Raw genomic sequence first — 954,161 nt, forward strand, 5'->3', positions numbered from 1 at the left:
CTTTGATGAGCGAGTTATCTGCAAACAACAAACCCGATGTGGTCATTTTGCACCTAGGGGAAAACGATTTGGTACAGTTGTCAGGTTTGGGACTTTTAATTGAAATGAAAACTGACTTGGAAATCTTTTTGAACACCTGGCCTAATGCACAGTTGGTGTTAACTGCCTTAATGCCTCGCAGAATATGGAGAGGGGCGGACAGATTTACTGCCATGGAACCAGCAAGGAAGAAAGTCAACCGCGACATGCAGCGTTTCTGTACCCTTAATAGTATACATTGGCTTGTACATAATGAAATAACCAAAGATGACTATCAATTTTTCAGGCATGATGGTGAACATCTATCTTTTATCGGCAATGAGTTTATATTTTAAATATACGAGAAATGATTTTGAAGATTTTGAATATACAAACATGGTGTTGATTTATGCTGTTGAAGCGACAGCGTCTGTTTTCAGTTTATGCAATACATAACTGGTTCAATTTTCTGGTTCCAATATAGTCGCTTATCGTTCCCCCCCTTTTTTCTTCTCTCCCCTACCCCCCTCTTTCCCCTCCCATTCCCATTTTGTTTCACGAATTTTCGTAATTATTGCATGTTTTCTTTGCATTTACGCTGCCCGGCTTTAGTGGACGGTGGTAGTTTTTCTTGTTAGGTAATGTTACTATTGTTATTCACTGTTTGGCGACAGTATACTTTTCTGTGTTCTCAGGTACTGCTGGTTTTTTATATTTTTCTCGTAATAAATATTTTCCCAGCTACAGCGGCTGTAGTGCTCAGGAATCCTTTGGACGGTTTTTAAATCCGGTTGCCAATTCAAATTACGTCAAAGTGGAAAAGTTTTGGGGGGGACAGGAAAAACGCCTGAGTAAGGGTTTTTCCTGGTGGCAGAGTTGGAGGAGATCAAGACAGGCAGGAAAGTTTGGGGGCATTAGGAATAGCTTCAGACAGAGGAAAGCAAGGGAGAGAAATTGGAGGCAAGAGTTAGGCAGGAGATGGAGTTAGGGGTTTGGGGAGGAGGATTAGGCCGAACAAGGTGGGGTGGTAGTTGTACGGGGATATTGCTTAGGGGCGGGGGATTTTATTTTTCGCAGAATACACTAAATGAGGGCACCTAGCGTGGATCCGTTTCAAGGCATCACAAGGGAGCAAAGAGCAGATCAGCGACCGAGGAGCATGCGCAAATTCAATCAGGTGAGGTGCATGCGCTTTTAGCTATAAAGCGTATACGGGTCGATAAGGGAGTGGGTACTGATATTGAGCACAATAATTTGATCAATGTAGACAAAAATATACAAGTCTGCGGCGAGGCGCATTCTTCGATTAACAACCCCAAAGGTATAGTGAGTTCGGATGATAAGCAAAAAACAGAGTCAGAAGACAAAGCTGCCTCAAAGTTTAGACGTCTACCGTATATGGGTTTTTCTATACCACTGGGCGCACATTTGAATAAGTCTACTAAGGATAAGATCTGGAGGGGGGATTTTGTTGACGTTTTTAAACTTCTTCACAGGAAAATTCAAGCGAAGGAGGGTTCAAAAGAAGAAGCATGGAAATTATCAAGAAGGCCCAGGGTACCCACGAACATAGATACATGGACTTCCGCCTTTCTTATTTTCGCCAGTGTATACTGCGAAAAATTCCCTGATAGATCGGTGTCCCTGTTTAAATACTTGGATACAATTCGGAAGGCAGCTTCAGAATTCGGGGGATATTCGTGGTTACACTACGATGAAGAATTTAGGGTTAGATTAGTTTTGATGCTGGAAAAACCATGGGGGGAAGTTGATAATGAGCTTTGGGTACAATGAATGTATCCCCAGCGGCCCCCTCCGTCCATGCACACTGCTAGCGGTTTAGCGGTTACTTATCGGCCCTTTCAGAATAGACCCACCCTGGGGGGGGGTGGGTAATTGGAACAAACAGCAGTCAGCCATATCCGGGGCATGCTGGAATTTTAACAAAGGGTACTGTGCAAAGAAGCCCTGCAAGTATAAGCACGAGTGCTCAAAGTGCGGAGGTAGGCATGCAGTCTTGCAGTGTTTTGGAGAACTCGCAAATTGGGGAAACAGTTTTCAAAACAGGGGCAGAGGCTTCGCGTTTCAGTCTGGAAACAAGGGCTTCTACGCCAATCAAAGTGGACATCCTATGTAAATGGTTACGTTTTTACCCCAATTCTCAAGAGGCAGCTCTGTTAGCATGGGGCTTTAAGGAGGGCTTCAAATTAGGTTATCAGGGCCCACGCTGTCGCCGATTTGCTCTGAATTTAAAATCTGCCAATGCTTTCCCACAGGTAGTAAGGGAGAAACTGATGATTGAAGTCCGGGAGGGAAGGATGGCAGGGCCTTTCGACTCATGGCCCTTGGATAATCTCATTGTGTTACCTCTGGGCGTGGTTCCAAAAAAGGCCGCTGGAGAGTTCAGAATGATTCAGCATCTTTCGTGGCCTTTAGGTGGCTCCAATAATGATTTTATATCCGGGGATGATGCTATGGTGCAATTTTCAACAATAGATTCAGCTTTCAGGATGATCAGGAAGTCAGGGGAGTATTCTGAGTTAGCAAAATGCGACATCAAATCGGCTTTTAGACTACTGCCAGTACATCCCTCTGATTTTTCCTTGCTGGGAATATTTTTTGAAGGAAGGTTCTTGGTTGATAAATCCCTTCCTATGGGTTGCGCCATATCATGCAGATTATTTGAAGCTTTTAGCTCCTTTCTTCAGTGGTGTTTTTCATTTACCACAGGACATACCGGGGTAACACATTACCTAGACGATTTTTTGTTCATAGGCACAGCCAATTCTCAGCAATTCAAAAAAGCTATACAGGATTTTGAAGGGCTGGCTCAAGATTTGGGGGTACCCCTAGCGGAGGAAGACAGAAGGTCCCGCTTGTTGCCTTATGTACTTAGGCATTGAAATTGATACTTCTAAAATGCAGGCCAGATTACCTCAGAAACAGATTGATGAAATAACTAAACTTTTGGAGCACGCTCGCTCGCTCGGCAGTGAAGCTAACATTGTTGGAAGCCCAATGCTTATTAGGCCATCTAAATTTTGCATGCAAGGTCATTCGTGCAGGCAGATCTTTTTGCAGGCGTTTGGGTTTCTCCATGTCAGGTCTAAAGCTTCCTCACCACAGAGTTAGAATAACGGCTCAGATGCGAGCAGATTTTGAGGTTTGGTCGACTTTCTTGTCAGAATTCAATGGCATAACACTCTGGTCTCTAGATGAAGATTTTACCTAGGAAATGCAACTCTTTTCCGATGCTTCTGGAGCCAATGGTTTTGGCCTTTTCTGGGAAGGGAAGTGGTGTGCGGAACAATGGCCGGCCAGTTGGGCCGCAGAAAAGAAAAGCATAGCTTTCCTGGAATTCTTTCCTTTAATAGTGGCTCTAGCTGTTTGGGGAACGAAGTTGGCCAACAGGACAGTCTTATTTAACGTAGACAACAAAACAGTGGTCGATTTGATCAATGGTCAAAAACCTAAAGATAAGCAGTTGTTGAAATTGTTACAGATTTTCATGTTAGGCTGTCTTAAACGTAACATTATTTTCAAGGTAAGGCACATTTCTGGTATTTCAAATAACATCGCAGATGCCCTATCTCGATTTCAGTGGGAGAGATTCCGTGGCTTGGCGCCAGGAGCAGACATGCGGAAGACTCCGATACCCGACGAGATATGGAATCTGGTGATGTGAATATGTATCATCTCATCGAGCTCTCTTTAGCAAAGAGTACAAAGCTGGCTTACAGAAGAGCTTGGCTGGAGTTTCTAGACTCAGGTGCTGCATTTAGAAGTTTCAATGGGGTGGGTTTAGAACAACGACGAAGGGATGTGGCGCAGTTCATTATGCTTAACATCAATAAAGGCATTTCTTCCACCACTATAGCCGGTAAGTTAGCCGGTATATCATTTTATGGAAAAATGTTCTGGGGCTACGAACCGTCCGCAGGCGAGATGGGAAGAAGAATTCTTCAGGGATGGGCTAAGACAAAAAAGAGAGGTTCATACAAGAGAGATCCGATATCCCTACAATTGTTACATAGAATAGTCACCGTACTGCAGGAAGTTTGTTTTTCTGTTTTTGAATTTCGTTTATTTAAATTGTGCATGGTTTGGCTCTTTTTCGGGGCTTTTAGAGTCTCTGAGTTGTTGGGAAATGTAGCGAACAGCGACATACCAAAAGAAAACATATCCTTGATACATTCTAGCATAGAGATTTTTCTTCAGCACTCCAAAACAGATCAAATAGGTAAAGGTGCTAAAATAATATTACAGGCTGTTGGTGGCTTATTATGCCCCGTACAAGCATGGCTAGAATTTTTGTCAGTCGGTGGGGCAATTTCAAATTTTATTTTAAGACATCAGAATGGGTCACAGCTAACTGCCTTTCAGTTGTTGTCTGTTTTGCGAAAGGCCTTATTGAGATTGGGTAAGGATCCAACTAGGTTTGGTACCCATTCCTTTCGTATTGGGGCAGCATCGGAAGCAGTTCGATGGGGATTTGCTATTAATGATGTCAAAAAATTGGGACGTTGGTCATCTGATTGTTGCCTTCCCTATATTAGACAGTTGGATCAGGACAGTTAATGTCGCGGAATATTAATTGTCTTTTCTATTAGGTTGGGCAACAAACTCGGAAAAACGTCAGCAAAGAGTCTGGATGGTCGGTCATTCGTTCATCAAATGGGCAGCTAAACAAGCAGAAAAACTGCATTTTGGGAAGAATTTGGGTTTTTCTTCCACAGAAGTGCTTTTGTCCTGGTGGGGAAAAAGTGGCATGAGATGGGGGCAGTTTTTACCTTTGATGAGCGAGTTATCTGCAAACAACAAACCCGATGTGGTCATTTTGCACCTAGGGGAAAACGATTTGGTACAGTTGTCAGGTTTGGGACTTTTAATTGAAATGAAAACTGACTTGGAAATCTTTTTGAACACCTGGCCTAATGCACAGTTGGTGTTAACTGCCTTAATGCCTCGCAGAATATGGAGAGGGGCGGACAGATTTACTGCCATGGAACCAGCAAGGAAGAAAGTCAACCGCGACATGCAGCGTTTCTGTACCCTTAATAGTATACATTGGCTTGTACATAATGAAATAACCAAAGATGACTATCAATTTTTCAGGCATGATGGTGAACATCTATCTTTTATCGGCAATGAGATTTATATTTTAAATATACGAGAAATGATTTTGAAGATTTTGAATATACAAACATGGTGTTGATTTATGCTGTTGAAGCGACAGCGTCTGTTTTCAGTTTATGCAATACATAACTGGTTCAATTTTCTGGTTCCAATATAGTCGCTTATCGTTCCCCCCCTTTTTTCTTCTCTCCCCTACCCCCCTCTTTCCCCTCCCATTCCCATTTTGTTTCACGAATTTTCGTAATTATTGCATGTTTTCTTTGCATTTACGCTGCCCGGCTTTAGTGGACGGTGGTAGTTTTTCTTGTTAGGTAATGTTACTATTGTTATTCACTGTTTGGCGACAGTATACTTTTCTGTGTTCTCAGGTACTGCTGGTTTTTTATATTTTTCTCGTAATAAATATTTTCCCAGCTACAGCGGCTGTAGTGCTCAGGAATCCTTTGGACGGTTTTTAAATCCGGTTGCCAATTCAAATTACGTCAAAGTGGAAAAGTTTTGGGGGGGACAGGAAAAACGCCTGAGTAAGGGTTTTTCCTGGTGGCAGAGTTGGAGGAGATCAAGACAGGCAGGAAAGTTTGGGGGCATTAGGAATAGCTTCAGACAGAGGAAAGCAAGGGAGAGAAATTGGAGGCAAGAGTTAGGCAGGAGATGGAGTTAGGGGTTTGGGGAGGAGGATTAGGCCGAACAAGGTGGGGTGGTAGTTGTACGGGGATATTGCTTAGGGGCGGGGGATTTTATTTTTCGCAGAATACACTAAATGAGGGCACCTAGCGTGGATCCGTTTCAAGGCATCACAAGGGAGCAAAGAGCAGATCAGCGACCGAGGAGCATGCGCAAATTCAATCAGGTGAGGTGCATGCGCTTTTAGCTATAAAGCGTATACGGGTCGATAAGGGAGTGGGTACTGATATTGAGCACAATAATTTGATCAATGTAGACAAAAATATACAAGTCTGCGGCGAGGCGCATTCTTCGATTAACAACCCCAAAGGTATAGTGAGTTCGGATGATAAGCAAAAAACAGAGTCAGAAGACAAAGCTGCCTCAAAGTTTAGACGTCTACCGTATATGGGTTTTTCTATACCACTGGGCGCACATTTGAATAAGTCTACTAAGGATAAGATCTGGAGGGGGGATTTTGTTGACGTTTTTAAACTTCTTCACAGGAAAATTCAAGCGAAGGAGGGTTCAAAAGAAGAAGCATGGAAATTATCAAGAAGGCCCAGGGTACCCACGAACATAGATACATGGACTTCCGCCTTTCTTATTTTCGCCAGTGTATACTGCGAAAAATTCCCTGATAGATCGGTGTCCCTGTTTAAATACTTGGATACAATTCGGAAGGCAGCTTCAGAATTCGGGGGATATTCGTGGTTACACTACGATGAAGAATTTAGGGTTAGATTAGTTTTGATGCTGGAAAAACCATGGGGGGAAGTTGATAATGAGCTTTGGGTACAATGAATGTATCCCCAGCGGCCCCCTCCGTCCATGCACACTGCTAGCGGTTTAGCGGTTACTTATCGGCCCTTTCAGAATAGACCCACCCTGGGGGGGGGGTGGGTAATTGGAACAAACAGCAGTCAGCCATATCCGGGGCATGCTGGAATTTTAACAAAGGGTACTGTGCAAAGAAGCCCTGCAAGTATAAGCACGAGTGCTCAAAGTGCGGAGGTAGGCATGCAGTCTTGCAGTGTTTTGGAGAACTCGCAAATTGGGGAAACAGTTTTCAAAACAGGGGCAGAGGCTTCGCGTTTCAGTCTGGAAACAAGGGCTTCTACGCCAATCAAAGTGGACATCCTATGTAAATGGTTACGTTTTTACCCCAATTCTCAAGAGGCAGCTCTGTTAGCATGGGGCTTTAAGGAGGGCTTCAAATTAGGTTATCAGGGCCCACGCTGTCGCCGATTTGCTCTGAATTTAAAATCTGCCAATGCTTTCCCACAGGTAGTAAGGGAGAAACTGATGATTGAAGTCCGGGAGGGAAGGATGGCAGGGCCTTTCGACTCATGGCCCTTGGATAATCTCATTGTGTTACCTCTGGGCGTGGTTCCAAAAAAGGCCGCTGGAGAGTTCAGAATGATTCAGCATCTTTCGTGGCCTTTAGGTGGCTCCAATAATGATTTTATATCCGGGGATGATGCTATGGTGCAATTTTCAACAATAGATTCAGCTTTCAGGATGATCAGGAAGTCAGGGGAGTATTCTGAGTTAGCAAAATGCGACATCAAATCGGCTTTTAGACTACTGCCAGTACATCCCTCTGATTTTTCCTTGCTGGGAATATTTTTTGAAGGAAGGTTCTTGGTTGATAAATCCCTTCCTATGGGTTGCGCCATATCATGCAGATTATTTGAAGCTTTTAGCTCCTTTCTTCAGTGGTGTTTTTCATTTACCACAGGACATACCGGGGTAACACATTACCTAGACGATTTTTTGTTCATAGGCACAGCCAATTCTCAGCAATTCAAAAAAGCTATACAGGATTTTGAAGGGCTGGCTCAAGATTTGGGGGTACCCCTAGCGGAGGAAGACAGAAGGTCCCGCTTGTTGCCTTATGTACTTAGGCATTGAAATTGATACTTCTAAAATGCAGGCCAGATTACCTCAGAAACAGATTGATGAAATAACTAAACTTTTGGAGCACGCTCGCTCGCTCGGCAGTGAAGCTAACATTGTTGGAAGCCCAATGCTTATTAGGCCATCTAAATTTTGCATGCAAGGTCATTCGTGCAGGCAGATCTTTTTGCAGGCGTTTGGGTTTCTCCATGTCAGGTCTAAAGCTTCCTCACCACAGAGTTAGAATAACGGCTCAGATGCGAGCAGATTTTGAGGTTTGGTCGACTTTCTTGTCAGAATTCAATGGCATAACACTCTGGTCTCTAGATGAAGATTTTACCTAGGAAATGCAACTCTTTTCCGATGCTTCTGGAGCCAATGGTTTTGGCCTTTTCTGGGAAGGGAAGTGGTGTGCGGAACAATGGCCGGCCAGTTGGGCCGCAGAAAAGAAAAGCATAGCTTTCCTGGAATTCTTTCCTTTAATAGTGGCTCTAGCTGTTTGGGGAACGAAGTTGGCCAACAGGACAGTCTTATTTAACGTAGACAACAAAACAGTGGTCGATTTGATCAATGGTCAAAAACCTAAAGATAAGCAGTTGTTGAAATTGTTACAGATTTTCATGTTAGGCTGTCTTAAACGTAACATTATTTTCAAGGTAAGGCACATTTCTGGTATTTCAAATAACATCGCAGATGCCCTATCTCGATTTCAGTGGGAGAGATTCCGTGGCTTGGCGCCAGGAGCAGACATGCGGAAGACTCCGATACCCGACGAGATATGGAATCTGGTGATGTGAATATGTATCATCTCATCGAGCTCTCTTTAGCAAAGAGTACAAAGCTGGCTTACAGAAGAGCTTGGCTGGAGTTTCTAGACTCAGGTGCTGCATTTAGAAGTTTCAATGGGGTGGGTTTAGAACAACGACGAAGGGATGTGGCGCAGTTCATTATGCTTAACATCAATAAAGGCATTTCTTCCACCACTATAGCCGGTAAGTTAGCCGGTATATCATTTTATGGAAAAATGTTCTGGGGCTACGAACCGTCCGCAGGCGAGATGGGAAGAAGAATTCTTCAGGGATGGGCTAAGACAAAAAAGAGAGGTTCATACAAGAGAGATCCGATATCCCTACAATTGTTACATAGAATAGTCACCGTACTGCAGGAAGTTTGTTTTTCTGTTTTTGAATTTCGTTTATTTAAATTGTGCATGGTTTGGCTCTTTTTCGGGGCTTTTAGAGTCTCTGAGTTGTTGGGAAATGTAGCGAACAGCGACATACCAAAAGAAAACATATCCTTGATACATTCTAGCATAGAGATTTTTCTTCAGCACTCCAAAACAGATCAAATAGGTAAAGGTGCTAAAATAATATTACAGGCTGTTGGTGGCTTATTATGCCCCGTACAAGCATGGCTAGAATTTTTGTCAGTCGGTGGGGCAATTTCAAATTTTATTTTAAGACATCAGAATGGGTCACAGCTAACTGCCTTTCAGTTGTTGTCTGTTTTGCGAAAGGCCTTATTGAGATTGGGTAAGGATCCAACTAGGTTTGGTACCCATTCCTTTCGTATTGGGGCAGCATCGGAAGCAGTTCGATGGGGATTTGCTATTAATGATGTCAAAAAATTGGGACGTTGGTCATCTGATTGTTGCCTTCCCTATATTAGACAGTTGGATCAGGACAGTTAATGTCGCGGAATATTAATTGTCTTTTCTATTAGGTTGGGCAACAAACTCGGAAAAACGTCAGCAAAGAGTCTGGATGGTCGGTCATTCGTTCATCAAATGGGCAGCTAAACAAGCAGAAAAACTGCATTTTGGGAAGAATTTGGGTTTTTCTTCCACAGAAGTGCTTTTGTCCTGGTGGGGAAAAAGTGGCATGAGATGGGGGCAGTTTTTACCTTTGATGAGCGAGTTATCTGCAAACAACAAACCCGATGTGGTCATTTTGCACCTAGGGGAAAACGATTTGGTACAGTTGTCAGGTTTGGGACTTTTAATTGAAATGAAAACTGACTTGGAAATCTTTTTGAACACCTGGCCTAATGCACAGTTGGTGTTAACTGCCTTAATGCCTCGCAGAATATGGACAGGGGCGGACAGATTTACTGCCATGGAACCAGCAAGGAAGAAAGTCAACCGCGACATGCAGCGTTTCTGTACCCTTAATAGTATACATTGGCTTGTACATAATGAAATAACCAAAGATGACTATCAATTTTTCAGGCATGATGGTGAACATCTATCTTTTATCGGCAATGAGATTTATATTTTAAATATACGAGAAATGATTTTGAAGATTTTGAATATACAAACATGGTGTTGATTTATGCTGTTGAAGCGACAGCGTCTGTTTTCAGTTTATGCAATACATAACTGGTTCAATTTTCTGGTTCCAATATAGTCGCTTATCGTTCCCCCCCTTTTTTCTTCTCTCCCCTACCCCCCTCTTTCCCCTCCCATTACCATTTTGTTTCACGAATTTTCGTAATTATTGCATGTTTTCTTTGCATTTACGCTGCCCGGCTTTAGTGGACGGTGGTAGTTTTTCTTGTTAGGTAATGTTACTATTGTTATTCACTGTTTGGCGACAGTATACTTTTCTGTGTTCTCAGGTACTGCTGGTTTTTTATATTTTTCTCGTAATAAATATTTTCCCAGCTACAGCGGCTGTAGTGCTCAGGAATCCTTTGGACGGTTTTTAAATCCGGTTGCCAATTCAAATTACGTCAAAGTGGAAAAGTTTTGGGGGGGACAGGAAAAACGCCTGAGTAAGGGTTTTTCCTGGTGGCAGAGTTGGAGGAGATCAAGACAGGCAGGAAAGTTTGGGGGCATTAGGAATAGCTTCAGACAGAGGAAAGCAAGGGAGAGAAATTGGAGGCAAGAGTTAGGCAGGAGATGGAGTTAGGGGTTTGGGGAGGAGGATTAGGCCGAACAAGGTGGGGTGGTAGTTGTACGGGGATATTGCTTAGGGGCGGGGGATTTTATTTTTCGCAGAATACACTAAATGAGGGCACCTAGCGTGGATCCGTTTCAAGGCATCACAAGGGAGCAAAGAGCAGATCAGCGACCGAGGAGCATGCGCAAATTCAAGCAGGTGAGGTGCATGCGCTTTTAGCTATAAAGCGTATACGGGTCGATAAGGGAGTGGGTACTGATATTGAGCACAATAATTTGATCAATGTAGACAAAAATATACAAGTCTGCGGCGAGGCGCATTCTTCGATTAACAACCCCAAAGGTATAGTGAGTTCGGATGATAAGCAAAAAACAGAGTCAGAAGACAAAGCTGCCTCAAAGTTTAGACGTCTACCGTATATGGGTTTTTCTATACCACTGGGCGCACATTTGAATAAGTCTACTAAGGATAAGATCTGGAGGGGGGATTTTGTTGACGTTTTTAAACTTCTTCACAGGAAAATTCAAGCGAAGGAGGGTTCAAAAGAAGAAGCATGGAAATTATCAAGAAGGCCCAGGGTACCCACGAACATAGATACATGGACTTCCGCCTTTCTTATTTTCGCCAGTGTATACTGCGAAAAATTCCCTGATAGATCGGTGTCCCTGTTTAAATACTTGGATACAATTCGGAAGGCAGCTTCAGAATTCGGGGGATATTCGTGGTTACACTACGATGAAGAATTTAGGGTTAGATTAGTTTTGATGCTGGAAAAACCATGGGGGGAAGTTGATAATGAGCTTTGGGTACAATGGATGTATCCCCAGCGGCCCCCTCCGTCCATGCACACTGCTAGCGGTTTAGCGGTTACTTATCGGCCCTTTCAGAATAGACCCACCCTGGGGGGGGGGGTGGGTAATTGGAACAAACAGCAGTCAGCCATATCCGGGGCATGCTGGAATTTTAACAAAGGGTACTGTGCAAAGAAGCCCTGCAAGTATAAGCACGAGTGCTCAAAGTGCGGAGGTAGGCATGCAGTCTTGCAGTGTTTTGGAGAACTCGCAAATTGGGGAAACAGTTTTCAAAACAGGGGCAGAGGCTTCGCGTTTCAGTCTGGAAACAAGGGCTTCTACGCCAATCAAAGTGGACATCCTATGTAAATGGTTACGTTTTTACCCCAATTCTCAAGAGGCAGCTCTGTTAGCATGGGGCTTTAAGGAGGGCTTCAAATTAGGTTATCAGGGCCCACGCTGTCGCCGATTTGCTCTGAATTTAAAATCTGCCAATGCTTTCCCAGAGGTAGTAAGGGAGAAACTGATGATTGAAGTCTGGGAGGGAAGGATGGCAGGGCCTTTCGACTCATGGCCCTTGGATAATCTCATTGTGTCACCTCTGGGCGTGGTTCCAAAAAAGGCCGCTGCAGAGTTCAGAATGATTCAGCATCTTTCGTGGCCTTTAGGTGGCTCCATTAATGATTTTATATCCAGGGATGATGCTATGGTGCAATTTTCAACAATAGATTCAGCTTTCAGGATGATCAGGAAGTCAGGGGAGTATTCTGAGTTAGCAAAATGCGACATCAAATCGGCTTTTAGACTACTGCCAGTACATCCCTCTGATTTTTCCTTGCTGGGAATCTTTTTTGAAGGAAGGTTCTTTGTTGATAAATCCCTTCCTATGGGTTGCGCCATAATATGCAGATTATTTGAAGCTTTTAACTCCTTTCTTCAGTGGTGTTTTTCATTTACCACAGGACATACCAGGGTAACACATTACCTAGACGATTTTTTGTTCATAGGCACAGCCAATTCTCAGCAATGCAAAAAAGCTATACAGGATTTTGAAGGGCTGGCTCAAGATTTGGGGGTACCCCTAGCGGAGGATAAGACAGAAGGTCCCGCTTGTTGCCTTACGTACTTAGGCATTGAAATTGATACTTCTAAAATGCAGGCCAGATTACCTCAGAAAAAGATTGATGAAATAACTAAACTTTTGGAGCACGCTCGCTCGGCAGTGAAGCTAACATTGTTGGAAGCCCAATGCTTACTAGGCCATCTAAATTTTGCATGCAAGGTCATTCGTGCAGGCAGATCTTATTGCAGGCGTTTGGGTTTCTCCATGTCAGGTCTAAAGCTTCCTCACCTCAGAGTTAGAATAACGGCTCAGATGCGAGCAGATTTTGAGTTTTGGTCGACTTTCTTGTCAGAATTCAATGGCATAACACTCTGGTCTCTAGATGAAGATTTTACCTGGGAAATGCAACTCTTTTCCGATGCTTCTGGAGCCAATGGTTTTGGCCTTTTCTGTGAAGGGAAGTGGTGTGCGGAACGATGGCCGGCCAGTTAGGCCGCAGAAAAGAAAAGCATAGCTGTCCTGGAATTCTTTCCTTTAATAGTGGCTCTAGCCGTTTGGGGAACGAAGTTGGCCAACAGGACAGTCTTATTCAACGTAGACAACAAAACAGTGGTCGATTTGATCAACGGTCAAAAACCTAAAGATAAGCAGTTGTTGAAATTGTTACAGATTTTCAAGTTAGGCTGTCTTAAACGTAACATTATTTTCAAGGTAAAGCACATTTCTGGTATTTCAAATAACATCCCGGATGCCCTATCTCGATTTCAGTGGGAGAGATTCCGTGGCTTGGCGCCAGGAGCAGACATGCGGAAGACTCCGATACCCGACGAGATATGGAATCTGGTGATGTGAATATGTATCATCTCATCGAGCTCTCTTTAGCAAAGAGTACAAAGCTGGCTTACAGAAGAGCTTGGCTGGAGTTTCTAGACTCAGGTGCTGCATTTAGAAGTTTCAATGGGGTGGGTTTAGAACAACGACGAAGGGATGTGGCGCAGTTCATTATGCTTAACATCAATAAAGGCATTTCTTCCACCACTATAGCCGGTAAGTTAGCCGGTATATCATTTTATGGAAAAATGTTCTGGGGCTACGAACCGTCCGCAGGCGAGATGGGAAGAAGAATTCTTCAGGGATGGGCTAAGACAAAAAAGAGAGGTTCATACAAGAGAGATCCGATATCCCTACAATTGTTACATAGAATAGTCACCGTACTGCAGGAAGTTTGTTTTTCTGTTTTTGAATTTCGTTTATTTAAATTGTGCATGGTTTGGCTCTTGTTCGGGGCTTTTAGAGTCTCTGAGTTGTTGGGAAATGTAGCGAACAGCGACATACCAAAAGAAAACATATCCTTGATACATTCTAGCATAGAGATTTTTCTTCAGCACTCCAAAACAGATCAAATAGGTAAAGGTGCTAAAATATTATTACAGGCTGTTGGTGGCTTATTATGCCCCGTGCAAGCATGGCTAGAACTTTTGTCAGTCGGTGGGGCAATTTCAAATTTTATTTTTAGACATCAGAATGGGTCACAGCTAACTGCCTTTCAGTTGTTGTCTGTTTTGCGAAAGGCCTTATTGAGATTGGGTAAGGATCCAACTAGGTTTGGTACCCATTCCTTTCGTATTAGGGCAGCAACGGAAGCAGTTCGATGGGGATTTGCTATTAATTATGTCAAAAAATTGGGACGTTGGTCATCTGATTCTTGCCTTCTCTATATTAGACAGTTGGATCAGGACAGTTAATGTCGCGGAATATTAATTGTCTTTTCTTTTAGGTTGGGCAACAAACTCGGAAAAACGTCAGCAAAGAGTCTGGATGGTCGGTCATTCGTTCATCAAATGGGCAGCTAAACAAGCAGAAAAACTGCATTTTGGGAAGAATTTGGGTTTTTCTTCCGAGGAAGTGCTTTTGTCCTGGTGGGGAAAAAGTGGCATGAGATGGGGGCAGTTTTTACCTTTGATGAGCGAGTTATCTGCAAACAACAAACCCGATGTGGTCATTTTGCACCTAGGGGAAAACGATTTGGTACAGTTGTCAGGTTTGGGACTTTTAATTGAAATGAAAACTGACTTGGAACTCTTTTTGAACACCTGGCCTAATGCACAGTTGGTGTTAACTGCCTTAATGCTTCGCAGAATATGGAGAGGGGCAGACAGATTTACTGCCATGGAACGAGCAAGGACGAAAGTCAACCGCGACATGCAGCGTTTCTGTATCCTTAATAGTATACATTGGCTTGTACATAATGAAATAACCAAAGATGACTATCAATTTTTCAGGCATGATGGTGTACATCTATCTTTTATCGGCAATGAGATTTATATTTTAAATATACGAGAAATGATTTTGAAGATTTTGAATATACAAACATGGTGTTGATTTATGCTGTTGAAGCGACAGCGTCTGTTTTCAGTTTATGCAATACATAACTGGTTCAATTTTCTGGTTCCAATATAGTCGCTTATCGTTCCCCCCCCTTTTTTTTCTTCTTTCCCCTACCCCCCTCTTTCTCCTCCCATTCCCATTTTGTTTCACGAATTTTCGTAATTATTGCATGTTTTCTTTGCATTTACGCTGCCCGGCTTTAGTGGACGGTGGTAGTTTTTCTTGTTAGGTAATGTTACTATTGTTATTCACTGTTTGGCGACAGTATACTTTTCTGTGTTCTCAGGTACTGCTGGTTTTTTATATTTTTCTCGTAATAAATATTTTCCCAGCTACAGCGGCTGTAGTGCTCAGGAATCCTTTGGACTGTTTTTAAATCCGGTTGCTAATTCAAATTACGTCAAAGTGGAAAAGTTTTGGGGGGACAGGAAAAACGCCTGAGTAAGGGTTTTTCCTGGTGGCAGAGTTGGAGGAGATCAAGACAGGCAGGAAAGTTTGGGGGGCATTAGGAATAGTTTCGGACAGAGGAAAGCAAGGGAGAGAAATTGGAGGCAAGAGTTAGGCAGGAGATGGAGTTAGGGGTTTGGGGAGGAGGATTAGGCCGAACAAGGTGGGGTGGTAGTTGTACGGGGATATTGCTTAGGGGCGGGGGATTTTATTTTTCGCAGAATACACTAAATGAGGGCACCTAGCGTGGATCCGTTTCAAGGCATCACAAGGGAGCAAAGAGCAGATCAGCGACCGAGGAGCATGCGCAAATTCAATCAGGTGAGGTGCATGCGCTTTTACCTACAAAGCGTATACGGGTCGATAAGGGAGTGGGTACTGAGATTGAGCACAATAATTTGATCAATGTAGACAAAAATATACAAGTCTGCGGCGAGGCGCATTCTTCGATTAACAACCCCAAAGGTATAGTGAGTTCGGATGATAAGCAAAAAACAGAGTCAGAAGACAAAGCTGCCTCAAAGTTTAGACGTCTACCGTATATGGGTTTTTCTATGCCCCTGGGCGCACATTTGAATAAGTCTACTAAGGATAAGATATGGAGGGGGGATTTTGTTGACGTTTTTAAACTTCTTCACAGGGAAATTCAAGCGAAGGAGGGTTCAAAAGAAGAAGCATGGGAATTATCAAGAAGGCCCAGGGTACCCACGAACATAGATACATGGACTTACGCCTTTCTTATTTTCGCCAGTGTATACTGCGAAAAATTCCCTGATAGATCGGTGTCCCTGTTTAAATACTTGGATACAATTCGGAAGGCAGCTTCAGAATTCGGGGGATATTCGTGGTTACACTACGATGAAGAATTTAGGGCTAGATTAGTTTTGATGCCGGAAAAACCATGGGGGGAAGTTGATAATGAGCTTTGGGTACAATGGATGTATCCCCAGCGGCCCCCTCTGTCCATGCACACTGCTAGCGGCTTAGCGGTTACTTATCGGCCCTTCCAGAATAGACCCACCCTGGGGGGGGGGGGGTAATTGGAACAAACAGCAGTCAGCCATATCCGGGGCATGCTGGAATTTTAACAAAGGGTACTGTGCAAAGAAGCCCTGCAAGTATAAGCACGAGTGCTCAAAGTGCGGAGGTAGGCATGCAGTCTTGCAGTGTTTTGGAGAACTCGCAAATTGGGGAAACAGTTTTCAAAACAGGGGCAGAGGCTTCGCGTTTCAGTCTGGAAACAAGGGCTTCTACGCCAATCAAAGTGGACATCCTATGTAAATGGTTACGTTTTTACCCCAATTCTCAAGAGGCAGCTCTGTTAGCATGGGGCTTTAAGGAGGGCTTCAAATTAGGTTATCAGGGCCCACGCTGTCGCCGATTTGCTCTGAATTTAAAATCTGCCAATGCTTTCCCACAGGTAGTAAGGGAGAAACTGATGATTGAAGTCTGGGAGGGAAGGATGGCAGGGCCTTTCGACTCATGGCCCTTGGATAATCTCATTGTGTCACCTCTGGGCGTGGTTCCAAAAAAGGCCGCTGGAGAGTTCAGAATGATTCAGCATCTTTCGTGGCCTTTAGGTGGCTCCATTAATGATTTTATATCCAGGGATAATGCTATGGTGCAATTTTCAACAATAGATTCAGCTTTCAGGATGATCAGGAAGTCAGGGGAGTATTCTGAGTTAGCAAAATGCGACATCAAATCGGCTTTTAGACTACTGCCAGTACATCCCTCTGATTTTTCCTTGCTGGGAATATTTTTTGAAGGAAGGTTCTTTGTTGATAAATCCCTTCCTATGGGTTGCGCCATATCATGCAGATTATTTGAACCTTTTAGCTCCTTTCTTCAGTGGTGTTTTTCATTTACCACAGGACATACGGGGTAACACATTACCTAGACGATTTTTTGTTCATAGGCACAGCCAATTCTCAGCAATTCAAAAAAGCTATACAGGATTTTGAAGGGCTGGCTCAAGATTTGGGGGTACCCCTATCGGAGGATAAGACAGAAGGTCCCGCTTGTTGCCTTACGTACTTAGGCATTGAAATTGATACTTCTAAAATGCAGGCCAGATTACCTCAGAAAAAGATTGATGAAATAACTAAACTTTTGGAGCACGCTCGCTCGGCAGTGAAGCTAACATTGTTGGAAGCCCAATGCTTATTAGGCCATCTAAATTTTGCATGCAAGGTCATTCGTGCAGGCAGATCTTTTTGCAGGCGTTTGGGTTTCTCCATGTCAGGTCTAAAGCTTCCTCACCACAGAGTTAGAATAACGGCTCAGATGCGAGCAGATTTTGAGGTTTGGTCGACTTTCATGCCAGAATTCAATGGCATAACACTCTGGTCTCTAGATGAAGATTTTACCTGGGAAATGCAACTCTTTTCCGATGCTTCTGGAGCCAATGGTTTTGGCCTTTTCTGGGAAGGGAAGTGGTGTGCGGAACGATGGCCGGCCAGTTGGGCCGCACAAAAGAAAAGCATATCTTTCCTGGAATTCTTTCCTTTAATAGTGGCTCTAGCTGTTTGGGGAACGAAGTTGGCCAACAGGACAGTCTTATTCAACGTAGACAACAAAACTGTGGTCCATTTGATCAACGGTCAAAAACCTAAAGATAAGCAGTTATTGAAATTGTTACAGATTTTCATGTTAGGCTGTCTTAAACGTAACATTATTTTCAAGGTAAGGCACATTTCTGGTATTTCAAATAACATTGCGGATGCCCTATCTCGATTTCAGAGGGAGAGATTCCGTGGCTTGGCGCCAGGAGCAGACATGCGGAAGACTCCGATACCCGACGAGATATGGAATCTGGTTATGTGAATATGTATCATCTCATCGAGCTCTCTTTAGCAAAGAGTACAAAGCTGGCTTACAGAAGAGCTTGGCTGGAGTTTCTAGACTCAGGTGCTGCATTTAGAAGTTTCAATGGGGTGGGTTTAGAACAACGACGAAGGGATGTGGCGCAGTTCATTATGCTTAACATCAATAAAGGCATTTCTTCCACCACTATAGCCGGTAAGTTAGCCGGTATACCATGTTACGGAAAAAATTTCTGGGGCTACGAACCGTCCGCAGGCGAGATGGGAAGAAGAATTCTTCAGGGATGGGCTAAGACAAAAAAGAGAGGTTCATACAAGAAAGATCCCATATCCCTACAATTGTTACATAGAATAGTCACCGTACTGCAGGAAGTTTGTTTTTCTGTTTTTGAATTTCGTTTATTTAAATTGTGCATGGTTTGGCTCTTTTTCGGGGCTTTTAGAGTCTCTGAGTTGTTGGGAAATGTAGCGAACAGCGACATAGCAAAAGAAAACATATCCTTGATACATTCTAGCATAGAGATTTTTCTTCAGCACTCCAAAACAGATCAAATAGGTAAAGGTGCTAAAATAATATTACAGGCTGTTGGTGGCTTATTATGCCCCGTACAAGCATGGCTAGAATTTTTGTTAGTCGGTGGGGCAATTTCAAATTTTATTTTTAGACATCAGAATGGGTCACAGCTAACTGCCTTTCAGTTGTTGTCTGTTTTGCGAAAGGCCTTATTGAGATTGGGTAAGGATCCAACTAGGTTTGGTACCCATTCCTTTCGTATTGGGGCAGCATCGGAAGCAGTTCGATGGGGATTTGCTATTAATGATGTCAAAGAATTGGGACGTTGGTCATCTGATTGTTGCCTTCCCTATATTAGACAGCTGGATCAGGACAGTTAATGTCGCGGAATATTAATTGTCTTTTCTTTTAGGTTGGGCAACAAACTCGGAAAAACGTCAGCAAAGAGTCTGGATGGTCGGTCATTCGTTCATCAAATGGGCAGCTAAACAAGGAGAAAAACTGCATTTTGGGAAGAATTTGGGTTTTTCTTCCGAGGAAGTGCTTTTGTCCTGGTGGGGAAAAAGTGGCATGAGATGGGGGCAGTTTTTACCTTTGATAAGCGAGTTATCTGCAAACAACAAACCCGATGTGGTCATTTTGCACCTAGGGGAAAACGATTTGGTACAGTTGTCAGGTTTGGGACTTTTAATTGAAATGAAAACTGACTTCGAACTCTTTTTGAACACCTGGCCTAATGCACAGTTGGTGTTAACTGCCTTAATGCCTCGCAGAATATGGAGAGGGGCGGACAGATTTACTGCCATGGAACGAGCAAGGAAGAAAGTCAACCGCGACATGCAGCGTTTCTGTATCCTTAATAGTATACATTGGCTTGTACATAATGAAATAACCAAAGATGACTTTCAATTTTTCAGGCATGATGGTGTACATCTATCTTTTATCGGCAATGAGATTTATATTTTAAATATACGAGAAATGATTTTGAAGATTTTGAATATACAAACATGGTGTTGATTTATGCTGTTGAAGCGACAGCGTCTGTTTTCAGTTTATGCAATACATAACTGGTTCAATTTTCTAGTTCCAATATAGTCGCTTATCGTTCCCCCCCCTTTTTTTTCTTCTTTCCCCTACCCCCCTCTTTCTCCTCCCATTCCCATTTTGTTTCACGAATTTTCGTAATTATTGCATGTTTTCTTTGCATTTACGCTGCCCGGCTTTAGTGGACGGTGGTAGTTTTTCTTGTTAGGTAATGTTACTATTGTTATTCACTGTTTGGCGACAGTATACTTTTCTGTGTTCTCAGGTACTGCTGGTTTTTTATATTTTTCTCGTAATAAATATTTTCCCAGCTACAGCGGCTGTAGTGCTCAGGAATCCTTTGGACTGTTTTTAAATCCGGTTGCTAATTCAAATTACGTCAAAGTGGAAAAGTTTTGGGGGGACAGGAAAAACGCCTGAGTAAGGGTTTTTCCTGGTGGCAGAGTTGGAGGAGATCAAGACAGGCAGGAAAGTTTGGGGGCATTAGGAATAGCTTCGGACAGAGGAAAGCAAGGGAGAGAAATTGGAGGCAAGAGTTAGGCAGGAGATGGAGTTAGGGGTTTGGGGAGGAGGATTAGGCCGAACAAGGTGGGGTGGTAGTTGTACGGGGATATTGCTTAGGGGCGGGGGATTTTATTTTTCGCAGAATACACTAAATGAGGGCACCTAGCGTGGATCCGTTTCAAGGCATCACAAGGGAGCAAAGAGCAGATCAGCGACCGAGGAGCATGCGCAAATTCAATCAGGTGAGGTGCATGCGCTTTTACCTACAAAGCGTATACGGGTCGATAAGGGAGTGGGTACTGAGATTGAGCACAATAATTTGATCAATGTAGACAAAAATATACAAGTCTGCGGCGAGGCGCATTCTTCGATTAACAACCCCAAAGGTATAGTGAGTTCGGATGATAAGCAAAAAACAGAGTCAGAAGACAAAGCTGCCTCAAAGTTTAGACGTCTACCGTATATGGGTTTTTCTATGCCCCTGGGCGCACATTTGAATAAGTCTCCTAAGGATAAGATATGGAGGGGGGATTTTGTTGACGTTTTTAAACTTCTTCACAGGGAAATTCAAGAGAAGGAGGGTTCAAAAGAAGAAGCATGGGAATTATCAAGAAGGCCCAGGGTACCCACGAACATAGATACATGGACTTACGCCTTTCTTATTTTCGCCAGTGTATACTGCGAAAAATAACCTGATAGATCGGTGTCCCTGTTTAAATACTTGGATACAATTCGGAAGGCAGCTTCAGAATTCGGGGGATATTCGTGGTTACACTACGATGAAGAATTTAGGGCTAGATTAGTTTTGATGCCGGAAAAACCATGGGGGGAAGTTGATAATGAGCTTTGGGTACAATGGATGTATCCCCAGCGGCCCCCTCTGTCCATGCACACTGCTAGCGGCTTAGCGGTTACTTATCGGCCCTTCCAGAATAGACCCACCCTGGGGGGGGGGGTAATTGGAACAAACAGCAGTCAGCCATATCCGGGGCATGCTGGAATTTTAACAAAGGGTACTGTGCAAAGAAGCCCTGCAAGTATAAGCACGAGTGCTCAAAGTGCGGAGGTAGGCATGCAGTCTTGCAGTGTTTTGGAGAACTCGCAAATTGGGGAAACAGTTTTCAAAACAGGGGCAGAGGCTTCGCGTTTCAGTCTGGAAACAAGGGCTTCTACGCCAATCAAAGTGGACATCCTATGTAAATGGTTACGTTTTTACCCCAATTCTCAAGAGGCAGCTCTGTTAGCATGGGGCTTTAAGGAGGGCTTCAAATTAGGTATCAGGGCCCACGCTGTCGCCGATTTGCTCTGAATTTAAAATCTGCCAATGCTTTCCCACAGGTAGTAAGGGAGAAACTGATGATTGAAGTCCGGGAGGGAAGGATGGCAGGGCCTTTCGACTCATGGCCCTTGGATAATCTCATTGTGTCACCTCTGGGCGTGGTTCCAAAAAAGGCCGCTGGAGAGTTCAGAATGATTCAGCATCTTTCGTGGCCTTTAGGTGGCTCCATTAATGATTTTATATCCAGGGATGATGCTATGGTGCAATTTTCAACAATAGATTCAGCTTTCAGGATGATCAGGAAGTCAGGGGAGTATTCTGAGTTAGCAAAATGCGACATCAAATCGGCTTTTAGACTACTGCCAGTACATCCCTCTGATTTTTCCTTGCTGGGAATATTTTTTGAAGGAAGGTTCTTTGTTGATAAATCCCTTCCTATGGGTTGCGCCATATCATGCAGATTATTTGAACCTTTTAGCTCCTTTCTTCAGTGGTGTTTTTCATTTACCACAGGACATACGGGGTAACACATTACCTAGACGATTTTTTGTTCATAGGCACAGCCAATTCTCAGCAATTCAAAAAAGCTATACAGGATTTTGAAGGGCTGGCTCAAGATTTGGGGGTACCCCTAGCGGAGGATAAGACAGAAGGTCCCGCTTGTTGCCTTACGTACTTAGGCATTGAAATTGATACTTCTAAAATGCAGGCCAGATTACCTCAGAAAAAGATTGATGAAATAACTAAACTTTTGGAGCACGCTCGCTCGGCAGTGAAGCTAACATTGTTGGAAGCCCAATGCTTATTAGGCCATCTAAATTTTGCATGCAAGGTCATTCGTGCAGGCAGATCTTTTTGCAGGCGTTTGGGTTTCTCCATGTCAGGTCTAAAGCTTCCTCACCACAGAGTTAGAATAACGGCTCAGATGCGAGCAGATTTTGAGGTTTGGTCGACTTTCTTGCCAGAATTCAATGGCATAACACTCTGGTCTCTAGATGAAGATTTTACCTGTGAAATGCAACTCTTTTCCGATGCTTCTGGAGCCAATGGTTTTGGCCTTTTCTGGGAAGGGAAGTGGTGTGCGGAACGATGGCCGGCCAGTTGGGCCGCACAAAAGAAAAGCATATCTTTCCTGGAATTCTTTCCTTTAATAGTGGCTCTAGCTGTTTGGGGAACGAAGTTGGCCAACAGGACAGTCTTATTCAACGTAGTCAACAAAACAGTGGTCGATTTGATCAACGGTCAAAAACCTAAAGAAAAGCAGTTGTTGAAATTGTTACAGATTTTCATGTTAGGCTGTCTTAAACGTAACATTATTTTCAAGGTAAGGCACATTTCTGGTATTTGAAATAACATCGCGGATGCCCTATCTCGATTTCAGTGGGAGAGATTCCGTGGCTTGGCGCCAGGAGCAGACATGCAGAAGACTCCGATACCCGACGAGATATGGAATCTGGTGATGTGAATATGTATCATCTCATCAAGCTCTCTTTAGCAAAGAGTACAAAGCTGGCTTACAGAAGAGCTTGGCAGGAGTTTCTAGACTCAGGTGCTGCATTTAGAAGTTTCAATGGGGTGGGTTTAGAACAACGACGAAGGGATGTGGCGCAGTTCATTATGCTTAACATCAATAAAGGCATTTCTTCCACCACTATAGCCGGTAAGTTAGCCGGTATATCATTTTATGGAAATAATTTCTGGGGCTACGAACCGTCCGCAGGCGAGATGGGAAGAAGAATTCTTCAGGGATGGGCTAAGACAAAAAAGAGAGGATCATACAAGAGAGATCCGATATCCCTACAATTGTTACATAGAATAGTCACCGTACTGCAGGAAGTTTGTTTTTCTGTTTTTGAATTTCGTTTATTTAAATTGTGCATGGTTTGGCTCTTTTTCGGGGCTTTTAGAGTCTCTGAGTTGTTGGGAAATGTAGCGAACAGCGACATACCAAAAGAAAACATATCCTTAATACATTCTAGCATAGAGATTTTTCTTCAGCACTCCAAAACAGATCAAATAGGTAAAGGTGCTAAAATAATATTACAGGCTGTTGGTGGCTTATTATGCCCCTTACAAGCATGGCTAGAATTTTTGTCAGTCGGTGGGGCAATTTCAAATTTTATTTTTAGACATTAGAATGGGTCACAGCTAACTGCCTTTCAGTTGTTGTCTGCTTTCCGAAAGGCCTTATTGAGATTGGGTAAGGATCCAACTAGGTTTGGTACCCATTCCTTTCGTATTGGGGCAGCATCGGAAGCAGTTCGATGGGGATTTGCTATTAATGATGTCAAAAAATTGGGACGTTGGTCATCTGATTGTTGCCTTCCCTATATTAGACAGTTGGATCAGGACAGTTAATGTCGCGGAATATTAATTGTCTTTTCTTTTAGGTTGGGCAACAAACTCGGAAAAACGTCAGCAAAGAGTCTGGATGGTCGGTCATTCGTTCATCAAATGGGCAGCTAAACAAGCAGAAAAACTGCATTTTGGGAAGAATTCGGGTTTTTCTTCCGAGGAAGTGCTTTTGTCCTGGTGGGGAAAAAGTGGCATGAGATGGGGGCAGTTTTTACCTTTGATGAGCGAGTTATCTGCAAACAACAAACCTGATGTGGTCATTTTGCACCTAGGGGAAAACGATTTGGTACAGTTGTCAGGTTTGGGACTTTTAATTGAAATGAAAACTGACTTGGAACTCTTTTTGAACACCTGGCGTAATGCACAGTTGGTGTTAACTGCCTTAATGCCTCGCAGAATATGGAGAGGGGTGGACAGATTTACTGCCATGGAACGAGCAAGGAAGAAAGTCAACCGCGACATGCAGCGTTTCTGTATCCTTAAAAGTATACATTGGCTTGTACATAATGAAATAACCAAAGATGACTATCAATTTTTCAGGCATGATGGTGTACATCTATCTTTTATCGGCAATGAGATTTATATTTTAAATATACGAGAAATGATTTTGAAGATTTTGAATATACAAACATGGTGTTGATTTATGCTGTTGAAGCGACAGCGTCTGTTTTCAGTTTATGCAATACATAACTGGTTCAATTTTCTGGTTCCAATATAGTCGCTTATCGTCCCCCCCCCTTTTTTCTTCTCTCCCCTACCCCCCTCTTTCCCCTCCCATTCCCATTTTGTTTCACGAATTTTCGTAATTATTGCATGTTTGCATTTACGCTGCCCTGCTTTAGTGGACGGTGGAAGTTTTTCTTATTAGGTAATGTTACTATTGTTATTCACTGTTTGGCGACAGTATACCTTTCTGTGTTCTCAGGTACTGCTGGTTTTTTATATTTTTCTCGTAATAAATATTTTCCCAGCTACAGCGGCTGTAGTGCTCAGGAATCCTTTGGACTGGTTTTAAATCCGGTTGCCAATTCAAATTACGTCAAAGTGGAAAAGTTTTGGGGGGGACAGGAAAAACGCCTGAGTAAGGGTTTTTCCTGGTGGCAGAGTTGGAGGAGATCAAGACAGGCAGGAAAGTTTGGGGGCATTAGGAATAGCTTCGGACAGAGGAAAGCAAGGGAGAGAAATTGGAGGCAAGAGTTAGGCAGGAGATGGAGTTAGGGGTTTGGGGAGGAGGATTAGGCCGAACAAGGTGGGGTGGTAGTTGTACGGGGATATTGCTTAGGGGCGGGGATTTTATTTTTCGCAGAATACACTAAATGAGGGCACCCAGCGTGGATCCGTTTCAAGGCATCACAAGGGAGCAAAGAGCAGATCAGCGACCGAGGAGCATGCGCAAATTCAATCAGGTGAGGTGCATGCGCTTTTACCTACAAAGCGTATACGGGTCAATAAGGGAGTGGGTACTGATATTGAGCACAATAATTTGATCAATGTAGACAAAAATATACAAGTCTGCGGCGAGGCGCGTTCTTCGATTAACAACCCCAAAGGTATAGTGAGTTCGGATGATAAGCAAAAAACAGAGTCAGAAGACAAAGCTGCCTCAAAGTTTAGACGTCTACCGTATATGGGTTTTTCTATGCCCCTGGGCGCACATTTGAATAAGTCTACTAAGGATAAGATATGGAGGGGGGATTTTGTTGACGTTTTTAAACTTCTTCACAGGGAAATTCAAGCGAAGGAGGGTTCAAATGAAGAAGCATGGGAATTATCAAGAAGGCCCAGGGTACCCACGAACACAGATACATGGACTTCCGCCTTTCTTATTTTCGCCAGTGTATACTGCGAAAAATTCCCTGATAGATCGGTGTCCCTGTTTAAATACTTGGATACAATTCGGAAGGCAGCTTCAGAATTCGGGGGATATTCGTGGTTACACTACGATGAAGAATTTAGGGCTAGATTAGTTTTGATGCCGGAAAAACCATGGGGGGAAGTTGATAATGAGCTTTGGGTACAATGGATGTATCCCCAGCGGCCCCCTCTGTCCATGCACACTGCTAGCGGCTTAGCGGTTACTTATCGGCCCTTCCAGAATAGACCCACCCTGGGGGGGGGGGGGCTAATTGGAACAAACAGCAGTCAGCCATATCCGGGGCATGCTGGAATTTTAACAAAGGGTACTGTGCAAAGAAGCCCTGCAAGTATAAGCACGAGTGCTCAAAGTGCGGAGGTAGGCATGCAGTCTTGCAGTGTTTTGGAGAACTCGCAAATTGGGGAAACAGTTTTCAAAACAGGGGCAGAGGCTTCGCGTTTCAGTCTGGAAACAAGGGCTTCTACGCCAATCAAAGTGGACATCCTATGTAAATGGTTACGTTTTTACCCCAATTCTCAAGAGGCAGCTCTGTTAGCATGGGGCTTTAAGGAGGGCTTCAAATTAGGTTATCAGGGCCCACGCTGTCGCCGATTTGCTCTGAATTTAAAATCTGCCAATGCTTTCCCACAGGTAGTAAGGGAGAAACTGATGATTGAAGTCCGGGAGGGAAGGATGGCAGGGCCTTTCGACTCATGGCCCTTGGATAATCTCATTGTGTCACCTCTGGGCGTGGTTCCAAAAAAGGCCGCTGGAGAGTTCAGGATGATTCAGCATCTTTTGTGGCCTTTAGGTGGCTCCATTAATGATTTTATATCCAGGGATGATGCTATGGTGCATTTTTCAACAATAGATTCAGCTTTCAGGATGATCAGGAAGTCAGGGGAGTATTCTGAGTTAGCAAAATGCGACATCAAATCGGCTTTTAGACTACTGCCAGTACATCCCTCTGATTTTTCCTTGCTGGGAATATTTTTTGAAGGAAGGTTCTTTGTTGATAAATCCCTTCCTATGGGTTGCGCCATATCATGCAGATTATTTGAAGCTTTTAGCTCCTTTCTTCAGTGGTGTTTTTCATTTACCACAGGACATACGGGGTAACACATTACCTAGACGATTTTTTGTTCATAGGCACAGCCAATTCTCAGCAATTCAAAAAAGCTATACAGGATTTTGAAGGGCTGGCTCAAGATTTGGGGGTACCCCTAGCGGAGGATAAGACAGAAGGTCCCGCTTGTTGCCTTACGTACTTAGGCATTGAAATTGATACTTCTAAAATGCAGGCCAGATTACCTCAGAAAAAGATTGATGAAATAACTAAACTTTTGGAGCACGCTCGCTCGGCAGTGAAGCTAACATTGTTGGAAGCCCAATGCTTATTAGGCCATCTAAATTTTGCATGCAAGGTCATTCGTGCAGGCAGATCTTTTTGCAGGCGTTTGGGTTTCTCCATGTCAGGTCTAAAGCTTCCTCACCACAGAGTTAGAATAACGGCTCAGATGCGAGCAGATTTTGAGGTTTGGTCGACTTTCTTGCCAGAATTCAATGGCATAACACTCTGGTCTCTAGATGAAGATTTTACCTGGGAAATGCAACTCTTTTCCGATGCTTCTGGAGCCAATGGTTTTGGCCTTTTCTGGGAAGGGAAGTGGTGTGCGGAACGATGGCCGGCCAGTTGGGCCGCACAAAAGAAAAGCATATCTTTCCTGGAATTCTTTCCTTTAATAGTGGCTCTAGCTGTTTGGGGAACGAAGTTGGCCAACAGGACAGTCTTATTCAACGTAGACAACAAAACAGTGGTCCATTTGATCAACGGTCAAAAACCTAAAGATAAGCAGTTATTGAAATTGTTACAGATTTTCATGTTAGGCTGTCTTAAACGTAACATTATTTTCAAGGTAAGGCACATTTCTGGTATTTCAAATAACATTGCGGATGCCCTATCTCGATTTCAGAGGGAGAGATTCCGTGGCTTGGCGCCAGGAGCAGACATGCGGAAGACTCCGATACCCGACGAGATATGGAATCTGGTTATGTGAATATGTATCATCTCATCGAGCTCTCTTTAGCAAAGAGTACAAAGCTGGCTTACAGAAGAGCTTGGCTGGAGTTTCTAGACTCAGGTGCTGCATTTAGAAGTTTCAATGGGGTGGGTTTAGAACAACGACGAAGGGATGTGGCGCAGTTCATTATGCTTAACATCAATAAAGGCATTTCTTCCACCACTATAGCCGGTAAGTTAGCCGGTATATTATGTTATGGAAAAAATGTCTGGGGCTACGAACCGTCCGCAGGCGAGATGGGAAGAAGAATTCTTCAGGGATGGGCTAAGACAAAAAAGAGAGGTTCATACAAGAGAGATCCGATATCCCTACAATTGTTACATAGAATAGTCACCGTACTGCAGGAAGTTTGTTTTTCTGTTTTTGAATTTCGTTTATTTAAATTGTGCATGGTTTGGCTCTTTTTCGGGGCTTTTAGAGTCTCTTAGTTGTTGGGAAATGTAGCGAACAGAGACATACCAAAAGAAAACATATCCTTGATACATTCTAGCATAGAGATTTTTCTTCAGCACTCCAAAACAGATCAAATAGGTAAAGGTGCTAAAATAATATAACAGGCTGTTGGTGGCTTATTATGCCCCGTACAAGCATGGCTAGAATTTTTGTCAGTCGGTGGGGCAATTTCAAATTTTATTTTAAGACATCAGAATGGGTCACAGCTAACTGCCTTTCAGTTGTTGTCTGTTTTGCGAAAGGCCTTATTGAGATTGGGTAAGGATCCAACTAGGTTTGGTACCCATTCCTTTCGTATTGGGGCAGCATCGGAAGCAGTTCGATGGGGATTTGCTATTAATGATGTCAAAAAATTGGGACGTTGGTCATCTGATTGTTGCCTTCCCTATATTAGACAGTTGGATCAGGACAGTTAATGTCGCGGAATATTAATTGTCTTTTCTTTTAGGTTGGGCAACAAACTCGGAAAAACGTCAGCAAAGAGTCTGGATGGTCGGTCATTCGTTCATCAAATGGGCAGCTAAACAAGCAGAAAAACTGCATTTTGGGAAGAATTTGGGTTTTTCTTCCGAGGAAGTGTTTTTGTCCTGGTGGGGAAAAAGTGGCATGAGATGGGGGCAGTTTTTACCTTTGATGAGCGAGTTATCTGCAAACAACAAACCCGATGTGGTCATTTTGCACCTAGGGGAAAACGATTTGGTACAGTTGTCAGGTTTTTTTTTTTTTTTTTTTTTTTAAAGTTTTTATTGAAATTAGACAAATCAAATAATACAGATTTTGCGGCTGTGCGATACACAAATAACCAATCAGTAGCAGCGTTGTGACATTTCCGGTCCTGAGATAAACAATACCACATCATGAATGCAACCGACAACAAGACCCCATCTACCAATCCATCATCAACACTTGCCCGAACCTGAACCAAGGGGGTCCCTGACCCGTGGGCTGATTCCAGGGTACTAAAGACGTCCCCCTCCCCTGCCCTCATTTCTAACATGGGAAAACGCCACGCGGTGTACAGTACCTGACCCCAGGAGCTTAATATCCCCGCGTCGACACCCCAGCAGGACCCCTACATCTTCGTAATAGTGGGTTGGTACGACCTACCCCACTCCAGTGGGAGCTATTCCGGGATTCGGGGATGGCGGGGTCGAGCCAGGCAAGCCTGCAATGTATGTTTTATAAGGGCCCCAGATGTCCCTAGGACGCGCTATCGTTGGGAGGAGACTAGAGTAGATCTCGCTATTCGTGCTGCAGAAAGCCATGGCTGTAAGCCATGTCTTGGACGTGGGAGCTGTCTTCCTCCCCCAGTGCTTTGCTATCTCCCGCTTGGCCAGAAGAAGCCCTAGAGAGGCCAGTTTACGGACATTCTTTGGGAAATTGACCGTATAACCCAACAGTGCGACCTCCGGAGTGGGAATGAGTGTAAGCCCTAGCATCTCTTCTAGTATCTTGTGAACCTGAGCCCAGAATGTCTGCAGTCTCGGACACGTCCAGGCCATGTGTGCAAAATCGGCATGTGGTGCAGCGCATTTCCAGCAGGCGTGCGGCCGCGCGGGATCAATGGCGTGGAGTCTAACCGGGGTCATATACCAACGGCGTAGGAATTTATAATGTAGGAGTTTGTGGCGGCTATTCAATGACACTGTGTCGGTGACCTTGCAACATGCCGTCCATTGTTCGTCCGTGATAGGCCTACCAAGGTCTGTCCCCCACTCCTCCCGCGCACGATCATCCGCACAGGGGACCCGCGCCGCGCACGCCCTGTACAGTCTGGAAACAATATGTGCCCCCGTATCGGCGTCAATCAGGATGGTGAGAGGTTCAAGGGAGGCCGGCTCGAGGGGGAATCCCTGAATCTCCGCCCGGGCGGCGCAATAGAGCCGGCGAAGAACGAACCGGTCCATGAATGTGGCGTCACTTAATCGCGTGTCCTCTGACGCCGAGAAAATGTGCCCACCCGGGTACAAGTCCCCGATCCTGGTGAGGTCAAATTTCGTCAACGTTCGTCGCACTAGTGCTTCATCCGTGCCAGGTAACAGCCCAGGGTTGGGTATCGGGAGGGAAGACGAATACAGCAGAGGCTGAGCCAAATAGCGCGAGAGCCTGTTCCATGCCCAGCTGGTGGTAGACACAGTTTGAATGTCCTTTGGGCAACACCGTCGACAGGCGACCCGGGAGGACAAAGTCCGCCTCTGGGCGAAGGAATGGGATCCGAGCATCAGGGTGATACCAGGCATAGGCATGTGCACACTGAGCGACTAGATAGTATAAATATAAATCCGGCACTCCAAGGCCGCCACGCCCTTGTGGGAGTGTGAGGGTCGCCCAGCGGATCCGGGGGTGTTTCCCGCCCCAGACCAGCCTAATCAGGAGGGACCGCAGTGTGGAGAAGAAGGCCCGGGACAGAGGGATAGGGATGTTATTGAAAAGATACAAGAATTTGGGGAGCACTATCATTTTAAGAATAGCTATCCTGGCGGACATAGAGAGCGGGAGCCGCAACCAGCCATCCACCTGAGTCTCCAGCCGCGCAATCGCGCGGCCATAGTTGAGGCGGATGATCTCGTCCGTGTTCAAATGTATTTGTATGCCCAAGTATCGCACCGAGTCTGAGCACCACTCAAGAGGGAACTCACATTGCCATGGGGAGGTGCCGATAGTCAGTGGGAAGATGATGGACTTATGCCAGTTTATGCCCAGGCCCGAATGGCTACCGAAACGAAGGATCTCATGTATCAAGGGGGCCAGGTTGGCCTGCGGCTCCCTGACATACAGGATTGTGTCATCGGCATAAAGAGAGGCCAGCAATGGGCCCGTCCGAAACTGGAGACCCCTGTGGAGGTGCCGCTCTTGGAAATGCCGAATCAGGGGGTCCATAGCCAAAATGAACAAGAGCGGTGAAAGCGGGCAACCCTGCCGCGTACCGCTCGTGAGCGAGAATGGGCGAGAGAGCGTGCCGTTGAGACGCAAACGGGCCGTAGGGCGACTATAAAGGAGTCTGACGGTCGCCAAGAAGTTCGTGGGCATGCCCATGCGCTCCATGACGGAAAGAAAGAAAGGCCACTCCAAAGAATCGAACGCTTTTTCGGTGTCGTGGAGGATCGCTGCAGCCGGAGTGGTCGGGTTAATTCTGTGCAGAACCGTGAAGAGCGTACGCAAATTAAGCGACGTCGAGCGGCGGGGGACAAAGCCGGACTGTGCGGGCGATATAATGCATTCCATCAGCTGGGAAAGCCTGTTGGCCACTATTTTGGCCAAGATCTTATAGTCAGTGTTTAAGAGGGAGAGGGGCCTGTACGACCCACACAAGGTAGGGTCCTTATTCGGCTTCGGGAGCAGCACAATGACCGCCTCACTAAGAGTTGACTGGAGGGAGCCACGTTCCAAGGCCTCCGCATACACCTCTATTAGCTTGGGCGCCAGCAGATCCGAAAAGGCCTTGTAGAAGTCAGCGGAGAAGCCATCAAGGCCCGGGGCAGAAGAGCCCCGGAGCACTTTGATCGCCCCCCGCACCTCCGCCACAGTTATAGGTTCCGCCATGAACTCCTGCATGCCCCTATCCAGGAACACAAGGGCGATTTCCGATAAGTAGGCAGCACGCGCGGCCGCGGAGTCACCCAACTTGGTGGTGTATAGATCTGTGTAGTAGGCCAGGAACTCGTCCCGGATCTCAGCGGGCGTTGTGCGGAGCTCCCCGTCCGTGCCCCGCACCTCGGCGATCAGGGACTTGCTGTATGGTGGTCGCAAGGCCTGCGCTAGCGTGCGCCCTGGTCTGTCCCCCTCTCCATACCTACGCGCAACCTGGTATTTCCCCAGATACAGAATCTCCCTGTCCGCGGCCTCCCGGAAGTCAGATAACAGTCTTAAGCGCCTGGTGAATACCTCGTCCGCGGGTGCCTGCTGCGCCTCAGTGTCTAGCGCGTCTAGCTGTGTCTCCAGTTGTGTTATCGTGGCGCGCAATACTTTCAGGACCCCCGCGTGCTTAGCAATGCAGACCCTTCTGATGTATGCCTTGAACCCATCCCAGAGCACTGCCCACGAGTCCACCGTCGACGGCAAAGGTCCTGGAATGCGCGCCTTGCCCTAGGCTTAGAGTCTGTGGCCCCAGAGGTGCTATCCAGTCTCACATCCAGCAACATGTTTAGGTCGCCGCCCAGCAAAACGCCAGCCGGCGCTAGGGTTACCAGTTGGGCCGCAAGCACATTGAAAAATTCCGGGGAATCAGTGTTGGGGGCATACACACAGACAAGAGTAACAACATGGCCCATCAAGACCCCCTGTACAATACAGTAGCGCCCCTCCCTGTCCCCCAGAAACGTCTGGCACTGAAACGGGACTCTCTTATGGATCAGCACCGCAGTGCCTCTGGCGTAATTACTGTAATTAGCGAAGTATCGGTGAGCGCCCCAGGAAGCCGCAAAGCGGGAGGGCATGGGGCCATGCAGATGAGTCTCTTGGAGAAAAGCAATGTCCACCTGATGCCGATTTAAGTAATGCAGTACTTGTTTGCATTTACTCCGGTTGTTCAGGCCCCGGATATTCCAAGTCATTAACGATAGATTGAGAGGAGCTTCATTCAAACCTATGTGGGCCATTGATGCCAGTCAGCAAGTGATGGGAGCAGCAAAATCTGAATGTCACTGTGTATCAATAAAGTTCGTTCACACATAGCCGTAGTAATAGAATCAAAATTGCTCACCCCAACCCCCCTCCCCCCGCCCAGCCAAACCATGCAAACGTGAGGCAATCCCAATTCTGGAAAAAAAGAAGAACATAGCTCTAGGCAGGAATACCCAGTGTAACCAAACAACAAAAAATAGAGCATCGTAACAGAAAACGATCCCAACGGTTTCAACCAAAGGGGGGTGACAACGATCCGCAATCAACCCAGCGCAGCAGCACCAATATACTCCAAATGTTAATACGTCCTCAAATAACCAAAGTCAAAGCAGTGCAATGTTCAGTAACGGGCGCAGTCTCAGCCGACACCGGAGGATAAGAACAGGTCCTGGCTGCCCGCAGACCCACTACCAGGGGGAGACCGTCCACCCTCATCTCCCCTCGGCGGGCCCCTGCGCGGCTTGTAGGTATGGCAAAACTCCTGCACCGCAGTGGGATTGCCAAATAGCCGAGCCCGGCCATCAACCTCGACCCGGAGCCGGGCCGGATAGAGCATGCCATATTTAAGGCCCAGGTTCCGGAGCGCCGCCTTCACCCCCGCATACTTACGCCTGGCCTCCTGGACCATGGCGGTGAAGTCTGGGTAGAATGAGAGTTTCGCACCTTGCCAAGTAATCTCGCCCTTCTCTCTGGCAAGCCGCAAGGCCGTGTCACGGTCCCGGAAGTTCATAATGCGGGCAATCAGGGGGTGAGGCGGGAGCCCCGGGTTAGGCCTCGGCCCCAGGGAACGGTGGGCACGCTCCACCACAAAGCCAGGAGTGAAGGAGTCTCTCCCAAAGATATCAGCCAACAGTTGTTCCACAAAAACATCCAGCCTGCCCGTGGCCGTGGACTCCGGAACCCCAATAATCCGTACATTGTTGCGCCGACTGCGCGATTCCAAATCTTCATTTTTGCTGGCCACTTCCTTCAGTATGCGCTCCAATCTGTCCACCCTTTTGGTCTCCTGTACCGATTTATCCTCCATTGCCGAGATCCGGGCCTCAGCTTCTCCCAAACGCTTGTCATGGGCCTGGATTTTGGCCCCCATAGTTTCCAGCGTCTTATTCAGGGCGTCAAAGCGACCATCCAGGGCCCTGAAGCCGGCACGCATCTCCTGTAGCCAGTCCGGGGCCGGAGCCTGGGTCGTCGAGCCGCCGGTCGCCCCACCAGCCGGGTCCGGCATGTCAGGGGGGTTATCCGTGGGCTGCTCAGACAGTTTCTCGAACTGCAGCGTTTTCTGTTTGGGGTCCTTGCGACCCATTCTCACAACCGCCAAACGTGTGGAGAGCAAGGGAGGCGATGGTGCGATGGAGCGTCCGACCAATCCTTAGCCAATCTGGTCTGGAGCACTGATGATGGTGGGCCCACCGGGCACCGGACAGATCACGTCCTCACTGCGCAGCAGGCAAGAGCCACGACTCCGTGTAGCCAGCAGGGCCCCAATGGAACATCAAGTGCGCCATCGCGATGTGTTCAGCAGCCACGACTCGGCGCCGCCGGGTGGGGCAAGGGAGGAGCGCAACAACCAGCCGCGGAGCACATGGCAAAACCCGAGAGGGCCCAAGTGACGAGGCAGAGACAACCTGGGCGCCGGGCCCAGCGCAGGGCCCCAACCGCCCCCCCCCCACCGCCAGCAGGCCGTCCCGCCACCCCTCCCAGGCTCCCCGGCCGGATTAGTCCGGGGCCCCAGGGAGGAGATAACGAGCGAGGCCGCGGCCGGAGCGCAGGGCCAGAGCCCCGCGCCCGGTCGTCCTCCGGTCCGCAACGGCGTAGGGAGAAAGAAGCGGGCCCCCGCCAGCCAGCACCCCGGTGCTCAATGCCCCCCCCTCCGAGCCCCCCGGGTACCTGTCTCTCGGCCGGCCGCCCTCCCTGCACTCGAGTCCCCCGCTCCCGGATCAGCCCGCCATCTTGGGCCTCAGGATGGTGTGCTCATCACCAGGCGCCCCCGTGGCCCGGGAGGTCCGCTCTGCATCCCAGCGCACTCCGGGGTCTTAGTAGGGTCAGCGGCAGCGTCTGGCGTCCCGCGCCCGCATCAGGAGGGCGAGGAAAGCAGGGTTTGCGCCGGGTCGATGGCGGAGCTTCAACGCCGTGCGGCCATCTTAGCCCGCGGCTTGGCCACGCCCCCCAGTTGTCAGGTTTGGGACTTTTAATTGAAATGAAAACTGACTTGGAACTCTTTTTGAACACCTGGCGTAATGCACAGTTGGTGTTAACTGCCTTAATACCTCGCAGAATATGGAGAGGGGCGGACAGATTTACTGCCATGGAACGAGCAAGGAAGAAAGTCAACCGCGACATGCAGCGTTTCTGTACCCTTAATAGTATACATTGGCTTGTACATAATGAAATAACCAAAGATGACTATCAATTTTTCAGGCATGATGGTGTACATCTATCTTTTATCGGCAATGAGATTTATATTTTAAATATACGAGAAATGATTTTGAAGATTTTGAATATACAAACATGGTGTTGATTTATGCTGTTGAAGCGACAGCGTCTGTTTTCAGTTTATGCAATACATAACTGGTTCAATTTTCTGGTTCCAACATAGTCGCTTATCGTTCCCCTCCCTTTTTTCTTCTCTCCCCTACCCCCCTCTTTCCCCTCCCATTCCCATTTTGTTTCACGAATTTTCGTAATTATTGCATGTTTTCTTTGCATTTACGCTGCCCGGCTTTAGCGGACGGTGGTAGTTTTTCTTGTTAGGTAATGTTACTATTGTTATTCACTGTTTGGCGACAGTATACTTTTCTGTGTTCTCAGGTACTGCTGGTTTTTTATATTTTTCTCGTAATAAATATTTTCCCAGCTACAGCGGCTGTAGTGCTCAGGAATCCTTTGGACTGTTTTTAAATCAGGTTGCCAATTCAAATTACGTCAAAGTGGAAAAGTTTTGGGGGGACAGGAAAAACGCCTGAGTAAGAGTTTTTCCTGGTGGCAGAGTTGGAGGAGATCAAGACAGGCAGGAAAGTTTGGGGGCATTAGGAATAGCTTCGGACAGAGGAAAGCAAGGGAGAGAAATTGGAGGCAAGAGTTAGGCAGGAGATGGAGTTAGGGGTTTGGGGAGGAGGATTAGGCCGAATAAGGTGGGGTGGTAGTTGTACGGGGATATTGCTTAGGGGCAGGGGATTTTATTTCTCGCAGAATACACTAAATGAGGGCACCTAGCGTGGATCCGTTTCAAGGCATCACAAGGGAGCAAAGAGCAGATCAGCGACCGAGGAGCATGCGCAAATTCAATCAGGTGAGGTGCATGCGCTTTTACCTACAAAGCGTCTACGGGTCGATAAGGGAGTGGGTACTGATATTGAGCACAATAATTTGATCAATGTAGACAAAAATATACAAGTCTGCGGCGAGGCGCATTCTTCGATTAACAACCCCAAAGGTATAGTGAGTTCGGATGATAAGCAAAAAACAGAGTCAGAAGACAAAGCTGCCTCAAAGTTTAGACGTCTACCGTATATGGGTTTTTCTATGCCCCTGGGCGCACATTTGAATAAGTCTACTAAGGATAAGATATGGAGGGGGGATTTTGTTGACGTTTTTAAACTTCTTCACAGGGAAATTCAAGCGAAGGAGGGTTCAAAAGAAGAAGCATGGGAATTATCAAGAAGGCCCAGGGTACCCACGAACACAGATACATGGACTTCCGCCTTTCTTATTTTCGCCAGTGTATACTGCGAAAAATTCCCTGATAGATCGGTGTCCCTGTTTAAATACTTGGATACAATTCGGAAGGCAGCTTCAGAATTCGGGGGATATTCGTGGTTACACTACGATGAAGAATTTAGGGCTAGATTAGTTTTGATGCCGGAAAAACCATGGGGGGAAGTTGATAATGAGCTTTGGGTACAATGGATGTATCCCCAGCGGCCCCCTCTGTCCATGCACACTGCTAGCGGCTTAGCGGTTACTTATTGGCCCTTCCAGAATAGACACACCCTGGGGGGGGGGGGGGTAATTGGAACAAACAGCAGTCAGCCATATCCGGGGCATGCTGGAATTTTAACAAAGGGTACTGTGCAAAGAAGCCCTGCAAGTATAAGCACGAGTGCTCAAAGTGCGGAGGTAGGCATGCAGTCTTGCAGTGTTTTGGAGAACTCGCAAATTGGGGAAACAGTTTTCAAAACAGGGGCAGAGGCTTCGCGTTTCAGTCTGGAAACAAGGGCTTCTACGCCAATCAAAGTGGACATCCTATGTAAATGGTTACGTTTTTACCCCAATTCTCAAGAGGCAGCTCTGTTAGCATGGGGCTTTAAGGAGGGCTTCAAATTAGGTTATCAGGGCCCACGCTGTCGCCGATTTGCTCTGAATTTAAAATCTGCCAATGCTTTCCCACAGGTAGTAAGGGAGAAACTGATGATTGAAGTCCGGGAGGGAAGGATGGCAGGGCCTTTCGACTCATGGCCCTTGGATAATCTCATTGTGTCACCTCTGGGCGTGGTTCCAAAAAAGGCCGCTGGAGAGTTCAGGATGATTCAGCATCTTTCGTGGCCTTTAGGTGGCTCCATTAATGATTTTATATCCTGGGATGATGCTATGGTGCATTTTTCAACAATAGATTCAGCTTTCAGGATGATCAGGAAGTCAGGGGAGTATTCTGAGTTAGCAAAATGCGACATCAAATCGGCTTTTAGACTACTGCCAGTACATCCCTCTGATTTTTCCTTGCTGGGAATATTTTTTGAAGGAAGGTTCTTTGTTGATAAATCCCTTCCTATGGGTTGCGCCATATCATGCAGATTATTTGAAGCTTTTAGCTCCTTTCTTCAGTGGTGTTTTTCATTTAGCACAGGACATACGGGGTAACACATTACCTAGACGATTTTTTGTTCATAGGCATAGCCAATTCTCAGCAATTCAAAAAAGCTATACAGGATTTTGAAGGGCTGGCTCAAGATTTGGGGGTACCCCTAGCGGAGGATAAGACAGAAGGTCCCGCTTGTTGCCTTACGTACTTAGGCATTGAAATTGATACTTCTAAAATGCAGGCCAGATTACCTCAGAAAAAGATTGATGAAATAACTAAACTTTTGGAGCACGCTCGCTCGGCAGTGAAGCTAACATTGTTGGAAGCCCAATGCTTATTAGGCCATCTAAATTTTGCATGCAAGGTCATTCGTGCAGGCAGATCTTTTTGCAGGCGTTTGGGTTTCTCCATGTCAGGTCTAAAGCTTCCTCACCACAGAGTTAGAATAACGGCTCAGATGCGAGCAGATTTTGAGGTTTGGTCGACTTTCTTGCCAGAATTCGATGGCATAACACTCTGGTCTCTAGATGAAGATTTTACCTGGGAAATGCAACTCTTTTCCGATGCTTCTGGAGCCAATGGTTTTGGCCTTTTCTGGGAAGGGAAGTGGTGTGCGGAACGATGGCCGGCCAGTTGGGCCGCACAAAAGAAAAGCATATCTTTCCTGGAATTCTTTCCTTTAATAGTGGCTCTAGCTGTTTGGGGAACGAAGTTGGCCAACAGGACAGTCTTATTCAACGTAGACAACAAAACAGTGGTCCATTTGATCAACGGTCAAAAACCTAAAGATAAGCAGTTATTGAAATTGTTACAGATTTTCATGTTAGGCTGTCTTAAACGTAACATTATTTTCAAGGTAAGGCACATTTCTGGTATTTCAAATAACATTGCGGATGCCCTATCTCGATTTCAGAGGGAGAGATTCCGTGGCTTGGCGCCAGGAGCAGACATGCGGAAGACTCCGATACCCGACGAGATATGGAATCTGGTTATGTGAATATGTATCATCTCATCGAGCTCTCTTTAGCAAAGAGTACAAAGCTGGCTTACAGAAGAGCTTGGCTGGAGTTTCTAGACTCAGGTGCTGCATTTAGAAGTTTCAATGGGGTGGGTTTAGAACAACGACGAAGGGATGTGGCGCAGTTCATTATGCTTAACATCAATAAAGGCATTTCTTCCACCACTATAGCCGGTAAGTTAGCCGGTATATTATGTTATGGAAAAAATTTCTGGGGCTACGAACCGTCCGCAGGCGAGATGGGAAGAAGAATTCTTCAGGGATGGGCTAAGACAAAAAAGAGAGGTTCATACAAGAGAGATCCGATATCCCTACAATTGTTACATAGAATAGTCACCGTACTGCAGGAAGTTTGTTTTTCTGTTTTTGAATTTCGTTTATTTAAATTGTGCATGGTTTGGCTCTTTTTCGGGGCTTTTAGAGTCTCTGAGTTGTTGGGAAATGTAGCGAACAGCGACATACCAAAAGAAAACATATCCTTGATACATTCTAGCATAGAGATTTTTCTTCAGCACTCCAAAACAGATCAAATAGGTAAAGGTGCTAAAATAATATTACAGGCTGTTGGTGGCTTATTATGCCCCGTACAAGCATGGCTAGAATTTTTGTCAGTCGGTGGGGCAATTTCACATTTTATTTTTAGACATCAGAATGGGTCACAGCTAACTGCCTTTCAGTTGTCTGTTTTGCGAAAGGCCTTATTGGGATTGGGTAAGGATCCAACTAGGTTTGGTACCCATTCCTTTCGTATTAGGTCAGCATCGGAAGCAGGTCGATGGGGATTTGCTATTAATGATGTCAAAAAATTGGGACGTTGGTCATCTGATTGTTGCCTTCCCTATATTAGACAGTTGGATCAGGACAGTTAATGTCGCGGAATATTAATTGTCTTTTCTTTTAGGTTGGGCAACAAACTCGGAAAAACGTCAGCAAAGAGTCTGGATGGTTGGTCATTCGTTCATCAAATGGGCAGCTAAACAAGCAGAAAAACTGCATTTTGGGAAGAATTTGGGTTTTTCTTCCGAGGAAGTGCTTTTGTCCTGGTGGGGAAAAAGTGCCATGAGATGGGGGCAGTTTTTACCTTTGATGAGCGAATTATCTGCAAACAACAAACCCGATGTGGTCATTTTGCACCTAGGGGAAAACGATTTGGTACAGTTGTCAGGTTTGGGACTTTTAATTGAAATGAAAACTGACTTGGAACTCTTTTTGAACACCTGGCGTAATGCACAGTTGGTGTTAACTGCCTTAATGCCTCGCAGAATATGGAGAGGGGCGGACAGATTTACTGCCATGGAACGAGCAAGGAAGAAAGTCAACCGCGACATGCAGCGTTTCTCTATCCTTAATAGTATACATTGGCTTGTACATAATGAAATAACCAAAGATGACTATCTATTTTTCAGGCATGATGGTGTACATCTATCTTTTATCGGCAATGAGATTTATATTTTAAATATACGAGAAATGATTTTGAAGATTTTGAATATACAAACATGGTGTTGATTTATGCTGTTGAAGCGACAGCGTCTGTTTTCAGTTTATGCAATACATAACTGGTTCAATTTTCTGGTTCCAATATAGTCGCTTATCGTTCCCCTCCCTTTTTTCTTCTCTCCCCTACCCCCCTCTTTCCCCTCCCATTCCCATTTTGTTTCACGAATTTTCGTAATTATTGCATGTTTTCTTTGCATTTACGCTGCCCGGCTTTAGCGGACGGTGGTAGTTTTTCTTGTTAGGTAATGTTACTATTGTTATTCACTGTTTGGCGACAGTATACTTTTCTGTGTTCTCAGGTACTGCTGGTTTTTTATATTTTTCTCGTAATAAATATTTTCCCAGCTACAGCGGCTGTAGTGCTCAGGAATCCTTTGGACTGTTTTTAAATCCGGTTGCTAATTCAAATTACGTCAAAGTGGAAAAGTTTTGGGGGGACAGGAAAAACGCCTGAGTAAGGGTTTTTCCTGGTGGCAGAGTTGGAGGAGATCAAGACAGGCAGGAAAGTTTGGGGGCATTAGGAATAGCGTCGGACAGAGGAAAGCAAGGGAGAGAAATTGGAGGCAAGAGTTAGGCAGGAGATGGAGTTTGGGGTTTGGGGAGGAGGATTAGGCCGAACAAGGTGGGGTGGTAGTTGTACGGGGATATTGCTTAGGGGCGGGGGATTTTATTTTTCGCAGAATACACTAAATGAGGGCACCTAGCGTGGATCCGTTTCAAGGCATCACAAGGGAGCAAAGAGCAGATCAGCGACCGAGGAGCATGCGCAAATTCAATCAGGTGAGGTGCATGCGCTTTTACCTACAAAGCGTCTACGGGTCGATAAGGGAGTGGGTACTGATATTGAGCACAATAATTTGATCAATGTAGACAAAAATATACAAGTCTGCGGCGAGGCGCATTCTTCGATTAACAACCCCAAAGGTATAGTGAGTTCGGATGATAAGCAAAAAACAGAGTCAGAAGACAAAGCTGCCTCAAAGTTTAGACGTCTACCGTATATGGGTTTTTCTATGCCCCTGGGCGCACATTTGAATAAGTCTACTAAGGATAAGATATGGAGGGGGGATTTTGTTGACGTTTTTAAACTTCTTCACAGGGAAATTCAAGCGAAGGAGGGTTCAAAAGAAGAAGCATGGGAATTATCAAGAAGGCCCAGGGTACCCACGAACACAGATACATGGACTTCCGCCTTTCTTATTTTCGCCAGTGTATACTGCGAAAAATTCCCTGATAGATCGGTGTCCCTGTTTAAATACTTGGATACAATTCGGAAGGCAGCTTCAGAATTCGGGGGATATTCGTGGTTACACTACGATGAAGAATTTAGGGCTAGATTAGTTTTGATGCCGGAAAAACCATGGGGGGAAGTTGATAATGAGCTTTGGGTACAATGGATGTATCCCCAGCGGCCCCCTCTGTCCATGCACACTGCTAGCGGCTTAGCGGTTACTTATCGGCCCTTCCAGAATAGACCCACCCTGGGGGGGGGGGGGGTAATTGGAACAAACAGCAGTCAGCCATATCCGGGGCATGCTGGAATTTTAACAAAGGGTACTGTGCAAAGAAGCCCTGCAAGTATAAGCACGAGTGCTCAAAGTGCGGAGGTAGGCATGCAGTCTTGCAGTGTTTTGGAGAACTCGCAAATTGGGGAAACAGTTTTCAAAACAGGGGCAGAGGCTTCGCGTTTCAGTCTGGAAACAAAGGCTTCTACGCCAATCAAAGTGGACATCCTATGTAAATGGTTACGTTTTTACCCCAATTCTCAAGAGGCAGCTCTGTTAGCATGGGGCTTTAAGGAGGGCTTCAAATTAGGTTATCAGGGCCCACGCTGTCGCCGATTTGCTCTGAATTTAAAATCTGCCAATGCTTTCCCACAGGTAGTAAGGGAGAAACTGATGATTGAAGTCCGGGAGGGAAGGATGGCAGGGCCTTTCGACTCATGGCCCTTGGATAATCTCATTGTGTCACCTCTGGGCGTGGTTCCAAAAAAGGCCGCTGGAGAGTTCAGGATGATTCAGCATCTTTCGTGGCCTTTAGGTGGCTCCATTAATGATTTTATATCCAGGGATGATGCTATGGTGCAATTTTCAACAATAGATTCAGCTTTCAGGATGATCAGGAAGTCAGGGGAGTATTCTGAGTTAGCAAAATGCGACATCAAATCGGCTTTTAGACTACTGCCAGTACATCCCTCTGATTTTTCCTTGCTGGGAATATTTTTTGAAGGAAGGTTCTTTGTTGATAAATCCCTTCCTATGGGTTGCGCCATATCATGCAGATTATTTGAAGCTTTTAGCTCCTTTCTTCAGTGGTGTTTTTCATTTACCACAGGACATACGGGGTAACACATTACCTAGACGATTTTTTGTTCATAGGCACAGCCAATTCTCAGCAATGCAAAAAAGCTATACAGGATTTTCAAGGGCTGGCTCAAGATTTGGGGGTACCCCTAGCGGAGGAGAAGACAGAAGGTCCCGCTTGTTGCCTTACGTACTAAGGCATTGAAATTGATACTTCTAAAATGCAGGCCAGATTACCTCAGAAAAAGATTGATGAAATAACTAAACTTTTGGAGCACGCTCGCTCGGCAGTGAAGCTAACATTGTTGGAAGCCCAATGCTTATTAGGCCATCTAAATTTTGCATGCAAGGTCATTCGTGCAGGCAGATCTTTTTGCAGGCGTTTGGGTTTCTCCATGTCAGGTCTAAAGCTTCCTCACCACAGAGTTAGAATAACGGCTCAGATGCGAGCAGATTTTGAGGTTTGGTCGACTTTCTTGCCAGAATTCAATGGCATAACACTCTGGTCTCTAGATGAAGATGTTACCTGGGAAATGCAACTCTTTTCCGATGCTTCTGGAGCCAATGGTTTTGGCCTTTTCTGGGAAGGGAAGTGGTGTGCGGAACGATGGCCGGCCAGTTGGGCCGCACAAAAGAAAAGCATATCTTTCCTGGAATTCTTTCCTTTAATAGTGGCTCTAGCTGTTTGGGGAACGAAGTTGGCCAACAGGACAGTCTTATTCAACGTAGACAACAAAACAGTGGTCCATTTGATCAACGGTCAAAAACCTAAAGATAAGCAGTTATTGAAATTGTTACAGATTTTCATGTTAGGCTGTCTTAAACGTAACATTATTTTCAAGGTAAGGCACATTTCTGGTATTTCAAATAACATTGCGGATGCCCTATCTCGATTTCAGAGGGAGAGATTCCGTGGCTTGGCGCCAGGAGCAGACATGCGGAAGACTCCGATACCCGACGAGATATGGAATCTGGTTATGTGAATATGTATCATCTCATCGAGCTCTCTTTAGCAAAGAGTACAAAGCTGGCTTACAGAAGAGCTTGGCTGGAGTTTCTAGACTCAGGTGCTGCATTTAGAAGTTTCAATGGGGTGGGTTTAGAACAACGACGAAGGGATGTGGCGCAGTTCATTATGCTTAACATCAATAAAGGCATTTCTTCCACCACTATAGCCGGTAAGTTAGCCGGTATATTATGTTATGGAAAAAATTTCTGGGGCTACGAACCGTCCGCAGGCGAGATGGGAAGAAGAATTCTTCAGGGATGGGCTAAGACAAAAAAGAGAGGTTCATACAAGAGAGATCCGATATCCCTACAATTGTTACATAGAATAGTCACCGTACTGCAGGAAGTTTGTTTTTCTGTTTTTGAATTTCGTTTATTTAAATTGTGCATGGTTTGGCTCTTTTTCGGGGCTTTTAGAGTCTCTGAGTTGTTGGGAAATGTAGCGAACAGCGACATACCAAAAGAAAACATATCCTTGATACATTCTAGCATAGAGATTTTTCTTCAGCACTCCAAAACAGATCAAATAGGTAAAGGTGCTAAAATAATATTACAGGCTGTTGGTGGCTTATTATGCCCCGTACAAGCATGGCTAGAATTTTTGTCAGTCGGTGGGGCAATTTCACATTTTATTTTTAGACATCAGAATGGGTCACAGCTAACTGCCTTTCAGTTGTTGTCTGTTTTGCGAAAGGCCTTATTGAGATTGGGTAAGGATCCAACTAGGTTTGGTACCCATTCCTTTCGTATTAGATCAGCATCGGAAGCAGGTCGATGGGGATTTGCTATTAATGATGTCAAAAAATTGGGACGTTGGTCATCTGATTGTTGCCTTCCCTATATTAGACAGTTGGATCAGGACAGTTAATGTCGCGGAATATTAATTGTCTTTTCTTTTAGGTTGGGCAACAAACTCGGAAAAACGTCAGCAAAGAGTCTGGATGGTCGGTCATTCGTTCATCAAATGGGCAGCTAAACAAGCAGAAAAACTGCATTTTGGGAAGAATTGGGGTTTTTCTTCCGAGGAAGTGCTTTTGTCCTGGTGGGGAAAAAGTGGCATGAGATGGGGGCAGTTTTTACCTTTGATGAGCGAATTATCTGCAAACAACAAACCCGATGTGGTCATTTTGCACCTAGGGGAAAACGATTTGGTACAGTTGTCAGGTTTGGGACTTTTAATTGAAATGAAAACTGACTTGGAACTCTTTTTGAACACCTGGCGTAATGCACAGTTGGTGTTAACTGCCTTAATGCCTCGCAGAATATGGAGAGAGGCGGACAGATTTACTGCCATGGAACGAGCAAGGAAGAAAGTCAACCGCGACATGCAGCGTTTCTCTATCCTTACTAGTATACATTGGCTTGTACATAATGAAATAACCAAAGATGACTATCTATTTTTCAGGCATGATGGTGTACATCTATCTTTTATCGGCAATGAGATTTATATTTTAAATATACGAGAAATGATTTTGAAGATTTTGAATATACAAACATGGTGTTGATTTATGCTGTTGAAGCGACAGCGTCTGTTTTCAGTTTATGCAATACATAACTGGTTCAATTTTCTGGTTCCAATATAGTCGCTTATCGTTCCCCTCCCTTTTTTCTTCTCTCCCCTACCCCCCTCTTTCCCCTCCCATTCCCATTTTGTTTCACGAATTTTCGTAATTATTGCATGTTTTCTTTGCATTTACGCTGCCCGGCTTTAGCGGACGGTGGTAGTTTTTCTTGTTAGGTAATGTTACTATTGTTATTCACTGTTTGGCGACAGTATACTTTTCTGTGTTCTCAGGTACTGCTGGTTTTTTATATTTTTCTCGTAATAAATATTTTCCCAGCTACAGCGGCTGTAGTGCTCAGGAATCCTTTGGACTGTTTTTAAATCCGGTTGCTAATTCAAATTACGTCAAAGTGGAAAAGTTTTGGGGGGACAGGAAAAACGCCTGAGTAAGGGTTTTTCCTGGTGGCAGAGTTGGAGGAGATCAAGACAGGCAGGAAAGTTTGGGGGCATTAGGAATAGCGTCGGACAGAGGAAAGCAAGGGAGAGAAATTGGAGGCAAGAGTTAGGCAGGAGATGGAGTTTGGGGTTTGGGGAGGAGGATTAGGCCGAACAAGGTGGGGTGGTAGTTGTACGGGGATATTGCTTAGGGGCGGGGGATTTTATTTTTCGCAGAATACACTAAATGAGGGCACCTAGCGTGGATCCGTTTCAAGGCATCACAAGGGAGCAAAGAGCAGATCAGCGACCGAGGAGCATGCGCAAATTCAATCAGGTGAGGTGCATGCGCTTTTACCTACAAAGCGTCTACGGGTCGATAAGGGAGTGGGTACTGATATTGAGCACAATAATTTGATCAATGTAGACAAAAATATACAAGTCTGCGGCGAGGCGCATTCTTCGATTAACAACCCCAAAGGTATAGTGAGTTCGGATGATAAGCAAAAAACAGAGTCAGAAGACAAAGCTGCCTCAAAGTTTAGACGTCTACCGTATATGGGTTTTTCTATGCCCCTGGGCGCACATTTGAATAAGTCTACTAAGGATAAGATATGGAGGGGGGATTTTATTGACGTTTTTAAACTTCTTCACAGGGAAATTCAAGCGAAGGAGGGTTCAAAAGAAGAAGCATGGGAATTATCAAGAAGGCCCAGGGTACCCACGAACACAGATACATGGACTTCCGCCTTTCTTATTTTCGCCAGTGTATACTGCGAAAAATTCCCTGATAGATCGGTGTCCCTGTTTAAATACTTGGATACAATTCGGAAGGCAGCTTCAGAATTCGGGGGATATTCGTGGTTACACTACGATGAAGAATTTAGGGCTAGATTAGTTTTGATGCCGGAAAAACCATGGGGGGAAGTTGATAATGAGCTTTGGGTACAATGGATGTATCCCCAGCGGCCCCCTCTGTCCATGCACACTGCTAGCGGCTTAGCGGTTACTTATCGGCCCTTCCAGAATAGACCCACCCTGGGGGGGGGGGGGGGGGGGGTAATTGGAACAAACAGCAGTCAGCCATATCCGGGGCATGCTGGAATTTTAACAAAGGGTACTGTGCAAAGAAGCCCTGCAAGTATAAGCACGAGTGCTCAAAGTGCGGAGGTAGGCATGCAGTCTTGCAGTGTTTTGGAGAACTCGCAAATTGGGGAAACAGTTTTCAAAACAGGGGCAGAGGCTTCGCGTTTCAGTCTGGAAACAAAGGCTTCTACGCCAATCAAAGTGGACATCCTATGTAAATGGTTACGTTTTTACCCCAATTCTCAAGAGGCAGCTCTGTTAGCATGGGGCTTTAAGGAGGGCTTCAAATTAGGTTATCAGGGCCCACGCTGTCGCCGATTTGCTCTGAATTTAAAATCTGCCAATGCTTTCCCACAGGTAGTAAGGGAGAAACTGATGATTGAAGTCCGGGAGGGAAGGATGGCAGGGCCTTTCGACTCATGGCCCTTGGATAATCTCATTGTGTCACCTCTGGGCGTGGTTCCAAAAAAGGCCGCTGGAGAGTTCAGGATGATTCAGCATCTTTCGTGGCCTTTAGGTGGCTCCATTAATGATTTTATATCCAGGGATGATGCTATGGTGCATTTTTCAACAATAGATTCAGCTTTCAGGATGATCAGGAAGTCAGGGGAGTATTCTGAGTTAGCAAAATGCGACATCAAATCGGCTTTTAGACTACTGCCAGTACATCCCTCTGATTTTTCCTTGCTGGGAATATTTTTTGAAGGAAGGTTCTTTGTTGATAAATCCCTTCCTATGGGTTGCGCCATATCATGCAGATTATTTGAAGCTTTTAGCTCCTTTCTTCAGTGGTGTTTTTCATTTACCACAGGACATACGGGGTAACACATTACCTAGACGATTTTTTGTTCATAGGCACAGCCAATTCTCAGCAATGCAAAAAAGCTATACAGGATTTTCAAGGGCTGGCTCAAGATTTGGGGGTACCCCTAGCGGAGGAGAAGACAGAAGGTCCCGCTTGTTGCCTTACGTACTAAGGCATTGAAATTGATACTTCTAAAATGCAGGCCAGATTACCTCAGAAAAAGATTGATGAAATAACTAAACTTTTGGAGCACGCTCGCTCGGCAGTGAAGCTAACATTGTTGGAAGCCCAATGCTTATTAGGCCATCTAAATTTTGCATGCAAGGTCATTCGTGCAGGCAGATCTTTTTGCAGGCGTTTGGGTTTCTCCATGTCAGGTCTAAAGCTTCCTCACCACAGAGTTAGAATAACGGCTCAGATGCGAGCAGATTTTGAGGTTTGGTCGACTTTCTTGTCAGAATTCAATGGCATAACACTCTGGTCTCTAGATGAAGATTTTACCTGGGAAATGCAACTCTTTTCCGATGCTTCTGGAGCCAATGGTTTTGGCCTTTTCTGGGAAGGGAAGTGGTGTGCGGAACGATAGCCGGCCAGTTGGGCCGCACAAAAGAAAAGCATATCTTTCCTGGAATTCTTTCCTTTAATAGTGGCTCTAGCTGTTTGGGGAACGAAGTTGGCCAACAGGACAGTCTTATTCAACGTAGACAACAAAACAGTGGTCCATTTGATCAACGGTCAAAAACCTAAAGATAAGCAGTTATTGAAATTGTTACAGATTTTCATGTTAGGCTGTCTTAAACGTAACATTATTTTCAAGGTAAGGCACATTTCTGGTATTTCAAATAACATTGCGGATGCCCTATCTCGATTTCAGAGGGAGAGATTCCGTGGCTTGGCGCCAGGAGCAGACATGCGGAAGACTCCGATACCCGACGAGATATGGAATCTGGTTATGTGAATATGTATCATCTCATCGAGCTCTCTTTAGCAAAGAGTACAAAGCTGGCTTACAGAAGAGCTTGGCTGGAGTTTCTAGACTCAGGTGCTGCATTTAGAAGTTTCAATGGGGTGGGTTTAGAACAACGACGAAGGGATGTGGCGCAGTTCATTATGCTTAACATCAATAAAGGCATTTCTTCCACCACTATAGCCGGTAAGTTAGCCGGTATATTATGATATGGAAAAAATTTCTGGGGCTACGAACCGTCCGCAGGCGAGATGGGAAGAAGAATTCTTCAGGGATGGGCTAAGACAAAAAAGAGAGGTTCATACAAGAGAGATCCGATATCCCTACAATTGTTACATAGAATAGTCACCGTACTGCAGGAAGTTTGTTTTTCTGTTTTTGAATTTCGTTTATTTAAATTGTGCATGGTTTGGCTCTTTTTCGGGGCTTTTAGAGTCTCTGAGTTGTTGGGAAATGTAGCGAACAGCGACATACCAAAAGAAAACATATCCTTGATACATTCTAGCATAGAGATTTTTCTTCAGCACTCCAAAACAGATCAAATAGGTAAAGGTGCTAAAATAATATTACAGGCTGTTGGTGGCTTATTATGCCCCGTACAAGCATGGCTAGAATTTTTGTCAGTCGGTGGGGCAATTTCACATTTTATTTTTAGACATCAGAATGGGTCACAGCTAACTGCCTTTCAGTTGTTGTCTGTTTTGCGAAAGGCCTTATTGAGATTGGGTAAGGATCCAACTAGGTTTGGTACCCATTCCTTTCGTATTAGATCAGCATCGGAAGCAGGTCGATGGGGATTTGCTATTAATGATGTCAAAAAATTGGGACGTTGGTCATCTGATTGTTGCCTTCCCTATATTAGACAGTTGGATCAGGACAGTTAATGTCGCGGAATATTAATTGTCTTTTCTTTTAGGTTGGGCAACAAACTCGGAAAAACGTCAGCAAAGAGTCTGGATGGTCGGTCATTCGTTCATCAAATGGGCAGCTAAACAAGCAGAAAAACTGCATTTTGGGAAGAATTGGGGTTTTTCTTCCGAGGAAGTGCTTTTGTCCTGGTGGGGAAAAAGTGGCATGAGATGGGGGCAGTTTTTACCTTTGATGAGCGAATTATCTGCAAACAACAAACCCGATGTGGTCATTTTGCACCTAGGGGAAAACGATTTGGTACAGTTGTCAGGTTTGGGACTTTTAATTGAAATGAAAACTGACTTGGAACTCTTTTTGAACACCTGGCGTAATGCACAGTTGGTGTTAACTGCCTTAATGCCTCGCAGAATATGGAGAGAGGCGGACAGATTTACTGCCATGGAACGAGCAAGGAAGAAAGTCAACCGCGACATGCAGCGTTTCTCTATCCTTACTAGTATACATTGGCTTGTACATAATGAAATAACCAAAGATGACTATCTATTTTTCAGGCATGATGGTGTACATCTATCTTTTATCGGCAATGAGATTTATATTTTAAATATACGAGAAATGATTTTGAAGATTTTGAATATACAAACATGGTGTTGATTTATGCTGTTGAAGCGACAGCGTCTGTTTTCAGTTTATGCAATACATAACTGGTTCAATTTTCTGGTTCCAATATAGTCGCTTATCGTTCCCCTCCCTTTTTTCTTCTCTCCCCTACCCCCCTCTTTCCCCTCCCATTCCCATTTTGTTTCACGAATTTTCGTAATTATTGCATGTTTTCTTTGCATTTACGCTGCCCGGCTTTAGCGGACGGTGGTAGTTTTTCTTGTTAGGTAATGTTACTATTGTTATTCACTGTTTGGCGACAGTATACTTTTCTGTGTTCTCAGGTACTGCTGGTTTTTTATATTTTTCTCGTAATAAATATTTTCCCAGCTACAGCGGCTGTAGTGCTCAGGAATCCTTTGGACTGTTTTTAAATCCGGTTGCTAATTCAAATTACGTCAAAGTGGAAAAGTTTTGGGGGGACAGGAAAAACGCCTGAGTAAGGGTTTTTCCTGGTGGCAGAGTTGGAGGAGATCAAGACAGGCAGGAAAGTTTGGGGGCATTAGGAATAGCTTCGGACAGAGGAAAGCAAGGGAGAGAAATTGGAGGCAAGAGTTAGGCAGGAGATGGAGTTTGGGGTTTGGGGAGGAGGATTAGGCCGAACAAGGTGGGGTGGTAGTTGTACGGGGATATTGCTTAGGGGCGGGGGATTTTATTTTTCGCAGAATACACTAAATGAGGGCACCTAGCGTGGATCCGTTTCAAGGCATCACAAGGGAGCAAAGAGCAGATCAGCGACCGAGGAGCATGCGCAAATTCAATCAGGTGAGGTGCATGCGCTTTTACCTACAAAGCGTCTACGGGTCGATAAGGGAGTGGGTACTGATATTGAGCACAATAATTTGATCAATGTAGACAAAAATATACAAGTCTGCGGCGAGGCGCATTCTTCGATTAACAACCCCAAAGGTATAGTGAGTTCGGATGATAAGCAAAAAACAGAGTCAGAAGACAAAGCTGCCTCAAAGTTTAGACGTCTACCGTATATGGGTTTTTCTATGCCCCTGGGCGCACATTTGAATAAGTCTACTAAGGATAAGATATGGAGGGGGGATTTTGTTGACGTTTTTAAACTTCTTCACAGGGAAATTCTAGCGAAGGAGGGTTCAAAAGAAGAAGCATGGGAATTATCAAGAAGGCCCAGGGTACCCACGAACACAGATACATGGACTTCCGCCTTTCTTATTTTCGCCAGTGTATACTGCGAAAAATTCCCTGATAGATCGGTGTCCCTGTTTAAATACTTGGATACAATTCGGAAGGCAGCTTCAGAATTCGGGGGATATTCGTGGTTACACTACGATGAAGAATTTAGGGCTAGATTAGTTTTGATGCCGGAAAAACCATGGGGGGAAGTTGATAATGAGCTTTGGGTACAATGGATGTATCCCCAGCGGCCCCCTCTGTCCATGCACACTGCTAGCGGCTTAGCGGTTACTTATCGGCCCTTCCAGAATAGACCCACCCTGGGGGGGGGGGGTAATTGGAACAAACAGCAGTCAGCCATATCCGGGGCATGCTGGAATTTTAACAAAGGGTACTGTGCAAAGAAGCCCTGCAAGTATAAGCACGAGTGCTCAAAGTGCGGAGGTAGGCATGCAGTCTTGCAGTGTTTTGGAGAACTCGCAAATTGGGGAAACAGTTTTCAAAACAGGGGCAGAGGCTTCGCGTTTCAGTCTGGAAACAAGGGCTTCTACGCCAATCAAAGTGGACATCCTATGTAAATGGTTACGTTTTTACCCCAATTCTCAAGAGGCAGCTCTGTTAGCATGGGGCTTTAAGGAGGGCTTCAAATTAGGTTATCAGGGCCCACGCTGTCGCCGATTTGCTCTGAATTTAAAATCTGCCAATGCTTTCCCACAGGTAGTAAGGGAGAAACTGATGATTGAAGTCCGGGAGGGAAGGATGGCAGGGCCTTTCGACTCATGGCCCTTGGATAATCTCATTGTGTCACCTCTGGGCGTGGTTCCAAAAAAGGCCGCTGGAGAGTTCAGGATGATTCAGCATCTTTCGTGGCCTTTAGGTGGCTCCATTAATGATTTTATATCCAGGGATGATGCTATGGTGCATTTTTCAACAATAGATTCAGCTTTCAGGATGATCAGGAAGTCAGGGGAGTATTCTGAGTTAGCAAAATGCGACATCAAATCGGCTTTTAGACTACTGCCAGTACATCCCTCTGATTTTTCCTTGCTGGGAATATTTTTTGAAGGAAGGTTCTTTGTTGATAAATCCCTTCCTATGGGTTGCGCCATATCATGCAGATTATTTGAAGCTTTTAGCTCCTTTCTTCAGTGGTGTTTTTCATTTACCACAGGACATACGGGGTAACACATTACCTAGACGATTTTTTGTTCATAGGCACAGCCAATTCTCAGCAATGCAAAAAAGCTATACAGGATTTTCAAGGGCTGGCTCAAGATTTGGGGGTACCCCTAGCGGAGGAGAAGACAGAAGGTCCCGCTTGTTGCCTTACGTACTAAGGCATTGAAATTGATACTTCTAAAATGCAGGCCAGATTACCTCAGAAAAAGATTGATGAAATAACTAAACTTTTGGAGCACGCTCGCTCGGCAGTGAAGCTAACATTGTTGGAAGCCCAATGCTTATTAGGCCATCTAAATTTTGCATGCAAGGTCATTCGTGCAGGCAGATCTTTTTGCAGGCGTTTGGGTTTCTCCATGTCAGGTCTAAAGCTTCCTCACCACAGAGTTAGAATAACGGCTCAGATGCGAGCAGATTTTGAGGTTTGGTCGACTTTCTTGTCAGAATTCAATGGCATAACACTCTGGTCTCTAGATGAAGATTTTACCTGGGAAATGCAACTCTTTTCCGATGCTTCTGGAGCCAATGGTTTTGGCCTTTTCTGGGAAGGGAAGTGGTGTGCGGAACGATGGCCGGCCAGTTGGGCCGCACAAAAGAAAAGCATATCTTTCCTGGAATTCTTTCCTTTAATAGTGGCTCTAGCTGTTTGGGGAACGAAGTTGGCCAACAGGACAGTCTTATTCAACGTAGACAACAAAACAGTGGTCCATTTGATCAACGGTCAAAAACCTAAAGATAAGCAGTTATTGAAATTGTTACAGATTTTCATGTTAGGCTGTCTTAAACGTAACATTATTTTCAAGGTAAGGCACATTTCTGGTATTTCAAATAACATTGCGGATGCCCTATCTCGATTTCAGAGGGAGAGATTCCGTGGCTTGGCGCCAGGAGCAGACATGCGGAAGACTCCGATACCCGACGAGATATGGAATCTGGTTATGTGAATATGTATCATCTCATCGAGCTCTCTTTAGCAAAGAGTACAAAGCTGGCTTACAGAAGAGCTTGGCTGGAGTTTCTAGACTCAGGTGCTGCATTTAGAAGTTTCAATGGGGTGGGTTTAGAACAACGACGAAGGGATGTGGCGCAGTTCATTATGCTTAACATCAATAAAGGCATTTCTTCCACCACTATAGCCGGTAAGTTAGCCGGTATATTATGTTATGGAAAAAATTTCTGGGGCTACGAACCGTCCGCAGGCGAGATGGGAAGAAGAATTCTTCAGGGATGGGCTAAGACAAAAAAGAGAGGTTCATACAAGAGAGATCCGATATCCCTACAATTGTTACATAGAATAGTCACCGTACTGTGCATGGTTTGGCTCTTTTTCGGGGCTTTTAGAGTCTCTGAGTTGTTGGGAAATGTAGCAAACAGCGACATACCAAAAGAAAACATATCCTTGATACATTCTAGCACAGAGATTTTTCTTCAGCACTCCAAAACAGATCAAATAGGTAAAGGTGCTAAAATAATATTACAGGCTGTTGGTGGCTTATTATGCCCCGTACAAGCATGGCTAGAATTTTTGTCAGTCGGTGGGGCAATTTCACATTTTATTTTTAGACATCAGAATGGGTCACAGCTAACTGCCTTTCAGTTGTTGTCTGTTTTGCGAAAGGCCTTATTGAGATTGGGTAAGGATCCAACTAGGTTTGGTACCCATTCCTTTCGTATTAGGTCAGCATCGGAAGCAGGTCGATGGGGATTTGCTATTAATGATGTCAAAAAATTGGGACGTGGGTCATCTGATTGTTGCCTTCCCTATATTAGACAGTTGGATCAGGACAGTTAATGTCGCGGAATATTAATTGTCTTTTCTTTTAGGTTGGGCAACAAACTCGGAAAAACGTCAGCAAAGAGTCTGGATGGTCGGTCATTCGTTCATCAAATGGGCAGCTAAACAAGCAGAAAAACTGCATTTTGGGAAGAATTTGGGTTTTTCTTCCGAGGAAGTGCTTTTGTCCTGGTGGGGAAAAAGTGGCATGAGATGGGGGCAGTTTTTACCTTTGATGAGCGAATTATCTGCAAACAACAAACCCGATGTGGTCATTTTGCACCTAGGGGAAAACGATTTGGTACAGTTGTCAGGTTTGGGACTTTTAATTGAAATGAAAACTGACTTGGAACTCTTTTTGAACACCTGGCGTAATGCACAGTTGGTGTTAACTGCCTTAATGCCTCGCAGAATATGGAGAGGGGCGGACAGATTTACTGCCATGGAACGAGCAAGGAAGAAAGTCAACCGCGACATGCAGCGTTTCTCTATCCTTAATAGTATACATTGGCTTGTACATAATGAAATAACCAAAGATGACTATCTATTTTTCAGGCATGATGGTGTACATCTATCTTTTATCGGCAATGAGATTTATATTTTAAATATACGAGAAATGATTTTGAAGATTTTGAATATACAAACATGGTGTTGATTTATGCTGTTGAAGCGACAGCGTCTGTTTTCAGTTTATGCAATACATAACTGGTTCAATTTTCTGGTTCCAATATAGTCGCTTATCGTTCCCCTCCCTTTTTTCTTCTCTCCCCTACCCCCCTCTTTCCCCTCCCATTCCCATTTTGTTTCACGAATTTTCGTAATTATTGCATGTTTTCTTTGCATTTACGCTGCCCGGCTTTAGCGGACGGTGGTAGTTTTTCTTGTTAGGTAATGTTACTATTGTTATTCACTGTTTGGCGACAGTATACTTTTCTGTGTTCTCAGGTACTGCTGGTTTTTTATATTTTTCTCGTAATAAATATTTTCCCAGCTACAGCGGCTGTAGTGCTCAGGAATCCTTTGGACTGTTTTTAAATCCGGTTGCTAATTCAAATTACGTCAAAGTGGAAAAGTTTTGGGGGGACAGGAAAAACGCCTGAGTAAGGGTTTTTCCTGGTGGCAGAGTTGGAGGAGATCAAGACAGGCAGGAAAGTTTGGGGGCATTAGGAATAGCTTCGGACAGAGGAAAGCAAGGGAGAGAAATTGGAGGCAAGAGTTAGGCAGGAGATGGAGTTTGGGGTTTGGGGAGGAGGATTAGGCCGAACAAGGTGGGGTGGTAGTTGTACGGGGATATTGCTTAGGGGCGGGGGATTTTATTTTTCGCAGAATACACTAAATGAGGGCACCTAGCGTGGATCCGTTTCAAGGCATCACAAGGGAGCAAAGAGCAGATCAGCGACCGAGGAGCATGCGCAAATTCAATCAGGTGAGGTGCATGCGCTTTTACCTACAAAGCGTCTACGGGTCGATAAGGGAGTGGGTACTGATATTGAGCACAATAATTTGATCAATGTAGACAAAAATATACAAGTCTGCGGCGAGGCGCATTCTTCGATTAACAACCCCAAAGGTATAGTGAGTTCGGATGATAAGCAAAAAACAGAGTCAGAAGACAAAGCTGCCTCAAAGTTTAGACGTCTATCGTATATGGGTTTTTCTATGCCCCTGGGCGCACATTTGAATAAGTCTACTAAGGATAAGATATGGAGGGGGGATTTTGTTGACGTTTTTAAACTTCTTCACAGGGAAATTCAAGCGAAGGAGGGTTCAAAAGAAGAAGCATGGGAATTATCAAGAAGGCCCAGGGTACCCACGAACACAGATACATGGACTTCCGCCTTTCTTATTTTCGCCAGTGTATACTGCGAAAAATTCCCTGATAGATCGGTGTCCCTGTTTAAATACTTGGATACAATTCGGAAGGCAGCTTCAGAATTCGGGGGATATTCGTGGTTACACTACGATGAAGAATTTAGGGCTAGATTAGTTTTGATGCCGGAAAAACCATGGGGGGAAGTTGATAATGAGCTTTGGGTACAATGGATGTATCCCCAGCGGCCCCCTCTGTCCATGCACACTGCTAGCGGCTTAGCGGTTACTTATCGGCCCTTCCAGAATAGACCCACCCTGGGGGGGGGGGGGTAATTGGAACAAACAGCAGTCAGCCATATCCGGGGCATGCTGGAATTTTAACAAAGGGTACTGTGCAAAGAAGCCCTGCAAGTATAAGCACGAGTGCTCAAAGTGCGGAGGTAGGCATGCAGTCTTGCAGTGTTTTGGAGAACTCGCAAATTGGGGAAACAGTTTTCAAAACAGGGGCAGAGGCTTCGCGTTTCAGTCTGGAAACAAGGGCTTCTACGCCAATCAAAGTGGACATCCTATGTAAATGGTTACGTTTTTACCCCAATTCTCAAGAGGCAGCTCTGTTAGCATGGGGCTTTAAGGAGGGCTTCAAATTAGGTTATCAGGGCCCACGCTGTCGCCGATTTGCTCTGAATTTAAAATCTGCCAATGCTTTCCCACAGGTAGTAAGGGAGAAACTGATGATTGAAGTCCGGGAGGGAAGGATGGCAGGGCCTTTCGACTCATGGCCCTTGGATAATCTCATTGTGTCACCTCTGGGCGTGGTTCCAAAAAAGGCCGCTGGAGAGTTCAGGATGATTCAGCATCTTTCGTGGCCTTTAGGTGGCTCCATTAATGATTTTATATCCAGGGATGATGCTATGGTGCAATTTTCAACAATAGATTCAGCTTTCAGGATGATCAGGAAGTCAGGGGAGTATTCTGAGTTAGCAAAATGCGACATCAAATCGGCTTTTAGACTACTGCCAGTACATCCCTCTGATTTTTCCTTGCTGGGAATATTTTTTGAAGGAAGGTTCTTTGTTGATAAATCCCTTCCTATGGGTTGCGCCATATCATGCAGATTATTTGAAGCTTTTAGCTCCTTTCTTCAGTGGTGTTTTTCATTTACCACAGGACATACGGGGTAACACATTACCTAGACGATTTTTTGTTCATAGGCACAGCCAATTCTCAGCAATGCAAAAAAGCTATACAGGATTTTCAAGGGCTGGCTCAAGATTTGGGGGTACCCCTAGCGGAGGAGAAGACAGAAGGTCCCGCTTGTTGCCTTACGTACTAAGGCATTGAAATTGATACTTCTAAAATGCAGGCCAGATTACCTCAGAAAAAGATTGATGAAATAACTAAACTTTTGGAGCACGCTCGCTCGGCAGTGAAGCTAACATTGTTGGAAGCCCAATGCTTATTAGGCCATCTAAATTTTGCATGCAAGGTCATTCGTGCAGGCAGATCTTTTTGCAGGCGTTTGGGTTTCTCCATGTCAGGTCTAAAGCTTCCTCACCACAGAGTTAGAATAACGGCTCAGATGCGAGCAGATTTTGAGGTTTGGTCGACTTTCTTGTCAGAATTCAATGGCATAAGACTCTGGTCTCTAGATGAAGATTTTACCTGGGAAATGCAACTCTTTTCCGATGCTTCTGGAGCCAATGGTTTTGGCCTTTTCTGGGAAGGGAAGTGGTGTGCGGAACAATGGCCGGCCAGTTGGGCCGCACAAAAGAAAAGCATATCTTTCCTGGAATTCTTTCCTTTAATAGTGGCTCTAGCTGTTTGGGGAACGAAGTTGGCCAACAGGACAGTCTTATTCAACGTAGACAACAAAACAGTGGTCCATTTGATCAACGGTCAAAAACCTAAAGATAAGCAGTTATTGAAATTGTTACAGATTTTCATGTTAGGCTGTCTTAAACGTAACATTATTTTCAAGGTAAGGCACATTTCTGGTATTTCAAATAACATTGCGGATGCCCTATCTCGATTTCAGAGGGAGAGATTCCGTGGCTTGGCGCCAGGAGCAGACATGCGGAAGACTCCGATACCCGACGAGATATGGAATCTGGTTATGTGAATATGTATCATCTCATCGAGCTCTCTTTAGCAAAGAGTACAAAGCTGGCTTACAGAAGAGCTTGGCTGGAGTTTCTAGACTCAGGTGCTGCATTTAGAAGTTTCAATGGGGTGGGTTTAGAACAACGACGAAGGGATGTGGCGCAGTTCATTATGCTTAACATCAATAAAGGCATTTCTTCCACCACTATAGCCGGTAAGTTAGCCGGTATATTATGTTATGGAAAAAATTTCTGGGGCTACGAACCGTCCGCAGGCGAGATGGGAAGAAGAATTCTTCAGGGATGGGCTAAGACAAAAAAGAGAGGTTCATACAAGAGAGATCCGATATCCCTACAATTGTTACATAGAATAGTCACCGTACTGCAGGAAGTTTGTTTTTCTGTTTTTGAATTTCGTTTATTTAAATTGTGCATGGTTTGGCTCTTTTTCGGGGCTTTTAGAGTCTCTGAGTTGTTGGGAAATGTAGCGAACAGCGACATACCAAAAGAAAACATATCCTTGATACATTCTAGCATAGAGATTTTTCTTCAGCACTCCAAAACAGATCAAATAGGTAAAGGTGCTAAAATAATATTACAGGCTGTTGGTGGCTTATTATGCCCCGTACAAGCATGGCTAGAATTTTTGTCAGTCGGTGGGGCAATTTCACATTTTATTTTTAGACATCAGAATGGGTCACAGCTAACTGCCTTTCAGTTGTTGTCTGTTTTGCGAAAGGCCTTATTGAGATTGGGTAAGGATCCAACTAGGTTTGGTACCCATTCCTTTCGTATTAGGTCAGCATCGGAAGCAGGTCGATGGGGATTTGCTATTAATGATGTCAAAAAATTGGGACGTTGGTCATCTGATTGTTGCCTTCCCTATATTAGACAGTTGGATCAGGACAGTTAATGTCGCGGAATATTAATTGTCTTTTCTTTTAGGTTGGGCAACAAACTCGGAAAAACGTCAGCAAAGAGTCTGGATGGTCGGTCATTCGTTCATCAAATGGGCAGCTAAACAAGCAGAAAAACTGCATTTTGGGAAGAATTTGGGTTTTTCTTCCGAGGAAGTGCTTTTGTCCTGGTGGGGAAAAAGTGGCATGAGATGGGGGCAGTTTTTACCTTTGATGAGCGAATTATCTGCAAACAACAAACCCGATGTGGTCATTTTGCACCTAGGGGAAAACGATTTGGTACAGTTGTCAGGTTTGGGACTTTTAATTGAAATGAAAACTGACTTGGAACTCTTTTTGAACACCTGGCGTAATGCACAGTTGGTGTTAACTGCCTTAATGCCTCGCAGAATATGGAGAGGGGCGGACAGATTTACTGCCATGGAACGAGCAAGGAAGAAAGTCAACCGCGACATGCAGCGTTTCTCTATCCTTAATAGTATACATTGGCTTGTACATAATGAAATAACCAAAGATGACTATCTATTTTTCAGGCATGATGGTGTACATCTATCTTTTATCGGCAATGAGATTTATATTTTAAATATACGAGAAATGATTTTGAAGATTTTGAATATACAAACATGGTGTTGATTTATGCTGTTGAAGCGACAGCGTCTGTTTTCAGTTTATGCAATACATAACTGGTTCAATTTTCTGGTTCCAATATAGTCGCTTATCGTTCCCCTCCCTTTTTTCTTCTCTCCCCTACCCCCCTCTTTCCCCTCCCATTCCCATTTTGTTTCACGAATTTTCGTAATTATTGCATGTTTTCTTTGCATTTACGCTGCCCGGCTTTAGCGGACGGTGGTAGTTTTTCTTGTTAGGTAATGTTACTATTGTTATTCACTGTTTGGCGACAGTATACTTTTCTGTGTTCTCAGGTACTGCTGGTTTTTTATATTTTTCTCGTAATAAATATTTTCCCAGCTACAGCGGCTGTAGTGCTCAGGAATCCTTTGGACTGTTTTTAAATCCGGTTGCTAATTCAAATTACGTCAAAGTGGAAAAGTTTTGGGGGGACAGGAAAAACGCCTGAGTAAGGGTTTTTCCTGGTGGCAGAGTTGGAGGAGATCAAGACAGGCAGGAAAGTTTGGGGACATTAGGAATAGCTTCGGACAGAGGAAAGCAAGGGAGAGAAATTGGAGGCAAGAGTTAGGCAGGAGATGGAGTTTGGGGTTTGGGGAGGAGGATTAGGCCGAACAAGGTGGGGTGGTAGTTGTACGGGGATATTGCTTAGGGGCGGGGGATTTTATTTTTCGCAGAATACACTAAATGAGGGCACCTAGCGTGGATCCGTTTCAAGGCATCACAAGGGAGCAAAGAGCAGATCAGCGACCGAGGAGCATACGCAAATTCAATCAGGTGAGGTGCATGCGCTTTTACCTACAAAGCGTCTACGGGTCGATAAGGGAGTGGGTACTGATATTGAGCACAATAATTTGATCAATGTAGACAAAAATATACAAGTCTGCGGCGAGGCGCATTCTTCGATTAACAACCCCAAAGGTATAGTGAGTTCGGATGATAAGCAAAAAACAGAGTCAGAAGACAAAGCTGCCTCAAAGTTTAGACGTCTACCGTATATGGGTTTTTCTATGCCCCTGGGCGCACATTTGAATAAGTCTACTAAGGATAAGATATGGAGGGGGGATTTTGTTGACGTTTTTAAACTTCTTCACAGGGAAATTCAAGCGAAGGAGGGTTCAAAAGAAGAAGCATGGGAATTATCAAGAAGGCCCAGGGTACCCACGAACACAGATACATGGACTTCCGCCTTTCTTATTTTCGCCAGTGTATACTGCGAAAAATTCCCTGATAGATCGGTGTCCCTGTTTAAATACTTGGATACAATTCGGAAGGCAGCTTCAGAATTCGGGGGATATTCGTGGTTACACTACGATGAAGAATTTAGGGCTAGATTAGTTTTGATGCCGGAAAAACCATGGGGGGAAGTTGATAATGAGCTTTGGGTACAATGGATGTATCCCCAGCGGCCCCCTCTGTCCATGCACACTGCTAGCGGCTTAGCGGTTACTTATCGGCCCTTCCAGAATAGACCCACCCTGGGGGGGGGGGGGGGGGGGGGGGGTAATTGGAACAAACAGCAGTCAGCCATATCCGGGGCATGCTGGAATTTTAACAAAGGGTACTGTGCAAAGAAGCCCTGCAAGTATAAGCACGAGTGCTCAAAGTGCGGAGGTAGGCATGCAGTCTTGCAGTGTTTTGGAGAACTCGCAAATTGGGGAAACAGTTTTCAAAACAGGGGCAGAGGCTTCGCGTTTCAGTCTGGAAACAAGGGCTTCTACGCCAATCAAAGTGGACATCCTATGTAAATGGTTACGTTTTTACCCCAATTCTCAAGAGGCAGCTCTGTTAGCATGGGGCTTTAAGGAGGGCTTCAAATTAGGTTATCAGGGCCCACGCTGTCGCCGATTTGCTCTGAATTTAAAATCTGCCAATGCTTTCCCACAGGTAGTAAGGGAGAAACTGATGATTGAAGTCCGGGAGGGAAGGATGGCAGGGCCTTTCGACTCATGGCCCTTGGATAATCTCATTGTGTCACCTCTGGGCGTGGTTCCAAAAAAGGCCGCTGGAGAGTTCAGGATGATTCAGCATCTTTCGTGGCCTTTAGGTGGCTCCATTAATGATTTTATATCCAGGGATGATGCTATGGTGCATTTTTCAACAATAGATTCAGCTTTCAGGATGATCAGGAAGTCAGGGGAGTATTCTGAGTTAGCAAAATGCGACATCAAATCGGCTTTTAGACTACTGCCAGTACATCCCTCTGATTTTTCCTTGCTGGGAATATTTTTTGAAGGAAGGTTCTTTGTTGATAAATCCCTTCCTATGGGTTGCGCCATATCATGCAGATTATTTGAAGCTTTTGGCTCCTTTCTTCAGTGGTGTTTTTCATTTACCACAGGACATACGGGGTAACACATTACCTAGACGATTTTTTGTTCATAGGCACAGCCAATTCTCAGCAATGCAAAAAAGCTATACAGGATTTTCAAGGGCTGGCTCAAGATTTGGGGGTACCCCTAGCGGAGGAGAAGACAGAAGGTCCCGCTTGTTGCCTTACGTACTAAGGCATTGAAATTGATACTTCTAAAATGCAGGCCAGATTACCTCAGAAAAAGATTGATGAAATAACTAAACTTTTGGAGCACGCTCGCTCGGCAGTGAAGCTAACATTGTTGGAAGCCCAATGCTTATTAGGCCATCTAAATTTTGCATGCAAGGTCATTCGTGCAGGCAGATCTTTTTGCAGGCGTTTGGGTTTCTCCATGTCAGGTCTAAAGCTTCCTCACCACAGAGTTAGAATAACGGCTCAGATGCGAGCAGATTTTGAGGTTTGGTCGACTTTCTTGCCAGAATTCAATGGCATAACACTCTGGTCTCTAGATGAAGATTTTACCTGGGAAATGCAACTCTTTTCCGATGCTTCTGGAGCCAATGGTTTTGGCCTTTTCTGGGAAGGGAAGTGGTGTGCGGAACGATGGCCGGCCAGTTGGGCCGCACAAAAGAAAAGCATATCTTTCCTGGAATTCTTTCCTTTAATAGTGGCTCTAGCTGTTTGGGGAACGAAGTTGGCCAACAGGACAGTCTTATTCAACGTAGACAACAAAACAGTGGTCCATTTGATCAACGGTCAAAAACCTAAAGATAAGCAGTTATTGAAATTGTTACAGATTTTCATGTTAGGCTGTCTTAAACGTAACATTATTTTCAAGGTAAGGCACATTTCTGGTATTTCAAATAACATTGCGGATGCCCTATCTCGATTTCAGAGGGAGAGATTCCGTGGCTTGGCGCCAGGAGCAGACATGCGGAAGACTCCGATACCCGACGAGATATGGAATCTGGTTATGTGAATATGTATCATCTCATCGAGCTCTCTTTAGCAAAGAGTACAAAGCTGGCTTACAGAAGAGCTTGGCTGGAGTTTCTAGACTCAGGTGCTGCATTTAGAAGTTTCAATGGGGTGGGTTTAGAACAACGACGAAGGGATGTGGCGCAGTTCATTATGCTTAACATCAATAAAGGCATTTCTTCCACCACTATAGCCGGTAAGTTAGCCGGTATATTATGTTATGGAAAAAATTTCTGGGGCTACGAACCGTCCGCAGGCGAGATGGGAAGAAGAATTCTTCAGGGATGGGCTAAGACAAAAAAGAGAGGTTCATACAAGAGAGATCCGATATCCCTACAATTGTTACATAGAATAGTCACCGTACTGCAGGAAGTTTGTTTTTCTGTTTTTGAATTTCGTTTATTTAAATTGTGCATGGTTTGGCTCTTTTTCGGGGCTTTTAGAGTCTCTGAGTTGTTGGGAAATGTAGCGAACAGCGACATACCAAAAGAAAACATATCCTTGATACATTCTAGCATAGAGATTTTTCTTCAGCACTCCAAAACAGATCAAATAGGTAAAGGTGCTAAAATAATATTACAGGCTGTTGGTGGCTTATTATGCCCCGTACAAGCATGGCTAGAATTTTTGTCAGTCGGTGGGGCAATTTCACATTTTATTTTTAGACATCAGAATGGGTCACAGCTAACTGCCTTTCAGTTGTTGTCTGTTTTGCGAAAGGCCTTATTGAGATTGGGTAAGGATCCAACTAGGTTTGGTACCCATTCCTTTCGTATTAGGTCAGCATCGGAAGCAGGTCGATGGGGATTTGCTATTAATGATGTCAAAAAATTGGGACGTTGGTCATCTGATTGTTGCCTTCCCTATATTAGACAGTTGGATCAGGACAGTTAATGTCGCGGAATATTAATTGTCTTTTCTTTTAGGTTGGGCAACAAACTCGGAAAAACGTCAGCAAAGAGTCTGGATGGTCGGTCATTCGTTCATCAAATGGGCAGCTAAACAAGCAGAAAAACTGCATTTTGGGAAGAATTTGGGTTTTTCTTCCGAGGAAGTGCTTTTGTCCTGGTGGGGAAAAAGTGGCATGAGATGGGGGCAGTTTTTACCTTTGATGAGCGAATTATCTGCAAACAACAAACCCGATGTGGTCATTTTGCACCTAGGGGAAAACGATTTGGTACAGTTGTCAGGTTTGGGACTTTTAATTGAAATGAAAACTGACTTGGAACTCTTTTTGAACACCTGGCGTAATGCACAGTTGGTGTTAACTGCCTTAATGCCTCGCAGAATATGGAGAGGGGCGGACAGATTTACTGCCATGGAACGAGCAAGGAAGAAAGTCAACCGCGACATGCAGCGTTTCTCTATCCTTAATAGTATACATTGGCTTGTACATAATGAAATAACCAAAGATGACTATCTATTTTTCAGGCATGATGGTGTACATCTATCTTTTATCGGCAATGAGATTTATATTTTAAATATACGAGAAATGATTTTGAAGATTTTGAATATACAAACATGGTGTTGATTTATGCTGTTGAAGCGACAGCGTCTGTTTTCAGTTTATGCAATACATAACTGGTTCAATTTTCTGGTTCCAATATAGTCGCTTATCGTTCCCCTCCCTTTTTTCTTCTCTCCCCTACCCCCCTCTTTCCCCTCCCATTCCCATTTTGTTTCACGAATTTTCGTAATTATTGCATGTTTTCTTTGCATTTACGCTGCCCGGCTTTAGCGGACGGTGGTAGTTTTTCTTGTTAGGTAATGTTACTATTGTTATTCACTGTTTGGCGACAGTATACTTTTCTGTGTTCTCAGGTACTGCTGGTTTTTTATATTTTTCTCGTAATAAATATTTTCCCAGCTACAGCGGCTGTAGTGCTCAGGAATCCTTTGGACTGTTTTTAAATCCGGTTGCTAATTCAAATTACGTCAAAGTGGAAAAGTTTTGGGGGGACAGGAAAAACGCCTGAGTAAGGGTTTTTCCTGGTGGCAGAGTTGGAGGAGATCAAGACAGGCAGGAAAGTTTGGGGGCATTAGGAATAGCTTCGGACAGAGGAAAGCAAGGGAGAGAAATTGGAGGCAAGAGTTAGGCAGGAGATGGAGTTTGGGGTTTGGGGAGGAGGATTAGGCCGAACAAGGTGGGGTGGTAGTTGTACGGGGATATTGCTTAGGGGCGGGGGATTTTATTTTTCGCAGAATACACTAAATGAGGGCACCTAGCGTGGATCCGTTTCAAGGCATCAGAAGGGAGCAAAGAGCAGATCAGCGACCGAGGAGCATGCGCAAATTCAATCAGGTGAGGTGCATGCGCTTTTACCTAGAAAGCGTCTACGGGTCGATAAGGGAGTGGGTACTGATATTGAGCACAATAATTTGATCAATGTAGACAAAAATATACAAGTCTGCGGCGAGGCGCATTCTTCGATTAACAACCCCAAAGGTATAGTGAGTTCGGATGATAAGCAAAAAACAGAGTCAGAAGACAAAGCTGCCTCAAAGTTTAGACGTCTACCGTATATGGGTTTTTCTATGCCCCTGGGCGCACATTTGAATAAGTCTACTAAGGATAAGATATGGAGGGGGGATTTTGTTGACGTTTTTAAACTTCTTCACAGGGAAATTCAAGCGAAGGAGGGTTCAAAAGAAGAAGCATGGGAATTATCAAGAAGGCCCAGGGTACCCACGAACACAGATACATGGACTTCCGCCTTTCTTATTTTCGCCAGTGTATACTGCGAAAAATTCCCTGATAGATCGGTGTCCCTGTTTAAATACTTGGATACAATTCGGAAGGCAGCTTCAGAATTCGGGGGATATTCGTGGTTACACTACGATGAAGAATTTAGGGCTAGATTAGTTTTGATGCCGGAAAAACCATGGGGGAAGTTGATAATGAGCTTTGGGTACAATGGATGTATCCCCAGCGGCCCCCTCTGTCCATGCACACTGCTAGCGGCTTAGCGGTTACTTATCGGCCCTTCCAGAATAGACCCACCCTGGGGGGGGGGGGGTAATTGGAACAAACAGCAGTCAGCCATATCCGGGGCATGCTGGAATTTTAACAAAGGGTACTGTGCAAAGAAGCCCTGCAAGTATAAGCACGAGTGCTCAAAGTGCGGAGGTAGGCATGCAGTCTTGCAGTGTTTTGGAGAACTCGCAAATTGGGGAAACAGTTTTCAAAACAGGGGCAGAGGCTTCGCGTTTCAGTCTGGAAACAAGGGCTTCTACGCCAATCAAAGTGGACATCCTATGTAAATGGTTACGTTTTTACCCCAATTCTCAAGAGGCAGCTCTGTTAGCATGGGGCTTTAAGGAGGGCTTCAAATTAGGTTATCAGGGCCCACGCTGTCGCCGATTTGCTCTGAATTTAAAATCTGCCAATGCTTTCCCACAGGTAGTAAGGGAGAAACTGATGATTGAAGTCCGGGAGGGAAGGATGGCAGGGCCTTTCGACTCATGGCCCTTGGATAATCTCATTGTGTCACCTCTGGGCGTGGTTCCAAAAAAGGCTGCTGGAGAGTTCAGGATGATTCAGCATCTTTCGTGGCCTTTAGGTGGCTCCAATAATGATTTTATATCCAGGGATGATGCTATGGTGCAATTTTCAACAATAGATTCAGCTTTCAGGATGATCAGGAAGTCAGGGGAGTATTCTGAGTTAGCAAAATGCGACATCAAATCGGCTTTTAGACTACTGCCAGTACATCCCTCTGATTTTTCCTTGCTGGGAATATTTTTTGAAGGAAGGTTCTTTGTTGATAAATCCCTTCCTATGGGTTGCGCCATATCATGCAGATTATTTGAAGCTTTTAGCTCCTTTCTTCAGTGGTGTTTTTCATTTACCACAGGACATACGGGGTAACACATTACCTAGACGATTTTTTGTTCATAGGCACAGACAATTCTCAGCAATGCAAAAAAGCTATACAGGATTTTCAAGGGCTGGCTCAAGATTTGGGGGTACCCCTAGCGGAGGAGAAGACAGAAGGTCCCGCTTGTTGCCTTACGTACTAAGGCATTGAAATTGATACTTCTAAAATGCAGGCCAGATTACCTCAGAAAAAGATTGATGAAATAACTAAACTTTTGGAGCACGCTCGCTCGGCAGTGAAGCTAACATTGTTGGAAGCCCAATGCTTATTAGGCCATCTAAATTTTGCATGCAAGGTCATTCGTGCAGGCAGATCTTTTTGCAGGCGTTTGGGTTTCTCCATGTCAGGTCTAAAGCTTCCTCACCACAGAGTTAGAATAACGGCTCAGATGCGAGCAGATTTTGAGGTTTGGTCGACTTTCTTGCCAGAATTCAATGGCATAACACTCTGGTCTCTAGATGAAGATTTTACCTGGGAAATGCAACTCTTTTCTGATGCTTCTGGAGCCAATGGTTTGGCCTTTTCTGGGAAGGGAAGTGGTGTGCGGAACGATGGCCGGCCAGTTGGGCCGCAGAAAAGAAAAGCATAGCTTTCCTGGAATTCTTTCCTTTAATAGTGGCTCTAGCCGTTTGGGGAACAAAGTTGGCCAACAGGACAGTCTTATTCAACGTAGGCAACAAAACAGTGGTCGATTTGATCAACGGTCAAAAACCTAAAGATAAGCAGTTGTTGAAATTGTTACAGATTTTCATGTTAGGCTGTCTTAAACGTAACATTATTTTGCAGGTAAGGCACATTTCTGGTATTTCAAATAACATCGCGGATGCCCTATCTCGATTTCAGTGGGAGAGATTCCGTGGCTTGGCGCCAGGAGCAGACATGCGGAAGACTCCGATACCCGACGAGATATGGAATCTGGTGATGTGAATATGTATCATCTCATCGAGCTCTCTTTAGCAAAGAGTACAAAGCTGGCTTACAGAAGAGCTTGGCTGGAGTTTCTAGACTCAGGTGCTGCATTTAGAAGTTTCAATGGGGTGGGTTTAGAACAACGACGAAGGGATGTGGCGCAGTTCATTATGCTTAACATCAATAAAGGCATTTCTTCCACCACTATAGCCGGTAAGTTAGCCGGTATATCATTTTATGGAAAAATGTTCTGGGGCTACGAACCGTCCGCAGGCGAGATGGGAAGAAGAATTCTTCAGGGATGGGCTAAGACAAAAAAGAGAGGTTCATACAAGAGAGATCCGATATCCCTACAATTGTTACATAGAATAGTCACCGTACTGCAGGAAGTTTGTTTTTCTGTTTTTGAATTTCGTTTATTTAAATTGTGCATGGTTTGGCTCTTTTTCGGGGCTTTTAGAGTCTCTGAGTTGTTGGGAAATGTAGCGAACAGCGACATACCAAAAGAAAACATATACTTGATACATTCTAGCATAGAGATTTTTCTTCAGCACTCCAAAACAGATCAAATAGGTAAAGGTGCTAAAATAATATTACAGGCTGTTGGTGGCTTATTATGCCCCGTACAAGCATGGCTAGAATTTTTGTCAGTCGGTGGGGCAATTTCACATTTTATTTTTAGACATCAGAATGGGTCACAGCTAACTGCCTTTCAGTTGTTGTCTGTTTTGCGAAAGGCCTTATTGAGATTGCGTAAGGATCCAACTAGGTTTGGTACCCATTCCTTTCGTATTGGGGCAGCATCGGAAGCAGTTCGATGGGGATTTGCTATTAATTATGTCAAAGAATTGGGACGTTGGTCATCTGATTGTTGCCTTCCCTATATTAGACAGTTGGATCAGGACAGTTAATGTCGCGGAATATTAATTGTCTTTTCTTTTAGGTTGGGCAACAAACTCGGAAAAACGTCAGCAAAGAGTCTGGATGGTCGGTCATTCGTTCATCAAATGGGCAGCTAAACAAGCAGAAAAACTGCATTTTGGGAAGAATTTGGGTTTTTCTTCCGAGGAAGTGCTTTTGTCCTGGTGGGGAAAAAGTGGCATGAGATGGGGGCAGTTTTTACCTTTGATGAGCGAGTTATCTGCAAACAACAAACCCGATGTGGTCATTTTGCACCTAGGGGAAAACGATTTGGTACAGTTGTCAGGTTTGGGACTTTTAATTGAAATGAAAACTGACTTGGAACTCTTTTTGAACACCTGGCCTAATGCACAGTTGGTGTTAACTGCCTTAATGCCTCGCAGAATATGGAGAGGGGCGGACAGATTTACTGCCATGGAACGAGCAAGGAAGAAAGTCAACCGCGACATGCAGCGTTTCTGTATCCTTAATAGTATACATTGGCTTGTACATAATGAAATAACCAAAGATGACTTTCAATTTTTCAGGCATGATGGTGTACATCTATCTTTTATCGGCAATGAGATTTATATTTTAAATATACGAGAAATGATTTTGAAGATTTTGAATATACAAACATGGTGTTGATTTATGCTGTTGAAGCGACAGCGTCTGTTTTCAGTTTATGCAATACATAACTGGTTCAATTTTCTGGTTCCAATATAGTCGCTTATCGTTCCCCCCCCTTTTTTCTTCTCTCCCCTACCCCCCTCTTTCCCCTCCCATTCCCATTTTGTTTCACAAATTTTCGTAATTATTGCATGTTTTCTTTGCATTTACGCTACCCGGCTTTAGTGGACGGTGGTAGTTTTTCTTGTTAGGTAATGTTACTATTGTTATTCACTGTTTGGCGACAGTATACTTTTCTGTGTTCTCAGGTACTGCTGGTTTTTTATATTTTTCTCGTAATAAATATTTTCCCAGCTACAGCGGCTGTAGTGCTCAGGAATCCTTTGGACTGTTTTTAAATCCGGTTGCCAATTCAAATTACGTCAAAGTGGAAAAGTTTTGGGGAGGGACAGGAAAAACGCCTGAGTAAGGGTTTTTCCTGGTGGCAGAGTTGGAGGAGATCAAGACAGGCAGGAAAGTTTGGGGGCATTAGGAATAGCTTCGGACAGAGGAAAGCAAGGGAGAGAAATTGGAGGCAAGAGTTAGGCAGGAGATGGAGTTAGGGGTTTAGGGAGGAGGATTAGGCCGAACAAGGTGGGGTGGTAGTTGTACGGGGATATTGCTTAGGGGCGGGGGATTTTATTTTTCGCAGAATACACTAAATGAGGGCACCTAGCGTGGATCCGTTTCAAGGCATCACAAGGGAGCAAAGAGCAGATCAGCGACCGAGGAGCATGCGCAAATTCAATCAGGTGAGGTGCATGCGCTTTTACCTAGAAAGCGTATACGGGTCGATAAGGGAGTGGGTACTGATATTGAGCACAATAATTTGATCAATGTAGACAAAAATATACAAGTCTGCGGCGAGGTGCATTCTTCGATTAACAACCCCAAAGGTATAGTGAGTTCGGATGATAAGCAAAAAACAGAGTCAGAAGACAAAGCTGCCTCAAAGTTTAGACGTCTACCGTATATGGGTTTTTCTATGCCCCTGGGCGCACATTTGAATACGTCTACTAAGGATAAGATATGGAGGGGGGATTTTGTTGACGTTTTTAAACTTCTTCACAGGGAAATTAAAGCGAAGGAGGGTTCAAAAGAAGAAGCATGGGAATTATCAAGAAGGCCCAGGGTACCCACGAACATAGATACATGGACTTCCGCCTTTCTTATTTTCGCCAGTGTATACTGCGAAAAATTCCCTGATAGATCGGTGTCCCTGTTTAAATACTTGGATACAATTCGGAAAGGCAGCTTCAGAATTCGGGGGATATTCGTGGTTACACTACGATGAAGAATTTAGGGCTAGATTAGTTTTGATGCCGGAAAAACCATGGGGGGAAGTTGATAATGAGCTTTGGGTACAATGGATGTATCCCCAGCGGCCCCCTCCGTCCATGCACACTGCTAGCGGTTTAGCGGTTATTTACCGGCCCTTTCAGAATAGACCCACCCTGGGGGGGGTGGGTAATTGGAACAAAAAGCAGTCAGCCATATCCGGGGCATGCTGGAATTTTAACAAAGGGTACTGTGCAAAGAAGCCCTGCAAGTATAAGCACGAGTGCTCAAAGTGCGGAGGTAGGCATGCAGTCTTGCAGTGTTTTGGAGAACTCGCAAATTGGGGAAACAGTTTTCAAAACAGGGGCAGAGGCTTCGCGTTTCAGTCTGGAAACAAGGGCTTCTACGCCAATCAAAGTGGACATCCTATGTAAATGGTTACGTTTTTACCCCAATTCTCAAGAGGCAGCTCTGTTAGCATGGGGCTTTAAGGAGGGCTTCAAATTAGGTATCAGGGCCCACGCTGTCGCCGATTTGCTCTGAATTTAAAATCTGCCAATGCTTTCCCACAGGTAGTAAGGGAGAAACTGATGATTGAAGTCCGGGAGGGAAGGATGGCAGGGCCTTTCGACTCATGGCCCTTGGATAATCTCATTGTGTCACCTCTGGGCGTGGTTCCAAAAAAGGCCGCTGGAGAGTTCAGGATGATTCAGCATCTTTCGTGGCCTTTAGGTGGCTCCATTAATGATTTTATATCCAGGGATGATGCTATGGTGCATTTTTCAACAATAGATTCAGCTTTCAGGATGATCAGGAAGTCAGGGGAGTATTCTGAGTTAGCAAAATGCGACATCAAATCGGCTTTTAGACTACTGCCAGTACATCCCTCTGATTTTTCCTTGCTGGGAATCTTTTTTGAAGGAAGGTTCTTTGTTGATAAATCCCTTCCTATGGGTTGCGCCATATCATGCAGATTATTTGAAGCTTTTAGCTCCGTTCTTCAGTTGTGTTTTTCATTTACCACAGGACATACCGGGGTAACACATTACCTAGACGATTTTTTGTTCATAGGCACAGCCAATTCTCAGCAATGCAAAAAAGCTATACAGGATTTTGAAGGGCTGGCTCAAGATTTGGGGGTACCCCTAGCGGAGGATAAGACAGAAGGTCCCGCTTGTTGCCTTACGTACTAAGGCATTGAAATTGATACTTCTAAAATGCAGGCCAGATTACCTCAGAAAAAGATTGATGAAATAACTAAACTTTTGGAGCACGCTCGCTCGGCAGTGAAGCTAACATTGTTGGAAGCCCAATGCTTACTAGGCCATCTAAATTTTGCATGCAAGGTCATTCGTGCAGGCAGATCTTTTTGCAGGCGTTTGGGTTTCTCCATGTCAGGTCTAAAGCTTCCTCACCTCAGAGTTAGAATAACGGCTCAGATGCGAGCAGATTTTGAGGTTTGGTCGACTTTCTTGCCAGAATTCAATGGCATAACACTCTGGTCTCTAGATGAAGATTTTACCTGGGAAATGCAACTCTTTTCCGATGCTTCTGGAGCCAATGGTTTTGGCCTTTTCTGGGAAGGGAAGTGGTGTGCGGAACGATGGCCGGCCAGTTGGGCCGCAGAAAAGAAAAGCATAGCTTTCCTGGAATTTTTTCCTTTAATAGTGGCTCTAGCTGTTTGGGGAACGAAGTTGGCCAACAGGACAGTCTTATTCAACGTAGACAACAAAACAGTGGTCGATTTGATCAACGGTCAAAAACCTAAAGATAAGCAGTTGTTGAAATTGTTACAGATTTTCATGTTAGGCTGTCTTAAACGTAATATTATTTTCAAGGTAAGGCACATTTCTGGTATTTCAAATAACATTGCGGATGCCCTATCTCGATTTCAGAGGGAGAGATTCCGTGGCTTGGCGCCAGGAGCAGACATGCGCAAGACTCCGATACCCGACGAGATATGGAATCTGGTTATGTGAATATGTATCATCTCATCGAGCTCTCTTTAGCAAAGAGTACAAAGCTGGCTTACAGAAGAGCTTGGCTGGAGTTTCTAGACTCAGGTGCTGCATTTAGAAGTTTCAATGGGGTGGGTTTAGAACAACGACGAAGGGATGTGGCGCAGTTCATTATGCTTAACATCAATAAAGGCATTTCTTCCACCACTATAGCCGGTAAGTTAGCCGGTATATCATTTTATGGAAAAAATTTCTGGGGCTACGAAATGTCCGCAGGCGAGATGGGAAGAAGAATTCTTCAGGGATGGGCTAAGACAAAAAAGAGAGGTTCATACAAGAGAGATCCGATATCCCTACAATTGTTACATAGAATAGTCACCGTACTGCAGGAAGTTTGTTTTTCTGTTTTTGAATTTTGTTTATTTAAATTGTGCATGGTTTGGCTCTTTTTCGGGGCTTTTAGAGTCTCTGAGTTGTTGGGAAATGTAGCGAACAGCGACATACCAAAAGAAAACATATCCTTGATACATTCTAGCATAGAGATTTTTCTTTAGCACTCCAAAACAGATCAAATAGGTAAAGGTGCTAAAATAATATTACAGGCTGTTGGTGGCTTATTATGCCCCGTACAAGCATGGCTAGAATTTTTGTCAGTCGGTGGGGCAATTTCAAATTTTATTTTTAGACATCAGAATGGGTCACAGCTAACTGCCTTTCAGTTGTTGTCTGTTTTGCGAAAGGCCTTATTGAGATTGGGTAAGGATCCAACTAGGTTTGGTACCCATTCCTTTCGTATTGGGGCAGCATCGGAAGCAGTTCGATGGGGATTTGCTATTAATTATGTCAAAAAATTGGGACGTTGGTCATCTGATTGTTGCCTTCCCTATATTAGACAGTTGGATCAGGACAGTTAATGTCGCGGAATATTAATTATCTTTTCTTTTAGGTTGGGCAACAAACTCGGAAAAACGTCAGCAAAGAGTCTGGATGGTCGGTCATTCGTTCATCAAATGGGCAGCTAAACAAGCAGAAAAACTGCATTTTGGGAAGAATTTGGGTTTTTCTTCAGAGGAAGTGCTTTTGTCCTGGTGGGGAAAAAGTGGCATGAAATGGGGGCAGTTTTTACCTTTGATGAGCGAGTTATCTGCAAACAACAAACCCGATGTGGTCATTTTGCACCTAGGGGAAACGATTTGGTACAGTTGTCAGGTTTGGGACTTTTAATTGAAATGAAAACTGACTTGGAACTCTTTTTGAACACCTGGCCTAATGCACAGTTGGTGTTAACTGCCTTAATGCCTCGCAGAATATGGAGAGGGGCGGACAGATTTACTGCCATGGAACGAGCAAGGAAGAAAGTCAACCGCGACATGCAGCGTTTCTGTATCCTTAATAGTATACATTGGCTTGTACATAATGAAATAACCAAAGATGACTATCAATTTTTCAGGCATGATGGTGTACATCTATCTTTTATCGGCAATGAGATTTATATTTTAAATATACGAGAAATGATTTTGAAGATTTTGAATATACAAACATGGTGTTGATTTATGCTGTTGAAGCGACAGCGTCTGTTTTCAGTTTATGCAATACATAACTGGTTCAATTTTCTGGTTCCAATATAGTCGCTTATCGTTCCCCCCCCTTTTTTCTTCTCTCCCCTACCCCCCTCTTTCCCCTCCCATTCCCATTTTGTTTCACGAATTTTCGTAATTATTGCATGTTTTCTTTGCATTTACGCTGCCCGGCTTTAGTGGACGGTGGTAGTTTTTCTTGTTAGATAATGTTACTATTGTTATTCACTGTTTGGCGACAGTATACTTTTCTGTGTTCTCAGGTACTGCTGGTTTTTTATATTTTTCTCGTAATAAATATTTTACCAGCTACAGCGGCTGTAGTGCTCAGGAATCCTTTGGACTGTTTTTAAATCCGGTTGCCAATTCAAATTACGTCAAAGTGGAAAAGTTTTGGGGGGACAGGAAAAACGCCTGAGTAAGGGTTTTTCCTGGTGGCAGAGTTGGAGGAGATCAAGACAGGCAGGAAAGTTTGGGGGGCATTAGGAATAGCTTCGGACAGAGGAAAGCAAGGGAGAGAAATTGGAGGCAAGAGTTAGGCAGGAGATGGAGTTAGGGGTTTGGGGAGGAGGATTAGGCCGAACAAGGTGGGGTGGTAGTTGTACGGGGATATTGCTTAGGGGCGGGGGGTGTTAGTTCGGAATATGTTTGATTATGAGCTGATGTAATTGGATATCATTTTTGCCTACCTGTCCAATAAAGCGGCCTTTTACCCCAATTTTGAGTCTTGGACATGATTATTGCCCGATAGGCTAATAGTTGCAACCCGCACAAATCAATATTTTCTTGCCAAACTGAGAACAGTTTAGCCCAACTGTGCGAGATCTAAACCAATTGGGGGAGAGGATGTGGTCTCAAGGCTAGACTGCCGACTTTGGAGCTGGGAAACCAAGGTTCGAGCGTCAGGGTCGATTCCACATCCTGCGATTCTGGGCAAATCACGTACTCTCCGGTGCCTACCAAGAAAATGAATGATTGTGTCCTTGTGTAACGTAACTGGTGCTCATGTAAAGCGCTCCAATACCTTCGGGTCTAGTTCGCGCTATATAAATCTGCAAAATAAAAAAATTGGGCAACACTGCATACGTGTAAGACCCACAAACACCTTCAGGGAACAGTGGAATAGAAGGCATGTACCGTTTTGAGCTAACTTGTGTCCTTGAGTGATGTAACTGGTGTTCGTGTAAAGCCTTCAATACCTTCGGGTCGAGTTCGCACAATATAAAAAATAAAATCTGCAACAACAAAAAACTACATTAACCGCCACCATTCCCTTAGAAAAGAGAAGCACTGTGATTTTGCCTGGCTCTTGATATTGTGCGAGGTGCGCGACGGAGATTAAAAGAGCACGAGAACACAAAAACACGACTTTGATACCCCAGTGTACTTTACAGACAACACTTAAGTTATCTGCAAAGAGAAACATGATTTCTCTGTGCGGTGGTGGATAAGGATTGAAGCAGCGCGTCCATTCTTTCAAACACGCCGTCGCCAAAATGCCTACGCTCCTCCCATTTCGGGAATTTCGAGTTTGCTATTCTAACCACAATGTCCTTTCAGTGCTGCCGTAGCTGCGGCGTCGGTTGCTAGAGTAACGGAAGTAGGCTTTGGTAGGCCCGAGTCTTAGCTATCCGCTGTGTTCCCAGTGGCTGGGCTCATCACAGTACCGGACTCTTGCTGTCTCCATTGCCGATCCTGTAGCACAATGTCATTTCGAGATCTTCGAAGTAAGCAAGGCGTGTCCTCGTTCGCTTGTAATGTTTTAGTTTGGCCGCTGGGTTTCGTGTCAGGGATGTAGGTAGCAGCGGGTGCCGCTGTCATGGGTACGAAGGGTGTTCTCTGCCAGCTGCGTGTGATGGGTGGTGTACTGCACTGTACTCAGAGTGGTGATGTCTTACACCTCAGGATCCTTGTGTTATCTTGGCAGCTCTTGATCCAGGGGGAAATTTGCCCTACGTCGACCATTTCATTCCATAACAATGTGGGGATGTGCTTTTTTTCTGTGAAGCTTGTTACCAACAGCAAACAAAAGCATTAAATGCAAGCAATTAACCACCTTTACTTATGCATCGAAGACTGTAGATTTTAACTCTAACACGTCCCAGTGCTTGGTTAAGAAATGTTCTCTGTTTTTCGGAAGCAACAGATGGGTTGGGTCCTGCTGGTGTCGGACCAGGCAGATTACTAAACCACCGACTTTGATACTGTGCTCCCTGTCAGTTTCTATAGTTATGTCTTTAACTTGATTGGAAAATACACTGATCGGTTTCACAAGTATGGCTGTACAAATCTTAAAGGCACGCAGGCAATCCGTGCTTACATGCCACATGTTTTACTTCATATTGCATTCCCTAAGAGTATGTTTTGCTCCATGCAACATATGACTTGTGGCTTTGAAGTGAGCTGCGTCCAACTGTCCAAGTTCAGGTGGGTGTTTATGATGGCTCACATTTGAGAGCTCTAAACTTGAGGCTGAAGGCAGCATGAGTTTCTCGCAGTGCATGCCATAAAGGCATGTAGTCTACATGCACATCTGGCCCTTGGCTGCTCTGTAGACCGATAGTCGCATTTGTGGCAGTTGCAATTGTGGGAAAGTGCGGTGTGCAAATGGAGATTTCAGAATGACGAGGAGAGAAAAATGGCCCAAGTGTCTAACAGATTCAGTGATTAGTAGAAGAACGTGGTGTGAAGTGGAGAACAGGAGTGTGTGAGACACTGAAGTATCCTACAATTTCCACAGACCGTAGTAAAGTTTCTGATTCAACTAACAAGTATTGGCAAAGCCAAAAGGTCTGGCTTATCTCAGATTTATGTTTTGGTGAAACACAGGATTTAGTACAAATGTTTTAAGCCACATCTTTATTTATATAGGCCATGCCTCTTGGACAGGATTTCTACTTATGCGTCATTGGCCTCGCCACTCTTGGAAAGCCCCCCTACCTTTTTGTCCAACTTAAAGGAATGAGTCACAGAGCAGGGAGAACAGTTCAGTGCACCAGTAAAACATAACCTGATCACAAACCTTATTTCACAGTGTCACATTATTTAAAATATATGGAAAAACGTGTTTGACTTCATATGCCAACCCTGATATGAACTTGATATTTTCAGAATATAAGTGATGGCTTTAAGAACGCTCTGCCTCTTCTGTGATCTCTGCATTCTTTGCGTTGTGTTTTATTGCAAGGCAGGATTATACCTTTGTTAGTTATTTCACGATGTGCAAATGATTAACTGTGTGTAAAGGCATACATTGATGTGTTCATGCAGGTTTGCAAAGACCCAAATACGTTTCATGGATCACCATCTGGTTAGTCTCATTAGACTACTTTTCTTGAGAAATGTTTACTAAATTACAAATTTTAAATCTTCTAGAGGCACACTGGTTCAGGACCCCCTTTCTATGGCTGCATAACATCTTTCTTGTCTGACAGCATAGGAGCCTCTGATCATTAGATCTATGAAACTTGTCTTTTTGCTCACGGTTTACAGGTGATGTTCAGTTCATGATATAATACTCTACTTAATTCAGCTTTACTCAGTTACCCCCAATCAGGGGCCCATCTGGTTTTGACGCATGATAACCCTTTAGGCCTCACTGACATCTTCATGTACTGTACTGTTCATTTATTTTAAGTCTTGTAAATGTTCGTTTCAGCACTGACATTGTTCCACTCAGTGCTTTCTGTATTTTTGTAGGCACACGTTTTTTGCAACGCTTCAGTCCTGACCTTAATGCCATATCCAATTATTTAAGCCCAGCACTCCCAACAAGGCCAGAAGACACTGGGGCTGTGGTGACAACACCTGGTCACTTCTCTTACCCCCCTCTCCCAGCCCACTATAGCCTGATGTAGGAATGGCACAAGGGCCACAAAATCACCCCTTCCCTTGGCCCCCCATGGAGGCACCTGCATATTCACACCCTCCCCATAACCTGAAGCCCATGGCCCGGCAGGGGATGTCACTGCTTCTGGCCAGGCAGGCCCCATGAGGCAGGGGGCCAAGGCGAGAATGCCCTTAAGGCCAGAGCAAGACCAGACCCCCAGTCTCAAATTACAGTAGGGCAGACGAGAGCCCTTGATGCTGACGCCGAATGTATGACGATACTTAGCATTCCATTACTACGCATGCATTTAGTGCGATTTTTTTTTTTTACATTGCAAAACGGCATTACTACGCATTATATTACTACGCTTACCTTAACTACGTAAAAGCATGAATATTACTTCGCATTCCACCACTATGTGTTCTTGCCCCTACACTACACATACATGACGACACTACACAGAAGCCTTTAACACTACACACTACTACTCTTCCCTAAACCCTAGATCACTACCCCCTGCACAACTTCCTACACCTCAAAAACACACCACTACCCTGAACCCTAATACGCCACTCCCAGCACGACCCCCTACACTACATATACACCAAAACACTACCCTAAACCATACCATACGACCCACCTACACTACCCTTAACCCTAAAACACTAACCTAAACTACACATACACCACAACACTACCCTAAACCCTAAAAAACTACCCCAGCACGACCCCCTACTCTACACATACACCACAACACTACCCTAAACCCTACACTCAAACCGTAAACACTACATATACCCCTTAACACTACCCTCAACCCTTAAACTGTACCCCCAGCACGACCCCCTACTCTACAAATACACACTACATCCCCCTTACCTCACTCCTCGTGGTTCCTCTCTCCTCCTGGGACCTTCCTCACGTCGTCTCCGTGGGGCGGTGCACCTCGTTGTGAGGAAACAGCCTCAGTTTCCTTACAACGACTTGGTTCGATTTCTTTTCAAGCTTACCATTACAAAAATGCGTAGTAACAACGCTGGCGATGTAACAACTTGCGTACTAATGGTACGCGTTGTAACATCGCAAACGTAGTAACGCTTGCGAAGTAATGGTATGCGCAGTAGCAGCCGCGCACTAAAGGCTGTTTACCGCTGACGCCGCATTACAGAAGCCTCGGCGGTGACTGGGGAAGAAAATAAGTCTCTCGGGCCGCTTTACAGAGGTCCAAAAAAAACGGCCCACAGGTGCCCCTAAAGCATCGGCCCATCGGCCAATGCCCGACTGCCCGCCTTCCCAATCCGACCTTGAACATTAGACTTCATATCATTGCATATACTAGCTAGTCCCTCCAACATTTCTTTTCTAGAACTTGGGTTCTCATTGTTATTAACTACACTAGTACAACTGGTGTAATTCAAGCGAATGAGGAACGCAGCTCCCAGAATGAACTCATTTGTTAAATGAAAGCCCACAGTCAGAAAATGCTTTGTCAACAAGGTGCAATCTGGAAATCCTTCCGCTTATGTGTTTCCAAATGTCTGTGAGAGTAGTGCACTAGGTCGGAGGTAAGTCTTTCACAATAAATACCTGGTGTAGTGTCTGTTGCACACTGCACGTTACCCCAGAATGAATATTGCTCAGTTACATGCTTCAAGTGTTAGTCATTCACTGCACCCAAGGTACTAGTGCCGAGGATCCCTGTTGTTAGTGTTTGTATTGCACAAGGAGGTCAAAGTTTATTGGTGCATGTGGCCACACGTGTTAGTCTCATTGGTGATTCGAGGCCTTGATGTTAAAAACGCAGAAGGCCTGGGTCTTTTCGTCATATCTGCAAGATTTACCATCAATTTTCAAAGACATTGGAAAATTTCCCTCAAATTGGGTTCTTATTTTACAAATACATTCATGTATGAAGCTATTATCTTTAATTTTCTCCCCAATAGATTTACAATGCGGTCTTGACGCACTATCATTATATTAATTACATTTAAAAAAAAATCCATAAAAACTAAAATTTCAATTCTGAGAAAGGGCGGAAAGAAGTTGTAATTAAATGGAACTAGGGATGGAAGAACTAGAAAAGGTTCTAATCTATGGTAGGTTTCCCTCAATCGTGAAGGCAGTGGAACAAGGAGAGGGTTACAATTATTAATCACTGGGTAAGAGTGACTTTCTACAGTTACTACATGTATGTAATGCACTTAGACCCAAATGCTATTCCCCTGACAGGTATGTGTAATTTGAATCAATCTACTCCAGAAGAAGCACTTTACCTGGAATTTGGATTAAACAGTACAGCTCAGCATGCACAATAATTTGCTGAGGATAGTGGATAACTCTTTGCGAGGTTTGCTTATAAATTAATGACAGTTCATTCACTCTATGGGCTGGAAATGTATAACTAATTTATCTTTAGTATGTAACATGGAATGAAATCCTAACTTGGGGATCTATTTTGGACATAAAGTATGATTTGAAATTTAGGATTGCAGAAGCCAGTTTTGAAGTATTGAGTGTGTATTGTACGAACTCACATTATATAAGATTGTAGCAGAAACAGCAATAAAATATGATGTGGAGATTTGTATTCCTTATAAGACCATGGACGAGGGTTGGGCATCCTTGAAAATTACTACTTGGAGATGGCCAAGAAGAATGCCTATGTCTTTTATGTAAAGGAGGGGTTCCTGATTTTTACCCCATTTTTATTTTTAATAAAGGTACTAATGCTAAACAACGCTATGATATATCAATGCCACCAAACTGAGGGGGGCTGCTACTGTCTTTTTAACTTTTTCAAGGTGATTTCAAGTTTGTACTAAATTGTTTCGCAGCACTATATCAATATTGTGTAATTTTATGTGCTATTATTTTATAAATTGTTATTTTATATTTAATGTTGACCTGTTGAAAACTGAACTGGAACTAGTAATATTAGTAGACACAATCCTATGTGATGGTGTAAGTAATACGCAAGGTCCCAGGTTTTGTGACAATACTGCTTGTGACGCTAAGTGAGATTAAAAAAAATTTTTTTTTTACTTTCAAAATTAAATAGAGTATCTGACTCTAGGGTAACATGCTCCTGAAGATTAGGGTTCTTGTTCTTTAGTCTTAGATATGTGTGCCCCTGTCAAGCAGTGTTTCAGATTTATTGACTCACAAGCTGGTTCACCTCTGTGTTCTACTGAGGAATGAAGTGTCTCGGATAAAAATAAATCCCTATGTGTACTGTATGTTAAATGTTAAGAGAAATAGGATGTGTAGTGCTTCATCTCTGTTGAGCAGAGGACTCGTTGTGCTCAGTTACTGATGTATTGGGCACCAGCCTTGCATGTGCCTAGGGATTCTTGAAACCACAGTTCACCAATGTCTGTGATGTTACGGGTCGTAATGGGCTATTATCCCTTTACTGCTAGTCTGTACAGGTTGTTCTCCTGGATCTGCAGGCCACTTTATTGGCGGTGGTGTGTTTTTTGCTGTCCCCTGCTAACATTGGCATAACCAACTGAGTGCTGTTCCTATCATCTCCAGACTACATTAGCACCCTGCTAACAAGTTTGTTCATTTACCATAACAGCACAAACATTGACATAAAATCCTTCATAATAACTATTGGCTAGCCCACAGACGCCCTCACAAATTACATTCACTTGTTGATAACCAGATTGCTTCCCGCTGGGTGCTAGGATATTTTTATAGTTTTTCTATGTTATGTTTAAACCCCTATAATAAGGACAAAAAAGGCCATTCAACCTGCCAATAGTCTGCCACTCGCCTTTTATTTCGTTTTCTTTGATTTGCCAGTAGTCTCCGTTCTCAAGGAAGCCTGAGTTCAGAGTCTGTTGTTGCATGACCACAGTTTTGCACCAGTTTTAGTTGTGGGCTTGCCACGATATGGCGCGAGCAAGCCACACCCTTGGCCACGCTCGTCACTGATAGTGGCCTTTTTCAGCACACATTTGTCTCGTCCGCGCAGCTGATTGCTGCTAAGGACTCTCTCCAACTTATCAGGTTATTTTAATTGTAGGCGACTTACTGCCAGGTGCCTGGCTCCCGCTTGTTGGACGACATCTTGGAAGGGGTTTACTTCCTTTCTTTTTAATGATTTTATGTGCCAGTGGCAACGCCGTCTGCGCCCGTACGGCTCTCAGCCAGCACCAGCCTCCCTGCACGTTTTATTCAAGAAAGCCGCTCTAAAATTTCTTATTCACTGGATGAACTACTTTCTGGTAAGCCTCTGCACCGCTGTAAATTTGACCTGGGTGTTTTTTGCTACCAATTGCCCACTCATTTCTTGGGCCTCCGCAATACATGTCGACTCGTTGGCTTCCAACCATCTACCAGCCCCTACTAGTTCAATCACCCACATGCTGCCTCCATCTACTCCTTCTGCCAAAGACCACAGTACCCTACCCTGTGTACATGTCAGATCCACTTCAAACATTGTGCTGACTTCAACTTATCCTTAGACTCACATAACCTGTCACTTGTATTCGTCACTGAAACCTGGGCAGATTGTTCCTCTAGTCCAGATATCTTCTCGGCTCTGCCAGATTGGCTATACTGTCATCAGACATGACCGCACTGGAAAAAGAGAAGGCGGATTAGCATTTGAAGGTCTGTGCTTATCCTGTACTTTAACCCCCTATGTGAAGCCGTCTCCTTCTGTGCGGAACTGTCCTACAATCAGATCTTTAAAGGCCTTCTAGTTTACCGCCCACCTGGCCCTCGTTAAATATATGCTTAGGGTATCAGCAACTTGCTTGAAGCTAATATTCTCTCTAGCGAGTTCACTATTCTTGGAGACTTCAATTTCCATCTGGAGGTAGCCACTGACAGCGATACCTCTGCTTTGCTCCACACCATGACAGCGTTAGGCTTGTCCCTGCTGGTGACAGTGGTCACACACTAATATGGTCACACTCTTGAAAGGATTTTTTCTAATAATTCCTCCATATCGAAGGTGCGGACCCTTACACTACCTTGGTCTGACCATAAGGCAGTTTTTTTGATGGTCTTGACAGCTACATTTCCCTCAGCCCCACTGTTTCTGCTTCTTGGGCATCATCTCTAGCCTGGCATAATCTGCAGGCAGATAAGTTCTTGCAGACCCTTATTAAATCTTCTCCTGCTTTCTTGGCTGATCCAGAGTCTGTAGTCAAGCATTACTCTTCCTGGCTTGATTTGGCGGCTCATTCTTTAGTACTTTTGAAACAAGTTAGAACTAGAGGATAGAATCCTTCTGCCCCTTGGTTCTCCTTCGTGCTTAGAGCCCAAAAACAACACTGCCAGAGAGAAGAACACAAATGGGATTCCGGCTACTCTGAAGCCGAAGTTGCTGCTTACAAAAAAGGTATAGCGGAATATAAAGCCTTGATTTTCACACAGAAATCGGCTTATTTTACTACCAAAATTGAAGCAGAAAAATCATCTAAAGAACTCTTTTCACTGTCAAAAAGCTTACTACTCTTCCAACCCCGTCCTCTAACAATTTCAGTCTGTCCTTCTGCAATTTGGTGGCTGACACTTTCCGGTGGAAAGTAGAATATCTTTTTCTTAATTTCTCTGGTAAATTGCCTGTCTCTCTTGGGCATCCTGGATGCTTGTCCATCTGTTTCTCTATCATGCTCTCTTGATAATTTACTTCACCTTCCTCTGACAAGATTATCACTAATCAAAAATTCTAAACCAGGATCCCCCACTGATCCCTGTCCCCTAGGTTTCTTTCTATGGTAACTGAGACCATCGCCCCTATGCTGGCGCATTTCTTTCATCTCATGTGCTGTTCTGACTCTTTTCCATTAGTTTGAAAAAAAGCTTCATTGGATCCTGCAGATCCTAATAATTATCGACCGATTTCCTGTCTGCCTCTGCCCGCCAACCTGATTGAGAAAGTCCTTAATAAACACTCATGAATTACGTGAAGGCTAACAACCTTCTCGATTACACTTTATTTAGCTTTCGGGTGGATCATAGCAAAGAGACCACGCTCATTAAAGCAACAGAAGAAATCCGACTCTCACTAGATCAGGGCAGCAGAGCTGCCTCATTCTGCTTGACTTCTCAGCAGCCTTCAGTACGGTCGACCATGGGCTGCTGATGCATCAAGTGAGCAGGTTGGGAGTGACAGGGCGCCTGAGTGCTTCTTCATTCCTTTCTCAGTGGACGGAACAATCTGTTAGTTTAGGCGATTTTATCCATGAAACCTATTCCTTACCGTGCGGGGTCCCTCAGGGGTCTGCGCTCAGTCCTACATTGTTTAATATTTACGTCACTCCTTTGGCATTACTTATAAAATATTTTGGCTTCTCGCTGACTTTATATGCGTATGACACTCAAATCATTTTCGCATTAGGACCGTATGCAGGCTGCCACTTCCTGGATGTCCTCTAACTGTTCGAAACTGAACTCAAGCTAGACAGAGGTCTTGACTTTTGGTTCTTCGCCTTCTTTCTGGTTCCCCGCCTACGTACCACCCTTCCCCTGTGAGGACAGCCAGAAACCTTGTTGTCACTATCAATGACAAACTATCTTATCATGACCAGGCCAACTCGGTCACATCTTCTGCCTTTTACACACTCCTGCTTGTGAAAAAAATTCTACATTTCATTCCAGTCACTTTACAAAATCTTTAGTTACATCACTTATTTTTTCTAAGATTGACTATTGTGTTGGTCTTTATCTTAACGCCCATCAACATGTTCTAAATAAACTTCAAACTCTGCAGAATGCAACTGCACGACTGCTTCTTAATATTCCCAAATATCAATCGGTCTCCACATTTTTAGGGAAGCCCCACTGCTACCCATTAGGCTCAGTTTACTTTCAAAGGTACTTTGTATAGTCTTAAAGCACTGCATAATCAGGGCCCCATTTAACTTCAAAACAGCTTCACCTGGTACACGCCTGCCAGAGTTCTCCGCTGCTTGTGGTTGTTCCCAGCTTCAGGCATGCCACCATGGGTGGCAAAGGTTTTGCTCTTAATGCAGCTAAACTTTGGAACGACCCCCCTCTTGCCACCAAGGCCCGGCCAAACCTATTGGCCCTTAGGAAATCTCTGAAAGCCTGTCTGTTTTCCACTATTTATTCCTCCGTCTGACTATCCTCTCTGTTCTTCCCTTTCAGCTCCGCTAGCACCAAGACATCTCCGGGTATTCGACCGCTACACAAAACTTTCTAACATAACTCACAAAAAACTAATGTGGAACACCAGGTGGCACAACGCGGTTTACACCCTTTCATCGTAGATTACGCTCACCATTTATTCTACGCTACTCCTGTGGAAAAAAACATAAGCCAATAATCCCTGTGAGTGGTCACTTCTCTACTCTAAATGAAAGCTTTTTGTTCAGAATTTCAAGCAAAGTCAAAAGTTTGACTAGTAGCTAAAGTGTTCAACACTGTGCTTTATTCTCCCTAATCTATGGTTCTCCTTTGATTTTAGACAACGACTCAGTTGTAATGGCCCAATTTAATTGACTCGGTGGCTGTCATTAATCTTTTACATATACTGTACAGTAAAAACTTTTTCTATCAATTGTATACAGTTTGTTCGCTTCCGTTCATGTTATCAACAATGAAATATTAATTTGGAACCACTTGCTTATTTGTCTCAACTAGAATATATGTTGAATCCTGCAATGATCCCACAGTGCCAAGCGCACTTAATTAAGTGTCCCTACAATTCAACAGTATATTATTAGACAGTACAGAGCTGCCTGTGACAATCATTCCATGAAATACAAAGGCTACAAACAAAACCTTTATGAAGCATCCTACACCCTTCTTTAACCAATCCACAGCAATCTCTCTATGCATTATACTCTTTCGAGTTTAGCCCCTTGTATTGATGTTTGTTTAAATTACAATGTTTTGTTAACTGAAAGCGAGTAACAAAAGAGTTCATCTCTGTGTTCATCGCTGCAGGCTGACTGAAATCGATTTTTCTCTTATGGTTCATTATTTATCGGCCTCTTAGACAAAGGCAAATATCTTACATTGACCTTACCCCCTGTGCTCAGTGTGTGTGAAGCGATGTTGTAGACCTGGACCAAACGCCTTTCTTTTTTTTTTTTATATCTTTATTCAGATTTTTTTTCAACAATTATCACCCCGCCCCCCACCCTCCGGAGTCAGACAGATATACAAACAAATTTCTTATACTTCTTAGAATAAGCAAAATAAATAATCGGCAAAAGCATTCTTGTTTATCATACATTTAGTTAATTTGAAAGAAAAAATAAACTGATTTTTTAGCGGTTAGTCTTGAGCTAGGCTCCATTGCAAAAGAGGAGTCCAAATGCTCAAGCCCCTCTTGCGCCGTAACTTGCCCTTCCGCTTATAGATGGCAACCTCCAAATTAGACACAGCTAATAGCCTGGCTAACCACTGTTGGAAAGATGGTGCTATAGGATCCAGCCATGCAGAGGCTATACACAATCTTAAAACCGCCATTGCGATAAAGATAAACTCATTGCCGAACCCAAGGCTATCAGGGTCATCGACCCCTAATAGAATTATTCCACTAGTTAACGTTATCTCTCTATGCAATATAATAGTCAAGAATTTCTCTATGTCTTGTTTTAATATTGTTAATCCAATGCAAGTAGCGAAAATATGAATAGAATCAGCATTAGACATCATACATCTGGGGCAGCAGGTTCCCTTGCCACTCCCCCATTTAGCTATTTTATCTGGGGTATAGTATAAAAAAAAGCAGGTTTTGTAAAAACTGTGCCTGAAGTTTGGTAGAAATGAGTATAGTTTGAGAAAGAAGAAAGGCATAGTTAAATCCATCAGCAGATATTTCTAGCTTACTCTGCCACTTCTGTGAAATTTTCTCAAAATCATCCGAAAACATAGTAATAAGAGAAGAGTAGACTTCTCCTATAGTGTGATTCCTAGTATGTATGACTGTTTCCACTATGGATATTTTTTCACCCAATGGCCTCCCCCCTAGTTTATGTGTAAGAAAATCCCTGATTTGTAGAAATTTTTAAAAATCGCGCCAATCCAAATGATATTTGTTCTTCAGAGTTTCAAAAGATTTGATCCCGGATGGGAAGAAGAGGCATCCTAACTGTACTATTCCTGCTTTATTCCATCTATTTATGCAATTATCTCTAAAAATAGCGCCCGGAAGAGTTGGATTATCCATTAGGGGGGTATAATGTGACACTTGCCCTAAGCCTAACATTTTCCTCACCGCCTTCCAAACCTTAAACCCACTGTAGAGGGTTTTAAATTTTACCTTTTTGCGATAGCTATCATGTAGGTGTCTCCATAAATACCCTCTGCTTTTGCTACCAAGAATTAATTGGAAAATAGACGGTGTATTATCTTCACACATTGCTTCAACCCCCGTATTTTGTAATAACTCACTACTATAGAGTAGTACTGATGCCCAATAATAAGCTTTTAAATTAGGGAGAGCTAGGCCTCCTCTGTCTTTAGGGAGAGTGAGAAAGCTGTAAGCACGCCGAGGTTGAGAATATGCCCAGATAAAACTAGAGAACATGCGTTCTATAGACTTAAACCAGTGACTGTTACATTCAAGGCAGATTGATCTGAACAAACACAACATTTTCGGGAAATACACCATCTTCACTGCATTCACTCTTCCAATTATAGACAGATGAAGATTGTCTAATCGGTGTAGATCTTTTTGCATTGAGCCCATAATCGGTTTTAAGTTTATGTCGACCATATTATCAAGATTAGAGCAGATGACGATTCCCAGGTATGTAGCTTTTTCCACCACCCGAGGATCATCCATTCTGCTTTTTTTTATTTAAAACAATCTGTGTCTTCCCACTGTTGAGCGCATAACCAGAAACTAGACCAAATTTACTAGCTTCGCTCTCAATAACAGACATTGCTATAATAGGGTCGGCAGTAACAATAGCTATATCATCGGCATATGCCAATGTTTTGGTTGGATATAATTGTAATACAATAGGTATTATTTCCCTATTCCTTTCCAGTCTTCGGATGAAGGGATCTATGTAAATTGCAAAAAGCAATGGTTAGCATGGACAGCCCTGGCGTGTTCCTCGGGAGATTGTTAATTCTTTAGTTAAGGTTCCATTCACCAATACCACAGCTCTGGGATTAATATATAGTTTTTGTACTGCCTGTATAAAGCCTTCCTTGATCCCAACCTTAGACATAGATCTCCACAGAAATTGCCAGGAGACCCTATCGAACGCCTTCTCGGCATCGAGGAGGATCAGTGCCATAGGGTCTCCCGCAACCTCCATATCATCAAATAGGGTAATCACTCTCTGAATGTGATTAATGGTTGACCGCCCCGCAATAAAACCGTGTTGGCACTTAGCAACCACTTTGTAAATAATGGGGGCTACCCTATTAGCTAGAATTTTTAAATATATTTTTGAGTCTGCATTGATAAGGGTGATAGGGCGGTATGAGCCTAGCTGTTCTGGAGGTTTATTCTTTTTAGGGAAGATAACTATTTTTGCCCTAGACCAAGAGTTTGGGGGTTGGCCACCTTTAAAAATATGTATGAATAATTCTAATAAAAGATTTTTAATTTGCTCTAGAAACGTTACATAAAATTCGGAGGGGATATCATCCAATCCGGTAGCTTTCCCCTTCGGGAGATTTTTAGTAGTGATTAAGATTTCATCTAGATTAAGTGTTTCCTCCAGCATACTCTGATCTTCCTCAGCAAACTTATCATAATTGCCGCAGTCTAGGTATCTATCAACCTCGGATAAACCCCCCCTACCTTCTTCAGTGTACAGGTCTTGGTAAAATCGCCAAAAAGCTTCTCTAAAAAGTTCTGAATCGGAAATATTGCCCTCAACGGAATCATGTATTTCACGTATCAGATTAGAAGTAGTTTGTTGTCGCATTCGTGCGGTTAGCTGATGACCCACTTGTTCATTAACTTCATACACCATTTCTTTTCGCGCAATTGCTTTCCTGACAGCTTTGTCAGTAAAGATATTGGTGATTGCCGCTTTAGCGATTGCAACCTGACTTTGGGTTTTAGTGATTTTTCCTTCCGCTTTAATCCCATTTGTTGCTTTTATCAGCTCTTCTTCGGCCAACCTAAGATTTTTCTGTAAACCCCGCATACTTTCCCTCTCTAATTTATTAGCCCTCAACGAATATTGCAGTGTCTCTCCCCGAATCCCTGCCTTCAAGGTGTCCCATACTATTTCAATTGAGGCACTGCCAATATTATCAGCTAGGAAGTTGGGAATCCATCTTCTGATATGGGAACAATAATTAAGATCCAACAGCAGGGATCGTTCAAAAGTCCAAGGTGTTGGTTCTGCGTTTACAGGTGCTATTTCCAGGGTGCAAACTAAAGGGTTGTGGTCTGATAATATTCGAGGCAACTTCTCTATTTGACACTTGGATTTGAGTGAGTTTGACGTTAATACATAATCTATTCTAACATGTATAGAGTGTGGATTAGAAAAAAACGTATACCCTGGGTCGCTAGGATTGGATCTTTGCCAGCCATCCACTAATCCATGTACATCACACATATTCTTCAAAGACTTAAATACTTTAGGTTTGCGGCCTTTATAAATCCAGTCATTTTTCAGGGACCAATCAGATGGGACATTAATATTAAAGTCCCCACAGACTATTACGGGTAGAGGCCAATGTGCAAGCTCATTAGAGATTTCGTCAAATACAACAGAGTCATCGCTATTACTCCCATATAGGGCACACAGTGTTAATTTCTGTCCTTTTCCATATTGGCATTCCGTAATAGCCCATCGGCCAAATTTATCCGTTTTGGAGTGATTAAAGACATACCCACTGCCCTTGACTAAAATTGCAACCCCCCGAACCCGTGCCCCCTGTGATGTTGCACACACCAACCTATACCCTAGTGTATTTAAAATATGGCTCTGAGATCCCTCTATGTGAGTTTCTTGGAGGCACACAATATTTGCCCCCCAGGTTCGTAATCCTATTGCAACTGTCTGTCTTTTTTTAATGTCATTTAATCCACAGATATTTAGGGATAATATTTTTAACACCCCAATAGTTTTAGGCTAAGTGGACTATATATTACACCTAGTTTGCCAAAAACCTGCTTATTGTTTTGCCTTTGCCTTTTAGTGTTGCCTAATGTACCTTCTCTCGATAGTTTTGACAACCTGTCTGCCCCAGCCACTCCCCACCACCCTCCCCTGGTCCCCTCCCCCACCCTCCACCATTCATGGAAGTTACCTGCCCGCCACAGGGCCAGGAGTTTGACATCCGTCATTCGATCCCCCATGAACCCGCTGAGCGCTCACCCCTCAGTAATAGAAGAGTGTTAGACCTGTCAGCCCTTTGGGTGGTCCCTCCTCATCATTATTTATTTTGTCCCACTTTTGCCTCAAACCCTGTTTGAATTTTTCCTTTTTGGGAACCACCAGATTTTTTAGTGTTGCTGCAGATTCAGGGAGCCATTTTATCTACCCCTGGAACTTCTGTCTGAGGGCCTGGAGCACAAAATGGTGGCCACCTGTGACATCACCAGCACCCACTGGAACCTACTAGCACCTTCCAGAACATTCCAGAACCCTGTGACAGTTGGAGGCGGTTTAGAATGTTGGGAAGCTAAGACAGAGAGTTGGCAGTTGGAGCTGGCAGTTGGCACCTGACTGGTGAAGAGTGAGGAGCAGAAAACCTGAAGGAGGAAGGAGTGAGGCAGCAGGGGTGGAAACTTGTGCCTGGAGTGGGGTCCATAAACCCACCCTTGATACTAGTCCCTACTGACTGAGCCCAGCCTGGAGCCCTGTGTGGGAAGAAGCAAGAAAAACCATCTTAAGGACCTGGACAGCAGGAACAGGCCTTAGAATCCAAGAACAGCAAGATCCTGACCTGGATACTGGTTTCCCTGGAGTCCGACGTCGAGTAGTCTGGAAACCTGGAGCCCGAGGTGGAGAAGCGGCGCTGACTGGAAAAGCAGACGTCGTACCCGGAGCCGCCAGAGGTCGAGAGAGGGCGCCGACGGAGGTCGTAGAGAGTACCAGAGGTCGAGGAGGAAGTCACCCGAGGTCGAGTGAGCGGCGTCGACGGGGGAGTGAAGTCCGCCCTCCGGAGTCGCCGGAGACCGAGGTGAAGCGTGCCGGAGGTCGGGAGTGGAGATCGCACTCCGGAGTCGCCGGAACCTGAGGAGAGGAGCATCGGAGGTCGGGAGTGGGGATCGCACTCCGGAGCCGCCGGAAGTCGACATCGAGCCAAGGCCGGCCGACGTCATCGAACCAGAGGTCGCCATCGGACCGGAGCCGCCCGAAGTCGACATCGAGCCAAGACTGCCCGACGCCATCGAATCGGAGGTCGAGATCGAGCCGAGGCCGCCGACATCGAACCGGAACCGCCTACCGGCGTCGTCAAGAACTGACATTGTGCCGAGGCCGCCGACATCGAACCGGAACCGCCTCACGGCGTCGACACGACTCCAGCGGCGTCGGAGCTTCAGAAAAAGGGCAGTAAGTGTAATAGAGGGCGCCAAAGGCCCTGTGGAATCCTAAGAGACTACTCTAGGGGTTAGAGAGGTGCTGGAACCAGCTGGACTGTACCAGGGGTGAGCTGAGACTAATCCAGAGGGGTTGTGTAGAGTGAAAGAGCCAGGTCTCTAGTATTTCCCCCTTGATCTACCTCAGTTTAGGCCTCAGCCTTGTCCAAGCCAGGGAGTAGACACCCTCAAGCCTTCCACATCACCACAAGCTGTGCCTGGGCCAAATCAGCCCATAGTAATCTCAAATGTGATCTGATTATATGAGTGTCACTGTCAGCTTTTAATTATTTATTGAGGGCACTGTATTTATTGTATTTAACCTATTTATTGCTTCACTGTATTTATTGTTCCACAGTATTTATTGTTGCACAATATTTATTGGTTTGCAGTATTTATTGCCTCAGAATATTTAATGGCCTGTATGTATTGCACTTATATTTATGCCTTCCTTATTTATGATCACCCCTATTTATTGAATCATTAAGACAGTATTTATTTGACCTGCACTATTTAAAAAGCCTTGTATATTGTGATGGTGTTATTATTTATCTAATCAGCAACTAAGAGAAAAAGAAGATAAAGAAAGATATTTTCATAATTTTTACGGTGTAGAGTCGTTTTTGGAACGGATGCACGCATGGTTATTGTATGGGTATGACGTATGCTTAGCACGGTGCCTGATTCCTGACCACTCGAGCCAAGCTACCACTGTATGTCCTGGAAAGACCCCGTTACCACCAACCCTTTCCGGTGTGGAAGTGGAGTATTTCCAACATTAATTGGTGTTCAGCGGTGGGATAGAGCTGTGCCTACGTATACTCAACAATAACTGTGGGTAGTCCATAGGCCTACACCGGGAGTTTTCTCAAAGCGGCCTTCCTAATTGTGGGTTTTTGTTTTTTCCAAATTTACTCTGGTGGTGGGAGGAGGTATTATATAAGGTACCCCCCTGCATAGTTACTGCAAATAACTGTCCTCTGACCTGAGTGGGCAAGATGGAGTTTGTACTAGAGAATTTAGAAACGTACACTGTGGCCCAACTCAGGGAGTTTTGTCAGCGGGAGGGGGTGTATTGTCCCCCAGGAGCCAAGAAGGGTGCACTCCAAACCAGCTTAAGGGCTTGGGGGGAGGCACGCCGAGAAAGCAAGGCTGAGGAGGAGGACAGGGATAGAGAGCCCGACAGTGAGGGAGCTGGTTTGTACCAACCTGAGGTGGGGAACCTGTCAGCGGGGCCCAGGACACTTTCCAGGAAGGGCAGCAGTGCCTCTAGCGGTGGCTTGTCTGAAGTGGAGTTAACAGACCGGAGGGAGAAAAGACAGCTCACATGGGACTTGGCAAGGCTGGAGAAGGAGAAGGAGGAACAGAGGATGGCTCATGAGATAAGGCTGAAAGAGATAGATCTTCAGATCCTGAGAATCGGGGCACACCCTGTACCTAACGGTGGCAGCGAAGAACGAGAGTACACCAGGGAACCCAAACCCTACCTGCCAAAGGACATAGTAGCTAGCTATGGAGTGGGCGACGATATTGCCAAGTGGCTAGCGGCCTATGAGGTCTCGTTAAGGGCCCATGGGGTTCCAGAGAAGTACTGGGGAGGGGGATTGTACAAGTACATGCCTCCAGCTGGTAGGGATGCATTATTGGCCCTCGAGGAGGATGAGCAGACCCACTACCCCACCATGAAACTGGCGCTCATAAGAAAGTTTGGACTAACACCCGAAAAGTACAGACAGAAGTTCAGGGGTAGTCACAAACTGGGCACACAGAATTGGGTGGACTTCCTGGACTATGCAAAGAAGGCACTAGAGGGTTGGATTCAGGGCAGTGAAGTGAGGGACTACGAGGGGTTGTTTGATCTAGTACTGAAGGAACACCTGCTCGAGAAATGTTTCCCTGAACTGCGTCAACACCTGGTGGATAGCAAGCTGACCAGTCCCCGGGAGCTTGCTGAGGAGGCGGACATTTGGGCTAGTACCCGGGTGTCCACAAGGGGGACTGGAGGGGATACTCAAAAGGCCGGACAGGGCGCCCCTTAGAAGAAAGAGGGAGGGGAAAAGACAAAGGAGTTCTCCAAAGGCCCCCAAAATAACTTCCAAGGGAATGGAACAGGATTCACCCCTAGGGCTACCCCACCCAGAAACCCTAATCCTGGCCAGAGTCAGCAGCCAAGGGTTGTCCATTGCTACGAGTGCGGTGGCGTTGGACACTATAAGGGAGATGCGAAGTGTCCGAAACGACCACCCCCTCCCATTGAAGGAAAGACCCCCGGAGTAGCTAGTGCAGTGCTCGGGGAGGAGATGCCCTTAACTAAGGGAAGGGAGTGGGCGGGTGTCACTTTAGTGTCCCTGGGAGAACGGGAGATGGTTCCTAAGATCCAGGTGCCCGCAAATACCGTAAAGTATGGGCAGTGGGTCACCATCAACGGCCAAAGAGGGGAGGCTCTGAGAGACACAGGAGCCAGTATGACTATGGTACGTAGTCAACTGGTGTCTCCAGAACAGGTAATTCCCGATGTACTCCACCCAGCCGCGATGGCTGACGGCAGAACAGGCCACTATCCAGTGGCCGAGGTTCCCCTTGAATGGGGGGGGGTTGCAGGTTCACTTCGAGTTGCTGTAAGCCCTGCCGTGCCAGTCGATTGTCTACTGGGGAATGACATGGAGCACAACGCTTGGAAGGAGGTGGAATACCGGACTCATACTGAGATGCTGGGTACACCTGACTGGGCCTGTGTGAGCACAGGGTCCGCGACTACCCGGAGAGGGAGTTCGTTTCGGCTGGAGCCTGGAACAACGGCCCAGCCAGCTGCCAGTCAAGGGAAGAACCGAGGACAGGAGGAGCCTGCCTCGGCGTCCGCACCCCGTAGGACGGATAGGCCACCGGAGGTGGTGGACCAGGAGTCTGCGGTGGGGGACGTTACCAAACTGGAGGACCTACCCATCCCGGCCGAGTGGCACGTGGAGGGAGGCCCGTCCAGGGAGGAATTCTGCCAGGGCCAGAGGGAGTGCCCTACCCTTGAGGGGCTGAGGCGACAGGCCCAAGCCCAGGCAGCAGGGAACGTTGAAGGGAACTACAGTGTTTACTGGGAGGATGGCCTCCTCTACAGTGAACCCAAGGCACCCCTACACGGATCGTCACGAGCCTTGGTAGTCCCTCAACGTTATCGAGCCTTCCTTCTGGAGTTGGCTCACGAGATCCCATTGGCAGGACACCTGGGGCAAGACAAGACCTTCGCCCGTCTTGTCCCACACTTTTATTGGCCTCAAATGAAAGTGTCGTCCGATACCTACTGCCGGACATGTGTGTCTTGCCAAGCCAGTGGGAAAACAGGGGTGAAGCTGAAAGCTCCCCTGGAACCACTTCCTGTCGTTAGCACCCCCTTTGAAAGGGTGGGCATCGACATTGTGGGTCCGTTAGATCCGCCAACGACAGCTGGTCACAGGTTTATCCTGGTTCTGGTGGATCATGCCACACGGTACCCAGAGGCAATACCTCTGAGGACCATAACAGCACCTGTTGTGGCTAGGGCCCTGATGGGAATCTTTACCCGAGTGGGTTTTCCCAAGGAAGTTGTGTCCGACAGGGGGACCAACTTCATGTCAGCGTACATGCGGGCGATGTGGAAGGAGTGTGGAGTGACCTACCGGTTCACAACTCCTTACCACCCCCAGACCAATGGTCTGGTGGAGAGGTTTAACAAAACCTTGAAAGGCATGATCAGAAGTCTGCCTGAAAGCCTGCGGAGGAAATGGGACGTCCTCCTACCCTGTTTATTGTTTTCGTACAGGGAAGTGCCACAGAAGGGAGTGGGCTTCAGCCCCTTCGAGCTTTTGTATGGGCACCCTGTACGTGGACCTCTCAACCTGGTGAGAGACGGATGGGAAAGAACTCCCAGAAAGCTTCCCCAGGATGTGGTGAGCTACATGCTGGCCTTCCGGAGCCAAATGGCTAAGTTGTGGAAGCAAGCTTCTGACAACTTGGAAGCCAGCCAAGCAGTGATGAAGGCGTGGTATGACCACAATGCTCACCCGGTGGAGTTGGAGCCTGGCCAGAAGTTGTGGGTGATCGAACCAGGAGAGCTTAGCGCCCTCCAGGATCGCTGGTCAGGACCCTTTGAGGTGTTGGAGAAGAAGGGTAAGGCTACTTACTTGGTGGATCTTAAAACCCCTCGTCAGCCCCTACGGGTGCTGCACGCCAACCGCCTCAAACCCCACCATGAGAGGCCCGAAGTCATCTTGATGATGGTGACTGACGGAGCAGAGGACGCGGAAAGCGAGCCTCTCCCAGATTTGTTTGCGTCTCAAGAGAAGGATGGGTCGGTGGAGGGAGTGATTCTCTCCCCATCTCTAACTCCTGAACAGCAGGAGGACTGCCGCCAGGTCCTGGGGCAGTACTCTTCGTTGTTCTCCCTTGTCCCGGGTAGGACTCACCTGTGCGTCCATGACGTGAACACAGGAGACAGCCCACCTGTGAAGTCCAAGATCTACCGGATGTCAGACAAGGTGAAGGCCAGCATTAACAGTGAAGTCACTAAGATGCTGGAGCTAGGAGTGATCGAACCTTCTAGCAGCCCCTGGTCCAGTCCGGTGGTGTTAGTACCAAAAGCTGCACCACCGGGTGCCCAACCGGAACTGAGGTTCTGTGTGGACTACCGGGGACTGAATTCAGTAACCAAAACTGATGCTCATCCGATCCCTAGGGCGGATGAATTGATTGACCGGCTGGGAGCTGCCCAATATCTAAGTACCTTTGACCTTACTTCTGGGTACTGGCAGATCTCTTTGACTGATGGAGCAAGGGAAAGGTCAGCCTTCTCCACGCCCAATGGCCACTACCAGTTCTGTGTGATGCCCTTTGGGCTCAAGAACGCACCTGCCACGTTTCAGCGCCTGGTAAACCAGATCCTCACCGGAATGGAGAGTTTCTCTGCTGCTTATCTGGATGACATAGCCGTCTTCAGTAACAGCTGTGAGGATCACTTGCGTCACCTGCAAGCTGTTCTCCAGGCCCTGAGACAAGCTGGATTGACGATCAAGGCCAGCAAGTGCCAGATGGGGCAGGGGTCGGTAGTGTACCTTGGACACTTGGTGGGTAGGGGAGCGGTGCAACCCCTCCAGGCGAAGATCGAGGCCATCATGGCCTGGGAACCCCCCAAGACACAGACTGAGGTCCGAGCTTTTCTGGGCCTCACGGGATACTACCGCCGCTTCGTGAAGGGGTACGGTACCATCGTAGCCCCCCTCACGGAGCTTACGTCCAAGAAACAACCTCGACGGGTAGTCTGGACGGAGGCTTGTCAGCAGGCCTTTGTGGGATTGAAGAAAGCCATGTGCGAGGCCCCGGTCTTAAGGGCCCCAGACTTTTCCAAGGAGTTCATTGTCCAGACAGATGCATCAGAACATGGCATTGGGGCAGTGTTATCGCAACTCAATGAAGAGGGTCTGGATCAACCCGTGGTCTTCCTATCCCGGAGACTACTTCCCAGGTAACAGAAGTGGAGTGCAATAGAGCGTGAAGCCTTTGCAGTGGTATGGGCTCTGAAGAAGTTGCGGCCATACCTGTTTGGCTCGCACTTCCTGGTTCAGACCGACCACAGACCCCTTCGTTGGCTGATGCAGATGAAGGGGGAGAATCCCAAGTTGTTGAGGTGGTCTATTTCCCTACAGGGAATGGACTTCCAGGTGGAACATCGGCCTGGAGTGGACCACGCCAATGCGGACGGTCTCTCAAGGTATTTCCGCCTTAGTGATGAGAACTCCCAAGGGGTTGGGTAGCTCTCCCCACTTTCAGCTGGGGGGGACGCGTGTTAGACCTGTCAGCCCTTTGGGTGGTCCCTCCTCATCATTATTTATTTTGTCCCACTTTTGCCTCAAACCCTGTTTGAATTTTTCCTTTTTGGGAACCACCAGATTTTTTAGTGTTGCTGCAGATTCAGGGAGCCATTTTATCTACCCCTGGAACTTCTGTCTGAGGGCCTGGAGCACAAAATGGTGGCCACCTGTGACATCACCAGCACCCACTGGAACCTACTAGCACCTTCCAGAACATTCCAGAACCCTGTGACAGTTGGAGGCGGTTTAGAATGTTGGGAAGCTAAGACAGAGAGTTGGCAGTTGGAGCTGGCAGTTGGCACCTGACTGGTGAAGAGTGAGGAGCAGAAAACCTGAAGGAGGAAGGAGTGAGGCAGCAGGGGTGGAAACTTGTGCCTGGAGTGGGGTCCATAAACCCACCCTTGATACTAGTCCCTACTGACTGAGCCCAGCCTGGAGCCCTGTGTGGGAAGAAGCAAGAAAAACCATCTTAAGGACCTGGACAGCAGGAACAGGCCTTAGAATCCAAGAACAGCAAGATCCTGACCTGGATACTGGTTTCCCTGGAGTCCGACGTCGAGTAGTCTGGAAACCTGGAGCCCGAGGTGGAGAAGCGGCGCTGACTGGAAAAGCAGACGTCGTACCCGGAGCCGCCAGAGGTCGAGAGAGGGCGCCGACGGAGGTCGTAGAGAGTACCAGAGGTCGAGGAGGAAGTCACCCGAGGTCGAGTGAGCGGCGTCGACGGGGGAGTGAAGTCCGCCCTCCGGAGTCGCCGGAGACCGAGGTGAAGCGTGCCGGAGGTCGGGAGTGGAGATCGCACTCCGGAGTCGCCGGAACCTGAGGAGAGGAGCACCGGAGGTCGGGAGTGAGGTCGCACTCCGGAGTCGCCGGAACCTGAGGAGAGGAGCATCGGAGGTCGGGAGTGGGGATCGCACTCCGGAGCCGCCGGAAGTCGACATCGAGCCAAGGCCGGCCGACGTCATCGAACCAGAGGTCGCCATCGGACCGGAGCCGCCCGAAGTCGACATCGAGCCAAGACTGCCCGACGCCATCGAATCGGAGGTCGAGATCGAGCCGAGGCCGCCAACATCGAACCGGAACCGCCTACCGGCGTCGTCAAGAACTGACATTGTGCCGAGGCCGCCGTCATCGAACCGGAACCGCCTCACGGCGTTGACACGACTCCAGCGGCGTCGGAGCTTCAGAAAAAGGGCAGTAAGTGGAATAGAGGGCGCCAAAGGCCCTGTGGAATCCTAAGAGACTACTCTAGGGGTTAGAGAGGTGCTGGAACCAGCTGGACTGTACCAGGGGTGAGCTGAGACTAATCCAGAGGGGTTGTGTAGAGTGAGAGAGCCAGGTCTCTAGTATTTCCCCCTTGATCTACCTCAGTGTAGGCCTCAGCCTTGTCCAAGCCAGGGAGTAGACACCCTCAAGCCTTCCACATCACCACAAGCTGTGCCTGGGCCAAATCAGCCCATAGTAATCTCAAATGTGATCTGATTATATGAGTGTCACTGTCAGCTTTTAATTATTTATTGAGGGCACTGTATTTATTGTATTTAACCTATTTATTGCTTCACTGTATTTATTGTTCCACAGTATTTATTGTTGCACAATATTTATTGGTTTGCAGTATTTATTGCCTCAGAATATTTAATGGCCTGTATGTATTGCACTTATATTTATGCCTTCCTTATTTATGATCACCCCTATTTATTGAATCATTAAGACAGTATTTATTTGACCTGCACTATTTAAAAAGCCTTGTATATTGTGATGGTGTTATTATTTATCTAATCAGCAACTAAGAGAAAAAGAAGATAAAGAAAGATATTTTCATAATTTTTACGGTGTAGAGTCGTTTTTGGAACGGATGCACGCATGGTTATTGTATGGGTATGACGTATGCTTAGCACGGTGCCTGATTCCTGACCACTCGAGCCAAGCTACCACTGTATGTCCTGGAAAGACCCCGTTACCACCAACCCTTTCCGGTGTGGGAGTGGAGTATTTCCAACAAAGAGCTATGGTGATTAGAAGACTAAATACCCCCTCACAGCAATACTAATCAAAATACCAACATCCATGCATCCCTTAGCAGAACTAACACAGTTACAATTAAGTTCATTGTTTGTGCCCTGCAATATCCTCTAGATAGTTTTTAGCCTGTATCTCTGAAATGAAGCTTCGAGTAGTCCCTTGATAAACAATTTTAAGTCTGGCCGGGTTCTGCAAGTATACCGTTGCCCCCAGCTTCTGAAAAGGGTCAAAGAGCTGTCGAAGTCTCCACCTGCACTCCACCGTGGCATGCGCAAAGTCGGGACGGGTGAAAAAAGCTATTCCTTCAAATGAGCGCTTGTTGGTGGGTCTGGCCAAATCATAGAGAGCATGTCGAAGCAAAAAGTTGCCAAAGAATAGCAGCATGGCCCTTGGATGTTGCTGAGTTGTCGGGCGCGTTTGCTAGGGAATAAAGGAAACCTATGAGCTCTCTGGACTTCTTTGTCCCAATCCCAATCTTGTAATTCTGGAAATGCCCCTTTAAGGAATGTTATCATAAATCTCCTTGAATCATCCTTTTCAGTACCTTCTGGAATCCCCAGAAAGCGAAGATTATTGCGCCTCTGCCGGTTTTCCTGCTCCTCGGCCTTCCACATCAAGTCTTTGACAATTCCATCATGTTTGTCGCTCTGTATTTTTAACGTGGTAAAATCCTTTTCCAATTGTTCGGTTCTTATTTCAACTGAAGCCATGCGGTCAACAATTTCGGCACATGTCTTTCCTACTTTCCGGACAGCTCCGTGTAATTTTTTTGCAGCCAGACGAGATCTGCGACTGTCACTTTTAGCTTCTGCTTGGAAGCTCTTGATGGATTGCAGTTAATGCTAACTCTTTATTCTGTTCACAGTGCTCGGCCACCTTGGTGTTCTCCATAATCGTTTGGTTGCCGGAGGTTGAAGCAGGTTTGGAAAATATGGTAAGAGGGGTATCTTCATAGTCCCAGTTCAAGTCTGTTTCATCTTCTTTATCAGTAGAGTCACAGTTTCCTTTAAGTTGGACTCGATTTTTTTTCCTTTTGTATTTTTTTGAGAGATGTTTATGCCTTAGAGAGTCAGTAATTGAGCTGCTGTACCCCTTAGCTCCCTCCTCTCCACTTGACACCGAGATGCTTATATCAGATAATTCAGATTCCTCAGTAAGGGAGAAGAATTTATCCTGGTTGTCCGGTGTTTTCAGGATGTATTCTTGTCGGCCATAGTTACTTGTTTGCCCCGAAATAGATGTATTCAGGGGATCTACTAGGGGGTTTGTGCTGCGGTTTACCTTGCTGCTGTCACTGCGGGGAGAACCATTGTGTTGCGTCAAGCTCCCTTCTATCTGTAGTAATGGAGCTGTGACTGCGGTGGGTGCTACGCAATCTAGAGATTGAAGTTCATTTGGAGCTTTTGATAAGGCAGACTGTTGATTTTCTCTTTGCCCATTTTCGCTTAGCCCCTGTACTGCCTCAATCCCTCCCGGGCATTTTGCAGTAAGATTCTCTGCCCTTGTTGCAATACCAAAACTTGTAGTGATTAAGGGTTGCAGATTGCCATCATCTTTAATTAGACGTGAGGGGATCCTTTTGATGGTCACTGTTTTAATAAATTCACTTTCGTTGGTTTTCCTTACAAAACCATCCATCCTCTCCCCTTTCTCCCCCCCACCTTTAGTTTTGCCTCTCAGGGTATCCTCTTTTTTCTGCCGGGTTGCGGCTAACCCAGTGCTCACCTGTGAAGTGGAGTTCCTCGCTTTGCCTCCTCGCGCCCCCTTCCCTGTCATGCTCGCTTGTATGTCGCAAGCGCTGAGGAAAAGCTGCACTACAACAATACCGATCCGCCCAGGATCTCTATTGCAGTCATCAAGGGCAAGAGTCCTTCGGCCCCCAGTGAGTAAACAAAACGTGTAGCTGCCTCCAAGAACGCCTCTGTGGCTCCGCTTGCTCGGAGAGACTGCCGGAGCCGAACGGGACGCACACAGGCCAGCGCGAATCCGGGATGCCGGAGCAGCACGAACGTCCTCACGGCGGAAAAGATGCTGAAGCTCCGATCTCGGACCGCCGGCAAAACTGAAGCCACACGGATGCCTGGAGGCTTTCCCACGAAGCATTCCCAGCAATCTCGTTCCGTCGGGGGTAAGCTCTATCTCGTACTTTACACCATACTCTTTATTTCTCGAGCCATTTCTCGAGCCATGAATGAATTAGATTGCGGGGTAGCGCTCAGCGAGCGTCACAGTGGTGCTGTCAGTCGGTCGCCATCTTCCTTCCTCCAATCTCTTCCTTCCTCCCAAAGAGAGGTTTCACCAAAGAATGGACTGCACCTGCTGAACTCGAGGGACCTGCAAAGAGGATTGTGCTTGCTGTGTCCACTCGTGGAAAAGAGCCCCACTTATGCGGGAACATAAGAAGTGACTGCAAGGGCTAGGTGGCTAGTTTCCTGTTAACCATCAGAACAAAAAAAGCTAAACAAGCCTGCACTCTTAAGAGCCTAGCTGGCCAGTAACACCTGCATGCCGCTGGATGCCAAAGTGCATCCTGGAAGACCTAGTCTTGACCTGCATGAGGTGCCCCCAAAGTCTCGGGACCTGTGGCTATCGTCAAAGTGGACCCTCATCCACCTACAAGAAGGATTTATTTACCTGCAAGTAACTGTTGTGTATGCTGGTTGAGGAGACCAGCTGACCATTGGCGACTGATCTTTAATGAACTCTTCAGGTACATCATAGGAGATCGAGTCCTGACGCTGGTGACAACCCAGAAGTTCATGGACCCAAGGAGGGCCCCGGGAAGACTCACCATATTTCTTCAGTATCCTCAGCATCATGACCACTTCTTTGCTGGATAACTGTAAAAGTTAAAAATACAGAAGGAACCCTGGAACTTCTGGACCTGACAGGTAACTGTCTTCCTGGACTGGATGGTCCCTGTGACTTGCCACTTGCAATGATGTAATGTAATTTACAGATTGAATTTAAGTGATTTTACTTTCCTTTGAAAAAATCATATTTCCGGTTTCCATCAATAGATTTTTGTTGTTTTAGGGTCTATTAAAAAATAAAAATATAACCAGCTTTTTAAAATTGGTGATGGATTTTTATTGAGCTGCGTTTCTTATGTATTTTCTGCATTGATAGTCCTACATGCTTTACACTTACTCTTTTGATTAAGCCTGAATGTTCTGTACCACAGTTGCCCAGGACTGAGCAAAGTGTTTTATTAAAGAACCTAACTGTAGTAGAAAGGCGTTTGTAAAGATGAAGAAGCGTGTGTAGCGTGTTTGAATTGCTCAAACTTTGTTTATTTATATGATTTTGGACACTGTGTGGCTTTTATTTTATCAGTACGGTGTCTGCTTCATGGACACCACACTTTTTAGGTCGCCATCCGCTGTCCTCACAGGCGCTGGGGGGGGGGGGGGGGGGGCGGCGGGCATGGCTGCTTAGTTTACATTCCTCCTTGCCACTGCGAGGAGCAGCCTCAAGAAACACTACCGCTCTGCCTTTTGTAGAGGAGTGAGGCCTCACACCAGATAACTGCAGAGAAGGCTCAAACCAGGCGGCACAGGGAAAGCAATGACAAGTAGGGTTGTCCCTTGGGGTTTGACCCTCTTTGTTTCACTGGGCCTCAGTTTGTTCTCCGTTACTGCACCGGCTCCGTTTGTTACAATGCGGCGCCAACTTTAGGCCACAGGCCTTTCTTTTATCAGCACGGTGCCTGCTTCATGGCCCCGTGCTTCATGTTTCATGAAGTGTTGATAATAGAAAGGCGCACAACGCTGCAATTCTTCTTTCATGGCCACCGTGTTGATAATAAAAAAGGCGCATGGCCGCGACATTTCTTCTTTCAGCATGGCTGCTGTACACCTTTTTTTTATCATCACGGCGCTCTTCTGCAGCCTTCCTCACCAGGATTGAAAGCTATTCACTTCCCATCACTCTTTACAAAGTCTCCAATGCAATGTCTCATACAGCGTGTGCACTGTATGCAGCACACACAACCCGAGCTCTGCCCGTGATGCACGCCAGCGGAGCCCAAGGCGGGGCAATCCTTGACACTGGCCACGGACCCTTTTCATCCCAGATGAGTGCCTGGAAACTGCCAATGTGTAGTAATTGCTTTTTTAAATAGAAAAAAATCCCATAAGCTCAAGATGCTCTGTTTCTACCCCGCGGGTAGTCTGTCTCTTCAAGGAGCAACCTCCCTCTACAGATCAATAACCTCTATTGAAGCAGGCGCAATGCTGTTGTTTGGAAGAGCAAACGTAGTCCAAATTTTGACACTTGCCTAGTTGATACTTTTTGATAAACTTTTAATTAGTTAGAAGCAGATGGATTAGTGATGCTAACATACATATTGAAGCCCTGAAGAAGTCCTTGTCCGACAAAACGCGTTGGCTACTGTTCGCTAATGTGGTTTTTAGAAGAGAATAAAGATTAATAAAGATTTATTGAAAGAAGAAACTCTCTTCATATGCATTTGTTGTGACTCAGTGTCAGTTGTCATGAAAATTGTTGTCTTGTCTTTCATAGAAATGTATGCATGAACTAGTTGCATTTCAACACATGTTGCCACTATTTGTTGGGTGCTGAACCACCTCTGTTAGTTTGTTTTGGAATGTTCTTTCCATTTAGGAGTATAGAAGAGTTGTACTCCAGGTTAGTTGCACCACCAAGAATAATTGTATTTCTTCTTTTTTCAACACTTTGTTGGCTAGTTCCTTGACCCTTCTTTCTCTCTTATGTCGATCAATAACCAAGCTTGCATTCCTGCCTGGCTGAGTGCTCTCTGTGGAATTTTCATGTTTCTGCTATTTGAGCTGCAGCACTCCGTTGTTCCCTTAGTTTCTCTAAACGTGTTTATACAGATACCTACAGTGAGGCTTCCGGAGTGAGCAACCTGAACAAGATCACACTTGCTACCAAGCAACTGCTTACAAATGCCACTATACGGTCCAGGGAGAAAGCAGACCACGTAAAAAGCTCCTCCATATGCAAGTCCCTATTCCAGATGGGAGTGAATGCATCCTATATAACTCAAAATATATAACAATTAAAACCCGTCTATTAGAATTTGCACAACAAATACAGGAAATAAAGACTGCAGAATGCATTAACACATCATAAATTAAACCTTATACATGACTAAATCACTAGCACTGGGCTTCCACAGTGTGGCTGCCGCCTCTCCCATAGTCTGGGCCCGGTTGGCACAGCTCGCTCTCCTCCCCTTTAATCTTATCTCGTAACATTTGCAGTTCATTCAAAGACCAAGAACAAATGTCAGACACTGTTTCCCCGAGGGCACCTGTTGCCTTTTCTTCTTTCTCTGACTTCAGAATGAGAAACCCAACCCCCTCCCCACCTCTATTAGGGAGGTGAATAATGAATTATTAAGACAGGGATGCCCTTTCTCTCTCCTCTTGTTTACACTGTATCTACAACCGCTGTCCAAAGAACAGGAGACAATAAAGCTATAAGAGGAGTTAATAAGAGACAGAAGTCTTAAACAAACTAATTGCAGATGATACCAATGTTTCCCTGTTTGACCGGATCTCTGAGCTTCCTGCACTGCTCTAGGAGCCAGAGTTCAATCATGTATTGGGTTACAAAATCCCCCCCCCCCCTTCTCAGCCAGTGGGTCCCTCAAGGCTGTCCCTGAGAGCTGAGGTCTCAAACACAATGCTTTTAGATATCTGTAGGTAAATCATCAACATTCCCAGTACTTCTTTAGCTACCTTCAAGGATTTAACTGATATTTATGATTCTAACACTCAAAGATGATCCTAAATGGGTGACCCCACTGGTAGATTGAGCTGCGGAACATCAAAAAGTTAGTAACCTTTTGGTACAACCTGCATTTCTTGAGAGTTGGAGCAGATATATTTTAATAGTGGGCTGACCATATGGCTGATTACTGGCTGCTTCCATGATCCTTTTTTAAAAGTTGAAAACAGGACTCTGTGTTCTTGATATCTGATGCTTGATTTCCTATTGGTCTGGTTCAGTCTAGCTCATTCAGCTCTGAATCGTTTAACTCCAGTGTTCTTCGGAACAGGACTTAAAATTAAGATTCGGACTCCACTGCTCCTTTGGGGATCATTCGACTATAAACATTGTTGCGTTGTGAGGTGTTCTCCAATTCCTCAAATATACCCTTGTATGATTTTGTTCTTGTAGATTGTTATTCATGTCTTAATAACTGCGGTTCTGTTGAACTAGTTTGGTTGAAACTTTGAGACTGGATATAATTTCCCTTAAATCATGGACGTCCTTCATCGCCTCTTTAAAGTCTTTACTCAGTTCAGCCCATAAGGAGGCAAAATCTCAATGTGGCTATGCTCTGATCCTCACTGGCAAGTGGACTTTCTTCCAGGAAGGTGCAGTAGAGTATCTTAACCTCAGTTAGCAGTCTGTCCTTGCAAAGGTTAATCACAGTAGCAATTGTTCTTGAATCTTGGGTGCAAGCTTATCCTAATCTTGAAAGGAACGTAATTCCTAGCAGAAAGCTGCTCCTGTAATTTGCTCCTCACAGCTACACTTTTGTGGCACTCTATGTTGGATGTTAATTACATCCTGAAACAATATTCTTATAATGGGATCCACTAGTTATGGTGATAGCTGACTTCTGCAACCTTTGAATTCTGGGGTGCTCCTCAGATCTCACAGGGACAAGGACACTGCATGATCAGCGGTCATGAACAACTGTAGCTTCCCCTGGGATGGTTTAAGCTAATTCAGGTAGAATGTGCATCCATCCCAGACAAAAAGCCAGATCCCTCGGGTATGTAGATCGAAGTGGAAGCATCAGGAAGATCTCCAGGAGAGGCACTGCAATTACTCAAAAAAACTGATGGCCTAACACCCTGCCCATAAGAATTACTGGTAGGGGTTAGCGGAGTCCATAATGTCAATGTGTCAGGTCTGAAAAGTCAGTCACTATTTTAAAACAACAACTCTCTCTCTTTCTCACACCGGGTCTGATGCACACACAGGCCTCACTCTATCATTCACAGGCATGTACAAGTTCTGCATAATGTGGATTTAAAGGACTTACTTTAAGGAGACTGAGTTGACATTTTACCTGGGACAGGCCAGTAGGGATTTCTCCAGAAGAGCAAAAGTAAGAAGACCTGTATTATGACTATCTTACTCTGACACTACCTCCAGTTTTCCAGAACCTTGACAGAGTGGGTGGTAGTCACTTTCTGAAGGACGTGTGCACTTCAGTTGACCTCTCAACTTTAGAACACAGTTGTGGGGGACTCACGTCAGTTAACTGACCTGAGTCACCACAGCTGTGGGGTCTAGCATGAAGAGCTCACTGAAGGCGAAAAAATGACAGAAATCAGAGGGAAAAGATACATAGTAGCACTGCTCTTCAGAGCAATTCAGAGGGCTTTCTTACCCAGGATAAGCTTGTCTGTTCACCTTCATTGCCCTTACCCCTGAAAGTAAAGGCCTAAAATTACATGAATCCTGCCCTATCTGGCATGGATAAAAATGCTTTCTGCTTGCAGCTTGTTATAGTGCATTGTTCATGTTCATCTATCCCTCTGCCTACCGCTGCATCCCACTTTCTTAGTGCTGTATCTGTCCTTAACTTATATGGTCGGATCAGTTAGTCATATTTTACTGGGGTAACCCTAAAGTCATCCTCAGTCTCAAGGGCATCTTTTCTAGAGTCTGGTCCTGTTTCAACCGCAGTATCTTCCAATTCAGATATTTTGTGTAGGCCGTTTCGCTGTAAGTCCCTCCATTGTATTAGTTCCATTACTGTCTTTATTTGTTCAACTTTGGACTTGCTTTGTGTCAGTTTGTAGTTGCCTTATTTCTTTTTTTTCTTTGCTTACCCTTGTCAGAATTCCAGAGTCACATTTTACTCTGCAGCTTTTTCTCAATTTATGTGATAGGTTCATCTGGGTGGGAAAAAAAATGCATGGTGCCATTATCTATTATTCGGAGTTTTGCAGCAAAGAGCGACACATATTTAAGTCTTTACTTCTGAGTTTAATCTGAGCAATTTAAAATGCATTTCTTTGCTATTGTACCATTAATTTAGACTCGGTAAAAAGGTGAACCCTGCTGTCCCCCACTAAGAATTGGCAATTTTGTCTTTCCCCAAGTATATTTTCCTAGTCTCTATAATTTAATAGGCGTGCCACTACCAGTCTGGGTGATGCCAATGGGTTTGAGATCAGGGGAGGGGATGCTGGGGCGACAAAGGGGCTGCCGGTACTCTGTGCACCTGCACTATTGAAACAACTTTGAAAAACTTTGCAAACCACACCTCCAAATATAGTGCCAAGCTTTGCCTTTCAGTTTGTTCAGGTATACCAACAATCCAAATGTTATTCCTCCTGTAGCGGCCTGAGTCTTCCATTCGGTTTTCCAATACCCCCATCTTGGTGTGCAGGTCATTGTTTTTGCTTTTGTAGTTCTTGAAACATTAGGTATGTCCCAACTATGCTGACTCCACTTTGTTCGCTGATGAACTCAAAGTAGACTTAGATCTTTTGCTATTTATTACATTTTACTTTCCAGAGCTTCATATGTTGCTGCAATTGCTCCAATATAGCATCAAATGTATTTGCCGCTCTTTGTTCTTTGGCAGTATTTCCGTTCAGCCCTTTTTCGTTGTGTACTTCTGTAGGTTTTAGTGAAATCAACCCTCCTGAGTGTCTAAGATTTTTGGCTAATTCCTCTGCTCCTACTCAGTGACACCAGCATCGTGGGCGCTAGATAAATTCAATGTCTGCACTAATTTATGGTCTTGTATCTCGGTCTGTCGCAGCTTCCATGTATCATAAAATTGTTATGGGGCCTATATTTAACTCCCCAGCATTGGTAGTCATTCGCTATACTTCACGTTATGGGGGCTGGAGGGCCAAATTGCTCTTTTCAATACCTCTTAGATGTTGAGGGGGTGGGGAATAAATGGCTGCATCTGGCTTTAGTTAAAATATCAGTTTTTCCACACTCACCATTGCAATTTTAACGGAGTTAGCTTCTCCTTTCATTCCCTGTTTCAAAAAGACGAGGGTGGAAATCACTGATTATTCTCTGGAATTTTGGTGCCTCTTTCAGTGCTATCACACTAATTAAGGTGCCATTCACAATCTATTCTGCATCGGGTGGCAACAAGTCCTGACTTTTTATGCAGCGACCTCCCCCAGGCTGCTTTCAGCCCATCACAAATTTGTTGGTCGCTCCACCTGCTGGTAGGGAGTTCCATGCATTCAGTACTAGTTGTTCACCTTGCTACTCCCAGTCACAAGCTTTATCAATGCAGAGACATGAACCAGCGATCACTCTTATGAAACGTGCCTTCATGGCCTGTTCTGCGGTTCTCTTTTTCTCTTTGATGGCAGTCCTGTTTCCTGCGTGACTGGTCTTAAGTGTGTCCACCCCGCACATGTATGCTACCCTCTCTCCATGGGGTGGGGTTTCTTTGACCGGGCTTTTCGCAGTGGCTTCTTTTGGCTCTTATGTCCAGAAACGTTATTCCCATACATTTGAGTTTTGCACACAAAAAAATCCGAATTTGTATATGCAGAGTTGTCAGTTACTACAATGGAACTTCTTCCAGGTGTGCTAAAATTCCACAGTTGCAAATAAAACCCAGTCGATGTTCATAGGAGAGTAACTGGAATGGTCCATGCAAATGCTTGAACACCCACGGAGGTCTAAGTTTGGCCTCCTCATATATTTTGTTATGCTTTACTCAAACTTCCCTGCATATCTAACCCTATGTGTGTGTTACCTAGCTGTAAATGTGACAAAAGGCACCAGTCTTGCAAATGTTCATATGAAGTGTTGAGGAAGGAAAGTCTTTTTTTGTTTAAAATCACATTCCAAGAAAAGAGAAAAACAAAATGTGTTTTATATTTCTCTCATTTCCCACTCGTACTCATAGAGTGAGATATTGGAGAAATTCATGTAGTACAGCAGAGATATCTCTGAGGTAACATGTTCCCTTGAGTTACTTTAGGCAACAGAGATATCTCACAATTTATACAGGTCTAAACGTGTACTGTAAATGTGGCCATCCAGTTAAAATATGGAAACTAGCGTCCTTACTCAATATTCATGATCAGCAATCACCAACAAATAAGCGTTCTGGAATGTCACTTTGTTTGATGACGTCTGGTTGGGTTGTAAAACCAATTGTGATATCTTTTGCTCATCTCTCAGACTGCACACTTCTTACCAACGCCTTAGACAGCAGGTTTCAGGGCTGCATAAATGACTAAAATCTTTACCTTAGTCCACTCAATTTACAATAGTGTCTGAGAAAGATAAGAGTGATCTCTCTTGGCACATGGTTCTCATTAAAAGCCTTGTAAACCAGGACTGTCTTTTAGATTACTGTTAAATCTGCATGCAGAAGTTCTGAAATATAAAATCAGACTTCTCAATTAATGCTGTTCATATGCTTATCCTTAGTAGAAGCATCCATCAACTTTAATTTTTAATTTCCCCTTTCTGTCTTCCAGACTTTACTGAGATGATGAGAGCGCTGGGATACCCCCGCCTCATCTCCATGGAGAATTTCCGTACTCCTAACTTCCCGCTGGTTTCTGAAGTACTTGTGTGGCTAGTAAAAAGGTGAGTGGTTTCCATATTCAAGAGAAGACTGTCTGCCAGATACACCAGATGTCTGCCAATATGTTGTTGAAGTCTTTATTCAAACATTTTGTAATGATTTTATTTGGCCATCACTTATATTGCACTGGGACCCTATTAAATACTTGTTTATGAGCCCAGAGGGCTCACAGTAGCATCCAGAAAATATTAGATGTTTCACCCCTGATCTCCGTGGACGCATTTTCACTTGCTACACATTTTACAGTATCTGCCCCTTAGTACAAAAGATTAATCTATGGATTTTTAACATAACAGAGCATCCAGTCCTTGTATTTGTAATTTACAAAAATAGTTATTTCTGCATATTCTACAGGCCTCCCGTCTGTAGCCTGTAAATTTCCCATGAGGTCCCAGTTTCTATTATAGCCCCAATTTTAACACTGTGCGTTGGGTCGCATATGTGCACAATGAAACACTGAAGTAACTGCCCAAGAACCCGGAGGTTTCATTTATTTACCAAAATAATAGAAAAACTGTCCTTATCTTATATTTGCAACCTGAAGATGATACAGCTTTGGCCCAAGCTTCCGGTCTTCTTATAATACAAAATAAATTTAGTAAGCTTTTTATTCGAGTTTGGTATTCCTTCTTTTTTATGGACAGGATCAGGTTAGTGTTTTCCACATGGGGTAAACTTGTATCTTTTTGTTGCCACTACAGAGACCTGTATTATATGACCAGTTGACCTGCCTCTTGTTTTAGTGGATTCATATGGCTGAGAAGTACAGTATCCTGTGATTCTCTAGTATGCAATGAAAATAAACAGTTAATATAAAATGCAGGGTCCTGGATTATGAATTTTGCCAATTTACTTGATTAGAGGTTTGTTAGCAATTGTTGAGATATCCAGTATTGTAGGGAGACAAATGTTTGTACTTTGTCGGCAGATGGAGTCCAGCCAGTCCAGTGGTTTATAGCACTCTCATGTTTTACTGTATCACTCTCTCTATAGATTCTAGTTCAGAGTTAAAGACTTATTTAAATTGTAATTTTTTAAAGCTTGAAAAAATTAGCAAGTTTAACAATGCTTTTATAATTGATTTAATTCTGGTTTTTAGGATGTTCGAGAATAGTTTTTATGAAAAGGAGGGCCATTTTCCTCAAACAATTTCTTCTTTTAATTGGACTTAAAATTATTATAAAGGTACTAGACAATGAACGAGTTTACTGCACTAGAGGCTGTTAATTTACTCCCCACTCTTTAGCTGTTATACCTTCAATATCCCTATTTTATGGTTGGGAATTAACTTAAAAGTTAATAAAAAAAATAGCACAAGTTGACAGCTCAACTTTTTTGTAGGTTAAGGCTCGTTATGGTTACTTCTGCAAAGGTTTTTACAGGTGTCTTTTTATACAGATTGGAGGACTGGGTTGAAGACTGTTCCTTAATCGCAAGTGAACAGGATGGGTTTTGTGGTGCTTTGAATAAGATCCACTCGAGAACTTCCTGTTGGTGTCTGCTGTAGAGTTTGATAGTCACAGACAGTGCACAGCTTTTCCCCTTCTTTGGTGATCTCTGTGCTGCATTTTACACTGTACACCGCAAGACACATGAGAGAAACCTCACCCGTTTGGTCTACAAATTTTTCGTAGAAGCTCTTTCTTGGTTATGGCATTGCTGAGTATTTGTGGAGCAGTGTCGAGGAAGGTCTGAATGTAAACATGCTCTCAATCAGAACTGCGTTCTAGCCCGTTATATTAATTGCACTGCACCTGTGGTTGAGCGAGGATGCCCCCCCCCCCCCCCCCCCAATTAAAATATGCCCTGTTAAAAAATTTCCATATTCGGATAAGCTGGTCATTTTAGGTCAAACGCCTTTTGGGCTACTGCAGCAATTCAATGTATTAGTAGTTTATTGCAAAGAAAACAAGCTGTTCATAAATAAGATAAGGGCAAAAGTACTAGCATTTGGATAGAAGCTCTTACAGACCAATAGGAAGCTATGGAATGCCTGTCTATAAGAAGTAGATAGCTATAAATGTTTGGAGATCTTCTTTATCTATACATGTACTTGGGAGGATTGTTAAGCAGTTTATAGGAAAGTGCCCCTTTTTGCATGGTTGCCCCCTAACGTTTTGCCAGATACCTGATGCCAACTTGATTGAGTGTGCCCTGGGTCCCTGCCAATAAGGCCCCCAGAGACTGTGTTCTTTCCCAAAACGGTACCTTGGTTCCCACAATTGGCACACCTCTGTGCCACATGTAAGTCCTTTGTAAAAGGTACCCCTGGTGCCAAGGGCCTTGTGACCAGAGAGGGCCTCTAAGGGCTACAGCATGTATTATGCCACCCCCAGAGACCCCTCACCTTAACACCCACACACTGCCATTGCAGACTGCATATTTTGGTGCAGACTAAACTGAAGAGTCGACATGGCTCTCATCCCTGAGTGCCATGCCCACCAATACTGCCTGTGGCATGGGTAAGTCACTCCTCTTGCAGGCCTTACAGCCCTAGAGGCAGGGTGCCCCACACCACCTGTGAGGGCATTGCTGCATGGGCATTATGCCCCTTACTGTGCCATTCACAGGCATTTTAAGTGCATTGAAGCCATTTTGAGTATAGGAGCTGGGTGTTTGTCATTAAGAACTCCACAGCTCCATGATGGCTCCACTGAAAACTGGGAAGTTTGGTACCAAACTTCTCAGCACATTTAACCCACACTGATGCCAGTGTGGGATTTAATGTAAAATGCACTCAGAGGGCATCTTAGAGATGCCCCCTGAAAAACGACGAGCCTTGGTGTGGTGCCTGACTGGCTCCCAACCATCTACCACCACCAGATATGTTTCTGGACCCCTGGGTAGAAAGCCCCGCTCTCTGGGTCCTAAAATAAAGCACATACTGGGCAGAGGTGTCATGCCTCCTCCCCCCAGGATGGGCAGAGTCCATGAAGGGGAAGCTTATTAGCTGCCCCCAGCCTCTGCTCCCATCAGCCGCTGGCTCCCACCGGTTCAGACCCCCACTTTGGGCGCGAGAATGGGCTGGAAAACCTAGACCGAAAGGGAGCTGTGCCCACCTTTGCCAACCCCACCCCTCAGGTGCAGGAGGCGATATGAAGCACACATCTTAGTCCCCTCCACTTTGAAGATGAATGGAATCCCCCAATCAGGACGAGGCATATGACCCCCTCTCACTGGAGGGTGGCATAAGAGGGGGTGTAGACACCCCAGGGAAGGGACCCATCGGTCCTGACCTGCACACCCCTAAAACACCCCTATTTAGGGGCACCCCTGAACTTTGCTTCTTAGATTGGACAAGGCAAGAAGAAGGACCGAAGAGCTGTGCTGCAGAGAAGAGGACCACAACAACTACTTTGACCGAGCCCTACCAGCCTGTCTCCTGTTTCAGAACCCCTGCAAACTGAAACCAATGTGTCCTGCAGCCAGCAGCCTCCAAGAACCCCAGGTACCTTCACTGCCTTCAAGGAAAGACTCTGATCTCCTGTGGACACAGGAATTGTCCATCAACCAACTCCAGCTCAGACCTTGCATCCTGACTGACCTCCGTGTCTGCACCACTCTGCACCTGACTCCCATGGCCCGAGCCCAAGTGGCACAACACCACGACGAGGTCCCCCCAGCAATCCTGACCTGGGATCCAACGTTGGACGACTTCCTCCGAACTTCACTGCAACACCTGCAGCCTCATCTTGATGGGTCCCTTGGACCGCAACAGGACCTGAAGAGAAAACCCAACACAGTAGGACATCCCTGCACCTGCAGCGCTCTGGCCTTCGAGTGCCCAGCCAACAGTGTCCCCGCACCCAACAACACTCCAACTTTGCCTTCCAGTCACTGGATCCCTTCTCCAAGCCTCCTGTGCCAAACCTGCAGCATTTCTTCACGACGGATATCCCCCATTGGTTTGCATTGGGAGCCCGATTCCTACTTTGCACTCCGCACCCTACCACTTTTGGTGCCGCCTTGTGGCCCCCTTTGTGCCTACCGTTTGATCCCTGGGCCCTGACCCAGAACCAGCAGGTACCTGTGACCGGTGCTCTTCAGAGTGCCCTCTGTCTCCACAGCACTACATTGGGTACCGACCTCTACTTTGACCTCTCCACCTGGCCGCCCCAGTGCCGTTGAAGGGTGCACTCTCTTTACCTATCTGACCCCTGCCCTGTGTAAGTGCTACCACCTCGAGACAGAACTTCCAAACCTAGTACTTACCTGTAAGTCACTAACCTTGTTTTCCTCCATAGGAATACATTGAACTGTATCATTACATTGCATTGCAAATCTTTAAGATTGCAAAGTCCAAAACTATGTTTGATTGACATGTATAGAAAAGTTTTCTTAAAACTGTAAAGAATGTATTGAATTGACAAAATCATACTGCATTCTTGAAAAGTATTACCAGGTGTACAAACTGTATAACTTACCTGCACTAAGTGATTCTTGGTTCTAGTAATAAAATAGCAAAGTAACAACTTATTATACAAACAATTGGTCTGGATTCAGTCATTGAGTGTGTGACATCATTTCTTGCCTGAATGTGTACAAAAAATACCCCCTGATAAGCCTGAATGCTCAGCCAAGCTACCACTAACTTGAGAGTAAGGTATTGTCTATTTTAACCTCTGCCATACCTTTGGGGACACACTGGACTCTGTGCACACTATATATCTTTTTGGTGTAGTATATAGAGAGCCAGAATCCCACACAATTACTATGCAACTTTCCAGCCTTGATGAAGCATGCCTTTTGATGCTCTTTTCACCCTTTTTCAGTCTCCGCAGGGCTTATTCGCATGTGTTCAGTGGCAGTCTATATTGGTATGAGGTTAGACGTACAGGCTTCTCTCTAACTTTAAATGCTCCCATGTAAATGAGATGAACAGGGCTGGCAAAGAGGAGCGCTTTCTTTTTCCATGGATGCATTTTTTTTTTACAAGCTCATGAGCTCACTGCATTAATTGACACCTTTTATTTACCAAATTGAGTTAAAAGTCCCATGTCATGCACTGAAAACAAATGAACGAGGTTGAACCTCCAGGTGGGAGCAATTTTCTTTTCTCAGAAGGGCAGGTTAGAAAGTAGAGTGTCGGAAGGCGCTGCCAGTTCCAGGTGGGTGCTTGACTCACTTCTCTTGCGTACCAGATAATGGCCCAAGACTTGATTTAGTCAGTAGATGCGCGCCTCAGTGGCTGGGTCTGCACCTCTGTAATGTTGAAGTGCTCCACCCCATCTGCTGCTTCCCGCTATCAGCAAGCGATTATCAGGCAAACAAGCAGTTTAAAGTCACACTTCCTAAGAAAAGCGTCTAAGTAGGTATTTTGTGCTTTGCTTAATTTGTAAAAGAGTAAGTGCAGGGTGCAGTTTGTTCTGTGAAGCCCCTCACGGGGCTTCTGAGTGTCGGGGTTGCCTAATACTGAGGCTGTCTAGTCTTAATTCCCCCCCATGCCTCTCTTATTCACAAACGTACACTCCCCGCACCTTTGCTTCATCCCTTTGTGATTGATTTCACCTTCCTCCTTCTTTTCCCTTTTTCTACCGTTCTTGCACTTGTTCTGGATCAAAGTCTGATGATGGAACAATAAGACCTGGTCCCGTAAAATAAGTGCAGTGGGCCTCAACCGTAAACCACCGGCTCACATTAAGCACTTTTTGTCCCATTGAATAATGTGCATTTCGCTCTGGGTGTTCCCTTTATTCCATGCCCCCCCCCCCTTTTGAATTCGGCATTCAGAGCTGGTTAGAACTAGAACATGTACATAGAACATAGGAATCCACGGCACTGCCTTAAACTGGCTTACAGACTTTCTTAAGGACAGGACTCAAAGAATAACACTTGGTCCTCTTCAATCTAAGACTCTGTCCCTGGGCTATGGGAGTTCCTCAAGGCTCACCTCTGAGCCCTACACTTTTTAACATTTATATCTCTCCCTTTGCTCAGCTAGTCAAGAAATGTGACTTTGAAATACTCTCTTGTGCCGACGATACCCAATTGGTATCTCTTATGGGCAAAGTACGGAGAATGTTAAACTTCGCTTTATCACCTGCATGAGAAAAATTGCTACGTGGATGTCCCTGAATTGTCTTTAGTTACATGGGGACAAAACAGAGATTGTGCTGTTTGGCAAAGCGCAGCTCCACTGGACAGCATATTTGTGGCCCGTCGAACTTGTTCCAGCTTCCTCTCCCAGAAGCACAGTGAGAAACTTGGATATTCTACTGGATAACAAGTCAGGTATGAAAGGCCAAGTGACTTCAACCTGTGGCATGTGCTTCGGGGACAATATGCCTCCTTAGGAAGATCTTCCAGTAGCTTCTGCTGGCCTCTCGGAAGACACTCATCCAGGCCCTGATAATCAGTCCCCTGGACTATTGAAATGCTCTTGTTGCAGCATCAAATGAATCCCTTCACTCTAAAATGCAAGTGGTACAAAATACTGCCTTCCAACTGGTTAACAAACTGCCACCGTGCACATCTTCAGCCTCTCTGCTCAAAGCCCTTCACTGGCTCACCATAAAGAAAAGAGCAATTTTTAAACTCCTCTTCCTGACGTATATATCCCTTTCAGGCAAAGGACTCAAATATTTACAGGACAAACTGGTTCCCTATCTTCCCGAGAGAAACCTCAGATCAAGGAGTCTACTCCTTCTTTGTTCCCGACGTATACGAACAACTAAGTATGGTGGATGAGCCTTCTCGTATCTTGCTCCTTACCACTGGAATAAACTCCACCTCTTTATTAGGGCATGCGCCTATTTCTCAGATTTAAAAAACAAAATCCTAAAACCTTGCTGTTCTAATGGCTACTTCTTGACCTATCGCCTCAGCACCGAGATGCCCTTCCAGGGGCGAGTCGTTGCACTATATCAAGTATCCATTAACATAACATAACATGACATGTACTTTACCCTGAGATGTGTGTGTGTAATGCATGCACTATTGAGTTCTGCACTACAAGAATTACTTTCAAGACAGATAGAGGCGAGGTAAATAAAGACAGATTCTATCACTCAGAAGTGGGAAAGGATATGTTCATATACACATCAAAGCTGGCTATACTTTTTAGTACTAAAAATAATTATGTAGCAACAACCTGTAATAAAATAATTCATCGAAGCATATATTTTGTAAAGATCGTACAGGCCCTAAACAGATGGGCAAATGTTTGACGCTATGTATATAGTTTATGCTATGGATTTGTAAAGCATGCAAATGCCCGAAGGTGTACTAGTATTAGGATATTTCAGCAAGAAACATTCAGTTGTAACAGTTAATATCCAGGCATGGGTGTTTTCCTAAACTTCAGGTAGTATGTCAATTTCTGAAGAGAAGAGTTCCTGAGCAAAGCCACCTTAAAGATGTCGTAGTTTTTTTTATGTGCATTTTGTGCCCCAAATCATTTTGAATCTTAGCCGTAACTGATGAATGAAGAATATTGCACTTGAAACTATTTTTTTTAAATCCTGTAGAAGTGTGTTTAATAATGTGTTTTAGTTGTGCCACGTTTTTCTATTTGGGCATCATTTTAGTTAAATAGATGAAATTTCTGAGGAACTGTTCATGCCCATTCACCCTCCCAGTCATGTCCCCTGAATGCCTCCTTTCCTCATGGTTTCTGCAGACTCTGTAGAGCGCAGAACACTGTGACCTAACCAGGGACATCTTAAGGACTCTGGGGGCCCTGGGCCAAACATATTTTGGGGGCCCCTGTTCAGAACAGCTTTGAATTTATGATCTAATTTGAGCCCCTGTTTCCCACGCAGTTTCCGCTTCCTCAGCTGCGTTAGCGATCCAGTTTGCATCATAGGCATTAACCTATATATTCCCGATGTAAACGGACGCGTCACCTAACACGTTAGTTTCCTAGAGCTGATGTGCTGTGAATGAAAGGTCGATCTCCAGGCTGTAACTTCCTGTCGCTTTCAAGTTGAGAACCTTAGTGTTTAGTAAAAGGAACATAATGTGTAGTGCATTTCTGGACAGCAAAAGGAGCTGAATGGGTCATAACATGTAGCGAGGGGATGAGAGGCGGTGCATTCAGATTTTTGACGTTTTAATTTGTAATTGGTTAATTTTGAGGGATCTGTGATCATGTCATGATCAATGCGCAGTTTGCCCTCATTATTTATGTGAAAATCTGTATAGAAAACCCCTGGTTTTAGGGGTAACTCTTGAGACTTTACCTTGCTACCAGAGATGCTGTCGGTTTCCTTTGTGATACGGACTACTGTATTTTAAGAGAGAATTTCTGATTTCCTCCTGAGTCTCTGTCCATTTGTTTGGAGACTTTCTGTGCTCCTCCAGGGACTAGGACCTTCCCTTTTCCTCCAGCGATGCTGTTAGTCTTCCTTGTGATCCTGCCTGGGATTGTTCTTAGCCTTTCAGCACTTTGACTGATTAATATGTGTCCATTTTTTAATGATTTTGCTATTTTGATGGGACTTGGAATTATTCTGTTTTCTGACTTTGTACTCTGTGTTTATGTGTTTATGGCACTTTAGCCATATCCTGTACCACTTGATTAATGACCTTTTGTAATGAAATCTTTTAACTTTCTCTTTGATCTGGAACTCGGTTATTGAGTGGTCCAGGAACTATTTATTTTGTGAATGTCATTCTGTTGAGCCAGGTGATAAGAAAGGTGGTGTCTCCTATGGTTAGATCAAGTGTGCTGGAGCAGAACTCCTGAGGTAAAATGTGGGTGTTTCAAAGTTTTGGAGGCAACAGAATATTGGGGTTCTGTTCCCACATAGGGAAAGGCGCACCCGCCTTGCTGAGACTTTTAATCCTTGGAATTTAAACAGGACAGATTGACCAGAACGTACAGTCCGACTAACGACCTGGCCGGTGAGCATTTGTTGCAAAAATATTGTTATAACACTTTGTCTTACAACATAGACAGAGACTCTTGAATATAGAACGCTTGTAGACAGGCAGCAAATGGAGCTGCTTTAAATTCGAAGACCTTATAGTGAAATAGGTACTTTTGTGAAGCAGTTTTGCTGCCACAGTCTGATCCAGTTGTAGAAGATGGATGGTAGCTGAGGGTATCCTGAGGTAATGGCAATAGCTAATCAAGTGTAGGCTATCCAGCTTCTTTTTTGCCTGATCATCCAGTGACCTTTTGATGGGCCCTCTAGTTTTACTGGTTTTAGAACTCTGTGCACTCTAACCCTGCTAACCTGTTGTAAACTGTGCAACCCCTTTAAACATGGTCCAATTGTCCTAGTCGTAATTGGTATGTTTAGCTTACCTATAAGTCAATAGTTTATGGTAGAAGACGTACCAACGGCCTGGAATGTCAATGCCACTACTGGAATGCAGCACCTACTGTGCCATCCAGTATAGTGTCAGTGCAAACATGGCTTCAGTTTTACCTGTGTAGTCTGGCTGTAGCAGTCTAAAAACTGCAATTCAATTTGTCAAAATAAACCCTTTTAAAAGGTAAAAATCTCCCTTTTAAATATTTATGTCACCTCTATGCAGGCCTTGTCGCCCACGAGGAAGAGCACACGGTATTTAATAGAAGGACATGTAACAACTAATGCTAACATGTCATTTCAGCGACAAACACCTAAAAGTTATTTTACATTATAGCAGGCCTAGCAGTCCTATGTGAAAACCAGAGTAAAGATTAAAAATCCTAATATTGTATCTCAGGAATGGGACAAGCGAGTAAAAAATAAATTAACAACTATTTGTAATAGTTATTAAAATTGGGACATCGCACTACCCTACAAACTTACCTGTTTGCCGTTGCTGGTGCCGCCACCGCCATGAGAGTCATCACAGCCATTTCGGAGTTTGGAGGACTACAGGGGACCATTGAACTACCCCTCCCAGCAGTCCCTGCGGCGCACACGCCGCCAACGCTGATACAGAGCGCCAGGAGGCGTTCAAAAGGCCTGCAGGGCTCCCGCAGCGCGGGACGCGCGTGGGCGGGCCCGTCTGCGCCCGTCAAAGAGTGGAGGAGACTAGGCTGGGCCCCCCCCTGAGATCTGCATCAAAAGAAGGTACTGTGGACGGCCCCTTTTATCTATATTTTATCTAGGAAACTACTGAGTCAACGGCCGAGAGCCCTTGTTTAATATATACCTGTCATAGCGATACAATATCAAGATGAACAAATGAGAGGGGAAGGGGAAAGGTGTACAGCCAGGTGGCAGTATCGCGGGACACTTGATACATTCCTGATTAGAGCTACCTCTGTACTTGAACATGAGATAGTGAGGGCGGAACGGCGTCTATCCCTGGAACCTCTTTGTAAGAATGAGGGTTACTCCGAGTTCATAGTAAAAGTAGGTTTATTCCAAGAAAGGATCCCATCCACGGACAGCAAGCACAACAGCTGCTTCAGGTTACAGTCCTCAGCTATCAATGAACAGTCCCTGCTATTTACATCATAACATTCTAAAGTCCATAGCAACAGACTTAGAACTCCAGGATGCCACACATCTCCCTTCCTAATAAATAACAAAACAAATGTACATTTCCAAAAGAACAAAGTAAATTACAAAGTGTAAATGCCTACTTACAGCAAAAACCAGGAAACAGTCTGGTATAACTTATTTGACAAAATCACTTAAATACTTTGGAGAATGAGATACCCTGGAAGACTTCCGGAAACCATTGGGTGCATTCTGGGTTGAAGCTGACAGACCAGGTGAATGGTTAGACTTAGCAGCAGCAAATTCTTTTCTAACCACCACCACCCTGTTCAAATTCCAAATGCGGTGATCAGCAGTCTTAACAGCATTGTTGAAAATCTTAATGACCTGAATTGGCTTCAAAAATGCTGTAGAAGACTTTTTATTTGAAGGATTTTTTATTAAAATCCAATCTCCAACCTTGACCACTGTTTCCTTCACATTTTTCCTTAAATCATGAATTACCTTTCTATTCTCAATTTTCTTTGACTCTGCTAGCTGCCAATCACTTTTCTCATTTTCACTAAATCTGTCCGGTTGCATGTCATTAACCCATGGGGGAGTAACAATAGTATTGGCACACCTACCTCTAAAGAGCTCAAAAGGCGTTCTTTTGGTGACAGCATGTGGTGACAATCTATAGACTTCCACTTTCTTCCAAACTTCAGGGCGCCAGTCTAAATTAGACGACTTAGCCATCTCAATGGTTTCCTTGAGTACACGATTAAACCTCTCAACCATCCCATTTGTCTCTGGGTGATACAGTGAGGATTTTTTATGTCTAATGCCATGTTTAGACAAGAACACCTCCATTTCCCTAGAAACTAATTGGACACCATTGTCCGTAAGAATGCTGCCAGGTATACCTTCCCTAGCAATGAGCTTTTCGAGGAACGATATGACATGCTTCGTCTCAATTCCACGAGTGATAGCTATTTCTGGCCACCTGGAATAAAAATCAATAAGAACCAGTATATACCATTCTGTACTAGCATGACAAATGGGACCAACAATGTCTAATCCTACTTCTTTCCATGGTCCATCAGGACGATCTCTTATGACCATGGGCTGTACTTTAGGTTTGGCTACTCTCTCACTTAACGCACAATCAATACAGTCCCTAATTTTCCTTTCAATCTGTAAATCCATTCCGGGCCACCAATAGGCTAATCTCAGTCTTTCTTTTGTCTTAGAAATTCCTAAATGTCCTATGTGAGCCAGTGAAATAAGCTCTTCCCTAATGGAACTTGGAGGGACAAGTCTCATGCCTCTAACAAGAAGACCATTCTGTTCAGACAGTTGATCCTTGACATGCCAAAACTTCTCTAAGATTTCGTTACCTTTGGGTTTAACTCTCCAGCCTACATTAATACACTCCAGTACCTTCTTTAGATCAACGTCAGCCTGAAGAGCTTCCTCCCATCTCACTTTGTCAATGATGTTTTCTTCAATAACACACACTAATTCCTCATCTTGCTCATGCTCATCTCCATCTCCCATATCATCTTCGAGAACAAGGCGAGAAAGTGCATCAGCCACTTTGTTCTCTACCCCAGGAAGATACTTGATGTCAAAATTATAATCTTGTAGGCCCACAACCCATTTAGTGATTCTACTAGAGACAGCATCAATGCCCTTTTTCTTGAAAATTTCGCACAACGGCTTGTGATCAGTCCTGACCTCAAACACACTACCCCACAGTAAATTTTTAAGTTTCTTCACAGACCAGTAAATAGCCAGAGCTTCTCTTTCCACTACTGAGTATCTCTGTTCTGCTCCCCTTAAACTCCTTGACAAAAATAAGATAACGTCATCCTTGCCATCTACTCTTTGAAGAAGAACTGCTCCCAGGCCTTTCAGACTGGCATCAGTTATTAGAATCGATTTTTTGTCAGGGTCAAAGCTGCTTAACTTGGGGGCTGAGTTTAACTTCTGTTTAAGAAAACAGAACTCCTTTTCACATGCGTCATTCCAAACAAATTCACAACCCTTGCGCAATAAAGCTCTCATATTAACACACAACGAGGCAAAATCCTGAACAAATTTACTATAATATTCTGCCATTCCTAAAAAACTCATTAATTCCTCCTTATTAGTTGGAGAGGCCATTCTTTGTATCGAGGTGATCAAACCCTCTTTCGGCAATACGCCACCTTCTGAGATAGTATGGCCAAGATAATCAATGGAACTTCTCCTAAATTTACATTTGTCAATCTTAACAGTCAAACTAAAATCATCAAGTCTGCTCAACACCTCTAAGAGTCTAGCATCATGCTCCTTATTGTCCACTCCAAAGATCAATATGTCATCCTGATAAATTCTGACACCACTTAGGCCTTCCAACACATTCTCCAAAGCCCTCTGAAACACCGACGCAGCTGATACCAAACCAAACGGAAGCCTAAGAAACCTGTATGTTCCATAAGGAGTAACAAAAGCAGTCAAATCTTTTGAATCCTCATCCAATCTAATCTGATGATATGCCGATCTCAGATCTAGTGTGCTAAACACTTTTGCCCCTTTTAACAACATTAGCATGTCAGCTATTTTTGGTAAGGGAAACCGATCAACAATTACATTCTTATTCAATTCTCTGAGGTCCACACACAAACGGAGAGAGCCATCAGATTTTTGTGCAGCCACAACCGGAGCAATCCATTGCGTTGCCTCAACTTCCTCAATAACTCCTTCTGCTTTAAGTCTCACCAGTTCAGCTTTAACCTTTTCTCTAACGGCAACTGGGACATTGCGTACTTTACAACAAACAGGTTTCGCATCCTTGACTAAGCGAATGTGATGAATGTAGCCCCTAAGACAACCTAGATTAGCACAAAAAACCTTAGGGAATTTCTCCCTCAACATGCGTGAGAATTCATTGTCAGAAATTTGATGGATGCTTGAGATTGATTTAGATTGGAAATTCTCTTTTAGAATGATAGATGGTGAGGAATTAGGATCTAAGATCACCCCCAGATCTTTTTGGTGAAACCAGCTTAGTATGCTATCACCCTTTTGCGAAATATACACTTTTGCGTTAGTTAACCTGTTCTTATAATCTATTAGGCCCCAGAAATAGCCAAATAAGTGTATTGGTTCACCACCATAGGCATACGGTCTAATGTCTGGATGAAAAATTTTAGTTTTATGTTTCATTTCCTTGAGAAAAAATGCCTTTGATATTATGGTGATCTTGGCCCCAGAATCGAAAAGGACTTTAGTTGGTTTCCCTTCAACAAGAATCTCATCCGTCGGACAATTTTTACTTTCCCCATTTTGTATGACTTGAACCTGAATTTGGCCACAGTCTACATCTTCAAAAGTTACAAAATCATCATCAAAATCATAATCAACTTCATTGATCTTGCCTTTGTAACTTTTTGCTTTACATGCTATGGATAAATGTCCCTTCCTCTTACATTTGCTGCAGGTGGCTTTCCAGCCGGGACAATGTCTATCATTAGCGAAGTGACCCATTTTCCCACAGCGAAAACATTTGACTAGAGACAAATTGAATTTACCCTGTGACTCATTAGATACTCCACTCTTCTTGACCTCTTTGTGTTCTACCACTTCTTTCATGTTACCTTTAACTGCTTGAACCGAGCTTTTCCCTTTAACATCACCATTTTTCTTAATAACATCTACACATTTTATTGAGTGCTCAATCCTTTTGGCGATGACTATCACATCATCTAGTGTCGGTTCATCTTTCTGCCACAACTCTTCTCTAACACGCTCAATGTTGCAGCCTAACATAAATTGGTCCCGTATCCGCTCATCCAGAGTGGCAGCAAATTTACAGGAAGAGGCCAGCTTCCTAAGAGAAGTTATGTAATTCTCGATGCTTTCATCATCTAATTGCGATCTGCGACCAAAATGGTACCTCTCAAGTATTGTGCTGACTTTAGGCAAGTAGTGTTTGTCCAATTTTGCTAAGCATATTTCATATTCATTGAGAGTGCGATCCTCAAGCTCAGGAAGGTGATCAAATACGTCCTGACCTTCCGAGCCTAAGCAATGAAGAAGTAACGCTGTTTTCCTTTCCGCACCTAACGAAGCCCCACATACCCTAGCATATCGCTCAAAGACCTTGCGCCATTTTTGCCATCTAATGGGTGGATCACCAGGAGATGACAAGAAGAACGGAGGTGCAGTAACATTCTGCATATTGTATAACAAAAGTAGACTAAATGAACATTAAAGAAAATTATCGTGACTCTCAGACTGCTTAATTAAGCATTACTCCTAGAGCATTCAACAAAACATAGGAAAGAAATAGCACACTGTGTAATAATAAAATTTCACAATATTTCTTGTTCCTTCACTGGCTTGACATGCTTAAGTGAGCATGTCACTGTTGAAAAGAGTAACGTAGTGTCAAATACAAGTGTGTGTATCACTGGTGTGACACACAAGGAAATACCTGTGATGTTGAACAGAGAAAATGAAGTTTGACACCTTCGTCCGTTTCGTTGTATCTCTGAGCAGGTATTAAATACTGCACACAGTTTGACACCTTCGTCCGTTTCGTTGTATCTCTGAGCAGGTATTAATTACTGTACACGTTTCATCACTTTGCATCAAGAACGAGAAATTCACCGCGTTGTCTTGGAGTTTTCCAAGATGGCCGTCACGTCGACGTGTTAAGCGTGAAGGTTGCGGTGGCAACGGGACGCTTAGTGACGGAACGACGTGATCAGCGCACAGTTCAGACGCCAGCAACAATGGAGGCAGAGACGCCGAGGAGACGCCGCTCGAACTCAGTGATGAGTAGAATGAAGCCAAGTAGAGAACATCAGTCGAACTCAGCAACGCCGCTCGAGAGCCATGTATTGAAGTTCCAAGGTAGGATTCAATGATAAACAATTCCGTTTCGCCCCTGCTTTCTCCAACCGCCAATTAATGCCGTATTAACACCAACGAAAAATTGCACATGCAAATGGCCAGAAACGATTAGTATCGGTGTAAACAACACAACGGTTACCAAAGCTGTGTTAACCAGGAGTGCAAGTCACTAGATAGCGTAACTTTAAAAGCGCACCAGGAGCGTAACTTTAAAAGCGCATCAGGAGCGTTGCTTTGCTTGAGAGTGCAGCTTCTCATTCAATGAGCTGAGAAGCAAGTCAAACAGCCAGAAATCAAGAGGAAGGATGATTTCCCTGCCTTCTTTTTTTTAACAATTTTAAAAACAGTACCTTTGAAACGTAGAAGAACGAATCTTTGATTCTTGAACTTGAGAACGTCCTTCTTGCGTTAGTGTTGAGATCCTTCCGTAGCCATCCTCTGTCGCCAAGTGTAAGAATGAGGGTTACTCCGAGTTCATAGTAAAAGTAGGTTTATTCCAAGAAAGATCCCATCCACGGACAGCAAGCACAACAGCTGCTTCAGGTTACAGTCCTCAGCTATCAATGAACAGTCCCTGCTATTTACATCATAACATTCTAAAGTCCATAGCAACAGGCTTAGAACTCCAGGATGCCACACTCTTGCTAATAAAAGCTCCTCATTAGGGAGTATGGCTGCCATAACTATTCAGGATTGTGGACCTAGCATTGACTTAGTGAGCGAAATAGCCCCCAATGCAGTTGCTGAAATAGTCCCCAAAACAGCCACTGGCTCGATACCCTGTGAACTTGCACCAGAGTTAGAGTCAATCTGTACCATCCAAAGATCAACAACCAGGGCATCAAGACTGACTAAAACTACGAGCCTGGGAACAATTCCAGACCCCGTCGTGAAGAGGAAGAGGGGGGAGGGCCCACAGAGACCTAAACCTGCAAAACTCGCTAAGCAGTCTAAAAGAGGGGGAGATGTTACAACTAAGAGACCCCTAAGTCCTGCGGATATACCAGATATCGATACCCCTCAAGCAGCTTGCCTACCCCAAGATGAAGCCTCATGGCAGAACCTGGAAACTCTGATGTTTACTATGTTAAACCCAATTATCTTGAGATTGGCCCACATTGAAGATAAGATAAATGGTCTTGAATCACAAAGTAAATCAAACTTTCGTATTACAGAGGCATTATTAATTAAAAACAGGTCTTTACCTCTGTCAAATGAAAATGCCCAGATCCCCGAAGGCATTAACCAAGAAACGAGTAAACGGAAGTTCATTGCAAATCCAACTATGCTTACAAGGAAGAAGCCTGTACCCCAAAGCTCAGCACCTCCCCCCCCCCCTTGATACCAACCTAGCCAAGACCATGGACGAATCCAACATTTCAGCCGATTCATCCGGCGAATTTGACCAAATCATTACGAGCCCAATTGGTGCAGATAAACTAAATAAAATGGCTGACGCAAATAATCCATCAATGACTAACATTGTCAATGCACCCATTGGGCAGGGTACAATACCGCTGAGACAAGGAAGTACAGGAGTTAACAAGAGGTTTGAAAGATCTGAGCGAGGCTTACTAAAGACTGGCACCCAGACCCTGACTCTGCATCTTCCACCGCCGCCCCCTTGGTGGTGGTATTGGGAAACGTGCCATTACTGAGGGAGGGCCAGGCAGAATCTACAGTCCAATTAATGACCAAAGCTATGCATTGGGTGGATCAAAAGCTGAGGGGGGCGGGAATTTGGGACAGGGCTATACAAAGCCAATTGATTATGGCCAGGAGAGTTACCTGGATAGGGCCTACAAGGAAGGAAAAGGGGGGAGATGGTTTTATTGTAAAAAATTTAATGGATATCCTGGGTACTGACTTTGATAGAAATCTCAATAACATCATAGCGCTACCATTGGGCTTTTTCTACAGGCCATCCCCTCTAAAATTATCAGGGACTATTCAACCACGTTTGATGCCGGGGAGACAGACCTGGGTGGTCCCAAGAGCTTCACCCATGGTTTATAATCTAAGCTGTGAAAATAGATTTGCCCCTCTTTCTGATTTAGAAGCATGCGACTGACTACAGCCAGTACAACTGCATTACATTGATAAGAGCGTGAGCCAACCCCCAATAGTTTTTCCCACTGGGGACAGTGTACATGTAGTACCATTAAACCCACTAGAGAGCAGAGGGACTCAATCTCTTTCGGCTTTTACTGCAGGTGATAGTTTACAGTCACCTAATGGTTTACAGGGGTCTCAAAATGTGGAATCTAAAGTAGACCTTAGGAACACATTGGGAAATGACCCAAAACAGTGTGATAAATATCAGTCAAACACACAGCAAAATCAGGATTGTCGAACTCCTTTTTCCCCTCAGTTATCACATGGGGAGGTCGAAGTGACGGGGATGAATTTGTGTAACCCCCCAATTGACCTTCATTGTACTTTAAGTATTAATATGAGAAATGGTAATCTTAAAACAAATGTAAAAAAGGTTATTTTAACAGAAATTTGTGATATAGAGATAGAGGACGCACTTGAGCATGATTATAGTAACAACCTTGATAACCTGCTGATAGCTGATTCTGGAACATCATTGAGCAATACTCTAAAAATTATGACAAGGAATATAGCCAGTATCAAAAATAAGATCAATGATGCCAACTGGCAAAAAATATTGTAGGGTTTTGGGGTCGTACTATTGCAACAAACTTGGTGCCCTGAATCTTTCTGTGTAATCTGCTTCATACAACAATCAATTAGAAAAAGAAAAGACTACGCCCTTTTGGGCGCTCTGCTGTATGATACTGAAGATGATTAACATCCTTTTTTAATCATATTTTCATGCACTGTTCGCACTTGCACTTTATTGCATGAATATGTGGTAGATTGTATTTTATAAAACTTTGGGAAATGGATTTACTATTTTATTGTGCTATTCTCCACATGAAGTCCAAATTTGTAAATATTTTATTAGAATTAATCATTGCTTATGAAAAATCGTAAGAATGTATTTTTTAGATATATGTGTATTAGAATGCTTTTATGGTGTCTGCCTTGTTGTCACCGGATAATGTCGTTTTGATTTGATTTAAAATCCAATTCAATGGTGAAGTTGGATTTTTAATCAATATTGAAGAAAATAAACTTTTAGAAAGTAACCTTTTCCCTGCTTGAAGTTCCTGAAGGCTAATTTGCATTTGTTCTCAAACGTCTCAGAGTCAGGGATTTTCATTTGAAGGAGTGTGAAATGCTTACCAGGAGCAAACAACCCTGAATGAGAACAGATGTCTCCTCTGAACTTCATCGAATTTGTAGGGTGGGAGGTTGTAAACTTCCTTTTTGATATTACATAATCAAATCCTACTTAAGCGTCAGAGCCTGCTTGACAGGTCTGCTGGGTTTTTATATAACACTTTGGGGTGCACTTGAAATGCAGGCTAATACAGACAATAGGATAGTGTGACAATTCTTGTCTGTCCACTGTCTGGTTGCTGATGAACCCCGCTTTGTCCTACCAGCCTCTGGCTGGGTTTTAAGATCTAACAGTGAGGGCACACTAATAAAGGAAGGGAAACAGGATGCCAATACAATTCTTGTGTATCCAGTGTCTGGTTGCTGGGAAACCCTATGTTTGTTTGCCAGACTTCTGTCTCTAAGTTTATTGTGGGTAGGTGACTGCTACAAACCGGATTTTAGTGTAAGATGTGGAAGGACCCTATGATTACCATAGTACACTCCCCACACAAACTCCCAGCCCTCAGATCCCAAGGTGTGTGTGGTTGAAGACATTTGCCATCTTGAAAATGGGAATGGTTGGCCCCAGTAACTTTTACCCTTTTGTTAGAGTGTACCTAGGAGTCCATTATACCAATTAGCCTGTGCCAGGTGTAAATGTGGCATCTCCAGGCACCCACTTCAGAACAATTTCTGGACCTAGGAACAACAGAAGAGGACTGTAACTGCTGTCTATGACTTGTGAGGAACACCAAAAGACTGGACGTGCTCCCCCTGTATCCAGGACAAAGAAGAGAACTCCAAGGGCTCTATAGCTGATCTCCTGTTCAAGTTATAGGGACACTATAATTTAAAAGAGGCCTTTTCTGCAAACTAACCAGTAGCAAGGCTATCTGGACTGGACCCTGTTGTTGACCTCTGCCTGACATCTTGTGAGCCTCTTAGTGCCTTCACTGAAGTCCTTGGGGCTTTAGAAGTGTACTTCTGTGGTGGATTGGGGCCCACAGGACTAAGTCAGACTGAGGGATCTTTGACAAGGACGAACCTGTTATTGTCCAACCTATGTGCCATTGCATTAAGTGTCAAATTGCACCTGAATGAACAAAGACTGAATGAACAAAGATTTATAAAGCACAACAGCTGCTCTAAAGAGTATCCCGGTGCTTAAAACTGAGAAGGAGGAGGGATTATGCCTGAACAAAGAGCAAGGTCTTAAGCGTTTTCTTAAATAGAGATTCTGGAGCTTCCAAACAAAGCTCAAGAGTGAGTCTGTTCCGGGCTACAGCCACCAAAAAAGGGAAAAGAGAGGCCGTCACTTCTATTAAGCTTTATCCTTGGAACCTCTGCCAAGTCCATCTGAGAAGAGATTAGCTCCCTACGGAGAGAGTAGAAATGAATTCTGGCTTCCAGATATTGAGGTCCTATATTATAGAAAGCTCTGTTGAATTATAGAAACCTCTGAGTAAAGACCAGTGCTTTATAAAGACTCTGCATCTTAACTGGGAGCCAGTGAAAACAGTTGAAATAGGGGGCAACAGAAGTTCCAACTGGAATTTTGACAATGAGCCGTGCTTCCGCATTCTGTTCTACCTGAGGTCTTTTAATTAGGTAGCACGGAAGGCCCAGATAGAGAAATTGGCGTAGTCCAAACTGTTAGTAATTAAGGCCTGGAAAGAGGTTTCCTAACAGGTAAAGGAAGGATATGCAAAAAAACTTTTAGTGTTCAAAGTAGCCCAAAACAGATTCCTACCACAGCCGAGACCTGTGGCTGAAAAGAAGCTGGTTAACAAACTTAACACTCAGATTTTTAACTACTTTTGACTGAGAGGTAGGAGGGAGGGTCGCACTTGGGCCAATCAAGTGGAGGAAACCGCTGGAAAAGAAGAACCTCAGTCTTGTTCGTGTTACACATAAGCTGATTACGATGCATCCATTCGTAAACGGCCACCAGGCAAGTTTGATAAGACCCGTATGGATATCTTCTACCTTAATAAAGGAGAATAGCAGCTGCATATCATCCGACAAAGGGGCCAGATAGACATTGAAAAGCTTGGGGCTCAAGGTCGCTCCATGCGTCACGCCAACTGACTGAGACTTAGAGCCTGAAGAAAAAGGGAGCCTCCAGACCTCTTGACCTAGGTCCCGGTATACTGCAACCATTGGCAATTATTGGCACTTTGTGCTTCTTGGAGCTTTTTAGTGTCATTTTGATTATTAAATGTTACTCTTTTTTTCTAATTCAGTTTATTGTTTTGGATTTTGACTTTATTGATGTTTTGGTACTTCAGAAATACTTTGCCCTAAGTTAAGCTTCTTTACTCTGTGCCATAGCTACCAGGATGTTAAACTCGGGATGATTTAGTGACTTTAAGAGTTCACTCTGCCAAGGAATGTAATTATTCCTTGAGCAGGGTAGTCATCCACCCTAAAAAGCAATCCAATTTCTTGCATGAAGCAAGAGCCACAGTTGCTTAATTGATGTTAATATGGTATCACTCGGGAACATACTGGAGCAACTACCAAACAGTCTGTCTGTATATATGTCTGCTGGCCGGCCTTTTTGTTTGTCAACCTATTGATCTATGTATTTTTATGTACCTGAGTGCGTACATGCAAACTACATATATAATACACAAGTACCCATGTAACACACATGTAAAATTATTGCTATTTTTTTCTGGTGTTTTCCTGGCTGCAAATGAAGGAGCATGCCGTGGATACATTCCGAATTTGTAGTCCTACTTGGGTCATTTCTAATAAATTTTATTGACCAATTCTGTTTATTAAATTGTTGGAATCTCCACACTGCCTACCTTACACCGCTGCGCCTCTGCCACGCAGGGCTCAGGTCCGACGCGTCATGTCCCCGTTGTAGTGAACCTCAAGCTGATTTTTACCACATGGTATGGCTTTGCTCAGTAGTCACACGCTTTTGGGTATCAGTGGTCGGAGAACTCACCGAGGTCCTGGGCTGGGAGGTTCCTCTTAACCCATTGAATGTACTCTTGGGGGTCACTGAGGGGTTGGATGGATCTTGGACTGACAAACTCTTCCTAAACACAGCCATGATGGTAGCCAAAAGAGACATTGCGGCGAGCTGGCTGAGCCAGACTGCGCCTACCTTGGCACGATGGCGCAGGGGGGTGGACTGGTGTGCGGCGCAGGAAAAGCCCTTGTACGAAGTCAGGTGATGCCCAAAGAAATACTGCCGCTTCTATTTGCTGCTGGTATTCCATATCTGTTTTTGTTTTTCCTTGTGTTTGCTTTTTCACTAAAATCAATAAAATTGGTTTATCAAAAAGAAAGTTGTTGGAAAAAGAAAGAAAACCACTGCCTACAACCCGAATGCTGAATTGATGTAAAAGAGTATTAAGGTGAGAAAGAATCAAACCAAAATATAAGCAATAACACCCCACCTCCCTCCCATTGCCCTCTGCCTTCACACAGTAATTCTTGCATAATGAAATTTCTCACTGCCGGCAGTCCCAACAAGCTTTGGCATAGCCAATAGGTCTCGCTTTTGGGATCTTATAAGTGTTTAGCCATGCAACACTTGATGTTGTTTAATTAAGGATATTGTGCTGGATAACTAAAGACTTACAATGTCCCAAAGGCGAGACCTATTGGCTATGCATTGGGGCGCCTTATAAGTGTTTAGGTAGAGCTATTGACTTTTCTTATGTTTCTAAGCTGTGCTGTAGAGAAGTGTGGCTGCTGTGCAGCATGCTGAGAAGTTGTAATTAAAAAGTGTAAGAAGCACTGAGGGATGCTGTGGTGTCATTGAGTGATGCTGTCATGGCCCTGAGTTATGCTGTGGTGGCGTTGAGTGATGCTGTGCTGGCCCTGTGTGATGCTGTGCTGGCCCTGTGTGATGCTGTGCTGGCCCTGTGTGATGCTGTGCTGGCCCTGAGTGATGCTGTGCTGGCCGTTAGTGATGCTGTGGTGGTGCTGACTGATGCTGTGGTAGTGCTGACTGATGCTGTGGTCATGCTGATTGATGCTGTGGTCATGCTGATTGATGCTGTGGTCATGCTGATTGATGCTGTGGCGCTGCAGATTGATGCTGTGGTAGCGTATAGTGATGCTGTGGTGGTACTGAGTGATGCTGTGGCGCTGCAGAGTGATGCTTTGGTGGTACTGAGTGATGCTGTGGTGGTATGGAGTGATGCTGTGATGGTACTGAGTGATGCTGTGGTGTTCCTGAGTGATGATGTGGTGGTGCTGAGTGATGATGTGGTGGTGCTGAGTGATGATGTGGTGGTGCTGAGTGATGTTGCGGTGGTGCTGACTGATGCTGTGGTGGTGCTGAGCGATGCTGTGCTGGCCCTGAGAGATGCTGTGGTGGTACTGAGTGATGCTGTGGTGTTCCTGAGTGATGATGTGGTGGTGCTGAGTGATGTTGTGGTGAAGGTGGGTGATGCTGTGGTGGCCCTGAGTGATGCTGTGGTGGTGCTGAGTGATGCTGTGGTGGTGTTGAGTGGTGCTGTGGTGGTGCTGAGTGATGATGTGGTGGTGCTGAGTGATGATGCGGTGGTGCTGACTGATGCTGTGGTGGTGCTGAGCGATGCTGTGCTGGCCCTGAGTGATGCTGTGATAGTGCTGAGTGACGCTGTGGTTGTGCTGACTGATGCTGTGGTGGCGCTGAGTGATATTGTTGTGTCCCTGAGTGATGCTGTGGTGCTGCTGAGTGTTGCTGTGGTGCAAACACGAGTCCTTGCAATTTTAGCAACTTTTGATCAGTTTGAGCTAGAAACATTTTTGGGGTAAATTCTGAACATTATGAAGAAAATAATGGATTATGTGGCATATGTGCCAAGCCCACAATTACTCGGTGCAGACTTATTATTAACAGTTGTTATTTTCACTTGTCTGTGGAACGCACTTTATCGACCTCTAAAGGATGAATGGCTAAGTCGGCCATGCCAGGTTTGAATGTGAATATTATGGTGCTTAAGCCGGGCACTCGCCCACCAAATGTTTTTGTTAGCATATGACGTATAGATCGGTGCCTTCAAAAAAGGCTTTTTGCAGAGAGCAAAGCAGAATAAAAGTGCTTGAGGAGAGAGAACTTGGAGCTAAGTCGCATCTATTGTACCATCTATAGCAGCACAGTTGTCGACGATGGCTTGTTGGTCTGTCTGCAGCAAGAGGAAGAATCTGTTCTAGCAATCCCAAGGGCATCCTATTATTCACCAAATTTGAGCTTAAGATAGGTCATGCTCCCGGGAGGAGCCTAGCGCGCAACCAAGATGGCCGCGTAGGTGCGAGGCTCCCGAGGACCTCCGCAACCTCCTACATTTATCCTGTATTCATCCTGCCTCGGTTGAGGGGACTGTGTTGGTGAGCCTGAGCTGAGGTGGTACCCGTTTCCCGTTCTCAAATCGGACCTCGGGTGCCGGAGTGAGCACCGATTGAAGTTTGCGGCCTTCTCCTCGCCGGACCCCGGATTTGCGCTGGGGGGTGACCTGGTGGCAAAGTGAACAACAACTGCGGGCTGGGCCTGGCGAGTCGCGTACCCCGCACTTTCGCTTTCACTTTCGCACCCCCTCGCCTTCTCTGCGAGTGAGATCGCGGAGCTCTTTGTGTTGGTGTGGCCTCGCTGGGGGACCCTGCCTGCCTGCCGGCTGTGACCCACCCCGCCGATCTGGGGTGGCCCCCCCCGGAGCTCGTGGCCCCGATTGCCTGCCCTCTACGGCGTCGCTGGTGCGAGTGTGAGAACTGTGGCGATGGCCACGAAACAAGATGGAGATCGATCAAAGACCAAGTCGACCCGGCGTGGCGCCGTACATCAGGCCAACATCATGGACCGCTATACCCTCCAGAAGGGATCTTCTGGCGGACCACACAAGTCCTCTGAGGGCCCTTCTGATGCCCCGGACTTGCCCACGGATCTGACTCTGCAAGACGTCATGGGCTCCATTGCCGAGATGAAGGCCTCGGTGGGCCAGCGGTTCGATACCCTGGCACATAAGATCGACGCGGTCCTCGTGGATGTTGGCCTGGTGAGGGCTGATCTCTCCAAGACCAACGACCGGGTTGATTCTTTGGCCCAAACCGCGTCGGGCCTCACGACTGAGGTGGCGGCCCTACAAACGGAGGTGCGCCGACTTCGTCAGGCGAGTGCACTTATGGATCGGCGCCTTGAGGATTCCGAGAGTCGGGCCCGGAGGAACAACATCCGCATCATCGGGGTACCCGAGGGACGGGAGGAAGCGGCGGCGGATCTATTTGTGGAAGACCTGATCGCTACCCATCTCCAGCCTCGGGGACTGAGTAACTTTTTTGCCGTGGAGAGGGCCCACAGGGTTCCCGGGGGAAGGCCGAAGGTCGGAGCCCCTCCGCGACCTCTCATTGCCCGGATTTTTAACTTTCGGGACAGGGACGCGATCTTGCAAGCCTCCAGACTGCAAGGGCCGATTAAGCTGGAAATATGGAGGTGAACTTTTACCCTGATTTTACCCAAGCGGTCCAAAAGCAGAGACTGAGCTTCCTGGGCGTCAAGCGCCGACTTCGGGACATGAACCTAAAATATGCCATGCTCTTCCCGGCCAAGCTGCGAGTGGAGGTGGATGGTCGCACGCACTTTTTTGATCGTCCCGAAGCGGCCGGGGACTGGCTGGACACTCTGTCTGGGGATCGTGATCGAGATGGCGGGGGGGGCGGCGGGAGGAGACGGCCCACTGGATCGGGACTGAGGGGTTGATATTGGTCCTCACTCTGGACGACTATGATGCCACTTTCGACCAAGCTTCTGTCTTTGTTCTTTCCTCTCCCATGGAGGTTGTGTGGGGTCTGGAAGGGGTACTCTTTCCTCTTCTAGGGGGTCTAGCTAGTTTCATTATATAGGGGCGACAGGCACACTGCAAGTTGGGGGGGCTGTCCGGGCTCATGCAGGGGTGCAGGGAGGGGGGAGTTTTGTTGGGGCGGGTGGGTTGGGGTGGGGTGTTGTCCGTTTACACCACAAGGCAAATGTATCATTGTGTTATCTCTAAAGTGCTCCCTGGGGGACGAGTGATGGCTTCTGTTTATGATGGGGGGTAGGGGACTGAGTTTGTTGTCCTGGAATGTTAATGGACTGGGGGACAGGATAAAACGAGGTGTGGTCCTGCAGTTCTTGAAGCGAATTTCGCCCGATATAGTTTTTCTGCAGGAGACACACCTCATTGGCAACTCCTTTCGTGCTATGAATCGACGGGGCTACCGCCTTGTGGCCCATTCGGGCTTCACGTCTGGTTCAAGGGGTGTGGGCATTATGGTTAAGAACTCGCTCCCGTTGGAGATTGATGAGGTGCTCCATGACGACAGGGGACGTTACACGGTTTTGGTGGGCAGAATGGAGGGCAGAGTGGTCGTTTTTGTGTCAGTATATGTCCCGCCGGGGCTGCAGACGACCACCTTTGCGGACCTGGGGCGTCTCCTCCTTGGCCTTCCGGAGGGGATTCTAATGGTGGGGGGGATTTTAATGCTGTGGTTTCCGGAACTGTGGACCGTCACCCCCCTAGGGATCTCCCCCGGGCCCAGGCGTGGTTGCCTGGCCTCTTGGATACCTTGGGGCTGGTGGATTGTTGGCGTTTGAAACATCCCACGCAGCTACAGTACACCTTCCATTCCGGGGCTCATGGTAGTCTCTCACGGCTAGATTATGTCCTGGTTCCGGCGGCTCATGTGGGGAGGGTGGGAGAGGTGAGCCATTTGGCACGGGGTATCTCGGACCACTCCCCGCTCTTGTTGCGCTTTGATATTCTTCCGAGGGGAGAGGGCAGGGTGGTCCCGATTAATCCCTGGTACCTGCGTGACCCCACCATTCGCGCGGAGCTGGTTAAATCCCTTAAGCGCTACTTTGACGAGAATGTGGGATCTGTGTCATCGGCGGTCTCACTGTGGGAGGCGTTCAAGACGGTACTCCGGGGAGAGGCCCTGTCCCTTATTTCCCACTCCCGGAGGCGCGAGCAGGAGGAGGTGACCCGTGTTGAAGCTGAGATAACCGAGCTGGAGGGTGATCTAGAATGTGGGGTGACGGATGATAAATTACATGTTCTCCGACTCAAGCAAGCGGCCTATAAGGCCCTCGTCACGGAGGCGGCCAGGGGCCTCAGTAGAGAGCAACAGGGGAGACTGTATGATGTGGGTGATAAGGCTGGTAAATTGATTGCGTGGCTGGACAAAAAGGAGAGAGCGAGTCGAGTTGTCCCTTTGATTGAGAAACAGAATGGTGTGTGTGTCACTGAACCGGAAGAAATTGTTTCTTGCTTTGCAGACTATTTCCGTGGGGTGTATTCCCCGGTGTCCTCCCGCTCTGAAGAGGATTCCCATGCCCTGCTCAGAGATATCGCGCTGCCTTCCCTTTCGGAGGAGGACAGAGTGTCGTTGGACGCCGCTCCAACTTCTGAAGAAATTGCCCTCGCCATACGCTCGGTCGCTTCCGGCAAGGCCATGGGTCCTAATGGTCTTCCCATCGAGTTGTATAAACTGCGACCGGATACGCTGGCACCACATCTCCGTGCTATGTTCCTTGCGGCCCACTCGACGGGTTCCCTCCCGCTAGACCAGCGTCTGGCTACAATTGTGGTTATCCACAAGGAGGGGAGACCGCGGGACCGAGTCACATCCTATCGGCCCATTTCGCTATTGAATGCGGAGCCCAAAATTCTTGCCAAAGTGTTGGCCAATCGGCTGGTCGGCGTAGTGTGTGACTTGATTCACCAGGATCAGTCCGGCTTCATCCCCCATCGCAACACAGCGCTTAACCTGCGGCGTTTGCATGGGGTGCTCGCACGTGTCCCGTACATACGGGAGCCGGCCATCTTGGCGTCCTTGGACGCCACTATGGCGTTTGACACACTGGAATGGCCATATATTTGGGCGACGCTCGCGAAATTTGGGTTTGGCCCTGGGTTTATCAGTTGGGTTAAATTGTTGTACTCTGGCCCGCTGGCACAGGTGGTTGTGAACGGTAGAGTATCGGCTCCGTTCGAGCTGGGCAGAGGCACGCGGCAGGGCTGCCCGTTATCGACGCTCCTTTTCGCGCTCGCCTTGGAGCCCCTGGCGGAGTGGCTGCGGTGGCATCCTTCTATCCGTGGTCTCCGCTGGACCCCCGAGTATGAGGACCGCGTATCCCTATACGCTGATGACATTCTCCTGTACCTGGCTTCCCCACGTAAATCACTGATAGTGCTGGTTGATGTACTGCATTCATTTGGCCATAACTCCGGCCTTGTCATCAACTGGGCTAAATCGTGCGTGTATGTTCTCTCCGGGGAGGCTCCTATCCTTCCGCGGGGCTGTCCTATCCAGATCGCCCCGCGGGGATTTAGGTACCTGGGTGTCTTCATTACCCTGGACGCGGAGGCCAGATATAGTCAGAACTTGCTTCCCCCCCTCCAGCGCCTGAAGGAGGATGTCGCACGTTGGAGGCGCTTGCCGCTCTCGCCGCTCGGCCGGGCGGCATTGTTTAAGATGATGTCGCTGCCGCGTTTCCTGTACGCTCTGCAGAACACAATGGACGTCGTCCCGGCGCGCTACTTTCGTGAAGTGGAGAGTTTGCAACGCCGCCTGTTCTGGGAAGGGAGACCGCGTATCGCCCTGGCAAAGCTGACGCTCCCGTGGTATGACGGGGGGATTGCCCTCCCGGATATCAAACGGTATTATTGGGCCTCCCAGCTGGCCGCGATTAATCACGGCCTGTACGGGCCCGCTCTAAACCCGGCCTTTGAAATGGATAAGATGTTACTGCCGGGTGGTGATTATAACCGAGCGCTTTACTCCAGCTCGCTCGACGCACGTCTGACGGGCCCCACGCGTGTCATGGTACGAGTGTGGCACGCGGCTAATGTAGCGATGGGGTGGAAAGATCGTTTGACCCGGGCATCGCCACTATACGCATCTGAGCAGTTGGGCACCCTGTGGACTTCGAAGGGCTTCGAGAGGTGGGACATGATAGGCATCAGCAGGGTGGGTGATCTCTGGACTAGGGGGGGATTTAAAACGTTCGAGATGCTACAGACGGAATTCCAGTTGCAGGACAGGGAGTACTTTCGGTATATGCAGATCCGTCATGCGCTATGCTCCGTCTTCCCGGATGTTGCCTCCATCCCGGAGTATTCCCCTCTGGAGGACAGAGTGCTAGATGGACATGTACCGGAAAGCACGATTTCACTAATCTATAAAAAACTTATTAATGACCGCGCGGGATTGCTAACTAGCCTTCGTGAGGCATGGGTTGCCGATGGATTGGAGCTGGACGACGAGGACTGGGTCTCTGCGGTGGCCTCCCCGAAAGAGGTGGCCATACCGGCCCGCCTTCGCTTCGTCCAGCTCAAGATACTCCATAGGGTCTACGTCACGGGGCCAAGGCTATTGCGTATGGGCTATGCTGTGGACGGGCTGTGTAAGCGTGGGTGTGGTTCTTTGGGGACCTTTCTTCATATTTTGTGGGAATGCCCGGAGGTGGAGCGATTCTGGCGTGGTGTGCATGAGGTCCTGCGGGTGGTTACGCGTGTGTCGCTGCTGCCTGAAGCGAGGAGATGCCTTCTGAATGTGTGGGAACCACCCGACTACTCGGCGCCACAGACGTGGTGGGTGACTCTGGGATATATGGTGGCCAAACGCGACATTGCCCAACTGTGGGGTTCCCAGAGGTCGCCGACTGTCTCGGCCTGGAAGGACAACATGGACTGGTGCATGTTTCGGGAAAAGGTGGTGTATGTTGCGAGAGGTAAGCCTGGGACATGGGTGAAAGTATGGGGCCCCTGGAACGCCTACCGCGGGGGAATCTGTACCCCGCCGTTATTGCCCGATCCGTCTCCGGCCCCGTCCCCTTAGCCGGTTTATCGCCCCGGTACCGGGCACTGAGTCCACCTAGTCCCTGTCCTGACCTTTTCCCCCCCTTGATACTCCTATGGATTGGTAGGGTCCCCCTTCTAGGGGAGCACATGCTGCTGTTTCCGATTGTGGGTTGCCTTGTGGATTTGTTTCCTGTTGTTATTTATATCAAAAAGAAACCGTTATATGGGGTCCGGATGGTGTGGCTATCAACGCTGCTAACTCCTGTGCATTTCCCTTTGCCGCAGCATGCGCGCTATTGTTTGTACCATATGCTCCTTCTGTTTGCTAGCGGCCGGCCTGAAGGTTGTAGGCCCATCTTTGTATATTGTTTGAATTTTGTAATAAACGGTTTCAAAAACAAAAAAAAAAAAAACAAAAAAAAAAAGATAGGTCATGCTGCCAAATGCCAGTCAGGGGTGCAAAATGACAAAGTACCCACTTAAAAAGAAGAGTGCACTCCCAAAACAGTGTCTCCACATACGTGTAGACTTAAAGCATGCACATGTCTAAGTATGAGCAAGTGTAAATGTAAGACATTTCTGTATCTAAGCCTGACAGCAAAGTACAGCAAGTCCAGAACCTTTTGTAAAGAACCATTTCCCAGAGATGCAGAACCAAAGATTCATTGAATAAAAATCCTCCTTCGGATGGGGCTCTCAGAGCTACACACTGAAATCCCAAAGCAAGGCTTTCTGAAAGCACTAGAGTAAACTTACTCCTGAGTGCTTAGAAATGGGCTTCAGTGGAATAAGCGTTAACCAAACAATGGGACTTCTTCAGCAAGATTACTTCCGAAGCAAATTAGTCATGCCAGATTCTCACCAAATGCTTTGGGCGGTATTAAGAAAGATTCCTTGTGGAAAGGTGCAGTCACACGGGCCATCTTTAATATCCATTTAGCAAAGCATAAACTCTGTTTGTTCAAACGCACCTTAAATATTATCTGAGCACCTTCAGGCTTGCTCCAGTGCCACACTTTGCAAAGTTAGTGTAAAACAGTTGGTGTAAATCTGCAATGTTTCCAGCAGCTCCTTATTAGCTCTATGGCAAATCTCGGCGAATTGGTTACACATATACCTCTGCATTTTCACTGGGGCGTTAGTCAACAAGGCTTTCACACGGACAAAAAACAACCACATCACATGTACAAGGCACACCCCAGAGCCAGTGCGCTACATGCAAAAGAAATTCCGAGTGGGGGAGGGCTCTTAATGCTAAGGGGACGGTGGGAAGTAAAACAGCTTGAAGGAGCATGCCGCAGCGTGCAAAACAAAAGAAAGACTGAAGGAAATACCAAGTGGGCAGGAGGGCTCTTAATGCGTAGAGTGAAGGGGGAAGAAAAAAGGCCAGATTTGCCGACTTTGGATCTGGGCAACCACATTCTAGTCTCGGCGTTGGCTCAACATCCTGTGAATTTGTGCAAATAAAATTAATCTTCCTGTGTCTACAAAAACAAAATTAATGTGTCCTTGAGTAATACAACTGGTGCTCCTGTAAAGCGCTCAAATACCTTCCTGTCGAAATCCTGCAAAAAAACAAAAACTGATCACATTGTGAAACAAAAATTGGCGATGATGGCTAAGGCCAGCCCGCGCAGCTATTGTCAAGGGATGTTACATTAACCAGTCCCCCGCACATGGCACACACGAGGTGCGTGCAAAGAATGGGCCAGAGGTATGCAAACGGAAAATGGCGCCCTAACAACTCCAAAGAACAAGGTGGCAGAGTAGGGAGTGAAGCATAAGGCGCCAAAAGCGTGCAAAGTTTGAAGAAACCACGTGAAAAGGTCTAGCCAATGGGGGCAGAGGACAGCAATTGAATAGGACACAATTGGAGGGAAGGGGGCTGGGGGATTTAAGTCCAGGAGCACCTCGAACGGTATCCGTACTAGTCAGCGTTTAAATAAAATTATTTAAAAAGATGTGGTTGTGTCTTGATTGGAGCCAAAGGCGAGAGACCATGAATCTGAATTTTGTCAGGCCTGGGCGGCTTATCATCCAAAAAGTACCAAACTGTTACACTGAAGACGAAGTGCATCTATCTGAAGAAGTAACAAATTAATTCTTGAGAAACATGATGCCAGCCTTAGAAGTGATAAGCCATGCGTGCAACAAAAAACAAGCCTCCCACATTAGGATCAAGTCCCCTGCGGCACCTCTGCTGCACAGAAGCTATCTGGTCCTCTGGCATAGACGATGCACTGGCCCATGGTAATAGCAGGCTTCTACGCCCCTGGCCATCAACGTGACTGCTCGCAGCTGCTGGTTTCCACAGAGATGCCTGCTTGCAGGTCTGACGGCATTGTACGGATAAGGAGGGGTTGTTGTTGAAAAAAAGGCGTGCGGCCAACATTAGCTGCTTTTCCGAGGAGGGGAAAAAAAGTGCGTGGCTGCTATAGTAAAAGCATGCCGAGCTTGCAAAGAGCTTGTGAGAGGGGGAGCTGGAGGTGAGCCCGCGAGTGGTGCACGCTCTGACGAGAGAGGAAAGCCAGATGGCACCTCTGCTCGTAAGCGCGCGCGTGCCTGCGCATGTAACCGCAAGCTCTAGGCCACAAGCAAAAAGCGTATGGTAGCATTTTCTGAGGCCCACTTACTAAAAGTCTCGCAAGAGCAGTGCGTACACTGGCTCGGGCGAGACCTAAAAAGGGTGAATTCAGTTATGCCTCATATGTCTACCTGAATCTCCAGCATCTCCTATTGGAGGTGGGGCACAATACGCAGTAATTTAAAGCATTTCTGACTTGTCAGCTTGTTGAATTCAGTCGAGAAGAGACTGATATATGGAACCCATCTCTCTTGGAAAGTGCCCACTTTATGCTCCGTGGCTAATGTAAATTCTTTGATACCTAGCATGTGCCACAGGCTATGAAGCCAATTCATGTGGTTTGTGACGCAATCTGCTGCCAGAGGGAGAGGATTACCTGATGGCCCGCCCCAAGCACAAGAGCCATTTGTCTGTCTTTCATAGAGTTCAATGGGAATGTCAAACAGGTGGGTAAATTCAAGATGACATAAGCCGGGAATCTTGGGATTTATACATCAAATATCTTGTCTATATGATCTAGTACTCCTCTGCCAGTATGGAGTCAATATTTGGTAATGCCACAATAGGTAATGCAGGCTACCGGTATCCACACAGATGCACCAGCATGCTTTGAGCCATTCGGGGCTCCCTCTGTCCAAGCTGAAGTTAAGTACCAGTATTGTACTGTCTTGGTAGCAGTTTCCTTGCTAGCAACATTGTGGGCTGTGTGTTGGGCATAATATTAAATATTTTCCCATTCTTTGTGAGTATTCGCTGTATCTCAGTTTCCCAGCTCTTCTGACCTACTGCCCTCTCCTGTGGAGAGAGGTTGTGCTAGTAAGAAATATAATTTGGTGATTAAACATTTATCTGTATCGTTTGAGAAAATACATTTTTCAGAGGCTGTCTGTGGTCTGTGTATGTGTTTTTAATGGAGGATGTGTAACCCATTGACGGATTTGGAGATGTTCCATACAGTCCACCTCTAACAGCCCGTAGTTTTGTTTTCATCATATCAAAAGGGATAATCCCCTCCGCATCAAATAAGCTGCCAGCTGTTTTGCAACCAGAGCATTTCCACTTAGAGAAACCATCTTTTTTAAAAGCATGGAGTGAAATCTTGGTTATAAACGATTGGTGTCATTGGTGAGGAAAACAAAGGCAGACCTCTTTTCTCTGCTATTCTGTCCCAGGCTGTCAATACAGTCTTAGTTAAGGAGGACAAGTAGAGACCCCAAGCCCTGTGCTTCCGAGGCAACCAGGAGACTATCCAAAAAGGAATGCCCGCCGTTGCTTGGTCCATGTAACACTAATGTTTTTCAGACTCCTCCCGGCTCCATTCTACAATATAACGCATCCAAGTATTGGATAAAATTTGGGCCCCCTAGGCCTCCCTCTGTCGTAGGTCTGCAAATCAGTTCATGATGCATGCATGTTTTTTACACTCCCACACAAATGTAGTAATCTCTGTTTGTAGCGCCTTGAATGTACCTCAAGGTGGCTGTAAAGGAAGAGACTGAAATGAGAACAATATCTGGGTTATAATATTCATCTTTAAGGCAGCAATTCTGCTGAGCCACAATAGTTTATAGTGCTGCCAATGGGACAAATTTATCTTCACCTGTCGAGAGACTAGGCGGTAATTAATAGCCACCGTATTAGCAGTTTGTTGACCCATGTAAGAGAACAAGGTCTCTGCCTGGGTCATTGGGAATTTATGGTTGTGTTTGTTGATTGCTGAGGAGACAGTGAGGTTGAGGATGTAAGATTTCTGTAGGCTAAATCATGAGACATCACCAAATCGTCGGAGTATCAGAACGGGTAGGCAGTTCAGGAGGTTTGAAAGGGCCATCAGGACATAATCAGTGTATAGGCAGATGGTGTGAGATTCTCCCTCCCCCCCCCAAACGGCACCCCTAACATTTTGGGTTAATTGCTTCATGTAGAGAGTGAAAAAGGAGCGTTGACAATGGGCAGCCTTGTTGGGTTCCCATCTGTATGGGAAACTCTTTTAAGGATGTGCCCTTTACCTGCACAGACACTCTTGGGGAAGTGTGTCCACCTGCTGTACTTGTCGCCAGAAAACAAAATGCTTCAGATCGCGGATGAGGTATGGCCAGTGAACTCTACTCGGCATCGATTGGAAAGAACAAGGCTTCATTTTGTGATCTATTCACCCTGTCTTTAACGCTTACTATTGTACCCACAGTTTCTGCTCAGAATAAAATCAGCTTGATCTGACTTCACCAGGTTGATTATGTATGGGTTCAACAAAGCTGATGATATGCTAGTAAAGAGTTTGGCATCGATATTGCTTAGTGATATAGGCCTGTGGGAGCTACAGAGCTGTTTGTTTTACGTAGGTTTAGGGATGACTGTTATGGAGGCCTTCAACATGGTTTGAGTTAGTGTGTCGCTGTTGACAAAATAGTTAAAGAGCTTTGGGAGTATTGGAGCTAATATCTGGCAAAAGGTTCTATATAAGAATGGTGTAAGATCATCCAGGCCCAGTGATTTTAAGGGCTTCAGTCAGGTGATAGCAGATATTACTTCTTCTGTTAGAATGGGTTTCTCAATAACCTCTGCTTGTCCCGGGGTTGATCTACTCACTTGGGCTTCCTCTAAGTACAGGTCTTTTTGCTACATTGTTATGTGTTTGTGCTAAGTATAGGGTTGGGTAAAAATTGGCAAAAGTTCCAGCGATCTGATCATCCCCTATGACCTCCTTACCTGTTGAATTTTTAATATAGAGTGAACTCTATCTTTAATCATCTTGACACATGGTCTGTGTGCTAGCATCATCTTGCATTTATTGCCCCCATATGACATTTATGTTGCAGTCAAAGTAAAGCATAATCAGACCTATCCATGTCTAAAAGTACTTGAGTTGTATTCATTCAGTGTCTAGTTGTCGACAAACTCTTGGGCCCCCCCATTGGCTTTTGAATGGCAACCAGCTCCTTCATGTCCTTTCCTGATTCCTCTCTTTTCTCCCTCCTAGTCCTAATTTCCTTGGTTGAGATAGCTATCAACTCCCCTCTAAACTCTACTTTCAGTATCTCCCAGAGTGTGCTTGTATTCACTATCCCTGTATCATTGTATTTGCAATGTCATTGGTTGTGTTAATAGTGGTACATTAGCCGCCTATTGAATGAGACAGTCCAGTAAGGTCCATAGCCCAGGTCCTCTCCCACTGCAGACAGCGGACAATGGAGCATGTTCAGACAAGGACATAGGTTCTTTGTCTGCTCTATGAACGTGTGCGTGCAATGATGGTGTGCCAAGGAAATAGTACAGGCATAAGTTTCATGAGTTGCTGTAAACAAATGTATAATCTCTGTGAGTGGGGTCAGCGTGTCGACAGAAATCTGCCAGTCCCTTCTCTCAACCTGGCTAACCCTTTCTTGGTGAAGGCCCCGGACTAGTTGAAGCTTTGACATGACCTCTCCACGTCCTTGTTCGTGACCAAATTTAGATCTTCCTCCTCAAAGATAGCTGCGGCTGAAGTGTGTGTGATGTCTGTAATCGTCCGTTGTATGAACAATTCTTGATTCTTGTTGGAAGTGTAAACTGTTGGGATGGTGAAACATTTCTTCCCAATCTTTATATGGTTGGCCAGCATTCTGCCCCTAATTTCACATATTTTGTCCATCACCTAGCTTTGAAATTTGTGTGAGAGAAGGATAGAGATCCCTCCCTTTTCCCTGGGCCAGAGAAACCATTTACATTTCAATCCATGCCAATCTCGGGAGAGGAAGCATGTCTTTTGAAGCAAGCAAATGTCCCTCCTACTATTTTCCAACAGAGATAGGATTGCTATTCGTGTTGCTGTGTTTTTAGGCCTCAAATGTTGAGGCTGATTCATTTGACATCAAAATTACCAATGTGGTATTAACTGCAGTAGCAGCAAGTGCCACAAGAAGGGTGTCAAGAAGGGGTATTGAAGCATTCAAAATGGAACGATGTGCTAAGATCTATTTGGGTGCCTTTTGGTGAGAGAGCAAAGCAAGGCATAATGAACTTCCATGAGTGAATAGCCCCAGTAACCCCCATAACTAAACAAAAAGAGAGACACTGACAAGTCCATCTATAATGAGTACAATGTGTACATACACTTTAAGGCTAGTGGCCTAACCGCTTCAGGATTTAGCAATTCGGTAACTGGTGAATGTTTAACCCATCTGTCCCACCAAGTCAGGGTAGCGGGCCAAGGGCCGCACGGGGGTCATTGTGTTTATAGTGTCTCTATTATTAACACTATCATCCTGGAGGCCAGCTTCTCCCAACAAGTGGTCCACTATTGCCTGTCACACCTGGGCAATCGTTCTGGGATCTGTATGCATCCCTCTCAGGAATTTGGGTACTCACTGCCAGGCATATGTGCATTGTGACAAAGCTTGTTCTGGATGCCCAGCTGAGATTCTTGTCTCCTCCTCAGGGAGATCCAGAAGGCGCCTGGTCTCTGAGTTTGACTGGATCTGATGCAGCTTGCCATCCCAGTGAAAGATGAGGCGCAGAGGATGGCCCCATCTGTAAGTGATGCTCCTCAAATGATCTCTGAGTGGCTTTTTTTTTTTTAATAGAGTTTTATATAGCGCGAACTTGACCCGAATCGGGTATCGGAGCGCTTTACATATCACCAGCTGCGTTACATTAGGACACATTCATTTTTGTTAGGCACGGGGAGATTAAGTGATTTGCCCAGAATCACAGGATGTTCAGCATCATTGCCGAGACTCGAACCCAGTTCCCCAGATTCGAGGTCGACCGCCCTAGCCGTTAGGCCAACTCCTCTCCCCTTAAGGCTGCGGCTTTGGAGGGTAATCACAGAGAGGTCTTGAAACAAACTTAGTTTATGTCCTTGAAATATCAGATTTGTAAATCTTTGGTCTTTCAACGTATTTCCTTATTAAGCTGTAAGTCATGGATACAGGTCAGAATGCCAGGAAGGCTCACATTGTTTCGTCTAGGGCGGCCCACTCTGTGAACCCTGTCCATTTTGATAGTCTCCCTATCCTCTTTGGCATGTATCTGTTGGAGTAGAGCCCTTGCAAACCCTTGCAAACCCTTCAACATCACCTTCCGCATTAGATGGTGCGCCCCCTGATTCGAATATTATTTGTACGGGGGCGATTTTCCAGATCTTCAATGTGTGCCTGGGGGTCTAGTTATTGTTCTTGTAAACGCAGCACCTCCTGCTGCAGCATTTTGAGTTCTATGTTGCAGGTCATCTCCCCATCCTCCAGAGCAGACACTCTGTCTCCCAGAGTATCAAGGTCTTGTTTCACTGTTCACTTTTGAGATCTCGAAGTAAACTAAAGACGTATTCCATAACTTCTCTAGTCAGAGGTGCAAATGAATCTATATTATCGCCTGAGGGTGGGCTTTTTTGTGAGCAGGCACCCTCTTTCAAGGAGTCATTGATGGACGTTGTAAGCATATATCTCATGTTGTCATCCTGTTCACCTTTATTCACAGCGATGGTACTTGTTGCAATAGGTGGGGGAAATCCGAGAGTTATCTCTTACAGGGTCATTCCATCTCACAGAACTGGGCAAATGTATGCCAAACTGGGGCTGTGGGACAGTTTTATCAGGCACTCGACTTCACCTAGGTAGAATGAGCTTCGGCAGTTAGGACCTCCACCAGATATGTGTTTCCCAAATTAGGGACAAGTCACTTCTGTTCTCTAGTTCTGAGAATAGTCCAGACCTGTAGGATCGGAATTAGTTTTACAAGTCCGGACCTCCGCACTCGCAGTTGCGGCCCCTTCAGGTGCTTTCTGGGCCGCAGGCTATGCGCCTCAGGCCTCAACAACTTGTAGAGAAAACACCAACCTGGAGTCTCTTGATGCAACCCCCGGTCTTAAATGGGGGAAAAAACTACTCTGGGGCCAGGCGATTTTTCCAGCCGTACGCTTTCCTGTGAGCGCCCCTTCAGCGGCAGTTGGTTCCCCGCTCATGCCGCTTACTGCTTATGGATGCGTGCTGCTTGCTTTCTCCACAGCCACGGCCACAATTTAGTACAGCACAGCCCGGGAGCGAGACGCAAACTTGATCCCAGCAACATTCGGGCCGTCACCAGACCCGGAGCCAGTCACCAGATTCTCTCAGGAGATAATTTTGGTGCCCTCCATTGGTCCCCTGCCCGACTTATCCCAGCTTATTTGATATTTTCTGAACCAGGCAAGCCATGGAGTGAGAAGCATGTCCTATGTGGACGCCTTCTTGGACATACCCCTTTCCAATCAATTTTTAAATGTATGACAACAAATTGTCCCATTAGGTTAGATTATTTGTTATGAAGTGCAAAATGTTCTCCTGAAGGGATAGCTGGGCTTAAAAATCAGAAGCTTAGACTACCATTAACTTGCCCACTGTGAAAGGAAGAGAGAACCCCTTAAAGGAACTGAGAAAACAGCCAAGTGTTCATGGCTCTATAAACTTCTGCAGATTCTGCTCTTGGCACAAGGCAACAGGCACAGAATTCCATTTCTCCGCAGCTGCCACCAAGAAACTATGGCCTCCTAAATATTTCTGCTTAAACTTCAGACCCACCAGAAAAATTGATCTGAAGATCTTAAACGACGACCTGGCCTATACAGCTGAAAACATTGTCAAAGAAAGGAAGGTCTAGCATCCTAAATGGCTTTATGGACTAGGCATATCAATTTAACCACCATACATTCTCCAACTGACAACCAATGCAAAGTACCCAGAGCAGGAGAGACATGGTCTCTTAGTTTAAACTCCATGGCTAATCTAGCAGCGACATTTTGAACCAGCCGATGCTTACGAGTCAAACACAAGGGAATGTATAGATACACAGAGTTATAATAGAATTAGAAATTTGCACTTTGCGAAGGAAGGAGAACAAATGCAATATATGTTTTAATGTATGAAGCTGGAAAAAACAGGAATTAACCACCATGTCGATTTGGTCTGTCATAAACAATGATAAGTCCATTTTTTACACCTACTTTTTTTTACATTGCTAACATGATAAAGCTTAGGGTCCCAAGGACCACCAAACAGGTAGATCCCAGAAATGGTTCTTCAACCTAAGATAATCTTTGAGAAACGTATGTTCCAACTTGGGGAGCATATGAGTGACTGCTCCCTTTTTTTGCTGAGCACCTTTTCATCCACACACTCTTTTGCATTTTTTTCCATTTGGAAAGTATTGCGCTCAAATTACTCTTGTCATGTAATTGTTTATTAATGATTCATTAGATGTACAGTGGAGACGAGGAACTGTAACTGTTGGGAGAGAAATTTCTCCTGCTTGGTATACAGACGTTTTTTAGAGTGCCCAACTACATGTAAACCTGGCATCCCGACCTTTTATTTTTGGCTCTGCCATCAGGTTAGGCATGTGAGCAGAGCCCTAGACCTGTCCCTGAATGCGAGAGGTCCTGGACCTGCCTGCCACCTTGAGGGGCTAAGTACCCTGTGAACTGATGGTGGACTATTGTTTCTGTCATAAGTATAGCATAGAGACCGGTGGTGTCAGCATACCGTGGTTAAGAGAAATAATAGTGTGACCACCTTCGTATCTTGGTCACTCGGGCTGAGGCCTACTTGTCAACCTAAGTTTCACTTCTGTGTGCATGCCCAGACCTCTAGGCTGGTATCCAAAGTGAATGTTAAGCATGTTTGTGTATTTGGCCAGTGTAGCACATGCATGCTATGATTGAGTCACAATAATGGAGGATGATGGGACCCATTTTGGACACCTGTTGGGTTTGGAAATGTTTGTTTCATAAAAGTAATAGAGAAGGGACACAAAGTTACAAGAACTCTTTTATATGAAATACTTGCACATCTAGCAATCATATTTTTCCTTTCAGATAAATATACTTGTGTATAATTTCTCTTGCTTCAGATGTGTTCTTGCCCTCTCTGGCTGTTCGGACAGACAGTGATAGAGATGGGAATGGAACGTGAGCTGTAAAAATTGCAATTGCATTCATATAGCGCTTACTACCCCTGAGACTACTCTGGAACCCAAAAAGGATTAGTAGTGAATTAGTATAGGGAAATATGACATTTATTTGAGCGGGGACCTGTGAATCTGTTAGTTGGATTGAAAAGGATACTGGAGGGATAGAAGAGGGACAGGTCAAGAAAGTGTTTATTTGGAGATCATAGCAGTAGAGGAGGTTTGTGGTGAATAAAGGTGGGGTTATAGTCTCTAGAACTGGATTAGGGAGAGAGATGAGGTATCGGATAAGTCTAGGAGGGGTTTAGATTGGCTTGTTTGGGAGCTCTGAATAGTAAAAAGAGATATGCGGTAATACAAGGAGGGGTAGAGGAGGAAAGAGTCTAGAAAGGCTTATTTTGGGGATCATACTAGTAGAGTTGGGTTTGGTATGAGTCAGAGAGTGGAGGTATAGGCTATATTGAGAGAGTTATGGGGTGTGATATAGGGTAGTGCGTTGGAATTGCTGAATTAGGAGTAGAGTAATGAATATAAAGATACATAAGTACATGGAAGGTGTATATGTATAATGAAGGGATTATAACTATATTTAAGCTATATGAGTTTGGGGAAGGGCACAGGCTGGAAGAACAGGGGAGAGGTTTATGGAAAAAAGAGAAAACACCGGGCACAGTGTGTATAACCAGTAGATTACCTGTCAACTCCAAATTCATCAAGAATACGAATAGCTATACATAGCGAATACATACATTTGTAAAAGAGAAGAAAAAATTAGAAAAAACTAATAGAACAAATTCTTTTGTATATTTTTGTGCTTTTTTATTTTAATATAAAAATATTTTTGTTGTGTTTTCTTATTTTTAAATAAATTAATCTAGCTGTGAACATATTCAATTGTGATAATCAATAAGCAATCATAATATCAGTATACATACAGATTATATTCCCAATAAGTCTTGATATATCTTGATATAGATAATCCACTTATATAGCTCCTATTTTTTCATTCTCTAAATTTGATCATAATAATGAATACTGAGCATATCAAAAGAACAATTGAGCATTTCAAAAGAACAATTCATACATATCAAAACATGATTATTTCTCAACAGGCGATTGATAGGCACTGAACATTTCAAAAGAACAATGTATACATATCACAACATGATTATTTCTTTACAGGCGGTTGGTAGACACTGGGTATCAATGCAAAAAGGTGTATTCTCTAATAAATTGATGATATGTCGGGTGTCCTGTACAAAGGCAGGAGTTTTTGAAATGTGTTTACATAATAGCGCATCTACATATTTTGCCAATGGTTCCGTCGCTGATCCAATAGTAGTCACTATTGGTCTCAACGATGGGTCCATAGCATTTTTATGTTCTTTTGGTATCCCGTAGATGCTCGCCATTCTTGGTTTCTCTAAATTAAGGAAAGTCCATTCCTTATTACAGATATCTCCATCTTTCAATGCTTTGTTGGAAATTCTGCGTATTTTAGTTGTAATTTGCGACGTAGGATCTTTAGTAATGGGACAATAGTATCGTGTATCTCCCAGCATTTCATTCATTTTTAAGATGTACGTAGATGTATCGTAAACAACAATGCCTCCTCCTTTATCGCACGCCTTGACCGTTGTGTTAGATGTCTGTTTTAGGGTTTGCATCGCCATATGTTCTTCCTTATTCAGGTTGAAAGGAGTTTTAGGTACGTGTTTGGTAATGTTCATGATTTTATTGTAGACTACTTTCTCAAACACTGCCACTTCAGGTGGAAGTTGGTCTACTGTGGGGGTGAATATTGATTGCGGGGCAAGACCAGATAAATTAACAATACTCTGTTGTTGATCTTTACCAGCAAAAAATATCCTCAATCTAATCTTCCTAAAAAAAGCTATTAGATCCCTGAATAGCTCAAATTTATTAAAGCCTGAATGTGGTGCAAAGGTCAGCCCCTTGGATAATAATGAGATGGTAGAATCAGTTAAAGGGGTACCGCTGAGATTAAAAACAGGCAAAGTTTCTACTCCCTCCAATATTGTGCATTCCGGGTAACTAGATATTGGTTGTAATCCAGCACTGGATTGCCCTGGAAGCGAGGTTGAAATTGAGGATTTGATGAGAAGCGCGGTTGATATTGGGGTCTCCAATTGTTGCGCCTGGTGAAACGCCTCCCTAAAAAAGAAGACTGTCTGCCTCGTGGTCTACCAGAATTATATCCATTACCTCTGAACTCTTGATTACCTGATTGTTCTTCTATATCAGAGTCTGAGGTATCAGAAAATGTGGTAACTTTCCTACCTGTATATGATGATCTATTCATGATTGGTTCATATTGCATACCCTCGGCTTGATTATAGAATTGTTCCGCTAGGTATGGATAAGTGCCTTCTTTACTAAAGAATCTCACATCTTTTCTTAGTTTCTCTACTTTACGTTTAGTGAGATACTCTGTGTAAGAATGAAGATCTTTTTCAATTTCTTCCAGTTTCTTTTTTGCTATTTCTACTATACAGGAGGCTTTGATCTTACTTTCCAAGTCTAGAATCTCAGCGGCTAACTGCTCTATAACTTCTTTTGCAGTTTCCACAATTAACATCATGTAATCGCGGGAACAGCGATTTGAGATCATTGCCCAACGTTCAAGAAATTGTTTGACTTGTACAAACAGTCCTGGTATGTTTCTGACTCGTAGACCTTGAGGGATAACTCCTGCCTTTAAATACTCTTACATGTATTGGCCATGTAGCTCAATACGTTTGATCTTTTTTCTAAGAACTAGGAGTGATATAGCATCATCATTTTTATCTGAGACTTGGGATACTTGATGTCCAAAATTCGTTGAGCTACCAACCATGTTGGCGAACTGCTCATCCATAAATCCAAAGGTTTGAAGGTTGGCCATACTCTGGATGGACGTATAATGTGTAAGGTTCTTGCGAATTTCAATAGTGGGTTTCCCAATCCTAGTTTTGAAACCATCAAACTTAAATCTTAAGTGAATCAATACAATCATATATAATGCACCAAATAAAAAACAATGTGACAATTGATAATACTGAAAAAAACCCTCACAGTCAGACTGCTGTGGAAATTTAGTTTGCAATTGAACATTATCTGCGCCATCTTGCCTCTCCCCAGCGCCACGCACCGAAAACGCACGGCAGCCATTTTAGGCACCCCACTCTCTCTCCCCGTTCATCGCCGATCACCAGCGCGCCCGTCAGGCGCTGCGAACATCCCCCGCGCGCTGGCCACCCCCGCTCTCTCGTACATGGGCTGTAAAACCTCTCCTTCTGCGCGACCCTGCCATGGAATCGCACCCCGTGCCTGACCAACACCTCCTTTTCATCCCATACATGGTCATACATCCTTTCTGATAACCCCCTTCCTCCGCGCCCGATTGTCCGAACCGATCCCAGGCCATCACCTAGCCCTGCGGATGCAGTTTATTGCCCCTATTGTAAAGGAAACACCCCACATCAAAGGGATTACAGCAGATCAAGGCCCCCACCCCCTGGGACCCGACCGGTTGCACACACCCCCGGGAACTGGCGGAATGTCCAGCTGTGTGATAGCCATCTCCCACTGTGGGTGGGGTGGGGACTTCCACTGTAGATATGTGTGGGAACGAGCTTGAAGTGGGGATTCTGAGGATGTTCTTTCATGTATCAAAGCGATCTCAAGAATGTGCCATGTATGATAAACCTGCAATAAAGTCATAAACCTGTGTATAAGAGGCCAGGCCTCAGAGATGTGGTTAGAGCACCTCATGACGATACCTTGCTGTCTGACCTGACGTGTTCTCCTCCGGAGAGAATAAAACTTTGTTTCCTGCCTTCCAGTCTCCGGTGCCTGCCTCTTTGTTGGTTTAGCATCGAATGGTATAAGAGGCGATTACCGCCGGGCAATACTTGAAAGGTTATCGACTACGACTGCCGCTACCATTTAACAATTGGTGTCCCAAGCGTGGGGCCCATCAGCGACACGTGGATCCAGTGGGAGAGGTCCCGACGACAGAGTGAACGACTGCAACGATCGGGAGAGCTCCTGCCCGATAGACCCTCGTCTGGCAGCCGATCATCCGAACTTCACTGGTTCCGAGCAGACCTCTCTCGAGTGATCTACGGTCCTGACTGGGAACCATCAGGAGTGCCGCGGCAATAACGGAGAGTAGAAGACGATCGGGCGCTGGAGGCGGAAGACGAGAAACTGTCCACGCGGTCCGGGTAAGGTCGTGAAACACGACAAATTGCGAAACGATTGATTGATTGATTGAAATACTAGTGTTTGCTTATTGATTGTTCTCTTTTGAGATATTCGCTGTCTACAAACGGGGAGGAGTAGAAATACTCTCTCTTCTTTTGCAGATAGTGAAGGGTAGGTAACGCAGACTTTTGTCCCCATTGTAACCCGTCGTGCCTATTTTTATCTCCCCACTGATTGATTGTCCGAATATTGATTGTTTTGAAGGATAGTGCTCTTTGAGATATTCTCTGTTTGCAAATAACGTAGAATAGAAATATTCTGTCTAGTCTTTGCAAATAGTGAAGGGTAGGTAACGCAGACTTTTGTCCCCATTGTAACCCGTCGTGCCTATCTCTTTCTCACCATTGATTGATTGATTGTCCGAACACTAGTTGTTCGATATTGGTTCTTTGGAGGTATTCTCTGCTTACAAATAACGAGGAATAGAGATATTCTATCTAGTCTTTGCAAGCAGTGAAAAGATAGGTAGTGCTGACTTTTGTCCCCGTTGTAACCCGTCATGCCTATCTTCTCCCCACTGATTGGTAGTTGGTTCTGCCCGGACCGCTTATTAGAGGCGAACCATCCAGCTCCACTGGAAGACACCCCTAATAAGGACATATTTACTAAATATGGATTAGTCGCTGTAGCTTACAGCAAGCTAGGGCATAAAAATCGCTATAAAGAAACAAAAATAATCTAGTGAGACCAGTAGACCGCTGATGGGACCCTTTTTGACCCTACAAACACAAGAAACGCTAGGAAATAGCCCTTTACGAGGAATATGAAACTAGGAGGAGGAGCCAAGCCCACGGTCGAGGTAGCCACGAGGTAGCTCGGCTCCGCCGCTCTCATTGCCTAAAACATGTCTGCCTTACTGCCCACCCCGCCTAGTAAACGCGACAAAATCCTGCACCAACGGAAGCCTGTTGGTACCCACTATCGACGTCACCGAACTGGGCTAGATCGCGCACAATTGGGCTATGTTATTTTCCGGTTGCACAGTAACATCCTCGTGCTCGTTGCCAGATTGCAAATATATGCAACACTCCAACAAAGTAGTACAATTATAACATTTTAATAACTTATAGGTATAACAACACGCCAACAGGGTAAACACATTAAAACATGTTTTTAAACAACTATTTACATGACAGTCCTCGCCCCTCCTTCTTCGAAAATGCAACATTGGCCTGTTTTGGGCGGTCCTTTTAGTTGGCTTTGGGCTATAAAAGACCTGCAAAATCCATCGGCCTGTGAGGCGGCATCAGTGGCGGACGATTGTGCGAACAGGCTGGAGGCTACACGCAGCGCCGAGGCCCTGGCAGCGCCAAGTGGAGTCCACCACGTTGTACTGGTCTTCCCATTCTCTGCTTCGACCGGCAGCGAAGGGTGCCCTGGCAGGGGGGAAGCGACGCGGACGGGCCTCCCCCGCCTCCCCAGGTGGAGGCTCGCCAGCAGAAAAGGCACCCCTGCCGTTTCATTCGCCGGCCAGCTGAGTTGCACCCTGCCAATTCATTCGCCGGCCAGCTGAGTTGCACCCAGCCGTTTCACTCGCCGTCCAGATGAGTAGGCGCCCCTGCACTCACCGGCCAGCTGCAGCAGGACAGCCATTCACGTCTCGCCTGCCGGGCAACCACTCAGGCGCGGGTCCACTAAGATTGCCATTAGCGTTTGACTCGAGAGGTGGGTCCCCGCAGCCGAGTGATCGGGGGACCCACCCCGGTGGCTGTAACGAAGAGCTGCTGCTGCTGCTGCCTCTGGACTCTGGCGGTCGGTTCTTCAGATCCAGGCCTGGCCCACCGAAAGACAGCCCTGGACTCGGAAGCTTGTCTGCTCGGGCGTGGGCCTCACCCTTGAAAAAACACCCTCTCAACTTTGCAGATTCTGCGGGAGTCATTGACATTCGACTCGCGTGGACTTCCGGTGGGGGCAACCGCCGCTATTTGCTTGCTTATTCCACATTAACTTGTCTTTGCCCCGGGCGGCAGCCATCTTGCCTCCGTTTGGTGCCGTAAAAGAAAGACTGATTCAAGGCGTCGGCGGAAGAACCCGCCTGCTGTCCCGCCCCAAGAACGGACCACGGCATTGCTACAAGACCGCGGTGACGCCATGCTGACGCAAGCTGACGCTAACTAAAGTTCTCGAACTACCGAAAGGGATTCTGGTCCGGCAGCTAGTTAGTGGGAAGACTTAGACTGTGCACTGGACCCACCCGACCTCGCCCCAAAATAGCGCCAATGTAGGAGGGGCCTGCAACTCCTTATGGCGTCCCGGTTACTTGACATTTATGTATGCAATGTTTCCACACATGATGGTCGGAGGGACGGGGAGGGTACTGAATTTATGCTAAAGTAGTGTTGCTCATGATACTCGACGCCTTTCACACCGTGGCCGGCCTGTAGCGGTTGTAGGCCCTTATTTGTATACTGACATTGTTTTAAATAAAGGGCTTCTTAAAGGAATTACGGAATCAGCGTCATGACAAATCATCTAGGTTGGTAAAGGTTTTTGAATAAATGATTGTTACTCCCAAGCAATAGAAAGCAGATAATGCAGACCCTATTTGCCTGAATTTTTTTTTGATTAACGGAATTTGTACCCGTCACACCTGTCTTTTTCCAAGAGTTGTCAGAAAATGGTCGACTATAGCTTAAGGTATATGCCGAATGCAAGGTACGGTATCTTGCACCATAATATACGACCGATTGAGAAATAAATGTACGACCAGGGAACCCGAATTTAGGAGATGAATGAAATAGAGCATCTTTGTATAATCGAAAGAAAAGAATAATAGGTCTGTGGTATTACCCACTCCTGCGGCTAGCCTGGTACGTGGTAAGTAGAACTTTTTTCGTGTCTACGCGCGCTAATGTACTTTGAATGCTGCGAACCCCCCCCCCCCCCCCCCCCCCTTCTTCTCTTCTCTATAGGCCACATCGGAATGGAATTCCGACTGGAGAATGGAGTGAACATGGACCGCACCGTGCTCAAATGTAGGGAAAAACATAGACAAACGTTGTGGGATGGTGCGTGAAGCACAGACTACCCCTGGGAACGTGAAAAACTGTATGGTATAACTGTGCGTATGTGCCCTGATTGTACGGTATGAATGTGTACGTATTGTATATGCCTGGGTCGCTGGAGAGAACGTCGTTGTATGGACTGAGACGCTTGTCTATCGACCAAAGGGAGGGGAGTAAAAAGTCCGACACCCCCCCCAAAATGAATTACGGAAAATACTGAAAAATACACAGCACGCGTAGAAAAGGGGACAGGAAAAGAAAGGCCCCTTTTCCCTAGTTAGCTCTGTGTCTTCGTCTTCAGTTTCTGCGCTTGGTGTATGTACTGTCATGTCCTATCTGGTATTTGTGTGTACGTGAACGATGAATTTATGTTTTTCCAGCCTATGTTTCTTTACGTAAAACTGACCCGTGCTGCTCTGCGTTGTGTGCACACCAAGTAGCCTATAATCATACACATTTATCGCTCTCTCTCTCTCTCTCTTTATGTCGCACGTTTATCAAATAGCCTACTTGATGCGCACGTACTCTCTCTCTCTCTCTCTCTCTCTCTCTCTCTCTCTCGCTCAATAAATGATGTACTCTCTCCCTCTCTCTCTCTCTCTCTCTCTCTCTCAATAAACGATGTACTCTCTCTCTCTCTCTCTCACTCTCACTCTCTCTCTCTCTCTCTCTCTCTCTCTCTCTCCCTCTCCCTCGCCGAAGGCCCCCTTGCCCTCTTTTTAAATAAATGACAACACTGTACCACCCCAGTAGATATATAATTGGCCTAAAACACGGCGGTGTTCGAACAAATTGACAGAAACAAAAACGACCGTACTTTACCACGTTACTACCTCTCCTTTCTGCAAATGTTGAACTTAATTGGCTGAGAAAGAAAGGACAGGTAAGACGACTGATGTCTCCCAATCTGGCCCTCATCACGGGGACTATTTGTCAGTGGTTTTCGTTTTTAGAGCTCTAACGACACCATCTCCACCGCCCAGAATTGCCCCCGCCCAATTGTTCCGAACTAGAATGTCTAAGCACCCCGTCCTCCCAGAATCACCCCAGCTCTGTAATAGCCGTCCCAGAGTATTACGAACAAAACAGCTGATTACTTTATTTTCTAAAGGTACATCGCCTAAGCTGATGAGGGTTACCTATTGTCTCCAGCAAGAAAAATGTTTAGCTTGTGTCCCTCCCCGAAATAGATATCTGTGAATCCATGACAGTAGCACCTCGCACTTTTTCATAAACTTAGCAGTCCTCGGAGGAAAATGTGTATTAACAGAACTTGTGTTAAGAAGAACGAGTCTCTACCGGAGAAGCCAGTTCGAATTTTTGATAGACCAGAAAGTTGACAGATGTCAGGCTTCCTGCCACGATTATAGGGCACAGGAATCGACACCTAGCAGGCCAGACGATGGACAGGAACACCCACAGAAACCTGCACCACAGCAATGATTAATAAATTAGTAACACGCACCGACATAAGAGTTAATAGACATCAATCATACAGCGACCGATAAAAGCATTTCCCCAACTACTCGGTGGTTGAGAGAGAGGATGAAGTGTGTAAATGTCTTCCCTGCCAACTCTCTAAGATTTTGTTTCTTGTACCCATTCAAAGATAACCTGCGGCCATCGGAAGAGAGGGGTCGGACGTGACGCACAGCCTGGCTACGGGCCATGGAACATCTATGGCATCGACCAAGGGGGAGCCACGAAGCAAAGGGATGCGGGACGAGGCACCATTCACAGCATGGAAAGCAATAGAACGAAAGGCTATCCCGAAGCCCCCTGCTCGCTGATCAGCTCGTGCCTGGAGTCCCAACCCATCGGGCCCGATTGATGGGCCCAATGCTGAAAGATTCTGCTCTCCTTGGTCCGCCCTTTGATCCGATCCCACTCCACCCCCTCTTCCCTCGGCCTCCCAAAAGCACCCCTATTTTTCGACATTGACCTTACAAAAGAAAAATGAGAAGCGGGTACCCAGTCTCAAGGTACCTACGATAAGAACAGTCAAGGGAAAGGACAGAACAGGACTGTGATCCAAGAGCAAAGGATGATCACACCCTGAAACGCTGGATTTGAGCTGGACCTTAGCTCCACCGCCGGTGCTCAACAGTGCCAACGAAAGAAGAAGAGAGAGCTTACCAGTGATGGCTCACTGCAATAAGACACTGGAAAGCAGAAACACCCCCTGACTGAAACCCATGTTGAGTTGTATTCCTCTCCCAACCACTTTTTGATTTGACTACCTCCCAACCAAGTTTCCAAGATCTTTTTTCGGTCGCTTCCAGCTACACACTAAATAGATGAGGAAACATTAGCTTATTATAAATGACAATTGTATAGCATCAACCGTACACATGACTATGCTGTTTAGCTTGATCCACGCGAAGTCTAGGCCTTAAGTAAATGAGCGTAATTATCCCTTGTTTTACCGAACCTTTTTCAAGTATCGAGTTTGTGTTCAAGCAAGTTTCCCTCCACCTATCTCCGTGTCTGATATCTGATGCAGCTAATGAAATTCTGTATACGCTACGTCATCAACTGTCACGTCAACCACATGTAACTATGTACAATTGTGTCAGATTGCTCCCGCCTGTCCTAAGACTCTGTACTTTTAAGGAACGCATGAAAACATTTACGATATTATGGCTAAAAGGTTAACAAAGGTGAATGTCGGCCAGACAAGCTGGCGAGATATGTTAAAAGGGAGGACTGTGGAAATTTAGTTTGCAATTGAACATTATCTGCGCCATCTTGCCTCTCCCCAGCGCCACGCACCGAAAACGCACGGCAGCCATTTTAGGCACCCCACTCTCTCTCTCCGCTCATCGCCGATCACCAGCGCGACCCTCAGGCGCTGCGAACATCCCCCGCGCGCTGGCCACCCCCGCTCTCTCGTACATCGGCTGTAAAACCTCTCCTTCTGCGCGACCCTGCCATGGAATCGCACCCCGTGCCTGACCAACACCTCCTTTTCATCCCATACATGGTCATACATCCTTTCTGATAACCCCCTTCCTCCGCGCCCGATTGTCCGAACCGATCCCAGGCCATCACCTAGCCCTGCGGATGCAGTTTATTGCCCCTACTGTAAAGGAAACACCCCACATCAAAGGGATTACAGCAGATCAAGGCCCCCACCCCCTGGGACCCGACCGGTTGCACACACCCCCGGGAACTGGCGGAATGTCCAGCTGTGTGATAGCCATCTCCCACTGTGGGTGGGGTGGGGACTTCCACTGTAGATATGTGTGGGAACGAGCTTGAAGTGGGGATTCTGAGGATGTTCTTTCATGTATCAAAGCGATCTCAAGAATGTGCCATGTATGATAAACCTGCAATAAAGTCATAAACCTGTGTATAAGAGGCCAGGACTCAGAGATGTGGTTAGAGCACCTCATGACGATACCTTGCTGTCTGACCTGACGTGTTCTCCTCGGGAGAGAATAAAACTTTGTTTCCTGCCTTCCAGTCTCCGGCGCCTGCCTCTTTGTTGGTTTAGCATCGAATGGTATAAGAGGCGATTACCGCCGGGCAATACTTGAAAGGTTATCGACTACGACTGCCGCTACCATTTAACACTGCGAGATAATGTATTTCAACAGGGGAGAGGTCCAGGCACCTTTTGGGCTAGAGCTACAACTTCACTTTATTACAGTGCTACTGCCTGTCACTGCAGACTGCATGTCATATTCTGTAATGTTCCATGTGAACACAACTGCGCTCCAGTTTCCTGAAATATTCTTCTAGTAGAAGCAGTTTACTAACGAGGAAGTCTCCCACCTCCATGCACGTCACTTGTAACAGATCAGAGCTCCTCTTCATTGTCGCATCAAAGGGCATTGCTAGAACAACATCTGTGCAGCTGGTAAGGGGATTTACAACAAAAGTAATCTCAAGTCAGAAGATAAGCAAGGAAGAGGGATTTTTATCACCTGAGACACGTCGATTTCCCTTGAGGGCAATACGTTTTCATATCTGTTTTGTCCAGCAGACAATTCGATATTAATTTAGTTAGCCTGTACTTTTCCCCAGAGCCTGACACTCACTCGGCCCTAGAGCACTAGGAAAGTTGCACACGAAGGAGCAGGAAAATGTAGATCCCTGCAACACGTTCTCCTCCTTCCTTCGAGAGAGGTTGTGGGGTAGGAAGAGGAGTCTCTTCATGGCAGTCTAGCTCTCTGCTGTCATCCGTCAGCTCTTTCTTTTATCAGCCGTTATCTCCCATTCTTTACTCCAGCATGGGCAATGTTAGGGGCTATTTTTTGCAGGGTCGGCAATGACCCCTGTCACCCCAGGTCCGGCGGCCCCTAGAGAATACACTAGTCTTTCTGCATACTATATGGTTCTGCACTTCTCCCAGACTCTAACACACCAGTGGCTCGAGCACGGGGTAGTATGTAGAATAGCAGTGGCGCACAGCACAACTTTTATTTATTAGCGCTGCACCCCGGGCAATCGTCCTTGTGCCCATCCATTTAAAACAAGCTTTGGCATAGCCAATAGGTCTCGCCTTTGGGACCTTATAAAGTGTTTAGCCATGCAACAGTTGATGTTGTTGCACCAAGGATATTGTGGTGCATAACTAAGGTCCCAAGAGCGAGACCTATTGGCTATGCCAATGCGTGGTGGGCACACGTAGAAGGCTGACTTGTTCTTCAACAACCCAGGCATTCGCCAGCCCCGAGCGCCTAAAAATAATCTTTAGCCCCGTCACACTTCCCCCTACTCCCCTCCCTCCCCCCACAAATTATTCACTGATACTACTTCAAAATCAACTGAGTAGCCACTGTTCCAACTCGAAGTTGCACTTTTTTTTTTATAAAGGGACGGCACTTTGTAAAATTACTAAAGTGACGATTCCACTGTAGTAAACCTTTCTTGCACGACCCCCTAAAAACAAGTCCAGCTGCAACAGGAGTGTGCAAATCCACCACAGAAATACTAATGGTGCACATTCAGCTATGGTAGTCCGGAGAGACCGTTCATCATGACAATTCTGCCCCTCGGGTCAACACTGCACCGATCTGAAGTTAGCGCTCGGCCTGTTTTGTGAGGTGGCACAACCTACAACAAAGCAATCAAAGAACCAGAACAAAAACTGAAACAGATCCACAATAGAACCGGAGCAGGACAGAACAGGTGCAGGAATAGGATCCAAGCAGGCAAGAATTGAGCCAGGGCAGGAAGAGAATCGAGGCAGAAACTGAAGGAGCTAGAACAACAACCTGACCTTTGCAGAAGGGGCCCTGGAGGAGTGGGTGTGCGTTTGTCTCTGTCTAGCTGCAGTTTCCCATCTCGCCACGTGCACTGGGACGACGGATATCTGAGAAGGACAAAGAGACCCAGGCGGGCAACTAGAGCCAAATTTCGGGGGGGGTGGGGCTGAAAAAGATTTCGTGTGGGGGGGGGGGGGCATGTCTTCCAACCATAGGCAGAGTGGCTGTAAGAAGAGGTGAAAACACAACAAAAGCCTTATTAACGAGTAAATGGTATTTTAAAGACCTGTGAAGTACTCGGGTCCGGCTGCAATTAGACGGACGCCAGCCCGCGAGACTGTCTCAGCCGGGCTGACACCCATGAGGGGGGAGGGGGGGGCTGAAGCCCGGTGAGCCCAATGGGTGTTGCGCGCCTGAAGAGACCTGCATGCCTTTTGCTATTTTTAGTTTCCAACGGAGTGTCTGTCCTTATGAAAAGACAACTGGAAATGAATCACAAACCAAAGGCTACTCTCGCCTGTCCTTCGAATTCCATGATTAATACAATTCATATCAGCGGGGTGCCTGTAGTTTGAAGGTTGGAATTCGGGCATGACGCAGCCCTTCATCCTTCCGAGATCGACTGAGTTGCACTAAATTAGGCAACGTCGCCTCGTCTGTTTTAAGCGCAAATAAACCATTGTGTTCTTCCTTATTTAGTAGGGCATGGTGCTCGTTATATCATTTGGCATCATCATGTTTGCGTTATTAGTTACATTTGAAGAAATACATAATGCTTCCCGAAACCTTTGAAACTAGAAGCTTCACATTCATGGGACTGACACAAATAAATTCTAAGTCTGGTGAATTATGAATACAGCAAAAAAAGAATCACGTGACCTTCACCCCCTCTCATGCGACGCTTCCAAAGGTTAATCCCTGCGGAGTTTCGGATCCGAAAGCTTCAGCAGTACATATTCCTTCCTGCCACATTGTCACCCTTTGTTCGCAAATTCCATTTATCCCCCACTCTTACTGTGCAGACCTGACACTTGCTGTTTGATGTAGCTGCAGTTACTGCAATGGACTCACGAGCGATTGTGGAATGAATGAGTGTTCCTTTATAAATCTGATTACAAGGTCAAAAGTTTCCATTTTTGACAGGTTTAGCCTCTGATCACAGAGAGGCAAAGTTAATTGCCCAAGATCACACCAGTTTGGTGAGTAGGCCAGCTAGGATTGAAACCCAGCTCCCTTAGATTGAAGTCTGTAACCCTACCACGTCACTAAACAACTCCCCTTTCTATTTTTCTGAGGACTAGTGTCCTAATGTGAGTATGAAGTAGGCACGGGCATGGGCGTCCGCAGAAATTTTTCCAGGGGGGGGGGGGCGAACCTGGCAAATGAAGGGGCGTGGCTAATGTTAATCAATAGGGGCGGGGCTAAAATGGCAGACAATCAGGATCGGGTAATGTTCAGGCCAACCTGAGAAAAAAAAGCATTGGCATAGCCAATAGGTCTCGCCTTTGGGACCTTATGACTGACTCACTGACTGAAGAACTTATATAGCGCACTTTTGCCAAGGCGTCTTGGCGCTGGGTAAGTATGATGCCGGCAGTATAAGTATTTAGTTCTGCAGCAGGTCCCAAAGGCGAGACCAATTGGCTATGCCAAAGCTTGTTGTTATATCTGGGCATGTTGAGAGGCTAGGGGACTGGGTCTCGATGTCGGGTTGGGAGCACAGCAAGGACCCACTCAATTTGAATGCGTAGGTAATACAACCGGAGGGGTGAAATGAAAGGTTCACTACCAGGAATAACAGGAAGGTAGAAAGTTAGGCTGGTTAGAAAGGTAAGGTGGGGTAGAGGCAGGCATAGTGGTGAGGGGAGAAACAGATGCATGCTAGGAGAGCGCTGTGAGGGAGTGAGGCGAAATGGGAAGAGGCACTGAAGGTGGGTCGGGTAAAGACCGTAGTGAGGCAAACAGAAGGGTAGCGAGGGGTGAAGGGTAGACAAAGAAGTGAGGTGTAGAAGAAAAAGATTCAGGAGCAGAGACAGGTAAATCAAAAATGGAGAGGGCACAATAACGCAGCCGTAGAACGTGAGAGGGCCAGATAGAGAGAGGGAGAGGTGTGTCAGAGACCGGTAGAGACAGCTGAGGAAGAGGGAATAATAAAGACTGAGGTAGACAGGTGAGGTAGAGGGGTGCGTTGATATAAAGGAAGTGCAGAGATGTGTCACAGATGTTACTGAAGAGGAAAAGAAGTAGAGATATTGAGAAAGAAGTAAGGTACAAAAAGAAGTAAAGGGGTGAACAGAGGTAGAAAGAGTGGAAGGGGAGAGAACACGTAGAAGATGAATGGCAGGGTAAAATGAACGATCCGGCAGTGAGTGTGAGGAGTGGGATACAGAGGCATATGTGGCAGTGAGTGCGAAGTGCGGGGTACAGAGGGATATGTTGTGGCAGTGAGCACAAGGTGCGGGGTACAGAGGGATATGTCGTGGCAGTTAGCGCGAGGTGTGGGGTACAGAGGGATATAAGGCAGTGAGCGTGGGCAGGGCCGACTTTAGCGCTCGTGGGGCCCAGTGCGACAATGCTTTTTGGCACCCCCCAATGACCACCTCCACTACAGGTTCTTCATAACCATCCTTTGACAGCGCCCCTCAAGCCTCCGTAACCATTCAGTCTCAGGTGCATTTAATTCATTTTATAGCGCCGCTCCTATCAGTGTAAGGTGTCAGAACACTTTACATCACACAGATTACATAGAGACAATAAATCATAAGTGTGTAAATCAGTGCATAGGAAATGTTACATAAGAGAGAGGACAAGAAGGTGTAGGAGTCACATGTCATCCATACAGGTAGGCAGGATAGTTTAAGAGTGCTTGGTCAGGAGAATCAGAAACCTAGAATTTAAAATCTAGCACCATGGATGGGGGGTTCTCTTTATTAATAAGAATTGATTTCTACCCAAATTAACCCATTTTGCCACATTAGGATAATGAAAAACTGGGGGGAAATCCTAACGCCCTAGCCCAGTTTGCATGCATCTTTGATAACAGTTTTTTGCTCACTGTTCCACATTAGGATTTTAACTGATAAAGAGTTATCAACAATATGGTCTCTCTGACAAAAGTGTGACCCACTGACCTATTTACATTACATTATACGCACTTTGTGAGCTGCACGTTCTTTGCAGCAAGCATAGTAACCCTCTGCGCTACCTTAGGATGAGTAGAAACTTCCATTACACAAAACTTTGATCTCTCCCTCCCTCTCTCTCTCTAAGGAAGTGCATTAATCACTGCAGTCATTTAGACATTTTTATTGGTGGCTGAAAATTTCTAGGAGTCCAGGAAAGAAGCAGGTGCTTTTAAAATCATCATATTAGGGCCCCCTACACGAAGTCAGCAGCCGGTGCGGTGGCACCGGTCGCACCGCCCTCCAGCCGGCCCTGAGCACGAGGGGTGGGGTACAGGGGGATATGAGGCAGTGAGCGTGGGGAGTGGGGTGCAGAGGGATATGAGGTAGTGAAACACAGGGTCGGGACGTCCTGCCAGACATGATAGGGTGCATACTGGCAGATAGATATGTTATTGACACGAGTCTGTGTACGTTTTAGTGGGATCTGAAATCCGGGCTATGCTGCAACCTCAATTTTAGACTTGGGACAATAATGCATCGACTCCCCCTAGACCTTCATTCAGAAGACCCCTTGCTCTCAAGCTACAGAGTGTTAAAATGAGGTCTTTGTGTCCAGACCTAACCACTCGTGCTTGTGGCGCGCAGCTCAAACTGGCCATTGTCATTCTGTTTGTGATAATCAGCCACAGACAGAATGACAATGGGCGGGAGGGGCTGCGAGGAGGAGTGCGAGGCGCCCCATCAGGGACTTGGGGCCTCTGGCAGGGAACAGCTCTGCTCCCTGCAGGGCCCGTAATTACTGACAAAAGGCGTCCGTAAAAGCATGGGTGGCCCCAGGGGGGGCAAGGAGGAGCCCTCCAGGGGGGGGGGGGGGCAAGCGCCCCTCCTTGCCCCCCCCCCCCCTCCCTGCGGACGCCCATGGGCACGGGTGTGCACTTCTGCACGGCCCACGTGACTGCGGATGCAACAGTCTTTGTGCTCATAGAGGGGCATGCCGGGACTTGTCCTGGATGGGGATGGCCCATCTGATGCCATAGTTTCTTTTTTCTATCTTTTACTGTTGGCTGAACTGGGAATTCGATGTTTCAGAGAAGCTTCCTGGCTGTATGCAGTGAGTAAGCTGCCAAGCAATGAACGTGCTGTCTTAGAAGAAGCACTGTCTAGACATGTAAGGTTACCGCAGAAAGGGCGCCTGGAGAGGTGCACAGTAAAGGACACTGGTGACTCAGGTATGGCGGACACCTGCGGCCAAGGTGATGGGAAAGCAGGTTGGTGTTAAAACACCTTTTCACAATAAGGCTCTTTCTTTCCTCGTCGGGGATTTTGGAATTGCAATATGAAGGCAGAAATCGCTCCGAGGCCATGCAGCTCAACATGCACTTGTACCTGCATGAAAAACAGGGTTTCCAGTGTTCAGGAAGGCGCGTTATGGAAAGTGAGTTTGCTCTGTTGAGAACCATGGTGCATGTCGCAAAGTGGTGAAATGGCAGTGGAGAAAGTTGGCCGTGGTGCCAAAAATGCTTTGGATTACATAGCTTCACTCCCCGTGCTGGTACAACAAGCGCGGCCGTGCTAATTTGAAACAGATGGCCCATGCGCGCCCAAGAAGCCACAAAGAAAATGATTGTCGGCAGCACACAGCCGGCACGAGGGGTCATTGTGACAAGCCGTCCTGGAAAACAAGCGCGCTGGAAAAAAAGCGCTGCAGTGCTAATTTGAAACAGATGGCCCAGGCGCGCCGCTGCTCGCTCCCGCAAGGTGGATTCCAGCCACACGCACAAGTCTCAGAAAGTGCAGACCGATTCCAAGAGGTCATCTCCTACAGCAACACATGCGCGCTGCGCTAGACTCGACCTAAAAAGAAAAATGTTGGTTCTTTTGGTGTGGTGGCCTGCATTCACAAGGACCGGCCTGAATGGCTTGTAGCACACTTTTCTTTTCTTTCCACCAATAGAAGCAAGCAGAAGTTAGCGACAGGTGGTGCTCGGGTGATGAGAGCCTGGTACCAAAGTCAAATGACTGCTACTCATTGTGGGACGGGCAAGCAAGCATGTGAACAACCTACACTATATAGTAAACTGCAAAAGGAAATAAACCTGATTGGCAGGTTGCACATAAATCACAGAACGAGGCATACAAACCACTGAGCTGTTGTTCCAAAGCTTTACTTGAATCAGTGAATATTGTTGGAGTTATGTTTTTTAAGGGGTGCAAGTTTAGAAAGTATAACTTATCGATTCAATCTTTTTACCGATTTAAAAAAAAATCTTTTAAGGACACAATAGTCCATTTAAACTTATTTTAACTCCCATCTATAGAGAGTCTGCTGACATTAAACTGAAATGTGTGTTTGTGTGTGGGCTATCTTTAGATCATTTATTCTAGCTGTGTGGACTGCAGCACACACTGCAGGGCATTAGGTCTGTAATCTGCTGCAAGAGGCCATAACTGATCGAATAATCTTCTAGGTTTACTTGGTGGGATAATGCACCTGGTGCAGATGTCTGGGGTGGCTATACTCTGTAGCGCATAGCTATCAGACCCTTCTGTTAGAGGCACTGAGAGGTGATTCTGCCATCTTGTTCTGCTACTGCCTGTGCTGTACTTGTTGCTTGTATGAGAGGAGCATGCACCGATAACTGTCTACACCATAAGAACTCCCTCTCACCTGCCAGGAACGTAAAAGGAGATAACATTAAAAATATTAGTAACAGTTATGACTTAGCAACTAACTCCAAACCTTCTCTCCTTACAATTATAGCAGCCATGCTCAGTGGTTCAGAAACTGTACGATTTCAATATGATCTGCTGCTCGGAATGATGCAACTGTCCTTTTCCTTTTAAAGGTTTAGCAATACTGATAAGAAGTAGGGATATTTTCCCCATTAAAATACATCAAATCTGCTAAATGCTCATGCTGTTACAAATTCACAAGCCACCCCATGAAATGCAGGTATCGTTGCCCATGGACATAAGAGTTAGTGCCACAGGACCAATACAAACCATCAGAAATGTATTATACTGAGTATAGAGTTGGTTTGCCCGTGGCCCCCCCCTCCCTCTCAGACCCCCCTTTTTATCGACCACCCTAGGGTGGTCCTGTGTGGAGTTCCTCCGCTGTGGTTAGACGCCCTTTCAATGTTTCTCGCCTTGCTTTTTGTTTTTCTTTACTTTTGTTGATATTTATGTAAAAAGGGTGTATCCTGACTTTCCTTATGTGCAGCCTGATATCCTGTTATTTAGCGGAGCCCCCGCGGGCCAGTCATTGTTTTTGAACTGCTTGATCATTTTTGCATACTAGCGGCCGGCCCAGGTGGTTGTAGGCCCGTGCTTGTACCCCTTTTTATCTGCACAATAAAAAATATTTTAAAAAAATATATATAAAAAAAAAAAGAAATGTATTATACCCTTGCACCAGTCTGTCGAAACATTTAAAGGCAACCACTGCGTATTACGACAAAAATTAAATTCCCGATCAATACTGTGCCTCAAGACGCTATTTCTCTACATTAGAACATTTGTCATAAGTAAACTGGCTGACAAGTGTGCTCAGTGCACAGTCAACTTTTGCCCCCCTGCAGTACAACTAATAAGTACGACAAATCTGATTAGAATTGTTACATCAACATGCACTGCACATTGAGACTTGCACGTGAAGTATGGTGCATTAATCGCAATACAGGCAAACTCTGGGCCAGTCAGTCTAACTGATTTCGGAAGTAGGTGGGGCAAGTGCATATTTTTATTGGATAGGTGGTTTTTAGTAACATTTTGTCCCTAGGACAAGTAGAATTTTTAAACAATTCCACACCCCTGATAAGGACTGTCTAATGTTCTAACAGCGGCCGTGGTTTAAGTATTTGGGTCTAGGATCTACCACTCGTGTCCCAACTATCACTGGGATCGACAGCAATGATGTTGTATTGTCCCAGTAAATTAGCTGCAGAGTTTAACATTCATCACAGATGTTACATCATGGCTTCCATAACGGTTGTACCTCTGAACAGACTGTTAGAGTCTCAAAACATGCAGTTTAAGGCACAAACAATCATGCACCAAGAATTCTGGAACTATGGTCCCCCTTTTACAATAGAAAACCTTTGACACTTTGTGTCACAGTGCACTCCAAGATCCGCGTCAACACTTCAGCTAAGCACCCTGGAACAACAAAGAAGAAAGGGTGGGAACAAACATCAGTGCTCTCTACTGCTCTGGACATCACTGCCTAAAGGCCACACCATCATCGATAACCTGCAAACCCGACTGTTTGCGCAATAGGTGCAGGTCACAAACCATACACTTGCAATGGTGACCCTCTCAACGATGATGTAGGTGCCAACAGATATTACTATAATAATGAATACTCCGGTTCATGAAAGTATCCTCTCACTGACAAACAGAAAGCAATGTTTTTGAGCACAACTCTCCCTGTTTAACAATCATAAGAATGGAGAAGCAGTGACAACGTTCATTATAGCGTTCATGTTACAGGAGATCCACTGAAGAACACGCCTTGAAGAATGCCAAGACTCTTATTTTTAATGGGAGAAACATGTCAACAACACTCTGTGCAAAGGTTAGGTTGAGTTTGTTTGGGAGAACAAAAAAAGATTGACCGGGTTGTTTAAATTAGGTCTATATTGACCTCATCAAGACACAGCATAGTCAGGGTTGGTTTTATACGTGTTTCTAATTAATATATGACATTACAATGCATGCAATTACAACGCATGATTTTACAATGCAGTAATTTAATCGCAACTGTCATTATATTGCATGATTTTACAACGCATTCCATTACAACGCATACCCTTACAACGTATAATACTTTTAGGGCAACAGTAGGGTAAGTGTTGGATAGTGTAGGGGTACAAATTACTATTCCCACTCTAGTGAGTGCAACAGTAGGGTAAGTGTTGGATAGAGTAGGGGTAAAAATTACTAAGTGTTGGATAGTGTAGGGGTAAAATTACTTTTCCAGCTCCAGTGAGTACAACAGTAGGGAAAGTGTTGGATAGTGTAGGGGTACAAATTACTATTCTCATGTACCCCAAAACCCATACCCACCCTAATACTAAAAAAATCTTCATTACTTACCTTATAATGCATTGTAATGGCGTGCGTTGTAATGACATGCATTGTAATGCCATGCAATGTAAAGGCAGTTGCATTGTAACAGTTGTGTTGTAAAGGTGGGGCATCGTAATGGATGTTTCCCGTTTCTAATAGAAATGTGCATCACCAGACCCTGTAGGGACAAATACGGAATGGAATAAGAGGGATCCTCCTTTCCTTCCGCTTGGAATCCCACACAGCCATACAGAAATGGATAAACTCCTTGGCACGCTTATAAAGAGCCAAGATATTGCATAAAACGTGCCAACGGAAGATCTGCATGCCTGACACATCCTCCCAGAGGTGTCAGCTACCACGAACAGCTGTGGATCACCTTCCTGGCCTGGGGAGGGTGACAATGAGGACACCCTGGCCTGCCTGGGAAAAGATCCTTCACAGGCAGTCAGAAGCAGAAAGTGTGAACTGTCAGCTAACCTACACATCACATGCAGGTCATGCAGGATTATATTGGTTAATTTAGACCTGAAGTGAACAGATCATTGAAATATCTTTAGCGGCGGCCCCTTGGAAGCATCGAACTCATTACTTCAAAGAAGGCTAGCTCGTCCCTCTTCAGACTCTCCCACTGCACCATCCTTTCCTCTGCTGCTGTTCTTCTGGCTGCTTTTCACAGTTTTGGGGGACTTCTTGTTCTTCTTGGAAGTAGGAACAAAAGCCACTAAAGTGTAATTTTGTTGTTTCCAGGGGAATTTAGCATACAAATGGACGTTAGCAACCTGCCAGTAAAAAACTATTTAGCAAAACCAGTGTGCACCGCAGAACCTAATATTGTCTATTCCAATTCACACGACCTTTTGACAACAGTGTGTAATGAACTAGAAATGTTTGTGATTCATAGAGTGACGTTTGAATACTAAAACCACTTCCATTTTCAAGCCATCTGAGACAATTCTATGGTAGTATTCAACTAACTAGCATTAAGGAGTACTACCCTTTTATTTGTTTAAAAATAGAAAAATTGTCAGTTGATGAGGTGACCATCAAACTAGAGCTATGATGAAGATTGTCGGTAACATTCTGTGTTCTGTATATTATAACAAATGTAAACCTTCATAAATCATCAAGAATTTTACCCCAGTTTAAAAAAAAAAAATTCAATGATTGAAGACAGAACTTTTAACTGCCAAATGGATGGAGATTGTGGCACATGCCCTGATGCTATTGTTATTAAATTAGTCAAGAAAAAAAGGGCAGGTTTAATAAATCGATCTTGAAGTGCCCGAGTTTCCCGCTTTACAGACCATTTACTGTGGCCTTCCCTTGGGCAATGCAGCAAACCTGTCACTACATGGATCGGACTAGTTCAACCTTCCATTGCCCCAGGGCCACCCAGGAACTGGCACCAATTCACCTGAGTCATCTACCTCTTGAGGAGAGATCAGCTTGAACTGATGGTTACATCTCCCCCACAGTTACTCACCTTATGCATATCCTTCTCAACTGGTCTGGAGACCTTTAACCCAGCAATAGCTCTCCAGCTCTGCATATGGCGCTGTGGGTGCCAGACATGACGACATCGAAGTCATTATGGCGCTAATTTGTGCACTAGTGGCACTTCCCATTTTTCCACGCCTTATCAATACAAGTCCGAAGCTCTTTCCACGTATCACTGGCAAAATTCCTGAATATTCTGACAGAGTAGGTGAAATGTCTCCTCCAAAAAAAACAGGGTTTAAACTTCATTGCAGATGCTGTAAGAGGCCTTTGTAAGACCCACATGACATCTGCATATGGTGCTTAGGCTAGGAACACAGTGCTGCTGCTGCCTAGAAATCCTGTCCTTCGGTGCAGCAAAAGATTGAGGCCATGATATTTTTGGATAAAGCCTGTAGGGATACACCAAACACTAATCTTCAGTTAAGACCCTTGACGGGGAACGATATCTCAAAATCTTTCCAAAAAAACACAATGAAAGCTAAAGTAAGGAGAAGTCCACTTTTTCCTCAAGAAAACGGTTACACTCCCAAAGACATTTCCCTTTGCCAGAGCCCTTCTGCAGCAAATAAGATCCTAATGCTGAAAACTGTGAGCCCGGACTTCGCTGCTCCATCGGCTGCCCCTCCACATGTCGACATCTTGCTGCTGTCAATGCTAGACTTGGTCAAACTCCTGTACCCTATGAGCCACCCCCAATGGTGAGAACAATCCTGTGAGCTTGGCAACTCTGGCTCTGTCCTGGTTGCCTCCCTACCTGTGCCTTCATATGCTTCTGCATTGTCCCTACAAAGAAATTGTAGACTGCCAAGGTGTTGTTCCCTGTTCACTTGGCAACCCCTTCGGAGCTAACACAAACACCGTCTTCTGAGCAGAGGCTGCCTTCCGAGATTATCTGTGTGGTGCAAGAGAAAGTAAAGGCGTGCTTCAGTGACGAACCCTTGGTGGAAGAGTTGTTTGACTCTGACTTTGATCCCCTACCATTGACTGATCAAGGTTATGGTGGCACAGAAGATGATGATTTTGATACTCATCATAACCTCCTTCCCCACTAATATACTGATGGCGAGTTGTATCTGGATGTAAAAAATAAGATAGGCCTTTACATTCACCAGAAGTGCACATTCCTTATCTCATTGTCCCCCTTCAGATGTAGTTTTTCTTTTCAACAGTGTAGCAAGAGACTCAGATGAAGCCTTGAAATTGACCTTTCCCAATATGGAGGCAGAGGCTAACATTTTCACAGAGACCTTGCAGCACCCTTCCTCAGTAGCGGAGCCCTTTCTTCCATTTTATTAATCTTTTTTAACCCGTCATGGCTGCATGGCAAAATCATTTTTTGGTCCCAGTGCTTCACACACAAATAGCCAGCCGCCATTGGCGTACCCCCTGGATACCCAGACTTTGTCCTCTCCTCTTCGCCAAAAAGCCTGGTAATTCAAACTCCTTCCTTGAAGCTAAACCCAAATATATTCCCCATAGCAACTCACAATATAGAATTGGCAAAATTGTACTCGGCGGGCTGTAAAGTCTTTGCTTCTTCCTGCCGTGTTTTCCATGAAGCAAACAGACGCGTGTCTCTTCGAGGTCGATATGCCACACCTTTTTAGAAACTGACAAAACTCCGTGATCTACCTACAAATCACTTGAAATAGCCATTTGGTCAACCACGATTTGAATGCCTCCAAAAGATCTTGTAATTTGGTCTGGACTCTGCTGCATTGCGGCTTAATCCATGAGCACATCTGTCACACTATACCACCACACTCGGATGAGTTCTACAGACTTTACTGAAGATAGTCCGGAAACCCTTATGGACATGCCTTTTGATGGTGAGTGGCTATGTGGAGCAAATCTGACTTCTTCCTGGAGCGTTTCAAACGCAGTAGAGCTATGGCTCTCTCTCTGGGCATAGCCTCCCCAGCGAAGCAGTCGCACCAACTGTACAGAACATTTGGAGTCTATTCAAGGACAATGCAGTCCCAGCAAAGACAGCTTTCTTAGCCGATCCAGACACTCCAACAAATGTAATCCCGCTCCTTTCGGGCAAGTTTGGGCCTAATGTGTGCTATCACCAACAGTAGCAGATCGATTCTCCACTATCTTCGGTGGTTGTGCTGCATCAAAACCTTGGTCTACTCCTTAAAACATCATCTTCAGTAGAAGGGCTCCCACTTTTCCTTCAATTGAGAGATGATCGTGACATTTTTGGGTGTTTCACCATACCACAAGGGCCATGCCTTGCCCTTACTATCACCCCGGACTGCTTTTCTTCCATCAAGATGTGCTCCTTGCACACGCCTTAATTTATTGAGGTTGAAGTCATTGCCCTGCTGAGCAAAGGGATCATAGAGGTGGTGGCGCTGGAAGAAAGGGACATAGGATTCAATTTGGGTTACTTTTTGGTCTCCGTGGAGGTCTGAGACCCATCCTGTATCTCTTCCTTCTGAAATTGTTCATTCAGAAAGGCAAGTTTTGGATGTCTCCCCTGAATGAAATGTTGCTGAGCCTCATGGACATTTTGATGGCACCGCACAAATCAGATGGTGGATAAGAGCCTTCTAAAGAGGACTGCAATGGTAGTGGCTGCAGCATCAAGGGTGCCTTTTAGATTAAGTGCATATTATAAATCAGTTAGTCCGGATCTGTTCCAGACCTTGTGATGGGTCAGTCCTTGACCTTGTAATGGGTCAGCCCTGAAGCGGTCTACAGATGCAGGCTTCAATAGTTTTAGATGCCTCCTCTCTGGGCTGGGGTGCCCTGCAGACAATGAGCCTTGCCAAGACAGCATTTCACCATTCAACCCAGGGAATGCCATTTAGATTCTGTCATACAATATCAACACTATCCATTATATGCCAGAGTGGGACCATGGGCCCTGTGTTGGGAAGCGTTTTGCCTGTGGTAGAGCTTGCATCGACAGGGACATTTTCTAGTAGTCACTCATCTTATAGGTTCCCTCAACATTAGAGCACATGCTCTCAGGCTGCTCTCTATGGAGGGCAGTAAGAGGAAACTACGCCCAGAACCATAAGACTTCTCTGTTTTGTTCATACTCTTCCCTCTGAATATTTCCCTGGGAGATGCTGATGGTTCAGATGGTCTTCGGACCTGTGGTATGTGTTTCTTCCAATTCCACTTCTGTCAAACGTTTCGCAGAAGATGCTGCATTGTGTGGCCCATCTGATCACACCAGATTGGGCTAAAACAATATGGTACCTCGACCTGTTGTCATTCAACATTCTGCCACCTCTTCGCCTGCACAGTGGGGAACTGTTCTCGAAGCTTGATGGTCAGATCTTCCTCATTAATCCACAAATGCTGATGCTTGCAGAGAAATGGTATGTTACCAGCTAGAGAACTCCTTTTGCCTTCTTGAAGAAGTTGTGGATGTTGTCCTGGTGGATAAGAAACCTGCTCCAAAATCGATCTGTATGGATTGCCAGAACACATTTTCAGTGGTACGGGTAAGAAAGTCTAGATCCTTCTAAATCCCGCCTTTCCAGTGTCCTTTGATTACACCTCTTGCTCAGCCGGTTATGTCAGTGGCTAGAGTTAGGGCTATTCTCTGCCCTTTCTGCTTTCATTTGTCTTCCTGTCCTGCCATACCTATTTAGATCTCCTTAGTGGTGGTATGTCTGAAAAGTTTACTTGTTTCCTGTCACTCCATTCACTATTTTTCAGTTGGATTTTAGTCTTGTGTTCACTTAATTATTGGCATCTCCAATCAAGTCAATGACAGTACAAGTCGTTGCTCTGAAGATAGTCTTATTGGTACTAATAACTTCAGCCCTTTGGGTCCGAGAGCTTCATGCCCCTCTCAGGTTGCTACCATTAGCATTTTTCCACCCGGATAAGTTGGCTATTTGTAATTGCCCATCCTTCCTAGCTGAAATAACATTTGCCTTTTACACGGGCCTGTGAAGTTACCTTTATGTTCTTCTTCCCTCCTCTTCATCCCACCCAAAGACGAGAAGCATCTACATAGACTGGATCCCAAACATGCTGTGTTCTGGTACATTGATCACACTGAACAGGACAGAGTAGATGATTATGTCTTTGTGGGATTTTCTGTAGCTAAGGCTGGGTCCAAACTCACCATTCTTCATTGCTTCATCCTCTCATCCTCTATATCTGCTATACCTTGGCCAAGAAAACCCTCTGGGGGCATTTGTGCCAACTCCACTAGGGTCATGGCTGCTTCCATGGCACTTTTCAGCAACACTGTAGATGGCTGACTGACATCTGCTGGGCAGCTTCATGGACATCCCTTCATATTTTCGCTAAACATTATTGCTTCACAGTTCGGGTACGTAGTGAAGTGTACTTTGCCAGGGCTTTGTTGCATAGCTTCCTTCGTCAATCAGCTCTACTCAGTCCCACCTTCCAGAGCGGTATTGCCTTGTGACCCAGCCATAAGGCGTGGAATCTGTGGGAGGAAGTGCCCATCAGAAAAAAAAGTTATGTACCTACAGGAACAATATTTATCATGGATACATATTCTTCCTGAAGATTCCTCAGTGCCCTCCCTTCCTTCTGCTAATGAGTTTGTGTTGTGCATATTAAGATTCCCAGATACACAGACATGTTACATGTGGTAATTGTCACTGTTGTAGGTGTTTTCTTGGTTCTTCTGCGCTCACCTCGATTGAAAGTAGGAGAAGTACCAGGAACTGAGACCAGCGCACTGGTTGGCACCATACGTATTCCCACGTTGTCGTGTTGGTGTATGAAGTCTTGGCAGAAGCTATGTAGCGCCACCTAGCAGCGCTGGAGCGCTGTTGCTCTATTGCTGGGAACATTTTTCCAGACTAGTCTAATACCTGGAAGGATAACCATAATGTGAGGAATCGACAATAATATTTTGTGTTCACCAGAAATATTGTTAGTGTCAGCAGTTCTTTCATTTAGAACAGTGTAAGCTGAACTGCATCAGGATCATCTTATTCCAGGCATTCCACTGCCAGTCATGATCTTTTTAGGGTCCAATCACCCAACCTGCAGTGATGAGATTAGAATGCACCCGCAACACGACAGCATTGAAGAAATGTGAATGCTGTCTGTGCATTTGTGAGTGCATGTCTCTGTACGTCTGAGTGTGTTTCTTATTTTGTGAAACCGAGACTAATAGCTGGCACCCTTTTGTCCCTAGTGCAATTGTGGTAATTGTTGATTACATGAGGGCATCTGTTGCATGATACCTAGACTTGTTTAAGTGATGGACTTGGCATAGTGGTGGAAATGTTTGGCAAATTCTAGGCTTCCATGGCATGATGCCCACTCCTAGGAAATGCTGGCCTTGCTGTTTTAGCAGTAATTTGTGACAAATTGTGCCCCTGGTAAAATCATGGTGTGGGAATAATGGTGGTAGTGTTTCCCAAACTGTGGGAATCCATGGCATGATGCCTACCCTAGTAAGATGCTGTATTATATACAGTGCCCATCCCTGGTTTAATGCCACCCCAGAAAATGGATTATTCATAACAATCTATTTTCCTCACAAATAGTAGGGTCTGCTTTTTCTTTCACTTTATTTGCCCAGATTACAAGTAATGTACTATTTCCAGCCTAAGAGAATACACGTACACAGGTTTGGCTGTTTCACTCTAATCCCCACAGAATGGGGTTCTAACTGCATGTACCTGTTTCCCCCTATTCTGTGACTGATTAACTCTGACAACGTCACTTTTCTTTCACCAGCCCTTCCACGTGTGTTTCCAGTCTTAGTGACTGCTTTATACAGTCTTTGGCTTGGATTTGTTCTCGTTTCTAAGGCATTTTCCCCAATCACCCCAAGCACTCACAGGCACTTGGTCCTTAGATTGCCTTCTGCCTTCAGTCGATGCTCGGTGTTTCTCCGGTAATGTGCTTCACATGCCCAACTTTTTTAGGGCCAAAGGATCTGGGCATATATCAACCTGTCAGAGGACACCTGAGCTGATGGGTTGTTGAAACAGAGAGTCCCGTGCTCTGTGATCTCACAGAGCCTGCTCTCACTAGCTCACTATTGTTTCGACGCTTCATCAAGTCAAGTTTGGGTTCAAGCTGTGCTTTTCTTCCTCACCACCTGTGTTTCCATCCCTTCCTAACTGAACATGCATGCCGTTCAGGTCCTCTGTTGTTTTCACTTACTGTTTCTCTTGGCTCTTTTGGTGATCACACTTTTGACAACACTGTCAGTAATCCTGGCCTGGCCGCAGTTCTATTACTCCTGGTGGCCTTTTCCGTCCTGGGACGGGAGCAGTGCTGTGCTGCTCTTCAGTTCGATATAATGGCACCCGCTCCCCCCTTTTTAGTTCAAGCCTGAGCCAGTGCGCATGCGCTGCTCTGCGAGGCTTCTTGTAAGCACTCTAAACTACTCCGTGTGGATCTGACTCCTCCCACACATAGTATTGTCTTTTGCGTTTATCTTTCAGCAATGAAATCACGCAAATGGCTAAAGGTGGGTGCATGTCTCACCTTCTTTTTTAATTTTCACTCCCACGGCGTTTTGCTCTCGGGAGCGAGCAGCGGCGTGCAGGGTGGCAGCTGCATTCCTCGTGGATCAGATTACACACATTTCGCCGTGCTTTCGCTTTTGCATGTTTTCCAGCAACAACGGAAGCTTGACTGCATCCCCTATTTTCTTAAGATGCAATCAATTTAAGGAGCAAATAAAGGAAATGCCGTAGATAGTAAAACAAGTTTCTCGGTCGGGAACTTATCTCATGTGACAAACTAGGCATAACGCCGATTCCAAACAGTAACCCTTTTCCCGTATATCTTGATTCTTGAGTTAGGCATGTGATGATTATGGCCATCAGCTAAGGTTTTAATTGCACAAGTTAGATACAAGTCAGATTTGAAATAACCCTGTTGAGATTTCATTTCCCAGATTTACTTTATAATTGGTTTATATCGAAACGCAGCCACTCGTTTCTATTAACAAAGATTTTGAATATGCCAAGCGGCATTGTTAAAATCCATAAATAATGCAAAGCTGCAGGGCGTATCTTTGCTTTAAAAAGTGGCACCACTTGTGTACCAATTCATCGTCTGTATTACTCAGCTTACGATGATCACATCCTTCTGGTGTAAACAAATACAGCTGTCTGCTGCTACTCTGGCTGTATTTCTTTGACAGACCCCTTCCTTGATGGACTGGAACCTGCGAAACCCCCCTCCCCCTGCGCCTTGAGACCCTCACGGGTGAGTCGTCACGCTTAACAAAGACCTTATTTATTTGTTATGTGTGGATGTTGATAAGCGAACGAGAACCTCAAACGTCAGTCACGAAACAGCAATGTGTGCTACCGCATAGGTGGCAATAAACGCAAATTTCCAAAAGAAAACATTTGACAGAACACATTGTAACCATCCAACACTGCATAGATGCGTCGTATAAACTGGACTATAGCTGGGTCATTTAACTGAGCTATGTGCGGTAACTTCAGTCAACCCCATAACTCAAGAATAGAACATAACCAAAACCACGACTAGAACACAATACCATAGCACAGCTTAAGCTGAATTATACCTCTGCCAGAGCGAGACGGTAACCCAAGAACCAGGTGGAAAGTCAGTTGACTGCAGGAAGCACTACGAGGGCAGACTATGCATTATTCAAACGTTGCTACCATAACAATGTAATAATGGTGTTAAAAAGGACTTTTCCTGGCTTTTGAAGAATCAAAATATATATACATAATACAAAGAAACCATGAAACACATTTATTATATACTACTAGAGTTAAGAGAAACTATAACTTAATCGTGTTTTTTTTAAATCATGCTACTTATGACATGTAATTAACAAATCGTGCCAGCGTAAATCTATTACAGCGTCTACGTTATTTACATTTTGAAATTACATTATTTAAAAGCAACTGTGCCTCGTAATTCTGCTCTGCTTTTCTTTACTCTTTCTTGTCTTTCCCTTCCCTTTAAAATTTGAAAAGTTGACTCCACTGCTCCCTGCCGCCCACTGGTTGTAGGTGGGTGTAATGTTATTGCTTGCAACAAATTCAATAAAAACGATTTAAATCATAAAAGCAAAGGGGAATGTTAGAGATGACAATAACTTAACAGCCAGCTACAAGTGACAATTCTGTCAGGTCAGATTGTAACGGATAATGACTCATTGCGATTTTAAAGTCCATTTTAGAAACTGGGGGCGTTTGGAAACAGAGACCATCTTTGTCCTTAAAAAGTAGGTTTGGCGCAAGAAAAAGGGTAATATAGCTATGCATAAATAACAGGTACATTCAAATCAAATTTATTAATACAATAAGAACGGTTATCTATTGCAAACCCTTTCATATTTATATGAGTCGAAACAGTACCTCATGACACTATATATGTATAATCTTTGTTTTAAGTACTTGCCTCTTTAGCACACAATGCTAAACAAATAAAAAATGAAATACAGTCACCCAACTAAGCGACCACAGAACAATTTTTCCGGGGCACCGCATTTACAAACACAAGCTTTACTGGATTAGGGTGGAGCTGAAAGAACGGAGAGCAAACATCTGGGTCGTGGGGTGAAGGTAAGTAGTATTGGAAGAAAGGGGCTCATTACAATGGGGGAACGATCGCCACCGGCGGTGGCAGAACGAGAATTACCCACCGCCATATTAGGATGGCATTGGGTATTGCTGCGGACGCAAAGTCCGTCCGCCGCTTTTGCGCTAGTGGCAATCGTTGCCGGGTGGAGCTGGGCCACTAGTATGGTAGCGGTGCCTAGCAGGCACCATCCGCCATATTAGGATGTGGGTGTTGTGGAGGCCTTTTCATGGCGGCGATGCTGCCATGGAACGACTGGCGGGGATTGGCTTTGGAGGCCCGCTGTGGGCCCCCTCTGTGGGAGGGATGGGGGTTGCACTGGGGTGGTCCCATGGGGTACCTATGGTACCCCCCTGCAGTTCTCTGCACCAAGGTGCAGGCACCGCGTGGTGCCAGCCACGTGGTGCAGGGAAATGCTGTGCATGCTCTTTTACCATTGCGGACGGTGCTGCAGCCAGCAGCACTGTCCGCAATGGTAAAAGGCCAGGATATGCCCGCCATCGTGATTGCACTGGTGGGACCACCACACGTCTGGCGGGCAGTCCCATCACCGTTATGATGGCGTGCGGACTGATGTCCACCCGCCTTCACAATGATCCCCAAAATCACTGGAAAGAACCAGGCTGCAGACAAATTGGAAAAATAGCCCACTTGAGGTAAGGAGAATACATTGAGATTAGGACAGCAAAGACTGCCTTGAAGGGGCTTCAGTCAGAAGTCACCAAGTCATGCAATACATAAAAAGTAGAGCAGGCCCCGCTTCCAGCGCCTCACCTTGTTCATCAATGCCTTGGGTGCACACATGCCAACAAAGATGTCCTCAGGGCACTTGATCCATTTGCAGTTTTATATTGCTCTTATTTATTGTGAACTCCACGAAAAGATGTACACGAGCACCAGTTAGTATTATCTTCACTCTTTCCTTCCTTCTACCTAGGCTTCCCAAGAAGTGCCAGACCTCATGGAGATAAATTGCCTTAGAACAGGCTGAATATGTTATAATTAAAATTTAAATCAATTTATAAGCGCAAAGCTTCAAGCACATGTGGTTAAAAAAAATTGTCCATCGCAACTACCACTGTTAAACGAAATGTGACTGGTTGCTCTGTCTTCATACTGATGTTTGTAAACTAGCAGCTTGTGTGCTGCATGGCTAACCACTTATATGGTCCCAAAGGCGAAACCTATTGGCTATGCCAATGCTTGGTTTTTTGTACAGTTTTATATAGCGCAAACTCGACCCCAAGGTATCAGAAGACCAGTTGCATTACAGACGGACACATTCACTTTCGGGGAGATTAAGTGATTTGCCCAGAATCGCAAGACGCTTGAGCCTCCCGCCAGACTAGAACCTGGTTCCCCCAGCTTCAAAATCGTCCGCTCTGGCCGTTGTAACATCTCCCCCCTTTTCCAGTAGGCCGAAAATTTTGGTTCCGATTTTCAGTGTGACTGTTCATGGATTCAAAGTTGTGACATCTAGGATGGCTCCCCCACACTCGCTGATGCTTCCATCTCTAAGTGGTGGGGTTTAAGATTACTCGGGGCTGCTAGCAAAAGCTACGAGTGCCACGAAGGAGCAGAGCGCTGCAGCCACACATCTCATTTCATCCCTGGCTAGGGTACGCCTCCTACATGCAGTTCCTTTTTAAGCCAACTGGCAACCACAGGTATTTCTTTCGGCGACTTTGAAGAACATTGGGACAAGTAAATGTAAAGCAAATGTTCAAAACATAGCATTATTGATGGTGTGTACTAATGCAACCCTAGACAGGCACTCTTATGCTGACAAACGGAAACTCCCTAAAGCCGCCCCAACCCCACATAAAGTGGTTAAGCCACTTGGTGAGTTGAGGGTCTGGCGAGAATAGGCTTGGGGGAGTGAGCAATCATCTGATGGTCTCCCACGCTAATATTTAACTGTCCCTGACATCAGATAGGGCACAGCTTTCCATGGATGTAGTCATTCAAGCTTAAAGGAGCCCATTTTGAGCAGTTACTTAAACAGCAAGATTCTCCTTTATGGACACGAGACAGTTAAAAAATATATATACATAACATTAAGGACACAAGTAGATCAGGTGAGTTGAGGGGACTGTCTTTTGACCTTTGGAGTTCCTCCTAAATATAGATAAAACCCAGCTATCTCTTTTTTTTTTACTACTTTAAAAGTTTTGACTTGAATACCTCATTGCTTGGCGCTGCGCTCCATGCCGACATAGGTGCATCTCTCTAGTCGCTTACACACACACTTCAGAACGCCTCCCATATAGGGTTACAACAAATACAACACTCTGCCTAACCCACACTGACCCACAATGTAGTGCACTACCTATCCGGTATTTATTTCCAGATACCCACAATGGCATCCGAAGCACTTTATAAATGATATAAAACAATCGCAAGAAAGGCTCGGCCTAAACACAACAAACAATCTAGCCTTGCAACGGAAAATCTATTCCCGTTATTTACAGTAAAATCATCCAGGGAAAAGAAAAAAGACTTTCTCCCCGCTCCGGGCGGTTTGCCCCATAAGTGACCAATCTCAAGACTACCAGCTGTTCAATCAAAAGCAATAGGGCTCTAGTCACTCTTTCTCACCCCAAACCTCTCCTCATATTACACTAGGGGCTGGGAACCCCCACCCTAAGGACAAAAGAGCTCAAAAAGACACCTCGATAGCCCAAGGCCTAGGAGGAAAATAGGAGGTAATAAAGGAGTAGGTCAAGAAAAGTTCTCCTATTCTTCGGGAAGTAATATCCCGGGGAGAGGCAAAGGTTGGAGCATTCAACAAGGCTATTTACAACAAGACGAAAGAAATAAAGAGTTAGTACCGGAAAATCATAACCTTCTACCGACGAAGATGTTGGATCAGCCAACACCGCACAAGCCCGAAAACGAGTCAAAACCAATCGCTGTAACGATAAGGGGAAAGTCTCGCTTATGCAAATTTCTCAACCAGGATCAAAGAGAGTCGCAAAAAAGGAAAACATTTCACAAAAGCCCCGGAACATCGAAACTGAGTACAAAGGCAACATCTTCGGATCCCTCCGTGCGTGTCTCACAACACGAAAAAAAACACCTCATTTACCCTAACAACGGAAGGCAGAAAAAAGGAAATCCCCTCTCGCATACTGAGAACTTTCAACCGGACGAGTTTGAACTGAAACTATCGTTCATACCAGAATATTCATCAAAGGGAACACAAGATATGCTAAACAGAGGAAATCTCCTGAGGCTGTTTAACGAAATCCCAGAATTGAAAGGTACCCGCTCCAGCGACCTAACCTTGGTTGAATTCATAAAAACAACTGGGTCGGGAATAGAAGAGACTCTGACAACCTGGACCTCAAAGGACCTGGTGAAAAAAATCATATCAACGAGCGGAAGGTTTGGAGCATGGGAAATCACGTTAAAGGCTTACGAACGCCCAAGGTACCCGCACCCTCTTCTTAAAAACCCAAATGAAGTAAATAGATCAGGGAAAAGCCATCTAACATGTGTACGTGGAGCACGTGCCAACTCCCCAACGGCTCCCTCCAGAAACAACAGAAATGATACAAGAGAAAGCCCCGACATTACCGAGGACAGCTCACAGGAATCTAGGGACTGGTCCTGGGTGCCCAGAATACTAAACAATAAGCATCCCTAATCAAGCAAAGTTAAGCAATAAATCAGAGAGGAGGACGGCCAATAAAGCGGAAGTCGCGTGTAAAGTCAACATCTGGCTCTGTTCGTGGAATATCCACGGATTTAACAATACGGGGCAAGACCAAGAAACAAAATCATTTTTGATTCAACACGATATTATCCTGCTCCAGGAAACCTGGAATTTGGTTGCAAGTCCAATTGCAGGATTCATAGATCATCACTGTATGGCACAAAGATACTCACGTTTTGGACATGCGAGAGGGGGCCTATCAACGTCTATTTCACATAAACTGAACTGGGTAACGGAAATATTAGATTCTGGGGTCAACTGGATCCAAATGACCAAACTAAGTAATAATCAGACACCTAATGAAACAAACTGGTAACTTCTACTAATCAATGTTTATATCCACCCAGAAAGAAAAGAGCAGAAGGGAAAATACACAACCCTAACTAAATTAATAACATCAACGCAGAGAAGCCATGAGAACTGTCAATTATTGATCTCAGGAGACTTTAACAGCAACCTTTTAGCTAAACAGTGGGGAAGTAAAAGAAAAGCCACCCAGGGAACATTTGTGAATAACCTAGACACACTTGACTTGACAATTTTGAACGGAAAAGTCACGGGGGACGACCCAGCAGCCGCAACATACTTAAGTGGAAAAACTTCCTCAACGATAGACTTTATAATCACTAGTAATAACCTGCTCCCACAAATTAATCAACTCAGTATTATTCCAAGGGCCGAAAGCGACCATTTGCCTCTCGTTCTAAACATGACCAAAAAAGTCAATTTTGCACAAAAAATTAAATCAATCTTGCAACTGCCAGAAAAATTTAATCTCCGAAAGCTAAAATGGCGGGAAGTGGTACCCCAAGCCATACAAGAGACAGTTAAGGTTTTCGTGGCTAAACAGGGCCGTAAAGAAGAAAAGGATTGTGTTAAATCTTGGGAGCAATTGGCTCATCTCCTAGTTAATAAATTCCTGGCTTCCCTGGGACGTACCCCAAGAACGGTGACCAGAAAAGATCCCTGGTTCAATCAAGCCCTCAGAAAACAAAAAAGAGCAATTGCAAGAGAAGTCCAACTGCTATTACAAGCAGGAAAAATGGGATTTAAAATAGAAAAAACGAAGCTGCATGCATTGAGGTGCACCTACAGGAGGAACCTGTGGAAGGCAAAAATAGCGCATAGAGGATCCATTTGACTGAAATTATTATCCGCTAGTAAAAAGCCCAACAGCAGCGAGTTTTGGGGCATAATCAACATGTTGTCAACTGGCCCAAAACTGCTGCAAGAAGCAGGAATTGGACCAGACATCTGGACCAAACATGTGCAATCATTGTACAATAAGGCAGGGACGGGACCTGTCGGAGGGTCCCTTGGGGAAGACCAAGTTCAAAAAGTAACAAAAGACTCTATCATCCCAGTACACGTGGAAGATAGCTCATTAGAAACAGCGCCAACCATTTGCGGGATAAACACCTTGACAAATGGGAACGAGCTAAGAGTGCTTATACGGAAACTCAAACCCGAGGGAGCGGCTGCCCCAATGGGATCCCTAACGCCTTCTTTAAGAATGACCCAGAGCTTTGGTCCTCATACCTTACTCCACTTTTCAATGGGATTTATAACCAATCTAATATCCCGGCTTCTTGGAGGGGGAGCATCATCCACCCCATATTCAAAAAGGGAGACCACTGTAAGCCTGGGAATTATAGACTAATTTCACTGATCGACGTGGAAGCAAAATTGTATGCCTCGTGCCTGTTAGAAATGTTGGATGGAGGAAAAAAACATAATCCCCAAGTTTCAGACAGGTTTCAGGCAAGGTATGGGTACTATAACTAATCTTGTAACCCTTGCTCTTTTAACAGAAAAAGCCCAAAAAAGGGATCTCCGGCTGTTCACCTGCTTTATTGACATCAAATCTGCATTCGACAGAGTGAGCAGGAGCCAGCTGTGGAAATATGGATTTTTCTGGTCAGTTATGTCCCCTATCTTGGACCCCAACGGTTCTATTTGCATGTTACAAGTACATGTATGTTCCCTCCAGTTCCAGTTATGAAGACGCAAATACATGTGCGTCCACCGTTAACATGTCCTCTTTCAGACCTGCCATGAATGGGCCGGATATTCCATTCCTAAGTACGAAAGGCCACCGCCTTTATATGGTTCACTTATGCCATTTTACAGTCCAGGCAAGTAGGCCCTGATTCTGTCATCAAGCTTTTCCGCTTTCTGCCTCTGAAAGCTCCAGTCTGAGCCTGCATCTGTGACCATGAACTTTGTCTCATCCTCTGCGCGGCTCACAGTGCCTGACATCAGCTTGCTGCCTGCCAAGAACTGTATTTCACCTTCGAAATTATCTGCTCCGTTCCCTGCCCAATGCATTCCTGTCTAGTAGTTTAAGTAAACATTCTGCCAGCTACAGAGCAGAGGCCCGGCTTCTCTGTCTTTATACAAGTAATTCATAGCCCTATTACCATGGAAGACTTCTGCCCTCGCATCTAGTGTAGACACTTAGACGCTTGTACACGCACTAACAGTCAGTATAGTCAGTATAGAATAAGATTCTACTCTAAAAGACCTCTCTTTTGGATAACATAGTTCTTTAAACATAGGATGTTAGATATGATTTGGGATTAGGTTGACTTGACCCTCCAGACATCTGTCGCCACATGTAGAGCTAAATGTCAAGTCCCCTTCACCCCCTAGTCGCACGTCAATCACACGTCATGCTGCTGTGCGCGCATTTCTGCCAAGTATTTCTGCTGACATTGCGAAATTCTTTCATGGGACCACCCTATTATGACATCACATCTGATGACGTACTTTAGCCACACCCAGTTACACCTACTTTTGCTACGTATGTATGTTTTATCTTCCTTATCAATTGTTACGCCTCTCGCATTTGCTTCACTGTAATGCCTATTGTATAAAAGTGATTAATTATCAATAATGTATGTACTTCACTTCCTGAGCCTCCGTGGTGATGGAACCTGGAGTCCACGATTTCGAAATCGTCCATTGGAATAAAGCCCGTTCCTAACCTCTAATACCACGGATTCTGCCTCTTATTTATTGAGCTATTTTTATTATGTTCTGTATCAAATTAAGTCCCGGTAATTAAATTATTTACCACATGAATGGCGCCCGAATAGGGACACTTTCTCATCTCACGTGCCGGCGGTGCGTTGCAGGCCCGGTCTCCTGCCACAGCTGGACGGACAACAACGCGTACCAGCAGGATTTCCTGTATCTCCCTCCGGTCAAGCGGGGGCGACTGAGGCTGCGATCAACACCCAGACGAGGCGGTGAGAAGTGCGAAGTATCCCGACCAGAGCCTAGCTGAGAGAGCAAGATCCGAGGTATACAGAGGCCCACCAGGTTTCCGATGTCCCGACGTGTCCGAAGTTTTCGAGTCGAGTCCAGTCCGGTCCAGTTCAGTTCAGTTCCGTTCCGAGGCCTTCCGTTCCGAGCTACCCGGTGAGTACCATTACTGGGGAGGCGTTCTGGCGTGCACATAAGTTGTGCCGATCCAGACGGGTTTGGGTACACAAATCCGGTCTGCACTGTTTTAGCAGTGTATCTGTACTGTTTAGCAGTATATCTAGTATATCAAGTATATAAATTCAGAAAATTCCGTTAATGTCGAGAATTATGTTTTGTGATTAAGTTTTCTTAGATCATCATCTTCATTGATGCCCATTTAAAAATGTTAAATGTTAAATGTATTAATACGTCCTGCCTATTGTGGTGTGAATGACTGTTCATTATCGTGGTTTATTGTATTAAGTTTGTTCAAGACCAAGTATCAGACCAGTTCTCAATATGCCGCTCTTTTCGAAACTAAGACAGATCACAACTAGAAAAGGGGTACTCGAAGAAGCTGTTCCCATCCCTCCTAGGGACACTCCAGGGTATTTCATGTATCATAAACACGGCTTAGACGCTATATTATTTCTTGACCTATGGGTAGACTACACTAAGGAATTACCAGAAAGTCAGAGGTGGCCCGCAGCTGGGACCTGGGATGCAGATTGCATCGTTAAAATAGAGGAAGAATTATGGAAAAGGAAAGCCAGACAGTCACAGAAAGACGCCATTGAATTATGGCGTAAAGAATCGTATAGACGCACAGAAAAAGCACGTAGACAGGAAGAGAAGAGTAAAGAGAATTCAAATAAAGTTCGAGAAAATCTATTAATTGAAGAAGGTACACGAGTAAAATCAGAACAAGTAGACAGACAAAGAAATGCCCTTATGAAGGGTATGTATCCCCTTCTGGCCGAGGGATTACCTAAGGCTACTCCGGGGATACCAAAAGACTTGCCACCCCCATTATTTCCAATAAAAGTACATCCTAAGGGGCATCCTAGAACCGCAGAAGATGTTTTTCTTTCCTCATATTTAGATGACGCAGCTCCCGAGTATGCTAACCCCGCCCCACATAGACCGTCGGCCGGGGAGGTTCAACGCCAAGATCCTGTATCTGTATCTCTACAACAACAAAACCTGACACAAAATCCGGCAAGCACGTCCGTCTCCACATCTGTTCCTACAGCTACTTCTATAGCTGTGTCCACACCTATAGTTGCTGTATCGCGTTCTACGAATCCTTTCACGCCCGATACTCCAGACGGGGCTACTGGAGGTGCTACCAACATTTTTTCTACGCCACCCAGAGTAAATAAACTTACTTTTCAAGAGTCAGCACATCCACGTACCCCCAAACTCATAAATGCCCGCACGCTTAAGGAACTTCTAGTAGATTGTAGATATGACCCTGTGCCCGGCAAAGAGGACGAAATGATCATGGCATCATTACGTATCAGACGAGCCGCGGTGTATTTAGGGAAGTTACCAGGAATGACTGTGCATCTAGATAATATATATCATTATGTCCAAACAGGGCGAGATTCTGAAAGTATTAACAGAGCTATGGAATACCAGAAAGTGGAGATACAGGGGGAACTGTTACGTTTCCTCATAAATTGCGTGATCAGAAATCAAGACCGACCGGGGGTAGATCCGGAAATAATGCAAACTCTTACCAGATGGAGCCAGAATATATCAGAAGGGAGACATGATAGGCAAAAATGTATAATAGCCATGTGCAGAAAGATCCGAAAAGAAATAGAACGCCTACACGAAGAAAGATTAGCGGTAGACCAGTTTGAACAAAATGAGGAGGAGGAAGGATCAGGACCGTCCACAGGACAGTCAGAAACCATAGCCTATGTAAGTAGAGGAAGATCTTGTAATAGTACTAGATGTTTTACTGACCCGATACGTCCGATATGTCCAGATAATAACAAGAATTTCCAAACACCTATAATAAATATGAGGTCCCCCGAGCATTCGTTCCAAGCCGCTGACAAATTACTGCGAGAACGAAGGGGTTATCATTTACTCGATTCTATGGATGAACAAGAATTAGCCAGGTCAGCCGTTCATTGGGTTGACAGTCCCGGAAAATATGGTGATGATACAGTAGCACACACATTTTTGAACCTTACCCCAGATGAACAGCGTTTAGCTGGGATTTATATGATTCAACAACTTCTTATACTATATAAAAGCCAACATTCAGATCCTGGTCCTTTACCTGATATATTGACTGAATTACTCACGAATAGATGGAGAGGTTCAGGTACTAAGTTAATTAAGGAAATACTAGAATCCAGAAAGCAGTACATTCTTTTTGTATGTCCAGAACATGTTTCACTGCCCATCAAGGAAAGACCGATGTATTACATGGACAGACAGAATCCCTTACGAGAAGTGCACCCAATAAAGGGCGAGGACAATCAGTTTAAACGTGTATATGTATATACGCCCATATCGAAAATAGAATTGTTAGAAATGAAGAAAGTGGTACCCAGTCATGACAAAGACCCAGCGGGTTTCCACCGAGAAATTAAAGACATGTTACTCATGGGAGAGTATACCTATCCCGACATTATGACAATATTAAAGGTATTAATGCCTGCTGGCATTTATGAAAAACTCAAGGAAAAAGAGTGGGAGGTAGGAGACCAAAAGATAGATTGGACAGCATTAGAAAATGAAGAAAAGGCCCGAGGTCCAGGTTCGGGGCTTGGGGACAAAACTAAAGCACTACCAGGTTTACTAGTACAGGTACTGCCACGTTTATTAACTACGAAAAAGGAAGACTGGGGTGCAATCTCAGCCTGTAAACAAAAGCAAGATGAAGACACTAGTGATTTCTATGCCCGATTCGAAAAATGTTTTGGTATAAATAGTGGTATAAAAGCAAGTAGCGAGTCATACCCACATCTGTTTGTGACAAAATTAGTTGAAAATTCCTTGCCCCAAGTGAAGAATAGAGTATTAAAATTCGAGAGTACCTGGCAAGGGAATACCCCATCACAAATGTTACAAATGTTACAGTATCATTACAATAGAATTAGAGAAGAACAAGAACATGAACAAAGACGCATGAAAGACACAAAAATGAAAATGCTAGTCTCCCAGACAGTTCCAGCTGAAGGTCATAAAAAGGGTACGACACAGTCCGGTGATTCAGCAGGACCTGTAAAAGGGACATGCAACTATTGTAAACAACCAGCTCATTACATACACGACTGCCCAGTCCTGAAGCGTAATATCGCCACAGGTATTACAAAAGAAAGACCACGGCCACCTAGACAGGATCAGAATGAACAAGGAGCACCGCAGCATGCACAGGCCATGCCAGCTCCACAACAGTCTATACAGTTTGTGCCAGCCGCACCAGCGCTGCCGGCTGCTGCCACACAAACCACGACACGACAGCTGTACCAGACCGCACAGTATGACTATCCTGATTATCAACGATACGCATGAACCAGCCTAGAGAGGGAAGTTGACTTACCCCTTATCGAGGTCCCTGTAGACCAAGAAGGACCTTATGTACATAGTGAATTATTAGGCCAAGATAGAAAATTTTTACTTGATACAGGGGCAAGTCGAACAACTATAAAACGTAGTGAAGTTCCAGGGGCACCCCTCTCAGGCTCACAGAATATTTCCCTTGGTTTTTCAGGAAAACCTATTGTTAATGAAGTATCACAGCCCCTTCCACTTACGATAGGACCCTTGACCAGAACTACAGATTTATTGCTTACTAAATCATGTCCAGAAAACTTGTTAGGTATAAAAACACTGAAAGCTCTAGGAGCTATAATATGTTGTTCTCCGGAAGGAGTAAGATTGTTTTTACGTGATTTCAAAGGTCACTATGTGTCTCGAGATATGGATTCCCGACTGCAGACTTTACCCACACATTTATGGGCACAAGGCCCTACAGATGTTGGTTGCATGAACATTACACCATATCGAGTCACACTAAAGGCAGGAGTGGTACTACCACGAATGCGACAATATAAGTTACCCCCAGATGCTGTAATGGCTTTACTGCAAATCATTGACGAGCTTATTGGCCAAGGAGTGGTTGTGGAGACCGACTCCAATGTATGTAATTCACCGATAATTCCGATTCTTAAACGAACTGATCCAAAGGCTCCCCCAGTATATCGATTGGTTATTGATCTGCGCGAATTAAATAAATGTATTGTACCACAATACCCCGTAGTTCCAGACATCTCTTCATTACTGACAGCTATTGATTCCGAAGCAACATTCTTTACTGTAATTGATCTCAAGAATGCCTTTTTCAGCGTCCCAATAGATCCAGAAAGTCAATACTTGTTCGGATTCAGTTTAAATGGACGTAGCTTTAAATTCACACGCGCACCTCAAGGATTTACAGAAAGCCCCAGCATCTATAGCCAAGCACTGAAACGAGAGCTTGACAGTATACACATGCCAGTCAACACTGCTCTGCTTCAATATGTCGATGATCTGCTGATCACCGCCCGAAGCGAACCTGAATGTGAAAAAGCATCACTGACGGTTTTACAATTTCTAGCCAAAAAGGGGCACAAGGTGTCCCCTTCTAAGCTGCAATTCTGTGTCCAGCGAGTTATTTACCTTGGTCACTCGCTGTCCAAGGAGGGAAGGCAGCTTACACCAGATCGCATCCAGCTAATTGCAAATATGCCAATACCCAAGACACAAAAGGAGGTGCGGGCTTTCATAGGCCTCACTTCATATTGTAGGCAGTGGATCCCTCAGTATGCATTTCTAGCAAAACCACTCATTAAATTAACAACACAGGAGGCGGCCACATCGACTGTCCTCCCTTGGACTCAGGAACATACACTAGCTTTTGAAAGCTTAAAGAAAGCTCTATGCCAAGCACCTGTTTTAGCAACACCATGTTACAGAAAACATTTTACACTCTTTGTTACAGAACGAGAAGGTACTGCCTTGTCAGTACTCACACAGGAACAAGCAGGATCACACAAACCGTGTGCTTATTTTTCTAGTACATTAGATCCCGTAGCTCAGGCTCTGCCTGCGTGCCTGAAATCAGTGGCAGCGACAGCTTTAGCAATCAGACAAAGCGATGCCATAGTGTTAGGACATCTATTGACAGTACAAGTACCACATGCAGTAGAGGTTCTTGTGAATCGAACGCAAACACAACACTTGACTATAGCGCGACTTACAGGTTACGAATTAACATTGTTTCAGCCACATATAGAAATCAGACGTTGTAACACATTGAATCCTGCCACACTTTTACCTGTAAACGGAACAGACCCATTAGCTCATGACTGTATTGAAGTTATTACAATAACGACGAAACCCAGACAAGACTTGACAGATGTCCCATTGTCAGATCCAGACCTGACGTTGTATGTAGATGGTTCATGTATGAGAACAGGTACAGGAGAGTTAGTGGCCGCTTATGCAGTCACAACAGACACTGAAATTATTGAAACAAAGTGTATAAATACCTTGTCCGCTCAAGCAGCAGAGCTCATCGCTCTTACACAAGCCTGTATTCAAGCCACAAATAAAAGAGTCAACATATACACTGATTCACGTTATGCATTCGGAGTTGTACATGACTTCGGCGTGCTGTGGCGAGAGAGAGGTTATTTAACTTCTCACGGTGCCCACATTCAGCACGGACCCCTTATTCATGCCTTATTAGATGCAATACATTTACCCACTGCAATATCGATTATGAAATGCAAAGCTCATACGAAAGTTACTGATATCATTTCTCAAGGCAATGATCTAGCTGACAGAACAGCTAAACAGACTGCTCAAACTCAAACATCCGACATGACAAAGACAATAGTCCAGACACCAACACATTGCATGATGGTTAAGGATCCCGCTCTTGATTTAATTGACATACAGACACATGCTACTCCAGACGAAATAAGGAAATGGACTGAATTAGGAGGGATCCAAACGGATCAAGGATGGATGACGAAGGAAAAATCTGTGTGGTTCCTTCCTGATTCAATGGTCCAAGTCATTATTAACACTATCCATAGTCCAGCACATCTAGGAGAAAAAGCTATGCTAGACAGCATTCAACACATTTGGTTCAACAAACATTTACGAGCAGCAGCCAAACAAAAAGTTCGTACCTGTATGATCTGTTGTCAGTTCAACCTAGGAAAAAGCATTCCCGTAGAGCAGGGTGGATTTCAGCCTCCTGATCACCCTTTTGAAATTCTCCAGATGGATTATATCCAGATGGAACGATGTCGAGGATTCAAATATGTTCTCGTAGTTGTCTGTGCTCTTTCCCGTTGGACAGAGGCATACCCGGTTTCAGATTACACTGCCCCGACTACTGCCAAACAGTTAGTTCGAGAATTCTTCCCACGATACGGTTTACCACGTGCTGTCTACTCAGATAACGGCCAGCCGTTCTCATCCGAACTAATGAAACACGTTTCACTTTTGTTAGGTTATCAGTGGAAATTCCACTGTGTCCGACACCCCGAGGCAGCAGGTCTCGTGGAAAGACATAATCAGACCCTGAAAATTAGATTGTCCAAAATATGCAGGGAGAAAGGTGTCGACTGGGTAGTAGCATTACCAGTTGCACTCTTTTACATGAGAATGGTAGCACACTCTCGAACAGGGCTATCCCCGTATGAGGTGATCTTTGGCAGACCACCAAATATGTGGGGGACGCCTATACCACGTAAAATAACTGATATTGACTGTAATATGCTGACAGATTATTTGGCTTCCTTGATGTCTGCACTACAATCTTGTCGTTCACAGGTAGCTGCAGCTTTTCCTGACAACACTGAGGTGAAACCCCACGACGTAATTCCGGGGGATCTCGTTTTAGTGAGGAACTTTGATCGAAAGACTCAGCTGGATCCTAGGTGGAGGTCGCCGCAATTGGTCTTGCTCACCACAAGGACAGCCGTGAAGATCGAAGGCAGAAAAGGCTGGGTACATTCAAGTCATATCAAGAAATTTTATGGACTACCATCGGATGTGAAAACCACACCTTGCGTGTCTTCACCCATTGACTCAAAACTTCCTTTGGTTGACTCAAGCAGTCACGAACAATATAAACTAAAACTTAGATCTAACCAGTCGGGCAATTTGATTGTTTAAGTCCTCTCCAAGGTGAAGCGGTTGAATTTGTCTCTGACATGTATCCCTTAGATCTGAATAGAGAAAGAACCCGAAAAATGTTGAAACGACATGCATACTGTAAATCACTGCGTAGTCATTGCACAGTGACGTTATTGATTTTGTTTTTCTTAAGTCTTTTAATAATTATTGCAAGTATATTGTTGCACATATATTATCCTATTTTTAGACATGTTTATAATGTTACTGCTGAACATTCTTTCAGTGAATTACCTCCACATGAATTGTCATACAGATTTGCGCTGCGCAATAACACTTTTATTAGTATGTTACATCATTCCCATCAGGTTAGCAATGCTACAAATTGTTGGATATGTGGCCGACTCCCTCCCTTTCAGAACTATAAAGGAATTCTACCTCTTTTTCCATACCCGTTCACACACAACGGCTCCTGTGGAGCATGGTTTAGTTTACTTAATTCCCAAGATTCGAACTCCGCAGTTTATCAAGACAACGGGGTATGGGGAAATCTGAACTTAGTTTTACTTAAAGTCTGCCACCCCAACAAGGAGGGACTTCCCAAAAGAACAGGAACTGATCTAGAAAATGAAGTATATGGATTAGGTAATTTTACGCTTAATCTCCTGATCTTGAATGTCGAATCCGAAGCTAATCCAAGTTTGCCCGCCATGTCAGTATTTCCAGTAAAAGGTGAATTATGTGTGAGAAAGAATGGTTCCATACATATGGGCCATAGTAGATGCACCATTGTAATAGAATTCAGTGATCAAGGCAAGTCGACATTTAGAGCTTCCCGCCATTCCTATTTTATATGTGGTCAGACGGCATATGTACGTTTGCCTCTAGACTGGGATGGTACCTGTTACATTGGATTCCTTTTGCCACCTGTTTTTCTAGCTCCTCCTGATTATCACAGAAATACTCATTTAGTACACAATAGAGAAAGGAGAGATCTCCCAATAGTCGATTACACTGAAACAGCATGGGAAAAATACACAGATTTCAATAAAGGTCTCTTTCCCTATATAGGTACCGTTACTAATAGTAAGCTGATACGTAGATTAACTAGAACCCTTGAAGCAGTAGTGAACGAAACTATTTCCGCCTTAGGCAATTTAACAGAAGAGCAGTCTGCTATGCGGATTGTTGTACTTCAAAATCGTCTTGTCCTTGACGTCATCCTGGCCGATAGGGGCGGAGCTTGTAGGGTCATCGGATCAAGTTGTTGCGTATTCATACCAGAAAATTCGCCATCTGTATATAAAGCTATAACGCGCCTTCATAAGATTGTGAGCCAGATACACCAGAATCCAGGCACTTGGACTTGGTCCGGGTGGTTTTGGAGCGTGTTATCAGCCTGGGGATGGAGAGTTCTATCCTTCCTAGGTATTGGCCTTCTCATACTATTCAGTTGCTGCTTATGCCTACAATGTGGACCAGCGATTTGTGGTCTGTGTGCCACATCGTGTATTCCACATCAAGATTTTCGTTCAAGATCCCGGAAGAAGAAAGAAGAACAAATGATGCTATATGAACAGATCAATGGATTGATGAAGATTGATATCTCTTGACGGGCAAGTAGGGAACAAGGAGGGAATGTGGAAATATGGATTTTTCTGGTCAGTTATGTCCCCTATCTTGGACCCCAACGGTTCTATTCGCATGTTACAAGTACATGTATGTTCCCTCCAGTTCCAGTTATGAAGACGCAAATACATGTGCGTCCACCGTTAACATGTCCTCTTTCAGACCTGCCATGAATGGGCCGGATATTCCATTCCTAAGTACGAAAGGCCACCGCCTTTATATGGTTCACTTATGCCATTTTACAGTCCAGGCAAGTAGGCCCTGATTCTGTCATCAAGCTTTTCCGCTTTCTGCCTCTGAAAGCTCCAGTCTGAGCCTGCATCTGTGACCATGAACTTTGTCTCATCCTCTGCGCGGCTCACAGTGCCTGACATCAGCTTGCTGCCTGCCAAGAACTGTATTTCACCTTCGAAATTATCTGCTCCGTTCCCTGCCCAATGCATTCCTGTCTAGTAGTTTAAGTAAACATTCTGCCAGCTACAGAGCAGAGGCCCGGCTTCTCTGTCTTTATACAAGTAATTCATAGCCCTATTACCATGGAAGACTTCTGCCCTCGCATCTAGTGTAGACACTTAGACGCTTGTACACGCACTAACAGTCAGTATAGTCAGTATAGAATAAGATTCTACTCTAAAAGACCTCTCTTTTGGATAACATAGTTCTTTAAACATAGGATGTTAGATATGATTTGGGATTAGGTTGACTTGACCCTCCAGACATCTGTCGCCACATGTAGAGCTAAATGTCAAGTCCCCTTCACCCCCTAGTCGCACGTCAATCACACGTCATGCTGCTGTGCGCGCATTTCTGCCAAGTATTTCTGCTGACATTGCGAAATTCTTTCATGGGACCACCCTATTATGACATCACATCTGATGACGTACTTTAGCCACACCCAGTTACACCTACTTTTGCTACGTATGTATGTTTTATCTTCCTTATCAATTGTTACGCCTCTCGCATTTGCTTCACTGTAATGCCTATTGTATAAAAGTGATTAATTATCAATAATGTATGTACTTCACTTCCTGAGCCTCCGTGGTGATGGAACCTGGAGTCCACGATTTCGAAATCGTCCATTGGAATAAAGCCCGTTCCTAACCTCTAATACCACGGATTCTGCCTCTTATTTATTGAGCTATTTTTATTATGTTCTGTATCAAATTAAGTCCCGGTAATTAAATTATTTACCACACAGCTATGGAAGAAACTTAAAGAATGGGGCCTGCCAACCACAATGCTCACCGCCATAATTGCCTTGCATACGGATACCTGGGCAAGAGTTACGTTGGGCGACGGGTTGAGTACAACTGCAAGTATTCAGACGCAAAGCGGTTTAAAACAAGGTTGTGTTTTAGCCCCCAGCCTATTCAATCTGTTTTTATCCAACATCGCACCTTACATTGAAAAACCAGAGTCACACCCCCCGAAAATGGTCAACGAGCCAATTGCCATATTACAATATGCGGATGATATAGTTCTGTTGAGCCAAACTCCCATCGGCCTACAGAGATCAATAAACAATCTTGTAGCCTACTTGGACAAGGAAAAATTGGAGCTAAATAAAGAGAAAACAAAATAGTGCGCCTAGTGGATCGCAAGAAACTTAAGTTCAAATGGACGGCTAAGGGGGCAACTGTTGAGGAAGTTAGCTCATACAAATATCTGGGCGTAACGATTGGGCAGGGTGCAACCCATAAAGAACATAAACTGGTACTAAAAGCAAAGGCACAGTCATTAATTTATGCATATAGATTACTACGCAAAAAGATGGACTGCCCAAACTTCTCTCATCTGCTTAAAGTAATGGCCGCCCAAATACAACCTTGTTTGTCCTACGGCCTGGCTCCTTGGTGCGGCAAAGAAGCGCTTTTACTGAATATACTGCAGACAAAGATCTATAAAGCAGTTTTCGATTTGCCTAAATCTGCCTCGCCCTCCCAGGTCAGACTGGAATTCGGCCTCCAGCACCAGAAATTCCGAGGAATGAGCTGCTTTATTAAACTTTGCCATACGCTCCGCTCTTCTGACCCGGATACCTTGAATAGCCTATGCTGGGAAGAAATTAAGCTCCAGGGGGATTTATTAACACCGAACTCCTGGGGAAGCTTTCTGAGAGAGTCCTTGGCCGAGATGGACTTACAAGCAGCATGGGCCAACGGGTTGGACAGAGGAAGCTTTGGCAAAATAGTAAATAGCGCAGCTAAAAAGAAATCCTTGTGTGCTGACAAACAAGCGCTCTCCAAGCGGCGGCACGGGTGGACAGTTATAAACTCCTACAGACTTTTGAGGCCACAACCATATTTATCCACCCATTTTAACTCGCAGTTAAAAATAAGCTTTTTAAAGTATCGAATGGGTGTGCATGAGGCTAAGGATTTATACCCACAATGGAAAACGCCATTTAAAACAGAGTCTTGCAGACTATGTGGTTATAAAAAGGAAACTTTAATCCACCTAATATGTGCCTGTACCACCGTTTTAGACCAAAGGAGACTACACTTGAAATCTATTTTCAATGAGCTTAACATTCGCTCCAGTAGGCAAGCGGTCGGAGGGTCCCTTGGGGAAGACCAAGTTCAAAAAGTAACAAAAGACTCTATCATCCCAGTACACGTGGAAGATAGCTCATTAGAAACAGCGCCAACCATTTGCGGGATAAACACCTTGACAAATGGGAACGAGCTAAGAGTGCTTATACGGAAACTCAAACCCGAGGGAGCGGCTGGCCCCAATGGGATCCCTAACGCCTTCTTTAAGAATGACCCAGAGTTTTGGTCCTCATACCTTACTCCACTTTTCAATGGGATTTATAACCAATCTAATATCCCGGCTTCTTGGAGGGGGAGCATCATCCACCCCATATTCAAAAAGGGAGACCACTGTAAGCCTGGGAATTATAGACTAATTTCACTGATCGACGTGGAAGCAAAATTGTATGCCTCGTGCCTGTTAGAAATGTTGGATGGAGGAAAAAAACATAATCCCCAAGTTTCAGACAGGTTTCAGGCAAGGTATGGGTACTATAACTAATCTTGTAACCCTTGCTCTTTTAACAGAAAAAGCCCAAAAAAGGGATCTCCGGCTGTTCACCTGCTTTATTGACATCAAATCTGCATTCGACAGAGTGAGCAGGAGCCAGCTATGGAAGAAACTTAAAGAATGGGGCCTGCCAACCACAATGCTCACCGCCATAATTGCCTTGCATACGGATACCTGGGCAAGAGTTACGTTGGGCGACGGGTTGAGTACAACTGCAAGTATTCAGACGCAAAGCGGTTTAAAACAAGGTTGTGTTTTAGCCCCCAGTCTATTCAATCTGTTTTTATCCAACATCGCACCTTACATTGAAAAACCAGAGTCACACCCCCCGAAAATGGTCAACGAGCCAATTGCCATATTACAATATGCGGATGATATAGTTCTGTTGAGCCAAACTCCCATCGGCCTACAGAGATCAATAAACAATCTTGTAGCCTACTTGGACAAGGAAAAATTGGAGCTAAATAAAGAGAAAACAAAATAGTGCGCCTAGTGGATCGCAAGAAACTTAAGTTCAAATGGACGGCTAAGGGGGCAACTGTTGAGGAAGTTAGCTCATACAAATATCTGGGCGTAACGATTGGGCAGGGTGCAACCCATAAAGAACATAAACTGGTACTAAAAGCAAAGGCACAGTCATTAATTTATGCATATAGATTACTACGCAAAAAGATGGACTGCCCAAACTTCTCTCATCTGCTTAAAGTAATGGCCGCCCAAATACAACCTTGTTTGTCCTACGGCCTGGCTCCTTGGTGCGGCAAAGAAGCGCTTTTACTGAATATACTGCAGACAAAGATCTATAAAGCAGTTTTCGATTTGCCTAAATCTGCCTCGCCCTCCCAGGTCAGACTGGAATTCGGCCTCCAGCACCAGAAATTCCGAGGAATGAGCTGCTTTATTAAACTTTGCCATACGCTCCGCTCTTCTGACCCGGATACCTTGAATAGCCTATGCTGGGAAGAAATTAAGCTCCAGGGGGATTTATTAACACCGAACTCCTGGGGAAGCTTTCTGAGAGAGTCCTTGGCCGAGATGGACTTACAAGCAGCATGGGCCAACGGGTTGGACAGAGGAAGCTTTGGCAAAATAGTAAATAGCGCAGCTAAAAAGAAATCCTTGTGTGCTGACAAACAAGCGCTCTCCAAGCGGCGGCACGGGTGGACAGTTATAAACTCCTACAGACTTTTGAGGCCACAACCATATTTATCCACCCATTTTAACTCGCAGTTAAAAATAAGCTTTTTAAAGTATCGAATGGGTGTGCATGAGGCTAAGGATTTATACCCACAATGGAAAACGCCATTTAAAACAGAGTCTTGCAGACTATGTGGTTATAAAAAGGAAACTTTAATCCACCTAATATGTGCCTGTACCACCGTTTTAGACCAAAGGAGACTACACTTGAAATCTATTTTCAATGAGCTGAACATTCGCTCCAGTAGGCAAGCGGTGATTTGCTGGCTAGAGGGTACATCGACTATACTGACATGCCGTGGAATTAAACACATGAATCTAGTCAACAGACTTTTACGGCAAGCTGATGGAGATCCAAAACAATAGCAGTTTAACGAGATCACCAGCATCCCCAACGGTTTTTTCATTCTTCTGTCGTTTTAAGTTACAGTTGCTAATGTAAGCGTTTTTAAACTTAAATCTTGCTGATAAGTGATGTGGATTTTACTCAGAACATTACGGTTTTAGTTCATCGTAATATTTTATCTGTTCCGGGGTGGGGGGGGGGGGGGGGAGGTTTGTAATGATTTTAAGTAATCAACAATTAAAAATGATGATGATGATGATGATTTGAAACAATCAAATCCGATATGCGCATGGGCTAATCTGTCCACTGCTTTTTTTTACTGCTTTTTACTGTCACAGTCGTTGCTGCACTTTTTTAGGTCTCACCTACCACAGCCATCTTTTAGCCATTGACTTTGACAGTGCTTGTTTTATTAAAATTTTTTTTTTGTTTTAATAGTACCTCATAAAAATAGAAAAGCAAATGCCTCACGATCTTTTCTCTTAAAATTGAGCACCAACATCCATGTTGGAAGGGCTCAGCTTCAATCATTAATTCTCCTGATTTAGTAACTCTTTGTGTAGTGTGTTCACCGTCCTTTGATTCTCTTGGCTTTCCAAAGACCATGAGATACACGTCCCCTGCAAACAGGCTTCCTGGTGTAGACCTATTCCTTGATCTCGCTATCGTTCTTTACCTTGGATTGGAGGAGTCTTTCCTCACGTATAAGCTAAGTATCCTCTTTTTAAAAAAATCTTTGGGGAATAGGTACCTCTAGTCCTTCTGAGTGGCACCTCTTGGCCAAGTCCCCCCCCCCCCCCCCCCCCCCCCCCCCGTGCTGATGCTACTTGGCCTAGATGCGTGAAGTCAGCCGATCCATGTTCTTTGATGACTCTTTCACAAATGCCTTTGGACATGAGGGTTAGATGAAGAAGCCTCAGTATCAAAAGTTCAGTAGAACGTGTTGCCATGGCTACTATTTGAGTTTCCATCATAGCTAATAGGCATTATTAAAGGAAGGATGAACAAATCATCAAAGCCTCAGAGAATCATTATCAGATGTCACTGTTGGCGACACGCTTGTCAAAGAGGTCAGGGAAGCATTTTGTCATCGCCCACCTACCATGGTTTTATAGCATTTGCACTAAAGGCGTTTTTTTAAAGTGGTTTTCTGAAAGGGTAAGAATGTGTTTGAAGAGAATGGTGCATTTACAGACAAACGTGTTGGTGACAGGCGGGAAAAGCAGCCAGTTATCAAAAGCAAATACCAAGTTTCAAGCCGAATTAGCTTTTTCATCAGTATGAAGGGTACAAAATGACGCAAACAATATTTTTGGCAAAGAGGAGAGAATAATTGTTTGTGGTAAAGCCAGTTTTTGTTCTTGGTTTGGTCTAAAGTGGGATTACATTGTGTAGCCCTACCTTACCTGTCAATTTCTCCACGCCTTCAGGTACGAGCCACAGACCGACATCCCAACGGACGTGGATATGGAGCAAGATCGAGTTTTCTTCATTAAGGCTGTGGCACAGTTTATGGTGAGTCGTGTGGATTTTATTTACTCAAGATGCTTGGTGTGCAGTGACCTTGCCTTTGACCTCTTGTACGTGCAGGTTCCCTCTGCAGATGCACCAGGTTCTTGTATCCCCATTGATCCCTGTGTTTGTAATCTCTTGCCAAATTCCACACTGTTGTTATTGAACAGGGGAAGAGTTATGTCATGGGCCTAGTTCATGTAGGTGCCTTCTGGTGGCAAGTCTCATTTTTGGCATGTTAATGTTGAAATCGGTTAATCACTGATTGGATACTGCATATATGCACCCTTTATCTCTTGTTTTAAAACGAAAGGCCCTTTGGACACCTGTTGTAGGAAGTTAGGATGCTTCTGCATGGTTACCCCTATTTATTGCCTGGTGCTAAGCTGTATTTTGATTAGTCTGACTGGAATCCTGCTAATCAGGACCCCAGTCTATCTGCTTTCTCCCTAAACTGTTGTGTTATGTACTTAGGTACACTCCAGATTGGATACTGTGGTACCCTTGTCAGTTCCTAGTATATGGTACACATGTACCCAGGGCATAGGTACCCCAGAGGCCTCCCATGGGCTGAAGCATGTATTATGCCGCCCATGAGAGGCCATGCAAAATGGAACTACATGCCTGCCATTGCAACCTGTGTAGGTTGGTGCATGCACCACTTACTTAAGATATAGCGTTACTATATATAAGGGTCACTGCATTTAAAACCAATAAGTCACCCCTCTAGCAGGCCTTTACAATCCTGAGGGCAGGGGTACTTGGTTCTAAGTGAGAGGGTGCCCCTTGATTACTCCGCTATCACAACTTTTGCCCCCCACCCACCTTATCTCCAGGAAGTTCTGCAACCACCCTGACTTCCCTTTCAAGATTTTAAGATTCGTTTATATCAAATATCCCCTTATATTCCCTCTAATATTTTTCAGTTGCTAAATAATCAGACTGTAATTTTTAGTTTTCATGCATTGTATACCCCTTTTTTTTCTACATTTTCTTTTTCATTTTCTGTACCTCTTGATTAATTGCTTTGTATTATTCCACTGTATGTTATCTTAAGCTGAATACATTTTTTTAAACTTAATGTTGAAATTGTTGACATTCTAGTCTCTTTCAACTTGTCTGGGGCGGTGATTACTCTCCTGAGGGTCTAGGCTGTACCCCAAATTGCCATGAAGTCTTAAGCGGTTGTGATCTCCTTGATGAGGCAGATACTTCAAGCTTCTCAGCGCTAGCTCACCCACTCCAGGGTTTTGCATTTGGGGAATTGTGGCCAGGTTTATCTCATTAAAAAGCCAGGAGTATGAACGTACACGAACTACAGGCTATAAGTGCATTGGCCGCAAAAGGTCTTTATTGCGAGAATGAAATTAATGAGATTAAGGAATTAAACCAATTAAAGACTTAATTTTTGAGGTTAGCCTTTCGAATCTTATCAACAAGACCAAATGATTTAAGATCCGCCAGGACACTCTTGTACAAGTTATTTGAGGAATGAATTAAATATTATGGCAGTATGGAAACTCAAGATTGGTAACAATGATACATTCAGGAGGAGCCTACAAGCTCTATTTCTGGTACCAGTACCTAATGGTTATCCTCTGTGAGTACTGTATGTACTTAGGGGGCAGTAATTGACCTGCGCAGAGACAGATACAAGTGCTCAACTGTGTACCTGTACAAAATTGATGCTTCCAGCATGCGCATAGTCTGAGAGGACCCTTGAATGTCGGGAACCAGGTTGGGCGTGGTAGCTGTGAAGTGGGAATTATCGATAGGGAATAATATAGACAATGTAGCAATACATTTTAATTGACTCATTTGAATTGTTTTTCTTAAAATAGCTAAAATTGTTCCTTTGTATATTACATCTTCAAAAGCGTTAATTCTGTATTTAATTAACTTAAAAAAATAAGACTTTATGGAATAATTTCAGCTGTAACATCAAAGAAACAATAAGATACAATGTGGATACGCAGTAGGTTGTGGGATCCGCCATACTGAATAGTTATGTACTAAATTGTAAATATATTTAATGAGTCAATGTACAAATGTTTAACTTGCAGTAAACCCCATAGATGTTGTAATATGTCATGTTAGCAGTAAACTCAGGAAATACAATAGCATACTATACAATGAAAGCTAACTTGTTGTTTTCAACAGTTAGAAGCTTTTTTTATATTTCAAGTAGCAAAGCCATAGTTGGGTTAAAGAATCAAGAGTATCTGTACTGTCATGTATATGAGTCTCGAGGGATTTGCATTTCCAGTTGTATGTATATTGTCACTTTGTTTTACAATTGTTCTTGGTTGAAATTAAAGTCGCCACACAATGGCAACACTTTTCTGTAAATGTATCACCAGTGTCGCATGACGTGCTTAACCCAATCTTATTTAGCAGAATTGTCTTCTGAATCCAAACTGACATCTCTTGAATCACTAAAAAGATTTAGTACCCGAGCAGGGTCAATTCAGGCTTTCATCCTTCCGAGGTAGACAACTTGTGTACCATTAAAATTGGTTAATGGTAATACATGTTCTGATGGGTACTTATATCCGCAGATTCCTCACCTTTCAAAACTCATCAAGCGTCAGACTGGATGCGAAAAACTTTTCCATAGCAGTGCTCCTGCACACTGACAGGTGGCGTCGTGCAGTCCCGCTTCGACTTCACACAGCCCCAGAAGTGATTGAGCGGTGCCGCATATAAATGTCACCGCTGAGTTTTAACATCAGTTCCTTCCTACTGCGCCTTACAACACTGGCCCAGAGCTCTGCATCGAGCTTTGCTGGTTTTCTAAAGACTTCTACAACGATTTCTCCAGTGTGCTTGGGAACGATGTCCCCACATCAAGTTTCAAGCTATTTGCGACTGGAGGAAGCAAATGTTGGTCATGGTCTCACACAAGGTGTGTCTTTAGTGTCTGGGCTCAGGACAGGACTCTTAAGTGATGCGATAAGTCCACCATCATGTATCCGAAGGTGAAATGAGACCAGCAGTCAAAGCTGTATGTTGCCGTACACAAGAAGAAGTAACAACTATCACATAATTCCTGCACATAGGCGCATACTCGATCCTTGGTCTTAAACTGTTCCAGCGACCACTCAACTTTGTGCTTTGAGTCCTCCAGTAAGACCAAATACAAGTATAAGTAAGCAAAGCGTAACTCAACTCCATCCCACCACTGTGACTCCAAACAGAAGGCGCAAGGGCTTCACAATGTCAGTCTCACACTTTCAAGGTCTCCGGCAGCAGAACCGATTCCTCAGCTGGTCCAGACGTGCCCTGAATTTCCTAGGCCATGGTTGGCTCTGCTGAAGATCAGGGTTTTAAAAGAAGCCAAGACTGAAATTTTCAGTGTGCTTTCGACTCTCTCTGGTGTACCTTCGGGTCCCATTGAACCATCTGAACCTCCAGTCAGGTTAACAATGGTGGGTCCATCCCAGGTCCTATTTGCTCCCTTGCCCTGCTTCCTTTTAACAATGTTCTAACTGATAATTGTCGACCACTTGGTCGAAGCCTTGTTCTTGCCCAGCTGTGAATAAGCAGGTGGCCAGATTGGCAACTGGAGACCCAAATTGTCTGACCAAGAACCCCACTCCTGAGAGTCCTACTGTACAGGCCTTGACCAATAAGATAAACCCGTACTGGTGCATTTGGCAAGTGTGTGATTGCTTATCCAGTTTAGCAAAATGCTCTGTAAATGCTATTGGTTTGCTGGGCCCCCTATACACATAACCTTTGGGACATATCCAGCGAGTTCTTGCCAGCATGTCTTGAAGACCTTAGTGCCTCTTTTTCCCGACGATCATTGATGAACAAAACATGACTAAGTATGCTATTGCCACAGGTCTGAATGTTGCGAATTCTCTGGGTAATGCAGTAGGTGTTAATGTTGTTTTTCATTGCCACGTATGGAGAAGTTCCATAAGATTTTTCATTGATATCCAGGCCTCCCCCACATATATGCCTTTTGATAGTTTCCGCCTTTATGGGGAGTAGGCAGAATCTGTGTTGAAGGGTTTTAAGGGCAGCAGAGCTACTGCATAATTCTTGGGGCTGTTGACCCCTACCAAACAGTTCCAGCATCAAGTCAGAAAATTTAGATGCTATCCTTGCGGGCTGGCGCAAAGACAGAGACAGTTTTCTCAACCAGTGATGCAGCATACACCCTAGTCCTTTAGAAGATGTGGATATAAGTATGGCAGGCAACGTTCAAGCCAGTAGGAGTACCAGATCTCCAGTTCCTCTTCTCCTGTTGCAACAGCCACTAAGCCTCTTTGGTTTGACCTTAGTGGTGCATGCTCAACCGATAGGAAGCAGTATTCAACAATTCCTCCCAGGTTGGCGATCATGTCCTACAGATTCAAAATAGCTATGCCCTGCCTTTTCTTTCTGCACCATTCTCTATGCCTCCCACACCAGAGAAAATATCAGACGAACACCCCTCCATTCTGTTACGGGACAAGTGGTTCTTCCACTCCAAGGGTGCTATTGAAAAGGATCTGAACTCAGAAAGCGAAGGGAGGTGTTACTCATTATTTCCCTATCCTGAAGAAGGACACGTCCTCAGTCCGGATCTGGACCATCGGCCTCTAAATGCCTTCCTGCGAAATGACAAATTCAGATTGCTCACGCTGGCCCAGATCCTGTCTGCTCTGTATCTGGGTGATTGGCTAGTATTCTGGGACCTGCAGGATTGGTACCTCCTAGTGCCCCTCCTGTAGGCCCACAAACATTTTATTGGGTTCAGAGTGGAACAGGAGCATTTTTAGTTTGCTCTGCTCCCCTTTGCCCTCACCAGTGGTCCACTGGTGTACACAAACGTGATGGCAGTAGTCTCTATCCATCTTCGGAGGTCAGGGTCACCAGTATTCCCATACCTTGATGACTGGCTGTTAATGGGGGGTATGCCACTTCAATTGTAGGCCACCTCCGGACAATGTCAAGCATCTTCACATTGTTGTGGTTCACCATCAATGAGCCGAAGTCCCACTTGACTCCTTTACAAAGCTTTCCATTCATGGGGGCAATCCTGTATACAGTGAAGTTCAGGACTTTCCCTCGGCCGCTATGAGTCCAAAACATCCGTGCTATGATTCCAGTGTTTTTGGCTCAGTCCTTGGTCACAGTAGCAGCAGTGCTGAGGCTTCTTGGCCTCTTAGTCTCCTGTATCCTCCTACTCCGCTGTGCCAGGTGGTAGATGTGCACTCTGCAATGGAATTTGAAGTTCCAATGTGCTCAGCATCAAGGTAATCTGGCCGTTGCCATCCACATCTTTGAGGAGACAGCTCAAGATTTGCAGTGATGGGTGCTGGAACGCAGTTGGTCTGATGGCAGGCCCTTCTCCCTTTCCCACCTAGAGCTGACAGCGGTGCCTGGATGCGTCCCTGCTGGGGTGGGGAGGTTATATCTGGAGGTGGAGATCAGGGGACTCAGGTCACCTGATGAATGGTCAGCTCCATATAAATTGCCTGTACCGCTGGACCAGTGCCATGTGATCAGGGCACAAGTCGGGGGTACACGTGGTGGACGGCGTCCACCCTCTATTTTCACAGGGTGAACGCCGTCCATCCTGCCAAATGTTAAATGTTAAATGTTGTATACTTGTAAAGCGCACAGCTGCCCCAGCAAAGGGGCGTCCCGGCGCTGTATACCGCTGGGGAACCCATCCTGGCTTTCCCTGTGAGATGGTCCCTACTGGGCATCTCCAAGGTGAAGACAAGCATCCCCGGCGCTGATGGGGCCGTAAGTGGAGATTAAGCAAGCTATTGCCCAGAGTTGCTGAGTGAGATCCATGGCTAGAGTAGGCACCGAAGCGAGAATTATCGAGTCCGCTGACCTTGGCCCAAGACCCTGCCGCGTCGGGAATCGAACCCTGGTCCCGGACCGACCTCTGCTTCCGGGTCTGCCGCCTCTAACCAGTGAGCCACACCACTCCACAGAATTTGGGCCCCACTGAATAATGTGCTGAACTCATCCTGGTGTAATTTCCAAACACCGGGACACTTCCAGCAGTGCCTGCACATTGTCTGCTTTCCATCTGCAATAAGCAACAACGTGCCCATAACAAAGGCTGAATTTCTGGGTTCATCAGGCCTCCTTTTGTGAGTCTCTTGGCTGGGAGCAGTCGGAGCCTCACAACTAGATGCAAATGAAGTGGAGAAGAAACAAAGGTTAGCACTTCACACATACTTAAGAAAGGCAGCTCTTCACTTTGTTTTCACTTTGTTCAGCCACTGTTTAGGAGATATGCATGCACTGTAAGAATGTCAGATGTATTGGTCTTTCCAGTATTTACACACAGTAAATTGCATTTATATAGAGCTTACTACACCTGAGGAGGCGTTGACATAATTTAAGTACCACTATTTTTTCTTGTATAGCCCTACTCATCCCAATGCAGGGTGTCAGAGTGCTTTACATCAACACACGCATATTACATGTACAATACATTATATAAGTTTGTAAATGAATGTACAGGATGTGTTACATAAAACTGGGGATTGCAAGATGTAGAAGTCTCATATCATCTTCCATAGCTCACTGTGCTATTATCCAATGCGCTCAAACGTACACATGATAGACCTGCTAAACATATATGTGAGGGCTTTAGATCTGATGTTACTTCTTGTGATGCCACTTCATGTAAAGTCGTGGCTTGTGATGCCACTTTCTATGATGCCAATTCCTGTGATGCCGTGTGTGATGTCGCACGCTGTAATGTTGCGCTCCGTGATGTCGTGCGCCGTGATATTGCACGCTGTGATGTCACTTGCATACTGCCTAACTAGCTTAGTCCCCCCACTTCTTTTTTAGTACTTGTGCCCTGCATGTGATACTGAATCAATACGGGTATAGTGGGGTCCTGTGTCAGGAGACTCTGCAACTCTGGTGGTGGTTGGAGCACCAGGGCACTTTCCTGATCGCTAATCACCCATCAAGGTTCCTGAATGTAAGGGTGGATGAACTGAGCAGGCAGTGTCTAGTCAATCACAAGTGGTGTTTACATGCTGAGGTGGCACAGGGCATCTTTCACCAGTAAAGAGAACCCTGGATAGATTTTTACCCCCACAATGTTCAAAAATTCAATGCGTTAAACGTTTTGTGCATTGAAGTTTATGCAAGAATAATTGTTAGGATATACATTCAGCTGGAATGGAACATGGTACTCCTGTTCACCTTTTCATCCCTGCCGCTTCTGCCCAGCATGAGAGTAAGGTACCTGTATTTTATGGGCATCAGCCTCTGTTTTTATCAGGTTGTCTTTATGTGAAGAGCTCCTGTCTCAGCAACAGGGCACGGTCCTCCACTCGAATGCAATCTACACCTACGCGTGTTGAGATTGAGCAGCAGCAAATGACTGCATATTGCATGACACCTGAGGTGGTGGGTTTCATCCTTACTGCCAGGTGCCCTTCCTTAAATTCGATTTATGCCGGGCGCTGGGACAAATTAGTGTCATGTCTGGTGTTAGCAAGACTGGCACCTTACAAGCACAGCTGTCAGACATCTTTATGTTTGTTTTATCTTTGGCGCAGCATAACTTTACAGTGGGCACTGTTTAAGATTATTTGTTGGCCCTTTTAGCCTTTCTACATTTCCTGGCCCAACCATCCTTGTTCAAATCACCATTTGTGGTTAGATTTATTGAAGGTTTGGCACACATGTTCCTTCCCAAGCCTTTTGTAAAGCCACAGTGGGATCATAGCTTGGTTTTGGCGGTTCTTACGCATACGCCCTTTGAGCCAATGTAGAACTGCTCTCTGCGTCTCCTGACCTTAAAGACACTCATCCACATAGTGATTGCTTCATCTCATCATGTGAGTGAATTTAAGGGACTTTCAGTGCACCCATCCTATACCATCTTATTCCTGCACAAGTTGGTTGCTAAGAACTTCCTGCTGAAAGTTGTCACTTCCTTCCACCTTGGGCAATCCGTCATTTTACCAGCGGTCTTTAATGCACCTCACCCTTCGAATGAAGAGTAGAAGTTCTATCGTCTGGACCCCAAAATGGCTTTAAGGTTTTACATTGATTATACCAAGGACCATCGAGTGGATGATCAGGTTTTGTAGGGTTCTCTGCAGCAAAGCAAGGTATGGCTGTAGGACCTTGTCTATGTGTATAATCCTCTGCAGGAAGATTTGTTAGGAACTGGCCAAGAAATAGTTTCTGGGAGATTTGAGAGCCCATTCCACCAAGGGTAAGCTTGCTACTACTGCATTGGTACGCTGAGTGTCTGTCCTCATCATTTGTCAGGCCACAATATTGGTGTCAATGCATACTTTCACAGAGTGCTACTTTCTTGACAACCGAGTCCGGTGAAAAGGTAATTTAGCTTGCTTGGTCTTGTAAGACATGTTTTTGTCGGACCCCCTTTCCTCAGACACTCTGCTGGTGGAGGTACTGCTTTGGTATCTATTTTAAGGTGAAGACTCTCCGGTTAGATGTATGTAGAAGAGCAAGTGATATTTCTTTGGTAATTCTGTTTCTGGTAAATAACTTTGGCTAAACGCAGATTCCTCATTGTCCCCGCCTTCCACGTTCTGTGAAGTGACCACTTATTAACATCTAAAAATGTCCCAAGTTAGTACTCTGCACACTGCACACCTGTGCTTAATTTGAACCTGTGGTTTCTGGTGCTCGACACCAGCACTTATTTGTCACAACCAGCGCTTGTGACAGTCTGCCACAAGGTGGCACTGTCAAGCTAATTTAGAGATTACCATAACAACAGGTAATTATTAATTCAATATACATTAATAATGACTATTACCTGCCGCCCAAGCCAATTCTTATATCCAAATTGGTACACTTGTAGGAGTGTGATGGTTAGTAGTTGTGTTACTATAATTGGCAGCACGGCAGGGGCAATGTGTGGTGCAAGGTGCAGTGGCCTCCTGAAAAGAGCTGTGGCACTTACTTTTTTGTACAAATTAAGCACTGCTGCAAACTGTTGCCAATAATTGTCATGCTCCGCATCTGAGGGTACGGAAAGTAAAATACAAGAATTTGACATGAGCATATAGGGGAACTCTTATATGTGGCTGTGCACCATCTCCCCCACGGCTTTGTGAAGTAAGAGCTAAGCCACACAACTCCACCTGTAGCATATAGGAACACTTCGATCGATGGAAAAGTTTTCCCAATCCAGTCTAGTGACTGTGAAGTATTCTTAGGTGAAGAATCTGCGTTTAGATATATTACCCACCAGAAAAAGCGTTACTGAAGGTAAATTAGAACATTGGAATGTGGAGCACTCCATTGTAGACAATGGAGTGCTCCGTGCTTCTACGGGCCGGTAAAGGCCCGCAGAGCAACATTCCAATGTTTTACAAAAGCCTCTCGAAGCTCGAGGGGATTTAAATCTCCTCGAGCTTCGAGAAGCCTTTGTTTAAATTGTTAGAACATTCTGCCCTCTAGTGGCAGAATGTTCTAATAGCCTTATAGCCCTTCGTAGCAGGGCTATACCGCTATTAAAGTCCCGCTGCTTTTGTTAAAGTCCCTCGCCTTCGGCTCGGGCCTTTAACGCTGCAGCGGGCCTTTAATAGCCGGTATAGCCCACTACGGCGGGCTATAAGGCTATAGTAATTTGTCTTTATTTACAGAGTTTAGAAATGGTGACATAGTTTTTTTGTTGTATAAAATGACAAGTATTATTCTTTTGTCACAGGGCTTGCACTATTTATTTGCTGAGGCAGTAAACTGATTATTTGACAAGAATTCATGAGTTTATTGGAAAGGTGCTGATGTTGTGTGGCAGATTGTATAAATTGCCACTTTATTGCCTTTCAGAATATTACTGTTTGTGTGGGTAAAATGCACCTTTTATACCTGCATTTATGAAGATTTATGGCATATACGGAAAGAAATGAATTGGGTTTTTTGGGGGTGCAAAATCACTATAAATGTAATGGTCTTGTTAGTAACAGACATGAACCTTTTGCCACAGTAAACAATAAAATACCAAGTGTTGCAAATTCCGGGTTAGATATGTTATCCCACTATCTCTTAATAATACCTTTTTCATAATATGGTAAAGATATTTTTTCCACACTTTTGACATCTATTCGAGCCGCCTGATGTTGGGTGCAATGTTTTGTTGTACATAATTAATAATGATACCTGGTAGTTGGTAATTTATTGGGGTCGATAAATAGCACCTCTTGTAAACCTTTTCCCATAACAGAGGGCATAACATGTAGATTTTGGTGGTTAAAGCACCAAAATCTGCATGTCCTGTTATTTACCGGACATTTTTCCCCAAATTAAATATTTGAAGATTTGACCTGTCCGATTTATCAGAGGAAGGAGTTTTTATTGCACCCAATATTAACCAGGTGTGATTAAATTTGCAAAATCAAAAATCCAATATGTGTGGTTATGGGCTTTACTGTTTTTTGTTTGTTTTTGTTTGTCGAAAAAGAATTGCAAGAGTGCAAAAGTATCAAGCATTGGCAAAGCAATAGGTCTTGCCTTTTGGACCTATTAGATTTGTCACTGCAGTTTGCCAATACTAAGCAGCATCGACTAAAAATGTTTTTTTCTGTTGTTATGCTGCATTTGCCAAAATAAAAAGAAGGCATGATAACGGGGGTCTTATTGCAGGATGAGTACTCCTGCGTGACTATGTTTGTTCATATGCGTCACTATCCATGCATGCACCTACGAAATGATGCAGGCGCCATTATTTTTTTTAAAGATCCAAGATGGATTGTTAAATAAAAAAGAAAATTAGATTTCACTAGCGCAGAAGTGCTTTTTGTAAGGTGAAAATTCAAGCAGCCATTTACTGCCTGGCCCTCCTAAACATTTACAATTGAAAAAAAATAACAGAAGAGCAGTAGGGGGAAGCAACAGGGAGAGGATGGGTGGATGAAGGGAAAAGCAGCACATAAGGCAGAGAGCAACACTTATGTGGGTGGAGAAGCACACAAAGGAGAGTGAGCCCAGGGCGGCGTGGGAGTTTAGTGGGGCGAGAAGTAGATGAGGGTGTGAATAACACGGGATGGGAACGGGGCCAGGTATGTGGGGGGAGAAGTACATGAGGGAGAAAGCTGGAAAACACATGCTCATGGAATGCTTACCAAAAAAGAAAAAACGTATTTATCTAAAACTGGCAGCCAATCAGAAGGATGGTAAAGAGGCTATGCTTCAAAGGAGAGGCAAACGCAAGATGAGGAAAGCAATCTCTCTAGTGAGAAGCAGACAAATGTGATTGACAACAAAGCCAACCAGCGGTAAGCAATGTGTATTAACTCATAGTAAGTTTTTGGTTACCCCACTAAAGCTTGCACTGTTTATTTGACGAGACCCAAAACTCTATTGCACTCTCTATAGAGGAGGCTGGACAGTTTAAAAAACATTGATTAACCAATATCACACATAAGCTTTACATCTCCTATGGTTATACTAGGCACCCTGGAGAGAAAGCTTGTTTATTCTTCAGCTGTCTGTCCTCCCACTTCACAGTACTGAAGACTCCGCTTATTCCCTTTCAGCTTGAGGCAACTCAAAGTAGACATTAACGCTTCATGAATTGTCGTTTTTAACAAAGCTTGTAGGAGCTGGTTTGGTAAAATGAAAAAAGCTTTGGAACCTCCTTCCCAGTCAATCCCTCCTTTTTTGATCTCTGCTTTTAAAATTCTAAGAATTCTGTAAAATAAAAGAACTTTGTGGAAATGCCATATTTCTTTTTATTCCTCCGAGAAATACAAGGCGGCCTACTTCAACTTACAACATGGTGAGTTGCACGTCAACATGGTGAGTTAATAAACTTTTCCCATGAGACTAGTAAATGCGGTGTAGGAGTAAAACATACTATTGAACATGTTTATCTGGGCGCTTTACTTTAATAATGTCTAGGCCAGCTCTTTCTCCCTCTACCTCTGGGTGAGAAGCACCCCGGAGCCACCTCGAGGAGCTATCTTCTTATGAATGGAGATTGGCAAGATTCAGGCTTTCCTAATTTTTAAACTGCCAACAGAAAAAGGAAAAAAAAAAACCTTGAGAGCACTTGACAGGCAGAGCCTAAACACAGAAAGGCTGGGCCTCCAGTGGAATCCAGTGGAGAGCTTTCTGCACTGGTTTCAAGTTGTAACATTTTCACGGTGTTCGTTACATTCTGTCAGCCTGATTCTCTATTGTCTGCAGTCAGTCTGGGAGTCAGTCTAGGGTAGATAACATTGCACTTGTCAATCTTTTGGATAACGAGAGCTCTTGCCAGCTCCACCGATGGTAAAGTAGAAGGATTTTCTAGATCATGGACAATTATAAGTTGATGCCCCTTACTACTAAATTGTAAATAGGAGAACAAATCCGCCAATAATATAATTTGTGGTACATTGATCTTTGTGGTATAGAAGAAAGTGAACCCAGACAGGTTTAAGAACTGGAATTTAAATCAATCGCACTTCGGACACTAGTAAACACCTGTGTGTTTGATTTAGATTCAACAAGCAAATGGGCTGTGTAAAGAATTTACAGTGTCAAGTAACAGCAGGGCATCATTATTTGCGCATTTTATTTCCAAGTCGTTTTCTCCATTTTTCTGTTAACATATATTCTTTTTTAGGTCTCGCCTACGCAGCGTGCATGCGCTGCATAGGTGACCTTTAGCCATCCTTCAGCTCTTTTTCGAAGCACATACTGGTGCTTGTGGCGGCATACAACTTGTGGGAGCGCACAGGGGCGCGCCACAAGCACCACTATGTGCTTCGAAAAAGAGCAGACTGCGCGCGCAGGCATACATGCACGCACCACTCCTGGGCCAGCAAACACATGGATGCTGCAGCTGACGCTGCAGCTGCTTTCACTTTTGCCAACACTTGGCCGTGCGCGCACCACTCGCGGGGCGCTGCAGCTGCTTCCACTTTTTTTAATGACATGTACACCTTCTGCTCGTACTCGTTTGAACACCTCGAGCCCCAGCTGTGTTTTGCTGCTTCTACAGCTCGAAGTCTATTTTAGAAATGCCATCAGATACGATGTCAAACGTGTGCTTTTTATCCCACGATTAACTGAACAAATCGAAGACTTGATCTGCAAAATATCAAGTACTGTCAATTTGTCTTTCACTTTAATCTGCATTTTTCATGCAGACTCTTGGGGACCAAACTCTCAAATGTAGCTCTCAAAACAAAACTGATAGAAACAAGGAGTCTTCCATCCCGTTCGGCCAGTACCACCTGCTGCACTGAAATCAGTTCTATTACCTTCTAAAAGTTAGTGCATGCCAGAAACATTGCGGAAGTGGTGGCTTTGGGATTTGTTTTGGGCTGCACTGCTTTGAATGTTTTCTTTTCCAAATTACACCTTTTTGCCACACCACGGGTCATATTTTGATACATTCAGACTTTCCGTCTCTGCCTTCATAGTCAAATTAAAAGGGAGCTTGCTGCTGGCTCCAGCTAGCAGCATTCAGTGAAAAATATACAGTTTTGTCAACTCGAGTCCTGAAAACATTAGCATATAGAAATGACACCTCTCTGCTTTGGGGGGTTGGTAAAGTCCTACACGCAGCTATCACCGCATACCATGCTCGATTTGCACAGGCCTGTTCAGCCTCCTAGTCGTCTTTTCCGGTAGTGACGCAGTGCCAGCGCGCTTTCCGGTCCACAGTGCACCAATGCAATGCTCACCTCGCGCCCCAGTGCTCAATCGAAGCCCAATCACTCCTATAGCCAAGCTGCATCAAACTACGGTCTCCTCACTGCTGAGCTATTTTCCCTGACTAAGCCCCCACATCAGCTGCTGTGTGGAGAAATTAGAAAGGCATTGAAGCTATGTGCGTGGAAATAAATACGGCTCTCTCACATACCGCCCTCCCAGCACTGCACGCTGCCTCCTTTCGCTGCGTGCTGTAAAATAGCATTTGATCCTAGATACAAGTCTTTTCTTTAGCAGCATCAACCATTTACTGCTGCACCCAATGCCAAAGAGAGAAGGAACACACGCTTTACTGTGGGAGCCGCAAACCCCTGTTCTTCCCAACCAATGGAATGCTAAATTGGTAAAAGAGGGCAACCTCACCTCTAACTTACAGATGGCCTTCCGCAGTGGACCAAAGATCAGAGAAACAGAAGATCTGATGGCAGATGATGAAGAGCGCTTAGCCCATCCACAGCCTGTGCCAAATTTCTTTTGTGTGTTTGGGGGAGGGAATGCAAGTACAACAGACTGAGGGGCAGAAGTCTTTCTCCTCCATCATCTTCGAGGGGGACAGTAGACTTTGTTTTGCAGGCAAAATAATCTAGACATGGATTTTCAGTTTCTTCTAAAAGTGGAGGAGGGATGGAATTGCCAGTTCTGTGTGCCAAGCAGAAGGCTTTTCATAATTAGTGAAGTTGCCTCCTGGAGGGTACTTTTCATGTGTGTCACCTTGTTGTCTAGGAGCGGGCCAGCTGGATTTTGCTCTGTCCAGAAGACGAAAGCCTGGTGCTTGACTGCCAATTCTAAAGCTGAGTTGTCCGAAGCTGCTCGAGTCTTCATTGTTGAGGGACTTTGCACAATCTGACACTTGTGGGGTGACTCATTCAGGAATCACTGTCGACAGCTAATAGTAATCTGGTGCTCGTCTACTGCCATTGTTGATCACTACAGACTCTATTGGCAGCGTGTTTACCTTGATGCAAGCCTTGAACAACCATTCCTAATCAGTATAGTCTTACTATTTATTGTATTGTTTTACTGAATCACACATTTTTACTCACTACTTTAATAGGAAAACCTCACTCAGGCTATCTGTATAGCAATCCCTACTTCTGCATCCAATCTGAGCATTTCCAGGGTAGTAGAAAAGTTACAGGGATATCACCAGCCTCTTTAGCTGGTGCCCAGACACTGATTATTACCAAATTTCTGGATTGCAACTGCCACATATAGGGAAATTGAAGAGCAGAGGTGGTTCTTTCGCTATGGCAGAGGATTATCGCCCCCCCCAAAAACGGCAGGAAAGAAAAAAATAAAACACTTGTTTTGTTTCTCCTTTTCTGTCGTATTGAGGGTGAGGCCTGGGGGCGTGGGGGGTGGCAACACTTAGGGGAGTGGTATGTGCACTCCCTTCACTGCACATGGCGGTTTGGACGGCTGTCCCAACCACTCTACCCAGGACTAAGACCTATCCTGAAATTCAGCCAGAGGATTTGCTGTTGTCCGCTCTTACCTTGCAGTTGATATTTAGATGGTGCAGCAGGTGTAGTGACACTGGGGCCCAAAGCTCTAGGAGCCCCTCTAACCACCAACTATTGCAATATTTTACTACTAAACAGTCAGTCACAAGTGCTCTACAACATAGCATAAACACATTAAGAAAGCCAATAGCTCTGGCTAAACACTTATAAGTTCCCAAAGGTGAGACCTATTGGCTATGCCAATGCGTGTATTCTATGGGGACAATTGATTACGGTTTTGGCGGTGCTGCACTGGCTCTCCGCCGACACAGCACTGCCAAAGCAGTGCAAGGACCGCCAGCCTTATTACGAGTTGAACTCATGTAAGGCAGACGGTCCATTGCCTTTCCAGTGGCAGTGCCTGGAAAACAGGCACCGTAATGGGAACTGCCAAAAAAGTTTTAGCACGGCATGGACGGTGACGTCCATGCCATGCTAGAACTTTGGGGAATACAGACAGGGGAGCACATGCTGTGCCCTACTGAATCTGTCTTCATGGCGGGGGGTCATGGGGGCTCGGTAGGGCCCCCTTAGTTCCTGCACCTGTAGCCTTTTCATGGCGGGAAATGGCTGGGCTGGCGGTGCAGGAACTCGTATAATGCTCAGCTGGACTGCCCCAGTTCCCCTGAGCATGTTACATTGTGGTGCAGCTCTGCCACCACCTGGGGCAGCCAGTGGTCCACCGCCGCAACGACTTTCAGAGTAGTATTGCAGCGGATGGACCACCGCCAGCACGAGTGCAGCAGTCCTACGACCGCCACATTCGTAATCAGGCCCTAAGTCCCTGAGCCTGACATTGGGAGACTTACTGTTTACCATGTATGCAGTATTTGTATTGTACACATCTACTTGAAAGGTAGCACAGCACTGTACAGGGTCAGTGGCAAAGATACAGTTAACAAGTGATTAAAGGAATATCTTGCTTCTAGGAGTGGATTATAACTTTGTTGGGCCCCCTGAATGTATCTTCATTGCGGGGTGGGCATGGAGGCTCTGTAGGCCCCCCTTTGTTTCTGCATCCTACTTCGTTGAGATGTACTTTTCTCTGAATAGATGTGTCTTCAACTATTTCCTAAAATACTGCACTGTAGTGTGGCGGTCTATTGATACATGGGCTGCACTTCAGATCCTAGATGTGTAAAGGGAGGAAGCCCATTTCATTGTTTTAAAAAACAAAATGTTGGTCTTCTTTATCTCCAGTCTGATGGTCCTTGCTACGGCTTTGCCAAGAGCCACCAGAGATGGTGAGTTTAGGGAGGCCGGATGCTGTGTAGGTTGAGCCTAGTGCAGCGCGCATGCTCTGCTCTAGGAGAGGGCCTCTTGGAATCGGTCTGCACTTTTGTGAAACTCGTGCGTGTGGTGGCCTCCAGCTTGTGGGAGCGAGCAGGGGTGCGCAGGTTGCCATCTGTTCTTTAGAGTCGCTTTTACTTTCGCGGCCACGCTTGTTGCATTTTCAGACACGCTCTCACACTATTAATCTGTTCGTAATGTTTCGCCCGCGCTCTCCCCTTTACATACTTCAGATACCCAAAAGCAAATTATTATGCTGCTTAAGGGGCCTATTTTCTCTGCACGTTGATGCGGCCATATTCCTAGGCAGGGATTTATTTTTGCAGTTAGTCACCTTTGCAAGGATTGAAAACTTGTGACTTGCAAGTCACGCAGATCTCTGCAATGAGAACTTAACCCACTGAGATAATTTACCGACTTAAAGGCTTATCGCGCACACTGTTATTTCAGCCTTCAACGTGTATACTACACGCACATGTCAGCTGCCGATACTAATACAATCGTTAGTTGCAAATACTAATGCATTTGATAGACGGATGTAGTAAAGATGTTTACGCTGAATTGTTTAGCAGTAATGCGGTGGAGCGAAGGAAAGGATTCTGGGTGAGCAGCTTTGCCTGGAAACATTACTCCTCTTTGAGAAGCGGGTGGCCGTGCCCTTCTTTCCCTGCGCCCCATCGTGGGTATCTGAGCCTACGGCAGCCCGTCCTTGTGGTCCAGGGTACCAGCCGCAGCTCAGGTGCGCGCTCCTCTCTCCTCTCTCCGCCAGCTGCTGCTGCAGCCCAGCCCCCATCTTTTCCTCTGCCTCTTCTGCCTGCTGAGGAAACACATGGCTTCCACATGGGGACAAACCCAGCGCATCCTATTGGTCCTGTAAACCGTAACACCTCCACACTTTTGGCCTATCAGAAGCTGCACTCTGTACTGATGTCAGCCGTTGCTGAGCCTGGTGGCGCAGGGAGTTCATGGCCTACTGGGAGTTGTAGTCAGAAGATGTCATCGCTTTGTTCTTAAAGCTGCAGGGTGCATACGAAGAATAACATACTGTCTGTCTCTTTGGATTCTTACACCCACATCGCTATTATGCAGTTTTATGCAAAGTGACCTACTGGACCGCTTTACATGAGCTACAAATTACATTAGCCAAGGTCATTTTTTTTAACGTACGGGGAGATTACGTGATTTTGGCTAGAATCACAGGATGATGAGCAGACGTCGGGACTCCTGTCTGGTTCTTTAGGTGCGACTCTCTTCCCCAACACCGTTTTGCCTGCAATATGAATGGCTGCGAAGTTTAATTATACGCTTAATTTTTTAAGCCTCTTTATGGTGTGTAAATTGAATTGCGCAGGTAAAGAATATTCAAAATGCAAGCAAGCCATTTATCAATCTGCATTTGTCATTACACAATGCATGATAGTGTATTTTTGGACAAGGAGAGGGGAAAAGCCTAAGGTTTGGACCAAAAATGAGATGGGCCTGAACTGAAATCACACATTACTTAATGCAGCACGCCTTTCAACAAAAATGGAAAAAAACAAGATAATGGTAACAAAGCAAGCCAAAAGGCTGTCACGGATCAAAATAAGTGATAGTTTCAAATCAACAACAGTAAGCTGCTTTTTATTTCAATACATATCCATATTTACGGTTTCCTGTAATGGTTCGTATGTGTTTTGCTGCCCTCTTTTCCACTAGCACTCATGGATTCAAAATCCACCTGCCCTCTAACAGTTTCCTGTATGCATTTCTACGAATATACCAAACTGCGCGTTTTTTTCACTTCTCTTGTTCACATTTGGTCATTATTTTTCTTGCGTTTGTCTTGCTTTGTAGCAGGCCTCCTATATGCTTTAAATGCATGCGAAATCTTTATGAATCTCCCCCGGAAAATCCCCACAGCGGGACATATTATTTCTTCAGCTATTGTGGATTTGGATTATGCTCTGCCCAAACGCCAAAGTTGTTGTACATAGGCCAACACTCACAATCCTGGGGAACAGCCAATCCTTGCATTCACTTGTTTTTCTGATTTCTCAAAAAATGAACTGGAAAACAGTCTAACCAACCGCAGTACTGCAAGTACATGCTTCCTTGATATTTAAAAGACAAGGTATTTAGAGAGTTCTTCTCATGTGGTAACATTCAATCTATTTATCTAGCAAATCAAATCACGGTTTTACTTATGTTGTTATCTGGAGAGTGGGATGAAACACTCCTTAGTGTGTGAAGCCCCTTCTAATCCTTTAAATCAGTAGTCTGCCTCAGTTGTGTTTGCAGCACAGTAATGCAGTATGATAGCCCTCGTCCACCCCTAGACCTAAAACACGTAGTGAGTGGCCTGTTTCGCAAAGAGTAATGTCCATGCAGTGCTCCGAGGCCTGATTAAAGTGATGCATGCTTGATGCTGTTCTAGGAGAGGACCTCTTGGAATCGGTCAGCACTTTTGTGAAACTCGTGCGTGTGGCGGCCTCCAGCTTGCGGGAGCACGCAGGGTGCCATCTGTTCTGTAGGGTCGCTTTCATTTTCGCGGCCGCGCTTGTTGCATTTCCAGACACGCTGTCACACTATTAATCCGTTTGTAATGTTTTGCACGCGCTCCCCCCTTCATGCTGCTGCAACTGACTGAAGGTTGAAGTCTCGCACCACTCCCTTAGATGCCTTGCCGGCTCGGGAACATGCCTTTGTCAGATCATGTGTAGGGTCGCTTCCACATTCGCGGACGCGTGCCCGCGCTTGTTGCATTTCCAGACACGCTCTCACACTATTAATCTGTTCGTAATGCTTTGCACGCGCTCTCCCTTTCATGCTACTGCAACTGACTGAAGGTTGGAGTCTCGCGCCACTCCCGTAGACGTCTTGCCGGCACGGGAACGTGCCTTTGTCAGACCGTGTTAGGAAGCGCGCGCGAGTCAGTTGTAAAAAGAGCTCGGCGAAAAAGAACGCGCATGCACCAGATATGTCCTGAGCGGAGGTCCTTTTGGAGTCAGGATAATGTAGGCATTACAGCGTAAAAGGGAATGGCTTTTGCCTGTCTCGAAGATGGTTCTCGCCCCCCTAGGCGGTTTCGATCCTCGCCAAAAGTGTGGCTTCTGTCAATACTCAAGTGACAAATAGGAGAGGAAGGGGGCGCGCCGATGTTATATTTTCCAGTATGACATAAGATGGACACGTTATCCTTCCTTTACTGTTCCTCCCCAGTCACGCTGCTATTTACATGAGGTACGCAAGTAGCCAGTGAGGGTCTTGAGCGAGAAACACACCACCAAAGCCGAGCCTCCAGCTCCAGATTGCATCTTAAGGGATTGATGCACTTGCTGTAGAGAATCTTGTTGTTTCGGGTAAGTCTCGGAGTGCAATACAGGTACAAAAGGTTTAGCCGGTTAATATGTTAGCTAGAGAGCATTCTATAGAAATTGTAAGTCAAAGATACAAATTCTATGTAAGATACCTTGGGGGTTCATACTTTGTTGCAGAGATCTTTGTGTAACCTGCAGGTTGCAAGTTAATCATCGTTAAATAGGTTAATGATCTATATTGGGGTAATTCACCCAGACCTACTTGGCAGTCCTACAAAACACAGATAAACCAGCATATCCTTTGCAGATAAAGAGCTAGAGAAGATCAAAACTATTGTCAGGGCCCTGTTTATCTTTATGCAGCCTGTAAAGTAATAGCCAAGCATATTTTTGTCTTATCTAATATCTTTTGTCCCCAGATGAACTGTTGACTGCGGTTCAAGGTGTGATTCAAGGTCGGCCTGGCCTACTGAACAATCAGCCAGTGTCCAAAAGGCTGGCCATTGAAAATGACAATGCCTTTTCTTTATATTTTAAAAACCATAACATAAATAAAAGGCATTGTCATTTACCATACCAATCTAGTGGCACAGCACCCAGGATAATGTGCTGCATGGCTAAACACTTATAAGGTCCCAAAGGCGAGACTTTTTGGCTATGCCAATGCTTGTTTTTTTATGGAACGACTGAGAAGATGAACCTCCTTACTTAAAGCAGATGAATGGCGTCTGGGGTCCAAAGCATTTTCCTGCACAGATTTTATGTTCCCATTCTGATAAAAAAAAAAGGGACTTGTGGGTATTTTCATTAATAAGAGAATACGTTCATGTCATTACATCACTACCTTCTTATTCTTCCCATCTGCTGTGTTCCAAACAGTAGAGGTTTTGCAAATTAATACATCCTACTAGGAGCGAATCTAAATTCAGTAAGCCTCTCTGTGGACAGATCTAATTCCTTCATTACATGGCTCATAAAGAAAGCTTAATCTCTCTTGTGGGAGATGAAAGACATACCCTTAATTGTTTACTTGCTCTGTTTGCATACAGGAGTGTGTAATTATACTGTTCCACAGTGACTGCAAACCTTTTCTAGCATTATTTGAGAGCAGCATGAATTGAGGTGGTCGCCCTCCCTGTATGACCAATTTCTGGGGATTGTCCTTGGTACTGAACCATTCCCTGCACATCATATTTCCTCCTTGGAGAATAAATGATTCTTCAGCAACTTAGTACAACTAGGGGTGAACTGAGGGCACTCCTTTCAGAACATACTGAAGTAGTGTGATGTTCGCTATCACACAGTTGTGATGTGATCATGAAATGAAATAAAAAATGAAATCCAGTATTTGTAAAGCGCAAACAATTACCCGAGGGTGTCAAGGCGCTGGGGGTCGTCGGGAAGATTAAGCGAGCTATTGCCCAGAGGCACATGGTGCTGGGCTAACCTGCCATCGGCACCGGGAATCGAACCGTGATCCCCTGTGTTCCGGAGTCAAGCTGCACCATACCTTTTCCACTGAAATCTGAAACTACTGAAATCTGAAACTAAAAGATACGTTTTTTACACTCTCAAACTGAAATAACTCATGAATTAAGTCAACTCGTAAAAAGACCAAAGTGGATGCTTTAGGTGAAAGGCACTACTGAATTATATGTGAACCTGTTTGTAGAATGCCTTTAATTAATTGCATGAAGTAAATGTTCTTTTTGAATTTGGTTATCTTTCATGCCATTACTAGCAAAACACCCCAGGGTTCAACTTCACCTTGTTTCTGAATTTGTCCAAGTGACTACTAGATTGTTTGTACAAGTCAGTGTTGGCCTGGAGCTCAGCTCTGTGCACAGTTATGCGTTCTATCTTCCTTAATCTTAAACGCAAATGTTAAATCAAAAATATTTTTAATGGATTTGGTATGTTTTCATCATTTAAATTTATTTGGATATTTGAAATGCAAATTAAACCACAAATGCACCCCTCTGCGTTTCCAGGTGAACCCTTCATCAGGTGGGTGTTTTGTGTTACTGGGTTTCTGTGGGTCGGGAGTCATAGTTGCTACTTTATTTTCATTTCAACTATCCAAATAAATGGAATGATGAACTATGAAATGGATTCAAAATAATGTTGATTTAATTTTTGAGATTCAGGTTGAGGACAGAAAGGAACACCATGTGATTGTGCACACACTGTGCTAAAGGAGACACAGGTCATCGCTGACTTGTGCTTATAAAAACGCTTCTAGTGATTTCAGGCTGGATAATCGCATTCTGATTCCATGCACAGCTTGAATAAAAACTCATCCCACAGAATAATTTAGCAAGAGTCTGCAAGCACAGAGGACTCATTCAAATAAACGTTGCAATTGATTACTATAACAATCATTACACAAGACTGTTTCTAACTTCCCAAGTCTGGCAAAGAAATGGATAGAAATACTCTGCAGACCACCAAATCAGCCTCCCACTGGATATCTAATCAAACCATAGACTCCTCATTTTGGAACAATCTGCCAGCTGGGCAGATCTAAGGCCCCATCCCAAGCTAGTAGCTTGCGCTTAACCAAACAAAATCTTCAGTTAATTTGGTACTCACCCATCACTAGTTGGCCCACATTTATGGAGTATTACCCACAAGCGAAGACTAAATGTACCAGGCAGCCCACAGTTAGGGACTGTCTCTGCCGAGCAGACACTTCTGTTATTAACAAGCTAATTCTTATCTTGAAAATTGGAGATTTTATTTTGCCACACACACACTTGAAAAATCTGGTGCAGACAGTTTACTTGAGAACTCGCTTGGGTCACGCTATGGCTATGTTGACATAAAGCAGCTTTATGGTATACTGGACACGTGTATGGCACACATGCCACTAGTTCTCCAGGAGGCAAAGAATAACCATTTCTATGAAAATGTTGTCAAATTGTCATTGACTAGGGTAGACCGTTGATCCATCAGATGCCTTTGATATACCTTACTGAGCATTCCTCCCTTTAGGTCATAGTTTAAGATTTCAGTGTTGATCAAATGCTATTCAACCAGTTCTAAGGATGGCCTTGTGTGTTTCGGATAGCCTTTCTTCCTCTGTTTCTTTAGCAGGGATCCCAGGGGAATCATAAACTGATCCATCAGGTGATCATCAGCCTCTCAATCCCCCCGATCACACAACCCCTGTTGGGGGTCATGTACAAGGGTTTTTTCCTGACTGGCGGAACATCACCTCAGACTAATGGGTGTTGGATATTATCCAGCATGGTTATTGTTTGGAGCTCACTTCCAATCCTCCCAGTGTTCCACCTCGCAAACATAGACTTTCTCCACAACATCAAAAGTTGCCCAGGGAAGAAGTACAAGCACTCCTCAAAAAAGGGTCTAGAGAACCCGTACCACTCCACCAGCAGTGCACAGATGTATAGTCACTATACTTCCTTATTACCAAAAGGACGGGTCACTGAGACCAGTATTGGATCGCAGACCCCTAAACGAGTAAATTCTCTCAGAGCACTTTCAAATGGTTACTCTTAAAGATGTCATCCCATTATTATAACAAGGCGACTCCATGGCCGCACTTGACCTCAAGGACACCTGCTTTTATATTCCTGCTCACCCGGCACATCACCGGTATCTGAAGTTTGTAATGAATTGTCAGCATTACCAGTTCAAAGTGCTCCCCTTCAGGGTCACTACCACTACCACATTTTCTTCAATTTCGTCCTGCAAAACTTAGAAAATTCAGGTTTTTCCCACACACAATTCATCAGTTTTCTATCTGGAAAAATGTGTTCAGTGAGAACCATCAGGTCATTGTAGTAGTTTAACACACATTGCAGTCCTGTTAGGGAACAAGCACCCGTGGGACCCGAAATAGGAGTACATGGCCAATTAGAATGAGGGCCTTTATGTCAGCTGCATGAGTTTAACTAACCAAATTATCTTACAGAAGGTGAGGTAGCCAAATGCTCTGTGATGGTAAAAAGGCAATGCCAGTTACCCAAAGTCTAATACATTGTAGTAGCATACACCATGGTGGCATTTATCTCCATTCTGTAAAATTGAAAAGTGAACGTAAGGCAGTATAGAATTCTGACAACTGATAAAGACAATCACCAGTATAGCAAGCTAAGGACAGCAATACACACTGCATCTATTATCCACCACCTTCAATCACAAACCTAACGGCCCACAGACACTCCAGATTGCTCCAAACAACCTTTCCTTGTGCCCCCCCCATCCCCCCTGGGATTTACCTCCACTCTGCCCATCCCACGGTGGCAGAAATCACCTAGGCACCAGGGAATACTTCCCTTTTTAAAATAAAAGGGGTGTGCAGACCTAGCCCATTCTGCCATCGAGTATCTCCCTCCCCTCTTGCTCTAGACCAGTGATACTCAAAGTACGGCCCAGGGGCCGCATGCGAGACTCCTGACTTTTAGATGCGGCCCCCTGGTCAACAGCAGCACTGGACTGATGTTCACTCGAGTCAGCCCTAACTTTACAAAAGATGTTAAATAAACGGGTAAGCATTTATTTACAGCTTAAATGAAGTAAAATAAGGAAGCAACAAAGGTGTCCTACACCACTTAACTTAACGAACACCTTTGTTTTTAAAGACCTTTTGCAATAAGCATGTAAAAATATGATAACGTCTCTACAAAATTCAAAAAGTGTATATCATTAATATGCAGAAGCCTTTTACCTCATACACGAGATTATACCAGTGCATTGAGAAGTATTTGTGTTTTAAACTGATAGTCTGCAAAAATGAATTTTGAAACATTTAAGCTTCCCTGGCAACAAAGCACATAGTGAACGGAGAGGCAAAACAGTTGGTATGTTCACTCTCTGAGTGACCTGGGTTGCTGTTATACATGGACAATATTATAGTTTATTAAATTAAACACAAGAGAAGGTTGTGTACAGCACACATCCGGAAGTCACGTAATTTGAGGTCCTCGTATATGTGATAATGAAGGAAAAGGAGGCAAAGTGAAATAAAACAACTGCCTAGGATCACACGTTTTGGTCAAGTGGGAAAGCCACAATTAATCCCAGGTTTTCTGTTTTCACAATGTACAATTCATCCTTCATATGCACTTGATTCGCTTCCCCTATGCTCACCTTACATTACCACTCCCACCTGCCACCCTGCTGGCATCAATGTGGCCCTCAGTCACACAACAGGCCAAACTTTTTGTCCCCCTGAAAAATGTTTGCGAGAACCCATGCTCTAGACAGTCTTTCTAACCCAAATATGCCCATCCAAGGAGGACTAAAAGCAAACTTTTTTTTAAGAATTGGTGGTGGGATGGTGTGTCCGTTTATTTGGTCCATGCTGCTAACCCCTGGCTCCAGACAGTCTGGTGCCTTAGAGTGAGGCTTGATGCCATGACTGGCCAGTCCATCCCATTGCTTTTTTGGACATCAATCCCTGCTGTCTATTGGGCTTCCAAACCCCACTCTACCTCTTCCAGGGGGCCAGAACGTGGACTGTATACCATGGATTGCTTTAGGTTTTCATTTACCAATTTAAGATTGTGGACGCCATTTGGACTAATAAATTAAAATAATTAAGATTTTTTTAGTGTGAAAACACCATTTTTTAATTTATTTTTTAAAGGATTGCAAGTGTTGGGGGAGGGGGTAACAGAGGAGCCAGTGTGGGAAGCTGAAAAGCAGCACACATGTGGTGGGAGGAAGAACCACAAGAGAGAGAGAGAGGTCATTTTTTTTTATTTTTTTTTTTAGATTGTGTAGTGCAGGCTTTGCGACTTCAACAGTTCTTAAGACTTTGTGCATGAATTGCTTTCCCTGTGACCCTGTTTAACAGACAATCACCTGGAGCATTTACATCGCAAATCAGCACTCCCAACATAACTTGTATCCCTCACTGTGACCCCCTTTTAACAGACAATCACCTGGAGCAGTTAAATCGCAAATCAGCACTCCCAACATAACTTGTACCCCTCCCTGTGACCCCTTTTAACAGACAATCACCTGGAGCATTTACATCGCAAATCAGCACTCCCAACATAACTTGTATCCCTCACTGTGACCCCCTTTTAACAGACAATCACCTGGAGCAGTTAAATCGCAAATCAGCACTCCCAACATAACTTGTATCCCTCCCTGTGACCCCTTTTAACAGACAATCACCTGGAGCAGTTACATCGCAAATCAACACTCCCAACATAACTTGTATCCCTCCCTGTGACCCCTTTTTACAGACAATCACCTGGAGCAGTTACATCGCAAATCAGCACTCCCAACATAACTTGTATCCCTCCCTGTGACCCCTTTTAACAGACAATCACCTGGAGCAGTTAAATCGCAAATCAGCACTCCCAACATAACTTGTATCCCTCCCTGTGACCCCTTTTAACAGACAATCACCTGGAGCAGTTACATCGCAAATCAACACTCCCAACATAACTTGTATCCCTCCCTGTGACCCCTTTTTACAGACAATCACCTGGAGCAGTTACATCGCAAAGAAGCACTCCCAACATAACTTGTATCCCTCCCTGTGACCCCTTTTAACAGACAATCACCTGGAGCAGTTAAATCGCAAATCAGCACTCCCAACATAACTTGTATCCCTCCCTGTGACCCCTTTTAAAAGACAATCACCTGGAGCAGTTACATCGCAAATCAACACTCCCAACATAACTTGTATCCCTCCCTGTGACCCCTTTTTACAGACAATCACCTGGAGCAGTTACATCGCAGATCAGCACTCCCAACATAACTTGTACCCCTCCCTGTGACCCCTTTTAACAGACAATCACCTGGAGCAGTTACATCGCAAATCAGCACTCCCAACATAACTTGTATCCCTCCCTGTGACCCCTTTTAACAGACAATCCACCTGGCACAGTTAAATCGCAAATCAGCACTCCCAACATAACTTGTATCCCTCCCTGTGACCCCTTTTAACAGACAATCACCTGGAGCAGTTACATCGCAAATCAACACTCCCAACATAACTTGTATGCCTCCCTGTGACCCCTTTTTACAGACAATCACCTGGAGCAGTTACATCGCAAATCAGCACTCCCAACATAACTTGTATCCCTCCCTGTGACCCCTTTTAACAGACAATCACCTGGAGCAGTTACATCGCAAATCAGCACTCCCAACATAACTTGTATCCCTCCCTGTGACCCCTTTTAACAGACAATCACCTGGAGCAGTTAAATCGCAAATCAGCACTCCCAACATAACTTGTATCCCTCCCTGTGACCCCTTTTAACAGACAATCACCTGGAACAGTTACATTGCAAATCAACACTCCCGACATAACTTGTATCCCTCCCTGTGACCCCTTTTAACAGACAATCACCTGGAACAGTTACATCGCAAATCAACACTCCCGACATAACTTGTATCCCTCCCTGTGACCCCTTTTAACAGACAAGCCACCTGGCACAGTTAAATCGCAAATCAGCACTCCCAACATAACTTGTATCCCTCCCTGTGACCCCTTTTAACAGACAATCACCTGGAGCAGTTACATCGCAAATCAGCACTCCCAACATAACTTGTATCCCTCCCTGTGACCCCTTTTAACAGACAATCACCTGGAGCAGTTACATCGCAAATCAACACTCCCAACATAACTTGTATCCCTCCCTGTGACCCCTTTTAACAGACAATCCACCTGGCACAGTTACATCGCAAATCAGCACTCCCAACAAAACTTGTATCCCTCCCTGTGACCCCTTTTAACAAAAATCCACCTGGCACAGTTAAATCGCAAATCAGCACTCCCAACATAACTTGTATCCCTCCCTGTGACCCCTTTTAACAGACAATCCAATTGGAACAGTTACATCGCAAATCAACACTCCCGACATAACTTGTATCCCTCCCTGTGACCCCTTTTAACAAAAATCCACCTGGCACAGTTAAATCGCAAATCAGCACTCCCAACATAACTTGTATCCCTCCCTGTGACCCCTTTTAACAGACAATCACCTGGAGCAGTTACATCGCAAATCAGCACTCCCAACATAACTTGTATCCCTCCCTGTGACCCCTTTTAACAGACAATCACCTGGAGCAGTTACATCGCAAATCAGCACTCCCAACATAACTCGTACCCCTCCCTGTGACCCCTTTTAACAGACAAGCCACCTGGCACAGTTAAATCGCAAATCAGCACTCCCGACATAACTTGTATCCCTCCCTGTGACCCCTTTTAACAGACAATCACCTGGAGCAGTTAAATCGCAAATCAGCACTCCCAACATAACTTGTATCCCTCCCTGTGACCCCTTTTAACAGACAATCACCTGGAACAGTTACATCGCAAATCAACACTCCCGACATAACCTGTATGCCAAGAGGGATCGTGTGATCAGGATACGTGTATGTGTTCTTAACTCCTGCACATCACCAGAGGGGAAGGCAATCACAGATAAAACAGGAACAGGCACGGGCAAGAAGTGCTCCAAAATTGGTAGCAATCAGAAACGGCCCCAGCTATCAGGCCGTCACGCTGAGACCGAGGCTGTCAATTTAACATACACGCGGTAATCAGTCATTTCAATGCATTGGGCTGGAAATGCCTGTCCCCTATCTGTTGGTGTCGAAGACAGCCCACGCTAGCAGCCGATTTCCATTTTTAGCGGTGGGCGAGCGTGAGAAAGTGTTGTTTAATGCCTCCAGTCATTCTAGTAACTGCCACAAGTAGGAGAAGCAGCTCTGGCAGAAGCACGCACGAGAAAAAATCAGAATGACGCGTGGGTGATGTATTATCAGGCGAAAACACATTTTACATTTGAAGTAAAAAAAATAACATCTCAGCACCACTTGTCAAAGTTAGCGACAACAGCTCTCCCGGCTGTCTTATAATTAAAGCTCCCCGTTTCCCCTTTTTTACAGATGTTTAATCACAAGTCAAGTGCAGACAGAAAAGAATCTTTTTTTCTGCTTGTATTTATTTTTGAAAACGGAAAAACACAAATTAGATGTTCTTTCTGTGTTGTCAATCTTTTTTTTTTTTTTAAGTTTCAAAAAGTTCATTAAAGAGTGTTGCAACAAGTATTACATAGTTCCATTAAAAGATGTGTGTATAATAACAACAGTAGATCATAAATAAATATCACCGCTTATTGTGTTATGTGCCCGGGTTAGGTCCATGTAGCAGCGCTGCACATTTTCTCACATTATCCTCTTTCTGCACAATAACATTCTACTTTGACCTTTTGCACATAAATGCGTGCGTGACAATGTTGGATTAGTTTCTCTGAAACTGCTATGCTTACACATCTGGCTTCGCGCAACCTTGTCATGATGCCTCGAATGCTGAGTACAAGGCCTTTGCGCACTTTATGCAAATGTCATTCTTTCGTCATCCAAGGGGTGATCCACAAACCCATAAGAACACTAATCAGCAATATATCGCAAGGATGATTTTATTATTATCAATGAAAAGAATTTCCTGGGGCTAGCAGAGGAGACACTTCAGCTGATGTTGAGGGGTCCCTGCATGCTAAGGCTTTGCCAAGCAGCTACCTAACATCTCCTTGAGGGGTGGCCAGTTCGTGACCAAAACGGGGTCCTACATTCTAGCCAGCCAGGTAATCGGTTGGATCACCCGAGGGGGGATTTTTGGCTCTAGATACACACGCCTACACCTGCACTATACACACATAGAGTAGGAATTACATAGTAGGAGTACGCCTGATTACTAGCTTTGTTTCATATGCCTGCATATATGCACTGCTTCAGCACCTTGGTGGAACTAAACCTGCTATTTACTATTTTGGTGCTTGTAATCACTTTCATATGCTTCTGTTTACTGATTGTCGCAGCACATGTCTTCTATACGAGAATAACGTTGGTTCAATAAATATATTGCAAACGTCACAGTGTGTATTTACAACGAAAGTCCTGTGCACTCGTTAAGGTAGGTACATATAAATGTCTGACATCAAAAGCGAAAAGGAATTCGTAGCGAATAAGACAAGGTAGACACAATTGAGTGGTTTCTTTCAAAACAAAATGTATTGGACCTTCCTTTCAGGAAGGATGACATCAAAGAAACAACCAGCCGACACGTGCTTCGTCAAGCGGGCAGTGAACCCGTTACTCTTCAGGGAGTCATGATTGTTCTCCAATAAAGATTTAGGGAAAAGGTTCCCACAAGAGATTTCAGTTTTTTGGTATAGATGTCATGGAGGTGAGCATAAGAGGAGGCAACCGGGAACTCAGGCTCAGACACCAAGAAGCTAGCTGGATTATGCGTCTTCAATCAGTCCAACATGGCCAAAATTCTGATCATGAGTTACAGTACTTTTTGGGTACCTGATCGATGACGTACCATCCTCTATTCTGCACTAATGATTCAACGTGGCTAGCGATGGAAAGCTAGCATCTCCACTTTCAGAGCTCTCCTTTTCCCTCAATCATTATTGGAGAACAATCCTGACTCCCTGAAGAGTCACGGGTTCACTGCCCGCTTGACGAAACACGTGTCAGCTGGTTGTTTCTTTGATGTCATCCTTCCCGAAAGGAAGGTCCAATACATTTTGTTTTGAAAGAAACCACTCAATTGAATCTACCTTGTCTCATTCGCTACGAATTCCTTTTAGCTTTTGATGTCAGACATTTATATGTACCTACCTTAACGAGTGCACAGGACTTTTGTTGTATTTACTGAGTGGGCCCTTGCCACTTCCTTCAGAGGTTATTGGGGTCTCCTCTGACCTTGTAGCACCGTATCATTGTTGTTGCTTATTACTAGAACCAACCGCTACCAGGCTAGGTGCCATTCTTCCTGTATACGTGAAAACCCTACACAGAACCCTCAGTCACAGTGTGTATTCTCTGTATACTTTTCTGAGAACAAGAGTGCATAAGTGACTGAGCGAAAGGGGTTCTCGATCTGTCACCATGATCCCTGAGGGGCCAGGGTTGTCATGTTCAGTATTTGCCGGGAGCCATTCACTTCCTGTTTGGGTTGGTGTGGTGGGGAGGGGGTTTATGGTGGCACTGTGAGCTAGCTGGTCTCTAGTCTAACATATATACTACAGGGGTGCATGGAATCAATCTAGGCACCTCACCCAAAGTCTATGATGTCCACAAATGCACAGATCCTATGGACTAGTGGAAACTACACAGCAACTGGGACTAAATAATGTTGCATATGAAGACAATATGACATATTAAAAGGAGGAGAGAGAGGGAGGGAAGAAAGAAAGGAGAAAAATGAGGACTGCCAACAATAACAGCTATAATGGTAAAAGAGGAGAGTAATAAAAAAACAAGTGTGTAAGCATAAGACATTAGTAACATATCATCAATCAAAATTTATAAGGGTGAGATACAGAAAAGGTATAAAAATACATTTCATGGAGGTTTGGGAATCTCTTCTTAGGGGTCGATTACTACGTCATTCTGAAAGGCTCCGAATCGGATTTGGGTCTGCTGAATCCGATTAAGAACTCATCTTTCCTACTTATTCATAAAGCTTTCCGAATGACCGATTACAATGTTCAGAAAGCGTTTGGACCGGCCAAGTCTGTTCCGGATGGCATTCGTAGAAACGAAGTCGTTCAGAGCCGACTAGTACAGGTCTACGGACCGCGTTTAAGACCGAGCGATTACGATGTCGGATTCGGACAGCCTTTCTAAATCGGTTGTTCTGACATGGATCCGCTGTTGGAATCTGACTTTGGGGGCCCGTAGCACGCCCCCCTTCACCCCGAGCCTTCCAAGTGGGGCCTGTGGGGGTACCCAAGGGATCCCCATTTCAGACCATGCACATTGTGGCAGGCACCAAGGGGTGCCTGCCACAGGGTGTACGATTTTCCCCAGCCACCCCTTTCTTCAATGGGAGCCTGTGTATGCGGTCGGAACACAGGCTCCAATTGAAGTCAATGAGAGCCTGACCGAATGGTATCTGGAACCATCGTAATCGGTCGGTTGGACTCCCCGTATCCGATTCGGCCGGAAACCATTCCGAGACTGATTCAGTCGGAATGCTTTGCGACAGACATCGTAATCGAGCCCTATGAGAGGTTGGTGACAAGCAAATTTTTGAGCGCGAGTGTCCAAAAAGACAGTAACAGGTGAACAAATAATATCTCTCTTACTAATGAGTGAAACTGGGTTAACATATCTAATTGGTGATTATAATATACACTCTACCACCAGGATTGAAAAGAAATTTGAGATGATTGTTTCCAGTTTTTAGTAATTTGCTGAAAGGCGATTGCAATTAACAAATCTAGTATAACAGTTTTAAGAAGCATTGGTTTGCCAAACATCGAAAAGAAGACTTCCAAGAAAAATGTTTGAGGATGAAATGGAATGTTTGTATGAAAAATGGTGTTGATTTGCGACCATACTTTCAACCAAGATTGATGATTATTCTGGCATGAAAAAAGTAAATAATATAAATCTGCACTGTGGCTGAGGTGGTGATGCACTGTGGCTGAGGTGGTGCTGCGCTGGGGCTGAGTGATGCTGAAGTCGTGCTTGGTGGGTGCTGTGCTGGTGCTTAGGTGCTGCTGAGTGATGCTCAGGTGGTGTTGCGGTGGTGCTGCTGAAGTGGTGCTGAGTGACGCTGATTGGTGCTGAAGTGGTGCTACGCTGATGCTGAGGTGGTGCTGCTTTGGTGCTGATGTGGTGTTGTTTTGTCTTCTTGCAGGATATATTGTTAAGTAATCTCACATTCCTTGATATTGGTTTCATTTCACCAGTGATTGAAATCTAAAAGAAGGCATCAAAAGTTGAAAGCACGCACCTGAAAGCTGCTTTCATTTTCATAAAGCTGAGCATTAACAGCATGTTTACTTCCTTAATCGTATCCAAATAACCACGCTGGCAAAAAAACAATGTAAAGAGGTTGATTCTACTGTCAGCCGTCTTCTTAAACTATACTTCCATTAAGTAAGTATACTATTTAAGGTTTGGATATTTGAGCGAATGAAACCATAAATGTTATAGGATGACAAACAACATAGCCCCCGGTTGAAAACGCGCTTGTGAAACCAAAGACAGTGGAAAACAAGATAAAGGTATGATTTGCAGCCCTCTGCTAAGTGCAATTGGGAAGAAAAACAAGCCCAGGCAAAAGAAAAAGTGGTGTGCCGAAACTCGCATAAGGCCGATAGCGAAGTGAGCCATTTAACAGGGCCAGTCTCCAGGGCGTGACCAAAACCGCAAAGGGAGAGACAAATGTAAACTATTCACCAATGAAAATAAAGGAATTTCGAAAGCCAAGTGAAGGAACAAATATACACAGATGGGCGTGCTGAAAGCCCATACAGTAGATATAGCATTTCTTGAGAGACAGCTGGTGCGCTTCCTAGGCTAGACCTAAAAAGAGGATGGACGAACACTTTTCCTTATGTTACAGAAATGTTTTATTGTATATGGCAAGTAACTGCTCTAATTACCAATAGACAATTAAGTCTACATTTATTAGCTTAATGAACGTGGATGAATACTAGTTGCAATTTTATTTTTTCTCCCAATAAATAATTAATATAGGCAAATACCACTAAGAAAAATAAATATGGATAAATAGGGATGAAAATGCTCAAAAATAAATATCATAAAACAGGAAGCGCTACTCATCGTACAGACCAGTCGCTAAACTTCCAGCAACTTGTTTCCAGTGATTCAGCTTCCTGGAGGATTAACATAATGAACAAACTTCTGTGTCCATCTAGAGAGAGCAGTGGTAGTGCCACTTTACTATCTCTGAGAGAGAGAACTGAAATGAGATTAATGGTCAAATCATTTAGCCTGCTACATAAACTATTAAGAATTTTCTTTAAAAAAAAGAAAAAGTAGCAAGCAATGAGATTTGTACCCTCCTTAAGTCATTAAGCCAATTACACAGTAAAGGCTGTGTTAGCTTTGCCCCTTTCCTTAGAAAAAGGCTCATATTCTGGTATATCCTTCTGACCATATCCACATCATGACTTGTTCCCATGTTCGAGCGCATTAACCCAGGCAGTATCAGCATCATGTAACACCCTTGCGTTTGCTCACCTGCCCTCCAAACAGTGTTAGCAAAGTGAAATAGCCCTGAACTTACCTCAGCTATTCTCCAGGTAGTACACATGAGCCAGCCGCGGTCTGTGCAGGTAACAGCAGTGGGGCTGGGTAAGGGGGGATTTCAAGGGATGATGCGGAGGGGAAATAAAATAAATAATTTTCCCTCGGCATCTTCCCTAAAAAAAAACCTTACACGGCCCCACCGCCTCACCACTGTTACCTGCACGGACCGCGGCTGACATGAGCTCTGGGTGCCATCTCATTCGTCCCACAGGGACTGGCAGCATCATGACCTCTCCCTGCACCTACCTTCATGGTGGATTTCCTCTTGCTTTGTGTTGTATTGCATTGCAATATTTATATAGCGCTTTCTACCCCTGCGGGAGGCACTAAAGCTTTTACCTTCATGAGCAGCATGGCACACTGTGTAGGGTGTGTGGTTGGAACTGTTAGCTTTTTTTGATCCAATGTGCTAAATATTTCCATACTGTATGTGTACAAATGTTTAGAACTTGAATGTTTAGATCTTATTAGATGTTTAGATCTAGAATGTTTAATTCCAATATGAGGGATTGAAAAGGCCATGGATGATAGGTAGAGAAAGCATTTTCCTTCCCTGTCTTGTAGTTCTGATGATTGAGTCCTCCAACATTGACCCTCCAAAAACAAGTCCACATTATACAAATATCTATACCCGCATATAAAATCACTAATCGGCTATCCTAGCTTTGTCTCCGTTTCTTTCCAGAGATTGTTTCTTTGCTCATCAATAAAGTGATTAATTGTGCATTCAGACAGGCGTGAGGCTACATTGTGCGCTCAGTTTCAGACCCATCCGTGTGGCTAGTGACTCAAGAGCTGAATAGAAAGATAACCTCAATGTATTATACTGCTTTCACATGCTCATCTATAATGGATTCCTTCTGCCGCCCGCACCTCATTACCGGATACTTAACTTCATGCATTAAGCTCCATTATTAGCCCTGTATGAACTATAATAATCTCATTGTCTATAGAGGATTGCCCTAAATCCACACATATGGAGGACGCCTGCATTCAGATCACTGTATATCTATACGTATAGAGGATCGCTGCATTTACTCAGTTACCCTAGATCTACATATATAATGGATTGTTGCATTCAGTAACCGTATCATAGATGTACAAATATAGGGGATCACTGCATTCAGATCACCCTAGATCTATAAATCTTCCACCCCATCAGTATGTTACTCGTTGTATCGTAATTTGCATATGTTTTCATAGGGGAAAAGTAAACAACCATTGGTGACAGAGCGGTGGGGCCGGGTGGCAGGGGATTTCGACAGACAACGCTGGAAAATTAATTATTTATTTAATTTTCCCTCTTCATTGTACGTCAAAATCCCACTACTCTTACCTGCCAACTGGTAACACTCCCTTTGTTCTTCATTAAAATTATTCGACCTTGCCAGATCCTCCTCGCCTCACTATTTCTGAAATACAGTGTGCTTTTCACTAAGTGATGAATGCCTTTGGTCTGCACCTGCAGAGGAGAAACATGTAGAAAAACAACTTTAATGTTAGTATTAACTGTCTCAACTGTAAGCTTAAGGCCCACAATCATGCTAACTTAACATTTCTCTCTAAAACATATTGGTTCTACAGCCTACATATAATCTAATAAATGAATTCTTTAATAATGGAATCAACTATTTTATACTGTACTCCTATATGTGGCACAAAAACGAATGCATGTAATTTTAAGCAAAAACTACAACTGGTCAAAGTTTATATATAAGAATTAAACACACATATAAATCATTCTCACTACTCCCTGGTGAATGCACTGCATTAAATGCATTTTAGTGCTCCACTTTCCAATCTAAACCTATAAAGGATTAATATCAGTAATCCAGATGTTTCTGAAAGGACAAAGAACTTTAATATGCACACACATATATGTCAAAACTAAAAATAGATGCACTTTCCATACCTTTGCTGCACCTTATCTCATTAATATTATTGCGTCACCGAGGACATAATGTCAAGTGTAAATAGACATATGGCCTATAAAAATGTAAAAGGATGGAGACAAAATTATGCTACTCCAGTGGCATCCCTACTCTTCTGTCCTGTTTTTCCTTGCATTCATGTTGTTCTTTCTACCCTTTCCTTGATGCCACTCTACTACTTTCGTGGGGGAGCAGCGCGAATTTGCCAGAGCTCCGCTGAGGCATAGGAGCACATCCATTTCACGCTCCAGTGCCGGCCGGGCTTAGCACCTTCCCTCACCAGGACCACAACTACCAGCAGCCCCGCAGCCCTCACCCAGGCGGCACAGCTGACAGCAATCTCGAAGCGCGCCAGGAGGCGCTACAAAGGCGTGACTGGTCCCTCCTCCCACGAGGAAGCGCGCGGGACGCGCCGGGAGAAGCCCGAGACAAGGGCGGGACTGTCTGAGGCCGCCGTAGGCCGACGGAGGCTGGGCTTGGCCAGGTCCCTGTCAACCGCTATTCCTGCTTTTCCCTCACGTGCTGTTTTCGTGAATACGGGCCATTTGCCTATATTGCATTGATGGCTCAACCTCTGTGAGTACTGTTTGGTGTAAACCTTGCCTGTTTTAATTGGCTTTGCTTATATTCTTGACATTCTTGATATTTTGTTGTAATACTACCTGTGTTAAAAATATGGAGACACGTAATAGCTCTGTGGGGACATTGGATGCTTATCTTCTCCGGGCCGATTCCATGTTAAGTAAAGAAATAAACTCTATAGAGCGTAGACTCTCGATCGACCCTTCCCAACAGTCCCCGCTCAGACTTTTAACCTCACAGCACCCTTCCCCTCCCTTCCACCTCGCCTTTTCCCAGTTCGACTCCCATTTCCACAATTCCCATCACACAAATCCATTCTGCAACTAGCGACATCAACCCTTCCCCTGCTACACCATCTACGAAGGGACCACAAACCCGAGGGAAAGTGAAACATCCACAAGTTACGGCCTTGGGGTTAACTGAGAAAAAGTGTAGAGTAACAAAACAACGCAAAAACCCTTCCAAACCGAAAATGCAATCTTTGGGCACACAAACTGACCAAGGTCCACCTCTCCCTGTGGCCCACTCTACTCTCAATCTAACTTTACCTGATAATGTTTCTCAACAAAACTTCAAATATCTTACAGAAGCAATAAAGATCACTCTAGACCGTAACCTTGAGTCTATGGCTCACAGCCTTTTTTCTAAGCTAAATGATACACTCAAGTCCTTCGAGTTAAAACTAAAGCATATTCTAGAAAACAAAGATTTACCCAGACTCAAAGTATCGGGATCCGATGGTTCACTAAAACCTTTTACTCACCCTGTTCCTCAGACTAATCTCTCTGGCCATCCTGAGGACCATACTCGTTCTTTGCCTACTGGAACTTCACAACACCCCACTTACCCCCCACTTGATAGGAGTACGACAGTTAAGAATTTACCCACGATTCATCCTCAATCAAAGAAAACTTATCCAGCTAGTGCTTGTAAAATTTCCAACTCAAGTCTACAGTCAAACCCAGATCGCCCAAATTTGCCGCCTGCTACGTGCCCATACATCGTTGTTTTAACAGGTGTTCCCCCTCTAGTCCAAGGAGTGACAGAATCTTGGGCCTCTCTGCGAAACAAAGCACTAGACTGGCTAATCAAACATAAACACTTTAACTTGCTAAATTCCAACCAAATAATCATGGTGCGGAGAGTCGCCTGGATTGGCCCTTCACCAAAAACCATCCAGGGCGACTGTATCATCGTTAACTTTAGTACCCCTAGAGCTGCCCGTTCTATTTTAGCACAAAAGGAAGATCTTCGGCTATTCCAACCGCCATTCTTTCTGTACCACTTGGTTTCTTCTACCGGCCACTCTCTGATTTAGCAAAAACTTTAAATGGCTCCATTATCACGCAAAACAGATTCGACTCATTGTCATTAATCGAAGAGGTAGATTGACTAGCCACGACCACCAAGTTTGTTAAAATTCCAAATTCTGTGCAAATAAGCACTAAAAATTCACGTCTCCCAACCCTGATCCCAGAACTAGAGCCTCCCCCATCGAGTAACGCCCTATCTTCATTTGCTTCTCAACTATGTTTTCCTAATAAATCTCCACAAGCATTTTCATTACTTCTATCCAACCGTGTAGACACTCAAACTATTCCTTCAACTATAACTCACTGTGATCCCAAACCGATTTCCATGCCTGAGGATCTCTCTTTTGTCAAAAAAACTTATAATCTACCTTCATCAAATAGCCCAGAAAAACTTCCTCCTTCCTATCCAGCTAGTGTAATGTATTGGAACATTGCAGGTCTTCACTCAAAAATTCATCATCAGGGCTGGTTAGCATTTGTTGGGCAGTATGATATCCTCTGCCTGCAGGAAACGTGGGCACTTTTTCCCACTCATCTTAATGGCTACAAGACCTTTTTTTCCCCAGCGCTTCCCTCTCCCTCAGGACGGGCCAAGGGAGGTCTAGTAACCTATATTTCTAACCTTATTCCTGCCCAATCTACCAGCGTTCTAAAAACTGACCAAAATTACCAGATAATATCTCTACCACTAAATAAACTCACCAATGTGCTCATTGTCAATTTTTATAACAATTTGCAAGATTCTCACCTGATAGGTCTGTTGAACGAAATTCGCTGTTTCCTTATAGAGTATCACAACCAGCCTCTAGTCAAAAACCCCATCTTAATCTGGGGAGGAGACTTTAACTTACCACTTTGTGAAAAAAACAACATCACTTGTGGCTCTACGGAACACAACGAATCTTCGTTCACTCATTTTTCTCACTCTCCCAAAGGTCTGTTGATGAATGAAACCATGTCTCTCCTACAAATAACTTTTTCAAACGAACTAATAATCCCAAATGTTAAGAGAAGTCCCACATATCACGGTAGAGGTGCTTTGACTTGTATTGATTTTATTTTAATGTCTCACAGTGCAGTCAATTTAATTACCAACTTTACCACTCACGACTGCGCATACAGCGACCACTTTCCGATTTCCATTACAGTGGAATTAGCTGGTTGCACTACTCACCCCCAAACAAAAAAATTTATCGCAAGAAAAACTGTCAATTAATCGGCCAAACGGTTATGCTTTAAAATGGTCCAGTATTGACCCAGAAAAAACTCTGAAAGAGATAATTGAAGGGAACAGAGCTGCTTTTACAATTTGTTTGGCAGAGTCCTCTACATCGCATGAGGTTGTAGCAAATTTTAAAACCATCACGACAGAGATATATAAGGCTCTTACTACTTTTCCAAAACCCAAAAAGAAATCGGTAGTAAGTTGGTTTAATTCAACCTGCTCCAAGGCACATAAAGCACTTAAAATGGCCCTAAAGAGAGTCCCGAGAGACAAAGCAGAGGTTTCCCAACGGAGAAAAACATATAATGAGTCTCTTAAGAACCGAAAAAAAGAACTAAAGGAAGAACTTTGGCTTGCTCTTCAAACCAGCTCTAAATTAAAGGACTCCTCAGCTTTCTGGGAGGTCATAAACTCCTCATTTCATTCTGGCCCAAAAGAACGTGGGACATTAGAGGTCACCATAACAGAGCCCGATTGGATTAATAATTTTTCGCATATGTTTAGTTTTACAGATCCTCTCTCCTCATCCTCATGCCCCCTCGCTCAGACACTGCCAACCCCTTCCTATGCCTCTAAAGTTCTCCCTATAGAGTTCGACTTGTCCGACACTATCTTAGCACTCAAAGCTAGCCGGGGCGGGAAGGCCCCAGGCCCAGATGGGGTTCCCGTGGACTTATATAAATGCAACATTGATCTATGGGCCCCCCTCCTTCTTCGAGTGCTGAAAGCCACTAGCGAAACCAGACCATTGAACTCTTGGTCGGAGTCAATTTTGGTTCCTATCTTTAAAAAGGGGGATCGAAACAGTCCCTCGTGTTATCGACCCATCTCGTTACTTGATTCCCTAGGAAAGGTGGTGGCCCGCATTTTACTCGACCGGCTGCAATGTTGGACGGAGAATAACAACATCATCTCCGACCTTCAATATGGTTTTAGGGTGGGCCTGAGTACCATCGACCAGGTCTTAAACCTGGTCCTACTAAGAGGGAAATACGTTAACGCAAAGGGAGGGAACTTTTACATGGCTTATGTTGACCGCTAGCTGTGTGGTTATTCGTAAGTGTTTATGTAATGTTATGTAAATATTTGAAATGCATCTTTGTGTTTGTCCCTTTTTGATTATGAATATTTTTGTATATATGGTTGAATCATTCTAAATATAACCGTGCAAAATAATAAGAAAAATTGCATAAAAATATCTTTGATTAAAATCAACCAAAAAAATGGATAAAATGGATTTGTTTTAATCAGTTCATTTGTTAAAATTTCTTTGAAAGTTCAGTGCAGCACCGGCATCCTCTTTTGTTCTATTTGATTATTTTGACTTGGCCCTGCTGCCTACGAGTCAAAACCCAAGCGTGTCTTGCTAGTTGTCTGGCGGGTGCACACCCGCGAGGTTTTTTTGACACTAATTGAGTCTCACTAGTTGTGAAGGTGTTTCACATATAATTAGTAGCAATTGACTGCAGTCTTTTACGTTTCACGGTGTGTCTCGGTTGAGACGTTCTTAATAGGTGTTCTTCAGTCTTATCATAACTATTTTGACTTGGTCCTGTCACTTTGTCTTTACACATCTCTGTTTTCACTTTATCATGTCCGCTAGTGACACATTTGCATATAGTGAGGAACACATACAGAAGTTGATCAATGACCCCCCATCATTCTCTTCTGCCGCATTGAGCACAACAGCTAAAATCAACAACGAATCTGACAAACTTATCAGATTAAAGAAAAAACAAATTAGGACAGACCTACATGGGCATTTTCTAATTGAACACCTGCGGGCTGGAACTATCCCAGGTGGCCTTCAAATACGGAACGTCCCAGTAATTTTCACAGAGGACCCTATTTATAAAAAAGGCTACAGGCAGATCGAAACAAAGTGTAGCAGAGATCTTATGGTTCTAACTGTGGAAACAGCACAAAGACTCTCAAAACAGCAGTTGGAAGAAATTGCTATCCTTGAGAACGAAATAAAATCCAACCAACTAATTACGGACGCTAAGGCACTGCTTGAAAAGGTTGATAAGGACATTTTAGAGTTTAAGGATTTTACAATCAACCAAAAGAGCACCCAGTTTGAGAAAGATAGTAAGTCCTTCTCATTGGAAAAAGTCTATCCATATCTCCAATTGGATTTCTACACTAGACCAGAATCACGTAGATTCTTATCGGATTATCAAGGGAGATCGAGGCAAAAGTTCATCACCTTTTCTGACACCACGTCATCATCAAGCGGGAGTGATACGGACAATACCAACATAAGAGGCGAACCTAATAGGTGCGGCAATTTCCAACAGAATTACCAACCAAATTTTCAACAACCGTCTTTTTTAGGACGGGGCCGACAGAAACAACGAGGCAGAGCAAGATTCACCAATCAGCCATGGGAAATGTCCACGAGACGCCAGAATTACAAGAATTAAACACACAAATGGCCTTGCCCCTGCGGGAACCTCAGATACAGAACAGTTCACCGATTTTCAATCTTTCAGACAAAATGCTGACACAGGATGAACTGGGAGTATTGGAAAAAGGTTTATCATTCGTGCCGTCCAAACCAACAAATTTTGTTTTACTTAAGACGGAATTCATTGAATTCTGCCGCAAGATACGTCTAATCACGTTCTTTTCGGATAGCCCTGCCGAACAGAGCAGTGAAACAACGGGCCTGAAGAAAAAATCTACTTTCTGCCCCCCATCGGCAAAAACACCTAAGGAAGTGATACTTTTTGAGAAAGTTGTGCTATCAGCTATCACCGAAGCAGAACACAAAAGGAAGAGATTCGTTAAATCTAACATAACGAAAGCCCAAAAAGAAGCGCTGGTCTCGCTTAAGAATGATCCGTCTATAGTAATTAAACAGGCCGATAAAGGCGGTTCAATTGTCATATGGGCCACCGAACGGTATACAACGGAAGTAATGAGACAACTCTCCAATGTGCACTGCTATCGGAAACTGACTAAAGATCCCACTGCTGAACTGCAAGGAAAACTCTTTAACATTCTACAAAAGGGTTTTGACCAAGGTTTCCTTGGTAAAAAGGAGTACGATTTTCTAAGGAATAAGAATCCTCGGATACCAATCTTTTATGTCCTCCCAAAAGTTCATAAAGATCAAAGGAGCCCCCCAGGACGCCCGATAGTCTCGGGCTGTGAGTCACTGAATGAGTCAATATCCAAATTTGTTGACTTCTTTCTCAAACCTTTTATGAAGGACGTAAAATCGTACATACAAGATACCACAGATTTTTTGGCCAAACTGAATGCAATGGTATTCGAAGAAAATGTCCACTTCCTTGCTACTTTGGATGTCACTTCACTCTATACGGAGATCCCACAAGATGAGGGTTTGGCAGTCTTGGAGTCATTCCTGAATAGTAGACCTAAACCTGAAAAGGTCCCGACGAATTTCATTATGGAACTAGCCACATTTGCCCTTAAGAACAATTACTTTTGTTTTAAGGATGATTTTTTTCTGCAAACTAAAGGTGTTGCGATGGGGTGTCCTTTTGCCCCAGAGCTGGCAGTCCTGTTCATGTCTAAATATGAGGATCAATTCGTCTATAACAACAACCCTTTCACAATCTACATCACGAATTGGGTCCGATACATCGATGATGTCTTTTTAACGTGGACTGGGGATGAAAGCCAACTTCAAGAGTTTGTCAACTGGTTAAATAATAGAACACCAGATATACAATTCAGTCTGAACTTTTCCAAATGCAAGATCCCTTTTCTAGACGTGGAGATCTACCCCAGCAATGGTAGTCTAGTCACTACACTTTATAAGAAAAAAACGGACAGGAATAAAGCATTACACTATTCAAGTAATCATCCACGCAGCCTAAGAGATAACCTGCCGTACGGCCAATTTTTGCGAATCCGCCGAAATTGTACATTCAAAGATGAATACCTACATCATGCCGACAATTTGAAAAACAACTTACTCTCCAGAGGTTACCCTAAAAAACTACTAAAGAAAGCCATCAAACGAGCGTGGTGGACCCCACGAGATGTACTGCTGGAAAGAAAGGACAAATCTAAAACCAACAGGATTGTGTGTGTATCGACCTATAGCCCCACGTCAAATTGGCTCAAGAAGACCATATCTCAAAGTTGGCATCTGATTAAAAATCTTGATGTTTCACTCAAAGAGACTCCGCTATTTGCTTTTAAAAAAGAAAAGAGCATTGCCAACCAGCTAGTCCGAGCTGCACTACCAAAAACCAAAAGTCCGGACATAAGAAGTCTCCTGAATTTACCTCCAATACAAGGACATCACAAATGTGGGACATGTGTTTGTTGCGACTCCACAATCGAAGGGAACCATTTCACCCATAAGGGTGTGCATTGGAAACATGATTCTTTCTCAAACTGTAAAACGAAGTTTGTAGTTTACGGGATACTTTGTCCTTGCGACAAACTGTACATTGGGAAAACAAATCAGGAAGTAAGGACAAGAATACAACAACACAAATCGAGGATACGTAAGAACGTGCCTAATGCTCCACTGGTTAACCATTGGCATCTCAATAACCATACAGAAAGAGATGTGAGATGGACTGTGATCTCAAAAGTCACACAGGATGACCGAGGTGGTGATCTTGACGCCAAATTGGTGAAGAGAGAGGCGATGCTTATCATCAAGTTTAACACATCAGTGGTTGGACTAAACGAGCTATCCGAGATTTTTAACCTGTAAAAATACCTTTAGTCCTGTAGACATCCAAATTGTTGCTGTCTTAAACATACCATGATACATATGGGGTCCAGTGTTGATGAACACATCCTTGCCCGTCTTTGGAAAACGGGCCCCCTTGCAAGCCGAGTAAGGCTCACCTCTGGCTCGGTTCTATGGACCACTACAAATATATCAAGAGCCCATTTAAAGAATAATTTCAACATACGGTTTGAATAAGTAATTGATGAACTAACCTTTTTTGGCTGGTTCACACCAAGTTTGTAGCATCGCAAAGCTGTACGGACCGTCCATCAATGGCGCTCAATCAAGCATTTTTTTCGTCAAAGAAAACTAAATGCTACTTGAAAACAAAAAAATGGAGCTCCTAATTGCCTGTATCAGGTTTAAAAGACTGTTACAATTCTCCAAATTATTTCTGGAATGGTGTTTCCCACCGCCACAACGACAAAAAACGTGGCCAAACTACATGTCCCAGAAATCCCTCGAGAACCGCCCTGCAATTGGTTGCTATGATACGACTACAAAATGGCCACCACCGTCGTACACAAGCACCCGTCATTGTGCACGGTTCACGTCGGCTCCAAGGGCGCTCGCCTAATGAGATTTATCAGGTAATCTTGCTTTAGAGACTGTGCAGGTGATTGCGAGTGCGCGTGTGATAATAATATCAAACGATACGGACAACCATGGTCTAATGTCTATGTTTCCAATTGGTGTGCAGATTTCGGCTGGTGAATTATTTTGACTCGCTGCTCCTGACTAGAGCTTTCCGACACCGCCCAGGAAAAATAAGGGGCCACAGACGTTTACATAAGACACCACATACACCTGCCAGTAAGTTTATTTGACTCTTCAGCCACTAGACACCAGGGTAGACGCAGGATTCCTGTCTCTAATCTCTGTTCTAAAAAACTGTTTTTTCTACTCTGCTGTTCACAGATCCTTTTATTGGACGTTCTCCTACCATCCAATTAGAGCTTTGGGTGTGTCACTTCAAATTCTAGGTAAGGCTCTTAATTGGAGTATAGCGGCCTCTAAAACTTTGTTGGAGGGGTTAAATGGTCCAACTCAGCGCTGTTTGTTTCTTTGTTTCCCAGAGAGTTTTGGTCCTGATGAGAATCCCCGGTGAAGGGATTCGAAACGCGTTGACCTACCTTGACCTGTCTTCGCCTTCAGCCAAATAACTGCCAAACAAATCTAAAAAATAGACGTTTTTGAAATAGTGCAAGTGTTATTCACTTATGGTCTGTTTTTTGTACATATAAGTGTAAATTGATAATTAATTGTTGTCCATTGTCTGAATGTCTGAGGTACGCTAGCTGTGTGGTTATTCGTAAGTGTTTATGTAATGTTATGTAAATATTTGAAATGCATCTTTGTGTTTGTCCCTTTTTGATTATGAATATTTTTGTATATATGGTTGAATCATTCTAAATATAACCGTGCAAAATAATAAGAAAAATTGCATAAAAATATCTTTGATTAAAATCAACCAAAAAAATGGATAAAATGGATTTGTTTTAATCAGTTCATTTGTTAAAATTTCTTTGAAAGTTCAGTGCAGCACCGGCATCCTCTTTTGTTCTATTTGATTATTTTGACTTGGCCCTGCTGCCTACGAGTCAAAACCCAAGCGTGTCTTGCTATATTGCATTGATGGCTCAACCTCTGTGAGTACTGTTTGGTGTAAACCTTGCCTGTTTTAATTGGCTTTGCTTATATTCTTGACATTCTTGATATTTTGTTGTAATACTACCTGTGTTAAAAATATGGAGACACGTAATAGCTCTGTGGGGACATTGGATGCTTATCTTCTCCGGGCCGATTCCATATTAAGTAAAGAAATAAACTCTATAGAGCGTAGACTCTCGATCGACCCTTCCCAACAGTCCCCGCTCAGACTTTTAACCTCACAGCACCCTTCCCCTCCCTTCCACCTCGCCTTTTCCCAGTTCGACTCCCATTTCCACAATTCCCATCACACGAATCCATTCTGCAACTAGCGACATCAACCCTTCCCCTGCTACACCATCTACGAAGGGACCACAAACCCGAGGGAAAGTGAAACATCCACAAGTTACGGCCTTGGGGTTAACTGAGAAAAAGTGTAGAGTAACAAAACAACGCAAAAACCCTTCCAAACCGAAAATGCAATCTTTGGGCACACAAACTGACCAAGGTCCACCTCTCCCTGTGGCCCACTCTACTCTCAATCTAACTTTACCTGATAATGTTTCTCAACAAAACTTCAAATATCTTACAGAAGCAATAAAGATCACTCTAGACCGTAACCTTGAGTCTATGGCTCACAGCCTTTTTTCTAAGCTAAATGATACACTCAAGTCCTTCGAGTTAAAACTAAAGCATATTCTAGAAAACAAAGATTTACCCAGACTCAAAGTATCGGGATCCGATGGTTCACTAAAACCTTTTACTCACCCTGTTCCTCAGACTAATCTCTCTGGCCATCCTGAGGACCATACTCGTTCTTTGCCTACTGGAACTTCACAACACCCCACTTACCCCCCACTTGATAGGAGTACGACAGTTAAGAATTTACCCACGATTCATCCTCAATCAAAGAAAACTTATCCAGCTAGTGCTTGTAAAATTTCCAACTCAAGTCTACAGTCAAACCCAGATCGCCCAAATTTGCCGCCTGCTACGTGCCCATACATCGTAGTTTTAACAGGTGTTCCCCCTCTAGTCCAAGGAGTGACAGAATCTTGGGCCTCTCTGCGAAACAAAGCACTAGACTGGCTAATCAAACATAAACACTTTAACTTGCTAAATTCCAACCAAATAATCATGGTGCGGAGAGTCGCCTGGATTGGCCCTTCACCAAAAACCATCCAGGGCGACTGTATCATCGTTAACTTTAGTACCCCTAGAGCTGCCCGTTCTATTTTAGCACAAAAGGAAGATCTTCGGCTATTCCAACCGCCATTCTTTCTGTACCACTTGGTTTCTTCTACCGGCTACTCTCTGATTTAGCAAAAACTTTAAATGGCTCCATTATCACGCAAAACAGATTTGACTCATTGTCATTAATCGAAGAGGTAGATTGACTAGCCACGACCACCAAGTTTGTTAAAATTCCAAATTCTGTGCAAATAAGCACTAAAAATTCACGTCTCCCAACCCTGATCCCAGAACTAGAGCCTCCCCCATCGAGTAACGCCCTATCTTCATTTGCTTCTCAACTATGTTTTCCTAATAAATCTCCACAAGCATTTTCATTACTTCTATCCAACCGTGTAGACACTCAAACTATTCCTTCAACTATAACTCACTGTGATCCCAAACCGATTTCCATGCCTGAGGATCTCTCTTTTGTCAAAAAAACTTATAATCTACCTTCATCAAATAGCCCAGAAAAACTTCCTCCTTCCTATCCAGCTAGTGTAATGTATTGGAACATTGCAGGTCTTCACTCAAAAATTCATCATCAGGGCTGGTTAGCATTTGTTGGGCAGTATGATATCCTCTGCCTGCAGGAAACGTGGGCACTTTTTCCCACTCATCTTAATGGCTACAAGACCTTTTTTTCCCCAGCGCTTCCCTCTCCCTCAGGACGGGCCAAGGGAGGTCTAGTAACCTATATTTCTAACCTTATTCCTGCCCAATCTACCAGCGTTCTAAAAACTGACCAAAATTACCAGATAATATCTCTACCACTAAATAAACTCACCAATGTGCTCATTGTCAATTTTTATAACAATTTGCAAGATTCTCACCTGATAGGTCTGTTGAACGAAATTCGCTGTTTCCTTATAGAGTATCACAACCAGCCTCTAGTCAAAAACCCCATCTTAATCTGGGGAGGAGACTTTAACTTACCACTTTGTGAAAAAAACAACATCACTTGTGGCTCTACGGAACACAACGAATCTTCGTTCACTCATTTTTCTCACTCTCCCAAAGGTCTGTTGATGAATGAAACCATGTCTCTCCTACAAATAACTTTTTCAAACGAACTAATAATCCCAAATGTTAAGAGAAGTCCCACATATCACGGTAGAGGTGCTTTGACTTGTATTGATTTTATTTTAATGTCTCACAGTGCAGTCAATTTAATTACCAACTTTACCACTCACGACTGCGCATACAGCGACCACTTTCCGATTTCCATTACAGTGGAATTAGCTGGTTGCACTACTCACCCCCAAAACAAAAAAATTTATCGCAAGAAAAACTGTCAATTAATCGGCCAAACGGTTATGCTTTAAAATGGTCCAGTATTGACCCAGAAAAAACTCTGAAAGAGATAATTGAAGGGAACAGAGCTGCTTTTACAATTTGTTTGGCAGAGTCCTCTACATCGCATGAGGTTGTAGCAAATTTTAAAACCATCACGACAGAGATATATAAGGCTCTTACTACTTTTCCAAAACCCAAAAAGAAATCGGTAGTAAGTTGGTTTAATTCAACCTGCTCCAAGGCACATAAAGCACTTAAAATGGCCCTAAAGAGAGTCCCGAGAGACAAAGCAGAGGTTTCCCAACGGAGAAAAACATATAATGAGTCTCTTAAGAACCGAAAAAAAGAACTAAAGGAAGAACTTTGGCTTGCTCTTCAAACCAGCTCTAAATTAAAGGACTCCTCAGCTTTCTGGGAGGTCATAAACTCCTCATTTCATTCTGGCCCAAAAGAACGTGGGACATTAGAGGTCACCATAACAGAGCCCGATTGGATTAATAATTTTTCGCATATGTTTAGTTTTACAGATCCTCTCTCCTCATCCTCATGCCCCCTCGCTCAGACACTGCCAACCCCTTCCTATGCCTCTAAAGTTCTCCCTATAGAGTTCGACTTGTCCGACACTATCTTAGCACTCAAAGCTAGCCGGGGCGGGAAGGCCCCAGGCCCAGATGGGGTTCCCGTGGACTTATATAAATGCAACATTGATCTATGGGCCCCCCTCCTTCTTCGAGTGCTGAAAGCCACTAGCGAAACCAGACCATTGAACTCTTGGTCGGAGTCAATTTTGGTTCCTATCTTTAAAAAGGGGGATCGAAACAGTCCCTCGTGTTATCGACCCATCTCGTTACTTGATTCCCTAGGAAAGGTGGTGGGCCGCATTTTACTCGACCGGCTGCAATGTTGGACGGAGAATAACAACATCATCTCCGACCTTCAATATGGTTTTAGGGTGGGCCTGAGTACCATCGACCAGGTCTTAAACCTGGTCCTACTAAGAGGGAAATACGTTAACGCAAAGGGAGGGAACTTTTACATGGCTTATGTTGACCTCTCTGCAGCGTTTGACTGCGTTTCACACACTAAATTATGGTCTATCATGGTGGATATGGGGGTGGACTTAACAATAGTTAATTACTTCAGAGATCTCTACTCTGGCGCCACCGCCAGAGTGAGGTTCGGCACTGGGGGCCAGTTATCATCATCATTCAGGGTCGAGCGGGGAGTGAGGCAGGGCTGTGTCCTGGCTCCCTTTCTTTTTACCATCTATACCAACGGCCTGGAGGCAGCCATGTTGGAGGGAAGCCAGGACCTGCCCCAGATTAATAACCGTCAAATTCCTGCATTACTTTACGCAGATGATGCGGTAATACTCGCTCGTACCCCATTAGAACTACAACGCTCCCTGAATCGATATTATAACTTTATGTCCAACCTAAATCTAAAAGTAAACCCCACCAAAACATTCACAATGACCTCCGGCAAAAAATCACCAAAGGGACTAGGCATTTACATCAATGACACAAAGATCGATCACACAACAACATATCCCTATCTAGGAGTGGTGATTGACGAAAGGGGGTCCTGGAAGAGGGCAATCGAGGCAAGAAATCTCCAGTTCTTGAAGTCCACCATGGCCCTAGTCTCCTTCACTTAGAGACTTGGAAAGAGACCCCCGAAAGAAATTCTGGAAATTTATCGCCCAAAATGTATCACCACAGCTACTTATGGAGCAGGTCTATGGGGATACGCCGAAGTAGATTCCATTCAAAAAAACGAAAACAGCTTCTTGAGACATTTACTGTCAGTTCCCAAATCTTCACCAACTTTTTCCTGCCACCAAGAACTTGGTTTGCCCTATATCACTGATACCATCCGATTGCAACCAATCTTGTTGTGGCATCGTATTTGGTCCTCAGATAAATTGCTTTTAACCCAAGCAATCATTAGGGACTGTCAAAAACTGGAACATTTCATAAAAATTCCTTGGCTGCATTATGTTTACAAATTCTGTAATGATTTGGGACATCCCAACTTCTACACTACTCCCCAAGACATGTCAAAGATCCCGAGAAAACTATTCAAGGTGGAGTGTCTAAAACATCTCGATGATCTCCGTTTGGCAGTCGAAGCCAGCAAACCCTCTGTACAGCATTCTTTATTAATCCAAACCTCCTACAGTATAGAGCCCTACCTTATCTTAAACCTCCCAACTTATGATGTATTTTTACTAACGAGATTTAGATTTAACAAATTTCACCGACGTATCACCTTTCCCAATACAAACGACTGGTCAAGGGAACTTCCCACCTGTCCCTGCGATGATATTTCTTTACAGTCCCTTCTACACGTTACTTTTTTCTGCAAATTTTTTTATGAACCTAGAATACGCTGGCTGAAACCGCTTTTGCTACAAATGTCTCTACGCGAATGCCGTCCTGCCTTGCTGGCTTTACAAATGTTGGACTCTCCTGCAATATGTTTTAATATCGCAAAGTTTTTAAAATTTTGTATAAGGCACCGAACTAATCTTCAATTGTAATACCTCATTTGTTAATTATGCTGTATTTTGTACTTTGCTTTTATGGATGTGCTCTGCTTTCCGAATAAAGCTTTTATTGAATTGAATTGAATTGAATACTACTTTCTTTTCCTGTCATCCCTTTCAGTTCTCCCTTTCTGGCTTTTCTTCCTCTTGTTTCTACTTTAGTCCAGTTTCTCCCTTGTTTCTTCATTCATCGGGTTTACCTTTTCCTCTCTTTTCCTACTACCTCAGCTCCATTTATACCACTCGTTCCCACTTCCATTTCCTTCATTGTCACCTTCCTTTCCTTCATGCTCCATGTCTTTACTCTCCTCCTCTCACCCAGACATTCCCACCTCACCCACATGCCTTTTCCTCCCTTGTCTCGCTAGTTTTGCAGACTGATCACATGCAGCTACTGCAAATATTTGCATGCAATCAAAGCATCTCATGGGCAGGAATGATGATGTGGCCAATTCACTTTTCGTCTGTCTGAAGTCGCTAACATGTCCATGATTTGCTTGGCTTGTTAGTCAAATTTATCACGATCATCTTACATACACAAAGGTCTCTACGTCTTGAACCAGTCCAAAGCATGTGTTCTCAAATGATCTCTTTGATGTGTCTTTTTGAGCGCTTTCGGGATAAACACTGGTGTGTTGAGACACAAAGGGCCTGGTTGGAAGAGGAGGAGGCACCTTCAGGGCTGCATGCTGAATCTATTGCACCGGTGAGAATATGCAGTAAGGAAACATAGTGGGGGGAAAAGTAAGGAACCACTGATATTTACGGGGCATCTAACATATCTTTGTTTTTCTCCAAAACAGACCAAGCATGAACATGTATGAGTCTCTTATTTGCTTTCTAGTGCTGCTTTTTAGTTTGCACCCATGAGGTTTGATGTCAGTGGACAAACCTCATGGGTGCTGAACCTATCTTTCACCCTTCTCCAGGCGAGGGTAGTTTGGAGTCAATATAACTCTCTTCTCTTAATTTATGTCTTTGAGGGCCTCCTTGACATGGCCACATCATTCCTTCATGACATTTTAGTAGAAAAATCTACAAATTTATAGAAATTGGGCACTCAGTCAATACAGTGGGCAAGATATACTATGCATTTTAACAGTCACTACCAGGTGCAGCCGGCACAGGTAAGAGAGGTACAGGGAAAATAAAATTAAAAAATAAACAAAATCACTTACCTTGCGCTCGCCGCATAGTCGATGCGGCGAGCGCACGGTAAATGGTTTTATTTCTTTTTTTATTTTATTTTCCCTATCCCGTCATCTGGCAACTTCCCTCCTCCCCACCCCACCCCTCTTACCTGTGCCGGCCAGGCATGATCACTAATGCTCCAATTTGACTTTTGCAACTGTTAAAATGCTATTTTTATATGTACTAATACCATTTTGGGAGTTAGAAAAGAGACTCCTGAAATGGGATTTCAAATGAATACCGATTCGGTATCTGGAAGGGGCGTTTTATAGGCATTCCTCCCACATACTGAATCAGTGTCATATGTATCAATGCTTTGCAACTGGATTCTGGCTGCGAAACATTGACATTTTGCCAGCATCTCAAGTGAATTGGTAATGCATTTGCAAAAGAGAAGTGATCTACTTGTGACACCTTCTCCATTTGTGACTGTAAAAAAAAATATTGAAAAGTACACACTGGTCAAATGTACAGCTTCCAATTCTCAAACAAAAAACTTTATAAACTCAGTCAATTTCTTATATGAAAAGTGAGCGGCATTAAAAAGTGCTGTATTGAAAGGCAGTCACAGACATGATCTGTTGATGCCAGCAAATGGTAGATTGCGACACACTCCGATTCTTTAATTTTCCGACGGGTCCTATTTGAACACCGGTCAGTTCGGAAAATTATTTAATGGTCGTAAATTAAGACCAATATTTTGTGACTAGTAAATAGTACATCTGGACCAATGTCACCTCTCTGTAAAACTTAAGTTGGCCTGTTTTCATAGTTTTCTAGGAAAATGTCTTAATTGTTCTTTTAGACTTTGGTGCAGAAAAATAGACTATGCTGTTTTGAATTTACTTCTTCAAAGTCGCTACAAGGAAAATGTTTTGGTTTTCGACTTTTTAACCCCTTGAGTGCCCATGACGAGATGGTCTCGTCATGGGCCGCGGTTGCGCTGTGCCCATGACGATACTATCTCGTCATGAGCCCCGCCCGCTAATGAAACGCCCGGCACAGGGCGTGGAAAGGGCGGGGCACTCAAGGGGTTAAAATGCTACATATTTATTTCTAGCTGATACAAATTAGTCAATGAAAGTAGTATTTCCTCAGTGTTTTCTAAAGATGCTATGTACAGCGGCCAGTCACAGCCTTGAAGATCTCTTTCCATTACGGGTACTCTTTGGATTCAATCTTTCAGACTGCTAAATTGGTGTAGATGATACACCTGCTTAGAGGCTAATTCTGTGGTTCTTATTGTACTCATTTTAGTCACAGGTTTGTGTTCTGGTTAGTCTCATTTGTAGTGCTTTCTCATGATTTGTGTTCTTATTGGTTTTTCACAGCTAAGGTCTGCAAATTTCTCCCAGCAAGAATCTGTACCATTGTTTCTTTGGGAGGAGCATCTTTTGATGGCATACTGTAGAGTGTAAATCTGCATTTTTTTCTATTACTGCATTTGGAATCCTGAGAAGGTGTAGTGTCTTCTACCAGAAACTGAATTTCAATGGATAGTTCCAATAGCAGATTCCTCACCTTTTCAATGTTGTGAGGCACTAGACTGGAGATGAAATTCTTTAAAGCAATTTTTCCTGTGCGTTGTTAGGTGTTGCGATTGGACTCTGCGGTGACTTAATACTGCCCTGGAAGTGACAGAGCAGAGCCGCATCTGGTGCCAGCCTTGCAGGCTGCCATCAGTTCCTTCTTTTTCTTTCATACGACACGGAACCAGAGCTCCACTCCCAACTTGTCAGTCTTTAAATGGTGTCAAATTTCTGACAATATGCCCAGGAAGATGTAGATCTCCGTCTGAAATAACATGATTCAAGTAATGCTACGACTGCAGGAAGCAGATGTCATTCACAAACCTAACAACATCATGGACACACAATCCTGACACTATCCATATCTCGAAAGATACGGTATGGGATGCAAGTCTGATTTGCGGCAGGCAGTTCTCCTTATCCCACGAGAGCTCAAAGTAGTGATGGATGCATCGTCTCTGGGTTGGGTGGGTCACCTAAGCGGTAAAAATCTGCGTTCTGTGGTCTCCAGCTGAGTACCATCGCATTATCAACCTGTTGGGGCTTTGAGCTATCCAGCTGACAGTCTTCCTGCTAACCAGTGCAGACTCTTATGGATAACATAACCATTATATTGTACAGCAATAAACAGGGCGGGGTGGGGTGGGGTCTTTGATCCTGTGCCATGAGACCCTGCACCTTTGGAGGTGTCAGGATCAGCAGGGAATTTTTCTGATGACCAGCCACCTGATGGGGTCTCTGATGCCACATCTTTATCTCGGGGAGGCACAGAACATCTTCAAACAGGTGTGGCGTGCACTGGCTGGATCATGTCTCCTTTGCCAAGAGCATGCAGTGTCAAGACTACTACGGTTCAGAGTTTTCACCAAGAAAGTCATTAGTAGATGCCTTCCACCTTCAATGGACAACAGGTCTCCTGTATGCATCCTCACCATTACCTCTCCTGATTCGATTTTTTAAGAATGTCAGAATAGACCAGACACAAATTATCCTGAGAGCGCTGTATGGGGGCAGAAGAGTGTGGCACCCGGTAGTCTTGAGCCTTAGCAACTGTCCTCCTTATCCAGCTACCCCTGCAGGAGGACCTCCTGTCTCAGCATCAGGGTAGGGTTCTGCACCCAAATCTCCACATTTTACATGCATGGAGATTGAACAGTGGCAGCTGAGCAGTTTTGATTGCCGTCTGAAGTGGTGGATATGATATTCGCAGCCAGACGCTCCTCAACCAAATCCATTTATCCAGGCACTTGGAGAAGTTTGTGTCCTGGTGTAGAAATCATCAACTTGATCCGTATCAGGCCACGTTATCAAATGTGTGATTGTTTGTTTTGTTGTTAGTCCAGCAAGACTTTCCAGTGGCACAGTTAAAGGTTACATGTCCGCCCTTGTGGCCTTTTGCCAGATCACCTTTCCCTCTTCAAAACACCAGTGATGTGTTTTCTAAAACGCTTGATGCATGTTTCTCCCAGAACCCTTCATTATGCCTTAATGGGACCTTAGTTTGGTTCTAACGTTTCTCATATACACGCCTTTCGAGCCCATGCAAAACTGTTCTAATCATCAAGATGGTTTTTCTTATTGCTATAACTTCTGAACATGTCAGTTAACTGCTAGCATTGTCTGTGCAGCCTTGCTACACCACTTGCTTTTCTGAGACATTGTTGCTGAGGACCCAGACACTTTTCTGCCTTAAGTGGTTATCTTGCTTTCATATTGTTCAATCCATCACCTTACCACCATTGCTCTCTCTACCACAGCTCTTCAAAAAAAGGGAGGTTAAACTCCCTGGGCTACCTCTGAAGACAGCATTAAGCCTCTACATACAATGCACAAAGGAGTATTGTGTTGATCAGCTCTTAGTGAGGTTTGCCTGTGCCAAAAAAGGAAAGGCGGTACAGAATAGGACGCTGTAGAAATGGCTCATCCATGCATACAAATGTGCTAAAATCTGGCCAGGAATGAGCCTCCCAAGGGCCTGCAGGCCCATTCCACAACAGTTAAGGTTGCTATGTTGACATTAGCGAGGAGAGTTCCCATTTTGGACATCTGTCAAACTGACCAGGTCTGCAGAAACTGTCATTTTGCACACTCGATCCTGCTTTTTGGTTTGTGTCCATTCGTCAGACTGTTAGCATTTGGAAGTTATTGCTTGGGTGTCTATTCTAAAGGTGAGGAATCTGCTGTTAGAAGTATCCATAAGAAGAAAAAGTTACTTACCTTTGTTAACACTCTTTCTGGGGGACACTCTATCGAACTACAGATTCCTCACCTTCCTTCCACTTCCCTGCTCATTCCATAAAGCTCCCAAATTAGCTTTTCTGCACCCTGTCATCTTCATTTTGTCATAGTTGACTGGCATCTGAGGTAATGTAAGAGAGCATGATGTAAACTGTGGCTCGGATCAAACACTTCCGGGACAGTGCGATGGTGTCGCAGTCCGATGGCATCACCTGGCAGTTATAGGAGCAATTACTTTCAACAATTCCATATACAGACTGACACCCGGAAATATTCTAAAAGTGAGGAATCTGCAGTTAGATAGAATAGCCACCAGAAATGCTGAATGCTTCATGATGTTGGTTGTGGCTGGAAATTTCCACCTCATACGTTACGGGTTACACATGCGACTGTCCTGCTGTACTGTTAGTTCTTGAAATATATTTAATAATACTAATGAATCTAAGTTTCACTGGTCTTTTTGTCCTAAATATTTCTTCGTAATCCCGGTGTTCCATGCATCACCATCCACCAGAACTTTGAGGGCTCTTTGTCTTCTGCTGTATGCAAATATTCCTCTTCCTGTGTTTAGAAATTGTATGCCTGACAAAGGACTTTTTTGAATATCCTGAACAGATGTGTACTCTTTTTGTGCTTGCAACACTTTCTTTGTGGGAAATCATGATCAAGCCATGTTTCAGACACCTCCTCCTTGACTTTTTTATGCCAGTTTTAGGGAAATGTATTTCCAGTACTATTGGCTAAATAGTTCTTCGACGTTTTTGAACAACGGACATTCTGTTACTTGTGTCTTGTTTACCTTGAGTTTCTCTCTACCCAAGCATTATTCTTTCATTTGAGAATTGTTTTTGGAGGGCAGAAACTTCGTCACAGGTTGTCTATATTCTCACGTCTTCATCTTATTCTTATTTCTGTTGACAATTCTGTCTTCCTTTATATACTCTTTGACATTTTCTATGGTAGCTTTCCCTTCAAACATGACTTGGGAGTGGCTGTATCTACACCTAGGTGGAACCCCTTGCTCTCCCATCTAGCTTCTGCTCAGGTTTCTTGTTGCAGGATTGCTTTCTTTTTTTCTGGGGAACTTCTGAGGTCACAGCAGTACATTTTAGTGCTCATTCTGCCACATTTCACAATATTTTAACTGATTTCTTGAACTCATATGTGATTAGTAGTCATGCTTGATCTTGATATGACTACTCAGATTCATTCTGAATAAATTGCAAGATGCAGCGTTGGCCTTGCTCTGATAGAAGCAAAGAGTTATCTACTAATTTTCTCTCTATCCTGATTAGTTACATGTTGGCTAGGGGCTGAAGTCGAGGTCCACAAGAGAATTGATTGTTTGCACTGAGTTTTACTTGAGGTTGGCAATCATTCATCTTATCATATCACTGGGCTCAGTTCCATTATGCTCTCTTGACTGGTCTTTGGTAGCAATGTTAATTCAACACTCACGAGGAAGCTTTTATTCATGTATATATTTCCCAACAGCATCTCCAGTAATACAACCTAAAATTGTGACCCACTTATGCAATTTCAATGGAAGTTAGAAGTATAATGTAAAGGCTTCGGATAGTCGAACCACAGAGTGAGCTATGTATGTTTAATTAACATTTACAGAGCTTTCTCTTTCCAGGGTTATCTAAACCTCTCAACATTTCACCAAAATCTTTTCGGACATTTCCTCATTCTGCGTCTCAAGGCTAAGGTAGATGTTGAATAATTTCTTGGATCAGGTCAGATCTTTATTTTAAAAATACCTTGGAAAGTGTGAGCAGAATTCTGCTGATGCTTAGATTGTGTTTTCATTTTGCTATCTCACAAAATATCCCCAAGGATGCGGATGTTCAACATTTTTCCCCCGCAACCCTGGAGTGGTTCCCTAGATAGCCTGGACAGGCTGCAATGCCAAGATGTGCGGAGTCGGAAGGTGACACTGCAACACAAGATGGAGGTTACCAGTGGCAGATGTTTGTGAGAGGGGGTGCTACGAGGAAAAGAAGCCAAGTAGAATTAGAATTGCCTGGTGCAGCAGACAATTGTTAAAGCTTGTACGATTTGGCGAATGTGCTGGGCTCCCGTGTCCTTGAGATCCTGTGGACCAACAGAAACTGTGAGAGTGGAATGGTCGCCATGGGAGTGGATATGGCCTGCCTTGAGCCATGGAGCCTGGAGGCAGACTGAGTGCACTGGCGTGGCTTCTGGAGGTGTACAGCCCGGACACGTAGTAGAGAAATTTGGATCCAACTGTGAGACAGAGTGCGGGGTCAAGGTGGGAACCTGGTGCCCCCTAGCCTTGAAAAGCAGAGAGGAAGACATTAGGGGGTACACTGTGGGGATGGGAAAGGGGTTGGTAACCGACCCCAGTACTAGGTGTAAGAGTGGCAACCTTCACCGATGCTGCAGAGGAGCAAACCGAAAGGGTCATGCTTCCATGGCAGCTTGGACTTGCATAATGCAAGGTGAGAAAAGCAGGAACTCTCATACATAACACAGAATGAGGGGCGCTGAGTCTGCTCCCAGTGTCGTCTGGCAGTTGATCACTGCCTATTTTGCTCCATACAGGCTTTGTTACTGAGGCTTGACCAAAGAGCATGTTCGTGTGGTGAAACCACTTCTGTGACTTGGAGTGCCAGATCTTTGCAGGAAAGTCTATATGCCTATCTGAGCTGTGTCTCCTGTCTAAGTATATCTGGGGCGATTGAAGGACTGTAACCACTTACCCCTGACCCCCACCAGGGTTAGAGACTGGAACGATTACACCATTAATGATTTTTCCAGACGGCACAATGAAGAACACAGCAAATGGAGCAAACTCACAACACCAGTGTGATGCAGATTAGGCATCCCGGGACCAATGGAGCTTCACTATGAGACGGAAGAATGTGATCACAAATGGCTTCTTCCTGCTTCAGAACTTAGGGAGCTGAAAGGATGAAGTCATCTCAGTTCAGACTGATGTGAAACTAGACCTGAGGCACATCCAGAAAGGTTAATCCAGTCTTGCTAATAGGGTGTCTAATTCAGAGGGGAACATAAATGAACAAATCGAAGACTGCAAGCAGTCTTAGTCACATTTGTTGCATCATGGAAACAGAATATAATCCTACAAAGGAAAACTGAAGACATTGAAAATAGATTGAAGAGATTCATGGAGTGGCCAGTGGTGTAAAAGAGATAACATGGATCAGTGTATGCTTGTACTAGCTGATTCAATACTGGAAAGATTAGAGGAAGACACGATCAGGTTACATAGGGTTGCACCCATGACTCCCAAAAGGGAATTCTCCCAGATATTCTAGTTAGTCCATTCTTTGACAAGGCGAACATTGAATAAGCATGGGGGTTGGGAGGAATACTCTTTAGTGGATCGCAGCTCAAAATCTTCCAAAAAGACTCGTCAGCAGTTACTTTGGCAAAGGTCCTTTCGTCTCATCTTATGTTGGGAAGGGAAATGATGTACTTTTCAGTCATTGGAGACACCGTGAATGTGGAAATGGAATAGGAGTCTAAAATTCTCAGAAGTGTTTGATCGGGCTGGATTGACTTACAACAGCACTGGCAGTGTGTCACATGGAGCAGAAGCATGAATTTTCCAGATTTGGCAGAGATAATTATGAGCAAAATGGAATCTTCATAAAGTAAGGGGTAACAGCAGGAATGACTGCAGCTTCAACACACACTTCATGGTTCTATATGTGAGGGTAGTTTAGGTTGTTTAAGCTCTAAAAGAGGAATGACTGTGGACTCACAGATATGGGGCCTTATGTTCTGAGTGGCTGGGCGGGTCGCTAGGAATACCAACAGATGGTTGTTGGCTCGCTTTCCCAATTGTTTTATACACTTTGGAGGATGTTTCCCTACAGGAGTGTGCATTTTGAGAGTGGTATACAGGGCGGACGAGGACTTCATGAGTTTTCCATGTTGTTTCGTAGTGGAAGAGGATTGCGATGGGGAGGAGTATTGGGGAACAGGCATGGAGGTTATACTGCGGGGTTCTAGTTACATTTCTGCATTGATCTATGCAGCAAGATGTAGGTCGGGGGATGGGTCATCCTGACTGGACTAAATGTATTATGTTAGCTATTGCAAATAATGTGCCCATTCAAAGTCACTACTATATTCGGAGCCTTAATAACCTGCCAAAATGTGTCTGTGTCTTGAAGGATGTTACTGCTCTGAAGGCAGATATTTTCCTCCAAGAGAAGCATTTGTTAAGTGCTGACCAGAGGAAACTCCAGTCTTGGTTGTTCCCTAAACAATATTTATCTTCTGCACAGAAGAGGGAGTGCGAAATCTTATGAATCCTGGTTTCAGATTAGTGATTTGTGGGGCCGTAAATATAAAGCAAGACACTGAGTGGCGGTTAATGGCTCTTTGGGATTGAATGATCTATATAGACTGCTTTCCCTTCTAAATTTAGAGGTTAAGGTTTTTCTTAAAGTATTGGCCAATAGATTGGATGGGGCGATGCCTTTCCTAATCCATGCAAATCCATATCAAGTTGGCTGTAAATTGGCAGTATCAAAGAATTAACTGCAGGAGATCATACTAAAACAAGCATTACACCTGACGTAGTAAAGAGTACAGGCGGCAAAGCAGTGCTGGGAATGAATGCATGGCTGTCTGTTGGAGTAAACCTACAGAGAAGCACCTAGCTGGGTTACCTACTCTCACCTCCACTTGTTGCTCTCAACCCTCCTTCAGCCCCTACTCAAAAGATTAAAAAATGTCTTTCATTATGGGGGATTACGTTTGGGCACAATGTTTTTAAGCTCACGTTACTTATTCAGTGGACGACAGCATGGGTTATTTGAAGATATAGCTGACCCCAAATTTAACGCTTTGTGTGGCTAAGAACTTGCACGCCCTGTCAAGAATGGTCAAAGGCGGGCTGTTTAAGGGGTGAAATCATATGCTGTGATGGGCGGGGCCCACAGCAGCTCTGAGAATTGTACTACTACTGAAAATCTCACCTGTTCCGGACACCAGCTACCACTCCTGCGAGGGACCAAGAGCATTAAGTTCTCTGTAACTCTTTTATATGGGAAGGTAAGAATGAGGCTGAGCCGGAGGCAATGTACTCATAGCCTGAGGCAGGGGGTTTGGGAGCTCATGAAAAAGGGGTCGTGGGCGGAGATGTATTTATTTATATTTTTATGTAGCGCTTCTGCAACAAACATATTAGAGCACTTTACATAGAATTCATGAGGACATAGCCTAAGATATGAGTATAGCAGGGAAACTGGAGGGTTAGAAAATCATGAATAGATGGAAAAGACTATCTAGACTAGAAAACCGTGGGTGGGAGAAGTAGGGAAGGGTGTTCTGCTATGATGATCTTAAAAAGAAAATGCAGATATTCTGAGGTAGGGAGGAACAAAATCGGCCCCTAGTTAGAAAAGCTGCTTAACAAACCCGCCCCCCAGCACTGCTGCTTTTGTTACCGGGGGCCGATATTGCAACATCGCTGCAAAACCGGCTCCCAGTAACAATCACCCCCCCCCCCCCCCCCCGCAAAAGGAAACGGCCCCCACCGCTCCAGGACCAGCACCGAGCCCCCAGGGCAAACGCCTGATGCCCACTATGGCCAGTCCGGCCGTGGGAATGAGACGCATGTTGCAATCCGAATGTGTAGATAGCTAAGTGTGAGTGCGAAGGAATTTTAAAGCTTGTCTATATGATATGCCTCCAATAGTCTCTTAATTTATAAGCAAGTTTCTCGCTTAAATATAATTGAAACTAGGCAGTATGGTGTGGTTTTTTTTACAGTCTAATTATATGAGCCTGCTATGGACTCTTTCCGTCTCTTGCCATTAGGGTAAGATTCCAGTCGGGTTAGGATCAAGAGAATCCATTCAATTAGTGCGACGTTCATAAGCTTTGGTTATATTTTATGCTGTCATACCTGGTCCTCAAGAGCTTTTACATTTGCGGTGAACGTTGCCATATATTTAATCGTCTGCACATTTAATTGAGTATGTCCGAGTTAAGTGCTTTCATTTTTTTAAATGTATTTATTTTTTAGTTTTATATAGCGCGAACTAGACCCGAAGGTATCAGAGGCTTTACATGAGCACCAGTTGCCTTACAGACGGATACGTTCTTTTTTTTGTTAGGCATGGGAAGAGATTTGCCCAAAATCACAGGATGTTGAGAGTCCCTGCCGAGACTCGAACCTGGTTCCTCAGTTTCAAGGTCAAGCCTTTAGGCCACATCCTTGTCTACTGTTTGTATGTTGAGGTGGTTAAATATGCCTCGTAGTGTCTCTCTTCGTTCTCGCAGCATTGCAGGGAAAATACAGAAAATATGAATGATAGACTCTTTTAACAGAGTCACACAGCCTGCAGGATGCCATATCTGCCATTTTATTAACTAGAGTGGCATCCTATCCAGGGTCGGGTGGATGTCTAGTCGGTGTTGTATAAACCGTAGTTTGTATGGTGCTCACACCCCTGTTCAAAGTAAGGCTGGGGCTGAAGAGTCCTGTAAAGTGTTAATGACCTTCCACGCATGGCGCCCTGGTTGCCAATGTGGCTTTGTCCTCTTAGTCATGTTATTGAGGTGTTTTTTCGAATAGGATGATTGATGCCCCAGCCTCTCATAGGTTAGATGCTTGTACTGATTGTAAAGCTTTGTGGAGTAACCGGCTGAATGTTAATTTCAAGCCTTGATTATTTATTTCCTGCAAAACTCCTGATGCTAGCGATGTTTCGTCGGCCATCTTAAATTTATAGCACATCTTGAGGAAGGACCATTTTATCACTCAGGATTGCCTTATCAGTCCGCACTCCAGTCATACCTGGGCAGTGAGGTGTGATTTGGAAGCCGGTACACTATCTTGTACATTTTGGCTAGTGATTATCTAACTGCCTTGCAGCCTTGCCTAGTTTAATTTCACAACCGAATGAAATGCTCAGAATGAATTTAGCTGGCATATCCTCCTGCAGTGGACCCACTATCGGACTTTGCAGGGATATTGAAAGGGACGTAAAGCCGGCAGTCAGGGAAGCAGCTTTGTATTACATTGATTCTAAGTATGTCACGGGCACCTCGATGGTCTCTCAGGATCGGTTCATTGCTCAGATTGGTCCACCTATTGACACCCTCAATTCCGACTTGCTATTATAGCACATTAGGTTAAGGTGGTCAATCGGGGAAAGGAAAGGAGGGGAACAGCGGGGAAGGAGACCTGTGAAGAGAAGGATTTGTTTAGATATTTAACTAAGCAATAATCTAAGCATCTGTACAATGCATTCATATATTTCATTCCTCCCACTACCTGTAAAGAAAGATAACAAGGATCCTGCAGTAGTATTAAGAAGGACGATTGGCATTCATCGATATCATCTTAATGGCTAAAGCATCTCCAGGAGAATATATATATATATATATATATTCACTTAAAAAATCATGGGTTTCAGGCACGTTATAGTTAGGAATTTGCTTTTAAAAAACCTTAGAAATTCACAGAAAAAACCATAGGTTTTAGGGGTGTTATAGTTAGCTGGACATTTCACTCGTACAAAACCATAGAAATTCCCCCGTTATAGTTAGTTCAGCTAACTATAACTCGCGCCCCCGCAATGCACTGCTGATGACGTCACATATTACATCACTCATGACATGGTCAGTTACATCACTGATGACATCTCAAATGACATCACTGATGCAGAGTGCTGAAACGAGGGGGCGTGGCCTCCGGCGCGATGCCGGTATTTCTTTCTTATTTTTTGGCCCTGGGGACCTCATCCCCCAGGGCCTGCCCCCTAATTTTTTGAAAATAAAATTAAATTTGGGAAGGGGGCCACATGGCCTTTCTAATTTTTTTTGTACAATTTTTTTTTTGGAGGGGGGCTGCGTTGCCCCCCTCCTCTGGCCACCAGGGCCTGCCTTTCTAATTTTTTTTGTTTAATTTTTTTTTGGGGGGGGGGGGAGGTGGTGCGTGTCCCACCTCCCGGGCCACTAATAACCCCGGGGACCCCATCCCCCGGGGCTTGCCCTCTCCGTTGGGGTCCCCAAGCCCCCCACAGTCCCACCGGCTCCCCGCCTCCTGCGGGAACTGGCATTGCTTTTCCACATGAGGAGCTGCTAACATGCAGCTCCCCGTGTGGAAATGCAATTTGGTTTGAATTTTGAAAGAAAGAGCAGGTTTTCCTGCTCTCTCTTTCAAAATTCAAACCAAGTTTGCTATGGCAGGGCGTGAGCCACGAGGCTCCCGCCCTGCCATAGCAAACAGCAGTGTCCCGGGGGTGGGCACCCCGGGACACTGCAGGAGCCAGCCCTGGGGGGTGGCGGTCCCCAGGGCCATCATTGGCTCCAGGGGGGGGGGCGCGCAGCCACCCTCACACCAATGTAGAAAGCCCCCGGGGCTGCGGGGGGGCCATGAGCTCCCCCGCAAATATTGTCACAATGCCCCGGGGGGTGGCCGTCCCCGGGGCTTGGGGGGCCTTTGAGCCCCCCCACCCATTCATTTTTTAAGCCCCGGGGGTTGGCGGTCCCCGGGGCTGGGGGGGCTGTGAGCCCCCCACATATTTGCATGAAGCCCCAGGGGGTGGCGGTCCCCGGGGCTGGGGGCCCCTTTGGGCCCCCCAACCCAATGGTACCATAGCCCCCGGGATTTGGCCCCCCCTGGGGGCAAATTAGCAACGAAGCGCCGGAGCCTGCGCTTCGTTTTTTTTTTTTTATCCGCAGGATCCGCGCACCCAGCGCGGATTTGGACGATTTTTTTAAAAAAACAAATAATTTTTTTGGGCCCTGGGGGTCCTTCTGGAACCCCCTAAGCAGGCCTAGGGGGTCAGGGTGTTTCTACCCTGCCCCCTTTTTGCGTTCAGCGCGTTTTTTCTTCTCTTTTCTTGTGCCTTGGTTCTACCGAGGCACAAGATGGCTGCCAACACTTCCTGGTTTGGAGTGTTGACAGCCAATTAGCATGCAGCTCGTGCTCGGCAGGGTGCGCGGATCCACCGCGTCCATATATATATCCATGATTTTACTTTTGATTTTCTCAGGAACTACTGAACGGATTTACACCATTTAAGCAAAAGGCACGAGTGTGAACCAAGGGCTACTTTTTTGCCAATTTGGTGTAATTCCGTTCAGCAGTTCAGGCTGTAGCTGCGACTAACGGTCCCTATGGGGAAAACACGTTTTGGGACCCCCGTTTTTTCTCGGCCCCCGCTTGAAGAATCACCCCGAGACTTTCAGGATAGGATCGGGCCACGAGTTTTGAAAATTTCACGAAGATTCGTCAACTGGCGCCAAAGTTATTCCAAATAGAATGTTGCGGATTTCCTATGTTTCAGGGGTGTTATAGTTAGATGGACATTTCACTCGTACAAAACCATAGAAATTCCCCCGTCATAGTTAGTTCAGCTAACTATAACTCACGCCCCCGCAATGAACTGCTGATGACGTCACATATTATATCACTCATGACATGGTCAGTGACATCACTGATGACATCACTGATGACATCTCAAATGACATCACTGATGATATCATCCATGTGATAATTTGATGCATCTTCTCACACCCTAATGTAACCTTTGATACACCCACTCTAAATTACAGACTGCCATTCTCAAAACTATAGACACTCCAACACCAATAACTACATACCCACTTACAGATTCTTAGGTCTACACACCCATCCACTCACCCACCCGTACAGTCACTCATACTTATGGTCACTCAGTACAGGACTATCATATGCACTCATACACCTATATAGACACTCACACACCGCCACTCATCCACAGAGGTACTCACACACCTACTCAGTCATGCAAATAATTAATCACACTGCCATTTACTCACCTATACAGTTATAAACACACCAGCTCAATTACTCATACAAATACTAGCACATTCTTATGCTCTTATACAATCAATGATACAAGCACACACTCATCCATACAGCCACTCTCACAATCACACACTCTCACTTATAGCCATTTATGTACTCCAACACACATATATACTGCCTTTTACATATGTAGCTACTCACACATGTACCACTGAAATATACATTCACTCACTAACACAACCATACACACACTCACCCACCCATACAGTCCATCACAGATGCACTCTTGAAACCATGCACCCAGTGAATCACCCAGTCACACATTTATGCACAGAGTCACACACCCCACCCTCACAAACACTCAGGCACCCATACAGATACTCAGACAACCAATCTATAACCCATATGACACTCATGTAGCTATTTGCAAACCCATGCAGCCGCTTACACACCAACAGACAGACGGATACAGACATTCACACAGTTAAGTCACTAACCCATGCATTCAGTAAGATACGTTTAATCACTCACTTATAGAGTCAGTCACGCACCAACAAAATCATCCATTCACACACTTGTACACCCACTCATTCTTCAAGATGCCTTTCCCTATATATAATAAACATATTTAAACTTTACAGAAACACACTGACACTGGTTGATGTCATCAGTGATGTCATCAGTGATGTCATTTGAGATGTCATCAGTGATGTCATCAGTGATGTCACTGACCGTGTCATGAGTGATGCAATATATGACGTCATCAGCAGTGCATTGCGGGCGCGCGAGTTATAGTTAGCTGAACTAACTATAACGGGAGAATTTCTATGATTTTGTACAAGTGAAATGTCCAGCTAACTACAACACCTCTGAAACCTATGGTTTTTTTCTGTGAATTTCTAAGGTTTTTTAAATGCTAATTCCTAACTATAACGTGCCTGAAACCTACGTTTTTTTAAGTGAATATATATATATATATATACACCTAGATTCCATTCAAAAAGGTGCTGTGAATAAAAACAAGAGGATTACCACTAGGTCTATCTTGAATGATCATGAACTATATATAGTTACTATTAGGCTGATGTGTACCCACCTATGTTGGTAAGAAGTCTAACTTCACAGGTGGAGGAAGGATATGGCTTAGCTTCAACCTCTCCCTGTCCCACTGTTAGGAACATGAGCAAGAAATATAAACCATATCAGAAGCACTCTTTGTTGGTAAATGGTATATCATTCTGGGTAACATTCCTTGAGGTATATACAATATCAATCATACATAACCCATCAAGTAAAGTCGTTTGAAAACTGTTTGTAGTAAATTAAATAGTATAGCCTTGTAATTTGCAGGTTTCTATACCACCTGGTATTTTTTTTGTAGATATAGCTTTTATCTGGCAGACATGAAGTTCGTAGTATTATTCCAGAGATTCAAGTTACACAAAAGCCCCTTGGTTCCGGGTCATACCTCCTTCGTGAAGTTTCCCAAAACAAATGGCGTGCAAAACCCCCATACAGAATAAGACACAGTTGTAACCAATTGAAAAGAGACCTAGTAGGTGGTGTCAGAGACATCCTTACCGCACCACTCCCACCAGAACACCAACTTTATCCTCCTGGGAGCACAACAAACGCTTGGAATAATCTGCGGTGTTTCCTCTGGCTTCCTCTGCTTTCATAACCCTCCAGGGTCTCAAAACACGTCATTTCCTGACGCACGAATGTCACGCTGCACGGGCGTCTGGGAAATGTAGTTTTCCTTCCCTACAGCCGCGTCACAGTCGTCGCCATAGTTTCTTCTGGCTACTTAGATTGCAGCGCCTGATAGACCGCTGCGTTCTTCCTCCAGCTCGTTTCTCGGCGCTGTCTGTAAGCATGACAGCGTTTATCTGGGTGAGTACCTTAACAAAGTCAACAGTACCCTTGATCAGCAACGCCAGTGCTCACCGCGGGAACAGGACTCCAACCCCCAGTCTGCCACACGGCGCACGCCGCCGACGCTGTTTTTGCAAGCCAGGAGGCGCATAAACTCTGCCCAGGGCTCCCGCAGCGCGGGAGCTCGTATCTTTTGCCAGCAGTACCCTTGGCCAGCAATGCCAGTACTCACGGGGGGAACAAAACTCCAACCCCCAGGCTGCCATGCGGCGCGCTCACCACCAACGCTGTTTTCACGCGCCAACAAGCGCATAAACTTTGCCCAGGGCTCCTGCAGCGCGGGACGCTTGCAGGCGTGCCCGGGACGTGCGCGGGCGAAGCCCGGGCCAAGGGCAGGCCCGTCTGCGCCCGTCAGAGCCCGGACAAGGCTGGGCTGTGCCTAAACTCAGAAATCTGGACTGAGGGTCTGAGAATCCTCCACTCAAGGTACTGGCTTTGTATTCCTGTTACAATTTGAGACACCCAAGGGCTCTACTGGAAAATATGGGCAAGAGTAAAGATACCTGCGCACATTCGGGATGCGGAATAGCGGGGACATTAGATGCTTTTTTAACTAGGGCTGAGTCGGTTCTGACTCTTCAAATAGAGCTGACTGAGAGGCGACTCTCCCTGGACACCCTTGCTATCCAGAAGCGTTCCTCGATAGAATGCATAAGTACGGTTAAACCCCCGTGTCCTCTTTATCCATTTCTGAGCACTTGCATGTCGTACCCACAGGATTGAACAGGACTGGGGCCTTTGTAGATCCAGCATCAGCGCTAGCAGCGTTCAATTCTGTTATCACTGAAGAACCCATTGAAGAACCTACTGGATCTTATTCCGCCCCTAAGGGACGTAATATAACGTCAATGTCAGAAATGCCCTTTCACTCATGGCTATGTACATAGAGTCCCTTGAAACTTCTGCTCCCCTCATGACACCAGCAGCACATAATCCTGGCACTAGTGAGGTCTCTACCAGGTCCAAAACAACATTGAGGGGTAGTCTTCAAAGCCACCAACAGTCAATAATAACGAAGCCCCGCCAAACGGAGAAGGGGAGGTACCCTTCAAAAGCAAAAGCCTAAATCCAAGCACCAAACCGCCAAGCAAAAAATTCTGAAGTTATGGTTCCAGATATTGGACAAGGGCCAACTCCGCAACCTATGGCTAACAGCAGCACTCACACCTCAGTTGACCTGGGTAGCAACGCCGACCAGTGGAAAAGACTTGAGACATTGGTTACTGTTCTCCTGAATCCCCTACTTAGCAAACTATCGCTTATTGAGGAGAAACTGTTGTATATTGAAGGGTTAAGTAGATCACCACCCAACTCGGGGTTATGCTCTTGTAAACGCCTAGATTCTGAGGTAGTTGCAGCCTACCGGGCCCCTAGAACACCAGCAGTGAGAGGGCCTCTGCCCAGGATCCACACCAAAGAGGGTTATAATGCACGTGCAGAGAACTCTGCTGTAACGACAAATAACGGATATATGGTTGGAAATGTAAATCCAAACCCTCTGTCATGCTCCTCCATCATCGCAACAGGGCAGGCCGCTAATGTAGATTTGCCACTACAGTGGGCTATTGAGAGGGAGTCTGGTGCTATGCAGTGTGGTGTAGACCCACGGCGACCACATATCGTATGCCAGTCTCTACACCTCCCTAAGGCCTCATCCCCACTTGTACTGATCCTAGGAAACATCCCACCCTTGAGGGAGGATCAGTCTGTCCAACTCCTGAACAAATCCCAGCATTGGTTGACTCACCAAATACCCAAAAGGGGGATCAGGGGGGTTTCACTGGCAAACCAAGTTATAATGGCCAGAAGAGTAGAGTGGGTAGGACCGGCCCAAAAATCACTGGATGGCGATTGCGTGGTTTTAAACTTTAACAACTGTTATACGCCAAGATTTCTCGTAGACCACCCATGTTGGAATTCATGTAATGACACTCAAATTAGAGCACTACCTTATGCGTTTTTTTACAGGTCACATCACACAATGGGTAGTGGAACTAGTGCTTTAACGGAGGAGGGATCCCCAAAGTACGGTGCACATTGCAACGTAGGTAATAGGAGAAGTGTGGCTCAATGGTTAGAGCGGCAGACCCTGATGCAGAGGTCTGGCCCGGGACCAGGGTTCAATTCCCGCCTTGGCGGCTCTTGGATTCAATTTCCCCGGACCTGATAATTCTCGCCTCGGTGCCTATTCTAATCATGGGTCCCACTGTGCAACTCTGGGCAATAGCTTGCTTAATCTTTACAACGGCCCCCACAGCGCTAGGATGCCTGGCTTCACCTTGGGGCGTGCCCAGGAGTGGACATCTCACAGGAAAACCAGGAAGGGTTCCATAGCGGTATAAATACAGCGCTACAAGACCTCTGGGTAGAAGTGCGCTATATTTAAGTACAAATACATACATACATAATATGGGAGTAACTGTAGAGACTAGAATTGCCCCCCTTAACAGATTAGATCAATGTGATTGACTAAGGCCCAGTGATCAGCAAACCTTGCCAAGTAATAATGGGTCAATCGTGCATCAAATCCCATACCTGGGTAAGGAAAGAAAGAACGATATACCATGTGACCAAATAGGTGGTCCATATCTGTTAAAACCATCCAAACCTGCACTGATATCTTATATTTCCTGGAATATCGCAGGGCTACAGTCTAAACTAGAGTCCCAGGATTGGTTAGAATTAATAGAGCGCCATGATATTTGTGTATTTCAGGAGACATGGTCTATCAATCCAGTACATCAACTAGGGTATCTAAATTTTTATAAACCGGCAATTCAAGGGCAGAGGGGCAGACCATCAGGGGGGCTAGTGATCCGTGTTAAGCAGAACGTAAGTTTTAGCACGTGTGTATTTCCAATTGACAGCCCAGATATTATGGCTACCTGTCTACAGGTTAACCCTAACACCTCGATAATAGTCGTTAATGTTTACGCTAGGGGTCTTACAGGTGGAAGACAGTCTAGTACAGTCGACATCCTGTAGGACTTCTTGGGAAGAATGACTGGTGTCTCCTACTTAGTAATTGCAGGGGATTTCAATGCTACCTTTGAGCCCCTTGACAATGAAGACTTTAAATCTAGAGCTGTCCCCCATTAAGCAATGGTCCGAGGCAGCATTACAACTTAAGGCACTGTGTATGGAGAGGGAGCTCAGGGCAGTTAATGGTTGTTCGCTTTCTGATTAGCAGGGTGCCAATACTTACAACAATGGTGTGAGCTCAAGTCGAATAGACTATATACTCATTAACTTGGAACATTGGTCCTTATTTAGTGACATGGAGGTTTTGAATAGAGTTGAAAGTGATCACAATCCCCTCCTACTAAAGATGAAAACCATGGGCCCAACCCAGCTACCAACTCCGTCCCTGTTATGTTCTACTAGTGAGGTCCAGCTCTGCAACAGCATGAGGAAGGTAAAATGGAATAAGATAGTGAATAGTGAACAAACACTTATAGGAATAAGGGCTGCTGTCTCCAATACTATGGGAGAGTTACGAGTTATTACAACGCAGTCCGAGCTAAATAAAAGAATCATGAAGTCACATGAGGACCTGTTTTGTAAAATTAGAACCTTCTTCCTAAAACCAGTCAGCAGCTCGAGTAAGCAGAAGGGTAAAGATGCCAAATGTTATAATAAGGATTGTAGGGCAGCCTATAAATCATTTGTGGCTGCCATAAAACAGAACGATTGCGCTTCTGTAAAGCTTGCCCGTCAGAAATACAAATCTGTATTACATAAAGCTAAAAAGGATTGGGATGAACGGAGATGGTTAGACCTTTACTAGGGCAGCCAAGGAAGGAACTTACAGCACTTTTGGCAGCAGGTAAAATGGGGGAGAGGGGGGCAAGCTCCAGCGCCCCACAATCATGTAGCTCCGGAGATGTGGGTTACCCATTTTGTAAAACAATTTGCTTTGGAGGTAGAGGGCGAAAATGAGGAACCCTATCTAATCCCGCCTTGCGATACCATATTGAGCTTTGATATAGGGGAAGTTGAAATAGCACTGGGTTCAGTTACTAGTGGAAGAGCCCCTGGCCCGGATGGCATTTTGGCTGATTTGTTCCAAAATGATAGGGCTATTTGGCAAGAGTATATACTCATGCTAGCGAATGCAATAGCTAGTGGAGCGCCCATCCCCGACACTTGGAAGGGTGCTGAGATTTTACCTATTTATACAAAAAGGTGATCGTTCGTGCCCAGATAATTACAGACCAATCAATCTTATAGATGCCATGCAAAAAATAATAGCTAGAATGGTACTAAACAGAATACAGGACTGGATTGTTGATAAGGACATACTGACCCCATTTCAGGCAGGATTCTGCACTAATGTGAGCACGATAGACCAGGTCTTTCGGTTTGTCTTAATTTACTGGCGTGTTGTGCTAGCGGGAGGCACCATCTACGCCGTCTTTGTGGATTTAAAATTCGCCTTTGACCTGGTGTCCCATAACAAACTCTGGAGGGTTCTCAAGGATTTGGGTATGCCTGCAGAATTATTATGTGTTGTGGATCTCCAGCATGCAGGGAATTATGCCCAAGTTCATTGGAGTACTCAGGGTAACATTACCAACTAATTCCCAGTATCTAAAGTGGTCCGCCAAGGGTGTGTCTTGGCACCGACACTATTCTCACTGTTTATTAATGGGTTTATTGACTATTTTTCTACATTCATGACAGATGCACCATCCCTTGCAGGCGTATAAACACCCATACTTATGTTTGCAGATGATAGTCTTATCTAAAAAACGCAGAGTGGTTTGCAGAGGGCTATAACGAGGTTTTAAGGTTTTTGCAAAAATCACGGTTTGGTGATAAACGCAGATAAAACTACGTTTATGGTTCTCCCTAAACATCGGGCCATTAAGGGAATGGTGTCTCTTATTGATAAACTCCTGGACCAAACAGATGTTTTTAACTATCTGGGAATTACACTTGGGAATAAACTCAATTGGAAATCCCAGATAGAAACTATGGCCCTAAAACATCACCACCTAGCCGGTGCTTTGTTGAAAGAATACAAATCTTCACTTACCCAGCCTATGCATCCATTACTTAAGATCTACAATACCAAAGTTATTGCCTCTGTAACTTACTGTGCTGAACTCTGGGGTTTCGATAACCTAACGCCACTTGTTCTAGCCCAAAACAAATTTGTGAGAAACGTTATTGGCCTACCACAGAGCACTCCACTGAAGCTGGTTTTCTATGACTTAGGTTGTAGTAGACTGGATGAGGTCGCTAAGTTTCGCCCAATAGCCTATTGGCGTAGATTATGGACCACCTCCCAGTTACTGCACTATGCCACTGCCCTAAAAGGCATATGGGAATCCGACACCTCATGTAAAATTAAGTGGGTACAAAACATCAAAAAAAACACTGGTTAGTATGGGAGTGCGACATTTATGGGACGACCCAGAGGGCCAACAATTTCCTTCAAAAAAAGATATGAAAGGGCTTTAGGTCAATGGTGGTGAAGAATAGTATACTAACCTCAGAGTCTACATCATTGACGGGTAAATATTTGGAGTTTAAGCCCTGTCCTCAATACGAGCATTTTTGGGATATCATTACCAAACCAAGGGACAGACGTCTATACTATCAATTCCGGGTGGGTTTGCTTCCTGTAAACTCATTTACATGCAAATGGCACAATCTAAATGATAGCAAGTGCAAGTTGTGTATGGAGTATGAGGATACCTACTCGCATATTTTATTTGTCTGCTCGGCCTATCAGGCACCGCAGGAGAAAATGGTTGAAACCACTGTGTTGAAACATGGGCGTTAGGAGTAGTGCCACCGCAAGGAGAATATTGCTGACCAACACAAATGCACCATGTGTAATAGCTGTTTAAGTTGGATGCGGCTAATTCGCGAAAAAATGACCAAGATTGCCAAGCCCATCCAATTTAATGATCTGTAAATAAAGTAAAAAGACGGGTAGGCCAGTATTATGCCGGGTGCCCAATGTTTTAATTCTCGTTTGGTATTACCCCAACTATAGGTGGAGCTTCCATTAATTCTATATATATATATATATATATATATAGATATATATATATATATATATATATATATATATTATTACCTACTGGCGGTCGCCAGTAGGTAGTTATAGTTAGGACCACGTTTCCATAGGAAAACCTCAACATTCTATTTTGAATAACTTTGGCGCCGGTCGACGAATCCTCGCAAATTTCTCAAAATAGGTGGGGCGCTACGCTCCGCTCCTACCCTGAAAGTCTCGGGGGGATTCGTCAAGCGGGGGCTGAGATAAAAGGGGGGTCCCAAAACGCGTTTTTCCCATGCATTTTTCCATAGGACCTTTAGAACGAGCTACAGCCCGAACGGCTGAACAGAATTACTAGAAATTTGGCAGAGAGGTAGTCCCTAGGTCAAGGAAGTGCCTTTTGTAGGTTTGGTGTAAATCTGTTCAGTAGATTCTGAGAAAATAGCCTTTAAATCAATATATATATCTGAGCCCGCTTACGGTACGCTTACCGTACGCTTACCGTACGCTTACCGTAAGCTTACGGTGGCGTGCGCGAGCGCGATTCTGATTGGCTCTTAGATCTTAGTAAACATTCGAATCGGCCGAAACCAGGAAGCGGCGTCCGCCATTTTGTCTCTCGCACTGAGTGTTGTTTATCAAACATGATGGCCAAAAACATGTTACGGGGCTGTTTTGACAACTCCCTCCCACATAGTCATGTTGAGGGAGTCCCCAAACATCCCCCAAGAGCAAAAACGGTTTTATTTTTTTTTCGGCAATTTCGCGGGGTACGCTTACCGTACGCTTACCGTACGCTTACCGTAAGCTTACCGTACGCTTACGGTAAAAAAATAAAAATAAAAAAAACACTATCCACACTTACCCCACCCCCTGTGCTTTTGGTGGCCGCAGGCCACCAAATGTGCAGGGCTTATTAATAGAGAAAAAAAACGTAATTTTGGCAACATGAAATTATAAAATCGAAATAAAAAAAACACTATCCACATTGACCTCACCCCCTGTGCTTTTGGTGGCCGAAGGCCACCAAATGTACAGGGCTTATTAAAGTTGATAAAAACCGTGCACGGAACGAACTGCGTTAAGTGGGCGCGCACGCCACAAATGGCGTAAAGTAACTTAGCATTTAAAAAACCGTACAAATTCACTGAAAAAACCATAGGTTTCACACACGTTATAGTTAGGAAATAGCATTTAAAAAACCTTGCTAATTCACTGAAAAAACCATAGGTTTCACACATGTTATAGTTAGCTGGACATTTTACTGATAAAAAACCAATGAAATTCCCCCGTTATAGTTACTGTAGGCAACTATAACTCACGCGACCGTAATCCTCTGCTGATGACATATGTGTCTTTATGAAAAAAAAATATTTGTAATATATGTATAGCTAAAATTTAATGGAAGAAGATATGGGCAAATAAGTGTCTAAATACAGTATTAGCATCAGCAGAGGATTGCGGTCGCGTGAGTTATAGTTGCCTACAGTAACTATAACGGGGGAATTTCATTGGTTTTTTATCAGTAAAATGTCCAGCTAACTATAACATGTGTGAAACCTATGGTTTTTTCAGTGAATATATATATATATATATTATCTACTGGCGGTCGCCAGTAGATAGTTATAGTTAGGACCGTGTTTCCATAGGAAATCAGCAACATTCTATTTGGAATAACTTTGGCGCCGGTCGACGAATCCTCGCGAAATTTTCAAAACTAATGGGGCGCTACGCTCCGCTCCTACCCTGAAAGTCTCGGGGGGATTCGTCAAGCGGGGGCTGAGAAAAAAGGGGGGTCCCAAAACGCGTTTTCCCCATGCATTTTTCCATAGGACCTTTAGACACAGCTACAGCCCGAACGGCTGAACAGAATTACTTGAAATTTGGCAGAGAGGTAGTCCTCAGGTCAAGGATGTGCCTTTTGTAGGTCAGGTGTAAATCTGTTCAGTAGGTCCTGAGAAAATAGCATTTAAATCAATATATATATCTGTAAGCGCGCTCCGTGCGCTTACCGTAAGCTTACCGTACGCGTACGGTGCCGTGCGCGAGCTCAATTCTGATTGGTGGTTACATGACTGTAAACATTCGAATCGGTCGAAATCAGGAAGTGTCGGCCGCCATTTTCTGTCTCTCGCACTGAGAAACAAAGGTGGGGAACGTGAAACGGGGGCAACGAAGAGAGTTGCAGACCCCCTAGTTTTGTCAGGGGGTCCAAGAAGGACCCAAAAGTACGAAAAATAAATTTAATAATTTAAAACAAAAATCGCGGGGTACGCGTACGGTAAGCTTACCGTACGCGCACGGCAAAAAAAATTAAAAAAAAAAAAAAAGAAGTAACAATCACATTTATTAAATAAATTAAAGGACCCACAAGGGAGAAAAAAACAAATGTTACTGCGTAAAAAAATGCGAGGAGCGCACCGTGCGCGCAGGGTGTGCGCATAGTGAAAAACCAGAAAAAAAATAAAAAATAAATACATAACTTAGCATTTAAAAAACCGTACAAATTCACTGAAAAAACCATAGGTTTCACACACGTTATAGTTAGGAATTATCATTTACAAAACCTTGCAAATTCACTTAAAAAACCATAGGTTTCACACATGTTATAGTTAGCTGTACATTTCACTCGTAAAAAACCAATGAAATTCCACGTTATAGTTAGATCAGGTAACTATAACTTGCGCGACCGCAATCCACAATGTGTAATTTCAGATGTCATCATTGATGTCATGAGTGATGTCACTGACCATGTCATGAGTGATGTACTATGTGACGTCATCAGCAGTTTATTGTGGGCGCGCAAGTTATAGTTACCTGATCTAACTATAACGTGGAATTTCATTGGTTTTTTACGAGTGAAATGTACAGCTAACTATAACATGTGTGAAACCTATGGTTTTTTAAGTGTATATATATATATATTCACTGAAAAAACCATAGGTTTCACACATGTTATAGTTAGCGGAAATTTTACTGATAAAAAACCAATGAAATTCCCCCGTTATAGTTAGTGCAGGAAACTATAACTCACGCGACCGCAATCCTCTGCTGATGCTAATACTGTATTTAGACACTTATTTGCCCATGTCTTCTTCCACAAATTTTTAGCTATACATATATTACAAATATTTTTTTTTCATAAAGACACATATGTCATCAGCAGAAGATTGCGGTCGCGTGAGTTATAGTTTCCTGCACTAACTATAACGGGGGAATTTCATTGGTTTTTTATCAGTAAAATTTCCGCTAACTATAACATGTGTGAAACCTATGGTTTTTTCAGTGAATTTGCAAGGTTTTTTAAATGCTAATTCCTAACTATAACGTGTGTGAAACCTATGGTTTTTTCAGTGAATTTGTACAGTTTTTTAAATGCTAAGTTACTTTACGCCATTCGTGCGCGCCCACTTAACGCAGTTCGTTCGGTGCGCGCACAGTGAGCGCGCGCCCACTTTACGCAGTTAGTGCCGTGCACGCACGGTGGGCCCACGTTACGCTAGATGGGCCATGTACGCACGATGCGCTTCGCGCACCGTGCGCACATGGAGGACATATTATGCGCTTCCTTGTGATAGGTAATCTGTTGAAATTTTTTGGGGAAATGCTGTACTCTTATATGCCATGCACAAATGGTGGCCTTCGGCCACCATTTGCACACGGGGTGGAGAGAGTGGGTTTTGTTTTTTTTAATAATTTTTTACCGTACGTGTACGGTAAGCGTACGGTAAGCGTAATCGGCGAAATTTTCGAAAAATAAAAAATTACCGTTTTTTGCCTTGGGGGATCTTTGAAGACTCAACTAACATGGTTATGTGCATGGGCGCTGTCTAAACAGCCCCTTTATATGTTTTTGGCATTTGTTTATCAGCTCCCCCCTCAGAGTGCGAGAGAGAAAATGGAGGCCGCCGCTTCCTGGTTTCGACCGATTCGAATGTTTACTAAGATCTAAGGGCCAATCAGAATCGCGCACGCCACCGTACGCGTACGGTAAGCGCACCGTAAGCGCACCGTAAGCTGGCTCAGATATATATATTGATTTAAAGGCTATTTTCTCAGAATCTACTGAACAGATTTACACCAAACCTACAAAAGGCACTTCCTTGACCTGAGGACTACCTCTCTGCCAAATTTCAAGTAATTCTGTTCAGCCGTTCGGGCTGTAGCTGTGTCTAAAGGTCCTATGGAAAAATGCATGGGAAAAACGCGTTTTGGGACCCCCCTTTTATCTCAGCCCCCGCTTAACGAATCCCCCCGAGACTTTCAGGGTAGGAGCGGAGCGTAGCGCCCCACCTATTTTGAAAAATTCGCAAGGATTCGTCGACCGGCGCAAAAGTTATTCAAAATAGAATGTTGCGGATTTCCTATGGAAACGTGGTCCTAACTATAACTACCTACTGGCGACCGCCAGTAGGATATATATATATATATATTTTCACAGTCCTGTTCTGCCCCGGATCCCCCAAGAAACAGGTACGGACCACAGCGTGTTTTAAAAATCCTTAAGTGCGATTTATTGCGTCCAGTTCGGCAGCATTATCCTGCATTCCAGCTTATATATATACTGTTTAGTATAAACTGGCGTACATTTGTCAAATCCCATTCTTGATTAACTATACTTAATTGCGTTCACATACTTTTAAGGGCTTCCAATTGTTTAGTTCCATGAAATGAACAGTAGATTCGTGCCATGTTTTTATGAATTTTTAGATTACTTTGTGTGGTTTTAACAACATGAATTTTAATGTTTTTAGTAAATTTCCTGGAATTTATGTGATATCAAACTTTTGATCAGTAATCACTTTAAAAAAAGTTTACATTTTATTATGAACATTGTCTATCTTGTCCTCTTTTAATGGTGGGGTCGTGCGTTTTATTGTAAATTGTCTTTTGTGGTCTTAAGTGATCGAAATAAAGATATTGATTGATTGATTGAAAATGAACCTCTATCATCAAATAATACTCCAAGATATTTATACTGTCTGGCACAGGTAACCCACATGCCCTTAATATACCACAAGTCTTGTTATCTTTTTTTGTACTTATCTTCCTAATTTTGGTTTTCATGAAATTATTTCCAGACTAGTCTGTATTGTGAAGGCATAAAGTGCACCCTGAAGACGTTGGATCCCCACAGATTAAAGCAGATCATCGGCATATGAAATGTGTGAGAGTCCGGCCCCTGAGTTTCAGTACATGGGAGTTGATTTTATCAAGACTTCAAGACAGGCTTGAAGCATGGATGTTAGAAAGCGTGGGCACCAAGACGCACCCCTTCTTCAATTTGATCTTTGTGTAAATCTTTTGGGAGAGCTTTGTGTTGTGTCCAATTTTCATGCTTTACCAACTTGTGGAGTACATAAGTTGTATGGTCTTTAGTAGTGTTATTGGAATCCCAGCTGTTTCTGTCAGAGGAGGTCACGGAAGACTCTATCAAATGCCTCCTTATAATAGATGGAACAAATGTATAACGTGGTTTTGGTATAGAGTGCTTTTTCATACAGACCGCAAGGGCAGCTAAGTTGGATAGCATTCCCTGCCCTGCGCAAAATCCTGTTGAATTCCAGGGAATGAGCTCCTGGCTATCTGCCCATGCTATTAGATCTTGTTATGCCAGGATGGCACAGTACTTTGATTCTATGTGAAATCAACTGATAGTTGGAGGGGTTGCTCGTATTTCCTCCCTTAAATATCGGATGGAGTATAGCGCCACACCAGGAATCTGGAATTGTCTGTTGGAAACTTGCCACACTATATATGATTGCGAGATTTCTGCCCCGAAATTCGATATTAGACCTAAACAAAGAGCTGATGGTAGGCCATTTGGGCCTGGTGCGCCATCTCCTCTGCTTTATGCTGATTTCTATAGGGCATGTGTGGTGCTCCCGGCTACTGCCTTCTTCCACCTGTACTATGGGATTTAGTGAATCCAGCACCTGTTTTTTCCCTTCATCGACCACTTGAACGTTATTTTCTTCATTTATGTGAGGGTCAAGTATGGATGTAATATTATAGTGGTTCCTCAGATGCTGGACCCACTCTTCCTCTTTAGGCACCACCCACCTGTTTAGGCTTTCTTCTTGAGCATGTTCCCATTCTTCCAATGTGTAAATATATGGGGGTTTTCGTGAGAGATGGCTACAATTGTCCTAGAGTCAACATGGCATGATTTCACAGGGTGCTAAGTTATTTCTGCATAAATGGGTTTGGTCTTTGGGTGAGGTTTTGTTTCTGCAGCAGTAGTCTCTGTTGTTTTGTTGAAAATCTGTGTCAGACTGGGTTCTAATACCCCCCTTGCAAAATGTGGTGCTCTCGATGTCAGCACTGTTGACTTGCTGCCTCTTTTCCTCATCTCCATCACCAGATTACTCAAGAAGTGAAGTAGTGTATTTAGCTTTTCTAGGATTTGCATGCAGTGACGTGGTGAAACCTGCATCAGGATCTCTCTGTACCATAGATATAGAACTGTTCAAGGCTTCCAACTCGCCATCAATTTCTGTGATAAATATTGCTATGCTGTTTACAAGCTCGACCTGAATGTCTAATTTAGATGAGTGTAAATTCATTACGTTAGCAGTAGGCTGGATGGTATACAGGAGGGTTGCCTAAAACACTGTGTGATTTATTTTTATGTTTGCATTATTTGGCCGGTGCGCACCTGCTGTTGACTGTAGGTTCAGGCTGGAGATCAACCCAGGACCAAAATCTACCCTATCCGTTGCTTTTGTGGTGTTAAGCATAGCATTAGTAATATTTATAGATTTCTTCGTGCTTGCTGAAGGCCCCTTTGGGCCATTGAGGGTCATCTACTCTTGCAAATCAATATCTTGCAGAAGTTGTGCGTGTGAAGGCAGATGCTTATGGCTGGCTAGATCGCTAGTCAAGCAGCGTGAGTAAAAATGAGTGCAATCCTTTGCTGATCGAACTACAGGAATGTCTTCTTGGGCTTGGAGGGCTCTTATGGTCAGATAGACAGATCGTGCTCTTGAGGCGGAAGCCGAGAGCGTTTTTTTTTTTTTTTTTTTTTTTTTTTTTGAAACCGTTTATTGCAATCTCAAATATATACAAGTATGGGCCTACAACCTTCCGGCCGGCCGCTAAAGTGACAAAAGCACATGACATACATACGATAAGGCACTTGGCTTTGCATAGACGATAAAGGAGGAGGTATCAACAACGTGGGCCACATAACTCTGAACCCACAATACGGTTTCGTTTTCTACAACACAACAACATAAAACCACACCCGCAAGGCAACCCACGATCAAAAATGACGACATGTGCCCCTCAAGTGGGGAACCCCAACCATCTAAAGAAATCCAGAGGGGGGGAGGGAAACTGATCCAGGACTGGGAGAACAATGTGCCCAGGGCTGAGGGAGGGGGTCAACTATGGGGATGGAGCTGGTGAAGCGGGAGGCAACAACGGCGGCTCGCAAATACCCCCGCGGTAAGCGTTCCAGGGGCCCCATATCTTCACCCATGCCCCAGGCTTACCCCGCGCCACGTATACCACCTTTTCTCGGAACATGCACCAATCCATATGTTCTTTCCAAGCCGACACCGCCGGGGGTCTCTGAGATCCCCACAGCTGAGCAATGTCACGTTTAGCTATCATATATCCCAGAGTCACCCATCGCGTCTGCGGAACCGAGTAATCAGTCGGTTCCCACACATTCAGCAGGCATCTCCTCGCTTCAGGCAACAGCGCGACATGTGTAACCGCTCGCAGGACCTCATGCACACCACGCCAGAATCGCTCCACCCTCGGACATTCCCACAGAATGTGTAAAAAAGTCGCCAAAGCACCACACCCACGCTTACACAATCCATCCTCAGCATAGCCCATACGTTGAAGCCTTGGCCCCGTCATATACACCCGGTGGAGTATCTTAAGCTAGACGAAGCGAAGGCGAGCCGGGATGGCCACCTCCTTCGGAGAGGCCACCGCGGAAATCCAGTCCTCGTCGTCCAACTCCAGCCCATCGGCAACCCAAGCCTCGCGGAGGCCAGTCAGTAAGCCCGAGCGGTCATTTATCAATTTCTTATAAATGAGGGAGATCGTGCTGTCCGGAACGTGACCATCTAGCACTCTATCCTCCAGGGGGGAGGACTCCGGGATGGAGGCCACGTCTGGGAAGACGGAACCCAGTGCGTGACGGACCTGCAGGTAGCGAAAGTATTCACTGCCCTGCAGCTGAAACTCCGCCTGCAGCGTCTCGAATGTCTTGAATCCTCCCCTCGTCCAGAGATCTCCCACTGTACTGATGCCTATCATGTCCCACCTCTCGAAGCCCTTCGAGGTCCACAAAGAGCCAAGCCTCTCCGACGCATACAACGGTGACGCCCGGGTCAAACGGTCCTTCCATCCCATAGCTGCATTAGCCGCGTGCCATACTCGCACCATGACACGCGTGGGTCCCGTCAAGCGGGAATCGGGCACGCTAGTGTAGAGCGCTCGATTGTAGTCGCCACCGGGCAGGAGCATTTTGTCCATTTCAAATGCCGGGTTTAGGGCGGGCCCATAGAGGCCGTGATTAATTGCAGCTAACTGGGAGGCCCAGTAATACCGCTTAATATCCGGGAGGGCAATCCCTCCGTCATACCACGGAAGCGTCAATTTTGCCAGGGCTATACGCGGCCTCCCGTCCCAAAACAGACGGCGCTGTAAGCTTTCCACCTCACGGAAGTAGCGCGCCGGGACCAAGTCCATAGTGTTCTGGAGAGCGTACAAAAAGCGCGGCAATGACATCATCTTGAACAATGCCGCCCGGCCGAGCGGCGAAAGCGGCAAGCGCCGCCAGCGCGCGACGTCCTCCTTCAAGCGCTGGAGGGGGGGAAGCAAGTTTCGCTCGTAGCGGGCCACCGGGTCCAGCGTGATATAGACCCCCAGGTATCGAAATCCCTGCGAGGCAATCTGGATCGGACAGCCCCGAGGGAGGACAGGAGCCTCCCCGGAAAGCACATAGACACAGGATTTAGCCCAGTTGATGACAAGGCCAGAATTACGGCCAAAGGAGCGCAGAACATCGACCAGGACAATCAGTGATTTGCGCGGGGAGGCTAGGTACAAAAGGATATCGTCAGCGTAGAGGGACACGCGGTCCTCATACTCGGGGGTCCAACGGAGACCTCGGATAGAAGGGTGCCACCGCAGCCACTCCGCCAGGGGTTCCAGGGCCAATGCAAAAAGGAGCGGCGACAGGGGACAACCCTGTCGCGTGCCCCGTCCCAGCACGAATGGGGCCGAGACTCGACCATTCACCACCACCTGTGCCAATGGGTCCGAGTACAACAATTTGACCCAACTGATGAATCCCGGGCCAAATCCGAATTCCGCCAACATCGCCCAGATGTAGGGCCACTCGAGCGTGTCGAACGCCATGGTGGCGTCCAGGGACGCCAAGATGGCCGGCTCCCGCACGAACGGAACACGCGCGAGCACCCCGTGCAAGCGCCGCAGATTAAGGGCCGTATTGCGATGGGGAATGAAGCCGGACTGGTCTTGGTGGACCAAGTCGCCCACCACGCCGACCAGCCGGTTAGCGAGCACCTTGGCGAGGATTTTAGGCTCCGCGTTTAAGAGCGAGATAGGCCGGTAGGATGTAACCCGGTCCTGCGGTCTGCCCTCCTTGTGGATAACCACAATGGTAGCCAGACGCTGGTCCGGCGGGAGGGAGCCCCGCGAGTGAGCCGCAAGGAACATAGCGCGGAGGTGGGGTGCCAGTACGTCCGGTCGCAATTTATACAGCTCGATAGGAATGCCGTTCGGGCCCATGGCCTTGCCAGAAGCGACCGAGCGGATGGCAAGGGCAATTTCGTCCGAGGTGGGGGCGGCATCCATCAATTCCCTGTCCTCCATTGAGAGGGAGGGCAGCGCGATGTCACGCAGCAGGGCATGGGAGTCCTCCTCCGGGCAGGGAGAAACCGGGGAATATACCTCGCGGAAATAATCCGCGAAGCAGGAGACAATGCCTTCCGGCTCAGTGACACGTACACCATCCATTCTTTCAATCAGCGGGACCACACGACTAGCTCTCTCCTTCTTATCCAACCACGCAATCAACTTACCAGCCTTATCACCCACATCATACAATCGCCCCTGTTGCTCTCTGCTGAGGCCCCTGGCCGCCTCTGTGACGAGGGACCTATAGGCCGCCTGCTTAAGGTGTAGAACGTGCAGCGCAGCGTCAGTCACCCCACTCCCCAGACCACCCTCCAGTTCAGTGATTTCGGCCTCCACTCGGGTCACCTCCTCCTGTGCGCGCCTCCGGGCATGGGAAATAAGGGAGAGGGCCTCCCCTCTAAGCACGGTCTTGAAAGCCTCCCACAGGGAAATGGCAGACGGGACAGACCCCACATTCTCCTCAAAGTACCGTTGCAAGGATTTAATCAAGTCAGCACGAATAGTGGGGTCGCGCAGATACCAGGCATTGATTGGAGCTACCCTGCCCTCCCCCCTCGGGAAGACATCAAAGTGCAACAGGAGTGGGGAATGATCTGAAATACCCCGCGCCAGGTGGCGCACCTCCCCCACTCTCCCGGCATAGGCCGCTGGGACAAGGACATAATCAAGCCGCGAAAGGCTACCATGGGCCCCCGAATGGAAGGTGTACTGCAGCTGAGTGGGATGCTTTAGACGCCAGCAGTCCACCAATCCCAGCGTGTCCAAAAGGCCCGACAGCCACGCTTGTGCCCGGGGGAGGTCCCTAGGGGGATAGCGATCCAGAGTCCCTGAAGCCACCGCGTTGAAGTCCCCCCCAACCACCAGAAGCCCCCCCGGAAGGTCAAGCAGGAGGCGTCCCAGGTCCGCAAAGGTGGTGGACTGTAACCCCGGTGGGACGTACACTGAGACAAAGACGACTACCTTGCCCTCCATTCTCCCCACCAAGACAGTGTAGCGTCCCCTCTCATCATGGCGCACGTCGTCTATTTCTAGCGGGAGCGAGGTCTTGACCATAATGCCCACCCCTCGCGAGCCCGATGTGAAGCCCGAGTGGGCCACCAAACGATAACCACGTCTATTCATGGCACAATAGGAGTTACCAATGAGGTGTGTCTCCTGCAAAAAGACCACATCAGGCGAAATCCGTTTCAGATATTGCAGGACCACACCCCGCTTAATCCTATCACCCAGTCCGTTAACATTCCAGGACAACAAAGTCAGGTCCCTACCCCCCATCACATACAGAAGCCATCATTTGTCCCCCCGAGAGCATCTCAAAAAATCCAATACAATAAAGGGTTTGCCTTGCGGTAGAAACGAACCACACCCCACCCCAACCCACCCATCCCAACAGAACTCCCCCCACCCTGCACCCCTGCATGAGCCCAAATAGCCCCCCCAAAGTGCAGTGTGCCTGTCGCCCCATGGAGAAAAAAAAAAAAACTAACTAGTCCCCCAGAGGAGGAGGGAGATCCCCCAAGAGACCCCACACGACCTCCGCAGGAGGGGAACTTACCCTAACAGTCAATGGTGACAATAACACAGTCCAGAGCAAGGCCTACCATTAGTCCCTCAGTCCTGATCCGGCGGGCCCTCCCCACCAACCGCTCCCCCCCCACCTCCCCGGCCCCGATCTCCGGGCAGAGTGTCCAGCCAGTCCCCGGCCGCCTCGTCACGATCAAAAAAGTGCGTGCGGCCATCCACCTCCACCCTCAGCTTAGCCGGAAAAAGCATCGCATATTTGATATTCAGGTCCCGTAGGCGACGTTTGACACCGAGAAAACTCAGGCGCTGCTTTTGGACCGCCGGAGTAAAGTCAGGATAGAAATTGATATCCATATTGTCAAGTCTGACCGGCCCTTGTAGCCTGGAGGTCTGCAGGATAGCGTCCCTGTCCCGAAAATTGAAAATCCGGGCGATGAGAGGCCTCGGAGGGGCTCCGACCTTAGGCCTACCCCCGGGGACCCTGTGGGCACGTTCCACTGCAAAAAATTTACTCAGCCCCCGAGGCTGGAGATGGGTGAGGACCAATTCCTCCACGAACAGATCCGCTGCCTCTGCCTCGCGTCCCTCCGGCACCCCGATAATGCGGAGATTATTCCTCCGGGCCCGACCCTCGGAATCCTCCAGTCGACGATGCATCAGGGCGCTCGCCTGGCCAAGCCTGCGCACCTCCTGTTGGAGGGCCGCCACGTCGGATGTGAGGCCCGAAGTAGAGTGGGCCAAAGAATCGACCCGGTCATTTGTTTTTGAGAGATCGGCTCTCACGAGGCCCACGTCCACGAGGAGCGAGTCGATCTTCTGCGCCAGAGTGTCAAAGCGCTGGTCCACCGAGGCCTTCATCTCGGCGATGGCGCCCATGACATCTCGGAGGGTCAGGTCCGTGGGCAGAGCAGGAGCGTCAGTCGGGCCCGTAGGGGATCTACGCAGCACCTCTGGAGATCCCTTCTGGAGGGTGTAGCGGTCCATATTGTTGGATTGATGGGCCGCGCCACGACGGGTCGACTTCACCTTAGCCAGTTCGCCATCTTGTTTTGTGGCCATGGTCGCGGTCCCAAATCGAGCCAATCTCCTCAAAAAGGGGGTAGACAATCCCGTTCAAGGGCTCCGGGGGGGGGGCGACAACCGCTCCGCAGGACGGACCGCAGCCGGCGGGCCGGCAGGGCACCCCAACGAGGCCACACCACCGCACACCGCTTCGCAACCCTACCTCGCCTGGCAGCAAGGAGGGCGCAAAAGCGAAAGTGAAAGTGCGGGGTGCGCGAGTCGCCCAGCCTTGCCCGCCGCTGTTATTCACTTTGTCGCCGGATCGCCCCACAACTCCAGTACGGGGGGCCGGCGTGGAGAAGGCCGCAAACCTTAATCGGTGCTCCCGCCGGTGTCCGAGGTCCGAATTGAAAACGGAAAACGGGCGTCACCTCAGCTCGGGTTCAGAAACACAGTCCCCTCATCTAGGACAGGATTCGGTCAGGATTTATGCAGGAGGTCGCGGAGGTCCTCGGGAGCCTCGCACCTACGCGGCCATCTTGGGTGCGCGCTAGGCTCCTCCTCCGCCGAGAGCGTTTTTAATGTGTTTTCAGATACTTGCTTTTAAATATATTGCATCATTGTTCTGTGTGTACTCACTTCTCTGGTACCTCGCTGTTCCTGTGCAGATGTGTTAGCGCTGCCACAGCCCTCCTCAGCCTTAAACTTTTCCCGCCGCCATCTCGGCGAGGACGGAGGCCACGCCCCCTTTGTGAGGCCACGCCCCCCGACGTCACCTTTAAAGCGCGGATTTTCAGCCCCACCAGCCTTAGACAGATCGTGCTCTTGAGGCGGAAGCCGAGAGCGTTTTTAATGTGTTTTCAGATACTTGCTTTTAAATATATTGTATCATTGTTCTGTGTGTACTCACTTCTCTGGTACCTCGCTGTTCCTGTGCAGATGTGTTAGCGCTGCCGCAGCCCTCCTCAGCCTTAAACTTTTCCCGCCGCCATCTCGGCAAGGACGGAGGCCACGCCCCCTTTGTGAGGCCACGCCCCCCAACGTCACTCTCCTACGCTCTATAAATAATGTGCACATCTCGGCCGCGCAGCGGACGAGCGCAGCGGGTGCGCCGCCAGCGCGCCGAAGGCGTCCGCGCCAGATCGGGCCAAGGGGCACATCACGCTGACCATCACCTCTCGTACTCCTCTCAATCTCTTAAAGACCTGCAACATCTTGCGTACTCTCCATCCCCAACGGCTATTCGCCGTATATGCACTGCTGGCCTCTTGCACCTCGAGCAATACCACCTAAGAGGTAACACACCATCAGCTACGCCGACCAGGAATGTCACGACCATCAGGGTGTTATATTTAAACACTCGCTCCTTGGTTAAGCACTCTGTGGATATCTTTATCTTGTTAACTAACACCAATCCAGACATGCTCCTGCTCACGGAAACCTGGCTAACATCTGAGTCCCTCCCAGATATCTTGGCTGCCCTCCCCCCCGATTATTACATCCTTCATGCCGACCGCCATGGTGATCGGCCCGGGGGTGGGGTGGCAGCCATCATATCCAAGCGCCTTAACTCCGTTTCTTCTTATTCCCTCCCTCTCCCTAAGGTGGACAACCTACTTATCAGTGTGCAGACTGATACCGGCACTTTCACCCTTCTGCTTCTATACCGGCCTCCCCATCCCATGCCATCTTTTCCCACCATCCTGGGTGAACAGTTGTCTAACCTTCTAACGCTGCACTCTAGTTTCGCCCTTCTTGGCGATTTAAACTACTGGTTTAACGACACCAACGCTGGTCCCCATGCCACTGAGCTTTTCGAGACTCTTAATAGTCTGAACCTCACGCAACAGATCACTTATCCTACCCATAACAAGGGTCATATTTTGGACCAGATTTGGACTTGTAACCTGGTATCATCTCCACCTGACGTCTCCCCCTGTGTTTGGTCTGATCACTATCTAGTCGACACTACCATTACTATCACTGGTCAGATTCCTCCTCCTCTGATGGCTGGCGGTTTCTCACGGAAATGGAGCACTTATGACTCTCAGGGCTTCCTTACGGCCCTTGCCGATACCCGTCCAGCCTTCCTCCCCTCAAATGACATAGACAGCATCGAACATGATCTTGGCTCTTGGCTAGAATCGGCCAGCAACCTCTTCGCTCCCCTGGTCAAATTTCCTAGCACTAGGCACCGCAGCTCCCATCGATGGTTCTCTGGTGATCTCAAGCTCCTGAAATTAAAAACACGTCAATCAGAACGCACCTGGAGACGCGACTATTCCGACCCAGCTCGACAGTCCTATCTAGCTGCGCGTAAAGAATACAAAACCGCCATCAGCCTAGCCAAAATGGAACACTTTTCCCACAGGATCTCGTCGGCAGCTGATAAATCTAAGGAGGTGTTCAGAGTTATGGATGAACTCACCACCGATGACAGAACCCTCCCAGCCCAGACCCCTACTCAAGAGGCCTGTGACACCCTCAATTCTTTTTTTCTAGATAAAATCTCGAAAATCAAAAAATCTATCCCTTCTTCTCCCCAGTCCCCTCCACTGGTTCCCTGCACTAACTATTCCTCGACTTTCTCTTTCTTCCCAGCCCTAGATTCCACCTCATTAGCGGAACTGGCAATTCGGGTAAAATCTGGTTCCCCGAATGATTGCTGCCCGCCATCTGTCCTACGTAGCATATGTCTGAACCTGCCTGACTGCATCCTACCTTTAATCAACGGGGCACTTAACAGCGGCATCGTTCCGACCTCTTTCAAGGAGGCCATTCTAGTGCCTCTTCTTAAAAAACCCGCCGCCGATCCCACGGAGCCCTCGAATTACCGCCCCATCTCCCTCCTTCCGTACCTCTCAAAATTGATGGAGGCCCATGTCACCCGGTGTTTATCAAACTTTATTGAATCATCCAACTGCCTCGAGCCCAACCAAGCCGGCTTCAGACCTGCCCATTCTACTGAGCATGTCATCCTGGCAGTCCTGGACACGCTCAGGAACAACGCGGATGCCGGGCTCCCCCAAGCCCTTGTCCTCCTGGATCTATCAGCCGCGTTCGACACGGTGGACCATAACATCCTTCTCCACCGCGTCGGGCAGGCAGGCATCCAGGGGACCGCTCTCAGTTGGGTTAAGTCCTTCCTGACTGGAAGAACACAGGCGGTCCGCTTGGGGCCCTTTACTGCTACCAAAACCCCCACGTCCTGTGGAGTCCCTCAGGGCTCCTCTTTATCGCCGCTATTATTTAACCTATACCTCCGGCCCCTGATTCAATCTCTTCAAAAATGGGACATCGCCGTTTATAACTATGCTGACTACTTACAGATCATTCTTCCGCTTAATTCACCTCATGCCATCAAAACCTTTCATGCAGTCATGATTCACATTCAAGGCTGGATGAACCAGAATCAATTGAAACTTAACCCCGGGAAAACTGAGCTCCTCCTCCCGGGACTCAGCCACGCTCACTGGGGCCCGCAGTTTTGGCCTCCGGAGCTAGGCTCCCCCCCAATCCCGGTGAAAGCTGTAAAGAGTCTGGGAGTGATTATTGACTCTGAACTTTCACTCAGAGCACAGGTGGGCTCGGTAATATCCTCCTGCATGTACCAACTGCGGAAGATCCGTAAAGTCCGCCACCTTCTTCCCTCTCTTGCACTCACCCAAGTTGTCATCTCACTTGTGCTCTCCCGTTTGGACTTCTCTAACTCCATCTATCATGGCCTTCCTTCATCTCTGACACATCGTCTCCAAGTTGTCCAGAACCAAGCGGCCCGTTTAATTTCTAACACCCCTAGATGGCAGTCAGCCAAACCTCTACTCCATAGTCTTCACTGGCTCCCGTTCGACCAAAGGGCAGCTTTCAAGGTGGCTTGCCTCACATTCAAAACCCTTCATTGCCCTGGTCCCGCGTTTGTAAAATCTCTTATTTGTCCCTACCATCCTCAGCGTGATCTCCGTTCTGCCCACAGCCATCTGCTAGCCACCCCCAAAATCAGAACCAAGAAATTCGGTGGTCGCCGGTTCTCCCATCTTGCCCCTTGACTTTGGAATCCCCTCCCACTCCCCATTAAATCCTCCTCTTCTCTTATGAACTTCAGGAAACTTCTTAAGACTCATCTTTTCCCTCTTCTCAGTTAGAATCCCGTTTTTTCTTGTCTCCCCCTCATTCACTCTGTCTGTCAGCGCCAGGAAGCCTCGGCGATAGTGCGCTTTACAAATCTCACCTAAGATAAGAAGATAAGATAAGATATGGTCATGTGCTTGACTAAGACTGTTGCTGTTCCAGGCTCAGTCTGGCTGTGAATGTACCTGTACCAGACAGGTTACAATACGTACAGCACCTTCTGCCATATGTCTCTCCTTTCTTACAATATGTGGTGAGGTGAGACTGTCCAAATTTCCTATTTCCGACTCTCACATTCAGTCTGCTACGTCACCCATTCTGCATGGATTATTAATATTAAAGAAGTTGAGCATCGTAGGTGGAGGTGTGCTACTCGATTGTCTTAGAATTGCATTTGTGTAACCTGAATTGCAGCAGATTCAGACTTGGAGTTTGCTCTGACTGGGTGTCTTTTGCTTTCTTAAGGAGGCCATAGTGGAAGCTGATCTTAATCTTCCTGATCTCATGGTGCGTCTCCTTGTCCTCTTGACGCCCGCACCTCAAGGCTAGCTTTTTGGGATTGCACTGATTAGTGTTGATTAGCGCTGAGTGAGTGTTGAATAGCTGAGATGGGCAAGGATGAGGTGGGCTCCTTTTTCCAGGCAAAAAGTGAGTTCAACGTCCCCCACTTTGCAACCCCTTACTTGTGGATAGAGCAAAGACCACAAAGACTAATAGTCCAAACACTCAGCTTAACCAAACTTGCTCCAACTGTTTGAGAGCGTGTACATGCTGAGCACTTATGCCGGTTGGAGGAGGCAGAGGCCTGGACCTGAGCCGCGTCAGGGAATTTGACTTGACCTGAGCTGCGTCAGGATAGATGGCTGACTACTGGGCAGCTGAGCGACTAGACGGCTGAGCGGCCAGGAAGAGGATTGAGCGAGGGTGGTAAGGTCAAGGTGGGGGAGCACAGCTGGCGAAAGTCGCACCTGTGACTACGCCGGCCACTTCCACAGTCCTAGAGTGCTTGCCCCATTCACTCTGGTGTCTAGTGCACTGAGCCCACCTCTTTGCCTCCTACCTCCTGCGTCTAGTGCCGAATACCACTTCTGTCTCCAGCCTCGGGTCCTCGCTCCAGCTCTCTGCTGCCTATGCCCGGTGGCTGGCATCTGGTCACTCCCCAACACAGTCACAGTAGCCTCAACAGGGCCTCCTCAGGAAGCATAATGCCAATTGCCAACCTGAAGCGACCACTACTGAAACAAAATCAAAATCTGCACACTATAAAGGCCGAGTAGGGACAGATTAGAGTGCATGCTGCTGTGTTCTGATGCTCTTTGCATTGTAGATACTTTATTTGTTTTGAAAGGAAGATGGAAATTAGGACATTGTACCAGTGTTGTTATGCGGTACCAATGAAAGTGACATATCGATCAGGAAACCAAGCGATTTCAGTCACTGAGAGTGGCAGTGAGAAACCATATGCTTTGAGTTCTGCGAATAGTTTTTTTTTGCTAGATTTGTGCCAGAGCTATGAAGGAATTCATTTTTTTGAGGATTTAATTTCAAACTGTTTACTGTCAGCCGGTTCTGTAAATTCTCCAAGCCCCTTTGAAGAATAAAGATGTCTTTTATCAATGAGATCTTTAAATAGAGGTGCATGTCATCCATGTATTGGAGAGGTTTAATGTCCTAGTTTTCAAGTAGCAGACCAAGAGGTCCTAAGTACAGTTTGAAAAGCATTGTGGATAAAGCTGAGCCTTTCAGGATACCGCTTGATACCTCTTCTTCCTGAGAAGTATGGTTCCCTGATTTAACTGATTGAGGGCAGTCTGTAGGACTCTGAATCAATTCAGTACTGTGTTCTTTAAGCCCTTTCTGCATTCTAGCTTTTTCAGACGTTTGTCATGGCCAACTGTTTTGAATGCCGTTAATAAATTTAATAGAATCAGAAGGCATATCTCTCATTCATTTGGACTGCGATGAATGTCACCCAGGATATGTATAGTCGCCATTTCAGAGCTACGGTCTGCTTTAAATTCTGATTGGGGTGGTGAATTAATGTGGCTCCCACATGGCCCAATTACACCCCCAACAATTGTGGGGATGAATGCTACCACCATATTCTTCATGTGTCGGAAGGCCTAGTCCTTTACCTAGAGTTAGCTTGTGGTTGGCTTTATGCTGCTCAGTTCTTATAGATGGATTTTATTGGGGGCATATTTCCCTTACATCACTTTTGATTTGGTGAAAACGATGGAGTCACTATGGACACTATTAGTCCTCATAAATTGAGAGTCATGTTACAGGGCTATGGATGAGAAAAAAATGTCTTGACACTTCCAGTCCATAATTTTGTTGTTTTTTAAACTAGTTTATTCTATTGCAAAGGTTTTAAATGCCCATCGTCTGGGTCCCTTTCTAATTAAAAGGAAATCAAGTGGCGCCTTAATCAGGAATCATTTGAAGTATAATGTAATTTTTTCAATGCAGCTCACACCAATCTTAGTTCGTTGTTGGAGCTGGCATTGCAAGTTTTCCAGAGGCTTCAGTGGTGTTGATGGGGATATAAGGGTTGGTGGGGGTATCTCTAGATTTCCTGACGGAACGCTCCAGAAGAAGCCTTGCATTGAATCCATTTGACGCAGAACACTGCAGCTCGTCTGCTGAGAATTTAAGAAGTGAGCCATGTTTCACTTTACAGTGGTTTCTTTGGTTGCCTCTTCGAAAAGTCTGTTAAAATGCAAGATTCTAAAGATTATACATAAAACTTTGTATCCGCAGATGTCAGCCCTCTTTTTGAAGTAAAGTTCAGCAGGCATTCCCTTAATCGAGCTCCCTCTGAGATCTGTCAATACAGCACTAGTCTGGATTCTGGCTACTACATTTCTACGAATGGGCGACGAGCATTCTGTCTCGCCAAAAACTAGGCCTCATCTCCTCACTGCCCTCATTTATGCTTCAGCAACCCTTGCTATTCCCTTAGTGGCAATATGTTGTTGTGCTGTGTTCTGTCATCTACTGTGACACCTTATGACTTGCCCATAGCTTAATATCTTTTTTACCCCAAAATGCAAACATTTTCTGTGTCATGCGAATAATGTATGCTCTGTAACTCCACTTCGCTTCATTCGTTTAAAATTGACTTTCGGTCGCTGTGCATAAGCTACCCTTATTTCAAGTGTCATCATTAATATAGGTAGCTATAGTTGGTGGGAAGATTGCCGCCAGAGCTTTGGCATTGAATACGGTTTCTTTTGACAGTGCACTTCTCTGCCTTTTTACAGCCTGTATATTAATCCTTTTTGTCCGGGCGACTACTAACCCGGGGATTAAGCAACAAACAAATTTGTTCCATTCGTGGTTGCGCAGGTGAATGCATCTAATAATACTTGCTGTAGTTGGCGGCGTAGCAGTTAAGCACTTTACGTTATTGGGGGTGATTGGGAGAGATTATAAGCTTGTGTAAAGCTATTGGGGGGTTTGCATATTTGAACCGCAAAATGACATTACATTTAACATATAACCCAGTGCTTTACATTTCACACACATTTACAATTTTGTGCGCTGAAAAATTAATGGAGTAATTTAGACTTTGGAGTTCGGTCCGACAGCCTGGTGGGTGGTTGTAAGATTTTACCTCTGTTGCCCGCTTGAAATACTCTGAGCAGAGGATCATCCACTCTATGGACAGATCCTCACTGCCTAGCAGAAATTTCTTTGTTTAAAGTGTGCGGGATGCTATGTGTGGATTGCATGCTCGCCACTTTTTAGGTCTCGCCTTGGTAGTGCTTGTGCTGTTTCTTTGAGACATGCTGTATCTAGGATATGGGCTTGAAAGCACACCCATCTTTTTCATTGGTTCCTCTTGCTGTCCTTAAGAAAGGCTGGCTTTTCATTGGTGAATACACTTAGTAGTCCCTCCTTTTGGAATTTTGTTTCCTCTGATGTCGACTAGCCCTATTACATGTGCTGTTATTTACCATACCTTGTGGGCACTCTTATTTTTGTTGACTTTCCCTTTTTGATCTAACACACAGCATTTGCATTTCTTTGTTTCCTGACAATCAGGCGTGGTCCCAGGGTGCTGCTAATCAAACGCAGTCCCAGGGCGCCGTTTCCGTGCATGTCCCCCATCTGCTTTGGTTTTCAAGCGGCATTTGCGTTTCTTTGTTTTCTTTCATCAGAGTTGTCTGAAGACACCTATTCCGTGCACTTCCCCCTGCCCCTTGTTTTCTTTTGCTCCAAAACGTTTTTTCCACCTGATCCTGTATAATTATATTTGTCATGCATTTAAATTTAATTGTCACCATCTGCATTTTTTTATAGAGCCAGCGCCGAGACTCGTACACGGTTCCCCAGGCCCCAAGTCAGCCGCTCTGTTTGTTACACCACATCACTATATGGGTGTACATCCAGCCAATTACAAGCTGCCCTACAAGCTTTATTCTTCTGTAGCCAATCTGTTGACCGCATAAGTCCTAGGCACATCATTTCACTACTGCACCGGAATCCCGTTAGTAACTTTATGTAAGTGGTGAGATGCTGTCACAGTATTTGGAGATGGCCTCGAACTATCCAATTACATCGGTCGGTGCTTGAGCTCGTCATCTTCTGGAAACCAAACTCCATCCCGTCGCTGTGTACACCTCAGCTTTATGCCCTGGTCTAGGCCCCACACTTGGCTGCTACTGATATCCTCTCCCCTTATGTGTGTTGTGTTTAGTATGACCTCTGTGGCTCCAGTCTCCATCAGCCTCTCTCCTCCTGCTACAACCCAGCCATTTCCGCCTCTGTTGCTGCTTGTTTGGAATTTCCGCCTGCATATAGCCTGCTGCTAGGATGGTAATTACCTGCACCATTAATACGTTGGTGTAGAAAACAAAGAGCACATTTTATTTTACTATTTTGAGATTTAGTCTCTATTATTTTGCACTACTGCCTACATAATGTAGCACTTCTTTGAATTTGAGCGACAAATTGATGATTTGCAGGAATCTGCTGACTGCCTTACTGTGCAAATTTGTATTTTTAAACACTTTTCGTGAGCTTATATATTTTACAAACATGGCGCCATTGACAGCCGATCCTGACAGGACTTTCAACTTCAAGTCCTCTTTCCATGTCAATCATTTTGGTATTACATGACATCAAGCTTTCTCGGCCTTCCCTGCATCATGGGTGTGTCCCGTGCAATCAGACTACCAGGCTGATTATTACTTCTTTTTTTTTAAATTATATTTTAATTGGAACTATACTTGAGGAAACACAATTAAAACGTGGTGTGGTCTGGACTGCAGCAGTGTTTGTAATAATGTTGGCTGGAAATTAGTGGGGGTAAAACAGAGGTCTTCAATCTGTGGGGCGCGACCCCCATTGGAGTCCAGGGAAGGGGTAGCGCATTTTCAGGCCTCACTTCTGCCTGGAATACAAAACGTGCTCTTTCTTTTGGCAAAGTCAACCGCAATTGTTAAAATGCTTCAGCTGAAGTTAATTGCGTGTCATGAGCTGTAAAACCAAGAGGCCCAGCAGACAGGTAAAACAATCCTTCATAAAAGCCTTCATGCCAGGGTGCCTGCTTGCCTGAATGAAATGCAAATGTACACTAGGAGTTAATCTGCAAATGTAAAGGATGCTTGGGAGTGGTTCTGGGTTTAATTGCTCGAATCATTTCAAGTATTGTGATGGCAAAGATGTGGGGTTTTTTGTGCGTGGTTAGCAACTGGGTTGTGAAGTGTGTGCTTTTAATGATAACTGTATTTACACAGCCCTTAGTACCCCTGAGGAGGTGTTGAAGGGACAGTTCTGCAAAAATAAAAATGCATTAATTGGGGTCTGATATTAAACAAATCCATTTTGGAAGCTTCTTTTGTTTTATCCTAAAACTGTTTGTACATTTTGTAGCAGTCTATCTTATAATGTGTGTAATGCAAGTATAAAATAATGGCTTACTCATTCACAGTGCTTTCTGTCACAGTCTGTGACCTCAGAGCACTAAAAATACACAAGTCACTATTTTCCACTGCACCCAAAAAATGTAATTCTGTGGCTTTCTGGTTACACACAGACCTATGCAGTGCATTAAATAATAGAGGTTTTCTAATGTACTATATAATGCATTTCCCACTGAGTAACAATTTTTTCAATTTATTTTTCATTTAAGCTACCCATTATTTCATATATAGCTACCTGATGGTGAAAAACCTAAAACACGAACTAAATATTTTGGAGCTGATTTATGAGAGGCTTGCGCCGCTGGAGCATCAGTTTTTAAGCTCCGGCAGCACAGCGTCTCAATCATATCTATGAGGCGATGCAAAGCCACCCTGCATGGCTTTGCATGGCCATAAAAGATATGGAGTAAGACTAAACAGCGCAAGTCACTGCATTGCCTTACTCTGTCAAGTTGGCGTTCCATAGGTGTTGCGGTGGGTGTTCCCACACAACGCCCATGGATTTTGACGCTGCCCCAGATTTACAAAACCATGTAAACCTGGGGCAGTGTCAAAACCTTACGCCTCCCCACAGCAGGCGGAACGAGGAGAAATGTTTTCATTTCTCCTTGTTTTTTCCTCTTTCCATGCATGCTGCATTCTCTTTCAGTATTGTTTTTGCGCAGGAAGGTGCCCCTTCCTGCACAAAAACGATCCTGCCTATGTTGGCGCTAGGCAGCAATTTGTGTGCCAACATAAGGGGAAAAGGACAAGAATGCACCATATTTCATAAATAAGGTGCATTCATGCCCTTTCACATTGGCGTAGGGCAGCGCAGCAAGACTTGTGGCGCTGCCAAACGCCAATGCCTCGTAAATAAGGCCCTTTGTTTTTAGCCCTACCTTTGGCCATGCCCCCAACCACTGACCTTTGGTTTGCTAAACACTGTTTAATGTATTTGCCCAGTGTATAAATGATTTGCTGTGGGAATTGGGGGCGTTTATGGTTGTCGATAGTTTGCTATGATGAGGAGGCCCAAGTTCTAGAGATGTTTGTCAGGAGGGGATCCTTACGCTTAAACGTTTTTGACAGGGGGGTCTCGGCATCAAAAGTTTGAAGACCTCTGTGGTAAAAGCTTTGGAACTTTGCGGTCGGTAACCCGTGTACTAAATAAATAATATGATTGCTCTAGGTGGCGAGAGTCTAAAATATCCTCTATGGCTAAATTATTAGTGTATTTATACTAGGACCCGGGAGATTTAGGGCACACTGTAGCTTGTCTATAAGGATGGCTGTCTATGCTTAGTCATGACATGCTATCACCCGTTACTTATCGTATGCATAGATACGTATGCATAGATACTGACAGGGCCTCAAGGGAAGTGTATTGGCCTTATCTTTGTTATTGAAGTTGGTACACAATCTTTACCACATAATGCTCTTTATTTCGGGTGTTAGACATTTGGCCTCAGTTTCTAAAAGGCACGCTGAAAGGCATACTAAGATCCGGTTTGACTGTGGATGACATGTTCAAAATAGATGCAATTTGCAACCCATAGCTTGAAAAGTAAAAACAAGCGTCCATTGGCAATTATTTATGCTTAGACTGTCTATCTATCAAAAAACACTATGGGGCATACCCAAATGACCCTCCCATACCTGGGTAAAGACACATGTAATATATAGCAAAAAGGAGGGGTGGGGGGCTAGGGGGGATTAATCTCTTATTAAATTATACACAAGAAACAATAAATTATCTTGGTACAAATATTTACTTATATCACCAATTTTTGGATAATTTTTCAGAAGCGAATCTCTCAATAGACATCCATGAAAAGTACACAAAATATATACAGATTATTATACATTTGGACATACAAAAACAAAAATTCTCCAAACACCTCTATATACAACTTCATCAAACATATAACACATTTTATATACACAACATATACATTCCCCTAATTCTTGCTCAAAACGATGTATACTACTTTTTGCAGTAATACATTCAGAGGTCGTCCTCTTGGCGTCAGAGGTTCTACTCCTCTCTAAAGCTTTTATGTAAGCGCCAGAACCATTAATTTCTAAATCTGTGGACTCCTCATGAATAAATGGGTCGACGCGTTCGCGTTTCAGCCTTCTATTATTTGGCTTCCTCAGGACGGGGGTTGCAAACTGTCTACAAAAAAAAAAAAAAAAAAAAAAAAAATCACTATCACACCCATTCAATACAACTGTCCCCAATTTGCCCATGCAGTGCTCGGAAGGACTCAAGACTAGAACAATGTGAGACACCAAACACCGCACATAATCCAACACATAACTGGTGTTACGACAGGGGGTACGTGGTTCGATACAGTCCCCACCTGGAGGTACCTGTGAAGACATGCCGGACAAGGATCTGGAATGGACCCACTCGCCCCTAGCAAAAATGCCAGCCCTGTACCTGCTTTTAATTATTTCGTTGTATATGGAACTCCAGGCCAGCTATTCGATTCAGCGCCTGTAATATTGCATATGCGTCAGTAAATAAACGGCGAGTGACCGGTATGCACAGTAAATTACACATCTGTCTCGCTCAGAAAGAATCATATAAATGTGATGCTCTTCTATTACCTCCGCGCGTATGAGACGCTGCTCGCCGTATTTTGAATGTCCGTGGACTTTTGTTATTTCTCGTCCAGTAAGTTCCGTCAGTTTCATCCACTATAAAACAAACAAGATTCTCCGTGAGGAGGATAATCTTCCCAACTACATGAGCTCACAACCGCTGTGCTGACCTTACTCTAGGCTGAACCCTAATAACCCACTCTTGCCTTCCAAACTGCCACTTAATGCAAAAACGCCTGCTTTCATGGTCTTATTAGCGTGCCAGATTCCAAACGGCAACATCTTTTAGCCATGTTCGCTCTACACTTACATGATTTCTTTCGTAGTTTACCCGGCTATAATCCGCTTCAAGCTTCGGTGCTGATGCTTCGCATCGGAAGACCGCAAGATTGGTCAAATCTACTTCCGCCATATATGTGTTTGTGTGCGTCGTAACGTGGTTGCAGAACGTGAAATGGGCCGACACAGAAAGCGGACTAATTTCTGTATCTACTTCCGCCGTATCTGAGTTTGTGTGCGTCGTAACGTGGTAAAAGGACGTAAAATAGACCGACACAGAAGGCGGACTATTTTATGTATCGTATAAGCGTCCTCGGAAATTTCCAAACCAATTCTAAATACGAAGCCAACCCTTCCAGCATGTCAGTAATGGAAAAATTTAAAATAAAGGATTAAAAAGTACAAAGAGGGGTATCGGCTCAGGATCTAAATGTATGATCACCAGCACCAAAAAGTTTACATATCTCTTATGTCCAATGCTAAGGAACATCTTGACTACAGAGAAGGGGGTACGAATTCTAAACCCGGGAGGCATGTGCCTAATATCCCAGAAGCAAAGTGGACTGGAAAGCATCAATCGAGAAAGGGGGTACGAATTGTATTACCATGGACTCCACAGCCGTACATGACCCCTCAAATAATTCCAAAGCACTGCATGTTCAAAAACATCGGGCGTACATTCTAGTTTGGTGAGATAGAAATAATCACCAGATTTCATGTCTGCACTAATTAATGCCCGAAATTATTTCATGCCACCTAACTCTCTTAACCGTGTATAAATCATCATCAATATTGTCTCAATGTACAATTTATCTAATCAGTGCCCATAGTTCATCCCTCTCGTTTAGGCCTTCACTCGCAGTATGGTACCTTTCAATGAGACGGGCTTCTGTGCGGTTAAGTTTCATTTCTACTTCGCTCTTACTGTTTGCCTTAATCACAGCTAGAACTGTCCACTCTATGTCGTTTTCATTATGGCCTGCTTCTACATAATGCTGCACCAGGGGAGCTCCCTGTGTTCTACATTTAATGCGTGATTTATGTTGTAGAATTCGCAGTTTTACCATCTGGGTAGTTTGCCCAATATACATTTTTCCACATGGGCAGGTCACAGCATATATGACATTTTTTGTGTTGCAGTTTGAGAAGGCTTGCATCACATGTTCCTTATTGTTGATCAACACTACTTTGGCATCACTTGTGCCTGCACATGCCACACAATTATTACACCGAAAGTGCCCTATGACAGGGGGCAGGCCAAGTAGCGATCTTGTATCTTTTTTCTGTATAGGCTCCCGCATTGCTCTCACCAAATGCTGCCGAAGGTTTTTACCTTTCTTAAAGGAAAACAAGGGTTTGGGTATGTTGAACTGTTCAATAAGTCTCCAATTTCTCAAGATTATCTTTTTAACTTTGTTGGCTTTGGGATTAAAAGTTAAAACACATGTCATCCTTTCAGTTTTTTCATGTCTTTTAGGGGTCAATAGATTTTCCCTAGGTGTAAACCAGGCTCTTTTTAAAGCAGCTCGCACTAGCTTTTTTGGATATCCTCGCGCACATAATTTTTCTTGTAGTATGTTGGCATTCTCAAAATAGTCATCTTTGCGAGAGCAATTGCGTCTTATTCTTAGAAACTGCCCATAAGGCAGGTTTTCTTTCAGACTTCTTGGATGCCCTGATGTAAATTCTAACAAAGTATTTCTGTCCGTTGGCTTAGTATATAGACTCACTTCCAAAACCCCCTCTTTGTCCAAAATCCATACATCCAAAAAACTAATTTGTTTGTTGCTAACACTTTTAGTAAAATTTAAATCTGGTGTACGGTCATTGAGCCAGTCATGAAAGCTGGCTAATTCCTCCGTATCTCCACTCCAAATAAGAAAGATGTCATCAATGAAACGAACCCACTTATTGATCTTGTTAAAAAATGGTGTTGTCTCATTGAAGACATATAATTTCTCAAACTGATCCATCACTAGGTTCGCTATTTCAGGCGCGAAACAGCAACCCATAGCCACGCCCTTTATTTGCAGAAACAGCTCATTCTTAAATGTGAAGAAATTATTTTTCAGGCAGATTTTCGCTAACTCCAACAGGAATTCAGTAGGAACCTGATGAGGCCTCATTCTCTGATTTAATGTTAGTTCCATTACCACGATGGCCTCATCTTGTGGTATGTTGGTATATAGGCTTTCGATGTCAAATGAGACCAATAGCTGTTGGTCTCCATTGAAAGCACAATGTTCTATTTTGGCGATGAGGTCCATCGTGTCTCTGACGTACGCTCTAGTCGTACTGACAAAAGGTTTTAGGAAAGTATCTATATATTTCGCCAATGGCTCGAGGATCGATCCACAGGATGAAATAATAGGCCTACCTGGAGGGTTCATGGTGTTTTTGTGTACTTTAGGAAGTACATAAATCAATGGTACTTTTTGTTTCGTAACATTAAGAAATTCATACTCTTTTTTACTTAAATATCCACTTTCCAGTGCTTTAGTTGTTAAATGCAGAATCTTAGCTTTCAATGCACCTGTGGGATTGTCAAGCATTTTACGGTAGTGTGTGATGTTATTCAACTGTCTATATACTTCTCTGTCATAATCTTCTATGTCCCATACCACAATTCCTCCTCCCTTGTCAGCTGGTTTTATAATTGTCAGGGGATTATTCGTAAGATTTTTTAAGGCTATCTGTTCAAATTTAGAGAAATTGGGTTTAAATGTCAAACGCTTACTGTTGAGGTAGTCAATTTCCTTTAGTATCTGATTTTCAAAAAACAGGATCTCATCGCGGATCATCTCGCTTTCAGGACAAAAGGAGGATTTGTTTTTTAATCCACTCACACTGATTTCCTGTGCTTCGTTTTGTTGAGCAAAGAATACTTTTAGTCTGATTTTACGTAAAAATTGTAGTATTTCAGTCTTTGTGTCTACTGGATTTTGTAGTACTATTGGAACAAATGATAGTCCTTTTTCTAAGACTCTCATTTCCCAAGGTGTTAAAATATGTTTGGATAAGTTATAGATAGGTATCATCAAGTTATTTGGATCATTAACCTGGTCCCTATTCTTTCTTTCGGTAGGGTCTACCTTCTGTACACTCGTTGGCGTGTTCGAAAAAAGTTTTGTTCTGTTGCTGGTTGGTGCATTGGAGTCCTCCATCCCCCTCGGAAACCTCTCCCCCTGCGTGCGCCTCTGTCTAAAAAAGGTTGAGGGGTATTTGGGTATTGATAAAAGGGCTGGTATGGTTGGTAGTATGCTCCTGTTCCTTGGTCTGAGTCAGAGGATGAATCCGAGAAGGTCACAAACCTAGTGTGTGACCTTCCTTTATAGGGTAAATTTAATGTACTAGGATTATTAGTTTTGAAGAAGTCCTCTTTTAAGTATGGGTATACCAGTTCGTGTTTATAGTTTTTTATATCTTTGCTCAGTTTCGATGTTTTGAAGTTAACAGTGTGTGTTTTAAACTCAACCAACGTTTTGTTAATACTTTCCAGAAGCGCCTTAGCATCTGTGATGGTTAAATCACTAGAGATTTCTTCTTCCAGTCTTTTTATTTCCTTTAACTCTTCTTCGCTAATACGCAGTGCAGTGTTAATTGATAAAACAATCCAATCACGTGAACACTTGGTACCTATACCACTGAAATCTACTAGATAAGGTTTGTCATTTATAAAAATCACTGGGACGTTTTTCACTTGCAAACCCACAGGGATCGTGTTGGTTTTTAAATATTCAAGTAATACCTGTGCATGTAACTGCGTCCTAGTATTTTTCTTTTTCAATTGGATCAGTCTTTCTCCTTTGTCTGAATTTACACTCCTATCACCTATAGCCTCACCCCCTAGCAGGGAAGGAATTTGTTTTAATCTGTTGATTTCTTCTTCAGAATAACTGACCATATGTGGTTCCATAATCCACTGTGTCTCACAGTCCTTCCGCTACACTGAACGATACAAATTCCAAACAGTATTAGATAAATCATAAATTTCAAACCAAAATAAGTTTCTTTCCATGAACGTGCTATAGAGCGTATTCAACTTCTTATTTAGTAAGTCTACTAACTCTGGAGCAACAAAAGATTCAAACTTTTCAAGAACCCTCGCACTTAACAAAGTGCAACGAAGTATCAAAAAACACTATGGGGCATACCCAAATGACCCTCCCATACCTGGGTAAAGACACATGTAATATATAGCAAAAAGGAGGGGTCTATCTAAGCGTTTTCGTTATCTTTGTACCTTCATGTGATAAGTCTAATCGATGTCCTTTCTTTTTCCCTTCTTTTCTTCATTCCTTCCCCTCTCCTTTCCTTTCTAGATTCCACCCTTCGTTTCTTCTAGTCTTTTTTTCTCCCCACTCTTTTCTTTCCTTATTTCTTAATTTTTTTCTTTCCTCATACATTGCCAGGCTTTTTTCCTAGTTATTTTTCCTTTCTATATTCCTCCCACAGTTTTTTTAGTCCTTTTTCCTTACATTCCTTCCTTTATTCCACTCGTCCTCTTTTTCTATGCTTCCTTCCTTCACTGCTCATCTGCCTCCTTCACTGCTTCTTCCTTTCTTCATGTCTTCCTTCACTGCATCAATCCTTTCCTCATTCCTTTCCTCTTCCCTCCTCTCACACTCCTTCCACTTGTTCTCGAATTCCTTCTTTCGCTCTCGTCCTTCCTTTCTTCCTTTTTGTCTTCCGTCCCTCATGCCTTCCTTCGGTCATTCCTTAGTTCTTTACATCTTCCTTCCCCCCTCCCTCTTTTCAGAGTGCTCTAAAAATAAAATGTTCATGACGTGATGCTGTACTTTACCATGCTTTTGTGAGCTCCTATTAACATTGGACAAGCTGGTTTCAATTTGCTTGGTAACTCATTGTACCCTCTCTGATTTCCACAAGCCAGGCAGGCTCCAAACGTCCATGGCTGAAAATATTTCTACATTTCTGTACTGATGCATCATATTCACGATTGGGGTTTACAAACAAGTTACACATTGCTAAAAAGGGAATTTCACACTAACCCAGTACCACCAGCCCTAAGATGTAGTGCTATGGGGTGGCTGTGACATGTTTTAAAGGGTTATTTAAAGGTGTAGAGACCTGGCAGCTCAAAATTAAATGTTTACCTAGCAACATAGTTTACAACACAGTGTTAAACACCAAGTTATTTACTATTTTTGAAAAAATACAAACAGCATTCCAAGCTTACAAATTACCCTGCTGTGGCACAAATTACCCTGCTGTGGCACAAGCTGGGACCTTCCAGGCTCTCATTGCTATTCTGCTTTGCACGCCACACACTGGGTAACAGTGAACTTTGATGCAGTGTTAGCTGCACAACACCATCTGCATCTCTCCCTGCAGCCTGCATATTCAGACAGCCTGTGACCACCCACCACCGTAATTTACTTTTATGCCCCCCTATTATTTATTAAATCCTAATAGTTTTGTGTTTTTCCCCCATTACAGCAAATTATGGTAAACATCTGCTAATCAGCGGCAGTCCGTGCAGGTAAGCACGGTGGGGTGGGGCAGGAGGGAGGGAAGTCGACAGACAACGGAATAGGGAAAATTAAATAAATAAATGATTCCTATTCCGTCGTCTGCTGACCTCCCCCCATGCCCTGCCCTACCGCGCTTACCTGCATGGACCGCTGCTGCTGCTAACTCTCTCTCTGTCCCCCCCACCTCCCTCTCTGCCCCTTTTGTCATTATCACATCCCTTCAACTCTGCTCTTAGCGCCTACACATTCCAAAAGCACGATGTGGCACTTACATAAACATAAAAAGCATATAATATTTAGAGTTTAATATCTACAAAGTTGCTAACAATACAGCATGCATACAATATTCAAGTAAGTGCTCGCCCATATGGGCTCTTCCTATTGTCTTATGTAGTGGTGTAATTGCACTTATAGGTCAAATTATCACTCCACTGCAAACAAATAAAATAGTTAGCAAGCATTGGTAGAAGCATTAGGTTTCCCCAATGTGATTTGTTGTTGTAGCTTGCTGAGTAGTTGTACAATATACGTTAGAGAAAGTCTGTTAGAGTGTTATTACTTGTTTATGTACAAAAAGGCATTAATATTGTGCTGTTACTAGTGGTATTATAAAGTGGGGAGATTAGATTAATGATGGAGGACAAAGATAAAAAAGGCTTGAAAGTGATGCAGTTATGGGCAGTGTAGGTAAAGGGTGGATGAAAAACCATACAAGTACTGGTTTTGCAAATCCAAAAACACAAGATTACAAAAAATAGAGGAAAAGGTGTTGTTTGGGTATTGTCCATTGTTAAGTATACAAATGAAAATTTACTTTTTTAATGCACATTCGAGCAGTCGTGCAATATAAGTGAAAGAAACATATTAAAAGTGAGATTGTTTTATTGAGGTGGGTAAGTTTTTTTTATTACAGATTTCTCTTACACAGTTTTTTTTATTTTTGCACTATACATTTTTTTATTAATGCGAAAAAACTTAAACATGAACATAAACTCTGAAAAAATAATGCGCAAATACTAAATATTTGCACATGCATTGTCATTGGCATTGTGTTACTTATGGTTTACAATTTTTCTTAAAACTGTACTCCGTGACATTTCTGAGTTATTGTGCTATATACTTTGAAGTATGTATGTTGTAACAAATACTGTATTTTATTTAAAGGTATTTGGTATAATGCGTCCCAGTTCCATTGCACCAACGGCAGCCTTGAAATTATGACCCTGGTGCCTGCTAGATAACTGCACTTTGCCTGTTTTAAGAATGTGCAGTTGGTGTTCTTTATATTATATAACAATAAAAATACAGGATACTGTATAAATTTCTTCAGACAACTCAAATACCTTTTAGCAATTATTAAGCTAAAATACCAGGGATAAAGTGAGCTGAATTAGACAAAGCGTTTACCTGATTAAGAATGCGCAGTTGATGTTATTTATATTACAGAAGCCTGTTAAAATTACTTTGGACAACTCAAACCCTTTTATAAATGATTACGCTAAAATACCATGTTTTAAAAGTATGCAAATAAATATGAATGCATTTTACCGCCACAGAAAGATGAACAGCAAAATTCTCACTATTTGGAAATAGCTCCTGCTTCAGTTTACAGAGTATCGCTCAATCGCCACGTTGCTTAGTCCTATGGCCAACAGAAAATACAGCAAACAATATAACATGTTTTCGGTGCAATAGAATCTGCACAGTAAAGGGCAGTCTGAAAAAAAACAGCCTTACCACCTGCCTGTGCTTATTAAGCTAAACGATTGGTGTTAAAAAAGTGGAGAACTCACACCAAAGAACAAAAAAAACTTTTTTTTATTTAAAAGTTTTCCAAAATAATAGATATCTTATAAAAAAGAACAGCAGCACAAATCCCATTCAGTCACCAAACACGCTTGCTCACAAAGACAAGCTTTGATGCACTTTAACAACAATACAGCTTGTCAAAAGTCATATGACATCACTTCCTGTGATGTCATTGGGGTCAAAACATGTGATGTCACTTCCGCAATCCCAGGCATTTTAGGGAATCGAAGCCCATGTTAGAGGCCACTTTCTGGTGGGATATCCCACAAGGTTGATACTGTTATACTGTATAGAAACAAGTTTCGATTGTTTTACCAGATTTTGGAAACAATTACTTCTGAAAAGAAGTAATATTGTGAGAATGCAAATGAGACTCACATCTTGCAAACTTTTACATTTTAACAACCAAAACAATCGACAACAGAGAATCAGGAAACGTTAGGATATGCAAATCAATATTTGTCGAAATACCTCTGAAACCACTTTGAAGCTACTAAACGAAGACAACTTCCATGCAAATGGGTGTGACCCAGTCTGCGTGGCCCAAGAGGCGGCCGCTCCAAACTGCGCTGGTGAAGTTTACGAGGTGTAAAATATGAAAGCTTGACTCACTCAATTTGCTCATTTCTCGGTGGCAAATATAGAAAAATAAATTTGGATTTGTGTGCACAACATAGGTGCCATACTGCATGCAGTGTGTGCCCTCTTGCTTGGTGGCAGTTAGGCACACTAGACAATCGCCTGGGTTTGCCTTGCTATGCAGCATGCTCCGAAAATTAAAGCTGACTACAATACAACTACTAGAAGCCCCTAGTACATGGTACAAAGATTACCCAGGGCATTAAAGTTAAGTGCCACTAGTGGGCTGTAGCATCTATTGTGCCATCCACTACACTGGCAGTGAAAACATGGCTTGTAATCTAACGGTAACAGAGTAAAAACTGCAATTCGACATGCCAAAATAAACCCTTTGGACAGGTCAAAACCTCCCTTTTGTATATTGATAAATAACACCTATGTAGAAATATAGTCCACAGGGCAGGGTGCATGGTATTTAAAAGTAAGGCATATAAAACTATATAGTCCACTTGGCAGGGTGCATGTTATTCAAAAGTAGGGCATGTAGAAATGTAATGTTAAAATTTCCTTACAGTGACTAGCACCCAAAAGATATTTCACTGTGGTAAGCCTAGCTGTTTTATGTAGAAAAAACAGAATACCGATTAAAATCCTAATACTGTATCTTGAGAGTGGGAGCAGCTAGAAAAATATTGAAACAACTATTTTGAATAGTTATTAAAAATCCAATTTATTGATTGAATAGGATTTTTAATAAATAGTAAAGAAATTGAACTTTTGGAATTTACAACTGGCTTTCCAGCTTTGCCGAACCTGTAATTAACCTTGGATAGGTGTGAATAGGTTTGAAATCCACAGAATATGCCGGGTATGGGATGTGGACATCCTCTTTGACACTACAGTTTAAAATTCTGCTTTACATGGGTTTACATACAACACTTGGGGCATACATGAAACAGTAAAGAACAGGATTCCAAAACAATTCTTGTGGCTCTCCTGTCTGGTTGCTGAAGAACTCTGCTTTTGTCCTACCTGACTTCTATCTCTGGATTTATTGTGGGTGCAGTGGCACTCTCAAACTGGATTTTAGTGTTAGATGAGGGAAGACACTACGATTACCATAGTACATTCCCCCACACATTCCTATCTCTTAGAGCCCAATTTCATTGAGACTGAAGATTTTTGCCCTCTTGAAAATTCCCAAAGTGGGTAGTACTGGCCCCGAGAATGTTTACTTCATTGGTTAGGGAGTGCCCAGAAGTCAATCTCATCCACTAACTTGTGTCAGGCATACATGTTGCTCCTCCAGGCACCCAAATTCAGAGTACTGGCTGGACCTGTGAAAGATCAGAAGTGGACTGACCTTGCTGTCTGTGACTTGAGAAGAGGTCTGAAGGACTGGACCTGCTCCCTGTGGTACCCAAGACAAAGAAGTGGATACCAAGGGTCAGTTGGCTGATCTGTTGTGTGACTACAGGAAGACAAGAAGCTGTAAGAGGCATTTAATAGAAGTACCCAGCGACCATTGGCAACTGGACCGGGACTGGACCGTGTTGCTGGCCTCTGCCTGGCACCTCTTTAGTTTCCAAGTGCCTCCCCTGAAGTCCTAGGGTGTTTTAGGATCGTAATTCTGTGGGGGCTTAGGACTTAAAGGACCAAGTCAGAAGCTAAAACTATTCACCAGGACCAACCAGGTTAGTGTATCCAACCCACACTCCATCACGGTGAGCATCTAATGACGCTCAGGTTCCGATCTACTGCCACCATTGGCGCTTTGTGCTTTTTGGTGCTATTTCTACTTAAAACTTTAAAAATGAATGTATTTGGTTTCCCACATTGGATTTTTGCCATTTTGGTGTCCTTTTGTTCATAACATCTTCCTCTATTTTCTAATTTGGTTTTGAATTTTTTTTTATCTGCATTTTGACTTTACTACTGTTATGTTTCTGCATAAATACTTTAAACATTGCCCTAAGTTAAGCCATCTGCTCTATGCCTTATCTACGAGGGAGTTGAGCTCAGGTTAATTTAGTGACTTTGGGGGTTAACCCTGACAAGGGCTTTGACGATTCATTGAGGTGGGCAGTCACCAAACCCAATAATAATCCAGTTTCTTACACTTAATGTGGGACCGAAGGAGAGGAAAAAATGAGAGCAAGAGGACAGAGCTATGGAAAAGAAAGGTGGAGTTAAGTGGGTCTAAGTGGAAGCAAGATGGAAATAAAAACCCACATCGCTGCAGGGGCCAGGGGGACTACACATCCCACAATTCCACGCTCTCCCAGCCGGGAGGAGCCACGCTACTGGTCGGCACTCAAAAGCACTCGTGACACCCGCTGCGCGGGACTCCTCATCGCTGCAGGGGCCAGGGGACCTCACATCCCACAATTCCGCACTCTCCCAGGAGGGAGGAGCTACGCTGCTGATCCGCGCTCAAAAGCGCTTGTGACACCCGCTGCGCGGGACGACTCTTCGCTGCAGGGGCCAGGGGACCTCACATCCCACAATTCCGCGCTCTCCCAGGGGGAAGAAGCCACGTTGCTGGTCCCCGCTCAAAAGCACTCGAGACCCCCCGCTGCGCAGGACGCGTGCGGGCTGTGCCTGGGCGAAGCACGGGCCAAAGGCGGGCCCATCCTTGCCCGTCATCGGCAGGAAGAGGCAGGGCCATCCCCCTTTCATTTGACTCTTGGATCGAGCTCCTGTATGTTGCTGCCTTATAACTAGACAAGGTACTGTGTTGATTTTCTCTTTGCCCGTGTAGACTGCTGCATAACGTGAAACGCTCTTTAAGTACTAACTCTCTTGAACTTTGCTCCCTGGACCTGTATCTTCCTAGCTCATGAGGATAGCTAGCAACGGTGACTCGTAGAAACAACTGGTGCCGGGCTACTATCTGTGAACTGCTTAATCGATCTTATATTTGTTAAACTATGGGCAAACCGAAAACTATGGAGGGCATAGTGGCGGGAAGTAGCAACAACGGTGTGGCGGGCAAGGGGAAAAGGGCAAGGAAAGCCCAGAAGCACGCAGCTAGCAACTGTGTCCTTGACAGAATTGATACCCTCATTAGTGAGTGTGAAGATATACATACCAGCCCTCCACGCTCACCAATCATCCCTACAATGTTCCAAAAGCACCCTAGAAAGGGAACTCTCGACCATAGCATTACCACACTAGTGGCTCACGCAAAAGGACAGGTAGAGGATACTAATCCCATGATTCCCCGAACAGTGTTGACGAGTGTGTACCTCACTCCACCTTCCCCTGCTCAAATAGGTTTGCTCCACTGTCCACGCAAGACACTGTCATAGATGAAGCACCCCAACAGCTAAGCTCATCACAAATACAAGGCAATGGAGAACAAACCTCTGCACCACATGACACCGCTCTGCTTATTAACTCCCTTTGGTCTGAGATAAAGACCATGAGACACATGATTGAAGATCTCACCACACTGGTTAAAACCCTACTACCAACGGTCCCACCTCGCCATCAGCATGTAAATCATTTACAGCACCACGACCAATAAATGCATTTGGCAACTAAGATGTTTATGGCTAACATTCCTATGCTCGGCCCAAAGAACGCCCGCAAAAGTGATGACTCTTTAACAAATAAAGTCATACATTGGATTCATCACATCAGGGGTTGTCGCTCATTGATATGCGAGGACATTGTTAGGGCCCGCAGATGCTCGCCCCCTGCGCAATCATATGATTACATCGAACTCACACTCTCTACCACTGATTTGGCTGAGAATCTTCTTGCATTAGAATACCTTACCTACCCCCTCCCACTTCGTCCATACAGTTCAGACGCATGCAAACAATCACAGGGAGAGGGACAACTGACTCCGTAGAGCGAGGGACATCCCTAGAAGCAGTCGATTGACTCAGATAGTTCCCCATTCACACATGGACCTTAGTATTACTACCTTAAGCACTATGAGTAACCCTCATAACCCCTTATCCCACCCAGACGTACATGAAATAGCAACGATTAGCCTGGTGAAGAAAGGCCCAGGTTACCACCCTAAAACATCACATAGGACCCAGGAGACAGGATCATGTACATCGCTAGATCACACTGAGATGCCCGATCCCCGAATGCTGTCAAGCCAGAACCCACCGAACAACAACGCTAACTTTGCCATGATCCCAAACGTTAAAAAGTTAAAGATCATTTCATGGAAAGTAGCAGGTTTAAATAACAAACTCCTACTCCCCCGCTGGAATGAACTGATAAAGGGATTTGACATCTGTATCTTTCAGGAGACTTGGAGCTTGGTTCCATTATACAAGACAGGCTATGCTTGCTTCTGCATTCCAGCTACCACTGTGGGGAGAGGGCGTCCCTCAGGGGGATTGATAGTTTGGGTGACTATTGCTCTAGGTTGCCGAATCGACACACACCCAATCTTAAGCCATGACATTCTGAGACTTACCATCAAGGGCCCTAGGGTTGGGTACATCTTAGACCTGTTCAATGTCTATATTAAAGGAACTAAGGGGGCAACCCATTGCCTACTGTCACGCTCCTAGAACAAGCCATATCCAGCTGCTCGTCTGCGCAAGAATTTTGGTCACAGGCGATTTCAATTGTATCTTTGAACCATCGAGCTCAGAGGACATGCTGGCGCATGATGAGAGTTGATAGTAAATGGGCTGTCCCTCCACTTAATATACCCCCCATCAAAAGATGGACCAGCTTAGCTATCCAACTTAATGCGCTCACAACAGAGTTCGGTCTCAGGGCAGCTAATGGTAGAACTCCTTCGGACATTCACCGGGCTATCACCTTTAATAGAATCAGTTGTCCCTCATGCATCGACTACATTTTATTCGATGTAAAATTGTGGGACAACACGACTGACATGTTTGTGGGCACAACGACTGACAGTGATCACAACCCCCTATGCATGACTATGAAGAACCCCTGGGTTTCACCATTCCATCCTCAGATTAGTCGGGCCTCAAACTCTATTACTGATATTGTCCCCTCCAACTGTAAAAGGCACCTAAAGTGGCACAAGGTCTGATTGCAAGATTCAACTTAGTGGGCATCCGGGAGGTCTTGTCCATGAACACAATCGAGCTCCAGGCCGCACTCGCAGATACAGGCGAGTGGGCAGCAGTCCCGATCATCCATTCTCACACAATAGAACAATTGAGCTCTTATTTTCAAGCACCTAGCAGGCATAGCAAACCGAGTGTTCCCCCAAAAACCCATGGTATATTAAGAGCTGCTGGCTCAAGAGACAGGCCATATCCTTAGCAATTAGAACTAAAAATTGCCCCCTGGTTAAAACGGCAAGGAAGGAATAAAGGGCTGCCCTGAGCAAAGCAAAGATCGAGTAGTATGAACTACACTGGCAGGAATTGAAGAATGCAAGTCTCGGAAAAAACACAAACCGGTTTTGGTCATTAGTGAGCCGGGGCAACAGCAAGGCACTCTGCCCAACCATTTCACAAGCCAAGACTGGTATAAACATTTCAGGAAACTGTATTCCACTTCAGAGGACGGATGTCTGGAGGAGCCATGCAGCCCCATAGACGTCTCTCCAGTAGGGAGTGCCAGCGATCCCTTCTCACTGGTCGAAATAGAGGCAGCAATTAAGAAGTTAGTCCCTGCCAAAGCTCCTGGATTAGACGGCCTTCCAGTAGACCTATTCCTCGCTGACCATGGAGGTTGGTCTTGTTACTTCCAGCTACTGTCGAATGCTGTAGCCGCAGGTTGCCCAGTCCCAGAATCCTGGAAAGGCAGAGAGGTGATCCCGATTTACAGAAAGGGTGACAGGGAGGATCCCTCAAACTACAGGCCCATAAATCTGATTGATGTAATGCAAAAGGTGTTAGGCAGGGTCCTCTTATAGAGAATCCAAATGTGGTCCAAAGAGGAGGATGTCTTTCCCAATACCAGGCTGGCTTTAGGGCCTGTACCGGGATGATCGACCAAGTATTTAGGCTAGTGCTTATATACTGGAAAGTCGTTTTAATTGGAAAAGGCAGCCTTTACCTTGCATTTATTGACTTAAAGACCTCCTTTGATCTGGTACCTAGGACCAGGTTGTGGCAGATCTTCGAAGATATGGGCATTATACCATTAATTCTTAACCTACTGATTCACCTCCATGAGGGAAATTATGCCCAGGTGAGATGGGGGGCCCAAGGTCAGCTGACCGAGCAGATCCCTGTTGGCAATGGAGTCTGCCAGGGTTGCGTCATGGCCCCCACCCTTTTCTCTTTATATGTGAATGGGGTGGTGAGGTTCCTTCAAGAAGATCCAGCCGATGCCCCAATCCTGGTGGGCGACAAAGTGCCTACGCTTCTATTCGCTGACGATACTTTGTTGGTGTCGAAGACCCCAGTTGGGCTACAAAAACTTATGAATAGATATCAATCTTTCTGTGACTCCCGGGGCTTAGTCATCAACACCTCTAAGACCAAGCCTATGGCTTTTAACCCCCACAAATCTTTTAGGAACAGCCTCACCTTTGAATATCTTGGCATTCGACTCTTAGACAAAATGCTTTGGAGGCCCCATTTAGCCAAAATGCTTATGAATCATAAATGCGTGGCAGTGGCACTAACCAAAGAACATCGCTCCTCGGATAGCAGGCCAGTTGCCCCGGCCCTCGTAGTTTATGACGCCAAGGCAGTTAGCTCAGCTCTTTATGGAGCTGAGCTATGGGGGTTTGAGAATGTAGATGAGATCAGTAGATCTGGTGATGCTCCCACGTAACACCCCATTAACACCCCTAATGTACGATATGGGTAGGCGGCCGTTCAGAGACATTGCAAATCTCCGCCCATTGCTCTTTTGGGCTTGCCTAAGATGTACCGTATAACTAACCAAATGCGCCACAGCTCTAATGGAGGTGACAAACCTAGACGTGGACCATAGGGTCAATTGGATATCAAATGTCAGGAAAACAATGAAACTACTTGGACTTAAAGAATCAGGTCTAGTCCTTTCCTCTCAAGCAGCAGGTAGCAGAGCAGCACAGTAGTAGTCCTTCCTGGAGCAGAGCAGCACAGCAGTCTTTCTGAGTCTTCCACAAGTTCAGAGGTATACTGAAGAGTTGTGTCTGAGGATTTAATATTTATATTTGGTGCCAGCTTTGAAGCAGGAGAAGGTTCTGGGGGTTTCCACCCATAGAGGTGTTTGGCATTTCCTGCCTCCTTGCTCTGCCCACAGCCTGTGTCTGGGGGCACAACAGTCTCCCTGCCCTGCTCCCAACCTGCCTAGGGGCACAAAAGACTAGTGTCAAACCCTTTGTGAGTGTGCAGGGCATGGTCTTTGTGGTGTGCATGCGTGGTAGGTTGCAGCTCCTCCCCATTTTTAAGTCAGAGATGGCCCATCCTGCCAACTCCTTGTGCCCCTTTGTCTCACTTTATGGAAGCAATACACAAAGACCTACTGCCAGCTACACCTAGCCATGCGACCCAGGATACAGGCTTCAGAAACCAAATAGTTAGGATTAGAAAATGCCAATTTTAAAATGTGGTTCAGAATTGTGTTTAAAACACCCAGCTTTACCATTAAAGAGACACCAAACTCTACCTTCCTAGCTGCTACTAATTGAAAGTTACCACTTAATAAATGTAATAGGGAAACACAATGCTATCCTATGGGAGAGGTAGGCCTTGCAGTAGTGAAAAATAATTTTAGGGGATTTTCACTACCAGGACATGTAACAGATACAAGTACATGTCCAACATTTTAAAAACACTGCACCCTACCCTATGGGCTGTTTAGGACCTAGCCTGGGGATGACTTATGCATAAAAAAAGAGAAGTTAGGCCTGGCAAAAGATGTATTTTGCCAGGGCGAAATGCAGTTTAAAGCTGCACTTGCATGCTGCACTGGTAGGTGTGTGATATGTTTGAAATGGCCACTTGAGTGGGTGAGACAATAAGTGATGCAGGCTTATTAGTAGCATTTAATTTACAGGCAGTGGGTGCATGCAGTACTACTTTATTAGGGACTTAGAAATAAAGTAAACGTGCCAATTGGGTGTAAGCCAATGTTACCATGTATGCACTTAAGCATTGGTCAGCAGTGGTAAAGTGCACAGTGTCCTAAGCCCAATAAGAACGAGATCAGCAAAAAAATGGAGGAGTAAGGCAAAACGTCTGGGGGAAGACCACCCTAAGACTGACAGGTCTAACAACCTCTGACTCTTCACTCCATATGAGAGTCTAAGTTCTAAAACTCAAGTATTTTAGAAATGAGCATATCAACATACGTCTTGGTTGGCATCATTCGTCTGGCCTTCCCTACAGCACATGATTTAACTGACTTGCCAATCTCAGTTGGTTCTAAGGGCAATTCCCAAACAACTTTGAGTTTGCAGCTAATCTGAGAAAGTTTTCACTTCAGATAGTAAGTCATTCTCCCAATATTATGTTGTTAGTGGAAGAAAGAAAACTGAGAACATAATTTCATAAACTTTTGTTCTTTGAATGAATAACATGCCTCATAAATAGTTTGATGTGGTTTATTTTCTTTTTGAATTTTCTGCCCAGTTCTAAACCTTCCCAGAGCCATTTGCCATCTCTATTTTTAAACATTATTACAGCTGCCTTTCTGTTCAGAACATAATTAACACTTGTTAAAAGACTATTAAAGGACAAAAAAACATGCGTCTCAGAAGTTGGTCACAGTGAAAAGCAGTCCTAAAAGCCTCTTGAATACTTGAATTTCATATGTTTGGAAAATCTGGTACATCATCCATGCAGAGTATGGAGAATAAGCTGTGACCTATTAGGCTAAGATGAAAAGGATTTTAATGGAGCACATTAATTGGCACTGTGAGCTGAGCAGGTGTAAAAAACAAAAAACGGCCTGTCTAATTAAGCTCATGTTAGAAAACAAGTGGGATAAACACACAGTGGCTGCTCCTCTGCTAAGGCGGAGGAGCGACGCCCCACTCCTCTCAGAGCAGGAAAAAATAATAATAAAATTATAACTTTGCTATTATAATTTTCTTTTTCTTCGCTTCGGAGCTGGGTTAGGGCTGGGCGGGGCTGGTGTCAGAGACTGAGAGGAGTGGTTATGCACACTCTTAAGTGGGAATGGTGGTTTGGCCGGCCGGAGTCTTGACCCGACCAAACAGCCATGCACACTTTGCATGTTCCCCACCAGGCGTTAATACACAGCCCGGTGTGGAACATGCACAAGCTCCCTGTCTGAGCGCCGACCCATGGCTTAGTGTAGCCTGTGTGCTTCCAGGACTAGTCAGGATGCAACAATGGAGGCGGTCGTGAGGGGGTAATTGTTTTTTTCCGTGTTTTGTTCCGCACCTCCGCCACCCCTGTTCCCTGCTAGCCACCACTGTAAAGTTCAGTCTATTTTCTGGGATATTTGTCTGTTAGCCCACTCATTCTTTCCTTTTTTCAACGGGGTCATGAGACATATATGAAAAATCAAGATGAGCGAGTCACAAAAGGCTTGAGCCAGGCTACAGTCAGATGCCTGGTTCCAGCTCGAAGTCCCCTTGGCCTACAAGCCTAAAATGAGCTGAGCATTTAGGTGGCTTCTTCCTGCTGCCCATGCTGTTGCAGCATGATCCCAGACCCTCCTTCTCTACATAGCTGCAGCAGCAGTTGTGCTGCCCAGCGCCGGGCCTTTGCAGTGGGCTGATTCCGAACACTTGTCCAAAGTACCCTGAAAGTGCTTGGGGAGGGACGTTAGGCTAATGATTTTTTTCAAACATTTCCTCTATGACCAACTTCACTTGACTTAACAGGGTCATGCCGATTAGTAATCTCTACTACTGCCCCCACTCCAGCCACACCAGTGTGATGTTCTTCCTTTAACTCAGTAGGATCGCCCAGACCATTCAGTTTGCTAATAGGTGTAATTGCCTTCACTGTGGTACTGAGCATCTCCTAAAATTGGTCTGTTTGATAAGTCAAGGGACAGGCAACGGGATTTATATTTCGGCGGACGGGATATCCGGCACCGTTGTGACGGTGTCACCTGTCTGCCCAGATCTAAGTCGGGCCCTTAGTAACTTTGTATTTTGTTTCGGAAAGGCTTCTTGGGTCAATTTAATATATATAACATACACGTAATACCTGTATTTATTTAATGCAGTGCATTGATTTAGCTCCCTAAGAATCAAACACAAAACATTAAAGTTTGCTGTAAAATGTGTTATGGAGAGTGAGAGATAACTACTTAGTGGCTGAATCGCACATTGAAAAACTGGGAACCATGGTACCTAGTTGTCGAAATGCACAGTGTGAAACCAGAAACAATGGGATCAATGCGTCCTCCTCCACTTGATTAAGTTGTGTGATCTTTGCCAGTAACTTTATTTCACTGCGCCTCTTTATCCTTTATAATCACATTTATATACATCAGAACAGGATATGCGCTGAATATTCCAATGCAGAGGTCTTCAGACTGTTAGGCATGCTCCAATGGGGTCCATGGCTGTTTACCTAGATAACAAGCGTTAAAAATGCAATAGGTCTCGCCTTTCATTAAGCTAAAGCCATTTGTTTTGCTATACAATACCATTAGCAAAGCACATGGCTTTAACTTAATCAATGACGAGACCTATTGCATTTTCAATGCCATAGGTCTCGCATTTGGGAAAGTTGGAGCCATTAGTGTTGTAAATTACAATGTCTTTTATCCATGTCTTTTGGAGTGGATGCATGGTGTGTGGAGTGGAATTTTGTGGTTTGGATTGAAATTATTAGTTGTGTAATTGTGTGTGGTGTAATTGTGTGGTGTGACATGGATTTGTGTAGTGGAATTATGTGGCATGGTGTGCAGTGTAATAATGTGGATAGTATGGGGTATTAAGTGTACTGGAATTATGTGGAGTGGGATTGTGTGTTATGGAGTGTAATTATGTGGCATGATATTTTGTGTTGTGAAGTGGTATGTAATAGAGTTTAGGTGGTGTGCTATCTAATTTTATGGCATGATGTGAACATTTGTGGTGTGGATTGGATATGTGTGGTGTCTTGTGTAATTGTGTTGAATTGAATTATGTGGTTTGCTGTCAAATTATGTGGTGTGGAATGGGAATGTGTAGGTTGAATTGTGTAGCGTGTAAGTACCTGCACGCAGACCAGATATGAACAAAAATGCACTCCTCTGCCAGGACACTTTCTACGATGTGGGAATGCAATAACAAGCTTGTCCTGAGTTAGCGACAACAGGCAGAAGCAATAGAACCTCGAACAGAGGAGGACATCGAGAGGCCAAAGCAATTGACCACCTATGTGGCGATGTAGGTGAACACTAAACGGAGATTAGGAGAAAGAGGACCCAGGACGGGCATGAATAGTATGATGTTTGCCTGATGTTAAAATGTCCCACATCTTGCGGATGCACAGAGCAAGATGTGCATGTGTTTTTGTCTGCTGTTAAGGGGGCAGCTGACTGCACATGTGGTTAATATGGGGAAGGTGGGACAGCACGAGGCCCGTGTGGTGAGCAAACAGGAGCCAAATAAGACTGTGAAAGTTGCCACCGCCGTGCTCAAGGGTCTGAGAGAGCACAGCAGAACCAGCACTAAATTCGTAGGGCTGAAGACCTCTTCTGCAAGTATAATTATCTGTAACTGAATGGAAATTAAATAGTCCCTGCAGTATGTCATCGATTATTGAGAAATCTCATCAGCCAGATTGTACAGCGAAGACAAAGGGGAGGCCACATGATCCAGAAAATACACAGGAGAGACTCTTCGCAGTGGACATCAGACAGTACAAAGAACTGAGTGAATATACATGCGGCACACTAATGGTGCAAACACCGGAAAATAAATAGCTACAGTACATTAAAATTACGCATTCACAAAGGAATAATACAATAAAAGCATATGATAAATTAAGAAATAGCAGAGGCCTAACATGATGGTGATACAATTAACCAAGCCAGGCCTATTGGCTTTGTCCATGGTTGTAAGTTGCCTAAGATAAATAAGCAACAACTATGACTGCATTGAATATAACACTGAAAATGCTCAGTTCTTTTGGCCGATGTTGTGGCTAAGGGTAGAGCTGCTGACTTTCAAACTGATCAAGCAGGTTTGAGCCTGGCGTTGGCTCAATTTTCTGTGATGCAAAAAATTAATATGACCTGGTGCTCATGTACATCACTCCAAGTTTGTGCTACATAAAACTGAAAAACAAGTCTATTTGAAGTTACAATAAAAGCAGTGATGGGTTTTACAACTGTAGAGTCAAGTTGTTTTTTTTCACCCCGAGGGTAAAAGTAGCGAGCCCGATAGTGACCAGTTTTGGCACCTGTTTTAAAGAACTCCCAGTGCTGGGACCCGGACCACTTAAAGCCCTGAAGATAAGCGTTAGGAAGAACTGTGTGACCCTTAATGTTACAAGGCCACATAGAAGTGGCGAGTTGCATAGAAGGCAGATTTAAAAAAACATTATTTAGCCAATAAATCGATTAATGCCCACAGCCAGCAGCACACCTCCGACGGCCGTTATTGCTGAAGCATGTGCTGTGCTGCTTTAAAAAAAAAATAGACGCACAATGCCAGCCCAAAAAAAATAAAAAACACAAGCAGAAACAAGCAGCGCATTTAAACAAAGAGTTCTCCCAATCAAGCCGTCATTGTTGAAGCGCGTGCTGTGCTACTTTACAAAAAATGGGCGCACAATGCCAGCCTGTTGTACTTGGTCAGGTTCGCACACAAGCAGTGTGGGTCGTAACCCAGCTTTTCAGGTTTCTAGCAGCAAAAACCAACAGTAAAACAGTAAAAGAGGTGAGGAAGGGACGGCTCTTTTATAAACGGCGAAATACTGGTGCTAATCCCCTTCACTTTTGCATAATCAGTGCTTGCCTACATCTACACCACAACCGCAGTGCACACAGACGCACAATGCATCCATGTATTAAAGTTGCTGCACGTTGTGGCTCCTGCTGCTTACCTCACCCAGATATAAGACACTCACCGCCTTTTAGTTGTTGCAGGATCTCCACTAAAAACAGCACGCTGCAACCACACTGGGGGTTAATCCCGACAGCCAGCAGCGCGTCTCCGTCGGCCGTCATTGCTGAAGCGCGTGCCGTGCTGCTTTTAAAAATAATGGACTCACAATGCCAGCAAAAAAAAAAAAAACAACAAGCAGTGCATTTAAACAAAGAGTTCTCCCAATCAGGCAGTCATTGCTGAAGTGTGTGCCGTACTGCTTTAAAAAATGGACGCACAATGCAAGCAAAAAAACAAGCCGCGCCAGAGAAATGAAAGGCGCGTCAGCCATTGTTAAAGGCAAATGCGGTAATACGAAAAAAAAGTGCTTAACGGCTAATTAAGAGACACTGTCTCCCGCCACAAGTAAATAATCGAATCCCGGTGGGCGGAGCCAAATGCAGACAGGGTGGCAACCAGGAGGGATTAAAATGCCTCCAGTGTAATCATCATACTGTGTTTTGCATAATTTGTGATGGTAAATGACGCGCACGAATGACAATTGCAAGCGGAGCAGAGACACGACTTCTGGAATCGCATTGTTTCCAAGAAGCCCTTCGAGAGCAACGTATGCGTGCTGCTTATGCCAGGCAAGACCTAAAAAGGTATGGGAACTATAAACTTGAGTGCTGTGGTGGGGTCAAAGACGTAGCTAAAAAAGAGAACAAAATATTCTGTAAGTGTCTTGTTTTTTCACCTTATGGTAACTGGATATAAAAGAAACACACAAACCTTAAATGAAAAACAAATACAAATTTAATTGGTGAAAAATGCACTATTTTTTAGAGAATTTAATCAAGATGTGCGCAGTGGGAAACAAACTGTACCCATTGCAAACATTTGTTACGTGTCCATTAAAATATGCTTTCCAGAACTCCGTTGATAACACCCTTACATTACCTTTCAAAAATGTCAAATAGTTGGCACCATAGATCTTCAAGTGATCCCCATCCATTGAGGCCTGTACTGGCTCCAAAGCAGACTTAGCATTTGGTGATGAACACATTTACATTTCTTTCAGGTAGCAGGCACCCTAGTGAGAAGGTCTGCTTGTTCTTTAGCTCTCACAGCAGCCCCCCCCCCCACTTCCCATCTCCCTTTTTCCCCACCGTCCCCTCACCTTTGCTCAGAGGCACCCCACGGTTCTCATTAACCATTCAGGGATGGTTGTTTTTTAACGAAAGAATTGGAACTGTTCGTATTGGAACTGTTCTTGTAACATTAAAATAGCATGGGCATTTCGGTCCCCGGAGATCCTGCCCACTTCGATCTCTGTTCAGATATATTTTCAAGTGAGTGGAGTGGGTGGCAAGGAGGAGTCCAGAAACGTAACAGTCAGATGCAGAGAACTGAAATGTCCGGACCACAGGTCCCATTTTCCTTTCTTTCTTTAGTGTCCAGGCCACCCTTGCTGCACAGAGAACAGGGCCCAAGCTACAGGGGCCGAGATGTGGTGCTTTACCCCCTTTTTGTTGACACAAAGAGGCAGACAGTCTGCTTTGGGCCTCATGCCTAGGAGTGATGGCCTAGTGGAGTGGGCAGAGGAGACAGCCTGCTTCGCGGGGCTATAGATATCAATGGTGCTGCAGGTGCCGTGGCACCCGGAGCTCGGGTGATTGACTGGCCCAGTTATGACTGTTTCAAAAGACTTCATTGTATGCATTAGGGCCCAGTATACCCTTGTTGTTTTAGTGTTGCTTTTTGCTTCATATCAGTGGCTCAAGGGAAGGGAAAATTGAAGCAGAGGAGACACCTTAGCTGGGCTCAGGGAGATGGCAGAGACTGTGATGAGGCAAGACGCGGAACCATGTTTTACCAAAGGTGCAGGGGAAACTACCCGCTTCACAAGGCAGTAGCTACCATTAGTGAAGCGGGTGCATTGTCTCCTGGGACCACAGGGGTGAGAGGGCCACTGCATCACAATTATGACCGCCTTACTTTACAAAAGGGACACAGGGCTAATTTTCCATGCTAGTGTTAGGGCTGAGGGCACCCTTGTTGCAAAGGGGTAACACAAGGGAGCTCATTTGTTTCTGCAAGTGACAGAGTCGCTTACATGATTGTTGAGATAGTCCATCATGGTGGGGAGTGGTGATGAGGGCAGAGGAGACAGCCTGCTTCTCAGAGCCAAAGCTATCATTAGTGCAGCAGGTGCTGTTTCCTTGGGGCCAGGAGTGTGACACCCCACTTATGGGGAGTAGTGTTTTTTGGTATGTTTGTGTTTTTGTTTATAGTGCCAATATCGGCAACACAACTCAGTTCACATACAGCAACATACATAAATAAACCACAAGACACCTTTTTAAGTGGAGAAAATTCTTGCAGGTTTATTTGCATAACAAATATGCCAACATGGTAGGTTATCTTACGGGCGATCCAAGGGCAGGCTAGCCCCTATGCTGCCTGCCCGCCTGATGAGCCAAATTACACCGAGGCCGTCTGCAATCGGTGGTTACCAATTTTGGGAGGGGCCACCCCTCCCATCAGTGGACCGCCAGTCCACGCCCTTACTCATGCCCCCCAACAGGTGGGCGGAGCGTTCCAGCCAGCCCCCGGTTGCTCAGACCCACAACCGCCCGTAGGACTAACGGGGCGCCGTCGTTCTTCCAGGGGACAACGCTAAGGCATCCCTGGGTATCCTTGGCTTAGCACCTTTGTTGTGCTGCTGCATGTAGTACCCTTCTGTACCTTGCAGACTCTGGATGGCCCTGTAACTCCTCCACTGCTCTGGGGGTGGCCACCGCCACAACCAGGGCCCCCCACCAAGGTAGGCATCTTTACCTACATCCTGCGGATTACCGGGCCTCTCCCCGGTCCAGTCAAAACAAGTCCAAGCCCATACAGGACCAGAGGCCAGCATGCCCCTTCTGGACAGGTGCCCCCATCCTTTCTAAACTCCCTGTGGACTTAAGACTGATAAAACCCAAAACCCCTATGTTCAGTGATGGATGCTTAACTTAATTCAATTCTGGCAGCAGGACCCTCCTACCCTGGAAAGTCAAATCATTGCCTCCCAGCTGTCGGACCCCAATGGTGAGAGGGGAGACACCCCCCCCCCTGCCCGTTCTGCTGCTTCTACAGCAGCTGTTCCAGTGCCTGCACAATTACACCACCCTTTTCAGGGTGGCTTACGGCCGGCTGTCCACCTTTTAGCCTGTCCTGCTGAGTCTGCAACTCGGAGGGGGACCCAGTATCCGTGATACCTGCCTCGCCCAGCCCTTCATGTATATGCGCCCAGGATGACCTACAACAATTAGTTTGGTGTTGGTTCAGTGTTAACGTCGCCTGGCTGAAGAGCAATACCATTGACAAGCCACTCCTGACAAGAAGTGCCAATGCGGGTGGAAGTAAGAGTTATCAAGCCCGCCTTAATTCCTCTCACCCAGTTATCTGTGTATAGCATTTGTTGGATTATCTCCATCGTATTCAGCCAATCACCACCCTAGGTGATGCCTTGCCCTCCCAAACTTCTGCTAGTATACCAGGGAGCAGACAGGACAGTGTGAACCACAGGAACCATATGTCTATATACCTGCGCTTTTTTTAATGCTGGGAATGCAAGTGTTCTTTAATACTTTGTAGCCCATTTGTGCTTAACCCAGGGGTTTCCCCAATCTATGGCCCATAGCACACTCGTTGGATGACAACTTCCACAACCTGCATGGCTGCCAACCAAGGCTATAGGGTGGGAAAATTGGCACATGTTATTGTTACTCAACTCAATGGTACTTGTTTCATTGACCTCAGAAGGATGAAACCGCTAAGTGGACCTCCCCGGATCTGAACCTGTGACCAGCGGTTGAACCAAAGCCCCTTTCAGTTCTGCCGCTCCACCTGCCTGTGACCTTGTATCCCAGGGCAGACTTTAGGCGCCTTAACCCTTACTTTGGACATGCCTGAGCTAAAAAAATACATCTAAAAGGCCTGACTACCGGCTAACCACCAACATTGCAGTCTGAATGTTCGCTGACATCTCCCAAGAAAATTTCGCTTAACTGAAGCAACTAGTAACATGCCATCAATTAATCAATGTAACCTTAACTATGACTGCAAAATGTGCTCTTGTGGTTGTCCGTATTAGTGCTCCCTCCCATCCATATGAGTCCTAACCAGGCAACCCGCACTCTCCTGGGACTGGCACACTCACGCCCCAGCTGGCAGGAAGTGCCTATTCGTGTGTCGCCCATAACCTTACGTTTATCACTGACGGTATACCAGGGTATGTTGAAACTCAGCTTGCTCTACTGCTGATTGCGCGTTGCACCATCACAGGTATGTCTTTGCCTATTCCGTTTCTGGTTTTGATGACATTGCCAGCCCCAATCCTGGGCAAAATAGAAGGAAGCTTTACTGCTACCCCTGTGAGCCGCTGCTAATGATGGTACAAAGAGCCTGTTGAAATTAAATGTAATTCCCTTACTACTGTTGTGCAAGAACCCACAACCATTGGCTCTCCATGGTTCAATACCTTCCTGCTAATAATGGCTTCCTTGAAGAATGTTGACCATTATTTATGTTCTGCAATGAAGGCACTGCAGGATCTAATGAATTTCTTGTAAGGTACAGCCTAGTTCAACACCCACAAAATTAAAACTTTATCACTGTGTTGCATGAGTAAGGGCAACCTGTCAAAGTATCCAAACGCAACCAAGAATTCGAACCTTACCCTGAACCGAAACCATAACCGACCCTGAAGCGAGGCCAACAATGCTAGCTCAGCAGCCTCCCTTCAACTTTCATGCTGGTTATATGCGCAAAAGACTGGCCGCTAATAGCTCGGTCCCACGTGTGACCCCTGCTTGCCATACTTTCAAGGGGGGTGGGCCTTAAGGAAAACCCTGGTGAACACCTTAATGGTGTCAAATCTGGTTTGAAACAATATTAACCTTGTGCCCGTTATTGGATACAACTCACCCTTTCGTGGAGGACAACTACACAGGTGCCTACACAAGTTACCCAACATACGCGTTGGCCTTGGCTGCCATGTGTTCTGGTGCCAGATTTTGAAAGAGCCTTGCCTTCCCTTGCTGCCCCCTGGGATTTAGTCATTCATGGCACTGCCCCACAAGGGCCTCATCCTGGGCAGTGTAAGTGTGGCCCAGGATGACCTTAAACAATCAGCTTGGTGTGGATGGGTGCTAACATTACCTGGCTGAAGTGCAATCCTTTTGACCTTCACTCCTGTGAGGATGTGCCAATGCAGGTAGAAGAAAGTTATCCAGCCCGCCTTACTTCCTGTCCCAGTTATCTGAAGTGTCATGGTCCCCGATCCCCAGTTCACTGTTTCGCTGCAGTACACCTTCAGTGGTTCCGCTAGGAGATACCACAAACCGCATTGGTCATGAGAACCTAAAGAAGTACCCCCTTTCCACCTGGGCGTACCTCTAAATGAGCCTGGCTCCACTCAGCTGTAAGGCCCAATGCCCGTCCACTCTTGGCGACCTCCCGCCATGGAATATGTGACATTAAGCACAGGAGCCCTCGTGTACTTGCCAATTATCCCTCCTTTCTTACAGGAATTTTTATTTTCTCGTTTAATCTGAGGTGTTCACCCCCAGACATCCCAGGCTGCGTCTTGCTTGCTATGTGTGCAGCTGCCGACGATCAAGAGGGAGTATCCCAGTTGCATCTTGCAATAAACACCTCCCGCCATGGACATATCTCTAAAGGGAATGGCCCTCCACAGCCCTAAGACCAGGGATAGACATTCGTTTAACCACTGTCGTGCACCCTGAAGGGAATGCCAGATGTACTTATAATTGTCCCCAATGCTTTGCCCCAACAACTTTTGACACAATGTGCAAGTAGAAGACAAGGGATGTCCGACCTACTTTACTATCAGTCTTACGTTTCGGTGTGTATAGTGCTTTTTGGGCAATAACCTAATTGTGTCTTTTTGAACATCCGGTATATGTTACCCACACTCTGCTAACTGCCCTTACTTCGATTGAGGGAATGCTTAAAGCTTCCTGAGGAATTTAGATTTACTGCCCCCAACTTTTGGACAACCTCAGTAGTAACCATGCCCTTCATGTTAACTCTACCCCAGCGTTGACTATCAACCTATTCGGGACACAGGTCAAAAAGATGTGCCCTTCCGATCTCTTGTTCTATCCCTAGCAGGATAACCCAGGGGCCAGTCCAGTCCGCAGGAACCATGAGGAACAGGGGGCACATGTGCAAACACCTGCCCTTTCTTGAATATTGGGGATGCCGAAAGGTCTGTAATACCTTGTCACCATTTGTACACTAAAGCAGAATTCACCAAACTTCTTGCACCCCAGCACCCTAGTTCGGTGACACTTGCCGCAACCCGCCTGCTGCCCTGGCTAGGGAACGTGTGAATATGGCTTAACTGAAACGACCTGTAAGTTGCCCTTTGTTTACAGGGGGCACATGTGCAAACACCTGCCCCTTCTTGAATACTGGGGATGCCAAATGGTCTGTAAGACATGGAATTACTGCAGAATTTTCGCAGGGAACCGAACAGCTACACAGATGTTTAACCTGTAAGGTGCACCAAGTGGTAATTGCCTTGCCCGAACAGATATCTGTTACCAGCATCCGTCCTCCCCATTTACCACACCCCCCCAAATATAGCCTAGTGAAGTACATAGCAGCTAACAAATGCACAGTGATAAAGTTCTTGCCTCAAAACATGGGCCGCTGAGACATGACGTCTCCTTCAGAGAAGAATGCAGTAGTATCCACAGTAGCGTGCGATAGACCTCACCCGCCTAACAACGCAACGATGTGCCCCCCTTAAACAATCTGCCGGAGGCACATGCCACCAGCAGCGCCACCCCCGGTGCCAGACAGGTCAGGCCGAGGAACGAACCAGGCATCCAGACTCTAAACGACAGTACTACCAACAACCGCATGGTCACTCACACAGGTCCCAACGCAATGACCCAACCTTGATCACCCTGCCACCTCTATGAAACTTGAGTGCACCCTATAAAACGTAGGCTGTGGTTTGCCCGAAACCCAGCTCGCTTTCAGTCTGGAAGAGGAATCAACCAAATTAAAGCCACTGTAGGCGTTGGAACCTGGTAAACACTGGACCCCTTCTTTTAACCTTTTGCTCCTACCACCCTGCAGCCTGATTCCCTCTCTTCCAATGGTCCTATAAATCCTTGCGGGATATCTTCGAACCATCACACGGCGGGCTGAATGCAACCCTCTGCATTACCCACTGTGGAAAAGAAACCACGCGCTATGGTACCTAAAGATTGTTTTCCTATTCAATTTCCTACAGTGCAAACCCCACCCGGAGGTAACAGAGCGCTTTACCGATAGTCAGTTGCCTTACCGACAAAACATTCCTTCAAGTACATAGAATTAAATCACGTGATGGTCGAGCCTCCCGCCATCTTCAAACTTGGTTTCTCGCAGGCTGAGATAAATGACTGCAAGAATGCGACATCGTTCATGGTCCCCAACCTTCAAGCAACTTCCAAACTTCCTTATTTAAAATTGGTGGATATGCGAAAACCGTGTACTCGTGATTCCCCGTTGGCCCGGGTCACCTCGAACCAAATGCCTGACAAACTGGTACCTTCCAGTTCCTCGCAACACTGGGGGCCAAGACATGCGACCGGCTTGCCCGGAAGGCAACCTGCCGCATTCCGCACACCAGACCCGGTACCACAAACTGTGCGAGCGTGCAACATGTATAATAACGTTTGTTGTATGCATCAGCAAATTGGCCCGGCAGTCACCAAGACAGGCTGTCTCTTGCACTGGTAATGGCAATTAAGTACCCATGCTAGGGCTGTTGGGCGGCATGTTTGTCACCAGTTATAGAAGTCCCTCCTTGCACCCGGCTGAGACCCCCCCAAGCAGCCACTGTTTGCAGCCAATCCCCGAGCTTAAATGCTACCCCAATTGTGCAACAGAATACTAACCGAACGAGTCCGGAGGCTAAGCAAAATTGTGCCTTGGAGGGGGGAGCTGCGGAGGGATGGCACCGGGGGAGTCCCCTGCCACGCATTCCGCAACCACTGCGCCAAGAGGCCTCCTCAATTGAACGGCCGTACAGTGCCGAGCCATGCAACTGAAAGAAATGCCCCACAACAAGAGGGTGTCACGGCGCTGAGGAGATCGGGCACCCGGCAGGGAAGCCCTCACTCTTGGTCTCTCCTGCCCAGGGCTTCCTGTGCCCGGGACCAAAGAGAACCCTTTCCATTCATGATCGCAACCTTGGCGAGATGGCCGCACCCTCCTGCTGTCCCCTGAGGCATCTCACGGCCCCTGCGCTGACCGCATCCCTCCGCCCATGCCGTCGTTCGACCTGCGCCCCTGTCTAATCACAGCCAGTCACTGGGAGACCGGCTCTGCCCATGCTTATGGTATAGGGCTGTTGGCTTGGTCAATGGTTGCATAAGATAATCAAGTCGCAACTATGGCTTGTCCAAGATGTAGAAAAGCATTTACTTACACATTTATTGAACCAGCGCGCAGCTGATGACAGGAGTTAAACTAAGTGCCTAGCAGAGAAGGGTTCCATACACACTCCTGCAAAATTACTTTATACCGTTTATTTAGCACCGGCCTTCGATGAGGCCGGAAGCGAGCCTGCGCGCCTGGGGGTAAGAGACGTGAAACGTAGTGCTCCTCACAACCGCACACACTCCGTGGAGTTACTGCTTCCGGCCAGGAACGAACCTGTGTGCCTGGAAGTGAAGGGATCATGACGAGCGCTCCTCTGATTGAGCTCTGCAGCCCTGGAGCTGCGGCAAGTCCTGTCAGACTTAGTTGGACCCCCCACAGTCAGAGTGCCCGGGGGACGCAGCGCCGGCGGCGACCTGGGCATCCGACACCAGCCGCGCTCATCGCCCCCCAGAGAGGAGGCGGGAAACTCGGATACCGCAGGGCCATCTGGATCAGAGCCGGGGATGGGAACTCAAACCATGCCCTACCCTACCTTCGCGTAGCATGGAAGAGTCTGGAAGAAGCTCCGGTGCGGGACCCGCAGGTCCCAGCTGTTCCCATAGCCGAGCCCCCCCCTCCCCCACCCGGTTCCCGCAGGCCGGAACCGAGCACCCGGCATCCTCGCTGTCCAATGATCACTGACAGTACTTATTCCCTATGTGAAATTAGGGCAGTTATTAAAACATTTAGTTCCGCGCCTGTGGCAGGGACCAGGCAAGCATGCCAGGTTGGCCGCATAGCGAAAATGTTGGCGTAACAGCCAAAATTCCATGAGTCTCGCCCATGGTGCATGCTTTCTAAGGGTAACTGCGTACAGTAAGAACATAAGTGCGAATCCGCTGCAGCAAATTGCCCTCAGTCGAGCAATTAAGGACTACCCTTCACTCCTGAATTATTCACACTGTTAACTAACACCCCCGCAAATCTGCTAGGTGGAAGAGGGGAGGAACCTGCCCACCTGTATATCTGATAATTACAGGCCATTATTAGAGAAAAGCGCGCGCCATGGTGGAGACCCGAATCACGATGGCGGCTCCCACCGCCGGTTCCGGACTCTGGCTCGTGAGAGCCTGTGCCACTGGAGTCAAACGACATAACCTCTCCACTATTGCTCCTCAGCCAACATTTAAAATAAATATGACAGAAAGTCGAACTAACTTCCCGCTCCCCATGCGTCCCAGGGTCCTGCCACTGAATCCGGCGAAGGTAGCAGGAAGCCGCCAAGCACAGCGGGACGGCCATCGGAGCGCACGATCCGTTTGTACCGGGGGTGGGGGGGGACATGCGCAGCTAAATTGGAAGCCCCCTTGGCTTTATTTGAATGGCTGCCAATTAAAGCGAGAGCACGATCCACCCAAGATTAGACGGCGTGTCATCTCTAAAGTGGAGCTCTGTGAGGATCAGGGCGCCTCGCAGCCTAGCTGCCACCCCACACTGTCTTCCTCCGCCCCAACCGGGACCAACACCGCCAGAGTGTAGATTGCGGTGGCACCGTGGGCTTCCCGGCACCCGTGCCCACGCAATGTAGCGCCACCGTAGGCAAGCCGGGACCAATGCCGTCGCTTTGAAAGGCTAGTGGAGACCCGGCGGGCTCACCACACTTCGCCCTACATGGCCTCTCCCCTGTTTCAGGGCTTGCCCCGACTGGAGGAGAGGTGCCGCTGCCTGGTGCCCCCTTGGAGCAGTCCTCCCCCCCCCCTCCCATGGCGGCCGCTGCCCCGGCGATGGCCGGGCATTGCTGCTGGGTCTATGGGAGAGGGGGGGAGATGATCGCACTCTCCGGAGAACTGCACCAGAGGAGACCAGGGGGCACGACCCAAACAACGAGATGGGCAGCGGTCAAGAGGCTGCACAGTGGGCAGGGGAAGGTATTTGTACCCTTGTGCCCCCCCCCCACGGCCGGAAGTGACGCTGCCAGCTGACCCCCTGGAGCCTAGTCTGCTGACTCCTTTGCCTTCCTGTGGCACTAAGATGGCCGCCCTGTTGGAGGGTCCCCTACGTGGCCCCCCGGGCAGCCTGGCAATATATTTGCTCTTTGAGAAGTCTCACATTTAATGTGGATTATGAGTTATAAAGAATGTACCACTGAAATGATCACATAAGCCACCCACAACACAGCCCTGCCTCTCCCACTCCCTCAATTCTTGTGATAAAGTTAAGGGGGTGGGCCTGACTTCAAAACATTTTGTTTAGGCGGCTTGGAAGAACAATTCAAAACCTCTCATCTAATGTACAAAGCTTCCACATGTTAAAGAATGACACTGTTTAAAATGTTGAAGAGTCATTATCCTATTTTCTACATGACGTTCGCTGCACGTCCTGTGAATATTTGGGTGTCTCCTGTCTTGCTTGGGCTCCTAGATGCAAAGCCAGACCCTTTCTCGACTTATATGTGAATATTGGGGTGTCTCCCATATTGCTTGGGCTCTTCGAACAAAGCCATGCCCTTGGCGTGGCTCTCTGTGTTAATTTGCTGATTTGCTGCCTTGCCCCCCTCTAATGAGAAACCGTGGCCTTATGAAAGTGTGAAGTGTAACATATCTACAGACGATATATAATGCACTTTTCTCCTAATTATAGAGGTATGTGCATTTTTAACGGATTCTCCTAGGGAAACAATGCGTCATTGAAGTGCTCATCTGTGTGTCCCTGGAACTGTAAAAATATTGTCACCCAAGTACAAGTGCCAAGGATTTTCATTAGATGATCTTTTCAGCTGAGCGGGGCCAAGTTGGCGGAAAATATATGTGAAGTCATGCAGAGCCCAAGCGTGACAGTCTCTGTCCCCCTCAAGAGCAGGAAAATACACGTATCTTCAAAACTGGAGGATAGTATTGAAGCATAAATCTAATGGCGTTCCATAGCAGCAGTACTTCAAAGTAGACCATAGAGAAACAAGCATTGGCAAAGTCAATAGGTCTACCCTGTAATTTGTGTTATAAACCAGACCAGTTGTATTTGCCAATGATTGTTAAAATAAGAAAAGGTACATGTGCAGTAATGGTTCTTTGGGACGATTGTTTATTTTGCTTCTTAAAAATTGGCAATTACTTTGCCACTAGTATGTCTAAACAGACGGGTGTTACTGCACGCCACATGCTCTAACGTATTACAATGCATTCTTACACACACTTTCTCACCATATTTCTCCCCACAGCTCAGATAAGGCCCTCACTCACAGCAGTGCACCGATGTACTCATTCATTGTCTCACCAAGCACCCTGTCTCAGCAGTTCAGACGAGGTCCTGTTGCATGCACTCACTTTTAATTCTACACCCACCCACCACATCAGGGCCGGCATTAGGACAGTGCGACCGGTGCGGCAGCACTGACATGTGAAGGAGACGCTGACCTCAGGGGGCAGGGCACTGTTTTTAGCAATAATTTATGATTGGAAAAAAAAATGGAAACGTTTGCCTGGTGCTAGTGAGATTATCCGAGGAGGCAGTCATGGGGTGTGGGGGCGCCAAAAATAATTGTTGCACCGGGCGCCACCAGCACTAAAGCCAGCCCTGAACTGACCACAGCTCGCATATGACCCTCACTCATGAACTAACATCATCACACTCATGTATTAACGTACTGTAGCCAAAGCTAGTAGGTGTGGCTTTATTTTATTTTTAAGTGACAATGCCTACTCAGTGGCTGGAAAGTTTGAGAGTGTGGTCAATTCAATGGGCGATTGGGTGAATGCGAGAATGAATCAACAGCCGGCTATGTGCATGGATGGATAGTTGAGTTTATTTATGAATGGGTGATCCATGGATGGTTGGATAAAAAGGTGAGTGAATGCATGGATGAAGAGCGCGTGGCAGTGCGCTGGTGCGATGTCAGTGTGCGTTGGTGCAGTAAGAAGTCTGTGGTGAGGGAAGGGCAGTTGCTGTGGGCAGTAGTTAGGTGGAGGGGCAGTATGATATGGGGGAGGCACTGTGCATGGTAAGCTGCATTGTGGGTAAACACAGCCGTGTAAATAAATAGAGGCACCCCTTGCAATTATATTATGTAGAGTTTTGCAGCGTAAGTCTCCAAGAGCCAAGCCCATATCACATTTCAGGATAATTACTCAGTAAAGCATGTCTACTTACATCTGTTGTCTCCAGCTGGTCGATCTAGAGCTACCAGTACCTCACAGTGGCGGCCAGCGGCAAACGAAACAGGTGAGGCGACGGGCGAATATGTAACCCACTGACATGCACTAATAACAAGCAGTGAAAATGCAATAGGTTTCGCCTTTAATTAAGTTAAAGCCATTTGCTTTGCTAATGGTATTGTATAGCAAAGCAAATGGCTTTAACTTTAAAGGCGAGACCTATTGCATTTTTAATGCTTGTTTAAACTGGTTTTCTCTCGTCTCTTTATCATCTTTTCTTTTTTGTACTGTTGTTTCCTCATCTTGTTTTCCTTCTCTCTCTGTTTAATACCGCTCACTCCCCATCTGTCCATTTCCTCCCTTTCTTTTGTTCTGTTTGCGCCATTTTTATTTCTTTGTGTCTTTTTTACTGTTCTCTCCCCATCTTTTTTGCTCTGCTCTTCTCGCTTGCTACGCTCTCAATTACTTTTCTACCTTCTCTCTTTTGGAGCTATTATTTCATGCTCTGTATGTTTAATGCGTTAAATGGAAATATACAAGGGGTGGTAACTGGGAGCCCTAATCATGATGCACATGTGCATAAAGACACAGCTATGCTGTTTAGCATGGGCAATTTTTATTTTGTATTTATCTGGTTTGAAAGAGCATTGGCAAAACACATTTGTAAAGCCAATAAGTCTGCATTAGCAAAGCCAAGAGGGAAGCCCTAACAATTGGCTTTGCTAATTCTTGTTCTGCTGGTGACTCCCTCTCTTCCCGTCTCCCACACATCTCTCCATCTCCTTTCCCTAGTCATGCCTTCATTTCTCATGCTGTTCCTATTTCTTGGTGTCTCTTTTTCAGCCTTTCTTTCTTAACCCGTCTCCAACTCTTTCTTTCCAGACGAATCTCAGCCTTTTCCTATCTCACTTTTCCTATCTCTTGCGACTTGGCCTAGCTCCTCTTCTCCCTATACCTGCGGATTTCTCTGATCTATTTTATTGTCATTATTTTGTCTCCCTCCCTTCCTTCATCGCTGCCTCTTTCACTTTTCCTGCCTTGCTTATGTCTCTAGGAATCTCACTTCTTGTCTCCCTCGCTTCTCGGGTCTCTCTTCCTGCCCCACCCTTCTCTCACATTAGGGTTTTTTTCTTGAAGTCCTTTTCCATCCTTTGCTTCAGTTCTGTCTCTTCATGTCAGCTTTTCTAGTTTTACTCATATTTCTTTCTCACGTCTTCCTTTTTTTCACCTTTCTTGTCTCTCTCCCTGGTTTTACCTCCCTCTCTTCATGTCTCCTTCACCTGTGTCTCTCATTATGTACCCTCCCCTCTCTTATCCTGTCTCTTTTCCTCCTCATGCTCCCTGTCTCCTTGCCTTCATTTCCTCTCCTCGGGTCCCATCCCTGCCCCCTCTTACTCTACTCCCCTCTCTCCAGGTGTCCATCTCTCGCTTTACCTCCAGCTCTGTATCTGAGCGCTCCTCTATATTAATATATATTCCTTACACTGCTAACACCTCGCCTGCGGCTAGCTCATCACGCACAGACCGAGGAACTCGAGGGGGAGGGGGACGACACAAAACATAGTATCCCATCTCACGCTCAGCCAAAGCGGAAGTCAGGCAATAACGGGCCAAAAAGCAGGTGGCCAATGGGACTCCCCCATTTAGGAAGGAACGATCCTGACAAACGCATGGCTTCAGGATGTAGATATGAATTATAGTTTGTAAACTATGGAATTCAATGAAAGCCATGCAAATTGTGGCGATTTACGCTCATTTAGAAAAGGCCAGCAGGTGTAGTGGCACCAGGGCACCACAGCTACAGCAGTCTTTGCACAAAAGACACAGGAAGGAAGCATTTCCTCCTGGTTCCACTTATTTGCACCCTTGCTAATCTGAGCGGGCATTTGGCCAACCCGAAGAAATTAATTTTCTTACTATGCCCGAGTCCACGTTAAGATGGATTTCCTTTTGGGTGGGAAGCAGCCTGGCTCCTGCAACTGCCACTCTCCCACTATGTGAATGAAGCAAGAAGTCTCACAGCGTGTGCGCTCACACTTTGAGTGCCAGGGGTTCTCTCACACTCAAGAGTATCAAGGAGTTATCTCACACTGCGAGAGTCAGGGGCTCCCTCACACTCAGAGTATAGGGAGTTCTCTCACACTGTGAGAGTGAGGGTCCCCCTTTCACTGTTAGTGTCAGGTCAGCGTGGGAGGTTTGTATCAGGCTCTTCTCTCGATCAAAGTGCGTCTGGGGGGTCCTGCCCACAGCCTCCTATGGCTATCTCTTTGGATGCAGCGGGTGTCTCTTTTAAATCGTGAAAGTAATTGCTTGGTGAAGTTAGGCAGCCACGGTGAGCTGACGTCTCTCTAGGCTCTCTCTGACGGTGGATGTCTCCTTCAAGCTGTAGGTAGCTAGTCACCGGGTGTCTCCGTCCAGTTGTAGGTTGTCCGTCTCTCGCAGTGGGCGTCTAGTCTCGGTATAGCTGTGAGTGGCGCGTCTCTGGCTGAGAGTGTCTCTGTACAGCTGCAAGTTGCCCGTCTCTAGCAGTGCGTGTCTCCGTACAGCTGTCGGTCTCCTTTCCCTGGTGATCAGTCTATAGCGCGCTAAGAGTCTCGCCGTAGCTGCATGTTTATTCTTCAGTGGAGTTGTGCTGTCTCTGCCAGTCTGCTCTCTCCGTACATGCCTGCGGTCTCGGCTGGCAGTCCATGCGCCTCTCTTCATTACCTACCGCCCCTCCCCCAGGCCCCTGCGGGCTGTAACCTAACCCCTGGGAGGCGCTGAGCAACATTTTGGTGGCCACCCCGAGCCTTGTATCAGATCCCAGCTTGTTTCTAGTAGTGAAACCGAGTGAAATGCAATCTCCAGAGAATGTGCAAGAAGAGGCTGGCGCAGAAACTTGGCTGGAATCTCGGCGTCGGCTAAGCATCGTGTGATTCTGGGCAAGTCACTTAATCTCCCCGTGCCTAAAACCTGTTTAATGTATCTGGTGCTCACGCTCCAATACCTCCGGGACCATTTTGCTCTAAATAAAACAAACTAAGGGGCATATTATTAAGACAGGCGATAAAATTATTGCCGCTTTAGCGGCAGAAAACTGCCGCTAAAACGGCGATAATGGGCTTGATAATATGCTCTATGGCATTCCAATTGAAGCCCATGTTAGATGTCCTTCACATCTAACATGGGCTTCAAATGGAATTCCATAGAGCATATTATCAAGCCCATTATCGCCGTTTTAGCGGCAGTTTTCTGCCGCTAAAGCGGCAATAATTTTATCGCCTGTCTTGATAATATGCCTCTAAAAACGGGAGCAATTCATTCGTGCTGCCTATGTTTTAGCGCTCGCCAGTGAAACCGAGTGAAATGTAATCTCCAGAGAATGTGCAATAAGAGGCTAGCGCAGAAACTTGGCTGGAGTCTCGGCGTCGGCTAAGCATCGTGTGATTCTGGGCAAATCACTTAATCTCCCTGTGCCTAAAACCCCTGTTTAATGTATCTGGTGCTCACGCTCCAATACCTCCGGGACCGTTTTGCTCTAAATAAAACTACAAAACAAACTAAGAACGGGAGCAATACATTCGTGCTGCCCATGTTTTAGCGCTCGCCAGGCAGCTGATGTAGACTTTTCTGTTTCTGCCGTCCCACTTGGACGGCCTGCTTTCCTTCTGAAGTAAAAGGTTTATTATCTTTATGGGGCCATGTGTTGCTCATAAAGATAAGAAACCTTTTACTTCAGAAGGAAAGCAGGCGAGCCAGTCCAAGTGGGACGGCTCAAAAAGAGAAAAGTGTACGTCATGAAGAGCTCTTTCCCAATGGCTGGCCACCATTTACCATAAACGGTGACGCCGGCCAATGGGAAAGAGGGGCGGGGCTTAAAGCCCGACAGTCAAAGCCCCTTAAAATCATAAGATCTCGCCAGCGAGACTGCGCATGCGCAGCCTACACAGGCGAAACCTAAAAAACAGCAGTGCCCTTAGACTCAAAGCCAAAGCTCTCGATCGTGGTCCGTTTTAAACAGTGTTTATTACGGACCATGATTTGAGAGCTCTGGAGTTGAGCCGGAAGGCACTGCGAGTTTCTCAGAGTGCCTGTCAGTGAGTTAAACCAACTTTAAAGAAATAAAAAGATTTACTTACCTAGTGCTTAATGATCAGTGCTCCTCTTCATCTTGGCAACCCAGACTCCCAGGGCTACAGACAGCAGCTACCCCCTACCAGTCCAGGCGCCTCTCTCATGCTGCGCAGGCATTATCAGAGAAGCACCAGGATTGGCTGGAGCGCGCTGGTGCAGCGCTCCTTAAAGCACTGGGGCCTGTACTTGCTCTCCACCCAGCTGTCTAAGACAGCTTGGGTTGGAGTGTGCATGTCAGGCTGGCTATCGCAAGACAGCCGGCCAAAGAGACATGCACTTTAAACTGAAGTGCACACTATTTTTCCCTGCTGCTGCCCCGTCCTCAGACTTGGCTCCTGTCAGCACGAAAAGTAGAATGGTAATAAGTATATTTAATTACTATTTTATTTTTCATGTTTCCAGCTATCCAGCGGAGGGGCGATGCTCCTCCGCCCTCATGGAAGCACCGCTACTGGTAGCTCATCGACACCCCAGACCATCTTGTGGCCTTGAATTAATTTCTAAGTCAGCATTGCAACATTAATGTTTATTTTCTAATTAGCGTCTCGTTTTCATTTTAAAGTTAATTAAGCCTACGTGAAATGATCCATAGGGCTTACTGCAAAACAAAATACACTATTTTATTTTGAAATCATTACTTCAGCCGGGTGCTTTCCGGACCCTGACTCGTCTAAATCTCGTCATGACGAGGTGCTGTGCCACCTATCTTACCCTGCATGGAAGCACTAGGGAACTCTGTGGAGCTGCAGCAATTTAACGCTCCAGGCTCCAACTTACCGCTGCAGTGGCAGTAAGTAGCTGCAGCCCAGCACTGGAGTCTTGTGATGCCCGGGGCTGTGGCTTCAGGCGGTGCCTGACACAGAGTTTTGCCATTGGGCTGCAGATAGCAGGGACTAAGCAAGAGCGATGCCTGACCCACATTCACTTCTTCACTTTCACTCTGAGGTATCATTAAATTCGTGGTTAATTCAATTTTGGGAGCTTTAGAACAAGATGCTGTTTGTTTATACTTTTAAATGGAACACAATTAAAATGAAGATTTAAGTGAATCATTAAGTTAAATCTTCATTTTAATTTTCTCCCATTTAGAAGTGTCGCCTTTACAAACTGGAAGCATGTTGCACCCAGTGGAGTAGAAATGATTCCCTATTTATATCAGAAAAATACAGCTATTTTTTAAATGGGAGAAATGTAAAGTGAAAGAAAATGTTTCATCATCGTTAACAGTATTTTTAAGGACACAAAGCGCATCAACGACACCTGCAGAGAATACCCTGCCTTTGCCAAAAGAACCGTCTACGATTTCACCATCAATGAGACCCTTACTACCAGCGGAAGAGGTTTCCAGCAGATAACATACTTCCTTGAGTCAGGGATACCATTGAATAATTCTCCTTTTGGAATACTCAAGGCCTTTAGACGCAGAAGGATCTGATGAAGATGACGGTCCATTTGGACCTGAAATTAATCCCAGACAGTTAATGGTCAAATGTCAGGATTATGCTGATGATCAAGAATACCCTATTACAACACCTTAGGTTGAAATACATCATCAGATGTACTTATGAGCCTTTGAGTAAGAACAAGCACACACAGCATGTTGGTGGCATCAGCAAGACTATGACCCGTATTACGATTACCGATAATGTCATCATCCATGCATTATGCAAATTCCACCAGCTTTGGTAAGAGACCTCAGGTTAACGATGTCTAACTACTACAGGTATTTTCCAGAGAAAGCACAAATCGCAGGGTGCATCACATCATAAGCCTCATCAGACCCCTCGAAGAATACCACCAGTAACACCCCAAGGACCACAACATTTGGAACCACCTGATCAGGTTTCATCTCCAGCACATCTACAGCAAGCAGTCAGTGTGCCCTTTTCACCGGTGCATACAGTCTGGCCAACAGATGATGATCAAGACGGTGGACATTTATCTCTCAGAACCCCCGAATGGGTTGACGATGTAGCCCCATCTCTGGAATCTCTGCTGCCACCACCTATAAACTGTTCACCAGATAATAAAGCAACTTTTCATGCGATAATTGAAAAAGACTCAAAGCATTTTGACCTGCCTTTGCCAACTAAAAATGTTGACTGTTTCCTATATGATTTCAAGGAGTCATGAAAGAAATCAGTGAGAGTCCTTGTGATAATCGATCATAAATGGAATCCAGCAGCTGTCACAGCAGTGATTCCTCGTCAACAAAAAAAGATCAAAAGCCAGGGACTACTCCAGCGTGCCGGATTGGACACCCGAAAGGAGACTCTGTGGATATGCAAGCTGCACCGAGAAAATCAAGAAATCCTTGACTCTCTATACAGTGCCTTCAGGCAAGGAAAGTAGGTGATTGGATAATATTGGCAAAAGGGTTTTATTGATGCCAGCTGCTTCTGTTAGAGCTGCTATTCTAGGACGTTTTGACAGACAAATGTGGTCTGACCTAGCTCCACTATTAAATTATCTGTCCAAGGACAAGAAGTTTGAAGCATTGGCCATCCTTGAAGAAGGAGAACGAACATCAGCAGCAATTAGTGAAGGCTCTATGGATGTAGCCACTTTCCAAAGCGACGGAGATGGTTATGCTGTATGTCTTTTAGACCAGAGGCCCAATGTAAAATACTGGATATGCCATTTGACATGAATGTTTGTTTGGGAAACATGTCCACAGCGTACTGCAAATTATAAAAACTGATTATGGAGCAGAAAGGTTGCTGTGAGTCAGGCCTCACCCCTTTCGTCTTTATTGAGGGAGAAGACAACCTGCCTGCCAAGTCTGGTATCAAAAATACAGATACCAGCCGTATCATGTTCAGAACAAACAATATCAACCGTAATATTAATGTCAATACAGGCAATCAGCGATGGCTTACTCCAGAACCGCTCCAAGGAGGGAAAGTGCCATCCAATCTAAAACTCAGGGCTCTTGAAGAAGACAATGATGAGATCCAGGCATCGGTCATTCCACTGCCCAAAGTAAACTTTTTAAGTCAAGTAAGCAGGAACATCTCCTCTTAGATGAGATGTTTGGAAAGTATTACAACAGACATGTGTGTTCTCAATCTTGTAAAGAATGGTCATGTGCATCATTTTGTTGAAACCCCTCAGAGAATGCCGAAAACAGAAATGTAACATCAACATCTTCACAATTTGCTATAGAGATTGTTCCCAAATCGCAGCAAAATTTAGGGCAACATTCAGCTTTTTGTTCTTGTTTCTTTTTAATCAAGAAGAAGTCAGGAGAGTGGGGACCAATATTAGATTTGAGATAACTCAATTTGTTTCTCAAGAAACAGATATACAGTATGTTCTCTTTACAAGATATCTTCCATCTGCTCAGAGAATCAGAATTTATGGCTAGCCTAGATTTACAAGATGCAGAATGTTTCATCACTATTCAGCCCAAAGTTCAAAAATATCTTTGATTTCAAGTGGTCATATTTCTATTATTAATTCAGGGTGCTATCTTCGGCTTGCAATTAGCCCTCTGCATATTTACAATGTGCATGGCCCCGGTAGCAGCACGCTTATCGATAACAAAGGCATCGATTGACTAGCTCATGAAAGGCCCAGCATGCAATTCAGACATGTGCTACGCATGAGTATTCCTTGATCTATTTTACAGTCAAGGCCTGACAGGCAATATGCAAAAATCTTTGATAACTTCAAAACTAAAATCCAGCTTGTAGGAGCAATATTAGACACAAGGAGAGGAAATGTGTTTCCTTCCAAGAACAATCTACACAAATTGCACGATTTAGCAATTCGGATTCAGGCCAAAACATGGGTCACAGTGCGTCAATCCAAGCGCCTCCTGGGGATGATCTCTTCCTATATCCCTCTAATTCCCCTCTGTTGGTTACAGATTGAGGCCTTTTCAAGAAGGCCTAGACTGCCAAGGGGCCCAAATACAGGGATCCTTCAAAGACAAGACTAAAATAACATCAAAAATGAAGGCCGCTTTACTGTGGTGGACAAAGAGGATCAACACAGCAAAGGGCCTCCGTTTTTTATTGCATCTCGCAAACTTCATAATATCCAGAGATGCATCCATGTAAGGGTTGGATGCTCATCTGCAGGACCTCGCTATCAATGGCAAATGTAATCGGGAATTAAAAACTAGAGCTTTATGCAGTTCGTTTAGATCTCCAATCATTCCTCCTAAGGGTGAGAGCTTTCTCAGTGTTAATATGGATAGACAATACTACCACAATGTTTTACATAAACAGAGGTACACAATCAGAAAATCTGACAGAAAAAGCTCAAATTGTCTGGAAATGGGCAATTCAACACAAAATATCAATATCAGCAGACCATTTACCTGGTGAAAACAATCACTGCGTGGAAATTGCAGAAATTACTGTTAGCATAAGCTGAAGCCATTTTGTTTGTGGCATCCATTTTAGTTAGCCATGTGCTAGCCATGTGCTTCTTCCGTCTTCACTGTTGCCTGCTTTTCTATTCTGCTTGAGTAATAAACTATGGTTAACTCCTTCAGTACTAAGCCAGAGCACTGGGCATGCTCAGAAAGGCCTGTAGCTGCTAGAATGCACCTGTCTTAGACTGTAACTGTCCGGCTATTCCAACTGAAGTAAGCAGTACTTCTCCCCTCCCACTTTGTTGACCAAGCAATTTCTGTATGCCCATGTTAGTCAATAACTATTCCTGTATATGCCTATACCTCGCATTTGAGTCTCAATGCTTAATGTGAACAGAGTATATAACACCCTTGGTTTCTGTATTCTATGGACTACCTCATACAGTGCCCGAGAGTGTTGTATAGATGTAGTCCCACTCATAAGAGGTTAATAAACGTATTTCTTTGACAGCTTCCGTACCAATCTCTTCTTTGTTGGTTTAAGAACCAGTGAACAGATAAGGGTGAACCCTTGCACCGGTGGGCCTCTAAAAAGGCTAATTTCCACAACTGGGCTGATGTTCTAAGTCTAAGTGTTCAGGGGTATCACAATTTGGGTTTTCATTAGTCTCAGGTAGACAAAAGTCTTCAGAATCTGGGGCAGGTCAAACATTGATTTATTTACAACACACATACATTGCAAATGCAATTACTATGAAATCAGCAGGTGTCACCGGGTTCGTAAGGCAAAGATCAGTCAATAGCATAGTCAGGGACATTTGCTTATGCATTTCTGCTTCTTCCACAGATATTACCAGTGTTGAGAAAGATAGGAAAGGAACCTTGTTGAATTATCTTAATAGCAACAGGCTGACCAAGACAGTTTTGTTTCACAGAGCTGCTACTGCTTTTGAAAGCCCTGCAGATTCTGGTGTTATCATGGCAGGATCTTCTAACCAGAGCTGCCGGTCAAATCAAATACCAAGACTCAGCATCTCTGAAGGTACACGCTTGACTCCTGAATACTATGAGTTCTCCATGTTAAACATATCAGAATATTGTAGGGAGCTATTAGCACAAGTCAGATCTCTTTAAAATCCAAGACTTGAAGTACTAAATGGAAGAAATTCTGTTTTTGTGGTATGTTCAAAGAATTACATTTCATAGCGGTAATGCCAAATAAAATTCTTCCTTACCTGTTCAGCCTTGCTCAATCTGGACTGGGTCATGCTTCAATTAAAGTTCATACAGCAGCTAGTGGCTGAGTTAAAAAATAACTTTATAAGCCATTGCTATGTACCATTAGACTGATGGAAGAGTTCATGACAGGACTTTTCTGGGTTTTTCTTCCTGTTAAAAAAACCTATACCTTGGCAGTTCAATACAGTTCTGTAGCAACTTATGCTGCCACCATTCGAACCTATCCACACAGCTGAACTCAAATTCCTCTTATGGAAAGTGGCTGTACTTCTGGCACTGACTTCAACATGGATGGTCAGTGAGATGCAAGATAAAAAAAATAAGAACCCTACCTTCAATTTATAGGGTGACAGGGTAACATTGAGACCTAACCCAACGTTTATACTGAAGGTCCCATCTGACTTCATTTGGATGAGCCAGTTATGCTAAAGACATTTGTAACAATTCCCAACACTGTACCAAAAAAAGACTTGGACTCTCTGGATGTCAAAAGGTGTTTGAAGACCTACTTAGAAAAGACCAACATTTCAATAAATCAGATCAATTCCTAATAGTCTATGGAAATTCACATAAGGGAGATGCTGTCTCGAAACAAACTATTGCCAGATGGGTTGCCTCTGCTATTTCTTTCTGCCACGCAGAAGCAGGTAGACTGCTGCTTAGTAACGTTAAAGCACACTCTACCTGGAGTGTTGCAGCTTCTACCTCCATCCATAGTATTCCTTTATGTTGTAGACATTAATTACTGCTTGTTTTTCTGATTCAAGCATTTGAATCTATGAAAGGTTCAGTACTGGAGAAGAAAATGGTACTTATTTATAAGGGCAGTTCTCCATTGTGGACATCTTTTATAAATTCACATGTGAACTCACCCTCCTCCACAGAAAGGCTCCTCTAGTAATATTAGCCCTTCACATGAGTGCTTTGAAATCTGAAGGATGGTGACCTCTCAGAATGTGGTCTTTAGGCTGTCTATGATTGGCCGGCGTTTGGTTCTTTTTAAAATAATGTAACTAGGTTATGAATTATCAATACTTATAGCCATTGGCCTATGTTTAGCATAGGACTGCTATTATGATGATACTGAGAGACTCTCGGTCCAACAACGAGAATGATTCCAGCATCGAACCTATGAAAGATGTCTGTGCTGTAGAACTGCCATTACAGGTAAGTAACATTTTCTTTCTGTGACAGTTGTTAATTGAAAGGTCTTGAAACGCTGTAACAACCGAAATCCAGTGTCATTCTTATAGTTGTTTCTAGGTAGGAAACTCTATGCATTTTGTTCAAACCCTAGTATCTGACTCCATGGAAATTAAGCTTAAAGATAATCAATCTGGGCATTGGGGTCTCTGAGAACAGTGCACAAGTTGCTTAGCCTTTAGAAGCTCTCATTTATTTTCACTGATCAGAAGTACCTCTCACTACAGAATAGGTTGGAGACCTCCTGATTTGCATTCGCCCTGTCTTATTGTATCTTAAATGGAAAGCCTGAAAATCTGAGAGGTATCCTGCCCTCTTCGACCTATGCTGGACACACTATCATATAAAGGTATGAATACTTATGCAGGACAACATCTGTTTCAAATGAGATTACAACATGCTTTGAATTACAGTAGAATGTCCACGTGTGTTCATTCATCAACAAATTGGAATTGAACAACACGAAAAGATACTAATACAGGTGCATGGAAATGCCACAGAACAGTGGTACACAGGAGATATAAGTGCACAGTCATGACCCATCATAAGGACACGGAGGTAGAAGCAAGAATGATACATTTTTGACACAGCAACCCAACCCACGGAATCCAAGACTTCAACCTATGCCTCTGCCCATATCAGCGTACGCTGTCCTTGAAGATGAACCCTCCATTCTTACTGCATGCCCTAATAATCTGCACTGAACCCTCACAGGACTAGAGAATATTAACCAAAGATGTGGGAGATTGATCGATAATACATCTATAGAACGTGCTTTACAACAAAGACAACTTCAACTAAGTGCAACCATTCAGTCCAACTGTTCCAGGTACATCAAAGCACTCTAACGCAAATCTAACCTGTCATGAGCACAGGGAACATATGACTATTTCAAATACGTTATCAAACTGTTATATAAAACTGCTGTTCAGAGCTAAATCTGTGTAGTTAGTGAATTAAACGAAAGAATATAGAGTGTACTGTTCCTGGGTGGGAGGCTAGGTTTGGCAGAGGGGAGGAAGTGCTCCTTTTAGGAGCAAGGGCCCTCACACACCAATAGGGGTGTCATGCTTCTTCACCGGGCAGCTCCTCTTTGGACCGGCACTGCAATGCCCAACGGGCCCCTCGAGGGGTCTCTACTGGTGGTCTTTTCTTTTTTGTTGGTGTATGTTGGCATGGACGAGTGGTGAAAAGTGAGTGGAATGGGTGAATGAAATGTGTGTTAAAATTGTCTAAAGGGATCCAGACAGGAAATGAAATTTTTATACCCTGGTCCCTTTGTCAAGGTTAAAAGCGTAATGTGAACATAAAATAGATTTAATGATCTACTTAGCTACCAAAGTAGTGCATAGCAAGGTCAACATGTTTCATGCCTGTTACAGTCAATAATCGATCATGGCAGTTCATCAGGACCAGGAAGACCTAATTCTACTCTTCACAGGGATGGGGAGGGATGAAAAATGTGTGAACCATGCCCTGTGAATAATATGTAGAAGAAGAAGCATTAACAATATATCCTGTATACTTTACATAGACACAGGGAACGTCTCTTTTGTGGTAGACCCGTGTCTGTAGTCTGTGGCGGCCCCAATCGGACCGGACAGAGGGTGCACTGCGTGGCGTGTTGTCGCTGCTTGCAGTCTTCTGGAACCAGCAGGAAGTGTTTTGGTTAATGAATTTAACTTCTTAAAAAACTCTCACTTTACAGTCAACAGTGGTATATGTGCTGGTAAACTGGCAATGTGTTCCTTGTGGGGTGTGGGATCATCTCAGTGAAGAGGAGAGACAGAGTGAGGGCTGGAGAGGGCACATGCTCTAGAAATCCTGTTAGTGATGTGCAAAGCCAACAGGTATGTCTGACCACTGAAAATGCAAGCCAGGTCTATTGGGCTCAAATTTCCGCATGCATGACCTTTCTGTGTTTGTATGTGACAGTATGTGACAGTATCAGGCCACGTGTATGACGCACGTAATGATGCTTTATGCCATCATTCGTCACAGCAAGCAGAGACATTTCATCCCCCGGTAGCAGGAATGTCCCTCAGAGGCATAATCAGTGACTCTGCGCAGAGGGCTCGCATTAGTGTATGAGTAACCTTCCCCAGCAGCACAAGATGACTAGGTAGTGGTATTTCACTATATTAAGAGTCCTCTGGCACCAATAATTCCCTGAATGACGTTGTATACCATTACAGGCCCAGTAAAGCGTCCAGTATCCGTGCCCACAGGCCTTAGACATGGCATCATTTTGATGTCGCTGATGCCCTTGTAAGTACATGGGGGAATGTGGGTAGGGGAGGGGGGATATTTTGGAAACCTAAAAAAGGTAAGGTGCTCAATATTGTTTTATTTGTGATTTGTGGCTACCAATATTGAAAGGTAAAACCATACCCCACGCACACAGACTTCTTTACACACAGGGCCAGATCTACGACCTGCCAAATAGCAACTTGCAAATTGCATCGCTTTTGCGATTCGCAATTAGCGACTCTCTATTTGGCATGTACAACAGTGTCTTGGACACTGTTTGCGATTCCCAATAGGGTCGCAAAATGCGAGGCTCATGAATATTTATGAGCCACTCGCATTTTGGGACCCCATTTAGAATGGCTGGCCCTCTCAGGGATGGTGACCTGCTGGGCTCAGCAGACCCAAATGTCTGGGACTGCTTTTAATTAAAGCATCATTTTTTTTTTAAATGCAGCCCGTTTTCCTTAAAGGAAAACAGGATGCATTTGTTTTTTTTAAAAATGAAACATTTTCGTTTCACTTTTTTAAGGGCAGGCACTGCCTGCCCATAAAAAATACTTTTTCATGCATTTGCAATGGGGTCCCCTGGGGCCTCCTTCCCATTTGTGAATGCATTACCTCCTCCTTGAAGTAGGTGGTAATTTGCGAGTGTTTTGCAGTCGCAAAACATTCATACATGGCTATGGAGTCGCTATTTGGAAGGGAACGCCCCTTCCAAACCGAGTCGCAAAACAGTATTTATTACACCTCAACCCTTTTCCCACCTCCCTCCCCCCATAACAAAAGAACAGTAAGAGGGGAGAACAATGCATAATGCAAGTACTGGTCTCTAGGTCTAATACACGATGTCTATCATTGGCCTGTACACTACCGCTGATTAGTTGACCCTGCCGGGTGTTCCCACGTCCCTCGCCTAAAACTGAAATAGGTGCATGTCACGTAGCGAAGGTGGGCAAACCGCCAGAGGGAGGCCACTTGTCAGACAGGCGACGAGCGCCCTTTATATTAGAAAATTAGAAATTTTTATAATCATCTCTAAAGACATCAGCCATCCTCTCCGTGGTCAAAATCTTCCAGAGATGTGAATGCCATTGTGAAAGCTCTGGTGCTGCCTTTTCCAGGCCACTGCAATCGCTATCTTGGCTGCCCCTAAACATGCCCCCTTAATGGCCCTGTTTGCTTTGGTTTGGTATTCTAGCGCTGGGCCTCTCAATCCCAACAGGGCACCCTCCTTGGTTGTTGGAATAGGGTATCTAAGTATGTCCTTCATGTGCAATAGAATATCCTCCCAAAATGGTCGTATCATAGGACAGCCCCACCAAATATGACAGAAGTCCTCTAAGAGACTGCACCCCCTCCAACACATATCTGATGTCTCTGGGAAAATCTTTTTGAGTTTAAGTAGGATATAGGTACCAATCAAAGAGAATGGTATAGTGTACTTCCCTCAGATCTAGTGAGTGGTTATCTTTAGCTATATCTCTCCACAAATGCTTCCACTCTACCTCTGAGATCTCTCTCCCTAACTAATGATCCCAAGTGTTTATGTATCGGGGTCTCAGTGCATATGTAGTGGAGAGAAGAAGGCTTTATATAAAGGAGATCACTCCCCTCCTTGATCCCACCCTCTGTACGAATTTTTCTATTGCCGTCTTTTCTCGTGTTGCTGCCGCTTGGACCTGTCGTTGTAGGGCCCAATGTTTAAGTTGAAGGTAGTGAAAGTGTTCACTCGGCGGGACGTTAAAATCCCAGCTGTCAAACGTGAGAATGTCGTAATTATGAAATAAGTCGGAGAGCATCAGACACCCTCCCTACCTCCAGACATCGAATGGCCCCTCATGCAACGCCGGAGGCAATTCTGGATTAAAGTGGATCAGGGTGTAAGGCGAAGAAAATGAGGACCATTCCTGCCCTCTGGATACCTCATCCCATACTTTGAGCGTGGTTCGCGTGGGGGTGCTAATGTAAGTGCTTGGTGGTCTATCTTTCTTAGTTTTCCATATCACATCCCAGATTGTTCTTCCCACTATCGCCCTGTCCATGTGTAACCAATGCTTTTCGGATTCTTTTTTGGACCACTCTGTCAGGATTCTTAGCTGAGCAGCTTTAAAATATAGCTTGAAGTCCAGTAACGCAACCCCTCCCTCACCCCTTGCACGTCAGAAAGTGTGGAAGGGAAGCTGCGCTCTGCTGTTTTGCCATATGTAATGTATAATGAGGGAACGCAGTCTGGTCACGAAACCCCTCTCCAGATCTATTGGCAGGGCCTGGAATAGGTATTAAAATTTGGGTAGGACAGTTATTTTTTTTTATGGCGTGGATGCGGCCCAACCATGATATAAAGAGGTCTTGCTGAATTAGATGCAAAAGTAGAGGATAGTTAGCTTTAAACAAGCCCTCCAATCTGGGGGTTAGATGAACACCCAGATAATTTAGTGTGTGCTAGGCCCATTGGAGTGAGGTGTGCTCCGTCAGCCTAATGGTTTCTTCCTCTGGGTGTGAGATTCAAGATGAATGATTTCGTCAAATTTACTTTCAAGCCCGACACCTCTTCAAAGTCCAGCAGTTCACCCTGTAGCGCTTGTAGGGATTGGTCAGGGGAAGTAAGTGATAACAACACATCGTCGGCGAAGAGCGATATTTTATGTTCCTCCCCCCGAAGGGAATGCCCCGAATTTCTGCCGCTGCCCGAACTCAGAATGCCAGGGGCTCTATACTTAGGGCGAAAAGTAGCGGCTAGAGCGGGCAGCCATGCCTCGTCCCCCTCGTTCCTGACCTCGGCAGATTTTTGCGCGCTTGAATGATAATCAGAAATAACACAGCTCTTGAAAAAAGAACGAGTAAGGACTTCTTCCGTTTAATCTCCTGTCATGAGAACGTTCGTAAATTGATAGGCTATAATATCAACCAGAACGCCCTGACAACAATAAAACAAACAAAAACCAAGTTACGTGGGATTCCTTGAACTCACGAAGGGTCTAATTATGCAATAATTAACTGTCCTGAAGATGGTCTAACGGACTTCTGCCACCCAAGACCGAAACGTCGACTCCATCATCTAATTCCACAACATTAGATAAATGCAGTTGATTTTTTCTCATCAAGAGATTAGTCTCTGTTAAAACTATATGGAAATAGATGTCGTTTGATGAAATGTGGATCTGATTTAACCCGCCTTTCATGATCTATTGCTTGAAACCAATGGTTCTTTTGTACTCCTTTTTTACTCTGATTTATATATAAAAAGATTTGTGTTTCATTCACAAAAAAAGAATTCCCGTGTGTGTACTTTTTATCTAAAAATTGTTTTTGTTGATAACATTTATTGTTGGTGTATAATTTGTTTAAAATACACCCCCGAAATGAATCACTAAGAAATAGAACTAAGTTATCACAAACAAAATCCCTTGTCGGCAACCTTACTGTATCAATTTATCCGCCTAAGCCCTCAAGGGTATATTGGGCTTACCCTTCATCTGGTACCATGAAAGTAAGAACACCCAGAACGTAGAGAGGTAGCCTCTCACTATTAAGGGCCTCCGTCCCTGGGCTGCCGTATTATTAGTAGTAATACTGCACCGGTAAATTTTGATACCGCAGGGTGTTCTGGGTATCGGGGGCGGTGTTACCGGACTGTTGCAAGTTGTGTACCTTTCAATGGGGGTACAGAGATGTCTTTTTCCCTTACCGCTGTAAATAACGGAATATTAACGTTTTCCTCCCTAAAATACTGGTAAATTTTCCATGGCCATAAGCACAGTGGCGGGGGAGGGGGGTCAGCGGGGAGGGGAGCTTGCAGGGTGCTGTAATTTCACAGAACTAATTCAATCAAAAGTCCCTTGTACTCACGAATGAGAAGTACTTCAACCTGGATAATGACAGCCTGTGGTTCTGGCGTTATGGCCAACAGAGCTACCTACTTAAGAACTGAGGAACCAGGTTCACATCCCTGCGACAGCTCAACATCCTGTGATTGTGCGCAGCGCAACAAATCTCCCTCTGCCTACAGTAGGGTACCAAGGGGAAGCGGGGGGGGTGGTCTGCCCCCGGCGGCACGAGTTTTGGGGACGGCGGCGTCTTCCCGCACCTACTTGCCGTCTCTGGGTGGCAGTCCCCTCCCCCTCTCCACAAGGAGGCCGTCGTCGGCTGAATCTCACTGTGATGGCCTTGAGGCCGGTTGCGCGCATACTACTCGCGCTGATATGGCACAGAACAGACACGGACACTCGTGTTAGTTCCAGCGTGGTCCCGACTGCCGTTCGCGGGCCACGCCCCTTTATGTATCCCCCAGCGCCTGACGTCACGCGTCAGCGCTAGGGCAACACCTCCGACGCGGGTAGACTGCACCGCTACCCCGCGTCGGAGGACACTACATTCCTTCTAACCTTTATTAAACAACAAACAAACATTGATCTTGGAGATCTGTTACCAGTCACTAGAATTCCAGTCCCAGGTCTGTCACACCAAGAAATCAACAAGCTGGGAGGATGGTGCCGGATTTATTCTCAGGCCGTATCCGGAGCTCTGTCCCCGCAATGATAGCACTGTTGGGGTCATTCCTTGCGAGGCTTCGCTCCCAGGGGATCTCACCGGAGAGTTTGGCAGACCTCCGCCTGGTGTCCCTGGCACAGAAGGTGCACGCTGGTCGGATCGATCATCATCTTCGGTGGGGGTCGTCCCTTGATCACCTTCTGGGCCTCCCTCCACTGGCGGATGACTTGGCCTGGCGCCCAGGTGTTCGGACAATTGCAGGTCTGGAGTCCCGGCGTGCACCTTTTTGAAGAAGGAGATGTTCCGTGTGACCTTCTCGGTTCCTCTTCTTGCGGTTATCATGGTGCCGGTTCGGCGGACAACTGTCCAGGGTCTATGTTCGAAGGGGAGCCGGAATTTGCTCCCGAGTTACCTGTCCTTGATATAGACTTTGTCTCTCACTTGAATGGCTGACATGCGGGCTCGTCGGTCGGCACTGGCCTGGTCATTGGAGTTGGTCCTGTCGGCTAGGACCTTTCCGGCGTCAATCTGAGACGGGACCGAGCTTGGGTGATGCGGGATGGTGTCTCGCACTACCCGGCCCATGCTTGCCGGTCCTGGAGCTGCTTCTGTCGTAAGATGAGGCGTCAGACGATATTCTCTCAGGAAGCTGTAGATGGCTTTCTCGAGTGGCGATCAATCGGCATGCGCGATGCGTATTACTTTGTTGAGAGTCCGCATGAACCTCTCCACTTCCCCATTTGCCTGAGGCCAGCGTGGGGTCACTTTCCGGTGTTGAATCCCCCAAGCCTTGAGATAGTCAGCAAACTCTTGCCCTTGGAAGGGTGGGCCGTTGTCTGTCTTCACCACTTCGAATATTCCATGGGCGGCTATGGTCTTTTCGAATTTTGTGATGACCTCTTCGGCTGTCTGACTTCCCACCACCTCGACCTCTGGGTACTTCGTATAGTCGTCAACGATCACAAGGGAATAGCGTCCATCAGGGAGGTGCCCAAAGTCAATCAATCAATCAATCACGACATTTGTATAGCGCGCTACTCACCCGGAAGGGTCCCAAGGCGCTGGGGGGGAGGGGTACGTTACTGCTCGAACAGCCAGGTCTTGAGCTGCTTCCTGAAGGAGAGATGGTCTTGGGTTAGCCGAAGGTGGATGGGGAGGGAGTTCCAAGTCTTGGCTGCCAGGTAGGAGAAGGATCTTCCTCCGGCAAAGGCTCTGCGGATGCGTGGTACGGTGGCGAGGGTGTGGCTGGTCGATCGTAGCTGGCAGATGGGCGTGTAGAAGGTCATGCGGTCGTTGAGGTACTTGGGGCCCAGGTCGTGGAGAGCCTTGTGTGCGTGGGTGAGGAGTCTGAACGTGATTCTCTTGTTGACGGGGCGCCAGTGCAGGTCTCTCAGGTGTCCGGTGATGTGGCGTTGTCGGGGGATGTCCAGGATGAGTCGTGCGGAGGCGTTCTGGATGCGTTGGAGTCTTTTTTGAAGTTTGGCTGTGGTTCCGGCGTAGAGGGTGTTCCCGTAGTCCAGTCGGCTGGTGATGAGTGCCTGGGTAACGGTCTTCCTGGTTTCTGTGGGGATCCATCTGAAGATCTTGCGGAGCATGCGCAGGGTGTTGAAGCATGATGAGGAGACAGCGTTGACTTGTCTGGTCATCGAGAGGGAGGAGTCCAGGATGAAGCCCAGGTTGCGCGCGTGGTCCGTTGGTTTGGGAGTGGTGCCCAGGGCAGGGGGCCACCAGGAGTCGTCCCAGGCGGAGGGGGATGATCCCAGGATGAGGACTTCTGTCTGTCTGAGTTCAGTTTCAGGCGGCTGTTCTTCATCCACTCGGCGACGTCTTTCATCCCTTCGTGTAGGCTGGCTCTGGTGGTGGCGGGGTCGTTGGTGAGGGAGAGGATCAGTTGGGTGTCGTCGGCGTAAGAGATGATGTTGAGGTTGTGTTGGCGTGCGATGGCTGCGAGGGGGCTCATGTAGACGTTGAAGAGGGTTGGGCTGAGTGATGATCCTTGTGGTACGCCGCAGATGACTTCGGTGGCCTCGGATCTGAACGGGGGGAGGCGGACTCTCTGGGTTCTTCCGGCGAGGAATGAGATGATCCACTCCAGTGCCTTCTCTTGGATTCCGATGTTGCTGAGGCGCTGCACTAGGGTGCGGTGGCAGACAGTGTCGAACGCAGCAGAGAGGTCCAGGAGGATGAGGGCCGCTGTTTCCCCGTTGTCGATCAGGGATCTGATGTCGTCAGTGGCTGCGATCAGGGCGGTCTCGGTGCTGTGGTTGGCCCGAAACCCGGACTGCGAGGGGTTGAGGGATCCGTTCGTCTCGAGGAAGGCGGCGAGCTGTCTGTTGACGGTCTTCTCGATGACTTTGGCAGGAAAAGGAAGGAGCGAGATGGGACGGTAGTTCTTGAGGCCGGTGGGGTCTGCCGTTGGTTTTTTCAGGAGGGCGCTAAGCTCGGCGTGCTTCCAGCTCTCCGGGAAGGTGGCGGTGTGGAAGGAGGTGTTGATGATGTCCCGGAGATGGGGTGCGATGATGGCGTCGGCCTTGTTGAAGACGTGGTGGGGGCAGGGGTCGGTGGGGGATCCGGAGTGGATGGTGTTCATCGTGCGGGTGGTGTCTTCTGTGCTGATCGGGGTCCAGTTGCAAAGGGTGGTGGTGGCGGGCGTTGGTTCGGTGGTAGGGTGCGTGGTCTGTGCGTCGAAGCTGTTGTGTATGTCGGCGATCTTGCGGTGGAAGAACGAGGCGAGTTAGTTGCAGAGGTCTTGCGAGGGAGTGATGTTGTTGTTTCCGGCACTGGGGTTGGAGAACTCTTTGACGATGCTGAAGAGTTCCTTGCTGTCGTGGGCTTTGTTGTCCAGTCTTCCTTTGAGTGCTGTCTTCTTGGTGGCGCGGATCAGCTGATGGTGTTTGCGGGTGGCGTGCTTGAGGGCGGTCCTGTTGTCTGTGGTCTGGTCGAGCCGCCAGGCTTTCTCGAGGGTGCGGCAGTTCTTCTTGGAGTCCTTGAGTTTGTCGGTGAACCAGGGGGTTTTCTTGCTGCCGGGTCTGTTGGGAGGGTTCTTTAGTGGTGCGAGGTCATCGGCGCAGGCGGTCAGCCACTTGGTGAGGTTGCTGGCTGCTTCGTTGGGGTCCGTTGTGCTGGTGGGAGGGTTCTGGCTGAGGGAGGCGGTGAGCTGCTCGGCGGTGATCTTGCTCCAGCGAGGAACCTGTTGCGGGTGGTGGTGGGTCGTGGTTCTTCTGAAGCTGAAGTGGATGCAGCTGTGGTCGGTCCAGTGGAGTCCGGTGGAGTGGCTGAAGGAGATGTGCTTGCTGGATGAGAAGACGGGGTCAAGTGTGTGGCCGGCGTAGTGGGTGGGGGTGTTCACCAGTTGCTTGAGTCCGAGGTTGGCGAGGTTGTCCAGCAGGGTGGTGGTGTTTCTGTCATTGTTGTTCTCCAGGTGGAAGTTGAGGTCCCCTAGGAGGATGTAGTCAACGGAGGGAAGGGCGTGCGGGCTGATGAAGTCTGCGATGTCTTCGCTGAATTGTGTGCGTGGTCCCGGGGGTCTGTAGATGAGGGTGCCTCTGAGGGTGGTCTTGGGGTCGGTGTGCATCTGGAAGTGGAGGTGTTCGGCGGCGGTGAAGGTTTCGTCGGAGTTGGTCGAGATGCGGATGGTGTTCTTGTGTATGATGGCGATGCCTCCTCCCGTCTGGTTGACGCGATCCCTCCGGGTGATCTTGTATCCGTCTGGGATGGCTATGGCGATGTCGGGCGCTGAGGAGGCGTTCATCCAGGTTTCAGTGAGGAAGGCGACGTCTGGTGCTGTTGCGTCAAGCAGGTTCCAGAGTTCGACGGCGTGCCTGTGGACGGAGCGGGTGTTGAGCAGGATGCACTTGAGGTGGGTGTTGCTGGTGTCTGGCTTGGCGGGAGCGGTGCAGGTCCGGAGGCAGGTGAATTTGCAGTCTTGGCAGGTGAAGGGTCCGTGGGTTCGTCTCGGGGTGGCATGGTAGCAGGCGGGGTTCCGGCCGGCGTTGAGTGCGTTGAGGGTGGTGGGGTCGTAAGTCCGTCGTGTTGGCTGGCGTTCACGGGGGCCAGGGGTCCTGGCGCTGGGCGTGGTCCAGGCGCGGACGGGCACAGACGTGCTTGCCTTTGGCGCGCCCTCGGCGCACCATCGGCGCTCCCGCTGTGCGCGGTCGCTCTGGGGGCTTCATAAGTAAGGAGCCGGGAGGGAGGAGCAGCTGGGTGGCGGGAGCGGGGCGGCGAATGGAATCACAGGAGGGCGGGGATGCAGGGAGGCAGCGGCGGGAAACTGGAAGAAGCAGCGGGCGGCGAGCGAAGGACGGGGCAATCTGCAGGCAGGAGGCGGCAAAAGGCAAGGCAGGAGCGGCAGCAGTGAGTGGGGCGACCAAGCCCTGTGGAAGGCTGAGCGGTCACACTCTGTGGTCCCCTACGGTCCCCTTAAGTAAGGAGCCGGGAGGGAGGAGCAGCTGGGTGGCGGGAGCGGGGCGGTGAATGGAATCACAGGGGGGCGGGCCGCAGGGAGGCAGCGGCGGGAAACTGGAAGAAGCAGCGGGCAGCGAGCGAAGGACGGGGGAATCTGCAGGCAGGAGGCGGCAAAAGGCAAGGCAGGAGCGGCAGCAGTGAGTTGGGCAACCAAGCCCTGTGGAAGGCTGAGCGGTCACACTCACCCGCTCCCATGGTCGTTGGGGGTTTTCTTCGGTGATTACGGGGTGGGGGTGATCCGGCTGACCCGACTCCTGGCACCACGAGCATGTTCTGACTGTTTGCTCCACCATTGGATCCATCCCTGGGAACCATACCTTGGCCCTCAGCCGACTCTTCGTCTTCACTATGCCTTGATGGCCCCGGTGTGGAAGGTCCACCGCTTGTTGAGCCACCAGTCACGGGCCTCGGAGCAGACATCCGCTGTTGTCAACTGAGAGTTCATCCTTGACCCGCACAATTGACTCCAGGACGGCCTTTGCATGCGGCGTTCGTCTGGCCAAGGAGGACTGAATGGGGCACCAGTCATTCGACTGGACCGCCGTCAGGGCAAGTTGCAGGCATTCGTCCCTCCGGGTGGCTTCTACGATCGTCTCAAGGCTCATGGGAAGTGGCCGGGATCTTTCCAATACAAGCCGGACATATTCCTCCGTGTCTTCGGCGTCCTCTTCTTCCACTTTGGTGGCCACCCTGGGATGCCTCGAAAGATAGTCTGCGGGATTGGATGAGCCGGGTTTGTATTCCACTCGGTAGTCATATTCTTGTAGTTGAAGGATCCATTTCTCAATCCTCGGCGGAGGCTTCGACGCTGACCCTTGAAACAGGGGAATGAGGGGTTTGTGGTCTGTGGACACAGTGAACGGATGGCCGTACACGTAGACGTGGAAATGTCGACAGAGCGAGAAGCAATCGCCATCCACTGGGCCTATCTGCGAGTATCTCTGCTCTGTGTCCGTCAGGGAGCGGCTCGCATAGGCTATCGGGGACCACTCTCCATTTCCTTGCAACTGTGTGAGCACTGCTCCTAGCCCATATGGGCTGGCGTCCACAGCAACATTGGTGGATTGGGACGGGTCGAAGTATGAGAGGGTTGTGTCTGCCGACAAGGCTGCCTTGGTATCTTTAAAGGCTTGTTCCTGTTCAGGGCCCCATTGCCATGGGGTGGTGGATTTTGTCAGTTCCCTGAGGGGCTTTGTGAGGTTCGACAAGTCCGGGACAAATCGCCCACAGAAGTTCACCATCCCAAGGAAGCTCCTTATTTCCGAAATGTTGGAGGGTGCCGGGGCTTCCTGTAATTCTTTCACCTTGTCAGGGTCCGGGGCGACTCCTTGGTCGGAGAATGTGTAGCCAAAGAAACTGATCTTTCTCTTTAGAAATTGGCACTTCTCCCTGTGTAGGGTCAGTCCGGATTCTTTGATCCTCTGGCGGACCCCGCGAAGTCTTCGGTGGTGATCTTCTATCGACGAGGCGTATACAAGGAGATCGTCGCTTACGTTCAAGACCCCTGGTAGCCCGCTAAGGACTTCCCGGATGGTGTTTTGGAACACCTCTGCGGCACTTGAGATTCCGAAATTGAGGCGTCGATAGCGCCTGAGGCCGACGTGCGTGGAGAATGTGGTGCTATAGCGAGAGTCCGGGTGTAGCGGCAGTTGGTGATATCCGGACCGGAGATCCATCTTTGAGAACCATCTTGCGCCGTTCAGTTCTCCCAGGATGTCGTCAATGGGTGGGGGTTAGGTGACATTCCCTTTTCACCGCGGCATTTGGGAGTCGCATGTCAACGCAGATGCGGACCTGCCCCGGCTGTTTTGGTTTCCGTGCCACTACGATCGGGGACACCCAAGGGGTGGGTCCACTGACCTTTTCTATAATCCCTTGCTTCTCCAGTGTCTCCAGCTCTTCTTCGACCTTCTTGCGCAAGTGGAAAGCAATGTGCCTGTGCCTCAACGCCACTGGCTGAACGGACTGGTCGATGTGGAGAGAAACTTCTTTCCCTTTCAGGCATCCGATGCCCTTGAAAACGTCTTCGAACTCCTCCATGATGGCCTCTAATTCTTCCTCTTGCACCGCCAGGGCGAATGATATCAACCTCAGCTCTTCTGCTGACTGTCCGCTCATCAGCATACCGCTTCCTTCTGGAGTCACGTACACTGTGGTGGGTATCTTGAGGTCTTTGTCCCTCATCTCCGTCTTGAAACACCCTAAGAGCGGGATTGGTGTCTTCTGTCCATATGCGAATACTCTGATCCTTGCTTCGCTTAACGGGGGGCACGGACTTAGTTGATTATACACATTGGCCGTGATTAGCTCGATCGAGGCCCCAGTGTCTATGGTGGCTCTCACATCCTGGTTGTGGATCTTGACTTTGCACCTTGGAAGTCGTCGTCTTTTCCGTCGTGGCTGATCTACTGCGAACACGTAGTGGACCGGGTATTCTCCCGCGTCATCATCCATGTCCTCCCCGTCCCGCTCTTCAGCCACGGTCTGAGCTGCCTCCTTCCGTGATTTCGTAGACCGGCATACTGCCGCAAAGTGGTTCATCCACCCGCATGCACTGCATCTTTTCCCTTCCGCCGGACAGTCTTGCATGCGATGGGGTGTGCCTCCGCAGTAGCCGCATCCCTTTTTCCTGTCTTGCTCTTTTCTCCCTGTGTTTTGGCGCGTTTTGGGCCTCACCACGTTTGTCGTGTCCACCGCGTTGACCTGCTCCGTCTTGACAGGGCGGTGGAGAGCCGCCTCCATGTGAGATGCTCTGGCTTGCGACAATTCTTTTGACCGGCCCAGGGTGAGGATGTCCGCTAGAGATTTGCCATCCTCCTCAAGAATGTTTACTCGGAGTTTGGACGAGTAGCAGCCTTGTATTATCTGACCTCGGATTTCTTCCTGTTCGTCCCTAAATCCGCACGTGCTGGCCAGTTCTTTCAGGCGCCCATGGAACGCGTCTAGCGGTTCCTCTGCTTCTTGCTTGGCCTGGCGAAAGATGAATCGTTCATAGTCCCTATTCGCCATCGGCTCGAAGTACGCATTTAGGGCGTTGAGAAGCGTGACGTAGGTTTTAGGTGTGGCCTCCACCAGGGTCTTGTAAATGCGATGGATGTCTTTGCCTCCCAGGTGGAGGAGTAGGGCTCTGCGCCTGTCCCGGGCTATGCCCGCCCCTTCATAGTAGATCTGGAGGCGATCAGTCCAGTCTCTCCATCGCGGGCAAGGGACGAGGAGGCTCCGTCCACCACAAAGGGCTCGATGGCGGGGATTGACGCCATCTTGGCGCAGCCGCAAACACACCTCGCAGCATGTGCGCTGCTTACCTCCTGGGCGCAGTGGCAGCCGCCCGGCCGAGGCCTCTCCTGTGGCTTGTCTGTGGTAGGCCTCACCGCAGGTGCCTACTCCTTCCAGGATGCTGGGCATACTCCTTCGTGAGCTCCACCGGGCGTGTGTGTGGACAAACCCCCTTTTCCAGGCCCTCTCCGGGGTCGCAAGGCTGCTCAGGGATGCAGTCGACTCACATGGGACACACAGCAGGTCAAACCCAGGCCAGGCCGGGCTTCGTGATGGCCTTGAGGCCGGTTGCGCGCATACTACTCGCGCTGATATGGTACAGAACAGACACGGACACTCGTGTTAGTTCCAGCGTGGTCCCGACTGCCGTTCGTGGGCCACGCCCCTTTATTTATACCCCAGCGCCTGACATCACGCGTCAGCGCTAGCGCAACACCTCCGACGCGAGTAGACTGCACCGCTACCCCGCGTCGGAGGACACTACACTCACCAGCACCGATCCCCGCCCCCCCTTCGCTCAATGCTGCTTGTGGCAAACACAGGGACCGCCACAGGCACCCAAAGGGCTAGCTACGCCACTGTCTGTCTAAAAAACTTAATGTGACCTTGTGTAATGTAACTGGTGCTCAAGTAAAGAGCTCTATATCCTGAGTTGTTTGCCATTGTTCCTTACCTATTCGATGCCCATGTCCCTCGTTTTTTTGTCAATTTACTTATTTCTCTTGAAGATAAATTCGTCACAGACTCAACATTGTGCTAGAATTCTTTCTTTCCCAGGAGACACTAGATTTCTCCTCTTTCCCGTCTGTGGGTCTGTTTCGCATTGGCCTGTTTCCAGTGTAGAGCCTTTCACTTCTTAAGTTTATTGATCAATTGATTCTGACATTTTGGGGTTGATTAATTAGAGCTCAGAGTAGTGAGTGACCCATTTAGAGAACATTACATTGTTTATAATTATCTGTGTTCTTTACGAGCATCTTTTGCAGTCGACTTTATGAAGTGGCACAAAATTGCTGATTTAAAAAAATATATATATGCAGACCCGTTCTTTTTGCTGGAAGGACCAACTGCTGTGTGCTGCAGCTTGTAAGGAAAACGAATCACATCACTGCCATTGTGCATGTTAATTAAAATTATATTGCTTTTTACAGGATTTTCTTATTTGAATAAAGTTTGTGTAGTAGAATCGTTTTTGAAGATTTCTAACGTCTCTCAAAACATATAGGGGCACATGCATCAACCATTTTTGCGAGCGCAAACGTTGCGATTCGCAAAAATCGGCCGTTTGCGCCCGCAAAAAGGGCATTTGCGATGCATGAAGGGTCACGGCACTCGCAATTTGAGAATTCACAATTAATTGCGAGTTCTCAAATTGCGATTGCATTTAAGGATTCGCAAACTAATATTCCTTAAATGCAATGCATATTAAAGTAAAATAATTAGCGATTTCGCTGATAGGGGGCGCAAATTACCATGAAGTTGAACTTCATGGTAATTTGCAAAAACGTTGAAAAATGCACGAAAGTGCATTTTTCAAAGTGGTAGGTTACACACACACATGTCCTTTGGACATGTGTGTGCGCGACATTTGTACACAGATCGATTTCAGGGGTGCAACAGGGTGTCGTTTTGACACCCTTGCAGCCTTGAAATTGTATTCTCAATTTGCGATTCTCTGATTGAGAATCGCAAATTGAGAACGTCCTCCCATTCATTCCTATGGGCCTCTAGGCCCGTAGGAATGAAATGGGAGGTATTCCTTAATTGCGACTCACAATTTGCGACTCGCAATTAAGAAATATTTAGAAATCGCTATTTTGTAAGCGATTTCTACATGCATAGGCTTTTGCGATTCCTTATTTGCGAATCCTTATTTTTCGCTAATAAGGAATCGCAAATGGCATTGTTGATGCATGTGCCAGATAGAGTGTCTACTGACTCCTAGACAGGCAAACAAAGTGACGCCTGCCGAGTTTATCCTTGACTGCGCACACATAGTTCTTACTTTGAATGTTTTTTTAATATGAAAGGGAGTTCTTCTTACAAACGCATGGAACTTCCATGGGGAGCCCCTGTGCACCCAGTTGGGCAAGGTTTAGAAGTACACAACTTCGAAACCAAGTATACCTACTGTGATGAGAACCCATACTTGAGGCAAATAAGGTTGTGGAAAAGATACATCGAAGATATCCTGGTGATCTGGAGAGGCACCAGAGAGGAAGCAATCGAGTTTACTGAATGGGTCAACAGTTTGGACCCGTTTTTGAGATTCACAGTGAGCATGAGCGATGTGGAAATACCATTCTTGGACTTACGGCTATACCATGATAAGGGGATCCTGAAGACTGAGGTTTATTTTAAACCTACAGACAAAAACAGCCTTTCACGCTTTAAGAGCTTCCACCCGAGCACTGAGAGAAAGCTTACCAATAGGTAAATTCTTGAGGCTCACCGATAGATAAATTATTATCGCTCAGATGTTAATTGTACAGAGATTGGGAAGTACAGAGAACACGTGGAAATACTTAGCGAAACACTGAGAGAAAAAAAACTACCCAGAGAGAAATATCGAGGGCAAAGAAAAGAGCCATGAATAACAACAGGGATGCCCTGTTGAGCACCTACAAACAAACCATGGGAATCAAGACCCATATGTATAGCAACATTTTCTCCCATCTCAAATTCAGTCACAAAACTGGTTAAGAGACATTAGGGCATCCTAAATTCTGGGAATTTGAAAATTGAACAAACTATGCTCTCCTTAAAAAGGAGCCAGAATTTACGTGCTGCATTGGTACACACAAACCCCAAAAAAGAGCAGCGGAGACCCAAATGAGACTATGGAACACTCACATCCCTACAGGTTATCACCAAACTAAACCACATTCACTGGATGATGTCATCAGTTATGTCATCAGTGATGTCATTTGAGATGTCATCAGTGATGTCATCAGTGATGTCACTGACCATGTCATGAATGATGTAATATATGACATCATCAGCAGTGCATTGCGGGCGCGCGAGTTATAGTTAGCAGAACTAACTATAATGGAGGAATTTCTATGGTTTTGTACGAGTGAAATGTCCAACTAACTATAACACCCCTGAAACCTATGTTTTTTTCTGTGAATTTCTAAGGTTTTTTAAATGCTAATTTCTAACTATAACGTCTCTGAAACCTATGGTTTTTTCAGTGAATTTCAAAGGTTTTTTAAATGCTAATTTTTTTTTTTGATAAACAATTTTTTATTGGAGATTTTGAAAAACACTGTATTAAAACCTTGCGCCTGACAACCACCACTGTACATTCACACAGGTTGAAAGCATGCCCCCCCTCGTCCCCACCCGAGCCCTGCCCCCCACCCCTACCCCCAAAGCGCCCAATCACAGTATATTGCCCAACCACTTCCCCCATACCCTACGGTATTTCTTAGGACAGCCCCTCGCCTGATAGAGAGTACGTTCCTGGGCCGCGCACCAGTCCACACCAGCACTCCATTTAGCCAAAGTAGGCGGCCGTGGGTGTTTCCATGCCGCTGCAATGTCTCTCTTTGCCACCATGAAGGCCGTCATAAGGAACAGTTTCTCTGCACGAGTGCCTTGTAGACCGTCCGTGATGCCCAGCAGGGTGTGCCTAGGGTTATGTGGTACCTCCCAACCCAACACCTCCGTGAGGTCGGCCTCTATGCCCCTCCAGTAATCTCTTAGGTCCGGACAGGACCACACCATATGGAGAAAGTCGGCCGGGTCAAAGCCACAGCGGGGGCAAGATGCGGTGACAGAGAGGCCCGCTCGGTGTAGACGTGCCGGTGTGAGATATGCAGTATGGAGGTAGTATATCTGAATCAGCCGCAACTTGGCAGAGGCCGTCACCAGCCGGGGGGCCATAAGGGTGTCCCTCCAGTCCACCTCGTCCAAGGGTCCCACCCAACCCTCCCATCTCTCTCTCAAGCCATCCTGAACCGCGGGGGTGTTGTTAATAAGTGAGCGGTGTATACGGGAGATACCCCCCCTCCCCAGGTTACCCAGCAAGACCTGAGCTTCAGGGGGACTGTGGTCTGGCAGTCGAACATCTAAAGGAGTATAAGTGCGTATGGCATGGCGCAGCTGGAGGTACCTATAAAAGTGTGACGAGTGAAGGGAGAAGCGTTCCTGTAGCTCTGCGTATGAGCACATGCGCCCCCCCCGCCAGACGTCCCCCAACTGGGAGATGCCGAGCAGGTCCCATGACCTAAAGCCCTCCAGGGCAGTAACGTCCCGCAACAGCACCCCGTGCCAAAGGGGAGTGGCGCGAGTCAGCCGCCCAGTCCACCGGGTATGGCGAAGCGCCGCTCGCCAGGCCAGGAAAACCGCCCTAGTGATTCCGGGGCAAGAAGAGGGGATGGGAGCTCCGTACAGGCGATCTAAAATGCAGGGAAAACCCAAATCGGCTAGTTCCAACCTATAGGCCGGATCGGACCATCCCCCTCCGAACCAATCGTGAATGACGAGAAGGCGAGTGGCCAAATAGTAGAGGTATAGATTGGTCATACCCAACCCTCCATCAAAGGTGGGTAGACGACACGTCGACAAGGCCAGCCGCGGCCGTCCACCGCCCCAGAGGAATCGAGTCGCCAGCCCGTCCAGCTCGCGGAACCAAGGCCGCGGAAAGGACACGGGGGTGTTTTGTAAGATGTACAGGAACCGGGGAAGGATCATCATTTTGTAGAGTGCCACCCTCCCCAGCGGATTGAGCGGGAGCGGTTGCCAGCGCGTCAGGTCAGCCTTGGCCTTTTTGACCAGGGGAGCCACATTGAGGGCCCAGCTCAGTTCCGGGAGCAGAGAGACCCAAATGCCCAGGTATTTAAAGGACAGCCGGCGAAGGGGAATCCTGTCCTGCCAGTCAAAGCATTCCCGAGAGGGGTGCAGAGGCACAAGGACCGATTTGTGCGAGTTTAAGAAGAGGCCAGACACGCGGCCAAAAAGGCCCAAGAGATGGAGGGCACGGGGACCAGATCGCGCCGGGTCGCTGAGATACAATAACACGTCGTCCGCATAAAGGGCTATTCTGTCGGGCGCAAGACCCGGCCACTCCCAGCCCCGAAGAACAGGGTCTGTGCGGACCAGGGCAGCAAGGGGTTCCATAGCGAGGGCAAAGAGGAGAGGCGACAGTGGGCATCCCTGCCGCGTCCCCCGACCGATCCGAAACGGCGTCGACAACGCCCCGTTAACTAGCACTCGAGCACGAGGGCGCGCGTAGAGGACCCGCACCATTCCGACAAATTTGGGGCCGAAACCCATATGAGTCAGGACCTCAAATAGGTAGGACCACCCAACCGAATCAAACGCCTTCTCAAAGTCGGCAAGTAGGAGGGTGAGATATGGGGATATGCGGTGGCGATGAGCCAGGGCCACGTGAAGTCGACGGAGGCAATGGCGAGTACCGCGGTCCGGCATGAAGCCACATTGGTCCGGGTGCACCAGGTGGGGCAGAAAGGGCCGAAGCCTCTGTGCCAGGACCGCCGCGTAGAGTTTGATGTCCGTGTTGATGAGAGAGATCGGTCGGTACGCTGACCTGTCGCAGGAGGGCGGCGCGGACTTGGGCAGGACCACAATCGTGGCCATATCGGCCTCTGGGCGGAAGGAACCGCGTTCAATCGCGTCAGCATAAAGGGCGCTCAACCGAGGGATCAGGAGGTCCTTGTAGGCGGCGTAAAGTTCTTGCGGGAATCCGTCCGGTCCCGGGGTCTTCCCCGCCGACGTGCTCCCAATTGCCTCCCCAATCTCCTCCAGAGAGATGGGCACCTCCAGACTCTCCCAGTCACTGGACCGAAGACAAGGCAGTTTGAAATTGTGAGTTGCCAGCAGCGAAGCTAGAGACAAATCCGACGCCCGGGCCCGGTATAGCTGAGCATAGTATTGAGCGAAGGCGTTGGCCATGGCCACGGAGGTGGACTGAAGCTGGCCTTCTGAATCAGTGACCGCCGGTATGATGCGCGACGCCCCGGGGTAGGTAACCAGCCGGTGCAGCAGAGCCCCATTCTTGTCCCCCCACCCGTAGACCCTCGCCACCGAGGACCGCCAGAGAAGCTTGGCCGCATCCATTGACCGTTGGTGAATCTCGTCCCGCAGAAGCCGCAGTTGACGATCTACGGTCGGATCCCCATCCGCGGACAGAGATTGTTCCAAACGTAACGCCCGGGCCTCGCAAGCAGTAAGTTGCTGAAGCTGCGTCTGGCGGTGCCGCACCACCAACGCCTTGGCGGCCCCCCTGATGGTGGCTTTACCCGCCTCCCAGAGGGTGCCCGCCGAGGAGACAGACCCGTCGTTGTCATTAAAGTACTGCGCCAGCGCGGACCCTACCTCCTTGCAGAGTCTCTTATCTCGGAGAAACCAGGCGTTGAAGCGCCACATTTGACGGGCCCCGTGGGGCGGGGGCCCCAGACCCAGGAGGACAGGGGAATGATCAGATATCCCTCTAGGAAGAATGCGGACATCTTGGATGCCCGCACACTCGGTGGACGGGACAAAGATTGCGTCAATCCGCGCATGAGTGTGGTGGGCGGCCGAGGTGTGGGTGTATTGCCGCGCGCGCGGATGCCAGATACGCCAGGCGTCGCACAAGCCCTGAGCCTCCGCCCACCCCACCAGCTGTTTAGCCCGCGCGGCGCGGGGCGTCGAGACCGGTCCAGAAGAGTCAAGCAATGGGGCAGAGACAGCGTTGAAGTCCCCACCCAGAACCACAGCACCCGGCGGTAGAGCGGCCAGCAGGGACGCGGCATGAGATAATGCTTGGGCCAACCCGGTGGGTGGCGCGTAGAGCGAAAGAAAAGTAAGCGGCCGACCTTCCAGTGTGCCACAGACTGCGATCCCCATCCCCTGGGGGTCACGGGCCACCCGGGTAAAGACAAAGGGAACAGAACGGCGCAGCAGGACGGCGACCCCCCGAGACCCGCGGGAGAACCCAGAGTGCCACACCCGATCGTACCCGTATCTGGCCAAGAAGGGACACCTCTCGCCTAGCAAATGGGTCTCCTGAAGAAGGAGCACGTCGATCTCATTACGGTGAGCATATTTAAGGACTGCAGTGCGTTTGAGTCTGTCTAATAGGCCATTCACGTTCCATGACAGGATGCGCATAAGCGCTTTGGAGGGGAGGTCATCCATGGGAGCGAGGGGAACAGAGCATGCCAGAAAGGAAGCGGCCAGAAGAAGCCAGGACCACGGGTCCTCCACCAGGGAGGGGCAACGGACCACGCGTGAAGGCAAGCGGCAGCAAGGCGCGCATGAATGAATGCAAGGTGAGGCGCAGCAGTGTGTCGAGTGTGGTGTAGTAACAGACGCCCAAAGAAAACCAAAGCCAAAACCAACCCAAACAAAACAGTCCCTTAAGAAGAAACAGCCAACAAACCCCCAACCCCAGACCCCCACCCCCCACCCTACACTTCAAAAACGGAAGCATCTGTCGCCCGAACAACCCAACAGGTACGAGACCCCAAGCCTAGATGCTCGGGTGTGGAGAACGTAGTGGACCCCTCCAGAAGAACGGATTTCAATGATACGTCCCAGGTAGTTGTAAGAAAGCGTAGGAGTGGAAACCCCCTCCACCCCTCCATCAAATAAGGCAATCACCCCTCCCCGTAGAGATTTGGCTCAGTCAGCAAGTTACATGGCGGGACTACGGGAGAGGTCAGACAAGTCAGACTGTATGGTGAGGGGGGCGGGAGATCCCCCCGGTCCGGGCGACAGGCGGCGCCGGGGACCCCCAGCCACGGGAGATGATGCGCCAGAGGAGGCCGAAGAGTCCCTCACACGCCTCTCAGAAGCATTGGCAGACCTGGTTCGGGCCACCGCCCCTCCGCGGCGCAGCCGGGACTGCGTGCGTTTCCTGCGCCGAGGTCGTCGGGTTCCAAGCACCTCTTTGCCCCGGGCCCCCGTAGCGGGCGACATCGCCGCGGCATGGCGCAGAGGCTTCTCCTCCGTGAGCCAGGTCCAGGCTGCCCGAGGGGTATCAAAGAAGAGAGTCTTGTCCTGGAAAACAACACAGAGGCGGGCCGGGAATTGGAGCTGGTACTGAAGACCCAGGGAGCGCAGCTTTTGCTTCACCTCTGTGTAGGAGCGGCGCTGCTCCTGGACCTCCCGGGTGTAGTCCGGAAAAATCATGATGGTGTGATTGTCAAAGGTCAAGGGGCCACGCACTCGCGCCTCCCGCAAGATAGCGTCTCTGTCTCTGAAATTGAGGATTCGGAGGATAAACGGGCGCGGGGGAGCCCCCACAGGAGGTTTGGCCGCCAGAGACCGGTGCGCCCTCTCCACCACAAACCAGGTCGACAGCCCGGTCTCCGGCATCCAGGACTTGAACCATTGCTCGAGGAAATCGTCGGCGCGGCCAGATTCCACTCCTTCCGGAAAGCCCACCAGGCGAAGGTTGTTACGACGGGCACGATTTTCGGCGTCCTCTGCCCGCCGGTGTAGTTCTTTAGAGTGGGTGGTGAGTTCTCTGACCTGGTCTTGCAGCAGGTGAATGTCGTCTTCCGCTGTGGAAATCCGGGATTCTGCCTCCGTAATGCGGGCCGTGGCGTTGCGGAGGTCCTGCCGTAGGAGCGCAACGTCGACCTTCACCTCGCCAACCATCCCCTCCAGGGAGGTGCGGGAGGCGTCGATGGCCTGAAGGATGACGGCCAAGTCTTTATTCGGGGCCGAAGCCGCCCCCCCACCCGGAGGGTCCGAGCTGGCAAACTGGTCGATCCTCGTCTGGTGGGACGTACCCGGCAACTTGGAACCCCTCTCCTTGCCCATGGCGGACCGAAGAAGTAGGGGCCCGATCCGTGAGGAGGCCCGGAGGACAGCAGGCGACTCCTGCTCCACAAACGCGGCACCGCTCCACACAGGCCAGCGAGGGAGGAGGTCGGGGGCAAGGAGGAAGGGCACGGGCACCCCCCAACCGCTTCGTCAGGGTCCGACCAGGCCGCCGTCACCGCGGCGCGCGCCACGAGCCAAAGCGGTCACCCGCTATCCAACGGTGGGTTGCTGGGGGCCACCGAGGCGTCGTCCGGTCAGGGCAACAGGAGACTCCAGGGCCGAGAGCCCAGCCCCCCCTAAATCCTGGGGCAGGAGGGGGCTCGAAGGGGGGGGGCCCCCCCCGCCAGCAGTGGTCCCGGGGCAGCGATTCGGGGGCGCAGGGGGTCACCACCCCATCCAGCACAGGTTGGCGCCAACAAGAAACGATTAGTCCAAGTGCTGCACCCCACCGGGAGTCCGCCAGGGGAAAGCAGCAGGAAGGGGCCCCCTCAAGCCGCCACAACGCGACAGTTCCGATCCCCCCAACCTGGGTCTCTCTCTCTGCGCGGGCCGACCTGCCCGCCGATGAGGGCTACGCCACCCCCAAGAAGCGCCCCTCCAGCTTCTCCCGTCCCGGCTCACCTCAAAGTCACCGCCAACCGGGGCCCAGATCACAGCTCCTCCGGGCGTGAGGCTGCCAACAACGAGTCTGCGCTCCTGTAGGGCTCTCCCGGATTCCAGCAGCCAGGGACCCACCAGGGGGGGCACAGCGGGGCGGCCAAGGAGATCCACCTCCCAAGAGGCATCAGCGGCAGTCCAGACCTCCAGGCGGCCCAGCGCCGCCAAGGCGAATGCGGGTCGATCTCCCCGCCGACTAGGGCCCCTTTTCCGCCAGGCGAGCGCCGGTGATCATCGGCAGGGGCAGGTCAGCCAGTGGCAAGCGTGGGGCCTGTGCCCCTCGTGGCGCGCCGGGGCCTCGCGTAGCGGGCAGCGCCGCACACAGAACCAGAAGGACGCAGCCAGGTGCCGGCGCGGCTCGCGGGCCGTCCAGCTCCACCGCGGGGGTGTCGGATGTCTCGAAACTCGGGCCGTGGGTAGTGCGTCAGTTCCTCCACCCGCGCCGGTCTGCAGCCAGGACCTGGGACGGCATCAGTGGAGGAGGATCGGCGCTGAGGGGTCCGGCAGCCGGGAGCCTCACTCCGTTGCGGCCATCTTGGCCAGCGCCGGAACCGGAACTCTTAAATGCTAATTTTTAAGTGTAATAGTAGTTATACCTATTTTTTTGTACTGATTTTCTACAGTTTTTTAGCTGTTTATTTATAAATATTTTATTCATTAAATAAAATTATATATTTTTCTGAAAATTGCACAAAAAAACCAACAAAAAAAACTGAAATATTGTTTAATTTTTTTGTTTTATTTTTTTATTTTATCATATGTATATTATTTTCTTTTTTAATTTATTTGTTTAAAAAAAAAATTCGGAGTCGCGCACCCAAAGTGTACACATCACATGAATATGTTGCAACTCTGTGCTTCCCTCTGCACTGCTGCACAAACTGCAGACATGCGGTGACACAGGCACCCTTGCACCATGGTGCAAGGATGTCTGTGTCGTGTGGAGATTGTTTTTGTGCAGGAAGGGACACCTTCCTGCACAAAAACAATCAGTAAAGGCATTTTCCTCTTTCAATGTATGCTGTGGAATGCAGCATGCATTGAAAGAGGAAAAAGTGAGGAGAAATGAAAACAATTCTCCTTGTTGCGCCTTGCTACACCAAGTCTAGGATGGCGCAGCATTCACACACATGTCCAGATTTACGATTTCGCATAAATCTGGAGATGTGTCTTGTTCTATGGGTGTTGCGTGGGAACACCCACAGCAACACCTATGGTACGCCCCTTCAACGCAAAGTTCTGTGTATGAAGGGGTCGTATTTACAAGGAGAGGAAAAACCACGCAGGGTGGCTTTTCCTCTCCTTGTAAATATGAAGGAGTGCCTGGCGCCATCACTACGTTACAAAAAGTGCCGTACTGGTGGCGCAGGGTGCTTGTAAATCTGCCCCATAAGTGCTTAGGTATTGGCAGACTGATACAATAAGAACATAGTGCTGGATGGGCGACTGAAGAATTGCTTGAGACTGACAGGAGGTATCCTACGCTGCATGGGCACTACTTCAGTATTTAATGGAGTGGACCAATAGTATGTATCTGCTTAGAGATTTGTAGGGATTATGCACAGAATATTTTATGTGTACTTGTGTTGGTGCCTAGGTCATTTTATAAGAATACCATTAGTAACTGGATGATGACAGTGCTGCAAACAGAGTGAACACTTAATTTATAAGTGCTTACGTATTGGTGGAGAGATAGGATAAGTAGATAGTGATAGATAAGTGATTAAAGAAGTGCATGGGACAGACTGGACGATTCCTACACTGCATGAGTAATAACTGGGTATTTAGAAGAGTGTATCAATAGTATGAAGCTAGTTAGAGGTCTGCTTGGATAGTGCACAAAATATTATAGATGCACTTGTGTTAGTAGCTAGGCCTTTCCATAAGTTCATGACTAGTAACTAGAATAATTACAGTATTACAAGCAGAGTGTATAGTGAATTTATAAGTGCTTACGTATTGGTGAAATAATAGGATAAGTAGATAGTGCTGGATGGGTGATTGGAGAAATGAATGGGACAGACAGGAGGATTCCTACACTACATAGGTACTAACTGGGTATTTAGAAGAGCGTATCAATAGTTTGTAGATGGTTAGAGGTGTGCATGCATAGTGTAAAAAATATTGTACCTGCACTTGTGTTAGTGGCTAGGCCATTCCTTAGGTATATGTCTAATAACTGGAGTAATTTCAGTGCTGCAAAGAGAGTGCATGCTAAATTTATTTGTGCTTAGGTATTGGTGGAGTGATAGGATACGTAGATAGTGCTGGATGGGTGAATGGAGAAGTGCATGGGACAGACAGATGGATTCCTAGACTGCATAGGTACTAACTGGGTATTTAGAAGAGCGTATCAATAGTATATAGCTGGTTAGAGGTCTGAATGCATAGTGTACAATATATTGTACCTGCACTTGTGTTAGTGGCTAGGCCATTTCTTAAGTATATGACTAATAACTGGAGTAATTTCAGTGCTGCAAAGAGAGTGCATGCTAAATTTATTAGTGCTTAGGTATTGGCAGAGTGATAGGATACGTAGATAGTGCCGGATGGTTGAATGGAGAAGTGCATGGGACAGACAGTAGGATTCCTAGACTGCATAAGTACTAACTGAGTATTTAAAAGACTGTATCAAAGCTATGTAGCTGATTAGAGGTCTGCATGCATAGTGCACAGAATATTGTATCTGTACTAGTATTGGTGTGTCTATGGTTTCAAGAATGGTAGTCTGTATTTTATGGTGTGAGGAGGTGCATCAGATGATCATGCAGATGATGTCATCAGTGATGTCACTGACCATGTCATGAGTGATGTAATATGTGGCGTCATCAGCAGTGCATTACTTTAATCCAAAAAGCTGGCGGCCATATTGGCTTGGTCACGATGTGAAAATTCAGGAATTGATACAATAAAGAAAAGAAAACAAGTGTTAATATGCACACAATGTCATTTCAGCATATCTTGCCCCATGGCTGCCATACCTGTATATTTGTCAACGTGATTTATTCATAATAAACATACTTAGAATTGCAAACGTCAACATAAACAATGGACTACACATTACTTTAAAGTGAAAGGCTATCGGCCATATTAATCTGGGCACGTTGCGTATTATAATGGTTCTTACACGAAAGAAAAGGAAAACAAGGGGTGTTAATATACACACACTATCCCTAAATAAAGTTCTCGTGATTATAGTTCTATTCCATTCACAGCTCATTTGAGATGTCATGAGTGATATTATGAGTGATGTAACTGACCATGTCATGAATGATGTAATGTCTGAGGTCATTAGCAGTACATTGCGAGGGCGTAAAGTTATAGTTAGCTGAGGTAACTATAACTGCTGAATTTCACTGGTTGTGTATGAGTGAAATCTGAGTAACTATACCGTCCCTGTAATCTTTGTTTTTTTCAGCAAATTTCTAGTTTTTTTTAACGTTAAGTATGATGCATATCACAATGGATGGTGGAGGGTTGGAAGCAGGGCCTGACATTGTGCTGCCCCCACCCAAGCTTGCTGCTCCTGCCTTCCCTCATCCTAGCCATCCATTGTCCAAGTCGATGTCCCTGCTCCCTTATTACAGCCCTGTGTGGCCGTTGTTCTGCCACTGGCCTTCCCGCCTTCCCTGAACAGTTAGCTTGCTGCCCCATCCACCTCCTCCCTATCCTCTGTTGTCTGAATTCATGGACTAGCCTCCTCCCTCCTGCCATGCATGGTCTGATGTGCTGCCACTGCCCTCCATTTAGCATGATGTACCAGTCTACTCCTCCTGTCCTCCATTGCCCAATTCTAGGCCCCATCATTGACCTCCTGCTTAGCCTCTGTGCTTAGCTTGCTGCCCCTATTCTCCATCCCCCTGCCCTCCGATGTCTTTGTGCATGCCCCTGCTCCATCATTTTTTCCCGCCATGGTCCATGGACCTGCCACTCCTATCTACTCTGAGTGTTCTGTTGAGCTGCCACTCCCCTCCCACCTGCCTAGCATTGTCAGATGACTGTAACCTGTCCCTGCCACCTCCACCCTGACTGTACACATTCCATGCCCCTATCCCCTTCCTCCTGTCCTCCATGGTCCATTTTACTGCCACACCCTTCTGCCCTCCCTGGTCTGTTGTGCTGCAACTGCTCCTCCTGCCTGCCCGCGTGGTCTGTTGTGAGGCCCCTTCCCCTGAACTCTCTTGTCTGTGCCCAGGTCCTGACCCTCCCTTCTATCCTCCATGGTCCTTTGTGCATGCCCCTGCACCCTCCTTCTTGCCCATCATAGCCATTGTGCTGCCACTAACCCTCCCGCTTGCCATGCATGGTCTTCTGTGCTGCCATTGCCCCTCCCACCTTCCCTGTGTGGTCAGCTAGCTGCCCCTGACCCCCTCCCTCCCACCTTCCCTCCATGGTCTGTGTGTATAACATCATAGTCTCACTGTTGCTCTCCATTGTGTGTCTTGCTTCTAGTGTCCATCCTGCCTGACCTCCATGGTCATCTTGCTGCTCCTGCCCTGCCCCCTTGCCCCCAGCCCTCTGTTTCCATGTGCAGACCCCTATTCCTTCCCTCCTGGCTTGTCTGTTCCATTGTAATGCCCCTGATCCGTCCCTCCTGACCTTTATGGTCTGTTATGCTGCAATTTTCTCTCCTGTCCAGTGGCATAGCTGGGGGGGCCGGTGGGGACGGTCCGCCCCAGGCGGCACTATCTTGGGGCGGACAAAGGCATTCAGATAAAGCTTGGCTTGCTTTCTGGGACGGGCAGAGAAGGAATAGGACTCGGGCAATGTCCTCTTCTTTTTTGTGCTGGCAGCCGTCCCCCCTCTCTTCCTATTATTCCCTCTCTTTCTGTCTTTCTCCTCACTTACTGAAAACCGTGACTTGAAGAAATGGTTCACAACCTCTCTTTCCTTCTTTCATTTAGTTGCTTCCCTGTGAAATGGATCCAAAAAAGAAAAACATTCTTGTGGGAAATGCCCTTTTTCTGACATTTTTCTATTCCAAAGTGCAGCGTGATGGAGAGAAATAGAAGATTTTAAATATTAAAAATAAATACATACCTAAATAAAGCAAGACAGTTGCAAAGTGGCCAGATTGGTTTTATTCACATCCAAATACATCAGCCTCACTTTACAGAATTTGCCAGTGAAGCGGTACTTTTGTTTTCTAGTCTTTCTTTGAACAGCATTGTTGTTCCCAGGTGGGAAAGTGTACCATTCCTGGAGGTACTGCAATACCTGGTTGATGGGTGGATTGGAAAACAAAATGTGTACCATGGCTCTGTGTTTATGAATGTGGTCTTTTTAAACCATACTGCTTACGTTTTGTAAGGATATAAGCAATGGACATTGAAACGGTTCCCTTCAAGGCCCTGTAGTCATGTCCTTAACTTTTCAGGTAAAACCACTCGCTGATTTCTGAATAGTGAGTGAGAGATCGTTAAGGTAACCATGTTGTTTCTGCTTACATTTCACATGCTTTACTTAGTCTTGCATTCCCTAGGAGGGTTTGCGTTTACTTTTTTTTATAGGCAGCATATTACTCTTATCATGTGCATAATTTGAATTGAGCCACTTCCAAGTGTTTATAACGGGCACAATTAGGTTGTAGCTGAAGGCAGTGTGAGTTTCTCTCAGTGGGGCAGTATGGTGTTCAGTGGGGGAGAGGATGTGGCACTATGGCCAGAGCTGTCCAATTTGGAACTGGGGAACTGGGTTCAGCCTTCATGACCAGTCCACCAGACCACTCTACTGAGGGAGCATATTCCCATGCTAGACCTTAGAAGGCCCCACTAGACCTTAGAAGGCTTGATGTCTTAGCACAAGCAGGTGTAGCCTAGTGGTGGCAATTGTGAGTTAACCTTGAAGATCTGTCCACCACAATCGATACTGAAGTTCATCTCCAGTCTTGCGGGCAGGCCTACGAAGCAGCCTCCCTAGAGCAACAGTGATCCAGTAACTGTGACTATCACTGAGGTCACATGAACCTTGAGCAGGTTAGGGCGGTGCGAACGGTGTGACCGCACTGGGTACCTATTTCGGGTGGGTGCGTAGTGTTTGCAAGTATATTATGGTTTAAAAAAAACTTGCTGCCTCCTTCCTGTCCTCCAGCAATTTTCAGAAACAATAAAACTGTCATGATAACTTCGGTGATTAAGGTTCTTCCTAGTGAGAGATCCCAGTTTTGTCTAGTGGAAGGGTTGACTCCTGGAAAGGTAACACAGAGGGTTAATGTGCCTGCTGCAAAGAACATGTACCATGCAGATCACAAAGTGCACTGCTTTAATGGGTGGACCATGATGAATGGTCATTTAATGTCAGCTGTAGATGATGGATCCCTGAACAGTGTCATGTATGTGCATGTTTGCATTGTGCTGAGGGGATTACCAGGTAATTGTTCACGCAGCTCTCTGATGGATGTCACATACGTTTTTTCTGAGTCCCCAGATAGATCATGCAGTCTGTGTGTGACCACTGCGCCCTCGGCCTGGTCGCCCCCACACCTCCCGCCTGCTCCTTACTGCTGAGCCTCCTGCTGCCACCTGCTGCCTGAGCCACCACAGGGCCGCCGAGCGCCGCCCCAGCCGCCACAGGGCCGCCGAGCGCCGCCCCAGCCTCCACAGGGCCGCCGAGCGGCGCCCCAGCCACCTCAGAGCCGCCGCCGAGCCCCCAGGTTTCCCGCCGCTACCAACGAGACCCCGCCCCCCCGCCCGCCGATTGGGTCCCGCGCTCCCCGCCTCCCCGCAGACCCTCCCTCCCGGCTCCCCTCTTATGACGCCCCCAGAGCGACCGCGCAGCGGACGCGCGCAGCGGGAGCACCGATTGAGCGCCAAAGGTAAGCCCGTCTGCGCCCGTCCGCCCCTGGACCGCGCCCAGCGCCAGAACCCCTGGCCCCCGCAGAGGCCACCCCACCCGCCGGACTTACGATGCCGCCACCCTCAACGCACTCAACACCGGCCGAACCCCCGGGTGCTACCGAGCCACTCCGAGACGCACCCACGGACCCTTCACCTGCCAGTCCTGCAAGTTCTCCTGCATCCGGACCTGCACTGCTTCAGCACCCACCAAACGGAACACCAGCAGCAACCACCTCAAGTGCATCCTGCTCAACACCCGCTCCGTCCACAGACACGCCGTTCAACTCTGGAACCTCCTCGACACCACAGCTCCTGACGTTGCCTTCCTCACGGAAACCTGGATGAACAACTCCTCAGCGCCCGACATCGCCATCGCCATCCCAGAGGGCTACAAGATCATCCGGAGAGACCGCGACAACCAGACTGGAGGAGGCATCGCCATCATCCACAGGGACACCATCCGTATCTCGACCAACGCCGACGACACCCTGACAACCGCCGAACACCTGCACTTCCAGATCCACACCGACCCCAAGACCACCCTCAGAGGCACCCTGATCTACCGACCCCCGGGACCACGCACTCAATTCAGCGAAGACATCGCCGACTTCATCAGCCCGCACGCCCTCCCCTCCGCTGACTACATCCTCCTCGGGGACATCAACTTCCACCTGGAGAACAACAACGACCGCAACACCACCACCCTGCTTGACAACCTCGCCACCCTCGGACTCAAGCAGCTGGTGACCACCCCCACCCACCTCGCCGGACACACACTCGACGCCGTCTTCTCGTCCAGCAAAGGCATCTCCTTCAGCCACGCCACTGGACTCCACTGGACGGACCACAGCTGCATCCACTTCACCTTCAAAAGAACCACGGTCCACCACCACCAGCAACAGGCTGCACGAAGAAGCTGGAACAAGATCACAGCCGAACAACTCGCCGCATCCCTGAGCCAGCACCCTCCCGCCAGCTCACTGAACCCCAGCCAAGCCGCCGACAACCTCACGAAATGGATCTCCACCTGCGCGGACGAGCTCGCCCCTCTGAGGACCCCGCCCAGCAGACCCGGAAGCAAGAAGGCCCCGTGGTTCACCGACGAACTCAAGAGCTCCAAGAAGAACTGCCGTGCCCTCGAGAAAGCCTGGAGAAGAGACCCAACGCCGGACAACATGACTACCCTCAAGCTCGCCACCCGAATGCACCATCAACTGATCCACGCCACCAAGAAAACAGCATTCAAGGACCGGCTGGACAACAACGCACACAACAGCAAGGAACTCTTCAACATCGTCAGAGAGCTCTCCAACCCCAACGCCGGAACCAACGACATCACCCCATCGCAAGACCTCTGCAACTCCCTCGCCTCCTACTTCCACAACAAGATCGCTGACATACACAACAGCTTCAGAACACAACCAACGCTCCCCACGACCAAACCAACGCCCCCCACCACCACCCTCAACGCCTGGACACCGATCAACCTCAAAGACACCATCAGCACGATGAACTCCATCCACTCCGGATCCCCAACCGATCCCTGCCCTCACCACATCTTCAACAAGGCCGACGCTGTCATCGCACCCCACCTGCGGGACATCATCAACACCTCCCTCGACACCGCCACCTTCCCTGAGAGCTGGAAGCACGCCGAACTCAGCGCTCTACTAAAGAAACCAACGGCGGACCCCACCGAACTCAAGAACTACCGCCCCATCTCGCTCCTCCCGTTTCCAGCCAAAGTCATCGAGAAGACTGTCAACAAGCAACTGGCAGCCTTCCTCGAGACGACTGGTTCCCTCGACCCATCCCAGTCAGGCTTCCGGGCCAACCACAGCACCGAGACCGCCCTCATCGCTGCCACCGACGACATCCGAACCCTGCTGGACAACGGAGAAACAGCGGCCCTCATCCTCCTGGACCTCTCCGCGGCATTCGACACTGTCTGCCACCGCACCCTAGTGCAGCGCCTCAGCAACGTCGGGATCGAGGAGAAGGCACTGGAATGGATCATCTCCTTCCTCACCGGAAGGACACAGAGAGTCCGCCTGCCCCCGTTCAGATCAGGAGCCACGGAAGTCATCTGCGGCGTCCCTCAGGGCTCCTCGCTCAGCCCCACCCTCTTCAATGTCTACATGAGCCCCCTTGCGGCCATCGCACGCCAACACAACCTGAACATCATCTCCTACGCCGATGACACCCAGCTGATCCTCTCCCTGACCAACGACCCCGCCACCGCCAGAGCCAACCTACACGAAGGGATGAAAAACGTGGCCGAGTGAATGACGACCAGCCGCCTGAAACTGAACACAGACAAGACGGAAGTCCTCATCCTGGGCTCCTCACCCTCCGCCTGGGACGACTCCTGGTGGCCCCCCGCCCTGGGCAACGCACCCAAACCGACAGACCACGCACGCAACCTGGGCTTCATCCTGGACTCCTCCCTCTCCATGACCAGACAAGTCAACGCCGTCTCCTCGTCCTGTTTCAACATCCTGCGCATGCTACGTAAGATCTTCCGGTGGATCCCCACCGAGACCAGGAAGACGGTCACCCAGGCCCTCGTCACCAGACGACTGGACTACGGCAACGCCCTCTACGCCGGTACCACCGCCAAGCTCCAGAAGAGACTCCAGCGGATCCAGAACGCCTCGGCGAGACTCATCCTCGACGTCCCCAGACGAAGTCACATCTCCAGACACCTGAGAGACCTGCACTGGCTCTCGATCAACAAAAGAATCACCTTCCGGCTCCTCACCTACGCGCACAAAGCCCTACACAACCAAGGCCCGACCTACCTCAACAGCCGCCTCAACTTCTACGCTCCCAAACGCCACCTCCGCTCGACCAGTCACGCCCTCGCCGCCGTCCCCCGCATCCACAGAGCAACAACAGGAGGAAGATCCTTCTCCGACCTGGCCGCCAAGACTTGGAACGCCCTCCCGACCGACCTACGCCTGACCCAAGACCACCTCTCCTTCAGGAAGAAGCTCAAGACCTGGTTGTTCGAGCAGTAGCGGACCCCCCCCCCCCCCCCCCCAAGCGCCTTGAGACCCTCCGGGTGAGTAGTGCGCGTTATAAATGCCTATGATTGATTGATTGTGTTCTCTTTTGTACTGCCAGTCACCGGTGTATTCAACTGTGTAGCCTTGGACCGTGTCATGTATGTGCATGTAACTTGCATGATCGAGGTAACTATTAGCGGCGATACTACGTGTCTCTCGGTCCTCTTTCAAGTGCTTGCCGTCCTTTTTCCCCAGAAACCCCCCCTCCCAGGGGCGGCAATCTGAGGGATAGCCCCAGGCACCACAAGCTCTAGCTACGCCTCTGCTCCTGTCTGTCCATTATGGTCAGCTAGCTACCATTGCCTCTTTCCCCTCTGTTCTCTGTTGTCCATGTGCATGGTCCTGTCCCCTCCCTATTGCTTTCTATGGATTGTTGTGCTGCACTCCCGTCCAGCATGCCCTGTGTGGTGTATTGTGCTGCTGCAAACCCTGATGTCTGCCCTGTAGGGTCAGTTTGGTGCACCTCTCCATGTCCCTCCTGTCCTCTGTTATCCAAGTCCATGTCCCTACCCCAATTCCTCCTGCCTTCCATGATCCAATGTACCATACTTGCGAACATTTTGAACTTGGTAAGAGGGAGATTTTGAAAAAAAACTGGGGTATTGATTTTCCCCTTTGAGTTACATTGAAAAAGAGGAAATTGTAGACAGGAGACAGATCAAATAAAGCCCATTTGAGCTTAAAAATATTGGACGTTTCCTGGCTGAATTGGGTCTGTTGGCATGTATGGTTGTACTACCACTGCCTCTTCCTTCTGCCCACAATGGTCTATTATATTACCACAGCCTCTCTTGCCAGTCCTGTATTGTTGGTTTGTTGCCCCTGCCCCCCTTTCCATTGCCCTCCATAGTCTGTTGTGCTTCCACTGCCCTTCCTGCCTGCCCAGTGTGGTCAAATTGTTACCTCTGCACCCTCCTACCTGCCTTCAATTTTCAGAGTCCGTGTCCCTGGCCTCTGCCTCTCAACAGTATCCTAATGAACAACTAGATTGCTAACATTCTATATTTATTACAAAAGTGTGGAACGCCTGACGTCATCTTGATGTAATCAAAACTGTAATACCTAGAGTATTTCCTTTAGAAATTACATATATGAGAGGGTCTTATTTGCATCAAAATTATAGTTAGTGCTCTAAAAAACTAAAATGAGGACATATTTTCTGAGTTTTCAAATAGCGATAAAGCACTTTTAAATTATTTGTTATCTTTATGTTTTTTTATCCAGTTGACCACTTGATTAAATGTTGCACTTAGGGGAGAGGATGTGGTGTTACTTCCAGAGCTGCAGACTTTGCAACTGGGGAACCAGGTTGGAGTTTCTGCTTCAGCTCAACATTCTGTGATTCTGGTCAAATCACTTAATCTCCCCATGTCTACAACCAAAATGAATTTGTTCTTGTGTGATGTAACCGATGCTCAGGTAAAGCACCTGACAAGTCTGCACTATATAAAACTGCAAAAACACAAAAAATAAAGTGTTTTGCACACTTCTGTCATTGGGCTACATGTGGGCTACATCTGGGTGATATTTGTGCTGCATTGGGGTTCTTTTGTCTCTGGTGGCCATTTTGGGAGACTTACTTGTTATGAAGTTTCCTAATTTCCTCATTTACTACAGTCTCCTCAGTAGGAAATACTTTCAGTTTTTTACTTTGATTCCATCAAGAAGGCATTCAGATGTGTCACACATTTGCCATAAATTCAGAATGTTAGCACTCTAGTTGCTCATTAGATCACTGTAGTAAAGCTACTGCTCACCAGGGAAGTCTGCTGCTGGTATTGAAAGTGCATGTTTCAGTCTGCATGTCAGAATTTTTTAATGAAATAGAAGAGGATTTGAGAAGTAAAAATGTGCCCTAATTTTTCTTTCTGCAGCACTAATCATACTTTCTATGGCAAAATGAACCCCCTCATTTTGTTCCTTTTTAAATTAAATGTTTTAAGAGTTACCACTTTATTCCAATCAAGATGGCTTCAGATGTGCCATACTTTTGTCGTAAGTAAGACTGTTAGCGTTCTAGTTGTTCTTTAGAATACTCTGGGACATTCTGTCATTGGGCTATAATTGGGCTACATCTGGGTGATATTTGTGCTACATGTGGATTCTTTTGTCTCTGGTGGCCATCTTGGGAGACTTATTTGCTATGAAGTTTCCTAATTTCCTCATTTACTACAGTCTCCTCAGTAGGAAATACTTTCAGTTTTTTACTTTGATTCCATCAAGAAGGCATTCAGATGTGTCACACAGTTGCCATAAATTCAGAATGTTAGCACTCTAGTTTCTCATTAGATCACTGTAGTAAAGCTACTGCTCACCAGGGAAGTCTGGTGCTGGTATTAAAAGTGCATGTTTCAGTCTGCATGTCAGAATTTTTTAATGAAATAGGAGAGGATTTGAGAAATCAAAATGTGCCCTAATTTTTCTTTCTGCAGCACTAATCATAATTTCTATGGCAAAATGACCCCCCTCATTTTGTTCCTTTTTAAATTAAATGTTTTAAGAGTTACCACTTTATTCCAATCAAGATGGCTTCAGGTGTGCAATACGTTTGTCATAAGTAGGACTGTTAGCGCTCTAGTTGCAGTAGAACACAAAGGAGTCAACTGACAGCAGTGTTGCCAGATTGGGCTATTTCCCACACCAATGGACGACATTTTTCCCATTTGTGCGGGAAAAACCCATACATCTGTACAATGATTTACACACTTGCATGATTTTTTTCAAGGTGTATGGTATGTAAAGCACTCTGACACCCCGCATTACGTTGAGTAGCGCTATAGAAGAAATAAAATTGAGTTATTTAAATTCTGTGTAAATATTATATTTGAATTTTGTGTAAATACTTGGACAGACCAACACATCTGATATTCTTACATTTCTCCCACCATCTGTATATTGAATAGAATGTATATTTGTCCTTAAAATTGTTTCTGATGACTATTTCTGCATAAGGTGAGACTTGCTACTTTGGGCTGGTTTTTGGGCTGAAACTGGTTGCGTTGGGCTTAATTTGGGCTTATTCTTGAGCGGCTTTGGGCTTGGGATGGGTCTCAAAATCTGGCAACACTGACTGACAGTCTCTGCCCTCATTGGATGTACATGTTTTACTGAGAATGTCGGACTTCATTCTCACATGACTGAGAAAGATAATGTGAATTTACAGAAAATATGTTCTCAGTTTAGCTTATAGATCACCTTCCAAACCTCTGTAGGAAGAGCATGAGAAAATAGTTTTCTCTCAAACATGATTCATGATATCCCAGCAGAAGGCCTTTTCACATGGTAAAATCACCTTAGAACACACCACAGTTCCTAAAATGAGTATGGTACCATCAACAAATGATTTATAATGTAACTAAAGTCTTAAAACCTTCTATTAACTGCAATGCTTTTTAATAAGGTGCTATCATGTATATTTGTCCCAAGATGGCTGCCAACACTTCTTGGATGAAGTGCTGACAGCCAATCAGATCTCACGCTGAGATGGGTGGTTAGGCTCCGCCCAGATATATATGTGATTTTACTTTTGATTTTCTCAGAAACTACTGAACAGATTTACACCATTTAACCAAAGGCACGACTCTGAACCAAGGTCTACCTTTCTGCCAAATTTGGTGTAATTCCTTTCAGCAGTTTGGGCTGTAGCTGCGATTAAAGGTCCCTATGGAAAATTGCATGGGGAAAACACGTTTTGGGACCCCCCTTTTTTCTCGGCCCCCGCTTGGCGAATCACCCCGAGACTTTCAGGAAAGGAGCGGACCAGAGCACCCCACCAGTTTTGAAAATTTCTCGAACATTCGTCAACCGGCGCCAAAGTTATTCCAAATAGAATGTTGCGGATTTCCTATGTATAATAGGTCCTAACTATAACTACCTACTGGCGACCGCCAGTAGGATATATATATATAGTTCTTTACAGTGGGCGGTGTTGCACTTCACCTTGTCCCTCACCCCGCCGCTCTGCTTCCTGGCTGGAGATAGATATATAGATATAGATATAGATATATAGATATATATATATCTATATCTATATCTATATATCTTATCTCCAGCCAGGAAGCAGAGCGGCGGGGTGAGGGACAAGGTGAAGTGCAACACCGCCCACTGTAAAGAACTCGGTGTGCATTGGGGTGAAGGGAGCAGACACCGCCCACTGGGGCTAGTACTGACGCATGGTGTCTGCTCCGCGCTAATCCAGATTCCTGGGTTTACGCCTTTCCTAGTGCCTGTAACACCAGAGAAGCCTGTCCAATCGGAGCAAGGCATCTTGTTTAAAGAGAGGGTGGGAGAAGCACTTGCTATATCCTTGGCGGCATCTGAAGAAGTTTGATTTAAAACGAAACACGAAATGCATACGCAACAGTAAAGAAGGATTTGTGCATTTCCCCTGGAGTCCCGCGTGTGCTCATTTCCTCTACGAGTTGGGGGAGAGTGGAGTCTATGTTTTGTGATGCGGCCACGAACGTCCCTGGAGCACCCACCCCTTCAGTGTCCGGTGAACTTGGTGGCAACTTTTGGACACACTACAGGCTCTGTGGTAACGCCTGGACACGCCGCTCACCTGTAATCAGCTCGGCCACTACCAGTGGACTACGACTTCGTGAAGGACGCTGTTGCCTACTTAGGCGATGTGCACGAGCTCCAGCCAGGAAGCAGAGCGGCGGGGTGAGGGGCAAGGTGAAGTGCAACACCGCCCACTGTAAAGAACTCGGTGTGCATTGGGGTGAAGGGAGCAGACACCGCCCACTGGGGCTAGTACTGACGCATGGTGTCTGCTCCGCGCCAATCCAGATTCCTGGGTTTACGCCTTTCCCAGTGCCTGAAACACCAGTGAAGTCTGTCCAATCGGAGCGAGGCATCTTGTTTAAAGAGAGGGCAGGAGAAGCACTTGCTATATCTTTGGCGGCATCTGAAGAAGTTTGATTTAAAACGAAAATACGCCACAATAAAGACGGATTTGTGCATTTCCCCTGGAGTCCTGCATGTGCTCATTTCCTCTACGAGTTGGGGGAGAGTGGAGTCTATATATATATATATATATATATATATATATATATTACCTACTGGCGGTCGCCAGTAGGTAGTTATAGTTAGGACCACGTTTCCATAGGAAATCCGCAACATTCTATTTTGAATAACTTTGGCGCCGGTTGACGAATCCTCGCGAATTTTTCAAAATAGGTGGGGCGCTACGCTCCGCTCCTACCCTGAAAGTCTCGGGGGGATTCGTCAAGCGGGGGCTGAGATAAAAGGGGGGTCCCAAAACGCGTTTTTCCCATGCATTTTTCCATAGGACCTTTAGACACAGCTACAGCCCGAACGGCTGAACAGAATTACTTGAAATTTGGCAGAGAGGTAGTCCTCAAGTCAAGGAAGTGCCTTTTGTAGGTTTGGTGTAAATCTGTTCAGTAGATTCTGAGAAAATAGCCTTTAAATCAATATATATATCTGAGCCAGCTTACGGTGCGCTTACGGTGCGCTTACCGTACGCGTACGGTGACGTGCGCGAGCGCGATTCTGATTGGCCCTTAGATCTTAGTAAACATTCGAATCGGTCGAAACCAGGAAGCGGCGGCCGCCATTTTCTCTCTCGCACTCTGACAGGGGGTGGAAAAACAAAGCCCCAAAACATGTAAAGGGGCTGTTTAGACAGCTCCCAAGCATCTAGCCATGTCCATGGAGTCCCCAACGACCCCCCAAGGGAAAAAAGGCAATTTTAATTTTTTCGAAAATTTCGCCGATTACGCTTACCGTACGCGTACGGTAAAAAATGTAAAAAAAAAAAAAAAAAAATATCCACACTCTCCCCACCCCGTGTGCAAAAGGTGCCCGAAGGGCACCTTTTGTGCAAGGCTTATTAGACATAAAAATAACACATATTTTAAATATCACAGCGATGCTCATTATATTTCCACCATGTGCGCACGGTGCGCGAAGCGCATCGTGCGTTCATGGCCCATGTAGCGTAACGTGGGCACGCGGTGCGCGAAGCGCACCGCGTGCTCACTGTGCGCGCACGGTGCGCGCACGGAACGAACTGCGTGAAGTGGGCGCGCACGCCACAAATGGCGTAAAGTAACTTAGCATTTAAAAAAACGTACAAATTCACTGAAAAAACCATAGGTTTCACACACGTTATAGTTAGGAATTAGCATTTAAAAAACCTTGCAAATTCACTGAAAAAACCATAGGTTTCACACATGTTATAGTTAGCTGGACATTTTACTGATAAAAAACCAATGAAATTCCCCCGTTATAGTTACTGTAGGCAACTATAACTCACGCGACCGTAATCCTCTGCTGATGACATATGTGTCTTTATGAAAAAAAAATATTTGTAATATATGTATAGCTAAAATTTAATGGAAGAAGACATGGGCAAATAAGTGTCTAAATACAGTATTAGCATCAGCAGAGGATTGCGGTCGCGTGAGTTATAGTTGCCTACAGTAACTATAACGGGGGAATTTCATTGGTTTTTTATCAGTAAAATGTCCAGCTAACTATAACATGTGTGAAACCTATGGTTTTTTCAGTGAATATATATATATATATATATATATATATATATATATATATATATATATATATATATATATATATAATATGAACTCCAAGAAAAATGGAATGTCGACGCCGTGTCGTTTGGAAAATAATTTTATGTCAGTTGAAAAGAGTCAGACGCTTTTCGCCTGCACAGCAGGCTTGCTCACCAACAACTCCAATAAAGTTTTTTCCCACCATATACACTCGTGAATCAGTTCCGTGTCACATGATAAACTACTACTATAGACAGTGAAGACATACTCGTAGTTTTAGAATATCGCGTAAATTAAACTTGTTAACGTTTTTTCTCAATATGTAGGAAATTCAGTTATGTGGCTTATACACATCGTAATAACATAAACCGTAATCATTTCAATGCTCAATTGATGCTGAAATACATTTCTTTGGTGAGATTGATTATTGGCGTATATGTTTAGAATGACATCTTCAAACATCTACAATAACACGATGTTGAATTGACCAGCGTCACCATAAACTTTCAAATGCTGTTTTAAGTGGCTCATATTATGACCAGACCGATAATTATTATTGACATTTAATATCTCAGGTGAGACTAATCATTAGGCTAGTGCCGCAAAATAAACATTTTTGGTCCTTCTACATTAGTTGGTGCGTCACAAATATTCAACATTTATTACATATGATACTACCCCAGTGGGTTATCATACTATTGCTCTGAAATATATTAACGCGCCCGTGCGCAAAAGGGTCTGTCAACATCCTAGCAGTTCCTGAGTGTGTGCCACAATATATGTATTGCCTCATATTGACATATCTTCACATTATTTCATATTTGTGAAAAGTGAAAACCTAAACCAATTAAAACCTTTTGCAGATCTAAAAAAGAGAATGTAGGATCGTGAAGAGTGTTCATAAGTACGTGTGTAGATCTTCTTCCACGTTTAACCCCATAGGAGTTTTTGTATTAAGCTTAATAATATAACTAGATTCTAGTCTTCGAAGGGTTTTCTGCCGATCACCCCCTCTAATATTGATTGGTACAGCATCTATGACAAAATATGTCAGACCACTCACATCTTTATTGTGCACTTGACTGAAGTGACGGGCAACCGAATAAGATTGGTCCGCATTCTTTATAGCCCGCAGGTGTTGTAACACCCGCTTATGCACCTGCAAAATAGTGCTGCCTACGTACCTCAAGCCACACGGGCATTGAAGCACGTAGACAGCAAACTCTGTCTTACAAGAGAACTGTCCCTTGATTTTCTGCTCCCTCTTCGTAACGCCGGAAACATAACTGGTGGTATTCTTCCCAAAAGTGCAGGCCTTACACTTCGTGCACTTAATGAATCCATTTTTTCTGGTCAACCATGTGCCTTTGGTCTTAGACTGTGTAGCAGAAGGTAACATATTGCTGACTAATGCTTGTCTTAATGAACGAGCCCTTCTAAAGGTGATGAGGGGTTTTCTCTGAACACATTTTTTTAAAACTGGATCATTCCAAATAATATGCCAATGTTTTTGTAAAATGTGGCGTAACTCCTTGTGCTGGTTGTTGAATGTGGTTATCATCCTACAAAGGGAATGTCCTGTCTCCCTGCTCTCTTTCTTGCTGGGTTTAAAGAGTAGCTCTTCCCTTGATTGCTTTGTGGCTCTATATACAGATGAGGCAATGCATTCCTCTGAGTATCCTCTAGCAGAAAATCTGTGTTTAAGACATTCAATTTCCGCCTCCAGATCATCTTTAATGCTGCAGTTCCTCATGGCTCGAAGACATTCACCATAGGGAATGCTACTTACCAAATTAACTGGGTGAAAGCTTGTGGCGTGTAGTAACGTGTTGCCATCAGTGGGTTTGCGAAATAATTTTGTGTGCAATTTGCCTTTGTGTATATACACAGTCAAATCTAAGAAATTTACCTCTACACTACTGATAACACTGGTAAATTTTAAGTTCAATTGATTCGATTGTAAACTCCTCACAAAATTTTCTGCACTGGTGATATCCCCCTTCCATATGACGAAGAGGTCGTCGATGAACCGACTCCACTGAATGACATTGTTCTGCCATTCTTGGGCAAACTGCGATTGGATCACCTGCTCCTCCCACCAGCCCATATGCAAATTAGCATAGCTGGGGGCGAAGCAGGTGCCCATCGCTGTACCGCATTTTTGGTGATACAGATCTTCACCAAAAAGAAAGAAATTGTTCTGCAAGCATGTGGTAGTCATGGAAACTAGCATTTCTGTATGGTGCCAAAATTTAGCAGATCTTTCCCCTAGGAAGTATCTAACTGCATTCAACCCATCTTTGTGACGTATGCTTGTGTATAAAGTCGTCACATCTATTGTCATTAACAGGAGATCTGGTTCCCATGGTACATCATATATTTTACGCAGAAAATCTCCTGTGTCTTGGATGTATGAAGGGAGCTTAGTGACTAATGGATTTAGAAAAGAGTCAACAAATTTGGACGTGTGTTCAAAAGCACTGTTTATGGCTGATATAATAGGGCGACCAGGGGGGTTTTCTAGATCTTTGTGTACCTTAGGTATTAAATAAAATACCGGTGTGGTAGGGTTGGATATTTTTAGGTAAGCGTATTCCTCCTTACTGATCAAGCCTTGTCTATGCCATCCAAGTAACTGGGTATTATAAGTATCAAAACTGTCCTGCATTAAAGCATTCTGAGTTTTAACATAGTTACTTTTGTTGCTTAATTGTTTATTTGCCTCCATCAGATATTTTTCTTTTCCCCATAGCACCACATTCCCTCCTTTGTCCGCATTGCGAACAATACATTCTTTGTCATTAGCGAGTTTTGCGACTAATGCATGATAGTCTCTCATTTGTTTGGTGGAAGGTTGTCTCTTAGAGTTGACCCGAGTATACAGTTCTTTCACTTCATTCACCACTAATTCATTGAAAATATCTACAGAGTCCCTTGCTGTAATAGGCATAAATTTCGAAGGTAGTTTGAAATCAGTTTTTTCACTCTGTCCTATATCCAGTTGTTCTTCTTGGGCCAGCTCCGTAGCTTTGTTCGACGTATTTGGTTGGTCATTCAAGTTCGTTTCATTGTTCAATGCAACATTCTCAGTTTGTAGTTCACGTATTTCAACCATCAGGTTGATGTCGCTTACTGCCAAACCCCCTTCACTACCGGGATCCTGTATGTCGGCTGGTTTAGTTGCTTTGATAGGGGCCGACGCAAAGAATTTTTTCAATTTTAAAGATCTGGCAAACTTGAATAGATCCACTCTAGTGGCTGTAAAATCCATATTCATTTGTGGACAAAATGAGAGACCCAACCTCAAAATTCTACCTTCATCCTCTGTTAGTGTGATAGAAGAAAGATTGATTATTGTTGTATTACTCTCATCACTCATTTGTTGTTGGTTACCCTTGATTTCTCGCTTCTTGGCGCATAGTTTTGCGCCTTTGCGCCTCTTCCTCCTCTGCCTCTTCCTCTTGCTGGTTTGAGGTCTGTTTGGGGTCTTGGTCTTAAGTTGAAGCGTCTCTCCTCCCTTAAAAAATCAAACTCGTCAATCACTGAAGGAACTGATGTTGTTCTATCCATGGGTGTTCCCTCTTCCAGGTCTGTATCCAGCTCTGAGCTCGGTATACTGCTCACATCTGATTGTTGCAACGGCTGCCGCAGGCCACTTGCATTCATTCTTTGCCGTCTCATGTTGTCGAATTTCTTGGCAAAAGTATAGATTTGGCCTCTGTCATAATCGATTTTATCTCGGAGGAACTTCTGAGCTTTCCTTTCTTTGATGGTTACCTCCAACTTGTTCAAACGCTCCTTCATTTCTTTCATGAATTGCACAATTGGTCCTTGGTCAGCCTCTTTGCTGAGCATATCCATAATTTGTTCTATCTCTTCCATGATTTTTGTCCTGTCTATTTCTGCGTATTTAATCAGGATTGCTAACATACGACTCGATGATTCCTGATTATTGTCCGCCCATTCCCTAAGCATGTTGGGATTAGGATCCTCATATGTGGGGGCAACTAATATTCTGAGACCACGTGGGATTCTTTTGACCTCCAAGTATCTGTTCAGTGATTTTGCCTCCCACCATTTAGAGAGTTCTGTTTGTTTTAATTTCTCAAGTCGTTTCAGACGGGCCTGCACATAGGTAGTTTTGGTGCATGGATTCTCTGTCATAGTTCTCTTGCTGCCACTCTCAACATTGTCATTGAACACAGCTAATGCTGCCTCCTCCCGATCCTTCAATTCAGCAGCTGACATATTAGCATACAATCCTGATGCTATAAAGTTTTTCGCACTTCAAACGAACCGCCAGTTGTCGGACCTTTGTAATAGTGACCAGACTTAGCAGTAACACTGGCTTTCCTTGCTCCCCAGCACCGTATTTAATAAGCGCTTACCTTCGTCCCATGCGTTGCTTCTTCGAGTCCTCCGACTCGCCGACGCACACACTCCGAGATTCCAGCAGCTTCCTTATTAACAATCCCAGGTTGCGGACACCGCTTTCCTGTATCCGCGGTGAGGGGGGGGCGGTGGTATCCAAATTCGGTTCAAACTTGCTTCTGCAACCCACCACCTCCTAAACGCAAGGCGCGTCGACGTTAATGGACCTCCGAAGCCCGGTCCAGTAATGTAATATGAACTCCAAGAAAAATAGAATGTCGAAGCCGTGTCGTTTGGAAAATAATTTTATGTCAGTTGAAAAGAGTCAGACGCGTTTCGCCTGCACAGCAGGCTTGCTCACCAACAACTCCAATAAAGTTTAATTTACGCGATATTCTAAAACTACGAGTATGTCTTCACTGTCTATAGTAGTAGTTTATCATGTGACACGGAACTGATTCACGAGTGTATATGGTGGGAAAAAACTTTATTGGAGTTGTTGGTGAGCAAGCCTGCTGTGCAGGCGAAATGCGTCTGACTCTTTTCAACTGACATAAAATTATTTTCCAAACGACACGGCGTCGACATTCCATTTTTCTTGGAGTTCATATTACATTACTGGACCGGGCTTCGGAGGTCCATTAACGTCGACGCGCCTTGCGTTTAGGAGGTGGTGGGTTGCAGAAGCAAGTTTGAACCGAATATATATATATATATATACACAAACACCAGGCGCATTCTCCCACTTCCAGGCAGGCGAAGAAGAAAGCACACGGACACCAATCGTGCTTCGGGAGAATTTAATCCGAAACAGCACCCACACAGCACGTCATTACGCGTTTCGGCCACAAAGTGGTCACAATATATATATGGTTATGCCAAAAAGAAAGGCTGCCCAAACTAAGGGCTACTACATCCCCCACAATTCTTTGCAATGTCACAGGAGGTCTTCGTTTCGCTGCCTCGCTGCTTCCAGCCAAAATCCTGGGAAATAGACTACAATTCCCAGGACTCCTGACATTGCGGGATGCCGGCATTAAGCCGATTGGCCACTTTCAGCAAGCCCGTTTGCCTTTAATTACGAATAAGCATTGTTACCGCCCCGATGTTAACAGACGGCTCTTCCTTTGGGCACGGTAGGATTGATGAGGGCGCTCTACCTTGACAAAGTAAGTTGCATAAAGTTGATGCAGTTTAATGAGGATGCAGTACCTACAACGGGCATACGGCACTGCGACTACCTGGGAGAATTTGACAAGGTCCTGTAAGTGCATTTAGCATTTACTTTGGGACATCCGATATACTTACTTATTGTCTCCTATAATTTTTCTCCCCCTCCTTCCCGTGTTGAAATTGACGTAACACACCTATCAGAGTGTGACTATAGGAGGCGTCCACCGAGAACAGACCAGGAGGCAAATGGCAACCCGGCACTAGGTAAACAAGAAGATAACGATTTTCACTGGGTTTACGTATGGCACTCCCTCCCCCCATGAGTGTTTTCATCACCTGTGCATGTGTGCAGTAAGTGAGTGTATTTAATGTCACATGTGCCACGTTTGTTGTTGTTTTTAATGTTATTTTAATGTGCAGAAAAATGTCAATGTGCATTTTACAGTATTGGACTGCAATGGAAATTGATACTGTTGTGTGTACCAATACTTGGTTTTCCTGTTATCCCTCCTACTACTGCTATGTGTTTGTATTTCTTCCCTTGACTAGTGTTAGAACTGGGGGTCTCTAGTTGGCACAGGTAGGTACCTTTGACCAAATAGGGACCCTTGCTTCTAGTCAGGGTAAGGGGGTACACCCCTAAAATAACCCCTGCTCACCCCCTTGGTAGCTTGGCACGAGCAGACAGGCTTATCTCAGAGGCAGTGTGTAAAGCATTTGTGAACACATACAGTAATACAGTGAAAACCCTACAAATGGACACCACATCAGTTTAGAAAAATAAGTAATATTTACTAGACATGACACAAGACCAAACAACAAAAATCCACAATACTGTAATCAAAAATAGTCTCTAAAATGGTAGAAAATAGCTTAGTTCAATGTAGATGGTAAATGCGACACTTTACTCTCAAAGTACCTTGGATGCGTCACACAATACAAACAAAAGGGTCACAGGGAAGGTGCTGCGTCGGTTCCTTGATTCGAGGGAGGTGATGCGTCAGTTCCTTACTGCAGCGCAGGGGAGGTGATGCGTCGGTTCCTTACCGGAGAGGAGGTGATGCATCGGTTTCTTACTGTGATCTGGTGCGATGTGACAAGTTAGCGCCTCGATGCGATGCGACGATCCTGTGCGATGCGAGAAAATGGCGTCGCGATGCGACAACGTTAGATGTGATGTGTGCACACCCGACGACCGTGCGGCGAACTTGGTAACTTCTGAGCCGCCACAGGCCCTGCGACATGCTTCTCCGGTGATTCGACGGCGACCTCTGCGGCGGCGACGTGATGCGACGTGCTTCATCAATGATACGACGGCAAACAGCTGCAGCGGGGACACGCTTCTTCGGCGATGCGATGGCAACTGCTACGGCGGCGAAACACTTCTCCTCATTGCGTCGCACTTCCAGCTCCCAGCGACTCGCAGTCTTCTCAGAGGGCCCAAATAACAGTAGCCACCTTTCTGCAGGCAGAATTCCACAGCAAGGGAATTCAGGGGAGCTGGTGTGAAGTCTTGTATCCCTGAGACTTCAGGCAGGAGGCAAGCTCAGTTCAAGCCCTTGGAGATTCTTTTTCAAGATTGCAAAAGTACACACAAAGTTCATTTTCTCCCTTCCTTGGCACTAAAGTAACCACTGCAGGCCAACCCCACCAGCACAGCACAGGGGCAGTCTCCTCCTTCAGCTTCCTTGGTTCTTCTCCTTGGCAAAGGGTCGTCTTGATTCCTAGAAGTGATCTAAAGTTCTGGGGTCTGGGTCCCCCTTTTTATACACCAAAATCCTTTGTCTCCGAAGGCAGAGAGTGTCTGTACGTAGTCCAAACCAGTTCTGTGCGGTCCTGGAGCACTTTGTTTACAGGACTCCTTCTTTCCTTTGACAGTGTGGGCCAGGGTCATCAGACGCACCACAGGAGGTGGAGCCAGCATTGTGGAAGACAGGCACAGCCCTATTCAGGCCCAGGTGCTACTCCTCCCACCACTCCTCATGCAGATAGGTCTATTCAGCCTTGTGCTGACTCACCCTGTCTCCTGGAGCCACCCCAACCCCTTGTCACTCACAAACCAGACATGGAATACACAACCTAGCAGAGGCAGGCTTGGATGGTTAGGCAAGAAAATACCTAATTTCTAAAAGTGGTATTTTCAAACACAGAATGTTAAAACCAACTTGACTAAAAGATGTATTTTATCATTCTGAGTTCAGGCATATTAAACTCGAATTTCTACCTAGTTCCCTGAGTCAGTTAGGATTATAAGATGTTATAATCAAACGGCCCATTCTGGCCTATGGGAAGCGGTAGCCTTGCAATAGTGAAAAACGAAATTGGCTGTAATTCACTATCAGGACATGTCACACACATCAGGGCATGTCCTACCTTCTACATACAATGCACCCTGCCCTTGGGCCTACCTTAGGGGTGACTAATATGTAGAAAAGGGAAGGTTTAGGGACTGGCAAGTGGGTGCACTTGCCAAGTCGACATGGCAGTCACAGACTGCATACAGGCTCTGCAATGGCAGGCCTGAGACACACTTTACAAGCTGCTTCTGTGGGTGGCACAACCAGTGCTGCAATCCCACCAGCAGCATTTGATTCACATGCCCTTGGCACACATGGTGCACTGTACTAGGGTCTGACAAGTAAATCAAATAAACCAATCATGGAGTCACTAATCCAATACAACACTTTACAATAGGGAGCACTTGCACTGTGGCACTGAATAGCAGTGGCACAGTGCCCAAAGTATCTAAACCAGCAAAACGTGTAGCAAAAATACAGGAGGCAACAGCAAAAAATGGAAGGGAGACCCACGCCAATGGTGCCAGGTCTAACAACTAGGTATTAATACCTGGTGATTGACTGAAGAGAGGTAGGTCACCTCAATGTATACCATTGTACCTTTCAATATAATTAATAAAGTCTAGGGACACATACCTTATTCCTGATGGATGCCCTAGACCTCTTTTAGGCTCTATTGGAAGGGTAGAAACATGTTGACATAACAACTCAGTGGTATGTAAGGGTCATTGCAACCAGGTACATCCTCTGAGACTATCCTATGGTATTTTTATTTAAGCGTAGGGTACCACCCGAATAAAGGATACTTTGTTGTATACCCTTAGGTTTTTTTAGACATATAACAGGATCCAAGTATTTTATCCAGAGAAAAAATGTAATTTCTAAGAACTCCTTCAGCTTAGCCTCCCCCTGCGGTTGACTCCGCCCTGGTAGTATCATCTCACAAGGGTGGGATGAGGTGGCAAATGATGAAGCATGTCACAGTACGTGAGTGAACCCGCCTCGTCCAATTCTTGGAATTGCCTGGAGAAATACTAGCAGTGGGTAGGTATGAAAACACAACTAGTGCTCAGGAGATAATTCCCTATTCACGGCAAGAGGGCATCACTCCATTTCTGTGTTTTGAATGTTTACCAAGAGGCATGCGTGGGCCCGTTGCATTGCCTCTTCTTCTTTCTTTTGTGTTTATAATAGTTGCAATGTGCACCATTGGTGTCCAGTTGGGTCGAGGGGGCTATCACACACTACATTTGGGCCCTAATATGGATTCCCAAGCACCCCATGTAGCACCAGAGACTCATAGTAGTGAGGCTGAGCAGTTCAGAGTTTACTCCAAGAGATGCTGTAAGTTTAGACATTCTGAATAAACTATGGCACTTTAATATTACTTAATAACTGATTGCCCATTCAATGCTTTTCTTCAGGAGAAAAAAAGACCTGAAAATACACATAAATTATACATAAATCCATGATCTGCATAGAAAGCCAGAAATCTCTTGCAATTTCTGCTCCTAGGTACAACCTCAACCAGTATTATAGCGTCCATGTGCTAATCTCCTCTTCTTATGGACACTGTTGTTCAATGAAGGGTGTACGCAAAGTCTGAGCCAGCGATTTAGAAAACTCAGGGAAATTATCTTTACGGTACAATCAAAGACAAAGTAGAAGTGAATCATTGTCTATCATTGCAACATTTCAGAACACAATGGTTTGCCATATTACACTTTAAAGATAAATATATCACTTTTCTGGCACTGTTGCTGTTTCAGATGGTTTATGCTTCAGTTACTAATTCTGCAATAATAATAATAGGTTTTGAAGCAAGTGCGATAAAAACCTCTGGACCTTCCAAACTGCCTGCAGATATCCAAAAAAAGGTCCAGCCAAGCCTAACAAACAGTGTATTTTAGGCGTAATGGGACAGCATCTGGTGTCTGTTGTATGGGCACAGTCTACTGGAGTCCAAGTAGCCACTGGCTAATCCATTGGGTTAAGATCTAGTTCCAGTGGCGCTACACTGGAATAACCACTTTGTTCCCATAACATGGTTCCAGGGCCGATATATATTGAGAATCACTAATTGCGGTGATTACATTCCACCGATGGGGGCTACATGCAGGCGTTAGGGTTCCGCAACTGGCAAATGGAACAGCAAGTTCAAAGCTGAAATTAGGGTACATGGTTCAAGTATCTCCTGACCTGCTTATCATAGAGAAATGTGATTAACTGTTCTAGAATCAAAATAATGTTATCTAGCCGCCTCTAAGGCCTCAGGCCAAGGGGGTCAAATCGAAGTACTCTTCTGGGTCTCTGAAGGCTTCTGGAGTGCACACACAGGCTTCCCACTGCACGCCCCATCAGGACTGAAACAGGATAACCCTCATAGCTGCAACAGGTGGCTACTCTTTCCTTGTGCACAATGTGAAGCTGCAGATGATGATGACCCCTCAGCAGCTGTTTGAGGGCGGACTTGTATCCATCAACTTGTTTAGTCTAGCAATGGCTTCCACAGTCTGTCTGGTTTGCTGTGCTATTGTGCTTCTCTGCAGATGGTCTGTCCTTGTGAAAGATGCAGTTCAATGTGTTCTCCTAAGGCTGGCAGGTTATATAGAGATCGGTTACAGTAGTCACATCAGGATCTAGGCCTAGGCTTTATGGTGGCCTGGTACGGGAGACTGCTACCAGCTGATGTTGCACCCAAGAATTGCATTTATTCTCAGTTACACTTGTGTACATCTCCTCCTTGGCTGATGAGAAACCATAAAACACTGTACTGGTCACAGAGGGTATAGCATTCCAGACTAGATTGACCTTTTATAACCATTAAGTCTTTGAGTCCTCTAATCCAACATGGGCATGGCCACTGTTTGATCAGGCCATGTTGGGGTGTTGGAAAATTATAGCTTCTCCTGGGCAGGTCCATGTAGAATGTCTATCCGATCCAGGCACCAGTTCCTCAGAGATGCAGGTCCCAGCAGGATGAGTGGGTTAGGCTCGTAACCTGTGGCGGCTTGCCGGGAGTGTGCTGCGGGGCGGGGGAGGGGCAGGTTGTGGGGTAGTAAACTCCGGCATACGGTCGAAGGGAGTTAAGTAAATAAATAAAACAATTTACATGGCTCGCACTGCATCGCCGAGTTGTAAATTGTTTTATTTATTTACTTATTTACTTAACTCCCTTCAGCCGTATGCCAAAGTTTACTGCCCCCCCCACATCCTCCCCCCCCCCAGCCTCCCCCCCCAGCCTCACCACCCCTCAGCACACCCTCGGCGAGCCGCCACTGCTCGTAACCCTCTCAAAAAGGCACTGGAGCACCTTGAAAGACTGCAAGGATCGCCTCCCCTAACACCAGGGACAGGTGTCTTGGAGTAGGCGGGAAAGGTAAGTGAGTGTGCAGGCTCCCTAGATCTAAATGTGCCCTGGGCTGCCAGCCTTCATACAAACCTCATAATCATCCACATGCATTCCTAGATGTGTTCTTACACCCTCTATAAATGTCCTAGACAAAATATAGGTAAATGATATTTATTGAGGGCTCTTCCCTGATATTTAGTAACAATGTCCAGAAGCCTGGAATCTGACTGGAAGTCTCCCATGAAGCCATTTGATGAGTAGAGGATAGATCACTGTCTCAAGTGTTTTTGAAGCACAAATATAGTTTGCCGAAATGGTGACTCAATGAGATATGCCCTAGCCACTAACATTTCCTTTGATCATCAGATCCTGTCAAGGTGAACTTAGCCACTGGAATTATTATACATCCAAGGATCAAATGATGTGGTCTAATTCTGTATTTTGAGTTGTTAAGAGTCCTTTAATTTACTTTTGAAGGCTGAAAAGCAAATCTAGATGATTTCACTGTTGTTAGTCTGTGCTGTTGGTGATGGCCCGCTGTCTGTGGAAAATGTGCTGCTAGAATCCCTTGTATGAGTCTTTGTCTTTTAGTGTTTTGTTTCTGTGTCTTCTTTTCTGTGTAGCTTTGGTGAGAACTGTTATAAATTATTTCTTTAGACAATTCAGGACATCATATTCAATGTGATCGTTACCAATGCTGCCACCTTTTTTGTCGGTAATCCAGCTGCCAATGGCAAGTGCAGTTTAAACTACTTGCTCCGGGCCTGCCATCTATCTATTTTGATTGCTTATTTGACCTACTCAGCAAGTGACAAGTGTAGTAGCACTGTCTGCAACAAGTAATCGGCTGTCAGACATCGAAGAAGAACCAAGATCGCAGTAGCGTATAATACAGAAGATTTGACACCTCCCTGAAGAGGGGACAGTAAGAAATTCTGCTCACTCACTGGCTATCTGCGGCATACAATATGGGTAATCATAAAATTCCACTGGTGTGCCTGGAAAAAGTTCTGCGATCACTCGCTCAGCCTTTTGGTGGCTAGAATTATTGCCACACAGAAACCATCATATTAGAGTTGGTTAATCTTTTTCATCAGTTATCAGTTAACAGATCTGGTGCATCGATCCATAGGTATCTCTATTTTACCTTCACTTTTTAATATTTTCATGAAACATCTAGCCCAGATGTTATCATAACACAGCCTCCAGTTCCAAATGTATGCAGACAACATCCAACTACATGTCTGATTGGGTATTTGTGAAGATAACAGCAAAATACCACTATCTGCCTAACAGATACAAACTACTGGGTGAAGGAGTACACATGTGCCTAAGTGGCTCCAAGACTGATATTCCTGAGAATGAGTCCCATCAGATAACAGCCTTCTTTTGATTCTTCTACTTCTCTCAAATGTCCCATGTCGTCTTCCAGTGTTATAGGAAGTCTGAAAGTATGGGCTGTATTTGACTGTTAAACCATGGAGTGGGTAACTGCACAAGATGTAGGGTTCCTCGCATGGAGGCACAACATGCCTGCATGGAATAGCAACCTTCCAAATGTTAAGATCATTTGTTAGTGTCAGTCAGTCAATTATCTTTATTCGATTATTAAAAATCATAAAAGAACGAGCAAAAATACATGTCACCATTTCGTCAGATCACAAAATTTTACAAACAATCATTATAGAAGACACTAAAATTTTACTGTGAAACATACATAAATATTTAAAAAAGATAAAAAGAAGGGTTTATTAAAACACAACTCATTCAAATAAATGAGAAAAGAGGAAATTCATTTTTCAGAGATAAAGTGCCTGTACCTTGTGCGATGCTTATTTAAGCGTGCTCCTGCGACTAGGAAACTAGCGACAGAAAAAGCTACTTTCATATTAGGAAGAAGTCGCAAAAACAACAGGGCTGGTTTTACCTGAATAAAGCCCTGATTACATAAAATAGGGAACAAATATCTTTTTCTGATCTCAATATAATGACCGCAAAACATAATAAAATGCATCGTGTCCTGTGTTGAAAAATGATCACAGTCACATGGTTCAGCATCATCAGGTCTAGTCCAGGTTCTAAAATTGCCCAGTATAAAATGAATTAAATCAAAGCGAAATCTCGTTAAGAGAAAGCGATGGTAAGAATTTGTTACCAAAAGGAGGTATGATTCCATTCCTGGAACAGAGGAAAGCATACAGTGTTTCCTTACCATGTTTTTTTTTAGCTCTATTACTTCCCTCTCCAGGGCATATAAATTTTTCAGAATATTTTTGACTGATTTTAGATCTTCATGAGTTATTCCATCTGGAGATGAAAAGAGCTCCGGGCGGCCTGCTAAAATAAGCTGAGTTTTCACATATCTTACCCATGGGATGTTAAGAGCTCTGTCCAGGGCTAAACAATCTTTTAAGATAATATGATTTAGAGTAAGCTCCTGGTTAAGCCAGGTTTTTATCCAACCAATCACTGGGGCTAGTTTTAAAGTGTCAGATATATAGCCCAAGCCTAACTCTGTATGCAATGCAAAGGTCGGGGTTGATTGGGGAACAGAAAGCAGAGATCTCAAAAATTTGTTTTCTACATTCTGTATTTTGGCAGAGCTAGTATATCCCCAGATAACAGAGCCATACTGGGCGACTGACAAACATTTTGCTTTATAAACTTTGATGATGCTTCCCATGGGGCGGGCGCCCAGTTTTTTAGCAAAACCAAGCAGCCCTGCGGCCGCTCTAGCAACAGCGCTGCTTTTAACCAAAAGCTGGGGGCCCCAAGTGCCCTTTTCATCAAAAGTCACACCTAGGTATGGAAAAGAAGGGACTCTCTTAACCTCCTTCCCCGCACAGTAAAATGTTAGCGACTTTCTTTTCCTGCCTGCGGGTCCAGCAATCATTACATGTGATTTTTCTGTATTAATTTTCATGTCTAGTGATGACATAAAAACTCCAAAAGATAAAAGAAGTTTGTTCAACGCAACTCCAGAGCGTGCTAAAAGAACGGCATCATCCGCGTACAGGAGGACAGGTATCTTTGTCTCACCTGCACGCGGGATGTCACTATGGGATGTTGACATTACTGCCTCAAGGTCATTAATGTATGGGGTGAAGAGGAGGGGGGCAAGTATACACACTTGCCTAACCCCCCTCTCTGACCTAAAATGACAAGTACATCTTCCTTCCCTAGTGACTCTAACTGAAGTCATAAGATCCTTATGTAGTTCAGCTAAGTATTCAACCAAAGGGGGGTCAAGGCCCATGGCCAAAAGGATCCCCCACAGCCTTGACCTGTTGACCAGGTCAAAAGCTGAGGAGAGGTCCATAAAGGCCATGTACAATGAACCCCCCTTGGCGATTACATATTTATTTAAAATTAATTCTAGGTTTAGGCACTGATCTAAGGTTCCTCTATTGGCTCTAAAGCCATATTGTGCATTAGATAAAATACCCTTGCTTTCTAAAATCAGGGTCAATCTACCTAAGAGGACTCTCCCCAAAATTTTAACACTCGAGTCAATAAGAGAGATTGGCCTATAACAGGCCGGGTCTGTCCTCTGTCCTTTCTTGAAGATTGGCACAATGGTCGAATTTGCCCAGCTAGGAGGGAAAATAAATTCCCTTGTGGCATTAAAAATATTAGTTAAAATTTTTGAGCTAAGTTCAGGAGCGCTCTTAAAAAAGTCTGCAGGGACCCCATCTGGCCCCGGTGCCTTTTTACAGAGTGTGTCTTTAATTGCTTGTTTCACCTCTTCCTGAGTAAAGGGAGAGATGTGAGTTAACGGTTTTAGAAGAGGTGTTTCGCATTCTGTAGTGGTATAAGTATGACTATAGATATTGCTGAAATGTGTCACCCACTGTTCATCTGGGATAATGCAGTCAGCTCTCTGATTATCTAATCCCACAAAATATGGGTGATTTATAACTGCCCAAAATTTAACACTATCTTTCTGTATCTCGGGCAGTAGCAAATCATTCCAGGCCTCGTCTTTTATTTCAGATTTCCTCTTCCTGATAGCTAGGTTATATTGTTTCCTCAATAACGCTATCAGCGCTCTGTCTCTAGGTTTAAACTTTAGAGCCTTAAGAAGAGTTGAATGGGCCTTATAACAGTTTGTATCAAACCATTTGGGGCCCTTTGGTTTATTAAACTTTGCCTTTACAGTCAAATCTAAGTTGACTTGATGGCAAATAACACTAAAGGCCTCGACCATAGTGACACTAGGGTTTTTATTGTCTAAACAGATAGCAATTTCGCCAGCGACTTTGGCCATAGTTTCCTGTAAAAAGGTTATTGGAATAACTTGATCCCATTTGAGCCTCCGGTTTTGATCTCTTAGCACAAGGTCTGTCGCACACAGTGTGTCCATCTAACAGGGTTGTGATCACTAAAAATAGAAGTTTCTACCTTATAAGCGAGTATTTCAGGTAGAACTCTTAAAGATACAAAAATATAATCAATAATTGTGCCGGAATCATTACCCACGTATGTCGGTAACCTCGGATCATTTGAGCAGGTACATGATTCATGAAGGTTGAGGGTAGCCAAGAGCAATTCCAAAACCTCTCCGCTTGGTGTGTGTTCAAAATGCGGCGAGGAGGAATAAGAAAAAAAATTCTCAGCTTCCCTTTGACAACCCGCCTGGCAAGGATGAATGTTAAAATCTCCCATAAGGATCACCTCATACCCATAGGAACTGTTCTCAATGTGAGTGGATAAGAGATCCTCTAGGGATAGCAAATGCTCGTTAGGAAATTGACTGGCCGGGGAATTATAAAAATTAACTAGTAAAATAGAATTACAATTTGGTGAAGTCAGTTCAACCACTAAGCAATTTTTAGATTTAGACTTAATATGTCTAGGTTTACCTTTGACGTCAAGTGAAATATATACAGCCAACCCGCCCCTTGCTCTTCCTGCTTTGCTGGGGTCTGCAGGTACAAAAAAAAGAGAATAGCCGTCTAAGGCCAAGCAATCTAACGTTTCCCAAGTTTCCTGAAAAGCAAGAATGTCATAATTCCTGCTTTTGTCTAACCAGTTCTTATCTTTAAATTTGATTCTAAGCCCAGCAATGTTCCAGCTCATAATTCTGCAGACCCTGGCGCCTGCAGAGGACTGAGCTGACAAACCAAGAGCAGGGTGTGGTCCCTCCACATCATTGTCTTGACTTGGCAAAAGTCAGTCATTTTGGTCCATAAAAGATAGTGGCGCAAAGCGGTTAAACAGTTCTAAGGGCTGTGTAACAGGGTTAAGCATAAAAGGTTGATGACGATGAACTGGTGCGTTGTTCCTTAAGTCTTGTCCCCATCTGAAGTGAGAATCCCAGTTGGTATTCCACCCTGGGGCAGGAGTCCTTGGGATGGATACATTCTGCTGTTCCCCATATAAGAATTTCAAAGTGAGGGGGACCACGGTGCCTTGTCTTCGTTGGGGAGGAAAGATGTTTGCAAGAATATTGGGAAGAACGTGTTGATTTAAAAAGCTCACAGCCACACAGTCACCTTTAAATTTTTTTGGCCGATTTCCCAGCCAGGGAACCCTAGTTGCTGATTTAATTACACTTACTAGGTGATGCTGTCCCCCTGGAGCTAGCCGCATATTACTAGTTAGCCAATGTAGGGCTTTGCTACACAGTGAATTAGAACTTTCCGCTATGCCTCTTTCCAGCGGAGGGACATTTGCGAGGACTAAGACCATAGGTGTGGCTTCAACAATAAATTGCAGACGATCCGTAGTAAAAGTTTGGGCTTGTACTTGTGTTTGCACTGGGGGAATATTAGCCGAAGGGGTTGGGTTTGTTGGAGAACATGGTAGCGTAGAGCCCTCAATAATAGCAGTCAAAGTTGATGGCGATGGATTCTCCCCAAGCAGTTCTATTCCTTCTCCAACACCCATATCGCTTCCGGCGACAACTCCCCTAGAATTATTGCCCAAATGAGTAACTAACGTAGTTATATTTTCAATGCCACTTGCAACTGTATTTTGGAGACCACCCAGCTTCTTAACCTCTGCTTGCAGTTTATCAATCTTGGATATGAGAGGTTTAACAATAATGTTGATTTTAATCTCAATGAGATCTGCAATTTTATCAAGAAGGACTTCTTCAGTAGGACAGATAGGATGATCCTCAACGTGAGTCACTTGTTTGCATTTTGGGGTAGTAGCCCTCTTCCGTTTTGTCCCTGAGCGTAACCCACCCCGCTTTAGAGGAATCTTTGTACATTGTCGTTTAGGTCTGGCTGCGTGACCCATAGAAGATTGGTCGAGAACAGAGACCTGAGACTGTGTATCTTGGTCATAATCATTATCATTGTAGTTATCTGCATTGCCCTCAACGGGCAAGCCCTCAGAAGCCGGGGTTGCATTATCCGGAGTGCCAGGTATGACAAAGCAAATCAGGAGATTGGCTCAGCCCCAATAACTCCCTCCTTTGCATATTAATCTTCTGTACGGTCTGAACAAGGTAATTGTTAATCTTGTTTTGTTGAGCTCCAACAAGTTTTTTAGGCATAGCTTATAATATAACAAATGTTAAAGAAGAACGCAAGTACAACTGTAAGTAAGATCTTATATAGGCTAGGCTTACTTAAGAAATGATAACAGAAATGAATCCTGTGGCATTTCTGGCCCTGCCCCTGCCTCCTCCTGCCGATGAGGGCCGTAGAGGGCCCGCCCTTTGCCCGGGCTTCGCCCCGGGCGTCCCGCTCTCGTCCCGCGACGCGGGGCTCCTTCTCCCTTTATGCTGCCTGGAAGCGCTCGCTGGCGCGTGTTGCGTCACCTCCACGTGCCGCCGCGAGGCCTGCCGGGAGTTATAGTCCCCCGGAGCGGTGGCGCGGTTTCCAATGCCCAGGATTGACTCTCGACGGTGGCGGCCAAAACGTCAGGACAGTTGAGCAATATGTGCCCAGGATTGACTCTCGGGGATGGCGGCTGGAATTCTGCCCAGTTAGGTTCAGGTAAGTACTAGCAAATGGCTCTCGGCGGTGGTGGCAGGTTCGTAAGTCTCATTTGTTAGTGAAATAGAGGGCATATAATAATGAAAAACGTTTAAAGAGTTACAAATTATGTGTGAATACCTATAATGCAGTAGCTATGACAATAGATTTGATGATTCTGACGGTAGGCAGTAAATAACTAACAATAATGACATAAAAAATATTATACTTACGCCAGACTTCGATGAAGGGGCTTTCCAGTAACAAAGCAGTAATTTGTTTCCAGCATATTGATAACTTTTTTCATGTTTGTTATCCTCATTGAATATAACCTTGAGATTTGCATAATAGTGTATCCTTCCCTACTCAAGATGGGCAATTATAGCTACTCTAGCTTCCTTCAGTATTGCTCCAATCGTACCAGGGGTGCTTCCTTCATGCAGACCCTGGCCAAGTGAACTTACAACTGCCCACAGTTTTTAAAACATTTTGTGCAAACCAGAGGGATGTAATTAGCTTTGCTAGAAAGTAAATAAGAAAGACACACAATTAGAGTAACACATTTTAACAGAAAATGTCATTCATTATAATATTGCTATCAAAAGACACTCAAATAAAAATAATAGAAAGTATTAAACCACATAGCTTTGAACGCTACAAAAGTCAGGTAAAACAACTGATGAAGAATACAGCTATATATGACATTAAATGTTGTACACAAATGGAAAAAAAACAATTAAAAAACGAACTATGCAGCACATTCCCCATATTAGAGGCTAAATATTGGAGGAAAGGCCAGGAATGGGAAAGAGAATGCCAAATTCCAGGAGTACATTCTAGATTGAGCATTGTTTATTGGAGAAATTAAAACTAAGTTATAAATAACCATGCTAAAAGCAAAGTTGTTCTGCAATTTATATTAAATCTCAATCTTTTATAGTTCATGAAATATGAAGCAAATTATAATGTATTCTTTGCTAGCCTTTCAGCGAAAAGTGAAAACTATCTTGGAGTAAATCCCAATCAAAATCTTCCCTTTATGCAACAGTTAGGGAGAATGGCTACAAATGTAAAATGTACTATTTGGCTACTGATATAAAAATAACCAAAAAGGAAACACTGATTGAAAAGATTAAAATATATAAAATTGCAAGGACAACACAAATTTATTGACTCACCGCACAGATAAATCAATTTTAAAGGAAGCAGGGAAGCACTCAACAGTTCTGAACTCCTGTATAGATATGTACTTAGCAGAGAAGTTCAAGTACTGGTTTCTATTGGGAATTAGGCCTGCTATTTGTACAGACATGCTGGTGGGAGGAACATTCCTTGGACAGATTTCATTGGCGAACCCTCACTGATGATGCAAAGTTGAGCTACCCCTCCCTAATGTGAATTCCGCCCAAGCATCAAGTCTGACCTTTTCCTAATTCTTCAGCTCAGGATTCTCAGGACCTGAAATGGAGGACAGCTGTGACCTGCAAACACACACCTCAAAGTTTTAAAACAATAATGTATTAAAAAAGCAAAAAGTTGTATCAAGTCCGGAAAATATGCAGAGGCATTGAAATTAGCACAGTAGGGTAGACGGATCGTGCCAATATTATGCACTTTAAATTATGTCTCTATCTTTCTCTGTTCCTGAATTATGACTTCAAAGTTCTTGCTGCTAAAAAGTAATATTAACTATAAATTCAAGAATTAATTCGAGGTGCTTTGAAATGAGCCAGGGGCATGACAATTGGCACACTGGGGCACACTGAACCTACCAATATTATGCACTTTAAATTATGTCTCTTTCTATTACTGTACCTGACTCACAATGTAAAAGGTAAGCTGTACTTTGATTTCCTCGCTGCTGAAAAGCAAAAGGAACTATAATTTAAATAGTCAATTAAAGCCACTTAGCAGTAAGACAGAGGCATGAAAATTGGCACCTGGGGGCGCACTGATCTAACCAATATTATACATTTTAAATTATGTCTCTACTACGCTTCCTGACTTGATGTAAAAGGTACTCTGTAGTTTGAGTTTCTCACTCCTAAAAGCAAAATAAACTATAAATTCAAAACTTATTTTGAGCCATTTAACAATAAGACAGAAGCAGGAAAATTGGCATACTGTGGTGGTCTAATTTCACCAATAGTATACACTTAAAATGATGTCCCTACTACTGCACCTTAAAGTCTCTAACTACTACGGTTATTGACTTATGAAAAAAAGGTACGCTGTACTTTGATTTCCCGCTGCTTAAAGCAAAATAAACTATACATCAAAAAATTAACTCAAACCACTTAGCAATGAGCCAGAGGTATGAAAATTGGCAAACTAGGGTGGACTAATCTCACTAATGATATGTACTTTAAATTCTGTCTCTATTATGGTCCCTGACTTATGACGTAAAAGGTGCCGTGTTCTTTGAAGACTTTGCAGTGAAACATGCTTGAAACTATCCTAATATGGTTAAGAAATTAAAATATTAAATATCTTACCCAGTCCCAGGCCTCTTCACCATCTTGATTGCTGAAATGGAGTTCAACATCAGACTCCTCTAGTAGGGATCAATAAGAAAGATAATTAAAAAGTATTGTAAGAGACCAGAGCCACGACCACTGCATTTATTAGCAGTAGCTCACAGCTTTGCTAACATAGAAAGTCAAACTCTACAGCCTCAAGTTTCCCAAATCCGTGTGCGAGTAATGACTTCAGTATCAGCTTTTTCATTGCATCGTGGAATTTTAGTACTGGTTCTATAATAGCAATACCAGACTATAAATCCAGAATGGAAATCAAAAATTTAGATTGAAGCCCTACCAGCAGAGTAGCCAGAAAAAGTAAATACCCCCACTTGGACCTACATCTGGAAAGGCTTTGAACGAGCAAGTCCATTTTCCTATAGAAGGGCGATCTTTTCATCCCGCCTCTAACCTTCCTCTATTTATTTCCGTCTTGCACCGCTTTGTTGTTCTAATCCGACCCTTTTTTCTCTCATTTCCTTTTTCCTGTGTGTTGCTTTTCCTTTTGTCTCTGTTTCCTTCCATTGCCATCCTCTTCCTCTTGTTTAGGTCTCGCCTACGCAGCACGCATGCGTTGCATAGGAGGGGACCTTTTGGAATCGATCAGCATTTTGGCCAAAAACGTGCACGTTTTGCATTGCTTTCTATTGCAACGCGTGCACGTTTGGCATTTCCCTTGCGGGAGCGAGCTTTGGCGCCATCTGTTTGTAATTATGTTGAAAACAGATGGTGCCCCTGCTCGCTCCCGCAAGGGAAACGCTGTGTGTGTCTGAGATGCAGGCCGTGTCAGTTGCCTTTCAATCCGATGGCACGCCGCATGCCACACCTCTACCCCCTTCTGCCGTTTTGGTCTTTGCCCCTCCCGTGCTGCGATTGGCTTTGTATATTTTTAATGTTTTATTTTGTTTTGTGCTCTTCCACACTATATTAACTTATATTTTCAGCTGGCTAAAAGAGATATCGCTAAATGGCAGAGGTTACCCTTTCCTCCTCTGATAGCGTCTTGGAAGCAGTAATACAATACAAAATTCAAATCATTATATTTTATAGTGCACGGACATGCTTGACTAGGACAAATGAGTATATGAGCCTGCAAACAGAAATTAATTTCAGTGTTTGAAGGGCCGATTAAGTTTCTTTTCTCAGCAAGAATCAAATGCCTCTAGAAACCAATACTTTGAATAAATATGTTAGAACCGAGAACCCGGATAATATTCGGCCTCTTTCTGCTCTCCCATGTGCCCCCTTCGAGATCTTCCCCTCCTTACGCATTCTGCCTGCACCCTACTACCCAATAGTTGTCCACCACCACATCCACCAACACCACCACCACCCCACCACCTCCACCACGTCCACCCCCACCACCATGTCCACCCATCCACCACCACCACCATGTCCACCACCACGTCCACCACCACGTCCTCCACCACGTCCACCACCACCACCACCACGTTCACCACCACCATGTCCACCACCACCACGTTCACCACCACCACGTTCACCACCACCACATCCACCACCACATCCACCACCACCTCGTCCACCGCCAACACCACCACATCCACCACCACCACGTCTACCACGTCCACCACCATGTCCTCCACCACCACCACGCCCACCACCACCATGTCCACCACCACCATGTCCACCACCACCACGTTCACCACCACCACATCCACCAACACCACATCCACCACCACCATGTCCACCACCACCACGTTCACCACTACCACCACGTTCACCACTACCACCTCCACGTCCACCGCCTACACCACCACCTCCACCACCACCACGTCCAACACCACCACCACCACATCCACCACCACCACGTCCACCACCAGGTCCACCACCACCACGTCCACCACCACATCCACCACCACCACCTTCACCACCACCACATCCACCACCACCACGTCCACCACCACCATGTCCACCACCACCACGTCCAACACCACCACCACATAAACCACATCCACCACGTCCACCACCACCACCACGTCCATCACCACCACGTCCATCACCACCAAGTCCACCACCACCATGTCCACCACCATGTCCACCACCAGCACCACCACCACATCCACCACGTCCACCACCATGTCCACTACCACATCCACTACCACATCCACCACCACGTCCACCACCACATCCACCACCACGTCCACCACCATGTCCACCACCACCACGTCCACCACCACATCCACCACCACCACGTCCACCCCCCACGTCCAACACCATGTCCACCCCTCCACGTCCACCACCACCACGTCCACCACCACCACGTCCACCACCACCACGTCCACCACCACCACGTCCACCACCACCATGTCCACCACCACCACATCCACCACCACCACGTCCACCACCACCACGTCCACCACATCCACCTCCACCATGTCTACCACCACATCCACCGCCACCACCACGTCCACCACGTCCACCACCACCACCACCACATACACCACGTCCACCACCACATCCATCACCACCACCACCACCACCCCTGACAGGTAAAGTGTCACTGGACGGCAGGGGTAATAGGAGTGGCAACCCCGGTTGTACATGGGACATTTAAGGATGCATTGGGTGCGAGGAGACGGGAATAGGGGCTAGAAGTATTACACCAGATCCAAGATACATTTTGAAGAGGCGCAGTGTCACAGGGGCTCCTGTAAAAGCACTCACAGCATCTCTACCTCACAGTGGCATACCTGCACGAGCCACTCACTCAAAGCAAGCATTGGCATAGCCAATAGGTCTCGTCTTTGGGACCCTATAAGTGTTTAGCCATGCAACACTTAATGTTGTTGCACCAAGGATATTGTGCTGGATAACTAAACACTTATAAAGTCCCAAAGGCGAGACATATTGGCTATGCCAATGCTTGTTTTGCTTTTCTCATCTTCTGTCCTCACCTCGCTCGTCTCCTTCCTTTTTCTATGTTCCTACTCCCCCTTCCTCTTCTCTTGTCTCCCCTGATCCTTGTCTTTTCCTTCTCCTCCAATTACACAATGATCTTCATTTCTATCACTGCTTCGCATTCCTCTCGCTATTCCATTGATCTCTCCTTCGCTTTAGCCCTTCTAACTCTCCTGTCCATTAGCCCTTTACCTCCCTTTCACCTCCCCTACGGTCCCTGTCCTTCCCTCTCACTCCTTTCCTTCTTTCCTTTTTTTCCTCTCTCTCTCTTTCCCCACTGTTGCTTCTTTTCTCGCTGCTGGACAGTTGTTACAACAAGAATAAACTGGTTTTAGATAACATTAGTTTGGACAAAGAAAATCAATAGGTTGGGGCAACATTACCCAGATGAGTGCCAATAACACTACAAAAATTAAACAAAAATTAAAACATTTGACAAAATACAACTATCAGTCAAAAATGCCATGTTTGGTGTTTTTCATTCATAAATGGCAAGTTTAATATAAAGTGATGAATTAATTTTTACAATTAAAAATGGTATTCCAACTCTTTCTGCTCTCAGCAAAATACATTCTATTTTTTTTTTAAACAATTGATTTGGTTCCTGCAGTCTTCAAAGTCTGTTATGGAAAATAATTTTCGGTTCTTATTGTCAGTTTTTATTTATGAATAACGGCAAGGAACATTTTATTTACAATAGAGATGTGACCTGACAGGAAACCCAGACGAAACACTTCAGCGGAAACATCTCCTTGGATGGCACGGAGAGAGCGACAGCTGTAGGCTTGCTCTCCTGTTAGACTCTGCTTCTGTTCAAAGAGAATGAAGGCTTCGCACCAGTGAAGGATGCTGGGAATGGGTCTGATTGGAACTCGAACTCCATGTCACTTTATCTCTCAGGAGATTAAGCGGCCTTCCTGATGGATACATCTGCCTGTTGATTCCTCACCTTTTGAATCTACCCCAGCGCCAACATTCCACGGAAACCTTTTCTTAGCTCTCCCAAGTCGACGAGGATGGCAACAATAGCACGGCTCCACTTGCGCCTCCATATGGCGTCACCAAAAGCCATAAGAAGACCTTGTTCGAGTGCTGACATCAGTTCCCTTTTTTCCGCGCCGTCGACGCGTAACGGTTTTCTGGACTCTCCTTTTCATGAAGGTTTTTACATTGTTACAGGTTTGATCTGTGGTTGTAGCAGTGTCATGGCTACACAATAGAAGTCAGGGTTCAAACCTTGTAGGGAATGTGGAGGTCATATGTCCATCACGGACCCTCACGAAGATTGACTGTGGTGCCTCTCGTCGGATCACGACGTCGAAGGATGTTTGAATTGTTGAAGGATGAATCCGAAGGCGCTTAAGGAAAATGAGGCAAGGTGGTGTATGGCCGGGCGAGAAAGGAGAAGAGAGGCCGCAAGAGATCCAAGTCGAAGTCAACGACCCCGCACACCTCGAGGCCATCGACAAAGCATAAGAAGATGCAAGGTCATGTGTCCTGGCTTCGTTCTTCGAAAGGCAAGTCTTCGAGGTCGGCTTCTCCGGTCCACCGTTGTCATGGGAAAGATGATATCTCGCCTTCTCCGCAGGCGACTCCGGCCCATTCTCCAATGCCAAGAGATTTGCCGGTGCCCAGGGAGGCGTCTCCTGCTTCTCCGGCTTCACCTGCTCCAGTGTCCCCGATGCCGATGCCAAAGCTCGCCCCATGGCCTCAGTCAGATCTAGACCAGGCGGCTCCGGATCCATACTCCCCTTTTCTGGGTCCAGGTGCGGATCCGTCACATTTTCTTAATGCGATGTTTGGCATGTTTGCCAAAGCGGCTAACCCATCAGGCATGCCGGCTTGCCCCTGGGTCCGCTTTCTTATAATTTGAGCATCCCCCAACATTATGCCCAGGCACCATTCTTGTCCTTCATACTGATGACTCCATCATGGCATCTCCCGGGCCGAGATTCTCGACGCCAATCCTGCAAGTTTCTCCCGCACCTTCTGGGTTTGGGCCGATGCCATTCCGGCTTCGTGCAGCACCGCTAGCTTCTAATGAGGGGCCTCCTTCGAAGCTAGCACTGATGTTACCGGCACCACGCACAGCACTGCCGATGCCGATTCCAAAGATGCGATCCAGGAGAGAGGCTCAGAGGCTGCTGGAAGAAGAGGAGTTCCAGGAGCAAGCTGAGGAGGGGCAAATCATTGACTCTGTATATGACTTCGAGGGTCTTCAGGAAGCTAGTGGTTTGGACACTTCCCCAGAGTGAGAGTTTTCTTCCCCTAAGACGAAGCCTTCTCAGGACGTAATTTCATATCACACTGTTATAAGGAAAGATGCTGACCTTTTAGATCTCCAATTACCTACGGCAGAGGTCAGGTCTAACATTCTGACTAAGGTTTTGCACTCTCCTTCTTCAGTGGTAGAACCTTTACTCTGATTCAATGAGGCTCTGACGGACCAGATTTTGGAAGTGTGGCAGAAGCCTATGTCTGCCCTGGCAGTATCCAGAACTGTGGCAAGACGCTATATGGCTGCTCCTGGGGATCCGGCCTTTTTAACTTCTCACCCTTACCCAGGAAAGCTTGGTGGTTCAGGCTTCATGTTGGTCCAAACAGTCAGCAGGATCCTTTCCCTCCACCCCGGGAATAAGGATTCCAAAAAGCTGGAGCAGTCGGCAAAAACGCATGGCTTTAAAATCTTCAAACGCCACATGCTTGCTAGGAAGATATATCCATGCTTACATGGGCACAGCCAAAGAGGTGGCTCCTAAGCTGCTGGACGATGTTCGAGGACACTTTCTGCAGGTGTTGTCTGATACACAGGCTGCAGCTCGTTAGGCAATCCAGTCGGGTCTGGATTCAGCGGACTCAGTCACTAGGGTGATGGTCTCTTCGGTGTCTACCAGGAGGCATGCCTGGTTAAGACGTTTAGGTTTTTCTCCAGATGTGCAAGCCACTCTGCTTGATCTTCATTCGGTGGTTCCAGGCTCTTTGGAACAAAAGCGGATTCTGCTCTGCAATGTTTCAAGGATAGCAGGACTACTGCAAGATCCTTAGGCCTGCAGTCCTAGCCTAGGGGTTATAGTTACAGGAGATTCCGTAGGTTTGGGAAAGTGGCTTCTTTTCGAGGCCATCAGCAGCAGCAGCAGAACCCTCTGTACAAGTCGTACAGAGGGAAGGCAAGAGACTGTCTGCGAGGGGCCTCCCAACAGCAGTCTTCCTCCTCCTCCTCCTCTCCTGTTCCCCCCACTAGTTCAGCAATGAAGCAGCTCTATACCCCTCATCTTGGAGCATGTGGGTCCTGTAGGAGGCCGGGTGTCCCAGTTTCTACAAAATCAGAAATCTGTTACATCAGATCTTTTGCTTTTGAATCTTGTGGAAGATGGGTATGCACTTCCTTTCCAGGAGTTTTCCCCATCCTTACCCACCTCGCCAGGGCTGGTGTAAAGAAGGACCATCTTTTGCTTCTGCAGCAAGAGGTCCTGTCCTTGTTACACAAAGGTGCAATAGAGGTTTTTCTGGAGCATGAAAGGGGTCAGGGTTGTTACTCCCGATATTTCCTTATCCCCAAGAAGGTCGGGCGATTGAGACCGATCCTGGACCTCAGGGTCTTGAACTTTTTTGGAGAAGTTCAAGATGCTGACCATAGTTTATGTTGTTCTGGCACTGCAGCAGGAAGACTGGATGGTGTTGATCGATTTACAAGATGTGTATTTTCACATTCCCATCCTGAAGTCGCATCGGAACGATCTCCATTTTACGGTGAGATCTCCACATTACCAGTTTGGGGTCCTTCCGTTTGGCCTCGGGTCTTCACAAAGGTGATGGCGGTGGTTGCAGCTCATCTCAGAAGGTTGGGGATTCCGGTATTCCGCTATCTGTACGACTGGCTGCTCAAAGCGAATTTGCCGGAGTTGGTGCTGCATCATCTGCAAATAACAGCTCGGCTGTTGTTCGACTTGGGTTTTTCGATAACTGTTCCCTAATCTCACCTGATGCCCTCTCAGTGCAACCTGTTTATAGGGGCAGTGCTGGACACTACTGTGAATCGTGCCTTCCTGCCTCCTAAGAGGATTCTAGACATTCAGGCAATGATTCCACATTTTCAGAATGGATCGGTTGTTCCAGTCCTGAAGGTCTTGTGCCTGCTCGGTCTGTTCGCTTCCTGCATACTGTTGGTCAACCATGCACTCTGGCATATGAGAGCACTCCAGTGGTGTCTCCGCAGGCAGTGGTTTCAACACAACAGAGATCCCAGGGAGGTGGTCAGAATCTCCAAAGACAGTACGGCGGATATGTTATGGTGGAGTGTTTCAGGCAACCTGTCTCAAGGTAAGCCGTTTCAACCTCCTTCTCTGGTGGCCACAGTGATAACAGATACCTCCACTCTGCTGTGGGGAGCTCATTTGGGGGATATGGAGATCAACGGCCTTTGTTCTCCAGAGGAAAGATTGCTTCACATCAATCTTCTAGAATTGCAGGCGATATGTTTGGCTCTCAAGGCCTTTCTTCCCTCCCTTTGCTGTCAGTCGGTTCAGGTCCTGGCGGACAACACTACCGCGATGTGGTGTATCAGCAAATAGGAAGGTGTAGGGTTGCATCATCACTGCGGAGAGGCTCTGCGGCTCTGGTCCTGGGCTCAGGACCATCAGATTTGTGTGATTGATAATCATCTGGCTGGAGTGCTGAATGTTCCTGTGGACAGTCACAGTCTGCACTACTCAGCCGATCACGAGTGGCGTCTCCATCCAGAGGTGGTCCGCTACATTTTCAGAATGTCGGGGTTTCCTCGGTTGGACCTGTTTGCCAGTCATGAGAACGCGCATTGCCCGTCGTTCTGCTATCTCCAGTATCCATTGCAGGGAGCGCTGGGGGCGTGTTTCAGTTGGATTTGGGCTCATTGCTTCTTTACGCATTCCCTCCCATACGCCAAGACAGGGCCCAAGTCATATTGATCGCTCCAGATTGGCAAGAAGGGTGTGGTTCACAGACCGTCTTACCCTCTCATTGCACCCTCCGCTCCGTCTCCCTCTCAGGGCAGACCTCCTCTCGCAGTCGCAGGGGAAGGTTCTACACCCCCACCTCCAGAGCCTGCACCTTTATGCCTGGAGATTGAACGGGGCAACCTGAGTTATTTCTCTCTCCCACCGGATGTGGAGGATGTTATTTTATCGGCCAGGAACACTCCCCCATCTGTTTATTCCTGTAGATGGGCCAGAGTTGTTAAGTGGTGTGAAGAGAGTTCAATTGATCCCTTGAAGGCCTATTTGTCTGATGTCCTTAGTTTTTCACTTTCCTTGGCCCAGCAAGGTTGGGCTGTGGCAATTGTTAAGGGTTACTTGTCGGCTTTATCAGCCTTCCTTTGTTTGCCAGACCATCCATCGTTGTTTAAGTCTCCGATAGTTATGAGGTTCATTAAAGACCTGACTAATAGGTTTCCTCCCACTTTCCTTATTATGTCTCAGTGGGACTTCAATCTGTTTCTCACTTTCCTGATGAGTTCTCCTTTCGAGCCTCTTCATAGTTGTCCGTTGAAGCTTCTTACATTCAAAACTGTATTTCTAATTGCTAATACCATGGCCAGAAGGGTAAGTGAACTTCAGACTCTTAGTTCTAAGCCTCCTTTTACCACCATCTATGCAGACAAGATGCTTCTTAGGAACAGAGCTGCTTTCCTGGCTAAGGTGGTTACACCTTTTCATCTGGGGCAGTCTATCACTTTACCTACTTTCTATCCTCCCCTCCACCCTTCCAAGGAGCAGGAGAGACGTCACCCTCTGGACCCAAGAAGGGCGGTCAGGTTCTACCTGGACAGAACCAAGGACATAAGGCTGGGCGATCAGCTCTTCGTTGGTTACGTGGGAAGAATGAAGGGCAAAGCTGTTCAGAAGAGAACGCTTTCCAGGTGGATCATTTTTTGCATCAAGATTTAATACGCCTTGGCCAAGAAAGAGCCACCTGAAGGTATTAGAGCTCATTCAATTAAAGCTAAGTCTTCATCTTCAGCTTTAGCTAGAGGTGTTCCTGTGGTTAACATCAGTAAGGCTGCAACTTAAGCCTCCCTCCACACTTTTGCGAAGCATTATTGCTTGGATTCAGAGGTGAGAGGGGACGGTCATTTTTGTGCGTTCTGTGCCGCAGGATTTTTTGGTATAAGTAGGTGAGCACCCTCCTCCGGGAGAGGGACTGCTTGGGGATTCAATTCAAAAGGTGAGGAATCCACAGGCAGATGTATCCATCAGAAGAACAAGTTACTTAACTTTGGCAACGCTTTTTCTGGTGGATACAGTATCTGCCTGTGGATTCCTCACAGACCCACCCTCCTCCCCATTGTCTACCTACATAAACCAAAAAGATTTTTGGGCATGGCATTCTTGTATCTCATTGTCATTTGCATTGTTATGCGGCTTATGCTGTGAATACTTGTGTATATATTGTATACTGTGTATACTTGCGTTATGTTGTTGGTTCACCCATTCGCCTCGAGGGGCCGGAACAAATGGTTGGAACTAACGTCAGCACACCGACGAGGTCTTCTTAATGCTTCGGTAACGTCATATGGAGTCACGAGCAGAGCCCTGCTATTGTGACATCCTCGTCGTCGTGGGAAAGCTAAGAAAAGGTTTCCGTTGAATGCTGGTGCAGGGGTAGTTTCAAAAGGTGAGGAATCCACAGGCTGGTACTGTATCACCTGAAAAAGCATTACCAAAGGTAAGTAACTTGTTCCTTAGGGCCCAATGGGGTGCTGTAGTTCTAACAAGGCAGGCCGCTTGTAAGCGGTTAAAGTACTACAAACCCCATAAAGAGTTGTCAGCGCGGGATCTAAAGATAGATATTTGGAGGGTTAAGGGGATACGACGTCTAGGGGATATCTATAGGGCAGGGATAATTGTTTCTTCCTCAGATTTGGCCGAACAATATAAGTTACCTAAGAATGATTTTTTCAAATTTTTGCAAATTCGTGATTTTCTTCTTTTTTTTTTTTTTTTTTTTTTTGAAAAACCTTTATTCTTGAAAACATGGACACAGCTATTTAGCCGACATCCCGGAGGTTCGGCAGCTTTGAGAAAGCAAACAAGGAAACGTCCACAGTGCATAGAGGAGAAGCAAAAAAGGTTCTATTTTAAATAAACACAAACTCACACAAAACCCCAGCAAGGCGAATGACACTGAATACCACTGGTGATTGCCCCTCAGGGGAGAGCAGACCCCCGTCGTCTAACAGTCACAACTCTGTGTTAAGAGGAAAAAGGGGGGAAAAGCAGAGGCCCAAAAAGTCAATTATCAATCAGATACATATACAAATGCTGGAAAGAATGTTAAGGAGAGAGCTGTTCATCGGGGGGATCCAAATCAGGGGCAAGACATATGCCACCCCTATACTGGTTCCACCTCCCCCAAATGGCATGCCACTTCCGGGGGCGCCCTCTAGCACAATATACTGTCTTTTCCCTCAGCATACTCCAGTCCATGTTTTCTTTCCACGCAGTCAATGTGGGGGGACCCGCTGAGCCCCACAGGCGCGCGATGTCTCGCTTAGCCACCATATTACCCAGGGTCACCCACTGGGTCTGTCCCACATCGTGATCGGTAGGCCCCCAAACATTCAGGAGACAGCACCGTGCCTCCGGCTGCATAACAATGCCCGTCACCTCCCCCATCACCGTATGGACTCTCCTCCAGAATTCCCTGATAACGCCACATTCCCAAATGATATGCATAAAGGTACCCACCATACCGCATCCCCTCCTACATAAACCCTCCTCCGAGAATCCCATACGAACCAGTCTAGGCCCCGTGACATAGGTTCTGTGGAGTATTTTAAGCTGCACCAGCCTCAGTCGTGATGGGATCGCGACCTCCTTAGGAGAGGAGACCGCAGACTGCCAATCCTCATCATCCAGTTCGAGCCCGTCCCTAGTCCACTGGTCCCTCAGCCCCAACAGCAGGTCCGCCCGAACGTTTATCAATTTCTTATATATGAGAGAAATCGTACTCTCCGGCATATGGCCGTCGAGGATCCGATCCTCCAATGGAGAGGACTCAGGCACCTTCTCTCCGTCTACGAGAACTGATCGCAGGGCATGACGCACTTGAACATAGCGGAAGAACTCGGATTTCCCCAACTCATACTCCTGCTGCAGCTCTTCAAAGGACTTCACCCTCCCCTTCATCAGCAAATCTCCAACCCTGGAGACTCCAATCAAGTCCCATTTATCAAAACCTTTCGTATGCCAGAGCCTCCCCAATTTGTCAGATTCAAACAACGGGGTAGCTAGGGTGAGCCTATCCTTCCAGCCCAACGAGTCAGTCGCCAACCTCCACACACGCACCGCCACCCCCGTAGGCCCCGTGAGGGACGAGTCCAGTGCCCGAGAGTACAGAGCTCTATGATAATTACCGCCGCGCAGCAACCGTCGGTCCATGGCATAACCGGGGCTTAGAGCCGGACCATAGAAACCATGATTAATCGCGCTCAACTGGGTGGCCCAATAATAGCGTCGAATGTCCGAAAGCGCAATACCCCCGTCGTACCACGGAAGCGTCAACTTAGCAATCGCTATGCGCGGCCTACCATCCCACAACAATGATCGTTGGAGGCTTTCAACCTCCCAAAAGTAACTGGCCGGTACCCAATCAAGGGTATTCTGCAAAGCATAGAGGAACCGGGGGAGAGACATCATTTTAAACAAAGCGGCACGCCCAACGAGGGAGAGCGGCAGCTTCCGCCAGCCCACAACATCCCGCCGCAAGCGCGCCAGTGGGGGGAGCAGGTTTCTCTCATACCGCAGAGTGGAGTCAGTGGAGATAAAGATCCCCAGGTACACAAAGCCCTGCTGGGCAATCTGGATCGAACACGTTCGCGGGACAGGCGGAACCTCGCCGCTCAGAGCATACAAATACGATTTACTCCAATTGATGACGAGACCCAAGTTCCTGCCAAAGGACGTCAGAACGTCACAAACCACTATAAGCGAGTTCTTGGGCGAGGCGAGATATAACAGGATGTCATCGGCATAGAGCGATATACGGTCCTCGTGCTCGGGCGACCACCTAAGTCCACGTATATCCGGATGCCAGCGTATCCACGCCGCCAGCGGCTCGAGGGCAAGGGCGAACAACAAAGGCGACAAGGGGCATCCCTGCCGAGTTCCCCTCCCAAGCTGGAACGGAGTCGACGCCCGCCCGTTTACCACAACACTCGCAAGGGGACCCTCATACAGCAACCTCACCCAGCTCAAAAAACCCGGGCCAAAACCAAACTTGGCAAGCACTGCCCACAGATATGCCCATTCCACCGTATCAAAAGCCATCGTGGCATCGAGGGATGCCACAATAGCTGGTTCTCGAATCGTGCCCGCCCTGGCAATCACTCCATGGAGGCGCCGAAGGTTCAACGCAGTGTTACGGTGCGGGATAAAGCCGGATTGATCCGGATGGATCAAGTCTCCGAGCACCCTGACCAAGCGGCCTGCCAGAATTTTAGCCAGAATTTTCGGCTCAGCATTAAGGAGTGATATTGGCCGATAGGAGGAACACTTATCTCGGGGTTTACCCTCCTTGTGTATCACAACAATCGTCGCCAGTCTCTGGTCCAACGGAAGGGACCCTCCCCCCCGCGCCTCCACAAACATGTCGCGCAGATGAGGGGCAACCCTATCCGGGAACAGCTTATACAAGTCAATCGGCAAACCATTAGGGCCTGAGGCCTTACCCGAGTTCAGCGCACGGATGGCACCCGCCACCTCATCGACCGTTATGTCTCCATCGAGGTCGTCCCTATCTACGTCAGACAGGCAGGGCAGAGCAATGTCCCGCAGGAGGTCAATCGAGTCCTCGGTCGGCCTATCCGAAACTGAGGCATAAACCATACTGAAATAATCCGAAAAACACTGTACTATCCCCTCAGGGTCAACAACTACCTCTCCCCCCTCTCTCGTCAGTTCCGGCACTACTCTATTAACCTGTTCTTTTTTATCCAGCCAAGCTAGGAGCTTCCCGGCCTTATCCCCAACATCATACAAGCGGCCCTGCTGTTCCCTACTGAGGGTCTTGGCGGCATTAGTCACCAGGTCCTTATATTCGGCTTGCTTCAGGCTCAGCTCATGCAGGGAGGCCTCTGTAACCCCCTCCTCCAGGGCCACCTCTAAAGCCGCGATCTCCTCCTCAACCTGCATAACCTCGCCATCTCTCCGCCGCTTGGCCGCCACTACCAGGGAGAGGGCCTCTCCCCTCAGCACAGTCTTAAATGCTTCCCACAACGACACGGCCGAGTCAACAGACCCCTGGTTGTCCTTAAAAAAGTGATCAACTGTCTTTAACAGCGCACTGCGCATCTTGGGGTCCCGAAAGTACCAGGGGTTAATAGGAGCAACCCTGCCCCCTCCCTCGCGCCCGACATCCAGCCGGACCCACACTGGCGAATGATCCGATATGCCCCGCGCCATATGCCTGGCCTCAGATACCAATGAGGCATGCGCAGCCAGGGTCAGCAGGTAATCTATCCTAGAGAGGCTACCATGCGCCCCGGAGTGGAAGGTGTATTGGCTCTGTGTGGGGTGCCGGAGCCTCCAGCAATCTACCAGGCCGAGCGTGTCTAGGAAGTCTGGAAGCCACTTCTGAGCCCCCCCGGTATCCCTGGGCGGGTACCTATCCAGCAGCCCGGAGCCGACAGCATTGAAATCGCCCCCCACCACTAACATACCCTCCGGGAGGTCCAACAAGGCCCTACCCAGATCTGTGAACGTGGAGGCCTGCAGGGCAGGAGGGACATAGACCGAAACCAAAACCAAAGTTCTTCCTTCCCACCTCCCCGCCACCGCCACAAACCTCCCCCTATCATCAACAATGGTGGAGTTCACCTCAAACGGTAGTGAAGCTCTAACTAGGATACCCACACCCCTGGATCCAGAGGAGAATCCTGAGTGAGCTATGAATTTGTAACCTTTCCTATTAAGAGCATGGCAAGTATTACCTATAAGGTGTGTCTCCTGCAGTAGGACGACATCCGGCAAAGACCGTTTCAAGAACTGCAGGACTATCCCCCGCTTAATGCGATCCCCCAAACCATTAACATTCCAGCTAAGAACGTTTAAACCCCTACCCCCCATCCCCACACCACAAGAGACCCACCCCCCACCCGAAGAGCCACCATGGAAAAATCCTGACAATGAGTACTGCGCCTTGCAAAAACAAACCCCCCAACAACAAACCCAAAATCCCAACTATCCCCCCCACCCTGCACCCCTGCTGCAGCTTACAAAGCCCCCCCCCAACTTGCAGTGTGCCTGTCGCCCTACCAATACCCAAATCTACAAAAAGTACCCTGAGGGAGGAAAGAGCTCCCATCGTCCTCCCGCAACCCTCCGTATTGTACTGCAATCAGTTCAAGTCATCATCCGGAACCAAATCAAGTCAGTCCGGCTCCAAAGGCATCAACCCTGCCCATCCCGGCCACTGTCCCCGTCTGTGGCGGCATCTTCACCAGTCCGTCGTCGGGGCAAAGCGTCCAGCCATTCACCGGCCATTGCAGGCGATTCAAAGAAGAAAGTTCGGTCTTCATACACCACCCGTAATCTGGCAGGGAAAAGCATGGCATACTTCAGGTCCCTCTCCCGAAGCCGTCTCTTCACCCCCAGGAAGCTCAGCCTTTGCTTTTGCACCAGCTGGGTGAAGTCAGGATAGAAACTCACCGACGCGTTCTGAAAAGGGACCGGGCCCGTCACCCGAGATGCTTGCAGGATAGCGTCCCGATCTCGGAAGTGAAAGAGCCTGGCGACAATCGGTCTCGGTGGCGCTCCCACCCTGGGCCTCCCGCCTGGCACTCTGTGGGCTCGCTCAACTGCGAAGAACTTCCCAAGGCCCTTAGGCTTCAGATGATTAAGCACCAAGTCCTCCACGAGAAGGTCCACAGAAACCTCGTCCGAGGACTCCGGGACCCCGATAATGCGCACGTTGTTGCGCCTGGCCCGGCTCTCGAAGTCCTCGAGCCGACGGGCGGTGAGGTCACTCTCGGCCCGCAGCTTACGAACCTCAGTCTGAAGTTCCGAGACATCGTCAGCGAGGCCCGTGGTCTTAAGATCAAGGGTTTTTACCCGTTCATTAGTTTTGCCCAAGTCAGCGCGGATCAGGTTAACGTCCACCAAGATGGTATCCACTTTATGCGCCAGGGCATCAAACTGTCTCCCAATCGAGGCCTGCATCCCTTTGAGCGCGCCCATGACGTCCTGCAACGAGAGCTCCGATGCCGGGGGTGAGGCAGTCTTCTGTCCATCCAGCGACTGGCTCGATCCACCGGGCGACCCCTTCTGCTGGGCATACCGGTCCATGTTATTAGCTTGAGTATAAGCTCCCCGCCTGGTAGCCTTGGGTTTCAGACGATCCACCTCTGCTTTACCCGACATGTCTGGCTCCAAGCAGTCCGGTGCCAAAAGACGGCCCTCTCTCAGGTAGAGGGAGCAGGAGAGGTCGGATCTGCAATAGCCCGCCTGGGTAGGGCGCAGAGCGTCCAGAGGATAATAAAGCAGCCGAAAGCACTCCCAGGCCAAGGCAGACAAAGGGCGAGAAAGTGAAAGTGAAAGGACGGGATCTTCCGTCCGACAGTTCACACCTCGCCTGGCCGCTGTTGTTCAATTAGAGGTCGGGCATCCTGCCAACGCCAGCCCCTGGCATCCCTCGGAGACAGGCCTCAATCTTCCGCCGTGCACAACTCCGGTTCCCGGTGGGCGATCCGAACTCGGGCGACATCAATCGCCTCCAGAACGAGTCATCTGCAAGATGCCGTGCATATAATACAGGATTGAAGACAGGATAGTCGACGGAGGGCGCGTGGGTCTCGGGAGCTCAAAGCTCACGCGGCCATCTTGGTCCGGCGCTAGGCTCCTCCCCGCGATTTTATTCTTAAACATTGTAGATACACACCTATGACACCCAACGATTTAATAGAGGCCCTGATTAAACGAGCTAAGATCGGGGTACTGTATGACATATTGTTGGAGTCTCAACGGGATGATATTGAGATACATGAGGCAAAGTGGCGGGAGCGATTTGGGAACACTGGTTCCTATGTGCAACAATCAATAGATATGGCTACCAAAGTCATGTTGACTGCAAATTTACGTACTCAACATGTTAAAACTTTGTTTAATTTATATCATACCCCTGTGAAAATGATGAAGTGGGGTGGGCTCCACGATGGGAAATGTTTTAGGTGTTCGGCGGAGAATGCCGATATTGTACATATTTTTTTCGATTGTTTAGTCTTAAAACAGCTCATAAGGAGCATTTCGGAATTCTTATCACAAATTACAGGGGTTAATGTGTCTATATCTAGAGAGATAATGTTAGTAGGTGTGGGTGAGGGTTCTGAACCCACTCAGACTTGTTATCCTTTTCGTTATCTTTTATTTATGGCTTCCACTGTTGCCCCGATTATGTGTCGCTTCTATGTGGCTCCAATCAGAGGCGCCATCATATGAAATGTGGCGTGCAAAGTTTTACAATATATTTAATTTGGAATTCAGTTTGTATCGTATAAAATCGATGAGAAAGAAACAATTAGGGATCCAAATTTGGCAGCCTATGCTTCAACATATGGAGGTGTCGATCTGAAATTTATTGGTTTATTTATTATTATTTTTTTCGTTTATTTGTGTTGCCCTTTTCTTTTCCTATATTATTAATTAATGTAGATAGATGTATAAATCCTACATGCTATGTACTGAACAATAAAGATTATAAAAAATTTTTAAAAAAAGAGTTGTCAGCGCAACAAGCGTACCTTGCTGGGGTTATCTGTCACACCGACAAGCTCCATCTGGTTGCTTTTCTCTATGTCTTTTCTGATGTTTTGGGGGCCTCGTAGCAGACTGCATCCTTGCTCAAGCTGGTGGAGCGGGGGAGAGGGGGGGTCATGGTGCCACTGAGCCCTACTTACTCATGGATTTGGGAAAGTTCGAAGCTATAAATCTGTCTCTGTACATACAAGTCTGCTTATGTAATTTTGTATTTAGTTTCGAAAAAGGTTTGGATGTGAAATTGCGAATGTATAACGTTTATAGTTCTCAGAATAAGTTAACTGGGCCACGAATAACACTATTAATTTGAGAACAACTCAACTTAATAAGGACTTGGGAAAGAAGGCTCATTTCTGTCACAAGAAGGGACCTTTTTGCCTTTCAGTGCTTTGATGTGAGCTTAGGGATAAACTAGAAAGAGCACATGAAGTACCTTATTCTGAAAGATATTCATTATTAAAGTCTCATACTTTGTAATTGTTGAACATGCCAACTTCTGATTTTTGTTTTCTTTTTGTAAATATTGAGATTGAAGATGGGGTAAGAGTGCTGAAAGAAGGAGAGTGCAGAGCTTGTGGGAGTAGTTGTGGGAAGACAGTAGTGATGGGGTGTGAGAGAGTGGTGGAATAGGCTAAAGCAGACATGGGCATGATTGGATAGGTGTGTGAGAAAGAATACGATTAATTAGTACATTCTGATGAAAGAGTGGTGGGGGGGTGTATGAAAGCTGTTAGTTCATTACCAAACCTCATTTCTGTCCATGTAATGTAAAGGTATTTTTATAGCACAAACCTATGAGCACTTTATATTAACTGGGTTTTGCACATTTGTAATTGAACAGTCACAATATGTATATTTACAAATGCATCGTGTTTGACATGTGTACAGTTTTAGGCGGAGTGTATTAAGTGATATGCTCATAATCACACGATTTTCAATCAGGCGCGACAGACGGTAGTAGACCCCAGGTTACAAGAAAGTACCTTACCCACGAGACTTCCTGTGACTGATAGTGATTGTTATTCTGCTGCTTATCTTCCATCTCCTAATTCGTACAATCGCATCTATCTCAAAAGATTCTTCAGTTATTTTCTTCTTTTTAGTATAAGTGTGGCCTTCTCTGCCCTCCCTTCTCCCTTAGTTCAGACTATGGTAATGTGCATTATTTTGAAAAACTTAACAGGGTTACTTAGCTGCTGCCTTCTTGTTGATGCTTTCCGAAACACCAGTCTCCTTCTTCCCTCTACATCTACTCTGCACCATGTACGTATTACGTTTAAGACAAAAACACCATGGACTTGAACCAAAGGCGTATGAGTTCATTTGTAATTGGTAGCCTATTATTTACAGACTCTTCTCGGCTGTTAAAGCTTTTTCTGGCTGGCCCAAGGTGGAATTGTGCATTTTCCTCACTGACGTCAATAATCATCCTATTGTAAGTTGTGTAGGACGCTAAAGTCTTGGCTGCCACCTATCTTACAGTCAGTAGGCGTCTACCTCTTTTAGTTCTATCATCCTCTCTAAACTGCTGTCACACGTCTGCATTGATGGCACAGCACCCTTTGCAATGTGTAACTAGGCAGGTCGTTTTTTAAATATTTTGTACCTGCACTTTCATTAAAGACAAAGGAAGAGCACTAGCAATCCTCAGCAATGATCCAAGACTTTCAGTGGGAGAGTACCACCACTTCTCAGTTGCAAACAGGTGATATTGAGGGCCTGCACTGCGAAAAGTGAGTACGTGCACTTCTCTATTTCCCTTGCAAGTATTGCGTTTAACGTTAAAGAACAAATCCCACTGTTTTTTAATCGACTTGGTCGTCACTAGCTACTTTTGAAACCTCTTCAGGGCTGTGCTGCACAGTTATCTCCAAACGGATACCCAAACACAGGCTGGCAGAGTGTACCTATGGTGTGCACATTATCGCGAGAATATTCTGAGAATCCTACTACAGCATGGCTGCTCGCTGGTTTCAACCTTATAGTCATTTCACCACTTTCATGTAAGAAGACACAGAAGAGTACTATTCCTTTGACATGGAGGTAAATTGCTTCTCTTTAGAATGGAGATCACACCACGGCTCAGCGTTGACCATTTCTTCTATTTAGAGTTGTTGGATGTATCCGCTGAGGATCATTGTACCATTTGGAAAAAAAATCCATCTGCAATCGAGTGTCTTGAGTTGTGGAGGAAGCACCAACACTTTAGTATCAGGCGGGCATCTTGATTTCTGCAGTGCACCACACCTCAAAATAACTGTTTGCCACAGCAGAGCTGTATAAATGGGCCGAGGGTGATGGCATTCCATAGATTACCCGGTACCACGAAAGAGCCAAATTGTGTTGAAATGGACCTCTAAAGTTTGCCAGATGGCTTTGTTTATTTCTTTCTCGCACACACATGATCAGACACTGGCTTGTCTGTCTTTTAAGGAAGTGTGATTGCATGTTTGTGATTGAATCTCTTTTACCTCTTTAGCCTGATACCAATAGGCTCTGCTTGGTTTGCCGCCATTGCCACTGTTGCAACGCCAGAGGCACGTACCGGAGACAACTTCTAATTTTGTTCTTTCAATGAAACGTTTCTCTGGCAGGTGAGCCTCCTTCAGTTTGGTTATTAAATTTGTTTATGTCATTGTTACAAGTCCATTTTCTAAAGCTGCTAGGTAGGTCGGACCAAAATTTACAAAACTCTGGCCGAAAATCACACATTTTCTACTATTGTGGCATGAGAGTTCACGTCATTCTTCCTGAACCTCTTCCTTTCCGGGTCACTGTTCGAGCAGAATTTTTCATGTAGGATCAGTAAAATTGACACCAAAAGAGATTATCTCCTCTAACCAATTGCCTGCCGGTACCTTTAATGACGTTTGAGTGCGAGGCATATCCTCAATTTCAATTTTTATGTGAGATACCTGCAAAGGACATGTCAGGAAATATGGGTAATTTCGCTTAATATTTGTAAAAATGTTGCCTATTTTTTCTTTTAAAAAGTGTGGTTTGTCTCACTCCCACACTTTAGCAAAATGTTTCAAAGGCTCATTTCTGCGCCTGCTCTCTGTGAAGCAGACGGTATTGTAGGATACATAAAGGGATCTTTATCTGGTACTTGCAGTGTGGACCCCTCCATTTAATAGAAACCCGATCATACAATTTAATACTGGATTTAAATTGCATACTTTTTATTTCATGCTTGCATATAGCTTGAAACACTAAGGTTGTTTTAAAATAGGATAGCAATAACCAATAAATATTAATCTTTTTCTATTTCCGTTTTCAGTTAATTGGGTAAACTATATATGTATCAATGTATTAATTACATCTTAAAAAAAGAATGTTTTTAAGATCTTTTGGGATTTTATTGGGGCACCCTGTGTTTCCATTTGCTGTAAACCCCAATTGCAGAGAGGTCAAATTAAAGTGGTAATATGAAAGAACAGAGCACTCAATATGTTGTAACCTGTACTGGAGAATGTGGGAGGCGACACAATGGCGTTGTAACCTTATTTGATGCTAATGGTAAGTGAGGAAAACCAAAGACAGGAAAGCGTTACAACTCTTCTCGCCTATATCATATGCAGTACCGAGAGGAGAGGAAAAGTGTAGCAGATGTAATGCAACTTCCGTCTCATGGTTCGCTGAACATGTAGACATCAATCATTAAGAACGGCCATGAGCTCAACTCAGTTACCTGTCCTAATGCGACAAAGAAGGCCTAGAGAAAGTAGTACCATGCCATTGTCAAGCTAAGGTCTTATAACCAACTTAAGTGAACCTTTCTCTGAAATACTCCCAGAGCTTGATCTCCTCTAAACTAAATCGGAGCTCTTAAGCAGAACAAAATAAAGGAGTAATAGAGTGCCATCTACATTTTTCATTAGAAGAGTAAGAGGATGTATTGAGTTGTAATTGTATTTATATAGATCTTACTACCCCTGACGAGGCGTCGAAGTGCTTTTTCGGCGAGTAGCACAGTACTCCGTTAGCCAGAATGGATTAGTGGTAAATTAGTATAGTGAAAAATATGAAAGTAATTTGAGTCGTGTATATGTTAGTCAGTTATTTGAATTGAGCAGGATAGTGGAGGTATGGAAGAGGGAAAAAGGTTTGCCTTTATATAGCGCTTGCTACCCTTGTTGGGGTGTTGAAGCGCTTTTTTGGCGAGTAGCACGCTACTTCAGAACCCAGAAAGGATTAGTGGTGAATTAGTATAGTGAAAATATGAAAGTAATTTGAGTGGTGGATATGTTAGTCAGATTATTTGGATTGAGAAGGATAGTGGAGGGATAGAGAAGGGAAAAAAGGGTTGCATTTATATAGCTCTTGCTACCCCTGATGGGGGGGTTTACGAGTTTTTTCGGGAAGTAGCACGCTACTCTGGAATTGGAGAGATTCACGAACATGGGAAGGAAAAGGCAAGTCTCTATGGAAATGCATTCATTTGGGCACAAAGTACGAAAAAAAGTAAAGCAATTGAAGCGCTGGATCTCTGGTATCCAAATCAGTTTGTGGTGTGGAGAATGAAGGAAGTAGGAGTAGAGACTGATCTTGTTTAATACCCCTCTAGGGAAGTACAAGGTGGAAAATTCAGTTGTACAGTCGTCTTTTGATATGCAGTAGTATGTGAAAGTGCAGAAAGAAATTAATGAATGTTAGAAAGATATCTCAGGTAGAGTATTTGAGTCACTCACAGGTTTGAGCATTGTTAAAGAGAGAAGTACTCTTCCTGCACGTTCTCTCTGGAATCAAAAGTAAATTGCGCAAGATGTAACTGAATGTGTCCTTTTGGTAAGTGGAGAAGGAGTGGGCCATCTTGAGAAAATGTTTTCTGCTCTGTGAGTTTCATAGGCTGGTTGTACCTGGGCAGAGTTAGCAAATACCATGGTCTTTGCTCTTTTGCATTATGATGGTCACATACAATTGTTATTGCTTTTATCTTCATCCACACAGGCCACAAAGGCTCACATCAAGCTGAATACTAAGAAGCTATACCAGGCAGATGGCTATGCTGTCAAGGAGTTGCTGAAGATCACATCTGTTTTGTACAGTGCCATGAGGACAAAAGGCATGGAGAGCTCAGAGACGGGAGACGAAGACAGCAGCAAATTCAAGTTTGATCTTGGCTCAAAGGTAAGCACAATAGCTAAGTGTCATATGTGTGGAATGCATAACAGATGCCATTCAGTTTTTCCCTCCACATTGTTCCACATACTCTTATTTGAAAGACTAGTTGGTTGTATTTCACAGAACTTAGCATCACCTGTTGTGATTATCCATGGACTCAGGGGCAGTTCTTTGGGATGCACAGTCATTGAATGAACGACACTGACACCTTCCTGGCTTTGTGTGCATTCTCAGCATCTTATTAAAGTGTAGGCCCACCAAATGAGAAGTTCAATAGAAAAACAGCCTTCAACAGAGCTTATAAGTTTGTTAATGTCCTGGGGTTGTCATTTAGCTGTGGCCTTCCTTATCCCTCTTCCCAGTGTTCACCATTTTCTGAATATCTGAAAACAATTATAAAAGTGCAAGTGCTTTGATTAGAAACTTAAAAGTGAAATAGATTTTATAGTATTGGCAAAAACTTTAAGACTGTGGTACAGATAAATACCACAACACACTTTTGAGAAAACCCCAAACTCATACCTTGGTGCGACGCATTATGTGAATGGTGCTATCTACATGTAAATGATGAGCAGCATTCTTTATGATAACAAAGAATATCAATAACTCCTCAAATCTGAATGGGACAAGGAAATATGCAACTCTCAAATCTGGCAGAGAAGAGTGCCAAACTTAAAATAATTGCTTGCACATCGATGTTTGCATACTACCCGTATTGCCCCTGCAACACTGGTTGGAATGGGCAGCAACACCACGAGGCGCATATCAATCATGGCTCCTTCACATCACTTTTTCACATGCAGAATGTTCAGTTTTAGAAGCTAAGTTCATACATGCTGCTGACTATCCTTCTTTCATTCCAGATCACGGAGTTGAAGGCTGCCCGACAACTCGCTTCTGAGATTACCTCCAAAGGTGCTTCCCTTTACGATCTGCTTGGAAAAGAAGTCGACCTTAGGGTAAGTCCCTTCATTGGCTTGCTGTAGAGACGCTGATTGAGTTTAAGGCATTATGTTACTGCTATAAAGACATAAATGTTGGAAAAAATTACCTTTTTCAAAGGCCTTTTCTGAAGAGGTCATGTACTAGATCACTCAAATCGAAAAAGTTACTGCTTTCAGATTTCCCCGATATGAGAAGATCTAGATCAGGTGGTAGATCCTTTCCCATCTTTGGCTCCAAGCTATGGAACACTTTACCTATTGACCTTCAGTAAAAGAGCAGCCTTATTTCCTTTAGGAAAGAGCTGAAAAACGTTTCTGTTTTTTTTATAGTTCGGCGATTTGTGGGCTGAGGGTGTCATGCTGCCATATTTTATTGCCAAGAAGCCTCAGGGTGTAGGTTTAGTGCTTTATAAATACTATACTCACTCAGTACTCAAGGCAATGTATTCTGCAGTTGCTTTACTTAATGGAGTAGTTCTGATGACAAAATAATCCCTTTTGTTAGTTACTTTGCAGCCATGCCCACTCTGGTCAGGTGACTTCTTAGATCCACTGTGTTTGGCCTGGTGACTTTGATCTTCAACTTCATTAGGTCAGTTGACACCATAACCCCATTAGGATGGCTTAGAGGATTGTGTTGATCCATTTGTTTAAGTTTGGTGATTCAGTACATCTTGTCTGGTTGAGGTAGGTAACTCCATAACCTGCTTGCTTATGTTGGCTAGCAATTTCTAATAATCGGGCCAATTAATATTGCAGCCCTTCTCTTCAGACTTGCGGTCAGGGGACTTCTTAACTTGGTAAGATTTATTTGTTCGTAGTTGTAATTATTTCGGTGCACATAGACAGCGATATATTGTTCTATTACAGACACCCCTGATGAAGGGTCACATGACCCGGAATGCATTGGGTATTATAAGTCAACACCTGATAAAGAAAATGTGATTTTATGGATATGATGCCAAGATATGTGAATTGTTGGATAGAATATGAGTGAAACAAATTCATATATTGAAGAACTCTAGAAAAAATGAATCAAAAGAAACTTAATCGACTACTTTGAATGATGATTATTGTTTGAACCCAGCGAATATTGTGTGAAGAACCTGCAGGTTGCAGTAAAATGCGTCCGGGAGCTGGCAAGTGGAATCACTACCAGCATGTATGCAAAATTTTACACAGTGGTGCAGTACGAGACATTGCACATACGTAGACAGCGCGTGATGATAAAACATTAGGATTCACACGGATTGAACACTGAGGAACAAGGAATGCGCACACCTAACACTGTGAATCAAAACAAGCATGTTACCATTAATTACAATATATAATGCTGACTGTTTAGCGTGTCATGTGCGCTATACGATCTCCTGTCTCAAATACATTAAGATAACTGCTGAAGCTCTTGGTAGACCTGAGTGGTTGATATAATTGTCTCCTGATTACCAGGGGGGACACTGAAAGGGTAAAAAAAGATACATATGTTTTTTACCAACCCGACCAGAAAGGGGAAAAAAATTGAAAAACTAATTTACATGATTACACTATTATACAAACAATAATTGAATAGGAGCCTTACCTGACTCTAGTCATCAACCCATGGGAAATTCCGCTTCGGACTTGATTTCACTTGGGCTCTATAAGAATCCACCTCTGTTTTCCCTTGGGCCTTTATGGCACCTCAGCAATATTGGTCTTCCCCTGTGGCAAAACATCTGTCCAGACACTTGTGCACTTAGTTTCCTTTTGTACATTTTATAAACATTTTATACTGCAATATTTATGAGTTGTTTTTGAAGTCATACGGAATTAATAAGTGTAAACTAGCATTGTGTTTTTTTACGGATGTTTTCTAATCCAGTTGTCCATTATTCTGTGGGGTGCTTTTTAAAGTCTATGATACGCCATCATTAATCAATAAACTTTTCAACTTTATCCAATGTAAATAATTATGGAAGAGGTTTGTAAACCGTTTTTTAATTTTGTATCTATTTTGTTATGTTTGCTTTTATAAAAAATTGATAGCTAAAAAAAACAGATTAATTAAATTGTCAAAGGTTTTCAAAAGCATTATATGACATACACTAACTAGTTGAATGTTGTTTTTGTTGTCTCAATCTTACATATGTGGTGATATTTATAATTGTTTAGAAATTGCGCCTATGCACCCAAACTTCACAGGGTATTTACACTGTTCTTCCTGATTGGATCCCGGATATGTGGATCCTCCCAAACTGGCATTAGTCTAAAGGGATTATAATTGCCTCTATTCTGCTGATTATACTATATGTTTTTTAAATGAAGCCAATTTTCAAGCTATATGTTTTTTTACATTTTCGTTTCATTTATCTTTGTATGGCGACTCCCATTCTGGCTTTGATATGCCGGACAGACATTTTTACAATTCTTCTAAGCAAACGTATACATACCCCCTTACAAATGGTTGGGTTTGCAGTAATACTAAGACTTGGTGGCAAGCCTGCTTCATTAAAAATCAACTTTAAATACTAAAAACACACACAAAAAACGTGCACACGAAATTTAATATTGTTTTTATGAAATCACAGCTGAATAAATAATTGCTTTCTTTGGGTTAGACTAATTGGTGTCGGTATTGTGCTGTACCCCACAGCAGATATCGGACTAAAGAGGGAATCGATCACTCTCGCCTTCTTCCTTTTGTTCTTTGCTCAGCTGTCAAAGTAAGCTATTATACAAGATACCAATCCTGTATTCAGCATCTCCACACAACTTTCATACTCTCCTTACTCCCAATATCTGGTCCATGTCACACTTTTCAGTCTCTCCCTTAGTTGTATGGCTTTCAGCCAGACCTTTTCATCCATTGCTCTGTTGTGGTGCATTTACATTTTTCTTCCACCCACTGCAGAATAAAGCATGGGGAAATGGATCAGTCCAGTCTAACCATTCGCCGTGAATGACCGTATTCTGCTCTTCAACAAAGAACACATTCACGCAAATTACTGCCCTACTGTTCCAGGGACGGCCGTGGCAAAACATGCTTTTTGAGGCCAAAAATATTTTCGGTTTTAACCAATATTTGTACTTTTTATTGGCACGAGCCAGGCAGTGCCTCAAAAATAAAGTTTACCAAACTAACTAAATAAAAGACAATTGGTAAAAGCCAAAAGACTGGCAGTCAACGTCAGACCTGTTGATTTTCCCAATGCTTCAATTAGTTTGAAAGCAAAAGCCAGCGTAGGTCGTAAAAATATAAAGCAACAGCATCCACAAGGCCTAAGCAATGGAATGAAATATGAATTGGTAAGATTCGCTCACCAGTTTCAGGGGTCCCCAACCTTTTGTTCAGTAAAAATCATCCTGAACTACTAATAGTAGTGATGTAATGATGGCCACCCCTTTTCAGATTGTCAGCAGTGATAACATCAGTGCATTTTGCAGGGTTGCCAGCAGTAAAGTAAAAAAACATTATTAATTTGGAATACCTCTATATGGATAATGCATAAAAGTCATAGCAGCAATCCCACTGGCACTTGAGTAATATGAGTAATACATCTCATCCAAATCAGTAATACATCTCTCCAAATCATGTAACCTCTTTAAATACATCTTGAAAATTTAGCCATTTTCCTCTAAACATCAGCTTCTGAGTTATGAAAACACAGATATTTCGTCTCAAATCGATGCTTTGTACCTTTGGTATACATGTAATAATTCAGCCAAACAAAAGCATCTATAATAATAGGGTGGGATGCACCCAGGAGACATACTTGCAGGTACCTGGAGAGCTACTAATAGCTCACGATCTATATTATCTTGGAAACGGCCACTACAACGCGGCCGTTTCCACACATAACCTTAACCACGCATGCATTACAACGTATGCGTGGTTAACACGAATAGCCTTTACCACACATACCTTTACTACGAGATACATAGTAAAGGCATGTGTGGTAAAGGTTAAAATTAAAAAAGGGGGCTTAGGGGTCTCCCCCCCCCCCAAAAAAATGGGTGTGAAAAGAAAAGGGAGCTTGGGGGGGGTCCCCCCCCAAAAAATGCACCTGATAAAGTAGCGATGAGGAGGCAATCGGGAGGCATTCAGCGTCGTTAGAGGAAACGGCACTTCCGTTTCCTCTTTACGACGTGCACCGTGAACTCGGGAGATCATAGAGAAGAGACGACAAACGAGACGACGTGAAGAGGTAAGGGGAATTTAAGAATTAAAAAAAACGCAGGGGTGCGATTTTAGGGTTAAGGGCAGGGGAGGGGTATTTGTAAGAAGGGTTTAGGGGTGGGGGAATAACCTTTACTAAGAGTATGCCCTTACCATGCGTGAATTTACAACGAAAATCGTTGTACAAGTATGCGTGGTAAAGGAATATTCGTGGTAAAGGTTATGCGTGGGAATGGCATTCGCGTTGTAACCATATTATCTTTTTTTTTTTATTTATAATGTGTCCCTCATTATATCAATGGTTGGTTGTTAGTATGAATGGCTTGGTAGAGTATGAATGTTGATATGATAGGTTAGTATGATTGTGTGGTGAATCATTAGGGGTCCTATGAAGAGAATTATATCTCATGTATAAATAGGTACAGGATTGCTTTGTCTATTTATGAAATGTACAAAAAGGAAAAATATGGGTAAAAATGCAACAATATGTGTGTCTTTTTAAAACATTTTTTGCAGGGGGCACTCGGCAGTTCCTAGTTATTGTATGGTTATACCTGTGCACTGATATTGTTGCTATGAAAATCAATAAAAATGATTTCTCTAAAACCTTTTTTGATACTACAAATGAAAATAACAATACATTTCAAAAAATTAATAAAAATGTTTTTGATCAAATGATGATGTTGTATATATCATGTTTCAGAGTATAAATTGATAGCCCATTGGAGCAGATTTAGCCCAAAAAGTCGAAGAAAGAGAGGTCAAGTGGGAGGCTTTTTTGATATAATGTTTGGTGTGTTTGTCCCCCTTTTCTCCCAGACCGAATTGAACTATTAGAGGGGGCTCCTTTTTCTAGGAATGTGTCCCTCATGCCAGTGTGAGACTTCTTTAAGGCACAGAAGAAAGGCCAATGTTACAATATCCTTTAATCTAAAACACCAGTCTAAATTACAGGAAAGAGGGTGTAGAAACATGAGAGTGAGAGGTTGGGGGCAAAGAGTTGTATGTACATAAAATGGCAAGAATGGGTTGGTAAGCAGCTGATGGAAGCTCATTGTTGGAATATGACAGGCTTGTTGGGGAAGGTGAGTGATAATGAATGACAAATTTTGGGAGCCCCGAGAAATCTTTATCGGCGAATTATCACGCATGTAATTCATGAATCCAGAAACTGTCCTTGAGTATAAGAAGTGAACCATTTTCAAGGTGTTCCTGTTCCATTGCGAAGACAAACTGTGGCAGCGCCCTTAACCATCTAATGAATCCTGTGACAGCTTTTGTAAAATAGAGGCAGCTAAATGCACTTTCTGCAATGAAACCTAAATAATTATTCATAGTAAATGGGACAAGAATCTGCTTAACATTCACAAACCATCCAACAGTACAAAAAGGTTAGCTCTAACCTGCCCATTTAATATTTTGAGAACTTGATTATCAGATAAAGAGGCATATGGCGCATTTCCTATGGAGCAACAAGGGCGTTTTTTTATCTAGTAGTTAATGGAAAAGAGTACTAAATAGGCTTTGTACCCATCTATTTCATCAACTTAAAAACTTCTAGAGTGCTTCTAACCTTATTTTGGGACTACCCCCTATAAGTAGTCATATTAAAACTCTCCACTGACTGCCAGTTGCTTAACTATCTATCTTTAAAACTCTCTTTGTCAGTGCCATCAGGCTTTCATTCTGCTGGCAACATACATCTGAGAAAAAGGCTTCAACTCTACATTCCTAGCCAGACTTTGTGCTCCTCTGTAGCTAATATTCCTATTCTCCTCGCCACAAGAAAGCACATCTCTATCACTGTTCGTTTTTTAGTTTGAAGCCTGTTGCTAACGGCATCTTGGGGGCATTCGGAACGCTTCCCTGGGAATGCATTATGCCCGTTGCTTACCATTGGATTTTTCTTGTTTGTAACTCACATTTTTTTGCATTCTATTTGCTGGCTCTATTTGTTTTACGCTGTCCAGCTTGAGTTTGTTCCTTGTGTTATCCAAACTCTATTTACTGTATTCTTCCACCAGTGTTCGATTTCTGTAAACAGACCTTTAAATCTTGTTCTTATCTTATCACATGTGCTGTGCATTCAAAGACATTGGTCAAATGCCAGGCGCTGTCTTTCAGAGAACATGGTGTTTACTTTTCTTTCTCTGACTTAAAAGTGAGAGGGTTTATGTGACAATCATGCTGGCTATTGGGATGTGCTGGTAATAGAGCACATTTTTGGGGTAATTCTGAACTGTGGTGGAAACATATATTTGAATCCAATCAAAACAATCAGTACCTAGGTGAAGACATTTCCACACATTATCGTTTGTGCACTGTATACTTTTATCAGTAAAACTGTTATGTCTGTGCAAATGCAATGGTCATTTCATTTGAAGATGTGCTGTCTGTAATATCAGTGCACTACCACACCATTCATACTCCACTTTATCCCACTCTACTCTAGTCTGCACCACTCCACACCACGCCACTCTACTCTTCACTACTCCACACTGCACCACTCCACACTGTGTCAATACATTTTACTCTGCACCACTCCAGTCTAAGCTTCTCTACTCTACTCTGCATCACTTTACTCTATACCAATGCACTCTACCCCACTCTACTCTACTTTACTATGCACCACTGCACTCTTTGTCACTGCATTCTACACCACTCCAGTCTACTCTGCATCACTCCACTCTACGTCACTCCACCCAACATTGCACTCTATGCCAACACATTCTACACCAATGCACTCTACTCCGTACCACTCCACTCTATGCCAGTGCACTCTGTGCCAATCCACTCTACACCACTATAATCTTCTCTGCACCTTTGCAATCTTCTCTGCACCTCTGCAATCTATGCCACTGCACTCTACTCTGCACTACTCCACTCTACCATGCAGCACTCCACTCTATGCCATTTCACTCTACTCTGAAACAATCTACCCCAGGCCGCTGCACTCTGTGCTGCACCACTCCACGCCACTCTACGGTACTCTGTGCCACTCGACTCAATGCCACTGCACTCTACTCCAACCATTGCACTCTGCGTCAGTGTACTCTATACCCCTTTGCTCAAAACCAATATACTCTACACCACTGCATTCTATGCCAATCCACTCTGCACCACTGTACTCTATGCCACTATACTCTACTCTGAAATACTCTACACCACTGCACTCAACACCATTGTAATCTACATTACCGCACTCTACGCAACTCTGTTCTACTACTCTCTGTGCCACTCTACTCTACGTCAGTGCACTCTATGTCACTCAACTATACACACCTGCACTCTATGACACTCTACTCTGCAACACGGCACTCTCTGCTACTGAATTAAATGCCACTCTTACATATGCTTCTGCACTCTAATTGGCACCACTCTACGCCAGTGCCCTTTACGCCTCTCTACTTTGCACCACTCCACTCCACCCCACTAAACGTTACACCACTCTACTCTGCACCACTGTGTTCTATGCCACTGCATTCTTCTCTACGTCACTGTACTGCACATTACGCCACTACACTTCATGCCACTCTACTCTGTATCACTCCACTCTATGCCAATCCACTCTAATCTGCGCTACACCTCTGAACTCTACAACACTCCACTCTGTGCCACTTCACTCCTATCTGAAATAAGCTACTCCACGAAAAGATGTTGTGTAACAGCCAGCGCTCTCGACTATGGAGCTGGGGATCCAGGTTTGGGTCTCTGCATCAGCTCAACATCCTGTGATTCTGGGCAAATCACTTAATCCTTAATCTCCCCATGCCTTTCGACGGCGCTTGTATACCCTCTTGGGGGATTAGCCTCGCTCTACAAATCCAAGTATTTATTTATTTATGCCACTGCACTTTATGCCTCTCTATTCCACTCTATGCCATTCCACTCTACGTCACTCCACTCTACACCACTGCAATCTACCCTGCGCCACTCCACTGTACCACAATCGATACCACTGCACTCTAAGCCAATGCACTCTACACCACTTTACTCAAAACCAACAAACTCTGTGCCCCTGCACGGTATGCCGCTATACTCTACAACACTATAAGCTACTGCATTCTACGCCATTGCACTCTACATCACTGAACTCTACACCACTCTATTTTACCCTGCACCACTGTACTCTACACCATTGCTCTCTTTGCCTCTTTACCATGCACCACTTTACTCTATTCTACTGCACTCTACACCAGTGCACTGTCTGACACTCTACTTTGCAACACTGTACTCTCCAATAGTGAACTATGCACTGCTCTAATCTGCACCACTCTAATCTACTCTGCACCACTGCACTCTACTCCACTGTACTCTATGCCACTTTACTCTATACATTTGCACTCTATCCTGCACCTCTACACTCTACCCTGCACCACTTCACTCTACTCTGAAACAAACTACTCTATGCCACTCTGCTCCACTACACTCACTCCCACTCCACTCTATGCCATTTCACTGTATGCCACTGCAATCTGCGCTGCACCACTCTACTCCAATCTGCACCACTTTACTCTGCACCACTCTACTCTATGCCACTGTACGCCACTCTGTGTAACTGCATTCTATGCCAATACACTCTACATCACTTTACCCTGCACCACTGTACTTTACACGACTTAACTCTAGGCCACTCTACAACACTCCACAACACTCCACTCTGACACTCTACTCCATTAAACTCTACTCTACTCTGTGACACTCTACTCCACTCCACAACACTCTGCTTCACTCTGTGCCTTTCTATGACACTAGTCCACTCTATGACGTTCTTCGTGACTCCCTCTACGCCACTCCATGCCACTTTACTCCACTCTATTCTATGACACATTACTCCACTCCACTAATATCACCCTACGCCACTGCTATGCCACTCCATTCTCTGACACTCAATGGCTCTCCACTCCACTCTGTCGTTTCACTCAACTAAACTACTTCAGTCTATGCCACTCCACTCTGCGACACTCTACTCCACTCTACAGGAATCCACTCAACACCCTCTACGCTACTCCGTTCTGCTCCACACCATTTTATGCCACTTAACTTTACGACTGTCTACTCCACTCTGACACTCTACTCCACTCCTCTCTACACACTCTGCTTCCTCCACAACACTCTACGCCCCTCCATGGCACTCTGCTTCACTCCACTCGATGCTACTTCACTCCATGCAACTCAGCTCAACTCCACAACTCTCTACGCTGCTCCAGAACACTCTACGCTGCTCCATAACATTGCCTCTACTCCATGACACTCTACTATACGACACTCAGCTCCTCTACCCTTTGAGCCCCTAACTTTTAGCCATGCTGAACAGCAGCCCCGCTAGTGTACAAACTGACTAAAACATATTGGCAAATCCAAAAGCTCTTGCATAGGCAAGACCTGTTGACTTTGCCAATGCTTATTTTCCTTACTGTCAAGTACTAGAACTCCGAGTTTATTCCCTGCATATCCTTCTGTCCTTTCATATAAACCGTAAGAACTGTCGCTTTCAGCTTCCCTAACTCGGCAAAAATAGCTTTCTATCCTTCCAGTGCCAGGACTCTTGTTGGAGATGGCAACTCGCTCTTTAAAATACTTTTTTATTCATTTATTCATCAATCTTTATTTAAAATGCTTGTACCTCCCAAAGCTCATTGAGAATGAACAAAAGGTTTAACAGCATTTCTTATGTTTTGTTCTTACTAATCCGTGTTTGCCCTTTTGAATGTTTGAGATGTGAACTGCAGGGATGACTGTTCAGACCAATGGCATCAAAACGGTGAGTTCTGTCTTTCCTCCTGAAAGAACAGGGTAGGTGGAACCCACAATGGCTCCCAGTGGTAGGGCCACTTTACCGGCAAGAGCTGTAAGCTTGAGCTGTTGGTCGATACAGGGATTTCTTTCCTCTCACCCATCAGTGCACTCACATAAAGCACCCACTTCTGTCTCCGAGTAGCTACAATAATGAGACTTAAGGTGAGCAAGACTTATTTATAGGAGCAGACCTGCCAGCTTTCACGGACCACTACCCTGAGTCACAGGATATAAGGCGCCTTAACAGCAGCGGTGTAGTGAACCCCCCACTTGAGCAGATTATGCGGGGACTGCCACTGGGAGGGGTGGGGTTGGGAACTGGGTTACAATAAAGCTTTAGTTAGTCTTGTGTGGGCCTCTTCTGTCTGCAGACAAAATGCTAATTGTTATTGTTATTGTTATATTGGATTTATATCGCGCCCAATCACCTGCAGGTCTCTAGGCGCTCGGAAATCGATGGTAACAACAATAAATGTTATGGAATGCCATGGGAGTGGGGTGTGGGTTTCAGAGCAAAGCATATATACAAAGAGATGCGTTGGATTGATTAAAATGTGAGACAACCCAAAGAGAGGGTTAAATAGAACAAGCACTGACATAGCCAATAGGTCTCGCTTTGGGGCGTTATAATTGTTTTGACAGACCTATTGGCTTTGTTAACGTTTTTAATATGTGTTGTAGAGCATTGTGAATGTTGTGCAGCAATTTATAAGTTATAATAAACAAAGTGTTATAACTATTTCTGTCACCTTATATCTAACCGAAAAAACATTATATACAACTGAAGTATTGTACTAAAAACCAAAATTAATACAAACAATGTGTTCTAGTTTAGTCCGAAAAGCAATGTGGGGAAAGGAAGCACGCACCACAGCTGTGCACTGTGCAGAGATATCAAAGGTAGCACACACCACAGCTGCGCAGAAGTGTAAAAGGAAGCGCGCACCAAGGTGCTGAAAAAAAGCGAATGTTAAAAAGTGTGGTCAATTTTGAAGCTGTGTACTGTGCAATGGAGGGAAAGGAAGCACGCACCACAGCTGTGCACTGTAGAGAGATGTCAAAGGTAGCACGCACCACAGCTGTGCAGAGGCATTATTTAGCAACCGGTGGCAGCAAGCATGCACAAAAAGCAATTGCTAATAATTAAGTGCCCATGTGCGCACCGCAGACACCGGCTCAAATTAAGCCGCCAGCAGGGGCCTGCGTTACGCCCTTGGATTGAGCTAGCACCAAGAGCCTGGACTACTACACACACAAACACACTCAAAGGAACGGTAATACAAGGGACGCCTGGTACGCAGCGGCTGATATGTAGGCCTCCTCTAGAGTGAAATGTGCTGGCTTTCTGAACTGTCCCCTTGTGCAGGCCTCCCATGGAAATCTCTTTATTTAACAATATTCCCACATCTTTTAATGCTCCGTGTCCTTTATTTTATATAGTAGACACCTTGTAGGATGTTTGGATGGTTTTGGCATATCAATATAATCAGTGTAGCTGAAAAATAAAATAACGGTGGCAGCTTGGGCCTATTAAGGGTATCGACGTTCCTGCAGATTAACAGAGCCTAAACACTTACGTCTGTTGCATCAATCTCGGAGAGGGGTAGAGTGAAGGGGGCGGGTGAGGAGCCAGTGAAGGGAGATAAATTGCAGCGATAAGAAGCAATACACAGACTGTTTACTGTAGAGCTGTCTGTTGGAAGTGTGGGATGGGTGGTGGGTCTGCCTCCTGTTACAGTGGCGGTACTGGTGTGCTTCCTATCTGAGCAGCACAGGGGCACAAATGTTGCTGCTGATGATTTAAAAACTAACAAATAGTGTTGTAAAGGGCAATAATGTCAATGCCAAAGATGCAAGGAATAATAAAAATTGATAATATTATCATACTATCACAGCAGCTTGTGGCGGAGGAGTTTGTCTCTCGGCCGGGGTGGAGAGGACGAGCCTTGTAAGGAAAGCTGCAAGGTCCAGCGCCTTGGTGATTCTGTCAGGGCGCTTTATAATCCAGCTTATGGCCATGGGGTCTGTCCCTCGGCCGGGGTGAAGGGGACGAGCCTTGTAAGAAAAGCTGCGAGGTCCAGTGAGTTCACAAGTGCTAACATCAGAAACCTGGGCATCTGTGTGTGAAATTTGTTTATTAAACAGAAAACGAGAGAACCACGTGGGTGTGATGGAGGGGCACATGCAGTGGGGTGAAGGAAATACGCACTACAGCTGTGCACTGTGCAGTGGGGTGAAAGGAAGCATGCACCACAGCTGTGCAATGTGCAATAAGGTGAAAGGAAGCACGCACCACAGCTGTGCACTGGGGTGAAAGGAGGCACACACCACATATCTGCACTGTGCAGCGATGTCAAAGGTAGCACAGACCACAGCTGCGCAGAGATGTGAAAGGAAGCACGCATCACAGTGATGAGAAAATGCGAGTGTTAAAAGGTGCAGTCCCTTTTGAAGCTGTGTACTGTGCAATGGGGGAAAAGGAAGCACACACCACAGCTGTGTACTGTGCAGAGATGTCAAAGGTGGCACGCACCACAGCTGCGCAGAGGTGTGAAAGTAAGAGCACACCATGGCGCTGAAAAAACGCGAATGTTAAAAGGTGCAGTCAATTTTTAAGATGTGCACTGTGCAGAGATGTGAAAGGTAGCACGCACCACAGCTGCGCAGAGGCATTATTTAGCAGCTGGTGCCAGCAAGCACGCACAAAAAGCAAGTGCTCATAATTAAGTGCCCATATGCGCACGGGCAGACATCGGCTCAAATTAACCCACAGCAAGGGCCTGTGCTACGCTCCTGGATCAAGAGAGCACCAAAAGCAATGTGGGGAAAGGAAACACGCACCACAGCTGTGCACTATGCAGAGATGTCAAAGGTAGCACGCACCACAGCTGCGCAGAGGTGTAAAAGGAAGCACGCACCACGTTGATGAAAAAACGCTAATGTTAAATGGTGGCGTCAATTTTTAAGATGGTACCGAAAAAGAGGCGACTATAGAGGTCAACTACAGAGTACAGCAAATGTCTTGACAGTAGCATACTAATACAAAGATAACGGTGCAGGAAGAGAGTGCTGACATAGATGAAATGTGAGTGCTGGAAAAAGAAGCACGCATTCTTGTGGCGGTGGGGTCTGTCCCTTGGCCGGGGTGGAGGGGATGCGCCTTGTAAGGAAAGCTACAAAGTCTTGAAATGAAACATGATCCACAACAGATGGCACACTGCGCACCGCTGCTCGCTCCCGACAGCTAAACACTGTGGGAGAAAACATTTTCAGAAAAGGTGGGACATGCACCCGCCTTTGGCCAATTGCGTGCTTTCTTGTTTGAAAGCCACACGCAAAGGCCAATAGCATGTGTGGAAAATCTAACACCACACGCACAAGTTTGCAGAAAGTCTGAAGTGATTTCAAGAGGCCTTCTCCTAGACCTGAAAACGAGAGAAATGTAAAAAAAAAGCACAAAAGAAATACGCGAAAGGATGAGAGACAAAGGATGGGTTGAAAAAGTAAAGAAGGAACAGGAGGAAAAATGAAGGGTGAAAGGAAGAACAGTGAAGTAAATGAGAAAGAAAAGGTGAAACGTACGGTTAAGTGTGGCAGTATGAATGGATGGAAGCATGAAAGAATGGAGTGTAAGGGTGCATGGGTGGAGTAAAAAGATGAAAGAATACATTGATGGAAGGGCAAACAGATGATTAAAGAGTGATTGGATGAAAGTATGCAGATTGGACAGGTGGGTAAATATGAAAGAATATATGAGAGAGTGAATGGATGCATGATTGGATGGATGGAAAGGCGAAGGATAGATTGACAGAACAGAAGGGTGAAAGGATTAATGGATACCTAGAAGGAGTTTAATTGGTACAGGGAACCCTCCTTGCTGGCTTTTTGCATACTCTGTATAAAAGCATGGTTCAGGTGGGGGTAGTATTCATTTTTTGGCTACTCCCTTGCTTTACAGGGTCATCTGGTGAAGAGCTGATAATACAGTGTGGCAAGGAAGGTGAGCTGGAAACCCATTCACAGAGGGGCTTTCCAGCTCCTCTTTGGAGGCTCCGAACAGCTGCTCTCCGGGTTTCAAAATCATCCAAGTTCACAACCGGCAGCCCTGGCAAACTTTTGTTTCTTCTGGGGTAGGGCGAAGGTATTGGGAGAGAGCAGAAATTAAATGCAGTACTCTGCACAAAAATTCGCCCACCTTCAAGGTCCCGTCCACCCTGTCACAAAGAGACATCATTTTTTTAATTGACCATCCTGCACTTTAGTGAGGAGTGGAGCACCATTGGTTTGAAATCTGGCTGCGGAAAATCTTGTTATGTTGCTCAAACTCATACCGGGAATGTTCATTTTAGTGCAAGAACAGGGCGGCCCTCTATTCCTTACGGAACATGTTATACACTACGAGGGAGAATTTTCCATATTAACTTATTTGTTATAGCTTTTTTTTTTTTAAACCTTTTACTGGTATTAGATTTGAACAAACATAAAACAACAAGTCACTAGGCACAGTTCCATGATACTCATAGAATAAAAATATCGCAATTTGCAATTAAGGAATATGTTGGAATCGCTAAAGATTTTGCGAAACATACATGGATTGGCAATTGCGATTCCATAATTACGATTCCTTAATAATTGCAATTATGGAATCGCAATTGCACACAATGATGCATGTGCCCCTATCCCTTTTATTTATGTGTTAATTATCAAAACATATGGCATTGTCATTTACAATGCCAACAGCTTAAACTCTCGTAAATGCAAGACCTATTGCATTGCAAATGCTTGTGGTTAGCTTTAGTAAGTGGTTTTAGCATTACTAGTTGGTTTTTGTAGACAATAAGACTGAATTGGTACAAAGCGATAGAAATTTAAAACAATTTATAGTTCAGTCCTATATTTCACATGCATGTACAGGTAAGGGGAGAATAAAGGAGAAAGGGGACTGGTGTAGAAAGTGAAGGTAAGCAAGGGAAATGCTATGTGGTGACAGAAATGGAAGCAGTTGCTGTAAGTCTGAAAGTTAAACCAGCATTGCCAATGCCAGTCAGTCTCACTTTGCCACTGCATGTTGGAGGCCACTGTTGACTTTGCTCATTCTTGTAAAATTACAGCTACAATTGGAAAGCCAGTAATGGTGACTGGCATCTTGCAGTCTTATTTTCTATACTACCAAGATGGCTACCCCAGTGTGTGGTGATACAATGTGATGGCCTTCTTGGAAGTATAGCAAATAATGATCTGTAATCTTACAATGCTACTTTTTATAGATCCATAATGTTTGCCATGTAATGCCTAGACGCGTCATAGTGTCTATTGTTGAAGTATAGAAAATACAGTTCCAAAATGGCTGTCATGCTGTGTCTAGACACAACATGACAACCATGTTGAAAGTATACAAAGATTATATTCTGAGTTTGCTGAATGGTTTTCTATGCATCCAGGATGTCCACACGTTGTGTCTTAAGCCTCTTGACGCCCACCTTAACAGCATAGAAAATGCCATTGCAATATGGCTAGCCACCCATCTTACCAAAGGCATTAGTGGAGAGTGGCAGGAGAGTAGAAAGAGAGAGAGGCCGAGCACAGCAGTCCTCGTTGTCAAAAGAATGAAGAGCTAGCAATACAGATGAAGAGAAGTGAGTGTAGGAGAAACAGAGAATTTACTTAGGGTGTATTGTGAGGGACTGGGTGGAGCGAAGGAGAGAGTAGGGAGCATGAGAGAAGAGAGAAAGAGAGGAAAAAGAGGGGGGCATTCGCTTCCATTTTGTGTTAAATAATACATGGTATAAAAAGTACAACTCATCTAATCAAAACTAGGGAAAAACAGAAATATTCTAAGGCCGAAGCAAACACAAGAAAAGGGGGGGAAAACTATGAGGAGCAAAGATTTGGAATGCCATCCAAATAAGAGAAAACGGCTGACCCAGAGCACAATTTATGTAGAATTGTATACAGTGCTGTCTAACGAGACTGCAAAGAGAGGCTGACAGCAGACAGAATTGACCAAGTAGACTTTGTCTGCTCAACCAATCATTAATTATACCACCAGCTAAATATGCTAAGGGGGATGGTGGTACAGAGAAAGAAGAGTTAAGTAGGAGAATAGTTCTACAGTACAATAATCCACAGGCACATCTAGAGATAATGTGGAAGTGTGTCTTTTAGCAGACACACTGGTGTAGGGTCACCCTTGGTCCACGGGTTCAAACAAGTAAGGAGAATCGACACTGGAGTGAAGTAAAAATCAGATAATTTATCATCACTTATGAGCGGGGGCCTCGTCCAACAAGCACCAAGAGATACTCAAGGAGGAAGCACACCGAGCAATGATTACATGGGCTTTTATAGAAAAGGATCACAAACAGGGGACGCCCCATGGTAAATAGGGCTTTGAGAAAAACACACAAATGAGGTAATGGTGAGAATCGACAGCCTTGATGTTTTGAGCAATCATCACGTCTTGAGGCTACACAACAAGATATGTTATCTGTGTAAACTTTATTCAGGACTTAACAATTGTCTGGAAACTCCGAGCAGACGCCAGCTGTTCTTTTGCGCTGACACTGCATGTATACACAGCCTGCAATACCCCAATTTAGATTCTTTACAAATGTTTGTGCAGGTGAGGTGTCAAGGACTGAGCCGGGGCTAGAAAGGAGGGCAGAGGTAAAATGGATGACGCATAGCTCAACTCAAAAACAAGATTAATCGGATTTTTATATTTCAACAATAACCACCATCAAATTTTGGATTAAAAGGTTTGTCCAGTATAATTCGATCACATACATTTTTATTTTTTATTTTTAAATCTCTTTATTGGTTTTAACAACACCAGGTGGAAAGTGGCCCTCGTTCGCGTACAGATTAAACTTGCGGACTTTCAAACAAGTATATCGGAATCCTCTGGCCGACACACCGCCTTGTGCCCTGCTGGGCTAAGATACATGACTGAAAAAGACTCAAAACCACCCATCAGCATATACCATTGCATTTAGTCTCCTCTGTTGACCACAGACATTCTTCCTAAAAAACACAATCAATAAATCGGTACTGCTAACCACTCAGGTGTTGCTTGTCCTATTAAGACGAAATGGTAACACAAAATAGACACATTAATTCTAATTATGCCAAATTCTAAAACTCAATACGAAATTACAATAGATACTAAAATAATATTAATTCTAAATTGCAAATTATATTGCTACTTAGATTTTCCTGTGCATCAACGAGAGCCTATTGTGAGGAGACCAGCAGCAGATCCGCGTCCAGTGTTCTGTATTGCTCCCAGCAGGTGAACTATTCACCATTGCAAAATTCTTTTTATGTGCTTCACTTGTCCTTTCTTTGGTGGTGTCATGAGAAAAGTGTAATTGTATTCGAAGGCCTGTCAGATTTTCCCAGAAGCAGTCGGACACTTTCATCTGCCTGCCATGTACACCCAAGGTGAGAATGCATCTGCCAAGTGTGTTCCCTGCATTCTGCACAGTATTTGCAGAACATTTTATTAGACACACATAGACACTATAATGGGGGAAATAACGATATAATGCATAACCTTTGTAGAGTCAAGGTATAAATATTTGTGAGGAACAGGCTTGGCTTGCATAGGAAGTCGCTAGCATGAATAACCAATTCGAAATCTGTTATTTGATCAATGTAGCACCACTGCTGTGAAAAACAGAACTCCTTTTCCTCTGTAATGATATTGCTCAAGGAAGCGGCTGCTTCTCTGTTCTTCGCCACCTCGCGTAGGTCTCCTAAGTCCCACAAGAAGCGGTAGAAAGACGGTTGCTAATGTGCTGCCTCCCACTGTCTCCTGCGACTTGAAGTAGATGGTGGAATGGTGAATGGCGACCACCGTCTATCCACCTCTTCGCAGATGCGAATGGAAGTTAACCATGTGCTTTCAGAGCCCACTCACTCTTCTGTCGTCTAAGGCTGTTCGGACTCACAAAATACAACATAGCTCTCCAGTGCTTGCTGCCCAGTGTACCAGAGCTCCGGCCGCAACATCATTTTCTCTGCCTTCTCCTAAAGAGTGGAGAGGACAGTTTGGGTGAATATAGGATGTTGGATATTAAAAAGGTAAAAATCATGGCGAAACGAAGAAGTTCCTAAAAGAGGTTGCTGAATGTGACCGGATGCCAGTTTTTTTCTAAATATATGGAGAGTCATGGGGAAGGTAAGAGAGATTAGAGGAAAGTGTCAAGACATTCAGTAATTTTGTCATATTGGGCAATGTGGGCATCTAGGACTAGCTGGTAGGACTAGGACATATTAGCCGTGGCTCCCCTTTACCACCTCTCAACCTGCAGCTGATATGTGCAGTCCACTTACAGAACTGGAACGGGAAGAACACGCAACATAAAACAGAAGCAGCTATCTAGGGCAGCTTGAGGCGAACAATGTCTGTTCTCTGCAGAATGCTAATGTTTAATTCACAATGTATCCGATTAGAGTGCTTGTGAACAAAAAGGCGTAGCAAACTGTGCCTTTCAAGCCGGATACAGACTGAAATCCATCTATCGTCTGGCGTTCTCCTCTAAATTCGGATTGTTTTGAAAGCAGCACTAAATATTTGGGGTAGATTTCAATAAAGGGTTGTCTTCCACTTCTGGTTCCTGTAGCTGCTTAGAAGTGTGTAGACCATTAGGTTCTGAAGCCCTCCAAATCCTGTGGAAGTCCCCAAAGTCCTACTGGAGTCTAATTTTGGTTTGGCATGAAGACCTTTCGATCAAGTTGAGGGGGGTTCATTTAGAACCTGTGATAGTCTTTTAGGTCTTGCAAGAGAAGTGGAGTATTCCTACAGTTAATGTAGAAGGGCTCATTTAGGTCTTGCAAATTCGTTATTTAGGCCCTGCAAATGGAAATCCTTCAATTGTTATAGCGAGGGTCTTTTAGGTCGTATGTGGGTGAAGTCCTTTAGGCCTTTTAGAAGACTCCTTTATGTCTTCTAAAGTGATGTCTTTTCAGCTCTTTGATAAGTATATTTAAGGTCCAGTGTGAAAGACATTTTAGATATACTAATAAAGAAAGGAGCGGATTTATATTGCATAATATAAACAAATAAATGCTGTAATCCAAAAGATATGGTCCACAGAATATTGTCTCTTTCAAAATAAATTTTTCTTTTTTATATTTCTTATATGATTCTTCCCTACTTATTTCTCAATTTCTATCTTATTAATCAATAGTAGTATTCCAACAAGCTAATACATAGGTTTGTATCTAAACCCTCTCCTACAGTTATTACATAGAATCACATGTGAAAAAAGTTACATAAATTCAAATGTAGTGTTCAGTCACTTTTCATAAATTCAAACACAAAACAAGAAAAGAACAAATTGTTATTCAAGACAATATTCTGTGGACCATATCTTTTGGATTACAGCATTTATTTGTTTATATTATGCAATATTACTCCGCTCCTTTCTTTATTAGTATATCTCAAATGATGTATATTTAAGTGGCTTTTAACGGTGGGCCACTGGAAGTGAGCAGGAGACTATTAATTATGTATATGGTATAAATGCACGAGATATTACTTTCTGGTGCACACAGAGTTGTAGCCCTCATCGTTGTACTAATTGAAGTGAAAGACATTTTAGTCTTGTTGGAGCATTTCTCCATTAGGTCTTTTGAGGAGAGATGGAGAGTCCTCCCAGAGAGATTGTCCTTTAGGCAGACACAGTAGCAGCTGCTACTGAACAGGGGGAGAGGGGGGGAATACATTTTTTTTATAAAATGACTTAACTGGGTGCCACCTCCTCTCCTCCGTCATCTTTTCCATGCCTCAGCAGAAAGCACACAGCCTCCCAGAATCCTTTGGCAAATCACAACGCTGGATGTCAGTGTTATGATTGGTCTGAGTACCGTAGTTCGGCGGTCAGATGGGGACAGGGAGGCTGTGCATGCTCCCCACCAGGCTATTTAAGGCAGCCTGGTGGGGAGCATGCAAAGTGTGCAGGACTGTTTGGCCGCCAAACCGTCCTGCACACTTTAGAGTGTGCTTACCACTCCTCCCCCTGCTCTGGCCAGCCCAGCCCCACCCACCCCCCGCCCGCCCGCCCGCACCTAAGCAGGAAGAAAAACTAAAATGATAATAACATTAGGTATTATCATTTTAGTTTTCCTTTTTAAACTGCTCTCAGAGCAGTGGGGTATCGCTCCCCCGAGCCGCCCGCTGGGCAGACATCTTGGGTTATGAAGAAAGGTGGTTCTTCGGTTCGTATGTGTAGAATTCTTCATGTCCTATTTGGAAACCACTTGTCCTCTTGCCAGAAGTACTTCGTTTGAATGCCTTTAGAACGTTTATGCGGAGCACTTCCATTTTCAGATGTAAATTATCAGTTCCTCCACACAGAGCTCTTTGGGTTCCATCAGGGAAGCTCTGTATCACTGAGTTCGGACTCTACATGAGGAAGTTTTTTCTGACCTGTATTAAGGGATTCTTTACGTCCTACAAGTGTAGGATGGGGGCTGAAAGTACCAGGTCTTGGGGCTCTTCAGTGTCTTTTGGGTGGATCACCTTGTCCTGCAATAATTTGTACGGTGCATCGAGGTCTGGAAAAAAAAACGACAGTCAGTACACAGAAGGGCGTCAGTAAAAAATCTTGCATTTAAGGTGTAAACAAATATCCTTTTTCAGGCAAAGAATAAAATAACGCAGGCGTCGGATGGTGGCAGCTAGTGCCCCATGGAATTGTATGATGTACCGAAACAACTGTGGGATCTCCCACAGAGACCCCATCATAGAAAATTAACGTTTTGAAAACTAAATGCCAAGCTATGCCATGCTCTCAGGGGTCACTCTATGAAAGGGTGACGAAAGATCCGGTCCCTCGTAGAGCGAATGCGGCATCTCTTTTCAACAGAAGCAGCTATCTAGGGCAGCTTGAGGCGAACAATGTCTATTCTCTGCAGAATGCTAATGTTTAATTCACAATGTATCCGATTAGAGTGCTTGTGAACAAAGAGGCGAAGCAAACTGTGCCTTTCAAGCCGGATACAGACTGAAATCCATTCTATCTTCTGGCGGTCGCCTCTAAATTCGGAATGTTTTGAAAGCAGCACTAAATATTTCAGAAATATGACAATGTATGGGTAATCTGTATATCCAGCCTCATGCCTCCCATCGCCATTTCTATGTGAGTCACTTTAATGGTGTGATGGGCAAGTCAAGCAGCTTAATTGTCCTGTGTTATGTAGGATTTGTAAAACACCAGCTTGGAACAGAAGTACATTTAGGATGCACCAGCTGAAAATGAATTCAATCTAAACAAAGGCATGCTTTTTTTTTGTCTGGCCTAGAGACACCATTAGTTGTTGAATAAGCCTCATATTAAAAAAAACGAATACAAAAATACACACTTTAATTCATATGTTGAGGATGGTATCATTCACATTTTGCTCCCTCCCACCACAGCATACAGCATGGGGCAGTGAGTCAGCCCCCTTCAGCTACTGAGTCTCTTGTACTATGAGTGACATTTTACCTGATCACATGCGCACATCCGACTTAAAAAAGTACACTTCAGCGCCTGAGCGTTTATTTGACCCATTTATTTTTCTTTCCATCCTTTATCCTTCTTTATTTTTTATTCTTTTTTGTGTACTTAAACAAGGTTACATACATTTTGGCATGGTCAGCAAAAAAGCGATGGATTTAGGCCCAGATCTCTGTACTGGGGTGAATGTATGACATTGTTCTGCATTCTGCCCATCAATTGTTCTTTTTGCATTTGTCACCCCGAGTGGGATGGGTATGCCCAGATGTGGGTCCCGTGTTCTTCATGCCACTGGAGTCAAGCTATCCTGGCTGATGAGGGCTGAAAGCCTGAAACCGGTCCTAGGATGCTTGTTTCCAGTCCAGGAAGGAGCTGGCCTGACAGTTCAGGCTGGACTGTTCCCATTGGGTGTAGGGTCAAGACCGATTTGCATATGGCTGGGTTCAAACTGGAATGGCATGGTGAGCAAAAAAACGATGGATTTAGGCCCAGATCTCTGTACTGGGGTGAATGTATGACATTGTTCTGCATTCTGTCCATCAGTTGTTCTTATTTCATTTTCAAAGCTATCATGACCAGCATCACTGCTTATCTTACAGGAAAGCTCACCATTTATTGGCTCTCGGCACACCTGCTACCAAGCCACCATCAGATAGGAGACTTAATAATGTTAAAAACAAAAAACAAGGTATTTGGAGCGCTTTACATAAGCTCCTGTTACATTACACATGGTCACATTCATTTAGTAGGCATGATTTGCACAGAATCACAGGATAAGGAGCTGACGCCGAGGTTCGAACCTAGTTTCCCAATTCCAAAGTCGGTAGCCCTGGCCATATCACCGCATCCTATCCCCAAGGCTTATAAAGGAGCCATTATTCAAAGGGGGAAGGTATCAAAATAAACTAAGTCTTATATTACGTTTATTTCACCTAACTTGTGACTGTGTTTGCTCTGAATAAACTAAAAACGGTGTGGAAAATAGTACATATTCTAATGGACTGTTCGCCCATGATCTCGCGCATACAAAAGCAGGGAGGGACAAAATCAAGACTGTTTATGAGACTTTGTTGAGCAATCTGAAATAAGACTGAGCCAAAAGTAAAGTTTCCACCAGGGATGCAGGCCTTCTCATCCAGCTTTACAGGAATCAAGTAGGGAGCTGTATCACTCGACGGTGCATGTTTTCTTTTGTTTAATTTATTCTGGTTTCAGGAAATTAGGCGGACACAGTGTTGATTTTCCGAACTATTGTGAAAGTAAATTGTGATTGTGAGGGCCAGAGGCCTGGATTAGGCTCAACATTCTTTGCTTTATTATCTCAGCGTCTAGTATAACCATGCTACTGAAAAACTACATTCCCCATCTATGACAAAGTTATAAACAAACAACATGGGACCATATTAATCAATCACAGTCCAAAGACCCGTGCAAAGCCCAGAATATTTGCTGCTCAGGAGCTGGGTTAAGTTCCATTCTTTATTCCACTGTACTTAATAGGACCCGTACCCGCACCAAATCACTTACCCGGACTCAGTCTCGATCTCAGGGACGCTACTGTATTTGGTCCACTTTCCGCTCAACCTCTTCATGTAAGTCCAAGTTCTGCATCATAGCATCTTCATTGTTAGTCATAAATTCTTCAATAATTCCCCACCGCCTGCTTGGACCCCGGGATACCTTTCTGCACAGCCAATTTCCATGGTCTTTTACATTGTAGAATGTCTTTATCCATGGGGTCATGCACCGCCTCCTTGTCCTGAAAGTAGTGGACCTTGGTGAGAATGTCTGGGGGTGCCTGCGGGTGCCCTGCAGTGGCACCAACTCTGTGTGCCCTGTCCAAGATCGGGGGTACTCCGCCGAGCCCCCGTGGATGGCCGTCAAGAGGTCCCTGGTAAAGGACATGATATCTTCGCCCTCTGCCCCACAAAGGATGCCCTTGATGCGGAGGTTCTTGAGCCGTCCCCAATTCTCCAAGTCTTCCTGCTTGGCCTGGAGCTCTATATGTTGCTGCTCCAGAGCATTCACTCTGCACCATAGGGCCTCCTGAGCCTCTGCTTGGGAATCAACAGTGCGCTTGAGGTCATCCACTGTGTCCTCCACAACTGTGATGTCCCTGTGCAGCTCAGCAAGGCCGCACCTGACATCCGTCTTCAAAGAGCCAATTTCTTGGTGTACGTCTGCAAGGAATTTCTCCATGTAGTCCTATGTTATGGAGAGGGTAGTAGACGTCTCAGGGGGCCGCGGGGAGGGGTCCGCCTTGGTGCGCATGTTAGTTGTGGTCGCTTTATCCCAAAGGGTGGTTACTGAGCTGTTCTGGGCGGCCTTGCTCCTGGGCATGGCAGGTGAGTCAGCTGCTCAGGAGTCTGCCACTGGGCACAGGAGGCCGGGCCACTGCTGAACACGCTGCCAGAACCGTAGTGAAGCTTGAGGGCTGGGCACCGGGCTGGGAAGGTTCCAGAGATGAGAGAGTTGCAGACTCCCAAGGGCAGTGGTAGGTGGCAGTCTGGATCGTGGAAGCCTGAAGCTGGAGGGCAGCTGATGTGTGACGCGGTGCGGGGGGCACCCCTGTCCAGGAGGCCCCTCGGAGCTAACCATAGGAGGGAAGCGGCAGCCCCGCCGACAGGAGCCCCAAGAACAGAGTCTCAAGGCCCAGGATGGGGTGGCGACAGGAGAGGCCCTGGCGAGAGCACTGTTCCGGCCAGCCACGCAACATGCACCCCAAGCCCACCAGGGCGGAGGGCCAGCAAGGCACTGCAAGGCCCAGGCAGCTGACCCAGGGCCGGGTGGGGCACAAAGGAGGCCGCCGGCCCAGCATCCCCAAAATGGAGGGAGAGCAGCCCAGCAAGATGGCGGATGCGCCCTGTCAGTGCTCCTGCCAGAACAAGCCTGAAGGGTGGGGGCTCTGGTATCGCTGTGAAGGAGCCAAGTAGCGGGACGGCCCAGTGTCTGAGGGGCCGGTACAATGCCGGGTACCGCAGATCACGGCCTCCAGTGCCGGGCGTCCCAAGGCCGGCCAGGAGGAGGTGCAGCAGGCCGGGGCCTGGAGGCAGAAGGGCAGAGTCCTGGTGCCAAGGAAGCAGCAGGAATACCCCCGGGGAGTAACCGTTGATGCAGCAGGACCCCCAGCGCACCCACGACCCAGGCCAAACACTCACCGGGTCAGGGAGGGCTCATGGGGAGGTCGGAACATCCTCAATGGCGCAGCTCCGGAGGGGGCCCCCTCGCCAGGGGTCCAGATGTCAAGGGAGCCGCGGCGATCCCTCCAGTGGCCTCCTGCAGTGTCCGAGAGTCTGACTGGTGCCGTGTGGTGTGCCCCGGCAGAGGCGCAATCCAGGGCCTTCTCAAGGAAGATGGCACAAAGGAGTCCACTGCGGCGAAGAGCGTGACAGAGCAGAAGGTCCAGGAGAGGAAGGAAACTCGGCAGCTCGCCCGCCGGATCCACCCAGAAAAGTAGGGACTCCAGCACCGCCTCGGGCCAGAGTGGAGCGAGAATTCGACTTATGGAGGCTTTTGGGGCTCAGTAGCGGCAGGAGCTCCGAGATTATGTGTCTGCTGCCATGTTAGGTTAGGACATGCCCCTGTGATGGCCTTTTTAATGATGAATCCCCCCTTCTTTTTTAAACCTTCCAGAAAGTCTTCAACTACTGGAACTTAAAAATAAGGTAATTGCTGTGGAGATTTTCTATAAGCAGTTATAGCCACTAGTTGAAACCTTACAGATGAAATTTGTTAGTTTGATTTTGCAAGCTAAACTAAAAATGGAAGTATCACATTCTTCTTACCAGCAATGGGCTTGTGACCATTGCTTTAGCACCAGATGCAGAATATTTTCCAATTGATCACATAAAAGAACTTTGTGTAAGGATGTTTGACTCTTTCAGCATATCCATACAGTCAGGAGGTAGATTTAAATGTCCATATTTTCCGCTCTCAGGAGCCAAGTTACCAAATTCAGTGATTGGAGACTTGGGTGTTGGATGTGGCCCTGATGTCTAGTCAGAAGATACGGTCTGCATGGTAGTTGTTTGTGGTGCAACTGAGACAGGTGAAGGAGGGCTGAGTACCACCACTGTTCTTGCCAATCTGGCACTATTCGAATTATATTTGCTTTACAATCACTGTTGGCATAAGTGGAATCAGCGGAAAGGCATAGACAAATGGAGTTGACCAGTTGTTCAAAAAGATGCTGCCCACTGGTTTCAGTTCAGGTGCCCTGGCTGCAAAGTTTTGGCATTTTTTGTTTTGAGCTGTGGCTAATATAATGATGGAGTGCTCCATTCTGTGAAAATGTTCTCTACAACTTTGTCATTTAGCACCTATTCTGGATTTTCCTCCTAATACCGACAAGAGTAGCTGCCTCTTGATTCTGTATCTCTGGAATAGAATTGCTGTTAGTGAAAGACCCCTGGGCCCAATACGACATGGTATGAGCCTTAAAGGAGAACTGACTTGACCTTGTTAGTCCCTGTTTGTTGAAATACTGCATGGTGTTTTCCTTTTGGATCATTGTCTTTTGATTAAAGAAATGGGAGTTAAGCTTGGAGAGGTAAATGTACTGCCTTCAGTTCCAGAAGAGTGATGTGAAATGTCTTCTTTCTGTCTCACCACAGACCTTACATTGTCAGGAGATCCGACTGTATTCCCTTTCCCGAGAGAGGGATCCGCGACTATGGTCCGGGTTGGGTGTTTCTTTTGAAAATAAAAGTTCTGAGTTTTTCACCACTGTGTTAGGAAATTCTGTGCCAACATTGTTAGGTGTATGTAACCTTCCCAATTGCCTTTTTTCTGAGACCTATCTTCAAGGCATTGTTGAAGTGGTCTCGCAAACTGTTTGAACTATGAATATTGAAGATGCCATGGAACTCAGGGGTGATGTAACTTGTCGAGCTGTAAGATTGCTGGTAAGATTGCTGGTGGGCCTCACATGTCTTTTGAATAGAGAATACTGTTTCCTCTGAAAGAGAAACATTTTCTTTTTGAATATCTGTTTTTGTTCCTAACACATCAGACACTGTACTGGCTTCATTGTTGATTTGCCCAAGTAGATCAGCAGTCCTAGTTTGGCTATTAACCAGCTGGCTTCCTGGAATCCTGTGCTGCTTTTGATATAGGGTCTGCTTTTATCAGCCAGTAGGGATAAGCAAAAATATTTTTCCTCGTTAGATAAGCTGCGACTACTGCCAGCCATTTTGAGAAAGTTTGTGGTGATGATTTTAGCCAGAACTGCAGCACTGTGTACTGACAATGATTGTTTCTTATTACAAATCTCAGCTACTTCCTGTGTGCATGTGAAAATAAGCACCTTTCAGATCTATTGCACTAAGCCCATTGACCCTTTTTATGTGCAAGAAGATTTAGTGAAAAGCCAGCATTTTGAATTGTTCCCTGGTGATGAACTTGTTCACAATCTGTAGATCTAAAATCAGCTAATGTTAATTCATTTAGCTTTTCTTTAGTATCAGGAAATATCTGGGGTAAACTAATGTGTTTTTTTTGTTTGATAGTACTTCTATTGCCTGCTTTTTAAAAAAAAGACGTGTTTCATCTTCTAATAAGGATAGATGATGTTTTGATGAGGATTTTGGTGGAAGACAGCAAAATAGCCCTGAACTATTTTGAGTGACCCAGTTGAATAATGTTTGGAACCAACTTGTCCTTAGTTTCGCATATCCACTATTCCAATAATGATGTCCATACTTCTCATACAGGAGTGGGTAACTATAGAGGGGTGTTGGGCCATCATTGTCTGTTTCCTGAACAATTTCTACCTCTTGAATGACATATTTTAGAGGGTGTGGTATTTTCTTTTGGTACTTTTTTTTATTTTGCGGTTGCGGCTGCCTCTGAATGTTGCTAAGGCTTGTATGGCTAGCTCAGGATTACACCCTGTCATAGTTATACCACCTGTCTTTTGATCTGTATTGTTTGAAGTTTTTTTCTGTTCTTCCATACTCACCACCTTTAAGGTCTCTGCTTCTTTTTCATTCTGAAGATCTCTTCCTCCAGGTGCTGTGCGAAGAGTGCGGTCATGAATATGGTAAATTAGCAATTATGACAGAAAGCAATTGCCAAAAGCTCAGCTGAATCTACAGCTGCACTAATCAGCAACTTGTAGATACCAGGGATCCCCCTGTAGCATTTTCTTAAAGTCCAGTTATCTGTGTGTGATAAATGTGAGACAAAAGATTTCATGTCGTCCCAAATCTCTCTGTTGTACTTGCCTACAAGGGCTGCGGCACTTCTATTATAAATTTGCCGAATCCTCTGGATCTCTGGAGAAAGATCTAAAGGGTCTAGAAGCGTTTCAACTAGATTCACAAATTGAATTATTGGTTTTATGAGACGTTATGGACACGGGACCAGGTCTGGATCCTCTGCCATTCTTAGGCGCTGCTTTTGAGAAACAGTGATTTCTTCTTGTACAGGAGAAATGAATTCATATTGAATTGAAGGAAATCGAGACCAACTTGAAGATAATGTAATTTGAATTTTTTTTCAACATTGATATGAAACGTGCTGACATCATTGTAGGCCTCTTCAACATCGATAGAAACTGTGCTGCTGGCAATCCGGGTCTCTTCAACTTTGAGGTTAGTTGTGTCGACATTGATCTTGAGTATTTTGGTGGTGCTGGCAGTGCCAAATGATGACTCTGTGCTGATGACTGTGTCAGATCCTGAAGCAACATTGGCACAAGCTCAATCAATGCCACCCCAAGGAAATTACTGAAGCACAACTGTTCATCATTCAGCTTGACTGCATTCCTGTTCTTGCCTTTTTGTGAACACACAGGTGGGTATACATTCTAGAATGGTCCCTGGTGACCCAAAGGTTCTCACTAAGCCTCCCACTCCAGAGAGTCTTATTGTGTAGGCATCAACAAGTACATTGGATCCGAATTTATTCTCCTCTACTACTCCGAATGGGAAATCTAAGAGGATTGATGACTTTGACAAATGCATGTTTTCTTCCACCAGTTTGGCATTGCAGTCTGTAAATGCAGTTCTGATGGATACATCTGCCTGTGGATTCCTCGCCTTTTGAATATTCCCTGCGCCAGCATTCCGCAGAAACTTTTTTCCTAGCTCCCCACGCCAACGAGGTCGTCACAATGCCACTGCTCCGCTTGCGACTCCACATGACGTCACCGGAGCCATAAGAGAGCATCGTCGGCGTGTTGACGTCAGTTCCCTTCTTTCCGCGCCGTCGATGCGTAACGGTTTTCTGGGGCTCTCCATACTGTTTTCGAGTTACTTTGTAACTTCTCCAAGTTATAACTGTAGCTTCACGATGGCAACTTCAAGAAAGTCGGGATTCAAGCCCTGTAGAGAGTGTGGGGGTCATATGTCCATAACTGACCCCCGTGAGGACTGTTTGTGGTGTTTGTCATTGGACCACGACGTGGAGGGCTGTTCATGCTGTCGCAAGATGAACCCGAAGGCCTTGAAAGAGCGCGAGGACAAGCTTTTCATGGCAAAAGCAAGAAAGGAGAAGAGGGGTCGGAAAAGGTCCAAATCGAAGTCGAAGTCATCGACCTCGCATACTTCGAAGTCGAGGAAGCACAAAAAGAAGAGGAGGCATGGCTCTCGGCGTCGTTCGTCGAAGGGAAAGGCTTCAAGGTCACCTTCACCGGTGCCTCTACGTCGACAAAAGGACTTTGTGTCTCCATCGCCTTCGCCATCTCCTCAGGTGACTCTCGATCATTCTCCTTCACCAAAAGGTACCCCGGCCAGTCGCTGACGCTGAGGGGCTCTCTGGCTTCGGAGGGCTTACCGGCTAAGGAGGAACCTCCTCATGTGCATGAGACTGTGCCTGTGGCTCCGCCTGTGGATCCGGCTGTTTCGGCGCCGGATGTTCCTCATGTGGATTCTGAATCGGCTCCGTATCCTCCATTTCATGGACGGGGTTCAGATCCCACGCATTTTTTAAATGCTATGTATGGTGTGTTTGCCAAGGCAACCTTCCCCTCCTTAGCACCTTCGGGTCCCGTGGGTCTGCTTGCCTTTAATTTGGGCGTGCCTCAACAATATGCCCAGGCACCCTTCGTGCCTTTTATGCCGACGGTGCCATCGTGGCAGTTTCCGGCACCGAGATTTTCGACGCCATATACACGGTCCCCGGCGCCATCTGGTGGCCCTTCCTCTCGACTTCGTATGGCGCCGATTCCTGCATCGGACCCTCCATCGACGCCGGTTCCGGAGTTATCTGTGCCGCGTGTGGCGCCGCCGACGCCGCAACCAAAGTTGCGTTTGAGGAGAGAGGCACAGAGACTGTTGGAGTAAGAACAGTTTCAAAGAGAAGAGGTTGAAGAAGGCGAAATTGAGGAGCCTGTCGACAATTTCGAGGGGCTTCAGGAGGCTAGTGGCCTGGTCACCTCCCCAGAGTGGGAGCTTTCTTCTTTAAGAGCCTCACCATCTTAAGAGGTGGCTCCTTATCTAATGCAATACCAAGGTGGCCAACACCCAGCGGAGCAAAGTATGACACAGTGTATCCCAGTTCTACCTCCCCCGTTCATTCCAGTTTCTGTCATTACTGGCGCATAACAGCCCCTAACACATAGGGCTAATAATGAGAGTGCACATCACATCTCAGTATTAAACACAGACTACCTTGCATGAATGCTGATATCGCCTCACCACTCGTCCCACAGCAACATCACCAACTGTTGGGACTGTGCAGGGGGCCATACTCCAATTTCATGGTCAGGTGTAAAATGAATGTAATACATCTTTTTTGTATTAATGTCACCAATACTGATGTGATGTACTTAATCAAAGAAAATGCCAATAAAAATGATTTTGTAAAAAAAACAAAAAGGTGGCTCCTTATCATACAGTCATTAGAAAGGCTGCAGAGCTTTTAGACTTGCAATTGCCTACAGCAGAGTATAAACCAGATTTGCTCACGGAGGTTTTATTTACATTCTCTATCTTCTATAATTGAGCCACTGTTGCTGTTTAATGAGGCTTTAACTGAACCTATTCTTGAAGTGTGGCGTAAACCTCTTTCTGCTCCTGCTGTTTCAAAATCAGTGGCAAGGAGATACAGGTCTGCTCCAGGGGACCCTGCCTTTCTTTCATCTCATCTGTCCCCTGAAAGTTTAGTGGTACAGGTGTCCTGTTCTAAATAGTCTACAGTCGCATTTCCTCAAGCTCCTGCCGACAGGGTCTCTAAAAAATTGGAGCAATCGGTCAAGAAAGTCTTTTCTTCTTCTAGCATGGCGTTAAAGTCAACCAATGCTATCTGTTTGCTGGGAAGATACACACACACCCTGATGGATTCTGCTAAACAATTAGCACCCAAGCTGCATGACGAGGAACGTGGTCATTTCATGGAGGTTTTGACGGATGCACAGGCTGCAGCTCGTCAGGTTATACAGTCTGGTCTTAACACAGCTGATTTGGTGGCCAGGGTTATGAGGCTTGGCTCAGATCCTCTGGGTTTTCTCCAGAGGTGCAGGCTACCCTCCTTGACCTTCCGTTTGATCAAAACTGTTCGGGGAGAAGGCTGATTCTGTGCTTCAGAGGTTCAAGGACAGCAAGGCCACGACAAAGTCCTTAGGCTTACAAACTCAATCGAGAGGGTTTGGTTATAGGAAGTATCGGGGATTTGGAAGGTCTTCCTTTCATAGTCTGCGACAGCTTCAGCAACAACAGCAACAGAACCCTCTTTACAAATCTTACAGAGGGAAAAACAGTGTTCGCCCACGTAGGTCAACCCGTCAATTCTCCTTCTCTTCCTCTTCCTCTACCTCCCCTACTCCTCCTGGTAACGCAGGAAAGCAGCCCTAGATCCCCCATCCTGGAACAGGTCGGTCCTGTGGGGGGGTCGGCTGTCCCACTTTCTACAGGATTGGAAATCGGTCACTTTGGACCTTTGGGTTTTAAATCTTGTGGAGAATGGGTACGCCCTTCCCTTTCGGGAATCCACTCCTCCTTACCCTCCTTGAACTTCTTCTGCAGAAGGAGGTTCTTGCCTTATTGCAAAAAAGTGCGATAGAGGTAGTCCCGAAGCAGGAAAGGGGTCAGGGATGCTACTCCCGGTATTTCCTGATTTCCAAAAAGGATGGCAGGTTATGTCTGATCCTGGACCTCAGGGTCTTGAATTTTTACCTCAAACTGGAGAAATTCAAGATGCTGACCCTTGCTCAGTTTCTTCTGGCGCTGCAACAAGAGGACTGGATGGTGTTGATCGATTTGCAGGATGCGTATTTTCACATTCCCATCCTGAAGTGGCACAGGAAGTATCTCCATTTGACGGTAGGGTCGCAGCACCAGTTTGCGGTCCTCCCTTTTGGTCTTACTACTGCACCTCGAGTCTTCACAAAGGTGATGGTAGTGATGAGAGCTCATCTTCCAGTTTTCCCTTATCTTGACGACTGGCTGCTCAAAGTGGAGTCGCCGGAGATGGTGCTTCATTATCTGCGGGTAACAGCTCAGCTGTGGTTCAACTTGGGTTTTTCAACAAATTTGCCCAAATCTCAACTGGTGCCCTCTCAGCGCAACCTGTTCATAGGAGCAGTACTGGATACTACTGTATGTCGAGATTTTCCACCTCCTCAAAGAGTTCTCGACATTCAGGAAATGATCTCTTTGTTTCACAATGGAGCGGTTGTTCCAGTCTTGAAGGTCCTTCGCCTGCTCGGTCTGTTCGCCTCCTGTATTCTGTTGGTCAACCATGCACACTGGCACATGAGGGCGCTCCAGTGGTGCATCCGCAGGCAGTGCTTGCAACACAACGAGGATCTTAGGGAGATGGTCAGGATCTCCAAAGACACTGCAGCGGGTCTGGCTTGGTGGACTGTGGAAGGCAACTTGTCTCAAGGAAAGCCTTTTCAGCTTGCTCCGCCATTGGCCACAGTGATCACGGATGCCTCTACTCTAGAGTGGGGTGCTCATCTGGGGGATCTGGAGGTCAAAGGTCTTTGGTCTCCAGAGGAAAGGTTGCTTCACATCAACCTTCTGGAATTGCGGGCGATACGTTTGGCACTAAAAGCTTTCTTTCCTTCCCTTCGCGGTCAGTCGGTTCAGGTCCTGATGGATAACACTACCGCGATGTGGTACATCAACGAGCAGGGAGGTGTAGGGTCATATGGTCTCTGTCACGAGGCTCTGCGACTCTGGTCCTGGGCTCAGGGCCATCAGATTTGTGTGTTTGCAAATCATCTAGCCAGTGTGCTGAATGTTCGTGCGGACAGTCTCAGTCGGCATTACTCGGCCGATCACGAGTGGTGGCTTCATTCGGAGGTGGTCCATTACATCTTCAAGATGTGGGGGTCTCTTCGGTTGGACCTGTTTGCCACTCACGAGAACGCACACTGCCCTTTGTTCTGCAGTCTCCAGTATCCGATGAAGGGGGCTCTGGGGAACGCTTTTCAGTTAGATTGGAGTTCACAGCTCATTTACGCGTTTCCTCCCATACCTTTGATTCCTTGGGTTCTGAGGAAAATTCGCCAAGACCGGGCCCAAGTTATATTGATTACTCCGGATTGGCCAAGAAAGGTCTGGTACACAGATCTTCTTCACCTCTCATCGCACCCTCCGCTCTGTCTCCCTCTCAGGGAAGACCTCCTCTCACAGTCTCAGGGGCAGGTTCTACACCCCCACCTCCAGAGCCTGCACCTTCATGCCTGGAGATTGAACGGGGCAACCTGAGTTCCTTCTCTCTCCCGTCGGATGTGGTGGATGTTATTTTATCGTCCAGGCAACACCTCACTAAGTCTATTTACTCCTTCAGATGGTCTAGATTTGTCAAATGGTGTGAAGAGAGGTCCATTGATCCTTTAAAGGCCCACTTGTCAGATATTCTGCAGTTTTTGCTGTTCTTGGCCCAGCAGGGTTGTGCTGTGGCCACTGTTAAGGGCTATTTGTCTGCTTTATCGGTGTTTCTTTGTTTGTCAGATCAGCCGTCTTTGTTTAAATTTCCCATAGTTTTGAGTTTTGAGATTTATTAAGGGCCTTCCCCCTTTATTATGCCTCAAAGGGATTTAAATCTTCTTTTGACTTTCTTGATGGGTTCCCCATTTGAACCCTTACAAATTTGTCCTTTGAGACTTCTGTCTTTTAAAACGGTCTTTCTTGTGGCTATTCCCTCAGCCAGGAGGGTAAGTGAGCTTCAGGCTCTTGACCATTCATGCTGAAAGGATGGTCCTCAGGACCAGGGCTGCTTTTCTGCCTAAGGTGGTTACTGCCTTCCATCTAGGGCAGTCCATTACTCTTCCTGTGTTCTATCCTCCCCCTCACCCTTCTAAGTAGGAGGAGAGACTTCATCCCATGGACCCTAAAAGAGCGGTTAGCTTTTATTTGAATAGGACTAAAGACTTGCGATTGGACGATCAGCTCTTTGTGGGCTACGTTGGATTCATGAAGGGCAAGGCTGTGCACAAGCGCACACTTTCCAAATGGATCATCTTGTGCTTCAAGATCTGCAACGCCTGGTAAGGAACCGCCTGAAGGTATTCGAGTTCATTCCACCAGAGCCAAGTCATCCACTTTGGCCAGAGGAGTTCCTCTAGTGGACATTTGTAAGGCTGCAACTTGGGCCTCCCTTCACACTTTCGCCAAGCATTATTGCTTGGATTCCGAAATGAGGAGGGAGGGCCACTTTGCGCGCTCTGTCCTGTAGGACTTTTTGGTATAGAAGGTTGGACACCCTCCTCCGGGAGTGAGACTGCTGTGGGATTCTATTCAAAAGGTGAGGAATCCACAGGCAGATGTATATCAGAAGAACAAGTTACTTACCTTCGGTAATGCTTTTTCTGGTGGATACAATATCTGCCTGTGGATTCCTCACTGACCTACGATCCTCCCCGATGTCCACCCTTGTATACCTTAAGAGTGGCTTTGTTTAACATGTTTGTTTTGCATTGTCTCTTCTATCTGCCTTTGTGTGGTTTATAGGAAATGCTTTTATTCTTTGGCTTTCCTTTTTAATTTTACACTGTGTGTATTTGTATGAATATTGTGTACAGTGTATACTTTGAATCTGTTGTCGGTCCACCGATTCGCCTCGGAGGCACGGAAAAAATGGGTGGAACTGACGTCATCACGCCAATGAGGCTCTCTTATGGCTCCGGTGACGTCATGCGGAGTCGCGAGCGGAGCCGTGGCATTGTGACGACCTCGTAGGCGTGGAGAGCTAGGAAAAAAGTTTCCGCAGAATGCTGGCGCAGGGGATATTCCAAAGTTGAGGAATCCACAGGCAGATACTGTATCCACCAAAAAAAGCGTTACCGAAGGTAAGTAACTTTTTCTTTTCTTTGTTGGGTCAGTATACCCATGCACTTTGGGACATAGGCAGCGAGATCTTGCCCACAATCTCGGAAGATCTGAGGACCTCTTTGACTTAGGTAATGCATGATGGATGAAACAAAACCAAATATGTTATGCAATCAGGTTTGGATACAGTGGATTGCTTTCGCAGAGCGGTTGGTTCTAGTGTGGTCCTTCGTTGCATGCCTAGATGAGGTCCACTGGGTCCTCTGGTGATATGGAATCTTCACAGAAGGACAAGTAATTTGAAGGGACTGACTTCTTCGTGGAGAATCTTATTCTATTTTTATATTTATTAAATTTAAATGCCAGCTAATCATATAGTTTACATTTTGGGTTCACAGTTAGGCTGTGATTTATTTGTTGTCTCTGTTGTTTTAAAGTTGTTGCAACACAAAAAGATGATGGACAGAATGTTGAGCATTGTCTAACATTCACACCCAGTCACAGATCTGGGTTTAATCCGTCGTTATCTTGCTCATCACGCTATTCCAGTTTGGACCCAGCCAAATGCAAATCAGCCTTGACCCTGATCCCCATGGAAACCGTTCACCCCGAATTACCAAGACAGGTCCGCTCTGCAATGGTAAACAAGCATCTTGGAATCAGTTTCAGGGCATCACCCCTCATTAGCCATGCTAGCTTGAAACTGATGGTGTAGCGAGCACGGGACCCACTTCTGGGCATACCTTTCCTACTTAAGGTGAAAATGCAACACAAAATGATGATGGACGGAATGTTAAACATTGTCAACCATGCACCCCAGTCACAAATCATGGGTTTAATCCATTGTTATTTTGCTTGCCACGTCATTCCAGTTTGTACCTAGCCATATGCAAATCAGCCCTGACCATGTTCCCGAACTGGACCGGAAAACAAGCATCCTGGGACTGGTTTCAAAGTTGTTGACCGGTGACAGTGGAGCAGTATAGTTGCCTGAGATTTGAATCATTGGTAAGAAGGTGAATTATTCTGATCTCAATTTTTTTAATTACATTTTTTTATTAAAATCATATGGTTACTACACTTAGGGGGTGGCATGTTTCCTTTCTTGTTTTTTTATGTGGCACATGCTAACAATAAAATAAATAAACCTTTGCACCATCTTACCGAGGACAGACCAATTGGCTTTGCCAGTGCTTGTTTTTCTTGTTATTTTGCCAGAAACTTACTGACAGTCATTAGACTGCACCTAAATACTCCCATCCTTTGGCAAAAAAATGGAAGCAGAGTAATGCATTTTTACTTTGCTTCCAGGAGCACAAACTTTGTCCAGTTTGGGAGGCCAGGATTTATAACCGTGTCTCCTGGTTCCCCAGTTTGTAACTAGCCCATTAAAAGACATCTGAGGAGGCAGTGATTATGATGGAAAGGACAAGGAACTACCCTCTTCCTAGGGATATGTCACTGTATTTTAGCCTGTCTAGATTATGATTCAGTGTTTATTTCCATCATATTTTGGTAAAGTGGTAAAGCTACTGATCCAGCCTGAACCCAATAATTTAATCAGGGATAAATATTCAATAAATCATATACATTGTCCCATACACATTCACCCAGATCCCTGATGCGCTGGAGTCGAGTTTGTTAACTTGTCTAAAATTTTACTCTCGCTATTCAGGTTTAAACCTTAATCATTTGTATATTTGCGTAATCTGGAATATTTCTAATCGACTTTTCATCTACCTGGTCGATGGACCAACTAGTTGAAGAGTTGATGGCAATGGAAATTCTAAAGAAAACATTTATTCAATAAAAATGACTAAAATAATCACAGACTCTCGGTGGGATTTAATAATTTTATCTAGTAATAATAAATGCTCATATTGGTTATTTCATAAATTCAAATACTGGAAACCTCGTGAGAGAGAGCAAAACTTAAACATTACAATAACGGAACAATTATTTCAACTATACATTGCAAAAGAGTGGACAGATGAAGAGACATCAGATGCAAGTAAAATATATCGATTTAAAACTGTCAATTAGGAGACATAGATGAAGATACAGAAGGCCCAGAGACAAGAAATATGAGTGCAAAATTATTCTGCAATGCTAGATTAGATCAAATACAAACCCTAGGGATATGTAAGGGAAAACCACCACCCAGGCCTAGGTAGCAATGGGGACCCCTTGACCAAGAGTCAGAGATCAAAGACTCAGGAATCAGGACAGAGACAGAACAGGAACAGCTAGGCCTCTCTGCAACCCGACGATCAGCGGCGCACCCCACACTCGGACACCTTCAGCCTACGCGACCTGCAACCGCTCTCTCCAACCACACCCCCAAAGCACCTATTCTTATACCCTAAATCTACACGCCCGTCCCACAGTAGTTGCTATATCCATACTTTCTAGCTAAGGGATTGGTTAAGTTCTGGGGGTGGGATGTCACCCCATGGTGAAATCATTCTTCTCTTGACTACACTATTGTTCTAAACTTTTTTTTATACAGTCATCAATTTCAGCTTCTCTCTCACGGGTACATATGCAACATTTTATTTGTACAATTAATATTTTCAACAACTTGATTTCCGTTCCCATGAAGACACTGGCGTTGGCCGCTTGACAAATTTTCTGTCCTTCGCCAGGTCACGCTTTCTCAACCTGTTCTGCAGCTCAGTCATGTGGTCACATGGTTCCCTCGCGCACACAATTCCACCCGCCCATTATGTGGTCAATTTAATAAGATGAAGGATTCGTCCATTACTGGAAAAAAACGGAAAACCGACATTTATCAATTATGTGATAATGTTTTTTTCACTGTTTACCACCCACATTAGCTCTATTTCATGTTATCGGTTATCCTAGCAGAGCATAAGCAAGAAAGCAGCATTATTTATTAGGATAAAGCAGCACACGTCATGCTTTTACTACATATAGATGCGGCCCGCCAAGCAAACATTCTTGATTCATACTATGCACAACATTATTACATTTCCGGTTATTTACGCATTAAAATGTTGGTTAGTTCATGCAATTTGCAAAGCATGCTTCCCACGTATAGTGTATTTCTGCATGTTAATCAAGTCAAGTCAAGAATGTTAATCATTCTATTACTACTGACTGTTAGTACATGTTATAGGAGTGTTCAATCAAGCAGGTTTCTTTCGCGAAAGCCTGCTTCATCACTACGATTGGAGTCGACTTGGGTGTCTGCCCGTACGAGTGATCTGCTCACCTTGTTAGGTGTCCTGGAAAGATCTTTTTTTATTGCACTAACTACCTGCATTGTTTCTGTGCTGCCCACTCCATATTTTGCTATAATGGGAAAAGGACAGCAATAGATCGTGAAACCTTAGGTCAGGGTGCAGTAGATGGCTACCAGGGGCCGTATTACACAAGTGCCCTTTGGTTATACAGAAGGGGCTGCAAATACTTGTGCGGCCCATTCTGTAAGACAGGTAGTGCTGGTGTGCATATAGCACCAGCACCATCATTAGAGGGCTTCCCGACCCCATGCAAACGAGGGAATCTCTTTGTCTTTGTGCCTACACCGTATTACCGACCTGGGCGCAAGTGGCAGACATACCCTTAGAAGGTGCACTTTCAGTGCACCACAAAAAGGTTGTGCACTGTCAGTGCACCTTCTCAATGCTTCTGTCTTAAGGGATGAAAGGGGGTCTCATGGACCCCTCAGTCTTTCACTTGCAGGTGGTTGTAGTCACTCACTGCATCCGCCTGTAGGGGGATCTCTAATCCCTTTTAAAAGTGCAAGCGGGTTGCCGCCTGCACAGAGACACACAGAACAGCTTTAAAATAGAAGCTCCCTAGGGCAGGGCATTCTTCCTGATAGGTCGCACTTTCCATGTTTGCAGCAGGTGCACCTGCTTTAAGGTGTCCTGTGGCCAGGGCTTTAGTTAAGTGGTTGGGTCCTGCCGGTGCTCAGCACCGTCAGTTCTAAAAAAGGTGCTGACACGGGGCCCTAACGGGCTCTCCATTTTTGCCTGCATCCTCGGGCTGTAAAAAAAATCTTAAGTCTGCGGCAGTACCACCCTTCACTGGCTTTGATGTAAAGTCAAAGAGACTTGTTATAGTTCTTTCACAATCTCATAATGTCAGCACTGAAGCATTTTCAATGTTATATACAACGGAGAGTAAATTATTGCTTATTTAGCTAATTCAACTAACAACCATTGACGCAGCCAATAGTCCTGGCTTGGTCTAGGTGGAATGTTACTTGTTGTATTATTTATATGGCTGCAACGACAGAAACAGCACATTTACCAGCCGGGCGGTACACTATGGTAAGCAAAGATTTTTTGGCTTAGATGTTTTTAGGCCACGCCCCTTAGAGAGACCGCACAGTGTTTTCATCGCACTTACATTCCTGGCTGTGGAGCAGACATGGAAAGTGCGCCCTATCTGTAATACTGGTCCAACTGTGTTTGAGGTGATGGGTTTATTTATTTTGAAAAATTATCTCTCAAATAGGTGCCATTAGCAAGCAGTCGTTGTTCACTCCAGAAGGTGGTAAAGGGATTGGAACTCAAATACGGTGTGACGCAGTAATCAGACTCGATGAGCTCAATAACCAGCCAAGTTGTAACTTTTATAAGGGTTAGAGGAGAGGTTTACGGAATGAAACACCAAAAATTAGCTCTGGGACACATAATCCCTTCTGCTGTGTGCCCTGGCACAACGCCAGTGCAGTAACGAAAGTTGAGCCTCCTCCTCCCCCAAAAGGTAGATAGAGGTGAACCCTCCAGACTCACTCAGGAGCTCTCAGGCCAGGGTACTGTGCTGGGGGGGGGGGTTCTGAAGCATGGGGCCCCCTCTCTGCCGAGGCTGGTGGTACGCCACGCCACGTCTATGCACATGTAAAGTGTCCTGCAAAGAGATGATGTACAGTTGTTGGCAGTTTAATTTAAGGAGGTCACAATATGACACTTGTCATTTACATCTATAATTAATCTGTCTGCAGTGCCTTTTTTGTTTTTGTTTTACTACACAGGCAAGTTACAAGCAGCCAACCGAAACTGTATCCCCTGGGGTTTGAAGTGACAAACCACCGGGAGGGATTGAAGTACATTTCAAACCCACGGGGAATGAAAAACTAGTCGTGGCAAATGTCGGGATCTCAAGCAATTGGAATTCTGTCAGATGCCTGCGGGGCTGAGGGACTTAATGACGTAAGAATTATAAGACTTGATATGGCTGGCTGCTTTTGGGCGGCAGACATCTTGTTCAATCTGAGATGTCCATGCAGTACAACATTGCAATTTTTTTAATAGACTATAATAGCGGTTTTCAGTGGCCGCGTCGTCTCTGCCACACACACTGCAATGACTGGTTGGCACAAATGAGGCCAAACGTTGCCCCTTTACTTCTAGCGAGGCTGTGCACTACGCCTTTCCCAATGTTTGGACTGACGTTGTGCAGAACCTCCTACAACACTTCCCACGGTTACGTGACACTTGATTGTGCTGTATACACGTCATAAGGACCTATTGGTAATATCCTTTTAACCTTCATGATGTGCATGGTGTGAAATGATTAAACATTGTCTGCTGTTGATGTCTTCAGATGTCTCTGGAAAGGGTTGTGTAGCAGAGTCTATTTCTATTGTATTGTCAGTTAAAATAGTCCCAACCATGCAAATAATGACACAAATAGACTTCAAAGTCTGGTTGTGTAGAAATCTAATATCTTCAGAAACTAATAACAGTTAAAAATTCCTACACAATCAGCACAACATTAAAAAAGATGAATACAAAAATGATCGACTACACTTGAATAGTGATTTAATTCACTCAATATTTAGGGGTAACATCAAGAAATAGGACCATTCTGGTCAGCTTCATAAAATTATCACCACTCAGCAAAAGTGAAGGCTTCTTGACAAGTTCTTCTATCAAACTTTACAAACAGACTTCATTAGGGGTGGGCAAAACTCACAGAGTTTCACTCCGCGGAATTCGTCTGAGTTACATGAACAATGTGAGATTCCATAGAGTTCCGCAATCCGGTGGAATCGGCACATCACACTGCTCATGCTGATTGTTAGCGCCGGAAGCTTGTTACGCAATGCATAATCAGTGAAAACAGCACCACGCGGTGCAGCAGACGGCGCAGCTCCTTCGCTGCCACTCAAGTACATTTTTTACTAGAGCGGCAGCTTTCTCACCGTGAATGTTTGTAACCACCCCTGGTGAGAAAATCTCGTCGGTTGTCGTCCTAGCACCGAGGTTACACTAGGGGACACCATTTCTTGCTCGGCAACTTACTGTTTCTGAGCCACGCACGAGAAAAACCATGCGGCAGTTGGTATAGTTTTGCCAGAACTCCGCGTTACAAGCATAACACGTAATGGACACAACTCCGCCGACGAAGCGGAATTTATCACCCCCCCTTAACTTTGATGTGAATTACTACACAGTCTGCAATGATCACTGACAGTAGACATTTTAGCCCACTCTGATCTCAATCCGTAGAAGTAGAAAGTACGAGTGGTTGGATGGAATTTTCTCTTGTGCTTGAAGCAAACTGCTGAGTTAAATACAGTGGGTGAGAATATCTATCATAACATTTCTTGATGTAAGTAGCAAATTTCTTGCCACCACAGGCCTCGATGCCTGTTTTACGGGACCAGTGTTGAACATGAACCTTAAGTACATTGTGCAACTGGTCACAGACAGACTTGATGATAAAAAAAAATATGCACATTTGGACAACAACCACTCTATTAAACATCTGGAAGAAGCGTCTAACTGTGCGGGATAGTCTCCATGCTCACAACAAGTGGCTCTCAACGGGTATTGTATAAATATTCCTTTAGATAAATAAAGACATTATGGGATTCCCTACTGTGTTAGTTACCGAGGCATAATGCTATAAAGGTTAGCAAAGCCCACTTGAATCCAAGGAACCTTATTAACTTGGTTTGTTTTCTTTCTGTACAAACATTGGGAAAGCCATAAGGACTGGGGTTAAAGTACACTCAGGTTGGGAAGGAATGGTACACCCAATCAGCCAATAGCAGTAGGTGCAGTTGGGCATTAGCAATTTCCAACTGGCTGAGCCAAGAAGTCATTGAGAAAGTCCTAAGCCAATGGCTGAAAGAGGCTGCTTAAGAAAGCCAAAGTCTTCAAGGGGCTGTCCCTGAGCCTGCTCTATGTATACTGTAAGAAATATGTGTGTTTACAGCTGTGCAGCAATAAAAAACGCACTCAAACAGCTAAATTGGGCCCAGTCCTATACAAAAAGTGCTAGCATCAAATGTGGAATATCTCAGAGATCGTAAATCTTGCTTCGGCTTCCGTTATGACGGGGCAACTCTGGACCTCCTCATTGAAGTTTGCAACATTGGAATATACTATTTAGATTCATAACCCACTTAGCCAACGGGATGTATCTGAAGATTGATACCAAATGACAGCTTGTCTAAAACGCGCCTAGTTTTGTATGTACCAATGTCGTTTCTGCATCAGATGTTTAAGGTTAAAAGAAAATACTCTTGGGCTTAGTGGATCTTTGTATAACATGCCCAAACATAGAGTACAGAGCTTGAGACCTGATACCACATGCAATACTCTGATGAAAGCAATTAAAAGTACTTTATATGATATGTCATAGGTTTGACCTGCAGGGTATATCTTGGTATCCACCATGAATAATAACCATTTGAACTATAGTGCCTGCAGTGAACTCCGAATATTGTATTATTCACATAGATCTCTGCAGGAGGAACCTTTACACAACTATTCTAAAATGTCACCTGTTAGTGGTTGATACAATGAGGGGTTCATTACGATGGCGGGTGGACCTGAGTCCGCCTGCCATTGTGGTGGGATTTGGGACCGCCCGCCATACATGCGGCAGTCCCGCACACCCAATTAGGATGCGACCACCACCATGGCGGTCGCATTTTGCACTTTAACATTGCGGCGGGTGCTGTTGACTGCAGCACCTGCCACGATGTTAATAATGCATGTTGTGCATTTCACTGCGCTACGTGGCAGGCACCACACGGTGCCTGCCACTCGGTGCAGTGAAATGTAAGGGGGGTACCATGGCTTTCCCCTGTGCACAAACACCACCCACAAACACAAGAGGGTCCTGCAATGGTCCTCCAAAACCAATCCCCGCCGCCGTTCAATGGCGATTTACCAGCCACGGAAAGGCTGGCTGAAGCCAGCATCCTAATTTGGCGGACGGTGCCTGGTAGGCACGCCACAATTTTATGGATGCAGACCGCTCCGCCAGGCAATCGGAACGGTTGCCTGTGGCTTTTCCGTGGCGGAGGGTCTTTACATCCGCCACGGTCACAGTCTGGATCCCCCGCCATCGTAATGAGGCGGGGGGGAAATCGCGGTCTGATGGCGGAAGGCCCGCCACAGCATGGCTGGCAGTGGCAGACCTTCGGCCATCATAATGACCCCCTGAGACAGAATATTGTTACAAAACCATAAGCTAAAAAATTGAATATCATTTGAAGCAACTGAGCGATCTTCCATGTAAGTGTTCTCAAGTCAGCCATATTACTATCAATTAAAATGTGCGTGCACCCCCACCTGTCTGTAGTCTGTGCACTCCCATACAGGCACATGGCATGAAACTGGTGAAGGCGCTGTTCGGAAGATGTCACTGGATGATCTGAAATTTGGCTTAACGACCATCTGACCTTTCTACATCTCAGTATTCTTCTGTTTGCCTTCTCAAACCTTGGATCACACATTTGGAATCGTCCTGCTCTGGGTGGTGAAAAAACTCATTAATTAAAGAAACTAGTCTCAGCAAAGCATGTGATGACGTTAATGTCTCTGAATAATCAGATTGAAAAATGAGGTCCTGGCTGTGCTTTACTTTTTCATTATAATTTCATGATCCCTGAGCAGTTCACAGCTTGCCTTAAAGTGTCAAATAAATATATCTACTTTACGGCCGAGCCTAGTTAGCGATCGGCCTACATGCTCTCTCCGCCATCAACCCACCTCAGCCTACAAAATGTAGCATCTTCATCAGTGGGGCAAGTGGGCTTTTGGTCTTGTTCCATATGTACTTCCTGTGTTTACTTGCAAAAAAACAGGATTTCTCTGTGGATCAGTTTATTCCAAACAAATTATTTCTATTTCTGCCTGACTGGCATGTGGAGGTGAGAGACCCCTGTGCAATTCACGCAAGATCAAAATGCTGTAGCTTCCTGACAATTAATCTGAGTCAGAGCTCACCAGTGCATCTTGTTAGCTCTAACCCCATAGAAGCTCCTTTGACAGATGGGGAATAGTAGCATCATACTCTTCACGCGGCTACTGCTCGTTGCTGTGAGCTTGTTAAGGAAAAGGTGACACAGCACCATCAGCAGTAGGAATAGAAGAGCTTCTCTTAAAAGCTGCAGAAGTTTGTGCGAAATGTGTGTCTATAAGCTTTGAGAGATTGCCACAGGATTTCTTGGTGCAGTGCCTCAGACTGCTTGTTGCACTTTTTCTTCTGACCGCTGTCACCCCATGACCACAGTCAGGTTGTATTTGATGAGCTGTCAGGTTCATGGGGGGTCTGTCAGTAATTTACTGAAGCGGAATTTACTATAGGGGTCTAATTCCAGTGTCCTTCTGACTCTTCTACCACATTGTAACATTTTCACTCATTGAGCTAGTTTCTCTTTTCTTTTGTCCCTTTTTCGTATACCAGCCTTTTTTCCTCTTACACTAACTTTGCCAGATCTCGCCCTATACACCATAATGCTCTCAGTGTTATTAGAACATTGGAATGTTGGAAGCTCCATTGAAAACAATGGAGTAACTCCGGGCTTATAATGGCTGGTTTAAGCCCGGACCTCCAACATTCCAATGCTTCTTTGTTCACAGCTGTGACTGTGAACAAAGGCTACAGGGACCCTGATGGGATTTCAATCCACTTGCGCTCCCTAAAGCCTTTGTTTAATTTGTTAGGACATTCTGCCCTCTAGTGGCCCTTCGTAGCTGGGCTATACCGACTATTAAATTTCCGCTCCCTTGTTAAAGTCCCTCGACTTCGGCTCGAGCAGGCCTTTAATAGCCGTATGGCCCGCTACAGCGGGCTATAAGGCTATATTACAACATTGGAATGTTGAGTGATTCTTTGAAGTCAATGGAGCACACCAGGCTTCTAATGGCTGGTATAAGCCCGGATCATCAGCATTCCAATTTTTGATAACAGCTGTTGCTGTGAACAAAGGCCTTGCTGAATCCGAGGGGATTTCAACCCCCTCGGCCTCCGTGATGCCTTTGTTTTACAAATTAGAATATTATGCCCTCTAGAGGCAGAATGTTCTAATAGCCTTAGATCCCTCCGTAGTGGGCTATAAAGGCCAATATAGCCCCGCTCCCTTGTTAAAGGTCCTCGCTTTGTGCTCGGGCCTTTAACGCTGGAGCGGGCCTTTAATAGCCAGTAGATCCCGCTACAGAGGGCTCTATGGCTATATTCTTACATCCCTTCCTCGACTCCCCCACCTCTGTATGGATAAATATATAGATACACGATTTCCATTACTAGCTATTACTCAATCTCATCTTTCTCCTGACACGTTTACCCATTCCCCTCATTTGCTCCACTCTTGATTTTCTTTCCTAACTGATGTCAGTTCTCATTTACTCCATAACTCCCTTTTACCCATCTCGCATCCTCTACTTTCCCTGCATTTTCTTAATTCCTCCTCTCATCCACCTCCCCTCTTCCACCCACTCTTCTTCTCTTGCACTTTCCTTTCCTTTCCATTCCTTCATTAATTTGATTGTTCTGTGATGCTTATAATTTTAATTTATTGCCCCTCCATTCCTTTATGTTCGGATGAGACTGGCTGGGAAGGTGATTAAAAACTCCTGCAACCCAAGCGAAGAATATAAATTCGTGGAAATACACATTTACCTCAGTCATGACTGAATCTCAGTTCCCTTAACGTGATAGTTTCTCCATGGGGATAAAATCAAGAGACTATGCGAGTATCTGCAATTAAATAATAGAGGATTTTACAGAATTTTCAATATTACTATTCACGTGTCTTTCAAAAAAAGTAAATATTGGCTACAAATACAAAAATCCAAATGCACCCTCTTCTCACTGATTCTCAACGTAGTTTGCCATTTGCAATCAACCTGTTGTGTATCTACTCACCATCTAATACACATCTGACCTCGTCGAAAATAATTGAGTCTAACTACTGCTACTAACTGTTCATTAACATAAAATGCACCTAATTAACACAAATTCTTGTACATAATATCCTGTTTGATGGGGATAAATCCTAGAATTGATGTGTACATTCTTTTGTTTTTGTTTTTTTAATTAGAAAACAACTGAAACTTTGAACCTCATTAAGCTCATACAGGACCAATGTGTCTGATCCACCAGATTTCTCCCTGGATACGTTGCTTTGTCATATTTCCAAAACATTAATTACAATTTTCTGCCTGAAAACTCAATTAACGTGTGCATTTCACTCACTTGGATGTGTGTCCCCACACGATATGCTGAATTTATGTTTGTTAATGTGAGTTTGTACTGTGCAGCATAACCAATGCCAATTTTACCACTTGGCTTGTTCGAGGAATACATTATTTTGGCTGAAATCCAAGTTGGAAAAAAAATCCGTATCTCATTTTGGATTCAAGTGGGTGTGCTTCACTATTAGACAAGATTTATCAAGGACTTGAACCTTTTACGAAGATTATTTTCTGTACGGTTATGCTGCCTTATGGATGCCCCAGAAGCAGAGGGGGAGAGGAGGGGGAAAAGAGTAGCACAAAGAGAGAGGAAGGGGAGAGGCTCCTTGAGGATGGAGTTGTCTTAATTACTGGTGACTTACTGGATAGTGTGTTGGGGGTAGCAGGCCTTGGGTGCCCAGGATAGCTGGTGCAATGGGGTAGACCGAGTTTAGCCGAGTGGCGGCACCTGTGGATCAGTTGTGCCAAGGAAGTCAAATTATCTATTTGGCCTGGGAAGGCGCCACCAGCCATTAGAGCAACCACGTGCTGTTAAACCTTCATTCATTCATTAATTCATTCATTCATACAGCAAAACCTTTAACAAAAAGTTGAAAAATCTTTTTTTTTTTCAGTGCCCCTTCCAATTTAGAAAGTATGTGAGGACTTATGATAAGTAAGGTCTGTAACCAGCAGACTACACCAGTTGATCACCACGGTTTAATACCCACTTGAGCGGTATTGCCAGTTGTGTACCTTGAGTATGGATTCTAGCAGGAGACTGTCCACAGTTGTTTTAAAATATCATTTGTTTGTTATTATTAAAGTAGACCAGACTACCTGTTTTCTTGTACAACTATAAACCAAAAGTAAGGCGTGTCATTTGGAGCAGCAGAGCCAGCTTCCAAATAAACATGTTCAAGTCACCCACATTACTATCAATTAAAGCATACAATACAGTTTCTGCTGATAGATACACTTGTCCATGGGCCACAGTTAAAGAGCGAGGTGGAGGCAGACGTTTTGGGAGCCTCCCAGCGATACCGGTGAATTGTCCCTAGCAGGTCACTTGACTAGTCTCATGTCACCTCAACATAGGCACATAGCGCTTATGACCTCAATGGTGGTTGACAGTCTGCCTGCTTTGGTGACGGCTAATGTGAGGAGAGAATTGAGTCTTCTTTAGAATGAATTTGGGGAGGTTAGAAGGTGGAGAGTGTAGAATCCTGGACATATCACTAACTACCGGATCACTGAGTATGCTGGCGCATTGGAACTCCAGTCTAGCGTTGACAAACAATGACAAATTCCATATTGGTAGGACCAGTCAAATACATGTGGCCAATGGAAGTGCTCTTGTATCTAAAGTGATACATGCAAGTCCGTTTTGTGTGCTGGCTGATTGCCTATCTTCTGGGGACTTAATAACTTTACTTAACCCCAAACATAGTAACTCATGCTCTTACTGTGCCTACAGTCTCCTTGACCTGAATGCCGACTTAGGCCTCCTGGACAAATTACAGTCACAAAGTCCTGTGTGGTGGCGAGAGTAAGTGGGTTGGTTTTCCAGTGACATTGGTAGGTAAGACTGGACTCTGGCATGGCTTGGCGTGTCTCTTGGGCTTCTCTTTCCTTCCAAAGGAAAGTGTAATTGTTGTGGTGTGCACGGAGGGGTGTGAGAGATTTTTTTTCTGCTGATCAGGGTTTTCGTCGTGAAACTTTGTTCTGACTCTGTGAATATCATGTGCTCTTGCGTCACGCGTTCTCCAATGGGTAACTACAGAGAAGATTGCCTTCTGGTAAAACAAGCATGGGCAAAGTCAACATATCTGTCAGGTACTGTGTGAAGAACTCTCCAGAAAGTTACCCAGGGAAGGCTGCCTTCAGTGGGAGGGGGCTTCTGGACTTCAGGCAACTGGACTTCGAGCCTCTGGTGTGATGCACCAACCAGCACTGGATAAGCTACTTATGCTGCTGGCCGATCCGTACTGGCTGGGTGTGAAGTAAGGACCAACTTTGTCACTGCGCCAGAGCCATGATATAAACCTGAAGGCCCACTGTAACCATCCGCGAACTGCCGCGGCCCTGTATTGATAACACGAGCGCTCACAACGACAGCTAAAGTTATCAGTAGCCAGCCAGACACAACAACTATTTGTTTATGAGGTGTTACACTCTGCGTCCTGTTTGCCTACTACCTCGGCTTCTTGTTTTTCACCTTATTCACTCACCAATGTGATAAATAGCTGCGTGTTCATATGCAGTCATAACTGAATTTGTTAAAGCTAATTTATTTCTAACGCATAATAAACCCCTGGGAGCTGACACATGTATCAACGTATTCATTCTCCTTATAAGTTTGCCGTTTGTTGGAGGCTAAAAAGAATGGGGGAGTATCGTTCGTGAAGGAAAGGCATGTGTGTTTTTTAGACTGACTTACTGAAGAAAAGGCTTTTTTTTTATTAGACTGACTTACACGGCGTTCGTGAAGGAAAGGCATGTTGTGTTTTTTTATACTGACTTACTGAAGATAAGGCTTTTTTTATTAGACTGACTTACACGGCGTTCGTGAAGGAAAGGCATGTTGTTTTTTTTATACTGACTTACTGAAGAAAAGGCTTTTTTTTATTAGACTGACTTACACGGCGTTCGTGAATGAAAGGCATGTTGTGTTTTTTTATACTGACTTACTGAAGAAAAGGCTTTTTTTTATTAGACTGACTTACACGGCGTTCGTGAATGAAAGGCATGTTGTGTTTTTTTATACTGACTTACTGAAGATAAGGCTTTTTTTATTAGACTGACTTACACGGCGTTCGTGAAGGAAAGGCATGTGTGTTTTTTAGACTGACTTACTGAAGATAAGGCTTTTTTTATTAGACTGACTTACACGGCGTTCGTGAAGGAAAGGCATGTGTGTTTTTTAGACTGACTTACTGAAGAAAAGGCTTTTTTTATTAGACTGACTTACACGGCGTTCGTGAATGAAAGGCATGTTGTGTTTTTTTATACTGACTTACTGAAGAAAAGGCTTTTTTTTATTAGACTGACTTACACGGCGTTCGTGACTGAAAGGCATGTTGTGTTTTTTTATACTGACTTACTGAAGATAAGGCTTTTTTTTATTAGACTGACTTACACGGCGTTCGTGAAGGAAAGGCATGTTGTTTTTTTTATACTGACTTACTGAAGATAAGGCTTTTTTTAATTAGACTGACTTACACGGCGTTCGTGAAGGAAAGGCATGTTGTTTTTTTTAGACTGACTTACTGAAGAAAAGGCTTTTTTTAATTAGACTGACTTACACGGCGTTCGTGAAGGAAAGGCATGTTGTTTTTTTTAGACTGACTTACTGAAGAAAAGGCTTTTTTTATTAGACTGACTTACACGGCGTTCGTGAAGGAAAGGCATGTTGTTTTTTTTATACTGACTTACTGAAGATAAGGCTTTTTTTTATTAGACTGACTTACACGGCGTTCGTGAAGGAAAGGCATGTTGTTGTTTTTATACTGACTTACTGAAGATAAGGCTTTTTTTTATTAGACTGACTTACACGGCGTTCGTGAAGGAAAGGCATGTTGGTTTTTTTAGACTGATTTACACGGATTAGAAGGGTGCTCACAGAGGACTTTATTTCAGGCGCTAGAGCCTAGAACTGAAACGTGGTGTCACCGACTGACACAGTGCTTCATTTAAATTAAAAAAAAGTGCATGGTGCGCATGTTTTTCGGAGCCCCCCGGTGCTGTTTGAATGCTGGGGTTATCGAGTTCCAAGACTACTTAGTCTTGATTCCATTTAATGCCTCTTTCAGCTACGATCCTACACTTCCTGTGTCCTAATTCCACTCTTGCAGGTTGTTTTTCATCCTAGCTCAGTTGTTCTTAATCTTTTGTGGACCACCACTTAATCATTTCTGAAATCCAGGGATCCCCCAATTACAAATTCCTTCACATTTACTTAACGTTTTAAAATTCTAAATTTTACATTTTGCTTCTTTATGTACATACATTTTATCTATCTCTTAATATTATTTCATTTTCTAAACAGTCGCGGAACCCCCCTGAGTAAGCTTTGCGGATTCCTAGGGGTCTCCAAACTACAGTTAAGAACCACTGTCCTAGCTCTCTCTGTTTGTCACTGTACCCTTAACTTTCTCACACTCCTTCTGTCTCCCTTTTCTCCCTTTCTCTCTCTTGTCTGGGTCCCAGACAAGTCCAGTCTGTAATCCACCACCTGCACAAGTAAGCACTGCACTGCTGTTGGTTTAAAACAACCTTAACAATGCGGTCATTACATTGCGTTACCTTTACAACATGGTCGTTACAACAACCTCGTTGTTACATCGCAGTTCATTACAACGCAAGTCGTTACAACGACTTGCTCTAGATGGCGCTCTAAACTAAGGAATAGTGTAATATACTATTCCAACACCTTCCCTACTGTTGCGCACACTGGATTAGGAATAGTAAATTATACTATTCCTAAATCCAGCGCGCCATCTAGAGCAAGTCGTTGTAACGACTTGCGTTGTAATGTACTGCAATGTAACAATGCGGTCGTTGTAACAACCGCGTTGTAATCGCATGCGTTGTAAATGCATGCAATGTTATGGTATATATTCCTGTTGGTACCATATCGATGAGGAGGGCATGCAGTTATCCTAATACTTATTGTGACCTTCTGTTTAATAGAGATTACCTCAATGTAAAGGAGGGTGCTGCCAGCAGGTGTTGGCAACGCCAGTAGGTCTTGCTTTTATGTAAAGCATGCATATACAGTTATGCGTAACTGCTCTTACGATGGTAATGCCAGTGATAACGGTGGATTGCCTCGTTTAATTGTGTTGGTGATGACATTTAAAACAGCCTACTGCAGCTAAAAAGAGTACAGAGAAGGATTGCTTTCAGTATAAAATGCATGCGAGAGATCAATCAAAAAAATCTTTATTCAATCTATTTAAATACAGATCATAAAGGAACAGTTGAAAAAAACAGTCAGCATAAAAACACAAGGTCATAGCAGTTTAGGGCATGCAAGAGATCAATAATTAAAGAATTGCAGGTGTGATGAATGAACATATTCTACAGATGTGAAATAGTCTCCTCGCCATCAATTCCAAAATTGCCCCTCATCAATTGCACTGCAGAATGTTACCCCAAACAGCCAGTCGCATGAGGTGAGAAACGACTACTCCTGTCAGTGGTGCCAAAGCCCACTCTACATTTTAAAGAGTTGGTAACAATATGTTTTGCAGAGAGCTGCTGTCAAGCAAGATCTTACTAGCATTTGCAAAGTCCATAGGTCCGAGATTAGTGGGGCATTATCACTTGAAGGCAAGACTTTTGGAAGGGGGTCAGCAGCACCAGACAGTGAGGGTTATAAATGTAAATGAGTCCCTCATGCATTTCAGTGCAGGCACTAGAGTGAAGACAGAAGGATACAGCCAGTAGCATAGGAGAGAGGAATACTCCACTCTGCTGAGCCTAGAAATGATTAAAGAAGTCTAAAGCCAATCAGGGCCGGACTGGCCATAGCGGGCACAGGGCGTTTCCCTGGTGGGTCGCTAAGGGTGGGGGCCGGTTTTGAACCTCTGGAGGGCCGTTTTCGTTACCAGGGGCCCACAATATCGGCCCCCTGTAACAAAATCGCCGAAAACGGCCCTAGCAAACAGCTCGGCCGTACCCCCCTGCCCCCCAGGGGGGCTGGCAGAGCAGTTTGCTAGGGCCGGTCTCGGTTCCCAGTCTGGCCCTGATCGAAGAAAGCCAATGGTTTAAAGGGGCAGATCCAAAGTTCCTCAAACTATATTACCAATAGGTCTGCTGTCAAACCCAAGATATAAAAACTGATATTTTTATTCTTATAAAACGTGCAACATGAATGTTGATGTATGGAAGGTGCATAGGCTAATTTATTTCATTTGTCAACTATTTAACAGTTTAGTTCTGTTATTTCTGGAGTCTCGAAAACTTCTCTTGGAAGCCATACTATAGGACTCTTGGCTTCCTTCCATGAGTTTACCAAATAAGACTGGACCCCTAAAATGCAATTATCATGATTATTAACCTTATTGGTGGAGGACCAGATGCCTGTTTAATTCAATGGATAAGTGATAAATAAGTTAGTTGGTTGTATTATCAATAGCAGGCACAAATTCTACTCTGGTTACCTCCTATTCTACCCATTTTTATCTGTGGTTCGCCTATTTCTACAGTGTTTGTTGCAAGAATTCAATGTAGAGTCAGTGGTACTGTTGCAGTATGGTACAGGAACCCATAGCGATGAGACTAGGGAGAGTAGATAGCGAAAGCAAATGTTGACAAAGTGGAACATTTTAGTATTATGTTATAGTATGAAATTGAAGTGGTTGTTGCTGACACTGGTCTGATCGGAAAGTAATGAATTCGAATAGTTGCAGTGTCATCCTGGCTTTTCATCATTTTTAGGTCTATAAATTAGGTATTATTACACTGGATAATAGTAGCACTTGGAATTTAAATAGCTTTAAATTTGCATAATCTCAGATATTATGTGCTTTGTAAAACCAATTTATTACTGCGCAACTTCAATCTGATAGAGACTTCTAGCCATAGGTTCCTTACCCTAGAACTATCCATAAGCATCAGACTGGATCCGTAAAGATTGACCAGTCCCCCTGTGCGCCAGTAGTGAGTGTTGTTCAATTCCACGTGGCATCATCCGCCTTAGAAGTGATGTGCAAGTAGCCTATAGCGGTGCCACCCCATTGTGCTGCCATCAAGTTCTTTTCTTTTCACTCCAGTCAGCGCCAATCCGGAGAAGAGCTACCCCCAGTCACTTTTTGACTGACCTTTTTGTCGAAGAATTTTGAGACATTGTCTCCTGATGTGGCAGGGTTGTCCACGAAGAAGGTGGATTTTAAGCCCTGTGGTGCCTCTCCCTGGCAAATGTTGGTGAATGGTACACACCTCATGTGCCTTTGGTGCCTCGAGTGCGACCATGTCACAAAGACCTGCATCGATTGTCATGCCATTTAGACCTAGGCCTTAAGGGAGTGGTCCCTCAAGCTTTGTGCTGCTCGACGTGTGACACCGTGGCAGTCTCGATCCTGGTCAAGAGAAAAATCACGGGATCGGTCACGGATCCATTCCAAGTGCTTGCCATCACAGTCAAAGTGGCCCCGGCATTCGGGTAAGTCCCACAAGCATAAGAAGAACAAGGAATCGAAGTGGTCTTCGACTTCGCCCTATCCATTGAAGTCATCCGACGAGATGAGGGAACGTCTGCATTCGAGACCTGGCTCCGTGGTTGAGCCTGCACCAGAGCCGTGTCCATGCCTCCCCAAATTTCCTGGAGAGGAAGAGATCATCGCCCAACTCTGTGAGTTTTATTAGGCATGCACCTCATATTTGGGTGGCCCATACCCGCTGGAATGCCCTGGGGAATCGTGAGTCACCCCTACTGGTCTTCTGCCATGTGGCCCACCTCTGGCGCCAGTCAGGCCCCTTGGTCCATAGGGGATCCGGACTGATGCCAGTCGAGCCACCTCGACCTTCCCCAGTTTTGGTCCCATTGCTGATGACCTCAGCTCTGCCCTGATACTCATACCCATCTCCAACACACAGCCGGGTGAGCGTTGTCTGACGCCGACGGGAGGCATTCTTTCTTGGCCAGAGCATGTCCCCTATTCTTATGGGCTAGGATTTGGGGATGATTGGGAGGGGCCACTGGACACTGATAAATACCAGCCGCTAGATGTCACTGAGCACACTTGGTGTGAGGATCCCCAGGTACTGGTTTGATCCCTCCTCCTACTGTGGCTACGGAGGAAGGAGCCTCATTTACCAGGGTGTTAAGGAAGGTGGTGAGGAGGGTGAATGAGGTCCTGGACCTTCAGCTGCCCTCTGTTACTTTTAAGACAAACGTCTTTACAGAGGTGCTACAGCCGGAAGCGACCCCATCCGTAAAGCTCTAAAGGCAGACTCAGCACTGGAGCGCTTCAAGGACAGCCTGGTACAGCCAGGTTCTTGGCCCTTTCCATGGCCTCTCGCCAACCCCAGTCCACCTTCTGCTCCTTTTGTGGCCACGGAAGGGGTTTCCAGCTGTTTCTCTACCTGCCCAGCCACCAGTGCCTGCAGGCTTTCCAGCCCGTGCGTAGCCGAGAACACGGTACCCACAGACCTCGTGAGTCAGGTAGCCCGAGGTCAGGTCAGTCCACCACCCCTCTGGCAACCGCAGCCCCAACCCCAACCCTCTTTAGTTTCCCTCTGACCCCTCAGAGGCATCCAGTGGGAGGCAGGATACTCCATCACCTGCACCACTGGAAGTCATTAACATCCAACCGCCTGGAGATCGGTAACATCCGACAACTAGGTTCTCCAGACTGTCCAAAGAAACTGCTCCCTCCCGTTAGTGAATACCCCCGCACCAATGCCACCCACTTGCGACAGTATGACCGAGGACTGCATCTCATTAGTCCATTAGGAAATGGCATCTCTCTTGACCAAGGGAGCCATAAAGAGGGTGGAGGCATCAGACGTAGGTTGTGGTTGTTATTATCTCTACTTTCTGGTGCCCAAGAAGGACAGAGGCCTTCGGCCTATCCGAGACCTGCCTCCTCTCAATTTCTTCCTTACAAAGGGGAAATTCAAAATGCTCATGCTCACTCAAGCTCTGTCAGCCCTTGATCTGGGAGACTGGAGGGTATCAGTGGACTAGAAGGACGCATGCTTCCACATTCCGTCCTGCCTGCCCACAGATGTTACCTGCGGGCACGGTAGGCCACAAGTACTTTCAGTTTGCTGTGCTCCCTTATGGCCTTACCAGCTCCCTTCGGGTGTTCACCATGGTGATGGTGGTGGTTGCAGCTCATCTGCAAAGATCTGGGGTAACAGTTTTCCCCTATCTCGACGACTGGCTGTTAAAAGTGAGCTCACCCCAGGTGATCGTCTCCCACCTCCAAACTACAGCGTGCCTCCTGCACTCATTGGGGTTCACTATAAACGTACCGAAGTCACACCTGATACCTTCTTAAGTGCTCTCTTTCATCTGGGCTGTTCTCGACACAGTGCAGTTTTGGGCTTATCCTCCTCAACAGCGAGTCCAGGATATTCAGGCTATGATACTGATAGTTCAGCTTCTATCCTGGGTTATGGTGAGACTGACTCTGAGGCTACTGAGCCTCGTGGCCTCCTGCATCCTACTAGTGACGCATGTCCGTTGGCATATGCGGGCTCTGCAATGGGACCTGAAGTTCCAGTGGACACAGCACCATGAGAATCTCTCCTCCATGCTCCAGATCTCAAAGGGTCCTACAAAAGATCTACCGTGGTGACTGACAGACCTCGATTGGGTCAACAGTAGTATCATCTCCCTTCCCCTACCAGATCTGATGGCAGTGACATATGCATCACTCCTAGGATTGGGCGGCCATCTGGCAAAGGAGGAGAACAGAATACTCTGGTCTCTGGCGGAATCTGGACTCCGCATGAACCTGTTGGAGCGCTGTGCATTCTGATTGGCGTTGAATGCCTTCCTAGCCTTCATCAAGGGAAGGCTAGTGCATGTGTTCACCGACAGCACCACCACCATGTGGTACTGCAGCAAGCAGGGCAGGGTGGGGTGTGGATCCTCCTTCAAAATGCCCTGCACCTCTGGACCTGGCTGGAAGTTTTTTCCCTGGTGGTCTAACACCAGGAGGACTAACTCAGCCAGTGCAGACTAATTCAACCGAAGATGCTTAGCGGATCATGAGTGGCGTCTCCAACTGGAGTTGGCGCAAGGTCTCTTTCAGCAGAGGAGAGAGCCTTGACTGGATCTGTTCGCCACCGCTGAGAACTTGAAGTGTCAGCAGTTCTGCTTGTTGAAGTTTCCAAAGCAGCTCTCGCTCGGAGATGCTTTTTGTCTCGAGTGGAGCTTTGGCCTCCTGTACTCCTTTCCACCCATACCACTCCTGCCCAGACCTCTCAAGAAGATGAGAAGCAACCAGGCCCAAGTCATGCTTGTGGCTCCGGACTGGTCTCTGAAACTTTGGTATCCTGAGCTGTTTAGCATGTCCATCGGTCCTTCTATCTAGCTGCCCCTTCAGGAGGATCTCCTGTCGCAGCAACGAGGGAGGGTTCTCTAACTGTACCTTGCCAATGATCTGCCTTCATGCTTGGAGATCGAGCCACAACAGTTGTGCAGCTTACGACCATGTTCCTCAAATCTGTAATGTTATTTTGGCAGCTCGGAGTCCCACTACAAAAACAGTATGAGCCAGCCGGTGGAGCAAGTTTGTGGCATCGTGTACAACCAAACTGTTTGACCCTTTATCTACCCCCCTTTCCCAAGTTATTTTGCTTATCTTTTCCCTGGTCCAGAAGTGCCCTGCATTGGGTACGTTGAAGTTTTTTATAATCTGCTCTATCTCCTTTCCGCGGCTGCCAGATCAGCCCCTGAGTTCCCTATTGTAAATAGGTTTCTTAAAGGTTTGCAGCACATTTCATCCAGCTGCCTTCGATATGCCTTAATGAGCCCTTAACCTTGTGCATTCCCTTCGAGCCGCTTCATACTTGCCCTCTTAGGCTTCTCAATATCAAGCTAGTCTTTCCGGTGGCAATTAATAATGCCCGGAAGGTCAGTCAACTTGAGGCGCTGCCATCTCAGTCTCCGTACATCTTTTTTCCCCAGACAAACTGGTCATTCAGACTTGAGCATCCTTCTTACCGAAGGTAGTCACCCATTCCACGCAGGCCAGTCCATCACTTTGCCTACCTTTTATGCTCTGACTCATCCCTCTAAGGAAGAGGAGAGACTCCACCGGTTGGACGCAAAAAGAGCATTGTCGTTCTACCCTGACCGCACAAGACCACCATTCTGGGTGGACGATCAACTCCTCTTGGGGTATGTTATAGCCAAGAAAGAGAAGGACATGCAAAAACGAACCATTTCCCGATGGATTGTACTCTGCATTAAGATCTGCTACACATTGGCCAAGAATAAACCCCAGAGTTTGTGGGGTCATTCCACTAGAGCAAAAGCTTTACCACTTCTTTAGCATATGGAGTTCCGGTCCTGGACATCTGCCAGGCACCAACGTGTGCCTCGCTACACATGTTCACCAAACCCTACTGCCTGGACAGTCAGGTCCATCAGGACGAGCACTTTGCCCGTTTGGTCCTGCAAGACTTTTTCGTCTTTTATGTAGCCATTATCCGCCGTTACTGTGAGGGCAGACTATCATGATCACAAAAGGAGAGAGTGCAACATTATTAGAAAAGTGCTAATTGAGGTTTTCACTGAACAAATCGCTGCTGCTATACATCTGAAATACGAGGTATAGGGAGGTTCAAAGCAATGCAGTTTGACGAATGTAAGCATGCCTCTAAAGTGCTTAATTTGTGACAGTGGTTGCAGGTGGCTGGCAGCAGCACTCAGTTTTGGTGATCAACTCGTTTTTTATCATCCAACTGTGACCCAGAGCAAGAGAGAGAACGGCATAAAAGATAGAAAGGAGGAGGAAGATGGCTAGGAAAGCACAGGAAATGGAGGGTGGTGGAAGAGGCATGAGGTGGAATGATATCTATGTAGCCTTGGTATTTGGCAACCACGGCATTTAGCCATCCTAAAGCAGGCTCCCAAGGAACTCTCTGGGCCAAGGCACTTGTTTTCTTTCTAAGTAAGCACTGCCTCTCTACGAGGAGGACCCAACGCTGTACAGAGATGATGCCTCTGGATACAACTGACCTTGCAAGAACTAGGAAAATGCATGGTTTTATCTAACATGGGAAAGATTGGGGAGGATGCTGGCATGTTTGGGGAAAAAGAAAGGAAAGCGGAGGCAGAGCACTTAGGAAGCGGCAGAGGGAAGGAGGAAGAGATAGGTGTGAAAGAGCAGCATGAATATAGTGCTAGGAAGAACTTCAATGTGCATAAGCAAAAGCACTATGCTATATACCGATAGAAGTGCAAAGGCAGCACTCTTGCAGAAGTGCCGAAATGGGAAGTGGAAGGATATATGTTGTGCTTTATCACTTGCACACTTGGGGCACTATTTTTTTAACACTTGTGCGATACTTTACCACTATTGTTGACTACCTGTCAAACCAGTAGTAGACGTCCGCTTTAAGCAATGTCACGAGGTTCCAGGGGCTAGGCAACACATGCAATCACCCTTTGTAAATAGGAATGCTACTTCCCAATGATGTAAAAATAGTTCGTCAATGATATATTTGATGTACATTATGGAATGTTGTATGCAAAACCCTAATAAACAAATTCAAACAAAAAAAAAGGCTGTCGCCCTCATGCAGGCCGAAGTCGGTGACCCCATGTGTCAGGAAGGGGCATTGTGTAAGACAGGGCCATCACCCTGACTCATCGTCTCAAGGGAACTCTGAGAATACTTGCCAATCGCTGGAGGAGCCTAGCGGAGACGTCTTACACCAACTTGGTGCTCCGTTGACTGTGGAGGCTGATTCAATATTGAGGAAAGACCGCAGGAGGTCACAGACCCTCGGCGTGTGGAGACAAAGCCTGCAATGTAGCGCTCTGGTACTTTGGCCAGTTTTCCTCAGGTCATGTAAGACTGTTCGAGACCATCGGGCCTGCAGTCGACTTGCACAAACTTAGCAGCTGAGGTCTGCCGGCTTAACTCTTAAAGCCAGATATATTTATTTAATGGGGCCTAGCATGGGCCCCATCTGGTTTTCTCCTCTACTATTGAGTGGGTAATAACCAACCCCACTAGACTGGACAGAGGTAGTTGGGGGATTACGCCCAAGACAGTGCTAGAGGGGAGATTTTTTTAGGGTGCCAATGCTATGCTTTGTGTGCTCACATTAAAATACTTTTTTATAAAAAAAAAATTGTTGACAACCTGTCATTACACACCAAAACGTAACTTGTCGTAGGCAAAGCTAACCGGTCTTGCTTGCTCAGTTTGCTTTGCTAATGCTTGTTGAACTGTGATCCGCCACTCATAAGTATTGACTTTACTAGTCATTGTTTCCCTTGCAAACACTGGCAAAGGCATTGGCTCCCTGCAGTTATCTTGAAATGGTATTTTCAACACTGTATTATTGTAGCATTCTAACATGTTGTTATGCTGTGTCTACATGTTTGTTTTCAAGGTGGCTACCCCCAGCACCATTGCCTTTGCCAGTGCATTGGTGAAGCCATACTGGCGAGTGGATAGAGAACAGAAAGGGCAGGAGTAAATGCCATCCAGTCCACTTGAGTCCCAAACTTAGTGCCATACAAACATCATAAAGGAAAAAGAGTTCCCTGATGTCAGCAGTATAAGGATGCAACCCATCCAGTCAAAACACAGTGTAAACAAAATGCTCCTCTGGGCGGGGACAAACACAAGAACCGCAAAGATAGCCTCCAATCAGGAGCTGGGAGCCTAAATAGACAGCCCGCCCCAGCTATCCAGTCACGAGACAGGATCAGACTCAAAGCCCTGTCCAAGTATATGTTTAAAGACTGTTACAATGCTGTCGGCAGCAGACAGCTAAAGCTATGCGTAGTAAGACAGAAAAAGACAGAACCTGGGACCGAGTTGCAACAAACCTTTATGTAAAGTGACAGATAAGAGGATGTAGTCTTACGGCTAGAGGTTAAATACTTTGGAGCGGTGGAACCGGGTTCGAGCCTCTGCGTCGGCTCAGCATTCTGGGCAAATCACTTAATCTCCCCGCGCCTACCAATTTGTCCTTGTGTAACATAACTGGTGCTCATGTAAAGCGCTTCAATACCTTCGGGTCAAGTTCGCGCTATATAAATCTGCAAAAAAAATTCCTGTTTTTCTATTCTGAGTTTTATGTTCATAGGGAAAAAAGGAAGATGACCTCATTACTTCCCTTTTCACTGTCTGTGAATACCACTTATAAATGGGTGCAAAATCTGCTTTCCACAAACAATAAGCAACTTTTAACATTACATGTTCTGCATCCTTTTTGATGACCTAAAAAGCTATGCAATTAGCCCAGATATGAAAATATAATCTTACCTGCTTAGTGGTCCTAATCACTGCAGTAGCATCATGGCTTAACAACAACATGACCAATTTGTTATTTCTATCCAGGGAGTTCGCTGATTGCATTAAAGAATCCACATTCTGCAATTTCCAATCAGAAAGGTAATTGCTCACAGTTGGTTGTCACATCCACAGAGATAGGTTTTCTAGGATTGCCATCTGGCTCCATGTCATCATGGGAACCGTGTTTTCAAGCCTACGCTTTCACCCGCATTCCGAGTGTACGTTACATGACAGATCTTTACAATAAACCTACATTAAATAAATACATAAAAGTGTCAAATAAATAAATAAATACATACAATTGTCAGCCTAATATATCATGGACTCTTGCTTTCCTTCCCTTGAACTAACATGCCTGACAACAGTGATTTGTTGCAGAGAAAGCCAGGACTGTACCACAGTGTCCTCAAGGCGGGGGTGGTGGTAGCTTGTCAGATAACACCATTAGTAACTTGTGAGTGCATGCAGCACCCTGAAAGAATTTATTGAAAGAAGGGACTGTAAGCGATGTACTACAGGGACGTGTACAGTGGAATGCAAGTACAATGCTAACCCCAACTGTTACCTCCTTCAACTGTACTTTTCCCAATATTTCTGGGTCGGCCTCACCGTGCGGACAAAAGTATCTTTAAGAAAATCCAAAAGTGCAAGCAAACCTTGTGCAAAGTGTGTGAAGATATTGGGTAGGAAAATAAAAACTGTAAAATAACAAGGAAAGCGAATTCAATAAAATACTATGTCTTTCCGAAAACTATAAATATCTGGATGCTCGTTCTGTGGAGCACCACAATGACATGCTGTGGGAGGGGGAGATTGGGACTGAGTGGTTATGCCTGTGCCAACTGTCTGACCGACCCTGTGTCTCTTATCAGACCTGCCCAGCAGGTCTTGGTTCCCTGGTGGCTTTAAACACCTAACTATACCTTTTAATATAACAAATCTTTAAAGACCGCCAGTGAGGTCATTTCAATGTCATCCCATTGATTAGAATATACTGCAGCATGAACATTTTACAAATCTGTGCGTTTCTAATTCTCTTTCTCAGAAGGCACTATAGAACAGGTTATTAATAATTATGTGTCGGAGCAATACAGTAACCCATTACATATCCTGATTAATTCTGAACATTTAAGGTCACATTCAGTCCAAATTAGTATATTGCGAAGCCTAACAAGGCAAAAGCAATATGATTTGATCCACCCTTTTTCCTTCATTAGGTTTACTGACATTATGCGAATTTTAATTCTACTTTGGCAGGTTTTCTTTTGATCATGGTTTTGTTTTCCCTGGCACGTTCCTTCCTGTGTTCTTTATCAGTTATGCTCTCAATCTGTTAGCCTTATAAATACTAGTTTAATTTCTAGCGTTATCAGAGACAGATGTGCGATAATGGGGATCTGCGGATCGCAGCCTTGGGACTACTTTGTTCTAATTACCTTTAAGTCACTGCTTTAAAATGTTGGGGGATGAGTTCTCCCCAGAGCTGGAACAAGTCGGTGGTGTGGTGTTTCTTTTAGTCTGGAATAAACTCTCTTCAACCCGACCTAGTTTGATTGTCATTGTTGAAGCAAGATTACAACACCCCCCACTTAACTCAAATTTGCCCAGAGTTCTTCTTTGTTCCTGCCATCTTCAGGAACAAATATAATATTTGTTGAAATGTCCCTAATATGTCACTCCTAGCATTAGATCGAAATACACAGATCTTCTGGGTAGCAGTAGGTGCCATGCTCTGTAGGGACCTAGAATACGCCCTAGCCGGTGATGACTTTCTGCTAGATGTCAGAGATACTTCTTACTGCTGATCCCTCTCACTGGTGATCTTATGCAGTGTCAGTGTCGGTGGGATCATTCAATACTATAGCATGCATAGAATTCACTCTCTTGAGAGAGGCACCTGGTTGAGCCATCTTAAATCTAAGCGGAAGTCTTTTCTCGCCACTGATGCAAAATAAAATCAAGCATCCATATAATTCACTTTCTTTTTTTTTTTTATTATTATTTTATTGAGAGTTCATAGACTTGAAGACATACAATAATATCATGTGTAAATACATATTTCAAGATATTAATACAAAAAGATAAATTAATTTAAATCTACAGTACAAAGTATTACAGGGTTATAAATATACATTTCAGGATACTCGATAATGCAATCACAATATTCCTATAATGTAAAAAAAAAAAATCACTTTCTTGACCCCTGAGAAAATCATCACGTGCCATTCCACCCTAAAATCTGCTCCAAAAGTTACCTTTCATATGTTTATCCAAATAATGTTAGTGCTTTGTGTTTGTGTCCAAGTGGCTTGCTTTCCCTATTCCACTCAATGGCCTTTGATTGTAGCAGACAGGGTGCACTTCATTCTCGTTGGAAGTGGTTGATGTTTAGTACATTTGCATTGGCAAGTGGGTGTTAGTATCTGGTGTCTGCTGGTAGCAATGCCTAGGCACACAATGTGCATTAATTGCGCAACTAATTAGTTTGCTACAAAATACCTCTTAGGCTTTTCAGCAGCCTTTTTTATGCCTTAAGCATTGTATGTTCTTTTTACTTCTTAGCCCTTCATTTATTATGGTTATAATGCAGTAATTGAAATTAGCAAAGTCTGTCTGCACATGAAAGTGTGTTGCCTAGTGAAAGGAATACATTCTGCAATCTTACAATTCAAAGGAGACCCCATCTCACACTTTACTTTAGCAAATACCATTTAATAAAGTTTGACAGCATCTCTGTTTTTGGAAACAAGCATGTAGATGGGAACTATAGTTGTTCAAAGCCCACAGCACTGGCGGATACCACTGTGAAGCAGGAAATGTAACAAGAGGCCTATAAGAAACTTGATTTACCTTACTGTGAGAGATATCACTGACCTGAACAAGCTTATGCTGCTTTTGAGTCTCCCCTATCATGGAGCACAGAAGGGCTTACCTCTTCTGTATTCAGGACACGCGGCGAGACAATAGAATAGACTATATGACACAATAATTAGTTTTAAGTGCTGAACCATGAGAATTGGGCACCAATATAGTCAACACAAGGTACTTACTTGTTTTTCCCTTTTTAAAGGCCAGTTTTTCAGGCAGGGACACGCAAGGAGATACTCGCTCTCAGCTCTTAGTATGGTGGAACACCCTAGCATTTGGTAAGTGCTACCCCGAAGCTGAAACTGCTTGTCGAGAAGCTAGGATATCATATATGTGTAAGGTTAAAATGTTCATACAAAAATAAGCATCCCATTGGTTAAGGAAGCACATGAAGCCCCCAATTTGGAGAGCATGAACTAATTCTATTTAAAATATAGCACCTCAAAAAAATTCCCATTGGGACCCATTGTCCACTCCTAATAGCTTGGGTGTGTCTTTTAGGTTACTTTTATGGATACAAAAGTGGCTAGGTAGATCCCTGTATTCCATTTTGCTAAAATAAAATACCCCTTATGGAGTCATTTGCCCGCATTTCATTCATCTTCTGATGCCAGATAGATGGAGTAAAGCCTAATTGTTTTTTAACCCCTTTATGTAAAGTTGTATAACGTGTTGGTTAGATGTGACGGCAACCATCGTACATATACTATACAAACAAAAGCAGCCATGTAGGTATTTAAGGTTTTGCCGAGAGGTTCCCGACCTGGATGTTGTAGTGCTACTTGACTACCTGAAAAACTTAAGAGTTTAAAATCACTGACTTGTATGTGTAATTATGGTCTGACAACCAAACTCTGTTGGAGTAACTTGACAAAGAAGCACGCTCACCTCCCCTCTGACATGTGGACTTCTAAAAGATGGAAGATGGTGCCTTCTGTTCTGCATTGCCTCAGTATTAGGTGACCTTAATTGGTGTCCTTCTTCCAAAATTAAGTGAAACTGCAGGTCCCTCTGAACTGTAGCTATTTAGGAAATTAACCTCCTGCTATTCTTTGTGGGAAATATTAAAATATTCCTGGGGGTCTGCACGGCTAGAACAGTTGTGCTTTTAACTTCTTTGAGGAGCCTCCACGTCAGGGCCAAACAGCGTATTATTCACCTCAGACTGCACTTCTGGTATAAACCTAACAAGGCATGCCTACTCAACATAACCACAAAGGAGACATCTCAGGCACAGGTTGTTTAGAGGAGCATTAAGTTAATGGTGGAAACTATCTTGTCTTCAACAAACATATCCTGCTGCCTGAATAATCCACCTGCATCACCAGGCCTCTCAATACATCTCCTTGCAAAGTTGGAAAGATTTCTAGAAGGTCGACTAGGATTGCCTTCTTTACTTGCCCCAAACAGCAAGTAAATTAGTTTCTGTTTGTTCTTTCCCTTTGATCTTGTAGAAACTCCCAAGGCCTGGAACCTTTAACAGATAGTTGTTATTGACCTAGCTCTGACATCTTGTGTGTGTGTGTTAATTTTTCATGTGATGCGAAAAATACTCGAATCACTCCATGGATGCTGCCTGATGTTGTCAGTTGTGTATACTTTTAGAAAGCATTGATTTTTCTAAGGCAATGCTTGTCTGGCCTAAATTGGAACAAATATGATATAAACTTCACTGAATGTATCATTGTTTCTTCTCAAGCTGCTTCTGAATGTTTGTTACGGATAGGGAGCAGCCAGTCACATATCTCGACTTGACCTTCTTTTCTTAAGGAAGGTGTATATTTAACCCCTTCAGTGCCCGCCCCTTTCCCCGCCCTGTGCCGGCCGTTGTATTAGCGGGCGGGGTTTATGACGAGCTGGTCTCGTCATGGGCACAGCGCAACCGCGGCCCATGACGAGACTAGCTCGTCATGGGCATTGAAGAGGTTAAGGAACAGTTTGTCAACATTCTTGCATTAACGTAGAACTGGTGGCTCAGTGGACCAATACATACACTGCAGGTATCAATGCCTGACCTTGTCCCAACTTTGAATCCCCGTTGATTTTCCAAGCCCCGAGCAGATACTATCTAATTACCTCCACCATGAACACAAAATATCATATGCCAGTCTTGTATTCCTCTAACTTTCCCTGAGATTGAACCTGAACCACAAATTTTCCTCCCAATAATATCCAGTTTTTAGAGCACATAGGAGAACAAGCAATGGAGGGTGAAGCTGTGAGTCTAAAGACTATGCTAAGCGTTAAAATAATCATCAAATATTAACAGTATGGAAAAGGTCTACAAAAACACCACAAAAGTGGAAAACAGGGTAAGGTGAACTAGCGCATCAGGCATGACCATTGGTTTTGGAAAATGTTACAGATTATCAACATGAGATACAGGCAACATCTGTTTCTGCTCACAAGTCATGGGTATGTGTCTACATGTTGCTCTCCTCAATTAATAAAATAACCTGGTATTTGTAAAGCGTAAACTAATCACCTTAAAGGGTCTCAAGGCATTTGGGGCCGTCGAGGGGGGATTTAGTGAGCTATTGCCCAGAGTCACATGATGCTGAGCTGATCTGCCTTCGGCACTGTGGATCAAACCGTGCGCCCCCGCTCCGGAGTCAGCCACCCTGGCCGCTCCGCCACACCTCTACCTCTCACAATGCATCACAAATGTTTTTTGCTGTAGCTATAAAGAATTATATGGAGTTAATAGCGTTGAAGTCAAATGTACCAACGCCTCTGGTCGATATTCCCTACAGCCAAAGAGTTGAAGTTCATGAGTGACTGCTTTACTTGGATAGGTCCGTAGAATGGCGTAATTGGTGAAATCTCTTTATATGTTTTGGTAGAGACTTGTGTAATCTTGGTGCTGCTTCATAGATGTCCTTTTTTTCTTTTTCGACCTTGAAAATGCCAATGAATGGGACTTTAGGTTGAACAAGAAAAAGCAGGGTCCTAATCCTGAGACTTCAAATGCCAGTAATCCTGTGGTCCTCAATCAGGAGCAAATTAAACAGCACGTGTGCATGTGTGTTACAAAGAATAAGAAAAAAGGAAAAACTTGTAACAGCATACAGGAGTAAAGAGAAATGCCTGAAATCCCATCCTTATTCCAGCACAGAAGTGGAAAAGGTTGACTGTGCTCTTGCCATGTTCAATCTGGTTTGATAACGGGTTAAGTTTTGTGAGCAATACCCAGGGCAGGAGTTTCAAATGTCTTTTAATTAAATTCTGCCCAGGATCCATCGTGGCAGAATAGAATTTTAAGCCTGGTCTTCTATTGGGGACACACATTAAAGTATCCTTTCCATTACTTTTGTGAGGCAACAGGCATTTGTAAGCTAATGGAACTATTGTGTGCTGTGTAATTGGTTGCTGGTGAATTTGGGAGCTTCTTAAAGCTGGCACCCGAAGGCCAGCTTTTGAAGACCTCCTTCATTCAATATTTGGAACATTGGAAATGGTAAGACACTGGAGTACTAGGAATTTAAAATTCATCATCACAACATGCTGGATACAACCCACTAAACAAAGAATTGCACTTCATGAATCAGGCGAAACTGACTTGCTCATGCAAAGATCAAGGTTCATAGTAGGGCCCGGAACAGGCCAAAAATAGTGCCCTTGTGTCATAGGTGGCACATTAGTGCTTACCATCATCTCTAAATGTGCTGCTCAGAGTAACAGCCATCTTTAGATCAGGCAGAAGCAGGTAGACGGAGCCCCAATGTTTTGATCATGTGATCATGAATAGGTCATCACTGGAAGAGACATGGTGCCTAAAAAAATCGCCAGTAAATAAATCAAAAGGATTTGCTTCACCAACATCCTTCGTCTGATCTTCTGTGCATACGCTTCTTCAATCACCATTCTTTTTGTCATCATTTTAAGCTTCTGATGTATAACAAGAGCAATTTACATGAGTTTAGGTGGAAGGCAGATCTTTGCATATTCTACTAGATTGTCCCATGCTTATTGAAGCTAGGTGTATATATTTGCGTCCAATTTTCAGACAATTTGGGGAATCCCTACGACGAAGTATAGATTTAGATCCACTGCATTAGGGACAAGGATGTTGTGAGTTCCTTGGGTCATTGTTTAATGGAAATGAAGATTATGAGGTTTTAAAACAAGTATTTTAATGAATTGGCTTTAGTGGAATGGTGGAAAAACATATTGTACTGTTTTACAAGATATTGTGTCTGAATAAACATATTTATTTATTATGAAAATAAAGCACATAAAAATAGTTACCTAGAGAGATAGCTAGTGGGTGTGCAGATGCTGGAAAGGTTTGCATGACATTAATAATCTTTTTGAGGATTTTTTAAGAGAGGTGTCTCATAAACCTGTACGCTTTCAGGAAGTTGTAAACGTGTCCTAACAGTCACCAAAATTCCTGTTCACCCCACATTACTATGTAGGTTCAAGGTTTTTTACTACAGATTTAGATCAGATAGTGAGATCTACAATATATAAAATGCATCAAATTATACAGCTGTAAAAAGGAGCTAAACATGTTTTACAAATATTACAGCACATTGATTCTTTAACAGGACAATTTATCATCTCCATACCAGTTTTAGCAGTTGTCATTCCATATTTTGTTTTTAAATGGTTTAAAAAATGTTTGTTGGTAGACCCTTAAAATGGGACAGACAAATATAACATTTCCGATAGTCTGAAAATCATTATGATATAAAGTGCAAATTCTTTCCCCCCAAACTACATTCTGCCATGCTTCCGTCACAGTTTTTAATAGTAAGCATTTCAACCTGCAAAGCATTTTACACCCTTGCACCCTGAGTTCCAGGTTCCAGTTCAAATACACTGAGAAACTGCTGCCTGACATGATTGAGTGACACACTGGAAGCGAGGTTTCGCACTACATATAACCATACATTACCATGTATAGTCCTTTCCAGGATTCCTCAAAAGGAGTTCAGACCTCCAATTGCTTTACAAATCATTACAAGTTGCTTTCTTTTTTTAGAAACCGTCTTACTAAAATCAGAGAGGTTACTTAAGAAAGAAACTTTACTTGATGCAGTCAGGCAATTTTTCTTTTCAATAAAGTTATATCCAAGCACAGCAATGAGCAGTGATCATTCTACATAGTTTATTTAATATTCTGAACGTAGCATACTGATGATTACAATAACTGAAATGCTAGTAGTCTTAGTTTATATACTCAACATCATTTCAATCGCATATTTAAAGTAAATTCGATGAATTTGAGAAAAAAGCTCATCACCTAGGGAAGTGGTTCCCAAACGTTTTAGAACCAAGACCCAACTTTTAGAACGACAAACTTTTGAGACTCACTTAGTTTTAGTTGACATGTGGCGAGCGACTATTTTAATGTTACTAAAGCATTGTGTGGTAGTGCACTGTCGTTTACAGACAGCCCATTTTCTATTTAAATGGCCACTAAATGTGAACAGACATTCAGTTTTACTGATAAATCTATGTTGCGCACAAATAATAATGTGTAGAAATTGGGTTTCGGTGAATATTAATTTTTTGTGCACCACCAAGTAAAGTGTCTTGATTTGTTTTGGTCCCATTAAAATCTTTTTTTCAATCAACTTCAGAATAACAAAAAAATGCTGTTCATTTTTGCTTTCCTAACTATTGAATGTGTACAGTTAATTGACAGGTTTTTGTTGTGTGTTACAAAAAGAAATGGCATCCTACAGCCTATCCTTTCACACACCTGTACCCCAGCAAGATTGTCACATAATTTACTTTCCTTTCTCTGACTACAAAGTGATAGAAGTTAGTAAACACCATGCCCCATTTTAAAAAATCAACAATTTGTCAGAAGACAGCCTGACACTTGACCTCTATCTTTGAAGTACAGCAAATGTGACATGATAAATACAGAGGGATCTTTATTTATTGCTTGGACTTTTGCGACCTAACAAAAACCGCCTTGGTACCCACCAGTGGGTCATGACCCACAGTTTGGTAAATACTGAGCTAGAGTATGTATGATGCATGTAACCAGGGCAAGCACTCCCTTCTTTGGTGTTTCTGCTCCTTCTCTTGGTCTTCGGAGACTTGGGCGAAGAGGCAGAATGGTGGATGGTGTTCTCAGCTATTTACGCCTCTGTCAGAACTCCATGGACCAGAAGGAGACGGGAGAACGTAGGAGGCCATTTCATCCACCACCCAAGCCTGTCAGCTGCTGGTCTTTCTTGACCTGGGCAGAGAAGGGAATACCATTCATCACTAATACGTCTCTCATAGAGTTGCAGCCAGTGGTGTTAAGAGTGAGGGGAGGACAGGCAAAGCTGGCAGCAGGGTGGATATCAAGATGTCAGATTGTGGAAATTAATTTAAAATATTGAAATGCAGTGGTGGCTGTTTCAGTGGTTAGAGGCTGGGTGGCAGGATGTCAGTTACAGTCTCTTATACTGGAATGCTGTGTGGGAGGGTGGCAGGAAGCCAGGTACTGTTTTTAATATAGGAGTTGTTTTTTTTGTGTACTTGGGGATGTATTTTGTGTATTTAATTTTGAAGTTCAGTTATATTCAGAGGAGGGATGTGACAGAGGTGAGGCATTGATGTGCATGGTCCTTTGGAGCGGTGCAGAGGGAAAAGATTGGAGGATCATACATAACATACAATTGTCATTATGTAGCTGTCAATTGCCTGAAAATATCCACCCGAGGGTTCCAAGTGACATCATAGACAATTTGAGCTTCGCTCTTGTTGATTCAATATTTGGAACCCCCTGGTGGAAAATACATAGAAATATAGATGGGTAACAGTGAATAAAGGGGATGTATTTCATAGACGAGTTCTGATTGACATTTTATAGGCATGAAGAGCAAAACTAAGGTTGTCTATGATTCCTCTCAGAACTTCAAGGTGAAAAACACCTCTGTTATTCACTTTTTACCCATCTACAATTTTATGTTATGTATGGCTTCTCCCGTTCATCTACCATTGCTTTTAACACGTACTTCGGAGCAGAGGAATAATGCTGGGACCATATAAACATGGCCACTCTTGCTAAAAGTAAAAAAAATAAAACAGGTTTCCTGCAAGTAACCTCAACCCCGCTCTGTGCCTTCTTTCCCGGAGCCTACGTTCCGAAGCTGGGCGGTCTGCTCTCCTGCTCTGTGCTGACAGGTTCTCAGAGAGCACTGTCAGACCAACCTGGAATTCCTTCAACATAGCAAGAGTGAGAAACAACTTTTGTTATCTACTTATGCTCAGCCTTAGCAGTGAATAACCTACGTTTAGAATCTGGTCATTCACTCTGAATGCTTCTAATGAGAGCCATCCATCACATATAGAATTTAAGATGGGTAGCAGTGAATAACCGGGATGTTTTCACCAAAGAGTTCTGGGTGACTTCAGAAAGACAACGAGGGCAAAGCTTGAATTCCTTAAGATATCACTCAGAACCCCAAGGTGAAAACATCTCTGAAATTCACTTTTTACCCATCTATATTTTATATTATGGATGGCCCCCAAAATCATATTCCATTGCTTTCAGCTGCTACACAGGGGCAAAAGGAGTACTAAGGGAGCAATACGCAATATCTCTGTCTCAAATGTAAAACAAATACCTGGTCTTCTCCCAACCACCACTCTCTGTGCTTTCCTTTCTTTCCTGAAGATGTACTCCCTGCTCCCTAGCCCTGCTCTGAAAGGCTGTCACAGAGCCCAGCCAGAGCAGCCTGGAATGCATTTATGTAGAAACTACAAGGTGATGGACGGAATGCGTAAATTAATCTCAGTAACTGGCAATCCTTTGGGCTGCATCCCAATCAATCGTTTTTGCCCACCACGCCACCTCAGTTTGGACCCAGCCATATGCAAATCAGTCTTGACCCTGTTCTCCATGGGAACAGTCCAGCCAGAACTGCCAAGGCAGGTCCTGTCTGTTCTGATGGGGGGGGTCAGGTCGTGGATTAGTCGCTGGAATTATGCTGTACCCGGCTGATGAATCCATAACAAGGGAGAAACCGGTCCGGGGTTGCTTGTCTTCTGGGTCAAGGAGGACCTGGTTAGGTAGTTCAGACTGGATTGTTCCCATTGGAGCAGGATCAAGAATGATTTGCATATAGCTGGCTACAAACTGAGGTGGCATATTGGCAAAATAACAATGTTTTGGGATGCGGCCCAGGTAAATACCAGTAGCTGAGATTAATTCAAGCATTCCATACAGGGCCGGACTGGTAACTCCAAGCAGCTCTGGCATATTGTCGGAACAGCCCCCAGGGCAGGAGGGGCAGCAAGTGTTGAAGCACTGCTGCTTTTGTTACTGGGGGCATTTATCACAGCACTGTTGCAAAACCAGTCCCCAGTAACAAAACCGGCCGTGACCGCTGCAAAACCGGCCCCACCCTTCCACCCTCCTGGGGAAATGCCTGATGCCTGATGTGACCAGTCTGGCCCTGATTCTATACATTATTTCTTGTATACTTTGGAATGTATTTATGGCATAGCAATATCGGTTAACAAGCTGTGTTACCCATTGTTGCTATTTCATAGCAGTGGGTTATTGAACTTAAAATTAATTTATTCACACAAATGGTTCTGTATGAGAGCCATACCTAACATAGATTTATAGATGGATAACAATGAACTGTTAGATTTTTTTTTACCGAGTTTTCTACCTAACCTCAAATAGACGAAAGCAAAACACTAGTTGTGTGTGATGTCACGCATGAGCCTGAGGTGGAGAGCATGCCATAATTCCCCTTTGATCCATCTATAATTGTATTTTATGTATGCCCCACCCCCAAAATAAAATCATCTGTCCCTGCTTTCACCTGCTACTCACCAGAGGAGGCAGAGGAGTGATGGAGGAGCCATACATACATTACATGGCCTCTACTCCCTGTCACAAATAAAATAACAAAATACACATGGCATCCTGCCCCTACCCCCACCAGCTGTGCTTTCCCATCCTTCTCCTCGTGACACTGAGCTCCCTGCTTCCCAGGGCTGCTCGGACAGCTCCGTGAGAGCCTCATGGTTAACAAATGTTGTTACCCACTGTTATGTCAAAGTAGTGAATTACTATATTTTAAATCCAGACATTCACGTTAATGGCCCTCTTTGATAGCCATGCATAGCAATCCCATTATTGAGAACGACCCATCTATATTTCTATGTATGCCTCTGCCGCGATGAATTGTCTTTTTACTTTTAGCCTTTCGCATCCCCTGTTGAAAGAGTTGGACAGCTATTGTTAACGTCATTGATCGGTTTGTAATCGCCAGATGATTTAGTGAACAGGGTGATCAAATTCTACATTTTACAAACTGCTTGGAGCATTAAATCCGACATGGCAACAGAGGCCATTCAACATACAAATGTAAACAGATTGATCCACTACTCTTCTCGTGAGAGTAGAGTTGCATAACCCAGCCGCTGCTCATTGACTCATAAGAAATAAATATAAGTCCGTTTTTGTAAAGCGCGAGCTACTCACCCTTACGGGTCTCAAGGCGCTGTCGTGGAAATTAAGTGAGCTATTGCCCAGAGTCACAAGGTGCTGAGCCGGAGCCAGGGATCGAACCGTGAACCCTGTGCTCCGAAGTCAGTTGCCCTGGCCGCTGCACCACACCTCTCGCGAGAGTAGAGTTTCATAACCCAGCTGCTGCTCATTGACTCATAAGAAATCAGAGGGTCTGCTAAAGAAAGCTGTGCTTCGAAAAGACAGAAATCTTTTTAAGGTTTTTTCTTTACTTTTACTTTATTTAATTTTATTTCGGCTGATCGCCATAAAAGCACATATCATAAAACACAGTTAAAACATTCAAAATAATTACAAGATAAAACTACAACTAAACAACTATAATTCATACTAGGACAGTAAATATATTTTTTTAATCCATGTCTTTTCTTCTCACGTGTAGAGTAGATTTCTGACTTTTCAGAGGTTCAAAGATATGCCAAGGAGTTTTGGAAATCCACAACATTTAGAAGTGCAGGTTTTCGGCTTGTGTACGTCAGAATCGGAATCCACGTAGATTTGTGTAGTGGCATGCTCCGTGTTTTAGAAACCATTTACTTATACTTACTGGAACAAATCTTTGGTTTGGGTGAACCCCTACATCGTATTTAAACAGTTATCCCAATGACTTGTGGAGCAGTTAAAGAAAAGTAAATGGTGTTAATATTGTCTTTAAAATATTTGTAGACACTAACTGATCTATGGCCTAGTGAGTGTTGATAGTAATTTCAGTGACCACACCTTGCCCCTCTCATAGTGACACAGCCCTTCCAACCTTTAACCCTATTCTTAGTTACTGTTGGAATTTCTATTTTAATAATTCAGAATGTCGAATGTAGAATCACAATTTCTTATGCATCATTGTCGCGCTTGTCTACATACCAAAGTTTGTGAGTCTGGCTTAGAGTTTTTACTGTGACCCACGTTGAAACAGACTGTCTTATTTTCACAGAGTATATATCTGTGTAGTAATAATATACAACAAGCAAACCTGTCCCAATCCCACCCACCTGCCCTGGAGTGTTCTGAGCCAGGATTCCTTGAAGGTCTCAGAGTGCTTTTCCATCTCAATGCTGTTTTCACAGGTACGAAGCCCGGGTCTGGTGCCTTATTGGACCAATGCGTCCACTGTAGGGGTCTGTGTTCGACCTCATGGTCACAGGTTCACTTAGCCTTTCATCCTTCTGAAGTCGATAAAATGAGTACCTTTGAGTTGGGTAGCAATAAACATCTGTTATTCAGTGCTAAGATACCCTTGGGTGAACGTGCGCTTCACAAATTCCCACAGTAAGTTTGCCACCATTTACCCAAGCAGTCGCTTTTTCTTCTTTTGGCCCGCCATAACTTGAAATTCTCTTCTCCCTTCCTTTCAGACTACTGCTAAAAACGTTTCTATTTACTCAGTAATTACAGGTGGATCACATGTACTAACTCATCCAGAGCCAGCACACCCTAACCGGTGTTCTTAAAAAAACTCGGAAATAATTCATAAATGAAAAAAAGGCAGCTGCTTACACACTAGTCCAATCTTGGCTCTCTCTTGGCAGCCTTACTCATAATATGGCAGCGATTATGTTCTCTTTCAGAGCAGCCAGCACGGACGAACTCTGCTGAAGCATAATATTCTGTCCCTACACAGAGTACCACATTATTGGATTTTTTTCCAGTTCCAGAACCATTTCAGGGAAATCTCTTATTTTTTCTGATGAAACCAGTTGACGTTAATCACTTGTGCCACCCAACACTCAGAACTACAGCCACAGTTGTTTTTCTTTGGATGTATGACGTTACAACGCATACATTTACAACGCATGCACTTACAACGCAATTTTTACATCGCAACATCCACTACAACGCATTCCATTACATCGCATGACACTACAACGCATTTTAAAAAACTACCTCTACAACGCATTCCATTACATCGCATACTACCTTTACAACGCATACCATTACAACGCATACTGTTACATTGCATTTACGGTAAGTATTGGATAGTATAGGGGTAAAAATTACTATTCTAACTCCAGGGGGTGCAACAGTAGGGTAAGTGTTGGATAGTATAGGGGTAAAAATTACTATTCTAACTCCAGGGGGTGCAACAGTAGGGTAAGTGTTGGATAGTATAGGGGTAAAAATTACTATTCTAACTCCAGGGGGTGCAACAGTAGGGTAAGTGTTGGATAGTATAGGGGTAAAAATTACTATTCTAACTCCAGGGGGTGCAACAGTAGGGTAAGTGTTGGACAGTATAGGGGTAAAAATTACTATTCTAACTCCAGGGGGTGCAACAGTAGGGTAAGTGTTGGATATTATAGGGGTAAAAATTACTATTCTAACTCCAGGGGGTGCAACAGTATGGTAAGTGTTGGATAGTATAGGGGTAAAAATTACTATTCTAACTCCAGGGGGTGCAACAGTAGGGTAAGTGTTGGATAGTGTAGGGGTTAAAAATTACTATTCTAACTCCAATGGTATGCATTGTAATGGTATGCGTTGTAATGCCTGCGTTGTAGTGACATGCGATGTAGTGTCTGCGTTGTAATGGTATGCGTTGTAATGGTATGCGTTGTAGTGTCATGCGTTGTAAAGGATGTTCCGTTGTAATGCCTGCGTTGTAAGTGTAGTGCGATGTAATAGTTGCGTTGTAAAGGTTGTTTCCCTTTTTCTTTACTGCCTGAATTTACTTCCTCTAACGTTTTACTCGTGCTGTTTAAAAAAAAATTCAAAAACGTTTTTATTTTGATTTTTATTGTTAGCAATCTGAACAGACATGAAATGGAGTTATTTGACAGGCGTCTAAAATATTTGATCACTTCCGAGGTTGCCTACTAGTTGAATAAGCCTATATTGCAACGCTTTTGTAAATTGCACCAAACAGGTCTATAGGATCGCGTGTTGTAATAATATACAACAAACAACACTATTCCATTCCCACCCACCTGTCCTGGAGTGTCTTGAGCTAGGATTCCTTGAAGGTCTCAGAGTGGTTCTCCGTCTAAACGCTGTTTTCACAGGTAAAGACAGAATCGATTTGCCCCGCCCCTGAGAGGGTATGTCGGGGTATACCAGGCATCTGATCTAGAGATCAATCAATCAATCAATCAATCAGAGTATTTATAAAGTGCACTACATACCCGTGAGGGTCTCAAAAGTTATATGGTGGGGGGACCTGTTAAGTCCACTGCGGATGGAGAAGGGGAAGGCAACGCCACTGCCAGCTAGGGTGTACAACAGTATCTGTCTTGTGGAGAGTCGCCAACCCAGTTGGCGAGGTCACAGTTGGGTTGAGGGTGGGAGAGTCATGTGGGCTTATCATCCGTGTTTCTGTAAGGCTTCAGCTCCATTACTCCTTCAGCCCTCACTTCGCCTCTCTAGGGAATACCCTATTCTCTGCCTCCGCCCGGAATAGTGCATATGCTTTCCACTGGGGACCTTGTTTCGAGTCATTGTTATTTTCATGTCTGGTGGTAGCCAAGACCTTTCTATTATACACAAATTATTTTTATAATATACTTATTTATAGGAGCTGTGAGCTTTCCCTCTGCATCCATTTGGTCTGTTGCTTTTCCAGCCATGTTTTTCTTCTCACTACAGTGTACAGCATGAGACAGTGGGTCAGCTTGCTTCAGCCATTGGCAAACTTCACTGTGAGTGATGGCATTCCGCTGTTTCACAAGGAGCACATCCACACACAAAGTAGTTCCCTTCAATACACTAAAAAGAAGAAGAAAAATCCCCCTGCCGCGGACATCTAAAACCGGAATATCTCGCTCTTCACTGGGACAAAAAGTTCCCACGTATCGACCAAACCATCCTAGATAAGAAAAATAAACTGATATGCAGGAATCATAAAATGATGTTTGTTTTAATGCAAAATGTAATCAATATAATCAATATAAATACTATCATTTCAATAAATACAACATGATCCGAAACTTACATTGAACCAATAAATAAAGAACAAGAAAGACAAAAAAACAGCATTCATACCTCATCAGGCATTCCTACTCCCATAACAATTCTATGGTTTCAGGTATCCACAATGTAAATACAAAAAATCAAAAATGCATACAACTACAGAGCCTGGTGGTGTGCTGTCTGTCACAACCATAGGTTAGATACTGCTTTTGTTAACCCTCTAAATTTGGCAATGAAGCGATCGGATTTATGGTCACCTGTCACAATATTTCTTGATGCAAGTGCTAAAAGGTTTTCTCAACCACAACCATCATGACAAGAAGTTCTTAAACCCCCCTGATCCCCTAATTGTTCCTATTTTCTTCTATAATTTATTGGTATTCAGATTTTACATGTACTATTTGTATCTCATATATTGTCATTTATAAGTCTGATTCGTATATTCGTAAATATGCTTTCTCTGGATATTTTGATATGAGATTACTGCTATCTACTCTTAATAGACACCTTTATATTTGTCAATAAAAAATTTCTTGAACTTAAAAAAGAAATGCATACAACCGTAGCAACAAAGAAAAGATTCCAATATTATAATATAGTAAGAACTCCGCACTTTAATTTATATTTTCTCATATAAACAGTGAGCTCATGTTTATACAAGTGTCTTAATAGAACACTATAATGTCCATGGTCATAATCCTTTGGCACAAACTTCTTAAGATATCATCAGCATCCAAATGCTCCCATTGTAGCCTGTCAATGCCATAGACTACTACTGTAAACTCTGCTTTTTGGGTCCCCAAAATATATATTTGTTTTAGATTGATGAGGGTCCGGTAAGTCCCCCAACAATAAAGTTTTACAAGAACAAACCCAAAATAAAACAAGCCAAAAGGCTGGAAGCCAACATAAGACTTACTGGCTTTGCTAAAGCGTGTTATCTTTGAACAAAATATTCCACATTGAGCTTCAGGCTTGAGAAAAACTTCATACCTTAGCTAGAAACTTATGTTTAGCGCGGAATCTCCCACTTGAGACATTTTCCTCATGGACTGGGAAAATGTGGATATGTTCAATGAACTGGAACTAAATGCTAAAGTAATAAAAGAAAATTTAAAAAATGTGCAAATTGGGAAACTGCGACAAATAGAAAAGACCAAAAAGAGACATCTGAGGAGAGGATTTAGATTTAGCATAGACGGGACGAACGCCAAGAAACCAATCGGTGTATGTGCGCTCCACAAATAATTTTAACATAACATATCATGGTGACATGCGCTGGGAGATCAATGATGAGTGCAAGGATTATTGGGTGTGTGCTTGTGTGGCATGTGTTACCTGCCATCATACCTGCAGCAGAGGACTCTCCACAGATGACTGATGAAAATGAAAGTTCCTTTGTGGTGTAAAAAAATTGTAGATTTTGCTTGTGACAAGTAATGAATTCGTAAATAATAATAATTATTGATATTAAAAATATTAACAGAAGAGGGTGCTAAAAGCTTTTCTTAGGAGGTTAGCACTGCCAAATGCCAGGTTTGCTAAATACCATGGCTTCCTAGACTTCTTTCTACCTCATGCCTCCCCTTTCTTCCACCACCCTACACTTTTTGTCTCATTCTCTCACTCTTGCTGGTAATTTAATCATGCTTTGTCCCATTGTACCTGGTTTCCTTTATTTATCTTCCTCGTTTGTTCTCCCATGTTTGCTTCTGTCTCTCTGATGATGAAAAGTAAGTCCTAGTCCCCAACGAGCATTGACAGAGCAAATGCGATTGCCTCTCTTTGGCGTCGCCCTGACCTCTGGGCTTTGTCAATGCTTTTTGCAGACGATTTTCATAATTTGCAAAAAGACTAAAAAGGCCATTGATTAATACCCCTCTGTGCGTTGACGCACATGCGTGTCTGTGAATGATGTTACAGCAGCCCCACCGTGATGACGTATTCGGACGCATACATCATCACACTTGCACACACATTCATCGTGCTGCAGTGGCTATTTTGTTTTGATTTTAATTTACCATCCCAAGATGGCAGACGCCCATCTGTGGGCAATGAATCTTAAAAAAATTGCATCTAATGGTTCTTCAATAAAAGAGTGGAAAAGTAAGTTTAGAAACATGTAATGGGGTGGAGCAATGGTAGAGTGGACAAAGAGGGAGAAAAGGAAATGCTGATGTGTGACAGTCTACAGAGGCGACGAGAGCAATGGCAGAGATGGGTGGGGGATGTTTAAATAAAAGAAACGGATGGGATGGGTAGGGAATGGGGAATTAAGGAACGAACTGAGGGGAACAACATGGAGACTGTGGGAGGGCTTAGGATCTGAAGAGGCAACAGCACATAGGGGAGAGAGAAAGCAAATACATGCGCACTCATAGAGCGCTGCAACCTTTAAAAAAAGTAGTTCTTGGATGTAGAGCTGTGGAAGGATACAAGCCTTCCAGGTCGAATGATGGTAAAGAGGCTGTGCTCTACGGAGGGACTGACCCAAAAAGAGGAAAGAAAGCCATCAAATAAGATGGAAGCAAATGACATTGGAAGACGGTCAAATGCTGATAAGCAATGGACCGCCTCTGATTATTGGTATTGTACACAATAGGTCTTCGGCAACAGACAGCTGAAAGCTGTCTTTAGGCAAGACCTCAAAATGAGTGGCATTGTCCGCCACCGGCAACCACCAGCACAAATTAAGCACTGCTTGTGTCTATGTATACGTGGGCTTTAATAGTAAATTGTAGCGGTGCATCAATTCCTGTTACTGGAGGAGTAATCGCGCCCATTGCAATGGCAAATATAAAAGATTCATGTTGCCATGTTTGGTCCTAACTAAAAATCAACTTTTGAATAAAAGTCTTAGGTTTCTCCAATATATTTGAATATATGGATTTTATACAGTGATTTACATAAACAAAAATGTTGTTTCAATTTACTAAGCAGAACTGCGTTCTGTGTCTGTAGAAAAATTTGGTAGCACTGCAGCTTTAAGTGAATTCCTCTGCATGAACACTGCCTGACTATAACCGGGCGCTGCGTGGGAGTGAGATGACCCCGGTGGAGCTCGCTCGGGTTCTGCATGGCGGTCTTGCCACCACGAATGATCAGAAGCCCATGGAGATGTCACATCTGCGAAGATGTCTCCTCAATTATTTATAGAGACGTCAAGCGGAAGGAACATGAACCCGGTCAGGGGAGGCGACAAGACATGCACTCTTCTGTCGGATGCATGCCATCCAGTTTGGTAGGTCTCACACCTGGGGACATGCTGCACGTCATGTCTGATGTCCCAGTTACAGGTTTCTGGGTGAAATAGAGGTGATTCCCTAATGCGTGTCAGTGGGAGGCTTGAGCGTAGCCCTTCTGTCCAGTGAGTAGAAGCTAAGTGTGTTGCAGCAGCAATGCTAAACCCATTGGGGTGCATCACATGGTATGTGCAAAAATACAATATATTTACTTATTTCATTTCTTCTACAGTTCCACATCTAGCAGATAGCACTGGCTGTGTGATTGTTTATTAGTAGTAAATGTTGAGCTTTAGCTGCATTTTTATTTCAGTCGAAAAACAAGGGCTTCTTTCTAAGTGAGATTGCCTCCTTTACTTTCCCAGCTCATAAGGGGCCTGATGCACAAAGGACTTTGCATTCACAAAGCCAGTGCAGCTGTCATGTCGAATACAAAGTATCTACACCCATTGCCAGTTACTGCATTGCCATTCATAATGGAGATTACAAATTTCAGTGCAAAGTTTGCGAACCTTTGTAAATCGCAAGGGAAAAGGGGCTGCTAATGGGCTTTCCCAGTGGCGTAACGACGATTGAGCCCCGCCCCCCCAACCAAACTTAATCAAGAACTCTCAGGTCAGGGTACTGTGCTGAGAGGGCCCTGGAGCTTGGCTCCTCCCTCTCCGCGATGGCTGCGGGGGCCTATGTTACGCCTCTGGGGTTTCCTTCCCCTTGTGCCTTACAATAGATTGCACCAACACTGTGTGACTTTTTTGTGTGGGCCTTTAGCATGAAATTATTACCTCCTGCTGAGGACAGGTAATAACCATTTCCAAAGTGTAAACTGTCACATACTCTCTGCTGGTGCAGACAGCACAGCTAGCTCTCACGGGCCACTGCATGCACTCCCCAATATTCCCTTTACTGCGTGCCACTGTTTGCAGCATTATGAAGCCGGTCGCACTGCAGGCATAGTGCAAAGGAAATGACTCGGATGAAGGTATGGTGTCCCTTGCAAGCCTCCGTCCAGTTCACAAGTCGGTGATAGAATCTTAGAGAAGGGACACCGCCTCCCGTTATCTGAGGCTGAGGAAGGCTAAACGATGTCCCTTAATTCAGACTGGCACTAAACGCTCTGGGTTTCATTTCTTAGGTCGCCACAGACATGTTAGTGCTTCTACAGAGCCCAATACCAGAAGGACGTGGGTGGGGTTAGGTCTAGTGGCCCAAACATTTGTAGGCTCTCATTGTTCTTGAAAGTGAAGTTCCAGAAGCACATTTATTTTAGGGTAGTGCTCATTTGCGTCCATCAGAAGTAGGATGCGAGCATTTGCACTTGAAGTGCCATTGCCACCTTCGTCCCATTTACCTGCCGAAGATTGATTACCCCCGCTCTTCACAAGAATCTAAGGGCCATGTGTATCAACATTGCATTTTGCGAGTTCATAATAGTGAATTTTACCGATTCGCTATTATGGACTCGCAAAATGCAATGTAAGTAGGTTTCACAAAATAAATTGCGATTCCTACCCATTCCTTATTTGCCACTCGCAAATTGCGAGTCGCAAATAAGGAATGGCTTCCCATTCATTCCTATGGGCCTAGAGGCCCATAGGAATGAATGGGAATTGCATGCGCAATTTGCGAGTACCCAATAGATACTCGCAAATTGCGCATGCAATTTCAAGGGTGCCAAATGGACACCCTGTTGCACCCCTGAAATATGCATGTGTGCACATGTGGCGCACATACATGCCCTAAGGGCATGAATGTACGCCACATGGCACCTAGAAAAATGCAAACAAGTGCATTTTTCTTTGAATTTGCATATTACCACCAACTTGAATTTGGTGGTAATTTGCGATTCCTTAAAGCCAGGCAGCAAGTTCTTTGTGCTTCTTGCATTTCATTTAAGGAATCCCAAATTGCGATTCCTTAAATACATTCGCAAAATAGGGAATCACAATTTTTGCGATTCTCTATTTTGCGAATGCCTTTTGAGATGATACATCCCAAAAGGCTTTTTCTCGTTCGCAAACGGGCCGATTCTGCATATCGGCCCGTTTGCGAACAAGAAAAACGGTTTATACGTCTGGCCCAGAGTCATGTTAGAGAAAGGACCACGCTGCATTCTTACGGCAGCATGGACCTCTGAAAAGCAGGACTGGCTGAGAAGCGTTCCGGGGTTATTACCAGAATCCTTTCCACTTGTCATTTCAAAATGTAAAAAAAAATGTATGAACTGCAGTTGGTGAGTTCTAGAGAAAATAGGCAACTAATTACAAACTCCATTTTTTAAAATGTTTTATATCACTGCCAAATGGGTCCAGGTCATATGTTTCAGCCGCATATGATTTTTCAGACAATAGCATGTTGCACTCTAGTGCTTGTAGCTTTGATTTTTACCCTGTTATTCTGGTGGATTCTGCTCCCCGCAGATTCCTCACCATTAGACTATCCCCATGTGCCAGAGTGGATCTGGAAGATTTAATCAGCATTGCTCCTGCACTCCAGTAGGTGGCGCAATGTGACTCCGAGTTGACCTTCTCCCACCCCTGTTGTGACAATGAAGCCGCATACAAGTGCAACTCCTGCACATCTATATCTTTTCTTTCTGTGCCTCGGTACGCAGATCTGTAGCGCGCTCCCAACTTTTCTTTCGTAATTTGATGAGTTTCTTCTGACAAAGTACTTTTTTCCACTGTGTAAGGGAACCATGTCACCTCCTGAAACTAAAGGGCTTAAGCCTTGTAGGAACTATCAAAAGCAAGTTTCTCTAACTGATCACCATAAGATTTGCCTCCGATGTTTGGGTTTGACGCATGACTTCAAGTCCTGTGAGCAACGTGCTCATGTGAACCCGGAAATGTGAACCACATCCGTAAATCACAGAACACAGAAAAAGTCTTGAACGTCCTGCTCCTGCTCGAAGTCGAGAGAGCAGGTCTGTTCCTTCTCCTGAGGTCCTTGTGGTGTTCCAAGGCTTCTGTTAAGTCAAAGAAGAAACATAAGAAGGCCAAGCAGGATTCATCCCAGTCCCACCACTTGCAACCTGAGAAGTTGCAAGGATGTTGTGCGGTCACTTCCGGCCCCCACCAATGAGCCAATCCCGCAACTGATGCCAAGGCACCCCGAATCTCTGGGCCCATCTGAGATTTGTCAATAGATTGAGGATTTTTGAGAGGCCATGATGCTAATTTTTCCCACTCTTCTGGCTCCTTCTGGAGTGCATTAAGGCCCCAAGAATCCTGCATGGCCTCCAGTCGGATTACTGCTAGTGGGTCCAACCTCTGCACCGTCTGTGCATCTTGATCCCGCCTCGGGTTCCGCTTCGACACCAAGCTGACTTCCAATCAGCACCAAAATCCATACCGCTCCCTTTGATATTGATGCCGCCACCGATGCCACCAGCGCTCGGGGAAGATTTCTTTCTTGTAGTCCTATCTAACTCTGTGCCGAATTAATCTCGGCCCTGACGGAGGTCGTATCATGAAGCCATTCCGACCCACTCATCCCCATTTCAGTTAGGCTTAGACAAATCTATGTCTTTACCTGGGAGCTGCACCCTAGCACTCCAAAAACGTTTTGGTTTGGACTCTGATTAGCCTGCTTCAGCTATTGGCTAACTTAACTGTGAGTGACGGCATTCTGCCTTTTCACAAGGAGCACATCCGCACACTAAGTAGGTTCCCTCAATGCCATAGTGTACTACGGGAAAGTCGGCTTTTTGAAACCCAGAAATATTGTTACTTTGCTAATGCATTTTTTTTTTTTTTTAGATTGATGAGTGTCCGGCAGATCCCCTGACAATAAAGTTTTACAAGAACCAGCTAAACATAAAACAAGCATTGGCCAAGCCAAAAGGCGGGAGGCCAACACAAGGCTTACTGGCTTTGCTAATGTTTGTTATCCTTGAACAAAATATCCACTTTAGAACTGAATGTCAGGCTTAAGAAAAAGTTCATACCTTAACTAGAAAGTTCTGTTGAACCCCGTATTTCCCACAGAAGTCATTGTTCCTCATGGAAACAAGAAATTGGTATAGGCTTAATTAACCGAAATTAAATACTAAAGTAAAAAAAAACGAAAATGTAAAAAATTGCACACATTGGGAAACTGCGATTGATAAAAAAAGACCAAAAAGATACATCTGAGCATAGAGGTGAGAGGGATTATTTTTCACATCATTGAGAAGATGGTAGTTTATACATGGACTTGCAGGAGGCCAGTGGGCTGGACACTTCCAAGGACACTGGGTTGTATTCTCCCCTGGACCACCGATGAAAGAGTGTGCTTCTTTTGTCATGGTAATGAAACTTGCAGCACAGGTATTGGATTTACAACTGCCAACTATGGAAGTCAAAACTAACTTCCTGAAGTTTTGCAACTGGGGCAAACTTCATCAGAACCCTTACTTCCATTTAATGAAGCCCTGACTGCCAACATTATAGGCACCTGGTCTAAGCCATGTTCCTATCCACCACTGAACAGGCGGGTTGCCAAACACCACAGACCAGTGCCAAGTGACTCTGATTCTTTGTAACAGCACCCTACACCAGAAAGTTTGGATGTCCCAACTTCCTTCCACTAGTAGGGTGAATCCTACTTCTCTCCACACAACTCCTTGTGACAGAGAGTCAAAACGAGTTAAGGCATTGAAGAAGTAGATGTTTTTCCTCTGCCAGTCTAGCCCACCAGTCATTCAATGGCAGCTGCTCGCTGGGAAAATATACCCATGCTTTATGGGGCATGATTGGAATTATCTTGTCATCAGTCCCCAAGGAATGTCTGGTCAGTTTGGCTCAAACCATCCAGGATGGTTTGGACTCGGGAAGCCTCAAAGTACATCATACACTCTGGATTGAACAACTGACTGTTTGGGCATACCAGTTGGCCCGTTTGGATGTGACCCATCAGCTTTTCCAGGAATCTGCAAGTCTCTTTAATGGACATGCCATTCGAAGCATCTCACCTATTTGACGAAAAAGCTGATTTGGTGTTGAAGCCTTTTAAAGAAAAATGGCCCACAGCATGTTCCCTTGGCCTTTTTACCCCCGTGAGACAGTATTGTCAACAGTTTTGCCTTTTCAGTTCCTACTCCAGGGGTATCGGATTACTGCCCATGCCAAGGCCCCCTGCCCCCCTCCCATAAACAGGTGACTCGTTCCTTTCGGGTTGGGGATTGAGATCAACCAGACAATGTCCGATCCACCAGGGACAAGTAACCTACTAGTTCTCAGCCCCATATGACAGCAGACCCCAAACCTCTCTAATTTTCCCTAAGTGCCATTAGACCACCCTGTGGGAAGCAGGATCAGATATTTCCTTAAAGGGTGGCAAAATATAACATTCGACAGTTGAGTCCTCCAGATCGTCCAAAGAGGATATTCCCTTACATTCCCTTTCAACCCTCCACATCATACATCCACATCAGAACATTTTTCAGAGGAGCACCTGTCTATCTTGCTTAAAGAAGTGCAGGCTCTTTGTTCCAAAGGAGTCATAGAGAATTCTTGGTCAAGGATATAGGCACTGGCTGTTATTCCTGCAATCTCCTTGTGCTGAAGAAGAGCCGAGGCCTTTGTCCTATTTTAGATCTAAACCAGCTGAATACCTTCTTGTAGAAAGACACACTGAAGATGCTCACACTGGCCCAGGTTCTGTCTGCCCTGCATCCAGGTGACTGGATGGTGGCTTTGGACCTGCAGGACACATTTTCATGTACCTGTTCTGCAGTCCCAAGAATGCTACTTGTGGTTCAAGGTGGGCCAGGAGCATTTTCAATTGCTGTGCTCCCCTTCAGCCTCATCAGTGCTGCTTCAGGTGTTCACAAAAGTGATGGTGGTGTCCTCATCACATCTTCAGAGGTTGGGGATTTCAGTTTTTGCTACAGTCGGTTGTAGACCACCTCCAGGCGACAGTGAACCTCCTGACATTGTTCAGGTTCACTCTCACCTTCCCGAAGTCACACTTGACTGCTTCGCAAAAGCTCCCTTTGATTTGAGTCATATTGAATACAGTGCAGTTTTGGGCCTTCCCTCCACCACAGTTCGTCCAGGACATTCGGACTATAATCCAGATGTTTCAGCCTCAGTCCTGGTTCTCAGTGAGAGTAGCTCTGAGGCTTACTGGCCTCTTGGCATCCTGCTCAATGACTATGCTTGGTGTCAAATGCGGATTCTGCAGTGGAATCTGAAATCCCAGTGGTCCCAGTAGCAAGGCAACCTGTTGGATTCCATCCAGGTTTCGGAGGAGACTTCAACAAACCTGCAATGGTGACTTAACCACACTTGGACCAGTGGCAGGCCCCTCACAATACCCCTCTCTGAGCTTACAGTGGTGACAGATGTGTCACTGCTGCGATGCAAAGGTCATCTTGGAGAGGCGGTAATCACAGCACTCTGGTCTCTAGGGAGACCTATCTCTACATCAAGCTGTTGAAGTTTTGGGCCATTCGCCTGGTGCTGAAAGCCTTCTTATCATTCATCAAAGGGAGGCTGGTTCGGTTTTCATGGACAACACCACCGCCATGTGGTAGTGCAACAAGAATGGCGGGTTTGGGTCCCTGGGCCTTTATCAAGAGGCACTACATCTTTGGACATGGCTGAAGCGCCAGGGCATTTACCTAGTCATGAACCATCGGGCGAGATCCTAAAATGGGAGGGTGGACGAACTTAGCTGGTGACATTTTGTTAACCACGAATGGCAATTACACCCCCGAGGTGGCACAGGGCATCTTCTTTGGATGTGGAGAACCTGGCCAGAATTAATTTTGCCACTGTCAATAACGCGAAATGTCAAAACCTTTGCATGCTGGAATTACCAGGAGGGCTCTTTCTTGAAGATGTGCTCCAGACAGAGGGGAGCACTTACTCCTGTACGCCATTCAGCCACTGCCTCCTCTACCCGGAGTTTTGAAGAAGATCAGGAAAGACCGGGCTCATGTCATCCTATTGGTTCTGGATTGGGCTAGGAGAGTATGGTACCTGAAACCTCTGGCAGGAGTATCTGTCCTCTGATCAGGCTACTACTTCAGGATCACCTGTCACAGCAACAGGGTACGGTCCTACACTTGAAGCTGCATAATCTTCAGCAGCTTTTGGCTGCATTCTACATTCATCCCGAACCCCGCCGAGATGTGGATGTCATCCTGGCTGCTAGGAATCCTTCTACAAAGTCTGTCTACTGCTGGTGCTGGGACATGTTTGTTACCTGATATGGCTATTGCAGTACTGACCCATTACATGCGACATTGTTGGATGTCCTGTTGTTTGTTTTGTCGTTAGCGCTGCAAGGACTTGCACTGGGCACTGTTAAGGTTATCTGTCGGCCCTCTCGGGAGAATGAACAAGTGATTTGAACACTCCTTGTTCAAATTACCTGTTGTGAGGAGGTTTCTAAAAGAGTTGACTTATTTGTTTCCTCCAAAACCCTTTGCGACGCCATAGTGGGGTCTTAATTTGGTTCTCATTTCCCTCATGTGCACAGCTGTCCTCTACATCTTCTAATGCTCAGAAATGTGTTCCTGTTCATGGTAAATTTATACTGAAGCATAAGTGAACTCCAAGTTCTCTTGGTGAAGGTGAGGTAAGCAACTTTATTCCTGGATGAAGTGATATTGAGGGCTAGATGGCCTTTTTGCCAAAAGACTTGACTACTTTTCATGTCGGGCAATTCATCTGTCTACCAACGTTATTTGCTCTGCTTCACCCTTTGAAAGAGGAGGAGAGACTGCATTGTCTGGATCCCAAAAGGGCCTTAAGCTTTTTCATCGATCAAACCGAAGACCATTAGGTGGACAATCAGCTCTTTGTGGTGTTCTCTGGGGCAAAGGAAGGCATGGCATTGCTGAAACAGTCTCTGTCAAGGTTGGTACTCTTCTGCTTTAAGATCTGCTACCCATTGACCAAGAGCGTTACAACAAACAAATGATGGACGGAATGCTGACAATGCAGACATTCTCCCCCAGTCAAGAGATCTGGGTTAAATCCATCGTTCTTTTGCCCACTACGCCACCCCAGTTTAGACATGGCCATATGCAAATCAGTCTTGACCCTGTGCCTCATGGGAACAGTCCAGCCCGAACTGCCAAGCCATGTCTTCCCTGGACCGGAATCAAGCATCCTAGGACCGGTTTCTGGCTATCAGCCGTCATCAGCCAGGATAGCTTGACTCCAGTGGCGTAGTGAGCACGGGTCCCACGTCTGGGAATACCCATCCCACTTAGGGCGAAAAGCGTTACAACAAACAAATGATGGACGGAATGCTGACAATGCAGACATTCTCCCCCAGTCAAGAGATCTGGGTTAAATCCATCGTTCTTTTGCCCACTACGCCACCCCAGTTTAGACATGGCCATATGCAAATCAGTCTTGACCCTGTGCCTCATGTCTGCATTGTCAGCATTCCGTCCATCATTTGTTTGTTGTAACGCTTTTTGCCCTAAGTGGGATGGGTATTCCCAGACGTGGGACCCGTGCTCACTACGCCACTGGAGTCAAGCTATCCTGGCTGATGACGGCTGATAGCCAGAAACCGGTCCTAGGATGCTTGATTCCGGTCCAGGGAAGACATGGCTTGGCAGTTCGGGCTGGACTGTTCCCATGAGGCACAGGGTCAAGACTGATTTGCATATGGCCATGTCTAAACTGGGATGGCGTAGTGGGCAAAAGAACGATGGATTTAACCCAGATCTCTTGACTGGGGGAGAATGTCTGCATTGTCAGCATTCCGTCCATCATTTGTTTGTTGTAACGCTTTTCGCCCTAAGTGGGATGGGTATTCCCAGACGTGGGACCAGTGCTCACTACGCCACTGGAGTCAAGCTATCCTGGCTGATGACGGCTGATAGCCAGAAACCGGTCCTAGGATGCTTGATTCCGGTCCAGGGAAGAAATGGCTTGGCAGTTCGGGCTGGACTGTTCCCATGAGGCACAGGGTCAAGACTGATTTGCATATGGCCATGTCTAAACTGGGGTGGCGTAGTGGGCAAAAGAGCGATGGATTTAACCCAGATCTCTTGACTGGGGGAGAATGTCTGCATTGTCAGCATTCCGTCCATCATTTGTTTGTTGTAACGCTTTTTGCCCTAAGTGGGATGGGTATTCCCAGACGTGGGACCCGTGCTCACTACGCCACTGGAGTCAAGCTATCCTGGCTGATGACGGCTGATAGCCAGAAACCGGTCCTAGGATGCTTGATTCCGGTCCAGGGAAGACATGGCTTGGCAGTTCGGGCTGGACTGTTCCCATGAGGCACAGGGTCAAGACTGATTTGCATATGGCCATGTCTAAACTGGGGTGGCGTAGTGGGCAAAAGAGCGATGGATTTAACCCAGATCTCTTGACTGGGGGAGAATGTCTGCATTGTCAGCATTCCGTCCATCATTTGTTTGTTGTAACGCTTTTTGCCCTAAGTGGGATGGGTATTCCCAGACGTGGGACCCGTGCTCACTACGCCACTGGAGTCAAGCTATCCTGGCTGATGACGGCTGATAGCCAGAAACCGGTCCTAGGATGCTTGATTCCGGTCCAGGGAAGACATGGCTTGGCAGTTCGGGCTGGACTGTTCCCATGAGGCACAGGGTCAAGACTGATTTGCATATGGCCATGTCTAAACTGGGGTGGCGTAGTGGGCAAAAGAACGATGGATTTAACCCAGATCTCTTGACTGGGGGAGAATGTCTGCATTGTCAGCATTCCGTCCATCATTTGTTTGTTGTAACCCATTGACCAAGAAGCAGCATCCGGAAAGGCAGAGGGCACATCCCACTGATGACAAGGTTGCTACCACTGCACTGGCACACGTACAGAGTGCCAGTCCTTAACATCTGTTCACCTGTGATGTAGTCATCAGTACACACTTTACAAGCCATACTGCCTTGATGTTGTCAGAATAGTGACGCAGTAGGGCAGGCCGTAGGGGGCAGCAGCATAGGTCTCGTCATCATGTTTGGGCGGTGCATGATGGAGACCTAGCCTCAGATATGTAGTAGATTCTGGGGATTGTGCATGGTCAAACTATATGGTCAGCCGTTTGTGGCGTGACGTCCGGGACAGTGAGGCAGTGCTGTGGCGGGAGGATCCCATGTTCGCTTCTGAGGGGGGATCCCCGGCAGAAGCTGTGGACAATGCTTAAGACTGTTTCTCTCTTGCCTGGGCTGGTGTGGAGGTGGCGGTCATTCGTGGCGTCTGTCGATCCCTCTCCCGCTGCCGTCCCCTTCGTCGCACTCTCGGTTCGCGAATGCACACCTGCGATGACATTGGCCATTTGCCTCATATCTAGGCTGCTCCACCTAATCCCATGCATCAGAAGTCTCAGTGAAGAAATAGCTAGTGTTGTTTCCTTTCACTTTTTAGCCTGGCTGGGAACAGCAGGGAATATTAAAGGCCCGCCTGCCAGTATTTGCGTTTCACTCCCAGAAATTAGGCCCTTTGGCGCTGCACTGCTAATGTGTTGTCCAGAAAAATGTTGATGTGCAAGTTCTTGTATTGAGGCGGGTTGTCAGTGCGAATCGGTTGCATTGCAGCGTCCTAATCACGATAGTTCAGTACTAGCTCCACTACTGGGCGAGGGGTTTGGGCAGCCGTCTGGCTCGAACACGGTGAGCGCGCTGAAGTAGGAAATATGCAGATAGCACATCTCGTGGAATCACCCGCCCAACAAAGATTTGAAGAACTGCACTAGGTCGGACCCTTCAGCTACCTCAGGGAAACCCACAATACGGAGGTTGTTTCGACGGAAGCTCCCTTCGGAATCTTCAGCCCTGTTTTCAAGTTTCTGCTTTTTGGCGGTGAGCTATTGCACTTTCACAGCCATCTCGGACATTTCAGGCTGAAGTTTAGCCACAACAGCCTCTGTAGCGCGTTTTTTTTGTTGTCCTCTCGAAGCAGGCTAATCTCCACTACTACCGCATCAACTCAACTCCGGAGGTCCTGTCTGCTATCCGCTATGGCTTCCAGAACCTTGTCTAATTTTACATCTGTGACATTATGGGGTGCCTCTTTAGTTTTTATTTCAGGGTTACACATTGCATCTGTAGGGTGATGGCCTAACGACTGGGAGTCTGATCCACCTCTCTTTCCAATTCTGGGGAGTACGCCAGCAGCCAGGGGTCCCCACACCTCTGCTCTCAGTCCCAGGGTTGAAGGCACAGGATCCGCCAGATATATTTATGTGTAGGTTCAGGCCTGTTAGACCCCTCCAGGAACATAGTACTGTCCAGCAGGAAGGGCGGCCCATGCAACCCAGGTCAGGACTTCTGCCACAGATGGGGTCCCCTCCCATGTTCTGTGGCGCTTTCTGAGACCAAATGGGACGAGACCCAAGACATTTTCAATTTCTATGATCGGCTCAAATTTATTAAAACACATAACTATCGGGAGTTGATATGACCTGTAATCAAGCACTCCGAAGTTTCAAATGATGGCATGCCAGCACTTAAAGCGCCTGTCATAGATAAATATAACCCCTGCTAAACAGTTTTGACATTTTATAGAAGTGTAAAGGCGTGGTTTAGTATTAACGAAATAAGCAGTGCTCTGTGTATGTACCTGGTATTTCTATAGTGCTAACCTAGTCAAAAGACAGCAGAGCCCTGTAAATAGCCAAAGAAATGTTCAACGAGTAATAGTAGAGGAACTGGGCAGTGGACAGTGAATGCATTGTGATGCAGTGTAGTTTAAAAAAGGGGGATAGTCTTTATACCTTTTCTAAATTGTAGCAGAATTGGGGCCGTCCTGATGAATAGGAAAGGATGAAACTCAGGAGTCTTCCAGCTGGAATTCCATACTTGCTCTTTTGCAGGTTGTACAAAAATGTCAGCACAAGGCACTTAATTTACTGATTCATATTGCCATTGGCCCCCCACAGCCCATAAGACCGGGTACCACAAGACCCTATGAGCCACCAAAAAAGGCTGTCAAGATGTTGAATGCAAAACCCAAACATGTTACAACAGTTTCTTGGCATAGGCCCTTGTTAAAGACTGTCTAGGCACATATTCTGCAAGTGACAGGCGGGTTACTGTGTGACCAGCCTCCCTTTTGCTAGCTAGGTAATTGGTTAGTCAGTGATGCACCACCATAGACCTTTATCAATAAAGTAATGTTAGTAGGTCACATAAGTTTGAACCAGAATAACTGCAATGCTAGGAAGAATATTTAATAGTGGTGATCTGCTTTTGCTGTAGACATCTTCTTGACAGGTGACCAGTAACTGCCATTATTAAAGTTCACTTTTCATGGGAAAGAATGTCATACACCGAGCTACCTTGGGCCCAAATACGCACCAGAGCTCTGCCGGTGGAACTCCAAAATGTGAAGGTCCCACAGCAGATATCTGAGTGGATGACGCGAGTGGACCAGTAACTGCAATTATTTAAATTCACTTCCTATGGGGAAGATGTTGGACACTGAGCTACCCTGAACCCCAATTCACACCAGAGCTCTGCCAGAGGAACTCCAAAATGTGATGGTCATGTGTCAGCCATTTTGCCCAAAAACACACAATACCATCAGCCCTGCCAATCAGGATAACATAGGCCCTTGTAGCCCCCGCGTTTTGGGAGGGGGCCAAGCTTCAGGGTCCCCCTTAGCACAGCTTGTGGTCTCAGTCATTAGCAAACTGGAAGAAACTGCAGACCGATTTAACAAATGTTTGTTGCAGGTAAATCAGTGGATGAGTTCCAATTGTTTAAAACTTAACACCGAAAAAACAGGGGTTCTCCTCCTGGGTGGGGACACCTCCTTCTGGTCACCTAAATGGTGGCCATCAACACAATGGTGGCGATCTTCCAGCACCAGTGAAGAAGGTGAAAAACCTAGGCTTTATCTTTGATGATAAACTGACCTTTAAGGAACAGATCAGCACCCTCACCTCCACAATCTTTTTCATCCTAAAGCTTATTAGAAAAATTCACCCTTTTATACCCTCAGACCTGCAAAAGACACTTGTGACAGCATTAGCCCTTTCCAGACTGGACTATGGAAATGCTCTGTATGCGAATATCCAAACACAGTACCTACAAAAGTTACAGCGGCTTCAAAATGCAGCTGCCCGCTTGCTGTTGGACATCCCAAAATATCAGTCAGTCACCTATGGTTTAAGAACACTGCACTGGCTCCCAGTCGGAAAAAGGATCAAGTTCAAATCTCTATGTTTAGCATATAAGGCACTGCATGAAACTGGTCCACATTATTTTAAGAACCAGACCCCCAGATTTCACAGAGCACACTGGGTAGGTAGGAGTTTCATTTTAGGAACTGTCAAAACATGGAACTCGCTCCCAATAGATATAAAAAAACTGTCGAAATGTACTATCTTTCAAAAAATCTTTAAAAATTTAGCTTTTTACTAACTAAAGCACTTTCCATGTCTCTCATCTGTAGCTTTTCGGTACTTGCTGACAACAGCGCCAAGACGCCCTTGGGCATTCAAGCGCTATTCAAATCCCAAAATCGAATTAAATCAGCACAGTACCCTGACCTCAGAGTTCCTGTCTGAGTCCAGAGGGGTGGCCCTTATTGTACCTTGCAGGGGTCCCCTCAAAGAATTGCCTACGCCTCTACAGTGCCGATCGGATCGAGATAAGTAATAGCGCCTGCATCGCCTGCTTGGTTAGCCGTAAGCAGGGAGCTTGCACACTACCTAATTCCGATCACTGCTTGCACCAGCATTTCACTTTTGATCACTCTTGAGCAGGGGACGCTGGGACTAATAAACTTGTGAGCAGGGGACGCTGGGACTACAAAACTCGCACACGATTACCCTCTTAGATTAATCAAACCTAAAGTTTTACTTTAGTCATTTGCTGTGATCAAACCCATGTGTCCCAATGGGTGAGGTAACACAGGCTCCTGCAGCCCCCGCGGTGCGGGGTGGGCGAGCTGCAATGGGCCCCCTCAGCACAGTACTCTGGCCTGTGAGCTCCTGCTAAAATCTGGAGCGGGCCCCTCCATGTACCTTGCAGGTGTGCCCCCAGAGTTTTGTTACGCCATTGTGACCCAGTGGGTGGCGTCGAGCGACCCCCAGCAACATAACAGAAGGGTCATTACAGCACTTACATGTACTGGATACTCAGCCGGCCCTCTCAGCGGCACATTGCACTTAACTAGGTTTTTAATATGAATCTAAGTGCTGCCCCCAAGACTAGCGCCAAGAGCCCTACAAGAGCCCTACTATGCACCTTCACCAAGGTCGGCTGAACCCTAAGAGCAGGGCACACAGTGACGGTACACCCAGACTACAGCAGGAAATACCTAGCGCACCCCCACTTGTGCACCCAGGCCTTGCTGAAAAGACAGCGACATTTCATTCAGATAAGTAACCCATGGCCTGTCTCAAGCTGTTCTCCATCTACAGCAAGAAGTCACGTATGACGGAGGCATGGCGGGAAAAGAAGCAGAGAGCGCCAGGCTACCGAGATTCTCAAGACAGACATGCACTGAAGTAAGAGCACGAAACACTAGAGACTGATTGTTTATCGAAGTTTAAGCAGGGCACAAGTCAGGGGTACACGCAGGTACACGGCGTCCACCCACTATTTTCATAGGGTGGACGCCGTCCCCCCTGCCAAGAACTTGGGCCCCTCAGAAATATGCTGAACTTGTCTTCGTGTAATTTTCAGACACCGGGACACGTTCAGCATTCAGCAGCTCCTGTACATTGTCTGCTTTCCATTCCCAGCAGCAACGTGCAGGCAGCGAGAGAGCTTTTTTTTTCACCTCCACCTGGGCCGAAGTTAAGGGACCATCAGGTCTCCTTTTGTTTGACTATCCTGACCGGAGGCGGCCTGGAACCTCACACTCAAATGTAAATCACACGGAGGGGAAACAAAGGCACACAGCTTGCTATCTCTTCACAAGAGAGGCATGCTTTTGCCTTTGTTCAGTCCCTGTATATAAGAGATGCATGCACTGTAAGAATGTCAGGTGTGTTGGTTTGTCCCAATAATTACACAAATAACAATTTCAATAGCACTAATTTATTTCTTTTCTAGTGCTACTATCCGAATGCAGGGTGTCGGAGCTCTTTACGTAACATACACATTATACAGCGACAATAAATCATGTACATGTGTGAATCAATGTACAAGATGAGTTACATGAGACAGGGTTACAAGGTGTAGAAGTCACATGTCCGTCATAGCTTACTGTGCTATGTTACACGAATTTCAATTTATGAGCTGCAGGTAACAAAAGGATCTCTGTGTTAAAAGCAGTAACCCACTTTACTATCTGCATATAATAAAAATCTGTCATCTGCATGTTACCTGGTGTGCTTTGCAGGAGACACATTAATCCACTATGCTACTTTGATTCAAATCTGGGACTTAACAAAACTCGGATAACTCCAACAAATGCGTTCACCTCCAGAGTTATCCCACCATTATTATTATTCCCTGAGATTTACTGGGCACCTGTACAGCAGATACCTTAACCCATAAAATATTTTACAATGCAGACTTTGCAAACAATTAAGCAGAACAGATCTACTGCCAAGCTTCTTTCTCCTTGTTGCCAATTTCAATGTGAAAATGGGTTTAAAAAAATATATATATTAGTTGAGGCCCAGATTTTGCGTGGGGATTGCGCCACTTTTTTGGCACAACCCCGATGCCAAATCTAATTTGTTAAATCTCATAATGTGCTTTTTTTTTAAAGATTTATATAGCGCGAACTCGACCCGAAGGTATTGGAGCGCTTTACATGAGCACCACACCGGTTACGTTACACAAGTACACATTCATTTTTTTTTGGTAGGCACGGAGATATTAAGTGATTTGCCCAGAATCACAGGATGTGGACACGACCCCGAGGCTCGAACCTTGGTTTCCCAGCTCCAAAGTCGGCAATCTTGCCGTCAGACTACATCCTCTCCCCAATGCGCTTAAATGTACTCATGATATACCTGATAAACATATATGAGGTCTTAATATCTGATGTAATTTCTTGAGATGTCACATCCAGTGAGGTTCCTTTCTGGTATTCCACGTGCAATGTCATGCGTCGTGACATTATGCGCTGTGATGGCACGTGTCAGGATTTCACTTGCATACTGCCTAAGCTGGTTAGTCCCGCTCTTCTGTTTTTTAGGACTTGAGTTTAAGATCATAGTCTCAGTGACAGCAGCTTGAGTTTGCTCGCGAGAAAGTCTCTCATAGATAGTCGTTAAAATGTCACTCATAAGTACACCGAAATTCTGAAAACGGCGCACATAAGCAGTCTGAAACCTTGGCAGCTATGTTCCGTTGCTTCGGCTTTGTGAGGAAAAACGGACACCCTATTGCAAAGACAGAGATAAGGGCCAGATGCATCAACAATCCATTTTGCGAGGTCCTAATTGCGAATTCTTGCAATTCGCAATTAAAAAATCGCAAAATGGAATGCATGAAAGTGTGTTTAACACTTTCTGTGAATCCTAGGGGATTGCAATTGACCTACCTCATGAATATTAATGAGGTAGGTCGCAATTTGCAACCCCCTAGAAATCGCAAAAATCACCAGGATGGTGGCCTGCTGGGTTCAGCAGACCACCATGTACGTGATCTCTTTTAAATAAAGCAATCTTTTTTTTTTGTAAAGCAGCCCGTTCTCCTTAAAGGAAAATGGGATGCTTTCAAAAGAGAAAATGAAAACCACTGCCTGCTCTTAGAAAATGCATTTACAGACATTCACAAAGGCAGGGCACGAGTCGGGGGTACACGCGGGTGGACGGTGAACAAAGTCTCACACCTTGTTAGCACTTCACACTTATTTAAGAGAGGCAGCTTTTCACTTTGTTCAGTCCCTGTTCAGGAGATATGCAAGCACTGTAGTAATATCAGATGTGTTGATCTTTCCCAGTATTTGCACTCCCCTGAGGAGGCGTTGTAATAATTTAAATATCACTATTTTTTCTTTTAAAGCACTATGGCTAGAGGAAGCTTTACGCTGACAAAAGGCAACATTGGTTTATGGGTAGCGTACAAAAGTGTGAATCTTCTGCCTAAATCAGGAGGGTTTGCAAGTATTCTCGAAATGTGCTCAAACGTACTCACGATACACCTGCTTAACATACATGTGAGGGGTTAAGATCTGATGCCACGTCCTGTGATGTCACGCGCCGCGATATCACGCGCCGTAATGTCACACACTGTGATGCCACTTACATACTCATTAACTAGGTAAGTCGCCCCACTTCTTTTTTTAGGACTTGTACCCTGCACAAAGGGGAAGGGGTCCCCCATTTGCGAATCGGTTACCACATACTTGAAGTAGGTGGTAAAATGTGAATGTTTTGGGACCGCATTTCAGTCACAAAACATTCGTGCATACCAATGCGATTCGGTATTAGGTAGGGACGCGCTAAACAAGCCCCTTCCTAATAGCGAATCGCAAACTCATTTTGCGACCGACTCACAAAATAGGGTTTGCTGCATCAGAAGTGCATTTTTTTGCGTTCCTCGGCAGTTTGCGAAGGCAAAAAATGCTTGATGCTTCCGGCCCCAGGTCTTTAAAGTTTGTTTAGAAATCCGTGGACTTGAACGTGTGCCTGCCGAGCTCGCATTCGCTGACCCCTTCCCTGCCGACAGACAGCGTCTGCCGGTACCCACTAATTCACCCCGACCCCCAGCACCAGGCACGGCTTTGAAAGGATGAAACTTGCAAAAAAACAAAATCTGAATGTCACTTTGCAGTGGAATTAAGCGGCGAAGTGTTGATGCTCAGCCGTATTCCAGTCGCCAGCTGCATTACTTTCAGCCCCAGGCCTACCACGGAGACTCGGTGAGAAATTCACCTCGCTGTGACTCTTCCCGGAGGTAACGTCATTAATAAAAGTGTTATTTCAGAGAACCGTGGCACGGCCGGAGCCCCCCAACGCCTGAATAAGAGTGTCATGGGACTATAACAAGCAAGGCCTCGCTGATATGTCAAGTGTTTTTATCACCATTATATCCTGCTGGTTCAATCAGGACGTGACGTTCTCCAATATTTCTAGAGAGATGACTGGTCTCTCTGCGCGCTCATTCCCGACCGATACAAGGCGGAGTTATTTCGCAGTAGTAGCTTAACAATTTGTATTCCTTATTAAAGACAAAGCTTATTATGCAGTGACGCACATTAACACCTTTACACAGCACGCTTTGCTGCCTGAATTTTATTTTTACGTGCGCATGTGGCTTAACGGCTAGAGCGGCCGATTTTGAAGCTGCTGAACCAGGTTCAAGTCTGGCGGGAGACCCAAACATCCTGTGATTCTGGGCAAATTACTTTATCTCCCCCTGCCTAAAAAAAAATAATACATGTATGTGTCAGACTGTAATGCAGCTGGTGCTCATGTAATGAGCTTTAATACCTTCTGGTCTTGTTCGTGCTGTATAAAAGTGCAAAAAAATAAAAAAAAGCTCAATGGCCATCTTTAAAAATTGGGGAACGATCGAAATGAGCACAAATCCTCCACCAAAATGACCTGCTACTATGGATCCGTGTTCTTGTGCCTAAGAGGCAGCACTCTGAGAAAAGGGCACTAATGCAGAATGAAGATAGGAAAGGTTAGAACCTGCGGAAATCCACTGGGGACAATTTTACAGTTTTTGAGGTAGTATAAGCATTTTTGTCATGCACTCACTATCCACCAAGTATTGTGTTATTTTCCACATTGACACTTTTCTTTACGAGACTTACCGGCACATGCACCAAGCATTTTACCGGCCGCTAACGGTCCGGACCGGCCGCAATCGGTACGATTGCGGCCGGTTAAATGCAGTTTCCGATGCATCAAATCCAAAACCTATTCGCAATATAGGTAATCGCAAATTTTGCGATTACATGAATTGCGAATAATTTTAGGGACTTGCAAATTGTGATTCCCTATTAGGGATGCATCAAAGCCTTTCCTAAATGCGACTTCGCATTTAGGAAATGCTAATTACCATCAACTGCAAGTTGATTGTAATTTGCAAATACTTGGAAAAATGCACAAAAGAGCATTTTTCAAAGTGCCATATGGCGCACACATATGCCCTTAGAGCATATGTTTGCGCCACATGAGCATACATGCCTAATTTGGGGGTGCAGCAGGGTGGCCTTTAAGGCGCCTAGCACCCTTCAAATTGCATTCACAATTTGCGAGTACCTATATGGTACTCGCAAATTGCAAATACCTTCCCATTCATTCCTATGGGCCTCTAGGCCCATAGGAATGAATGGGAAAGCATTCCTCAATTGCGAATCACAATTTGGGATTCGCAATGAAGGAATATGTAGGAATCGCAAATATTTTTGCAAAACCTACATGCATAGGCAATTGCGATTCCTTAATAGCAATTCCTTAATAATCGCTATTAAGGAATCGTAATTGCCTAGCTTGATGCATGTGCCCGCTAGTATTTTAAGAAGCACTTCATTATCTTTCATTTACATCTTATTGCTAAACAATATCCTAGGTCTCATCAAAAGATCACACTGAAATGTGCAAAAAGCTGTCCTTTACAGCCCACCTTAGAGTGCCACACCGTATGCAGTCAGGCTATGCTGCAATTGAAATATGATGTGCAACATTGTTGCATTTATTTGTGCTTGCATATGCTTCGTACAGTAGCAGGCACTAAAGCATATTGTAATACTCCTACAGTTAGGGGTGTCTGATGTTGGCCAACAAGAGGCCTATGGATGCCAATTTTCTAGGATTTCCACTATGTGAATCATTCTGTTTTAGTATTCACTGTACATGTATCTCATGTGAATAGCCTGAAACTCCAGCGTGGCTCCGCCTTCTGTGGACAGTCCCGCTGAGGGCGTGCGCCTTCTCTTTATCATGTTTTTATAACTTCCAAGAGTTAGGCTTTTTTCTCATGAAAACCTTGGTAAGGTGACTGCAGAGTTTTTTAGAACCCATCCTAGAAAGTCTAAATTGAAACTGTTGAAGCGGAAGCTTCTTAATGTTTGTGAAGCATGTCCTACATTCGATTATACCTCCCCTGACTGCACACACTGAGATTATGACCACTCGCTGCACTCAGCACAGAGAGGGGCACTTGGGAACACTGAAATAACAATCTTGACATTAGCCATAATCCTTAATCTATCTGAAATCAGGATTAGGAAAAATACATGAGACATCACAATAATCTAAATGCTCCAATCAGGAGAGTTGGCAGTCTCCCTCACTATAAAGGTTGATAAAAAACAGTAGTTTAAACTTTTAACTAGATGTACTGTACCCACCGCTGCCCGAGGGTATTGCTATTAGGTCTTTACTACACAAAGCATTCCTGTAGCTCCCCCAACACACCCCACTGCCCGAAAGGGACCTACATCCGATCAAACAGCACCAAAACCACCCAGGCCTAACTGCACCTCAGCACCAAACGCCTTCCAGAGCCGCCATTGGGAATCAAACAACACTCCTGAGTCGAGCAAGAAAACAACTCTGCGCCCGTGCGCCTCCTCCCGGGACTGGGCATTTTGGACAGTCAACAGCCGGGCGGTGGCCGCCTTGTCAGGGTGGGGCATCTGTGCTCCAGGGGTGTGGGGAGCAGCCAAGATCCAAGCGATGAGTCCTGTGTGGCAAGCAGGAATGAAGAGACCAGCCCGCTGCATCACAGCTCCTTTCAAGGGGCATGTACATCACCCTGTAAGCACTTAAGTGCTTCCGGGGCAGTGCTTAGGCAGCTAACCCTCGCCAAATGTCAACCCAAGGCCCAGGGTGAGTGATGTGGCCTCAAGCCTGTACCCTGGCTCCCCGCCATAGTGGGGAGAGACTTGGTAAATTCGAACAACCTCTCTTGACATGCCCCCCTTACACGTGCTCCCACCCATTCACCTTCCAATGTTTTTGTTTTTTCCTAAACAAACATTGTGACGATGGACATACTGACTCAGATATCACTCCATTCTCTCTCTGAGTGCCTTTATGTCAAACCTTTTTTCCGTGGTTCTCTCTATCCGCGCAGGCACAGCGGCGGTGCATGGCACCCTTCCCTTCAGCATGAAAAATTGAGTCTCCCCAGTTCTAGAATGAGGTGTAGTGCTATCGCTCCACAACATGTTCCTCACTTCTTTTTCCTAATTTAAATCTTTGCGTAGAGCCAACTGAATGTTTTCCCCCAACACTCTATTTAAGCGCTTAACTGGGCCGTTCTCACAAGGATTATAATTTGTGGTCTTAAAGTGTTTGGTTCCTTCTTTCTTAAGAAATGTGGTTGACTCCTCTCCCACAAATTGTGGACCACTGTCCAAAACAATTACTCCTGGACATCTTTCACGCCTGAATATCTTTGCACAAAATGAGATCACATTAGCTGTTTTCACTTCTCTCATGTACGTAACCTCAGGCCATTTGGAAAAATAGTCCACAAATTCCAGGGCGAATCTACTTTCATAGCCCAGATGCTCAAACGGACCGCAAATATCCACATCAACTCTTTCCCAAGCCCTTCTGGGAAATGCCACTGATTCAGTAGGTGTTTTAGAAATATTGTGCGTTTTGTCGCTACATATACAAGGCACACAACTCCTCACAAATCTCTCAACATGATTGTTCAAGCCCAGCCACCAAAAATAATTATGTGCTTTCCTTTTCATGGATGATGTCACTGTGTCCTTCATCCGACAAGGATAAGGGGAGAGGATGTGGGCTAACAGCTAGGGCGGTCGACCTCGAATCCGAATCTCGACAACGACGCTCGACATCCTGTGATTCAGGGCAAATCACTTAATCTCCCTGTGCCTAACAAAAAAATTAATGTGTCGGTCTGTAAGCAACTGATGCTCATGTAAAGCGCTCTGATACCTGATACCTTCAGGTATCAGGTACTAGCCTGTCACTCCTCCTAACAATGCCTTTCTCCACTAATAATTAATTCCACACAGGGCCATACTCACTTAATTCAGCTTTTTTTCTTTACTAAAATTCTTAGTACCTTGTAGTTCAACAATAAATGACTTTATAGTGTGATCCTTCAACAATGCCTCCTCCCACTCCTCCTCCCAAATAGCTCTCTTACACGCATCACTGATTCCTCCACCATCCATTCTTTCTTCATATTGGGTACCATCATCCACAGGCAGACGAGACAAACGATCAGCATTAGTGTTATTAGAGTCTATTATATATTTAAAGCTGAAAGTGTAATCCGGAAGGCTATATATACAACCAGTTAGCTATGTGTGGAGTAGCTTTTCCTGCACTCTTGGTTGTGAATCAATCAAAGGTTTGTGGTCCATGCGTAACTCAAAATGAATCCTCTACATGTACATCCCAAAATACTGCACACCCCAACACACGCTGGCACTTCCTTTTCAATGGTTTAGTATGTTGTTTCTGCTCCCTTAAGTGTACATAATGCAAATGCTACCACCCCTTCCTGTCCTCTGTCCACCTGCATCAATACTGCACCTAGGCCATATGCACTAGAATCTGTTACCACTATAGAGGCATCCTTGGGGTCAAAGAATTTAAGAACCCTTGCACCACTCATACTTGACCCCTTTCCTCATTAGGGACCGTAGCACATGTACTTTCTCAGAAAAATGCTTAACCACTTCCAATAGTTTTCTTCCAACGCTATCACAGCCCTAGTATATTCATCTTCTGGCCCCGCATCAGCATCTGACCAATCCGCTTCCTCATTGCCTGATATAGGTAAAGACCTTTCTGCCTTCCGTTCCACTATTATGATGTAACACAGCCAGTTTTCTCTTTGCAAGATATACACCCCCTCCTCCCCAATAGCTTCAAGATATGTTTCAAATGCCTCCCACCAGTCCCCCAATGCTATCAAAAGAGGTCCTGGTTCTTGCTGAAACATTGGAGGTGCTACTATGGTGTGTGTCGCTATACTACCTTAACACACACTCCAACAAATAAAATAACTAGGTGTATAAATAATCACAATTGTCAATATAGATACAATAAACAAAAATCACAAACTAACACAAAGAAGGTGGTCACTGTTGTCTAGATGCTGTTATATCGCACACATCCCGAAAACCAAACTGTATTGTCGCCAACTGCACCAGCATACCAGTATTGCACAGTCTAATCTAGTGCTTCCTCAGCTTCTGTGTAAGAAAAGTATTGCTTCCTCATAGACGCTACAGCCAATCGAAATAGTTAAAACACAGGAATATCTGAAAGAGACAATTAGTTATAGATTCCTTACCTTAGAATTACCCCCAGGCGTCAGACTGGAGAATTTGTTGTCAGCAGTACCCCTGAACCTCGAAAGGTGGCGTTGGTCGGCTCTGCGGTCGTCGTCGGCGTAGTGGTCGCGAGGATGACGTCACGGTAGCTACTTAGACGCCGCACTCACGCATTGATGTCAGTTCTTTCTTTTCCCTCGCCAGCCAGCGCAGAACCGGAGAGAGAGGTACCTCCAGTCACTTTTTGACTGACTTTTGTCGACACCGTTTTTGAGTCTTTGACTCCTGGTGCATGTCAGGGATGCCCGGTTTCAAGGCTTGCGGCTCCTGCATCTGGCTGATGTCGGTGACGGATCCGCACCGCATGTGCCTGTTTTGCCTGGAGCGCGACCACAATCCCAAGTCGTGCTCCGACAGCCGGACCAAGAATCCAAAGTCTTTGCGGGAGCAGTCCCGAAAGCTTCTCGAGGACCGGCAGTCGGCTCCGTGCCGTTCGAGGTCTCGGTCGCGTGGGAGGTCGAGGGTCCGGTCGTGGTGCCACCAAAACCAGTCTTCTTCAAAGTTTTCGCACTCCTCAGGTAAGTCGAAGCACAAGAAGAAGTTGAAGAAGCATCGTCGTTCTTCGACTTCTCCCAGTCGCTCGGCCGATGCGATGAGGGATGGGGTGGTGCCTCCCACGGCTCGGCGTGCGGAGCCTGAAATGTCAACTCCGAGTTTGCCTACCTTCCCGGGACCCGGAGCGACCCATGCCAGCTTCGCACCTTTTACAAAGCGATGCATGCCATCTTTGAGCAGCCCGACTCCGCCGGAGCGCCTTCGGGCCCCGCAAACTCGGCTGGGGGCCCTGGCCCTTTGATGCCAGCGGCAGGGTCCCCTAGGGTACAGGCCTGGATCCGGGTTGGCGCCGGTTGACCTGATTACACCTCCCCCGGCGCCGATTCCACCGGCACCACATCCGCAGCCAACGCCAGTTGTGTCACCAGCCGGCATCGACTCCAGCCTCCACCCCGATGTAGACACGGAGCCGGACCGGCATTGACAGACACCGGATCCGACGCTGACGGGTACTTTTGTGCCCCTGTTCTACCCTAGTTCTTTTAGGCCAGATTGGCAACCAGAAGCAGGTGAGGAGGACTGAGAGGGGTCTGGAGACCCTTTGACTGACCAGTTGGGTTACAAACCGGACTGGAGAGAGAAACTGGGGGAAGCCAGTGGTCTGGATACCTCACCAGACCTTGGCATGTTGTCTCCTCTTACCGTGGCTATGGAGGAGGGAGCGTCTTATGCAGTGGTTTTGCATAGGGCGGCCGAGGTGCTCAACCTTGAGCTCCCTACGGTGGCGGTCAGGACTAACCTCCTGACACAAGTGCTTCAACCGGCAGCGACCTCTTTGGAGCCCCTGCTGCCATTTAATGAAGCCCTAACCCACATCCTTGTGGACACCTGATCCACCTGTGGATAGGATGATTGCCCGACGCCACCGCCTGGCCCGGTCGACCCCACTTTCCTCCTCCAACACCCCACCCCTGAGAGCTTGGTGGTCCAAGCCTCCACGTCAAAAAGCGCATTCCCTAACACACCACCTGATAGGGAATCCAAAAAGCTGGACCACCTTGGGAAGAACATGTTTTCTTCCTCCACCTTGGAACTGCGGTCGGTAAACACTGCATGTCTGTTGGGCTGTTACACCCACTCCGTGTGGGATACGGTGGCGCAAGTGCTGCCCCAGTGCCTGGAGGAGGCCTGGGCCATACTCTCCTGTGCAGTTGCCGAAGGGAGAGACGCAGCAAAATTTACCATTCGCTGTGGACTGGATACCGCCGACTCGCTAGGCAGGACGATTTCCTCATTGGTAGCCCTTTGACGCTACGCCTGGCTGAGGTCGACTGGTTTTTCAAGGGATGTCTAATCCACACTTATGGAAATGTCCTTTGATGGCCGTCGCCTGTTCGGCGACAAGGCGGACAACGTGCTGGAGCGTTTTAAGGACTCTCGGGCTACGGCCAAGTCCTTAGGCCTCTCCACCACCTGCCCTGCGCATTCTGCTTTTTGCCCCTTTCGTGGCTACGAAAGGGGTGCCCCGCCATGTCCAGCTCCAAAGCCACAGGCCAGCACAAGCTGTTCAGCCCCTGTGCGACCGGGGATGTGGGAACCACCACAGTGGTTCTGGGGGACAGCGGGTGGGCCAGCCCATCACAGCCCCCTCTGCAGCAGCCTCCAAACCCTCCTAGTCCGACCTTTCAGGGCCACCAATGGCCAGGGGGCGGCAGGATTCGCCATCACCTCCCCCACTGGTGCACCATCACGTGGGACAGGTGAGTTTTGCAAATAGTCCGAAGTACCATCGCATGTCGGAGGATCATCTGGCCCTTCTCCAACAGGAAGTTTTGGCACTCTTGGTCAAGGGAGCCATCAGGCGAGTTCCAGCCCCAAAAGTAGGTCATGGTTGTTATTCCCACTACTTTCTGGTGCCCAAGAAGGACAAAGCCCTGCTTCCTATCTGGATCTCAGGAACGTCAAGGAGAAGTTCAAAATGTTGATGCTAGCTTAGGTCCTGTGTGCCCTCGACCTTGGAGACTGGATGGTAGCGTTGGACTTGCAGGACGCTTATTTTCACATCCCCGTCCTGCCGGCCCACCGGCGTTATCTGCGGTCCACAGTAGGCCACGAGCACTTTCAGTTTACTGTGCTCCCCTTTGACCTTACCAGCGCCCCTCAGGTGTTCACGAAAGTGATGGCGGTGGTCGCAGCTCTTCTGCGCAGATCAGGGGTTCCAGTCTTCCCCTATCTTAACGACTGGCTGTTGAAGACGGGCTCGCCCCAGGCTGTCGTCTCCCACCTCCAGACTACGGCAGACCTCCTGCATCCACTGGGGTTCTCTATCAACGTGCCGAAGTCACACCTGACTCCCTCTCAGAAGCTCCTCTTTATCAGAGCGGTTCTGGACACAACGCAGTTATGGGCTTATCCTCCCGAACATTGAGTCTGGGATATTCGGGAAATGATTCCGATCTTTCAGCCTCTATCCCGGGTTTTGGTCAGAATGACCCTGAGGCTGCTGGGTCTCATGGCCTCCTGCATCCTGCTGGTAGATCATGCCAGGTGGTATATGCGGGCTCTGCAGTGGGACCTGAAGTTCCAGTAGGCACAGCATCAGGGGAATCTGTCCAATTGCATCCAGATCTCAGAGGACACTGCACTTCAATTGCAGTGGTGGCTAACGAACCAGGATTGGGTCAGCGGCAGATCCATCTCCCTTCCCCAACCAGAGTTCACAGTGGTGACAGATGCAACACTGCTGGGATGGGGCGGCCACATGGGAGAGGAGGAGATCAGAGGCCTCTGGTCTCTGGCGGAGTCCGAGCTCCACATCAACCTTCTGGTGCTTCGGGCGATCCGTCTTGCACTAAAAGCATTCCTTCGCTCTGTCTGGGAAAGTGTAGTGCAGGTGTTCACGGACAACACCACCACTATGTGATACTGCAACAAACAGGGCGGGGTGGGGTCGTAGACCTATGTCAAGAGGCTCTCCGTCTCTGGACATGGCTGGAACATCAGGGCATATCCCTGGTGGTTCAACACCTGGCAGGTTCCCTGAACGCCAGGGCGGACGAACTCAGCCACAGGTGCATGATGGATCACGAATGGCGTCTTCACTCTGAGGTGGCGAATGGTCTCTTTCAGCAGTGGGGAGAGCCTTGGCTAGATGTATTCGCCACCGAAGAGAACGTGGAGTATCAGCAGTTCTACGCGTTGGAATTTCCATGGCGGCACTCGCTAGGCGAAGCTTTTCATCGCGAGTGGATTTGCAGTCTTCTATAAGCCTTTCCGGGTATACCACTTCTGCCCAGACTGCTGAAGAAGATCAAGCGCGACCAGACCCAAGTCATCCTAGTGGCTCCGGATTGGGCACGTAGAGTCTGGTATCCCAAGCTGTTACACATGGTCATCGATCCTCCGATCCGACTGCCTCTTCAGGAGGATCTTCCGTAGCAGCAGCAGGGGACGGTCCTCCACCCGAACCTGTCCAGCCTCCACCTCCTTGCGTGGAGATTGAGTGGTGACAGTTGACAGCCTTTTACCTTCCTCCCGAAGTCTGGGATGTTAACTTGGCAGCCAGGCGTCCCTCCACTAAGATAGTATACGCCTGCAGATGGATCAAATTTGTGGCATGGTGCACAGCAAAGGCTGTGGATCCCTTTTCTGCCCCTCTTTCTGAGGTTCTCTTGTTCCTCTTTTCTTTGGCCCAGCATGGCTCTGATTTGGGCACTCTTTAAGGGCCATCTCTCAGCCATTTCAGCCTTTCTTAGGCTTCCTGATCAGCCTCCTCTTTTCAAGTCCCCTGTTGTAAATCGCTTTCTTAAGGGCATTACTCATCTTTTTTCTCCTGTTCCCTTTGTAATGCCTCAGTGGGACTTGAACTTGGTTTTTATGTATCTTATGTGCGCTCCCTTTGAGCCACTACATAATAGTCCTCTCAGGCTTCTGACTTTAAAAACTGCCTTTCTGGTAGCTATCACCTCTGTGCACAGGGTGAGTGAGCTCCAAGCTCTTTCTTCTAAACCTCCTTTTCTAGCTGTTCATCCGGTCAAGGTTCTTCTTCGAACTCGTCCTTCCTTTCTTCCTAAAGTGGTTACTTGTTTCCACATTGGACAGACCATCAGTTTGCCCACCTTCTTTCCGCCGCCGCATCCTCTCGAAGAGGAAGAGAGGCTCCATCGTCTGGATCCAAAACGTGCGCTTTCATTTTATTTGGATCGCATAAAGCAATTCCGGGTGGATGACCAGCTCTTTGTTGGCTACGTGGGCGCCAAAAAAGGTCGGGCCGTGCACAAACGAACCATTTCTAGATGGGTCGTTCTGTGCATCAAATTCAATTGAAGAAGAAGGAGCCTCCAGTGGGACTGCGCGCCCATTCCACCAGGGCGACAGCAGCTACCACTGCTTTGGGACGGGGAGTCCCCCTCAATGACATCTATCAGGCAGCTACGTGGGCATCTCTGCACATGTTCACATAACACTATTGCCTGGACAGCCAGGTCCGGAGAGACGGCTTCTTTGGACGTTCTGTTCTCTAGGACTTTCTGGTGTGAACTTAGTTTGCAGACCCACCTCCGGGGTTGGTATTGCTGGGGTATCTATTCTAAGGTAAGGAATCTATAACTAATTGTCTCTTTCAGATGAACAAGTTACTTACCTTTGGTAACGATATATCTGTAAGAGACATAGATTAGTTATAGATTCTTTACCGCCCCACCCATCCTCCCCGTTCTGCGAACTGACTTCTAGGGTCAGGGAATTCCTTTCTGGCCCCTAGCTTTGTGCACCAGTGGTCAGTGTCTTTCATGGTTCTGCGCTTCTGGCGTGGAATGTCGGTAAAAGATCCGATATCAGCGCACGAGGGCAACGTCTAAGTAGCTACTGCGATGTCATCCCGGCGACCAGGACACCAACGATGAAGGAGACAAGTGGCATTAGGGAACAGAGTGTATCTTTGTAGGTCTCTCCTGAGCCAGTGCGCATGCGCTGCTCTGCAAGGCTTCTAGTAAGGGCTTTAAACTGGGAACACACGCTCGTGCGTGTGCTTTAATTTTTTCATCCCCTGCTATTGGCTTAGCGGGCGTCTTTCTAAGAAAGACAGCACGCAATTGGCCAAAGGCGGGTGCATGTCCCGCCTTTTGTCTCCCCTGGCCTAGGGAGCTCGGGAGCGAGCAGTGGCCCCTCACTGTGCCTGCTGCATTCCTTAAATTCTTTTAAGGAATGCGTGTGTGCGCACCACTCGCACCACTCCCGGGCTTGTTATAATTTACAGTGACCTGTGCCCTTCAGACACTTTGAAGGCAGGGGGATTCTTTTTTGCTCTTCTCTACTTTTGGTGGTTGATTATAACTTGCTTTTTGTATAGCACCAAATGCCGCAGTTTGCTTTTTCTAAACGCTAATCAGTAAGTAACTTGATTTTCTTTGTCCAAATTCACCAGAGCTCAGTTTGTTGTCATTTGAAAGATGTGAAAAGCTGAGCTGGCATTCTTTGTCTTAACCACATCGACTTTTTGTGCACTGGTGGCAAAGTCGTCAGGGCGGGAGGCATGAATGTGTTCGCGTTCATGTAAAAAAAAACTATCACTTTAAAAAAATGCCCAAAACACTGCAAAGATTTATAACTGTTGTACTAGGCTGAACATCTTCTGCATTTTAAAGAAATGTAGTTTGAATTTGAAAGAGAGTTTGTCACATTTTTACATGCTATACATGCTAAACATGTGTAAGGCTGGGCTCGTACACACGCTCTTAGAGCCCAGAAAGACCCCTGGCTCGGCTCTGACTCGACGTGACTATTTCTTTACTTCCACCCCCATAGAGTTTGTCTAATGTACTGTGTTGTTTCGGACTCAGCAAATCACACCCGATTGTTTTCAGGATTCATGGAACAGATAACAGCAGCCACAGGCCACACAACCCCCATCTGTTTACTATTTTGTTGCCTTTGATCGTGTACGGATCTACTCTGTTGTCTTTTTTAAAGTTCACGCTGCATGAATACCGTACACACTCTTTAAGACACGCAGGCATTACCAAGTTGCTACAGCAATAGCTGAATACAGAGGTTACAGAAAGCCACAGCACAGTGTACTGTGAAGACAGGCCAGCTGTTCCCCGAACACGCACCTGCATGACAGGGGACTCACCTGCGACGTAGTTTGCACAGACTCTTAAAAAGAGGTGGCAAAAAACCCACAGCCTCGCCGGTTCTTCCAAATTCTCCACTTCTAGTCACATTTTTTTTCAAACCGCTTAGAACCCTTAGAATCGAAGGCCTGTTGACGTTCTCTGCTGCCCACCACCATACGTATTTCACAGTCTGGCACTTGGCCTTTGGGAATGTTGGCCTCTCCCGCTTCCTCCTCCTTGCAGGAGAGAGACCAATTCATAGCAGGGTCGTGAGCCCAGAGGTTGTAAATCAGGCTTCTCCGAGTAGCTCTCCAGCTACCTGCAAGTGGCTCTTCTGTGTGCAGCTCAGGCCAGTGATTTAGAAGCCTTGGCTTGGCTGAATGAATTTATGTGTATCAGCATTCAAGACAAGAATGTGTGTATTTTCAGAACTCATTAGACAAAAGCCTGAATTTTAAAGGTATATTTAAAGCCGATATTTCAGCGATAAACAAGGAGGTGTTGGGGAAACTTATTACTATTATTATTACCCTTGTGCTGGGGCATTGCAGATGTGCCTGTTATGAATAACGCACCAAGAGGCATTCCACATTGGCAAACCCTTCTTTACATTAGTGCGTGTACCCGTTCCTGATGAACTGAGGTGATCATTGCTGGTAATCTTGCATACAGTGACCACTAATGTAATGATAATAGTAGCTCGAGATGATTTTATTGAATATAAGTAGTGCTTAGTACAGAAAAGGTTGGAGATCCCTGTTCTAAACTTTTGCAGACTCCTCCAGGTGAGCCCTCACCAGGTTTATGCCCCTTAGGGGGAGACATTTTACTTATTCCAATGGTAGGTGGCAACTCCCATGTTCTGATGTACAGGGGCTCCCCTGGAACCTCCAGGATTAAGTCCACCATGATGAGCACAGTGGCGGCTGGTGACATTTGAAAGTGGTGCGGCGGAAAGTTATTGTGGTACTGCACTGAGGCGAGCGAGCGTAGCGAGCGAGCCCGAAAAACCTACCGGGGTAGGCTGCAATAGATCAGCTATTTTCTTCATAACAAGCGAAATGAGAAAATGAAAGGCTGTTAAGTACTTTCCCGTTGTGTTTCGACTGCTGAGCTTCAAGCGTGATTTGGTGAATGGCTTTGAAAAATTCTGCTACAGGTTATGGCAAACTGCAGTTTCTTGTTTTAATGACAGATAAGCAGCCCACTTCACATACACACACACGCACATCATTCTTGCCGTGGTTTGTTTTACTTGTGTGTACTGGTCAGACAACAACTTGTTCTTGTCCTTGCATGATACATGCAACAATTACGACCCTCTCAAAGGAAAAATCCTAGAGCGGGCCTGTATATGAAGCATGTACAGCCTGCCTGTTTGCAATGCTAGCGTTATTCTAAATAATGCTCCTTAAAATCATTTTGAAGCAAAAAGATTTGTTTTCTCTTCCTTGAAAACGGTGCAAAACATCACAGTTTGCAACTTGCTTCCTGCTGCATCACGTATCATCTCTGTGAAGAGCTGACACCCCACCACAAATAGCTTCAGTCTAGTCTTCATTTACAAAAATATCACCTACGCCTTCTTTGCCAAGTAAACCCACTTCTTGTGCCAATTCGACCCATCTGAAAATAACATCCCATCTGCATAGCAGACACCCAGGCTTACAGTGGCGCATAATGGAGTTCAGGAATACGAAAGAGGTTGCACCAGTGGCAAAAGTGAGATCGGTAATGTAAGGTATGATAGATACCGTGACGTAAAGTGACACAGCATAACAGAACAGAACCCACTTCTTGTTCCAATTAGACCCATCTGAAAATACCATTCGATCTGCATACCGGACACTTCCAGTTTACAGCAGCGCATAATGGAGCTCAGGAATGAAAGGTTGCACCAGAGGCAAAAGTGATACCTGTAAAGTAACGTCACCTAATATAGATAACGTAACGTAACACAGCATAACATAACAACTGAAGACACAGGGTTTGAAAGTTAGCCAAGCCAAGCACCCACCAATCTCTGTACAACTACTACAGATGCCCAAGGAAACTACAGAGCTGTCCCTTCTGTCTAATATTTTAATTTATTTTCATTTTTTATGTAGTTAGCGCTTTTCTAGCACTGCCCAGTTCTTCGCCCTCAAGTCTGCATAGGTTTTCACGTTTCGGCACAGCGCGGAGATCCCGCTAGGTGGCCACAATCCAGTTTAAATCATGTTGGTGTGCACAACTCTGAGGAGACCGGCACCTCTTCCAATAAGCTGCACACACAGCAGCTGCCAGGCCAGGGATCGATCCTCTGGCAGCCGTGTTTACTCGTTGCCTCCAAACCAAAATGCAACACTTTTGTGACAAATTGATCAAGTAGTAAGTACATCTCAAAAAGAGTTGGCTAATCGAGGAGGCTTCAAGTTTAATTAAGCAAAATATTGAACTATACAACTTCACTACTACTCGCGCAATACTAGCGGGAGAGGGGAGGAGGCCGCCGGGGGTGGGGGGATTACAATTTAAAAAAGAAAGCTAAACTTTAGCTTACCAGACCAGGTCCGGACCGCGCGGCCCCTCTCTGCTTCTCGGCCGGGTCCCGTTGGCGCCTCTTCTAACTTAGGAACAGGCAACAGCACTGGTTGGCAGCTCTAAGCCAATACTGACGCAGTGACGCTGCTCCAGCAGCGCCAGCATTGGCTTACAGCAGGGTGACTCACCGCCCGCCTGCCCATTAGGAGACCGAGGTTTGAGCCTTTGCTCAACCCTCGCTCTCCTAATGGGCATGCACCAGCCACAGTAGACAGTAGTGCGCATGACTGGGCACGGAGCGAAAATTCGCCTCCTTCACCCAGCATGCGCACTGCTGCCTGCTGTGCGCTCTGCGCCACCCCTGGTCTGCTGCATGTATTGTCAGTCACTCAGCAGCATGACGTCGGACCGCCCTCCCCCTTCAGAATCTGAAGGGGGTGGGCAGTCCGAGTTCATGCTGTCTGCTGAGACTGTGACTGACATGATTGACGCAGAGGGAGCTGCCGGTGCGGGCGGCTTGTGGGGCAACGCCCCAGCGCCCTTAATGGACGCACCGCCACTGGATGAGCACCGGGCTAGGTATTGCTTCAGTGTATTTAGGGGGATAGCTATCATTAACTAAATTAAACTAAACTAAACTATCATTAGTGCAGCAGGTGCAGAGGCACCAGGGCCCTGGTGGGCGAGGGTCAAATTCACCCCAGTTGTGGCTGTCTTTTACTGTGCCACTGGGTGGCTGAGGACCCATTTCCATCTTTCCATGCCACACCACTGAGATCACTGACTACAAATAATAAAGATATCTGCAGATGCTAGTCTCTATCTCTCCCTCAGCCTCTGCCTGGTCCTGAGGAGTTCACTGTCACTTCAATTGTAACCTGCCAGGGCCTCTTTACAGCAGCCCTTGACAGCCCATTGGCATCAGGTGGTGACTGTTTCTCCCTGTAGGAAGGTCGATGACCCAGGTAGCACAAACCACCTGTTTCAAGTACTTACAGGCAGCTTTAGCAATAGTCAGTCCTGCCACTTCTATGACCTCACCATCTGGCATGAATTAGTTATGGATTCTCTTAGTATATCCGCTCTGGTACACTAAGACTGTACAGCTATGTGCTCGTTCATCGACCTCTTACCAGGCCTCACTGGTACGAATAAGACCATCTCACGTGACTTTTTAAAAAGAGGGATCTATAGAAATCTAGTTATTCTGTGGTCGCAGATTAATTCTGTTAGCTCACAGCAAGCGGGTGGATTCTATATAATTTGGAATAATTTGTCAGTTATTCCAGTAAATATATAAGAGATAATGCTAAACTTTTAATGCGACTAACTCAAATAAATGCAAAAGCAAATAACACTTTTATTCACACATACTAAACATAATACCTGTACAAAATTATTAGGCAATACCTAGCAGCACAACCACTTCTATGAGAAACATGCAAACTCATCTCAAATAACATTTATTACACACCTTTCTCCCCAATAACTCTTTTCTGTGCCTGTATAAATTCACTTCCATTCAGTAGATTCTTTCTACATTTGTCCATCCGTAGAATAGATGTTTTCTGTTCAAACGACTGGCACTAATACAAATATTATACACCCTCTAACTATTTTGCAGCTTTTTTGCAGGAATTTTCAAATTATAATTGCATTCAAATAAAGCCTTTACATAGCCATATAGAAAAATAACACACAACAAACAAAACAATGTATTTAATTTAAAAAACATTACAAAACACACTAACCGCATCACACTACTCACATAATTAATATCATTACAATTGTTTTTTGGGGGGATATAAACTTACATATACCACCAACATACACACCAGCAAAACACACTACACACATACATCCCACCAACACACATCATATCACAATTCACCACCACATTCCCCGCCATGCCACTGCCCACACGTCACTACACTAAGCACAACTTGCACACAAACTTTACAGTACTGAATACAGCAGCTACATTTCTCTGCAACATACCTTAAAAACATTGCCAATATCTCTGGCTAAACACTTATAAGGTCCCAAAGGCGAGACCTATTGGCTATGCCAATGCTTGTCTTTTGTTTGACAGTGACCAACCAATCCGTGCCCGCACTGGTGTAGCTAGGGGGGGCGGTGGGGTTGCTTCGCCCCAGGCGGCACTATTTTGGGGGCGGCGGCCTTTATAATTTATATGGGGACACTCACAGTAGTGTCAGTGTCCCCAAATAAATTATAAAGGCCGCCGCCACTGGGGCCCGCGCGCGGAAGAGCAAACACACCTGATTGCAAATTGTGCTGCCTGCAGTGCAGCATGCGTGCGTGGCGTACCTTGTTTGTGGTGGGTCCCATCCCAGGGCCGTCAATCTTGTAGCGCGCGAAAGCGCTACCAATGACGGCCCTGGGCATAATGTTTGGTCAGCCCATGCGTTGCGCTAAAAAAAGTAGTGCGGCAGTGACGTCACGCACTCCACCACCACGCGCTTGCCTCTTTTCCGGCACAGGCAGCACAGGGATATTGGTGCAGGCATCAGGATGATTTTCGATTCTGAATATTTCAGGTGAGCCGTGACTTCCATGCCCACGCCGCCCTGGTGTAATTTCCACATTACACTTGGCCTAGTAGGAGGGTCTGCTTTACTTAAGTTGCTCTCCCGATCATAGTCATTCACCCCAAAATTAGGGGACGTTAACTTGTTGGTTTTAATGTAAGCGACTAACTCATTTGAGAAGGACTCAAAAACTTTCTGGCAAATATTGAGCCAAGTAAACAACCCAAATCTTCTATTCAGCCCAGGAAATGAGAACATTTCAAATTGTTGTTCGATGTTCAGTGTCTGTCTTGCAACCACAGACAGCCCAGTTAAAAAATCTTGCAGTGCATTGAATGTGGCAGCTTTTTAGATGATGAACTGAAGTGTGCTTATTGGTGTGCTATCGGAATGTTTCTTTTGTGACCAACGTATTTCCTTTCTTCTCACACTGCCACACCTGGGTATTATTGGTGTTGAGATTGGCAGTGTGGACAGGTGTTTAAGGATGTGCCAAGCTTCAGCCGAAGATGTAGACTCGCCGAGATTTCCAGCTGTCCCAGAGTCGCTCTGAACTGAAGTAGCAACATCTTGAATAACTCATGTGAGAAAGAAGGAAAAATGAGAAGGGGCGGGGAAGAGGAGAAAAGGAGTGCTTGTTCTCGAGAGGTGGCATTGGGAAAACCTGGGATGGATTTGCATCGGACTAGGCGGTGATCTTGCGTTATTAGATCTCCCCCTTAGTGAGTTGCAGCAGCAGTTAACGGCGTTAACTAATTACGCCCAAGAAATAATTTAATACAAAAGTTAAACAAAGTAATCCTCATTGGAGCAGAAGACTTACATTCTCATTGCCAGGAGATAGACAACAAAAACCATAGGTGTGTGAGAGCTATCAGGGCTTTAAGTGGGATGAAAAAACTGGGGGGAGGGGGTCTCTCGAAGGGGCGTGGGCAGTGTAATTAAGGGCGTAGCTTAAAACACGTAAGCTAAAAATCGGTGCTTCGCATAGTGCGCCACCCGACTTGTATTTTGCTGTTTCTGTCATTGTATCCAGATATATGATACAACAAGTAACATCATACCTACAAGTCAGGACTATTGGCTTTGTCAATGGTTGTTAGTTGTATAAGATAAATAAGCAGCAACTATGGCTTGTATATAATATTGAAAAATCTTACATTTAAAGCCCTGATGACACCACGACAATGTTGCTGATCCTCAGTTTCAAAAAGAGAAGTGAAATCCAGAGAGAAAATGACTCTCTCTAAAGGATTTCGCTTTCCCTACAATGCTCACCTGGCATGAGGTCATGAGAAGTGAGTGCTTTTGCCAGGGCACAAATCAGAGCCCGATAGAGACCCGTTTCGAGGCCCCCTTTCAAAAACTGCCAGTCCTCAGCACCGGTGAGACCCGGCCCACTTAAAGCCCTGAGAGCTATCAATTTCTACGAATTACAATAACCAATACCTTTCCTTAGTCCTCTCATGCCCAATGTCACTTAGCTAAGGAAAATTATGTTGGGCGTGGTATTTTTCAGGTTTTTAAAACTTTAAATAATGGAGACATTTATTTATTTTAAAGGTGCTCTCACAAAAAATACTGTCTCCAGTGCTCTACACAAGTGAAAATCAAATTCCTAATTTCTTAGCCAAATCAGAAAAAGTGGAATTCCACCTCTGGAAATGATTTCTGACCTTAAAACAACAACGCTGATCAAGGCTATTCAATATGAAATAAGTTTCCTCTGAATAGGATATAGACACCAGATAGAACACCGAAGAGAAGCAAACTGGGAAGAGCTGTGTAATGATGTTAATTTTAAGTTTTCTTTATCAAACATATGCCTCTGTTGCTAGATTTTCTCAGATGACAAAGAATGAATGATTGTAAACCAACTGTCTAATAGAGTAGTAATGAAATCCTGGCTAATGTTTCTAGTAAAAAACATTGGCAAGAAGTGTGACACACATCCTGCATCAGACACAGATAATATAGTTGCTTATTTGCCCGTTTAGGATGAATTGAGATATTTATAAAAAGCAGAACTTGATGCAGAGTTAGTAAATGTTATATGGATTTTAAATTGGTGGGCTTGCAATTGGAGATTATATATGGTTGAAATGTAAAAATATTAAATATGTCTTCTCTAATACTAGATCTTTCATAGATTCACATGGTTGAATTATTCGCCATTGTCATGCCTGGAACTCTTGGTAAACAATGTTAACATACCAGTGTACATTATGACTCAATAACATTGGGAGACACTGATGCAAGTGCGGAGCGTGAGCAGGGGTAAGCATTGGACTCACAAGTTTCACCCAATAGTGAACAATTGTCGGATCTGACTAGACCTGACGGTAGTCCCTTTGAACAGGCGTTGCATCAGACTTGGGTCTGAAAATTCGAGTCCGAGACTTAAGCTCACACAATCACAGGGCTGCGGATGCCATGGGGGCGGCAATCTGAGGGATAGCCCCGGGCGCCACAAGCTCTAGCTACGCCTGTGCGTGCCCGTGTATGTATACATGTGTATTACTGTGGGTGTGTGTGTATATTTGCTAGTGCATCTGAGTTTATATGTATTGTGTGTCAGTGTATGGTTGAATATGTGTAAGACCCCCATATTTGAAAGTCTGCATCCGGTCACCTCTACTGGCTAATATATGGCCCAGTGTGTGCACAATGGCAGGAGGTCAAAATCATCTACCCCCAGAAGTGAAAAATAAATTTGAAATTGGCAAAACCGCAACCTCGACCATGCGGTATTTTAATGCCATTCAGCACCATTTAGTCGGTGCATCGGTCACTTATAAATGGGAGGTAAGAGGATAGGTGCGCTTAAAAGCGGACTATAAAATCGCATTTTGACAGTACTTCTTCCCCACCTTCCACGCTGAAAAGTGTTTTTTGTGGACCAGTTAAACGCCTTTTCTCTACTGGTGCAGACATGGTTTAAATATGAGGAAAAAGTGCTAAACCTAAACTTGTTTTTTCACCCTGTTTACCCTGTGTTTCCGCACTTCAGCGGAGTGTAAATGAGGCTCAGGTCGTCAGAGCATGAAAGTGGGCCAGTGGGAAAGACCGGTTCCCGCAGAGCAATTTCAGGACAGAATCTCTCTCTCCCTCTCTCCCCCCCCTTTCTTCCCTCCCACGCTTAGTCACTCGCCCTTTCCCTCTTCCCCCTCCCTTTGCCCCACCCTTTCCCCCACGCTCAGTAACTCGCCCTCTCCCTTTCCCACACAGGCCTTAATTTCCCTTACTCCCGCGCTTAGTCTCTCGCCCTCACCCCCCCCCCTCCCCCCAACCTGCCTCATGCCTTGCTTCTTCCTTCATGCCCCTTATTTTTCTCCTTTTCTGTTTCTAATATACATTTTCACTCTCTTTCTCTGTCAGTTACAGGGACCCTCGAATTCCAAGGATGGCTGTGATTTTATACAGCGTATCCCCGTCAGGCGGTGAAAGTTTTTTTTTTTAACTAACTTACACCGGTGAAAATCAATCTGTTAATATCGATGCAGAGGCTTTGCTGCTGATGTCAGTGACGCAAAGCTTGCACAGGACGGTCGGTTGAAATAGATTAAGTAATTATTTCAAAGGGAAACTATAATAATGAAGCATCACTCAGGTAGCCAGGTAACGTAGAACAGGTTGTGTATTTATTAGGCAGGTTACAGGATCAAATATGAAGGTAGATCTCAAGTAAAGCCTCTGTTAAGTCCATATATAAGAACCATTAGATCTCTTGTAGAGCCCCACCAGGAGCAGCCTCCCTGCTGCTCAGCCCCATCTCTTCCAACTGCCAACTCCCCAGTCCCTCACACCCAACATTCTAAGTGACATCACTCATGGCTGAGCAGCAAGGGACAGAATAGTAATAAGGAAGATGCACACAACACAACAGGTTATAACACATCTCCCTTCCTTACAAAAACAAAGCATAAAGATACAAATGCATAAAATCAAGATAACACCAAAATACCATTGCATACATAAACAGAAAATTCATTATGCAAGTAAACATACAACAGATCAGAAAATACTTGCAAGAAAATCCATAACAAACCCCATCCCCCCCCTAGGGAAATAATTAGATGGCAAACACCACCAACAAACGAACAGCAATGGGGTAAACACACCACCCCATAGGGGAAAACACCTCCCATAAACTCGGAAATAGGGAAAATAAACTTCCCTATGATACAAATTACAGAAATAGGGCAACAACTACACCCTATAGGGGAAAAACACCTCCCTTCGACACAGAAATAGGGAAAATAGACCTCCCTATGATACAAATTACAGAAATAGGGGAACAACGTCACCCTATAGGGGAAAAACACCTCCCTTAAACTCAGAAATAGGGGAACAACGTCACCCTATAGGGGAAAACACCTCCCTTAGACACAGAAATAGGGAAAATAAACTTCCCTATGATACAAATTACAGAAATAGGGGAACAACGTCACCCTATAGGGGAAAAACACCTCCCTTAGACACAGAAATAGGGAAAAGAAACCTCCCTATGATACAAATTACAGAAATAGGGGAACAACATCACCCTATAGGGGAAAAACACCTCCCTTAAACTCAGGAATAGGGAAAATAAACCTCCCTATGATACAAATTACAGAAATAGGGGAACAACGTCACCCTATAGGGGAAAAACACCTCCCTTAACTCTGAAATAGGGAAAATACACCACCCTATGATACTCTGAACACTGTAATAGGGGAAAAACACCTCCCTATGATACTCTGAACACTGTAATAGGGGAAAAACACCTCCCTATAGGGGAATTCACCTCCCAGAAGAAACACCGTAAAAGGGAAAAACAAAAAAAACACTTCCCTAATGAGGAATACAACTCCCAATACATACTGAATACACTGAAATAGGGAAAAACATCTCCCTATAGGGGAATACACCTCACTTACTGTAAAAGAGAACACACCACCCTAAAAAAAAACAACTGTGGCATCATATAACATTACTACACAAAGTACTAAAAACAAGGATACTCTTTGCATTGAATGTTACATCCACAGTTGCTTCTATGTGAGCACAAGAACAGTCTTACCTTAGAGTTGTCCCATAAATATCTGAATTTGGACTCAGATGTCACCCTGCAATAAAGCAATCACACTGAGCAATTACCCTCCCTCAAAAATCTTTCTTACAGCCCGTAGAGCGTGAAGCATGACTGCATCAAAAAACTACATCTTTTAAAAAACGAATACACGAAGATCCACGATGAAGAAAGTACATTTTCACAGTTGCACGATGAAAGTCAAAAGCTTTCCCACGAACTGTAAACTGTAATGTTGCTCGAAATTCCAAACTGTCCCTGCACCAGGAAAACGATGCGTGGTTGGCAAAGCTGCAATGCTGCTCGAAAACAACGAGTTATACAAAATCTCTTTCTGCACCGAGAAGACGATGCGTGACAAAGTAGGAGCAAAAACAGCTTTTACAAAATGGTGGCACGCAAATGACGGTAAGCCGGGTGGTTGCCGGCACGTCCGTGCATTCAAACGTGAAAACGCAGGCCAAAATGCAGTAATGACGTGAGCTAACAGATCTCCAGAAGCCGCGCGTGTACAGAACAGGTAAGCGCTCGCGCTATATTTTCATTCAAATGAAAGAAGTGTGCGTGCTCGTAACGGCTACAATCTTGTCCAAGTTCAACTCACATCCCAATTAAACAGCATCAAAAATCGATCTTTTATTCCACAAAGTCATCCAAGTTGCCAATGCTGCCCGCGCTCTGTGCACAATCACATCACACCAAGGCACGAAGTCTGCCCTCGATCGCTACTTGTCACGGTGTCACAACTCCCCATATGCCTCTCTTTAGCGCACATCTTCAGCATGAAAACACTCTTGACTGACTCTTAGTTGCATTTATGAACATATAGGTAAACCTCCTACAAGTGCTGCTCCTATGCACTTCGATTTCTCCATGCCACACAGCATCACACCCTTCTTAAGGACTCGGCCAGCAGAACGTGAACAAGTAGAATTCCAAGTAGCAATGACCTGACAGGATCAAATGTCAAAATTCAAACAGAGTTTCCAGAAGCACAGGAACAGCAGATTTACAACAAGAGCTTGTCAATGTTGCACTGGCCTCAGACGCTCTTCCACATGAAAGGTTTAAATTACAGGTCACTGCACATTTCCAGGCTTCTTTTCAGTCAGTCAGATTCTTGTACATTCAAGGAAAATTCAAGAGGAACTGGCACTTACGTATTAGGGCGACCGATGGAGTGGTCACTGGTGGGGCTCTTGAGTGTCAGTTTCCTCAAAATACGCAATTACTTTGAAGTCCTTTTACTTGAATTACTCTTGGAGTTCCTTCCTCTTGAAAATCCATTAAGCTTCATAAAGCATAATCCAGCACACGCGTTAGTTCCTCCAAATCGTCGCCAGTGTAATAATGAAGCATCACTCAGGTAGCCAGGTAACGTAGAACAGGTTGTGTAATTATTAGGCAGGTTACAGGATCAAATATGAAGGTAGATCTCAAGTAAAGCCTCTGTTAAGTCCATATATAAGAACCATTAGATCTCCAGTAGAGCCCCACCAGGAGCAGCCTCCCTGCTGCTCAGCCCCATCTCTTCCAACTGCCAACTCCCCAGTCCCTCACACCCAACATTCTAAGTGACATCACTCATGGCTGAGCAGCAAGGGACAGAATAGTAATAAGGAAGATGCACACAACACAACAGGTTATAACAGAAACATGATGAAATAAGTTAGAAGCTGCTGGGCTCTGAGTTAAATTCTTTCGTTTTACAGATATTTCATAGTTTTCCTTTTATAGTTAATACCATCTGGGACATTGTTATTTGGCGTAAACTAGCACCTTCCTAAGTAACTACCCTGAAGACAAGGATATACTTGCTAACTTAAAAAAGTTTTGAAAACATGCACGTTGCATCCTTGATGTTACACGTCTTCAATTGGTTGAGCGCCACCAACCAGCAAGGCTGCAGGCATCTTCTTGAATGAACCTTGGGTCACTCAGAGGAAGCAGGCCTGCACGCAAAGAAGGGAAATATAGCCTATCCCCTTTAAAGAGAATGAGTTGTTGGACTGTGACATCTCTTCCTGTGACGTCACTGCAGCTGAAGTCCTTGCACACTGCTTATGCTTAATTAATCACCCCACGTTCATCTTCAAAGTTTTACCCTCCCTCCCTCCCTCCCTCCATCCAACCCTTTCATAGTTTTCGCAAACGTCACAATCCCATTACCTTAATAATATTCTTGTAACGGGCCTATTGAAACTTTTTTTTAAAACTTTGCTTGCGATGCGAGAGGTTTGAGCGTCCTTTGCATTGCAAAGTAAATGTAAAATGTAAATGTAAATCCCGTATTTGTGAAGCGGGAACAGCTACCCGAAGGCATCCCGGCGCTGGGGGCCGCCAGGAAGATCAAGCAAGCTATTGCCCAGAGTCACATGGTGCTGGGCTGACCTGCCGCCGGTGCCGGGGATCGAACCGTGAACCCCAGATTCCAGCTTCAGTCGCCCTGGTTGTGGCGCCAGGGCGACTAGAGAAGGGGCTAGTCACAGCGCAGTCTTTTGTGCGCCCAGCCCAGAATTTTTTACATTCTGAGAATACTGGAAACGCATACCGAGAACAACAGTGGTTCTTGCCTGACTTCCCATTTTTGTCTTGACGGCTGGAATACCAGAGGAAATTTCTCTGGTATTCTCCAACTAGAAACCTCCGCTCTTCCTCAGATATCTGATATGTACACCACATTTTAACAAGGCTCAATTAGGAGGCAGATCATTCAGTCTTATAGCATCCAGACTCTGGAGCTCATTGCCTATCGAGATTAGACAAAGTAATACTTTGCTGAGGTTTAGGAAGGATCTGAAAACCAGACTTTTTCCGAGAAACTAACTCTTAGCCCCTCTGTCTAGACCTTCAGTTACGCACAGTGTCTTTTAGTGCTAATCTCAGCGCCAGGATACCTGTCGGGTGGCAGCCGTGCTATAAAAGTGTTACTTCTGTAGTAGGGGATCTCTGTGTATAGTCATAATCTAGTGAATAGTCCCGCCCATGTGCGGGGACCCCGGAGCAATAAAAATAATCTCTTAAGGTGACCTGCATCTACACTTAAGAGAGAATTTAAGCTAAAGACAGATAATGCAGCCTATACCCACAGGCTACACTGTCCAGTACTTCAACTAGGAAATTCCACCAACATCCACAAACAGCACTGCCTGCCCAGCTTTTTCCACAAGGAAAAAACCTGCCTCTACCAGCAGAAGCATCTGGAATGATAGAGAGAAAGGAATGGACAGACAAGCCCTATAGGCTGCCATTATGTGGCTCAGAACAGGATACTGTGCCTTTAAGAAAACTTTCCAGAACTTTTCCCAGTATCCCAGAATGCACAGCAGGTCCCTTTTACTTTCAGTTTTTTTTTTCCGGCTCCTGCTAGCAGGACCCTGGAGCATTGAGCTCTCCGTTTTCAAGGGTTTATTTAGTGTTTTTGTCACTTTTCAAGACTTTTAGTGTGGTGGCCTTCTTTCTGGGGTTGTCATCCTGCCTGGCTTGTTTGACAAGTGCCCAGAGTGTCATAGGAAGAAGGCTAAATCAGACCCACACAGGGAGTGCATCGTCTGCCTTCTCCAGTCCCATGTGCCGGAGGAGTGTGGAATCTGCCACTCGTTCTCGGCCAGGACCTTGAGAGAGAGGATGAAGATCAGGCTCCAAGTCCTGGAGGACAGAAGGCTGAAGGCACAAGTTGGGTCTGGAGGGGCTGATTCTGCCCATGTTGAGGCCTCTGGGGGGCTCCCCAGGAGCAGGAAGACCGGCAAACGTCCCCATTCTCCGCCGCCGTCGATGGCGTCGACTACGGCGTCGAGGGGGATGACTATGGTCTGTTCACCTTCTCCCCAGGGCTCTGGGGAGAAGCGGTGTTGTAGGAGAGTAGGGTCTGCTATCCTATGGTCACCCCAAATTTTTGCTTTTTGCTTCACTGGTTTTTGACATATTGAGGCTGTGGGCCTGCCAATCAGACCCCCAGCCTGCTGTTCTCTCTACTAAATTTACACTATGCACCCTAGGTGCATAACCAATTGGAAGTGGATCACCCTGTGAGCCCCTGTACCAGTGTACACTAGGTACCCAGGGCATTGGTGTATCTAAGGCCTGCCAGGGGCTGAAGCATGTATTATGCCACCCCAGGCTTGGCCTAACAAATTTGACACAACTGGCTGATCACTCAGCTGGGGTAAGTTGGTGTAACCACCTCTTACTTAGGTGTAGTATACCTATACCTAACCTTAAAATGGAACACATGTTAACCTATAAGTCACTCCTATGGCAGGCCTTAACAATCCTGAAGGCAGAGTGCTTGGTTCCATGTGAGATGGTGCTCTGGCATGAGCTGAGCCTGTCTGCAGTGGTCGGAACAACTTCCTTCTAGATATCGTCATACCATATACTCTTAAGTGCATTATGAACCTCGCGGTTAAATGCTATCTTTGGTTTGGCTTTATCCAAACATGTCGAGTAAGGTGTCATACGAATTGGAATACTAACCCCTCGCCAATTCTGGCGACGGGGTTAGCATTCCACCCTTCTAGAGGGACACGACATGTACAGTACCTGAAACCCGGGTAAAATCAGACATAGCCTCAGCTCCACAAAATGGATGCTGCCACCACAGACACAAGTCTGCCCTCCTGCTGCTGGGAGTCCTTCCAGCTTGGGATGTGTGGACAAAGGGTTTCCTGCCAGGGGAGGTGCATGCACCACCCCAGACAGGATTTTGTGTATTGGTCAGGTAGGGCTTGAAAGAAACCAGACATGCCTGAGGCTCACAAGGAGCCTCGGTGCATATGCCAGTTCAATCCGGTCCTGGGGCACACCAGTCCCGGGCCTGGGGCGAGCTGGACAAAGGATTGGGGGTGTAACCACCCCCCTTCCTGGTCCCACCCTTAGGGAGGGACCTAGCAGGTAGTCCGGCCCCTAGAATCCGCTTAAAGGTAGGAGCTGTGTCCTAAGACTTCAGACATCCTGGAATCAACTTGAAACTAAGAAGAAGACGGGAACTTCGACGCTCTGCCGCACAGAGGACTGAAGCCAATCTCCCCTGTGGTCAGGGAGTGACCACCTTGCTAACGCAAGCACCATCCAGCGAATCAACGTCTGCTTTGCCGCCGCCTCCCGCCGGAGCCCGAGCCCAGAGACTGACAAGACCTGGACCTCCAGACCTCTCACCGCACGATCCACAGTCCCTGAAAAGAGAAGAGCCGTGGAGGCACCGAGACACGTGGAGCCAGCCATCTTGAAACGACCACGACAAGCTGACAAGTGCAACAACCGAGGCTCCCTCCAAGTTGTGCTTTGGGATCTGAGAAGCCCAACCCTCGAGCAGCATCTGCACCAAAGGTGAGCCCTCCAGCATCTCCACGATCTGCGTGGGGCCCTTCTGCATTTTGCCACTCGACGCGCCTAACCGGTTGCTGGCCCGCTGGCTAGTGGCCATCTTGGCGACGAACTACACGAAATACACCGCTGGTCTGGTTGCTCCAGACTGGCCCTTGCTCCCCTCCAAAGGAGCAGTCCCTCTGACCTTGCTGGTCAGAACCATCAGCTTATTTCATCTCCTACAACAATTGCTTTTGCCAAGGCTTGTTTGCTTCGATCAAGTCGCCGACACCGCCGACAGCGAGAGCCTGCGTGGGACAGCTCGTGACCCGACTCCTGGACGTCGTCGACCTTCAGGGACCACGTGGCTGCAGAGACAAGCTACACCTTCCTTCCTGTTTGCACCCGACATCGCCTGGTACCCACCTGGTGCCACGCTGGTCACTGGCTAGTGACTGTGAACACTGTCCCCTCTGCTTACAGGTCTTCAACATCTCTGATCCACTCTTGGATCCACCGCATCTCTTCCGGGGCGACCGCCTGCAGCATCTTTGTCTACTGGCTCCATTGAACAGATAGAAGAAACCCGACGCACTTCGACGCCTATGCACCCGCTTCCTGTGGGTGAGGTAAAGCTGGCACTCCGGTGCCCAAGTGTAGAGTATCATCTCTAGTGTCTGTGTTTCGAATCTGAAGTTCATAGTCCATCCGGAAGATTCCTTTTGCAGTAACTTTGTACTTTTTACGCACCCATTGAAAACCTATGGGAGCTCGCGTGTGACTATTTGCTCTGCACACGCAACCCGTGGACCTCCTGGTCACTAACTGAAGTTAGCTCCTTGTAGGCTCAGCGATTCTAGAGGCCCTAGGCCTTTTCCCTTTTCTGTTCGTGGTACTTATACCACTATTTTAGTATATGGTTTGAGCGGCCACCAGGGCCTATCCATATAAAGTGCAACTTCTGTGTATTCTACTGTAATCTTGTTTGACGATTTGTGCTCCTGTGCTCATAAAGAGACTAGGGGTTACTTTGAGAAATAAATACATATATATTTTGAATATATATCTGTGTGGTGTCCTTTCATTGGTATAAAAGGGGGTTACATTTGGTAAAACAGCCTGCTTAACACGCTTCACGAGTTTAGCCTCAAAGACTGCTTAGCCTACGCTACCACTAGGGCAGCTAGTCCGAAAAGGTTGACTTACAACCACACCATAAGGGTTGCTTGGCATGGTACAAGGTGGTCACTTTAACTAGTGAACATCATATACCAGGCCAACTTCTCACAGGTGTCAACGCTCGACGTCGAGGGAGCTGAACAGGCCGCCGTCGACGGCATCGTCTTCGTCGACACCGTCGACGTCGCCGTCAAGTCATCGACGTCGAGACCAGGCCCGGCGTCGGCGCTCGCCGTCGAGGGGAGGTCGCCTGTCGCCGTCGGCGAAGAGGAGACACTCGCCGTCGAGGCGGCGTTCGCCATCGAAGCGGCGTTCGACGTCAAGGAGGCGTTCGACGTCAAGGAGGCGATCGACGTCAAGGAGGCGATCGACGTCAAGGAGGCGATCGACGTCAAGGAGGCGATCGACGTCGAAGAGGGAGTCATCGATGTCGAAGAGGGAGTCATCGACGTCGAGGCGGCGCAGGAGGTCCCTGGGCTCGGTATACTCCGTGGTGTATACACCGACGAGGCCTGGGTCGCTGCCCTGCACTCCTTTGCCACAGGAGCCCGCGCCGCGGATCCCTATACCATCTCCTCCTCCTCCTCCTCCTCCACCCCTACCGGCACCATCGCCGCCTCCTCCTCCTCCACCGCCACGGTCGGTCTCGTTGCCCAGGTATCCGACTCCGCCACAGGGAACTCCTAGGCCGCGGCGCCAGGGTAAGCCACCGTCGCCGGGCCCGGCGAGGCCGGCGGACAGACCGAAGCCAAGGAGATCGCGCTCCCGCTCCGGACGGAGAGGGAGATCGAGGAGCCGTGGGCATTCGTCGTCCACATCGGGGCGACGCCGCAGGAGGCGCAGATCCAGATCACGCACACGATCATCTGCCAGGGACTTCTCGCCGACGCTGTCGGACTCGCCAGGGACGAGGGTGTCGCCGGTTGACGACCTAGTCTCCTTCCAGGAGGTACTCCTGAGGGGGGCAGCCAAGTTGGGAATGACGGTGACGGTACCGACACCTACGACGTCCGTGATATTCGAGATGCTGCACAAGAAGCACCTGTCTCGCCCCCTGCTGCCTCTAGTGCCGGGACTGGTGGAGCCCGCTATGGAGTTGTTCCTCACTCCGGCGGTGACGAGATCCGCCCCTTCACGGCTCCTGAAAAAGTATCGGGCGCCGGACTCGGACCCGACTTTTTTGAGGATGGACCCAAAGCCGGACTCGGTTATTGTGACGGCGGCGAGGAAGCAGCATGCTACCACATCTTCATCGACGGTTCCGGCCGACAAGGAGAGCCGCTGGCTAGATTCGGCGGGCAGGAAGGTCTGTGGGATGGCTTCTAGCACCATGAAGGCGGCAAGTGCCGGGACTCTGCTGGGGCGTTACGACCGTGCCCTGTGGGAGTCTCTCCAGCAGTACGCGGAGCTGCTGTCTCTCGACAAGAAAGAGGACTTCTTGGAGACTTTGTGCGAGGGGATGCTGGTATGGAACCAGGTGATCAGTGCGGCAGCGGACGTGTCCCTGCTGGCGGCGCATGGGTATTGTCATGGCGTCCACCAACGACGTCACGCGTGGCTGCGCCTTACCTTGCTCAAGCCAGAGGCCCAGCATAGAGTGGCCAATCTGCCTTTCTCGGGGGAAACCCTTTTCGGCAGGCATGCGGACGATGAGATGGCCCGCATCAAGACGGAGGCAGAGACTCTGACGGCTGTCGGGTTGGAGAAGCCCGAGAAGAAGAAGTGCCCGTTCCAGAGACGGTTCGGGTCTGCGGGCAGAGGGCGTGGGCAGGCCTCGGGACAGCAGCAACACCAGCAGCAGCAGTTCCGAAAACCCTTCCAGAAACGCCAGAAGGGTAGAGGGGGCCAGCAGTCTGCTACTGCTACCAAGGGCCCTGCCGGGTCTCGGCCCTGAGAGTCTACTTCCCCTGCAACCGTTACCCACTCCAGTGGGGGATAGCATCCAATTTTTTCTGGCAAAGTGGAGAAAAATTACTCAGGACAAGTGGGTGCTGAATATTGTTTGCAATGGATACAGTCTTCGGTTCATCAGACCGCCTCCAGCAATTCCGCCGGTAAGCTTGCAGTATCAACTGCGAGAGCTCCAGGCGGAGGCGGACATCCTGTTACGGAAAAAGGCGGTGGAAGACGTACCTCTGTCTCAAAGGGGAAGAGGTCTGTACTCTCGGTTCTTCCTGGTTCGCAAGAAGGACAAGAACGAGTTCAGGCCCATTCTGGATTTGCGGCAAGCAAACAAATGGATTCGCAGAGAGAAGTTTCGCCTGCTATCGTTGCATCAGATTTACCCTCAGCTGCAACGGGGAGACTGGCTCTGTGCCATAGACCTACAGGATGCGTACTTCCATGTGCCCATTGCAAGGAAACACAGGAAGTTCCTGCGATTCCAAGTCGGCGCCAATCATTATCAATACACAGTATTGCCATTCAGGCTAAAGTCTGCGCCCAGGACCTTCTCGAAGTGCATGGCAGTGGTAGCGGCACACCTGCGGAGAAACAAGGTGTTTGTCTACCCGTACCTGGACGACTGGTTGATCAAGGCCTCATCTTTCTCGGAAGCGCAGGTGTACTTCTGGAGGACGTGCGCTCTCTTGAACAAGCTGGGGTTACACGTCAACATGTCCAAATCTATCCCGACCCCGGTCCAGTGCATACAGTACTTGGGGGCCTCCATAGATACGCTGTCAGCAAGCGTGTCTCCTTCGGAGGGGAGACGGTTATCGCTCCTTCGGAAGGCTCAGGACCTCATGACCGCTCCATCGACGACGGTGAGGAAGGTGTCTTCGCTGCTGGGGTGGATGGCCTCCTGTATCTTCCTCACTCCTCACGCACGGCTGCACATGCGACCACTGCAGGAGTGCTTGGAGGATCAGTGGGATCAGAGGACAGGTTCTTGGGACGACAAGATACGACTGTCTCTGCATGCTCTTCAGTCTCTGAAATGGTGGTGTTCGGCGTAAAATCTCCTCAGGGGGGTTCCCTTCCACAAGGACATTCCCACGACGAGTATCGTGACGGATGCGTCTCTCCAAGGCTGGGGAGCGCACTCCGGGGACTTACAGATACAAGGAAAGTGGTCCCTGCTGGAGTCTACGTACCACATCAATTTCCTGGAACTCAGAGCCGTTTCCTTGGCATTGAAGGCCTTCCATCCGTCCTTCCAGACCAACTCGCTGCTGATACAGACAGACAATACAACCACGATGTATTACCTCAACAAGCAGGGGGGGTCGAGATCGTGCACTCTGTCGCAGGAGGCGCAGGCGATCTGGCACTGGCTTCTGGCCCGGGGACTGATGATTGCGGCCACTCATCTGCCGGGGGTGCAGAATGTTCAGGCGGACGCACTAAGCAGGCTGCTTCAGGAAAACCACGAATGGGTCATAAACGACGAAGTACTAGGAGAAGTCTTCGCAAGGTGGGGGACTCCAGACGTAGATCTGTTCGCCACCGCCGAAAACAGCAAATGCCGAGACTTCGCATCCAGGTACTACCAGCGGGGGACGCTGGGGAGTGCGCTATGGATCGACTGGTCGAACAGCTTTCTGTGCGCTTTTCCACCCATTCCCCTGATTCCGGCGGTGCTCATCAAACTGTCCAAGTCCGGAGCGCGGATGATCCTCATTGCCCCGGAATGGCCCAGGCAGTGGTGGTTCACGGACCTACTTCACCGGTCTCTCCTTCCTCACATGCGGCTGCCGTGCAGGCCGGACCTTCTCACGAAGTTCGGGGGGCGGATGGTGCATCCCAACCTTTCGTCTTTGAGTTTGGCGACATGGCTCCTGAGATAGTGCAATATGGCCATTTGAATCTACCAGAAGATTGTATGGACATACTGAAGGAGGCTAAACGTCCTTCCACTAGGACTTCCTATGCTTACAAGTGGAAGAGATTCTGCATCTGGTACAAGTCCAAGAACTTTGACCCGACGACCTGTAAGGAAGATGTCATCCTTCCTTATCTTTTACATTTGGCGCAGTCTGGCCTTAATTTCCACTCCATTAAGGTTCATCTCGCTGCTTTGACTGCTTACAGGAAATGCCCTTCACAGACTTCCTTCTTTCAGATCCCTGTGGTCAAGGATTTTTTGGAAGGCTTGAAGAAGGTGTTTCCTCCTGTCAGACTTCCCTCGCCTTCCTGGGAATTGAATGTGGTGCTGTCCAAACTGATGAGGGAGCCTTTTGAACCTATTCACAAGGCTTCGTTGCAGCACCTGTCCTGGAAGGCGGCGTTCCTAGTGGCCATTACATCGGCCCGCAGGGTGAGTGAACTTCAGGCATTATGTTGTCAAGAACCTTATACTGTATTTCATGCTGCTAAGGTTGTTATGCGTACTCACCCTAAATTTCTTCCTAAGGTTATTTCTGATTTTCATGTCAACCAGACCATAACTTTACCTACGTTTTTTCAGAATCCCTCTTCTCCAGCGGAAAGGTCTCTCCATTCCCTGGATGTTAGGAGGGTGTTGAAGTTTTATCTTGATAAGACCAAGGATATTCGTAGGTCAGACCAATTGTTTATCAAGTCAAGTCAAATAAACTTTATTTCGGAGAATATCTCCATAAAAGATGCATAGAATTATATTATTATAAAAATATTTAAAAACATGCATAAAATTAGTTAAAAAGTGATTTAAAATATTTAAAACATTTAAAAGACCAGGACATCTATATGGCCGCTCGTTACAACAGTCATATACAGTTTAAACCAGTACAAATTGAATCGGGTGTTAATTGTTTATCAATTATGGATCAGTCAGGACCGGTCTTGCTACCTCTAAACAGTCCATCTCTCGGTGGATTGTGTCCTGTATACAATTGTGTTATCAAAAGGCTAATAAGACCTTAGGGGGTAAACCTAAGGCTCATTCCACCAGGGGCAAAGCGGCTACATCTGCTTTGCTACGTAATGTTCCGATTGCAGAAATCTGCAAGGCGGCCACTTGGAGGTCGGTCCATACCTTTGCTAAGCATTACTGTCTGGACACGGATGCCAGGGCAGATGCTCAGGTTGGGCAGGCTTCACTGCGAAATTTGTTCGCACAATAGTGGTGTTATTTTGAATTCTTTTCCACCGCCGTTTTTGGTGTGGGGATGGGCTTGCCATTCTATTCACTAGATTATGACTATACACAGAGATCCCCTACTACAGAAGGAGTAGTTTCTTTTCTGTAACTCCAGTTCTGTAGTAGGGGTATCTCTGTGATAGTCATAAGCGCCCGCCCCCCTCCCCGGTGGAGAGATATTTATTAATGTAAAGAATGCTACAGGTCTGGCGTGCTACGCCTTCAAAAAGAACTGAAAGTAAAAGGGACCTGGTGTGCATTCTGGGATACTGGGAAAAGTTCTGGAAAGTTTTCTTAAAGGCACAGTATCCTGTTCTGAGCCACATAATGGCAGCCTATGGGGCTTGTCTGTCCATTCCTTTCTCTCTATCATTCCAGAGGCTTCTGCTGGTAGAGGCAGGTTTTTTCCTTGTGGAAAAAGCTGGGCAGGCAGTGCTGTTTGTGGATGTTGGTGGAATTTCCTAGTTGAAGTACTGGACAGTGTAGCCTGTGGGTATAGGCTGCATTATCTGTCTTTAGATTAAATTCTCACTTAAGTGTAGATGCAGGTCTGCATGGCTTGACACCTTAAGAGATTATTTTTATTGCTCCGGGGTCCCCGCACATGGGCGGGACCATTCACTAGATTATGACTATCACAGAGATACCCCTACTACAGAACTGGAGTTACAGAAAAGATACTACTCCTTACATTACATTGTCCCATCCATAGGGCCTTACCATCAGCCGACAAGACAGGAATCTACTGGGTTCCAGATAAGAATTACACCACTGAAGTACCTCTTCACGCAGCTTTTTTTTTTGCTGTAACTGTTCCCTGCTCACCCGCAGATGTCACCTTTACTCTTGTCTTCTGCACCTCTTGCAGCAATGTATGGGAACTCAAATAAAGAAACCTGTGTTATTAATTTCTTGCGCTAGAACTGGGAAATGCAAGAATGATCTCTAACATGCTCTAAAATTGTCTAGTTTTACATTTTGATAATAAAGTATGAATACTCGATCATCAATTAGTAATGTGTTCGTGATGGTGGTGTGCATTATCTATTTGGTAAAGCTGTGTACTAGACTGGGGTCTTAATTTTTGTCTTTGATTTAACACGTTAGTTAGTTAGTGACCCTTGACCCTACCTTGTAGGTCGCTCCCCCTCCGCGCAGCTTCGCCTGTGTGTCTGCCCCAGCTGCCGTAGGTAGGTTGGTCTCTCTGCATTGCCTGTACTGCCTTTTCCGACATTGTTTTGTCCGTAACTGCTGTTCTCTGTCCTCCCCCGCTGCCTGCACTTGCTCTCTGCCCGGTTTTCCTCTGTTCCCCTCGCTGCCCCGTGTCCCTCTGCCCGTTTTGCTTTCTGTGCCCTCGCTGCCACCGCATCTCTGTAACCTTTTTTGCCTTCTGTAACCCTCGCTGCCCCTCTAATTTTGTGCCTTTTGGCTTCTGTAACCCTCGCTGCCCCTCTAATTTTGTGGCTTTTGCCTTCTGTAACCCTCGCTGCCCCTCTAATTTTGTGCCTTTTGCCTTCTGTAACCCTCGCTGCCCCTCTAATTTTGTGCCTTTTGCCTCTGTGCCCTTCGTTTTTCATCCCGCACCGCTCCCGCCGCTGCTTCCCCTGCAGCCCTGCCGCCCCTGACTGCCCATTCGCTGCCCCCACCTCCCACCTGCTCCTCCCTCCCACCTCCCCATATATGTCGGCCGCTGCGTGGCCGCACAGCGGCCGCGCCGCGTCCGTGCCGAAGGTGCGCCTAAGGCAAGCCCGTCTGCGCCCGTCCACGACTGGACCGCGCCCAGCGCCAGGACCCCTGGCCCCTGCAAACACCACGTCGCCCGCCTCCGCTACGACTCCAACACCCTCCACGCACCCAACGACATATGATCACGCACCTGCTGCCTGGCCGCCCCGAGGCGCACCCAAGGGCCCTTCTCCTGCCGAAACTGCAGCTTCATCAGCATCCGACCCACAAACCCGCCCACCGAAGAACCCAACTTCCTCAGATGCATCCTGCTCAACACCCGCTCCGCCCGCAAACACGCCGTTGAACTCTGGAACCTACTCGACACCAACGCCCCAGACGTCGCCTTCCTGACAGAGACCTGGCTGAACCCCTCCTCGGCACCCGACATCGCCATAGCCATCCCAGAAGGCTATAAGATCACCCGCAAGGACCGCACCAACCGAGTAGGAGGAGGAATCGCCATCGTCCACAGGAACACTCTCAAAGTCTCAACCAACACCGACGACACCCTCAGCACTGCCGAACACCTGCACTTCCATATCCACACCGACCCCAACACCACCCTCAGAGGCAACCCTCATCTACAGACCCCCCGGACCCCGAATGCAGTTCAGCGACTCCATCGCCGACTTCATCAGCACACATGCCCTCGCCTCCACAGACTACATCCTCCTCAGGGACCTGAACTTCCACCTCGAGAACAACAACGCCTCCAACTCTTCCACCCTGATCGCCAACCTCGCCAACCTCGGACTCAGACAACTCGTAACAACACCCACCCACTCCGCCGGCCACACGCTTGACCCCATCTTCTCAGCAAGCACCCACGTCTCCTTAAACCACACAAACGAACTCCACTGGACTGGCCACCGCGGCATCCACTTCACCTTCTGGAAACTCACCACACACCACCACGCCCAACAGATGCCTCGCCGCAACTTGAGCAAGGTCACCGAGGACCAGCTTACCACCGCCCTCGCCCAGAGCCCACCCGCAGACCCGACCGACCCCTAAGCCGCAGCGCGCAGCCTCAGACAGTGGATCGACGACTGTGCCAACACCCTCGCCCCGCTCAAGAAACCCCCCAACACCCGCACCAGCAAGAGAGCCAGCTGGTTCTCCGAAGACCTCCAGGCCTCCAAGCGAACCTGCCGAAAACTCAAAAAGAACTGGGCCCGTGAACAAACACCGGAAAGCTACACAGCTCACAAGAACGCCATCCGCAGGCACCACCACCTCATCAGATCCGCCAAAAGGAACTCCTTCAAAGACCTCCTACAAGGCACACAACAGCAAAGAGCTCTTCAGCATCGTGAAGGAACTCTCCAACCCCAGCTCCAACACCAACGACATCCCATCGTCTCAAGACCTGTGCGACTTGCTGGCCACCTTCTTCCATCGCAAGATCTCAGACAATCACGACAGCTTCAAAGCCATCACCACCCTAGCAAACCACCAAGACCCCCGCTCCCACGACCACCACCCGTACCAACCGCCTGCTGACCTGGACCAACATCAATGACGACGACACCATCAAGTTCATGAACACCGTCCACTCCGGATCACCGGAAGACCTCTGCCCACACCACATCTTCAACAAAGCCAGCAGCACCATCGCACCCCACCTCCGGAAAACCATCAACATCTCCTAGACAGCGACTTTCCCGGAGAGCTGGAAGCACGCAGAGATCAACGCCTTACTCAAGAAACCCAAGGCGGACCCCAAGGACCTTAAGAACTTCCGACCCATCTCCCTGCTCCCGTTTACAGCGAAGGTCATCGAAAAGGCCGTCAACAAACAACTGACCAGCTTCTTCGAAGAAAACAACATCCTGGACCCGTCCCAGTCCGGGTTCCGCAGCAACCACAGCACCGAAACTGCCCTGATCGCCGCCACCGATGACATCAAAACCCTGCTTGACAACGGAGAAACCGCGGCCCTCATCCTCCTGGACCTGTCAGCCGCCTTCGACACGGTCTGCCACGGCACACTAAGAACACGCCTCCACGACGCCGGAATCCAAGAGAAGGCCTTGGACTGGACCACCTCCTTCCTCTCCGGCAGAACTCAGAGCGTCCGCCTCCTCCCCTTCCACTCCGAAGCCACTGAGATCATCTGTGGCGTCCCCCAAGGCTCATCCCTCAGCCCAATGCTGTTCAATGTCTACATGGCACCGCTCGCCCACGTAGCACGACGACACGACCTCAACATCATCTCCTACACCGACGACACCCAGCTGATCCTCTCCCTCACCAAAGACCCCCACACCACCAAAACCAACCTCCACGAAGGAATGCAGGCCATCGCCGACTGGATGAGAAACAGCTGACTGAAGCTGAACTCGGACAAGACGGAGGTCCTCATCCTCGGACCCACCCCCTCGGCCTGGGACGACTCCTGGTAGCCGACCGCACTAGGAGCACCCCCCACACCCACCGACCACGCACGCAACTTAGGGGTTATCCTCGACTCCACCCTCTTCATGACGAAGCAGGTCAACGCCGTCTCCTCCTCCTGCTTCAACACCCTCGGCATGCTTCACATGATCTTCAAGTGGATCCCCACCGAAACGAGAAGGACAGTCACCCAGGCCCTCGTCAGCAGTAGACTGGACTACGGCAACGCACTCTACGCAGGAGCCAAACTCCTGAAACGGCTCCAACGCATCCAGAACGCCTCCGCCCGCCTGATCCTCGACATGCCCCGCCGCAGCCACATCACACCCCACCTGAGAGACCTGGACTGGCTCCCCATCAACAAGAGGATAACCTTCAAGCTCCTCACCCATGCACACAAGGCACTCCACAACACCGGACCAGCGTACCTCAACAGCCGACTCAGCCTCTACACCCCCACCCGCCAGCTCCGCTCCACAGACCGCGCCCTCGCCACTGTCCCCCGCATCCGAAGAGTGACCGCCGGCGGCAGATCATTCTCCCACCTCGCCGCCAAGACATGGAACACCCTCCACATACACCTGCGGCAGACTGAAGACCTCCTAACCTTCAGGAGACTTCTCAAGACCTGGATCTCCGAACAGTAGCAGCGTTCACCCCCCCCCCCCCTCCCCCCTCCCAACGCCTTGAGCCCCTCACGGGTATGTAGTGTAGTGCGCTTTATAAATACTATGATTGATTGATTGATTGTTTTTCTCTCTGCGTCTTTCTTCTTGTTGCTACTGTTGAAATAATGAACGATAGATAATGCATATAGTAAGTAGACGCCTCTGGTTATGAATGAGAAAAACATCTAACAGAATATTATCTGTATCTGGCTGTATGTGTACTAATTCCCGCTAATTGGAGTTTGAGCTTGCTTTCACGCCATCTGCAGATCGTAGTGCAGAGCCTTATCTCCCGGACCTGCAATTAAGCGCCGCCACCTCTGGCTGGCACTCAAAACAGCTGCAACCCGGAAGCTGTGCGGCTTGACGCCGCCAGGCGCGCGCCCGCTCACGTAGTGCCCCTCTGACATGGGTGGTTTTGTATTCCTGCTGGCGTATCGGTATTGATTTCACGCCTGGTGAAATTTGAAATTAATTGCAAGCGCGCAACGCCCCCACGCGCTCTACAACGAGGCGCGGAGGAGCTGTGGTTTTTCAACTTTCTGTTTCTCATCTCGCCTCTTATTTCGGCAGCTTTGCGTCCATGTAAACATGCTGCGGTAATTGTAAACCGTGCGTGGCTTGTATTTAACACTTTCGTATGCTGGATGCGCATTGAGATATATATAAGCCGCGCAATGCATGTGCCTGTCTGCCAGGCTCTGGTTGCCCATTTTGGCTGGCGAGCTAAAACAGACAAGAGCCAAGCTTTTCGAGCCCTATCTATTTTACTCCATATTGCGGTTTTAAAGGCAGCCACCAATAGAAGTCTGAAAGCATGAGGGTACTACCTTTGAGCAGGTGATTTTCTGTTGTGTGTGTCTGCAATCGAGCTCTACTGAAATTCGCATGTGCCTCACTTAACACCTGCAGGCAGGCACAATCTCATTTGCTTTGCAAATCAATGAAATAGTCGAAATTGAGGTGCCGGCCCTCGCCCTCTTTCGTATTTGGGGAAGGCAGTGATAATATCATAAAACTAAAAATTCTGTCTTTCCTTAAGGATAGTTTTTTCGAGAGATTTAGACATTTTTTGCATGTACAGAATCAGACTTTAATATGGATACAGTACTTTGATTTGTTCCCTCTTATTAGATTCTCAGCAGTGTCTGTGGTTCCTCAGCACTCCAGTCGCAGAGGCATCCATAGGTCCTGGGCAAAGTACTCGGTCAGCTAGCTACCTGTTGGCGTTATCTTGTTAAGGCCTGGCAGTCCACACTCACCCTACCACAATGATATTAACGGATTACGCGGCAGATGGAGATGCATTACAGAGCATACATTTTCGAGGTCATCTGGCTCTGTCATTGCCCCCTCTCATATTCTGTCGGATCTGCTCCCTCAAAACCGCATTGACTTCCGCAGCCCCCTCCCCAACCAGTTTCTGGAGCAGAGCTTTCACATTTTGACCCAAATTGAGAGACAATCTGACAGATTGCTGGGTTCTACAAGCTCACCTCCAAAGGTTACATCATCCCATTTCTGTCCTCTCCACCAGACCCCCTTTCTTCTGGTAGTTCTTTCTGGCACATTCCTTGATCTTGGAAGCAGAACTTGACGCCCTTTGAACAAAGACGCCATCAAAGTCGTTCCGATGGGAGACAGGGGCACAGGATTTCATTCCCTTAACTTCTTGATACTCAAGAAGGATGAGATCTCAGTTTCCTTCTGGACCTACATTCTTGAACCTCTTCATTCATTCTGAATTTTGTCCCTCAGCAAAGTTCTGTTGGCCCTCATCGTGCGGAACTGTTTGGTGTCTCTTGATCTTTGGGATTACTTTTTTCATTTGTAGAGCTTCCTCATTTACAGGCATTATTTGTGACTCATGGTGGAGTCCCAGCACTACCAGTTTTGCAGTACAATAATTTGGTGAAAATCACTCTGTGAGTGTACACCAAAGTGTTGGCCATGGTGGCGGCTTCACCCAGGAGGTCTAGAGTCCATTTATTTTCCTACTTGCATGCCTGACTGGTGAAGGCAGTGTGCCCTGTGCTGGTTAAGGGACATCTTCTGTGACCACCTGCCTTCTGCATGACTTGCTCTTTTCCATCAATGCCCACAACTCCGACCTCGTCTTCATATAGAGACTGGTCTCATAAGAGAGATGTTGGCCAAAACCTTGCTTATGAGGCCAGTCTCTGCTTTTACTTGTAGTGAGATACTTGCATGCAACCTGGATATAGTACAGTTGTTTCTGAATCAGACCATAATACCAGTGCTACAAGTCCTGGGCCTGATGGCCTCTCGCATCTGTTGGTCCCCGTGTGCCAAATGGTAGATGAGGACCTTTCACTGCAGTGGCTCCAGCATCAGGGGTATTTTTAAGCTTGCATGTATATTTTCAGCTTTTTTCTGGACCTGTATTGGTGGATGTGCCACTTCAACCTTACTGCGTGTCGTCATTCAGACCACATCACTCACAGGCCTCTGTTGCCTCCTCATTGGGCTGGGGCACTCATCAAGGAGAAATGACTGCAGGGCCTTTCGTCTTCGTCAAAACAAATGATGCATATAAATGTGTTGTAGTTACGGCAAGTCTGCCTTGTTTTGAAAACGTGTATTTTCACGAAATGAAAAGGCATTTGTAGAGCGCACGCATACTCAGAGAAGTGCCCCAGCACTGGGAAAAATTATCTACACCCTTGAGGCTGGGTGATTACATCACTTGCTAAATAGCCAGGTTTTCAACTTCTTCCTGAAAACTGAGAGCTCCAGGGGAGCATGAGAGTTGATTCCAGGCTTTAGCGCCGAGATATGAAAAGGATCTTCCACCAATTCTGGCTAGGTGAATTTTAGGGATGGTGGCTAGGTGACCAAAAGTTGACCGTAGAGTCCTTGGAGGGGCATAAATAGAAAGCCACCTCCTAAGGTACACTGCACCTTTTCCATGCAGGGCTTTCTGGGCCAGGACCATTGTCGTGAAGCAGATCCCCTTTTTAACGGGTAGGCAGTGAAGTGAGTATAGATTTTTGTTAAAAAAAAATTATTAGGGTTTTTGCATGTATCTTACCACATTGAACTTTCACAGGTATACAGGTTAATCATTTTAGCACATCGTCATGAATCTTAGTTCAGTCTGCAGTGAGTGGGTACCTTAGTCAAGTGGCCATTAGATCCTCCTGATATGCCCAGAGGAGCATATCTCCCACAGGTGTGTTCTGATAGACCCACATGTGTATCATGTGAAGTGAGTATAGATGTGGGAACATATGGGTTCTAGGAGTGAGATTGAGAACTAATCCGGCACTTTGAACCACTTGCAACCAGCTCAAAATTAAAAAGGCAGACCTAAATACAGAACATTTCTATAATTGAGTCTGAATGTAATAAGGGCCTGGATCACTGTTTTCCTAGTTTCAACTGATGAAAGCGATAGGCATTTATTCAAAGTCCATAGCAGCCCAAAGCGGGTGCCCACCAGATCCTGAATTTGGGGTTGCAAGGACAAGGCATTGTCAATTTTGATCCCCAAGTTTTTTCCCTAGCTCTGAAGAGTGGAAGGAGGAGGGACATCCTGAGGCCACCAGGATCTCCAGAACTCTGATGGAGTCGTGCCAAAGAAGACAATCTCCGATTTGTCTGGATTGCATTTTAGTTGGTTGATAGACAACCAGTTTAACACCTTAGTAAGGCAGGTTTTAATGATTTCTCCCTCAAATTCAGCGACCTTTTCACATGTAAAGAGAATCTGAGTATCGTCAAACATACAAGATTACTTTGGCTCCTCATGCTTCAGCAAGAAGGGCTAGCGGAGTAAAATAAGTGTTGAATAGCATAGGGCTCAGTTCAGAGCCCTGCGGAACACCCACTTTTGAGTCCTGAATAGGGGAAGCAAACGGGGGGATCCATACTTCTTGGCTTGTGTTGTCCAACACGGAAGTCATCCGCTTTAAAGCTAGGCCTCCAATCCCAATGGAATGTAGCTGATCCAACAGTCTTTTGTGATGGACAGTGCCAAAGGCTGCCAAGATATCCTACATCATCAAAATGGCCATACCCCCATTATCAAGCTTGTTATTGATGTAATCAGTTAGCTCTAACAGAGCTGTTTCAGTACTATAGTTTGTTCTAGAACCCGATTGGCTAGGATGCCGAAGATTGTTGCTTTCAAGGTAACCTGAAAGTGTGAATTCACATGTTTTTCAAGCACTTTTGAGAAAGCAGGAAGAAGAGAGATAGGTCTATATTTTGCAAGGACCTTGTTGTCGGCAGAGGGCTTTTAAGTAGCGGAAGGATATCAGTGAGATAGCGGGGAGCACAATTCAAGCTCTGCTAGACTGCACACTTGCCATCTCTTACATCAATAGGCAGAGCAGTATAGGGTCTTGGGACCTGTGTTGGAAGGTCTTTTATTTCTGACAGTGAGCACAGCAGATGGATTATTCTCAATCGCCCACTTTACTGGGTCCCAAAATGTGAGGGCATGTGCGTTGAGTCACCACTCACTAGAGGACCACAAAAAAGGAAACTTCATCCTGAGGTGACGGATATGAGCCTCTCCAGATTTGGATTTCCGTGGCCCATGCCCCATACCTCAGTTTGTTCCTGTGTGAATATTCTTAAGGAGAGGAATCTACAGCAAGATATACCCTTTCTTAGAAATATTATTGCCAAAGTCAAGTAACTTTTTCTTCCAGCTGCAGGGGTTAGCTGCCTGCAAGAAGCAACTTTGTTTACCTGCTGCTGCTCAGGGCTTTTCTTAGATTTCCATACAACTTATAACTTGGCTCTCTTCTTCGATAAGAAGGTATTGGACATCTATTATTTTACAGATGGCCCAACAATTGCGGAGCCCTCAGAAAGTGAGCCTCTTCTTGCGCAGTCAGAAGGGACACTTACGGCCTTTTCCGCCCTCACCATGAGCCTTCTCACAGACCTCCTAAAGGTAGTAAAGTCAGGTTCTCATCTTGAACCTGCCCCCTCCATATCCCTCATCAACGGTCCGATAGCATTGCTTCCACTCTGGTGGATCTGATAAATCTCTCCCTTACTACCGGGCAGGTCCCCCCACAATGGAAGCATGCAGTGGTCAAACACCTTTTTAATAAAGTCTTGGTTAGAGTGACAATAAACCAATGTCTCTGTTATCAGGTCCTTTGAAACTCCTTCAAAAACATGTCAACAAACATCTTTCCACCTTCCTAGAGTCCAACGAAATCCTTCACCCCTCACAAATGGGGTTCAGACCTCAGCATAGTACAGAAACAGCTTTGCTGGCTGTGGTGGAGGAACTTCGATCTTTGCTGGGTCATGGAGGTTTGGTAGCCATAATCCTATTAGACCTAGGCAAGGCCTTCGACACAGTAGATCAAGCCACACTTATCCATAGGATATGAAAAGTGGTTATCATCGGCTGTGCCTTGAAATGGCTTTCTTCTTATCTTGAAGAATAGAACATTCCAGGTGCTAGATCATTCCTGATATTCTGACAGTTTTCTTTTGAGCTGGGGGATATCTCGGGGGTCTTCTCTGAGCCCGACTTTTTAAAATGTTTATCTGTACCACCTGGCTGAAATTGTATGCTCCTTTGGGTGTCACTGATCTCTTATGTCGATGACACCCAGCATGTGACATCTATTTCTCCCGATCCCAGCTTCAGTCACCTCAGTCTGGCCCCCTGCCATCAGGAAGTAGCCAGATGGATTGCTAATTGCAAACTGAAGCTCAATGAAGATATGATTGAGGTTATGCTACTGTGCAATACTTTCAGTTAGAAAGTCCCAACTCCTCTGTCTGATTGTCTGGAGAGATTCCCTAGCCTAAAGGTGTGATAAAGAGTATTGGAATGTGGCTAGATTTCTAATTGTTTTGGTGTTCTGAGATTGGTAAGAAAGGTGTTAAACCGTCTCCCTTTTTAATTGTCCAGGCTCTCGTTATCTCCCACCTTGATTATGCTCTATGGTATGCTCTATACCTCGGTTCACTTCGATATGTGATTAAAAGGTTACAGATTATACAGAATGCGTCCGCCTGGCTCTTGTTTGGAAACAATACTAATTGCTGTACAGTTCGCACTCAGTAAGAAATTGCAGGCACTATAGAAATCACACTAAACACACTGCAAAAAGAGTCCAACCCTGAAGAAAGACAACAATATTGTAGTGTCACAAAATCAAGTGTCTCTGTGTTTGTAGATGAATGTCTTAAGCCCAAGATACCTGACTTGTCTCCATGTTTAGTTTTTTAGGTCTCGCCTGACCCAGCGCATGCGCTGGTCTGGAGAGACATTTAGTAGGTGGGTTTAGAACGTGCTACCCACCTTTTTGTGCTGGCGACAAGGTACAGTGCACGATGGCGTGCATGCGCACAGCTGCTCCCCGCATTCATCCCTTCCTTCTCGCCCAGCCATCTACTGCGCCAGCCTTCAGCACCATACCCCCCCCGCTGCTGCGCGCGCATCCCTAGCGTGCGTCATCGCGATCACTTTCGCTTTTACAGTGATCGCGATTAGGGTAGGGTGACCAACCGTCCGTAAATTTCACAACGGACGCCATTTGTACGTAATTCTGCTGATTTTAGGTGACTGCCAATAATTTTGTGGCTTTTACTCTCTAATGGTTGTCCAAGACGTTATGTGGAGAAGCTAGGATTGGCTTGAAAGCCTCCAGTCAATCCTAGTGCTCCAGGCTCCACTGCAGGATTGTTCTCATTGGCACTGATGCTTCAGGGCCAATGAGAACAGCTTTAGGGCACCAGCCTTACATTACTTTAGTAGTGCAGAAGTACGTTTTCGGTTTTGTGTTTATAGGCATTTTTGGGAGAGTGACGTCGTTTGCCACGCCTACAAACTCTCTCAGCCCCAGTGTCCGGACCACAGAGTCAGCCATGGGCTCTGTTACCCCTTACAAAGAACTTCTCAAACAGTGGGTACATTTAATAAATGTGCTTTTCATCTTTCTTTTACATGTGTGTGTGTTTATTGCCAGTTGATCGAAGTTTGTCTGCTGTTTTCACCGTTTCCACTGGTGTACTCGTTTCTAGGCTCTCTCTAGCTTTCTCTCGCCCTTTTCCTCATCAAACTACGCCTCACTCTTTAGATCAGAGGAAGGCTTGTTAAGGAGATGAGGGGTACTGGGCCGAAGGTAATGAATTCAGTCACTGTCTTCCCCAAGGAGTCACAAGTTATTGGGCCCAAAATCGGGGAAATCATGCTCAATGTGAAGTTCAATTTTACATGTGTGTCCCGATCCGAGGCCTTGTGCCTGCACATTCAACAGAAAGACATTTGTTTTTACCATTTGCATTTCTGCACCCAGTAAAGCTGGAATATCTGGAGAACAATATTCCATCCGACATAAAATGGGCCCCTTAGTCTTCCTGAGAGCAGGAGCAAAATATCATATCAGTATCACAGCTTGTTTTTCGGTACATGTTTAGGATTCAAGAAACCTCATCAATGGGTTCGTCTCTAGAGGTGAATAAATGTTGCTTGCTCATTCGGCCGCGGTTTGTCATTTATCAGCTATGGAGCGGAAGATAGTTTGTCTGGATTTAAAAACAATATTTGAAAAAACCAGTTCCGGTGGGCACCACTCGGCTCTAGTAGAATGCCCTGCCACTTGGATGTGGTTGGGTGAAAATATTTGATGCAGTTTTGCAGATCTGTATCTGTAAGAGTCTCAAATGACTTTCTTACCTGTTCTGTCACTTTTTCACCTCTTTCACTTGTCTTCCACCCCTCTCATACCCCTTGTGTGTCTCTTTATCACCACTCTTAATATCAAATCCATAGCTCTCACCTTTCCTCCTCCCTGCCTCTCCCCCAGCTGTTTTTTCTAACCTGTAGCTGTGTTCTTATCACTAGTTTCTCTATTTCTTACTCCCTTACTATAAACGACATGACTTGTCTGTCACTTTATCACCATACTCTCAATTGTCTTCCTTCTTTTGTGTGTACTTTCTCACCTGTCTACCACCCCACCCTTTCAGCAGTCTTTATACCCTGTCTCTTTATCGCATCGCACATCTGTCTCTCCTCTCTTCCTGTCTCTCTTTGGCATCAGCCGTCAGTGCACGCTTTCACAAGGCACACACACCACCAGCTGGCAGTGCACACTTCCACAAGGCACACACACCGCCAGCCATCAGTGCACAGTTTCTACCGGCCACACACCACCAGCCATCAGTGCACACATCAATTGTTAACGCATCCACAATTAACTATTGTAGCAATCGCAGTATGGCGCACTTTACTTTTAAACATATTCATCTAAAGCGCAGCATGCCACCATTGATAAAAAAATAAATACACCTTTATTGGGCCTACAATTTATAGACTTTGATTGCAATTGGTGTTGCAATATTTAGCAATGCCAATAGCTCAAACGTAATTAATGCGAGACCTATTGACTATGTCAATGCTTGTTTTTTTAAGGTGCCTTTAAAAGTGGATGTCTGATGACCAAAGGTATTAGCTACACTAGATCATCAGGTCCATGTTTCAGTGGAGTGAGTGGAACAGATCATGGGACCGAAGAAGGGCAGACCTAGATCTCATCCTAATCAGAAGTATAGGTTTTGGCTCGAAGGGCTTACACAAGGACCACTCAGAGCATTTCAACCTTCTGGATGCTGGCGCTGGCCCAGTACTGAATCTCAACACAGCAAGGGAGACTGGATTAGGGGATTCCTAGGCGTGGTTCTGGAAAACATCCCCTATCACACATGATTCGATCACACCTTGCTAAATGTAGGTTAGTGGGCATTTGGAAAGAGCTAGCCACAAAGTTGAACATGCATATATGAGTACTGGGAGGAAGTGTGGTCATCACTCAGCCCACTTAAATGAACTTCAGTATCTCACTTCCAGCCTCTCTTGTGAGGGAGGAGTAGAGAGGGCTTCTTGGTACTCTGTATTCACATCTATAGGACTTTTTGAGCTCCTGAGGGGCAAGTAGGAATCACCCCTAGATGCAACTGTTGTCCCCAAAACACAAAAAATGTAGCCTCCAACCATGATGTATATCGAGCGGGGCACAATAGTTAGCTACTCAAGACCACAAAGTGGGTAGAACAGGTTCTGGTCTCCTGGTACACAAAAGGGGTCCATATGGAACACTGGATTTGCAGCATGGGGGTCAATTGGGATTGTGGGCCCCTCAAATGCACCGTAAAAAGAAAACATAGTTATCTTTGAAGACAACTGGTAAATCGCCGCAATGGAACTGCTGGTAGTCATTTGGACTTACGACTGTACACACTGCCTTCATTCCTTCACTCTTTCCTTGGCAGTTCTCTTTCGTATATCTATTTATATATTTTTTCTCTAATTATTGTTTTCCTTTTCCACGTTTTCTTGTTGCTATTGCATTCACTTCTTTTATTCCATTTCCCAAGTTTTTTGTTTCTTTTGAGTTCTCCTTCAATTTCCTTCCCTTATTTGTCCCTCTGATCCTTTCTGTTTGAACTTTTTGCTTTCCCTCCACCTCTCTCCTTTCCTATTCTGCCTTCCCTCTTGTTTTCTTATTTCTGTCTCATTCTCTCTTTTTATGCCTCTCCCTTATTTTCTCATTTTTTTTCTCGTTACAAAAAATTGTATTCATCTTTCCATGTCATTGTCACCTATTTTGGGTCAGATAACTCTCATGTAGAATATTTCTGTCCCTTATCTTGAGGGCTGAGGTCACAGGTGACAGGGTTGGAACAAGGATTTGGGATGCTTTACACCAAACAACATTTTGGCACATATCTGTTCTAAAAATAGGACAATATTTGAGGCTGATTGAGACAGTCTGGTACTCTTATGCCGAAAGCATTCAGGAATGTCTGCCTGATATCTTTTAATGGAGTTGAATCCTTAACTTGAGGGGAACATTAAAGATCAGTTCAACACTTCATTGTAAATAGATGTACTCAGGCAACCCAGAATCCCGAGTTACCAACTCTTTCTGACAAGTCACTGCATCCAATTGTTAGGGTGTCTGCCTCGGCTCACCTGCTCTGATGTAATGCGGGGTGTCACCTTCACCTAGAGGGACTAGATTATTGACAAATTCTATTTGGGAAATATCAGTATTGCTTTTGTGATTGTCCATTTATCTTCCTTATATCACAAGCTGTGGAAGATTCCCTTTTGTTTGGCCAATCCTGTGTCAATTCTGATTCCTCATATTAGTTTACACTCTCCACCCTGCTGTGCATGCCTGTTGGCTCTGTATCACCTTCCCCTGTTGAGCTATCCTTGCCTCCTAATATCTCTTAAGGCCTGCCTGAGATGGTCTGCATTATACAGTAACAGGGGTAACCCAAAAATCACTGGGCCTGGGTCAATTATAGTACAGAAAAAGTGGTCACAGTGAAAGCATAAATCACATCACAGCATATCACCCTGAATCAACCACATCAATCAAACAGAATTCCAATTCAAATGGAATTTTTTATCATTATTTGGCAATAAATGAGTAATCACAATAACTTACAAATAGGGGCTCCAAGAAGAGGGGAAGAATTGTGTGGGGTGACGTGCTCATATGAGGGTAGGAGAATTGTGCAACATATTCAATCTATTTACAAAGACCCGTCTGGTCGATACAGTAATCAAAGTCGAAATGTACATAAATGAGATACAGCCAATCAATCACCATTATCTAAATGTAGGTACAGGGCCAGCACAGGTAAGTAGGGAATAGTCAACGTTTCGACTCCAAATTATAGGGGAGCATTTAATCCTTAGACCGGGGTCCTCATCAGGACAGGGAGGAGCCATCTACAGGTGAAACAAGTTGGAAAATTAATAAGGGTGACATGATGAGGTGTAATGTTCCGGGTGCCCCATTAGTCGAACACTTTCAAGCCCTCCAACATCCACCTGAGAGTCTCAAATAGATAGTTCTTGAGAAAATCACTCTAGGACCCAGGGAAGGGGACATGAATGCAATTCTGAATTTACGTGAGTGCAAGTGTATGCACTTATTGGACACCATCCATAATGGTTTAAACGAGTTAGACGAGACAGTTAGGCAGATGTCCTGCCTTTAAAATGAGTGAGTTTGACTTGGGTTAAACAATTGTAGGTAGCATGACATTGGTACGCATTATTAATATGTCAAAGTGTATTGGGACTGCAGCACCTTTTGCCGGCGTTCAATTTGTCACAGTTTTAATGCTTGGCTTGCCACAAATGATTCACGGTTCTATTTAATGTTCCCCAGTACAATTTGCATTAATATGATAATAATTTATGCCTCCATTGTCATTCAACACCTACCTTGTATATGTATGCCACTTTTCAACTGTGACATTTTTTCTCTTTGGGCACTCCGTCTGACCCGCCATCCACGTTTTGGATGTTTTCATTAACTTAAACGTATGATGGTCTCTACCGCCTCTTAACGTCAGGGACAGCACTTAGCGACTGTGCTCCCAATGCTTCCAGCCGCGTGCACGCTGACCTCCCTGCTGTCTATATTTGGATTAGAGGAGAGCAAGGCGGCACCCACACGGCTTGACTCCACGAAAATTTAAGGTAATTGGAAGTGCCGTTCCCGCCGGCAGGCTCTCTTCTGTTTTTCCACTGTGATACTATGTTGAAGCTTGATTCTGAGCCGTTCTGCGGCCTTTGAATATACCCTTGTCTCCTCTGTTTAGATTCAATAACTGCTGCATATGGAAGGATCCCTAATAACAAGGACACTCTCCGCCAATGCTTATGGGATAATTCATTCAATGTTTGACCAATTTCTGATGAAGTGAGTGATTTTGGGGAGTCGCCATAATAATTTGAGAAATCATTCCTTTCCTTTCACCTACGGCAGACGTGCTTTTTCTTCGCTTTCAGCATGCGTTATTGACATTAAATAATCTGGAGATGACTCGTCCCTCTCGCCCGTTGATCTTTTCCACAAACATCATTTCTATGGAACAAGGTGCACATTAATTGACCTCTCATGTATATTATATATTTTACATGATCCATGTCACCCTTAACAATGTTCCAACTCGTTTCATCTGTAGGTGGCTCCTCACTGTCCTGAGGAAGACCCCGGTCTAAGGATTAAATGCGCCTCTATGATTTGGAGTCGAAACGTTGACTATTCCCTACTCACCTGTACTGGCCCTGTACCTACAGTTGGATAATAGTGATTGAGTGGCTGTATCTCATTTATACTGTAGATTTTGACTTTGATTACTGTATCGACCAGACAGGTCTTGGTAAATAGATTGCATATGTTGCACAATTCTCCTACCCTCCAATGAGCACATCAACCCACACAATTCTTCCCCTCTTCTTGGAGCACCTTTTAGGTAAATGATTTTGATTACTCATTTCGTGCCAAATAATGATACAAATTTCCATTTCAATTGGAATTCTGTTTGATTGACGTGTTTAATTCAGGGTGATATGTTGTGACGTGATTTATTCTTTCACTTTCACCACTTTTTCTGTATTAGGAGATGGTCTGCGGCAGCAAATAGAAGCTTCTGAAACAACTATTTCTATGTGGTACATAACTTCATTTGACAATATAGTATTGTAGTGATTCAACTACTATAGCCTGGGTGAAAATTAGAAATATTTTTTGATTGGCTCCCGTTTACTTCTGCATTGCTATGGATGTGTGCATTTTCAATTATTTAATTGCACGCTGTGTGACCTGGGTCTCCTATGGCAACTCAAGCACACAATTAACATGCTTGCTTCCAGTGCAGCTAAATGAATTTGTAAAGATATCTTATTCATTTATTTAAATTTATTTGAATAAAACTGAATAAAACATAGGTGTAGTATTAAATTAAGGGTCTTTCCATACATTGGTGGGTGTTTGCGTAACCTCTTCTCCTTTGAGAGGTTAGTAAGTATTAGTGTACATTGGAAAGAAAATCTTCAGAATCATAATTTGCCCATCAAAATTATCTTGTCTATAGACCCTGCTAAGCTTTTTATTATCTGCTTTGAATGTACTGCAAAGGTAGCTCAACTAGCAGAAATCTATATATGTATCTTTTATTTCCTGGGTCCGACAAAGTGCAGTTAGACGTTATTTTTAGAAATCTGTATGATTTTAGCTTAAATTCAGGATTTGCTGGGTTGTCCGCAGGGGTGCCATTCTGTGCGTCGAGCTCCTTCCCTAGGGTTCTGATTTTGACTCTTTGTTTAGGAGGTGATGAGTTTCACATCTTACTTGATTGCACTCTTAGACAGCTCTCTTGGTTATGTTTGTTGACACTTTTTTGCTATCCTGTGTCCTTTTCTTGGGATTCCTTCTTTGGCCTTCACCATGTCGCTTTGACTTTGAGGATTCTCTCCTAGTGAGGAATGACCTAATAACTGTTCCATAATTCTCTGCTAGCACATATAGGTAGTTGTATAATAATTAAAGTCTTAATGTTTGCCTCATTCCTCGTCCAACCCATTGTTTCCTTGGCAAGGTAGTGCATTATAAACATGTAGCGAGGGTTAGTGTGAGGCGAAGTAATAACACCGTTGTGCTGCCCTAGGGCTGACTAAACAAACATGGCATTGGGAGAAATGGGTGAGCTGTCTATGGCCCTTTTTAAAAGGAGGATCTGGTGGGAGTGTGTGATTAAGGGTGAAATATAGAGGCCGAGCAGGGTCATATTATCTTGAAACTCTTAATGAAGAGCAGCATCTAAAGGTCTGTATGCTGAATTTGTAGAAAGACCAGATGTGAGGGAATTGCTGGTGTCCGCTGAGGACGTTATGTGGGCCTGCACAACACTGTAGTTTCCCAGCAAGTTATCTTCATTCCCTGTACCGTTGATATCCTGGCTGTTCGTTTTTCCTTTGTCACTGCCCAAATGATTAGCCATTTGATGGGCCAAGCGTAACCAAACTCAGTGGCGCCTCCTCCGCTAAGGCAGATGATCGTCGCCACACTACCTCGGCGCAGCTAAAGAATGGAAAAAATAAAATGATAACTAAAGTTATTATCATTTTATTTTGTCCTCCTGCTACGGCAGCTTGCGTGAGGAGAGGTGCTGAAGAGTAGGGGAGGAGTGGTACAACCCTCCTAAGTATGCAATTACTATTTGACCAGTCATGCGCACTTTCTCCCTTCTCCATGCAAGCTGTAGCCTGCATGGAGAGCATGCCCCCCCCCCCCCCACAGCCCCTGGCTGAGCGTCACAGTGCTCAGACCAATCACAACGCTGTATTTTGTGATTGGCTACGTGGGAGCCCTGGTGCTTCCTACTTCTCAGAAGAAGCTAGGAAGAGGACGCAGGAGAGGCACGACGGCCGGCCTGCCATCCGGCCAGGAGGTAAGTGTTTTAATTTTGTGTTTTATAGTGATCCGACCCCGACCCCACTGCTGCTTCCAGGTAGCAGCCGCCACTGACCAAACTACAAAACCCTTTTATCGTGCATCAGTTTGTAAGCCACCATTTCCCTTTTCCTCGGTTGTACAGGCTAATGGCCCCTGCAGCAGGCTTGGCTTTGTTCATCTGGCTTGAATCTACAAACACCATCACAAGTTTACCTCTGCCTACTGCCTACCTTCCTGAAAAACCAAAGGCGAAGGACAGAGCAAAAGGTTGCAGTGATCACTGATTTGATGCACGTTTTAAAGAGAGCCTGTACTGTAAACGGCTCTGGCTGCCAGCACCAGACTGGAATAAACGCAAACCCTCTTAGCCAAATATCTATTTCTTTGAACCTTGAGACGAGCCTCTGTCTTCACAAACACAGTGAGATGCTTTACCAGAGTCCGAGCACTTTTGCTCCTGCCTCATACAAGGGCTGGGAAGAGGTTTTAGATCCTGGAAGAGTCTGTGTTGTCGTGACATGCTTGAAAGAAAACTTTGTGCTGGTCACTAAGTAAAATATAGGTCAATTTCAAGACAATATAGTATCGTAACTCTGGGGACACTTTTGGCGGTGCCGGCACTAATTCCACTTCTTCCGTCTTCAAAAACTCATGATCTACAGGGATCTTAACTGGTCTCATCCCAGGCCTGTAAAATGTTAAAATAGACACAACTAGAACCTTAGTATTCCAATTAGCCAGACTTGAGATGTTGAGTTTAAACTTTTGGCCCTCGGAACTCAAGCATGTTACAAAGTTCTTTCAAAAATCAATGCTGAAAAGATTCCTAGGATCAGTGCTTGAAATGCAAAAATTGAAGTGCAGCTACCCTTCTACCACAGTGCATGCTTGTTTCTGAAAAGTGCCGGTACTCTCCAGTTAAGCGTATTAGGTCACTCCTGAGAAGTACTGGTACTATCCCTCTCAAAATAAAAAAGTGCTGGTACTCAGTACCGGCCCATAGCACTGCCTAGACTGATCTAGTTGTCTGTTTCCCTACTGATTACTCCCCTGTGAGACCAAAAATAGCTCCAGTCTTACCCAGGCAAAACAAACTGAATCTACACTTTAAGCCACTGGGCTTTTTGAATGAACCATATAGAGGTACGTTGTCACAGGCCGTAATGATGTAATTTCTTGTTATGTGTACAATTGAGAGTGCCTAATGCATGTAATAAGTGAAGGTTTGCACCCCTCAAAAGATTTTTCAAGCTGTGTGTAGTCCGGCATGAGTAGTTTTTACATTTTTAGGTTTTATTTGGCTTCTAAACCTATAGCCTTACGTTTGTATTTTAAAAAAAGCAGAACAATAAATCCTGTGATGCATTAAAAACATTAACAGTATGCACTGCTCACATTCCTACCTGAGCTAAATTTACAGGTGGTTCTGTCACAAAATGGAACGCACTTTGTATTGACATACCTACTGTCTCTTTTCACTTGGACTTGTAGCATGTGGAGGGGAACTGTCAGGCAGGTAGTGGTGGGTGGTCTTTTGGCCGCAAAAACAGGAGCGCTGACCCCCCCCGACTCCCCCCTCCCCCAAAAAAAGACAGTATTAGGTGCATTACCAGTGGCCGGTCTGCGGCTAGCAAGCATGCTAATTTTGAGACTCACACATTTTTATAGGTCTCGCTTTGTTATCAAAGACCTATTGTGTATAATATCAGTACTTACAGTGAGCTTTGGTTAATTCTATTACAGGGGTACGCACAAACATTTTCCCACGGGCCAGAAAGTTTGGTCTGTGATGTAATCGATGGCTGCATTGATGTCAGCAGGCTGGCGGTCTCAGGTTGGTGGTAAGGTGGAGTGGGTGTTACGGGGAGCAACGCATATACATCTAGGGCCTGAATTACACAATGTAAAACCAAAAACTTGAGATGAATACGGCTTCTAGAGATAACCAAATTGTGTGATCATAGGCAATTGTTTTATTTCACTTTCCCTCCTTTTTCTTCATAAGAATACATCAAAATACTTGACTTTAGGGTTGGTGTTGTATAAAACCTTCTCCTGCATCTGATTTAATAAACTATAATGTTGTTCATGTATTAGGGAAACCCAGACCACCCAAAGAGAGCACATAACAACTGTCTTGCCTCTTAGTTCATTATTGGCATTGTTGTCAGGGTGGGGTGAAGAATGAATGTTTCGAAAATCTTGTTTGAGAACTATCACTTGAAACTAATACTTTTCAGTGCACTGCTATAATATGATGTACTAAGTAAGGTAAAACGGTTCTTCATGTTAATGAAATACATTTCAGACTTTATCCTACTTTTACATTTGCTGGGAGGTGTCTTTTAAGATGAAGGTGTTTCTAAAGTTAATCGGTGCAGGACCCCCTAGTTGCTTCCTTTCTTTAACTTTAATTAGCCTGTAAATAAATGCTTGCCCGTTTATTTAACATATTTTGAATGTTAGTGCTGAGTCAAGTAAACAGCAACCCAGTGCTGCTGTTGACTAGTGGGCATCATGTAAAGGTCAGGAGGGCCGCATGCGGCCCCCGAGCCATACTTTGGGTATCATTAGTCTATTGCTTGTCATTTGCCGGCTGTCTTGTCAATCTCATCTGCTTGCTTCTTATTTGATGGTTTTCCTTCCTCATCATGCGTTTGTCCTTTCCCTGAATCATGCTCTTTTTCCATCTTTTGATTGCATCACTTGTAACTTTCCAAGGCGCCCATCCGGAAACCACTGTTTTCTTTTTCTTTGAGCACTCCATGTGCTTTTTGCCCTCTCTCTGTGTGCTTTTTCCTGCCAACATCCCTGCTCCCACTCTTTCAGTTTTGCCTCCCACCCCTCCCAGATCATCCAAAACAGCAGAGCAACAGGCATTGCTTCATTTGAGCCGGTGGTTGACAGAAGGGTTCACCAGCACTTATTTTTGAGGAGAGGGCACTTATTGTTTTGCATCAGACATTTAGTGATAGCAAGAGGCGGAGAAACGCAGAAAACAAAAGACGGAGGAAGAGATAGAGAAAGATGGAAAACCTATCACAGCCCGTGAGGGACTGTAGCGCCATCCCCACGAGGAGCGGTGCCCAGTGATGATGCTTTACACTAGAAAGGGTGTGTGGGCACAACACACACAGGAGTACCACTCCTCATTCTTGCACACTCATTCCTTGTTTTTGGAGACACCTATCCTGACTCGCAACCGAAATAGGCTGCCGTCTTCTCACTTTTCTCTAGGAACTGGTACCATTTATAGTATTTGATGTTCTTTTAAGTGCCTTAAGGTAGTCCTCAGTGTTATGTTTAAGCTGGGTCACGTGCAACAGGTTTTTAAAATACTGTTTAGAGTTGCCGGCAAATAAAATATTTGATAAATAAACCATGTGGTTCATAAAGTTTGAACATATTGAATTCAATGTTTAGTTTTGTGATACTTTAACATATGTGTTTCCTTTTCCTCCAGTAGTTTTTAATTTAGTAATTTCTTTTAAACCATGTTTTATAAACAGGATTTGGCAATACCAGTATCCTGGCACTCTCTTTATAAATGAAAGACCTGTTGGCGTTGCTATTGTTTCTTATAGAAACTATTGCTGCTGATTGGATTTCTACCTCCCACGGATCTGGTCAAAAACAGCAGCACCCAAGAGTTATGGGCACGCTGAATCTACTACTCAGGTCAAAAGTCAAAACAAGCTTTATTCGGTTTATAAAAGATATCCATAAAAGCATTCTACATAATAAAACATTTCTTCATTTTAAGTTCCCCTTTTTCCCCCCTCATAAGAAGATTTATTAAAAAAAGAATGCATATTTCATTTTTGCTGTATAAACACCATATTAGTCAGTAACATTTCATGGGGTACATAGAATTACAATAATCTTAAAAAGGTACTTGAAATAAAACCCAAACATATGATCAACTAATCAGTCTCATAGACAAGTGATTCCAAATATGAGAGCATTTTCCTTCGCTTGATTGCTAATTGAATGAAGGAAATTACCGCATTACACATCGTAACATGATCTAATTTACATATAAAATAAAAAGCGGTTTTATAGGAGTACAACTTATTGGAAATAAAAAGTGGGCGCAGAATTGATTTCCTAAGATACCTGTAAAAGTTACAAAACAGTATAAAGTGCAATCTTCTTTGGGCAGATTTACCATCGCAAGGGCACATTGGAAAGTTTGCACTCCAGTTGCCCATCTTAGGAAATGCTATCTGAAAATGCAATGTTCGTAGCCCTAGTCTAGTCAGATAAAATCTGTGTTGGATATTCCTAATAAATATAAGATAGGGTTGGGTGCCCAATGAAAAGGGACCTTCACAGTATAATTTGACAATAGATTTAGTACATAGCCCTGCTTCCCTTTTTATCTTCCTAGACCCGAGGAGTCTCTTTTTAAGCTCCCCCTTACTAAAATTCGCAATAATCAATGGGTCTTTAAAAACAGGATTCATGTTACACACAATCAGAAGATCATGGACGTATTTTAACCATGGTATCTTCTTCGAGTAATCAAGACTGAGGCAAAGCTTGAAAGGGAGAGGGGTGTGGGGTCTTTTTATTGCATCACACCATTGTCCTGGATCAATCCTGTGGACGGACTGCGTTGCATCACAGACGCCTTATGGGAAGAAAGGTGGGATTCTGTACTCAGATTGGCGGACTGCCCGTAATACTTCATCCTGGCTTCCTCTGGTGGCCAGTTACTGGGCGTGGGGATTGAATGTGTTACTTTATGAAACTCAATAAGTCTGTTTAAAAAATAATAAAAAATCAAGACTGAGGCAATCATATATTATTTCCGTGGTAAAATGGGTTTCTTCCTTCGTTCAAATACGATGCCACAAATTACTGGTGGATACGCTAATCAAATCACTTAAAAAGGGAACATCTGTTTATGGACAATATAAGTAGCAGTGGAATTAGGTACTGATAACACCCAACGCAAAAAATTATTTTCCATTATTTGCAATATAGAGGTATCTGCCATTCCCCAGAGGGCACCACCATAGCATACCCCAGATACACATTTACTCCCATAAAGTTTTAAAATCTCTCTCACAGGCTTATTACCTATTTTTTGTGAGAATCTAAAAATAGCCTCACTTGTCCTTAAAAATGTCAACTTGCTTAGATTAATATGTGCATTCCAAGTACCTTTACAATTAAAAAGCAATCCTAAATAAGAAAAAGTTGAAGTCCTCTCAATGGGTACACCTTTTATGAAGTGGGTACTACTTTTAGTTTTACATTTCCCGCAGGTCATGACAAGGGTTTTAGATAGATTAATTGCTAGGTCTTTATCAGTCATAAACTCGGTAAAATTATCAATCAAAAGCTGAAGACCATTTGCAGTCCTGGAAATCAGGACTGCATCATCTGCATATAATAAAATAGGCGTTACGCCTATAGACTCTACTACTCATTTGTAATAGGTTATTACAAATGTTTGCAATATTGCCACTAAGTATATTTTTTCTCGTTCTGTAGTTTGCATCTTAATTTGTCCATTTTTACAGGTAGGCTATGGTGGCCTGTTTCAACCAAAAGGGAAAAGGAAGTGGTTCCACAAATCAAAAAGTCAAGCAGGGATAAACTCTCGCTGTATAATGTAAACGTTATCATAACACAAAAGTTGCTTAACTATGCTAAATTGAGCTCAGTCGTGTGGAAATATGGATTTTTCTGGTCAGTTATGTCCCCTATCTTGGACCCCAACGGTTTCATGTATAAATCACAAGTACATGTATGTTTCCTCCAGTTCCAGTTATGAAGACGCAAACACATGTGCGTCCACCGCCAACATGTCCTCTTTCAGATCCGCCATGAATGGGCTGGATATTCTATCCCTAAGTATGAAAGGCCACCGGCTTTATATGGTTCACTTATCCCATTTTACAGTTCAGACAAGTAGGCCCTGATTCTGCCATCAAGCCTTTTCCTGCCTTCTGCCTCTGAAAGCTCCAGTCCGAGCTCGCATCTGTACCCATGAACTTTGTCCTACTCCCTGCGCGGCTAACGGTGCCTGACTCCAGCCTGTTGCCTGCCAAAAACTGTATTTCACCTTCAAGATTATCTGCTTTGCTCCGCTCCCTATCCAATGCATTCCTGTCTAGTAATTTAAGTAAACATTCTTTCAGCTACCGAGCAAAAGGCCCGGCTTCTCTGTCTTTATGCAAGTAATTCATAGCCCTGTTAATATGAAAGATTTCGGCCCTCGCATCTAGTGTAGACACTTAGACGCTTGTACACGCATTAACAGTCAGTATAGTCAGTATAGAATAAGATTCTATCCTAAGAAGACCTTTCTTTCTGGATAACATAGTTCTCTAAACATAGGATATTAGATATGATTTGGGATTAGGTTGACTTGACCCTCCAGACTTCTGTCGCCACATGTAGAGCTAAATGTCAAGTCCCCTTCACCCCCTAGTTACACGTCAGTCACACGTCATGCTGCTGCGTGCGCATCTCTGCCAAGTATTTCTGCTGACATTGCGAAATTCTTTCATGGAACCACCCATTTATGACGTCATATCCAATGACGTTCTTTAGTTACACCCAGTTACACCCATTTTTGCTACGCATATATGTCTTATCTTTGCTATCAATTGTTACGCCTCCTCCATCTGTTTCACTGTAATGCCTATTGTATAAAAATGATTACCTGTCAATAAAGTTGGGTCTTCACTTCCTGAACCTTCGTGGTGATGGAATATGGAGCTCATCGATTTAAATTGATTATGGAATAAAGCCCGTTCCGAACCTCTAATACCACGGATTCTGCCTCTTATTTTACTGAGCTATTGTTATAGATTTTCCGCATCAAATTAAGTCCCGGTAATTAAATTATTTACCACATGAATGGCGCCCGAACAGGGACACTTTCTCATCTCACGCGCCGGAGGTGCGTTGCAGGCCCGGTCTCCTGTCACAGCTGGACGGACAACAACGCGTACCCACAGGATTTCCTGTATCTCCCTCCTGCCGAGCGGGGGTAACTGAGGCTGCGATCAACACCCAGACGAGGCGGTGAGAAGTGCGAAGTATCCCGACCAGAGCCTAGCTGAGAGAGCAAGATCCGAGGTATACAGAGGCCCACCAGTTCCGAAGTCCCGAAGCTCCGAAGTATCGAGCCGAGTCCAGTCCGGTCCGAGTCCAGTTCAGTTCAGTTCCGAGGCCTTCCGTTCCGAGCTACCCGGTGAGTACCATTATCGGGGAGGCGTTCTGACGTGCACAAAGGTTGTGCCGGTCAAGACGGGTTTGGGTACACAAATCCGGTCTGCACTGTTTCAGCAGTGTACCTGTACTGTTTAGCAGTATATCAAGTATGTCTAGTATATGAAGTCAGAATTATCTAGTTAGTATCGAGTATTATGCTTAGTGAACGGCCAACATTGTTGTTCATTAAATGTTAAATGTTAAATGTTTTGAATATGTTCTGCATATTGTGGTGTGAATGACTGTTCATTATTGTGTCTCGTTGTATTAAACGTGTTCAAAATTTAGGTATCAGATCAGATCAGTTCTCAAAATGCCGCTCTTTTCGAAATTAAGACAGATCAAAACTAGAAAAGGGTTACTCGAAGAAGCTGTTCCCATTCCTCCTAGGGACACTCCAGGGTACTTTATGTATCATAAACATGGCCTAGACGCCATATTATTTCTTGATTTATGGGTAGACTACACCAAGGAATTACCAGAAAGTCACAGGTGGCCCGCAGCTGGGACCTGGGATGCAGATTGCATCGTGAAAGTAGAGGAAGAATTATGGAAAAAGAAAGCTAGACAATCACAGAAAGACGCCATTGAATTATGGCGTAAAGAATCGTATAGACGTACAGAAAAAGCACGTAGACAGGAAGAGAAGAGTAAGGAGAATTCAAATAAAGTTCGAGAAAATATATTAATTGAAGAAGGTACTCGAGTAAAATCAGAACAAGGAGACAGACAACGAAATACCCTTATGAATGGTATGTATCCTCTCCTGGCCGAAGGATTACCTAAGGCTACGCCGGAGATACCAAAAGACTTGCCACCCCCATTGTTTCCGATAAAGGTACATCCCAAAGGACATCCCAGAACCGCAGAAGATGTTTTTCTTTCCTCTTATTTAGACGACGCAGCTCCCGAGTATACTAATGCTGCGCCACATAGACCGCCTGCAGAAGGGGTTCAACGCCAAGACCCTCTTCCGTCTGTACCTCCGCAACAGCAAACTCCGACACAAGTTCAGGCAAGCACATCTGCTTCGACATCTGTATCCACACCTATAGTTGCTATATCACGTTCGACGAATCCTTTCACATCCAGCACCCCAGGTGGGGCTACCGGAGGTGCATCAAACATTTTTTCCACGCCACCCAGAGTAAATAAACTTTCCTTTCAAGAATTAGCTCACCAACGTACGCCCAAACTAGTAACTCCCAACACGCTCAAGGAACTTCTAATAGACTGTAGATATGACCCGGTGCCCGGAAAAGGGGACGAAATGGTGCTAGCATCATTACGTATCCGACGAGCTGCTATATATTTAGGGAAGCTACCAGGAATGACTACGCACTTAGAAAATATATATCACTTTGTCCAGTCAGGACGAGATTCCGAAAGTATTGACAGAGCCATGGAGTACCAAAAAGTGGAAATACAGGGGGAACTGTTACGTTTCCTCATAAATTGTGTGATCAGAAATCAAGACCGACCAGGGGTAAATCCGAAAGAAATGCAAATTCTTACCACATGGAGTCAGAATATATCAGAGGGGAGACACGATAAACGATCATGTATAGTAGCTATGTGCCGAAAAATCCGCAAAGAAATAGAACGAATACACGAAGACAGATTAGCAGTAGACGAACCTGAGCAAACCGAGGAGGAGGAGGAATTAGAACTACCCACAGGACAGTTAGAAACCATGGCCTATGTAGGTAGAGGAAGATCTTGCAATAATACTAGATGCTTCACTGATCCGATACGTCCGGTACGTCCAGATAATAGCAGAAATTTCCAAACTCCTATAATAAATATAAGGTCCCCCGAACATTCGTTCCAAGCCGCTGACAACCTACTCCGAGAACGAAGGGGTTATCATATACTCGATTCTATGGACGAACAAGAATTAGCCAGGTCAGCCGTTCATTGGGTTGACAGTCCCGGAAAGTATAGTGACGACACACTAGCACACACGTTTTTGAACCTCGCTCCAGATGAACAGCGTTTAGCTGGTACCTATATGATTCAACAACTCCTTATATTATATAAAGGCCAACACTCCGATCCTGGTCCATTACCTGATATATTGACTAAATTACTCACAAATAAATGGAGAGGTTCAGGTACTGAGCTAATCAGAGAAATACTAGAATCCAGAAAGCAGTACATTCTTTTTGTATGTCCCGAACATGTTTCACTGCCCATCAAGGAAAGAACGACGTACTATATGGATAGACAGAATCCCTTACGCGAAGTGCACCCGATAAAAGGTGAGGACAATCAGTTTAAACGTGTGTTTGTATACACACCCATATCTAAAATAGAACTATTGGAAATGAAGAAGGTGGTACCCAGTCATGATAAAGACCCAGCGGGTTTCCACCGTGAAATTAAAGACATGTTGCTCATGGGAGAGTATACCTATCCAGACATTATGACGATATTGAAGGTACTAATGCCTGCGGGCATTTATGAAAAACTCAAGGAAAAAGATTGGGAAGTGGGAGACCAAAAGATAGATTGGACAGCATTAGAAAACGAAGAAAAAGCTCGAGGTCCAGGTGCAGGGCTTGGGGAGAAGACCAAAACACTACCAGGTTTACTAGTACAGGTACTGCCACGTTTATTAACTACGAAAAAGGAAGACTGGGGCGCAATATCAGCCTGTAAACAAAAGCAAGACGAAGACACTAGTGATTTCTACGCCCGATTCGAAAAATGTTTTGGTATAAATAGTGGAATAAAAGCAAGTAGCGAATCTTATCCACATTTGTTTGTGACAAAGTTAGTTGAAAATTCTTTGCCCCAAGTTAAGAATAGAGTATTGAAATTCGAGAGTACCTGGCAAGGTAACACTCCGTCACAAATGTTACAAATGCTACAGTACCATCACAATAGAATTAGAGAGGAACAAGAACATGAACAAAGACGCATGAAAGACACGAAAATGAAAATGCTAGTTTCCCAGACAGTTCCAGCTGACGGTCATAAAAAGGGTATGACACAGTCCAGTGTTTCAACAGGTCCTGTAAAAGGAATGTGCAACTATTGTAAACAGCCAGGTCATTATGTACACGATTGTCCAGTTTTAAAACATAATATCGCCATAGGTAATACTAAAGAAAGACCACGGCCACCTAGACAGGATCAGAACACACAAGGAGCTCCGCAGCATGCACAGTCCATGCCAGCTCCGCAACAGTCCATGCCAGCTCCACCACAGCAGCCTATTGCTGCCACACAAACAACGACACGACAGATGTACCAGACCGCACAGTATGACTATCCTGATTATCAACGATACTCATGAAACAGCCTAGAGAGGGAAGTTGGCTTACCCCTTATTGAGGTCCCTGTAGATCAAGAAGGACCTTATGTACACAGTGAACTATTAGGCCAAGATAGAAAATTTTTACTTGATACAGGGGCAAGCCGAACAACAATAAAACATAGTGAAGTTCCAGGGGCACCCCTCTCAGGCTCACAGAATATTTCCCTTGGGTTTTCAGGAAAACCTATCGTTAACGAAGTATCACAGCCTCTTCCCCTTACGATTGGTCCTTTGACACGAACTACAGATTTATTGCTTACTAAATCATGCCCAGAAAACTTGTTAGGTATAAAAACTTTGAAAGCTCTAGGAGCTATAATATGTTGTTCTCCGGAAGGAGTAAGATTGTTTTTACGTGATTTCAAAGGGCACTATGTGTCCCGAGACATGGATTCCCGACTGCAGACTTTACCCGCACATTTATGGGCACAAGGCCCTACAGATGTTGGTTGCATGAACATTACACCATATCGAGTCACACTAAAGGCAGGAGTGGTACTACCACGAATGCGACAATACAAGTTACCCCCAGATGCTGTAGTGGCTTTACTGCAAATCATTGACGAGCTTATTGGCCAAGGAGTGGTTGTGGAGACCGACTCCAATGTATGTAATTCACCGATAATTCCGATTCTTAAACGAACTGATCCAAAGGCTCCGCCAGTATATCGATTGGTTATTGATCTGCGCGAATTAAATAAATGTATTGTACCACAATACCCCGTAGTTCCAGACATTTCTTCATTACTGACAGCTATTGATTCCGAAGCAACATTCTTTACTGTAATTGATCTCAAGAATGCCTTTTTCAGCGTCCCAATAGATCCGGAAAGCCAATACTTGTTCGGATTTAGTTTAAATGGACGAAGCTTTAAATTCACACGCGCACCTCAAGGATTCACAGAAAGCCCCAGCATCTATAGCCAAGCACTGAAACGAGAACTTGACAGTATACACATGCCGGTCAACACTGCCCTGCTTCAATATGTCGATGATCTGCTGATCACCGCTAGAAGCGAACCTGAATGTGAAAAAGCCTCACTGACGGTTTTACATTTTTTGGCCGAAAAGGGGCACAAGGTGTCCCCTTCTAAGCTGCAATTCTGTGTCCAGCGAGTTGTGTATCTTGGTCACTCGCTGTCCAAGGAGGGAAGGCAGCTTACACCAGATCGCATCCAGTTAATAGCTAACATGCCAATACCCAAGACACAAAAGGAGGTGCGGGCTTTTATAGGCCTCACTTCATATTGTAGGCAGTGGATCCCTCAGTATGCATTTCTAGCAAAGCCACTCATTCAGTTGACAACACAGGAGGCAGCCACATCGACTGTCCTCCCTTGGACACAGGAACATACACAAGCTTTTGAAAGCCTAAAGAAAGCTTTATGTCAAGCACCCGTTTTAGCAATACCATGTTACTATAAACATTTTACACTCTTTGTTACAGAACGCAAAGGTACTGCTTTGTCAGTACTCACACAGGAACAAGCAGGATCACACAAACCGTGTGCTTATTTTTCTAGTACATTAGATCCCGTAGCTCAGGCTCTGCCTGCGTGCCTGAAATCAGTGGCAGCGACAGCTTTAGCAATTAGACAAAGCGATGCCATAGTGTTAGGACACCAATTGACAGTACAAGTACCACATGCAGTAGAGGTTCTCTTGAACCGCACACAGACACAACACTTGACTATAGCACGACTCACTGGTTACGAGTTAACATTGTTTCAGCCACATATAGAAATCAGACGTTGTAGTACATTGAATCCTGCTACACTGTTACCAGTAAACGGAACAGACCCACTTGCACATGATTGTATTGAAGTTATCACTATCACGACGAAACCTAGACAAGACTTGACAGATGTCCCATTGTCAGATCCAGACCTGACGTTGTATGTAGATGGTTCATGTATGAGAACAAGTACAGGAGAGTTAGTGGCCGCGTATGCAGTCACAACAGACACTGAAGTCATTGAAACAAATCGTATTAATACCTTGTCAGCTCAAGCAGCAGAGCTCATCGCTCTGACACAAGCCTGTATTCAAGCTACGAATAAGAAAGTCAACATATATACTGATTCACGTTATGCATTCGGAGTTGTACATGACTTCGGCGTGCTGTGGCGAGAGAGAGGTTATTTAACTTCCCACGGTACCCACATCCAGCACGGACCCCTTATTCATGCCTTACTAGATGCAATACATCTACCCATTGCAATATCAATTATGAAATGTAAAGCTCATACGAAAGTTACTGATATCATTTCCCAAGGCAATGATTTAGCTGATAGAACAGCTAAACAGACTGCTCAAACTCACACGTCTGACATGACAAAGACAATAGTTCCGACACCAACACATTGCATGACAGTTAAGGATCCCGCTCTTGACGTAATCGACATACAGACACATGCTACACCAGATGAAATAAAGAAATGGACTGAATTAGGAGGGACCCAAACGGATCAAGGATGGATGACGAAGGAAAAATCTGTGTGGTTCCTTCCTGATTCAATGGTCCAAGTTATCATTAACACTGTACATAGTCCAGCGCACCTAGGAGAAAAAGCTATGCTAGACAGCATTCAACACATTTGGTTCAACAAACATTTACGAGCAGCAGCTAAACAAAAGGTCCGTACCTGTATGATCTGTTGTCAGTTTAACCCAGGTAAAAGCATTCCCGTAGAACAGGGTGGATTTCAGCCTCCTGATCACTCTTTTGAAGTCCTCCAGATGGATTATATCCAGATGGAACGATGTCGAGGATTCAAATATGTTCTCGTAGTTGTTTGTGCTCTTTCCCGTTGGACAGAGGCATACCCGGTTTCAGATTACACTGCCCCGACTACTGCCAAACAGTTAGTTCGAGAATTCTTCCCACGGTACGGTTTACCCCGTGCTGTCTACTCAGATAACGGCCAGCCGTTCTCCTCCGAACTAATGAAACACGTTTCACTCTTGTTAGGCTATCAGTGGAGATTCCACTGTGTCCGACACCCCGAGGCAGCAGGTCTCGTGGAACGACATAATCAAACTCTGAAAATTAGATTGTCCAAAATATGTAGAGAGAAAGGTGTCGACTGGGTAGTAGCCCTACCAGTTGCACTCTTTTACATGAGAATGGTAGCGCACTCTCGAACAGGGCTATCCCCTTATGAGGTGATCTTCGGTAGACCACCAAATATGTGGGGGACGCCTATACCACGCAAAATAACTGATGTTGACTGTAACATGCTGACAGATTACTTGGCTTCCTTGATGTCTGCACTACAATCTTGTCGTTCACAGGTAGCTGCAGCCTTTCCCGACAACACCGAGGTGAAACCCCATGACGTAATTCCAGGGGATCTGGTATTAGTGAGGAACTTTGATCGGAAGTCCCAGCTGGATCCTAGGTGGAGATCGCCTCAGCTCGTATTGTTAACAACGAGGACAGCCGTGAAGATCGAAGGTCGAAAAGGCTGGATACATTCAAGTCATATCAAGAAATTTCATGGACTACCATCCGATAAAGAGACTAAACCCTGTATTACCTCAAAGACAGACTCAAAGCTTCCTTTGGTTGAACAAAATAACTCAGAACAATATAGACTAAAACTTAGGTCTAACAAGTCAGGCAATTTGATTGTTTAAGTCCTTTCCAAGGTGAATCGGTCGAATTTGTCTCTGACATGCATCCCTTAGACCTGTATAGAGAAAGAAACAGAAGGATAAAGTTGAAACGACATGCGTACTGTAAATCACTGCGTAGTCATTGCACAGTGACGTTATTAATTTTGTTTTTCTTATGTCTTTTAATAATTACTGCAAGTATATTGTTGCACACATATTATCCTATTTCTAGACATGTCCACAATATTACTGCTGAACATTCTTTTAGTGAATTTCCCCCGCATGAGTTGTCATATAGATTTGCGCTGCGCAACAACACTTTTATTAGTATGTTACATCATTCCCATCAGGTTAGCAATGCTACAAATTGTTGGATATGTGGCCGACTCCCTCCCTATCAGAACTATCAAGGAATTCTGCCTCTCTTCCCATATCCGTTCACACACAATGGCTCCTGTGGAGCATGGTTTAGTTTAATTAATTCCCTAGATTCGAATTCCGCAGTTTATCAAGACAACTGGGTATGGGGAAACCTGCACTTAGTTTTACTCAAAGTCTGCCACCCCAACAAGGAGGGACTTCCCAAAAGAACAGGAACTGATCTAGAAAATGAAGTGTATGGATTAGGTAATTTTACACTCAATCTCTTGATCTTGAATGTTGAATCCGAAGCTGCCCCAATTTTGCCCGCTATGTCAGTATTTCCAGTTAAAGGTGAATTATGTATAAGAAAGAATGGCTCTATACACATGGGCCGCAGTAAATGCACCACTGTAATAGAATTCAGTGATCAAGGCAAGTCTACATTTAAAGCTTCTCGCCATTCCTACTTTGTATGTGGTCAGACTGCATATATACGTTTGCCTCTAGATTGGGATGGTACCTGCTACATTGGATTCCTTTTGCCACCTGTTTTCCTAGCTCCTCCTGATTATCACAGAAATACTCATTTAGTACACAATAGAGAAAGGAGAGATCTCCCAATAGTCGATTACACTGAGACAGCATGGGAAAAATACACAGATTTCAATAAAGGTCTTTTTCCCTATATAGGTACAGTTACCAATAGTAAACTGATACGTAGATTAACCAGAACCCTTGAAGCAGTAGTGAACGAAACTATTTCCGCCTTAGGCAATTTAACAGAAGAGCAGTCTGCTATGCGGATTGTTGTGCTTCAAAATCGTCTTGTCCTTGACGTCATCCTGGCCGATAGGGGCGGAGCTTGTAGGGTCATCGGATCAAACTGTTGCATTTTCATACCAGAAAATTCGCCATCTGTATATAAAGCCATAACTCGCCTTCATAAGATTGTAAGCCAGATACACCAGAATCCAGGCACCTGGACTTGGTCCGGTTGGTTTTGGAGTGTATTATCTACCTTTGGATGGAAGGTCCTATCCTTCCTAGGTATTGGCTTTCTCATACTATTCAGTTGCTGCTTATGCCTACAATGTGGACCAGCGATCTGTGGTCTGTGTGCCACATCGTGTATTCCACCACCAAGATTTCATTCATCACGGAAGAAGAAAGAAGAACAAATGATGCTATATGAACAGATCGATGGATTAATGAAGATTGATATCTCTTGACGGGCAAGTAGGGGACAAGGAGGGAATGTGGAAATATGGATTTTTCTGGTCAGTTATGTCCCCTATCTTGGACCTCAACGGTTTCATGTATAAATCACAAGTACATGTATGTTTCCTCCAGTTCCAGTTATGAAGACGCAAACACATGTGCGTCCACCGCCAACATGTCCTCTTTCAGATCCGCCATGAATGGGCTGGATATTCTATCCCTAAGTATGAAAGGCCACCGGCTTTATATGGTTCACTTATCCCATTTTACAGTTCAGACAAGTAGGCCCTGATTCTGCCATCAAGCCTTTTCCTGCCTTCTGCCTCTGAAAGCTCCAGTCCGAGCTCGCATCTGTACCCATGAACTTTGTCCTACTCCCTGCGCGGCTAACGGTGCCTGACTCCAGCCTGTTGCCTGCCAAAAACTGTATTTCACCTTCAAGATTATCTGCTTTGCTCCGCTCCCTATCCAATGCATTCCTGTCTAGTAATTTAAGTAAACATTCTTTCAGCTACCGAGCAAAAGGCCCGGCTTCTCTGTCTTTATGCAAGTAATTCATAGCCCTGTTAATATGAAAGATTTCGGCCCTCGCATCTAGTGTAGACACTTAGACGCTTGTACACGCATTAACAGTCAGTATAGTCAGTATAGAATAAGATTCTATCCTAAGAAGACCTTTCTTTCTGGATAACATAGTTCTCTAAACATAGGATATTAGATATGATTTGGGATTAGGTTGACTTGACCCTCCAGACTTCTGTCGCCACATGTAGAGCTAAATGTCAAGTCCCCTTCACCCCCTAGTTACACGTCAGTCACACGTCATGCTGCTGCGTGCGCATCTCTGCCAAGTATTTCTGCTGACATTGCGAAATTCTTTCATGGAACCACCCATTTATGACGTCATATCCAATGACGTTCTTTAGTTACACCCAGTTACACCCATTTTTGCTACGCATGTATGTCTTATCTTTGCTATCAATTGTTACGCCTCCTCCATCTGTTTCACTGTAATGCCTATTGTATAAAAATGATTACCTGTCAATAAAGTTGTGTCTTCACTTCCTGAACCTTCGTGGTGATGGAATATGGAGCTCATCGATTTAATTTGATTATGGAATAAAGCCCGTTCCGAACCTCTAATACCACGGATTCTGCCTCTTATTTTACTGAGCTATTGTTATAGATTTTCCGCATCAAATTAAGTCCCGGTAATTAAATTATTTACCACATGAATGGCGCCCGAACAGGGACACTTTCTCATCTCACGCGCCGGAGGTGCGTTGCAGGCCCGGTCTCCTGTCACAGCTGGACGGACAACAACGCGTACCCACAGGATTTCCTGTATCTCCCTCCTGCCGAGCGGGGGTAACTGAGGCTGCGATCAACACCCAGACGAGGCGGTGAGAAGTGCGAAGTATCCCGACCAGAGCCTAGCTGAGAGAGCAAGATCCGAGGTATACAGAGGCCCACCAGTTCCGAAGTCCCGAAGCTCCGAAGTATCGAGCCGAGTCCAGTCCGGTCCGAGTCCAGTTCAGTTCAGTTCCGAGGCCTTCCGTTCCGAGCTACCCGGTGAGTACCATTATCGGGGAGGCGTTCTGACGTGCACAAAGGTTGTGCCGGTCAAGACGGGTTTGGGTACACAAATCCGGTCTGCACTGTTTCAGCAGTGTACCTGTACTGTTTAGCAGTATATCAAGTATGTCTAGTATATGAAGTCAGAATTATCTAGTTAGTATCGAGTATTATGCTTAGTGAACGGCCATCATTGTTGTTCATTAAATGTTAAATGTTAAATGTTTTGAATATGTTCTGCATATTGTGGTGTGAATGACTGTTCATTATTGTGTCTCGTTGTATTAAACGTGTTCAAAATTTAGGTATCAGATCAGATCAGTTCTCAAAATGCCGCTCTTTTCGAAATTAAGACAGATCAAAACTAGAAAAGGGTTACTCGAAGAAGCTGTTCCCATTCCTCCTAGGGACACTCCAGGGTACTTTATGTATCATAAACATGGCCTAGACGCCATATTATTTCTTGATTTATGGGTAGACTACACCAAGGAATTACCAGAAAGTCACAGGTGGCCCGCAGCTGGGACCTGGGATGCAGATTGCATCGTGAAAGTAGAGGAAGAATTATGGAAAAAGAAAGCTAGACAATCACAGAAAGACGCCATTGAATTATGGCGTAAAGAATCGTATAGACGTACAGAAAAAGCACGTAGACAGGAAGAGAAGAGTAAGGAGAATTCAAATAAAGTTCGAGAAAATATATTAATTGAAGAAGGTACTCGAGTAAAATCAGAACAAGGAGACAGACAACGAAATACCCTTATGAATGGTATGTATCCTCTCCTGGCCGAAGGATTACCTAAGGCTACGCCGGAGATACCAAAAGACTTGCCACCCCCATTGTTTCCGATAAAGGTACATCCCAAAGGACATCCCAGAACCGCAGAAGATGTTTTTCTTTCCTCTTATTTAGACGACGCAGCTCCCGAGTATACTAATGCTGCGCCACATAGACCGCCTGCAGAAGGGGTTCAACGCCAAGACCCTCTTCCGTCTGTACCTCCGCAACAGCAAACTCCGACACAAGTTCAGGCAAGCACATCTGCTTCGACATCTGTATCCACACCTATAGTTGCTATATCACGTTCGACGAATCCTTTCACATCCAGCACCCCAGGTGGGGCTACCGGAGGTGCATCAAACATTTTTTCCACGCCACCCAGAGTAAATAAACTTTCCTTTCAAGAATTAGCTCACCAACGTACGCCCAAACTAGTAACTCCCAACACGCTCAAGGAACTTCTAATAGACTGTAGATATGACCCGGTGCCCGGAAAAGGGGACGAAATGGTGCTAGCATCATTACGTATCCGACGAGCTGCTATATATTTAGGGAAGCTACCAGGAATGACTACGCACTTAGAAAATATATATCACTTTGTCCAGTCAGGACGAGATTCCGAAAGTATTGACAGAGCCATGGAGTACCAAAAAGTGGAAATACAGGGGGAACTGTTACGTTTCCTCATAAATTGTGTGATCAGAAATCAAGACCGACCAGAGGTAAATCCGAAAGAAATGCAAATTCTTACCACATGGAGTCAGAATATATCAGAGGGGAGACACGATAAACGATCATGTATAGTAGCTATGTGCCGAAAAATCCGCAAAGAAATAGAACGAATACACGAAGACAGATTAGCAGTAGACGAACCTGAGCAAACCGAGGAGGAGGAGGAATTAGAACTACCCACAGGACAGTTAGAAACCATGGCCTGTGTAGGTAGAGGAAGATCTTGCAATAATACTAGATGCTTCACTGATCCGATACGTCCGGTACGTCCAGATAATAGCAGAAATTTCCAAACTCCTATAATAAATATAAGGTCCCCCGAACATTCGTTCCAAGCCGCTGACAACCTACTCCGAGAACGAAGGGGTTATCATATACTCGATTCTATGGACGAACAAGAATTAGCCAGGTCAGCCGTTCATTGGGTTGACAGTCCCGGAAAGTATAGTGACGACACACTAGCACACACGTTTTTGAACCTCGCTCCAGATGAACAGCGTTTAGCTGGTACCTATATGATTCAACAACTCCTTATATTATATAAAGGCCAACACTCCGATCCTGGTCCATTACCTGATATATTGACTAAATTACTCACGAATAAATGGAGAGGTTCAGGTACTGAGCTAATCAGAGAAATACTAGAATCCAGAAAGCAGTACATTCTTTTTGTATGTCCCGAACATGTTTCACTGCCCATCAAGGAAAGAACGACGTACTATATGGATAGACAGAATCCCTTACGCGAAGTGCACCCGATAAAAGGTGAGGACAATCAGTTTAAACGTGTGTTTGTATACACACCCATATCTAAAATAGAACTATTGGAAATGAAGAAGGTGGTACCCAGTCATGATAAAGACCCAGCGGGTTTCCACCGTGAAATTAAAGACATGTTGCTCATGGGAGAGTATACCTATCCAGACATTATGACGATATTGAAGGTACTAATGCCTGCGGGCATTTATGAAAAACTCAAGGAAAAAGATTGGGAAGTGGGAGACCAAAAGATAGATTGGACAGCATTAGAAAACGAAGAAAAAGCTCGAGGTCCAGGTGCAGGGCTTGGGGAGAAGACCAAAACACTACCAGGTTTACTAGTACAGGTACTGCCACGTTTATTAACTACGAAAAAGGAAGACTGGGGCGCAATATCAGCCTGTAAACAAAAGCAAGACGAAGACACTAGTGATTTCTACGCCCGATTCGAAAAATGTTTTGGTATAAATAGTGGAATAAAAGCAAGTAGCGAATCTTATCCACATTTGTTTGTGACAAAGTTAGTTGAAAATTCTTTGCCCCAAGTTAAGAATAGAGTATTGAAATTCGAGAGTACCTGGCAAGGTAACACTCCATCACAAATGTTACAAATGCTACAGTACCATCACAATAGAATTAGAGAGGAACAAGAACATGAACAAAGACGCATGAAAGACACGAAAATGAAAATGCTAGTTTCCCAGACAGTTCCAGCTGACGGTCATAAAAAGGGTATGACACAGTCCAGTGTTTCAACAGGTCCTGTAAAAGGAATGTGCAACTATTGTAAACAGCCAGGTCATTATGTACACGATTGTCCAGTTTTAAAACATAATATCGCCATAGGTAATACTAAAGAAAGACCACGGCCACCTAGACAGGATCAGAACACACAAGGAGCTCCGCAGCATGCACAGTCCATGCCAGCTCCGCAACAGTCCATGCCAGCTCCACCACAGCAGCCTATTGCTGCCACACAAACAACGACACGACAGATGTACCAGACCGCACAGTATGACTATCCTGATTATCAACGATACTCATGAAACAGCCTAGAGAGGGAAGTTGGCTTACCCCTTATTGAGGTCCCTGTAGATCAAGAAGGACCTTATGTACACAGTGAACTATTAGGCCAAGATAGAAAATTTTTACTTGATACAGGGGCAAGCCGAACAACAATAAAACATAGTGAAGTTCCAGGGGCACCCCTCTCAGGCTCACAGAATATTTCCCTTGGGTTTTCAGGAAAACCTATCGTTAACGAAGTATCACAGCCTCTTCCCCTTACGATTGGTCCTTTGACACGAACTACAGATTTATTGCTTACTAAATCATGCCCAGAAAACTTGTTAGGTATAAAAACTTTGAAAGCTCTAGGAGCTATAATATGTTGTTCTCCGGAAGGAGTAAGATTGTTTTTACGTGATTTCAAAGGGCACTATGTGTCCCGAGACATGGATTCCCGACTGCAGACTTTACCCGCACATTTATGGGCACAAGGCCCTACAGATGTTGGTTGCATGAACATTACACCATATCGAGTCACACTAAAGGCAGGAGTGGTACTACCACGAATGCGACAATACAAGTTACCCCCAGATGCTGTAGTGGCTTTACTGCAAATCATTGACGAGCTTATTGGCCAAGGAGTGGTTGTGGAGACCGACTCCAATGTATGTAATTCACCGATAATTCCGATTCTTAAACGAACTGATCCAAAGGCTCCGCCAGTATATCGATTGGTTATTGATCTGCGCGAATTAAATAAATGTATTGTACCACAATACCCCGTAGTTCCAGACATTTCTTCATTACTGACAGCTATTGATTCCGAAGCAACATTCTTTACTGTAATTGATCTCAAGAATGCCTTTTTCAGCGTCCCAATAGATCCGGAAAGCCAATACTTGTTCGGATTTAGTTTAAATGGACGAAGCTTTAAATTCACACGCGCACCTCAAGGATTCACAGAAAGCCCCAGCATCTATAGCCAAGCACTGAAACGAGAACTTGACAGTATACACATGCCGGTCAACACTGCCCTGCTTCAATATGTCGATGATCTGCTGATCACCGCTAGAAGCGAACCTGAATGTGAAAAAGCCTCACTGACGGTTTTACATTTTTTGGCCGAAAAGGGGCACAAGGTGTCCCCTTCTAAGCTGCAATTCTGTGTCCAGCGAGTTGTGTATCTTGGTCACTCGCTGTCCAAGGAGGGAAGGCAGCTTACACCAGATCGCATCCAGTTAATAGCTAACATGCCAATACCCAAGACACAAAAGGAGGTGCGGGCTTTTATAGGCCTCACTTCATATTGTAGGCAGTGGATCCCTCAGTATGCATTTCTAGCAAAGCCACTCATTCAGTTGACAACACAGGAGGCAGCCACATCGACTGTCCTCCCTTGGACACAGGAACATACACAAGCTTTTGAAAGCCTAAAGAAAGCTTTATGTCAAGCACCCGTTTTAGCAATACCATGTTACTATAAACATTTTACACTCTTTGTTACAGAACGCGAAGGTACTGCTTTGTCAGTACTCACACAGGAACAAGCAGGATCACACAAACCGTGTGCTTATTTTTCTAGTACATTAGATCCCGTAGCTCAGGCTCTGCCTGCGTGCCTGAAATCAGTGGCAGCGACAGCTTTAGCAATTAGACAAAGCGATGCCATAGTGTTAGGACACCAATTTTATTTTTTTTTATTTTATTTATTTTATGTAGTTTGTAGAGCGCACAGCTACCCCCGAAGGGGTGTCCCGGCGCTAGAACCTGAACCTCCAAAGGAGAGGAGAGGAGCAAGAAGGGGAAGTAGCGTAGTAAATCAGAGTCCAGAGAAGAGCCAAGTTTTAAGTCTGGCCCGGAAGATGGATACGGAGGGACAGAATCTAAGATCGACTGGCAGTGAGTTCCATAGTTTTGCCGCAATTACACTGAACCCTCTGCCACCCATTCTGGATAGTCTGAAACGGGGAGAAATCAGAAGGCGTAGGTCATTGGATCTCAAAGATCTGATGGAACGGGATATTGAGACACGTTTTTTCAAGTAGTTTGGTCCGCGATCATTGATGGCTCGGTGAGTGAGAGTGAGGACCTTGAACTGGATACGGCTGGCCACAGGTAGCCAGTGCAGTTCCTTACGATATGCGGTTACTGATTGACGGTAGGGAATATTGCCAATCAGTCTGGCCGCCGCATTCTGAATAATCTGCAACCGGTCAATCAGGTATTGGGGAGCACCAGCATAGAGGCTATTAGCATAGTCCAGGTGGGACGTGATGAGGGCATGGGTAACTGTACGGCGGGAGTCCAGAGGGAGATAGGGAAGTATTTTTCTAATCATGCGCAACTTCAGGAAGCAGGCAGAGGTCACTTTATTAATCTGAGTCTTGCATGAGAGGGAGTCGTCAAACTGGAAACCCAGGTTACGGGCCGAGTGGGCGGGAGAGGGAGCGGGATCAAGTGCCGCGGGCCACCACCAGGAGGATGGGATGGAGTTTTTCTGGTTAAAAAACAGCACCTCTGTCTTGTCTGCATTGAGTCTTAGATGGTTTTCAGACATCCAACCACTGATGTTGTTGAGGCACAGGCGGAAGTTGGAGAACGCGGAGTCAGAGTGGTCTCTAAAGGAAAACACTAGCTGGGTATCATCAGCATAGGAGACCACCCTGACTCCGTAGGACTCTACCAGGTCGGCCAGTGGGGCAAGATAGATGTTAAAAAACAGAGGGCTGAGGGCAGAGCCCTGTGGCACACCGCAAGACAGGGGTTTTTCCTCCGATTTAAAAGGCCGCAACAATACCCTCTGACTTCTTCCTGAGAGGAAGGACTCGATCCAGCTAAAGGCAGTGCCGCCAATGCCAATCTGTTTTAGTCGGTCAAGGAGGATGGGGTGGGATACCGTATCGAATGCAGCGGACAGGTCGAGGAGGACTAGCATGGCCTCCTCGCCCCTGTCTACGCACTCCCGGATTGTCTCCGATACTTCCAGCAGAGCCGTCTCTGTGCTGTATCCCGCCCGAAATCCAGATTGTGAGTCGTGCAGTAGTGAGTTGCTTTCCAAGTACTCCGTGAGTTGCAACTGCACGGCTTTTTCCAAGACCTTTGCGGGTTTGGGGAGAAGGGAAATGGGGCGGTAGTTGGAGAAGACAGTGGGATCAGCATCTGCCTTTTTTAGAATGGGGATCACCAAGGCTTCCTTCCAGGTGGTAGGGAAAAGGCCATGGTGCAGGGAGGCGTTCCAGATGGTGAGGAAAGAGTCGGCTAACGAGGGGGCCAGCTCACCCATGAGTTTGGCAGGGACAGGGTCAGAGGGTGCACCAGACTTGCAATGAATGAGTAGTCTGATGGCATCCTCCTGGGTGAGTTTATTAAAAGCGAGAAAGGACGGTAAAACAGGGGGACTTGTGGACGGAGGTCGGGATATTGGCCCTTTAGGGAAGGAGATGCATAGCTTGTTGATTTTTTCAAGGAAGAAGTCCGACAGTCCTTCGCACAGGGTCTGACTAGCTGAGTTCTGAGTGGCCCTGGCCGGAGGATTGATGAAATCTTTAACGATGGTGAAGAGGGTTTTTGAAGAGTTTTTGGCCTTGGCAATTTGAAGCGAGAAATAATCTTTCATTGTGATTTTTTTATATTTGAGAAATTTTTTCAGGGCAGCTTTGTAGGCAAGCTTAGCTTCAGGATCGTAATTTAGTCTCCACTTCCGTTCGAGTGCTTTGCATCTGCTTTTTTTGACAGTACAAGTACCACATGCAGTAGAGGTTCTCTTGAACCGCACACAGACACAACACTTGACTATAGCACGACTCACTGGTTACGAGTTAACATTGTTTCAGCCACATATAGAAATCAGACGTTGTAGTACATTGAATCCTGCTACACTGTTACCAGTAAACGGAACAGACCCACTTGCACATGATTGTATTGAAGTTATCACTATCACGACGAAACCTAGACAAGACTTGACAGATGTCCCATTGTCAGATCCAGACCTGACGTTGTATGTAGATGGTTCATGTATGAGAACAAGTACAGGAGAGTTAGTGGCCGCGTATGCAGTCACAACAGACACTGAAGTCATTGAAACAAATCGTATTAATACCTTGTCAGCTCAAGCAGCAGAGCTCATCGCTCTGACACAAGCCTGTATTCAAGCTACGAATAAGAAAGTCAACATATATACTGATTCACGTTATGCATTCGGAGTTGTACATGACTTCGGCGTGCTGTGGCGAGAGAGAGGTTATTTAACTTCCCACGGTACCCACATCCAGCACGGACCCCTTATTCATGCCTTACTAGATGCAATACATCTACCCATTGCAATATCAATTATGAAATGTAAAGCTCATACGAAAGTTACTGATATCATTTCCCAAGGCAATGATTTAGCTGATAGAACAGCTAAACAGACTGCTCAAACTCACACGTCTGACATGACAAAGACAATAGTTCCGACACCAACACATTGCATGACAGTTAAGGATCCCGCTCTTGACGTAATCGACATACAGACACATGCTACACCAGATGAAATAAAGAAATGGACTGAATTAGGAGGGACCCAAACGGATCAAGGATGGATGACGAAGGAAAAATCTGTGTGGTTCCTTCCTGATTCAATGGTCCAAGTTATCATTAACACTGTACATAGTCCAGCGCACCTAGGAGAAAAAGCTATGCTAGACAGCATTCAACACATTTGGTTCAACAAACATTTACGAGCAGCAGCTAAACAAAAGGTCCGTACCTGTATGATCTGTTGTCAGTTTAACCCAGGTAAAAGCATTCCCGTAGAACAGGGTGGATTTCAGCCTCCTGATCACTCTTTTGAAGTCCTCCAGATGGATTATATCCAGATGGAACGATGTCGAGGATTCAAATATGTTCTCGTAGTTGTTTGTGCTCTTTCCCGTTGGACAGAGGCATACCCGGTTTCAGATTACACTGCCCCGACTACTGCCAAACAGTTAGTTCGAGAATTCTTCCCACGGTACGGTTTACCCCGTGCTGTCTACTCAGATAACGGCCAGCCGTTCTCCTCCGAACTAATGAAACACGTTTCACTCTTGTTAGGCTATCAGTGGAGATTCCACTGTGTCCGACACCCCGAGGCAGCAGGTCTCGTGGAACGACATAATCAAACTCTGAAAATTAGATTGTCCAAAATATGTAGAGAGAAAGGTGTCGACTGGGTAGTAGCCCTACCAGTTGCACTCTTTTACATGAGAATGGTAGCGCACTCTCGAACAGGGCTATCCCCTTATGAGGTGATCTTCGGTAGACCACCAAATATGTGGGGGACGCCTATACCACGCAAAATAACTGATGTTGACTGTAACATGCTGACAGATTACTTGGCTTCCTTGATGTCTGCACTACAATCTTGTCGTTCACAGGTAGCTGCAGCCTTTCCCGACAACACCGAGGTGAAACCCCATGACGTAATTCCAGGGGATCTGGTATTAGTGAGGAACTTTGATCGGAAGTCCCAGCTGGATCCTAGGTGGAGATCGCCTCAGCTCGTATTGTTAACAACGAGGACAGCCGTGAAGATCGAAGGTCGAAAAGGCTGGATACATTCAAGTCATATCAAGAAATTTCATGGACTACCATCCGATAAAGAGACTAAACCCTGTATTACCTCAAAGACAGACTCAAAGCTTCCTTTGGTTGAACAAAATAACTCAGAACAATATAGACTAAAACTTAGGTCTAACAAGTCAGGCAATTTGATTGTTTAAGTCCTCTCCAAGGTGAATCGGTCGAATTTGTCTCTGACATGCATCCCTTAGACCTGTATAGAGAAAGAAACAGAAGGATAAAGTTGAAACGACATGCGTACTGTAAATCACTGCGTAGTCATTGCACAGTGACGTTATTAATTTTGTTTTTCTTATGTCTTTTAATAATTACTGCAAGTATATTGTTGCACACATATTATCCTATTTCTAGACATGTCCACAATATTACTGCTGAACATTCTTTTAGTGAATTTCCCCCGCATGAGTTGTCATATAGATTTGCGCTGCGCAACAACACTTTTATTAGTATGTTACATCATTCCCATCAGGTTAGCAATGCTACAAATTGTTGGATATGTGGCCGACTCCCTCCCTATCAGAACTATCAAGGAATTCTGCCTCTCTTCCCATATCCGTTCACACACAATGGCTCCTGTGGAGCATGGTTTAGTTTAATTAATTCCCTAGATTCGAATTCCGCAGTTTATCAAGACAACTGGGTATGGGGAAACCTGCACTTAGTTTTACTCAAAGTCTGCCACCCCAACAAGGAGGGACTTCCCAAAAGAACAGGAACTGATCTAGAAAATGAAGTGTATGGATTAGGTAATTTTACACTCAATCTCTTGATCTTGAATGTTGAATCCGAAGCTGCCCCAATTTTGCCCGCTATGTCAGTATTTCCAGTTAAAGGTGAATTATGTATAAGAAAGAATGGCTCTATACACATGGGCCGCAGTAAATGCACCACTGTAATAGTATTCAGTGATCAAGGCAAGTCTACATTTAAAGCTTCTCGCCATTCCTACTTTGTATGTGGTCAGACTGCATATATACGTTTGCCTCTAGATTGGGATGGTACCTGCTACATTGGATTCCTTTTGCCACCTGTTTTCCTAGCTCCTCCTGATTATCACAGAAATACTCATTTAGTACACAATAGAGAAAGGAGAGATCTCCCAATAGTCGATTACACTGAGACAGCATGGGAAAAATACACAGATTTCAATAAAGGTCTTTTTCCCTATATAGGTACAGTTACCAATAGTAAACTGATACGTAGATTAACCAGAACCCTTGAAGCAGTAGTGAACGAAACTATTTCCGCCTTAGGCAATTTAACAGAAGAGCAGTCTGCTATGCGGATTGTTGTGCTTCAAAATCGTCTTGTCCTTGACGTCATCCTGGCCGATAGGGGCGGAGCTTGTAGTGTCATCGGATCAAACTGTTGCATTTTCATACCAGAAAATTCGCCATCTGTATATAAAGCCATAACTCGCCTTCATAAGATTGTAAGCCAGATACACCAGAATCCAGGCACCTGGACTTGGTCCGGTTGGTTTTGGAGTGTATTATCTACCTTTGGATGGAAGGTCCTATCCTTCCTAGGTATTGGCTTTCTCATACTATTCAGTTGCTGCTTATGCCTACAATGTGGACCAGCGATCTGTGGTCTGTGTGCCACATCGTGTATTCCACCACCAAGATTTCATTCATCACGGAAGAAGAAAGAAGAACAAATGATGCTATATGAACAGATCGATGGATTAATGAAGATTGATATCTCTTGACGGGCAAGTAGGGGACAAGGAGGGAATGTGGAAATATGGATTTTTCTGGTCAGTTATGTCCCCTATCTTGGCCCCCAACGGTTTCATGTATAAATCACAAGTACATGTATGTTTCCTCCAGTTCCAGTTATGAAGACGCAAACACATGTGCGTCCACCGCCAACATGTCCTCTTTCAGATCCGCCATGAATGGGCTGGATATTCTATCCCTAAGTATGAAAGGCCACCGGCTTTATATGGTTCACTTATCCCATTTTACAGTTCAGACAAGTAGGCCCTGATTCTGCCATCAAGCCTTTTCCTGCCTTCTGCCTCTGAAAGCTCCAGTCCGAGCTCGCATCTGTACCCATGAACTTTGTCCTACTCCGTGCGTGGCTAACGGTGCCTGACTCCAGCCTGTTGCCTGCCAAAAACTGTATTTCACCTTCAAGATTATCTGCTTTGCTCCGCTCCCTATCCAATGCATTCCTGTCTAGTAATTTAAGTAAACATTCTTTCAGCTACCGAGCAAAAGGCCCGGCTTCTCTGTCTTTATGCAAGTAATTCATAGCCCTGTTAATATGAAAGATTTCGGCCCTCGCATCTAGTGTAGACACTTAGACGCTTGTACACGCATTAACAGTCAGTATAGTCAGTATAGAATAAGATTCTATCCTAAGAAGACCTTTCTTTCTGGATAACATAGTTCTCTAAACATAGGATATTAGATATGATTTGGGATTAGGTTGACTTGACCCTCCAGACTTCTGTCGCCACATGTAGAGCTAAATGTCAAGTCCCCTTCACCCCCTAGTTACACGTCAGTCACACGTCATGCTGCTGCGTGCGCATCTCTGCCAAGTATTTCTGCTGACATTGCGAAATTCTTTCATGGAACCACCCATTTATGGCGTCATATCCAATGACGTTCTTTAGTTACACCCAGTTACACCCATTTTTGCTACGCATGTATGTCTTATCTTTGCTATCAATTGTTACGCCTCCTCCATCTGTTTCACTGTAATGCCTATTGTATAAAAATGATTACCTGTCAATAAAGTTGGGTCTTCACTTCCTGAACCTTCGTGGTGATGGAATATGGAGCTCATCGATTTAAATTGATTATGGAATAAAGCCCGTTCCGAACCTCTAATACCACGGATTCTGCCTCTTATTTTACTGAGCTATTGTTATAGATTTTCCGCATCAAATTAAGTCCCGGTAATTAAATTATTTACCACAGTCGAATCACAAAACGTAATTAAGGCTGATTAAAAGATATCATTAGGATCTAAGACGTGAGCTGACTGTGCTGTCTGTGGGCTTTGTAAACTCTTGTGATACAGTACCATGTGAAAGTTTTTGAGTTTGTTATATAAATCTGACGTCACATTTATTTTGCAACGGGTGTCATTTTCATTCCAAGGGCATATACATGGGATATTTTATACATCCCTTTGCTTCATTGATAAATAATATGTTGCTTTACATGAAAGGACAAGTACAGCTCAGCAGCTTCGACAGTAGATATAGCGTTGTGAGTGACCTAGGGTGGTATGGTAGAGTAGCGTGCCACGTGCCTCGAAACTGCTAAGCTCTGAAGCGATTTACCCTGGTTGTGGCCAAGGACTCTCATAAACAGAATTGAGTTTTCTTTGTTAAAGCACTCATTTCTTAAAAGCACCCACATCCATTTTTGCTAACCTAATGAATGACTGTGTCTTTGTCTCCCTTGTAGGAGCTGAGGACTGCTGCCATAGCGAGGCCTCTGGAGATAAACGAAACCGAGAGAGTCATGAGAGTTGCCATCAAGGAAGTTCTGGTAAGTGGCGTGTTCACTAACCTTCTTGTGGAATGTAAATGTATAGATGGGCCCGGATGCTGTATTCTTACCTTGTGTATCTGGGCAGTTGTGGTGTTCCTCTGTCCTCGGTTCCAGAGTGCCTTGATCTGCAGTCGGCTCCAAGTAAGCTGACAACAGATGTTTGGAGTTCTCAAGGCCTGTCACTTTCAGCTAAGCCTTTTTGAATATATCTTACTTTTAATTCCCATAGAATGCCTTCATCTTTTTAGGATTTATGTTGGAAGCGCTATATATCATAATGTAGCCAAACCCGCATTTATAGACCTACATAGAATTAACACCACAGCTGCTAAACCTTTACTTGACCTGAGGAGATTCAGTTATATTCCCCCTCACCGAATGACATTCCTTCAATTGGTTGCTAGTGAAGCACCACACACCATTTTCTTTCTGTTTTAAGATATCATTAGAGTGATGGTGCTTCGCCAGGGTATCAGCAGCTTTTGTGCAGCCTAGGTAAACAAATTGGTTTGGGGGCACATCTGTTTTGTTACATAGCGCACTTCATTCTACCTACCGGGCAGCTCCAGCATTCAGTGCTACCTGTTGGTATGGCTGTTGTTAACAACTTCATCACGAATGAACCAGCCACAACTGCATTTTTACTATCTAACTATATTTTGTAACAGAAACTGTTGACCTCCTGAGGTAGGTTAGCTCATTGTGACAATGCCACTAGAGCAGTGGCATTTTGTTTGTGGGTATGCCTACAAAATTAGAACAGTGTTCCTTCCTACATGAAGATGAATTGTTGTTGCAGTGTGTGAAGGCAATAGTAGAGCAGCAGAGCTCCACGTTGTACAAATATATCAATACAACTGCATTCCCTCTGTGAGAAGAGATGACCGAACAGTTTTACTCTATTTGTGATGATATTACTTTATTTAGGAGTTTCATATTGTGTCACACACCACCTTTCAGTCATTTCTGAGCTCTTTATAGTGTGTGGCATTAAGTGAATCAAGATTGAGGACATTTGGAATTAGTGCCTATCCTTTTATGTTGTAGACTCTCAATAGGAGGCCACACCTATTATCTCTAAGAGCTAACTGGCACATGCATCAAGCTAGGATTTTGCGAGTCCTTAATTGCGAATATTAACGATTCGCAATTAAGGACTCGCAAAATCCTATGCATGTAGGAATCACTATAATAATAGCGATTCCTACACATTCCTTATTTGCGTTTTGCAAATTGCAAGTCGCAAATAAGGAATAGCTTCCCATTAATTCCTAGGGGCCTACACGGCCATAGGAAAGAATGGCAAATTGCAAGCCCAATTTGCGAGTACCAATAGGTACTCGCAAATTGCGCATGCAATTTCAGGGTGCAAGGGTGTCAAAAGGACACCCTGTTGCACCCCTGAAATTGACCTGTGCACATATGTTGCGCACACACATGCCCTAAGAGCATGTGTGTGCGCAACATAAAACTTTGAAAAATGCACAAAAGTGCTTTTTTCAAAGGTTTTGCAAATTACCATGAAGTTCAACTTCATGGTAATTTGCGCCCCCTATTAGCGAAACTGCTAATTTTATTACTTTAATGCATTGCATTTAAGGAATCTCAATTTGCGATTCCTTAAATGCATTCGCAATTTAAGTAATCGCAATTTAGAGATTACTCAAATTGCGATTTTTGCATTTGGAATGATGCATCCCAAATGTAAATATTCTGGTCGCAAAGGGGCAGATTCTGAGAATCTGTCCGTTTGTGACCGGTTTTCCTTTTGATGCATGTGCCTGAATATGTAGTGCAGATAGTGTAGTTCCGCCCTGAAGCCCAGGGATGTGAGTGGAATAGGAACCTTCCTAAATTTATGTATTTGTCATGCTTGTAGGTGGATCAAGTGAGTCTCAGCAAAGGATTCTGAATGGTGCATAGTAGAGGCTCCAGAAAACACTCTGCTGCAGAGCTGTTGCTTTCATTTAACAAGGTTTCCATAGGTACTGTAATAGAGAAAACCTTTATGAGTACAGCAGACCATTGGCATATTGCCAATGCCATAAGCCATCTCAAGGAGACCCACACATTTTGTCCTTCCAACCATTGGCGAAGATTCTCATGAGTTAGATGTTGTCCTCTGAACAGAATCCAGACATCTTTCCTATGGCTCGTCCAGACAGAGAATCCAGACTCTTGAGGGTATGGGTCTGAACTTGTTTGCTTTCAGCAGCTTGACATCTCATAGGGCTAACACCGTCTGCCTTTTGGGCCACTATGTCCATGATTTATGGCTACTGTCAAAAACTATAGTCTTCGGCAGCCAGAAAATGTGAAGAACCTCGTGAGCCATGGACTGGACACATCTAAACAGGTTCTGAAGAGTGGCTTTGACCTTGTGAACACAATGGCCCGGTCTATGGGTGCTGCTGTTATGCTGTGATGACACTTTTGAATGCTTTCCACTAGATCTTCTGGGGATGTCTAAATTACCCCGATGGACAAGCCCTTTTACAGACAATCACTATTTGGAGAGAAAACCAGTTCTTCTTTGGAATGCTTTAAAGAACAGCAGAGAGAGGGCCTAGCCTTACATGCACAGCAATTACACTAACAATATTGAAAGATCTGTGGCTACTGTGGGGTTGTGCATTCACAGCAAGTGCAGCCGTCTCAGCCTATTAAAATTCTTAAATAGATGGATCATACCTTTCGAGGCAGGGATGGATCTCTAAAGAGGCAGAAGCAGCAAAGAATCCAGTCCCCACTGTACTTTGCAGATTCTGCAGCCTCTAAACCCGCCTCATACCACCATCTTCCACTAAAACGGATGGCTCTCATTTTGTCACCAATTAGAAGGCGATCACAACAAACTGCTGTATCATCCAGCAGATCCATTGGGCTACAGGCTTCCTTTCCTATGCTCCCATCCAGAGCATCCCCCTTATGAAGGCCTAATTGGATCACAGATATTCATCAATGATTCTAATGTATCTGACTCAAGCTTGTATCCTGGTCTTGTAGCTATTGCGCCTGCTACGCCTCATGAATTCATGCTTCCTGTTGGTGCCTCACACTAGGTAGCAGATGAGGGCTCTCCAGTGGTGTCTAAGAAGGCAATGGTTATGACATCAAGGAAGTCTCTTTGTGCATGTGCAGATCTTTCGGTCGGTGCTTCAAGATCTTCACTGGTGGATGGAACCCTCCAACCCTCTGAGAAGTTGACCTTTCTACGCCTCCAAGCTCACACTACTGTGGTCATAGATGCTTCTTAGCTGGGCTGGGGTTTTCACCTGGGTGACAGGAGAGCACGTGTCATCTGTCTTGCGACAGAGGAGCGCCTGCAAATAAATGTGTCTGAGTTGTGGACGGTCCATCTTGACCTAAATGCCTTTCAATCTTCTGTCTCAGATTTCATCTTCCAAATTCTATCAAACAACACAACCCCTGTCCGTCCACTCTAGCAACAGACAGTGCAGGGTGGGGTTGTGGAACCTATGTTTATAGGAGATGTGCCTATGGAAATGGTCATAGCAATGGGGAATCTTCCAAGTCGCAGCTCACCTGGCAGGCTTGCACAATGTGAGGACGGATGCCCTCAGTCGCTTCTCACTGGAGGACCATGGGTGGGAGCTACACCCTGAGGTGACAGAGGTAATCTCCTCCAGATTGAGGTTTCCTGTTCTGAATCTCTTCACCACAGCGGCTCAGAAGAGGAGGAGTCCTCAGTTTGTGCCATACACTTGCAGCTGGAGTGTTTCCTAGGAGATGTCTTCAGGTTCACTTGGTCTCTGGACCTGCTATACGTGCTTCCAATGAATTTGATCAATATTCAGAGTGTTGCAGATGGTGTAGGAGGATTGAGCACAGTTGACTTTGATCGCTGTAGACTGGGCAAGGAGGATTTGTAATACTGATCTGTTGGCACTAAGCATTTGGCCACCTCCTCCCTTGTGCACAGATTGGACCTGCTCTCACATGAGGATGATCCGGTTCTCCACCTTCATCCCAGCCTCTACGGCTGCATGCATGGAGATTGAGTGGTACAAACCAGAATCCTTTTGCCTTGCTGATGAGTTTGCAGATGTCAATCCTGGCGTCCTGTTTTTAAATCTTGCCTATCCGACTTGAGGTTTGCATTGTCCCTTGCATACCAGGTCTGGCCGTGGCTACAGTTAAAAAGCTACCTAGCACCTCCAGCTGTATTTATGTACCCTCATGATCAGCCTTCTCGGTAGAACTATGTGCAGGGTGTGGTGGTAGCTACAGATAAAAGGCTACCTAGCAAATCCAGCTGTATTTATGTACCTTCCTGATCCACCTTCTCAGTCAGTATGACTATACCCAGGGTCTGGCGGTAGCTGCAGATAAAAGGCTACCTAGCAACTCTAGCTATATTTATGTACCTTCCTGATCAACTTTCTCAGTAGAACTACTATACGCAGGGTCTGATGGTGACTGCAGATAAAAGGCTACCTAGCAACTCTAGTTGTATTTATGTACGTTCCTGGTCAACCTTCTCAGTATAACTATACACAGGTAGAGAAGTACTGAAGCACACACCAAAATCCAGTATGAAAGATTTGTAAGCCCAGTGATGTATTCATAAGTAAGGGTGAAACATATGCTTTTATTCTTCAATTGTCTCCAAAATCCTCGTTTATGTGAGACATCATCAATAGAAATGGAAGCCGACACGTGTTTCGTCACATATACTTTTTCAAGGATGTAATTCTGTGTTAAGCCGTACGCCCATATGGCACAGTATTCAAAGTCAATAAAGCCAAAATCTGTAATAATATAAAAATCCTACAGTGCATATATCACATGCGCTCTGTCCGGTGCGCTCACAATGTGACAAGCTGACCTCAAACCACAGTAATTGGCGGGTATATGGATATTCCAGTTATTATCACTTGAACTCTCCAGTCAGGATTCGCTTTTAACGTGATGTCGCTGTCAGTGTGAAAGTTTAACAATCATTCAATGTGGCCATGATACGCCTAGTACACAGTGTCTATCTTCATGCAGTTGCGGAATACTGTCCCCTTACTCTGGCCGCATTTGGATGTGTGAATTCTGTAGCACAGCCATCATTCTTGTTGCATAAATATATACAGGGTCTGGTGGTGGCTAAAGATAAAAGACTACCTAGCAACTCCCAGCTCTATTTATGTACCTTCCTGATCAGCCTTCCCACTATAATGTTATGTTATGTTAGAAAAACGTATACAGCACACGGTTACCCTGAGGTGTCCTGGCGCTTGCTGCAGTCCTCCTGACTCAAGGTTACGGCCAAAAGATGTTTAAAACAGCCATGTTTCCAACGCCTTCCTGAATGCAAATAAATCCTTAGAATTTCTCAAATAGAAAGGGAGCTCATTCCAAGCCTTGGCTGCCCCAGCGGAAAAGCTTCTGCCTCCCCATCTAACTCTTTTTATAGTCGGTACTACTGTTAATTTTGCTTCTGTCGAGCGAAAGATCTTCTGGGCACATACCACTGAAATTGTTGTTTCAGATGGACTGGACCTGTGTCCTGAAGGGCTCGGAAGACTAAACAAAGAGTTTTGAAGAGGACTCGTTTTTTTACAGGCAGCCAATGATATGTTTTAATTGCGCTCGAAATTGATGCATATTTTGAGGTTCCAGTTAGCAGCCTAGCTGCTGAGTTCTGAAGCATCTGAAGTTTTTGTATACTGCGCTCCTGCATGTTTAAATATAGACTATTACAATAGTCTATTCTTGACATAATCAAGGCAGTTACCACTAGGGGTGGGCGGAATTTGCGGAATTAACCTTCGCAAATTATCGCGAAAATGTTTAAAATTATCGCAAACAAGCAGAAATATCGCGAAGATGCGGAAGTTTTTTTCCGGCATGTTCGCGAGATTTTCTGCATGGTTGCGGGTCGCCAACTTACCCATGTGGTTGCTTGCGGGCGCGGCCATCTTGTTTTGAGTTGTTCTCGCGGTGCATGATCGCGAGAAGAAAGACATGATCGCGCGACGCATGACGTCACTGCGGGCGCGAACTGTCGCGAGACAGCGCAAATGGCTAAAAACAATACAACATCTCATGGAGAACGCGACCGGATCAAGAAAACTTGTCGGCGAACGCAGGGATTCAGGTAAGGCGATCGCGCGCGCGCGAGAATGTATTATTTTACAGCGCGAGCAAGAAACAAATTATCGCCAAGCTGCGGAAACCGGAATTTTTGACATTTTCGCGCTCTCCGCGGAACGCGAAAATGTCAAATTATCGCAATTTCCGCGAACGGAACGAAATTTTCGCCCAGGCCTAGTTACCACTGTGCGCTTGCAGTCTGCTGGCAGAAGAGGCAGAATTTTCCTCGTGGCCCTGAGAATATAAGAAGTGGCAGAGACCACGGCATTGACTTGATCACGCATGTCAAGATGTTCATCTAATACCACACCCAGGTTTTTAACTTTCCTGGAGGGTATTGGTAGAGTCCCCATTGAATTTGGCCACCAGCTAGGAGTCCAGAAATTAACATTGTTCCCAAACAGGATTACTTCTGTTTTGCTAGCATTCAGCTTTAAACAGTTTTGCGTCATCCAACCTCCCACTGCTACCATACAATCATAAAGCCTCTCTCCAGTTGCCTTCTCCTGCCCTGGTCGGAGGGATACCACAATTTGGGTATCGTCGGCATATGATGTAAGACAAAAGCCGAATGACTCGATCAAAGGAGCCAGGGAGAATACATAAATGTTAAAGAGCGTAGGGCTCAAGGAAGACCCCTGAGGGACCCCACATGGGATAAGTCCCCTCTAGTGGTGTGTTTTCTGAAAGGCTTGTTTTGCATGTTCCCTCTCTCTCTGTGTATTGTGCCCCAGTAGGATGTAAACATTGTTTTGACTTTCAGTAGCATCTCAGTTTTAGCTGATGTACAGTTGCCCTGTTCATCTTCTAATTATAAAGTCAGTTCTGATGGTGGTGATCACTTTTGCTTACAGGATCAGAGAACTTCAGACTCTTTCAGTTTGTGGTTTGTATCCAGATAAGTTGGGTTTTCACACCAAGCCATCCTTTTCCCCCAAAGTAGTTTGGCCTTTCAAATAGTCCAGTCTATCCCTTTTCTAGTTTTCTTCCCTCCTCTGTATCCAACGAAGGAGGAGGAACCCATGCACACCCTGGGCTCCAGGCGTGCTTAATCCTATTGCATTGACTGCACTTGACGGGATAGAGTGGACGATCAGCTCTTTGCAGGCTTCGATGGAACCAGCACACATTTCACGTTGGACCTCTCTATAAATATCTCTATAAATATCTGATATGCCCTTGTTGGAATAGACCCTCCAGAAGGCTTTCATGAGCATCCCTCTAGGGTCTTGGCTGCCAAAGAACATTAATCTGACCTTGTGTAATGTAACAGGTGCTCGTGTAAAGTGCTCCAATGCCCTTGGGTCGAGTTTACTACATAAAAAACTGCCCAAAAATTAGTGTGTGCTTTCATAAAGAAAAATTGAATACAAACTGTATTAAAAGTCTACGCACAAAGAAAAACAAGCAAAAAGCATGCATTTAAGTCATCATGAACCCTGCCATGTAAACTAGAAGCCATATTCAAAAGACCTAATTTTAGAAGACAGAAAACTATATTTTCCATCAGCTCTTATACCTGTCCCTACATTTCCATGCCGCACTGAATAAAGGTTTGCTTTCAGCGAGACCGTTATCGAATGTGCACGTGCATCTTGCAACAATGTACCAGCGGCAACATTTTCCCCTCATCAAAACAAGCAGTAGAAAGTGCAAACTGGTTTTATTTGTCTTCGACAGTGCGCCTAAATTAACAGATTCTTAAAGTGCGAGGTGTTTTAGTAGTGCTGGTAGGGGCCCTGTTCACGTCATGTCTGATTTGTGTAATCTCTTCGCTCTGCTTTGAACCATGTTTTGCTGGCGTTTACACGCAAGCGCGTGACAGTCTGATGAAGGCGGGAAACTAACGACATCCGGGCTGCACACCGCCAGGGTCCTCATTAAGCTTGGTTTTTGTCAGGTGGGATGACACGCAGTACAATTATTAATCGCAGCAGCAGCAGCGTCGTGGCACCCGGTGGCACGAGCAGGTTCCCAGGGAAAGCTGCTGTTGCAGCACCTGCAGAATCTAAAACTATCTTGTTTTCAGAGGGCAATCGATGTCGTCTTTTTTGGGGGGTGGCACAGGCTGGTCTGACACGTTGTTTCCCATCAGGTTAGGCCAAAGACACATACAGTTCGCAGTGGGGCCTATCGGGGTGGATTTTCTTGATCTCTGGTTGAAATGTTTCAGCAGACTCCGCGACACAGATGCGCAAGGAAGACAGGTTTGGTGTAGGGAAAGAGGCTCTTAGCCTGACAGGTTGGAGAGACGTTGTTTAGCTTGTTTGCTGCTGATTGGGAATGAGTCATCGCCCTACCTTGAGTAGCAGTGACTGTTGTATTCTCAGAATTGTGTCATCCCACACTGCAGCAGTAACCCGTCCGCCAAGATCTAAATTAGACCCATAGTCTGAAGAGAAAGTGGTAAAAACAGGAATGTAGCTGCAAATATTGACAACCACACCGCAGGGGGTCCACCTGGCTGCCTTTACCTTTTATCACTAGTATTTTAATGTCCTGGCCAGCACAAAAATTGGGAACAGCACCTAAAGTCGGTATTTTCCCCCCCTTATCATTACATACTTTAAACATTAAATATTAAAGGAAAGCACTGTACAATATCTTCTGGATCTGCCTTAATGATTCCTGGCTGATAATTCAAGAAGTAGACAGAGACTGAAAGTCCATGTTAAAAATGAATAAAGACTATTTCATTTAAAGTTCTGTTTAAGTATCATGCGCGGACCCTTGCAGAATCTTGAAATGTGAGCAAATGGCAATATTTTCCCTGAGAAAGGTGGTAACCCTTGGTCCAAATGTTGGAGGGGAAGATCAAAAGAATCATATATCAGATCAGTCTCATTGAACCAATCAAAGGTCTAGAAAAGGACCATACTCTGAGGCGATCGGAAGAAACTGATGTAAACAGCACCTCCTGTTCATGGGCATAACTTTGGCCAAAGAGGACATAGCCCAGAAATGGAAAGCGACTTCCCCACCGGGTTTAGGGGGATGGAAAAAGGCAATAGATAGGTGCATGGGCGCGGAAATTGTAGTCTTTCAAGCACGGGGATGCCCACAAAAGCACAGGAAGATCTGGTCCTGCTGGGCGACAAATCGGGGCATTACCTTACCCCCCTGTCACATGCAGGGTTCGGTGTAGTGTGTTAAGTATTAGGTCTGGGGTTTTACAGGCCAAGTTGTTATTGAACTGTAAAATCAGGTACGCTATGTCTTTTTTACTATATGGAACGTACTTGCCGGGCTTTGCCATTTGCTTTGCCATTTTGCCCATTTTGTACCTATCAAAACAAATAAAAATGTGTTGTTAAAAAAAAAGGAAGATACCCTGGAACTAACCAACTGTAGACTGTGAGCAAATTTCAATCACCTCTCCAGCATGGTCCACCATTGGAAGCTCAGGCAAAGCGCTGATGATCAGTCATAATTATTTTGAAAAATTATTTGTTGGTTGTAGCAGTTCTTAACTATGTGAAAATGGCATTAACATCCATGAACATTGTAGTAGATTCTGCATCAAACTGGTTGCAGTGTACAAGAGAATAAATTGCAAGACTGTGATCAGTTAAAGACATCTGGAGGGAAATCATATAAACAACTACAGAGAGTGTATAACTGATAGGAAACAGTTAAAACAAACTAAAGATTCCTCCATGTTTATGTTATTACTCTGTGTTATTAAGAGCACACACGTGCCCATGCTGTTAGAGTTAATTTCAAATAAAGTAGATTAAATTGTAGTTCAATTCACATTTTGTACATTGCATAAAAGCTAATAGCAAAACTCATAAAAATGAAACATCTTATAGGGTAACTTAAAAAGCACAGTCACGGTGTGTGAAATAAAGAACACATCTTTAGGCTTTTAAAAAAAATACATAAATAAAACAGCAATTTGTTAATTAACTATATATCTATTGGTAGCATGACACTGGGTTAGTCTGCCAAAGCTGAAAAACATTGAGATGTTGTCGTATAACACTGCAACTTTTATATAGCGATATTACCCATGTGGCAGCACTGAAGCATTTGTCTACGAGGGCAGCATGCTAAGACTTGTAGGGTTGCTGGTTAGAACCGGTTATCTTTGTTTTTGATCCTATGTGGGAAATATTTCTGTCTCATTCATGATGACCACCTAGGTGTAGTTATTTTGATAATACCCAGCGCAGTAGTGTGGTGGATGAAGATGTGTGAGAGATAATGTCACTATTTATGGTTTTTCAGTAAACTGTAAGCTTTGAGCAGCTCTGTGTTTCCCTTTATGATATTTCCTATGATCTTATTCTACTTAGCTGCAATGTGTTGTCCAACATGAGATATTTTATTTATGCTTATGGTACTAAGCAGGTATGATTGGAGGGAAAATGGTGGGGCGAGCTCCTGGGTTGGACTTTGTTACTGTCATCCCATATAAGACTGTCACTGTGAGATGTCAGTAAGTGGTCACAGTCTATAGTTAGTTGAAACTTTCAGTGGTGGTCTGGAATAGAGTCCTCCTTTTGGCTAGCAGTATGTGTTAGATCTCTTTAGTTAATCCATGCCTGTCCAGTTTGTGATTGCTGGTTCATGGTTGATACACTACAGGGTAATGGCAAAGCCCTACATCAGATCTTTCTTATGTGTGTGTAGGAGGAATAAGCAGTTTATGGAGTTATTAAGCAGCCTGTAAGAACTCCAATCGGCTCCCGATTTATGAGCTTTATGGTATTATTATTGCCCAGAACGATGATGTATGAATTGACATTACTAAATAATCCCCACGTTAGCCATAGGTCAGCCCTTCATAACGTTCCTAGATATAGACAGTGGTGCTGGTTCGACTGTTTCTTATCTGTGGACTGTAAACTGTAGATTGCATTTAAAGGTGCAGTTATCGTTTCGGGTTCTATTCTAAGCTTGTGAGATGATGTAGTTATCTTAGAAATAACCATGTTTTCAACCCTCTTCTGAAGTGTAGCTGATTGGCTGGTGGCGAGTTTCAGAGCTTGGCTGCTGGTACTGATAAAGCAGTGCCTCCTCGAGATTTCATATAGGAAGGTGGCATGATGATGGGGGGTGCATACATGAAACAGAATGCCCTGTTTTGGTTGGGGTACCTGAATTAAACTCTTAGGTTTAGTGGTCCTTTTCCTTGGGGAGGCCCTGTGGACAATACAGAGTGCCTTGAAGATTCCCCTTCTCATGAAAGTGAAATGATTACAGGACTGGAGTAATGTGTTTTCTTGGATAAAGGCAGAGATTTAGTCTTCCAGCAGCATATTGGATTAATTGCAGTATGCATATGATAACATTAGGAGTGCCAAGGTATAGGCTGTTGGCATAGTCAACCTTGGATATTACGAGTGAGAGGATATCTTGCAGCTTTTATTGGTATTTAGGATATAGGAAGATGAGACAGTGTTTTCATTGTTTAGAAGGTGCTCTTTGTTATCTTTTTGTCATGTGGTATCCAGGATAATTCTGAATTCATGGTTACCCCTAGGTTTCTTACTCCTCTTGATGTTGTTTCTGGGGCCTCGAGTTCCTTGTGTCATATGGTGGTATCCTGATCATAATCTGACTTTGCGGCATTGAACTTTATGTGGTTACTCATCAAACATGTATTTATTGTGCAAAGGCAGTCATAAAGATTTTAGTTGTAGATATTTTCTGGCCCATCCATTTTTTGGATTGGTTATGTGTCATATACATAATTGTAAGATGACACATAATGTCATAATTGAATACTCTTATCACATGTAGTTTGTGAGGTAAGTAGATGTTGATTATAAGAAGCGATATGATGAACCATGTAGTTGGGTCCGAGAAGCTGATGTGCAGGGTGGTAGGTTTGTTATGCTTTGTGTCTGAGGTAAGAACCAATCCATTTTACAGCATTTTCACATATTCCCATATGGTAGGGCGTGGTAGTGAACAGTGTCAAATGCCGCTGACATGTCCACAAGCTATGGAGAGGTCACTCCATTCTTGTCCACTGTGAGTTGTGGGTCATTACAAATGGATAAGCGGGAGACCAATGAACATTAAATAGAAGTCAATGTGCAAGACAACAGCAGGTGCAAATAGTTTGTGCAGAGGTACTTATATTTTTTATCATTAAGACTGTCTGTGACCTGTTGCACAATGTACGTAAGGGTCACGTTCAACCTGTGGTGGCAAGAAGTATACTACATACATTAAGGAACCCTATGATGGAAAGTCTTGCTTTGTATTTAACTCAGCGGTTTGCTTCAAGCAAAGTTAGAATTTATGGTGCTTTCTTCTCCCTCCTGTTGAGATCAAGATGTACTAAAATCTCTACTGATTGCTCTAGACTAAGTAGGAATTCATAAGAAGACGTTATTGCATTCATTTGTATTTGCCCTCGTCTTCTTTGGCACCAAATAAATTGTCAAAGTCAATTTGTAAAGTGTGATAAGTGTTAAGAAGTATTGACTTATGCTGGGTGGCGATTAGTTGATGAATGGTCAAATGTATAGACGTCACTTCTAAATATTGAGTGAATATAAATGGGAAATAAAACATATCTGGTAATTTTAGAGTCTCTTTTTTGACTGTTTTATGCATTGCTTAGAAATCTTCACCAGTTTTTTATGTTCTATAGATTTTAAGTTCTGACTGTCAACACTTTAATTGACAACAACATTTAATTAGTTCGTATCTGTTGCATAGGCCTTTTCTAAGACACCTGACTAAGCCAGCTGCTAGCAGTATTTAATCAATCCACACCCATGATGGCGCATACACCTGTATACTCGCATCATAAAGGTCAAAAGGTTACACACACATATATATATAGTGCCAAGTATTCCAGGCAGATCTAAACAAGGTCAGTGCAGACGTTTGGCAAGCGTCCAGCACAGGGGTGCATGAGCTCACCAGTAGCGAAGGGGTTAAGCCTCATTTGTGAAAGACAGTCTTTGCCTGGTGTGTGTGGCCAGGGACTCTTGATACGGCCCCTGAAAATCACAAAGCCCTGCGAGTTTGCGAGACTGTGATAGCCTGTTAAATATTTAATAATAATTGCAATATTGTACTTCATGGACATCTCAGATTGAACAAGATGTCTGCCGCCCCAAATCAGCCAGCCAAATCAAGTCTTATCATTCTTACGTCACAAAGTCCCTCAGCCCCGCAGGCATCTGACATAATTCCAATTTCTTGAGATCCCTACATTTGCCACGACTCGCTTTTCATTACCCGTGGGTTTGAAATGTACTTCAATCCCTCCCGGTGGTTTGCCACTTCAAACCCCAGGGGATACAGCTCCGGTTTGCTGCTTGTAACTTGCCTGTGTAGTCAACAAGCCCTTAAAGCACACAGTTTCATTATAAATGCCAACAAGGCGTGTCATCCTGACTTCCTTAGATTAAACTGCCAAACTACTTAACATGATATCTTTGCAGGCAGCATGTGGACAGCATGTGCAGAGATGTATGTGTGCACGCAAACACAACGGGGGATGTTCGTTCGGGGCAAGCGAGGTGATTAGCTGTGGAGCTCATTTTCGGTGTTTATTAATCCCAGAACCCCTTCCTCTAATCAGACCCTCTTAAAAGTTCGAACTTGGCTATTGGTATTGAGCGACTCGAGTCTGGTTACTGCATTTGAATTCCAGCCTGTTTACCACCTCCTTGAGGAGATCTTGGCCGTTCCTAATGTCACCTGTGGAGAGACAAGTATACACAATAAACAATTCCATCCCCCAATTGGAACGAAATAGTCTTAAGAACTAAACCAGTAAAAGTAAACAAAAGTATTCAGCACATAAACAGCCCAGTAACCACCTACTGCCCCAGGACCTACAGAAAAGGTCTACAATCTACATATGCATTTTTCCCTTTGTATAAAAATATAGGTGGGGTGGGTAGTTAGGAATCGGTAGACCACATTTAGTGAATGATCTAAAATACCTCAACAGGACCCTGAACAAGGTGGGCAGATCACTTGAGTGGACATACACCATCACCAAATTTAACATCCATTCCTGGCTTCATCACATTACCTGAACATGGTGGAAATAATTCTATAAATCAGGGCAGGCCCACAATACAATGATATATCCCGGGATAGGGTGGTCCCTTGGCCTTTCTGTCAGAATCACTGCCTCCCCAGTTGTGGTCTTGTGGACTAGTTGGAAACTGTGGTTCAAGGAGACACTGTTTTTAATGCTGCTGTCCACGTTTGGCCAAATTGTGTGCTCTTGGGCAGGTTCCTTTTGAACTTACTCCTCTGTCTCACCTCATTCTATCCCAAGATTCTGGGTATTTACAATCATCAAAAAACCTGTTTGTAAGTTAGTGTCAAAAACAAATATGAAAAACAAGCATTGACAAAGCCGATAGGTCTGGCCTTGGTAGGTTGGTGTAATGGTTATTTCTTTCAGTTAAAAAAAAAATTTGCAAGCATTGCAAATGTGTGCCTCTAAAAAATGAAAGAAACACATTTGCTATCTTCTAAGTGTGCCTGCAATAATTCTTACTGTAAAAATGTTAACTACAAAAAGAAAAAAAACACTGATACAGTTTTAGTAGTGGTGTTTTTTTCAGTAGCAACCCTTTCAGTTGTTCCATGCATATTAATATTATTTGGGAGGAAGTTAAGAATACATTGCCACCTAAGCTAGGATTCAAATTTCACGCAGCTGCCATGTTACACTACCGTTTAAATAATTTATAACAACTTCTTTAAAAAAGAGATGGTACCTGAAGTCATGCAAAATAAATAATTGTTATTTCAAGTAATTATTAAAAAATAATAATAAAGTATCTTTGAACCACCTTTATTACTGAATAAAAAAATATTTTTAAGCTTGTGACAGTTTGCACAGGCTTTGTGCAGTTACTTAAAGTGTCGGGAAACAATGTTGAACGTAGACTGATCACTTGTCCCGTGCTGTATGTTGTGGTGGGCAGAAGCAAAATGACTGGCAATATAACACTAATGCACGAAGCCCCCTGACCAAAAGCCCCTCTATGTGTGTGTACTATGAATGATCTTATTGAAAAACAGTAGTTTGATGAGACAACTAATCTGACTCAAACCTGATATTTCCTTGCCGGAATGTGGGTAAACAGTCACTACTCTAAATGCCCATTCTTCAAGATGTAATATGGTGTTAATAGTTAACGTCCTTTGGAACAAGGAAGTATTGCATTACAATCTTGTCTCTTCAACTTAACAAACTGTTTGATCTTGGTAAAAACTTTCTTTCCATCTGTCCAGTGATCTGACACTTTGTGTGCACTCTGAATAAGGTTTAATGGTAAAAATAAACACCAAGGGCATATTGGCAGCATAAGCCGCATCACAATTTCCATTAATATATTCATGATTGTTTAACAGCACGTCTTAACATTCTCTATCAGCATCTCTAAAGACAACCTTGTCACTGAAGCTCCTCCCTACCTGCCACAGACAGACACCTCTTTCACAGCACATAGACGAATGATATGGTTAGATGTGGACAGCCTGTCAGGCAGTGAGCAGTAAAAAAGAGCACATTTGATATCTCGCTCCAGATGAGCGGGGCAACGGGACAGACCACCCAAACGTAGGACCTAGGTGACCGACAAGTACTGCTTGCCCCATCAGAGTAGCTTTTCTTAGAAGGATAGAGTTCATTTTATGACCAGTATTTTTGTAAGCACAAATCAAGCAATCACTGTGAGAGACATACATGCATGCAGCACAAATGTTTCATCAGACACACCACTGGTACTTTAAATGGGCAGGTACTTCCAAGTAAGTACCTGCACTTCTTTACTTTTTTTAATGGAGAGTTCCAGCACTTCTCAACAGGGGTGCAGTACTTTCAATGGGAACGCATCTGCACTTCTCAGTAGCAAACAGATACCCTAGAAGAGTGAGCACCTGCGCTTTTATTGGTCTATTTCAACCACTCCACTGCGTAATACCTCATGAGACTGATGGAACATGTTGATTTTCTGTGCTCCAACTGCTTATAATTCGCGTTGATCTGTAGTAATCGGCATACAATTAAAGTTGGTGGGGTTTACAGGTGCATGACTTAGCGGTGGCCTAAGTGTGGTTCAGGCGGAGCCATGTTACATTTAGGAATATTTTGTTACTCTTTAGGATTCTTGCATCCAATGGGGGCATAACTGCTTAATGAAGAAATGCACTGGCATTTGCCCACCAGTGGCTTTTCCTAACAAAAGGTTTATTGACCTAATCAGAAAACTAAATTGAGTAAATACTTTTATGATTTTAAGCTCACTGGACTCTGGGGAGACCAGTTTGGTGCACCTGAGTATTCTGGTCCTTGGACTTTACAGTGAAAATAATGGATGGCCCAGTCCTGATAAATGTGGCTTACATCAAGGGTTAAGAAGCGCAGACACCTAAAAGGTGAGTAGAGGACCATCTTGGGTTTATCTCCATAGAAGGAAGGTAGCAATAAAGTAGGGAAACAGCGAGCCTGCACATAACATGTATTCTCTCGTTGTGATGCTCCTGCACTAATGTCAATTTCCAAGATTAGCATAAAATTGACAGAGGTTGTACAGTTGAGTATGTGGCAACCCCAGCAAGGAGTGTGTACTCCTAAGAAGGTGCTCATGAGATATGTGATCCACAGTCTCTTGCAAATTGACATAGCCTTCGCAAGGTGAAATTTACTTTCAAGCACCCTCTCTTGGGTAATAAACTCCATGAGGAAAACCTGAAATATAACAGACTTAAGAGTTGTACCCATAGAATCTGCTGCATTAAGCGAGTGAAGGTTTGTCTCTAAAATATAAACATAATCAAATATTTTTTATTGTCCTATCCATCCACCATGTTATTTTAAAACATGTGGAGGTAATAACCAATTACTATCTTTAGCTACATTTATCTACTCCCCATCCGGTAACAACACTTGCTGGCAAGATGGAGTCTGTGTTACTGTTTGTAAAGTCAGTGCAACAATGTATGACCCCTTTAAATTCTACTCCCACTCCTGCTTTTTATGTCATGCCCATTTTGCTGGATTTCCTCAGCTCTTGGTCTCAGGTTCTGCTCCAGAGTCTTACTGTTTGAAACCTTTCTGTTTTGGGACTATGGACCTCGCTTCCAGAGCACAATTTTCTAGCTGTTAAAGATATCCGATGTTCACACTGTCCATCATGCCAAACCAAATAGCATTCACATACATTTAAATGCTTGCCATGGTGTATTGAATGATGTAATGTCTCTGGACTGCTCTTCCAACTCAATTTGGTAATATACTGATGACAGATCTATCCCACTAAACCATTATGCTTTCTTCAAGGTTATCAACATACCCTCAATATTGGGCATGGACCATGTATCTACCCATGTAGCTGCATTAATATCCCTCAAACCCCAACGATGCTTCCAGACCAAACAGATCAAAGTCAGACCTATCAAACAATGAGATCCATGAACTCCTCCTATATTATAAGGCCGGATATAATTCGAGCAAGGCAGTTCATAATCAAATCCAATCCATCCAAGCGAACCCTCTCAGAGAACCGATTCACAATCACAGAGGAATAAACAAGAACAACCTTAAACGAATCAATTTATCACAAATGGCCTATCAACACAATAATAAACAACTAAAGTGCATGCTCCTCAACTGCAGATCAGCAAATAAACACGCAGCTGATATCTACGACCTCATTCTTACACATAAGTCCGATATAGTTATCCTCACGGAAACATGGCTAAATAGCTCATCCCATCATAGATCTACTAGTCCCACCTAGTCACAATATCATACGACTAGACAGAACAGGGAAATCGGGTGGTGGAATAGCATGCATCCACAACAATACCTTATCATTACGCCAACTGGAAACAAAAGAGGCAACAACATGTGAATATCTTAGCGTCAATATTTCTTGCAACAACAAAGTTATTTGTAATCTACATGCCTTCTATCACTCTCCGGGTGATAACCCGGACTTCACCGATCAATTCATGGAAATCTTAACAATAAATTCTAATCATCAAGAACCACAGAACTTCCTGGGTGATTTTAATCTGTATTGGAATGACCTAAATGACCATTCAGTGAATAGCTTAAAATCCTTCCTATTAAACCACGAAATGTCCCAAATCTGCGAAGGGCCTACACACAATAAGGGAGAGACTCTGGACCTTATCATCTCTAAGTCAGACACCATCTCCTTAGAGTCTCTCACCCCTTGTGATTGGTCAGATCATTATCGCATCACCTTCCTTATCAACTTAAAGGAAATCCTTAAGAATGGCCAACCAAAGAAAATCAAACAGTGGAAAAGGAATCTTAGTAATATGAACCATAATGATCTAACAACCCTATGCAACAACACCCTAATCCCACAGACCAATATGGAGGATGTCAACGACCTCACTGACTATTACAATACCTCGATATGAGAAGTCATGGACTCTATCGCTCCCCTAAAACAGAAAAACATCTCCACTAAAATCTCAAAGCCTTGGTTCAATGACAACACAGAAAGACGCAACCTAAGAACGACGGAAAGAGCCTGGAAAGACTCTCCATCAATAGAATCACTAAAACGCTTAAGAGCAATAAGGAACACATACAATCGTAGAATAAGACAGGCAAAAACTAAATTTATTAGAACCCAACTTGACCAGGCCAGAAATAGGCCCAAAAAACTATTCAAAATAGTCAAACAGCAATCACGTAACACATCAAACCCAACAGACTCCGGACCCAGTACCCTACCAAACTGCGAAGAACTAGACACCCTCTTCAAGGATAAAACAACAAAAAAAGAAAAGGAACTTCAACTAGCGAAGGAACTACTACCGGCCCTCCCAGTCAACCTATCTCACAATTAAAAATTTGCGAACATTCGTGACAAGAATTTTCAATTCTATTAAGGACAACGGAGGCGAGGATTATGCTTCTCAATCTTTACTAGGAAGCTCACAGCAGCCAATAAAAACAGAGATAAAAACCACGTGACAACCATAGAGTCTCGTCCATATAAGGTCCCTGTCAGCACATAGAGTCCTCTTTCTTTGTAACAGTACATAAGTCCATGCACGACCTGTTCCTGAGGATCACCGATAGCTAGGGTCTTCTCCCACCAACGAACTGTGCGCCCAACGGGGCCGAACGTCTCACTGGATCCTGGTCCAGACAACTTGCTTGAGAGCGAAACAACAAACTGCGAAGCGTTCCATCGCCGATAAACCATAATCAGGGTTACTTGCTGTCATTTCCTGAAAGAAAGGAAACACCCCGTAAAGACCGTTTGAGGTTGTGAAAACAACAGCAGTACATCACGAGAAATTTGGGTGGGAAAAAATACACAGCAATGCAATATATAGCATGATCCAATACATACAGCATCATAATCTTGAATGCGAATATGCAATCTATAGCAGTACATTAGACAATGTGTATCTCTGGGTGGGATAATCCTCGCCTCCGTTGTCCTTAATAGAATTGAAAATTCTTGTCACGAATGTTCGCAAATTTTTAATTCTATGTCAGGACCGGAGGCTCCGATTATGCTTGTTCAAAGCTGAGCCACCACCATTGAAGCAACATTGACAATCGGCTTAAAGTAAAACGTTTTAAAAGTACTCTCCGTAGACCAGTCAGCCACACTCATGATATCTGCTAGGCTGACACCCGTTACAAATGCTTTGGAAGCCATGGCTCCGCGCGCAGAGTGTGCCCCAAACTTGGAGATATCAATCCCTGCTTCGCCCATGAGCCAGCGCATCCACCGCGATAAGGTAGCTGGAGTCACTGGGCGAAAAGGCTTCTGCAAAGCAATAAGTAATTGCCCCTGCATATTAGTACGAAATTCCTCAGTACTCACCTCGTAATCCTTAATACATTGCACCACACACAGTTTAGGATTGTTAGGAAAAACCGGGTACGTGACTGAAGTAGTGTTACACTTCGTTCTCCTGGACAAAGTGAAGGACACCCCCTCAGGGGTAAATCTACGCCCCGCTAAATCAAGTGCTCGGACGTCAGAAACCCGTTTGCAAGAAACGAGACACAAGAGCATAGTCAGCTTGGCCGAGAGTTGTTTACGAGACAAAACCTATTGGATGGCCAGGATTCCAGGAATCGGAGGACAAGAGAAACATCCCACAGTTGAGAGTACTTTGGGCAAGGGGGTTTCACCATCTTGACTCCCCTCAGTAATTTACATACTAAAGGATGTTCCCCAATGGGCTTACCTTCTACAGGTAAATGTCCCGCCGATATGGCGGACCGAAAGTTGTTGACCGTCCTGTACGCCAACCCGGAGGACGCCATAGAAGCCAAAAAGTTGACCACTAAAGACACATGTGCCTTAGCGGGATCCACGTCCCGTTGAGTGCACCAATCACACCACCTTTTCCAAGATGAGGAGTATCGCTTGTGGGTATTGGCCGACCAAGCTTCTTTGATGAAGTTACTAGCTTCTCGTGAAAGGCCCGGGACACTCCACCTGTCCCTGAAACCCGCCAAGCAACGAGAGGAAGCTGGCCCGAAGCCACCAAAGGATGGGGATTCTGAAGAGGGTCCAGCAATAGGTTCTGCAACTGGGGAAGAAGGATCGGGATCGCGCAACTCATGTCCAGTAACACCGGAAACCAAGCTTGAGCCCTCCATAGAGGAGTGATCAAAATGAGCTCCGCCTGAAAGGCTTTTGCTCGCGCTAGAACCCGTGGGATCATGAGAAACGGGGGAAACGCGTAGCAGAGGGACCTCGGCCATTCTTGCAGGAATGCATCTGTGGCTAACGCCTCCGGGTCCGGCCTCCAACTGAAAAACTGGGGAACCTGACTGTTCAGTCGGGACGCAAAAAGGTCTATCTGGCAAGGGCCCCAAAGATGGGTCAGGCGCCGAAACACCGTGGGCAACAGCCTCCAGTCGCTGGAGTCCTGTAGATGGCGGGAATTCCAATCGGCCACTTGGTTGTTGGAACCGGGCAGGTATTCCGCAACCACCGAAATTCTGTTCTGCAGACAGAAGTGCCAGAAGTCCTTGGCGATCTCCGCCAACATCCGCGACCTGGTACCGCCCAGCTTGTTGACGTAGCGTACCGCCGAGATATTGTCCATCCGAAGGAGTATACAACAATCTGCTTTCTGCGGCGAAAGACATCTGATCGCAAAAGAACCAGCCAACAGTTCCAGGCAGTTGATATGCAATAGAAGTTCTTCCGGCGACCAGCGACCACCCGTGGACAACGTGCCGCACCTGGCTCCCCAACCCCACCGGCTGGCATCTGATTCGATCACCACATCCGGGGTCGATCCGAATAGCGCCCGGCCGTTCCAGGCCTCCATGTGGTTTAACCACCAATCCATCTCCAGCCTCGCCTCCTCTGAGAGAGGTATCTGTTCTGAGTAACTGAGACCTTTCCGGAGATGGCGGATCTTGAGCCTCTGAAGGGCCCGATAATGAAGGGGGCCCGGGAAGATCGCTTGGATGGAAGAAGCCAGGAGCCCCACTATGCGGGCTAAAGATCTCAAGGACGTCGTCTGCCTGCGCAGGATGGACCGCAACTCTTTCTTGATTGCCCTGACCTTTGGCATTGGCAGTAAGAGTTGACACGTCACTGAATTGATCGTAAACCCCAGAAATTCGATGGACTGAGAGGGGGTTAACACTGATTTCTGCGGGTTGACAATGAACCTCAAGCCTTGCAATAGGTTGATCGCCCAATTGAGGTGCGTTTGGACCGTTTGAGGGGAGGCCGCCAAAACAATTATGTCGTCCAGGTATATAATGAGGCGGACTCCCCGGGCCCTGAGAGCTTCCACCACTGGTCTCAGGAGCTTCGTGAAGCACCACGGTGCTGACGACAGACCGAACGGGAGGACCTTGTACTCGTAGCATACCTTTCCCCAGACAAACTGCAGGAACCTCCTGTGAGGGGGAAAAATGGGAATGGAGAGGTACGCGTCTTTCAGGTCCAAACGGACCATCCAGTCTCCTTCCTGGAGAAGGTCGCGCAGTAGATGGATCCCTTCCATCTTGAAGTGTCTGTAAACAATCCAAGAGTTGAATTCTTTGAGGTTTAACACCAAACGGGAACCGCCCCCTTTCTTGTCTACGAGAAAGACAGTGCTCACGAAACCGTGAGAATGGACCTCGGAGGGCGCAATCGCGCCCTTCTGCAGCAAGGAATTGATTTCTGCCGTGATAAAGTTCTGATCTTGTCGGGAAAAATACAGAGGTGGGGGGCGGGAGTGTTGCAAAGGGGAGGCGTACATCTCCAGCCTGTACCCCTGTACCGTCTGCAACACCCATGCATCTTGCGGAATTTCGCGCCATTTGTCTAGAAAACATGCCACTCTGCCCCCCAATGTCACCTCCGAGAAGGGAATGAGGCTCACCTGAGTTTCCGGCATCATGCTGGTTGTTGGAGTTTCCTCCAAATCTGCCACCTTTGCGGAACCTGTTTCTGGAACGTCGCGAGGGGTAAAAGTTGGAGGTGTTGGCTGAGTTGTCCTGGTAACCTCCTCTTTGTTGACCACGTTGGGTGCCTTGGTTATATCCCCAGCCGAACGAGCGCCCCCGGAAGCGTCCGGCCCTGCCAAAAACCGGGCGGAAAGCCCGCTTTAACAAACCCTGGGCCTTGTCAAGCCCACTAAATGTGGCTACAAACTTGGTCAGCTCCTTGAGAAAAGGCTGTCCAAACAGGAGGCCTTGGGCTAGCGGACCCGATTCAGACGTAGATAATTCGGCCAGCCTGGGATCCAACTTTAGGAGAATGGATCTGCGTCGTTCCGTTGACAATGCACAATTAGCATTGCCTAACTGGCACACTGCCCGCTGTGCCCAGCCAATCAACTCATCAGGGCTAATTGCAATGGAGGATTCTTTGGCCCTAAAGCCGATCTCGAGAATCTTGGTCAGGGGGCCTATGACGTCCAGTAGTTTATCCTGGCAGGATCGCCAGGACCTGTCCAAACCTTTCTTAGGGTCTTTCGAATACTTTTTTAAGTACGTCAACATGGACGGGTCCACCTCTGGGGTAGCCGCCACCTTATCTGCCAGTTCCGGCCGAGGGCATTCCGACCGCAGTCGTGCCCGTACGTCCGTGTCAAACGCTTGACGTAGATGGGTCTGAACATATTCCGCCACCTCTTGCGGTGGTAGCCAGGAAGATGAGTTAGGGTGGATAATGTCCGCTGGCTCGAACGTGAGCACCTTAGGTGATGTGGACGGACCAGAATGCTTTTCCTTCCTTGCTTTCTTGGAAGGGCGAGGAGATTCATCCTCGTCCGTGGTAGGGTCAGGTGTGGTGTCTTGACCATCATCCTCCTGGGAGATCTCAGTAATTGTCGCCTCTCTAGGAGAAGAACGCTCTTGCTCCGCCATCGATCGTGCGAGCTTAGCGAAATCTGCAGCATGGGGATTCACTCTTCCCTTACCCCCAGGTGTAGGACGGGAAGCTGATGGAACCCAGCCTTGTTTCTTTGCGTAAGAGCAAAGATGGCGCTTCAATGGCGCAATCGCCCTCACCAACGCGGAATTGACTGAATGCTGCACACCTGCGTCCAATGCCTCAACGAGGTCATATTCCATAGACCCTGAAGGGTCTTCATCATCATAATAATAATAATCCTCCTCATAGTATTCAGACATAGTTGCCACACAGTGAGCAATTAACGACCCTGAGGATTACTTGTGATGTCCGTCAAATTCACAATCAATAGTCCCACACAGGAGATCAGGGGGAGTGGTAACCCCAGGCAAGCCCCCAATACAGTCACCAATGGTGACACCAAATGACAATGTTTAGATGTGGAGGGAGGGAGGGAGGGCTTGCACAACAAAAACCCCACTCTAGGCAAAGCCTATGCTGAATTATACAGCCCCACTGACTGTAGAAACAGAAGGGCGTCTGGGGAGCCAAAACGAGCCTTTTCCGCCGAAAATCGGCACAAATACGGGTCTTAAGCAGTCAAAACACACTGCTCCGGTGTTCAATTCAAGCCCGACTGATTTTCGCGGGCAAAATGGCCGCCGCGCATGCGCGCTGGCTCAGGCTCTCATAGACAGTAAAAGAGGACTGCGCGTCAGACAGACGCGCGTCCTCGCTCCCCTAATCCTCCCGCTCCACGAACCCGAATGACGTGAGGAGACAAACTCACCGACGGGTTACACGGAAAGCGCTCGCAGCGCTTCACACTTCTTTAGTGGAAAGGCAACCGGCAAACAACCTCGACGAGGTGAAGACCTCCGTCCTCACAACTCGCGCTAACCGCGATCGCGCATCAAAGGCAGCGCCTCATATAATAAACAACAGCCACAGCGTATAAACTGTCAATAAACCAACAATTAATACCAATGAAGATCGCGCATCAAAGGCAGCGCCTCATATAATAAACAACAGCCACAGCGTATAAACGTTCAATAAACCAACAATTAATACCAATGAAGTAATACCACACTGTAAGAGAATAATATGCATAAGGTACTTAACAGGCTGCGGAGCAGCAAAGAAAGAGGACTCTATGTGCTGACAGGGACCTTATATGGACGAGACTCTATGGTTGTCACGTGGTTTTTATCTCTGTTTTTATTGGCTGCTGTGAGCTTCCTAGTAAAGATTGAGAAGCATAATCGGAGCCTCCGGTCCTGACATAGAACTCCCAATCTACGGAAGGGATGGAACCACCCTGCATCACCTCCAAAAATAATACCACGTGGAACACCTTCTCCCCAATCAGCGAACAGGAAATCTACATTATTCTCTCATCTTTAAACCCATCTAACTACTTCTCTGACCCTCTACCTCCCAGCATATTCAAAGAGATCAAAACCTGTATCCTTCCACTATGGTCAAAGATTGTAAACGCCTCTCTACACCAAGGCGCTATCCCAGACTCCCTAAAAATCGGTCAAGTAACACCCATTATAAAAAACCTTCGGCTGACTGCTCTGACCCTAACAACTTCCGGCCCATCTCCAACATCCCTACACTGGCAAAGCTCCTACAAAAATGTGTACAGAAACAACTCTGCAGTCACATAGAAAAGTTTCAACTCCTCGATCAATTCCAATCAGGCTTCCGTCAAGATCACAGCACAGAATCAGCTCTTACCCATATTGTAGATGACATTCTAAAAATGCTGGACAAGAACGAATCATGCCTTCTAATACTGCTTGATTTATCTGCTGCATTTGACACCATCAAACACGACACCCTACTAAAACTACTGGAACAAAGAATGGGCTTATCAGGGGCGGTATTACAATGGTTTGCTTCTTTCCTCCAAAACAGATCCTTACGAGTCAAAATTAATCAATCTCTCTCTAAGCCACAAGCGATAACTCTGGGTGTTCCTCAAGGATCCGCTCTCTCCTCCATTCTCTTTAACTTATTCCTGGAACCTCTAGCAAACATCCTAAAATCAGCTAACATCCATTACCACATGTACGCTGATGACACTCAGCTATATCTCAAGATTGCCTCTCCAGATGACATAATATCCCTCAACTCCATTCTACAAAATACAAACCTCTGGCTCACGGTTAACCACCTCAAACTCAACGCAGCTAAAACGGAATTTCTTCTCATCTCTCCACCAAATAACAACATCAAGATTGATCTGTGGCTGAATCACCTTACAGCACTCAATTGCTCGCCCCACATCATAGACTCGGCCAGATCCTTAGGTATTACTTTAGACAAACACCTAAATATGCAGAATCACATTAGTGCTGCCACAAAAGGAGCAAACTACCAACTGAGCATTCTGCGGAAACTGAAACCATACTTACCTCATGAAGATCTAAAACAAGCAGTACAAGCCCTAGTATTACCCAGATTGGATTACGGTAGTGCCACACTGTGTGGCCTACCTAAATACAAACTAGCACCACTAAGAGCCTCTCTCAATGCAGCAGCAAGACTGGTCCTCGGAACAAAAAGAAGTGCCACATCTCACCAGCCCTAAAAACCTTAAATTGGCTACCATATGAAGCAAGAATCCATCTCAAAATTGCTTGCATAACGCATAAAGCGCTACACTTCAACACCCCCAGCTACATGGCACTAAAGCTAGAAAAATCAGGGGGCTGCAGATCCTCACGAAGTGCGCACACCTTGTTGCTGAAACCCCAACGAACCCACAAAAAGAAAACGGGGGCTAGAGCATTCTCAGCTGTCGCTCCCAAGATATGGAACTCTTTACCGCCGGACGTTCGCCTAATCTCCTCCACCTACCCCTTCAAACGAGAAACCAAATCATATCTACTGTCTAAGTTCTAATTCAATATCTCAATGACACTGAATTGATTCAGATAGCAAACTTTTATGTAGTTTATTTTGTCTTGGATGTGTTTTATTGTTCTCCAATCACTGTTAGCCTATTCTTAACTGTTGATCTGTTTGTCTCACGCATATGTTTGCCGGTTGATCAGACCAAGTGCTATTTGTGTTATCTCCATGTAAAGCGCTCTGATACCCTTGAGGGTCAGGTTCGCGCTATACAAAACTTTCTAAATAAAATAAAATAAATAAAACCCATACAGATCCTTAACAAGTTGTTCTTATTTTGTGTTTCCGCAATGAGGTTCAGCAACTCTGATGTCTCAAAGTTCAACACCTCAAACTCTAGCAGCTTATCCTTCTCTCCCTTTGTTTGCCCTATCGTAGTTATGGGAATCTTCTGACCCTTTTTCACAGCTGGTGTCAGACCTTTACAAACTAAAATGCAATGTTTGAACTCTTTCAACTTACCCAGGCCGCTTCGGAATGCCTTAGATTACATTTCACCCACACTTTCCTCTGATAAACCTCCCAAAACTGGTAACATGGGCTCCTGATTTCCAGTCCACTGCACAATGCCTAATTTTGCTTGATGTCTCCAGCCCAACAGCATGTTACCCCTACTTGGCAACATACATTTTTCCAACACTCTCTCGAGTCTTAAATTTGATTTTGCCTAATTTGTAAACCCACAAGAGTGTGTGAACAAACCCATAACTTCGAGAACATATATCAGAGGGACTGAAATCATCTAAATTACCCATCAATAAAATTATATTCCTCTGGTGATAAAATAGTATATGGGCAACCAGAAACTGACTAGGCCTATGTGCAAACATCGTCTATATCTAATTCACATTTTGGTGGGGAGCCACCCTCTTCTCATTATCCACACGTACCAACTGACCAACAGAAAATATTAAATCCTTGAGAGCATTTACAGTTTCTTCTTATCCGTCTACGTTCACCTTTTACATTTATACAGCTTACTTCTGATTGAAATATAATTACAGTACAACATGCTTTAGCCAAATCCCCCCTAAGACCACATTTCCTAGGATCACTCTTCCAATCTTCAAATGCTTTCTCATTGGCCATGCAGATGTAATTACCACACCTCTAATAAATGTCCTTAAACCTTGCAGTACTGGTGTTATTACTCTTTAAGAACCCGATACTTGCATCAGCATAACTTTATCATCTCTCCTATATTCTCTTTCATCTCTTCTTGATTCTCTACATTCACTTCCTCAGATCTCTAGTCATTTATCTTAGTACATTTTGTGCCCATCTCAATCCCCTGGGCGAGAGGGATAGCTTATTTGAGTTTTGAATCTCTTGCCATCCTCCATAAACTCTCTTACATTTTTTCAACCTCAGTTGATCCTTACAGTATTCATCCAAATCTCATGTGAATATACTATTGACAATCAAACCCATTAGTACAGCAATTTAGTCATCCCCTCAAACAGTTGAAAAGCATAAACAACTTTCTATTGTCCAAATTCCTTCAAATGCCAATACCTATACAGTGTAAATGTCTTGGCTTGCCACTATTCTCACGATATGACTGACTATCCAGGAGAAGAAAGGAAAGAGGATGGTTGGTTAGCATGCACTATGATTATTTTTTTGATTTATTTGTATGAAATAAGTAATGATGCTAAAAACACAGAGTCATTTGGCTGTTGCTAAAAAGTGTAACCCTCGTTGCAGAACCTAAACGACATAGGCTCACACCACTGCACATTCTATTACGTATAGTTTTGGGTCTTAGTAACATTACAAAAATGTTCCCTATGTAAATCAGTCTTGTCTTTACCACGAAAGGAGCATTGCTATCCCAAATGATAGATTATGACTGTTCTGCATGGGGAAACTAGCAACCCTAGTTAAGCTGTGCCCTTAAAGGACCTCAGTGGTGAGGTGGACCTTGGTTCCATGGTAACAGTAAGCTGAGGCTCCATTTTCGTGGATATAGTATTCTTCAATATATCTTAAGCTCTTCTGTGCGACCACAGAAGAAACAATATCTGAACCAGTATTGGCTCAGGTCCATAAGTAGCAACCCTGCTTGAACTGCAGCCCGTGTCCTTCCTGTATGATTAGGCCAGAGTGATTGGCTCCTTGCTTCAAACCCAAGGTATTCTGAATCTCTTTTCTCAGCACTGTACTTGGGAAGACTACATGCTCCTTCTGAAGGGCTCTTCTTCATGCTGATGCTTGTCTTTGATTATTCTTCAGGCACAAGATTGGATTCTGAAAATTTCTCACATTCTAATAGTTCCCCAGTGACTAGGTGGCACTATTGTGGTTCTGACCTAGAATGCACTCAGGCACCAAGTGTGACTAAATGCAGTCGCTCAAGGCATTACCTTGCACCATGTCATCCATCTTTTTTTCGTTCTCTAACAATGTGGTTCAGAAGTTCCCTCTCTTCTAAATGGTGTTAACTCATATTGTTTTGGCAACAGTGTGCCCTTATTTTTCGTTACATAGTTTTGACATTCAAGTGGTCATGATGCTGCCGATATTGTTTTGTACCTAGTTTATCTAGTTGAGAGTCAACGTTTGCCTGCATTGCATTGCTTGACCATATGACTTTGGTCTGATGACTTGTTGATTATGCCAAATCCTTTCTTTAGTGTTTGTAATGAGTCTAGATTTAGTGGCTGTTAATGCCTCATGCACTTTTGGGTAGATGAAATGAAAATGCCCATTATGCAAGTTCAGTAGTGCCTTTTGTCCTCCGTTTTAAATGCGTAACCTTAGATACCTAGCATACAGCACATTATACTATTTTGTTCATTGATTGCCAGACATTTATTAGATTAGTCCTACCAAAATTTATTGGAATAAAAAATGTTGAGCTAATGTTTACTAAAGAATTCAGGAGTGTCTGGATAAGATTGATTTAGAAAAAAAATATCTTTGGGTTCACCATTCGCCTGGTCACAGAAAATTCAATCAGGACTAGATAAAAGCAAAACGAATTTATTAATGAAACGCTTAATACTAAATAGTTTGTTTAAGATTAAGACATAAATGGAGGGAGGAAGTACAAGTACACATGTGCTCTCTCTCTCTGTCGCAGTTATTAGGAAGTTTGGCATCAGGCCCGCACTAGAATCACCCTCTTTTAAATCACAGGTTTTCCTTTTTCTATCCGTATTTCATGAAATGCAAACACCCCTTCACTCTTGCATTGCCAAGTTTGCCTTTGTCTGTTACCTAAATGCTACGAATGAATTTACATTAACTAAGGCTTCATTAAAAGTTTAAAGGTAGGCCCTCACTCACCTCAGTGGCTGGGTCTCCACCTTCAGCAATGCAGGCAAAACACTTCTCCCCGGGAAACCTGTCATCACCATCTATCTCGTGCCATGTCAAACCAGAGGCAACCTACATGGAACCCATATTTCTTTTTAATTATTACTGTGAGACAAACCAGAAGATGGAAATCAATAGATATCCACTCCAGCATTTGCAGAATCTCCTTTCAATGTTTGCATCCAGCTATTACTGTATATTTCATACCCTGAGGTGATCAGATCCGCTTGTTCAAACGGTGGTCAAGTAGTAACCTAGCAATGGGCAGACTGTAGTAACCTAGCAATGGGCAGACTGTACCTAATATAGTACTATTTTCATATGCAAATAAGTTTGCTTTCTACAGTTTTGCATTCTCAAATAGCATGCTGTGTCAAAAACGGCCCCTATATTCCCGAAATTGGGCATGAAAAACTGATGTTTACGTAAAACTTCTGACCTCTTTTTCCTTTCAAACGACTCTCTCTTTCCTTTCCATCATCTGCATACTATTTCTCTCTGCGCACATCTTTCTCCAAGGCAAATGCATGTTTTCTCAAGCTCCGTTACTGTATTTCTGCAAATTGTATACAACTGCTTTAAATGATTACAACTACTACTCTTTAGGATAGTTATACAGCTGTAATTTAACACTACATATTCTCCTCTGACTCATCTATTAACCCCACCAAACATCTGCAGGAACTCCCATATCCCCCTTTCCCCAATAATGATCACGGCTAACTACTATTACTTTATTCTACCTCAAAGAAACTGGAATTATTGCATGGAATGGTTTATTTAAGATCACAAGACGAATCATTATAACCAACAATAGCCAATTACACTGGACTAACAACTAACCTTGGGTTCTAAAGCAGTGTGTTGCCCGATGTAAAGTGCTTCATGACTTGCCAAGGGTAGAAAATTCTATATATGTTCAATTACAATTGTGCAACATAAGGAATGCGATATTGGATAGAGTGGGTAGCTGGCTTCAAAATGGAAGAGACAAAAAATAGTCATTGTGGATGTAAGTGGAATGTGGATGCTAGAAATGCGATTTCTAGGGCCAAATATCTACTAAGACAAAAGCCCTCATCAACTTCTCAAGTTTAGTCCTTGGTGTTTGATCTTGCCAACTGCAGCCAGTAGCCTGACTGAATATTGGGGACTAAGATTGCACCAACATTGCCCTCTCATCCCTTTAATTGGGTCAGGAGAGTTTGTGGGTTTGATTCACGACTATGCAATCAATATCTAAACATGATTTAGCCCTTAAACAGCACATAGCATGAGCTATCCCTATAGTAGATATACCCCAGAAGAATCCAGTGGCAGATACAGTTGGTCATTGCATGGCTAACTTCCATCTGCAAGTTCCAAACTAAATATTGAAAATAATGTAATGTCAGCGTTCCAGGTTTTGGCCCAAAACCAGTTTATTCCACATTTTTCAAAACATTCCTGTGCTTATGGAGGAGATGAGTAAATACCAAACAGATATGATCTTTCTGCAAAGCTTTAACATATGGAGTCGCTATCCAGAAGTTTATTATTGCTTTGAAGACAATTAATATTTAACCTTGCTATTCTCATATTGCCTTATTAAATAGTGATTCAGCTTTAATTGAAGACTAGACCTCTGCTGTTTTCTTTCAAAACCGATTTTTCCCAACCTGTATAGACAACTAAAAACACTCTGCTAGGCATGAATCTTTTCCAGGTCCAAATGAATCTCTGCTCTCCTCCCCTTTTCTTGCTCCTTTATAAATGATTCTCAGGCCACTCGTTTTGGTCCCAACCTATCTTGACCCACTCTCCCTATACCCTCCAACCTATTTTGACTCTCCTCAGCCATCCAGACCTTTCGACAGCCAAGGTCTACCAGGTAGCCAAGATGCTTATTTCGAGGCAGAACAAACTCATTCTCACCCTTTTACAATGACCCAACCACCAATCATGTCTGTGAGATTAAGAACAAGAAAAAGCATGCACACATAAGCCACAAAACCTAGATTTAAAATATAATCAGCTTCCAACAATTCCAAGAAGAGTAAATGAAGATTCAGAAGAGCATTAGGAAGCATTGAAGTTCCTATCCCAATGCACCCCACCTCCAAATTTAACCGATACCTAGAAGCAAGCTCAGTGGCAAATGTAACTATTGTAACCACTTTTTGTATTTTTGAATTGAAGGTTTAGCTTTACTTTTCGATAATCATGGCTCACCATAGGCCTGGAAAAGTTAGTTCAGCAAAAGCTTTGCACCACTGTTGGTATAGGAAGAGATTATATTTATCCAGTATTGGGATATCTTTCATAGATTCACATGCCTGTATCATTCCCCATCGCCGAGGCGGGAGTCCCACGGTAAATACAAAAGTAGTTCCAAATAATAATAGTAGTAGTAGACCCCAAAGAAAAGGCCTGAGGCCTAGATCTTAGCAGCCTATCTACATCATTATTAAGGGTGGGCGTAGTGGGCGTAGTGGGGCTACATGAAGCAGCACGTAGTGTGCCCCAAATCTACGCACACTACGTGCTTCGCGTAGCCCCACTACGCGCCACCCGCCTCCCGCCCGCCCTCCTTTTAAATCAAACCCCCGAAGCATGCGCATGCGCGGGCGTCCGCGCATGCGCATTAGTCAGAAGAAGTTTGAAATGGAAGAGGAAGCCCCGGAGACGCCGCGTTTCAGGTAAGTTTCTTTAATTTAGTATTTATTGTAAATCCCGGGGTTTGATTTAAAAGGAGGGCGGGCGGGAGGCGGGTGGCAGCGGCAGGCAGCTACGCTTCGCCCTGGGTGTGCGTTGCGCTAGCCTGCTTCGCCTACTTCGAAAACTGCGAAGCAGGCAGCGCTACGTACACTACGTGGGCGAAGTGTAGTGTCTCGCCCAGGGTTAATCATTATGCCAAAAGAACCAAACAATTGGTCCCAACCAATCAGCTATCAGCACCCTCTAGAACCCTCTCAACAAAGCCAGTTCTTCTCAGATTTTCACTGCACGTCCTGTGGAAGGGAGTCTCCCTGAGTGCCACTCAGTTTTTCTTCTTTATTCCATGATGTCTGACAAGAAAGCCTTGTTCAAGTCCTGCAGAACCTGCGCCAAGAAGAGAGTCCATGTTGATGACCAGCATATGGACTGCATCTACTGCCTCTACCCTAAACATGAGGCAAAAGATTGCAAAATTTGCCGTACCTTCCCTACTAAGACTCTCAGGGATAGGGAGGCGAGAGTGCTGTTATGGCTTAAATCCTCTTCGGCTGAAGAGGATGATAGAGCCTCAACTTGCAGCAAGAGAGCTAGGTCGCAGGACAGCTCTTCAAGTGAGGGGAAAAAACACCATAAATCTTCCCACTCTACTTATGGCCCTTCTCAGAGGACTCCTCTCATCTCCTCTGGGTCAGCGCAGTCTCCTCAGGACTCTGCTCTCAAGGACTCTAAAAAGACGTCTGCTAAAACTGTGAGTAAAAGCCTTTCAAAATCTCTGGCTTTCCCTCCTTTGTCGACGATTTCTGTCACTTCTTCTGCTCCTTCGTCGACGGAGACTGTCTCGACGACGTCTATCACCTCTCCTATACTGTCGACGAGGATTACTATCCTGTCAAAGAAAACAGTCGTCGAGGAATCGTCGGCGAAGACTCCACCGTCGACGAGAGTAATATCGTCGACGAAGACGCAGCTGGTTACTACCCCGTCGACGACACGGTCAATGACCGAGCCCGTCGACGATGATCCTGTCGACGTCGAGCCCGTCATCGACGATCCCGTCGACTACATTGACAAAGAGCCCGTCGACGAGGAATCCATCGACGGAGAGCCCGTCGATGACAATTCCATCGACTGGGGACTTACCTGTTCCGTCTGCGGCACCTGCATTGCCTATGGCTCCTACTCATTCAACACCTATTTCATCTAGGAGTTTTCAGCTCAAAACATTTCAAAGACATGAATATAGCAATATTTCACCGCTTACTTCCTCACATCTCCTGGAAACATATGTGCAGGAAGAGGATGATGATTAGGAGGACGAAGAGGAAGAAGGACCATTTGGGATAGCTCATCATCCTTCGGGGCTACTAATAAAATGTCAGGATGATGATGATGATGATGAAGAGGAGGAGGATTACCAAGAACAATATTATCAAGAGGACATTGTCGTCCCGCATCACAGAGTTTACCATAGACAACTTCGCCAGAGTGAGATGTGCCATCTGCATCCAACTCTAATACAAGACCTGCAAGCCATGCTAGCAGATTACAGACAGCGTTTTCCCCCACAGCAAGTCATTCCACAAGTTCCACCACCACCTGTGCCGGTTCCGGATCCTTTGCCTTCACCTGACGCTCCTGTTCCAACGTCTCAGCTTCCAGACCCTCCTCAAGACCCTCATCATGGTCAGGACATGTCCTTCGAAGAGGAAGTTGAAGAGGGTGAACTTCCAGAGACCATTCCTGCAGATCCTTGGGATTCTTATATTATCTCTATGCCTTCACCACCGACTCCTCTACCATCTGATTCGCCCCCAGAGGATATAGGGGGATTTCATAATCTAATGCAGCGAGCTGCTGCTAGATTTCAATTGCCTGTCATGGTTGAACAAACTGAATGCTTCCTACATGATTTTAAGGAGGAATCCAGAAAGATTACGAGGGCTGTCCCGATAATTGATTACATCTGGAAAGAAGGGATCAAAATCATGAAAACTCCTGCATCTGTGCCAGCAGTGCTTCCACGGATATATAAGAAATACCGTGCTCCGGCCAATAGTCCATCCTGTCTCATTGGCCATCCTCGACCAGATTCGGTCATTTCCCAGGCTGCCCAACAAAGATCTAAGAAGCCTGCAACACCCATTACTACACCGCCGGACAAGGAAGGGCGTTGTCTTGATTTGATCGGCAAGAAGTTTTCGACAATGGCAGCTGCCTCCATCAGAGCAGCTAACTCCCTAGCAATAATAGGGTCTTATGACCGCCAAATGTGGTCGGAGATGGCTGGACTTATTGACAATTAAATAAATAATCTGAGTTGTCAGATTATGAGAACCTAACCAAAGGGTGTGTGGAAAGCACTTGTTTCCCGAAAGAACACCCAAGAAAAAAGAAAGAAAGGGCAATTCCTTTCTTTAGTCCCCTCACTCACCAGGGTTTCCCCACGGTGACATGCTTCATCATTGGGGTCCTCTCAGTCCTCTACGGGCTGAGGCGTGCTGCGACTTGCGGATTTACGTAGGAGCACTAAACAAGACTATGTGTTGTGCAAGTGTTGTGGTGTGGAGTGGTTTAAAGTGAGTTAAAATAATCAACTAGTGGGCCAATCTAAATTTTAATGTTGCTCCTAGCTAATTAATTAAAAAAGTGGGTGACCGTATGCGGTCGGCGAAGCAGTTCACTAGTAGGTGTTTCCGGCGGGTGGCCTGACGAGTACAAGTGTACGAGTGTCCAACCCCCCCTCAGTCGACCATGAGGCACAGTTTTGCCTTTTAAAATAATTCCATGAGACGTACATTACGTATGTATTTTGATTAACGCATGCTAAATTTGCACAGCGTTTTTTGTTTTTTTCACTCATTCATGCACCAAATTAGGTCCTCTAGGAGTGGTATTTACACTGGGCTGGTCCCAGTGTAGTCCTGATGAAGAGCTTGGGAAGCTTGAAACTAGTCGACCGTATGCTAGGTACACTTACCCATTATAGTAGTTATCTCTAGCATATCACCCACTTTTTTAATTAATTAGCTAGGAGCAACATTAAAATTTAGATTGGCCCACTAGTTGATTATTTTAACTCACTTTAAACCACTCCACACCACAACACTTGCACAACACATAGTCTTGTTTAGTGCTCCTACGTAAATCCGCAAGTCGCAGCACGCCTCAGCCCGTAGAGGACTGAGAGGACCCCAATGATGAAGCATGTCACCGTGGGGAAACCCTGGTGAGTGAGGGGACTAAAGAAAGGAATTGCCCTTTCTTTCTTTTTTCTTGGGTGTTCTTTCGGGAAACAAGTGCTTTCCACACACCCTTTGGTTAGGTTCTCATAATCTGACAACTCAGATTATTTATTTAATTATATATACAATGGGAGGGTGAACCTAACCGTTAAAAAACCTCTCTTTCCCCCTTCTTTTTGATATACTGGACTTATTGACCTCATTCCGCAAGACAGGAGACAGGAAGCAAGAAAAATTCTATTAGAGGGAGAGCGCGCGGCATCTGAAACCATAGATTGCGCACTAGACATTGTTAATACAAATTTTCGCCAGCTGGCTGGTGCGGCAGTACTCAGACGCCAGGGTTGGCTTAAGGCCACCACTTTCAGACCTGAAGTCTAGACAAAAATATTGGACATGGCCTATGATGGCGAATCGTTGTTCTGAAAACACATCGATGAAGCCCTCCAGGCAATAAAAACTGATACAGATACGGCAAGATCATTGGGTTTATTGCAGTACAAACGCAGAACCTTCAGAGGCGCAAGGGGGCGTGGGTTTTCCTCTAGACGAGGATACCAAAACCAGCAGAACTGACAATACCAGCCCCAATATAGACAAAATTACCAATCTTCATACAGGCAATCCAACACATCTGGTTTCTCTCGTCAGGGCGGTCGAAAACGATCTCAAAATCAAGGACGAGACGCCAGCAGAAAGCAGTGATCTCCGCAGGGCGCCTACCACACCTATTCCCCTTCCCGTGGGCGCGAAAATTTCAGCATTTGTGGACAAGTGGCAAGAAATTACCTCAGATCAATGGTTCCAGACCTGGTGAACAATGGTCATACCCTAGAATTTGTCACCAAGCCACCCACCACTCTGTCCAAGGGACCCCTCCCCCTCGTCTTCACTTATTATTCAAAGAAGCTTTAACGATGCTCCTCAAGAATGCAATAGAGAAGGTTCCATCACATCAGAAACGGACAGGTTTCTATTCCTGATTTTTTCTGATCAAAAAGACATCAGAGGAATGGCGCCCGATTCTAGACCTTCGCAACCTGAACAGATTCCTCAAAAAACAAGGATTTCGCATGGTCACACTTTCAGAGATTCTAGGTTGTCTCAACGAGGGAGATTTTATGGCTTCTTTGGATATGGAAGACGCTTACTTCCACATCCCAATACATCCCAAACATCGCAAATATCTTCGCTTCACTGTGGCTGGCGCCCATTATCGGTTCAAAGTGCTCCTGTTTGGACTAAAATCGTCTCCAAGGATCTTCACAAAGTGCCTAGCTCCTGTAGCAGCAGCGTTAAGATCCCGGGGAATCCAAGTATTCCCGTATTTGGACGATTGGTTAATCAAAGGTCCTTCGGAACGAGCAGTCAGCATTTCCATTACAACTTCTCTTCATCTTTTCAACTCTCTGGGGCTAACTGTGAACAGGAGCAAATCTCAGCTACGCCCGATGCAGGTCCTTCCATTTCTTGGAGCTCTGCTGGATACGGTCCAGTGCAGGGCATTCTTATCTCACAAACGACAGGTTCGTATTCAAAAGCTGGCAATTCTGATTTCCAGAAGAAAGTCAGTTTCTGTCCGCATGTTTGCTTCACTCCTGGGGATGTGCTCTTCGGCAATAAATCTCGTCGCTTTGGCAAGACTCCGAATGGGACCTCTACAGGAGGAGCTACACCTTCAGTGGCAACAGGCCGTGGGATCCTTCGACGACATCCTCAGAGTCACACCACGCATGAAAAACGCTCTGCATTGGTGGTCACAGATGCCCAACTTAGCAGAAGGACTCACTTTCATACAGGATATTCCAGATTTTGTTCTCACAACGGATGCCTCCATGGAAGGATGGGGAGATCATCTCCAAGATTTACAGATACAAGGAAAGTGGTCTCCAGAGTACAAGAAACAACAAGCTTTCCTTCCAAGGATTGCAGGTTCATCAGTACTAGTTCGGACCGACAATACCACCAGCATGTTTTACGTAAACAAGCAAGGAGGGACAAGATTGGCAACTTTGTCAAGAGAGGCCCAGGAGTTGTGGGAATGGGTCACACTCCACAACATAACCCTCAGAGCAGAACATGTCAGGGGTCTCCACAATACCCTAGTGGACACGCGCAGCAGGTCCAAGTCGGGCTGCCACGAGTGGGAGCTAGAGCAGAATCAAGTGAACAGGGTGTTCCGAGCTTGGGGCAAGCCGGCACTGGATTTTTTCGCAATGAAGGACAACAAAAAATGCCGATAATACGCAAGCAGATACCCTCAACAGGGATCAAGGGGGAATGCCCTGTCCATGCGATGGTCAGGGATTTGTGCTTACGCTTTTCCCCCCCAATACCGCTAATCCCGAGGGTAATACGCAAGATAAAATTGGAGGGCTGCCGTCTCATCCTGATTGCACCCCGGTGGCCACGCCAGTACTGGCACCAAGAGCTTCTGTTATTATCCCAGGACCAGCCGATCCATCTTCTTCCGACACCCACAATGTTGTCGAGGAACAAAGGTCAGGTGCTTCACTCGGGCCCTCAGTCTCTACATTTACACGCATGGCTCCTGATTTCTTAGAATTCAAGGACCTTAACATCCCTCAGGACTGTCGTGACATATTGACAAAATCGCGAGCTCACAGCACAATTAAGACTTACCGTCTAAAATGGAAGCGTTTTTGCTGTTGGTGCGAGGCTAACAACGTTCACCCGGTGGAAGCTCCTGCGGAACAGATCCTTCCTTATTTGGTACATCTGGCAAGGTCTGGGCTCACTTTTTCATCAGTCAAAGTCCATTTAGCCGCACTTTCCTGATTCAGAAAGGGTGCTCAACTTCCTTCTTTATGTTCATCCTCTTTGATCAAACAATTCATGAAAGGAGTTTTCCAAGCGTTTCCTCAGGTAAGGCTTCCTCCACCGAAGTGGGAACTTAACACTGTCCTAACGCAACTAATGAAACACCCTTCGAGCCGATCCACAAGGCCGAACTTAAATTCCTCACCAGGATGGTTGCCTTACTTCTGGCTCTGACATCCGCTAGAAGAGTTAGTGAAATTCAGGCCTTCACTATAAAGGAACCATTTCTACATTTCACTCAGGACTACGTGACCCTCCAAACTAATCCTACATTCATACCTAAAGTACCGTCACAGTTTCACCTCAATGAACCGGTAAAATTAAGGACTTTCTTTCCAAATCCATCTACACCAGCGGAAAGAGCCTTACTTTCTCTGGATATTAAAAGATGTTTAAAATTCTACCTTCAAAAAACAAAGAGCATTAGAAAATCGGATCAGTTGTTCGTGGCTTATGGCCAAACTACTCTGGGAACTGCAGTCACAAAAGCCACAATTGCCAGATGCATAGCATCTACAATCCATTTCTGCCATGAGAAGGCTAACAGGCCATTGCTAAGGAAAGCCAAGGCCCACTCCACAAGAACGGTGGCAGCTTCTACAGCTTTGTTTGCTGGGCTGACTCTAGAAAATATCTGTCGTGCTGCGACATGGAAGAATTTCCACACGTTCACGAGACATTACTGCCTTCAATCTACACATCAGGACGGTGCAGCAGTTGGACAAGCTGTCCTATGCCATCTTTTTCTTTGAGGTCAGTTTTAAGTACCTTTTCTGTCTTTTAAATGCTATCTATGTCATTATTCATGACACTGACATTTTCTGCAATTATGGCATGTCTGACATAGAATGTTATTACGGTGCATGTTTCATTTCCCTGTGTATGTTACAGGTTTTTGAATTCTAAAGTTTGGTTTATTATACCTTTTGTTAACAAGTTGTGGATGCAATTGGGAGTTTACCAGCACTAGTCTCCCACCATCCGCAAACAACTGTATACTTGGTATACTGCTTGCTACTCTGATTCAGGCATGGTAATCTATGAAAGATACAAAGATACTGGATAAGAAAACACGTTACTTACCTGTAACTACAGTTATCCAGTATTGGTAGCTTTCATAGATTCACATGCACCCACCCTCCTCCCTGTAGAGTCAGTTCTCTATGTTTTGGGACACTTACTTCCCACTTGTGCTAAGGAAAATCTGAGGAGAACTGGCTCTGCTGAGAGTGTTCTAGAGGTTGCTGATAGCTGATTGGTTGGGACCAATTTTTTGGTTCTTTTGGCATAATGATGTAGATAGGTTGCTAAGATCTAGGCCTCAGGCTTTTTCTTTGGGGCCTACTAATACTATTATGATTTGGCACTACTTTTGTATGTAGCGTGGGACTCCCGCCTTGGCGACGGGGAATGATTCAGGCATGTAAATCTATGAAAGATACCAATAATGGATAACTGTAGTTACAGGTAAGTAACTTGTTTTCTTCCTTGATAACCTATAATTTGGAACAGTCTTTAAAGAAGCCATGAGCACCAATCTTTTAAATTGAAGACCAAGAACAGCCTGACTTAAGGTGATTCTTGGCTAATTTAGCACTGACAAAAGAGAGACATCATTATAATGGTGAAGCCTACGCACTAAAAAAGATACCTATCAAAAGTTCCAACAAGCCTCAAGTGTACTGTCTTCAAATTGGGCATCTAGGGGTTTAGACATTTACGGTATGGATTATTTGGTATCTCAGGGTCCAGGCTAGATATTGGAATAACCTTCATAGCACAAATTTTGATGTGGTCTTTTGATTAAGAGTAAGCTATTGTGTTTGGATTAAGAACTCTCAGCGTACAAGCACTGTACTTTTGCAGCTACCTCCACACTCCTTCCTATTTTTAATTGTACCTGTGGCCGGGGCAGCCATATCGACTTCATTGCACTTTCTGACGACTACAAACCTAAGTTAGTAAATTTTTCAATTTTAAAAGTAGTTTTTTAGTGATCACTTTCCTTTAGCGATTAATTTTGAAACACAAATCAAGAAGGTGACCTTAGCAGTGCTTCAAATAATCCATCAAATAAATAAGGGTCTCATGTGTAAATGGGCATCTATGTACCCTGAGATGGCCCTGGAAAAACTTTTGAACATAAATAGGTAACAATTCTTGACATGCCTCGAAGATGAATGAAACCAAAAGAGCATGATAGAATCATTCATTAACATCACTATGACAATAAACTAAATTTTAAAATGTGATAGAAGGCCTAATCCCGGTAAACAGTTTAAATGGTTTAATAGTGATGGCACAAGGAGCCCCAATAAGCTTGTTGAAGCCTTAAAACAAAAGCCCAGTGATTTAGAAGGGGTGAGAGCATGTAGATGCCAGAATAAAAAGACATTAGCCGAACGCAGAGAGATTGTCAGGAAGGAGGCATGGGAGAGGTTGTATGAAGTGAGTGTCACTAAGAATAGCAGTCTCTTTTGGAAGACCATCAATGCCCCCTTCTTTCAGGACAGCCATAATAACTCCTCCAATGTCACACTCCCCTCAAATAAGTGGGTGAACCATTTTCCTGCAATTTTTAAGAGTGGTGGGGACCCAACTGGCACCACAGAATGTGATAACTATGCAATAAGGGCTGCAAAAAAATTAGATCTACCGACAATCAGAGAAGTTACAAAGGCACTATGTGTGACAAAGAAAAATAAGGCTGCTGGTCCTGATGGTATACCGACTGATCTCTTCCTGGCAAAACCTGACCCATGGCTCCCCATTTTAGCCAATATTTTAAGTTGCGTCGCAGTTAGAGGTCCCCCTGAATCCTGGTCAACAGCAATAATTGCACCCATTTTTTAAAAAGGGAGATAGGTCACACTCTAAATATTATTGTCTAATATCACTGATTGACACCACATGTAAGCTGATGACAGGGTTTTATTTCAACGCCTCGAAATATGGATAGCAGTAAAAAGGGAAATTTTCAGATATTCAATATGGTTTTAGAAGGGGCCTGGGTACAGTGAGCAATGCCTCAATCTTCATCTGGTAATCAGTAAATATACTATGGCAAAAAACACTAATCTATATCTGGGCTTCATGGACCTGACATTGGCCTTTGATTGTGTGATGAGAGGGAAACTATATAAAGGGAAACAACGGTTCCTGTGGACTCGTAAAAAATGATTCAAGCAATATAATTTGCACAATCGCAATAAAAAGAGGGTAGAATAATGTCAGAGGGCAAGGAACCACCAACACATTTGTACAATTATGACTTGTTCTATAAACACAATAGACTTAGTATATACATTGTTTAAATTTACAATAGAACAGATATTTGTGCACTGTGTCCCAAAGTGAAATATGGAACCTAATCGTAAGTGACGGGATGTATATTTATATACAAGGTTTCCATAAATCTTAAAAGGCGTAACCATTCTTGTATAACTTCTTTTTAAACATCAACTGTATATAATAATACTCGCTGGGCTTAAGCGCGTATTATTATATACAGTTGCTGTTGCAGAAGTCAAGTCAAGTCAAGTCAAAGAATTTATATAGCGCACTACATACCCGGAGGGTCTCAAGGCGCTTAGGGAGGGGAGGAGGATTACTTGTCAAATATCCACGTTTTAAGTTGCTTTCTGAATGCTAGGTGGTTCTGGGTAAGGCGAAGGTAAGTGGGGAGTGAGTTCCATGTTTTAGCAGCCAGGTATGAGAAGGATCTGCCTCCCATTGTGGTCTTGTTGATGCGAGGTACAGTGGCGAGGGCTTGGCTGGAAGAACGTAGTTGGCGGGAGGGGGTGTAGAAGGACAGTCGTGAGTTGAGGCATTCTGGTCCGATGTCGTAGAGTGATTTGTGTGCGTGGGTTAGCAGTCGGAAAGTGATCCTCTTATTGACGGGTAGCCAGTGGAGGTCTTTCAGGTGACCAGAGATGTGTTCATTGCGCGGGATGTCTAATATGATCCTGGCTGAGGCGTTTTGGATTCGTTGGAGTTTCTTCTGGAGTTTAGCGGTAGTACCTGCGTAGAGGGTGTTTCCGTAGTCCAGTCGGCTCGTGACCAGAGCATGGGTGACTGTTTTTCTGGTTTCGGTGGGGATCCAGCTAAATGTTTTTTTGAGCATGCGAAGAATGTTGAAGCAGGATGAGGATACGGTGTTGACTTGTCTGTACATTGAGAGTGAAGAATCCAGGATAACGCCTAGGTTCCGTGCGTGGTCTGTCGGGATGGGTGCTTTTCCAAGAGCTTCCGGCCACCAGGAGTCGTCCCAAGCAGAGGGGGAAGTACCTAAGATGAGGACTTCTGTTTTATCTGAGTTCAGTTTCAGACGGCTGTGTTTCATCCATTCGGCAACTTCTTTCATTCCTTCGTGTAGGTTAGTTTTGGCGGTGCTGGGGTCATTGGTGAGAGAAAGGATCAGTTGAGTGTCATCCGCGTAGGAGATGATGTTGAGGTTGTGTTGGCGGGCGATGGTCGCGAGGGGACTCATGTATACGTTGAAGAGGGTGGGACTGAGTGAGGATCCTTGTGGTACGCCACAGATGACTTCAGTGGCCTCGGACTTGAATGGTGGAAGGCGGACTCTCTGGGTTCTACCGGTGAGGAACGAGGTGATCCATTCAAGTGCTTTTCCTTGTATTCCGATATTTCTGAGGCGTTGTAAAAGGGTGCTGTGGCAGACTGTGTCGAAGGCTGCAGAGAGGTCGAGGAGGATGAGGGCGACTGTGTCTCCATTGTCCAGTAGAGTTCGAATGTCGTCTGTTGCTGCGATGAGGGCGGTCTCAGTGCTGTGTTTTGCTCGGAAGCCGGACTGTGAGGAGTCGAGGGATTTGTTGGCTTCGAGAAAAGCGGCGAGCTGGTTGTTGACAGCTTTCTCGATTACTTTGGCCGGGAATGGAAGGAGCGAAATGGGGCGGTAATTTTTGAGTTCGGTGGGGTCCGCTGTGGGTTTTTTCAGAAGGGCGGTGAGTTCAGCGTGTTTCCATTTTTCCGGGAAGGTGGCGGAGTTGAAGGAGCAGTTGATGACGTCTCGGAGGTGTGGTGCTATGACGGAGTCTGCTTTGTTGAAGATGTGGTGAGGACATGGGTCTGTGGGGGATCCTGAGTGGATGGAGTTCATCAGGCGGATGGTGTCCTCAGTGGAGATTGGGTTCCAGTCGTTAAGGGTGTTCAAGGGGGGAGAATGTTCGGTATATGGTTCGGTGGGTTGGTCTCCGGGTTGGTTGTCAAAGCTGTTGTGGATGTCTGCAATTTTGTTGTGGAAGAATGAGGCTAGGGAGTCGCAGAGGGTTTGAGAGGGGGTGATGTCGTTGGAGTTGGCCGAGGGATTGGTAAACTCCTTGACGATGTTGAAAAGTTCCTTGCTGTTGTGGGCGCTGTTGTCAAGTCGATCCTTGAATGCTGTTTTCTTGGCCTTTCGGATTAATTGGTGGTGTGTGCGGGTGGCGTTTTTGAAGGCGTCCTTGGTGCTAGTGGTTGGGTCTTTTTTCCAGGCCTTTTCGAGGGAGCGGCAGAGTTTCTTGGATTTCTTAAGATCATCGTTGAACCATGAGGCCTTCTTGCTGCCAAGTTTGATTTGTCGTTTTTTCAGTGGTGCTAAGGTGTCGGCGGTGTTGGATAACCAAAGGGTGAAGTTGGCGGCGGCTTGGTTTGGGTTAGAAGAGTGGGCTGGGGTGTTTAGAAGGAGCGATGAGGAGATCTGGTCGATGGTGATTTTGTTCCAGTTTCTTTGCAGAGTTGGTTGGAGGTGGTTGGTGGGTTTTGGCTTGTTGTAGGTGAAGTGAACGCAGCTGTGGTCAGTCCAGAGGAGATCCGTAGTGTAGTTGAAGGAGACATGTTTGCTGGAGGTGAAGATGGGGTCGAGTGTGTGGCCTGCGATGTGGGTGGGGGAAGTGACCAGTTGTTTAAGTCCGAGGTTGGCGAGGTTGTCCAAGAGGGTGGTGGTGTTGCGGTCGTTGATCTTTTCAAGGTGAAAGTTGAGGTCTCCCAGAAGGATGTAGTCTTTGGAGGGGAGCGCGTGTGGAGTGATGAAGTCCGTGATTTCTTCACTGAATTTTGCGCGGGGTCCTGGTGGTCTGTAGAGGAGGGTGCCTCTGAGTGTGGTCTTGGGGTCGATGTGGATCTGGAAGTGAAGGTGTTCGGAGTTGGCGAGGTTGGTGTCAGAGCTGGTTGAGATGCGGATTGATTTTTTATGGACGATAGCGATTCCTCCTCCTGTGTGGCCGGTACGGTCTTTGCGTGTGATCTTATAATCTTCAGGAATGGCAATGGTGATGTCTGGGGCGGAGGAAGCGTTCATCCATGTTTCTGTTAGGAAGGCGACGTCCGGAGAGATGGTGTCTAGTAGATTCCATAGGTCAATGGCGTGCCTGTGGATCGATCGGGTGTTGAGAAGGATGCATTGTAGGTGATTGGGGTCGGGAATTTGTGGTGTGGTCGTAGCGGAGATGTTGTCGGTGCCGCTGAATTTGCAGGAGTAGCAAGAGAAAGGTCCATGGGTGTGTCCGGGAGCGGCTTGGACGCAGTTGGGGGCACGACCGGGGTTAAGGGCTAGGAGGGTGGTGGCATCGTAAGTGATGCGGGAGGGGTGGGGGGTGCAAGGGCCAGGGGGTCTGGCGCTGGGCGCGGTCCAGGCGCGGACGGGCGTAGACGGGCTTACCTTTGGCGCACCTTCGGCGCGGATTGGGCGCGGTCGCTGCGCGTGAACGCTGCGCGCGGGAACGGTTGTCATATAAGGAGGGTGGGGGGGAGGGGCGAGGGCGGCTCAGCTGGGAGGCGGGGCGTGCTAAGTAGGAGGACAACAACAACAAAATGGAGGGCGCTTGGGGGAATACACTAAAAGAGCAGGAAAGTCGCGCTGGCAATCTTAATAATGAAATATGCAAAGCGGCATACAAAGCGCACAGCAGGCAATTAATTTCACACAGTTTCCAGCAAGAAGCGTTACACAACGATACCGGAGCCAAAGGGAGCGACCACTCAGCTGGGAAGCGTCGAGTGAGCCATATCTTCTGTACCCTTTCAGTCATTTTTAAAAAATGTACCTCACTAGATTCAGATTCGGCATCGCTCATTTATTGGTGTTGTACATACCATGATGCCCATTTGGAACCCTGCCCTTGTGACGGTAATTCAAGCCAGAACATGCTGCACTTCCTCTGTGTCTGCCAGATATATAATAAACCGCGCAGGGAATTCATTTTACCACTCTTGAGGGTTTTGAACAGCACAAAATGAAATCACTGACAAAATATCGAAGGTCATAATATAGCCCTACAAAAATATCGCAGCAAGAATATCGAAGTCAAAAATATCGACATCCTATCTACATCATGGTAAGTACAAATATATCGCTAAAAAAAAATCAATGTCAAAAATATTGTTGTTAAAAATATCGCTTTTTATTTAAGTTAAAAAAATAATGTAAAATAAAGTAAATAATACATATAATTAAAATGAACATAGTAAAAAATATTTTAAAATGTTTAAAAATTATAAGTAATATATATATATAATATAAACATAAATAAAAAATATACATATAATATATTTACTTACTAATACTTTTTTATTAATTATTTTAATAACTTATATTTGTTTTAAATATTATATAAATTATAAATACATCTATACACATGAAATAATAATATAAACAAAAAATAAATAAATATATATTACAAATTAAAAAATTTAAATTATTTTTAATCTTTTTAATCTTAATTATATACTACATTAACTAAATTAATACAAAAAATATTAGATAGCGGAGGTAATAACATTACTATTCCAACTCCAAACAGTGCAATAGTAGGGAAAATGTTGGATAACGTAGGGGTAAAAATTACTATTCCCACTCCAGGGAGTGCAACAGTAGGGAGGGTGTTGGATAGCGTAGAGGTAAAAATTACTATTCCCACTCCAGTAAGTGCAGCAGTAGGGAAAGTGGTGGATAGCGTAGGGGTTAAAATTACTATTCCCACTCCAGTGAGTGCAACAGTAAGGAAAGTGTTGGATAGCGTAGGGGTTAAAATTACTATTCCCATTCCAAGGAGTGCAACAGTAGGGAAAGTGTTGGATAGCGTAGGGGTAAAAATTACTATTCCCACTCCAGGGAGTACAACAGTAGGGAAAGTGTTGGCTAGTGTAGGGGTTAAAATTACTATTCCCACTCCAGGGAGTGTAACAATAGGGAAAGGGTTGGATAGCGTAGAGGTAAAAATTACTGTTCCCACTCCAGTGAGTGCAACATTAGGGAAAGTGTTGGATAGCGTAGGGGTTAAAATTACTATTCCCACTCCAGGGAGTGCAACAGTAGGGAAAGTGTTGGATAGCGTAGGGGTAACATTTACTATTCCCACTCCAGGGAGTGCAACAGTAGGGAAAGTGTTGGATAGCGTAGGGGTAACATTTACTATTCCCACTCCAGTGAGTGCAACAGTAGGGAAAGTGTTGGATAGCGTAGGGGTTACAATTACTATTCCCACTCCAGGGAGTGCAACAGTAGGGAAAGTGTTGGATAGCGTAGGGGTTAAAATTAATATTCCAACTCCAGTGAATGTAACAATGTGGAAAATGTAGGATAGCGTAGGGGTTAAATTAACATATGTATTAATTAAATATTTTTTGTAAAATAATTAACATATTAAAAATGAATTAACTAAAAATGTAATAATAAATACCAAATGCCTATGCTCCGCTCAATCTCCCTCCCTGTCACCCTTTTTCACATTATCCCCTTACCCTCTACACGCCATGAACCAACGGCTGCAACCCGTAATTGACCCACCTTCTGTAACAATGGGCAACTTGTAACCTATGTAACCCTACCAGCCTGTCTTCCTAAAACCGCCCCCTTAAGTATGCCCTTATCCAAAGCACTCCTACTCCCCATGTTGGGGATAGATCCAGCATTTTTGCCCTGGAGTCTCAGGGACCCTTCTGAGAGAGTCCACAGTGACAAGGGAGTCTCACATAGTAGAGGACTGGGATTGATCCCCTTAACTCTGGGAACTGTCTCCTACCTGCCTGAAGTCGGACATTGTGTTCATGCTGGGTTTTCTACCCCCTCCCCCACCTCTTCCCTCCTTCATTCTTCTAAGTGTGCCCGTGACCAAAGCACTCCTCTCCCCTTGTTGGTGAGGGATCCAGCATTTATGTCCTGGAGTCTCAGCGACCCCGCTGAGAGAGTCCACCGCGACAAGGGAATCACACAAAATGGAAGTCTGGGAATGACCCTTTACCGCAGGAAGCCGTCTCCCACCACACGCCGGACATCGGACACAGTTACCTCCTCGTCTCCTCTCCATGCCTCCTACCCCCTTCCCCACCTCTTCCCTCCTTTAATTCTTGGCTTGCCTGCCCTTTTCCTTTCTTCCCTCCCCTGAATCTCTCTCCCCCTGCCTGCTTTGTTTTTCCTTGTGCCTATTCTCTGCTTAATCTCCCTCCCCGTGGCCCTTTGACATTACCACCCCTAACCTTCTACACGCCATGAACCAACGGATGTAACCTGTATTTGATGTACCTTTCAGATGTAACTTGTAATTGATGTACATCCTGTAAAAAGGTGTAACGTGGAACCTATGTAACTCTCCTCATGTAAAGCGCTCTGATACCTCCGGGTTCTAGCCAGCGCTATATAAAACTCAAGGTATAAATAAATAAATAACATTAAATTAATATTTACTTAAATAACATTAAATTACTTTCCACCCTATTCCCTCATAAACACACAACCCGCTACACATAAAAAAAATACAAATAATTTAATTGTCAATTAATCAATTAATAAAAATGTATTGCCAATTAATAATAAATTAACAATAAATTCATTAACAATAACGATAAATAAATAATAATAAATTAATTATAATTAATATATTTATAAATTAACTAATACAAATTAATTACCAATTAATAATCAATTAATAAATTAATGATCAATAACAATAAATACAAAATATTAATTAATTAATTATAATCAAATTACTTCCCACCCTATTCCCCTATAAACCCACAACCCACCACACATAAAAATGTAGACAATTAATGTAATTATCAATTAATAAAAATTAATTACCAATTAATAATTAACAATAAATTTATTAACAATAACAATAAATAAATAAAATAATAAATTAATTATAAATAATATAATTATAAATTAATCAATTAATAAACATTAATTACCAATTAATAATAAATTATCAATAAATTAAAAATCAATAACAATAAATAAAAACATATTAATTAAAATTCAATTATTTCCCACCCTATTCCCCTATAAACCCACAACCTGCTCTGATACTAAAACGCAAAATTTACTTAAAAGAATTACTAATTTCGATGGTAAACATACATATAAAATACATACTAAAATACATAACACTAATATAAATATCGATATAATTAACAACAATATTTTTGCTAACGATATTACTTACTTCGATATTACAAACTTAGATATTACTTACTGAGTTATAAAAAAAACTATATTACTTACCTTAAAGTCGATATTCTGATCTACAATATTCTTGAGATCGATATTCTGTCCCTACGATATTAAAAACTCGATATTAATGTAGGATATTTTGACTGCTCACCCAGAAAATGTAGGCCAGCTTTGTTCTATCTCCGACTTCTTCAATCAGAATATATATGCAAAATTATATATAAATGTAGTTTGGCTGTAATTCGATTAAGGAGGTTAGTTGGAAAATGATTGTTCTCTTTTCTCTAAGACTTGGTATTGTCTTTTACCTTGAGTTTGTTTAAAATGATTACCTGCAACCTGTGGAGTATTTCAGATTTTTTTCCGGCACTGTCAAAAAAGCACTTTGCACTTTAATAATGACTGTTGTTTATACAGTAGTATGTCTTGGCTGAAACCCAAATTGTATCTGAAAGTAAATGAAAGATAGGATAATGGATTCCATTGGATCAAAACCTGCCCGCCACTTTGAAAAGACACTTTGCCATGATGTGTTTTTTTTTAATGAATTTTATGTGTGTTAACCTGCTCCCTGTTAGCCTTATGTTTGTTATGCCTTTTATGTATTTTTTACGTGTGTGAACTTTATGGTTTACTAAAAAAAAAAAATGAATAAAGTTTTCAAAGTTCAAGTACCTGTCCAGTGTGATTATGGAATTTATAATTATTTAAAAAACTCTAATGTATAGGTCTTACAATATGTTATTAATAAAATACCATGAATGAAGCACAGTTTAATGCGACAGGAAATAGGTTATCATATAAGGAATTATGTTTGATGAAGTTTTAATTCTTATTCAATCGGGATGTACTCAGACCTCACATTTTCTTCCTACAGGAACAGGTACAGAAGATGAAAGATATGCTGAATAACGTGGCCTCAGACGAGGCCAATTTAGAGGCCAAGATTGAAAAGAGAAAGCTGGAACTGGAAAGAAATCAAAAGCGACTGCAGACTCTTCAGAGTGTAAGGTGAGTACAAATGTCTCTTGAGTTAGGTGCGCCGTGTTTGCTGTTCGACATGTCTTTCGTAGGAGTTAGGATTTCTTAACCCCCCAAAACGTGGTAAATAGAGGATTTTGCTACAGTAGGTGACAATGTTCGTTGTTAATGCATAGCGGCTCATAGTTCTTATCAAATCCATGGCTGTCCCTTTCAATAGGGTCCCATCACATTATATTTGTTGATCTTTCATACACTTGCTGACAAAGACATTTTGCCAGTGGGTGATAGATAAAAAGGTAGGGTTGACTATAGTGAGAGAATTTGGGAAGAAATCTAGACCAGCACAATTGAATTAAGACCAAAAGTGAAATGGAGAGAGCGAGAGTTGAGGGAAATGTCAGTTGAATAGATACAGGAAAAAAGATAAATTGGTACAGGGCAGTGATTTTGGACCTGCAGTGTTATGTAGAGACCTCAATAGGTTTTGTATGGAAGGAAGAGAGAGGAAAGAGGAATTTGAAACTGTTACTCCTTGTGGAAAGAGCTCTTTAATAAGAGACAAAATGCAGCCGAGAGTTTAATGTTACCTATACATCCCCTTGGGGGAAATTGATCCATTGCCACTAAACCTTATTCACATGTTTCATTTCTCTCTGAGAGCTTCACAGACTTGGCCGTTTTACAATACGGTGCCGGATGGTAGATATGGGGGAAGAAAGGGTGAAGTTACAGAATATGATAGAGAGAGTTGAAAAAGCGGGGTAAGAAAAGAGGATAAGACAGAGGTAAATTACTGGCGCCCAGGGTCGAGACACTGATGCGATAGATTGAAGCATTGCTGAAAGTTACTTTACGTTTCACAGAGGGAACGGGTGAAGATTGTTTTTTTCCTCTCACTGCATGGATTTATCTACCTCAGTATGGCGCGTAAAAGGAGCTCTGCAGACATGTTCTGAAGCACTCGGGGGTTTTCATACGCAGAGAAGGCTGTGGTTTTTGACACCAGTGTTTGAGTTATGGATTGTCACCTCCAGCCATTTACCTGTGTCATTTCTTTGAGCAGACTAATGTTTCATAAGCCTAAGAAGAATTGCCTGTGAAATGCAAATTTGTTTGAGAACATCATGCTAATATATCTGCTCCAATATGAATATTTATCAAAGAATTATACAGCATTATATAAATACCCAGCCTTTCCTTCTATTCCAATTCTCTAAACCCCAAACCACGTATGCCCAAAGCAACACGTCCAATCTCTTGACTTGCCATTCTAGTACTTGTCTGTTATCCCTAAAACCACTCGTTAGCACCTTCTTTTTGCAGCATTCTTTGCATTCCAGTATTGTTTTCCAAGGTTTGATTGTACTGAGTAAGCTTATATTTTACCATTCGAATATAAGTTTTTGTTTTTTGCATTGTACACCTGTTAAGCCAATTGTCATTTTAGCTAGATATGCCACTGTTGTGGTCGCAACATAAGCATTTGAGACACGTTTAAAATCGACCCTCATTATTGCCGTGCGGTATAAGTTGTATAGCATCATCCCTATCTGAGCACATCAGTTACGGAATACCACAAGTGGTCACCTGCTAGTAAAGGCATGTTTATTTTGCACTGTGGGGCTTCACATTGTTTGTGTCCCTTGCTTGAGCTATTTATTTGTTGTCTGGTGTTGCTTTGTGTGGTCTTGTGAGTCACACCTCATTTGAGGCCGTCAATGAATATGTGGCTTCGCTCCTTCTCCTCTGTATGGTGTGTCTTTGCTTCTAGTTATGTTGTCATAATTTACTCCAGATGAATTCAAGTATGTATTTCTTTGCATTATTCTTTACTCTCTTAGCCAACCTTTTAGACGTGGAGCGCACCAACCTCTTCGAGCATGGCTTGCTGTAGCCAGACACAATCAGTCATTCCTGTCAAATATGTAATCTGTTCTCTCAGTCCACAGTTCCAGAATTGGTAGCGCAGACAGCCCTATTCAAAGGTTCCCATGCTATAAAATCCTGTAGCATCCATCACCCTTAATGTACTGCAAACTCTGTCCTGTGTAGCACTTTAATTTCCTGCATTCCCAGAAATCATATCCCAGACAGAACTCCAATCCAGCTCCACCACCGGCCTTCCAGTTCTTGTATTCCAAGCAGCTTTGTCCAAGTCAAATAAATCCTGACCTGCTGCACTTTTACAGATGCATATGTCTGTTGTTGCAGAATTTCTCTTCATCAAAAAGTTCAGCATTCTTTAACGTTCCACCTACTTTGCTTACTTGAATCCCTAGGCCAGCTTTCATGGACGAGTATGAGAAAATTGAAGAAGAACTACAGAAACAATACAGCACGTACCTGGAGAAATTCCGTAACTTGTCCTACCTAGAACAACAGCTTGACGATTATCACCGAACAGAGCAAGAGAGATTTGAGGTACTTTTCAGAATGCTAAAACAGACCAAAAGTTATGATATGTCAATCGTGGTCACGAGACTGGAAGTGGTGGCCTGTAAGCAGATAGACATTTTTGGACTACTCATTTTACCACCATTCGCACCAAACTTTTCACATTGGCCCAGGCTTTCTTCGAGGGTACTATTTAAATTCCTTCTTAATCCTCTAATTTGAGGAGTGATGGGGAAAGTTCCTGTGTTACTGCTCATTTAACATTCTGTGGTGTGGTTTGAAGTTGCTTCAAACCACATCATTGGATGTTAAATGAGCAGTAACACAGAAACTTTCTCCATCACCAATAGGACACCATCAACAAGATCTGAACCTCCATTTTGAATACTGGACATCAGGATAATATTGAGAATACTTTCAAAGCACAGATTTTATATAGTAATTACTGAGTCTCACTTCACAAATTAGAAGATGCCATTAGCTGGCCTTACAAACAAAACACGGGCAAAATGACAGATGCAGCAGCATAGTTTGTCCATTTACGAAGGAATTTAAATAGAGCCCCGAAGAAGTCCGCGAGGGTGAATCCCATTGGCTGCAGTTTTAAATGGGTTATTGAAAGAAGAAAATGAATAAAGAATTCTCAACTTAATATGTCTAAAGAATGTTGTGTACTGTAAAGATCATGTATTGTATGTGTTGACCATTTGTAAAAATCTAGCTGCACTCCTATTAAATATAAGTGATATAATTTGAAAGGTTTAGGGGGCTGAACCCCTGTAGATTGGTTTAAAATTGTGAGTCTTTTCCTTTAGAAGTTAAAAGGGGTTGAACTGGTTCTATGCACCATACTAAGTATTCAACCAACTGTCCCCACTGTTAAGGTAGGTGCGGTAGTTTATTGCTTCAACCCCTTGTATATTGGATAACCCGCTTTCTTTGGAGGGTAGGTGCCTTCAGGGCTTGTGCCCATACTATGCTGAGACCAACTAGCAAAATGTAGTGTAATACGTGTCATCAAAACCAATGAGTCCTATTAAAGTGAAAATAAATACAAACTGTATAAAGAATGGCATTCATATAAAATAAAAACAGTGAGTATATATATAGATTTTGCGGCTATGTAAAGATCTCTTGTAATGAACTTGAAGGGAGGATAAGTAGAGCTACACACACACACACACGCACGCACGCACGCACACTTCCACATTCAGATCCCACCAACTGAGAAGTACAATACTCGTTCTTTTTTTTCCTTTCTGTCTGAACAGGAGACAGCCAGGAGTGATATATTTCTTCTCCTTTTTGTGTGTTGTCCCCATCATTTCACACACACATGTCCAGTCTTGTGGTAGAGTTTTTCATCTGACAATATCTACAAAGCGTTTCAAACTGACTTTTACAACATAAACGAATTCAGTATAGCTGTTATGTCAGTCTAGGACAGATTTATTCCTTGTCCATCCACAGTGTTCTAAAAGAAAGCAGTATGCTTCTGTGTGAGGGAGAGGATGTGGCGCAGCGACCAGAGCTGCCGACTCTGTGACTGGGGATCCGGGTTCAAATCTAGCTCAACATCCTGTCATTCTTGGCAGATAACTTAATCTCTCCATGCCCATGGACAGCGCCTGAATACCCTCCCGAGAGATGAGCCACGCTATATAAATCTAGAAAAAAAAATTGTATAGCACAGGGCCTTTGCTATCACCCAGACTGGCTAAGACTCCTTTAAACGGCTAGCTTGAGTAATTTACCATAGCATGGTCAAGCCACCACTGTTTTAGTCACCATTTCCAATTTCACCGTATCCACAAATCGCCCTTCTGTCTGCCACAACACGTTCTTTATTTTGACCAGACCTTCAGGGACAGTTTTTGCAGGACCACGCTCGGATGATTCTAGAATCGATGCTCATCACACAGTTCCTGAGGCAGGGATGCTATTTTGGACCAAAGTTCTAAGAAGGCGAACTCTTTTCGGTGTCTGTATATCTTGCTGACATGTTCTTCTCAGATCCTGTTCATACGATCTTCCTTACAGCGTTTCTCTGTAAGTCTGAGTAGGGTAATGTAGACTTCCCTACTACAGTGCGCTCAGAGGCTTCTTGCCCCACTCCAATCAGTGTAGTAAGGTTTTACTTGTGCTGATTTTGCTGTATTCCTGATTCAGTATAAAACTGATTCTCATTCATAGATTATACATCATTTCCTCTAGTGACATCTGCTTTCGTTGTATAAAATGTAATTCCGTTTTATGATGTAATTTCATAATAAAATTGTATTGTTAAAAAAATCCTTAAACATTACCTTGACTTACGTTTCTCCAGTTAACATTAGATGTTCAGGGCAGTTGAAATAATGTTCATATATTGCTTTTAAGCAATGTTTTCTGGTGCTCATTTGGTGAAAAGAAAAGTTGGATTAATGACCCTCAACTGTGAACCACTAAGTGCTTAGCCAGATTGCTCTTTCCATGCCGAAAGACTCGGCTTGAAAATAAGAGGTTTCTGAAGAACTTGCCTTTAAGTGAACAAAAACAAACAAACAAGGAGAAAATCCTGCACGATTTCAATTGATGAGATGTCACATTGACATATCCTATCGTCTGAGTACCTCCACTACATCCATCTTGAGTATAATTCACAGTTAACTGCTTTTCCATAACAAAGGGGAGTAGATGTTGTTGTGAAATGTGAGGTGGTTATCAAATATTGCTCACAATTGTCCAGGGTTTGCCTGACATAAGGACAGGCATGATGCTCAAGGCAGATCCATATTCAAATTGTCATTCCTAGCACTGTAGCTAACCTTCGAATATTGCTTTTGCAGTCAGCTTTACCTATTACTCTTTTTTTCTGGAGCAACAATAACTCCATGTATTAAGTGAATGTTTCTGCTGCCCTTAAAGTTTGTTTTAAAAAAAAATTAACTTTGAGTCCTGTCGCTGCCCTTAAAACCTGTCAAGAATAAGTCTATGATTTCGTGTGCTATAGTTATTTTTTCTGGTACTGGATTTGATATGCATTACTGGTTACGTCGGGTTATTCACTGAACAATCCGTAGGAATTGGGCCTTTCAGCCTGCAGTTTCTGTATGTGCCTTGCGTCCGTTTTTAGGCCCCTAAATAAGCCCCTATCAGTGACCTGGGATGGACTTTAATACCAGCCACTGCCATATTTAAGCTCCCACCCTTCAAACGACACGTTGTCCTGAAATTAATCAGGACAGTTGATAACATTTTTCCCCAAGACGAAGAGTATCTGAAAACTGGACTCAAGACTATTGAATCATTCAAAAGCAGTTTTGTGTTATTTAGGATTCAACTAATTGTGTATCGCAAAGTCCATCCCAAAAATTAGGATTTTGGACCAAGGAGTGCTGCTGCTTAGAAGTTCTTCCAACTAGGACTTTTATCGCCATTCACAAAGACAGATGCTGAAAAAGTCGCACTTTTTGGAGTTGAAACCTTTTTGTTGTCTGAGTTGAAGCAAGAAGTTTAAAAAAAGGGTTAAAGAAAAAGCAGCCATGACACTTTCTTTTTGAAAAGTCAAAGTGGTTTCAATGGTGTACGAAGCTTTCCATATTTATTCAGCCTTAGATTTGCCATGTTGTCTCAACAAGATGGATCTGCCAGTTTGCATTACAGATCTGTCAGGGGCTCCCATGCATTTCATACTCCTCCGCCATCAAGGTCTTCATTACGAGATGCTCGGTAATCAGAGGGGCGATACCAGGGCTTGAGTTAACCATGCTGGCTGGTGTCTTCCGTCAATCATGGGGCCTCACAAGTCTTCGGTTGGAGTGGGGAATACATCTTGGACCCAGTAATACTGGGCTCAGTTCCGCGTGTTTTCCCAGAGTCAAGAACCGTTTCTGCTCACATTTTACTCTTGGTTTCAGTAGGAGGTTCAGAGGTGTGTGCCAAACATTGCAGCAAACTTGTAGCTTCACTTAAGCATGGTGTGAAGCATAGATGTGAGAGGGGTAGAGTCATTAACATCGCTTACCTTAAAATACTTAACATTGCGATTTGTTTTGTTGGCTTTGCTCGTGCTTGAGACCACCAGCCTGATCTGCTTTAAGGGCACGGGCCTCCCACATTGAGACCAGGATGTCTTCATATTATTTTAGTAACACCCTTCCAACAAGTGTTGACATTAGGCAACAGTTCCAATTCAAAAGCAATCATTGTCTTATAAATGATTCAAATTATACAAGAAAAAGTCTTTAAACTATGTACATTGCTGAATTAGCTCTTCCAGTGTCCTGAAGGTAAACATGTTATGTGAGCATTCCTGCTCACATGAAGCAGCAGTACCCACATTTTCATTTTGTGGTACCTGTTTTTTTTAAAGCTTTTTATTGATTGTCAAACTTTTCAACAATAGTGATACACACCTCTTTTTCATTAGGCTTCAGCGTTAACATTGCATTCAGTTCAACATACAGCCAGGGCAATTGGAATCAAGCAGCAGAGTAGATCACCAATGGTTAACACGCTTCTGACCGTCGGCGATCCACAGGGATCGCCCATTTTGTTGCGAGTGTGTTGTGATTTGACAATTCTATATAAGACCAATATGGTTTATTATACAAACAATATTCTTTAACATTTACTGGACAAACTATTCAAGCTTCAACAATGAAAATGTCACCACTTTCAACCCCTGTCTTCCCTTCAGCACCTCATACACACCGGCGATCTAGGGCCTCAGTGCTGTCTCAACCATATATTATGGAGCTGCTGGTTCGGTTTCTTCCCCTCGCACCAAAGGTCACCATGGTAGCAGCCCAGTCATCCACTATGGGGTGGGTACGTATGCCCCTGTTTTCCTTGTCTCTGAGAGCTGACTCTTGTGTCAGCGCCCAGCGTTCAACCACTCCCTTCCACCTGCAATGAGGCGGGCCCCCAGGTGATCTCCAGCACATTGCAATTGCCCTGTTAGGGAGGACTAGGGTTAGATTCAAGAATTGTATTGTCCCTCTCACCATTAGAGGATGGAGTATAAACCTAACAAGCATATTTCCAGTTTCGGGAGGTCAGTATGACTTAAGGTTCATTCTAGTTTGTCTATTACTGCCTACCAGAATTGCGTTATCTGAGGACAAGCCCAAGTCATATGCAAAAAGTCAGCATCAGGTATGTTACATCCTGGGCATGACTTATTTTCTCTCCCATAGATTCTGTTTAGCTTACATGGTGTGAGATAGGACATATGTAAGTAATTGAACTGAGTGTATCGGAATCTGGTGTTTTGGGAGACCGTATGTATATGTTGCAGAATTCTATCTAATCGTGGTTCCGCACTACAAGGCCTATCCCGACTTCTCACCTCCGCCTGAGTTACGTTAGGTCTGCTTTGGTAATATGTAAGGCTGATTAGTAAATCCAAGAGACTAATTTGTGACCTTCTCCAAATGTGAGGAGGATTGGCAGTACCTTGTGTGTCAGTGGCTCTTTGCGGCCTGCATTCCACAGCACCTGCAGGGTGCATGTCACTGGTGCATACATCAGGAATTGTGAGTCGGGAAGCCCCCCTGCAGTGGTAAGTGTCGCAAGGGATCTCAGCTTCTCTTCCTCATAGCAGTCGCCCACTACAAGCAAGTCAGCAGCCGTCCATGCCGGCAACCTACATGCAATCAAAAAGCTGTCCCTTGGGGAAGGGAGGACAAACAGTGAAATCGCCGGTGCATATAGTGGAGAAAGGTGTGTTCTTTTGAGGAGTTTCCACCAGTATCACATCGCCATGTTCAACAGTTTAGGTGGGGGTTCCATAGAGACATGTGCTCCCTTCATGAGAACCACTAAGTGCCCTTCTCGTCGTCGTAGGCCATAGTGTCCCATCTCTTCCGTTTAGTGACCCACTATCCAACGAGCCAACTATTGTAGCTGAACTATGATATGGTAGACTCCTAAGTCGCCTTCTCTGCTCGTACATGTATAATGTGCAAAGAAATCACATGTCTTCCTCCATCCTATATTAAATCATGCATTAGCGTGTCCAACAACCTGAACCAGACTCAGGGGATCCAGTAGGGGAGATTCCCAAATAGGTAGAGTACTCGTGGCAATATCAACATCTTTGTGAGTACTATTAGTGCCATTATCAGGAGCTTGAGTGTATGCCAGAGCGCGACATTGCACTTCAAGGAGTGCAACACCCACCCTCAAAATTTCCCTCCATTATATTTTTCTTCTGTTGGGAGATTTTGACTCTTAAGTATTGGAGCGCATGAGGCTCCCACTTCCAATTGCTGGAGGGATCGTTCACAGGGCTTCAAAGACCATGAAGACACTCATTTTCTCCCAGTTCATGTACTGGCCAGACACATCACCCAGCAGCGGCAACATTTTAATATTCCAGGGCACCCTGGTGCCTGCATCTCTGAAAAATAGAAGCATATAATCTGCATAGAGGGAAATACCATGCTCTCTATCATGTAACTGGACTTCCCTCTCTCTGCCTACATTTCTGGCGATACCTGAAAAAGCTTTATTGGCTGACGTGAACAGTAATGGAGATAGTGGGGATCCCTGTTGGGTTCCCGTATGTATCTCAAAGGCCTCCGAAATATTTTTCCCTACTTTGATTCTAGCATGTGCCCCTGTATATAGGAGTGCTATCCATTTGTCCCAGCCTGACCCTAAATTCAACGGTGCATTACTGCGTGCATATAGGGCCACTGAATAGTATCAAAGGCCTTATGGAGGTCAACGGATAGCGCCACAGCTTTCGGGAAGCCATCCCTCGGGGTCTCATTTGAACACGAAAGAGGCGCCTAATGTTGATAGACGTGTTGCACTGTGAGATTAATGAATTTTCGTCGGTGTGGACTAGCTGATACTGGTGAGGTTGTAGACGGCAGGCTAAAATCTTGCTAAGAATCTTTTAGTTGAGGTTTAACATCGACAAGGGGCGAGAAGCAGAAGTGTCCTTCATGTTCTTGCGTTGCTTAGGGAAGGACATCATCAAAGCTCCCTACAATAGGGTGACAGGGTGCCTTCTTCTTCCCAGGCCATCTTATACATCTACACCAGGTTGGGGGGAGGGGGCAATAGGAAGAGTATATGTTTAGAACAACTCTGCAGGGAGGCCATCCAGACCTAAAGTCTTCCCGGTTGCAAGCTCTTTAATGACGTTACGAATTTCCTGTTCTGTAATAGGTTGTCTCAGAATCTACCACACATCATCGGAGACAGTTGGCAGTGTTGCCCTATCCAGGAACAACTCTGTAGTGTCCGTGGAGAGGCAACTGCCATTGTATAGCTCTCTATGATGCAGCACAAAGATTTCATGGATGCCTATCTGTGTATGGTGCAGCACCCATCTAGAGTGCTTGAGTGTCCGTACCCCGCCTGCTCGCCATTCTGAATTAACCAAACAAGTCAAGAGCCTACCTGCCCTGACCCCCTTAGTATGTGATCTGGCTATGTAGTCCTTGTAGGAAAATCTTCCCAGCTGTTTCACTACCTTCACTGACGGCATGTCGACTTTGTGTTTCCAATAGATTTGTGCGCCACAGCGGGTTCGGTATTATGCGTCTCTCCAGGTCCCGAAGGATGTTCTTCAATTGAGTGAGCTCCCTCTCCAGGGTTTTGCGAATACCCACCTGTGGACCACACAGTGGCCTCTGATCATTACTTTAAAAGCATCCCACACCATATGTACATGCACGGTCTGGGCATTGTGTTGGAAGTACTGCCTGATTGAGTTGGCCAGAGAGTCCCTAAACACTGGGTCTTGTAGCAGGTCACGGCATAGTCTCCAGGTAGTAATGTTGGGTAATCCATTCCTTCATCCGAGTCTCATTAATAGCGGGGTATGATCTGACAATGTGCGGGCTAAGTATTCCGTATGGATTACCATGCCCTCCACTCGGGGAGATACCAGTAGTCTATCCAGGCGGACATGCAGGTCAAGGATTGGGGTGTAATATGAATATTCCCTCACTGCCCCATTTCTATTTCTTCAAGCGTCTTGAAGGTCCCAGTTCTGTATACACTCCCGAAAGGTAGTTGCTATTCGGTGCCCTGGGAAATCCGACAGTGTTGGGGAGAGGAGGCGTAAGGATCCACCACAACGTCTGTCACACCTCCTAATATATGGGCTATCATGTCAGAGGAATCTAGGAAGTGTGTCCGGCATACTTTGGGGACATATAGGCTACCTAATGCTAATGGGCCCCTTGAAGCATCCTGTGGATAATGGCATATTCACCTTTTTGTCTATCGCCTGCAAGAGGCACTCGAAAGAGACTCCCTCATGGATCCATATCAGTGGTCCCCTAGCATATGCAGAGTATAACATATCGTAGACTTTCCCTCTCCATTGTGTCTGAAATTTAAAGACTTTTCTCAGCAGGAAGGCAAAGTCAGCACCTCTGCGTTTCAGGCAGGAATAAACTTGGGTGCAGAGTACAAACCCCAGACTTTCCTTGTGAGAATGGTATAACTAGAGGTCAAAGGAGCCATTTATAAACCATGTAAACTTTCAAGAATCTGTATGTCACTTCCATATGTGGTGTGCCCTTGGTGCCAAAAACTTTGTGTTTGAGTGTGTGCATGACTGTATAGGTGGAATGGGTTTGATAAGCTATGCCTGGTAAGTTCAAACAGACAAACCCCGACTCCCGCTCTTAAGGGCATCCTGGCTATGGTCAGGTACCCAAAACTCAATCTGACAACAGCTTGGTACCAATCTGCTAAAACATCTGAAACACTCTGCTGAGCACTAGGAGGGACTGGTTGGCCTTCATGAAAAAATATATGCAGCCATCCCTACGCACACCCGATCTGTCTTTTTCTATCAGCTATGCAGCCCCTTGAGAGGCCCTCCAGTTCACAGTGTATAGTACAGATGGAGTCTAGAGATCTCCTACCTCTCCCAGGGCTCGAGTGGGGCAATTATTGGTCCGTAGTAGGTTATGAATCAGATGTCATAGGCGTCCATGAGATCAAATGTGGGCCCAGGGCATAATCTTAGAGGCCGGGTCTGAAACCATGCCATCTTGTTGCGAGCCAGAAATCATCCCTTTCAGTTCTGGAGACTGTGGACTGCCAACCTAGACTTCCGCCGCAATGGTTGCTGCTTTCTCCACATCGACCTGTCTTCTAGAAGGGTGGCTTCCCGCAGGTCTATCTCCATGATGTCGTCCGCGCGTCTACTGGTGGGGCAGGTGATGTTCTGTAGTAGGGGATCTCTGTGTATAGTCATAATCTATGAATAGTCCCGCCCATGTGCGGGGACCCCGGAGCAATCAAAATATCTCTTAAGCTGTCCTGCATTTGCAAACCTGCAAAGACACTTAAGAGACAGACAAAATAATACAGCCTAATAACAATATGGCTGCACTGGCCAGCACTTCATCTGAAGTGAACACAAAAGCCAAAATAAAGTTTAAATGTCATTTTTATTCACATCTGACATGTTCCTTTATTGTATCACACTCCCTTCACCGAAATCCCTTTAAACAATAGAGAGGAAGGGGTGGACAGACAAGTCCTATAGGCTGTCATTATGTGTCTGCTAAAAGGATACCGTGCCTTTAAGGAACTCTCCAGAGACCCCCGGTATCCCAGGATGCACAGCCAAAGCAAGTTACTTTCAGTTCTTTTTTCCGGCTCCTGCTAGCAGGACCCGGAGCATTGAGCTCTACCCTTTTGGGTGGATGTTTTGGACTAAAATTGGTTTTTTGAAGAGAAAAGTTTGTTCATTCGACGTCTAGAGCCTTTCTCTGCTGCATCCTGTAGTTTGGTGCAGTTTGACCCACTCTATTTTAATTAACATGGCTTTATTTGATAAATGCCCTGAGTGTGGGAGGAAAATGGCCAAGACGGACCCACATGATGTCTGTATTTTCTGCTTATCATCTTCACATGTCCCTGCTACATGTGACATCTGCAAGACCTTCTCCAAGAGGACCCTGAGGGACAGAGAGAAGATTCGCCTTCAGGGACAGGAGAAGCAGAGAACAGGTGGGACTTCTGGGCATGGAGGATCTCCTTCCCCTTCCTCTGCCCATGCTTCAGCCACTGGAGGGACCTCCGGGCAGAAAAAGGAGCAGAAACGACGCCTACCGGCCGGAAGATCCCGTTCGACGTCGAAGACGACGACGTCGACGGCGAGAGGTACAGCACCGGTAGGTTCGCCGTCGATCCAGGGCTCTGGATCTCGGCGTCCTCGACGTTCGACGTCGAGAGAGGGGCCGGCGAGACCTAGGACTAGGTCTCCGTCGAAGACTTCGCAGTCGACGTCGACACACCATCGACGTCGTACTGCGCCCCGCGGACAGCGCCGCTCGCCATCGAGGCGAGCCCGCTCGTCTCCTTCGCCGTCGACTCGTAGATCGACGTCGACGACATCGACGCAGAGACACCGGCGAAGGCCGTCGAGACGAAGGAGATCGCCGTCGAGGCGACGGAGATCGCCGTCAAGGCGCCATCGCTCACCTGTGACGTCGAGAGGATCGCCGTCGAGACGAAGGCGCTCGACGTCGAGGAAAGACAGGGGACGCCGTTCGACGTCGAGGGGACGCCGTTTGCGTTCAACGGCGAGGAGAAGCCGTACGAGGTCGACGCACAGTTCGACGTCGAGGACGAGATCACCTGGTGACACTTCTTCAGTGATTACGATATCCAGTCGTGGATCTAGGAGAGGGGGACGCTCTCCCTCGTTCACTTCAGCCTCTTCACGGGGTAGACCCGCAAAGAAGAGGAAGGGGGACGGAAGTCCGGACAGAGCTAGTCCGGGTTCTCCTGCAAGGGGTGATGGACGGGGTGAGGCTCCAATGGACCCCCTGCCACTGCCCCCTCAGCCGCGGCCTCAGAAGACTCCTACGCCTCCTCCTCCTCCTCCTCCTCCTCCTCCACCGGACCCCCGGCCCCCTGTGGCGCCTCCTAAGCCACCTACGCCACCTCCGCTACCATCGCCTCCGGTGCCACAGCTCCCGCCTTCTCCGCGGCTACCAGTGGCTCCTAAGACCCCACGCAGACTGAGATCACGCTCTAGATCTCGCCGGCGGTCACGGAGCAGACACAGATCGTCCACTCACACAAGGCATGGACGACGGAGGTATAGATCTCGATCCAGAGGCACGAGGTATACGGACTCTTCTGGCACTGGACGGCTTTCCCCCACGTTATCGGAAACACCGCCTACTAGAATCTCGCCAGTGGATGATATTGCCACTTTCCAAGATGTACTGATGAGAGGGGCGGCAAAATTGGGAATCTCAGTGACAGTACCAGTTCCCCCTACCTCTGTGATATTTGAGACATTACTCAAGGCGCATCTATCACGCCCCCTCCTCCCTCTGGTTCCAGGTCTGGAGGAACCAGCCATGGAGGTCTTCTTGACACCAGCCGTGGTGAAGTCTGCTCCCTCAAGGTTGCAGAAGAAGTACAGGGCCCCTGATTCGGACCCGGCGTTCCTCAGGGTGGACCCTCCCCCGGACTCTGTCATTGTGGTTGCGGCTAGGAAACAACATGCCACGTCGCCCTCTTCAACAGCTCCTCCGGATAAGGAGAGTCGCAAGATGGACTCCTTGGGGAGGAGGATGTGCTCTACGTCAGCCACGACTATGAAGGCTGCTAGCGCCTCCGCTCTGCTGGGTCGCTATGACCGATCATTATGGGACTCCCTGCAACAGTTTGCTGACTCCCTGCCTAGGGATAAACGGGAAGACTTCCAGGAGGTGTTGAATGAGGGCATGATGGTCTCCAACCAGATCATCAGTGCAGCGGGGGATGTGTCATTGCTGGCGGCCCATGGGTACTGTCATGGAGTAGACATGAGGAGACATTCCTGGCTGAGACTTACCTCTCTAAAGCCTGAAGCGCAGCAAAAGATTGCTAACTTACCTTTCTCTGGCACGACGTTGTTCGGGTCTCATGCGGATGACGAAATGGCCCGCATGAAGGCCGAAGCAGAAACCCTGAAGGCCGTGGGGTTGGAAAAACCCAAGGAACAGAAGAGATCATTCCGTTCCTATGGCAGGCTTTATTCTAAACAACGCGGCCAAGGGCGTCAGTCTGGTCAACAACAGCAACACCAGCAACAACAACAGTTCCCGAGGCAGTCCTTCCAAAAGCGCCAGAGGGGCAGAGGACAGCATCAATCCTCTTCGGGGAACAAAGGCCCGGCCGGGTCGAAGCCCTGAAAGGTCACTTCCCCCTCATCCGTTACCCGCTCCGGTGGGGGGAAGTATTCAATACTACCTGGCAGAGTGGAGAACAATAACTCAAGACAAGTGGGTGCTGAATATTGTTTGCAATGGGTACAGTCTTCGTTTCACCAGCCCGCCTCCACAGATCCCACCAGTGCGCTCTCCCTACATGGTGCGAGAGCTCCAGTGGGAGGCGGACATTCTGTTAAAGAAGAAGGCGATAGAGACTGTTCCTTTGAGGCAAAAAGGAAAAGGTCTTTACTCAAGGTTCTTTCTCGTCAGAAAAAAGGACAAGAACGAGTTCAGGCCTATTCTAGATCTGCGTCAAGCAAACAAGTGGATCCGCAGAGAAAAGTTCTGTATGTTGTCCCTGCATCAGATTTACCCTCAGTTGCAGCGAGGAGACTGGCTGTGCGCCATAGATCTGCAGGACGCTTACTTTCATGTGCCGATCGCACAAAAGCATCGCAAGTTCCTGAGGTTTCTGGTAGGCAACAACCATTACCAGTATACAGTACTTCCGTTTGGTCTGAAGTCTGCACCGAGGACGTTCTCCAAGTGCATGGCAGTGGTGGCGGCACACTTGCGGAAGAACAAAGTGTTTGTGTACCCATACCTGGACGATTGGCTGATCAAAGCTTCCACGTACCAGGAAGCCCAGTGTCATTTCAACAGGACAGCTGCCTTGCTTCATCGCCTGGGACTGCACATCAACATGACGAAGTCAGTGCCGATCCCTGTGCAGTGTCTCCAGTACTTGGGGGCCTCAGTCAATACTTTGAACGCAAGCGTGTGTCCTTCGGAGGAGAGACGCTTATCTATCCAATGGAAGGCCCTGCACCTCCTCTCAGCCCACTCTCCTGCAGTGAGGACGGTGGCCTCTTTACTGGGATCGATGGCTTCATGCATCTTTCTCACCCCCAATGCACGTCTGCATATGAGGCCCCTGCAGGAATGTCTGGAGGATCAATGGGACCAGAGGCGGGGGCGTTGGGAGGACAAGATTCATCTGTCCCAACACGCTCTACAGTCTCTGAAATGGTGGTGCTCCTCAGAGAATGTCTGCAAGGGGACTCCCTTTCACAAGGATATTCCGGTCCAGACCATAGTGACCGATGCGTCTCTCCAGGGCTGGGGAGCGCATTCGGGCCCTCTTCAGATTCAGGGGATATGGTCACAGACGGAGATGACTTACCACATCAACTTTTTGGAACTCAGAGCAGTACACTTGGCCCTGAAGGCGTTCCATCCCTCCTTCAAGACGAACTCCCTGCTAGTTCAGACGGACAATACTACTACCATGTATTACCTCAACAAGCAGGGGGGCTCCCGTTCACGCACGCTGTCTCGGGAGGCACAGACGATCTGGAATTGGCTCGTGGCCAGGGACCGAACGATCACGGCGACCCATCTGCCGGGAGTGCAGAATGCCCAAGCCGATGCGCTCAGCAGGCTCGTTCAAGAAAATCACGAGTGGGTGCTAAACGACGACGTGCTAAGAGACGTCTTCGCGGACGGGGCACTCCGGATATCGATCTGTTCGCTACGGCAGAAAACAGCAAATGCCGTGACTTCGCGTCCAGGTACTACCAACCAGGGACGCTGGGGAATGCACTATGGATCAACTGGTCGAACAGCTTTCTCTACGCCTTTCCACCCATTCCCCTGATTCCGGCGGTGCTGATCAAGCTGTCGCAATCCAGAGCCAGGATGATCCTGATTGCTCCGGAGTGGCCGAGGCAATGGTGGTTCACCGACCTTCTTCACCGGTCTGTTCTACCACACCGGCGCCTGCCGTGTCGGCCGGACCTTCTCACGAAATTCGGAGGACAGATGGTTCACCCCAATCTCTCGTCCTTGAGTTTGGCAGCATGGCTCCTGAGCTAGTACAGTATGGACACTTGAACCTACCTCAGGACTGTATGGAGATCTTGAAAGAGGCGAAGAGACCGTCTACGAGGACTTCTTACGCCTATAAGTGGAAGAGATTCTGCTTATGGTGCACGGCAAAGGACATTGACCTACATCCTGTAAAGAAGATGTTATTCTGCCTTATCTGCTGCAGTTAGCTCAATCTGGGCTTAACTTTCAGTCTATTAAAGTTCATCTCGCAGCTTTGACTGCGTATAGAAAGGGCCCTTCCCAAACCTCATTTTTTCAAATCCCTGTGATTAAAGATTTTTTGGAGGGTTTGCGTAAGGTGTTTCCCCCTGTTAGACGACCTTCTCCACCATGGGAATTGAACGTGGTGTTGTCCAGATTAATGAGGGAGCCTTTTGAGCCTATTCATAAGGCTTCTTTGCAGCATTTGTCCTGGAAGGCTGCCTTCCTTGTGGCCATTACATCGGCCAGGAGAGTAAGTGAGATTCAGGCTCTGTGTTGTCAAGAGCCGTATACTGTATTCCATGCTTCTAAAGTGGTAATGCGTACTCATCCTAAGTTTTTACCTAAAGTGATATCTGATTTCCATGTAAATCAAATGATAACTTTGCCTACATTTTTTCAGCATCCCTCCTCTCCGGCGGAGAGGTCTCTGCATTCACTAGATGTGCGTAGAGTGTTGAAATTCTATCTAGATAAGACAAAAGACATCCGCAGGTCGGATCAACTGTTTGTAAATTATGGTTCGGTAAGAACTGGTCTAGCTACCTCAAAACAGTCCATCTCCAGATGGATTGTGTCCTGTATTCAGCTCTGTTATCAGAAAGCTAATAAGATGTTAGGGGGTAAGCCTACAGCGCATTCGACTAGGGGCAAAGCAGCGACTACAGCTTTGCTTAGGAATGTTCCAATCGCTGACATTTGTAAGGCTGCCACCTGGAAGTCGGTCCATACGTTTACAAAGCATTACTGCCTGGACTCTGATGCTAGGGCAGATGCGCAGGTTGGACAGGCTTCACTGAGGAATTTGTTTGCACAGTAATTTGTTGGTGTTCAGTTTTTACTCCACCGCTGTTTATTGGTTGGGATGGGCTTGCCATTCTGTTCATAGATTATGACTATACACAGAGATCCCCTACTACAGAAGGAGTAGTTTCTTACCTGTAACTCCAGTTCTGTAGTAGGGGTATCTCTGTTATAGTCATAAGCGACCCTCCCTCCTCCCCGGTGGAGTAAACTGACAGTATCAGGCCTGTTGTTATACACCTTCAAAAAGAACTGAAAGTAACTTGCTTTGGCTGTGCATCCTGGGATACTGGGGGTCTCTGGAGAGTTCCTTAAAGGCACGGTATCCTTTTAGCAGACACATAATGACAGCCTATAGGGCTTGTCTGTCCACCCCTTCCTCTCTATTGTTTAAAGGGATTTTGGTGAAGGGAGTGTGATACAATAAAGGAACATGTCAGATGTGAATAAAAATGACATTTAAACTTTATTTTGGCTTTTGTGTTCACTTCAGATGAAGTGCTGGCCAGTGCAGCCATATTGTTATTAGGCTGTATTATTTTGTCTGTCTCTTAAGTGTCTTTGCAGGTTTGCAAATGCAGGACAGCTTAAGAGATATTTTGATTGCTCCGGGGTCCCCGCACATGGGCGGGACTATTCATAGATTATGACTATAACAGAGATACCCCTACTACAGAACTGGAGTTACAGGTAAGAAACTACTCCTTCTCCACTGTTCCTCCACAGTGTCTCTAGATCTAGTCCCATACCTCTACATGGGTCGTCAAAGAAAAGCGAGTGATCTTCCACGATGAATTTAAGCCATGCTGGAAATAAGAGCATATCATGGAGTCCAAGGCCCTTACGGCACTTTTAGCTTCCAGTAATAAGGCTCACAGAGTGTAGATGGGGAATATGGATACTGGGCTGTTCTCAATTTGAAGGGGGCCATAGAAGGAGAGTGTCTCTGTCTCTATAAATGAGGAGTCTGGCCACTACTTGAAGCTGACCCTTGTGGTGTTGGCCTCACTCACACTGAATGTGTACACTCAAGGACTAAAAACTGGGAGAGGCCTGTGAGGCCACCATGTCACGGATCCAGCATTTAAGGTAAGTTGTCATATTGTTGCCTTCTACCCCTTCAGAGAGACCCATCACACTCATGTTATTACGCCTGCTGCAGCCTGGAGCATCCTCCGCTCTCTTGTCCAGGAGCCTGAATTTATCAGCCAGGGTGGCTACTTGGGCTTTAAAGTCTTCCACCAGTGATCTCACACTGATCAAAGAGGACTCATTAGATTTTATCATATCTGACCGCTTCCGGTGGTCGTCATGGAGAATGTTCAGGTCTGTCGCCACCCAGTCTATTTTTCTTTCCACTGCCTCTCAGGCGGTATTAATGCCACTCCAATACATTCCAATTTATCTGGGGCTGCCCCCTGCTCCTGTTTGCTACTGCTTCCTTGCTGTGTTTCACCTACGTAGGGCAGGGTGGTGTCTGGGCTTGACTGGGTGCTGCCCCCAAATTCTTCATTGTTCTAGCCCAACTCATCGCGGCAAGGCCGCAGCTTCTTTAGGGGGGGAGGCCAGAGGGGTGCCTCCCCACTTCATGGGCAAGGTCCCTCTGCGGCGTGACCCTTAGATGGAATCTATTTGGTCCCTGGAGTTAGTCGAGCCCCACTGCAGGGTTCCTTCTTGTTCAGGCAGTCACCCACGTCAGGTCTTGGTTCCTCATAGGGTCTTTTTATTGTGCGGCCATCACTGCTCTCCCATGCAGAGCCCCCACCCTAGGCGGTACATGAAATAACGCACCACCGGGTCACACCTATTCTCAGTGGTAGCCCCCGCTTTCTGTGTTTGAGGGGTTCACGAGGTCCAGGCACTGGCACCATACCGCTTCTTGCTTGCCTTCGCTGCTCGGCGGATCACCTCCTGTAGTAGCCGTCTACTATCTGGGTGTCCCATGGTTCCAGTGCTTCTGCGGTCCCAGCAAGCACAACAGAACCCACTGGCTCTGATTTCAGCTGCGCAGATCCAGGCAGCTGGGGGCCCCCACTTCTCAGCTGACAGCCGCGGCTAGCATTTTGCTGCTTCCGCAGCTTGGCTTGGAGGTTGCGGGCCTTCTTTCTCTCTCCCCTGCCCTGAGGTCAGAGCTCCAGGACTCCAGTGGTCCCAGTGAGCTGAACGGCCCAACCAGCTCTGTTATCAGCCAGTCCGTGCAGTGCCGGGCCGCTGGGGGCCTACCCTTCTCAGCCGACAGCCCTGGCTGTGATTCGGCTAAGGGGCTGCAAGACCTTAATCCTCTTTGTCCGGCCCCAGGTCAGGAGATTGGGCAATCAGCCTGGGTCAGGGGTGCTCTATGGGTCCCAATATCTTTAGGATTGCTTTGGGATGGTGTACAGGATGTGGGAGCTCTTTAGTCAGCAGCCACCCCGCGCGGCCACAGTTCAGACACCTGGTTTAATACTACAGTTTAGCAGCATGAATCTCAGTCCTCCAGGCGAGTATCAACTGTAAATCGTCTAACTTTTAAAGAAAAGTCCAATGCCATCAACATGCTAACAAAGACCTACAAAAAACATGATAAAAATAAATTCAGTAGTAAAAATTGTTAATGCAACTGCAAAATGTCTTCACAGGGACCTGACCTCCCCAACGCTCTTTTGGGAATAAACCTCTATGGAGAAAGTGCATTTGATTTCTTTTCAAGGGGAGAATGAGCTTAACTGCCTCATCCCAAGATCAAACGCGGTACCGGGACCTGTGTGGCAGAATCACGTGAGAATCCAATTTCTGGCGCAGAATCAGCCAGCTACCACGACCACAGTCTCATTGAACAGAGAAAAACACCAAATCCAGATCCAACAGAAGGAAATTGTTAAACTAATAAAATCAATGAAGTCCAGTGGGGCACCAGGCCCAAATAGGCTCCCTGCGGGGTCTTCCAATCTGCCACAGAGTGCTGGGCAGCGCTACTTACCCCATTATTTAACAGAGCATACACCCTTGGTAGAACACCTGAAAATGGAGGGGCTTAATACTTTGCCCAATCTACAAAAAAGGAAACCGTCTAAATCCAACCAACTATCATCTAATAACCCTGTGAGAACTGAAAGCTAAAGCATATGCACGTATCCTTTAGGAAAAACTAGAAACTTGGGCAGAAGAAAACAAACTGCTCCCTTTTTTTTCAAACAGGCTTCCGAGGCGGAGCTGCTACAACTGATAACATAATCGCTCTATCGGCCCGCTGTCACGAAGCCACCTAGCCGGACAAACCTTCACTCTTTTGCTGATTTGTTGACCTAACAGCTGCCTTTGACAAGGTCTACAGACAACTGCTGTGGAAGAAACTAGCAAACTGGGGCATTCCATCTTCACTTCTAACAGCCTTAATTTCCCTATATTCGGAAACCTGGGTACAGGTGAAAACATCTCTCTCCGCTAAAATCTGTACGACCGGAGGTCTGAAACAAGGTTGCGTGCTGGCTTCCCTCCTTTTCAAACTGTACACAGCAGCCTGGCCACCCTGGACTAGGCAATCAATCCCTACACATTCTCGAGTACGCAGATGACATAGTCATCATGGATCACACCAAAGTGGGCCTCTACTGAGCCCTGACCAGTTTACATGAATACAGCACATCGAATTACCTTACCATGAACTCAGAAAAGACCAAGATTATAATAATAGGCAGGCAAATGTACAAAAAACATATCACATGTACCATAGTCCCCAGGACAATCAATCCAGTGCATAAATACAAGTACTTGGGGGTCTGGTTTACAGAAACAGCAAGACCATCTGCCCATAAAAAGGAACTGACTAACAAATTGACTGCCATAACATATGGTCTGATAAAATTGAACAACAAGTTAAAAAGTCCCTCAGCCGTGGGCATCAGAAAGGTCACTCAAGCTTCTCTTTTCCCAGCACTCTCGTATGGGCATCAAGCGTTTCCTGGAGCATGTTTGGAGATTCTAGAGCGGGCTCAATATGTGGCTTATAAAAAAATCTTTCTACTTCCAAAACACCTCCCCAGGGCGAGACTTAGGCTGAAGCTCGGGCTGGTCAAACAATCATTAGCCCTTGAGGCCAACTTTCTAAAATATTATATCCGAATTCTAAAATCTCAGAGGGAATCCTTAAAGAGCTTCCTCAGAGACACATTCGAAAAAACTGGCTTGCCATGGAATGAACCGCTCACGAGAGCCATGACCTCCCTTGAAATTAACAAACCTGCACTCGCTCTCCCTTGCATTTCATACGCCATCTGGAAATCGCGTATTAATAAACAAATCCAGTTAGTCTTGTTCCAGCAAGACCAGGCCACATTAAAAACCTTATCCTTCCTGACCCCGCTGAATGATTCGTACCTAGTAAATAAACCTCAGCCCTACCTTACCGTCCCGCTTAACCCTAAAACCAGGAGAGAGATTATGTGCATGCGATTGCTGGCATTTCCAATTACGGACTTTGGCAGGGCCTCGGCATACCAAAACACCGAAGGAGCCTGCCGACTGTGTGATTACAAATGTGAATCATGGCTACACCTTCTGTGCTGTTGCCCGACCTTAACCACAGAAAGGAGGATTGTTCTGAGAGAACTATGCCTGAGAGAAAAAGTAACCACTTGCCATGAGGCCAATGCAGTATGTTTTTCACAAAAAGAACCTCACATCCTGGCGCGCTGCAGAAGATTTGTACAACTGATCAGAGGTGCTATGTACCCGGAACTGCCCCTCATCTCAGCCCTTGTAAGGTCCAAATGCTCTTACAGGACTATTTTTTGTTTAAAACACAGGACCGTGGAAGAACACTTCCCAACACAGTCGATAAGCATAACCACTCTATAAGAGGAAGAGTATCAGCGTGCGAAATGATAACAAAATAAGCCCGACAGACTTGAGGAGCCAGACGGCTGCTACTTTCACAGGGGACCGGACAAAGTACAACGGCCAACAGCAAACATGTGAAAAAGCATATAGAGTCAAATGCTTGGACTCAACTATTGCACCTTACCAGAGTTTTTAACTTTTATGCAATTGTGTTGTTTTTTTCTTTTAATGTTTTTATTGCATGCAATGGTTTTAAATAACTTATGCAAATAAATTCAATTCATTCATTCGTTCATTCATGAATAAATTCAATTCATTCATCCCATCTCTGACTGTCTGGAAGCACAGAAGTAGCAGAAGCAGTTTTAGAGTACCTTCTTACAGAACTACCAGATGAGCGTCAGTCTTGAAAAGCAACTAAGAGCTCCCATTTGAAATGTGAAAATCATTCCTTGCACCATATCCATCTTTGTGAATAAGAGTGTCTTGATTTTGTTCATTTAGATTTCGTACCTTTTCGCTTCTGTTTGCGTGCGTCCCCACAAAAACACTTTCAACATGAGGGCGCAGTTGTGAAAATTAAAGGAATGTTCTTACTTAATATAGTATCTTTGCTGTACTGTTAGTGGTCTCCAAGTATTAGGCTCAAGATTTCTGCTATAATCATTTTTTACCTATATTTAGTGAGGCTCTAAAGTTTACATTTACTGCATTATTAGAAGTAGATTCGTGGTGCGTATAGTATATGCTCTTGATTCACTCGCTATAGCAGTGATTGCATTATAGTTCAGCATATGATTTTGAAACAATATCTTCCAGCGCTTTAAATATTCCTACCCACCGACCAAGTGTGTATTTATATCATGGATTGTAAATATCAGTTATCTATTTAATCTCTATTAATGCCATGTGCGATTTGTGTTCTCTCAGCATTGGATGATCTTTTGAATATGTACATGCTTGAATCATTCCTCTTCATTGAAGTGGGAGTCCCTCTGTAACTTTAACATAGCAGTGCAAGGCACTGACAGCTTAAAAAGTCCCTAGACAGTGCCCTCTTTATTAGCTCACCCTCCTCATTCCAAAGGAACCAGACATCAGACACTGAGGTGAAAGGAAAGTTCTCTCTGGCTAGCCCCTCCCAAGGGTCTTCATATCTCAAATTTCTACCTTAAGCCGCGTGGAAGGGAGTTCCAGAGATGTGCTCTTGCTTCAAGTCAGATAAGTAAACTTTGAAGCTTTTGTTTCTTGGGCTTTAGGTGTACATTTCAAATCTACTGGCTCTAAGAAAAGGAAACAATGGAGAAATGCAAGAGATGCCTTTTACAGCTTGTGATTCCTGTGGGAAAAAGAGGGTTTTCTCTGCGGGCCCTCACAGGAGATGTATTCATTGTCTCTTCCCAGATCACAAAGCTGGTGACTAAAAACAAAACAAGCATTTACAATGTAATGGTCTCGGCAATATTATAGGTAGAGCTATTGGTATTGCTCATTATTTTTTTATCATTTTTGTATCCCTAAATAAATGGCATTGTCATTTCTATTGGCATTAGCTTTTTTTTTCCATATGTGATACCTATTGCATTAGCAGAGAGAGAGTGAGGTAGTGAGATAGAGAGAGAGCGTGAGGTATTGAAATAGAGAGTGAGGTAGTGAGAGAGAGTGAGGTAGATAGAGAGTGAGGTAGTGAGATAGAGAGAGTGAAAGAGTGAGGGAGAGGGATGTTGTGAGGTAGTGATATATAAGCATAGAGTGATGTTGTGATGTAGTGAGATAGAGGGAGAGGTAGTGAAAGAGAGAGTGAAAGTGAGTTAGTGAGATAGAAAGAGTGAGGTAGTGAGATAGAGAGTGATTGAGGTAGTGAGTGAGTGAGAGTGAAGTTGTGAGGTTGTGAGCTTCTAATTCTGAACTCTGCATCTTATTAATTTTCGGTCAATGCATATACGCTGTTCTCTTAAACCTACTCTGCACATTTCTTTGAAACCTCGCTGGCTCAGGAAAGAGCTCCGTACCAGCCCAGGCCTTATAATCTTGAAATACCCTGAATGTACGGGTGCATTATAGCGGAAAAGTCGGCTGTCAGCCGGGGGTGATGACCTGACCCAGTGGGGGCGGCCGCCACTATCCCTGAAAGCAGTCTGGAGCGCTATTGACTGCAACTCGGATCCTGAAACCGGGGCCTAGAGAGGGGTAGCAAGAGCTGCAAAATGACCGTGGGCTGAACGACCATTGATGGCAGCCAATGCCCACTAGAAGATCGTACAAGCGGCAGAGCACTGCCTGAAGAGATCCAGAGGCTGCTCCGAGGACGAAGGAGGTGGCGGCTGCTGCGCGGTGACCCAATGGTGAGCGGACTGATGTAAAAGGAGATGGTCCGACTGGTAGACGGACCCCTGTGGGGGGAGCAGTGCTACGGCTGCAACGTGCAACGAGACCCAGGAGCTGACGAAGTAGCAGATGCTGGCAAGAGGTGAGCCCGGCAGTTACACCGGAGTCCCCGGGGGCACAAAATCGGTCCGCGTGAGACAGAGATGCAGCAGATAGAGCGAGAGATCCCCATGGGAGCTGTGTGCTTAACCTGGGTTCAAATAACCGAGGATCTCAGCTACACCTAGCAGGCATCCGAAGGGCAGTGGAAGATATACAGGCCCCAGAAGACCTGCATGACCACCGGAATGATTTTGGCCGAAAACGGTGATGGGCTGGGGTGGCGCAGTGCGACGCAGAAACGAAGCAGGTGGGATAGCCCTGCTCCCTCAGCCTGAACGTAGAAGCAGCAAAATTGGTCACACAGAGATGGATCAAAGCCCAACAGTAGTGTAAGAATAGAGGCAGTGGAGCCTCTAGGAAGGGGAACATCAACCGGATATAAAAAACGCTGAAACATACCCAAATGAAACTAGTCCCAAGGCACTGCCTAAATACGACTGCTCAGTCCTGTGGGGTGCATCTGTTGCGAGAAACGACATATAGGAGTGAAAGTCTAGCTTGACCTAATGAGTCTCGGATATCAATAATGCATAGGAGTAGGACCTAGATCCTCTGAGACACGATTGGAGAGTCATTCACTCCGTGCTGGTAACGGACTGCATCCGGACAATATAAACAGTTTTAAGTAACCATAGCAGATATCAGGGAGCCAAGAGCAGGGGGAGAGGACGCCATGAACACCGCCGCCTTTCTCCGAGGCGAAGAAGAAATGCCTCGGAGAAACGCAGTGGCGGTTTCAGATTCGGGGGCGTGTTTCTTTTTCTCTCCTCTTGCCATTGGCAGGAGGAGAGAAAAACACGCCTAAAAAAGGGCGTTGCTAAAAAGTGGAAAGAACAGCACGAAACACGCCCCCGAATCTGAAAAAGACGGAGCCTATTTGGAGGGACGGCTCTCTCCTCCAATGGCTGGCCTCCGTTTAGGAAGCCAGCCAATGGAGGAGAGGCAAAAAGAGAGGCGGGCTAAGGAGCCACTCTCAGAAACATTAAATCTCCGACTTCCGGTTCTGCCTTCGGCAGACCGTACGGTCCTCGACCTAAAAAGAGTCTGCTGAATATTCTCTACCAAGACTCTCAATGGTCACAAAGCAAGATTTCTATGATGGATCCCAAAAAAAGGCAACTGAACAGAGGATAAATCGAAGCTCCTATAACTTAGGAGAAAGAATGGGAGAAAAAACAAAGCCTCATACAGCTGCAGCTTCAAAAGAAAGTTGAAGACATTTTTCTATAGTGAACCTGAGGAAAAATTACATAAATATACTCAAAAGAAGTCAGTTGGCACATATTCTCCAGAGAAGGTGCATAAAAAGATATTTTCTAACATCTACGTCCTCATCGTCATCTCTGCTGACTAACAAATGTAAGAAAACCACGCCGAAGGTGTTAAACCTGTCGGGGACCTCGCCCACAACTGCTACTGATCATCAACACCGCTAAAGGTAATAAAACAACTGGCGAGCTCACGTAGGGCGCTGTCTGAAAAAACACCACTGCCGATGTTGGAAGCATTAATAGGAAATGTATCAACGGCTCGTCATTGAATAAAGCACCCATGGTTGACTAGTCGATGAGGTTGTCAATTACCGATGTGTCTATTGTACAACTGTCATCAATAGCATCTCCGTCGACGAAAACTCCATTCACAATTCTAGTACCAATGGCTTTTTTAACATTGGCTTCTCTACAACCGGAACATACTTTTACTAAGCTACTGATTCCATCCTCCCTGTCACAAACCCCCAACACCTCCACCAGAAAACAACAGCAAGTTCTATACAGTAGTGGATCGGCAGCAAAGAGATTTGACTTGCCCATTTCTGTCAAAGAGACCGACTGTTTACTATTCGATTTTAAGGAAACTAGCTAAGAAATCAATCAAATTGATTTCTTTCATGTTCACTTTTGGCAGGAAGGAGATACAATTTATGCAGATACAAGCTAGAGCGGAAGGGGTGGTATCCAGGAATGAAGATTCCTCAAAACTCTCCGATTTATCTCTTGGGTCATCCAAAGGCAGACTCAGTGGTCATGCACGTGATGCAGCGGCGTTCCTGAAACCTTATAGCACTATGCACAGCACCAATAGGTCGAGAGAGCCGCAAGACGGACACGACAGGCAAGAAATTCTCCTCTATTATGACTATATTAATCAGGGCTGCTAATGCCACACCAAAAATAGGCAGGTATGACAACCAGATGAGGTCAGATGTAACTCTATATCTGGACCTACTACAAGAAGACAAAAAATCAAGAGATGAAGACATTCTCCATGAGGGAGGGAAAGCACTGGCTGCATTCATAGATTTGGCAACTAACATGTCACAAATTTGCTTTAGGTGACTTGCTGGAGCTGCCATCTTATGTAGAGAAGGATGGTTAAGATCTACTTCGTATAGGCTGGAAGTCCAGAATAAAATTGTGGCCATGCTATTTGATGGAAAATGGCTATTTGTAAAACATGTGGACAACGTTCTTCAGAGTATTAAGGCAGACACTGCGACATCTAGATCCTTGGGGGCTCTGCAGCAAAGAAGGCCTCACTTATTTCGAGGAGGACGGAGAATGCAAATACCGAGGTCTATACCATACGTAGGTATCATCATATAAACCATCTTAACCTTTGTCGTATTGCCAAGGTTATGTACCCCATCAGCAACAGCAATAACCTTACAGACAGGTACCGGATATCAATATAAAGACCCCTAAGACATTGGACCCTTTGGCGGGCAGAATCTCTAACCCAATATTAATAATATCAATATGTTTTATATTAATTCTTTATTTAAAGTATATTAATTATTAACTAATAATTCATTATAATTATTACTAATTATTGGTCATGGTGATTCATAGCTTGATTCTAATGCTCCTCACCAACAGGAGCTATGTTATATAGTCTACAGCTGTTTTCAATGTATATACACACTGCAATGGTAACACTGACTTCCAGCCCGACAACCCAGAATATTCAAATATGTGAATCTATAAAAGATGCAAAGTTGCAGTACATACTTAACTGTACCTCAATTTAAACATCTTCATTGCTGTAGGGCATTCCAGGAAGCAGAGGTTGTCGCAAGCACATCACAAATGCAATGAAAGAGCTCCGATATCTTTCACCCCACAAAGGATCAAACAAAAACAAATATTCCATTTAATGCAGGGGGAACTAAAGCAATTTAAAAAGAGGGGCTTGTGTGTTTATGCTTATGATTGAAAATCAAGTTTAGCTTCAAAACCTTATTTTGCTGCAGAGTTTGCTTGTGCAGACCACAAATCATTAATGAACACGTTATGAATACTTTTCCCCCCTTAGTTTATATATATCTTTTTAATGGATTAATTTAATGAAATATGTAATGTTAGTACAAATGATTTCGAAAAAATGTATCTTCTAGGTTAAACAATAACAGAGCACATACAACGAGGTATACCTGTAACTGAGGCTTTTCGGCGTTGATGTCTTTATCTTTTACAACAATTGGAAAATACTTATTATAATCCAAAAGAGTGTTCTGTCTGGGCATAACCTGGAATGTTTATACCGTCCACCAACAACCCTTCCTTTCAGAAAAAAACACCAGCATCTACACTTGTTGATGGCAGAAATCCACAACATACTGCAAAATGGGGCCATAGCAATGGTTCTAAAACAACATAAAAGTGTCGGACCTTATTTCAGGTACTTCCTCATAAAGTAGAAAACCTTAAAAGAGTGAAGCCTATTCTAGATTTGCAACAACTCAACACTGCAAGTTTGTTAGATTGCGAGGTACCCGGTTGCCACCACCAATTTCGATTTTTTTTCCCTTTTGCCTTTGAGCCACAAACAGAATCTTTTTTTTTTCTTTTTTTTTTAAACAAATATTATTTATTTTGATTTTATGCAAGATACAAGGCCTGAAAGGCCAACACACAGTAATATAACAATGAGAAAAGAAAAAGGCTTCATTAAAAACAAATTCCTGCTTGCAAAGTCCCGCCCTACCCCCACCTAATCCCTGTCAATGGACCACAAAGTAAGGCCAAATACTATAGCGTTCGTCTCACACCCAGTCAACTCTCTCTCATCCCGTGAATGTACGAATCTCGCCATAGAGCAATTGGTGCACTGAATGGACCGGTTCCAACCCTGTGCCTCAATAGTCTACCCATGCATGAACAGAATATTCACAAAATCCATGGCTCCAGTCGCAGCCCACCTTCGATATCTAGAACATCAGGTTTACCCTTATCTAGACGACCGGATGCTCAAAGGCTCGTCCGTAAGCTCTACAAATGACTCTATGGCACAATAGAAGCCTGTATCTGACTCTTCAAGTCACTAGGTCTCCAGCTCAACAGAAGCACGTCTTCTCTATACCATTAAGGAATATTCACTTCTTTGGTGCAGTAATAGACCTCAGGAAATCAAAAGCATGTCCTATTGTTGGAAAGCCAACATGCTCTAGCGACACCAGTTTAATAATTACTGAACCAGGAAGAAGTAATAGAACTCCTATTGAAATGACTTGTCATGATATTGTCATGCATTGTGTTAATACCATTCTGTACATACGAACCACTAAGAGACGCAGACCTTCTGGGCTCTAATGAGGATGACACCAAAAACTGTATTCCGCCCTTAAATTTGAGTCCCATCAAAAGATGGTCAACAAGAGCTCTACAGATCACTGGCCTTACTCTGGAACACAACCTCCGAGCATTAAACGGAAGAGCCCCCTCTGATCCCCATGGGTCCATGACATTTAACAGACTAAATGTGCCGTCGCGCATTGATTATTTCATTGTTGACGTGAAATTCTGGGCCAATGTGGTTGATATGAAGGTAGTTCAGACGCTAGATAGTGACCACAATCCCCTTTGTGTAATTTTAAAATGGCATATAAGGCCAGAAGCTTTAAATTCGAACCTATCCTCAAAAGCAGTAATTCCCACAAACTGCAATAGAAAGTTGAAATGGCACAAAGTATCATGTCACATTGGTATTTTAGATTCCATAAACAGCCAAGTGGCAACTAAGGCTGCCGAATTTGCTCTCCTTATTAGCAGGAAGGTAGAGACACACTGTACAGACTTCAACAATATTTATAAAACCTTTATTGAGGATATAGGTTCCCATTTCAAAATAAAACCAATGGCTGGCATAAAGTTCCCAACCAAGAGAGGCAATCCATGGTATACTACCGAATGCAGAACCCGAAGAAAGGCGATCTCTCTCGCCCTCTGCAAAAGAGATTCTGTAGCAGCCAGGTTGGCTAGACAAGCCAAGCCTACCATTTTGCAGACTACGCATGAGAACTATCCAGGAGGAATTGGACAAACAGTGGACTTACATTTCCGGTTCTTCTGAAGACATGGTAGCCTTAACTGCAACATTTTCCTGCTGGAAATCACAAGATAATAAGATTTTCAGGACTCACATTCCTTCAACTGCGATCTCACCTTGTGGTCACCTCACACTCCTTGATGGATGGATGAGGAACTAATTTACATGAACTTTCTGTCAGAGGGCTTTAGTCTCAGCAGGAAAACTATTTACACATAAATGTGCTCGAACTTAGAGCAGTCATTAGAGGGCCACAATCCTTTCACTCTCATATCCACAACTCAGAGGTGTTGGTCCTAACAGGCAGTATCACCAAAATGTTCTTTATAAACAAGCAGGGTGGAACATGCTCTTGGATCCTGTCAACATAAGCATTGTGCAGTGGCCAATTTACAACAGAAAGGCTCTTACTACAGAATATCTAACAGGGAAAACCAACAATATGTCAGATTGTTGCAGCAGAACCACGCAGACTTCACGAGTGGGAGTTGAAGTGCATGATCTGAAGGGAAGTTCCCAAATTTATGATATGCAGCCCACCCTCATGTCTGAATAGAGGCTCACCTCAAGCATTACATATATGTTTATATATTTCTAATCTTGTGCTCAAAATCTGATCAGTGAAGACTTCTAGGACGAGCGAGGCAGATAGCGCCTTCATTACATTGGCTGTAGTTTGGTTCCTTTTGAATGAGGTGGATGTGCTAACTAAGAGGGCACTGTCTACGTTTTTTCAGCTTAAAAAAGGCTTCAACGTTAACTTCTTCAAATGTTCAAAACATTCTCCATGAACTGCATTAACTACAGAGGTAGATAGAATACTCATCTCCCCTCTAGTCTGCATGATCAGTTCCAGCCTCAAGTTAGTGCTAGTAGTGTGATGGTGTGGGGCAGTTCACACTTGATGCTGCTGTTTGTATACCCTTACTATTATACTGTATGGAACAGCCATTCCTATTCCAGAGGGACTTGAATGTGGTCCTGGATTTTGAGTATTAACTTATCATGTTCATACGGTTTGTGAGGAGCAAGTTTTTATCTTTGTAAGTAGCTACCAGGCGTAAGAGGAATTGAAGCATTAGTATTTTAAAAGGCCTCAGTGGTCCCCTCCCTTCCTTTGCTCACACTAGTGAGTGCACTGGGTGAAATAAACATTTAATGTTTACAAAGCAGATGGGCCAAGAGTTTGTTAGCAGACCTAAGGCCCCAGTAAAGGTTAAAAATCCAGCGGTCCAAACTAAAGAAGCACTGACAAAGCCAATAGGTCTCACCTGTGAGACATATTGCCTTTGTCAGTGTTTTAGCCATACTGAACAGCATTACAGCTGATGTGCTGCATGGTAATAAAAAAAAGTAGCAATGATGCAACCGCTGCATAGGTCTGAAGTTGCGCACATTCACCAGGGGCCATATGTAGGAAACACTTTTGCGATCGCAAACGCTGCGAATTGCAAGAATCTGGGTGTTTGCGATCGCAAAACTGACTTTACCTATGTAGGAAAGGTGTCCGCAGCATAAAATAGCGATTCGCTAATTTAGCGATTAGCAATTTTGCGTAAAGGTGATTCTGCGAATATTTTAGCGTAATCGCAGTCTGCGTCCCAGTATTAGCGGAAATCGCAATTACCGACATAGCAAATTGCGAATTCGCAAAATCAGATTTTAAAAAAATTCACTAATAGCGATTCCTCAATAATCGCTGTTTAGCACTTCTCAATTACCACCAACTCTGAGCAGGTGGTAACCAAGTGCAACCTATTTAAACAGGCCCACAATGCCACAGGGACTTCCCACCATGGCTGGGCTGTACGTGATAGCCAGGAGGCTGCGAATCAGGGATGCCATGCAGAGAAGGAGATGCCAGGAAAGGATCTACAGAGCACGCATCACCCTCTTCCAACTGACCGATGAGGAGATCCATGTGAACTACAGGCTGCACCCACACAGCATCCTGGATGTAATAGAGGAGCTGACACCAATACTTGAACACTCCACACGCAGGGCACACTCCATTCCCACCCATGTTCAGGTGCTGTGCTCACTGCACCTCCTGGCATCAGGGAGTTTTCAGGGGGTCATTGCCACAGCAGGAGGTGTCTCGCAAAGTGCACTGTCGCGCTTCCTCCACGTTTTCCTGGATGCAATGGTACAGAGGCTGCATCACCACATACAATTTCCAAGCACACCACAGGCACTAGATCAGACCAAGCAGGATTTCTACCAAATTGCCCAATTCCCCCATGTCATTGGCTGCGTAGATGGGTCCCATGTCGCAATCTCTCCCCCATCACATAATGAATATGTATTTCGCAACAGAAAGTCATATCATTCCCTGAACGTCCAGGTAGTGTGCAGTGCCCAACATATAATCACTGATATTGTGGCCAAATAGCCTGGAAGCACACACAACTCATTTATGTTTCGCCACTGTGCATTACATCGAAGACTCACAAATGGTGATTTTGGAGAGGGCTACCTGCTAGGTAAATGCATGCCAAACGCACACAGAGGCAGTAGAGTGATGCAGTGGCAGGACACTATTGAACCTGAATCTGCGTATGCCCCGCAGGTGACAGTGCGTATGCTGTACGAGACTACATCCTCACACCGTACCTGAATCCAGCAACATCACCCAAAGGTACAGAAGTGCTTCATAGCGCCACCACTTCGCAATTTATTGCATTTCTCAATAAATGACTACTAACTCTTTTACAAAGTTTATTTACCTTATCTTGCACAACTGCTCACCAAGCAAAAACTTACAAAAAAGAAAAATATTATTATCACATAGCTATTGCATTTGCCACCACTTGTTCTGGGCTTGTATATACATGTGAATATAAATTCATTTTCCTCAATGTAAACAGATACCTTGGTACAAAAATCGGTAATAGCGCCCGGTTTTCAATAATGGGTGAAATACTATTGCATGCCACCCTTATAAACAGACATGGGAACGCGTGAGAAACATGATCCACTTGAATCACAAAAGGCAAGCAAGCAAAAAAAGTAAGTCAGATGGAAGAAAGTTAACGCATGCTTTTATGAGCCAACATTAAGCTGTCCTTATCAACAGCAGACTCTCATATTCATGACAATGTGAACAGATTCCATGGTACAATAATCGGTAATAGCGCCTGTATTTATGCCAATGTAAACAGATACCATGGTACAAAAATCGGTAATAGCGCCCGGTTTTCAATAATGGGTGAAATGCTATTGCATGCCACACTTATAAACAGACATGGGAATGCGTGAGGAACATGATCCACTTGAATCACAAAAGTCATGCAAAAAAAGTATGGCAGTGGGCATGAATGATTGAGGTACTATATATTCTGTCTCCTCCCACCCCTCCCTTCTTTTTTGCGACCTTCATATTGACGCATCAGTAAACAAACAAGTTGAAAAAATAACATATCGGTAATGGTATCCGATTCCATTACATTTGCATGTGTAAAGTTTATTGAATTTATTGTTTTTTGTTAATTTCATTTTCACAGCATTTGCATTATGTGGGCATTTGACGGATACTCAGTACATATAAATGGGCAAAACATAAAAGTCCATTTCGAATTTTAAAAGCTGCAATGAAAACAGACAAAATACATCCAAACATTGTGTGCCAGCATATAATTAAACCACCATGTGCTGGGATTACAAGTTGTGCCTTGCGAAAAACAAATTGTTTATTTAGTCATGTTTACTTTTTCCTTTGCATTTTTTACGACTTGTGTTTCTGCATTTCTATCATTAAAGGCAGTACTACAAGTCCCAGGATGCCAAGCTAACCTCACTGGAGTCGCGCCTCTCAGATGGCATGTGACTCTTGAGATTATATTTGATTGCGTGAGTGCAGCCCCAGTTTATTTCATTTACTGAACACAGCTTTGGAATTTCTCAGTAAATCAATGAAACTAATGCAATTTACCCGTGTTTGTGTAGAATGGGTAACTGTGAATTTAGAAAGAAAGCGCTGTCATCATAGCATTTTTTTGTTTACTTATAACAGTACTGTAGAGCCATGTTGCTGTACGGCATTGCTAAAAGACCTTGACAAAGTCAATAGCTCTCACATAGTCGAGACCTATTGGCTTTGCCAATGCTTGTTTGTGTTTTATCAGGAGGCAGCATACCCTACTCCCCCACCTCCTTCGCCCCCCCAACCCCATTCACTAGCCCCAGCATACATTTACCACCTGTACTTTGAATAGGAGACTCTGTGTGGCTTTACGACTGTAAAATCAGTCCCACATGATAATTACCTATTCCACGGGGCATTACTTATCGCACAGTATTGCGGCGAATTGTCCTGGCGGAAATGGTAACATCGCAAGCTGTGTTACCCAGATCCATTACTGTGCAACTCTTACTCTGGCCATTGTGTATAAATTCTCATTTGAAGGACTGAGGAAGGCCGCTTTTATACACAAATCTACAACTTTAAATACTTAAGTTCAATTCGAACGAGATTGAAATTAAGGTTCTTTTTTTGTCATGAAAATGTTTAATTTGGCTATTCTAACAAATACGTGCTCGCTCTCACATCACATCACATTTTTTCTAGAGGGTGCAAAGGCTTTAGAAGATGTGGTACATCTGTTTCATGCTCCCATGACTTGAATCCTAAAGTTCCTCCTAGTGAGACATGCTTACATCAAAAATATGAATGTACTGTACTGTTTGAAACAGCTGTTTCTCAATGGAAATGGGTGCTTAAATTGTATGAACACATGAGAAATCAGAGACTGAAAAGGAAACATTATTGGAATGCTCCAAATAACAGAGGCGCACCTTTTTGTACATAGAGCACGTACATGTAGGCTTGTTTTCAGTCAAGTGCAACATTGCACATGTCTTTAGGTCTCCTATGTGACAACTCATGCGCTGCATGCATTCTCGCTTTCGGGAGATATTGTATGCAACAATGGACTTGCCAACATCTTCATTGTCACCCTTATTTACTGCCTTCTAATTGGCCAGCGCATGCTGGCTTCACCTGCTCTTCTTTATGCTGTAGCATGGACCAAGTAGTGATTGCTTTTGTCTTATTGGTGTCCTTCCGCTGATTACGCTGTGATTGAGGTACTACTTTCCTTTTTAGGTCGAGCCTAGAGGCAGTGTGCCTGCGCTGCTCTGCGAGGCATGCTGAAATCCCTCTGTGGGCTTAGACCACGCCCACCGCTTACCATTTGTTGCTTCATGTGCCTTTCTAAATTCCTTTCTTTTTATTGTAAAAACAGCTTTTTGTCCCGCATTTGGGTGTGTTTTCAATTTCGTGGCGACTGCACATGTTACATGTGCCCTTAAGCTTGAATTCATTTATCATTTGTTCAGGCACTCTTTTATTTGCATTGATTGGACCCGCAACGTCTCTTGCTTGCCCGCGGCCACACTCATTTCCCTTTAGGCATATGAACGATATGCTCCTACCTGCGAGCGCTACCCGTTGTCGTGTTGCCTTTGCTTCCACCCCCTCCCGTTGTCCGTGTTCAGCACCTCCTTCGTTTCAGTGCTAATAAACTTTCTGCTATGGTTCAGTGGAAACCTTGAGTTTCCCAATGTTCTTTTGCCTCCCGGGAGCTGGTTTGTGAACCGTGATTGGCTGTGGTGGCAGGCGCTCCCTCTAGTCAGTGGTTGGCTGAATGCAGTGGAGCAGTGTGGCGTACCTTGACCAGCTCCCTTTCCCTCTAGTTGCACTGCTGACAGTGACAAGGCTGCTACAGGTGGCCTGAGCAGACCATCACCCATAGACCGGGCCTTAAACCTGTCCTAACTACTTCAGCAGAGAGCTCCAACAAAACACACGGCACCAGAGTAGGAACTGCTTGCTGGCATTTCATTGCAATCACTGGTTAAACAAATCATTAGAAAACATTTTACATATGAAATGCAAGCAGCTCAGTTTTGGAATTCAGGGACAGTGTCACTGATTTTACAAAACAGTTGATTGCATTTAATTTGCAAAATGCATACAGTTTTGTTTTGCTTTATGCCTGTCACCGATTGCCAGTCATAGATGCACCAGAAATAGCACGTCTACTGCGATAAGCTTTTAGTATTGCTTCTATGAACAATTTGGCTTTTCATAAACTTGAACGTGTTATTTATTGTGCTGTGAGAACAATGCTGTATGTCTGTGCGGGTTGTTTAGTTAGTATCTCTTCCTCAAAGCCTTGAAATGTTGCTGGAATAAGGCATGCTCGGTGTTGGGAAATCAGGCACCGTCAAAACAGAAGCTCTGTTAGCTGTTAGTGGCAATTTATTGGTCATGGTCAGTGGCAGCAGCGAAGTAAAGAAAAACATGTTCTTAAGTGCTGTTGCCAACACTGTAAAGAATGAATGGGAGAACAAGCTTAGCCTCTGGAGGTAAATGCATTCCAGAAATTGCTTTGTGTTTGACACAACCTACTTGCCTATACGACGGTTATTAGAAACATATTTTTACATTACACACCCTGCTTGTACATCAGCCAGCGCTCTGTGCGCCTGTGACAGTCAGCCCTCCAACACCATGGCCGGTGTCCTTCTACCATAACACACACTAAAGTGCAGCAGTTGCAGCGGCACCAGGCTTACACGCTTGGGGGGCCCGCTACACCATACTCTGTCGTTATTTTTTTACTCAATACTAGGCCAAAGGGTCCCATTTTCATTGCTTTCTTTAGAACTCACCACTGGTATCAAGACCAGTGCAGCACAAAACATGCTTCACCACACACAGCCAGCACTGGTATGCAACAGCACAGACCAGAGTCAGTGCTCCCATAGCACAGGTCACACCTGGGTCGGCATTGGTTGCACGTGATCTTGTGTAATGGAACTGGTGCTCATGTAAAGTGCTCCAATAATCTTGTGGGCGAGTCTGTGCTGTGTTTTAAAAAAAGTGCACTAATCTAAAAACAAACCTGGTGTAAAGAAAGACACATGGATACACATTTATTAGCTGATTTGTACAAAGTGAAACCAGAAAACATGGATGCATTGTGCCTTCCTCGCTTAAATTGTGTTATCAGGCAAATTATTTATTTCACTAAAACTCTGTTTTTCTTCATTATCGCATATGAAAGAACTTCTCAATGCAGTGCTTTAATATGCCTATTGCTGTCAAAGCTTCCATGTTAAAGAACAGTCGATGCTGTAGCACCCAGAATAACATGCTGCATGGCTAAATAATTATAAGGTCCCAAAGTCGAGACCTATTGGCTATGCCAATGCTTGTTTTTCTTCTTTCCTGTCATCCCTGTTAACCTCTTGTCATTCGTAGTTATGTTTTACTGTGCTTCTTGCGCTTCAAAGAAGCCCTTTTTAGGTTGAGCCTGGGCAGCGCATGCGCTGCTGCGAGGCATGCAGTAGTAAAGTGTGGCTTTGTAGCCCCGCCCACTCGCTGCCCATATTTTTAACTGGGTTGTGTCTTTGTCCTTTGTAAACGCTGGCTTCCAAGTCATTATTAGGCTTGTTAGTCCCTCCTTGGTACGACCTTGTCTGCATTTGTAACCTCCCATGGCGACTGGCCCTTTTACTTCTGTTGCAACACGGTATGTCTTATTTAGTCTGTAAGCACTATTTTCTTTAATGAGTTTCTCCTACTGCAGGCAGGACTTTGCTTTCCTCGCCATGCGTGCTTTCACTTTCAAGCAGCCCCAGACAACGGCAGCCGCTTCTTTGACAATGACAATAGATTGAACTCTCGTAAATGTGAGACCTATTGCATTGCAAATTCTTGTTTTCCTTTGAGGTCGATGTTTGATGTTATCTGCTTTTATTGTGACAACAGAAGTTACCGGCTTCCAACTATATTTTCACAAAGACTTGGACATGGGCTTAATTGCTTTCCTTATGTGATAGGATTTATTTTCAAATGTCATTTAAAAAAAATATTTTTTACACATGGGGAGATTAACGGATTTGCTTGAAATCACTGGAGTGTTGTGCAGAGACCTAACAAGCATTGGCAAAGCCAATGGGCCCCGCCTTTGAGGCTTTTGGCTCTGCCATTGCCTTTGTTCATGCTCTACAGCATGGGCATTGTCGACTTTGACAATGGTTTGTAGCCATGCTGTCTAGTAGTGTGACTGCTGTGCAGCGTGGTTGAAAATAATAAAAAAAGACGATGATGCATCTAGCGCTAAAGAATTAAAAAAATAAAACCGTTTGTTAGCCCTGGTTGCATCATAGCAGTTTCTTAAATTAGTTTTAGCCACACTACAGAGCATCTGTGCTGCTATACAGCATGACCATAAAACATTGTCAAAGCCAATCAATTACGTGCCATCATGCATTTTAAATTGTTGTGTTACTTGTGGAATCTTTTTTTCTAACTAATATTACACGGTGTGGCAATGTTGTTTTAATACATATAGTTGTGTGCAATGGTTTTGATTAACCAAGTATTAATAAATGTACTTATTTACTTGTCAAAGTCAATAGCTCTCATAGGCGAGTCCTATTGGCTTTGCCAATGCTTGTTTCCCATTCTGTTTTTACCATGGGAGTTAGAAATGACAGACTTAATAAAGTAGTATTCAATTCCCTGTTGCAACGCAAAATAGCTAATTGTCGGGGACTAACATTTTTAATAGGATCTGCTGAATGTGTATTCTTTTTTAAACAACTGTTTTCCCTTTTGTATCAATGAGTGGTGTGATGTCCAATTAACAAGGAAATAGTGCCACTAACTGTTGCCTGATTTGCCTTTGATCGTTTAATTTCTCCCATAATTCGCCTTTCTTTGCCACATTATTTAGTCAACCCAATAATGTAATTTGACTCGCAATTGGCGAAAAATCCAGCAAATTACTGTTTTTAAGTGTGTTTAATTTCACACTACATTCTACACTGTTATTCTTCAAGTCTGCAACCATACCATCTCTTTCATTTGAAAGTGCAAGACACCAAGGATTTAAGCGGTTTGTAAGAAGTTTGATGGCGTGACCATGTATTAAAAGAAATAAAATACTCTCTGCTTGACATTAAACGGATATTGCAAGTCACCTCGGAGTTCTGTCACCCTATAAAGTAACTCTGCCTTCTTCCCGTTCCTCTATTTGTTCACAAATCTCCTCAGAGACTATCTATATTATATCCTTATAACATCAGACAGTGGCACTTTATCCCACATGTAAAATTGAGGAACAGCTGTGAGAGCCTGAGGCGACAAAAAAACAAATGTTATATGGTACCCTAGATCCGATGGAACACTTTTGTTGTGCTTAGATGAGCATCAGATCAATGAAGTGTCTCTTTATGATGAGATTGGGAAGTTTGGGGGTCTTTTCTGGGAATACTCTTGCAATTCCAAGATGCTCCTCTCGATAGCTAATGCCAATTAAACTCAAGTCTGGTATGGGCTTTTGGAGGAATGGGGGACATAAAGTGAGTCCAAAAAGATTCAGTCTGGCCTTCCAGTCTTTGCGCACAGCTGTATCTGGAGTTAGCTTCAGGGACATTAGTACAATGGTCGCATCTTACCTTGTTAAGCATATTGTGAAGCCCAGCACAGCAGACATTAGAGTGATGGTGTGTGGTTTGATGAAAATGCAAGTTGCGGATTCCTGTGCGCCTATATTTCACATTCCAGCGCATGGTGTCACCCTTTACTTTTCCCATGATTGTGTTTCAGTTGTAGTTATGAAAAATGATAATTGTCAGAAGGATAGTGCTGCCCTCACTTGCGATCATATTAGACCTTTGCCTTTCGTGGAATGACCGTCTCTGCCCTCATTTGTATGGCTGTGTATTTTGTTCTCAGTTCTTTTTTTTCTCCGCTGTTTGATCTAACCTTTCAGAGACGCTGAGATAGGTGTTGAATTAGAAAATTGGAATACAATAACTAAACCACCTCTATGCATGCAGAAGCCCAATGCATGTTGGTAACAATTAAAGGTAAAGATATTTATGCAGATTATTTTCCTAACACCTGGATACATTGCTAAGAATTACAGTGGTGGCTGGTGGATTTGAAAAGTGGTGGGCTGGTGGATTTTAAAAGTAGTGGGGCGGAAATGTCATACCCAAGTATAATTCTAGAGCAAGCACAGCAAGTGAGCCCAAACTTAAAAAGGTCTGGGGGGGAAGTGGGGTATGGTGATGGAGAGGGAGTAGGTTGGGTGGGGAATTCAACGATGGAGGCACAGAAACCCATATAGGGATCACTTGAGAGCAGGTTAGGCAGAAGGACACCCACAAGACAATCTTATATGATGGTAAAAAGGAGCACACAAACAGCTACAGTAGATTCTCAACCCTTGAATACATCCTACATGTGATATATGTAAGCCCTCCTTGTACATTTGAACCCTGCAAAGAATCCTGGATCTCATGTGTCCCATCAATACACACACCTCTACTACCCATGTGCCATCGAAACACTCTCTTGTACAACACGCATACACTTCGGACAACTTTGTCCACTGCGCAGTTTCTTCCTAAAAGGCATGTGCTCCTCTGCCACTTGTTCCATGAAAACACACTCTTGCCACGCAACCGTCCAACAACCTCACACTTCTGACACTTGATTGCCCTACACTCTTGCTTTCTAGGGGCCATACACATGCACATCTCCTATGCAAGAGGATTGAAAACATTGTCTTGCCACCCAGGTGATACTCTTACACTCTTCTGACACCTTACACACTACAATTTTTTTATGGGAGCAGTGTGCATACTCATCTGCTTCTCACGTCTTCCCTCTCCTCAGATGCCCGCTTCCCCCTCCCTCTGTAGCTGTGGAATAAGGCAGGAGGATGAGTAGCGTGTGGAACGGTTAATTAGGGCCTATGCACCATGTGCAGCACCTGGAAATGGGGGAAAAGTATTCAGTCATAGATTAGGAACGATTGGACAAGTGGTGCCTACTGCACCAACACTCACAGAAGGGTCATTTGAGAGACACATGCTCCCTGCAACTTTGTTCCTTCTGCCTTCTCCACCTGCCCCTCCATCTCCAATATATGCATAGGTGTCTTTACCTGTAAGCCAGGCTCCTGGACTCCAATAAGTGCATCACGTGGGGTCTATGATGTCCTCTGCTGCCAGGGTAGCCTCGTCCTGGCTCCTTTAGGAAGTCTGTTGGAAAAGCTGTTAATCTCAAAGCAGCACTGATGCCCTCTGGAGGCTGCAAGGGAAGAGAGCAAGGTGATAACGGCAACGCTGGTCACGGCCCTAATGCATGTTAGGATATGGACTCCCTGACTGTTGTTTCAACTATAAAATGTAGCAATAGGGGTCTGGCCCATATTTTCGAGTAACCTCCCACGACTGGGGACTGGGGTGCACTGTCTCACCAACTGAGTGCGTTACGTGCAGGACCGAGTCAGATTCCCCTCTGTGGGGGATGCTTCCTGCGACACCCGACAGGCCGGGTGGAGGTTTTCACTGCAGGCGGCGGGGAGTAGCGGCGGTGCCCTGGTCATATAGGGATGAACCTGCGACAATAGACAATGGCGACCGGCCGTACTAACCGGACAGCAACCCAGTCCAAGCTGGAGAAATTTGTCTGGCAGAAGCAACAGACGGAAGATCGAACAGAGGTGGGGACAACGGGTGTCGCCATGGAACCATCGAATAAGGATCTTCTCAAGGCGATTACGGTGATACGGACCTCCCTTGAGGTGCGGATTGACAAGGTGGCCACATACGTGGCGCTGATCCGAGAGAATATGACGAAAATGGCTGAGAGGGTAGGAACAGTGGAGAACACTACTAAGGAACTAGTTACTGACACCGCCCTGCTCAAGAAGCAAATCACTGACCTCCGCTCTTCTCACGAGGCGATGGCCCTGCAGCTAGACGATTACGAAGGCCGAATGTGAAGGAACAACATTCGCATTATTGGCGTGCCAGAACACGCGGAGGGGCAGGCGGTGGATCTTTTCGTGGAGGAACTGGTCCTTAAGCATCTACAACCTAGAGGACTCTCCAAATGCTTCACGATTGAGAGAGCTCACCAGGTACCTGGGGGCCGTCCGAGGCCTGGGGCACCCTCTCGGCCGTTGCTAGCGCAGGTGTTTAACTTTCGTGACCGCAATGTTATTCTGCAGGCGGTGAGGGCGGCCCCGCCACTTACCCTGGAGAACAGTAAGATCATGTTCTTCCCGGATTTCACATTGAGAGTACAGAAACAATGCCGTAGTTTCCTGGAGATGAAGCGGGCCCTATGAGAACAGGAGGTCAAGTATGCAATGATGTTTCCCGCTAAACTACGAATGGAAGCCAATGGAAAATCATGGTTTTTTACTCGCCCCGAGGAGGTCTGGGACTGGCTGGATGGCTGCCGCACGGTCGAGAAAAATGGAAAGAAGACATTCTCGGCGGCGGACGATAACGCAGACTGGCGCCAGCAGAGGCGCTCCCCTCCACACACTAACTCTCACACCCAAGGACATGCGGGAGGGCACTAATCCGGTGCTTGGTAAGACTATGTGGTGTTGTCAGTGACCCTCTGGCGCCCTTGGGTGCCCTTAGGAGCGTGGTGTTGGTGCCACGGTCTCCTGCATGTAAGATCACACATGCCTAGTGTTGGGGGGATGTTAGATTAGATTTCTGATACCTATATGCTGTGGATGGCCCAGGTTTTTGTGACTGTTCTAAGGTTTGATTACGTAGCATGCATCACTGTTGGCTATATTCATTCAATATGCTTGATTTTTCAAAGAATGATTGGTCTTCTTTTGGGGCTCGTTGCCACACTGTGATTGGCCGGGTGGGTGCCACAAGATGTCTGATGAGGACCATGCCGGGCCTTTTAGTGTTGTAAATGGTTTGGAGGGTGGGGGTCGGGCCGGGGAGCGAAACACCAACTGTATAGTTGTGAACGAAATGGGAGTGGGGTTGCTTGCGTTCCCTAGATTTGTTTATGGGTGGGCGACAGGCACTCTGCATGTTGGGTGTGGAGGGCAGTTCTATTCCCGTTTTGCAGGGAGGCAGGGAGGGGGGTGAGTTCTTAGGGCTAGGGACACTTGTGAGTTTCATTTGTTGGGGGAGTTTCATTAGGGGCTATTTTGCAGCAAGACAAATTGATTGCGTACATATGTACAGATTTGTTGGTCTCTATGTTCAGGCGGCAGCAAGAAAGATCCAATGCTTTGAGGATGTCAGGGATGGTCCAGGGGTTGCACAGGTGGATGCAATGGAGGGCTTCAGACACTACAGGCCCTCTCTGAATACTGTTCCGTTAATCTCTGTAACAAATGGAGAAAGGTCAGGGACTTAAACTTATCACCTAAAATGTCAACGGGTTAGGAGACAAGATTAAGAGAGGTATTGTGTTGCAATATGTCCACTGTCATGGACTTGATATGGTATTGTTCCAGGAAACTCACTTAATCGGTAACTCTTGTATGACCCTCAACAGGAAGGGATACCGAATGGTGGCACACTCAGGTTTCACCACTGGTTCCAGGGGGGTGGGGATTCGCCTACGAAAAGGCTGTCCATATGTGATACAAAATACCTGGATGGATCCGCAGGGCAGGTACGCTGCTTGCACAGGCTTATGGGAGGGCAGGGTTCTTAATGTTGTTTTTGTGTATGCGCCTCCGGGCTTGCAGCGCATGACGTTGACTGATGTTGGGACACTGTTACTTAACCTGCCGGTGGGCACACTGGTCTTGGGGGATGACTTTAACTTGACGATGGACGGGCTCCTAGACAGATCCCCACCTAGACTTGATTCAGCGCACTGCTCCCAATTACGAGACTTTATCGACGCCCTGGGGATGGTGGATATCTGGAGGTGGTCGCACACTAGAGACACACACTTTACGTTTCAGTTTGGGGGTACACGGAAGTCAATCACGAATCGACTATCTGTTCACACATGCCCAGCACATACATTACCTTTCTGATTCAAGGTGTTTGGCGCGGGGGGTGTCAGATCATTCCCCCGTGTTGACGGTTCTAGGTGTGCAGTGCCCGCCGCAACCTGGTCCAATACGGATTCCATCCTGGGCACTCAAGATCCCACATATTAGAGACATCTTGAGGAAAGTTACTGATTACTATCTACACAGGGTGCATGGTGCCCTGGGCCGTGTGAACACTCTAGAGGAGGAAGCTATACTACTGGCGCTTGACGCCAAAATGGCGTTTGACACCATAGCATGGGAGTGCCTGTTTGCAGTTCTTGCCTGCATGGGGTTCGGCCCCAAATTTATGGGATGGGTCAAACTGTTATACATGCAACCCAGGGCTCATGTCACAGTGAACAATCATCACTCCACTTCATTCCCCCTGTGTCGAGGCACTAGACAAGGATGCCTGTTGTCGCCACTCCTTTTCGCCATGGTTCTCGAGCCGCTGGCGGTCTGGATAAGGGGGGACCCGGGTATTAGAAGCCTTAGATGGACGAATGATCACGAAGACCGTATATCATTATATGCGGATGATATTCTGCTTTACCTCGCCTCACCAGCGCGCTCATTGTACCAAATACTTCATATCTTTCACATCTTTGGTGCTTACTCTGGGTATCAAATAAACTTATCTCAGATGTATTCCCTTTGGGGAGAGCCGCCTCGGAGTCCTCGAGGATATAATATTCCGGTAGTTTCCCAGGGTTTTCTTTACTTAGGGATTTTTATCACTCTCAATGCCACATTGTTTTTTTAACGTAATATGCAGGGGCCGTTACAGAGGTTTCACTCGGAAGTCACATATTGGAAAACTCTCCCCCTTACTCTGCTAGGACGTGCATCCTTATTCAAGATGCTTGCTCTGCCACATTTTCTTTATGCGCTACAAAACACTCCCATCCTGGTCCCCCACACCTATTTTTTGCAGATTGATGCCGCAATACGGGATTTACTATGGGATAATAGACCGCCTCGCATAGCCATGACCAAGCTGACAATGGGTTGGTATGATGGATGTATAGGACTGCCGGATATGCGCCTTTACTACCAGGCTTCACAACTGACGGCCATCAACCAATGGGTGTTCGGGAGACATGATGATCCCAGCTTTCACACTGACCACTGGTTGTTGGGAAAAGGGAGCTACTAGAGCATTGTATAGAAACCACAGGAAATTGTGCCTGACCGGCCCGTCAGCGCGTACGGTGGAAGTGTGGCATGGAGCGCAGAGACGGATGGACTGGCAGGGACGCCTCACGAAGGCTATCCCCCTGTGGGAACCAGACATTCTGGGGCGGCTTAGTGCTTATGCAGGATTTGATAAGTGGGAGATGATTGGAAACTCAACAGTGGGCGATCTGTGGGTTAAGGGCAAGAAGGCATCGTTTTTAGATCTCCAGACTAAATACCACCTAGCGCCGTCTGAAAGGTTTCGCTACCTACAAATCAGCCATGCTATTGACTCCGCTCTCCCTAAGGACACACCCCTTCCTGACTCCTCTCCCCTGGAGGATAGGCTCTTGTTGGATCCTATGAACCGCAAGGCCATCTCCCTTACATACAAGAAATTGATCAATAACCGGGTCGACCCAATGCTGAGGCTGAGGGCGTCTTGGGAGGCTAAATTGGGAGAACTGGCCGATGAGGACTGGCTAGTGGCGTTGTCCTCTCCCCGAAGTGGCTATCCCGATGTGACTTTGCCTGGTGCAGCTTAAAATTCTTCACCGAGTGTATTTTGATGTCACACTCCTCCACCGGTTGGGAAGGCGACCCGATACACTCTGCCTCCGACATTGTAACCAGACGGGAACATTCCTGCATATCCTATGGGGCTGCCCTCGCATTTAATAATACTGGACTGACGTTACCAGACAACTGACTAGGACGTGTCACAAGACTATCCACCCGACTCCCACATTGTGTCTCCTCAATATCTGGGAAGCAACAGACCTCATGCAGGCCGAACAGTCATGGGCCACAATGGGGTGGTGTATAGCGAAGCAGAACATTGCCCAGAAGTGGGGGGTGGACACTATACCGTTGAAGAGAGATTGGACAAATGATATGGATCATGCTATGATCGCCGAAAAAACAGTGTTTAAAGGGAGGGGTTGTCCTCGTAAATGGGACGACAAGTGGGGGAGCTGGAATAAGTATAGGGGGGAGATATGTGTTTCTCCGACAGTAGAACTAAGGAGGGAAAGGCTCCTGGGGTGGGAGGAGCGAGCTGATGATATGATGGCACATGCGGGGGGCAATCAAGAATAGAAAGTTATGTATGCAGTTTCCTGACCCGGGGACGTGTAAGTGATTTCCATGCGGATTGAAAGGCGATTGTTGGAATTCGATACCCTGGACTCCTGCCGGATTGATGACAGGAGGGATTGATTTGTAATCTTATGAACTTGCTTACCTAAATTGTCAATGTAATTGTGTCTATTGCTGCCTTTTGTTTCTAATAAAAACTGTTTTCAGTAGGCTCCTGAGGCTTCTGGGCTCCAGTGCCACTACACCTGCTGGGCCATTGGAAAATAGGCCCCTGCCTGTCTTGTCTCTTGCGTCCTTGCTGTACTGGAGGTGCCTCAAGCTGCTCTATTTTCAGATTGGCAAGAAGGAACTATTCTGTTAATTTTGCTGCTGACCAGGGCCCGTAAGCTCAAAGGCTGTTTCCAGTCATGGGGACATTAATTGAATCGGCAGTAAATCGAGCAGTGCTTGTCAGTGTGTCTTCTGTCCCTTTCCACAGTGGATTCCACATGCTTCTGTCTAGTGGATAGAGTCTTCTGCCTGCTAGTAACCTAGTGCTGGAAAATAAAATAGAGAGAGGCAGGAGCACTGTGAAGCAGCAGCTCTATTACTCTTCCATTCGAAAAACCAGTAAAAGACGTGAAAACCACTAGTTCCGGTACCGGAACTTACTGGAAGAGCAGCTGGACACCTCTTACAGCATACCCTCCCCTGATGATGAGACACAGTTACCACCCACTTGTGTCATTGCTCCTATCAGTCTGCCCCCCGCCTCTAGACATTTAAATGAATGAACATCAGTAAGGCCCACCCAAGGTCATTGTATAGGTGCCCGATACCGACCCAATGTGCATGCTTTTGAAATTCATACTCACCCTCCACTATGACATAAATGCTCTAGCTTCTGCATTCAGGCCAAAAGAAGACCTCACCCGGCCCAGCACATGCGCAGCCGGCCACGTCCAAATTCCGACCCCTTGCACTCAATTAAAAACAGGTCCTCAGCCCATTCCAGCAGCAAATAGCAAATTCTTTCAGCTGCTTGTTGTTTCTTTTTCTCATGTTGCTCCTCCTCTTAGGGCAGTGGTTATTAGCTAGTCTGTGTCTCTGTGTAATGACTCTGCAACATTTTGAACAGGGGCATCCTAAGGATTTTGGGGGCCCCAGGCCAAACATAATTTCGAGCCCCCTGCTCGGAACAACTCTGAATTTATCAATTTTCAGCCCCTTCTCACCCTCAGTAATTATAGTTTGACCATTGCAAACCCTCTTTTTTGGCCCCCAAACCTTTAAGAGGCTCCCAGTCCTTCAGGGGGCCCCATCCAGTGCAAAGCCTTTTAATATTTATTAGATATTAATGACCTGGGAGCCCTTTTCATGTTATGCAGGTGGCCCCATCATATTTTCTTTATGCCACTGTCTGGGACTGTCCTGAAAGTTTAATTATGGGCTCCTAGAAAGGTGAGGGCCCTGGACCAGATCCCACTTTGCCCAAACGTCTCTGTTTGTGAATGTCCCTGTAGGCCCCTACAATGAAGCATACAGGTTGCACCTGTCCTCATTGGCATTGGATAGGACGCCCATGCACAGATACTGCTTCTTGCCCTCTAGTTAGAATGCAGTTGGACCATTGCCCATCCTCCCCCAGAAAGCAGGAAAGGGTTTATTGTGTAAAATAATTTAGGGAAGAAAGCATTTAAGGTCTTTTGCAAAGGATGCAAAATGTGGGTTAGGCATAAGATTACAAGGTACTGTTTCTTCCCCAAAGACAATATGGAAGGCCTGTAAGGCCGCTATCCGAGAAGGGGGGGGGGGCTCTGTGAACATGCAGTGTAGGACCGGGTGCACAACGAGGCTTTGCTGTCTGTTGAACAAAATATACTCCGCTTGGAGCGTGCAGACACCACCCACTTTTGCCCTACAACTAGGGACCAGTTAAGCCAAACCTGTTTGGCCTTCTGGAAGGCACTCGTGGACTCGGCCCAGATGGGATGATTTCACTCCCAGGGAAGGGTACATGAAGTGAGGGACAAGGCTGGTAAGCTACTTCACTGGCTTGCGTGCCCACGTGACGGCTGTGGAACTGTCCTGGAGATTCACATGCCTGGGGGGAGGGGCTCTGGACAGAGGTACCAATCCCCACAGCATTTGCTTTCCATTTCAATGCTCTCTGTGCTTTTTGTGAGCCCGCCCACCCCTCCACTGAGACAGATCGCCCCATTATGGTTGACCGCACGATGAGGACCCTCTCTGGACAAGATAGAGCAGACCTGGACTTACCTATCACAGTGGAGGAGGTGCAGCAAGCTACTGCGTCCATGCCGTTGGTCAATGACTTCCCCCCCGTGAATTCTTTAAGAGGTACTCCTCTGTGCTTTCCCTGCACCTATTGGCCTTATTTGAGGATCCCCTAATGGGGTGCAGATTCCCCGCCAGACCGGAGGGGGCTGCCATCACGTTCATCCCCAAGCCAGGGAACCCCCCCCCCCCCCGAGATTTACACCTTTTAGTGTCTCATATCATTGATAAATATCGAGGTGAAAATACTTACCAAAATACTTGCAACAAGGCTGGTGACTGTGATCTGCTTGCTGGTCCATCCAGACCAGAAAGCAAGGACATTATGCTCTGATATGTGTGTTCATGTAATGGAAAGAGGCCACTCGGGGAATCCGTGTGGAAGCCTTTAATTGGAAACAGCACAGCATAATGCATTTCGGCACAACTCGCCTTCTTCAGATGCCACTGCTATCACAGTAAGTCTCCACCCACGTCTTTTGAAGTATCCTGCTTGTCACAGATCAGTTCTAACTCCAGATCACATGTTCATTCACCCAGAATGGCTTGAATTGCACTGCAATTCCCAGAGAGCTCCGCTCCCCGGTAGGTGTTACGTGGAGAAGGAACCACTATTCAGGGCAAAGACGCGGTAATAAGAATGGAGTGTCCAGCTGGAATAAAATCCTCAGGCTCCCACGGATCCCCTTAACGTTCCAGCCTCCCGTGTAAATGACCGCCGGGCCGTGAGTCATCAATATAGTAGTTGCGACTCCTCGTGCAGTCACAAGCTGCACCTGGCAGCAGTCCCTGGCTGAAACAACACTTGAGGCGGGCAGGAGTTGTTTTGATCCCTCGAAGAGAAGAAAAGCTTCAAGAGCTGGAGCCAGCATCTCTCCTGCCTAAGTAGTCTCCGTGACGTCATCTCGGTGCATACGACACCAGTGGCGGACGTGGAGCCGCACGACGCCACCTACTGACGGGCAGAGGTACTGCTGGCGAAAACTTTCTGGATCCAGTCTGACGCCTGGGGATATTCTAAGATAAGGAATCTAACACTAACTAATGTTTCTTACAGATCGTTACCGAAGGTAAGTAACTTGGTTATATATATATATATATATATATATATATATATATATATATATATATATATATATATATATATATATATATATATATCAAAAAACACCCACTCTGCATTCGAGGGCCCCCTCGTTGTTATACGTATTTCCCATTATGCCGGCAGAAAGGAAGGCCTGCACGTAGAGTTCTTTCACGCAGATTTATTCAGCATGCCTCGGTTCCAAACATGTTTCGGGCAGCATTGCCCTTGATCACTGGCGTAGGCAAAGTCACAAAGCAGCAACATTAGCAAGAGATTTAAAAGCGCAGCTGCGCCTTCTTAAATACACGCCCCTCACAACTCGGGTTCGCTTTGCATTGTTGTAGATGTAGTGTCTACGTTTTAAATAGCACATTGCATGTTTCTTCGTGATTTCCACTGTTAATCCTCAAGTAGGTATGCACGTTAGTTCCCCACTGCTCACCTTCCAAATGTCTTTTTTCAACCAGCTGGCAACACAACGCTCCCTTCAGCGCTAACAATTTCCAAGCGCCCGGGACCTGCAGTTCAGCAGTGGGGCCCTCACGATCTAAATCAGACCGTAATAAATCAAAAAACACCCACGCTGCATTCGAGGGCCCCCTCGTTGTTATACGTATTTCCCATTATGCCGGCAGAAAGGAAGGCCTGCACGTAGAGTTCTTTCACGCAGATTTATTCAGCATGCCTCGGTTCCAAACATGTTTCGGGCAGCATTGCCCTTGATCACTGGCGTAGGCAAAGTCACAAAGCAGCAACATTAGCAAGAAATTTAAAAGCGCAGCTGCGCCTTCTTCAATACACGCCCCTCACAACTCGGGTTTGCTTTGCATTGTTGTAGATGTAGTGTCTACGTTTTAAATGGCACATTGCATGTTGCTTCGTGATTTCCACTGTTAATCATCAAGTAGGTATGCACGTTAGTTCCCCACTGCTCACCTTCCAAATGTCTTTTTTCAACCAGCTGGCAACACAACGCTCCCTTCAGCGCTAACAATTTCCAAGCGCCCGGGACCTGCAGTTCGGCAGTGGGGCCCTCACGATCTGAGTCAGACCGTAATAAATCAAAAAACAGCGTTGTGTTGCCAGCTGGTTGAAAAAAGACATTTGGAAGGTGAGCAGTGGGGAACTAACGTGCATACCTACTTGAGGATTAACAGTGGAAATCACGAAGCAACATGCAATGTGCCATTTAAAACGTAGACACTACATCTACAACAATGCAAAGCGAACCCGAGTTGTGAGGGGCGTGTATTTAAGAAGGCGCAGCTGCGCTTTTAAATTTCTTGCTAATGTTGCTGCTTTGTGACTTTGCCTACGCCAGTGATCAAGGGCAATGCTGCCCGAAACATGTTTGGAACCGAGGCATGCTGAATAAATCTGCGTGAAAGAACTCTACGTGCAGGCCTTCCTTTCTGCCGGCATAATGGGAAATACGTATAACAACGAGGGGGCCCTCGAATGCAGAGTGGGTGTTTTTTGATATATATATATATATATATATATATATATGTGTCCTTCACAATCCTGGAATGCCACCGTCTCGGCAAAAATCAGGTATGGACCACAACGTGCTTAGTTTCTTCAAAGTTAGTTTATTGCAAGATAACCAGCATAGGTAAGATAAGGCAAGTGCCCAGCATGACGCGTTTCGACAGTGTAGCCACTGTGTTGATTACATTATATATATATATATATATAAAATTTAAACCTGAAATAAAATCAGTTGCGGACGTCTACTCACGGTATGCTGAGTTATTTTTTGTGTGGGTGTGTGTATGTATATATATATTCACTGAAAAAAACATAGGTTTCAGACACGTTATAGTTAGAAATTAGCATTTTTTTAAAAACCATCGAAATTAACTGTAAAAACCATAGGTTTCAGGAACGTTATTGTTAGTTGGACATTTCACTCTAACAAAACCATAGAAATTCAGGCGTTATAGTTAGTTCAGCTAACTATAACTCGCGCCCCCGCAATGCACTGCTGACGACATCACATATTACATCATTCATGACATGGTCAGTGACATCACTGTGATGTAATATGTGACGTCATCATCAGTGCATTGCGGGCGCGCGAGTTATAGTTAGCTGAACTAATTATAACAGTGGAATTTCAATGGTTTTGTACGAGTGAAATGTCCAGCTAACTATAACACCCCTGAAACCTATGGTTTTTTCTGTGAATTTCTAAGGTTTTTTAAATGCTAATTTCTAACTATAACATGCCTGAAACCTATGGTTTTTTAAGTAAATTTCAAAGGTTTTTTAAATGCTAATTTCTAACTTTAACGTTACTGAACCCTATGGTTTTTTCAGTGAATTTCAAAGGTTTTGTAAATGACAATTTTTAAATAGATTGTTATATATTTTTTTTTTTCTACTGGATTACTTTTCTAACCACAGGACTGGATCCTAGATTCAGTCCTGAGACATCTCCTGTAAACAGTTGAGTAAAAGCGTTTTGGTTACAGTAGTGATCTTTAAGGAATATTATTGTATTTTAAAAGTTGACACATAGAATCACCAATGTAATCCTATGGGAGGAAATTCACTTAGCAGGTAAGTAGTGTTATTGTTACATTTTCTTACTCAGTGGTGGATCCTGGATCCAGCATTGGTGCATTGCCTGTAAAAAGTTGAAAGAATGCGTTTAAGTCATACAGGCGATTTTTAAGGAATATTTGTAGTTTGTGAAAATAGACACTTTGAAACTTTTCTGGTGAAAACCAGACAATGGATTCTTATGGAAGAAAATACAAGTTACTGGTAAGTACGGTTAGAATTACTTTTCAGGATCAGTACTGGGCTCAAAGATGCAACACTGAGGTCTCTCCTGATAACAGGTGAGTAAATCGGAATTTGTAGTTCAACTGATTTTAGAGGAATAAGTTTCAAAAATCCCTGGGGTGCAACTAGCCCACCAGCTACCTCCAGTAAGTGCCACAGAGCTGCGTTGCAGAGTGGTGTAAAAAGGGGCGTGGCCTCTCCACCTCTCTGCAACGCAGCCCCCTCTCGCAAACTGGAGGTTTCTGGTGGGCTAGTTGGCCCCCAGGGACCCCCAGTATTCAAGGGGAATTTGTTCCCCGTCTGCAAACGCGCCAGGGGGCGCATTTGCAGAGTGCTACAAGGCCCCAGGGACACTTGTAGCCCCGGGGACCCCATCCCCCGGGGCTGACCTTCTCCGTTGGGGACCCCCAATTCCCCCACGGTCCCACCGGCTCCCTGCCTCCTGCGGGAGCTGGCATTGCTTTTCCACACGGGGAGCTACTAAGATGCAGCTACTCCTGTGGAAAAGCAATTTGCTTTGCTATTTGGAAGAGAGAGCAGGTTTCCTGCAAACTACAGTGTCCCGGGGGTGGGCACCCTGGGACACTGCAGGAGCCGGCCCTGGGGGGGTGGCGGTCCCCAGGGCCACAACAAGGCTCCAGGAGGGGGAGCTGCGTGGCCCCTCTCCCATATTTTACAAAGCCCCGGGGGTGGTGGTCCCCGGGGCTGGGGCGTTGGTCACAGACCCCCAATTTGAATCTTTAGTGCCCTGTGGATGTGGCTGTCCCCGGGGCATGTGGGGGGGGCTTGAGCCCCCCCCCCCCCCCCCCCCACACAGGGTATTTTGTTAAAAAAAAGCCCCGGGGTGGCAGTCCCCAGGGCTCGGGGGGCCTTAGAGGCACCCCACATTAAACTATTAAGCCCCAGGGGGGTGGCGGTCCCCGGGGCTGCGTGGGGGCCATGTGCCCCCCCGCAATTATTCATACTTTGCCCCGGGGGGTGGCGGTCCCTGGGGCAGTGTGGGGGGTTTGGGTCCCCCCCCCCACACTTTATTATTAACATGCCCCTGGGATTTGGCCCCCCCGGGGGCTAATTAGCATTGAAGCGCGGGAGCCCGCGCTTTGTGTTTTTTTATTGATCGGCAGGATGGATTTTGCCGATTTGTTTACAAAAAATGTTTTTGGGGGCCTTGGGGGTCCTTGTGGGACCTCCTGAGCAGGCCTAGGGGGTCAGGGTGATTCTACTCTGCCCCCTTTTCGTGTTTTGCGCTTTTTTAATTAGGTTTCTTGTGGCTCGGTTCTACCGAGGCACAAGATGATGGCTGCCAACATTTCCTGATTTGGAGTGTTGACAGCCAATTAGCATGCAGCTCGTGATCGGGAGGGTGCGCGCTGGGTGCACATAGGGTGCGCGGATCCTCCGAGGCCATAGATATATCTATGATTTTGATTTTCTCAGGAGCTACTGAACGGATTTACACCATTTAAGCAAAAGGCACGACTCTGAACCAAGGTCAACCTTTCTGCCAAATTTGGTGTAATTCCATTCAGCAGTTCGGGCTGCAGCTGCTATTAAAGGTTCCTATGGAAAATTGCATGGGGAAAACATGTTTTGGGACCCCCCTTTTTTCTCGGCCCCCGCTTGACGAATCAACCCGAGACTTTCAGGATAGGAGCGGACCAGAGCGCCCCACCAGTTTTGAAAATTTTGCGAAGATTTGTCAACCGGCGCCAAAGTTATTCCAAATACAATGTTGTGGATTTCCTATGGATAATAGGTCCTAACTATAACTAGCTACTGGCGACTGCCAGTAGGTAATATATATATAAATAAATATATATATCAAAACAATTCCCTTTCAGGCTTAGAGTGCCACATAGATTATGCAAAAAAGAAGCAGTGGATTCAGAGTAGTTCCCAAATGTAGGTGTTGAGCAGCTCTTGTAAAGAGCACCCTGCAACGACAGCGACACTCTGAATCTGGGCACCTCAAATGCCTATTTTTCTAGCAAAGTTTTTAAGCATAGGATTAGCACAATGACATCCATGCTGAGCTAGAAAGGGACAAAGTCTTTTGTCATTTCTTCAGCAAAGTCTTTAAGCACAGGCTTAGCACATTACCATCCAAGCCGAGTTGTAAAATAACAAAAGCTTTTACCATTCTAAGCACAGTATTACAGCTGTGGATTGCTAAAATACTATCCAATCCAACCTGGAATGAAAACCAGCAACCCCTGGCACATGTTTTACTATCATTATAGCTATTCAGAGAGGTTTAGCTTTGTCCAGACACAAGGGAGCACCCCGTATAAAGCAAAACAATACTCTTTCAGGCTTAGAGTGCTGGTGGGGAGGGATGGGGGGGTGTAAAAAATTGGGTAAATCTACACAGATGAATCTGGCAGACGGGCCTAATAACATTTTACCCTGCCTTTCTAAGGCTGTTGGATCTGGGAAGACATGGAGGTAGAAGCAAATTGAAGCCTTATTTATGCCTGTTTTTGGTCCCCTGATCCCGAATGACATGCCATATGGTTTGGATCGAGACAGAGCTGCGGATTTACCTTTGAACCCTTGAGTACCACTGAGAATACTTAAGCAAAGAAACACAATAAATAGCATGAAATACACAGTGGCCCCAGAGGGGGACCAAACCATATACTAAGAAAGTGTTATAAGAACCACGCCTCGAGTCAAGACAGTTTCAAGAGGAAGTAGAAGTGCTGGGACCCCAAGGAACCACCCAAGGTGAGTAGATAGGGACCCCACGGAAAGTGTGTGCAGTGTAGAAACACGACTTGGTGCTCTGTACAACTCTATCTGCAAGTCGCGGTTGGATTTTTAAAGATTAAGGACCCTTCCCAGTAGGACCCTGAAGGAACCCATTGGAAGACAGAAGGATGGACAGCCACCCCACCTGTGGATACCCTAGTACCCACATAACCTACACCAGGGAAGCTGGGTGCATACGAGTGAAGTGGTGTTGGAAACCGCCGTCAAACCCAGTGTAGGACTTCAGGAAAGTGCCGCTGCTGGAAGAGGAGAAAGTGTCGGTGAGAGTCCAAATGTAGATTCTTGAAGAGGAGTACCAGAAAGCAGAGGGGACAGAGTCTATGCCACTCAGGAGTGACCAGGAGACTTGGAAGACAACTGCCTTCCGATGTCGGGTGCTTCAGGGAAGACGACAATGACCTTGACTCTGCAGCTGTGAGGACCAGGTGATGCCGAGGAAGACCAGGACCCGGGTACGAGCTGTCCCACGAAGGGTGTCGCGTGCTGAGGGGGCAGTGTCCGGCAGGGGCACCAACAAGCCTTGGCAAAGGCAAGTCACACAGGCATCAAAGAAGGAGCAAAGTCGGGACCAGCAAGATCCTGGGGCTCACCCAAGGCAGTGGAGTCAGGGCAGGCCCGAGCAATCAGGGGAGCCCAAAAGTAACAAGTGTGACCCTCAATTGGACCCACAGGCCGGAGGCACTGGAGTTGCAAGAGGACCTCAAGCAGCTCACCAAAAGAGATAGGCTACAATGCACACGTTGTGCTGTGGCTGAAGTTTCTGGTCACTGGAGGTGCTCGAGGTTGGGGCTACTTGGAGCCCGAAGATCTTCTTGCAAAGATGCCAACAAGCCTTTGCATCTGCAAGTTGGACGCGGTGCACAGGGGTTCGGTTATTGCTACCCCCACGAGGGATACTGGCTTCAAACTTTGTGACAGGAAAGGGCAGGCCTGTGGAGCTGTGGAAAACCACCACCTGTGTTGCAGAGCCCACGGAGTCTGGAGGAACTCAGGATCTGCAGACCGCTCGACTTGGTTGCGGTGCCTGCAAATGCAGTGGAATTACTCCTTCTCTCCAAGGGAGATTACTTTGTTTTTTTATGATGCTTCACAGGCCTTGGATGTTTCCTGTATGATGCACAGGCACAGACGATGCAGTAGACTGGAAAGGAGACAAAGTCAGATCCAAACGAAGTCCAGAGTGCCCAGACGGTAGAAGTGCAGTGGTGTCTGATCTGAATCTTATCCCATGACGAATCTAGGGACCTACACCCAGGTAAGCCCTTAAGTACCCTAGGGAAAGGTTTGGGAAGATTCAGGAGACCCTCCCAGGTGAGGGTCTGGACAGGGGTTTGAACTGGACTATGTACAGGAACACCAAGTGTGCCCCTCATGCAGACTCCCCCCTCCCCCGACCCAGTACACTAAATCCTGGCACACCTCCGTGTGACAGGATGCCTATTGTTGCACCTTCCTCTGCTCAAGCTTGACTCATCAGCAGGAGGGCAAAAATGTGTCTCTGGTCGGCAGCAACCATTTTGTGCTGTCCTGGTCTGGAAGACTCTTACCGGGAACACTGAGAGCCTAATGGAGGGCTCTTCCGGTGCTTGGAATCATACCTCCCACAGCGTTTACGGTGTGGAGGTAGGATTTCGACATGTTTGATACCAAACATGAAAGGATTTGTTGCAGCCGTGTTCGAGATGGTCATCGAGTAATTACGCCCCCTTTATATTGTATATGGCTGCTTCACTGGCAACCTGGGAGAATGGACTCCGTAGGCTGCAGGGGTGTTCTGCTCATGCAGGGGCACCCTCTCAATTAGAACCAAGCACCCTGCCTTCAGGATTGCAAAGGCCTGCTATAGGGGTGGCTTATAGGTTTTATGTGCAGTGACCCTTAGATATAGTAAACCTATATCTTAAGTAAGTGGTGCAAGTACCAACGTACACAGGCTGCAATGGCAGGCCTGTGGATCCATTTTGTATGGTCTCCTATGGGTGGCATAATGCATGCTTCAACCCATGAGAGACCTCTGGGGTACCTATGCCCTGGGTACCTTAGTACCATATACTGGGGACTGATAAAGGTACCCCAGTATCCAATCTGGAGTGTACGTAAGTACTCAACACAACAATTTAGGGAGAAAGCAGATAGACTGGGGTCCTGATTAGCAGGATTCCAGTCAGACTATTCAAAATACGGCTAAGCACTAGTCAAAAAGTGGGGGTATCCATGCAGAAGGATCCAACCTTCCTACAATCTGTTTTTGCCACAAGTGCATTCTTCTGCATTTTCTGTGTAACCCACCAGCTTCCTTATCCTTTTCATCCTTATTGAGGCTGTTTGCAGGACTTTGCGTTGGTTACACTAATACTAAAGCTAATACCACCTTTCGACAGGCCCTTATACACCTCTTGGGTTGTAACGCGCACTACTCACCTGTTAGGGTCTCAAGGCGCTAGGGGGGGGGGGTGCGGTTGCAGCTCCGTTGGGGTCATTCGAAGAGCCAGATCTTGAGGTCTTTCCTGAATTGGTGCAGTGTAGGGCTTCGCCAAAGGCAAATGGGGAGATTGTTCCAGGTCTTGGCTGTAAGGTAGGGGAACAAACTACCACCCGCTGTGTTCCTGTAGAAGCATGGGACAGTGGCTAGGGCGAGGTCATCTAAGCGAAGTTTTCTTTTGGTGCTATGGCAAGAGAGGCGGTTGTTGAGGTATTGGGGTCCGATGTTGTCGAGGGCCTTGTAGGCGTGCGTGAGCAGATTTAAAGTTATTCTTCTTTGTCTCATGATAAAAACTTACCTGAAAAGAGCTGGAAATGGCATTCTTCGTATTTCATTACATTTTGGCAACGATTTTGATACCTGGAGGGATAGTACATCTCTAGTTCCTTCCATGGGTTATTTTATGTGCTGATCACACCTACGCTACACATTTTTTAATCAGCTTGGCGCAAGTTTCTGAACATTTATCTTCAGGGAGGGGTGATTCTCACTAGTCCCTGGCATTGCGTGGGCATGTAAGTAAAAGCAGCGTGGGCATGCACAAAACTGCGTAATCATTCTTCCTGAAGACCCCATCAATTTCCTGCCAACTGCATTGTGTGGCGAAGTGTTTTCCAAGGTTTCTTGTCTGTTGTTTCTTAGGAGAGTTCAAGTTAGAAACTGTGGTAACAGGTCTGAAAAAAAAGTATATCTAAAGGATAGTAGCTCTTAACCTTTCTCATCAGGGGGGCTTGATTCCGTAACCCCTGGGCCACTCATCGCCATACCGAGTGGCGCGAGCTGTTATGCGTCTCACGCTGTCAATGCCAACACTTGCGAGATTGTGTTAATGAAATGTCTGATGTTCTGCATTCAGCCTACATTGCCTGTTTTTCTTTATCTTTACTCGTTTCTTGGGCCCTGTCCATTAGGCACTATCAGGGATCCATTTGCCGCTGTCGGCTGCTCAATGCTTCAAACGCTGTCGGTAATTAAAGTGAATTTAATTTGCTGTTTCTCCTCTCAGTGCGAGAATGCATTCTGTACTCAGCGGGGTGAAACTGTGTTGTGTGAATGTGGGAGTGAAACGGAAGTGTGGCTAGTGCAGAGGAGACTTGTCTCACGCCTTATCAGGCAAGCTACAAGTTCGGTGTCCCCGCGTTTTTTTGGGAGAGTTTTATTTAGCGCGAACTAGACCCAAAGGTATCAGAGCGCTTTACACGAGCACCAGTTGCATTACAGACGGACACATACATTTTTTGTTAGGCAGGGGGAGATAAAGTGATTTGCCCAGAATCACAGGAAGTTGAGTGTCCCTTCCGAGACTCGAACCTTGTTCCCCAGTTTTGAAGCTGACCGCCCTAGCCGTTAGGCCACGTCTTTTACCAAGTCTTTAAACACTGATAGTAGTTACCTCAAGTGGTGAAGGACTATCCTAGGTATGGGAAGAGTGTTTGTGCTGTGCATGAGGAATGGTTTGTGCCGGTGCACGTTCTCAAGTATGACCTATGGGGAGAAGTCTAGTACATGACTCCCAGCTTCCCACATCTCAGTGGAGGCTTTGCTAAGGGTACCTTACTTGGCTAGGAAGCTCAGTGACCGATGTTGCTCAGGTTGTATGCTTTGTTTGCAGTGAGTTCTGTCAGGTGAACGTTTGATTAAATGTTTTTCAAGCCTGAAACCCCTCGATAAAAACGAGTTCATCATTGAACAGCTGTTCAGATATAGAAATGAAAGCTCTGCCAGAATAGCTTGGCTCAGCTTGGACTTTGGGTTAGCTAATGCTCCAGATTCAATGCTGAGTATCGGCCGCTGTAGGCAGGCATGTTCATTCATCTACAATAACAGAGGCCAGGCATATGGGGTCATTAACTGTTGGCGGAATGGGACAAGTGCCATAACTCGGTACATGTTCCATTCCACCAACTTGAGATCCCCTCACCTTACTGAGAGATGGGGAAACCTATTGGTTTCCATCAGTGGAGCCTCAACCGGCTGCACCATCGGAGACCCTTTCCAAGTGGCCTGTCTGCCACGGTGACTACAAGGTTCACAACATTGGAAGATCTGCCCTATTTAGCGCAAAGCTCCCAATGCTGATTTGTACTTGAATTATGCAATAAAAATTGTTTTTGCAAAAAAAAAAAAGCTCCCAATGCTGATTTTTTTCTGTCGAGGTCTGTCATGCGCGAGCACTGTAGGTAAAAATGCCGTGCAGGTTCGCCTGTAATTTGTGGTGGATGGGCTGCTGTAGGTCTTCCATCCCCCAATGCTTTGGCAACCTGTTCCTCAAGTCATAATGAGCCAGTCTTTTCTAGAGTCACCTTTATCAATCGTCTGACCCTTTGAAACCCCTTCTCCTATACCTTCCCATTCCCTTTTTATGATTGAAAGGAAATTCTGCACTTTAAGCAGTTCTGATCTATCCATCCATCAATCCATCCACAAGTTATGCTCAGTGTTTATGCTCCTTCCTACTGAGAGGATACTAGACATTAGTATTATCCTTATAGGTGTTCTCCATTCACTAAAATCCCAATGATTCATATAGAATTCCTAACACTTACATACAGTGCTATCACTGCCAACACCTGGTTCAGTTGCAAACCCTGCGGGCTCGCTGTGGTCTGAATCCCACTTAACAGAATAGTACTAAAAGTCAGATATCCTTGCACCTTCATCACGCATTTGATAATGGTGCTGTTTCCATAGCATTTGCTTGTACATCACAGCGCTATCCCTTGAACAATGGATCAGGGTTGTAGTCAACGTCCATTAATGTTTGCCTATGTTGGTTGCTACAGTTGCTGTCTTTCGTGAGTGATGGAAGAGGCAGATTTCAGACTTTAGTCATTGAGAATTCGGGGCCTAGTGCCTCAGATTTCAACAATTTATGGTCCTTCCATGGTTGCCTTTGAAAAGATAGTGTTCAGGACGTGGCTGATTGGACAGCACACCTAACTCCCAAACTATTTGCTGCTGAGGCAGGTCTTTAACCCTCCTGGTATTTTATCTTGGTCTGTAAAATGAATTATTTAATTGTTTTATAAATTTATTAATGTATTTCTTAAATCAAGGCAGCATCTTTTGGTAAAACCGACCTTGTGTGTCTGAAAGCATGAAAGTGGTGTTTTGTTTTAATTTTCCTTTTCAGTGTCACATTTGAGGCCTCATACCAACTTCGCTAATTTGATTCTGTAAGAAATTGGGTTTTGGATCGCTAAAATGTATCCGGGAGCTGACGACACGTGCCCTAGGTGTCTGCAGGCGCAAGCTCACTTTTTTTTTTTTTTTTTTTTTTTTTTTTTTTAAACCGTTTATTACAGGACTCAAAAATTGTACAAGTATGGGCCTACAACCTTCCGGCCGGCCGCTAGCAATATAAGGAGCATACGGTATACATTTGTAAAACACATGGTGCCGCTGCCGAGCATTTACAGGAGATAACATTGTTGCGTGTCACATTATGCAGACCCCATCCTACGGTTCCATTTTAAATTTAAAGCACAGCAAACACAAACAAACCCACAAGGCAATCCTCAATCGAAATAGCAACACGTGCTCCCCTAGAGGGGAAATCTAGCCATCTGTAGGAGTCTCAAGAGGGGGGGGAGAGATCAGAACTAGGATTGGGGACACCCGATGCCCAGGTACCGGGGGGATGAGTTGGCTAAGGGGACGGGGCCGGCGATGGATCAGGCAGTAGGGGTGGAGCACAGATTCCCCCGCGGTAGGCGTTCCAGGGGCCCCACACTTTCACCCATGTCGCAGGCTTACCTCTCGCCACATACACCACCTTTTCCCGAAACATGCACCAGTCCATATGCTCCTTCCAGGCCGAGACTGTCGGGGTGCTCTGGGATCCCCACAGCTGGGCGATATCACGCTTGGCAACCATATATCCCAGAGTCACCCACCACGTCTGCGGCACCGAGTAGTCGGTAGGCTCCCACACGTTCAACAGGCATCTCCTCGCCTCGGGCAACAGCGCCACATGCGTGACCACTCGCAGCACCTCATGCACACCTCGCCAGAATCCCTCCACCTGCGGGCACTCCCAAAGGATATGCAAAAAGGTCCCCAGCGCACCACACCCACGCTTACACAAACCGTCCTCAGCATAGCCCATACGCAGGAGCTTTGGCCCCGTCATATAGACCCTGTGGAGTATCTTGAGCTGGACGAAACGAAGGCGAGCCGGTATGGCCACCTCTTTCGGGGAGGCCACCGCGGAGATCCAGTCCTCGTCGTCCAGCTCCAGCCCATCGGCTACCCAAGCCTCACGAAGGGCAGTCAGCAAGTCTGAGCGATCGTTGATTAGTTTTTTATAGATCAGTGAGATCGTGCTGTCAGGGACGTGTCCGTCGAGCACTCTATCCTCCAGGGGGGAGCACTCCGGGATGGAGGCGACGTCCGAAAAGACGGAGCCCAGCGCATGCCGGACCTGCAAGTACCGAAAGTACTCGCTGCCCTGCAACTGAAATTCCGTCTGCAGCATCTCGAACGTTTTAAATCCTCCCCTCGTCCAGAGATCCCCCACTCTGCTGATGCCTATTAAATCCCATTTCTCAAAGCCCTTCGAGGTCCACAAGGAGCCCAACCGCTCAGATGCGTATAGTGGTGACGCCCGGGTCAAACGGTCCTTCCACCCCATTGCAGCATTAGCCGTATGCCACACTTGCACCATGACACGCGTGGGGCCCATCAGGCGAGCGTCGGGCGCGCTAGAGTAGAGCGCTCGATTATAGTCACCACCTGGAATTAGCATCCTATCCATTTCAAACGCAGGGTTTAAGGCTGGCCCATATAGGCCCTGATTAATTGCGGCTAGCTGGGAGGCCCAATAATACCTTTTAATATCCGGGAGGGCAATCCCCCCATCATACCAGGGGAGCGTCAGCTTAGCCAGGGCAATACGTGGCCTCCCGTCCCAGAACAGGCGGCGCTGCAAACTCTCCACTTCTCGGAAGTAGCGCGCTGGGACAAGGTCCATCGTGTTCTGTAACGCGTATAGGAAACGCGGCAACGACATCATTTTAAACAATGCCGCCCGGCCGAGCGGCGAAAGCGGCAAACGCCGCCAGCGCGCGACATCCTCTTTCAGACGCTGGAGGGGGGGAAGCAAGTTCCGATCATACCGAGCCTCCGGGTCCAGAGTAATGAAGACACCCAGGTACCTAAATCCCTGCGGGGCGACCTGGATCGGACAGCCCCGCGGGAGGATAGGAGCCTCCCCAGAGAGAACGTACACACACGATTTAGCCCAGTTGATGACCAGACCGGAGTTACGACCGAATGAATGCAGAACATCAACTAGTACTATGAGTGATTTACGCGGGGAAGCTAGGTACAAGAGGATGTCATCAGCGTATAAGGATACACGGTCCTCATACTCGGGGGTCCAGCGGAGACCACGGATGGAAGGCTCCCACCGCAGCCACTCCGCCAGGGGCTCCAAGGCAAGTGCAAAAAGGAGCGGCGATAAGGGGCAGCCCTGTCGAGTGCCTCGGCCCAGCTCAAACGGAGCCGATACTCTTCCGTTCACCACCACCTGCGCCAATGGGCCCGAATACAGCAATTTGACCCAACTGATGAACCCTGGGCCAAATCCAAACTTCGCAAGCATCGCCCAGATATATGGCCATTCAAGCGTGTCAAACGCCATGGTGGCGTCTAAGGACGCCAAAATGGCCGGCTCCCGTATAAACGGGGCACGTGCGAGCACACCGTGCAAACGCCGCAGATTAAGGGCCGTGTTGCGATGAGGAATAAAGCCAGACTGGTCCTGATGAACCAAATCGCCCACCACGCCGACCAGCCGATTGGCCAGTACCTTAGCGAGAATCTTGGGCTCCGCATTCAGCAGCGAGATGGGCCGATAGGATGTAACCCGGTTCCGAGGTCTCCCCTCCTTGTGGATGACCACAATTGTAGCCAGACGCTGGTCCGGCGGGAGGGAGCCCACCGAGTGTGCCGCCAGCAACATAGCCCGGAGGTGGGGTGCCAGCGTATCCGGTCGTAACTTGTACAACTCGATAGGGAGACCATTCGGACCCATGGCCTTGCCGGAAGCGACCGAGCGTATGGCGAGGGCGATCTCGTCGGAGGTGGGAGCGGCGTCCAACGACACCCTGTCCTCCCCAGAAAGGGAGGGCAGCGCGATATCACTGAGCAGGGCGAGGGAATCCTCTTCCGAGCAGGAAGACACCGGGGAATACACCCCATGGAAATAATCCGCAAAGCAGGAGACAATTTCTTCTGGCTCGGTCACACACACACCATCCGTTTTCTCAATCTGCGGGACCACACGATTCGCTCTCTCTTTTTTGTCCAACCACGCTATAAGCTTACCAGCCTTATCACCCACATCATACAAACGCCCCTGTTGCTCTCTACTGAGGCCCCTGGCCGCCTCCGTGACGAGGGCCCTGTAGGCCGCCTGCTTGAGTTGGAGGCCATGTAATGCAGCATCCGTCACCCCACCTTCTAGATTCCCCTCCAACTCGGCTATTTCAGCCTCCATCCGGGTCACCTCCTCCCGCTCGCGCCTCCGGGCATGGGAAATGAGGGATAGGGCCTCTCCTCGGAGTACTGTCTTGAAGGCCTCCCATAGCGACATGGCCGAAGGCACAGACCCCACATTCTCATCAAAATATCGCTGAAGGGATTTAATCAATGCAGCGCGAATGGAGGGGTCGCGCAGGTACCAAGGATTGATTGGGACCACCCTACCCTCACCCCTCGGAAAGACATCAAAGTGCAGTAGGAGCGGGGAGTGGTCCGAAATACCCCGTGGCAAATGGCGTACCTCTCCCACCCTCCCAACATAGGCCGCCGGGACAAGGACATAGTCTAGTCGTGAGAGACTACCATGGGCTCCCGAGTGGAAAGTATACTGCAACTGCGCGGGGTGTTTTAAACGCCAGCAGTCCACTAATCCAAATGTATCTAAAACGCCAGGGAGCCACGCCTGTGCCCGGGGGAGGTCCCTAGGGGGGTGACGATCCAAAGACCCAGATACCACCGCATTGAAATCCCCCCCCACGACCAAAAGCCCCCCCGGAAGGCCAAGGAGAAGGCGCCCAAGGTCCACAAAGGTGGTCGACTGCAGCCCCGGTGGGATGTATATTGACACAAAGACAACCACTTTGCCCTCCAGTCTTCCCACCAAGACCGTATAGCGTCCCCTATCATCGTGGAGCACCTCATCAATCTCCAACGGGAGCGAGTTCTTCACCATGATGCCCACACCCCGTGAGCCGGACGTAAAGCCCGAGTGAGCCACTAGGCGATATCCACGCCGATTCATGGCGCAGAAGGAGTTACCAATGAGGTGTGTCTCCTGCAGAAAGACTACATCAGGCGAGATTCGCTTAAAAAATTGCAGGACCACACCCCGTTTAATCCTGTCCCCCAGTCCATTCACATTCCAGGATAACAAAGTTAGTTCCCTACCCCCCATCATATACAAGAGCCATCATTCGTACCCCGGAGAGCACTTTAAAACCAACACAATAATACGTTTGCCTTGTGGTAAGAACGAACAACACCCCATCCCAACCCACCCACCCCAACAGAACTCCCCCCTCCCTGCACCCCTGCATGAGCCCAAACAGCCCCCCCAACGTGCAGTGTGCCTGTCGCCCCATATATAGTTAGACTAACTAAGCCCCCTAGAGGAGGAGGGAGAACCCCCAAGAGACCCAACACAACTTCCATAGGAGGGGAACTTACAAAAAACTGACGCAGAATTAAAAGTGGCATCATTTTCGTCCAGAGTGAGGCCCATTAAGAGACCCTCAGTCCTGATCCAGCATGCCGTCATCCCCCGCCGCCCCCCCCCCCCCGCCCCCCCGATCACGATCCCCGGGCAGAGTATCCAGCCAGTCCCCGGCCGCCTCGGGACGATCAAAGAAATGCGTGCGACCATCCACCTCCACACGCAACTTGGCCGGGAAAAGCATGGCATACTTGAGGTTTAGGTCCCGAAGACGGCGTTTGACACCTAGGAAGCTCAGTCTCTGCTTCTGGACCGCTGGAGTGAAATCAGGATAGAAATTAACCTTCATATTGTCTAGCTTGACCGGTCCATGCAGTCTGGAGGTTTGCAGGATAGCGTCTCTATCCCGAAAATTGAAAATCCGGGCGATGAGAGGTCTCGGAGGGGCTCCGACATTAGGCCGACCCCCGGGAACCCTGTGAGCCCTCTCCACAGCGAAGAACTTGCTCAGCCCCCGTGGCTGGAGATGGGTAGCAATCAGGTCCTCCACAAAAAGATCCGCCGCCGCCTCCTCGCGTCCCTCGGGCACCCCGATAATGCGGATGTTGTTCCTCCGTGCCCGACTCTCGGAGTCCTCCAGGCGCCGATCCATTAGCGCCGTCGCCCGACTAAGCCGGCGCACCTCCGTTTGCAAGGCCGCCACATCTGTCGTTAGGCCCGATGCGGTGTGGGCCAAAGAATCTACTCGGTCATTGGTTTTGGAAAGATCGGCCCTCACCAGGCCAACATCCACAAGGACCGAGTCAATCTTCTGCGCCAGTGTATCAAACCGCTGGCCCACCGAGGCCTTCATCTCGGCAATGGCGCCCATAACATCTCGCAGAGTCAAATCTGCGGGCAGGTCTGGGGCATCAGGAGGACTCTCAGGGGGCTTGCGCGGTCCATCGGGCGATCCCTTCTGGAGGGTATAGCGGTCCATACTGTTGGCCTGATGAACGGCACTGCGCCGGGTCGATTTGGTCTTTACCCGGTCTCCATCTTGTTTCGTGGCCATGGCCGCCAGTCTCCCAGTCGCACCAGCCACGCCGTGTAGGGCAGGAAAGCAGACACAGGCTCCGGGGGGGCCCCCCTCGGGGCAGCGGGGTGGATCACAGCCGGCAGGCAGGCAGGGTCTCCCAGCAAGGCCACACCACACCAACACCAAGGGCTCCGCGACCCAACCCTGCAGAGACAACAAGGTGGTGCGAAAGCGAAAGTGAAAGTGCGGGGCACGCGAGTCGCCAGGCCCTGCCTGCCGCTGTTGTTCACTTTGTCCCTGGATCACCCCACTGCGCGAATCCGGGGTCCGGCGAGGGGAAGGCCGCACACTTCAATCGGTGCTCACTCCGGTGTCCAAGGTCCGATTTGGAAGCGGGAAACGGGTGCCACCTCAGCTCAGGTTCACCAACCTAGTCCCCTCATCCAGGGCAGGATAATGTCAGGATATTCGTAGGAGGTCGCGGAGGTCCTCGGGAGCCTCGCACCTACGCGGCCATCTTGGTTGCACGCTAGGCTCCTCCCGGCAAGCTCACTTTTAACACGATTTCTGAGTGTTGACACATTCAGTGGGTCTGAGGAGAGATATTAGAGATACTAAACCTGGTCACAGGTCTGTAGGTGCCATGAGGACCATTGCAGTGCTTGCTAGATCAGATCCGTAGACCTAAAACAATGTGGCAAGTATGTAAATTCGTTGATGTGGCATTAATAATCCCTAATAGTGATATTGCAGTGGAGGCTATGCAAGGAAGGCTATGATGTTTGGAAGTGGCTGCAAGATGTAGTGAAATGATCTTGTGCTGAAGTGGCCATGCTGACAGCTTTGTGCAGGAAATTCTTTAAAGGACCGCATGTGGACTCTTGGGGCACAGTTTTACTGGTGTTGGAGGATAAGACTCATGCAGCCACCCTGAATGTCACACACGTATGTCTTCATGGTATCGGATGTTGCCCTTGTAACGTTGTACTTGCATATATGAATAGCCACGCTTTGCGAACTACAAGTAACTGGTTAGAAAGGGTGCATGCGGGGTAAGTGAGTTTCACAGTTACTGCTTGAAGGAGGCTGGCTTAGTATGTGGTGCACACTTATTTAAGTGTAGCACCCTGTACTAACCCAGGCAACACCAATGGTGGTTTTAGTGGTCTTGGACAACCATAAAAAGCTCCCTCAGTGGTATCTGTGGAGAGCAGCCTTCAGACTTAGTCCAAAAGGAGTGTTAAGCAGCTTGTTTTACCAATCATATAGTGTAGGGTAAACGAAAAAGAACCACACAGTGTAGTTATAAAAATAGGTATAGTTATTATGCACACTCACTAACACATTGGTATATCTCCTACCCAGAGATATCAACACAATACACGCAATACTTCAATTGTAAGCAAGTGAGTAAGCACAATTACACAGTGGTCTCCAGTGGGAGACCAAACCATATACTAATGGAGTGGAATGCGAACTGCGACCAAAGTCGGGATTTGGACCAGAAGAGCTGGGGACACAAGGAACCACCTGAGGTAAGCACCCAGGAACCCCACGCAGGTTGTGTGCAGAGTGGAAACACAGCTGCGTGCTCAGTGCAAGTCAATGGTAAAGTCACAGTTGCAGTTTTCAAGAAGAAGGACCCTTCTCAGTGGACCAAGAAGCAACCCCATGGGAGACAGGAGGTTGGAGAGTTACCCCACCCGTGGATACCCCAGGAACCAGGATGCCTACACCAGGGAAGCCGGGTGCATAGGTGTAAAGTGAAGTCAGAAATTGCCGTAGACCTCAATGGAGGACTTCAGGAAAGATGCAGCTGGCGAAAAAGGTGAAAGAGTCCAGTGGAATCCAAGGGTGGATTCTTGAAGAGAAGAACTTGCAAGCGGGGGGACAGAGTCTATTCCACTCAGAGGTGACCAGGAGGCACGGAAGAGAAATGACCACCGATGACTGAAGATGGAGGAGCGCTGACAGTGACCTTGTTGCTACAGCTGTGAGGACCAGGCAATGCTGTGGAAGACCAGGAGCAGTCATGAGCTGTTCCACGTCGGAAGTCGAGAACCAGGGGTTCGGTATCCGGTGGGAGCACCAACGAGCCTTGGCAGCAGCAACAGACATGGTAATCGAAAAAGTAACAACAAGACTCTCAAGGCGACTCACAGGCCAAAGGCAACGGAGTCGCAAGAGGACCGCGGGCAGCTCACCAAAGATGCAGGCCCACGGTGCAGAGGATGCTGTGAAGATGAAGATCTTGGCAGAAAGAGATGTTGGAGCCTGGAGCTTGTTGCAGCCCGAAGATCTCTGGAGTAGAGAGCCAACAAGCCTTGGCAAAAGCAAGTCGGCGCAGTGCACATGGGTTCTGTCCCAGCGGTTCCAACGAAGGATATTGCCCTCAAACTTGCTGAGAGGACAGATCAGGCCTTGAGGGAGTTGCAGTACCCCAACCTTTGTTGCTGAGCCTTTTGAAGTCCGTGGGACTTCAGGAGGGACCGGTAAGTTTATTTGTGGTGCCTGCAGATGAAGGGGAGTGACTCCTTCACTCCAAAGGAGATTACTTCACGTGACCTTGATGCCCACCGCCTGCAGAGGAACCTGGAAGAAGCACAGACAACATAGAATACTTGCAAAACAGTTAGAACAGGAGTAGCAGAAGTCTTCCTTGGTGCAGTCTCAGTTCCAGGCGAAGTCCAAGTGCCCAGATGGTCAAAGTTGAAGTGGTTTCGGGTTTGAATCTTGTCCCCAGGTAAACCCTTAGGTACCCTAGGAAAAGGGTTGGAATGATTCAAGGGTACCTCCCAGACGAGGGGTTGGACAGAGGGGAGGCTACTCCCATGTCCTTTGTCCAGTTACGCGCCAGAGCGTGAGCCAAGGGATCCCTGAACTGCCTCAAACTGGAGTATGCAAGGAGGGAAACCAAATTTGCCTTTTAAAGCAGTCTGGTGGCAATGGCAAACGCCCCCATCCCAGCCCAATACACTAAGTCCTGTCTTGGAGGTGGTCTCACCTCTCTGTAACAGGAAACCTATTGTTCTACTTTCCCCTTCTTAAGTTCAGCTCAGCAGCAGGAGGGCAGAATCGTGCCTAGGGGTCGGCAGCAGCACTAGCTTGCTGGCAGACACTGGAAGGCTTTTACCAAGAGTACTGAGGGCTTCCTGTAGGATCCCCTCAGTACATGTACTCATACCTCCAACACCGGTAACAGTGTTAGGGTATGATTCCAACATGTTTGATGCCAAACATGCCCAGGTTCAGCAAAGCCAATATATAGTTAGTCATTGCGTAATGACACATGGCCACAATATAGAAATCAACATGGCTGGCCGCACTTACAAAGCCTGGAGAATCAACTCTGGGGTTTGTAGGGGGTGTCCTGCTCATGCAGGGCACCCTCACACTTATAACCCAGCACCTGACTTCAGGATTGAAAGGCCTGCCTTAGGGGTGACGTATAGGTTTTAAGTTTAGTGGCCTGAGATATTAGGAAACCTATGTCTGTCGTAAGTGGTGCTAGCACATGCTTACACAGGCTGCAACAGCTGGCCTGTAGTCACAGTTTGAGGTGACTCTCATGGGTGGCATAATACATGCTTCAGCCCATGGGAGACCCCTGATATACCTATGCCCTGGGTACTTCGGTACTAGGGACTTACATGGGTACACCAGTAGCCAATTAAGAAGCTATCAAAGTACTTACCACTGTTGAATTTAGGAAGATAGCATAGTGACTGGTGGCCCTGATTGGCAATATCCCAGTCAGACTTGTCATAAAGCGGAATAACACCAGCAAAAAGTGGGGGTAAACACGAAAGCAGATCATACTTTCTCACATTGCTCTATTTGGCTTTTGGGGAAGAATTTTCTAGTTTTGGTATAACGTGTTGGAAATAAACACTTTTTAACAGAAGAAAGATACCTCTTATATCATCCCTCAAGGTATAATTTTCTGTCTTCAGAGGCCAAAAGTGTGTTCAGCACAGCGCTTGATGTCAGCTCTCATTGCGTATTGATCTCTTCCGTGGACTTGCTTTCCACGAAGCAAGCTGGTGATGTTGGAATGGTAAGTATTGGGCCAAACAATATGCCCCCCATGTCTGCAGAAAGTGATTGACAGCCATGCTCTTTGGCTTTTGTGCCTATGATGATTGAGAAGTGCAAGTGGGACCGGTCGGTAAAGCTGTTAGCTCATATACGGTGTATTGATGGTAGCAAACTTTGCTTTCTGTTTTCTACATGGGACTACACACTTCTACATGTGTAATATAGTGGTCCCTTGAACTGGGGGTGTGGCTCTATTAGTGGCCCAGAGAGTTTATGGTGCCTCTCTATTGTTGGTGGGTGCTGTCATGATTCTCTCCCAGCCACATGGAGACATCCTTGTGGACCCACTCCATGGCTTTATAAACAGATGCCAAATGACCCTCATGTCAAGGGGCTGCCTAGCTCCATTCTGTGCCTCTTTTATACCAGCCGGGAGCCTCTGCTCTGTACCCTCAATAGGCATGAATCTTGTTCAACATGTTCAATGGAAAAATACTTCTCTTCCAGGGGATCCTCATCAATAATCATAAGCACTAAATAGTTCCCCACCCCATCGTGCGTGGATCCCAGAGCACTTCTCAATATGTTACATATATATGTAAAATCGTAAATATACGTAGTACATTATGTATGTATGTTTGTGTGTGTGTGTGTATATATATATATATATATATATATTTATACACACACATCAGCAGCCTTATGAGCGGGTAAAAATAGGCTGAATACATTGAGTTTTCATTTGAAAAAAAAGCACCCAATCATAAAAGTAATGTCATTCATTAAAAAAAATTGACTATAGAAAATATTTTCACAAACCTTTTATTAAAAGGAAAGGGAATATGAGAGATTGTTAACCAGTAGGCTGCTATTCAAAGCAAAAGCAAACAAAACTTGTATCGTGATTTTAGGAGCCTCACAGTACCCCCCTATCCCATCATGCCCCACAGGTGACAGTTAGGTCACTTCATTTTTCCGGCTCCTACTGTTAGTATCCTGGAGCAGTGAGCTATGCCTTTTTGGCACTTTAGTCAGTAAAATCTTTCTAAAACCTTTACATTTTTTACATTTCTCATTACATAGAGTGCAGAGACCTTTTTTCTGACAGCAAAGGTTTTAGTTTTCTCTCAAGAATGCCTTCACTTTTTGTGACGTGCCCTTCCTGTGGGAAGAAAAAGGCACAGACTGACCCTCATTCAGTCTGTATTGTCTGCCTCCCAGAGTCCCATCGTCCTGAGACCTGTGGTCACTACCAGAAGTTATCCAGGTGCACTTATAAGGATAGAAAGAAGATCAGAGTCCATGGTCTTCAAGAAAGAGTAATTGCTGGGTCATCAAGAGACCTTCCTGGACATAAATTGTTACAGCTCTCAACAGATACTTCACCCAGGAGTCCTGATCGCTGTAAAATGACCAGACCTAACTGTCACCTGTGGGGCATGATGAGGGACAAGGGTTACTGTGAGGCTGTTAAAGGCCCAGTGCCAATTGTCTTTACTTTTGTTTTGAATAGCAGCCTATTGGCTAACAATGTCTCATATTTCCTTTCCTTTTAATAAAGGTTTGTGAAAAGATTTTCTGTAGCCATTTTTTTATTAATGACATTATTTGCTACGATTGGGTGCTTTTTAAAATGGAAACTCAATGTAATCTGGTCATTTTTATTCTCCTTTTGGGGGGGGGGTGTCTGTGTGCATGTGTCTGTGTGTCTGTGTCTGGCTCCAAGTACCCAACGTACAAGGAGCACTCGAACGGGAACATGCTCCTAAAGAGCCTTTATGGTATACAGTCCGCTAGCACAACAATAACTTTCGGCAGTTCAATTTGCCATGGATGCCTGATGCGTTTCGAAGTGTCCCCACTTCTCTTCAGAGGCTTTGGCAATTGAAGGTGCATAGGACACCACCCTCATCATTTAAATGCTCCAATGCATGCTCTGAATGGGATGCTCTGCCACGACTAGCAGAGCATTATGGGCCGTGTAGTGTCCTTGGTCTCCTGATGGAGCGCGCAATGTTGCTGCTATAACATTGATTGCCCCCAGATGGGCCTCGATATGCAAAATACGTTGCGGCTCCACGGAATCGGCCTGCTTGATAACAAACCGCGTGGCCCCCACATCCTGAGGCGGTGCTCCTTGCAGCTGGGGGTGGTGCGTTTATATCGAAGCTCCAAAGTACCCAACGTACAAGCCTTTATGGTATACAGTCCGCTCGCACAACAATAACTTTAGGCAGTTCAATTTGCCATGGATGCCTGATGCGTTTCGAAGTGTCCCCACTTCTCTTCAGAGGCTTTGGCAATTGAAGGTGCATAGGACACCGCCCTCATCATTTAAATGCTCCAATGCATGCTCTGAATGGGATGCTCTGCCACGACTAGCAGAGCATTATGGGCCGTGTAGTGTCCTTGGTCTCCTGATGGAGCGCACAATGTTGCTGCTATAACATTGATTGCCCCCAGATGGGCCTCGGTGTACCGGTGGATATGCTAAATCCGTTGCGGCTCCACGGAATCGGCCTGCTTGATAACAAACCGCGTGGCCCCCACATCCTGAGGCGGTGCTCCTTGCAGCTGGGGGTGGTGCGTTTATATCGAAGCTCCAAAGTACCCAACGTACAAGGAGCACTCAAACGGCAACATGCTCCTAAAGAGCCTTTATGGTATACAGTCCGCCAGCACAACGATAACTTTAGGCAGTTCAATTTGCCATGGATGCCTGATGCGTTTCGAAGTGTCCCCACTTCTCTTCAGAGGCTTTGGCAATCGAAGGCGCATAGAACACCGCCCTCATCATTTAAATGCTCCAATGCATGCCCTGAATGGGACGCTCTGCCTGACTAGCAGAGCATTATGGGCCTTGTAGTGTCCTTGGTCTCCTGATGGAGCACTCGATGTTGCTGCTATAACATTGATTGCCCACAGATGGGCCTCGGTGTGCCGATGGATATGCTAAATCCGTTGCTGCTCCACGGAATCAGCCTGCTCGATAATAGACCGCGTGGCCCCCGCATCCTGGGGTGGTGCTCCTTCGATGCAGGGTGTGCCGCGTATTTATCCAAGTCCAAAGTACCCAACGTACAAGTGCTCCTTGTACGTTGGGTGCTTATATATATATAAAATACGGGTCCCTGCACATGGGCGGGACTATTCAGTACTTATGACTTTGGTAAGGATTCCTTTGGAAGAGTACTAGGATTACAGGTAAGCAATTTTTCCATCTTAACCATCACCACTTCTTTGAAACAAAGTTACCTCCTGAATGACCCTCCTTTGGACGTCGCAGTCATACCTTTACTTTGATTTTTCTTTTCCTACTGTGGTGCCCTAGAATATTCTTTTAGTCCAATGCATTTAATTGAAAACTGCAAATTGGATCAGCGTTTTAATGTTGCTGAAGCTTTATTAAAAGTTTGAATGGTTGAAAGATATGTTGAAGAAACAGGGACTTCAAAGTTTTACCCCAAATGTTCCCTCGTTAAGAGGATCCGAACAACATTTTACATACATTTTTTAAACCAAACGTGTACCAAATTGCCTCTTTGACCGCTAATATAATCACTTCAGTGAAGTGCACTGAAGTGGAAAGTCAGGTTGGATCATCATTTTAATTTCGAGAGTTAAGGGCTACATGATGTGGAGATGATTAGTGAATTTTTGGAAGTCCACAGTAGTATGATATGAGGGCAGTCTGACAAAAACTAATGTTTGGATAGTTACATGATTGTCTCATGTGAGAAGTCCGGCCCAAGTCAGCTGGGCTATTGAGAGTGGCCCTGGTTATAGCTCTAACCAAGTAAACACAGATCACAAGGTTGTCAGCATCACCACAGGTTCATCCAGTTCCTTATTAGGAGGTGGTATTTAGTCGTTTTCCCTTTATGTACCAACACTTTTTCGTGCAGTGGTGCTTTAGCACACCCTTGTGCCACCCCCTGCACTGCCTTTTCCCAGTGTTAGTGCCTTTGTCTCCATAGCCCTCCATGAGACTCTGCTTGATTTCTCCCTTTCCATCCACATGTACGTCTGTTCTTGCGCTCTATTGCTCCTTCTGCCTTTTGTGACTACTAAGCTCCTGCCTCCATGTCCTCCTATGTCCCCACTGAGGCTCTTTTGCATTCAGCACCTCCTGTATTCCCTGTGCCTCCCTATCCCTGCCCAAAATGCCTGTGCCCAATGGACGACACCAAATTTGTTTACCAATGCTTCCCTGCCCATGGCCTCTCTACACCCAACCCTATTACTGACCAAGCTTCGTGTGCTTCTGCGCTCCACTTGCCGCATTCATCGCTTGCACTGTTGTATCCTGTGCATTCTTCATTCCATAACCCTCCTGACCTCCCTTACTTTTCTGTTCAAACTATCTGCCCACCATAGGGATTACAGTCCTCTTTGCCTCCTTTATCTTCTGCCTACCCACACCCTGTGCTTCTGTACCTTCCTACCTATATGTTGTGCTCCTAAAACTTCATTATGCTGCACCTCCTTGCTCATTTTGCCACACCTCCTTGCCTGCCCCACCCGTATACCTCCTTGACTGTGCTTTCCCCTGTAATAAATTGGGTTGCTAGCCGAGGTGGGTAAAACACCTACTCAAGCTGGAACCACAGTCCTTGTCATGGTGAAGTCAAAGCAAACACAAAATGAACCTGTGCTCAATCCTCAGGTACCTTGGCACAGAGCAGTCAGGCTCAACTCCGAGGCAATGTGTAAAGTGTTTGTGCAACACTTCAACACTAACAAAGTGAAAACACACCACGAAAAGGATCCCACACCAGAATAGAAAGATTGACAAAACTCCAATCAGTAGAACCGGAGATATGCAATTTTCAAGATTCAAGTGAAAATAGCACCAAAAGGCACAAAGCGGCAACTGTGGTTAGCTAGGTGTGCCGGCCTGGGACAAAGTCACAAGTAAGTTCAGGCCGACTGGAGTGGAGCGCGGGCTGGTTACAGGGACCAAGGCTGGCCCACTGAGCAAGAGTATCTTAAATCCTAGTTGCGGGACTCTGCAATTTCCCCCGTCATGAAGATGGGGCGATGCAAGGTCTGGGTCAAAGATGCACCGCGCAGCTTTGGTTCCAGGGAGCTGCGAGGCTGCAGTGCAAGGTCCAGCGTTGTCGCCAAGGCTGATGTTGACAAGTGGCTTGCGATGCGATAACCGGTGTTGGGGATGCTTTGCGAGGCAGCATTTATGATGAGGCTGTGGGATGCCAGGGCGATGCAGAATCCTTGTGCTGTAATAATCCTCACAGCAGAGGAGATGTGTTGGTTCAGCTGGATCCACTGGTTGGCTGGCATAGCATCTTCAGGTCCACTTCCAAGGGTCCAGGACTGGGGTGGCACCACTTAGCAGGGTAGAACTCACAGTTGTAGAGTCCAGGTGAGGGTTACAAGAGACTAACCTTTGGAGTCACTCTGGTGATCATGGGTACATGTTTCAGGTCCAGTCCTTCTCATCCTGGTAAGAGGGCAGCAGGCAACAGTCCTTCAGGGCAGCAGTCCATCAGAGTGGCAGTCCATTCAGCAACACAGCTGTCCTTCTTCCTGTCAGAGTCTTCCACAGGTCCAGAAGTGTACTGAAGAGTTGGTGTCTGAGGTTCAATATTTATACCTGGTACCTCCTTTGAAGTGGGAGAAGCTTCTAAAGGTTTCTATTTGAAGTGCACAGGTTTTCTGCTCTCCCTGTCCTGGCTCCAGACTAACTACAGGGGGTATGCCCTCCTTTATGTGAAGGCAGGATAAGCATATTCAGGTGTAAGTGGGGCTGTGCCTAACTCCGCCCTCCAATTCTGCCAGTGATCGTGCATCCAGGCATACCTAAGCTCACTGGCTGTCTAGGAGGAATATACAAAGATCTGCTGCCAACTACACCCAGTCATTTGACCCAGAGACAGGATGCATGCACTAAATGGCTAAGGCAGGAAAATGCCAACTTTCTAAAAGTGTCATTTTCAAAATATTAATTGAAAATCTGACTTTACCTTAAAAGAGGATTTTCATTACAAATCCAAAGACACCAAACATGAACTGTTCAAGTATTCCCATTTAGGGACCGATTACGATGCGGGCTGGAATGGCTCCGACCATCAGAATCGGGCCCTTGGAAGTTCCAACTTATTAAAGATGATCAGGTAACTCCAGTGTTATCCTATGGGGGAAGCAGGCCTTGCAGTAGTAAAAAACAAATGTAAGAGTTTTTCACCACCAGGAAACGAAAAACTTAACATTACATGTCCTACTTTTTCAATACATTACATCTTTCAATGTGGCTGTTTAGGGCCTTACATAGGGATGACTTATATGTATTAAAAAGGCAGGTTTGAACCTGGCAAATCGTTTATTTTGCCAGGTCAAAATGGTAGTTTATCCCTGCATTCACAGGCTGCAATTTCAAGCCATAGACAAGTTTTAAATGGCTACCTAAGCGGCCACTAGTAGCATTTAATTTACTGGCCCTGGGTACATGTAGTACCACTTTACTAGGGACTTTTAATTAAATTAAGTATGCCAATTAAGGACAAGCCAGTGTTAGCATGTTTTAAGGAGCACATGCACTGTGACACTGGCTAGCAGTGGCAAAGTGCACACAGGCCTAAGGTCAACAAAAACAAGATCAGAAAAATATGGAAGGGTAAGGAAAAATGTTTGTGGAAAGATCACCCTAAAGCTCACAGTTCTAACAGCCACCTTTGCTATTTCCATTCACTCTTACTGGGCTCTGTCTCCATATCTCTTAGTCTGTGTGACAAATGCGTCTCCTTGCCCGCGTGTCCCCCTCTAAAGCCTTGTCAACAAGAGTCACAGGTTCCATTCAAAGCAAACAAAAATCCCATTTGGTTGTTTAGTGTTGGTGTATCTTGCACTTGATCTGTGTATGAGATGCGTGTGCTGCTGCCTGTTCTGTGCCCATGTGTCACAGAAAACGTGTACCGCTACAGCCCACCTCAGATCTGAACTTTCTGGGGCTTGAAAAAAAGCTTTTGAATGGGAAGCCAAAATGATCGACTTTGCCACCACTATCCTCTAGTCAAGTAATGCCAATGAAGAACAACATTTCATGCCTCTAAGTATTCATTGACATGATTAAAAGAAAATACAAAAATAGATGAAATAGGATTATATGCAATAAACTTGATAGACAGAGTAAAGACATAAATTGGGGTGGTTTGTGATTGCTTCAGGAGACACTAAAATAAATGTAGTCCGTCTAGATTTGGCAATGTGTGTGTGAATGTTGTGCACTTGGGCACTGTGGTGTTAAAGAAGGGGTTGCAGACTCTTGTGGGGCCTCTTTTGTAATAAGCATTTCATCTACAAGCATGTAGTACTGATACATTCTCAAAGGGTCGTTACCTTATTTGCATTGGATCACGGTCTTATGCAAATGAGGAAATACTTTGCCTTTGTGGCTGTGCCATAAAATAGATGCAGGTAAAGAGGCCATCTGATAGAGACATCTAGCCGCAAATTCCTTGACTTTGAATTCTCCCCAGGCACCAGACTGGATCTGGAAATTGTTCAGCAGTACCTCTGCACACCGGGGGACGGCATCGAACGGCTCCGTGGTGACGTCATCTCCCGATATGAAGTCAGTGGGGCCATATAAGTCCTGTCCGGCGTGCGGACGTCAGTTTCTTCTTTTCCGTGCTGCAACGCAGATCCGGAGAAACAGTTCCTTGGGCCTTCTGTATTAGGGCCTACTTTGACACCTTTTTTTCCATTTGGGAACAGGGTGCCTATGCCTTCGGTTTTTAAGACGTGCAAGAGCTGTACTCGGCAGATGTCGGCTAAGGATCCGCATTCCATCTGTATCTGGTGCTTAGGAGTGCACCACGACTCAGAGGAGTGCTACACCTGTAAGAGGCTGAAGCCTAAGTCCCTATGGGAAAGGGGAATGAAGTTACTGTCGGCGCTGCTCTGCCGATCGGAATCCAGGAAAGGCCGATCTCCTTCCCTCATTGAAGTTCCTGCGCGGGGCCATTCAAGGAGCCGTTCCCGTGGGCATCGCTCGTCCAAGTTGCAGAAACCCCATTAGAAGGGTTTGAGGTCACGGAGGTCTTCAACATCGCGAAGTCGTGACGACGTTGCTGGTTCCTCCACTTCCTTACCGGAGGATGTGACACAGGAGTTGACTCCGAGTCTCACTCCTTATCCTGGAGCCAGGGTGACTATGACCCAGATGGAGGCATATTTTCATGCTCTGCAATCCCTCTTTGGGGCTGCACCTCCCCCTGGTGTGCCTTCGGGCCCCAAAGAGGTGGAAGGGACGGGAAACAACCTTTACAACGCAGTCATTACATCGCACTACCTTTACATAGCAATCATTACATCGCAACATCCTTTACAACGCATGTCATTACAATGCATGTCACTACAACGCAGGCATTACATCGCAAGTCATTACAACACATACCATTACAACGCATAGTACCCTTACACTAGCCAACACTTACCCTACTGTTGCATTCACTGGAGTTAGAATAGTAATTTTTACCCCTACACTATCCGACACTTACCCTACTGTTGCACTCACTAGAGTTAGAATAGTAATTATGACCCCCTATACTATCCAACACTTACCTTAAATGCGATGTAATGGTATGCATTGTAATGGTATGCGTTGTAACGGTATAATGCGATGTAATGGAATGCATTGTAAAGGTAGTTTCTGAAAATGCAATGTAATGGCATGCGATGTAAAAGAATGTGCTTTACTTCAGGGACTCCAGGTCCCAGATTCCCTAGTGTCAGGAGGCTCCAGCTGTGATCCTTGGGTCGAACACCAGCTAGCACTTATAGCGCGACCCCCAAGCTCGTGGCCCAGGACACAGTGTGATTTACTCCAGGGTCTCCAGGTCCCAGATTCCTTAGCACCAGGAGGCGCCTGCTGTGGTCTTAGGGGGCAGACACCAGCTAGCGCTTATAGCGCAACCCCAATACCCGTGGCGTGGGACACATGTGCTTTGCTTCAGGGCCTCCAAGTCCCAGATTCCTTAGTGCCAGGAGCATGCCTGCCGTGATCCTATGGGGCAGACACCAGCTAGTGCTTATAGTGCGACCCCCATACCTGCAGCAAAGCCTTGGTCAAGGGAGGGCCCGTCCTGTGCCCGTCAGTGCCAGAAAGAACCAGGGCAGGGCCACCCCTCTTGGGTCTCCATCAGGGTCTCACCTACTATTCCGGTATGACCAGACTTTTTATATAGTGGTGCATCATTCATCTTTGAACTCTTTTTGCTCCCACTGGCTAGCTTGGATTGGGGCAAGCATTCGTCTGTATTTTATTGAATTAAATCTGGTTCCTTTGCATAGTGAAAGGAGGTTTTGAAGTCCTATTTTTCTTTGTGTTACACTAAGATTAATATGTTCTAAAGGCATTAGGTAATCTCTCCAACCAAGACATCTATGAACTTTGAATAAAGTGGGTGCAATTGCAAGAACTGTCTGTAGTAGAAATCCTTATGGTCTATGTTGTAATTCTTCTTTCCCCCTATTATTTCTCTGCTCATAGTTGGTTGCTGATGGTCTTATTGTCTGGGGTGCCTACGTGTGTGAGCATTGTCCCTAAACAAAGTCTGCTAAACAAAGTCAACTATCTTTACCATTACATTACTATACTATACTAATTTATTGTGTCTAAAGAGTCCAAAAAGATCCAATGAAGAAACGCAAACCTTTGGTCCTGCTATTATCAGGTTTGGTGAAACGGCTGCTGGGGATCTGTAGAGTTTAAAAGCACTAATATGGGAAGGGTGGAGGAAATTGATTTTGAGAGGCCCAAAGTGAGATCAACTTCCCTAGGGGAAGCTGGGGAATTAGCTCAAAGATAAGCAATGGGTGCAATTTTGAAATCAAATACTCTAGTAGCTAGTTAGGGGAATAGACATGCAGCAGTCCTAATCTCCAAAGTGAGCCTATCCGACTGGAGCACTTTTGTTGATGGGTTTGATATCTGCCTATTTCAGGAGATGTGGTGTACCACTCCCGTATTAAGGGTTGGGTATCTAAACTTTTTTATACCAGCTACTACTAAGTCTGCGTGGGCATCCTTCCGGAGAAGTAATAGTCTGGGTGAGGCTTTAATTGCTAAATTGAAATAGATTCTACTGACGTTTTAGGTCTTCCTTTAAGTACAGACAAGAATCCAAATGTTGAAATGTATAATGTATATGCGAGGGGGATGCAAGGAGGCAGGCAGTCAGATACAATATTGATGTTGGAATCTTTGGGAAACTAGAAATAGCTCTGCATATATTATGACAGCTGTTGATTTTAACAACACATTTGAACCTCTGAACAGGGAAGATGCAATGGTTTCCAGAGAGGAGAATGAAAGAAGAGCTTTTCCTCAACTTGATCTTCCCCCAGTTAAAAAGTCGACAGAAACCGCTCTTCAGCTTAAAGCCCTTACATTAGAACGTGTACTAAAGGCTCTACATGGTAGAACACGTTCGGACAGTAGAGAGGTAGCCACCTGTAATAAACCTTACCATGAGAGCCGTGTCGACTACATATTAGTTGATCTAAGATTGTGGCAATGTGTAGATGATATGGTTGTGGGGACGCTGTCTATCTGTGGGGCTCGGCTGGGCACCATCTCCTGCTGAACACACCCTGGCGGGAGCCTAAGTCCAGGGTGATACACCTGCCACCACCTGTTCCGTTCCATTCATTCACTTGGGCCGCCATTCACCCTGGTGGGACTACAAGTCCCAGTGTGCAACGCGAAGCTCTCCTGCTGCATTTCCGCTGCTACAGGTGAGGGAGAGGTGCCTCCATCGCACTATAAAGCACTGCCTCAACCCCCGCGGCACGGGACGTGCCCGGGCGTAGCCCGGGACAAGTGCGGGCCCGTCCTTGCCCATCATTGACAGGAAGAGGCAGGGCAGGGCCACCCCTTTTTCATCTGGCGTTTGGACTTGGACTGTTTAATGGACCCCACTGGCGTAACGAAACTGGAGGGGGCCTCCCTGCAATGCAGGTGGAGGGCCCCCCTCTGGGCTCGAACAGGAGCTCTTTGCAGCCAGAGTGCTGTCCTGAGGGGGCCCCTTGGAGCTTGGGCCCGCTCTGCACAGCGGGGGCCTGTGTTACACCCCTGATGGACCCCCTATGGACTTTGAGGTACTAAGTGCTAATATTTTTCCTATATTCACCAGTTTTAAATTACAGCCTGAGATAGAAAGATAAAAACCGGACCTTGAACTCCCTATTATTGGGCATTGCCTTTATTCTTAAGGTATTTTTATATGTTTAATGTCATTTTCATTTTAAAGGTTTGGTTGTAGCCTATACGAGAGAGCTTGTGAAGATATTCATAGGGCTGGTTCTGTTTCATAAGAATGGGCAAAAGAAAGACCATGGAAGGAAGCGGGGGCGGGGGAGGAGGTGGTGGTATTGGTAGAAGTAGCAAAGAGAAAAAGGCTAGTAAGATAACTAAACATGCAGGTAGTAACTGCGTTTTAGAACGCATTGATACTCTCACTGTTATGTTATGTTATATAATTTTCTAACGCGCACAGCTACTCCAAGGAGTGTCCCGGCGCAAGCACAGTGGGACTAAGACGCTCGTCAGTACTAAACAAAGAGGTAAGTTTTTAACAATTTTTTAAAAGCCACAGGATTTTTAATGTTGGGGAGCGCAAACGGAAGGATGTTCCATGCCTGAGCCACCATACCGGCGAGGGAACAACCACCAAGCCTGTGCCGAAAGAAACAGGGAACTTTTGCCAGAAGAAGAGCGGAGGAGCGGAGCAGTCTCCCTGGAACGTAAAAAGAGAAACGTTTCTGCAAATAAGTTGGCCCAAGACCATGCAGAGCACGATGGGCGATGGTAATAGATTTGGATTTCACCCGGGCCACCATGGGAAGCCAGTGAAGAGAGCAAAAGTGACCTCGCACACTGCTTCTTAAGGGGATCTGTAACAGGAGCCAAGACGCATTTTGCACCACCTGGAGTTTATTAAGGGAATATGCCTGAATCCCCACATAGAGAGCAATAGCATAATCCAGGCGGGAAAGAATGAGCGTGCGGACAGCTGTCTCTTTCGCCGCCCATGGGAGAAGTGGAAGAAATCTTCTTAAGATTTTGAGGAGACCAAAGCAGCTCTCTGAAAGTTTCTTGACTTGGGTGGCGAAAGATAAATTATCCTCAAACCAAACTCCCAAATTCTTCGCAGTGCTACTGCTAGAGGACGGTGGCAGGAACTCAGACGGCCAGATCAAATCTCTAAAACCAGGGGGAAGATTGCCATAAAAGAGGATCTCCGACTTGTCTTCATTACATTTCAATTGGGCGCCCGCAAGCCACTTAAACACCGAAGACAGGCAAAATTGACTGGAGGCCACGGATGCCTCATCCTTTTTCCAGGTGAAAATTAACTGGGTGTCGTCAGCATAAGCGATCACCTTAGCCCCCAAGGCCTCAGCCAACACGACTAGAGCAGTAAAATAGATATTGAACAAAAGGGGGTAAGGGACGACCCCTGAGGGACCCCAGTAGTAACTGGCAGAGGGGCTGACGCTGCCGGTGGTAACCAGACTTGTTGCACCCGACCCTGCAGGAAGGACCTAATCCAGCCCCAGGCTGACCCCGATACACCAATCTCCGAAAGTCAGTCAAGCAACAAAGAATGGGGAACCATGTCAAATGCAACCGACAGGTCAAGCAGCACTTAGGCTGCTCTCCCGCCGGCATCAAGGCACTCTTGAATAGCCTCAGATACTTCCACTAAAGCCAATTCGGTACTGTAAGAGGACCGAAAGCCTGACTGAGCTGGGTGCAGAATGTCGGCACTCTCCACAAACTCAGTCAACTGTCTATTCACCACCTTCTCACAGACTTTGGCGAGACTAGGCAGAAGAGAAATGGGCCTGTAGTTCCCAAGAAACAAAGGATTGAGGGCAAGCTTTTTTAATAATGGAAAAATTTTAGCCTGCTCCCAGTCGTCTGGGACTCTGGCTTCGTTCAGAGAGTAAATTATAATGTTTTTTCACCTCAGGATTAATAACCTCCGCTACTGCCGTCATTAGTCTGGCAGGGCAAAGATCAGCGGGCGAACCGAATTTTAATCCCTTCAAAATTTTAAGGGTACTAGGCAAATCAACCGGGGAAAAATCACCCAGAGAATGCCTAAGGGAGGTGGGAGCATAGGCGGACGACAGAGGATCAGGTGAACACAGTATAAAGCTTGCTTCAATCACACGGATTTTGTCCATAAAAAAATTAGACAGCGTGTCGCACCAGGCATCTGTGGCCAGGAGAGAGCATGATTGTGCTATGGGTGACATAAAGCTCTGTACAATTGCAAAGATTTCCTTTGAGTTGTTTTGTGCCTGATACAGCTGTAATGGGAAAGTTAGAGCAGATAGGATCAAGAATATGGCCCCCTTGATGGGTTAGCCGATTAACCCATTGAGAAAGATGGGCGAGCTGAAGGGTATCAAAGAACTCCAGTGAGTCCTTGGAATCCATCTGGTCAAGATGTATGTTAAGATCGCCCAATGTCAAGTAATGAGAGAAGCGCAGAGCCCGCGAGGTCACTGCCTCACCCCATGATTGGAGAAAGGCCTTTGCAGGGCCGGGAGGTCGATAAATCAGAAAACCCCCCAGTGTGAAATGGGCCGAAAATGCTAAAGTCAAGAGCTTCACACTCGCCCCAGGCACTGAAATCACACTTAAGAAGGTCCCACTTGTCTTTAAACATAATAGCCACCCCACCCCCCCCTTCCCTCCATGCGGTCCACTCTACACACCTTATAATCCCCGGCCAATGAAATAATAGGATCGGAGGAACTGTCCAACCAGGTCTCCGTAATAAACAAAAGATCCAATGATTTGTCAGACAACAACTCAAACACATCCAGGTAGGGGTTTTTTTAACGATCGGGCATTTATCAGGGCCGCAGAGATGGTAGGTGCCCCCAGTGGACCTAATAATTGAGGCGGGATCTAAGCAAAGTCTGAAACCACATGCAGCACAGAGAAAATCCTCTTTTAGAGATAAATCAGGACAAACATGGTGACTGCAAATTGCTGACCTTAAAAGTCTTAACGACTCACTGGTGAAGCACCGTCTGTCCAAAGAGGCGGTAGGCCGTCAGGCAGCATCACCGGCCCTGGCCACTTTCGGGACGTTGACGGGCGCAGACGGGCTTGCCTTAGGCCATTGGTGAGTGGAAGGAGATACTAGTAGCTGAGCCGAGCCAATTAAGCAATTGTCTCCCCCTAAACCTACCCAAACTGCTGATGGAAGTCCAAACCGCCACACTGCCATCCCCGCCATGTTTCTTAAAGCACGTAAAGAAGGGCCTACCACCAGTAAAGCTGAGGAAACAGCAGAGTTTAGTGAGGACAAGCGATCCGCCTATTAGCTCTCCTAGGCCAGCTGGCAATAATCCCCAACACATTGACCCCATAATCCCATGTACAGACATGTTTTCATCCCTGTCGAACATTGAGGGGGGAGAGTGGCCCCAACTATCCAAGCCATCGGCAGCCAGTACAACAGGTGTAGAAGTAAGTCAGAATACAGAATCCCATAATGTGATTTATCTGGTCCACACGTTTAGGTCTGAAATAGGGGCTTGAAAACAGTGATTGAGGACCTTACCACTATGGTGAGGCTTTTATCACAAAGGGGGTCTTCATGTATAGAGTGTGCTAATAAAATGGCGAGTAATCCTTCCTTACCTAGGCAAGCTACCAATACAGAGAGAGTAACAGCCCTGTCTAGGGGCGGTAACCACAAAGACAGTATTGTGCTCCGAGAGGTGGCAAATCCCAAAACTTCCAAAAATCCCACACCGTTATAATCCATCCCTAAGCATGTGTCTTATTCTAACCTAGACAATTGTAACCAATTTAGTGTATAAACCACAAGGGACAAGGTAATACAAGGTAGACATTCTCACTCTTCCCAGACACAACACCCACAGTGTAGCACCTTAATTGGGCAGGGGACACAGAATGCTGACAATGCGTTTGACACACATAGCATGTGTATGGTGAACGTACCTAAGTATGACACCATCAAAGGTACAGAAAATGCAGACTCCTTGACCAATAAAGGTATCCACTGGATACAGCATGTAAGGGGTTGTCGTTCAGTGATCAGGGAGGACATTGTTACGGCGCGTAGGCTTACCTCCCCCCTTCACCAGACAGATTGCATAGTGCTCACCGTAGAAAGAGAGGATCTTGTAGAAAATCGTTTTGCTCTTGAATTTCGAATTTGCTCCCCTGATTCATCATCTATCCAGCTTAGACGGTCTCCTCCGAGTAGCCAAATTGGACAGCTGGCTGGACAGTTGCCTATTGGAAGGATGGGATGCTCTGTGCTGGAGAGTAATGATTGACTCAGAGGAGCAATCAGAACACATTCGGAATCAATTGAAGTTACAACAATCAATATGGGAAAACCTCCTACTAGTATTCTCCCAAGCCTAGTCATGGTGGACTCATAAGGTCCATAACTATGTCTCCACCTCGGATTGAGACACATCGTGAGATTCGTTGTACAACACCTAACAACCCAAAAGAGCCATTATCAACTTCTCATACTTCGCAAAGGGGAACTATATTTTCATGTAATATCGCAAGGATGAATTCTAAAATATCATCTCCTGAGTGGAATGCCTTCATAAACTGCTATGATATTTGCCTCTTTCAGGAAATATGGCTAGTGGCAACACACCACTGTGCAGGTTATGTACATTTTCATATTCCAGCCCTGAGAGGGGCAAAAGGCCGACCCTCAGGAGGGCTGACGATTTGGGTTCGCCAAGAACTAGGCATTATTATCGAGGAGCTCTCGACTGAGAATCATGATATCCAGGCCATAAGACTGAACATGGTCCCACAAGGGAACGTAGATATCTATAACATTTACGTGAGGGGAACTAGAGGGAGGAAGTCGGACGTTTTAGCGGCTCTCGATGACCACCTTGACCTATACTCAGCAGATACCAACGTTATAATTGCGGGCGATTTTAACTCGACGTTCGAACGCCTTGCTAATGAGGATTGGCATCTCACAGAAGAGGAAGACACACAGTGGGGCGTCCCAAACTAGAGCTTGTACCCATAAAAAAATGGACGGATGTGGCCATACAAATTAATTCCATCTGCCTGGGAAAGGGTCTGCGGGCAATAAACGGAAGGTCTACATCAGATAGATTTGGGGCAAACACATTTAATAATGGATCCAGTGCCAGTCGCATAGACTATATATTAGTTAGCCTTAACCTGTGGCACACCCTTGGTGATATGGCTGTGGGAGAACGGATAGAGAGCGATCATAATCCCCTGTGTGCGACTATGGGATTTCTGCGGCAAAAGGCAACTACACAAAGTGGGAGCGAATTGCTTTCCTGTGATGTTGTCCCCACAAATGACATGAGGCGCCTAAAATGGGTGAAGGTAGTAGAAAAACCTGAATCTATAGCTAGTATCTCTCGGGAAATTGATCATGCTCTAACTGAGCTAGAGACTAGCACAGCTGCTATTGAAGCACCAGAGCTTATTACTCTGACCCACAATAAATTCTTAGCCATGCTGCGCACTTATTTTGTAAAACATGCAAGCCTAAAAAAACTATAAATCAGAAAGGCGGCCGCTGGTTTAATAAGGAATGCAGACAGGCAAGGGAATCACTTGGGAAAGCTATTAAAGTAGGTGAGCCAGCCGCAGTGCGAGCAGCTAGACAGATATATAGGAATACCCAGAAAAAGGCCAAGAAAAACTGGGATGAGAAAAGATGGCAAGACCTAAAGGAGGCTTGTGCCTCGAGTGACAGCAAACAATTTTGTAATATAGTAAAGTGGGATAGAGGAGGGCAACCTGAACAACCACAAAATCATGTAATGCAGGAAGATTGGGTCAATCATTTTAAATCCCAATATGCTTGTAGCCCCCTTTAGACAAATCGGGCTAAACCCGCCTACTTGCTGTATTCAGATGAGGCTTTTTGTAGTGCAGACGTTAATGTAGCACTTAGATCTGTAGCAGGTGGTAGTGCACCTGACCCTGATGGTGTTCCTGCAGATATATTCCTTTATGATAAAACAAGATGGTGTAGGTACATCTTGCTACTGGCTAATGCGGTTGCCAAGGGCGCGCCAGTACCTGACTCATGGAAAGGGGCAGAAATTATCCCAGTATGTAAAAAGGGGGACAAACCTCAGCCAGGTAATTATAGGACCATCAGTTTAATAGATTCTCTACAAAGGATAATGGGGGGGCTAATTCTTAATAAGATCCAGGAGTGGATAGAGTAGCACAGCATTTTATCCCCCCTGCAGGCTGGCTTTCGGTCATATACTAGCACCATAGACCAGGTGTTTTGTTTTATTTTGTTGTACTGGAAGACGGTGGTCATGGGCAAAGGCAGCTTGCATGCTGCCTTTGTCGATCTAAAATCAGCATTTGATCTTGTTCCCCGCTCCAAACTATGGGTGTTCCTGCAGGAATTTGGGAAGCCATCCGAACTGCTAACACTCATTATCAGAATGCATGAGGGTAACTATGCTAAAATTTAATGGGGCTCCCAGGGAATAGTTACTAGTGCTTTTCCTGTACAGAGAGGTGTGCACCAGGGCTGTGTGATGGCACCCACACTATTCTCCTTGTTAATTAATGGAATAGTGAATTGCATGGAATCTACTACTACAGACGCTCCGATATTAGCAGGTGTAAAAATCCCTATTTTAATATTCACGGATGACACATTTATTATTTCTAAGACCCCTAATGGCCTTCTGCGGGCCCTGCTAATTTTTGAGGAGTTTTGTACCGAGCGGGGTCTGGAAGTCAATGTGTCGAAAACTAAATGTATGTCTTTTAACCCACACTGATCTTTTAAAGGTAGTATCTTAGTGAACAATCGTCCATTGGAGCAAGTTAAAGAGTTTACTTATCTGGGGGTTAACATACAGAGTGATTTAAAATAGAACCAACAAATAGACCTGGTGACACTAAAGCATCGACAATTGGCGGGAGTGCTTCAATCGGAGCACAATACCTCACTTACAAAACCAATTAGTCCGGTGCTCCAAGTATAAAACACAAAAGTGGTTAGCTCAGCCATCTACAGAGCAGAACTATGGGGGTGTGAGAACCTGACAAAACTCACCATAGCAGAAAACAGGTTCCTATGTAAGATTACTAACCTCCCTCAAAGGACCCCAGTGTGTCCCCTTCGTTACGATCTTGGGAGAAAGCCCTTGGCTGATATTGCAAAATTACATCCATTACTATACTGGCGCAGATTGTGGACAACACTGGAATTGATATCATATGCGGCAGGCTTTATGGATATAGTAAAGGCTTATCACTTCCATCAAATTAAATGGTTAAGAGAGGTTCGAGACTCTCTAATAAGTATTGGCCTGACAACACAATGGGATGATCCAGGCACTGCTCGCTTTCCTCCCAAAATTCTTAAAAGAAAAATACTGGGAGATGTTAATGCACAAAACCCTGATAACTAGCCAGTCATCCTCGTTTACAGGAATTTTTCTGGAAATAAAACATATCCCTAGACTAGAATGTTACTGGAAGGCAATAAGTAAGCCACATGACCGAAAGTTATATTTCCAGCTTAGGGTGGGCGCACTGCCTCTAAGAGCTTTCACTGCCAGATGGGCTAAACAAGGCGACAACAAGTGTCCAATATGCCAGGTACATGTGGAGACGGTGGCACATCTACTGTTTGCCTGTCCAGCATATACTGCCCTGCAGCGCGCATGGCTGGTGCCCATTTGTAAAAGGTTGGGTACTAGAAGGAGTGAAGAAGCTGAAAGAATTTTACGTACCGATACGTCAACTCCCATTACTGTAGCAGTGGCAAAATTCCCAAGTTAGACATGGGCCATAGGATCGAATTTTGTATCCATATAATAAGGGGGTATTCGTCATCACACGTTCTGCACATGTACCAGGGGATATATAGCCATACACTACTTTTTAGCTGTTATTAGCTTTAGGGCCAAAGTTTGGTGCTCCTCCTGATGAAAACCTCATAAATGTTCTTACTATTAAGCATATAGTAATGGTTTTAAAGTTTTTATCGAAATGTAGTCTTTTATGATGATCTGATGTAAATTCCACAAGCATATTTTATATTCAAGCCTGGCAGTGTGTGTAATGAAATATTTTTGCACTATGCTTTTATGACTGAACTGTCGAATAAAGCTTGTTTGATGCTTGTGGAAAGTAGACCGTAAAGCGATCATAACCCCCTATGTCTTTCTAAGAAGCTGACATGGTTCCCAGGGATAAACTACAGGAAGTCATAAATATCCATTCCAGTTTCTTTAAACAGCTAATTGCTCATTTCCTTTTGCCCAACATTAAAAGAAAAAGATAGCATAAAACTACACCCTGGTACAACTCTGAGTACAGTAAATTATATAAATAAAAACATAAACCAAACTTGCATTTTGTGTAAACCCTATAAATATGCCCAGTTAAAATCCAAGCGGGATTAGGAAGACAAAGGTGGCAGGGTCTCTTATCTATTTTTCATGAGAGATATATGACAAAATTCTGCTCTCCAATTACATGGGGAAGAGTTGATGTAGTAGATCAACTAGTAAATCAGATTTCGCCCTTAGTGTGGGCCAAGTACTTTCAATCAAATTAAAAAACAAAAGTATGATGATGACCTGACAGATAGTACCAGAGAAGTCCAGGTCTTTACTAATATAAATCAGACAGACCTTGTGGAGTCATTTGATCTCCAGGACATAGAACTTGCCATTGGTGCTATTGCACAGGGAAAAGCCCCCAGGCCAGATAATATCCCCAGTGATCTCTATCTTTTTGACAAGTAAAATGGGTGGAGTACATTTTACTCTTGAGCAACGCTATAGGCAAGGGAGCACCAGTCCCAAAGTCATGGAAAGGCGCTTAGGTGTGACCCATCTATAAAAAAAGAGACTGTAGCTTATCATCCAGCTATAGACCGATTAGTTTGATTGACTCAATACAGAAGGTCATTGCCAGGTTGTTTTAGACAAAATTCACATGTGGATCGAAGAAGCGCAGATACTCTTCCCCTTTCAAGCAGACTTCAAGGAAAAAAAATAGCACAGTGGACCAGGTATTTTGCTTTCTTTTATTGTACTGGAAAACCTTGCCCGTCTGCAAGGGTTACTTATATGTGGCCCTTGTCGACCTGAAGTCTCCATTGGATTTGGTACCTTGGCAATAGCTGCGGCAAGTGTTACGACAGATGGGAATGCCTCCCAATATACTATCAATCATTGTTTGGCTCCATGAGGATAATAATGCCAATGTTTACTGGGGAGTAACAGGGACAGCTTACGAATCAGAAAGGGAGTCTGGCAGGGATGCATACTTGCCCCTACCCTGTTCGCCCTCTGTTTGAATGAAGCAGTACATTTTATTTTGACTGTACCCACAGATCTCTGTCCCTGGCTACTGTGAAGGTATCTACTCTATTATTTGCCAATGATATCCAGCTTGTGTCTCAAACACCCAAAGGCCTGCAGACGATATTATCAAACTTCAAGGAGGTTTGCTCAGTAAAAGGCCTTGAGGTTATCGCAACGAAGACAATATGTATGTCAATAAACCAACACAAATCATATAGAGGGAAAATGTACGTGGGTGGTGAGGAGCTTGAAAGGGTGGAGGCTTTTGAGTAGTTGGTCATCAAATTGTCATCTAAAATTTCATAGAAACATCATACTGACAAAGCAAACCTTAAACTCAAATAAATATCAGGCACCATCCTGCAGAAGCATCATACCTCATGTAGTAAACCTAGAGCACCCCCCTTGCAGATTTATGATTGCAAAGCTTTGGCTGCGGCATTGTATTGTGCGGAATTATAGGGGTTTTGTAATCTTTTCAACATAACCAAATCTGAACTTAAGTTCATTAGAACTCTGGTGTCCCTTCCCCCCAGCGCACTTTCTTAGCCGCTCGACCTCAAAATGGGCAGAAAACAAATTGCCGACAAATCAAGACTCAAACGAGTCTTATTTTGACAGAGACTTAGAACAACTCCCGAATTAGCAAACTATGCAGTGGCCCTTCATGGTGTAATCAGGCTAGATTGATTCCATAAAATCGAGTGGTGTAAACACATCAGAAAGGTGCTGTCTTCCCTAGGCCTGCTGAGTTATTGAGAGCTTACGCTGTCTGAGCTGATCCCTTCGAAAGAACAAATCAAGAAATGATACTGCCATTGGGTGGCTCAAAAAGAGTTTGATAACAGCCCCACAGGGTATCTTACTATGAATTTTGTGTGGTTCAAGTCAAGTACCTTATATGAAAAATATCTGGCCTGCATTACTAATCCCTTAGTTGGAAATTATATGTTTAGTTCAGGTTAGGCTCTTTACCACTTAATATGTTTACTGTGAAATGGATATCGTAATCTGAGTCCTCACTGATTTGCCCTGGTTGTGAAAGGTACAGAGAAATTGCAGCCCATGTTTTGTTTGTTTGCACGGTAAATTCTCATCTTAGACAGACCTGGATCAGGCCAGTCTGTCAATCTGATCCTATACCTCTATATGCATGTGCAATGGCAAAGTTTCTGGGTTGGAAGTAGACCATTAGATCTAAAGCCCTAGTGGTTGTTTAGGCGATTTGTACTGTATGCATATTTTGTACTTACGTAGTTTTAGAGCACCTAGGGCCAGATGTAGGTAAATTCAATTTTGCGAGTCCTTATTAGCAATTTTTACTGAATCTCTATTAAGGACTCGCAAAATGGAATGTATGTAAGAATCGCAAAAATATTTGAGATTCCTTAATATTCCTTAGTTGCGAATCGCAAATTGAGATTCACAATCAAGGAATACCTTCCCATTCATTCCTATGGGCCAAGAGGCCCATAGGAATTAATGGGATTTGCGCACGCAATTTGCGAGTAACCTAAGGGCATGTATGTTTGCCACATGGCACTTTAAAAAAAGACGAAAAGTGCTTTTTTAAAGGAAATCGCAAAATACCACCAACTTGAAGTTGGTGGTAATTTGCGATTCCTTAGGGCAAAATCGCAATTTGCGATGCCTACTAGCATAGCATTTAGGAAATCGCAATTTGCGGTTCTCTAAATGCTTGCGCAAAATAAGGAATCGCTATTTTTGTGATTCCTTATTTTGCGTGAGGGTATTTGCCTACCAACATTGCTCACAGCCAAATTGTGATCGCAAACGCTGAAATTATGCGAATTTCAAAGTCTGCGGTCGCAATTTGGCTTCCTACATCTGGCCCCTACTCCATCTAGTACCTTTGCAGTGCTGAGATTGCTTTTTGCAGCCTCGCTTTGCACATGAAGATGTGCTGCTCATCAAAGCATTTGCCACCTTTCAGTGTGGTGTTAACTATGACTATGCATGTCACTATATAGCTCTATATTAGTTGCTATATAACTCTGCTAGTTGAGATGTTATATATGAGAATGAATTCTGTGTCATTTGCACGTTGCACTTTATATGAAATATTGGAAACTGTACTGTAGATTAAAGTTCATGCCAATAGTGTATGGTCTGGTGCCAATAATGTATTCTTTCTGCCAGGTCCTCTCATCTAAGAACATCCTGGCCTCTGAATTGGTCCATTTGCACTTTTTTTTACTTTGATTTTAAGAGTTGTTTCCCCTAGAATGGTACCAATTGTTAAGTTGCTACGAATTTGGTGGCCTATAACTGATCAGATGTTGTTGTAATGCTTCTTTCAAATTGTGGTGGTCCCGAGTATGACTACTGTAAGTTGTACCTTATAAATATCATAAGTGGTACAGACTACCCTTTACATGTTAACTGTGAATGGCTTGATGCTAATAATGATAATAATTTTGTGGATGTTCTTTTTTTTTTCATCTGAGAACGACTCGTTCTCTATTTCTGTAATATAATAATGATTTTATGTCCTAATTTATTTTGTGTTTACAGAAGCTATGATGTTTTAATTGTTATGAACCCGGAGGTTTTTGCTTACTTTATATATTGTACTTCCTTCGTTTTATTTTTTATGCTGTCTTTAATGTTGTGTTTAATCCGAAAAATTCATAATTTGATGGTTTGAGTCAAAGGAAGGATAGACGAGGGAAGAGTCTAGAAAGGGTTATTAGGGAGATCAAAGTAGGACAATTAGGTTTGGGGTGAGTTGAAATAGGGATCCAGGAGGGAAGTGTCTAGGAAGTATTATTTTAGAGATCATAGTGAAAAAAATGCGGTTTGGGGTGGGTCAAGGTGGGATAGAGGAGGGAAGAGTCTAGAAAGGGTTATATAGGAGATCACAGTAGTAGACTGAGGTTTGGGGTGAGTCAAGGAGGGATAGAGGAGTAAGGAGTCAAGAAAGGATCTTAGGGAGATCATAGTAGTAGAATGAGGGTTGGGATGAGTTAGAGAGTGCAGGGGGAGGATATATTGATAGAGGTATAGGGTGAGACATAGGTGCATTGGAAAGATTTGAAGGTTCTTTTTTTTTCTTTTAACAGTAGGAGTAAAATAATAAAATGTATAGACACATAACTACATACAAAGGGTATGCTTGTTTAAGGACCCATACGCATCTAATCAAATAACTTATATGAAAACTGTGCAGTGACCTATATACATGTTAAAACATACATTAATGTGTATATATAACCATAATTAACATATATACATGTTAAAACATACATTAATGTGTATATATAACCATAATTAACATATACATTTGTTAAGCAGACCTAAAGAATATCTAGATATTTTTAAACCATAAGTAGTATACTTTTTGTACAACATACACATAATCAAATTATTTGTGTTTGAGTGTGGTGGTCATGTAGGGAAGAGACAGCTCTTGAGTAGTCTTCTGAAGATAAGATAGTTATCTATGACTCTTATGGAGAAGTGTGGCTCAATGGTTAGAGCGGCAGACCCTGATGCAGAGATCTGGCCCGGGACCAGGGTTCAATACCCGCCTCGGTGGGTCTTGGGCTCAATTTCCTCGGACCTGACAATTCTCGCCTCAGTGCCTACTCTAATCATGGGTCCCACTCTGCAACTCTGGGCAATAGCTTGCTTAATCTCCACAATGGCCCCAACAGCGCGGGGGATGCCTGGCTTCACCTTGGGGGTGCCCAGGAGTGAACATTTCACAGGGAAAGCCAGGAAGGGTTCCACAGCGGTAGGAGTACAAGCGCTAGGACGCCCCGTTGCTGGGGCAGCAGTGTGCTATACAAGTACAAAATTTCATTTTATGTATGGGGGTAATGAATTTCATAGTTTGGCTGCTTGAAGAGAGAAAGATGCACCACCCATGTTTATTTTGTATGCTTTGATTTTGATCTTTAGCGGAGGTTCCTTTTTTGTATGTATTTGGTGATTTTATTCCTGAGAAAAAGTGGTCCTGTTCATGTATTGCTTTGCAGGTGATACAAAGCAGCTTGGAGGTGGATCTTTTGGCAACCGGTCACCAATGTTGGGCCCTCAAGGCTGGAGAGATGTGGGCTTGTAGCTTCACATGTAAGAGTAGTCTGGCAGCAGAGTTCTGAATTTGTTGTAGTTTTTTCTTAGTTGATAAAGATGATTTGCGGTATGATAATATTTGTGGAGAGCTTGTGACTCGGCTACCTTATGGGCAATCTGAACCTCAGGGGTGTATCCTACCAAAAGCAATTGAGCCTTTCCCAAATGTCAGCGCTTTTAGTGCTGTGGTTACATGGTTTAAAACGAGTACTGGCAAACCCAAGAGGTCTAGCATTGGCTACCAGTCTTTTTTGCCATGGCTTTGTAAAGTATTATTGTTGGAGGATCTGCAATGCTCTAGCCAATATAGAAAAAAAAATTAAAAACAAATGTACGTTATTTGATCTAAAAAAGCATGCACTATTAAAATATTCCTTGCCACTAAATGGACCTAGTTTGTGAGAATAAGTGCTCCTTATGAATGGATAGAATGCTGTTACTCGCAGTAAAATTAGCAATTGGCTGGTGAGTCGTTCCATTGACCCATGCTGGATGCTGTGATGAGTTGAAAAAATATGGGAATGACACAGCAAGAGAACAATGGATGAAAAGGGCTCACTGAAAGCCCACTTAAGTAAGCAAGTATATAATTTAAAGAAAATCAAAAAGGTCCTGGCTAGCGCCAAATCTAATTACATCTTCCACCAATTACTTTAAGTAGCTTACCTTGCCTGTTCAATCTGCAGCATTACAAATCCTAGTGTTCATGAATGCTTTTGAACTTTTCACATCATGCCGGTGTTATAATTTATGCATGTCCAACTGCTGAGTGATTTCATGTTAGAAGGGAAATGGCTGGTTTCCCCCCACATACAGTACACATTCTATCTTCCTAACCTGCTGACCCATTGTGTGATTTATTTTGTGCTAGGTACACAGAATTACGAGATGAAGGGCCAAAAGTTCGAAGCCATGTCGCAGTTGTAAACCCTGTAATTTTCGAAATCGTGGGGTTTATGACTACTAAATGGCTTTTTACAATGCACTAAAACTTCTTTCCAAGTCTGCAAATGATTACCGAAAATGAGATTAGAAATGCATAACAAATCACACAATTTGTAAGGGTGTGTTTAGGGCATCAGATAAAAAAATCGATTCTCAATACAATGTATCAATAGTTTGCAACTGCAATTTCTGTCACAAGCCTTTGAAAAGTTACCGACTCCTCAAAGACATGGTAACCCATTCATTGAAGTAGAATGGGAATGACTTGAATGGTAGCTGTCGTGGTGCTTGGCTGAACACAATAGCCTTCAGCCAGGCCAAGGGTGTCTACATTGCAGATAGGTGGAGATGGAGGCATACTAATATTCATTCCATAGATGGAGACCCTGGGACAGGAAACAGAACTGCACTAACAGAGGTCAGAATAGGCTCCTGGGTATTTCCCTCAGATGCTAAACTGAGCAGCTAATTTTGTATATTGCCACCCGTTACAGTATCTCCATTATATGAATGAATTCAGGACTTTGAAGAGGCCTCTATCATTTGCATCTCATTATCATGGAAATGGAAAACATTAATACAATTACAGGGCCTGTTAGAGAAGCCAACTGTTCCTCGGCTCTGCACAGTCCATCAGAAATCGAGCGGAAGCTACTGTGGTGGCTGTATGAGGAGGCTGGTAAAAAGTCAGTTGCTGGAGCTGAACACATTATTTAAGATATTTTTGAAATGCACACTGCTGCCCTAAATAGTGATTTACCGGTATAATTTAATCCTAATTTAAAATATCATTTGAAGTAAGCAATTGAAGCTGTGAAAATCTAAGTGAAGGTGTGGAGACAAAAGGGGTAGGATACATCTTTTGCTTAGCCGCTTTGCGGGATTTGTTGTGACTGAGATTCAGAATCAAAAAGCTACTGAAGTTCAAATACAAATGGTAGTCCAAAATGTATGCAAACATATCTCCGCACTCAGTAAAAGCACAATCTCGAAGAAAGCCAAACACTTTAGTGGATTGCAATCAACCATCATCAGTATGTGAGCTTTTCATCTGTAAAATATTAATCACGAGATCAGAGCAGGCCTTCGGCCACAGGACTTAAACTAGTAGCTCAGGAACCATTGGTAGGTCACAAACACCCTTATAGTCGCTCTCCAAAGTGAAGCTCGGCCCAGTACCTCATGTAGAGGATTTATGCACATTAACAAGACAGCGCTGATCATCTCAAGACCCTCAGGGTCATGTTACGAGTTTGGCAGTCCGTGAACCGCCATACCTGCGGTCATGTTCCAACCACCATATTACGAGTTGGGTGGATTGCTATTGCAAAGACCATGGCTGAAGCGCTCATACTCCCAGCACACTACAGACTGCCGGGGTCACGTCAGGGAAAAGCTGCTGCCATAGGGCGGTACAGAGGAGTTTCACTGCCGTCCGTCTTACGAGTTGGCTTTCCAATGAGCCAACTGTGGCGTGGGCCTGCCAACTTCGAATTGGCAAGAGAAGGAGGATTTGGGTTGTGTACTCACCCCTTTCCTGTTCTTCCCATGAGAGTTTGATGTGGATCCTGTTCTTCAGGTCTCCCCTTCACAGGAGTATTTTCATCCCGAGGATTACGACCCTGTGTGCGGCGATATACAGGTGAGTCCTTTTTATGCCGTGTACCCATTGCCTGGACCGCCCACGTATGGGCCAGACTCCAGCAATGGGTAGATGGTATTTTTCTACATGTATATGTGTGAATTCGACACATGCATTAAACATGTTCACACAGGCATCGATATATATGGAAAAATAGTCACCACTGCCACAGTATCTCTGTAGCCACACCCCCGGCACTGTGGCAAATTTGGAATGTAAGTGGTCTGAAGACAGCCAGCACTGTGGTATACTAGCGGCCGCAGCGTTCAGGCGGTCGGACCACCATACCTATATTCAGGCCTTTAGTCTAGAAGCCAGACACAATAAAGAAAGAGCCTCATGTAAGACACAGCACAAGCTGTGTTGGCCTACGGGGCCAGTAATGTGATCATATGTATCCACAAGAAGATTAAACATGTCGTAGGCCCCACTGTCAGTCACACTATGTGTGTGACCAGTGGGCCAAGAAAGTAGAGTGGCAGCAGTAGCCAGAGCTGGAGCCAAAGTGAAGACGTCTTAGTGTGTGCCGGGAGGCGCTAGAAAAATGGTATATGGGTTGGATGCATGATGACTCAGAGCTGCGGGGAGCACAGACTTAATATAGAGGCGAGATCCATTACCTGGCCTCACTGGTATGCATCTTTGGGTGTGCATGTATGCAGAAGTAGATCTCCTTATAGATAAGGTTGGAGATGCTGTCTCAGATTGTTCGCCAATCAGTGAAACAATTGCTCTTCAATTCAATAACATGCATTATGGTGGAGGCAGTTTAATGGAAACTTCCTAAAGGCCTCTGTCAGCAATTTACAGCCTTTACTGTACATCTCTCAATGTGGTTTCAAATTAGTTAAAACTGATAACATAGCATATCAGAGTTGGTTGTCAGAAAGCAGCTTACTCTGAAAACCCTAGCAGTTCAGCCGGACAAAAGCAGTAGCATACAGAAAAGCAAAGTTTCTCACTTTCACATAGTGATCATTCGCAAATCTTCTACACATCTCACTTTCACTTATCACACATACTCATAACCTGCATGACCAATTAATTCTCATTGATCAGTCACTCACACACTTAGCTGAACACATCACTGTCATTTGGCAGGCGCATAGGTACATCATTTTAACATTAATTTGTTCGAAAGCAGTGGCATAGGCACATAAACTGAACATGCCATTGAATAGTCGCACACAGAAGATCTGAACATTTCGCTCTCAAGCAGCAGCCAAAAATACACATGATCGCAGCATCTCATTCACATCAAGCGGATCATTGATGCACGGTTCTTTTTTAAGTATTTCTCTTTGTTGAGTTTTCTGGTAGCAGAACAGTGGTACATTGAAGGCCGAGTGCGTCCACATCTAAGCATCAACTAAAGTATTGTAGACGATTTCTTGTTTGATGTCACAAAAGAATAGTAAACTAAAATATAGTTGAAATTGAAACATGAATGACTCCGCATCTGGCCAATACGCTTACTTAGTCACGATAGCCAGGTTGTTGGTATCCCAGTCGTTGGTAGCTGCACCTTTTCCCTGCTGTTGTTGCTGAGCTATGAGTGCTGTCAGCTAGGCTATACTCCATTATTTTACCCTATAGCCAATTTTTGGCGTTTGTGGCCCTACTTGACTTCCATTTGACTGCTATGTTTCGTCTGCTGATTACCGGCACTAACTCAATGAACATACAAATTTGATCTGAAAGAAACACGTTAGTTATAGATTCCTTACCTTAGAATTACCCCCAGGCGTCAGACTGGATCCAGAAAGTTTTTTCGTCAGCATTACCTCTGCGTGTCGGAAGGTGGCGTCGGTCGGCTCTGTGTCCATTGTCGGCGTCGTGGTCGCCTGGATGATGTCGTGGCAGCTACTTAGACGCCGTCCTCGCGCTGGCGTCAGTTCTTTCTTTTTCTGCACCAGCCAGCGCAGATCCGGGAACAGCGGTACCTCAGTCATTCTTTGACTAACTCTTTATCGACTTTTGTCGACGTCTTGTTTCAAGTCTCCGACTCCGAACAGGTGCACGAGGGATGTCCAGTTTTAAGGCCTGCGTTTCCTGTAACCGATTGATGTTGGTGATGGATCCGCACCGCGTGTGCCTCTTTTGCCTGGAGCGCGACCATGACCCCAAGTCGTGCTCGGACTGTCACTTATTGACGTCGAAGGCTTTGCGGGAGTGGTCCTGAAAGCTGCTTGAACACCGACAGTCAGCTCCGCGCCGTTCGAGGTCCCGGTCAAGAGGGAGGTCGACGGACCGGTTGCGGAGCCACCACCATACCGGTTCCAAGTCATCAAAGTCTTCGCACTCGGGGTTGGGTAAGTTGAAGCATAAGAAGAAGTCGAAGAAGCATCGTCGCTCTTCGACTTCTCGTCGGTCTGGCGATCTGACGAGGCACGCAGGTGGTGCCACCCGCGGCTCGGCACGCGGAGCCCGAAGGGTCGACTCCGAGCTTCCCTCCCTTTCCGGGACCCGGAATTACCCCCGCCCAACTTCGTACGTTCTATGAAGCGATGCATGCCATCTTTGGGCGGACCAGCGCGCCTTCGGGCCCCGCGGGCTCAGTCGGGGGACCTGGGTCTTTGCTGCCGGCGACTCTGGCCCCGGCACCGCAGGCTCCCCTTGGATACAGGCCTGGATCTGTATCGGCGCCGGATGACCTCATTACGCCTCCACTGGCGCCGCTTCCTCCGTCACCACTTCTGCTACCGACGCCGGTCGTGCCCCCAGCCGGCGTCAACCCCGGCCTCCATCCTGACGTGGACACGGAGCCGGACCTTGTGCCGGGTGGGGTTTTCATGCCCCTGTTCACTCCTTGCGTCCCTTTCCAACAACAGTGGCACCCAGAGGATGATGAGGAGGACTTGGAGGGGTCAGGTGACCCTTTAACTGACCAGCTAGATACTGAGCAGGACTGGCGAGAGGAAATGGGGGATGCCAGTGGTCTTGACACTTCACCCGACCTTGGCATGTTGTCTCCTCCTACCGTGGCTACGGAGGAGGGAGCATCATATGCTGTGGTGTTGCGTAGGGCGGCCGAGGCTCTCAACCTCAAGCTTCCTACGGTGGCGGTCAGGACTAACCTCCTGACTGAGGTCCTTCAACCGGCGGCGAGCTCTTCGGAGCCCCTGCTGCCGTTTAATGAGGCCCTCACCGACGTCCTTTTGGGCACGTGGTCCAGGCCCAACACGGGGGCTCCCGTGGACAGGATGATAGCCCAACGCCACCGCCCGTCTCCGGGCGACCCCACTTTCCTCTCCCCCACCCCGGAGAGCTTGGTGCTCCAAGCCTCCACCTCCAAAAGCACCTTCCCTAACGCTCCACCGGAAAGGGAATCCAAGAAGCTGGACCATCTTGGCAAGAAAATGTTCTCTTCCGCTAGCATAGGACTGCGGTCTGTAAACACTGCATGTTTCTTGGGCCGTTATTCGCACTCAGTGTTGGATACAGTGGCGCAAGTGCTGCCTCAGTGTCCGGAGGAGGCCCGGGCAGTGCTCTCCCAGACTGTTGCGGCCGGGAGAGATGCAGCAAAGATTACGATCCGTTGTGGGCGGGACACTGCCGACTCTCTGGGCAGGACTATTTCAACGCTGGAAGCGCTTCGGCGCTACGCCTGGATGAGGTCTACTGGCTTTTCAGGGGATGTCCAGAGCACCTTGATTGACATGCCCTTTGATGGTCGTCGCCTTTTTGGCAACAAAGCAGACAACACCCTAGAGCGCTTCAAGGACTCACGGGCTACGGCCAAGTCCTTGGGCCTCTCCTCCCGTCTGGCACAGTCTGCTTTTCGCCCCTTTTGTGGCTACGGAAGAGGTGCCCCGCTACGTCCCACCCAGAGCCACAGGCCGCAGCAAGTTACCCAAACTTCGCGTGGCCAGATGTGGAAACAACCGGCGATGTTCCGGGGGCCAGCAGGCGGGCCAGTCCACCAACCCCCCCACTGCAGCTGCCTCCAAACCCTCCTAGTCCAACCTTTCAGGCCCATCAAATGCCAGTCACCTCCCCCACTTGTGCACCATCACTTCAGACAGGTGGGCTTTGCAAATAGTCTGAAGGGGCTAATCCCTCCCCTTCGAGACTACCCCTCCAGCCATGCCACCACGATACTACCGCATGTCGGAGGATCATCTGGCCCTTCTCCAACAGGAAGTTACGGCTCTCTTGTCCAAGGGAGCCATCGAGCGCGTTTCTGTCCCAGAAGTAGGTTGTGGTTGTTACTCCCACTACTTTCTGGTTCCCAAGAAGGACAAGGGCCTGCGTCCTACCTTGGACCTCAGGGACGTCAATCGCTTCCTCCGGAAGGAGAAGTTCAAGATGTTGACGCTTGCTCAGGTCTTGTCTGTCCTCGACCCGCAAGACTGGATGGTAGCGTTGGAATTGCAGGACACTTATTTTCACATTCCTGTCCTGCTGGCCTACCAGCGTTACCTGCGGTTCATGGTAGGCCGCGAGCCCTTTCAGTTCAACGTGCTCCCCTTTGGCCTTACCAGCACCCCTTGGCTGTTCACAAAAGTGATGGCGGTGGTCGCAGCTCATCTGCGCAGATCGGGGTTTCAATCTTCCCCTATCTCGACGACTGGCTGTTGAAGGCCGGCTGGCCCCAGGCAGTCGTCTCCCACCTTCAGACTGCGGCCGACCTGCATTTGCTGGGGTTCTCCATCAATGTGCCGAAGTTGCACCTGATTCCCTCTCAGAAGCTCCTCTTCAACGGAGCGGTTCTGGACACAACGCGGTTTCGGGTCTAATCTCCCGAACAGCGAGTCCGGGATATTCGGGCTATGATTCCGAACTTTCAGCCTCTGTCCCGAGTTTCGGTCAGAATGACGCTGAGGCTGCTAGGCCTCATGGCCTCCTGAATCCTGCTGATCGATCATGCCAGGTGGCATATGCGGACTCTGCAGTGGGACCTGAAGTTCCAGTGGGCGCAGCATCAGGGGAATTTGTCTGATTGCGTCCAGATCTCAGAAGTCACTGCTCGACAATTGCAGTGGTGGCTTACGAACCAGGATTGGGTCAATGACAGATCCCTCTCCCTTCCCCAACCAGACCACACTGTGGTGACGGATGCCTCCCTTCTGGGATGGGGTGGCCACATGGGAGAGGCGGAGATCAAAGGCCTCTGGTCTCCAGCGGAGTCCAGGCTTCTCATCAACCTTCTGGAGCTCCGGGCGATTCGTCTTGCACTGAAGGCATTCCTTCCCTCTGTCCAGAGAAGAGTAGTGCAGGTGTTCACGGACAACACCACCACCTTTTGGTATTGCAACAAACAGGGCGGGGTGTGATCATCTCAGAGTCACAGCACAGTTAGACAATCGCATTACCTGAACTTCTCAGACTCATGGAAAATTTACAGATGCACCTAAGTAAAGTATATCATCTTCACAAGCAGTTACATAAAACATGACATTTCATTCTCATACGTTCACACCGTAACTAGTTAAGTATCGAATGAGAGGTTGGCAGAAACAAACACTGGTGTCATGTCGGGGTAGTAGTTTGGTGAAGATTTATAAAGCACAATTAGTTTAATCCATAGATGCCAATAAACTGCATGCTTCACCCATCTGTCTGTCTGCTGGGCTTTTGGCCTCATATTTTATATTGCAAGGCAACATTCCTCTAGTATGGTGTCCGAAGCAGCACATTTGAAATGCATCTTTCCTCCATTGAGATTGCGGGTTATTCCCAGCAAACAGTGCGTTTTGTGGCTGGTAATCCTCCTGTTCTTGGATACAATACATTCAGATAATTTCTCGAAAATTCGTGAAGCAGAGGGCAGGATCATATTGTGTAAAACCCTAACCTCTATCACCTATTGTTTGTGGCCCTTTCTACGTGAATGTTTTGAGGCAATAGATATGTCCTACAGACATATTTAGACCTGTCCATTTTAAACCTAGTGTTGCCAGAGGCATGTTCAATTTGCTAGGATCAGCACGCTGTAATCAACTTCCCTCTACCCTCTGATCAGGCGAGGCTTCACCTTTTAAGTATGTGCAGCGTTGTATATATGTTAGTCACTCGTCTTCCTCCTAGCACTAGTGCCAACAGCGCCCACAGTGTCTCTGCTACCTTGGGTGCTTCTGGAGGTCCATATACGTAACTTCCTGGCTGCCTGTGTGAGCTTTTCTCACCGCAGACATTGCCTGGCTGTATTTCGGATGCCTTTTGGACTTCTCAAGTGTTTCATTTATTTATGGTCTTTGACAGTTTCACACCGTTCCTCAAGTATTGATGTATCGCCATTTCATATGGATACTTCTACCTGCAGATTTCTCACCTGTAGAACAATTCCAGGTGCCAGACTGGATTTGGAAATCTTTCAAGTCACCGTGCGCCAGTCTCTGTCATGCCAGAAGTAAGGTCAGGCAGCGTCACAGAGGCCGTAAAGCTTACACCCCAGCAGAACAACGTCAGTTTACTTTTTTCTGTGCCTTTGACATGGAACCAGAGCTCAGCTCTCTTGGAGGAGTTTCCTCACACAAAATTCTTTTAGCAGTTCCATGCCTCCTCCCAAGAAACAGGTTCAAACTCTTTAGCGATTGTGAGCAACAGATGTACATTATGGACCCCACACAGTTCGTCTTTGGTGCCTGGGGTGGACCAAGATTTCTGGGCATAAGCCCATAAAAGAGCTGGAAGCTAAGCTCCTAATGGCGAAGGCAAGAGAGGACCGTCAATGCCGTTAATGGTCAAGACATTACTCTGGGTCTCTATCCTCCTCCTCCTCAGCAAGTAAGAAAAGAAACAAGCTTTGGCATAGCCAATAGGTCTCGCTTTTGGGACCTTATAAGTATTTAGTTATGCAACTGTTGCATAGTTCAACACTTATAAGGTCCCAAAAGCGAGACCTATTGGCTATGCCAATGCTTGTTTTAATCAGGACCTGTGAGATCGATGTTGAACAGGGTACTAGATGTTATTATGCTTGCCAACAAGCAGGCGTCGGTTTCTATCTCGCTTCTCGAGTGCCTTAACCATGTGATCTGGCTAGTGATGAAACGAAACTGAAACTTTGATACCCATTCAAATACGGCCGCAGGGAAAGCATTTGTTGGAGATCGGTCTCGAGGCGGATGGCTTGAAGAGGACTGTAAAGTATGTGTTCTTTATATCATATGTGTTTTTTTACGAAACGCTTCAATACTGCACTTCATGCGCCGACAACCGGGAAACGCCGGTTCACCCACATTCCCATTCTAAGGATGAGGGAAATGCCTCTCATAATGTTTCCCAGCGTCCAACTCACTTTCATTGGCATAACAGCTTTAGTTGCCGGTTTTGGAGCTGGGGAACCCGGTTCGAATCTCCGTGTCAACTATTTTGTGATTCTGCGTAAATCTCTTAATCTCCCCGTGCCTACAAAAACATGAATCCGTCCTCGTGTAATGTAACTAACTTGTGGTCATGTAAAGCGCTCGAATACCTTCGGGTCGAGTTGGCGCTGTAGAAAACTGAATTGCTGTAATTGCTGGTGAGGAAATAGAAGGTTCTCAAAATGGTTATGCAATTGAGAGGAGCGTGAAAAGGCGATGTTTGATAACATTAGAACGCAATTAAAGAACGGAGTTTGTCATGCAGAGTTGAAACCCGGTTCGAATCTCCGTGTCAACTATTTTGTGATTCTGCGTAAATCTCTTAATCTCCCCGTGCCTACAAAAACATGACTCCGTCCTCGTGTAATGTAACTGGTGGTCATGTAAAGCGCTCGAATACCTTCGGGTCGAGTTGGCGCTGTAGAAAACTGAATTGCTGTAATTGCTGGTGAGGAAATAGAAGGTTCTCAAAATGGTTATGCAATTGAGAGGAGCGTGAAAAGGCGACGTTTGATAACATTAGAACGCAATTAAAGAACGGAGTTTGTCATGCAGAGTTGAAAGTACATGTAGGATAGATAAGGCAAGAGTGATAACAAGCATTGGCCGCACGCGCGCCTCGCGCTTGAAGTTTAAAAAAAAAAGAAAAACAAGCCTGGCGGAGCGTGGCGCGTGCGCGCGCTTGGGGGCGGGGGAGCGGACCCTTTGAAGTGCTCCCAAAAGGCGGATTGCATGGCGGCACGATGCGCGTGATTGTGCGCGTGCTAGCCATGCAATCCGCTTTTTGGGAGCACTTTTGAAACCCGTATTCTATAGTCTCGCTTAGCGATCGCTTACGCGATAGCAAGGCGAGACCTAAAAACTGAGATAATCAAGGAAACACACTAAAGTTAGGTCTCCTCGTCGCTCTCTGTCTCCAACAGGACCTTTGTCCTTGGAGCTCGAGTTAATCAACTTGACCCCTGTGGTTTCTCCTCCATGCAGTACTGCTCTGCCGCTAGACTTGGCTCCAGAGAGTCCTTCAAGCCTTCTGGAGCCTTTGGCACTGGTGCCTCCACCGTCTGACGGTCCGACTTCAGTACCGGCCTACCCGGAGTATTCTATTTTCTGAAGGCTTCAATGCTGACTGGCGTCTCGTAAGGGCCAACAACCCCTTGCCAGCTCCTAATGCTCATTCACTTGCATTTGACGGCTTTCAGTGCTGCTCTGATGGATCCGGTACCAACACCACATTCTTTTGACCCAGCACTCAGGTACACAGCGCCTCAGCAGTCAACGCAGTGGAAGGGGCCACCTCCACCTCTGGTGCCAGATGCTATTTTAGAACCCAATTTGGCAGCATGGGAGAACCCCTCTCCCTCTCTGCTAGTCAACCAATTTGTAAGTCGCCGCTATAACCCAGCTCCAGGTGACCCAACGTTCTATTTTGATCCATCCCACACCAGAGAGCCTTGTTCACGCCTTCTGTTCTAGGGGCCACGCCAGAGGTGCATTCCCAACAACTCCATCTGATAGGGTATTAAAACGTTTTGAGGCATCGGGTAAAACGTTTTTTTCTGCAGGGAGTATGGCACTGAAGGCCCTTAAATCTAACTGCCTTCTAGCCAGGTACAATCACGAATCCAGATTATCTTGACACATGTTACAGAAGACAAAAAAGACCATTTCCACTAGCTCATTCTCAATGGTCAGAATGCATCCTGCCACATTATAAAATCGGGACTTGACACTAGATTCCGTGGCCTGTGCCATGTACACCTCCGTATTCCTTTGTAGACATGCTCGGATGCACACATCCAACTTTTCTGCGGCTGTCCAGTCTATTCAATGGACCTTTCTTTTGATGGGGTGATTGGGCTGATTATGATAACCAGCAAGGCCTCTGCACTCCGTAGGCCTGCAGCTGCCACTTCTGACCAAAGACTATCACTGAGTCCTTCAAATCATAGAACAGAGCTACACCCTTCTCTTTCTTCAGGCTCCACCCTCTGTCCCACCACCTCCCTCTTCAAACCATATAGCTATCCTGCAACAGGAGGTGGCAGCTCTTCTCCTGAAAAGAGCAGTGGAGTTAGTCCCAGAGCATGAGAGGAACCACGATGTTACACACATTACTTCCTGGTGGCCCAAGAAGGATGACAGTCTGCGTTCCATCTGGACCTGAACTTTTTCCTCGTATAGAAAAAGTTGAAGCTGCTCACCCCATCTCAAGTTCTATTGGCGTTGGAGCTTGGAGTCTGGATGGTGTTAGTCGACCTGCAGGAGGCATATTTCACCATCTCTATTCTGTGGTCACTTTGGAAGTACTTGCAATTTGTGGTGTATTTACCAGTGCTGCCCAGTAGATCCACCTCAACTATCCTATCCGCAGTGCCATCATGGTCTGCCGCCAGAAGGCATTGGGTAGACCCAGCCTTTTCCTTGGTTACTCAGTAACTCATACACTATGTCAATCCATAGTACTGTAGTAACGTTTGTATGCATCCTTATAAAGGGTTCATATTTTGTGTCATGCCTAGTAGTTGTTCGCCAGTTTCCACCAGGATTTTATTAGATTTGAAATTAAGGTGGAGTTCTCGTCTAGTGCGTCTTGTCTCTGTCAGTGGCTCTATCTTCCTTATTTCCTCTCGCTGATGGTCATTTCAGTTGTCAGTGAGTTAGACTGGCTTCAACAGTATCCTGCTCTCTATAAGTCTGGACAGGAACATCGTTTTGCCCTGATTAGCAGCAGTGGTTGCTTCTCTAGTTAATGGAGTAAAATTCGTAATCAATTTTCGTAAGTTTCATTCTTGTCTGGCTCTTGTAGACATCCCCATCTAAGACTCTTATTAAAAAACGTGCAGATTAACCTCATCAGTAATACCTCACCGGAAATTATAATAGCATGAGGTAGGGTAGTTCTTCAGTGCAGTATAAGTGAACCCTTACATCGTTTAAACCCAGGGATGGGGAGTAATTGCATGAGTTGGTGATGGCACAAGGATTTCCACGTTTTCCGTCATTTCATCGTGCGGAGTTTGCCACATTTTTCCTTCTGAAATATCTACAAAGAAAGTAAGTCTGGGGTACAATTTTCCCCTCAGTTTTCATTGTCGTGGTATGGGCGGAAGATCCAATTTCCACCAAAATCGGAACTTCCACACACCTTTTATGAGACTCTTCGCAAGATTCCCACTTAAATGCCTATGGGAGTAAGATCACAACATGCTTTTCTAAGAGTTATGCAATCTGGAAATACATTTCACTTATTTTTCTGGATTTTTTTGGTTAAATGTGCAGCTGCCTAGTTGTACGTGATGGTGTTTACACAGAATATCCGAACTAAAAATATTGTGGTACAAAATTTCACAATGGTAAGTTTCTTTAGGTAAGTAAAGTTTTCCTGTACATAAGTTCACCTATATGTACCTTGATGATATATAGATATTGTCAAAGTACGTGGGTGTGGAGTTAAGAATAGTAAATCTATACTTATGTATTTGCACTTACCTTCTCGATGTTTTGGTCCTTGATATTTTTGGCACGATATTCTAGCCACACAATTTTTTTGGTTCCAATATTCTGTCAGTGATCAGTCCGTAATTAGGGAGGATAACCACACACTGCAATCTGACCCAAAAACTCACCATTAGTGCTGGCTTTTCCAGTGCTTGTAAGATGGGTAAATTATTTGAAGAACTATTTTAATCTCCAGATCTGTTCAGCGCCTGTGATTGGTTGGACATGGACCAGAGTGTATCTCCCAGTTCTAGCATTAGCGCCTTGAGGAGTGTCGTTGAGGTAAGCGTAACCTGGGCTCGTCTATCGGTAAATGCATCTGTGGGGACCAGAATATGTGCTACTGCAGCTATTATCACTCTACTTTAGCTCACGCAGAAAGTAGGAAGCACTAATAATGATGGATTTCATTTCATTAGTCGCCCTTGTATAATGAATTCTCCATACTCTGAGGGTGTGCAGTAGCTGAAAGGACATTTTGAACTTTCCCTTTGAACCTCCTTCTCTTCCAAATAATGAGAAGGTTTAAACATTTCTGAATCGTTTCAAGTTCAAGGCCGGTATCCTGTGTATATTAAAATGTTATATACTTAAATACTACCCCTTTGAATGCTTTGACTTGCTTAATACCTCCTACTTGGTGTCTTGATACTAATAGGCCCCATTGTGCGTACTTTTAGGATTTTTTCTTTTGAGAGTCTGATGTCACATCATTAATTTAGCTCTAAATGATGCTCTATTTCGGCAGCTGTGGGAGTGGGAGACCTTGACAATAGAATCGGCACAGTCAGCATACCGAAACACAAAAGCACACCAACGGGTCATATAGATGGTGAATTGTAGGCTGTGTAAAACCGCCTAAGTATTACATGTGTTACCTTACACAGATCAGGGTGCAAACAACCGGGGAAGGGTGGATGGATATCTGCAACACATGTTCATGCCTGGAGCAGGCACCATCAGGTGCCAATGGCAACCCTAGTGAGAGTGACAAAATAGAACTGGCAGACACGACAACAGAGACATGTTATGAAAATTGTGACTTGATCCGAAAATGCAAAAAGACGCCGAAGAATGGACTAGAAAAAATGGGAAACAGCTTAACAACAGGAAAACGCTCATTCCACAGTCATAACCTATCCACCACGGGGGATCTCTTCCCCGATGGCCATGTTGTGCAACCAACTGTGGACCCCCGTTTGCATGATTCATCATACATGGATCTCTTCGTCTTTCTGAGACTCCACAATACTTTACGATCCCTCCTTCCCTCTTACCCACTGTCCATGATGACTTTCCACCTCTGACGCTTGTGGTGTCTGATGTGGATGGTGATTGCATGATCTCTAGACTGTACCATCTGTGTATTTCTGTGAAACCTGACACTACTACACGTGTACCGGAGTGGTGGGGGAAGAACTGCGAATCCCCCTCACAGACAAGATATGGCCATATTGTTGCTCAAAAATTCAACATATTTCAATAAGCCATAGACACAAACTATCACACTTTAAATCTCTCCACCATAGTTACCTCTCCCCATTCAGACATTATCAAATTCGACCCCAGTAGGTCTGACCACTGTCTTAAATGCCATTGTCTGGGAGCAGATTTTGCACATCTAACATGGACGTGCCCCGTGATCTCTGTATATTGAGCATCAGTCTTCACCCATAGCTCTGCCATGAAAGACAAAGAGCTTACACCTGACCCTCTGCTTGCTCTTTTAGGATGTACTGGGGATATACTGCGCTGTATGCACCAACTCACCTCAATGGCTTTCGTATTAGCCAAGTGTGGGATCGCGACAGCTTGCTATTGTTGATTGTTTGTTATAATCGAAAACTAATAAAGACAATTAAAAAACAAAAAAAGATATATCAGAACGTTGTTCAGCAACCAACACCCCAAAGAAAAATTGTATGAGGTGCAAGCACCATAAATCATGGTCTGACTCGCATCCACGTGAATCTGGTCTGCTCAGCAATCCATTGAGACTAAAAAAGAGAGGTGACAAGAAGCAGCCACCTATGCAACACACCCCATAAGGACAACCCATGGTTGTATTAACACACAAGTTAGATGGGAAGAAATTTAGATCAACCCCATTATAAAAATGGCCGTTAGAGAAAGCCCTCTCCCTGCAAACAACTAAACGTACACTTATATGGGCAAAGTGAAATGTTACGGTTAATGGAGTTCAGGCATAGGTCTGGGTGTAGGATGAGTGTCCTGAATACAACCACCCCTGGAGCATGTCGACACCAACTCAGCCCTATCCCTCCTCATCTCTTCCATGCTGGAATGCATAGAGAACACTCTGAGAATCTGACCTCTAGTATACTTGGTAGGAGTTCACTGCTGCTAAATATTATTTTCAGAACTGGCAACCATGTAGGGGGCTTGAACTCAGGGGCTGGTCTGAAAGCTGGTCTGAGAATTTGGTCTAGTTAAGAACTAATCACAATTCCCTATAATGTATGTGAGCAGTTCCTTGCTTTTAATCAAACTTCCTGCCAAACTTTCAAAATCATCCCAACAAAATAATAATGCTGTGGCAGAAATAATAATGCTGTGGCAGCCAGATTCTTTTATAGATGTGGATAGTCTGGGTTTTGCATATTTTTGGGATCAGATGTAGTCAGTTTTCAAGTTGCATACCGTAGTGTATGGTTGAAGATCATCCACTTGCTGTGGTTGTTTTCTTCTTTGTTCTTTATCCTAGGTATCACAGAATGAGATAGACACGACATACTGGCCAGTCTCTGCCTGCATCCCTTGTTATGTGAAGATTTGCACACCGTAGACTCTTTAGGTTGCTTTAGGAAGAAGTCCTGTCTGCACTCACAAGTGTACCTGCCTGGCCGCATTAAAATGACTTTCTTTCTCTGACTCTTGTTATGAAGATTGGAGAATGTCTACTCTTATCTTAAATGTAAGTGGCAGTGCTCTTCATAGGTCTTAGGCCTTCCCTCTCTCCATCCCTCGTCATTGTCATGTTATGGGGCTCTGTAAAGCACCTAGTGTTCTACCTGCATGTCTCCTATGCTATGCTCCTCTGTTTGCTTTCTGTCTACATCCAATAGCAATACCCTCTTATCCGCTTCCGCAATTTATATCAATATTTTTCCTGAATAAGCACTTCTTCATTGGAGTGCCTCTGTGAGGAACTATTTCGAGATCATGATCTCTTTAGAAGGAGTATCCCATACTTTGTAAAAGAATCCGATGGGATTGAACAACTACACAAGGAAATGCTGACTCATCAATCGTCCCGAACCTTGGCATAGGTTACATATCCATAGTTTTCTGATGTAAAAAGTCTGGGGTTGAGATTCACTCCACAGTTACAGATCAGACAGTTCTGTTTGAACCTGGGCAAATGTAAAGCTAGTACACCCCTCTTGTATAAATGCTAATGTGTCTTGGGTATTTTTTCATTTTACTTGTATCACTTTCAACTGTATGTTGTGATAATTTTAATTTAGCAGTGCCTCTCCATTTTTCTGATGGTGGCACCTCTTTTTCAGAGGTGTGCTCCCTATGCTCACATGCTTTTATTAGGTGTGCCATCAATGGTACGGCGCATTGAGTCAACATGTAATATAGATGTTCTCATAAAAGATTTATTGCAGCACATTACCATGGTAAATCAAAGTGCTGATTGCCATTCAGGGAAGGAGGAAAAGTTGCAGGCCTGTGTTGTAATGTTACAGAAAGAGTTCTCATGTTAGTCTTTATTCTTTCACAGAAGTGTTTTGAACACAAAAGCAAGAGTTAGAGAGACTGGGGCTTTTGTAAAGTCCAGCATACGGGCCCCTGCAGTTGTGAGAACACAGAGTGTACTGTTCCTATGTAGATAACTAGGTCTAGCAGATGCTAAGTGAAGGGGAGTGATCCTTTTAGGAGCAAGGACCCTCACACATCCCGAGAGGTGTTATGCTTCATCATCGGGCAGCTCTTCGTTGGGCCGGCGCTGCAATACTCAACGGCCCCCTCTAGGGGACTCTTTACCGGAGAGCTTCTCTTTTTAGTCGATGTATATTGCATGAGTGAACAGTGAAGTGTGAGTTGAATGGGTGAAAATGAAGTGTATTAAAAATTACTAAAGGGATCTGAACAAGAAACAAAGTTTTAATACTAGGGTCCCTTTGTCAAGGATAGAAATGTGATTAGCTCGTAGAATTGATATAATGGTCTATTTAGCTGCAATAAATGTGAGTCAAAAGGGTCAACATGTTTCCTGCCTTTTACAGCCCTTAGCGGATCATGGCATTTTGTCAGGACCAGTAAGACCTTATTCTACTCTTCACAAAGATGGGATGAATTGAAAATGTGTGCACCATACCTTGTGAATTTTTAAAACAGACATTCAAAGTATGCCCTGTATACTTTACATAGACATGTAGAACATCTCCTGGGGGTAGACCTAGATAAAGGGGAACAAAAGAGTACAGAGACAACATTAAAAACAGGTGCTCATGATCTTATAACAATCCAGTTACAAAGGGAAACCACCAGTACAATGATAACAGGACTTCATGTTGTGTAATGATGCATGATAGTCGCATGCATACAGTCAGTCAGTCAAAATGACCTTATTCGGTTATTCAAAACCATAAAGGCATTTTAAAGTACCCATCACATAAAAAACAAGTTTGATACAAAATACATCTCTAAAAATTCAAACGGTAAAATATAAAATACATGATATAAAGGGGAGACTCAATTACACAGTAAATAAGAAAGGACCTACATCTAATAAGGAAGAGCATTCTAAAAAATTCAAGCGATGCGATATGGAATACATATGGGATGAAGAGAAGACGTTTCATCATTAAAGGATAGATCCGCATTTAAAAAATCAAGGGCCATATGTAGAAAGCAAAATTGCGATCGCAAACGCCGAAATTCGCCGAATTTCAGCGTTTGCGATCGCAATTTTGCTAAGTGGGATGTAGGAAGGAAAATCTGCATGCAAAATAAGGAATCGCAAAATTTGCGATTCCTTGTTTTGCAAATGCATTTAAGGAATCCCAAATAGCGAGTCCTTAAGTGCAATGTAGAAAGCACCCAAGTTGTGCTATTTTGGCTTAAGGAATCGCAAATTACCACCAACTTCAGGTTGATGGTAATTTGCGATTTCTTTCAATAATGCAGTTTTTTGCATTATTCAAAGTGCCATGTGGCACACATACATGCCCTTAGGGCATGTATGTGCGCCACATGTGCACCCATGCTCATTACAGGGGCGCAAAAGGGTGTCACCCTTGAAATTGCATTCTCAATTTGCGATTCTCTAATTGAGAATCGCAAATTGAGAATGTCTTCCTATTCATTCCTATGGGCCTTTTAGCCCATAGGAATGAATGGCAAGGTATTCCTTATTTGCGATTCTCAATTAGAGAATCGCAAATAAGGAATAGGTGGGATTCGCAAACAAAATTGCTAATCCTACCTACATAGCGTTTTGCTATTCTCTAATTGCGATTCCCTAAAAATTGCAATTAGAGAATCGCAAAACACAGCCTACCTACATATGGCCCCAAGTCCCATAAGCCCACGCTCTTATTATTTCCTTTTTTACCTTGCTCTGACTGCTACTACTAAAAAGTTAGCGATATTAAACATTTCCCAAGGGCTATTCAGCATCTGCAGATATTTTAGGGCCGGCCTGACCTGCAGAAAGCCTTTCTGGCACATGCATCAACCATGCCATTTGCGATTCCTTATTAGCGAAAAATAAGGATTCAATAATAAGGAATAGCAAAAGGTTATGCATGTAGAAATCGCTTACAAAATAGCGATTTCTAAACATTCCTTAATTGCGAGTCGCAAATTGCGAGTCGCAATTAAGGAATACCTCCCCATTCATTCCTATGGGCCTAGAGGCCCATAGGAATGAATGGGAAGACATTCTCAATTTGCGATTCTCAATTAGAGAATCGCAAATTGCTCATGCAATTTCAAGGGTGCCAGGGTGTCAAAAGGACACCCTGTTGCACCCCTGAAATCTGCATATGAGTACATCTTGCACACACACATGCCCCAAGGGCATGTGTGTGTGTAAAATGGAACTTTGAAAAATGCACTTTAGTGCATTTTTCACAAGTTTTTGCAAATTACCATGAAATCGCTAATATTTTTACTTTCATGCACTGCATTTAAGGAATCTTTCAATTTGAGATTCCTTAAATGCAATCGCAATTTAAGTAATCGCAATTTAAGTAATCGCAATTTAGAGATTACTTAAATTGCGATTTTTGCATTTGGGATGATGCATCCCAAATGCAAAAATACCGGTCGCAAAGGGGCAGATTCTGAGAATCAGCCCGTTTGCGACCGGTTTTTGCTTTGATGCATGTGGGCCTTTGTCTTTTAATATTGGGACGATAAAACGCTTGCGAATATGCAAATAGTGGTCGCAAAACAGGACAAAGTGAAAGGTATCTTGCCTCGAAAAACTATCGCATGAACAAGGTCCCAGATCCTCTACCTTTCTCCAGCCCAAAGGTTCAGCCAATAGAGAATGTAATAAGTTGAACCCAGTAGCGGTCCGTGGAGGGAGTTCTGTGGGGCGGTGAGGCGGGGCAGGGCAGGGGCAGGGTGGGGTAATGTAAACACCGGAATATGGATGAACGTAGGTAAGTACACATTTAAATAAATAAAACGAATTCCTTAGTGGGCGCTGCATCGCAAAATGCGATGCAGCGCGCGCAACGAAATTCGTTTTATTTATTTAAATGTGTACTTACCTCCGTTCATCCATATTCCGGTGTTTACATTCTCCCACCCTGCCCCTCCTCCGCCCCGCCTCCCCGCCCCACGGAACTCCCTTCACGGACCGCTACTGGTTGAACCTCAGTATCGTCAAGAGAAAACGGTGTTGAGGCTTAATGCCATATGTATGAAAATGCCATTTGCGATTCTCAAATAAGAATTTTATGCGAATCGCTATTTGAGAATTGCAAAACCCTATGTATGTAGGATTTGCAGGATTTGCAATAAATTTTGCGAATCCTACATATTCTTTAATTGCGAATTGCAAATTGCGATTTGCAATTAAGGAATACCTCCCCATTTATTCCTATGGTCCTAGAGGTCCATAGGGATGAATGGGAAGACATTCTCAATTTGCGATTCCCAATTAGAGAATCTCAAATTGCAATTGCAATTTCAAGGGTGCCAGGGTGTCAAAAGGACACCCTGTTGCACCCCTGAAATGAGCATGGGTGCAGATGTGGCACAAATACATGCCCTAAGGGCATGTATGTGAGTCACATGGCACTTTGAAAAATGCATAAAAGTGCATTTTTCAAAGAAATCGCAAATTACCACCAACTTGAAGTTGGTGGTAATTTGAGATTCCTTAAATCCAAATTGCACTTTTTCTGTGCTTTTTACATTGCTTTTAAGGAATCGCAATTTGCGATTCCTTAAATGCAATCGCAAAATAAGGAATCGCAAAATCTGCAATTCCTTATTTTGCGAGGGGTGGTTTGTGTCATACATATGACACTGCTGTTTTGCGATCGCAAACGCCGAAATTCTGCGAATTTCGGCATTTGCGATAGCAAAATTGCCTTCATACATATGGCCCTTAGTGACTATGTCCAAATAGGGCTCCATAAAATAAGAGGTTTTTAAAATCTGGTGAGCACGGACAGTAGGTTTCTAGAGGTCTGTGGCCTCTCTTTCTGCAGACGGTAAGCATAAAAATTAGATCTTAACCCACACCAGATCTTTTTTGCATATTCTTTCTGGGTTATTAAATACCTCTGGGCGACATAGCAACTTTGCTGTGCTTTTCACGTAACTCAGCCATGGGATACTGCTAGCCCTCTCTAGTGCAATACAGTCACAAATGATCTCCTGATTTAGTGCTAATTCTGAGTTACACCTGATCGAGATCCATTTGAGAAAAGGGGACATTTTAATCAAATCAGCCACATAGCCAAAACCCACTTCTTGATGGATTATGTACGAAGTTTTGGAATGGGGACTGAGAGCAAACTTCTTAAAATTTGTTTTCCACAATTTGGAGCTCTGTATAGTTTTTATAGCCCCAGATTTCAGAACCATAGTTTGCAAAGGCAATACTCTTAGATTTATATATATCAAACATTGCCTGGAATTGGCACAGAGCCTCCGGGCAAAATCGAGTACCAGATCTTGCCATAGCGTTGGTCTTCGCCCTCCTTTGACCCTAGTTATTTCATTACCGTCACAACCAAGCGTTTTAAGTTTACTTGGCTTTACTCCCATATTCATAGTGTGTGATTCGGAAAAATTTACATTTAGATCCAGAGAGCCCATAAAACCGGCAAAGGGGGTCAACAAGTGCTGGAGCCTAAAGTAATTCAGGAATCAGTCGATTCCCCACGTGAGGGATATCCTTAGCGGCTCCGCACAACACAGAATCTAGATTATTGATGTATAGGGTAAATAGCAAGGGAGCCAGAATACAGCCCTGTCTGACTCCTCTAATGATATCCATCTTCTGCGTTAAGTTACCCTTTTGGTCAAACCTTACTGCTGCTGAGAGATCCCTGTGCAGATCAGACAAGAAGTACACAATATTTTTATCCATGCCCATTGCTAACAACAGGTCCCAGAGCTTAGATCTATTTACTCGGTAAAACGCCGAGGATAGATCCATGAAAGCGAGGTGAAGTGTCCCTTTCTTGGCTACTGTGTATTTTCCTATTAAAAGATAGAGGTTGAGGCACTGATCCAAAGCCGTATTGAAGGTTTCACAGGACATCACGTTCATTAATCCATCCAGTTAATTTGCTGAGAACCACTCTCCCCAACACCTTAACCGTAGAATCAATCAATGATATTAGCCTGTACCACCATGGATCCCCTGCTTTCCTTTTTTGAAAACTGGTACAATAATTGATGTTGACCAGGACTTTGGCATTCCTTTTTGGCATACCGTATTTAAAACGTTGGCCAATATCTTTGCCCATAAAAGAATATCTGCCTCAAAGAGGTAGACAGGGACACCATCTGGGCCCGGAGCTTTATTGCTGGTCATTTGGTCTATTGCCGCAGCCACTTCTTGTTCTCAACAATGTTACCCCCAAGACCAGAGAAGAAAGGTCTGTTGACGATATCCCAGAATTTCGCACTATTCTTAATCACGTCAACAGACAACAGTCCCGTCCCAGGCTTCTTGTTTAATATTTGCGTATATACCGTGCCCGCTTGTACTCTAGCCTTGCCGTAGCTATTGAATTTCTATCCTGGGGTGTTTGTTTCAGGGCACATAATAACTTCTGATGGGCAGCTGTACAATTGTGATCAAACCACCTCTCTTCCTTGTGAAAGCCATCTTTATTAGGTAGAGAGAGAGCACTGGCTACCTGCTTACAGATCCTATCAAAAGCTGCGGCAATCACCACTCCCCCTGGGTACTATCTTGACAGATGGCGATCTCGTTCCCTACAATATTTAACAAATCATTTAACAAAAGGTCAGGTACCACCTTGGCCCATTTCAATCTGCGACCTTGATCCCTAGTTTTTAGTATAGGCTCTAGGCCCTAATCTCCACCACATCTGTAGCCTTTAGGCATCCTCCTAAACTGATATGAATATGATTATGGTCGCTATAATGTGACCATTGCGCAGCATAATCCGTAACAAGGGGAATTGGAGTTGTGTTGACAAATATATAGTCAATGGTGGAAAACATACCCCTGCCCTTAAAGGAAGGGATGCCCACACCAACTTCTGCCATTATTGGAAGGGCCAACCCAAAGTCAGATGGAACATCCTCTAGATATCCCCCTTGAGAGGAATGTTCGAAGTGAGTGTCTAGGTTACTTCCTGGGCCCAGTTTATCAAAGACCTGGCACTTTTTATTGCATAAAATATTAAAATCACCAAGTAAAATAATCAAAAACTAGGTAACTTGCTTCTCCCTATATAGGTCTAAAAAGTGATTTAGGCTGCATAAGTGTTCATTTGTTGATGCCTTTTCAAACAAATTATAGAAGTTAAGAACAAATAACTTCTGGGCATGTGCAGGGTTTATCTCAACCACTAAACAATTTGCGGACTCTGTGTCCAGTTTATGCAGTCTGCCCCTCACTTTTAAAGAAATCAATGTTAATAGGCCGCCCCTCGAGCGGCCTGCAACCGACGGTCGCACGGCCTCCATATAAGTTGTGTACCCGTCCAGCCAAAATACGTTTTCAGATTCCCAAGTTTCTTGAAATCCCAGGATCTCATATTCCCTCACCAAGCCAAGCCACACGGGGTCATCACACTTGTTCTTGAGACCAGCTCAATTTCCAACTTAAAATATTCAACATTTCTGTCCCTCTTTCTGCTGCCCTTATAGGGGTACACAAGCTAGGGGTGGTCTGACTCGGGTGAGTCTGAACCGGTATAGGGGTATGACTTAATAGTCAATCATTGGCATCTAACTGGCTCAAAGGGGCAAATCTATTGGCCAATTCTAATGTGTTCCCTGGTGGTCTAAGACCTGGGGCAGCCCCAAATGTTGACAGACTTGTAGGGTGGGGGTTTGGGTTCTGTTAGGGCAAGCTATTCTGTCTTAGCAAGCACGTGGTACCCAGCCCTATGTGAGTCCTTTCTGTGGGTTGACCACGCAGAGATATAGAATTCTCAGCTAGGTTTCTCACAGGTGGGCGAAAAAAAAATCCCAGAAGAAGCGCTCTAAATCTCACCCAAGCCAAAATTACCATGCTCTTTAAACAATAAACAAGCTACATTAGCCTGGTTAAAGTTGACGACGACGCAATCTCCATCAACCGTCTTCACATCCTGTCCAACCCACCCCACTCGCCTAGCCATAATAATGTGTGATGCTGCTTTAACCCCACCATACGGCAACCTTGAGCTCCAAAACCTAACTTTACGAATCAGTTCATCAGGGGTCTCGTTTATGTTGTCTTTCAAAAAAAGGGACCCCTACTAACACAGCTGACAGGGGGTAGACTCCGGGGATAAGTGGAGCCTGCATTTATATCCCTATCCACGTGAAGACTGATTATTCCGCGCTCTACAGGCGGAGATTGCTAGCTGTTCAGGCTGTGGTTGGGACCCTGTAAGAATAGATTGCTTTGACGAATTCAACTTCTATAAAACAACATTCACGGAACTACCGGTGTCGACCTTCTTTTGATTTCTAAATTGTATTAACTTTATACCTTATACGTTTGCCCAGGACTTGTTTGTTATCATTATTAGAAGCTAAGTTATTAGGATCAGATTTGGGAATCCCGGGGTGATGGGCAGTGTGTTGGACCCCATTGGACGGTCCTGCTTGTGTATGACCTATACCAACTTGGGCATCCAAAGCCACCTTATTCTGTACAATATCCCTATTCCAACCACATTTATGATCCCTCATTTTGCTTAAATGTGAGTCTGTTGAAGACAGTTTAATTGTCATGACATCTAGAGCATTTTTAATACAAGTAGTTTAGTCCTCTTTGAGTGTCCCAAGGAAAGTAGCAAAATGCGTTTGAATGGAGTTTTTAATGACAGTAGCGAGATGAGCTTTGACCCAGGCATCTGTATACAATGCTCCTCTACTTCCCGCCCCAAGCAGAGAGCCAACAGCATTTGCCCCCGACTTCAGGCCCTTTCTGCGTTTCCTCTTGTTTACGGTCCCCGTCGTGGCAGCAGTTGCAACTCCCCCCAACCTTCCTCCGGTCTCTGCCGCGAGATGCCGCGAGATCCTGGGCAGTGGACAGTGTGTCTTGTGGCACTTCAAAGGAGCATCATCTTCCAGCTCAGAGTCTAAGTCATTGGTAGCACCATGTAAATTGGGACATATAGTGTCACTGGGTGTCTCGCTAGGGGTATTCTGTAAGATCTTATCAGGTCTAGGGCCTCCCCCTTATCCCAGTTGCTCCTCCACAACGTGAATTTCCTCATTCAACACCCCAACAGCTGTTGTCAAATATGAAATAATAGAGGCACAATTTCTAGGAATCTTAGCTTTTACTTTACCCTCATCAGAATTGCAGGGTAATTTTCGCTTACCCATGGCGAATTGCAGATGGAAGAGGGCTGGCCCAAGCCAGTCTCTGCCAGTCGCTGACGGGTGCAGATGGGCCCGCCCTTGGACCGGGCTTTCGCCCGGGCACGGCCGCGCGCGCCCCACGCCGTGGGAGCCCTGAGGGTATTTGAAGGGCGCCTTCTGGTGCGAAAATCGACATCAGAGGCTCCTGCAGCAAAGTGCTCTGGGGAATGGTGTCCCTATGCGGTTCTGGCTGCCTCTGTGCTTCCCCTGGTGTCGGTATCTGCTGCAAAGGACCTACAGTTATGAGCTGACATGTAGAGACAAGTGTCACTGATGGTTTGATTGATCGAAGGAATACAGATACATTTAAGCTGCAAGTCGAGGTTTTGCTCCTCACAGGTGATTTAATCAATAGTGAGCGAAATCTAGTTGACCACCCATTTCACCAGATACAAAGAACTGCAGGTTGCATTAATTAGTCTAAGGGCTGAACAAGTTAGGAGAACCTCCTCACTTAGAGCACCCCGGCCAAGAACATGGGGTGGTGTAGTAGTAATCGACCAACGCAACCTTACACATGCTGAGGAAATATGGATTTTGTGATCAGTTATGTCCCCTATCGTAGACCCCAACGGCTCCATGTACATGCTATAAGTACATGTATGTTCCCTCCTGCTCCAGTTTTGAAGACGCAAATATATGTGCGTCCACCGTCAACATGTCCTCTTTCAGATCTGCCATGAATGGGTCAGATATTCCATTCCTAAGTATGAAAGGCCACCGACTTTATGTGGTTCACTTTCCACATTTTACAGATTCAGGCGAGTAGGCCCGAATTCTGTCATCAAGCCTTTTCTGCCTTCTGCCTCTGAAACCTCCAGTCTGAGCCTGCATCTGTGACCATGAACTTTGTCCTACTCCCTGCGCGGCTAACGGTGCCTGATCCAGCCCGTCGCCTGCCAAAAACTGTATTTCACCTTCAAGATTATCTCCTTCGCTCCTCATCCGATGCATTCCTGTCTAGTAGTTTAGGTAAACATTCCTCCAGCTACCGTGCACAGGGCCAGGCCTCGCTGCCCTCATGCAAGTAATTCACAGCCCCGTTACCATGGAATATTCCTACCCCCTCGCATCTGGTGTAGACACTTAGACGCTTGTACACGCACTAACAGTCAGTATAGTCAGTATAGAATAAGATTCTATCCTAAGAGACCTCTCTTTTTGGATAACACAGTTCTTTAAACATAGGATATTAGATATGATTTGGGATTAGGTTGACATAACCCCAGACTTCTGTCTCCACATGTAGAGCTAAATGTCAAGTCCCCTTCACCCTCTAGTTGCACGTCAATCACACGTCATGCGGCTGCGCGCGCATCTCTGCCAACTATTTCTGCTGACATTGCAGGATTCTTTTATGGATCCACCCACTTGTGACATCATGTATGATGACGTTTATTAAATTACGCCCTCTATTAGCTACGTATGCACCTTTTATCAGCTGTTACGCCTCCTGCATCTGTTTCATTGTAATGTATTTTCTATAAAACTGCTTATCTGTCAATAATATATGCCCTTCCTTCCTGAACTTTCGTGGTGATGGAATAGAATGCCTACAATTCGAATTGTATTCCTTTGTATAGGAATAAAGCCTTTTTAAACCCTCTAATACCACGGATTCTGCCTCTCATTTTACTGAGTTGTTCTTAATAGACTTTACCGCATAAAAATAGTACCGGTAACTAAATATTTACCACATAAATTGGCGCCCGAACAGGGACACTTTCTCATCTCACGCGCCGGTGGTGCGTTGCAGGCCCGGTCTCCTGCCACAGCTGAACGGACAAAAACGCGTACCTGCAGGATTTCCTGTATCTCCTTCCGGCCAAGCGGGGACGACTGAGGCTGCGATCAACACCCAGACGAGGCGGTGAGAAGTGCGAAGTATCCCGACCAGAGCCTAGCTGAGAGAGCAAGATCCGAGGTATACAGAGACCCGCCAGGTTCCGAAGTTCCGAGTCCAGTCGAGTCCAGTCCAGTCCGGTCCAGTTTCAGTTCCGTTCCGAGGCCTTCCATTCCGAGCTACCCGGTGAGTACCATTACCGGGGAGGCATTTTACGTGCACATAGTCTGTGCCGGTCAAGACGGGTTTGGGTACACAAATCCGGTCTGCACTGTTTTAGCAGTGTATCTGTACTGTTTAGCAGTATATATATAGTATGTTTTTCATATAAATAAGTATTATCTAGTGTCAGTATGATGTCAGTAACTAGTTTTCTATTAGTTATCATTGTTCGTAAAACTGTTAAGTGTTAAATGTTTTGAAATACGTTCTATATACTGTGGTGTGAATGACTGTTCATTATTGTGTTTTTATAAAGTGTGTTCTAGTAATAAGGTCTAAAAATGCCGCTCTTTTCGAAACTAAGACAGATCAAAACTAGAAAAGGTGTACTCGAAGAAGCTGTTCCCATTCCACCGAGGGACACTCCAGGGTACTTTATGTATCATAAGCATGGCCTAGATGCCGTATTATTTCTTGATTTATGGGTGGACTACACCAAAGAATTACCAGAGAGTCAGAGATGGCCCGCAGCGGGGACCTAGGATGCAGATTGCATCATGAGAGTAGAAGAAGAATTATGGAAAAGGAAAGCCAGACAGTCACAGAAAGATGCCATTGAATTATGGCGTAAAGAATCGTATAGACGTACAGAAAAAGCACTCAGACAGGAAGATAAGGGTAAGGAGAATTCAAATAAAGTCCGAGAAAATCTGTTAATTGAGGAAGGTACCCGAGTAAAATCAGAACAAGTAGATAGACAAAGAAACGCCCTTATGAATGGTATGTATCCACTTCTGGCCGAAGGGTTACCTAAGGCTACTCCGGAAATACCAAAAGACTTGCCACCCCCATTGTTTCCGATAAAAGCACATCCCAAGGGGCATCCCAGAACCGCAGAAGATGTTTTCCTTTCCTCTTATTTAGATGACGCAGCTCCCGAGTATGCTAATACCGCACCACATAGACCGCTTACCGATGATGCTCATCGCCAAGATCCTCCGTCTGTACCTCCGCAACAACAAGCTCCGATACACATTCCGACAAACGCATCTGTTTCTACAGCTTTTCCCGCAACGACGGTTGCTGTCTCACCTTCAACAAATCCTTTCACGTCCAGCACCCCAGACGGTGCTACAGGAGGTACGACAGACATTTTTTCTACGCCACCCAGAGGAAATAAATTTTCCCTTAGAGAATTAGCACACCAACGTACGCCCAAACTAGCAACTCCCGACATGCTTAAGGAACTTCTAGTAGATTGTAGATATGATCCTGTGCCCGGTAAACGGGACGAAATGCTGCTGTCATCATTACGTATTCGGCGAGCTGCAATATATTTAACGAAGCTGCCAGGAATGACTACACATTTAGAAAATATATATCACTTTGTCCAGTCAGGGCGAGGTCCTGAAAGTATTAGCGGAGCCATGGAGTATCAGAAAGCGGAGGTACAGGGACAACTGTTACGTTTCCTCATAAACTGTGTAATCAGAAATCAAGACCGGCCTGGGGTAAATACGGAAGAAATGCAAAAACTTGTCACTTGGGGCCAGAATATATCAGAAGGGAGACATGATAAACAGTTATGTATAGTAGCTATGTACCGAAAGATCCGCAAAGAAGTAGAACGAATACACGAAGAAAGATTAGAGGTAGACGCCGCTGACCTAAACAGAGAGGAGGAGGAGCAAGAATCAGAGCAAGTAGACACGATAGCTTATGTAGGTAAAGGAAGACCCCATAATAATACCAGAGGTTTTAACGACCCAATACGTCCAATACGTCCAGAATATAATAGACATCTTCCAAACCCTATGCTAAATACAAAAACCCCTGAACATTTATTCCAAGCCGCTGATAAATTACTCCGAGATCGAAGGGGGTACCACGTGCTCGATTCTATGGACGAACAAGAATTAGCCAGGTCAGCAGTACAATGGGCTGACAGTCCCGGCGAATACAATGACGATGTACTTGCACACACGTTTCTGAATCTAGACCCATATGAACAGCGGTTAGCTAGTATATACATGATTCAACACCTCCTTATATTATATAAAAGCCAACACTCCGATCCAGGACCCTTACCTGACATATTGACAGAACTACTCACGAATATATGGAGAGGGTCAGGTACTGATTTGATTAAGGAAATTCTAGAATCCCGAAACCAATATTTAAATTTCGTATGCCCAGAACACGTTCCAGTTCCCATCATGGGAAGAAAAATGTATCACATAGATAGACAGAACCCGTTACGCGAAGTACACCCAATTAGAGGTGCCGGTGATAACTTTACACGCGTGTTTGTGTACACGCCTATAACTAAACTGGAATTATTAGAAATGAAGAAAGTAGTACCCAGCCATGACAAGGACCCAGCAGGTTTCCACCGTGAGATAAAAGACATGTTACTCATGGGAGAGTATACCTACCCCGATATTATGAAAATACTAAAAGTCCTGTTACCCGCCGGTGTTTATGAGAAACTCAAAGAAAAAGAATGGGAGGTGGGAGACCAAAAGATAGATTGGACAGCATTAGAAAACGAAGAAAAGGCCCGAGCTGCAGGAGCAGGGCTTGGGGAAAAGACTACAGCACTAGCAGGATTACTAATACAGGTACTGCCACGTTTATTGACTACGAAAAAGGAAGACTGGGGTGCAATCTCAGCCTGTAAACAAAAACCAGATGAAGACACTAGTGATTTCTATTCCCGATTTGAAAAATGTTTTAGTATAAATAGTGGCATAAAAGCCAGTAGTGAGTCATATCCACATCTGTTTGTGACAAAATTAGTTGAAAATTCTCTGCTACAAGTCAAGAATAGAGTATTGAAATTCGAAAGTACCTGGCAAGGTAATACCCCATCACAGATGCTACAGATGTTACAATATCACCACAATAGAATTAGAGAAGAACAAGAACACGAACAAAGACGTATGAAAGATACGAAAATGAAAATGCTTGTTGCACAGTCAGTTCCAGCCGATAGTCATCAAAAGGGTGATTCCGCAAGTCCTGCAAAAGGGACATGCAATTATTGTAAACAACCAGGTCATTATATACACGATTGTCCAGTCCTGAAACATAATATTGCCACAGGTAGAACGCATGAGAGACCACGTCCACCTAGACAGGATCAGAATCAACAACAAATCCCTCAGAATGCACAACCTAGGTTAGCTCCGCAACAATTAGCTCCGCAACAGGCAGCTCCACAACAGATCGTAGTACCACCACAAGCGCAGCCTACTGCTGCAACTCAAGCAACAACACAACAAATGTATCAGTATGCACAAACAGATTATCCCGATTATCAGCGATACTCATGAGATAGCCTAGAGAGGGAAGTTGGCTTACCCCTTATAGAGGTTCCTGTAGACCAAGAGGGACCTTATGTACATAGTGAACTATTAGGGGAAGACAGAAAGTTTTTACTTGATACAGGGGCAAGCAGAACAACTATAAGACGCAGTGAAGTTCCAGGGGCACCCCTCTCAGGCTCACAAAATATTTCCCTTGGATTCTCAGGAAAACCGATAATAAATGACGTAACACAACCTCTTCCACTTACAGTCGGTCCATTAACACGTACTACAGATTTATTACTTACTAAATCATGTCCAGAAAACTTGTTAGGTATAAAAACATTGAAAGCTCTAGGAGCCATAATATGTTGCTCTCCGGAAGGAGTACGACTATTTTTACGTGACTTTAAAGGTCACTATGTATCCAGAGACATGGATCACCGACTGCAGAATTTACCTACACATTTATGGGCACAAGGCCCCACTGATGTTGGTTGCATGAACATTACACCATATCGAGTTACACTGAAAACAGGAATAGTACTACCACGAATGCGACAATACAAGTTACCACCAGATGCTGTAGTGGCTTTACTGCAAATCATTGACGAGCTCATTGCACAAGGAGTGGTTGTGGAAACTGACTCCAATGTATGTAATTCCCCGATAATCCCGATCCTTAAAAGAACGGATCCAAAAGCACCACCAGTATATCGATTAGTTATTGATCTGCGCGAATTAAATAAATGTATTGTACCACAATACCCTGTGGTCCCAGACATCTCTTCATTACTCACAGCTATTGATTCAGAAGCAACGTTTTTCACTGTAATTGATCTCAAGAATGCTTTCTTTAGTGTCCCAATTGATCCGGAAAGTCAATATTTGTTCGGTTTTAGTTTAAATGGACGAAGTTTTAAATTCACACGCGCACCTCAAGGATTTACAGAAAGCCCCAGCATCTATAGCCAAGCACTGAAACGAGAACTTGACAGTATACACATGCCAGCTAACACTGCCTTGCTTCAATATGTCGATGATCTGCTGATCACCGCCCGAAGCGAACCTGAATGTGAAACAGCGTCACTGACGGTTTTGAAATTTCTGGCTGACAAGCTGCACAAGGTGTCCCCTTCCAAGCTGCAATTCTGTGTCCAGCGAGTTGTTTATCTTGGGCACTCGCTGTCCAAGGAGGGAAGGCAGCTTACATCCGACCGCATCCAGTTAATTGCTAACATGCCAGCACCCAAGACACAAAAGGAGGTGCGGGCTTTTATAGGCCTCACTTCATACTGTAGGCAGTGGATCCCTCAATATGCATTTCTAGCAAAACCACTCATCCAGTTGACAACACAGGAGGCAGCCACATCGACTGTCCTCCCTTGGACTCCAGAACATATACATGCCTTTGAAAGCTTAAAGAAAGCTTTATGCCAAGCACCTGTCCTAGCAACACCATGTTACAGTAAACAGTTTACACTCTTCGTTACAGAACGCGAAGGTACTGCTTTGTCAGTACTCACTCAGGAACAAGCAGGATCACACAAACCATGTGCTTATTTCTCTAGTACATTAGATCCAGTAGCTCAGGCACTTCCAGCGTGCCTGAAATCAGTGGCAGCAACAGCTTTAGCAATCAGACAAAGCGATGCCATAGTGTTAGGACATCAATTAACAGTACAAGTACCACACGCAGTAGAGGTTCTCTTGAACCGCACACAAACACAACACTTGACTATAGCAAGACTCACCGGTTACGAATTAACATTGTTTCAGCCACATATAGAAATCAGACGTTGTAATACGTTAAATCCTGCCACACTGTTACCAGTAGGCGGAACAGATCCATTGGCACATGATTGTGTCGAAGTCATTACTATCACGACGAAACCCAGACAAGACTTGACAGATATCCCTTTGTCAGATCCAGATTTGACATTGTATGTAGATGGGTCATGTATGAGAACAAGTACAGGAGATTTAGTGGCCGCTTACGCAGTCACAACAGACACTGAAGTCATTGAAACAAATTGTATTAACACTTTGTCAGCTCAAACAGCAGAGCTCACCGCTCTGACACAAGCCTGTATTCAAGCCACAAATAAAAAAGTCAACATATACACAGATTCACGTTATGCATTCGGAGTCGTTCATGACTTCGGCGTACTGTGGCGAGAGAGAGGTTATTTAACTTCTCACGGTGCCCACATCCAACACGGACCCCTCATTCAAGCCCTATTAGACGCGATTCATCTACCTACTGCAATATCGATTATGAAATGCAAAGCCCACACAAAAGTTACCGATATCATTTCTCAGGGTAATGACCTAGCTGACAGAACAGCTAGACTGACTGCTCAGAATCAGACTCACACAACTGACATGACAAAGACAATAGTTCCGACATCAACACATTGCATGACAGTTAAGGATCCCGCCCTTGATGTAATTGACATACAGACACATGCTACACCAGAAGAAATAAAGAAATGGACTGAATTAGGAGGGATCCAAACAGATCAAGGATGGATGACGAATGAAAAATCTATATGGTTTCTTCCCGACTCAATGGTCCAAGTCATCATTAACACTATACATAGTCCAGCGCACCTAGGAGAGAAAGCTATGCTAGACAGCATTCAACACATTTGGTTCAACAAACATTTACGAGCCGCAGCTAAACAAAAAGTTCGTACCTGTATGATATGTTGTCAGTTTAATCCAGGTAAAAGCATCCCCGTAGAACAGGGTGGATTCCAAACTCCCGATCATGCTTTTGAAGTCCTCCAGATGGATTATATCCAGATGGAACGATGTCGAGGATTCAAATATGTTCTCGTAGTTGTCTGTGCTCTTTCCCGTTGGACAGAAGCATACCCGGTTTCAGATTACACTGCCCCGACTACTGCCAAACAGTTAGTTCGAGAATTCTTCCCACGGTACGGTTTACCACGTGTTGTCTACTCAGATAACGGCCAGCCGTTCTCATCCGAACTAATGAAACACGTTTCCCTTCTATTAGGCTATCAATGGAAATTTCACTGTGTCCGACATCCCGAGGCAGCAGGTCTCGTGGAACGTCATAATCAAACTCTGAAAATTAGATTGTCCAAAATATGTAGAGAAAAAGGAGTTGATTGGATAGTAGCCTTACCAGTTGCGCTCTTTTACATGAGAATGGTAGCACATTCTCGAACAGGGCTATCCCCGTATGAGGTGATCTTCGGTAGACCACCAAATATGTGGGGGACGCCTATACCTCGCAAAATCACTGATGTTGACTGTAATATGCTGACAGATTACCTGGCTTCCTTGATGTCTGCACTACAATCTTGTCGTTCACAGGTATCCGCAGCTTTTCCCGACAATACTGAGGTGAAACCCCATGACGTGGTTCCTGGAGACCTGGTGTTGGTCAGGAACTTTGACCGGAAGACCCAACTGGATCCTAGGTGGAAGTCACCGAAGTTGGTTCTACTCACCACAAGGACAGCCGTGAAAATCGAGGGACGGAAAGGGTGGTTGCACTCGAGTCATATCAAGAAATTTTATGGACTACCATCCAGCGTAGATACTCAACCCTGTATTCCCTCACAGACAGACTCAAAGCTCCCCTTGGTTGAGCAATCGAACTCAGAAATTTATAAACTAAAATTGAGGTCTAGTAAGTCAGACAATTTGATTGTTTAAGTCCTCTCCAAGGTGAATCGGTTGAATTTGTCTCTGACATGTATCCTCTAGACCGGAATAGAGAAAGAAATCATCGAATACAGCTCAAGAAGCATGCGTATTGTAAATCATTTCGTAGTCACTGCACAGTAACATTATTAATTTTGTTTTTTCTAAGTCTTCTGATCATCATTGTCAGCATCCTATTGCACATGTATTACCCTATTCCTAAGCGTGCTTATAATATAACTGCAGAACATTCTTTTAGTGAATTACCTCCACATGAATTGTCTTATAGATTTGCGCTGCGCAATAACACTTTCATTAGCATGCTACATCATTCCCATCAAACCAGCAATGCCACAAATTGTTGGATATGTGCCGACTCCCTCCCTATCAGAACTATAAGGGAGTTTTGCCCCTCTTTCCCTATCCGTTCACACACAATGGCTCCTGTGGAGCATGGTTTAGTTTGATTAATTCCCTAGATTCGAATTCCGCAGTTTATCAAGACAACTGGGTATGGGGAAACCTGAACTTAGTTTTGCTTAAAGTCTGCTACCCTAACAAGGAGGGACTTCCCAAAAGAACAGGAACTGATCTAGAAAATGAAGTATATGGATTAGGTAATTTTACACTTAACCTTATGATCCTGAACGTTGAATCTGAAGCTACACCAATCTTGCCCGCCATGTCAGTATTCCCAGTAAAGGGGGAATTATGTATAAGAAAGAATGGCTCCATACACATGGGCCATAGTAAATGCACCACTGTAATAAAATTCAGTGATCAAGGCAAGTCTACATTTAGAGCTTCTCGTCATTCCTACTTTATATGTGGCCAGACTGCATATATACGTCTACCTTTGGATTGGGATGGTACCTGTTACATAGCATTCCTTCTGCCACCTGTTTTCCTAGCTCCTCCTGATTATCATAGAAATACCCATTTAGTACACAATAGACAGCAGAGAGATCTCCCAATTGTCGATTACACTGAAACAGCATGGGAAAAATACACAGATTTCAATAAAGGTTTCTTTCCCTATATAGGTACAGTCACTAATAGTAAGCTGATACGTAGATTAACCAGAACCCTTGAAGCAGTAGTGAACGAAACTATTTCCGCCTTAGGCAATTTAACAGAAGAGCAGTCTGCTATGCGGATTGTTGTGCTTCAAAATCGTCTTGTCCTTGACGTCATCCTGGCCGATAGGGGCGGAGCTTGTAGGGTCATCGGATCAAGTTGCTGCATTTTCATACCAGAAAATTCGCCATCAGTATATAAAGCCCTAACCCGCCTTCATAAGATTGTAAGCCAGATACACCAGAGTCCAGGCACCTGGACTTGGTCCGGTTGGTTCTGGGGCGTGTTGTCAGCCTGGGGATGGAGAATGCTCTCCTTCCTAGGTATTGGCTTTCTCATACTATTCAGTTGCTGCTTATGTCTACAATGTGGGCCAGCGATTTGTGGTCTGTGTGCCACCTCGTGTATCCCACATCCAAGTTTTCGCTCAAGATCCCGGAAGAAGAAAGAAGAACAAATGATGCTATATGAACAGATCGATGGATTGATGAAGATCGATATCTCCTGAGGGTCCGTAGGGGACAAGGAGGGAATGAGGAAATATGGATTTTGTGATCAGTTATGTCCCCTATCGTAGACCCCAACGGCTCCATGTACATGCTATAAGTACATGTATGTTCCCTCCTGCTCCAGTTTTGAAGACGCAAATATATGTGCGTCCACCGTCAACATGTCCTCTTTCAGATCTGCCATGAATGGGTCAGATATTCCATTCCTAAGTATGAAAGGCCACCGACTTTATGTGGTTCACTTTCCACATTTTACAGATTCAGGCGAGTAGGCCCGAATTCTGTCATCAAGCCTTTTCTGCCTTCTGCCTCTGAAAGCTCCAGTCTGAGCCTGCATCTGTGACCATGAACTTTGTCCTACTCCCTGCGCAGCTAACGGTGCCTGATCCAGCCCGTCGCCTGCCAAAAACTGTATTTCACCTTCAAGATTATCTCCTTCGCTCCTCATCCGATGCATTCCTGTCTAGTAGTTTAGGTAAACATTCCTCCAGCTACCGTGCACAGGGCCAGGCCTCGCTGCCCTCATGCAAGTAATTCACAGCCCCGTTACCATGGAATATTCCTACCCCCTCGCATCTGGTGTAGACACTTAGACGCTTGTACACGCACTAACAGTCAGTATAGTCAGTATAGAATAAGATTCTATCCTAAGAGACCTCTCTTTTTGGATAACACAGTTCTTTAAACATAGGATATTAGATATGATTTGGGATTAGGTTGACATAACCCCAGACTTCTGTCTCCACATGTAGAGCTAAATGTCAAGTCCCCTTCACCCTCTAGTTGCACGTCAATCACACGTCATGCGGCTGCGCGCGCATCTCTGCCAACTATTTCTGCTGACATTGCAGGATTCTTTTATGGATCCACCCACTTGTGACATCATGTATGATGACGTTTATTAAATTACGCCCTCTATTAGCTACGTATGCACCTTTTATCAGCTGTTACGCCTCCTGCATCTGTTTCATTGTAATGTATTTTCTATAAAACTGCTTATCTGTCAATAATATATGCCCTTCCTTCCTGAACTTTCGTGGTGATGGAATAGAATGCCTACAATTCGAATTGTATTCCTTTGTATAGGAATAAAGCCTTTTTAAACCCTCTAATACCACGGATTCTGCCTCTCATTTTACTGAGTTGTTCTTAATAGACTTTACCGCATAAAAATAGTACCGGTAACGAAATATTTACCACAATGCGTGCGTGGGCCCCCCTGGGGTGTGTTGGGAGGGAGGGAAATGGAGCTCAGACAAGTAAAACTCACAAGCGAGGATGGGAACTTACCCGTGAATACAGGAAGCAATGGCCCCAGTAGGACAGGACAAGGTGTACACTCAAGAGCGTACCGTCAATGCTGTGGAGGCAAAAGAAATATGAAGATAATAAGGTAAACAGGGTAGATGCTGTGCGGATAAACAGCAATAGATCGGTAGCCATGAGTCCGAAGTGCCAAAGCAGCATGGACTACCTACAGAGCTGCTGTGTATATCGGCGCCACCAGTGGGGGATAAAAGAGGAAGGGGGCAGGGAGGAATGTCACTTACCATGTTGAAGCGAGGAGCGGCTATCTACCTACCCGGTCCCTGCCGGTGCTGGACTGGAGTCACCAGAGGGCGGGGGTGTGTCCTGAAGTTCTTCCTGTTAGTACATCGGAAGCTAGGACTAAACCTGAAGCGACAAGCAGCCGACGCAATCCTGGTAGTGGCGGTTTGCATGGGGGGAATGATTTGTCTTGCCGATTAGGAAAGGGCAGGGCGGGACGGGCGGGGCTGAAGGTAGAACAGGGCACCTGGGATCGAGCCAGAAGGGACATTCGCGGGGTAACAGACGTCCTGACTTCAGGACGCCGGGGGCAGCCCTTGGTAAGATGACACATGGTTGGTGAATAGCAGATGTTAAAGGAACCCTGAGGACAGATAAGCAGCTAAACCAGGAAGGGAACCACAGGGGCAGCATGATCTCGAACAAGGAAGACACACAGGGATATTCAATAGGAAACATAGGAAGTGAGGAGCAGAATGAAATTAGAGATGCAGAAACAGATCTAGAAGGACCACTCAACATCAATAAAGTATTGGCTGAAGGACATACATCCTTAGCCATAGTTTCATGGAATGTCACAGGTCTAAAACACAAACTTGAGGACCCAGATTGAGATAGTTATATAGAACAATTCAATCTCTGCCTCTTCCAGGAGACATGGCTGATAACTCCACCATAAAAGTTAGGGTACAAAATATACTATAAAAATCCTATCCTCGAGAGGCAGGCCCTCAGGGGGGCTTGTAATCTGGGTTAAAATCACTCTGGGAATAGGAACTAGCATTCACAATATAAATTCATCTGATATACTTGTGGTTTTTCTAGACGCCAATACCAATACCAAAGACATTTTGTACCTATTTAATGTCTTTAACAGACCAGCCAGACAGAATCTAAATTCTCAGAATATTGACTTATTAAGCAGTGCCCTCAACTACATAAATTCACATGATACAGTAATTGTATGCGGTGATTTTAACTGTACATGTGATTAAACGGCCTAGAAATGTTAACAGAGGAAGAGGATATGGCCAAGGGCCTGCCCCAGCTAGAAGCAGGACCATTGGAACCATGCCCTGTTGCTACAATACAGCTAATGCAGCTTACCCTAGAACATGCTCTAAGAGCTTGCAATGGAAGGGTGAGTAACAGCAGGGACGTCAACTTCCCCTTATAAACATTCAAATGGGGGTAGATCACAATCGAAAAGAGACTACATCATGCACAGCACGCATAGTTGGAGCAAGATTCTGAGCTTTAAGATAAATGCAAGAGATGATAGCGACCACCTTCCCGTCTGCCTAGAAATAATAGGGTATACGACAGGAATACGTTACCCAAATTAAGCTCGCCGACAATTCAGCCTCTGATAGGGAATAATCACAGAGTGGCTAAATGGCCACACATCACTGATGATATAGAGATCATGACTCACATTCCTCATGTAAACCAAAGGGGAACATCAGTAATTGCAATGCACCAATTGTTGGTGACAAAACTAGAACCCTTTCTTACTAGAGCAGTTACAGAGAAACCTAAGCATAAATGCAAAATTGAATTAAAAAGTAACCCCTGGTACACCCAGGACTGTAAGAAGGCCAAAAAACGTCTACTGAAGAATCTAAAACATGGAAGAGCCCAATTAATAAGTGGAGCTAGGGATAGCTGTAGGAAAATATTGGCCACTGCAAGAAAGGACTGGGAGGAAACCAGTTGGATGGACCTCCTCCAGGAAGCAAAATCCAATAGTGCGTCAGAATTTTGGAAAATAGTGGTGGTTGGCAGCAAGGATAAAGTAGCCCATAGTGAGCACCACTTGGATCCTGCAGCCTGGAATGAACATTTTCCTAACTTATATTAAGATCCCAAGCTCCTTACCCACGAATATCGTCAATCTGCAAACAGTGTGGGACACGCAATTCATCTCAGTATAGAAGAAGCCACAAAAGTTATTAACACTATCAAGCTGGGAAAAGCCCCAGGACTAGATACACTCCATGTAGACTTGTTTAAATCTGATTCAGAGATGTGGGTTCCATATGTTAATGTGTTACCAATGCTATAGCTGTAGGAGCACCAATGCCAAGTTCATAGAGGGGGGCCAAAATTGTCCCCATCCATAAAAAAAGTAGCAAGCACAAGCTAGAGAATTATAGGCTAATTGGCCCAATAGACGTATTACAAAATATTTACGTTAAACAACTTTTAAATAGGCTAAAGAAATGGATAGATAATAACAACATACTGTCCCCATACCAGGCCGGATTTAGATCTCCACAAGTACGGTAGACCACGTTTTTAGACTTTTGTGCATCCTCTAAAAATACACTAAGACAAAGGGGCGCCATATCTACATAGCATTTGTAGATCTAAGGGCAGCATTCGATCTTGTCCCTAGAGGATTACCGTCGGCCTCGCTGGAGAAACAAAGAGTACCCACATACATGCTAGACCAGATGGCAAGGCTGCATCATGATAACTATGCAAGGGTATGAATGGTAAGCTCACCGAACCAATTCCTAAAGAAAGAGGAGTGAGCCAGAGATGCGTGCTTGCGCCCACCTTGCTCTCACTCTGTATTAATGATGTGGTTAGTTAACTTAAAAGATCACAAAAAAACAATCCCCCAAGGTCAGTGGAAACTTGGTCCCAGCATTACTATTCGCAGACGATACCATTTTGATCTCACAAACGCCGAAGGGTCTTTAAAACCTTTTAATATGTACTCAGTGCTTTAAATGGGAATAAATAAGTGTAGGTACTCATTGAATTGAGCTGGGGGCGTGGCTAGTGGGCGGGGTTTGAGGCGGGCGAGACATGATGATACTAAGACATTTCTATCGAGTATTCATTTTGCCCGTGCATTTCATTTGATAGTAGTTTCAAACTTCCCATATATGCGAATTAACAGCTGCATATGATGATAAAAGAGTGGTGTGAATACCTGTTGGGAGCAGTCCCTTAATCACAATAGAAGGAACTTTTAAATGAATGCAATCAAGCCATCATCAGCACTATTCAGGCTAATTATCAGTGTGCCTCAGAACAAAAGAGATTTTGGAATAGCAGCATTAATAATGAGTACTGCGCCAGTTGCAGGACATACCAAAACATGTGGGAAAATTATCAATATAAACAAAACGTGTTAACTCGATACACAAAATAAAGACCTAACACGATATGTCAAGGTTTCCTTGGTCTGCAATGTTTGCAGCTTCTCACTGTCATACTGTTCCTACTTGGTTGCTTTTGGTACAATACTTCTTATACACACAGAAACAAGCAGACATGCACACACAAAAGCATTCCACGCATTTCTTTAAAACTACCTCCTAAGAGTGTCCCGATTCTCTTCCTCTCTCTGAACTCGCTTTCTCTCTCACACTCAAACACTCACCCCCCACACAAAAAAAGCCCTTTGAGCCCAATGGGCTTTGCACGCTTGATCCCTTGCATAACGCACATGAGCCACTGCGGAATGGTTCAGCAGTTACTCACCTACGAACTAGAGAGGCGCTTTGGCTGTGAGAGTGCACTACAGATCTGCTTCACTCTGACTGCCTCGAGTTCCGCAGCACTAGCAGCAATGAGCTTATAATTCTAGAGTACCGGTACTCTCCTTGGGAGCGGAGAAGTGCCGGTACTCTGATCAGTAAAAATAAGAAGCGCCGGTACTCAGTACCTGTGAGTACGAGCCCATTTAAAGCACTGTATGTACTGTAAGGAAAAAGGGCTAGATATAAATATTGGGAAAACCAGGATTTTAAAGGTGTAGAAATACAATACAGTACCGTACATAATATTTGCTATGTCTAAATTCATATTAGCAGTAGGATTTGCATGGAGAAAGATAGGGTTGAAATTGTGATGCTGTAGCGAATAATATATGTTTTTTTTTATTGAAGCACTTTACTACGAATGATGCCACTTTTATTGTACATATTGTATATTGCCTACTGTATTAGTTTTCATTATACATATGTGCATTTTATAGGTTTTAAGCAAAACAAAAGACTACTACGTACTTCGCAAAGTATGGCTTTCCTCTAAGATCAAAAGGTAGACTCAAGGACTGGTATTTCTTTTCCTGGTCTGAATACGTTGGATTGAAACGCAAACAGAATGTCGCATATGTTATATACACTGAGCTGTAACTCACCATGAATGATTTATAGTTGGATGTGGAAATATTTTATTTTTGTTTTATTGTGAAACTTTTTATGGCCTATGGCTGAAATACAAGTATTTTGATGATGAAAGGAAGAGTAGACAGTATGGAACAAGGAGGTGTGTACGGGCAGCGGGGAAAGAATCCAATAGTGCCAGTCACGGTGCTGCGGCAAAAGTGGTAGGAGTGGATCTAAGGTTGCACGGTATGAGGCATATGGGTGTGTACGGGCCGTGTAGCCAAGCGCCCAGTAGTATCAGTCAAAGTACCACAGAAAAAGTGGTTGGAGTAGATGGGAGAGTACACAGAGTGTGGAATAACCGTGTATGGTCACAGTGCTGAAGCTAAAGTAGTTGGAGTTAGTGGAAGGATACACGGTACGAAGCATAGCCGTGTATGAGGCCTCGTGGTCTAGTGCCCAGTCATGCAGGTGGCGTCTAATGGGTCATATAATGAGACCTCAGCCTGTGGTATGATGTCGTTAAGACCATAGATGTGTTGAGAGTTGAAACACCCATTGTTCTTTGCAAAATAGGTCATCACTGCAGATGTTTGTGTGTGTCTTAATGATTGTCCAGCGGAGATCTTCCACGGTGTGACCACTCTCAATATAATGGGTACTCATTTTGGTAGTGACTCTCCTGCATCTCACAGTACTGCGGTGTTCAGTGTTTCTGATCTTCACTGCTCTAGTTGTCTTGCCTATATATTGTTTTCTGCAGGGGCATGTGATGATATAGACACCGTTTTTAGTATTGCAGTTGGTGTGTGAATGTGGTACCCATGGCTTTGAAGTGTCAAAATGTAGTTCTTTAGAGGTCTGTGTAAGTGTGCATACTCTACATGACCCGCATGGGTAATAACCCATGACCAAAAGGAGGCCCCAGAGTGTCTATTGGGTGTCAGGTCTGTTGGTTTTGGGTGTAGTGTGGACAGTGGTGTCTCTGAGATTGCCGGTGCGCTTAAAAGCAAACCGTGGTAGGGCTAATGTTAGGTGCCCAGTTTGTTTAACACATGCAAACACTAATTCTGCCCATGGGTCACCACACCATAATGGGCCCCAATATTCCAACCACTTTGATCCTTCAGAAGGTGCCAAAGCACTACTCACCATCCCAAGAGAGCTCCCATTGCATTATCAATGCAGCCACCTCTCTATCCTGCCCCTCGGAGAGCTGAGCAGCCCTGCCAACTGTGGCCATTGAGGAACAGTGGATTACTTTGGAGCCCCTTTAGTGGCGGCCATGTGATGTGGCAGCCTGGCAGGAGCAGTCTGAAGTGTTCACGGGCACTGCATGTAAGGCCGGAAGCCCAGGGTGTGTCAAGCATTCCATGTTTCCACAAATGTGCAGTTTTCCAGAGGTCATGCACCCTTCATAACCCACACTGCCAATCTACCTGTGGCACTACACAATGCACTGTGGACCCTGCGGCAACCTGAAGGATCTTGGCCTTCATGCTGGGCAGTGGCCAATGCGGCTGCAGGTGAAGCTGTGGGCCATGCTGCTTTCGGGGGGGCGCACACACCAAAGGCTAGGGGACTACCGCCTCCCTGCTGCAGACTCTAAAATGTATCAACATTAGGAATTGCGATTTTCACTTACCGATTCTCAACAAATCACTTTTTTTAAAATAGCGATTCCTAGTGGGTTGCAAATTGACCTAGCTCTTATTAATATTAATAAGGTAGGTTGCAGTTTTTGATCAACTAGGAATTGCAGCCTTCACAGGGATGGTGGCCTGCTGGTGTCAGCAGACCAACATGTCTGTGATTGCTTTTCAGTAAAGCAAACCTTTTTCAAATGCAGTCCGTTTATTTAAATGGAAATGGGATGTGCTTCAAAAAAGAAAAGAAAACGTGTAAGTTTCATTTTATAATGGTAGGCAGTGGTCCCACTTCCTGCTCTTAAAAAATATTTTGTTTACCATTCTCAAAGGGGAGTTCCCATTTGTGAATGGGTTGCCACCAATTTTGAATTGGTGGTAAAATATTACTGTTTTACAACTGGAATTCGGTCTCAAAACATTAATACATACCACTGCATTTTGGTATTTGGAAGAGACGCCCTAAACACTCCCCTTTCAAATACCATGTCGGGGCTTATGTATGAGCCCTTTGAGCCGCTGCTGCGTCACTTTTTGTGATAATACGACGGCGTAGAAAATGCGCCACGTTGCGCCATATTTACAAAGTGACTCATCTAAACAGATGTTTCACTTTGTGAAGCCCTGCGCTACATTATACCTGCGTCCGGTATAATGTATGCAGGTTGGGGGCTGAGGGATAGGGACTGGGATGGGGGAAGTGATGGGGGGGAGGAGGGGGGAGGAAACTTCAAAGTGGAACGCAGACACCCTACTATGTTCGCGGCAAATGTACAGATTGAAATGTGGTTCAATACAGGGATTTCCTTACCATCGCTGCCCGGCCTCAGGGATGTGGGCTCACCAGCTGTGTACGACTGCCTAAATAGCCACGTACGATATGGCACTGGCAATAGCAGTGCAGGAATGTTATGGCTGTACGATGCTTATTACATTACATTGTTCCACAATAAAAACGGTTTAAAAAAAAAAAAATGCATGCAGGTTGGGCGTTCCTCCACAAAAAGGGTTGTAGAAGTGGTGCATTGAAATCTATGAGATTTCACTATGCCACTTCTAGGACACCACTGCGTCAAAATCTTACGCCTGCCTCACAGCTGGTGTAAGACTGACGCAGGCGTCTTTAGCATGGGACTTGCCCATGTGTAATGACCCTCTGCTGGAGTTACGTCACTTTTGCGACACACTCCAACAATGCGTCATTACTTGGTCTACAGATACGTCCGGTTTCCGGATGTATCTGAAAATGCTTGCGACATGGAGCACCTTACAGTAAATACGGCGCATCCATAGTGTTGCAAGGATGACGCTATGAAAAGTGTTGAATTGCTGTTGTTACTCAGCAATGCGACACTTTTCATAAATAAGGACCTAAATCGGAATCGGATCACAAATGCAAATTGCAATTCAGTAACAAGTTACAGAATCACAATCTGCCACTTGTACTCTAAAAAATGCATTTTGCAGTTGCAAAAGAGAATCGGGATGTAGGCAACCTCAAAAAAGCTTTGTACATCTGGGGACAGATGTACGGCAACTCCAAATTGCGAGTCGCAATTAGCGCTCAATTGCGAGTCGCAAATTGCGAGTTGCAAATTGGAATGTACAGCAGTGTCAGAGACACTGATTGTGATTCCCAATGGGGTCGCAAAATGCGAGGCTCATGAATATTAATGAGCCACTCGCAATTTGCGACCCCATTGGGAATGGCTGTCCCTCCCAGGGATGGTGGCCTGCTCGGTTCAGCAGACCTCAAAGCAGTTTTTTGTTTTGTTTTTAAATGCAGCCCGCTTTCCTTAAAGGAAAACGGGACGCATTTTTTTTTTAAAAATGAAACGTTTTCGTTTCATTTTTTAGGGGCAGGTAGTGGTCCCTGGGACCACTGCCTGCCATTAAAAAATATTTTTAGAGCCAGTCACAAAGGGGAAGGGGTCCCCTGAGGACCCCTTCTCATTTGCAAGTCCATTACCACCCTCTTGAAGAGGGCGGTAAATTGTGAATGTTTTGCAACCGCAATTGCGGTCGCTAAACATTCATACATGGCTAGAGACTCGCTATTAGGAAGGGAACTCTCTTTCGTAATAGCGAGTCGCAAAACATTACTTTGCGAGTCGCAATTTTTTGCGAGTTGCAAAATAGTATTTGTACATGGCCATGTAGGTTTTTGCCTGCGCAAACGGGTCGCAAATCCGTTTGTGCACGCAAAAACTGGTTTATAGTTACTTTTAAAAGTAGGGCTTTTACAAGAAATGTGTAAAGTAGCCAGTTTGTCATCCATGCATGCATTTACTTAGAAATATTGGCTAAATTTAGGTAAAATTGCAAACTCTTTTGTTATTCGAGGATCTGTCGGCCAAATTATTAGTTATTACCGGTGTATTTTTCAAATATAAAATGACTGCAGAGGAAATGATGGAACGAAGAATCCTTTGCTTCCTCTTCAAATTCTTCATTGCCTAACCCCTTGCTTTATATTTCATGGAACCTTGGAGTCTTTCTGCATCTATACAAGTTTGATAGCTGCAGACTTTTGTTCAGTAATCACTTTCCTACATAGGGTATAGTCACACCTGTCGGCATCCTCACTGTGACACCTTGGAAAATAAGTGTCTCTATCCCCGGTGCAGTGGCATCCGGAGGAAAGGTTTCTAAAGTCCCAGCTTTTAACTGCATATTTCTTCATCACCTTTGTTTAATTCGGGTATAAACTCAAACCTTGAAACTACAATATTAAATCAAATAAAAAAGAGTTTTTAATATGGTGGCTCCCTTGACAGGTTTAAAAGACCCTATTTAAGGGCAGGGGTGCTTTAGGTGTGTGATGTACCTACGTAGCCACAAGAAAACCCGCATTTTGTTAGGTCTGTCAAGGGATCCATAATATTAAAAACTCTTTTTGGCATCCCTAAGCTAGTTTTATCTCTCCTTCACTTGTACATACACTTGCACTGTACCCCACACATGTAGGACACCCTCATTATTTCACCATTCATCTTATGGCTGAACAAAAAAAGATCTCCGCTAAAGTGACCTTCGTGGGGCACATAGGACATTGCAGTGCCGGTCCTACGAGCAGCACACCCAGTGATGAAGCATGACATCCCTAGGGATGTATGAGGGCACCAAGGAATAATCCTTAGGATTCCCTCTTCTTGTTTCATTCTCCAACCTACATCCTTTTTCTTATAAGAACAGTATCCGCCCACTTGTTGTACTATTGCTTTCGGAACCTGGGTCTCGAACCTTTATTGGTTACTACTCCCCCTTCCTTTTTTGACACACTTAAAGTATGACAGTCACAAGTGCTCAACACTACAGCAATATGTTATGACTATGCATTTTACACCTTTACATTTCACACACAAATGTAACATGTTGCTTGTCTCTGCTAAAGGCGCCCCTTCATATTTCTTGCTCACCTTGTGCTGTGACGGCAACTCATAGTGAATTGAATGTTGCCCAGCCATACAGAGATGTTACTTGTGTTATGAAGGCATCAACCTTATTTTTAGGTCTCGCCTGACCCAGCGCATGCGCTGGTCTGGCGAGACATTTTGTGAGGGCTCCAAAAACTGCTACCAGGCCAGCTTAGAGCTACAGTGCATGTGCGCGGGCGCCCGCGCCGCACTTTACCGCGATTACTTTCACTTTCACGGCCACACGGCCGCTTTGATGTTTGATCGTGATCGCGATCACTTTCACTTTCGCGGCCGCATGGCCGCTTTGCATAGCCAATGGGTCTGACTTTTGGGACCTTATAAGTATTTAGTTATGCAACTGTTGCATAGCTAAACACTTATAAGGTCCCAAAGGCGAGACCTATTGGCTATGCCAATGCTTGTTACTACTTTGTCAATTACCACAAGCCTAGCTACTAGTAGATAGAAACGAGGGCTGAAGGAGTACAGCTCCAAGCACAACCATGCAGCAGAGAGCAGGACTCATGTGGCTGCATTACTTGTTAGCAAAGGGACCTGTACTTACCATTGGTTAGCTTTACTGTCATTGTCATTGGTTTGCTTGTAATTTGATGGCTTTGTTTGTCGTAGCTTGTCCATCGTCTCTCTGTCCCTCCCCTGAAACAATCTTCTTTATCATTTCTCTAATTGGCTGGCTTCTAAACTTCTGCAATCCACTTTTAGGGAACTACTTTTTTCTTTTTGGTAAGTATTCCATGAGAGTTCATGTTTTATCAAGTTCTCTTTTTCTATCCCTCTTATGCTCCTCCTCAAATGCCCACCTCGGCTGTGTGTGTTTCTACCTCATGTGCTTCTGCCCCTCATGCCCCTTGTGCTCCATGTTCTCGCTCTTGTGTGCTTCCCCCTGCTTCTTGTGTTGCTGTCACTTTTGTGTGCTTCTCTTTCTCTCATATATCCCCAACCCCCACAATGCTTTTTTCTTTCACCATGCTCTGTGTTCTTCTCTCCATGTGTCCTTCTCCCTGTCCATCTGCGTTGTTCTCTCCCTTTTGCAATGCTTCCTGGCAGCGCTGCCAGCTTCTACCCCCATATGCTCCTCACTTACCATGCATTACCTGTGGTTCTTTTTTTAACTTTGCTCCTTTGTGCTCAAGTATTTTTATAATTTACAAATGCAAGTGGCAAACCTCATCTTGGCTTAGTAAATAAAAAGTTTCAACAAATAGTACTGGCGTCATTCCGCTGGCATGTACATGTGTTCTAACAGATGCACCAGTCGAATGTTGACATCGCCTATTGTGGTTGTATCATTGCGCCTTCTTTCATTTTCTTTTTCTGATGATGCACATCATCAAGAAAAGCCTGGAACAAAGAGGACTCTGGCTCAGCACTGGGGAGCGCCAAGTGTCCCCCTACATCAGCATTGGTGTCATGACTTAGACAGAGTAATGGTGGCAGAAAAAGAGGTGTTTATACATAGAGGGTGCCCCCGTAAATGGGTGCGGATCTGGGGGAAATGGATTCATTCAGAGGAAACATATGCACCCCTCCGCCGGAGGAATCCGATACAGACCTAAGTGACTAATACCTACTTCCGATCAGGGAGCCACAGGGCCTCACCAATATCAGTGCTTGAACAATGCAAGTCGGAAAAAGCGGAAGAGATGCAAATATCCACTCCTTGCCACATCCAATGCACTACCTCGTACAATGTATGATCCTTCAATTGTAAATGATGTTTATAATCAGCAATGTTTTATGAAAATCACAATAAAAATCCCCCCCCCCCCCAAAAAAAAGCCTGGAAGTTGTAAAGCATGGCCAAACGGTATTGCAAAGGGAAAACAGCCTTTACAATGTAAGCGTTACAATGCATGCATTACAACGCATGTTGTTACAACGCGAAAGGCTTGTTGCAAGGGGTAGGAGGTGTTAGAGTTAATTCCAACACCTTTCCTACTGTTGCACTTACTGGAATTGCAATAGTAAATTATACTATTCCAACTTCCAGCACACCCCCGACAGCAAGTCGGGGTTAAAGGTATGCGTTGTAACAGCATGCGTTGTAATGGCATGCATTGTAACGTCATACATTCATTGCAAAGCCAATAGGTCGCATTGGTGAGAACCCATGTACTTCTCCTCCCACTGCCTTTTTGCCTATGTACTTTCACCCCACCAGCTTCACAATGCTTCATAGTGCTGTTTTTGCCCCCTTGATCCCCCCAACCTGTGCCCCCCAGTGTAGCTTCCCCCCTCCTGTGGCCCATTGTTGCGTCTACCTTTTGTCCCTGTGTTGCTTCTGACATCCACTGCATCTCCCCTGGTCCCCTAGTCTCTCCCCCTACACCCGCTCCCATGTGTTTTTGATCCACCTACTTAAAAAGAAAGATTGCTTTTCGCACATTTTTTAGTTATAGCTCCAACTCTGATCCGTAGCTAAAAAAAGTGGATGCTTTAATTTATTTTTATTTTTTACATTCTATTGCCATGTGGCAAAGCATCAGGGATGGTGTGCAGCATGGCTAAAACCATTCACTCACACTTTAGTGTCTAATTTGGGTGTCTCCAGCGGGTAGCTCGTGAGCTACCAGTAGCTCTCCAGCTACCTGTAAAGTGGCCCTCCTGTGGTCAGCCTAGCCTACCAATATAGAAGCATTTGCTAGGTTGAATTGATATATGTGTAGCAAAATTAAAAAGCACATATTTGAGACAAAAATGTGTAAATGTTCAAAACTCATAAGCTGATGCTTGGAGAAAAATGGTTGAATGTTCAAAATGTATTTAAAGCTATTATTTGAGTGCAAGTTCATGGGATTTTGGAGAGACATCTTGCTGATATTATTACCTGGGGGTGGTACTCGCATTGCAGCTATACCTGTTACATATTACCCATGTAGAGGCATTCCAAATTGACAATTCTTTTTTTACTTTACTGCTGACAACCTTGCCTAATGCACTGATGTGATCACTGCTGACAGTCTTGGATGGGGTGGTCACTATTACATCCCTAATATTAGTAGACCGGGTTTATTTTCATTGAACTTAAGTAGCTCTTATTGCAGAAAAGGTCGGAGACTCCTGGTCTAATTATAGCCCTCATCAAACACAGAACCTAAAATGATTGTTCTTTTGAGGTAGCAGCAAGCCGTAGACCTCACACTTTCCTCTCACGACCCATGCAGTCTTGCAAGTGTAACTGGCAGCTTCCAAATTAGCTGAAACCTCTCTCAGTGATGCCCTTGGCTGTCTTCTTTGTATCCTTCTTGCTGTGCCGGAAAAGATCATCGTTGGCTTCAGACGTCCAAGAGGATGTGATGCATCATCTGACTTGGAGCGACTTACGTTGCAAATAGTCAGATGACGCTAATCTTCCAGGACATTTGGGTGCTGGCAACTGTCGACTAATGTCAGTTGGAAAGCTTATTGCACAGGGAAATTCCAGAACTAGCTCAAGGAGAAGAAAGAGCCAGCCGCTTAGAGAGCGCATTTGGGCACTTAAAGCCTCTGCAAAGGGAAACCTTCAGTTCGTCGGCCTTTTTAGGTCTCGCCTGACCCAGCGCATGCGCTGGTCTGGCGAGACTTATTGAGAGGGCTCCAAAAAGTGCTACCAGGCCAGCCTAGAGCTACAGTGCATGTGCGCGGGCGCGCACACGCTGCGCTTGACCGCGATTACTTTCACTTTCGCGGCCACGCGGCCGCTTTAATGTTTGATCGCGATCACTATCCTTGGCCGCTCAGCCGCTTGGCATAGCAAATAGGTCTTGCTTTTGGGACCTTATAAGTATTTAGTTATGCAACTGTTGCATGGCTAAACACTTATAAGGTCCCAAAGGCGAGACCTATTGGCTATGCCAATGCTTGTTCTTTTTCTTGCAGATTTATATAGCGCAAACTTGACCCGAAGGTATCGGAGCGCTTTACATGAGCATCACTTACGTTACACAAGGACACATTCATTTTTTGGTAGGTGTGGGGGGATTACGTGATTTGCCCGGAATCACAGGTTGTCGAGCCCACGCTGAGGCTCGAAAAGTCGGCAGCTCTAGCCATGAGACCATATCCTCTCCTTCTTCCCCGAGAGCTGCACCCTTTCCGAAAGATTGAAAGGAATAATGTTTTTGATGGCATTGCAATATGTTGGGTTACATTTTGTGTATCTGTGTAAAGTCCTCGTTTACCCAGCAGTGGTAAAAGGCTGCTACTGCTTCAAAACATTCTCTGCTGTAAATTTGTCAGATCTGAGGGCCAGTGCCTGCTTGTCCTCATAGGTGTGTGAGGAGGCCCAACTGCGTTCCTCCCATCTCATTCAGGGGGTGAAGAACTGCGCAGCACTGACTCCCGCACGTGGCAGTGCTGCACTGCTCCATATCCTTGGAGTGGCATTAAACCATGAATACATGTGACGTGAGCGCGGGTGAGAGAGCTACAGACTATCTATCATTCAGGGTGTGAAGAACTGCGCAGCACTGACTCCCGCACGTGGCAGTGCTGCACTGCTCCATATCCTTGGAGTAGCATTAAACCATGAATACATGTGACGTGAGCGCGGGTGAGAGAGCTACAGACTATCTATCATTCAGGGGGTGAAGAACTGCGCAGCACTGACTCCCGCACGTGGCAGTGCTGCACTGATCCATATCCTTGGAGTGGCATTATACCATGAATACATGTGACGTGAGCACGGGTGAGAGAGCTACAGACTATCATTCAGGGGGGGGAAGAACTGCGCAGCACTGACTCCCGCACGTGGCAGTGCTGCACTGCTCCATATCCTTGGAGTGGCATTAAACCATGAATACATGTGACGTGAGCACGGGTGAGAGAGCTACAGACTATCATTCAGGGGGGGAAGAACTGCGTAGCACTGACTCCCGCACGTGGCAGTGCTGCACTGCTCCATATCCTTGGAGTGGCATTAAACCATGAATACATGTGACGTGAGCGCGGGTGAGAGAGCTACAGATTATCATTCAGGGTTGAAGAACTGCGCAGCACTGTCTCCCGCACGTGGCAGTGCTGCACTGCTCCATATCCTTGGAGTGGCATTAAACCATGAATACATGTGACGTGAGCACGGGTGAGAGAGCTACAGACTATCTATCATTCAGGGGGTGAAGAACTGCGCAGCACTGACTCCCGCACGTGGCAGTGCTGCACTGCTCCATATCCTTGGAGTGGCATTAAACCATGAATACATGTGACGTGAGCGCGGGTGAGAGAGCTACAGACTAACATTATTTGTGGCATCTTTTCCATTTTGTCTCTTAAAATGTATTTTCTCCGGTGCTCAAATATTAGCTCTGGACCAGGCTTCACCAACGAGTAGCTTGTGAGCTGCTTGTAGCTCTCCAGCCACTTGCAAGTAGCTCTCCTGTGTGGAGCCCAGTGGACTAAATTAGAAGCATTTGCTGGGTTGAATTATATATGTATAGCAGCGTTGAAAAACGCATATTTTGAGAGGAAAACGTGTGTTTTCAGAACTCACAAGATGATGTTTGAAGAAAAACATTTTGAATTTCCAAAATAAAGCTAATATTTGCGTAACACAATTCAAACTGTGTTGGGGAGACTTATTTCTCATTACCTAGGTACTGGGGGCAGTGCAGCTATGGCTGTTATGTGTTACACGGGTAGAGGCATTGCTTCAATGACAAAGCATTTCACGTCACTGTTGGCAATCATGCCTGATACGCTGAGGTAATCTCAGCTCATAGTATTGCATAGAGTGGCCACTAATGTAATCTTGTCTTATATGGTTACTATTACATCTCTAATAATATTTGTAGCCCGTAGGATTTTTATCGAGTGTAATAAGCTGTCATTACAGAAAATGTTTGAGAATTCTACTCTGGACACTGATAAATTCTACTTCCTTCCAAACCCTATTGTTTTTATTAACTACTGAAACAGGCCTCTTACTCTCTTCATAAATAGCCTACTCAATGTTTGGTCATTTTAGGTGAATTGTTTAAACACATATAACGGGTACATACCGTTTGTATGTATCCATTTCATTGTCATGCCATTTCTATATGGGCATTTCCTTCTGGACTACAATTTTGCCATAGACCATCTCAAAATACATAAATTATATTATATGGATTATAGTTTTTAGGATATAGTTGGGTTTAAAAGTAAAATGAAAAAAGTAAGAAGTGAAATATAAGGCATTAAATGTAAGAATAAGAGGCAGGAGTTAAGGGGTTAAGGTAATAGGGCAAAGTGGTATGTGCAAGGAGTTAATGGGTAATTGGTAACGGGATACAGGGATGTGGGTATGGTTTGGGGGTAAGGGTGTAACAGTAAGGGTATTACCCTTTAACAGTAAGATAGTAAGGAGGAAAGGGGTTTGAGGTATGGGGCCTTGGTAAGGAATTAAGGGTTGAAAGGTAAAGGACTAAGAGTAAGGGGTAAAAGTTAAGGGTCAATGTTTATGGGTAAGTAGTTAGGAGTACATTTCAGGGGTTAAGGGTATTGAAGAAAGGGGCAAGAGAATAATGGTTTTAAAGGTTAGGAGATATGGGTAGGTTACAGAATTATGTGCCCTAGGTACATGTAGTGCCACTTTACTAGGGACATACAGGTAAATTAAATATGTCCTTTGGCTTTAAGCCAATTTGACCATGTTGAAAGCAGAGAGCACAAGAACTTTAGTACTGGTTAGCAGAAAACAGAAGGGTGAAACCAAAATGTTTGGGGTTGACCCTACTAAAAGAGTCAAGTCTAACACATAAAAAAATGTATGTTTTGCTCTTTCAATACAAAATTCTGCATTTTATTCTTCAGTTTCTTAAAAATAAACTAAGGGCAAATGAAATGAGCGTGGTCATCTCATATCAACAGCTCAGCCACCGCCGCGTCCTTTCTTGAGGGAATCAGCAGCCATTTCCACATATGATTATCTTTATAGTCCTGCAAGTCATTAACACCTGTATTCCTCTAAAGTCATTATACCTAATCTTTATTAGTTTATCTCCACCTGTTATTTAAGGGAAAGGCCCTATCTTATTTTCACAGGTTCATATCTTGAAATAATATGCAACTGCGTCACAGTTTGCAATCGGTCATAGTAACTGAAATCCACATTTCGTCTAATCGCGAGGGAGGGAAGCATATTCAGCATATTCAAAGTGTACACAGGGTCCGTGCTACCACAGCGATCCGATCTCAGATGAGCTTCTGGAAGAATCTCCCGTTGGCAATCTCTGGTAGGATCGCGCTGGTTAAAATGGTGGTCCTCCCCCGCCTCCTTTATTATTTTGCCAAGCTACCCCTCATTATCTCCCCCCCCCTTCTTTAAGCAGTGGAAAAGGGTAGTACGAGATTTCATATGGGGGACTTCACGCCATAGAGTGTCCATGGGAAAGCTTTATCTTCCATCCGAGCTGGGCGGACTCGCGGTGCCCAATTTTGAGCATTATTACCTGGCCTCCCAGCTGCAGTGGGTCGCCAGGTGGATGTCCTCCTTTTATCTACCAGACACGGCCTCTCTGCGACCCCCGCTACTACTAAAAACCTTACTTCAGATTTTCCACCCCTGCTCCTCATTTAGGCCTCCGGATATTTTCCTCCTCACTGTAGCACACAAATGCTTTCGCAGGTGCCTTTTCCTCACTAGAGCCACCATTCCATACACACCTGCCATCCCTCTTTTGGGAACTCCACAGGCGGACACCTACACGACGGCAGCGGAGTAACATCACTGGACCGCAGAGGGGGTACAGGATGTGGGGGACCTCTTTCAAGAAGGCGCTCTTATTCCATTCCAGGACCTCATAGTAGGAGGAAATATACCCCCAGGGCAGTTCTTATTACACAGAGTACTCATAGCCTCATTAGCGTCCAAACGGGGAGCACTCGCCCAGGAGCCTCCCATACATCATACCTTGCAGTACCTTCACGTGATGGGGAGGGGGAAACACCTTACGCGCTGGTTCGCATCCTCACTTCGACAACATACGGAAGCAGATCTCACTCGTCTTCAGCTTCACTGGGAGGGGGCCCTGGGTAGAGCGTTTACTGATAGGGAATGGCTAGTTGCCCGTAGTGGTCCAACCTGCATCCCACGGAATCAACGGTTCCGAGAGATAAAATTTTTCATACTGCACCAAGCCTACCTTACCCCAGCCCAAATAAACAGGTACTTCCTCCACATAGATGCGGCTTGCCCCCGCTGCCGACAATTGGATGCCGACTTGATACATATGCTTTGGGGATGCTCGGTCCTGACTGACTACTGGCGCACCGTGACAACCACTCTCATAAGCTGCACAGCCCGCACCATTCCCCCGAAAATCCCCCCTACCACCTCACCCTCTTGCTTGGCACCAGTCCTTCTCCAATTGGACGAGGGTGGAGGGTGCGGTGCTGCGCAGAGAAGATCTGATTGGCATTCGTATGTTCCCCCTGGCGCCTCAGTTGGATGCAATTGTCTTCAAGCTTTCGGGGGCAGACACAGACACAGGATCCCTGCCTGCATCGCAGAGGGCTACCACTCAGGGTGCCCCTTCCACTGACGCGACTCAGGCCTGACACCAATACCCAGACTGCCATTACCCTTCTGTCGTGACACCCCGCTGCCGCTGAGCCTTAGGGGAGTTTTGAGGTCCTCCAGCAAATTTAACTATGGCGGCAGGTCTTGCGCGACTCTATCCTATCCTTCGTTCGCTTTCGTTGCCCTCATTTTGTTGTACCCTATGTCCCCGGTTACGTTTGAACTGCACTGCTCCTACATTACTTGCACATTACTCGATGCAGCGACTTGTCAACACCACTCTGTCTTTCCTGAGATATTGCCGCAAGTTTTGACGTAATTGCCGCGCACTGAATGTTTTATTGTCATGTAGCTATCAACTCAGCTGTACACTGTTCCTTTCTCATCTGTTATATGAGTGCTATTCTGACTGTATGTTTTATTGACCAATGCGCAAACACAAACAAAAGAAAACGTTAATAAAAACGATTTTACACAGGGTAAGAGTAAACAAGAAAGCATATTATAATTGTTGCTAATTGCTACTCGAAAAAACAACCTACTCAGAGCCTTCCCTAAAGGGTAACTTCCCTCCCATCCTGAATGTAGCCTAAGTGGTGTGTGGAAAAATGACCAGATTTCATGTAAAGCTCTAAGTTGCCTTGTTTGTGAAGCTGCACCCTTCAACTTCCATTCTCCATCAATTGTATTCTGTGTTTGACTCCAATGGTTGTATTGTGCTGACCTACCTGGTTTCATGTGAAGAGCTTTGTTGCCCATGCGACAAAACAAATATTTAAATTAAATATATACAATTATACTTCGCCTGTCCTCTTTCTAACTGCACACATACAATTTGCAACATGTCAATAAATGAAAAGAATTGTACAGAACATTTACACCAGATGCTTCTTGGCACTAACACCTAATGAAAATGGAGAGGTTAGCAGAAACGTTTCAGCAGTATTGTGGAAGAAAGGGATGTTAGAGATCGGATGAATGTCTATTGGAAGCGAGTTCCAGATTTGGGGGGCAAGAACAGACAAAGAGCGGCTTGGACAAGTAAGAAGAAAGGCGGGCTTTGGCAGATCAATTGTCTTGCAGGCTAGGGGAGCAAGTAAAACAGTGTTTGCGGAAGTGACGGCTTGGATGCCAACACAGTGTGGTGAGTGTCATAAAGGTAGTATGGGTGTGAACTTTAGGCCAGTAAAATGCCAACAAGATGTTGAAGGGCACAGATGAGAGAATCGTCGGAGCCTTTATGCACTGAGGTTATTGAATCTGAAAGTGAGGTAGCCCTTATACACGGTGTTGGAGTAGTCTAAGTTCAAGATGAAAATCGCACCATCCCTGTCTGATGATAGGGGAATATAACAGAGAAAGGAGATTCCCGAGATACCTGAGAAGCACGCAGAAATACGTGTTGATCTAGGGTTATGAATTAAACATTAATAAAATAGACATCTCAGATCCTATAGTCCTATATGAACAGCAAGCTGTGATTGTTTTTTTATATAGTCTCCCTCTGATTGACATCACACAGGGCATATCAGCTCTCAAGACTACCGTTTTCTAAGCGTTGTTCTGTTCATTGTTTTACAGCTCAAACATACTGAGAGCACAAGCTCTTCCAGGGACTCCAAAGTCCCAGTCCCTCCAGTGACAAAATGTTTGCGATGCACTTAACTAGTCTTCTTCCAGGCTTTCTTCCCTCAATAATTCATGTCTATCCCCTGTGTTCAGATTCTCCCAATGGTATCCTGCTCTCTATTTCCAGAATCCTGCTTTCTCTCACCTGACAATTGTCATCCATCCCATGTCGACCTGCTTTCTTTCCATGATTTCTTATTACATATGAGAGACATTATTTATCTATCCCTGAGTTCCTGCTCCCATTTCCAGGCATCTTGCTATTGCTCCCTGACAAAGTGCCTTCTGTCCTTGGTACCGTCTCGCCACAATACCCTCCTTTTTCACCCTATGGTCTTACTTCCTGGTCCCTGCGTTCTTCCTCCACTTCCTGGGCTCCTGCTTCCTCTCCCCGATGTCCTGCTTCACCTCCCGGGACTCCTACTTGTATTTCCTGCTTCATTGCCGTGAACTTTCTTCTACATCTAGGCAGCTGTTTCTACTCCCCAAGGTTCTTACTTACTCTCCTCAAAGCCCAATTTTTCTTTCTCTCTTCCTTCTCTTCCTGCTTCTTTATTAAAGATGTTTCAGTAAACTAGAGCCTTAACTAGGAACATTGTGGCGCTGTACAAAATGGAGTAAATTACATTGTTCTTTAATTAAACAAAACATAGTTGGGGACACAATATGGCTACATAGGAATAAAATTATCATTTCATTATACAGTTACAGAAAACAAGTACATGTGGATTTCTATAGAAACAAGGATGCAAAGTAGCTCTATTTGTGTATTGCTATCAGTAGCGACAGAACCACCAGGGGTCTGAAGTTTTATTGTGTCATGTAGATTGCTTGGATACTCAACTTTATATAGCCCAATTTAAAATGTAAAAGTAAGGGAAGGCCAACCAGTAAGGGCCAAGTAAATGAGAGTAATTGAAGAGTTGCAAACACTGCTTATCAAGCGTACTGTCGAGTACAGAGTCACCTTGAGGAGGAGAAATGTAGAGGAAGCGAGATCTGTCAATATAAGATTGACACCATCTGGTCTGAAAAAGATAACTACTCGATGGTGGAGTAAAAATGTGCCTGTGTTAGAAAAATACTGTCCTATAAAAGCATGTTCTACAAAGATTGCATACACCTACATGTAATTTTAAGGAGTAGAGGAAAGTCATGGAGTTTCAAAGTTCAGAGAGTAAGGAAATCATTTGCTGAGTGCCAAGCTGTGCAAGCTCTGGCTGAAATAAGAAGACATAATCACACCAGGGAAGGCCTGAGATTCAGAAAGGTAGAGGGCATCTATGTTTCTCTTTTCAGCATGCTGCTGCTTCTGTCAGGGATACTAATTTACGTACCTAAAGATCTGGTTCTTCTACCACATGCAACCTAAGTATCTTCCCAACCAAGAGATCTTATCCAGATCCAACCTTGGTATCTTACTTCCTGTAGAACAAAGGATGGCTGAGCTGAGTTCATGTGGCCAGTTCGTAGTAGGCATGTAGTTGTTCCATTCACTGCGGGTTAAGTCAACTGTGTTGGTGAAGCTGAGTTTCAGATGGTTCCTTAGTGTCCAGAGGTTGGCAGCACGAAAGTAGTCCAGGCCTAGGTCGTTGGGGTTTCCAGTTGCAGGATAATATTTGGGTCATTGATGTAGTTGTAGCGAGTTAGGTTGAAGGTCTTGATGAGGTCCATGGGGGGGGGGAATGCATCTGTGCTTGGTGCTGAAGAGCAGTGGAGAGGTGATAGAGGGGTAGTGGACTGTGTCAAAGGCGGCAGAAAGTTCAAGCAGTGGAAGGGCATCAACTATTTTTCTGTGCACAGTTGTCCTAGGTCTTCCAATTTGGAGATCAGGGTGGAATTAGTATGTCAGACGGTGGAAACCCGTTTAATGCGAGGAGAGTAGGTTTTTGCTTACATGAGATTGGAGATGTGAGTGAAGGTAGTTTTGTCAATCATTTTTCCTCAGAAAGTGCTATTGGCGATTGGTCAGTTGCTGCCTGGGTCTGCTGGATCAAGGTTCTTTTTGATGATCAGCCTGATGTATGAGGTCTTGAGTTTAGTGGGTTTAGTGCCTGAGGTTAGAGAATTTTGACAATGGTATTAATGAAAGCATGGGATGGGGGGGGTATGTGTGGCAGTGCAGCCTCGTTTGCAGAATTCTGCAAAGATTCTTTGTAGTTACATGAAGGTAATTTGTCTTTGAAATCCACTGAGAATAGTGGATTATTTTTCCCTTCTTGATAGATTATTTGTAGAACCTGGTCTGTTATTGGACTTATGTTTTGGAATTGTGGTTGCTTATTTATTCTTTTGACTGTTGATTGCACTGATTCCTGCCTTTATCTCTTTTATTTCTTTGTTGCGTAATGGGTTCTATGGTCAATCGTTAAGGCATCTTTAGGGATACCAGCCTGCCAAAGCCATCTGAAAGCCTGCTACAGAATTGCGGCACTTCTCATTTTTAGTTGGATGTGGGAGTCGAGTGCAGTGAAGCTGATCTTATTCCATTGTCTCCGTGTAGTCTTGTTGATCAGAGTTGTTGTGATTGTTGTCAGGCAGCCATCGAAGAAGAGGTGGTGGTCACTCTGGACAGTGGTAATGCTTTTTTGTAACTGAGATGAGTCCAATCAAAGAGAAGACTGGCACGAAGGTATGTCCACCTGAATGTGTTGGACCACGGGTAAGTTGAGAGAAGTTAAGGGCATCTACTTTCCTCTACGGGTCCTTGTTTGGGTGAGGTTTCATTGGTTGCACTAGAAATTCCAGTCACAGAGGATACAGACCTTCATGTGGTTCAGGGTGCAGAGGTGGCATTTAGTAAGGCGAGTGTGGTAACTTTTCTGGTTTCATATGCAGGGCAGTGCTAGGTAAGTACTGCTTTTCATGCCTGTTGCTGAGAATGGGAAAGGCAATATTCGAATGAAATGATCTAGAGATTGTCTTTTCCATTCATCTCCCCGTACTACTTTTCCATCCATTGCGCCTTTAGGTGAACTGGCAGCATGACAAGAGCTTTCAATGAAAAAATAAAAATACGGGTATATTGCCTGGGAAAACAAGGCCCCAATTATGAACATGCCGCAATATTCCAATTCCTGTGCAAACTGTTGTATGTGCAGTGATCGGAATTCCAAAACTTGCAGAGTTCATCCGATGGGGTAATTCTGGGCGCAATAAGCATAGATCCATTTGAAATTTACCAGGGAAAAGCGCTCGGTAATTAAATGCAGAATTGTGTGGGGTACTTAGTAAATTTGATACATTAGGCCATATTTTGGAATCAAAACTCGGAATATGACATATTCACTGGAAACTGGTAAATACCTCAACCCCATGAAATTCTCTCATAATTGTGGCCCAAGTGGCATTCTAAACAGTCTTTGTACCGCGAAAGTGAAAGCAATCGCGGTAAAGCGCGGCGCGCGCGCCCGCGCACAAGCACTGTAGCTCTAGGCTGGCCTGGTAGCCCTTTTTGGAGCCCTCTCAATAAGTCTCGCCAGCCCAGCGCATGCGCTGGGTCAGGCGAAACCTAAAAAGCAGGACTTCACAAATGATCTGGTAGTGCTTTCGAACATTTGGCTACTTTGGCCCTGATTGCGAATTAGCAGGCTTTATGTGTGGAGAATCCGGCTGGCCGGATCAGCATTTCCATCCAGTGTCCTCCCCACTAATTCCTGCTATTGTGAGTTGTTGCCCCCCCCCCCAATGGGGAACTATCATGCAGATTCAGAATTTGTGGGTTCAAATCTGTTTGAGACGTCCCTATTTCAGGGACAAATCAGTTCTCGTTTACCACCGACTCTAAATTAAATGGGAGCAGGAGGTTGTGGTGGCAGAGGTTGTAATGGGAGGCTGGTGCCAGGCAATGGACAGTCTTCCATGTTCCTCTAGTGCCTTAGAAGGGGGACCAGTGGGCGCTGGGCAGAGCTTGTGCCTGCATTTCCGCTTGTCACTTCTGGCGTGGTCATGTAACCGCGACAGGCATCATTTCTGAAGTCTGGGTATGAAGGCTTATCATAATTCAGCTCAATGCTAATAAGTTCAATATTAAAAGACGATTTACAAGTCATTCTTTATGGATTATTTTAGCTCAATGTATTTGACTAAAGAATGTTCCCAATTGGAGTCCACTTAAAGGGGTTGTGTTAGCCATTCTGGCCATTGCGGAGGGTAGCCTTTTTATTTGGGTGAAAATATGCAACCCCCCCGCACCCCCCTCTCCCCCCCCCTTGATTTACAAAGAGGTTTCAGGCACGCCTGTGAGGGCCTTGGTAAAGATACAATACTTTTAAAAAACAAGTCATTTGAAATCTCAGCAGAACTCAGGAACCCAGCGTCTTAGCTCACTGTTTGAAAGAATCTCGCGAGATCAGACAGCAGTGGATCACAGCCGAGCCTTCCGGCTCAAGAACCATCAAAACATGGAAAGAAAGAAAGGCTCCTCAAATCACCCCAGGCTAAAGAACTGACAGGCCGCATCTCCCGCTGCGACTGACAATAAGGACTTGTCCCTTCAGATCACTTTATTCTTTATTTCCTTCGCCTCTGCCAGCCAGGTTTAAATAGTGAAAGCACCGTGGCTTGAATCCATACATACCAACCTCCGAGGGATAGGCTGGCCTGCTCTGTCAGGGTTGTCCGTGTAGCTCACTCCTCAAGGAAGTGCATTTGTGATGCGAAAAGTATTGTACGTTTTTGAAAATCATAAAATATGCATCAAAGATTGTTTCTTTTCTGCCTTCATTCAGTGTACTCCTGATGTGTGTTGTGGTGGCTTTGCGCGGTTTAATAAAAGCGACTGTCATAGCTAAAAATTGTCCTGAAGGACAGAATTGTAGCCAATAACTGTTGAGGGAGTGGAGAGGCATCAGCACCAACTGTTTAGGGAGTGGGGGGGCGGGGGGGTCATCAAGACCAACTCGGGGCTTCAACTCCTGTGAATCATGGCCCCTACCCACACTCAACACTAGAAATAAATAACATATTACACTCTCAAAATCGCCATATCAACTGTTATTGGCATGTGTGCGTGCGTCTGTTGAACAAAAAATATTGGTTTAATAACCCACATTTAGCACGGAGGTGATTTTATTTCACTTATGTAACACGATTCCCCGGAAATGGGGTTTTCATCCATTATTAGCCTCCATCAGATTTCTTTCCTTTCAGTTAATTATTTTCCAAGAATGTCAGTGTATTCATATCAGGGGTCTCCAGCCTTTTCTGTAACGAGCTATTTATGTTTAATGATAATCATCCTGACCTACTAATATTATAAGCAACTTAATAATTATCACATCCGACATGATTACATTAGTGGGCACCCTATGCAAAGATTGCCAGCAGTGAGCACTCCAGCGCATCAAGCATTGTTGCCCGCAGGAGTGTAAAATGGTTGATCCAGGTGGAATGCCTTAACATGCGTAATACATGACAGTGATAGCTGCAATGACCTTACCACCAAGTTGATGTTATTGGGAAAGAGTCACCCCAACACCTTTTGATTTTGTCACTCAAATATCAACTTTAAATATATTTTGGAAATTGAACCATTTTTCTCAAAACATCACTTATGAGTTCCAAAAATACACACATTTTCATCTCAACTACCTGCTTTTAAATGTTGGTATACATATAGAAGTTAACTAAGGAAAAGCTTCTAATTTTGTAGATTAGGCTGCACAGAGGAGAGCTACTAGTAGCTCACGAGCTACTCGTTGTAGAAGCCTGACTCATATAATGACATTCGCAGAGCTCCGCCATTGCCTTTTATTTTATTACTATTCCATTCATGATATCTAAGCAAAATATAAACATTCTAACTGTACTTAGTGCACATTGCTAACTGAAACTTGCAGGCAGCTGCCTCAGTCTCTCTTAGGGCCTTTTTACAAGTTTAGTGTTCTTGGAGCAGGCCCCCACATCACACCAGACCCCTGCTCCAAGACCACCAAACACGACCTCCGGCCCCCCGCCAGATCACGAGTAATCACATGGTCTAGCGGGCATTCCTTTGACGTTCCCACTGCAGTGCCTATTGAAAAGGCATCTCAGTGGGAGTGCCAAAGCCCATTCAATGTCGACCTCCGGCCGCCCGCCAGATTACAAGTAATCCTGTGGTCTAGGGGCAGGCCTTTGGAGTTCCCACTGCAGTGTCTATTGAAAAGGCATCGCAGTGGGAGTGCCAAAGCCCATTTAATGTCGTGCGGGGAAGAAGGTGACTGCACACAGGGGCGCACAACATGTGTTGCCCTCCAGGCACCCCATGGTCCTAAGGCAACTCACCGCCATGAAAACTGTGGTGGTGAGGAAACTCCTAATATGCTAATATGCTCGGCGGTGCCCCAGCAACACCGCCAGCATATTAGGGCCTCTGACTGCTGCGGGATCCATGATCCTCGGCGGTTGCGGCGGTGCTGTGGAGTTCCCACCGCTATATTCGTAATGCGGCAGATGGAATGCCAGTCTGGCGGTTCAGGAACAGCCACCACGAGTTTGGCAGTCCATAATCATGCCCTAACTTCTTTCAACAGATTAAGAATAATAAACCAAGCAAAACAAACATTGTTTCTAAAACATTATATTTTTCTCTTAACTATTCAACTAAACAGTGTTGTTTGTTATTTCACCTCCTTTTTTAATAAATATATCCTTACTTGGAAAAGACAATGTTTTATGCCTAGTGCACCATAATAAACGTACAGGAAAGTGGCATGATTGGTAGCATGTGTAACATGGTCCAATATTGCCATCTTCATCCTGGTGATTTAGCAAATCACTTTGCCTTTGGCCTCATAGTTTATGATGTCACCAGAACCAAAAGCATTGCAAGGCATAAATGGGTAGAAATTCAACAAGATGTAGTCTACCTTTTAGAGGCTTTGTAAACGTAATGGATTAAGGACGCTGGGGAAAAACTGGCCATACTCTCAGAATTGAAGGCCACCTTCACTTTGTCAGTGCAGTATAGGCGCTGGAAGTAAGGGTATAACCATGCTGAAGTTCCGAAGAGGAACCAGGTAAGACGTTTCCAGTTGTGGGCAAAGTGTGCTCTGGCCCAGGGCCTCAGACTTTCAGCTGCCCCCCAAGGAGCCACAGTGGCGTAGCTTGCCCTATGGCGCCCATAGCGGTCTCAGCGTTTGGTGCCCTGGGGCGGCTGCAGTGAAGAGCAGGGGTGCTGACGAGTATTTTCTTCATTTGCCGCCCCTTCGCGGCAAACGCATTGAGGGGCCCGTAGACGGCAGGTGATAGCGGGGAAGACCGCCCCCCACTTTCCAGCTAAGCCACTGAGGAGCCAGCGGTGTTTTGCAGAGAGTCTTTCCCTGAAGACCTTGGTTCATTCTTAAACAGATTGTTTCAAATACCATTTTCCTTTCATTTACTTTTAATCTGGGTGATGCATGAGAGTCATGCCACATCCATAAAAAAGATTTTTTAGATCAAAACAGGGCCTGACATATGAGAAATTAGAGGGTGTCACAGAGATTATTTGCAGCAGAACTAGTGAGCTGCTGCTGTTAAAAACACACATCACTATCCCTCAATATTAGACGTAAACACATTTATAATCTGGATGAGTGTGTCTGTGCACTGTCCGTAAGCTGACCACACAGGGCATGAAAGAGCTGAAATCGGATCATAAATTCAAAACTGTTCAGAACGGGGGTCCCCAAAATACTTTTGGCCCAAGGCCCCCAAAATCCCTAAATTGTCCCTGAATAAAGATGCCTTTACAATTTGTTTTTATCTTGTCACATTTGCTGTGTGTTCATAGACAAAGGTCAAATGTCAGGCTATGTCTTCTGACACATTGCTGCATAATCTTTTAATATGGTGATTAGTGTTTATTTTTCTTTTGCTCACTGCAAAGTCATAGGATTTTGTAAAGTGAACTATGTGACAATCTGGCTGCAGTAAGGGAAGTGTGAAAGAAAATGCTTTAGGATGTCAGTTTTTTCTAACACAGAGCACATTTTAAATACCTGTAAACAAACTTTATAAATATTTCAAATATGTCAGTAAATAAGACATTACTTGGTGATATGAAAATAATGAATATTTGCAGAATCTGATCTCTACACATTATCATTTGTGCGCTATATAGTTGTAGCAGTAAAACCGCATGTCAGTACGAATTTTGTGGCCATTTCAATGGACAACATGCTGTCTGTAAATGACTGTGAGCTACCACACCATGTTTTAGAAATATATTTGCAATAGTGTACTGCAAAACACATCACTGGCTACATTCCACACTTTTACCAATCTGTTGCTGAAATAGTGTGGCTCATTGCTGTACTTGTTATTTGTGAAACCCGTGGATTTTTTCACATTCCCTATGACTTCAGTGATGTAACACTGATGGCAGCACCCAGACTGCAAATTGTTCGAGCACCAATGCAGTGCTGGTGTGAAACACTTATTCTGGTCACCTATCTCTGATTTCCTCCAGACCTTCCTTCCATACAATATTGCAGCCCTTTGCAAGGTTCGCCAGGCTGGTGTGGCACTTCAGGTGCAGCCCGGTGCACTTGTGCTATGTTGCCTGGCATTTGGTAAACCTACCATCCTGACCTTATGCATATATGTATCACTTTTTACCCGTCACACATTCATTCAGTCGGTCAATAGCTTCATTACCATGTACACCCTCCACATGCCTGACATAGAGAGCCACCATGTCTGCACTCATACACGTGACGTGGCACAGCACATTGTGGTGTGGTTTTTGTTAGTGACAGCTGTACAAATAGCCATTCAGGTAACTGTGGTACTTGCCGCAGGCATGGATGAGCAGTCCACCCATCTCTGAAAGCAGCCTCCTAGCCTGCAGACCAGCCTTGTTTTCCAGGCTGGCCATGGCGACAGCCTCTACCTGATTTCATTTCCAGTGATCAGTGGTCCAGTAAAGCCTTTTTGGTATTTTTAAGGGAATAAAATAACAAACTAAGACCCTGGAAGTCAAAGACATCCATAGGTCACAGTGTGTTATTATTAGATCTTTAGGATCTGGAGTTTCAGAAGTATCCTTCAGCTAGCTTACTTCTATATTGATTGTCTTTCCTAAGCCACAAAATAAAATATCAAACCATGAGCTAGGAATTCAGACTTCCGTGGGTCACAGTATGTTAGAATTAAGAATAATATTGTCTTTCAAAATATTGAGCATGGAATTGTAGTACCCGTCTCCAAAAATGTTAGTTGAAGTGTACGAGTAAACATTTTGAACATCCCAAGGCTTTCCCAACTGATAAATTCTAATACTTTGGACTGTGCAATTTCATGTGCATCAGTTCGTTTGCTACATGTAGGGACTGAGATCACACTAAGATGTCCTCCCTAGAAGGGGACACCATCCACCAGTGACACCTTCAGATGAAGCTAAGTTTTGCGCTGGTAAAGGCAGATAGGAGGCTTGAGCCAAACACCAGGTCCCCAGTGTGCCAGATGAGGTAAAACTGCATGGGTGCCACCATCGACCCACGGATGCCCTCTGTGAACAAGGGAGTGGACCTAATATGCTGCCACCTCATGTCATTGTCCCATATTTGAATGAAAGGCGTGTCGGTAGCGCGTGATAGCCTGGACACCTGATTACCAGGAGAGGGTTGAGTGCTGTGGGTCCCTCAGGACTCTTCTTTGGGAAATTGAGATAAATAGAGTCAAAGTTTGGAAGATCTGGGTAGCAGGATCTTGTTTTTCTTTTTCTTGGTATTACTGGCCTATTTTAAACATACTGGCAAAATTAACTTGCAGCAAAGGTGCATTTAATGTAGAGAGCAAAGTGATGCATTTGTATGTAAAATCAATTTAAGTACGAAAGCACAGGTATAGGAACTAGCCCTTTACGAAAGATCGCAAAGTTAGACAACAAAGAGGACAAGGAAAATTGCAAAATGCTCCAATTGTGTTATTCCCGAGGTCGCTTTGAAGCCTACTGCGATCCATGATGCACCATATCCTCCCACCTTCCACGCCGGGCTTTGGAAATTGTGTTGGTTCTTGTTCTAGGCCACAGAACTGACAATAGTGAATGGTTTGTGAGCAAGAGCCTCCATATATTCACTGCTTCAACCACTTTAAACTATTGCAAGCGCAACGGTCAAAGCAAGGGAAAGTGTCAAGCGGGGGCTGCCGTAAAAGAAGTAGATGCTCACGGGTATAATGTTAGACCTAACTGATGTGTCAGAAGACTGGTAAAATAATGTGCCATGGTCACCTCAGTTTGCTGACTATCAAGTGTCTGAGAATATTTGGGATGATATCATAGGTAAACGTTTTGAATACTGAAACGTTACTTCAATTCTTTAGGTTAAAGCATAGTAGGAACAATGTAGTTAAACTGCAGCAAAGTCAAATCTCAGTGTCTAGCTCAAATAAAGGAGACTTTGACTTTGAGGATCTAGCTCACAATAAAAGAATACAGAGAGGAAACCCTAACATCTCTTGAATTGAGGTCTCTCCATATTCCTTGAAAATTGTTTGGATGTGCCAGATTTTGCAATTCAGTTGTGGTGGCTTCAATTAAATGTCTTAGATGGTGTTTGTTTTCTTCACCTGTCTTGCATAGTGCTTGGTGTGGGGCATTCGCCAGAATGTTTATTGCAGTTTTAAAAATAAAATACTAGACGTTTGCGTGGGCTCTCTCCACTCCTCCGTAGCCACTTTTCAGTGGAATCCTATGTTCATCATTAAACTACCGAAGCTTGCACATTCCTCAAGCCAGAATTAACTGTTTGCTTTGCACTCTTTCTTTGTAGGAAGCGGAAAATACACTGCGTTTGATGCAGAACAAGCTGAAAGAAGAGGAGAAACGACTGTTGAAAACTGGAAGTAAGTGACATAAATAGAGAGTCCTTTATTGCCAAGAATTTGAGCCTTGGTGTACAAATAGCAACACAATATAACAAAAGAGAGAGAAAGGGATTTCACAACTAAGTTGTACTCCCAGTACCCTGAGGTATACAAAATAAACAAAGAAGGGGGTATCCTTAAATGAGAGAAGGTAAAACCCTTCTGTCTGTTAGAGAGTTCTCAGAGAAGTAAAAAGAGAAATTATTTCTTTTTTATGAAACCCCTCACTCACCAACCTAGTTGGTGACGTGCTTCATCATCTGGGTCCACCCGAGCAGCCGAATACCACCCGGGTGTGCTTCGACGCCTGATTACAGCGGAGCAGGTTTGTTATTATGTCAGTACGTGTAAGTGACGTGTGTGAGTGAGTGAAATAAAGTTAAAAGTAATCCTACTGTACTCCCTAATAAATGTAATATCGAGCAGCAGGGTCACGGTTAAAAAAGTGGTGAGGTGTAATACTAATGTAGGTTTGATTTGACCTAAAGTATTATCCAAATATTGATGGTCTACATGTTTCAACCTTTGAGTGTAGTCACAGGTTTTCGTCAGGACCTATCGACACACCGGGCGGTCTACACACACTAAGGTGCATCCAACCCTGGAGCGTCTGTGTGCCACCTACATATACTTGCGAAGGTGGTAAAAAGGGTTCAGGGAGTCCTCTGCGTACAGATGAACCTGAAAAAAGAACATACAGTTCTGGGCAATCAGAAAATGATCTATTTAAAATTAGAGTGAACAGTGCCCATTTCCGAGTGAACTCTCATTTTTGCGCATATAATCACCTCATTCTGAGTTATGCGCCCCAGGTAATTACCAGTGATTGTTGGAACCGAACATCCATTCCATATTATGCGAAATTAGCATCAACCCACTAAATCATTGTGGAAGTCGTGGGTGTCTTACGGCTACACAGCAATTGTGAGCATACTTGATGTGTGATTCTATAGAGCGGCCAGACGCACGTGAAAAAGACTCTATTTGTGACATGCGTGCGCTAAGGAAATTATTTAAAAACAGAACACGGTGAAAATAAGGAAAAGACTCAAAACTCACTCGCGATTCTTACTCGAATCGTATCATGGGCTCATAAGGGAGGCAGACGGTGCTGCGTTATTGTTGGACAAAAAACACAAAACACGGGGGGTAATGGTCAGAACACTCAACTCTAAGTGCCTCACGTGTGTGTGGCCACCAGCTCTTCCCTACACACTCTTACCTCAGCTCACCGACTGCCTGCCACAAACCTGCGGTGCTTCCCCCAGGTGCCCGGATGTTACTGAATGGGCAGCAAGGCTTCAACTAAATACTCCTCACTTCCTGGTTATACGTCACATGACTAGTGGGCGTGGCCTGGAGTGAGGAGACAATTCTTAAAGGGGCAGGTCGGTTTTACCGGTGAATGGCTAGTCATAGGTGAGAAAATAAAAAGGAGTCAAGAGTGATTGTTAAAAAATATATTTACATGGAATAGGACATTCCACACGTGGGAGGAATGCTCCAAAAAGGAAAACAGTAGTTCAGCTAAAATTACATGGCACATTGAGGTTACTTGTTCTGCACAGAGTTCCAAGGTATGCAATTGTTCATACCATGTTTGTGGGTGGACAATCTATGTATCCAGCGTTGTTCTTTCTCATACAGATATTTCTGTGTGTTGGTACCAGTCACAGTTTCAATTATCGTCCAACACATGTCGTTAGGTGTATGATGGTGTTGAAGAAAGTGTTCTGTTAGACGTGTGGTTTGTTTTTTGCATCTAATAGTGCTCCTGTGCTCACAGATTCTCTGCTTCACTTTCCTTGTTGTCATCCCTATGTAACGAAGTTTACACGGGCAGGTAATTAAATATACTGCATTGGTGGTATTACAGTTTGTATGTTTTCTTTGTGACCATTCTCTGCCAGGTTCTAGGGATAGTGTTTTTGTGGCTGTGGTGAGATGGCACACGCTACAGTCACCGCATGGAAAATGACCTGTAATGTTAGGTAGGCCCCATGAATTAAGGACAGTACATCTTGTTGGTGTTTCTGGTTGTTTTGGTCTGGTGTGTACCAATGCATCTTTAATACTCCTTGCTCTCTTGAAAGAGAACAAGGGTTTTTCCCATTTTAGATTGCCTGTATTCAGGATGTTCCAGTGTTTGTTAATTGTCCTTGTGACCTGGTTAGAGATAGTACTGTATGTGGTGACGCACGTAAGAGGCGTGTCCGTCACTTGTTTGGGATTGGGTTCCAACAGTGCCTCACGGTTCTGATTAGCAGCCCGTTTTTTGCAAGTTGCTAATATCTTTTCGGGATATCCTCTGTCTGACAATTTGAGTGACAGGTCATTAGCTTGGGAGCGGAAATCAGAGCTCTTGCTACAATTTCTCCTAATTCTGAGATATTGTCCGAAGGGGAGGTTTTCCCTGAGGGGCCTGGGGTGGAAGCTATCAAACCTAAGTAGATTGTTTTTCGCAGTCGGTTTGTAGTGTGTGCGGGTTTCAAGGGCCCCGTTCTCTATGGTGATCACAACGTCCAGAAAGACTAAGGACTGGGTGTCACTGCAGTGAGTAAATCTGAGATGGTCATCACAGGTATTTATCCATAAGAAAAATTCAATTAGAACATTCTGAGGTCCATTCCATACTAGGAGTACATCATCAATGTACCTGCGCCATAGTGTTATGTTTCTAGAGAAGGGGTTGGCTGTGGTCAGGATGAATTTCTTCTCAAAGTCGTAGACATAGAGTCCTGCCACACTAGGGGCGAAGGTACTACCCATAGAAGTACCGCCCATTTGTAAATACAGGGTACCCTCGAACTCAAAAAAATTCCGTTTCAGGGCTAGGGTGGCGCAATCGATGATAAACCCCTTGGGGGTTCTATGGGACCATTCTGAGTTCTCGAGTGACTGCTCAAGCACGTTTAGGGTGGCATCCTGAGGGATGCTGGTGTAAAGGCTTTCAATATCCAGGCTGACGAGGATGGTATGCTCGTCAACCAGGATTGTTTTAAGTAATGACAGAAGACTTTTGGTGTCCTGGAGATATATTTCCGATTGTTGGACCATAGTCTTGAAAAAGAAGTCACAAAATCGTAATAGTGGCTCCAGGAGTGAACCAATCCCAGAAACAATGGGCCTCCCTGGTGGTGGGAACTTATCTTTGTGCATTTTGGGAAGGATGTAGAAGTAAGGAATTTTGCCTTCCGTGGTGGTCAAATAATCTGCCTCCATTTTAGAGATCTCATTGTTACAGGCCGCTGAGTTAACCAATGAACTGATGTCGCATTTTAGGTCATTAGATGGATCAGAGGGGAGTGGGAGGTAATTTCTCCTGTCAGATAACAGTCTCAGACATTCTGCTTGATACATTGCTTTATCCAGTATGACCACCCCTCCACCCTTGTCGGCTTGTTTTATTACGATGTCCTCACAGTTCTTGAGACCCTCTAAAGCAATTTTGCAATCTTTTTTGAGATTGAAAAACGGCTTCTTGTCTGGTAGTCTCTCGATTTCATTGAAGACTGCTTGTTCAAAGGTGCTTATTTCACCTGGGACCATGTGTGGTGGTGGTGTAAAACTAGATTTGAGTCGTAGTCCCGTCTCATTAGTGTCAACATTTGATGTGTCGTTACTTTTAGTTGCAAAGAACGCCTTTAGTCTTAGTTTACGGAAGAAAGTGGCAAGTTCACAGTGTAGATTGAACTTATCTAGTTTAGGTGTCGGGACAAAGCCCAGTCCCTTTTCCAAAACTTGTTTTTCTGCCGATGTGAGCTCTTTTTTCGACAGGTTTGTGACTAGGCTCTGTTGCTGCTTGTCCCTGCCTGGGGTTCTTTGGTCTTGCTCCTTGTGTTGTGTCCCACTGCCCCCTCCTCTTCTTCCCAATGGACCTGTTGTTGATTTTGCGGCTTCCTTCGTCCTCTTCGCCTCCTGCCTCTCCCTAAAAAAGGCGGCCTGAACATGTTTTGTGGGAAAGAGGGTTGCATGAAAGGTGGTTGCCAACCGTACATGAGATATTGCTGATGTGGATTGAAAAGGCCGGGTGGTCCCCCCATCATTGGTGGTTTTACGGTGGGCCAGCCACTGAATGGTCTTGATCTGCCCTTGTTTCTGTACCTCCCACTGTTCGTACTGGAGGTACTACTATCGGATGAGTCATTACTAGACTGATCTGAATTCCTGTCAGTCCTGGGGGGGGGGGGGGGGGGGTGAAGTCTGGGTCTGAGTAGGGATAAGTTTTTACAAATGAAAACCGTTTAAGATCTTTTTGGAATTTCTGGATCTTTTGTTGTGTCAGGTTTTCTTTGTATTCATTGAGTTCTTTGTTAATTTCTTCTAGTTTTTTCTTATAGCCAGTGATGGTGGTTTTAATGTGTGTCTCAGTGAGCTGTATTTCGATAAGCATAGCGTCTGATAGTCTTTTGGCGGTTTTTACTATCAGCACTATCCAGTCTTGTGTACAGTGCCACGCTATCTGGGCCCAATCCCTTCTAAAAGCTGGGTCATCTAGAAAAATTTGTGGGGCGTTAGTAACTAGGAGACCTTTGGGTGCTATATTCGTCCTTAGATATTCTGTCAGAATTGTGCCATGTAATATAGTTCTGATTCTGTTCCTCTTGCTTTCTGAGAGTGAATCCCAGTCAGTGGTCTGGGAGATTGTCTGCGAGATGTTGGTATCAGCAAACAAAGAAGATTCTGCCAGAATGGCATCAACATCCTCTGTGGAGAAAGTGAGTCCTGGGTTTTCCCCCATCCTAAGCCGTGTCTGAATAAATAATGAGTAATCTCTCACAGCTGTGCGCTGCCTGAATACAATATAACAAAAGAGAGAGAAAGGGATTTCACAACTAAGTTGTAAGGGGTACTCCCAGTCCCCTGAGGTATACAAAATAAACAAAGAAGGGGGTATCCTTAAATGAGAGAAGGTAAAACCCTTCTGTCTGTTAGAGAGTTCTCAGAGAAGTAAGTTGCTTTCTAGTCTATAAGTTATTAAAATGTCATGCAATCTGGATACTGAAGATGTTCCCTGTACTCAGTGGCTATAGCTGTAGCTACCAGTCATTTTAAATATTCAGTACTTGTAAACAATCAGGTAGTCCCAAGTATTGCTGTATCAGTGCATATCGTCCGGCCCTATGGAAGCATAATGCCTTTGTAATAAAGCCACTTTCCAATATATTTTGCATAGCTGACGGGTTACTGGTTGAGAGGTGGTTATCCAATAAGGAGTGGTAGACAAAATTGTATTTTCTTTTGTGAAATGTCATGATCATGCAAAAAATATCATTAACTGTACTTATGGGTATGTTGTGCTAAAAATTGAATGGGGCATATCATGCGTTCAGAAATCACACAAGATGCCGGCAAAAAACTGGGTTACAGAGAAAATGCGTCGCAAAAGAAGTTTTACTACTGGCATTATCCAATTTCTACTCAAACTAGTTCCCTCATGGGCTAAAATCACGAAAAGAAAGTTCACTTCCAAATATCTTGTAAAATTCGTATAAGGTGAAATTCTCCAGATTTCGCCTGCGTAAAAAAATAATATATGTGGACCTAAAAGGAAGACAAATCGGAGAGAGAGAATTATAGAGTTTTTGCAGATGTGTGCGTTTATATGTGGATGAGCAAAGACACAGCATAGGCTTCCATGCGGAAACATCTCTGTGCTGCTCAGGGAGAGGACCCTAAACACTATATGTAGCAAGAGGTGTCTCCTGCTCATTATTTCCAGCAAGATGGACAAGAGATCACTTTTGGGATGTCAGTATTCATGTAGAACACAGTAGTGCTTTTGTCTCCATGCCCATATATCTAGACAGAGAGATCGATTCTTACCCACATTCTGCCTTGTTGCTCTCCTCAATTCCTGTGTAATCTATAGATTACGCAGTAAAATTTGTAGATTCACCTCAGGCATAACTGTTCCTATGTAAAAGAAGAGGCTTCCTGTCTGAGGAGTAAGAACTCTTATATGGCATGATTTTCAGATCTGTTGCTGGAAGGACCGATATCCTTTTTAGGTCTCGCCTAGCGAATGCAGCGCATGCGCTGCTTCCCCTTGGCGAGGTGATGTGCACGCGCATGGCGTCTCCTCTCTGCTCCCACCGTGCGCTTGATTTAGCTTTCACGCCTCCCCTTCCCCGTGCCTGTCCCTCTGCCCCGCACTATGTTCTAACACTTATCTTCATGTTAACAACTTGCCGTGCTTACCCTCTGCCCCAAACTCTATTTTGCCACCAAAACATATGCACGCGCTCTACCTTTCCTTCCACATCGTTGTTCGTTTAAAAATGTTAGCAGCCCCAAACTGTCTACTATAGACAAACACCGCATGCTTGCGGCTTTTCTTGCATAAGTGGAGGAGGGCAGGGGCACCTCAGTGCTGATAAGGAGTGGCGCGGTTCTCTTCAGTCCGCAGCTGTTCGAAAATCATCAGTCTCGAAAATTAGCTAATTCCCATTGAACACAGCGCACCGGTTCCTGCTTCCTCCAACCACAAGAACACCAAGCCTATCTGTGTGAAGCTATCAACCTCGGAAGAATGAAAAATGGAGTTGTGCATTTCATGGCGTTTAAATTTAGGAGACTAGTGGCACAGATCTTCACAGCAGATACTCACCGCGTTATTGAGTATTACAGGACCAGACTTTTGCTGTGACATGTCATGGCACCCAGTTCCATGTGTGACGCAGACAGCTTTTACTTACACATTAGGTACCGGAAAGAGGTTAAGCTGATCTTATCTGCCGCTCACCAGTCTCATCATGAACGGGCAAAGTGCCACTGTAAAGTGATAATAAATAAACCTCACCCAAATATTCCTGTACCCCATTACTAGCAGATTACTGTCCTGCCCGCACTGTTTAAAAGCCCACGTTTCAACATGACACACATTTCTCATGTTTAAACTGAAAGCCGCCTTTCAGAGAATCCTGATGTAGGCACTAAATAATTATTTAACAGCCCGCCGCATTTGTCAGTGATCAAGGAGTCTGGTGCTCTACAGGCAAACAAACACCACTGGTGAAATGCATTCCAATAGAATCTCCTCGCTGAGGGCTGCCTTTCTATTAAGGCGAAGTCAGCCATGAAAATGAACAATTTACAGCGCTTCTAAATTAATGACAGTTTCCAGTTCATCTTAAAGGAAGCAATTGCTCTTGCAAGAGGAGAAATGCATTGCGATCTTAGGTGTGAGACAAGAATATGTATTCGCAATATTTACATGGACTTTGCGGTCATATCACTCGCCTGTTAGAATAAAGACAACATTTTCACATCCATAATCCAGCACAGAAATTCTGCACACTGCTTACTGTATCTGACAAGCGGCCTGCAGAGGTCGGGCGTGGAAGGAACTGCAGGCACACAGTTAAGGTCCCTTCCCAACTGGTTTTCTTATCTGCACTCGGAACATATTCTGGCAATCTTGAGAATAATTTACAGTGCATGTCAACAAATCAAAAAAACACTGGTCTTCGAGACATGCCCAAAGCTGCACTCCCTTCACGCATGCATAGAAGAACAAGCATTGAAAATGCAATAGGTCTCGCCTTTGATTAAGTTAAGGCCATTTACTTTACTAATGGTATTGTATAGCAAAGCAAATGACTTTAACTTAATGAAAGGCAAGACCTATCGCATTTTTAATTTGCTTGTTAAGTGAAAATCTGTCGACACAATGTTCTTTTATAGCGATAACCCATGCTCTGTCGGTGTTTGTTCCGTTACAATGTATGATTCACTGAATGCTAGGGAGCTCTTGGATTGTATAGCATTTTCCTGGGTCATTTATAAAAGTCTTGGTGGAGGGGCAGTTAATTGGCTACATTAGGACTTCTCATTTGAGAAAGGTTTTACCCCAAGCTTAAGGGTGGGGGTACATTAGTGGGTACATTATTAAAACAGTTAAAGGTAAAAGTAACAAGGTAAGTACACAACCAACTTGATGATGGAGATGAAATGGTAAAGAAAGGCTTACTTACAGAATGATGAGAAAATGGTAAACAATGAAAAAGCTGTAATGAGATAGTTGGCAAACAAACAGCAAGTGATAAAACTGTATGTATCTCACATAACTAGTTAGACAATCAAGTCAATGGGGATCAACTACCAAGGTTTGAGAACATTACATTAGAAGCATTTGTAGTCCATCCGAGCAATTGTAAAGAGGAGCAGCTGTTTGTCTTCTCCTAACATTAAGATAATTACCTTGGGACATGTGTTTCTAAATCTTCTGGATTGAGGATTAACTCTGTGGCTTTACCTGGGGGTGCAATAAAAGTACAAGAAACGTCTGTTATAATGTTATGAGGTAAATATAAGAAAATCAGAGCAAACAGGAGCTTTTATTTGTCTTCTGACAGTATACATTTTTCCTGAACACCAGAACTGCTAATATGAAAAAAAGATCAGAGTATCCATGCTTCTATAGTGTAGGACATTGTGTTACTAGCTGAGGAGGTGAAACACTACTCAAGCAGCAACTACAATTACCATCAGAGTGAAACACAAGCAACCCCCAAATTACCCTGTGCTTGATCCTCTGGTAGCTTGGCACAAAAGCAGTCAGGCTTATTCACTTAAGAGGCAATGTGTAAGGAATTGATGCAGCAGTCGCCCCACCTGCCAGCATCCGAAAAAATGACAAATAAAACGATAATATACTCTTATGCATTATCGTTTTATTTTTCTCTCTGAGGTATGGTCATAGACAGTAAAGTAGAATGAGGGTAAATTTGGGAAAAACAAAAGCTCAATCAAGGAGAATTAAAAACTTGAATTGGTATAAAATTATTTATATAGGTTTTTTAGTGTAACACAAAATAACTGAATTGTACTGCACAAACACAAGTCCAAATCGCACAGCTGAACAACAGTGTAGGAAATTGGGTTACTGGTTGACAGGAGTGAAACCCTACTCAAGCAGCAACCACAATTATTGTCAGGGTGAAACACCCGGTTGTAAAAGGCCCTCCACCTCATTATCGGCCCTCGCCTTCTGCTTAGGCCTATAACACGGGTTCAGCGCCTTTAACAACTGCGATAGCCCTCTGCAGCAGGCTATAAGACTGTATTAAATGTAATAAGGTAACCCAATGTTATTGTATCGGAGAGGTAGGCCTCACATTAGTGAAAACACTTTAAAAGTGTTTCACTGCCATGATATCCAATACTTAAAAGGACACATTCAACGTTTCAAAAAGGAAGGTTTAGACCCGTCAAAAGGTTTATTTTGCCAAGTTGAAATGGCAAAAATGGCAGGCCTGAGACACGTTTAAAAGGCTACTTACGTGAGTCGCGCAATTAGTGCTGCAGGCCCACTAGTAGCATTTAATTTACTGGGCCCTGGATACATGTAGTACCACAAGTAAATGTACTGTGCCTTTTGGGTGTAAGCCAATAATATCATGTTTTAAGGAGAGAACACACACACTTTAGCACTGGTTAGCAGCGGTAAAGTGCACAGTCCTAAATATCAACAAAAGCTGGTTCAGAAAACAGAAGGGTGAAAGCAAAAGTTTGGGGATGACCCTGCAGAAAGGGCCAAGTCCAATAGTAATGATGTGGAAACAACATAAAAACATCTTATTCCTTCTATGTGTTTATTCAGATAGCAATGAGGATTCTGACATGGAGATCCAAGATGATGATGGGTCTGACAGTGATGTAGAAGATCGACAACCGTTGAAGCCAAGGACTGCTAGAAACATGAGGATGCAAGGTACCTCCTCAAATCACATCCTTCGATTAATTTTAGCTTACCCTCATCCGATGGTTTATATTGAAAATCTTGTGTTGAGTCTATTGTAAGTCACCCCTTCTCAAAGAAATCTTTACAAATTGGGCCTGTAGTGTATTCTTAATTAAATACCTTTTCGGTATTGACAATGTATGTACACCACAGCCTCTTTTCAGGCACAGCTTGGTTAATTCATTGTGGTTTGTCGCTTTCAAGTTTGTTTGTTGTAAAACTCTGTTATTTTGATAAATAGTGTGATTCCTCAGTTGCAAAATACTTCATATTTAAGTCAATAGAGTCTCAGTCTTTTGTTCACTCAACCACGGCAGGTGAGGAATTATCTCTTTACTTTGCTTGCACATCCATAAAAGGCTATATTTCCAATATGCATTCCAAGAAGCATCTGTATAATTTTCTGTTGGCAGGCCACTTGCCAGGATGCAACAGCAAATTGGCAGTCAGCAACTGATATATGCGTGGGATCACCTGTACATATTTCACTTAAAGAGCGCAAGTTTTCAAAAGCACTTTGAGACCATACTCGCTCTCTCTCGCTTTCCATGTCCTACGATGATTGACCACAATGCTCCAGCAGTTATCTGACCCAACACCCACCTAAAGAATTGGGTTTTTCTACTTTTGAGACACCACAGCTTACTTTTCGCCATAGGACATTTCACCTTTTACATAGCACAGGAATGCACTGGTAGTGGGATGGCAGTGCTTTGATATCGCAACTCTACCGGTTGTCCTCTGGGTCTTTCATCACTCCAACATTGATTTCTGTTGCAGCGATCAATGGAAGTTCCTTTTCTTCCTGTTTTGGATCAGGATAGAGTTTCAGTTTTCTGGAGATTTGCTTAATATTGCTCTTTGGGCAAAATGTGGTGAAAGGACATCAATGGTTTTGGAAAAGCCTGCACTACAAGAATCACATTGACTCACAATACAGTATTGGTATTTTTGGCGAGTGGCAGTTAAGGATTCGTATATTGAGAATAGACTGTTTTCATATTCCAGCACTTTCTTTACACCATTACACAACTTCAATATGTCTTTGTCTTTTAATGACCCAAACTTGACAAAGCCGTTCTTTTGCAGTCCTAATGTAAACACTTGGGTTTGCATCTATTATTGTGAGAAGCCAACCCAATGCCATGCAAGTTCTGTTTTTACATTGAAGAGCTAGACAGTTTTCAAAATCGAATGAACCAGATGGATTTATCGCCTAAGAAATGAGGAACATTTAAACCAGTCTTATTTTCTATTCCTACAAACATATATCAATGATTTCATCTTCACAGAAGCCACAAGTTTGGATATTCCAAAGATCTATCATAAGCCTCTACTCCTGTGGCCAGATATACTCAGATGATAGGTTAGCAGCTGATTGTGCTACCAGGTAGTAATTGTTCCTCAAATGTAGAATACTTTCAGGCCTGAGCAAGATCTTTCCCAATCAAAAACATGAACAGTTTTTGCAAAGGATGGTTTCTGGCCAGTGAAAGCCGTGGTTCATGGGATATCTGGCACAGTTTAATGGTAAACAATATCATTGACAAAAATACTGTGTCAAAAATATTGTTTACCCCAATATCGTGCTCCTATACTTATAATGGTAAGTACAAAAATATCGGGGGGACAATATCGTTGACACGGATATCGTCCAAAAATAGATAAACATATTGATTTTAAAACTATATAAATAGAGTTTAAAGTAGTAAATGTTAAAGATTTTAATAGGTACTTTTAATATCATGTAAATTAAGTATATTCCACTAATATTTAATACTATATATAAATATATACTGATACAAACACACAAGCAAATATATACATATGTGTTTGTACTTCTATGTAATATATATAGTAACATAATTAATTCAAATATTTATTTTACATTATTATTTTTTTAATTATCCTATATTGGATCTTCTATATATTCACATGCTTGAATCGTTCCCCTTCGTCAAGCTGGGAATACTCGGTACATTAACATAGCACTATATAGTGTAAAATATGCAGCATACAGTATATGATGTAAAATGGCCAAAGGCCTGAAACAAAATAATATATTTAGTAGCACATCCACCACATCGATCTGTTTGCCACTCCAAACAACAGGAAATGTCTGTGCTTCATATGCAGGTTTTGGCATTCAGGAACGATGGGCAATTCTCTTTCGTTCAGCAGGTCCAAGATATTTGCCTACTCCTTTCCTCTTTTACCCCAGAACCCCATGGTGTTGAAGAATGCAGAGATAGACCATTGCACTCAGATCCTCATTGCTCCGGTGTGGCCTCGCCAGTACTGGTACAACAAGCTGCTGCAGTTGGGAGCATGTCCCCAGGATATTGTCCAGACATCATGGAAATATTCCTCACTATGATCCCAAGTCGCTGGACTTGACAGCATGGTACCTGACCACCTACAACTTGGCCATTTGGTTCTATTGCAAAGTGTAAACAGTTTCTGGTGCATGCTCAAGCTCCAGCAACCAATAAGACTTACAACTCTAAATGGAAGGGTTTCGGTGTCTGGTACATGAATAATGGTCATCATCCACTTCAAATAAAGCTTTCTCAGGTGCTTCCATATGTTAAGTTTCGCCAGATTTGCTCTCAAATATTCTTCAGATGGGCCATCTGCCTGCAATCTTGAGATTTAGAAGGACTCACACAACGTTGTCAACTCTATTTTCCCAAAGGATCATTAAACAGTTTACGAAAGGGCTTTTCAGAGCATTTCCACCTTTTGACATCCTTCAGTTCCATGGAAGCTGAATACAGTCCTCGGCCAACTTATATTACCTCCTTTTGAGACTCATGAAAACAGCACTTCTCCTGGCTCTAACATCTTCTAGGAGAGTGGGAGAGATTCAGACATTTGCCATCAGATAACCTTTTCTCCTCTTCACTAAGGACAAAGTGATACTCAGAACCACTCCTAAATTATTTCCTAAGGTGACTACTGACTTCCATTTGAATGAGCCTGTCATTTCTAGATCCTTCTTTCCCAATCCATCTTCAACAGCAGAAAGATCATTACATTCTCTAGACTTGCATAGATGTCCCACATTCCATATCGACAAAACAAAGGACATAATCACATCAGACCAGCTATTTGTATAATTTGTTCAGCCACGGAAAGTTCTAGCCCTGTCCAAACAGGGTATACAGCGTGGCTCTCAGACTGTATTGCTTTCTGTCATGCCAAAGCCAAGCGTCCTCTCCAGGGAAGAGTGAGGGCGCATTCCACCACGTGCATGGCTTCAATTGCAGCACTCTAAGCTGGAGTGTCTCTGAATCTGCTGTGCAGCCATCCGGAGGAGCAGGAATACTCTCATTAAAGCATTACTGTCTAGATGTGGACGCAGAAGCTGATGCAGCAGTGGGACAGACAGTCCTGAGAAACCATTTTTCATTAAAGGTGAGCCTGCTTCCCGCTTTGTTGAATTTCTTAATGTAAACTGCTTGGTATTCTGATTCAAGCATGTGAATATATAAAAGATCCAATGTTGTAGAAGGAATTACACATCACATGCGACCCTCCCTTCTCCCCGGTCAGAAGTTCATCCTATTTGTTCTCATACTTGTGCTTTGAAACCTGAGCTATGATGGCCTCTATGGGGAATAGGAGACCTTAAGCGTGCACGTAATTGGCTGAAGTTTTGGTTCTTTCAAATGAGGTGGATGTGCTATTAAACATACTATTTTGTTTCAGGCCTATGGCCATTACACATCAAATAGTGTCTGCTATATATTTTAATGTAGCAGGGATTCCCTGCCTAACGATGGTGAAAGATTCAAGAATGTTAATATTTAAAAGATATCAATTTTGGAGGACTGGAGCTACAGGTAAGTAACCAATTCAATGTGCATGCATATAGCAAAATCCAGCTCCGCGCAGCACTACATCGTGAGGGGCGAGCACATGATCAGGAGCTCTGTGTGCTCCCACCAATAGGAGGGATGCAGGACTGTTCAAAACATGGGTGGGGCAGCATCCTGGCTTAACAGCGGCACCTGAGGAAGGCAGATATAGCCGAAATGCATCATGCCTGACAGCTGTTTTAATAAAGGGCTTCCAGCAACATTTTCCCCGTGTGGCCTCTTTTCCTGTCAGCAATGGAGGAGTTTTGGTGCATATATATAAATATCCCGGGCATAACAGGAATTTGGAATCTCATATATAAATATATATATATTTTTTTTTTTATCCAACAAACGCCGAAGCTTCTCAAGATGCACTCGACAGTGCGTCTGCCATTCGGCATCACGGTTCAGCCCGCCCCAGCCATCCAAGTTCGTTGTATTGCCTGACGCGTTTCTGTGGCCAACGTACCACTTCATCAGAGGCATTTCTCCTGTATGCATTGGAGCACTCTTTATACTGCATGCTGATTGGTGAGGGTTTTTTCAAAGAACATATCATTACATAAATATACTCAAAAATTCATTTGAATCGTTATCTATAAGCTATCACCATGGTCAGCTTATAAGAGGCTGATTTCAAACTCAACTATATATATATAAGCAAAATCCTCGCCTTCTACAGATCCCATCCGCGGCAACAAACGAGAGTGGACCAAGTTGAGTGCTATTTTTCATTTATTTCTCCAAAAACAGCTCCGTCATGACGTGTTTCGGCAGTTCACCTGTATATATATAATTATTTTTCTCACTGAAAACAACAAAGGTTACAGGGACATTTTAGTTAGGCTCAGAATCACTCTTACAAAACCATTGATATTCAGCAGTTATAGGTACCTGAGCTAAGTATAACTTACGCTCATGCAATGCACTGCATTTGACCTTACATATTACATAACTCATGACATAGTCTTTTACGTAGGAGTTAGATTTACTATTCACACTCCAGTGAAAGCAATTATAGGGAACGCGTTGAACTTTGGAGGGGTGAAATTTACTGTTCCCACTCCAGTCTACACAGTAACAGTAGAGAAAGTGTTGGGCTTTGAAGGGGTTACATTTAGTATTTCCACACCAAACAGCGCAACATTAGGAAAAGCGTTGGATTTCGGTGGGGGGAAATTGACTATTAACAGTGCAACAGTGGGGAAAGTGTTGGACTTTGGAGGGGTAACATCAACTATTCCCACTCCAGCTTTGGAACAGTTAGGTAAGTGTTGGATTTCAGAGGGGTGACATTTATTATTCCCACTCCAAACAGTACAACAGTAGTGAAAGTGTCAAATTACAAAAAGGTTAATTTCACTATTTCTACTGCTGTCTAAACAAGTGTCGGGAAAGTACTTCACTTCAAACACATTACTTATAATAAGTAACTTCATGAATGTAGAAAAATTATTAAACTCTCAATAATAAAAAAAACTAAAAACAATCAATTTACCTAATTACTATTCAAAAGAATTATCAATTTATAAATATTTTGTACCCAATTATTAATTAGTTAACTACCCCCCCCCCCCTATATCTCTAACTTTTTCTTTAGAAGCGAGAGCTTGTACCAGGCTGTCTTTGTTCTTTTGGCATTGTGTGTTTTTGAGTGTGAGATTGGTGTCTAGGGTGAATCCAAGTGACTTGGCATTCAGGGAAAGTTGGGGTTCGAAGCTGTCAAGGTTCGTGTCATTTAGCCAGGTTTATACGATTTTCTTTGTGTTGTTTTTGGCAAATAACAAATATGTTGTTTTGTTTGGGTTGAACTTCAGTTTGTGCTGAACATCCAAGTCTGGAAGATAAGCAGGCAGTGTTTAAAACATTGGAGGTCTGAAGCAGAGGAGGCTTTCAGGTAGAATTGTGCATCATAATTATCATATTGGTGTATCTTGATGCTGTTATTTGTGAGAAGAGCACCAAGTGGCTTCAAGAAAATGTTGAAGATGACACCGGACAATATAGAATCCTGGGAGACTCTGCATATGATAGGGATCTTTTAGGACCTGGATGTGGCAATGTGAACAAACTGGTGTTAGTTCGAAATGTAGTAGGGGAACTGGTGAAAGATATTTTCCGGTAAATGCAATTCAAGACTCCATTGTGCTGGAGGTCCAGGCAGCATAGAGGTCCAGTAACATCTTGAGGTAGAGGGTTATCTTCATATGTGTTACGGAGGGTATGCGCTACAATGTGTAAGGCACCAATCTACTTGCTTCAGTGTTATCAAAAACCAAATGTGTAGTCATGCTGGAGATGGTAAGCATTAATGTGATATTGGAGTTGAACATAGACTGCTTAATCAGTCATCATACTTATAAATGATATGTGAGTGATGGGCCGATAGTTAACAAGGTCATCAAGGTCTAGTGTTTCTTTAGGAGTGAGAGGTTCTCGCCTGTCTTGAGAGCCTGAGAGATGATACTATGTGTGGGGGATAAGCACAGTGATCACAGACACTCCTAATTGATAACAGGAAAACAGAGGCAAGGATTCACAATTCCATGATAGGAATATGGAATTCAAGTGGACTTTGCAAGAAATCAGTTTGTGAAAGCAGGGGTTAGTGATTTCCAGAAGAATAGCAATGGGAATGAAAACAGGATTGAAATGTACAATTGATAGGAAACTCCAAGAACACACACTTCACTGATTAAAATCTTCAGATGCTAGTAGCCTGTATTCTCTTTTTGTCTTTTTTGGACTGGCTTCTTGAGCAGCTCTTGTCGTATCGGTGACATATGCATCTAAGCATCTGGCTGAAAATCATTGTCTTAGTAATGGAATTCGATAGGTGCAGAGATGTTCCATATTGGTTGAGAATTTAGAATGCTCATTGAATGCCTAAGTGTAGTTTACTACAGTCAATGTCAGTATATAACTTCTTGACATTGAACACCAAAATCAATTCAAACCTGCAGGATGTTTTCCATTGAGCATGTGATCTTTAGCTTTGCCTTAAGATTCTAGACACTGTATCAACCTTAGTCTGGCCAAAACCATTTGTTGGCTAGAATGTATGCTGGCTTTGGATTTCAGACACAGAGAGGAGTGACACCTCAGAACCACTAGGGATATTTTATTTTGTTGTGAACATTGGATGAGAGCTCCTATCACTTGGGTGTCGTGCAGTAGTACTATCCTAACCAAAGGTAATCAGGGAGTGATATGGCCAGTATTTTTGTTTTGACACCTAAGATGTATGTGTCAAGGTCTAAGGCTAAGATTTGACCTGCTTGGTTGGTCACACATAGGGACTCCTGTTCCTTAATTATTTAAAATGCTAGTAGCTCGTAGGAGTTGGTTTGATTGCCAGAGACAATGGGTTTCCGGGAGAAAGTAGATCTGAAGCCTGCACTATAGGGACACTGCTGTTGTGATGAATGACGAGTTTGGTGCTAGGAGTCGGACTACGTCCATAAGAGAGATAACCCACCCATTTTACTTCACAGCCCATTCTTGTCTCTAGGGAGATCAGGGCCACTCCCCGCAATACCCCTTTATTCCTGCTTCTCATAAAGATTTTATGCTTTGGTCGTTAGGGAGGGTACTACTGTTGGCCTACAAATCATAAATACTGTGCAATACACTTGATGATTTTCTTTGTTTGCTAATTAGTTGGGATTCACCAGAAGATGATCAACCCTCCCAGTTTTAGAAAGCTACTTCACATGATCAGCATCTGGTTTTGAATGGTGCTGGCAGGGTGCAAACTCTGCATGCAGAATTTACAATACCATGTGATTACTGTGCCAATAACTAGTGAAACTCCATGGAATGGGAATATCCGTGTGTGGCTGTATTTACTGATGGTAAAACCACACAGAATACCTCTGTGTGGGGTGATGGTAGGAGTACAGGAGGAGTACAGGAGGAAAGGCAAGGCTAAGCTCTGGTGGGAGGAGAGTTATAAGCTCCCCTCTGTAGCAACATTATGGGAAAAGAGGCTTTACTGCTTCTGCTGCAGCCAAAGCCTAATGCGATTTTGTGGGCAAAATTACGACCTATTGAAATTGGGTCTGGTGTTCCAATATCCGGAAAATCCAGGTTCAGGAACACAAGTCCACTCCAGATCAGGCAGAGTGGAATTGCATGCATTCATTTTGCTCTGCCTGACTCATAATCAGGGCCTAAGAAGGCTCTAATACTCTTCTCTCCTCTGGAAGAAGCTGTGATATTAAATAAATCCTTTCCTCCTGCACTGTATCTAAAAAGGATGGTGCGCATTGACACATTCCCCAGATTAATGGAACTAGGGCTTGTGTGAACAGAATATACTTGTGAACATCCTGAAAAGTGAACTTTTTGACTCCAAGAGGGCTAATGTTGCGACTCTCGTGCAGCTGGCTCCTGATGACTTGATTGGGTTGTCTTCTCAGTGCCTCCTCCATGCCTTCCCTCAAGGCTCTCAGAGACGTCCTTAGATACCACTGATTCTCTCCATATCTGTGCAGCTGCATATTTAGACCCCAGAGCGTTTGTGACTACACGCTCACAGATGGCCAGTGGAAACTGAGCTCTCATATGAGGGGCTGGAGCACACTGTGCATTAAATGTGCCCCAACACGTTTACCTCTTTCATGCAAAAATCTCTGGACCCCCTTTTAACCATTGCTCTGCCATTACATCCCATAATCAGCTGGGCTGCCTAGGCACTCTTGACATGCCCAATAGACACATAGTATTCACTTACGGACTGCCAAACAAGATAATCACCTGCCTTAATCTTTCAGCTGGCGAAAGTTAAGACTTTAACATTTTCAGTTAAAACTGTTTCGCTCAAAGACAAGAAATCCAAACCAGTGGGACACAATTGCCTTTTTTAAATCCCTTTAACAAACCTGATTCCTCCAACCAAAGTTCTCCAGTATTGGGGTGTCTTTCATAGATTCACATGCTTGAATATTCCCCGTCGTCGGAGTGGGAGTCCCACGGTAAATAATATAGCAATATATACAGCCAAAATATATATATATATATATACATATACATAAGTAATCATATAAAAAAAAAAGAGATATAAGTAAGTAATAACATCAAGAATGTCCCTATATGAAATTTCCATAGAGATACATGGAAAGAGAAAAAAGACATTCGTAGTCTATCTCTGTCATTATGTTAGTCCAAACTACGGCTAATCAGGCGCCAGCTCCTCTCTAGAACCTTCTCCTCAGAGCTTCTCACCTCAGATTTTCTACCGCACGTCGTGTGACAGGGAGTCTCCCTGAGCTCTGCTCAGTTTTTGTCAGTCAGAATGTCTTCAAGTAAGAAATCTTTGTTTAGACCATGTTCTTCGTGTGGAAAGCTGCGTTTATTTTCTGAGGACCCACACAGTAAGTGTATTTACTGTTTGTACCCAGATCATGAAGTGGCAAAATGTAAATTTTGTAGAACTTTTTCTACAAAGACTTTAAAGGACAGAGAAGGCCGTCTCTTAATATGGCTTCAGAGACTGAAGGATAAGGATGACCCAGTGTCTGACACGGAAAGTCTTCTTTCTGGCCGTTCTCAGACTGCCTCTAAGCGCAGTAGTGTGCAGGAGTTACCATCTCCTTTCCTCAAGAAAAAGAAACTGTCAGCAGCCACTTCTGCAGTCTCACCTACTGTTTTGTCGCCTTCGGGACATAGTTCTCAGGCGGTAGAGGCGTCTAGTTCCCAGTTCTCAGGAAAAAGACTGTCCGCCTCGTCGACGATGCTGCCGACGACGAGATCTGCTGTATCTGGCTCGTCGACGGTGACTCTGACGACGACATCGGCTGCTTCGTCATCGACGAGTGTTCTGTCGACGTTATCCTCGTCGACGGTGACCATCAGTACTTCAAGGGCGGTGACTTCTATTTTGCCCATTACATCGTCGTCGACGAAGAAGGTAAAGGTACCGTCGACGCAACCCGTGTCGTCGACGAAGACGTCGTCGATCTCGTCGGCGTCCACTTCGTCGACGAAGAAGAAGAAGATCCCGTCGACGGGATCGTCGACGGTGGCTTCGTCGACGGTGGCTTCGTCGACTAAAGCCGCGACGGCTCCGTCGACGACGGCTCCGTCGACGGCGGCTCCGTCGACGGCGGTTCCGTCGACGTCGATTTCGTTGGCACAGATTCCGCCGACGTTTATTCCGTCGACCAGCGTTCCATTATCAACAGCTCCGTCGACGAGGCCTTCGCTGAAGGCGTCCACAGTGCATACCATGCAGCAGTCGACGGCAGATTCTTTCATAAGGATAAAGGTGAACAAGATATCGTCTGCCCAAAAGTCAAGGAGGGAACAGCTACCTCATGCAACTTCAGCCTCGCTTTCATCATTCACTGAGGTTCCTTTGACGCCATTACCAACTGGTTCTAGCCTCGATAGGCAGGAAGAGATTATTCCTGTAGGGGATGCGCAGCCTCCCTCCCCTTTATTTGCTACGGATTCTGATCAGGAGTCCGAGGGTTTACCGGAGTCCTTTGGAACGGCGCAAAGCCCATCCGACTTGATAATTAAATGCCAGGATGACAGCAGTGAGGGTGAAGACCCAGTTTACATACAGCAAGTGCCTGTGAAACATGCAACGGCGACTCTTCCATTGTCGCTCATAACGAATCTCGCATGTTGGACGACTACAATCAACGCTTTCCTCTATCTCCACAGCGTTCTGAGGTCCCGTTAACTCCTGCGGTTCCAACAACTATACCACCGATACCAAATGTAAATCCTTTACCTCTGCTACCGTCTGCACCACCAAGACAGGTCCCAGAGAGAGTGTTGCCTCACTATGAGCCTCCGCAGGAAGTCCCTCAAGAAACAGAAGAGGGTGAAATCCCAGATGATAGTGGGGATGTGGATAACGATGACGATGATATGGCGGAGTGGGACAATTACCAAGCACAAACTCCATCCCCCTCTCAGATAGTAACAGGGGATTCACCTCCAGTGGACATAGCGAATTTTCACCAACTAATGGAGAGGGCGGCGCAACGTTTTAAACTGACAACGGAGCGCAGAGAGGAAGATTGTTTCCTGTATGATTTTAAGAGTCAACCTTTTAAACAGACTCATGCTATTCCTATTGTGGAATTTATTTGGGAAGAAGGCAAGAAGTTGATGCAAACACCGAATACCTTGCCGGCACAGGTGCCTAGATTAGAGAAAAAATATAAGGCACCAATAGGAACCCCAGCATGCCTCACGGGACAGGCTAAACCTGAGTCAGTCGTTACGCAGGCAGCGCAACGTAAGGCAAAAAATCCGGCGTCGACTGTCACCGCACCACCGGATCGTGACGGACGTCGAATGGATGCCATAGGGCGTAAGTTCTCTTCAATGTCCTCTACTGTGGTTAGAGCAGCTAATGGCCATTTTGGGTCGCTATGACCGACAAGTGTGGGCTGATATTTCAGATGTGCTGCAAGAGTTGCCGGAGCCATCTAAGGCAGAAGCAATGAAGTTGCTTCAAGAGGGAGAAGCAGCATCGGCGGAGATAATTGATTGTGCAGTAGACATCGCCTGCACGGGGTTCCGTCAGCTTGCCGGAGCGGCTGTTCTGCGCAGGCAAGGATGGTTAAGATCAACATCCTTTCGACAGGAGGTACAGTCCATGATCCTTAACATGGCTTACGACGGCGAGGCGTTATTTGGAAGTCACGTTGATGAGGCACTCCAGTCCATAAAAAAGGATACTGAAACAGCTAGATCCTTAGGAAACCTGCAATTTCAAAGGCAAAATTTTCGTGGTACACGCGGACGCGGCACCTCCTCCAATTTTCGAAGGGGTAGTAATCAATACAGACTCTATTATCAAGGATCCAACCGATATTCGAATGGCCAGCAACAGCAATCTTCACGACAGCAGGCCTCCAAGTCGTATAGAGGGAAATCCTCATACAGAGGAAATGCATCTAAAAGACAGTGACTCTTTCCGGAGGTTGGAGGTCGAATCTCTCTGTTTTTTTTTTTTTCTCAATGGTCCTCCATCACAAGGGACCGTTGGGTTTTGGACATTGTGAAAAGAGGACACGCCTTGGAGTTCACCAAATTCCCTCCTCCCACACCACACTCCGGACCACCACCTGCTCACATGAAAGAACTTTTGCATCAAGTTCGACTTCTAAAGCAGAAAGGAGCTGTAGAATTGGTGCCAGTATCTCAAAGGGGAAAGGGTTTTTATTCCCGATTCTTTCTGATCACGAAGAAGAACGGAGAGTGGAGGCCCATCCTCGATCTAAGGGCACTAAACAAATACCTAAAGAGCCAATCCTTTCGTATGATGACGCTAGTAGACATCTTGCGTCTACTCTCGCAGGAAGATTTCATGGCAACTATAGATCTCCAGGATGCCTATTTTCATATTCCTATATTACAAAGGCATCGCAAGTACCTGCGCTTTCGAGTGGGTCAACACGATTACCAGTTCAAAGTGTTACCGTTTGGTCTGCGCTCGGCCCCTCGTGTGTTCACGAAGGTACTAGCTCCAGTAATAGCGTTTCTGCGACTTCAGGGAGTGCAAATTTTTCCATATCTGGACGACTTTCTCCTGAAATCTCAGTCAAGCACTCACCTAAGACAACACATACTTCTATGCCAGAACGTGTTTCGCTCCTTAGGTCTGTCCATCAATGCAGCGAAATCCCAACCTCATCCTGCTCAGCAAAGGGATTTTCTGGGAGCAACTCTGGAAACGGTATCAGCAAGAGCGTTTCTTTCCCAAGAGCGTCTGCAAAAGATTCTACGGTTGGTCGCTTTGATCAAGTCAAAAGAGTCAGTTTCTGTGAGGTTGTTAAAATCGTTTCTGGGGATGGCGTCATCCTCCATTGCCTTAGTTCCCCATTGCAGGCTGAGAACACGTCCTATTCAGGAAGCACTGGATGTTCAGTGGCGTCAAGTAACGGGCTCTTTCCACGACATGGTACGTGTCACAGATCAAATGAGGTCAGCACTCGCATGGTGGGCAAATCCAGCCAACTTGACAGAAGACACGTCTTTTCTGTTGGTGCCGCCGGACTGGACAATCACGACAGACGCCTCATTAGAGGGATGGGGCGCACATTTGGAGGATCTCTCGGTAAAAGGGAGATGGTCAACACACCAAAGAACTTGGCACATCAACAGGTTGGAGTTGATGGCGATTTATCTCGCTCTAAAGTCCTTTCTGCCCTTGATCCAAGGAGAATCAGTGCTAATACAGACAGACAACACAACCTGTATGCACTATGTGAACAAACAGGGCGGAACAAAATCCCCAAGTCTGTCCAGGTTAGCTCAAAGAATTTGGGACTGGTCTCTCAGTCATCAAATCATGATTACAGCAGTACACCTGCCAGGAGTATCCAATGTCCTAGCGGATTCCCTGAGCAGGTCCTCCTCGTCGACCCACGAGTGGGAATTACACCAACCCACTCTAGAGAGGATATTCCAACTATGGGGTAGTCCGCAACTGGATCTTTTTGCTACGCCGCAGAACCGGAAATGCCGGAATTATGCAAGCTGGCATCCCCACAAGGAGTCGCTGGGGAATGCCCTTTTGATAAACTGGTGCAATCTATTTGCGTACGCCTTTCCTCCAATTCCCCTCATACCTCGGGTCCTTTGGAAGATGAAGAGACAACCTTGCCACCTGATTCTAATAGCCCCACGCTGGCCACGACAAGCGTGGTTCTCAGAACTTCTCCTGATGTCCCAATGTCAACCAATCCTCCTGCAACATCGGACAGATCTGCTCACAATGAGCGAAGGGAGAATTTGCCATCCGAATCCCTCCTCACTGAGCTTATCGGCCTGGAACCTGAACACCATGAGTTCGCCCATCTAGACATCCCGCAGGATTGTAGGGATATTTTGGCCCAAGCAAGAGCACCCTCTACAATCAGGACGTACAAGTTCAAATGGAAAAGATTCTGCCACTGGTGCGTTTCTAACGGAGTCCACCCGATACACTCCACGGCGCATCAATTACTACCTTTCTTCCTGCACCTAGCTAATTCTGGACTGTCTTATGCAACCCTACGGGTTTTCCTAGCAGCAATTTCCCGTTTCCGGCAGGATGGATCAAATTCCCTTTGTTCCTCAAGAATAATCCGTCAATTTTTTAAAGGTTTGTTTCGGAAATTCCCGCCAATTCGACGGCCTCCTCCGTTGTGGCATCTTAACGTTGTGTTGGCGCAATTGATGAGACCTCCGTTCGTGCCCATTCACAAGGCCGACTTAAAATATCTAACTTGGAAGGTCGCACTACTTCTGGCATTAACGTCTTCACGTCGTGTCAGTGACATTCATGCTTTTACCGTCAAACCTCCGTTCCTGCAGTTCAAACCGGATGCTGTAGTGTTACGCACCAATCCATCATTCCTACCCAAGGTGCTTACTGATTTTCATATTAATGAACCAGTAATATTAAAGACCTTCTTTGCCAATCCTCAGACACCTGCAGAGCAGAGATTGCACTCTTTGGACGTGAAGCGATGCCTAAAATTCTACATCAGTAGGACAAGTTCGTTTCGAAAATCCGATCAACTTTTTATAGCAAATGGACGTTGTCATAAAGGACGTCAGGTTACTAAGCCGACGATTGCACGCTGGATTTCGGCAGCTATTGTTTTCTGCCACCAAAAGGCAAACAAACCCCTACAGTCTTCAGTGAGAGCACACTCAACTAGGGCAGTATCATCATCTACTGCCTTATTTGCTGGAGTACCTTTGCAACACATCTGCAGAGCAGCTACGTGGTGGACCAGACACACGTTTACTAAGCACTACTGCTTGGCAACTTTAGGCGAAGAGGACGCTGCAGTAGGACAGGCAGTGCTACGCAATCTTTTTAAATAAGGTGAGCCTCTTCCTCCCGCCTCCATATTGTTTCCATTTATAATTGACATATGATGCATTTATACAATTACAATTATTCAGTACTGTCATATGCATAAGAAGATTGATTGTCATTATAATTTCAAAGCTGTGTGATCATGGAAACAATGATGATTGTTACTGCTAGCTATTCTATATTCAAGCATGTGAATCTATGAAAGACACCCCAATACTGGAGAAGAACAATTGTTACTTACCTGTAAACAGGTGGTTCTCCAGTATTGGTGTCTTTCATAGATTCACATGCGACCCTCCCTCCTCCCTTCAGAGGCTCTCTTCTCCTCATACACTCTAAGGTCACTTTGGTGCTACGAAAATCTGAGGTGAGAAGCTCTGAGGAGAAGGTTCTAGAGAGGAGCTGGCGCCTGATTGGCCGTAGTTTGGACTAACATAATGACAGAGATAGACTACGAATGTCTTTTTTCTCTTTCCATGTATCTCTATGGAAATTTCATATAGGGAAATTCTTGATGTTATTACTTACTTATATCTCTGTTTTTTTTATATGATTACTTTTGTATATGTATATATATATATATATTTTGGCTGTATATATTGCTATATTATTTACCGTGGGACTCCCACTCCAACGACGGGGAATATTCAAGCATGTGAATCTATGAAAGACACCAATACTGGAGAACCACCTGTTTACAGGTAAGTAACAATTGTTCATCTAAACCAGATGCCCCCTGACAAAGTGTCTCAAGCACCAACACAGTGCTAATGGCCATACACATGTCAATGTGCACCTGACACTGGCAAGGGAGTAGCCAGAAAATTAAAATAACTCCCCACTTTGAAACAAGTGTAAAGCTAGTAAACCATTCATTTCCTAGAATTGTTCTCTTCACCGCTATCCTTTCATTGTCCCTCGCTTCCATTCATCCATTCTTTGATCCTTCACTCCATTGTTTGGTTATTCCAACAATTCATTGACATTCTGTCCATCGGTTTACTGATTCATTCATCTACCCTTCCACTGGTTTTTATTATTATTATTTGTTAGGGGCACAAATCATCCCCAAGGGGATCTCTCGGCGCCATAGCTGCAGATGACAGTTTGCCAAGCAATGCCAAGGTTAAAGACCAAATAGCCAGGTTTTCAGAGATTTTCTAAAAGAAGTTAGAGCCGTACAAGAACGGATGTACATAGGCAGCCGATTCCAGTGATGCAAAGCCAAAAAAGAGAAGGAGCGACCCCCAAATCTGGTATAACGACTACACTTGTGGGCACAACAATAGAGGTTTACTGGATCTAAGCTAGTGGATTGGGATATAAGGCAATAGTTTGTTTTTCAAATAGCACAGCCCCCTTCCATGCAAGGTTTTAAAGACCAAACATAGAAGTTTGAAAAGTGCCCGCTTTTTTATAGGCAGCCAATGAAGGAGGCGCAGTAGGGGTTCAGATGAGAATCGTGGAGGAGATTGTGGATAAGGTGCGCTGCAGTATTCTGCACCACCTTAAGCCTGGCAAAGAGGCCTTCATTCATACCGACCATAAGGAAGTTTCCATTGTCAAGACAACTCACTTTCAGAGCCTGGACCAGGGTCTATTTGGCATGCAAAGGGGTCCACTGAAACACCTTCCTAAGCATGCGCATCAGGCGGAAACAATTATAACGTGCTCTTTCATAGAGAGATTGTCATCTAATAGGACACCTAAGTTTTTGACTCATTTTTTAGGTGTCGGAGGTGATCCCAGTTCAGGTGGCCACCAGTCTGAGGACCAAACTGAATGAGCTTTCCCAAGTAACAGAATCTCTGTCTTATTTGTATTAAGCTGAGGAAAGTTAGCAGTCACCCATGCAGCGATCTTTAACGTACAATCCTTAAATTTAACATTGGTGAGTGTTGGATTAGAATCCATGGTAATGACCAGTTCCGTATCATCAGCATAAGAAATGGCATCAAAGCCACATGACCTAATGAGCTTCGCCAAAGAGGACACATAGATATCAAAAAGAGTGGGACTCAAAATCGATCCCTGTGGCACCTCTTTGTCCATAGCCATGGATTTTGAAGTGAAAGCGTCCATCTACACCGAGTGTGTGCGTTCTGATAGACAGTTTTCCACCCATTTCAGAGCTTTACTACTGATACCAATCTCCCCTAATCTTTGGACTAGGATTTGATGGGAGATGTTATTAAAAGCCGCTGATAAGTCCAGGAGAATTAGCATGGCTGAGGCCCCCTTGTGTAAGGCAAGTTTGATGGTATCAGTGACCTCGATTAAGGCTGATTCTGTGCTGTAAGAAGCACTGAATCCTCAAAGGCTTTTAATGCGAGATCAATGTCTCCAATATCACTCACAGCAGGAGTAAAGACAGGAAGGAGGGTTGAGGGGACCACTTTCCTCCAAGGTCTCGAGAGTTTCAAGGCATCATGAGGACCAGCAATGGGTTTCTGGATATCTAAAAGGAAATTTAAAGAAAAGTGATCAGTCCACACCTGGGCAACGGGTGGATGCACCACTAGATCCGAAGCATTAGTGAAGACTACAGCAAGGGTGTGTCCAGCTATATGAGATTCGATATCGGCCAGAAGACGAGTTGAATCCGGGTAGGATTGGTTATCTAAGTGGTAGTTAAAGTCTCCAAACAGCAGAAAATGATCTGCTGCTAAAATGTGGGGGGCTAACCATTCCATGCGCTTCGAGCTGAAGTATTTTTTTTTGCCAGGTGGGTGATAGACCAGCGCCCCTCTCCAAGTTAGATTGGAGGAGGTAACTAATTAAAAAAATTATCATTTCCAACCAAAGGGTGAAGCAGGAGTCCAGGAGTTTGACCCTTAGTAAATTTTGTACAGCTGTAGCCACTCCGCCTTCTTTTTTCAACTGTCTGTCTCGCCTAGTTACCCTATAATCTTCAGGAAACACTACAGCTGTAGAAGCAGAAATGCAACTAGGTTTCCGTGATGAAACAAAAATCTGGCCTGATTGTATCTAGAAGGTCCCAGAGCTCCAAAGCATGTTTTGTAATGAAGTGCACATTGAGGTAAAGGCCCTGTACCTGAGGCAAACTAAAGTTGGCGTTATCCAAGGGTATACTATTATTGCTAGCCAGAGGCTTGCCCATTAAAAGACGATGTCTTGTGGGCCCAAATGCCTCATGCTTGAATTGGGGGAGGGAAAGGGCGCAAGAGAATTTGCACCTATTACATTGCAGAGGTCCATCCTTATTAAAAGAAGGTAGTTTCCCAATACAAAATGCACTAAAATTGTGACTCCCTATCTTTATGAGCTCAAGCCTGGAGTACGAGAGGAGGCACATGCCTTACCTAATAAGAGATCGTCCAGGCATGGATGGGCGAAGACGGGCTTGCCTTAGGACCGCTCGCTGTTCGCGTCCGTGTCAGTACTCAGTTTAAATAGAAGGGACAGAACCCGGGAAAGAGCTGTGTGAACGACTAGTGCGTCAACCGCCCAAAATGGCAGCAGCCGACATCCCAGCCGTTTCCTTCCGAGGCTGACTCTCTCCGCTCAAACGGCAACAAGCAACAGCCTTGGCGCACCGGAGAGCATCACTGTTATAGGAAAAGTGAATGAGGGCAATTGAAATTATTAAAAGGTCCTAAAATAGCACTGGTCAGTAATAAGAATAAAAAGTAAAAGCATGTGCAAAGTTAAATTTAAAAAATCAATACTGATAACCCTACCCTTTCACCTTTCCATCCATCTATCCATCCATCCTTTCATCATTCCATCCATCGACCCACATTGATCCATCATTTCACACTTCTATCCATTTGTCCTTACACACTTTCGTGTAACCTTTCATCCACCCTTCATTACAACCTATCATTAATTGATTCTTTCACCTTTGCATCCAAACGTTCGTCCTTCCAACCACCCATCCTTGGCGCCGTTCCTTTGTTATTTTTAACCTTCCTTCCTTTCCTTTTTGGTTTCCAATTCCATCTGCCATCATTTTTTCATCAAGGGATTTGTTTGTTCACTAGGTTGGAAAGAAAAGCATATGCTTTTTAAGACGACCTATATGAACCATAACAGTTCCTACACCAACAATTTGTGAACAGAGTCACTGAGGTACAGGACGTTTACTTCGTTGAGGACAGAGTTTTATTTGGAGCTACCACAATTGGTTTTTCGAAAATGATTTCTATCCATCACCTAAATGTTTCAACCAGTCGTTCATTACTTTGACATTGTTGGGCAATGTCACTGTCACTGTGGGACTTTGGAAAAGGAGCCTCTCGTGCAATGGTGGAAACAAATGATTGATGATGCAGAAGTGGGTACTGGGCCTAGGCCTTCTAATCGATGCCCACAAAAACTGTGGCCCCAGTGGTAATTGTCAGTGACAGGTTTCTTTCCCAGTTTTGGGGTTACTGCAGGCAGATCCTAACCCTTTCGGATTGAGACAGAACAAAGTCTAAGAGTTCAGTAGTCAATCTTTTTTTAATTCTTGATTGGTTTAACAATCAGTCCAATCATGAATGGTTGTATAATATATTTAAACATATATTTTCCTCTTCTCTTTTTCTAGAGAAATTAAGTGAAAATAGTATTTTAAAATTCTCAGGTAGTGTTTTAAGAGCCTTCTTCCCCCTTATTTTCAGAGAGGGAATGCACATTAGAAAGTATTCCTATTGAATGCCACTGACTGAAAAATGACTAGCATAAAAAATGCAACATTTTGATGATTATTGACTAAAACATGGGGAATGTTCTATCAAACGTTGGGTATTAGTCGGGTCCTGTATTTTTCCTATGAACTGCTACAGCATATTAACCCTTCTCTTTTTTGCTCATAGTTTCATCAGCTGTTAAATGTACATCACGAGTGATTAGTTTACAAGCTTTACTCATCGTGGGAATCTTTGAAAGAACATTTGCAAGCTCCCCTGAAGGCGCATTCAGCAGGCATATGAGCAACCTCTTACTGACAGCAGCAGCGGCAGATTAAGCGATTGATTAGGAAACTGCGGGGACTCTTAAAGTCGATGTACTTTGCATCTACATTAATTGAGACCCATCAATTTGTGAGTCAACAGGGCCTCTTTCCCAGACTGGACAAGCTAGTATCACACTTGAGAGAGTGCAGGTGCATGATTTACAATCTCTTGTCTGATGGATTTTTTTCATTTGACTAAGACACCACTGGAGTTTGCAATGATAAAACAATTCAATCTTCGTGTGGTCCATTTGGTCACACAATAAGTACCAGGAATCAGTGATTGAAGTTAAGGAATTTTATTTCCAATTAATAGTCAATCCAATATATATAAGCATGTCAGAAGAATATTAAAAAGATAGAGAATTACAGCTGGCAAGCTGGAATTCACAGTCGATTCAGTCTCAGTATAATAAGATATAATTTCATCACAGCCACAGCAATATACACGCAAATAATTAGAAACAGGTGTTCCTTAAAGAACTCCAATTCTCTCTCCAAAACATGAATTAGTTCTAAAATTATCTAATCAAGGTTCTAAGTTTAGAATAAGGATGGTTTCTAGAGTGGAGTCTCAAGGAAATTCGGAAATGCAAGAAGGTGTCAGCAGTGAAGACACCAGTAGGAGTCTTCCAGAATTTGAATAAGATTTTAGCATAAAGCTTCACACTTGCAAGGATAAACGGAAGCAAAGAGGTCTGTGCCCCTCAAAGTCTAAGGAAAATCTGCTCTAAATCCTAACAGTGTGAACATTAATTAAAGCAAACAAACTTCAGCAACAATCATATTTCCTCCCACCCTACCAGGAACCAATTATTTCATTTCTCGTGGTGTGCATTTGCAACATCCCCTGAGTTTCCTATCCCACATAACTTGGACAGTTACTGCAACCTTTAACATCCCTCTGTTCCTGATACACAATAATGAATAGTAGGCATCATCTGCTCATTGTGTCTTCACGTTTCTTGTCAAGATTTCTCTTCTCAGACCTTACTATCACAAAACTAATACAGACAATAATAATCCTTTCTCTAGCTGATGAAACCTTGAAAATGCACCTGAAAAAGAAAGTACACACTGACCAAGCAAAGTACATTTCAAAATTAAGGCTTTTATTCAGGCTAACTTTACCTAAGCAACTGAGGATAATGCGGAATGGGTAAATTTACTCGACAATACCCACCCCTGCCTTACCAATGAGGTTGATTCTGATGTGGGGACTGTCAACTCTTGGTATGTAGGGGCAGCAGATGCACTGGCCCTTCCACAAGGACGGAAGAAGAAACAGGGAGGCTCCCGGCAACCTGGTATCCTGACTCTTTGGCTGCAGAACGCAAATCGTGTAAAAAAACTTGAACGCACTTGGCAGAAGTTATTCCCCTGACAGTAAAGAGAATTATAACGCTCCACTTAGAGCTTACCATGCTTCTCTTGAACAGACTCAAAGTATGTTCTTTGCGCACAAAAGTGACGCGGCTGAACACACTCCCCAGGCAATTTTTAAGATCGTGAAAACCTTTCTCTCACTGCTGCCCTGTTACAGGGCATCTGCCCCATCTCAAGAGTTCTGTAATGGTCTAGCTACCTTGTTCGAGACCAAAATCTTTGATATTCAGAGTTCTTTGCCTGCTCTCTAGGAGAACTCTCCTCCTGTAGATGTCCTGGTCTTAAACAGCCATTGCTGCAGGCTGACCCAGTTTAGAACAATTGAGAGAAGCAATTCTGAAATGTAAATCGGGCTCCCTGTTAAATGTTTGCCCTTCTCCGAAGCTACCTGCAGCGATAGATGTCATCAACCCGCTGGTCAACTTCATTTTTAATCAGTCTCTTTCTTTGGGGACTTTTACCTGCCACTTGGAAACTGGCCAAAGTGGTCCACCTGCTTGAAAAGACAGCCTTAGATCCTAACATCTAAACAGGTCAATATCACTTCTCCCAGCCTTCACTAAAATGCTAGAACATTGAAAAACGTGCTGCTCTTGGAGTATCCCAAGCTAGGTAAGCTGCTTCATTCCAGTCAATCCGGCTTCCGTCCCTGTCATAGTACAGAGTCGGCTGTTCTGGAGATATCTGACCATATTAAATGGTCATTGGATGCAGGATAAACTGCGATTCTGATCCTTCTTAATTTGTCTGCTGCCTTTGACACCATTCCACACTCTATCCTCCTGCACCAGTGTCTTTGGTTTGGGGGGTATTGTGTGGGACTGGTGTAATTCCTTTTTGAACTTCAGAGGCCAGTCAGTTTGGCTTGCTCCTTTTTTATCTGAAGTTAAGACAGTCAAGCAAGGGGTGCCGCAGGGCTCTTCTCTCAGCCCCCCCCCCCCCTTTTTAATATCTTCATGTCGACATTGGCCTCTGTGGTGGAGCCTTTTGTATGTTAAATCATCTCATATGCCAATGATACCCAGTTGCTTTTTGCGTTGGGTGGCTCCCACGCTTCTATTGCAACATCCTTTATCCAGTATTGGATCTTTCATAGATTCACATGATTGAATCATCCCTGCCGTCGGGGTGGGAGTCTCACGGTAAAATAATAATAACAATAATAGTAATTCATATCATAATAGGCAACTATGCATTGCACAGTCATTGCAGTAGCCCATCTATATCTTTTTGTAAAAAAGAACCAACGTTGAAACACAGCCAATCAGGCACCAGCACCCTCTAGAACGCTCTACAGAGAGGCAAGACCCTTAGATTTTCTACCACACGTCGTTGTGACAGGGAGTCTCCCTGAGCTCCCCTCAGTTTTTCTCTTCATTTGGATTTCTGTGAGTACAAGATTTCTAAAGAAGGACTCTTCAGGCCTTGTGGGTCATGTGGGAAGAAAAGGCTGCATTTTGAAAATCCCCACAAGTATTGTATTTATTGCCTGTACCCTCTTCTCAAGGTAAAGGATTGTAGAAAATGTAAAACCTTCTCCTCTAAGACTCCTAAAGACATGGAAGGCAGATTGCTTATCTGGCTGGAAAGGCTGAAATAAAAAAACTCTATTTTATCTGATAAGAAAGGCAGTGTTAGTTCCAAAGCTTCAACCCACCTTTCTAAGAAAAAAGACAGATCTGCAGAATCCCCTGAGGGATATAAGAAAGCTTATAAAAAGACCTATAATGAGTGAGAGCATGCTGCCTCAAAAAAGGGGAAGCTTCCATACCCTTCTGAGGAAAAATCTGCTTCAAAAACTGCCTCAAATGCTGCATCAAAAACTGCCTCTGAACAGCCTAAGACTCGGTCAGAATCTGTCAAGACCTCTTCGTCGTCGAAAAAGACTTCGTCGATAACAAAACCACTGTTGGATTTTGTACCTCAGCATTCGTCATCGACGCTTGCATCGTCGACGGAAGCTTTGACGAAGACTTTACCGTCATCGATGACAGCCATTATGCCGTCGGCACCTGGACTGCAGATGGTGCCTCTAACGATGACGCCACAGTCGGCGTCTCTACCGTCGACTGCACTTCCATCGTCAACACCTCCATCGTCGACGACGACTTCTTCATCGGCGGTAGTTTTGCCGTCGATGGCATTGACGATGACTACACCGTCGTTGACAACTGTCTTTTCTACATCGACGGTGTCCATTTCACTGTTGACAAGGATTAAGTTGACACCGCAACAAAAGAGGCCCTCCTCATTACAATTCACTCCGGTCTTGTCCTCTAGATTCTCGTTGAAAATCCCGTCGTCAAGAGAATTTTACTGAGATCCATCATACATCTCTCCTTTGCCTCCTAGCACATTTTTGGAGGAATCTGAGGATGATGGGTTGTTTAGTCCGCAGCCCTTCTCAACTTAATGTAAAATTTCAGGAAGAGGAGGATGAAGATGAGTATTATGAGCCACATAATCATCAGCCCATGGAAAGGTCACACGTGTTGATGCCTCGCCAAGAGCCTGTGATACAAATGCTTGTTGCATTAGTGCAGGATCTCATGGCTATGCTGCATGATTACCACACCCGCTTTCCTACAGCAGCAGGAAATGTGGAGAAGGAAAGGTCTCCCCTGCCTGTTTTGGACTCTGCAATAGTCTCTGTGCCCACTACTAAGTCACAAGATTCTATACCTGTACCACAAGATCAAATGCCACAGGTTGACGACGATGACGCAGAGGAAGGTGAGATTCCTAAGACACCTACTATTGTAGAAGAGTGGGTAAATTATCTAATCCCTACACCTTCTCCACAAGCTCCTCAAACGATTGACTCTCAGCCTGAAGATATTGGGGGCTTCCATGCATTAATGGAAAGAGCAGCAAATCGTTTTCACCTGCTAATACCAATTAAACAGTCTGACTGTTTTATATATGATTTTAAAAATCAAAATAGAAAGTCTGTACGGGCAATCCCCATTATTGATCATATTTAGGAGGAAGGAGTTAAAGTCATGAAGAATCCATATTCGGTGCCTGCAATCCTTCCTAGGATTGATAAAAAATACAAAGCCCCTGACAATGCACCTGCATGCTTAGTGGGACAGCCTGGACCAGATTCTGTTATTAGTCAGGCTGCGCAACGAAGATCTCAGAATCCTTCTGTACCCATTACGGCTCCGCCTGATAAAGTTTGAAGACATTTAGACAACATTGGGAAGAGGTTCACTACTATTGCTGCTGCGTCATTGCATGCTGCAAATTCCCTAGCAATCCTAGGGAGATATGACCGCTAAATGTAGTCTGATGTGGCTTCGTATCTCGATTTGTTGCTGGACGATAAAAAAAGAGGGAAGGAAAATATTGCTTGAAGGGGAACGGTCAGCCTCTGAGATCATCGATATATCCATGGATATGGCTTCTCTGGCTTTTAGACAACTAGCCAAGGATGGCTCAAGGCTTCTACCTTCCGACCAGAGGTACAAAGTAAAATTTAGGTAAGCTATTCGATGGAGACGCACTATTTGGGAATCATATAGACGATGCTTTACAAGAAATAAACAAGGATACTGATACAGCTAAAGCATTCGGTACACTGCAATAAAGGAAGACACCTTTTCGAGGGGCACGTGGCAGATGGTCATATTCCTTTCGAGGGAGCTATCAGAAGTACCAACCGCAATCATATCAATATAGATATGGCTATCAACAGCAGCAGTCGTATAGAGCCCACCATCTGCCACTTACTCCAGACAGCAACCCTAGAAGAAAACAACCTACTGAAACGAAACACAATCATAGAAAGCAGTGACAACTTCCCAGCACCTGCTGTGATTTGGCTAAACACCAACCTCAATTCGACAAATATTTCCCTTCACTACGATCAATTGAAAAAATTACAACAGACAAATGGGTCCTGGATATCGTAAAGTATGGTCATACACTAAGATTCGTAAAAGTCCCACTGCTTCATCCACCTCTAAAGAAGCTTCAACCTCATCTCAAATTGCTCATAAAGGAAGCCATTATTATGTTCAACAAAGTTCCTGGTTTTCAGATGGGAAAAGGTATTTTTTCTCGCTTCTTCCTAATAAAAAAGAAGTCGGGAGAATGGAGGCCAATTCTGGATCTCAGAAAACTAAACAAGTATCTGCAGAAAAAATCTTTCCTCATGGTCACCCTGCAGGAAATATTCAGCTTCTCATTCATGCGGACTTTATGACAACTCTAGATTTGCAAGATGCGTATTTCTATTTACCTATTCATCCCAAACATTGAAAATGTCTCAGTTTCACTGTGGCAGGTGCTCATTTTCAGTGCAGAGTCCTCCCTTTTGGTCGTCGTTCAGCCCCAAGAGTACTCACCAAATGTCTAGCTCCAGTGGCTGCTCATCTCATGCTTCAGGGTCTGCAACTGTTTCCTTACCTCGACGACTGACTAGTAAAAGCTCAATCTTTTCAGCAGGCCTCAAAGGCAACTTCAATCTGCTTACAAATGTTTAGTTCCTTAGGGCTAACTCTCAATTATCAAAAGTCAGTCCTGAGAGAACGTTTTTTCTCTGAGCAATCCTAGACACTGTCCAAGACAAGGTATTCTTATCTGCAGAAAGGCAAATGCACCTCATTTCTCTAGCGACATGGCTAACAGGAAAAAGTTTGCTTCTGTGAGACTGTTAAATCACTGCTCGGCATGATGTCCTCAGCAATCCTAATGGTTCCTTATGCTCGTCTCAGAATGGCATCATTACAGGAGGAGCTGGACAATCAATGGCTTCAAGCAACGGGATCGTTTGTCTATCTAGTGCAGATAACTCCAGCCATGAGAACAGCACTTCTTTGGTGGCAGTCCTCTAGGAATCTCTCAACAGAGATAACTTCTCTTTCTTGGATGGCAGATTTCGTCCTCACTACGGATGCTTCTCTAGAAGGCTGGGAGACTCACCTTCAAGACCTCCGAATGAGAGGCAAGTGGTCCAAGGCACTCTCAAAGATGCATATCAATTTCCTGGAGCTATTAGAATTTCTCTAGCCTTACAGCCATTCCTTCCAAGAATACGAGTTGCCTCGGTCCTTATAAGAACAGACAATACTACATGCATGCATTACCTCAAAATGCAAGGAGGTACTCTTTCCCATATCCTACCTCTGAAAGCACAGGAAATTTAGAAATGGGTTCTCTCACACCACATCTCTATCGAGGTGGAACATCTTCCAGGGGTGAACAACAGTCTGGCAGATGCTTTAAGCAGGACTTCCAATTCTTGCTACGAATGGGAGCTAGATCAGAAGGCTCTCAATTTCATCTTCCAGATATGGAGCAAACCCAGCTTGGATCTCTTCGCTTCCGGAATGAATTGGAAATGGCAGTTCTTCGCCAGCTGGGAACAGAAAGAGGATCATGGGGAAACGCTTTTCTAATGAGGTAGTCGGGTATGTTCAGGATTAACTACCAACCACTCATGACAGACCCTTCTGTAGTACTCAAGACTCGGATCACCAATCTTGTGAGAGAGGCAGAGGAGAATGGCCACATAAGTAAACACAAGACAGATTTTTTGACAGCAGGGGATAGAACAGTGCCCTATTTTTACACTCTGCCAAAGATACACAAAAACAAAATGCCTCCCCCAGGACGCCCGATTGTCTCGGGCATTGGCTCTCTACTTGAGCCCCTTTCTCGCTTTTGCGACCATTTTCTCAAACCTTTAATCCAGAAAACTCCCACCTATCTTAAGGATACTAAGAACCTCCTTAACTTACTCCAAGAACTATCGATTGACACTGAAGCCACCATACTTGTGACCTTAGACATCGAAAGTCTTTATACCAGCATTACCCAGGACGACACCATCAGAGTCCTGGGAGAAGCCCCCGATGGTATAAATTGGGAATACCAAACACCCAAGGAATTTATTTTGGAATGTGCCACTCTGGCACTTAAACAACATTTTTTTTAATACAAGGGGGATATCTACTTACAGTCAACTGGGACTTCTATGGGCAGCACTTTTGCCCCCAGTGTAGCGGGCCTCTACGTCCATGATTTTGAACGTAGACACATTCTAAGTGCTGCCAATCCCTATTCCTCTTCCATCATATTTTGGAAGAGATACATAGACGATATCCTCCTTATCTGGAAAGGTGTGGAGATCTACCTAATACCCTGGATCTTAACTTAAAATTTACTCACACCTGTAGCTCACAATCAGTGGGGTTCCTGTACGTTGTGATCTCGAAGTCCAATGGTTGTCTAACAACCAAAACTCACTACAAACCCACTGCCAGGAACAACCTTCTCGAATTCTCAAGTTTTCACCCAAGACCTCTACGAGAAAACCTACCCTATGGCCAATATCTCAGGGTAAGGAGAAACTGCAGCAATCTGGAAGACTTCCGTAAGCAGTCCACTGATCTTACAACTAAGTTAAAACATCGGGGTAACCCAGACAAAATTCTAAACAAAGGCTATAAAAGAGCGCGCAACCAGCCAAGAGAGGCGCTCCTTGAAGATAACCCCAAAGTAAATAAAGACCCACCTCTGACATGCGTAACAACTTACAGCAGTGCTTCCAACTTAGTGAAAAAAGCAATCAATAAACATTGGGGTATCCTCACGAGCAATAACCACATCTGGTAAAAACCGCTTTTTTCATTCAAAAAAGGACGTAGCCTGAAAGACTCTCTAGTCCATACACGTCCTCGAGAAAATCTCACCAAAGATCCAACTATCACTGAGGCATGGGGACTACCCAAAATCATGGGCCACTTTCCTTGCACCAACTGCAGCGTCTGTCACCTGACTAAGCATACTAAAGTCCTTAATCTAGAACCAGGAAAGACGTGGACACAACGAGCCCACACCAACTGTAACTCGACCAATGTGGTTTACCTGATAATGTGCCCATGTGATTTACGTTATGTGGGCATGACGACTCGAAAAGTGAAATTACGAGTTGGTGAACATCGCAGTAATATCCGTTGTGGTAGAATTACCACCAAACTTAGTGAACACTTTATACAGCAGAATCATACTGCCAATGATCTCAGATGGACAGTCATCGAACATGTGCACACACAACGCAACACTCAAGAAATCCTTTTTGAAAAAGAACAAAGGTGGGTGTACCGATTGGGCACTCATAATAAAGGGCTAAATGATAACATTCCCTGGTCTTCAGTGTTGAAGCGCTAGTTATTTGCACTTCTCTGGGCTTTATATGACAATATTTGACCATACTATTAATACCTTTTTCCACCTAGCACTTCTCCTGTGCCAGAAAAGAAGGATGACCATTTCACTGGACCCTCCCGTTTGCATTGCTTAATAATATGCCCCCCCATACTCGCACTAAGTACGAGTGATTACTGAATGATTGACTTGGGCGACAGCTCCATGAATACCTTTCTTGTGTCCCACACTCTCTTTTTTGCTCGGTCTTCTGTTCCGTTTTTTTTTTTTTTTTTTTTTTTTTTTTGAGGTTTTAAAAAGTGTTTATTCAACATGAGGCACTATCCAATTGACATTTTGAAACATTGTTTCAACAGTCCAAAAAATCAATTTTCTGATGAAAAAAGATGACCCCGGACCTGTCGGACTTTATCCAGGTGGTCAGAAATGGTCATTTTTTAATGTTTCATCTTTTTTTTTTTTTGAAAACCTTTATTTCAGAATTCAGGACACAGCTATTCAGCCGACAGCCCGGAGGTTCGGCAGCATTAAGAGTTGGATACAATGATGTGTCCTCAATACAGTTCAAAGAGTAATGCAAAGGTCCAATTTTTAAGTAAATAGTGAAAAAACTCACAACAAACCCCAGCAAGGCAAGGACATTAAAAGCCCATGGCGAAAGCCCCCAGGGGAGGCAGGACCCCACTCGTCTACTAGTTACAAAACTGTGTACGGAGGAAGAGGGGGGACAGCAGAGGCCCAAAGCGGTTCCCAGAACCCAACTGTGCTGGAAAGTAGGTCAGGGGGAAAGCTGTTCCTCGGGAGGTTCCAGATCCGGGGCAAGACATATTCCCCCCCTGTATTGGTTCCATCACCCCCAGATGGCATGCCACTTCCGGGGGCGACCTCTAGAGCAGTAGACCGTCTTCTCCCTAAACATGCTCCAGTCCATGTTCTCCTTCCACGCAGTCAGTGTAGGGGGTCCCGAGGAGCCCCACAATCGCGCGATATCCCTTTTTGCTACCATGTTACCCAGAGTCACCCATTGGGTCTGCGCCTCATCGAGGTCAGTGGGCCCCCAGACGTTCAGGAGGCAGCACCGCGCCTCCGGCTGTACCGCAGTGCCCGTCACCTCCCCCATAACTGCATGGACTCTCCTCCAGAACTCCACAATGGCACTACATTCCCAAATGATGTGCAGGAAAGTACCCACCATACCACATCCCCTTCTGCACAGGCCGTCCTCCGAGAATCCCATGTGGACCAGTCTTGGCCCCGTCACGTACACCCGGTGCAGTATTTTAAGCTGCACCAGCCTCAGACGCGACGGGATCGCAACCTCCTTAGGAGAAGAAACCGCTGACTGCCAGTCCTCATTATCCAACTCAAGGCCATCCCTAGTCCACTGTTCTCTCAGCCCCAAAAGCATGTCTGCCCGGACGTTAATCAACTTCTTATATATAAGCGAGATCGTGCTCTCGGGCATATGGCCATCAAGGACTCGGTCCTCAAGGGGAGAGGACTCCGGCACCTTCTCACCCTCAACGAGGACTGATCGGAGGGCGTGACGCAGCTGTATATACCTGAAATACTCTGAGGGCCCTAGCTCATACTCAGTCTGCAACTCCTCGAAGGACTTCACCCTCCCCTTATGCAGCACATCTCCCACCTTGGATATACCTATCAGGTCCCACTTATCAAAGCCCTTCGTATGCCAGAGTCTTCCCAATCTTTCCGATTCAAACAATGGGGTAGCGAGGGTGAGCCTACCCTTCCAGCCCAACGAGTCAGTCGCCATCTTCCATACACGCACCGCCACGCCTGTGGGCCCCGTAAGGGACGAGTCTAAGGACCGCGAATACAACGCCCTGTAGTAGTTGCCGCCACGCAGGAGCCACCTATCCATGGCATATCCAGGGCTGAGGGCAGGGCCATAAAGCCCATGGTTGATCGCGCTCAGCTGCGTGGCCCAGTAATACCGTCGGATGTCTGGGAGCGCGATGCCCCCATCGTACCATGGGAGCGTCAACTTTGAAATAGCTATTCGCGGCCGCCCATCCCACAGCAACGTCCGTTGGAGGCCTTCGACCTCCCGAAAGTATTTGGCCGGTACCCAGTCCAAGGTGTTCTGGAGGGCGTAAAGGAAGCGGGGAAGAGACATCATTTTGAACAGGGCCGCACGCCCAACGAGGGAGAGCGGCAGCCTCCGCCAACCTTCAACATCTCGCCTCAAGCGCGCCAAGGGGGGGAGCAGATTCCTCTCATAGCGCACTGCAGGGTCCATGGATATAAAAATCCCCAAATACACGAAACCCTGCTGGGCAACCTGTATCGAACATGTTCTAGGGATCGGTGGGACCTCGCCACTAAGAACGTACAAGTACGATTTGCCCCAGTTAATCACAAGCCCCGAATTCCTACCGAACGATGCGAGTACGTCACAGACCACTATAAGTGACCTCTTAGGTGAGGCAAGATACAGTAGGATATCATCGGCATAAAGTGAAATACGGTCCTCGTGATCAGGCGACCACCGAAGGCCCCGTATATCGGGGTGCCAACGTATCCACGCTGCCAACGGTTCAAGGGCGAACAACAGAGGCGACAGGGGACAACCCTGCCGAGTACCCCTACCAAGCTGAAACGGAGTAGATGCCCGACCATTCACCACAACATTCGCTAGTGGCCCCTCGTACAGCAACCGAACCCAACTCACAAAACCGCGACCGAAACCAAACTTGGCCAGCACGGCCCATAAGTATGCCCACTCCACCGTGTCAAAGGCCATCGTGGCATCAAGAGATGCCACAATAGCCGGTTCACGCAGCGTGCTCACCCTGGCGATGACGCCATGTAGACGCCTAAGATTTAATGCTGTGTTTCGGTGCGGGATGAAGCCAGATTGATCCGGGTGTACCAAATCGCCAAGTACCCTAATCAAACGAGTAGCCAGGAGTTTGGCCAGAATTTTCGGCTCAGCGTTGAGGAGTGAAATGGGCCGATAGGAAGCGCACCTATCTCGGGGTTTACCCTCTTTATGTATGACCACGATCGACGCCAGCCGCTGATCCAACGGAAGGATCCCATCCCCCCGCGCCTCCAAAAACATGGCGCGCAGGTGAGGGGCGACCCTATCCGGGAACAGTTTGTACAGGTCGATCGGCAGTCCATTCGGTCCAGAGGCCTTACCCGAGTTTAAAGCGCGAATCGCCCCCGCCACCTCGTCAACCGTGATGTCACCATCCAAATCGTCCCTATCTATGTCAGAGAGGCAGGGCAACTCGATATCACGGAGGAGATCAGACGAGTCCTCGGGCGGCCTGTCCGACACCGAGGAATAAACCTTACGAAAATACTCCGCGAAACACTTCACAATCCCCTCAGGTTCCACAATCGCCTCTCCCCGCTCTCCCGTCAACTCTGGCACCACTCTACTGACCCGTTCCTTCCTGTCCAACCACGCCAGGAGTTTCCCTGCCTTATCACCAACGTCATATAGGCGGCCCTGTTGTTCCCTACTAAGGGTCTTAGCGGCGTTCGTCACCAGGTCCCTATACTCCGCCTGCTTCAAGCAAAGCTCGTGCAGTGAGGACTCTGTAACCTCCTCCTCCATAGCCCCCTCAAGGGCCGCGATCTCCTCCTCCACCTGCCGCACCTCGCCATCCCTCCGATTCTTGGCAGCCACCACCAGGGAGAGGGCTTCCCCCCGAAGGACGGTCTTAAAAGCTTCCCACAGCGACACCGCCGAGTCCACGGTTCCCAGATTGTCCTTAAAGTAATTATCTACCTTCTTTACCAGGGCGCTGCGCATCTTGGGGTCTCGGAGATACCATGGGTTGATGGGGGCCACCCTCCCTCCTCCCTCCCGACCTAGATCCAGCCGGATCCACACTGGCGAATGGTCAGAGATACCGCGTGCCATGTGCCTCGCCTCGGATATCAACGAGGCATGTGCGGCCAGAGTGAGCAGGTAATCAATCCTGGAGAGGCTACCATGCGCCCCGGAGTGAAACGTGTATTGACTCTGTGTGGGGTGCCGGAGCCTCCAGCAGTCTATCAGACCAAACGTATCCAGGAAGTCTGGAAGCCATTTCTGAGCCCCCCCTGTGTCCCTGGGCGGGTATCTATCCAACAGTCCGGAGCCCACAGCGTTGAAATCCCCTCCCACCACCAGCAGTCCCCCCGGGAGAGTCAGCAAAGCCCTGCCCAGTTCAGCAAATGTGGAGGCCTGCAGGGCCGGCGGGACATAAACCGAAACCAAAACCAAAGTCCTTCCTTCCCACCGCCCCGCCACCGCCACAAACCTCCCCCTATCATCAACAATGGTGGAGTCCACCTCAAAAGGCAACGATGCTCTAACGAGGATGCCCACACCCCTAGACCCAGAAGAGAATCCCGAGTGTGCAATGAATTTATACCCCTTCCTATTCAGGGCATAGCACGTATTACCTATGAGATGCGTCTCCTGCAGCAGGACAACATCTGGCATTGAGCGTTTCAAAAATTGCAAAACAATCCCCCTCTTGATGCGATCCCCCAAACCGTTAACATTCCAGCTTATAACACTTAAGCCCCTACCCCCCATCCTCAAACGGAAAGAGGCCCACCCCACACCCGAGGAGCCACCATGGAACAGCCCTGAGGATAATCATCATGCCTTGCAGAAATAAACCCCCCAACAACAAACTCAAAATCCCAAAAACTCCCCCCACCCTGCACCCCTGCTGCAGCTTACAAAACCCCCCCAACTTGCAGTGTGCCTGTCGCCCTACAAAAACAAAAAATCTACAAAAAGTACCCTAAGGGAGGAAAAGAGCACCCCTCGTCCTCCCGCAACCCTCCACAGTTACTGCACTCCGTTCGATTCTGCAAGTATGGTCAAATCAAGTCAGGCCGGCTCTAAAATATCAACCCTGTCCATCTCGGCCACTGTCTCCATGCTCGGCTGTGTCGTCCCCCGTCCGTCGCCTGGGCAAAGCGTCCAGCCATTCGTCGGCCATAACAGGAGAGTCAAAAAAGAATGTCCGATCTTCATGCACCACCCGTAGTCTGCCAGGAAAAATCATGGCATACTTCAGATCCAGTTCCCGAAGTCTCCGCTTCACCCCCAGGAAGCTCTGTCTCTGTCACTGCACCTGCTGGGTGAAGTCCGGATAAAAATTCACCGACGCATTCTGGAAGGGGACTGGGCCCGTCACCCTCGAAGCTTGCAGGATAGCGTCCCGATCTCGAAAGTGAAAGAGCCGGGCGACAATCGGCCGCGGCGGGGCACCCGCCTTGGGCCGCCCGCCCGGCACCCTATGGGCCCTTTCCACCGCAAAAAACTTTCCAAGGCCCTTAGGCTTCAGATGATTGAGGACCAAATCCTCCACCAGCAGGTCCGCAGAGGCCTCATCCGAGGACTCCGGGACCCCGATGACGCGCACGTTGTTGCGCCTGGCCCGGCTCTCGAAGTCCTCCAGCCGGCGGGCGGCGAGGTCACTCTCGGCCCTCAACTTCCGAACCTCGGTCTGCAGATCCGCTACATCATCAGTGAGGCCCGTGGTCTTGTGGTCCAGGTTCTTAACGCGTTCGTTCGTCTTGCCCAGATCCGAGCGGATCAGATTGACATCTACCAGGATGGCATCCACCTTATGCGCCAGGGCCTCGAACTGTTTCCCCATCGAGGACTGCATCCCGTCGAGCGCGCCCATGACATCCTGGAGGGAGAGCTCCGGTGTCCCAGGCGAGTCCTCCTTCTGGGCATCCGGCGCCTGGCTCGACCCACTCGGCGATGTTTTCAGGAGGGCGTAGCGGTCCATACTGTTGACTTGGGAATACGTTCCCCGCCTGGTGGACTTAGTCTTCAGCCGATCCCCTTCTGCTTTGCCCGACATAGTGGGCTCCAGGCAGTTAAGACTGTTCACTCTCAAAGAGAGGAATAAGGAGTGAGCAGGTCCGCCCTATGCCGCCAGAGCAGCCCGCCGAGCGTCCCTGGGGTAATAAAGCCACCCAGAGCTCTGCAGTGTCCGGGCAGACAAAGGGAACGAAACCGAAAGTGAAAGAGCGAGGACCTCCGTCCGACAGTTCACACCTCGCCAGGCCGTTGTTGATCAACTAGGAGTCGGGCATCCTGCCAACTCAAGCCCCTGGCATCCCCGGGAGTTAGGCCACAATCTTCTGCCGGTCGTAAGTCCGGTTCCCGATGGGCGATCCGACCGTGGGTAGCATCAATCGCCTCCCTGACTACTCAGCAACACGGTGCCATGCATACCATCAGGATTGGAGACAGGATAGTCGACGGAGGGCGCGAGGGTCTCGGGAGCTCTAAGCTCACGCGGCCATCTTAGCCAAGCGCTACTCTGTTCCGTTTTTTATCCTATTTATTTTATTTTACATTTACCCCATGTAAGCTCACTCACAAATGTGTTTCTCCATGTGCGAACTGCGGAGACATCTAGCAGAACGAACTTGTTTCTGCCTCCGTGCTGACCGCTATGGCTTAATAAAGTTTCCCACTTTGCTGCTCACATAACCGCATTTCCAGCGCTTCATTTCCATGACTACCAGACTCATTGTCATATATACTCTGATTCGTCCAACCTCCGGCCTCCAGAGCCTCCGACTCCTGATTGGGAGATAGCGTGTGACGCCTTTCAGCGCCCACGTGACCACGCCACTCGGGACGTGACCCCGCCCCCGGTAAGCCTTCGGAAACTTGTCTTTATATACATGCCGGTCCCCCCTTCACTTCGTCATCGGGGTCTGGTACATGAGGGTACTTGCAGGCACCAAGCGGGTGTTATGCACTGCAGGCGTGAGTCCTCCTTTCTCGACAGCTAGGATAAGTAACGCGGCATTCTGGTCGTTCTCTATTAATCGATTTCTTTCTACTTTTCGTTTTCTTTTCCTTCTAATTCTCTAGGGTGTGCCATTGTTGCTGTCACCCCCCTCCCGAGAACCAGGATGTAGTTAATGGCTGCGTCTTAAGTGAGATTTTGCGCTATGTTTAAAAGCTTTACGCATAGCGTTTCTCACTCCAGTTATGTTTATCGATGCAACTCACGATGGGCATATAGATTCATTGACTCTGCTGTGAGATTCTTTCACCAAATTGATTTTGGTTTACCTTCTTTAGTGCACATTATTTCCCATAAGCAGCACGTCCTGTTAAGTGTTACTGCTTATTAGTGCACTGCGTAGAGCATCAGTATCTGTTTATTCAACTGGATTTTACGGAATGAATTACGGCTAATGACTATGTCTGTCTTTTTCTTTGTTTGTCTGTTTATGTTATGTACAACCAGAATAAACTCTGTTCCTCCCATGCACGAGGGATACCAGATGACACGTGTTAAAAAACATTTTTTTACACTTTTTATCTTTTTTACACTAATAACCTCAGGTTAGGGTGGGCCTTAGCGCGCCCATACCGCCGGGGTTTACACCTTATGGTCCTGAAGAATGCCCGTTAAAATTACAACACATAGGCAGAAACATGTTGTCCACCTCTTAAGCGGACTCTGCTGAACAATCTCAGCTTGTTGTCCCACACTTTGTTTTTACTGTGTCCGATTGGCCTTTAATAAAACTATTTTTCTGGACACAATCGTGATACTTATAACTCTCACCTCTTCACTATTCACCACACACGAATAACCAGCTCCGCAGTAATTCTGGCGTTGCAGCACACCCGGGTGGCACTCGGCCTCTCCTGGTGGGGGCCAATGATGAAGCATGTCACCAACCAGGTTGGTGAGTGAGGGCTTTATAAAGAACCAAATTTGGCTTCTCCTGTCGTGCTCTACATAATTTGTTACAAGGCACACTCTTCTGTTGTTATGACTAGTCGGGTATCTTCAATTACGCCTTTCCTCCCTTCCCATTAATACCAAGGATTCTGATGAAAATGAAAAGGGAGGCATGCCGCCTGATCCTCATTGCTCTACGTTGGCAACTACAACATTGGTTTACGGAGCTTCTTCTGCTCTCAGAATGCAAACCTTATCACCTTCCAGTATCTTCGATCCTGTTAACAATGAACAGGAGCCAGATTCTCCTTCCACATCCAGCGCCACTACAGCTGCATGCGTGGTTACTGAGCTTACTGATTTTAAAGACCTAGACTTGCCGCAAGACTGTAGAGACATTCTTTCTAAAGCAAGGGCACTGTCCACTATCAAAACTTACAGTCTCAAATGGAAACGATTTGTTCATGGTGCCATCATAACAATGTACACCCATTTGAGTCTTCTCCTGATAAAATTTTGCCTTATCTTCTCACTCTGGCTAAATCCAGCCTTATGTTCACTTCTATTAAGGTACACCTTGCTGCTATCTCTACTTACAGACTTTCCTCTGGAAATGTATCCCTTTGTTCATGTTGACTGGTAAAACAGTTCATGAAAGGGATTTTCTGAGTGTTCCCTCCTATAAGAGCTCCTCCTCTGGAATAGAGACTTAATTTAGTTCTGGTACAACTTACGAAACACCCCTTTGAGCCTATACACAGAGCTGAACTCAAATATGTTTTCTGGAAAGTGGCTTTATTGTTGGTTCTTACATCAGCCAGGAGAGTCCGCGAAATTTAAGAATTCATGAATAAAGAACCATACCTTCGCTTTGCAAATGACTATGTACTGCTTAGAACAAATCCAGTATTTATTCCAAAGGTACCATCTGCTTTCCACCTTAATGAGCCGGTTACTTTGAGAGCTTTCTTTCCAATTCTTTCTTCCCCTACAGAGAAGGCGCTTCAATGTCAATGTCAAATGTTCTTGTTAAACGCACATATCACCGGGAGGTCTCATGGCGCTTCATACATTGGACACTAAAATATGTCTCAATTTTTATTTAACACCTACTAAGAGCATCCAAAAATCTGATCAGCTTTTTGTTTCGCATTGTTCGCAAAAGCCAGGTATTGCAGTGACTAAAGCAACGATTGCCAGGTTGATTGCAACTGCTATTCTTTTCTGCCATTCTGAAGCTGGCAGACCTCTTACTTTCAAACCGAAGGCTCATTCTACGAGAGCAGTATCGTCCTCAGCTGCGCTCTTTGTGGGAGTGCCACTGGATAAAATTTGCTGTGCCACCACATGGAAAAAAGTTCATACATTACTGCTTGGATTTGGCTGCGGAAGCGGCAGTTGGACAAGCAGTCTTACATAATCATTTTCAATAAGGTAAGCCTCTGCTTTGGAGGTGTTATCTTAATTTACTTTTAAGTCACTGTACTTTGATTCGCATATATTTATATATTCATATTTATGAGTAGATATGTACATGTATATCTATTTATTTAGACATCAATTAGATATTAATTATTTCTTTATATGGTACCCACCATCCCCTAGTATTAATTCAGAATAATTATTTTTTCAATAACTGCTGGCTATTCTGATTAACATATGAATCTATGAAAGATCCAATACTGGATAAGAAAACAAGTTACTTACCTGTAACTTCAGTTATCCAGTATTGGTATCTTTCATAGATTCACATGCTACCCACCCTCCTCCCCGGAGAGGCTTCCCTTATTATTATTATAAATCCTCGTGCTGGAAAATCTGAGGGTCTTGCCTCTCTGTGGATTGTTCTAGAGAATGCTGGTGCCATGATTGGCTGCAATGACTGTGCAATGCATTGTTGCCTATGATGATATGAATTACTACTATTGTTATTATTATTATTTTACCATGAGACTCCCACCTCGGCGGCGGGGATGATTCAAGCATGTCAATCTATGAAAGATACCAATATTGGATAACTGAAGGTAAGTAACTTGTTTTCTTATGGATTGCATGCATGCCGTCTTTGACTGGATGCAGGGTAGCCAACTTAAATGCAACTTGGAGAAAATGGAAATGATCCTATTTGAATCTCATCTGTCTAACTGGTGGGAAGCTCTTTGGCACCCCATGATGACAGTCTCATCCCCTCCAGCTTCTGTGGTTAAAAGCTTAGGATTGAAGTTGGATGCTTCTCTTTCTGTGCAGTCGCACATCTTGGCAGTGGTGGGCCAATGCTTCGCCATCTTCCTCACTCTGAAAAAATTACTTCCCCTCCTCGCTTTGGAAGCAAGGAGAGTAGTGGTTCTTGCATTGATCACTTCACATCGCGATTACATCTATTTAGGTGCTGCAGAGGTGTTGATGAGCTGCCTACAGATGGTCCAAGTTGCGGCAGCCAGGCTCCTACTATGTCTTCCTAGGCGTTTGTCCGTTTTATCAGTTTTGAAGGTTCTCCTTTGAATGCCTATCAGGAAACAGATATTATTCGAAGCCCTGGTCCTTGTTCATAGGGCAGTGTATCTGGCCAGTCTGGAATATCTGGCGGAGAGTTTTTGCACAGATTCATCCTTCCAGAATATTACGCTCTTTCTCTGCCTCTCTTCTAACAAATCCATGCTTCAAACGTGTCCGTGGGAGGGTGAAGCTTTCTCCTTCATGGCGGCCAAAGCCGGGAATGAACTCCCAAGTATGTCTGATTCCCCTCGAGACTACATTCCGTAGGAAACTGAAATCCTGGCATTTCTCAGTAAGTCAGTAAGGTGTGTGTCAGTAGGTGTGTACTTATGGGTTTTTCTGCTCCCTCTAGCGCGTGGACACACCTCGGAGTAGCCATGCACTGTATAAATCCCTTTATTGGTTCATTAAGCATTTAATGTGCACTTCGATTCCATGGTTATACATGCCCACGTGTAACTTTTAATAAACTGCAAAACGTGAGCAAATTATTAACATCATATCTTCATGTTTTGCATCCCTCTTTCCCTTATCTTGATTTCTCTCACTTTCTTCATCTGTCTCTTCCTCTCTATCTAGCCCCTCTCTCTTTCTCTCCATAAGAAGTTGAATCTGCCACTACCTGTCCTTGAGAGGTCCTATGAAAAGCCAGTACAATTACACATCATGTCATTGTTCCAGCCTGTCACTTGGTCATTTGCAGTGAGGTTTTGTAGCCATTATGAGTTGGACCCCGAGAACTCTGCTAAAAAAGGTGGAGTTATCAGGGCACTCAGCAGCAGGGCCGGCTTTAGGGCGGTGCGAGCGGTGCCGCCGCACCGGGTGCTGGCTTCCTGGGGGGCGCCGTGTTTGCAAGTTTAGTATGTTTTTCAAGCACCTGCTGCAGTGTTTCTTTCCTCCAGCAATTACCAGGCCTCACATAAATGTCAAGATAACTCGTGTGATTAATTATTTTCCTGGAGCGGGATCAGTGTTTTGTGTAGTTGAGGTTTTGACTTAGGTGAAGTTAGTGCAGAGGGTTAATATGCCTGCTGCAAAGAACGTGTACCAAGTAGATTACAGAGTGCGTATGATGTAAACAGATCAGCAGGCTACTGCTTTTAAAAGAGACATCCTTTTGTTACTTGCAATTTATAACTTAAAGTCCAAATATAGAATAGTGAGCTATTAACTTTCTTTCATCCTAGAACTGCATACACACTGCAAAGTATACATTATTAGAACATTGATTAATGTTGCAAAAGGGTTAATTTGGCTAGAAATCGATTCTTATTATTAAAGAAAACTCCCAAGTATGCTGTTTCTTTCTCGACTCCGAGTTTGTGCTTTTCCACACCAAGCACTCTTAAACTATACTGCCTACCAGTATGGATGACATGTGACTCCTACACTTTTAGTCCTTTGGCTTATGTAACATTTCCTATACACTGATTTACGCACGTATGATTGATTGTCTCTGTAATGTGCGTGTGATGCAAAGTGCCCGGACACCCTACACTGGTATGAGTGGCGCTATATAACTAATTCAATGCATCTGAGAGAGTGTGGTTATGGAGACTTGGTCACTGTTAAAGTGTGCTAGTGAGAGAATCCGTGGTGGAGGTGGTCATGGGGGGGGGGGGGGCAACAAACATTATCACACAGGGCACCACTAGCACTAAAGCCGGCCCTGCTCAGCAGTTCCAGATCAGATGCTCCCTGTCATTTCTCATTTTACCCCTTAGTTTCACACAGAGATGTCAACTCTCTCTAGCCTCATAACATTCATTTTGACTTCTGCTTACTACAGAAGTGTATGTATCTTATTTGTTTTACTACTATACCGCTGCTCTCTACAAATGATCCATGGATGCTGATTACAAATGGTTATATTTTTTAAATGTCCTACTGTTATACTGATGCAGACCACCTCCAACTTGTCTCACTGTTGTACACTTCCTATATATATTTATGACCTGCAGGTGTTGTGTAAATTCTTATCCTCTCTATGAACCTTTGTTGTAAAGTGCGCTGGATCGTATCGTTTATTGATATTTCTAAACGTTTCATAATCAAAATAGTATACATCAGTCAAAAGTATCTTATAACAAAAATAAAAAACACATAAAAACAACACTAAATAACATTAAATATCCATAAGCTATGTAACTGTTCGAGGTCTAGCAGCAATATTTTAAAAACCTCAAAATAAAGAAATAAGTTTTCTGTGCCAGATTGTTTAGGCACTCATTTGTTTTTAAAGTACTTTCTTAGTAAATGAGGCCACAGTCCCACTTCCTCAGTATTCGATATGGTCACGCTAAAGAGTTTCTCTATGGGTGTCTGGAATTCACCTTTAGGAGTAAAAGCACCGACGTACACCTCTGGGTCTTCATTGCACTTTATAAATTCTCGAATCCAATAATTTAGGCATCTATATGGAATTTAGTAGTATGCTATTGGTTGTCAGCATTGTGCATGCCTTCATTCCTTGCTAAAACATTATTGTTGTTGTACACAATATTTGTAAGGCTTTATACAGACGTTTCGTGTGCTGAACATCAGTCATTGCTTCTTGTACTTGTATTGCATTCTTAATCTCAGGTGGATCGCAAAGTTATGCAAACTTGAAAATGACCACACATACAAAACAAAGTCCCATAGTTAGCAAGTTATTGATGATAAAGACATCTTGATAAAATAAGCCTTCCCTGAAATTTGAAGCAGGACATGCACAAGCCTTTCCACCTCCAAGGACATTTTTTATCATGAAAAGGCTTTTATGTTAGGAACCATCTGGAGAACTAGCCATCATTAAAGTTCTCAAAGTGTGTTGTTTCAACATCTGAATGAAGAGTTACTTTGCAAAATAGCCAAGGCCTACAAAGTGAAGGGCCATAGAGACACCTTGATTTTAATGTAAAATCTCCAAGTTGGCCTTTACATGTAGCTGAGATGAAGGATGTAGGCCTAAAGCGGTTTAAACATTTTGACCTTAATATGTTCATTTTGTACCTTTGTATGATTGTTTTTTGGAGTCTTGCTACAGTTGTTTTAGGTAGAATAATGCGTGCGCAGATAGTAAAATAAATCACTTCTGCGGTCTAGTTAATAGTTTGTTATCTTAGTCACTGATGATGGCCATATACTTGTAAATCTATCCACCCATTCTTCAGCCCAAGTAGGACAGCTACTTGTCTCATGGATGTGTATGGCTGGGTGACTGTCTTTGAGTTAAAACTCAACGCTACAGAGTCTGCATTGATTATATTTGGGTCCAATCCCTATACCCATATTCTGTAACTTAAGCCTATCACTATTGCACTTGCCCTGGCCCACTTCTGCCTCTTAAGAGTTTGGGTTTTTCTAATTTGGGCTATTTACTTTTAGTACCAGATCACAGCTTACTGCTAAATCTGGCTTTTTATTGGCTGTGACCTAGGAGATTTTTTCCCTAATAGGGTTTCCTCAACTTATACTTGCCTGTTACAGCCCTTGTGGTGTGGCGCTTTTCATATGCTAGTGGCACCATTCTGGTTATACTGCAGTACCTGTTTCATGGGCGTCAGAGGGTACAATATGCAGCTGCTTAGTTGCTTCATGACTTATACTGTGTTGATTATTTTGTATTTTTTTAGTCTCCCCACCCTGCTCGGACATCCGCTTCATCCAAGAACCGAATTCAAGATCTTACACAGGTTAGAAACAGAAGGGGAAGCATGCTTTCTCAAAGTAACGATGCAGGCTCTGTAAATGATATGGTAGGCGCTGCCACACCCAAAGAAGTGTGGGAAGATCTGCATACACCGACTTGCAGAACACACTCTAAGTAGGTCGGTCACAGGCGATAAAAAATAGTGCCTTGGGTAATCCAATTTCAGGGCTCCTCTCTGAGTACCCATTTCCAGTCTGTTCCTGCCTGACAAATACTAACCCTTCTTCAAAAGAGCACTAATTCATAACGTTTGATGGATCTAGGTAAGTATTGCTTCCATTGATAGGTCCTGCATCCGATCTAATTTCGTCTTATTTTAGGCTCTTGCTGACCCTATTTTTTCAGCAAAAGTCTCAAGCAGCGTTCATTGAAATGTGACTTTTTTTAGCTGTAACATTACCTACAAAATATATCAGTTTTTAATTCATGAAAGTAATTTCTGACTTTCATACTATTTAGTCAGTATATTTGCTGATTGCCTTTTTTAAACCTTTTTTAAAAAATACACAAGCTTTACCAACAAAATTTGTTGCGTAGGTTGAATGCTAAGAGATCTCTCACATACTACCACCATAAATGTGTTTTTATTAAGATCTTACCAGTTGAGCTATTAATGAGGCCTTCCAGTGATAATTTATTTACCATTATGTTCTGCTACCAATTTGGCAATTGGTCAGTTTGACAAGTTTCTCCTTTTTTTGAAAAAATGTTAATTGAGTATAACAAAATAATATTTGTCCCATGTTGCGGTACATGTGTATGTTGCACAGGCCTTATATTGGCATGCCTCTTAATTTTAAATCAAACATACAGTTATTGCTGTTGGTCGACAGACACACTTCTTGGTTCAAATATTCTCTTCAACTTACAAACATTTCACATCGGGTTGGATCTGGAAATGTTGTATGAGAAGTACCCCTGCACGTGGGTAGATGGCGTCATTCGGCTCCACGTGTCATTGGTGTCGTATGTGCACGGTGCCTATATAAGCACCACCCCAGTTTGCTGACGTCAGTTCTTTTCTTTTTGCACCAGTCAGCGCAGATCCGAAGAAGAGCTACCGCCAGTCTTTTTTTGGCTGGCCTTTTTTTCGATGTTTTGTGGAGAATTTTTCAAGACTTTGTCTCCTGGTCTACGAAGGCCGGTTTCAAGCCTTGTGGCGCCTGTCCCCAACAGTTTTTGTTGATGGACTGATATTTAGTGTGCCTCTGGTGCTTGGATCATTACCTCAACACCATGACATTCATCAATTGCTGTGCCATACACCTCAAGGCCTTGAGGCAACAGTCCCTCAAACTCCTCTCCGCTCAACCTGCAATGCCACAAAGCTCACTATCTCGCTCAAGAGGAAGGTCCTGAAATTGGTCACAGAGTCACTCCAAGTGCTCGTCGTGGTGGTCGAGATTGTCGGGAAAATCAGGTATGCCCCACAGCCACAAGAAGAGCAAGAAGTCGAAGAGATCTTCGACTTCGCCACATCCGTTGAAGTCATCTGACAAGATGAAGGAGCATCAGCACTCATGACCTAACTCTGTGGTGGAGCTCTACAGCTGAGAACAAGGCCTCTAGGCAAACAGGTGGAGAAGGAATTTTGAGTACTTATCCTTCCTATGTGCCCGTAGGGTTAGTGCATATTATATGTGCATTACATTCTGTATTGGAAACTGGTGTGTTTCTAACATGGCGCCCGAGGCAGTCCAGATACAAAGGTATAACTTTCGATCAGCTAAGGAGTGTGAGGAAGGCCTTAAGCTCCAAAGTCAAGCTTCATGTAGTCTTTCAAGATCCAAAGTCAGGCATCATGGAGTGTCTGTGATCCATAGCTATTGTTGGCGATTATACCTTGTTTAATTTATGTGTGCTAGTGACACATTGTGCTTGCTTTAAGGACTACAATAGTTCTAATCTAGCAGCAATGGAGATTTATTTCTCGATAATTTTCCGACTGCCCCGATAGGTATTTGAGCATTGTAAGATCTGAAGAACAAAACGTTTTGGTAAAGAGTTTACCTTAGTATCAACCCGTAGATGTTAGATGTAACATATATGGGCTTCTCTGCATAAGGGAGAAAACCATTCTAAAATGGAGCTCATGTTGATTGTGAGCATCAGGTGATCTAACTTTGTTAATTCGACCGAGTGTGTGCGTGACCTCCGCATACCTGCGCAATACAGAGGGTTGAGATGAGCCGCACCGTACCAACCTGGAGGCCACTGGTCAGGAACTGTACACAAGAAGAGGAGGTAAGGCACATAAACCAAAAGCATTTGATGCAGCTCTGCATACTTTCAGGCTTTTCTTTTGAGGACTAGCAGGCAGTAAGGTGACAATCCAGATGAGACACCCCTTGTGATATGCTGGATATGCTATGTAGTTACAGAGAGTGCTGCAGTTTAAATTTTGATGGGATTACAAACTCACTAGAAGGGATGTCACTTGAGATGTGCCTTACACGAAATGTAGTTGTGGAGAGTGCAGCAGTCTTATTCTTGATGTTATTGCAAACTTACCAGGAATAGTGCCTTTAGGAGTGAAACTAGCATGATTAGGACCACTCAGTAGTCAGGATTTAGATAAGAGATCGTTTCTGATAGATCCGAAGCTGTCTGATCTTTGACTCTCTACTTGCGTAGAGTGCGGTCAAGTTGTCATGATGACATCTTGATTTCAAGGTACGTTTGTCTCTCATTTCGAGAGATAAGTATTCGAAGTTTATAGTGGTGTGCAACTCACGAACTTCTGGACCTGTGTTGAAATTTTAACGGCAATCACTCTATAGAGTTTGGTTACAGACATGCCATCATGGGACATCGGTATGATCATGTTATTGCAGAAAGAATCATGTGTTAATGATGCAGTCTTTTTACCTCTTCCTAAGGTACCCCTCAGCTTGTGTATACGATTAGCCCTAACAGGGGTGTTATTGCTGTTTGTACCCTGCCATCTACATGGATCCTAGCACCAGATGATGGGGACGTTGGACCGCTACTGGGGTAAATATCATCCCGGTCAGGCACAGCTTAGATGTTGTCTCCTGGGAAGCCAGTGGGAATCTTTCATGTGCCCTTATTTCCTCCATTAGGATGCACTGTTTGGCCATAGTGGGCCACTACGGATTACATATGAATTATTTGGAAATCTCAGTAATACGGCTATAGTCTATGTAGTACATGACCTAGATGACTGAGTGTAATATCTATTAACACTGGGTATAAGGTTCATAGGGGTGTATGATGGTGATTTGGTTCTTCACTATTGGCACTACGTTTGTATCTAAAATGTACTGCACGGGTGAACTTTTGAAGTGGTAGTAGTCTTTACTCCCATTCTTTCCATCTCTTTTACTCTTCTCACCATGGTTGGCCTAATGGATACAAATGTCTTCCCACAATATTTCTCATTCTTTCTATTTCTCTCAAATCGATGAGGTGTGATCCAGAGCACCCATATAAAGATTTTTCCGATCCTTTGCTCTATTGAAAATGTGGTTGTGACCCATATGTTTCTGTTTTAATGGCAATTCTCACGCTTGTCGGATTGGGTGAATTAAAAAAACACAAAGAAGGCAGGTCCTGAGGAAGGTGGCCTAAAGTATATATGTTCCACTGAAATATGCGTTGGCCGATTTTCAAAGCATACCTAGTTCATGTCATGAAAGGGTTAAGAAGAATGGTCTCCTTTGTTGTGTGTTCATGATTTTTTTGTTCTGGAAGTTTGAAAGATTTGTTTATATGGAGTGCAGGTATGTTTTGTGTGAGTGATATATAGTAACTGGTGAGTGGGGGGAATCCATGTCATATTGTTCCATATTGTATTGTCGTGATTTTTTATTGTAGTACTGTTTGTAAATCTATGAATCAGTTTTAAGCTCCGTATTTATGAGAACGTCTTTGCTAAAATGTAAATTAATTAAAAAAATAAATAGTAATAAACTATATAAAATCAAATAGATCTGTAAATGAGTTTGTTTGGGTTCTTTCCACATTGGATTAGGTCCATTGATGAATGTAGATAGGTTAAGCAGGAAGTGTTATTATTGATTACTGTTGTTCTCCCCCGAACCTCAAATTATATTTTGGTCGGTGCTCTTTTGTGTGAAGGCTAGCTCTGCGATGGAGCCTGTGCCAGAGCTGTCTCCGCGCCTCCCATAGTTTCTGGGAGCCGGAACAACCCCTACCCAGCTATGCAAATTTTATGAGGCAATGCACCTTATATTTGGGGGGGCCTGTCCCTGCTGGAGGTCCTTCGGGCCCCCGGGCTTGAGAGGGTCCCCTACTGGTCTTCTGCTGGCTGTTTCACCGACAACCCAGTCAGACTCTTTGGATCTATGACAGAACCAGAGTGGTGCCAGTGAAGCCAACTTGACCCTCCTTTGTGCCTTCTCCAGTGCCGATGCCCCCCCCCCCCCCCCACCCGGCGCAGCCATCCCTGACTCCGTCACAGAGCCGTATGGGCGTCATTTGACGCCGGCTTCTGTATCAATGGGGGGGGTAGACTCCCCATGATAGAGCCAGAGCCTTTTTCACATGGTAGGCCTGGATTGGTGGATAATTTAAAGGGATCTGCAAACCCTTATGGATACCAGTTAGAAGAGACAGAGAACAACTGGTACGAGGATCTGTCTGATCCAGTGGACTGGACACCTCCCCAGACACTTGCCTGGTCTCTCCTCCTACCGTGGCTATGTAGGATGTTGCCTCTTCTGCAATAGTGGTGCCAAGGGTGGCTGAGGGCCTGGACCTTACACTGCCCTCGGTGGAAGTCAAGACAAATGTCTTGATGGAGGTGCCTCAACCAGGAGTTGTCCCCACAGAACCATTTCTCCCATTTAATGAAGCCATTATGGTGGTCCTACTCGGCCTGGTCCGAGCTCTGCACAAGGACAATGGCCCACCGCTCTGCCCCAGTGGACCCCAGTTTCCTTACCCAGTACCCCACCTCAGAGAGCTTGGTGGTTCAAGCCTCCACCTCCAAAGTTAACCCCTGCGCATTCCTTTCCACTCCATTGGACAAGGAATCCAAAATGCTTGGTTACCTTCAGGAAGAGGATGTTCTTTTCCGCCAGGCTGGCACTGAAGTCGGTGAACACCGCATGACTCTTGGGCCGATACTCCCATAGCATCTGGGACTCAGATGCACAAGTGCTGCCCATGGTCTTGGAGGAGGCCCAACCGTACTCTCTCAAGTAATTGCTGATGGGAGGGATGCAGCCAAGTTCAACATACAATGTGGGCTGGATATGACTGACTTGCTGAGCAGAGCGATTTCATCATCAGAGGCCATTCGGCACCAAGCCTGGCTGAGGGCCACCGGCTTTTCGGGGGATGTCCAGGCGGCACTCATGGATATGCTCTTTGTTGGCTCCCGGCAGCTGCAGCCTCCAAATCCCTTTAGTATGCCTTCTGACCAAAACAGGCATCCAGTTGGGGGCAGTATATGCCATCACTTGAACCACTGGAGGTCAATAACCTTCAACCGTTGAGTTTTGCGGCTCGCATTTGTTATCTCTCCCCCTACCCTTGCCACCTGCTTACGACAAGCTAATGGAGGACCACCACCCTTTGCTTTGTCAGAAGGTGTTGCTCTTTTGGTCATGGGAGCTACAGAGAAGGTGCATCCTTCAGAAGTAGGTTGTGGTTGCCATTCCCTCTACTTTCTGGTGCCTAACAAGGATGGAGGACCTTGTCCTATTTTAAACCTGTGCCTTCTGAATCTCTCCCTGAACAAGCATTGGCAAAGCTAATAGATTTCACCTATGCCAAACCTATTGGCTTTTTCATTGTTTTGCTCACATGTTACTTAGCAGTTGGGTTGCTGTGTAACATGTTGTAAAGTAAACAAAAAAGAAAGTGCTATGATGCTGCCAGCATTGGCTGTGTAATATCATTTTTTAAATGTTCTTACATAATAGGAGTCTAGAGGCAATTAATTGTGCAGTGAACATTCTGCAAACAGGTAAATTCAAAGAAACATATCAGAGGGGACACAAAAGATTGAGTGGGGAGAAGGGAGGGTTGGAAGTAAACACAAAAGAGTACCAGGACTTCTCAGGGGCAAACAGGTACTCCAAAGAATGAGTACATGCACTCCTATATTTCCATTTCGAAACACTGTTGGCATGAGATATTGGAAAACATCATAAAATAATTAAAACTTGTTTACTTTCTAAGCATTTAAGGAAGTTCGGAGAGCGCATAAAAAAATGTAACCTTTCAGTCTCTCCTTCAATTGAGATTATTCAGGAACAGGGACGATGCAGAAGAATACAGAACTTAGTGTATCTCTCTTCTGAATGAATGCTACTATTCCTTCATCTGACCGCGCTCTAAAATCAAAGGACAACATCTAGAGCTATACAATAGTCAATAAATAAATACCTCAGAAACATGAAAGGCTGGGTAAGTCCACCAGGATTAGAAATGCAACCTTCATATCAGACAAATATCTCAGCAGCAAACACTGACCCCGCCGAGCTATCTTACAACTACAACACAAGTAACATATTGCCGAAGCAACAACATCTGAGTAGATGGTGGGAATGTGTAAAGCAGAAGCTGTCAGTCCCTTGCCTTCATTTGAAATCCTGTGTTTATGCCAATGTTTAAAAGGCAAATCATTTATAATACGAAGAATGAAGTTGTGTCCTATTTTCATCCCTTGCAGAAGAGTCCTCTGAATGAGACTCCAAGCTGTAAACTCTCTGTGGATTTTAAGCCCTGATAAAAGCATTCCTTGGCCTCCCTCAGTGGGCCGAACTGAGCCCCTCCACTTGTCATACACCTTAGCCGCCTGCGCCTTGGCCTCAAAGATTACACAGCTACACCAGGCTGCTGTTGCTAAGGACACTGGGCATATGTATTTATATTTTTCCATGGCATAGTTACCAGGTGGGTGTCAGCGTGAGTATGGCTTAAAGTGCTCCTCAGTTGTTCACAAAAGTAATGGCGGTGGTTGCAGTTCATCTGTAGAGTTCAGGAATTCCAGTCTTTCCCTACCTCAGCGATTGGCTGTTGAAGGCGGGCTCACCCCAGGCAGTAGTCTCCCACCTCCAGACTATGGCAGACATTCTGCATTCACTGGGGTGCCAAAGTCACACCAGACTCCCTCCCAGATGCTCTCTTTCATCAGAGTTGTTCTGAATACAGTGCAGTTTCGGGCCTGTCCTCCTGAGCAGCAACTCCAGGATATTCAGGCTATGATACAGATGTTTCAGCCTCTATCCTGGATTTTAGTGAAACTGACTCTGAGGCTGTTGAGCCTCATGACCACCTGCATGCTGCTTGTTGGCAATCTCTCTGACATGGTCCAGATCTCGGAGGGACCTGCAAAAGACCTGCAGTGGTGGCTGACAAACTACGACTGGGTCAGTGGCAGTCCCCTCTACCTTCTCCACCCAGAGTTAACTGTTTGACAGAGGCATCACTTCTGAGCTGGGGCGGCCATCTGGGAGAGTTGGAGATTAGAGGAGTCTGGTCTGAGGCAGAAGACAGACTCCACATCAACCTGTTGGTGGTCTGAGCAATCTGACTTGCATTGAAAGTCTTTCTTCCTTCATTTAGTGGGAGGCTAGTTAAGGTGTTCACGGATAACACCACCACCATTTGGTACAGCAACAAAGAGGGCGAGGTGGGGTTGTGGTCCCTTTGTCAGGAGGCTATGTGCCTCTGGACATGGCTGGAACATCAGGGCATATACCTGGTGGTTCAACACCTGGTGGGCTCTCTGTTCGGCAGGGCAGGCAGACTCAGCTGTTGATGCCTCGTGGATCACAAATGGCATCTTCAAGAATGGGGAGAGCTTTGGTTGGATCTATTTGCCTCCTCTGAGAATGTGCAGTGTCAGCATTTTTGCGTGTTTGAGTTTCCAAGGTAGCTCTCGCTCAGAGATGCTTTTCGTCTCGAGTGGAGTTCAGGCCTCCTGTATGCCTTTCCGCCAATACCACTCCTGCCCAGAGTGTTCTCAAGAAGATCAGGACCGACCGGGATCAAGTTATTCTTGTGTCTCCGGATTGGGCAGGGTTCTGCTCCCAAGCTCGACACGGCTTCGCCTTCGTGAGTGGAGAGTGAGCTGCGACAGTCGAAGGTTTTGGATCTTCCACCCACAGTTTGCAATGTTATCTTGGCAGCGAGGCGACCCTCCACCAAGATGGTATACGTCTGCTGTTTGAGCAAAGTCATGGCGTGGTATACAAATAAGCAAGTTGACCCCATCTGCACTAATTTCACAGGTTCTTCTGTTTGTTCGTACTCTAGCCCAGCAGAGATCTACTTCAGGCACCTTAAAAGGCTATATTTTGCCAGATCAGCCATCCCTGTTCAAGTCTCCTATTGTACATAGGTTTTTGAAAAGTCTCCACCACATGTTCCCACCTTCACCCTTCATTATGCCTCAATGGGACCTTAATTTAGTCCTAACTTTTCTCATGTGTGCTCCTTTCAAGCCGTTACACAACTGCCTTACCAGGCTCCTCACTATAAAAACGGCCTTTCTAGTGGCAATAACATCTGCCCAGATGGTCAGTGAGCTACATGCTTTGTCATCTCAGCCTCTGTACCTTACCATCTACCCAGACAAGCTGGTTCTTCAGACTAGCGCATCCTTCCTACCGTGGGTGGTCACTCCCTTTCATGTTGACCAGTTCATCACCCTGCCTACTTGTTAGTCGATCTGCATTGACTGCACTAAACTGTTTCGGGTGGACAATCAGTTCTATCATCAAAATCTGCTACGCATTGGCCAAAAAGCAACCTCCTGAAGGTTTGCGAGCTCACTCTACCAGAGCCAATGCTGCGAACACTGTGTTAGCTTGTGTAGTACACATCCTGGATATCTGCCAAGCAGCAATGTGGGCTTCTCTTCACCTGTTTGTGAAGCACTACTGCCTTGACAGTCAGGTCCGTCGAGATGGGCTTTTTGCCCATTCGATCCTACAGGACTTTCTAGTATAATCCATGTTGCATTCCTACCTCCGGTGAGGTATTGCTTGGGTATCTAATTTAACGTAAGGAATCTGCAGCTAGAGGTCTCCATTAGATGAATATGTTACCTTTGGTAATGCCTTATATGTAAGAGACTTTGTCTAGCCACAGATTGATTACGACCCACCTTTCCTCCCCTCTCTGTGAACGAATTAAGAGTAAAGGGCTGGTTCCTTTTTAAGGGCCCTAGTATAACACATAAGTGGTCAGTGTTTTTCGAGGCTCTGTGCTCCTGGCGTGGAAAGTTTCAAAACAAAAATGATTTCAGCGCGCTGGAGTGGTGCCTATATAGGCACCACGTACATCACTTCTGACGTCGACGATGCCATGTGAAGCCAAATAATGCGTCCTACTGGCGCGCAGGAATACTGCTCATAAAAACTTTCTGGATCTAGTCTGACATCTGGAGTTATTTCTAAGGTAAGGAATCTGTGGCTAGATAGTCTCTACCAGATAAGGCGCTACCAAAGGTAAGTAACTTGTTTGTCAAGCAGAACCTTTCACCCTTACGGCTTCATTACGAAGTCGGTGTTGCTATGCCTGATAATTCTGCCCCGAATTACTAATACTGCTCGATTGGTAACTCCGGTCGGGGTGCAAGTTACAGGGCATTACAAGTTGGGCCTGTAGGACCCCTTAAAAATGTTGAATTACATGGGAATTTTCAGTTCGAAATTTTGCCGCAGGTTGAAACAAAAAAAGATCTGTAGTGTTCTACAGATCTCAAAATTCCCATAGACCGGTCAAATACTGTTACGGCCTACTAGAATTAAAAGGAATCTCTTAATGAGACCTTTAGTGACAAGTGTCCTCAGTAAGAAACAGGTCAGATTTCATCTGTAAATATATTCTCTAGCAGAGAACATGAAAGTGGCAGGAGATCAAATCTTAAATTTGAGTAATACTCTATGTTGCTATGATGGATTTGATTTCTGACCTCGATAAGGTCATAAAATTACATTGTTTTAATTACTATCTGCACCGCATAAAAGACCCTCTCTAGAGCCCGTGCTTATTCTGAAAGTCACTAGCCAAGGTTGTATTGGTACCTTCTTTGCCATGACATGTCATAATTATGCTCTATCATTCATGCACTTTAGCTACCTACGCCTTTACCTAGTAGTGTTAAATGTAGGTCAAGGAAGGCCAAATGCATGCCAGACATACAGAATACCCTCATATACTTACACAAAATGACTTTGATTGGAAACACCTGCCTAGACAGTGGTTATCCTGAAAATCTGACATGGATCCTTCCTTCTAGGTTTACGTTGGACACTCTGCCTGAAGCAGTGTAAGCTGCAGAGCGATTTGCTGTCTTTGGCGACTGACATTACCCGACTGTTGAGCTAAAATGCTTTTTTTGTGGATTTAAGTGAAGAGAACTAGGGGTAGGCGTAACTTGCATAATTCCATGTAGCGTAATCACGCGGCATTACCAAATAATTCTGTGATACTATGCATGAAGACTAACTCTGCATATAGTGCTTTTATCTCAAAACAAAAGTGACACCAGAATGCATTTTGCATTAAAAATAGCACTAAAGGCAACAGAACAGGAATAGCGAGCAGACGTTCACGCTTGTTAAATGTGCACTTGGGGTAGGATTTCCTTCCAATTTACTCCCAGCATTTAACTCTATTGACTTGGCACAAAATAAACACTTGTATCCAGAATGAACGCGAGGATGCATTTTGCACTAAGAAAATAGTGCTAAATGATACAGAACATTAATATCAGCACGAGCAGCCGCCCGCACTATGTATGTAAATGTGCTCTTGCAGTAGGAAGTTTCCCCCAAACGTAATCCTGATTACTCTAGCAGCGTAATGTGTTATTGTTATTTCCACGGCAAAGAGTAACCTGGAATTACAGAAATTACTTGTATTACTATGGTGCAATTGAAAATCTGCCCAGGCCTAAAGAGACGGAGGCACCATTGCCAGCCTCCCATGGCTTAAGAGAAGCAAGATGTAAAATGTCTTGCCCTTTACTAATTGCATGCTAGATTTTCCTGGGGAGGCCTTCCTATATGAACAATAAAAATAGGCAGCCCTGCTCCTTTTGGTTAATAAAAGAAAATTATATTGGAGGGGAAATGGGCCCCACACGTCTCTGGGTCCTGGCGCTATTGCTTTTACGGGGGCTACACTCTGATGTATGGTTTTGGCTGCTTTACAATGTGTGTTTCCTCTTTCCTTCTTCTCCACATGGTCTCCCTAACTTCCACTCGATTCTGGACTCTTTATTTTTATTTACATAAGGCCAAGTCATATGCCCCGATAGAGAGAGCGGAGCTTTTGTGCCTGAAATGACTAATGTTGGCCTCCATTGTCAGGCCTAAATCCAGCCATCACATTTTCGTGACCCCAGGCCACAAAGGGGAATAACCATGCGGTCCTAGCGATTCTGGTTCCTTTCCACATGGCTATGCCCGATTTTGTAAATAAATCCCCTAAGATTTACCACCCGGTTTATCTACTTTGGGGTCCAAGGTGAAGTGGGGGCTAGGTGTTGGAGAGGTATGCCCTGCGAAGATACCACTCGCCCGACTCGTAATGTGGCCGAAAGTTTTCATAATGCCAGGCTCTCTTGAACTTTGTTGCATGTCTGTGTTCCCTTGCACTCTCCTAACTCTCTCACCTTCTCCCTCTTCTCTCCCTCTCTCTACTTGTCTGTTTATTCACTAATCCTCATGAGGTGCACCCGTGATCCCCCCCCCCCCCCCCTCCGTTTAAAGCATTGGAACCTTTCGTTGACATCCGCAGTCACCAATTTCTGCAGTACAAGTACATGTTCGCATGCAGGATGGTTAATTATTTGATCACTTGGTATGTTTCACGAAGTAGCATTTTCATAATGTATCTTTCACTAACCTTCCTGTGAGTGCCATAGAGAGGATTACAAATCCTGTGAATTCACAGTTTCTTTTCGAGGGCAGGGGATAGTAGATGGGGAGATAGGGCACAATGTCTGGAGATTAGGCCTCAGCTGCTGAGATATTTAGCTTTGCATTCATATTTACCTTTATTTTTGGAAGTCTGTACCCATCTTAATCGTGTAACTTTCTGTGATGTCCTAGGATGGGGCTCATAGATCATATAATAATGACAAAAACATTGATGCCACAAGTGCCAAAAATGCTTTCACTCCCCTTTTTGTTCTAACTTAATATTTTTCTAGTTGCTAGTATAGTTTACGTAGGGTAAGAGCCTTAAGTTCTGCTAGTATAGTTTAGGTAGGGTACGGGCCTTAAGGGCTGCTACTGTATCGTAGGCAGGGTGAGGACCTTAAGGGCTGCTGATATAGTTTGGATAGGGTGAGGGCTTTAACGTCTGCTAGTATAGTTTAGGTAGGGTACGGGTCTTAAGTTCTGCTAGTATAGTTTAGGTAGGGTAAGGGCCTTAAGGGCTGCTACTGTATCGTAGGCAGGGTGAGGACCTTAAGGGCTGCTGATATAGTTTGGGTAGGGTGAGGGCTTTAAGGTCTGCTAGTATAGTTTACGTAGGGTAAGAGCCTTAAGTTCTGCTAGTATAGTTTAGGTAGGGTACGGGCCTTAAGGGCTGCTACTGTATCGTAGGCAGGGTGAGGACCTTAAGGGCTGCTGATATAGTTTGGATAGGGTGAGGGCTTTAACGTCTGCTAGTATAGTTTAGGTAGGGTACGGGTCTTAAGTTCTGCTAGTATAGTTTAGGTAGGGTAAGGGCCTTAAGGGCTGCTACTGTATCGTAGGCAGGGTGAGGACCTTAAGGACTGCTGATATAGTTTGGGTAGGGTGAGAGCTTTAAGGTCTGCTAGTATAGTTTAGGTAGGGTACGGGCCTTAAGTTCTGCTAGTATAGTTTAGGTAGGGTACGGGCCTTAAGGGCTGCTACTGTATCGTAGGCAGGGTAAGGACCTTAAGGGCTGCTGATATAGTTTGGGTAGGGTGAGGGCTTTAAGGTCTGCTAGTATAGTTTACGTAGGGTAAGAGCCTTAAGTTCTGCTAGTATAGTTTAGGTAGGGTACGGGCCTTAAGGGCTGCTACTGTATCGTAGGCAGGGTGAGGACCTTAAGGGCTGCTGATATAGTTTGGATAGGGTGAGGGCTTTAACGTCTGCTAGTATAGTTTAGGTAGGGTACGGGCCTTAAGTTCTGCTAGTATAGTTTAGGTAGGGTAAGGGCCTTAAGGGCTGCTACTGTATCGTAGGCAGGGTGAGGACCTTAAGGACTGCTGATATAGTTTGGGTAGGGTGAGAGCTTTAAGGTCTGCTAGTATAGTTTAGGTAGGGTACGGGCCTTAAGTTCTGCTAGTATAGTTTAGGTAGGGTACGGGCCTTAAGGGCTGCTACTGTATCGTAGGCAGGGTAAGGACCTTAAGGGCTGCTGATATAGTTTGGGTAGGGTGAGGGCTTTAAGGTCTGCTAGTATAGTTTACGTAGGGTAAGAGCCTTAAGTTCTGCTAGTATAGTTTAGGTAGGGTACGAGCCTTAAGGGCTGCTACTGTATCGTAGGCAGGGTGAGGACCTTAAGGGCTGCTGATATAGTTTGGGTAGGGTGAGGGCTTTAACGTCTGCTAGTATAGTTTAGGTAGGGTACGGGCCTTAAGTTCTGCTAGTATAGTTTAGGTAGGGTAAGGGCCTTAAGGGCTGCTACTGTATCGTAGGCAGGGTGAGGACCTTAAGGGCTGCTGATATAGTTTGGGTAGGGTGAGAGCTTTAAGGTCTGCTAGTATAGTTTAGGTAGGGTACGGGCCTTAAGTTCTGCTAGTATAGTTTAGGTAGGGTACGGGCCTTAAGGGCTGCTACTGTATCGTAGGCAGGGTAAGGACCTTAAGGGCTGCTGATATAGTTTGGGTAGGGTGAGGGCTTTAAGGTCTGCTAGTATAGTTTACGTAGGGTAAGAGCCTTAAGTTCTGCTAGTATAGTTTAGGTAGGGTACGAGCCTTAAGGGCTGCTACTGTATCGTAGGCAGGGTGAGGACCTTAAGGGCTGCTGATATAGTTTGGGTAGGGTGAGGGCTTTAAGGTCTGCTAGTATAGTTTAGGTAGGGTACGGGCCTTAAGTTCTGCTAGTATAGTTTAGGTAGGGTAAGGGCCTTAAGGGCTGCTACTGTATCGTAGGCAGGGTGAGGACCTCAAGGGCTGCTGATATAGTTTGGATAGGGTGAGGGCTTTAACGTCTGCTAGTATAGTTTAGGTAGGGTACGGGCCTTAAGTTCTGCTAGTATAGTTTAGGTAGGGTAAGGGCCTTAAGGGCTGCTACTGTATCGTAGGCAGGGTGAGGACCTTAAGGGCTGCTGATATAGTTTGGGTAGGGTGAGAGCTTTAAGGTCTGCTAGTATAGTTTAGGTAGGGTACGGGCCTTAAGTTCTGCTAGTATAGTTTAGGTAGGGTAAGGGCCTTAAGGGCTGCTACTGTATCGTAGGCAGGGTGAGGACCTTAAGGGCTGCTGATATAGTTTAGGTAGGGTACGGGCCTTAAGTTCTGCTAGTATAGTTTAGGTAGGGTAAGGGCCTTAAGGGCTGCTACTGTATCGTAGGCAGGGTGAGGACCTTAAGGGCTGCTGATATAGTTTGGGTAGGGTGAGAGCTTTAAGGTCTGCTAGTATAGTTTAGGTAGGGTACGGGCCTTAAGTTCTGCTAGTATAGTTTAGGTAGGGTAAGGGCCTTAAGGGCTGCTACTGTATCGTAGGCAGGGTGAGGACCTTAAGGGCTGCTGATATAGTTTGGGTAGGGCGAGGGCTTTAAGGTCTGCTAGTATAGTTTAGGTAGGGTACGGGCCTTAAGTTCTGCTAGTATAGTTTAGGTAGGGTACGGGCCTTAAGGGCTGCTACTGTATCGTAGGCAGGGTGAGGACCTTAAGGGCTGCTGATATAGTTTGGGTAGTGTGAGGGCTTTAAGGTCTGCTTGTATAGTTTCGATAGGTTAAAAGCCCTAAGGTCTGCTAATATAGTTTAGGTAGGGTAAGGGCCTTAAGGTGGCATATGATTTCTATTTTCTCAACAGAAACTGTGCGTTTGTTGGACAACAGAAACATAATATTGGTACCAGACTGATTCTATGCACCCTCCTCAGGATATGTTGTCCTATAGTCCTGCTAGCTCACAGTGCACCTATAAGTACACCTGAATCTAGGAAGGTAACAAATGGATTGTGCAACCTCAGAACATGACAACCCTGTCTCCCCAAGGAATTGCAGTAACAGATCTAGAACCATTTCACTCAGTCACTCATGCATATCCAAACAGATATATAAGAAGAACACAACTAGGCGTGTTAATATTTATTGAAGCATTGTGATTGTTGTATGAAATATGTGTTTTGCACCGATTAATAGACAGAAACAAATGAAAGTTATTAGCACAGTTCCACCATTGTGCTAAAGCAGTGTGTATATGCTGGCATCCACGTGTAAACGGCTAGTCATAGGTTCAGGGAAGGGGTGTTCTGACTCATCCGGTGGTGTGTTGAGGATTCATCCCAAAATTTGGCAAATAGTTTCATGTAGCTCATCATACAAATGTTTTGAGCCAGAGTCTTCATTATCATAACAGGAAATAATGGGAAACCTTCTATGTGAGATGCCACTGCTAGTCAAATGGATGAAGTGTGTGCGTCTGTGCAGTAGCGTGTTAAACTCCCCGCTTTCACAGCTACAGCGGTAGTGGGGTTCTTTATAGGCCTCTTCTGTCTGCAACGCGGCAGACAAAAGCTCATAGTCAATGCTATAAAGGAATACAGCGTCAATAGAACGGCAAACAGGAGCAGGAAAGAACAGATGGGTAAAAGGAAAAGGATGAGACAGGGAATACTGAATAGAAGGAAGGGTGAAAGAGAGGATGGCTTGATGAGTGGGTGGATGAATAAGTGGGTAAAAGGATGAGTGAATGTATAGACTGGTGATGGGATGGCAGGGGGAATAGATGGATGAGTGAGTGACTAGATAGGTGGATGGTCAGGCAAAAAGATGGCACACTAAAAGGGTGGATGGATAGGTGGCTGAACAGGTGAAAGGATGGCAAAGTAAAATGATGTATGTATGTGTGGATGAAAGGATGAATGAATGGATAGCAGAGCAGATGGATGCATGATGGGTGGATGGATTGTAGGACAGGGTGGGTGGATTCATGTAAGAATGGACGAATGGATGTATGGAAGAGTGGATGGATATATGCATGGCAGAGTGGATGGATTGGAGAGTGGATGGAAGGAAGGCTGGCAGAGTGCATGAAAGAATGGATGGATGCAAGGCAGGGTATATGGGTGGACAGATAAATAGCAGAGTGGATTGATGGATGGATGAATGACAGTGGATGGATGAATGGATGGCAGAGTGGATGGATTAAAGGCAGAGTGGATGGATGGATGGAAGGATGGATGGCAGAGTGGATGGACAGATGGATGAATGCAGAGTGGATGGGCAGATGGATGGATGGCAGAGTGGATGGACGGATGGATGGATCGATTGATGGCAGAGTGGATGGATGGATGGCACGGTGGAAGCAGCGATTGATGGCAGAATAGGTGGATGATTGCAGAGAAGATTGATGGAAGGGTGGCAGAATGGTGGGCAGAGTGCGTGAATGAATGAATGATTGAGCATTTGTAAAGCACACTGTTACTCCATGGAGTGTTCTGGCGCTGTGCACCTCTGCCCACACTTAGAAGTCCTGGTCAATGTAGGCCCGGTTAAACAACTAAGTCTTCAATCTTTTTCTTAATTGAGACATATCGGTAATGCTACAAATCTCTGAGGAAAGTTTGTTCCAAGCTGACGGACCTTAGAAAGAAAAGGATCTACCACTAGTCCTAGCACATCTAATCTTAGGCATTTTGGGTAAGAAGGCTTTAGCTGACCAGAAGCATCTGGCGAGAGCATAAAAATGAATGCGTGCCCTGAGGTATTCAGGACCTTTCTGATTAAGGGCATTATGAACCAGAATAAGAGTCTTAAATAAGAGTCTCTTTTTTATAAGGAGCCAATGTAGTGTCTTTAGATGTGGCGACACATGCTCTCAGAGGCAAACCGAGGAGAGTATGTGCTGCCGCATTTTGGACCACCTCCAGTTTGTTAATAAGGTAGCCAGGCAGGCCTAGATACAATGCATTGCCATAATCCAGCCTAGATTACATAAACGCCTGTATCACCTGTTTCCTGTCTGAGAAAGACAAAAAAATAAGAAACTTTCTTGAGCTACGTAGTAGACAAAAGCAGGATCCTGCTACTGTATTCACCTGTGATGAGAATGTTAGGCATTCATCGATTTTAATACCTAAGTTCTTCCCCGAGTTCGCTTGGCGCCATGGAAAGGGAATATCCGCTGGCCAGAAGGATTGCCATAGTTCCTGGGCCTTAGTTCCCAAAAATAACAGCTCTGTGTTTTTTTCTGCATTGCATTTGAGGTGATGAAAAGTAAGCCACTGGAAGACCGCTGCCTAATAGGTTCTAATATTTTCACCAGGGAACCCTGTCTTACAGTCCCATGAAAACAGTAGCTGGATGTCATCAGCATATAAACATTATTTTTGCTCCCAAGGCCTCCACAAGAAGCACAAGAGGAGTAAGGTAGATGTTGAATAAAGTAGGGCTCAAAGCCAAGCCCTGCGGTACTCCAACTTGCAAATCATGCGGTTCCAATAAGAAAGGACCGATCCAAACCTCTTTCCCACGTCCTTCAAGGAATGATGACAGCCTGTCGAAGGGTGTACCCCTGATTCCAGTGTCTTTGAGATGGATCAGTAGAGCGGCGTGGGGAACTGTATCGAAGGCCGCGGAAAGATCTACCATTATCTACAATGCCTTCCCTCCCAGAGTCTAAAATACTCCTGATGTAATCTACCACCACCAGTAGCGCCGTCTCAGGGCTGAAACATGGGTGGATGCCAGACTGACTAAGATGTAATAAATTGTTAGTTTCCGGGTATTGGGAGAACAGAGAATTGACATGTTTTTCCAAAACTTTTGCTAGAATTGGGAAGCAAGGAAATGAGTCTGTAATTAGATGGTTCAGCTGGGTCTGCCTGTGCTTTTTTCAGCAGGGGCAGGATCTTAGCCTGCTTCCAGGCCTGGGGTACCACTGCTGACGACAGTAATTCATTCAAGAGTGTATAGGGTAAAGCGTTAAGCGCTCTGGCTCCCAGTGTCAATAGAAAATGTGGAAAGAATGGATGGAGGGATAGATGGATGGAAGGAAGGAAGGATGAATAGCAGAGTGGATGGATGGAATAAAGAAAGATTGAATGATGGATGACAGAATGTAATGGTGTATAGTGATTAAACAATGGAGAGAGTGGGTGGATGGAAGGATGAATAGATAGATGCTTGGATGGAAGAGACAAGGTAGCTATTGTAGGGAGGTAGCTCCCATTTCTTTTGTTTGCATCGTGCCACCAGAAATTTAGTTCAAAGTTGGGGGGGGGGTATTTTAATTTACTGGCTATTCCGTTGATTCTGTATGTACTCCCTTTACAAGTTCAGTAAAGTACCTCAGTGGATTAAAGTGCTTGCTACATTGAACGTTTTCCATTCTATTGTGGAAGATACAAAACACGGACCACAGCGAGAGGAACGGATTTGCACAGGATCACACAATTTGTTCAAATGTGGATCTCTGCATAGTCACCTTAGTGAGCAGTGCCTGCAGCTTGATCTTCAGGTTTGCTTGAGTGGCGAGCCATAATACACTTGATGTTATGAGACATGTTTTACTGCATTGCAGCAAGTTAGAATTGTAGGAGAAAATGCGATGATAGATAATTGTTTTGGTCAACAGAATAACATTCAATGTAAACAATCAAACTCGTACTTTGTGCTTTAGGTCACCTTTGGCCTTCAGTTTTCTGTGAGTTTGGGACATGGGGTCAGCCTGTTATCCCAGCTGCTGTAAATCAATCTAATAAGAACAAGAGTATGTTTTTTCTATAGTGCTTAACAACACGTTTTCCTTTCAGAGGAGCTGTAAATGATATGTGTGCATATTGGATTTTTTAAGGTGGGGAGAAAAGGGGTGTCACAGGGGCCTAACAACATACCTTGCAGAAATGTTGTTAACACCACTGAAGGTCGCTTAAGTAATCCTTCTCTGGGCATGACCCATGGGCTTTAGCACTCCATCCTTCCTACCGTTAGAACAGTTCTACTCGTGGTACATTTAGCAAGGAATGAAAATGCTTGCTGTTTCAGCGCCAGCTGTCATCCCGAGGTTCCCCTTAGTATACAGTGATTCCTTAGTCTCTGGGAAGTTTTAATTCTGTAATTGTGATTGATTTATTCCCATATTGCTACACAATTTCTTTAGATTGTCTGTAGCACACCACCAGACGGTTTCTTTTCTATCGATATTATTTGTCATGTGTAGTTGTTAGGATATTATGTTACTCTTCTTATTTTATGGTGAACGTGTAGTTTTGTTTGTAGCCAGGAACGATCAGCTTGGCCTTGGACTGGGCCTAGTACCCGGTATATAAAACCATAAATAAGTGGCTGGGGCATTTTTCAGTGTCAAAGAAGACTGGTTCTCACAGTTGAGAGCTGACACTTGATTCCAAAGAAACATTTCTAAAAAAAACGTTGTAAAATGTACTGTTTCCCAAGGTGTTGAATTTTTGTTTAGCCTATTCCTGTTGTTGAGTCCCATTAACTCTCACTGTGCCATGCGTATATTGCAGTTTTAATAGAATTTCTTCTCTCCCCACTTGTCCAGTTAGTCCACTGAATCTAAACATGTCGCCTCAGCAAACATTGATTCGCTCTCTTCCTTACCCCTACCTGTTCCTCATTGATTCCTTGAGAATCAACCTTGAAGTGGGTGTGTGGGCACTTAAGACCATTCGATTCGTTGCCGAGAAAAGCCGGAATCAAGTGGACCTGCTGTCCAGAGCATATCACATCTGCATCCCAGCCATTGATTTCCATCCAGCTCCTGAGAAGATTGCGAAAGTGGGGGCAAGCGGCTACTTGCCGCTTCCACGCAGACGAAGATTTGTGTCTGGACTATAAATGTGTGATCTTCATGCAGAACCAGGACTGTAAACAATTGCAGGAAAGTCATTCTTTTGCGACCCGTGGAGGAAATCAGAAAATCAATTGACGTGTAGATGAGGAAAGATTAGAAACTCTCTTGCTCAGGGCATGACGTGTCCTTTTTGCTTTGTACTCTCACTTTGTAGCTTAATGTTCACTGATGGATATATTCTGTCAGTTTTTCCTCAGGTTGACTCTGATCTGGGGGCAGCTCTTAAACAATGGTCTGCACCCGCTAAAACTCAGAATCAGCCATGGTGGGATACCTCCAGGGATGCTGCTCCCCTGAACCCGTAATGAGACCTTTAGTCTGTTTTAGTACTGCCCAATTCTAGTATCCGCACCCTTTGGGCAGTGCACATATACATAATTGGGCCAATTCAATTCTGAGCCTGTTCTCTTTACTGCTGTATAAAAAGGCCCAGTACTTTAATCCTTGAAGGTAGAGCGATATCCACTTATCATAGGGGTTATTAATATTTGGCCATGTTCTAGGACTCATCTGTCTAGCGTTTTGTACCCCTTTCGCCTTCAACATATTGCCCAGGTATACATATTTTCCTAACCTCATTGTAATTCGGATTTCTCATCCACCCCATGTATGTTGTCACAGTTACTTCCTCTTTCTTTCACTATGTTCATTTCGGGTATCCATCCTGCATCATCCTTTTCCATGACCTTGATCTGCAACCTTCCACATTACCAGATGCTCACGACTATCATGCTAGACTTTCTGAAGTGGGTTCCATGTTTTGGAAATTTGTGAGAATGGTGCAACAAGATCCAGGAGCGGACAAAGATAGCCAGTGCTTGATTTATAAAAAGATTATGTGCAGAGGCACAAGGTTTTTCTTAGATGCTCGCTGCTGGTGCTGCCGAATACCACTGTTGCTGATAACCAGGTTTTCTTAGTTTTGATTCCACCTAAACCTATTTATATCAAAACCATACATTTCATGCGTTGGTAGCTCATTTTTGCGGGTTCTTTTTTTATTTTAATTCCTGCTTTCTCCCTTTGTAATTGCTTTCTGCCTCCCCTCGCCCTCTCCCATTTCTGCCTTTCTCTCCCTTGCCCTATGTCAAATTCTAATGATAGAAAATATGTCCCCATCCTCAAGAATAAGTGCCAAGGCCCAACACATGCAACCCCACCGGCACAAGTTAAGCAATGCGTATGAAGTTTGAAACCAAATGAAAACAGTGGAACCTTCTAATGGCCAGCACCTAACCTAATATCACTCCCTCAGTCCTGTCCCTTAAGTTTTAATGGGAATTCGCGTGGACACTGAATAGCACCCACTGTCACAGTGCTTATTCCCTCTGGAATCCAGATATATAAAATCAAAACACAGGTGCACCACACGAAAAAATTAATATTAACAAACATAAAGTTCATCTCCAACAATGAAAGTTCTTCAAAGTTTTTTCTTTTATTCCATTTTCATTTTACGTGGGACAAACAGAGTTCACTTCTTGTAACTCAACAAACAGAACAGCCGACGCGTTTTGTCCTGATACAGGACTTCTTCAGGGCTGTTGATTACAAACAAATAGATACATGTATGAGTACAACATGCACAGCAAAAAACAGAACAATAGTATGTATGGGCCAATAGGCACTACAGAAACTAATTACAGTCATATAGGCGATCCTATCTTATTGGATGCATAACACTAAAGGAGAAAACATCTTATGTATTCATCCAATTACCAAATCCTCCACTAATGTCTGAATTTCTAAGAACATTGTGGGGAAAAGAGGAGATGGACTAAAGTCAAAGGAAGAACAGGGAGCAAGAGATAATGATATATTGAGAGACGGGGAGAGGTAAAGGCATAGAAAAAAACATGGGATATGAAGTTTTACTGTGCTGGGAGGTCGTGATTGATTTTGTATAGGGAGTATTATCCCGTCCGGCAAGATCTATAGTGTAAGTAACTACAGTGAATATCACCAGGGTCATTTATAGTATGGTTAGAACTAATAAAAATAGAAGGAACAGAAGAGCTGCCATATATGTATCCACTGTTTAAAACTTACTTTGTATCTAAGTTCTAGTACTCATATTAGTCCAGTCGTATCCAACAATTCAATGACACGTGCAAGCCACAATATGGAGTACCAAGCGTGCCAAAATGAGAGTGGTACTTAGTTGTAAGGAAAAATCCATCCCGATTCTCTAAAATAAAGAGAAGCGTCTTATAATGACAGCGTCTTTGAATAAATCATTTGGGTCTAATAAAAATAACCTATGTATTCGGTGCAAATATAATATTTTTATTTAAACATAATTAATAATATATCTCACTAGAGTGTCCCACTTCAAAGTAGAGGACCTAATCCTCCATCACAGTCTGAAATATAACCACGCAATGTTACCCATCAATGTAAAGATGGAACATATTGTGTTGGATAATGAGCCAGTACTGATCTCATAGTAAAACACTGAGTCAATATCCTCCCTATCTTAATGCAATTGAGCTGGCAAAATAAAACAGAACAAATAACAGACAGAGGGAAGATTCCATGTAGTTCCAGACCCACATTAATAAGGCCCTTACCTAGGGATTACCCAATAACAGCATAAACATGAAGCATCTCTGTGTATGTACCAATTAAGGCCGGACCCGAGGCAATCTAAAAGTAGGAAAATGCAAAAGCTCAATATAAGAGTTCTTGTATAAAAGTCTCCATTATCAATAAACCGCACTTCTAGCCATGTGAGATGTAATTGATGACAACCCCCAAAAAAGGCCAACATTCCTATGTTTCCTATAAGTATGTACGTAAGTAACCGTCAAACGGGCTAATGAAATGTAATAGATGCAGCTCAGAGAATATAATTTCAGCGTCAACAAGGTCCAGGAGCGGACAAAGATAGCCAGCTCTTCATTTATAAAAAGATTATGTGCAAGGGCACAAGGTTTTTCTCAGATGCTCGCTGCTGGTGCTGCCGAATACCACTGTTGCTGATAACCAGGTTTTCTTAGTTTTGATTCCACCTAAACCTATTTTTATCAAACTATACACTTCATGCGTTGGTAGCTCATGTTTGCAGGTTCTTTTTTTTTTTTTAATTCCTCCTTTCTCCCTTTGTAATTGTTTTCTGCCTCCCCTCGCCCTCTCCCATTTCTGCCTTTCTCTCCCTTGCCCTATGTTAAATTCTAATGATAGAAAATATGTTCCCATCCTCAAGAAAAAGTGCCAGTGCCCAACACATGCAACCACCGGCACAAGTTAAGCAATGCATATGAAGTTGCTGCTTCTGGTAGTATGGAGTGTGCAGTACCCCTTCACATTGACATGTTGTGGCAGAATATTTCCATGTATTATGTTTGCTGCGTGAAGCAGGGATTCTACCACTGTCCAAACTGATGTATATGCATGCATCATATTTATGTCAATGCCTGACGGGGGTGTTTTTTCGGCTGGACCATATGTCTAGCGTAACACTCTTAACCACCATCAAATCACAGTCAAAAGCAGTTCATCTACGGTTTAGCATTTATAAATCAAAAATAATCTGAGGGTGGGCGTGAACATAAAAGTTGGGGTTTCCATCTAAGGTGATGAATTTTGACGTGGTTTAGAATTACAATGAGTGAACAGATGTGTGGCTAACTTGAATTGTGATAATATTTGCCCTCTTTGGAACCGCAATTCAAAGCACAACCACCGGTGTTTGCATCCATTCCCTGCTCTCCCTGCAGAGCTGCAAACAGGCCAGTTGGGGCAGTGTTCTACGGACTACGTTCTAGCGTCCCAAGACCCAGTGCAGAGATGGCTGCTCTTTCCTGCTCCGGGTGTGGGAGGGTCTTAAAGGTCAGATACCTTTGGGTGAGTTTATCAAGATGGCCTTAGTGGTGATCTTATCGAGGTAAAGCAGCACTGAGAAAGACTTCATTCAGAAGATTTATTCAGGAAGGTGGGTGGCTGTCTTTGTATCGTGATATAAGTGAGTTGTGGCAGCATTGGCTGACAAAACAGACTCCTCTCCTATGGCAAGAAAGGTCTCCCAGGTCACTGTGGATGGTAGCAAGGATTGTCAGCAGTGGTAAGACATGAGTAGCCAGCAAGATCTAAATTCAGCAAAATCATTATGTTCACTCCAGGATAGCAAAACTCTTTCCTCAATTCCTGGGATATTACCTAGTTTATCCCTGAGAAAAATTGGCTGGGATTGCTTTAGGTTGTGCACTGGGCATAGATGAGTAATCGGGAAGCAGTTTGGCTTCAGCCAATCATGCTCCTTTCAGAGAGCATCTCTTGCCACTGGATTGTGTGGGTTAGTTTGTAGGTAACAAAACCTCTCGACTCTTGCTGCTTGGGGATTCAGAAGCATTCCATCCTGTGTGGCCTACCACATGTGAAGCAGTTTCCAGTGGTGTCTAAGGACATTTGTGTGTGTAATGTTTCATGGTGGGTCTTCAGCAACCTGTACAACATCAGTGAATGGGCTGTGACATGAGCATTTAAACTTCTGTTGTAGATCATTGATTGGTCAGAGAACAACTGAATCGAGAATATTAAGTGCATTTATCAGATGAGGTAGATCTTTGAGTATCTACTAGCAGGGTTTTTTGTTATTATTATTGTACTATTTATGTATCACAGACCTCACTGAATGGGTAGCGGAGTTCATCACATAGAAGAACAGATAATACAGAACAAGCTACCAGCACAGAGGACCATCAATCTATAATTGTAGAGGAGAATGTAGCTAATATATTTGATTCCTTCCATTTTTCGTTTTGAAGATTTCATGATTTACATTTCACGGCTCTTATTTTTTCTGAGCTGCATTTGTGTTCTTTTCAGAAGTCATATGTTAGACACTACCAAAGGGAAGTGAATCGTTGTGGCAACTTAAAATAAGCTGTATTAAAACTAAATCCAACTGTGGTGCTGCACTTGAGCACCGAACTCTCGAAACATTTTTTGCAAGGACTCTGTTACTCCTATACCCCTCCCTACCGACTCACTAGCCACACCAAACGCTGACATCAAATGGCCATTAGGAATACTCTTGCATCTTACTTACTGCCCTCAAAGTCATCTGACACATTCACCCTTTCCTTCATTCTTTTGTATAAATCAATAGTGTCACCCTCATCATTGATGAGTACACATTAGCGTTATATGTAGAGAATACTGATGAGGCAGACAACTTTTCTGCCTCATAAGCTGAGCCAAAAGGGACCAAAAGAGCGGAATAATCTACTTTATTCATTGTTTTTAATATTTTTGTGCTACGGTGCAGTGAGGATTCCAGATATGGAGATTGGAATTATTTAATGCATGCAGTTGGGGGACATAATATTAGAGAATTGTAGTTACAAGTTAGTAACTATGTTCTTTCTGCTGTCAAACTGCATTGAAACTTCTGCAAACCATTTCAAATGAAGAATTGCTCAATTTAAATATTCAACTCAACTCTGAGAGGGCGCTCATTTTGCGTGTCTCAGCTTTTCTTTGGTGAGACACTGGTCCTTAAACTAGAATTATGTTGGCAGGCCTCGTGAAAAATTGTCTTAATTGAATCTATTCAAAAGATACTACTAAGTCTTGGAGGCTTCAATAATGGAAAAAGTGAAACACGATTGAAATGAAGGAAACTTCCACTCCTACTAGGATTGTGGATTGTGTAACAATGAGTAACCAAGAAAAAGCTACTACCAACATAAATAATGTGCATCCTTAAAGCATGAATCTAAGAGTCATGCAGTCAGATGCATTCATTTCTAGAGGACAAACTCCATGAAGTTTTCTTCCTGCAAAATAAAGAATGTGGCTATGTTATTCATTTGTTGCAATGAGAGAGTCTTAATGTTCTTCAGCCTTGGAGCGTTCATTGATTCACGTGCTTGAATCATTTACTGCTATCATGACTGGAATCCCCAGTATATTTCAAATAGCAATAAACGGTGTTATAATGACCATGAGTAGTATACCCACCACATTTAAAACAACCCATGCTTCAGCCAATGAATTGGAGGTGCTGTGCACTCTACTCCCCCTAGAGGCCACCACAGCTCAGATTTGTACTGTATGGCATGTGTGAGAGAGTGCCTGGACAAAGCTGTGCTCTTACCCATCTCAAACCTTACAGGTACTAGATCTTGCCTTCACCTTGGGCTTCAGCCAGCTCTAAATTCAGCTTCAACAAACAGTGAGTTGATTCTAGGATTTTGATCCTTAGACCTTCTGACCTACTGGGGCACCACTAACTTCCCCCATTATGGAGAAAGAGAAACGGTCTTTGTTTCTTCAAGGCTTGCTGAAATTGTGGACAAAGGAAGATTTATATGGATGATCCACACAATCAGTGCATTTATTATCCTTATCCATCTGACAGACCTTCTTGTTGTGACATCTGCAGGATCTTTCCTTCAAAAGCACTCTAGGACAAAGAAAGGGGCTGGTGTGGTATCTTCTTGAGTGGAAGAAGAATTCCCCTTCTTAAAGGGATTGCCCTTTATCTGGGGATCATTCTGTGAAAAGTGCTTCTCCAGGCACTTTCTCGAAGATTGCGCAAAAGAAGCATGAGGAGGTACTCAGCTGGAATTTGCAACCGAAGCACCTGCATCTGCCTCCATGAAGGGCATAACCAGGAAATCATCAGATAAAGCATTAAAAAAGACTGAAAATCAGCCTGCGCCGAAAATTGCATGAAAATCCAGCTCTGCTGATGCCCTGTCAGCTATTCCATCTAAACCGTTGACCACGACTCTACTATCAACTCTGCAGAAGCAACTGTGATCAATGAGCCTCCTGTCAACAACAGCTTGATTGCCAAAAGCCATCATATTGGCATCAAAGATGATCCTATTGATGACAACCCACAACTCAAAAACTTGTTGAGTTGTATCACCCTTGACAGTGACTGCTTTGATGATGACCACTTCAATGGCCACATCCCCTCCAGCTATAGCTGCATATACAATGCCAGCAAGGGTGTAGATGACTGAGGGTTTGCCATATTTAACATCTGTGATGACACCACTAGCCTATTCTTATTAACCACTGAATTATTTTGCTCACTTGCCACTGCAAATCCTTGACTCTGAGTTAGAGGCTGATGTTGATGATTAAAAACAGGCCAGTTATAAAACCAAAATCCCTGCACAGTTGGATGTGTACTGCATTCTAGAGTATGAGAAAGGTAATTATAAGCTGGAAGGAAGACACCCAGAGTTTCAGCTGCAAGGTTACGAGTATTATCTCAGGAATGTCCTTTGAAGGCCGCAGAAGAGGCTATGGACCTTCCTATGAACCCATAATCCTTATAGTAAATCCCCTGTGATGCAAGGGATGGTTTCTTTACTATCTACAGTACAGCACATGATGGAAGCTTTTCAGATGCTGGTTCCTCAACTGCATAATCATTTCATCCCCCCACCCCCAACCTCCACTGAGGCGTCTCACAGGACTACTGCAGCCTCATATTTGGCATTTACCACAGCTGCAGACTTATGTGCCGCAGTTACCCCCTCAGCCATGCCCACTGTAACTGCCTCCAGTGCCTCAGTCAGTAACCCAAAGCCGAGCAGTATGGGCGGGATGAAGACTCCCTGATAGTGCTCAGGACACAGATCCTTACAAGGATAAAGGGGAGGTCATGGAAGAAGAGCAGGAGGATGATGGCGATGGCGCATATGAGCAAGAATTGAAGAATTTCATCCTGTTCCAATAAGGAGACACACCCCACCAACCATACTCTCTGCCGGATGACATAGCTTTTAAGTTTTGTTAGAACGTGCGGCGTAGAAGTTCAATCCTCTAACGTTTTCAGTCCAACAGAAGTATTTTTTCTCTGAATTGCAAGAACAACCCAGAAAGAAGTTGAAACACATCCATATTGTACATTATATCTTACAGAAAGGGCTGAAACTTATGCAGTCACCACTCACTGTACAAGCAGTAGTGCCACGCTTTGAGAACAAATACAGGGAACCCTACAAAGCATCAACATATTTAATCGGCCACCGAAGCCAGACTTTGTCATTGCAGCAGAGGCTCAGAAGGCATCAAAAACCCAATCACTCCGAGTTCCATCCTTCAAATTGGGAAGTGAGGTGTATTGATAACCAGGCCTGCAGAGCCATTTCCATGGTAACCACATCCATAAATATGATGCACTTACCATCTTAGGCCAATACAACAACCAGATGTGGCATGATAAGTCACCTTTGATATACTTAATCTAAGAAGAGAGAAAGCTAAAGCCATTGTGAAAGTAGGGGCCAATGCCGTTGCTGCCATAATTAGTGCAGCAGTAGATGTCTCTAATACTGGTTTCTGATTCCTTTCTGGAGAAGAAGTACTCGGGACTCAGGACTTCCTCATGTCCACCTGTTCTTTCTGTGCCGAGGTGCAAGCAAAAATACATGACGTGCCTTTCAATGGGTCCACCTTGTTTGGAAGCTTGTGGATGATGCCTTGAAAACTATTAAAACAGATATTACCATCGGTTGCAAATAATCAGTCCTGGCCAGCACTTAAAAATTTGTGCCTGATGTCATTCTGCATAGGACTGGTGCCTTTCTGCTGCTTTCGGTATAGGCTGATTGAGCAAAAGCTAAACCACCAATAGCGACAGTTATCAGTGTGATATCCATATGCCTCCAAGAAACACTGGTATGGTGAAGCTACCTGGACAGCCTCAATACAAGCCTTCATTTTCAACCAATGGACATGATTATTGTGACAACAGATGTTCTATGGAAGGCTGGGGAGTTCACATGCAGGATCTGTCCATAGGAGGGTTCTAGTCTGATGAATAGAGGTCACTCAACATAAACATCTTTGAATTATGAGCTATCTGGCTTGGCCTAAAAGCATTCCTGCCGAAACTGGTGGGTCACACCTTCTTGAACAAAACAGACAACATGACCTTGGGATACTATATTGCCAAGCAGGGAAGCAAAAGGTCTTGTTGTCTTTCTAGGAGTCACTGAGGCTCTGGGACTGGACCATAGTGAAAAAAGTGGACCTTTCAGTGGAACACCTGCTACCTGACCACAATGACCTGATGTAGTCAGTCAAACCTGTGAGGTTGCCATGAGTGGGAGATCCTCCAGGATCAGCTTCAGTATGTCTTCCTTTAGTAAGGTCAACTGACTATAGAACTATTTGTCAAGCTGCAGAACAAGAAATGTCTGTACCATGCAACCAGGTAATGACAAAAGGAGACCAAGGTCACTGCCATTTCTATGACATATTTGTACATTTTTGCTTAGCTGTTCTGTTCATTCCCAGAGTGCTGAGCCGGCCGAGGCAGATTGCTGCTCACTGATACTTTTTGCCCCTGCAAAGCCTTGCCAATTCTGGCACACTGACCTAGTGTAACTTTACTGATTCCGACCAAATCAGTCCAGGAACCACCCCAAGCTCCTGTCTATGCACAACAACCAAGTCCTTCATCATGATTTAAAGTTACTTAATCATTGTGTTCAAAGAGAATCACCAAACAGTTCATGAAGGTCCCTTTTTGGTCTTTCCTGTCCGTAAGATGCCCTCCTGTCACTGGGGCAATTGAGATAATGTTGGTAAACTGCTGGAGATGCCCTTTGAGCTTAACTTTAGGGCACATATCAAGAACCTCTCATGGAAATTGTATCTACTGCTGACTTTCACCTAAGCAAGGAGGGAGAGTTTGAGGACTCCAGGGTTTCACAATCAAGGAGCCATATATTTGCTTCACAAGAGATTGTCGTCTTGTGCACCAACCCTTTGTTCATGCCCAAAGCCCTATCGAACTTTGCATTAAACAGTCGCTATTTTCAACCCCTTGTTTCCAAATCTGTCCATATTAGCAGAAAGCTTTCTACATTCTTTGGATGTACAGAAGGGAATCAGGTTTTAAATAGGGTATCGCCCATTGGCTGTCGGCCTGCATCACTTTTTACACTACAGCTAATCATCCACTTTAGGGCACTATGAGGGTGCACTGCTACCTCGATTTGAATGCAGCAGCCAACCCTTCAGTTGGTCAAGCAGTTCTACTCAACTTGTTTTGGTAAAGGTGAGCCAGCTTCCATTTTTCTTTACATATAATATACTGCTTCTATGAAAGATCCAGTGCGTGTAGAAGATTTAAGTTACTTACATGTACTTTCAGTCCTACGGCATTGGTAACTTTCATAGATTCTCATATGACATGCCCTCCTCCTTAATTAGAGATTAACTCCCTATTTTGTGTATCCTTCTCACTATTGTTACAAAATCTGAACCTTTGGGGTCTCTGGTGGGTAGGTTAGAGGGCTTGCTCAGTACTTGACCTCATTCGCTGAAGTTTGCAGATGTTTTAAATAAAGTGGATGTGCTACTAAAAACACTGGTGTTGACCCTATTGACTGTTCATTGCTATTTTAAAAGCAAGTTAATTTCCAACCTGATGATGTTTAATGATTCAAGCTTGTAAATATATCAAAGATACCAACTCTGGAGAATTGGATTTATAGGTAAGGAATTTCTTCTCTTTCTGAAGATTTGTTATGAGTGTAACTTTGTCTAGAGAAGAAATTGGTTTAGAGGTTGTTGAACATATTTGTCACTCAGTCATTTTTGCTCTTAATCCTCAGGGCGTAGTGGTGTGCACGTTGTGGGGACAATGCATGGCAGCATGAGTGACGACGAGGTAAGTGGACACTTTAATCTGCCAACAACACTATTGCATTGAGCTAGAAATTTCCTGTCTCCTTCCTTGGTTACTGCATTATGAATCTCTTGACCCTTCTTTACATCTGCCTCTGACACTCCACAAAGTAATCTCTTAATTTTGGAAAACAAATGGCAGTTTTTTGTTGAAGGAATCCCAAATGAGAGTCAGTCTATTTGTAATCTCCTTTGCAGGCCTTTGTGGACATCAAGAGCTTTGAAGGGTTTTAATTTGAATATTGTCATTCATCATATCGAGCCTGTGGGTTGTTAAAGCAGACCTGTATAATGAAGGGCCAAGGTTTGCCAATGCGCCACAGATCCATTGGTCCCCCCTCTGACCAGGGCACTTCAGATTCCACTGTTTCCTCCGGAGCTTGTGGCCCAATTTCCCTTTTGCGTACGTGTGTCCCTCCTCATCTACCCATCCCCTTGAGGACTTGTTTGTTGGTTTTATTTGGAGGGACTACATAAGATTAAGAGATGCAATGAAGGGAGAAAGAATTTGGAGGCTCATTCTATCCCAATCTTGATATGTTCTCTAATCATTCACAGCAGTCCTTATTGATGGAGTTTATTTGTGTAAAGTAAGCAGTAAACCAAGGTTTCCCTGCTGCCAAGGATGGTGCACATCTTTCCCTTCAGGAATAATAGGTGACGGTGGACGACAGATAATTTAGTACACTCATCCCAGAGAAAGAAGTCTCCTTCATTTTAACCCCAGTTACAACCTTGAGCTCTTGGATGGGATGTTCTGTTCTCTATAAAGGAGTTCACTATTGATCCGCATAAACTGGCCTCGCCTGTTTCTGACATTTCAACGATCAGAGGGTGAACAATTTTTTGTTTCCCCTTCACCGTTCACCATGTTTTGTAAAATGTCACCATTATTCAAGCTCCCACCTTCCAGTTACTTCACACAAGCCATTGCGTGCTCAACTCTTCTTGCTGTCTCCAAATATTCCTATAGGAACCAATCCCCTTTTCAACCAGAGACCATCACTTACTTTGTAGTCCTAGAGGAAATGAGTCCCCTTTCAACCAAAGACCCTCACTAACTTTGCAATCCCCGAAATGAGGCATATATTGATCTTGCAAACTTTCTTCCAATGTGGATCTCAACCCTCTTGTCATGACTAGTGTACGTAAAGCAAACATGTAATTCTCCACACAGATTTCATTTCCTACCACTCAGCACAGGAAGTAACATCTTTGGATCTCCCATCATCCACCTTCACAGGAAGTTACATCACTGAATTTCCCATCATCCATTTAGACAGAAAGTGACATTACTGGTTTTCTTGTCAAAACTGTCTTTAAAAGAAGAAGCCAAGCAAGAGAACGTCATTTCCCACCACCCATCAGCACGGAAAGTGACGTCACTGGGTCACCCATCATCCACCTGCACAGCAAGTGACATCACTGAATTCCCCTCACCCGCCTCAACAGGAAGTGGCATTAACCCTCTTTAAATGAAAAAGCCAAGCAAGAGGACTTAATTTCCCATCACCCATCATCACTGGAAATTACATCATGGCACCCTGGACTCCTCCCCCCTCCCAAGGCATACTTAATGTCAGCTGCAACACGGACATGCAGCAGATACGTGCTGGCTCACCGAAGGCTCACCAAAGACAAGCTCCGCCCGCGCCCAGTGCTAGGAACCCTAGTTTGATCACCGCCCTACACAACACAGGACCAGAATACCTGAACAGCAGCATACTCTTTCTACAACCTACCAGACATTTAGACTCTGCTTCACTCTCATGCACACTCCTCAAAACCGCAAAAGCAAAATTGGAAGGCGCTCATTCTCCTACATCACACCCAAGACATGGGACGACCTCCCTCAACACATCAGAGCCTCCTTCTCATTTCTTGAGTTCTGAAAAAGCTGAAGACCTGGCTGTTCATAAACTCACCTTGGGACCACACACCTTGCACAAGTGCCTGGATACTCTTTTGGGTGGTTAGTGCGCTATACAAATCAACATAACATAACCTTAACACACTCCAGTGCAGTTTGCACTAGTCTTCGAAAACTGCATTGGAAGGCCTACTCTCACTCTGGGATTGTGATAGACATCTAATCCTATAATACATACTTCAAATCAGTGGCACTGGTAGCAGGCATAAGTGGTGAAGCAAAAAAAATCAATAATTTTAACTCACTGACCGGCACGATGAGACATGAGAATGCCATTAGTGTCAACGCCAAAGCTCTCCATCATGGCTTGTTATAAGTGGTGTTTATAACGGAGCTCAACCAAGAGCTCTGGAGTTGAGGCTGAAGGCAGTGCGAGTTTTTCACAGTGCCTGTCAGCGGGTGACAACATTAAAAATTAAATATGTACTTAACTACTGGCTCTCCTCCTCTGGTCCTCCTTGGAGTTCTTTAGTCGGTTGGAGAGCACATGTTTTGTTTCAGAGCCAACACCCTTAAGCACTTCAGACGCTGCTTTCATTCTGCTGATAATACTAAGCAGCATGAGAGAAGCTCCAGGATTGGTTGGTGTGGGCTAGCTTGACGCTTCATCAGGCACTAGGGGCCTGTGCCTGCTCTTTACTCAGCTGTCTAAGGCAACTTGGGTTAGAGTGGTTTGAAGTGCGTATGTCAGGCTGGATGTTGCAAGACAGCAGGCCAAAGTGACGTGCACTCTTTAAACTGAAGTGCCCGCCACTCCTCCCTGCTGCTACCAATCTGCAGCAATGGCCCCCACTCTGACACTCAGCTCCTGCTGGGAACAATGATAAATTAATGTTAATACCATTGTATTTTTCCAATTTGGAACATTTTAATGAGTGGGATGATGCTCCTCTGCCCTAATGGAGGAGCTGTGACTGTGTAAACTTGTACTCCTGAGCTCCTTGTCCCCCCAATAGGTTTTGATACACCCAATGCCCTCTAGCCCAAGACAGCGCACAAAAAAACAAGTTACTTACCTGTAACTGTAGTTCTCCAGTATTGGAAGTTTTCATAGATTCACATGCCTGAATCATTCCCCGTCGCCGAGACGGGAGTCTTCGGTATATAAAAAAGCAATGCTTAGTTGGATAGCAAACTGAAAAGAGGCCTAGGCCCATTTCCCTTTTGCAACCCATAACCTTTATTATGTAAAAGAGACCAAACTAGTCCCTGAACGACTCAGAGCTCCTCACCCTCTAGAACCCTCCTGAGAGAACCTTCTGCCCCTCAGATTTTCCTGCACTTGTGCCCTAGACACCTTTTGTGCTAAATCCAAGGTGAGCCGCTCAGGGGAGGGGGGTGGGTCGCATGTGAATCTATGAAAGCTTCCAATACTGGAGAACTACAGTTACAGGTAAGTAACTTGTTTTCTTACTCCAGTATTGGAGCTTTCATAGATTCACATGCCTGAATCAGAATAGCGAGCAGTAAAACATAGCACATTTTTTGTTACCCAAGACCTGGAACAAGGGAACATATGTAGCTCGAGAAAAGCGGTCTTCACATAGCAATACACACAGAAAACACTTTCCAAATTGCATATAATACAATATACAACAATAAAATGTGCATATGTAACCAATAAATGGAAGGAGGGATGGTAAAGAGGGCTCACCGTCACTGGAGAAGGTTCCTCAGTACTGCTTGTCCTACTGCCACATCTTTCTCTGCAGGTGCATCGAGGCAGTAATGTCTGGTGAAGGTGTGCGTACTCTTCCAGGTAGCAGCCCTGCAGATATCCTGGATAGGTACTCCCGCATATAAAGCAGTAGAGGTGGACACTGCTCTTGTAGAATGAGCATGGACACGTGCTTTCAACGGCTTCCCTGCAGCCTGATGACAAAACTGTATTGCAGTCAAAATCTATCGGGCAATTCCCCACTTTGACAAAGGGAACCCCTTCCTGGGAGCACTATAAGCCACAAACAGTTGGAAAGACTTGCGGAAAGGCCTTGTTTGCTGCAAGTAAAACTTCAGACAACGTTGAACATCGAATGAATGAAGAGCTCTCTCCGCTGCTGTTGACGGATGAGGGAAAAACCTCTTAAGAATGAGCGGTTCATTCAGATGAACGTATGTAGGCACTTTCGGAATGAATTTTGGATTAGTCCTGAGAACAACCCTGTCCTCTTTGAACTGCAAAAAAGGTTCTTGTATCATGAGAGCCTGTATTTCCCCAACTCTTGTGGCTGAAGTGAGAGCTATTAGAAGAGCTATCTTCCAGGATAAGAACTTTAGAACCACCCTGTGAATTGGTTCGAAAGGCTGCTTCATCAATTGAGATAGAACAATGTTCAACTGCCAGAGAGGTGGAGGAGGTCTTATGGGAGGAAAAGTCCGAAACAATCCTTTCATGAACTGTTTGATAATCCTTTCAGACCACAGTGATGGACCCGAGGAAGTTCTTCTATATCGAGAAATCGCAGCAAGATGCACTTTAATAGAAGCATGGGCTAAACCAGACTTTGCTAACATCAAAATATACGGAATAATCTCATGTGCCGCTGAGCTTAGAGGATGTACATTACGTTCTTGGCACCACAAACAGAATCTCTTCCATTTCATCCTATATGTCTTGTTTGTACTTTCCGCTCTGGCATTCGCTAGTATATCTCTGCATTCTGATGAAATATCTAGGTGTTGAAATTCGCAGTGTTCAGGAGCCAGGCCGCTAAGCGTAGCGATTTCGGGTCTGGATGAAGCACTTGTCCCCGGGACATTGTCAAGAGTGATGGTATTGGTTGCAGACGAATCGGATGATCCTCCGACAGCAGGAGCAACTCCGTGAACCAGTGTTGCCTGGGCCACAACGGAGGTTTCAGTATCACTTTGCACTGTCCTTTCTTTATCTTTGTTAGAACGCGTGGCAGGAGGAGAATCAGAGGAAAGGCGTAGGCAAAGACGCCTGACCATGCCATCAAAAACGCATTCCCCCAAGATCCCCTTTGGTGATGCCAACTTGCGAAGAACCTGCATTTTTTGTTCTGAGCTGTCGCAAACAGATCCACTGTCGGAACTCCCCATTTGAAGAAGATGCTTTGTAAAATCTCCTGGTTGATTTCCCATTCGTGGCATGTGGACTTCAGTCTGCTGACAGTGTCCGCTTTGACATTCTGATCTCCCGGAAGATGTTCCGCTTTTAGAGACACCTCGTGTTGAACAGCCCATTTCCATATCTTTTGTGCTTTCTGCGACAGGGAGAGTGATCTTATACCTCCCTGCTTGTTGATATAGTGCATTACAGTTGTGTTGTCTGTTCTTTTCAGAACAGATGCTCCCTGAATTCTTGGTAGGAAAGCCAGCAATGCCAAGCCTATCGCTTTGAGCTCCAGCAAGTTGATGTGGAGCTGCTGTTCCTGCAATCCCCACCGACCGATGACCTGTAGATCCTGAAGGAATGCCCCCCATCCTTCCAGGGATGCATCAGTGGTAATTAACAATGGAGCTGGTTCGGTCAGGAAGGGAAGGCCCACCGAAATGTTCCTTTTGTGGGTCCACCAAGTGAATGCTTGCCCCATAGCCGGCGTGATCTTCACCTTGTCGTTAAAGGATCCCTCTGCCTGGTGCCATTGCCGGTCTAGTTCCTCCTGTAATGGACGCATCTTTAGTCAGCAAAAAAGGAATCAGAGGTATGCAAGAGGACATTGTCCCTAGTAGCGACTAGTACATGCGTACTGAAATACACTTTTCTCTTGTGAAATTCTTGGCAAGCGTCATGAGACCCAGTTGCCTCTCTGTGGAGGGAAATGCCTTGTTTACAGAGGTGTCCAGAATCTCTCCCAGGAACGTGATCTTCCTTGAAGGTTGAAGGGATGATTTCTCTATATTCAAAACCAGTCTCAGTTCGGTAAATAATTGTATGCATGCCGTAGTTGACACCTAGGCTGCAGTTTCTGATGGTGCTTTTATCAACCAGTCGTCCAGGTATGGAAATACCTGGTGTCTTAGCTTTCCGAGAAAAGCTGCCACTGGCGCCAGACACTTTGTAAAAACTCTCTGGGCTGATTTAAGGCCAACGGTAGTACTTTGAACTAGTAAATGTCTCTGGCTACAGTAAACCGAATATACTGTCTGTGGGAAGGATGAATGGGGATGTGAAAATATGCATCATTTAAGTCTAGAGTGGTCATATGATCCTCTGGGTTTAAGAGCAGCAGAATGTCTTGGAGGGTCACCATCCGGAAAGACTGCTTCTTGAGATAAGTATTCAGCGACCTCAGGTCTAGAATAGGACACCATGGAGAGCATTCTTCCGGACTAGGAAGAAACGGGAGTAAAACCCTTTTCCTTTTTGGGAGATGGGCACCGGTTCTATTGCTCCCTTTCGGAGCATTGTCCGAATCTCCCGACGCATCTGAGATAGATGTTTGATCTTCTGACTTGTCGGTGGTGTGCAAGGAGGGAATTGAAGAAATTCTAAAGTGTGTCCGAATGGTATTATATTGAGGACCCATCTGTCCGTCGCTATTTTCTGGCAATGATGCAGATGGGAAGCAACTCTTCCACCCAGTAGAACTTGTGGAGGGGAAGAAATACATGTAGCCGGATCCAGGAGGTTGTCATTGTCTTCTGCCATTGTCCTTTCCTTGATGACCCCCTTATCCTCTAGGAGCAGACTTTGTATAGTTGTTTTTGACCATATTGCTGTCAGTATGGTTGTGATGATGAGGAATAAGAGGGGTATCTCCCCTGCTGGTAACCCCCTCTATAGGATGATTGGCCTCTCCCTCTGGCACCCCGAAAAGGCACTTTACGGTATTGTAGCGAACCTAGGGCTTTTGCAGTATCCGTATCTTTTTTGATACCTTGAAGTGCGTCATCCACTTGTTTTCCAAACCAGTCTTCTCCGTCGAAAGGGAGATCTAGAATCTTATTTTGCACCTCTGGTCTAAAGACAGTCGCCCTTAACCACTCCTGACGCCGTAGCACCACCGTTCCTCCAAGCGACCGAAAGGCTGTGGTCGCGATATCCATCGCACAGTCAATGACTTCAGCTGAAGCCCTTTCTCCTTCCTAAAGGATCTTTTTCGCCTCCTCTCTATTGTCCTCTTGGATGAGGTCCATGTAAGGTGCCATATCACACCACATCTGCCTATCGTACCTGCCCAGAATGGCAAGGGCATTTGCAGCTTTAACAAGGAGAGCAGATATGGATGAGAACCTCTTTCCTGCATTGTCTAATCTTCTCCCCTCTCTGTCAGAAGGTGCTGATATAGGCGCAGATGGATTCTTAGATTTTTGTTGCGCCGCTTGCGAAATCACAGAATCAGGTTTTGGATGGCCCAGTAAACACGCTGGTGCGTCCAAAGGAGCTTTTTTATTTTTTCTCCAATCTAGCAAGCACAGGTGTAACTGTCGCCGGTGTCTTCATCACTTTTAAACCTTCTTCCCACACATGGCTCACAATTGGGATAGACCGGACTGACTTGTGGTATGTTTCCTTAAAATCGTATAGGAAGCATTCCGTTTGTGTTGTAGCCATAGGAAGCTAGAATCTCTTTCCAGCAGATTATGGAATCCGTCAATATCCACCGGCGGGGAATCCACGGGTACGGGTGAGGGAGATGCCAGAGATGGAATCTGGTAATCATCTCATTCTTTGTTGTGATCTGTTATCTCCCCCTCTTCCTGGTCATCATCGTCCGTGGTGACAGGATCCTGGTGGTGTATAGTTTGAGGAGTTGTAGGTGTAACGTCGTGTAGTGGTTCCCTGCTTCTAACTGGAGTAGCAGGAATGGAATGTGGATGCGAGACCGGAATTTCCTGAGAAGCTGGTGTCGGTGGAAATCTCCTTCTACAGTCTGCGACCATAAACTGCAGATCCATCATCATGGAAGATGGACTACCCACCATCTCTTCTTGGAACCCTTGACGATAATGTTGTTGCAAAGGATATTGGTACTCCCCATAGCCCTCCTCATAGTCATCATCCTGACACTTCACATGCAATTGTGAGGGACTACTGGCGTATCCAAAGGGTCCGTCGTCCTCCTCCTCCTCTGAATTCTGCTCCTCTAGCAGGTGTGATGGCACCAGAGGAGTGATCTTGCTTGGGGAGGTGACTTCTGGTGTAATTCCCCTCTTCCTAACGATTTCCGGTTTATCTGGAATCTCCCTCGTCGACGATCCCGTCGTTGTAACCGTTGACGACGATCCCGTCATCGATGCTGTCGTCGTCGATGCCGCTGTGGAAGTAATCGGCATCGACACCACCGTCAATGATGACGTAGTCGACTGAGAGGCTGCAATAGTCGATGATGGTGTCTTTGATATGAGCTTTACCTCAATCTTCGTCGTCGGCGACGATGTTTTCTTCGTCGACGATGCCTGTTTCTTAGATTTTACCTCAGGAGGCATTGAAGATGGCTTCCTGAAGGGTTCCTTGACCTGAGGAGGAGACTTTGACGGTTCAGAACTCGTCTTTTTTTTATTGTTTCTCTCCAGAAGCATGTCCTTTACTCTCCTTTTCCATAGATTTAGGAGATTTTGAAGGACTGCTCCCAGAAGACCCATGAGTGGTCTTTTTAGGGCCTTATCAGGATGTTCCTCTGAGGAATGAGTTTGAGGAGATTTTCTTCTCTTTTGAGATCTCCTAGATGTTGAGGAGGACTCTTCCTCACTGTCACTGGAGATAACCTCCTTCCTGGCCTTTAGCTTCTGCAGCCATATCAAGAGACGTCCTTCACGATCTCTCAGAGTTTTACTTGAGAAAGTGCGACATACCTTACAGTCTTTGGCCTGGTGATCCGGGTATAGACAGTAGATGCAGTCAGAATGAGGGTCATCAGTGTAGAGCCTCTTCTTAGAACAAGTTGCACAGGCCCGAAATAAACCTTTCTTCTCCTTTCCAGACATTTCCTAAAGAATGTATTTGAACAGAATCCAGTTGAATTTCTAAGAACAAAGTTCTTCAAAGAAGTTGAAAAAAACAGATTTTGAGCAGAGCTCAAAGGAGACTCCCTAGCACAACGTGCGGTAGAAAATCTGGGGGGCAGAAGGTTCTCTCAGGAGGGTTCTAGAGGGTGAGGAGCTCTGATTGGTTCAGGGACAAGTTTGGTCTCTTTTATATAACAAAGGTTATGGGTTGCAAAAGGGAAATGGGCCTAGGCCTCTTTTCAGTTTGCTATCCAACTAAGCATTGCTTTTTTATATACCGGAGACTCCTGTCTCGATGAGGGGGAATGATTCAGGCATGTGAATCTATGAAAGTTCCAATACTGGAGTAACAGAGTTTCTTTTCCAATCATCCTCACATTAGTCCCTCTAGCAGTTTGTCATATAATGTTGGAATAGTTTCTCCATTGTCCCCGTTGAAATTGTGTTTTTCCTGGTGAAACTGGAAAAAAGAGGATACAGTTCTTTCTGCATCTCAAACTCCATACCCAGAGGCCCAACCACTCCCACACACACTTAATATGAACACATTGCGGATTGCTCAGTCAGCACCCGAGATGCTCAGAGCATGATTAAGCAGCTGAGTACCCTTTATCTACATGGTGTCCAACTAAGCTTAAAAGTAGCATTTGAGCACATATTATTAGACCAATGTCAGCCACATTAAAAATATAAATGATCACTTTTAATCAGGTGTGCCCAACCTGGCCATGGCTTTCAGTACCCTCTTCAGCTTGGCCTTTCTATGGACTATATTGGGCTTCATAAAGGAGGAGTCCACATAGCAGATGTCAACAACCTTATCAGGTACTCCCACTCTCCCTTAGGATCGTATGTTCATCAGGCTTTCTCAACCCCATCTTCCAGGCCTCCAGGTCTTTAACACCAAGCAATTGACCCCTTTGTGACCCACAAATCACCATGCTTGAACACTTCACATCTTGGATGATCTAGGGACCCGCATTCCTGAGGCTCAGTCTGATGTTGGATTGGACAAAGAGCCTTACATCCTTCCTCTCTGATTCTGAGAGAAGTACTTTCATCTCAGTATCCAAAACCTGGACACATCAGGCTTGCTTCTTAGACACAGAGGAATACACATGCTTCCCTTAGGCAACAGGCCTCCTTTCCAGTAAATGGGAAGAATTCTAGATCCTTCCCTAATAACATTGTCCAACTTTAGCACTTAGTTTCCAGTGGTTAAGCCTTTCCCCAGTTAGGTTTGTTCTCAGTCAATTTAGGAGGGTAGCTTTCAGTCCGGACTCATCACAGTGAACAAAGTATGGTTTCCCTCCAACTTCTTTGGTCATCCTTTGAGGTATACTCGCTGTCTCATCAGGTATCTAATTTTAATTACCTTAGGCTCTTGGGTGGACTAACAAATTCAAGTTGTGACCTGTATGCCTGCTAGGACTCGGATATCTCATTTTCTTATGGGTGATGGTGTTTCAGTATTGAGGAAGATGCTGCTTTGTTAACCACTATTCTTCAACTCAATAGTCTGGGTTTTAAATATTTTTTATCACCATCCTGACCTTGTGAACTCTAAACTAGGAAGGCTACTTTTAAGAAATCTATTCTGATGGTCTTCCATATTCTATTAGTGATGTAATCGTTCTGATGAAAACCCGTAAATGTCTTCTCTACTGCTACACAGCTCGGTGCATCGTGCCACTCTTCATTTTATTGTTTCCCAGAGAGTTACCAAGTAACCGAAGAACAGGTCTCTGTAATCCCCGTGTTGCACGCAGCCATCTAGCCCACAAGCCTAGACCTGCAATCATAAGGTTATGTCTCTTTTCTGTTATTCAGTAATATAACGAGTTCAAGCCACAATGTAAAAAGCCTTTTGTTATAGTTGTAGATGCACATTTTGCAATATTAGGTTGAAATAGTGGCAGAATAACCTCAAAATCCTAAAGGTAGCTCAATTGAGACACCAATAATACGTCTGAAAAAGAAGGTTAAGCTAATCAAAGTTTATACCTAGGACAATGGGAGTGGAGGCATTCAACGCTGTTTCACTTAGCATTACAAAAACACTCCTCAAAAGCACAGCAGCCCTTTCTATGTTTTTTATGTTCGATGCACCTGTCTGGTATTTTCCCTCATCTTTTCCCTCCTATGAGGGGTCCTGGTCAGCAGCGAGCTCTGTGTATCATCAGATAGGACTAGCCAAAACTACACTTGAGCCTTGCACATGTTTGGCCTTAAAAAGCCTATCTGTCAGCTTTGTTGTGTTGAGCGGGTCAAGTGTTTTTACAGACTGGTTCACAGGTGTGAAATGGTCCTCCTGGGTCTACATTTCTATCTCCAAACTTTGCTTTGACTTTTCACGAACGAGGAGCTACCTAGTCTACCTTCCTTTCCCCAGCTACTAGGTGCATCTTTCTGAAAAAATGTTGCATGGTATTTTTTGCGTTTATGATTTTTATTCTTGAACATCACAGGTGATTATTGGTTAGGGGGAGGGTAGTGGTGGTGTAACATTGTCCATCATAGGAAGGAATCTGCACATTCTGTTAAAAGCAAACCATGTTACAAGAATTAATCTGAATGTGTATTTATAATAACACTAATCTTCATTCTGATTGGAGAGAGGGCATGCAGACGTATGGTAAAGTAGTAGGAGTAAGCAACAAAGCTATCGAAGTTAAGAATTAATCTGAGCTTGTATTTATAATAACACTAATCTTCATTCTGATTGGAGAGAGGGCATGCAGACGTATGTTAACTTAGTAGGAGTAAGCAACAAAGCTATCGAAGTTAAGATAGGAACTCAAGGAGACTGATTGCCTTGGAGTAACAGAAAGACTCTTGGAGATGAGACAGTCTGTTTAATGAACGAGAAAGGGAGAATATGAGTCACTGGACAGAAGGATGTCTGACTGTTTTGGGAATACGGCCTGCCACTATTTCTATGAAATTATGAGGGGACTGCTAGTCTGCTCTGGGAGAGTTGATCAACCCATTGGTTTTGGAGAAAAGAGAATCAAATGACCCCTGAAGAAGTGCGTGGAGACAGAGTGCCTTTGATGGGAGTAAAGGAGAGATTCTGTGCTTACTTTAGCAGTGTAAAGGGGGCAGCTAATTAATTCTCGTGTGTGATAGAAGAGACTACATGACTTGACATGTGAGGGGCAGGTTTATACTGAGAGGGAACATGGCTACAACCCACTCATTGAATGAATGAGAAATGATAACTCTCCAGAAAGTTTAATGTGTTGAACATCTTGCGAGGTGAACCTTGACTGGACTAATGAGGGAACTCGCCAACTTGATTCATTTGAAAGTGGAATGTCTTTATTGGATGTGGAAGAGAATGATTCCGAGGGTGAGAGCTGATGAAGGAATGAACCGGGTAACTGTGCTCCAGGGAAACTAATGGGCCTCCTATCTGTTCGCAGACAGACGAGGCTTGACGTGCAAGTTAATATGACTAACTACCTCTTTATCCCAACTGATATCACACTGTCTTAACTCTTTTATCTGATTGCTTTCGCTTTTGCTGCTTGCATTGTGCTCCCTGGCTTGGATGATGATTGTGGTTTTCTGGCTTTGCACATTCCATTTTCTTTACTTTTGTTTCCACTATTGCTGTCTGCGAAGGCCAGATCCGCTCGTGTACATTTAAGTAAAGACCAGTTCTCCGGCAGCAGAAATCAGGTTGGTGTGTGTTCTCAGTCGAGCTATCTTTGCCATTCCTTGGCTACAGGTAGTAATTATGCAAAGCAATTCCCACTCTGTCAACATTATCGCAAACAGAACAAAGTATTTAATCATATTGTTTGAAATTACATTTTACTCTTCGAGTAATCTAGTTGTTGGAAGTAATAGTTTTTGTAAAAGGCTAGCTCAATTTTCGTAAGCAAGAGTCTCATTTGTGTTGGAAGTTTGTAAATCCCAAACTTGCAATCATTATATCATTATTCTCCATTCCATGACAGGCAGCATGTCACCAAGTGCAGTCCTTGAGCATTTCAGATTGTATGACATATAAAATACATGCAATGCCATGGAGGGTTGGCTCTTGATTACCGAAATCTGTTATCTTTGAATCTAGGTGATCTGGTTCCACCAGGTAACCCACTTGGTGTAATGTGTAAATGGTTTGCATGCACCTTAACCAGACAGTCTGCTGACCATGAAATACGGCATTAGAGATCTAAAGTAAACTATCTTTCCCAGTATTAAGGAGGCTATGGATGCTCTGAATTTCACTCTATTTCAGAAAGTGAGAGTTAAGTACTAGTACAGGTTTTCCTGGTGAGCATTACCAGTAGAATGAGTGAAAATATATTTACTACAGATTTCAAACGTAGAGAGGCCAACAAGGAATTAGTACGGAGTTAGGTCTACATGCCCATGCATCCTAAGTTTCTTAGTTCAAGCCCACTTTTACAGCACTGGCCACGTTGTGGGGACATCAAACTCTCTCCCCCATGACTGGGTGTAAGAAAGAAATATGCAATCTATTAACTGTTCTGCATTACCAAATCTCCCCTCTGGTTAAGGGTATTTTAGCATTTGTTCCAAAAATATTCCTTCTCTGTTTCAAGGTCTTGTTTGAATCACGTTTTCTTATACTGTTGTCTCGATAAATTATGTGCTATTCCAAATGTCTATCTCTTCTTTATCTCTTTTTCACCCATTTCCTTTTTTTAATAAGATCCAGGGTCCCAAAACTACTTATGCAGTTTGATTAATAAATGTCCCCATTTTATGTCTTATTTGAGAATGCAGCCATGATTGTGTACTTCGGTTAGTGCAGCTTTACCTAGAGCCCAGGTTTCCACACCCTCTTCTAAGAAACTGCTAGTTCTAATATGCAGACTCGAGATCCCACTTCTCCTTTTATATAATACCTGCTTTGTCTTATCCACTAATGGCAACATTATATGAAGAATAGGCATCCCAGAGGGTGAAAACCTGTAGTTTCCTGTAATTATTTACATGATAAAATGTGTACTAAAAGTTGATAATAGATAGCATACATGAGTTTATTCTTGCTGTTCAAGTTCACACAAGATGAGTAATTAACTCACCGGACTCCCAACATTTCTAGCCTCTCCTACCTCTGATTTGTGGTGACAAATCATCTTCTCATAAGAATGCCTTTTCTCAAGTTGCTTTTTTGGCTTGTTGTGATGCATTTTGCTGGTTGCCTGCCTCAGATGCGGTTTTATACGATTATCATCAAGTAATTAGGTACTGACTTCAACTCTCCCCAAATTAGGTGAATATTATGTGTGCCCCGAAGTGTCTCCTTCATGCATGGTAGGAGCATCACCTCTGCGTTATGCTAAAGAGGCTTTCGATGCAATTGAAATTCTATATTCTGAAGACATCACTTCATGGACTAAAATCCTTGTTTTGGGAGCATTCGATGAAAATATCACTCGATCTTTACATGCAGAATATCTGCAGAAGCCCTGAATATATTGCCTTTCCTATGAAATAGAAAACACAGGTAATAATCCTGCAGAACCTCTAGATACACACTATTATCCAGAGAATGAAAACCCTTTGTTTCAGAACAATCCACAATGGAATGCCGTGGTAAAGGGGGTTTGTTGTGTGTTGAACTATCTGGTTTTGTTGTGTGTTGAATTATCTGTGGTGTGTTGGATTTCCAGGTGTTATACTTAGATCTTCTTAAGCAACGTTCTGTGAAACAATTGATGAACAATATTTTCATTTTGATTGTTTGGTTCTAGGACGTAGTTCAAAATCCTTAATCTTAATAATAAATTTTATCAGGATCAAAGGTCTTCGCAGAGGAGCTACTGTTGGCATAATCGCGTCCAATTTGAAAGTTCAAATGCCCCATGGGCAGAAATGTTGACAAATAAGTTGGCTTTGTGTGAATGTTCACCATTCTTTCGTCTCTAAAATATAGCTTCTGTTTACCTGGGAATCATTGTCTTGAAAGCATTTAATCTTGGGTTTTCTTAGAGGTTTCAAAGACTATCACTAGCTATCTAGTAGCGGCCATATTTATATTATCTAGCTTCTTCGACTAAGATACATGTTCTGGTCCTTAAAGGTTTAGACCATTTCAACCCCACCCCCTCCCCCCTGGAAAAATTTTAATTATCGCAGGAATTACAGCTTACAAATGCATTTTTACAGATGGACCCTGGTCACTTTGTTCCTCCAATTCCATGATGTGGTTACCATGTAAGGATCTTACTAGGAGATCCATCAGTGCAACCTCTCTCTGGTTTAATATCTATTTAGAGGCACTTGCGATCCCTGATCTTTGGCATCTATCCCTCTCTGATCCTAATCCTGAGCATGGGCAAGAGAGCCTAGCCCTTGGTTCCTGTTTCCAAGGCAACAGTTAAATTACTTTAACTTCAACCTCCTGTGCATTTAGGAGGAATTGCAATCTCAAAGTTTGAGGGCGCGGAAATATTTAATTTGCTATAATAAAGCGGATTGATTACATATTAACAGACTGCATTTCCTGTCTTGCATATATAAAATCCAATATAGATTGGTCTGGAAGTCGTCCCGTCTCATCTGAAATGCTCAACTATCAAAATACAAATTCATGCTGATAATAAGATTGCTAATGCATAGGCAAACAATAGTGGAAAAACACACATTCATTGGATGGCTTCATCTGCTCCGTCAGCGTTTTTGTAAATTGAATTTTTCACTCAATAGTTTTCCTGGTGATTTTGTGCATTTTCAGCTGAGGTTAGCTACATATTGTGCTGGAGCAGTTAAATACACTGTGATTTTGTTTGCTAATGGACTAGCATTTCTACCTCTTTTAGTTAATTATGCAAAAGTCTTTATGGGAAAACAATAATGTGCTCCTGGTGACCCAAGTCAACCATTATGTGAGATAAAGGTGCGGTAATAGAATGTAGGGAGATGTGCTAGTTGTCAATGGTCCTGCCTCTTGACAGCAGTAAATTTCAAATAGCGGTAAACTGCATAGGCCACAGGATTCAGTGATCCACGGTTGTAGGTGCATATGTTTTCAGGAAGTTTCTTCTTCTAAAAGCCTGACCCTCCTCATGTGTCAGTCTACAGGTTAATTTGCCACTTTTGACAGTATTTTGGTTACAAACGCATACCATTCACCTCTGGGTGTTTCTTTGAATATTTGTAACCCCTTGAGCCTTTATTAGTCACTGAAATGTAACTTGCATTCTATTTTTTTGAATAAGATAAATCCGCCAAAGTTCGCCTCTCAAATTGCCTCAGTTTCCTTATTCTGTTGCTTCTGTCTCATAAACTATGTCACTGCTCCTCTTTAGATGGTTTACTATTCTAGTATCCCTTTTTCAATTAATCTGAATTCATCATCATGGTTATATCTCTCCCTATCTTGCTAAACTTTGCTGGCTCCCCATTTGTCTTCGGTTTAGGTTTCTCTTTTTGAGCCTTGCTTTTAAATGTTTTCCCTTACTTACTTCAACTTGCTTAATGATAATGCAGTTTTTTATACTCTTGCCCAATCTCTTCGCTCTGCTTCTCTGTTTCTTCTACATAGCGACTCCTAATTTTCTGCTGATTTTTTTTCTGCTTTAAACCAAAATTATTCGAAGGAAACTCTATTCATATCAGAAGAACTACCTTTGCCTGGTGTAACATTTTACTCAAAGCCCATCTTTTTGAACTAGCTACCCAACCTGTGTGTAAACTGTTTCTGATGGATACTTATAACTTCAGATTCCTCACCTGGTGACTAGCCCCAGGTTCCAGACTAGATTCGGAAAATTCAAAGCACTGCTCCTGTGCACCAGCTAGTAGCGTCATGCAACTCTGCATTGACGTCATTAAGCCTTGTATGGCTAACACGAACAGATGTCTGTGACAAATCTCCACAAGATGTGCGTTTGGTGCCTGTGTTCGTTGCAAGACTCCAAAGCCTGCAGCAACTGTCTCAAGGTGAACCTGAAAGTCGTCCAAGATTGTAAGGCGAAGCTTTTCATGGCAAAGCACCAGAAAAGCTCTGCACTGATCCCTCTGCAAATCAAAATCCAGAGCGTGAACCTGCTCCCGGTCCTGATGTCATTCCCGAGGCCGATCCTTCTTGTGTGCAGTCAAAGTCTGGGTAAGTCAAAGAAGAAACATAGGAAGTCCAAGCAGAACTCGGCCACTTCCCACCCCTCTAGGAGAAAGCATGAGGGTGTTTATTTATTTATTTGAAAAGTTTTATATAGCGCTGGCTAGACCCGGAGGTATCAGAGCGCTTTACATGAGGATGAGAATTGTTTTAGAACATGGTCACCAGTTACAAGTTACACAGTTTTAGAGCATAGTTACAAGTTGCTGGAGAGGAGTTACATGTGTTAAAAACATATACATAAGGGAAAAAGCAGGCACGGGGAGAGATTCAGGGGAGAGAGGATAGGAGCAGGGGAGATAGACAAAGAATGAAAGAGGGAAAGAGGTGGGGGGTGAAGGAAATGCAACCGGTAGACGAGGAAAAACAGTGTCCAACGTCCGGAGTGCTGTGATCCCAGTGGAAATAGTGTCATTCCCACACCTCCGCTGTGTGTGGCTCCCTTTACGCTGTGGACTCTCTCAGAGGGGTCTCTGAGACTCCAGGGCATAAATACTGGATCCTTCCCCAACAAGGGGAGAGGGAGTGCTTTGGCAAGGGGCACCATTCCCACACCACCGCTATGTGTGGCTCCCTTGATGCTTTGGACTCTCTCAGGGGGGTCTCTGAGACTCCACGGAATAAATGCTGGACCCCTCTCCAACAAGGGGAGAAAGGAGTGCTTTAGTAAAGGGCACACATCTTGGTGGTTACTTTAGGGATAATGGTGTATTGCGTGGTAACACAGTTTTAGAATGGAGTGGACAGTTTCAAAGTCTGCAGAATTGTGGGGCAACCCCTCGTTCCTGCCATCAGCCCTCTTGGCGGGAGTGAATCTGAAGAGGAGTCTGTGGATAGTCGCCATTTTCAGGCGTGTCAGAAATAGTGGATTATGGCATTGGGTGTCTTTTTGGTGGCCATTTTGAAGTCAGGCTGTTTACTAGTAAAACTAATGAATCATAAGAAATAAGAAAATACCTGAAGGGTCCGTGTTCGTAGTGGTCATTGTGCCCTTTCCTGAGATATCACTTTGCCTCCAGTTCTACCGAGGAGCTGACTCCATCTTTGGTTCTGATGCACCCCAGGCACATCGGTGACCTTGCTGCAAGCTGAAGCCTTTTGTGAGGCTAAGCTGCACATCTTTGACACGCTTCCAGGTCTCTAAGCTGTGCCTATGGACCCCACGGCCCACAGGCCCCTCCAGTTGGGATAACCGTCGGGTTTGTCCTCGATTCCATCTGGACCTCTTGAACACACCTCAAGTTCAGTACCTGTAATGCACTTGGAGCCAATACCTGTTCCAGCCTCTCATTCATTGATGCCATTGCCAGAGGAGTAGGACCACCAACCCATTGTTCTGTACAACTCAGAGCCTGCTTTAGCTAGACAGAGGCAAGGTCCATATCTGGACATGACACTGCTTATACGGAACCCTTCAGATTAAGCTATATTTCCACTTATGAGTGGCCACGCACATATATTGCACCAGCTTTTTGGTTGAAACTTCGATCAGAGCCAGCCATATGGAGATGACAATGGATGGGATGGGGAAGAACTTTCCTCTTATGATGCAGAAAGCTTGTACATTGATTTACAGGTAAATAATGGACTGACCACCTCAACCGTTACTATGTTGGTCCACAGCACCCGGACCAGCAACTGAGGAGAGTGCTTCATTTGCCACAGTAATGTTAAGGGCTGCTAATGTCCTTGACTGTCACCTCCCAACTGCAGATCTTAAAATGAATATTCACAAAGAGGTCTTACAGCCCAGCCAGGTACCGCCTGTACCTCTTTACCCTTTAATAAAGCCCTTACTGACACACTTTTGGACACTTGGGCTAAGCCATTCTCTGGCACTTTGCACAACCGATAAGTCGCCCTTTGCTAAAGACCTGCTCCAGATGGCCTAGATCTGTTGACCTAGCAAACAGCACCAGAGAGCTTGGTAGTACACGCATGCAGCAGTAAAGTAAATCCTAATGCTTTTCCAGCCACTCCACCTGACATGGAGTTAAATTGAGTGAACACTTTTGGCAAGCATATGTTATTTTCGGGCAGTCTTGGCCTGAGGTCAGTTAAAGCGAGTTGCCTTTTTGTCCATTATACCTACACATCATGGTGAGTGGGATCATGGTGAGTGGATCATGGTGAGTGTGATCCTACTTGCGGTCCCAGGAGACCTACGACCTTAAATAGCTCAAACCATTCAAGATGGTCAGGATTAGAGCGAATTTGTCATCCGCTCTGGCCTGAAACCCACAGATTGTCTAGGAAGGGCCATAGAAACTAGTGTGGTTCTTCGGTGCCATGCCTGAATGTGGTCCATCAGCTTGTACAGGGGCGTCCAAGCATCCTTAATGGACAAGATTTTCAACAGCTCCAGCCTATACGGTGAAAAGGCAGACTCAGCCCTGGAACATTTTAAAGGAAGCTAAGCCAAGGCGTGTACTCTGTGCCTGTTAGACATGGGATATCTAGTTGGCAGTGGTTTGCACTCCGTCCAAGCTGGGACCCACACTCTAGTGAGGGTAAGTGGAGTACACAAAAACCCTGCTCTCCCTCTGGTAGCTTGATTCAGAGCAGTCAAGCTAAACTAAAAAGGCAATGTGTAAAGTATTAGCACACACACACACACAAATAAGAAATATTTATTTGGGTGAAACAAGCCCAAAATGACAAATATCCAACATACTTAAGTCAAGATATGATTTTTTTAATATTAAATGCAGTGATAGGGTTTAAAAACACAGTAGCTCCGGTTAGGGCTATCTTGACGTGCTTGATGGAGTCCAATCTACAAGTTCGGACCGACTGCGATGAAGCACCGGCCAGCTATGGAGTTACACTGACCCCAGCACAGTACATTGTAAACTCTGAGAAACAAAGACGGTGCGAGGCGCCGGGGAGGTGAGGACATCTTTCCTGGCAGTACAACAGCTCTTTTTCCTAGCAGAATGTCCTCAGTCCAGAAGTGTTTTGAGTATATAGTGTGAAAGGTACAGTACTTATACCCATTTTAGCCTTTGAAGTAGGGGAATCTTCAAAGAAAGGTCTTTGTAGTGCACAAGACCATGCCCTCCTGGCCCTGACTCTAGACACACTACAGGGGGGTATGCGGCTATTTGGGTTGGTGCAGGCACAGCCCTATTCAGGTGCAAAGGTTAACTCCCCCCACCACTCTAGCTCAGGAAGACCTATCAGCTTGGTTATGGACCTTCAGGATATGCAGAACACACCTCAGCTTCCTTTGTGTATGACTGTCCAGAGTAAATTCACAAAGCCCAACTGTCATTCAACCCAGATGTGTATTCTAGGGACTGGCAGAGGCAGAATGGTTAAAGTAAGAAAATGCCAGCTTTCTAAAAGTGGCATTTTCTGACCTGCAATTTAAAGGACAACATCACTAAACAATGTGTTTTTAAATTCTGAGTCCAGAGACACCAAACTCAAATTCGCATCTGCTCCCAATTGGCAGATACACTTGTAAAATGTTACAAGGCAGCTCCAATGCTAACCTATGGGAGAGCTAGGCCTTGCTGTAGTGAAAAGCACATCTTGTAGTTTTTCATTACCAGGACATGTAAAACTCAAAAGTACAGGTCCTACCTTTTAGATACACTGCACACTGCCCAATGGGCTACTTTGGGCCTACTTTAGGGGTATCTTACATGTAATAAAAGGTAAGGTTTGAGCCTGGCAAGTACGTGAACTTGCCAGGTCGACATGGCAGTTTAAAACTGCACAAACAGGCTCTGCAGTGGCAGGCCTGGGACATGTTTGAAGGGCTACTCGTTGGTAGCATAATCAATGCTGCAGGACCACTATTAGCATTTGACATATGTAGTGCCCTGTACTAGGAACTTACCAGTAAATCAAATATGCCAATCATGGAGAAACCATATGCCATCACATTTTAAACACTGAGCACATGCACTTTAGCACTGATCAGCAGTGGTAAAGTGCCCAGGGTCTTAACACCAGCAAAAACGAAGTTTAGCAGAGTAAAAAAAGGAGGTCAGAAGCAAAAACACACCAAATGATGCCAGGTCTAACAGCACCTCTCAGCTCCAGTACAGCAGTCTCTACAACAATTTCTTCATGTTTGGTGATATGCCAGGGGCTAGCATATCAACAGCGTCAGCCGCCACCACCCGCACAACAGGCTTCCCAGCCCTTTCGAGGTTGGGGCTGAGGGTCCGGCAGGCAGCGGCCCAGCAGCGACAGACAGCATTCCTTCCAATCTTCTACCCCTCTGGCCACAGCCACCAAATCTATTTATTGTGCCCTTAGCGGCACACTGCCAACCAGTGTGAGGCAGGATCAGCCACTTCCTGCAGGAATGACAAAACATCACATCAGACAAATAGGTCCTGCAGATTGTCCAACTGAGACACGCCCTGCCGCTCCTTTTCGAACTGCCACCAACAGTGGAAGCCTGTCCTAGAACTACCTGTCCATTTTATGCCAGGAAGTTCAGGCTCTTTTGGCCAAAAGACCCATAGAGAGGGTACTGGGAACTGGGTGTTATTCCTGCTACTTCTTTGTGATGAACAAATCCAGAGGCCTCTGCCCTGTCCCAGATCTTGGCCCTCTCAATGCTTGCGTGAATAAAAATTCAAGATGCTCACTGTGGCCCAGCTTCTATATGCCCTGGATCTCAGAGACTGGACAGTGGCATTGGATCGGCAGCACTTGTATTCACAACTCCATTCTGCAGGCCCACAGCCTTCATCAGCAGTTCATGGTGGGCTCAGGTGTTCACAAAGGTGGTGGTCACTGCCTATCTGCGGAGGTTGGGGGTACCAGTCTTCTCCTACCTTGACGATTGGCTGTTGAAGGCGGGTTTACCGCAGTCAGTTGCGGACCACCTCCAGGCAGTGGCCAACCTCTAGACATCTTTGGGGCTCTCAATCAACCTGCCTCCTAACCTAACTAGCCTAACTCCTTATTAGAGGCTTCCCTTTGTCGGATCCTTCCTGCATACGGTGCACTTTCTAGTCTTTCTTCTGGACCAACAGGTCTGGGCTATTATGGCTATGATCCTGATGTTTCAACCTCTGTCCTGGTTTCCAGTGAAGATTGCACTGAGGCTTCTTGTTCTACTAGCTTCCTACACCCTACTCGCGAACCATACCAGATGGCAGATGTTCGCTTTGCAGTGGGACCTAAAATCTTGTTGAGTGCAGCACCAGGGGAACATGTCCGATTCTATTCAAATGTCTGGGAAGACTGCAAACGATCCGCAGTGGTGGCTACTCGACCGTAGTTGGCCCAGCAGCAGAGCCCTCTCCCTGCCCCACCCTAGTTGACAGTGGTGATAGACGCATCACTAATGAGTGGGAGAGGTGCTCTGGAAGACGTGGAGATCAGAGGGCTCTGGGCTCCGGTGCACACCCACCTCCACATCAACCTGCAGGAGTTGTTTGGTGATTCCCTTGCCTTTAAAGGCCTTCCTGTCAACCATCAAAGTGAGGCTGGTGCAGATTCTCACGGACAACACCCACAGCATGTGGTACTAACAAGCAGGGTGTGGTGGTGCCCAGAGTCCTAAGCCAGGCGGTTATCTGCCTCTGGAGCTGGCTGGAACATCAAGGTATTTTCCTGGTGACAAACCACCTGGAAGGATCTTTAAACACCTTGATGGACAAATTCAGCTGCCTGTGCCTAATGGATCACAAATGGCAGTTACACCTGGAGGTGGCACAGAGGATCTTTCAACAATGAGGAGGACATTGTCTAGATTTGTTCGCCACCACCAAGAATGTGCAATGTCAGCACCTTTGGCACTTAAGTCCCCCAGAAATCTCTCTCTGTCTGAGATACGTCCTTCATAGAGTGGAGTACGAGACTCCCGTATGTCTTCCTGCTGCTACCACTCCTACCCAAGTTCTGAAAAACATCAGGAATGATCTGGTGTAAATCATCCTAATGGCAACGTATTGGGCCAGGAGAGTGTAGTACCCAGAATGTTTGGGCCTGAGCATCTGCCATATTATCAGGCTTTCAATGGAGAAGGATCTCCTGTTGTAGTAGCAGGACACATCCTTGCACCTGAGTGTGCAATGTGCACCACCATGCCTAGAAATATGGCAGCAAATGTATTTTGCCCTTCATCCCGTGGTTATCATTCTGTCTGCCATGCACCCTTCTACAAAATCTGTACATGCAATGCACGTGATAATTTTGTGGCGTGGAGGGTTGCCTGGCAATTAGACCCGTTGCATGCAAAACTGTTGGATAAGTTGTCTGTGACCCAGCAATACCTTGCTCTGGGCACAGTTAAAGGTTAACTGTTGTCTCTATCAGCCCATTTAGCTTTGCTGGACTAACTGTCCTTGTGCAAATCACTGGTTGTGATGCATTTTCTAAACGCTTTGCAACATACGTTTCCACCAACACTTTTTGTAATGCCACAGTAGGACTTAAATTTAGTCCTCACCTTTCTGAGGCATACTCCTTTCGGACCAATGCACAATTGTTTATTGTGCCTACTCACCTACAAAACAGTTTTCCTGGTTGTGATAACATCCATTCACCGGGAGATTAAACTTCAGGTCCAGCCTCTCTATTCCACCTTTTTTTTGCTGAAAAACTGATGTTCAGGACTGCAGCAGGTTTCCTGTTGAAGGAGGTATCACTTTTTTATTTTGGACAGACCATAACTCTCCTAACGTCCTTTGCCATAACGCTTCCAACTTCCTTTGCACCACTTCATCCCTGAATGAGAGACACCATTATTTGCACCACAATAGATTGATTGCACCAAAAAACATTGGGTGGATGATCAGCTCTTTGTGTGACTCTCTGTGATGAAGAAGGGTAAGGCAGTGCAGAAACAAACCATCTCTCGAGGTGTAGACTACTGCATTAAAACCTGCTACATACTGGCTAAAAAGCTGCCCCAGAAGGTCCAAGGGCTCCTCAACCAGGGCCAAGGTGTCTGCCACGTGGAGTACCTGTCCTGGATATTTGTCAGGCTGCTACGTGGTCGTCAGTGCACACGTTCACAAAGCACTACTACCTCAACATCCAGGTCTGTCGAGAAGGCCTGCAAGATATTTTTTTTCAGCCATTCCACAGTCCTACCACCTGGGAGGTACTGCTTAGGTATCTAGTCACAAGATGAGGAATCTGTGGTTGGAAAAATCCATCAGAGCAACAAGTTACTTCACTTTAGTAACTCTCTTTCTTGTGGATACTCGTCTAACTGCAGATTCCTCCTTCTGCTTCTCCATTCTGTGGTATGGTCTCTTCCATCTAAAAAGATCCTAATTTAGGAATCTGCACACTGGTTTTTGAATGGGTCAGGCGGCTCTGTATCTCAGGGCGAATTAATGAAAGGAACTGACATCAGCACGCATAAGTAGAGCTTACATGCGACTTGGTTTGTCACTTCTGGAGAGAATGACGTTGATGCGGAGTCACACTGCGCCACCGGCTGGTGGACAGGAGCACTGCTTTGAATTTTCCAAATGCAGTCTAATACCTGGGGATATTCACAAGAAAAGGAATATAAATAATGTATCCACCATAAAGATTATTACTGAAGGTAAGTAATTTGTTTGTTTGTTTTATAATCCTTTCTACCATTTTCTTTTTTTCTTTTAAACGAACAGCACCTTGAACAAAACCTCTATAATAAAGTAAAATGAAAGAGGACCTGTTCATGTGACTGAAGGGCAAGACAGGCAGGCGTAATCATTTTTTATGGTACACATGAGGAATGTTTGTACTCTCCCAGGATCTGCATAAATAGCTTATTTTCAGCTGTATGATTATCAGGAGGCTTTTGGACACTTTGGTCTTTTATTATTAATGAATTAATTGCTAATGTTTTGTCTCTTTATCGCAACCCATTAAACTACTTGCGATTACAGTATAAACTAGGAAAATGATTAAAAGAGACATTTAAGTGATCATAGAATGCTAGCAAATTGACTGTCACAACTAACTAATAATCCCCAGATCATTCATAGGAGTATCGAGTTGAGGCAAACACAAATTTAGCTTTCATTCACATACTATGCCTTGATATTTGAGCCCAGGATCCAGTATAAGCGCTTCCTGTACATACTTAGCTTTTATCCAAGATCCAGATCCATTCTTTTAGTGCATTTCAGTAATTGTTCCCACAGTTCCCCCCAATTCATTGTCTACCTTCCCAGTGCATGCTGGTAATTGTAATCTTAATTTTAGCACTGATGTGTGCCCCTTCTCCAGTGCATGTTGGTTTTTAGATTCCTGACAGCTGAATTATCCATTGTCTAGCGGATGTCAGAGTAAAATCCATGTCTTCTGTTCCCAGTGCATGCAATCATTGTGAATCAAATTCTCCTGTTATTCTTTTTTAGAATACACTATGTTCAAGGTCAACACACAGAAAGTCTTACTTTTGCGCATTGCAATACAATTACCAAAGACTGACACTTTTGCTTAAGGACATGCATGTTGGTGAAACCACTAATTTCTTTTTCACTCCTTGCTTGATCAGGATGATTCAATGGACAGCGAAATAGACATGGATGATGAAGGAGATGATGATGATGAGGAAGATGACGATGAAGGAAGGAACGATAACCGAAGTATTGAAGTTGCACCTTCCAAACCCACCCGCCGTACTCAGAAATCAGAAATTCTTGATGACAGCGATAATGATTTCTGAGAAAGCGACCTCAGAGTCAAACTTCTGAAAGAGTTGCCTCTGCAAGGATACCTGGGAACAATCTTGTCTGGGTGGGGGAGAGACTGGGGTTTTCAGTCAGGTCAGGGTCTTTGCAGGGACTCTTGAATGAGCTGCCTCTTTGTGGACTTTCAGTAGACCTTCATTTATTGAGAATCATGAGGAGAGAACTCTTTGAAGTTAGTACAGATAAGGTCTAGTCTGTAACAGACACCCCTGTAAGAACTGCTGAGAACAAGCTGGTTCCCCAGGGGTCCATAAGAGCACGTCCCAAAGAAGTGCCTCTACTGGGACCAAATAGAACATTATTGCCTTGGTTGCATCTGCAGAGAGCACCGCTTAGATAAGAACCCCCTGAAAACACAGCCTCTACTAGGACTCCTGAGAGAACATCTTTGGCAGCTCCTCACCCACTCCTCTCAAGTTTGGCGATTTAAAATTACTCTTCCTGATTTTATATGAATTGAGCCATAGTTTTATGCCCCAGTTTTTGTGTTTCTCAGTTAGCTTCCCTTTCCTTATTCTATTAAGTAAGACATGCAAGTTAGAGACATTTGGCACATGGATTAAAACAATTATTTATCTGCTGCAGGAAGAATATGCCTTTGTAGTTAGGAAGAAAGTACCGCTGTGAAATAAAGATAATTTAAAATGTATTCATGACATTTCTGTATTTGGAATTACTTGTGGGACCTGTCTGCAACACAGTATAATCGTAAGCCTTAATGGCATAGCGCGTTGGAAGCTGGTGGCCTTCGCTTGTAATGAAAACTTGCAATGGCCAGTCTTTACCATTGTGATTTCAAGTACTGTAAATTGGAAAGGCTTTGCCATTGCAATTTCAGGTACTGTATCTACGTAATGCCTCAATAATCCTATGGTGGGCATTTAACAGCAGAGCCAACCCCTACAGTTCAGAGGAAATGTTTTTTGAGGTTGCACGTTCTTTAGATGTCATGGGCTTTACAATAATTTGAAACCTTGCACCCAGTGTTTGGTTTGTGAAAATTAAACCTGTTCTTATAATTAAAAAAACAAGTGCTGGGGTTGAAAGGTTCTATTAGGAACTCACTGGACGCTCTAACTAATACCAAAGCAGCCTAATCTGTATTCCAACTCATGTCTCTTTCTTCCACCACCCTACACTTCCTGTATCTTTACCTCGCACTTACAGATACGTTTACATTCTCATTTTCCCCATTTGCTCTTCTTTAACACATTCTCATTTTCCCCATTTGCCCTTCTTTAACAATCTACCTATTCCCCCTTATTTTTCTCTTTTCAACCTTTCACTCTATTGCTCTTCTCATGAAGAAAAACTAGTCCTGGTCCCTAAGTATGAGTGCCGGTGCCTACCACTTGTAACCACCGTCCAAGGGTGTACCTTAGTCAGTGAGATTCAGGGGGGTGTGTGAATCTCATATTTCCCAACTAAACAAAGCTGTGCGCTGCAGAGTAGAGGTGTGAGATGACCAGGGTCGGGTTGGACTGTTCCCAAGAGTTACAGGGGCAGTACTGATTTGCATTAGGTGGACCTCTGTCTAGATTGCCACAGTGTCAAAAAACGATGGGTTGAAATGCTACCCAGAGCGATTGCCACTAGTTATCCTATTTGCAAGCATTCATCCCATTAACTTTTGGATGTTTGATTGCTAGCAGTATATGTGGAAACCTGAGGCTGGCATAGTGTTACAAGCCTACTACTGCCTATGTTTTTGAATGCAATAAAGTAATACATTTGCACCCATTCAAGAAGTACTTCAATGGGAGCAGATTTACAAAGTTTTTTGGGGGGCAAACCAGTCCATATATATTTTTAAGTTTGCACTCCAAAATATGAACAACTTCAAAACTCTTTGTGAAATGAGAACAATGAGAAAAACAGACATGGCATATCCTACTCAGGCTTCCAGACTCAACTACTAAGCCAAGAATGCATTTTGGAGGTGTCACACCGCAAACGCTGCCCCAAAGCTACACCCCTACCATCTCAACTGGGTCTAGTGGTTCTCCCTAGGAACTCATGACTTTAGTCACATATTATGCAACTGCCTTGGGTTCCTGCCCTGGGATCACTTATTTTCAATATATTTTCACTGCACTAACTCTTCTTTATCTCTACTATGTGAAGCCTTTATGGTAGAGTTGTCATTTCAGTGCAGGGCTTCAAGTTTTTAGTCCTTGCCTTTAAAAAATCATTTTACCAAGTAACCGTCGACCTGATGTGCTAGCAAATTAATAGGATGAGCCAAGCCAGAGAGAAGTCAAGGGTCTGGCTTGACTTAAGAATCTGTGCACAAGTCAAGCCATGAAAACATTTGAGATGTATATCGTACAACAAACAATGTAAAAATATTATACAATCTCTTCAAAATTCGAAAAAGTGTATTTCTTTAACATTCAAAAATGTTTCATTTGAGTTCATCAGATTTTATCGCCAGAACATTAATGCTTCCCCCCCTCGACAATTAGCGAACTAAGGGGCAAGTCAGTAGTCATGTAAACCCTAAACCTAAAAGTGTTCTCCTAAGTGATATTAAAGAAAAGCATTGGCAAAGCCAATAGGTCTGGTGGCCACCAACCTTTTTTCAATTATTGTTTTAATTTGTCATTAGTTTTACAAAACTAATTTGTTGGGTAAGCTGTTGGACCGTCATAATCTGAACAAAAACACCGGCTAAAGGCAAAAATGTTGCTTTAGTCTGAAAAAGCACACATTGCCATCGTACTCTATGGCAATGCAGGGAACTACTTTGTGTGTTGATGTGCTCCTTGTGAAAGGGCAGCAAGCAATAACTCATAGTGAAGTCAGCCAGTGGCTGAAGTGGGCTGACAAATTGCTCCTTCATGCATGCTGGAGTAGATGGAAGAAAAATGTGGATGACAGAACCACAGAATAATGGATGCAATCTGACTGAAAACCCCTGTTTTGTTGTACACATAATTTAGTGATAAAAAAGGCCTTGACTAACAGAGACTTAAAAAAGTCAATCAGTCTGGCATTGATGCCAGCCTCTTGCCTTTGGGAAAGAAGGCTAGAAAGAAAGAAAGACAGGAAGGAAAGAAAGAAAGAAAGAGAGAAAGAAAGAAAGGAATAGGCAGGAAAAAAGAAGAAAGAAGCAAAGAAGGAAAGAGAAGAGCAAATAAAGTAATTACGAGATAAAAGAAAGGAAGGCAAGAGAATAAAGAATGAATGAAAGGGAAAGAACATCGGAATTAAAGGGAAGAGGAAGGCAGGAAAAAAAAAGGGAACTGGAAAGAGAAGGAAACAAGAGGAAAAGAAAGGAGGTAAGAAAGAAGGAATGACAGGGTTGCAAAGAAAGAGCACCCTCATGAGCTTATGTGCTCATGTGAGCTCCTGGTACGGTGTGAAAAATCAGCAGTCAAATAAACAGGGCACTTCTAAAGGAATTTACAACAACATTGGCAGGAGACATGAGTTGATAAAGCTGAAGTGTGCCCTGTACTCTCATTTGGTAGAAAGTCATATCACACCAGCTGTTACAAAGGCAACACTAAAGCAATAATGAAGTAAAAACAAAACCACTGGCACTAAAGAGAACTACCTTGTGTGCGGATGTGCTCCTTGTGAAATGGCTAAATGCAGTTACACTAAGTGAAGTTAGCCAGAGGCTGGAGTAGGCTGAACCATTGCCCTATGCTATAGCGCTGTAGAAGGCGGAAGTAAAATGTGAATGACACAACAACAGACGAACGGATGAAGAAAAGTGGCTGAAAGCCCCTTTATATAAGTAAATTATACATCTAATTTTAGTCAAATCAAACGGTCTTGGCGTTAAGACCTAAAAAAAAAGAAGGATCTGTGAAATAAAATGATTGCCAAAGACCACACAAGTTGGACAAGTGGGAAACTATTGAATCTAGGTCATCTAGTTTCACATTTGTAAATTCAGCCCCCCCATACAGAGATGTATGCAGGGCTCGAGTCGGGGTACCACGCAGGTGGACAGCGTCCCCCCACTTATTTTACCGGGAGCTCGATAACTGGAGCAAATGGAGCCACACATTCATTCTTTGGCCTCTCTGGGGCGAGATCGGAGCTCATTCAGAACGCTGCTCACGGGCTGGCTTCTCTGATGCAATCGCATCTAAGGGGTGAGCGAGGGGAGGCAATGAGTCTGATGGTGCAAGCCACCTTTCGTGACGTCACTTCCTGTTGTGACGTCAGCGTCCCCCCACTTCTTTTTTCAGGACTTGTGCCCTGCATGTATGTATATTTCTGTCTTTCTCTCCTGTTTTATCCACATCAAAGGTCACTGATTGCCTTTCATTCTTGGTTCACGGCGAGAAAAACGGACGCAGACATAGGAAATCCAACTACCAAGCCAAGAACGCATTTATTTGGAGGGGAGGTGTCCCCCTACCAACAGTGCACCTCTTAATATATGCCCGAGTGGAGCACATTCGAACAAACAATATGAATATTTCATATGGTGTTTTGGCAGCCTTCAAGCAAAGTGACTTCCTCGCAGCAGGAGGAAATTGAACCAAATATCAAAGCGGCAAGCGGAACAAAAACAAATTAAAAGAAACGTCATATCGGACTGAAAGTGTCTGAATCTTGTATTCTGAGATGTGGCGAGGTTGCCTCGTCTCAGACCCGAGAGAAAGCAGCCCCCTGGCAGTTTACTCAGAAAATTCTGTGATGCGCACGGTGGTCAAACGAGAAGGCTGTGTTTGTTGGAAGGTGTAAGGATGGTGCGTTATGCTGATCTTTCGAAGTTAATATTACCCGTTGTACGCGTATCCCCTCATTTACACCTATGTGCACTTAGCTGGCACAAATACAATTTCTACAAGGTATTGTGCATCTTTTTGTAACCCACTTTTTAATTCTTTTTATAAAGCACAAGCGTATTCCGGATGCGTGTCCGATTGGTTAATCAGGATGACAGATCAAAGGTTATAGAGCAGTTTTTATTCGAAACTGGCGGTTAAATAGTGCCCCCATCCATACAGGGAGCAGAGTCCAAAATTTCGCCAAGACATACCTGCCTAGAACTACTGGGTGAAATGTGTCTGGTAAATAATTGATACCAGGACATCGGGATTATGGTGCTTAAGCATAAATATGTTCCTGTTCTTTCCCATTTTCACAGGTAGCTCATAATTACCGCAATGTATCAATCGCCAGGGTATTGTTATAGATCGGGTGTGATAAATAGCACATCAATTACGCAGGATGCTTTATTGAGGCGCAGGACAGTTTTTTGGCGTCTTGTATTGTATGTGCAATTCCACATCACAATGGCACCCCATCATCTGGGGGACTTCAGCCATTAGATGTTAGGCCCTCCCGTCTTCCATCACTCGTCTCCCTCTGAGCAAGTTAGAGGACTACCCTTGTGTATAGCTTGTTTTTAAGAACATAAAGAAAGACCTTAATGGATTCGGAAATGACAAGATTTTTTTCATGATTGACCAACAAGTTTTCAGGATTGTGCTCAGTTCTTAGTGTCCTAAAATGTGTAGCGAGGAGATAAAATAATGCATTTGTTATGCAAATGTAACCTGTATACCTATAAACTACTGCATGGGAAAGCAGGGCTAACGTGGGACCAAGCAAAAAAGTTGCAGAAGCAGACTTCCTGTGACAGTGCTGGCAAAAGCAAATTATCAGCTATCACTTCACCTATCAATAGATTTCAGATCAGTGAGTTTGCTGACGGGCATCAATGATATTTCGCCACATTTACAGCAATGCGTAACCTCAGTCGGGGCATGCTGTTGGCCATGAGGTGAGCAGGGGTGTTTCACATGCTGAGCTGGAAATCTGGGGACTCAGTGAGGTACCAGAATGTACCAAGCCTTTCAAGAGCATTGATCTGTACCTTCTGAGACATCCTACGGTGCAATGTCTTTCGCTAAAGCTGGCTGGATGTGACAGGACCTTTGCGGGTGGTTGGAAACGTTCGGACCACACCAAATGTTTACCTTCTACACAGTAGTAGCACAAGTTTAATAGCAGTTGTCACTGGACCTTTGGAAGTTCTTGGATGTGTCTGACTACAGAAGTGTCAATCTGGCGGAGATGTGGACAGTGTAGAATGTAAGGCCAGCATGACTTTTACCACTCACAAGTTTTAATTCACAGTTAATGCTACTATCAGTGCTCAAAACCTAAACAAAAAAATATCTCTCTATTGGCCATTGACACGCTACAGAACAATATGCCCCACCCGAAACTGAGCGTGGATTTTGTACAACTAAGCAGAAACCAACATTAGATTTGTTGCAGCATCTTTATAATCAAAGTCATTGTCGATTATTTTATTGGGAGCCAGACATTTGGGGGTGATTCCTTGACATCTAATCAGGGTTACGTGATTGAATACTCTTTGGCAACATCATGATAACAACCTTTATTCTGCACCGAAGAGATTCAGGGACTAGCTAAACTTGGCAACTGGTGTGAGTCTGGATAACGTGTTGGGTAGCTTTGAAGCAGGAACGTGAAGTAGGATGATTAATACAGAATATGAGTTTAATAAGGAGTTACAGGTGCTAGTGAAATAGCAAGACTGCTAACTTTGGAAAGAGACCCAAATGTTTTGTTCATCAACAATTAGTAGTATAATTGACTAATATGGGATTATGTTTGCTGTTCTAGAGGCAACGGCCGTAGACGCTTTTTGGCCTTCACTTTAAAATCACAGTAGTGTACAGTACCAACCCTTCTATGCACATTAGGTCCAGTGCTCTAACATAGCCAAGGGAAAGCTATTTGAGTAAATGGCTCCATCTTGAGACCTCAAAACAAGCTTAGCCATGAAACCTTCTTCTCAGGCATGGTCCACATGCTAAGGAACTGTCTTACCAAAAATCTGAGGATGGCAACAAATCTTTTGACTTTTAGAAAAGCTCTAAAAACTCACTTGTTTTACCTATACCTCAATTAAAATCCAGCAGCAGTTGTATGGGGCAAAAGAACAAATGTACTTCTCAGAATCCAATCAAATAATTGTATTCCAACCCTACTCTTCATTATTCTGTTAAAGTTGAACTTGATTTGCCGTTCTCTCTGATTACTTTTGTTCCATAAAGAGTACTAATACCTTAGGATGCTTGGTGAAGTCAGTGGTATATAAAACCTTAATGAATACCTTTGCTGAATGTCTGCAACACGGGAAACATGCTTTGTGCTATGATTTGATGGGCATAGAAATGAGTACTGATGGAGGCTGTCACAGAAAAGGACACATTTTTTTCTTATATCGTACTGATATCTCCTGCTGTCTAATGTTAACCATTGTATATTTTAGTTCTTCAAAGATTCCTTCCGCTCAGCCCATCAACTTGTCAATCAAAAAGTGAAGTTGAAATGCCCAGCCAGGAAAAGCATCTACTCAAATTTGCACAAATTCTGACTCTGGGACGTACACTAGGCGCTTTTGAGCTTAATGCAGACTTTACAAACCCTGCGGTACTCAAACCAGGAGGGTCTTCAAAATAATATTGTTTGTGGGTTGGCCCCAGTCACGCACATTTTAAAGAATGTTAGATCTTAGTCTGTCATAATGAATATCAAACATCTGCAGAGAGAAGAAGCAAAGCGTGACATACAATTATTTTTATTTTGTGTTAAAATTAAGTACATATATACACATATGATATTTTCATGTCAGTATACTCAAAGGAAACATAACAATGATATTTTGTCTGCCACCCGTAAAAAATGAATATCAAACTGGATCACCAGTGTCCTGCTGGGCAAGATGTGCAGGCAGAATCATAGGTACGTTTTTACAAAGCCAATGATCCTAAGAAGGCCTAATAGATTCATTCTCCAGAATTGGGTCTTGAACAGATTCACATGCTGGAAATCATCCCTGTCGTCAAGGTGGAAGTCCCACACTAGTGATGGTGAGCAGATGCAATGTCAAAGATAGCCTGTGAAGCTTTAACTTAGCCACCTTTTATCCTACCCCCTTCATTTTAGAAAGAACCAAAGTCCAACACATCAGGAGTAAGCTTATGGATTATCACTTCCCTAGTGGCCACTGTGCCTAAGATTTCTACAGCATCACTGCTCAGTCAGGTTACAGATAAGTGAATTGTTTTAGCTAAGACTATTACTTTTCCACAAACATCTCAACACATCTGTGGATTTATCATCCTACAAAAAACATACAATGTCTAATACATCTGAAAAGGTTCTTTTCAGACCTTGTGCAACATTTATAAGGATAAGGGATCACTATGAGGACCCTCACAAAGAGCGTATTTAACGCCTCTATACGAAATATGAGCTAAGGAATATCAGGTTTGCTGTACCTTCTCAAAGAAAAACCCTCAAAGACAGAGAAGGAAGACTTATGATTTGTTCACTAAAATCAAAATATAAGGATTTACCATCCTCTGTGGAAGATGATGCTTCAAGAGGCATAAAAACCTCACAAAAAGGCACATTTAGATGGAAGACATTCTGAAACACCAAACGCCAAGGAAGTGCCATCCACATCAAAAGAAACTCCAAGAAAGGTTCACAGAAAAGCAAGGGATGAAAGCCCTTCATCAGAAAAGAGAATTCTGTCTGACACGACCAAGTAAGAATCAGCATCTAAGCAACCAACCCCAAGGTCACTGGTACATTAAAAGGGAAAATCGCTGTGAAGTCAGTCTTTTATCAGGACCGTCACCCATGATGACATCATTAACAAAGATACAGTATAGATGAGAACACATGAGTTGTAGCTTAAGGAACGCTTGCAAATGCAGTCTGTACAACTGACCACGTGGCAGACAGTGGTTACAAGAGTTTCCACTTCAGTGTAGCAGGTGAATACACCTAGAAAGATGATAACCTGTATTTCATCAACGACCGCCTCATCAACAGCAAAGATTAACGACAAAGACAGTACCATCTTTGTCAACCTTATAGTCGACGATAAAACATTCTTTTTCGTTGAAGGCTTTGTTAATATCACCCTATCTTAAAATCAAGTCTTCAATGGTCACGCTGATCTGGGAGATGTGTACCTCCATTCCTTAAATCCCCGAGCACACATCTCAAAGCAAGGGATCACCAAATCTACCTCAACACCTTTATGATTCAGATGACTCTAAAGAAGAGCAACTATTTGGACTAGCCTTTAGTCCTACCCACCTTATCTTCAAATATCAAGACCCTGATGATGGCTATTTTGGAGAGACTAATCCAGTATACCAACATGAAAAGGAGTCTGAAATTCCTACTTCCCTTTTCAAACATTTCAAGAGCATCAAGCATAAGTATGGCAATACACTGTGAGCCCTATGAGTGTGGCACAGAAATCTCCAGCCAACCCATGATGAAAGTATTATTAAACTTAGTAAAAGATCTGTGGTTAATGCAAACTATTACACCCATTTCCCTGAACCTGCATGAAGTATTCCAAGAAAGCAACTGTCTACACAATATTTGTCACTTGCTCTGGCACCTCAAGGTCAACCCACCACTCCTCATGTACCTTCTATTGTTTAACACTAATTGGCCTCACTACAAACTTTTGTTTTAGACAATAAGCCTTTGTGGCAGTGTTGTGATGGCAAGGGTGGCTGAGGTTGTCATAATTTCTCCTGAAGTTTTAGGTTGAATATTAGATAGGCACTATGATGGGAACTCCTGATATGCCTCGCTAGGGGATTTATAGAGCACATGGCGACCCGTAGGTATCCCAGTGCTAGCAGAAGAGAACCACTCAATAGAGGACAGAGGAGTCACCTAGAAAATCGGTTCTTAAAAAGCAGGCTCTTAAGGGATTTTCAGAAACAAAGCTAATTATTTGTGGATCGAATGGCCAAGGGACGGGCGTCCCAGAGCGTGGCCACATTAAAACAGAAGGACCATCCTCCAATTCTAGCCCTCCTAATAGTGGGGACGGAGGCCAGGCATGAACTGGGGGATCTAAGAAGCCTCTTGGGGGAGTAGGGAGTAACTAGTTGGAGGGCTCCGTGTACTGTACACAGGAAATCAATTCTTTGAGCAACAGGAAGCCAATGTAGCTCCCTCAAACCCTGTTTGGCTGATGCATGCCTACGGTTTCCTAACAACCTCCATGCAGCAGCATTTTGCATGACTTATAGTTTATGAATAACTGCCCTTGGGGGCACGCTGGTAGAGAGAGTTGTCGTAATCCAGGCACGAGAGAATCAGAGTCTGGACTACCAGCCTCCTCTAGGGCTGGGAAAACAAGAGGCAAAATCTTGTGCAACATACAAAGGATTCTAAAACAGATGAAGAAAGTATAGTGGCCTCTGTCTCCATGGACAGAGTATTTTCCAACCACACTCCCAAACTTTGTATAGCTGGTTTGGTGGCAGGAGGGGGATGGCAAACATGTTGAAGATTGTGGCTTTATTGCGATAATGTCAAACCCAGCCCTGTTGCGCAGCTATAGGAAGAAGCCAGTACTCTTATAGAAGCAGGTATAGATATCAACTATTTTAAATTGCACCAACAGCCCTATCATCAGCAATTTACACCTCATCACAGGCCACCACTACGTGGTGCTTATTATCGACAGGCACTTTGTTGAAAGGCCGGCATCCAAGCCAAAGTCAGGAATCTACAAGAAGTCAGTGACAACATTCTGCTGATGGCTACACCCCATCTAGATACTTCTTTTGGTGGAAAGCTTCTTCTTACTACAACCGATTGGAGGAGATAGCAGTAGAATAATGGGTTCTAGATCTAATGAGCCTGGGGTATACATTGCAGGTTATACAAAAACCTCAATTTATGCTATCATTAAAAAACACATCACTATCTACGGTTGTTGCAACCAGAAATCTCCATTATTTTAAGAAGAGACCTTAGAAGTAGTCCACAAATTCCAGTGAAATTTAGGCTTCTATTTCACTTTTTTCCCTTAAGGAAAAAGTTGGGGGAATGAAAAACAATTAAAGATCTGTGCCAGTTTTATATAGCACAAACTTGACACGAACATAGCAGGTATCAGAGCGCTTTACATGAGCACTAGTTTTGTTACAGATGGACACATTCTTTTTTGTTAGGCACGGGGAGATTGAGGGTCTCATTTATGCAAAGTGAAGCATCGCTGTGTGAAAACAGTGATGCGTCACTTTTCATTGTGCCCTCCTTGCGACATGTTGGATGCGTCATATTTACATTATGACGCATCATGTCGCAAGGTGTTACAGATATATCCGTATTTCTGACGTATCTGTAGGGGCAAAAATGACTCATTGCTGGAGTGTGTCACAAAACTGATGCAACTTCAGCAATGGGTCATTTCACATGGGCAAGTCCCATTTCAAATGTGCCTGCCTCAGGTTTACACCTGCTGTGAGGCAAGCGTAAGATATTGACACATTTGCGTCCTAGAAGTGGTGCAGTGAAATCTCATAGATTTCACTGCATTACTTCTACGAGCCTTACTTGCGTCAGAATGCCCACCCTGCATACATTATACCTGGCGCAGGTATAATGTGGCGAAGGGGTTTACAAAGTGATGCATTTACCTAGATGCGTCACTTTGTGAATATGACACAACATGGTGCATTTTTAACTCCGCTGGTGCGTCACAAAAAGTTACACACCGGCGGAGCAAAAAGGACACAAGGGCACATAAATAAGCCCCTAAGCGATTTGCCCAGAATCACAGGATGCTGAGTGTCCCTGCCAAGACTCTAACCTGGTTCCCCAGCTTCGAGGTCGACCGCTCTTGCCGTAAGGCAACATCCTCCCATTTCACATGGTGCTCCTATAAGAAATTCTCCAATTGTTGAAAAAAGGAGACTTTATTTCCACCCTGTATATACAGAATTCCTATGTACTCCAGTATTGGAACTTTCATAGATTCCCATGCATGAATCATTCCCCGTCGTCGAGATGGGAGTCCCCGGTATATATGAAATAGCAATAGAAACCATTACAAAAGAAGAAACCAGGCCTAGGCCCATTCTAGTTTTGTAACATTTCCACCTCTTTTTGTAAAAGAGACCTAATAAAATGAACAACCAATCAGATTAGCCTCACCCTGTAGCACCTCCCTGAGAGAACCTCAGAGCCTCAGATTTTCTACCGCACTTTGTGCAAGGGAGTCTCATCTGAGCTCTGCTCATTTTTTTCCTGTTAACCTTACTTCTACAGTTTTTCACCTGTTGTTTCTTCAAAACCTGCTTGGACTTTGTGACAAGATGTCTGTTAAGGAGAAGAAAGCCCTCTTTAAAGCCTGTGCAACTTGTGCTAAGAAGAGGTTCTATGTGGAGGACAAGCACAAGGATTGTATTGACTGACTGTACCCAGACCATAAGGCAGCAGACTGTAAAATATGCCGCACTTTTACTAGCAAGACTCTGCAAGACCGTGAGGGGCAGCTCTTGACCGGGCTCCAGAAGCTCAAGTCAAGGAACGAACCAGTCTCCAGTGACAGTGATGATGCATCCTCTGCTATATCTTCCAGAAGGTCTGAAAAAGGGGTAGAGCTTCTCCTTCGCCTTCTGAAGAACGTCCTGGTAAGGCCTTAAAAAAGACCTCTCATAGGTCTGAAGGGCGTAGTCCTGGCGAATCTCCTCACTGAGGTGTAAAGGAGAGGAAAGGACTGTCAAAAGGAGTGATATCTGAGAGGGAATCCAGCTCTGTTCCTCCATCTTCTCCTCCAGCGGCTCCAAAGACTTTCAAAAAGTCCTCACTCTCTTCTGAGGTAAAATCTGTGAAGAAAGTTCACTCGTCGACGAAGTTACCAACAACTCCGTCGACGAAATCATCAAAGGTACTGTCTAAGTCTTCTTCAATTCTGGCTCCGTTGACGGGCTCGTCGACGGTGATTTCCTCGTCTCCGGCGCTGGCGCTTCAGGGTTCTGCGTCGACGACTTTGACGCCGGTGGTGGCTGTGTTGTCGTCGATGGTGTCGACGACGTTGACGAGAATGTCGACAACTATGGGGACGACGGCTAACACGTCTACGACGACGACGGCTGTGGTGACAACGGTCTTGACGACAGCTGCGTCAACGACGTCCATTTCTTCATCGACGACTCTCTCATCGTCGTCGACGGTCCCGTCGACGACCTCGTCGACGATGGAAAAAATGGTCATTTCTGTCAGAAAGCGCCAGATTACACCTGAGATGACTTCCCCCAGGAGGGTGACTCCTTTACCTCCTGCACTCCTTCTCGAAGAAGAGGGATCTGAAGAGGATGATGGTCCGTTTGTCTATGCGGATAGCCCTTCTCAATTACAAGTCAAGTGTCAGGACACAGACTCTGATGGGGAATACGTGGAGGAACAGCAATATGATCCTTCCACGGATTATCAGGACGACTACCAACAGGAGATGGTCTCTATGCCTTCTTCCCTACTAGCGGACTTGCAGTCTATGCTTTTGGACTATAGGAGGAGATTCGCAACACAACCTCCAGCTCCAGTTGTGATGGCAGTTACTGCTGTTCCGCCTGATCGGCCTGCTACCCCTCAATTGCTGCCACCACCTCAGCCAATGCCTGTGGCCCAGGATGCACCACCTATCGTGCCTCTCATTCAGCATGACACCTCTGATGAGGACCACGGCAACGTCACAATACCAGATCCAGACACAGAGTGGGATGACTATGTCAGCCTGGATCCGGCTTCTCATTCACCAGCACCTGTCGATTCCCCCCCGCAGACATAGGGGGTTTCCATAATTTGATTGAAAGGGCCGCTAAGAGATTTGAACTGCCCATGCCCATGGTGCAGTCTGAATGCTTCCTTTATGACTTCAAGGAGCCTTACAAGAAATCCGTTGGGTCCATCCCTATTGTTGGTGACGTCTGGGATGAGGGGTTGAAAGTGATGCGGAGACCAGCCATGGTAATTCTGGTACTGCCTCACCTTGAGAAAAAATATAAGGCTCCGGACGATAGCCCGGCCTACTTGGTCAGCCAGCCTAAATCAGACTCTGTCATCTCTCAGGCTGCCCAAAGAAAGTCCAGGAATCCTTCTGCTCCCCTCACGACAACTCCAGATAAAGAGGGCAGACGCCTCGATAACACGGGCAAGAGGTTTTCCTCCATGCCCAGCCTGTTGGTCAGGGCTGCTAACGCCTTAGCGATACTTGGTTGCTACGATCGCCAGATGTGGTGCGACCTTCTATCTGGACCAATTGCCGGAAGATGCGAAAAAAGAAGCGAAGAAGATTCTTCAAGAGGGAGAGATAACATCTGCTGAAGTCATTAACTGTGCAATGGACATTGCAACGACTGCGTTCCGCCCCCTTGCGGGCGCTGCTGTCCTTCGTCATCAAGGCTGGCTGCGGGTTACATGGTTTCGTCCTGAGGTCCAAAACAAGATCTTGGATCTTCCCTTTGATGGGGAGGCGCTCTTTGGGAAACATATTGATGATGCGTTCCAGGACATTAGGAAAGACACGGAAACCACAAAATCCTTAGGGACTCTGCAGTACCGCAAGGTCCCCTTCCGTGGAGCCAGAGGTCGAGGTAATGCCAAGTACAGAGGAGGATACCAGCAGCAACGGTATTCCTTATATGGATCAACCTTGCAAGCTTACCGGATGAATTATAACCAACGGCAAAATCAATCATCCTCTTTCTCTAGATCAAACAACAGAGAAAGACAAGGACGCCCGGGGAGGGACTTCTCTAAGCATCAATAGCGGCTTGCTGGCTCTTACTACTGTCCCTTCTCCTCCTGTAACATCAGTGGGAGGAAGAATTTCAAATTACCTCCACAACTGGCAGCAAATAACATCGGACCGTTGGGTGCTGAAGATCAATCAATGCGGCCATACTCTGGAATTTGTCCAAGCCCCCTCTCGCCTCTGCATCAAAACATCTCCATCTTCTACAGTTGGAGATCCATCAAATGCTCCTCAAAGGAGCGATAGAACCGGTTCCTCTCTCTCAGCGGGGAGAGGGTTTCTATTTTTTTTAATTTTTTATTAAGAGTTTTGCAACAGCATACAGGATAATCACAGTCCAAGAATACAGTGCAATAATATTCTTTGTTATAAAGAACAACATAACAATAAAAAAAAAACAGTGATAGGTACCTTCTATTGATTGGTATATAGCATACATGTACATGGCTCTCTTTGCTCTCTCTACGTAAATTGCTAGTCCGGGGGGTTGTGGTTCCCTATTAATCACCCTTCACAGTTATAAATTATACAGAATCTACATCATTTTGAGTCAATAAATATTCTCTCAGAGGTGTCCAGATATCTGTGGGTCCGGAAGTTGACAACAGTTCCTCAGCATATAATTCCAGCTGGTCACGGCAGTATATCATATCTTTTACCCACATATTAGCTTTTGGAACCAATTTGCTTTCCCATGTAAATAAAACTCGCCTCTTTGCAAGTAGGAGGGCCACTCTCACAAACCTTCCCACAGTGACCTTGATTTTGGGGACATATCCCAGGAGGCACTCCAGTGGCATGCATTGTAAAACCTGTCCCGTCATAGTGTGTATAATAGTAACAACAGTTTCCCAATAATTGAACACCGGAACACATTGCCATGCAAGATGAAAGAAGTCAGCCCCACCCTGGTCACATCTCCTACAAGTGTCGGAGTCTCTAAGGGCCATTTTGTGTAATTTAACAGGAGTGTAGTACACTTGATGCAAAAACTTAAAATGAACGATTCTCAGATTACTGTTGGAAGTCAAACAGCCAGTCAGCGCACAAATCTGTTCCCAGTCCCTGTCTGTGATCGGGGGAGTCAGTATAGCATTCCATCGCTCCAGACTCCTGTCTGGTCCATGGACTGTGTCCCCCTGAACCGCTTTGTATAACTTAGTGATCAGGTTCTTCCTCGTTGGGGCTACTATCAATAATTGTAGGGCCTTAAGTGGTTCCGGCTCATCAGGAAAAGTAGTGTAATGGTCCCTCACTGCACGCTTCAATCTATAGCAGGTGTACTGAAATTTCGGGGTGGGATTTTGGATGCAATTTAAGTCGTCGTCTGTGATGTACTTTCCCCCAGAGTAAAGATCACTCATATGTGTGATTCCGGCCTCCCTGAGAGCAGTTATAGACCCAGTTTCACGTGCCACGGATAGTGCCGCATGCCCATCAAGAGGCAGTGCTGGCGCGTACAAGGGGAGCTTGTCTGCCCGCCTGCCAATCGCCTGCCATGCCGCAACAGTGGTGTCTATTCTGTTGATCTCCGTCCTGGGCGTCCGTCTATGAGTATTTGTGATGACGCTCCTCAAAGGCACAGGGTGAGCATCCCCATCTTCACAGCCACATGTGGGATATAGTCATGGGATTTAAACCAGTAGTATGCATACTGAGCCTGCGCACATAGGTAATACACATAGAAGTCTGGAGCAGTGAACCCTCCCTTCTCATAAGTCAGCATTAAGGTAACCATCTTTATTACAGTAATGCGATCTGCCAAGGACAGCGGCAGTCGGGCCCACCGGTCAACCTGCTGCACCAAGGTGTTATTGGGGAGAGGGTTTCTACTTCCGGTTCTTCCTGGTCCGGAAGATTTTGGAAAAGTGGCACCCTATTCTATATCTGAGGGAGCTCAACACCTATCTCATCAAACAATCATTTTGGATGGTTTCTCAGCAGGACATCCTCCATCTTCTCAACTCAGGGGATTATATGGCCACATTGGATCTAGAGGACGCATACTTTCATGTACCCATCCATCCAGCCCTCAGGAGGTTTCTGCGCTTCACAGTAGCCAAGAGCCACTTTCAGTTCAAGGTCCTGCCTTTTGGACTCGTCTGCTCCGCGGATCTTTACAAAAGTATTAGCTCCCGTGGCAGATTTTCTACGAAAACAACAGCTTCAGGTTTTCCCGTACCTGGACGACTGGTTGCTAAAGGTTTCTACCAAGCACGCGGCAGAGGAATCAGTTGCGGCGTGCACACGCGTTTTCGACAGTCTCAGTCTGACTCTCAACACAGCAAAATCGTCTATCTGTCCATCCAGAACAGCTCGATTCCTGGGAGCCATTCTGGACACGTCCCTCAAAAAAAACTTTCCGACCCTGAAGAGACAGGAAAAGCCGATGGCCATGGCCTGTCTCCTGTTAAAAAGACGGTCTCTTTTAGTTCGCCTCTACAAGTCCCTCCTAGGGTCCATTTCCTCCTGCATTCCTCTAATTCCTCACTGCAGGTTGCGGATGCGCCCTATTCAGGAGGAGATGGACTTGCAGTGGCGCCAAGTCGACGGATCCTTCGATGACAAGATCTTCGTCACCGCGTCCATGAGGGACGCCGCATCATGGTGGACAAACGTAGACAATATTTCTCAGGGTCTATCCTTCAGGATTACCACAGCTCCTCAGATAATAACTACAGACGCCTCGCTGGAGGGCTGGGGAGCGGTCTTGCAAGACCTTCATGTAAGTGGCCGTTGGCTACCCCAACATTGTCTTCTACATATCAACCTGCTGGAGCTCAGAGCGATTCGTCTGGCCTTGCAGGCTTTTCTTCCGCGGATACGGCAGTCTGCAGTTCTAGTACGTACAGACAATACGAAGGCCATGCATTACATAAACAAGGAAGGCGGCACCAGATCTCGTCTTTTGTCACAAGAAGCCAGGATGATTTGGGAACGGGCTATCCAGCAGGGGATATCGCTCAAAGCGGAGCACCTTCTAGGCGTTCTCAATGCGACGGCGGACACACTGAGCAGACTGAAATCAGTCAGCCACGAATGGGAACTGAACCAGTCCACTCTGGAACAGGTTTAGCACCTATGCGGCAGGCACCCGATACACCTCTTTGCCACTTCGGAGAACAAAAAATGCAGATTTTACGCAAGCAGGCTTCACCATCCGGGATCATTGGCGAATGCACTTTCGATGGCCTGGTCAGGCGCATTTGTTTACACTTTTCCCCTATCCCGCTGATTCCCAGGCTTCTCAGGAAGCTCAAGGCGGAACCTTGCAAGATGATTTTGATAGCTCCTGCGTGGCCTCAACAGTTTTGGTTCACAGAGCTGCATCTCCTCTCCCTGGACCTTCCACTTCCGTTGCAGCCGATTCCTTTGCTGCTGACAATGTCCCAGGACCAGGTCTGGCACCCGGATCCTCAATCCCTGCAGTTGTCGGCATGGCTCCTGAGCAGCAAGAGTTTCTTCGTTTGACCCTTTCAGCAGAATGTAGGGATGTATTTTCTGAGGCACGAGCCCCAAGTACCAACAAGACTTACCGGTTGAAGTGGAAGGGTTTCTGAATTTGGTGCCAACAGGAGGGTATCAATCCCCTTTCTTCTGAACCGCATGAAGTTCTTCCTTACATTCTTTCATTAGCAACATCTGGGCTGGCTCACTCGTCCATCAAAGTTCATCAGGCCGCCATCTCTCACTTCAGACGCACGTCTTCTGTTCCTTCCCTCTGGTCAGCAAGGATAATTAAGCAGTTTCTAAAGGGTCTATTCAGAGTCTTCCCTCCAGTCATGCCTCCGCCTCCTCTTTGGCACCTTAACTTGGTTCTCACCCAGCTCATGAAGCATCCCTTTGAACCTGTTCACCCAGCGGATTTGAAATTCCACTCCTGCTGGCCTTTACTTCGGCTAGGAGAGTAGGTGAATTACAGGCTCTCACCATTCAGGAACCTTTTCTCCAGTTTAGAAAGGGGACAGTGATACTCCGTACTAACCCAAAGTTCATACCGAAAGTGTCTTCAGACTTTCACTTGAATGAGCCGGTCATATTCAAAACCTTTTCCCCTCAGCCTTCTACTCCGGCAGAAAAGGCACTCTACTCGCTGGACAGTCAGAGGTGCTTAAAGTTCTATCTCCAACGTAGTAAGGACTTCAGGAAGTCTCCTCAACTATTTGTATCTTTCAGCACCCCTCGTAAGGGGTTTCTCTTTTCCAAACAGGGGATTGCTCGTTGGATTACCAGCGCTATCCAGTATTGTTACAGAGCAGCGGGCAAGCCCCTTGAGGGTCGGGTCCGTGCTCACTCCATGAGGGCGATTTCTTCTTGAAAGCCCTCTTTGCCAGAGTTCCTATCCAGGAGATCTGCAGGGCAGCAACCTGGAGCAGTACTCATATGTTTACTAGACATTACTGCCTGGATTCTTCAAAGCAGAGTGACATGTCAGTGGGCCAGGCAGTCCTGAGGAACCTCTTTCATTGAGTGGTGAGCTTTCCCTTTCTACCCTCCTTCCGTTTTTTTCTACTTATCCTCTTTGCACATTTTTTAAGTCTATTTACTTGTTTCTTCATTGATTTTCCTTATGTGTATAAATGTGTTAATTTTTCCATTGACTTTGATGTTAATGCTTATATTGATAGTATAAGGAATCACAGTTCAAACAATTTGCTCATAACTGCTAGCTACTCTGATTCAAGCCTGGGAATCTATGAAAGTTCCAATACTGGAGTAAGAAAACAAGTTACTTACCTGTAACTTTGGTTCTCCAGTATTGGAAACTTTCATAGATTCCCATGCGACCCACCATCCTCCCCTGGGAAAGCTCAGACTTCAGCTGTTTAAGTTATTCTTTTACTCTATGGCTACGAAAATCTGAGGTTCTCTCAGGAAGGTTCTACAGGGTGAGGCTAATCGGATTGGTTGTTCATTTTATTTGGTCTCTTTTTCAAAAATAGGTGGATATGTTACAAAACTAGAATGGGCCTAGGCCTGGTTTCTTCTTTTGTAATGGTTTCTATTGCTATTTTATACATACCGGGGACTCCCATCTCGACGACGGGGAATGATTCAAGCATGGGAATCTATGAAAGTTTCTAATACTGGAGAACCAAAGTTACAGGTAAGTAACTTGTTTTCTTTCATATCCCCATTCATCCCAAGCACAGAACATATCTCACGTTCATAGTGGCTGGTCACCAAAATCAATTCAAAGTTCTTCTATAGCCTCAAATCAGCGCCAAAATATTTCAGAAAATGGCTCCAGTCACGGACATCTGAGGAAACAGGAACATCATATTTTCCCTATCTCAGTGAGTGGCTAGTCAAGGAACACATTTAGAATAACAAAACGATCTGTGAAGGCCACTCCAAGACTTTAAAAGAAATTAAGTCTAATGTTAAAGGAAGTCAAATCAGTGTTAAATCCATGCAAGAATATACAGTTTATGGGAGCAATTTTGGATACAAATATAGGCAAAGCATTCCCATCCAGAGTGCTATTGACAAAAGTAACCAGCTTAATTCAACAAACACAAAAACTAAAAACCGTCATATAAGTGAGACTGTGCAAGTCTCTTGTAAAGATGATGTTGTCCTGCATTGATTTAAACCCAACTGGTGCATGAAAATGCTACCATTCCAAGAGGATGTAGACAAACACTGGTTACAGAGTCAAGGACATTTCGGTGGCCTTTTCTCCAGAATACCAAGAATGAGACAATGCCCACCCTGGTGAATTAAATGGACGAATACAGCAGGAGAATTAACTTTAATGCAAAATAAATCCTGTTTTGTGATGACAACGGATTATGGTAGGCGGGCACAGCTAATCTTCACATCAATGTTCTGGAAATGCAAGCCATTACTCAAGGCTTGCAATCATTCCTACCAAGATTAGAAGGACGTTCTATATTGATCTGCGTGTACTTCAATGTATTACATTAATAAGCAAGGAGGTGCTCGTTCTCCTCCACTATCCAAAGACACTCAGAAGGTACAGGATTGGGCCATCAAACATCACATTTAGATAACAGCTAAACATGTTGCCAGAATGGACAATACATGGGCAGATGTCATAAGCAGAACATACAAAGAATGCCATGAATGTGAGATACCGCAAGTTAAAATGAACAGGATTTTCAGCGTTGGGGCAAGCTGAATTTAGACCTGTTTGAGACAGATTGTAACAAGCAATTCATCTTTTTTGCCAGCAGTCTTCCTCTACTGGGGTTGTGGTTGAATGTGTTTGCAATAGCTTGGTTGGAAACCTTTGCCTACTCTTTTCCACCTCTTCCCCCAAATCCCAAAATTTCTGAATTCGCAAAAAACAGATTGCCCCATGGTGGCCAAGGCAAAACTGGTTCCTAGAGCTTCTCCTATTGGAGCAACTGCAAATACATCTGCTACCTCTATTGAACATGCTAGCTCACAACAAAGGCCAAGTTCTGCACCTTGATCCAGCATCACTCGGTTTATCAGCAAACACTGGCAAAAGCCAGAGCTGTGTCAACAAACAAGCCTTATAGAGCAAAATAGAAACATTTCTGTGTTTGGCGTAACCAACAGAAAGTGCATTCACTTTTGTCTGCTACACATCAAATCGTTCTGCACCCACCACAATTATGATGATCAAGCATTTGCTATGCTTCATTGACCATTTGTCTGCAATCTCACATTGTAGAAGAGCAAATAGTTCGCCCTCTCTTGTCCAACAGAATTATAAAAGAATTTCTAGCATTACTGCTTAAATCTTTCTACTTGTGAAACATTCACCGATTGCTTGTCAACTCAATACAGTACCTTCTCAGCGTATGAAAAGCCCTTTTGGGTCAATACACAAAGCAGATAGAACATTTCTCTCTTGGAAACTAGTTTTTTTGTTGGCTCTGACCTCTGCTAGACTAGTGAGTAGTAGTGAACTATGAGCCTACTCCAGATAGGTGAAACTGCATTTCTTTCTATAACTATGTGTGTAGGTTAATAATTTGTGGCTATATCAAAGCTTTACAGGCTATGTTTAACATTGCAACTGCTCATTATGACTACTGTGGGACTCCAAGTTCGATGAGAGAGATGATTTAAGCATGTGAATCTAGGAGAAATACCAATTCTGGATAGCTACAGTTACAGGTAAGTATTGTTTTCTTTTGCACAAGTGACATTTCAGTGTCTTGCATGCAACATTTTGAGTGGCAATATAACATGAAGAGAGAGCACTGCTTATCACACCCAAAATGCTCTAGAATGTAAAATATCTGACACACTTTAGTTCTTGCCCCTCCCACTCAGTAGAGGCTCGCTTCACTGTACAACCCCTTCTCCCCTCACAATCATCTCGTTTTAAAGGCTCATAGCGCGGCTTTTCTAAAACATTCTCTACCCAATGCTGCAGGTTAGTTATGAGTGAGAAGGTAAGTATAGAAAAGTATGTACCAATATTTGTAAACTGGCATTTTAGGCTGTGAACTGGCATATTCCAGTGTTAATTTTATGGCAAGGCACAAAGGCCAGTATTATGCATTACTCCTTTATTGCGCTCATACACTGCAGCAACAAAGAATTTAGAATTAGAATAGAACATCCTTAAAATTTTAGAACTCTTTAGAACATGCACAAGAGCATAGAACATGCAGCCGTCTTCCTTCTTTTGTTGCTTCTCATTCCCAGATAAGTACTATTCAAGCTACGTCTGAGGTGTATGAGAAGATGTGTTGTTAATGGGTGATTGAAGAAATAGGTTTATATGAAATATGTTGTATGAGGAGTAAGATTGAGCATGTGGTATGGTTCCAAAAAATAATATGTGACAAGTGTATTTGGTAAAAGAAACAGAGTGCTTTCAAGGAGAGTTTTCACTATGTATGATATGTTTTAGGCTAGGCTTGGCATGTTAGCTTGGGAGGCAGATTAGGAATATTCCCGGTTTGTCAGGGGTTTGAGTTGGTTTCCGGGCGCATCAAAAATAATGCATGGGGTAGTTAATTGTTTGTGAGCTAAGGCAGAATAAAGAACAGAGTTGGTTTATTCATTGTGTGAGCCCATAAGTACGCTAAGAGGCAGGCTGGTATTTAGGTGATTTTTCTGTTTTTGAGAGATCAGTAATTTGTTTGGCTGGGGGGCCATTGGGAATTTCCAAAATCACTTACCGGCACAGTTTGCACGAGAGGAGGAGTGTGGGGGGACGGGTGCAGATGGCAAGTAGGCCGATTGGAACGTGGCCACTATGGATGGTTTCTTCCAGTGTAAGTCTGTCTATTGTGGTGCACGTCGGAGACTGGAGCTTTGGCAATACAGGGCTGCCTAATGTGTTGCATGTGGTGGTCATTTTATGAAACTGGGATTAAAGGGACTTCCAATCTTGAAGGCCTGGCTGCTGTATTTTGGGCAGGAATTTCTGTCGTAAGGTTTTACCTAGGCGCTCCATGGAGTATTTTTTTGTCAGTCAGCTGCAATTTTGACAGCGACACATGGGGGAGTTTTTTTCACTCATCTGCGATTTTGTCAGCTAGAGAGACTCGGAAGGCTGAGGGATTTGCAAGTATTCATTTTTAGTAGAAAAACTACAGTTTAACTATGGAGTAGGATAAACGGAATGACTTGGAGGATAAAATAAGAGAGTATATGGATAAAAGTTTGGAGATTGGAGGAGCAAATGACAGGAAAATAGTAGTGTAGAGAGGCATTTGAAGGAAAAGGTTTATTTAAGGAATGTAGAGGAAAAATTATTTTGGTCAACTGGAGAAGTTGATGCGGGCGCTAGTGGTTCTAAGGTGGATGGCACAAAAAAAGGTTTAAAAAAGAAAGCATACAGCAATGCATAATGATTTTAGAGGAATTAGGCGTACGGCTTCAGAGTTAGCAGGGGCTATGAAGGCCAAAGGGGATGCTATGAAGGGGAAAGGGAAAAGCCATAATGTTGTGACATGTGATGAGTTATCATGCTCGTTATGTCTAGACGAGACTGAGGAAGAGAGTGGTAAAAGTCAGAGGAAAGATAGGACAAACAAAATAAATTTGAAATGGGTGGTTTTGTGGACCCACAAGGAGGAAATGTTTGACCCTCTACTAATACAGCACCATTTTTCATCTCAGTAGTTGCCAGCAGAGCATGTGGCTCAGTATGTATCATATTGGATATGCAGGGAGATCCCACAGGAGGTTCGGACAATGCTATGTTCTGAGTGCCCTAGGCCTACCATGCTGTCCAAGGTGGCCTATACTCGAGAGTTGGACCGAAAATGTTGAGTTTCCTCAACAAACCTGGCAGAGACCCCAGGAAAGGGTTACATAAGGGCTTGAAGGGGTGCAAAGATAGGCTCTTGGATATTTTGGGACCACTTACTAAAGTGTTTGATCTTCGCAAGGAGTCAAATACCAATAATACTGATATGGATGTATTTGAGCTTCATCAGTGGGTCCAGAGAGCAATATGCTTACTGGGCAATACCAATGCGACCTTGTGTATGGAAAGGCGCAAAAGCATTCTAATGAAGTTAGATCCTAAATTAGTGGAGTTAGCAAGCAAAGGGTTTGGCGAAGAAAGTAATCGGATGTTGTTTGGCGAGAAATTCATCAAGGACATGTCCAGATATGTCCGCACATTTAATTCATTACATAAAGTGCAAATGGACATACATTGGTAGGAGTCAGGAGAATGTGGGGTCAATTCCTTGGCCGAGGACAAGGGCTCATTCGTGGCTGTTTCACGTGAGGGTTCAGACCCTATGGTTATGGGTATAGATCTCAGTAAGGAGGTTTTTATCCTCATAGGCAAAGAACAAGGATGCGTAGGTCAGGGAGTGAGAGAAGAACAAGAGGTGGAGCAGGTGAGTTTAGGAAACAGCATTTCATGTACCCTTGTAGATCTTGGCGGCAGACTAGCTCAGTTTGTTTTGAGATGGAGAGACATTACACAGGTTCCTTGGATGATAAGGATGGGTTAGGGGTATCATATAGTTTTTGTAGGGGTACCAGTACAGGAATGCTGTCCAAGGATTCTACGATTCTCAAAGAAGCAGGAGAGGCTGGTAACGAAAAGCTGGGTGCACTTTTCAAGATAGGGGCCATAGAGAGGGCAGAACAGAGTGCAACAGGTTTTGTTAACAATATCTTTTTAGTGGAAAAGAAGGACAGAGGGATCAGGCCGATAATAAAACTGAGAGATCTAAATGATTGGGTTTTTACAGTCACTTCAAGATGGAGGGGATTCATATGTTGAGAAACTTGTTAAGGAAAGGGGATTAGTTAATAAGGCTGGACTTGAAAGATGCTTATCAAACAATCCCAGTGTGTGTAGAGCTCAGAGATTACCTACTGTGCAGATGGGTAGGGAAGCGATGAAGATTCAAGAGTCTGCCATTCAGACTGATATCAGCTCAGTGGTGTTTCACGAAGGTCATGAAATCTGTGATGGCTTGGTTGAGATCGAGAAGGGTATGGTTGATAGTATATTTGGATGATGTGCTGATCATGGCAGAGAAAAGGGAGTTAGCAGTGGATCAGGAAGAGTTAGCTGTGAGGATGTTAGAGGATCTAGGTTTTGTGATGAACAAGTAGAAGTCATGTTTGATACCAGCGTAGGAGATTACATTTTTAGGTTTCCAGATTCAGACCTAGGAGGGTGTGTTGAAGTTACTTATGGAAAAACTTGTGAAGATCCGTAAGGAGCTGAGGAGAGCGAGGCAGTTTGTTA

The 954,161-nt window shown here is 45.2% G+C and overlaps 1 protein-coding gene across 2 annotated transcripts; it reads left to right on the plus strand.

Moving 5' to 3' along the window:
* Positions 1 to 75,394: 75,394 nt before the first annotated feature.
* Positions 75,395 to 929,543, plus strand: IFT38 (intraflagellar transport 38). Of its 2 annotated transcripts, XM_085628445.1 has the most exons (13): positions 75,395 to 75,528; positions 109,469 to 109,580; positions 201,859 to 201,943; positions 427,252 to 427,431; positions 428,289 to 428,384; positions 608,179 to 608,262; positions 658,039 to 658,172; positions 660,425 to 660,566; positions 820,672 to 820,744; positions 830,370 to 830,480; positions 903,197 to 903,252; positions 915,742 to 915,798; positions 928,692 to 929,543. In XM_085628445.1, exons 1-13 carry the CDS (start codon positions 75,507 to 75,509, stop codon positions 928,860 to 928,862), a joined length of 1,323 nt encoding a protein of 440 aa, XP_085484571.1. In that variant the 5' UTR covers positions 75,395 to 75,506; the 3' UTR covers positions 928,863 to 929,543. The 2 variants fall into 2 exon arrangements, with proteins under 2 accessions (XP_085484571.1, XP_085484573.1); XM_085628447.1 differs by lacking the exon at positions 915,742 to 915,798.
* The last annotated feature ends 24,618 nt before the right edge of the window (positions 929,544 to 954,161 follow it).

Source organism: Triturus cristatus, chromosome 10, assembly GCF_964204655.1.
Source record: "Triturus cristatus chromosome 10, aTriCri1.1, whole genome shotgun sequence".
Taxonomy (NCBI): domain Eukaryota; kingdom Metazoa; phylum Chordata; class Amphibia; order Caudata; family Salamandridae; genus Triturus; species Triturus cristatus.

Bases quoted from the DNA above. Each gene is read 5' to 3' on its own strand.
- IFT38 (XM_085628445.1), top strand. From the start codon at position 75,507: ATGTCATTTCGAGATCTTCGAA. The intron at 75,529-109,468 runs GTAAGCAAGGCG...TCTGTCTTCCAG, and splicing joins GTCATTTCGAGATCTTCGAA to ACTTTACTGAGATGATGAGA. The intron at 903,253-915,741 runs GTAAGTGGACAC...CTGTCTGCGAAG, and splicing joins GCAGCATGAGTGACGACGAG to GCCAGATCCGCTCGTGTACA.